The sequence below is a fragment of the Pseudonaja textilis genome, chromosome 3, assembly GCF_049901715.1.
Source record: "Pseudonaja textilis isolate UNSWEBS1 chromosome 3, rPseTex1.2, whole genome shotgun sequence".
NCBI classification, from domain to species: Eukaryota; Metazoa; Chordata; class Lepidosauria; order Squamata; family Elapidae; genus Pseudonaja; species Pseudonaja textilis.
In genome coordinates this window covers 37,327,623-38,481,055 of record NC_141992.1, presented here as the reverse complement: position 1 = coordinate 38,481,055, position 1,153,433 = coordinate 37,327,623, and the positions used below count along the sequence as shown (strand labels likewise).

Below are 1,153,433 nucleotides of genomic sequence, written 5' to 3'. Positions count from 1 at the left end.
TGATCCACTGTAAATTAAGAACTATAGACCTATTTCTTTATTAAATGCAGACTATAAAATCTTTGCTTCAATTTTAGCAGAAAGACTTAAAAAATATCTAAATAATTTCATTCATATTTCCTAACAACTACTCTTGAGATGTATAATACTCCAGTACAGGATACAATATTTTTAGGTTGATTTTTAATCACTAGTAGCCTTGTCATCCAATAATCTTTTTTTAAGCTGCCAATTTAGCAGCTAATACTGGTAAATTCAGTAACTCCAACAATCATTTCAAGAAAGACCAACCAGAAATGTTTGATTGGAACAGTTAACAAATATAGTAAATCAATCAATGAACACTTACATGCTTCCATATAGTGTCAACAAATAAGCCTGTTTTCTATCATACTCTATTACAATCTACTATAGTCTCTACTTATAAATTATCTTCTTTTTGAGACTAAAACACTTTGACTTTGATGACACATAATCAATCAAGATATTGTCAATTTGTTTCCTAATAAAGTTTAAGCATTTTGTGTATATGTGTGTGTGTGTGTGTGTGTGTGTGTGTGAGGAAGGGAGAGAGGGAGGTGAAGAGACAGAAAGAGATCAGCAATTGCACAATGACTTAGTGTAATTCCAATGTTCCTTTGTAAGATAATTATTGTAACTAGATTCCATCACATATGTTAAGATTTTTACTCCCAATATGTATCACATTATAGAAATTTATATATAGTTATATTGTCACCATAATACCAGGAGTACAAGTTTTGGGATACCCTTTTGATCCTATCCACTATTCCATTTAAACAATAATTAATCATTCTGCTTGTCAACAACTTTAGTCTCATCAGTGCTCACCCAACTCTAAATCATTAAGTATCATGCTAAAAGCATCAATTGCAGTGTGTTATAGTAGTTAAACCATTGGACTAGGCTGAAGAGAATCTATTAAGACTTGGTTCAAGAAAATAGGGAGAGCATGGAGCAGCTAATACAACCTGGCTTAAAGAGTAATGTTCTAGTAGTAAAAGTGGCTAGAGAAAAGGTAGAATATTAAATCTATCAAATACATAAAAGCAGTTCTTGGGACCTTTCTTACCATCTGCCCATTGTGTCACTTTCTTTTGGTTCATTTTACTATTCTTTAACCAATTACTAGTTCATAAAATACTTCTTTCATTCTGTAATGGTTAAGAGGATTGTATGAGACTTTCGAATTTCAGCTAAACAGTCATTCCCATCCATGTGTTTGTTGACTTCTCAAAGATTCCTGAGACATTATTGAACTAGGACTGTCTATTGCAGCAGCCATGTCAAGTATTCTTCAGCAACTCTTATCTACTCACTCATTAATTTTAACTTTAACATTTTCCACCAATTTAAACAAAACTTTAATATGAACGCCCTATAAATTTCTACAGTATAAATATATCCATGCACATATGCTTTTAAATTATTATTTGTTTTAGAAAACAAATATTGAAGTTAATAATAATTGGATAGTTTTCCTTAAATTGCATATATTTTGTCACGAATATCCATTATTAAGTTAATGTGGGCAATTTTTTTTCAGTTCAGAGTTATATCAGGACTTGTTAAGGAATTGCACAACTGCTGTCCAGATGAAGCCTGAGATACTAACACAAACTGGTAATCTTTTATATAAGTGTCATTTATATAAAATAGTATATAAAATTTATATACTATATTTAGCATTCAAACGTACAGCTGTCTTTGTCTTTTTTCCAGAAAAACATAAGATAGTCAAAAATATTAGGAGGCAAACTAAGCAGTTTACAGAACACCTGGAAGGGTAGCAACAACAGAGAAACTCCTTTTTTATACTTACAGCAACCAATCATAGTGTAGATTGTGTCATGTATGAGTCAGCATTCTCTATCTAACTAATCTACAATTTTGTGTTCTGTACACCTCACTGTTCCAGCTAATCCAATATTGTAACAGGACTCTATGCTGGGGGTTGCATAGTGCCAAGGTTGAAGAAAGAAATGGCTGGGTCCAATCCCCTAGAGAAGATTAGAAATTCATTCTCTCTCCAATATATCTTTTTTTTTTCCTTTTCAATACATGAAATCAAATCAAGGGCCTCCCATTCCTGATTTAAATATGCACATAGTTATTAGCCAGACTCTTGGTATTGAATATTGCACTCAGTAATCTCTGAAACCTTACCTGGAACAGGAAGATCTTACAACACCAATTCATACCATCATTATCATCCATACAGATCCGTGGAATAAGTTTTATGCTGGGCTCCCTTAGCTGACCATATAGAGCAGGGATGTCAAACTCACATCTTCACAGTGATGTCACATGACATATCGTGACTTTTTTCCTCTTTTCAAAACCAGGCATGGGTGTGGTCGGCACGTGACACATCTGGCACACAGGCCATGAGTTTGACAGCCCTTGACATAGAGGTTCCAGTTATCTAGAATGCAATGCCCTTGCTGTTAGTGGGTATTCTTGACATGAGCAGATCACGTCATGATCTAGGCCTGCACTGGCTTATCAGGTTCTAAACACAACTCAAAGTGTTGCTTTTGACATTCAAAAGCCTACATGACTTGCTGCCAAGATATCTCCTGGCCAGTCTTTTCTATGCAATTTTGACTTGCCCCACACAGGGAGAATCTCCTTACAGTTTTCCATTTTTGTGAGGTAACAGAGATAGAGCCCTACAGATACTATTTTTGCACTGGTATGCCAATTTTAATGGGATCCTTTGCCCAATAAAATTCAATACCTCCCACTTCATTGGACTTTAGAATGCTACTTAGAATTGTTTAAGAGAACCTTTGATTCTTAAGTAATGTGTCCTTTTGCAGTACTTTGTTCTTTCTATAATTTTTATTTTATGTTTCTAATTTTATGGCCTTTTATGTTTGCTTACATAATGTATATTATATTGTTGATGTTTTAATGGTACAATAGTGTTTTAAGTTCTGAGTCAAAAATATTGAATCAATATGAAATTATCTCATCAATGATCTTTCTTGCTCAATTTACTGCAACTTATATTAATTCTCCATTCTCTTAGCAATAAGTTTGCATGTCCTTTTTTACTTGGGAAAATACTGGTGACTGAAAAGAGGTGCTTGGTTGCAGTGAATGTGCTCTGCTATTGAACTATGATCTGTTCCTAAATGCAATCTATAGTATCCTATAGTTGGACTAAACTGCTGTGGATTTTATAAGGGGAAATCACAATAGTTTAAAATAATAGTTAAAATAATAGTTTAAAATAATCCATTTAAATAAGAGTAGCAAAGAAATATAACAATGGATAAACCCTCTAATAAAATCTCTCACAAGAAAATGAATCACTCGGGGTATGTTTTCCAACAAGAACTTTTTCAGTCTATTATTAGTCTTGAAAGGTCTTTCAATATGCTATATAGAGCCAATTATATGCATTGTTTCTATCTCCTTTTCATTCCTGATGTCATGTATTGTGAAAGGCATAATTAGAATCTATCATTGTTAGAAGAAAAGCGGCATAATTAGCAATGAAGAAATAAATCTGTTGGTCTTTTTGTCCTTAAGCAGGTGATTTGAATTAAGGTAATGTTTTTTGATCATCAGTAGCCAATAAAGAAAATAAATGTCACTCGTGTGGTGGGTACACAGCAAAAGCAATAATGATCTAAGCTCATGACTGCAGTCATTTTACTAATAGGGATTCAGAGATAGACATTTATATCTCAGTACGTAACATCAGAATTTCATGCTAAAGCACAGATTCTTGCCTACTGAATTGAACTGAATATTGTTTGTTTGTTGTATTCATATATGGATATTCTTTCAAATCAATCAACATAGCTCTTACCATTAAACTTTATTCTCAGATTAATTTTGTAAGATAAAATGGACTTATAACTAAGTTATCAAGTGAATCTAGAAACTAGTAGAACTTCTCTAATCTAGTTCAGTGTTTTAACCCTAGAGCTATACTAGCTCCATTGGTTAATGAAATTCATATATTTTTAAAGAACATTTTAATTCATACAAAATTACACCATATTCTGGTGATGCAAAAGTATTACATCCCTTGAAGATATTTTAAAACTTCTTTTCCACATATTAAATCTCAATTCTGGCAAATAACGTGTCTTTCCAAATGCCCTTGCAGGAATAACAGAGAGGAAAAACACCGTAGTGATTTTATGAAAGCTACTATGGATGTAATCAAGTATAGCCTAATTCTCTAGCACTTCCCTCCCCCATACTTGTGCCCCATCTCTTTTATTATACTAGATGAAAGATAGATGCCTATCTATCTGTTTATAAAATGTGTTGCGAAGACCTTCTGTGATAGAATATTTTCTGGTATATATTGCTTGGTTCATCACTATTCATGTTGGTACAAAGGTATTGACTCTTCTATCTTATGAACTGGAGCCCATGTCTTCTAAATTCTCATAGGGAAAAACTGTTTGAAATATAGACAGCTCTTTAAAATTGAGTTCAAAATCAATGTTCAATCATTTGAAATTGGAAAAATGGATTCAAGAAGTTAGGGTGAAAAGGTGGTTGTTGAATAGACTAGGATCACCCAGACTTTATACTAGGGTAGGCAAATATTCAAAGGTGCTTCTATAGGCATTCAGGATGGGAAATCATACCTACCTACATGCACATATTGTTATTGTTTTTAAATTGTTTGGTTGCTTTTGATTCTTATGACCTGATAACATCATTTCACCAAGACTGACAATATTGCTTCTTTCAATTCTTGTAAGATTATAGCATCATCAATAATAGTATCTAACTGCTTTGTTTTCAGTCAAGATTTTTCAGTTTCCTCCTATTCATAAATCTATACTTTAGCTTATTGGTACTTCCAATAAGTATTCTGCACATATACACCTGTATAAAAGATATGTACAACTATCCATACCAATTCACAGACCACACACAAGCAAATGCAGTTCTAACAAGGGGCAACCAAATGCTTCACTTCCACTGCTACTGGCAGTAGAAATTCAGTCACTTTGTCCTCTTCTACCAAAATAAATGATGGATGGATGAGAATTGCTAAAGGTATATGCAGTTCATAGGTCATAAATTACCTATTCTTGATTCATGGCAAATGTATCTACCAGACCCTTCTTAATTCTAACTCAATTATACAAAGTGTAGTTACATACAACTGTTCATTTCCATATTGCAAGATGTCACTTGTTAATGGCCAGTTTATATTTCCCACAGGCATTAAGAATAATGAATCAGGCTATTACATAATTCCAAAATATGGCCCTCCATAATTTTTCCAAGAACTGTCAATTTCAGTGCTTCAGCCATTTTATGTTAGCTCCCTTTATCATTGTGTATAAAAATAGACCCACTACAGTTGCCAAACAGATAACAAAAGCAAGATAGCAATGTCAATCTTCAAACCTAATTCCTACAATTTTAGGATTATTTGAAAATGTGTTAAAGCTACCTGTGAAATAATCTTAGATATAAAGAGCTCATTCAAAAGTTTATTTACTGTATTTGTCTGATTCTTAAGCATTCATTAAGTTTCATTGGTTTAGTCAAAACTCCATGCCATATTAAACTTCATTAGACACACAGAAGTGAATCAATTTTGTAACTGATGTGACATATAAAATATTCAGTGTAGGTATTAGTTATGTCAACTCCCATCCTACAGAAAAAAAAATCTGGGTAATAAAGAATATTTATAAGGTGTCAAATGTACAAAGAGTACACAAAAATAATTTAGGCCAATAGCATCAGAATCAAATCCAAAGACTCAATAAATCATCTGCTTATTGCAGGAGGTCATTGCTATTAATCTATTTCTTGCTATTGATTGACTGCAGTGCTGGATACTTTCATGATTGGAGGCTATGGGGAACATTTACCTTTAATTATCACATAAATTATATCTATACATATAAATTTATTTTTGAACGTAACTTGTGCAAATTGCAGATCCCTTTCAGAATACACAGGTGTAAATAACAGAGCAAAAGACATCTAATACATTAACAGCCCTGGTGGATTGTTTATGGTAACACCACAAATCAGCATAAAGGACTATCAAATTTAAACCAGAAATTTAATATTGAAAACCATTAATCCAGAATAAATAAAGTATGTGTAACTAACAGAATATTTAATTGACAAGGCAAATATCAAACAGTAGAATCAATTTATGGGGTTAGATACATAACAAAATTCATGACAAAGGTAAAAATGCCCTACACTTAATGTTTTGAAGATATTAGAAGAGGCTCCCTAACACTCATTTCTACTGCTCATATATTCCAGTTGGTACCTCTTTCTTTAACCTCATCTGTATAATTTCTAGAACAAATAAGAATCTAAAAATCCTATAAATCAGTGTTTCTTAACTCAGCAACTTGAAGATATGAGGATTCAATTCCCATAATTCCCCAGCCATAGGTGTATACCCTAATGATACTGCAGAGACCAAACAAAGTGACAGGCAAAATGCAAAACTGTGGACCCTGCAATGTGATGGGAATAATGCAAAGAATAACAACAAAAAGAAGGTATAATTCTGGTATTCCTTTGCAGGCCTGATCTGGTCTATTTCATAGGGCTGATTGAAGCTCAGATTGTTCACTGATGAGACCTTGTCAGAGTTATTTTACAGTACTTAGTGGGAAATCATGCAAATACCACCCCTGACTGGAAATTTTATAGTGTCCTTTCCCTGCCACTCCCACCAAGCCATGCCCACAGAACCAGTAGTAAAAAAATTGGATTCCACCACTGCTTCTATATTTGAATCAGGAGCCAAGTATATGAACTCTTCACTCCTTGACAGAAACAAGGATTGCCAACAATAGGAGTAGTTACAAATGGATCTGCATCTAAAATTATTTCTTTGCATCACTCTTGCAAAATCATGAAGTTTGGTACAAACCGGGCTCCATGAAAACTGCTATGGTCTAGCCCAGTTTAAAATGGTAATGCCCAGGTTATAACATTTTTACTATTTATTTTCTGCATTTAGAAATATGTTTTCATTTTCATACATTTATTTGAATTTCTATAGTTGTGAAATTGTGGAGATCAGTTTGAGTTGTTTAGTACTGATTATGTGCAAATAATATTTCAATTATTAAAGAACACATCGAACATTGGCAGCCATTTTTAATTTTTTTTCCTTTGTATTAATTATGAGCCAATTCAAAGATGGAGAGTTGATAAGTTTCCTTCAGCCAAATCTTGCTTGAGTTTCCCACCACCACACACACACACACTCACTTTCTGGGGTCCAATGCAATTATACATAAACCTTTGTTGAGCCCTTGTTAATAGACCATATTCAAACTGAATACAGGAACTTAGCGTGGTAACTATACAGTTTAAATTGTATCTTAACATTTGATTAAACCATTCCTTTCCAAAAGAGGTAATCTCCTATAAAACAATTTTTGTTGCAGTTTTTATTTACTCAATTTAAAAATATGACTTTACCAGCAGCCTTACATGAAGCAAGTTCAGTTATTATAAAATGGAGGATAATAATAATAAAAGTTTTCCAAGTACTTCTGTATCCATTGAGCAATTAAAATCATTTAGTACAACAGGGCCAGTAAAAAGTTGATAGATCCACTGTCCTGTCTTATGATCTATGTTGCTGAGGTCTATTTCCTCTTGCCCACACAAAGCAAGGCATAAAAGCAGACTTTCATGTATCACATACAAAAAACAGGGAGAGGACATTCCTTTAAAATTACATCTTTATTGCCCCATCCAAAATCACTATCTGATATCCAGGACAGTATTTTGCATCCTGGAAGATCTGCTGCTGCTGGTTGCCTGTGTTTCAGTGGAGGGATTCAAAATATTTTACTACCAGTTCCATGGTTGTGGCTTGGTGGACGTGGCTTGGTGGGCATGGCAGGGGAAGGATACTGCAAAATTTCCATTCCCTCCCCACTCTCATGGGAAGATTACTGCAAAATCCCATTTCTTGTCCACCCACTAACCTGCTTTCCAGCTCCATTCTCCTGTGCAAGGCAATATAAGAGCACCCAGCCGATAGCTGGGACTCAGGAGGCAGAGAATAGATGGCGGCGGGACCAGTCAGAGGTGGTATTTGCCAGTTCTCTGAACTATTCAAAATTTCCACTACCGGTTCTCCAGAACTAGTCAGAACCTGTTGAATACCGCCTCTGCTGTGTTTACAGTTTAAAACTTATCTTGCATCACCTTATAATGCAATCTTTTTCATTACTCATAACTGTTTTCTTGTAAATCATTGAATTCATTTCTGAATTCTCTTCTTCTGACATTCCAGTCATTTGAATTTAAAGAATCCTTTATGGAAAGTTCCGCCTGGTGGAACTGCTTTATTACAATAGAGTTGAACTTGAAAAGTATCTAGATAGGAAAATATGTAATAAGATGACAATGGGGATGCAAGTCTTTCTGGTCTGGCCTAAAGCATTTTGCCTCCTGAGACAAAAGGAAAATGCTGATATGCTGATGTACCTTCAGGCAATTGGTCAGCCCTGTTTTAGAAGATCAGGGCTTTCCACATTTGTTAAGTGATTCATGAAATGAGCATGAATCATTTAACGTCATATGATTTGGATACAATAGAGCTGGCGGAAACCCAGTGTATCTGGAATGACTGGTCTTTTGAGAATCCAGCTACAAATGACTGGTTATCTAATTAGGAGATAGACAAGCAATTAAGAGAATTGGACTTGGAAAATTGCCAAATCCAAGAACACATTGGGAAATAAAACTGAAATAATGGGAAAAGAGCTTTAGAATTCTAGAGAACAGAAAGGACTGTGTAGATCCTGATACTATTATAATGAAAAAGTAGCAATGTCCTCCTTAATATTATTCTTGGCTGCAATGGTTTGCTTTTGCTGACTCTGCATGATTTGTGTTCTCATGGTATCTGTGCAGTTGTTACACCTCTTTGAAATTCCAGATTGGCTGACTGTACTGCCTGGTTTATGTTTTATTCTGGTTTATCTCACTCTTTGCCCTGGTTTGATTAGTGAACTGAAAATATACCTTCTTTCCTGTTTGCTTTTTAGAAAACTCCAGTTGAGATCTGAAGCTTCAGCAGGACAAAGCCCTCCAGACAAATTCTCCAATTATCTTCTTTTTCTCATTCACAGTAAGCATTATTCCTATGTCCTGAAATTTTACCTCCCCACAATAACCCAGTAATCTTCTTTGGGGGTCTCAGAGGCACTCTGTTTATATAAATATATAAATATCCTTTGACTGGTATAGTTACACGAACCATATATGCACCTCCATTATTTGGGGAGGGCCAGATTGGACAACATAATTCTCCATTCATCTCCAAACCACCGGGAATGTGATTTCTGATCATGTTTGAAAGTAATATTTCCTGGCTTGTGCAAACTCAAGTTGTTGTTTGGTTTACTTTCTTCTGAGAAGAGTCCTTTTTCCGTAACTGACCGCTGTGCACAGTGGCATGGTCACTCCCTGCACTAAAGCTCTCTAATCTTTGCAGCAGCTACTGCAATCAAAGGTACTCCAGGAGTAAAGTGAATATAGGGTCAGTGGTTGTTGCTGCCGGTGTTGTTATTTACTATTATTTCCCTAAGCTACCACTTTTCCACCTTTTTAATAAATCCCCTTTTTAATAAATAAATACAATTTAAATGCTGCAATATTTGTTGTTATTGTTTTTATCCCGCTCCTGAATTGTCCAAATGAATAAATATTGTAAAGTTTTTCTGCCTTAAATGACAGGCAATCTATGTGTGCACTGACAAACTGTTTTAAAAAAGCAATAAAATGGGCCGTTCCAGGAAAGAAAATTAATAATTAAAAACATTCTGCTAGGTTCAAACCAGTAACATTCTCTAATAGATCAAGCAAATGTTATTACCGTTACACTATTGAGACAGTCTTATCACATGACATTATCATATCACATTATGAAGCCAAACCTGGGGAAATGCAAGAAAGGAATTTTTAAACGAGTTGTTGCATTTGCATATATGTGCAGGTTGATGCTTTGACTTTTGCATATCTCTTTTAACTTTATATGCATACTACATGTGTGCACCCAAACACATGTAAGAATATATATTCAGTAAGACCTCCCTACAGAAAGGAAAGGAATTTTGGCCATTCATTTCCTGGCACAGTATGTTAGAAAGCAGCATGGGAATTGTCCAATGGAGAAAGCACAGTAGTTGGCAATCTGGACTGAACACCTGGCAGACAGCTGCCAAAGCATTCTGATCCAGATTGAATTTACTTAAACCATCTTAGAGTTTATTTGATATGAACATGGGAAAGAAATAGCTTAAAAATAAAGTGTCTAGAATGATTTAGCCTCATTTCATTTTAAATGACTCAATAATTTCATGCTGTTGTCACCAAATGTTTAAGGCCTAAAGACTATTCCTGATATATACTGGAGTGTTCATCTGCCTACCTTTCTTAACACTAGGAAATTAGCTCAAACATACCACTCCTAGTAAAAATAAGTCACTAAAGGGGGGTTAATTTGCAGTACATTAATAAAATGCTAGTGATTCAATGTTAATAATTATCTTTTTAGATTTTTTTTAAATCCTGTCTTCATTATTTTTATAGATAATTCAAGGTGCTGAACATACCTCATACAGTATTCCCTTCTCTTCCTATTTATTTCTGGAAAATAAAAATCACAATCTTGCAAACTGAAAATGAACCAGTACGATTGTGTTAAGTTATAACATTGCCATACTATAACATTATATTGATAAGTAGAATCTTACATACAGGAGTGGGATTCTACTGGTTCAGACTGTTTCTATAGAACTGGTTGTTATGATTCTGTGCATTTTGGAGAACCGGCAAATCATGCCCCTGGCTCCACCCGCCCCTCCCATCCCAGTCAGTCCTTATTGTGCATGCGCAACATTGCGCGCATGTCCGACATTGCTGACTGCATTTTTCCCCAGCCAATTACCCCTTAGGTATTTCTTTTTTTTTCCCCTCCTGACAATCAGCTGTTTTTCAGCTTTGGAAGCCATATTCCTCGCTGCCACATAGCCTAAGAAAGTGGGAGGGGGGTATTTCAATTGAGTAGCTCTAAGTAGACAAAATTTTAAAAATTTGTAAGTTCAAAGTCATTGAGTATGGCACAGAATGAAATAAGGATCTTACTTTTAGATGGATCATGATTGGGCCATGTGATGTGATGACGGCCAAGGGGGGATGGATTTGTAGTTTGGGAAATTGTGGGAAACCTGAAAACTTTTAGATTCGGGATTCCACAGATGTGCCAATTGCTATTCTAATAAAGGTACTTTTGAGATATGGTTGTCTCGGAGTTATTGATTGGAATGGAGGTTTGCTGGAACAATGCCACTGTTCCTATGACCATCTGGGGTGGGATTCCCCTCGCTATCTTACTGCTTCACTCAGGAGGCTTCTCTGAGGTTTTCCCTTGCTCCATTTTTTGCCTTCCTGGGTCCCAGAGAAGCTGCCTGGGAACAAAGTGCCCCCCCAGGAGGCTTCCTTGAAGCGAAGAAGAAGAAGAAGAAGAAGAAGAAGAAGAAGAAGAAGAAGAAGAAGAAGAAGAAGAAGAAGAAGAAGAAGAAGAAGAAGAAGAAGAAGAAGAAGAAGAAGAAGAAGAAGAAGAAGAAGAAGAAGAAGAACCCACCAGTCATATGGCCACACCCACCTAGCCACGCCCACGGAAACGGTTGTTAACAAATTTGAATCCCACCCCTGCTTACACATCCTGCTAAACAATATTTGTTTGCGTTTGCGTTAGTACATATTTATACATGATTATTTGCTTTCCTAGAATGAATTATATATAATGCTAAGCAAAAATGCACAGATTTTTATAGAATTATAATATGTACAAGCAATAATTCCCAATCAGCCAGAAACAGAATAGAGTTCTAAATTCTGCAGAACTAAGATTAAGAAATACAGGACCCTGATCTTATTCATGTTCTTTTAGCTCTGCTAAACTGTGATCATAAAGTACACATTTCCAAAGAGATTTGAGTGGATGAGTGTATATGTGGGTGGATCCATCTGTGAGAAACCCTCACTCTTCTCTATACCTTTCTATCCTGTAAAGTTTTAAATAAAACAGTTGCAGCTCTTTGTAATACTATTTAAATATAAATATTTTTACATCTGGAAATATGAAGTTAATTAAATACTGTTTGTTTAGGGGCAAATAGGAGCTAAGAATAGATAAGAATTTCTATCTGTGAATGTTCCTAAATCTATTCCAAAATTACATTACAAAACTTACCAACAACTGTGTTCATTGGTCAATATTATGTCTATAGAAAGTAGGAAGAAATGTAACAGCATCTTCTTAGTTTTGTTTCTTGGTAGCAGTTATGGAAAGACAAAAGACATATCACATTTTATTCTAGACATGGGATTAATAGGCACTTGTATTATTTTCCTCCATGAATTTGTTGGATTCCATTTTAAAACTATGCAGGTTCATGAATATCACTACAGTACTGGATTTGATTTAGGAAATGCATACAGAAGAAACCAAAACTAACAAATTTGTCCTTATGAATATCAACTTTGTGTACCTAGCTCATAACATTCCAAGTTTGAATCTCCGTGAATTCAATTAACTAAATTCAGTGGAACTGAATTAAGTCTGATAGTATTTTTTGATTGACTCTTCACCTTTAATAGGGCCAGATTGTCCTTTTCCATTATAGAAATAGTTCTCCCTATTGAGTTTGGCTTATGTAGAGATAGTGAGAATTTTATTCGTTTTGTTTTTCATAAAGAACTTGTATGTTTCTTCCTAGATGATAGAAAAGGAATTTGGGAAATGTGTTTGTACCTAATAGTAAAATATGGTCTTTAGACTGAGAATGATCTGACTTTCATACGTCTTAGGACTGCTTCAAAGAGAATACAAACATCCTATATTGAATTTATTCCTGTGTAGAAGACAGTGCAAATATATGTAAACTGACAGAAGTATCAATGCTTCTGCAAGTTTTGAAACATCTGGCAGCAGATTTTTTTTTAATGAAACAAACACTGTATATTCTAAGTAAAAGCTGATTTTATAGCAAACTCAAGAGAACAGTATATACAGTTTATAGCTAGATAAACTATTTTTCCAAACTATCTATCAAATGTATCTAATGTGGATAATAAGTGGAAATGCAAATGACCTTCATTAGCTGAAAAAAATAATACACTAAAGGGCCTCAAGAAAAGAAACAAGAAAACTAAATAAATAAGGAATGAATGAATGAATGAATGAGGGAGGAAGGGAGGGAAGGAAAAGTTCCATGAGATAATACTTGATTAGGCATGCACAGGATTGTATTGTATGGGCCAGGTTGGATATCACATGTTCTGTAAATAGAAAAATTATTTTCTAGATACAAAACATAAACAAACATAGAACACATTTCATTAAAATGCATGTGTTACCCTCTCAGAAATGACACACACACACACCCCAACATATTTTTATGGACAAATCATCTGCCCTTTCTGCTTGACTGGCCCACTCATCACTTCCTGAGTCCAACTCCCAGCCCATTGGAAATATATCAATGCAGAACACTAGTGCCCACATTTCCCAGTTGCAATTTACACCTGTTGTTTCTGACCTAAGCTGTATTTAGCCCTTCAATGCTTCATCCCCAGGTAGCAGCCCTGGGTCTAGTGGCTTCCGCTCCAGCATCTGGTAGTTGCTCTGGACAGCTATTTATTATTTGTGAATACCAGGCTGCACTGGTTTCCCTGTTGATTATCAGCTGCTTTTTAAAAAAAATAGTAATCTTGCAATTGAATCAATGGTTAAAATCAATGAAGTAGCCTCAATCCTAAACACTGATGCTCCATTCATCCCTTACATCTCCCAGTGTAAGTGTAATATGCTTTCTGTTTTCTCCCTTCCCTTCTCAGTACTGCAAAGCTTCCCTTCCCTTATGATACCATAAAGGAGAAAGCAAAGAAAGAGGTCTTCTTTGGCATCAAAGTAGGAATATGGGAAAGGGATATGAAGACATATCTATGTGGCCTTGCAACTCCTATGGCCTGCGCTGAGCCAGGATCCAAGCTTGTTTCCAACTCACCTCAATTGAGACTGGGATTTCAGAAGCTGAGTTAAAAAACAGCCATGTGCAGCATGGGAGAAAAGTAATCACCTGACAGCAGGACAAGAAGTAATGGATCAAAATTAATCAATGAGAGAACCAACTTAGAACTAAGGAGAAATTTTCTGACTGTTCAAACAATTGATCAGTGGAATGGCTTGCCTCCAGAAGTTGTGGATGCTCCAACACTGGAAGTTTTTAAGACAATCATTTGATTGAAATGGTAAAGGGTTTCTTGACTTCATTATCAATGAAAAACAAAAAAGGTTATCTCTGCCAGCTGGCCTGGACCACCAATGAGGGTTCCCCATTCTGGAGGTAGCTGTTGGATTAGAAAAGACCCCTGCTTTTCTCGGGTACTCTTCCCCAACTCTTAATAGTATTTATTACTATTATTTTTTTTCTTTCTTATTTTAATATGTTCCACTTTTAATGTTTGTAAGCCACCCAGAGTTGTCTCTGAACAAGATGGGCAACACATAAATTTAATTATTTATTTAATAAAAATTTTAAAAAATCTTAGCTTTAGAAGGTCTAGGGGAATGTGAGCTATTATAAAAGAACAGCATTTTTGATAATATCTAAAATTACGTCTAGACATGTTTTGCATCTAGTGACTGAACAAGCACAAGATATTTTAATTTTTATATTAAAGTAAGGATTCGAAAAGATTACCTCTTCCTTGAAATAGCTATTCTATTTACTTTCAGACGGTTTGATTTTCCTGCAACCACAGCAGGCTGATTATTTAAATGCATTTTGATCAATTCTTTCTCTCCCTCTCAACTGTTATTTGCTGAAATTAAGTGAGTTTTGATTGGAAAATAAGCTTAACCAACTGCTTTATTAGTCAGTGGAAATTGCTTTGGCTAATTGACAGTGGAAATATTGGAAGAGAAATCAAGACCTGGAAAATGTTACTTAACAGAAGTATTTCAACCTTCCTTAATCATGTTAGAATCTTTGCAGAGATATTGAATGAAAGATGTTACTGTTCTCTTCAAGATGAAAAGGTGAAAAATTCTTCCCAATAGCAAAAGGTAATTGTGTTAGACTTACTGAAATAAAGATGATTTATCCAAGTTTATGCTTGGGAATATGAGTTCTAGAAATGAAAGGTAAAATTGATTATTTGATTCTATTTCTCATGCAATTAAACTTCTATTTCTTGAAAACGGACAAGATCAATTCCTACTAGGCTGCCATTTGGTCAACAGAGAAACCACCACTTAAACTGTTGAGAAGACCAAATTCTTGCAAGATGGGAAAGTCATCTTAATACCAGTTATTTAGCAATATGGAATTTTAAATGGATCAGTATATATGACAGATTGGTTGGCACTGGCTGTGTGCATCAGCAAGGAGAATTGAATGCGATATTGCCAGATTATGGAAACTCAGGATACACTTTAAATTTTTTACAAAAAAAAGATACATTCAATAAAATTTGAACCCACACAATAAAAAATTTATAGGCAGTCCACAAATAAGTAATCCCAAATTGTTCAGCAAAACAGCCAGTTTTAGTGATTTCCAGAAACACAAGGAGAGTTGAAGCATTCTGCATTTCAGAAGGCAAGGAATTCCAAACTTCTAAGTCTACCATAGAGAAGGAATATCATCAGGCTCCCATTTTCTTAACATCCTATAGGGTTGGACATTTAAGGAACTATTCCTGCAGGAACACACAAGGCAGGCCAGATCTTGTCAGAAGAGACAATCCTGGAAGTATGTGGGTCACAACCCATAAGGCTTGCAGGTGACAACCAAACATTTTGAACTGAAGCCAGAAGCAACTCAGCAGCCAGTACAGCTCAGGAGGTATCTCCTAGACTTGTGGCAAGTCATTGAAGGCCCAATGACTTTTGTTTCAGAAGAGTTTCAACAACATTTAGTGTTAAAGAACACTGTCCTCAGAACAAAGAGCCTTGGTGGTACAGTGGTTAGAGTGCAATACTGCAAACTACTGACAGCCAGCTGCCTGCAAATTGACAGATCAAATCTCACCAGGCTCAAGGTTGACTCAGCCTTCCATCATTCTGAGTTGGGTAAAATGAAGACCCAGATTGTTGGGGGCAATATGCTGATTCTGTAAACTGCTTAGAGAGGGCTATAAAGCAGTATATAAGTCTAAGTGCTATTGCTATGGATCGACCAGTCTTTTTTCTCCTCATATTGATGATACCAGATCCCAAATTAAAGAATAATCTCCTCTTCCCAAGTACTTTCCATGTAGATATTAAACAGGAGGGGAAGAGTATTGAGTGCAGAGCTACCTCTTAAATAAGGAGCCAAAAATGCAATTTCTCCCCAACATCATACCACCTAGAATGGGCCACTGAGAAAGGAACATTGCAACATGGTATCCTCTCCCACAAACCCTGCACAAAGAATATCCAGTTGTCTTGATCCGATGTCAGCAAAGTGCATCAATTACTTTTAAAAACTTGGCTTTGGGGGATAGGATGTTTGGGGTTGTCTGAACACATGAAATTCCCCTCCCCAGCTCTATTTTTACTGCAAGCCAGACTGAATTATTCTGGAATTTGGCAGTCTTTAATTCTCATAAATAAATAAATACACCTACAGAATTGTTTTGGCAGACTTTCAAGGTTCTATTACATAGCTCTACTAGAAATAAAGACTATTCCAGAAATCCAGGTGCCTCTTGGTTCCTGAGTTTTATAGCCTCAGTGTCGCGACTATGCAACACACACATATAAATCGAAGCCACAGCGACCTGAAGGATGGCATTCCTCTTCATCAGAATAAACTCTGTATCATAATAATATGTGTGGTCTATGTAAAATGCTGTGAGGTGAAGCTCTACGTATTAACCACGATTCATGTGATTGAGTTCATATGAATAATTATCATTAAAAATGGTAATCATGGGTAATAAGGGTAATCAGGGGTAATGAAGGGTAATGAGGGGAAATTATTATAAATATCGAATCCCAGGAAACTCGGATTAGATCTAACTTTATTTTGTTTGCTTAGTATTATCTCGGACTCCTTGCAGAGGAAGGAATAAAAAATAAGCTTTTGTGTTACTAAATACTGAAGCGAAGAGTGTCTTATTTTCTCTCTGCATTTGTGCCAAAGAGTAGCTGAGAGGAAAGTTGAACCACCTAGAATTATATTCAAATTGCTATCCTTCTCAATGGTCTATTATGCTATCCTTCTCAATGGTCTATTATAGTTGTGATAACTACAGTGTTAACAGTGATGCTGCCGATTGGGCTGCAGAATTGCATCATGGGAATGCAAAGGAATTGATTGATGTTGGTTTGTTTTTGGATGCACTCACAGTTCAATTTGAAGATAGGTCAAAGATACATCAATATGAAGAAGCATTAATGTCATTGAAGCAGGATGGGAGGCCTGCTGTGGAGTATGTCAGAGAGTTTCAGAAATTGGCAGCTAGGTTGCATACCTGGCTGAAAAGACTATTGATTATAGAATTTAGATCTGGTTTAGATAGAGGATTGAGGCAGGCTTGTCTTTATAGGGGGGTTCCCCAGAAACTGTGGGAATGGTATAAAACAGTTGTGGAGTTGGATGTGAGACTGAGGGAGTTCCGTCCTATGTTTGGACGGCCCAAAAGATAACCAATAGGAGCAGTAGCAGCACAGGGTAAGGTGGGGGAGGAGACTAAAAAGATTGGTAGGGGAATGGGGCTCATAAGGTGTTTCTGATGCCAAGGTCTGGGACATAGGCCAATAGTGTATCCATCTATAGAACTAGATAATAGAAAACAGGTGGCTCGCATTCCTAGCGCCACAAGTAGCAATTTACCAGGTGGTGTCATACCCCGTGGTATGACAGTTGCCTCTGAAAGATCTCAAGGGGTCTCACAAAAAATGAACATGGAAATAATAACAAATAGACGTGAGAGGAAAACACCTGATGGCAAACAACTACCCAAGGTAGTCTCGGGGTTATACGATAGTGGAGATGACAGTCCAGATGAGGATGATTTGGGGAGTAATCCTGAGCGACCATTTGTTATACCAGTAGTATTGGAAAATCTAACAAGCAAATTGAGAGGTCAGTATGGAGCATTAATCGATACTGGATGTACTAGATGTTCAATTAGTAAAAAAGTGGTTGATGAATTACAGTTAGCAGTGGAAGGACTGCCCAAACCTATGCATTTTGAACAAGTGGATGGTTCATTATTAGTTGGGAGTCCTGCTACAATAATGACAACCCCTATCAAACTAGAGATAGGGAGTCATTGGGAGTCTTTACAATTTATTGTAGTACCAAAGATGAGGGAGAGACTAATTTTAGGTCTAGTATGATTAGATGAATGGAAGCCCACGATATGGTGGGAAGACGGTTTTAGGAAGTTATGAATTGCAGTTGGCCCTATGTCCCCTCCATATGTAAATAATAGGGAAGTTGTAACAGCTATAGACGATTCTGAAGAACTTTGTTATCCAGAGGAATATAAAGACCTGGCAGATGTGTTTAGTGAAAAGGAGTGTGAAACATTACCACCACACAGAACAACTGATTGCGCCATTGATTTAATTCCTGGAGCAAAGTTTCCAAAACCAAGAATGTATGCCATGACTCCAAAAGAGATGGAGGAAATGAGACAATATATAGATAAAAATTTGGCGCGTGGATTTATTCAACCCAGGAAATCACATATAGCTGCCCCTGTTTTATTTCGTGAGAAAAAAGATGGTGGATTACATCTTTGTGTTGATTTCTGTGGGCTCAACGCTATTTGTACAGACAATGTATATCCTTTACCACTAATCAACGATTTGTTAGCAACGTTAGTAACTGGCAGGTATTTTATGGAATTGGACTTATGAGAAGCCTATTATCCAGTTCAAATACAAGAGGGGGATCAATGGAAAACTACTTTTAATTGCCCCCCCTTGGAAGTTTTCTGTTTAATGTTACGCCATTTTGGTTGCAAGGGGCACCCGCTGTCTTCATGCAACTTATAAATGAAGTATTACAGGAACATTTATATCATGGCGTTCAAGTATATTTATATGATATTTTAATTTATACCAAAACAATGGAGGAACATGTGGCCTTAGTGAGGAAAGTTCTGAAAAAATTACTTGACACCAAGTTATATGTGAAACTTTCAAAGTGTGAGTTTCACTGTATGTCGTTGGATTATCTGGGGTACAGAATATCCAATACAGGAATAGAAATGGATCTCAATAAAGTCAGAGCCATAGTTGATTGGAAAGAACCAAAAACACGAAAGCAATTACAAAGTTTTTTAGGATTTGCAACTTTTACCGGCAGTTTATTCCTAAATTCGTGCAAATTGCTTTACCGCTAACAGAATTGTTAAAAACTAAACATCAAATGCAAAAACCCAGATCTAGTCAACCCATTGTGTGGTCACAGGAGTGTCAGCGAGCGTTTGATGACCTGAAAGCTTTATTTGCTCAAGAGCCCATTAAAAAACATCCTGATACAACTAAAAGTTTAAAATATATGTTCCATCAAATTGTAGGAAAAAGATATTATCCCAATATTATGATGTAAGACAGGCTGGACACTTTGGATTTTTAAAAACACTACATTTGGTGAGAAAAATCAAATATACAGATATAGAATAGGCATACCTGGATCAACAGTAATAACTATGAAAAGAACCTAGGTGTCCTAGTGGACCACATAAGGGGGAGCCAGCAGTGTACTACAACTTCCAAAAAAAACCCAGCGTAGTCCTAGTCTGCATCAATGACAAGTGATGGTACTGCTTTACTCTTGAATACTGTGTACAGCTGGGTCATGGTGATACAAAAAAGATGTTGAAACACTAGAAAGTGTGCAGAGAAAAGCAATAATAATAAGGGGACTGGAAGCTAAATAGTATGATGTACAATTAAAGGAGCTAGGTATGGATAGTTTTTTGAAGAGAAGGATGAGACAGGACATAATAACTGTCTTCCAGTACTTGAGCAGCTGTCACAAAGAAAAAAGCAACTTATTCTCTACTGTAGGGCACCTAGAGGGCAGAGAAAGAAGTAATGGGTAGAAGCTTGTAAAAGAGAAGATACACCCTAGAATAAGGAGAAATTTTCTGACAGTGACAGCAATTAATCAATGGAATAGCTTGCTTCCTGGGATTGTGAGTGCTCCATCACTGGAACTTTCCAAAAATAGACTAGACAACCATTTGGCTGGGATGAACTTGAGCACAGGGTTGGACTAGAAGACCTCTGAAGTCCCTGCCAGCCATATGATTCTATGGGTGTTAATGCATAATCCAGAGCAGAACAGAGCTGCTCCAACCACCACTTTCTCCTCCTCTTCTGCAGGAGTCATGAGTCCAAGAGAAACTCCAAATTGCAGAACTGGTTTTTTTATTACAATTAGTTTTCATCGATAAAAATATACAAAGGAATTAAAAGTTTCCTTTGGTTCTTACAAAGTATGAACTGTATATCCTCTAAGCGGTCTCTTTATTTAAATTCTGGTTCAAGACTAAATATTTACATATGCCATTTTTTTCAAACTCAAAGAGAAATGGAAGTAAGCAAGAATATTGTAATGATTTTCTGAAAGCTTAATAAGCAAAGGCCTCTTCTTTTGTAGATGAAGGATCAAAGAGCATTTCCCGACAGTTTTGAGATGCAGACATCTTGCTGCAATACACTGATCATTACAAGACCAAATAGAACTTGGAACCAGACTATTTGGAGTGACATGTCCAAAACGGGTTTTGTGACAAAAGAAAATCCTGCTGTAATTGTTTCTTCCTGGAAAGACTCTGCATTCTTTGAACTGCAGATAAAACTCTTCTCTGGTCTCCTTCTAAATTTGATCTTTACACACTGGTGCAGTCTCCTTTAAAAATGTTCACCTTCTCTCAGTTATGAAAAGGCAAGCAGTCTCTTGCATTTTAACACAACATTTGCCCCAATTGCACTTGTGTGTTTAACAGGAACTTGCTGTCAGCCCAGAAGTCAGCTCTCACAGGATTTTTAAATCTGTACCAAAGCCAAGTTTATTTCTTTGTTGAGCTTCACAAGGAAGCACAGGATAAGGGCAGCTGAAATACACAGTTTTGTTAGTGCTGATTATGGACTGATGAAGAAAATGAGATTTTGAAATAGTAATTCCTCCCCTTGCTACTCCCTTTATTTGGCTAAAGTTTCACATCTGCTTATTAAGGAGAAGTATGAACCAATCAAAATCTGTATATTGAGCTGGGACCGAGCCAGAGCTATCACTAACAAACAATAACTCTTGAGTTCTTGTGATTTATTCGGAGTTTGTTTTGACACATCCAGATCTCAAAGCCTCCAGGCACCAGATGAGGACTTTAACAGCATCCCTAGTTCACCCTGGGTAGGTGATCTATAATTGAGTACCATCAGTAGATAGATAGATAGATAGATAGATAGATAGATAGATAGATAGATAGATAGATAGATAGATAGATAGATAGATAATCTAATCCTTCCTATGTAACCTCTTCCAGCAGGTTAATGTTGATATAAACAGCACAATGGACTGAGCCCTGTCACATCTGCAGTGGAACAACCATAAGCTCTGCCTCCATACATACAAACTGAAATTGCTCTTTGTTGCCCCTACTCCGACCCAACAATCCAGAAGAAAAACCAAAACATTCCTCAAGTAGCAGCAGTGTCGAGATTTATTCCTTCTGCTTACTTGTCAATATTTACCTATAAACTCCACTTGAACTTTGCGGTATTCATCTAAGCAATCTAAAGCAATCTGTGACCACTCCTCCTCCTGAAGTCCTTTCTCTGCTGGATTTCAGCTGATGGAGTAGAAACCTTTCCACTGTACTCTCATTTCAGAGGCCAAATTCCTTGCTCCATAACTCTTCCTTGAAGGTCTAGACCAGGGGTATCCAACCTTGGCAACTTTAAGACTTGTGGACTTCAACTCCCAGAATTCCTCAGCCAGCTTTGCTTTGGTTGGACACCCCTGGTCTAGACCTTCATTCTCTCCATTTTCATCAAGCTAGCTTACAAAAAAAACAACCCACCAACAACCTGTGGTCATTGCTTCTCTGAACACAGAATAACAGAGTTGGAAGGGATCGGGGAGATCTTCTCATCCAACCCTTTGATCAACCTGGGTGGTATCCCTATACCATTTCAGACAAATGATTGTCTGATCTCTTCTTTAAAATCTCCAGTTGGAGCACCCACAACTTTTGCCTTTCAGCTTTTTCAGAAATTGTCTTTCAGGTGTTTCAGCTCTCCTCTATTGCCAACTTTCTCAGGCCAGTTCCTTCTTCCATTTGTTGGGGTAGAAAACCTCAGTAATAACCCATCCCTTGGCTCACAATTTTGAGAAGATTCACGTGGCAACCTTCCAGGCTTTCCTCAGCCCTATTTTGCCAAGGATGCCCTCCTACAATTAGCATCCTGCTGAGCAGCTCTGTAGTAATATTTCCAGCTCTTGGGCTTGACCATTGCAGCTGTAGCAAAGGTAGACCTTCCTCACTATTCCTCACATCATCTCTAATGCTTAATAGATGCCAATCATCATCCTACCATGCCAGTCTAGTTCTTCCTTTGATTTTTTTTCTTTCACTTTTTCTTCCTCCCCTTCCTCTCTCTGATAGAGATTTTCTAATGTATAACACTGACCATACATGAGTCAAGCCTGTGTTTGAGCTTGTTCTTGTACCAAGAAGACCTTGTTTACATTTCACATAAATGAGATAACTTCTTCTTGTACTCACTGAATTAAGAAGGAAACCTAATCTTTAACAGTTAAATTACAGATCTAAAAGCAAGCTCTATTTCATAAAACTGGTTTGGGAGACTTTGATATTTTTATTTTTATTTTGAGATATATTTTGTGGTTAAAAAATGATTCAAATATATTTTAAACCAGAAGTTGATCCCTCTTTATAGATCCCTCTTTTATGAAAGACTCACAGAAAGTGATGCATTTTTGTGTTCAAAGCCTTAATTATCCTTTGAATTCTGACACTGTTATGGTATAAAAAGTAATCCCACTATCTCCTGCTGTTTCTCACATATTACCAGCATTAATTTACCAAGCAAGTTACTCATCTAGAATTCAATAGCCTATCTGCCCCAAACTGACATAATGAAAATAAATTCCTAGATAGGACTTCACACATATTGACCAAAAGAAGCTTTCCCCCACCACTTCCTGTTAACCTCCTGTTATTACCTGATGGACATATTTGGAAGACTCCCGGTTGTGGAAGCAGGACTAAAGAATCATGGAATGTGTCTATAGTACCAAAAGGTGAGGATTTGCTAGGAGACAAAAAGAGAGTGTAGCAGGTAGAGCTGACTTTTGAAGAAGAGAACCAGAACTGCATTTCCTTGTGTTGACTTTGAAAGCTGATGTCTTTTCCTGGTGCTGAGTGGGGGCTGCTCATCTGGGCATTCTATCATGCTGACAGCCTCTTGAAAAACTGCCTGTGCCAGCTGCTTTGCATTATTGTTAAGCTCTCGGTCTCCAAATAGCTCCATCAATCCAACTTGTCAAGGTTTGTTGTCCCCTTATAGTGGCCAAAACAAAAAGTAAATCTAAGCAGCAGCTGTGTTTAAAAACAAAAATCAAGCAATGGAAATAGAGAGGTGGGGGAATGTAATCAAAACCCTTATTGCAAATTCCAAAAAAGGGGAGCCTTTATTCAAACAATTAACTTGCTCAGAAAGTCAGACTGGCAATCAGACAAGTGTTGGAATATAACCTAAGGTTATTAATAACAGTAAAATTTTACTTAGGTTTTCTATCATATTTCTGCTTAGCTCTGCCCATGTGAAGAAAAATTTGTAATTCACCAAAGCTGCACAAACTTTTGAGATTCTAGAGTGCTTTTTCCCACTATTTTGTGTGGAATAAAATGTACAATTAGCAAAACCAAGAATACTGGAACAACCCTAACTGCCGATATATTGATGGAATTGGCAGGAACTGCTTAGGAAAAAAGATCTTAAGATTCTGGTAGGAATTTCACCAAATGTGCTACATGAGTGAAATGGGAAAATTCACTGTTAGGAAGTATTTTAAAAATGGACTAAAAATAAACAGTAATCCTTACATTACAGTGCTGTTTACAATTATATTCATAACTTCTCAAAGAGAAAATTAAAGTATGAAAAATTATATAGAAAAATGAAGTTTGAATATCATTCCAAATCATGAATAGCTGAAATAACTGAAGTCTGCATTGAAAGGAAAAATACTGTACTATGGAAATCATTACAGAAGTTTATAATTTTACAAGGAAAATAGAGAAAATAGGTAGGGATAAAATTCTTTTTAGAAACATGAACCTGACTGTCAATTAGTTCAGAGCCAATGAAAAGAAGTATTTTTTAAAACATTGTTTCATAAATATAAGGCTTTAGTACCAAAACCTATTTGGGACTTTTCTAGAATTATCCCTTGGCAGAAAAACAAATCTGGTCACGTTGCCAACTTTAAAATTTAAAATAAAAATTTATGCCATCAGATAAAGACTGAATGCACCAATTATCATATTAAGCAAGAGGAAAACCTTCTATGCACCAATTCCACCCGCACTTTCTACAATTTTGTAAGCAACAAACTTAAAGACTCCATCCCACCCCTGAAAGGACCTAATGGTAAAGACTGCAACGATGACACTATTAAAGCCAACCTCTTTACCACATTCTTTGGCTCAGTATTTGTAAACAGCAATGGATCATGCCCAGGATTCCCTAGTCGGACCACAGACAATTACAATGATCTAATACATATCGATTTCACAGAAGATAATGTTGAAAAAGCATTACACAATCTAAAACTATCTCTACCTATTGGACCGGACGGAATATGTGCCTACTTCTTAAAAAAGCTATTCACTGCCATAGCCGAACCTCTAAGCATAATCTTTGAAAAATCTTTCAGGACCATAGGTTTCCTTGCCAAACCTATGGTCACTAGCCACGGTCATCCCCATCTTCAAAAAGGGAGACCCCCGCCCAATTGAAAATTACAGACCAATATTTTTATGTTACGTCACCTGTAAAGTCATGGAATCAATTATTAACCAATCCATTATCCTCCACTTAGAGACAAAGTCACAAACAATTCTGTCAATACTCTGTCACAAACAATTTGGTTTCAGAAAAAAATTATCCTGTAATCTGCAACTCCTACACTGCAAAAACATATGGACTACACAACTTGATCAGGGCAAAGCAATTGACGCTATTTACATAGACTTCTGTAAAGCCTTTGATTCAGTGGTACATGACAAACTACTCCTAAAACTAAAATCTTATGGCATCTCCGGACACCTGCCAAACTGGATAGATGCATTCCTGTCAAACAGGCAACAAATGGTCAAAATAGGGAACACCCTATCAAATTATATACGTGTCAACAGTGGTGTCCCCCAAGGCAGCATTCTAAGACCAACTCTCTTTATACTTTACATAAATGACCTTTGTGATCATATTAAGAGCAACTACATTCTTTTCTCTGATGATATAAAGCTATTCAACACCACTGACAATACTGCTACCCTTCAAAATGACCTCAACTATATGTCAGAATGGTCAAACAAATGGCAACTTCAAATCTCAACAAACAAATGCTCTGTCTTACATATAGGCAAAAAAAAAATCAGAAAATAAAATACAAGCTGAATAATGAAGACCTTGTTGGTGATCCCAACTCTTGGAGTACTCATCTCTAATGATCTAAGTGCTAGAGCCCACTATAACTACATAGCCAAAAAGGCATTAAGGGTTGTTAACCTAATCCTGCATAGCTTTTTCTCAGGTAATATCACACTACTAACTAGAGCATACAAAACATTTGCTAGACCAATACTTGAATACAGCTCATCAGTCTGGAATCTGCATTACATATCGGATATTAATACAGTCAAGAAAGTCCAGAAATATTTAATGAGAAGAGTTCTCCACTCCTCTACTCATAGCAGAATACCGTATGCCACCAGACTTGAAATTTTAGACCTAGACAACCTAGAACTATGCTGCCTTCGATCCGATCTAAGTATAGTACATAAAATTACCTACTGCAATGTCCTACCTGTCAATTAATACTTCAACTTCAACCACAACAATGCAAGAGCACACAATACCATGTTTTTCCAACAATACGTCCCCCCCAATTTGGAAGACCCAGCATGTTTTGTAGGCATAAAATGAAATTAAGCCCCTCCCCACCAAATTTAGGCCTATTTTAAAACATGCCAAATGGTGGGAGGGCGGGAGAGAGAACTTGTCATTTGGAGTGCCCTGCAGGCAGCTGCGCCTCACCATGGAGGAGCTCAGAGGGCTCCCTATCCCCACCTTTGCTACAGACCCAGGTATGGCACTAGTTGCAGGCCGGGTCACTGGGCGGGCAGCAGCGGCATGGATGTCAGCCTCGGCAGGGCACTTTTAATCGCAGGGCACTTTAAATTGTGAGAACTTTGATGCCCGCCACTGCTGTTTTCTCCACCACTGTTGCTTTATCTTCGCATTCCTCCACTGGCAGCATTTCAGCTGCTTCTCAGGCGGGGGAGCTGCCTCTGTAGCTTCCACGATTCCCGCCAGTGATGGCGAGAGAACAGCAGCAGTGCCGGCAGGAACCGTGGAAGTGTTTCAGCCACTTCTCGGGCAGGGGAGCCGCCTCTGTAGCTTCCATGATTCCCGCCAGCACTGCTGCTGTTCTCTCGCCAGTGCTGGTGGGAATCGTGGAAGCTACAGAGGCAGCTCCCCCACCCGAGAAGCAGCTGAAACGCTGCCGGTGGAGAAATGTGAACGGAAAGCAACAGCGGCAGGCGCCAAAGGTCTCGCAATTTAAAGTGCTCTGTGATTTAAAGTGCTCTGCTGAGGCTGACATCCATGCTGATGCCACTGCCCATCGCCGCTGCCACCTGCCTGCTGACCCGGCCTGCAACCAGTACCATACCCGGGTCTGCAGCAAAAGCGCTTGGTGGGGTAGGGAGCACTCCGCGCTCTGCCATGATTGGCTATTAGGAGCACCTGGTGGTGAGGTGTGGCTGCCTGTGGGGTGCTCCAGGAAAGGGTGCTCTGGGGGGAGAAATTAATTCACCCCCGAAAAGACAGCCTAGCCATTTTTTTCGGGGCTCAAAAGAAAAATCCCTGCCTTATTTTCTGAGAAACACAGTAGATACAAACTCAAGGTAAACCACACTAAACTTGATTGCAGGAAATACGACTTCAGCAACAGAGTGGTCAATGTCTGGAATACTCTACCGGACTCTGTAGTTTCTTCCCCAAACCCCAAAAATTTTAACCTCAGACTGTCTACTATTGACCTCACCCCTTTCCTAAGAGGTCTGTAGGGGGCATGCATAAGTGCACCAACGTGCCTACTGTCCCTGTCCTATTGTTTCTTTTTTATTAGTTTATTGTCATTGCACCTCATACAATGAAATCAAACACCATCTTCAGTGCACATCAACACTATGACCATGAAAATAAACACAAACACACATCCTTCACCCTTCACACATTGAACCAGAAACCCCCAACACCACCCCAACACTGCACTATACTGCAGAATTCAAAAGAGCTACTGCCCTGGGATAGAAGCTGTTTTTCAGCCTACTGTTTTTTCATTCATATCCATTTCATGTATTCATAACCATGCTTATATACTTGTACCTGTTATCTAATACTTGCTTGACAAATAAATACATAAATACATAAATAAAATAAAACTGGCTGCTGGTTGAAGACAAAGGCTGATGTGATGGGACATGCTCACATCTGAAATTGTCCTTGTGATACTTGCTGCCCCTATTCTTTCCCAGCTGCTTGGAAGAGACTGATAGTTGGCTATGACGATTATTTTATTCAGGGAGATTTTGTTACTCCTATGCATTTACTCTGAAGAAAGAAAGTGGCAGAACCTTCTGCTTTTATTCTGTCTTGCTTTTTTATAGAGTCTATAGAATCAACTATAGACTATAGGTACAGAGCAACAAGTGTGTTAAGCTACTTCCTTAACAGAATGAATATACATTCATTCATTGAGAAGAGAGATTTCATTTATTATGTATACTGCTTAATTAAATCTTTCATAGCCAAGCTAGTATTGGATGGAATTGTTTTCTTCCACTTCAGTGCAGCTGGCTTGAACCACCACAACCATTTTAGAACTCTTTTTAATTTAATATTTTGTTCAGAGAAAATTGGAACACCAAATGCTTTTAAAACCTCATTTCCAAAAAATGTTAAAACATGCTTATTAGCTAGTCATCCTCTCAAACACTATGTTAAGTTCCAAACCATACATTAAGAAGGATGCAATCCCACTATGACAGATTCTGAGGTATCATTAGAGGACTAAAAAGAAACAGATAAATTCCAAAAATAAAATGAGGGAACAAAAAAATGAGATGGATAGATTAGCATTCTATCTGCTCAGAATTATAACTCAGGATTACAGATTTACGTTCCAGATGACAGTTTAAGTAGGATTTTTTTTAAAAAAAGTTTATTCTGGGAGGAACAAAGTTTATTCTGGAAAGAAATAAAATCCAACATGCTGAACTGAAGCTTTTTATTCATAGTAGTATCTAATAATCCAATAGAAACTGGAGGAAATGTGGCACATTTTTAATGTGTTTCTTTTGTGATTTCCACAAAAGATTTCTGTAAATACTTCCCTGGCAAATTTTCAGGGGACACATAATGGAGCTGTGCTCATAGGAATTTGGTATCTGAGTTACATTAGTAGGCAATCATTAGTATTGTTTCCCCATTTTGTTTTTCATATTTTACTATAATGTAATCTTGCTTCAGTTCTTGGCAACTTTCTGACACTTCATTAAAAACCTTGGAAGTAATGGGGGGGGGAAAGAAAGTAAATTGTGGTTCCTGAAATATCAGTCAAATTATCCATAATAAAGTTTTTAACAAACCAAGCACTCATTTGTACTTAAGTATTTCTGTTCTGCTTGAATTATAGGAAAGAAGAATCTAACTTGTACTGGATTTTTAATACCAGCTTTCCTGATAGAATAAAAATTAGATGGAATCAAGTATCTGAAGATAATATCTTATAATCAATTCACATCAACAGCTGGAACACAACTTTTATCATACTTCCATTTAGGAAATAGTTAGATTCTTTATTATTATGTCAAGAATTTCATTGCCCCCTTAAAACATGTTTTTTTTAAAGATAGGTAATATGAAATAAAGATAAATATTAAATTATGAGTGGGAAAATAAACACAGTTCAAAGAGAACACATAGATTTTATTTCCAACTATTGTTCCAACCATTATGATCTTGAAACATGCCAAACCCAAAATAGGCCACTGTTCCAGAAGCAGTGCATCTTAAAAATGTTTTTTTTAAATGTCATCAAACTCCCTCAAGATGTCATCTTTATCCTTTTCCAATAGTCCCACCAATATTCCTGCCATTAGTTGTTCCAAGTCGTCTTCTTTTGATTCCACTATATTCTGAAATCTCAAGTATGTAGCAGCCTTATCCATCTCTAGGTAGACCAGGGAGTCCCCAACTAAAAGATTGGTCAGCCATTTGTCCAGGTTATTCTTGCATTGGTTAGGGGCAGTGGTGAGATTCAAATTTTTTTACTACCGGGTCTGTGGGTGTGACTTGGTGGGCGTGGCAGGGGAAGGATACTATAAAATCTCCAGTCAGAGGCGGGATAGGCCGGTTCTCTGAACTACTCAAAATTTCCACTACTGGTTCTCCAGAACTGGTCAGAACCTGCTGAATACCACCTCTGCTTAGGGGGTTGGACCAGAAGATCTTCAAGATCCCTTCCAACCCTATGATTCTCTGACCCATTTTAAAGTTAGACCACTTTCAAAGTTGACCAAGATTAGATCCTAACCAACAAAGGAAATGAACCTTTTAAAAGATTTTAAAAATGTTAAATATGCAGGCATTCATGCTTCCTGTTTAAGTGGTCTGTAGTTTGTACACATTCCTGAATAGGGAGACAATGGTTAAAAGAGGCAGCTTTCTATTCTGTCATTAAGTCAATCTTTTAAATAAAGCCTTCTTTGAGAGATATAAGAAATTTTGTATCAAGATAAATTAGTGATATCAAGTGGGGAGAGACCAAAAAACAAAGCCTATGATAAATTTTTGAAAACCTCTTCCATGTATTGCTCAAGAAGGTTTGGTTGTATGTAACATACTCTGATTAAATTTTAGGTAAAATTCTGTGGCAACTTTTAAAATTATAACATAATGAAGGCTACCAAACCAAGTTTTAGCAGTATATAAATAAGACTTTGTGAATTCAAGTAAAATCTTTAGCTACTGCTCACCTTTCCCACAGCTGTATGGCCAAGAATGCCCTGTCTCTAGCTAAGGACCTGGAATAGTGATTTAAAACAAAGTACTTTGCTAAACAATTCAATAAATAAAGCAAACCTGCACAATTTTGCTACCTAGTTGAGTTTACTTTCAACCAAAACTTCTGGTTCATAAATAAATGAAGTCGAGAAAATAAAACTTAATCTTGGTTGACTCTTTAGAAAACTTCTAAGTAGTAGCTCATCTATTTTTTTTTTGAACCATGATTAATGCAACAGTAGATTTTTTTTAAAAAAAGTCAAATATTATTTTCAACTAATATTAACAAATGGAAAACTGGCACCATTAAACAAAGAACAAGCCTTCAGCATATCATTTTTATTTCATGCAAGGTTTTTGACCCACATAAATATTCCTAGAAAATAAAAATGATGGATGTAGCCTTGTATTCTAAGGAATACAAAAATGATGGATGTAGCCTTGTATTTTAAGGAATTGGGTCAGAAAGAAAGACAAAAGTAACCTTCATGATAGGGAGCATCTGGGAGGCTAGGGGAAGCAGAGACCCTTTCCTTGAACTGTTTTGTAAAAGCACCTCTGACATGCATTCAACATTCTGAAAGTATTTTTTTTATACCAGACAGATGAATCCTTTTGCCCTCCTCAATTTAAAGAATACCACCTCCCTTTAACATTAAGGAGAAGAGATAAAAATAAAAGCAATCCTTCCATTTCTTAATTTAGGGTTAGGATGAGAATGTTGCTGTTATATATTCCTTCTTGCTTATTTATGTTTTTTCTGTTAATGATTTTATGGTTTTATATAAACCACTCAAAGCCTTAAAACTGGGGAAGCACAGAAATGACATGCAATAAGTCAATATCTTTTCAGTTTATATACTCTCCATATGGTATCTGTCCCTTCTTAAAATAGCCCATAGATATTTTGAGCAGATTTGGTTCTTAATATTAGAAGTGTAGCAGGTGTGTAAATGAGTTTCAAAGAAATTAACAGCATTCTCACAGATGTACTTGTGTCTTCAAATATATTACCAAAAACATTAGCAGTTTGACTGGTGCTCTATAAAAATATTGATCACAATTCATAATAAGTTGCCTGAATCTAAAATCATAAAACAGTGAGTTATTGGCTGGTTTATACATGCAGACATTGTCATTTTCTACATCATAAACATTTATTTCCTTGCTAATTAGTAGAGGTTCATTGTTCAAAAGTTAAAAGTATTCCTAAAACCTTGCAGTTGTGTGTTAAGTGTTTCCTGTACAATTGTACCCCCTTCCAATCTGGTATAGAGCAGATGGCATTACTGTGCAATTAACAAGAACCCAGAGTTATCAGTTTGCCTATATATTGAGTGGAGAGGGCTGGGGGAATTAAATAAGTTGAGTAATAAAATTTCACATAATATTATGTGTGAAACGGAAAGAAGAGGAAGGGGAAAAATTATGTTGAGCAATTCAATCTATACATTAATAATCCTGTCATTGCTATATTATTGCACTATTTTGACATCTTAATAATTAAATAAAAAACAAAATCCCAGCCTTAGCAGCTGTTAGTTTTTATACCTGTAAGCATGAAAGGAGCATACATTTATATAAGCAGCAGTGGTAGGTCAAAAACAGCCTGATGCCAAAATTCCTCTTAACCATCTAAACCTTGACATTATCATTGCAATGCTATGTTTATTCCCCAAAAGCACCCTGGAATATTAATTGGAGCAAGTGAACATGAAATCAATAAAGTTCCCAGAGAAGACAAAGGATTGAGGATTGCCCCTTAATCATTTCTTCAGCAATGCCTGATTATATTGAGTCAGAAGGAACATTTACTTCTGAAAAGCCTCCTGAAGCATTATATCATTTCTCCTTTTTCCCTCATTTAAAGTCAGGTGCTTTTTATCATATTTATATGGTAGAGTGCAGCCAATGACACAGGAGAAAAGTAGGATTTATTTTCAAGGATGGATCTGAATTGGGACTTCTTACTTATATGTGTTTGTCAGAATAACAGTTGAGACCCCATACCTAGGGATAGCAGATTGAAGTCTCCCAAAACTATAATCTGGGAAACTCCAGTCCAGCCCAGAAATGAAGCAGGCAGACGGGTTGTTATATAGAAAAGTTGGTATAATAACAACAATCTAACCATCTGATCTGTAGAGTCCACCTTCATGAACAAGGTATCATAACTAGAGAGTTGTAAGGTAGGGCACCTGCAAGCTATAAGTGAGTCTCTGTTAATAATTGCCACATCCCCACCTCTGCCCAGAATCTCTGAATTTTGAGTGTGATGCCACAGTTGAAACTCAGCTGGGCAAATTTCAGAAAGAGCACATACCCCTTCTTTAGGGCCCAGCCAATGCATGCCCTATCAGCTCTCTTATCCACAATCAAATCATGGCCCTAGTATGTACCAACCTAGACAGAGGCCCTAGTACGTACCAACCTTACCCACTAATAATCAAATAATGGATGACACAGGCTTATTACATATTGACCTGGCATTCAGTACTAGCAGACAGAGGGCAGGGTCACTGAAAGTCCACTGACAAGGCATCAGAGCTAAGATCAAGAAGCTGGAACCTGGAACTATTAAGAGACAATGGTTTCACAGTGGTTGAGAGTGGCCTGTTCTTGGTCCAATTCAGTGCCATGAAAGACACTTAAAGCAGTGTCTTTAGCTGTATTTTCTCTCCAGAACATAATCCATTACATAGATCAGCACCTACACTGTTCAGAAAACATGATTAATGTGGTTAGGTTGGCATCCTTGTTTTTCTGTATTGATTTGCAATTTCATAATATATGAAGAAAGAGACTTTAGGACACTGTAAAACTTTAGCAAACTAGCTTATATAGTTGTTCCAGTAATGTGTGCAATGGTCTTTCATTAAAAAAAAAATCAGATATTTTATATCATTCTATATTTGACTGTCAAATATCTTTTTTAAAAAAATCTGAAAATAATTTGAAATAGAATTTTGGTAGGTCAAATTGCATCTAAGTAGTATTTTTCTTTAATCCAGCTCAAGCCTGATAGTTTTAATCCATAACTTCTTCACTCTGAAACCCACCAGATAATTAGACCATTTCTCAGACTAGTATAGGACAAGATAAAACATATTTCTTAAATAAGGAGGTTAAAGTCTTTCACAATTTTTGGGAAAGGAAATTTTCATTGAATTTAAGACATAGAGGTGTATCCAATACATACAATAAAGAGACATTATTAATTAAGCAAGACAGGAAAGTGAAGGAACTGAATAATCATGAAAACTGTACTACCCTTGATTAAAAATATCTTCAAATCTTACTTCCACAAATTTTGTAGCAATTATTTTATTTGAAGCTCTGCTTTGAAAAGTTTGACAGGTTATCTTGTTCTTGCTTCATATTATCTGGCATTTCACTGATGCTTTCTGACCTTAAGATAAGGATTAGCTTTTTAATCAGCAAATTATGATCTCTGCCTCATTCACCTCTTCAGTAAATGTCAGCAGGAGATATTTCCCTTCCTTAACTGAGACCAAAGCTGCAGTTTGCCACATTTCATCTCTTTACATGAGACTGAGTTTACAGATGTGCCCACTTGAAATAAGCATTCTTGAAAATTATAATTGTCTCCAAAGTTTGACATTCAAAGGCTTTCTTCTCAGCTTTGAAGGTTCCTTATGAAATATGTCTGATGTGATACCTAAACATTCAGCATAAAACACAGGTTTTTGTTTTCAGAAACATTTCTGCCACATCACAATAAGACCCCTCTTTCCAATTTGGCATCTTAAATTGCTTTTAATAGCTCTATTACTGTGTTACAGCACAATTCTTTGATACTTAGAAATATACCCTACCGGAATGTCCAAACAAATGTGCTTAGGATTGAAATTTTGGGATTGTTTTAATGTGTTTATGTATTACATATTACTATTTTTATCCAACTTGTAAATCATCCTCATCATTAGGAGGTTTTGGAAAAAGCTAGACAGAAATATATTCACGTACAAAGGCATTTCATTTTGCAAATTGAACTATTTGTAAAAATTATTGTATTAAACTAAAAACGTTTTTGTTACCTGAGTGAACAATCTTGTCTTCTCTTTGTCAATCAAGGTTCACTGTACTCAAGGCAGATCAATCCATTAATCAAGATGGAATGCTTGACACGCTTGATGTCAGGCTTCATTTGAAGTTGGGCCAGAGCTCCAGTTAGTACAGAATGCTGTGGTTGCGTTGCTAAAGAAGATAACCTACTGCAAACCTATTATATTGGCCTGGAAATAACTCTACTGATAACATCCTTACATCCACACTTCCTTGACAGTAAATGTGAAAGGAATGAGAAATAGAAAAAGCCATTGTGAGCAGATGTAATGATTTCTGGTGATGTTGCCCAGCATGTTGGATTCAAAAGATATTTTTTGATACACAGTCTTTAAATCAAATGATTTTTTTTTTGTTCCTAAAAATAGTAGCAATCATGGGGAAAGGCACAATTTTTACTCCTGCATTCTCTAAAGCAACTTTTTGCTTGTTAATGTTGTGCAATGATTATTTATTACTTAGAAATATCCTTTTATTGAGACATAAAATATAGTTAAATTAAAATACTGTCCATCTTATCCAGCAATGTATTAATCAATCATAACTTTTATTACAGTTATTAATCAATTAAAAAAACAAAAGATAACTTCTGAAACAGCAAATAAAAATCATAACAAAACTAAATAGTTATAAAGTTGATAAAGGGCTGTATGTCTGACAAATAGTAAAACAAACTGAGCCACACTCAAAAAAACATCACATTGGTTGAATGATAATAGCAATTATTCAGTCAATGCCAGGAACCCTTTGATGTTATATGAGAAGAAGAAGAAATAGAGACCAATACAATTGATTAAAATCCCATTCAGATTGTTGAGCAGATGATGTCTGAAATGTGATTCCCGTGATACATTTCTAGAAGAAAGGTGCTCGTATACATATATACATATATACATATATACATACCAATATATACATGTACACATAAACATACATACATACATAGACATACCTGTGTGCATGTCTGTGTGCCTGTGTATACATATATACATATACACATATATGCATATATATACGATATATACATATGCATACATACATAGACACAGACAGACACACAGAGACAGACAGACATGTGTGTGTCTGTGTGTTTCTGTATGTATGTACGTATTGTATGTGTGTGTGTGTGTGTGTGTGTGTGTGTGTGTGCCCGGAGAGGGGAGGACTTGTGTGTATCGGTGTGTATGGTATGTATATGAGCATGTGTGTGTGTGTGTGTGTGTGTGTGTGTGTGTGTGTGTGTAAAAGGCAAGACTTGGGGAAAAATTCTGCATTTGAAAGTTCATTTTAAAGATTTGCCCTCATTTGTCAGTTTGGAATATCACAATTCCATTTTCTGCCTTTTAAAAATCAGGCTACATTAGACACCAAATGTTTGTATATAGGCTAAAATATTACAGTTCCTATGTTGAACATGCTTTGTGTGGCACAAACTCTATTAGATATCTTTCACCATATTCTTAAGACATTTCAAAATGCTGACACATTTACAAAAGAAGTTAACTACAAGTCAAGTAGTTGGAACAATGAAGTAACTCTTTAACTCTTGGCTATTCTCTAAAAGTTCTCTAAAGTTCTCTAAAAGTTCTCTAAAAGAACTCTCTAAATTCTCTAAAAGCTTCAAGTTCATGCATGTTTTTGATTTATGACATTTGAAGATTGTATACATCACACTAAGCCACATCTTTTAAGACAGAAAAAAATGTGAGAAGTAAGTCTAGTGACAAAAATTAGGCCTGTTCAGTTCCCTTACATGCAATGCCCCTCACATGCAAGTAATATTAAATTGAATATTTTAATTTAAAATGCTGAAGTCTAAATCTGAGTCCCTCTTTCATCTTGAGGTTCATGCAAAGGGGTTCTCACATCAACAACAGAATATTTTCCTAACAGACAATATAACTTCAAAATATTCTCTACCAATCTTTTCCTTCCACATCTCTTCTCACGATAAATAAGAAACAGTGCCCACTGATTGCCTTCTTGCCTTCATTCTGATTCAGCCTTACTTAATTTGGCTAGATTTATAGATGAGAAAAGCTCATCAGAGATTTTTCCATTCTTCCTTATCACCATTCTTTGCAACATGTTATACAAACAAAAGAGACCCAATTTTGTTTTGTTCATTTTCAAAGTGGGTTGAGCTCAAAACAGTTCTGTTTTGCACTTGAAACACTTCCCAAATGATCAAAACAATTGTTTGACGCTAAAAAAAATGGGGCATTAGAATTCAGATAGTTTGAATTTGAACTGCTTTGCACAACTTAGATTCAGACTCACAAAGAGAATAAAATGGTAAAACTATATTTGGATTTTATATTGCAAATGAAACTTGACTGCATGGTCTTCAACCACCAGACAAATAATATTCTTATAAAACAAGACATTGGCAAGATGCTCTAGAACTCAATTTTTCAAATATGCCAGTTATCTATATATATAGAACTTTTATTATTAGGTTATTTTAAAAAGAACATTCAGCCATGTGACATCATCTGGAAATATTTGCTGGTTTTTCGATCATAGAATGTATCATATGGGATCTCATAGGACATCTAGCTCAATCTTCTTCTCAATAGAAGAATCCATTAAACTATACCCAGTAGATGATATCTAGTTCCTGCTTCAAAACTTTTCGTAAGAGTGACTCAATCTGTATTCTAGGCACAGTGTTTCACTTTGGGAAAAATAGGTCATAGACTTGTTTTAGGAAATAACCAAGTGACATGCAGAGGAAAAAAAGACATATAAAGGCAAAATATCATTTTGCCATTTGGTGTCTTTTTCTCTGAAAGCAAGGAAATTGGAAATTCCTTAGTGACACTTATTCGTTTGGAAAACTGAATTAAATATCAAAACTGACCAATGCAGGAAATCTTTACATATTTTCCTATGTAATTGGCAATGGGTTTTTTTCCCACTACAAATTCACCTATTGTCTTGTCCACTTGTCAGCAAGCCTGAGCATTACTTTGGGAGAAAAAAAAGCATATGTTCATAAATCTCATTGTAAAAATGGCATGTTCTCTCTTGATACAGTCAATCATTTTCAATGTTGCTTGTTCAGAATGACGGGGTCCACATCCATGTCTCTTCCATGCTGTGTTTACCCTTCAATCATACCTAGTCATTCATTTTGGAAAAAAAAAACAGGGGGCTCAACTGGAACAGATTAGGTGTCCCAGAATGAAAGTGACTGAAAATGGTGTTTATATAACCTGGATCTCCATTTCTCTCTTTCCTTCTTCATCTCTCACACACAGACACAGACACAGACACACACACAGACACACACACACACACACACACACAATTTTGTCAAGCATGAGGGTTCATTCTGTTAGGTATGCAAAAAAAAAACAATAGTTTAAGACCTAAACATTTTAACAATGAAATATTTTATGCAGTTCTTTTAAAGCAAATTTGTCTACTGATGCTTTTCTTTAGGGGAAAAAGAAAAAAGAAACACCCAGATAACTCACCTTGAAACAAGGGTTAGCTACTTTATTGCAGCCAGGGACAACACTTTTAATTTTTTTAATTAACAATTGTATGTATTTATTAACTCTTGGATATCCTAGGGTCATGGGAATTATGGTAGTGACATTACCAGAAGAGAAGTGGCCAACAGTTCAAAGCAGAGTTCCCCAACTTTTCTGGGTTTGAGGTCTGGTAAGAAGGATGGAAGAGGGGATGGTTCCTGTTAGGAATGTAAATCACCTAACAGTTATTTGGGTTGGAAATATATAAACTAGGATAGACATTTTAATACTGTGTCTTTAAGAAAATGATAAAACTGAGTTGGGAGGAGCTGGCGCCATAACGATACGGCTTGCAATCGAGCTCCTCGATTGCAGCCGATATCTTCGTTTCCGGCCGGTCCAAACGGACCTATGCTGTCTCGTAGGGACAGCTATTGTGAAGAGCGTATCCTGTGGACTCCGGGGACATCGCAAAATCCCTGGATGACCCAGGAGAAGCTCTTTTTGCTGGCAGCGGAGAGGCAGCCCCCATGCTGCTGAAGTCGGGGCAGCTCCAGAAAGAACGGGTCTGAAAGAGAGTCTGTCGGTTGGGTGAGAAACCTTTTTTTATCTAATTTTTTGAGTTTTGAAAGTTCACTCTGACTACTAGAAGAAACCTGTATGATTTTTTTTGACAAAACTGACTAAGCGGTGTTTTTTTCAAGGGAGACGTCAAAGCGAGGCTTTATTTGCTTTTTTTTTCTTTGCTACCGGACTTCATTGTTACTTACTGGATAACTGGACTGTTTCTTTTTATATTTATATATTTCATTCTCCCTTTGGATTTTTCATATTCTAATTTTTTTTAAGGCTAGAGGCTCCCTTTGGTTACTTTTTCTTTTTTTCTTCTTTTTTGCCTTTTATATATGTTTATATATTCCCTGCGGGCTTTTTTTTTTATTTTAATTATGCTGTCCTGAGAGGAGGGGGGAAAGTGAGAACTAAGAAACTTTGTAACACTGCCAACTAGAGGCTTGGAAATATTTTACTTGAACTGGAAAGAGATGTGAAAGACTCCTTCTCAAGGACATTTCCTGATAAGATAGAGGAAAGAGCCCTGTAGAATATTATTACAGGTGCCTTTCTGGATTCTTGTTTATAATTAAATATCTATGGTTTAGCTTTGAAGCTTGTGGGAAAGAGAAGGGAGTCATAATTAGAGCCTTGGACAACTAAGCAGAGGGCAGTGTATTGTTTCTTACTTTCTTTTTCTATTTTTTTTTTAGTTCCGCCACCCCCTCCATCAGCATTACCCGATATTTTTATTCTAGCAAGGTTTATATTCTTAACCCTTATTTATTTGCAAGGGGAAGCCTTTGAATTCTTCACTTTCATTTTATTTTGATTTTTTTTCCTTTCCATTGGGATTTTTGCTTTTCTTTTTAATGTATATCAGTGGACTATCTTTTTTCTTTCTCAATTGAGATCTTTTTGGTTGGATTAAGGTGTGGAATTTGAAGAAACTTATTCCTTTTGTTCTTTTTTCTTTTTCTTCTTTTTGGCCTTAGTCTTGTTTATTATTATTATTACTGGGCTTTTATTTTTATTTTTATTTTTTCTTGTGGATTACTTTTTAATTGGATTAAGGTCAGGAAGAACTTGAAGAATTTTTTTTATTACTCCATTTTTTTTTCTCTTTTTTCTTCTTTTTCCCTTATTATTGGGTTTTTTATTATTGGCTTTTTTCATTTTGGATTATAATTGGCTACTCTTTTCTTTTCTTTTTTTTTAATTGGATTAAAATTTGAAAGAACTTGAAGAGCTGGAATCATCTAAAATGAGTAAGAAACTTATACCTTCGGGTGCCTCTGTGTCTACCTCTGCCTCCCCACCATCTGGACAGCGTTCAATTCAGGCAATGTTAAAGCAAGATAAAGAAAAAGAACAAGAAAGAGTAACCTTACAGATGATTATGCAAGGAATTCAAGATCTTAAGATAAAAACAGATACCATTGAACAAAGAACAGGGAGGACAGAGGAAAAAGTGGAAAATATTCAACAGATGATGGCAAAGTATGAGGAGAGACTTCAAAAAGTCGAAGAAGGGGGTAAACAAAGAGAGGAGAAGATTGGAAATATTGATAATAGATTAACAGTGATTGAACAAGAAAAAAGTGGGATGTTGAAGTGGGAGATGGATAGGTCAGAATTTTATCTTAGATTTCAAAATATAGAAGAAGAAAAAGGACAAGAGTTGGCTGCGATAATGATAGGAATCTTGGCGTACGCCTTGGAAATAACAGAAGAGAAGATGATGGATGGAATAGATGAGATATATTGAGTCTTTACAAGATATGCGATGAGAAATAATCTGCCCAGAGAAGTCCATATTAGATTTACTAAAAAATCCATGAAGACACAAATTTTACAAGCGGCAAGAGAGAAGACATTGAAATATAAAGGTAAAGAAATTTTGGTCTTAAAACAAATACCTAGAAGAGTGAGAGAGATGAGAAGAGAATATCGATTTTTGACCAAAATGTTATTGAAAAAGGAGGTGACTTACAGATGGCTGATCCCAGAAGGACTGATGTTCACGTGGCAGGAACAGAGACATAGAATTGATTCAATTGAGAAAGCAGAACTGTTCTATACAGAATTTTTTGGAGGGAGAGAAGGAGAGGCAGAAAAGGAGGTTTCATTAATTGAACCTCAAGAGGAACAAATGGAGATTGGAAAAGAAGAAGGTGCAGTAGGTGGACAGGTGGATATTAAAGATCAGCGTCAATCAAGACCCATGAGAGTGGTTAAATCTAAATATAAAATATAACCATGGAAGAGAAAAAACTGATTACAATGAATATAAATGGACTGAATTCAGCTGCTAAGAGAAGGAGGATTTTTCATAAATTGGGGAAATTAAAGTTTGATATAATTTGTTTACGGGAAGTGCACATTAGGGAGCAACATGAACAATTGTTGGTACAACCAAAATTGGGGAAATTGTTTGCCTCTTTGACTCAGTGTAGGAAAGGAGGGGTGGTTTTATATATTAAAGAGGCTATTCCAGCAAAACTGATTTGTTCAGATGAAGATGGGAGAATATTAATGGTGGAAATGATGGACAACAATAGAAAGATACTTTTGACTGCAATTTATGCCCCGAATGATAAACAGGAAGAATTTTATAAAAAATTACATATCAAGATGGCTGGTCTGGACTATGTTAATATAATTATGATGGGAGACTTCAATGGAATCGTGGACAATAAACTTGATTATATTGCAACAACAGCAAAGTATAATAGAAAAACTCTTCCTAAATCTTTTTTTAAAATGATAGATGAATTAACTCTAAAAGACTTATGGAGAGAAAGAAATGTTAAACTTAAGCAATATACTTTCTATTCAAATAGACATTTATCATGGTCCAGACTTGATATGATTTGGATCTCAACAGATTTAATATCTAGCGTTCAAGAAGTAAATATTGAAACAAGTACTTGGGCTGATCATAACCCATTGACAATCAAATGGAAGGGACAAAAAAATAGATCGAGATGGACGTTAAATAATACTATTTTAAAGGAGAAAGAATTTACACAATGGATGGAGAAAGAACTGGCCTTTTTCTTTAAAGAAAATAGAAAAGAAGACACTTCAATACAGAATGTTTGGGATACAATGAAGGCTTATGCCAGAGGCTTGATAATAGACTATACAAGAAAAAAGAATATTAGGAAAAGGCAAGCTTTCAAAGCCTTGGAGGATGAATATAAAAGACTAGAAAAAGAACTGCAGAAAATGCCGCAGAAAAAAGACGTTAAATTGAAACTGGATATAATTAAACATAAAATGGACTTAATAGAGAAAGAAGAACTGGCACAGAAAATTAGGAATGCTAAACAGAACTATTTTGAAGATGCAAATAAGCCAGGTAGATGGCTAGCATACAAGTTGAGAAAGGAGAAAGAGTCGAGGAAAATATTGCAGTTAATAGATGACCAAGGTCAAACTTGTCATGGCAGCAAAGAGAAAAAAAGAAATTATTCATGATTTTTACAAACATTTATATAAGAAAGAAGACATTGATGAGAAGAAAGTTAAACAGTACCTGCAGAATGCAAATTTACCTAAGATACCTAAAGAGATTGAAGAAATGCTAGAAAGTAATATAACAATGATGGAGTTAAGCCAAGCACTTAAGAAACAAAATAACGGAAAAGCACCAGGTCCAGACGGGCTTCCTGTAGAATTTTATAAAACCTTTCAAGAATCACTGTGTATTCCATTGTTAGAAGTTATGAATGAAGTTATGTTAAAAAAGATGATACCTAAAACATGGTCAGAGGCTTATATTACACTTATTCCAAAAGAGGAGGCGGATCTACTTCAAATTAAGAATTACAGACCGATTTCTTTATTAAATGCAGATTATAAAATCTTTGCTTCAATACTAGCAGAAAGACTTAAAAAATATTTGAATAATTTTATTCATCCAGACCAAAATGGGTTTTTGCCAAAGCGACAAATTAGAGACAACATGAGAGTAATTCTGGATACTTTGGAATATTATGAGGCGCATCCTGAAAAGCAAATGGCTTTGATATTTTTAGACGCCCAAAAGGCATTCGATAACGTGAATTGGAGATTTATGTTACTTTTAATGGAACAGATGGGCTTTGCTAGAAGATTTATCCAGGCAATAGAAGCAATTTACAATGAACAGCTAAGGTAATGATGGAGGGAGAATTTACAGATCCTATTAATATAAGAAAAGGCACAAGACAAGGTTGTCCTCTTTCTCCCTTGCTATTTGTATTGACTTTGGAAGTGTTGAACAGAAATATCAGAGAAGATAAAACTATAAAAGGAATGAAAATTAAAAAGGAAGAATTTAAACTACAAGCTTTTGCAGATGACCTAGTCTTTATCTTGGAAGATCCTATAGAAACAGCCTTGAAGTTGTTGGAAAAGATAGAGGCATATGGGGAGGTGGCCGGTCTGAAAATAAATAAAGATAAAACAAAGATTTTGTCAAAGAATATGTTGCTAAGACAAAGAGAAGAATTGGCAGAATTGTTAAAAATCCAAGTTACAAACAAGGTTAAGTATTTGGGGATATATTTGACGCCAAGATGTAGTACATTAAAAGAGAACAATTATATTAAACTTAAACAACAGATAGCCCAAGACCTGAAAAAATGGGAAAACCTACAATTATCATTAATAGGGAGGATTTCAACAATTAAGATGAATATTCTACCCAGAATTTTATTTTTGTTTCAAACAATACCAATTAGGCTTGGAAAAGACTATTTTGAGGACTTAAATAAAATTGTTTTGAAGTATATATGGCAAGGCAAGAAAGCAAGGATAAAGCTAAAGCTTTTACAGGATGCCAGAACTAGAGGAGGGTTTGGCCTGCCTAATTGGGAGATGTACTATCAAGCTGCAAACTTGATGTGGGTTAAAGATTGGATAACATTAAGGAAGACTAGATTGTTGACATTAGAAGGTCATGATTTGTTGTTGGGTTGGCATGCTTTTTTATGGTATAAGGGAACCAAAACACAGGGTTATTTTAGAAGACATCATATACGGGAGTCTTTGTGGTTAAATTGGGAGAAGACAAAAAAACAATGTTATTTGAAAATTCCAGTTTGGTTATCGACGATAGAAGCGTTCTCTTACCCTATAACTTATAAAAAGGAACAAACAGTTAGCTATGGGGAATTACTAGATGAAAAGGGTGAACTTAAATCGATACAAAAACTAGAGGAACAAGGTATACAGATGAATTGGTTTTCATATTTGCAAATACACTCAAGGTATGATGAGGATTCCAAAACAGAGGGATTTTATGATAAACAGACTGATTTAGATAAGATTTTGATGGGACTGATGAAAAGGTGATTAAAAAATTATATGGTTACTTATTGGAAATTAAGCTAGAGGAAGAACAAGTTAAAGAAACTATGATTGCCTGGGGGAGGAATTTTGGATATGGGATTGACTTAGAGAAATGGCAGAAATTATGATTGCAAAACTATAAAATGACAATGTCTACAGCCTATAAAGAAAACTTGTATAAGATGTTTTACAGGTGGCATTTCCCCCCGACAAGGATAGCAAGAATGTTCAAGAACAAATCCGAAAAATGTTGGAAATGTCATCAGAAACCTGGTTCATACTACCATATGTGGTGGACTTGTGAGGATGCTAGAAAATATTGGACTAAAATCCACATGTGGTTGGAAAAAATGACAAAGAAGCATATAGACTTGAAACCGGAGCTTTTCTTATTGGGAATCTTACCAGATGTTTATAGTAAAGAGTTGAAATATTTGATTGTAAATGTATTAACTGCGGCTAGGATTGTATTTGCAAAAAATTGGAAAAATGAGAAAATTCCATTGCAGGAAGAAGTTATAAAGAAAATATTGGAATGTGCTGAGATGAGTAGATTGACTTTTGAAATTAGAGAACAAGAAGATAAACAATTTTATATAATTTGGGATCTTTTCTATCAATGGCTGAATGATGAAATACAAAAATAGAATATTTAGAATGTTAGACAATAAGGAATAATATTGATTTCACTTTTCTTTTTTTCGGTATTTGATATTATATTTATATAATGGCTTTTCTTTTCTTTTTTTCTTTTATTTAGGATAGAACTGGTATGACTATATGAATTGTTATAGAATAAATTATTTAAAATATAGTTATCTCATAAGGCATGATTGAATAAAAGTATAGTCAAATCTCTTTTTCTTTAATAATGATATGATGATATATAAGTTTGCATTGACAATAAGAGTTATTATATAAGGTAATTGTAATTGTGACTACGAAATGAATGCACAAAACTGATGAACCAACCGACTCACTGTTTGTATATAAATACGGGAGAGCTGATGCTTTTATGTTTTGTCTGTTTGTTTGTGTGTTAAAAAACAATAAAAAAAATTTTATAAAAAAAAAAAGAAAATGATAAAACTGTAATTGGGTGTGGTTCTGCAAATGGCCATAAGATGGAGCCAGAAACCTGGGTTGTTTGGTGAGTATCTGTTCCTTTCTGTTGGAGAGAGTTCCTGTTCTTCCTAATGACTGTTACTGATCGTTGATGTAAGTCTATTACTGAACTGTTTTTGATACTGGACTTTGATATTTGGATTATCCCTGAACTGAACACTGACTGCTTTACCTGTGAATGACTTGGACTGCTTATCTTGGACTGTGCTTAAACATTTATTGGAAATAAAAACCTACATTAACTGTACAGTGTATCTGTGTGCTGTGTGTGTGTTATTCTTCACTTCTCTCACTAAGTCTCCCTGTATGCGCTCATTCTCCTAACGGGGAATTACCTCAACAGTTCCACATGAGTGGCTGGCAAGTACGTATGGAGTGCCATTTGCATGAGAGGCGGTCATGGAAATGGAGCATGAACACACTGCTTCCACACCCGTTATGAATTACTCATAGCCCAGTAGTGAGACACAGCCCAGAGGTTGGGGACCTCTGAATTAAACTTTTTTACTGTTGTTAAAGAGAATTGGATGAGTTATAATTTTTTTAAAAGTTCCAGGATGGCTTGAGATTGTACCGAAAATCTTTGGATTCTCTTTCCGAAAATTGGATAAAATTTATAACCAAAAGTTACCCTATTTTTGTACCTTGCAATATCATCCTCAAAAGAACTTGGCACCCTGAGACTGCCAATAATTCACACAGTGGCTTCTCCTGTCTAAAAGCTTTATACTCTTCACGGTGCCAAGCGATTTCAATTATATGATTATTCGGGGGTGTATTTATTAAGTTTGGAATTACAATTGCCTGTAAGCCTTTTCAGAAACTGAATTTGTGTATTTATTGGTATGCCACATATTTTGAAAAAGGAAAATGATTACGGCCCAGGCTACTTCCACAGTATGGCTTCCCCACATCTTTAATGCAGTATCAGCATGACAAATGCTAGGAGCACTTGGGAATGAATTTCTTTCAAACTGTCCTGGATCATCCAATTAAAGAGACAGTTAACTTTAAAATAGCCTGTCACTTTATAAATCATAGATTTAGAACAGCCCTTGTAGGTCATATGATACAATACAACAGCCTATTAAAATAAGAAAATTTCAATAGAAATTTTCCAATTTTTCAACAATGGTGAAGTTGAGCTTATCATCCCTGCAGGAAATTCAATCTACTATTAACTATTGTTAGTCCACATATGTAGCAACACAATTTTCTTATTCACATACAATATTTTAAATGTCTATAAATCGCATGTATTTTTATATGTATAGGCAACCTTCCTCTGTCTTCTGCCATAAGATTTCTTTAATTGTCAAAACATCTGTTCTAAGACTTCCAGTACATATACAGAATTCAGGCAGAATATTTTCTACTTCAAGATTTTTTTCATGTGAACATTATTGGGCCTGGACATGATCACAGTTACACACCATAATCATGTCTTGATCATCACTGACTCTACAAAATGCTATCTATTAAAAGATGTATATGCAAAAATCCAGTAGCAGAGTATAGTGATAATCTAGATTCCTGAACATTCCAAAGAAAATATACTTGATCCACTTAGTTGCAACATTAAAACCTAGAAGAAGAATAACTGTGCAACAAGGAGTCTAAGGTATGCCCATAGTGATCCTTACAGCCTTAAATTGCTAGTCAAATGCCCATAGGGAGCCATTAGATACCAAGTACCAATATAGCAGAGAATCATAATGTTTTTCCTCATATCTTCATCCTAATAACAGTGCTCAACTTCTTCTCATTAAACAACCCTGTAGGGTAGAGTGTAGGGCACAATGCAGAGTGTGAAGTAGGAGGAAGCAAAATGTAGATAGCTGAACATTTCAGCTTTTGTCTCAAAGTATTGGAGAGCTGAAGAAGCTGGTTTAACCCAATTCTGAATTAGTCCTTAAAAATAAAGGAAATATGATATACACTTACTGACCCGTAATCCCTTTTCAGCTTGAAATAATCACTGTAAACCATCAAAGAACTCCTGTATGTATATACAAGATTCAAGGTTTTAAATCACTGGGGTCTAAAACAAGGAAATGACTAGCATTAATGCTAGGAGAGAGGATTAACTCCACAGTTCACTTTCATAGCATAGCCCACTGTTAATTAATTATATGTTTGAGGATTACATAATGTATACATGTTATTCAGAGCTTGGAAGAAAATCTAAAAATTGCAAAGGAAAGGCTACTCTAAAGAGCCAAGAGACAAAGAATCTTATTATCAATTGCATTATTTGCATTCTCAGTGGCTTAATTCATTTTTTTTTCTCCCTGAGGCTTTAATCTCTAAACCCAATTCATTAACACAATGCAAGAAGCAGTCTATGAAAAGTGCACAAAGGGACAGTGTAATTGAAACTCTGTGATGGAAGAGAAGTATACCTCTGCATTTTGGCAGATTAATTGCCAGATGTCCTTTGCTTTAAAGAAGCATTTCCTTATTTCAAAAGGTTATTTTGGCTCGAGAACATCACCTCCTTTTAAAGCATATGGGATGCCTATTGTGTTTATAAGCCTGACACCAATAGATTCGGATCAGGGTTTTCTTCAGGACATTTTTACTGGTAACTCTTTTTGGTTACCAAATTACATTCTGATGGAGATTAAGGGAATATTTGGAGCTAATAAAAAAATATAACCCTTCCCTGCTTGAATAAAGTAAGTCCAATTAGTTAATTGGTCTCTAGGATGGCATGATTCATACTGAATTGTATAACACCACTCCAATATAACTTGACCTTAACACCAATGTGACTGGAATCTGATCTTGGGCAAGAGAAAAAAAAGGTTCCCCTTATAAGTGAATGTTAATGTTATTACATGATTGGCACTTTTGTGTACTTTACATGTTCAAATTCTTTATTTTTTTATGTGATTTTCATTTTATACATCCATTAACATAAACATCCATACCATCCACTTTAAGATGGCTGGTGTAAAAATATCTGTAATAAATATATGATCTGTACATAAACCTGGGCAAAATTATAAAAGAATGTTTCTCAATAGAACATGAATGAAAGTCTAAGCGATCAGTTTAAACTAGTAATTCTATCCAAAAAGTATACCCCCAAAAGTTGGGTTGTGCCTTAATTTTGTTAGCTCTGCTATAAGGATGACAACTGTATTGTTATATCTTGCTTGTGGAAGACAAATGAATATGAACAAGAACAGCATCCTTCTGTAGCAGAATGTGTATGGTGGCAAAAGAAATAGAGGTAGCCTCTCTCCATACCATTGCCATTTCCTACATTAAGTCAACCAGTCTAATATACAACCAGCAATAAGCCCCCTCCTTCCCACCTGGCTGCTTCAGATCTACCTGCCTGATTGGCATCATTTCCACTTGCTCAAATTAAAATGAAGTTTGGAAGGTCAGTTCCCTTAGAGTGGAGAAAACTAGATCCAATCAGAAAGTCCTTATTTCAGATCTTGACCTGATGGCAGATGTATTGACTGATGCATGAGAAAATTAGCAAAAAGGGGACAGAGTTGCTTTCAGTTTTGTGGTTTATAGACATGTATCTATTAGTAATTAATCCTTCATCATTCAAAATAACCTTTCACATACAATTTCCCCTTTTTTAAAAAATAAAAACCAATTTGGAACCAAAGAACTATTAAGAAAAATGTTAAAAGCCTAAACCATTTCTAACATAGATTTCTTTTGTGACAAACAAAAGAAACAAAATGGCTGAAAATTAAATCAATATATGAAACCCTAATCCTAACAGAAATATTGATCATATACTGGAAACACACAATGTCTCTCTCTCTCCCTCTCTCTCTCCCTCCCACTCCCCCTCTCCAAAAGCTCTTTTTATTTCAAAGTAAGTATTAAAGTATTCACACTTTTCTATTAAACATTACCATATTTCAAATGTGGAAGAGTATGATGTAAACCCTGATCACAACAGGCAACATACAGAACTTGTTCCCCTACATGCCTTTATCATTTAATGATGGCGAAGAAACTGAAAAGAGATTTTATCAGATCAGATGGAAAACAATTAATTTTAGCACCTTCCATACACTGAGAAATAGCACTTTCACATTATACAGTAATAGTAGCTTTAGGGTGGTGCTAATTAAACTAAATGAGAAAAGAGCTCTCCTTTTCCAAGATGTTCTATATTTCTTGGAGAAGTTGCACGAATGTGAAATACATTTTTAACAGGAGTTCAGAACATCGCTCATGAAGAAAATGTGAAACTGAATTTACAAAAGAATTACTATGAAGTATTCATTAAAAGGAGGTTGTATAAATGAAAAAATATTGGTAAGTATCAAGTGAGAAAGAACACATATCACAAAGAATATAAGTTTTGGAATTCTACCTAAGGCTCATTGTCACATCCTGCTAACCACAGCATGAAGCTGCTTTGCTAACCATTAGCACCTTTGTCTCATCTGCAGCCTATCCATCTAAATTTGTCTTTTCTCATTTATTAATTTCATATACTTTGTGGCCCCCAAGAGCTCTGTGCAGTTCACAAGTACAAAGCATTAATTTAAAAAAAGCAAGAAAACTATACAAGAATAAAACATGGCAACTGGACAAAAACTAGACAGAAACAAAAAAGAAATAGACCCATGCCACTGAAAGACAATGTCATCACCCTTATCAAAGGCCTTGGTGAATAGCCAGATCTTCAAGGCCATTCAAAACAACAGCAGATTGGGGGCCATCCTGATTTTAGGGGAACTTCATTCCAGAGGGCAAGCACTACTATGGAGAAGGTGTAGTTTGATAGATGGCGTTGTTTAATGAAAGGAATCTGGTACATACCAAACTTGTTGCATCAGTTCCCCTGGGAAGATACTCCATGAAATAGAGTAACCCAGCATATGTCAGGTACAGCTTTATATGTAATGACCAGCACCTTGAATCACATTCTGAAGCAAAATGCCATTCAGTCCAGCTGATGATGCAGAGATCACACATGGGGTATACTGAAGTGTGCCTATCATTGCTGACTTTACTGAATTTTAAACCTGTTGATGTTTCCATGTACTCTTCAAAAGTATACCATGTATACCATGATCAAGCCATAGGTGACCAAGATGTGACTATTTGAAGAGCCCGTGGTATTCTATTCTAATATTAAAGTAGTGTTTTTCCTCTTGTTCTGATACAAATCCTACTTATGAGCAATCTGCAACCTACAGTCTGTCATTAGCAATGGTTGGTGATGATAGTCAGTAGCTGAAATTTGCCCAGTTTCTAATGACAAGTTTAAACTGATGAGAGCATCCCCTACTTGTCCAGTCATTAGAAAATTCTTGGACTGCTGAGGGGACCAGACATTTGGCTCACTCAGGTGTGTTTCTTTCTTTCTTTCCTTCTGTTCTTCTTTCCTTCCTTTTCAAGATGAACATCACAATCAGCTTCTATCTAATAAAGACAGCCCTGTACCATCAGTATCAAAATGCTCTACAGAATAATGTTATTTTTAAGGTTTTCTTTAAAATAAAGGGTTTGGGAATATTACTTATATTAGAAACAAGATGTTCCCAAAGGCTGAATAGCCACTGAAAGTCACATCATGTTCCCGTACCCTTCACCTTCTATGGGTGGGAACATTTAATATTTCCTCCCATAAAAATTCACAAGTATTCATGCCTGATTAGGCATTATGCAGGTTTCTCTCATAAATGGCTTTAGCATTATCCAGAGAGTTCTGGATTAGTTTTTAAACATGTATTTAGTAGCATTTTGAAAGAGCACTGGATTTATCTTTACAAAAGGAAGTGCTCCAGTCAATTTAAACAGAGAAAGAAAGCCAGGTTTTGTGTGGCTGGTTCTGTTACTAATGAGAATATTTCAGGTTTTCTCCTATTTTTGCTGTTGCATAGCTGTACTTTTTTTTATTACTTAGGTTGGACAAGAATCCCAGTAGTTTCTCTTTTAGTCCAAATAATAGGCTCAAGTGAAGTGAAGAAATGTGAAGTGAAATAGGAGACAAATCACCCAGAGCAATTTACAGCCTCGCCAGGGCACCAATGATCTGTCACTTGGGCTATTTTTGAACATGGGTCTCGTAACCTTCTGGAAGACCCCACATACCAAAATAGGGTATATGACAGGTTAGTGGGGCAGGAGAGGAATTAAGCATGAAGGAGATCACCAGGTGATCTGCCAGGAGAATTCAATCCCACTTCATCCAGACCCATGCCAACAATCAGTCACTCAAGCAACTTGAAAAATGACCAAAGCATCTAACTAGGCAACTGACACTCAACTCACCAAGCCACACACTTAGCATAGAAACTGGTTGGGTTTTGTTTTTTTGCTGGCAGAGGATGCTGGGTGGGAGGCAAAACACAGCTAGGAAAATAGGCCATTTACTTCCCCATCATTTGTCCCCAAATGTAAGGACAACACCATCACCAGGCAGTGTGCTGAATGGGAGCAATGTGAATTAACTTGGCATCAGAGGTGGTATTCATCAGGTTCTGACCAATTCTGAAGAATCGGTAGCAGAAATTTTGAGTAGTTCGGAGAACCTGCAAATGCCACCTCTGACTGGAGATTTTACAGTATCCTTCCCCTGCCATGCCCACCAAGCCACGCCCACAGAACCGGTAGTAAAAAAAAGATGAATCCCACCACTGCTTGGCATGCTTTTTTACTGATTAAGGATTGGTGTCTTTCTCCCAACATAGCTGTGAGGATCTATCTCCTTGTGAGTTATTTGTATTTTTCCTTCAAGAACATCCTTTCTTTTAATTATTTTTAATTATTTATAAGATCTGCTGAGGTATGAAAGTAGAAACTTTTAGATTACTTCATTTACCAGCCTTCTACTCTAGCCAGAGATGATTATTTTAATTTACAAAGAGGACTTTTGTCTTCTTTTGTTTGTATAAAATGGCTGTACATGAGTTTTATTTATTTGATTTGTCAATCGCCTGCAAGGTAACAGGTATAAGTATAAACATGAGTCAGAATACAGGAAATAGATATGAATAAATGGGGTTTTGGCGATTATAATAAGAATGCCGAAAGTGCTGACCTGCCGTAATTATAAAATGGGCTAGTTAGGAGATTTTACAATCAAATGTTTTAGATATTTATGCATCTGACTTTTTAGTTAAGTTTTTTTAAAAAGTCTTCTATTAATTTTACTGAGTTATGAAAACTGAGTTGCAGTTAACTTAAATCCTTTTGGCAGCAGGATATATATCATGGCCACTGAATATGATCTCAATCCACAGTCAGGTTCATAGGGAACAAAGCAGCATTTTCAATATCGTGAAGTCTCATTGGGTGATTAAAGGGTTGGATTAAGGGCAGTATTTCTCAACATTGACAACTTTAAGATATGTGGACCTCAACTCCCAGAATTCCACACATCTTAAAGTTGCCATGGTTGAGAAACACAGGATTAGGGGCAGCAAAATCCAGGAACTAGATCATGGATGTCAAACTCAATTGCATCATGTGACTTTTTTTGCCTTTGCAGAGCCAGAGTGGGTGTGGCCTGTGCATGATGCCTCCACCCATGGGCTGCCAGTTTGAGAGGCCTGATGTAGATCTAGTGCCTGCTCAGTGATGGAAGCTTCCTGCTTAACTTTGTGCTAGTGACTTTCTGTCAGTCCTATACTGCTGGGCTGTTATTGTGGAATATATAGGAGGCAAGGGCATTATGTCACTGCTGTAGAAAAGGTAGGTTATATATTTGGCCTATCAAACAATGAATACCAGATGAATTGTAGGGAAAAGACAAATTTTAGATCATTATTCATAAAACATTCAGTAGCTATAAGAGCATGTCATTATGGTGAATTACATCATCTGTGTAACGTCACTGTTATGCAAATGACATTGTTTAAAGCAGGGATATCAAACTCACAGCCCAGGGGCCGGATTCAGCCCAGGGGGTTCATGTCTGCCCTGGAAACAGCAAAGGACCAGCCTGCAGTGCCTCTGCCAGCAAAACAGGCTCCCAAGCTCCACCTTTGGCTACGACAGCCTCCTGCAACCCTCTGCCAGTGAAAACAGATCTCAGGAGGGTGGTCCTCCAAGCTCTATTTTTGCTGGCAGAGGATTGCAGGAGGCCATCACAGCCAAAAATAGAGCTCGGGAGCCCATTTTCGCTGGCAGAGTGCTCAGCCCACCACAGGTGCCCTGACACAAGTGATGTCGACCTGGCCACGCCCACCCCAGCCACACCCACCCTGGTCCTCAAGGTCAAACACAACCCTAATGCAGTCCTCAATTAAACTGCTTTTGACACCCCTGGTTTAAAGTAAGACTTTGAGCTGTAAAGGTAGAGATGGTCACCCAAAAGCCCTTGCAGTGGGAGCTGGTTGGCCAGCTTTCTTCACTGAGGCAGCCTAGATGGAAAAAGCTTCCTAACTTCTGAGGAAAAAAAACTAGAGAAAAAGGTGAAAGGTTCCTGTTCACCTCCATAACTGTTGCCTTTTTTCTCTGCTTTCCCAGCAAGTCCCATTTCCTCCCCTACTTAGCAAGTAAGCCAATGCCTCTGTGCCTCCTTTCCTACCTGCAGGGGCTGCTCTCTCTGTCCTTTTTACTTGAGTGCCACCTCCTCAGATTTCCAGTCATGCCCAAACAAGCCAATCAGTTGAAGGGTTCCTTGACTGTCAGCCTTCCAAGGTAGGCTACAAGAATTACTGAACTTTACTTCATTGTTATAGGGTGTAATAACAGAATCTTGAAAGCCTGACAGAGTGCCCCTGTTGCATCAAACAGGGTCAAGGGAGGGTTATTTTAAGGGTTTTTCTCACACCCTCCCTTTTTTCAAAACTGGGTGGTGTACGTTTTCTTTTAATGGGTTTCCTAATGAGTCTAATAATTATCACTATACTCTTCTACACCACTCATTGTCAGAACTAATCTTCTCTCCCATGTGTGAAAATATCCCAACCAACTCACTATGGGAAACAAATACAGATTCACTTTCCCAACCTTGCTTGGCAACCCAAGGTCAACAAACAAGTTTCACACTCCGAGTCAGAGCTGGAAATTCCCTCCTCCCTCCTTGTTGCACAGCAAGTGGTACTGTGCTATCATGATGGAAGGCACAGAATACCCTTCATTCTTGGATTCATTGTTGCCTGATAGTGGCAACAGATCATGGGGTTGGTGTTTGCATGGGAATTTCAGGTGGTGGTGGGGGTATACACAGTATAGAATGTGGACGTGATGACCCAGAGTGTACCATAAATGTAACAAAATCCAAAAGCTAAATAAATGTCCTTTAATGCCTCCAATACTAAGTTGGAGATAAAACGTACTCAAAAATAGTCTTCAAAAGCAAGCAATACAGTCCAAATTTGATGAGCAGATAGAAGTGAAATAAAAACCAAATAAACTACAATGATGAAATTTCCACAATGGAGCAGGAGAAGTATTTACCAAATTCAAGGAGATAACAAGACACAGTCTGTTGGAAGGCCAACCAAGATAACTTCAGACCAAAATAAAACACCCTTTGTTTCCAGCGTTTACCAATACACAGGTCCAAACTCTTATGCAGTTCTCACCCCTGCAGCCCATGAAGACGATCAAGGCCCTCTCCTCCCAAGTAGACCACGTCACTCCCTTATTCTCTCCTCCCTGCATGTCCTAGGATGCAGATGGGATGGGTCTGGGTCCTCCTCTGACTGCCCAGCCAGCCTCTGCCCTTACCCAGCCTCCTCCACAATCTCCGAAGCCACACTTCCATTCCCTATTGGCTGTTCCTCCTCTCCCTCAGAGTCAGTCTCCACCAGGGACATGACCGTGGGCATATATTCCAAACATCTCCTCCCCCATCTGGTATCCATATTTCTACTTCATATTCTTTTATACCCACCTATAATGAGTTTCCTTCTATGCCTCCTTATAGCAAATAGAATGAAGGCAGGGTTAAGTCCTTTTCTCATGCTCCCACATTTCCCAAGACTGAGAATTCTGGAATCCTTGGGAAATATGAGCTTCTTCACAGTTTTCCTAATGACTCTTGAATTTCTTTGACAAGACTTCAGGTAGTCCTTGACTTACAACACTTCGTTTAGTGGCCGTTCAAAGTTATAACAGCATTGAAAAAAGTGACGTGTAACCATTTTTCAGAGTTATAACGTTTTCAGCATCCCCACGATCATGTAATCAAAATTCAGATGCTTGGCAACTGGTTCATATTTATGATGGTTGCTGTTTCCCAAGATCACACGATCTTCTTCTGTGACCTTCTGACAAGCAAAGTCAATGGGAAAGCCAGATTCACTTAACTGCCTGGTTACTAACTTATCAACTGTAGCAAGAAAAGTTGTAAAATGGGGCAAAGTGAGACTTAACAAATGTCTCACTTAACAACAGAAAATTTGGGCTCATTTGTGGTCATAAGTTGAGGACTATCTGTATCTCTGCAGTCTCTAAATTGGCAGTAGATTAGTTCTGGGGACTCTCTCACTAATGAAAATATTCAGCTTAGGCAGCTCAGCTCAGTGAAGCAGCTATTTGGGAAAGGCAGCAGAAAGGCAAGGACAAGGAAAAGTGAGTAAAATGAATGACAGCTGAAGTTCAGTCACAACAGGAAAACAGAATTGCCTCACCTCCCTAGTGATGGAATTGCACAAATTATGTACTTCACAAATTTGGTTTGGAAAATGTTTCCAAAGCAAATTTTGGACAGTCCCGTACAAAATGAGTTGCAGTAATCTGCCTAGTATACGATCCCGGCAGTTCCAATTGAAATATGTTTATTTAAACTAAACCATAGTACTTCATGCCTCACAAGCTTACATGCTTTCAAGCCAAGGATTCTAGCCAGCCCATCAGTGCAGCTGAGATCAAATCATTGAAACTGGAATGCTTCCAGTTGTGTTACTCTTCTATGTTGGCATTACTTGTCCTTATGCCTCATCTTAATTCTCATCCAATACAGAATTCACTGTATGGGTAGTTTGAACAGCCCCCTTTCCCTGTTTCATTCATGCAGTGGTATTCATCACAATTCATCACTATTCTCTACAGCTAAGAAAGTCTCTGCTCTGTTCTGAACCCTTCATCCCATCCTTTGACAATCGAAACAGAATTTGCCAAATCTCTTTTCCCTGCCTTACACACTACATAAAAAGATGACTACCTTTTTGAGAGCTATATTGAGAGGTATATTGAGAACTTCCGGGCAATTGCTCTGGTCAACAAAACAACTAGCACAGCAGAAAGCCACTGGTAAGTGTTTTTCAATTATAAATAAGCAATACTAAATGCTAAACATTGGGCATTATTATGTGATAGAACGAATGTTTAATGCAGAGTTGTAGTCCCTAAATAACTATTTGTCAATACAAGTACCAAAGAAAAAAGGAATGTTTTCAATGCTCATAAATTTTTGTTTCTTTTTTTGTGTTTTCTTTAATGCTCCATGTTTAGAGGCAATGCAAATGATTAGACACTTTCTGGATGTCAACCCACTTCCTGTATCAGTGGCATCAGCTGCAATAACAGTTGATATGATCCAATTTTATGAGGTCTGCAAGCATTTGTCTCTTGATAAATGTTTAACTTCCTTTAAAAATTTTGCACACAGCCAATTGAACAGTTGATGTGACTTATAGATTGATTTTAAATAACACACTGTCTCACATAAGCTCTGTATTTACTGCATGGTTGGCTAAACTAGGCCAATTTCATGCTATGTTACAATAGCATGAAGAGTTCTTAGGTCTATCTTATCTATTTATATACTTTAAACAAGGAAAAATGTACTCTAGGGAGATATCTTACATAGCAAACCCAATATATTATTCCATGAAGTGTAAAGGATCCTTTTTTTACCTCAAACGGGACCTAACAAATTACAGTGTAGTACTTACTACTGTACTGCAAAAATGTGTCACTGACTTACAACATACGAGAAAACAACACCACTGTAATTTAATACCATTGGTATTACAAGGTTAAAATAGTATAGGATTTTCTACTGAAACCAATGACAAAAGTATCATTAACTGGGGGAAAAATAGGCACACAAATGCCTACTCAGAATCAATGTTTTTGTCCAGTAATTACCGGTAGCAGGAAGAATTAATAAATCATCTTAACTTCTCCTACCTAACTGTAACTTTATCAGTTTTCAATAAGAATCATAGGCAGTGATAGTCGAGGGAGAAATGGAAGTACATATTTAGCATTAACAAATCAACATACAAAAAGCTAGATGACTGATGGATGACATGAAAGAGATGTAGAATACCCTGTTTTTTTAGCACTTTCTACAATGCAGTTCTGTTAGACTTAGCACAGTATATTCTTTTCCAGTCATCTGAAATCTGCAACTGGGAGGAGAAAATATTTCCTTAACTGCTCCCAAAGCTGCTTTACATAAATTCAGAAGTTTACCTACTTGTCAGAACATTGGATCATGTGAGACAGCTATCCTGACAGATATTTTAAATCTTTTAAGTGCTGGAAAGATGCACAAAAACTGTTTCCAGACAGAGGAATTCTAGTGCTATCAATCACTTATATACAAAGAGGGCAGGGGGCAGTTGCGTTCACCTGTGAATGAACTTCAAGGCTCAGATTCCCTTATTTTATTTTATTTTATTTTAAAGCTGGTCTATAAACGTCTAAAAGTTATGCTGCATTCTAAGTCATAATATATATAATAATACTTTTTCTGTCCATTTATAAAAAGGCCTGTTCCTGCTTTTGGAGGTGAGGGAAGGACAGGGGTTGGCCAATTAAAGAGTAATCCAAAAGCAATGATTGAGTTGTTTGGAGAAGAAAGCAATTTTGCCTCCTTTAAAAAAATCAGAAGTCTAACATTTAATGTAGCTATGATAAACACTAAGTGCCTTTTCAAAAAGCAAAAGGTATTTGTAATATTTTTCTAGGCAGATAAAAAGTTGTGTTGATCTATGGGGAACAAATCCCACAGTAATATTTTTATTGGAACCAAGCAACACAACACAAGCTTGCTCAAATCTCAAGAACTCTTCATCAGACAAACATATGAAAAACTGGAAGGAGATGAAGGGAAATAAAGTATTTCTGATATTTAAGCAATGACATCTGCAATTCAAAATAAAAAAAGCTCATCAAGCACATTTGCTAAGATCCTGTCTTAAGCAAAATGGATCTTATTTCCCTACCCAGGTGTCCTTATCCTATAATTGTCAGAAAGGAACACAAGTACAAGGAGTATCACAATTACAGACCTGATGCTAAGGAAGTGAAAACCGAGAAGGAGCTGAGACATCTTATCTTTTTACCAAGTCAGACTGCAACAAAGCCTATGTTCATAACCTGTACATTGTCATAACAAGCCAAAAATTAATCATTCCACAACAAATGGAATATCATCTCCAAGTGCTGCATCAACAAGCTCATATAACTGGAATTAGGGCAGGTCAAAACCTTTGAATATCTGGGCATTTACTTCCAATGCACAACAGTTACAAATATCAGCTTTATAATCTCTCCTTTTGGCACAGAAGGCTATAATGCATTAATCAAATTTACATGCTCTAAGGATAATAATTGTACCCTGGCTGCTGTTAAATTATACAAAGCCAAGGTGATAATCTTTTAATTCTATGATACACAGCATTGTGTTTTCAAGATACATCTGGGCAAGGATCGGTTCAATCCAAATTTCTGAGAATTATGTTTGCCTGCTCGATTCCCCATGGCAAATGCATTTATTTGGTTTAGCGGTGCTTTCTCAGAAGCCTAAATAAGCCACTAGTACTTGATATATCGACTGAAACAAGTATTTAAAGGCTAGTCCCTAGTCCAATTTATCCTGGTCAACAAATACTCTTTCTCTTGGAAGAAACAAATAGCTTCTGATTTTGCTCACTATAGATTCTCAACCCAGGCTTTTCTTAAACTGAGTTTAGAAAAGGCCACTGGCAAGACCAAGCAGAAAAGTATTCGATAAATTTTTTTAAAATGGTAACGCTAAAGCATCATATCACCATTATAAGGCTCTTCCCAACATTCCTTATGCTATTCCTGGTTTTTTGCTGTGTGTGTGCGTGTGTGTGTATTACTGTCTCTGATCCAAACAGACAGATGCTTATTCTGGCAAGTTTTGATAGTCCACCTTTGGACATGGCAGAAAGGAACTGTATCTGAATCCCTTATAAAGAATCCTATTGTGTAAGCTTGAATGTAGAGAGTCAAAGAATCACACATTTTCTTTGTTGTCTCCTGTGATATATCTGGCACCTATAGCTAATCTCTTCCTTTATCAGAAGATACTCAAGTTGGCCCCAATCAAAGCTGTGTTCTTATTAAGAGATTACTTCCATGAAATATCCATGAGCATTGAAAAATGTGTGTGGACATTTGTACAGTCACAAAGAGAATTCTTGGGCCTAATTAGATTTCCTTGGTGTATAAAAAATTTGCAGGTTCTTCACTTTTTTCTCATTTCTTTTTATTTTATCTTCTCAACTTAATGTGATTTTTATTAACGATCAAAGATTTTAAAATGTATGTCATAAATGTAACAATGTTTCAGGAAGGCACATTGTCTTGAACATCAAAATGTCAAAACCCTTTTGGATATTAAAGCCAAAAAGATGATTTTTTTTTCAAGTGGAGGCTAAACAGTCATCAGCCTGGGTTTCTTTAATCTGGAGTCTTACATTGAATAGGGAGTTGAGGACTCAACAGTTAAACAGCCCCTTTCTGATTCTACAACTATGCTAAGTACCATGCTTCCCCCAAAATAAGACCCTGTCTTATATTTTTCACCACCAAAAAAAGGCACCAGTTCTTATTTTGGGGGGATGTCATCCACTGACTAACCTTACTTGCACACATCACCCTGGCCTCCTTTTCACTGTCAAAGGCCTTCAGGAACTTCTTCTTCTGTGACTGGCAAGGCTTTCCTGAAAGCCTCTGCAGCCAACAACCAAACTCTGGATTGACCCAGAGCTTTGTTATCAGCTACAGAAGCCTTCAGAAATGGGCCAGCAAGGCAGGTGTCGGGGTGTGTGAGGACTGGCTACAACTGTCCAAATGTAAGTAGTAGGGCAGCTCCACCACCCCCATCCCCACCCTAGCTTAATTTTTACCTGTGCAGTCTGGAGTGGGCAGGATCTTAATTAGGTCTTATTTTGGGGATAGGGCTTATATTGGGCACACATGTAAAAATCAAGCTAGGATTTACTTTCAGAGTAGATTGTATTTTCAGGGAAACAGGGTACATAGACTAAATTTGACTTAGATCAACAGATTCATATGTTCCTAATCCCCTGATTACATGCCTGAGACTGTTGTGTTTGAAGCCTTATGGTTTTCTCTCATCCTGGGGGCAGAGGAATACTTGCCTCTTCTCTGCAGTTCTTTGGAAGTAAAAAAAAAAGAACTCCAAAAAAAGGGTTGTGGGTATATAGAGGGGATTGAAGGGAACTTTTTGGTAGTGGTAGCTATTAGTTATCCTTGTCCTTTCACTCTAGAGATTACACAGATGTTCCTTTAATTTGCATTTCAGAGTAATATATTCCAAGATAATAATACATTTCAGCCTCCACTATATTGGCAGATTAAAGCAAACTGACTATAGGCATTTATATTAAATTCATTCCAAGTCTCTCTTTTTCACATGCATTTATAGTGTGAAAAGTAGCTATGCTTTGTTGAGTAAGGGGTTCCTTTTATTTAAAAAAAATATTAATGGGTTAAACTGAACATTCTGCCCAGTGACAACCCAGTTGTGTGCATTTATTTATCCTTCTGAGTAAAACTTTTATGGAGAAAGAGAAACTGTTAATCAGTTATCGAAGTCTGAGTGGGAATTCTGGGAATAGTCCTTCCTATTCATCTTGAAAGGACCAGGAAAGTGGAGATAATTTTTTTACTGGACACTATAGAAAGAACAATTGAAAATGTCAGCTTCTATAAATCTCAAGCCATTGTTTCCAAAGAAGCATCTAACAGGAACCATAGCTGGAGACAGAGTACTGCAGTTTTATGGAGACTTTATAGTGGTTTGTGTGACAGTGAAAACAGTTTTGGGTGTCTACCCAGCTATCTTTCAATCCCAATTAAAATTAAAGGTTTTAAAGGCATCTCAGAAATTTCTAAAATTTGTTGATCAGAAATGACAAAAACATAGTAGTGTGTATATGCATGTGTATTTAAATCATTTTCAGGAAAGCATCATTTTTTAGAGGTTTGATGACACTAAACTGCTCCCATTAGAGTCTAAACATATTTATTCTTGTTATAGGCACATGCTGTGGGGAAAATGTCACTTTGTACATTTGAAACTGAATCAAGCTTTGCACAAGACTGATTGGCTGTCTGTCTCCAGCACTCCATGATATTACAAGAAATGTCTGTTGTATAATCAACCACTGAGCAGTTTTGCATTTTGGAAAAATAAAAAAAACTCTTACTTTTCAAATAAATAAGGAATGTAGACATTGATAGATTCCAAAACTCAGGAAGAATCTTGTAGACCTTTTCAATGCAATAAATTTTAATGCAAGGTTCTAGTCCCATCTTAGACATGAAACCAGTCTGGGTGACTTTGGGTCAGTAGTTGTCTCTCAGCCCAATTCACATCACATGATTGTTGTTGTTGTAAAGGGAAAATAGAAGGAGAAAGAAGTTTTATATAAATCTGCCTTTTTGAATGATTTATAAAGCAATAAAGATGCGATTTTTTAAAAAAATCTAAAAATAAATAAGAGCTCACATCATCAGAGTTGTAAATATATATAAATAAACATATGCAATACATATGATGAATGCATGCAACCCTTTTTTTAAAAAACGCAGGAAGATACATAACTTGTCAGCACACTGGTAGAAGTGGACAGCAACCACTGGATTTCCTAGTAAGCATGTCTGTCCTATCAGTACAGATGCTGGGCAAAGGCCAGGAGTTAAATGTGTGCTGTCAGGTCTTATTTTATATTTGCACCTGGTTTTCTGCCTTAAAAATCACTTGTTTATTTCCAAGCTGGTCAGAGCTATCCTCAAATGTTGAACACCTGCTAAACAATATCAAGATGGAGAAATATCTTCCAGACTGATAGTACCTTCATTTCCCCTCACCCATACACAACAGGCACCAATTGTACAAATAGACTCCTTTTGAAACAAATGAGACTTCATTATCTACCTCTCTCCTTCTTCCACGCAGCAGTACTAAAGTGTTGTTATCTATTGTGAGAACTAACAGATAAGTATGTCTGATCAAGTGCTGGTTGCACTTTGGCACCTTACTCTGCCTTGGCAATGAAGCAGGCTGGTACTCTGTCCATACCATGAGTCAGGGAAGGAAAGAGGTGGCACAGATGTCACAGAGGTTACATTTCCTTTAGTGCCAGTTACTGGAAATAGAAGACTGTAACTGAAGTCAGAGTAATGGACAAATGAGACATTATCCACCACTTCTTTTCCTTTGCTTCTTGGGAAAGGATGAGCAGGGGGGAAACAGAAAAGTGCATTTTCTCACCCTCTTCATAGGAATGCAGGAAGCAGAGACACCCCTGACCCTCTGCAGCATTGCAACCACAGCAAACTATGCATGGCTATATACAGGTGCACCACTAGGGCATCAAAATGACATGTGTCTAGAGATCTTGCAAAAGATCACTGAACACATTCTTAAAATGTTCCCTCTTCCTTCACACATTTTGGTACTGATGCATCTAAGCTGTGGATGAGTAGGCTGCCATGGTATTGGGTAAAGGGTCTCAGTGAGCAATAATTCTGAGGTAAAATGTATCTTTTAAAGTTGTAAAAGCAAATATTCCTAAAGGCAGAAGAAGTGTCACTGTGTCACCCATGGTTGTAGGATAAAAGGTGCTGCTTCCCATGGAGATTGGAAAAGAGACAGGAGAATACCCACTCCTTCCCCCATTTTCCCTTCTATGGGGAAAAAAGAGTCTGAGAAAGTCTGAGCCCCAAAGTCTTATTTCTCCTACTCCCACTTTTCCTGCTCATCCACAATGGTTGGAAGAAAAATGGTGTTTTAACCTAGTAGAATAGCTCTGATTCTTTTATTGGGGGAAAAAATGGCCCTGAGACTGAGGGACTAGAGGGCATGAGGCATCCATGATGGCAATAACCTCACATGGCCAAAAGTAGCAGGACAGATCCTTGGCCTACATGTGCTTGAAACCATTGGACGTAGTTTGTGATGGCAGAAGTGTCAAAACACATTCTTAAAGACTGAAAATTAGCCGGAAGACAAGCTGCTTTTACAGTGGGCCAGTGAAAGGTTGAAGGTAACATTACACATTCATGCTCTCCATCAATGGTTAGGAGGGTGTCCTCATGCTAGAATGAGGGAGATGTACAGGTGAGCCATAAACATTCAAAAAAACCCTCATTCTCTATGTGAGCCACAAACTTTGGAAGTAGCTAATTGTTCATCATTTAGGATTACTATATTAGTCTTTCTTTACTATTTCAAATGTGTTTCCACTAACCAGAATAGATCTGAAATGAAAAAATAAATTCCATATTATATATTGTTTGGGGATGTGATTAGAGAGTAAGAGAGACAGAGACAGAGAGAAGGATGTCAGGTGGGGTGTCCAATATCAACATGGTGTCTGTACAACTGAAGCCTGGGCCTTCTTTATATGTATTCCAGGCATGACATCTGTAGAAACAAGATGAGATTTTAATCACATTGGTGGATATTAATTTGACATTTTTAGCTTTCACTCTAACACACATACCAATACACTGACATACTTTACAGATTAACAGAGTTGGAAGGGACCTTGTAGGTCATCTAGTCCAATCCCCCACCTAAGCAGGAGATCCTACACCATTTTTGACAAATGGCAGTCCACTCTCTTCTTGAAAGCCTCCAGTGATGAAGCTCCCACAACTTCCGAAGGCAAGCTGTTCCATTTTGAATAGGAGTATAAAGTTGCTCTTTTTCAGGTAGCATAATATACCTGGAACTACACCCCTAATTTGGCTTTCTGTGTTTAGAGTGATGTTTATGAACTGGAGATATGCCACTGCTATCTAAGGGGATAAATGACCAATTCCCCCCACACACACACTTATTGCTGTCACTTTTAAGCCTCCTTCCCTCTCTCCCTTCCTCTATAACAGAAACCAACCACATTTCAGAGAGAGTTGCTATAGTCAGAGCCTCACATCAATATTGTCTCTCAGTCAGAAGCAGATGAAGAAAGATGCTTCTTCAGTCCCAAATCAATCTCTATGCTGGAGATTCCTTCTATATTCATTGAGAAATAATAGCAGAAAGAGATTCCAAAACACAAGGAAATGATTAAGCACATCTGAACATGCAAAAGATGTACAAAGAGGTTGGGGGATGGTAGTTGCCTTTCACAGTTGCTTTGGTAGCTCTGAGATGAAAAAAGAGCAGGCTATTTGCCAGAGTTAGGAACCATCTGCAGTCAAATGATGGGAAATAAATTAGCATAAAAATGTGAGGATACATGCATTAAAGTGCATGACACAATGAGAAAGCAAAGTGCAATTCCAGCCACAGATAATATCCAATTGTTATGCCAAGTAAGAACTCTGTTCCTTCCTTAGCTGAAGCTGATTGTGCTTTCCAATTAGGAAGCACACTGTTTTCCCTGCAGATTAGTACTCACCAGTCAGTATGCAAATGCCAACAAAGCCTCCGTTCATCATTTCCCAATCTAATTACTGAAGAAGAAGACAAGCAGTGAGCATTGCAACTGTGTTATTGACTGCCACTTTGCCTGCTGCTTATACATGACAAAAATTGCATCCTCTGCAGCTGTTACCAAATCAAATATTATTCATATAATTCATGAAGTTGTGGATCCATTACAAATTGTTTCTATTTGGGAAGGATTGTTCCTTCCTAAGACTTGTTGATCGAGATCTTAGACTTCAAAATCCATATGCTGTATGACTGCTGTACTGTTTCTCAAATTTCCTTGCTCCTGCTTTCTGATTTGTTCTTCCATTTCACCCCCTGGTTTATTTATTGAAACACAAACACATAACCTAAAAAAACTGTATACAAGTATATTCTGGCTGCAATGGAATTCATCCTTGCTGAGGAGAATGAATTCTCACTAAACATTAAGGAAGCAGATAGAATATGGAATTGTGTTATCTGCTACATAAAGATGAGACTTATGTGTTTCCACATACATCTATCAATATGATAGGTATACTTTGTATCTCTAAGAGCATAAATATTACTGTGGATATATCTCTGTGCTCATATAAGTCACTGATTATGTCAGTGTGATATGGATCACCACTTGTTTGTAAGAAATGCCCATTGAGAACCAATTAATAAAACCCACCTAAAAATAGTCTTCTGTAAGTCTACAAGTGTGTGGGTCTATTAATTCCAGAACTGCAGCCAAGATAGCTGGAATGCCTTAGGAAACCCCCGCCACAAAAACCAAAACTGAAAAATTGGGCCCAATATCATCTTAATGGTCAGCCATAAGAGTTTATCACGAATGGCAATCTCTGAAAAAAAAAGTTACTTTATGATTCCATTTCACTGAGCATCCAGTAAAAATTAAGTAACTGTTAAGATTCCACTTTAATGGGAATTCGGCTTAATCTAACAATTCCCTTTGTTTAAAAAGTAATAATAACTATAGGTATAGGAAAAGAAGAGTGCAGTTCCTAAAAGATATTCCAATGCCCCTGACTGCCATCTAGTGGTAGATCATTTTCAGGCTGTGATACAAAATTGATAGCATTCAAAGTCCTCTGTTCCTGAACACAGAAACAATGTATTGAGATAAAACATTCTTACTGAAATTACTAAAAAGTAGGATTCAATTCCAAGCTATGATAATGATTAGATGCATCATACCTTCTTACTGTACCATCAGCCTCTTAATTAATAAATTTCTAATTAAAGAGACTGGACTGCCATCTATCAGAAATGGTGTAGGGTCTCCTGCTTGGGCAGGGGTTGGACTAGATGACCTACAAGGTCCCTTCCAACTCTGTTAATCTGTATAAAGCATGCAGATGGAAAGGCAGATTTTTTTCTAAAATCTTGAAAAAATTCTAAAATTTGTCATAATCCAAATGTAACTGAGTGGTAGAACAGGAGCTTTTCACTTTTAGTGAAAACCCAGATAATATTTGTTGTTACTATTGTTGTCTATTATTAATAATTACTTATTAATGAACTACTAAAGACAAACAGGCAGAATAAAATGAGATTAGAAATTTTAAATTATTATTTAATCATAGCCATAATACACGACTGATTTATCCATCTTTATACCTTGTTCCTCTAGTTTTTGCATAGATTTAAGTTCACCCTTTTCATTCAATATTTCACCGTATCTAACTGTGTTCCTTTTTGTATATTATAGGATAAGAAAATGCTTTAACAGTTGATAACCAGACTGGAATTTTCAAATAACATTGTTTTTTAATCTTCTCCCAGTTTAACCACAGAGACTCCCATATATAATGTCTTCTAAAATACCCCTGTGTTTTAGTTCCTTTATACCATAAAAAAGCAAGCCACCCCAACAACAAATCATGTCCTTCTAATGTCAACAATCTAGTATTTCTTAGTGTTATCCATTCCTTAACCCACATCAGATTTGTAGCTTCGTAGTACAATTCCCAATTAGGCAAACCAAATCCTCCTCTAATTCTAGCATCTTGCAAAAGTTTTAACTTTATTCTAGCTTTCTTACCTTGCCATATATATTTCAACACAATTTTATTTAAATCTTCAAAGTACTCTTTTCCAAGCCTAATTGGAATTGTTTGAAACAAATATAAAATTCTGTGTAATATATTCATCTTGATTGTTGAAATTCTCCCTATTAGTGACAGTTGTAAATTTTCCCATTTTGCCACATCTAGCGCTATCTGCTGTTTAAGTTTAATATAATTATTCTCTTTTAATGTACTACATCTTGCTGTCAAATATATCCCCAAGTACTTTATCTTATTCGTGACTTGAATTTTCAATAGGTCTGCCAGTTCTTCCTTTTGTCTTAATAGCATATTCTTTGTCAAAATCTTTGTCTTATCTTTATTTATTTTCAAACCAGCCACCTTTCCATATGTCTCTATCTTTTCTATCAATTTAGATGCTCTTTCTAAAGGGTTTTCTAAGATGAAAACCAGATCATCCGCAAATGCTTGCAGCTTAAATTCTTCCTTTTTGCTTTTCATTCCTTTTATATTCTTTTCATCTCTAATATTTTTGTTTAGCACTTCCAAAGTTAACACAAAGGTGATAGTGGGCACCCTTGCCTTGTTCCTTTTCTTATATTGATAGAGTCTTCCAGTTGTCCCTCTATCATTACCTTTGCCATTTGCTTATAGTATATAGCTTCTATTTCTTGAATAAATTTTCTAGCAAAACCCATCTGTTCCAACAGTAATAACATGAATCGCCAATTCACATTATCAAATGCCTTCTGTGCATCTAGAAATATCAGAGCCATGTTTTTCAGGATGTGCCTCGTAGTATTCCAAGGTGTCCAAGATTACTCTCATATTGTCTTTAATTTGTCTCTTTGGCAGAAATCCATTTTGATCAGGATGAATAAAATTATTTAAATATTTTTTAAGTCTTTCTGCAAATATTGAAGCAAAAATTTTTAAATCTGCATTTAGTAGAGAAATGGGTCTATAGTTCTTAATTTGTAATGGATTGGCCTCCTCTTTTGGAATAAGTGTAATATAGGCTTCTGACCATGATTTAGGTATCTTCTTCTTTAACATAATTTCATTCATAACTTCTAGCAATGGAAGATTCAACAACTCTTGTAATGTTTTGTAAAATTCTGCCGGAAGTCCATCTGGGCCTGGTACCTTTCCATTATTTCCTTCAAAATTTTGCTCCCACAAAATTCACATCATTGCTGAGGACAAATATCACTTAACTGATTAACAAAATGGAATAAAATCTTTCCAAAGTAGATTAAAAGGATGTTGTACATAATATCCTGTATTTCATATATTGAATCTGTAAACTGTACTATTACATGATTTCTTATCCTTTGGGATACCTGTTCCTGAACAAGGTCCACCTGATTGACATCCACTGTAGTGATACCAACCAAAACCAAGCCTTTAATAGTGAGTGCCATACCATGTGCACTAATCAAACAGGTGGCAAGAAAGTAGGGGCAGGTAAGCACAACACAGGATATGTGGACAATAAACACAGTGTCAGACATAAATATCTCAAGTGCCTATATACAAATGCACAAAGTCTGGGGAACAAACAGGGTGAACTCAAACTACGAATACATGAAGGTAAATATGATATAGTTGGAATAACAGAAACTTGGTGGGATGAAACCCATGACTAGAATATGCTGGTAGAAGGATACAAACTATTCAAAAAAAACCAGACCCCATAAAAGAGGAGGTGGAGTTGCACTGTATATAAAAGACCACTATATTGCTATTTAGAAATGCATGAAACCAAAGATGAAAAGCTCCTAGAATGCATAAAGGTCAATATAAAGGACAAAAAGAAAGGCATGGCCATAGATGTATATTATAGGCCACCCAATCAAGCAGAAAAAATATATGTCCTTTTTACCAGCCAACTAACAAACATATGCAGGAAACACACAACAATAGTAATGGGAGACTTTAATTATCCTGATATCAATTGGAAAACTAATTCTGCACCAAATGAGAAATCAAATAAGTTCCTAACCAACCTAGCTGACAACTTCGTTGTCCAAAAGGTAGAGGGTGAAACTAGAGGGACAGCCACACTGGACTTAATTCTTACAAACAGAGAAGAAGAGATAGAGGGAGTTGAAACTGCAGGAACCTTGGGTGAGTTACCATGTCCTACTAGAATTCAATATAACACAAACACAAGCAACAGAACATAATGACACCAGAGTCTTAGATTTTAAAAGAGCTGATTTCAATAAACTCAGAGAGAACTTGGGAAAGATTCCATGGATGAAAATCCTAAAGGGGAAAACAACTCAAGAATCTTGGAAAACTCTAAAAGGTATGATCATAGAACCCCAGACCAGCACAATACCACTGAGAAAGAAAAACAAGAAATCCAAGAAGAAACCAGCATGGCTGCACAAAGATCTCTCTGGCAAATTGAAAGAAAAAAAGAACAAGTACAAAAAATGGAAAGAAGATAAGATAAGATAAGATAAGATAAGATAAGATAAGATAAGATAAGATAAGATAAGATAACTTTATTGTCATTGTACAAGTACAATGAAACTTTGGATGCACCTCAGCAACTGTTCGCAATACAATAAAACCAGAGCACTTAAAGATGAAGATAAGAAAAATAGAGTACCCGCGTCTCCATTTGCAATTAGAGAGTACAATATCTATGAATATACACAAAATATACATCCAACACTGACTGTAACGCTTTGCTGAGTGTAATACACAAGAGATGGATTGTACTGTAATATATTATTATACATCTGAATGAGGTATTGTGATTTCACATCTTTTCCCATCTTAATAAGGTAGTGACTTTGTATTTATTTGCGGTTCAGATGGCCCAGGGAAAGAAACTATTTGTTAGTCTAGTGATGTGGGATTTTATTGACCTAAAGCGTCGTCCGGGTGGCAGCAGGTCAAAAAGATAATTGCCAGGGTGTGAGGGGTCTTCTATGATGGCCTTGATTCTGCTTTGGCAGCAGGACCTGGCTAAGTCTTCCAGGAAGGGCAGAGGGCAACCAATGATCTTTTGAGCTGTGTTTATCACCCTCTGTACAGTTTTCCTGTCCTCAGCTGAGGAGCTTGTATACCACACACCCAGGCAGTATGTCAGAGTGCTCTCCACAGAGGCTTTATAGAAAGCCAGCAACAGTTTCTTATCCAGATTGTTTTTCCTGAGAACCCGCAGGAAGTGCAGCCACTGCTGAGCCTTCTTCACTATGGCCTTGGTGTTAGGGGACCAGGAGATATCAGCTGAAATATGGATGCCAAGGAATCTGATCGTAGGGACAGTTTCCACTCATTCTCCATTGATGATGAATGGGGCATGGTCCTGTCCATGTTTCCTGAAGTCCATAGTCAGTTCTTTGGTTTTATGGACATTCAGTGACAGATTGTTCTGTGAACACCAGACAGACAGGTTCTCTACTTCTTCCATATATGCTGTCTCATCATCTCTGGAGATGAGACCAATCACGGTCATGTCATCCTCAAACTTTATGATGGTGTTTGCTGCCTGGCTTGTTGAGTAGTCAACGGTGTACAAGGCATATAGCAGGGGGTTCAAGACACAACCCTGGGGGGAACCAGTACTGGTGTAATAGTGGAAGAAAGGTGGGGGCCAAGTCTAACAGAATGTGGTCTTTTTGTCAAAAAATTCTTAATCCAAGAGCACATGGGGTGAAGATTATACAGTTTGGTTACTAGTATATCTGGGATGATAGTGTTAAACACAGAGCTGTAGTCCAAAAAGAGCATCCTCACATAGCTCTGTTTGTTTTCCAGATGACTCAGCGCTCTATGAAGTGTGATGGCCACAGCATTCTCTGTAGATCGGTTTGCTCTATAAGCAAACTGATGTTGATCAAAGGAGGGCAGGAGGCAGTCTCTGATGTGCTGTGAAACTAGTTGCTCAAAAACCTTCATGATGGAGCTTGTTAACGCTATGGGTCTGTAGTCATTGAGAGTGTTTATATTTGGTTTTTTGGGGGGAACAGGGATAATGGTTGCATCCTTCAGGCATTGTGGGATGATGGCATGTGTTAAAGATAGATTGAACAGCTCTGTAAGTATTTCTGCCAACTGGTCAGCACAAACATTAACTACTGCATCAGGAATGCCATCAGGCCCTGCAGCTTTCCTGGGAATTACTGCTCTCAGTGTTTTTCTCACCTCATGCACCTGAAGAGAGAGAGGTGCAGCGACGTGGTCCTCGTGAGGCAGTATGTCCAGGTTCTTGGTGGTCTCAAAGCATGCGAAAAAGCTGTTTAGCTCCTCTGCCAGAGTGCTACTGCTCTCGCTGTTTGTTGGGCCCTGGCCTTTATAGTTGGTCAGGGCCTGTATCCCCCTACACATCTGCAAAAAAAAAAAAAATAGTAAGAGAATACCTGTCTGATCTTGATGAAAACAAATCACCGAGGCCTGATGGATTATATCCCAGATTTTTAAAGGAGCTGGCAGAGGTCATCTCAGAACCACTGCACCATATCTTTCAAAAATCCTGGAGCACCAGGGAACTACCAGAGGACTGGAAAAGAGCTGATGTGGTTCCCATCTTCCAAAAAGGAAAAAAAACAGACCCAAGAAACTATAGACCAATCAGCCTAACATCAATACCTGGGAAGATACTAGAAAAGATAATAAAAAAACAGATCTGCCAACATCTAGAAAGTAAAGTAATAACTAGCAGTCAGCACGGGTTTGTTAAAAACAGATCATGCCACGCCAATCTTATTTCATTCTTCAACACAGTGACTAAATTAGTAGACCAGCAAATTACTGTGGACATAATATATTTAGATTTCAGCAAGGCATTCAGCAAAGTAGCCCACAACCTACTTCTTAGTAAGCTAGAAAAAAGTGGAATAGATAGCACCACCACTAGATGGACTCGCAACTGGCTGGCAAACCATACTCAACGAGTAGTCCTTAATGGGTCTTAGTCTACATGGAGGGAAGTAAGGAATGGGGTGCCACAAGATTCCGTCTTAGGCCCAGTACTCTTCAATATCTTCATTAACAAATTAAATGAGGAAATAGAAGGGGAACTTACCAAATTTGCAGATGATACTAAGCTGGCAGGAATAGCTAACACACAAGAAGATAGGCTCAAGATCTAGATCTTGACAGACTAGAACACTGGGCCATATTTAACAAAATGAAATTCAATGTAGAGAAAAGTAAAGTCCTACACTTAGGCAAGAAAAACCAAAAGTACGCATATAGACTGGGTGAAACCAGGCTCAAAAGCAGTAACTGTGAGAGGGATCTTGGAGTCTTAGTCGACAACCAGCTAAATATGAGCCAGCAGTGTGCAGCAGCAGCCAAAAAAGCTAATGCAATCCTAAATTGCATTAACAGAGGGATACAATCAAGACCAACTGAGGTACTAATACCACTCTATAAAGCCTTAGTAAGACCATACCTAGACTACTGCATCCAGTTTTGGTCACCACATAATAAAAAAAAAATGTTGAGACTCTAGAAAAAGTGCAGAGAAGAGCAACCAGGATGATTAGGGGACTGGAGGCTAAAACATACAATGAACGGTTGCAGGAACTGGGCTTGGCTAGTCTAGTAATGAGAAAGACCAGGGGAGACATATAGTGGTCTTCCAATATTTGAGGGGCTGCCACAGGGAGGAAGGGGTCAAGCTATTTTCTAAAGTGCCTCTAGGCCAGACAAGGAATAATGGATGGAAACTGAACAAGGAGAGATTTAACCTGGAAATAAGAAGAAACTTTCTGACAGTGTGAACAATCAACCAATGGAACAGCTTGCCCTCAGAAGTTGTGGGAGCGCCATCATTTGAGACTTTCAAGAAGAGATTGGGCTGCCATTTGTCAGAAATGGTGTAGGGTCTCCCGCTTGGGTGGGGGATTGGACTAGATGACCTACAAGGTCCCTTCCAACTCTGATTATCTGTTAAATCTGTAATATGCAGTTCCTAAATTTAGAGGTGGTATTCCAGGAGGGACTGATTAAGACAGAATAGAGTAGGTAGAATTATTTCATATGATATGGACTCTGTGGTCCTGTTAATACAACCCAAAATAACATTTGTCTTTTAGTACACTGTTTGTTCCTTTTCAAGTTGCAATCTAATAGGATACTCAGGTCCTTTTGAAATATGATGTTGGGAAACTAGGTTGCTTCAATCCTCTACTTGTGCCTTTCATTTTTTTTGCCTCTACAGTTTTCTTTTGTTAAATTTTATCCTGTCATTGGTGTGCTACTCAAGCCTGGATAGATATTGGGGGGGAATTTCTCTTTCTTTCCTACTTTTATCCCATGAACATTTGACTGACATACCCTCAGACCTTTAATTCTAGTCATTATTAAAACATTACAATGGGTATGGATCAGAATCCATGGCAAACCACTCTATGCTACTTTTCAAGTACTTTCTGGTGATTGCCTTATATCCTTTTTTGCTGTGTACCTGCTCTTCCACTGTGGTTCTTGGATTTCTTTGATCCATAGGCCTGAGCTAATTCCATTGTGTTTTGTGAAGCAAGGCCTAACCATGCTTGGTCAGGTGGCTATGGACTTTTTTTCCCTGTATGAAACCTGATATCATTGTTAAGTTCCATTGGCCCTGAGAGCTCTAGTTCAGGGCTGTCAAACTGCCAGCCCATGGGCTGGATGCATCATGTGCTGGCCATGCCCACACCTGGTTTAGCAAAGGGTGGGGGGAAAGTCCCGATATGTCACATGATGCTGTTGTAACAATATGAGTTTGACACCCCTGCGCTAGATCCTCTTGCTTACTGATCATCCTCCTCTGCTCCTTCTGAGAAGCTTTCCCTGAACTTCTCACATTCTCTGTTGCAGTATAAAACTCTTTCCTGAAGCTTTTTTCCCCCATACAATAAGAAGAACTTGCATTTCCAGCAGGTGTAGTTTGGGTTTGCTTCAGGCAAAAAACCAAATATTACCCATACTTAGCAGATTGCCACACAGCTTCCTTTACTGTTCCCGCTGTTTGGAACTGATTGGTATCCCGAGAGACACAGATATGTTCCTTTTTTTTTTTTTTTTTGGCTCATTCTCTGGGGAGCTGGTTTCCTTATAGGTCTCCTGAAACTGCCTCAATTAGGTCAGGAGTGAGCAATGTTCCAACTGTATTCAATGGGCAATCAGCAGAAAATACAAAACAGCCAGCAGCAATCAGTCAGTGGTCTGTATCTCCTTAATTCTTGTAGTCTCTTCTTCCTACTCTGTATTCTCCTTCTGCCCTTGCCTCAATTGAACCCAAATACAAAACTCCCCTTTCCTCTTCTTGTTTATTTCTTTGGTGAAGTAACTGTCCAGAGGTTTGCCTTCCCTATGCATTCCCTTAAAAAAAAACTTTTTTTAAAAGCAAGCAATGCTTTACTCACACATAATAGGCCATCAGCAACCCAATAGGAAATTGTTATTATTATGGTGTCAACTAAAAAGGTACGTGGCCACTTCTAATAAATCAATTTTATTTTCTCTGAGAGATGAGGCTAGAGACTTATGGTTTGAATGGGGGTGGATTTGTTGGAGTCCTGACCTATGGTTTGTTGCACACTCAGTCAGATATTCAGACTGGATTTCACATTTTATCAACTCCTTCCCAAAGACTTGGGATGTTAGGCAGATGTTGATGTTTGATGGTGTTTAAAGGTTTCCTCTCAGGATGTAAGCTGTTCCAAGTAAAACTGCCTTGTGCAATTGACTGATTGTGATTTTTGTCAATGCTGAATGTGTTCAAGTGGTGATTTACTTGTTTCATGATTATATCCAAGGCGTATATTGCTGTTAGTATATCTTTGCTTTCTTTTGCCTCAGTCATTCTATTTCTTAGAACTTAGAGTAACTTTATTGTCACTTTAAATGTGCGCTAATTGTCATACATTAAAATGAAATTTTGTTGCATACAGCTCTCAGAGGGTCACCACCTCCAATATATACTACATAAAGAAGACGAAATTAACAAACAAATAAATAAACAAGCAAACAAACAAACAAACATGTTTCTATTTGCGGGTCTTTATGTTTTATTATTTTTTCTGGTCCTTTCTCTTCTATTCTGCTACCTCCTGGTACTGCCATGTCCATTGTCCAGTCCACTATCCATGCTATGTCCACTATCCACTATTTTGGTCTTTCTGATTGACAATTATTGTCTTTTTGTCTTTCTTATTGACAGTTGTGAAGCCTGATCCCTGTCGATTTGAATTCTAAAGTCCCAGAGCACTTTAGCTTCTTCATTATTACATTACTATTATTACTGAATTATAAGTTGTTCTGGGAACTTAAACCACAGGCACTTCTTAATAAATAATACAAATGTTGTGTCTCACATGTTTGCCCTAAATGCTTTGTGAAGTTTGCATGTCACCCAGTTCCTTTAATATATTCTCCTATGCCTAGCTTTGATTGCTCTGCCCGTGTTAATAGGTGTAACTATTCATGTCATAATCACTTAAATTCTAATATCTTCTGGTGCTTTGCCAGTCCTGGATACAACCTGATTCAGAGGAATTCCAAAAAAATCCTGCAGAAACTAAAGTAATTACCCATAATAAAATGTACTCTACAGGCATCATCAAAAAATCACCACCTTTTTTTTAACCTTGTGATTCCTTTAACAGTTCATTCCAATTCATAATCCATCCTCATTTTCTGCAACCAGCAGTTGTTTTAAACTTAAATTTGCATTTGTTCTATATGTGAGTCAATCCTTTCAGCTTGCCATTATTGTTAAATTTTGATTTGAACAATCAGCCCTTCCCCTCTGCTAGTCCTTCTGGGTGATATAAATGAAGAGATTTCTGCATAGATCTACTGTCTCTCTACTTATCTGAGTTTCTCCTCATGGAAAAACAATGAGTTGTAGAATTAGGATCCAGACTACAAACTATTACACTTAACTGTGGAAATTGTATCTTCAGTAGGTTGTTGGAATGAATAGGGAAGGGTAAGGGCTACTCAATGGTTCTTCCTATTGTTGGAAGAAATATCCAGGTCCAGGTCCAAGCCAGGAGAAAGGCTCTGGAGACAAAGTGGAAGCCAGAGGCTGATTGGAAAGAGGGTCCATTTATTGATGAAGCAGAAGCACATATGTGGTTCTGGGCAGCTGACCACATGGAATGGAGAGTGGGGGGCTTTTATACCTTTTCTTGGCCTTTGAACTTGAGCTTTCTGTTCCTGTGCAAGAACATGTGTTCTATTGGCTGATGTCAGACTCCCATGGGAACATGTTTGTCTGAGCTCCCAGGTTTGGTTGAAGCTTGCTGGGTGATGCAATATCCTTAGAAGACTGCAATGCAGTGGGCTCTGTGTCTTCTGCTAAATGGCCCTATTATGTCCTGAAGGACTATGTCTTAATCCCATCACCCTCGAGCTGAAGGTCTTTTATCTTGTAGATAGGCTGGCCCAGTCCTGCTGGAGCTATTAAGAAAGGTGGAAGCTGCTTTCCAAGAACATGTTTCTCCTTTAGAGAAATATAATATTCTGCCTTTTTTAATATTTCCCAAAATATTTAATTCTTCTAGGAGAGGGGTGGGTGCTAACTTTGTGCACTATGTTGGATTGAACGTACAAAGATAATCCCTGGAAAAAAATATATTTCTAAGGAACATCAGAACAGATCAGGCAAGAAAATAATTTGTAACTAACTTAAATTTTTAAAAAAGTTTTTGGGTAAATTGGTGTGCTATTTCAATTGTTATGGAGAGTCATGAAACTAAACTAAATGAGATTAACCAAAATGCTAAATACCTGGTCTTTAGATGTTAAGCAAGGATTTGTATGTATATATGCACACCTCCAAAAAATCCTGTACAAGATATAAAACATTTGTATAAGATGATTGGGCTGAAAATACACTTACAGCTATAAAGATAAACTTTCAGCCAAGCCAGGATGCAATGTGGTGACAGCTCTTCAGGCACTGTAATCCTTTTTCACAAGGCAAAGTTCTTTGTGTCTTCACTGTTCCTTTGCTTGCCCTCTGCTTTCTCAACTATATTCTCCACTTGGCACTATGTGGATTAAGTGTGATCTTCCCCCATGCATCTGAGGATTAACCATGTTATCCCCCTGCAGTCATTATGAAGTCAGCTTACCCTTTTCATTTCAAAAGATGCTTTTCATTAGAAAATGTCCTTTTCCCAGTTTTTTAAAGAGATTCAGTAGTGAAGCTACAAGAGTGCCAGCAGCCAAGCAAAATGTGTGACCGTGTCACTCTCATTATCGTTCATTAAGCAGCATAGGGAAGAGGCATTTCTGATTCTGATCTCATAAGCCACATATCATCATGCAGTATTATCTGTGCTATTTCTTTTGAACAGCAGCACCTACCAGATCAGTTACACTCTGAAGACTCTAATGCACACTAAATAAAGTAAGACAGAAGCACAGAGGATAACAGTTGTGGTCCAACACAGATTTGGAAAGTTACTTACTATCTAAAATGGAGTAGGAGCAAAAGCTGATTTGAAAAATATTGGTTGTAATGCCAAGTGTGCTAGGAAATATGAAATACATGTCCTTCAAGCTAGAAATTATGTTATGTTTCAGAACGATGACTAAACGCACAAACTAGATTCCACCATAATTTGCATTAACTTATCAGTAATGAAAAAACAAAGAAAACATTTTTATGAGTTCTGTCAGATTTTATAATTAGAGCTCTCAATGTACCTTGCTGGAAGCAATGGACAGAATCTTTTACTTGAAGCTCCTCTTCCTCTCGAACATTATGCAAGCACAATGCAATGATACAATCAAGACACCATTGTGTGCAGACATTTACAATAGTTTAAGTCAGATGTCAGAATTTCCAGTTGAGACTATAATTAAGAGAGAAAAATAGAGAGAAAGGCAAAGTGATAGACAGACAGAGAATTTGAGATTTAGGCTCTACAATTGTGGGACATTACAAAAACCCTTTTAGAATTATTCACCATGAGTATCCAATCACAAACTGCCAATCACAAATGTGTACTCCTCCTCTCCCTATATGCTATAGTTTTATTGCATAGAAAAGTTATGGAAAATGTATTGATTTTTGAAACAGCATTGTTTCTGTACATGAATCTGAATCACAGATGAAACCTCCAGAGGTCTCAGATTTGGTTTGCCTGGATGCCTGCACCTGTTCACAACACTTGGCCAAATCCAAAAAGCCGCCCATCCATATGTCTGGTTAGCGGTAGAATAGAACTGGTTCATATTATCCTGAGGATTAAATGCCTTAGGATCAGTGATGTGTGAATTCCCTAAAGATTCCTTCCAATTTTTCCTTGTTATTACTCAGTGAAAAGCTAAGGAACAATTCAAACCTTTTTAGAGTATAACAAAAAAAAGTGAGGTTTTCCAGCTGTACATAAATTTCTCACATTCAAGAATTCCCAAATCCCACTCTCTTACATTTCCCAAATTTATTTAATAGGGAGGCAGGAGCAGCTGATCCAGCTTCCATAGAAAATTTTCACCTTATCTCTCTCTATCCCTCCCTCCCTCCTCTCCTCCCTTTTTGATAAAATCTCTAGATGGAACCCACATTGACATCTCTGAAGCAGAAGGGTCCCATGGTTTTTTATTCAATGAAATCAAGTAAGAGTCAGAGTCATTTGAGGTAGAGGAAATAAAGTAATTACATTGCTATTGTAGGCATGTTTTGAAAGCCAACTAAGGCCAGCAGTAAAAGGAATCAAGAAAGTTGGGCAGCATGTAGAATTGGTACATGCCAAATACCAAGGAAATTGATCTCAGGTTACTACAACGAGGTTGCAAAAACATAGATAACTACTAGGTGGTGGTAAAGAGACCTAGCAAAATTATGCTAGCCCTAATCAAACCCATGTTTGTGTCTCAGTGATCTTGCTTCGGATAAAATTAGAGGTTTTTAATTTGAGCTTCCTGAAATTAAATGTTGCCTCTAGCAATAATTAAATCTGAAACCTAGTGAAAAATAATTAGAATCTTGCGCAATAACATTAACCCTGGTACAATAACTTTCTTACTGCTACATTTTCAACTACAATAGGAACTTTTGTTGCTCTTCTACTGTGTGAAGTGAACTCAGGAAGCATTAAGGAAGAAAAAGTTAATATTTAAAGCCATGTTATTGATTTGGATAGGAGGTTACATCCTTGGACTGGCAACATATGCATCTTAAAATCAAAAGTTTATCTTAACTCCCTCACTCTTCTCAGGTATATATTACATTATATCATATTGTATCATTATACTATTATATATGTGTGTGTGTGTGTGTGTGTGTGTAAAATCAACCAATAAATTAATGAAACTGTGAACATTAATAAATCAAGAGCTGCAAGTTTGTTTCAAGGCCCCAGAACCTATCTAATTAATCTTGGATCTGAATTTTAATCAGATTACAATTTTGTATTAGCACTTTTAAAGCGAGACCCCAATAAATTGCTATAAAAATTATACTGATATACAAGTCAGCCACAACTAGTGGAATAAAATCCACAGGGACTATTTTAGCTTTATCTTATACAAGTCTTTTTTTTTGTGAAATATTAGTGAACAATGCATTTTTCTGACCTATAATTACTCACAAATTGTTTGCTTTGAAATTCACAAAAAGCTTTCCTGGAATCTATCATGTTCCATCAAGAAATAATAATTCTGATTAATCATCTACAAAATCATCTTAACTAAAATACTTTTATTTGTATTTTTTCAAGCATCCACCTTCTTTTTGGATCTTGATTTCTGGGCCAGTTCAATATAACTTCCAGGAGACATTGTTGTGTATTCCCTTCAGGAAAGTGATCCAACATCTTTGAACTGGGCATCTGTCTTACTCTGTAGGAAGGGTGTGTTATGGGAATGTATCTTAATGAGGAGAGAAGGGTTGCTGTAGCTGGAAGGTGCTACTGGAACTAGGCAAGCACCTTCTGACTGCACAATTAGCCCTGAACAACTCCGTAATGATTGCTATAAGCTTTTAAACCAACTAATAGATCCTGGGAAAGACAGATTCATGCAAAGTACAAAGCACAAAAGATTGAACACAAGCTGTGACATTTTAAAATGAGAAACTGGGTCTCCCTAAAAATGATTATGGAATTATAGTTCTCCTGCCATTATTCAAAAGTCAGTGATGTGATCAGAATTCAGAGCTGTGTCCCTATTCAGAGGCTGATGGTACAGTAAGAAGGTGTGATGCATCTAATCATTACCATGGCTTGGAAAGGAGTCCCGTTCTGAGTCACAGCTATAGGACAGTTTTAGAAGAACATTGATTATGAAAATGGGTACTGGTTGAAAAGACTAACTTCCTGGCTCAGTTAACATCACACTATTTAATTAAGGTTTGTTGATTAAGCCAGAAACAAGCTATTGTCAATCTTACACACAAGAAAAGTTTAATTATTATTTAAATTAATTGCTTTGTCCTCCCCCTTTTTAAAAATTGGTCTTGCTTTGCATGTGTGAATTGGTCAGAGACTCAACCCAGGGGCAAATCAGAATACAGTAAGGCAATAAACCAATAATTCATGTATTTCTTCTCATAGGCTATTGTTACCATCACAATGCCATCATACAATGGTGATTCCAAAAGTGGCTTGATGCAATGTAATAGACTACAGCTTCTTGGTGAGATTTGTTTTCAATTCACTCCAAATAAACAAAGCACCTTGTGGCTTAGTGCAAAATTGAAAGCTATTGCTGCTGGCTTTCCCCTCACCTGATAAAAATGACTACAATATCCAGCCAAGGCAACAATATCTTCATCACAACTTCCCTTTACCAATCAACAAAATTGTTACCCACTCAGCCCATTCCCTATTAAGAATTTGAGAAGTCTTCCATTAAGAAGTTGAGGCTGCACCTTCACCCCATATTTGTATTCATTTAAAGAGATCTCCACAATCATTCTCTAATTCTCATTCATAAAGTTTTGACTTCCTGCTTCTCAAGAGGTGAGCCTTTAGAGAAAACATGGCAGGTTGTGTGAGGAGATGACAAATGGCAATGATAACTCCTACTGTATTTATTTTCCTTCATAAAGCTATAGCCCATAACAGTGGCAGCAAAGCTGTGAGGATAGTGACTTCCAATATACTATAGACTCACTAGCCTCCAACAGAGCAGCACCAGAAACTATTCTTCCTCCTCTTTCTCATTTATAATTCTATATAATCCCAAATAACAATTACCACAATGGTGTTCTGAAACCATTAGAAAGGAGCAATGACAGAGGAAATAACAACTTCTACATATCTCTGGAGCCTTTACAGCCCATACCTTTACCCACTCAGACTTCATCATTTAGCTTTACTCAACAATTAGTTCAGACCTTCTCAATTTCTTCTCCTTATTCCACCCTTCCAACACATTCATATCTTCAGCCTTTCACTTTACTGATGTTCCAGGTCCACAAACTTTAAGACATTTCTCAATCTACTCTTCTCAAATTCTACCAATTGATTATTGTTGTTTCTCTGTAGCATGGAAGATATTTTCTATTTGTGCACCATACTAGGAGGTGATAGGTAGATCAATAGACAGAAAGACAGTGTAACTGAAAAGAATATGCCAGTAGAAAGTTATTTCTCATTTATCTATGCACTAAAAATATCTGAGAAGGTGGTCCAATTTTAAATACCCAATTTTTCGGGTTTATATCAGTATCACTTAAAATCGTTGCAGAATTTTATAATAATTTTTACAGCAATCTTGCTTGGAACAATGCTACTGATGTAACTTTTATCATACTATCCTCATACACATGAAAACATTTTTCAAAAGAATAAGAATAGGGAAGGAAACACAATATGTAAGAGCACCTCAAACTACCGAAGACTATGTAATTTCATGAAAATTACTTCTGTGTAGAAAATTTGTCACTTGTGAAATGAGTAGTGGTGGGATTCAAATAGTTTTACTAATGGTTCTGTGGGCGTGGCTTGGTGGGCGTGGCATGGGAAGGATACTGTAAAATCTCCAGTCAGAGGTGGTATTTTCTGGTTCTCTGAACTACTCAAAATTTCTGCTATTGGTTCTCCAGAACTGGTCAGAACCTGCTGAATACCACCTCTGGAAATGAGTCTAGGTATACTTTTGACTACCAAGGTCAGTATACAAGCAGAGTATTATGAGTGGCTCTGTTTCTCTTTCTGTCTGAGGCTATTACATAGCAATTATTTAAAAAAAACTTTTGTTTCTTGTCTGAAAGCTGTTTAATAGCTGCTGAAAAATTAAAGACGTGGTGAAATACTCTTTTGCTCCTTTCCTTCTTTCCTCTCTTTGTCAGCAGGAAACTTCTAGTTCCATGAATTTTAACTGTTCCTATCATTTTGTTTTCTCCATCTATATCATTTCATCAGATGCCAAGAAAAGTAAAACCTGACCTGGGAATCTGCCCTCTTATCCAAAAGCAAAACAGGATGAGATGCAGAGGTGGTATTCAGCAGGTTCTGACCAGTTCTGGAGAACTGATAGCAGAAATTTTTGAGTAGTTCGGAGAACCGGAAAATGCCACCTCTGACTGGAGATTTTACAGTATCCTTCCCCTGCCCTGTCCACCAAGCCACGACCACAGAACCAGTAGTAAAAAACTTTGAATCTCATCACTGATGAGATGGATATACTGCTGATATCCAGAAGGCTGCATTGGTAGATTTCCTCCCTAGTTTTTACTTTGGGTTTGTTAAATGAATCTTAATTTGAATATCAAACTTCCAAACAATTCCCAGCACAATCAAATTACATCAGATAAGATGCTAATTTAGTGGTTAGGTGACATAAATAAAGAAAACAGTAAGATGTTATCAGAATTCTTGATAATCAAGTTTATAGAATTGTTCAGTTTAGACAATCTTCTAAACTAATGTTTGACATTAAAATGGTAGAATAATTCAGGTTCAAATAAGGTCCTTTCAGCTCATACATAATACAGAATGGCAAATAAAAGTGGAAATGGAAGTTTTCCTCTTGCTTATGAAATCAGAGGAAAAGGAGAGAGAATACACTAGCTTGAATTCATTCCAGCTTTTTCCCAACAATTTAAACCAACTTTCCAAACCTGATGTAACATACTGGGATCAAAATTGTTCCAAACCCCAAGAAGTATGTTTGATTGCCAACTACTGTCCAGGCTTGCTGCAGTGTTGTCTTTATTAATTATATTATCACGGGTGAATTTTGGGGTATCACTAGTAATTACTACTAAACTACCTCATTCTCAAATTCACTTTTGAGGTCTGACTACATTTTTTTTCTATTTATAAGGTTTAAAATACAGTATTTTAGCAGAAATGTCTGCTTTCTCCAAGTCAATTCTTGATAAAAGAGTCAATGGGAAATTTCAGTTAAAGGAAGGACCTGAAGATGAAAGATTCTGATTCAATTTTCTGGTCACAGCTTTGCTATTCTACACCAGATACTTGCAGTTTGTTTTTTATTACACTGTTTCATTTTGAACCATTATTTGTTCAACTGATCAGGTATCCATGAACTTGCTTGCTGTTCTAAACTGTACAAAAATCCTTTGCTTTAATTATATTAGCAATTCTTATCATATTAGTCTGGTACATGTTCCCTGGGGTTTGTAACTGCTGCCACTATTCACTGCACAAAATCACCTTGTGTGTTATTGTCAAGTTATATTTTTATGTATCATGTCAGCATAAAAACCATCTCAACCTTGTCTTTTAATGTTCCACTCTTACTGTAACTATGAACATTATTAAGGGTTCTCTAATTAGATGGAATAATGTACCTGACTTTCAATGAACTCTAATCTTCATTTATGCAAGTTTGCTCCACACTCCAGTGTCAATAACCATGACACTGGCCATGAAAATATGTTTGTTTGTTCTTTTTCCTTTCTTTTAAAATAGAAAGGATTTTCTATTTGAAAGAACAATGCAGGGTGAAGTAGTGATATAAAAAGAGGGATACTAACCAATTTGGACCCACTGTCTCCGTGTATCCAGGGTTGGCTTGGGTTTTTATTTGAGATTTGGTTTTTTTGTTTTGCTTCAAATGAAGCTGTCCTTAGATATGGTCACATTAACTAATAGCTTTGGGCAAGATATAAGATAATTCTCAGTTGGGGGAGAGGGAAATTCTTGAAAGACTTATGGTGAGGACAAGATGAGCTAGATATCCCTGAAAGAGCAAGGATGGAATTATGAACACTGTCTGCAATCATAGATAAGACACTGTGCAATGTTATGGAAGAAGAACAAGTCCTACAGATAAGAACCAAATAGATTTGAACATAGATTTTAAAGCAACATACACAATGACAACAGTGTGGTGGGAAAAGATGAAATACTAGAAACACAAATGGGGTCTGCCCCAAGAAGAATGGAGACTTTGGGTAGCTTTCTTTCACCCTACTTAAAAAGCTGGGTCATATTCCTTTAACATAACTTCATTCATAACTTCTAGCAATGGAAGATTCAATGATTCTTGTAATGTTTAATAAAATTCTGCCGGAAGTCCATCTGGGCCTGGTGCCTTTCCATTAGTTTGCTTCTTGAGTGCTTCAGTTAACTCCATCATCATTATATTGCTTTCTAACATTGTTTCAGTCTCTTTAGGTATCTGAGGTAAATTAGCATTCTGTAAGTACTGTTTAACTCTTTCCTCATCAATATTCTCTTGCATATATAATTTCCCATAGAAGTCTCAAATGATTTCCTTCTTCTCTTTACTACCATAGCAAATTTGGCCTTGGTCATCTATTAATTGCAATATTTTCCTTGAGTCTTTCTCCTTTTTCAATTTGTATGCTAACCATCTACCTGGTTTGTTTGCATCTTCAAAGTAGTTCTGTTTAGCACCTCTAATTTTCTGTGCTAATTCTTCTTTTTGTATTTGACCCATTTTATGTTTAATTATATCCATTTTTAGCTTGATGTCCTTTTTCTGTGGCATTTTCTATAGCTCTTTTTCAAGTCTTTTATACTCATCCTCTAAGGCCTTAAAGGCTAATCTTTTCATAGTATTTCTTTTCCTTAGCTATTATCAAGCCTCTAACATATGCCTTCATTGTATCCCATACATTCTGAATTGATGTGTCTTCTTTTTTGTTTTCTCTAAAGAAAAAAGGCAATTCTTTCTCCATCCACGGTGTGAAGTCTTTTTCCTTTAAAATAGTATTATTTAACGTCCATCTAGATCTTCTTTTTTGTCCTTTCCATTTAATTGTCATTGGATGATGATCTGCCCAAGTACTTGTTTCAATATTTATTTCTTGAATATTAGTTATTAATTCTGTTGACATCCATATCATATCTATTCTGGACCATGATAAGTGTCTATTTGAATAGAAGGTATAATGTTTAGTTTTAGCATTTCTTTCTCTCTATGTATCTTTTAAGTTTATTTCATCTACCATTTTAAAAAAAGATTTAGGGAGAGTCTTTCTGTTTTGCTTTGTTGTTTTCTGTGCTGTATAGTCCAATTTGTTGTCTACAATTCCATTAAAATCTCCCATCATAACTATATTAGCATAGTCCAGTTCAATTATTTTCATATGTAGTTTTTTGTAGAATTCTTCTTGTTTGTCATTCGAAGCATATATTGCAATCAGGAGTGTTTTCATATTATTGTCCATTATTTCCATCATTAGTATTCTTCCATCATCATCGGTATAAATCAATTTTTCTGGGGTGGTCTCCTTAATATATAAAACCACTCCTCTTTTCTTACATTGGGTCAAGGAAGTAAATATTTTCCCTAATTTTGGCTGTACCAACAATTGTTCATATTGTTTTTTAATATGTACTTCTTGTAGACAGATTATATCAAATTTTAATTTCTCCAATTTATGAAAGGTTTTCCTTCTTTTAACAGCTGAGTTAAGTCCATTTATATTAATTGTAATCATTTTTTTCTCTTCCATGTTATATTTTATAGGTTTAGCAGCTCTCGTAGATCTTGATTCATGTTGTTCTTTGGCTTCTACTTTTCCACCTACTGCACCTTCTTCTTTTTCAGTCGCCATTTGGCAGTCCTCTTGGAATTCAGTTAATGAGATCTCTTTTTCTGCCTCTTCCTCTTTCCTTCCAAAAAATTCTGTATAAAATAATTCCGCTTTCTTAGTTGAGTCAATTTGGTGTCTCTGTTCTTGCCATGTGAACATTAAACTTTCTGGAATCAGCCATCTAGAACTCAGCTCTTTTTAAAGTAGCATTTTAGTCAGGAATCGGTATTCTCTTCTCACCTCTCTCACTCTTCTGGGTATTTGTTTCAAGACCACAATCTCCTTGTCTTTGTATTTCAATGTTTTCTCTTTTGCCACTTGCAACATTTGCGTTTTAATGGCTTTCTTTGTAAATCTAATGTGAACTTTTCTTGGTAAGCTATTTCTCATTGCATATCTTGTGAAAACTCGATAAACCTCATCTATTCCATCCATCATCTTCTCTTGAGTTATTTCCAAAGTTTCAGCCAGTATTTCTATCATTATCTCAACTAGGTTTTGTCCTTTTTCTTCCTCTATGTTTTGGAAACTAAGATAGAATTCTGATCTATCCATCTCCCATCTCAGCATACCACTTTTATCTTGTTCAACCACCTTTAATCTATTATCAATATCTCCAATCTTCTTGTCTCTTTGTTTATCTTCTTCAATTTTTTGGAAACTCTCATCATACTTCAACATCATTTGTTGGATGTTCTCCACTTTTTCATCAGTTTTCCCTATTCTTTGTTCAATGCAACCAATTATAGTTCAAAATAAAAATAGTAAAAAAGAGAAGCCCAATAATAATAATAATAAAAGGGGGGGGGGGGAAAGAGAGGACAAAATTTCTTCAGGTTCTTGTACATATCCAGGATCTTGTATCCAATCAGTAGTAGGATAAAGAAAAAGAGCTTAAAAAGAAAAAGAAAAAAAAGAAAAGGGAAAAATTCTTCAGGTTCTTCAACATCTTAATCCAATTGAAAGGTCTCAAATAGAAAAAAGTGCATAAGAATAAACCAAAAGGGTAGATGAAAAAACAAAAATACCAGGAAAGGAAAAAAAAAGGCTTTAAAGGCTTTCCCTTTAAAATAAAAGGCAAACGTAGAGATTGGACTTCCCCCCCAAAAAGAAAGAAAAACAAAGACAAGCTCCAACAAAGCCAAAAACCCAAATAGTTATTACAAAAAAAGGATAAAAAAGAAAATACAATAAAGCTGGTGAGGAGGGATAGCACAACTTAGGAAAAATAAAAAGGGCACACTGCACTTTAATTATCCAAGGCTCTTATTATAGCTCTCTTCTCCAAAAACTTATCACCTTTTTCCCCCTACATTTCAACACCAGACTCCAGCTGTTGATAGAAACCCAGAAGATCACCTGCAATAATACTCTCTCATGCTCTTCCCTCTATCTTATCAAATAGCAATGTCCTTGAAAAAGAGTCTCAGTTCTTTCTTTCTCAGCTTTGTCTGGTCACAGGGAAAAGAATATTTTCAAGCCTCTAGTTGGCAGTGTTACAAAGTTTCTTTGCTCTCACTTTCCCCCTCCTTTTCCGAGCAGGATATAATGAGAATTAATTTTTAAAAAAGATATTTTAAAAAAATGAATTAACTAAAGGGAGCCTCTAGCCTAAAATATTACAAAATCAAAAAGTAGAAGAAAAAAATAGATATGAACGAAAAAACCAGTCCAGTTTCAACATACAAGATTGTACATAGAAAATCCAACAATGAGAAAAAACAAAACAAAACATTACTTTGACATTCCTGTTTAAAATCGCTGCTTAATCACTTCTGTCAAAACTTTTACAAATTCTTTCTTTTCCTTAAGGTGTCCTTTCAGATCTTAGAGTAAAAAAAAGTTCTCACCAAACCGGCACACTCTCTCTTTCTGCTCTTTTCCATTTCAGAGCTGTCCCAACTTCAGCAGCTTTAATGGCTGCCTCTTTGCCGCTGGCAAGAAGAGCTTCTCCTAGATCTTCCAGGGACTTTGAGGTATCCCTGGGCTCAACAGGATGCATTCTTCACTTTCACCATCTCTTCGGGATGGTTTAGATCTGATAGGACCATCCAGAAGCAAAGATATCGGCAGTGATCTCAGACCTCCAAGATCGCATGCCATATCATCGCAACACCAGCTCCACCCTCCTGGTCAGAAGCCTATATTACACTTATTCCTAAAGAGGAGGCCGACCCATTACAAATTAAGAGCTATACACCCATTTCTTTAATAAATGCATATTACAAAATCTTTGCTTCAATATTTGCAGAAAGACTTAAAAAATATTTAAATAATTTTATTCATCCTGATCAAAATGGATTTCTGCCAAAGAGACAAATTAAAGACAATATGAGAGTAATTTTGGACACCCTGGAATACTATGAGGCACATCCTGAAAAACAAATGGCTCTGATATTTCTAGATGCACAGAAGGCATTTGATAATGTGAATTGGCGATTCATGTTATTACTGTTGGAACAGATGGGTTTTGCTAGAAAATTTATCCAAGCAATAGAAGCTATATACTATAAGCAAATGGCAAAGGTAATGATAGAGGGAGAACTGACAGACTCTATTAATATAAGAAAAGGAACAAGACAAGGGTGCCCACTATCACCTTTGTTGTTTGTGTTAACTTTGGAAGTGTTAAACAGAAATATTAGAGATGAAAAGAATATAAAAGGAATGAAAAGCAAAAAGGAAGAATTTAAGCTGCAAGCATTTGCAGATGATCTGGTTTTCATTTTAGAAGACCCTTTAGAAAGAGCATCAAAATTGATAGAAAAGATAGAGACATGTGGAAAGGTGGCTGGTTTGAAAATAAATAAAGATAAGACAAAGATTTTGACAAAGAATATGCTATTAAGACAAAAGGAAGAACTGGCAGACCTATTGAAAATTCAAGTCACGAATAAGATAAAGTACTTGGGGATATATTTGACAGCAAGATGTAGTACATTAAAAGAGAATAATTATATTAAACTTAAACAGCAGATAGCGCTAGATCTGGTGAAATGGGAAAATTTACAACTGTCACTAATAGGGAGAATTTCAACAATCAAGATGAATATATTACACAGAATTTTATATTTGTTTCAAACAATTCCAATTAGGCTTGGAAAAGAGTACTTTGAAGATTTAAATAAAATTGTGTTGAAATATATATGGTAAGGTAAGAAAGTGAGAATAAAGTTAAAACTTTTGCAAGATGCTAGAATTAGAGGAGGATTTGGTTTGCCTAATTGGGAATTGTACTCCCAAGCTACAAATCTGATGTGGGTTAAGGAATGGATAACACTAAGAAATACTAGATTGTTGACATTAGAAGGACATGATTTGTTGTTGGGGTGGCTTGCTTTTTTATGGTATAAAGGAACTAAAACACAGGGGTATTTTAGAAGACATTATATACGGGAGTCTCTGTGGTTAAACTGGGAGAAGATTAAAAAACAATGTTATTTGAAAATTCCAGTCTGGTTATCGACTGTTAAAGCATTTTCTTATCCTATAATATACAAAAAGGAACACAGTTAGATATGGTGAAATATTGAATGAAAAGGGTGAACTTAAATCTATGCAAAAACTAGAGGAACAAGGTATAAAGATGAATTGGTTTTCATATGTGCAAATACATTCAAGGTATGATAAAGATTCTAAAACAGAAGGTTTCTATGATAAATTGACTGACTTAGATAAGATTTTGACAGGTACTGAAGAAAAGGTGATTAAAAAGTTGTATGGATATCTATTAGAAATTAAACTAGAAGAAGAACAAGTTAAAGAAACTATGATTGCTTGGGGGAAGAATTTTGGATATGGGATTGATTTAGAGAAATGGCAAAAATTGTGGTCTCAAAATTATAAAATGACAATGTCAACAGTATATAAAGAAAATTTGTATAAGATGTTTTACAGGTGGCACTTTCCTTTGACAAGAATAGCAAGAATGTTCAAAAATAAATCCAAAAAATGTTGGAAATGTCATCAGACACCTGTCTCATATTACCATATGTGATGGACTTGTGTGGATGCTAAAAAATACTGGACTAAAATCCACATGTGGTTGGAAAAAATGACGAAGAAACATATAGACTTGAAACCAGAGATATTTTTATTGGGAATTTTACCTGAAATACATAGTAAAGACTTGAAATACCTGATTGTAAATGTATTAACAGCGGATAGGATTGTATTTGCTAAAAACTGGAAAAATGAGAAAATACCATCACAGGAGGAAATCATTAAGAAAATATTGGAATGGGGTGAAATAAGTAGATTGATATTTGAAATCAGAGAACAAGATGATAAACAATTTTATAAAATTTGGGATCTTTTCTATCAATGGTTAGACAACAAAGTACAGTAATGAAATATGTAGATTTTTAGAAAATAATAAATATATAAAGATGTACTTATTTCTTATTATAACTACAAAATGATTTTAGGATAGATTTGGGATGATAATATGAACTGTTATAAAATAAATTAAGTAAATTATGGTTATCTTGTAAAACATGAATGAATAAAAGTACAGTCAAATGATTGATTAATAATGATACTAAGGTATTTAATTTTTGATTGACAAAATGAGATTATATGTAATGTAATTGTAATTGAAGACCACGAAATGAAAGCACAAAACAATTTGTAAACCAACCGCCACACTGGATGTACACCTATGGAAGATAGCTTGATGTTTTTATGTTTTGTTTGTTTATGTTTGTTTTTAAAACCCAATAAAAAAAATTTTTTTAAAAAGCTGGGTCATATTCCCTCATTTGTGAAACTTCCCCGAAAAGACAAATCTCCCATCTCCATTTCCATCTCAACATTCCATTGTGAATACTCTTCTTTTCTCACAGAGACAGAGTGAAAGGCATGTACCTTGTACCAACATAAGAATAGTAATGCAATGAGTATCCAGTGTTTGATGGAATAAAAGTATATCAATCGTATTATATAGTTTCTTTGAAGTGGAGAAGCTGGGAACATGAGGCAGACTTAAGCTATTTCAATAGATTAATTGGCTGTGCCATTTTAAATAAGGAAAGATGGATGTGGAAACTATCCATATAGGAAGTAGGGATTATTCTGTATTCTCCTTCCTTGACCTTCTTATCTGGGAGGAATCTTTATGAAATGTTTTGCTTTTATCATGAATGACTTCTTTCTCTCCTAGGAGTCAACTAAGGAAATGATCCCAGAAGAAGAAGTTGAAGCTTAAGAAAATGGAATTTATTTGTATTCCACCTTTACCAATCTTTACCAATAACTCAAGGTAGTTAACATATCCAGCTCCTATTATCCCCAATAACAACAAGCCAATGAGTTGGGTTGGGCTGAGAAAGAATGATTGGCCCAAAGTCATCTAGCTGGCGTTCATAGCTAAAATGGGGCTTGAATTCACAATACTGATTATGACTTGATAAATAATCCTTCATGGACAAAGAACAGCATGTACCTTGGATAATTGAGGATGCCAAAGAACAGCAAAAAGTATACATAACTCATTTATTATAGAAAGACTTTTGATTGTGAACCACATCAAGCTGAAAAATGTTTGGAGGATAGAAATTCCAGAAAGGATCAGTTTATGTGCGCAAAATAATTTTATGCTACATAAGCAATCAAAGATTCTTCATCACACACAAATATTGTTAGTATATTAATATACTAATATAAAATTCCATGCCTATCATTCCTAATCTGGATACTGTGGTTGTCTAGGATTCATTTTCATTCCCATTGTTGTGGCTATGCAAGTGATCCCTTCCACAATCTAATGATTTTTTGAGCTGTTTTGAATTATAGAACAGATCAATCAAAACAACTTCATGGACTTCCCTGGACTTGGGCCTAAGCATTTGTAAAGGTGCCCCAAGATGAAAATAAACTTCAAGGAGTTGGAGAAAATTTAATAATTTTTAGAGAACAGGATGCATCATTTTAGACTTAGCAGAAGACTCCTTTTTTTCTTTCATAATAAATTCTTTGCCATCAGCTGAAAAGAGTCAAAACTCATATTTCTGTCTAATTTCTAACAAAATTGTCCAGAGCATTTCCAAAGTAGCAATTAATTGCATCACCTAGCTATCAAGATGGTGATAAATCATTAATGCAGATAGTTTTGTATCACCATTGATAGCTTAGTGATGCTATAAATTGCTAATGTGGAAATGTTCCCAGAGCAAGCAATAATACAAAATCTAATATCGTGTCCAGGGACATTGTGCAGTGGATGGAAAAGGGAGCTCCCAAAGTGCAAACAATACTCTATTACACCATAACATTGTTTACATTGGGTTATTTATTTCAAATGCAAAGATTGGAGTTGGGCTGATGGCAACAGCACTGTAATTTGCAATAACATAGCTTTTATTATGAAACTAAACAAATGTAAAACCTTTCTCATTTCAACCATAAAACATCAACTCTCTGAAAACTATTAAAGTTTGCTCAACCAATTTAGAAAGTTGCTTAAAAGAACTGATGTATTTTTTTCCACTAGAGAAAAATAAATGTAATGGGGAATATTACTCTCTATTCAATACTCTTGGATCAATTCCTTAGCATCTTCTATTATCATTAACCACACAAAATGTCTGATCACCTAATGAATCCTGAATAGCTATTCTACATTTTTCAAAGCCAGCCTTCAATAAATTGCAAGTATGTTTCCATTTTAAATGGAGAATATTTAGTCAAAAATATTTTTAATGTAAGCCACCTTGAATCTTTCTGATCTAGTATTTATATACAGGAAGTCTAGAAAATAAACTTGAGGGTTTAAATAAACACAGTAAAAGGGAAATTGTTAAATATGATATAATTTTTTGAAAAAAATCTGAAAATTCAAAATGCTCCTTAGAAAGAGATGCATAGATTTCCATAAAATCAGGACATTTTTTATACTGGAAATGTCACCAAGCATATATCTTCACTTGCTCCTAATTGGAACTATTCAAGGCTTCATACCTTCACCTACTTAAAATGATTAGCCCAGATATCCCTTACAAATCTATCTCAGTTCTGAATAATATGTTCCATTTCCTCCACACAGGAAGGGTCATTCTTTAGGAACACTCTACTGTTTGTACAAAAACATCATTGTTTTTTTGACAATGGTGTTTCTGCATATGGCACATTATCTACAAATTCTATCATAGTCTTTCTCAAAAATAAAAATTGCAGAACCTGTCCAAAAAAACTTGGATTAAAAAGAAAGACAGAGGAAAAAAGACTGCATGAATGTGTAAAATTTGGCCTTTCTCATTTTGCTTTCAACAATTATAATAAAAACAGAAATTACAGGCATTTATGTTTGGGAAAATGGAATTTTATTTTATTGAAATACTTTTCAGACTGAAGCATCGAATTGGATTGCAAGTGACCCAGACTAAATTGGGCCAATCCCAAACTGAATTATCTCTGTACAATTCTTGTAAATTCCTGTACTATTACTGAAGCTATTATCTGTGCAGATGGTTCTAATCAAATAATCATTCAAATTTCAAATTGTTTGCCCTACAGTTTGTTTTGCAAATCGGTAAGTAAACTCTTCTTCAAGGAAACTGCAACTCCTAATGACTTCCAAGACATGTTCATATGGAAATAATTTGCCCCTTTGGATTTTAACAAAAGTAGTAGTGTTTTTTTAATTTTGCCTACTGCCCTGAGATTTCGATTAATCTCTCTTTCAGCTACTAATTCAACCCAGTTAAGCAAGACAAATATGTTGCAGTGTAACCTAAAATGTACAGAATACGTATTTGGATTCTAGAATTGTTCCTTGGTTCCTCTAAAAATATTATTTTTAGGTCATTGCTTTTCACCTTCACTAATATTTTATTTTTTCTATTTAATCTCTGTTTTACAAAGCTCTCTTTTGAATCATTTGTTATGTTTTATGTTATAACCCTCGAGCTATTTTATGTAAACCATTAAACAGTTCACAAACACCACACTGCATGGGAAAAGTAGCAAATAATATAGATTTGTATTTTGTGATGCCTGGGATATTTCTTGGAATTCAAGCATTCAGTCACTGCAAGAATGAAAAGACAACATTCTTAGGGTTGATTTTCTTGAACCCTTTGACAAGTATAATATCCGCAACACCCCAAAAGCAACATAATCATATTTAACAAAGTATATAAGCAAATGTTTGGACATATTGTATCAGGATATTAGGAATTAACTGTCAACTTCATTTTCCAATGGCTTCATCAGATTTAATAGTTATTGTAATAAGGTAACAACACACACCCAGCCATAATTTTGGACATCCTTGAAAATAGAAACATAGTTGGGCTATTCTGACTATTCTTTAGTCTGTAGAAATGTACTATTAATAATCTATTTTTAGAAATAAAATTTCAAATGGACTTGCTTTTATTTAAAAAAAACCCCAAACATGTTTAATAATTCAAATTAAAGTTGAAACTGAACTAGAAGAAATCTTTTGAAAAGACAGGAAAGTTTTATCAACATTTTAAGCTCTGGATTAAGATAAAATTAGTTGCAACTTTTTATTAACAAGGCACCATAAAAGTTTTCCATAAAAGGATTTTTCTCTCTCTCGGCATTATGAATTCCATTAAATTAAATTAAAATAATTTTACCTTGGGAAATTATCTAATATGCTTTTCATGCAGTATTCAGTTGAGATATGTCCTAATATTGTTCACAGATTTACAAGATTCCAAAATGTGTTTGTCCTGTTCACTGACAGAAAATCAGTGGGTGTACTGTTGCCAATGCATATTTTCAGAAATGAGCTTAACAGTCAATTTGAGTTGTTTACCACAAAAGACAATCAAATAGGTTATCTAAAGTGCATAACATAGAGTGCTACATTACAATCTGTTCTTGCACAATCAATTTCAGTGTGTGTCTCTTGCCATTCTCAATCCTGCAAATGGCAAATGGCTTAGGATTAGATATTATGAAAGGTCAGATTGAAACATCTTTTCTGAGAACTCTGACCTGAGCTCAGTCCATTATTCACTTCAGAAATTCTTTCCTCTCCAAATCATTTATTCAATTATTCATTTATGAATGGGTCCTCTAGTGATGAAGAATTGGTTAACTTTTTTTCCCTTTAGTAAGAAATGCAGTATCCATAATCAAACCAAGTATTCCATTAGTAAAAACATCAAACATATGAAGGGATGACCCTGACAGTTCTTTCACATTTCTGGAGTTTTAAATCCTTATTATTTCAATTTTAATATATTAACAGTTTACATCTCAAAATATGCTAGGAATAAAGATAACAGTGGGGTCCTTGATTATCTCTAAGCTTGATTGTTTTCTTGCAGACATTTCATTACCAAACTAAGTAATAATTCAGTGCACTAATGATGCACTGATGTTGTTACCTGGTTTGGTAATGAAACAGTTGCAAGAAAACAACCAAGCTCAGAGAGAGCAGCAAGGACCCCATAGGTCCCAGCAAGGACCCCTAATTTTCTCTTCTATCAATAAAAACAATAGTTCTTTCCTGTACAGTTTATTCTGTAGCATTTTCTGGACACCCCTAAAACTGTCTGATGATCCTGGTTGCTAATCTAATAATGTTGTGGCTGCCCATAAAGTTAAGAAGAAATCTGTGGTCCTATCTGAGCAAAAGTTCGCCTTTTGGATGGGTGGGGAGGGGGGTAACATGAGAGCATGACATCACCCAACATATAAACCTTTTAGCTTAGCTAGCAAACTTGGAAAAGTCAGAAATAACTTTTAAAAAATTTGTTCTCCCTTAGAATCCAAGCCTTATAGTTCATCCATTCTTTGCACAGCATTATTTCCCAGCGTACATGCAATTCTATTCTTGGATGTTTTTCATTCCTGGGAAAGTTCACTGCCCTCCCTAGAAATCGCTAAGCCTTTTTTTTTTGCAACAGTGGAGGAAAGCTCATGTAGTCCTCCTCCTCTACCTTTGACATCAGGCCATCAGAAGACAATCAGGTCTATGTGAGCACCTGCTGCTTCATGATGCAGTCATTCTGACCCCTAGAATGTCATGTTTGAGAATGGGCGTCAAACTAAATAACATTTCTTGACCACAGCCTTCTCTCGCCTTTTGTTCTGTGACCTGGAAAAAGTTGCAATGAAATATTCTGCACTTTCTGTCTCAAAAACCATTTGGAAAAATTGACTTAACACTTCATTATTTTTGCTATTTCAGGCAAGACTTTATAGCCCAGTGCTGCATATATTTATTTTAAAGTAAGCTCCATTGAGCTCAGTATGACTTAGTATAATTTCAGACAAAGTTTTTCTCGTGCAATCACATTATGTCGCCCATTCATCAAATTTCAAGGAGCCCACATAGCTCAACTCCCATTTGCAAATTTCATGTTTTCCTACCTCTTTTTTATAAACAGGAAAAAATGTTATGAAAGAAAAGAATCATCCTTCTGAACTAGATCTGTGTGCCTGAACATCCTTAGTGTCAAATAAATATGCAAAAATGTTTGCAGCTTTAGCCTGCATAGTGTATGCTGGAATTAAGGATTTTTCAAAACTGTAACTTTTAAGAGTGACCTAGGCTCTTCTTTATTATCTATAGGCCAAATCCCTTTCTATAACTTCTCCTCTAAGCATGAGAACATCATGAGAACAGGGAGAAGTATTATACCATTCACTGAGTCTTCACCACACTGACTCTGTGCACTTGGCCAAAAAATTTATAAGGAATATGGATGCTCATCTACCAAAAAATGGCATATCAATGTCATTGGAGGAAATCCTTGGATTTTCAGATATACAAAAATAGGAGTACAAGAAGAAAGAAGAGAGGGAGGAAAAGCTACATGGTAAAATAGTACCCAAAATATCACAAAGTATGTATGACTGGCAGGAAATCACAACATTTTAATCTTATAATATTACATTGTTTTGGTAGTGTTGTCTTCTGAGTGTTTCTATTAACTGGAAATCTAGTGAAAATGAACAGGATAGATAGATAATGTAGAAAAGTGGGTAAATGACAATACACTGAACAGGAAACAAGAAATAAAAGTAGGAGGGGGAGAGAGAGAGAGAGAGAGAGAGAGCAAAAATGATTGAAGTAACAATGATAAATAACAGTCTCTTATGATAACAAATCATGGAGGTATAGAATGTTTCATCTCTGATCCCAAATGTCATTTGAGACACTATATTTATGATCTTCTTCTCCTACCTTTCCCACAAAAACCCACACACATATTATCTGCTAGCCATTTTAAGTGTGTCAAAATATTTTGAGATTAGACAGCCTTCTACTACTATAACCGATTTTGCTTGTGTCTAACCAATTTGATACACCACGTTAGGATGTATAGTTAGGAACCCAGAAGTTATTTTAAGTATACCCAGAAAATTGAATAAGAGCAAGATTTTTCTCCTTATAAATACTGTCATGCTACAAACTATAGTACATTTAAAATTTTCTCTATTTCCAAAGTAATTTGAAATACATAGTTTTCAAGAAGTATCTTGTGGTCTAGATCATGTGATGCTACTGAACTTCAGCCAAGTCCTCACTTACTCTGTTCACTTAGGACTTATTGGATCTTCTTGGACTACATAGACCAGTTTTTGCTTACATAGAAAGGTTCTACCTAACTTTGTTGTGTGCTTACCTATATGTTTTGTAACCATTTTGTCCAGATTTCTGGCTAGCTTTAGATCTGACTTGGTCTGCAGACCTGCCTGCGAGACCTTGCTCCAGAGTTTCTGGTTCTTAGTTCAAGAGGTAAGGATCACAAAGGTTTTTAAATATGGTTCTGTGATCCTTTGGATACCAACCTGTCATCTTTGTCATCAGTAATAAGAATTAAATCATGTTTTGACCTCTCCCCACAGGAACAGAAGACAACTACATATATCATAAGAAATAAATATTTCACTTGGTTTGAAATTACTGTTCCAATTTCCGTAAGATATTTTGTCCACCCTACTGCTGGTGCTATAAAAATAGTTGCAAATAGCTTCTGCTTTGACATAGGAAGAAAGAAAAGTGGTTTATAATCAGGATCAAGATGGCATCAGCCAAAGTAACAGTCAGCAAGGTCAAAGGCCACAGGGTAGATTCCTGCAGAAGTCCAAAATTTATAGTACTAAGCAAACCAGGCTTCAGATCAAGTGGCAAATGTCATGAGGAAAAGATCGATATCATAGTTAATAGATACTGAAGAGCAATTAAATGGGTATTGTATTTGATAAATTATCAGTGGGGTTAAGCACATACAGAAAGCATTGTAGGCTGCTGCTTTGCAGCTAAACAAGTCAGCCAATGCAAATTGAGCCCAAATGATTAATGATTATGAGCTGCATTGCTTGCCAAGTTGAAAAGTCATTGGGAGGAAAACAAAACTTAATTTTTGGTTTTTTTTTAAATTGGAGTATTATATGTTTGGCCAACACAATTGGTTAGAGGAGAATTATATTTTATATGGTTTTCACCATAGAACAGGGGTCTTCAAACTTGACAGCTTTAAGACTTGTGGACTTCAGCTCCCAGAATTCCTCCACCAGTCATGTTAGCTCAGGAATTCTGGGAGTTAAACTTGCCAAGTTTGAAGACCCTTGCTATGGAATTTTGGAGAGAAGTTGTGGACTGGCATATTGTTGGGGGAAATATGCTGATGTTTAGAGAGGGCTGTAAAGCACTGTGAAGTGGTATATAAATGTAAGTGCTGCTGCTATTCTGCTTCTTCTGACCATTGGATTGTCCCCAGTCAAAAATGATAACATCATAGGTTCAAGGAGGATATTTTCCACTGTCTTTCCACATGCTGCTTGTCCAAAAGGTGCTTTTCCAAAAGGCAACAGAAACTCCATAGATTCTGCTTGCTCCCCTCCTCTTCCATCATTGTATAACATTTATGCCATTTCAATGTGTTATGATTATAATTCCCAGAATTGCTCACTGGAAATTCTGGGAGATATTATCCCAACACATCAGGAAAATTAGGCACGGGTGGGAAATCATCCCTACTACTCATGAATGTCCTATTCCTCAGCCATTCCCTAAATTATTTCCTATAGAATTTCTAATGGGTAATCTAATAATCTCTACCAAATCTAATAATCTCTCAACTAATGAAAGCAGAGGAGATGAACAGAAAAAAAAATGAATGATTTCTCCAAATATTATTTAGAGACAATATTCATATTTTTTATTGATTTATTTATTGAATTTATATTGCCACCTATTCACCCATGGCGACTTGAGGCAGCTTACAGAATGTAAAATCATATTTTTAAAAAAACCAATAAAAACTAACAAAAAGAATCAAATAAATTAATAAAGTACACCCCCCCCCCAACTCCCATCCCTTGCCCCGACAACAGCACTTCACACCAGCCATTTGATTGGCTCCATCCCGCTCTAGTTCAGACTTCTAAACAATCATGAATACTTTACCATATAACTGAAGCTACCATATTGACAAAAGTTATGGTGTTCTTAGCGAAAGGATAGTTCATTATATATTAAACTAGCTTCAGTGCAAAGTGCTATAGTATCATTAGAACTGATAGATATCCTGAAAATCCTAGAATATTGAATATTGATCCTTTCAAAATGAACTAGATCTTTAGTGGATCCATTTTTAAATTGCTTATCATTTTAAAGCACTTTGGGCTTTGATTAGTTCCTCCTTCCATTCATGTTTCTTCCAGCCTTGTACAATGAGTAATTCTACAACTAATTTGTTTGTCTGTTATTTCATTTATCACATAGTTATATTTTTATTACTCAGGGAATTGATTCATTACATTCAATTGCTTTTTGTTTATTATGCAACCAAGGAAGTCACTACATTTTAAGGGTGAGTAGTGTACTGGCTGCAATACCATCAGTGCATAAGTAATAAAAACATTTATTTATACTCTGAATTAAATTTGAGAAAATACAACCAGCAATTGATTACTGAGAAAAAAATAGAAAAAATACCTTTGGTCTCGCATTTAAGCTTGTAAAATTTTTGCAGTATATTACACAATATATAGTCACCCTGGGAACTGAAGCCAAACATAAGCCAATTAAATTTTAACACTCTTTCCACCTTCCCTTTTTCCTTCTACTTTCCTCTATCATTAAAAATGACACCTCTTCTTTTCAATCCTTGACTGACATTGAGAATGTAGCTACAGAGACAGAAGTGAGTTTATGGAACCAATTACCAAGGTCAGGTTCACACTAGCTGAGCAGATTTGACCACATAAGTTTTAGAGAGGGGGATTCATTTTCTCTCTCGTCCCTTGAGCTTTTAAAATTTCTAGTCATGTTTCCCAAAGAAGAAAGCAGCAGCAAATGTTATCTCAAATACAACATATTGAAAGGAAAAAAAGGTAAACATTAGAGAAAATTGAATGAGTTGCAATTTAAAACTGAAAGCACATACAAACATTAACCTTCCTTGCACACATACAGTGGTTCTTTACACAAATTTTGCTCAGACAGACTCCAAAATTTAAACTATTGTAAGTCTAATTTGGGAGAGGTTGAGATATTCATTATTAGGGCAACATATTAGGGAAAACTGTAACATTGCTTTCTTAATTTGATCTTCTGCTAAAAAAAAAATGCTTCCCACCCTATCTTGTAAATTCAGTAAATGCCAGTTTAAGTTCATGAATGTTAGTTAGAAATATCTAGACCTATCACCTGAATTCAGATTATCAGTTTACCAATGTCTAAAACCAAATATCATTCATTGTCCCCTTCCAGCCTTTCTCAATATGGTTTTCTTTATATCTGTTGTTCTACACCACTTCAAATTCTGAATATACTGCCCAAATGTACGAGGAAAACTAACCAATATAGCAAACCACTGTGGTCCTGTTATCTCCTGTAACCTTTGATGGATTTTTGTTGATCAGGACTAAAACCATGAGGCTTTAAGGATTTATTTATGGCTAAACGATGGAATATGGAAAGAAGAGATAATTTGATGTATTTTACAGGAAGATAAGTTACTACAATTGTTTATACTTCTTGTGATGAAAGGAGGGGTCATTTATTTATACATTTCTTTCCTTTTTCTTTACTATATACTTATATTGTTCTGTTCTATTTTTTATTTTCTGTACTTTCTATTTATTCTTTTTATTCTTTTTAAATTTGTATTAGTTTTTATTGTCTATGGAGATCACCCAGGTCATATTTGTCCCAAAGGAGCTTTTTCAAGAGGCAAGCACACTTTCTGGTTTGTCTTTGAAGAAGTTTTTATTGTTGCAATTGTAATTTCTAATAACATTACTATTAAGAAAGAGAAAGGCAGTTCATAAACACTTCAGCATATTTCAACCTTTGCTGGAACTGTCTTTTTTGAACCATCCATAAATGGGTCTTGAGTCTGGGCCAAGAAAATAACATACCATAAACATCTCAGACAAGCCCCTCCCTAGTTCATATGAAGATAAAGGGAGGGGAAAGGAGGGAAATACTTGTAAGATTCCCTTACTATAGCTTTATAATGAAAATAGTACTAACCTATATCACATTGGTCATCTAGTCTGATCTACTGTGAAAAACTAATATTGCCCATCTCAACTATATGACTATGGATGGCTCACAGCATTTCAAATTACTTAAAAAGCAAAAAAATATAAGAAATATAGGAAACACAATATAAAAAACTCATACAATCGAATCAATAGCCAAGATATACCAAGAACCACCAGCAATAATCAACAGTCACTCTATAGCAGGGGTGCCGAACTCCTGGCCCGCAGGCTGGATGCATCACGCACTGGCCACACCCAGCCCTGGTTTAGCGAAGGGGGAAAAAGACATGATACATCACGTGACAACAATGTGACACCATAAGTTTGACATCCCTGCTCTATAGGCTCCATCGCACACCCAAATCTCTTTGCCTGATACCACTTAAAATCATTTACATAAGACACATTAAATGTGAGATGAAGAAAAAGATTAAAATACCTCAGGGAGGGGAGGGACATAAAGAAATAGAAATAAACAGAACAGCATCCAGCTATTGCCAGAGATTGGCAGCAGGGTGACCAGAATGACTAGAGCAGCCCTAAATGGCATACAAGGAGTTCCAAAATTAAATACAATTTAATTTACATTTTTAAATGAGTGAAGTCTTCTGAGGCTGCAAATCTCATAACACTTTAGTATTTGTAGTTATTATTTATTTTATTGTCAAAATTTAGAACTCAAACAGTGTGACTGTAGGTAGTATATAGCATAAAAAATAAACAATAAACTAACCACCATTCATATAACATTAAATATATTAAATATAATAAATATAAAATAGTGATTAAGCAATATAGCAGAATCACCAAAAGAGGTTTCTCACTCAACTGACTTCCAATGCCTGGGAAGACCAGATCTCAGAAAAATCTCAACTGTCAAATTAGTAAATTCTTGAGAAATTTAGCAATTTATATGTTATTGTAACTATATGTTTGCTGTTCTCACTATATCAGACAATGATACTCAAGTGAAAAGATTCTTATTGTTGAGTTACAGTAGTGGTTCCCAAAGTAGGCGGTACCGCTCCCTGGGGGTACTAAGAGGCAAGGCGGCCAGCAGGGGGGGCGCTAAGAGGTGGCAAGGTGGCATTTGAGGAGCCGGCCCTCCAGGTTCACCCATTGAGGCTCCGGCTCCGGAGCGATGCTACAGTCAATGGGTGAACCTGCAGGGCTGGCTCCTCGAACACCCCTGACACCTCTTAGCATCCCCAAGGGGGCCAGCAGAGGGGTGCTAAAAGGCAGCAGGGGGTGGCACGTCGAACGCAGCCACCATAGCACATAATGTGCCACCGCTTCCACATTGCAGGTGCCAGCTCTGGAGCGGTGCTAGTCAATGGGTGAAACTACAGGGCCGGCCGGTGCCTCGAATGCCCCCCCTGTCATCTCTTAGTGCCCCTCTGCCAGCCCCCTTGGGGATGCTAAGAGGCGGCAGGGGGGCGTTAGAGGCACTGGCCCTGCAGGCTCACCCCATTGACTGTTGTACTGCATTGGAACCAGCAGCATGTTGGGAAAAACCGCCACCACCGCTTTCCCAAAGTGCCACTGCTGTCGCATTCTGTCTGTCTGTCCGTCCATCCATCCATCCATCCATCCATCCATCCATCCATCCATCCATCCATCCATCCATCCAAAAGGTCTGTTTGCCTGCCTGCCTTCCTGCCTACCTACCTACCTGTCTTTCTGTCTACCTACCTACCTATCTACTTATCTACCTATCCATCCATCCATCCATCCATCCATCCAAAGGATATGTCTATCTTCCTGCCTGCTTGCCTGCCTGCTTGCCTACCTACCTACCTATATATCCATACATTCATTCAAAAGGCCTGCCTGCCTACTTACCTACCTACCTACCAATATAGATATATCTACCTATCTACCTATCCATACGTACATACAAAAGGTCTGTCTGTCTTCCTGCCTGCCTACCACTTACCAAACAACTTACCGAATGACCTACCTACCTATCTATCTGTCTGTCTATCTGCCTGCCTGCCTGCCTGCCCCCCCTCTCTCTCCATTCATCCATCCATCCATGTTCGAAGCATCGGCCCCACAGGCACATCGGGAAAGTAAAGTAAAGCCAATCTGGGAGGGAGGGAGGGAAGAAGGGAGGGAGGGAGAGAGAGAGGGAGAGAGAGAACTGATGAATCAGATTGAATGAGGCCTAGTTTAGACTGAGGCCCTTTTCCACATTGAAACATCTTTGCCGGCACATTGAAACCTCTTTGGCTTCTATTAAAAGTTTTGTGGACAAAACGTGGTCGAGACTATCAGTAAGCTCTCACATTTTGTTGGGGCTTTAAATAGGATCCATTGGTCCAGATCTCCACCCTAAAAATTACTTTTCCCCAATGTATTACAGTGCCAATTCTGAAGAAGGCAAAACCAAAATGTACTGGTAAATTACAAGGAAAACACACGCGTGCACACACACACACACACACACATACACACACACTCCCTTCTAACCCTACTGGAGCAGGTGATTGGACTAGAATAGATATCTCATTATCTTTCTCCTCCCTCCCTCCTTCTTTATTTCTTTTTCTTTCTGTCCCTTCCTTCCAGCCTCCCTTTTTGTCCCTTTTTCTTTCTTTCCCTTTTCTCCTTCTTTTCTTCCTCCCTTTCTTTTCTCTCTCTCTTTCCCTCTCTCAGGCTCACCCCTTTAGATCAGGGGTCACCAAACTTTTGAACCTCAGGGACCACCAAACTCATAATTTTAAATCCCAGAGACCACTAATATGAATTTTGACTGATGGTGGCTTTCTGGCGTTGGTGGGAGAGAGAGAGAGAGAGAGAGAGAGAATAGTAGACAAAAAGAACGAATTATTTTTAGAACAGTGAGGACCACTTTTATTTAGTTTGCCAGTCACCTGGCCACGCCCACCCAGTCACATGACCAGCAAGCCACTCCTACCCAGCCACATGACTAGCAAGCCACACCCTCAAATTAGGCCACACCCACAGAAATTTGAATCCCATCCCTGGGTGGGTGGCACCGAGGATGAGTTTGTAGCACCAAGGGGGCAGTGGACTTAAAAAGTTTGGGAACCACTGAGTTACAGGATAGTTTTTAAGAGTGTATTGTGTTATAATGGTTAGTAGCAGAGAAGTCCAGTACATAGAGCAGGTGTTCTCTTCCCTAGAACATTATAATTTTGTGTGTATTGTTCTGTAGTCCAGTGATGAAACATAGGTACATATTAGACATATTAAATGAAATGCATTATCTATACCTTCTCTCCTGTCCTCTCTTTCTTTTCTGTATATAAAAAGATAACTAGAACAAAGAAACAGTTTGAGAATGGATGTGCAATCCATCCCCATCAATCACTACTCTACTTGAAATCATCAATTCATCCTTAAACAATCCTTCAGTTGGTTCCCTATTTTAAAAGGAACCTTTTGGATTTGTTTCTTCACATACATACATAGGAAAAATGGGTAATTCAGCTAGAAAAAGATAAAAGTGAGCTGAACTAGCCAATGGGTGGTAGGAGACTACACGCATGCAGAAAAATATTGTGCAGCCGCAGAATAAATATATTTCTATTAGTTATGCATTTATACTTTAACAGTTATTATTTTGTTGTGTTTAAAAAAAAACAAATTGCCAAATGACTTGAAAATAGGGGATGTTGAGGAAGAGTACAATTTCATACGTATTTGAATAAATTAAATTCATTAAAACAAATTTCTTCACTGGAAGCTGATTTATTATCAGAATGAAAAAAGCCGTTGATGTATAAATCTCTTTCAAATATTAAACACAGTGTTAATGTTACTGGGCAAGTGTGAAAAATCAAAACCTCTGAAATTGGGAAGAGAGCAAAGGGATTCATAATACAATATGATTTTTGGTTACTTTATTTCCAACAGCAGATCAGGCCATTTTAGGAGAGTAGGCTGGAAAACCTATCTACATTTTCACTTTTTTCAAGGCTAATTATTTTTGAAATTGAAAGCACAGGTGAGCAGATTTCAGTACTGTGTTTTCTCCTCCCACACTTCCCAATTTGAAGCCCTGTGTCATGGAGTTGATTGATCCAACCCTTTCCCTGTTGATATTGTGTGTTCATATACCTCACTGCCTCTCTCTGAATCTGTTTTTTTACATGTCCCAATCCCTTCAAGGAAATGGGTAGAAAACATGTCACCCTCCTACATATCACAACTGTCATCATCCATAATTTTGAACAGGGCTGCTGATATTCCAGTCAACAACATACAGAGGGACATACGGTTCCATCACTGTTCTAAAAATAATTTGTTCTTTTTGTCTACTATTGCCAAAAGCACTGCTGCTTTTAAATCCATCCTGAACTCTTGGGCAAAACTACTGTTATCAGTTGGCAATTGTGATTAAACATTTTTAGCACACATGTTATCCTGACAGATTCCTGGGTGGTTTACAATAATAAAAATATAATATCATAAGAATGAGTTAACACCTCTTCTCTCATATAACAAAAAGATTAAAGGTTTTAGTGCCATTAAGCTAGCAGGCAAAACAGAAGCAATAAAATCAAGTTAAATGCCTGGACAAATAACACTGTTTTCACATGGTGCCAGTAAGATTATAGCAGTAGTAGTATCTATGGGGCTGCCTTAGGAGGGTGATACAAGCCAAATATTCCATTGCCTAGAAATCAGGGGAACATGTGCCTTGTTTGTAAGACAAGCTTCCTATCTTCCTCTGTAACAAATAATTAAGGCCTTGAAATCTTTTGACAAGCACAACAAAAACAATAGCTATCTTGGAAAATGATGGTGATGATGATGAAGATAATGATGATTCATTTTTAGATATATACAGGATTCTAATCTCGGTACATAGAAAACATACAGAAAAGGAAAGAAATGATAAACAGAAGAAAGGAAAAGACTAATTATTTGGGACATTGATATAATGAGCGGCTTAATACTAGCAGCCCAAGAAAACCAGGAGGTTGTATCAAAGGGAAAGAAAGTTTTGTGGAAAAGTACAAAAGAATAAGAGGTGAGTTCACATGGTTTCTGTCACCTTTTCTCCACAGAGATGATCTTCACGATTGCACTTGTTCCAGGATGCAGTTCACAGCACACAAAATACAAAGCAGAGGGCTTTTAAAGAGTTTGGAAAAATATATTTTCAGAATATCTGAAAACCAGAAAACATTACAAGTTGCCTACCTACATCAGAAGCTTCCTGCCTTCAGGGTTCCTGCCTTTGAAAATATCATCTCCACTGCAAGGGTAAACTTGGAGCAGTGATTTGTACTGCTAAACTCTCTAGCTGTTCATTGACATTTAAATTCATTTCATTCTGTTCAGTACATCTCTGGCTCCTAATTTATTTACCAAATATTACTCTTGTGTCTGGACATTTTTTTAAATCTGATTGACCTTTATGTGCCGATCACAAATATCCTTTTCATATTGGCTTGGTATCTGAAAGATGAAATATTTGTGAATGTTATTCCCTCTCACCTCTCTGATCATTGTAAATTATAAAGTTAGGGTTGGTTACAGACATAGATAAATACATATATATAGCAGATGTGTTTTACTTTCTACATCAAGTAGATAATAGATAAAAGGACAGCCTCCTGTGTTGGAATTAGTAAAACTCCAACAAAACAGCAATATGAGTGTGTCAATAACAAAACTTTCAAGAACATTTTTAGGTTCCCCTAATATATACTTTTAATTCGTTAATAGTATTATTTGTCCAAGCCATTTCAACATTTATATGGCATCAGTGAATGTAACTTCCATACATCAATGATATTGATCATACTAAGATTTGTTTAATGTATAGACCTATAAACAACAACAAATTGTGGATAACCCTTAAAAACATGGGTGTAGCAGGCCATCTCATCTGCCTATTAAAAGAAAGTAGTATAACGAACAAGCAGCAAGAATTAAATCAAAATCTGGAGAAATTAAATGGTTCAAAAGTGGGAAGGAGCACAGATTATTTAATCTATATACAGATATATAATAAGCAATGTTGGATAAGAAGAATAGAAATTGGGAAATTATCCAATTCTACAAACCATAGAGTAGTTCAACAATGGAACCAGTTATCAAATGGAGGGGTAAACCCCCTTTACTTGACTATATTCAAGGAAAAATTGAATATCATTTAGAATAGAATAACAGAGTTGGAAGGGACTTAGAGTTGGAGGTCTTCTAGTCCAACCCCTTGCCCAGGCAGGAAACTCTACATCGCTTCAGACGAATGGTTATCCAAAATCTTTTTTAAAATTCTCAGTATTGGAGCACTCACAACTTCTGGAAGCAAGTTGTTCCACTGATTAATTGTTCTGTCAGGAAATTTCTCTGTAGTTCTAAGTTGCTTCTCTCCTTGATTAGTTTATTAGTTCATTGCTTCTTGTCCTGCCCTCAGGTGCTTTAGAGAATAGCTTGACTCCCTCTTCTTTGTGGCAGCCCCTGAGATATTGGAACTCATTTGTTGGATATTAGTGATATTAAATTGGGACTTTACAATGAATAGAGTCCATGGGGTTGGAATGGTAATCTAACTAATTCCTTCCAATTTTATAATTTAATGACATTTCCCCCATGAGCATTTTTCAGGAACGGCATTATTAAATTGCTAGATTTGAAGGATTAATCATCAGTAAATGAGATATTATAACTAATAGACTGTTATCTTCCCCAAGCCATGTATCAAACCAAAAATATATTAAATGGATTAACTTTTTTGTTTATCAAATGTTTTTATCAGAGAGATGAGTGACCTCCCCCAAATAATGCTGTAACTCTCTGGAATGGGATGACTCACCATGGCCAATTTACCATAGTCCACTTGCCGTGGCCAACTCGTCATGACCAACTAACTGCAGCCAACTTGCCACAGGACAATTCATCACAACCAGCTCACCATGGGACAATTCAACAAATACAAAAGTTGAATTAATTTTGACAGAACTGTGGTCAATAGTAATAAAATAAAGTCAATCCAGAAATACAACAGCTAGTTTTGAAGAAAACATGATCACCAATAATAAAAGTACCTGAATGAAACGATTAATACAGCATTGAACTGTTTTGTGGCAAGTTGTCCTGTAGTGAGTTGACCACGATAAGCTGATCACAGCGAGTTGGCCACAGAAAGACCTGAAACTCTCATTCCAACCTATCTCTGTCTAGGCCAGTTTAGAGTTCAATTATTGACAAGTGCAGTCATTAGTCATTATCATAATCAATCATGTTGCATGAACCCAACTTCTCTATGAAAGGAAGGAAGGAAGGAAGGAAGGAAGGAAGGAAGGAAGGAAGGAAGGAAGGAAGGAAGGAAGGAGCTTTATTTTTAATTTATATATATATATATATATATATATATTCTTTTTGCGGGTACTTACATGTATGGTATTCAGCTTTGTTTGGGTATTTTCCCACGTCATTATAGTTGTGCTTTTAAAGTTGTATCAACATTTCGGCAGAATCTCATCTGCCATCATCAGGCTTCTGTATTGTGTTCGTCTGTGAGTCAGACATTTACAGTTGTTTCAGTTTTAAATTTGGGGCTAGCCTACTGCTGTGCCAGAATGGTTTTTTCTTCATCCTGATTGATTGGGAGTCTTGGTCTATGTTTATTGGTCTTGGAGTTTGCTGTGTTCTGCTTGATTGGTGTTTCTAATATCTTCTGTCTGTTTTGTGGGTTTTTTTGTCTTGATTGGCTGGCAACATTGTGTTCCTGTATTGGAGGCTTTTAGTGCAGCTTGGCTCCGAGTAAATGAATGGCTATCATTTGTTAGAAAGCTAGGTTTTATCTGGGTGCCTGGTTGGGATGTGTTTGAGCTGGAGGTATGAGGAGGGATCTGTTTGTGCCCAGGTGTTTGCCTGGCTTGTGGTGTGGAGATTTTTTTGTTTGAGAGTGCAGGCTTCCAAATAATTGACAGTCTGGTGGAATCATCTCTTCTATTCATGCTTTCAGGTCTTTTTTCAATCTCTGTGGCTTCTCTGATAATTCTGTGGCTGGGGTTTTCTATAGTGGCTAGGGTTTTAGTGCCATTGAAGTTGATGCTATGACCTGTGGCTCTCATGTGTTGGACTAGTGAGGAAGTGTGTTCCAGCTTTTTTACTGCATTTTTGTGTTCATCCAGGCAGGTACTTATTCTTCTATTGGTCTGTCCAATGTATGTGGCCGGGCATGATGCACAGGGGACTTCGTATATGCCTTGGTTTTCCAGGTCAGTTTTATCTCTGGGGTTTCTAAGGATGGCTGCTATTTTTCTGTCTGTTTTGAAGGCTGTCTTGATGTGATGCCTGTGTAGTATCTTACTGATTTTGTCTGTAGTACCTCTTATGTAGGGCAGGACAGCTGTTCCATAGGTCTGTTCATCTTCTAGGTCTCCACTATGTCTCAGTGTGTTTTTGTGGATCAAGCCGGTGATTTTGCTTTTGTGGAAGCCATTAGCTGTCAGTACTTTAGTCAGGGTGCATAGTTCAGTCTTTATGTGTGTCTTGTCTGCCAGGAGTTTGGTTCTGGCAATTAGTGTTTTGGCCATGGAGTTTATCTGTGCTGGATGGTGGTGGGATTGGGTGTTGAGGTAGCGGTTGGTGTGTGTTTTCTTCTGGTATATGGTGTGTCCTAGTGTGTCATCTGTTTTTTTGTAGATTAGTACATCTAGGAATGGTAATTGTTTGTTTCTGTTTCCATGGTGAACTTGATTTTGGTGTGTGTGCTGTTTAGGTGTGTTAAGAAGTTGTTTAGGTTTTCTTTTCCATGGGGCCAAATCACAAATGTGTCATTGATGTATCTTAACCATAGTTTGGGTTTGTGGGTGGCATTAGCCAGGGCTCTGGATTCGAATTCTTCCATGAACAGGTTTGCAGTGACGGGTGACAGTGGTGATCCCATAGGGGCTCCTTCAATTTGTTTGTATCTTTGTCCTTTGTATATGAAATATGTGTTGGTTAAGCAGTGTTCTGTTAGTTCCATGAGGTGTTTAGCTGGTTGGTATTTATTTTTGATGATATCAGGAGTTTCTTTTATCGGGACTTGAGTGAACAGTAAAACCACGTCGAAACTTACAAGCAGATCTTCTTGTTCCACGTGTAGATCTTTGATCATTTCCAAGAAGTGGTATGAGTTTTGTATATGTGAAGCTGCTGTTGCAGCATGGGGCTGTAGCTGTTTCTCTAAGTGTTTAGCTAGGTTTTGTAGTGGTGCTCCTCTGGAGCTGACTATGGGTCTGAGAGGTATGCCTTCTTTGTATATTTTTGGGAGGCCGTATAGTTTGGGACATCTGGAAGATTTTTCTCTTGGGATGATCGTCTGTTGGATCTCTTTGCTCATGTGGCTGGTTATAATTTTCTTCTTGGTTATTTTTTCCAGATATGTGGTTGGGTCCGTGTTTATGGGTTTGTATGTAGAATCTTGGAGTAGGTCTGTCAATTTCGTTTCATAGTCTTTTCTATCCATTACTACTGTGGCATTCCCTTTGTCTGCTGGAAGTATGATTATGCTGCTATCCTTTTTTAGGGCTTGCAGGGCTTTTAGTTCTTCTTTGTGCAAGTTGCTCTGGGGTGGTTTGCAACTTGCACAAAGAAAAAAGTTTGCAACTTGCACAAAGAAATTTTTTCTAATCTTTAATTCGTTTCTAAGAATTGCAAGCTAATTAACCTTTCCTTCAGATGAGGTGAAGTGCTATCTACCTTCAGGATAATCTCTAGGGGATATCTGGACATGTCTGAAAAAGTCAAAAGGGTGATTATGACTCTGCAGTTGAAGCCTCACCTATTTTGTGCATTGGATTTTATGCACATACAATGGGGCAGGTCTAGCTGCAGGGTTGTAACTGCCATCTGGACATTTTTGAACCCAGTCTCCTTGCCCTCTACATAAATGCTCTACACAGATACTTTAGTTGCATATAACTAATATGGTTCTGAGCAACAAAATCCAAACAAAAGGTAGCCGCACAAAACGATTTTAAAAGCACAAGAAATCCAAATATTGACTATAGCAGTAGCAGACTTATATACCACTTGACAGTGTTTTACAGCCCTCTGTAAGCAGTATACAGTCAGCATATTGCTCCCAACAATCTGGGTCCTCATTTTACCCACCTTGGAAGGATGGAAGGCTGAGTCAACCATGAGCCTGGTGATATTCAAACTGCCAAATTGCAGGCAGATGGCAGTCAGCAGAAGTAGCCTGCAGTACTGCACTCTAACTACTGTACCACTGAGGCTCAGTATATTAATATACTACTAATAGGCTGGTCATAGTCTGATTGCTTAAATTGTTCTGATTATTAAAAAAATATATCAATCACATTCTCCATATCGCCTACCTAATACATTGTACTACCTTTGAGAAGATCTTTAAACCATGACACCTTCAACAACTGAGTTTAAAAAGTAGCGTTCAGGGTCTTCTGGAAAGAATTATACCAGAAACGTTCCTTTCAAAATAAAAGAATATTCCTATGCTTTAAAATCCATAATGCAATCAGAGAATCTTCTCCTATCTAACTAGTCTTGATTTGGAAGAAAACTGGGGAAGAAAATACCAATTTTGTACCATGCAATAAAAGATACCATAAAGCTGTCTTTCTTATAGATGTGATGAAAGTAACATGGGAATAGAGCAGAAATAAGGATTCTGCTGTAATATCTTTGTGCTGAATTTAAGTGCAAATGCAGAAATACTAACAGTTTATGCCTTACTTACCTTTGCATAATTCCTATTATTCTTAATAGCATCTGCTACTTCAGAATTTGTGAAGGCAGAAATTGACCAGGTCCCAACATCCATTAATATCATTTTCAACAGATACACATCGTAGATTTCTGCCTGATGCATATCGACATTCCCAGTATTGTAAAAGGTTCTTTTAACTATAATAAATATCTGTACTCAGTCACTTCTTCTAATTTATGCTTTAGGATTTACTGTTTTAACCTTGGGCAACCCAGGTTATATGCTGTTGTTCTTTTAATCCTTGTAAGCCACCCAGAGTCACTGTTATGACATTGTTGGTCATAGAAATCATTTAAATAAATAAACATACACTGTATGCTTCATGAATTATGAAACAATTTGTGTATATCCAATGCATTCTATTTTTGCATACATTCATTGTTGTTATGTCTTGATAACCATATAGGTCTATAATTTATTATAATTGCAAGTTGCCTAGAGTTTTGTGAGTACGAAATACAATTGAATACATAATCCAAAACTACATATTTTAAATACTAAATTATGGCAACAAAAGAAGTTTTTTTCAACATATTTGAATTGACGCAGTACAACCATGTAGCAGGAAGCACCAATGCAAGTAGTGATCAAGGATAGCTACCTTAGTAATAGTAACTGAAATGCAATTTTGTAGACTAACTCAGGGGAGAAGGTAGCCATTGTAATGAAATGTCTCTTTGAATGCAAATATACAACATTTTTGTAAATTTACATCATCTGTATAACTTGCATAATGCAAATGGCATATAGTACATTAATACAAATAACATAAATTATCTCAATTGTCCAGACTGCAGCCGAGAAAGAAGATATCTTTTATTTGAACTTTACTAGAAGTAATGGGAAGATAGGGAAGGGAAGGGAAGAAGAATGATCAAAACAAATTTTAAAGAAGAAAAATATTGGCACCTTTTAAATGCTAAGCACAAATCAATGCCTACCGCTGGTTAGCTTGCTATTAATTGGAGTGGTAGGAGGTATTCTGCCATTCTACCATATTTCAACATATGCAAGCAGGAGATAGTTTAAAATTGCAGCCTACAGCAGTGGGTTAGGTAAATGAATTTCAAAAGTTTATCATAAAATAGTGAGAAGAGATGAAATGAGAGAAGTTAAATGCCAATAAAATTTGCAGTTCAGAATACAGGAAGCTTCGCAAAAGAGGGAAAGGACAGAAAAAGCATGAGAATGAATTATGCCTTGTTGGAATAGTTAGATTAGTTTAAACTTTTAAGATTATTTATTTATATATCATATTTAGAAACTACCCATCTCCCTCCTTGAACAACTCTGGGTTTTTAATTTATTTTCAAAATATGATGGTGATGTTTGTAGAAGTAAATTCATACTGCATTCTGATACTGGTAGTACTCAACTTATGCCTACAACTGAACCCAGAATTTTGATCATGTCACTGTAGTTGTTAAGCAAAACATCACATGACTATTTGCTCAACAACAGCAATCCTAGCTTTTGCTCTTGTATCATTTCTAGAGCCTTGAGACATTACATAAGAGCAGGCCCCATTCTTGCATAGTTTCTCTCTGGCAGCCACAGAGAGTGTGCTCCTCTTGCAAGGCTTTCAGAGGCTCCAGAGGCCATGTGAGAGCAAGTCCCATTTTTTCATATTTTCAAGAGGCTCCAGAGGTTGCACAAGAACGTGCTCCAAGTCCCCTTCAAGAAATAAGGTCTGCCTCAGAAGCCTATCAATAGAAGTGGGGGGAACTATGTGAAGATAAGCAGTGTATTGCAAATTCTGGGGAGCATGGAATCAGAGAGCAAAAATGCTGATGCCCAGGGATTCTGGCCTTTGGAGGTGGTAGCATTTCTGAACAGTAGCGCAAGGGTTGAAGTTGAGGTCTGGGATGGTTGCAGATAACTGAGGCTGCTGAAGGCCCTGAATGTCTTCTTCAGGTCCAGCCTGAGCACTGCCAATGAGTGATAGGGTAGCCGAGATGAAGGGGAGAAAAATAAGTGGGGAAATTGCAGAGCCCCTGTGGTTGAAGGGAGGATACATTTTTATCACATGACTGAGAAGAGCCACAATGGTCGTGAGTTTGGGCAGGGGTCATAACTCCCTTCAATCAGCACTGTCATAATTTTGAATGGTTCCTGGACAAATGATGGTAAGTCAAGGATTATCTGTATTGTTACTAGCACAAATATGAGCACAACTCTTATTTAACCATCCACTTCTTAGTAGTGCTTTCACCTCATAATCCTTCACAATGCAGCTTGAAATTGATCCTCAATAATCTTCACTATCTGCAGATTTTTGCTGACATCAAAACACACCAAGCATTGCCACGTCTGCATTATTGCAATGTTAACATGCACAAATAATATGAGACAATCTTTCTCAATACAATTGTCCAGGAGGAGGTCAGAAAAACTATCATTCAACAACGATTCCAATTGTAAGCTACAGCTAAACAGCCATAGAATAAAAAAAATTCTATCACTCTCTCCACAGGAAATGAAAATAAATTTCTACACCATCCATATTTTAGTACATACTTATATACTTTTGTCTGGTGATTTGAAAACCAAGAGATTGATAGGAAATAAAAGAGGACAAATCCTAAACATTGCCGGTACCAAAACATATATTTTATTCCTTTATTATGAGCTACTATAAGCATTTATATAAGTAGAAAAGTTAAGTTTTATATTGGATAAATACATTCAGATGAAAATACTGAAAACTCCAGAAAAGGATGATGATTTTTTCTTTTGGGGGGTTGGGGGGGAAGAAGAATAATGATTGACATGAGCCCTGAAACCCAAAAACAAATAAATGAAGCATTTCTTTCAGTGGGAACATATGTTATCTTACAGAGCTGAGTTAGTCCTGAAGAAATAGATGGAGCTATTATTGGTGAAGCGAGCTGCCTCCTCAGGGGCTGAATCCCTGCCCATCTGGCTTCTGCTAGCTTCCAGTAGAGGAATAGAAATCTGGATCAAGTCCTGATAAATGCCTCTTTGTGAAGAGGAAAAGCTGGAGATGGGAATATGTACCATCTTTACTTTAAATGTTTTAGTTTGTATTTATACTTGTTAATTTTTAAATACTTTAATATTTTTTTTAATTGTAAGGCATTCAGAGTTGCTTTGTAGGGTGAGGTGGGTGGCATATAAATTTAATAAATAAAATAAAATATTTTATAAAATAAAGTATACCCCTTCCAAGGACCTGAATTTAAATTCAGCTTATCCTATTCTATCCCATTCCGTCCTAGATAGAGATAGATAGAAGAAAGATAGATGGATGGATGGATGGATGGATGGATGGATAGATAGATAGATAGATAGATAGATAGATAGATAGATAGGGATAGATGGATAGATTAATGGATGGATGATGGACAGATAGGCAAGCAAGCAGGCAGGCAGGCATAGATATACAGAGATACTACACTTTCCTTTTTAAAAGTCTCCAAACAAACTGAAGAATCTTCTTAGATGAAAAGTGAAACCTTTTCAAAGAAAAAACAAAGCCCAGTTTCCTTTTAGAAAAGCATCTTTGTGACAACCATGACCTGGATGACTGAGAATCTCCATAGACATCTCAAAGCTTGTGATTCATTGAAACTATTTATTTCAAAACTTCATAAATCTGGGATATAGCAGGAAACTATGTATTTAAAATTCAATGGAATTGACTATTCAGTGATTTCTATATCCCACTTGTTAGCAAACAGAACAAACAGAAATCAGGGTATATAAGGATACACAAACTTTGCATAAGAAGAATGGGAAAAAGAACAAAATTGAATCTGTAATTTTGGGAGGAAGACATAAGTGTTATGTGAAAAGTATGATTAGTTAAACGAAATGAGGTTAAGCTAACAAGGAGTACTTTTAGACATTACACAATGTCCTGCAGTTCACTTAAATATTTTAATTTCTTGAATGTCGAGGTGTCTTTTGAAATAATGGCATGGGGTAAGCAGTTCAAAAACTTAAGATGAAGGACAAATAATCAACATTCTCAGATTCGATAATACCTTTTGTTTCCAAATATTAATCCTAAGGAATTCTGCTTCTTTCTAAAATGACCATATAGTTTTCAGAGGTTTTAAGGGTAGCAAGGGTTAACTAATTTACAGGATTTATGACCTCCATCATGTTCTGTGTTTTCTTTGCTCTCTTCTATTAATCAATAATCCATTATCATAACTCTTTGGAAATGATTTATCATTTTTATCATCTGTTTCCATCTTGGAAACAAGAGTTTTCTGCATCAGGGTCTGCTATTAAACTTCTGGTCTATGAAGATGAATAGAGATAGCATTGTATGTGTGTGTCCAGTACACAGAAGGAGAGATGATGAGATTGCTTTTCAAGGCAATGAAGTCATTTCTGGACTCCAGCATCTATATGTAGCTCAAAGCTATAGCCTGCTATAAATTTTGGCTCTTGTTCTTATACATTCAGCCAGATCTAGGCAATGCAGCCTCATCTGAGCAAATGTAACTCTATAACAGCATAGGAAAAATTCAAGTGATAATTGAAAATTGCCCATTGGACTGACATTAAGAATACTAATGAATTTCAATCCCGATTCCAAAAAAGATGAAGAACCTCAACTTCCAGAAAAACATTGTCCATACAATCCTCCATCTGGTCCATTGACTTGTTCCCCAGGCACTGTTTCCCAGATGCTAAGACTCCCCATCCCCATCATCCCCACTAAAGTTATATCTGTTATTTTAAAGAAAGACCCACCAAACCTCCTGAGCCTGTAACAGGAGTATATTTTTTCATCAGCAACCAATCCAATGTAGTACAAGTTGTTTGCAATACAACTTTAAAGGACTCTCCATTTATGGCAATTTTAACATCTCATCATCAGTGTTAGGAAAGAAAAGTCTAATTCTAACCAACCTCAGATGGTTATTTTAAAAAGTCGCATGCCTCCATTTTTCCCTGAGGTTTTAGAACAATCTCCACTGGTGTCTGTAAATTCTGATTTCATTGCTGTGTAAAACCCATAAAGATATTTTTAGAAAATGTGTGTCAAAAATGGAATGGATCTAGCCCAGTAGTGGGATTCAGCTGGTTCACACCACTTCAAGCAAACCAGCTGTTAAATTACCTTCCCCCCCCCCCCGGGCTATTGAAGTGGATCCTGGACACTGCACTGCAATGGAGAAACAGACAACGAAGCGGCCAGCACGAGGGAAGGAGAAGGCCACTTTCCCTCTTTCTTCTCCCTGTTCTTCCTCCTTCCCTCACGCTGGCCACCCTATTTCCTGTTTCTCCATTGCAGCGCAGAGGATCCACTTTGACTGTGTGTGGGGGAGGGGGGTAATTTAAAAACCGGGAAGATACTGGAAAAGATAATAAAAAAACAGATCTGCCAGCATCTAGAAACAAGTAAAGTAATAACTAGCAGTCAGCACGGGTTTGTTAAAAACAGATCATGCCAAACCAATCTTATTTTATTCCTCAACACAGTGACTAAATTAGTAGGCCAGCAAAACACCATGGACATAATATATTTAGATTTCAGCAAGGCATTTGACAAAGTAGACCACAACCTACTTCTTAGTAAGCTAGAAAAAGGTGGAATAGATAGCACCACCACTAGATGGACTTGCAACTGGCTGGCAAACCATACTCAACGAGTAGTCCTTAATGGGTCTTAGTCAACATGGAGGGAAATAAGCAGTGGGGTGCCACAAGGTTCCATCTTAGGCCCAGTACTCTTCAATATCTTCATTAATGACTCAGATGAGGGAATAGAAGAGGAACTTACCAAATTTGCAGATGATACTAAGCTAGCAGGAATAGCTAACACACAAGAAGATAGGCTCAAGATCCAAATGGATCTTGTCAGACTAGAACACTGGGACATATCTAACAAAATGAAATTCAATGTAGAGAAAAGTAAAGTCCTACACTTAGGCAAGAAAAACCAAAAGTACCCATATAGACTAGGTGAAACCAGGCTCAATAGCAGTAACTGTGAGAGGGATCTTGGAGTCTTAGTGGACAACCAGCTAAATCAACGTACTATCTTAACAAACCTACCATGCCAAGAAAAAAATCCAATGCCAAACCACAACCTAAAGAGAATTTAATCTCCAACAATGAACCACAAGACTCCTGCACATGCCTTAAATGCTACAAAACTCTAAAGGATAATGAAAACTCCATCAAATGTTCTCTGTGTAACAAATACGCTCATCATGACTGCTTGGGATTACCCAAGCAATTGATTCAATACCTAGAATCATCCAATGAGTTTCCATTTCTCTGCAATTCATGCAGACCCAAACTGGATCTGTTGGAAAGAGTTGATACCATTGAAACACGATTAACATCCCTTGACACCAAAGTAGCATCCCTGGACGCCTTAAAAGAAAGATTATCCAACCTCGAAAAAAAAAGACACAACGCAAAAACCTGAACATCCAATAGCTACAAACCACATCTCTACTCAACAACCACAACCCAATCCACAACCCAATCCACAAAAAAACATAACCCAGACAAATATTGATATCCCAATCCTCATCAGAGAGGCTGTTGAGCATGAACGGAAACGTCCAAACGCCATCTTATTTGGTCTAGAGGGCATCAATGATAATGATGACATCACAACTGTCCAAAACATCATCAGTGATTATCAAGCATCAACCATCTCCCCTGATGAAATACTTGACATTTCCCGCATTGGCCGAGAGCTCAAAAACAGTGACGGCTCTGTGACCCCACGCTTCTGCAGGGTCATTTGCAAAAATGAATCAAGCAAACGCAAATTCATTTACACTATAAATTCACTCGCCAAAACCAACACCAACCATAAGAACCTCCGTTGTCGCCCTGACCTAACCATACAGCAACGTGCCCACTCCCGTGCACTCCGCACTGAACTCAAAAAACGTCTCGACAATGGAGAGAAGGACCTGTACATTGACTACCATGCTGACTGTATCAAAAGTAAGTCACACATCCCGCAACTCAGCTTTAACCTTCAACCACAACCCTACCTCAACCAATCCACCATCACCCAAGACTAGGCACGCACGCCCCTAACTACCTCAATTCCAACTACTGCTGGCCTTAAATGCAAGCTACTCAATGCAAGAAGCCTTGTAAATAAAATACCTGAATTTTTCCTCCTACTAAATATGGGTAAATTCGACATTATATTTGTCTGTGAAACATGGCTCAATGCATCTCTCCCTGACTCCATTACCACAGTAAGAGACTAACATGTTTACCGATCAGATCGTGAAATTCGTAGAGGAGGTGGTGTTGCTATCTTCTACAAAAAGTCCTTACATCTAAATATGAGCCAGCAGCATGCAGCAGCAGCCAAAAAAGGTAATGCAATCCTAAATTATATTAACAGAGGGATACAGTCAAGATCAAGGGAAGTACTAATACCACTCTATAAAGCCTTAGTAAGACCATACCTAGAGTACTGCATCCAGTTTTGTCCACCACATTATAAAAAAGATGTTGAGATTCTAGAAAAAGTGCAGAGAAGAGCAACCAGGATGATTAGGGGACTGGAGGCTAAAACATACAATGAATGGTTGCAGGAACTGGGCTTGCCTAGTCTAGTAATGAGAAAGACCAGGGGAGACATATAGTGGTCTTCCAATATTTGAGGGGCTGCCACAGGGAGGAAGGGGTCAAGCTATTTTCTAAAGCGCCTGTAGGCCAGACAAGGAATAATGGATGGAAACTGAACAAGGAGACATTTAACTTGGAAATAAGGAGAAACTTTCTGACAGTGAGAACAATCAACCAATGCAACAGCTTGCCCTTGGAAGTTGTGGGAGCACCATCACTTGAGACTTTCAAGGAGAGATTGGGCTGCCATTTGTCAGAAATGGTGTAGGGTCTCCCTCTTGGGTGGGGGGTTGGACTAGATGACCTACAAGGTCCCTTCCAACTCTGGTTATCTGTTATCTGTTAACCGGTTCACCCAGCATCAGGTTGGTCGTTGCAGGAAGCTCGTCCTGCATATGTGGCAGAACTGGAGGACGGCAATGGGCCAAGCCTCCAACAGCCAACCTGACCCTGGTCGAACTGGTTGTTAAATTATTTGAATTCCACCATTAATCTAGCCATTGCTGGCTGTGCCTCCCCAAATACTACTATACAGCCCAAATATGCTTTTTAAAAACCAAATTGTCTTTGCATCTTATTCATCTTTGTTTTAAAGAGAGCTATCTCAGTTGTACAAGCTCAAAAGAACCCCTATGTTTTCCCGATCTCTCTTTAGAATAGATTCCTTGCTATGTAACTCTGTAACAATATCATAGTGCAGTTATAACTGAAAATTCATGAAGTAGCTCATGGCTACTGGATGTCTGAATATGTGATCTTCTCCAAGTTTCCCCCAGTAAGATCTGAAAGGTCAGATGGCTGAGAATCCCATTTTCAGAACTCTGGACTCAGTGATAACCCCATTCCTTGGAACAGCTTCCCCCCACATATCCAGAATGCCCTCTTTTTACTAAATTTTCAGAGAGCAGTAAAAAGTTGGGTGTAGTGGTTAAGATAGATTAGAAATTGGGGGGCCATGAGTTCTAGTCCTGCCTTAGGCATGAAAGCCAGCTTGTTGACTTTAGGCGAGTCACTCTCTCTCAGCCCAACTCACCTCATAGGGTTGTTGTTTAAAAATAGTATTGTGTATATTTGTTACCTTGAGTTATATGTAAAAACAATAAAAGAAGGATATACATTAAATAAATAAATCTGTATATGGTATTAAAAGCAATACCCAATTGGAACAAGTAGTATTATGCTGACCAGAAAGGAATGTTAGGCTGTTTGACTAGAACTGTATATATTTTTTGTTTTTAAATTTTCTGGTTTTAATATTGTAAGTCACATAGAATTCAAAAAAGGGAGGGAGGGAGGGAGGGAGGGAGGGGGGGAGGGAGGAAGGAAGGACGTTTTGACTCTTGGTATCTGTGGAATCATCCACACGATATGTACAATCATCCATATACCAACATATACAGTGAGCATTGGTGACTTCATTTATTCATTCCTTTTTGCTTAACAATTTTGTCCAGGATTTATTACGCTATAAATATACACATTTCCTGATTTATTTTAAATAACATACAAAAATAATTTAGGATTCTCTAGGATGCCAATTTTAGGATACCAATTTTTCATTATTAGACAACATGTCTATCTACAAAAGTGCAATGTGCCCAGAGAATATTACTAAAATCTGATTTAAGTACTTGATATCTCCAATGGGAATCTAGACCATCAATTTCTAAAAGATAGCATTTCATATAGCAAAATGCATACCATTTGATAAGACCATTGTACTGCTTTTGCCAATGAATCATTTGTTGATTCAGGTAAGAACTGATCCTGTCTGGATTTCTATAAATTACCTCTCACCATGTTGTTTTTGGTTCCTCTGATGAGATGTGTTCATCCTAATTGAACCTCTGGCATAACTCTCATCTTCCTGAGAATACACAAACCCCACAACCATGTCAAGGTAGTGCCTCATTCGGGATGTGTGTGTGATAACAATTCTAAAGTTAAACAGGGTGAGAGTATTGACTACCCACACATCAAAAGTGTGACTCCCCCCCCCCTCTTTCATTCTTAGATACCAAGATTAAAGTTCAGATTTTAATTTGTATACAGTATTATTTCTATTACTAAGCATTTTGAGAATCTGAAGAAACTATGTGTTGCATGTATTGTTCTTCCAATATTATTATAATGGTACTGTATTGTTTTATAGCTCTTTGTTTTAAATATTTATAAGCCACCTTTCAGTTCACAAAAACTCTCAGTGCAACTCCTGTGGTTATAAACCAGTCTAGAACAATATAGAACATATTCTAAAACTCAACAACCAAATGCAAAATTAATATGCTACAAACATTAAGAGCAATTCCAAGTAACAGAGTCAACAATACGCAGCATAAAAGCCGCAGCAGATTAAAAACTAGTGAAATGTGAAATGCCAAGAGACCTCAACAGATACAACAGATATTTTCTCGTAATTAAAATTATATTAAATGTAGCAGGGCATTTTACATCTGAAACTCCCTATCTTCTGTTACTGCCCTCATCCTAACTTTAAAAGGTGATCATTCAATGAAGAGTATAGCATGTTATAAATATATATATATATATATATGGGTTCTTCTTATTTGCCTTAACCATAGTATGAATATGCCTTAGCAGCACCTTTTTCCTGCTGTACCTGTGATGTTATCTTCTTGTCATCCCATGACCATGAGTGTAACAGCCTTGAACTGTGTTTAGCAGCATCAGTGTTAAAATAGCATTTTCCTCCTTATTCTGACCCTCTCAATAAAACTGCCACAAAGTATATAAAAGCTATTAGGCTTTGCCACACATTTACCTTGGAAGAATTCAGGTGACTGAAGCAATATGAAACAGTGGAAAGAAAGGGAGGATAGGAACGGCAATGAGGATAGCAACAGAAGCCCTATGATTTCTAGCAACAAAATCTTTACAAGTTGGTCATGTGAATACAAAGCATGTAATTTCTAAATAGGTGGGTGTTTAAAGGACAAATACATTGATGTGCATTTAATATTCTCATCTGAAACCAAAGATTAATTTTATATTTACTAAAACTTCCTGTTGGTTTGTCCATGAGTAACCTTCACTTGGGGAAAATAGTACATCAAAGGACAATTTTTGAATTAAGCTATTTCAAATGGGTTAGCTTAAAGAATGTATCCAAAATCTCAGACCTATGATTCCAGTGGAATTAAAATTTCAATAATCTTTATACCAGTTCTATTCACAAACTCTTGCCCACTGAAGTATCATCATGATTAGCCATGATTATGTGATTGCAATGTTCAACTACCTTTCTCAGAAATCTGTAGGTTGCCTGACCCAAGGTAAGATGTGAGGAGCATATCCCTGCCCTCTTTCTCATCTCCCTCTGGCCCCTGTGTCTAGTTGTCTGGTGGCAAAGCCTGAAAGGTAAGTGGATATCAAGTGCTTTGGAACCAAGATCAAAAACTGACATCTCTTAATGGCAGTGGATAATGAGGAAAGAGGAAGGGAATGACTTGGATGTCTACTGGGTGATCCCCACTTCTTCCCTCGAAGAAGATGCTTTGGGATATGCTGGGATGGAAAGTGGGGGCGGTTTTGTTCACCATGCATGGGTCTCTATTCCCCCTCCCTCCATCAAAATGACAGACAATTCTGTGAATCTGCCATGAGAGAAAAGGAGGAGAGCTTCACTTGGGTTCTAATAAGGTTGTGAGAGGATGGGAAGCAGCACCAGACTATATCATATTTAGAAAGAAGGATGACCCAACTGATGATGGGTAATCTAGTTCAGGGGTCTCCAACCGTGGCAACTTTAAGACTTGTGGACTTCAACTCCGAGAGTTCCTCAGCCAGCAAAGCTGGGAATTGAAGTCCACAAGTCTTAAAGTTGCCATGGTTGGAGACCCCTGAACTAATTTATAATATAATTGATTTTAATAAGTATAAATACAAATACAACAAAAATGAATATAGCATGCTACCCAAGAACACTTATTCTTTATGCTCCTGTACTCTTTGGAAGAAGGTCAAATTTAAAACCACAATTCTAAAGGAAAATACAGGAAGATTGACCAATATATATATATAAGAGTTTCTCAGTTCATTTTCTGGAAATAAACAATGTCTTTCAGCTAGTTATCCTGCTTTTCGGCAATTGAAAACTATTTCAATTACATGAAATGGTTCAACAACCTTAATTATTATTTCCTGCTCTAAATGTTCACTATTAATGATACCAGAAAGGAGTGAAACAATTGCTTCTTTCTCACTCTAATAATCCTGATCCATTGTTTCCCTTTTTCTAGAAATAAGTTGTCCTGGGTAAGACAGTCTCTACCCACTCCAAGCACAGCTATTTTTGCCTGCATAATTTTCTGACCTGCTGACACTAGACAATTAATGCAACCATCAGTCTGGATTTGTTTGGAGACTGTCTTTATTACACTTTGAAGTAAGCATTGCAATTACCAATGCAGGGTAGTATCATCTTTTCCTTGGGTAGACTGTTCTGGCCCGCAGTGCCCTCTTGTGTCTTCCAGCACAACAAACTATAACACAGGAGCTGCTGATAAGCAGGAAAAGATATTAATGTTGCTTGACCTTGTGATCCTCTGAAACAAACTCCATTTCGCCACAGCCTCCTAATCGTAATGTCTGGCACAACATAGAAAACAGTGCCAGATACATCAGAACTTCAATGAAGAGGGATTTCTATGGTGGGAAGAAATTAGTTTTAAAAGAATGCATAAAAGGAAAAGTCACATTTCAAAGAAGTTTAAACAAAAAATCCAGACGTATACTGTCGCTTCAAAATTTTGACAATGCCCTATGCAATTTGAAAAGCTTAATACCAGCAGCAAGAAAAATCAGTATTCATTCTCCCAATCTGCTGTTCTGTGAACTGCTCTGTTCCTCTCCTCTGTTTTATATCTGATTCAGGCCTAAGACTGGCCATCTAGTCTTTCGTCTTATACCAGTTTCTCAATGCAAATTACTATCCTTGATACTCTAAAGCAGGGATCACCAACCTTTTGGACCTCAGAGACCACCAAATTCATAATTTTAAATCGCAGGGACCACTAACTGGTTCTGTGGGCGTGGTCTAATTTGTGGGTGTGGCTTGGTGGTCATGTGACTGGCTGGGTATGGCTTGTATGTAAATATTATAAATATTTATATAAATATTGAATTTTTTATAAAAAAAGAGCAATGTTTACTCAAAATTAGGCAAAGCAGGCAGGCAGATTGAGTTGCTCACAGAATCACAGATTCATTCAGAGATCTATCTATCTGCCATTGGCTAGCTCAGTCTGTCACATAAAATTTGCTTGCAAGCAAACTTTTATCCAAAATCAGACAAAGCAGGCAGGCAGATTGAGTTGCTCACAGAATCATTCAGTGATGTATCTATCTGCCATCAGTGAGCTCAATCTCTCAAATTTGCTTGCTGTGAGTCTGCACTGAATAATAGAACCTTCAGTCCTAAGGGAGGTTTGGCTGTGCTTAAAAGCAGAGCCGAAGATCTAAAGACTAGTTAGAAAGCAAGAAATCCAACCATTTCCTGCTTAGTAGCTAATCTAAATCTCCCACACAGCAGAACAGATGATGGTCAGAAAAAGGAAAAATAGCAATTTAGCAGGCAAGTTTGCCGGGTAAGGAGTGAGTGGGCAGGGAGGGTTCCCACAATCCATGTGGGTGGCGCAGTCTTGTGTTTCTGTGCAGCCTGAATTAATTGCTTGGGGGGGGTGCTCTGGGGGTGAGATTTCTCTGTGGCCAACCAAAATTTTCTCGTGGCCCACCAGTGGGCTGCGACCGACTGGTTGGGGACCGCTGCTCTAACCCACAAGGAAAGGAGATATGGAGGTATTATCCAAAAGCATACTGGAGATCGCCAATGCTTTGACAAACATGCTGACCAGAAATTCTGGAATTTACAATTCCAACAAATCCAGGTGAAGGAGCTTAACCTACACCAATCCCTACATCTACAAAGCTCAGGTCATAGCATGCATGTTTTAATCTTGCTATTTGACATCACTAGTCTCCTAGCTATGTAGAAGTCTGTAGAAGTCCTGAAAACGAACAGTTGACATAAACAACAGAAGATACTGCTTTCTATCTATCTAAGGCAGGTAATGAATATAACAGCAATGAAATCTCTGTGGGGTATGTGTTCACATATGTATATATTTACAAAGAAACAAACTGGGAATTTAAAGATTACTACTTTAATGACATAGTGTCAACACTTCTTACTAAGAAAACCTTATATCGAAAACTTAACAAATTCCAAAGGTATAACACATAATTTTAAATAGGCTAAGATAATACACAAGACCATAAAATCATAATTATTGTTATTACACTTTTTGTCATATAAGATATAAATGTGTGCACATATGCTGCACAGTAATTGATTCCTATAAAGAATTCTTACAGCAGTTGGAGTTTCTTTTGCAATTAGTCTAATAGGCAACCACTTTCCTGTTGGTCCTTTTACAATGGTGGGCATTGTATCTATACAGTAAATTCTGTAATAGGTATTGCAAAGGCACATTACTTCCTTTTCTGAAAGCACTAATCATAAGAGGCAAAGTAAGTACCCTTGTTCTCAGAACACCATGGTGCATCTTTTCTTCTTTTTCCTTAGAACCTGAATGGGGACATTCCAGAAAATTTACAAGAATTTCAGAGATTCGTTACGCCTTTCAAATGTAATCATGAGGAAGTCAGGGAAAATGTCACCACTGTCTCTAATGTATCTATTCACTGTACTTAATCCAGGAAATTGCAAAACTACCAAGGATTTTACTGTACTACATTAACACCAATATGCTATATTTGATAAATAAATCTACCAAATTGGTAAATTAAGAAGGACGGTTATGCATTGAACTCAGGTTAAGAGTTAATCTAATCTCAATGAGATTTTTGACCTGAAACTCTGAAGTGGTTGTCTATGTTAACAAGTGCTTTAGAAAATCGGGTCATTTTTCTCTCATGTTGAGTGTCACAATGCCTTGCTGAATTGGTGGCATGAGTGTTTCAGTGAAAAGGTAATAAATTTTTTGTATCCTGGGGAATTTCTCAAAACTTCTGCCTGGTGGACATCAGTTTTTCCAAAACTGCCCTGGGAACTGTAGCTGTCTGAAGATGCTTATAATTCTTTGATTCTCCCATCACAGACTTGTGCATTTCCTAGAATGGTGATGGAGGCACAGCCCAGAGGCCTGGTTATTAGTGAACCAGTAAACTACTGACTCTGTGAAAAAAGAATCTGCTCTTTCTTTAGTCGTTGACTGCAAAGAATTTCAAACTCATTGACAAATGTTTGGCCTAGAGGTGCTTTCACAATGCCAAAACTTTATTGTCTGCATTATGATATAATGTGCTAGCTCTGACCATCAGGAGGCACTACATATTTTCATAATTGGGCTCTGGGGTTATAGGTATTCTTACTACAGGTAGTCCGTGACTTATGATCACAATTGAGCCCCAAATTTCTGTAGCTAAGTGAGACAATTGTTAAATGAGTTTTGCCCCATTTTACAACCTTTCTTTCTACAGTCATTAAGGGAATCAGGGCAGTTGCTAAGCTAATAACATAGGTCTTAAGCAAATATGGCTTCACCATTGACTTTGCTTGTCAGAAGGTCACACATAACCTGGGACACTGCAACTGTCATAAATATGAACCAGTTGCCAAGTGTCCGAATTTTGATCATGTAACCATGATGGGAATGGTGCAATTGTTGTAAGTGTGAAAAACCATCATAAATCACATTTTTTAGTGCCACATAATTTTGAACAGTCATTAAAAGAATGGTTGTAAGTTGAAGAATACCTGTACATGTTTTATGTTCAATCTTTTAACAGGATTTAAACCCACAGGCCTTGTACTTGGTGTCTAAACAATACATTTTTTAACTTTAGGGCTATCTTGACTCCACAGGCCTATGTGGATACCTATGCCTGAAGAGTCCCAATAAAGATTAAAGCTATATAAAGTCACACTTCAATGCAGGCCTCTAGAATGAGACCAGGGTAATAATAACAAAACTTTCTGGCTTGACAGCATGTAAAAAAGGAAGGCATATCTGCACAACTTCTATAAAATGATTTATTGTTTGAATTTACTAGTTACCCAATTCAAATGAATTTACGATATATATTAAGGCTGTGCAATATTTTAGATTTTAAGGGATCATTTCTCAGAGTTTTATTTCATCATTTACTAATCAAAAGCAAATGACAAACACAGGTAGTCCCTAACGTCCAAACATTCATTTAGTGACCATCCTAAGTTATAACAGCACTGAAAAAAAAGTTATTTATGGTAGATCCTCATACTGTTGCAGCATCATGGTTATATGATCAAAATTCAGGCATTTAGCAACTGGCATGTTATTTACAACAGTTGCAGCATCCCTTGTGATTGCCATTTGCAACCTTCCCAGATAGCTTCAGACATGCAAAGTCAACGGGGGAGAGCTGTCATTCATTTAATGACAGCACAATTCACTTAACAACCATAGTGATTTATTTAACAACTGGGGAAAAATGTTGCAAAATTGGACATCTCACTTACCAATCACCTTGCTTAGCAATGGAAATTTGGTGCTAATTCCTGTCCTAACAGACAGGAAGCAGCAGGTGAAGCTACCAGTTGGCACCTATTTGCTAGAACTGGTTGTTAACATTCTAAGCAGTTTGGAGAACCAGTTATTAGAAGAAATTACTGGCCTAATCCTGTAAGGAAGGCAGGAAGGAAACATTCTGGTGTTGCTTACAGAAACTGCCTCTCCATTAACCCTTATTACATTCTTGGCAGGACTAGACTTCCTGTCTCAACTTCTCTGGAGTTTTTTTCCCCTCCTTTGCTGGTACTTTGCTTGTGTGGAGTGACCATTCAAAGTTACAGTGGCACTAAAATAAGTGACTTATGAATATTTTTCACACTTACGACTGTTGCAACATCCCCACAGTCATGAGAGGCCAGGCAAGGAGATGTGTGCCTCAATGTGAGTGATATTGAGTTGGCCATGCCCAGCCAATAACATGACCACCAAGCCATGTCCACCCAGTCACATGACCACCAAGCCACACTCACAGAACCGGTTGTTAAAATTTTTGAATCCCACCCCTGCCTGTACAATTAGCACAGCCCCCCCGCAAGGCTGTGTGCTTTCTCTACTTCTCTTCACCCTATATACCAATGACTCAGTGGTGGGATTCAAATTTTTTTACTACCGGTTCTGTGGCTGTGGCTTGGTGGGCATGGCAGGGGAAAGATACTGTAAAATCTCCAGTCAGAGGTGGTATTTGCAGGTTCTCTGAATTACTCAAAATTTCTGCTACTGGTTCTCCAGAACTGGTCAGAACAGGCTGAATACCACCTCTGCAATGACTCCATCTCAAACAATCCATCTGTTAAATATACTGAAGTTTGCAGATGACACAACAGTGATTGGTCTTATTTGAGACAACGAATGTGCATACAGCCAGGAGGTTGTAGAACTTGCCTCGTGGTGTAACTGGAACAATCTGGAACTGAACACACTCAAAACAGTAGAAATGGTGGTAGATATTACCACCTCTTACAATACTAAACAGTAGAGACCTTCAAATTTCTAGGTTCTATCATATCACAAGACCTAAAATGGACACCTAACATCAAAAACGTCATAAAAAAAGCAGAACAAAGAATGCTCTTTCTGTGCCAACTCAGAAAGCTCAAACTGCCCAAGGAGCTGCTGATACAGTTCTACAGAGGAATTATTGAGTCTGTCATCTGCACCTCTATAACTGTACGGTTTGGTTCTGCAAAGCAACAGGACAAACACAGACTTCAGAGGATAATTAGGACTGCAGAAAAAACAATTACTACCAACCTGCCTTCAATCGAGGATGTGTATACTGAATGAGTGAAAGAGGGCTGTGAAAATATTTATAGACCCCCTCACATCCCGGACATAAACAGTTTCAACTCCTTCCCTCAAAACGATGCTATAGAGCACTGCACACCAGAACAACTAGACACAAGAACAGTTTTTTCCCGAAAGCCATCACTATGCTAAACAAATAATTCTCTCAACATTGTTCAACTATTACAAAGACTGCACTACTATTACTGTTAATCTTCTCTTCACTCCTTATCACCCACACCCTCCCACTTGTGACTGTATGACTGTAACTTTGTCGCTTGTATCCTTACGATTTATATTGACTGTTTCCTAGTATGATTTGATTGCTTATTGTACCCTATGACTATTATTAAGTGTTGTACCTTATGATTCTTGACTCTTGAAGAATGTATCTTTTCTTTTATGTATACTGAGAGCATTTGCACCAAGACAAATTCCTTGTGTGTCCAATCACACTTGGCCAATAGAAGAATTCTAATTCTAATTATAGTTGTAATTCAAGGACTGTTCTGTACTTGGATATGTACTTGGACTGCCATGTAATTCAAGGACTGTCCTGTACTGGTAAGTTTTCTTCTCCACATCCTCCCCCCCCCCCAATAAAAAACAAAAATTAAAAGAATTTTGTTACTGATATAGGTCAAGTGCAGGTCAAGGAAGGCTTAGCTAGGATTTTCTGTGGGAGAAGAGTAAAAAAAAATTTCAAGATGGCAGCTGTGATTGGGTAATTGAAGCTACCATTATGAGTCTTTTGATATCTCCTCTCCATCCCCACCTCCATGGAAGCGCTTGTATTTAGCTATTGACCAGTCTAAAAGTAGCTACTGAGAACATTACATTTATCTTTCATTTATTTAATGTGGCAGTTCTGGGTGTCTTGAAACATTATATGTTACATGTGTTGCTGTGTTTTACATTATTTAATATAAAACATAGAAGTAACCAAACAAAACAATATAGACATTATGATCTCCACTAACAATTTGACCCAATTTCTTTAGGATTTCCAGCTCACAAAAATACAAACAAGGTCACAATTTCTATATTTGAATTCCACTAAATATTTGAGGGAAATAAAGAGAATGTTAACTTTGTTCAGTTATGTATTATGAGGTCTTGAGAAGTGGAAAAACTGGTGGCCTGGAAAAGCTCTTTGTTAAAATCAGTGGCTGAACTAAATTGATTTCTAAATAAAGGCTATATCCACATAACATGCTTACCTGCAGTTAATTAAACTATAGTTTTTCAAATTAACCCTTTCTTCAAAGTTCACAAAACGCACTGAACTATGGAATACTCCAAGGGCCATAGGTTGCTCATATGTAATTTCAAATATATTTACCGGCTTGTGTTTGATCACAATAAATCAGTTAAGTCCTGGAAGACAGCTACTCTCTCTTCCTTTCAGCAAGAAAAATCTCACTGCAGGTTTCCATTAGGTACCCCAGCAGGAAGCTGTATATTACATTACCAACACCTGTGTAGAGTCTGACTTTAGTAATTATAGTTCAACAGATCACAATCAGGGGGGAGAGAGAGAGAGAGGGGGAGAGAAATGTAGCAAGAGAAGCATCAACTGCCCGTTCTAGCTCTGCCAGAAGTAGCATCCTGAAACGACTTTCTCTGACCTTGTTCATCTTGCTAAAAACAAGATATGCTCCAGCCCATGTCCAAGGAGGAAGATTTAAGAGTTCCATGAGCAAATGAATAAAGAACTTCACCTGCCTCTGTCAGATGCCATTGCGAGGATGATATGACTTCAAGAATTGCTACCTGCATTTACTTTATTTTGTTCTTTCCAATATTTTTTTCACTTATTTGATGAAGAGTCCTCAAGTAACAACTGTCATTCTTGAGCACCTTAAACAATTCTTCAAAAAAAGCACTACATACATCTTTTCCAATAACAAAGCAATAACATACTTTGCTGAACATACAGGTCCTTTTCATGAAGAAGCATAGTCCCACTTCATCTTCCATCCAAGTAGACGCCATACTTTAATCTTCATCTACACAGTGTGAACGACTAGTGAGAGTCTAAATACAATCACACTCAATGTACTAAGAAACCATTTAGACGTTGATTCTGAATCTGCCGAGGTCAAAAGTAGGGCTAATTGAAAGAGGGATATAGGTGGCAAGACTTTCAGGTATCATATTCCCTTCTCACTTGAACTATACCTCTACAAATAAAAATGCTGTTGACAAAAAATAATAAGTTTGTTTATTTATAAAAATGATTACTATTGCCTCTATTTTTCCATAAAAATTTATATAATTAATATGATCATGTACAATACATAAATGCAAGCAAAAAAGCAAGTGTAAAAAGCAAAACTATTTAAAAGGTAAAAGAAAATGAAATGGGGGGTTACGCTAATATAGCCATAATATGGTGCCCATGATTCAATTGTTTAAGCTGCTCTGGCTGTTAAAAAAATTCAGCTATGTTATTTCCCTCCTTGCATTCATTATACATCTACTTTTTATTCATTTTTTTTTAAAAAACCAATCCTAGACTTTTAATAAAATGGCAGACAACAAGCTCCTCCACTTTGCATTCTTTCCTATAGATATATAGAACCTTGATCAAATATTGAGGAGGATGGGACGTCTGAACATACAAGAATCTTCTCCAGCAAGGAGCCACTGCTGAATTGAAGAGTTTCCCATCCAAACTTGACTGCAGCAACCTGACTTCTTTCCAAAGTAAATTGGTAGCAAAGTCTAAAAATGTTAAGGTTATTCATGGATAGTGTTAAAAGAGAAAAATTCTGAGGATGTACTAAACCCTGTCACTTGTGGGTTGGGAATAAGATGAAGGCAACAAGTGTTACAAAGCATCTTTGTTCTGTGATGAGGTACAAATTGAAAAGGGCCTTCATATTCTGAACCACTTCATCTCACTGATTCTGGTTTTACTGGAGTTTTGGCCTCCAAATCACCTCTTTAATTACAAGTGTTGTAAGATGGATAAGTTTTGTACTCTTGATTTCACACAATGGATTTGAATGAGTTCCCATGATAGACAGAAAAAATACACCTGCTGTTTCCATGCAGAGCTATTCAGTGATCTCCATTGCAGACTGCATCAGGAGTTTGTTGGGGGGCTAGGGTGGGTATGGCCTGGTCATCATGGCCAACTGGGTGGGCTTGGCTGAGCCTGGGGCAGCAGAGGCCAGTCCCTCGCTGTCTCCAGGATGGCCCTGCAGGCCAAGTATATGGCCTATTACGGGCCAGATCCAGTCTGCAGGCTACATGTTTGACACATCTGAGCTAAATTGAGGAGCATATAGACCAAATGCTTTATTCCTTTTTCCCCAAAATGAACTTCCATAAGTGTCTCTAGATATCTGGGCCAGTGCTAAATATCCTGTTTCAGCAACTGAAAGAGTGCAATCACAAATCATTGCAAACAATTCTACCAAGGTTGGTATGGCAGTCTGATATTCTACAATTATATATGATTTCATGGTGCTTTGGATGACCAAGAATTAGGCATTTAAAAATAATGTCTGTCCTTGCCTTTTCTGCAAAATGTATTAACTTCCTTGACTGCCTAAAAGGCAATTATTAACACCAGTGCATTTTATAATTGGGTTTATTCTGACTTGTATGCTACTCATTAAATGCTTACGGTTAATCTTGATAAGATCCTATTTCTTGGACAAAGAAAAACTATGGCAGACTGGCACTTGGTAGAAAAGTCATGAAGGCATTGGAAAATCTGCAAAGATCAGAATTGTTCATTCCCTATGATACCCTATGGAAGCAAAAGTTGGAGTTTAAAGCAGCAGGATAGGAAGACTATTTATGCTTTTGAACTTTGGTGCTTAGTACTCAGACTCCTGAAAATTCTGTGGATGGCCAAGAAAACAAACCAATAGATCATGAAGCAAATAAATCCACAATTCTCACTTGAGAGACAAATCACACGGTTCAAATTATGTGAAGACCCAGCTCTCTAGAAAAGGCTGTTATGGTGGAAAAGGTAGACAGACAAGGAAGAAAAGGATGATCAACAGCAAGATGGATAGACTCAGTTATATTAGCAATGAAGAGCGTTGAGAAACATAAAGGAACAGATTAGTAAATAGATCATCTTGGAGATAATCTATGTGGTCACTAAGAGTCGAAAATAATGTGATGGCACATAAGCAAATCAGTAAAGAACATTATTATGATAATTTGTTGCACAGTCAGCAAAATGTTCAGAGTGGATTTGGCATTTTTATCCACTAACTGAGTCCTTCCCAAGGACCTGAGAAAGGCAGATGTGAATGTTTGATAGTGTTAAAGAGTTCATCGCAAGATGTAAGCCATTCCCAGTAAAACTGTCTTTTGTGGCCAGCAAAGACCAGCTGGCCAGCGCGCATGCATGTACCAGAACCTAAAATCGGTGACAGCTGGCATGCCCAGAGAGATGGCTTCCATCTGGCACGCATGGCATAGATTTGCCATTATGAGCATAGGGCATCTTTAAAATATATATATTTTAAAAACAAACATAAACAAACAAAACATAAAAACATCAAGCTATCTTCCATAGGTGTACATACAATGTGCCAGTTGGTTTACGAATTGTTTTGTGCTTCCATTTCGTAGTCTTCAATTACAATTACATTACATATAATCTCATATTGTCAATCAAAAATTAAATACTTTAGTATCATTATTAATCAATCATTTGACTATACTTTTATTCATTCATGTTTTACAAGATAATCATAATTTACTTAATTTATTTTATAACAATTCATATTATCATCCCAAACCTATCCTAAAATCATTTTGTAGATATAATAAGAAGTACATCTTTATATACTTATTATTTTCTAAAAATCTACATATTTCATTACTGTACTTTATTGTCTAACCATTGATAGAAAAGATCCCAAATTTTATAAAATTGTTTATCCTCTTGTTCTCTAATTTTAAATGTCAATCTACTCAATTCAGCACATTCCAATATTTTCTTAATGATTTCCTCCTGTGATGGTATTTTCTCATTTTTCCAGTTTTTAGCAAATACAATCCTAGCCACTGTTAATACATTTACAATCAGGTATTTCAAGTCTTAACTATATATTTCAGGTAATATTCCCAATAAAAATATCTCTGGTTTCAAGTCTATATGTTTTTTCGCCATTTTTTCCAACCACATGTGGATTTTAGTCCAATATTTTTTAGCATCTGCACAAGTTCACCACATATGGTGATATGAGACAGGTGTTGGATGACATTTCCAACATTTTTCGGATTTATTCTTGAACATTCTTGCTATTCTTGCCGGAGGAAAGTGCCACCTGTAAAACATCTTATACAAATTTTCTTTATATGCTGTTGACATTGTCATTTTATAATTTTGAGACCACAATTTTTGCCATTTCTCTAAATCAATCCCATATCCAAAATTCTTCCCCCAAGCAATCATAGTTTCTTTAACTTGTTCTTCTAGTTTAATTTCTAATAGATATCCATACAATTTTTTAATCACCTTTTCTTCAGTACCTGTCAAAATCTTATCTAAGAAACCTTCTGTTTTAGAATCTTTATCATACCTTGAATGTATTTGCGCATATGAAAACCAATTCATCTTTATACCTTGTTCCTCTAGTTTTTGCATAGATTTAAGTTCACCCTTTTCATTCAGTATTTCACCATATCTAACTGTTTATTCCTTTTTGTATATTATAGAATACGAGAATACTTCAATAGTCGATAACCAGACTGGAATTTTCAAATAACATTGTCTTTTAATCTTCTCCCAGTTTAACCACAGAGACTCCCGTATATAATGTCTTCTAAAATACCCCTGTGTTTTAGTTCCTTTATACCATAAAAAAGCATGCCACCCCAACAACAAATCATGTCCTTCTAATGTCAACAATCTAGCATTTCTTAGGGTTATCCATTCCTTAACCCACATCAGATTTGTAGCTTGGGAGTACAATTCCCAATTAGGCAAACCAAATCCTCCTCTAATTCTAGCATCTTGCAAAAGTTTTAACTTTATTCTAGCTTTCTTACCTTGCCATATATATTTCAACACAATTTTATTTAAATCTTCAAAGTACTCTTTTCCAAGCCTAATTGGAATTGTTTGAAACAAATATAAAATTCTGTGTAATATATTCATCTTGATTGTTGAAATTCTCCCTATTAGTGACAGTTGTAAATTTTCCCATTTCGCCAAATCTAGTGCTATCTGCTGTTTAAGTTTAATATAATTATTCTCTTTTAATGTACTACATCTTGCTGTCAAATATATCCCCAAGTACTTGATCTTATTCGTGACTTGAATTTTCAATAGGTCTGCCAGTTCTTCCTTTTGTCTTAATAGCATATTCTTTGTCAAAATCTTTGTCTTATCTTTATTTATTTTCAAACCAGCCACCTTTCCACATGTCTCTATCTTTTCTATTTGATGCTCTTTCTAAAGGGTCTTCTAAAATGAAAACCAGATCATCTGCAAATGCTTGCAGCTTAAATTCTTTCTTTTTGATTTTCATTCCTTTTATATTCTTTTCATCTCTAATATTTCTGTTTAACACTTCCAAAGTTAACACAAACAACGAAGGTGATAGTGGGGCACCCTTGTCTTGTTCCTTTTCTTATATTAATAGAGTTTGTCAGTTCTCCCTCTATTTGCCGTTTGCTTATAGTATATAGCTTCTATTGCTTGGATAAATTTTCTAGCAAAACCCATCTGTTCCAACAGTAATAACATGAATCGCCAATTCACATTATCAAATGCCTTCTGTGCATCTAGAAATATCAGAGCCATTTGTTTTTCAGGATGTGCCTCGTAGTATTCCAAGGTGTCCAAGATTACTCTCATATTGTCTTTAATTTGTCTCTTTGGCAGAAATCCATTTTGATCAGGATGGATAAAATTATTTAAATATTTTTTAAGTCTTTCTGCCAATATTGAAGCAAAGATTTTGTAATCTGCATTTAGTAGAAAAATGGATCTATAGTTCTTAATTTGTAATGGGTCGGCCTCTTCTTTTGGAATAAATGTAATATAGGCTTCTGACCATGATTTAGGTATCTTCTTCTTTAGCATAACTTCATTCATAACTTCTAGCAATGGAAGATTCAACGATTCTTGTAATGTTTTATAAAATTCTGCCGGAAGTCCATCTGGGCCTGGTGCCTTTCCATTATTTTGCTTCTTGAGTGCTTCAGTTAACTCCATCATTGTTATATTGCTTTTTAACATTCTTTTCAGTCCCTTTAGGTATCTGAGGTAAATTAGCATTCTGTAAGTACTCCTTGGCTCTTTCTTCATCAATATTCTCTTGCATATATAATTTCCCATAGAAGTCTCGAATGATTTCCTTCTTCTCTTTGCCACCATGGCAAACTTGGCCTTGGTCATCTATTAATTGCAATATTTTCCTTGATTCTTTCTCCTTTCTCAATTTGTATGCTAACTATCTACCTGGTTTGTTTGCGTCTTCAAAGTAGTTCTGTTTAGCACCTCTAATTTTCTGTGCTAATTCTTCTTTTTGTATTTGACCCATTTTATGTTTAATTATATCCATTTTTAGCTTGATGTTCTTTTTCTGTGGCATTTTCTAAAGCTCTTTTTCAAGTCTTTTATACTCATCCTCTAAGGCCTTAAAGGCTAATCTTTTCATAATATTTCTTTTCCTTAGCTATTATCAAGCCTCTAACATATGCCTTCATTGTATCCCATACATTCTGAATTGATATGTCTTCTTTTTTGTTTTCTCTAAAGAAAAAAGGCAATTCTTTCTCCATCCACTGTGTGAAGTCTTTTCCCTTTAAAATAGTATTATTTAACGTCCATCTAGATCTTCTTTTTTGTCCTTTCCATTTAATTGTCATTGGATTGTGAACTGCCCAAGTACTTGTTTCAATATTTATTTCTTGAATGTTAGATATTAATTCTGTTGACCTCCATATCATATCTATTCTGGCCCATGATAAGTGTCTATTTGAATAGAAGGTGTATTGTTTAGTTTTAGCATTTTTTTCTCTCCATGTATCTTTCAAGTTTATTTCATCTACCATTTTAAAAAAAGATTTAGGGAGAGTCTTTCTGTTTTGCTTTATTGTTTTCTGTGCTGTGTAGTCCAATTTGTTGTCTACAATTCCATTAAAATCTCCCATAACTATATTAGCATAGTCCAGTTCAATTATTTTCATATGTAAGTTTTTGTAGAATTCTTCTTGTTTGTCATTCGGAGCATAAATTGCAATCAGGAGTGTTTTCATATTATTGTCCATTATTTCCACCATTAGTATTCTTCCATCATCATTGGTATGGATCAATTTTGCTGGGGTGGTCTCTTTTATAAAACCACTCCTCCACCACTTACATTGGGTCAAGGAAGTAAATATTTTCCCTAATTTTGGCTGTACCAACAATTGTTCATATTTTTTTTTAATATGTACTAATTGTAGACAGATTATATCAAATTTTAATTTCTCCAATTTATGAAAGGTTTTCCTTCTTTTAATGGCTGAGTAAAGTCCATTTATATTAATTGTAATCATTTTTTTCTCTTCCATGGTTATATTTTATAGTTAGGTTTAGCAGCTCTCGTAGATCTTAATTCACGTTGTTCTTTGGCTTCTACCTTTCTACCTACTGCACCTTCTTCTTTTTCAGTCGCCATTTGGCAGTCCTCTTGGAATTCAATTAATGAGATCTCTTTTTCTGCCTCTTCCTCTTCCGTTCCAAAAAATTCTGTATAAAATAATTCCGCTTTCTCAATTGAGTCAATTCTGTGTCTCTGTTCTTGCCATGTGAACATTAAACCTTCTGGAATCAGCCATCTAGAATTCACCTCTTTTTTAAGTAGCATTTTAGTCAGGAATCGGTATTCTCTTCTCATCTCTCTCACTCTTCTGGGTATTTGTTTCAAAACCACAATCTCCTTGTCTTTGTATTTCAATGTTTTCTCTTTTGCCACTTGCAATATTTGTGTTTTAATGGCTTTCTTTGTAAATCTAATGTGAACTTCTCTTGGTAAGCTATTTCTCATCGCATATCTTGTGAAAACTCGATAAACTTCATCTATTCCATCCATCATCTTCTCTTATTTCCAAAGCTTCAGCCAGTATTTCTATCATTATCTCAGCTAGGTTTTGTCCTTTTTCTTCCTCTACATTTTGGAATCTAAGATAAAATTCTGATCTATCCATCTCCCATCTCAACATACCACTTTTATCTTGTTCAACCACCATTAATCTATTATCAATATCTCCAATCTTCTTGTCTCTTTGTTTATCTTCTTCAATTTTTTGGAATCTCTCATCATACTTCAACATCATTTGTTGGATGTTCTCCACTTTTTCATCGGTTTTCCCCTTTCTTTATTCAATGTTTTCTGTTCTTTGTTCAATGTTCGCTATTCTCTTTTCAATATTCTCTGATATTAAATATTTTGAATTCCTTGCATAATCATCTGCAGAATCACTTTTTCTTGTTCTTTTTCTTGCTTTAACATTGTCTGTATTGAACATTGTCCTCCAGATGGTGGAGAGGAAGAAGTAGAAGTTGAAGAACGAGGAGCTGTAAATTTCCTACTCATTTTAAGCAATTCAAAATCTTCAGGTTCTTCTAAACCTTAATCCAATTGTGAAGTAACCAATTATAGTTCAAAACAAAAATAGTAAAAAAAAAGAAGCCCAATAATAATAATAAAAAGGGGTGGGGGGAAGGGAGGACAAAATTTCTTCAGGTTCTTGTATACCTTAATCCAATCAATAGTAGGATAAAGAAAAAGAGCTTTTAAAAAAAGGAAAAAAAGGAAAAATTCTTCAGGTTCTTCAGCACCTTAATCCAATTGAAAGGTCTCAAATAGAAAAAAGTGCATAAAAATAAACCAGAAAGGTAGATGAAAAAACAAAAATACCAGGAAAGGGGGGCTTTTAAGGCTTTCCCTTTAAAATAAAAAGCAAACGTAGAGATTGGACTCCCCCACCCCCCAAAAAAAACAAAGGAAGAAAAACAAAGACAAGCTCCAACAAAGCCAAAAACCCAAATAGTTGTTACAAAAAAAAGATCAAAAAATATATATATATACAAAAAAGCTGGTAAGGAGGGATAGCACAACTTAGGAAAAGCAAAAAGGGCACACTGCACTTTAATTATCCAAGGCTCTTATTATAGCTCTCGTCTCCAAAAACTTATCACCTTTTTCCCCCTACGTTTCAACACCAGACTCCAGCTGTTGATAGAAACCCAGAAGAGCACCTGCAATAATACTCTCTCATGCTCTTCCCTCTATCTTATCAAATAGCAATGTCCTTGAAAAAGAGTCTCAGTTCTTTCTTTCTCAGCTTTGTCTGGTCACAGGGAAATAGAGTATTTTCATGCCTCTAGTTGGCAGTGTTACAAAGTTTCTTTGCTCTCACTTTCCCCCCCCCCTTTTCCGAGCATGATATAATAAGAATTAATAAAAAAAGAAAAAGATATTTTTTAAAAATGAAATAACTAAAGGGAGCCTCTAGCCTAAAATATTACAAAATCAAAAAGGAGAAGAAAAAAATAGATATAAACAAAAAAACCAGTCCAGTTTCAAAATACAAGATCATATATAGAAAATCCAGCAATGAGAAAAACAAAACAAAACATTACTCTGACATTCCTGTTTAAAATCGCTGCTTAATCACTTCTGTCAAAACTTTTACAGATTCTTTCTTTTCCTTAGGGTGTCCTTTCAGATCTTAGAGTAAAAAAAAAGTTCTCACCAAACTGGCACTCTCGCTCTTTTGGCTCTCTCCCGTTTCGGAGCTGTCCCAACTTCAGCAGCTTTAATGGCTGCCTCTTAGCCGCTAGCAAGAAGAGCTTCTCCTGGATCTACCAGGGACTTTGCGGTATCCCTGGGATCGACAGGATGTGCTCTTCACTTTCACCGTCTCTTCAGGACAGTTTAGATCCAATAGGACAGTCCAGGAGCAAAGATATCTGCAGCGATCTCAGACCTCCAAGATCGCATGCCGTATCGTCGCAACGCCAGCTCCGCCCTCCTCCAAGCATAGGGCATCTTGATTTCTTCAGCTTTCACTATTTTCCCCCCATTTGATGGTGAACATGTCCCAACAGTGTGCAGGGTTGGATCTACTAATGCTTTACATGCTTTACAGGAACCTTCACCTGCTCCAATGGTTGGTTTGGACATGGGGAAGGAAGATTCCTTTGAAACCTCTTTACTGCCTCCTCTGCCAAGTTCCTATGAGAATTCAAGTTCTGAAGATGCTCTACAGGGAGGGCAACTGTGAAGACCCCATGGAAGAAGGGGGCGCAGGCTGGGAGGGAAAGTAATGAGGGACGAGGAGAGCAGAGCTTGGGTGGGTGGAGTCAAAAGAAAAATCAGCCTGAAGTTTCTATATTGCCATAAGCAGATTAAGTCCAATTCTTCTTGAATTCCATTAACCCTTACCTAGTGCCCAAATAATGTTAACAATTAGTTGACTAGATTCCTATGCATAGGCATGAGCAATAAATCAGTTTAATTAGAACTTAATGTCTGGCCATAGGATTTGACACCTGATACCACAGAAATATAACCAGATTGCAAATAATTAAATTAACATTGAATGTTTTTCACTTTTTTCAGCAATATGTAAATTGTCCAAGCAGATTTATGTTATTGTTCCTATTGTCATAGAATTGGTTTTATTTACTTTCTAAATTAATTAGCATAATCTATTTTTAAATTTGAACAATTAAATGTGTTTGTGGTTATGTTTTCTGCTAGAAATATGAAAAGACAGCAATCCTGTGACCTCCTTCTACAATGTGTTCTTATCTTCTTGCCCTTGCAAAACTAATTTCAGAAAAAAATAAGTCTGCTTTTGTCATCAATTTTAAAGTTGATTTGGCTAGCGGCAATGGAGCTGAGTCTATGCTGCAGCTTCGCATCATGGAATGTCTCGAGCAAATTGCTCCACTTAACTGACCTTTGAACTTACATTGTGCCACAACAATCTCAATAAAAGAACTTCCTAAATATTTGATAAGACTTTCCAATAGTTTCATTAGATTCCTTGTACAATTTGGCCAGGACATAATGTTCAAAACGGGTCTGCCATGGCCTTTCTGCTCTGAAGGATGGTAGGTGTTCTTTTATTTGTTTCTTAAGGACATGGTAATTGCCTCCAAAGAATTGATACCTAGAAAAATAAAAAAAATAAAAATCTTATCTGCTTGACATTTTTAATTCACTGTGACACTGATTTATTGGGGATGATCTTTTTTTATGGAGTTGCTGAAGGGGAGGAATCATATATATCATTAAGGCATATTAAGGGGCAAACTTTCAAGAGCAATAACTTTTTCACAGACATAAATGCAGAGGTAGAAAACCTATCCTGAATGAATAATTGTCATCTGTATTAAGAATACAGAGCTTTCTTTTGGGAAGGAAGAATGGGCTGAAGTAGAATTCCTAGGAGGAAAAGAATAGGTGTTTTGGGAAAGTCAATATCTGGATCTCTTTAAATATTTTATTTATTTATTTAATTTTGTGATTTCAACTGTTAATTGACAATCATGATCTGCATTATTATTATTTTATGCTGGCTGCCACAATGTGGAACTTGAAGACCAGCAGACATAAGGCATAACAGAGCTCTGTCCTTCACCAAGTGTTTTCTACAATTAACTTGTTTTGGCCAAAACCACTTTCTGAACCATTTTCAGAAAAGAATGAATACCAAGTGTTCAAAACAGCATCGTTTTTAAAGTACTGCATTATTTCATAAAGGTCATTAGAAATTCTGGTACAATTAAAAGAAGCTGCATTTCTACTAAGAAGAAAGAAACAACAATTGGGTTTACACATTGCCATCATGGGATTTGGCATTTGCTCTGATTTAACATATCACACTAAACTGATACAAAGGAATTTTCTGGGGCTTAATGCCACACAAAAACCACCTTTCCCCAAGCTGGTGCCATCATTGTGTTAGGACCCAATGCCATTTTCCCAACCAACTAAAATGTTAGGAAACTGCATTCTCAAACCTATGTAAACAGTACCAGGTTATAAAACTTCTGTACAAGACTAACAGACTGGGAGTCAGACTCTCAATGCTAGTATTACCATATCGGGATGCAGCCAAGAAATGTTAAAACCATCTATTTTCTCCCATATATTTATCATCTGAATTTCTGCAACATGTACGGTTCCCTTATCGGTCAATAAGCTTTTGGACACAATTCAAAATGCTGGTTTTGACCTATAAAACCCTATATGACTAGCACCTTGAGCCTGTAGGACCACCTGCTTCAGGTAGGTCTTACCCACTTTGTATTCACATCCTATATGGTTATGCTGAAGGGTTCCTCCCACAAAGGAGATTTGGAGAGGCACAGAAAATTAGTATTTCAGAACCCTCTGGGTTTTAGAAGATTGAAAATGAAGGTATTCAGTAGATCACTTATGAGTAGAGATCTGTTCATTGCATACCTATTTATACTGGTTATAATGCAATTTTTGCAGTTGTCATTTTATTGAGTATTGGCTTTTTTATTATGTTGATTTACTGATTTATTTAGCATTGCTTTTCAATTTAAGTAGTTTAAGTTAAATTAAGACCTGAAGACTACAGTATAAGTCTTTTGAAGTGTATAAGTACACAAATTGTAAAAAATAAATAAATGGAGATGATTGTTTCTTCTCATTTCTAACAAAATATTCTCTTCTAACTTCAACATTGCTTTGGTATAAATAAACTGAAATAAAACCTTTAGTAATTGGTGCATTTAACAAAAGGAATCCTGTAACTTGCCTTCATTTTGTGAAATGCGGACATTCTCCCAGAGTACAATTCTGAAATTTACATGAGAAAGAGCCCCATTCTGACTGGCTTCTGAATAGATTTGTATGTGATTACACTGTTAATTTCTTGCTTTTGAAATCTGTCTCCTGTAATAAGATAAATAGTCACAACTCTTAAAACTTAGTTCCTTGTACCATGAGCCAAAAAGGGTCAAACATACTACCTTGCTGCCATGTACTCAGATAGATGATGTAGAAAGTAAGTAAGTAAGCAGTTAACAGATAATCAGAGTTGGAAGGGATCTTATAGGTCATCTAGTCCAAGCCCCCGAAGACCCTACACCATTTCTGACAAATGGCAGTCCAATCTCTTCTTGAAGGTCTCAAGTGATGGAGCTCCCACAACTTCCGAAGGCAAGCTGTTCCATTGGTTGATTGTTCTCACTGTCAGAAAGTTTCTCCTTATTTCCAGGTTGAATCTCTCCTTGTTCAGTTTCCATCCATTCCATTCCATCCTTCCATCCATCAAGTAAGTAAGTAAGTAAGTAAGTAAGTAAGTAAGTAAGTAAGTAGAAATAATTGAAAGAAAGAGAGAGAAAGAGAGAGGGGGGGGGGAGAAAGGGAGTGTGTGTGTGTGTGTGTGTGTGTGTGTGTGTGTGCTGGAGTTGCATTTGAGTTCATTACCCAACTGAGAAGGAGCATCAGTTTTTCTTCAGCTCTGTTTTCTTTGTTGGCTTCCTGTGTTTCCCATTTGCTTGCTAGCTTGCCAAAAAAGTCTTGCCAGTTGCCTTTCAATGGAATTAACAATTATTAAAATGTTCCAAAAACGTGGCTGGCAAAATATGGCAAATGTGTAGGCCAGCACTGCATTTACTGATCAGCCTTAATCTGATTTCACAGCATGCTTCATAGCTTTACTTCTCCATCCTAGGATTAACTCGGCTTAACTGCATACCTCACTGGAAAGCTCTTGTATGAGGACAGACAAGCAAATAATCTACTGTAAAGCACTATGGATATTATGATTATGGTTTGCAATGCCCTCCAGAGGCACAATTCCACACAACCTCAAGTAGGTTACAAATTCATCTGGCCACAGCTGAAGCTTTCCACTTCCTCACAGTGTCTAATGGTGCAATTTACTGCAACATTACAGGGCAATTTCTGCAAATCCCTGTGAGAGCATTTGCAGGAATCAGCAAACAACATCTGTCGCTATTCACTGCGCTGCATCCAGCAGAATTGCAGGTATTTTTAATATTATCATCACACAGGACCTCATGCTCTACAAATAAAAAATGACAGAAAAGTCTGGCAGCTGGAATTCTCCCTATGCTACTGGATGCACATTAAATAAAGAGATTTGGGACTACTTGATCCTGGTTTATCTCCTTCCGAAAGAAGGGATTTAGCAGCAGTCTCCTCAGTAACATCTTTCTCTCCATTTTAAGTTGGAAGCTGTCTGCACAGGCTTGATCTCAGTGGTAACTTTACGCCTTGCTAGGCACTCAATAGCTGATCCCAGTACACCTGTTTTATCTGTATTAATAGCTAACCTCTTGATACACAAAACTCTGATAATCTGTTTTCAGCATTTTCAATGTACCAGGTGAATGCTAGTAGTCCATTAGGAACTAAATGAATAGAATATTATAAACAAAATATAAAGAAAATCTTTAGGAGGGGGTCAACCCCCCAAATGCATGACTACAAGATCATATATTTATTAAGCTCAACTAAAATATACAAAATAATGACTTAAAACTACTGATCATGCCAAATGCAGAACTGAGGTGGAAGCTACTTGATGATAGGCCACTTTCTCCTAAAAGTTGATGCTAAATTCTCCAGAACAAAGGGTTGGGAAGTTTTGGCTGATTGTGGAGATAAGAGGACATAAAATGGCTGGTCCCCCTTCCTCAAATTTGAAAATTGTAATTCCACTATTGCTTTCATTTGAAATATGGAGAAAAGAAGGAAATGAAACAGGACAGGTTTACAAGTGCTAATTGAAATTGAAAGTTTAAACTGAGATAAAATGCATTAAAATTCTTAGACGCATGTCATTTCAACTGATTTGTCATTAAATAACACATATATTCTTAAAGGGGTATGTGTGATGGCTCAGCAGTTAAAAACACTGAGCTTGAGATCTGAATGCTGTGCAACAGGGTAAACTCCCCCACTCTCCCACCTACCAATTTGAAAGCAAGCATACAAATGCAAATAGAAAAATAGGTACCAGTTCAATGGGAAGGTAACAGTGTTCCATGCACCCTTGGCATAAAGTCATGCTGGCCACATGACCATGCAATAACTTTGGACAGTGCTGGTTCCCTCAGCTAAGAAATGGAGATAAACACTTCCCCCTAAAACAACTGGACATAAGAAACCTTTACTTACCTTATACTTAAAACACATTTATGGATCTATCAAAAGATATAACTAAAGAGTTGGTTCACATGCATAGTAACTGCCACCTATGGAACTTCCTCATCCAGGGATACATACAACTGAAATGATAGAAAGATATGTATAAACTTTGACAGCCAATGCAAGCAAGGCAATTAAGAGGCCCCCAATTAATTATTAAGGCAACAAGCAGGAGACTGTGAGTTCAAGTCCCACCATAGCCACGAAAGCCAGCTGGGTGACTTTGGGCTAGACCAGAGCTGTCAAACTCAGATGCCTCACACACTGCCCAGTTTAGCGAAGGGGGAAAAATTCACAATACATCATGCTGTGACAACAACGATGTGACGATGCAAGTTTGAAACCCCTGGGCTAGACAATCTCTCTCAACCCAACTTACCTGGTAGGATGGTTGTTGTGGGGAAAATAGTAGGAGGAAGTTGTGTTATATATATTCCCCTCCTTGAGTTATTGATAAAAATAACTGAAATTGCACCTGAAATTGCTAAAAAATGCCAGGCTAATATTTATAACTGATCTGGGTGGTAGTAATGCCATGAGGACATAGCAAATAAATACATTGTCAGGACCATTTGTACCATGATTAAATGCAAGTGAAGAAAAATCCAGAAAACCACTGCCCCACCTTAATCAGGTGTGAGAAACATCTCGCATTTCCAAAAGACCACATCACATAGATTTAGAAGAAGTGAAGGGCTTCTCTATTTCAGTATATTTGGTATATTTCAGGATGTTTGTGCACATTTCACAGCAATGAAGTTAATGAAGTTCAAGAGTTTGCAATAGCCTGGAAAATGAGTTAGAGAAGAAAGTAAGTGGATTATTTAGTAGCTGGAGAGCTTTTTTTCAATATTTGTTCAGGTTGTCTAATTACACAGCCTTTTCTTTTAAAAGATCCGAAGAAAGCAGCAGGTTCTATTAATGGGATCCCATATTAAAACAACCTTCTTTGACCATAGTTGCTGAAATAAATTGCAACAGCATTGTACATATTATGTGGTAAGACAGTACCAGCTAACTACATTATAACTTAGTAAGGTGGGTGAAACCAATTTGGTTTTGTGAAACAAATATCAGGACTATTTAGTTTCTGGTAGCAGGAAGCTCCAAAAAAGTTTTTAAAATGTTCTATAATTCACATTGTTCTAAGATGCATTGCTTTAAGGTCCAGAATATAGCCTTGAACTTTAGTTAAAATTGTATCTACACTGAGATAACTAAAAATGAACTGGTACAATGTGCTCTGGTCTTAGCAGCATGTAAACAGCACAAATGATGCTGAGAAGAACATAGTCTGCCTTTAGTTTGGCCATCCAAATATCATGTACTCCAGTCTTTAATGCATTCCACCTCACAAACTCCCTGCTGCTTGGATATGTTGAAGCAAATAAAGGACTTAGCCTTTAGGACTCCTGTGGGAAGGGAATAATAAGCAGTCCATTTGTTGTGGCCTCAGCAGCTCAGCTGCCTTCTTTTGCCATGCAGATGAAAGGAATGAAGATATCAGAAAGGTGACACTCAGCGATGTGAGACTTGACTCTTCATTACTGACTCTTCAAGCTGTGGGATCGATTCCATTTTCCCACAGTTTATTGTAGTTCAAAGCTTGGTTAGCTTTAGCATTTCGTTTTTTAAGGCTTCTTGCGCTCTTAAGACAGACATCAAAGAGAGAGTGGTATTAGAGGGGTCAATGAACCACTCGGAAATGGCAAGAGCACCTGTGAAAGTGGATTGTTCTATTCATTAAGATGTATAACAATAAGTCTTTTATGGAAAGAAGCAGCTTAGAAATAGATGAATTTGCTAACTTCAGCAGAGTTGGCTGGATTGTTAAATAGCCTGAGTTATGTTTTGCAAAGGTCTATTTGTTCAATAAAAATATTCATATTTCAGTGTTCTTTGGCTGTTATTCTTATTTGCCATCATGGTGTGAATCATGCTATGAAGTGATATGAAGCGGACACAGAGAAAACCTTTTTGCTGGCAAGTAAAGGATGCATCAAATTCAGACAAAGCCCAGATTCAAAGGCCTTCCAGGGTGCTGGAACAAACCCAATTCTGTCAGGATTTAGAATCTCCCCCAATCCTAATCTGTAATTTCCAAGACATTAAGAGTACTGCAACAATGCTCTTAGAAATTCATTTTCCCAGTCAGGGAATGTCAGAGAGAGTATTGGAAGGATTTCAGAGTCTAGCAAATACCCCTTCAGTTTCTGTCAACTAAATTATTATGGCTGCACAAAATTTTAAGCAATAGTTTGATTAGACCACATTATGATCAAATAACCCCTTTGATACACATTCATGAAATAAAATAGGAAACCACTTCCCATGCAGCAAATTGTGTCAGAAGGATGTAAAATACATCACAAATTTACTGAGTTTTCTGATGTTTCTGGGATTGTTACAAATGGGAATAGCAAAGAAACAGAGGAATCCATCATTTGAAGACCAAAACAAACAAGCATGGTCAAGACCGAACACCATGCCATCACTGTGGAGAAAAATGGAGAAAAAATTGAAATCCAATAAAAGATTCCTCAAACCAGTTTCAATTGCACTGAATTTCACTGTGATGGTTTGTTTCCACCGTTTTTTGCTAACCAACATAGAGTATTCCCAGCAAGCTGCAACCTTGGCATCACCACGCTTGCCCAGAAAAGAAGGGTACTGTCTTCATTCTTGCTATCTTTGCCTTAAAGAGTCCCTCCTTGAGGCAGATGGGTGGTCTAGAAATACAAGAATCAAATCAATTAGGTGCAGAGAAATTTTTTTTGAAGTTCACTCTTGAAGTTATGTGGCTGAAACCAGGCAGGGTTAATATTGCCTAACAATCTACAAACTTTTTTTTTCATCCAGTTTTATCCCAAAATGAAGAAACTGCATGCACATTAGGTTTAAAGCAGATCTGTAAAATGCAAACTTAAATTATTCAATATTATTTGACCTTTCTGTTAATTGTTTTTCTAAACTGCATATCATATAGCTTCTCTTATGCAGTACGCTCCCATATTTTATGCTATAATTTATTTTCATTTATTTCTGCTCAGCCACTCATAATTACCATTAATAATTTATGTACAATATATTCAGGTGTGTTCTTATGTATTTAGCACAATCTTTTTTTAAACTTAATACATAATATAATCCAATTACTCAGTAGTTAAGTGCTCCCTGTATTTACACCATATTCTAGCACCATGATGATGAACCTATGGCACGCGTTGCAGAGGTGGCATGCAGAGTCCTCTCTTATGGGCACGCAAGCCGTCGCCCCAGCTCAGCTCTGCCTCAACTGGATTTTCTGGTGTTTCTCTGAAGATGTTCCACTTCTCATCTCTGACTGGATGGTGGGGATTTCCATTCCTGTAGACAGCTCATCATTTGCATTATTTTAGAAGTTGTTGAAGCCACTTGGGGGTTTACTTGTGTCCTCAGGGTCACCTGAGTAGTGCAAATGGGGGTAGAACCTTCTTAGAACTGTTGAAAGGATGGTGTTATAGACAAGAGATAGATGATGTCATATCCTCTCCCTCTGCTGAGAAAAGGATGTTCAGTTTTGACATAGATGGCCTCTTTAACTCCTCTTTCAAACCAGCAGTCCTCTCTGTCCAAAATGGGGACTTTATTCTTTTCAAAAGAGTGGCCTTTGTCTTTTAAATGCAGATGGACTGCTGAATCTATCCTGGTGGGTTTATTCTCCTATGTTGTGCCATGCATTTATGAAGTGGTTGCTTTGTTTCCCCGATGTACAGATAAGCACATGGCTCACTACATTATATTGCATATACCACGTTGCTCAGTTTGTGTTTCTCTAAAAGAATGCAAATACCAGCTGTCTGCAAGGAGTAGAAATCCTTCCATTCCCTACCATCCAGTCAGAGCTGAAGAAGCTTTTTGGATGAGAAGCAAAACGTCTTCAAAGAAAAACCAGAAAGTCCAGTTGTCTCTTGAAAAAGCACTTTTGGGACAACCATGGCCTGGATGATTGAGAATCTCCATAAACAGATCAATCTCACTGTAATAAGACTAGTGACTTCAAACATCACACCTCCTGTTCTAGCAGTAAGCCACTATCACTTGTAACTTCAAACCCAAGAAAGGATACGAATCAGACCATGTTTCTGGATATCCATCCTTCTACTGTATGAACTATGAGACTCTCAACATGGCGATTAAAACTCGGTAAAGACTGTAAAGCTTATAGAAGTTTGCAAAAAATAATAATTGCAAGCCTACAAGATTCCAGAAACTGTTTTTCAGGCAAGATGATGTGAAGCCAAAAAAAAAAAAAAAATCCTGGTGGAAGTTGGATTGTGTGGAATGAAGCTGATATTTGTGCCATGGCTATACTAAGTTATATTTTTAGATAAGCAGAGGGAAAAACACACGCAGGGTGAGCTTTATCAGGTGCAGAAGTAATACTGAGTTATACCAGACATTTTCTCAATGTTTTGTAGAAAGACAAAACAAGTGACTAGAAATTCAAATTTAAATAAGTTAAACTCAAAACCAGTGGTGTGATATGTGATCATGAATCCAATCACTGTTGTTTATAAGCTATTTATGTTGCAGAACATATTTGTGAATCACACTAATTGTGACTCAGAAATCAGTATTTAGTATAATAATGCAGTTTTGAAGAAAGGCCACTCTGCTAAATTTGAAAACTTGAAATTCTGTTGATAAAGATATAGATTTTATAAGGATACACGTTCTCCCTTGAACTGACTTGAATTCCTGGTGACTGCATGGAACCAGATAAATCTCCTGTCTGGTGAAATGAAATTTCACTAACACAAAGAAAATCATGATCACTTGTATTAGATTTTCCAATGCAGAGACAGGCAGTGGTGGGCTGCTGCAGATTTGGACCGGTTCTACTGGCTCTAGACCTCACAAACGACGATCACTTGGCTCTGCCCACCCGCCTCTGCGCTATCCTGTCTTATATTTCCTTCTTTTGCAGTTCAGCTGATTTGCCCAGAGAAGTGAATTACTGTGCCTCAGCTGTTCTACTTACCGGGGAAGACTAGAAGATGAGTTGGAGTGGTTCAAATTGGTATTTATTGAATGTGTGCGCTCACAGAACTGGTTGTTAAACTGGTTGCAGCCCACCTCTGGAGACAGGGTCTTGATACATTTATCATTAAAGTGATCATTGTACCACAAAGGAAAATGATTTGATTTCTAACTATTGAAGCTCATGAATCTAGTAAGAAAAGAAGAGAAAAAAACTAGAACTTCCTTTTCCAAACTGGCATCATTTATGCATGCTAGATTACATTTCCATCATCCCTTAGCTGAGAATGATGGGAGTTGCAGTGCATCTAGGAAAGCCTGGACTAGAAGAAATTTCCAAACCTTGAGATGCTGTCCATGATGAAAATATTAAGAGCAACAGAATGCCTTGCATTCCATTTCACAATGCAGTATTCAAAACTCTGATACAGAAAGCTGTTGAATTTTGCTGATATTCTGTTTGGCTTGCTGCATATTATATCATAAATCACCACAACATTTACTAAGTAGGACACCTAGAAAAGATTGGCATCTTCTTTACCTGGCACTGCCAGGCTCTACTTTTAGCCAGAAGCCATGTGTGCAAATGGATGTACTGAGCAAAACCCTGCTGCAAAAGGAAAATGGCTAATTGCCTACAAAAAGAAGAGAAATATGATCAATCTTTAATTGAAAATGATTACACATGCAAGAAATAAATTCATTCTCCTGCATGATATAAGCTCCTAATTAAATATTAAATACATTTTTCTTTTTCTTCTCCTATCCTTTGTCTTACAATTTTGTGTAGAAAGCAATTAACAGTCTTGTGAACAGGTAAGCTATTAATTAATACTTTGTTCCTTATGAACTAGATCAGATTGCTTTGATTTATTTAGCACTACCTTAATGCAATTACTCCCAGATGCTCAGCAATTATGGTTTATTCAATAAAGCATGGTTTAAAAAAACCCTGACTTAGCATGCATCTGATCTGAATCCCCTTATGGGTATGCAAGTGAAAAGGTATCCATCCTCTGATCCCGATACACCCAAATCAATCATTCATTCATATATATATATATATTCTGAGGTTCTCGTGGGTATTTGTATGTGGATCTTTGGTTATTCGGCCGCGTAAGATTGGAAGTATCTAGGCAACGTTTCGATGAAGTCTCATTCATCATCTTCAGGCTTGTGTCTTCGGCTCTGTGCTTCTCAGAGTGAAGAAGACTCTGAGAAGCACAGAGCCGAAGACACAAGCCTGAAGATGATGAATGAGACTTCATCGAAACGTTGCCTAGATACTTCCAATCTTACGTGGAAGAAAACCCGAATAACCAAAGACACACACATACACTTATATATATATATTTATTTAATAAAACAAAATTTGTTCCCATATTGTGCCAAACAGGCATTTTTATTTGCAACTATTCCTGATTGGATAAACAATATTGCTTCGGTTCACAGACAAACGCATAAACCGGTTTGTATCTCATACAAAGTCAAAACAAAACAAACTATCTGGCAACTGACAAAAGGGAAAAAGAAAAAAAAAATTCAGGAAATTACAAATCCATCAGCCTGACTCCAATACGTAGGAAGATTCTCAAAAAGATAATCAAGCTACAAATCTGTGAACATATAGAACAAAGTCATAACCAGAAACCAATATGGGTTTGTCAAGAAAAGATCATGCCAGACAAATCTTATTTCATTCTCTGACAAAATTAGTAAACCAGCAAAATGCTGTGGATAAATTTTACTTGGACTTCAGTAAGGCATTTAACAAAGTAGACAAATTTTTCAGGACATTATAAAAGCCTGGATAAAAATAAATGACCAATAAAATGTATTTATCAGGTCAAGAGAAAACTTTTTGTAGACGTAGATAAAAAGAAATACAAAAATGAAAAATGATGTAGCAACTGATCATTTACACTTATTTGCACAAAATAATCATGATACATAGGTAAGACATTCTTCTAAAGTCATTTTTATAGAAACTTTACTAAGATATTAGCACCTTTCTAAAGAAGCAATGCTTTTATTCAATGTATGCTGGAAATAGAAGAGTGATTATTATTAGTTGTAATCAGAGCAATTGCCACTAGAGGATGTCCTAAGCTACAAAATCAAGTCAAACTTTTTCTCTAACAAAGATGAGAAAAATGAAAGTCTTCCAGTTCCTCTTATCTCTAATGCAAGATGTGAATCGGCCAGGTTGTGACAGATTCTTACAGCCTATTAGCAAGTGTTGCAGAAATGCATTTCTAGCCATAGTGTGTGGAAACAGTATTATTTTCACATTTACAAGAGGTCGACTTTCTTGTTTAAATCTGATTAGCATGCTCTCCCTGTCAAGCAGACTGACCAGTTTAACTTGCTATTATAAGTGTTATGCAGGAACAGATCTATAATTGCTGTTATCTATCTCCCATTCATTACTGGCCAAGGCAGCAGGCTGTGGTTGCCAAAAGGAATTTGACCCTTTCTTTCTCTTTTTTTCCACATTCTTTTCTTTCTTTCTTTTTTATTTGCAAGGTGATGAAACAAAGAAACATAAACCTGTTTTGAGATATAGAATACAGATATCCTCAACTTAAGAACGTTCATTTAGTGACCGTTTTAACTTACAACAGCATTGCAAACACTTATGACTGTTTTCATACTTACGAATGTTGCAGCATCCCTCTGGTCACATGATAACAATTCAGACACTTAGCAACATATTTATGACAATTGAAGTGTCCCAGATTCATGTGATCTCCTTTTGCAACCTTTTGACAAGAAAAGTCAATGGGCAAGCCAGATTCACTTAATAACCGTGTTACTAACTTAACAACTGCAATAGTTCACTTAACAATTGTGGCAAAGGTCATAAAAAGGGGGCAAAATTCATTTAACGAACGTTTTGTTAGCAGCAGAAATTTTGGGCTCAATTGTGTACATAACTTGAGGACTACCTATACTACCTGTACAACTGCATGAGAGGTCATAAAATGAGACAAAACTCACTTAACAACTGTCTCATTTAGCAATGGAAACTTTTGGCTCAACTGTGGTCGTAAATCAAGGACTACTTTTATGCCACAAATAAAAAGTTACATTACTAGACTATCAGTCAAGGTGGAAGAAACAAAGAATCAGATATATAAAAGCAGAAGAGCCACCCCATTCCCTATAAAAGAAGAAAAGATTCCTAATGTTATATAGGTTTAAATGTTTTAAAGACCCTTTTACACTTTAAACCATTTCTAAACATGTGACTTACTTTGCCCCAAAAGTACCTGAATTATTTAGTCATGATTCTGCAAGTTCATAATAATGGTCAGCTTTGTCCCACAAAGCTTCAGTGTTTCATACTGTGTCATATTATAAAATCTGTTTTGTAAATTAAGGATTTCATGAACCACATTCCACTATTGTTTAATGTACTAATATGAACAGGAAGGAGAGACCTTGCTCGATTATTACTGTACTGAGGTGGCCAATTTGGGACGGAGCGGGGAGGGTCAAAAGTTGTATCTGCCCTTTTTGAAAGAAGCCCAGGGCCATACCACTAAAGTTATTGAGGCCAGGTCAAAAAAACTAATTTGTGTAATGTAAATTTAATTAGCCTAGTTAGCTTCAAGCACCTATTTGATCTTGGTTGATCTCAGAAAGCTAAATGAGGTCAGATCTGGATAAGACTGAGAGATTATTAAGAAATACACAGCTGTAGTTTAGAATATTTTTTTTTATTTTTTTTATTTTTCTTATATGTATCCATGTATTCATAACTATGTTTTTACTTATACCTATTATCTTGTAAGCAATTGACATTCCTAGATGTACTAATCTACAAAAAAAAGATGACACACTAGGACACACCGTATACCAGAAGAAAACACACACCAACCGCTACCTCAATGCCCAATCCCACCACCACCAGCAGATAAACTCCATGGCCAAAACACTAATCACCAGAACCAAACGCTTGGCAGACAAGACACATATCAAGACTGAACTAGGCACCCTGACTAAAGTACTGACAGCTAACGGCTTCCACAAAAGCAAAATCACCGGCTTGATCCACAAAAACACACTGAGACCTAATGGAGACCTAGAAGATGAACAGACCTATGGAACAGCTGTCCTGCCCTACATAAGAGGTACCACAGACAAAATCAGTAAGATACTACACAGGCATCACATCAAGACTGCCTTCAAAACAGACAGAAAAATAGCAGCCATCCTTAGAAACCCCAAAGATAAAACTGACCTGGAAAAACAAGGCATATACGAAGTCCCCTGTGCATCATGCCCGGCCACATACATTGGACAGACCAATAGAACAATAAATACCTGCCTGGATGAACACAAAAATGCAGTAAAAAAGCTGGAACACACTTCCTCACTAGTCCAACACATGGAAGCCACAGGTCACAGCATCAACTTCAGTGGCACTAAAACCCTAGCCACTATAGAAAACCACAGCTACAGAATTATCAGAGAAGCCATAGAGATTGAAAAAAGACCTGAAAGCATGAGTAGAAGAGATGTTCCCACCAGACTGTCAATTATCTGGAATCCTGCACTCTCAAACAAAAAAATCTCTACACCACAAGCCAGCCAAACACCTGGGCACAAACAGATCCCCCCGATACCTCCAGCTCAAACACACCCCAACCAGGCACCCAGATGAAACTTAGCTTCCTAATAAATGATAGCTGTCCATTTACTTGGAGTCAAGCTGCACTAAAAGCCTCCAATACAGGAACACAATGTTGCCAGCCAATCAAGACAAAAAAAGCTACAAAACAGACAGAAGATATTAGAAACACCAATCAAGCAGAACACAGCAAATTCCAAGACCAATAAACACAGACCAAGACTCCCAACCAATCAGGATGAAGAAAAAACCATTCTGGCACAGCAGTAGGCTAGCCCCAAATTTAAAACTGAAACGGCTGTGAAAGTCTGACTCATAGACGAAGACTATACAGAAACCTGATGGCAGATGAGATTCTGCCGAAACGTTGCTACAACTTTAAAAGCACAACTATAATGGTGTGGGAAAATACCCGAACAAAGCTGAATACCATATATATATTTATATGTGTGTGTGTGTGTGTGTGTGTGTGTGTGTGTGTGTATGTTTTCTGAGGTTCTCGCGGGTATTTGTATGTGGATCTTTGGTTGTTTGGGTTTTCTCCCGCGTAAGATTCGAAGTATCTAGGCAATGAGACTTCATCGAAACGTGGAGGGTGAAAATGAGGCGCAGGGGAGCCGCACGTGGATTACCCACACCCCATTTTGGCTGGCAGTGTGCTGCAGGATCCGCCCTGCCCCCCTCCCCCGCCACTGCTGCCAGCCTATGGAGGAGAACTACAATGCTGATCCAGCCCTCAAATAAATCCAGTTTGACACCCCTGTTCTATATGGATACCTGTAGCCTAAGCTAAAATCTGCCATCCATTCCAGGAGTAACCATCCTCCTTATGCATTTGTAGTTCAACAAACCCACTGCCTTAACTTTTCTGGCAGGTATATGGATACGCATGTAGACATTCCAATTTTCTAGGATAAGATTTTCTTGTTATTCATCTACAAGCCATTAGTACACAGAGAACCTCAAGTGTTTCTTTAGATACCAAGTGTTCTATTAGATAGGCCTGTACACATGACGATAACAATGTAAATTTATCTTTGCATATCCAGTTTATCTTTCCCACAACTCTGTGCCTATTCCAATTCAAAGAACTTTTTTTTTAACTAGGATCAAAAGATTTCTCACCAACTTACCTGCTCCTTGCAGGTGTTTGCAAAGCAAGGGAGCATTCAGTACAAAAAAGCACCTTCCTACTGTTGTGACTCCAGCCAACTCCTTAGCTGTTCCTATATCTTTCATAGCAACTTCCTTCAGATGCTATTTTCTCCAGTATGTTTGGTTGTAAGATCTTGTTTAAAGGCTATCAACCTCAACTATACAGGAGAACATGTCTAATTCAATACAATTCAAATCTTCTGGCAGTCCTCTGGCTCAAAAAAAAAAAAAAAGACAGGCAGGCAGGCAGGCAAGAATGCAATCTCTTCCTCGTGGCCCTCACATGAATGAGATTGAAGTGCATTATGGTAATGATTAAGCTGTTTTGCCATTGCTTGAATGTCAGCCTGTGTGTGTGTGTGTGTGTGTGTGTGTGTGTGTGTGTGTGTGTGTGTGTGAAAAGGAAGAACATAAGGCCAGGTCTTTTCTATGCCAGGAAGTGGGACAAAGAGAAGGAATGTCATCCTCAATCCAAACTGCAGCAGGACAAGAATGGTTAAGGATGAATTAACAAGAGCTACAACACCTCCAGTAAGCTGTATACAGTACACACTTGGTAAATGGGAAGTTGCTGCAGTGCCTAGAGGAGTATAATTCCAAAACAAGGGAGAGTTAGCAATAGAAAATTGACCAATAAACAATTGATCTTACTCCATATAGTAGGTAGGATGGTTAAAATAAACAAGCCAAATGCATACTTTCAACATAGCAGACAAGCTGCATAGAGGTCTATGAATAAATTTCCTTGAATCCTGTATGTTAAATTTTGTGTCTGTTTCAATTTTAACTTATAACACAAAATTAAAGTGACTTTGTGCAAGAAATGCATGAGCTGCCCCAGCACATACCTGTGCACTATGTTTTATTTATATTGGGGACTATGAAGCACTTCTATCTACATTTGAAACAGGCAACTAGTACACTGCTCTTTCAGCTCCAGTCAGTCCTAGCATTGTCAAATCAAGAATTGTGAAGTTATGATCAAACTGCCCTTTTGTTTCATTCTAATTTCGATCTTTAGTTAAAATGTATGAGAAATTCAATTGGCAACATAAACTGAAGGCTTCAAGTCCAATCAAAATCTAATGACTAGTCATTACTTGGTCCACGTTTTGCAAAATTAATTTTGGTTTATTTTAAAAATGGAATTGTTTCAGCAGGATAAACAGTGGAAGAGAAGCCTACCTTATTGTTGCAATGAACACCATCTTGTGAGCTTCTCACAAGGAATTAGCACTGTAGGAAAAGCACATTAATTTTGTTTTCACAGAAGCCTGGGGAAATTTCGCTTCGTATCTGCAGCTATGCAATATAAAGGTTTTAAAAACAAAATCAGAAGCTAAAGTTCTCATAGTTATCAAATATATATAGATTCCTGAATTTTAAAGGTCTAAAATGAGATCTCTTTTAGGGCAAATATGTATAGCAGTTTTCTATTGCTTTTGGAAAGATGCACAGGTTGATTAATGAAGAAACTTACTACTTTTATAAAAAACTGGACTTGATGGACTTTTTGTTGCAAACAGATAAAAATGGACTGATGATTTCTGGATTTACTGATTTATAAAGGCAGAATATATGTTGTGTAATTTTGAAGGGGAGAAATTATTTTAAATATAACAGTTGTGAAGATCAGAAGCTGCTTCCTTGATCTAGCTTTGTTTTTTTTCTGTTTTTTATTTTATTGCTTTAACACTTTTTTTTCTCTTTTCATTAACCTTGTTAAAAAAAACTTCATTGAAGCATAAGAAAGGTTAGGGTTAGGGTTAGGGTTGCATACATAAGGTGTCCCCAGCCATATAATGAGTGTCCTTGTAAAAAACAGACACTATGCTTTATATTGAATCCACAATTGATGCCATTAGAAATTATTCTTCAAATAGAAATTGGATGCTGAGATATGCTTAGGTATTACACAGTAACAGTGCTACATAAACTACGAAAAAGTGAAATGTAGAAAGGGGCTTTCATGTCTACAAGTTTGCATGTGAAGGCTTGTTTAAATCATGCAGTGATTTTAATCTTTTTTTTTTTTAATTACAGCTGATCAAGGGAAATACATCTTCTCTGAAACAACTTGGCACTAGGAAGATTTTTTTATAGGGACACAACAGAACAGAACCACTGGAAAGTCATTTGCTTTCTTCTCCAAGTATAACGCTAAAAAGAACAGTGTGACCTGGCTATCTATCACTTTCTGCAAGAGAATTGGCTTTAGAGAGGAAGATATTTTAAGGGCATGCCATTACTTACATGTACCAAAATAAAGAACAATACTGTGATAAGATTGGTCAACCATAGAAGGGGCTTAATGTCAGATGAGGACACTATCCGGCTTAAAATAGGAACATGTTTATTACAACATGTATTTAGAAAAAGTATCTGAAGACACTGGGAAAGAGAAGAAAATGACCAACTGAAAGTGAATGCTGAGTTTTAATGGCAATGAATGTACTGCTGTAAGACCTAAAAGACCAGATTAAAGACAGATCATGAGTGAGAAAAGTTGCCTACATGATTACGAAGAGTTGACAACTTAATGACACACAATCTGTTCAGAAAGGATTTTGAAGCACCGAATATGAGTCTGCTTCAAACTAAGCTTTCTTCCTAGTGGTGTTATGCATATATCCATAGAATTATTTCGACAACTATATGAAAACTTTTGCCATTGCTTTGACTTCACAGTATAGGCTAGTCTCTTTCCAAGTACTATCTAGATGTAATGCAGTTTGGTTGCTTAGACAAGATCAGTCAGGTGTTGTCCTATATTGAGATCAGTTGTCTTAACTAGAATTTTGTGACTATGTAGCTATGCGATGATGGTGGAATTTATCTTTCTGGCAGCCATGATTTTAATCATCCATGCTGCAAAACCACTGTAGAACTGAGTTAAATTGAGTAGTACTGTTTTTTCTATTTTCAACAATTCTCTGCCTGTAAAACAACCTAAGTACAACCAAATTTGTAAGTAAAAAGGGGGAAGGGAAGAGGTGGCAGAACATGTTTATATACTACAACACTAAGCTGTAAATCTGCTTAATAGTGGGCAGTCTTTTCTTTAAGCTGCAGCCAAAGAGAGAGAGAGAGATGGCAGCTTCATTAGCAAGTGTCATAGTGGTGCAGAATCTTTCCTGACAACATCCCTGTTCAACAGTGTGCAGAATTGTTTAAATACGTCAGTAATAGCATTTATTCAGTCTAATGCTATTCAATCTTAAAATGGTGAATCTATATACCTTCTTTTTTAACAAAATGCTGTGAGACAGAACTTTCCATCCACCCAGTTATTCTTGCCCTGCATGAAACAAGATTATATGGATTCTTTCCAGACTGGGATGAGCCTGGACGTGGGTGAGATAATGCATTAACCACCCTGGTGGATGACTAGCAGCAGGACTAACATGAGGGAATATGCTATTCTTGGTCCACGTTCATGTATCAGTGGAGTTCAATACCATTATTATATTCATAGTATCTTTTGAGGATTGTAGCACTTTGTTACGATTCTACTGTTTTCTGAGTGGACACTTCCTGTTGGTGGAAGAGAGAAATCAAGCTCTTGGAAGCTCTATTGTAGCATGCCTTACGGCAGAGGTCTCCAAACTTGGCAACTTTTAAGACTTGTGGACTTCAACTCCCAGAATTCCTCAGCCAGCATAGCTAGGAGTTGAAGTCCACAACTTCTTAAAGTTGCCAAGTTTGAGGACTCCTGCCTTAAGGCTTAGCCATTCTACAACATTCTTTTGAAAAGTTCTGAGAAACCTTAAAATGCTGATTAAAACTGATTGCACATTACAGGCAGTTGATACGGCAGAGGTCTTGACAGCAGAGGACAGAAATGACAGGATGATTCACAGCAAGAGGAAGGGGCGTTAGTCCTACCTGAACGCTTCTTCTCGGGGAGCCGAAGGGAGAATCCAGGATGGGGTAGTCTCTAGTCTCCTAGCTCTGCAGACCGAGTTGAAAAACTGAGGACACACCCCCTGGTAACGGTCCCCAGTTCTGAACAACGTTGAAGCAAATTCAGCTGCTCCTTGTCTTCAAACAGCTAGTTCATTGAAACTGCGAAAAAAAGGGACATTTCCTCCCTATTCCGACCAGACAGAATACAGGGTGGGACTGGATTCTCCCTTTGGCTCCCCAAGAAGAAGCGTTCAGGTAGGACCAACGCCCCTTCTCCACTGAGCCAAAGGGAGAATCCAGGATGGGACATACCAAAGCTGGCTGATGGCTGTCCTACGGGTGGGAGCTAGATTGGTCGGAGGTCCCCACTTCTACATGCACACCCTGCAGGGCTCGTCTTCCAAAGGACGCCTCTGCTAAGGCAAAGGAGTCAATTTTGTAATGTCTTATGAATGGGGTCACTGATGACCAGGTCGCAGCTCTACAAATGTCCAGAATCGATCCCTGCATTGCCCAGGCTGCAGTGGTCGCTGCACTTCTTGTTGAGTGCGCTGTGATCCTCCCGGGCACAGGAAGGCTCTGTAACTCATAGGCCTTTGCAATGCAGGCTCTGAGCCTACTGTGGAAGGTGTCACCCTGTGACCTAGTTGACGGCTGAAAGAAAACGAACAAGGCTTCCGTCTTCCTAAAAGAAGTTCTTTTAATGTAAATACGGAGGGCCCTCCTAATGTCTAAGGTGTGCCATTTTTTCTCTAGTGCATGGGTAGGCTCAGGAGAGAAATTAGGCAAAATCAACTCCTGCGAACGATGGAATAAGGAGTTCATCTTGGGCAGAAAGATAGGGTCCAACCGCAGAACCACCTTGTCTGCATGGAATACGCAGACCCTTCCTGATGGATAAGGCCGCCAACTCCGAAATACGCCTGGCCGAGGTAATGGCTACCAAGAATGACACCTTCCACATGAGAAGGCGAAGGCAGACTTCACGTAAGGGTTCAAATGGGGGAGAAGTTAGTGCTTGCAGGACCTTAGGCAAATCCCAGGTGGGGTAGCGGTGGACCACCGGTGGCCTCAGATTCATGGCTCCCCTAAGGAAGGCTTTCACCCTAGGGTGTTGGGCCAGAGTAGTAGAGCCCTTGACCGAAATCACCGAGCCAAGGCAGCCACCTGTCTCTTCAAGGTATTGGGGGCGAGACCTTTATCCAACCCGTCCTGCAGGAACTCTAATACCTTTGCAACAGAAACCCCAGTGGGTTCCAATTGGTGACAAGCGCACCAACTGCAGAAAATCTTCCATGTTGCATTATATATCCTGGTCGTGGAAGGTCTTCTGGGCACCTGGATGGTCTGAATGACCTTTGTGGAAAATGCCATTTCAGGATTCCCCGCTCAAGCGCCAGACAGTCAACCGAAACCAAGCTGGATCTGGGTGCTCGATCGGGCCCTGGCTGAGGGAGATCTTGTGTAGGGGAATTCTCCAGGGTCTGGCGACCGACAGGCCCACCAGGTCGGCAAACCAAGGATGCCTGGGCCAGTAAGGGGCTACCAACAGAATTTCCACCCTTTCTATCAATACTTTCCTGATTGCCCCTGGAATCAGGGGAAGAGGGGGAAGGCATACAATAGTCCCTGGGGCCACCTGCACCAGAGAGCGTTGACCCCTTCTGCTCCTCGGGCAGGGAATCGAGAAAAGAACCTTGGGAGATGTGTGCTCTCTGGTGATGCAGAGATCCAGAATTGGGCAGCTGAAGGGTTCTGTCATCTCCTGGAATAGACTCGGATGCAGTCGACATTCTGACTGGTTGACTGTGGCCGTGCTCAACCAGTCTGCCTGCATGTTGGATACTCCTGAGATATGTTCTGCTCGTAGGGACAACAGGTTTCTCTCCACCTACCTGCACAATTGAGTTGCTTCCTGCATTAGAGATCTGGAGCATGTGCCCCCCTGCCAGTTTGTGTGGGCCTTGGTAGCCACATTGTCCGTGATGAGAACATGTCTCCCCACCACCTCTTGCCTTAGATCCTTGAGCGCTAAGCGGGCAGCCCTGAGCTCTAGCCAATTTATGTTGTGGGTGAGCTCCTCCCATGACCACCTCCCCTGGGTAACCTGGGCTCCCAAGTGGGGCCCCCAACCATAGAGACTGGCATCAGTGGTGATGGTAATCCTCTGGAGTTCCCTATACAAGCATCCCTGATGCATAGCTTGGGACTGCCACCAATGGACGTAATGAAAAACTGGCAAGGAGACGCAAACCCTCCGTGTAGAATCACCCCTCCCTGTAAGGGAACAGGAACCATTGAAGTGTTCGGGCGTGGAAGCGGGCCCATGGGACAATCCTGATGCACGATATCATTTTGCTGAGAAGTTGAGACAGCAAGATGATAGGCACCTCTGTGGAAGACAGGATCAGCAATGTGACTTGCCTGATACTGTCTCAATGCTCCTGTGAGAGGAAAAACCTGTCTGGCCAAGGTGTCTATAATGGCCCCCAAATGCAAGATCCAAGTCGATGGTACTAGGTGGCATTTGTCCAGGTTTATCAAGAACCCATGCTCTTGAAGACTCCTGATTGTCGACATCAGATCCTCCTCCACCTGGGGTCTGGAAGAGGATGCTATCAGGATGTCGTCCAAATAGCATTGGATCCTTATGGGTAAGGCTCTGAGGTGTGCTATCGCTGCCAAGAGCTTGGTAAAAGTCCAAGGGGCTGATGACAGGCCGAACAGGAGAGCCCTGTATTGAAAATGGCGGCGGCCAGAGCAAAACCTCAGGAACTGACGGTGGTTGGGGTGTATGGGCACATGGAGGTAGGCCTCCGTCAAGTCTACCAAGGCCAACAAAATCTCCCACAGTCCCTCTAGAATGGAGTGGAGGGAATGCATCTTGAACCTTCAGTAGATTAGATGTCTGTTGAGCCCTTTCAGGTTGAGGATTGCTCGCCACCCCCCACCCCCCCCAAGGCCTTTGGAATCATAAACATTGAATAGAACCCCTGCCTGAGAGGAGGATCTGTGGAAAAAGGGCCTACTTTGACGGGGAAAGCCTAGCTTCTCCCGTTTAAAGGAGGGCTTCCTGTAGTAGGGATGAGACCTGTAATCAAAGCTCCTCCCCTGGGAGGGCAGGATCTTTCGCTTGTCCCTGGTTTCCGTCAGAAAGGGATCCAAGGCTTCCCCAAAAAGCCTCTCTCCCTTAAAGGGAGCCGACGCCAGCTTCCATTTGGTTCTAACGTCCATTTGCCAATTTCTTAGCCAGAGAAGCCTGCATGATGTTATGGAAGAGGCCATGGCTCTGGAAGAAAATTTGGCTGACGCAAGGGTGGCATCAGCAGTCAGTTGTGCCGCAGCTATAATCTTATTCAGGTCCTGATGCACCCTGAGATCCTCAGGTGGGATTCTGTCCTGTAGCTGCCTCAGCCACCGCAAAGAGTCCTGAGTAAAAAAAGATGCGGTCATCAATGCTCTGATGGCCCAGGAGTCAGCTTGATGAGCTCTCCGGAGCACCATCTCCTCCTTCCAGTCCTCTGTCTTTAGAACATCCTCCGCATCAGGTGGGATGACAAATGAGGAAGCTAGGGCTACCACTGGCCCATCTACCTTTGGCACTTCCATAATGTCCAAAAGGTCTTTGTCCACATTAAATAAGGTAGACTCAGACCCACTGGTGTGAGTGTACATCCCAGGGGACTCCCACTGCTTTTTGATCAGGTTCAGAAACATCTGGGGCACAGGTACAGCGTCCACCACAGATGCTTTCTCAGTGAACAGGAAATCCTCTTGAACCTCTCCCTCAGTGGGAAGGTCCTGAGTGACCATGTCCTTTTTGAGATGAGCTGTGCTCTTGGTCTTAACCAGCAGAGTCTTGAAAAGAGTCGACTGGAAAAGGCCCTTAAAGGAGGTGGGACCTGCTACCTCCGACTCCTCATCCGAAAAATTCCTTTCTGGAAGGAGGTCCCCCTCGGAGCCATAAATTTGGCTGCTTTCTGAAGGGGAGGCCGAGCGCTCTCTGAAGTGGACCGGCTGTTCAGCAGAAGCCTGCCTCTGCAGGACTCCTCTGCTAGGTTCCAAATAAGACAGGTGGCACAGCTGGTTGACCTCTGCCTGCAATTCCTGTCTTATTGTCTGGGAGATCCAGGCTCTCATGAAGGCATTTCTTGCACCTGGGTCTCCTCCGGACGTAAGCCATCTGCTTTAGGTGTAAAGGTGGCTGCAGCACAGGTCTGGCTCCACTGGAAACTTGGTCTACAGTTGCTGCCATCAAGATCCCCTGAAGCGACTCAGAAAAATTGTGAAAGGTCTCAGTCCTGATTTGGAGGTTACCCTGCAAATCGTGAGTACTTGAGCCCCCAGGAGCCCAGGCCGTCATATATTGCTTATCTGCCAGTTGGTCCGGCTGCCTGTCATCTTGAGGAGGCAAAGTTTGAGGGGTGGTTCTGTATTCAGCCATCCTGTAATCTCTCACTGCCCTGTCAAACTGTTTGTCTATGGCTTTTTGTCTACACCTGGCTTATCTATCCTCAGCCCTAGAGGATCTCTTAGGGGCTAGAGCCCTGGCTCTAATCCTAGCTGCTGCCTCTAGAGCAGCAGACCTGGGCTTAGGAGATCCTTTTACAGACTTCTTTCTACCCTGCTGAGGAACTGACAATTCTTGATCAGCTCCCTTGGCGGCCATCTTTCAGCCCGCCAAAAATAACTGTCACTTGACAGGGGTAGAGAAAGGGAGAAAGAAGTAAATATGGAATAAAATAAAATAAAAATATTCAGCCTAAGCTGTCAGCTACAGCCACAGTAGCTGTCCACCACTTCAAGAGGGTAGTACGACCCAAAGTGGTGAGCACAGCCCAGTTCCGCAATTCAAAAACCGAGTCAAGAAAAAAAAGTTGAAAAAATGGCTGCCTCTTTGAATTGCAGCAAGCCCTGACAGGTCAGAGGCTTGCAAGCCAGGCACTGGCTGCACCACAATTATCAGGCAGATATTGTTCAAGTAAAATCTTTGGATAAGGTGACATACAAATGTATGTAATGCAATCAATAGTCAATAAATCAATCTTGGTTTTTAACATTTTAGGCAAGAATAGATTAGAAATTATAGTTTAAAGAATAGCCTAAGATGAAAATTGTGCCAGCAAAAATAAATATTTGCATGATAGTGGCTTTGTATACAATTTACTTTGAAACCCAATAAAGTTCAATTGTTTAAAAAAAAATCCTTGATCCTTGATGCAAGCTTTAAGTTGGAATTTTAACGGAACTTAAAAGCACAAACATTTTATCTAGGATCTATTTTCTATTTTCAGCTCTGCTTGTGTTAGTTGCAGAATGCTCTTTTGTACCATTATTCTGCAGACTAATGGAATAATATAGACTAGTCCCTTGGCTTCACTACTGTAACAACTGTTCTGGGAGAGGGAAGAAAAGAGAAAATGTTATAATCCAATTTACAGTAAGGACTTGGTAGGAAACATAATAATAAAAGAATATGTGGCAACAGCATTTGAAAGGGTTTAGAACCCTTTCAAACAGCATTTGAAAGGCAACAACAAATCCCTTAACAATGGTTTCATTTGTGCAGTTGCAGTATCTCTATAATAAAGCATTGATGGCCTGGCCCCTCTTGTATGTTTTACTAACAGTAAATAAGATCTGTTAACTTTTCTGCTATCTTGTATAGTCTGGGTTCCTCTAGGATAACTAGAATTATCTAGACAATTCTGAGGCACTGCTTTGTGGGACTCCATCAAACATCAAGTCAGCACTTCTTATTTTAACATAGTTGAAGAATCACTTGAAACACTGATAGCTAACTATAGAATGTGAAAGGAAATAAGCTGGAAAAAAGTTCTGCATTACAAATTCCCAAAGATGCGCTTAATTGTATTTGTTTACTTGTTTTGATATAAACATGTTAAAGAAAAATAAAATATTTAGATGGAACACTAAAGAGCAAATAAACAGTCCCCCACCTGCAAAAAAAAAAACTTCCAAAAGCAACACCTATTTTTTTTAAGACCTAAAGAGCACTTGAAAGGGTTATTTATCTAGCTACATGAATCTGTTCAGAAACCATTGCTGTATTTATATGTATATTTGGTAATAAATAGATTTTTAGCTTTTGAGTGTTACATTTTGGTCTGCAAATGTAGACCTCAATTTCTAGGCCTAAAAAGAAACGGTTCACAAGCCTCAAAAGACTCTAATGATCACAGAGCATAAGCAAGTGAAACATATACTATTTCTATACTTGTATTCATCTGTAAACAATTACGAGAAAAATTGTTATCTGCTAAATGCTATGAAATCAAGATAATGGCAGCATATACTTTTATCCTACTTAGATCTTGACAGAACCTTGAGAACCTATTTAATTCTTTTCTATAACTTTAGAGAGGTGTTTATTATTCCTTTCAGTGATACGTAATTAAACATTTAAAGCAAAAAGAATTTTCGGTATGCTCCCTGAAATACATATCATCTACTGCATTATATCTATCACTCTCCCCACAAATTTAATGTGTTTTCCAGGATAGTTATGATAACCATTTTTTTAATTCACCAAGTAAAATAAAGACCAAAGATCAAGTATACTATTTACCATCATGGCTAATTATAGTTATAAGAATATGGCTCAAACTGGAAGTTTTCAATGTTAGTTTATTGCAAACTGAACCAGTTATGCATTCTTGACACGCTGACAAGGTTGAACATGAGACACGAGGTTTTGTACTGTCACATTTTAACAGAGTACAGTAACATATATATGAAAATATTCTACTGAATATACACACTTAGAAGTATGAAAACAGCCTGATAGACTTCTTTTGTGTTTCATTTTGGATATATAAAAATTCTAATAAACTCAGTAGCCAAGACAACAAAATATTTCACAGTGTATTTTTAATACTGTCAAGGGACTTCCACAAACTCTGTTCATTAAAAGCAACTTCACCTGTCAGATTCTTCATATTGAGGGAAAAGGACAGAAATCATGAAGTGAGATTTGTTCTACTTTATTAACCTAAACCTTTAGGTTTGGAGCAGTTACCAGTTAATTTCATGTACACTTGCATGAAGCAGACTTGAACTTTGGCAAATAGGAGGCTTAACAGAAAGCAAGTGAAAAGTAATTTATTTTCAATTTGGTTTATACAAACTTTGCATCACACATGAACAAACATTAGGGATCAAACTTATTAAATAATATTTCAATCTACTAATTTCAGTTAGTGGAAAGGGAGTAGAGCATCATGTTATAATTAGTACTTAAAGACAAGTAGGTCTACATGGGGAGTGAAAAATTCTTCAAAAGATCATATTAGTCATTATTTATTTCTGGAACTACCAAGAACTATCCTGTATATGCCTTGTGCTCTTTTTTGTTTTTGTTTTTACACTTTACTAGCTTCTTGAGCAACTCAGTCACATATCATCTTACATGCTAGAAAGATATTTCTAGATCTCACAGGTACTGCCTTTACATCATACAAATGTTTTTTTCTTGTTCTACTATAAGAACATGTGGGAATGTGATAAAATGCCTGAACTACAACTGGGGATTCTTAAAGGAAATGGCACGCATTCTGCAAAGAGAACTGAAAATGTATTAGTTTGCACAACCACATGAATATAGCAATATAGATCATAACCTGGAATTTCTACATTCTTGGCATATTGCTAAATTAAGTTACACAAATTTATACAAAAGAATGTTTTGTGCAATGTTATCCAAAGCCAATACCTAAAAAATTGAAGAGAACCTGTATTCACTTTAAAAGCTTTTGTTGAAGAACAGCCTCCAATTGAGAAGCCAGACACCATTTTATGATTACCTATTTGTCTCTATGTACTAAAACATCTTAAGGAATAATAAAATTACACTAATTGCAGTTTGATTTATATAGGACTACATTCAGGTTTTTAAAACAACTATGCTATAAATCATGCAGATTGAATCTTAAATGGAATAAGCATATAACATGTTAGTGAATTATTCATTACTAGTATTTCTATGCGCTGCCTTGTCCTGGCAGTCTAATATCTATTTTTCTTGTCCTATTTTAGAACTAAAGAACACAGATTTTGCTAGTTTTTGTCCATTGTCTAAGCAGTAACAAATGAGATTCAGTAGTGTAGGACAATCAAGAGCACATCATACCATAACATATATAATCAGAAATGAAATTTTACATGTCATATATTCCTCCATTAGTCTATTGAAATATTAAATGTTTCTTTATTAAAGGATTCTAGCAGCATATTGTTTTTCACTCCAGTAGTGACATCAAACACTACATTCACTACAGCAAGCACCAGTTTGCAAGCAAAAGGAATATTTCTATCAATAATTTTTCTAGCTTTCAGGAAATTAAGTAATTATGACATTTGTAGAGTAATATTTTACAATAGATCATTTAAACCAATCATCTCTCAAGGAGTTCCACAGATTTGCTCCTATACATTTTGAATTACTATACAAAAAACTGAAATAGGAAAAGAACTAGTCACATTTAATGGGTGAACTATGCAAACATAGTTTACATAATCTAAACTTTTGATTGATTTTCTGAAGACCTGGCTTGTGATCAGAAATCTGTTTTCCACCTGTCCTCGAAATGTGAGATTTTTCAATACAAGGAACACACAGGTTTCTACTTTGTACAAAGTTAAAAATAAAGTTGAGCAGCTATATATATATTAAAATATAATCCACTCAGAGTGAGTCAACATGAAAAATATGAAAAACTTTATCTATTTTATCTATGCTGAGCAGTTTAACAAAATGTTATTTGTTCTGGCACTATAGCTGTGTTAAGACAACATTCTCTCACTATACAAAATAAGGAGAAATATTGCCCCACCCCCACAACCAAGTTTTTTTTAAAAGCCACAGTACAATATATATATATATATATATATATATCCCTTTGGAAATAGCATAATTGGTAAGTGAAAGTTAGATATCAGTATCACTATTCTTGGTAATAGTGCAAATTTATCATTATCTAAACGTAAGCAATATTGATTTCAATGAGGCTTACTTCTAAGTAAGCATGTTTGGCAATATCCTTAGAATTTCTTATTTCAAAGCTTAAATAGTTAATGAAAATACTGCATCTTTAGCTTTGTTCAATAATTGCATGCACTATCCTCTTACACAGATCCCAGTTTCAATTCAGGATAATAGTACTTTTTCAAAACATGTAACAAACCAAAAAGTAATAGTAATTAAAAACTAAATTTCCTCTCCAGATAAAGTCAAGTGAAGACAGTATGAAAATGTTCACATATTTTATTTAAAGAAGTCCAACAAGAAGTTGGGTAAGTTTTTAGAAGTTATTAGAAACACAATGAAGTTATCTTGAATCCTGGATCCAGAAACATTAGGTCTGCCATATAATTATTATTATTTTTTAAAGGATCCGCCAACCTTTTCTTCATTTTTTTCTCCAAGATATTTGAACACCTACCATGAGACTGTCAGTAAGGAGCATAGGAAATGGTTAACACCCAACTTTGATCCCTACTAATAAAGCAAGTCAGGTATCTTTTATGAATATTGCCTAGGGAGACAAACAAAAAACAACTCCCAACAATTTACAGAACAGTGTTAAGGCTTTGCTAAAATAGTCTAGACATGGAAACTCTAAGGCACATATTAGTACATTCACACTGCTGATAAGAGAGAAGCAGAGTACACATCCCCCCCAAACCCCCACAAAAAACCCTACTAAAAAGCTAGCACTGCCCACTGACCTGTTGCTCATCAGGTGTTGATAAAAATACTATCTGCAGTATCAGGTTTTGTATTTTTTTAAAAAGCCCAGTTTATATAATTTTCCACCACTGTTCATTAAGACCAGTAGTTCCTTCAAACATGTCAGTATTTTTTAATTATTACAAAACCTTCTGGATTTATGAGTCTCTCATACACGACTGTCTTCTTTTATAGCATCTTCTGTGGTTTTGGGAGGTAGATTAACCACTTTGTTGGACTCCTTTTGTTTTTCAGCTTCATCAATATTGGTTTCTTCTTCTTTTCTTTCAGCAGCCTGCTTATCCATTGCCTTCTGCTCTTTTGCCACTAATCGGTAATTGATGCCCATCCCAATAAATAGGAAGATCCCAGAGAAAATAAGGATGATGCCACATGCCCAATAAGTGTATTTGTAGTCACCATATATATCATTGAGTTTACCTAAAAGGCAAAAGCAGAGGAGGGAGGGGAATAAGTTTTAAGGCTATTTTGTAATAGTGAATAATTAATGGTCACAAATGCTAATAATTAACTTCACTGCTAAAGAGTTTCCTTTCATTATCAGACTGTTTCTAGATATCTGTATAACATAGGAATTCTCAAATACTGGGCTGAATTTATGTAACACACCCTACTGTCATGAACCAAACTTACCAGCATGCTAGACGCTACTGGAAATTGCCCCTGACATTATTTTAGTAAATTTTAAGAACGATCCTTCTCAAAACAGAATTGCCAAGGCACTGTCCACCTTCCCTGCTATGTCAACCTACAGTTGCCACGTTAAACTGCAACCAGTACTGGTAATGTCTTCTTCCCAGAAACTTTATGCATAAGACACTTTGCAGAATTCACATTTCCTTCCCTCCTCCCCCCAAAAAGGCAAGGATCTCAACTCTTGAAGGGTAGAGGAGCTGGAAGAAAATAACAGCTGTCCATAAGGGACATTAATGTATCTGGGTAGGAACATTCCAACAGCAATATGCAAACATATTTCAAGAGACAGAGTTATGTATATTGTGCATAACCATGCAATACTGGAAGGAATGCAAAGGACAACAGTAATGTTTTAATTAATTATCCTTCTTTTCAGAAAACAGTTGGTATGAGTTGGTATGATCAGCAGAGAAATGACTGTAAAAATCAAAATTTGTTCTAGCCTTCATGTTGACTTAATTCTATTTAGAAATAACCCCTTTCTTAAATTTCTCTTAGATTTATCTTTTACCACTAAGGCTACCAAATCCTGCAATGGTGATCAGAATGTGCCCATCAAAGCAGTGAAGTTTGTGGTTCTGTGGGTGCACAAATATGTACACAGGGCCAAGACAAGCTCAGTCTCTTTTCCAATACTATATAGTTAAAGGGCAATTTTTGCAAAATTATTGTTAGCAAAGATCAATTGAGGAGAAAAGGTGACGTAGCAGCAGCTACTGCTGTAATTCAGTATCATCTACGTAGATAAAAGGGGCAACCCCTGAATAAGACCTGAAAAAAGATAACATATATTCGGTGGCTGCAACTATCTTCATATCCAGAGGCTCATAACTCACAGTTTAAGAAATCCTAATATGAGGCATGATTATAAGCAGCATTAATTATTTTTCTAACATTTAGATCAGATTCATAGATCATCAAAATGCCAATACAATCTCTTTTCTCCCCATCCCGAGAGTGAAATATTTTACCTAAAAGAGGTGGTCCCAAAAGGACAGGGCAACATTCCACGATAGTCACCAAACCAACGGCACTAGAGAATCGCTGAGTCCCAACTAAGTCCATCAGTGTTTCAAACAAGACAGAGCTCAGCCAGCCAAAAGCAAATCCAAAAAATCCAGCATAGATACAAAACCCAGCATAACTAGTAGATAAAGGAGCCAAAAGGTGGCATACTCCATTGTAGATAATAGACACAGCAAAAAAATATTGGACTCTAGGTCTAATCCACTTAGTGTTTGCCACCAAACCCATGGATGGTCTGGCAACCATGTCTACAAAAGCCAGAATAGATAACAGTAAAGCTGAAGATTCTTTAGAGAAATTCTTGCTCTTTCCATAGTTGCTGAGAAACACTAATGGTGTAAATAGTCCAAAAAACATAAACACATTGCCAAACAGGTAAAGCAAGAAGCCACGATGTGTGAAGAGCGACAAATCCAAAAACTTGTTAATTGTTTGGAAGGCTGTAGTCTTTTGCTTTTTATTTTTGCCAGCAATAAGATCTGTATTAACATCTCCTCCTTCTTTTCTTGTCACTTTGCCCATCTCCTGCAATGCTTCCTTATTAATTTCTTTTTTCACTTGATCAGGCTTAGGTCCTATTGGTCTCATCAATGCCCCAGCTACACAGCAGTTCAACAAAAGGCCTCCAAGAATTAAAAAGCTCCCTCTCCATCCAAAAATACTGTAGAAATATTGGTTCAGAGGAGCCAGAGTAGACAGGAATACAGGGCTGCCAGCCATGGCTAATCCATTAGCCAAAGGACGCTTCTTATAGAAATACTTGCCAATCATGGTTAAAGCTGGGTTTAAATTAAATGCAAGGCCCAGACCTGGGAATAAAAATACAATTATATTAAAATTATTAACACATACAAATGCAGTCCTTATGAATCATTTGTTCTAGCATCAGTTTATGCTCTTATCAATACTGTGACATGCACACTATATTCATCATATTAAGCTACTAAGTGATAGAAAGGAATACAATTCCCTTAACGCATTCAAGACTTCGGGATACAGAATGCAAAACACACACACTAAATACTTATGGATAGTTCAGTAACATCTGAAACATTCTTATATCAAAACTCTGTTTTCAATGTGCAAAATTCAATGACTTCAGAGAATTCTGGAATGAACTTAACTGTGTTGAACTTTTACTGGACTATGCTGTTTCCAGGCTGGTTTGGTCATTTCTGGTTATTAATGTCCTGGTCAGAAGAATAACACATTGTGGAATACTAGCTCAGGAACACATGAAACTTTTCCCAGCTGGTTGAATGGGATGAGAGATATTGTGAATTAGCTTTTGACTAACATTCAAATGATGAATAATGATACCCTTCTCTGAAAAAAAAAAATAGCCATGGAAATTCTAGGTCACCAGCTCAAGAGATTAGTCATACTAGAAAGGAAGTATTGGCCTTTACTTCCAGATCAATTTCCAATAAAGAATTGCATTCTTGCTCTCTAAAAAACTTATCTACATTTATATATTCTCTTTGAAAGTTGTACAATTACATGTATCTACATTTTATAGATATGTTGACTTACCACCCACAACACCAACACAGAAGTACAACTCTTCTACAGTATTACAGAAAGAGGCAGCGATCAGACCACAGCCTGACAGGCAGCCCCCGGCAATCATGACTGGACGGCTGCCATATTTGTTCACCAGGATGCTGCTGATTGGGCCTAGAATAAATCATTATTCAGGCAATAGGTTACATCCATGTATTTTCCAATCTTTGGAGTAATACATGCAAAGTAAAACAGACTTCTGAAGACAATGAACACAGTATATAAGAAACAGAGAGCAAACATTGTAAAATTAGATATTTCTATTTAAAGCCCCTAAAAGTTGCTACTAAGATTATATCATAGCTTGTCTTCTGGTTAATCTAAATTGAAAAGTGGATGGTTTGACCTAAAGAGAAAATAATAATACATTTGAATAGGCTTGGGTATGGGTGTGGTGTGAGAGCTGTTTGCAAATGATTTTGATTTCCTTATATTTGGAATATTTTGGTTTATTTTTCTTTTCATTTTGATAAAACATCTTTATTAACTCATCTAGAAGAGGTAATTACAACCGAGATGAGTAAAATAAAAAAGAACATTCCAAACTGTATTCTAATTTAGCCTAAAGTATGTTTTATCAGTTGTACAATGAATATGTACTACTATTCTAACATAATACCAAAAGACCAAAGGGGGGTGGAGGAAATCAGATGGAAATGTGCAAGCCAAGAACATACTCAAAAGTTTTAATCATTTAACTTTTAAATTCCTTCTGGTATGTTAACAGTTAAAATTAAATTTTGCAAATCTATCTACATAAAAGTATATGATGGTTTCTGTTTACAAATTATTTCTTAATGTATTGTGAATACTTCTGCTTTGGCATAATTTGTTTAGTGCACACATCTTAATAGCACTGGGAAGCCTTGGTGGGCCTCGGTTAGCAGTCCAGTATGGAAAACCAACAGTCACAGGAACACAGCACAACTGGTAAAGGGGACTGTTTCTCATCTGCAGTACAATGAGTGTTTGTGGGGAACCACGGGCTAAATCACACACATTATTTGCTTGTTGCTATGATACTAGTTTTTTAAATGGTTGAATAATACATGAAAAATAGTTTACAATTTAGCTTCGGGAGATATATCATACTTGTTTACTAGAACATTACATATGGAAGGCAGATGTTTTAATTTGGAAGACACAGATACAACTTCCAACTGAACAGATGTTACATTTAATTTGCATCACCAACAATAAAGGGTAACTGTTTAACAACTAGAGTGTTCTAGCATACAGCTAGGATCAAATATGGTTTCTAAAGTGTTTCATAATGGCAGTATTTATTTATTAATAAATGTAAAGATAGCCCTTACAACAATTCACTTAGTCACCGTTCAAAATTACAACAGCACTGAAAAAAGTGACATGACCATTTTTCAGACTTATGACCACTGCATGGTCATGATTTACATTCAGATGCTTGACAATTGACTCACGTTTATGATGGTTGCAATGTTCCTGGGTCATATGATCACCTTTTGCAACCTTCTCACAAGCAAAGTCAATGGGGAAACCAGAGTCACTTAACAACCAGGTTACTAATTTAACAACTGCAGTGATTCACTTATAAAAGTGGCAAGAAAAGTCATAAAAAGGAGGAAAACTCACTTAAAAAATTTCTCCTTCGCAACATAAATGTTGAGGTCAATTGTGGTCATAAGTTGAGGACCACCTGTATATAGTCACATAACTCAAAAAACGTACCACTGGGCTACTAACATTGAGTTAAAATAGGCTAAAAAACAAAAATAAAAAGGGCGTTGGTACTTACCTGATACGCCCGTTCTCTTTGAGCTGTGAAGAGCATCCAGTAGTGGGAGGTGCTTCAGTCTCTGCACATCTAGGCTGGGCTTAATTTCTGGAATGCTCCTCCTCCTCCCCGGGACTCCTCCCCAGTGTTTTGGCGAAGACAAGAGAATAAACACCACTCGCCCTGAACGCCTTAACAATTCGTTGGCCGAAATAGGAGCCCACCAGACGGAAAAAAGGGGTGGGGCTGGATGCTCTTCACAGCTCAAAGAGAACGGGCTTATCAGGTAAGTACCAATGCCCTTTCTTCTATGAGCTGTTCAGAGCATCCAGTAGTGGGACACACCAAAGCTTGGCCTATCCTATGGGAGGGACTCTATCTGGCTTGGAATTCCCTCCTGGTCCCCGTGGACCTGTTGCAGAATTCGTCTGCCAAAGGAGGCCTCAGCGGATGCAAACACTTCTATTTTATAATGCCTAATGAAGGGCGATGGAGAGGCCCAGGTTGCGGCTCGACAAATATCAGTTACTGGTGCCTGCGTGGCCCATGATGCCAATGTTGCAGCGCTCCTTGTTGAATGAGCTGTTATTCCCCTGGGCACCTGTAGTGATTGAGTCTGATACGTTTTCGCTATCGCAGCCCGTAGCCAACGGTCTACTGTGGAGGAAGAGACCTTGCATCCCTGAGTGTTTGGCTGAAACGGCACAAATAAAGCTTCCGTTTTCTGGAAAGTCGCTGTGCGGTGAATATATATTCGCAATGCTCGCCTCACATCAAGCCAATGCCATTGTAGTTCCAACCTTTGAGATGGCTTGGGACAAAACTTAGGAAGTATCAGCTCTTGTGCCCTGTGAAACGCCGAATTAATTGTGGGTATAAACATAGGATCAGGACAAAGGACTACCCTGTCAGAATGGAAGACACAAAGGTCTTTTCTGATCAACAAAGCTGCCAGTTCTGAAATACGACGAGTGAAAGTGATCGCTACAAGGAAAACTACTTTATACGTCAGAAATTGGGAGACTTGACAATTTCAAGGGTTCGAAAGGGTACTTAGTGAGTGCAACGAGGACTTTATTAGGGTCCCAAGTGGGATAACGGTGAACCGCTGGCGGGTGTAAATTTGTGGCTCCTCGAAGGAAGCTCCGTATGCGTGAGTGATGAGAAAGAGACAGTACACCCTCAGAAGTGACAACCGATGCCAAAGCCGCCACGTGCCTTTTCAACATATTAGGTGATAATCCCTTGTCAAGCCCCTCTTGTAGAAACTCTAGGATTTGAGCCACTGATGGGATCAGTTTGAGACTTAGTACACCATTTGCAGAAACTGGACCACGTGGCATTGTAGATACGAGTTGTTGAGGGGCATCTGGCAGCTTGGATGGTAGTGATAACTCTGTTGGAAAACTTCGCTCTTCAGACGTCTCCGCTCAACCTCCAGACGGTCAGGTGCAACCATTGAGGGTCCAGATGTCGAAGGGGTCCCTGGGTTAGCAAAACCCTGTCCGACGGAATTCTCCATGGTGTTGATAAGGATAGACTGTGGAGGTCTACAAACCCCGGCCGTCTGGGCCAGTAAGGAGCTATTAGCAGCAGCTCCGCCCTCTCGTCCAGCAGCTTCTGGATGACCTTGGGGATCAGAGGAAGTGATGGGAATGTGTACAGAAGACCCTGGGGCCAATGGCAGCGGAGCGCGTTGAAGTTCTCCGCTCCTTGCAAGGGGTACCTGGAAATGAATCTGGGGAGCTGAGAGTTGAGGGGGGAAGTGAACAAGTCTACCACCAGCTGCCCAAATCTCCTGACCGCCTCTTGAAACAGGGTCGGATGGAAGCGCCACTCCGATTTATCGATCATGGCCCTGCTTAGCCAGTCTGCCTGTGTATTCGACAGGCCCAAAATGTGTTCTGCTCTGATGGAAAGTAGGTTGCTCTCTGCCCAACAACACAAGCGCTCCGCATGAGGTGTTTCGACTGTGTGCCCCCGTTTATGTGACCTTTGGCTGTTACGTTGTCGGTCAATATTAGTATGTGTTGATTGCGTACCTGTGGAAGGAAGCTGCGGAGAGCCAGGTGTACTGCTCGAAGCTCCAGCCAGTTTATGCTGCACGACTGTTCTATGGCGGACCAGCGGCCTTGGGTTGTGAGCAATTGAACATGAGCTCCCCATCCAAACAGGCTGGCATCGGTGGTGATGGTAAGTCTGTGTGGCTCTTTGAAGAGGCAGCCTGTTGATGACTGGTCTGGTCCACCAGAGGAGAGATATGAGGACCTTTAATGGTACCTTGACCTTGTATTTGGAGTTGCTTCAGCCAGAGCGCTGGTACAGGAGCAGGAACCACTGGAGGGATCTAGTGTGGAGCTGGGCCCAAGGGATGATAGATATACATGAGATCATCTTGCCTAATAATTTTGATAGTTCAGCTAGGGACACCCTCTTAAGACCTCTGATCTCCTTAACCAATTGCTGAATGCTATTTAGTCTATCTGCTGACAGGTAAACTTTGCCTTCCATCGTACCTATGACTGCCCCCAGATGGATTAACCAAGTCGATGGTGTTAAATGACTTTTTTTCCAATTTATTAAGAACCCGTGTTGTTGTAGGGATTGTAATGTGTTCTGAGTATCTCTGCTTGATGATTGGAAGATGACAAAATTAAGATGTCATCAAGGTAACACTGGAGTCGTACTAGGATATCACGGAGATGAGCAACTAGGGCTGCGAGAACCTTCGTGAAGGTTCTGGGGGCAGAAGCAAGTCCGAAAGGAAGGGCCACATATTCGAAATGGTGGTTGTTATAACAGAATCTCAGAAATTTATAGTGGGAAGGCCGAATAGCAATATGTAGGTATGCCTCCGTCAGATCTATAGACGTAAGGACGTCACCTTTTCTGATGCCAAGTAAGATAGATTGCAGGGTATGCATTTTAAACTTGCGATATACTAAGAAACGGTTGAGACATTTCAGATCTAATATTGCTCTCCACCCCCCACCCCCCCGAACTTTTGGGAACAAAAAGATGTGAATAGAAACCCCGTCCTCGTTGGTTGGTGGCTACTCATTGGATGGCTCGTATGTCCAGTAGATGTTGGATAGCTGTTTCCATGAGATTATGTTTAACCAGATCTCTGGAGAGAGGGCATGACATGAAAAAATCTGGGGGCGTGGATTGAAACTCCAGTGCAAGGCCAAATCTGATCGTGTCTGACCCAGGAATCCGACGTTGAGGAGTCCCATTGGTCCGCGAATAATTTAAGGCGTCCGCCAATGGGAGTCAGGTCCAGGGAGTTATCTGGGACACTGAAAAGACCTGTTTCCTGCTCCTCGAAAGGATTTCTTGGATTGACCACCCCTTCTGCTCCTATGCCCGAAGTTGGACCTGTCTGGCTGCCCTGGTCTGAATGATGGGGGTCTCTGGTATCTGGGTGAGAAGGGTTCCTGGTAAAAGGGATGAAAGGATCCCCTCCGAAAGGACTGAGGTTTTCTAGAATCTGACTTCCAAAAAAGGGAAGGTAGAATTTTCTTTTTGTTTCATGTTTCAATTAGTAGCGGATCAAGGGAAGGGCCAAACAGTCTATCTCCCACAATAGGAGATGAAGCCAGCTTGCATTTGTGCTTAAAGTCCGCTTGCCAATGTTTTAACCATAGTAAGCGTCATGCTGTGACATGTGAAGTAATGGCCCTGGCTGAAAACTTTACCGCATGATAAATTGCGTCAGCTGAGAATTCAGCGGCTGCTATAAGTTTAGCAATATCTTGGTGCGCTCTAATGTTGGAATTTGGTGTGTGTTCCCGTAAGAGGCAGAGCCATCTGAGAGAACGGGTAAAGGAGGCGGCCGTGGCTGCTTTGATGGCCCACGTGTCAGACTGATGGGCCTTGCATAGGGCTAGCTCGGCCCGTTTTTCGTCCCGCTTTAATGCCTCCAGCGCTTCACTGGGAATGAAGGAGGACGCTAATCCCACTATGGATTCATCTACCTTGGGAGTACTCAACAATTTTGAGAAATCAAGGGCCAAATTGAAATATTTCCTGTCATATCCAGTGGGGGCCGGGTACGATGCTGCAGACGCCCACTGTTTCTGTACCAGGTCCGAAAACATGGGAGGAACTAGGATCACCTCTGCCTCGAATACTGGTTGGTTGAAAATTAGATCTTCTGGTCCCTCTTCTGAAGGAGCTGGAGTGGTAGAAGGGGTCGACTTGTTCAGGCACGCAATGTTTTTTGGCTTAAACAAGAGAGATCTGAAAAGTTGTGGGCAGAATAAGCCTGTAAATACAGGCTGATCAGGAACAAGGCCCTCATCCTCAGACATCCCACTTTCTAAGGGGTCCACTTCTGACAGGGGCTCGCTGTCATGTATTGATCCTGATTCAGTCTGTTCCATTTGATCAATTTGATCCACTTCTTCCTCCTCCTACTCCTCCTCTGTCGGCCCTTGGAGGGGCACTTCCCCTTGTAAATGTACCTGGGTGTAGTGTTGCTCTGACCTGGTCAACAACCTCAGCGATTGGGAATCATAATCAGCGGTTACAGGATGTTCCCTGGTCAGAACTGTGTGTTGAAGACCTGCTGCGATTCCCTGGCGGATTGCCAGCTCCATCCAGGCCTTCATCCTCTCTGGCACTTCCTCTGGAAGAATGTCGTCCTGTTGAAGACCGGCAGCCATCGGAATGAATGTAGCTTCGGGAGCCCTTCGCGTGGTCAGTGTTCCAGGTAACTGGGCCTGTTGGCTTTGGGGAGCCAAGCTACGCCTGGATGAGAGGGAGAGATCTAGGGGAGGATGAGGGTGGGGAGAGGTAGACGGACCTGGAATGGAGGAGGGAAAGTCCTGTGAGACCCTGTGCGCCTCCCATGTGCACTTATCTATCTGCTTTTCTAATGCTTTATGGCGCTTGTTGGCATCCCTTCCTGAAGCTTTAGAATTCCCTTTAGCCTGCTTAGGTTTGTGCTGAGATTTGGCTTTGACCTTCAAGGATGAGGTCTGAGAGCTGCTACCGCCTGCCATTTCGATTTAAGGAATTACAGTATGCTTGTTATTCAATGCAATAGGCGGTTGGCACCCCCAGGGGCCTGATCTAAGGACAGACTAGTTGCCCTGATGATGTTTTTATTACCTATCTATAATGAGTTGTATCTCAGTAATAATATTTTATTGATATTAAAATATTATACCAAATAGATGATGATGATCATTATTATTGTTATATAATCACTAATATATATAGCTATATGTATATATCAACTAAATAGCACGAGGCTAAATGTTGAAAAACCAAACAGCCAAATTGAGAACATCTAAAGGCCCAAACTGATAAAGGTAGAGGCCTTCAACAGCTTCCCTGCACAGGCGGACACAGGCCTAGGTGCTCGCTGTTGTGTCGCTGGGTTGATTAGGCTGTGAGGGTTAAGCCAACAACTTAAATGTAGGAATAGCCTCAAATGTAGAAAAAAAAAAAACAAGATGAGGATATAATGATCCCAAGTGTTCTTAAAATACAGCCAGTGTGGTCATGAGGTCTTTGTAAGAAAAAATGGCCTCCGGCCATTAACCTTTTGGCGCACTCCCCAGCAGCAAACTCCCGCCGTGTGAAGGAGTAGCCTCCGAGGTCTCTTCCTATAAGGCTAAACGGCAGGAAAGGGTGGAAGGCACTAAGCGTTTGAATCTTCCACCCCCAGGCGACGTTCACAGAGGGGAACGAAAGTGATATGACTCTGTTGTGAGCAAAGAGCTCATGCCGCTGTTCAGATGAAAGAAACTCTGCGGCTATCTGTCGGAATGGCAGGGGTAGAAAGAGCAGTTGTGGGGAGGGGACATGGAGCAGAGCCAAAGCCTCCCTCTGCTTTGGGGCGCGAATCAGCGCTTCCCTGTAATGTGAGCGATCTCCGACTGCCTGATGTTAAAGAGCCAATGTCGAGAGATCGTAATGCGGTTAGAAGGCTAAAGAGTGCTAAAGGCAAGCTGATCAATTTTCAAACCCCCTAGTAAAGAAATGAATTTTCCTGTTTCAGCCAAGGAAGAATCACAAGCACTGCCTATCCCTCACAAGGCTGAGCCAAAACTGGGGAACACTGGGGAGGAGTCCCGTGGAGAAGGAGCGTTCCAGAAATTAAGCCCAGCCTAGACGTGCAGAGATTGAAGCACCTCCCACTACTGGATGCTCTGAACAGCTCATAGGAAAAATATATAAGGCCAACAGTTACCTTCTATACCATTACAAAATGGCCCAACTGACTTGACTCCTGGCTCAATCCTTGAGCCAAATTTCCAAGATACTGCAAAAGGCCACAGGACTGGGGCCATATAAATGTCAGAGAGTGTGGTGTTCCAGGGAAAAGGCACTGCAACAAAGAAAGTCTAGCTTCCTGATTTTCCTAAAATGGCACTATTAATATAAGGAGCATGTTGGATATTCTGAGACAAGCAAAAAAATAATCAGAGACAGATGTTCACACAAATAATCTAACCCTGTGCCATGATGGGCTTAATAGTTTGTAACCAGCATTGTTTTAGTATTACTTATTATTCAATTCAAAACTAGGTAATAGCTACTGTATAATAAAAGCTTAAATGAATTCTTACCTTACCTTACCTTTTATGGACAAATTGTATAGTCCTTTAATTACCTCCCAAAAGTTTGGGACTGATTAATTTACATTCAATATTTAAAATATTTCTTTAAAGAGCTTAAATCTAAAATAAGGTGATTAAACGCCAACTGAGAAAAACATTCTACAAACTCTAGAGCTTATTTAAATGCAACTAGAAACACATGTCCTGAATACTGACTTATGTACTTTTAACCTGGACAATTATACATTTTTGTTTATGTGACATTTGACCAGGGAAGTCCCACCAATAGCAATCAAAAATATCCAAGAACTGTTCAAAAATTGGGGGAGGAAACCCAGGTTATTCGTAAAGTTGAACAGATTTTTCAGTGTAAGATAAAATGAACACTGTTGGTCTTTATTTTTTACATTACTGACTCTCTGTTGTGCAACTGATTATTTATGGGATGAATTTTCTAAACTATTAAAATCAAACAATGACAAGACTGTTAAGAGTTCATGTGCTTGTTGCCACCATGAAGCAGGGAAATATGCTGATTGCCAAAACAGTTGAATAAGGACAGAGACTGTTCTCTTCCAAAGAAAAAATTTATATGCAATGCAGCATGTTTACTTATTTTTGAGATATACATGCAAAGTAAAAGCTGGCTATTCACCATATTTCAGCAATAGTGAAGCTAAAAGTATTCAGGCCTGTTTTGAAAGCATGAAGTGTTATGTCTATTTAGATTTTAAATTGCCTCAAGTCCTGTAAATAAATAGGACAAAAAAAAATCATAAAAACAGATATATAAATGTCAGTTTTAACGGTCCATATACACAGCATGATTGTATAGAGAGGCTTTGTGCATCCTTAATTTCCTTTAGGTTCTGGGTAAAACTTTATTATTAATTTATTATTCATTCAATTTAAATCACTAAAAGAAGTAATAAAACAATGGCCCTAAGTTCAACACACTTTGAACATTATCAAAAACATATTTAATTTAGGTAATATTAATGGATTCTCATTTAGAATATAAGGGGAAAAATTAGAGTATATATTACCTTAAATAGTTATAGGACACACTATAACAAAAATGATAGCAAATGTGTTGATCACATATACTTCTACTCTAGTTACAAAAAAAGTATATAAATAAGCACATAATGTGATATTTCCTAGTACCAAAATTCTTTTCAAACTGTTATTTAATCTTGCTTACTTATTTACTATACATTTCCCTGTAATTAGCAAAGCAGAGCACTTATTTTTCTTTCTTATTGTCGCAAATCATGCACTTATTTTTACTTAAGTAAGTTGCCTAGATTATGTCAAAAAGGAAACCTTATAGAGACTTGCCCATCATGCAACCTATCAAGCAGCAGTACGATTCCTGATTTTTTTTTTTTTTAAAGTACCAAATTTGGAGCCACAATCCCTCATTCTAAGCACTTCTGCTATTAGGCAAGGAACAGCTGATTAATGTACATTTTTTGAGGCCCACAAGGATTTACAATTAGTGGCTCCTTCCCTTCAACAAGTTGTACATGCCTGCAGTAGACTACAAATTAAGAATGATTCAAATAATAATTTCTTGGAAAGGTATCATTTATATTTCTGCAAATTAAATAGGTTGGGTTATTTTTCCCCACTTTGGATACTATAGGACTCTGCTCCTCCCCACTATCTGAGCAGACCCCTGGAAGCTCTGCCTCCAATATGAGGCTGAAATCGGCTGCTGTGCCGGACTAAGCTGGAGAACTAGCTTCGGTTCTCTTCCCACACAGTCACCGGATTTAATTCGTCCTGCCTGCCAAACTAGCTTGACCAGGGTGATCGGCTAAGATCAGATGGCCAAGCATTCAAAGGCTTGCATTCGCTGATCAAGTTTTAAACTCTTGTGGCCTCTGCTATTAAAACATGCCGATCAGCTGTTTGTCAGGTTCTGGTAACTTTTTCCTTCTTTTAAATGGCCATGGCGGGTCTTCAGGAGCCCATCGATCGCAAATTCGGTATTAAGCTGACTTTAGGCAGCTCTCCCAACCAGTAGCTAATATAGCTGTTACCTACAGATCTATTAATAACACTTTTCTCCAATTAAAGCACAACATTATTATCAAAACTGCAGAGTAAGAATGAAATTCAATTGGTTTGCAAACTTACCCCCTGCATACATAACTGCCAACATAATAGAAGAGATCCAGGAAACTTTGCTGCTTGATGCTTCAAAGATTATTTCTATCTCCTTAAAGAATACTGTAATGGATTTGGGAAATGCATACGAAAACCCAATAGAAATAAAGGCACCAACAACCACAGCCCAACCCCATCCTCCTTCAGGTGGCGTGTATCCAACTGGGCCTCCAATTGGTGGCGGCATTTTGTCTGATGTAATTCAATGGGTATTTAAAGATCTATAAAGAAAACAAGACAGCATTTCTTTTAGAAAATATGACAATAAATATTTAGGGAAACATAGTTGAATTTTATCTCTAATACTGTTAAGACCATATTCTGTTAAAATCATACTGTTAAGACCATATGAATCACCAAGTTTTAGACAAGACTGGGATATAAAGTCATTATAAGAATGAATAAGACTAATTCTTCCTGGGCTTATGAATTTTATTTCCTTCCTCTTTTTAAGCAGTTAAGAATATTTAGTGTTGTCCCAACTCTAAACTGCATTTCAATTAATCTCAACTGGTTGTAAAAATAAATTACTTTAATAACTTTGAACAGTGTAGTCAAAGTTCAGAAAATAAATTGAAATACTGTGTATCTTTAAAATGCCAAGAATAGGATAACTGAACTTAACCTGTCTCAATGTCAGTTGAGAAAGAAAAAGAAGGAAAAATGGAGAGAGGGAGGGAAAGAGAGAAAGAGGGAGAAATGCAGAAAGAGGGGGGAAGAGAGAAAGAGGGAGAAAGGGAGGGAGAGGGAGAAAGGGAAAAAGAGGGGGAGGGAAAGAGAAAGAGGGAGAAAGGGAGAGAGGGGAAGGGGAAGAAGAAAAAGAGGGAGGGAGAAAAAGAGAGGGAGGGAAAGAGAGAGGAAAAAGGGAGAAAGGGAAGGGGAGGGAAAAAGAGAGAGAGAGATCCTGGTGTTTTGTTTTATGTGGGAAATGGGTCCAAATGACTCTGAGTATTTAAGCTGTCACATTAGTGTGCTGCCTCTGGAATTGTTTTCTTTTTACTGAATTAGCAGAATGTAATTGGTTACAGAAATTCATAACTATTGTTATAGTTACAATAAACAGGTAAAAATAGTGCAGCAGCTGCACAATGTAAGAACTGTCCATTTCATTCTCCGCAACATTTAGCTGAAATAAAATCCACCCACTTAAGAACTCTTCCTAAAAAGGATTTTTTGGAATGTCACATAAGTAGCATCTCTAATTTTATTTACTTAATGCTCAGGTCTTTCATATCAAATCATATGATAAAAAGTTTCCTTCCGAACAGTGGAGTAACATAGTAATTCATAATTCGTTTAATTTGAATATATTAATGATCTGTTAGGAATATTTCTCGCTTTCTCTATTAATCATGAGGTTTCTGCATTACTTAGAAGAAACCATTTTGAATTTCTGTAACCAATTACATTTCATTCTTCAGGTGAAGATGCTGATTATTGTCTCTGCTGAGCTTTAATCAGTCATTCTGATCAGCCATTTATTCTCATGGACAAAACAGTGACACAAGATAGCCACGACCAAATTCTGCTAATTCAGTAAAAAGAAAACAATTCCAGAGGCAGCACACTAATGTGACATGTATCCATAACTTGGCTTTTGAGTTCTGGAATTTGCAGCAATAGAGCACACGGTCTCTAAGCACTAGATAAATTAGAATATCAGACATTGTGCAAACTGTGCACAAACTATGCAAACTGCTAGAATACCTATCAAGATTAGTTTTTGAACTAATCAATTTAAATTTAAATTAAATGACTACATATATTTTATACCAGACATATTTTTTACTATCTTATAGCTTAATTGTTGGAAAAATTCCTATTCTTTTCAAATATAAAAGAAAAATAAAGGCCTATGTTTAATCAGCCTGATATACATACAAAGTTGCTTCAAAGTCAATTGTGCAATTTCCACCTGACTGGAAAATATGCTGCTACATGTCAGACGTGCTTGGCAGTTGAATTTACAACCGTCAGCTATGTGTAGGAATTAAACATGTTATACATATACAGTATATTTATAGTAATTAACAGTGATTAATAAAAATGATGCAGCAAAAATCCTATTCATTGCTAGACTGAAAATTAGATGCCAGAGACAAGATATTGGCAGAGAAAGAAGGCTGAATGAATTCTATTCAGAGAAAGAGAAATACGTGATCTGGTGGCAGACTAAACAGCTCTTAATCAAAGGTTTTAAGGAAAAGCATAATTACATTTATTAATGTAATTAATAATTATTAATATTAATATATTAATATTATTATTATTAATTAATTACATTCATGTTAAATCATAGTTTAATTCAATGTGAAGGAATTATAACAAATTTTGGCCATTACATATTTTACCCTTTCTCATCTAGGCTAAGAAGAGTTAGGATAATTTTGCTTCTGTTTAAGCCTGGTTTCTCTTTGTAATCTGAATAAATTGTCATTAATATTACAATGACACTTTAAAATAAACAAGTTTTAAAGTATGAGTGGATAAATGTAACTTGCATGCTAAACAAGCATGTGGTTTCTTTGATTTTGGCTTTTGCATGATGTAGTCCAGATTGCATTAAACTATGGCTTATTTTAAAAAATCTAGCAATTTTCAATAATTAAAGTTCTAGATAAAATGCAGAAACTTGCAGCATCACAAGAACTCTTGTTAATACTGTTTCCCCAAAAGTAAGATCTAACTTGAAAATAAGACCTAGCATGTTTTTACACATGTACCTAATATAAGCCCTACTCCTATTTATGAGCCTTCACAGCCAACCACCCACCCATTCCATCTGGTTGCTCAAGGTGCCATCACCACCAGGCAAGGTAGAGGGATGTTGAACCGCCCCACATCGGCTTACCTCAGGATCCTGCAGCCAGGCCATCCACATCCCAACAACTACCTTGCCTCGAAGCAGCACCAGCACCAATGTGTAGCAGGAACCTAAATGGCCGCCAGCCCACCTCTCCTTGCTCGCAACCGCAATAGAGCAAGGGTTAAGTGGTGTGTTGGTGCCCAGGCTGTGAGGCAAGGCAGGTGTCGAGGTGTGGATGGCCTGGGTGCAGGGTCCCTGAGGTGAGTTGGTGCAGGGCACGTGGGGCAAGTCTACTCCACTCGCCACTGCATCACCAGCATATTGCTTGGCTCCTGCTTCGTTGCAGCCATGGGCAAGCAGAATTTGGTCTCCCATACATGGGGAAAAAATAAGACACCCCATGAAAATAAACCCTAGTACTGGGCCCAAAAGAAAATAAGACACTTTTTTAGAGAAAATACAGGTGATAACTGATAAGATGGATAAAAATGCCAAATCCAGTCTAAAACTTTGGCTGACAGAGTAACAAACCATAAGAAAAATACTTGAGGTCTGACTCTCACTGACTAGGGACAGTTACTCCTAGAGTGTCACCTAAACAATTTTCGGTAGTGTTTCTTTAAGTGTTTTAAATGGCAGATTCAAACAAAAATAATTGTGCAGCAAATTTACATTGTGTAATTGTTAACTTTTTGTTGCTATCTGTTTATAACACTTAGGCATAAAACAGAATCAGAGAAAAGTTCACTCCCTGGCACTTCTTTCCTGGCAGTGGATTATCCTAAGGTGCATAATTCCACAAAATCTTATCTATTCATTCCATGACTCTTCACAAGTAATGCCAAGAATTGACTTGAATCCCAGCTCTGTTCTTCTCTCAGCTTTTCTCAAAAGGCTGAACAAAACCCTGGAATGCTACACTTGAAGGTTTAACCATACCTCCCTCACCCTTTAGAGTTTGAAAGTGTGATTCCATATGTGCCAATTAACTAAAGCCAAGTGTTTGATAAGATTATGATAAAAGGTAGCATTATGATAAGAGGTAGCAATAGGAAATGCAAAGTTAATGCTTCACTTAAATTTAAGAGAAGCACAATCAAGTGAACTTTTTTTCCAGAATATAAGTGTAAATCAAAGGACGGTATAATAAATATTTATCATCAGTAAATTCTTTAATTTCCTTTTGAAGTCTTTTACTACAGGCAATCCTCAACAATACAGCTTGTTATTTAATGACCATCTGAAGTTATGGCGGACTGTGAATCACTGCCAATGAGTGTGATGCAAACAAATCAGTACTCCTGCAGAAGGCCTGAATTGTTTCTAATTTCCCCCAAAGCAACTGCCTGTCTAATGCAGCCTCAATAATACAGTTCGTACAATTGAGGCTGCACTAGATCAGTCGTTCAATAACCATATAATGTTGAACAAGTGGGACTTACAATTGGTTTGAGAAACTGCAGCTACCACAGCATCTCCGATGTCATATGATTGCAATTCAGGGGCTTGGAAATCAGTTTATAATTACAATGGTTGCAGCATCCCACAGTTATGGGATTGTTATTTCTGACCTTCTCTGCTGACTTTCCACAGGCAAAGCCAATGGGAATCCAGCAGGAGTTGCAAGTTACTCCCACTGCTTTTCTGCCTTCTTGCCCAAAACCTATCCATACTAGCCATCTCTCACCTACAGCCATTTGCTTGGGACTCCCATCTCTTCCCACATAGCAATCACATGGGATGCTTAGGACTACTGAGATTTTTATTGCGAAGTAATGCAGTCATGTGACGTGCTTCATAAATGCACTGCTTGGTGATGGAAATTCTGGTCCCAATTCACATCATAACCAGAGGATTATCTGCCTATGGTAGATTACTTGCTGTCGGTGTCATATTTATGCTTTTATACCAAAGACATGTCAAGTTACGCCAGAGGTTGGTTAAATAGTCTCTGATATTGAATCTACAAAATCCATTGAACCTCGAAAATCCATGCACTGAAATTACTCTACAGTACTCCTCAACTTACAACAGTTCATTTGGTGACTGTTTATTAAGTTACAATGGCAGTGAAAAAAGTGACTTACGACTGTTTTTCACACTTATGACCACTGCAGAATCCCCATGGTCACGTGATCAAAATTCAGATGCTCGGCAACTGATTCATGTTTATGCAGTGTACAAGGGTAATGTGATCATCTTTTGCAACCCTGTAACAAGCAATATCAATGGATAATGCAGATTCACTTAACAACTGTTAATAACCAGTGATTCACTGCACAACTGTGCCAAAGTTATAAAATGGGGCAAAACTCATTTAACTGTCTTACTTAGCAACAGATTTTTTGAGCTCAAATGGGATCATTTGTATTAGGTTGCCAATATAGCTATAAATAACTAAGAAAATAGCATGATATTCTGACATAGGATGTCATGGAAAATGCCACGAGTGTCACCTTCACAGAATGCACAATTTGAATTATCTCTGTGTTGAAAAGCTTGTCTTGGTCATCACCTTGGATAGTGTTGAAAAACGTGACCGCACAAAAGAGCAATTCTTTCAACCAGTGTCAGAAAGAATTGTTCCTCATTGCTATAGCTGTCGGAAATTAGAAAAAGGACTTCACCTGCCTGTTTAACTGAGAAAATCACTGAATGTATGAAGCACTCTAACTGGAGCAGATACTGGTGACTTAAGCAGTTTGCTGTTGTGGTCGAGAACTACAATGTATGCATTTTACCAATATGGATAGCTGTTTTCCCTTCTGTGTCTGTCTCCCTCTGAAGGTTCTTTGAACTGCTGTGATGATTTATATTTGTTACAACACAGTCTGTCCTGCAAGTCTACACTCTGACAGTGTTTTCCAGGCTGGTCACTGTCATAATTTCCAGATGACTGACAGGCAGAATTGACTTGGAACAGGACCACGTTCCTGGCCCAAACCTGATTTGGAAATAAGCTGCCTATCCCATTAGACTAGGTTCTGTGTTCATATGATCTCTGAGTGGCACTGTGACCTAACTGTCTATGCAGGCCTTTGATAACTTAGCTTAGAATTGCCTATTATTGGAGGGACCACTATAGCATTCTGTGGTGGAAGTGATACTAAATGCATGAATTCAGTGGTATGATCTTCATATCCTATAAGAATTTCTAGATTTTTTATGTAAATTTACCTTGATGTTTCAGTGAAGACTGAAAGAAGAGATAAATCTTAATCCTCATTTTTCTATTGGTCTATCTCTAGTGATCAGGAAAAATCCCAGTATGTTACAAATTGATATGTGCAATTTCTCATTTCTGGGTAAAATGATGAAACATTTTGTAGCTGGAATATCTATAGCTAGGTTACAACTGAACTAAATAAAAGGGGGAAGGGGGAATCTAGTTTATTGTCCTAAGTCCTTCCTCATGTTTTACTGCAAAGTTAAGGCCCATTGACATCTCATATTTATTATCAAGAAGTGACAAATATTAATCAATTTATTCTAGTTTATTATACATTGTCATGCTATAAAGGGCAAAAGGTTATGTTTTATGATAAGTGTATTCTTTTTAATTAAGTGATTGGTATTACTAATATATTTTGATTGTGTCAGGCATTGTTACTAGATCCTCTGAGAAGGGGCATTGGTCTTACCTGATACATTCTTCTCGGTGTGCTGAGAGAGAATCCAAAGAATGGGTTAATTCCACCTTTCTGCCCAGAGCCTGAGTCCTTTTAAACTTTGTAACCACATCTCTCTTGGCTGTGTCCCAATTTTGATGAAGGTGTAGCAGTTGACTGGATTACTGATCTTGTTGTCCACTCCTGGGCTCTGGACCAGACAGTCACTAGGATGGAGTTGGATTCTCTCTCAACATACCGAGAATGAGCATCTCAGGTAAGACCAATGCCCCTTTTCCAGTGTGCTGACGAGAGAATCCAAAGAATGGGACGTACCAAAGCTGGCTTGTCCTAAGGGTGGGCCACAGTGTGGTCCCAAGTCTCCAGGTCTGTGTGCACTTTCTGGAGAAGGGGCACTGGTCTTACCTGAGATGCTTCTTCTGAGAGTGGACATAGGATCAAGACAGCATGGGATGACTCTGGTCTACTTGCTCTATAGACGAGTTATTTAAACTGAGGACACACCTCTTCCTTCTTAATGGTCTGAAGTTTTCGATAAGGTCAAAGCAATGCACATGGTTGATGTTGGCAAATTTCCACACGCACACCCACACCCCGGACCAGTCTTCAGGGTGGGGATGGATCCCATCTCCACCCTCTGAGAAGGAGCATCTCAGGTAAGACCAACATTCCTTCTCCAGAGTGGTATTGATAAGATCCAAAGCATGGGACATACTAAAGCTGATATCCTATGGGCAAGTCACCGGCTGGTCCTGAGTCTAGGTTGTCAATACTTGTTGCAAGACCCGTCTGCTGAAAGCTGCATCCACGGAGGTAAATGTATCAACTCTGTAATGTCGAATAAAAGGTGAAGGAGAAGACCAGGTTGCTGTTCTACAAACTTCCTCCACCAAAGCCTGAGTGTCCCACAAAGCTATCATCGCCGTGCTTCGTGTGGAGTAGACTGTAACTTGTCTCAATCTGGCGAGCCCTTGCACATCATAAACCATAGCGATGCAGCCCCTGATCCACCTGCCTATGGCCGATGGTGTAATCTTTTGTCCTATTGTAGTTGGTTGAAAAAGACACAAATATAGCCTCCGTTCTTCTAAAGGCTGTGGTATGCTTAATATATATATGGAGGGCCAGTCTAACATCTAATGTGTGCCAGATCCATTTCCAGGCATGCGATGGCGCTGGGCAAAAGTCCAGCAAGATGAGTCCCTGTGCTTGGTGGAAGTCTTGCATTTTCTGAAAATTCCAAATCCAAGTCCATTCATCCGAAGAACATCTAGTTTGGGGAAAGCTGCTTTAACAGTAATGGTAGGATCTAAATGTATCTTATAAATCAAATAAAAAGTGTAAACATGCAGCATGTTTGGAGCAGCAAACGAACCGATTTGGGCCACATTATAAAGACTGCTGAAGTCACATGAATTAATTCTCTCACACTACCAAAATTACTGTAACATCCGAAGTTATATCAATAATTAATTAAAATAGGATAAAGAGAGTCAGTCTGGTCTGGTGGCTGAGGAACCCAGCTAGAAGCCACAGTAGCCATGAAAGCCAGCTGGGTGACCACGACCAATCACTCTCTCAGCCTACTCACCTCAGAGGGAGGTTGTTGTAGGAAAAACAGGAGAAGGAAGTTGTTTGTTGCCTTGACTTATTGTAAAAAATAGTAAAGGTGAGATACATATTAAATAAATCAATGCAGCAACTAGTATTGTGCATTTGGAATTTATCCTAATCAAATACTGGTTTAAACTATTTAAATTTAATAGCATGGGATGTAATAGAGAATATGTATCTCAAAAAATACATTTAAGGTATTGTAACAGAATTTCCAGTAAAAAGGTTAAAATAGAACATGAATAAAAGCACTAATCATAGTGTAAGGTTGTTTTGACCTTATAAAATTCCAGGCGGGTTGGAGCTGCACATACTTCCATCGGGAGACAATTCTGTGTGAATTTTGTTTTATTTTTAAAACAAAATTATTTTAAAGTTTGTCTACCTAAAGCTTGTATATTTGTATGAAAAATACATGTTAGTATGTTTCAAAAGCCATTATTTTGCTGTGTAATGGTAAAAATAATGTAGAATCATCCAGTGCTATCTCTTAAACTGTTTCTACTTATCTGCTATAATGATTGCATAGCTTGTTTTTAATTAGAACTGACAAGAGTTTATCTCTCAAGTAGTGGAATCAGCATATGGCTTTCACATACTATTGTCTCAGACAAATGTCCTGTAGTTTACAAATGATAAAATAGTAGAATATCAACATATATTTAATCAACAAGCTATTTTTCTATCCAATAAGATCTAAATTCTAATAGTTCAAACTGAACACTAGTTCAGTTCATTATTTGACATAGGTTGCCAGTTCCAGGATTATCTATTCTTGGACATGATAGAACTTATCAAGTAACTCATTTAATTGGTCATTCAATCATTTGAAATTAGGCTTTCCAATCAGCAAATTTTTTATGGAAATAGAATGCATAAAATGACATTTTGTCTCAAATTCAGAACATTAGCAAATTAGTAGACCATCATCTAAATATAGTAGTTACTACATTGTAGGATATAGCCTAAATATTGTCAGCAGTATACAATATGAGTATACTTAAATAATATGGATAGAAATGGATTTTAATAGCAGGCTTCAATATTGAATACAGAGATAATATGTCAAGCCTACACTGCAAAATAACTTACAAAACAAGGAACCTTGCTCACTTAATATGATTCTGTGATCTGGTCTTGTGCTATTACTTATTCACAAACATTCTTTACAACCCTCAAATAAATTAGCTTAGACACATGACATTGAGGAACAGGAAGCAAGCAGAACAGAAGCATACAACATGGAAATCTTGAGCAGAATTATGAAGAATTTTTAGAATACAGGTCCTGATTGTCAGAATGCAGATCCCCACCCTGACCACTGTGTAGATTTGAATTTATGAAGGAGACAAAATTCAACATATTTAAGTACTTAAGTTTAAGCATTCAGTGTATCTTTGCACAGTGGCTCAGAAGTGCACAACAGCAGTCCAAGTAGAACTGAAAATAACTTGTTGAGTTCTTTCTTCACTGTCCCAACATCTTTTCCAATGTACTGGCATTGCAAAGGAACTAATCAAAACATGCTCTTACATTTCCTGAACTGTCTTTCTAATCTAACTAATTTTATAGTATTCTTCTGCAATAGTGCTAATTATAAAAGACTCAAGTAGCTTTTTGAATTGATTCTCAAAATGTCAATTGCCAAAAGTATTTGCAATGTTTGGAAAAAAAAAATTGCCAGAAAAGCAGCATGAGAATTAATCTCTCATTCGCTCTTCACCCCTTGAACTCATAATAGCCAAGAAAATGATGAAATATTCATGTATCTCCGACATGTTACGTTATGTACACATTTTCTGTTTGGGAGTATACTTCCTGATTTTTTTCTTCCTTCAGAAAAGGAAGCATCTTAATATCAAGCAATGAACATTCCTTTATAAGCCTGATCCAAATTCTGACTTTCTAGTTAGTACTCTCTTATGCCTGATCACTATAGACATCTCATTAAAGTTTTCTGGCAATGTTCTGCATAGAGCAGGGGTCCCCAACTTCCTGTCCATGGACTAGCTTTGGGCCATGACATGCCAGCAACTGGGCCATGCAAACAAGCAAAGCCTATTTGCGGAATGCAAGCAGCAGGCAAAACCATGCCCCGTCTGGTCTGCGGAAAAACCCTTCTCCACAGAAAGGTCCCTGGTGCCCAAAAGATTGGGGGAGGGGGGGAAATGGCATAGAGTGAAACATTTGCTTCCACTAATGCACAGCTATCAGCTATCACAACTAAACTATTACAGGTAGTCCTTGCCTTCCAACAGTTTATTTAGTAAACATTTAAAATTACAACAGCACTAAAAAAAAAGTGACATGGCCATTTTTGACCATTGCACCATCCCCATGACCACATAACAAAAGCTGAGAAGTTATATGATAAAGAACATTGAAGTCAACATCCTTTTTAATAACAAACTTCAAATAATTTTGCCAAATATTGCAAAATTGCCAGGATATTAAATTTTTCATGGTATTACCAACAGTGATGCAAATAAATCAGAAATAGTTTTATTTGAATACCTGCTGATATTTTACATACAAAAGCAAGTATACATGCCCTTAAAGGATATGATTCAAAAATCCAAAGTAACATGCAATTCAGATTCACTCCTATATTGAGCTAGTTTGAATGAGCATGCTTCATTTCTAAAAGCTATACCTGATTTGCATATACTCTGTAATGTACATACATTAAATTTGTTGAAGCAAACTTGGTATCTGACGATTTCATAGATACACCATTTAGTTTTCTTGAGAATTTATAGTTTGTCCGTTCTTTTTCCATTTTTTCCCCGCAATTTTGACTACAGCCTTCAGATTTTCTGGTGGTTTCCAAGCCAAGAAGTAGCAGTGTGCTATTTCTAATATCAATCAAAACTGGCTACAAATAGCTACGTAACTGGGCCTTTACATGTAAACAAGTTCTGTTAAAATGTAGTTAAGTCTTCTAAGTAAACATGCAAAAAAAGGACTGGACTAGACTGGACTCAAGCTGAATTAAAAAATGAAACATTTTTTCGCAGAGGCACATTTGTAGCCACAAAATTATAAACAGTACTGGGAATGTAGATGAAAGCTTATAAAAGCTAAGTAAAGCTGCTTTTTTTTCTTTACCAGTTTCATCATTCCTTCCCAAAATATTGTCCATTTTAGATAAATGACACTAAATAGTGTAATCTAATGGTATAGATATCTGAAATTTGTAAAAATTGCCAGATGCAAGCATTATGCAATTTTAATACTTCAAGTGCTTTCATATTTGAAAACTTTATTTCCTTTCTGTTCAACTAGAAATGGCATTGCTACTCCTCATATCTTCCAACATGTTCTTGATCATAGAAATTCATTAAAGCATATGGAGAAAGAAAAATACATGCCATTTCTTAAGTGGCTTAAAGTCAGTGACGATTTACAATATGCAGTAGTTATTTTGTTGAACCAGAAAATTTCCAAATATAAGCCTTCACATAAGGAAATTTTACAGTATTCAATTTTGTCAAACTATATAGTTTTCCTCCAATTAAATCCTCCACTCTTATAGAAAAAAAACCTAGTCAAGATTTTCTGAAAGAAAAAAACTTAAGTAAACATATTACTTGAATACAAAATACACGATCACATTTGTATATTTTTTAAAATAAGTACTTAAGATCTAAATATAGTCTATAATGACTATTATTCTAAAGAGTATCAAAATTTAACAGACAAAAAGCAATTTTATTCACTACAATCCCAGCAACTTTTTTGCAGTGATACTTTACTTGCAACTGATATCATTTTTATAGAAGAGCCTCAACTCAACTGTAGCCTCAACTAAGTCACACATGATAAGTGTTGGTTCTAAAAATAAACAAAGTCGTTAGATAATCATTATACCACAAAAGGGCACACCTGCATTAACAATAGACATGAAATACAATTCACAAAAACTTCTTTTCTTTTCTGAGTAAGACAAGGAAGAATGATATAAGTGGAAACCCATTCTAATACTTAGAAGATTAACATTCCCATACTATTGCAAATTTATTATCTTTTGCTACCTTGCTAAAAACATTTCAGAAACTAGTAACATGGAAATCCTAGAAATACATAGTAGTTTCATTATACAGAACCAAGGCTTACATAGACTCTGGATTAGGCAAATTATCTACATATCTATTTTAGAAATCTATTTCAGTTCTTGCAATTCAAATATTAGTTTGTTGCAATGTACTCGGAAATGTAACTGAAAGTCTTAATTTGAAAAAAAATCAGGAAGCTCAGAATGAAACTGTTATGTATTCAGAGTTTTAACTAGAGAGCATATTTGGGATTAAAGAAAATAAAAGTGTAATTGATTCTATACTGGAGTTCATTTCAGCATCTTGTATATCAGCACCCTTTAAAGATCTTTGTTAAAAAAAAAGACACAGTAAACAATAAGAGTTCTTTTCACCCATCTCATTCGTAATACTTATGTCCTCCCCCAAGAAAAAGGCAGATATTTACTGCCATAAATTTTGTTCTTTTTCCAAAATTAACGACACAATGAATTCAAAAAGCAATGTTTGTTCCAAATTTTGTGAACTGTTCACGTACCTATTAAGACTTTCATTCACCCCTTATCGCAAGTACCATTATACTTCTACATTCCACACTATGTAAACACTGGCTAGACTTTAGTGCTGCTTCAAACACACTGCTCATCAGCCGGATGGATACATTACTTCCATTTATTGTCTCCTATTACCTTAATGTTAATAAGATCACAGCAGCTCATTTAGCAAATTTCTGCAAGCACTTTAAATATGGATGTCTGCATTATCCATAAAATCTTGGGAGAACGGGATCCTAAAATACTTCAGAACAACATACTAACACAAAACAATTCCAGTATAAAGAAAAACTGACAAATCATCCGGCATTTCCCTTTATATGGGAAATGAATTATTTAAATATTAAGAGGCACACGTGCAAGCAAGGAAATCGCGGAGCCTGTAACTTAAGCGGCTTGCAAACCCACAAGATTCGTCGCACAGACGAACCCCACACAACCGAAGCTTTTTGAAATGAGCATCCGTTCACCTCATAAATCCAAAGCCTACTTTACATCCCCCCCCTCACCTCCCTCTAACATGTACTGGATTTAAAAGCAGAAGACGGATCCGATCTTCCCCAGGCCCCCACAATTAGAATCGTTATTAGTTACAGAAAAAAGCAATCTAGGATGAAGTGGCCCAAACCCAAATACCCAGCCATTAAAAAGCATCATTAAAGGAGTGAGTCCTCGTGGCACGATGGCCGACCACCCCAGGCCTCCGCGTTGGCTGACCTTATTAGTAAGGAAAAAGACAATTCGTTTATTATTTATTTAAACGGCGGCGAAGGAGGTGAAACGCGCCTCCCACGGCCCTTGCCTGCATCCCCTCCCTTCCGGCCCTTTCCCCTTATTTCTCCATCTTCCTCCATCTCCCTTCATTGTTCTATTGAAGGGGAAAGCCAAAAAGTCCCAAGTCTCTCATGGGAGAAATTCCCCACCGCCTTTGGGGATTTCTTCTGGTCCTCTGTCGCCACGTGGAGCTGAGCAGGCTCCTCCGGGCAATCTACTAGGAGAATCTGGGACTCTCCACGAAGCCGCCCGCTTGGCCGGCTAAACCGGTCAGCCAAACCAAGCCATACCTGTTGCAAGCAGCGACCCAGACACGCGGCGCTTCTTTCTACCCCCTAGGCGCTCAACAGCCCGCGACTCTCAGGCGCTCCCGCCCCCTCACGCACTATAACGGGCCAAAGAGGGCGGAGCTCAACCCTGAAAGGGCGGGCTTCGTTGGTCCCGGAGACTGAGGGAGGGTGACTGGAGCAGCCGCTTCTCCTTGCTTTCCCCCCCTCCCCTTTCTGCCCTAGGGTTTGGGCTCCCATTGAAGAGAGGCGCCTCGGAGGAGACGCGGGAAACGAGCTTTTCAAGAGGCCAAGGAGGACGGCGCTTTCCGCACGTAGCTCTGGGGGGGCGAGAGGATTTGGAGATCCTTCGGTCAGAAGCAGAGAGACAGGCTGTCTAAGATGAGGAGGGGTGGGGACTCCCTACTTTTTTTCCCCGTGTCACTCTTGGCAACACCCAAGGACAAATATACTTCCAAATTACTTTGCACAGAACCCGTGTTTCGTTAAGTGCTGACCTCCGCCTCAACGCTTACACAGCGTTTTATGGTTTCCTCAGAATCACCTTTAGCACTCAAAAAACAGGTCCCGAGTAATATCCTGACTCAGAATAAACTGCCACTCCTTGACCTTTACAACTTGGCAAATAGTTTCTTTCAAATTAAGATGCATTACTTTTTCCTGCTGCAAAAAGTAAAGCATTAAGGAAAAAAAATTCTTGGCCTAATGTGCAGACATTATGGCCTCTCTGTATACAAAATCCACGTTTTTCTTAAGAACAGGAACAACAATGCCAAATTTTATTTCTGTGGAACAAAACTTAGCAACAGAGTGGTCTTTGCCTCTGTAGTAAGCATGTTTATGGCTGTTCTATTAGCGTAAGGTATGAGATTTGATTTTTTTTAATTATGCATTCTGTCTTTTTTTTTTAAGTCTATTCCTGCCTAAATACAACATTTACAAAGACAACTGTCTGAATATAGGAGATGTGTTTCATGCCTGGTGATTTCAGCAACAGTCCATGTAATTTTAGTAGCAGGAAGGGGTTGCACCTATGGTAGTTTCTTCAGTCTCAGAAAAACTGAAATCAAATGAACAACTTACTCTGTCTTTTTTCAACTATGTGGTTTGTGGTCGTCTTATCTTATAGAAGTAGAAGTAATACCGTATGTTTGTATTATTCTGATACAACTACCTTGTTTACAGTTTTACTGACAGCAACAACTCTTATGAAAAAGAAAAGATCCCAATAACATCTGTTATCTATCTATCCATCCATCCACCCATCTATCTATCTATCTTGTTCTGAGCCCTGAGCTTGGCAATTTGTAAACATTACATCACCATTCCGAGAGACATCTTCAGTGCACTTTGAATTGTGTTCGTCTCTGTCTGTCTTGTCTGTCTCTAAACAGTAACATTTATTTATATTTCATATTTCTTAACCACCAATCTGAGAGAGGAGCTCTGGGCAGTGTACAATATAATCAGTAAAATTAATATTAAAATCAGAATTTAAGATTAAAAAGTTTTAAAGTTATAAAAATTACATAAAATTTCAAGGGGTGAAAGATTCCATGATTTGGGCGGGGGGAGGTTTAGCAGTTAATATAGGTAGAGGGAGTCCCTTTGGGCCAGCCAACCCCACAGTTGTTAGCCTTAGTAGGCACATACAAGGCACATAGGCAAGTTTTGATGCTTTGTGAAGTGCTTTCCTCACATCTGGGGCTAGGATATTCCATAATGTGCAGGCAGTGGTAGAGAAGGCTCTCTTCCTAGACCCCCACCAGACAGGGTCTGCAGAATATCTTCCCTGCCAGAACAAGTAGGATAGGCTGCTGTGATAGGGCAAAGTCAGTTCTATAGCTGGCCTGGTGCTATGCCATGTAGGACTTTATGGGTGGTGACTAACACCTATAAATTGTGCCTGGAAGCAAACTAGAACCCTCCACGGTTAGCAGAGCAAAGATGTTTATATGTACCGTTCTTTAGGTAGCCAATATGGCTTGAGCAGCTGCTTCTGCATACTTTTCAACAGCCTCATGTAAGGTGCGTTGCAATAGTCCAATCAGGAGATGTTTTTACACATCTTCACATTTCGTACATTTAACAATATACCGTATTGATTTAAAACAAAACCAAAAATGTTTCAATTTTCATTTATTTGCTATATTTGATTCAACCTTTTCTCTAGGAACTCAAGGTAGCAGGCATAGTATTATCACCTTCATTTTTTATCATGAACCACTTACGGAGATATATTAGACTAATTCTGACAGCGAACATTTATCTGAAAAGATGCAGACAATATATACACTGCCTAGAGTCGCTTGTTGTGAGATGGGTGGCCATATAAATAAGGCAGACATACAGATATGAGAAAATATTAAGATTAAAGAAAAAGGAAATTCTCTTAATATTGCATGGCTGTTAGTACCACAATTGCATCATTTCTCTAGAGTCTATGGAATATGATTGCCATCTGCAAGTTCTAGCATCTCTATTAGGGAAGCTTACATCAGAATCAAGTCTTAAAACTCTTCCAAAAAGCCATGAGAGTGGGCCACCAATATTGTGTTCAATGGACCTTACTAATAGATAAAAATGCCTGTAATAGACTCCAGAATGCCAGATTCATAAGTTGAGATGAAATAGCTGATGTTTGTATGATTTTGTTGTAGAACAGTATTCAGGATTTCATTATCAAAAATATTGTCAAAAAAGTTAATATGTTAAAAAAGTTAAGCTGAAATGTATGGAACTATTCCTGGATTTTAAAAATAGACGGTGTCTATACTGTATATAAGTCAATCAATTTTACTAGCAGTGCATATTAATGGAAAATACATTTATAAATCTGCATGTGAAGTAGACATTATGTATGTTACATTAAATCACTCCTAAAGTATAAATTGATTTGTAAATGCTTCCCTCATTGCTTTATCATTCTCATTTTATCAGATCTTTTAACCTGCTAATTATATATAATGTGTATATTCTCTATATCTATATTTAGATAGATTGACAGACAGAAACAACTTGATAAAGGGTTCCCATGAACTGATAGGCTGCTACTGATAATTCAGTTTACGATATTCATATCATATGCATAATTGTACTACTGGATATCTTCCAGCTACTTTTGACACTTCAGATATTGCAAACTTGGATGGAAGTCTCACTGAACTCTCATAGTCATTCATAAAGTTACTATACAGTGAACATTTGTTTACATCCTTGAAAAGCTAAGCATTTACGTTCAAATAATCTATTTTCAAGCTCAGGAACGGTACAACGTGGCCATATGCTTTCCTCTAAATTAATGATTAAAAGAATATTTTTCTTAGTTCACTTGTCATTGTAACCTGAAATTAGTTAAGACAGATTCACTTTTCCTTTTCCAAGAACAAATGTTTAATATCTAGAGTTTTGCTCTAGGTAGAAAGAAAGATGAAACAAAGCTGTTAAGTTGTGGCAGTAAACAGATTTCCTGTCAGATCAAAGGGAAAAATAATTTTCCGCAGTAGGACTGAGCACTCCAAGTACGCTTGATAAATGTTAAGGCACTTAACGATGCTGAGAACAAACCCAAAACCTTATGCATTGGACAATATCATAATTCTGATCTATGGGTTTATTCAGCTAATATTGACTTTTGGTGACAGCTTGGGCATCTTTTTTGGCAAGATTTTTGGAAGTGGTTTGTCACTGCCTCCTTCCCAGGGCTGAAAGAGAATAACTGGCCCAAAGTCAACCAGTTTGCTTCATGCCTAAAGCAAGATGAGGCTTCATGCTCTCCTGCTTTCTAGCCTTATGCCTTATTACTACTACTACACTAACTACTATATCAAACTAGTTCTCAATCTATTGATTGATTTTATTCTTAAAACAACAGTAAATGTACACTTGAAATGTGATAATGCTATGACCAGTAGATCTGAAATCACATCATTTTTGGGAGTTTTCTCACTTTACATGAGGTACTGCTGTCTATGCCTCAAGAAAAAGCAAATCTAAATAACAGAAATACAGATGGTCTCTGTTTGTTCAGTGATCATACACACTTACTACAGCACTGAACAAGTGATCTTTATAACCAGACCTCATACTTAGGATGTTGCAGCTTCCTGCAGTCATGTCGTCACACTGTTACTTCTGTGCCAAGTTCCCATAAGCAATGCCAATGGGGAAGCTGACAGGAAGTTGTGGTCAAATGAAGTCCTCGATTAATGACCCATGTGGTCTTTGTTTAATCATAGCAACTGAGACTGCTGGCTTGCTATTGCTAAGTGACATAGTCATATTGTTTGTCAACTTAACATTCTCTTCACTTAATGAAGCAGTTTTCGGTACCAATTAGATTCAACAAGCAAGGATCACTTGTATATTTAGAAAACAATGGAACATTCAAATATTTTACATAATTATTTAAGATTCCGATAAAATTTTCAGCAATAGTGCGTAGCTAACATCTGAGCGGAAAACTAAATAATTCATTCAGAATGTCCTTTCATAAATTGAAATTTAACTCTTTAAAAAGTGTTCTGCTTTTGGAAATGTGTTAATTTATCAGCTATAAATAGTCAGGAAGTTGGTCGTAAATTTAATGTCAATACTTTGGGGACTGTCTTTTTTTGACAATGTTTTAATTACTTCAATTAACAATCCCCTGTATTTGGTTTCCTTTTCTTTTTGCAAGTTCTAAATAATTCAAAAAGACATATTCCTCCAGTTCAGAATGAAAAAAAGAAAAGAAAAATAGATTCATTCATTAAAGATTAGTTCTACCCTACCAGTTAAGCTTCCAACAAGATAAATCTAGGTAATTGATAGTTTAAAAAAGAGTTTGCCTACTTCTGAGTTCAATGTTTGAAAATTCTGGATTTTAATGTTAATAAGAGTAGAGAAGTGGGCACTTATTTTTTTAAATGATCAGTTAAACACAGTAGTGTTTAAAAGTTTGTGAACTCTTGAGTTATCTATATGTCTGCATAAACATAACATATGTGATCTGTTCTCCATACAAGTTGTAAATTAAATAAAGAGAATCCAATTAAACAAATGAGTAAAAAGCATTGTACTTGTTAATTGGTTTATCAAGGAAAATTACTCAAAGCTACATATTCAAAGCACATTGTATTTCTGTAGGCACTCCAGCTGCTCTAAGTTCTTTCCCTATCATGTGCCTGTACTTTACCTAACACATATGCAGTTTGATTTGGATTTGAATTTAATATTTGTTTCTTCATTAGGCAGAATCCTTCAACATTCATGTTCTTGTTAGATAAGTAAATTCATTATCTCAGTGCAGTAGCCATTAAAGGTAAATCAAGATAAGAATTCCTTTTTCTGAACTTGTCATTAGAAAGAATGCAGTGAAGAAGAAAACCAGTGCACTTTTTTTGTACCTGTCATTTGTCAGCATTAACCCTTCCCCCAAAGTAATTGGGCAAGATGATTTTATTCAGTCAAAAAAGTAGAAACAAATCAATGTTCGTGCCAATCAAACTCTGGAACTGCTGTACAGGAAAAGCAGTTTTTTTTTAATGATTCCAAGTAATGCATTTGAGCATTGATTAAAAGCAGATGAAAATTGATCAAACTATTCCAAACATAAAAAAATAACAATCTTAAAATTAAATAAGCTAGTTTGGCTTCTAAACTAAGTGCTTCTAAACTCAATTGCACTTATTTAACTGAATATAATAGGGCTATTAAATGCATTCATTTTATGTTAATAAGACTTCTTCTTTGTTCAGAAATCCAAAATTAGAAAAAATATTTTTATTCCTTTAAATAAAGCACCAAGCTTTTATTTTTCTATTGTGTTTTCTTCATTCTATCAGTTTCACAGACATTTATTTGTTTAAGAGGAAGCCAGTCATTACAAAGATCTTATCACAAATGGCTCTTAACTGAAAGTATCAACATACTTCTGTCTCCAGGTTTGTTTTTTTCATCAGCTACCTTTATTGCTTGTTAGTTAGACCCAAAGACGGATTTTTACTGCCATCATGCTGATAAGGTTTAATACCCAAAGGACAATTAATTAATCATTGAAATATTTTTCATGCACTGTAATTTGACAGATAAAATACAGGTTGAAAAAAAAGTATGTCAGAAACAGCAAGTTCAAAGGAATTCTTTTGAAGTGCCCAGTTGAAGGAAGTATGCCTCATTTTAATTTTTTCCTTTCCTTTTTATTTTTGCATGCCCATTCAAGAGGAAACCAGAGGACTGAGATAGTATGAATGTATAAAATGCACGTTTACCCTCATGCATACTTATTAATAAAGAAAATTAATTCTAAGGAGTTTATTTTAAATTATTCCATCTATGGCTTTGCTGTATATGCATTTTCTTTGTAATTTATTGTATTGTGGCTTGGGATACTTCAAAGTTTGACACACACACACACACACACACACACACACACACACGCCTTAGCTATATACAGTAGGTACAAATATTTCATTGGGGAATATATCATGATTCAAGCTCTCACTTATGACAGGCATTCATCTACTTTTGTTATAGCATTGTGTTTTGAGAAAATGTGTTTAATACAGGGGTGTCAAATTCACATCATCATGACGTCATCACATGACATGACTTTTTTTCCCTTTCACTAAACTGGACATGGGCATGGCCAGCGCATGATGCATCTGTCCCATGGGCCAGGAGTTTGACAGCCCTGGTTTAATAGATAAATTAACTATTCCAAAGAGAATCTTTTTGACATATCGTTGGTTTATACCATCAAGAATATGAACAGGTTTACTATTCAGTAACTACCTTTGACTTGTCCTCACTGAAACTTTGAATTACAATATTTTTTACATAAAATATCTGCAGATTTGTTTTTGCTCAATTCAGAAGAGCTATGTTAATTATTTCAAAGATAATGAGTCCTATTTTATATTAAAATATGCTGACCTTGAATTTTCAAGTTATTAAAAATCCTGATTTGTAAATGATGGTTATCCCACATGTTCCAATATTACAATATTATTACAATAATTGGTACTTTGCCCACTTATGTTTACAAAGGAAATGCCCACTTGAGTAAGACCCTGTGGTTTTGCCAACTTTTATCTTTCCCCACAAGAGTGGGTTTTTTTTTTTTGCTTTTTTTGCTTTATTCAGAGGGCAGGCAATGTGTATTAATATCAAGGCTGGCAGAGGGGATACAGATAATATACAACAGCAAGTATGTGATGTGACAGAACTCTACATGGGGCTTTCATTGTTTATAGGGAAACAAGGAAAAGCCCCGTGGATGTTATAGATCTATGGACCAAAACCACTAGTGTGAATATAATTCAAGGATGTTTCAACCAGATTCCTCCATGAGATTATTTGAAGAATCCCCAAAATATAAAAACATTACAGTGGGATTGGTGTTTAATGTTTTGTGATTAGTTTGAGCTCTGCCTAAACACAGAAAATTTAGTCAAAGAACACTCTGGGTTGTTTTTTTAAATGTGAATAGTAGCAGAGCTGGGAAAATTAGAGATATAGCTGAAGATATGAATAATAACTGGCTGAGCAAATAACCAATTATGGTACTTAAGAATCAAGTCAAATAAATTTATTATGGTCAAAGGCCAGAGGCTGGTACCTTAGAATGAATTGTTTCTGAGTTCTAAGATGTACCCTTGATTTTCCTAGTAGAAATCACTAAAGAAACTAATCTCTTTATTGAAACAGTCATGTAGAAACATATTTTGTCTTCCTATTCAGGTATATTTCAAAACTATTATAAGTGCTTTGAAAAGTCTGCTCAGAAGTGATAAATTCAGAATAACTTACTCTTTTAGTTTGAAAACAAAAAGCATCAATCAGATCTCAGAAAGGTATCCAAACACTTGTTGTATTCTGGGTCAATTCTTCAGTTTGATGCTTCCTTTCTTATCCTTGGATTAGAGCATAGAGCCTCGACCCTACTAAGGTAATATTTTCAGAGAAGAGAAACCAAATGTTAGCTGTAAAAGACAGTAAGGATTATACGTACAATTAGCTATTATACAGGTAATATTTGTCTGATTCTATTGTGAAAATTATTTTAGCAAGAATATGAATGGTTCTTTAATGTGGAATAAATTAATTTATATTTCTATTGATGGCATCATATGTCTTTTATAAACTATAAGCCAATTATAAAAATAAGCAGTTATATTTTATATCTATTATTTCTTATTTTTTCTACTTTGTGTGTGGGGAGTCTGCTAGACTAGGAACAAAAAGATCCAGATTCTAGCATTCCCTTTATCATAGAAATGTTGGGCAGTCATGCCCTCTTAGCCCTAATTAGTGTGAGACCCTGCAACAAATTGGATGATAACACCTCTTCCATCATGTTTTGCCAGCTTCGCTATAAGAGGTAGGTGAGGTCAATGCAAAGACAAATGGATCCTGCAACACTAAAAAATACAATGTTTTACATTTAAATCCCATTTTTCTTCTGTAAATTGAAATGGACTTCAACTCTCATGATTCCCAGTTCCATTATTATGCATCTATTTGTACCAAATAACCAAACTTGTAATGGATTTTTTAAAAGATGTTTTAAATAAAATATTCAAATCCTGTGCTTGTTTCTTGACTCTAACTTTGTTACTCCATTTTTTTAATTTTCTAGATTGCTGGTTTTCAGGAATTGTGCCTTCCAAGAGCTTTGTTGCATGCAGTATTCTATTCTTTTGTTTAATTCATTCTTCAGTTTCAGCTGATAGTAGTTTATTAAACTTTAATAGTTTATTTATTAAACTTGTATGCCATCAATGATTCTGGGTAGCTCACAGGATTGAAATAGATGTGGCCATCTTTGTCTATGCAGGGAAACTAACTGAGAATAGATACAAGCAATGTCAGTTGAATGAGAGACAACCAGCAATATTAGACTTGTGGTTTAGATTAGAAAGTTGGGAAAAATATGGGCATAGGATTATCTTTACTTATCTTTTTACCATTATATTGTTGTTTCATAATGTTTTTAAACATAATCTCCATCCTCTGTTAGAAAAATTATGTACGAGACAGAATTTTTTTCTAAAATGCAGTAACTTCTTCCTGATTCAGTAGCAAACAGACTTTCAGATTCAGTCTTCCTGTTTATATAGAAAAACTCTGGGACATTTTTCCTAAGGTTTTATGTAGCCATACTTAAAATAATCCTTTATAAACAGAAAGTAAAGGTACACTTTTACCTTGCCACTGATTTTCCCTAGGATCCATGCAAACTTCAGTTATTGCTTTGTTATGTGCAACAGAATGTGTTTCCCTTTATCTGTCCTTTACTATCACTGATAAACAGAACAATTCAAGCAGTTTCACTAGGCAGGAGGTAATTAAGTACTTAAAGTCAGCAACAAACAAGTTACTGGGAAAACATAAGTAGTGCAGAATCATGTAGGCAGTCAGGAAAAGCAAAGGAATATATTGCTGGAAGACAGTTGTTGATGGAGTAATTGTAAAATAAAATGTAATATTCCTCAATTTCCTGGATTTAAGCCTAGTGTAGTTAGGATCAATTAATGCTAAAGATTTTGGAAATTCAGTCATAAAGTGCATAGTCTTCACATCTTTTTATTTGTAAAAAAATGTCAGATCAAACTTAGAATAATTCACCATGCTAACACAATAAATGAAATCACTACTATACTTAACATTAACTGATGCTCTTCACCCCTGCCTTATTGGTCTTAATTGCTACTTGTAGGTTGGTTGGTTTTCTTATGGTTAAATGTTTTATCTTAATCTCACTTTCTGCTAAACTAAATCTGGAATTGAAAACAATGGTTAATTGATTGGTAAGGCTCGCATTTTTTTAAAAAAATGTATTTTGATGATAGTACTACAGATTAACATTTATAAATAGATACTGCATTTCTTCCTCACTTCTAAAATAAGATTTGGAAAAATTATTTAAATCTCATTATGAAGAAGATTGAACACAGCTTAGGATGTATTGTGCTTATCCATGGTAATAAAGGTAATAGTCTTCTTTTCATTATTGAAAAGTCATTCAGCAGAGCTTATGTGGCTCAGGGACTTCAACAGTTTCCCCAATAAATGAGATGATGGAGCTTTACACATGCTATGACATATCTGTAAAATACTTGTAATGATAAAATGGCATGCCTTGATGCAGAGCCAGAGGCCTCCATTGATAAATACTTTAAAAGACCTATTTGGTCCATTTTAGTAAGATCAGTTTCAGCTTGAATCTGATGATGTGAATAGGATAGTGCGTGCAGCTACACATTTTCTCATGCCCTGCTGTTTCTGGTTGATCTGATCCAGCTCAGGAGGATTAAGTGATTGAGTCCAGTATATGAGAAATGAATCCTTATGTTTGCAACAGATGCCAAACATCAAAGCAACTCTATATCTGCTCAGTAAATCTACAATGAATCCTGAAATTCTCTTTTTAATAGTAATTTTATTAACATTCAAATAAAAAATAAAAGGTGCACAAAACAAAAACTGGAAGAAATCCCTCTGTTAAAATACTGAAGTTTGTAGATAATACAACAGTTATTGGTCACATTTGAGACAATGATGAATCTGCATATAGAGGAGAGATGGATCATCTGGCCCTGTGGTGCAGCAGGAATAATCTGGAGCTGACCACTATTAAAACTAGAGATGATAGTAAGTTTTAGAAGAAGCTTTTTTACTACCTCTTACAATATTAGGGTACAGTATCAACAGTAGAGACCTTCAAGTTTCTAGATCCTATTATCTCCAAGGGTTTGAAATAGACACCTAACATTGGAACCAATATTAAAAAGGCACAACAAAGAATGTGTTTCCTGCATAAACTCAGAAAGCTCAGATTGCCTAAGAATCTGGTACAGTTCTACAGAGGAATTATTGAATCTGTCATTTGTACCTCAATAACTGGTTTGGCACAGCTACCAAACACGACAGGTACAGACTTCAACAGATAGTTAGGATTGCAGAAAAACCAATTGCAACCAGCCTGCCTTCCATTGAGGATTTATATGCTGCACAAATAAGAAAGAGGGCTGAGAGAACATCTGTACACCCCTCTTATCCTGGACATAATCTATTTCAACTTCTCCCCTCAGGATGCTGCTATAGAGCATTGCATACTAAAACAACTAGACACAAAGATAGTTTTCCCCCATGCCATCACTGCCCCCACAGCACTGTCTCATTTGTCATATTTTCTCATCTTTCCTACTATCTTCTATTGATTTCTTATGATCTATCAATTGTTGTTTGTAACATGATTAATGATTATAAGTATGATTTATTATTTGCAGTTTATATGTACACCATCAGCTTAGGAACTGGAGACAAATTTCTTGTGTGTCCAATCAACTTGACTAATAAATAATTCTATCCTGTTCTATTCTATTTATCCATCACCCCTTGGCAATAGATGACCTCACCCAGTGGCCTTCTATAGATACTGGTTAAATAGAGTGCTAATCTCTATGGCACCCCAAACTGTAGGGGTCAAGGGCACAATCTTCCCCAATCACCACCAACTGGAATTGAATGGATTCTGGAGAAAGGAGGTGAACCAGCACAACACTACCTCACCCCACCACAATCCTCTGAGTTGATCTAAAAGGATTCCATGGTTGATGATATCAAAAGCCACTGAGAGTAAGACAAGGATGGATGCACAAGTCCCAATCTCACCCATGCCAAACATCATCCAAAACTACAACCAATGCCAATTATCTCAAGTTTAATCTGTTCTTTTGAAATCTACCAATATACAGAACTCTTCCTATATTAGTGTAGCCAATTCATTGCATCGGAAGAAGTAGCTCATGAAAGCTTGTACTTTTTCATAAATATTTTTAGTATAAAAATGTGCAACCAGACTGCTCTCATCCCACAATATCTCTAGAAGTTCTTGTGCCCGTTGAAATATTTATTGTTGCTTGCATTTTATGATTTATATCTCAATATAGAATATGTTGCTTGTTTCCTTAGTTGTCATAATATGTAGTATGCATGCAATAAACAGAAGGTCATGATATGTAAGAGATGGAGTAAATCACATTTTTATTCAAAATTTAAATGCATGCAAGATAACCAACGAGACCAAACAGAAGAGTAGTAACTAATTATACTAATCTTCTCAGTTAATTAACAGTTTCCCTAGAAAGGGACCCATTCTTACCTGCAATTCATATCAGCATAAAACAAATGTCTGGATTAACTGAGTGAGACTTTTTCTATGCATTCATCAAGAGTAAGACCAGCTGGATATGCCACTGAAGTATCTAACTAATCCTGTATATTCTCATTCTCTCTCTCTCTCTCTCTCTCTCTCTCTCTCTCTCTCTCTCTCTCAGAGAAAAAAGAAGAAATGAAGGATTGCATAGTGGAAGCAGGACTCCCCATTTTGCAAACAATTTGTAAAGAGAGTGTAAATATAACTCAGTTTGTTGAAAAAGTTTTTTAAAAGATCTGTATTGATTTGACAGAATATGATTTTAGCTATTTTGATGATTAACATGAGAGAAACCAGAAAACAATTCAAAATCCTGTGAAAAGTAGGCGAGGATTCTGACCTTTTCTATGAATAAATATTAATAAAATAGCTTTAGAGAAAGGAGTTTCTTTCTAAATGGGATCTATAATGTAATGTTTGTGTTTACAGTGTTTATCACAAAAGAGTTTTATTAATTGTAAGAATAGTAACATGTATTATCTTACCTATTTTTCAATATGTATTAAATAATTGCAGATAAAAATAAAGTTATTGAAAAATATTGATTGCTTAATATACAAAATTAACTGATTATAATACAAAAATAACCAAAGAATCCCATTATAGCAAATTAAAGACTGGAGCGCTTTTTGTACAAAAAGTGTATCCGGGGTAACAGAAATCATAAAGATGAATAATTTCTGCTGAGACAGGAAACTTGGTGAATCATCAAGCTTTCCTGTACAGTGTGAGAAATAATGAAAGAAATTTTGCAGAACTGACCTTGCAGCAGGATTCTTCTATTAAGAATTTTTTAATGTTTCTAGTATGCTTGTTTCAATAAGCATCCCTAGGAGGGATATGAGGGAAACAATTTCATAGCATGACACAATGATTGATTGATTGGGTTATATGCCATATAATGATCAAGTCATTGCTGAGTGTTATCAACCACTTAGATTTTCTGCAGGATGATCTGCCCAAACCTGGTCTTTCAGATCTTCCCAAGATGTACTCCTTACCACCATAATTGAGCCCATTCACCTTGCTGATGGTTATCTGCTTCTTTCTTTCTCTCCTGCTTTCTCAACATTAAGGTCTTTTCCAGAGAGTTAGATCTTCACACAAGGCGTCCGAACAAGATAATTTGAGACTACTGATTTGTGCCCTGGATTGAGAACTCTGGGTTTGATAATTTTTTGTTTTGGCTGCCAGCAGTTTTCTCACAACTTTTCTCCAATGCCAAAATTAAGAAGCATTAATATTTGCAGTATCCAATCTGGCTTAGTTACGGGAACCAGAGGTTTTGTCTTCTGAGCTTTTGGACTCGTGCTGCAAACCATCTTCAGGGAACTTTTCTCTAGCTAGAGAACAGTTCCCTGAAGATGGGCTCCAGCACGAGTCCAAAAGCTCAGAAGACAAAACCTCTGTGACCGACCCAAATTGGATCCTGTAACATTATCCAAGGACATGCCTTCATTTGTAAGCATTAATACTTTTCCTATGTTGCTTCTTCAGAGTCCAGTACCATTGGGAATAGTATTGCTTGTATGATTCTGATCTTTGAAGAAATAAATATCATGGTATTTTAGCATCCTTGACTTTGCTAACAAATGATAAGATCACATAATTCACATCAGTTGCTTGATAATACCATGCTTTAATGCAGTGTTTGCCAACTGGTAGGCCGCAGCCTACAGGTGGGCCATGAGAAAATTTAGGTGGGCCGCAGAGAAATCTCACCCCCAGAGCACCCCCCCAAAGCAATTAATCCAGGCTGCACAGAAACACAAGCTGCCCCACCCACATGGTCCGCAGGAGCCCTCCCCACCCACTCACTCCTTACCCAGCAAACTTGCCTGCTAAATTGCTATTTTTCCAACCATCAGCTGTTCTGCTGTGCCAGGAGAGTTAGATTAGCTAGGAAGCAGGAAATGGTTGGATTTCTTGCTTTCTAGCTAGTCTTTATATCTTCGGCTCTGCTTTTAAGCACAGCCAAACCTTCCTTAGGACTGAAGGCTCTATTATTCAGTGAAGACTTATGGCAAGCAAATTTTATGTGACAGACTGAGCTAGCTGATAGCAGATAGATCTCTGAATGAATCTGTGAGCAATTCAATCTGCCTGCCTGCTTTGCCTGATTTTGGGTAAAAATTGTTCTTTTTTTATAAAAAAAATCAATATTTACATACATGGTGTGTTGTGAGTTAATTTTATGAGTTTGCTTGCAAGCAAATTTTATGTGACAGACTGAGCTAGCCGATGGCAGATAGATAGATCTCTGAATGAATCTGTGATTCTGTGAGCAACTCAATCTGCCTGCTTGCTTTGCCTGATTTTCGGTAAAAGTTGCTCTTTTTTAATAAAAAATTCAATATTTATATAAATATTTATAATATTTACATACAAGCCATGCCCAGCCAGCCACATGACCATCAGGCCACACCCACAAATTAGGCCATGCCCACAGAAGCAGTTAGTGGTCCCTAGGATTTAAAATTATGAGTTTGGTGGTCTCTGAGGTCCAAAAGGTTGGCGACCCCGCTTTAATGGACACCATGATATAAGGCCTCACCTAACCACAGCAGCCATGGCTGAATACAGCACTGATTACTTTGATTGGTATTGCTGCCACTAGCTGTGGTTCTTTCCTCAGTAAAAGATCACAAGTAAAAGGTGCTTTTCACCAGTAGCATAAAACACAATATCAAGTTTAAATCCAGCAATGGCAGTCAATCTCCACAGTTCCAGTCCATTGAGGCAAATTACCAAATTACAATTTCTAAAATATTTTCAAAATAATAATATTTATTGGAAAACAATCACATTACGGAAATATGTGGGTGGGCATTGGGGTTAGAACAAAAGAAGTGAATTCAAAGAGTAAGTTTAAAAATGGAGACAATAGTTATATTAATAGAAAGTGAAGTCTTAACCTTATACAACCTTCTAATCTCTGCATAGCAACTGTTGATCCAATACAGATATCTATCACTTTCCAGTAACAAAAGATATACCACCAACCATTATACTATGAAATGCTAGATCTCATCAGGAATATCAACTCCTGCCTCAAATAAAGCTAGACATTTCACTAGTAATATTTGCATGTTTCTTTCTAATTATTGCAACAGTTTTCTGGATCTTGTTCAATTTTGTTCCTCCTTCTCTTCTTCCCTCCCCCACTACTACAGCACATATGCAAAACTTGCAGTCATAGCAGGAAATTATGTGAGTATGTGATAGTGGTAAAGTGTGAAGACTTGAAAGTATTGCCGTTCCAATGTGGTGAATCACATTGTACAAATAATGCTCTTCTATGGGCTATCTCACTGATACGTCATTTGAAATAATTACTATATACTTTGGATCAAATCATTCTGAACAGACCTACTATACTAGAAACCTGCACATAAAAAGTGCAAGCATGTACTAATCCTTCTTAGAGTTAGTTGCTTTTGGTTGCTCACATCCCAATTACTTTGCTCTTGAATAACACCCTTGGCCAGGCAGCTTTCTCTTATGTCATATGTGGCTAAACCAATGATTTTCTTCAGCAGATGTCAAAAGACTAGCATTTCTACTTTCAGTGTTATTTATACTGTTTGCTTTTGTTGGAGAAAAAAACAAAAATGTAGAAACTGATGTCTATAAGTGTTGCAATTCAGAGGCTACTTCCATTTTTAGGCTACTTCCAGTTTTAATCTTAGGTCTTACAAAGCATCATCTTTGTCACTATAAAGTAAAAAGATCAGGATTTAATTCACAATTGTTTCTTCCTTTGGATTTGGAAAATATTATAATCCAGGTGAACCTTTAGCCAATACCACCTTATGTTTGTTGTTCTTGAGGTACAAATTGTTCAGCCATATTTGTAAGGAAGAGGCATATGTGAATGTATTTTTATGAAGAATTGAACAGTTCAGTTACACAAACTATCCAGAACTCTGGCTGGTGTTTTCAGCATTAAATTAATACCGTATGTATAAGATGACTTCAGCATTTCATTGACAACTCGTTTCCACATATGCAATCCTGTGCTTATTTATAACAAATTGATGAGTGTATGAGTACAAACTGATAAGAAATCAGTGAGAAGATACATATATGCATTGAGAAAGTGCATAAAGCCAATTTATTCATTTTTTAGTATCTGAATACATATTGGTTCACAAGCTTTCACTCATTGTTTCCATGAATAAGAAGCTATAAGTGCTTCAATACACTATATTTATAATCAATAACATCATTTTTATTATATCACAAAGTAACACTATATAAAACTAACTACAAAGAATGCATAAGTAGTCAGAAAGAAGATTGAAAGCTACATACACACTTAACTTTCAGTGGAGCTAAATCCTATTTTAAAAAGCCATATCCTCTCTACATAATAATAGAAGTGTAGCATAGCAATGAAAACATTCTGACTGTTTCTCTGTATTATCTATTTTAAATGAATTTATTCTCAGCTAGATATATTTTTTTACTCAAAAATGTCTGATATTACAAGCAGTCTTTCCTCAAATTAAAATAAAGGCATAGAAACTGTCCCATGGGCAGGCTAGATTCCAACCATACCATGTAGCACTTTTACTCCTGTATAATAAAAATTTCACATAATTCTTAAAGTTGGGATTTTTTTGCTGAAATGTACTTTTACAATAGCCGAATAATTTTGCCTACTTCCCATCAACATTCAAATACTGATAATACTATTTTATACTGTACCTCCCTTCTCTTTTTTGGTTCCAAGAGATGGGAAGAAACTTATTTAGCTTGTTAGGAATTCTGCACATTTATCTTCATGTAATTCTTTTTATACCTCAAGTTATAAAAACCACCTAACAAAATACTTATGCATACTAAAGAAAAAGGCAGGACAAAATCAAGTTAAGGGTTCATCAAAAATTGGATTTTTTCCCTCAACCATAACAATTAAAATATTTTGGTTTGTAAATACTAAAGAGCCTCTTGATGCATGTGAAGAAGGAGAGTGCAAAAGTTGGCTTGAAATTCAACATTAAGATCATGGCATCTGGCCCTATCAAGTCCTGGCTAATAGCATAAACGGCATTTCTGCAGGAGGCCATTGCTGCCTCTCAAGCTCCATTTTCGCTGGCAGAGCATTTGGGCCACCACAGGTGCCCCCAACAGAAGTGACATTGAACTGGCCATGCCCAGCTTGGCTACGCCTACCTAGCCCCCAAGATCAAACACAATCCTGATGAGGCCCTCAATGAAATCAAGTTTGACACCCCTGCTCTACAATCTTTTCATACATATTACCTGCTTGTCTGACTAGAGAACTAAAAAATGGTAATACAGCCAAAAAGATCATGATTAGAACTGTTCCAAGTTACAATGGCACTGAGAAAAGTGACTTATGTCCATTTTTCATACTAATACAGATGTTTCAGCATCCCCATAGTCACATGATCAAAATTCAGGCACTTGGCAACTGACTCATAGTTACGATGGTTGCTTTTGTGATCTTCTGACAAACAAAGTCAATACGGACCCCAGATTCACTTAATAACTGTGTTACTAACTTAACAATTGTAGCAATTCACTTAACAACTGTGGCAAGAAAGGTTGTAAAATAGGGCAAAACTCTTAGCATCAGAAATTTTGGGCTCAATTGTGCTTGTAAGCCAAGGACTACCCGTTAGTGAGTTTAAGCATACTTGGGATAAACACATGTCTATTATCCAGCAAAAATGTAAAAGTAAATTATCAAAAAAATTAAAAAATAGTAATAATAAAAATTAATAAATAAAACTAATAATTAAAAATAAACAAAAAGAAAGCAACCAACAAACAAAATATTCGGGGTCCCTCAGTTTTCTATGTTTTTATATGTTAGTTGCGACAAAGAACATTCATCCAACTTCAAGGCCAAAGAGCACAGGAATAAATGTTTTAGTTATACAATAGTTTATTATACAATGGGAGTGGTAAGACTTTTTCATTCTAGGATTAACCTACTGTGGCTATAAAAAGAAATTGTATCTTCATGTTGACAGAGGATAATCAAATGTTTCAATGGCTTCCTCCAAATAATAAAGTTTCTTATCTAGCTGTGCTGCTGTGTGTTTGAGAGCTTGAAGCCAGTTATAAGTCTAGAGTCTGTGTTGACGTGAGCATTCAGGAAAGTCTGTTATGACCTTGCCAGTAAATATGACAGTAGATGACTTAGCACATTTCCACATAAATATTTTCCAAAAACATTCTGGCAACTGAAGGGGTTTTTGTTTTGTTTTGTTTTTTGTAACCTTGAGATGGGTTATGAATAATAAGGATATCATTTGTATAGTTGCTAAGAAATACATAGACTAGCCTGCCTGCCTTCCCTCCCTCCCTCTACCCTCCCTTCTTTTTTCCTACATTGATCTTCAGCTTTATTTTCAACTATACTCTGCCAAAGAATAGCATAGGAATCAGAACTGAAATATGAAAGCTTTGTGTTTTCAGAATAGAAGAGATTGTTATTACTTATTTATACTAAGTGCAGCACTATTTCAATCTGAATTCAAGTTTTAGCTTTTATGGTACTAACACAGGCAAAGGAAAAGTTTAAGGGTTTGAGATTGCAGCGTAAGTTCTCAAGTTTCCAGATGGCTTCAACAAGCTATTTGGGGATTTACACAAGAGGCAACATAGGAAGAAATGGGACCACTAGAAATATACTAACATTCTCTTCAACTTTAATGCCCCCTAATTCACAAAAATAGCCATCATTGCACAAGTACCAATCTTGGTACCAACATTTGATACAAGATATTACTATTTACATTATTTCCAGCAGATAAAAATCAAGACATGTATACACACTCACACAAACACACAAATTTGAACCCCATAAAAAACACTTGAGGCTAAATAACTTAGCTTCAGAGCACATAATAGTTGAGATAAAATCACTCTCACTGGTTTTAAAAGATTTAGTGTGACTGTCAAGCATCCTGAAGTACAATTTTGAACACATTTACTTGAGTTTTCCAGAATTAATTATATTAAATGGGATTTACAGATTGTTAATGTACTTTACCTAATATGCCCAGGTAATTATCAGTTACATATAAATTTAGTAAAATTCTATGAAAACACAGTTATCTTCACCTTTTGATAATTTATCAACACAGTCTTCCCTTTATAATAAGCAGCTAAAGCTTATAATGTTCCCAATAGTAAAAGAATTATAACATCTTCTATGAATAACAGAATTATTAACTTTCATCAAATCAGGTAGAGGGTCTCTTAGTAAGAATCTGCATCATATTTTAAAATTTAAATAAAAACATTAGAAAATTGTTTTGTTTAATGCCTTTCTGAACTGGAATGATGGAAGAAAGATGCCACTGCTTATGCCATGTGCCTGTCAGAATCTGACTTGGAAGGGGAAGCCGAACAGCTGACAGGGAGTGGGAGTGTGGCTCCGTTGGCTGTGGAAGAAACTGGGGAAGGGCACAGTCCAGCTGGGCAGAGCAGGGGAGAGATAGAGCAAGGGAGAGGGAATTCAGAGGAAGACCCAGGCCCACCCCTTCTTCATCCTAGGGCAAGTAGGGAGGAACGGAGAGAGGAGCAATGTGAGTTGCGTGGGTACACAGTGTTTAAAAAGGGAAGCTGCACAGAGTAAGTTGTTGGGAGCAAATAGTGAATTTATTTGGTATTGTCATGGCTTATCTGTGTTCCTGTCATCTTCCCTCTTTGAGTGTTGCTGTGCTTTCAAGTCTGAAATTTTTTCTCCTGCCCTGTCAAGTTAATTACTGCAGCTTTGTTTGTTTCAATTTTTGGTTACGGTCTGTATGTACCTTGTTTTGGACTGAATTTCTACAGTTAAAGGCTGTTCCTGGGAGAGTTTTTCTCCAGCTGAAGGTAAGATTGGGGGCAAAGTTGAGATAATAAAGGGACTCTTATTTATTATCTGACAGTGTTGCCTTTGTGCCATGCCCCGACTCATCACAGTTTATTTATTCTACATACAAATATTCACATAAACTGTTTAATCAATGAGAACAATCGTCAATCTATTCAGGAAGCCTCTAATTTCTTCTTTGCTTACAGGTAGTCTGTGACTTACAACTGTAATGGAGCCATTCTATTACAGTTTTAAATCATGATGGCCGTAAAGCAGGTCACCTATATGAGTGACCCATTTAACAATCTTTTTTGTGATGGTCGTTAAACAAACACTGGTCATTAAGCAAATGCTACAGTGGTTAAGTGATCCCATTCTTCATTATCAAAATTGGAAATAAACCCTGGTTTTTCATAAAACAATCCTAAATTGCAGTTATGTGACCAGGGACGCCTGCAACGGGCCGTAAATACAGCCAGATGCCAAGCACTTAAAATGTAGTTGTGTGACGTCAGGTTTGGGAGAGTTGGAACTTTGGAACAGGATTGAAGGTACCTTTTGGGGATATATCATAAGTTGAGAACTACCTGTACCTAGGACTTTAAATTAATTTCCTACCTTTCCACTAGGATGACAAGGCAACCTTCCATGGCCAGAAGTTGAAAATGATCAGATCTGTGATTAACTCAGGTTCCAATTACAACACTTTAATAAACCTGGACTTCATTAAGCTTGCCCAGTGTTTAACACTAAATAATTTTACTAATCCTTAGCTCAAAAAATTATAGCAGCTATTTAAACATCGAGTATTTCAGCCAAAGCAATAAAAGTCAATTGCAGAGCTAGTGTTGCACCAATCTAATTAAATTTACTTAGCTGATCCTGTGGGATGGCAGTGTAGGAAAAGAGAATCCAAGAGAATCCAACCCATTTTAATATAGCCAAGAAACTGGTTGAATAAGTCATGAGGTGGTATCTCCCTTAAAAAACTGGAAATGAAAATAGAAGTTTGCCATACATGTTTAGAATCCTAACTGGTTTCCTAAATTCATTTTCAAAGGAAGGGCATATAAACTAAGTTGTATTATGACAATTAGTCTCTTGATTGTTTACCTTACCAATTGTTATCATGTTTACTGTTGATAGCATTAATAAGATACTCCTAATACAAAATTAAGGCTACCAGACAGCCTAACTTAATTTCTAATTCAATTATGTGTTTAACATCATTGAGAAATTCACTATGTTCAGAGTTTGAAAACTATAATGCTTATACAATTTTATAAAGCATCACAGATTCATTGAGTACTGAAATTAATAAGGAAGGCTAGAGCTTGAAATGCATTTAATATGCTTCCAGAAGTGATAATATATAGAATTAAATGTACTAGATAAAAAGGCTAAACTACTGGCTTTTCAACAATATGGAGAGACAACTGATGCCAGTAGCAAGGGAATTATTTACTTAAGCATTGTATAGAAAACTTAAAATGAGATTCCCCACCCCTTAAGTGACAAAGTAAATACCAATGTCTAACAAGAGACATACCAAATTCCAAGCTGCCCTGAATAAGAGAATTGTTAAAGACAGAGATATGTCTGGAAAGGGGCTATGGACAGGATTATCGGCACGAAAAGTTCAGCCAGACCTCACTGAAGAGCAAGAGAGTACAAAGAGCAAGCCAGAGACTGTATTTCACATGGATTTCAAAACACCCACAATTCTTACTGTCATAGTGGATGAAATATCATGTGCACGTGTGTTTGCACATGCACAATCCCATGCACACATTGAACAGTTAATGATTATAAAAAGTTAAAACAATTCCAGAAGAATGCAAATACTAACACATATAGACAACCAGTCTGACAAAAAAAGTGAAAATCTAAAAACTACTAGAAATGAGAATAAAATGACTCACTAGAAGTTAATAGTTAAGATATACCAAAGGTTTTTATTATATCAATAATTCTACAGGATATTAGGAATTATAGTAAGCTTTATAGTAAATTTTTTATAGGGAATTATAGTAAGTTGTTCATTTCCTAGTTAAACAAAAACTTTTGTTTCTTTTTCACCCTTTTATTTTCTTTATTCGTTATATGTTTATTTCTTATCAACAAACCCGCTCCCCGTGAAACATCTAATTACTAATATTCATGTTGAATTTAGGAAACCTATGGTTGACAGAGCTAATACGCTTCCTCTATTAGAACTCTCTTTTCTATCATTGAGAAAACATTCCTCTGTGGCCACACATCTATTCCCTACCTCACAACCAAATTACAACAAACAAAGGACTGGCTACAGGGGGATTTGCATTTCTATTTATCCCAAGTTAAATTTAAGCCACATGTAAATTTCTCTCTTTTAAAACAATAGTTCTGATGAAAATGAAAAAATAATGTTTTACTTTTAATAAACATTGTTTAGTTCCTCTCTACATAGACTTGTTCAAATTCCATAAATCCAACACTTATTTTGGTTATGTTTAAATATTCATCTTGTACATGGTATCAAAAAATTTTACAATTCGGTTTACGCATCAAATGAAGATAAAGCAATATTTTACAAAGAATTTATGGGTAAATTAATGGGAGATTAGAATGGAATGGTCTGCCCACAAAAAGAAAGAATCTTGGAGAAATATGTTAAGATAATGCAAGGAAACTGTCTTTTTTGATATGATGAACAATTTAGAGTGTACAGATACAGTGACTCAAAAGAATATACTTACTTTTCTGAAAGATAGATCTGTTCTAAGCATTGACACTTTTTCAATCATTTCATCCATTCTTTATATTTTCCATCTTAATTCAAAATATTTAAAAATAAATTTTATTCATTATTTATTTAAAAATAAAAACCACACCTTTTGTTTGAAGAAAAGTCTAGTAGTTCATTGAGACTAGTTTTCTTCTAAAATATAGATGTGCTAATCACCATCTCAACATTGATTGAATCAAAAGTCATGCTCTTGCCCTTCTGCCCTTCTGCCCTTCCGCATATCTTTACATTTTTAGTTAGTCTTTTCCAACTTGAAGCTTCCCAGGTATGTTTGGAACACCATTACCTAGAATTTTCAGCTGGAGTAGTCAGAGCACAGGTGGTATTCAACAGGTTCTGACCAGTTATGGAGAACTGGTAGTGGAAATTTTTAGTAGTTCGGAGAACCAGTAGCAGAAATTTTGAGTAGTTCGGAATACCATTTCTGACTGGCCCTGCCCCCCCATCTATTCTCTGCCTCCCAAGTCCCAGCTGATTGGCTGGGTCTTCTTCTGTTGCCCTGCACAGGAGAATGGAGCTGGAAAGCTGGTTAGTGGGGTGGAGAGGGAATGAGATTTTGCAGTAACCTTCCCCTGGAGTGGGGTGGGAATGAAGATTTTACACTCTCCTTCCCCTGCCACGCCCACCAAGCCATGCCATGCCTACCAAGCCACGCCCACAGAACCGGTAGTAAAAATGTCTGAATCCCACCACTGAGTCAGAGGGATGTCCCAGATTATGAGAAGAGCATGACACAGGTGATACCCAGTTGACTTTTTCCTGTAGGTTTTACTACGGGTTTACATTACAGAAGGTGTAATTTGCTTTAAAATTCTATAGTATCTTTTATTATATGTTCATACAGTACAATAGTCCTCCTTACAACAGTTCATTTAGCGACTGTTCAAAGTTACAACGGCACTGAAAGAAGTGACTTATGATCATTTTTCATCATTGCAACCTTTACAGCATCGCCATGATCATGTAATCAAAATTCAGATGCTTGGCAACTGGTTCATATTGATGACCATTGCTGTACCCTGAGGTCATGTGATCACCTTTTGCAACCTTTTGACAAGCAAAGTAAATAGGGAAAGCCAGATTCACAAGCAGGTTGCTAACTTATCAATTGCAGTGATTCACTTAACAACTGTGATAAGAAAGGTCATATGATGGGGCAAAACTCTCTTAACAAATGTTTCACTTAACAACAGAAATTTTGGTTTCAATTGTGGTCATAAGTCAAGGACTATCTGTATTATATGATTTTTAAATTCTATTTTGTGAATCGTTAAGAGATCACTTACTATTAGAAATATAATATAATAAAATAAACAACTAAACATCATATAGGCGAGATGAATGGTGTAGAAATGGAATGAATAAATAAATGATTTGATTAGCTAGCTGATCAAGTATTTGCTATTGAGCAAATACTAGAATGCATGCCAAACCCCTCCCCCCATCTGGTTAATAAATTTTTGCAATCTTTCACATGATAATTACAAAATCTTACTGAAATCTTAAGGTTTTGATGGTCTTACAGATTTTAGCAATCTTGTATAAAACCTTACAAAAATCATCTCATAAGTTTTTTTTAAAAAAATGGCAATTATATGATGTATTGTCCATGCCTGGAGAAGTGTGAGATCTAAAGGCTGATTTGTTTCATTCCTTCATTGCAAAACTTCATTTAGCTCCACCCTAGAATGTAAGTAGTCCATTTAAGAAGAAAGAAGGCAAAATATATTCCTCTTGGTTTTCATTTCACCTGCAGCTTTATTTATTTTTTTCAGAGGTATACATTGCCTGGTAACAAAGTATCACTTTATTCATTGCAATTTTTTTACATTTTTTAAACATTTACAATTTCTTAAACATTTAAAGCCCAACCCACTTTTCTGTTTACACACCAGTTTCTTAAATTCCTGATTCTTTTGTCAAGGCCAAAGGCAGCAGTCTGAATGCCATCAAGCATAGATACAATATTGTATCCTTTTACAAGAAAAAAAAATAGCTTGCCCTTTCAATAAAGCATTTATAGGGAAATGAATTCCTCCCCATATTCTCCATATAGTTAAACAAAACTGCTTACTTAGTAACTTGGTAGCAGTGTGATAGTGTGCTTCTTCAAATTTTGAATCTTTTATTAGCCACACTGGACTCTCTCCATCTTTCTGTCGTCTTCCTTACTGATGATCCCCTCATTAACCCAATTAAGAAGATGCTTCTGTCAAGCAACTAAATGGAGAATTCTGCACCAGCCAAAGCCATTGGCAGACCCTTGAGCTGATGTGTGGAGTTACAGGGAAAGCTTTCATTTCTCCCCATGAGACCAAGCACACAGGAATTGTAGAGCTGGGAAATTATTTAATGCTTCCTTGTTGGAAGAATAGAGTATTCTCCATCATCCTGTCACTACAGATAAATTCAGAGCTTCACTAGGGAATATTTGGCAGGACAATCTGATATTATCAATGACAGATATACAAAGCCCCATAGAATGGGCTTCAAGTCTGCCCATATACACACATACTCTCAGACATAGTCACTGTCTTATTTTACTGTAGCTTCTTCTAAGACATGGACTTAAAGGTAAAGTGAGCTCACAGTGCCTACCAAGGACAGGGAGACAAGTGAAGCCATCTTGCAGAATGATTTCAGAGTTATGCTTCCGGTGGCACACATACACTACCTTAACGGCATCTTGGCAAAAACCTCACTAGAGATTGTACCCCCAATAACTTTTCTGTCCTTTTCCTATTTTTAGATTTTATTCTGAAAAATGATTACAATGGATGAACACCTTTTTGTTCATCAAAACACTGTCAGGTTTATTTGCCACGGTCTAACAGACCTCATTTGCGCTTGTCATCATGTATAAATTAAATGCATGGGAAGAAACAATACTGGCCTTAGATAACTTTGCACCCTAATAATCAATCAGACTTTTCTATATCAAAAAGCGGTTATAAATAAAATAATGTGAAATATAGTAAGTGATATGGAGGTCTGAGGGTGAAATTAAAAAGTATATAAAGCACACATAATAAGTATCTTCCTCATTTTTAGTGTACAAAAAAACAACCTGCAGCTACAATCAGGTTCATATTTGAAAAATATGCTAATCTATAGTATTTTTAAAAAGGTAAGAATCTCTGTTTTTCCCCCTCCTTATTCAAGTCACATTAATTTTAAAAGTTTTGAAGCAATGGATTCAAATGTTCCTATTCTCAGAGAGTTTTTTTTCCAGGATGATTTGACCATTCACAGGCATCTGTGTGTCTTGGGAAAGAATTTTTAGAGAATATTCAAATTATGAATTGACTAAACCATTTCTAAACCTTAACAGACAAATCTTATAGATTCTGATGAAAACAAAGGATTAAAAACTAGTTTTCCAACTGCCCTAATTAAAACAAAGTCCATAAAGCACATATCATTTAAAATATAACACTCTGTTCTCAGTTCAATATTTTAAAATGTCCAGTACAAACCTAATGCTTCAAACAAATCACAAAAATTAAAATGCCATTCATTTTAATGCTCACAGTGTATTTTTTTAATTTATTATTTAAATCTCTGTTTTTATGTGATGCCTCACACTACCATATACAAAATATTTCCACAATCTGTTGCCATCTATATATGCTGGCCTACAATTCATGTATCTCCCATTGTTTCCAGCCAGCCTAACTATATCTAGAAATAATACTCCAAGACATCTGAAAGGTGGAAACGAAACAGCGTAGAGGAGGGAGGTTCAAAAATTATCCTCATGGTGCCTAAAAAACAACCTGCATCTAAACATCAGCAAGACAAAGGAGATGGTGTTAGACTTCCACAAGAAGAGAAAGGAACCTGCCCCATTTTACATCAAGGGGGTGCTGTGTGGAGAGAGATTCTTCCTTTAAATTCCTGGGAGTCTACCTCAGCGAAGATCTTACCTGGAAAATCAACACAACCCAGATGGCCAGAAAGGCCCAACAGAGACTCCATTTCCTTAGGGTCTTGTGAAAGAATAAAGTAGAACAACGACTGATGACCTCCTTTTACTGGTCCACAATAGAAAATGTCTTCATATATTGCATTATGGTGTGGCATGCTGGCTTGACAGCTATGGACAGAAAGACATTACAGAGGGTGGTGAGCACAGCACAAAACATTGTGGGCTGTTTCCTGATACCACTAGATGACATCACTAGGACTCCCTGCCTTAGAAGAGTGAGGGAAATTCTCAGGGATGACTCACATTCCGGTCAGTACTTCTTCACTTCTTCCATCAGGTAGGAGATATAGAAGCATAGCCAACCGCATCAACAGGCTGAAGAACAGTTTCTGCCTGTGGGTTGTCAGACTTCTGAAAGGAAAATAACACAGACTTGCAGGGCTGGCATGTTGTCACATAGTATATAATAAGATTGGGATTAGGTTAGGGACTTCTGTCCTCACTGTGAGTTGTGTTGGTAGGGTGTATGAAGGGAATGTACACATGTTGTACTCTGACAATAAAGGTAATAATAATAATAATGCCAACCTAGATAGGATCTGGTTCTAAACAGATGCAAGTTTAGAAGTATCAATAAATGGGTTGATCAAGCACTGTCATAACATGGCCCAAATTCAGATTATGAGAAATTTGTTGATACAGCATTCATGGGCTTTTCTTCTATTAATCTATAGAGCTGTTATATAGTTTTAAATATAGTAAAGACTACATATATAAATATAGTAAAGACTACATATATAGTAAAGGGTAAACCAATGATACATGGAACACCTTTTCAACAGGGTTACTGCCTTCTCAAATGGTATCAGGGTAGGAGCCATCGAGAATTCTCAGGAGAGGATATTCCTGAGGAATACTGTCAGACTGAAAATAGCTGCTACCAGGCCTCCCACAAAATTCAGGGTGGGAACATTTGTGCCCAAGACAGGCATCTTTTTATTTGTTTCATTTCCCATATCTTCCATTAAAAACCAGAGAATCGTCTAGGATTAGCAACTGGAAAGAAGCCTTGTGGAGATAATCTTATATGGCATCCTAGTTATACCAAATGAACTGCCCATCCTGAAGAGTCAGAAGGCAATCAGAGATCTGACTTTAGGTAGTTCTGAAAGTAAATATATCTGAATGGGTGGGGGCTGATTTAGATATTGATAATTAGATATTTCTGGCAGAATACCTAGCTCAAGAATACACAACACTAGAGGAAAAATAGTTAGCATATCTCTTTGAGAGGAGAGACCAACAACCTTTTTATTTTTATTATATGTATCCATGTATTCATAACTATGTTTTTACTTATATCTATTATCTTGTAAGCAATTGACAAATAAATAAACCTCCCAAATTAAAACCTACCAGCAACAGGGCTACATAGAGGTAGTCTTTAGGACACTGCTTCTTTGTTCGAAACAACTCTAACTCTGGAACTGCATTCTTGTCATTCTTGAATTCATACATCCTGACTTCAAGGCTGTAGTTTGACATTAGGACTAGGTTGTGGAATTCCCTGGTATTAGAACTCTGGGCTGTTATGGGCCAGTCACACATTTCTGCTTCTCTTCTGATAGCAGACCATTAATAGCTCAAGTTACAATGTACATTGTGGACTTTGTGAGTTTTCCGAGTCTTAAGCGCTCTCTGGCTAACCTGATTCCTAGTTAATATAGTTAGGACATGGCAATAAAGATTTTCCAACATATAATTGCCTGTTTTTTTGTTTACATTGGCTGACAGAGGATATACCAAAACAATCAGGCTGTATCAGAAATCTGGGTAGAACACTCTAATAGGTCCTTTGCTCTTACAAAGGCAATTTGATCAGAAATTAAGCTAACCACAGCAAAGGAGAATGTTACTATCCTTCATATTCAGATAACATGTACTTTGAAATAAAGATTTCAGACATAGCCTATGTGTATTAAGCCCTAAATATCTATGATAATCCCATGCCACCATGAGAGCAATGAATTCCCAGGCAGATCTGAACCATTCACAAAAACATGGATTGACTTATTGAATTGATAAGGCTGCCTTTATAAATGATTTATGGCACTCGGTGGCATGCATATTTTTTTTAAAAACCCAAAACAATCAGAATCCAATCAACATTATTATAGCAAACATAGCCATTGTGGTTCATCCATCATTGTCAAAGAAGACCTCAGCATCATTAGTCATGTTAAAATTAAATGTGGTGTGCCCAAAGATGACTGGTCAGGCCAATCTGAGCACAGACATGTTGGCATATGTTAGACAAATGGATAGACACAGCAGTAATTTCACTGATGATTCTAGACTTGTGTGGTTCATTCTTATGTTGGTGCTTCTACAGTGTATCTTACTTTGCAAGCTTGATAGCCCATATGGATAAGGCCATGCCAGGTAGAGAAATTTTATGCCAGCTTTTCCCAGGTGGTCACATCTATGTCAGGGAGGCTTTTAATGTATGTTTATAACATTTCTTCTTCCCTCCATGTGAGAGAATTCCCCAAAGAGGAGCTGTTTGGGTATGTGATTGTTTAGCATACAGGTACATGACCGGCCTGTGCTCCATCAGCAGTGTGTGGATTGATGGCTGACTTGCTCTCTGAACTTCAATGTCTGTTACTTTACCTAGTGATTTGATGCCTAATGTTCTATGAAGATAAGTCATATAGAAGTGATTGAGCTGCCTTGCACGCGTTTGTTACACAGTGTATCTTCATAGGCATACAGGTTAGCAAGTATCATGTTTCTATAGATTTTCAATTTGGTTGCTGGACTAATTCCTTGACACTACCACATAGTGCAGCATAGTCTATCAAAAGCAGAACTTTGCTATTCTGAAATATCAATCATGGTCGCTACTTAGGAGAAGGTGCTGCCATGGTAACTCAACTATAAATCAATATAAAACTAGTGAATAAAATACAACCATTCTGTACATAGCCAGCCAGGGCTGCAAACAACCAGCACTCTGACTCCCAACAGAATAGGCTCAATTACCACTGTGACCTGGGAAGAATCAGGTGTTCCCAGCTTTGCAAAAGATTAATTGAAGTCCCCTCAAAGCCTAGGAATTCCAACACAAGCCCTACAAGTCCAGATGCTCCAAGGCAGCAAGGTACTTAGTATACCAGCAGCAGCCCTAGCTTATTTCAGTAGGCATTCACAACCAGTCACCTGTAGCACAATGCTATTAATCACTATCAAGATCTCACAAATGATTACAGTAGTCCTTCCTCTTGATCCTTGGCATCACTGTAGCTATAGAATTCAGGGATGAATTGCTATTGTTGCTATAGATCACAGTAATAAATGGTGGCTTTGCACATTCTTCCATGACTAGATCGTGGGTAGATACAGGTTTTTCTTCATACAGATTTGATACTTATTAACAAACTAAGCTCAAGGCTCCCCACAGTTTAATCAAGAGATGGAACTAATCAGTTTGCCACAAAGGATCTCCAACAATCTGCAGCCTCCCCAATACAACTCACTATATTTTTTGCACCTGTCGCTATCTCAATGTAGGTGCTGACTTCACCATCCTCACACCTTTACCCAACTTTACACTCTCTGACATCCGTGTACCTTTAGCTATGTCTCAATGCAATCTCATTTCTAGGAGTTGCAACACTTGTGCAAGCCTACCCCACCCCACCTAAACTTACCTTGTCATCTCACTCACTCAGTTAGTCCTAAATCTGTGGTTTGGATCATTCCACAACTTCAGGATCACTACACAAACACATTAATATATTTACTTCTCCGCTATCTTTTCTTGGCATCTTTCTCTCCCTCCAGCCTTCTCTTCAGCTCTGACTAGGGCCTCTGTACTCTCACTATACCTATCCTGCCCTGTATTATTTTCTCCTGATTCTGGCTTTCATCCAGGGTGCATACACAGTTCATTTCCCCTCCCCCCAGGTTGCTGCCATATTGATTGGTCTCATGATGGCAGCAGAAATAGCAAAGCCAATGACAAATCCTACCAATAGCAGGACTTTTCACCCTTTGTTTATCTACAGTCTAGCGTGGTGGAACTATCTGCATACTTCTGTCCTAAGCTGTTTCTCCACCAGTCTCTTATTCACTGCTGCTTTTTGAAAGCCTCTGCATTTTAGCTGCTAGATCTACCAACTAGCACATTGCCCTTGATTATTTATCCCTCCGTGATCCTCCTGTATATTCTACTGAAACTGCAATGGTCCCAGAGATCCAATTTCTACTCCCAACCTGCCAACTTCATCCTTCTGTCTCTGCTACTTCCCTGGCATGGGCCATCCAATTGTTTGTTTTGCATGCCTCATCCTCCAGAACCTCTCTACTGTTCTTATTTTCTTCTTCTCTTCTCAACGACTGCTATCATCCATTAACCCTCCCCACCCCCATTTAGCCCCAGCAGTTCCTCTCTCTCAATTTTCAACTCTTCATAACCAAGGTTTTGCAATCCTGTACATTATGAAATGGCTTAGTATTTCTCAAACTGAATATGTAACCACATGGATCCCCGTGGTCACATCTGCTTACTGAGAAGATTCTTTTGTAATAGGAAAGCATATTGCATTTTTATTTACAGTGATAAAGGAAATTAATTGCTCTTGGTGTAGTTTTAAATGTGCTTTTACTTGTGACAAAAGTTGGAAGTTACTTTATATTTCCTTTCTTTGTCTTCACTATATACTTTCTTCTCTTTTGCTTTTTTCCTCTTTTCCTGCACATTTAATTCTTTAGTTTGTATTAGTTTTTACTTTATTTATTTGTCTGTCAAACTTTTATAGCCAGCCACTCCCCTTAGGCAATTCTGTTCTGCACACAACAATATATACAATAGCCAATATAAAACAGGTAAAAATCTAAGAAAAACACACAACTCCAAATCATAGTAATAAATAACATAAAAACAAAAATATTAACCATGGATGAAGGGAAGATGAATGGACTTTTTATCGCACTTAAAATTCTTAATAAAAATTCAAAAAAAGATAGGAAATGCAAAAAACTGAGAAATGGAAGTAAGATTTTGCAACAGGAAGGAATAAATGATGTGACAGAGGAAGAACTCTGAACTCAATTCTAGTTGCTTTAAACCATTTAAAACAAAGGATAAACTGATATACAGCAATTAAGAGTGAGTGGATGCTTTCCTTTCTTTTAATAATATACTACCCTAGATTTGGGGAATGAGGAGATAAAATTTTTGGAAGACAGGAATAATTAGAGGAAAGAAACATAGAGAAAAATAGTGACCTCTGCCAGAACTTTTAAAATCATCAAATGGAATCCAACTTGGAACTAATGACTAACAACTTTCTGTTAATGGATCAGTTAATAGTGATCTTTGAACAATTAATAGTCAGAGAGATTAATTAAAAACCATCCTTTAGAAATATTTGATGAACTCACAAAGGAGAACCAGAATGAAAAAAGCCCTACTTTCTACTTATAAAAAAAGAGGCTGAAGTAATATATTTGAGCAAGTAAATCAGCTTAAAAGAAAGAATGAAAATCCTCTCCCGCAAGTTACTTTTTGTCTCAGCACAAACACTTCAAATTCCTTAGATGGGTAGATACAATAACCTGACTGTTGATTCCCATGAACTGTGCCGGAACAATGTTATGTTGTAGGTAGTTGAAAATGAAATAAATACAGGAAGATGGTGCAATAGATAAGTAACAATGTGCTCTTTTACCAGCATTTATGTTGTCATGGTTATAATACTGTTTTGACAGAAATTATCTACCTTCCTAACCATCGTGACTACAAGAGTGTCACGCTAACTTAAATCTTCAGTGCTGCCACTGATGATCACCAGAACAGGCAAGGCTTCAACTGCATTGTAATTAGTGTCAGATTGCTCTTTTGAAAATACCTTGAAGAGTCTCCTGCAGTCTCTCCAAAGCTGGGAAAAATCCAGATATTACAAAGGTTAGGAATATTAGCAATCTAGTAGCAGCAGCAGCAGCAACAGAATCATTTAGAAAGTTCATAACAGCAGAGTAAAAATAATGAACAAGCCAGGGCAACCCTGATACCTAATTAAACGAAGTCTGAAGGTGGGACTGGTTCAAGATTTCCAGCTAACAAGAAAAGGAGTCTTCTTATTTCAAAACAATTTTGTGAGGAAATTCCAAAGGAACCTGCTAGACATGTTAGAGGCGATTGCTTGGATTTATTTAGAGGCAGATCAGTTATTCATTCCAACTGATTGTTCAGTACAACCAACTGCTGTGATGTACCACTCATCCTTAATGATAATGAATTAATACCAAAAACTAGGGGGCTGGATATCTTAGGATACGCATCTGAACCCCAAGATAATGAGGTAGCAAAATCAGCTGGGAAAAAATGCTACAGTATACCTCTTCCATTTAAGTAAATAGCATACTTTATTCTGACACTCAACTGTTCTGTATTTCTTTTCTCATCCCCGCACACCTATAAACATTCTCATCTTCACATACACACACACACACATGCCTTTGTTTTTTTTTACTTCTTCCCTCACTTTCCCATTACACATAAAGGTAGATTTGTGACTTTTTTACTAGCAGACTATAGCAGACCAGCTGTTGCCTTGCCCCTTCCCCACCCATGGCTACCACATCACTGCTATGCAGGCAGAATTGGAGACCGGCCAACCCAATCTCACATTTGCAGGTGCTCTTACTTCCTCCAAGCGGCCCCTCACAAGGTGTAAGGAACAGAAGCAGAGCAGACAAAAAAAAAAGAGTCCAAAGGTGAATTCTTCAAAGGGGCGAATTCTTATAAATGTGGACTATCCAGCCCATATTTAGGCATTTACTGTCTTACGTGCCAATTCAAATAATGCTATATTTGTCAAAGTTAGTATAGCGCTCTTTTTTTTTCTTGTTGAATTTCTTGTTGAAGCAGTAGAAAGATATGAAAAGCAGGTCTTAGAGAAACTATAAATACTAGCAGATGGAAGATGAATTACACTAAAGCCTTCCAGAGTACATAGTCACCATTCCTTCATAGTATCACTAAATTATTAAACTTGAATTTAATTCTCATAAGATTCTTATGTCCTGGCATATGCTAAATACTTTATGGGAATCCTATAATATTGTTATTTTCACTGGTGTATTAGTCTTCATAAAAATTGGCGTTTGGTGTAGATTACTTCCTGATCTGATTTTCCCAATCTATTGTACTACAACACTCAGGACACTCTTTTCAAGCCATCTAATGATTAATGTAGCATTGCCTCTTAAAAAAAATCTCTGATTGTTGAGGTTCATTTAAAATGTATATAATTGCTATCTTAGTCCCTAGTTTCAAGGCATTTGATTAAAAAAACCTTTTAGTTAAGATTTAAATAAGTGGCACCCAAATTTACATACAATAAAATATCAAATTAAAAATAGAATTATTTCATCCATAGACTGAATATTTATAGACCCACATGTATAGGAAGCTAGTTCCACATAGCATATTTGCATGTGGATAATCTTTCTCTAATGCACAAACAGGATAGCCTAAATCCTTTATCAGCTGCTTCCGTTAAGGATGCTATTTAGGTCCTCAACTCTGCTAATAAGCACAAAAGAAACATATAAAGAGGCCATATGGGAGTTTTCTGTTTAGTTCAGCAACTTTGTTCCTAGCTCATCTATCAATCTTATTAACAGTTTCTCAGAGGTTCTTTCAAGTCTTTGGAGATCTGCGACAACACAGTAGGACTGCTTAAATTTATGTTATCTTTTTTCTAGCAGATTAAAAAAGAAAAAAAAATCAAGTTTTTATTGTACAAGCAAGCTTGCTGGATTATCAATGTGCTGTTTTTATTTGTCCTTTAATAATTCTTGGATGATGTTTTTAATTTTGCTTTTATTTATTTTTAATTGTTTTTATCTTTGCTTTGCTAACCACATTAAACACCCTTCATTGTGGAATAAATACATTCTGGAACACAAATTAAGACTTTTAGACCCTGCTATTAAACACAATGCATTTTATTCACTAATACTGGAGTCCAGGTTGGAAAAAAAGGCCCAAAGGCTAATTACTTGTGAAACTTTTATAATGTTTAGTGTTTGGGCAATGTTTAATAAAATCTGATCACACTCGGGTCTGGGGGAGGGGAGAAGCATCCAGGATACTATCAGATCTAGACTACACAAACCTAGATAACCAATAGATATGGGAAAATTTACCTTTTACTGTCAAAGAATGGTTTTTTTCTGGCTATAGCAGAGTGGAAGTCGAAGTTCATCTGGGGCAATGTGCTTCTCTTAAGGTTCCAATGGTGTATTTTGTAACCATGTTCTCAGAAAAATGTCATCAGGAACAGATTCACATACTTTGTTTTCTGTCCAACTGTGTATCTATGTTTGATTGAACTTCGATCTAGCTTTTAAGTTTGTGAAATGAAATGCCTTTTGGACCCTACTGCAGCTTCAGGAAATTTTTTAAGAGAGGGCTACCTAATTGTAGTCAGGTACAGCCCCACCCATTTTCACAGAATTAAGTATACCATACTCTGGTTAGAATCTAGCCACCCACTTAAAATATTTTTTGCATGCAAAGAACAACTTCTTTGTTAGTTTGGCATGAAACATTCCAAAACTGAGTTTGTATGTTATGAGGGGGAAAAAGTCCAGGTTCTTCTTGGCAGAGTATAGAACTGGGCCTCAGACTAATATATAGTATGAACGCACACTGAAATGGAAAATATTATATAAAGGTCCTTTTCTTTCCTTATGCTAGATCTACAATTTCTGTTTGCCTCATCTCCTGTGTGAATCGTTCCCCTTTATTGAATGCAAGATTAGATGATATCATACTTCACCCATGCCCACTTCCTTGCAAATATATCCTCATGACATTTTTCATCTCTGAGTGAATAGCTTTAAGAAATACTTTAAATTTCTGGTCACTGTGGAAAAAAGTCTGAGCTTCAAGGGGATGGAGCATTTAAATCATTTTAACAACTCTGGTAAAAAGGAAGTATGAAAGGGGATCCTCAGTGGTTCATATTTTCCTAAAAGGCAGAAGCTATTTCTTTTAAGAAGTTTGAAATAAGAGAAAATATGTGTCAATGGCTGGACTTTAGTTTAGTCACAAGCAGTGGTAGGATTCAATTTTTTTTACTACTGGTTCTGTGGGTATGATCTGGTGGGTGTGGTGTTGCTTGGTGTGCATGGCAGGGCAAGGTTACTGTAAAATCCCATTCCCTCCCCACTCCACTAATCTGCTTTCCAGCTCCATTCTCTTGTGTGGGGCAACAAAAGAAGACCCAGCCGATCAGCTGCACTTGGGAGGCAGAGAATAGATGAGGGTGGGGCCAGTCAAGAGGTGGTATTTGCTGGTTCTCTGAACTACTCAAAATTTCTGCTACCAGTTCTCCAGAATTGTTCAGAAATGCTGAATACCACCTCTGGTCATAAGTAATGGGTTTGAACTGCTGAGACTCTTATTTGAAATTTTAAACTTAAATTGAAACTTTAAACTTAAATGTATGCCAACATTTAATTACCCTAATTAAATGTTGGCATAAATTTAAGTTTAAAGTTTCAATTTAAGTTTAAAATGAAATCCAGAATCCAACTCATCAACACATGTTTTGTAAAATAATATACAATGAAAATAATCTACAGAATCTACTGTGTAGAATGGATCTTAAATAAAAAGTAATGTGATCTTATTATAATATATAGATTCTGGAGGAAAATAAATAATATGCTTCACATTCATGGGGGTATTTTGCTTTTGGAAACAAGGCAGGGGTGGGATGCTACCGGTTCTGCCCAGCTCTATAGAACCAGTAACTTTGAAGAGCAGCAGACACAGAACCGGTTCTGTATCTGCTGCTTCTTTGGCTCACCCGCCCACCCAGGTTCTTACCTGACTTTTATTTCCTGCTTTTTCAAGCTTTGTGTGGCAGAGCTGAGGTTGAAAAAGCAGTAAAAAAGGTGTTTTTCAAACACTGCGCGCCCGCACACAGTGCTTATCAGCTGTCCAGGCAGCACAGCTTTAGGTTTATTACATGCGTGCACAGCATAATCACTGAACTGGTGGTAGTAACACCAGCTGAATCCCAGCCCTGCAACAAAGGCCTGCTTATCCTCTATAATTCTATCCTATCTGGATGCCACTGTTTAGTATGATACTCATTGTAAGGTGGGATCACATGTCATTATGAATATCTTGAGACATGGAAATGGCATTAACACTCATATTTATACATTTCCATGTGGAACCTGCCATTGAGAGAAAGAAAAATTAAGTATTATTTTTTTAAATAAAAATATTACTTTTGATAACTTTGGTTTTTTTATCAGTTTCAAGATGCGGAACTCAACCACTGTGGTCTGTAAATTATGTTTCATGGCTTAGTATAGAAAAGAAGTGTCAGTCAAACTCAATTTCATTGAGGGCCACATCAGGGCTGTGGTTGACCTCGGGGCCCCCAGGGGATGTGGCTGACTGGGTGGGTGTGGCTGACTAGGTGGGAGTGGCCAGCTTGATGCCACTCCCCAAACTGCTGCATGTTTTCTCTTCGCATTGAATAGACTGTACTGAAGCCACACTGGCCTAACTGGGTAGACCAGGCCGAAGCTTCCCTGGCTTCCCTCTTCACACCAGGTAGACCAGGCCGAAGCTTTGCTGGCCTGATCTTTCCTCTCTGCATTGGGTAGACTGGGCCAAAGCAAAGCGAGTAGACCAGACTGAAGTGACGCAGGAAGACCAGGCCGAAGCGACATAGGTAGACTGGGACAGCCCCACAGGCCGGATCCAATCACATCAGCCTGCAGGCCTTGAGTTTGACACCCCTGGTATAGAAAGTCTTATTCAACAACAATGGTTAAGCAAACCATATCTAAATGTGAAGTGTAATCCAACATGTGTGATATCAAGATTGTGAAGGCTAGAATAATCAGTCAATAACTGAATAAGTAACAGTGTATCAGTACTTGGCATTGACCTATCTTTTTGTTCCTAAACAATATATTAGTAAAAGAGTGAATTATATATTAAATAACTATAATAACAAAGAAAATTAAAGGGATAGAGTTAGTCAGAATATTCTAACTGAATCAATTAATATCAAGCATACATTATTACTAGTGGTGGTCAAATTTTTTTACTACCGGTTCTGTGGGCGTGGCTTGGTGGGTGTGGCAGGGGAAGGATACTGTAAAATCCCCATTCCCTCCCCAAGCCACTAACCGGATTTCCAGCTCAGTTCTCTTTGCAGGGCAACAAAAGAAGACTCAGCCGATCAGATGGGACTCGGGAGGCAGAGAATAGATGGGGTTTGAGCCAGTCAGAACTACTCAAAATTTCCGCTACCGATTTTCCAGAACCTGTCAGAACTGACTGAATACCACCTCTGCTAATTACGTATTTTCCACTATTAAGTAGTATGCACATTCTAGACATATATGTTGTTTTTGATTTCTATAGCTTGGAAAGAAGAGAGATACTGGTTTTTCCTAGATTTAGAAATAGGTTGGAAAGATTTTTCTTATTACCAGCAGTTTGCATTAAGAAACAGGTTGGATTAAGACAAGTGACTGAAAAGTTCTCTGGATTCTCATTTATGCAAAGTTGGGAAAGGCCAAAAACTCAAGCAATTTTTTAGAAGTTAAAAACAGTAAAATATATTATTCAGAAAATGTTTCTAGGTCATCATGAAAAAAAAAAAAAAAGGCCCGCTATTAGCCCTTTAGTGCCATCTACTGGTGCCTAGAGATACCATAACACTTAATGCCAGTAAATGTAAAACAAAGCTGGGAAATTTATTGAGGGCCATATTCCTTGAGTATATTTACTAAAGACACTGAGCCTCTGTAGTAGATTAACAATCTCAAGGCTGAAAAACACTGGTCTAAAACAACCCACGCAGTGCAATAATCCAGTACTACTGCATCTCTAACAGATGTTTATCCAGCCTCCGCTTAAATACTTACAGTATTCAAGTACATGAGATTCCACCATAACTTGAAGCACTCTGTTATATGATTACTGTTAGGTAATTTTTCATGACATCCAACAGGTATCTTCCCCCTTAAGCTCCTTGTTTCTTGTCCTGTCTTCTATCTAGAACAAAGAACAATTCTGCTTTGATTTCTACATGAAAACCCTTTCAGGCACTTAAATACATCTACTGTTCCCCATATCTCCACATTAAAGGCACTGACCATCTCACATGTATCATAAGGCATTTTGCTCTTATTCCTGGATTAAACTGATAGCATCATTCTGGAATATCACTTATTGATTGCACCGCAGTTTAAGCAAAATTGGAATGTTCATGATCTCTAGTGGAAATCTGTAGATAAGATCTGATGAGTGCTTGCTTTCATTCCATCAGCTGAATTATATATTGAACTGAAAGGGTTTGCTATTTGACTGAAAGTTTAGCAAACTTCATGAAAGAACAGAGCATTTCCAAGATGCAGTTTCAATTAGATCTTCCTGCATTAAAACACATCCAAGTCGCAGAAGGGTTGGTGGTGCAGCTTAGGAAATCTTATACTTGGAAGGCATTGGTCCTTACAACAGATCCCCATTAGACAGTCACATTACTTATTGGGATGTACTATTTCATTTCAAAAAATAATAAAATATTCCTTGTGCAAAACACTTTTCACTATTGTTTCAATCAGCTGGCAGCACTGCCCTTCCCTGAGGACATGTGTCCATGCCACCAGATTGGGTAAGGTAGGGCACATTCATGTTCCTTTCTTTAAATGCTGTCATTTTACGACACCAAGGAAACATAGCTCTGCCCTGTGGAATAACCTTCCCACTGCAGTCTGATTCTGGCAGATTCTTATCCTTTCAACCTTCCGAATAGCACTTAAGACCTGGCTTTCGCCCAAATGCTGCCATAGGATGAGATGGGAGGAGTGTGTTGTGAACTGCATTGGAAGGCTTAGCTGTAGCATCGTTTTTTCCTTTTCTTTTTTGGCTTTACTGCTTTTGTTTTATTGTTTGTATATATCATTTGCATCCTTGGAATGTTATTGGGGTAAAGCAGGGGTCTTCAAACTTGACAACTGTAAGACTTGTGGACATTAGAAGGACATGATTTATTACTGGGATGGCATGCTTTTCTGTGGTATAAGGGAACTAAATCGCAGGGCTATTTTAGAAGGCACTATATAAGGGAGTCTTTATGGTTGAATTGGGAGAAAATTAAGAGAAAATGTTATTTGAAAATCCCAGTCTGGTTATCAACTATTGAAGCCTTTTCTTATCCTATAATATATGAGAAGGAACAAACAGTTAGATGTGGGGGAATATTGGATGAAAAGAGTGAACTTAAAACAATGCAAAAACTAGAAGAACAAGGCATAAAGATGAATTGGTTTTCATATGCGTAAATACATTCAAGGTATCTTATAGATTCTAAAATGGAGGGATTTTATGATAAATTGACTGATTTAGACAGGATTTTGACAGGTACTGATGAAAAAGTGATTAAAAAATTATACAGTTATTTGTTGGAAATTATATTAGAGGAGGAACAAGTTAAAGAAACGATGATTGTTTGGGGGAAGAATTTTGGATATGGGATTGATTTGGAGAAATGGGCAAAATTGTGGTCTCAAAATTATAAAATGACAATGTCAACAGCTTATAAAGAAAACTTGTATAAGATGTTTTACAGGTGGCATTTTCCCCCGACAAGAATTGCAAGAATGTTCAAGAACAAATCTGAAAAGTGCTGGAAATGTCATCAGATACCTGGTTCATACTACCATATGTGGTGGACTTGTGAGGATGCTAGAAAATATTGGACTAAAATTCGCATATGGTTGGAAAAAATGATAAAGACACATATAGACTTGAAACCAGAGATTTTTTTATTGGGAATCTTACCTGATAAATATAATAAAAATTTGAAGTATTTGATTGTAAATGTATTAACAGCGGCTAGGATTGTATTTGCTAAAAACTGGAAGAGTGAGAAAATTCCATCAGACGAAGAAATTATTAAGAAAATATTGGATTGTGCTGAAATGAGTAAATTGACATTTGAAATTAGAGAACAAGAAGATAAACAATTTTATGAAGTTTGGGATCTTTTTTATCAATGGTTAGATAATAAAACATAATAGAACATTTAGACTTAGGATATAATTTTTTTTTGATATTATTTTTATAAAACTTTATTAAGATAGATTTGGTATGATCTTACGATTCATTGCAAAATAAATTAAGTAAATTATAGTTATCTCGTTAAAGTATGAATTAATAAAATTATAGATAAATGATTTCTTAGTGATGATATTAGGTTATACAATTATTGATTGATAATATGAGTGTAATATAATTATATTAGCGTTTAGGAAATGGATGCACACAAAAAAAGTGGTAAACCAACCCATACACTGTTTGTAAATTTATGAAGAAAGATGATGTTTTTATGTTTTATGTTGTATGTCTTATGTTGTTTTGTTTGTTGTTAAAATAAAAAACTTTTTAAAAAAAGGATGAGATGGGAGGAGTGTGTTGTGAACTGCATTGGAAGGCTTAGCTGTAGCATCGGTTTTTTCTTTTCTTTTTTGGCTTTACTGCTTTTGTTTTATTGTTTGTATATATAATTTGCATCCTTGGAATGTTCTTGGGGTAAAGCGGGGGTCTTCAAACTTGACAACTGTAAGACTTGTGGACTTCAACCCCCAGAATTCCTCCTCCAGTCATGTTAGCTCAGGAATTCTGGGAGTTGAAGTCCGCAAGTCTTAAACTTGCCAAGTTTGAAGACCCTTGAGATAGAGTTTAGTTTAAGATGGGCAGCCTTATACATATTTTAAATAAATAAAGACTGATATATAAACTGTCATGCTCCTCATGGTCATTTGGGGATCCTTGGCAGAGGAGGCTAGATTGGATCATGTTGACCAAGAAATAACAAAAAGCTAATCTAACAGGAGTAGTACTAATCAAGTAGCAGTACTAATCAAACGGGAGTAGTACTAACCAAAATAAAGATTAATACAAGAGCCAGTACAACTGGAAAACCATTCAAATCAAATCTGGTTTTTCAAGAGAGGTTACTAGAGTTAAAAGGAGGGGGGCATAAGAAAACAATGGTAAATTTAATTTTACAAGTAATCAATATGGAACTTGTTTGCACTTACCATTTTATTTTAGATTAGGATGATGTGGGCACAGCAGTCAGACTGGGTTTGATATTTTAGGTAGCTTGGCATACTCAGCATCTCTGCTAGCTGCTATGCCCATAAGTGCCTCAAAATACTGTTATTTGGCAGTATTGGGGATATAGCTACTCAAGAAAATCTGCCAGGTCTTGAATAGTGGGTCAAGATCTGGGCTTAAAGCAGATATCAAGACTTTGGGATACCAGTTCTGGCTATGGGGAAAAATCAAAATGTGGGAAACAAAGGTTGCAGAAATAAGCAGGTAAACTGTAACTCTGTTGTGCTGAAAATAGAGACACATCTCTTGGCAAGAGTGAGGTATAGAAGCACAGAGTGTCCCACTGACTTTGGTTGTTATAATCTAGCAAGAAGTTGATTGTTACAACCTAATATTCAGCATTTGAGAAGCTGTCACAAAGAGGAGACGGTCAATTTATTTTCCAAAGCACCAGAGGGCAGAACAAGAAACAATGGATGGAAACTAATCCAAGAGAGAAGCAACCCTGGAATTGAGGAGAGACTTCCGAACAGTGAGGACAATTAACCAGTGGAACAGCTTGCCTTTAGATGTTGTGGGTGCTTCATTACTGGATGTTTTTAAGAAGAGACTGAACAGTCACTTGTCTGAAATGGTATAAGATCTCCTGCTTGAGCAAGGGGATGTACTAGAACAGTGATGGCGAACCTTTTTGATGTGGCATGTCGAAACCGTGCGAGCACCTACGATGCAATGCGCCCCACCACCACTGCGCATGCACATGCAACACTCCCGCCCTGCCCCCTTGCCTGCACAGTGCATGTGCATGCCTCCCAGCTGATTTTCAGCCCATTTTTACCCTCCTGGAGGCTTGAGGGAAACCTCTGCAGCCTTGGGAGGCCGAAAAACAGGCCCGTTTCAGCACTTCCGGTATTTCCGGAAGGCCCATTTTTTGGCCTCCCGAGGATGCAGAGGCTTCCCTTGAGCCTCTGGGAGCGTGAAAATGGTCTCAAACAGCCCAAAAATCAGGTAAGTTTGCCTGGGGCTCGCGTGCCTGCACAAATGGCTATGCGTGCCACCTGTGGCATGGGTGGCATAGATTCATCATCACAAGACTAGAAGATCTCCAAGGACCCTTCTAGCTCTATTCTGATTCTAAGTTGCAAGGAGGTGCTTACTTAATGACCCACGGCACAGGGAGAGCAAGGATTGCCATCACTAAGCAATGCAGTCACATGGCATTGCACTTTATGATCTCTTTAGTGATGGAGATTCTGCTCTCAATTGCCATTGTATCTATATATGTTTTTTTTTCTTTTTCTCTATTTACTTTATTTCACTTAGTTTTATATTTATATCTTTTATCACTCTTTTCCTTTTCTATAACTTTATATGATATGTTTGTTTTTTATTATTGTAAAACTTCTTTTATTAAAAATTGTTTTAAAAAGTAGAAGAGACAATCCTATATATTTCTTGAACTGGTCAGAAGAAAGACAATAGGATCTTGAACAGGAAAGTACAGTATTTTGTTGCAAAAAAAAAAACACAAAACGTCCATTCACTTATGGTTGATGTCATAATCTGTTGTGTCCATGTAGACATGAATAAAATCAAAGCTCCTGTTTTTAAAAAAACCACATATTTCCAATGATGTTTGGGACTGGACAGGGTAGCACAGCTAGAATTAAAAACAACTCTTACCTCAAGTAGTACTTGAGGATATTGCTTATTATCAATTTTGATGGAGTCACTAGGTGGCAGCATTAGTGAATGAAATTTTTTACCTAACCAAAAAGAATCTTAATAAGCAATCTTAATACAGTAAGAAAAAAGAGTAACTATATCCAGGTCATAATTAGCTATTTATTGTAGGTAATTCAAGTAACTAATTTTATTTAGTTTAAACAAATAACTAATACACTAATATTATGAGGGCCCTGCTATTATCACACATAAGACTTATATGGAGCTTTACAGATTCTGGATATTTATTAAAAGCAAATATCTACATGACCCACAATACCATGCCCCTGTTGGAGTCTGAATCCAATGAGGAAGCTGAACAGCTGACAGGGAGTGGGAGTGTGACTCCATTGGCTGTGGAGGAAACTGGGGAAGGGCAAAGGACGGCTGGGCAGAGCAGGGAAGAGGTGGAACAAGGGAGAGGGAATTCAGAGGAAGACCCAGGCCCACCCCTCTTCATCCTAGGGCACTCAGGGAGGAACAGAGAAGAGAGCAATGTGGGTTGCATGGCTTACAGGGGAGGAAAGGGCCCTGATTCCCTTCATTAGCTGCAGCTGGGAACACAGTTTATAAAAAAGACAAGCTGCGTGCAGCAGGCTGTTGGGAGCAAACGTAACTTTATCTTGTATTGTCATAGCTTATCTGTATTCCTGGCGTCTTCCCAACTATGTGAGTTTTGCTGTGCTTTCAAGTCTGAAATTCTTGTTCCTGCCCTGCCAAACTAATTATTTTAGTTTGGCTTGTTTGGACTTTAAGTTACAGTTTGTGTTTACCCTGTTTTAGACTGAATTTTCTGCAGTCGAAGGCTGTTCCTGGGAGAGTTTTTCTACAGCCAGAAGGTAACCTGGACATTGGGGGAAAAGTTGGAGATAATAAAGGGACTCTTATTAATTATCTGTGTTGCTTTTGCACCACACACAGGGTCATCACACACAAGTTCTGATAAAAAATGGGAAATAAGCTTATTTTACTTATACATTTTATGGTAAATATGTGATCAATTGTTTCAACCGTATATGGCTCATGTGGACTAGGTTGTTCCTTATAAGGAGTCTTATAAGTAAAATAGATACCAGTACAGATCGTCTTTTGGTTGTGACAGCAATTGGCACCAGAATTTCCATTCCAATTGATCTGATTGTAAAGTATGAAGTCATGTGATCACAACACTTAGCAATAGCAATCCTAAACTGATTTGTTGTAGCTGCCCCCTTTTTGGATCATGGAATACAGTTTCTTGGGTGTTACTTTAGAGTTTCATCACTATTTAAATGTCTTTATCAAGATGACTCATGTTGTTTTTTGTAAGAGACTACCATCAATTTAGGAGACGGCACAATCCTTTTCTGGATCATTTTAGGTACAGAAACTCAGACAATCGTCTGACATTCATTTAACATCCTCTTATCATCTGCAGTCCATGAACAATCAGAGAAGATGGTTCCTATACATTGTAGCAGGTTTAATTCCATAATTTTGTGATTCAATTAATCAGTTGCAACCTGAAATTATACTGGCCACATATGGGTTTATCACTACATTTTTATTTAAAAACAGATTCTGTAAAGAAAATAAATACATACACACATACAATAAATGGTATTTAGGTCAGTGACCATTTCATAACTGTTCAAATACACTTAACCCTGTCTTCTCAAAATGTACCCAAAATGGATAGCAGAAAAATAAAAGATGTGATGCAACAAAAAATACTTTCTATTTGCAGTTGTGGTCCCATCCTTATAGTTACTGGGAATTATGGTACAACAAAATTCTGCTTACCCTGATTTAATTATTTAAGTTAGGGCACATATATAATTCAGCAAAAATTTATAAGTAGAATTATCATGCTGAAAAGGATAGGTAATAGAAGCATGAATTCAGGTAACTGTACTGTAATTAATATGCAACATTAGTTCATATAAATCTGTCATGCACTATAGTGGTTCTTTTGACTCAGATATTAATACTGTTCTAGAAGAATTTCTTTTTTGTATACACCTTTGTTTTTTTGATCTATATAGTAACAGTTTGGAAAATTATGGAAATAGATATTTAAATATTTACAACTATAACACTGATACTATAAAACAGAAAAGATACCTGCCAATATGTCCTAATCCAACTCCCCAAAACAACAAGCATGCTGTTTTTTACTAACGTTCCCTTTATTAGGAGCGTCAGCAACCCCGACAAAGAGTCTCTCTCTCTCTCTCTCTCTCTCTCTCTCTCTCTCTCTCCCCCTCCCTCCCTCCCTCTTTCACCACACTCATAGCAGAAGTCCGGGAAGGTGCACTCGCTCTTTTTCCAGCAGCACGCACACACACATGTTCCGAAGGTGCACCTGACTCTCAGTGCTGCAGATTCTAAGAATGAATTCCGATATGGTTCCAGACAGGATTCTGAAGTTCGGACTATCAGTGGCTGACCAACAGGAAGAAAAATAGTTGTCTGCCACACCTATTCATCTCTGACCCCTGCCTTTTATCTCCAGAGCTAGGGTGGGGCTTAGCTAGCAGTGGTAGCTCTTCTGTCCTGAGGAACAGCCCATAGTTTTCCACTTGTCTCCTTTCCTCTGCCTTTTGCACATCCACGCATCAGGCACAGGATGCAGCTTTTCCTCCTCTTCCTCATTAGCCACCTCCGGACCTGGGGTATGTTGACTCCCCATCTGGGGGCTGATAGATGGCCCAGGCTCCACCTTTGTCTCTATTTCTGACAGCTCCATTCCATCTTCCCCCTCGGAGCTCTTAGATTGCCTTGATACTGGGCCCAACTCCCACTCCGCCTCCTCATCTAATTCAGCTGCTAGAGTGGCTAGATGCCAATAGGCCACAACACAATAGGACTGGCCTGTCTCCCATGTTCTGATGGTATAGGTCTATGGTAGACCCATCAACCAAGGAATTTCACCTGGCAGGGTCTAGGAGAAGAGCCTTTTCTGCCATGATTCCTGCCCTTAGGAACATATTGGATGTGAGGTCTGCTTCTCCCTTCTGGCCTTCAAAAGGGCTTTAAGACCTGACTCTGCCAGTAGGCATGATACCCTAATGAGGACATTTTAGTTTGTAGATGATTGATGCAGTGAGAGAAGAAGGCAACACACCCTCTCCACCTGAGCCCTTGGTTTTTAGTCTATTTAATTCTTGTACTATAATTTTAATAGATCTTACATTTAGAATTGTTTTTATACATCTATTTTTTATTGCATTGTATGCCACCCAGAGTCACTCTGGATAGCAAGATGGATCACATATAAATTTAATAAACAAATAAATGCCATTTTCATCAATAATGCAATAGTTTAATGAATTCACTCCCTTTCTATATTTCAATAAACAATTTCTATTGGAATGTCATTAGAAGAACAGTTCAGAAATTTGGATTAAACCACTGATTTAAGGAGCCTATTGGAGAAAAGGTGATTGATAAAATTAAATGCTCATTAGATAACAAATAAAAATTTCAAGCCTTTTAATTTTTCCAACTTCCAATTTTATTATTAGTTTTAAAAAAAATTCCGCCGGCACATTTCATATGGCTAAAGTAAAATGAATGACCTTTTGGATTACCTTTTAATTTCATAACTAAAGGGGACAGGACTGAAATGTTTGATTTCTTTTTCATTAGTTGGGGTGTCAAGAGTTTGTTTTAATGCAAAATTCTGAGCTGGTGTAAGATGAATCAGATTTTCCTACACAAAATTTTTGTGTCACAATGCAACACATTTCTTTTTGTCAAAATAAATCAATAAGGTAGTTTGCCATATGGCTTTGCTTTGTTAAAGTGAAGCATCCCCTTGTATTTCTGGTGTTTTTTTAAATCTCTCCTGCCAAATGACATTAAAAATTGTGTAAAATTGGTGACTTGTGACTGAATGCTTGAGGGGCTGCAATTCACGCTGTTGTGGAAAAATGGCAACTGACCTAATAGAAAAAGGAAAGGTATAAAAGAAACATGTAGACACCAGACTAAAAGACATTGATGTGAGTAACCAGGTAGAGGAATCTATCTGAAACCAGGTTGTCAAGAAAAGGAGCAAGAAAGAGACAATTTTGGGAAAAGTAGTTGCTCAATTCAAACATCATGATGAGCCATTATTACTAAGTGAACCACAAGTGGCTAGGTTGATATAGCATACTCAGCCATCAAAGTTTCCAAACTACAGTGGTTGGTTTCATATAATATACTAAGTAAAAATCCAAACAAAGTGTAGGCATAATTATTTTGAGAACTAGGATCAAGTGTAAAGTTATAGAATTCTGTAATGATACAGAGATATAAAATCAATTTTAAAAATTCTAAGGAAAAAATAGCAAAAGCAGGCATATACAACTTTAGTAGCAGGATTTAATCAACTTATTGCTGAAGAATCAGTCTAGGAGTTATGGAATCAATTATAAATCAATCCATCATCCTCTACTTAAAGACAAACAACTTGCTACCTAACAAGCAGTTTGGTTTTAGAAAAAAAATTATCCTGTAATCTGCAACTCCTACACTGTAGAAACATTGGGACCACACATCTTGACCAGGATAAAGCAATAGATGCAATTTACATAAACTTCTGTAAAGCCTTTGATTCAGTGATACATGACAAACTACTGTTGAAATTAAGTTCTTACAGCATCTCCAGATCTCTGCAAAAGTGGATTGCCGTGTTCCTGTCCAACAGGCAACAAATAGTCAAAATAGGTAGGGCCCTATCAAATCTGGCACCAGTTAACAGCAGTGTCCTCCAAGGCAGCATTTTAGGACAGGGGTCACCAACCTTTTGGCCCTCAGGGACCACCAAATTCATAACTTTAAATCCTGTGGACCAGAGACCCTAGGAAAATCCCCCAAAAAGTCTGCGGGAAAATTCCCCACCGATCGATCATTCTTTATTTAGGATTGCAAGATACCCTTCTCCAGCTCCGTTCGCAGGGTGGGCGGGGGGAGATACTTTTGGCTGCATGCAAGGAAAGCAGCAGAAGCATCAAAAGTCTTTCTCTCCCCCAAACTCCACCAGAAATGAGTCTTTGTGAGACTTGTTGCACCGGTGCAGCCTCTTGGAGCAGAATGCCTTGCAGGGTCCCAAAGACTCATTTCTGGCAGTTTGGGGGAAAGAAAGAAAGAATTTTGCTGCTTTCCTTGCATGCAGCCAAAAGCAGAAGAAGCGGAAAGAAGCAGCCCGGTGCCCAGGCCAGGTGTCTGGGGCGAGTGGGGCTAGTTTCCCCCTCCGCCCTTTTCCCCTCCCCTCAGTACCTCGTGTTGTTTGCAATGCAAGCCTTGTGTTCCCATGGGCCATGTGGGTAGTCCTCCCTCTCAAGTACTTTCTAGCTTCCAAGCTTAAGTCAGTTGGACCCTGCTGACACCATCATTGTCATAAATTATGATTTAAACCCCTTGCTGTCATTTCCTTCCTGTACCTCATTTTATAGCAGCTCCATAATTTATTCTGGCAGGTGGCATTACCTGTCTTCGGGGAGTGTTCCCGTGCAGCCTGGATTAATTGCTTTGGGTGTGACATTTCTCTGCAGACCACCAAATTTTTTCTTGCAGACCACCAGTGGTCTCTGGCCCACTGGTTGGCAACTACTGTTTTAGGACACATACTCTTTCTGCTTTATATTAATGACCTATGCGATCACATTAAAAGCAGCTGTGTCCTCTTCACTGATGATGTAAAATTATTTAACACCACTGACAATGCTGCTGCCCTATAAAGCGAGCTTAACTATATGTCAGAATGGTCATGCATTTGGCAACTCCAAATCTCAACTAATAAACATTCTGTCCTGCACATTGGCAAAAAAAAATCAGAACACCAAATACAAGTTGGGCAGAAACAATCTTGTAGAAGACTTTCAGTTTGTCAAGGACCTAGGAGTACTCATCTCAAACTATCTAAGCCCCAGAGCTCACTATAACAGCATTGCCAAAAAGGCATTAAGAGTTGTTAACCTAATCTTGTGAAGCTTCTTCTCTGGTAACATTGTATTGCTAACTAGGGCATACAAAACCTTTGCCAGACCAATTCTTGAATAAAGCTCAGCCGCCTGGAATCCACACTGTATATTGTTAACACGATTGAACAGGTCCAGAGGTATTTCACAAGAAGAGTTCTCCACTCCTCTACTCACAATAGAATCCCTTAGGCTTGAAATTCTGGGCTTGGACAATCTGGAATTGCACCACCTGCAGTCCAATCTAAGCATAGTACATAAAATTGTCTGCTACAATGCTTTACTTTTCAATGACTTCTTCAGCTTCAACCACTATAATACACAGGCAAACAATCAATACAAACTCAGGGTAAACTGTTTCACTCGATTGCAGAAAATACGACTTTAGCAACAGAGTGGTCAATGCCTGGAATGTCCTACCCGACTCCGTTGTTACAGCCTGAAACCCTCACAGCTTCAACCTCAAACTGCCTACCATTCACCCCATTCACCCCATTCCTTTATTTTTTTAATATTTTTTATAACAAAACAACAAATAAAAACCTTCTTTCGATTATACAGTGTGTCGATATGTCATGCGCACAATATTTATGTAAACCTTTCCTCTTAAATTTATATTCATATTATATTCTAATCAACATTCTATATCATATTGTATCATTATTATACTATCATTAAAAATTTTATTCCAATTCCTACTTCACCCCATTCCTAAGAGGTCCGTAAAGGGGGAGTGCATAAGCGCACCATCATACCTACCATCCCTGTCCTATTGTCCCCATTTATCTGTATTTACTTTCTTTGTTTATGCTTATGTTTATACCTATACCTGCTATTTTTTACATGTTTGCTAACAAATAAAATAAATAAAAAAATAAAATAAAATGAATAAATAAGAGCATGTTTCCACAGGATGGTTTTTCATGGGACATGGAAGTAGCATGTTTTGTGCTGCTGAGAATATAAATAACCTAACCAAATCAAGAACCTTTGTAGAAAAAACTGAAGTTTATCCACCTGCTTATATAATTTAAATATAAAGATGCATGGAAATCAAATTGTATGTGAGCACCATATGAATTTTAAGAAATGGGGAGCAAGGTATTTACTAACAAAAGCAGCTTTCAAGATGTTGTGGGACTGCAACTGAGAAGTATTAGTGACAGTGGCAAACATTTCCAGTTTCTACTGTTTTTAGGCAGATAATCACAATTAATCCTTCATGGGTGCCTGGTTTTATATGTGTTGCATGATACATACATGTGTGCAAATTTATATATACAAAATAAAGGACATTCCTCAAGGTGATTACAATATTATTAATTTCCTCAGTAAGTCTCTGGGCATCTTATGAATCTAACACTCTTAGAAAAAAATGTAGCAGACCTCTGGCCATTTTTCAAATTAAAGTGTTAAAAGAAAACAAATATTGCTATGAGCACCTAGTGAAGGTAGGGCAGAGGGGAAAGATTAGTATAAAAGTCAAGTGGTAAGAAAGTTGCAAGAGATGATTCAGGGAATTGGAGGAAAGACTGATAAGGAAAGGAAATAGTGATGAGGTGGGAAAAAAACCTGTTTGCACATGACACATTGAACCACAAACTAACCACATTTTACCCCAGTGCATTGTATGAATCCAGCCAGTATTGTTAATTTATGGTATGAATTCAGGGAATTGATTTAATAGAATAAAGCATGAATATACAGTATATGTTGTTGCAACACAGCAAGTAACCAAAGTGGGAAAAAGATAAAATGATGTAAGATAGGTAGGATAGAAAGGAAGGAGGAAAAATAGAAGGGGAATTTCAGAGAAAGAGAAAATGAGATGCTGGGCTGCTCATATAGTGAGCAAAGAAAGAATTTTGAATCTATTCACACATACAAGTACATATGCAGATAAGCAAAGGTAAAAGTGACACAAGAATTCCACCAAATCTCCATCAAGTTCATCTGAAAAAACTATTCAGCAGACATATAGTACTAAATATTGTGCAAATAATAATAATAAAAGGTTTCAAGAGAGTACATATAAACCAGAACCAAGCTCTATAAACTTGTCCTCCTCAAAGATATCATAGGAATCTCAAAGAGCTCAGTGTTTCTGGAATTCCAGATTCCACAAATCTTGGTGGAGGGAAGAGAGGAAAATTGAGCAAGTCTGAGCAAGAAAGCAAAGCAATCAGATGGCAGAAAGCTATTTGTTTTCCATACAAGGCTGACAGTGGAACCAAGAAAGTTCATAATAAATACTGGAATCATGGGATCAAAACAGAGGGTGTTGCCACATCCTGGGTGGGTTGCCCCCACCCATCCAGGACCTGAAGGGAATTAGTCTCTTCCTGTTTTTTGGCAACACCTGTCTAGCTTGTCCTGCCAATACATACAGAGAATTTAATGGAATGTTGCTTGGGAAGTTCTTGATAGGGCTTGAAGTACAGGAAATATCCTAAATTATGAACTGTCCCATTCTTCCTCTGGGCCATGGGGAATATGCTTCTAGACATCTCACTTGTGTATAGGGTGCTTAACATCTACAAAAAGTTTATACTTTTTCCATCTACTTTTTTTTTGCAAAGCTTAAAACAACCTTTGATTATCCCTTTGAGCAACTAACAATATAGCTATGCAGCTCATGTATGTCATTTAACAGCCAAAGATGTGAAGTCCTTTGCATGTGATTGAATTAAAAGTAGTCCACATTCCTTTTAAAAGAAAGTTAATGTAATACAGAAACAATTTATTTTTCAAATATACACAAGAATATTCTTGAAATTTTAATCAAGATAGTCAATCAAATCAAGGTTTGTCAAACCACATTTCCTTTTATATGTATTTATACCAGAAATATAATAACTGCTTTTTTCCTGTGTCCTATTTTAAAAGACTAAATAAATATTGATGGTGTTTCCACCATCCTATAACAAGAGGAAGAAGATAGTAGAATAACACTTAAGCGATAAATATTAGAGAAGTCACAGAAACAAAAATGTATTTAGAGTGATCATAAAAATATTGTAATAGATGCTGAGAACTTGAATGAGGGCATGTATTGGAGTCATGCCCTCCATGAGTTTCCCAGAGGCATCTAATTGTCCTCCTGTAGGATATTGGATTAGCTGCACTTTTGGTTCAGTTCAGAAATATTCTTAGTATACTTGCATGTACCTTCTGGTTGATGGAATACTGTACATGTAAAATATCTCTCCAGAGTAGACAACCTACCTGCCATAGTATATGCAATTTCTCTAACCCATTAAAAATGTTAGTATATGTGAAAAACTACTGTATGTGATCAAAGATGGGCCCATTGGAGATGACTGTAGCTTAAACTGTAAGTGAAATAACTTGTACAGAAGGAAGGAAGGAAGGAAGGAAGGAAGGAAGGAAGGAAGGAAGGAAGGAAGGAAGGAAGGAAGGAAGGAAGGAAGGAAGGACACTAAATTGGCAGGTATAGCCAACACCCCAGGAAACAAGCTCAGGGTCCAAAAAGATCTTGACAAACTTGAACAATGGGTCCTATCCAACAAAATGAATTTTAATGTGGAAAAAAGCAAAGTTTTACATTTAGGCAGGAAAAATCAAAGATATACGTACATATTAAGCAAGACCTGGATCAAAAACATAAAGTGTGAGAGGGACCTTGGAGTACTAGTGAATGATCACTTGAACATGAGCCAGCAGTGTGCAGCAGCAGCCAAAAAAGCTAATACAATCCTGGGTTTTATAAACAGGGGCATAGAATCAAAATCATGTGAAATATTAGAAACGTTTTATAAAACCCTCATAAGACCACACCTGAAATATTGCAACCAAGTTTGGTCACCATAGTACAAAAAAGATGTTGAAACCTTGGAAAATGCTCAGAAAAGAGCAAATAAGATGATAAAAGGCCTGGAGACTAAAATATATGAAGAATGGCTGCAGGATTTGGGTTCAGCTAGTCTAAAGAAAAGAAGAATTAGGGGTGACATGATAGCAATATTCCAATATTTGAGGAACAGAATAAGGGATCAAATTATTCTACAAAGCACCAGGACAAAGGCAGGACAAGAACAGCTCCATTGGCCTAGAGGTGGAGCTCTCCTCTCACAATCAGGAGGCTGTGAGTTTGATCCTAGGTAGAGGCTAATATTTGGAGTAGACTCTCCTGCTCGAGCACGGAGTTGGACTAGATGACCTCCAAGGTCCCTTCCAACTCTGTTATTCTATGAATAAAAACAATGGTTGGAAACTAATCAAAGAGCTGGAATTAAGGAGAAATTTCCTAACAGTGAGAACAATTAACCAGTGGAATAGCTTGGCTTCAGAAATTGTGGGTGCTCCATCACTGGAGGTTTTTGAGAAGAGACTAGACAGCCACTTGTCTGAAATAGTATAGGTTTTCCAGCTCCTATTGTTCTGTTCTATTCTATAGAAGGAAGGAAGGAGGAAAAGAAGGATGCTTATAAAACTATGAAAAAGAGAAAATAATGAACATTTGATGAAAGGTGGCTGATCTTGAATACAGGAAAGTGAATTTTAATTATAACTGAAAAAGTTTCAAAGTCAAAAACCAGAACTGATCTTAGATTGTTGTGTGGCCCTATGTAAGCAAGAATCCATAGGTTGGCTACTTGAAGATCTGTGGAGTTCACCTCCCAGAAAGCTGGCTAGAGAATTTTGAGAGATGAAGTCCACACATCTTCAAATTGCCAGGGTTAAGAAACATTGCTTTAGTGATGGACAATAATGAAATTGGGAGAATGGGGGGGGGGGACCCATGCAACTTTTAAAATTAATGTCACCCGGGATCCAGAAGTCAAAATTATTGTTAAGAAAATATGAACTCACCGGTGACAATGAGATTAGAGAATAAGAGACCTACTAATGACTAGCTATTGGGAGACCTACAAATGAATAAGAATGGTGATCAGATGGGGATGTTTGTTTTTCAATTGCATCAAAAAAGAATATGAGTGATGAGTATGCATACAATAAATGGTATATTTGTAACAATGAAATTGGCGGGGGAAATGGATCCAGTGCAAATGTGAATTTGAAGCGTGAATCATTACTGTAACCCTTCCTTTTAAATTGGGGAAACTAGATCTTGTCTGATAATTCTTAGACCACAAAATATCAACAAACAGAAATGCTTTAATCAAATGTTTGTAGCCGGATGTTATAGCCTCTTCAGAGATTACATTCATAGTCGTGCAATTTGTGCATTATAATACAAAATGTTGGCTTCGAAAAATTTGGCTGTGCAATTGATAAACCGTATAGCAATGTAAAACTATCAAGTTTCAAACTTGTTCGTATCACTATTCCCACTCCCTGTATTTTGTTTAGTATATATTCCACATACGGTAGTATTTTGCAGGAGAATATTCCTACTGATGTTGATTTATTTCGTTTTCAAGCAAAAATATATCGAGCTAAAGTTACAAACTGTTTTTAGACATCACACGGATATAAAAAAGATGGTACTTTTGAATAAGTTTAAGAATCAAAGAAGTGCTGGAAGCTCAAGGAGAACTCGGGACGGACGGAAAGACACAGAAAGACAGTAAATGGCTTTTCTACGGCGGAGAGAAGATTACAGCCAGTTCACATCTGCTCCAAACTAACAGCCATTACAAACCATAATTTGAACTCCGAGCATAAACGCAAATTCCCCCCCCCTTCCCCGCTCCATCTTCCCCAGAAACTCCCCCCACTTCCGTCCTTCCAGCTGTCAATGACGAAACCCCGCCCACTCTCCTTATGGCTCTCCCCCTCGCGAACGCTCCTCCCGTCGGCTTCTTTAATGCTTGCTGCGCGTGCGCTCAGCAAGGCCCCGCTTGGCTCCTCCCGGTTCGGCCTGCGCGAAGGCGGGCGCGGTGCGCGAAGGCCAGTTCGCAACTGCGCGGCCTGACAAGACCTGCGGGGCGGCAGACCCCGCGCAAGAGGGGGGAAGAGAATGCGGCGGGGCGAGGAGATTGGCCCAGGGGCGTTCAGGCCGCTGTTACCTTTGTTGCTGGTAGTGCTGCTGCGGGAGGCTGCGGGGGAACCTTGCGCTGCCGCCGCGCCTTGTTCTTGCCGGCGCGGTGTGTTGGATTGCAGCCGCCTCCGCCTGTCGGGTCGGAGCTTAGAACCAGGCCTGCTGCCTCCTTTGCCTCGCAGCATCACCGCGCTGTAAGTATCCCTCCTGTCGGGTCTGGGGTCTTGCCTCTCTGTCCGTTTGTTAGCCGGTCTGGAAGGCTTCCCTTGGTTGCTTCAGGGCCGAGTGGGGGACCTGGTAGCTGCTCTTTCCCTCGGAAGCGGTAGATTTTCTCCCGGAGGTTTGATTGTTAAAAGAGTTTTCTTTGGCAAGATCGCAAACAGACATTTGCGTTCGTTACTTTATCTGGATTGGGAGACAAAGCGAGTTTTTTATATAAACAATCAGAGATGCTGGGTTGCTGTGCATCAAAACATCTTGCCTAGTTTTTTCTTCCCTTTACCGTTCCCTAATTCTCCTCTTAAAATTGCATTTTGTAGTCTTTCAATTTATAGAGTTATGATCAACTCACAATGTTTTAAAAGTTCCAGGGAGCAAGAGAAATCCTGCAAGTTGTGCAATTTGTTTCTTCAAATGGCCCAATTTCAGTAGGTTTGCTTGAACCCTACTGGCTTACTGGCAGTAAAATTTTGGTGGGGTGTGTTATTTTGGTCGGATGTTAAAATCTGCACTCTAATATTAAGACATCTATCAGATTTCTGAGAGCCAGTTTGGTCTCTAGGTATTAAGACTGAGGCCAATTAGACATGAATTCTAGTCCTGCCATTCCCACTTAATGATCTTGGGCCTTAATGATCTCAGCTTTAGGAAGATGACAATGGCAAACCACTTGTAGAAAAAGTTGCCAAGAAAATTGCATGGACTTATCCATGTATTTGCTAGAAGTCAAGACTAATTCAAAGCCACCAAAACAAGGTTTCTTGACAAAGGTATCTTTTATGTTCACTGAGAGCATTTGCACCAAGGCAAATTCCTTGTGTGTCCAATCACACTTGGCCAATAAAGAATACTTACTTTCTCCCTCTCCCTCTCCCTCCCTCTCTCTCTCTCTCTAAAACCCAAATAAAGGAGAGTTTTCGGAATTATTTTGAGATGCATACTCCAAGGCTATTAGATACAGAACAGTTGACAGTGAACTGTCAGAAATTCTGTCAATTGTGCCCTAAGAAAATTGTATTGGTTTAAAATAATTTAATAAATTATTTGCTTTTCATGTAAATTTATTTCACCCAAACAGATAATGTTTTATTAAACTGAGCCACATTTCTCATTTTTCTGTTTTTCCTGTTGCATTGGAGTATTCCTCAATTCAGGTTTTGTTTTGTTTTGAGTATACTGAATAATAAATTGTCATCTGCAGTACCACCTGTCTGTTTATGCTTATCTCCAGAAAATTAATGATTAAAGAACTTTGAGAAAGCTCATGTACATCCTCTGTGATATTATGTCCATACCTCTTAACTATAATTTCATTTACACACTCATTGTAAACTCCAGAAAATGAAACTTGAGGTCATAGTACCTCAGCCTTGTACTGTATGTCACAGCTATGTAAGAGAAAAATATTAGCAAAAGTATTAAAATAGATTTAATATTTTTGTTATTAAAAATCTATTAAGTTATCAAATTTGGAATATTGTATGCAGTTTCACTCCAAAAAATATTGTATGGCTCAAGAAAGTACTGGCAAAGGTAACTCCCAAATGCAAAAGTGACTTTTTTTTAAAAAAAGTGCATCTTAAAGAGAGAGATAACTGAGGAGTATAAAATTATGCATGGCTTGGCAAAAATTCACAGATTTTTTTCCTTTTTCCAATAGGAGGGCCTAATTAAACTAAGTTGAATTGTACAAGATCAATGGCAAGTAAAAGGAAATTAGTCTTAACAATAACATAATTTCCTTTCTCAGAATAAATTATAGTCATTAAGGCAGTTTTAAAAGTAGATTAGACTAATTTATGGAGTATAAAATTATCAGTGGCAACTAATAATGATAGTTATACAGAACTATCCTTTCATATACTATACTAGCTGCTGGGTAGAGGCCAATTTTCTGTTTGTAAGATTCCCAAATTCATCTTATTGGTAATTGTGAGAACAGAATACTAGATTAAGCAGTCATTTTGTTCAATACAGCAGGACTTGTTTGTAAAAAACCATAGATGGTTTTTTAAGATATTTCAATCTTATTCTTTCTAGATATATTGGACAGATATCTGGAATATTTAATTATATCTTGGAGTGAAAAACTGGCTCAAATTATAAGTTTTTTGTTTGAATTTTTTATTATTAATTATTATACATAATTATATGCCTTGTGTCAACCTGTTTCAGTGGTTCATTGTTCAGTCTTCTCACATAAATCTTCTCTTCATAGCTTCTGATTCCTGAAAGACAAATTTTTGGACAGTTCCTCAGAATAGATTGTGTTCTTTTACAGAGTTCCATTACAAGCCTCCATATGCATGTTGTATATTAATTTACTGTCACTGAAAACTTTCTCAAATGAGTCTTGGAAAATTGATACTAGTTCTATGATTTATTGAGTGGAATGGCTTTCAAACAGGTTTAAGATTGTATTATTGATCTGCCTAGTTTTGTTATGGGTGGGATAGATATGTGACAAGTATTCACTTTATGAAGACAAAATATTAAGACAAGTAGAACAGGGCAAAGTAATGCTGATTTACATATTTATGTTGCAACAAATATGCAAATTATATGTAAAATGTGAATATACCTACTTATGTGAATAGTGTTTTGTGGAGGGTGGTGCCTCTTAGTTCTGAGACTGATTATGAGATAAACTTGTTTCTGATCTTTCCTAGGTAGTCTTAGTACTTTACTCATGAAAACTAGTTCGTCTGCTATTTAGAAGCCTCGTGCTGTGTATAATGGAGGCAATCTGATATTCCTGATGACTTACATTGAAACATTAATGTGCTTTTGTTGGCATAATAGAAAGCTAGTTTACTACTGTGAGTTTTTTGACTCTACAGCTTATTCTACAATCTGAGTTCTTAGATACAAGTCCAAATAACAATCAGAATTAACCTATTTGGGTTTTGAGCTTGACCAAGATCAGCTGCCATTTAACTAAATTAATTGCCTATTAGGTGATTTGAAATACATGAATATTATTCAAGTTGGAGAAATTTGGGAGAGTTATTCATCAGTTTTCTAAACCTGTCAGATAAAGCAAAGGGTGGGCCAAAGCAACTTCATGATATTCAAAAAAGAACTTATTAACAGCAATTTAAAAAGTAACATTTATTTCAGTTTAAGATTCATAGGTTTGAATTCAGTTTGTCAAAATGCACAAAGTAATATGCTCCGTTGGCAGATGATATATGTACATTTATATCTATTTAGATAATTTAATGGGATCTGTGGTTTTATTTAAATTCTTAAATTACTGAAAAAGTTTAAATTCTGATTATTTTTATAAAGGCAATGATTATAAATACAGAGATCATTTACTTAACTAGAGTTCATACTTCTGAATAGGAGATCTTGCAGCCTAATCATAACTGATTATTTAATTTATAGCCCTTTTCATCCAGAAGGCACTCAAATAGCTGCTTCTAAGTCTTACTGAATTCATTGGACTTGGCTGTAATGTATGCACAGAGAACTGCCCAATAACAAAGGAATTTTCTGTTGCTTTCATAATTGAATACATGTATTGAATTCCTGCTAGGTGTAAACTAGAATTAGTTTAATTGAGAAAAGCAATAAATGTGCCATCCTTGCATATGATTTCAATTTTCAAACAGTGTTCTGGTTCTAAGTGTAGGGTTTGTTTTATTAAAATAAGGGAACTACTGGGATGTGGCAATTCATTTTGCAACCTGTGTAATAAATCTGTGACTTTGCCCTGTTATGTAACTATATGTATACTAGGCATACTACAAGTAGAAATGAATGTTAGGCTTTTAGAAAAAAATATTGTGAGTATGATGTAGTATATTAGAATAAGAAAGCCCTAGATTCTAGAAGCTTAGTAATCTTCTCACAATTGTATTTTTATCTGTGACTATGTATCTGGTATGTATTTGGTGATAAATACCGTCGAATAACATTTTAGCACTTTCATTTTACCTTTAAATAAGTAAGCACAAACCAGACTGCATATATTCCAGAATAGCTACTTTGATTTGAATGATTTTACTGTTACCTGTGTAGAGGTGGTCTTCAGCTTACAATGGCATTGGGACTAGAATTGCCATCACTAAGTGACCTGGTCATAAACATGATGTCACATGACCACATTACTTACTGATGGCAGTCCCAGTTGCCGTTAAGCAAGGACTACTCAGGTTGTTAATGTAAGGATCTCATGTGACCACGACTTCCAACTTCCTGCTATCTTTTCCATTGACTTTACTTGTGGAAAGGCAGCAGGGAACACTGACAATCACGTTAATGTGACTGAGGGCTTCTCATTTGTCAAAACTTTAAAGCATTGCTGAATGAATGGACAACTTGAGGATTACCTATACAGCTAGATAGCAGGACCTATCTAACTTGGATTACTCAAAAATATAGAATAGGAAGGATTAGGCCACATAAGTACATAGATAACAGACTACCAAAATATTCCAATACTATAAACTAGATTGGAAAATGAGATTTTTAAAAATCCCAGAAGCAGGCCATTTCCATATTATTGCTAAGTAAAATATGTAGATGTATTCATGAAATCATCAGCCGTTAAACTCAGATCAGAGGAGACTTTATTTGTATATATATTCATCAGGATTTAAATGAAAAGTGTTCTTTGTATATAGACACTGCTCAAAAAAATAAAGGGAACACTTAAACAACACAGTGTAACTCCAAGTCAATCACACTTCTGTGAAATCAAACTGTCCACTTAGGTAGCAAAAATGACTGACAATCAATTTCACATACTGTTGTGCAAATGGAATAGACAACAGGTGGAAAGCATAGGCAGTTAGCAAGACATCCCCAATAAAGGAGTGATTCTGCAGGTGGTGACTACAGATCACTTCTCAGTTCCTATGCGTTCTGGCTCATAGTTTGGTCACTTTTGAATGCTGTTGGGTATATTAATACACCAACTGGTTTGGGTGAATGAATATATAAAACCTAGGTTTATGTGTTTGCACCTTTAAGCTCAAAAATGCAATGTCATTGCATAATTATGGGTGCGGTTGTAAGCTGCAATAAGAGGCAGTGAGTGAGACGTAACACTTCCTGGTTTCTGATCCTGTTTTCGAGTTCCTGGTTCCTGGTGTTACCGGTCTCTGGTCTGTCTGCTGTCTGCCTGCCTAATACTGTTTCCTCCTGTATGAGATGTCTACTGTGCAAGATACTTCTCTCTACTGAACACAAGGACTGTTTGCTTGGTGAGCTGTGGATTCAGCATTGTATTTGAGAGAAAGGTATCAGAAGAAGAAGATTTACAAGCAGATAAAGACATTGTATTTACTGTTTAAAAGACTAGGTAACTGGATTGATAAACTGGATACTGACATATGGACTGAATGACTCTTCTTAATGTCTGTGTGAATTAAATACCTATTTAAAACCACAAACAGTGTTTTTGTCTCAAGTGTGTGTATACTCTTGGGCCCAGCCTCACTCTCATTTGGCTGCCTGGCTTGACTGCTGCTGTGCACTCTGCTCGGGGGTTTGTCCCCAAACTCTAACATTGGTTATGGGCCCAGCAGTGTGCACAGTCTAGCAAACCAGGATATACCAGTGAGAGTTTGGTCAAGAGTTACACATTACTGTAAAGACAAACTGTTTGTTGGATAGTTATTTTTCTGCAGAGCAATGGCACAAGTAAATTTGCCAAGTCTGTCCATGATATCCAGGTTAGATGGAACAAACTATGTTTCATGGTCAATGAAGTGTAGTTTACTGCTACGAAGAGAAGGTTTGTGGGATATAATAACAAACCCACCAGATGTATCAAACTTGGATCCTACTGTTGATGAGGATGCCAAAAAGATACAGGACTATAAGCAAAAGAATGAACAAGCTTTGTGCATCATAGGACTGACTCTCTCAGACCAGCAACTGATATATATTCGTGGAGAGGAAAGTGCTGCCAAGTGCTGGGACAATCTCAAGAAGGTTTATGTTCGAGACAGTGTAGGAGCTCATATCTATCTTACACGGAAGCTGTTTAGAACACATCTTGAGAGAAATGGAGACATGTTAACTCATTTAAACTGTATGAAAAGCATTTTTCAAGAATTACAAGAAAAAGAGCTTATATTTAATGAGTTGCAACAAGTATACATCATATTGTCTTCTTTGGATCGAAGCTATGATGATTTTGTGACTGCTTTAGAGGTATTGCCAAAAGACAGTTTATCAGTAACTGAGATAACCGGCAGGCTATTAGAGGAAGCCAGGAGAAGGAGTGAACGTGACCAGCTGAGGGAAGATAAGCCTAAGGAAGAGAAATTATCTTCAAAGCCTGAAAGAAACCAGCTATGTAAGCTGAAGCACCCAGAGGAAGAGAAGTTATCTTCAACGGCATACACAATTAAAAGGTGTTTTAATTGTGGAGGCAGAGGACATTTGGCAAGGTTCTGCAGAAAAGGAAAACGCCAGAATTTAAAGAAGCCAAAGAAATCTTTTGAATTAGCCACATACAGCAACTGTGATATGAAGAATGATATATGGGTGGTGGACAGTGGAGCATCCCACTGCATCACGAGAGATAAGACAAAGTTTATAAAAATGTCTACAAGCTCTCAGCATATATCACTCGCTAACGGTTGGCATCTCAAGGCCAAGGGTGAAGGTATTGCATATTGTCCATGTTTAAAACAGAACATAAACATGTTATATGTACCACAGTTAAAAATGAACTTACTTTCTGTAAGAGAATTGGATAAACTAGGATATGTGGTTACATTTAAGAATAATAAGTGCATACTGGAAAGAGATAACAAAAAAGTAACTGCAGCTTTAAATGGAGCATTATATGTCTTACATGATAGTAAGAAAGGGGAGGCACAAACTGTATTTAATAATATCAAGCCTCATGATGAATGTATCCATTTATTGCATAGGCGTTTGGGGCATGTAAATTTTAAAATGCTAAAACGTACAGTAGAGTTATCTGAAGGAATAAGGTTAAAACCCTGTGATAAGTATTTGCGTTGTAATGTCTGTTGTGAAGATAAGAGTAAAATATTGCCTGCAAATAGGCTAAATGGTTTTAAATCTAAAGAACCTTTAGAAGTTGTATTTGCAGACATTATAGGTCCAAAGAAACCCAGTATGGGGGGTGCTCGATATATACTGAGCATTATGGATCATTACTCTAGATATGGTTTTTGCTACTTAATGAAAAGCAAAACTGAAACATATCAACATTTCTTCAACTGGTTAAAGTTTGCAGAAAGAAAGGCTAAACGGCAACTGATAACCTTGGTGACAGATAATGGTACGGAATTTGTTAACAGCAAATTCCAGGATAGATTAAAGGCAGCTGGTATAGAGCATAAGAAATCTGCACCATACAGACCACAACACAACGCATTTATAGAGAGAAGAGGCCAGATACTACAGGCAATGGTTAGAACAATGTTAACTGATTCTGGATTACCTGATTCTTTGTGGGGGGAGGCTGCAATGTGTGCTAATCATTTATTAAATAACGTTGTTAACTCAACCACTGGTGAAATACCATTCACCATGTGGCATGGCAGGAAGCCTGATCTGAGTTACCTGCACACATTTGGTGCACCAGCATGGGTGCATATCCCTACACAACTCAGGCGTAAAGGGCAACACAGAGCTAAACAATTTTTCTTCGTTGGTTACCAAGCTAACCATAGGGCATATAGATTTTGGGAGAAAGGCACATCTAAGGTGTTATGTAGTGCCAATGCCCAATTTCTAGAGCACGTAGGATGGGATAAGTTAGAGCAGGATAACAATAAAGAAGTGATTATTGAATCATACAGAAATCCCATTAAGTATCCCTGTAACTTTAAAAATAATGTAAAGGAAGAAGTACAGGAAGAAGTACAGCCCCTAGAGGAAGAAATAGCTCAGCAAGATGAGGAAAATGACCAAGTAGTAACTCAAGAAAGTCCTCATACAAGCCCTGTAATTCCCAGAAGGACTACACGTATATCTAGACCGCCTGATAGATACCAGGCTAACACAGTGTGCCAGGTTAATAGAGTGCCATCTACTGTGGATGAGATAAAAAGGTATCCTTCTAAAGAGAAAGAAAATTGGTATGCAGCAATCAATAAAGAATTGAAATCCTTGAAGGATATGAAGGTATATGAAAATGTGAGATTACCTGTTGGTGTAAAACCCATTGGCTGCAAATGGATTTTTAAGATAAAAACTGATAAGGATGGAAACATAATCCATAAGGCAAGATTAGTAGCCCAAGGTTTTAGACAAAGTGCAAAAGACTATGATGAAGTATTTGCACCTAGTCTTAAAGCAGCAACGTTAAGGGCAGCCTTAGTGTGGGCAGTAAGCAAGAAGTATATAGTTAACCATTTAGATGTGGAAACTGCTTACTTGCACACTCCACTAAGACATACTGTATATATGAAAAAGCCTAGTGGATTGAAAGGTAATAATAATAATGATTGTTGGTTATTAAAAAAGAGTCTCTATGGTCTTAAACAATCGGGCTATGAATGGAACCAGTATATTGTGAAGGAACTGAACAATATAGGGTTTAAAGCTGGTTTAGCCGACCCATGTCTATTTAAGAGAGAGAAACATGGGAAGATATCATTATTATTGTTATTTACTGATGATATTGCTCTGATAACTAAGACTAATGATGAAGCAAATGAAATAATATCATCATTAGCCAAGAAGGTAAAAATCAAGCAATTAGGTGAGATAAAGAGATATCTAGGTTTGAATATAATGAAAACACAGAAAGGGTTTAAGATATCTCAGGAAGATAAGATATCTAAATTGCTAATAGAGTATAAAATGGAACTTTGTAAGCCTGCAAAGACTTCAATGAGTCAGGATATTTGCAAATTGGATACAAAAAGTCCCAAATGTGATAAGGAACTGTATCAATCTTTGATTGGTAGCTTATCATATATTAGCAATTGGTCAAGGCCAGATATTGCTTTTAGTATTAATCAGCTGGCACGACACAATAATGATCCGCTTCAATGTCACTGGATAGCATTGAGAAGAATCCTAAGATATCTTAAAGGAACATTACACCATGCACTGTATTTAGAACCAAAAGGTGATCTCATATTGAGTGCTTATGCAGATGCTAGTTTTGCATCAGAAAGAGACACAAGAAAGTCGACTTCAGGAACAGCCATAATGCTGGGAAAGACATTAATTGGTTGGAAGTCAATAAGGCAACAGCATATAAGTTTGTCTACTATGGAGGCAGAATTCTCCTGTTTATCACTATTATGTACTGAGTTGATTATGTATAAACAAATGTTAAAAGATATGGGTATAACTGTAAATTACCCTGTAATTGTACATGAAGATAATCAGGCAGCAATTCAAATGGCCACAAGTATTGCAGTAAAAACTAGGAGCAAGCATACAGATTTGAGATATCTGAACGTAAGACAATCTGTAAATAGTAAAATAATACAGCTAGAGTACTGTATGTCGGAGGACAATATAGCTGATAATTTTACTAAAGCCCAAGGTGCCATCAAGCACCTAGAGAGTTGTGAAAAATATGGGTTCAGATTGTGAAGGCATTATATATTTATGTCACCCAAAAGGGGAGTATGTTGGGTATATTAATACACCAACTGGTTTGGGTGAATGAATATATAAAACCTAGGTTTATGTGTTTGCACCTTTAAGCTCAAAAATGCAATGTCATTGCATAATTATGGGTGCGGTTGTAAGCTGCAATAAGAAGCAGTGAGTGAGACGTAACACTTCCTGGTTTCTGATCCTGTTTTCGAGTTCCTGGTTCCTGGTGTTACCGGTCTCTGGTCTGTCTGCTGTCTGCCTGCCTAATACTGTTTCCTCCTGTATGAGATGTCTACTGTGCAAGATACTTCTCTCTACTGAACACAAGGACTGTTTGCTTGGTGAGCTGTGGATTCAGCATTGTATTTGAGAGAAAGGTATCAGAAGAAGAAGATTTACAAGCAGATAAAGACATTGTATTTACTGTTTAAAAGACTAGGTAACTGGATTGATAAACTGGATACTGACATATGGACTGAATGACTCTTCTTAATGTCTGTGTGAATTAAATACCTATTTAAAACCACAAACAGTGTTTTTGTCTCAAGCGTGTGTATACTCTTGGGCCCAGCCTCACTCTCATTTGGCTGCCTGGCTTGACTGCTGCTGTGCACTCTGCTCGGGGGTTTGTCCCCAAACACTAACAAATGCTGGTGGTGCTTTCGCTCTAGTGGTAGCATGAGACGGAGTCTACAACCCACACAAGTGGCTCAGGTAGTGCAGGTCATCCAGGATGGCACATCAGTGCGAGCTGTGGTAAGAAGGTTTGCTGTGTCTGTCAGCGTAGTGTCCAGAGCATGGAGGTGCTACCAGGAGACAGGCCAGTATGTCAGGAGATGTGGAGGAGGCCGTAGGAGGGCAACAACCCAGCATCAGGACTGCTACCTCCGCCTTTGTGCAAGGAGGGACAAGAGGAGCACTACCGGAGCCCCGCAAAATGACCTCCAGCGGGCCACAAATGTGCATGTGGCTGCTCAAACGGTCAGAAACAGACTCCATGAGGGTAGTATGAGGGCCCGACATCCACAGGTGGGGGTTGTGCTTACAGCCCAACACTGTGCAGGACGTTTGGCATTTTCCAGAGAACACCAAGATTGGCCAATTCACCACTGATGCCCTGTGCTCTTCACAGAGGAAAGCAGGTTCACCTGAGTACATGTGACAGATGTGACAGGGTCTGGAGACGCTGTGGAGAACATTCTGCTGCCTGCAACATCCTCCAACATGACTGGTTTGGCAGTGGGTCAGTAATGGTGTGGGGTGGCATTTCTTTAGTGGGCTGCACAGCCCTCCATGTGCTCGCCAGAGGTAGCCTGACTGCCATTAGGTACCGAGATGAGATCCTCAGACCCCTTGTGAGACCATATGCTGGTGCGGTTGGCCCTGGGTTCCTCCTAATGCAAGACAATGCTAGACCTCGTGTGGCTGGAGTGTGTCAGCAGTTCCTGAAAGACAAAGGCATTGATGCTATGGACTGGCCCGCCCATTCCCCAGACCAGAATCCAATTGAGCACATCTGGGACATCATGTCTCGTTCCATCCACCAATGCCACGTTGCAACACAGACTGTCCAGGAGTTGGAGGCTGCTTTAGTCCAGGTGTGGGAGGAGATGCCTCAGGAGACCATCTGCCACCTCATCAGGAGCATGCCCAGGCATTGTAGGGAAGGTCATACAGGCATGTAGAGGCCACACACTACTGAGCCTCATTTTGCCTTGTTTTAAGGACATTACATTAAAGTTGGATCAGCCTGTAGTGTTTTTTTCCACATTAATTTTGAGTGTAACTCCAAATCCAGACCTCGGTGGGTTGCTAAATTTGATTTCCATTGATAATTTTTGTATGATTTTGTTGTCAGCACATTCAACTATGTAATGAACAAAATATTTAATGAGAATATTTCATTCATTCAGATTAGGATGTCTTATTTTTGTGTTCCCTTTTTTTTTTTGAGCAATGTACTTTGAAACTTTTTGGAAAGATCACATCTTGAAAAACTTGGTTTATACTATTTGGACTACATCAACTTTGAGGAATAATTTCATTCTGAAACTACTTCATTTCATTTTTTCATATAATTTTACTACAGCAGTCACTTTTGACATTTAATGCTATGAAGAGTTTCATTTTCTAACTTTTTTTTAATAAATAAAATCTGAAGCTACCTGAAATTCTTTTGATATAATGCCTTCAGCTTTTGGCTAAATAGCTGGTATTCTTCATTACATGCTTCATTTTAAAATGTAGTATACAGGAAACAAACAAAAGCAGTAGTCATTACTTCTCAGCCTCATAGCTAAAATGAAATATATGTTTGGGGCATGTACGAAGTTTAGCTTCTATTCTGGTTAATGTTAATTTTTCAATAATTTTTCTTTGCTTCCTGTTTCCTAGTTCATATCCCCCAAATTTCTAATTAAAATTATCTGAATAAATGGACAGATTTACATGTAAAAAGAGGAGCATAATTGCCCTTGCTGCCCGTTCTGGATTTGCATTCCAACTGGTGCTTCTTGTTTGTAAATTAAATCCAGAAATAAACGGTGAAAAACCTGGATTCTTAATGCCAAATTGGGGTTACATTCTAAGCATACTTGAAAAGGTGCCAAAGTAAATCAAATTTGGTAAATATCATGTGAGAAAGACAAAGGAAAATAATGAGAAAACAAAATTGGTCACTATTAACAAAGTAGCATTGTACTGATCAACATGTTGTATTGGTTGTACTAATATTTACTACATTTATTCTGTATTGATATTTAGTTAAGAATCTTCACCTCTATTTAATTTGCCTGGCGTTATATTAAACCTAATGGATTCTTGTTCACCATTATTCAAATTATTCTTGCTAACTCTTTTCCTTATTCAAATAATTACTGTAAAGACTGCAGAAAGATGTCCTGGGAGTTGGAAATGTTTTTCAATTGTTTCTTTTTTTTTTCATAATACCATTTTAGTGTCAGGTTTAATGTTAGATTAGTGTTGAATAAACTGCTAATTTCTATTTGATTGAATAAACAGGCACAAATCTGACATCAGAAATACCAATGGTCTTTAAAATCAATTGTATTTTCTTCTTGCAAATTATACCCTGCCTTTATAATGTAATCAAACTGGCTGACTCATTCTTTCATATTCAGTACAGTGTATTTTATATGATGAGGTTACATGCAGATGATTTTTTTTGTACAGAACAATCATAAATCCTTATCAAAAAGCATTTTATTTAAATAAATAGTTCATAGAATCATCACAACTTTTATGATAGCAATTTGTAAATTACCAATATATGGAAAATGTTGGGTCACAGATATAAAAGTGATTTGTAGAAATGTTGATGCTTTAGGTAAACTGGGATTCTCTTAATATTGTTACGTGGATCAACTACGTTCTGAAGAATCCTTTTAAGGAGGAGTTGCAGATTTTAAAAATGTGTTTTATTGCAGAGGGATTCTTGGCAGTTTATTCAAGTTAGATTACATTGGATCAATCTAGTTAGACCAGATGCTATTGTTGTTTCTGACATTCCACAGTAGTTAAAGGATTCATATAACATAATCTTTTTTACAGGAAATTAATGAAATGGATATTAATTATATACACAACCTTTGACATACTAAACTGGAAAATCCTGTTTTAATAAACCAGTTGAGGGTTTCTTTAAATTATTTGAAATTAATTTTCTATGATGTTAATTTGGTTTTTAAAAGTTTCATAGGTTGCACACATCAGAAAAGTTTTAACAAGGATTTTTTTGCAATTTCTTTGTTCTTGGAGATGTGAGTGAAAAATGGAAACATTGAATTTGTCCTAATTTTCCCACTCTTATGACCTAAATAAGAGAGAGAAGTGTGTGTGTGTGTGTTTGGATTCTCCATTGTTCATGGAATCACACATATTTGGAGGTATTGAGTTTTTAGTATGACCTACAATGCCGTTTAGATGGGACGCGGTGGCTCATTGGCTAAGATGCTGAGCTTGTTGATCAGAAAGGTCGGAATTTCGGCGGTTCAAATCCCTAGCACTGTGTAACAGAGTGAGCTCCCGTTACTTGTCCCAGCTTCTGCCAACCTAGCAGTTCGAAAACATGTCAAAATGCAAATAGAAAAATAGGGACCACTTTGGTGGGAAAGTAACAGCATTCCGTGCGCCTTTGGCATTTAGTCATGCCGGCCACATGACCATGGAGACATCTTCAGACAGCGCTGGGTCTTCAGCTTTGTAATGGAGATGAGCATAGCCCCCAGAGCTGGAAATAACTAGTACGTATGTGTGAGGGGAACCTTTACCTTCATCTTACAGTGCAGTTTACAGAAAAAAATGGGATTATTTTTAAAATTAAATGTTTTTGACAAAAAATGAAAACACTGCATACTCAAGTAACCACAGAGTTCTCACCTTGCAGTATGGTTTGTTAATAATGTAACAGTAAAACTACATTTATGTCGTTGTTGACTTCAGCTTCTTCCATAGGTACATTTTGCATTTGGGAATAAGAAGGCAACACATACACTAAAGATAAAGGTACAATAAACTTACATTACAATCCTTAGTCTCCAATTTCTCCACTTTTAGGCTAGCAACCATCTTTGTTTTTGTCCAAAATAGTTTTCATGTTACATCTGGAAACTTAAAAATTAATAGTTTGTGTATAAACATATCACACTTTGTTTATATGCTGTTAATGGAAATTATAAAGCAATTAAGATGAATTATTTCATCATTGCCAAACTAATACTTTCCTTGCCAACGTGCTTTGAAATATAACAACCATGTAAGGAAGTTTTGCTTAATTAAAAAATTAAAAAGTAAAATATCAATCTGGGTGGGGTTAAATTTTATAGAAAAAAATATGTCAGTGATATTAAGTACTATTTTTTGTTTTTAAGCCTTCACGGTAAACTTTCTAGTTCATTAAAATAACAAGCCAGATAACAGGCCAAATAACAAAGAGAACACCAGAGTTAGTAATATCCAATAGCTAAAGCAGCCTTTCTCAACGTTTTTACCCTGATGGAATCCTTGAAATAATTTTCTGTTCTCAGGGTTGAGAATCTTCTCTTCCCCAATTCAAAATACTATTCGCATCTAGTCTACACAATCCATATTTTATATTTACAACAGTAAAGTAGCAGCTGGCAGTTGAATCATGGTGCATAAATATTTCTGCCACTGTGAGCACTAGCATTTTGTGGCACACAATGTTAAAAAGAGGTTTTTTTTTCAGTCATGATCTCATGGAACCTCTAGAGATTTATTGTGAAATCCTAGTTGCAAAAGCCTGGTCTAAAGAGCAGATTCCTATCAGAACAATGTGTCTAAGTAATTCCTATTTAGTAATTCTTTATTTAAAACCATTTTCATTTTTTATTTATTACATTTATGTAGCCACCCACCTCATACACTGACTCTTACGATTAACAAAACGTACCATGATTATAACACTTAACTTTGTACATTTCATTTGTTTCTGATACACTATTTACAGTTACACTTATTGATGAAGTGAAGATGTCATTAGGGATTTGAAAAATGTCTCAAGCTGTTCTGAATTTGAAATGATAAAAGTGTTCTAACTGGAAATGGAACACCTCTTGTTTATACTTAATCTAATCCAAAATGGCTTTCAAGTTTTGGTGGCTATTCCAAGTAGGATAACTTCTAAATTCACATTCCCACAAAGAATATTGTTTTACATTTACATTAAATTGTACAAAGGTTCAGAAACAAACAAAAATACATTTTTAGAAGAAGTGTTTGGTACTAAAAATTCTGGTGTAAATTAGATTTCACTGCTGATTTATACAGTATTAACTTATGGTATATCTGTGAAGAACAAAAGAAATATGGAATTCAAATGACAAAGGATGCTAAAGTCCTGGATTCTGGTTTACCAATTAATGAACTGTTGCATATTTTTCCATAATTCAGATTATTTAGAAGACTGTTATTGAGATTAACAAAATATGGTTTCATTCTCCAGCATGTCTTTGGGATAATCCACACATATGGGTTGAATCTGCCTTTCTGCACAGAGACTGAGTCATCAATCTTTGCCATGCCTCTTCCTGTTGGGCCAGGAAGTCCCCTAGTCATGACTCAGTCTTGGCCCTATAAAGACGTGGCAAAGGTTGGTTCCAACAATTTCAGCAGAAAGCAACAGTTTAAAGTGTGGATTCTCCCAAAGTTTTGCAAACTTCCCTCAAGTATCCAAAACATCATAAAACAGCAATTGGAATGTCTGACTGCTCTGTTTTTCTGTGGCCCCCTGAACTACCAATTGAAGGCCTAACAGCCCAGGCAATCAAGGGAAAGCCCCAAAACGACCCCCCACCCCCGGAGGGGGCGCTGAAGCCACAATCTCCCCAGCACATTGTTGCTCTCCCATGCTTAACTGGGTAGCTCTGGAGCAGCCACTTTTGTTTTTGTGATCCCCAGCTGATTTTCGGGACCAGTGGCAGCCGTTTTGGCCGCTTGTTGAGTTGTGCAGGCTATCCAGGATACTGGTAGGGCCACCACTGCCACAGCCCAGGGAAGGCTTCCAGACTTTGAATTCTATTTGGAGCAGCAGGATTGAGAGATGGAGGGTTGAGAGAGCTCTCCTCCTAGCAATCTAGGCAATAGCAGCATGTCTGACCAAGGCAGCATGAAGCCCATGAGTGCTAAACAATCCAAGTAGAGCCCTAGGAAGGCCAGATCTGCAAGTAAAGAGGCTGCTAACAAGATAAAGACAAAGGCTCTTTATTCCAGAAAGTCCACAAGAGCAGAAGAAAGAAGACAAAGAGCACTGGAAAAGCAGGTCTCCAGAGCTCAAAAGCAAGCATATCAGGAAAGGTATTCCCCCTCCCCACAGCCAAGACCTATTAGTCCCTTCCCTCAACAGCCATAAGCACAGGACTTGCCTGCAGCTTTGGGGGCTTGGTCACCAGAGGGAGATAGGGAACAGGAATTTATCCCTCCTCCTGAGGAAATCCAGACTCAGAGATTTCTTTTTGATTGCATGCTTCTTTGTCCTGCAGAATTGCAGATCAGAGACAGGACTGGAACACCTAAGGCCACTTTTACTCAACTGCAGTGGGGATGCGCTCAGCAGATAGGGTGGCCCTAGAATTATCAGAGGATCTTAAGGCCCTTATTGCTCAGGCCATTTCTCAAGTGGTAGCTTCCACCCTGAGGGGGAGGAGCCATTCTTCCTTCCCAGGATCTGATCCTCAGCTATTGCAGTCAGTGCAATACCAGGCCTCCATGGGTTCCTCCAGGCACCAGAGGGAGGCTTCTCCAGCACACTCTATCAGAAGCAGGGCATCTGGGATGGAGGAGGAAGTTCAGGGAGAACGGGTTCTCAGAAGATGAGGACCTATCACCTGATCCACCCCGTTCACGGGTCTGTTTAGTCTGGGGCTGTTGAAATCCGTCCTCCACAAGGCTAGGACCACTGCCCAAATTGATCCTCTGTCCACTATTCCAACTGTTTCATTAGGCATGCAGGGCCTAACAGCAGGGTTTTTCTGAACCTACAATTCTCCAAAAGGAGTTCCCTTGTCCCAAGTTATTTTTGGACGTAGTTCAGAGGCAATGGGCACAACCAGGATCCTTCCCCACTCCGGGTGGTAATGATAAAATACAACTTCCCCCTCTGGACAAACCTTTGGCGTCCTTGGTCTCTCCTTCTGCAATATCAGGTGACATAACAGAGACCCTTAAGATTGAGGACAAAAAGACGGACAAAATTTCCACAGATCACACCAGGCCAGTGCCTGGGCAGTTAAAGCAGCTGCAGTCACCTCCTTTTTCACTATGATATCCCTTCTCTGGCTCCACCAATTACAGGCTGGGATTCCCCCTGAGGAAATCAGAATAAATCAGGATGTCAACAAATTGGTGGCGGCCACTGAATTTGTGGCTGATTCCTCCCTGCATGTAGCCCGATTCTCCTCCAGGGCCCAGGCCTCCAACATCACTTCTCATCGTCTCCTGTGGCTACAACAGTGGCAAGCAGATGCCAAAACCAAATGAAAAGTGGCCTTACTTGAGGACATCTGTAGGGCAGCTACATGGTCCTCCCTGTCTCCATTTGTAAGGCACTACAGACTGGACACATACGCCTCAGCAGAGGCGGCCTTCAGCAGAAGAGTGCTACAGCAAGTGCATACAGACGGGAGTACACAGGACCAGACTTCTTCCTGCCCATAGGGACTGCCAGCTTTAGTATGTCCCATATGTGTGGATTATCCCAAAGGCATGCTGGAGAATAGGTGTTGGCTTACGTGAGTGCAAACCCTGACAACCATCTGGTCCAGTGTCCAGGTGGGAGCAGAGTCAACGCCACAGGAAGATCATCAAATGGCTGCGCCTTCGTTGTGACTGGGGCTAGTGCCTTGCATATATATAAAATAAACCAACACCTAAGTAATAAATGCCATATAGTAGGCTTTGAGGATTGTCTGTTGCGCAAACTGCTTCTTAATAAGATTATTGCAAAAGTCCATCAACAGATAACATCTCTGGCAGTGATAGCAACTGCTGCCTTGGAACAATGCTATTAAAAAGGCATTTCTGTTGAATCTGGAAATAATGTTCTAATAATAGGCATCAGGCAAGATACTTTGCTCACTATGTTACTTTAGAAACCTACTTGTGTTAGTCTGACTTTGAAAGAGGAGACTTTTGACATCAATGGAATTTACTGTATATTGATTAATCTAGAGGTAGAGATTGCTAACAAAAGGAAATGATCAAGTTTGAATTTTCAGAGATGTCTCTAGTTCTCTGTATTTGGCTGTGACTGTAATAAAAGTAAAGATAAATAAAAATCAAAACCTGTTGCTGCAGCAAATGTAATATTTGACAGCACACTCATGTAAAAGTTTCTAAAGTTTTTAGTGAAACCATTAACATGTAATTAGAACTCCAAGCATGCTAACTTAAGATTTTAAAATCAGCCATTTCTGTTCATCTTTGTTTTGACTATCCAAGGAAAAAAGATAATGCACACTTTTCAAGTGTCAGGTTAACTTGTTAACACTATGATTTTTCATATTTTCTCTGAATTATTTACAACTACATGATATTAATATTTTAATAAGTCATTGCTTTCTACAGTTGAATCCTTGAAGACTAGAATGCATGGAAATGCTCAGTAAAGGTTTTAGTCCCGTCCCCCCCAAATAATCTACTAACATTAGAAAATTCAAGAAAAATCTAATAGTATTCTTAGCAATTTATTGGAAATTGGAAATATGTTTGGTCAATGAAATATTAATACATCAAAATATGTGTTATCCTTTTGTTTCCAAAGTACTATTAGAATTAAAGTATCTCTTGTGAACTGTTTTTGAGTTCCATTAGGGAGTTTCAAATTCACTTTCCAATGGCTTGATATGATTAAATAAATTCTTATTTCTTTGCTTCATTTATTCTATATTAAATTTTCCAAATTGTCTACAGTTAGTCTTCAACTTGTAACTGGTTCTTTAATGACCAAAGTTATAATGGACTCACCTAAAACTACTTACGACAGTTTTTGTAGTTATAAAGTTCATCTTTACAGCTGGTTCACCTTTATGGCTGTTTGCAGCATCTCACTATCATGTGACTATGATTTGTGACTTTTTTAAAAATTAGTTTCCAACATTTCTTTCCAAATTGTGACCAAAAAATGCCTGTTGGGAAAAATGGATGTGCTTAATGACTGCAGTTTTCACAACAGTGGTCTTCACAACAGCAAGAAATATATATATATATTTGTGTGTATGTGTATATATATATATATATGTATGTATGTATATGTATGTATATATATGTACGTATGTATGTATACACACACACACACACACACACACACACACAGATCCAGTCATGTAATGCAAGTTTTGTTCATAATTCTGGACTCCGTTAGACTTGTACATCAAGGACTACCTATATTGTTGAGATTTAGCTACTTTCATAAAGATAACAGTATTCTGTGTAGGTTTAAAGATACAGATACAGATTTAAATCATTCTCTCTTGCTCTGCTAGTTCCTATTTTTCTACCATGACTGTCAGAATGGTTGTCATGGCAATTTATAACTTTCCAAATTTGTATCACAAACTGAAATTGACATACTTGGCTTAACTAAAGAACAGAAAGTTTACAAAACGTTAATTTGTTTTTAATTTCATATGAACTGATTAGGAATTTTTATGCTTGCCCTGACATGATGATTTGAAACTCTGATATGTGTGGAAGGTTGGAAAGGAAGGGGAAACATATCAGCCAGATTAGGATTATCAATCTGTTTCTTAATGTCTTCATATTACAAGATACTACTATCCTTTTCATTTCTAGACACTAAATAATGAGTAATCATTCTGTGAATGCAACTACTTTTGTAAAAAAAATCCCAATATGATTAGAACCATTTAATGTATTCTTATTTGAAAATGAAAGAGTTTATTTGTATGATGGTGGGATAGAGCTTCTGAATCATATTAAGCATATAGAATTGTGTTTTAGTAGCAGTAGTGTAAATTTATAATCTTAACTCCCAGTACTGTGGTTCTAGAATGGAAATATTCAGCAGAACCCAGGTATTTGCCCTTAAGCATCTAGAATTAGATAACAGGACTACAATATAAACACCAATGTTTATGGTATATATTGATAACATCAGGAAGGATGCCACAAGTGTGAAAAGTAACAGTAGGTCAATCTAATAATTTATCAAAGCATTCCAGAGGAAAGGGTGCTAAGAGATTCCATTACCCCTTCTCTGACTACCTGTCTACTTTTGTTTTTCTGTTTTGCCTTTGTTATCTACCTTTTTCCAAGCAGGGACTGTATTTCCTAGACAGTATGCTTTTTGTTATTTCTACCTCTAAATTCTTTGTTTTTGCTTTTGGGTGAGTCTTCCTAACAACAGTTTTGGTCCCATGGAATTAGGTAACAGGAAAGTGCAATGTAAACATCAATGTTTATGGTACGTTTTGAGAACATCAGGAAAGATACAAGTGTGAAAAGTAACAGTAAGGCTTATTAAAGCATTCCAGAGAAAAGTAATTTCTGTAGGCCATTTCTCTCTCTCTCTCTACCTGACACTTCTCCCACCCCACCTCACACAGTGAAGATTTAAAGAAAGGATTTCATGAGAGTATTATAGTTTCTTAACTACTACTTTATTTTCATCTTTCTAAACCTTTGATTCTTTCTTCAGAAATTGCCAAATTAGCATTCAGGTATCTTATTAACATATTCTTCAAACATTTTCTGCAACATCTCTGGAGTAATCCCCTTTCTGTAGATTGCTCTACTGATACTCTCTTTCTTTTGCTTTTGCTATTTTCCTGGTGATGGCTATTCCAATATTATAATCCAAAAGTGAAAGTGTCTCAAGTACAAGGGGAAAAAATAAAAAACAGTCTGCTCACCTTTTTTTCTGTTTTACCTTTCTGTGTCCTTAATATTTAATCTCATGTGATACTATGATAGTCATAAAGTCTGTTTCAAATTATCTCTTTTATTTTGTAAACTCCACAAATTGCCTGACTTTTTTTTAACATCAAACAAACAACATTTCCATAAAAGTCTGGTCGATTTATGTATTTAGTTCTAATGTTTTCAAAAGCACTTTTGCCAAAAATCTTTCAAAATTATTGCTCCCTTTATCCCTTTATGCTTTTTTCAATAGTTTTTTAGTAATAGTTCAAAAACCTTTAAAACTTGGAAACCGGCTATGGAAGAGTTCACAAAGCTCTTCTCCCTTCCCTCCCCTTACTGGTCTGCTGTGCAAGAAGGGTTGGGGACCGCTGTTTTAAAACATTTCTTTCACCTTTTTTGACCTAGAAAGACAGTTGACTTACCAAGAGGTTTTACTTCATCTTGCCAGTTGGAAGATCTCTTTTTAACTTTAAATTGATTATATCTGATAACAGTTCATAAAGTGAAGCATTTGCAAACCTTACATCCAATATAAGCTGCATTGCATTATGGACACAATTAAAAACCCTTGAATCCAGCCATTCAACTTAGTGGACCATAAACACACTATCCTCCTCACAAGGAGCAGCTGCCTGGAGTGCAGATGGACAATCTTCCAGTCTCTCCTTCTCCAGAGAGAATCCACTGATTGACATTCATTATCTGGCCACCACAGTTGCCACTCCTCCAGGAACATTTTGCTTTCCATTAGACCAGTGTCCCCAACCTTTCAGGTTCAATTGGCTGGCAGAGATGGTGGCAGTGGCGGGGAAGTGGGGGAGGGAAAAGGATGGTTTTGCATATGAGCAGCACTTTAACAAATGCAGCTTTACACGTGTGTGCACACACCTGCGCTTCCCCACCATTTCCACAGCCTGGTTCTAAATGGGCCCTGGACTGGGGGGGGACTGCATTCGATCATCCTCCCCCCAAATTTAGAATATTTTAACTCTAATGGTATTCCAAAATAGTTATTAGTCTTTTAGGTAACATTTATCATGAATAGGAAGCTACTATGAGAACAGAAACCATAGAGACAGAATATTTCAGAATAGGAATGGGAATGAGCGGGATTTATATTGTCTATATATCTGTTTAAATTATATATTGAATATATTCTAAGTATGTTATTACTGGAAGAGGAGGAAGCTTAAACCAGAATTACAGATTAAAGGATCGATAAATTGAGATAAGTAACTGATATCACTTTGTTATCCAAAATTAAGAGGACAGTTACAAATTAACACAAAATTATGAAGTAGAATACTTGATGCAATTGTCTTCCCAGTACAGCAGCTATGAAAACTTGACATTGAGAAAGAGGAAAAATAAAATAAATTCAAATTATGAATCTGGATATGGATACAGTTTAATGGAATGCAGGAATAACTAATAGTGGGACAAATAAAGATTAAGTATTCCCTTGAGGTAATGAGGAATTAGAAATTTGCATACTTATGGGCATGTTATGCAGAGGATGAACCAGAAAAGAAAAATGTAAATTTAGCATGTAAAATGTAACTTTAACTACCTGATAAAGTTGGTGAATGGCTGTTGTTGTTTTTTAAACAGGAGTTCTTTGAAAAGAAATCCAAGTTATCATTGGAGGCAGGTCAGAATAACAAATATTTGTTTAAGGGGCTATTAGAAATTAAGCCAGTAGAGGACAGACTGCCTCCAAATGGCTAGCCCCTCTGCTGCTGTTACCCTGACTCTGTAAGGCCCCTCCCTCACACAGCACAGCAACTGTTGTCTAAAAAATCTGAGCAGAGAAGCAACAGGGTGTGGTAGTGTTGGGGTGTAGGAAAGGTAGAAGAATGTTTGTTTGGTAAAGCAACTAGAAAAAGATACAGTTTTCCAGCAATAGGACTCATAAGAATAATAGTTGGAGTTGTAGTAGAAGCAGGAAAAAGTGGAGCACTGAGCAATTAGTACTAGATTTTGAGTGCTTTTGTTGTCTAAACCTATTTGGTTGTGTAGGCTTTCTTGGGTTTTGGAGTTCACTCCAAAACTTGGGTATTCATAAAAGAGCCTGTGACAGCCAGATTTGCTAGCAACTAAATAGTTCTTCAGTTTCCCTATTCTAGTGATGATATGAGCCTTTATTTTGTCTTAATCCATGACATTCACTGTTCTTTTCATTGCTATTCTTTATACACTTCTGTAATTGAAAGGCACTGGTAGAAGATCTGAAAGACCAATTAGGGACAGTTCCACTGCTAACAGTAGGCAACAGCTTGTTGGTGCATAATTGGTCAGAAGAAAAGCTAAAATGTATGGACTTCCCAGGTGCTTTTGGTCTGCTTATTTTTGGTGTTTTAAGTAAAGGTTACAACTTTATAACAATCTTCGCTTGATATTTTTATGTTTTTGAATTTTTAGAGCACCAGCAAATGTTAATATGTCCCAATAACTGATTAATAACAGTTTAAAGTATTATGTTTCCTGGAATCAACAGGATTATAGTAGCGGAGTGTTATAAATGCTGTGAGTTCAGGAGCATTATATGATAGAACACTTTAGATGCCTTTTTTATGTAAGCCTTCAGATTTTGTTCTGAAATAATTGGACATATATTTAAGTGTGTTTCTATGGAGTATGCATAGTAATCTTCAAATCAAGACTGGTTCTGATATTTAGTCTCTGACATTTCATCAGAAACAGTGTTTTGAAATTAATGCTGAGTCATACGCTAAAGAATGTAAGTCTGTCACAACTTCATTGTATCAGGAAGTATTTGGATTGTCTCCTAGATTTTGTTTTCCCATTGTTGGCTGTGCTGTTAATTTTAAATATTGTCAATTTAAAAAAAATCCCAACATGGTTTTATCAGTGAAGTATCTTTGTAATGAACTAATTAATAAATATTGTTGCACTAAAAATAAAAACTATTGCTGAACTAAATAAATAAGAACATGTAGACTATTTAGTTGGCTGTGTATGATGGAATGTAGTGAGGAGATAAATCCCCAGGAGGGAGGGGTACATTCCAGAGAAGTACCAGGCAACTCAGCCCAGATATCATGTGGTCCTATAACTTCCTAACACAGTCCTTGATTTCATTTAGTAACTGTTCAAAGTTACAATGGCACAGAAAAAAGTGACATGACCATTTTTTCAGTTACAACCTTTGTAGCATCCTCATGATCATGTGATCAAAATTCAGATGACAACTGATTCATACTTATGACCACTGCTGTATTCTAAGGTCATGGGATGATTTTTTTGCAACCTTTTGACAAGCAAAGTCAGTGGGGAAGCCAGATTCACTTAACAACCAGGTTACTAACTGATCAACTGCAGCGAGTCACTTAACAACTCTAGCAAGAAAAGTCATAAAATGGTGCAAAACTCACTTAAATGTTTCACTTAAAAGAAATTTTGGGCTCAGTTGTCATAAGTAGAGGACTACCTGTAGTTCACAGAGTGTCTTATAGATGCAGATAGTAGAGTCTTTAGTCTGAAAGGATTATGTCTATGGGAGTAAAACAATAAAGAACCCAGCTTGAAAGAATTACCATGTATCATTCTTGGTTTTGGGCCCAACACAGTAAATATCAATTTTGCCCATTTCAGATAATAGAATATGATCAGCAACCAATGATTCGTCTTCCACAAGGTACCTGTGTCAGGCAGCAGTTTCCCTTGTAAATTCAGTGTATTCTCTTATGATATTTTTCTATATTCAACTAGAAAAGTTAGAAATAAACTTGGTTTCAGGATCTGGTGAGATGAATTTTATATTAAGCTATTTAAATAATGTTATAACTTTCTCTTTTGCTTGCAGAGATTTGAGTTATAATGATTTAGCATCCTCTAATTGGAGCATTGATGCATCGGGTCAAATGCTGCAAGAAGTGTGAGTTACTATAGCTGTAATGTAATAAACTAAGTGATATGGCATTAGTAGTTGTAATATGTCAAGTGACATAATATTTAAGAACAACAGATTGATCAGAAAAAAATTAAAAATTCTTCTGATAGTAGGATTGTCACTGAAAGAGTTTTAAGGGAAGGAAAAAAGGATTAAATATGATAGGACCATGATGGCGAAGCTATGGCACATGTGCCACAGGTGGCACACAGAGCCATTTGTGCCAGCACATGAGCTTCAGGCAAACTTACCACACTGCGCATGCACGCGCCTCACAGAGGCTTGAAAAAGCCTTTGCAGGATGAAAAATAGGCCCATTTCATCACTTCCGGTATTTTCAGAAATACCGGAAGTGACGAAACGGGCCCATTTTTCGGCCTGCAAAGGCTGCAAAAGATTTCCTCAAGCCTCTGGGAGGCTGCAAAAAACCTCGAAATGGGCCGAAAATCAATTGGGAGGCACAGTGCAGGTAAGGGGGCAATGGGGGGGGGGGGAATTCCGCGCACATGCGCAGGGTGCATGGGGGGAGTACATGCATTGCCTTCTGGATGGTGGCATGCAAGCGCACACAATTTTTGGCACAGGAGCCCAAAAAGTTTAGCCACCACTGTGATAGGAGCTGTGGTATAGTGGAATATTAATACTGAACTGCCTTAAATACCCTCAGTTTAGTTTGCAAATGCAATGGAAAAAGAAAACAAGCCATTCAGATTATGGCTTCTGAAATCATTTCTAAGCTTTAATAATCATTCTGGATCATGTGACTAAGAAGGAGGATGGGGTGGGGTTTAGAACAGGAGTCCTCAACCCCTGAGTGCCAGACCACTACTAGGCATTGAGCCTTTTGGAACTGGGCTACAGAAGTGGTGGGCCAGGGCAAGTGTGTACATCCTCACTCGTGCAAGCAGCGGGCTAGTACATGTGCTCCATTTGTGCAAGCAGTAGGTGAGCACGCCTACTACTCAAAAAATGGAGCTACATGCATGCTTGTCTGCCATGCACATGGAACCATCCCTTCTCCCACCCCTCTGCCAGTCTGCAAAGCCGAAAGTTTTAGAATATACAACTTCGTTCTGAAGTCTGTGGCTTGATCTGGTTTATTTTTAAACTCAATCTTTCAATTCTGTTGACTTAACTCAAATAATAACTCAATTTACTTTTGAAGCTCCTATGAATGTATTGTTCCAATAATCCTTGACATAATATTTCACTGAGAATATCAGTGTTCTTCTGAAGTATCACTTTAGCATAGTGAGACTTCTGGGCTAGTCCATACTTGTTTGCAAAATTTTGCCAAATGATTGGATTCAAATAATAAAATGTTTTCAGTAATTTTGCTTTTTATGAAGTTCATTTCTGAGAAAGTTTCTAACTTTTATTTAAATGCACATAAGAGCAAGAATATTACTAATATTTTTGTTGATTTGACTTCTTTTTGAGTCTACTAAATAAATATTTCTTTCAGGAAGATGAATCACAATGAACTAAGTGGCATTCCCTACTTTGGTGAACTAACTTCTAATATCACATTACTATCGCTGTAAGTTAATATTCACAGATTTTGAAATTTAGTGTAAAAAATAAAATGGTTAGATAATTAATCAAATGAAAATGAAAATAAAAATGGGGGATGTTTGAAAAGTAAATTGAAAAAAATTGAAAAATATGTAATATCTAGTGGTACTATGAAAGAGCAATTAAGAACAAGAGCAATATTAGAATTTAAATAAGTTAAAATGTTGATCAAATGATACTGGCAAGCAATCCATCAAGCTGTTTGGATAGTAACCCATCCAATCGACAGAGAAGTCCATTCTAGAACCATAATTCTAAAGGAAAATGGGAAGTGATCCTTGATACTTTTAAGTAACCTCATCCAGGTTTGTACACTAAAAGGATAAGATTTGGCTTAAAACAGTTTATATCAAAATAAATAGCTTCTAAATATTATTCTAGATTCACATTTAATCTATAAGATGTTTATCTGTATTTTTTTAAGGAGCTGAATTTTCAGAGATGATATAAGTATGCCTTCTAAGGTGCTTGTTTATGTTTTAGAGTGCATAATTCAATTCAGGAGATTGTCTCTGAACAGCTGCAGCCTTATTTCTCCCTGGAGAACCTTGATCTCAGCTCCAACTTCATCACAGAAATCAAAGTTTCTTCATTCCCTCATATGCAGCTGAAGTACTTGTAAGTAGATAGGACTACTTAGCATGAGGCATTGAAAGTAGTTTATTTTCCAGTTTGTATATATGTCCTCAAATTTTTTTCCCTTCATATAAAAAGAGTACAAGGGTTGTTAATGGATTTCTGTGCATTGAATAACATATATTCTGTCTCTGCCATTTTTATGAAGTCATGATAATATTAATGAAATAATACAAACTTCACAGTGGTACTAATGAAATTAGGCATTCTGTGTAGAGTAGATTTAGTAACATCTCACACAGCAGATTCAGGAATTGCTGAACAGAGGGATGGATATACAGGTGTATTCCCAGATTAAGAGGTAGTATCCCTCAAAATATCAGTTGCTGGAATAGTAGAAACTTTTAATGTTAATTTATTAACCGTAATTGGAGATTGGAAATAGGATATACAGATAGACTTTAATAATGTCAAGCATATATTCACTATAGGGAATATTAATATGGTTCTAAACATGTTAAACTGTAGCTTAGTGAGACGGTGCATGAGTGTAGTATCCTCACAGGTTTATACATTCTCGGTTTATTCTGCAAGACATTTCAAAAGTTTTCATTTTTAGTTAATTGCAACATATATGTATGGACCAAGAATTGTAATTAATAGTAACTGTAGTTAGTTTAAAACAAACCATAAACTGATTAATGTTAATCACACATTCCAAAAACACAAGCCACAATTAATTAAAAGAAACAAACACTCTTCAGCCATGTGGGAATAGAGTCAGCTCAGTTAAGTTTAGTGTAATGCCTGAATGTGGACAGGTTGAAAAAGGAATGTTTGTCTCAGTCTCCATCTTTCAAAGTTGTAGTATGTTTCAGATTCTCTTACGTGATTGTCTAGGTTGCTTAAAATAATAGGCTGCTGAGTGAAGTGGGAAATACCAACTCTCCAAGGATAATAACACTAGCAAACTGTGAATATAAGATAATTGCTTAATTGTATGCAATGAATAGCACACTAGGCTTTATGAAAGTAAAGTTCAATTCTAAATCAAAATGCAATAGATAGCAAAATACAATAGATACCTTTGGTTTCTTGTAAAATTATTCCATCAGAATTTAACACCTGCCTTTCTAAAACTCTGGTTTTATAGGAATTTGAGCAACAATAGAATAACTACTCTGGAAGCAGGCTGTTTTGATAACCTGTCCAATTCCTTAATAGTTCTAAAACTGAACAGAAACAAGATAAACATGATTCCACTGAAGACTTTGAAGCTACCTTATGTGCAGTTCTTGTAAGTGATTATACATTGTCAGTTTGAAGCCCATATATGGAGCATGTTAACGAATGTCATAAATTCATGCCAGAGAAGTATTTGATTTTTAAATGTATGTGTCTAATAAAATAAGTTAATAAGAATATTGGATAAATTTCAAGTGGTGGGTCATTTATACTACTGAATCCCCCGCTCAATGCAGGAATCTAAAGCATTAATAGCTCCCAACATTCCAGGATTCTGAATTCCAAGCAGGGATTGAATTACAGATAGTCCTTGACATATAATCATAAAAGAGCCTGCCCATTTTGCTCATAAGTAGTGATGGTCATAAATCAGGTCATCCACATGACTGACCTGATTAGCTCATTAAGTAAACCAATGGTTCACTATAGGCAGGTTTTTGGCAAAACCATCATAAAACATGGCCATGTAATGGTGAGGTTAGATAGATAGCCATAAATGCAGCCAATTGCCAAGCATCTGAAATGCAGTCATGTGACCACTAGAACCAACTCATAACCAACTCTTAAGTATCCCGAGGGAGGTCCGGCGTAACTGGTTGTAAGTTGAAACTACCTGGAGATGATGCCTCCTAGACCCTAGATTTTATTATTTTGTTGGAATAAAGTTCACATACTATAAATATATTACTCTTCAAATAACAGGTTTCAATTTCAAACCAAATACTTATATATTGGTATCATAAGTTAAATACAGCCATAGCATGCATTAAATTAATGGTTAATATAAGGAAATATTTTTTTAAATCTTCCGTTGAAGTGCTGGTAGAAAGTGTACCATCTAAACTCTTTGTTCAGGGTGGAAATATTGTTCATCTAAGCATTTATATATTTAAATATATGTTGGTACTAGGTATGGCTTTGACCGTTTAGTTTTGGAGTTCAGTTTTTGTCTTTTTGATGGCTAAATTATGTTCTCTGTATTACATCAACATCTTGGTAATGTTTTTATTAGAATAGCAAGCATGGAAAAAGTTATATTTGTTGATTATAGAGAGAGAGCTTGATTTCTGTTACCTGATACTTCAAATGTTATTTTCAGGGAACTTAAAAGAAACCGAATTAAAGTAATAGAAAGCCTTACCTTCCAAGGCTTGGACTCATTGAAATCATTAAAAATGCAACGCAATGGAATTAATAATCTGATGGATGGTGCCTTTTTTGGACTAAATAATATGGAAGAATTGTGAGTATACTATATAACCTCTTCATTAAAAATCTTAGATTTCATTAGTTGAAAGGGCTGATTAAGTTTACTGATAGATGTATTGGTTTACCAATTTGTTTGAACAGTATATTTCATTATAATTTTAATAGTTTTTTTAAATATTCCATAGTACACTTTATAAAGTTTTCAGAAAACAGTGGCAGATAATAATTATAACAACAGTAAAAAAAATAATGAATGGTGAATTCATTGCCTTTTGCTTTCTACTTAAATGTTTCTTTTCTTTGCCTTCTAAATTGTCTTGGCTTCAATATTGAGGACCTGTAGGTACAATAGCATTTAACAATAGCTTTGCATTTCTACTAGCAAATTTCTATATATGATATGCATTTAAATACATGCTTTAAAACATATGTAACATTTTCTTTTGATTCTGCAGAGAGTTGGAACAGAATAATCTGACAGAAGTAAATAAGGGATGGCTGTATGGCTTAAAGGCACTGCAAAAGCTCCATGTCAGTCAGAATGCCATTAACAGGATTGGACCTGATGCATGGGAATTCTGCCAAAGTCTTTCTGAACTGTAAGTACTTAATTTTTTTTACTGAGGTAAATTTAGTGGAATAAATTGCTATCTCAGTTGGTAAAGTTTCTTAATATACCTTAGGAAAATGGATCTGACTTCTCAAATTAAATTGATTAGTGGTATCACAACATTTCAACAATCTTGTTACTTACATCTTTCTCTTTATTGTGCCTTTCATTTCAGAGATCTGTCATACAATCAACTGATTCGCCTAGATGACTTTGCCTTTATTGGAGTGAATGTATTGGAAAAATTAAATTTGAGTGACAATAGACTCAGTTATATTGCTGATGGGGTTTTTAAAGGACTCACATATCTACAGACTTTGTAAGTGTATACAATTTGGAGGGAAACTTAACATTTCTCAGAAGGAAGTTAGCAGGAATAAAACTTAAGCACTTTCATCAAATGGTGATAGTAACGCTTATGGTATTAAAAACACAAAGGGTCCCCCTTCTGACAATTGGCCTTAGATTATTTATAGGCATTTCAAAAGGTAAAATGCGACAGGTTTATTATATCAAAGAGCTGAGCATTATTACTCAGGTTTATTATTTTCAGTACTTCTAGGTGCTTTTTTAAAGGATTCAGCATTTACATAGATCTTGTGTATAGTGTAACATTGAGTAATTCTTATGGAGTCATTGATAGGTGCTACTTTACCAAACCATCTGTCTTCATGAAGAACTACTAAGTAAGCCTTTTTTTCCAGGCTGAGTTCTTCCTGTGCTAGGATAGGAGGCTGAAGCGCAGGTAGATACAAATATATATTATGCACAAACATAGCATCTGAACATATGCAGAATACTTTTCCCTTTCAGTCCACTGAAGAGCAACCTGGCCTTCATAAAGGTCAGTAGAGAAAGGTTGATTGTGAAAATGGTATTATCCCTCAGGAATTTCCAGCATATCTCTTTCTGGAAATTAAGCATTATGCATTTTCCTGGTAAGCTCTACTGATACAAGCATCAGTTTTCAAAAGAATAGGAGACACAATCTTTCAAATTTTTCCACTGAAATCTGCTCAAGGCTTTTTGTCTTTTCTTCACCATTAATCCATATACCCCCCCGGTTATTTTTGTCAAATGGTTTTTTATTGCTTTTTTTCTTTCTGATGCAAAAACAACATAGTTGATTTTTAAATGGCTCCAAGAGATGAAAAATGCCTCCAGAGATGTGTAAAATGTTTGAAATTCTTTTGAATGTATAAAGCATAAAGAACATGGTTAACCTTCATATTATTATCCTTAGAAACATTTTAAAAGAAGTACTTGGAAAGAGTATATTCTTAGGTATTATCTTGTCCCAGGCAATATCCATCTTCCCAAAATACCTGGGATAAGGAGCCAAACACTACAAAGGCTTCCATACAAAGTTTCTTTATTGGATTATATCAGGCATCCTCAAGGTATAACTCACAGTTATGTTGAGATTCATCTAATGTCCAATCTTTGCATTGTTGTCTTCATAGTGTGAAAAGATAGTTATCTTCATCCCATAATGATACAGCAAGGGAAGACTCCAGCATGTTGCTGGGGTCCAAGTAAGAATGAACAAACTCCCCCCAACCCAACCAGAGGTCAATTCAGTGACCAATCAGGATTGCAGATGTGACCACATGACATGAACTACATCTCCCACGAGGCATTAACTACATTTCCCATGAGGTATTCCCTTAAGGGGACAGCTCTCATTCCCAAACTAACTATATACTGTTTAACCAGGACAGGTATAGAAATGGAAACTACACAACAAAATGTAAATGAGACTGAGTTGAGGTAACAGGTTTTCTCAGGGAGAATAACTAAAACATAGCATGAGAAAATAGAAAGCGATGGAGCTGTCTTGTCATTCCTAGCTATCATTAAGTATTATTGGGAAAGAAAAGAGAATAATCTGTTGCCCAAATAGTTAACAGCCTTCAGAATACTTGCATAATCAGTCAGTTTTAAATTCAATGCAGCCTTTTAAAGGGATTAGTTAAAGCTAATATTTTAAATTTGGAGTAGCATAAAACAAAAGAACAGCAGATTAATTAATGAATTTTGCTGGAATCTTGAGACACATCAAGCTGCTGACAGGCTAGTTTTTTGGTTCAGGGTCACTGGATGTTTACAGACAATGGTCTGAAAGTGATTAACAGGGCTCCAAGTGTTTGTGCCTAACTGGGCATGAAATGTAAATGTAAAGGCCCACCCAGTAAGGACTTACTCAAAAGAACTTGTTCTAGTTACACATGACATTGGAATGTGTCAACTTCAACAGCCAAGAAAGTTGTTCTTTAATAGATTTTTTCCTGTGTCAGTGGCTTTGCAGTGTAAACTAACTTACTGCCCTGGTTTCAGACTGGAATATAGAATATGTGTTGCATAATTATAAATCAAAGTGCAGCATAGCATTTATTTTGCTGTACAAGCTTTCTGTTATAACGGGTAGGGGAGAGGTTTAATGTGAAACTGCTTTCATTAAGGAACTGGTTATCAATTCCTGAAAATAATAAACACCTTAAATATTCTCTCATTTTGCAGCATGAGTACAACATCAGAGAGGTTAGTTTGATAGTGCAAAATGTTGGAACATTATATAGGTAATCCTTGACTTACAACAGTTCTCTTAGTGATCGTTCGAAGTTACAGTGGCACTGACAAAAGTGACTTATGACCATTTTTCACACTTACAACTGTTGCAGCATTCCCATGGTCATGTGATTTACATTTGGATGCTTGTCAGCTGACTCACATTTATGACCGTTGCAGTGTCACGGGGTCATTATTATCTTTTGCAACCTTCTGAAAAGCAAAGTCAATGGGGTAACTAGATTCACTTAACAAATGTGGCAAGAAAAGTTGTACAATGGGACAAAACTCACTTAACAAGCGTCTCACTTAGGAACATAAATCTTGGGCTCAATTGTTGTCGTATATTGAGGACCACCTGTATCAAATGAGAGAAATAGGATATTTTAAAAAGTTGTGTTGATTTTTTTTGTGTCATTGATAAACTATTGGCTAAGTTTCCGAATTCACTAAAATTAAATGAAAGTGAAAGTTGTTATAAATTTACGACTTGTCCTTAGCACTACTAAGATTATTAGATTTCAGCTAAACATCCTCTTTTCCTCTTAGGAGTTCACTGAATTGGTTTTAACAGCTTTCTGTTGTATACTTTAGAAGGATGTATAGCACAAAGGAATAAACAGAAGTTACATTGGCATATAACAGAATTTGGGAATAAAACCACCCACGTCTCTCTGAAAATATGTTTTATTCTGGCTAGCAATTCTTCATTCAACCTGTATCTCATCTCTTACTATGCTAATGTTATAAGCTTCTTGCTTCATTAACATAAAATCATTTACAACAATGGTACAACATTAATTCAGTTGAAGAGGCTCACCAGTCTGTGGTAAATGACATACTAAAGCCATTAAAGACTAATAGTGCTCAGCTGGAGTAACAGTGCTGTCTGGCTTCAGCTCTAGTGATTTTCCATAATTCCACTTTCCCACTGGGGCTATGTTCATGTATTAATTCTTACAGTCATATTTTTTAAACCAAATTATATCCCATTAGGCCAGCATTTATACTATCCATATGAAGATTTTTTATTGCAAAACTGAATCTTAAAAATGACAAAGCCTGAAAGGGAAAAGAAGAATTGGGGTTAGAAGAATTAGTTTTGCTTTGCTTTGTTTGTCAAATATTTATTTGGAATGTGTATTTATATTTTTAGAGATCTACGGAATAATGAGATCTCCTGGGCCATAGAAGATGCAAATGAAGCATTTACAGGTCTTGAGAGACTTAATAAACTGTAAGTTTTAAAAGTTGTAGAATTGATTGATTTAAGAGTGAAACCTTCAGAGTATGAAACAGTTTTATTGATATTTTTAGAAACCTTTCACATCATTTAAAACTTAGGTCTGATATTAAGAGTATTAAAAAAAGAATAGTTGAGCATGTCAGGTCTTATGAATGCGATACAAAAAGATTTTCAACTCAGTTTACTAAAAATAGTATCCTAATAACCTATGCCTTCAAGAAGACAGGGCTTTACTTGTAACATATGGATTGACGACATCATTAGAAAGCTATAGAGGTCTGCCCAAGGTAATTTATAGCAAGACTAAGGGTTTTTTAAAAAATAAAACTTTTGTAACCTTATGTATACTGATAGTTCTTCTTTTGACCCTCAGAAAGGAAAAGAGTTTTAGTACAGCTTCATTGATAGATGAGAATCAATTAACATGTAAGTCCTATTAAATAGATTCTATCTAGTAAGAACATATTTTGAAGAGGAGTTCCTTGTTGGGATTTGCTTTATTAAGTATTTTCGTAAAACCAGCCATATACTTTATATGAGGTCACAAAAGAGCAATATCTGCTCTGAGTCCCCCTCCCCCCTCCTCTCAATTGGAAAAAGAAAGTTTTGGTTTTTTTACAACAAAGGCAGAAACTGATGCCAAGTTAGGAAAAGGAGAAAACGAATACCCTTCTCCTGAGTCTCCAATTAATGGTTAGAATCTACCAGAAGCTTAAAAAATGTGAGAACAAATAGAGGACTTCAGCCTCAATAATCTCTTTGTCTCTAAGGAATACCTAACAAGTTGAAATAAAAACTGTTAAAGAGTTTAAATCTTTATTTTTTTTCTGTGTGTGGTATCACATAAGAATCATTGTCTCTGTCCAGTTGGGTATTCTATGCAACCTTACGCTTACTATTCCCTTCTTTCTTTACCAACTTCTGAGATGAAAGTTAATGTAGCAATTGATTTTCTACATCCTGTCATAACTTGCTAATTGTAGCAGACTGGCACCATCATGTGGTCTGCCTAAAATGTTGCATGTGTTTTTGCAAATTATTTTTTATTAAAATAAATTAGAATTCATATACTTTTCACTTTGTTTATTTTTCACTTTGTTTATTTTTCACTTTGTTTATTTTTTACTTTGTTTATTTTGGTGATAATTGATTATCTTAGTTATGTTGCTACAAAGGGCAGAGACTTGAATTTTTTTTTTTTTTACACCAATGAACATTTGTCTTACTTTGGTATAAATATCTTTTTGGCTATTTTCTTTTAAAGGATTCTTCAAGGAAACCAAATTAAGTCAATTACAAAGAAAGCACTTTCTGATCTTCAGGCCCTTGAATATCTGTAAGTATATCTTACACTGTTGGGGGGTGGGGAGCAATCTTTTTTTCTGTAAAACATATCCCAGTTTTTAAAATTCAATCATGAAACAAATTCATGAATACCTGGTTCTTGTTTAATTTTATAGAGATCTAACCAACAATGATATAGTATCTATTGAAGAAGGTGGTTTTTTCCAGCCTCTTCTTAAAGAATTGTAAGTATCTAATCTTGAAAAATGTTAAACTCACTCAATATTAATAAATTATTTGTACTGAAAAGAACTTGTATTTGTAACATACTTTTTAATTGATATGGATTGTTTTTTCTGATTAAAGCAATCATTTGATTAGTTAAACTAGCTTTGAATTATCTTCCCTGTGACAAAGTGAATCCTTACTTCAGAGGCAAAACTTTTCTTAAGTTAGGCAATATGTATACAAATACTGAGAAGTAAAATGCAGAATGCACTAAACATTTCAGACAACATCTTTAATGATTAATGAAGAATAAAAACATAAAGACCAGCACATATAGATATTTTATTTTTATTTATTTATTTATTTGATTTGTCAATCCCTTACAAGATACAGGTATAAAAATAAACATAGTTTTGAATACATGAAATAGATACTTATAAGAAAAATAAAAAGAAAAATAGGACAGGGACGGTAGACACGATTGGTGCGCTTATGTACGCCAACATCAAAGGATCCAATGTATTGTATTACAAAGTTGTATATAGCAAAGTTGTATATATACAAAGAAAGGATATACATGTTATATATTCAGAACTGTCTCTCTTACTTTGTTGATGTTTTTTAAGCCAAGACATAGTGTCTTGGTTCACATGATGTGCTAAATCAAATGACATCATAGTACATTTTAGTATTTCAAACCAGTGCTATGCTTTAGTGCATGGGTGTCAAACTCGCAACGTAATGTTGCCGTTATGTGATGTTTCATGACATTTTTTCCTTTACAGAGGCATGGCCTATGAGTGACGCATCCGGCCTGCGGGCAATCAATTTGACACCCCTGCTATAGTGTATTACTAATTAATTCAGCTTAAAGGCTATAGTCAATATTCAGTCTTCATAAACTGCATTTGCAGAAAGATAAATATGGAATCACACTTTGCTATGTATTGCTGTTATGTTTACTTTTAAAAATCTGATATAAATATAGTTTTAATAAGACAGTTTACTTTCTTCATGGAGTTGACAGTTTCTTCATATCCTCTTGAAGTTAGTGCAGGTTGCTTTATCCAGTTATTTATTCTTGTAATGATTTACTATTTCGAGCAACATTCTTATCATAAATAACATTAGATACTGATTATATTTAGCAACAATTCTCTCATTAGTTATTACCTCTTTGATAATGTAAGTTGGTTGATAGGAATGTAAAATATTAAAGGTGTTACATCTGCAATAACTTTAGGAAAATCAAGCATATAATACTGAAGTGTTAATGAAGTTTTTAACAGGAATAAGCAGAGAAAAGAATCATGCCCTATAACTATAAGTGAGCTGTTATTTCTTTGCTTTCCAGCCTACAGCATTTTTCCTTGTGCCTTATGTTTTCAGGTTGTTGAACACTAGCAGCTTGTTGTGTGACTGCCAGTTGAAATGGCTCCCACACTGGCTTTTCCACAGCCATTTGCAGGACACTGTCAATGTCGTTTGTGCTCATCCTGAATGGCTGGCTGGAAGGAGCATTCTCAGTGTGAACACTGAAGACCTTCTTTGTGGTTTGTGTTCTCTTACCTTTTTTAAAAAAGAAAATGTCATTTTATGATGAACTTACAGTCCTGAAAAATGGTTGCATGCATGTATTAGGAAAAAAGATATATAACTTCACTAACTTATCCATCAAATATTCTACTTTGCTAACTTATCCATCAAATATTCTGTTGAATAATCATGATTTTGGGGGTATATGTTAAGTAAATATATGCCTAGCCCAAATGTAGGTTAAAAACCCTAAACTCAGATTTCAGAAGTTGTCTGGAACATTTTTTTTCTAGTTTGTTTAATAAACAAACTTCACTAGAGGCAGATCTTCAAATAAGTCAACCTGGATTTTACGGGAAAGCTTAAATGATAGAGAAAAATGATAAGTACAGTGGCCTTAATACTTTGGAATTCTCTTTCTTTTGAAAGTAATATTAATGTTTTTTAGTGGTTTATGAATCATGCCTGGCCTTGCATGGAATATTGAAGTCTCTAAAAGTCAACTTGAGGATGAAATGGAGGCTCTAAGGCAGTGTTTTTCAAACATGGCAACTGTAAGAAGTGTGAACTTTGATTCTCAGAATTAAAGAATCTTAAAATTGCCAAGATTGAAAAACATGTTTCTAATGGATGAAATGAATATTTAAAAAGTCTGCAGGACTTAAACATTTAAACATGCCCAATTTCTTGCTCGCATTAATTGTGACAAAGCTCTGGGACTATGGAAGAATCTTAGTGGGCTATGTGCAACTTTTTGGCTAAAGTTTTTATGGCAGGTTTTATTTTACATTAGCAACATACAGTATAGTGTTAGCTTTTATATTTTTTGAAGATGGGCATTTTTCAGCAGCCAACCCCTTGTCTCCATGTTTGTTCCTTCTAACAACTTTTAAATAGTTGTGTATATACTTTCCTTGCCAATGGAAAACAAGCATGTGTTGATATTGCCAAGGACAGTATGGATTTTTCAAAATAGATTATTCAGATTCTTAATGAATTAAAGCTGGAGCAGTAAAAAAAGATACAAATTAATGCCACAAGATCTTTCCCTGACAAATATGGACTAAAAAGTGTTTTTCAAGCCTTTGAACATATGATGAGAAATGAGAGGACTTCAGAAGATGCCTGGGTTGTCTTATGATATATCTCTTATTATCATTGTAGTGTAACAATGATATGTTCCACATATCTATCCAGTTTCAAAGCTTCATATCCACCTACTCACTTCTGATGAATTAAACTTATATCAGTATTTACTGTTTTTCCCTTTTGAAAAGGACATGTAGCTAATTTTTATTTGTTTTTCATAGATGACTTTCCCAAGCCACAGATTAGAACACATCCTGAGACTACAGTTGCGCTTAGAGGAGCCAATGTTACCCTGACTTGCAAGGCCGTGAGCAGCAGTGATTTGCCTATATCTGCTGCCTGGAGAAAGGACAGTGAAATATTATATGATGCAGATATAGAAAATTATGTCAGGTACCAACAACAAGTTGGTGAAATCCTGGAATATACTTCTATCCTGCATGTTTTCAATGTGAACTTTACTGATGAAGGAAAATATCAGTGTATCATCTTCAATCACTTTGGGTCCAATTATTCCAGCAAGGCCAAGTTGACCATCAATGGTATGCAGAAGTGGGGTTTTTGTTTTGCTTTGTTTTAAAAAGAAGAAAATCCTTGAAATTAATCTGTACAAAAGAAGGACTGAGCGCCTTTATCTTTCATGTAATTCCAATAGTCAATTGCAAGTACGCAATTTAGATCTCTGGCAAAAGTGATCTCGCTTTTCCCAGGTAGTGCTGTTTGGAGAGAAGAGACATCTAAGAGAAAGAAATATGTGTTTACATAACCTTTGACTATAGTTTCACTGGTATGTAATACAACCCCAACAGATGACTTCCGTGATCTCATCAGAAAAAAAAAAAGATTTGCAAAGTTTGTTTAGCTTCCAAACGTGTACCAACAATCTTTCCCTTTTCAGTTCCTCCCTAAAATAGTAGGTAAAAAAAAATTAGCTGGTGCTAAGAAAGTTATGAAACTTTTCATAGAGACTAGGCATAAGGAGCATTTTTTTCATTTTTTAAAAAAGAGGAAAACAAAAATCAGTATAAATACTAAGGATTTTTAACTGTGGTTTAGGGGAAACGCCATGACAGATGAGCTTACATAACATGCTAAGTCCAAAACAAATAAGCCATGTTACAGTTTAACCTGGTGTGTTAACTAAATTAGACAACAGCCAACTTGCTTCTTGGCTGAATGCTCCCCAAAAGACCAAGCTGAGGAAGAGGAAGAGGCAGCCACAGCAATTCCATGGGTGGAGATGGCTGGGGTAACTGCAGCAACAACAGTTTCTGTAGCTTCCCATCTGGTATATCTACTGTACTAGAGTCAGGAGAGCTGTAACCTAAGGAGTTAGTGGTAGCAGCAGCATTAGAAAGAGACCATGGAAGCAAAAGTAAGAGCAGCAGTCTCTCCCCTGTGCAGAAGAGTTGCTGCTTAGTCTTCCACGTGCAATTGCTGAAGGAGGAGTAGAGTGGTGCCAACTACCATGGTAACGACCACAGTGGTAACAGGAATTATGCAAGCACCATGGATAATGTCAAGGCATGCCTGGAATGATGTGATTTAGTACATTAAGAAATACATGTTTTTCATATAACTTATTTCTTGGCTGGTTCAATCCTATTTCTGTGAATTGGCTTTTTTATCTTAAGATTTCCTCCCATCTGGAGACAGAATGCAGCCAGTTCCTCTGCAATTCAGGTGCCCAAATACTTTTGGGCAGTCATTCACCTGATGTAAAGGATGAGGCCAGTAAGTTATATGACAAACTTTTGCCCTTTAATTTCTAACGTACTAAATCAAATCATTCCAGTAAGGTAGTCTAGATTGAGGATGTTTTACTGTGTTTACTGTAATGAAACTACTTACTTTCTTAACCATAAAGGATGAAAAGATTTTTAAAAAGTGAAGACATGGGGAGCTCCAGAGAAACTGAAAATCATTTTGCTTTTTTGTTTCCCCCTCCAAATCATTATTAAACCTTGGGAGTAAATTAGATCTTAAGGCCAGATTGATGGATCTTAGTTTGTGATGGTTGTGGGTTTGCTTTTGTTTTTGAGTTTTTAGTGGAGAACCAACTATCTTTTGAGTCACAAAGTAGACTTGAGGATAATTTTTATCCACCACCTCCTAAAATCCAGATAGTTTTCCAAATGTTTAGTATAAATCTAAGTAAAAAAATGTTTACAGCTTTTAACAAGGGGATGTTTGTGTATTCTGTATGTCCTGTATAAGGAAAATTCCCATATTAATTCTATTGCATTTTCATTCAGAGCTGCCTTCTTTTGTGAAAACACCCATGGATTTGACAGTACGTACTAGAGCCATGGCTAAATTGGAATGTGCTGCAGAAGGCCATCCACCACCCCAGATATCCTGGCAAAAAGATGGCGGCACAGATTTCCCTGCCGCTCGTGAAAGGCGCATGCATGTGATGCCCGAAGATGATGTCTTCTTCATAGTAAATGTGAAAATTGAAGATATGGGGATTTATAGTTGTATGGCACAAAATGTGGCTGGAAGTATATCAGCAAATGTAACGTTGACTGTGTTAGGTAAGCAGACTTGAAGCTACATGAGTCATTTTCATACTTGGATATAATTCAGGTGGTTTGTCTCTACAGGTATAAGCTCAAGCTGTTTTCCGTCTCAGAAAGTTAAAATCAGTTATTGTGTATTAGGGCTCCGGCATTTTTGGAAGGGAGGAATGTTAGGATTGATGGTTAACCATCCTGACAGTTTTATATAAAATAATACCGACATAGTGTAGTATCAGAAAATGCTATCCTTAGATTTAGGCAATGAAAAACAATACTGTTATTTTGTTTTGAATTTAAATGTGGTCTAATCCCAAAATCAAATTGAATCTTCAAATATTTATAGAAATATTTTTCCCATGAATCCCTAGTGTGAAGATATTTTGGTGCATTTGCACATATTTTAAGTATCATGTTTGTTTTTCCAGAAACACCTTCATTTGTTAGGCCTCTGGAAGACAGGACTGTAGCTCAAGGTGAAACAGCGGTTCTGCAGTGCATTGCTAGTGGCAGCCCTGCCCCTCGCCTAAACTGGACCAAAGATGATGGCCCTCTGACAGTGACCGAACGGCATTTCTTTGCGGCTGCCAATCAACTGCTCATCATTGTAGATGCAGGATTAGAGGATGCTGGAAAATATACTTGCATTATGTCTAATACACTTGGGACAGTGCGTGGCCATATTTATCTATATGTATTATCCTCACCAAACTGTGACTCTTCCCAAAGTGGCATTGGAATTGGAGATGATGGCTGGACAACAGTTGGGATTGTGATCATTGTTGTGGTCTGCTGTGTCGTAGGCACCTCTCTCGTATGGGTTATTGTTATCTATCACATGAGAAGAAAAAGTGAAGATTATAGCATCACTAACACAGGTGGGAAACCTGAAAATTCAGTCTTACTCATTTCATAGTTAGAATGACAGTTGGTAAAAGGAGTTATTCCATCTAAAGTGGCTTAGTTGAAATCTGTTTGCACATCCAGAAATACCTGTTTCATAAACTGTCAAACCTCTGTCAGAGAGGTAATGCCAGAGCCTTTGATTATCCTATGTACAGCCTCTATATAGTCAAAATACTGAAGATTCAGAAAGCTGTAAATGAATATGCACAAATTCATCCCTATTGTTTGTGATAAGCTTGCAGTATTTAACAGTTTATTGGATAACAATTTTCAAAAATTACATTTTGTCATATCTTCAGAAAAAATAGTGTTATAGTATTGAATTAAATGTGAAAATTAATAAATGTTTATAGTTTAATGACAGTAAATTAGCATTAGAAAAGAATAAATGAAAATGAAATGTTATTGTTCTAGCCATATTAGGTAAGTTTTCTTTGTACAGCGTGAGGCTGTGTTTCTTGATATCCTGCTTGAATGTTACTGTCTTAATAATAGATACCTAGTTGCTAGATTTAATGTCATATTGAAAATATAATGATTAACTATTGGGGGGTTTTTCCTCCTTTTTTTAGAAGAGGTAAATTTGCCTCCTGATATTCCTAGCTACTTATCTTCTCAAGGGACTCTGTCAGAGCCACAGGAAGGCTACAGTAATTCTGAGGCGGGAAGCAATCAGCAACTTATGCCTCCCTCCAGTAGTTACCTACACAAAGGCCCAGATGGTAAGTCTTAATGTGTCTTATTCTTAGGCAAAAATTAGATTATTTTCCACAGCCAATTTACTGTGACCCACCAAATGCTGATTATAATTGTTGAGATTTTTCAAAGAATGTAAATTGAATCACAATTGATCAAAGCAAGATTAAACGCATAATTAATTTCTTATGTAGCACATACTATTGATAGTCCTCAACTACCCATCGTTAAATGAATTTGTCCCCATTTTTTGACCTTTCTCGCCACAGGTGTTAAGTGACTCACTGCAGTTGTTAAGATAGTAAGATGGTTGTTAAGTGAATCTGGCTTCTCCATTGACTTTGTTTATAAGAGAGTTGCAAAAGGGGATCAGGGAATCCCGAGACACTGCAGTCATCATACCTATGAACCAGTTGCCAAGCATCCAAAGTTTGATCACATGACCATGGGGATGCTGCAACGGTTGTAAGTGTGAAAAACAGTCATGTCACTTTTTTCAGTGCCGTTCTAACTTCAGATGGTCACTAAATGAATGGTTGTTCATTGAAGGCTACTTGTATAAGCCCATTCTGAGTTTGCAACATGGGTAGGCAGAGACCCACTGGGTGTCAGGTGTGAAAATGTCATTTTTATTGATGCACTCCTTGCATCAGCTTAGATATCATTTGCCTTACCCTCCACAGTCAGTCCATCATCACTGCAGAACTAGTGAACGAATGAAGCTTTTTTAAAAAGGGAGTTCATTGTTTGGTTTCTTTTCCTTTTCTTTGTATACGTGCTTTCTTTTTTTTAAAAAAATTACTCTCATAGAAATGATTTAAAATCAGGAAGCTAGGATTGTTTGGTGAAAGAGAAGGCTATTTGGAGAAGGGGAAATTATTTGTATTTTTCTGGATGCACTTGTATGAAGAAGCCCAGCAAGGAAGCCAGCAAACCCAGAACCAATCCTTGGACTCATGAAAGGGGGGAGAGTAGGTAAAGAAACAATTCCTTCCCTCCCCTCCCCTCTTCTCTTATTTCCAAGTTGTGCTTTCCAGTTTTCTTGAACTAAAATCCAGTCCTACTTTTAACCAATTGAAGCTCTCCTAATCACACCTATAAAGCCAACTGCTGGGAGAAAGCATCTCTTAAGCCTGAAGGCAAGGCCTGGAACAAATTGACAAGGGCTTGCTAGTTCCCCCTTCTAAGTCAAATGACAGAATGCTGGAATTGGATTCTCCCTCCCTAACCTCCCTAATGTTAGACTCGTTAAATGCTCATTATGAACAAGCCGTTCCTGCACTGAGCAAGGGTTGAATTATTGGACTAAATTACTTCTAAAGTCCCTTCCAAGTGTATAAGTCTATTTTTTCTGGCTTTTGTTTGCAAAACTCCATATCCTCAAAGATTTTCCCATAGATAGTAAAGTATTTGTCACTTGTTTTCCTATTAGAAGCGATCATGTCAGAGTATTACAATTTGCCATTATTATTTTTCATTAGGTGGCACAGAGCCATTGGTGATCTGCTCGGATTGTTACGACAATGCCAACATCTATTCCAGAAACAGGGAGTATTGTCCTTATACATACAACACTGAGGATGATCCCCTGGATCAATCATTGTCCAGCCTAATGGTGCAGATGTCTAAAGAGCCCTATCCTGGATGCCCTCAGGACGAAACTACAACTATTAATAGCCTTTCAGATGGCCAAGATAGGTCTGTGTTTATTAACAGTCAAGACAGGCTACATGAGAGGAAACCATGTTCTCAGTCCTGTGGCAGTGGTAAGTGCCTTTTTTTTTTGGTTGATATTTAAATGATTTCATTTTCACCTGAATAATGAATTGGCTGTTGCAAAATACTTAACTTCTACATTGCAAAATATACATTGTGAATCTGCCTTTTTCAGAATTTTAATTTTTATTTATTTTTATCTCCCATTCATTATTTTTATTCAATAGGCATTGAACATATCTTTTACTCCTCCCTCCTTGCTACAACAACCCTGTGAGATGGGTTTAGCCAAGGGAGTTATTGCCTAAAATCACCCAACTGCTTTTCATGCTTAAGGTGGGACTCAACTTCAGGAGTTTATAGCTTGTTGCCTTAACCACAAGGCAACAGTGGTTCTAAGTGGCTTTCAGATTTCACTCTTATTGTTGATGTCTAATTTCCAAGATCCATTATTCAAAATCTATCTAAATGTAATTTGTTTATGAAGCCGAAACAATAGGTTATATAAACATTGTTTTCATATTTCCAGAAGTATATTTTTATTTGGTTTCCTGTATAAAAAAAACCAAAAGGACACAAAAAGAAAAAAATGAAAAAGGCAAAATCATATTAACAAACTTACGGATATTAAGCAAAATAGGAAAACATATGTGTCCCTCTCTACAATTTTCTTTCCAACATCATGAAGTCAGTGGCCATACCTTTTAAAATATTTTGTCAAATCAGTAAATACGAACATTTTGAATTGTTTTCATATTAAGAACATAAGACTTAAATAATTCATTTTTAAATCTGATATATTCCAATTATTGTCGAACTTTCTTGCAAATACCATTTATCTTAATGTGTTTTGGACCAAATAGGGAAATTAAAAGATATTTTAATTTAATATGTTGCCATTCCATAGTTTTAGACAATCTGAAATTTTATTTAATATTTTGATGACTGGATCAATCAGAAATTAATATCATTAGCTCATGAATCTGTCCGTCCCCCCTAAAAAAGATTAAACTCCTGTTTTCAAACTGGGACTATCCCATAGTGTAAACTCTCATATGAATAAGAATGAGAATTACACAATACCTTCCAAATATGCCTTGTTGCATTTATTGCAGGGAATACATTTTTGACTTAAAAAGGACTAGTAAAGTTACTGTCAAGATTCCAAGTAACACACCCAATGGAATCAAAACTCCAAGGCAGACATATTCCTCAAAGTATTAGGCATGTCATATTGGCACATCTGGGGAAACCCGACTCTAAACCCCCCTCGGGTTTCCCCTTAGTTAAAAGTAAAGTTTTTCTTTCCCTGCCCATAAATTCCATCACACAGTCCAATCAAGTCACAGTCGAAAAGTCTGTTGGTCTCAGATCCCACCTCCTCGCAGCTGGTGGGAAAGTCCTTGGTTCGCAGAGGAAAGGATTTTATTTTGGATACAATCCCCAGCTATCTCTTACCTCCCCCCTTCCGTACCCACAGCTCAACTCATCTCCGCTGTTGGCAGTCCTGGAGGTGCCAGGAGAAAATGGCTCCAGGGCTGACAGTTACCTTACGTTGAAGCCCAGATTCCATGTTCTATAAATATTGTTAGATGTATGTGCTTCTTTATAAGTTTCTTTAATAGTTTGGAATACACTTTGGTTATCTTATGTTTTTGTAGATATACTGAATATACATTTTTTTTATAAAATGTACAAAATTATTCCTAAACATAGAAAAATAGTGAATACATGATTTAAATGTATTGTTATAGCTGAAATTGGGGATTGTTCAGAATCTTAGCACTAAGGTTGTTTACAATTTTTCCTTCCACAGATCTTTTTCAACAGTCTTTATGGGGTATCAATAATGATCTGGGATTATTGCACCCTCATTGTTCATCTCCATCTAAGATCCAGGAGGTGCCAGAAGTTCTGCGAAATGAAGACATCTCAGAGAAAGAGCCAGAGCAGATTATGCCTCCTAGACTTCATCATAGATTACATCAATACAACTTTGATTTTAACAGGACTCAGGACATGAAAGAACATCGTGAAGATACATAAAAATGAAATAAGAAACATTAACAGCTTGAAGCATTTGTTAGTATTTTTGCTACCTCATATTTTGACTCATGGCAAAAAAGTTTCATTCTTCCAACACTGACTGCATGCTGGAGGGCAAAATCACTTTCTTCTGCTATTTTCCAATAAGTAGCATATATTGAAGCTCAGTCTTAAACGGATGGTGGAAAAAAGAAGATACAACACAGTGGTGGAATTGTGATAAAAAGCGTCTCTGTTGTCTTGGAAACATTTCCAAGAATGGTTCACATATGTTATCTTTCCTGCTGAAAAAAATAACTTTAAAAGAGCCACTTAGCAAGATTCCTTGGTATTCATCAATATGAAACTTTTGCTTGATTTTTTTTTATCCATCTGACAACTAGCAGGAATTCCCGTCAGTATGTCCAATCACAAACTCTGTTTATTTTTTCTCTCTCTGAAGTATTCAGATGTAAATATATACACATAATATAAATATTTTGTATACACTAATGGAGATGAGAGACTGAAATGTACAGTTTTTTAAAAAATTATGCTAAATATCACATCATTCTGATTTCTCTGACTTGTTTTTGTAGAAATCAGAAATTAATGTTTACTAAGAATGATACAAATTGACTGGTTCATAATTACTTTTTTTGCACTCCATGACTGGAGTTATCAAATGCTGTGCCACTGCAGATTTTCATTCTTTGGTGGCACTTCCACTTTCTAGTTTTATGTATGGGCAGTAATTGATGAAAAGAAGATTGTGCATAAGGAGAATTTCTTGTGAATCAGCTCCTGGTTTTTAATACAGGATAAGATATATATGATGTGAGAGATGGTTAAGTTGATGTATTAGTTGGTATCTGAACCATTTTAATGTGAAGTCATTTTTAAAATTTCATGGATACTAAAATGATTTTACTTTTTTCAAGCTTAGAAACATTAAAGTGATTACCTCTGTTCACACCCATGGCTGAGAAATTAAGCAATGAGCGTGTAAGATGTAAAGAATTAAATGAGCTGAACATCAATGTTTAGTCAAAAAACTGTGTTTCTCAATCTTGGCAACTTTAAGATATGTGAACTTCAACTCCCAGGATTCCCTAGCCAGCCATACTGGCTTCGCCATACTCCCCGAAGTTGGCTGAGGAATTCTGGGAATTGAAGTCCACAAGTCTTAAAGTTGCCAAATTTGGTGATCTCTGGTATAGAAGAAACCTTTGACACAACAGGACTGGAAAGGAATTTGACACATTTCCTAATATATATTGTACACCAAGATGAAATGTTATACAACACTACAATTATGATACAACAGTGGAACAGCTAGTAAAGGAAGATTATGTCAAAATAACAAATAAAGGGTATAGACCTCAATAGTCTACAGATTCCTTTTTAGACTGATATAATCTTGCTAATCTTTGCTATTCTTGAGATAATCTGTTCGTTAATTTTTCCTGCTATAATAATTCAGAGTTCTGGATTGCAGGTAAAAGACATCTCATAAACTCTATCAGCTGTGGCAAGCATTTGAATTCTGACAAAATGTAGAAAAAATAGTAATTGTCAATGCAGTTCCATATATATTTATTCAAATTTAAGTCCCATTAAGTGCAGCAGGCTTACTCTCAAGTAATTATAGGATTGTAGTCTAATTTGCAAATTAGCCACATTCTGAGTTTCATGTATCTTTTCTCAGAGTTCAGTAAAAGATGCTTTGTAAACTATTTGGTATACTTCTATAGTAAAATGTTGGCATGAAAAATTATTGAGGCAAATATATTTCATTTGTCTCCAACATCGCTGCCTTCTAGAAAAAAACCCTGAAGGCTGAGCTTTTCCAAAGAGCTTTTGGTGGCGCAATGGTTAGACTGAAGGCTACTTCTGCTAACTGTCTCAGTTCTCACTAGCTCAAGGTTGACTTAGCCTTCCATCCTTCCGAGGCTGATAAAATGACCCAGATTGTTGGGGGCAATATGCTGACTCTGGAAACTACCTAGAAAGGGCTGTAAAGCACTGTAAAGTGGTATATAAGTCTAAGTGCTATTGCTATATTGTACTGGGTTTTATTTTCTTTATTTGTATGTTATTTTATTGTTTAGTTTATTATTTAGTAAATGAATCAATCAGTGACTATATCCCCATGAATGGAAATAATATGTACTAAGCTCATGAGTAATATTTAACTGGAAAAGGCCCCTTTTTACTAGCTGGAATTTTAGTGTTTTCATCAAGACTCCTATTATATAAGGCCAGACTTTCTGGGTGGAAGCAGTAAAATTCCTGTGTAAAATTCCTTTGTAACTTAAGAATCCCAGTGGGCTTGTCCCACTTACAAAAAGTAGCTAGCCAGGTAACTAAGCTGTGAAAGAATGAACTCATTAAGTTGTTTGCCCTTTTGTTTTTTTTACCAGTGGAAAGTGCCAACTTACATATTGTTTATTTCTTCATAATATTGGTGTCCCAAATCTTACAGGCATCTCTAGTTTGAAGTCTGTAGCAGTGCTGAAAATACAAAAGTCAAGGCAGATTATTGTCAGCAAGTAGATAAAGCTCAGCTTTCTAGGGTACAAAATAGCCATTTTCCTAAGATGTTTGCTTCAAAGTACTAAACCACAAAAACAGTAGCTTTTGGTTAATCTTGCTTGCAGCTACAATTTTAATGCTCGCTGCTTTATTGTCTGTGAGAATCATACCTGAACTTTAACAGTAAAAAGCAAGACATTGAATGTACAGAATGGCCAGGAAGGTGATGAAATGGATAAGCATTCTGTTAACCTGATAACAGAGGCACTTTATTATCATTGTAAGTGTTGAGTTTTAGAATTATATAAGAGAAAGGTTCCTGTTAAAAACCTTTGGTGAAATAAAAGTACACTGAGAAGGATAAGAGTCAGGCTACACTAAAACCATGTTTTGTGTCAGAGGAAGCAAGAATTGTTTTTTGTAATCTGAATAAAAAATTGGTGTGTGCTAAACAAAACTCTGCAATAGAAAGTTCTGCATTAGAATTTCTTGTTGCTGGTTTTGGATCTTCTTGAGGATGCACACCTACCAGATAGTTAAAACATTTCTATTTTACATGATGTAAAGTTAGCACTTGAGATAATTTTCTTTCACTAAGTGATGAAAATAGGTTATGGGAAATTGAGACAGATTGTGGAGAATCTGAGATACCAAAGCTGGAAAAGTATGTAAGACCAGAACTTCATTTCATCTTTGTATATACTTCCTGCCAGATTGTAAATGACACATTGCACATCTCAATATTTTACTATTCACACTGGAAGTTCAAAAGCATCGCTGTAGTGAGACAGATTTGGTAACCCAAATCTTGTTAGATGTAAGGAAGTTCCCATTTAGAAACCACAACTGGGGCTGGCAACTCAGCTATTAAGCAGTCACAGAGTGAAACCATGGCTGTACTTATGATCTTCAGCTTTCCGTTTCTTTATAGAAACTTGTAAATGTGATGATTGATGTGAAGTTATTTTTTCATTCCATGATAACTGAACAGTGGCTACACAAGGACTTCCTGCATATCTTTATTTAAAACAAGTGATACAGCTTTGAGGCTAGAATGGGTTCAGCAATCAGACTGGACATCTGGAATGAAGAGGAGATTTATGAGTACAAGGATGTCTAAAATTAAATTGTTGAGCAAAGAATTTAAACATTTCATCTCTAAGCTATGTTTTGGGAAGATGACTCCTTAGCAAGCAAATACTTTCTCCTCTCTGAAAGCAAAATCTAAAAGGAATTGTGCCTGGGATTAGAATTTAGGCAATTTTGAAACACTTCACATGTGAGCTCTTTAAAAGATTTTTTTTTTTTTTGCAGTTTTCAGAGAAGAAAATTACTGACACGTTTTCCAATGCCAAAGTAATTATAGCTGTAAATATCCAGGGCAATGCAAATCAATGTTTTCTTATAGCTGTTCTTGCCTTGTAACTATTTATATTTTCTCACATAATCAGAATGTATATTTTGTACAGCATGTGTAATATGTTTGTCTGTTGTAATATACCTTATCCAATAAAGGAATACACAATTAATTTTTTGGGTTGTCATGATCTATGAGGGGGGTAGTCTTCTGAACAATTAACCTGCATTAATAGAGGGATATAATTAAGATCCCATGAAGTGTTAATACCACTCTACACACTTGGAATACTGAATCCTGTTTTGGTTGCTACAATGCAAAAAAGATGTTGAGACTTTTTAGAGTACAGAGAAGAGCAACAAAGACGATTAGGGGATCAGAGGCTAAAACATAAAGAATGGTTGCTGGAATTGGGTATGTCTAGTTTAGTGAAAGGAAGGACTAGGGTGACATGATAGTGTTTCAATATCTAAGGAGTTGCCATAAAGAAGATGGAGTCAACCTATTTCTCCGAAACGTCTGGAGGCAGGACAATAAGCAAGAGATGGACTAATCGAGAAAAGCAACAGAATTAAGAAGAAATTTTCTGACAGAACAATTAATTGGTGGAATGACTTGCCTCCTGAAGTTGTATATGTTCCAACACTGGAAGTTTTAAAGAAGAGATTGGACAACCAATTGTCTGGAATGGTATAGGTTTTTCTGCCTGAAGGGGTTGGACTAGAAGACCTGCAACTCTGTTATCCTGTTATATTCTTTTCATATCATGCAGAAATGAAAAAAAAAAAAAGTTACTATTTTGACCTAATTCTATTAGGGTTAGATTTATAGTTCATTCACCTGTAAAATTGCTGATATATCATGAGAAGTATTGGCTACAAATTTTATGGGCATATTGTACATTAGATTCACAGAACTGCCAAAGATAGAAACTGACTAATCGGTGTAATAGAGAAAGTATGATGAAATTAAGATGTGTGTCAATCTTCTTTCCACATGAGCAAGTATAAGTACTTAAAAAGCTCTTTTTATATAACAATACATGAATCTGAATATTAAAGGATTTGCTGGTATAGCACTCAAACCACTGGATACTTTGAAAAGGTAGTTCCTTATCCTTATAAAACACACACACACACACACACACATACACCCATAATAGCTTTGGACAAGATTACAGCATGTCCAAAATGAATTGTTCAAAATATAAGAAATAATAAAAAAAAATTGTCCCATATTCACTTTATTATATCTAATTCAGAAATCATCTCTGCATGTTCCTCAAGAATTGAGTATATAGTTTAAGTAATGATCTTGTACAATGGGAATGCATATATTACAAACTTCAATAAGCAGTTCATTGCCTGTTTAAAGTGCTCTAGCATTAAACGCATATTAAATGTGGCTAGTGTGTTTTGAGGAAGACAAAACTGTATGATTGTGCACTAAGTGTGATGGTATGTATCATAGTAGAATATTAAGTAAAGCAACAATCTTTTTTTTAAAAAAGATTCAAGAATAAAATTGAAGAATAAACTTACAATAGTTCAATTTTCAGATCTAATTTTCCTTTCAGGAAATGCTACATTTATTAAAAAAAATTAAATGGAATTTACATTGTAAAGATTGGCAATTATTAGTTGGACCTTTCAAGGTTAGTTAAGCTTTAGAAAATTGACAGAACTTTCTCATAATAATATGACCTGTCAAAGTTTTGCCCAGCTTCATGCCTCCTGATCAGAACATCAAATTATTTACTGTCAGGTTCAAATTGCACACTAATTTAATGTTATTATATGGCATCAAGTAATTGAACCTTAGCAACCACATAGATTTTTCTCCATGGTGATTAGTCCCTAACCTGGACTTTTAGCTCTTCTTACTACCCCCATCGTAAGCAGTACTTTGTTGCTAGTTATTCTCTTTCCTTCCATCTTTCTCAGTACCAGAGCCTTTTCCATAGAGATAAATCTTCATATAACATGTCTAAAGTAGGATAATTTGAGATTGGTCATTTGTGTCTCAATGTTTGTTGAGTTTGGTGATTGGTTTGGTGATTCATTTGTTTGTTTTCTTGACTGACCATGGTATTCTCAAGAGTCTTCTCCTGAGCTCAAAACATCAGTGCTGTTCTTATCTTACTTCAAAGTCCAACTTTTGCTTTCATAAAAGGGGAAAATCCATTTTGTTTTTGGAATAATTTCTTCCAAGAACTTACAACCAGTGATGTGACAGAATATTAAAATCAGCAAGGAAATCCACACACTGGCATGCATACAAGAGCATTAATATGTTAACTGAATTTCTTGTGCTAGCTGGGGAATTCTGGAAGTTGAAGACACCCATCTTAAAAATGCCAAGGTTGATAAGCACTGAGCTAAGAAATTCCAGTTCATATGGCACCAGCCATGAATCAAACATCGGATTTTAACAAGCAGAAACACCAGCGCAACATTATCCTTCTCTTTCTCTTTTCCATCTGCAATGTGTTAGAAATACAAGTTTCTCCTTTCCCATCCCTGACTGCAGGTAAATAGTGAGAATGCATTCAAATTTGTATCAAGACATTGTGTTAAATTTTGCACCCATGGAGAAATTTTAAGTGCACCTATTCCTTTGGGGATTCATGGAAATACTTGAACAGAAGCAAGATTTTAATTTTTTGCATGCGACTCTAAGTACTCAATACATTTCCTTTCCTTCCTTGTTTCAAATATAAAAAAATACCCACAGATAGAAAAGCACAGCTAACTATTGGTTAACTAAAGAGAGGAATAAGGATGACTTCCTATTCTACAGAAGATAAAATTATGAGTATTTGAAAGTCTCAGTTCTCCAAGCATATTTAAAAATTAATTCTGCTGTCTTGGGTGGTCAGTAAGAAGGATATGGGCTTTCAGGGGAGATAAACATGGTGATAGAAAACAAATGCTTCTTCCCTGAAGTTTGCTTAATAATTTACCTCCTTTTGGTAGCTTTATCTTTATGTGATTACTGCCTTAATCATTTGAGAGTTCAAAGATAATTAGATACTGTGTTGGAAGCATTTCTCTTATCCTTAATTTCCGATTGCTGGAATCCAATGTTGTCTCCCTAAGCAGTTTGCTGCCTCTTTGCAATCTTCATTGAACACCAATATTTAAATATTAATGAGTAGCTACAGGTGGAAGAAGTCTATTTTTCCAGCAAAGGGGCTTATTTTTCTCCTGAGAATGTAGATTGCATATTATATGCATATGTGTCCCTAGATGGCAGCGCAGCACTGCTAAAGTGGCTGTGTCGTCCCCCGTTTCCCCCCCCCCCCCAAATAAAAAGGTTGCAGAGAATCTGAAGGGTGGCTTGCTATGTTTTAGCAAATGCAGCTGGAAGGTAAAATAACAAGAAAACAAAAATATATTGAATATCCAGTGGGGCATTTCTACAGAATAGGAATAATTGCCAGCACTGATGAAATCCTAGATTAGAGCAGTAATATTTACTTTTCCTAATGACTCTGGGCTTTTCATGTCTGTTATCTCCACCTCCTGCTCCCCATTCTTTGGCTTTAGCTAATAAAATTTACATAATGAATTCATTCATCCCCTGTCTCCAACATATTACACTTTCATCCATCCTGAAGAGCAATGAGCTTTGTAACCAAGAGCTTCTTTGTATAATCATGGAAACGGAGAATCCAGCTACCTGATTACAAGTTGGCATTTGTGCTGAAGTGAGGTTGTGTTTTTTTTCATCAGCCCAATCATGCAACATGAAGCCTGGTAGACATGGCCCAGTACAAGAACAATAGCAGTTTATTTTATATTTTCTCTAAAATTGTGTTGTGATTGGAGGCAGAGATTACCAATTTCTAAAGCAGCTTTTTCCAGCCAGGTGTTTTATGATTTCCATTCCTGTAGTAGCAATGACTAGCAATGCCTATTCAATATGAAACTTGTAAAGAATGACTACTGTAAACTAAAACATACATAGCATTACCAAGATCAAACAGAAACATCATTTTTGAAAAATAAACATTTGGCCTTGGAAACAGAAACATAATATCATAATTCAACACTTATACCTCTGGAATAATTCTATTAGCTATCATCTCTTTAATGGAATGTTTCCAATTAAACAAACAGCTGATTTACTATATGCTATAGCAGATCAATCAACATATATTAATTGGTGCCTCTGAAACAATGACAGATGGTTATATTTAGCATTGTATTTTTATATTTATATCACAAAAGTTATACTGTCCAATTATAAGGCAAGCTTGGGCAGTGCCCATAAGCAAATCACAAAAAAACCAAACCCCTTCCATCTGACCAGATTATCTCAGCAATTAAAAGCAATACTGTACAATCTAAACAACAACTCCCAATTATCTAGGATTTGAGGACACACCCCCACAAATAGTTCTTTCCTAAATGAAAACTAAGGGGCCAATCACAATGCTGGAAATGTTTTTACAAATATGGTCTGAAAAAGTCTGCCACCTAGTCTTTGCCCCTTCATTTCTGGGGGAGCAGTGGGGGAGAGAATCCTTAGCAAGTCTTTCCCAACTTATTGGACCAGGTGGGCAGAATTGTACCTGGCCCTGATATAGTACTGCCAGACTATATGGAGCTTCAGAGGTGATACCCAGAATTGTGAACTGAGTCCAGAAATTTATATGGAGTCATTCCGTACAGGGACTTCCAAGATGGATGTGAATACTTCAATCCTGTGTTTCCCAAACTAGTATTCTAACCATTGCATTATGCACAAATTGTAGTTTCCAAGACAAGTTGCAATAATTTAGTTATGAGGTGATCTTAGCTACTATAGTGAAGGCACTCTAGTTTGGATATTTACTTAAGAATTGTCAACATACTGAAAAACATTTTGGAGAGGTTTATGTTTTTTTAAAAAAGACCATCCTTCTTCTTCAACAGGATTGTGGCTTGTGTGAACGTATAAAAATAAGCAATTACTTGGTTATATCTCTAACACTAATGTGAAAGCACAAATATTTTATATGGCATCATTTTTTTCCTATTTTAGTCATTTGAAAGATGACTGGGTACTATAGACTGATCGCCAAATAGGTGAATGTTCCTTCCAAACTTTGGATTTATTATCACATACCTTTATGTTCCTGGCCCTCCCCATCTTGTACATTCCTACACAAAACTGGTTTGCTTTTGGAAGCTTTACAGCTAAACATATGTGTTGATTTCAAAGATTTTGTGCTTCTCTTCTGTCCTGTCAATCTACAGCTTTTACCTGAGTGTGCAAAAGACTGAATCACAAAGACTGTGGTTTCTTCCCCAAACCCCAAAAACTTTAACCTTAGACTGTCTACTATTGACCTCACCCCTTTCCTAAGAGGTCTGTAGGGAGCGTGCATAAGCGCACCAGTGTGCCTACCATCCCTGTCCTATTGTTTCTTTTATTTTTCTTATATGTACCCATTTCATGTATTCATAACTATGTATATACTTATACCTATTATCTTGTAAGTGATTGACAAATCAATCAATAAAATAATAAATAAATAAATAAAATAAATAAACACATCTACATTCTGTTCTGATGTTTATAAAATTCATTTTTCTGCCATTCTAACACTGCTCTGCACATATGCTCAACTATGCAGACAGCCAGGAAAGTCTTATATAGTGTTACAACTTTCAGTTACCTGCTATTGCTATTAAGCCAATCCTACAAAGCATTAGCTAAATGCCACAAATGCATTTTTCCTCAGCCTACTCCTTCTGGTGACCATACCTAGATACGGTTTTCAGGAATCAGGAACATGCTGGCTTTGCATCTATTTCACTACAGTATGGAAATCACCTTCAAGAAACACAAGAGCTGATGCACCTCCCCTAATTACTATACTGGGTTGTACATTTCTCACAATATATATAAACTGCAGTTGTTTATGAGAGCCTGTTAATTCCCTTGAAGGCTATGTATAAGTCAAGATCAATAAAGCTTGTAAGAAGCTATGAAAAAGTATTTCCAAATTTGCAAATGTGTTGTACCTTATGATTCTTGACGAACCTATCTTTTCTTTTTATGTACACCGAGAGCATATGCACCAAAGACAAATTCCTTGTTTGTCCAATCACACTAGGCCAATAAAGAATTCTATTCTATTCTATTTATTTTATTAATTTGAGAATAGTTTGACTAACAAGTAACATTAAATATAATTAATATTCTTGTTTCCGTTTGATTCTCCTTTTTCATTGAAATCTTTACCATTTTTAAATTAAAATGGTAGGTTTTGTTTGTAATTTTGTTCACACCCATTATACCATTGTTCAGAAATAAAATCTAAGAATTTCTGAGATGGCAGAAAAACTGAGTTAAAAATGGACTCTGGGTATTCTGGAGAAAAAAAATCTCGAGGGGGATAAAGAGCAGCTACCAATACATCCTTGCACCTTGCTGAATCCTCCATTCTAAGCCCTCATCCTTCAGTCATGTGATCCAGAGTGGAACATATAGATCCTGTCCCATGCTTCCCTGCACATATGCTCTGTGTACTTTTCCTACCTTGACTTATTAGTTTAGATTGCAGATTGTACAGTTATTTTAATGTTCCTGATCATATTGAATACTCAGATATGGTTTTCTTCTTCACACAACATGAAATTATATTAATAGATGTTTTGTCTGTAGTCCTTTTTCATCAAGCAAATGAATTTGAGTAACTGTTGCTTAAATGCCATTTTAAGTATCATTCTGCATGTTTGAAGTAAAAATATTGTTATCAGACCATTACTGAGAACAATTAATGATGCATTCAATGTAATTAATACTCTTCTCTAGCACACCCTTTTCATTAACTTCTGGCCTAATCTCTAAATGAATTTCCTCTTTTCTGAGATGTGAATCAAGTCCATATTCTTCCTGATATTATTGTAGCTATTTCTCTTTTTCTATTGTTTTTCTTTTAATGAAATGTAAGACTTTAAAATCTCAGGGCTGGGGCTTCTGTATGTTCTTTGGCTTTCCTATGCAATTAACGGTTGGCAATATTTCCTTTATGCCTGATATTTAACGGTTGGCAATATTTCCTTTATGCCAGAACTGTGTTGTACACTGCAGGGACTATGAGAGTTTATTCTTAAAAGCTTAAGATACATTTATCTGGATAAACCAAAATCTTACCTAATCTGTTCTCACAGTGGTCAACCAGATTTTCCTATTAAGAAGCCCTCAAGGATATAAGTTCAATAGCCCTTTCTTATTCACATTTTTATTAACGGGTTTTGAGGTGGGAGCTATTATATATTGTACGGTAGTCAATTCAGTATCTTCACTGTGTATAAGAAAAACATTTTGTCTAACATAAATCTCACATTCTGTTTCATCATTTCTAGCATTATACAATGGGAGAAAAAGTCCCACTCCACTTTTCCATTCTGTATAATGTTATATGTAAGTTGCTATTTATTTATTTGGGCTTTTTTTGAGATCAAAAAACTCAGTGTTCTATGTTTTTTTTTATTAAAGATTTGTTCCCAGCTTTTTTGATCATTTTTGGAGCTCTTTCTTTTAGCTTTTCAATACTTCAATAAAGTTTAGGGGGTTCAATAACTGGGACCCTGCACATTATTCTAAAAGTACTCATAACACTGTGTCAGCTGCCACCGTATGCACGCTTGTGCCTCGCCATTATGTGGTAACAATCAAACGGTGGGAAGGGGGAACAAAGGGAGGGGGGTCCTTGGGGGAAAATGAAAGTAGAAGCCACTTTGAGATGCTGCCTCAAAGTCACACAGGTAGAAGGAGAGAGCCACATTCCAACGGGCTCAGACTGGCTGTTATAGAACAACCTGCAAGAACTTGATTGGTGGGCAACGAGAGGCAGACAAGGGGGTGGGAGTAGAACTTAGTGATTTGGGCATGAACATTTCAGTTCTGGCTTTGCATTACTGTAATTTACTCTATTAAATTATACTTTTTAAACAAATAGTGTTAAGGATCAGTCTTATTTAGAGGTTTAAGATGAAACAGGTCTGACACACTGATTTATTTAAGAGCGTTATGTTGTGTTTGCTTAAGAGTTACGTTATGTTTGTTTTTATTTGTTCCCTAAATATAGTCAATATAATATTCACATATCTTTCGTAACAGGCAGCCATAGATTGGCTATTCCTATATACTGAATAACTTTTTGCTGATCAGTGACAATCAGCTTTGCATCCATCAAGCTTAATAAAAAGCTGTCTTAATAATTAAAATTAAAATAACAAACATACTATTCTGGATAATTTTCCTAAACTGGATTTACAAAAGAGGCTTGTTAAAGCTTTGAAGAATTTTGTAAGAAGGTAACCCCCCAGAAATTAAGTTGTAGATCATTATTTCAGAGGACTAAAGATTAAGATTGCTAAAAATAAAAGGAATGAATGTAAAGTTGGTTTATTTGATTAAAATAGATATGTTGTTATCTCTGATAATCCTTAATGAACTTTTGTTGACGAGGACTGAAGATTCATTTATAGATAAGAGATGGAATATGGGAAGAAGATGTTGGGTATAACATTGATACACCAACTAAGTTTGGGTAAATAAATATATAAAACCAAGGTTTGGGTGTTTGTAACTTGTAGCTTTAAGCACCAAACTGCTTGTAATTAACTAATTAAGGGTGCGGTTACAAACGGCAATAAAAGGCAGTAAGAGAAACGTAACTCTCTCTCTGCTTGTTTTGTCTGCTTGCTACTGTTTGTTTGCTACTGTTTGCTACAACTGTTTGAATACCTGAACGAAAGGACTATTTTCATTGATGTGCTGATATCCTGTGAATACTCAGCGTTGTCTTCAAAAGGAAAGGTATCAGAGGAGAAGATATCTTTACAAGCAGATAAGGATATAGAACTGACTAGTGAATGAACTAAGTTACTGAATGGATATATTTGTGAATGACATATGGACTGATTGACAATGTTTAAACTCTAATTGGATTAAACAACTATTTAAACTACAAAAAACAGTGTTTGTCATCAGTGTGTGTAAACTCTAGGGCCCTTCCTCTCTCATTTGGCTGCCTGGCTTGACTGCTGCTGCACATTCTGTTTGGGGTTTGTCCCCAATCACTAACATTGGTTATGGGCCCAGTGCGCACAGTCTAACTAACGAGGATATAGCAGTGAGAGTTGGTGTGAGTTGCACATTACTGTAAAAACAAACTGGTTTTTTTTTCAGTAGTTTTTAAATAGCTACATATCTGAAGAGCAATGGCACAAGTAAATTTGCCAAATCTGTCCATGATATCCAGACTAGATGGAACGAACTATGTTTCATGGTCAATGAAATGTAGTTTACTTCTACGAAGAGAAGGTTTGTGGGACATAATAACAAACCCACCAGATGTGACTAACTTAGATCCTAATGTTGAAGAGGATGACAAAAAGATACAAGACTATAAACGAAAGAATGAGCAGGCTTTATGCATCATAGGACTGACTCTCTCTGACCAGCAACTTATCCATATCCGTGGAGAGGAAAATGCTGCAAACTGCTGGGAGAACCTCAGGAAGATATATGTTCGGGACAGTGTAGGAGCTCATATATATCTTACACGCAAACTATTTCGAACACATCTTCAGAAGAATGGAGACATGTTAACTCATTTAAATTGTATGAAGAGCATTTTTCAGGAATTACAAGAAAAAGAGCTTATATTTAATGAGTTGCAACAAGTATACATCATACTGTCTTCATTAGATCAAAGCTATGATGATTATGTGACTGCTTTAGAAGTATTGCCAAAAGATAGTTTATCATTAACCGAGATTACCGGCAGGCTATTAGAAGAAGCCAGAAGAAGGTGTGAATGTGACCAGCTGAGAGAAGATAAACCTAATAAAGAAGAGAAATTATCTTCAAAGCTTGAAAGAAACCAACTAAGTAAATTAAAGCACCCGGAAGAAGAGAATTTATCTTCGACGGCATACACAATTAAAAAGTGTTTTAATTGTGGAGGCAGAGGACATTTGGCAAGATTCTGCAGAAAAGAAAAAAACCAGAATGTAAAAAGGCCAAAGAAATCTTTTGAACTAGCCACGTTTAGCAACTGTGATGTGAAGAATGATTTATGGGTGGTGGACAGTGGTGCATCCCACTGCATCACGAGAGATAAGACAAAATTTATAAAACTGTCTACAAGCTCTCAACATATATCACTTGCTAATGGCTGGAACCTCAAGGCCAAGGGAGAAGGTATTGCATACTGTCCATGCTTAAACCAGGATATAAAAATGTTGTATGTACCACAGTTAAAGGTGAACTTGCTTTCTGTAAGGGTATTAGACAAACTAGGTTATGTAATTACATTTAAAGATAATAATTGCATAATTGAGAAAGATAACAAAAGGGTAACTGCAGCTTTAAATGGAACATTGTATGTATTACATGATAGTAAGAAAGGGGAGGCACAGACTGTATTTAACAATATAAAGCCTCATAATGAATGTATCCATTTATTGCATAGGCGTTTGGGGCATGTAAATTTTAAAATGCTAAAGCGTACAGTAGAGTTATCTGTTGGAATAAGGTTAAAACCTTGTGATAAATATTTGCGTTGTAATGTCTGCTGTGAAGATAAGAGTAAAATATTGCCTGCAAATAGGCTAAATGGTTTCAAAACTAAAGAACCTTTAGAAGTAGTATTTGCAGACATTATAGGTCCAAAGAAACCCAGTATGGGGGTGCTCAATATATACTGAGCATTATGGACCATTATTCTAGATATGGGTTTTGCTACCTAATGAAAAGCAAAACTGAAACATATCAACATTTCTTCAACTGGTTAAAATTTGCAGAAAGAAAAACTAAACGGCAACTGATAACCCTGGTGACAGATAATGGTACGGAATTTGTTAACAGCAAATTCCAGAATAGATTAAAGGTAGCTGGAATAGAGCACAAGAAATCTGCACCATACAGACCACAACACAACGCATTTATTGAGAGAAGAGGCCAAACACTACAGGCAATGGTTAGAACAATGTTAACTGATTCTGGATTACCTGATTCTTTGTGGGGGAGGCCACAATGTGTGCTAATAACATATTGAACAACGTTGTTAATACAACTACTGGTGAAATACCATTCACCATGTGGCATGGCAGGAAGCCTGATCTGAGTTACCTGCACACATTTGGTGCACCAGCATGGGTGCATATCCCTACACAACTCAGGCGTAAAGGGCAACACAGAGCTAAACAATTATTCTTCGTTGGTTACCAAGCAAACCATAGGGCATATAGATTTTGGGAGAAAGGCACATCTAAGGTGTTATGTAGTGCCAATGCCCAATTTCTAGAGCACGTAGGATGGGATAAGTTAGAACAGGATAACAATAAAGAAGTAATTATTGAATCCTATAGAAATCCCATTAATTATCCCTGTAACTTTAAGAATAAAGTAAAGAGACAAATACAGGCAGAGATAGAGCCCATAAAGGAAGAAATAGTACCAATAGCTGAGCAAGCTGAGGAACATGAACAGGTAGTAATTCAAAAAGTCCTCAAACAAGCCCTGCAATTCCCAGAAGAACTACACGAATATCTAGACCGCCTGATAGATACCAGGCTAACACAGTGTGCCAGATTAATAAAGTTCCATATACTGTAGATGAAATAAACATGTATCCTACTAAAGATAAGGAAAGTTGGTATGCAGCAATGAATAAGGAATTAAAATCCTTAAAGGATATGAAAGTATATGAAAATGCGAGATTACCTGTTGATATAAAACCCATTGGCTGCAAATGCATTTTTAAGATAAAAACTGAAAAAGATGGTAATATAATCCATAAGGCACAATTAGTAGCCCAAGTTTTTAGACAAAATGCCAATGACTATGATGAGGTATTTGCACCTAGCCTTAAAGCAGCAACATTAAGGGCAGCTTTAGTGTGGGCAGCAAGTAAGAAATATATAGTCAACCATCTAGATGTAGAAACTGCTTACTTGCACGCTCCACTAAGACATACTGTATACATGAAAAAACCTATTGGATTTAAAGGTGAAAATAATAATGATTATTGGTTGTTAAAAAAGAGCCTCTATGGTCTTAAACAATCAGGCTATGAATGGAACCAGTATATTGTAAAGGAACTAAACAATATAGGGTTTAAAGCTGGTTTAGCCGATCCATGTCTATTTAAAAGGGAGACAAATGGGAAAATATCATTATTACTATTATTCACAGATGATATTGCTTTGATTACAGAAACTAATGATGAAGCCAATAAAATAATAGCATCATTAGCTAAGAAAATAAAAATCAAGCAATTAGGGGAGATAAAGAAATATCTAGGTGTGAATATACTGAAAACACAGACATGAACAATCAGATCCATACCAAAGAGTTCAGTTAGCTAGTTTATTGTTCAAATCTATAACACAGCAATCTTCTTAGACTTGACTGTTCGCACCTGGGTCAAACTAGATAGGGTTCAATGGCATTAAAGGGGTGGTGGTAGTCATATCATACTTTGCCATTTTATGCCCATGTAGGGATTCCAGATTAATTCCCCATTTGACTTCTTCCCCTGTCTCAGAAGTCTCACTCTAACAAATCACTTATTTTAAGAGAAGATGGTGTTAAGGTTATTTATAATTGTTATGATGAAGGTGGAATATAAAGTCAAGTATATTCTTTTTTCTTTCTTTTCTGTTTTTCTTTCTATATATTCTGTTTTTTTCTTATTCTTTTATTTTTGTTTATATTCTTTTTTTAATTGTAATTTTTAGTAAAATTAATATAAACATAATAATTATGAAAACTGAAGTGCTTTCTATCTCAAGTTCTATTCATACCCCTCAGCTTGTTAGGCTTATAACAGGATTTTGTTTAAGAATCAATATCTAGCCTAGGCAGGGCTGAAATTTCGAATTACGAGTTTTCTCATTTCATTCATGTGGGTTGCCTTGTTGTTCTCTTACATTCTGGAATTGGTAACTTGAAGGAAAAGGGACACAACAAGAGTTTTTGTTTATCTCATTTTCTTTCTGGTGAGCTGCTATTGATTTGCTTCCTTAAAAGGACGCATGCTGATTAAACTATAAATATATATTGATGGGGTTCTGTTAAAGGGAATCCAAGCAATGCCACTTTTAGCCCTCATCTGCATTCCAGGCTTTGCTCTCACTACCACAGGGATCCTGAATTACAGCTGGTAGAAGGCTGTTTCTCTTTTCTCCCAATAACATTTCACACTGTGTTTATTTCACTGGCTGACAGCCACTTTGTCCAAACTGAGGAGAAAAAAAATGTTATCTCTTTACTGATCAATGTAGCAGATTCCGAGCAACAAACTGCCTCCTGCTTATGCTATCTGGAGAAAACAAAGAGGCTGATGGGTGGATCAGGTAACTCAGTGGAGAGTTAACTGGAGAGAGGTTTGCTATATATCTTGGTTTATTTATAACAATATTTCTGAAAGTTTTTGCTCTCAGAACTCCTTCCTGCTTTTTTGAAGGACTCTAGAAGAGCTTTTGTATGAGTTATATTAATATTTACTATATTAAAAATTAAAAATGATGCATTTCTAGAATATTTATTCATTCATGTAAAATAACAGTACTAAACTCATTAGATATTAACATAGATGCAATATTTTTCATGAAAAAACCCACTATTTTAAACAAATAAAAAATGAGAAGAGTGGTATTACTTCAAATCTTTGAAAAAACCTTCAATATCTGGCAAATAAAGAGATCCACAAGATGTTCCTGGGGGACCCCGCCAGGGGTCCTCAGACTACACTTTAGGAAACACTGGCCTATAGCATTAGGCCGACAAGGTTGCATTTCCTCATGAATTCTGCAGGCCTAAGCAATGTGGGCTAGAGATACCAGCCTTTATCATTTTCCTTCTTCCTGCCAGACACCAGAGCTGTTAGACTGAAGCAATCTTCTTTGCAATTTATTCTTTCTTCCCAGCCAAAGATACCAGGTCAGGTAAATGTGAGAAAGATAGAGAGCAGCTGGTGTGATAACTTTTCCCTTAGCAATAACTTTCATGAAGGCAAAGTGGAAAAATTACTCTGAGTTTGCACGCTCTCAGACAATTTCTGTCTCCAAAGCAGAACAAGCATATATGTCATTCGCTACAGCTAGCAAAATCTATAGCTTGATGTTTAGATGTTAAACTTCAGCAAATAGCAAGAAAGTTAACTGGCAAAAGCAGGATATAAGGCAGGCAAAAACGGGGAGAGTGGGAAAGACATGAACAGACTAGAATTTATATTGTCTATATTGTTAAAGTATATAGGTGATACTCAAGTTAAGATGGTGTTTGGAGCCAGAATTTCTGTCATTAAACAATGTGGTCTTTAAGTGAAATATCACATGGCCACACTGTTTAGTAATGGCAATGTCAGCACTCTTTGTTGCTGTCATTTACTGAATCCCAGTGGACATTAGGCAAAGATCCACCATTATCTTAGTCATTCCTGACTTGATTTCTCCCAGCCCAGAGCCCCAGTAAGTTAAGGGATTGCTTTCTCTACCTTCTCTTGAAAACACACACACACACACACACACACACACACACCTATCTCATCTTCCCCATTTCTGCCTTTTGGCCACTCTACATAGCAGAACTTCTCAGTGTGTACGTATTTCCTGTATTCTTACTCATGTTTATACTTATACCAATTATCTTGTAAGCGATTGACAAATCAAATTTTAAAAAAAGCCATCTTAAGACCCACACTGTAGCCAGCCATTTTAATGACACAGTGCAAAGCCTCCACCATGCTGCCAATTGGCCCACCCTATACAAAGCAGCTGCTGGCCCTGCTAGGCCTTCATCCTGAGTGCACTTGCACAAATTCTCCAAATAGTGCACTCTGTTCCAACAGTGCTTCAGAAGGTGCCAGAGGCTTTATGAAGGTTTTCCAAGGCATCCCTTTGAAACCCAGTGTCATGGATCATCTGATTTGTGCTGTCAGACTTGCACAGAACCTCAGAATAACCAGAACCCCTCATTCAGTCCTTCCCTCTTTCAGTCCTTCCTTTCCCAGAATGCCACTATACCTAAACTTCTGTAAGCTGCGGGGATACCTGGAACTTTCATAATGAACAATATTTGCTGTTGAAGAATCACCCATAACAGAAGAAGCAAATGAAAATACGAGAAGAGAGTTGAACAGATTATATCTGTACAATACTGTACTATCAAGAAAATATTGCTTAAAAGATTGTGTTTCTTTAATAATGATTTCTGTTAAAGTTCCAGGAACTCTGCTGTCCAAGAGCAAGGAGAATTTGCAATATCATTTTCCTAACCATGAAGTCTTTACAGCTGAGGAACAAGTGGTGCTCCTTGTTACAAATGCAGTTTATTCTGCTTTTATCATTTGACCTAAGAGTAGTTTAAATCATTAATAATTCTTGGACATGTTTCCAGAAACTGTTTCTTACTTTAATACAGACATCCAGGGTTGTTCTGGTGCTCTTTTCTCTCTTCAGGGACAATTCTGAGGTCTTTCTGAAGCCATGAGACTGGAAATAAATATGTGAAATTACATCCCCCAAGAGCTTGGCTGATCTAAGACCAGTTCTTAGTTCCCAATAAAATGTCATATCTCAGCACTTCTTGTGTTTAAGTAGTCAGCCAGGAGCAGATTTTGAGCAGCTGGATAAGCTTTAATGATCCAGAGCAGGGGTCTTCAAATTTAACAGCTTCAACTCCCAGAATTGCTCCTCCAGTCATGTTAGCTCAGGAATTCTGATCCACAAGTCTTAAACTTGCCAGGTTTAAAGACCCTTGATCCAGAGCAAAGTGAGTCTTCATTGTGCTTCCACACATTCTGAGGTAATTTTTTCCATATTTTGCACAACTCTAATAGTGAATACTATATATTTTAAAGCTATAATAAACCAGTATAATCTCCTTCATGATACCTGTCTGATACATATCTAAGTATACATGTTATTTGCCATGTAAATGTTATATGTACATCTTTATAATAAAAAAGAATTGATTAGCTGTTCTTTTGGTGAAAAAGAAGAAATATGATATTAATAAAGGCCAGTAAATCCTGCAGTAAAATGCCACTACAGTATAGTCCAAGCATCTTGCTTTGTTTGAGGGTAGGCATATACATGTGATTTAGATTAATTTGAATATTTTCAATGTTGTGAAGTAAGATTCCCCTATCTCTGTTCCAGCGTAATGTCACCATGGACATCTGTGTAACAGGTGTGTACATGTGCAAAAGGCATAATGTGCATTTCAATGTTATGACACAAACTTCTTCCCTTTCATATTTGCATGGCAAATTATATGTAAGTACATAAGGGAAGAAGGAGAGAGTTTGTGTCTTGGCATTATAACATCACATTTCATCATTTTGCCAAAATCTCAGGTTCTTGTGGGTGCCCTTGAATGCTATTCAAATAGATCAATAAATCAGTAGAGTACTTTTATATAAAATGTGTTGCAATATAAAAAACCCCATATGTATTTTTATCTTTGAACTACTCAGACTCTATATTACTTGAATAGTTATTCTAAAATGCACCTACAACCTGTGATTCTGTAATTAGGCCATTATCTTTAATTCATAGATATATACTGAAAATGATTTGGTGCCTTTCAATAGAAAAAAAAACACCAGTATCTTACAAAACCAGATGTCACAAGGAAGGTTTGTTTTAACAATTCCCCTGAGATGCTACTTTGAGTTTGGAAATCATATTTTATAGGGGGTAGGGGGTTAGTTATTTGCAGTTATTTGCAGTGCAAATTTGGAAAGTTCCAAGTATAATTTCATTTCCTTTTTGTGTAAATTAGAGTGACCATCATTCATGGAGCCTGTGTCAGTTCTTTTCAACTGTGGCCTGGTTCACATATTACGGCAAATGATAATATGGTTTGTTTGGTTTTGATTTTATTGTATGATTTCCAGACATGACAAACATTTTGAGGAAGGCATGAGGCCTTTTCTGCTGGTTCTGCTTGTAATGCCTTAATATTCTGCTTATACACAGGTTTGTATTTATTATATGGAAAGTCAAGACAGTGCTTTCTGATTACTCCATCCCTGGTACTGTTACATCCTGGCTACCTATTTACAGAGGTAACCAGATCATAACAATCCCAGGGACTGAGCCAAAAAATGTGACTTCATAATTGTTAATTGGGTAGTTTCTGAATAGGACTAGGTTGATTAATTTTTCTACAGCAAATAGGCCTTGTTTGTCCTACCATGCAACCTGGATTGTCTAAGGACATTTTGACAGCACTAGATTTTCAATTCTGATTTGGAGGGGAGGCCATATGTGTAATTTTAAAATATTTGCTGTTGTTCTATTCCATTGTTGTCTGATTTATATTATACTTGAAGTACTTGAAATTTTGTCATAAATCTAATTCTTTAACATTAAGGAATACAGTATTTGCTTATTTGACTCAAAGCATCCTGCTATATAAAGTTGCTTCATATCATGCAGGAACTGAAATCTAGTGGAAAGAAAACTAAGGTAAAACTAATTTTCCTGCAAGGCTTATGGCTGCTAATTCATTTTCAGTCAGTGAGAAGATAGATATAGTAGGCTGTCCTTTTTACATTTCAAAAGCATTTCAACCATCTCAAGATGGATATATTATACCTTGTCGCTTTTTGAGTGAGACATATTTGATTTTTTGCCTGCTACAATCTCTTGAGTCTCAGTGGTTTCAACATCACAGTAGTTATAACAGAATTAAATAGATTACTGCAAGTCTCTTTGAAAAAGTACATTTTAGTACCTTTTAAAAAATCTACCAGAAAGGGGGCCAGTCTGATTTCAGTAAGGAGCCAGTTCTAAAAGTGTTGACTGTACTACAAAAAGGCAGCGCCTTCCAGCTTCACTTCCTGTAACCTCCCAGAAATGTGGGACAACAATGAACTCTCTTTTACATGATCATGGAATTTTTAGGCTAACACTAGCATTTTAAATTGTACTTGGAATTATACTGTTAACCAGTGTATTCACATATAATATACTCCTAATTTGGGAACCAATTAAAACCATGCCCACCAGAGGTGGTATTCAGCAGGTTCTGACCAGTTCTGGAGAATTGGTAGCGGAAATTTTGAATAGTTCAGAGAACTGGCAAATACCACCTCTGACTGGAGATTTTACAGTATCCTTCCCCTGCCATGCCCACCAAGCCACCCCACAGAACCGGTAGTAAAAAAAATTGAATCCCACCACTGATGCCCAACATATTCTGGACTAATTGTAATTTCTGGGTAATCTTTAAAGACAACAAAAACAGCAGTCCCCCAACAACTCACAGGAGTCTATAATAACTTGCCACAGCCAACTTGCCATGGCCAACTTGCTGCAGCCAACTCACCATGGCCAACTCACCACGGGACAATTCGCCATGGAACAAGAGTTACACTGATATCAAAGAAATAGTGGAATAGAATCATTAAATAAAAAGTGCCAAAGGAGGGACAAAATGAAATGTGGATGACAAAAATTAAAATATTTTTAACAATTATTTTAAATAATTAAATTGAATTACTGAATTGTCCCACAGTGAGTTGTCCCATGGCGAGTTGTCCCACAGTGAATTGGCCGTAGTGAGTTTGTCGTGGTGAGTTAGTCCATTCTGGAACTCTGGATGGCCATGTATTGTTGGGTATCCTAAGAAACTTACTGTACCATGAATTGTCAGATTATCTCCCTTTCATAAGAGCTTTCATAAGATAATAAAAAGCAGGGGTTGAAAGCACACTTCTTATGCTAGTACGGGACCATGGGGTTGGCCTCTCCTCTGACATTACAACAGGCTAAAATCACCCACAGGAATGAAACGCCTGCAAAACAGGATTTCCCATCAGCAACCCTCACAGTCAGGCCAATAAGGTGCCATGGTCAATAGGCGCTGAGAAGTCTAAAAGAGCAAAGAAAGTTATATTGCCCCATCCAAGTATCAACATAAGATCACTCAGGGAGCGACCAATGCTGTCTCAGTCATATATCCAGGCCTGTCACTGTAGAAGAACAGGCTTCTAAGAAAATTGCAGGCACTTTTGCTGCATTTTCCTCCTCTTATTTCAGCCTTCTCCCTGGCATCAGCCCAGCAGAATTGTTTATGAAAAAATTAACTTTGAAAGATATGGGGCAGGAGATGTGTGTACTTTTGAAGAGCAGAGGATGAAGAGTTTTCTTTACAGAGGGGGATGTGTCCAGAAGAAATAGAAGAGGTACAGCAAAGCCAACACAAGTCCAATGTAGGAAAATGTCAGTGCTTTATCTGTCCTAAAGGTGCTTTTTTTCAAGAGGCAACTGTCCAGTTTCTGTTTTTTCTTTGAAGATGTTTCGCTTCTCATCCAAGAAGCTTCTTCAGCTCTTCTCTTTTGGATAAGAAGCAGAATGTCTTCAAAGAAAAAATAGAAAGTCCAGTTGCCTCTTGAAAAAAAAGCATCTTTGGGACAACCATGACTTGTATAACTGAGAATCTCCATAGACAGAGCTTTATCTGTTGCCCACTGTTAAAGAAGAAAATAACAATAGAAGAAATCAGAGGAGGAGAATTTAAAAGCAGACCAGGGTCTTTAAGACTTCAAGTACCATTGTTGTTATATCAGTAGTAGTACATTAGCAATAATATAATTGTAGTAGAAATAGTACAATATAACATAAAACGCAAGTAATATAGAGTATAATAGTAATAGAATATAGTATAGTGAACAATGTAAACATCTCTTCAATCCTTATAGGGAGATATAAAAACCCCATTGCTTGGGGTCCAGTGATTTTGATGGATCCTTTGAGCATGAGTCAATACAAATAGGTATAGTTTAAAAAGTACCCATGACAGTCAGCTACTGAAAAGTGTTACTTTTCTTCTGCCAAGTTAATTTTTCAGATATATTGTCTAACCACAGTCCAAGAATAATGAAATGACTATCATGTGTTTCAAAATTATTTTCACATAGAAGCACCAATGCAATCTTCTACAAAAATCTCTGGAATAAGTACAAAGGCTTACTAATGAGCCAGCTTTTGGGCAACTGTTCTGTAAATATGTAAAGCAAGAAAAAGTCTTCCCTAAGGAAACATCTCAAATCCCTCTCTTTCTAACGCAGTAGTGCTATAGTGGCTTATGTAATTGTACATAAGCAAATATGATTACTGTAGAAGTTTAAGTATGTCCTACTTACTGTGAGTCCTCATTGGACATGCCTATTTTTTTTCTGTTTGGTGATAGGCCTCAAGGGATGTAGATTCAAATTTACTATCTGTCCTTCTTTTGCAAAATGCTCATTTGAGAACTTTCATATGTCTTTGTCATGTGTGTGCGCATCTTTTCTTGACTGCATGTTCATCTGTTTGAACTTGCACTGATCTTGCTGTGATTCATTTCTAGGTAAATCAACTTTGAATCATTCTGGCTAAATAATCCATATAGCCTCAAGAAGTAAACTAGCTCAGGCTGAAAGTTGAAGTTCATTAGCACCCTAATTTTTGCTGGGAAAGGATTTCAAAGCTGTTCCCCTGCAAAGTAAAATGACAGTATTTTGGATTTTCAAATTTTACTTAAGGCAGTAGAAAAGTATCACTAAAATAAAGAGTCAAAGCATATAAAATGTATAGAGAAAAGTGTCTTGACAATTACTACCAACCTGCCTTCAATCAAGGACCTGTATACTGCACGAGTCAAAAAGAGGGCTGTGAAAATATTTACAGACTCCTCACATCCCGGACATAAACTGTTTCAACCCCTTCCCTCAAAACAACGCTACAGAGCACTACACACCAGAACAACTAGACACAAGAACAGTTTTTCCCCGAAAGCCATCACTATGCTAAACAAATAATTCCCTCAACATTGTTCAACTATTACAAAGTCTGCACTACTATTACTGTTAATCTTCTCATCACTCCTTATCACCCATCCCCTCCCACTTGTGACTGTATGACTGTAACTTTGTCGCTTGTATCCTTATGATTTATATTGACTGTTTCCTAGTATGATTTGATTGCTTATTGTACCCTATGACTATCATTAAGTGTTGTACCTTATGATTCTTGACTCTTGATGAATGTATCTTTTCTTTTATGTATACTGAGAGCATTTGCACCAAGACAAATTCCTTGTGTGTCCAATCACACTTGGCCAATAAAGAATTCTATTCTATTCTATTCTATTCTATTCTATATTACATCAGAAGCAAACAATGAACAGTGCTGTAGCCTGAATATGGAAGGATGAGGAACGCAAAATCAAAATCAAAATAAAGGCAGAAAAAATGAATTGGAACCAAAAGAGGGATGTCAATATTTAGACTGGGGGAGAGGGAGTTTCAAAATAGCAATAGTAACAGCATTTAGCCTCACATATCACCCCCAACAATTTGGGCCTTCATTTTACTGATCTTGGAAGGATGAAAGCCCTAAAAGGATCAAACTCCAGGCTTTGGGCACAGTTAGCCTGCAATACGTCATTCTAATCACTGTGCCACCAGGGTTTGTCTCCTCACAAAAGGAAGAGGCTGTTCCAGAGGTTTTCCAGCTGTATCTCAATGTCCACATAACAGCCTCCATGAAAACCCATGGTTACAACCAGTTGAACCTTCTTTCAAAAATAAGCTTTATTATAAACAGAAGGCAAGCTGGCATGGGCTGTCTGTGCACCAAACAGAGACCTGAGAACTTGCTAATCCAGAGCTCCTAAGGAGGCAGTTCCAGAGTTGCCCTTGTTAGCAGCGATATGCAAGTCTAATCAAAAGCTAATCAAAAACTCAAGATCCCATTAGCCTCCTAAGAATACAAAAGCCTGAAGATCCATTCATGTGTAAAGACAAAACACAATTAAATGGAACTCAGTGAATCTATGACTTCCCCTGAATTGGAAACTATATTTTCACCATTGTAGCTTAAAATTCCATTTGCATTTTTATAGATTTTTTTTTCACTGTTGATTGATATTTGACTTTTAATGAGCTGCAAATCCAAGATCCTTTTACTCTTACTATCAGGTATCTTCCATTCTATAGATTATATTTAGCAATAAATCATTTCTTGGTGCTCCTTCTAAGTGTCCCTCACTTCTTATTTGCTTTTTGTTCTTGCTTGTTTAAGATTTTCAATATTTTGCTAAGCCTTTGGTGCATTGACCAGATCCAGTATCCTCATTTTCTCCATGTAATTCTTTATCATTGTGCTCTTTATAGCTCCTTTTTAAAAAAAATATACAACCCATTTTGGCTCCTTTTTCAGGAAACTTCTCTCACTTTGCAAAAGCTAATTATCACTGTTGAGAGTATATTAAAATCTGCTTTCTTGAAGTCTCAAGATATGCATTCTATTATACTCAGGTTTAATTTCCTATGCAGTCAAAAATTCCAGCATTACACGGACACTTTCTCCCACTATGTATATATTTTTATTAAAAAAAAATTCATTATTCAAGGAGGCTAAGTGATCATTTTGTGCCTTCCTTTTCTGAAGAAGCTGTTGATAAGGCCAGTCAAGAAATTTCTAGAAGGACCATATTTTCCAGAGTTTCCATCTCAACAGATTTTGAGATGTTGACCCTCCTATAATTACCAATTCATATCTTTTTGAAAGATTTAAAACATGCTTTTAGAAGGCACCATTCACATATTTTCCTTGGCTGGGTGGTTGGTAATGGATACCAGCAACAGTACTGCTTTTACAATTTCTACCATTTATTTAATTTATATAAATAATACCAGTTTTATTCCTTTAGATTTCCTTGTAGCTGTGGTTTTTTTTTTTAAACATATACTGCAACCCCTTCCTTTCTATTTTTAAGCAATATTATATGGTGTGTTCATGTTCCCTTTACTAAATCATATTTATCTTACTATACTGAAAGTTCAATCTCATCTTATTTCTCATACTCTTAAGTCTATAAACAATGCAGGGCAAGAACTTAATGGATGAAGGTTGCTTCCAGTCCTTCACTGAGAGATTTAATAGGCCCCAGTATAGTGAACTCTTACACTTGCAGGGTATAAACTCTCATCTGAAGTTCTAAATCATGACTCCACCACATACAAAAAATCAGTTCAAATTTGATACTTCAGTCAAATAAATTCTTCCCAGTGTTTTGAGATGTAACCCATTTGCTGCTGGATGTCCATCAACCAAGTAATATAATATCACAAATCAATCCTTCCTGCAAATATTGTTTCATTGGCAAATTCATGCATTTCTTTTTCCAGTTGTCTTCCAGGGTGGAAAATATGATAGACATACATCTAAATCTAAGATTTTCTAACTTGTTTCATATAGTGTCCAAAATACAAGGTGTTGTTATACATTGATATTATTTGCCCCCCATATGGTTGAAACAAAGTGAAATCTATCAGTGGCCTTGATGGTAGTCATTTCATTACTTAGTTCAGTAGCAGTTTATTTGCATGCCAGTTTCTGTCATTTTACATTTTTCTTGAAGAAGATAGCAATTAATAGATCTTTTCAACCTTATTTTAATGTCTCTTCCTGCAGGAAAGAACTTCACTGAGAGTTTCTTCCATTTTTTTCAGAATGATTATTTCTTAGATATATTGTGAAACACAACGTGAGAATAAAAGTTTAAAAATGCTATCTCAGATATAATTAAGGAGCAGATAATCACAGATTTCCTATGCAGACTCATTAGAAAGCAATTATCAAGTTTGCAAGATGGACATTTTTAAAATATTCATTAACATCTTTGCAGCTGAACAGAACAGTTACAATTTGGGGAAAACATTATTTAATATAACCCAAAGATTGCATGGAGTACATAAGCATTTCCTTTTGGTGTGTAAGAACTTTGTCACAGAAATGGTAAAGGATTCAACTATGAAGCAGTCATGATCAAAAGATTAGCTTAGAGCAGCATGGAAATTAGCTAAGAAAGCCCAGGATAGTATTCTAAAGACAGGTTTCTGTGTTTACACAATACAGTATACGTTTAAACATGTCCTGACTTGCCCTTTTCAGTAAGCTTCATAAAGAGTAAATGCTTAGAAGCATTAGAAGAAACCTTATTAGAAGATTTAAGAATTTTAAGCTAGTTCTGTACCGCTATTGTACAGTGTTGTGTATTGTGCAAGGTTGAGGTTGGGGTTTTTCATTTTGTTTTGTTAGACTTTGCACTTACCTCTTAATATGCAAATTTGTAAATATCAGTAGTCTGATTTTCTATGAACCTATACAGCCTCCTTTCAAAACTATCCAAATCAATACAAGTGCTGATAATGAATTACATAGTTTAATTATGTGTGTTGTATGACTAATGTTTCAGTTTTAATCCTCCCTCCTTCCCTTCCTTCCTTCCTTCCTTCTCTTGCTATCAGTTCATGAGACTCTGGGGCCTATAATATCATATTAAAATGACATTCATGACATCCAAATATTAAACATATAAAATGTTCCAATTCTTCTAAATTTGTTTCCCAAAAGCAGAGGACGGAGATTGTCAATTGTCTTTTAAAGGAAAAAAAGACAATTTATTCTCAAAGGGTATGAGAAGATGCTACTACTTTACATATTTGCTATTTTGAATCCCATTCATCTAGATATAAACATCTTTTTGAAGCTCTTCACAGGTTTGTTTTTACACTACTACCCAGGTTATCATCAAGAAATATGGACTCTTCTAAAATCATTTATACACAAGTGTTTAAGAAATATCAGTATCACATCAGTCCCTAAAAGAACCCAGTTTGTAGTTTCATATAGTTTCTTCAAAGTTTCTTTTTTATGCTTATTCTTACAAAATAATCTTAGAGGAAACATTCTGCATGCAATGATTAAGCTCTCTCCTTCCAAGTATCTTTTCCTTTCAATTTAAATTGAGAAATGAAATATCAGGAGAGGTAGAGAATAAAGCAGTAGTAATTACTAGAAATTATTGCTGTACCTTCTTTTTCCTACTAAATGTAGAATTGCTATATTTAGTGGTTGCAAATTGTTCTTTCAATGCCTGGATTTCTAAGTGGATAGGACTTTAAGCTCATAAAATGAATTAGCTCATTTGATCCTGAATGAAATAATTCTCATACATCTGCAAAATACGAAAATAGTGAATTTTCCTTCAGAAAGGAAAACCTGGGTTTTTACCTAAGTAACCTAAAACAAGCAAAACACTTATTTCTAAATTAGTAAATAGTTCAGTATATTTTCAAATTAAGGCCATTTTTTTCTAATGGCCTGATGCACTTTGTCACTTTCTAGGGATCTGGTTACTAAAATGGAAAAGGCAAGTTATTTTTTATCTTCCAGTAGCTTGTTATCATTGTCTTAAACAAACAATTCATCAAGGCAAATTAGTGTCTGCTCCTTATTTCAAGAACCATTCCTTCAATCAAAGGTAAGATGAAAGATCTAACACTAATAAGTTTAAAGGAAAGAAGAATGATTAGAATGAAGTGTTGAAACAATGGATTGAGGGAAATTTGTCTTTCACTCAGATAAGATCTTAAGACTTGTTACACATCTCTGAATTTATGTTTTAAGCCCAGGATATTGTCTTTTGGCAGCATCTCCTCTGCTGTCCAATGTAAAATATGATCTTGGAACAAAGCAAGAACAATTTTATCTCAGTGTTTTTCTAGGCAATTTGCTGAATGAGTTAAAGCATCCTTTATACATCTCTTAAATCCCCTCTTTTCCAACTTAATTCTATGATACCAAATATTGTTTTCCAAGTTTAACTTTCTGTCAGAATGTGCACAAAATAATTTGCCTATAAGCTATCAGAATAGGACACACAGCCAACTTTCCGTTAAAGCAGAGAAATATAGATATTATGTCATGTGTCCTTGCACAGAGTTTTTAGATGTCTTCTATTTGATTTCTCTGTTTTTATATGGTATATATTTTTGTGATATTTTTTCATTGACCAGGAAACATTACGTGTTCCATTTTGTTTTTATTGGGATTCTTCTGATGCAAGTGGCCAAATGTTATTCTACAGAATTCAAATCCTCTACTGAGAATTGAACTCATGGATTGTCACATTTTAGATGATCATATGCAGTGCATTAGCTTTAGGAGTTACCAGACCCCAGTGTTTAATAGTTGTAGGAAGGGTTATCTAGAACCTATCAAAATGTTATATGCAAATTAGTTTCCCTTAAGCTCTCAGAGCAAAGAAAAGAGATACAGATGGTAGCTTCTGGCATATTGCCATGTATGGAAGTTTTGCATGACTTGCTAGGTGTGTAGTTTAGGTGTGCTAAAATTTATTCACTTCTAAGAAGTGGTTTCACATTCTAATAAATGTCTCCTTTCAAGGTATAAATATCAGCCACCTTACAATTTAGCAAGTCAAGCTTAAATATTTTGTACAAATAAAAATTATTATTACATTTGATTAATAAATAAATAGCCATAGAGAATCACTTTCCATTAATTGGATGGCCATATAAAATTTTATGAATAAATAAATAGCCAGTCAGAGACACTTTAGGTGAAATAGCAACCATATAAATTTGATTACTAATTAAATAGATGCCCAGAGATACTTTCCATAAGATAGGTGGCCAAATAAATTTCATTAGTAAATAAAACCATTGCTTATGATTTTGATACTTATTATCAAAGTATATCTGAAGAATGTGTCTCAAAATAGTGCAGGAACCCAACCAAGTTGGTTGACTGAAAATTTTCTTAACAGTGGCAATGCTGTATTGCAATAAAATTGGAAAAGACTCCAGAAAAAGTGCAGAGAAGAGCAACCAGGATTATTAGGGGACTGGAGACTAAAGCATATGAAGAATGGTTGCAGGAACTGGGCTTGGCTAGTCTGGTGAAGAGAAGGACCAGGGGAGACATGATAGCAGTCTTCCAATATTTGAGGGGCTGCCCCAGAGAGGAAGGATTTAAGGTATTTTCTAAAGCACCTGAAGACCAGATGAGGAATAATGGATGGAAACTGAACAAGGAGAGATTCAACCTGGAAATAAGAAGAAACTTTCTGACAGTAAAAACAATCAACCAATGGAATAGCTTACCCTCGGGAGTTTTGGGAGCGCCATCACTTGAGACCTTCAAGAAGAGGTTGGACTGCTATTTTTCTGAAACGATGTTGGGTCTCCTGTTTGTGCGGGGGGTTGGACTAGATGATCTATAAGGTCCCTTCCAACTCTGATTGTCTATTATCTGAAAAGGATCAGATTGGATATGCTTATGTTTGATTTTGTTATTTCTCTATTATATTGTCTATGGGGTCTATGGCGATTCTCAGTCATCCAGGTCATGGTTGTCCCAAAGGTGCTTTTTCAAGAGGCAACTGAACTTTCTTTGTTTTTCTTCTCTATTATTTTAGTTTTAATAAAGCAAAACAAAATTAGTGCAGGAATGCTAGAAAATACAAAGAAATGCCCCATCTTCTTTTTACCAAATGGGTCACTAGAAATACAAATTAGAAAAAGGAATTGGTGAAAAGAAATAAAATAGACAAGACTCATTCACCCCACAATAAATTCTAATTTAAAAATAAAGCCTGAGATGCAGAAACCCAATTGTAGCACCAACTCCAATTATATGCTTTGTTGGCACAAGTGACCTTCTGATAACACACCTCAATTTGCATTTAAATTAAAAGAGGTATTTTAGAAATAAATACCTATTTGTTTCTCAGGAGTCATGATTTAATCTCTACACTGCATTTCAAAGACAAGCTTCAGACTTTAGGTGAGGGCACAGAGAATTCACTATGATCTGGATATTTTTTTTGCTCAGGCCTCTTTGCCATGTCAGAGAGACTTAAGATACTCTGAAAGTGTATCCAAAAAGATGGCAATCAATCATAGCCCTATGGTAATATTTAGGTCATTAAACTATTCTTAGCAGAAAGGCTTATCTAATGACCCTATTTTTAAGAGATGATAATGCAATATTTGAAACTCATTTCAAATGAATAAACCTACCCACCTAACTGAAACACATTATCAGATAGGAACACCAGGCTCTTCCCTATTAATCCAGTTAGGAACTAACTTAGATTTTTTAAAAAACAACTTTTCCCCATTAAGGCTGCAATCTGCTTCGTTTGATTTAACCATTAAGCTTATTCTCCATGTACAAATACATATTGGTCTATAATATTGAGGAGTTTTATGCAGCAGGTTCTGACCAGTTCTGGAGAACGGGTAGTGAAAATTTTGAGTAGTTCAGACAACCGGATAATACCTTCTCTGGTTGGCCCCGCCCCCATCTATTCTCTGCCTCCCGAGTCCCACCTGATTGGCTGGGTCTTCTTTTGTTGCCCTGCATAGGAGAACGGAACTGTAAAGCAGGTTAGTGGGGTGGGGAGGGAATGGAATTTTGCAGTAATCTTCCTCTGGAGTAGGGAGAGAATGGGGATTTTACAGCATCCTTCCCCTGGAGTGGGGAAATAATTGAGATTTTGCAGTATCCTTCCCCTGCCACACCTGCCAAGCCACGCCCACAGAACTGGTAGTTAAAAAAAATTGAATCCCACCACTGGTTTTATGATACTTAGGTGTCAAAACAAACCAGCAACTGTAGACAAGCTAAATAATTACAGTATATGATACTCTTGTTCAACAACTACATAACCAAATGTGGGGATAACCAAACACACAATAAAATCTAAACAAGTTACCCTTTTCTAGTTTTTCAAGTGCACTTTTTATTTTGCTTTCTTAATATAACAGGTTTTTTTTAGACGACTTACATTTTTCCTGTATGTTAGGGAAGAAACCATAAAATTTGTTTAACACTCAATATGCCACAAGGCAGATTTTTACTTTCATGCACCCTTTTTTTTTTTGCTTTAATTAAATTGAAGTCATCAAGACTGATGCCCTGAGAGTCCATGTTATCCAAATTAGCCTCTAATTATTTCCTTCAAGCAGAAAACAATTCTTACTAAGAATCTTTGGATGGAATTTTTGTCATCCTACTGAACTGTAGAGGAAAATAAGATGCAGATGCCAGTTTCTCCATTCTTAAAATCAGAAAGAAGTTTAGAAAGTTTAGGGATATTTCTGAATGTCTTCCTGTTATTCCTAACTTCTTCTGAATTAATTTTATGAATTCTTGGAAATAGGTTTGTGTCAAGAATTATTTCTGCCATTCCTATTCTGCCTAGGGGGATCTCTGACACTTCAATACAAAGCACTACTTTCTTTCATGGTGTTCATTGCTAGATAACACGGGAAATTTATATAGAGGATATTTTTCTCTCCAAAGTTTTATGTTCAAGCTTCTGGAAAAGGGAAGATTTGTTTGATTTATGATGATGCTTTTCAGGAAACTTAAGGATGTTTGTTTTTACAGGAAGCAAGGCGCTTTCATTTTTCATGTAGTTTTATATATGCCTTCAGGTATGCAATATTAACTTTCTTTTGGTTCTCTGACTACAAGGTGTAAAAACTCTCGCTGCTACTGGTCCTGTTAGTTGACTGGAGAGTTCCACTGGGACACAAGGTTGTCAGCCACAGTAATAATCCTGCTGCAAGGCTACCCTGTCTTGCATGCTAATTTGAAAGGAATTGCAAAACTTCCAATCATTTCCCCTCTTGGGGCTCCATTCTGCCAAGATCAAGAAAATTTTACTATCTGCAATGTAGACTATTAGAATATAGCTTTACAACCTCATGCAGAGAAAGGACATTCATAGATAACTGGCATAATAAAGCTCAAAATCAATCTGCGGAGTAATCCATTTTTAAGTATAAAGCATGAATATGTGTATGGGAGGAGTGTATGTATTTGCTCTCAGCTGGGAGGCATAAATGGATTAAAAGGGGTGTGGGGGGAACAACCTACATATTTAAACTATAAAGTTGTTTCTTTCTGATTTTCCTCTCCAGTCAAACAATTCTGCATTTTGTATTTCTCCTCTTATTTTTCCTCTGTTCTTCTGCTTGCCCTTTAATTCAGTCTGCCTGCCAAACTGGCCTGGCAGAGAAGTCTAAGAAGTTTTGTTCAAGCCACAGGGGACAACTTTGCTCTCAAACAGGTTCTGTCAAATGAAAGCAATTCTGTGGACTCTTGAAATGTTAGTTAACAAGTTTCTTAAATAACAAGCAATTTGTGTTATAATCAAGTTGATTATAGGATCAGAAAAGGATCAGAAAAGCTTTTTGCCTGTTCATGAGGGTTCCAGGATGTGTTTTAAAGCTAGCAGATTTTGGAACCTCTAGTAAATATTGTGGTGGAAAAATTACCTTTAAAAGAAGCCAGTTTCCTTTACTAAACTAGTGGAGCAATCTCTGTGCCCATAGCAAGCAAAGCCAAGAACTCCAGTGTCTTTTAAAAGCCCCAGCTTTAAACATTGATGAATTATATCCTATAACTCTACTTACATTGCCAAGTTCAACATACAACACCATTCTTCCAGAGTATTTCTGGAAGTACATAGGAATATAAGATCACCAACCCTTGCAACTGATTTACAATGTTATCAGCTTGTAAATTGAAAGGAATAAGAAGAATGAAGAAAATCTATGTCAGAAGATAGAATCATCCTGTCAGCACTAGATAAAATAACTGCTTTCCCATCTACAGTGTAAATCTGGGCATTTCAAAATAGAGGATAGAGTCAAGGTAAAGATTGCTTTGTCTTAAAAAACAAGAAAATGATATTTATGCAAGGACACAGAAAAGCAACTGATGTTAGCAATCCCTCACTATGGGGACTTTGGTGCTCTCTGAACTTCATTGTTTTCTTGTAAACATTTGAAGCCAAATAACATCAGTGTTTAGTAGGGAGTGGGGTTTGCTCTCATTTTATACTCAGACAAACAAGCTAACAGTAAACAACAGCCCAATCAAGGAGCCATCAGGAACACTTCCACCAATACTGACAGAGCCACTAGATTATAAATTGAGATCAAAACCAACTCCCTACTAGTATTGTTAATGTTGCCTGGTTTGGTAATGAAATGTCTGCAAGAAAACAACCAAGCTCAAAAGGACCAAGGAGTCCACAATTCAACCCTCAGCTATAAATATTCTCTTCTATCAATCCTCATTATCCACACACCCTTTTAATTTTTAAAAGGTTTGGGATACTCATATGAAAACTGTAATGACTTCAATCATAGTCTTTCCCACAGCCCACTAGGACCAGGACAATTCCTGCACAGTGCTAGCTTCAAGCCTTTTGTAGCAGTTGTGTGCAAATATCCTCATCAGTCCATCCTCCTATTCAGCCAGTTACTACTCCCTCCAGACAGTGCCTCCTCCACATTGTCTTATGTCATCACATTTGTTTTTCAAACAGCAAAGAACTACTACATCTCTGTGTTGGGAAAGTAGCAAAAATCATGCTAGAGAGCCTGTTAAACATCCAAGGAAGAGAAGCAGCCAGGAAAGATGGTGGGGTGGGCAGAAAGGGGAAGGACAAAGAATTTTGGATAATGGAAATCTGCTTGTCTCACAAATCTGCAAGAAATATTGCAACACTGCAAAATGAACTGTTCTTATTTCTAAAGTTATAAATATTGAAAAACAACAGAACCTTAATTAGATTCTATTAGCACGATTCTGTGGAATACTTTTGTCCACTATTTAGTATTCAGTCTGGTGCAAAACAGAAAGGCAGTTCCATTTCTTTTGGACAACAAGAACTCTCAGGCTTAATTATGCATAATGGGTTTTTATAAGTAGCAATATTAGTGTTAAACTTTCATGAACACAAAAAGGTGGAATGGCATAGTTCCAATTTATATGTATAGATCGAATGACCTTATTAAAGGAGGAAAAATCTGCTCTGCTCTGTCCTGTCCTGGATTTGTGTTACTGAAGAGTCAAGCTGACTAAGAAGTGGAGTTCAAATATCACTTTCTTAGCAATTTTTTTACACAGTTTTTGATAGACTAATCGGGTTTTTCTTCACTTCTGTAATGTTGTTCTTTGCATCTTGACTTGCACAAGCAGTGGGTGAGCGCATGTGCGTGTACTCCATTTATATTAGTGGCAGGCAGGCAGGCAGGCATGCTGCTCATGCAAACGGAGCTGTGTATGTGTGTGCTTGGTGGCCACTCATGCAAAACCATCCCCTTTCCCCTGCCGATCTGCAAAGCCAGAAATGTTGAGGAACCCTGATCTCTAACATACAGTGTAAAGACTGAAATAGCCACTAAATAGGACAAACTGATAGAAGACTAGCAGAGCACATCCACAAACACCAACAGAAGACATGATGAAAGCTCTTCAATTTCACAATTTCATTTGGGAAACTGTGGCCATCCTAAACCAAGCCAAGTACAAAACTGCTAAAGAATTCCTGGAAATCTGACACATTGACAAATTGGTCATCAATAGACCCATAGACATACTGTAAGTAACATCTACATACTATGCTAAGAGACAATCAACAAGCCAAAAGGGAACAAACAAACAAACAAAAAAACCCTTCGCAGCAGCATCAACATCCAAATGAGTATAGATTAACACCAAGATACGAGTTGTGGTGGCGTAGTGGTTAGAATACAATACTGCAGGTGACTTCTGCTGACTGCCAGCTCCCTGCAATTTGGCAGTTTGTATCTCACCAGACTCAAGGTTGACTCAGCCTTCCATCCTTGTGAGTTTCATAAAATGACAACCCAGATTGTTGGGGGCAATATGCTGATTCTGTAAACTACCTAGAGAGGGTTGTAACACAATGTGAAATGGTATATAAGTCTAAACGCTATTGCTATTAACATCAGGCGAACAATCAAGAAGTAAACAATACTTCAGTCAAAAAACTGCCCAACAAGCTAACAGTAAACAGCCCAAACAAAGAACCCTAAACACTGACAGGGCAAGCCACAACAATGTAAGTTGAAAGCAAACTCCACTCCCAAGGTGGTATTCAGCAGGTTCTGACCAGTTCTGGAGAACCGGTAGTGGAAATTTTGATTAGTTCAGAGAACTGGCAAATACCACCTCTGATGAAGATTTTACAGTATCCTTCCCCTGCCACACCCACCAAGCCACACCCACAGGACTGGTAGTAAAACAAATTGAATCCCACCACTGCTCCACTCCCTACTAGCACAGATAAGCATTACTCAAATTACTAATTTCACTAATGAAATTTCTGTAAGAAAACAACCAAACTCAGAGAGCACCAAGGACCCCACATATAAAGGCCTAGCAATTAAAAAAAAGTTATACCTGTTTTTAAAAGAAAGATTAATACTTAGCTGTATAGAAAAATAATTTAAACTGAGTCTGGAATATCATTGGGCTATTTCTGAACATGGGCCTCGTGGACTTCTGTAAATATGTTCAGCCAATGCCCCAAAATAGCCCAGTCAACAATCTGAAGACATCTTGGAATTGTGCGGCCTGAACAATACCCTCCTACCCTGCATTCCTTTCTTTGCACCCATGGCCTGTTATATTTATATAACTATTTATAGATGCCGGTTTTGCATTCTTTCCAAAGAGTGAAACCTGTTCAAAGCATATACCAATGCTTGCCCAGTTCTTTTGCCACACACATTAAAAATCATTGCTGGTTGTTCTTCCTGCCACCAGGTAATGCCAGGAGGGAAGGGAATGTGGTCAGATATTTTTTTAAGTGAAAGCTGTAGGGCAGCACTGGTCACCTACATTCCTATAGCAACATAAGTCTCCATTGTTAGAATAATGCAATTTGTGCTAACATACTTTCTTCTGGTTTACAGACCAGTGATGTTATAATAATATAATAAATATATCACAATATAAACACGGGTTAATTTAGAACTTAAAATTGTGTATAATTTTCCTTGGTTTATAATCTTTCACTCAATTCTATTGCTTTTTAAGCTCTTTGTAAGCCTCATTAGGGATGAGTCAGAGCATTCAAAGGAAATAATATTTGCCTGCTTCAAAGATTTGCCTCAAAAATTAAAACTACAAAAAATAGATTATAAGGTTTCTATCAGGTGGAAATATGTAATCTTCCCTTAAATTCATTGCTGGGATTAATACCATGCCTGTGTTAACACTAGAAGAAATTTTATTTATTTGAAGTACTTTTACCCTACTATTGAAGCCAAAAGGTTTGATCTAAATGATTTATGTAAAATTAGCAGAACAAGACTGACCTGACTGACAAGACTTACAGGTTAAAAGACATTTTATGAAAGAAAATGAAGAAAAGACAGGGCAGAAAAAAAAAACAAAAGCACATTCAAACATCAGTTCTGAAAAGTTAAATATTTGCTTTTGTAAAAGGACCCCAATTATTCAGCAGAACTCATGAAATGGTCATATTTCCTTCATTCACTGATCTCTGATGGAAAGGAGCAGGACAGCTATTAGATATAATATTCTAATTCGGCATAATGTCCTCTATATCCATTTTTTGATCCAGCATCCATGTCAACTGTCTATAAAGGCTTTCTTTACATATTTAACAGCATCGTAGTGTGCTTATAAAAATAGCATGGAGTTGCTAACTTACTAGCCATTTTAGCTATACCTCAATAGGTTTTGGATGTGAAGTTTCTACCACCTCCTCTAAACTAACCATAAACTCCCTTCCTGATTGGCCTTTAATTTCACCCTTGAAAATTTCCAAACTTATAGTCCAGCTATTGTAAAAAAAAAAAAAAGGAAAGTAGGTGGTAGAAATCTGTTTTCAGCAGAACTAATGCAGAACTAATTCTGCTAATGCAGAATGGTGTGGGGCCCTTCTGCTCCTCACCCCCTTACATGTATTGATTAGTTTATCCTCATGCCAAAAACTGGTGGTGTTCTATTAGTCTCAATCTTTTTAAAAAAGGCAACAAACTGATCCAGCTAATTTCTGTATAATCAGACTGTCGTTATTAGAAAACTTTATATTAGACATTTGTGTAAGAAATTCATATTTGGCTAAAGCAAGCGCAAGTCCTAGTTGATGAACAAGCAGGCTTTAGCATAGGACAATTATTTATAGATTAGTATATTATCCTAAACCATCTGGTGAAAGAATACTTAGTTTTCTCAGTACTCAAATACTCAAAACCTCTCAGTTTTGAGGTTCCTTTTCTGCTGCCTGAATAGATTTGAAGGCTGTGTTTAATTTGATCTCTAGAGAGAGGTTGTGCTGAAATTATTGAACACATCTATGGGTTATGATCTTCTTAGATTAATTATAATGTTCCACTAGAATACACGTATTTAAATCAGCTGCATAGTGAATGGAGGAATTCTAGCCCCAATTTCCACTAAAAGAAGAGTAAAACAAGGTTGTAATCCAGCTCCTTTTTATTTAATTTTTATATCAACTCTTTAATTCAAGCCCTAATAAAACTGAATTTCATCCCTCAATGCTAGCAAATAAACCAATATCTGATGCAAGTTGGCCTCAAGTGGAGTTTATGAGCCTTAGATGCCTCGGTGGCGCAGTGGTTAGAGTGCAGTACTGCAACCTACTTCTGCTGCAGCCAGCTGCCTGCAATTTGGCAGATCGAATCTCACCAGGCTCAAGATCGACTTAGCCTTCCATCCTTCCGAGGTGGGTAAAATGAGGATCCAAATTGTTGGGGGGCGATAGGCTGACTCTGGAAACCACTTAGAGAGATCTGTAAAGCACTATAAAGCAGTATATAAGTCTAAGTGCTATTGCTATTATAATAGAAAGGAAAAGTTAACTATAAAAGTGGCTGCTTTCATACAACGATATGCCAATGCAGTCCATGCTAATGCAGTCCATCTATAGAAAACCAACAACGAACAGATTGAACAAATCAAGACCTCTGAATCCTTAGCAATGTTTCAGTCCTGCAATATCTGGAAAGGGTAGGAAAAACCAACTTCATCTCATGCACAAAAAACTTCTAATGCAATAATGAGATTTGCCAACAATCATGGAAGTAATTATGTTCTCTCTGCAATCACACATTTTAGGACCAAAGTGCTGAGCCTAACACTTTATGGTACACAAACGTGTGCATATAAAGTTGTAAAGAATGTGGAGGTGATTCAATCCAAGTTCTTAAGAACAATGCTTTGTATCCTTCACTGCATTTTGAATGCAAGTTTGACACTGTATATCAATAGAGGACTGCATGAGAATTTGCCAATAGAAATATTAGCTAACATTAATCTGGAGAGAGAAATTTCTATCCCAGTTAATCCTTATCAACAACTTTAGCTCCTCATAAAAAATCAACTGGAGAAAACATTCTCATGACTATAATATCAGCCCCTGGATCTTGTCTTTATCTACTCCTAACTATGAACAGGTAGTCCTCAAGTTACGACCACAATTGAGCCCAATTTTTCTGTGGTTAAGTGAGACATTTTTAAGTGAGTTTTGCCTCATTTTACAACTTTTCTTGCCATAGTTAAGTGAGCAGTTATCAGTTGTTGATAAGTTAGTTACTTGGTTGTTAAGTGAATCTGGCTTCCCCAATTGACTTTGCTTGCCAAAAGGTTGCAAACGATGATCACATAACCTTGGAACATAGCAACAGTCATAAATACGAGTCAGTTGCCAATCATCAGAATTTTGATCACATGATTATGAGAATGCTATAAAGGCCATAACTGTGAAAAGTGGTCATAAGTCATTTTTTTCAGTGCCATTGTAACTTTGAAAGGTCACTAAACAAACTGTTGTAAGTCAAGGACTGCCTGTATACAATATTCTCTCTGTCCGTTTTTGCTGTTATTATCTTAATACAATTTCATAAAGAGTTTCTGGAAGGGAAGTATAGCAACTTTCTCTTCCATAAGTGAATCTGTCTCTGTGCACATCACATGTTCGACTAAACTGTCCACTGTACCTTAAATGCTGCTCAAAATTAATTTTCACTCTTCCATTTAAATTCCTTCAACTGTGCAATGAAAGAGAATATATTTTTCTATTAGATAATACATCTTTAGAAATATCTAAAAAAGGTCACAATAATGATTGTTCAGTCATTATTGCCATAAGGAGTTGCCATAGTTAAGTGTTGATGTATTGTTCCATGTCAGAAAACAATTAGCTATTTTTTTCTTTTAATGTTTTCTTTTATTACATGTGTGTTGTACTCTGGTGAAAACCTACTGGGAAATATGATAAAAATGACAAATACGACTGGCTAACCTTTGATGTCCTGATCAAACATTATTGGAAAATTTATGAAATAAATGGAAAATATTTTATGCAGACACCTTATTTTGATGCTTCTTGAATTCAGGAAGACATTGACAGAAATTTGTGGGTATGTGAATGACAGTAATTTTTTTAGTTCAGAGAGTAAAAAACAAAAGTTGTAAATCTGAAATTGTTGTTTCAGACAATTTCTTCTAAATTTCTGGATAAAAAAAAAGTACATCGGAGCTGCTTTCCACCCCTCAGTGTGATGTGGTTAAGCATAGGTAATACATAAAGGGCTTTTGTCACATTATGAAGATACTCTGTGTATGACTTTAAAAGAGAGAAGAAAACTATCTTGAATGACTTCTTCTCCCACTCCTGTTCACCATTGAAGCTGCAGCTTCTGAGCTAAAAAATATTAACAATGTGTTTTGCAACCATGCTGAGAAAGGGGCTAAAAAAGGCAATGTAGGAAGCAGATGGCTTGCTTTGGTTGTCTATCACTCCAAATGAGGAGTTGTCCACACAATATATGCCTGCTATGTTTTTACAAAGCCTCTCTTAGGCATTTTGAATTCAGATCAACACATAAATGCTTTCTACTTTTCAAATAAGTATTTTTTTCCTCTATAACAGAAAATACAAGACTGTTGTATCAATAATTAACATGAAAGAAATCTATCATTTGTACTTCATTTTGAAATATAAAGATGGAAATCCATACAATTATAAGAAGCTACATTAAACTATAAGGAGCGTTTACCCTTTTGTGTTCAGGGAAAGGAGGAATAGAGTTTATGCAGTGAAAATGCCAAGCCAATGAAACATTCAAGGAAAAGAAGTTCAGCTGGGCCAACTGCTTTGTCAGGCTCCAAAAACCAAGAAGGAATACAGAGTTACTTCTAAGCAGTTTCCTTTATTGTTCTTTACCTTACCAAAGAATCTTACCAAATTAAAGCAGCTACTTGCCTCATTAAAGATTTACTCTGAGAAGTTCAAGGGAGGAGCTACCTGTCATCCCTGGATCCATCTTGAATCAGATTTGGGGCTGCCACAAAAGAGGATGTGTAACTGTGGGTATGAGAGTGAAGTGAGAAGGGAGGATAGCCACAACAACATTCTTTTGCCAGAGCTCAAGGTGAAGTCGCTGGAGTTTGGAGGGGAGTGACTGCACTTGGCAGGAGTTCAGAATGGAGGTGGATTGGAGAGTGTGACTCGAGGGTCATCGGGGCTGGGTATGAGTTTAATATAGCAGGAGAAAATGTGGGGATTCAGATTCAGGTTTTCCCAGATGTGCCAACTTAACTTCTCTAATAATTTCTTACTTTGATGGACTTTGAGTGCTGAATTGGGATGGAGAGTTTGGTTGGAACACTGACACTACCTTGACCCTCTTTCTCCCAACCAAACTATCTAAACTTTGCTGTCTCTTGTCCTTTGGAATGCAGCTGTTCCTGCATGGGAATCATGGAGGAGGGGCTGTATATATACAGTATATGCCAACCAATTTTTGTCATCATATTACACCATACTACCAAAAAGTTGTTGAGACCTTGGAAAAAGTTCAGAGAAGAGCAACTAAGATGATAAAAGGCCTGGAGACTAAAACATATGAAGAACAGCTGAAGGATTTGGGTTTGGCTAGTCTAAAGAAAAGAAGAATTAGGGGTGGCATGATAGCATTATTCCAAATATCTGAGTGGCTGCCACAAAGAAGAGGGGGTCAAATTATTATCTAAAGTACCAGAGAGCAGGACAAGAAACAATGGTTGGAAACTAACCAAAGAGAGAAGCAACCTGGAATTAAGGAGAAACTTCCAAACAGTGAGGATAATTAACCAATGGAACAGCTTACCTTCAGAAATCACTGGAGATTTTTAAGAAGAAACTAGACAGCCACTTATCTGAAAGAGTATAGGTTGTCCTCCTTGAGCAGGAGGCTGGACTACAAGAACTCCAAGGTCCCTTCCAGCTCTAGTCTGTCTGTCCGTCTGTCTCATGTATCCATATCCATATTGTATTTGACCCACATCCTTTTTTTTTGTTTCACCAGTCATTCTATTTTAGACATACTTTTATGGGTCTCATTTTGAACTTTACTATGTGTGTAGTTATTATTTTAAAATTTTCTCTGTTGTATTTGTTTTTTAAGAAAAAAGAGAGAGAAATTGAATGACATGTTGACCTGAAGATGTACTTGTTTCCTATTAGCTATTAGCAAGAATGTCTGGAGTTGGGAAATAATTGATGTCAAGTTAAACCCAATAATTTATGGAACATCACCACATATTATCAGTGTTACCTTGCATAATGTCTCAGGTATCTCCCCAATCCCAAAAACATCAATTACCCCAAATCTTGTCATATTGTCCAATTTTAGCCAATTTGTCCCAATCTTGTAAGAGCTCATATGAAATAATTGAAATATCTTCATCACAGCCAAATATTACATAATTTTGGCAACTGAAAAAAATTGTAGAGTCACTATTTGGTTTGCAACTGTCCATCTGACAGCTTCTGGATGCAGTATTGCCAACTCCTGCTATATATAAATCAATTAACAAATTTTTAAAAGTAAAATTTAGAACTTACAATATATATTCAGCCTAGATAACATTTTCTTCTTATTTTTAATTGAATGACTACAGAAAACCAACATTTGCTACACCTTGATGTATTCAAAGGGGTTCCATTCTGCTCTGCTCTTCCTTCTTCATTTATCCTTTCCTTCTGGCTGCCCTTTTAACTTTTTAAGCCTGACAGCTTTCATTTCTTTTCCTCTGGTGATTACAGATCATAAGGCTGTTGACATCTGCCTCTTCCATTATTATTACCCCCCTTAATGTTGTTGTTTTGTATTACTGTCAGATTGTATCTTGGGAAGTGCATGGCTGACCTGTTATGAAAGAAAAGCAAAAGTCAGTGCAAGATTTCCCCTCCTTAACTAAACTCTTGTTTTTTTCAAATTAATGATAAGGGGATGATTATTGAGGTCAGGACACCTACATGAAATATAGAAGGAGCAATTGCTTTAGTAGCTGGAAATTATACATTAATGCTGCATGCCCATTCATGTTGCGTATACATGTCAACAGAATGTGGGTATACATCCATTCATCTAAAAGCATGTCTGCAGAAAAGCCCAAATAAAGATGTTACCTCTTTATGGTTTTCTCCCTTCTAAAAGAAGTAATAGAAGCTCTGTCTGGACTTAGATTGAGACTGTGGAACATAAAGAAAATTAGAGATGTTTCCATCAGAATAGGGAAACCTTAAACCCAGGATCACAGGTGGTGCCTATTGATATTCACACAATTTTTAGTGTAATGTCAAAAGCCAGGCAATCAGTTCAAATATTTGGCAAGGGCAAACTGTCCTTATTAAACACTGCTAGGTACTACTTCAGGGCCTTGGCATGGAGTTCATTAGATCTCTAGATGGACAATCACAAGTTGCCTAGATGATTTGGATTTCAGCATGATCTGGAGTCTTGAAGTTGTTGTATATCTCATTGGTTGAATATAAGAAAAAGAAAAAATAACTGCATTAAAAAATATTCTCCATATCCCAGCTTTTTCTATATAATTTTTTGATCTCATTGATATAAATGTGTGTAGAGACAAGGAATTAGCTGTATATATTAAAAAGAAAACCAGTGTTTTTGTTAAGTTTGAGCAATGAGAGGCTGAACCAGAGCATGAGTGCAACAGTACTTTATTTTACAAATAAAGGGCTGACCGTGCTTGCCAAGCCTGGAACTGGCTCGCAACAATCAGCAGCCAGTTGGACCCCGCAGCCTGCTTTTATAGCTGGCTGCTGGGGAGAACTGACCAATGGGAATGGGGGAATAACGCCCACACAAGTAAGTGGACCTGAGTGAGAACTCCTTGAGTCCTCAGGACATAACACCCCTTCCCCCAGATGCGAACACGCATAGTCCTTGAGGTAGATGGGGGTTTGTGTTGGCGCCGGAGCGGCGCAACTCGGGAACATTGTCTGACTGTTCGGTATCAGTCTGTGACGGTTGAGCTGGCATAGTGTCGCCAACACTCTCTCTGGACTGGCATCCTCGGAAACCACCGGTTGGTTTCTGGAGTCAAACTCTCGTGGGTTGGATCCGGTTGATCAACTCTCTGGGCGCTGTTGTCCGGGTTTGGGCTGACTGGCGACCGCTGGCGCAGACTGGTCACTGGGTGCGATGTGGCTGGGTGGCGGATGGGACGGTTCCCCTTTGACTGGAGACTCTGGATTCTTGTTTTGCGAGGTTGCTGAGGCGCCTTCTGAGTTGGTCTATGTGTCTCCTCCAGACGCGACCATCCTCCAGCCTGACTCTATAGGATCTCGCCCGGTGACGGCGATGACCTCGCCCGGAATCCAAAGTGGGTCCCCAGCGAAATTTCTAGCGAATATCGGCTCCTGTAACATAAAATGTCTAACCCCCGAAGTGGAAGCGAGGGGAGAGTCAGGGCAGTATTGTGGGTGCAGTCTATCTAATACAGTCCTCAGGCGCCGGCCCATCAGAAGTTCCGCTGGGGACTTATTGGTGACTGCACAGGGGTTGAGTGCTGGCTCATCAGGAACCGTGAGAGTTTGTGGTGCCAGTCATCTCTGCCAAACCTAGCGAGGACCTCTTTGGTGGTCCTGACGGCCTTTCCAGCCAACCCATTACTCAGGGTGAAATGGGGCTGTGAAAATGTGGCGAATGCCTAGGTTGGCTGCAAAACGGCTGAATTCTACTGATGCGAACTGTGGGCCATTATCGGAGACCAAGGAGTCGGGTAGTCCATGGGTAACGAACAGGCGCGTTAACACGTTGGTGATTGCTAGTGTGGTGGTCGTGGATAGCTGTGCCACATCTATCCACTTGGAATAAGCGTCCACGACCACTAGGAACATCTTTCCATGCACGGGCTGGCCAGATCGATATGGATTCTAGACCAGGCGCTGGCGCTCTCCCATCTGGTAGGGGTGGCGATGGGGGGAGCAGGACGGATTCCTGGCAAATGCTGCAGGAACTTACCCAATTGACAATGTCCTCGTCTAGACCCGGCCACCACACGTAGCTGCGTGCCAACGCCTTCATTCTCACAATGCCGGGTGTCCCTCGTGCAACGCCTCCAGGACTCGGCACGCAGCGAGGTCGGGATGATCACTCGAGTGCCCCACAGTAGACAACCCTGCAAACTGGACAGCTCCTGCATGCGAGTCTTAAAGGGTGCGAATTTGTTATCAACATTGCCTCCCGGCCACCCCCTCCTCACCCAGTCGAGCACCTGGGCGAGCGTTTGGTCTGCCTTGGTTTTGGCGGCGATGTCAAGGGCGGTGATGGGCAGGTCCAACTGGGTGATTTCAAAAATGGCATTGACAGGAGCTGGGTCTTCAGCCGGAGCGGGTAAGGGGCAGCGACTGAGTGCGTCAGCGTGGGATAGAGTTTTGCCCGGGCGGTGGATAAGTTTGTATGAGTAGGCCGCTAGGAAAAGCGTCCACCTTGTCATCCGAGGGGAGAGGACTTGAGGTGTCTGTTTGTCGCCGGCCAGTAGGCCCAGGAGGGGCTTATGGTCGGTGACCAGTTCAAGAAGTGGCCAAAAGGAATTCGTGAAACTTTTTCACGGCTGCAACAGCTGCTAGGGCTTCCTTGTCTATTTGGCTGTAATTTCGCTCCGTGGCCGAGAGCGTCCTGGAGAAAAAGCGATGGGGGCCTCGGCGCCATTGGCGAGTCGGTGACTAAGGACCGCCCCAATTCCAAAAGGGGATGCGTCTGCTGCCAGTACTAAAGGAAGGTTGGGGTGAATTGGATGAGCACTGCCTCTGACGTAAGTAGTGATTTGACGGCGTTAAACGCCTGGTCTTCTTTGTGCCCCCAGTGCCACGGTGACTTTTTGTCTAGTAATCTGTGTAGGGGTTCGGCTACTGAGGCTTTATGGGGCAAAAAGGATGCATAAAAGTTTAGGAGTCCCAAGAAAGCTTGTAGCTCCGTTTTGGAGGTCGGTGTGGGAGCTTCGTGGATCGCCCTGACCTTGGACTCCAGGGGGTGAATGCCAGAGGCGTCAATTTTATAACCCAGAAAGTCCACCTGTCTAGTGGCAATGGCGCATTTTTCTTTTTTTTAACTTGAGGCCATGCTGTCTGAACCTCTCTAACACTGCTCGCACTCTCTGGAAGAGTTGGGGTCTGTCCCTGGCCGAGACCAAGATGTCGTCGAAGTAGGGTACTACACCAGGGAGGCCCTGTAAAATCCGCTCCATGAGGGATTGAAAAATACCCGGGCAACACTTACGCCAAATTGGAGACGCTTGCATCGAAGGCACCCCTGTGAGTGACGATGGTCTGAAGTTCGCTGTTTGGTTATCAACAGGGAACTGTTGATATGCTTGAGACATGTCCAATTTAGCAAAAATACTGCCCGGTTCGAATGTGTGCAATAAGTGCTGAATGACGGGCACGGGATAGGCGCTAACTTGTAAATATTTATTGATTGTTGTCTTGTAGTCCGAGCAAATTCTCAGGCTACCATCTTTTTGAGGGTGTGACAATGGGCGTCTCCCACTTGGCGAAATCTGTTGGCTCAATGACCCCTTGTTTTAGTAGTTTATCCAATTCAGCGTCTAGTTTTGGTCGAATAGCAAATGGAACTCTACGTGGTTTTAATCTGATTGGGACTGCCTGGGGTCAACGGTGAACGAGATGGGGGTTCCATTATAACACCCCAGCTCCTCGCTGAACACATCTGCGTAGTCAGCGAATAAGGAGTCAGTGTCTGAGGTTGAGACAGCATGGACTCCTGTTAACCCTAGGCCGAGGTGGGGAAACCAATCGAGCCCCAATAAGGTGGGTAGATTGCCGTTAACTACCACTAGATGTAGGTGGCCTTTAAAAGCTCTAAAACTGACAAAGAACTTGCCTCTGCCGATCACGGGAATGGCCTTCCCTGGTAGTCCTTCAGGCCGAACTGGCATCTCTGAAGCCGGGTAGTAGATAGGCTGGGGTGGAGTCTCTTGAGGGTGTTCCACGAGATTATTGAGAGCGCTGACCCTGTGTCAACCTCCATGTGGCACGGTTTACCTTCTAGGGAAACGGAGAGAGAAATTTACTAACAGAGTGGCAAGTACGCCTGGCAAGGCGGTGCGTGCGACAGTTTAATACTTGCCTCTGTGGTCCCGAGTGCGAGGACGGGGTATTTGTGCCGCGCTTTGGGGGCTTGGCAGACTCTCGCAATGTGCCCCTCTTATGGCAGTTGTTGCAACGGCTCCTTTAAACTTGCAGGTGGCCCTTTGATGTGATCCCCCACAGGCTAGGCACAGGGTGATGTGCTTGGGTGGACCGGTGTATTCTTGTTTGGCCCCTACCTGCACCGTCTGTCATTGGTGAGGCGATGGACATCGTTCTCATCGTTGTGGCCTTCCTCCGCTTCCACCTCTTCGGAATGGACTGGGAACGCTGCTAGCTTGGCGCTTGGGCCCTGAATTTCGGTGGCTGAGTTCGTAGCTAGCTCGGCTGCTAGGGCCTCCTCTACCGCTGCGCGAGGTTGAGGTCTTTTTAGCTAGCAGTCGCCTCTGTAGGTTGAGATCCTTGACCCCACAAACCAATTGATCGAGGAGCATGTCCTCCAGGTATGTTCCAAACCCGCAGTGCAGGGCTGCTGTTCTGAGGGCGGCCATATATTGGTTGATGGTCTCCTTACTTGATTGCTTCCTCATTCGGAACGTGAACCTCCTGGCGATTTGTGAAGGCCTGGGAGCGTAGTGGTTTGTGAGGATCTCAAGCAACTCGGACCACGGAACGTTTTTAATTCTCTCGGTGCCACGAGTGCTGCAGCGGTATCAGTAACGGTGGCTCCGCAGTAGATTAGGAAATAGGATTTTTCCGATGCTCTCCCGCATCCGACAGGCCGACCGCATCGATGTAATGATTGAAAGCGGTTCTTATACGATTCCCACTTCTCTTCGTCTGGTTTAAACGCCGGAATACTGGATTGGAACTCATGGTGCTGGAACGGCTGGGCTACCTGCGGGAGAAATCTCTCTGGGACTACGAACGCTCGTGAGTTATTAGTGATATCAGCTCTGGAGAGGTTTTTTTGCTACCCTCTCTTTCTCTCTCTCTGGGTTACCACGTTGGCTGCTAGCCGTTGGAGGTGTCTTGATTCGCGCCAAAAAAAGTGGGCGTTAGTGACTCTCACAGCGCTGTGCTGTGATTCCTACTGGCTCGAAATTCAAATGACACCCGTTTGAATTTCGCGCCAAATGCAGAGCGGCTGCGGCTCGCAGCGCTTCACTTTCCCCGTAGCGAGGCTAACAAGCGGCTACAGACGCTTAACTATTTGACTCAGACCGCTTTCTCTGGCTGCGGATCTGCGTTTCTCTTTTTGATCGCTCGTTTCGCTCTCTCTGGGCTGTAGATCGGTGGCTAGTGACTCAGCGGTTGCAAGGTGCTTCTGGTAGCCATCCCACCTTCGTCGCCAGTGTTAAGTTTGAGCAATGAGAGGCTGAACCAGAGCATGAGTGCAACAGTACTTTATTTTACAAATAAAGGGCTGACCGTGCTTGCCAAGCCTGGAACTGGCTCGCAACAATCAGCAGCCAGTTGGACCCCGCAGCCTGCTTTTATAGCTGGCTGCTGGGGAGAACTGACCAATGGGAATGGGGGAATAACGCCCACACAAGTAAGTGGACCTGAGTGAGAACTCCTTGAGTCCTCAGGACATAACAGTTTTCATTCTGGTAACAGAGTGGATGAGATAATTATCTTCAGAGGAACTGATTCCCACCCCTCCACCACTATGTGTGTCAGATGCCTGTTTAGTATTATATGTGCAGCACTACCACACCTCTGAGAAACCTACAAGCTTTTTCTCATTGTTTGTCCCCATCACCTTTTGGGTTGTTTTAGCTGAAAGTCATTTAGATAGACTTGTCCTCCAAAAATTTTTCTAATCCTTTAAAAAAGCCATGTAACTCACAGCTTTTATTGCTCTCTAGTTCCAATCTCTTCCTCAAAGGACAAATACCAGAACTCTTCCTGTGCTCTAAGGATCACACTGTAAGACCAGACTTCTTGATATCACAATTGTTTCTTGCCTCTATGATGAAAATGAAGGAATCTATTGGGTTAAAAAAAAAAAAACTGAAGTCTGCTGAATTCATAATTGGAAAGGAAGGGGAAGTTAAATGAATGGTAGAAGATGGTGTGTGAGGATACCTATTTACAATTTGTATGTAGCTCTTTCCTGAGGCTATTCCTTTGTCTAAGTTTTATTTTTGGAAGATGTTGTGTGCTGAATAAAAGTAACAATATATTCACACATTAATTACTCTTCAGCATATTAATTTTTGTATGGCAACACCTACCTGATTTAGAGTTGTCTCAAAATAAGCTTTATTGCTCTCAGAATGACAGACTATTAGGGAATACCATGAAAATTATAAAAACCCAAAACCATCTTAGAACAGGGTGTCAAACTCGCTGCCCACAGGATGGATTTGTCATGCACTGGCCACCCCCACCCCAGTTTAGCGAAGAGGGAAAAGTCATGATATGTCACATGACGACAACATGATGCCGTGAGTTTGACACTCCTGTCCTAGAAAGGTGCAGGAGCAAGTCCCCTCCATACTATTGCTAAGAAAACTTTATAGAAAATGAACCATCAGGAATCCAACTCAACTCAAAGAAAAAAAAATTACTTGTTTAGTTCTTATGTCCACCTCCAAAATAAATTATGTATTTTTATAACTGGTAGTTGGTTTCATAAGCTGCATCTGATTCTATCTGAAGCAGATTGCAGCATTCATCAGGAGGACTAACCCAGTTTCAAAAAGCTAACCCAGATTTTGATCTGGCTAATGGTTAAATGGTAGACCTGAAGAAAATGCTGATTGACTTTATTTCAATTTTTGTAGCTTTGAGTCAGCATTGCTTTTTACGATCGCCTGAATAAATCCCTGCAGATTTCTTGGCAAGGGTTTTTTCAGAAGTGGTTTGCCATTACTTCCTTCCTTAAACTCAGCTTGGTAGATGTAGCTATTCCTATAACTGCTTAAACAGTTTCCTTTTATTACTAAAAGCTGATAGTTAATAGTGGAACTGAAAAATGATGGAAAAATGTGTTGGTTTTCTCTACCCCAACCAAAGTGATTGCTTCCAATTTTGCTCTGTAAATTTGGACAGTTTTAAAAAGCAGACAGAAAACTCGCCCTTGAGTCTGATTATGAAACATATGTGGCCCCCAAGGATAGTGAAACTTCAAATGTATTATATAAGGTATAAATATCTGATGAGCTTTAAAGGAACTATTGAAATTGTTTTGCTAGTACTAAGAAGAAAAAAAGATATAAGTATTAAAACCTACAGGAATTTACAAGATGCTATCTACCTCTCTCCTCTCTTTTTCCCTCTCTCTGTCTCAGAACAGGAAATGAGACCAAGTGAAAATTAATTTTGACTCATAAAAAAGAAATAAATGAGAGATGATTGGCAGACTGAACTTATGTATTGTACACGATCTGCAATGATTACTGAAAATTGCTCAGTTAAATTTATAATTACATACATACACACACACTGGGTGTATAAATCCCAGTTGCCACATTTAAGATTGAAAGATTACTGTACATAGGGTCACAGCCTTAGTTTCACACTAGCAAACTCAGTATGGATACATTAAGCCAAGATATTTTGTGGGGATTTTGCCTCCACATATTCAGCAACAATGCTCATCATCTATCCTTAATAATATCTTCAGTAATATGATCAAAGTGAGTGGGTGGTTATTGAGGTTTTTGAGATCAATTGCTGTTGGCACTTCTGCCTTACTGGACCCATCAATATCCCAGATCTTCAGTCTTTAATATTTAGTAGTGTTTTTCTTTCCCTCACATGCACTCTGTGCAAGCTGTGCCATTTGACAGAGTGACACAACTTCTGCAGATGGCACATCTGGGGATTTGGAATAAGACATAGGAAAATAGAATTTCACATTCAGATGCAATGAAAGATGCTATTTAATTAATAGTGTTAGATAATAGTCAGTCTAGTGACATTCATTCTGTGAATGTAGACAAGGCATTTTTTGTCTCAGGTTCATACATGCATTTTCATTGGCTGAGTTCACTCCTCCTGTGAAGACATAATGTGGTTTAGTTTGTATGAATCCACCTATGTTGTGTAAATCACAATACAATGCAACTTGCATAAATACAAACAAGAATTAAGGTTTATTAAAACACGGTAATCTAAAATCTTGCTAATAAACCCATTCTCTCACTCAAAACTTATCCTCCACCAGCTAATCAGACTAAACCTGTGACTATCTAGTTGGCTATTCTTAGCCCTTCTATCAAAGATTTTTTTCCTTCAGATCATCCTTACAGAACACACCTTTGATCGGCTTGCCTAAATTTTGCATATATATAGAACTAAATAACCCAGGTGCCTATCCTGAAAGAGAAGGGGAAGTTCCATATGAAGAAAGCTTTGGTGCAAAATTGGTGATTAAAACCAATGAAACTAGATCTCTGGATATGAAAGGAAATTTAATGAGAAAAGAGAAACAAGGGAAGGCAGCGATTCTATATAAAATCAAAATAAATTATTGGATCTTAGTTCATAGAGTTCATTGCAGAAAAAGCAATGGGACAGAAATAGTATGAACTCCATTTTAGAGATCTCGATAGGCAGGCTTTCCTTGTGCTGCTGTCTTTCTCCTCCTTTTCCTTTCTACCTTATTTTATAGAAAATACAGGATAAGTGAAAGTTAGCTTCTTCAGGGAGTCTATTGTATCATCCAATCAATCAAAATGTTCCATCTTTAATGTCCTGGATCTGTCCAACAAATCAGAAATTATTTAATGACCAAACTTACCTTCCAAATGACCCTGGAAATGATAAAGTGGCACTCTTGTTTGCACAGTTGTGTCATTATACAAATTGTGTTATATTAACATGCTTTTTGGAGAAACAATGTCCAAACTGCATTTATTCAGATCTCTAGGCATAGGGTCAACTTTCCAGATCCTTTAGGAAGCAGCATGTGTCATAGCAAAACAATAGGGTTGTCACAAACAAGTGAAACAAAACAGCAGAATGTGTAAGCACTCCCACCCTTTCTTCCCTCCCTCCTTTTCCCCTTTACACACACATACAGAGAGCAGTTTGAAGCAACCTGGATGTTTAACTTATCTGTTTCTAATTCCTTCTAAAAATCAATCACTTGATCATTCTTTCACTTTGTCTAAGTTGGACTCTTCTTTTTCCTTTAGATATTTTTTTAAGCAAAATATTTAATTTGATGCAAAACAAAATATTTTTTCTGTCGTAGGTTTATATTAGCTGATAAATATATCACATTGCTATTTCATCTGGTTTGCCTATCTCTTCTTTTCTGACTCAACATTTTAGCCTGCTAACTATTTTGGTTTGTTTTTGTTTTAATCAGGCACATGATATATCTTATACTCTTGATCAGCGTTCTGTGAAATTCCCAGCTGGTGACGAATAGGCTCTGGAATCATGAATCAGATCATCCAACCTGCCTGCAATTATAAAGAGATTGATGGAGGTTCCAAGAGTGCTGAATAAATGCCTAGCCTTCTTGGTGCTTTTCTTCCCAGCATCCCACAAAATAAAAGAAACAACAGCAGAGAAAAAAAGTATTTCTCCCTCATCTCTCACATTCTTTGTTTCTTTCCAGACTGCTTCAGCAATGGCTTTAATTCCTTGCTTTCTTGTAATGCGATACTAAGCAAATGGCTAAGAATAGTTAATGCACTATTTGTCTGAGGTTAGTGAAGTGCTAGATAACATTGATAGGCATATCCATATGCATCACTGGATAGTATTCCGTGCTATACAGATATACTCAAATGCAGTATATTATGGCATTTGTAAAGTCTTCTGTTTGCAAAAGTTGGTATTGTTCATCTTTGTCCTATAATTTAATATGCAGTTCCCCAAGTGAAATAGTGCAATACAATGGCAAGCTTCCCATTTACAGGTCCAATCTCCTCCCTCCATTAGGTAATACTGTACAATTTGGCTCATTTTACTCTGACCTTCTTCTCATAAAGTGTTTCTTTATTCTTGTCTTTTCTCAAGCCAAGTCCCAGAAGCTTAACCATGGCAGGAAGCAGATTGGAGATTAATGGTCTTTGTTCTTTTGAAAGCTGGAGAGAATAATTGTTTTCTGTCTACCTGAAAGCTAGGTGTAATCTGACATTGATTATATCAACCAAAAACCACACCATTGAATCTATGATCTCTTTCTTGAGGCTGCTTGTTAACTGCAGATATCATTGCTGAACCATCTCACCTAATTTGGGATTTGTATGTGTGTGTCTTCCATGTTTTCTGTTTTTCTTTGGCTTTCCCAATGAAAACATTCTGAGAACTTGAAAGTCTAGACACTCTTCAGTTATTAGACTTGGTTCCAATAGACCAGGGATCTCCAAACTTAATTTTAAGACTTGTGGGCTTCAACTCCCAGAATTCCCCAGCCAACCTGGCTGTCTGGGGAATTCTGGGAGTTGAAGTCCACAAGTCTTAAAGTTGCCAAGTTTGAAGATCCCTGCAATAGAGGCATCACTCAAATTAGTTTTGGATTTATCTTCTTCTGGCAAGAATTAATTTCTAAAGCTGTTTTCTAAACTTTGTAATTACTTTCTTTTAATTACTTTCAATTATTTTCTAAACTTTTTAATATTTAGTTAGTACTGTAATAGGTCTATCTGTGAGTAAAAGCAAATTTCCTAGTTATGCTGACACCTATGAATTATAATATAAATTCATCTTTGTATTTAATTCATTTTGTACAGTGTTTTAACTGGCTTAATTGTGTTTATGGTTGTTTATTGTCCAGAGTCATTGGTTTGAGTTGGCTATACAACTGAATGAATGAATTGAATTGAATGACTGTTCTACTTTGATTAAAATTTTTATTTATTTATTTAGGAAATTTATATTGCCACCTATTTGCACATGGTGACTCAAGGTGGCTTACAAGAATATAAAAAACAATAAAACTGATAAAAGAGAGAATCATGTAATAAATAATATAATAACCTCCCAACCCGGTGACAACACATCACTATATTCTTAAGTTTTTGCGGTTACTTACATGTATGGTATTCAGCTTTGGTTATTCGGGTTTTCTCCCGCGTAAGATTGGCAGTATCTAGGCAACGTTTCGATGAAGTCTCATTCATCATCTTCAGGCTTCTGTCTTTGGCTCTGTGCTTCTCAGAGGACACAACGTATATCAGAAGAATACACACGCTAACCGCTACCTCAACACCCAATCCCACCACCACCCAGCACAGATAAACTCTGTGGCTAAAACACTCATTACTAGAACCAAATGCCTGGCAGACAGGTCATAACATCAACTTCAATGGCACCAAAACCCTAGCCACTATAGAAAACCCCAGCCACAGAATCATCAGAAAAGCCATAGAGATTGAAAAAAGACCAGAAAGCATGAAGAGAAAAGATGATTCCACCAGAATGCCATCATTTGGAAGCCTGCACTCACAAACAAAAAAATCTCCACACCACAAGCCAGGCAAACACCTGGGCACAGACAGATCCCCCCTGATACTTCCAGCTCGAACACACCCCAACCAGGCACCCAGATGAAACCTAGCTTCCTAACTAATGATAGCCGTCCATTTACCCGGAGCCAAGCTGCACTAAAGGCCTCCAATAAAGTAACACAATGTTGCCAGCCAATCAAGATACAAAAAGAGCCAAAAAACAGACAGAAGATATTAGAAACACCAATCAAGCAGAACACAGCAAACTCACATGAGCCATTTAATGGGCTCCATCCTGCTCTGCATTCCCCAGGCCTGCTGGTAGAACTAGGTCTTCAGCACCTTCCAGAAGAGTGTCAGAGTGGGGGCCATTCTAATCTCTGGGGGAGTGATGTTCCAGAGAGAGGGAGCCACCAAGGAGAAGGCCCTTCTTCTGGTTCCCACCAGGTGTATCTCCCTAAGGGATGGGACCTGCAACATTCCTTGCCTCCCCACTTTGGTGGGTCAGGTCCCTCAGATAACCTGATAAATTGAAAGCTTCCTACTAGAATCTAGGTTATTGCACCATAAGACAAATACACTTGGGACTGAAGATGGGTGACATCGTTAGTTGATCAGATAACATACATAGATAGTTTTTATATTTTTATATTTCTAATCTAACTCTCTGGGAAACTGTAAACCCTGTCCTCTTTGCAGTATATCAGTTTGCATTTCTAATGGATAAGCAGTTCCTATTGATGGATAGACTGCTTTGCTTTCATCAGCTCAATTTGTAGTGAAGTTAAAACTTTGCCAAGTACTCCTACATATGAAATGCTATGAAAAGCAAAGATATGTGTACAGTTTTAAGTCGGACAGGAAACTCCGTATGAAGCTGGCATATTTGGCAACTATCTTTACCAGCTATCACTAATCTACAAATTGATGTTGCCTGTATAGCTGCATTTACTATTTTACATGTCTACAAGGGAGTAATGATGCTAAGTTGTCTTTTTGGACACCTAGAAAGATTTATGGGCCAAGAAAATCTTGGGTTAATAGCTGAAGGTTTATCTGGCAACTGGATGAGCAGTTTGATTGAACAAAATTAGAGTGACATTTGAGTGACCTTGGGAGTCTGAATCATGCAGTCTCCCCAAGTAATATAGGTTTTGGATGGGATAAGATAGGATTTTTAAGCCAGGAAATTAATGCTAATGAACTGTCTGGCTCCAGTTGTCAGAAAGGCAACCAGTCCAGGTTTTGTTCTTAGATAAGAATTTGTCAGCCTGCAGCATGGAAAAAAGTAAGAAAAAACAGCAGATGAGAATACGAAGTTGATAGAGACATTTAAACTTTGTAGGAAGAATAATTAAGCAAATCAGTATGGTCAATAAACTGCTCTGAGTCTACCCCCTCATTCAAAGATAACAGGTTTTCCAATAAGACGCTCATGAGCACTAATGAGTCTGTCCAACGTCTACCTGGATGCCCTCTAGATAGGCAGAGGCTGATTCCCAGAACTCTCAACAATGGCAATGCTGACTGAGGGGTTATGGGAACTTTAAACTATTGGAAGGCAGCCCACACTGAAGAAAGATGGTTCAGGTTTTAGGCTCTTTGTGGCCAAAGTAACAAAGCAAACAATTTACTTCAACACAGAAGGTAGGTGTGAAATTTTATTCCTACAAAACTGTTGCTATTATATTATTTATTTATTTATTTCATTTCATTTATTTGTCAAGCAATTATAAGATAACAGGTATAAGTATAAACATAGTTAAGAACACATGAAATGCTACATATAAGAAAAAAAACAGTAGGACAGGGACGGTAGGCATGTTGATGCGCTTATGCATGTCCCCTAATTATTAATATTTATTTATTTAATTAATTAATTAAAGTATTAATAATTAATGACTTATACTACAAAATAATTTAAACAAAGGGGTAACAAAAGGTCAAAGTAAGAAATGAAATGAGGTGTTTTTATTTTCCTCTTGGCTAGAATTGACTCTTCCTGGTCCAATCATTAGGAAAAACTGAAAAGTACTTTAATTTAGTTCTCTTTACTAGTTATTTTTCACTGTTTATTTGGATAGTTTTTATATTTCCTGATTGCTGCCAATAAGCCAACACACTTTTTAATACTTCTTCAATGTATACTGATACTCATACAAGATACCAGTCAAATATCTTCCTACAGTCTAACCCACCACCACGTTCCTTTTTTTTTTTCATCTGTCACTAGTGTGAAGTCTGCCTCACTGAGGAACCAATTTTATGATCTCTAAAGATGCAATCTTATTCTTGCCATTGTGTATGTTTGGAGTCTTCACTATCATGTGATGATGTCATTTATAAAAGATAAGCACAGCTAGCAAAAAAGAACATGTTCAGTGTGTCCCTTAGTAATGAATGCCCTCATCCTTACTCATACTGCTTCACACCCCTCCCACAAGTGATTCAAGATTGTGGCATGCTTGCAGCTAGGATTGTAGAATAGATTCAGTTTGATTTGGAACTTGAAAATGCCATTGCAACAGCAACAAATTTAAAGTAAGTTGTGCCCGATCAGAATTATTTAGGCATGATCAGTGTCATGCCATATGGAATAGGTAAATACAGCCTGATGATACAGAGGTGTGGGATCTGGATCATTATGGAATATTGTCACATAAGCGTTACCGTGTTTCTCATATAATAAGGCCGGGTTTGTTTGGTTTTTTTGAGCCCTGAAAAAATGGCTAGGACGTCCCCCCCAGCGCATCCTCACCCAGAGTGCCCCATGGGCAACCACGCCTCACCACCAGCCACTCCTAATGGCTGATCATGGCAGAGCGCAGAGGGCTCCCTACCCCCACCAAGCGCCTTTGCTGCAGATCTGGGTCAGTGGGCAGGCAGCAGTGGCATGGATGTCCTCTGGCAGTGTTTCAGGCACTTCTTGGGTCTCCGTAGCTTCCACTGTTCCCACCAGCACTGGGGAGTCTCCAACATCAGCGTCTGAGTCGCTCCCGCTTTCCCCCCCACATCCCCGTTCCTGCAACAACAGGGAAGAAAACATTTTGAGGTACCTGGGAGCACCGCACGCTGCATTTTCGTTTAATCCCGAGCAGCTAGTTGGGCATGAGAAGAGCCAAGCGAGCATCTCTGCCACTGCTACCCTTGGTGCTCCAACCTTGGGCTCTGCAAGTTTCCAAAAGTCCCAGTGTGCAGCCCGTTCCTGCATTCCAAGCACACCCAGGCCGAACTGAAGCTGTCCCTCTCTCACCAGCGCCATCTCCAACGGCGACAGCAGAGGCAGGAACCATAGAAGCATTTCAGCCGCTTCTCAGGCAGGTGAGCTGCCTCCGTAACTTCCGCGATTCCCTCCACTGCTGCCACTGTTGTTGGAGACGGCGCTGGCAAGAGAGAGACAGCTGCAGCTTGGCCTGGGTGCGCTTGGAATGCAGGAATGGGCTGCGCATTGGGACCTTTGGAAACTTGCAGAGCCCGAGGTTGGAGCACCAAGGGTAGCAGCGGCAGAGATGCTCGTTCAGCTCTTCTCACGCCCAACCAGCTGCTCGGGATTAAATGAAAACGCAGCACGCGGTGCTCCCAGGTACCTCAAAATGTTTTTTTTTCCTGTTGTGGCGGAGACGGGGGGAAAAGCAGGAGCGACTCAGATGCTGTTGTTGGAGACAGTGCTGGCGAGAGAGGTGCCAGCGCGGGTGGGAACTGTGGAAGCTATGGAGGCCCAAGAAGTGGCTGAAATGCTGCTGGTGGACATCTATGTTGCCACTGCCTGCCTGAGAGTAGGATGGCCCTGGCCTTGCTGGTCTTTCAGACCAGCCTGCTGACCCAAGTCTGCAGCAAAGGCACTTGGCGAGGGTAGGGAGCCCTCCGCGTTCTGCTATGATTGGCTGTTAGGAGCGGCTGGTGGCGAGGCATGGCTGCCCACAGGGTGCTCCTAATGGCAAGTTCCCCCACCCACCCATCCCACCCCAATTTGCATGTTTTAAAATAGGCCTAAATTTGGTGGAGGGGCTTAATTTCATTTTATACCTAAAAAACATGCTGGATCTTCCTATTGGAGGGGGCGTATTGTTGGAGAAACACGGTAATAGCTCTGCCTTAATGGTTTCCGACAGTAATAATAACAAGGAAAGTTGATGGCCTGGACATTAAAAATATGGTTATCAGCTATTGAACTGTGTTAGCATCCTGGAAAAAAAAAACACGTAAATGCTGCAATTAAAGAATGGTAGCGCAATAAAAGAAAGCAATGTAGCATAGTTCAGAGTTGAATTAAAAAGAAGACATTTCTCAAGATACACATGAAACGTGCAAATGCATAGCAATTGTATTAAAGTGACAAACTTCCATTTCTTTCTTTAGCTACATTAGGGCCCTTTTATTTCCTATATTTTTGAAGTGAACCATATAATAAGTACATAGTTAAAAAAAAGAAGAAGCTTGGAGATTATGAGCTGCCAGATGTTTGTGTGGGTTTTTTTTTTCTTTTCTTTGCCTGCTTCACTTCTCTTTCTTTGGGCATTAAGTGCATCTTCCTGGTCTGCACCAGATGGCTTCATATAACGAAACGTGTTCAACAAATCTTCAGGGGAAGGAAAGGAGAGGGAAACTTTATTAATAGAGGCTGCTGTTACATCATTTGCATGAGGGCCCTTTCTTATGAGCAAGAAATAAATGAATTCATTAAAAAAGGACCATGGAGAGAAGGGAAGGGAAGGAGGAGGAGAGGGGAGGGCAGAGAAGGGAAGGAGGGAAGGACAGGGCAGGGCAGGGGAGAGGAGAGGAGAAGGTGATTCACTGTGAATGTATCTTTACAGTTCTACTGGCTTTCTTGCTTGCTTCCTTGCCCTGCCAAATTGCAGAGATGTGTATAATATACAGTAGACAAGAGGATGCTTGCAGATGAGGCAAAGATTTTCGCTCAAATCCTGATGAAGATTTAAAATGTCCACAAACCTATCATTGAAAATGATAGAGCTTTTATAAAATAAACACCCAAAAGAAAAGTAGATTCTTTAGTATTCAACAGAATATATCCTTAGTACAAACCTGTTGTGTGTCAGACAAATTGATTGATGAATGCTCTGCTGGTATTTGAGAAACAGCAGGACAAATGACTAGCTGTCAGGTATACTAAGAACAGTTGGTCAAAATCTTTTGATCTGAATTAGTTGTGGAAAGACTTGTTTCTTTTCACCACAGTCGGTATGTTCAAGTGTATTAGCGAAATAAATTGCAGGAAGTCCTCGATTTACGACCACAATTTATTTCTATTGCCAAGTTAGGCAATTTTTAAGTGAATTTTGTCCCATTTTATGACCTTTCTCACCACACTTCTTAAGTGAATCACTGAAATTGTTATGATAGTAACATGATTGTTAGGTGAATCTGGCTTTCCAATTGACTTTGCTTGTCAGAAGGTGATCACATGACCCCAGGACACTGCAGCCATCATAAATATGAACCGGTTGTCAAGAATCTGAAATTTGATCATGTGACCATGGGGATACTGCAATGAATTACTTTTTTCAGTGCTCTTGTAATTTCGAACAGTCACTAAATGAGCTGCTATAAGCCAAAAACTGCCTGTAAAAGTATGAATGACCTTTCCTCTGTCAGTGTGTAATGTATAGTAAAATCCTTTATCCCCTTAAATAGTCTTGGCCTGTATGTTTTTTCTAAAAATCCCTTGGTAACAACATTGCTCCCTCTTTGCTCTCACAAACCAGTACTTCCAGAATAATTCACAAAGTATTGTGCCCTTCTAAGTTATTAAGTAATACATAGACTTTCCAGATTGACCAGGTCAAGGAAAATCATATTCATCACCTACCATCAAGTTTTCAAAATATTCAAAATGCTTGGCAATGTGGCATTTGAACATGTTGAAATTACCATGTACAATATGCTTTTAAATGTAATTTTGATATTTTTGAAGAAAAAAATTATACTGGCAACCCTGAGTATCCTTTTTGCAGGATAAAAATCCACTAAATAGATCAGTGCTGTCAAACTCCTAGCCTGCAGGCCAGTTGCATCACATGCTTGCCACACCCATGCCCAGTTTGGTGAAGGGGGGAAAGTCCCATGACGCCACCGTGACGACGTGAGTTTGACACCCCTGAAATAGATAAAGATGGCCACTTTAGTATATTGGCTAAAGAAATCAGAGTAGAAGCTGAAAGACTATGAGTTCTAATCCTGTCAAGCACAGAAGCCAGTAGGATGAATTTGGACCGTTCATTCTTTCTCAAATTTAGGAAAAAAGCAGGAGTAAATCACTTATTAAAAAGTTGCCAATAATACTTCAGGGATAAATAAGCCTTAGTTGCAATAAACTGATCAATATACTGAAGGGAGCTATATGCTAAGCACAATATATATGACAAATATAGAAATCCATGATAGTTTTTAAAGAAGAAACAGGAGAATAATATAACTGCTAACTCTTTGGATAATTAAGCTGTTTCAGATTGGTATATACATATACATAGCAATGACACTTGTGAATCAAACCAGATCCAAGACACAGAGATGCATCTATGTCCAGTATCCAGGAAACTTCATAGGATGGGTAGTAATGATAGCCAGGCCTTTATACCAAATAATATCCTTATAAAGTCATCAACAATCTTCTCTTTACAAAATATGAAAACAAGAAGTTGATGTGCAGGGCAGCCATTTGAGTTTGCCATGCTTATAATCACAGTAGCAATCACATTTACTAATCGGTATATAATTCAGCAGGAAAGATGGAACAACCAGGCATTGGTTTTCAAATGTGCTCAGTCAGCATTGATATGGGAAGCAGTAGAGCTTCAGTGAATATGCCACTTTCCAGTGGGGAAGAAAAGTGGTGTTTTTTTGCTGATAAATCTTATTTTTAAATTAGCTGCATGTCAATGTGTTGAATAATGCATCTCATAAATAAAGATGTACATGTACTTCTAAAACTGCTTCTCACTATATTCACAACTGCATAGATTTCTCTGAAGCCAGATAAGCACTGAAGAATTGTTGATTACCCTTAAGATTACCATAGAGAGAAAATTTGTTTCCTTCTACTATTTTCTTCTTTTTACTCCTACAAAAACTTCTTAAAATAAGGTATGAGTGTGTTTCAGATGTTAATTCTTGGTAGCCATCTATTACTAAGGGAAATCATCACTGTACATAAAAAAACCAATTGTCAGGGAGTAGTGCTATTAATTGTTGATTATCAAATGATGTAGGATAAAACTGAATGATTTCAGTTTTTTATACACAGACACAGACACACACACATATTAAGCACTATTTGATATAATAGTTGACTACCGCAAGTGAAGAGCATCAGGGGAATTTCCCCCAGATACAACTTTACCACTACTGATCATCTTCTGAACTACATATTAACTACCTTCAGCCATTCATAATGAATGCAAGCGGGTCACATTACTTCATTAACATTAACTAGCTTCAGACTTCTGAAGTTAAATTATGCATGAAAATCTGAAGAAAGTATATCTGTTCAGAATACAATTAGAGATTTCTCTACAGCCATGTTTCTAAATCTTGTCAACTTTAAGATGTATGGATTTCAACTCCCAGAATTCACCAGCTAACCATGCTGACTAGGGAATATGGAGATTTAAAGTCCACATGTTAAAGTTACTAAGGTGGAGAAACCCTGCTATATGCAATAGTCAGGAAACCTGATAGTGCAGGTTCCTGAGCTTACCGAGACTTTTAATGCGTAGCAATGGCAACAGCACTTAGACTTATATACCATTTCATGTGCTTTACAGCCCTCTCTACAGAGTCAGCATATTGCCCCCCCAACAATCTAGGTCCTCATTTTACCCACCTCAGAAGGCTGAGTCAATCTTGAGTCAGTGAGATTCGAACTGCCAAACTTCTGACAGCTGGCAATCAGCAGAAGTAGCCTGCAGTACTGCATTATAACCACTGAGCTACCACAGCTCTTATCCAATTGAACTTGCACAGAAAAACTTTTCCTGACCTCCATCTCTCTGAAGCTTCCATTTACAGCTTGAGAGTTATGCATGCAATTCATGTCCTATGTGTGATTATTTTGAATGTGTGCACAAATAACCATCAAACTAAGAAACGGAGACTTATCCATAGCTAGGGTTTGGCCCCACATTTTACAAACTGTGCATATTCTGAGGGGCAGGCTTCAATGTAACATAAAGAACCTGACCCTGACCCTCCATTTAGGGAAAAATGTAAATCTTTTGGTTCTGTCCACAAGTTTTTTGCAGTGTCAATCAATTTGAGCATACTTCCAATGTCAAATTTTAGCTCCACAACATTAAAAGGCTGCCATCGAGCAGCAGAAATTGAATTTCTGCAAAGGAAGCAATTTCATGTTGAATTCACTGTCTGAACATGTACACATAAAAACACTTCATATACTCATTACAGCTGATAAAGTATATTTCCTGCAAATGTTATTCACAGTGCACTCCCTAGGCATGTTTTCTTAGAAACCCCACTGTGCTTATTCTCTAGATGTGCCCTGGATTGCGTTGCAGCTTCTCTCTTATGCTTTCTCAAGCTTTAAAAGAAGGAATGCTGTGATTCAAGTATTTATAGATAAGGATTCAAAAGCCAGGATAAAATAGACTGCTACAAAATAAAATTAATACAATATATCAAATGTGGGGAGGAATGTCAACAATGTATGCATGATGGTATGCAGGAGTTTTCTCATGTGTTCCTTACACTAGTGATGTCAAAAAATGTATATCATAATGTCCTAATTTTCATTTGCAAAATGGAAGTATGGAAGAATGGAGAGCAAAGACTTGTAATCCATATGCAACAATGGACATAAATACCATACATGTTACCCCCATGTATATGCATTTTTTCAGGTTCTTGGTCATCTTTCTGGGGTATCTTTAAGGGGAAGATTTGTAGAATTTCATAATTTTTGGCTTGGAATACCTGAAGAGTTCCTTGCATCCACTTGAACTAGTCTAATCAAGATCTTTCTTCAGCTGCTACCATCACAGTAGCCATCAGAGAATAAGCCATGAGGTGTCCTGATTATGAAATGTCATTACCAAGGCTTACTGTGTCCTATCAACAGCACAGAGTCTTTTAAGTCTTTTCCTTGCATTTTGGTTGGGTACTTTTCAAAGTCTTTGTTCATGCATCATTTCATGATGGTGATTTTTAACCCATCCAATTACTGAAAGTGCTTGCATTTCAAAGTTATATAAAATATTAAAACAATAACATTTATTGGTAAAGAGCACAGGAAATGCACCCCCCCCCAAAAAAAAACCCAGTCAAAACTACAGTTACAGTGTAATGTGGCCATTAAAAATAGTGAGCTCTTTTATTTACTTGTCTACTGTTGCTTCAGCTTTTACAAGTTATTTTTATTTTATGATTTGCCTTTTTATGTTGGATGACTTGGGGGGAGGGGAAAGAATATCTAAAGGTAAAGATACAAATCTTATAAATAATAAATTTGTATAAGTTTTTCAAAGCTGTATTTTATTTGTCTAATTATTCGGTTTATATAGCCATTCATCTCAAATCAGTAGTTTTGGGCAGAAAACAATCACAAAAACAAGTAAACACAACACAGAAAAAAAAAATTAAATACAAACAGCATCCAAGAGATATTATCATCTGTTAGTGTCAGCATAGGCAGGAAATAGGGCCCTTCACGTGGGGACTCCAAGCCTGGTTCTAAAAGACCAGCAAGGCCGGGGCCATCCTACTCTTAGATTAGAGGATGCTCCAGATTTTAAGCAGTACTACAGAAAGGTTCCCTTCTAGTCCCTGCCATTTGACATTCTTTGACAGAACCCATAGCATCTCCCACTTGCCAGCGTGAAATGGACTGATGGAAACAATTAGAAGATGACAGTGCCTCTTGGGTAATGTAGTCCCAAGCCATGAAGGGGTTTAAAGATGACAACCAGCACCTAGAGTTGACTAAGAAACAGGCTGGCAAGCAATACAGCCTCTGAAGTAGTGGCATTGCATGTGAATAGATAACACTGGTGCAGCTGCCTTTTCTACCAGCTGAAGTTTCTGAATTCTGTTCAAGGGCAGCCCCATTGAAGGCATGTTTCAGTACTCCAAAGTATTCCTTTTCAAACCCAACTGGATTTACAATTATAGATTCATTAGGCCAACTATAAAAGCAGTGAGTTCTTTCCCAGGCCGATGCTTGGAGTTGGCACTCCAGCTGGAGCCAACTCTCTGCATGAAGGGAGAGGATGGACAGACCAAATTCACACCCAGACTTGTAATCCCTAATTAATTCTTTTGCTTCTTGCCAGATATTGAAAATGTTCTGGCACAGGCCTAACCCCAACCCCTCATTGGTTTGACCCTAGCAGCTTTTTATACGGTCATTCAAATAGAGCAGATTGTTAATTACCATTGTAAATCCCTAGAAATGGCTGCCATATGACTGGAGCACTTTGCTTTCCTGGGAAATGACACTGTCCAATGATGTAATAAGCTCATTGTAACAGTTTGAATTAAATCTTTGTTGTTCTGTAGCAGGCTAATACAATGCCAAGCATGACAGACCAGTTCTGTAGCCAGCCTTATGCAGAAGCCCTCATTTTAAGTAGGAAAGTTCAAAAGATGGTCACAAATTCAGACCCCAAATGTGTTCCCTTTCAGTTTTTTATAATGAATGTATCTGGAAGAAAACTAGAGTTGCAGTGAGAAAAAGAAAATCCCACTTAAATCAACTCAGTTCTGTAGCCATTCTTGCACTGCAACAGATCAAGGTGAAATTGAAAATAAATTGGACTTTGCTATCTTCATGATTGCATTCTTTGGGCAGGTGACTTCTTAGGCTTATTACCACTGATGAAGGAAACACATGCCTATTGTTCTCTCCAATAAATGTCCTATCTTTCTAAGTGAATAAAACCAGGAGTGTGGCAGGTCTCCATCTATATATACCTTCTGTTGTCAGTAGGTGCTATTTAACTAGATTCATATTCATATTCATAAATCAGAGTCTGTCAGTTTAGAGGCCAACACAAATGTTTAGCTGAAAACGTAATCAGCTGCTAAATTGAGATTGGCCTGTAAATGTGTTAAAATCAGAACATTATTGCTGCCTGTGCTTGGAAAAAGAAGGCATTTCCAATTGCAAAATATTCAAAGCCAATCTTCTGTGTATCATTTAAAGATACCAAAAATTGTTGCCTCACTTTAAATATTTCCCTACTCATTTATGTGGAAAGTGGATTAAGAATTTCTCTTGCTTCTTTGTAATTATTTTTAATAGGAGGAATATTTTCCCCAAAGCATTTCCTATTAAGATGTTGGTAAACAGAATCACTGAGATGATATAACATAATCTGGCAACTCTCGAGTTTCATGAACTCTTGCTTTGTTGTCAGAAGGAAAATAAATGTTGAAATATCAGAATTCCCAGAAGGTCAAAAATTCCATTTTCCAAGCATGAATTCCAGCAATATTCATGTTCCAACTGTATGTCTTCATAAAAGAATTTTAAAAACAAAAAGAAACTGGGCTGATTTTCTTATTGTATATCCTAAGGGCTGAATTGTGTTTATTGCATCATTCTAAATATTCTTCATAATTCTATTCATATACACTACTGAACATCTCAGGGTTTGAGAACCAGCACTTCATATATTCCTGGATTCTATCAAGAGATACCACATGAAATTTTATCTTAACCATAGACACATTACCACATTCCAGTAGAGAGAAGTTCCCTGTGAATGGGCTCCAGCATGAGTCTGAAAGCTTGGAAGGCTAAACCTTTGATTCTGATGACTGGCCCAGATTGGATCCTGTAACATTAGGCAATGTATGACCCATTGGGTCATCCTTTCAGAGATATTTCCCTATTTAAACAAAGAAAAAAAAATGATTACATGTAGGTAAAAGAGCAGTGGCAGTGGGAATCACTTCTTGATTGATATTGCTGAGGGGAGGGGAATTAATGTTTTTCCATGAGAAAAAAAATGCACCCTGACTCCCCATCCTTGAATGTCCCAATGTCTCTTCTATCAATGCCAGCACCTCGTAGCTAAGCCTACCTCACCAGCAGGCATCCAACTTGCTCCCTCATCCTTTCCTTGTCATCCGCTACTGGTAAAAGATTACAATTTTCAGTGCCTTGCCACCAGCCAATTGGGCACAGTAATGGGAGTGAGACTGCCTTCTGACCTCCTACAAGCTTCCGCATTGACTTTGTTCATGGAAAGCTGACAGAAAGTGCCAATATTCACTCTGCTCCCCCTCCTCCCACCAAATTGCCTACCATTGTTCTGAATGGAAAGGGAACAAAGGGAGCGAAAAACACAAAATTGGTGTAAGGCAACAGTTATGTTGAGAACAGCCCATTCCCCTCTGCCCTACAATATCTCCCCAGGCCTGATACCACCATATTTCAATGACTGTCCCCTACCAAACCAATGGCAGCCCCTTCCCCAGATGCAAGGTGCCCCCCAAAAACAGAAACAGGGGCCATCCAGTATCCTCCCTATCCATTCCTGGGAGGGAAGCAGGACACCCCAAGGCACGTTAGCTTCACCAGTTCTCAGGACCAACAGAGTACCTAGTGCCCATATGCTACCATACCTACACAAACCCCACTCCATATTCATATACTAAACACACACAGGTTCTTTCCTCTGCTGCTACCACTTGCTTGTCCCTTCATTCAGCCTACCAATTTCTCCCTTGGCTCTCACAGGAAGAAGGCATCAGTGTATTCACAAAGGCACTCAGAACAGTTTTTCTTCCTTCATTCTTTCATCTCAAGGTAGCTATTTATCCCGGAAGGCAGGTAAAGTGGCCTCCAAAAAAGAAAGGAATCCATAGCAACCTGCCAATCTACTGTCCCCCCGCTTCCACACACACTGACTCACCATTCACATGTCCAAAGTCCCAGATTCCCACAAGGAGAATAAAGCAGATGCTACAGAAGGAACCAGGCAATAGTAAAGACACCCAGGAGTAGAAAATCCAGAAGCCCCAGCAGCAAAAACCATCTAGCAGCAGAATCCACCAGAAGCAACCAACAGCAGCATTCTGCATCAGCCCATTGCCTAGCCCACTTTTGGTGTCTAGAGCAATCTAGCAATCTTGCCATTTGAAGCTACATTCACTTGGTTTCCTTGGATAATTTTGACTTCTACTATTATGGAAGGCAGTCAATCAAAATAAAATGCGTTTCTATATTCCATAAAGTTAATAATTTTGTTATTTACTTATATCAACTATTTTTAAATACTTTTGACCAGCTCCAGTAACAGATCACAAGCAATGATGATCAGAGCACAGAAAGCTGCCTTTTTGAGAATCTTGTTTTCTTACTGACCTTGATTTCATACTTCACAGTTGTCTTATCCAATGGCCTTTAATAAGGGCATTTCAGCTGATGATTAATTAGTTGCTTTGCCACAAGCAATTATCAATCAGAAAGGTGATGATACCAAGAAGCTTGCTAGAAAAAATGTGATAATAGTGTTAGTAACCTTGTATATTGCTAAATAGGTATTAAGTGTATTGAGGTAATTAGAATCTTGGAAGGATTCCAGAAACTTGTTCCAAAGGGAGTCACACATAATTTAAATACGATTGTAAAATGGAGAGGAGGTTCTTGCTTCTTAAATGAAAATATAAATTTATAGAAAAACAAATGAAGGCACACACATATATATGCATCTGCACTTGATAAATAGCTTACCATTATTTGTAAATTTCCTTTATAAAATCTTTTCCTATTCCTCTCATGAAGGATTTTCTTTACAAATTTAGCGTAGTGTGTGGCTTTGACATGATCTGAAATAATGTGTTCTCTTTTTCTCTTTCTGAAAAGCTAAGTCATGATCGTCATGCTGACTAGAATAATATTCTTCTGTGGCATTCAATTCCATTTCTGAAGATAAAGGTCAGTTGATACAAGATAGGCCAATCTTAAATATAAAAATAGAAACTAATTCTAAAAATGTCCAAAAGACCTGCATATTTTCTTCTCCTGGCTAAAGGAAAGCGCTGCCCCAATCAAGCTGTTGTTACAGTGCTCCAAGTAAAGAGTTACACAGTTCCTGCTACATTTCTAACTTTATTTTGGCTTGATTTGATTTGTCAATCGCTTACAAGATAATAGGTATAAGTATAAACATGAGTAAGGAAATAGATACGAATAAATGGGGACAATAGGACAGGAACAGTAGGCACGATTGTGCACTTAGGCACACCCCTAACAGACCTCTTAGGAATGGGGTGAGGTCAATAGTGGATAGCTTGAGGTTAAAGGCTTAGAGGATCTAATAACAGAGTCAGGTAGTGAATTCAAGGCATTGACCACTCTGTTGCTGAAGTCGTATTTTCTGCAATCAAGTTTAGAGTGGTTTACATTGAGTTTGTATCTGTTGTGTGCTCTTGTATTGTTGCAGTTGAAGCTGAAGTAGTCATTGACTGGTAGAACATTGTAGCAGATAATTTTATGTACTATGCTTAAGTCCAACCATAGGCGGCGTAGTTCAAGCTTGTCCAAGCCCAAAATTTCAAGCCTGGTGATATAGGGTATTCTGTTGCAAGCAGAGGAGTGTAGTATTCTTCTCGTGACATACTTCTGGACTCGCTCAATTGTATTAATGTTCGATATACAGTATGGATTCCAGACTGATGAGCTGTATTCAAGTATTGGTCTAGCAAAAGCTTTGTATGCTCTGGTTAGAAATTCAATATTTCCAGAGGAGAAGCTTCATAAGATTAGATTTACAATTCTTAGTGCCTTTTTGGGAATGCTGTTACAGTGAGCTCTGGTGCTTAGGTCATTTGATATGAGTACTTCAAGATCCTTGACAGAGTGAGGATCACCAATGAAGTCAATCATCTCTCTCTATTTAGACTATACATTTATGTTAATTTCATGATTCTAAAAGCCAAGGGGTATGTATGTATGTATGTATGTATGTATGTATGTATGTGAGAAAATGTTATGTGTAATATATTTCAGTATACTGATGTAAATCTGCTTTGGGGCATCAACTAATTAATGTAAATGTGACTCTTAAAACAGTGCCATCTTGCTTGAATAAATAGCAGAACTGTGATTCTCATGGATTTTAGGAATATATGTCGTGAAATGTGTATATAAATATATGTGTACGTGTGTGTGTGTGTGTGTGTGTAGTATAGTATAGTTTTAATTGTGGCTATTGCTGAATTTATTTTAAGGGAGCTAGGTTGGGAGAAGTGGAGTGTGGTTTTAAAATTGGAGGAAGAAATATCAATAACACGCGCTATATGTATGACATAATCCTGATAGCTGGAAATGCAGGTTATCTGCAAGCTGCAGTAATAAAAGTAAAAAGGATGGGACTAAAATGAAATATAAAGACAAAATAATGATAACAGGTAGAGTTAATGATAACAGCCTGAGAATTGTCAATAAAGATATTGAAGTAGTAGACAGCATCTGCTTTTTTACGATCAACTTTCAACTGTAAAGGAAGAAATATGCTGCTGACTAGTACTTGGTAGAACAACTATTAAGGCCTTGGCAAATATTCAAAAGATTTGATGTCTGTATATCTATAAAGATTTGAAGTGTTCAAGTGCTGGTATTCTCTGTGACATTATGGAAGTGAAAATTGGACTTTAAAGCATCAGGATAGGAAAGAGCATTAATGTTTCTGAACTTTGATGTTAGAGAAGACTCCCACGAATGCTATGGGCAGTCAAAAAAACAAAGAAATAGATCATTGAACAATTCAACCCTAGAAATTCTCACTTGAGCCCAAAATGAACATTGCTCACAGTCTCATACTTCGGAAGCATTATGTGAAGATCCATTTCTCTGGAAAAGTGTCTAAATGCTGGAAAGAGTGGAAGGAAAGAGAAAGAATTACCTGCAGCAAGGTGGATAGACACAGTTGCAACGGCAATGAATACACCATTGGAAGGCATGAAAGACCAGTTTAAGGCAATGAAGAAAATTCATGAGAAGAGTTGAAAATAACTTGATCACACAGTTGTGGATTAAAGAATGAAATGTATGGCAGAAGGTACAAATTGGTGTCATCTAGCTTGCTATGCAAATAACGCAAAAGTAGGGGGGAAATAATCAGAATACATTCAGAAAATGCAGAAATCAGTTGTAGGACAAACTATATACCCTATGCCTGTTGGGTCATTTCAGAGATATTTCCTTACCTTAATAGAGAAACAAAATGACCACAGATGGTTAAAGATAAAAAGCAACATGGGTGGGAGTGACTTCTGGCTTCCTGTCAACATCCTTGTGGAGGTTCCCTGTGGGAAACTAGCAGGGAGTATCAGAAACCCCACCTCCCTCCACTTTTCCTCCCCATAGCAATTCCATTGAAACCTTATAGAAGTCTGAGAACAGTTTTAAAGGCCAATGCATCTTGATGTACTGCATACATAAGTGCTTTCTTAAGGACTGTTACCCATAAATCTTAAAATCCTTTATCTATCATAACTCTAATATCCTAGAACCGGGATGGATCTTTCAAATTTATATGATAATAGGGTCTAATAAATGAGTAGGAAGCATTGAGAGAATAAAGAGAGCCTCCTTATGACATTTCACAATGTGTCCAGCATTAAGATCTGCAGTTCATCAAAAAGTATTTGTGACTTCTGTGATCTTAGGTTGGAGTATTTTATTAAAGTCATAAAAGTTTAACTTCTTTTGCTATTATAAAAGTGACACAGACTCAGCCAAATTAAAGGAAAACAACATTTTGAAACCTGTGGAACACTTGGAATTGGGAGAATGTGAGCATTTGCCAAAAGAGCTGCTTTCAGGCAAAGGAGACGCTAAAATGCTGACGCTATGATAACAATAAATAAAGTAATCATACTTGTACATTTTGTGCCAAGTACAGGGCATTTACATGATGGCACTGCTATGCATATCCTTTGTCCCTCCCCATGGTGACCCATGCCATGGGGGGGAACAAGGCAGGCATTCTGAGTGACACCACATCCATTTGCTAAAAAGCCAAGGGGTACAGTGGCTCTTCACTATCTCTCAAAATCTACTCTTATCATATAGGTCATTTTTTCTAGACATGTTTCCAAACCACTTATTTTTATTTTCTAAGAATGTCTATGGCATCCATGACAAGAGTCCATTGTAGTTGCTCAGCTAATAAATTCAAACATAGTAATAACAATAATAATAAAGAAATACATAAAAGTTGGCACTTTGCTTTCAGGATACCAAGTCTCATTTTCTTTTTTTTTCCTTTTTTTTAACAGAATAAAAAACAAAGAGAATGTCACATTGCCTATTCCCAATTTAAGCATGTTTATTCCTTCTCAGACCTTAGGTCAGGATGATAGATGTTATCGTTCAATATCTCTGTTGGTGGAAGACTATGCTTGCCTAGGTTGGTGAATATGATGCCTCAGTGGTTGAAGAAGGATCAGAGCATGAATCTTTGTTTTGGGATTTACCGAGCACAGTCTGTTCCTAATTGTTGACAGCTTTTGAAACCAGCTCATTTTCTATCTGTTCCATCAAAATGTCAATATTGGTTTTGCTTTTCTGCCAGCTGAGCCATTTAATTTCTTGCAGCAAAGGGCAATTTCTGTAAGAAGAGAGCCAAGAAAATACTGCATGCTTGGGGTAAAACGGAAAGGCCAAATCTGCTCACATCCCAGATCAGTGCCAAAATCACTAATGTGCTGACATGGGTTCAGTGCCTGCAGTTTTGTTTGCAGTGATTCCCTCTATGTGATGGTGCTCAAATAGGAATTGGTAATATTTTAGGAGGAGAATTGGTTAATCTATAGTAAGCAAAAATCAACAGGAATTGGGTGGCTTCTTTTCAGATGAACCTATTTTTTAAAAAGGAATAAGATTTTGTCAACAACAGTTTATTTAATGCACAAACTATAAAATATTGTTGACACAAGTATATTCCTTTAAAAAATATGTCTGTCTGAAAAGAAATTACCAGATTCCTATGTTAGTCTGACTTGTTTGATTATTGAAAAGACAACATCTAATTTGATAGTGACTGGAAAGTTTAATGGACTTTTGCTGAAAATTGAAAAAAATGAACTTGTGATTTATGGGTTTGATTATTAGAAAGAATATGGGAAGATGGGAGCCATGATGTAACCTTAGAGAGAGAGGATAAATTTATAACTGCAGAACTGCAGATGGTAAGAAGTCACTTCTTTATATCTTTCTTTCTTTTCTTTTGTCTTGTTTTTTCTTTCATTTTTTCTGTTTACAGTTCTTTTAGTTTTCTATTTTTCTTTAAAATTATATGTTTTCACTTTGCAAAAATAAATAAAAACAAAACCAGAATGTGTTACTCTGAATAAAAGCAACCAGAATTATCTGGAATAGAAATTAAAGTTTCAGCCATTGTTTTCTTTGTAAAATGAATGATCTTCCATCTACTCTATGGATTTTTAGAATAATTTGAAAGCAATACATTTATAATTGTTTGCCTTGAAAGTAGTAGTTGACATAGATGTTGATGTGCCTTACACAATCCTGAATGCCCATTACAGAGCTGAAAACCACCGTGCTAGATCTAAGGAGCATTGCATGAATCTATATTCTCCTTCTGCAGAACCTGATTTTTGGATATACACTTAGCATCCCAGAAAGGAAGTTCCATGAAATGACTCAGCAGTGAATAAAAACACTGAAGTTCTAGTCAAGTCTAAAACAGATGTTATGGTCAGCATCTTCTACTCCTTCCAGTTTGTACAAATTGAAAGAAAAGTTTCCAACTCCACTTCTTTGAATATGAGTTCGCCACAGGGCTGTGTCTTGAATCCGCTACTGTTCACCTTGATGACCCACGACTGCTGTGCCAAATCTGCTACAAATCATATTATGAAGTATGCAAATAACATGGCAGTGGTGGCTCTTATCCAGGACAACAATGAAAATGCTTATAGGGAAGTGGTGAAGGCTCTGGTGGACTGGTGCAATAAAAAATAACCTGGTTCTAAATGTTAACAAAACAAAGGAGATCATTGTAGATTTTAGAAAGAACCAGCATAGCTATATTCTACTCAGTATCACATTTCACTAAACTGTAAAGCACTGTGAAGTGGTACATAAGTATAAGTGTCAGCCCTGAAGCCATTTTTTAAGCTGGGGCCATTTTGGGAGCATCTTCAGGGCTGCCACAGCCAGGTTGATTGGAGCTGTGAGAACATAAGAGGGGAGATCAAGACAGCTGGGGATGAGTAGCCAAAACAATGTTCTTTCCCATGGGAGCCAAGGACATTCTACCAGGTGTTGAAAAGGTGTGGTCCAAAGCCAACCAAGATGATGGCTGTGACCTGGTTGGACCATTTGACAGACATGTAACCTGAGGGGAAGAACTCTGGGGTTTGATTTGAATGGGGAAAACCTCAGTTCCTCCAAAGTCAGGATTTTCCCAGATGTGCCAATATGACATGCCTAATAAATCGATACTTTGTGGAATATGTTTCCCTGGGAGTTTTGGTTCCATTGGGTGTGTTAACTGGAACCCAGAAACTAAGTGCTATTGCTTTTGCTATCAAGGATGCCGCTATAAAGGTGACCAACAGTATTAAGTTTCTGGGGGTGCAGATAACTAACAATCTGAACTGGTCTTTCCACACGTCATCCTTAGTGAAGCATGCAAACCAGCATCTGCATTTCCTGCATCAGATGAGGAGAGCACATCTTTCTCTTTCTGTCCTGGCTAGTTTTTACAGAGGCACAATGGAGAGCATTTTAACAAACTGCATTATTTGATTATGTGTCAGCAGTGCAGTGGTGGAATTCAATTTTTTTTTTACTACTGGTTCTGTGGTGTGGCTTGATAGGCGTAGCTTGGCTTGGTGGGCATGGCAGGGGAAGGATACTGCAAGATCTCCATTCCCTCCCCACTCCTGGGGGAAGGTTACTGCAAAATCCCATTCCCTCCCCACCCCAATAACCTGCTTTCCATCTCCGTCTTCCTGTGCAGGGCAACAAAAGAAGACCCAGCCGATCAGTTGGGACTCGGGAGACAGAGGATAGATGGGGGTGGGGCCAGTCAGAAGTGGTATTCTGAACTACTCAAAATGTCTGCTACTGGTTCTCCAGAACTGGTCAGAACCTGCTGAATACCACCTCTACAGCAGGGCCTCAGATAGAAAGCCTATACAGAGAGTGATAAGGACAGCCGAGAAGATTATAGAAAGCTTGCTTCCTGTTATTCAGGATACTGCTTATAAGTGCTATGTACTTAGAGCTCAAAGCATTGTTAGAGACCCCACACACCCACTTCACAGACTCTTTCTGTTGCTCCCCTCTGGGAGGAGGTTTCAAAGTATTTCTAGTAGGACTAGAAACAGCTTTGTTCCGTATGCCATCTGTCTGGTAAACTCACAAGATTTATTTTTCTCACCGTGTACATGTATACATCCGAACTAGACTCTGTTGTTTCTCTGTGTCATATAATATATGTAGGTATATGAATAATTTTGTTATTTATGTATTTATTGTGTGATGTTATATTGGAGATGGTGACCCTTTGAGAGGTGTATACAACAACATTTCATTTTAATGTATGCTGATTAGTGTACATTTAAAGTGACAATAAAGTTATCCTAAGTCTATTCTAAGTCCATTCCTCTATTAAATACAGCTGCAAATAGTACAGAGAGTTCTTGTTTTTGTACTACAAATTTAGTTCCCTTTCTCCAATATTGCCTAGATGGGATTTTAACTTATCCCTCTATTACTGCTCATTGAGGAAAGCAGGCATTACCATGTCCATTAGCAGCCTCACAATTAAATTGATCTCTCTTTGGTGATTTTAATCAATCAAAATATTTGATGCATTTTTATATCACATTTGGATGTCTTAGAAATTGATGTTTTGAAAATGTCGATGTAGGAGAAGCAAATTGTTGATATAATTAATATAAACATTATTAATGTATATGCACCATCCACAATTATTTTAATGACAATTAAGGGTATGTAAAATTAAAATTATTTAAACAAAAATGATAACTATAAAAATATTTAGTGAAAATATCTACCAAGAAGTTTATCTACCAGTGAAAACTAAAAAGTCAATTTTCACTCAAGCATATATATCAAAATATATATTTATAATTGAACAAGTACAGTATATTGATATAACATCACTTTTTATCAATCAACAAAGGAACCAAGATAAAACCAACCAAAACTAAAATATCTTATATCTAACCTTCACTAGTAATTTACCAGACCTTCCAGGAATGCTTATTAGCAATGGGAACATCTATTTCTAAATACAGATATTTAGGGTAAGATTCCATTAGATGTAGAAGGTTTCAGCTTGCATTTTTTGTTCCCTAGAGTCTAACTTCATACATTTGCCCCTGAGCACAGTAAGTCAGGTAGTCAGAAAGCAGGAGAGCACTACCAGACTAAATAACATGAAAGACCTGGGAGATAATATTTCTTTGCTGGCCTTGGCTTTGGTTCAGCTTGCATTGTCTGATAAAAATTGTAGCTTATGGGAAGAGAGCATTCAGCTGCTGCAGCTTCCCATTTAAACTATTAAGTTGATTTCCCACAAAGATAATTTTCTGCTTCCCTGGCTTGGTTCTATTCATCTTTTAGAAGGTAATTAGTATCTCTTCAGTGTGCTTTTATGCCCAACTAATTGCACCTTGGTTCACAAGTTAGAGTTAATGCTTACCTATTTAAGATAGTGCTGTAATACCCAATTAGGAATGAGCCCAGGCAGAAATGTACAGTGAAATACTAGGCTTTGCCTTGCTGGTTTAACATTCTTTTGGGTTTTCAGGAAGAACATTTTATTTTGATGCCTATTCCCTGGTTAAGCATTTTACATTTGTTCTAATAAGACTGTTTTCCCCACATGGGCAATTCTGTCACCAACATCTTTGGGTACCATTAAATCTGGGTATTCACAGTCCAGAGGACCCAAGATCACCACCTGTCTTTTTCCACTACGGCTCGTCCAGAAAAAGGCACATGCCAGGTACAATTGTAGCCCAGCTCTGCAATGCTCCCACATTTAAAAAATGGTCACAGAACAAGAAGCAAATACAACTGGGCACAAAATGAAGCTAGATGCAAGCCTAAAGCAAAGTGGTAAGAATGGCAAAATGTTGCTTTTTCTTCAACCTGATTGCATCTGTGGAAAGCCATCTAGCTGCATTTTAAATCGATCCAGTTTAAATTGCAGCCACTCATTTCATAACAGATGAGATCTATTAAAGTCAGGAAACATCTCTGTTGCTAGAGCTGTATTGACTTCTAATTTTCTCCCAGGTTTCATTCAAGGTGTTGTTAATTTCACCTATAGAACCATATATGGCTAATCAGCTGAGTAGCTTCACAAACATCGACTGCACATTGAATCTGTCCATTCCAGTGTGATTTACCAAAGAAATGTAAGTTAATTTCTGATAGGAAATAAAGCAGGTATGGGCTTAGATACCAGCATTCTCTGTTACGATTCCCTTCTCTGGAACAGCTTGCTCCTTGAGCTAAGTTAATACTAATAATGCAGAGTTTTTAGAGGTGGAAAACTTGCTTGTGTTAATTTATAATGATGCTTTTCCTAATTATTGAGACAAATGGGCTGTTGTGATGATTATTATGGATATTTACTCATATAATGACTTGGACAAGGATCTTTATTGAGTTATTTGTCCTACTGTATTACTGTAAGCTGCTTAGACTTTGAGGAACAAAGGAAGGAAACAAAAACAAGCAAGAGCAGAAAATGTGAGCCAGGGTGGTAGAACACACCATGAAGTCTCAGATAATATCTTGCCCAGAGCTCCTCGGTTTTGTCAGCACCTCTGCTAATGCTATTTTGAAGTGGGCTGCAGAAAAGAGAATTATCCAAAAGATGCAACAAAGGTTCAACTCCTTTCCAATTGTGCTATAATAGTTAGTGAAGTCATTGCATGTACAGGATAGTTTTTCTGGATTACATCTTCAAAACTGAAACAAGCAGTACTTTATGTTCATTTCAGTCCCTTCATATCCATCCTTTATTGTTAGGGGAAAACATCAGAGGTGGGATCCGACTGGTGTAACTACCGGATTGGTGAATTACGTTTTTACTGCGTGTGTGTGAAACAACATCAGCTGTGCTGCCCAGACAGCTGAGCAGCGCTGTGCACAGGTGCGCAGCATTTGAAAAAGCACTATTTTCCTGCTTTTTCAGTTGCAGCTGTGCCTCGCAAAGCATCTGAGGTTGAAAAAGCAGGAAATAAAAGACAGGTAACAGCCCGGGTAGGCGGGTGGGCCAAAACAGCAGCAGATACAGAACCAGTTCAGTGTCTGCTGCTCTTCAGAGCTACCGGTTCTACAGAGCCAGACAGAACCGGTAGAATCCCACCCCTGGAAAACACTTTCATTCAGCAGGTTCTGACCAGTTCTGGAGAACCGGTAGTGGAAATTTTGAGTAGTTTGGCGAACCGGCAAATACCACCTCTGACTGGAGATTTTACAGTATCCTTCCCTTGCCACGCCCACCAAGCCACGCCCACAGAACCAATAGTAAAAAAAATTGAATCCCACCACTGCTATAAGGTAACATTCTTGAATCAAAATGTAGTGTTCTGTGAGAGGAATTGTGAAATAGGTACAAATAAGCACTTCAAAAACTGGAGGAGGAACAAAAATCCTTACTCCGTTGGACATTATTTGATGCTGAATTAACTTTGTAGATTAGATTTCTGCAAGGCATCCTTGAAGCTATTTGGTTTTCTTAGGACATGTCTTCCACACTATTCTAACTTAGGCCAGAGCACAAGAGGTCCACTTGCTACTCAGTGGAAAGTTATCTGAATAACCCTGAGAGTTGAAGTCCATACTTCTTAAAGTTGTCAAAGTTTAGAAACGATGAGATAGAAGATTGTTCCACCATCTCTATTAAACTAAACTCTATTACTCCATATGCCATGGAAGATATAAAGAGATATCAGTCATTGCTCCCACCATCAAGTGGCATTAAACAGAATGTTTTACTTAGTACACTTAGCATCAGGGAAATCGGGAGATCCAAGCAATTCAAATGGATATAGAGATTTATTGAAAGCTTAAGCTCTCTACAAGAATCTGAACTACTAACGGCCAAAAGAAACTGATAGTAGATATGGGTAGAAAGAATTCAAGGTAGCCTGAATTTAATGCTCTTATGGGCATGAAGGGATTCATGACTGATTATGCGTGATTGATCCCTCCCTCCAGCTCAGCCTGGTCATCTCCTACATCTGACTTGTTATTTGTTTGGATATTTTCTTCCCTCATTTTTTGTTCTAATTTTGCAGCCTCAAAATATAACTGCAGGGAATTAGGTCTGTCTGAAGGAAAAATAAAAATTATTGTAGCATCTCAATAATAGCAGGAGTTTTCCCAACAGGACTCCTTCTCATTGTGAATTCAAATGCTGCATGCAACAGAAACGCAGTTATAGAAAGAAAGTATCAGCATAGCAACTAAAATTTCAGAGGTTTCAGATAGGTATTTAAAACAGACACATGCAGCTACAAAGAACAGCAACAACAAGCCAAATGCTCTTCAGATATGGTCTAGGGCAGGGGTGTCAAACTCAAGTCATTACGGTGAAGTAACGTGACATATTGGGACATTTGTGGATCAGACCCAGAAATCAAAGAAGATTGAGATTGGCTATAATAACAGAACCTTGCAAATCTGATTGTGCTGTACCTACTTCCCCCTTATATTTCAGTGAATTTTGAAGGCATCTGTGTGATCTGCTTCCAAATATTATCAAATGTTTCAACCCCTTTTGACTGGTTTGTGTACATTTTTCTCAAATTCATCCTCTTTATTCTCTATAGTTCCAGAGCAGCTTTTGAGAATGAAATCCAAACTGCTGGACAGCCCTAACAGAACAGCAGCTCCCATTCATAATAGAGATTTTGGCCTTGAATGTATCATAAGATTCAGTATTGAACCAAACCCTCCTGAAGCAATAGAAGTCAGGGATCAAATTGTCTTTTAGATTGCTTGTCCTGTCTCTTTAAGAGACCTATTTATTTGTATTGATTTTGGGGTTTATTATGTCAATTTAAAGATGATTCGGGGCTTCTACATGGGTAAAAATATTCAAGAATAAATAAATAGAAGATATAAAAGTGAACTATTTTGTTAACAGAATGTAGGGGTGTTATGGCAAAAACAGCAGCTTTGAAGATCCTAGAAATTGGAGTGAGTGAATGCTAACATTACATGACTTATCTACATGGCTTTTGGAAGATACTAATGCATTATTTATGGCCAGCCAGCAGGCAGAAGCTGTGGAAAAAACTTTGGGAAAATCTCCTATGCAAACAGCAGGTGCAGACAAATGAGACCAGCTGCATAGGTGATGGCTGGGGAATTTGTGAGCTTGATTTGCCTAAATGCTTCAAGCTCAGATCCCTGGGATTTTTAACCCCCCACCCTCCAAGTCAGCTTCTTCTTACAAAGGTCTCTGAACTTTACTTACTGAGAATAATTGCTCCATCTGCAATGGAAAGCCTAATGGGCACTTTGGTATATTTGTTTGGCTTGCCTTTGAAAACAAAGAGTAACATTTTAAGTTCATTTTTAAAGTTTTTGTCTGTCCTGGGGGGAGGCTCTGATTTCATACTTTAAAAAAATGAATGTACCATTTGTTAAATTTTAAATACACTAGAGTGCTTTTTCTCATATCTTCATGATAAACTCTCACATATTTCAAGTTATGTAATATACCAGGAATATACCAGAAGTATATCTGGTTTTCTCATAAACATAAGTTTGTGCAATTAACTGAAATCTGATTCAATCATTGTAGTTCAACGTATTGGGTAAACCTAGGAAGCGGAGTTTATTCAATACATTGTAGTTAAGAAAACAAATAGTTTGTACACCACAGAAATATGCAGGCATTCTGCAAACTAAGCATAATTTTCAAGAACAATCTCCCCTTATGCCTGAAGAAAAAAGTCTTCAATCAGTGTATGTTACCTGCTCTAACATATGCTAGTAAAACATGGACACTAACCTCACAATCTATACAAAACTATGAGTGGCGCAAAGAGCCATGGAAAGACACATGCTCAGCATTACAAGACATGATAGAAAGACCTGCACATGGATTAGAGAACAAATTAAAGTATATAATATCATCAAAAGAGTAAAAGAATTAAGATGGAATTCACATAGCAAGAAAAACTAATGGCAGGTGGACCAAAGCAGTCATATAATGATCCCACTTGATAAAAAGCATCCATGAAAGAGACCTAAAACAGATGGATAGATGACATCAGCAAGTATTGCAGGCCCAATTGGCAAAAGAAAGCTCAGGACTATTTTGGTTGGAAACATGTGGAAGAGGTCTTCATCCTGCAGTGGATAAACAATGGCTAAAATGATGGTGATGAAGAGTTTGCAGACTGAAAAAATTGCAAGATAATTTTTATGAGATGTTTTAAACACCCATAAAGGAATAGAATAGAGGGCATATTAATACTTAATGTGAATTAAGAGAAGATAACTTTTTTCCCGATTAGATAGAACTGGAGTGTTTAGCGTACCCATTTGCAGAATGTCCTACTTCTCCATTGGTAGAAGATTTTTCTGTCCTTTTTCTCCTACTCTGTTATAATTCTGCGGGTCTTCTGCCAACATCCAAGTAAGCCGGGATAAAGTCTCTGTGTATTATACTTTGAGGAATGAATGTGTCCGATATTTCATCAAATGGGCCATTTAAGCTCTTTTCATTCCAGCTTACTTTTGATTTAACAATAGAAAGTTACCATTTTAATGCAGCCCAATTGTAATCCTGCTGGAGGTGAAAAATTCACAGTGGAAGTTACTACTGTATATTATACAAGTTAGCTTTTAAGTGTGTTCTGAAATTGTAGCTGTAGCTGTCTATGTCTGGGCAGTTCTATAAAATAAGTTCAGTTACCAATTTTTAAGTTCCCTTATAAATTGACTAATTATAGATCTTATACAAGTTTAGTTTATAGGAAAATCTTCTAGTTTTAGGTGTGTGTATGTGTGTCTGTGTCTGTGTATACTGTTATCAATGGGAGATCAAACTTCACACCAGTCCCAGCAATCAATCTCTTCATTCCCTAAAACAATGAGTGCATGTGTTTTGAACCCAGATTTTAAATATGAGCCTTTTCTTCTGCCTTTTCAAATGAATAGATTTTCTCAAAATTAAAGGTTGACATCTGTCATATGTTTACAGAACAATTCATTCTGCTTTTAATGGGTGGGCAGATTAGATTTTTATTTCACCTTTTTTTTCTTCATATAAACTCAAGGTGGCAAACATTCTTTCCTTCTCCTATTTTCCCCACCATAACAACCCTGTAAGTGAGTTGGGTTGAAAGTCCGTGACTGTAACCAAAGTTACCCAGACCAGAGAACTTTCATGTCTAAAGCAGGACCAGAACTCAAGTTCTCCTTGTTTCTAGGCCAACATTTTAACCACTACACCAAACTGGCTCCCTAGTTCCTATCTTGACAGCTTCAGTCCTGATATTACACTTTATGCTTTGCAAATATTATTGTGCATAAAATAGCAACTGCTACCCAGATTTAGTGCCAGATTACTCACTATCCAGATACAACTTTCTTTTGTTTTCTTTTTCCAATAATTTACATTAATATGATAGAAATGGTTTGGTATAAGAAACTGAGCATATGAATATTAGAGCAATGAAACATAACTTTCTGTATGGGCTAATGGTATCTGAATATATTATAGTCAGATTATATTCAATGAAAACAAAAACCTAATGTGGCAACTGGACAGGTGTGGGATTCAATTTTTTTAACAACTGGTTCTGTGGGTGTGGCTCAGTTGGTGGGCATGGCTTGGTGGTCATGTTATTGGCTGGGTGTGGCCAACTCAATATCACTCACATCGAGGCACACATCTCCTCACCTGGCCTCTCATGACTGTGGGGATGCTGCAACAGTCGTAAGTATGAAAAATAAGTCACTTTTTTCAGTGCCATTGTAACTTTGAATGGTCACTCTACACAAGCAAAGTACCAGCAAAGGAGGGGGAAAAAATACATAGATGTTCCTGAGACAGGAAGTCTAATCCTGCCAAAAATGTAATAAAGGTTAACGGAGAGGCAATTTCTGTAAGCAACACCAGGATGTTTCCTTCCTGCCTTACTTACAGGATTAGGCCAGTAATTTCTTCTAACAACCGGTTCTCCAAACTGCTTAAAATGTTAACAACCGGTTCTAGAAAATAGGTGTGAACTGGTAGAATCCCATCCCTGCAACTGGAAGAAAAGAAAAATTCATTTTAGGGATGCTTAGAAAAGGATTGACAATGAAACAACAAATGTTATAATTCTTTTATCCTACAATTAGACTATTACATCACATTCTGATTGTTATATCAAAATTATAGAGAACTTGAAAGAATATAGAAAAAAATACCTGTTAAAACAACAGGATCACAAATGTTTCATAAAAGAAAATAACCAAAATTTCATACTTTTTTATTTAGGAAAAAACAGAATAAAAGTGGAAATAATATTGGAATAGAAAATTATGGAGAAAAAGTAGTAGGGAATATTTCTTGTTTCCATTATACTATTACTGGGATTACCTAATGAAATTGAAATGTGAAAGGTTTAAGAAAGAGGAACTCAGATGTTCTTTATAACACACATAATTGAACTGCGGAGCTAGCTAATCACAGCATACATTGTTATCTTTGAAAAATTGAATTCATAGAAGGTACAATTGTTATGATGCTTGTCAACTATTTCCAGGCATGAGAGCACAATGCCCTGAAATATTGTCACTGAAGAAGAGCAAGAAATGGCTATGATTCCATCATTAAACACCACCTGCTGGCTTCCATGGGATCTGGCTAATATTTATAAGAAACAGGATGCTGTTTATTTAAAAGGGACTTTGTTCTATTCTGGCAGGGTTTCAAGCATCCTTATAGTTTCTAGCAAGGATTCTTTCAGGTGTGGTTACTGTTCTGTCTCATTCAAAGAACTGGGGATTGGGAAGCACAGAAAGAAGTTTGATAATATCAAGTTGTATTTTTCCTGGATGTAGAGGATGTATTCCCCCATATCCATCTTTTTTTTTTACTGGAATACATGAAAGTTGAAAGCATCCTGTCACTCGAAAATGTCAGGTTTAATCAACTTTTCCAAAATTTTTCAGTAATCGAGTTTGGTATGGTGCTAGTCTAGAAAGTGGGAGACTGTGAATTCTAGGCCACTCTTGGGGGTGAAACCCTGACAGATGACTTTGGATCAGTCACTTTCAGCCTAACCCATTTCACACAGGATGGTTATTGTCCAGAAAATAGGTGGTATAAAAATCTCATTATCACATTTCTTAACATCTGTTGAGGCTGGCTTTCAATTGCCTGACAATTCAGGTGAGGCTGTCCCATTTTCTCCATTGAAGTGTGAAATACAATATAGAATGCATTCCAGTATATAAATGTTGCACATAACATATATGGACATGTAAAAAAATTAAAAATAACATTATATGACTTTTTGCTTTCTTTGAAGTAAATTATCTCCCATGGTTAAGATAAAGGAGTACAATTTCAGAACCTTGCCAATTTATTCTAAGATATGGTAACAAATCCCATAAGTGACTCTCTTTTCCCCTGTATCATTGTATGTAATTAAATACTAATGAATTAGGTAACAATTTGCTATTTCATGACAGTGAGTGCCTGCTGCTGCAAGCTAATGTTTAAAGATAAGAGTTATTTGCCTAATGATAAGTTTGTGTCAGGCACAAGCAAGGAGAACAGCTCCAAGAATGATCAAAGAGGCTTCTTTATTGATGAATGCTAGTGTACAGGATATTCCCAAGGGAAGGGAAATATTTACTAGAATATTTCCCTTCCCTTGGGAAAAGGTAGATATTCTCCTAATGCATGAACACCAAAAGTTTTTTCCCCCTCACACATAGTCTAAACTGAAATGTCTTCCTGTTAGGGCCTCCTCCCCTTCAGCTGGTGGTTCCTACGCTGGTTGTCTGTAAATATGGAACAAATGTTGATCAGGTGGCTTCCATGGGAAGGGTCAACTGAAGACAGTTCCACAGACAAGCTGAAACAGGTCAGCTTTGATGTTCTTCTGGAAAAAGAGAATGATGAGAGATTGCCCAAACTGTTTAACCTTGTGATCATTCCTTTACCTCACAAAGATCAGAAGACAGCACTCTCAGGTGAGGGAGGTTAAGGAGGAGGTAGAAAATTACCATCTTGCTCCAGCTGCATATTGGAGCCCTTCAGGGGCACTAAATTTATGCACTTCTCTTATTTACTATTTTTAGAAATTGCCTATTAATGGATTTAAAGAAGTTAGACACCTTTAGAATGATAAGATTGGAAATACTGTCTGAGTGAACACTCTTAATCCTCACTATAAGAATATGAAGAATTACTTTTATAATTTCTAAAATCTTAAAATAAACAGCAAAATGTAAAGTAATATTTTGACTACAGACATTCTAAGGCTTCAAAAATGTTGGTTTTGAATATTAAAATTTTGAAACTTGTTAGATCTGGGAGGATGGTTCAAGAACGGAGGCAAGACTCAGATAACAACAACAGCTCTTTATTAGTGACTTCAGATCTGAGCGAAATATCCCAGCCGCAGCAGCCCCTTATATAGGGCTGGCTGCGGCTAGGCAGCCAATGAAAGCGATTTGAGTTTGCCGCTCTTGGCAGGGCCAATCACGGTAGCCCATTTACTAGCCAATCACATCAGTCTGTGGCGACCAATCACGATCTGCTATTTGCGGGCCAATCAGAGTTGCAGGCTTTCGAGCCTGCTAGTCCAGAACACCCCTCCCCTCTCGGTTCCATTTAAGGGGTGGAGTAATATAGTCTCGCAGGTAAGTAGGTCTTCGCACCTGTCTACCTGACATCCGCAATTCCAATTATCCATGTTCAAATTCGGGTTCAGATGGACTGTTTGCTGGATCTAGCAGGAACGGTGAACCGGTGCCATGGTTAGGGCTCTCTTCTGATGCCCCCGGGGTGATAGAGTCCTCAGCTTCGTTGCTACTGCTATGGCTCCCCGGGCTCGCTGAACCTGCTTGGCTGCTGCTTCTTGGTGAAGTGTTCGTCTGCCCTGGTTCAACTACAGCTGGTGAGTATTGCAAGTTATGGTGTGGTGATCTCGGTGTTAGTTCAGAATAAACAGGTGTTGGTTCTATTTCCGGACTCACGGCTTCCCCTCCCCCCCTGGTGTCAAGGTTGGGGTCAGGGATGGAAGTTGTGGTCAGTCTGGAGCGTAGCTGGTCAATATGGCATTTCCATGCTCTACCATCAGTGGTGAGTAGACGGTAGGAGCGGGGACCCGTAACTTGAGTTACTTGAGCAGGAATCCAGAGGGGATCCCCAGAAATTTTTTTTGCAAATACAAGGTCTCCTACCTTAAAGGCACGGTGCTTGCTGCTGGAACCCAGGGGCTTTTCCGGGGTGTAGGCAGGGTGCAAGCGGTCTAGAGGCGATCTGAGTTTCCTGGCCATCAGGAGTTCAGCTGGGCTCTTGTTAGTCATGCTGTTAGGTGTGATGTGTTGAAGAAGCAGCATTCTAGTGACTTTATCGTGGATATTACCTTGGTCCATTTTCTGTAGGGTTTTCTTTGTGAACTGAACCATTCGTTCAGCCCTACCATTCGCCGCTGGATGAGCCGGTGATGTGAGTGCGTGTCGGATGCCCCGTTCAGCTAGATATTGTTCAAAGGCTAAGGCAGTAAATTGGGGCCCATTGTCAGAAACCAGGACATCAGGTAGGCCGTGTGTGGCAAAGAGTCTGTTCAATTTCTTGATGACTGCCTCAGTAGTGGTTGCTTTCATTTTATTGACTTCAAGCCAGTTAGAATACACATCTACAGTTATTAGGAAAGTGTGGCCTCTAGTAGGTCCCGCGAAGTCAATATGAATGCGAGACCAGGGCCCCCTGGGTGTTTCTCATTCTGCTGGTGGAGCTTTTGGTGGGGCTGAGTGGCTTTCCTAGCATCTGTTACAAGAGGCGACCCAGGTTTCAATTTGTTTGTCCATACCTGGCTACCAGGCGTAACTTCTTGCCAACGCTTTCATACGCACGATGCCCGGGTGTCCATCGTGTAGCATTTGCAGGACTTTTTTTTGTAGTTTAGCTGGTATAACAACTCGGTCTCCCCATAAAACGCACCCTCTTTGTGAGAAAAGCTCTGTCTGTCTGTTTTTGAATGGCTTAAAGGTTTCCTTGGGCTCATATTCTGGCCATCCCCTCTCCACCCAGCCAAGAACTCGTGCCAAACAAGAGTCTCTTTTGGTTTCAAAGGTGATGTCCTAGGCCGTTAGTGGAGGTGAGGGAATTGTCTCGATTTGTAGTACTGGGAGCGTGGGAGCTGGGTCTTCCTGTGGCTCAGGTAGTGGCGAGCGGCTCAAGGCATCTGTGTGAGGAATAGATTTCCCCAGGCGATACTTTAGTTGATAGTCGTAGGCAGCTAGAAATTCCAACCATCGCGTCATTCTGGGGGAGAGAATGTGTGGGGTAGGTTTGTCGCCCGCCAGAATGCCAAGTAATGGCTTATGATCCGTGATAATAGAAAATGGTCTCCCATAAACATATTCATGAAACCTTTTAATTGCAGAGACAATAACAAGGGCTTCCTTATCTAAGTGGCTATAGTTTCTTTCTGTTTTTGACAGAGTTCTTGAAAAAAATGCAATTGGTGCCTCTGAGCCATTTGGTAGGATGTGGCTCAGGATGGCCCCCACCCCAAATGGTGAGGCATCACAAGTAACAGTCAAGGGGAGTGTCTCGTTATATTGAATTAACACTGCATCAGAGGTAAGGAGGTCTTTTACTTGCTGGAAGGCATGTTCCTCCCGACGTCCCCAAATCCAGGAGGCCCTTTTATTGAGTAATCTATGAAGGGGCTCTGCAACAGTCGCCTTCTGGGGTAGGAAAATGTTATAAAAGTTAATAAGTCCCAGGAAGGCTTGGAGGTCAGTTTTGTTTTTAGGTCTTGGGGCATTGGATAGGCGCTCTGCTGTAGCGCGCGATTGAGGGTGGCCTTGTAGTCACCACAGATTCTCAAGAACCCATCAGGCTTTATGGGGGTGACAATTGGCATCTCCCATTGGGCGTGGTCAATGGGTTCTAACACGCCTTGTGCAATTAATTTGACCAGTTGCTCATCAATTTTGGGTTTGAGAGCAAAGGGCTTTAGGCAAATGGGCGCAATGTCGGGGCAAAGATTAAATGAAATAGGGGACCCCTTGTACTTGCCTAAGCTTTTGCTGAACACTTCTCGGAAGTCGTGGATGAGGGCTGCCTCCCAGTCATCATCTTCAGTATGATGGATGCCTGCCATTCCAATTCCTAATGGCATGAACCACTGAAGGCCCAATAGACTTGGCCGGTCTCTGTCTACGATGGTGAGTGGTAGAATTGCATTATGTCCCTTGAAAGAGACCTGGAAATGGCGGGTACCTGCGACTGGGATCCGGTTGCCTTGATAATCTTTCAGTATGAGTCTCTGACTGCTGAGGTCTTGGCGTTGGATGTTGGGAATCAGTTGCTTGATTGTTTTCCAGGATACCATGGATAGTGATGACTCAGAGTCGACTTCCATGATGCACGGTTTATTTTCAATGGTGACCTTTACACGGATTTTTTTAGCGTGTAGCGTGGCCGATGGTGATGATTTGATGAGCCTCTTCTTGTCTGGGTGTGCCGTTAAACCTTTGGGGTCTGCTGTACTGGTTCCACTGGTTGCTAGGGCGGTCCCTCTGTGTGGTGGAGTTGCCATCATTCCTTTTTGGGCTGCTCCCTCTCCGTCTGGGCCTGGAATTTCTTTTGTTTCTGCATACTTTTGCAATATGCCCTCATTTTTCGCAAAAACGACACATGGCATCTAAGAATCTGCATTTGGATCGAGGATGGTTTCCCCCGCATCCGGCACATTGGTAGTTGGGTTTACAACCCCGCTGGTCTCATTGCTCACGTTCTGACTGGAGTCTGTGGACTTCTTCCTCCTCGCTGTCTGAGGATGACTCGACATCTTTATGATGGGTGGTTGATGTGTACTTGTCTGAAGGTTTCCCAGTATCATTGGTGGGTTGGTGGTTGGTTCTGCTGGTTCGACGCATTAGTGCTGCTGATTTACGAGTGGCTTCAGCTGCGGTGGTGTCTGCTATGGCATCTGCAAGCGAGATGTCTCCCTTGGCCATGATCTTGCTCTGGACAGTTGGATCTCTAAGGCCAAGGACGATTCAGTCTCTCATGGCTTCTTTGAGATTGGCGAAGCCACAAAAACCACCCAGGTTCCTCAGGTCTGCCACGAAATCCCCAACGCTCTCACCTTCACGCTGGTCCCTCTGATAGAACTCGTGTCTGCGAATGAGAGTTGGTACTGCTGGGGCGTAATGGTTGCGCAGGATGGGAGCAAGGGTGTCCCAATCCATAGTTTTAACTTCAGCTGGTTTCTCTAAGGCTTTAGCCATCTTAAAAATGGCTGGTCCACAATGGGTTAGAAAAACGGCTCGTTTCTTGCTGGGCGTGGCATCTTTTAGGTTGTTGGACTCTAGGAACATTTGAAATTTGTCCATATATGAGTCCCAGTCTTTGCTAGCTGGATTGAATGGGGCGGGTGGTATAGCGCTGGTGGCCATGTTGCCTTCGTTGTGCTCTGTCAGCCACGTGCTCCTTCAGCTAGCTCAGTTCTAGTAGACTTCATTGCCTCCGCATCCCACCCTCATCGCCAGTGTTAGATCTGGGAGGATGGTTCAAGAACGGAGGCAAGACTCAGATAACAACAACAGCTCTTTATTAGTGACTTCAGATCTGAGCGAAATATCCCAGCCGCAGCAGCCCCTTATATAGGGCTGGCTGCGGCTAGGCAGCCAATGAAAGCGATTTGAGTTTGCCACTCTTGGCAGGGCCAATTGCGGCAGCCCATTTACTAGCCAATCTCATCAGTCTGTGGCGACCCATCACGATCTGCTATTCGCGGGCCAATCAGAGTTGCAGGCTTTTGAGCCTGCTAGTCTGGAACAAAACTATTTTGCAAAAAATGTATGATTGTGGCAAAGAAAAATTGTTTTTGAGATTGGAGATATAAGGCAAACAATTTATAATGGCATTTAGAGACATCTTTGAAAAATTGCGTAAAGATCAGCATCAAGAAATGAGCAGCCTGCTACGGAATGAAGATATCACAGAACAAGACAGTATATCCAGCAAAATTTACTTGCAGAGAAAATGAATATTTTGAATGTTCAAATCTGTCACCAGATACGCTGGATAAGATTTTAAAAACCAAGAGGGAAATAAAAATGAGAATCCCAGAAAATAACTGAAATAATTCCCCTTTGTTAGATTTACAAAAGAGACCATTTAAGACACCAAAGGAATTTGTAAAATGGTTCTTAACGATCCAAATGGATCATGGAGAAAGACCCTTTTATATGAATAAAGTTGGTTTATTCAATAAAGGATAAAATGGGATATGTTATCATTCTGGATTGTTCTTTTTGGATTTTTTTTTAATACTGATTGCTCAATGAGATGATTTTTTTTTAAGGAGAATTAGTTCGTTTTGCTTTTTTGTCTCTATTGAGATATAAAGATTATTTCATATTTGTGAAATATGGAAGTGCCTATAGAGTAGGGATATGGAATACATATTTGAAAATAAGAAATTATTTATGTGTATTGGGTTTTTTTTTACTTTGTTTATATTAGGATATTGGGGCCATTGAATAACTTTCAAAGGAGATTTTAGTAGTTAAGAAGTGGGATATGGAGGGTTGAGTTTTATATAATTGTTCATATTTGTCACAAACAAGATGGGGAGATCTTTTTAATATATTTTTGTAATTATTTTTCTCTCACACTTTATTTCTATAATTATTTATTGTTTATTCATGCCTCTAATAAAATTATTTTTTAAAAACAAACAAACATGTACATCAGTCAAGGTTGTGGGTTTTTTAATTACTTAGATATGAAATAAGATGTGAATGAATTCCACAGCCACAAGCTATCTTGGATGAAGGAGATGAATTCTGTTCTTTCTTAACCCTTAAATATACTGTAGGCCTTGCCCATTTCTTCCAAACTTTGAAATTTATAGTTTTATAGTTAGGCAAATATATGTGTTCCAGGATAATGTTGCACACATTCCAGTAGAGCAAGGGTGACTGACCCAGATTGGATCCTCGTATACATTTGCCCTCAGAAGGTTATTTATTATCATAGAATGGATCAAAATATTGTTATGTCTTTAAATAAATGGAACACTGTCACTGCTGTCTCTTGCCTATTACCCGTCAACCTTCTATTCCAAAGAAGCGTGTAAGTTCATAGGAAAATTCATAAAATTCATTTACCAAATAATAAAGCACCAACTTCAATACAGAAGCTAGGAAGTCCTGAACTGAAGCTAAGAAATGTGAATTATGTGATCCACACTTGCTTTAGATAAGGGTGAGGATCAGAGGTGGTATTCAGCAGGTTCTGACCAGTTCTGGAGAACTGGCAGCGGAAATTTTGAGTAGTTCGGAGAAACGGAAAATACCAATTCTGACTGGAGATTTTACAGTATCCTTCCCCTGCCATGCCCACTAAGCCACGCCCACAGAACCAGTAGTAAAAAAAATTGAATTCCACCACTCATGGGAATGCCAGTTTTTCCTTTGCGGACAATATGCATTTTCTTGTTTTGAAACACCTATTGGTCCTTATGCTTGTCCTGCTTGTTCATTCCCCCTCTCCCTTTCTAAAAGGAACAGCTTTTGACTGTAAGTATTGTACTTTTTCTGCTGCTGTTTCATGAATAATATATTATAAGATGTAATTTATTGTACTAATACAGCTTGCCAGCATAATATTCTTTAAATTATTGCTACTGATGAAACACAGACCAAAGGTTAGCCTGATTATGAATATATAAATAAATGTACACAGGATTCCTTGACTTCCCATTTTATTAATTAGAAATGAATTGTTTATGAATATATAAATAAATGTACACAGGATTCCTTGAATTCCCATTTTATTAATTAGAAATGAATTGTTTTCCTTAGCACACAGGATGCAACAAGCTGTAATTATGCCCCATCACTTCTAAGCAGTATGTCAGTGTTTCTTTGTTTGATTCTTTGTTTTTATGGACCTGCAAATTAACTCTCTTTTCATTGGTTAGGAAAGGCAAATTAAATAAGGTTCATGGCATTCAACGTTTTCAAAGCAAACTCAGTGGGGTAGGGAATGAGTTTTGTGTGAACCATTTAAAGATGGTAGGAGAAGTAAAGAATTAAGAGGTTTGAATGAGAATGGAACTTATCATTTGGAAGATAACATAAAAATAGCTGAATGGTCGTCTGACTTTATCTAAAGCAAATAATAGTTTAGATTCTTAACTGATATGGAGCATGGTTAATGTATCTTTTTAAAGGTTCCTTTAATGAAGAAAGTTATTGACACAATCAAATGTTGAAGTGTTTAATATAGCACATTCTCCAGTCATTTGCAATCAGATTCATTTTGATTGCAATCAAAATAAATTGATTAAATTAAATTAAACCAAGATAACTAAATAACTTATGATAACAAAGGTAATCAACAACAATTTTCAGAATTGTTATGGTATAGCTAAATGCAAATGTTATATAATTGTTCTTTGTCTATTGATTTCGGAGGACTAAGGGAATAAAGAAGGAAGATAACTCACATGTCAACAGTACATTCTAGAAAGAGTTATAGAATAGTACTTTCTTGATAGTACCAAACATCTGTATATCACATATTTCATGTACATATATCTCTATTCGGACCTGAAAAAGATAAATATTACTATCAAATAATATTATGAATCTTTGATTTTGCTAAAACACAAGTAGTCATTAACTATTTTAATTGAGTAAACATTGCTTGAAGTAAGGACTACTATTGTATTAATGTTATAATTGTGAGAACAGTAACCTGAAACTAGGAAATACCTTGAACATATCTCTGACCAATAATCTAGTGTTAATTGCAGCAAGAGTTAGGAAATAATACTGAGATAAATATCTGCTAAACTAAATGCATATATAATTCATATTCATTCACAATTCTAAATTGCGGTCTATCCTTTTTCAATATTCATTCTTCTCAACTGACTATTTTTCTCATTTGATATGAACAAATAGCAGAATTTTGTTTAGAAAGCAGTGAGAAAATAATGCATTTGCTATTTATGCATTCTAAGTGTGAATGTGATTCATGTTCCAATCCCTATACATGCCTTGCTCATATGAGAGTAAATGTATTAATTCCTGTACACAATGAAGCAGAATAGGTCATGAGTCCTATTGTAAAATGTGGTATGTCATCATTTTAGATTTCCAATGGTGTAGAACTGTAGCTCCCAGCATCTTCCATCATTAGTTATATACACTCAGAGTACTAAATGTCACTCAGCAACATACTGAAACTCACAGAGTCCATGTTTCTGCCACATATAATCCATATTTGCTAAAGTAATTCTGTCATTGCTAACGTTAAATCAGTGCATGTTAGTTTGTACAGCAGCACATGGCAGATTTTATTATTTTATTTGTTAATTTTTATATATTTTATTTTTTCCAGCATATTGGACTATCGCTCCCATCAATTTACATAGTTAAATAAGTTAACATTATCTGCACAGGAACTAAACAATAAAAGCAGAACAGCAGCACTTGTTACAATTCTATCTTACTAGCCTTGGGAATTAAAATAACAGGCAGCCTTGGAGAGAGAGTCATTGTAGTGTGAAATGCATAAAGCCAACCCTTGATAAAAGAGTGCTTTTCTGCAGCAACTATGAACAGGAATAAACAGACTCCTACAACTCTTCAAAGTAATCCCATGACAAGGTGGAACAGTTTCCTGAATGAGGATAAAACCAGTTGGCATCCCTCATGGAAGGATGACCTTTAAAAGTTCAGTGTGAGTGGCAACAGAAGAAAGTGGCTTCTGACTCTAAAGAACTGACAGGATGGAGTATTTCTCAGAGGTTAGTTGCCAGCTATTCTGTTACCATAAAGTTGTAATGCAGTGCAGCTTCCTGAGTTTAGCAGCTCCAGGGAAGGCAGTTTCTGGATACTGTAAGATAGTATGAAAGCCATCTAATCTTCATAGGCTATGCAATCATTCTTTTCATGTCTGCCTTTCCAATTTAAGAAAGGCAGTGATAAATTTCTAAAGTAAAATACAATAACACAATGCCCAAAGCAGCTTGCTATTCAGGTAGTCATCTATAAAAAGAGCTCTCCCCTCACATGTCCATTGTTAAGCCAGCTTTGCAGTAGAGAAATGAGCCTCCTTTCTTCTCTTATGGTGCAACTGTTTTTTTTTTTCACAGTTCAAACGAATCCACAGCCTACTATGTCATGTTAGCTGGCAAATATAATTTGCAAGTCAATATCAAGGTTTCACTTGGAGGAAAAGGGCAAATTATTGTGAGGTTTGCATCTAGCTGGAGAAGAAAAACTCTTACGTTTGTGAGAGAGCAGGAGAAAAGATATAAGCATAGAACATGGCTATGCAGAAATAAGGGGAAATGTGGATTTCCAGATTTTGCTAAATAAATTTAAAAATGCTTCATTACTGGCCTCTTCTTCTTCTTGTAGGCCTGAGTATTAGCAGTAAGCCATCATCCTCTCCACCTCCAAAACTTCTCCATTCAACTTGATCATGTCTTGTTGATGCATGGAACCATGGTACCAAAGTTGCTACTCATCTTTTTTCCCAAGACCAAAACTTAGATATTGCCAAAGATATAAGGATGACTCTGCCATCTCCATTCACTAGAATTCCATGGGTCCAAAGGTACCAGTACCAGTTTCTTTTATTGAATTATTTCTGACCTTTATTATTTTACAAATAATTAAGGACAGCAACATACTATTCCCCCTTCTCCTCGTCTTTTCCCCATAACAGTCTCCCTGTGAGGTGAGTTGAATAAATGACTGACCCAACGACACCCAGCTGGCTTCCATGCCTAAGGTGGCAGTGGAACTCAATATAAATTCTCTATTGTTTCTAGGCAATGACCAGTTGCAAGAATTGTGTGAAATTACAAATAAGATAAATCATCTCTATGGGTTCCTTAGTACTCCCAGCACCAAAAGGCAAAGTACTGTATGTTACATCTTCCCCTTCCTTTCCATTTGTATCCTTAACCATAGATGAGTTATTTTAACTTCATATCAAACCATAGTAATTGCTGCTATTTTCTAGTTGAGTCCTAGAAAATAAACTTTCCAGATGTTTAAATCCGTCTTGCTCTGGAATACATTGTATGAAGTCCTTGAACTTTTTGTGAAGTGGTAGGGAAGAAGGAGGCCACTTTTTCATACAAAGGTGTTTACAGGTGGCTATTTACAAAACTGTCCCCTTGTTTCTGCAGTTGGTGAACCAGCCATTATAAGTATTGCAGTGCTTTGCATGTGCAGAAAAATGAAGCAGTTTAGGTACTTTTCTATTCTATGCACTTTAGCTTATATTTCTTTAGCAAAATATTAATGTGGTTAGAATAGTAGATTTCAAGAGATACCTTATCAGGATCGTATCATTGAAAGCATTTGCTCTAGTCCATTTGTACACATTTCAAAATAGTTACATCTTTTTAGTGATTGAAACAGCAAAGTGCTTCAACCTGTTGGCTTTTGTGATGGGTAAGAAAAATATTTGCAATTTTCTTCCATTTTTATTTTTATTTTTCAGTTGAATCTTATAACAGCTAAATTATGTGCATGTTTGAAAAGTCAACTTCAAGCATGAAATTTTTAATACCATATTGATTTTGATACTGCCAGGAACCAGTAAGAGTAAATAATATTTTACCTTGTGTTTGTCTAATGAAATATGAGTTACCCTTTTTAGAACATTTTACCTATTGAAATAGAATATAGTGATGTCACTGGTTAGGCACATAATTGGATAGGTAAATAGCCCTTTGGGAATGTAAGGTTAAAAGTAAAATTTAAAACAACATAAGGCTTTTATTTTGTTTTTTTCATCATGAAGATGGATTGGAAGGTTTGTCAAGTTGAAGTTATCTCCTTGTTGAAGAAGGTGACTCAAGGAAAGAACTTTCAGATTAAGAGTAAAGATTCAATTGAAGATTGAAATAGAGAGAATAAGGAAAACCTTTGATTCAAATAAAACAGCTCATTGGTAGCATCCAAAGAAAAAGATGGAACTACTTTGGTGAAATGATGGTGCACACATTTCTAAGGATATTTATTTCAAGCAGTTGTTTTGTTGTTTTTAAATTTTATATAGAATTATGAGATGCCTTTGAAGCTTTCTGAACATAGTTGTTTTATATAGAATTATCTTTAATAGAATAATGTACTGTATATAGAATTATAAGAACAGATTCCCTAAATAGCTAGGAAACATCCTGGTTGCCTTCTTAAAATATTGCATATATTTCTCTTAGAAATATTAATTCTAGATGAAACCATTCTGACCATTTATTTCCAGGAATATTTTCATTTTTAATTAAAATGGGGTTGCCTGTCTGGGGATGCAAAATTCCAAATGATGATAAATTAGCATAAGTTTTCTGTATCATTTCTATATTACTTTCTCTGGATTTTTACATTTTAATTTCATTTAAAACTCATGGGCTTCATTTAGTTGTCTAAAGTTCTTTCTTATTTAAAGTTCATTGCCTTTTTTCATTCAACCCATGCTCACAAAAGTAAGAAAGGGACTTTGGTAGCATTTAATTCTCGGTTAGTCATTAAATGTCATGCTGATGTTTTAGTAATTATTTATTATTGCGATGTTGTTTTAATAGGAGTTTTGGTTTCTTACATGACTTTGGGGGATGGCAATGGCTTTTGGTTAGATTTTGGCATATCTGGGGATTCCTCTTGAAGGTGTGACTTTTCCAGGAGTGTCTGACTTCAAATTTAGCCTCTGCACTATTAAAATAAAAAGCAAGTATGAAATTAAAACAACATTTAAAAGAACCGAAGTTAAGCATCACTTTAAAACAAAGCTCAGTTAAATAAGCAACACTAAGCAGAGAGAAAAAATGAGAAATAGAGGGGAAAATATAGGCAGTAGATCAGAAAAAAGAAAAAAGCATCTAACCAGGTTCAAAGATTTGCCCTTCATCACGCATCATGGCTTTGAACAGTCAAGACTTTCATATAAAGTTTTTTGTAAGAAAAAGGAAAAAATAGACTAGGTTATTAACCTTAGAAGTACACAATGAATTTCTTTATGTTGAAAAATATAAAAAGGTCCTAAGATTATTTTATACACTGGGTGGAGATAGCTATTTCATGTGTAAGAGAGAAACAATGAAAGTTTTGAATCAGGTGACACAAAGAACCTTGGTTTGGGATTTGAAATCATTAATAATGGCTTAGGTTGCTGCTTGCTTTCCTGGAGCTCAAGCGTAGGAACAGTAAACTTTGATATCTGAAGTCTGAGTGCTGCTGAGGCATAATTTAAGCTTGTTTGTTTGTAGTTGTACACAAAATTTCAATCCTGAATTGATTATGGGGTTGATGACAAGAACCTATTAATTACAAATCCCAGGATTTTTAATTCCACATATTTTCCTATGACATAAGGTCGCAATGTCCTTGGCAGACATTATTTTAAATAATACTTTTTACATTTATTTTATTATTTTCATAATTTCTTTTCAATTTCTATGAATATGCACCATAAAGAGATATACATGTACACTGAACAAACAAATATACACAATATATCTTGTAAAGAAATATAGCACCGGTTGCTGCATTTGCACAATATACCTAACCTAATTACTCAACTAATCTGCTGGATTTACATAATACTTTAAACCATAAATGATCTGAATGGACTGAATTTGCACCTGGAAAACTACAAAAATCTAACCAAGGTTAATACTAACCAAACCTAGCATGTTGTACAAATACATGTAGTGATTCTTTTTCTGACCTGGTTAAATCATCTATGAATAAGCTGCTCAGTTTAGAGTTTAAAGTATCAATCATCAAACATGCAAATGTAAATGAATTACCCTTTTAGGTGAGTGCACAATTTGAACAATATCCCCTGAAATTGTACATGTTTATCATCTCATGGAATTGAAATATGTGGAATCTCCTTATTTTCACTTTAACAATATTCTCACAGAAGGTTCATTTTGGGGAGATTAGTTTATGAAAACCCCTGTCTTCATTTTTACCCATATAAACTATTTTCATTTATGTTCTATTCTCTCCACTGTCTTCCCCTCCCCTCATCTCTTTGAATTTCAGCAGTGTGTTTGCGCCAAGAGAAGCTCTAGTTCTCTGATTATATTCTGGCCAGTGAGTGGGATGCCTTAATCTGCTTGAGCAGTTTTATAGCAATGGGCTTTATATGTATTGCACGCCCACATGATGCTATTTTGGAGAAAACTTGCCTTGTATCTTGTCAAGAACCTGATATTTGTAGAAACAGACAGAATTTGGCCTCAAATGGACCTTCAGGAACTCAGAGCTGAATATTATAAATATGAAGTGTTATTCCTGATGACAATTCACACATTCACTTCTACATTTTTTCAGTATTTCTCCGTCATATCTTTTGATAAGAATTCTTTCATCTGCAAGAATGCATTGTGTCAATAAACTCAGTCTTTAATCCAAGATTATATTTTCCATGCAGGGATTCTGACTTAGAACATTTGAATGGGCAGTAAAGGATGAATGGCTGTTCATAAGCAAATTGCAGTTTTTGCTTACTAATACCATATTACTTCTGATGAGGGAGCATGATCTTATTTTAGAAATTCAATTGGTATCGTGTCCACTTATAAATGAAAGGATCCATTAGAATTCAGCAGCATTTACTTCTGAATAAATATTCCTATATGTGTAAGACCTCACTATCTTATTCTATGAATTTACCTAATTCTCTTTCTTCTACCTATTTTCCCCATAGTAGCAACTATGTGAAGTGGGTTGGACTGAGAGGGAATGACTTGGCCAAAGTCACCAAGCTGCTTTGTTTGAGGGAGGTCTAGAATTCCCAATCTCCTAGTTTCTAGGCTAGCATCTTAACCACTACACTTAACTGGCTTTTTAAGATAACTTCCTTTGGATTAATTTTGACTTCTGGTATTTTCATGGACATAATTCACCAGTTTTCTTGGCAACAACATGGAAGTGGTTTGTTATTATGCTTTAGGGGGCAGTCATGTAAATGGAATAATTTCCTAAACTCTCATAAGCCCTCTATTGAAATATTAACCAGGTTCAGCCCTGTTTATCTTCAAAACCCAGAAAAGATTGGATGACTGCTACTACTTGAAGGCTGATAGATAGGCAAATTACTATTCAGTGCTGATTAACTATTCACCTCATTACATGCCTTTCACTGGTTCTTTTGTGGAAACATGGCTGAAGCTCAGGGCATGATCTTGACTCACTAATGAACCATTTTGGAACAAAAATAAATCCTCATGGGAAGATGCTGGGATATGTGGCCAACTTTGCTATTCTTTCAGTCTTAGCTCTACCAATCTATGGAGAAGAGCCAATAGCTTTCCTTGACTTAGGAAAAGGACTGCTGTACTTTAAAAAAAAAAAAGATTCAGCACAGTGAGATGCTTGGATTATTGTAGCAATTGGGCCAGATCCAGCTGAAAAAAAGTAATCCGTTAAAAAGTACTGATGCTCTGATCATAATCTAACCAGATGCCTATTTTCAAATAACAAATTCTGTGTGACACATTTCTGCTTCAACTGGAGACACAATAGGCAAAGCCAGATGTCCATTGTAGCAGTCATTTGTATGTTTGTATTTTTTTAAAAAAAATACAAGCAATATTTTTTCCTCTTATTTTTCTAAGAGCCTTTTTCTTCTCTTTTTTTTGTCTTGAGCCCTTAGGGCACATCATGTGTTATTTCTTCTCCTTTCTCTCATCATGTCTTTATCTTTGCAAAAATGAATCTGTACAAAGAGCACCATGAGAAACAATATTGTGTCCTGTGCCTCTCATATATCAGACAGCGTGCAAATGATTTCCACTACTCTGATATGCTTCGTGACACCAGCTTCACAAAAGCAGAAATATATATATATATATCCCAGATTCCAAATGCTTTAAATGCATATATTGATTAGTTTCACTGAGACAGCCACTTTACTGGAGCTTACCTCTGAGAAAGCATGTTTAAAATTTCATTAAAGGAGCTTGTACTGCATAAGAATGCCAAATCCTCACCTTTATCATCAGACTTTGTCATTAAGAGTTCCATGAAGTTATGGATGGTTATTTCTTGCACATAACATACCATCTTGCAATTGGATAACAGTAAAAGCAATATAAAATCAGAGTTTTACACACACACCCACACACCCACACACACACACACCACACACACACACACACACACACACACACACACAGAGAGAGAGAGAGAGAGAGAGAGAGAGAGAGAACAAGATCAAAACAATTCTGTCTCTGACATTTAATACTTACCCTGATGCCTTCCATATGCATCTGGGAATAATGTGAGTTGCAGTCTAATTTATCTAGAGAGAATCAAGTAGGGAAGGCTGGCTTAGATGAACAAAATAGATCAGGAGGCACTAAATGATGATAAAAATAAAAAATAAGCACAATGTGAACTTCTGTGTAGCAGAGATTCCAGATACGATATCTTCTTTCAAAATGCCATCCACCTTACTTCAAATGAGAGAGGAACATACAGTAAGACTTGCTTGGTTTTATATATATATGTTTGTTTTCTTAAGTTTTCGCGGGTATTTATATGTCCGGTATTCAGCTTTGTTCGGGTATTTTCCCATGTTATTATAGTTGTGCTTTTAAAGTTGTAGCAACGTTTCGGCAGAATCTCATCTGCCATCATCAGGCTTCTGTATAATGTTCGTCTGTAAGTCAGACTTTCACAGCCATTTCTGTTTTAAATTTGGTGCTAGCCTACGCTGTACCAGAATGGTTTTTTCTTCATCCTGATTGGTTGGGAGTCTTGGTCTGTATTTACTGGTCTTGGGGTTTGCTGTGTTCTGCTTGATTGGTGTTTCTAATATCTTCTGTCTGTTTTGTAGCTTTTCTTTGTCTTGATTGGCTGGCAACATTGTGTTTCCTGTATTGGAGGCTTTTAGTGCAGCTTGACTCCGAGTAAATGGATGGCTATCATTTGTTAGGAAGCTAGGTTTCATCTGGGTGCCTGGTTGGGGTATGTTTGAGCTGGAGGTATCAGGGGGAGTCTGTGCCCAGGTGTTTGCCTGGCTTGTGGTGTGGAGAGTTTTTTGTTTGAGAGTGCAGGCTTCCAGATAATTGACAGTCTGGTGGAGTCATCTCTTCTATTCATGCTTTCAGGTCTTTTTTCAATCTCTATGGCTTCTCTGATAATTCTAGTTATTTCAGCTTGGTTTGTTTGTATTTTTAGTTAGTTTGTATGTACCTTGTTTTGGACTGAATTTTCTACAGTTAAAGGCTGTTCCTGGGGGAGTTTTTCTCCAGCCGAAGATAACCTGGACATTGGGGGCAAAGTTGGAGATAATAAAGGGACTCTTGTTGCTTATTTGACTGTGTTTCCTTTGTGCCATGCCCCAAGTCATCACAATATAACAAGTTCCCAAGCTGTGCAACAAAATACATCTTGGATTGTGTTTGTAAGTGGACCATCTGCTAAATTACCTTCTCAGAGAGGAACAGTTGATGCTAAATCTACTGTTCTTGTGGTACCAGGCAAATAAGTTTTTATACTTCCAAGGTTTTCCATGCTTTTTTTTAACTTGAGGTTTTAATTTATTCTTATTTCTGCAAAACAACTTAGAGTTTCTTAGAAACCATATTGTGTGAAATGTGTACAGAAAATTTGTGGATTTAATTGATTGTGTGAGCATTTCTGTACTATAGAAGCGTAGCAGCTAAGAATGAGAAGACATTGACTACAGGTAGACTGAATCAGTACACTGAATCAGTCTGCCTGTAGCCTATGTCACTGCTTTATGTTTTATAAGCTTTCCATTGCCATTATCTCAACTTATGAGGAGGTGGTTCATTTTTTTCTTCTCTCCTTTCTTGTCTGTTCTTCTTTTGTGATGCAGGATTTACATTATCAGTATGCAGTATGTTATTTTTAACTGATTTGTTTCCCAACAATATACTTGCTAAACTATTGAAAGCACACATTCCTGCTAAATTTTTGAAAGCAAACTTGTGAAAGCACATACTTCTGCTTCCTGCTTCTTACTTTGCTACTGGATTAAGCATGGGTATTTACCAGCCAACCATCTTGCCTATTTGTGTGTAGACTCTATGTGTCTCACAGTCAGTTGCAATGTAGCTCAGTTAGCAAACTTTTTCTACAAATAGACTTTGTGTTCTATTCCAGTAGAAAACATAAGCCTCTGTTTAATATAACCAAAGAAGATCCAGCTGGAAAACTTTTTGTGCTTTAAGACAGATGAACATGGCAATATTGGTGAAAGCTGGAATTTTCTCAATGTCTTGGTATCTAGTATAATTTATTACACTGCAGTGCATATTGTATAATATTTAGTTTTTAGTTTCCCCCCCCTGCTGAATCTTATGTCAATTGAATTATTTTACTTGTACACAGTAATTTCACTTGTACACTACTTCCTTCAATTCAAACAGAATCTTCTTACTGATTCTGCATTGCAGGAAAAAGCAAATATTTTAGCTAGGCTTACTGTTTACTGTTCAATACTTTGAATTGGTGAAAATGTCATCTGCTACTACTTGCAAACAGACCTCCAAATGAAGTCCTGGAGATGCTGCATGGACCAATGAGACCAAGTTTATATTTGCATTCAGACATGGAGCACATTCAGTGACTCTATTCAATCACACTCTTTGCACTATCTACTTCCTACGTATGCAGAAAAATTAGAGAACATCCCTGTGGATACCATCTTGAGTTCTCAGAGAAAATGTTTGGAGTTGGAAGTTGGAAATATGAAATAAATAATTAAGATTTTCTTTCTGATGATTTTGGTGAATTTTATATGTAATCCCTCTTATGTTTATTCAACTTAATATCCAGATTACTGCAGTTTCAGCCTAACTTTTGAAAGAGCTCCATGATTGATGCCCTATTGCCCTCTTCCTTTCAGAGTCCTCTTTAGTTTCAGTTGTTTCATCTTTTGTTTTCTTTCTCTTTTAATCATAAAGTAATTCTCCACTTTAATTCATTACAACTACTAAAGAAATATCTGTTTTATCTCCAGTATTACATTTCCCAAAGCATGGGTGAAGATAGGCTACTAAAATATTGATTGCATAAATTACATATTTTTATTTTAGTCTTTCTACTGAAGTATACAACATAAACATGCACATTCCCATTTGGAGGATTGCCAGGCAGCTACATTAAAGTACAATCTTCTGTTTTTGAACTGACAGAAAAATATGCTGGCGTGAACTAAAATATTCTAGGGGCCGAGTCCTCTTTTGCCTCAAAAACAAGGTGAGCAAGTGGCATTGTCTTTACAGTTTTAATGTGGAACAAGGAAAGTAATTGGTGGAGTCTGGCTTCATTTCCCTGCCACTGATCATAATCTCCCATCAAAATAATCACCAACTGTTCTCTGTAATATTTGATGAAGTAGGGCTGGTTGAATGTGGCTGATACTTTGAATGGCAGGTTAGCCATCTTTCAAATTGCTCAAATAACAAGTCACAGTTAAATATATATTCTATGATATGGCAGTCAAACTATTTTTAACATGAATCTAATACTCTTTTGAAGATAAAGTACAAAGAAACTCTGCTAAGAAGCATCGGGGCACTCCCTTTACCTCACCATGGGCTCTTCCTCCATGACTGTGAGTTTTCAATTAATCCAACATGCATGGGCAACTGGCTTGCTGTAAGACCCTGAAGGTAAACCAGAACAGAAGATGGATTCAACAGAATGACTAGAATTATAGTTTATTGAGATAGGCTTTCTAAAGCTTCTTAATATCCCAAAGGTTTGGAATATAGTTCTTGGCAAGTATTTCAGGCTAGTCAGTAACGCCTGTAAAAGCCCAAATGACTGAAATGGCCATAAATGGTGCCCTCTAACTGGATGGAAAGGGATGTGGCCACAAAAGCCTAAAGAGGCCCTCATTGTAATCTGTGACTACATTGTGGCTAAAGTCTTTGTAAAACTGGAACAGCTAAAGATGACTTTAAAGTGGAGAACTGGAAGACAGCATGAAGATAAGCCATATCACAATAACTATGCAGCCCATTTGGGGAGCAATTAAGGGATGTGAGGATGAGTCCCTTTATATGTATAACTATTACAGAATAATTTAATATTTCTTTTTAAAGTTTTCAGGGAAGAACATTTTTAATACAGTACAGTCACATCCAATTGTTTGCAATTCTCTTTTGAAGTCTATTAAAAACTAAAATTAGACTTCAGGATATGTACAGTGCTTTGTGCTCTACTACCCTTAATAATGGTCCAAATAATTTTGAAGTCCTTATGCTAAGATCAGTGAGAAGAGAAACTTTTCATCTATAGCAGGTAATATTTGAAGTTCCCCTTAACATAAGAAATACACAAGAAAAAGACACAATATGACAAAGCCTAATTCAATATAAATAGACAGGCTTTATGCACTGAAATACCCTTTCACAGTTTATCACTGTTCACTAAGGGAACAAAAGTATTGTCGTTGACCAGATGATCAAAAGAATTAGATCCAGTTGCTAATAAAAGTTCATGCTCATGTGTTAATGGCAATAATTTTAATCACTACCATGTTTTTTTTAATCCAAATCATAGTTTTTAGAAATAAGCATATCACCAATTTTAAAGTTTCTGAAACTGGAATATCAGAAATTTAATTGTAGCATTTGAAATAAATTATTTCTTTCCTCTCCAGCATTACAAAATGTGCATCCAGGTTGAACTTTCACACATAGTACACCAATTTGTATAATTAACTGATGGCAACAATTGCAGTTTACTTAACACATCCCACTTCAACATGCAAATACTGTACAGAAGGCCCAGATTTGCAAGCACAATATGCCTAGTGACTTGCAGGTCAATCCAATATCTGCCCACTGAAGACCCTTACTACTCTCAACCCCCCTGAGATCTTTAAGCTCCAGATATATGATGTTTGCAGTATAGTAACAATATTTTGTTTCTGGTTGCCCTGAATTTCATCAGCTTTCAGTTGGAGGAAGATTTTCAGCTGGAAATCTTTTACATAAAGACAGAAATTGATCCATGGAGGAGTTGGAGCAGATTAAAACTTTCTCACAGCATTTTCATGCATAGTGGGAGTTATGCTGTGATTAATTTCACAGCCTCTTCCCAATCCAATTCCTCCAATGTAAGAGTATGTATTATAAGGCTATGAGGTTGTCATAACCTACTCTGTTTAAGATGTTGGAATAAGTTCAGTAAGAACCAGATTCATTTTCCTGCTTGATTGTGAAGATCACAGAATGACTTCAAGCTAATTCCCTATGTTGTGACACAGGAAGGTTGGTCTGAAGATAAAGTGTGGGTGACTCCCAAATGACTTGCTTATAAACCCCTAGAACAGTGTCTTTATATAGAATACCATATGTTGCAGTCAGCCACATGTACACAACTATAGTTTGTTGTTTCATAAACTCAGGCAAATCTCATTTGCTGATATCAGATTGATATTAGTAATTTTTTAAATTGGCAATGGAGACAAGCTGTCACATTAAGAGGAAATACTATTCTCATATGCAAAAGAAAATTATGCAAGGTGCATCATATTGTCCTTTAACAATCTGTCTAATTCTTGTTCCCTTTATCTAGCCCAGATTCATGCAGCTTAATATTCGGATACAATAGCACTGAAGTCTCTTAATCTTTGTCCATGCTGATTGTGGGATTATGGAAGTTGAAATCTAGTTGACCTGGAAGGCATTAGATTCAGAAAAGCTTCAACAGATTATTATGAGCCATTGTTTATGACAATAATCTGTAGATCTGTTGTTTGGGGCCAAGATTCTAGAATCCTTCCAGAAGGTGCTATCAAACACAATGAAAGGGAAAAGAATTAAGATAAATAATAATAATAATAAACAAGGTCATAAAACAAGCAGGTTTTCCAGAAATCTTCTTTATTATACAGTAGAATGACAAAATTTAGAAAGCCTGTTAAGGTCTCCTACTTCCCCAGCTTTTATCAAAGAAGATCAAGGTGGGATTTTGAGTTTCTTTCTCAGGCTTTCCACTTTCTTAGTAGCTGTTTCCATTCCCTTGGTAGTTCATTGCTCTCTTCCCTCTTTTTATGATTTTTTTAAAATTAAAAATTAAATGTAAGCATTATAATTTTTCTTCATGTGTGAAAAAAAAATCAAATTATTAATTTTAATATTTTTCATGTAACACTACAAGACATTTCTCTCTTTTTAAAACTGTAAATTGTACTATTAGAAATATTGCTGCAAAATGATAGTTCTCAGTTTCCCTTTTTTCTTTTATGATTTCAAAATACCTGAAAATTATGCTGTAATCATACAATAAGTTATAAACTTATAACTGTACTTATAACAACTCTTATAAAAAAAATTGGAAGCTACTTTTTTGTACTTTTTTTCTCTTATTTTTTTTCTTCTTGCACTTTTATTTTTCTCCTTGATTTCTTTCTTTTTCTTCTCCCTTTTATTTTATTATCAAATGTATATAAACACCTGTCAGACAAAAATAGTTCTCTGGCTCCAGCAACAATCAAGCAACCACAAATATAAAATCGGCAATATAAAAATATAAAATCGGCAATATAAAAATATAAAATCCAGATTAGAATAGAAATTATAAAAAAATATTCAAATCCTTTTTCTTATACTATATTAGTTTATATTAGATGTTATCTTCATTCTTAATATATATGTGCATGTGTGTATGTATACATGTGTACACACACACATTTTTAATCTATCTATATGCTCTGAAATTAAGGTGTTTTCATATCTTTTGATGGTTGGTGTTCATGGATGCACTCTGCTAGTCTATTCATTAAATTAAGTATATATGAGCAATTAAATATGTAGACATACTGAAGGTATTTCAATCCCCATATATACTGGAGAAGGTCTATGTAGTCATTAAGACCTGATACCAAACTGATGGCACATATTCAAAATTATCAATCAAAAGGTAGATCAGTATCTTTTGGTAAAAATTTGAAAATCAATAAATTAGCTAGGATTCTGACATAGTGACAACAAAAAGTATCTAAACTTAAGTTAGAATGTGAGCACAAATGAGCACAAATTACTATTATGACAGCTTGGACTAGTCAGAAGCACACATTTATTTGGATAGACCATGAATTTCCTTTAGTTCTGATATTCATATTTTATTAGAATTAATTTTGTAATTTAAGCATGAAGCTGATCTGTGGATGTTATGATCTTAGTGAAAATAATAATATAATAATTCACACAACCTGACATCTTTTGTTTTGCATATCATTTACTTATCTTATCAATAGTAATAGTAGTAACCCCCCCCCCCAAAAAAAAAAGCTTCTGAAGGGAGGGAGTTGTTAAGAAAGTCTTCTTTCACAATGCTCATGATGTTGCTAAGTGCCAGAAAGTGATTTTAAGCTTTCTCAACTTAGTGGTCACAACACATGTTTCCTTTGTTTTCTAATGTTGCAGTCTACTAATCTGATGGTTCTAGTTGTGATGCAAGCCTTTATGTTCTCAATAATCAACTTCTTGCCAACCTACATTCTTTATTAATATTATTTTCCAGAGATACTTCCTTGAGGGGTGGCTAGTTACACATATTTTTAGGAAGGCCCCAGTAGATTGAGACCAATATATCTCTTTAGATCAACAGATGCTACTGATGCCAGAGGACACAATGTTTTTATATAGAAAGATACATACCTATTTTTAAATATATTTACAAAATAAATGGTTCACAAATTGTTTTGGTGTTAGAGCTCCTTGAATGCAAATGATTGCTTTCTCTTCATCCATGTCAGATAATAAATAGCATCTCAAAGCTTTCCATACCTTCTTCTCTTCAGGATTTAAACATAGAAGGGGAAAAAGGATGACATAAAACAATTGCCCTTTATTTATGCTCTTCAGAGTCTATATCAGCATTATTTCTGTCACCTCTTTTGCACAGACAATGTATTATTCCTGAGAAAATAATTACTTTATGGAATTCATTATGGAAGCAAACTGGAAATAAATGGAAGAAGACATGAAGAAGCACATGGAGCTGTACCATAGACTGATCCAGTTAATCCAAATAAATTAATTTGCATAATAAGGGAGTAATGAATTAACATGCCACCCAAAAGAAAATTGCATCTCTGAGTTCCCTGATGCATTGCAAAAGAACTGTATGGGACAAAAGTCTTTTGTAAAGGGTATTTGCTTGCCCAAGCAAAATTTCTTGAAGTAGCACATGCTTAGATTAGACATTCTGGGAATAGTAAGTTTCAAACTGAAATGAAGATGAAAAACGGAAGTGTTTCACCATGACCATTATATATTTAATACGCATATCATAAAATAGCCACCAAAGTAGAATACAGGTAAACATTGACCTACGACTATAATGGAACCTGTCCATTATGGTCCCAAATACTGATGTCCATTAAGCAAGATCTCACTTAATATGACCCCCTCCCGGGTTCTCTGATGGAGCCATTGTGTAGGTTGTTAAGCTAAACACAGGGTGCATCATGGAGAACAATGATAAAAATGGCCCTAGTTGTTCTTGCCAAATAATAATTCAGCATGAAGGATTTCCTTAGAATTAAGGGGAGTCATATAAATACAATTTAAATAAATAAAATATTTCAAGAAATTGCTCAAAAGACTCTTCCTTATCATTTTATTAGAAAAAAAACAAAAGCTTAATTCATATTTGATAAACCCTGCACATGAGCAACCTGCTGTTACAGATTAGGCCTAGACCTATCCTTCCTAAATTTTACTAATTTTTTGGTCAGTTACCATGATGTAAAAGCCACATCTTAATAACTTAATGGATTTCGGTCTGGAGGATGTAGTCAAAAAGGACATATATCTTTTTAAAACTGAATGGTTGCTTTGGGAGAAAGTAAAGATTTTAGGCTCAAATGTGAAAATAATAGAAAATGTACAAAGTAGGTTGCAACTCTTCAATACCATCTCCAACAGCAAGGTGACTGCGAGCAAAGTTTATTAAAACTTTATCAAAAGTCCCATACAGCACCAGTCTACAACAGATTAAACCATTTTTTTTTCCTGAGGTAACTCTACAGCTGCAGAAGGCAATGCTACCATCTTGGGAAAGATGCAGCTGAGTTATAGAGTTGTAGAGAGATGCTAACAAATGCCCTTCACCTTCTGAACTACCTTTTTTTCCTTTCAAATATAATATGCTGCAATAGTCCTATTATCCAAAGTACACAAAAAATATTTCTATTGTATGAACCTTATATTAAACATTAGAAGAACTATTCAAATTCTAAAAGCAATTCTTCAATTGCTTATAAAAGAACATATTTAAAATAATGTCAGAAAACAAGGTGGCTGCTGAGCCGGACAACCTATAGTGTGAGAATATTTTGCAGATATTTATTATTTAAATTAATTCATCTAAAACCTTTTATCCCCAAGTCATTATGATTTAGAAAAAATGTGTTTGGTTTCTACCATGTCAAATTACTTTTAAAATGAAGTCTACATTTTGAACTATATTATGTATGGTTAGATAAGCCTGCATATTTTTTATTTCTGATGTGAATTTGTTTTCTTAAGAAAAAAATTGGACATCATATAATTCTTTAAAAAAAAGTGGATACTCTAATCTTGAAGAATCAATGATATGTTCCTGGGAATGGTTGGTGCACTTACTGGGGCTAGAAAGCAAAGCATTTGTTTTGAATAAAAAAAACAACATATTGCTAATGTACCATTAGGAAGACCCAAAGAATAAAACATTGTCTTTTATGTGGTTAGCCGTCTGTCTCTGTAGGCTTTGTAGTGGTTTTTTTTTCTATTTATATCTCTGTCCTTAATCCTATATATTAATGGCAAGCTTGTGCTCTGCATGTGAACTCTTATGAAAATTAAGCAGACTTATGGGAGCTTCAAGGTTTGTGGAAATATGAAAAGCCTTTGAAGAATAAAATCTAAAAGATAAAAAAGCACAATGATGAGTAACTATGCTTGGATAACATGCCCTCCAATATGAATTTGTTTGGAGTAGGAAAAAGAACTAAAAAAAAGGCACCAAACAGATCAGATGCTAAGAAAACTGTCCTCTAACACCAGAGTGAAACAAAATTTTATCCTTCAGCTCTTCTAACTACATTCATGTAGTCTGACCTAGATCTAGGGTCTTGACTACCTAACCTGTCATAGCATTGCCACCTCTGTTTTGAAAGCCAGTGGATAGAAAATAGGGAAATACAACATTTCATGGAGAAGCATCTTGGGAGGACAGTCTAACACTGTTTCCAAACTGTCTGTCCTCCCAAGGTGCCTCTAGAGTCACCCAGCTTCTGCAATCAGGAAGAACAGGCAATGCTACACTCAAGTGAACACTGGGAGCTTCCAATAAAAATCCTCTACATGATGGTAGTCATTATTTGAATGAGCTGAAAATGCACAATTTTGAATGTTGAGCCTGAGCTTTGCACATAAACCCTTTTGGGGGGACCTGGTCTTACAAACTGTATTTCTGATTTTTCCACTGAATTTCAACTACCTATAAGAAATCTTCCATATCAATCTTTCACTGGATTAGAATTAAGAATCTGCTATCGATTCCACTGGAAATGCTGCCATTGTTTTTTTCTTAGTACCGTATAGAGTTGGAAGCAGAGATGGTATTCAACAGGTTCTGACCAGTTCTGGAGAACTGGTAGTGGAAATTATGAGTAGTTCAGAGAACCAGCAATTACCACCCCTGACTGGAGATTTTACAGTATCCTTCCCCTGCCACGCCCACCAAGCCACGCCCACAGAACCTGTAGTAAACATTTTTGAATCCCACCACTGGTTGGAAGGGAACTTGGAGGTCTTCTAGCCCAATCCCCCCTGCTCAAGTAGGAGGCCCGATACAATTTCAGACAAGTGGCTGTCCAGTCTCTTCTTAAAAGCCTCCAGTGATGAAGTACCCACAATTTCCTTTTAGACTAGGATAGCTAACTATTTGAAGAGGTGAGAGAGTGATATGATGACTATCAGGAAGAGGGAGAATGAAATTATGAAATGTATCCAAGGTTAAAACATCTTTGTTTCCTGCCTGCCATTCTTCCTGTTAGTTTTGGATGTCAACGAATACCTTGCTAGAAAAAAAATCCTTGAATTGCTGAACAACTTAAACATGCAATGTATGGAACAATGTGTATTATGGTGAGATTACTGTCCTTCAGTAGATGACTAATTTAGATTATGGAAATTTCTACAGGCCTGTTCATGGCCGTGCCCTTGGGATTCCTTTCTTCTCTCTGTGTATATGTTAATGTATGAACAGTCATTCAATCAAAACAAAAACAAAACTTTGTGCGGGTATTTAGAAGTTATGTGCAGTAATAAGCAATCTAAAAAAATTTTACATCTTTTTTAAACATAACGAGAATTTTGCAGTAAATGCTATTTTTGCACTAGCACCATTTGGAGATTGTGGCTGTATGCTGTTCTTGCCTTTAATGTTTGTATCCTGGGTCAGTCCCTCGGTGTCTCAGTAGTGGATAAGAAGCTACACCAGAGTAGGGACTGTAGAAATCCAGACAAGTCCCAAGTATATGAGGCCCAGATGGTGGAGAAGATAGACTGCAAAACATAATTTACAAGGTGATTTGCTTTATTAAGGAGAATTGGATTTATATTAGTTAATGCACAGAATGTGGATGATACATGATGGGTAAATAAAGAATTGTGGTGGCTCAGTGGCTTAAAGATGCCGGAGATGGTCTGAATTTCAGTGGTTCAAGTCCTAGCACTGCATGGTGGTTTGAGCTCCTATCACTCACCTCAGCTTCTGCCAACCTAGCAGTTTGAAAGCATGTTATATGTGAGTAGATTGTTTCTTGTTTAGCCTTCTGGTGCTTTGGAAAATAATTGGACTCCTCTCTTCTTTGTGGCAGCCCCTCAAATACTAGAATACTGCTATCATGTTACTCCTAATCCTTCTTTTCTCTTGACTGGCCATACCGAATTTCTACAACCGTTCTTCATATGTTTTTGTTTCCAGGCCCTTAATCATCTTAGTTCTTCTTTGCACTTTAATAAAATAATCTATTTTATTTTCTATTTTATGATTCAAAACTCATAACTTTTTTAAAAAAATAACAACAATTGGAGTAAAAAGGAAATTGTAATGGTGTGTGGGAATGACCTGGGTAGACAGGAGGAACCAGACAAGCATGAAAAGACATCTCAGGCCACAGAAAGAAGGTTTTGCATGTGTGGGAAGCATTTCAGAAGGGACCCTCCCTAGTTTTCTGGATTGCAAGATTCCGTTAATGTAATCTTACATTAAAGATGGTGTTAATACTCATAGTTTGTGCTTCTCGACTAGGCTACCTTAGTAGGCTAACAGAGACAATAAAAATGTAAAATGAACAGATCCGATGCATTTCAAAAAGAAGCCTGGAATTCTTACAAAATGTCCTGGTATCACCTTTTGGCTCCTAAATAGTGAATTTTAATGAAATAAAAATGACTTCCTTATTGACCACAGAATTGAGGTAAAGAAAGAGATCAGGATCAAAGTATATCTTGACTTCAAGGAAACATAAAGCAATGAAAAATTAAAGTTTCTGTAAAAATTTTCCTTTATTCTGTGTTGGAGATCCCAATTCAATAGTGACCAGAGGCAGTGGTAGGTTTTAACTAAAGGCTTGAGGATTTACAAGGAATAATGGATGGAAATTGAACAAGGAGAGATTTAACATGGAAATAAGGAGAAACTTTCTGACAGTGAGAACAGCTTGCCCTTGGAACTTGTGGGAGCGCCATCAGTTGAGACTTTCAAGAAGAGATTGGACTGCCATTTGTCAGAAATGATGTAGGGTCTCCCGCTTGGGCGGGGGATTGGACTAGATAACCTACAAGGTCCCTTCCAACTCTGATTATCTGTTATTATTTACTCTTGTCCCCTTTGTCCTATCATTGTACCTTCTGTTTGTTTAAAACAGAGCTATTCTGAAGTCACTTCTTTCTGCCTTTTTTTTAGGAACACAAACCCAGAGCACGTACATTTTGATTCTTCACCTGAGAAAAAACAGTTAGCTAGGAGCTAGGCTTTGTCTACTCCTATAAAGAACATGTTGTAAATAATCTTCCTTCTGTTATAGCTACAGTACAATAGTTACTAAGTCCTGATTTTTGTTTCCAGAAATGCTGCTATGCAGTCAGAATGCTTTAACCTTCAATATAGTAGGGTTATGAGCTGTATAGTAGTCCTTGACTTACAACAGTTCACTTAATGACTGTTCAAAGTTACAGTGGCACTGAAAAACTTGCAACCATTTTTCATACTTATGACAATTGCAGTACCATATTTATGGTGGTTGCACTGTCCCAAGGTCACATGATCCCCTTTTGCAACCTTCTGGCAAACAAAGTCAATGGGGAAACCAGATTCACTTAACAATCTGGTTACAGTTAACAACTGCAGTCATTTACTTAACAACTAGGGCAAGAAAAGTCATTAAATGGGGCAAAACTCACTTAGCAAATAAACTTTGAAAAAAATATGGGCTGAAATGTGATCGTACAATGAAGACCACATGTAATGATTAAAGTAAAGGAGAGGTTCCATACTGAAGAGACAAAGACTGAGTCTCCTGAGATTAAAAAATAAATAAAATGGAGATGGGAAAATCTCAGTTCATAGAGAATCTGGAAGAATCTGGAAGAATCAAAAGCTTGCCTATGGTCATTCAAAATGGAATGCTCCTGAAATCTCAATGAATGGAATCTCAAAATGGAATGCTCCTGAAATCTCAGTGAATGGAATCTCAAAATGGAATGCTCCTGAAATCTCAGTGAATGGAACCTCAAAATGGAATGCTCCTGAAATCTCAGTGAATGGAACCTCAAAATGGAATGCTCCTGAAATCTCAGTGAATGGAATCTCAAAATGGAATGCTCCTGAAATCCCAGTGAATGGAATCTCAAAATGGAATGCTCCTGAAATCTCAGTGAATGGAATCTCAAAATGGAATGCTCCCGAAATCTCAGTGAATGGAACCTTAAAATGGAATGCTCCTGAAATCTCAGTGAATGGAACCTCAAAATGGAATGCTCCTGAAATCTCAGTGAATGGAATCTCAAAATGGAATGCTCCCGAAATCTCAGTGAATGGAACCTCAAAATGGAATGCTCCTGAAATCTCAGTGAATGGAACCTCAAAATGGAATGCTCCTGAAATCTCAGTGAATGGAACCTCAAAATGGAATGCTCCCGAAATCTCAGTGAATGGAACCTCAAAATGGAATGCTCCCGAAATCTCAGTGAATGGAACCTCAAAATGGAATGCTCCTGAAATCTCAGTGAATGGAACCTCAAAATGGAATGCTCCTGAAATTGTTTGATTATATTCCAAAAGTGATGATTCATCTCAGCCTTGTTTTTTTTTTTTAAAAAGCCAAAAAGTACAATAATGAATATAAGAACAAATGAGATGCTGGATGTGTGTATTTTGATTCTGCAGAACATCTTTCATTGGTGTAAAATACACCAATGAAAAAGGATGTGATGCAAGATTTAAAGGCATTCATTATTATGTGACTATAAAGGGAGAATTGCTGATAAAAGTACATACTGATAGAATGGACCGGAGGTGGTATTCAGTAGGTTCTGACCAGTTCTGGAGAACTGGTAGCGGAAATTTTGAGTAGTTCAGAAAATCAACTAATACCACCTCTGACTGGAGATTTTACAGTATCCTTCCCCCGCCACGCCCACCAAGCCACGCCCACAGAACCAGTCGTAAAAAAAATTGAATCCCACCACTGGAATAGACCATCTGAATTAGACTGTGCAGAAAATAAAGTGAGGGTAATAAAGAATTAAAAGCATGGTATTTGCATAACCAAATGGTATTAGAGAACTAGGCACAAATAACCCATATGTTATTTATATATTATAGAAATTGGTTACACCATTAAAGGTGCCACCAAGTGTGAATTAATCCTGGTGAATATGTTGTACAAAGCCTAAGACACCAACCAATGAATACAGAGAGAAAATAAAAAAAACAAGCTAATTCCCAGTAGAATTGGAGATCATTGCACATCATCATATTATATGGAAACACAATTATTTTTGCATCTACAGATATTATAAAGTCACATTTTGCCACTTAGTGAAAAGAGGTGCTAAAGAAATTAACATAAATATGAGAGAAGCTACAAGTGTTGTAAACAGACAATAAAAATGTATATACAACAGAAAACATGTAAAGGTACCAGAAAAAGCTGGAAATTGCATGCAGTCATCAGGTGGATCACTGCTTCAACAGTAATACATTTAAGAGTTATGAAATCTAAAAATAGTAGTTCCTTGCTCCAGAATCATGATGAATAATAGTTAATACTTCATAATTCAAGTTTTCTTGTCATATTTTTAATCTTACATTTATAATTATTGATGTTTTTTATAATGGATATATTAAACGAATGTTTGTTGATAATGCAGCTACTTTGCTAGACAGCGTGCTGCTTTCTCTGTTCTAGCACCATTCAGATCTCATGAGAATAATTCAAAAGTTCCTGGTTGGTATGATAGTCATTTATGCTTGTTGAAGAATTATGGGAGTTGTAGTCTATGACATTCAGACAAAAACAGAATTGGAAGTATTTGATCCATACTTCAGCTCCAGTGAACACAATTTATGGGGGTTTTAGTACTTCAAATCTAATCATAAATGTTCCCAATAGTTATTCACAAGTGCCATAAAGTGCAGCTATCATTACAAATTTCCATTTTCAAGTTTTTTTTATTTCAGCAATGATTTTCCATTAAAAGCCTATAATTAAAATAATTAGTATAAAAATTGTCTTGTAATCAACTTAATTTCAATTAGGTTTTTAAAAACTGTATAGATGGAAAACGAGGAAGATTTTGAATATTAAAAGATAGCATGCTAATAGCATCAATCAAACATTTATCCAATGAATTTAAATTATTTCCAGTGCACACACTACACACACACACACACACAGACAGACACACTCCTTGCTGTCTTTTAACACAGTTGACTAGAGGTCATACAGAAACCATTTAAAATATTGATGTGAATGTGAGATGGAACGATTGAAGTGTTTGACTAAGACTGGAGTAACTTGGGCAGGTTTTCTCTCTCTCTCTCTCTCTCTCTCTCTCTCTCTCTCTCTCTCTCTCTCTCTCTCCTTCCCTCTCCCTCTCGATCCTTCTAGCTCTCTAGCTCTATCTATCTCTCCTCAACTTATCCCATAAGTTTTTGTGAAATGAAATAATGGGAACTCCCCATTACATCTTTCTCCTAGAGGAAAATTCAGATATAAATCAAATAAATAAAAATGATAAAAACGTTTTCTAAATATGAAATGTCAGCACTGTTGTACTTTCTTGAAATTATGTTGGACTCACCCCAAGCCAATACCTTTCAGGTTACAATAAAATAGAAATACGAGCCAAATAACTGTAACAGTAGGATTGTCATATGCTAAAACCTTATATTAGTAAGACCTTCCCAATAAACCCAGAGGAAAGATACATTACAAAGCTGCTATCTTGAGATAATTTAAACGATCTGTCATGGAGGAGTTGCAGATCCTAAAAAGGGTTAAGATGACTCCAGCTTGAGATGATTTAGACCTGTCTTAAGACCTGTCTCATGGCAGTAAGAGAATCAAAACAGCATTATTTCTCCAGTTTTATTGCAGCCACAGAGTGTCACCCTGCAGTCCTATTCTGGATTATCTGGTCCCTTATAGGAGAGGGGACCTTGGTTGATCATCTTCAAAGCTGCACAGAGGAATTTGTTCAAAGTCACTTGGATTTGTTCCCAGTGAAAACGCATGCATGGTTACAAGTCTGTGTGAGATGCCCAGGGAAATACCTTGCCTGGTTATGTGGGAACAATTTGATCCTGTTGAACCTGATGAAGCAGGCAGGGTCCTCCATGCTATCAGTGTAACCACCTATCAATCTGATTGTTGTTCCACTTTGTCCCAAATTCCAGGATAATGACTAGCAGGTGGGTTCAAGCAGTGATAAATTCCTCAGTGCAGGAGGGGAAGTTCCCAGGGCGTTTTAAGCAGCCCTTTCCTTAAAAAAAATTATCCCTTTATTCTACCTACCTGGAGAACTTTTGTTGAGTTCCTCATCTTTCCTTCTTAGGGAAAATAATAGAAAAAGATTTTAGAAATATTTATCTTTTATGACTTTAATGCTTTTAATGCTATAAGCCACCCAGAGTGTCTTTGAAAGAATACGGGCAGCAAATAATAAAATAAATAATGATTTTGGGGTTTTCCTAAATGTAGAGCATTGCTCCGACTTTGCTTTATACCTGATAAATAGAGGAGGGAAAGGGAAAAAATGCATACATTGCTCAGTCTTGTTTTATGAAATAATAAGGTCTAAATCTCCTGCATTACTTCAATCCATAAAGTGATTGCCACATAGCCTATACTAATCCTTTTTCAACCATATGTCATCCAGATGTATTTGAATAAATTCTCTGTGATATTCAGCCAAAGGTTTGCTGTTTGGGGATTATGGGGTTTGTCATCCAACGTATCTGAATAGTACCAAGTTGAAGAGGTCTGGCTTATATTTGCTTTATGATAGTCTGGGTATCCATGCAATGAATATCCTCTTCTAAATGCATAAGCGCACCATCGTGCCTGTCCTAATGTTCCCTTTTATTTGTATGCATTTCATGTTTATACTTATATTTGTTATCTAATACATGCTCAACAAATAAATAAATAAAAAATAAATTATATAGCAAGCAGTTCTGAAGTGTTTAAACCCAAAACAGTGAACCTAAAATGAAGAGATAATGAATATTATCTATATTCTAATGTTTCATCATTGCGCAGGCCAGGTAATGTATCTAGACTAGTAGGAGATTACTCTATTTTAAATTATAGTACCTGTAAGGGAGATCAGTTTCATAAGAAAGAAGCATTTCCAGTAGTTTTTCCCCTTTTAAAAAAAGGAATTAATGAATGGAATTAACATGTGCTCAAAAATTAGCTCTTAGAATCTTGTGACAAAGTAATAGTTTTCTTTTCAACTTTCATTTCACAAACAAGCATGACAAATTTATTTTCTAGGCTCCACACACTTAGATGGGCCGTAGGCAATTTGCAAAAAGCTAAGTTCTATTTATTGTTTTTGAGACAGTTTAGTTAATTTTACAATACCTTGGGGATGGTTGCTAGCTGCACAGATGAGACACATTTCACAGGATTACTGGACCAGAAAGGAGAAAGCAACCTAAACTGTTTCCTAGAAAGGTGTTTCATACTGTACCAAACCTCCTTTGTCTTTTATATTTAATCTACTGTTTGTCTTTACCAAAAACTTTTCAGAAAAGATAAATATAGAAATTTTATATCAAGATTGGTCAAACTCAAACAAATATTTAATACTTAAACCCAAAATTGCTGGTTTATGACAAAAACAATTTGTTCCATAGCCAACAGACAACCCATGGAAAATGTGCTATGACAGCCATACAATTGGTTTCTTCCTTGAGATGCAAAAAACTTTATGTCCTTTTGTATTTTTCCAAAGTTGAAGGTAAATCTTTGGGGAAGGAACTGCTCTTTAAAACTCAGATTTTAAAATACCAGTAGGATGCTTGCATTTCACCAAAGCCAAAAGAGAAACTAAAATAATGAGTACTATTTGAGGCCAGAGGCAGTTGTATTGGGCCACAAATAACAGATCATTATCGGTTATATGCAGTTATTAATACCACGTAATGTTATTAATAACCACATAATGTTGATGAACATAGGATCGTTGTTTTATTATAACATCTTCTGAAGTTGTTTTTGCTTTTTTTGCATTTTTTCCATCAATTGTTTAATTTGCTTTTTTTCCCCCATATCCCAAATATTGAACTTTATAAGGTCAGATGATAAAAAAATATCAACATCATTGTGCTGTTTTCTGGCACAAATTTCAGAAGGTGCAGAAAGTGTACGTTTAGAATATAGAATTATCAGCTTGCGTAATTGTTACTATATTTCATATCACTTTAAATTTGTAAGTTATATCCCTGATTACTATTAGTAATCAGTAAGGAGTTTGCCATCCATTTCATCATATCTCATGAGGCTTGGTTGAAAATCAGTTCATACCAAGGCTGCAAGAAATGTTGATAAAATTATAAAATGATTTGTTCATATCCTCATTTCTTTTTTTTCATACAGCATGGCTCCAGAAATGTATTTAGAAGCTTTAATTGCACTTCTTGTGAATCCATCCCAGTTAAAAATACTATTGTGAAATTAATTTTTTTAACAAAGCACAATTAAAATATGCTTTGGTTATGATGTGAAATATTTGCCATCAAGTTGTGCTTAACTCCTGGTAACTATATAAGAAAGCTTGCCAACTTGATCTCTTTCTAGTAACTGCAGATGGCTCCTCCAAAGGCATGCCAAGCATAATTTTACTCCAGCTTTTATTCATATGTACATACATTATCATTACTAATCGTCACTTGGGGACAGTCCAATATAGTCTAGTTTCTTCTTAGCTTGTACCTAAAACAATCTGAATTGTTTTGAGTTTCTCACACTTTTTTTACTTTCCTGGGATTAAAATGGCTCAACATTTCCTTCCCTTCATGCTCAAGATCCACGTTCCTTCACAACATTTCCACCATCAGAGTCACTCCCTCCTCCAAGACTTGAAGATGGACAGCTGATCAAGGTCAATGGACAAGTCTGAAAGATTTAGATGAAGCTGGAATATACTCACTCCCTCCTGTTGCTTGGCAATAGCAACTAGAGAGACTGATATGGCAGGAAGCAATGAGTTTTCTTCCTTATTTGATGAGTCCAAAGGCAAATTTGAGGAACAAGGCTTGCATGGGTATTTCAGATGGAATTGATGGACAGGTTATGGTGAGTGAACACTTCTGATCTCTTTCCAGGATCACTCCCTATCTGGATAGCATTTTCAGTGAACCATATTAAAGCCTTCTCTTCCTACCTCTAGAACCAAAATATAATCCACCTTTTATCCCTTTTCTATGTTTTAAGAGAAAAGACATGGAGGCCACTCTGGATTATACTTTCATTGATATTTGAAATAGTCAATTACCATTGCAAGAGTTCTCGGTACTCATTTATTCTCAGCTGTAAAGAACCTGTATATTGCAATAGGGGATCTGATTTGAAGGTCTATCATCAATATTCTTCAACTGCATGGGATTTTCTGTTTTTGTTTTTTTTCATCTCAAAGCTCCATTGATTATCTGAGAGTCTGTTATGAAACTTTTGGAAGGGATGCTTGTGAAGAACAAAGTTTTGGAGTAATTTGAGTATTTATTCATAAGGTCACTCATGTTTCCACAGATGCTACCTTTCTAGCTAATTCTGAGCAAGGAAATTTAGCAGGTCAAATCATCACTATATCCTGTACAGTAAAAACACAAACTTGCCTTCAATGTTTTTTTAGCTGTCTAGAAGGATCTTCTCTTTAGTTTATTTGAATGGGCTCTACGCTATTGGAATTGGGGATATCAAGAGATGATAAGAGACATGTAACTATTCCTTTTTATTATTCCTCCATGCGTTAGTTTCTTTAATCTGTCATCAATTACCAGATAACGCTGAAATAATTCTTTCAAATTCTCAAAATTGGTTGATCATTCCAACATACATCTCTAGCACACAACTAGAAATCAGTAATGCTTGGCAAATTGATAGCTTCAATTTTGCAGATTGTCCTGTTGATAGTTTTCATTGCTGAATCATCAGATACACCTATACATTTTTGCATGAAATGCTTAGTTACATGGATTGAATTTGTACTCTCAATGAATGGAAACACCCATGTGGCTTCTCCTTTGTTCAGCAAGCTAAGAACAAAAGTAACATGGGTCCAATCTGTAGGAAATTCCACTGGCCTCATCCCAGATGTTGCATTGTCACATTGTACAGCCATCTGTGTATTTACTTACTGTTTATGCTGCATTATTTCAGCCATTTTTCTGCAGGCAGCAGATTGTCTCGAGGATCTGTTGCTGTCTACATCTAGAAGGTAAGCTCCAACACCTCTCCAATGAGAGTTTAATATGGCCATTAAAATTTATGTCAGCTCTTTGAGGTAGTCAAGATTGGGAAACAAGAGTTGCTAGAAGCCTTGGGATGTATTTTAATGCAGCTAGAGTATTGCAACAGAATCTTAAAAGCTTGTCAAAACCTTACTTCAGTTTATACCTAACATACAATCAAAACAGAATTATTTTGAGTTTCTCATGCTTTCTACCTTCCTAGGACTCAGATATTTTTTCTGTAGGTTCAGCATTCCTCTCCCCTTCTCTGAGTCAAATCCACATTTCTTCACATAGAAAGTTTATTATTTCAATCTGATCTTTCTTGTCACTGAAATATCCATATCCTTCAAAACCTTATTTGTCCTTAATCTTCTCTCAAAGTATACCAGTCAACTGTCAATTGTTAATCGCCCATGAGCCCAAGAAAACAAAACTATTATTTTCAGTTCAGTACTATCTTCTATAAATTCAGTACGTGTTGGGTAAATATAACTTTTGTTTTCTTAATATTTAACATTATCCCAGCTTTTTTCATTTTTCCCATTTTTATAATGAGCTCTTTTAAGTCGTCTTTACTTTGGACAAAAGAAATAGCATTGTCTGCTTATTTCACATAAATGTTTCAAATTCCCAATTTTTATTTCAACTGTCACCTAATAGTCCAATCCTGATAGTTTTATAATTATTGTATAAGAGATACAAAAACAATAAACATTTCACCGACTTCCCTGCTCTAATTCACTTAGTTTTTTTCTCCGAACTGAGTTCTTACACAAAGGTTTTTGTTCATTCCAAATAGCACTTAGAAGACTAGCTTTAGCACTTTCAATATGGTCCATATTTGGTACAGGTAGTCCTTGAGTTACATCTGTTTGTTGAACAAGCATTCAAAGTTATGATGGTGCTGAAAAAAATGACTTGCCCTTGTTCCTCAAAGTTCCTGCCATCTCAATGCTCCTACACTCACATGATCAAAATTCAGAATTATCATTTTCAACTGACCCATCCATCCCACCCAACCCTCCTTGCTAGCCATTGACCCCATCTATGCTCCCCAGCACCCAGAAGCTGCCTGCAGAAAATCTCCCATCCTTGTAGCTCTCACCACTGAACTGCTTGCCTTGGATTCCTGCCTCTTCCCTCGTGGAAAGTCATAACCCCATGTTGCTACCCCATGTCTTCATATGAGATACTCACTTAACAATCAGCAACCAACACTGCGAGGATTGCTATCATTAACCAATCCAGTCATATGACATCATGCTTTATTGCTGCATCACTTAGTGATAAAAATTCCAGTAACAGTTACCATCGTTACCCAAGGACTACAGGTATGATTGTTAGGAATGTAAATCACCTAACAGTTGGGTTGGAAATAAATAAACCAGGAAAGACATTTTAATACTGTCTCTTTAAGGGAATACAAAAATTGTAATTGGGTGTGATTCCTCAAATGGCCATAAGATGGAGCCAGACACCTGGTTTCCCAGAGAGTGTTGCTCTGATGTTTGCTGTTTTTTGGTTCCTGTATTTTTCCCTATTGACTGTTGCTGATCGTCGTTCTTCCTGGATTTGATGTTAGTCTATTTACTGAACTGTTTATGATACTGGACTTTGATTTTGGATTATCCCTGGACTGAAAACTGACTGCTATAACCGTATATGACTTGGGCTGTTTGTTGGACTTTGCTTAACCATTTACTGGAAGTAAATACCTACATTTTACTATACAGTGTATCTGTGTGCTGGTTGTGTGTTATTCTTCACCACTCTCATTACGTCTCCCTGTGTGTGCTTATTCTCCTAATGGGGAATTACCTCAATACTGGTTATGGGCCCAGGCCATACCAGGCTCAGATAACTGAGAGATAGTGTGAATACACAGTAACATATACAGACAGCTGTTTACTCTTTAATTGTGGTTTACTGTCCTGGTAAAGATGGCACAAGACCCATCAACAAGTCTATCACTGATAACCTGGTTGGATGGAACAAACTATGTTTCCTGGTCTATGATGTGCAGTCTACTTCAGTGTAGAGAAGGGTTATGGACTGTAGTTCAAGATCCACTGGATGTAAATGCTTGGGATCCAGATGATGAGGACAATGCCAAAAAGTTAGCTGACTTTAAACGGAACAACAAATGAGCTCTTTGCATAATTGGAATAACACTGAGTGACCAGCAGCTAGTCCATATTCGTGGAGAAGAGTCTGCTGCTAGGCATTGGGAGAATTTGAAGAGGATTTATGTTCGTGACAGTGTAGGTGCACACATACATCTTACACATAAACTGTTTAGAGTACATCTTCTGAAATGTGGAGATATGTTAGCTCATTTGAACTTCATGAAAAGAACTTTGCAAGAGCTACATGAAAAGGAACTGATATTTTCAGAGCTGCATCAAGTTTACATCATTCTTTCCTCATTGGATGAAAGTTATGATGTTTATGTATCTTCACTGAAAGTCCTGACCAGAGATAAACTGACATTGACTGACATAACTGGAAGGTTGTTAGAAGAGGCAAGAAGACAGCTGGATAGGGACCAACTGAGGAAGAAACAACCACAAGAAGAGGATTTTTTTTCAACTGCCTTTACTGTTAGGAAATGTTTTTCTTGTGGGGCTAGGGGACATATAGCTAGATTCTGTAAGAAGGGAAAATGACAGAATACTGGTAATCACCAGAAGGCTAAGAAGAATGTTAGTTTAGCTATGTCTAGCAATTCAACTGTAAACCATGATTTGTGGGTAGTTGATAGTGGAGCATCACAGTGCATTACTAAAAATAGAGAACGTTTTGTAGAGATGTCTACGAGTAAGCAACATGTATCATTGACAAATGGATGGAAGATAAAAGCATCTGGTGAAGGTACTGCATATTGTTCATGTATAAATGAGCATTTACCTATGTTATATGTACCTAAACTAAAATTTAATTTGTTATCAGTAAGGGCTTCAGTTAATATTGGTTATGTAGCAAACTTTAGGGGAGATAACTGTATAATAGAGAAAGAGGGTAAAAGTGTTACTGCTATTTTAGAGAATGATTTATATGTTATACATGATGACCAGTTGCAGATGGCTAACTCAGTTTATAACAATGTTAAGCCACATGATGAATGTATACATTTACTGCATAGATGTCTAGGGCACATTAATTTCAAAATGTTGAAACAAAGGGTTGAATTGTCAGAGGGAGTAAAATTAAAACCCTGTAGTAAGTACTTAAACTGTAATGCCTGTAGTCAGGAGAAAAGCAAGGTTACTCTCGCAAACAAACTAAATGGGTTTAAGACCAAAGAACCTTTAGAGGTTGTGTTTGCTGACATAAATGGTCCTAAAAAATCCAGTTTGGGAGGTGCCTGCTATATTTTGAGTATAATGGACCATTACTCATGGTGTGGTTTCTGCTATCTCATGAAAAACAAAAGAGAAACATTCCAACATTTCTTTAATTGGCAGAGGTTTGCTGAGAGAAAAATGAAACATAGAGTGATGACTTTAGTGACTGATAACGGGACTGAATTTATTAACAATAGATTCCACACTACGTTAAAATTGGCTGGTGTTGAGCATAAACGTTCTGCACCTTACAGACCACAACATAACTCGCTTATAGAACGAAGAGGGCATATGTTACAAGCCATGGCTCACACTATGTTATCTGATTCAGGTTTGCCTGAAACACTATGGGGTGAGGCCATAATGTATAGTAACCATGTTTTAAACAATGTGGTGAACACAACAACTGGAGAATTGTCATTCACTTTGCTTAACCATTTACTGGAAGTAAATACCTACATTTTACTATACAGTGTATCTGTGTGCTGGTTGTGTGTTATTCTTCACCACTCTCACTACGTCTCCCTGTGTGCGCTCATTCTCCTAACGGGGAATTACCTCAACAATGATCTACATATGAAGGAAAGAAAATGGGGGGATAACAATGCAAACCAAAGCTTCCAGTTTCTTCACAACGATGATGTAGGAAAAAAGATGAGTGAGGGCTTCTAGTGATCACTTCAGGAAACAAGATGTTGAATTGGATAGACCTCAGGAGTGACCCAACTAAACTCATATGTCCATGTGTCACTGATATTTCTCAGTGTAGGATATGTTGGATGGAAAATACAGTCTGTTAGCTGTAATTATATCAGTTTCTCTAAGTGATTCTGCAAAGAAGGTCTGGGAATGATAGCAGATGGTTGGAAATGAAAATGACAGGCATTTTGAGCTCAGTTCATCTTTGCAAGGTATATGTTTCAAACTATTGTGGCCTGGTTATATCAAATCTGCAACAGCAGACACTATATGGTATCAAAATAGAATAAAATAGAAATACATCAAAATAGAAACAAAATAAACTATTTTGATTCTTATAGGGAAACAGAAATTTGGAGATAATAGAAACATGGATTTGAGATATAATTGGACCAGGTAATATAAAAGGAGGATTTCAGAACATTTTTTTCATATACTGTGCTATATAAGATGATATGTTCTGAAGTATATAATTCTTGAGATCAAATCCAGGGCTTCAATTTGCATTGGGCATCCGAAAAGGAAATTCAGCTTTTTTAACAGAGAAAGTGGGTTTAGTTCTGAAGGGAAATATTTCTATAAAGGGCATTATTTTGAATTGTCCACGGCTGGATTATACGAAAGTGGAAAATTGATTTCTGCATTCCTAATATTAGTTTGTCATCAAGCCACACTTTTTAAACTGCCAATTGCTAAACATTCCTGCTGTTTGAAACTACAGCTATATACAGAAATATTCAGCTTCTTAGTAGAACAATAGAGAAAAAAAGTGGCTTGCTTTATCTTGGATTGAATCTGACTGCATGCATATTTGATATTATATTTGGTGTTGTTTTTATATTTTTTCTAATTAAAATGCATGTTAAATATTTTCAAGTTTTATTTTAGTCTAGGGCCCCCATAGTCACAGCAACATTGGCAGACAAATCTCCTGTTCTTCACTAATGTGAGATGTGCCTCCAGTGTCCAACTACAGATGGTTGCTGTAGCCTTAATTTGTTCAACTAATTAAATCTTGCAGCTCATGCCAGGCATGCTGTATTTTCACTAGTCCAGAGAAATCCATATTAGTTTCTTAGAAGGAAAGTGAAGGTATTTAATTGAAAATAATTTTATATAAATCAGATATTTACTACTCTATATGTTTGGAACCATCCAATGTTCATTTTCTCCAAAAATAGGCATTAATATTTTTGATTGGAAACTGTTTCATTATTTCATGATATATTATAGCAACACTGATATATTCAAATTATGATAATGCTCATAATTCAATTAATGTTGATGCTTAGTTTGTTCCTGCACAAACAAACTATTCTTCATGTAGGAAAAGTACAAGGATAGAATGTAATTACTTGGATGCAGCACTGAAACGTTACAAAGTACTATGATATTGGTTATTATTCTCAGTCACTGAGTACATATTAGATACTATCTGAAGCTTGGAACAGATTAACATTCATCTTTTAAATTACTCACACTCTCATCAGGCCTGTGTTTGTGTGCATGTTTGTGTTCATGTGAAGATATAGATATAAAAAACACTGATGCAAAGATTGGCTCATATGCCCAAGGAAGATAGCAAATCCATGGTCAAAAGACCTCAGAATCAAATCCACTCTAAATACCTTGGTGGCAGATGTCTAAGGAAGCAAGGCATAAAAGGGGATGTATTACAAGTGATGAGAGTCTCTTTGATGTAGTGATTAATTGGGAGACTATCACTTCTAGGCCTAAAACCAGCTGGGAAGCCTTTCTTTCAGCCCCAGAAAGAAGGCAATAACACACATTTCCAAAAATGTTGCTACAGAAACTCCAGGGTGGTGTCCAGGCAGTTGCCAAGAGTCAATAATAATTTGATGGTGCATGCACATACACATGCACACAGACACAAATTACTAATCTGCAATTGCCTGTTGCAAATGATAGGATTAGGGCTTCAAGTGATCTTGGCTGTAATTTTAACCTGAATTTGTTTTTCAGGCTAGAAATTATCTGGTGAAATGTGAAATAAATTTACACAACTATGGAACTGTGGAGTTAGAAGGAGATACAGGGATCATGTAGTCCAATCCTCTACAATGTGCAGGAAAATCAATTAAATCAAGCTTGTCCAGCCTCTTCTTAAAAACCTCTAGAGATGAGGAACCTACAAAACTCTAAAGATAAACTGTTTCACTGTTATACAGATCTTATCATCAGGAAGTCTTTATTGTATTTAAATAAAATCTAGATTGCTGCAAGTTAAGCCCATTATATCTGGTTCTAGTTTCTATGGCCATGGAAAATAGTTCCTGATCATCTTTCTTATGATATTATTTTACATTCCTGAACATTAATAACATGTTTCTACTCAATTTATTAACCTTCTTCAGTTTGTCTTCATGGGGTATGTCTTCAAGTCCCAGTATCATCTTTGATACCCATCTTGGACTGGTTCTAATGTATTTACATCCTTCTGGAACTGCGGAGCCCAGAATCTTGCACAACGTTCCATGTATATCCTCATCAGTGCAGAATAGAGAAGAATAATTAGTTCATGATTCTTGGATACAATGCTTCATCTAATGCAGCTATCTCATGCTATTGAGATGTTCAGATTATTGTCAATGACAAGACATCTACGTCTTTCTCCAATGTGTTTTTTTTAAACCATGAATTCCCCATCTTATATATATGTTCTGCATTTTTTCTTTCTAAGTATAATGCCTTACATTACTTTGCAATCTTATTCTGCATTCTGGATTCTGGTTGGCCTTCCCAATTTTGTGTAGCTACAAATTTGACAAGCAGTCTATCAACATGCTACAAGATCATTAATGAAATTATTCAATAGTGCTAACCCCAAGGTAGATCACCATGAGTTCCTATTGGCTACTGCTCTTCATCTTGACACCGTCCACCAATGCAGATCTCAGAATGTGGTGACTGTTGGGTCATCCAAACAACATCTTAACAGTTTATTAATAATAGTACCATGTTGTGCCTCCAAGGTTTGAACCAGGTCAGTCAGCAGATGTAAGCTCGAGTGAGGAGGAAGATCTGGCGCTGAGATTCGAGCCTGCATTGCTGAGCGACGTTGAGAGGAGTCTGGGGGAGGAGGAGGAGTTGAATCGGAGAGATGAGCCTAATTTATTAGAAGTTTCAGAGACGTCTTCCTCTTCTGGAACTCCCTCCCTGATTGCACCTCAGGTGTTAACTGTTAATCAGTGTCAGAGGCTTCAAGCAGTGATGAAACTGCCGGATGCTGGCTGGATGCTAGAACTAGGAGAGGATTGAGATGTCAATCTCAATTAGAAAAGAGACGTCCAGCCAAGGATTAATTAATGAGACTGACACGCCCCTGCAGGGGATATATAAGGAGCGTGCTAATGCCTCCCCCCCGCTCAAAGCAAAGTGGATTTTGCTTTGGAAAGAAGTGCGTCTGACTACAGCATTGTGATTTATGGACTATACAGAATTGCCAGACAGATTCTAGGAGTATTGCCAAAGGACTGTGTAAGCAGAGCAATTAACTCTTCTGTCTCTGGTTTTGTTTGCATAAAGTATTTGAACTCTGGAACTTGAGATTCTCACCTGTGGATACAGGTGAAACATAACAGTACCACATGGAACTTTTGTCAAAATCTTTGCTGAAATTGAAGACTTTATATCCATAGTATTCATTCAGATGATTGTCTCTTAAGCATATGCAGAACACACTTTCTAAAATATGTCTGCTAATATGCTAATATGTCTGATTTGTAACATCATTAATTTTGAAACTTACTACTTTTTTTCCTCACTACTCAGTGAGAATCTTGTCTTCCATCTATACTGGTTTATATGGACAAACATTCACTTAATTCCTGATAACAGAGACACCAATGTGTGAAGCCAAAGTGTCGTGTTTTAAAGAAAAGGGTACAGTATAGATCAGGGGTCTTCAACTTAGCAACTTTAAGACTTGTGGACTTCAACTTGTAGAATTCTGGGAGTTGAAGTCCACAAGTCTTAAAGTTGCCAAGGTTGGAGAGATCAGTGGTCACCAACCATTGGGCCAGGGACCATTGGTGGTCCACAAGAAAATTTTGGTGGTGCACAGAGAAATGTCACCCCCAAAGCACCCAACCAATTAATGTGGTGTGTGAAGACTGTGTGTTTGTGTTTATTTTCATGGTCATGATGTGCACTGAAGATGGTGTTTGATTTCATTCTACAAGGTGCAATGACAATAAAGTAAAGTAACTAAACCAGGCTGCGTGGGAACACAAGGCTGCGTTGCCCACATAGCCCACGGGAACACAAAGCTTGTGTTACTTGCATTGTGAACAACACAAGGTAGTGAGGGGAGGGGGAAATGGGGGAACTTGTTCCACTCGCCCCACGCACCTCACCTGTCCACCTGACTGCTTCTTTCCGCTTCTTTCTTCTTCTGCTTTTGGCTGCACACAAGGAAAGCAGCAAAAGTCTTTCTTTCTCTCCCCCAAACTCCGCCAGAAATGAGTCTTTGGGACCCTGCAAGGCATCCTACTCCAAGAGGCTGTGTCATTGCGACACATCTCTCAAAGACTCATTTCTGGCAGAGTTTGGGAGAGAGAAAGAAAGACTTCTGCTGCTTCTGCTGCTTTCCTTGCGTGAAGCCAAAAGTCTCTTTCTCTCTCTCCCCCCTGAGAACGGAGCTGGAAACAGTTTCATGCAATCCCAAATAAAGAATGATTGATCAGTAGGAAAACGGGATGGGGAATTTTCCTGCAGACTTTTTGGGGGATTTTCCCAGGGTCTCTGGTCCGTGGGATTTAAAATTATGAGTTTGGTGGTCCCTGAGGTCCAAAAGGTTGGCAACATGCCACCAGAATTGAAGGCTTTACTTTTCTGTGTCTTCCTCTCCCAAACCTTTTCTATAACTTTGCCCAAATTCTCCAGAATATGTAATTAGTACAGTTCCCTAAAGAGAGCATTTTAGGCTATTAGTTATTCTGTCCCAAGAGCATCCCTGAAAGTGTGAGTGAGAAAAAGAAGGTTTTTTTTTAAAAAAAAAAACTGTTTACCGAAGGGAATCTCAGAGGAGTCTCAGAGTAGGTTTTTGTCAGCCTAATGCTGACAAAATGCCTCCACTTACTCACACATTAATGATTGTGAAATTTTTATCCAGCTAAGAAAACATGAATTATGCAGCACCAAGAATACATTAGTTAGCTGTGTCGACTCTCCAAAAATGACAGAGTTGCTTAGCTCAAGGGTATCTTTTAAAATTGAAATTCAGCTGTCAATGCTCCTGAGTTTTGATGCCCAACATAGGGCTAGCTGAGAAACTGACAGGCACAAATGGACTTCATCAGGTTTGCAAACTCTTCTGAAGAGAAGTGGAATCCAAATGCATACATCTAGTTAAATGAATTCTGATCTACAAAAGCTTGTGTGATCATGAACTTTAGTCTTTCAGATACCATAAGATGCTTTGTTGCTTTGCAAGTAACAACTAGTGCATGTATTCTTGTAAAACAGGGCCCCCCAATTGTGGCCCATTCAGAAGTGGGCTGTGCAAGTCTGGATGAGCGGCGCACATGTGCACGCAGCTCCACTTGTGTGAGCGCTTGCAGTCACATGCAAAACTCCATTTGTGTGAGTGGTGCATGCATGCCTGTCACTCACATGGAACCATCCCCTCTCCCCTCCCTCCTGCCAGGCCACCAAATTTCCTTGATTAGTTCTTAATTTTGTTTTCTTATTTCTTCTCCACATTTCAGGTAATGATAAAGCTTAGCTCAGTCTTCCTCAGATCTATGTCCTCCAGTTGCCTTGAACTACTGCTTCTTTAGTGTCCAAAAGAAATAGTCTACCACAAGTAAATAGTTGTACTATAGCAAGGGGTGAACACAGAGAATAGTCCAAATAGTCAAGATAGTGGAATAGGCCTTTGGCTATTTTTTTTATGAGTAAATCTTTGATTGCACCATCACAGACTCCATCTTCACTAATTTTTTTCCCATGCCTTAAGGATATCCCTTGAGTACAACCTTCCTATCATTTCTCAGATTTCAAGCAGCCTAACTATCTTATTTAAGATGGAGAATAAACCTTCCATAGCTAATTCTTGGCAAATGGGTTTTCTGTAATGTTTCTATTTTCTTTTGTTCTGATCATTTACCCGTTTTTCCTCATTACTCAATGAGAATCTCTTCTTCCATCCGTACCAGTAAATATGTGTGAAGCCAAAGTGTGATAGCATCTTACACTGTTTTTGTAAGCCATTTTCCTACTAATAACTTAAATAACTTTTTAGCATTATTAATAACACCAGTCAGCTTGAGGCCCCAGTGTGGGAACAAAGCAATGGAGGTGGTTGATTGAATAATAACTGATCCCACCTCCTCCCCTGCTCTGTCCCCTCCCTCCCCATGTGCCTTTGGTTTTAATGTTTGATTTTAACTTTTTATGTTTTAACTTAGATGTAACTGTAAGCTGTCCAGAGTTACCCTATAGTAAGATGGGTGGCCGATACATTTTATAACTAAGATAAAGGAACTAACTCCAGAGTAATAAGAAAATGCAGTAATAAAATAAATATGTAAATACAAAGAATCAACATTCAGATAAATACATCACTTTTACAGGATACCCCAAGCTGTTTGATGTTAATAGATTCAATTGCCTGAACTATAAATGTAATGCTTCTGCTCACATCTGACTACATCAGAGTCAGTAGGTAATAGGACAGTCTACAATTCCAAACCCAGTGGGCTTGCTTTCAAAGTAGGGATATTAAGAATCAAAGCTTATGGAGCATTACTAACACATCATTCAGGTAATTTAATGCATGCTGTCATGTGATGTTGCTAAAACTAGAGTTGGATGATGCCAGAACTGTTATGTCCTGGGAACTCTAGGAGTTCTCACTCAGGTCCATTCACTTTATGGGGGCGTTCTTCCCCTTCACCCATTGGTTGGTTCTCCCCAGCAGCCAGCTATAAAAGCAGGCTGCGGGGTCCAACCAGACGCTGATCGCTGTGAGCCAGTTCCAGGCTTGGCAAACACGGTCAGTCCTTTATTGTTATAATAAAGTATCGTTGCACTCATGCTCTGGTTCAGCCTCTCTTTTCCCAAACTTAACACTGGCGACGAGGATGGGATGGCTACCAGAAGCACCATGCAACCGCTGAGTCACTAGCCGCCGATCCGCAGCCAGAGAGAGCGATCGGCGGCGATAAAACAACGCTGATCCGCAGCCAGATAGGCGGTCAGCAAGCAAAAAGCGAACGCTGATCCGCTGACAGAGAAAGCGGTCAGCAAGCACTAAGCGACGCTGATCCGCAGCCAGAGAGCGGTCAGAATCGAAAGTTAGAAGCGTCTGTAGCAGCTTGTTAGCCCAGCTACAGGAAAGTGAAGCGCTGCGAGCCGCAGCCGCTCGTTTGGTTTAGTGCGAAATTCAAGCGGCTGTCATTTGAATTTCAAACCTAAAAGGTACAGCGCTTGCTGTAGTCAAGTCACTGACGCCCACACAGGCACGAATTCAAACGCTGCCAACGGCTGACAGCCAAACCGTGTGCTAGCCCAGAGAGAGAGAGAGAGGATTGCGAAAAGCCTCTCCAGAGCTGAAATCACTTGCCTGCCACAGGCACTAGAACCTTTGCTGCTGCCCCAGAGATTTGTCCACAGGTTGTTCTACCGGTTCCATTCACCATGAATTCCAATCCAGTCTTCCCAGCGTTCAAGCCGGATGAGGAGAAGTGGGAATCTTACAAGAACCGCTTCAACCATTATATCGATGCACTTGGGCTGACTGATGCTGGGGAGCATCGGAAAAAATCGTATTTCCTGATCTACTGTGGAGCCACCGTCTTCGATACTGCCACAGCCCTCGTGGCTCCACGTGAGTTGAAAAACGTTCCTTGGTCTGAACTGCTTGAAATTCTCACTAACCACTATTCTCCCAGGCCTTCAGAGATTGCCAGGCGATTCACCTTCCGTATGAGGAAACAATCAGATAAGGAGACCATTAATCAGTACATGGCCGCCCTCAGAACAGCAGCACTGCATTGTGGGTTTGGAACCTACCTGGAGGACATGCTCCTCGATCAACTGGTCTGCGGGGTCAAGGACCTCCACCTTCAAAGGCGCCTTCTCGCTAAACGAGACCTCAACCTCGCACAGGCCGTCGAGGAGGCCTTGGCAGCGGAGCTGGCAGCTCACTCAGCCACCGAAATTCATGGCCCGACTACCAAGCTAACGACAGTTCCAGTCCACTCCGAGGAGGTGGTAACAGAGGAAGCCCTTAGTGATGAAAACGGCGTCCACCGCCTCTCCAACGCCAGGCACCCGCAGGTAGGGCCAAACAGGAGAACATCGGGCCACCCAAACACATCACCCTGTGCCTAGCCTGTGGTGGATCTCACCTGAGGCCACCTGCAAATTCAAAGGAGCCACCTGCAATACCTGCCATAAAAGGGGACACATCGTGAGAGTCTGCCAAGCCTCTCAAAACTCAGCACAAAGACACCCCCCCTTCTCACACTCTGGACAGCAGAGGCAAGTATTGAACTGTCGCACTCACCACCATGCCAAGCGCACTTGCCACACTGTTAGTAAAATCTCTCTCTCCGTTTTGTTAGAAGGTAAACCGTGCCGCATGGAGGTTGACACAGGGTCAGCGCTCTCAATTATCTCGTGGAACACCCTCAAGAGGCTCCAGCCCAGCCTATCAACTAGCCGGCTCCAGAAGTGCCAGTTTAGCCTGAAGGACTACCAGGGGAAGACCATTCCTGTAATTGGCAGAGGCAAGTTCCTTGTCAATTTTAGAGCTTTTAAAGGTCACCTACCTCTAGTGGTAGTTAACGGCAATCTCCCTACATTATTGGGGCTCGATTGGTTTCCCCATCTCGGCCTAGGGCTATCAGGAGTCCATGCTGTCTCAACCTCTGACACTGACTCCTTATTCGCTGATTACGCAGATGTATTCAGCGAAGAGCTAGGGTGTTATAACGGTACCCCTATCTCATTTTCAGTCGACCCCCAGGCGGTCCCAATCAGGCTAAAACCGCGTAGGGTCCCATTCGCTATTCGGCCAAAACTAGATGCGGAATTGGATAAACTGTTAAAACAAGGGGTCATTGAGCCAACAGATTTCGCCAAATGGGAGACGCCCATTGTCACACCCCTCAAAAAAGACGGTAGCCTGAGAATTTGCTCGGACTACAAGACCACAATCAATAAGTTTCTGCAAGTTAGCGCTTACCCAGTGCCCGTCATTCAGCATTTATTACACACTTTTGAACCTGGCAGCATTTTTGCCAAATTGGACATGTCTCAAGCGTATCAACAGTTCCCTGTTGACAACCAAACAGCGGAACTCCAGACCATTGTCACTCACAGGGGTGCTTTCCGATGTAAGCGTCTCCAATTTGGCGTAAGCGTTGCCCCAGGCATTTTTCAATCCCTCATGGAGCGGATTTTGCAGGGTCTCCCTGGTGTAGTACCCTACTTCGACGACATTTTAGTCTCGGCCAGGGACAGACCCCAACTCTTCCAGAGAGTTCAAGCAGTATTAGAGAGGTTCAGACAGCATGGCCTCAAATTGAAAAAAGAAAAATGCGCCATTGCCACTAGACAGGTGGACTTTTTGGGTTATAAAATTGACGCCTCAGGCATTCACCCCTGGAGTCAAGGTTAAGGCAATTCACGAGGCACCCACTCCAACCTCCAAAACTGAACTACAGGCCTTCTTGGGGCTATTGAACTTTCTGCGTCCTTCTTGCCCCATAAAGCCTCAGTGGCAGAACCCTACACAGATTACTGGATAAAAAATCACCCTGGCACTGGGGTCACAAAGAAGACTCTGCTTTTCACGCCGTCAAATCACTACTCACGTCAGAGCGGTACTTATTCAGTTCGACCCCAACCTTCCATTAGTGCTGGCAGCAGACGCATCCCCCTTTGGAATCGGGGCAGTATTAAGTCACAGGCTTCCCAATGGCTCCGAGGCTCCCATTGCTTTTTCTCCAGGGCGCTCTCTGCAACAGAGTGTAATTACAGCCAGATCGATAAGGAAGCTCTAGCAGCTGTTGCAGCAGTGAAAAAATTTCACAAATTTCTCTTTGGCCATTTTTCGAGCTGGTCACGGACCACAAGCCCCTCCTGGGTCTACTAGCTGGGGACAAACAGACCCCTCAAGTCCTTTCTCCTAGAATGATGAGATGGACCCTCTTCCTAGCAGCCTACTCCTACAGACTCATACACCGCCCAGGTAAAACTTTGTCCCACGCTTGACGCTCTCAGCCGCTGTCCCTTGCCGGCTCCAGCTGAGGACCCTGCTCCTGTCCACGCTATTTTTGAGGTTACCCAATTGGACCTCCCCATCACGGCCCTTGACATTGCTGCTAAAACCAAGACAGACAAAACACTCGCCCAGGTGCTGGACTGGGTGAGGAGGGGGTGGCCGGGTGGTAATGTTGAAAGCAAATTCACACCTTTCAAGACCCGGCTGCAGGAATTATCCAGTTTGCAGGGCTGTCTACTGTGGGGCACTTTCAGTGGTCATCCCGACCTCACTGCGTACCCGAGTTCTGGAGCGTTGCACGAGGGACACCCTGGCATCGTTAGAATGAAGGCATTAGCACGCAGCTACGTATGGTGGCCGGGCCTCGACGAGGACATCGCCAGATGGGTAAGCTCCTGCAACCCCTGCCAGGAATCCCGTCCAGCTCCTCCTATTGCCACCCCTACTAAATGGGAGAGCGCCAACGCTCCGTGGTCCAGAATTCACATCGACCTGGCCGGCCCGTTGCATGGGAAAATGTTCCTAGTGGTCGTGGATTCCTATTCTAAATGGATTGACGTAGCCCAGCTATCCACGACCACCACACAAGCAATTACCAAAGTACTAACTCGCCTGTTTGTAACACACGGGCTACCTGACTCCATTGTCTCCGACAATGGCCCACAGTTCGCATCAACCGAGTTCAGCCGTTTCGCTGCCAACCTGGGTATCCGCCACATTTTCACAGCCCCATTTCATCCTGCCAGTAACGGTTTGGCTGAAAGAGCCGTCAGGACCACTAAAGAAGCCCTGGCTAGGTTCAACAAGGACGACTGGCACCACAAACTCTCGCGTTTCCTGATGAGCCAGCACTCAACGCCATGTTCAGTCACCAATAAGTCCCCAGCTGAGCTCCTGATGGGCAGACGCCTGAGGACTGTATTGGACAGACTTCACCCACAATACTGCCCTGACTCTCCCTCGCTTCCACATCGGGGTTAGACATTTTATCTTACAGGAGCCGGTATTCGCGAGGAACTTCGCTGGAGACCCCTGTGGATCCCGGGCGAGATCGTGGCCATCACAGGACCCAGGTCGTATCGAGTCAGACTGGAGGACGGCCGTGTCTGGAGAAGGCACCTAGACCAGCTGCGTAGGCGTCACAGCACCCTCGCTAGCAGGGACCCAGAAGTACCAAACGGAGGGAGGCCGCAGCATCAACCCCACATCAACATCGTTCCCAGCGACCAACTTACACCAGCAGACATTCCAGGAAGCCCGAACACGGACAGCGGCGTCCAGTCGGCTGACCAGCCCGATCCAGTCAACGGGAGCACGTCCCCAGTGACCAACCCTACGAGTCCCGGGCCTGCCCGAACCGAGGGGCACGTTGGTGACACTGTACCGGCTCTGCCTTCCCAGACTGGTCCTGAACGGACAGACAACATCCCAGAGCTGCGCCGCTCCGGGCGCCAACATAAACCTCCTGCCTACCTCAAAGACTATGCGTGTTCGCATCTGGGGGGAAGGGATGTTATGTCCTGGGAACTCTAGGAGTTCTCACTCAGGTCCATTCACTTTACGGGGGCGTTCTTCCCCTTCACCCATTGGTTGGTTCTCCCCAGCAGCCAGCTATAAAAGCAGGCTGCGGGGTCCAACCAGACGCTGATCGCTGCGAGCCAGTTCCAGGCTTGGCAAGCACGGTCAGTCCTTTATTGTTATAATAAAGTATCGTTGCACTCATGCTCTGGTTCAGCCTCTCTTTTCCCAAACTTAACAAGAACAGTGGTGGCTAACCTTTTGGGGCTCCTGTGCCAAAAATTGTATGCATGCTGGTGCTCACGCATCAGCACCCAGAAGGCAATGCACCCCCCCGCCCTCTGCACACATGTATGCAATCCCCCCAACCCTCCTTACCTGCACTGAGCCTCACAGCTCATTTTCAGCTGGTTTGCGGCCTTTTTCGGCCTCCCAGAGGCAGAATAGGCCCGTTTCGTCACTTCTGGTATTAACAGGAAGTGACAAAACAGGTCTATTTGGCCTGCAGAGGCCTTTTTCAAGCCTCTGGGGGACCGAAAAAGGCCTCAAATCAGCTGTGAGGCACGCGCATGTGCAGTAAGCTTGCCTGCAGCTCGCGTGCCAGCACAAATGGCTCTGCGTGCCACCTGTGCCATAGGTTCACCATCAGGGTGCTAGAAGATGCTATAACTAACTAATGAGAAGTCTACCACATGATAGAGCAGAAGAGGGAAACATGGGAAAATGGAAAGTTTCATTTTCAGTACAAGTGGTCCTTGACTTACAATCATTCATTTAGTGACTGTTCAAAGTTACCACGACACTGAAAAAAAGGGACTTATGACCAGTTTGCACAGGTACAACCATTGCAGCGTCCCCATGGTCACATGATCAAAATTCAGGGTCTTGGCAACTGACAGGTATTTATGATAGTTGCACTGTCCCAGGGTCATGTGATCACCACCTGCACTCTTCCCAGCTGGTTTCCAACAAGCAAAGTCAATGGAGGAAGCCTGATTCACTTAATGACAGCATCAATCCGTTTAACAACCATGGCAAAAAAGTTGTAAAATAGGGCAAAACTCACTTAACTACCTTGCTTAGCAATGGAAATTTTGGGCTCAGCTGTGGTTGTAAGTCAAGGACTACCTGCATCCTCAGGGGTTGCCAACCTTTTGGACCTCAGGGACCACCAAACTCATAATTTTAAAACCTGGTTGCTATACAACCAGGCCAGAAACATATTAACAAGAGAGATCAGAGCAGCAAAAAGAAGCTACTCTGAAAAGTTAAAGAATCAATTCTCAACAAATGAACCAGCAAACATGTGGAAAACTCTTAAAAACATCACTGGTTTCAGCAAACCTCCTTCCCAGGCAGAAGGAAATCAACAACTAGCAGATGACCCGAATGTGTTTTACTGCAAGTTTGAAAAGAAACTACAGCCATCTATCTCCACAACCCACATCTCAAACACATCAACAACAGCCAAGCCTCCTACAACTGGCCAGAGTCCATTGGGCTCACAACCTCTGGTGATCACAGAAAAAGAAGTGCAAGATCTATTACACAGACAGAAGCCAGGAAAAGCACCAGGGCCAGACAAGATAACTCCTTCTTGCTTAAAAGTCTGTGCTGACCAATTGGCCCCCATCTTCACCAGAATCTTCAATAGATCACTAGAGATGTGTTGTGTTCCTTCCTGCTTCAAATGTTCTACCATCATCCCAGTGCCAAAGAAGCCCTCCATCAAGGAACTGAATGACTACAGACCAGTTGCTCTAACATTTGTAATTATGAAAATCTTTGAAAGGCTTGTGCTGTCCCACCTGAAAACCATCATGGATCCGCTGTTAGATCCCATGCAGTTTGCATACCGAGCAAATAGATCAACAGATGATCCTGTTAACATGGCTCTGCATTACATCCTATAACTCCTTGAATCTCCAAATACCTATGCAAGGGTCCTCTTTGTAGACTTCAGTTCAGCATTCAATATCATCATTCCAGACACTCTTCTAAGTAAATTAAACCAACTAGCGGTACCTGGATCATAAGCTTCCTAACAGACAGGAAGCAGCAGGTGAAGCTAGGTGGAATCACATCCGATACCTGTACAATCAGCACAGGGGGGCCCCAAAGCTGTGTGCTATCTCCACTTCTCTTCTCCCTATATACCAATGATTGCATCTCAAACGATCCATCTGTTAAAATACTGAAGTTTGCTGATGACACAACAGTGATTGGTCTCATTCGAGACAACGATGAATCTGCATACAGGAGGTTATACAACTCGCCTCGTGGTGTAACTGGAACAATCTGGAACTGAACACACTCAAAACCGTAGAAATGGGGGAAGACTTTAGAAGAAACCTTCCCATACTACCACTTCTTACAATACTAGACAACACAGTATCAACAGTAGAGACCTTCAAATTTCTAGATTCTACTATATCACATGACCTAAAATGGACACCTAACATCAAAAACATCATCAAAAAAGCACAACAAAGAATGTTCTTTCTGCACCAACTCAGAAAGTTCAAACTGCCCAAGGAGCTGCTGATACAGTTCTACAGAGGAATTATTGAGTCTATTATCTGCACCTCTATAACTGTCTGGTTTGGTTCTGCAACCCAACAGGAAAGACACAGACTTCAGAGGATAATTAGGACTGCAGAAAAAAGAATTACTACCCACCTGCCTTCAGTTGAGGACATGTATACTGCATGAGTCAAAAAGAGGGCTGTGAAAATATTTACAGACCCCTCACATCCCAGACATAAACTGTTTCAACTCCTTTCTCAAAACAATGCTATAGAGCACTGCACACCAGAACAACTAGACACAAGAACAGTTTTTTCCCAAAGCCATCACTCTGCTAAACAAACAATTCCCTCAACACTGTTCAACTATTTACAAAGTGTACACTACTATTACTGTTAATTTTTTCATCACTCCTTATCACCCATCCCCTCCCACTTGTGATTGTAGGACTGTAACTTTGTTGCTTGTATCCTTACGATTAATATTGACTGTTTCCTAGTATGATTTGATTGTTGATTGTACCCTATGACTATCATTAAGTGTTATACATTATGATTCTTGATTGTTAACGAATGTACCTTTTCTTTATGCCTTACACCAAGGCAAATTCCTTGTGTGTCCAATCACACTTGGCCAATAAAGACTTTTGGCTTCATGCAAGGAAATCAGCAGAAGCAGCAGAAGTTTTTCTTTCTCTCTCCCAAACTCTGCCAGAAATGAGTCTTTGTGAGACTTGTTGCACTGGCACAGTCTCTTGGAGCAGGATGCCTTGCAGGGTCCCAAAGACTCATTTCTGGCAGAGTTTGGGGGAGAGAAAGAAAGACTTTTGCTGCTTTCCTTGCGTGCAGCCAAAAGCAGAAGAAGAAAGAAGCGGAAAGAAGCAGTCAGGTGGACAGGTGAGGTGCGTGGGGCGAGTGGAGCAAGTTCCCCCCTCCGCCCTTTCCTCCCTCCCCTCACTACCTCATGTTGTTCACAATGCAAGTGATGCAAGCTTTGTGTTCCCATGGGCCATGTGGGTGACGCAGCCTTGTGTTCCTGCACAGCCTGGATTAGTTAGTTTACTTTATTGTCATTGCACCTCGTAAAATGAAATCAAACAACATCTTCAGTGCACATCATGACCATGAAAATAAACACAAGCACACATCCTTCACACACTACATTAACCATTTGGGGGGGTGCTCTTGTGGGTGACATTTCTCTGCAGACCACCAAAATTTTCTCGTGGACCACCAGTGGGCCCTGGTCCACTGGTTGGCGACCACTGCTCTATTGGATCCAAGATAGAATGCAGACAGTTGGCATTATTTTTGTTCTTATTGTTGTTTTCTAACCCTGTACTTTTAAAATCCTTAACTTGGCAACATTAAGATCTCTGCACGTGTTCATATTGCCTCTATTTGCAGAACTAGATAAAACAATTGCAGACTATTAAAGCTACTAAGGCTTATTTTAAAAGTTGTTCCAAATTCCAAAGCACTTGAAAAGAAATTACAATGGGTTCCCTCTGTTTATAGCTGCATATCAAACAACTAGGGCATTGAAGTTCATTCTTATGACAAAAAGTGTAATAACGTATTTTTAAATCTCAAACGCTACTTACAGGTTTGCTTGGTCTGACTTAGTATTATTATAAAGAAGAGTCACTGTTGTTAATTGTGTCTGAATCGTGTCATGTTTTCTTTAAAGGCACATAGACCTTTTCTCTATATTATTTTAGGTTAGGTTAGTGTATTGATTAGCCCATAGGCCAATATAAAAATACAGAGAGCCAAACACAAATTATTAATAAATTCTTATAAAAACAATTTGGAATGAAATTGGAGTAAAATACAATATCAATAACTAAACTAAACTAAACTTTCTCTACATTTTATTTCATGTTCAAGAAAAAGAAATCTACAAAACATAATATATGCTATAACTTGTAAGCTGTTTATCCATAAATTTAAAATTCTTCACTAGTGTGTTCCCAATCTATCTTTCAGCAGCTTTTTCTTATAGCCCTGTCTATAATTTTTTCCTATATTCTCTTGATCTTTCTTAACTTTTTATTTCAGAATGTAGAGTAGCATTTCTCTTTTCTCTTAAATATGCCGCTTTTGATGTAATATGACAATCGTCCGCAGGTTTTTGCCTTTAACTAGTCCACAGCTTTATGCAAAGGTATGCCATTTAATAACAGAATAACAGAGTTGGAAATGATCTTGCTGGTTTTCTAGTTCAACCCCCTGCTCATTTCAGACAAATGGGTGTCCAATCTCTTCTTAAAAACCTCCACTGTTGGAGCACTTATAATTTTAGAGGCAAGTCAATCCACTGATTAATTGTCCTGTAAGGAAATTTCTCCTTAGTTCTAAGTTGCTTCTCTCCTTGATTAGTTTCCACCTATTGCTTTGTAGCAGCCCCTGAGATATTGGAACACTGCTATCATGTCACCCCAGTCCTTCTTTTCATTAAACTAGACATACTCAATTCCTGCAACCATTTTCATATATTTTAGCTTCCAATTCCCTAAATCATTTTTGTTGCTCTTCTCTGCACTGTCTGTAGAGTCTCAATATCTTTTTTATATTGTGGCAACCAAAACTGGAGGCAAGTGTGATTATAAAGTGGTATTAACACTTCCCGTGATCTTGATTCTATCCCTCTGTTAATGCAGCTGAGGACTGCCTTGGTTTTTTTGGCAGCTGCAGCATACTTCTAGTTCAATTTAAGTCATTATCCATTAAGACTCCAAGATCCCTACTTTTAAGTAGGTACCATCTATTCTGTACCTCTGCATTTGATTTTTCTTGCCTAAATGTAGAACTTAACTTTTCTTATCATTGAATTTCATTTTGTTAGACAATGTTCAAACCTGTCAAAATCCTTCTGTGTACTGAGCCTCTTTCTAAGATGTTGACTATTCCTGCCAGTATGGTGTCATCTGCAAATTCAATGAGTTCCTCTTCTGTCCCTTTATCTAACTTGTTGATGAAGATATTGAAGAGTATTGGGTATAAGACAGAGCCTTGGGGTACCCCTAGTTTTGTAGACCCACAACTAGCTTACAGTCATTTCAGCTAGATGTTGTGATTGCAAAATGTATGCATGTTGGTTTCCTGTACACTTTTTTCTTTAAATAAGGGAAGGACTTGCTGCAAATTTCTTCTCCTCTGGTTACCATTCTTGGGGAATTTTTTTAAACACAACTCTCTAACTTTTAATAATAGATATTGTATGAACTTGAAAAGAAAGTGATAACTGATATGTAGAATCTAAGATTCCTTTAAGAAGGTCTTTCTTGGAAGATCATTTATCATGTTCAGAAAAGAAAACAAGAAGATTTTATTGCTGTTGCTCCCTTCTGGTTTCTGTAAGCTATAGGTTATAAATGAGCAACTGGGAAAGAATTTTATAGTTTTATTTTCTCTTAGTGTTCCCCTGATCTATGAACCATCACAAGCAAAACCTTTCTCAAGAAGCTATAATAAATCATAAATATTTATAGCTCCTAATCACAAAGCAGCAATGATGCAGGAGAAATAATATTCGATCTTGTTCTGATGCAGTCGGCATAAAGCCCACAAATAGTTGGTGGATGCTACTTTCTCCCTCTCTCTCTCTCTCTCTCATACATATAATTAATCCCTCTTTGTAAGTTAAGAACCTGAAGTGTAAAATATCAAATAAAGAGACTAAATCCACATCCAAGGTTGAAAAGGGGGGTCTGAAGTTGTTAGACATTCCAGGCAAAACTAATAATATGAATAACTATTTTTATAGAAATCAAACTCAGCTCTAATTGATTTAAAAAAAAGAATGCCAAATGAAGAAGCTGATTAAAAAATAATGAGCATTATACATCTGGCAACCTTATTTCAGCAAGTATTTAATTCTTGTTTCTTTGAGTTAAGTAAAAGTGAAAGCTTTCTTAATAAAATGAAAAACTCTCATGCTTTCAGCTCATGGTTTGGTAGGTTTTGATCCACTGAAAAGTATTTTAGTTCCATCTGAAATTGAGTCCAAGTGATAAAAGAAAAGGTTAGTAAGAGATAGTAAAAAATTTAAGAAGGCATATCTGAAAGGATATCTGCATAATGACAAACGTGACAGCCAGAAAAAGATACCTAACGCTAGCGATATGAAAGGGATATGAAAGGAAAAATATTCAGCTCAAATATAACACATTGTTTTGCTCCTGAGTCTCCTGAGAATTATTTGGTAACTCAGTCTTCTGTAGTGTAGCTTCAGCATTTCTTTGATGCCTAAGAGAAAGAAACAGGCCAATCCACTGCTGGGAACCAGAAGAAGGCTAACGCCTTTACAAATCACTTATCACCTCAGTCTGACCTGATAAAATGTGTAGTTGATTTGTTACTCAATGTACTTGCAATATAGAGATCTGAGTCTATTAATTGGTTTGGAATGTGATTATACACAGCTGGTTCTTAACAATAAAATTCTTGTGACACAATCTGGTTATCTCCATATCTGAGTTTCCCATCTAGTATAACACCACCATATCTCCAAGGACATAACCGTTATGCAAAATATGAAATGGCATTATAATAAGAGCAGTGGGAAGTGTTGGTTCCCAGTAGGAAAAAGGAAGGGAAAGAGTTCACATCTTGTTCAATAATAAAAAGGCTAGACTGAAGAACCTGTCAACCATAAAGCTGCTGTCTGACAAATCAGCTTTTGCAACATCTCAGCTAGATTCACTCTGATGTTTGTGCAACAGCATTTTGTTGAATAAAAATATTTGGTTGGGGGTGGTGGTGTTGGGATTTGTTTGTTTGAAAGTAATTTTTTTGCCTCCTGATAAGAACATTTCTTACCCAGTTCTCCTATTGTGATAGCAACTCTAATAGTGATTTAACACAGGTTAGAATATCAGATTCTCCATGTTTGGAGAATTGTGCTCCTATTCTGAGCAAATGAGTAATAGACAGAACAATCTTCTAACACTAACTGGTCACTAGACCCAGAATTAATGCATGTGCAATGCAGTCATAATCCACATTCTCAGAGAGCCACCTTAAAAAGCATAATAATTACTAATTAATTATAATCATCCTAACCAACACATCTCTGACAACTGCTATTCACCTGCACAAATTACAATCTTGCACTACTGAAGATAGTACCATGAATGGAAGGCAGTAACTGATCTGTGCTAATGACTCAAAGAACTAACCTACAACTTTTGTACATAGTTCACAGTCAGAAAACTAAAAGAGATCAGAGTTCTTTCCTCTATACAACCCGTTGCATACCCATGCCCTCAACAGCCATAAAAGCAAACAAGAAGCCTGTGAATGTTTGTAGTCTTCCACTTGCTATATTAAGCAGGATTTCCCTCCATGCTACTTAGTATATGAGAAAAGTAGAATATTAACAAGGCCTTATCTGGAGCTAAATCTCACTGATTAGAAATATCTATGAAATAGATTGACTTGTGAACTGACAGATTTATTGTGCTCATTTAAGACTTCTGCCTTTGTTCTCTTTAGAGGACTATTACACAATTAAGTCTGATGGCAAACAGCAGATAAGGGAATGCTGTAGGTTAGAAGAGTAACCAACTCACTATTCTTCAAAATCTGTAGCTGAACCACTATATACAAAGTGAATTTGTCAATGTGTACTGTAGTTACTGGCAAGATCAGTCATGGAATCAGCCAGGAGTAGCACTGTTTTCTTACCTACCATTGTATGACTATATCTATTCATGTAAACATCTCTTCTTCTGAAGATGGAACTGGCTATGACTGAAAATGGTTGTCCAATTCTGTACTTGTTTTTAGCTTCATCACAGGATTACAGGCTTAGGATTGAATGTATTTTGCCAAGTGACAATTGAGCCCCTGAAAATCAAGCATGCCAAGGTGATATATGATGTTTAAAGAACGTTCAATACCTTTAAGACAAGATTATACACATTTATGTTACATGGTTCCATCAATAGTTTCTTATAATAACTATGTCATAATTGAATATCAGCTACTGGGGAGAAGGTCTTTGCTCTCATCTCCTGTTTCCAATACAATATAAATTTGATTTTAAAAAAAGGGACAACAGAGAAAAAGGAGTAAAAGAAAAGGATAAGTCTAAAAGAAAAATATAAAAAGGGTAAAAACAGAATAAATTACTAATTACCCCAAATGATTTCAAAGTCAACTTCCTTGGTTTTTTGTTCAAAAAGATGCAATTCAAAAAATGTGTGCTACACATTTTTGTTCATACTACCTAGACCACTGTTTCTCAAACTTGGCTACTTAAACATGTGTGGACTTGAATTCTAAATCTACCTAAATCTGGATGACTTCAGAAGTCAGAAGTCCATGAAATTTAAAGTGGCCAAGGTTGAGGTCCCTAATCTAGACAAACCTTTAGCCTTATCTAGCAGAAAATTAACATGTGAATACCTCATACTGAAACACACATATACTGTCCATTTACTAGCCTGGGGAACCACCATTTAGTTTCACCTCCCATCTCAACTTTTTCTCTTTAAGAAAGGAATTTTCCTTTAGTTATATTCCAGGGGTGTCAAACTGGCAGCCTATGGACCAGTTGCAGGCCACATCCACCCCAGCTCCATAAAGGGGAAAAAAACATCCTGATATGTCACATGATGGAACGGGATGCCATGAATTCGACACCTGTGCTGTATTCCTATAAGTAATTGAATATTGATACTCCTATAATCCTTGAAACTGTTATTAATTCTGTTCATGACTGAGTCTATTAGGATTAAATGTAACCTCTCGGGGGTTAACTGGGTTAGTAGATCAATGTTTTATGTTCCTAAAACATGTTAACCCCCTTTACTACCTTAGTTAAATGAATTGTGAGAAACCCTGACAACTGGATTACTTATAGCCTCAGATACTCCCCATACTAGTGGCTTATGGGGAGTATCTGAGGCTATAAGTAATCCAGTTCCATTTGAGGTTGATTGCCCAAAGATATTTCTAAGCAGTATGATTGCTGCCAATTTAGAGAAGTCTGCCTTGCTGTAGAAAGCAATTTGCTTTTAAATTTATGATGCATTGCATTATGATGCTGAGTAATGGAATGTGAAATAAGTTTCTTAAAAACCTTTTGTTTTGCATCCACATGCGTGCAAGACCGCAGGAGGAAAAATACAATGCATTTGGGCAATTATCTGAATCAAAATATTCTCACTGTTGGCAGGTTTGAGGAAACCTGGTTCCCTTCCAAAACATTTAGTTCTGCTATGTATTTGGGGAAAGAGAATGAGAAAATACACTTAAAAATCCAGCCAAATTCTTTTGCCATTTTAAGCTGTTGTCTCTCTGAGCAGAATCTGTAGTACAGAGGCCCACCACCTAAAATGCCTATTAATGAAACATGAACATATGTGCCAGTTGCAAACACCATAATCCAAATTGGCATGTGAATTAATGGCCAATACAGATGTACCTTAAGAAAACCAGCAGGGTTGCTTCTGCATTTTTGCAAATGAGACCCTGGAGGATTTTTAAATTTGGAAGGCATTCCTGACAATTTTGCTGTCAGATCTAAGCTTATGAAAAGCAAGCCTAGCAGAGCTTGGCAGCTGAACTGCTGACTCTCTTATTTGTGATCTCTGGGCAATGTTATCCTTCATTTTGATCCATTTTTGTTGATTCAGAATAATGAGTTCCTTTTGCCAACTTTATTTAATGGGTAAGAATTAAATAGACTGGTTAACTTGGAGTTTTGTGAAACAAGATTTAGAGTACCAAAGCCACTCAAGGTTGAGCATTATCAGATGAAGTAGGAGGGGAAAAGAAATGTTATGTATAAAGAAATCCTGGCACTGCCCAGTTTGATTATTCTCATAACAGAGCTGAAAGCAAATTCCATAAAAGGGTTGGGTTGTATGATTAATCATAAAAGGGTGTTTATCTTTCAGCCACAGAAACTAGAGCCCAAGAATTCAAATCTAAGGTGTTTTATTGACATAACCAATATGCAAGCTCCACAAGAAAACAACAATAACAAAATGGTAATATCATAAAATAAGGTGGAGAAATCAGCTGGACCAGACATTTCCAAAATCAGAATAATCAGATTTGATCTGGAAAGGATAAAAAATAGCTTGCAAATTCTGCAAAGTTGACTAAAGAAATTGATTCCTGCAAGATATAAATATAAGGGATTGTTGATTTAGTCTGTATGACTGTAAGGGTTTCCTCATGGGATGTTTTGCTTGCTTTTTGTTAAACTAGAACCTGAAGATATTTTCAACATGTTCTGGAGCAAAAGTTTCTGTTTTTTTTTTTCTCAGTGTAGCTTGAAGAAAAAGCCTTAATTACATAAGACAGAGATCAAGTAGAGGTTGCTCATTCTTCCTTGCCTGCTCCATAGTTTCTCTTGTAGAATAATATGCAAAGCTGCAACTTCATTTTCACAGGTGGAGAAAGATCGGATAGATTGGATCGTATGGTTGATTCTTTGAAGCATGCATATGCCAGTGGTAGGATTCAATTTTTTTTACTACCAGTTCTGTGGGCATGGCTTGGTGGGCATGGCATGACTGGGTGACCGTTGCTTGGTGGACATGGCAGGGAAAGGATACTGCAAAATCTCCATTCCCTCCCCACCCCACTAACCTGCTTTCCAGTTCCGTTCTCCTGTGCATGGCAACAAAAGAAGAGTCAGCCGATCAGCTGGGACTTGGGAGGCAGAGAATAGACGGGGCAGGGCCAGCCAGAGGTGATATTTTCCAGTTCTCCAAACTACTCAAACTTTCCGCTTCTAGGTTTCCAGAACTGGTCAGAACCTGCTGAATACCACCTCTGCATACGACCAATGAATGTTATCAGTTTATTAAACATTGGTTATCAGAGTTCTCTTGGAAGGTAATGTTGCTTTGAGATTTATCCCCTTTCTCAAGTCGCAACTTCTTCAGGGCCACCAGCCACAAAGTTTAATTCTGATTTCTCTTGTCCTAACAGAATGTTACACTACTTTGCTGGGCCTTAATCAGAACCTCGGGTTCATCTCGACACTCTGAATGTGGGCTCGGTCCTTACCAGTTCAAAGTTCAAGCTTATTTTAAATTCTGTGTAACTGGGATGTCCTTTGATAATGAGTGATTGTATACTGGGCTAACATAAATGCTGGCATGAAAGTTTGCTCTTTAGAAGAATTGGGGAACAGCAAGTCTTTTAAATGATTCTTTATGCCAGCTTCTTTTTCTATTGCCTTCCTATGCCTATGGCATAGTTCACAGTGTCATCCTGTGTCTTCTGCTTGCCTTGGTTAACCCAGTCTATTGTTCATAAACTACAATTCTGAAACAACCAAATCCTGCTTAGAAGAGGCTGGTATGCCCTGCCCAGTCGACACCAACCCAAACTATGTTTAGAAATTCCTTTTCAAGACAAAAGCTTGTCAATCAGATGTGGCAAAGCATTAAACCTAGTGATTAGAAGCAGTACAGCAGTACAGCCATCACAAGTAAAGATCAAAGGGCACCCTTCATGGTCACTTTTTTGGAAACAAACAAAAGGAATAGTAAATCTTATTTTTCTTTCTATATTTTTAAAATTCTATTATTTGTTAAGTTGCAATAGGGTATATTTCACTTTGATGCATAATTTGGCAATCTCTGTGGTATTCGCACTATCTCTGTCTTCAGAAGAATATAGGGAAAGACTTTCAAAAATTTGGCAAAACCTTGAAAATATCCCACTGAAATCTGGCAAAGGTCTTTTCCCCCTGAAGAATTAATTATCCCTGGGGTTTTTTTATACTAATCAGTCATTTTAAAAAGGACCTCTGATTTTGATGCTTCCCATTGTAGCCAACGATGAATCTTTTCTTTGAGCTGAATCTTGATTGAAGTGACTTGAGTAAAATTTGTTTTTAAAACTTTAACTGCAAGCTCAAATCAAATCCCAACTTCTCCAAAATTTGAATCATCAATTCAGATCAGGGCTGATTCATGCTATTCTAGGATTCTTTATAATGGCAGAGATAATGTGGAAAAGGTTTCCTGGAAGTATGTTTTCTAATTTCTCCATTAAAATTTAAGGGAATTAAAAGTTTAATTGAATTATGTATTAACTGTAGTTATGTTTTTAATGTGAACCATTCTGACACATCCCAGTGCATTACCAGTAAGGCTGAATCTTGTTCCTGATCTCAGAAGAACTACGAAGAATTCTATGAACCAGGAGACAGACTACATTTTAAAAATAGCAGCAGATGATATGGGAATCAGTGTCTTCTTGTCCAGAGGAATGCTTTGTTAACATGAAATAAACCTCCAGGCTTCAGACCCACCAAGTGCTGTGCCAAATAGTTGTTCATCTGGATGAACGCAGGAAGGAACCTGGAAATATTTGACATCTTTGCAGTAGCAGACAGTGGACAACTATTGTATGTTTTCCTCTTTAACCACAATAAACATTCTAATTTAGTTGGGCGGCATCTGACAGTTTTCAGCCAAATCTCAGGAAATCTGTGATTTACTGGCAAGACCAGGAATCAAAGCCAGACAGTTTGATTGCCAATGCTAATTCCCATTGATAGTGGAGGACAGCTACTGCCTAGGTGTAAAGAATTATCATGATGGTTATTGATCCCACCAACCACTGACCAAATTTCTATTAGCCTGATCTAGGTAAACTAGTTGGTAATAATTCAGAGGAACCAGCTGGTCCAGCAGATGAAAAAGAACTACTGGTACTCCATTCTGGTGCTGGCCAAGAACTCTGAAGTAGCCATCCAACTCTAAATGCCCACTACATCAGAGGTGTCAAACTCACGTTGTCATTATGGCATCACGTGACATATTGGGACTTTTTTCCACTTTGCTAAACTGGGCAGGGGCAGGAGCAGCACATGACACATCCGGCCTGTGGGCCGCAAGTTTGATACCCCCACACTAAATTGACTGACAAATAAAATTGGTATTCTTCCAAATACTGGCTTTCTTGAACAAAGTGAACTATACATCTGTCTGAGACCAGATTATTTTTCCACCAATAAACCCAGATGTTGTTGTTCAGTCCCTAAATTATGTCCAGCTCTTTTCAACCCCATGGACCATAGCATGTCCTCTACCGTCACTTGGAGTTTGCTCAAATAAGCCCAGATAAAATTTATAATTAAACAAACAACTGAGGGGACTGTAGAATAAGTTCTTCTTTTGATTCAGAACACTTTAGATTAGGACAGCTATGTAAATTCTGTAACATAACTTAGTGTAACTCAAGTAATTGTTAAACCATGAAATCCCTATTTCCCATAAGTTAAGCAGTTGGTGAAGGAGTATGCTGCTGAGTTTCAGCTATCGGGTCAGGGTATGGGCTAAAATGAAAGAGGCTTAATGACCCAGTTCACAGAGAAACCATTAGATAAAGTTTAAGATGAGCTGTTTAATTTTGGGCTTCACAGCCACTGCTGTGAAACCACTATGGTCCTCAACTGTCACTCATCTATCTACCTTGTAAAAATTAGCACTCACTACTCTTTTCCTCTCACTTCTGAACTTTTGAAATGGCTGCAGAAAGTGCACATTTTAACAAAGTGGATCTCAGAAAAGTTTACAGTCCAATTCATATTAAAGAGGAATACAGATTTTGAATTTTTGAATATATTATGTTCAGATCACTGGTGGGATTCAAATTTTTGTACTACTGGTTCTGTGGGCGTGGCTTGGTGGGCGTGGCAGGGGAAGGGTACTGTAAAATCTCCAGTCAGAGGTGGCATTTGCTGGTTCTCTGAACTACTCAAAATTTCCACTACCGGTTCTCAGAACCTGCTGAATACCATCTCTTGTTGTTTATTAAAAAAATATTTTCTTTGCTTTTAAAAATTTACAGTAATTACAACCATTTATTCCAGCTATACATCTCAGTAGATTGCTAAGCATCAACCCACCCTACTTTTAATATGGACACTCTTCCTGTGATTACTGAATCTGAGCCAAGAGGGCTTTCCAGAGAGTAAATAACTTTCCATTTCTTTTCCATACAGCACTGTCAATCATGCTTCATCTAATTATCAAAATGCACTCTTCTTTCTGTGTTATTTTTACGCTCTCTCTCTCTCTCTCTCTGTATATATATGTGTGTGTGTGTAGTGTGTACACACACACATGGAACCTGAATTAAAAAAATGTAATTATTCTAAACCAGTTTCATTTGAAATATATTTCTATCAACATGATGAGGTATATAATATGATCAAATAAATTATCCATCTATAGTATCTATTGATGTGAAATATCTCGTATAATGCTTCCTTAGAAAAATATCTTCAAATCACAGTTCAGAACATCTGTTTACACTATCTTAACAGCAAAATTATCTATTTCACTCACAAAGGATGGTTAAAAAATGGCCAAGATACAATATGAACATCTTATTTTAACCCACCCATTTCTCCAGAAGGATTGCATTCCTAACATTCTGAGAGTACATAATATTGTATGTGCTGTTCTCTAAGGATTCATGATGTTTATTGTAGTATACATCTGGTTTGAATGAATATTACCTTGCAAAATATTTTTCTCTGATAACTAAGAACAGACATAGAACTCATATTTTATGCTTTGAAGTGGCTGTTCCATATCCACCAGATACTTGATATTATGATGTTTGTATATCTTTTAAAAATCACACAAGTGGCAGACTGATGGATTAAGCAACTGAAATATTGTCTTATGCAGCAAATCTTTTTTGTCCAATCCTATGTCCAAACAGGTAACGGCAACTCAATATTCTTTCAGCTTTCATAACTAACTTTTGAAAATAAATCTAGCTTTTTTTCTGTCTGCAGTATTTTCATCTCATTGTTATAAACTATAATAGCCTTCTCTTACACACTAGCGGTACCTCTTGTGATGTACTCTCAGCTGGCAAGCAGAAACAAAGATAGATTACTATCTTTACCATGACTGTTATATTCCATGAATTTATGTTACTACCACATTTTCCTATTATAAGTTTTCCTTAGTCTACAGCCAACTTCTCTGGAAGGAACCAGAGCTTCATAAAAACAAAACAAAAAGTATACATATTCCCTTGGTGTGCAGCTAAATACAATTTTCGCAGCAAAGATCTGATTGGTTTGAGTTTTATAACAGCATGGTATTGCTTATATGGCAAACATTATATAATCCTCCATGAGCAACTTCTTTTATATGTTATACAAAGAAGAAACAAAAAAGCAGTTAACTAGGCTGAGGGTACCATCTTACATGTCCCATTAACTACACTAAATGTAATTAACATTTATAAACTATTTTATGTTAAGATTTATGACCATATCATATCAGAACTGATCTTCAATCATTCCTTTCTCTCCCTTTCACCCAAATGTCATATGCACCTTTATCTGTATTCAATGAATAAATAAAAAATAAGGAGCCCTAATGGGGCAGTGGTTAAAGTGCAGAATTGCAGGCAATTTCTGCCCACAACATGAAGTTCGATCCTGATGGTGCTCAAGGGTGACTCAGCCATCCATCCTTCAGAGTGTAAAATAACACTGACATTGTAAACTACCCAGAGAGTGCTATAAGCACCACAGGGTGCTATATAAGTCTAAATGCTATTGCTAAATAAAAATTACTAAGTGTGATTAAATTAATTATTGTTTAAAATATTTTTCCTTTTATATGTGTTTCTGCTATGCAGTATACAATAAAACCTCATTACCCCTTTTGCTTTTAAAGTACAATCAATCTAGTTTGAAAGTGGTATGCTACTGTATTGGTTAGGATCAGAGAGCTAGTATTTCCAGTCAAGATATTGATGGGGAGATTTGGGGCTAGTTAGTGAAACTCAACCTAATGTTTAACTGGTGAGGGCCATATTCCTCAAGATTATGGTGGGGCAGTTGGAAGTCATAGTCAATCATATTAAACTGAGTACAAGACTACTCATGTATCCTAATTGATTAAAAAAAAGAATTCCAAATGAAGAAGCTGATTAAAAAATAATGAGCATTATACATCTGGCAACCTTATTCCGGCAAGTATTTAATTCTTGTTTCTTTGAGTTAAGTAAAAGTTAAAACTTTCTTAATAAAATGAAAAACTCTCATGTTTTCAGTTCAGCTCATGGTTTGGTGTCTAGTAGGTTTTGATCCACTGAAAAGTATTTTAGTTCCATCTGAAATTGAGTCCAAGTGATAAAAGAAGACTACACAGGTAGTCCTCAACTTACAACAGTTTGTTCAGTGACCATTCAAAGTTATAACGGTATTGAAAAAAGTAATGTATGACCATTTTTCACACTTATGACCGTTGCAGCATCTCTGTGGTCATGTGATTGACATTCAGATTCTTGGCAATTTTTTCATATTTATGACGGTTGCAGGGCCCCGAGATCATGTGATTATCTTTTGTGACCTTCTGAGAAGCAACATCAAGGGGGCAGCCAGATTCCCTTAACAATCATGTTACTAATTTAACTACTGCAGTCATTCATTTAAGAAATGTAGCAAGAAAAATTGTAAAATGGGGCAAAACTCACATAACAAATTTCTCACTTAGCAACAAAAATCTGGACTGTGGTTATAAGTTGAGATCTACCTGTAGATATTTCCCCTTGCAGAAGAAATTCTTCAAATATTGGTGGGAAGGGTCTCAATTATATGGTAGAATAATTTGGATGTGTTTTTTCCAAGGAGATTTATCTGTTGCTAATTTTAATTTGCTTCTAGCATGCACAAAAGTCTTTTTAATTTCCTTAGAACCTTTTTCAGATACTTGTAAAATTGATTTAATTTACTGCTGCATTAGCCTATTGGTTCCAAATTGTTTGTAACTGATCTTTAGAGAATTGCCTTACTACAAGATATAAATCTATACTATCAGATTTTCCCAATCTACTGTCTTCCAAAAGTGTTGGTACTCTCATCATCCCCAACCAGCCTGTGTTAAAAAGGGTTATAATTTTGTAGGCAGCGGATTTGGGAAGCCTCCTTAAATAATATTTCAGACAGAAAACTGGGACACTGAAGGTCCAGACTTCATGTAGATATATGAAAACTAGAGTTTAAATTATAGCAATATTTAATTCAAATAAAATATTTAAAGAAAATGAGACCCTTCAGTTTATGATGTATAATGCTTCCCAAGTGATTTTTATGTTGGACAGTTTCTTCGTGCTGCTTTGGAATCTTATGACTTTAATGCATTTCTTTCTAAAATATGCACACCCAAAATGTATAATTATCTGATCTGCCATAAATCTACTATGATGTCTCTTTCTCCAGTGGGGGTCTACTCACTTTGATTAAATACCACTTTTCCCCAGCGATGCTGGCTGCTTGATTCATGGCATCATGCAGAGTTTGACATGACCCTGCAGTTATTTATCCGTTGTTACTGGAAAAAAAATATTGGGGCAGTTTAACTTTTTGATCATCATAATTGCATCCTAACAAATTATGTGTCAGCCTTTTATGTGTAATTCTAGCTTCAACAGTAAATATTTATGTTTATTCATTATTTTGTGGCAATCTTTAGAGGTATGGTTTTTGGGGCTATCTTATCTATCTTCTCTTATATCTTTTCTTATATCCTATCTTATCTCTATTATGGTATTATAATAGATATTATAGGTACTATAATACAAATACACAAAAACAATGTGAGATATAGTCTTAGAAATATATAATAAAATGAAAAAAATCATAGAAGTAAAAATATGCATATTGTTAATTCACTAAATATCCAAATATATCTGTCCCTATATTGTTAGTCCATGAATAGACATTATATTTATTTTTCACTGCATTTTCTTTATTTACAGATAATCAGAGTTGGAAGGGATCTTATAGGTCATCTAGTCCAAACCCCCACCCAATCGAGAGACCCTACACCATTTCTGACAAATGGCAGTCCAATCTCTTCTTGAAAGTCTTAAATGATGGCCCTCCCACAACTTCTGAGGGCAAGCTGTTCCATTGGTTGATTGTTCACACTGTCAGAAAGTTTCTTCTTATTTCCAGGTTAAATCTCTCCTTGTTCAGTTTCCATCCATTATTCCTTGTCTGGCCTAGAGGCACTTTAGAAAATAGCTTGACCCCTTCCTCCCTGTGGTAGCCCCTCAAATATTGGAAGACCACTATATGTCTCCCCTGGTCTTTCACTAGACTAGCCATGCCCAGTTCCTATAACCTTTCTTCATATGTTTTAGCCTCCAGTCCCCTAATCATCCTGGTTGCTCTTCTCTGCACTTTTTCTAGAGTCTCAACATCTTTTTTTATAGTGTGGTGACCAAAACTGGATGCAGTACTCTAGGTGTGGTCTTAATAAGGCTTTATAGAGTGGTATTAGTACCTCACTTGATCTTGATTGTATCCCTCTGTTAATACAACTTAGGATTGCATTAGCTTTTTTGGCAGCTGCTGCATACTGCTGGCTCATATTTAGCTGATCGTCCACGAAGACTCCAAGATCCCTCTCACAGTTACTGCTATTGAGCCTGGTTTCAGCCAGTCTATATGTGTACTTTTGGTTTTTCTTGCCTAAGTGTAGGACTTTACTTTTCTCTACATTGAATTTCATTTTGTTAGATATGGCCCAGTGTTCTAGTCTGTCAAGATCTATCTGGATCTTGAGCCTATCTTCTTGGGTGTTAGCTATTCCTGCCAGCTTAGTATCATCTGCAAATTTGGTAAGTTCCCCTTCTATTCCCTCATCTAAGTTGTTGATGAAAATATTGAAGAGTACTGGGCCTAAGACAGAACCTTGTGGCACCCCACTGCTTATTTCCCTCCATGTAAACTTAGACCCATTAAGGACTACTCGTTGAGTACGGTTTGTCAGCCAGTTGCAAGTCCATGTAGTGGTGATGCTATCTATTCCACTTTTTCATGTGATCAATTTTTTATTCAGTCTGAACTTACTCCAATAATAATAACTTTTGATTGATGTGCATATATGCCACAGTGTACTAAGAAACAATTAGATTAACTGCTCTGAACTCAAAGTGATCCTTGGATTAGCTACTACTACATATCAGATTTGAATTCCTAATTCTTTGGAGCCTTTTGCTTAATCATTTTGTGTAAGTTTTGCATGGCCATCACATGATCTTCAAAACCCTGTTGTTGATTCTGATCAATTGGATATAATAGAACAGAATAACAGATTTGAATTGTTATTTGACTGAACTGTTTTTCCATGTGAATATTAAGCAACTTGGCCATTGTTGTTGTCCATAGGGTACCACTAACTCTACCATAAATTTTCTTACATGTTTTTATAGTTATTTATTCATTATTGGTCATATATTCAGTTATTTATTGGCATATGCCATGACTATATTTCATAACATTGGCTTAAGTATACATGCAGGCTTGTTAACAGTGCCAAAAGAAATGGCTGTAAAATTAAAAGTACCATGTGTCATAGTAATGAGATCAGTCCTTTCTTCTAGAATAAACGATACAGGCCTAGAAAGACTATGTGAATGAGAAGCTAGAATACAAGTAATTAAGGAGCTCCATTAAAATGTCTATATGATTACTTATTTTCTTTCAAAGGGAGAACCATCAATCACATTTTATAATTATAATTTTTGTCTGTTTCATTATTGAGGCTTATCTTTTAAATGAAATTATAAGCATTTGACTCATGAGGAAAAAAATTGAAGTCCATGCAAGCAAACATAACAGAATGTGCAATTTTTAAATACTCTAGAACTGCTTATTACGCTGGAAGTTATAAAAAACAAAACAAAACAGAGAAGAAGATGAAAGACTAAAGAAGATGAAAGCTAAAGACACAAGGCTTACTGTAAAAATGAAGTTAGGGGACAATATCTGTGATATCTCAGATGAGTCTCAAGTTTATAGGACAAGGTAAATAATTGTTTTTCACCCTGATCCTCAATTTTGTAGAGACAAAAAGACTGTTTCTTGTCTACCATTTGTCAATAGCAATGAATATAAATGTCTTAGCCAGCAGAAAGCAGAAACATAATAAGACCATAATCTTTATAGTAACAACTCTAGAGGGGATTTTAGATGCAAAATATGAAATAAATTAAGCTAAAGTAGGTAGTAAAACTATAGGGTGGAAGAAATGGGACTCTCAACATATAGTCTTCCTTTAGATTAGACAATCTATGTCCCATTGAGTATCAAGCACAGGAAATCAGTAGTCAAGATAGTTTAAATAAATACAGGTTTAGTGGATGCTAATAACCTCTATAAGAATCTGGAGTACTGGGAGGGCAGAGCTGGTGTCGCAACGATATGGCATGCGATCTTGGAGGTCTGAGATCGCTGCTGATATCTTTGCTCCTGTACGGTCCGAATGGATCTAAACCGTCCCGAAGAGACAGTGAATGTAAAGAGCACATCCTGTCGATCCCAATACCGCAAAGTCCCTGGTAGATCCAGTAGAAGCCTTCTTTGGTAGCGGCAAAGAGGCAGCCATTAAAGCTCTTGAAGTTGGGCAGCTCTGAAACGGGAGAGAATGGAAAGAGAAAGTGTGCCGGTTTGGTGAGAATTTTTTTTTTACTTTAAGATTTGAAAGGACACCCTAAGGAAAAGAAAGAATCTGTAAGATTTTAGACAGAAGTGATTAAGCGGCTATTTTAAATAGGAAGTTAAATTAATATTTCTTTTCTTTGCTGGACTTTTTATATATGATCTTATACTTTGAAACTGGACTGGGGGCTTTTTCTACCTATTTTTTCTCTTTTGTCTTTTCTCCTTTTTGACTCTATGATATTTTAGGTTAGAGACTCCCTTTTAGTCTTTTTTTTAAAATATCTTTTTTCCTTTTTAATTAATTTTTATTATATTTCGTTTGGAAAAGGAGGGGGAAAGTGAAAGCAGAGGTTACTTTGTAACACTGCCAACTAGAGGCTTGGAAATATTGTATGTCTTTTTTTTCTCTTGACCAGACAAAGCTGAGAAAGAACTGAGACTTCTTTTCAAGGACTTTGACCCTGTTTGATAAGATAGAGGGAAGAGCATGGGAGAGTATTATTGCAGGTGCTCTTCTGGGTTTCTATCAATAGCTGGAGTCTGGTGTTGAAGTTTACAGAGAAAAAAGATGATAAGACTCTAGAGAAGAGAGTTATAAAATTTAACAAAAGCCTTGGATAACTAAATAAGGTGCAGTGTGCTCTTTTTACTTTTTTTAAGCTGGGATATTTCTTACTTTAACAAACCCCCTCCTTATTAGCTTAATTTTTGTAATAGCTATTTGGATCTTTGGCTTTTGGGAACTTGTTTTTGTCTTTGTTTTTTTTTTGAAGCTTAATTTTTACATTTGCATTTTATTTTAAAGGAAATGTCTTAGTATTAATGTTTTCCTTCTTTTTTTTTAAGGGAGTAGTCTTTTTTTCTTTTCTCTCTCTCCCTACCCTGTATTTTTTTATTTACTTTCCATATTGGATTTTTTTTGTGTGGTTTCCTTTTTTTGTATATCTTTTCATACCTGAGACTTTTTAATTGGATTAAGGTGTTGAAGAACCTGAAGAACTCCTTTTTTTTCTTCTTTAATTTTTTACTTTCTATTTTTCCACCTCCTGCAAGATTTAACATTTTTTTCCTTTTTCTGTTTATGGTTTTTTCTTCCTTTTTTGAGTTTTTACTGCTATTTAACTAATCGATTGGATTAAGGTATACAAGAGCCTGAAGAAATTTTTTAAAAAAATTATTATTATTATTGGCTTCTTTTTTCCTCACTATTTTTACTTGGAATTACAATTGGTTATTTCATGAGTGGATTAAGGTCTAGAAGAACCTGAAGATTTTGAATTGTTTGAAATGAGCAGGAAACTAACAGCGGCTGGTTCTTCAACTTCTACTTCTTCCTCTTCACCATCTGGAGGACAAAGCTCAATACAGACGATGTTACAACAAGAAAAAGAACAGGAAAAGGTGATGCTGCAGATGATTATGCAAGGAATTCAAAATATACAAACAAGAACAAAGAATATTGAAAAGAGAACAGAGAACACTGAACAAAGAACAGGAAAAACTGATGAAAAGCTGGAGAACATTCAACAAATGATGATGAAATATGATGAGAGATTCCAAAAAATTGAAGAAGATAAACAAAGAGATAAGAAAATTGGAGCTATTGATAGCAGATTAACTGTGGTTGAACAAGATAAAAGTGGGATGCTCAGATGGGAGATGGACAGATCAGAATTTTACCTCAGATTCCAAAACATAGAGGAAGAAAAGGGACAAGCTGAGATAATGATAGAAATTTTGGCTGAAGCTCTGGAAATAACCAAAGAGAAGATGATGGATGGAATAGATGAGGTTTTTTGAATCTTCACAAGATATGCAATGAGAAATAGCTTACCAAGAGAAGTTCACATCAGATTTACAAAGAAAGCCATTAAAATGCAAATATTGCAAGTGGCAAGAGAGAAAATACTGAAATATAAAGATAAAGGGATTGTGGTCCTGAAACAAATGCCCAAAAGAGTGAGAGAGATGAGAAGAGAATACTGATTCCTGACTAAAATTCTACTTAAAAAAGAGGTGAGTTATAGATCACTGATTCCAGAAGGTTTAATGTTCATATGGCAAGAACAGAGACACAGAATTGACTCAATTAAGAAAGCTGGATTATTTTATACAGAATATTTTGGAGGGAAAGAGAAGGAGACAGAAAAAGAAATGTCACTAATTGAATTCCAAGAGGACTGCCAAATGGCGACTGAAAAAGAAGAAGGTGCAGTAGGTGGAAAGGTGGAAGTTAAAGAACAACGTGAACTCATCTACGAGAGTTGCCAAACCTACCTGTAAAGTATAATCATGGAAGAGAAAAAACTGATTACAATTAACTTAAATGGACTTCACTCAGCTGTTAAAAGAAGGAAAACTTTCCATAAATTAGAGAAATTAAAATTTGATATAATCTGCCTACAAGAAGTACATATTAAAAAGCAACATGAACAACTGTTGATACAGCCAAAGTTAGGGAAAATATTTACTTCTTTGACACAATACAAGAAAAAAAGGAGTGGTTTTATACATTAAAGATATTATCCCAGCGAAATTGATTTATACTGATGATGATGGAAAAACACTAATGGTGGAAATAATGGATAATAATATGAAAACACTCCTGATTGCAATCCTGAACGACAACCAAGAAGAATTTTATAGAAAACTACATATGAAAATAATTGAACTGGACTATGCTAATATAGTTATGATGGGAGACTTTAATGGAATTGTAGACAATAAATTGGACTATACAACACAGAAAACAACAAAGCAAAACAGAAAGTCTCTCCCTAAATCCTTTTTTAAAATGATAGATGAAATAAATTTAAAAGACTAAACAATAAACCTTCTATTCAAACAGACATTTATCATGGTCCAGAATAGATATGATATGGATGTCAACAGAATTGTTAGATAATATCCAAGAAATAAATATTGAAACAAGTACTTGGGCAGATCATAATCCAATGACAATTAAATGGAAAGGACAAAGAAGAAGATCTAGATGGGCATTAAATAATACTATACTAAAAGAAAAAGACTTCATACAGAGGATGGAGAAAGAACTGGCTTTTTTCTTTAAGAAAAATAAAAAAGAAGACACATCAATGCAGAACGTATGGGATACAATGAAGGCATATGCCAGAGGCTTGACAATAGACTATACAAGGAAAAGAAATACCATGAAAAGACTAGCCTCTAAGACATTAGAGGATGAGTATAAAGGACTTGAAAAAGAGTTACAGAAAATGCCACAGAAAAAGGACATTAAGTTAAAAATGGACATAATTAAACATAAAATGGGATAAATGGAAAAAGAAGAATTAGCACAGAAAATCAGAGGTGCAAAACAGAACTATTTTGAAGATGCAAATAAACCAGGTAGATGGTTAGCATATAAACTGAGAAAGGAGAAAGAATCAAGGAAAATATTGCAATTAATAGATGATCAAGGCCAAGTTTGCTATGGAAGTAAAGAGAAGAAGGAAATTATACAAGACTATTATGGGAAACTATATACACAAGAGAATATTGATGATGAAAGAGTTAAACAGTACTTTCAGAATGCTAATCTACCCCAGATACTTAAAGAGATTGAAATAATGTTAGAAAGCAATATAACGATGATGGAGTTAACTGAAGCACTTAAGAAGCAAAACAATGGAAAGGCACTAGGCCCAGATGGATTTCCAGTGGAATTTTACAAAACACTACAAGAATCGTTGAATCTTCCATTGCTAGAAGTTATGAATGAAGTTATGTTAAAGAAGAAGATACCTAAATCATGGTCAGAAGCTTATATTACACTTGTCCCAAAAGATGAGGTCGACCTATTACAAATCAAGAACTATAGACCTATTTCCCTATTAAACACAGATTATAAAATTTTTGCTTCAATTGGTAGAAAGACTTAAAAAATACCTAAATAATTTTATTCAGCCTGATCAAAATGGATTTCTGCCAAAGAGACAAATTAAAGACAATATGAGAGTAATCTTGGACACTTTGGAATACTACGAGGCACACCCTGAAAAACAAATGGCTTTGATATTTTTGGATGCACAGAAGGCAATTGACAATGTGAATTAGCGATTCATGTTATTACAGCTGGAACAGATGGACTTTGGTAAAAAATTCATCCAAGCAATAGAAGCTATATGTCATAACCAAATGGCAAAGGTAATGATAGCGGGAGAACTGACAGACTCTACTGATATAAGAAAAGGAACAAGACAAGGGTGCCCACTGTTCCCTTTGTTGTTTGTGTTAACCTTGGAAGTGCTAAACAGAAATATTAGAGAAGAAAAAGATATAAAAGGGATGAAAATTAAAAAGGAAGAATTTAAGTTGCAAGCATTCACAGATGATCTGGTTTTTATTTTAGAAGACCCACTAGAAACAGCATTAAAATTGACAGAAAAGATAGAGGTATATGGGAAGGTTGCTGGTTTGAAAATAAATAAAGACAAAACAAAGATTTTGACAAAGAGTATGTTATCAAGACAAAAGGAAGAATTGGCGGATGTATTGAAAATCCAGGTCACAAATAAGATCAAGTACTTGGGGATACATTTGACAGCAAGATGTAGTACACTAAAAGAGAATAACTATATTAAACTTAAGCAGCAGATAGCGCTAGATTTGGCAAAATGGTAAAATTTACAACTGTCATTAATAGGGAGAATATCAGCAATCAAGATGAATATATTACCCAGAATTTTATTTGTTCCAAACAATTCCAATTAGGCTTGGAAAAGACTATTTTGAAGATTTAAATAAAATTGTGTTGAAATATGTATGGCAAGGTAAGAAAGCAAGAATAAAATTAAAACTTTTGCAAGATGCTAGAATAAGAGGAAGATTTGGTTTGCCTAATTGGGAGTTGTACTACCAAACTACAAATATGATGTGGGTTAAGGACTGGATAACATTAAGAAATGCTAGATTGTTGACACTAGAAGGACATGATCTGTTGTTGGGGTGGCATGCTTTTTTATGGTATAAAGGAACTAAAACACAGGGGTATTTTAGAAGACATTATATACGGGAGTCTCTGTGGTTAAATTGGGAGAAGACTAAAAGGCAATGTTATTTGAAAATTCTGGTCTGGCTATCGACTATTGAAGCATTTTCTTATCCTATAATATACAAAAAGGAACAGACAGATATGGTGAAATATTGAATGAAAAGGGTGAACTTAAATCTATACAAAAACTAGAGGAATAAGGTATAAAGATGAATTGGTTTTCATATGCGCAAATACATTCAAGGTATGATAAAGATTCTAAAACAGAAGGTTTCTATAATAAATTGACTGACTTAGATAAGATTTTGACAGGTACTGATGAAAAGGTGATTAAAAAATTGTATGGATATTTATTAGAAATTAAACTAGAAGAAGAACAAGTTAAAGAAACAATGATTGCTTGGGGGAAGAATTTTGGATATGGGATTGATTTAGAGAAATAGCAAAAATGGTGGTCTCAAAATTATAAAATGACAATGACAACAGCATATAAAGAAAATTTGTATAAGATGTTTTATAGGTGGCATTTTTCCCCAACAAGAATAGCAAGAATGTTCAAGAACAAGTCTGAAAAATGTTGGAAATGTCATCAGATACCCGGCTCATATTACCATATGTGGTGGACGTGCACAGATGCCAAAAAATATTGGACTAAAATCCACACATGGTTGGAAAAAATGACAAAAAAGCATATAGACTTGAAACCAGACATATTTTTATTGGGAATTTTACCTGAAATATTTAGTAAAGAATTGAAATATTTGATTGTAAATGTATTAATAGCGACTAGGATCATATTTGCTAAAAACTGGAAAAATGAGAAAATACTAACACAGGAGGAAGTTATTAAGAAAATAACGGAATGTGCTGAAATGAGTAGAACAGGGTTTTAGTCTTCCAATGGCCAGCTGATCAGAGCAGAAATCTGTGAAAACAGCAGCCATTTCCTCAAGTAATTATGGGAGCACTAAAAATGGCAGCTGCTTCCAGGAGGCATTGAGAGCAAGCCTAAGCACTGTGGGATTGCATCAGGATGGGATGGTGGGGGAGAGAGGCAGGAGATCACTGTAGCATCCCTGTAGACTGTCATAAGGACACTGCAGCTATCACAACTTTGTATGTAGTTTAGGATCTCTGTCGTAACTTGAATAATTGTTAACTGACCTCTTGTATCTTGAGGACTGCATGAACTTGCAAATTCACATAGTAATATGGATTACTATGGATATGCAGCCCTAAGCCACTCATGCTTCACAAGTTTGATGAGGTACCATTGATTAGCACTTTATGATTTTTTGAAGGTCTTAGTTGTTGATGATGCTATTAGTTATCTAACAACTAATTAGACTGATACCATATTAGTTTGTAATCAGAATATCATGGCATACCTTACCAAGTGCTTATTTCATATGAGCTGCTATCTCAAGGACATTCTAAAATAAAATGATCATAAATAAAATAAATTGTTTCTATGAAGACAACAAAATGTACATTCATTTAACTAGAGAAACATTTTTGTTTCTAGTGCATTATTTTAAGATACAAATGAATTGAATACCCATAAAAGTGTCATTGTGCATGAAGTCTGTGGGAAGGTAAAACATGTATAGTTACTAATCTTATAGGGAAGGTACTTTAAAAGAAATTAATTTTAGTTTGCTTTTGACAATAAAAAGGCAGGTGCTTATTCATTGCATGATGATTACATCACAAATAACAAGTGCAGACATAATCCTTTCATTGTCTTACAATATAATGATAAAAATTTTGCTGTTGTTTTCTGTTGGCAGCTCATTCATCTGGCAATTTGACAAAAGAATAACCAGTCTTGAAAGTTGTCACTCCAGGAACAGTAAAAAAAAAAATCCAAAGAGATATTGTGTGACAGCCAGTTTAGAAAAGGAGGGTACTTTATTTCGTGTATCTTGCCACTGACCGAAGTATATGTTCATCAAAGGACTCAATTTCTAATGTTTCCATATTTAAACATGATATTTCAATGGGATTCTAGAAGTGTGACACATTTTTCTGTCAGCAAATGTTTTCCTATTTGGAAGACTCAGATTTCTTCAGTATTAAAGTTAGGAAACTGAATTATGGACTGAAAACAGAGAGAGATATAGAGGGGCAAAACTATATATACTATTGTGGTGTGAAATCATGGCTAGAGACAGGAGTCTAATGCCTGGGATGATACAGATGAAAACCTAATTGATTAGTTCAATGTTTCTCAACCGTGGCAACTTTAAGATGGGTGGACTTAAATTCCCAGAATTCTCCAGCCAATTGAAAAGTTGCCAAGGTTGACAAAAACAGGAACAGTTAGAAGACGTCATAGAATAAAAGAAAAAAGCACAGTAGTTTTATTATGCCTGAGATGAAATAAACAGTAAACAAAATTAATCTGTCCAGGCTAAAATCATGACCTGAGTGCAAAGCAAAATTGTAAAGTGCTTGCAGAACAGATCATTCAGGTACACTTGGTCAGAAATAATTTACAAATGTAGGCATGTGCCCTCAACATATTTTTGTACAGTATTATGACATGAAATGTGTATAAATAATTATAAAAGTTACTTAACTATTTACAGGGGGATGGTAAAAGACAATCAATCAATACTCAGTTTTAATTTTTTTAATGTTTTTGATTATATTTTGCATTGTTTTTGTATTTTTGAATTTTGTAAACTGCTCAGTCATATAGATAGATAGCTACATAAATTGAATAAACAAATGAATAAAGTGCACCTATACTTAAACACATGAAGAAATCACATTGAATTCCAGTGTAAGAATCAATATTTTTATGTTCAAAAGTTCACAAGTTCTATCTTCCATCAAAACAAAAGATAGATGGAAAGTAATCCATCCACCTAAAATGGAGATGGCAGTGATGTGTGTCAATTCACATCACAGTGAAATCAAACTTCTCCCAACAATTTTATTAATTGTTAATCCTAAAAAGCAGAGGCTATCACTTTGATATCTTCATTATCAGTTCCAAAGCTGGATGCTGTACCTATTGTCATTAGTTGGTCTTCTTCATATTTAGTCCCTAAGCCCATTATTCCATATATTCTGTATCTCTTATTACTAGAGCTTCCAGATCATTTACATTTTTGCCATTGTTACTAAAGTGAATATCTGCCTCCAGCATTTTCCTAAGTTACTGTTGTCTAATATTAGTGCTTGTTTAGCCAAGCAACTGGGATGGTCTACCTGCCTTTGTGATCCTACTAGGATTATATATCCTTGGCATACTCCCACTCATTTTTGCTTATCCATCCTAAAAACATTCCCACCATCATGATGTGGCAGCAGACTAGGACTTGGAGAAAAAATATTAATACACATATATGTAACAATACTTAGACATTTATTTATGCTACCGGAACTGCTTCTATCCCCAATTCAAATCTGGCTTGTTGCAGTATGACATATGCTTTTTTACTTTTGTAACTCTAGACCTTTTTACTACTTTTTATCATGGAATAGTTGAGCTACTAGGAGGAACTGGTGATTGTACAAGAAATCAGCCATCCACGTGGATCATAGGTGGGTTTGGGTAGATATTCCTTCTACCTCCAATATTTTGCCAGATATAGAAAAATTAAAAGACCATAAAAGGATATGCAGTATTTACATGTATTTAAAATATAGAAATTACTGCCGTAAATTACTGTGGCAACAGTTTCAAAGGGGGATTCATTCATATTAGATAGAGCTATCTGTATTCTAGTCTTCTTGGCTGCAATATCTTCTGAATCAGATGGCACAATTTAAATATTAGCTGCTAGAAAATTAGCCATGTTCTTGTCCAATTCATAAACTTCCTGGATCTGTCTATTGTTTATATCGGTTTCTGATAATATGAAATATTGGCCTAATCTAGCTGCGCTGTTAAAATCATCCTGATAAAGATATAAGTACAACATTTCCTATTTCATTGCCCTATATAATATTAAACTGAACTTTAGCAAATAGACAGATCTTTTAGGAACATGAAAAAAATCAGAAAACATAATGGATAATGGTAGAGCATTAGCTGGGTTTTTCAAGAGCAGGAGTATATCTATACTTTTTCAAATTAATGGATGGCGTACAGGTTATATATTAAAATGACTAGTAGAGTCTGTGAAGCCAAAGATTTGCAGAACCCTCTGTCTCTGCTTGTCCCATGAGATCCAGCAGAGTGAGCATGCTCAGGTCCCTTTCATGTTACAATATCACCAAACAAGATCTAGGAAGTGGCAATTGTTGCAATACCTACCTCATGAAACAGAATTATCTTCAGAATTGGACAGCATTGACCTTGTTGGCCGATCTTGTTGGCCTTTCTTGAGGCCCAGAAAACCTGTTTTTCCACTAAGCAGTGGGCCACAACATTGGATGGACCTGTCCTGAAATGACTTGGAATTGAAGTAGGTTGTGGTTTAACCGTGAGGTTTTTTTGGGGATTTATTTGTTTTGTTATTAGTTTTTATGATTTAACTATTTGTAGGCTGCTGAGAGCTGCTATTTATGGTTGCTATTTATGTAGCCATATATAACATCTAAAAAAAAAGAAATACATGAAACTTCATTGGTGTGTGCTAATATATTGTTTATAATTTACTATTCAAATACTTGGATATATGATTCATTTTTGTTCCAAAACACTATGTACTTAAAAGACTGAATGAATTTGAAAATGTGTTTTGAATATTACCTTATGGTGTTGTTACCAAAAAAACCCTGTAATTATATTAATTATGTTGAGAGTAAACCAACAGGAAAGATTCCTTTGAAGGAAAATCTTAAATCTGAACATGGTTAAGCATTAATTCAGGATGAATGATGCTAGTTGCCAATTTTCTTTTGCTTGACTAGATTTCTTGGCTTCTATGAAGCCCAGTTTGTTAATGCTTCTTTCTCTATTTCTCATCAGAAGGTCACCCCGAGCTACAATGAAAATTGTGAACACTCATTAACATAATTAAATCAAAAAAGGATTTCTCAGCTTGACTAGGGTTTATCTTACAGTTCTAAGACAACAACTAAGTCACATAGTTGTACCATTTGAGAAATAATGTTCTAATGCCTAAACTTCAAAGGAATTTTTGAAATTACCATGTAGCCCAGTTCTAATCCAGTGAAGCATTGCTTAATGGTCCGTTTAATTTTTGTCTTGATTGGTCTTTAATAAGCTGCTCAGCTTGAACACTGCCTTCATATAAGCAGTACAATAATACAGAATTACTTTAGGCATCCTAACTTCCCATAATATTCCACTCTATCTTTCCCTCCTATGGAAGGTATTCTCTTCAGCTATGGTTTCATGCTGTTTCAATGATGAACCAATGTACAGAAGGATTAAAATGTTAAAATACTTTTCAGAAGATCATCATTCTTGGTACCTGGAAAAATCATATCACTTACTCCTTTTAAGTTATGCACCTTGAGAAAATAAATCCATTCTGACATGTAATATTGTCATACAAAGCTACTAGCAGGCTTTTAGCCAGCTTGGCCATTTCATATTGCTGACTGCAGCAAAGTTGGAGAGCAAAACCGAGACAAGAAAGATGTGCATAATTATAATTTTGCTTTATGTCTGCTCTTGCAAAATCCACTATATTTCGATGACACATAGAAACTTTCACATATTTCACATAAAAACTTTCACATATTTGTTCAAGACAAAGTCAGATTTATTTTAGGAAAAGGTTAATATTAAGAAAAGTTAACATAAAGTTTAGCAAAGGGATCTGTGATTGCCCTAGTTAATTGTGTTGTGCTTTCTATGTTAGAAATTCCAATGATAGTTCGAAAGCATTTCATTAGACAGTGGCCAGCAATCATGTCCTACATCTATTACTTTAACGTAAGAGGACTATTCATAGTCCTACAGTTAAACCTATAATTGCACATCTTTAATTTAAGGACACAGTTGCTGAGCTGTCTTCTTCAATAAGTATGTGAGCATACTTGGTATGCAATGATTATAATTGGCTTTCTGCTAATTGGTGTTTAAGTAAAATGAGAACCAGACAAATATATGGAATAATTGCCTTCAGTAAAGGATGTTTATTCTTAAGCTCTGAAACAGACAATAACTAATGGGAAGTGTCTATAGACAACCTGGAATTTAGCAGAAACTTCCTAACAGTGAGAACAATAAACCAGTTGCTTTCAGAAGTTGCTTTCAGAAGTTGCTTTCAGAAGTTGCTTTCTGAAGTTGTGAGTGCTTCATCACTGAAGGTTTTTAAGAAAAATGGACAGCCACTGGTCTGAAATGGTATACTATAGGGTCCCCTTCTTGAGAAGAAGGTTGGACTAATTAAAGATGTTGAGGCTCTAAAAAAAGTGCAGAGAAGAACAATCAGGATGATTAGGGGACTGGAGACTAAAACATATGAAGAACGGCTACAGGAATTGGGCATGGGTAGTCCAGTGAAGAGAAAGACCAGGGTTCCAATATCTGAGGGCCTGCCAGAGAGGAAGGGGTCAAGCTATTTTCTAAGGCACTTGAAGGCCAAGGAATAATGGATGGAAAGTGATCAAGAAGATATTCAACCTAGAAATAAGGAAAATTTTTCTGACAGTGAGAACAATAAACCAATGAACAGCTTGCCTTCAGAAGTTGTGGAAGCTTCATCACTGGAGGCTTTCAAGAAGAGATTGGACTGCCATTCGTCAGAAATGGTGTAGGGTCTCCTGCTTGGATGGGGGTTGGACTAGATGACCTACAAGGTACCTTCCAACTCTGTTAATCCGTAACACTAGGAGATCTCTAAGGTCCCTTCCAGCTCTATTCTGACAAAAAAAAAGACTACTGGAACAATGAGGTGAATACTGCACTTAAAATAGCTAGCTTCACAGACTAACCAAAGTAAACCAGGACCATTCCACATCAGTAGCAGATCAAGAAATGCTAGCTATAAATGCTGTATGGTAATAGTGCCTCACACACATCCCCAAATATTTTGGACTGCAATACAAGACATCCATTGCCATGAGGCATCTTGGGTTGAGTTGATAGAATTTAATCAAAACATTTTAGACTGGACTTTGTGATTGTTCCTTCCTGTTGTGATTATTTGGGCTATTCACCTTTATTTTCAGTTGATATGAGTAACACTTGTTTGCCAAGCAAGTGTGAAGTAAGTTGACTGCCACCAATTTTGTACTAGAACAGAAGCATTTTATTCCAGTGGCCAATGAAAAAAACAATTGACCCTCATATAAAGTTTTAAATCCAAATTGATTATAATACCATGGAAAAAGATACTTTGAAGAAAATATCAGGGAAGAGTTCCAAGTCAGTTAGAGTAATCTAAATATTTCTTCGTAGAACTGCCTTTTGTCTTGTCATCATTATTCCACCTATAGTCCCTTATGGATCATAGAAAACTAGGATATGTTTTAAATATTTTAGACTGATCTATCTATCTATCTATCTATCTATCTATCTATCTATCTATCTATCTATCTATCTATCTATCTATCTATCTAGAAGATTTATACGGCCACTCACCTTGAGTGACTCTGGGATGCTTACAAACAATAACAATTCAATATAAAGGAATTAAAAAAACCCAACCCCACTAGTTTCTGGAATCTAGTGGGAGTCTCTATTGTTTACAAGGACAGAACATGCTTTGCAAATGATTTGAAAGAAGTCCATTGGATTGCTAGAATGCTGGAATTCAGGTGAAGTCAACAGCATCAACATAGCAGACACAACTGGGCAGCATATATTAATACATATAATGAATGCTTAAAGGATGTGGGGCTGAAATCACAACCTTTGTTGATCCCATCAGAAAAGTCCTAATTTCACTGCAATTCATTAAAGTAGTCCTTTTTTATATTCCTTCTGAGCCTTTTAAAGGTTTTGACTGCATTAAGATGTAGATTTAAGCATTAGAAGAAGACAGGGAGGGGGAGACGAATAGCAGAGAGGTGCTGTGTTCATGTGAAATCTAAGCCCTTCTTTGCAAATAAATTTCACATTGTGCACAACAGTGTTGATTATCTCTCCAAGCTAATTTATGTAGATTTTTAATCTCATTGGGAGTAAAGTGGATTTTTATAAACTAGGAATGTTAAGCAGAAATCTCCAATATTGTCTTTTTGGGAATAATTGGAGAGAAATAACTCAAATCAATTTTTTACTACACATCAGCAACCCTAAACTACATTAAGACTTACTAAACAAAACCTATATAATATAACCTACAAAAAAACCTAAAGTATACAAGATGAAAAATGTACAATCATGCTTATGCTATTTTGTTGTCATACAAGCTATGAAAAAAAAAACTTTGCCACAGTGAAAGGTTCTTATTTGCCAGGAAAAATTGAACAAAATTCCTGAGTCCATTCCAGAAATGAAGTTAGAAGAGGTGTTAATAGTTCTTCATGTATGTCTCAACAGAAATTACATAATGAGTTTTTGTTTCAGTATGACCTTCCGTACAAGGGCAGAGACTTTCTGCATGTGGAATTTTATACATTTTTTTCAACCAGTATTGCTGACACTATAATATTCATCTATAATAATGTGAATGCTTGCCAAAAATATTTTTGGAAATTGATCTAAGTACTATACTGCTTTAAGTATGCATTGCTACAGTCCAATTGTACCCTTGATGAAAGTGTATTGTGATTGTAATTCTATACAGATAGTCCTCGGCTTGCAACAGTTTATTTAGTGACTGTTCAAAGTTACAACAGCACTGAAAAAGTGACAAATGATGATTTTTCACACTTACAACTGTTGCACCATCCCCATGGTCACTTAATCAAAATTCAACAAGTTGGCAACTGACTCATATTTATGGTGGTTGAAGTGTACCAAGGTCATGTGACCTTCTAAGAAGCAAAGTCAAAGAAGAAGCCAGATTCACTTAACAATCATGTCAACTTAAGAACTGCAGTGATTCACTTAACAACCATGACATGAAAAGTCATAAAATGGGGCAAATCTCACTTAACAAATGTCTCAGTTAGCAACAGAATTGTTGGGCTAAATTGTGGTCATAAGTTGAAGACTACCTGTATTATATACCTTTTGCTTAAGCACTGTCATTGCCTGATTTTATCCCAAGTGCATGAGTGTATCCCTTGTATAATTTTTGTCAATATGGAGTTCTGAGAAGGAATCACATTTATCATTATTAGTTGGGTCTGACTTTGAGACTAGAAATTAACGTTTAACCTGTACTTGAACATACACAGCCATACCCTCATTTCAATGTTTGTAAGTCCTGCATCTATCCACAAAATTACATTAGCCGCAGTTTCACCACTTGAAATAGCTTTCTTAGGAATTTTGATGATACCCTTTCCAGGTTTTGATAAATACCTGAATTTCAAAGAGCCTGTGGTGGCACTGTGGTTAGAATGCAGTACTTGTAGGTTAGTTCTGCTGACTGCCAGCTCCCAGCAGTTTGGCAGTTCAATCCTGACCAGCTCAAGATTGATTCAGCCTTCCATCCTTCTGAGGTTGGTAAAATGACGACCCAGATTGCTGGGGGAAAATATGCTGACTCTGTAAACTGCTTAGAGAAGGCTGTAAAGTATTGACTCTGTAAAGGGCTATAAAGCACTGTGAAGTGGTATATAAGTGGTATATAAGTAGCTATTGCTACTGCTATTAACTGAGCTCTACACAAGAGCAGGCATAGTCTCTTGACTTCATAAAGTTTGACAGTAATTAATATGTACTGGGCATCTCCCCCCCCCCCCACAGCCACACATGAAACAAACAGTGCACAACATCTCAGACAAGATCCTCACTGAAGCTGAAACCAAGGTCCTTTCAAAAGGATTCAACTTTGCTGTCGCTCCCAAACACATCCCCACAGAAACCATCATATGCGGAGTTGAAACCAGCCTGACCAAAACCACCCCTGACGATGCTAACAAAATCAGACTCGAAATCACCAACATCCTCTGCACTAGCAAACCACACAAAAGCAACTTATCCAAAGAAGAACAAACTGCACTACTTAACCTGAAAGAAGACACCAGCATAATAATCCTACCAGCAGACAAGGGCAACGCGACAGTGGTTATGAACACATCTGACTACCAAACCAAGTTAACCAACCTACTCCAAGACCCCACATACAAACCCCTAAAGACAGACCCCACCACCTACCTAGAAAAAACTACCAAATCCAAAATAAAAGCCTCCCCCATCAGTGGAGAAATCCAGCAAAGAATCATACCCAGAGAGAAATCATCCAGATGCCCTAAGCTTTATGGTCTCCCCAAGATACACAAAGAAGGAACCCCACTCAGACCAATAGTCAGCTCCATAGGCTCACCTCTACAAAACCTGGCCAAATTTCTCGCCAAACAACTACAACCCTATGCAGAATCCATCAACTCACACGTAAGAAACTCATTCCAGTTCATCGAGATCATAAAGAAACAAAACTTACAACCCAGCGACCTACTAGTAAGCTTCGATGTCATATCCCTCTTCACCCAAGTGCCAATAAAAGAAGCCCTGACAGCCATCCAAAACAAATACAACCCCCCCAAGCACATCCTAGATCTGACCAACCACTGCCTATCCAATACATACTTCACCTACAATGGACAAAAATACAAACAAATAGAAGGAGCACCCATGGGATCACCCCTCTCACCTGTCATCGCAAACCTCTACATGGAACACTTTGAAACACAAGCTCTAGAAAAATACGACCACAAACCCAAACTCTGGCTCAGATACGTAGATGACACCTTCATAATCTGGCCACACGGGAAAGAACAACTTCCTCACACACCTCAACAGCCTACACTCCAAAATACAATTCACCATGGAAACAGAAGCCAACAATCAACTTCCCTTCCTAGATGTCTTGGTATACAAAAGATCCAATGGCTCCCTACGACACACCATCTACCAGAAGAAAACACATACAAACCGCTATCTACATGCACTCTCACACCACCATCCAGCACAGATCAATTCCGTAGCCAAGACACTCATCTCCAGAACAAAATGCTTAGCCGATGAACAACACCAAAAAACCAAACTACACACTCTCACCAACGTACTTACAGCCAATGGATTCCACCTAATCCAAAAAGAAACCCCAACCAAAATCCAAGACAGAGAACAAGAAAACGGCAAAGCCCTCCTCCCATATATAAAAGGCACTACAGACAAAATCAGCAAGATCCTCCAAAAACGCAACATCAAAACAGCATTCTGCACAAACAGAAAAATATCCACCATCCTAAGAAACCCCAAAGACAAAATCGAATTAGAAAACCAAGGAGTATACGAAATCCCCTGCACTGCCTGCCCTACCACATACATTGGACAAACTAACAGAAGAATAAGTGCACGCATTGAAGAACATAAGAACTCAATCAAAAAGAAGAAACGACCTCTTCCCTGGTCCAACACCTCAAAGCCACAGGACATGAAATTGACTTTAAAAATACCAGAACTATCGCTAAAACCGAACACTTCAACAGCAGAATAATCAGAGAAGCCATAGAGATAGAAAAACGCCCACACAGCATGAACAAACGAGATGACACCTCCCGCCTTCCAGCCATTTGGAAACCCGCCCTCATGAACAGACAGTACCTAACATGAAGAATGACACCAGACCCACACCCATGAGACCCACACAAGATGCCACCACCACACTTCCATGTAGAAAACAGACTCACACCCACTCAGAAGATGAGACACGACCATGGACCAGAAGCTGCACTGCAGCTGCATCACTACCCACTTCAAACCCCTCCGAGCCATACATGAAGCAAACCGACACCCACTATGAAGATGCAGCACGACCACGAACTCGAAGCCAAACAGCAAGATCACAGCTCACCAACTCAAATCCCCCAGCAACTAAGACTAACCTGAGCACAACCGAGCCCCCACCTGAACAGAACACGCCTCCAACCAATCAGAACACGGCCAACCCCCAACCAATCAGAACACAGCCAAACCCCTACCAATGAGAACACACCCCACCCAATCAGAACACAGCCAAGCCCCCACCCAATCAAGTCCCACCCCACTAGCAGTTAAAAGGAAGAAGCAGCTGCAATCTCACATCACTCTGAGAAGCAAGAGCCGAAGACAGAAGCCTGAAGATGATGAATGAGACTTCATCGAAACGTTGCCTAGATACTTCGAATCTTACGCGGGAGAAACCCGAACAACCAAAGATCCATATATATATATATATATATATATATATATATATATATATATATATATATATATATATATATACACACACACACACACACACACACACACACACACACACACACACACACATTATTCCATAGCTATGTTTAAATTGACTGTTTATGAATTCCAACAAGACTCTGGTTTCAGTTGCACGCTGACCTTGAAAATTCTTGATACTGTATATATATTTGAATCCAACATTTTCTGACTTTTCTACAAATCCATCAAGCAAAATAAAAAGACCCATTTCGTCCATATTTTCAATATAAATTTGAAGCGCCTTTATACATTCTAGACATTTTTTCTGAAGTCATATACCAAATGGCATATCATTTTACAAAAATTGTTTTAAATCATAACATGTGAATTTTAATTCTTTTAACAAATACCCAATTAATACCTTGAGTTAAAAGTTCTTAGCCCATTTTATCATATACTCTTTCACTTGTTCTTTTTTGTTCAAATTATTCATTCATTGTATTACCCATGTATTCTACTTATGAATAGATATGGGAATCAATACATTGTTTCGTGAAGCAATAGCTATCAAAATGAACAATGCACATTTATACCACAAAACATTTGTGCAACGTTGAATAATAGCATGTTCAAGGCAATTTATTTAAATGTTGTAGCATGGAATCCTCAGTTCCATACCTAAATGGCAAATAGCCCACAGAATATGTTTTCTCCTAAGAATATGATGAGAGTAAACATACTTTCAGCCATAAAATGCTGTTTTTGAGATGGTTAATAGTACTGCTAGAATATAAAGTGCATTATTATTTGATTTAGAACATATTTGTTTAAAGTGATATGTATATTTATGCACGGATAAATGAGAAAAGGAAGCAAATAGGAATTTAAGCCAGCATACAACATTGTGGACAAATATATTCTAAATCACAGATGGTTGCAGTTGATTGCCAGAACCATATTATTTATTGTTATGATAACAAAGTTTTAAAACAGTAATGCCTGTACTGACAGACAAATTACAATGAAAAATGAAGACAATAGAAATTAAGACTTTGATATTCAGCTACATTAATGAAAATATCACTGATGGAGAAATGATACATTATGGGAACAGGAAGGCAAATAATTCATGATGTGACTATATTTAACATTGATATTGACACTGAAGTAGTAACAAGTCCTTGCAGGAAAACACCATGTCAGTTCAAGACTCTTTAACACTTGATTAGCTGTCACAGCGTACTGTTTGTGCTGCAGCCAATTCTGCATTGTTCCATCAACAGTTTCCTTTTAACAATCCATAATTACATCTCCATAAAGTCATGAGGAGTCAAGTTTAACTTGCAAAAGACTTGACTTTATAATACAGATTATAGAGGAAAGCTATGGCATTTTGTGCAGGAGTGTGTAATAGAAAATGTAAATAGCAGGGATTAGTTCTGTTAAATAATTTATGTGTTTTAATACCAGATGAAAAATCTGTTAGTAATAAAAATACACATGGAGAAGAAGCAAGCACATGAACATTTGATTGGCCACAAGCAAACTTTAAAATATAAGCTGTGCCTCCATTACACACTTTATTACATAATATGGAAGAAATTTCAAAAGTGAGGGAATTAATTACAATTTATTTGAATTGTTTTTTAAAATTAGGAAATCAAACTATTCCTGCTCAGGATAAGACTTCCTTAAGTGACAAGGCTTCTATTTGCCAGTGGACTGTTTGAAGCCTGATGGAGGGTTGACCTTTAACGAGCTGGTGGGATAAAGTATATTTTATGCATTTATAATAACTTTTGGAGGGTGGGGAAAAATAGGCACTTCTTTTTAAAGATTGCAAGCCACTTCAGTTTTACATCTTCAGTCCCTTTATTCTGCCTCTCTGTTCTTTTAAAGCACTTGAATTGACAACAGGCTCAATAAATCCTATCACCATCACAGAACCAAATGGATGCGTGCAGGGAATTTAGTGTTCATACATATTCAATGGCATGATATATTTCAAGCAGGTACAGCTTTAGAAAAAAGTCAGATGCAAAGGGAAGTTCAGCACACAGTAATCTTTGTGCTTCAGAGAGGTAATAACCATTGCCTTGGAATCTATTCGCTATGTTTTTACCCTTATATGATGTACAGTTTTAAATAAAATCCACAGAGTAAGGCAGACATACAAAACAAACATGAAATCTTGTTTCTTATCTTGTTCAATAAGGAACACAGCAATTTAATTTGTTTTCTTTCATATAAAGAATTGATAAAAAATCAATACCTTGACATTCAATCGAAGTTATAAAACATAGATCAGAGGCATCCAATCTTAGAACTTTAAGATTTGCATTGAAAGCCACCAAGATGTCAAGTCAATATTTGGAAAAACTAGAGTACGGTATATAGATTCAAGTTATGTATTGCTGACACATGTAAGCATTCCTTATAATGCATGTTAAGTATTATTTATTTACTTTGTTCTTATTTCTAAGTAGCTTGGCTAATCCTCTTGATGTAAGAGGTGAATACTATTCATCCATACTTTGCAGTTCATTGGTGGAATTAGAATCTTTCAAATTTCTAAAGTAATAAGTGTACTTATTGGCTACAAAGATAAAGCATTTTAGCCATATATTTAGCTAAGTATTAAGATTAACCTCAAATTAAACTACACATTATTTTTTCTTCAAGAAATTTCTCTATATTAAAATTACAGAGCATCCTTTCCAGATCTACTACAGATTTTAAATTTTGGCTTAATACTCTATGTTCTTCTATTCTACTTTACTGTGATATTTTAATTCAGGCATACTGAATATATTAAAATATATTTCTGATATGGGGGGAATTATATCGTAATAATGATCTGCAGAAAAATGTGGAAATGAATGAGAAACAATATATTTTGCAAACAAACTAAAATATGATTTGAAACCTCAATTTCTTAATAATCAAATAGTATTAATATTGTAATGCACACTAACATTGTACCATTTGGGGGAACGTAACTATGTTATTGAAAAAGTCTACACTGAGTACCTAAAAGGACTAAAAATGGAATTCTGGAGAATTATAACAGGAATTATTTTCAGAAATGTTCTACTCTAAATAAAATAAATTAGAATATTTTCATCCTAAACAAGATTTTGTTTTGTTCTTACTCAAACTTGTTTCTCCTAGAACATAAAATTTACAAGTTCAGAACATGTACTTCAATACATAAATCCCTTTGAAAAAGAAGTGTTTATGCCTGCCTCACTTTAGCATAGATTATTTGGAATAAAGCCAATTGCAGTCTTAATGACATTTTAAAAATGGACATTAAATTAAGACTGCTCATAAAATTAAAATAAGTGTTTGCGTTGTAGTGCTGTCTTTTTTCTTGTTCAGACTTGCTGTCTCTGTTAATTTCTAACCTCCAAATTTAGAGGACAATGCAAAATAATATTGTGATGTATAAAGTTGCCATCTTTCCCAGACTTCCTGATAATTTTCAATTTTCTCCTGATAATAGAATAATAGAGTTGGAAGAAACCTTGGAGGTCTTCTAGTCCAACCCCTACTCAACCCCAACTCCTACTCAGGAACGCCTATGACATTTCAGACAAATGATGGTCCAATTTCTTCTTAAAAACCTCCAGTTTTGGAGCACCCACAACTTCTAGAGGCAAGTCATTCCAGTTAAATAGTTGTCTTTTCATATAGAGAATTGAAGTGCTGGAAGAAACTTAGGTTACATCTTTTTCTGCCTTTTATCCATTAAAGGAGAGATATAAAATATGTGGGTCCTGATATTTCTTTTCTTCTCACAGACCCCTCTCAAACAAGTAAAACCTCCTCTTTTTTTGTAGCTTGGACCAAATTTCTTCAGTTAAGAAAATTAACTGAAGCCTCATGTTCTTGTTTACCTTGTTCCCAGATTACTGCAATTCATTCTACATCAGGATGTCCTTGAAGATCACACAAAAACTTGAACTGGCATACACTGCAGATGCCCATGTTCTTTTTAGAGAATTGTGGTATTCTCATATAACACTGTTGCTATGGGAGCTGCTTTGATTACTAGTCAGTGTGCAAGTGCATTTCAAGATTGTTAATTCTAAAATCTTATGTAGTTTTGGAACTGGATATATTAGATACAACCTATCCCAAGCTGTATCCCTAAAATTTATCCACCCAACCTGGATAAATAGGGATGCCTACAAATATTACCTAGGCACTGGAAGAAACACCAAGGTGAGCCATTCTTGGTGATTGCTTATCTCTTTTGTGCAAGAAGGTCCCCTTTATTGTGGCCTTCCAGAGAAGAATTAAAGCCATTTTTCCATAAGGCTTTTGATGATTAAGCAGCCGGAAGAGGATCTGTGCCATTTATTCTATTTTTTTTTAAAGGGAATATTATTGCATTGTACTTTGTATACTGTCCAGTATTGATCAAGTGGGGAAGCTTATGAATGAATGAAAATATGAATGAATCAGTAAGTAAATGGTTGTTTTATGACTTCCATTTTACCTGTTATAAGTGCTGAAAGAGCTTTTCCCCTATCCATTTTTGGAGTAGAGAATTTGATATGTTAACAAAGCAGAGAGCAACCATCAAGCCTACAGAAGAAGCACCTAGTTGTGCATTTAAGCCACAAGACACTTTTTAAGTGTTGGAAGACACATCTCTAATACCATCTTTTTTAGGAAGTGGGAAATTTTCAGGTGATGACTATTAAGACTCTACTTTAAGGTATTATATCATACTCAAATAATCCATTTATCCTATTCTATGAGCGTTGTATTTTCTTATGTCCTACTGAAACCTATGAATAATTAAAAATTGTGAGGCAAAAATTATAGTTACAGTCAACAAGCTAATGTTGTCAAGTGTCATACATCAAAACAACACCATTACAGACCTTAAATTTCCTGAATTAAAATATCCAAACTCAGTCTGGCTTCTGGACTCTCTGACCATGTTCACATGATACACAAACAACACTGAGGTTTATTTTTAAAAAAAGTTCATGCAAAGTTCAAATAGTACACTAAGACACAGTCCCATTTTAGTGGTGACTAGAAGACCTCCAAGATCCCTTCGAATGCTATTATTTTATTATTCTGTTCTCTTATTCTGTTATCATTTTTATACATATATTTCTATAAACAATCCCCAAGAAAACAAGAAGAGTTGTTAACTATTTTTGTATGTACACTTTATGAACTCAGAAAGAAAATATTAGTTGCATTTGTGATTAATCAAATCACTTGGCTTTTTCTATAACTTAAAAAATTAAGTATAAAAGACAGCATAGTGAAAGTTATTTTTAAACCTTATTTTTGTAGAACTAAAGCAATTAAGAAAGAAGACTATTTTTCTTTCCAGCAGTACTGAATTGAGAACTATTCTGAGCTCAGTTTTCAAAGCAGAGGTTGGATACTGATAAATAGACATTTCAATACCTGGAGGCAGCAGAAGAGAAAAGAAAGAACTGGAGAAAATCATAAAATATGAAGACCTGCAGATAGAAGTAGAACCACTGTGGCAAAAGAAAGCAAAGATAATACCAACAATAACTAATGCCCTGGATGCAATTCCAGAACCTCTGAAGCACCATTTCAACACCACTGACATCACCAAAATCACCACCAGTCAATTATAAAAGGCAGCTTTACTTACATCCTGAGATGGTACCTTTCATATTATTAAACCACACCAGCCTCTCTCAGGTCCTTGGCAAGTACTTGATATATGGATAGAAATACCAAACCCAGTCTGAACATCTGGCTGACTATGTAATAAACCATAGTAATACCAGAATGGGAAGACAGTGAGAAGAGATATAAATATATTGATCAGCAATTCCTGAAGGACATAAAACAGCAGGTTTTTAAAAATTGCTCAAGAAAAGAAGAATATATTGTACCCATCTTTACACACAGTTCAAACGTGTTACAGGACAGTTTTATAGGACCAGATCAAGGGAGTATAGAAAAGGGAGACAAAAGACTGCAATAGGTATTGGTTTAAGCAAACTAAAAAGTATAATAGACTATTCTGATAATTCACAAATTTGCTAAAGGCTGATAGCAGTATAATGTACATGTCAGAAAACTAAACCTTTCCTAGGGGGACAAAATAGAGTACCAAAAGCATCATGAAATAATAAGGAGAAATTGTGTCCTGTCAGTGTTTCACTGAACAGACCAGTAGATTGTCTTACTTCTCATTATTTGTTATTATATAGTACTTTGAATTAATTGGACAATTAAAACAACAATAAAATATAAAATAGATACAATTAAATAAATAGAAACAGGGTAAAATAAATATGATCTGAGACAAGGTAATGCCAAATTAGCATGTAATTCATGTAATGGATTGTACACTGAAAAGCCTTCTTTGTTTTCAGCCATAAACTGTACCTGTGTCTATGGGAATCAAAAGATCTGACAGCTTGGACAGAAGTTTATAGGAAAGAATCCTTTGGGTTCCTTTACCTCTTAACTGTGAAGAGCTTTCAAACTTGTCCGCAAATGGGCTATGAGTTACTAAAATAGTCAACATATAATTATGTAATTTGGTCTTTTCACAACCAATTTCACATATAATATGGATAAGCAAGTGATAGAGAAAAAGTAAGGAAAAGGTGGATTTACAAGATAAATGAAGTGTATAGTCCCCTATCACATGCCAAATTATTTTATAAATTATGGAGAAGCACCCAAAAGACTTAATTCATTCAAGGAAATGGATATGAGGATTATAGTAATTTACAATACTTGAAAATTATCCATAATAAACTGAACAATAATGAAACTAATCACCTAAGAAGTGAGACATAAGTATTTAGAAAAAAAATCAGCTCATTTTAGCTTTTACTATTTCTCTGTGTGTTTTATTACACATATTCGAAACTTAAATACTCTTTTTCTTTCATATTATATATAGTAGTAGGCACTTGACAGTGAACATGAAATTGATCACCAAGGATCAAACTTAAAATACAATATAGTAATATTACACACACAATTTTTTTTAGGGAGCGTACCTTCCAGTCCGTTTTTAACCCTTAACAACTACCTGGAGCAGTTCTTGCAGTTTTCTTGGCAAACATTTTCAGAAGTGGTTTTCCATTGACTCTAGGTTGGTTATAAAAAAACATAAAAACAATAATCCCCCAGCCCCCTGATGACAACAAGCCATCAAACAAGCCACTTGATGGGCTCCATTCCGAGTTTCCCAGGTCCATTGGCAAAACCAGGCCTTGCATGTTAGAGTAGGGGCCAATCTAATCTCCTTGGTGATGAAGGGGAGGGAGCCACCACAGAGAAGACATTTCTTCTAGATCCTGCCAGATATATTTCATTAGGCAGAGTTAGATACAGTTTCTACCCAGATGGGTCATACACAAAACCATCTTTCTGCACACAAGTATACAGAACTGTTTCTGAAGCAGGCACTCCTTGGTATTAACAATTTGTAAAAATGTTTTTTGTTTTCTGTTTAAGTGAACAAGGCTAGCTTTCCTTAAGTCCTACACTTACAAAGGGTGACATATATCAAAAGATATCAATCTTAAAAGAGTTTCATATTTTCTATAGTGATCTGTTCTTCACAAAGTAAAAAAAAACTCTCAGGAAATATAGTAGAGGCAGACTGATAGCTGTAAAAAAAAGTAGAAAAGTAGAAAACATCCTTCATCCCACTCTCTCTGCTTTCTAATACCTCAGCTAACCAAGACTAATTGTTTTTGACATATTAATTATAACCTCAGCAAAAAAGTTGGGCTGGATTCCTGAGCACTGAAATTCGTCATTTTCTTATTTGCTAATTACTGCAAGTGACTTCAAATCAAAATGATAATTTACAATGGTAACAATAGCAATTACCTATATGTAAATTTACAGTGCTCAAAAAAATAAAGGGAACACAAAAATAAGACATCCTAGATCTGAATGAATGAAATATTCTTATTAAATACTTTGTTCATTACATAGTTGAATGTGTTGACAACAAAATCACACAAAAATTATCAATTGGAATCAAATTTAGCAACCCATGGAGGTCTGGATTTGGAGTTACACTTAAAATTATGACCTCCCTACATCGCCTGGGCATGCTCCTGATGAGGTGGCAGATGGTCTCCTCAGGCATCTCCTCCCCTGGACTAAAGCATCCCCCAACTCCTGGACAGTCTGTGGTGCAATGTGGCGTTGGTGGATGGAGCGAGACATGATTTCCCAGATGTGCTAAGTTGGATTCAGGTCTGGGGAACAGGCGGGCCAGTCCATAGCATCTTGCAGGAACTGCCGACAAACTCCGGCCACATGAGGTCTAGCATTGTCTTGCATTAGGAGGAACTCAGGGCCAACTGCACCAGAATATGGTCTCACAAGGGGTCTGAGGATCTCATCTCGGTACCTAATGGCAGTCAGGCTACCACATGGAGGGCTGTGTGACCCCTAAAGAAATGCCACCCCACACCATTACTGACCCACTGCCAAACCGGTCATGCTGGAGGATGTTGCAGGCAGTAGAACATTCTCCACAGCATCTCCAGATCCTGTCACATCTGTCACATGTGCTCAGTGTGAACCTGCTTTCATCTGTGAAGAGCACATTGTGGCAGTGGTGAATTTGCCAATCTTGGTGTTCTCTGGCAAATGCCAAACGTCCTGCATGGTGTTGGGCTGTAAGCACAACCCACACCGGTGGATGTCAGGCCCTCATACCACCCTCATGGAGTCTGTTTCTGACCATTTGAGCAGCCACATGCACATTTGTGGCCTGATGGAGGTCATTTTGCAGGGCTCTGGCAGTGCTCCCCCTGTCACTCCTTGCACAAAGGTGGAGGCAGTGGTCCTGATGCTGGGTTGTTGCCCTCCTACGGCCTCCTCCATGTCTCCTGATGTACTGGCCTGTCTCCTGGTAGCGCCTCCATGCTCTGGACACTATGCTGACAGACACAGCAAACCTTCTTGTCACAGCTCGCATTGATGTGCCGTCCTGGATGAGCTGCACTACTTGAGCCACTTGTGTGGGTTGTAGACTCCATCTCATGCTACCACTAGAGTGAAAGCACCGCCAGCATTCAAAAGTGACCAAACCATCAGCCAGAAAGCATAGGAACTGAGAAGTGGTCTGTGGTCGCCACCTGCAGAACCACTCCTTTATTGGGGATGTCTTGCTAACTGCCCATGCTTTCCACCTGTTGTCTATTCCATTTGCACAACAGCATGTGAAATTGATTGTCAGTCAGTGTTGCTACCTAAGTGGACAGTTTGATTTCACAGAAGTGTGATTGACTTGGAGTTACATTGTGTTGTTTAAGTGTTCCCTTTATTTTTTTGAGCAGTGTATATTGCATTTCAGCAATTTCAAATGAGTCTTTGTACTTTAATACCAATAATAAATAACAAAACAACACTATTGTTTTATGGGATATAAGTTATAATTTATAGGTATGGGATAAATTTCAGTTGCAGCAGTTATTTAGAATGTACCTATCAAAGGATTGGGTATTTTAAAATCACTTAGTAAATATATTATATTTTTGAAGTTCAAATTAAACAGCCAACTATCACTACAGTGCTGCTTTTCAACTGACTGAAAAGGTCAGCATCTCAAAAAGCCTATATGTCCTAATGATTCGCATCATAACTTTTCTGAAGTTGTGACTCTTAAGTGTCAATCACCATCAATTTGGTATCAGATTTATGGATGGAAATCCTTACTGACAATTGTAGCAACTAGGCATGGCATATGAGACCATAATGGTCACTGAACAGTTTGTATGGATATAGCCAACTGTATACAAACAAAATAACTGAGGAACATAGGCAATGATAAAACAGCATTCATACTATCTGGATTGGATTCAGATTGATTTGCTTTATGTTCATAAATCGAATTGAGCCATGGGTTTTTGTTTTTTGAATAAGCTTATTTTGCACAATATGTTAAACCATACAGTATGGTTTACAAAAATAGTAGCTAGTTTTCATAGATCAATATTAACACTAAAAGCAAGTAACTCAACATTATGACTTGCTGCATTATGTGCCCAGAGCAGATTATTGTTATCAGTGGGATTTAAGTAAGTAATTACTCATTTAACTCCTACTCAGTTCATCGGCTTGCTCTGAATTTGACTAAAAATCAGTTTGATTGTATATCCAGATTGAACCTTTACAAAGTTAACTGATATAAATATACAGGTAAAACATGTACAATAAAGAGTACAATAAAGAGAGATGAAGCTAGATATGGCTATGGCTTCAGTGGATAAAAACAATGGGAAGAAGAATTATTGACGTAAGAAACAGTGAGTGGGAAATGAGAGATGGAAGAGCACAAATGAATATTTTTTTCCCCTGTTGCCCATCCAAATCTTCAAAATGTCTGGGATACTAGGAATGCTTGACAAAAAATATAGTTGCCAGATTGTTTGCCAAATCGGACTAGCAGTGTTTCTGCAAAGTCCAAGTGCTAAACTTCCCATTCAACCCTGACTGAAAGACATATTAGTGAGCTTGCTGAGATGACATAGAGGTTTTGCTTAGACTGTTCACTGAAAACTGAGTAATAACATCTTCTGACAATAACCTTGAAAATAAGCAAAGCTTTTATTTTCTAATTACTTAATATGCTGCCTCAATACACATTAATAATTTAACCATCAAACTCTTCACTATGTTCCTGTGATCATCTGCATTAGAATAGTCTGGAAGAGGTTCCAAGGACTCACTCCACATTCTGTATTTAAGAACATGCTTGCTCTGAGGTTTGGGTGTTTCTTGTAGTGAAGGCCATGTCCCAAAAGGCCATTTCCTGGGCACTTGACCATCTTGGTGATGATGCAATATCTCTATGGCAACCAGAGTTTACTGAACCTTCTAGCTGCACAGAGATAAGAAGAAAGAGTCATTTGATAACCCACAAAGTTCCAGAAACATCAGAGCTAGCTGAGCATATATATGCATTTTAATAAATCCATTAACAAATGAAGCATAAATTTACCCTATTCAAGCCAGATAATTTTTGCAAGGGAATTAGTTCAAATGGTAAAATACTTCCTTAAGATTTAGAAAGGATCAAATCATACATTCTCCAACAAAGTCTAATTCAGTAGTATAACATTTACAGAAGATGCTGGATACAATTCTCAGTATAGAAAAAGAATTAATGGGGGAAAACAACCTGTGGATATATAAAAAATCTCTTCTTTATTTTCCTTCAGATGTTGTTGATGATGATGATGGTGATGATGACAGAATAACAGAAGAGACTTTGGAGACTCTGCTGTAGCAAGAGACCCTATACCATTTCAGACAAATAGCTGTCCAGTTTCTTCTTAAAAACCTCCAGTCTTTGACCACCCATAATTGATGGTGATGATTGATTATGATAATGATGATTTTATATTCATATACTAGTCTTCTTCCAAATGCAGCCTTGATAATATCCAAGTGAATATGAAGCTAGTAAATGCTGTTAAATTAATTGTAAATTTTAGGAGCCAAATTTCACTGAAAAACATCTTCAGTGGAAACATGCTATTCTGCCTGTAGTTCCCAAAACACGCTTTAATGGTTTAATATAAAAGCTTTATCACTGTGCCTAAAATAGCTCCTTTCCCAATCTCCTTTAGGAGTGTGGTTTTTGACATGTCACATGGTCTTGAGTCAAAGCAAACATATTCCCCTGTTTCAGAGAAATGGGTTTATATGCAGTAGAGACAGTGCATCATTTCTTTTAGGTCATCCCTCCATTTCAGTAACTCTAATGACCTAACTGCAGGTTATTTTTGTATTCAGTAGTGCAGCTCAGGCTGAAGTCTGTAGCTTCATTTTTTATATATTTGAAAATATTTTATAGTCAGGGCTTGGCCTAATGATATATTACTTGGTTACAATATTTTATAGTCAGGGCTTGGCCTACTGACATATTACATGGTTACAATACTTATCATTCCACCACCACCACCACCACCTTTTTTTTTTTAGAAAAACAAATGCGACTAATGATATTTTTCTACAATAAAATAGGAATTAGTCCCAAGTTACTGGAGTGCTTTGCAGCTGAAGCAATATATTGATTTTTCTAAATGGGATACGTATAAGATCAATTACCATGGAGTTTATCTTCTGTCAGACTGTCCCATTATCAGATTGTCAGCAACCATTTTGGAAGGGTTGGAACAGACAATACCACTCTCCACTCACCCTTTGTGAACTCATTCTCTGGATACTTTTCCTGCTCCACACTCAAAGCAGACTTTTATTTCTGTCTGTTCAAACACTGCTGATTTGCCTGCTGTGCTTAATTTTCTTCTAAGCCAGCTCCCGTATTCACTTGGCTAGAAATAAAATAACCTCCTCGATGCATTCAAAAGCTGCCAGATTGGACTTCTGGTTTGCAGGGCTTCAGCGGCAGGCAGGAATCCGCAATTGTGTGCGGTTTCTGCCTGGGCTCACCGCTGGAGCGTCTCGAGCCAGTTTGGCTTCGGGGCTAAGCCACCCCGTAGAGGTGGCGAAGAGGGGGGAGATCCCAGCAGGGTCGAGGAAAGCCGCATCTTTCCTCCCCAGCTGGCTAAACTCCCTTTCCCGAAGGCGAACGAGCAGCGGTCAGAAATGGCCGTCTCAAAGAAGCACTCATCTGGAAAAGAAAGTGCAGGAGGAAGTTAAGAAGTGAAAGTTTTGGCTGACTGGGATAAGAAGCAACAATCAAGGTATCCTGGAATTTAAATTTTAAAAAGATACATTGCTCCCAAAAAAGATTCGGAAACAGCGAATGAAAGTGAAAAGGGAAAGGTTTTTTTCTTTCACTCTTCTTCCTTACATTGACAGCGAACAGAGATGAATGAGAAATCGGAAAAACCCGCTTTGGCATCAAGAGGTAATTAAACTGGATAATTAAATGTCAAGAGGAGAATAAGGATTTCTGAACATTAAAAAAAAAATTTTTTTTTGTTGTAAGTGGGAAGGGAGAGGAAAAGAATAAGAGTAGGATTTGGAAGGAGGAGACTGCCTGGAATTTAAAAGAATTTGATTAAATTCTAACAAGACTTCTAAAAGATACATCTTAACTGGAACTTTGTAATTAATAGTAACCCCAGGAAGAGAACGTGATAAAAATAAGAAAGTGTTAAAAGAAACAGCTTGGGTGTATTTGAATTGCTTGGTGACTTTGGGATTTTTGGAAATTATATTTGAATGACTAAAAACACTTGGGTGGTTGTTTGAAATTTTTTTTACAATGGCATCACTTGTGGATGAACTGAAAATGGAATTTAAAAAATATAAAGAAGAGGAACAAGAAGGGAAGGGCTCTCTTGGCTCCGTTTTTCAATTCTTAGAAATAGTGATTTGTACCTATGACAAACTACAAGAAAAGACCATGCAACAAGAAGATTAGGACAAAGAAGAAGCCATCTTTGACGAACAAGTAACTTTACTTAGGGAAGAAGGGGGAAAGGGGGGAAAGAGAATGGAGACTTTAAGACCTAAAAAAACAACCAAAAAAGGGAAAAATAAGGTGAAAAGTGGATAGAATGTTAGAAAGCAACAGAAAAAGGGAACACAGAAGAGGGAAATGGAGGTAGAGAGACAAGGGGGTAAAAAGGGCAGAGAGAAGAAGCAAGGGAGGAAGGAAGGGAAGAGAAGCTACAAAGGTGTTGAGCAAGATGTAAAGAAACAGGACTTATTTAGAGATAATGGGTAAAAATTTAACTGAAAAAGTGATTCTGCAAAGGTACATGAGATTGTATTGTTATATTTGTATTAGAAATTATGTTAGAAAATTGGAAACAACATATAATTAAAAAGTGGGATAAAATACTCAGTGTAACAGTGAAACTTCTGTGAACAAAATAAATGAAATGAAATAAATGAGAGAATTGAACTAGGAAGGAATGGGAACACTTTAATGATATAATGTTTTAAAATATGAGTGAGGTGGGGGGAAGCAACTATGGAAAGTTTATAAGTGCTCCCATAGAAGTATGATATTTATTTGAAAAGTAATGTGTAAAATGTTTAAGATTTAAATGAATATTCATATTAATTGGCAGGGATTGTTGTTTTAATTATATTTTTTTTATAATTTTTTCTCTTTTTAAAATATAGTGTGTAACTTTAGAATGTACTAAGCAGAATCCGAATGGAAGTTATGTATTATATTGTGTTATAAATTTAGGGGAAAGATATAAAGGCGTCATACTCCAATCAGTGATTACAGGAGAAATTTTGTTTAATGAGAAAAGATAATAGACAGCTGGAAACAGGACAGACAAAGAATATAAGTATAATGATCTGAATTGAGATGAAATAAATAAAATAAAATTAAGAAAGTTAAAAGAGGGGAGAAGCTATATAGAAAATGTAGAATGGTAATAAGATATGGAATAGTATATAAAATGAACATGAATTTGAATTTGTGTCTGTACGAAGAGGTGTAACCCAGGATCAAGCTGCTTTCAAAAAAGATGTTTTATGTTTTGTTTGTTTATGTTTGTTTTTAAAAATCAATAAAAAAATTATATATATAAAAAAGCTGCCAGATTATTATTATTATTATTGTTGTTGTTGTTGTTGTCGTTGTTGTTAGTCACACAGTCAGCCAGATGTTTAGATTGGATTTGGCATTTTTACCCACCTATTGAGTCTTTCCCAAAGACCTGGGATAGGTGAATGTTGCTTGGTGATGTTAGATGTATTGTCGCATTATGTAAGATGTTCCGTTGTTTTGCAATTGACTGATGGTGATTTTGTCAATGCTGATAGTGTTCAAATGTTTTGATACAGTATTGAACCCAAGGCAGCTAGTACTATTAGTACTACCTTTGCTTTCTTTTTCCATAGCCTTTCTACTTCTATTTGTAGGGTTTTGCATGTTGTGATTTTCTTCATTCTCTTCAATTTTGATGACTCCAGGTACTGGTTGTGTCCATTTTCCAAACTTTTTTGTGTTTCTCATTGACAACTGTTAAGTTTGGAGTGTTATGTGGTAGCTGCTTGTATTTAAATTCTGAAGTCCTACAACAGTTTAGCTTCTTCATTTTGTATTACTTTGTATATTTTGTGGTCCTGCTCGATCTTACTTGCAGACAAATGGTCTTTCTTGCAGATTTTTTAATGGATCTTTCTTGCTACTTTCTCATGCTGTTGTTTGTAGCCAGTCTGTGCGATCTTCTTACAGAAGCTATCTAGGTGGTCCAGTTTTTCAGCTTCTTTGCAGAGGCAGCATTTGTTTTCTGTTGCTTTCATCTCAACTCTGGCTCAATTCTTGGTGTCTTTCTTCAACTTTCTTGTTCTTAGCCATTGCCTGATTTTGTTACCTGCTTTGCCCGCTATTTTTGTTGTGTACTGAACATGTAACATTTTGCCTTGTCATTTCTCCTTTCTATTCTTCATTTGGCCTTTCTTGAAGGCCAGTTTAGACTTTACAATAAGTTTCCACAATATACTAGCTTCAATGCTGTCCTTCAGATATTCTTCATTGCCTTTTCTTCTTCAACCACTTGATGAACTTGCAACATTCTGTACCCATATATTTTCCTTGGTAAGTAGAATCATTGCTGCATAGATGGAGGACATGATTCACTGTCATTATTTTTTTTGGTCTTCCTATACATCGTTTTTAGTTCTGCTCAACTCCAAAAAAACAAACCTCATCTCTATCTGGACAATCTAGAAAAACATGATGATATTGTTTATAAAAACATTTTTATTTTGGTTGGATAAAAATATTCCAAATTATATGCAGAATCTCCATGGGCTGATGAGATTCTTCACTATGGACTGCTTTCTTTATGTGGAAATAATAGGGAAGTACAGAGGAATTACCCTTATTTCCTCTCATGTACTGTACAGCTTTTTAAAAATGTATGTAGTAGGCAATGAATTAAAGAATTCAGAGCCTGGGAATTTCTTATGTATTCCAAAACTCAATTGGTCCTATCACATGAAAAAAAAAATCAATTTCTGGTCCTTTGTTATTGCTAATCTATTTCAAATTGCCCAAAGATCTAATATACAAAACTCTTCATCCCCTGAACTCCCTAATTTTCCATTTCAACATCAGGGGCACTGTGACAAAGACGTACTCATTCCTTGACAGAGAAATTAGTAGAACAGCAACTCTGGAGTGGAAAGTTTTACAACACTGCCTTCAAGCGAATTTGTTTTGCTGCAATAAGCAGCTCTTGAGTTCAGGCACTGGCTGCAGCTTCAAAAATAATTTCAAGCACAATAACTCAAGGGAAAATTCTAATAAATGATGTAATAAAGAATCCTGCCATTTCAAAATGTTGACATTTCTTAAATACAAGAGTACAAAGTTGAACCTTAAAAATGCAGGACAGTCCCTTCCGGTTTGCCAGGCTTCGGCGGCAGCGGGGATTCGCGACTGTGCACGATCCCTGTTGCACTAGCCGTCTTGGTGCCTCCAATCCTGATGGGTCTGAAGGATAAGGCTGCCCTGTAGAGGCAGCCGAAGATAGGGAGGATCTGGGAAGGGGTTAGGAGGTGTCACAGACCCCCTCCTCACCCAGCTTAACCTCCTTTTCTCAAGGCGGTGGAGCAGCGGTCAGCAATGGCCGCCACAAAGAAGCCGGCAGCTGGAAAAGATTGTGCTGGAGGAAGAAGGAGAAAGAAGAATCAGAAGTGAAAGTGTAGGCTGAGCCGGGAAAATAACAACCTTTAAAACCCTGGAACGGAATTGTTTGAATTGCCTGAAAGATACATTGTATCCCTAAGAAGAGAAAAGTGGCGGAGAAAGCTGTCAAGGGAAAACGTTTTTTTATTCACTCTCCCACCCTATAGAAATAGCAGACGGAGACTTGGAAAATATATTTGGGCACTGAAGGTAATTCAACTTGAAAGTTATGAGATAAAGGATTTTTGGACTTTGGATTTAACAACTTCAGAAATTGGAAAACCTGTATTTGAGGTGTGGATTTCTGAGCGTTTAAAGGGAAATTGCTGTTGTAAGTGGGGGGAGAGGAAAAAAATTTCTTTGGAGCAGAGCTTGAAAAAGGAGGAGACTGCCTAGAACTTTAAAGAAAGATATACTTTAATGGGAACTTTTTGATAAATCAGTAACCCCAGAAAGAGAAATAGAAGAAGGAAAAAAAAGTACTAAAAGAAATAGTTTATTTGGATCTTTTAGTGACTTTGGAATTTTTTGGAATTATTCTTGATTAAAAACACTTGGGTGGTTGTTTTTGAAGAAGTTTTTCTCTTCATGATGGCATTGCTTCTGGATGAACTAAAAATTCAATATAAAAAATATAAAAAATAAGAGCAAGATGGAAAAGATACTTTGGGCACTCTTTTTCAATTTCTAGAAATGGCGGTATGCACTTATGAAAAACTGACTATGCAGCAGGATGACTGGAATAAAGAAGAAGAAGAAGCCATCTTGGATGAACAATGGGTTTTCTTTGGGGAGGAGGAGGAAGAGGAAAAGAAAAAGGGGATTTTAAGGTTTGAGAAAACAATCCAAAAAGAGGAAAATGAGATGAAAGGTGGATACAAGGTTAGAAAACAACAGAAAGGGGGTAAGCAGAAGAAGAAAAGGGAGGAGGAGAGACAATGGGGTAAAAAAAGGCAAGGAGAAAAATAAACAAGAGAGAAAAGAGGGGATGAGAAGCCTTAATGGTGGGAAGCAAGACTTAAAGAAACAAAATCTATTTAGAGACAATGAGTAAATTTAATTGAAAAAGGGATTTTGGAAGGTACATAAGAGTGTGTTTTTGTATGTGTATTTAGAGTAAAATGTGTATTAATATATATGATTAGCTTTTTAATGGTATCTATGATGGGTTATATGCTTTTATTTTGTAATTGTAGTGTACTTGTTTTTCTTATAAAATTTATTGTGTAATTTTAGAATGTACTAATCAGAATCCCAATACAATGTAAGTGTTATATTAAGCATTACTAAGTTAGGGGAAAGAGTCAAAGGCATTACTCCAATTAGTGTACAGGAGAAGTATATTTAAAGAGAAAAGATGGGTGGATAACTGGAAAAGAACAGACAAAGAATGATAAGTATTATGAATTGTATTGAGATAAGATAAATAAAATAAAACTAAGAAAGACAAAAGAGGGAAGAAGCTATATAGAAAATTGAAAATGGTAATAAGATATGGAATGATATATAAAGTAAATATGATTTTTGAATTTGCGTCTGTGTGAAGAGTTTTAACCCAGGATCAAGCAGCTTTCAGAAAAGATGTTTTATGTTTTTTATGTTTTATGTCTTGTATGTTTGTGTATTGTTTCTTGAAAGGCAAAAAATTTTAATTAGTAAGAAATATAATCTGGATAATAGAATGAAAAGGAGAAATTGGGATAAGATATGAAGTTGAGCAGATAACGTAAATATATATATTACAATTTGGAAATATTTTGTATGTCTTACTGGTTTTTCCAGAAAGATCTTTTATGTTATTATGCCTTGATTGTCTGTGTGTTCTGCAAAGTCAATAAAATTTGTTTTTATAAAAAAAAAATGCAGGACAGAAAATCAACTCATTTGAGCTGTGCTGCTAGAGAAGGTTCCTGTATATTCCTTGGACAGCAAAAGTGATTAACAAACGAGTAATGGAAGGCATAACACCAGACATGGCCAAATCAAAAAACTGTGTCTCACTTATTTTGACCATATCATGTGGAGGAATTCACTGGAGAAAGCAATTTTGCTTGGAAGAATTAGTGGTAAAAGGAAACCAGGCCACCTAAAAACATGGTGGTTGCACACATCAAAGTTAATGCCTGCCAGAGCATGGAAAGAAGTAGTGCAAGATCAGAAGATCTAAGAGACCTGGTCCATAGAATCACCAAGAGCTGGACACAACTGAATGGATAACATCATCATCATCCTACATACAGCTATTCAAATTAACAATTAATTATATGTAAAAGTCTTTTAATAAAATGTAATTGTTAATTGATGTTTTTTCCTTCCATCTGTTATCTCATTGCCATTCCATGCCTTTTGTCTTTGTTTGCTTTTCTTGCAAGGCTATCAATTTGTGGCAATTAAAAAAAAATCAATTGTCAAATTAGAAACATACCTTTTTTTCCCTCTGGAATTCCAGGAATAGCTGTTTCAAAAGCTGAGCAAATATTAAAATTTCTACTGCTTTGATACCAGCATAAACATAAACCAAATATATTTTGATAATAATGGAAATATAATGAAAGATAAAGAACATGGATTGGCCTCCGTTTCTATCAATATAGGGAAAGATGGAATGGGATTGTTCTTTTAGTCCAAATTTCATTTGTTCTAGAAGGCTCCCTCTTACCCCTTATATTATTCAACATCTACAAGAAACTAATGGATAACTTTGGAAGTCAACCTGAGTTTTGGTATAGGATGGTCCTAATAATATTTACCTTTACTAATTCCTTACTATCTGATTTCAGGGAAGAAACTGATACCGTTAACAGAATAACAAGAGATGAAAGAACCCTAGAGGTCTTTTAGTCTAAACTCCTGCTCAAGTAGGAAGCAACTGGTTGTCCAGTCTCTTCTTACAAACCTCTAGTGTTGGAGCACCCAATTTCTGGAGGCAAGCCACTTCACTGATTAATTGTTCTGTCAGGAAATTTTTCCTTAATTCTAGATTGGATCTCTCCTTGATTGGTTTCCATTCATTGTCCTGTCTTCGGCTGCTTTGTAGAATAGATCGGCCCCTTCTTCTTTGTGGCAGCCCCTTAGATATTGGAACCAGTGGTGGGAATCAATTTTTTTTACTACTGGTTCTGTGGGCGTGGCTTGGTGGGCATGGCAAGGGAAGGATACTGTAAAATCTCCAGTCAGAGGTGGTATTTGTCGGGTTTCTGAACTACTCAAAATTTCCTCTACCAGTTCTCCAGAACTGGCCAGAACCTGCTGAATACCACCTCTGATTGGAACACTGCTATCAAGTCAGTTCTAGTCCTTCTTTTCATTAAACTAGAGATACCCAATTCCAGCAACCATTTTTCATATGTTTTAGCCTCCAGTTCCTAATCATCTATTTGCTCTTCTCTGCTTTGTTGCTCTTCTTTTTAGAGTCTCAACATCTTTTTTGTATCGGGATGTCCAAAACTGGATGCAATATTCCAAGTATGATCTTATCAGGGCTAAAAGGGTTTAGCAGGTTGAATGTTGGCAAGCCGGATGGGCTGGATGAAAGAAAACAAGCTAAAATTAATTTCAGACAATATGGAATAGGAACCTGGATTCAGGGGTTCTTTCTGTATTAACAGGGTTGGTCTGTCCCTGAAAGAGTATATCCATAGTCTGGGAAGGTTTTTTGATTCTCCACTGTTACTGTTTTCATACCTAGAGAATACAGCAAAGAATTTTTCCCCTTCATTTCACCTAGATCATCAGCTGCTACCCTTCCTGAATTGGCTGGATTTAGTAACTATGTCCACCAACTTCATTATGTGTTGTCTTGACTGTTGCAGTATGCTTTGTATGAAACTATCCTAAGAAAATAACTAAAAGCTGCAGTTGATGTAAAATGTGGAAGTTAATTAGTGCAAGGTACAGTGATTTTATGAAGTTTGTTCTGAAGATGTTGCACTTGTTACTAATTTAAAGTCAAACAATTTAAAGTGTTGATCTTTAATGCATCACTTAGACCAGACTTTCTAAGGAAAAATGCCTCTTTCACTAAGAAACATCTCAGCATTTCAGATCTACAGAAGAGGCCCATCTGAAGATATCCCTGTTGTCAGATCTTTCTTTGTCTAGCATACATAAAAATAGATTTATCCTGGATTTTTCCCAGTGTATGGAACAGATTTCTTTAAGGATTACATTTAGTAAAAAGATACAACTCTTTCAACAGATGTAGAACTGTTAATTAATTTTAATATTAATTTGTTTTAAATTACCACAATTTATAGCAGAAATTGCTTTGAATACTCTTCTGAGCAGAAGAGTGGAATATAAATTGAAGAATGTAATAATGATTAAATGATGATAATAACAATGTGTAGGATTTAACTGTATTATACAATTGCCATTGGAAATTTCCTTGTCTATTTCTTCATCCTGACTTCTTTTTGCTTTTTTAAAAATTGCACCTGGATTATTGTATCTGCTTTTGCTGATTAATTAGAAAATAGATCATTATTAATGTTTGGTTTACTATTTATTTAGGTGATATATTGTATGACCTTTGCATTTTAACTGAAGTTTTATTTATAATGATAGTACACATTATACCTAACTGGTTCTATGAAGAGAGGACTCTATTTCCATTAAGAGGATAATAAATTATTTTAATACTAAATAAATTGTATAAACAGGTCTTTGGGATAATAACATGCTTATTATTACAGCAGACTTGTCTTTTCAGATATTCAGGACTACATTTCTCATTAGTCCCAGACAGCATGGTCATTGGTCAGTGATATTGAGAATTGTAGGCTAAAAGTAGTGTGGTTTTTTTAAATTGTTAACCCATACTTCCAAAAATAAACATTACAGGAAGTTCTTAAACTTGTCTGAAAAGACCCTTTTTGTGAAGGTGAGGCAAGGCATATTTCGGGTTTATGATCAAGGAATCCCAAGAATCACTGGATTGCAGAAGACACATGTGATGTGTGTGTGCGTGCGTGTGTGCGCGTGCGTGTGTGTGCATGGTGTGTGTATGTGTGCATATACATATTTCCAAGTTCCACTTATCCACAGTATCCATAGATATTGTATCTATTTATCATCTGAAGAGTAACTTCTGGGTTAATATTCAGTTTGTTTAATTGTCTTGGCTAGAATCCAGTACTGAGCATGTGATATGCTTTCTGATATATTGGCAGACCTGCATAGTGCTTTTATGAAAAACAAAATTCTGTCTGAAATTACCCTGCAAATTGCAATGTAATAACATGTCAAATATTACTTGCATCTTTTTGTGCTACCTGTAGCACAGCTTGTATTTGACAATCAGTGTGAATCTGAGGAACAAAAGGGAAATTATGGAAATGGAACAGACCATTGGAGTTAGAGCTCATGGGAAAAAGAGCATATTTATATATATAAAAAAGATGATTTGTCCCTAATCCCTTTGAATATGACAACGAAATCTGACAAGTCTGCTAAAGACATCTTAAATCCCACTAAAGATGTAAAACCTATGACATGGTTGAAACATTCAAAATACAAAACAGCTTCAGGTAGATACTGACAGGGAATAGGTCAACATTATAGAAAGGCTGGCAAAGAGGATTTTAAGAAATAATTATCAGGGACTAGAAAACATTATTTAGCATATTATCTATGCAAAGAAAACTTAGGAAAGACTGCAATTTTTAGTATTTTGGCATCCATTATTAGTGGTAGGACCTTAGTTATCTTACTTTAATGTCATCACCAAACCTTCAAGACTACAATCAAAGTTATCAGACATTCAAGTTATCATACACACTGTTGCTTTTTGTTACCATTTTGAAGAGGGAAACCCCAACTGTTGATTCTTTGTGCTACAATTCAGGATTTTATATAGAATAAAAGCTTACCAACATTTTTTTCACTACAGAAAGAAAGTGTAGATTTACCTATTTATCTAAATCAGGGCTGTCAAACTCCTGGCCTGTGGGCTGAATGTGTCACATGTTGGCCATGCTCATGCCCTGTTTAGTGAAGGAAGAGAAAGTCCTGATACGTCGCATGATGCCACCACCACGACGTGAGTTTGAAACCCCAACCTAAATTATACTTACGTTTGGCAGAGCTATCCAGATGTAGTTTTCAAATCAAGTTCACCCAAATTGGGGGAGGGAAGTGGACTATATTAAATTTTCAGAACAAATTATAGATGATCTCACAAAATGACAATGTTGGATGTAGATAACCAAAAAAATAAGCATCTTTCATGAGATAAACTGTTCAAATTATTCCCTACCACTTTCAACTATCCACTTGTATCATCTAAGATTAGCTGTTTTTAAAAAATTTCAACCCTTCTACTTTTTCTTTCTTTCCTGAGAAGGCCTTTAGAAATAATGTATGGCAGGAAAGCTTTATTGCAATAGAAAACTGGCATTTTCTTTTAAATCATACTTATTCCCTATTTAACTTTAAAAAAATCTGAACTATATGTATGAAATGTGAATGACAATAGAATCTAATGGACTCAGAAATGCCCATGTGCAAGTTAGTATCTGCACGATGCCTAAGCAATAACTCCAAATTAAAAAAAAACCTATATTCTAGCAAAGGCAAGGAGAAATTCTACTTGAAAAATAAAGTGAAAGGTAAAGACCCTGCCTCCCCTGCACTCCCAAAATAACCTGATGATGAACATTATCCACCTGGATTATTATGTCAATAAAGTATTACTTACCTTTACTGAATGAAAAAAATGTATTTAAAAGGTCTTTAAAAAGTCTTGAACTTACAGCTAAATAAAATTTAGTATTATGTATTATAGAGCAAAAAATGAAATGCATTGCATTGATATAGCGAAAGATTGTAACTTAATAGCAGGAAAAGATCTGTTACTGCTTCTGTATATTGAAGAGAAGTGTTGACATGTTGAAACATGAATTCTGACAGGAAATTGTTGAAAAGCATTATTCACGCTGGAGCTCAGAAAAGCTTTAAGAATTACAAAAAGGAAAATGCTTCTGTAAAGGTGGTTGCCTTATAACCTAGGCTGTAAATATTCATTAGCTGGCAAGATAAGACATTCATGCATATTTAATCATTATGATCCTCTGAATACAGTGTGTGTCAGGACCCATAAAAAACAGATTACTTCCTGTGATGTTTCCACCTGTAATACTTGCTTATGTAACCCACCCACTTAACTTGGGTAAGTTAAGGAACAATTTCAGTCTAGCAGAAATGTAACACAATATTTTGTAAAGACCCAGAAAAAAATAATTCTCAAAAAATATCCAAGAAGTGACACAATTGAAATTGGTATTTTAATGATGATAAAGAGGGGATAAAGAGCAAAAAAAAAAAAAAATCCCAAGAGAAAAGAGAAATGTAGCATAGAAGTGATACATTTTCATAGCATAGCTTCTGTGCACTTTTTTATGTCCAAATTTTCAAAGCCTGAAATCCCCATTGAGGTTGATATGATTAATAGTTGCATGTAACATTGACATCATGTTGCTTTGATATTCATTGTTCGATGTCACATTTCCAAAGGGCTACAGATAATTAGCAATAGGTTCAGAGCACAACAATCCAAATGACAATGTGTAAAGTTTCTCTTGGATCAAGTTCTGACTATTTTAGACATAGAGGGAAGAGAACTTACCTGCCTTTTTTAAAACAGCTAAGCAGGAATACTACTTATATTGAAGATAAGCAGGAGATCTTATAGGAAGCTTAAAAAAATAACCCTAAAAGAAGGCAATAGCAAATTCTGTTATTTATAAAAAACAAAACAACCCATAAATATGTCATGCAGCCCTTGGAAAAGGTTCTTGCCTTAAGGAAGATTTAAAAATAAGTTCTGTATATAATAAGTTTAAATACATTTTTTCTGCTGCCCCAGAGAGTTCTAAAATAAAAAAAAAACATTTTACATTTTACTTAGACTCATAAAATGAATTTCATAGATGGTATTGGGTAGGTGATTCTGCCTTTCTGAAGATTTCTCAAACGATTAGACAGCCATCTGGAGCTTCTCTGCTAAACAGGAATTCATTTTGACAGACTAGAACTCCCACTTTCAATGATACGATTTTTCACCAAAAGATTGACCTACCTCTAATACCTACCGTTGTTTTACACACCATGGCAATTTTCTAAATGCTGTTAATAAGAAACTGCAACAATGAAAATATATTATGCTTCTTTCTCAGCAGTCTGGTATTTGGTATCCTTCTTCATTATGAAAAAAAAACTTGTTAGGAGGACTATGAAAACTATATAGCATAAGGCCTAAAGTATGAGAAGGCAGAGATAATACTGAATTACCAAAAAAAATGAATTAGATTTCAGATGAGGCTAAAACAATGCAAAGTCAAGTTTACAAATACAAAAATGGGATGAGATCAAACCATTTTCTGACAGACTTCACTTATATTCATGTACTTATATGTCTTCTTTTTCCTATGCATTATTATACTGTACTTTCTTTTTATCAGCAAAATACTAATGAATTAAATTAGAGCTTCCATGAGTATATAAGGGATAAAGTTTCCTAGAGCATTATCCTGTGCTGATGCTCTGATGCATACAGTTTTAATTGAAGGGCTTTCTAGTTTCAGGAAGAAGACTGTTGCTTAGACTGGTGCTTCCCTACCATCCATACATTCATAGAAGGTGAAACATCTGAAAAGAAATACTACCTGTGCCTTTCAGTATGCCAAGTGGAACCCTGCACTTTTTCTCTGAAAAGAGCCAGTCCTAACTTTAAGTAGAGTGAGGCAACCAACTTAAGGCAGTATTTCTCAACCTTGGCCACTATAACGAGAAACAAAAATTTCACCAAATTATGTATATATGTGTAAATATATTCTATGATGTAAACAAATATTTAGTTTAAGGTGCTATTGTTGCACTTATTCCAATTTCTACTCAGACTTTAAGAAAATCCAGCAAATTAGAAATTTGAGTGTTTTAATAAACATAGTGAAAACTGCTGAATTTTGTATACTATAAAGGATTTAGAAATTACACTTCTTTAGCTAAAACTTGCATTAGTATTTTAAGTCAAACTACCACAATCATTTCATAAGAAGTTCCCAGTGAATTATGTTTCTAGATCTATTGAGTCTCAAATTCCCAGATCTCCTTGCCAGTATGGCCAGTTAAATAAAGATGCAAAATATAAGAGTGTCCTTTCTTTTGATAATCCTATCTAGCAGATTTGGTCTATAAAAAGCTGTTCATACAAATGTGTATGTCAGAGGGAAGATGCACTTTGACTCATTCAGTTTTTAGACTGTACTATAGGCTCTCTTTAAGTCAGGAACTTGCTGGCTTATTTCTAATGTCCTGAGACGACATATGGCGAATGTCCAAAAGACATGAGAATTTTATTTGTTCTTGCAGAAATCCTGAGGGCTTTGTTATTGCCTGTTAGAAGCAGATAAGATGGGAAGCAAATAATGACTGGGATTTTCAGTATTTTTTGTGCTGCATTTGAGGTTGGGGTGTGTGTGGAATTTAAACAGAACCTTATAATGCCCTTGGCATCAGGACTAGAGTTATAGGGAGCGGCCATCAATTTATCCTTTTATGATGACCCACTCAACTACTATTTTTAGAAAGATACAGGAGGGCTACACTTTTGTTAAAATTGGCAGAGATTGTAGGGCAGAATTTCATATCCCACTACATTCTTTTCTTTAATTAAAGGAGAATCTGAGACCAGAATCTCCAGATACCTGCCCACTTGTCTACAGTGTTTTTTAAGATACTGTACCCATTTATGTTAAATTGAGATCTTCTGGTTCTGTTTTTGCTTTATTCATCTGTCAAGTTGTTTATTTTGATCAGATATCTAGATCACAGATATGTCAGTCTACTGATGGGATTCAAATTTTTTTACTACCAGTTCTGTGGGCATGCCTTGGTGGGTATGGCAGGGGAAGGATATGTAAAATCTCCAGTCAGAGGTGGTATTTGCCAGTTTTCTGAACTACTCAAAATTTCCACTAGCGGTTCTCCAGAATTGGTCAGAACCTGCTGAATACCACCTCTATGTCAGTCTCACTGTAAGGACCTGTGAATCACAGAAATTATGTTCAAATTACCTTCTGATACCATTCAGATTCAATTTATTGAGGAATTAAAATTTCAAATCAACAGCAAGTGTATATTTAAAACAGTTCAGGAAAGTCAGCAGATTTTTCAAGCTTTAGAAATACTGTTTCCAATAAGCTGGTTTATTCTCAAGCAGCAGATTTATTTTCTCCCAAATAAGGTATAGGATAGCCATCTAACAAGAATTCTCTGAGGACCAAAATTGTGGATTATGGCATTCATCTTGTCCCTTCAAAAGTTTCAGTGGAAGAAAGGTTGAGAAAATACAAATGATCTGCCAATTACTTTAGACAGGAAAAAGAAAATCATTCTGATATCATTTATGTTGATTGTTAAGATTGTTGTAGAACTTGTTTGATTTGTGCTTCCAGGTCAGTGTCAGCTCTTAGTGACCACATAAATTTGAACAACTTGTTTAAATAAATCCAAACAATTCTAATTTTTTGATTCAATTATTATTATTTGCATTCATCTGAAATGTGTTTATATCTAGGTGTAGTATAAGACCTACTATTCCTCACAGAAATAAACATTATATATTACCTTCTTCAGTATGATGCTTCTGAATGTTAAGGAATGAACAACATGAGAAGGACATTTTGAGAAATATTTTGAATAGAGAATATATAGACAATTGTTACAAGTTGTAATTAACTATTATTTATTTAGGGCCCTTAAAAAATCACACCATTAAATAAAGTCACAATTTCTCGTAGTAAATATATATATATATAAGACATAAACTTGAGTTGTAAATCACAGTGCCTGGGTTTATACAACATACTTTACTCAATTAACAAACTATTGTTTTGTCAAAGTGCAATGTATAAACCCAACCACTGAATATATTAGGAAAATAAATTCTCAATCTGAATTTTTATATGGCAGGACTTACATTTTATATGGTAGAACTTACGTTCTTCTTTGCATTAATGGCAGTATTTGCATTCACATGGCAGTATTGTTCTTAAAAGACATATTAATGGCATTTTTTTCCAGTTTGTCACAGTGTGAGTTGATGCTGAGGTTGAATACCATTTGCATGTCTATGATTGCTCGAGTCTAGGGGTGTCAAACTCAATTTCATTGGGGGCCGCATCAGGGTTGTGTTTGATCTCAGGGAGCCAGGGTGGGTGTGGCCAAAATAGGCATGGCCAGCATGACATCACTTATGTCAGAGGTGCCTGTGGTGGCCCGAGTGCACTGCCAGTGAAAACGGGCTCCCAACCTCCATTTTTGGCTGGGATGGCCTGCTGCAATCCTCTGCCAGTAAAAATGGAGCTCGGGGGGCACACATGGCCCTTACGAGCTGTTTTTGGCTGGGATGGCCTCCTGCAACCCTCTGCTAGCAAAAATGGAGCTTGGGAGAGCCATGCATGGCCCTTGCAAGCTCCATTTTCACTGGCAGAGGCACTGTGGGCCAGTCCCTCACTGTTTTCAGAGTGTCCCTGCGGGCCAGATCTAAGCATCCTGTGGACCGGATCCAGGCCCCAGGCCTTGAGTTTGACATCCTTGCTTTAGTCAAGGGAATCTAATCAGCCCATGCTTTTACAGATCATCAGTAAAACCTGGCAAGTCTAGTCAATGCTATTTTAAAGATTCATGAATTTTGTAGCTGTGACTGGTGGGAGTGCTGTTTGTCTTACAGCACAAATATTCTTTCTTGCATTTTAATCAATTTCAGGCCTGAAAATCATAGCCATATTTTGAAGGATGTAAGGAATGTTAAGAGGGATAAAGTTAACCTCATAATGTAACATATTAATAATAATCTTTAGCTCTTTGACATAAAAGACAAGAGTATTTTTTAGAAACAGAAATGGGAAAAGCCCAGGATCTCACTTACCTAGAACAGTGGATACCTTTTCATCCTTGAGCATTTCAAATAAAAAGGCTGGCACACTTAAGAAACTTCTTATATACATATATGGATATGCATATAGCTAAAATACTGTTTCTGAGAAAGCTAAAATGTTTGTGTGTGTGCAATTTGTAATATATAGCTTTATATAGCTTTCCCATATCTTACGTTACAAAGAGCCCTTTTAGTGGGTATATTACATGCTTCATCTTATGTTGATGCATTTTCTATTATTACATTTTGTCTTCCTTCTGTCCTGAAGGAAGACAAAGTGTAATAATAAACAGATAAATTCTGTTTTCTTGCCTACCAAACAAATGTGTTGATTAAAAGCTGCCTCTTTCCACTCTAGGTACAATAGAAATAAAAACACTTAAGAATATTTCCATTTCGAATGCATTCATAATCATTGTGAATGAGAAATATTTGTAGTGCATGTTCTACAAAATACATTAGTTTCCAGGCATCTTAGCTTTGAGATCTGTAATATGTATTTATTCACACTGTAGTTCTTCAAATAGGTAACTGAGACATGGATCTTCCTCAGGATTATCTCTAGATGAGCACAAATCCTTTACATGCTTTTGAAGAAAAATGAGAAAACAAAGGTGATCCAATAAAATGTATGCCATGAAGATGGAGTTATATTGTAATAGCATATATAAACTACAGAATACTGAAGTGTGTTGCAAAGATGTTTGTCATTAGTGTATTTGAGCTGATATGGTGACAGCTATCTATATAGATACCTATGAGTGGCATTTGAATCCCTTAAGCAGATGTTTGCTCAAAAGCCTCTACTGAAGCCTCCAAATACTGAATTGCCATTTTTAATTCAGGCAAATGCCAGTGACATGGCAGTGAGAGCTGTTCTTTTACAAAAGAATTCAAACGGTAGCTTGCAACCATGTGCTTATACATCAAGGAAATTAAGTCCAGCCGAGAGGAATTGGGCTGTTTGGGAGAAGGAGGCCCGATGGGCTTCCACTCCAGTACGATGGGCTTTGTTGACATTTCCTTGAGGGAGCACAGCATCCGTTCAAGATATGGACAGATCATAAGAACCTGGAGGCACTCCAATCACCTCAAAGATTATCACCTAAGCAGGTCCAGTGGGCCCTATATTTTTGTTGGTGTAACTTCGTCCTAAAGTACATATCAGCAGGAAAGAATTTTTTAGCCGACACTCTGTCAAGGTTACCATACTACGACAGCAGACGAGAGGTAATAGTGCAACCAATTATACAAGGGAGGGAGACTCTACAGTCATTACGAGTGAAATTATTGGCTCAAGATTTACCAAATGCTATAAAGGGACACCCATGGTTAGCAAAGAACCAAACACAATCTGATATCAGCAATGGTATTGCATGGAGAGCAACGAAACTATATATACCAACAATTTTGATGACCAAAGTATTACACCATTGACATGATGTTAGACAGGCTAGACATTATGGATTCTTAAAAACATTACAACTTGCCAAAAAGCAATTTTGGTGGCCTTCAATGAGATCAGATATTGAACATTACGTAAAGACATGTATGGTTTATGCTACCACTACATTCCAACCTGGAAAGCCTCTGGGATTATTACAAACAGTACCAAATCCCACTAAACCATGGCAGGACATTGCCATGGACTTTATAGTAGAGTTACCTAACAGCCATGGATATACAGTGATCTGGATGGTCATAGATTTATTTTCAAAGCAGGTGCATTTTATCCCATGTGCTGGTCTACCCTCTGCTCAAAAATTAGTTACCATGTTCATTAAGACTATCTACCGAGAAGGATCATCGCGGATCAAGGAGTGCAGTTTACTGCTCGATTTTGGTGGGAGTTCACAAGCTTAATCGGTTCTTCAGAGGGGTTAAGCACGGCTCATCATCCGAGCACCAAGGGTGCTGCAGACCATACTAATGCAGTCATAGAACGATACCTCTGTTGCTATGTTTCCTATCAGCAAACAGATTGGTCGGAATTGTTACCATTTGCGGAGGTGGCATATAATAATACCAAACATTGTAGTACTGGACAAACCCCATTCTTTATAGTAAATGGCATGGAATTTGTACCAATTCCTGAGCGGGAGCAAGGAGGACAGGAACCAATGACTACAACTATATGGTCTGAAAGAATAAAGGAAACATGGAAGAAGGTGCACCAAGCATTGCACAATGCTTTTGTTGCTTATAAGAAACAGGCTGATAAGAAAAGAACTGACCATAAAATGTTCAAAATAGGAGACCTCGTATACCTCTCCACTAAATATCTAAATTTGGGGCTGCCATCAAAGAAATGGGTCCTAAATATATTGATCCATTTCCAGTGATTAAGATAATTAATCCTGTCACAATACAATTGAAATTACCATCACGATTTAGATGAGTGCACCCCGTTTTCCGTATTAGCCTCATTAAACCAGGAAACATGGTGAATCCTGACACCCAATCTGATCCTCCAGGCCCTGTACAAGATGATCAATATGAGATTAGTGACATACTTGATTCCCGTAGACATAGGGGAACCTTGCAATACTTGGTTCGTTGGAAAGGGTATCTCATCGTAGGCATTATGGGTTGTCCATTTGGAGGTGTGTGCTCTTCGGCTATGCTGACAGTTCCACCTAAAGTATTCTGCCAAGGAAGGGGAAACATTGTATAACATTTCATCTGTTCATTCTCTTTTTCTAGGTGGCTCTCTGGTAGAGGGGGTAGTCTGTCAGGCTCCGTTAGTGCTGATAAACTGAGCCCATCAACACATTTGCAAGAGCCATGGAAGCCTGACATTATATACTTCTGGGATTGTTTAGCTCCATCAGACGCATCGCCGATGGAATGGGATGGTCGATGGTAATGAGAGGGGGAATCCAGAAAACCCCCTATCCTTTTGTGGCTTTTGGAATCAACTGTAGTGCTGCAATGGAGGATGGGAAGGGGAATCTGGGTATATAGTTTACTCACAAGGTAGGGCTCATAGGCGAAAGATAGATTGCAGAGATAGGAAACAATGGACATATTAGGTATAACTGGTTGGTGACCTAGAGGGTAATTAAGGGGCTAATTAGGGGCAAGTATAGGAGATAGGAGCATTTAGGTAGGTGTGTTTATCTCTTTAAATAGCATTGGAAGGCAGAAGCTTCCAGTGCTAACCTAGACCAGATCGTATGATGTTCTTGCTGGATGGGAAGTTTGTTGTTTGACATTAAACACCTTGAAACCTGATTTCTGCTGCTGTATGGTGGTTTGCATGCAAATCTGTGAGTTTTCAGAAGACCGGCTGAGAAGTATATTTTTGAAAACCATTGAACATCAAGAATCAGAGAATTATTTCTTAGAAATTTGAAGCATAAATTCTGTCTTAAGGACTTTTTCACAAGGTTGTCAAAAGTCTTTACAAATTTTGTTGGAAGCTTCTCAGATGAGGCATATTTCAAGAATTAATCCCCTAAAAAGTGTCATTCTGTAACTAGTGCAAGAAAATTAAGTGGTTAAAGATAATTCTTTGCTAATGGTCCACAAATAAAAAGAATCTGGAACAAGTCTCTATACTGGATTGTAATCTATCGAATTATCTTACTTTATCAGAAAACCATTGTTTTTCAAAATAAAGGAAACTTATAAATGTAGGTATGTATGTCTTAAATATTTATGCTTCTAATCTTTTCTAAGGTATTCTAAGCATCTCCTGTATGTACTTCAACTATCTACATATACATGAAATCCTTTTAGGTATTTTACTCACCTGAAGTTTTTATAAGAAAATGATTTTGAGCAACCTCTATCCTGCTAACATGGAAGGAAAGATTAACTATTGTATCTACTTTAGTCTTTCTTAAACTCAATTGTTTAAAAATTTATCTAACTTCTAGTGAACTTTCCAGAGAAGAAAATAATTGATGGTGCCTAATGTTCCTTGCATCCCTGATTAATCCTGGGAACATTCTGGAAAAGATAATCAACCAACCTAGAGCCAAACAAAGTCATAACCAGAGGCTAATACGGTTTTGTCAAAAACAGATCATGCCAACAAATCTTATTGGATTATTTGACAATGTGACAAAATTAGTATACCAGAGAAATGCTGTAAATCAATTTTCTTGGACTTTAGTAAGGCATTTGATAAACTAGGCCACAATCTACTACTTGATAAAATAGAAAAATGTGGGCTACAGACCATCACCACCAGATGGATTCATAACTGGATGACCAATCACACTCAATGTGTATCTTTAATGGAACTGTATTTACATGGATAAAAGTATGTAGTGGAGTACCCCAGTGCTGTCTTTGGCCCAGTACTCTTCAATAACTTCAGCTATTTTTATAGATGGGGAATGGAAATGAAACTCATCAAATTTGTAGACAACACCAAGTTGGGAGGAAGATAAGGAATAGCCAATACTCCAGAAGATAAGCTCAAGATACAGAAGGATTTTGACAGACTGGGCCCTATCTAACAAAATTGAATTCAATGGTGAGAAAAGTAAGATTCTAATTTATAGAAGAAAAACCAAGTGCAAAGTTACAGAATAGGCTGTATCTGGCTCAACAGAAATAACTCCAGGGATCTTGAAGTCCTAATAGACAATTATTTAATTATAAAGCCAGTGGTGTGCTGCAGCTGCCAAAAAAGCCAACACAGCCCTAGGCTGCATTAACAGAAGATACAATCAAGATTATGTGAATCCTTTTATAATGAAAACTATACTTGGAATATATTATCTAGTTTTGGTCACCATGATATAAAAAACATGTTAAGTCTGGAGTGCAGAGAAGAGCAACAAGGATGAAAAGGAGATCGGAGGCTAAAACATGTGAAAAACGGTTGCAGGAATTGGTGCGTCTAGTTTAATGAAAAGAAGGCCTAGGGATGATTTGAAAGCAATGTTCCAAAATCTAAAGGGCTGTCACAGAGAAGAGGAATCACATGACCACAGCCGACCACAGCAGCACTGAAATAACAGCACTGCAGTGGCACAGGAGTAGCCACAATTTTCCCAAATTTTATTCCCATAGGAGTAATGAAACACAGCCGACCACAGCAGCACTGAAATAACAGCACTGCAGTGGCACAGGAGTAGCCACAATTTTCCCAAATTTTATTCCCATAGGAGTAATGAAACACAGCATTCTGTAATTTAGTGTCTTTGATGTACCTTGGTTCAATAATTGTTGTCTTATGAGGCACTCCTTCATCCAACTAAAGATTCCAAAGAGCAGTCTCAAGAGTTTTAGTACTATATACAGTAGATGATTTATCAGAGAAATTGCTATTAATAAACAGTATTCGTTGATCTGCATTTATATTACCATTTCAAAATAAAATATAACTTTTATAAATTAAAATGATTTGACAGTGCATCACTAATGTCTTTCAATATTTACTATAAGATGATGTTCAGTTTTTCTCACTTTTATCATCAAAGTGTGAAGAAACCATGTATCTTTGTGAGTTATTTTCACATCTGTTGGCAGAGAACCAAATCTACTCTAAATGGCTTAGAATGCAAGGAGTCAAACCTGCCTTCAATATAAACCAGGCAGATTCAAAGAAATCGTACCATATCTGTATCTGACGCAATTTTACCACATGATGCAACACTCACTTAATATTTCCCTAGGTGTTCATGAAAATTTTAAATAATTATTTCTTCTTTTCAAGGAGCTCTTAGAAAATGATTTTATTCTCAATTAAAACAAAAATCATCATCATGGCTTCCTTGATATACCTGTTTTATTTAAGATTGGTGGGCCGAGAGCCACTGAGCAAGTAACAAAGTTTAGGACATCTTTGAGGACAGAAAGAACTATATACTGGCTAATCAGGATAGAGTTTTATTGCCATGTTTAACACAAAAAGAAATCAGACTTTTTCTAAATTCATTTGGATTTTCAATGGTAAAAAGGGCTCAAGGTTCAAAGCTGCTATATGTCATCCAACATAATAAAAACATTGGGATATGAATTTCAAGAGTCAATCAGTCGGACTGAAACAATTGTTTTATTATTGCAGAGAAGATACCTCTTTTGGAATCTGTTACACTACCTGCTTTTCCTGTTTTTGGTCCCAGAAAAGAATGCAAGTATTTGAGCTATTCTGACACACCCATTTACATATGCAAACAACAGTGTAATTGCACTCTCCTGTTATAACAAAGTTAATTTTTATCTGTGCAGGGATTTTTTTTTTATAGTTCTGGAAAGACAAACGTTAAGCATGAAGTAAAAGGATTTTTTAAAATCAAACACAAAATATATAAGGAAACCATTAAAAGCATTACCTAAGCAAACTTATTAAGCTAAAAAAACAACAACAGGTTGTTATTCTTTTTTATTTTAAAATGTGGAGAAACCCCAAATAGTTGAATGGCAGGATGGACCACATAGTTTAAAGCAATAGGAAGTATGCATGTTTGTGTTGACATGTTTCAAGCTGAAATCAGAGTTAAAGGTCAAAAACAAAGTTCCTAGACCCCAGCTAAAGAATGCTACCTTTGTTCATCTACTTTTCAACTCACAAAATCAACAAAATTTAAAACATTAGGAAGTTAAATATTTGGACAAAAATACTAGCATATGGGCTTTTGCAGATAAAACCTTTGACTTTACCAACTCATATCGGTCAATAACATTGATCAAAATACCAAAAAATACAATAAGATAAAGCATATTAACAAGCAGGATGGCTAATATTCTTTCCAAATATGTTTATGAAGCAGGATTTATGAAAGGCAATTTGCACATCCAATATGAAAAATTCTCATTGTAAGGCTTAGCTAAAAATCAAGAAAAGCAATGACTAGTACATACAGTTCATGAATTACAAGCAGTTACTTACTATCATTTGAAGTTACAACGGACCTCCCTACTTACAACATTTATGGCCAATTCCAGCACCCTGTGGTCACATGACCATGTTTTATGATGTTTATGATGCCCCATAATGAATAATTGGTTCACTTAACGATGCAGCTTCCACTTAGCAAAAGAGCAATGGTGGCACAGTGGTTACAGTGCAGTACTGCAGGCTACTTCTGTTGACTACCAGCTGCCTGCAATTTGGTAGTTCAAATCTCACCAGGCTCAAGGTTGACTCATCCTTCCATCCTTCCAGGGTGGGTAAAATGAGGACCCAGATTGTTGGGGGCAATGTACTGACTCTGTAAACTGCTTAGAGAGGGCTGTAAAGCACTATGAAGTGGTATATAAGTCTAAGTGCTAGCAACTGCCACAAAGAAAATAATGTACAGGTAGCCCTTGAGATAAGGTATGACACTTATTGGCTATTCTAAAGTACCACAGTCCCCCCCAAGCTACATATGATCCTGTTTCAATGGCCAATACCTTCTGGAAGTCGTGCTATTTTCAGCACATTGACAATTCCTTGCAGAAATGGTAGTTGGTTTTAGAGCTTTCTGTTCCAATCAGCTGGCCATTGGGTGGATTGCTCCTGGCTCTTGCTAGGCTTTGGGAAAGCCAACCTCCTACATGCAAAGGGAGCAGCTTCATGAGGAGCCTCTGAAATCCTTTTCCTTGCTTAATGTCCTCCCTCCTCCAGAAACTCACATTTCTTCCAAAAGGAAAAAAAAAAAAAAAGCTGGGGAGGGGGGATAGACTACAGACTTAATCTTTCTCACCCTGTTCCATTAGGTGCTGAAACTAAACTTTCCACCTCTGCCCTCCAATCTCTATCCCTTTTAAAAACCTCAATTGTTAAATTTACTGTATGCCTGGAAAGAGAGTGACAAAATCTGTAAATTAGTTACCACGAGTGACAGCCAGGCTGAAGAGTAGAGGAAACGGAGGGAGGGAGGGAGGAAAGGAGGGAAGAAAGGAAGGAAGGAAGGAAGGAAGGAAGGAAGGAAGGAAGGAAGGAAGGAAGGAAGAAAGAAAGAAAGAAAGAAAGAAAGAAAGAAAGAAAGAAAGAAAGAAAGAAAGAAAGAAAGAAAGAAAGAAAGAAAAATCTTTTCCAGTTTGCACTGAGGAGCTGAAGAAAAAATTCAGCTCAAAAAGTTCAGCCAGCTAGAACACAACACATGCAGCAAATGGACAGAGGTTGGGTCCTTCCAAAGCTTTTTGCTGTTTGTCCAACCGCCTTTAAGGCCGAGCTAGGGCCCCTCTAAAGGCAGTGGGGAAGAGTGAGACTGTCTCTCTTAACGGTTCTCACCATTTGCAACCATAGTGGGCAGGCTCCATTGTGGTCATAGTTCGAGGATTACCTGCATTATCATTAAATGGAACAAAGGAATTTGACAGTCTGCTGTCTATTCTATTTTCCACTTCAGAATACATGAATTTCAATATTAAATTTCTAGAATGATTTGAAATTTTATAGCAAAATATTAATACCATTATTAGAGTTAATGATACATTAATGACTTGCTCAGTACTTTTATAACAAGAGGTACTAAACAAGGTTCCCACTGTCCCCACCATGATTTGCTATATGGTTAAAAACTTAATAAAGGGGGAAAAAGTTTGGACAGAAATGAATGGTAATTATGATGTACCATCAATGTTGATTCTGAGTGACAGATTTTCTCCAGGATGACCCTAGTTTTTGTCTTCCAACAGTGTAGTCATCTTTGCTATATTTGAGTACAACTTTTTGTTGCTGGTCTTCCTTCCCTCACCAAACCTTATAAAAGTCTATCAGGGATCCAATAATCCTTGATAGATAACCAGGTAACCAATAATGTATATTGTTTCTTGGTCTTTTCTCAAGCCAGTTTGAACATCTGCCATCTGCCATTCTGATGGATGTTCCTAAGCATTATTTTGCTAGCATGCAAAATTAGATATGGTACTAGAGCTTGCATACTCAGTTGTGTTTCCTTTCTTAGGTATTAGAATGTATACTGACCTATTTTAATCTGCTGGTCACTGTGTCATTCTACAAATCTGCTGGCATAGTATGGTTAGAACTATTACAAATTCTTTTTCTGCTGCTTACCATAATCCTGTAGCTATCCCCATCAATTTCTGTAAGCTTCCAGAGATTCTTCTGGGTAACGAATATGTTCTACGGAATATGAACACCCAAGTATATGTCAATTTTTATAGCCACCCATTTCTAACACATGGTCCTGAGTGGTTTACAACAACAAATAATATGAAACAAAGTAATATAAAATCATATATGCAAATACCATATAACACAACTGCAGCCGAGGTATTAAAAAAACAACATAACTACTGCTCTACAACACAGAGTGATTCCCAAACCTAATGGCAAAACCACCTCTTTATGGCTTTTTGAAAACAGGTTTTGGGTCAATCTGAACCCTGGTGGGGAAGGAGTTGTTTCAAAAGGCTCTCTTTCTGGGCCCCACCGGATGGTGTTCCCTAATACAAGGGACCTCTTCTGCAGGCCTAATGGAAGATGGAAGTATCAAACTAGTGAGTGGGCATGGCTTGATGGGTGTGGCAGGGGAAGGATACTGTAAAATCTCAATTCCCACCCCACTTCAGGGGAAGGATATTCCAAAATCTTCATTCCCACCCCACTCCAGGGGAAGGATACTGTAAAATCCCCATTCCCTCCCCAACCCACTAATCTGCTTTCCAGCTCTGTTCTCCTGTGCAAGGCAGCAAAAGAAGACCCAGCCGATCAGCTGGGAGTCGGGAGGCAGAGAATAGATGGGAGTAGGGCCAATCAGAGGTGGTATTTGCCGGTTCTCTGAACTACTCAAATGTTCCACTACCGGTTCTCCAGAACTGGTCAGAATCTGCTGAATACCACCTCTGATTACAGTGCTCAGTGTACAATGCCAGACATTGAAAGAGTGGCAATTTCACAAAACAAACATTGAAGTAGTGATTGTGCAGCACATTAAGACCAAACTCTGTCTCCTTATACAATGATTAAAATAAATATTTTTAAAAGAATCAGAAATATGTGTAATTTCATTAGTTAATTGATATAAAGTGGATTATAAATATGTACAAATTTATGGGCAGAAATATAAAGAAAAGGAAAGCTACAATTCATAGCACATATTATTATGGAGTAAGTAATAGGTAGGGAAATGCATGTCATAGCTGTTAGTATCTGCATTTCTTTATAAAAATAGATATCATAACTCATATATTCAGTCATTTTCTTGTTCTTGTTCTTAGTGGAAAAGACACTAAAAAATAATTGTGCGCATGTTTTTCATTAATGCCACTTCTATAATTGCATGTATTTTGGATAAAATACATATTTTGATTTGTAACATACATAATGTTTTTTCCTCGTTGAATTTACTTATATTCTGCTTTTCTTTACGATTCAAAGTGATATACATAGCAATTCCTTTTCCATTTTTTCCAAAAAATATCACCCTTTGAGGCAGAGATAATAAATTATATAGATTTGAACCTGGATCTCCCAAGTCCTAGTTCAGCACTCTAATTCATGCACATCACTGGCCAGATTCAATAAACCCCGAAGTGCAGCTGTACATTTTCATAACTGCTTGAAAAGAGGGGCGACAAAGATACATAACCACAGAATGGTTTCTGATGCTCCATTTGCTGTAGATTGATGGCTATACAATATATTGAGAATCAGACCTCACTATGCCTCTGAACACCAATCGGTATAATGGTGCTGCTGGGGCACTGCTTTATAATAATAATAGTAAATGTATTGAATTTATATTCTGTTCAATTCCCAGTGACTCTGGGCACTTTTTTAAAATGGAAAAGTAAGCTACAAAAAAAACCCCTATAAAGTCAGAATGTAGGCACTAGGTCTGATCTAGCGTATTCTTTACATTCTTAAGTAAATTCCAATATGCTTATAAAGAATACAAGGAAGAGATTGGTAATTTTGTTTCTACAAAGCAGCTTCAAGGATGGAAGTCAGAGGATGAAGCTGTCCTGCTGAGATTTCCGCCTTTCTCAACCAGACACCTTTTACTACATATCCCAATTACACCGCCCTGGTCCGGGGAAGTCCGAGTTATAGTCTCTCTCTCTCTCTTTCTCTCTCTCACAGACACAGACACACACACACACACACACACACACACAAAAGAGAGAGAGAGAGTACTAGTTAGAAAAGGTTGTGCTAGCGCAGTGGCTTCGAGCCAGCTATTGGCACTAAGCAGAACAGCGGCTCCCTCCTTATCTCATCTCTTCCCCTGCCCGGAGGAGGGGGAAAAAGAATGTGAAAAGAAGGCAGCCGCTTCGGTTCACTCCGCCGGACGGAAATGGGAGCTCAAATTACGATCCAGAGAGAATGGACTGCCGAGGGGAAGGCTTGTTCTTCAGAAGAGCTTGCAGGCGGACGCCAATGATGAATAGCCTCCATTTGCTCACCCGCCGTCTCCGGGCACTGCAGAGCATGAGCCGCACGACTTGGGGCCGCGCTTTGGGCCAGTAAAAGTACTCTCTCCCTTTACCTCCATTTTCTTTGTGGGTACAACCTTAATTGGCCGGAGAGAAAGCTAGCTAGAGAGAGAGACAGCGGGCGAACACGTGGCGTTCAAGACAGCCACAAGGAACTACCGTCCCTGCGGCCCGCTCTCTTGCTCTTCGGGCCAGGAGGATTAGGTTTACGGCGCGCGGAAGGAGGTGGACAGTGTGGCGTCAAGGGCATAAAGCGGGCCCTCTCATCGGATGCATGTTGAATAAACTGCGTTGGGTGGAGTTATCACTCGCATTTAAATGTGCAGTTATTTTACTGTTTTGTGCCCCGCTCGCTTAGAAGTTCTACACAAGTCTCGTCTCAACCCACCCCCGTCCTGAAAGTCCCCCCCCCCTTTTTTTCCTGGACGTCACTCCATTTAGCCCCGCCCGTCAACTGCCGGGCGGGGCTTAACCCAACGCCAGGGGAAAAAGAGGTGTTGCCAACGAAGGCAAGGGGGCGTGTCCTGATCGCCGCGTTGAGGGCGCCAGTTGGGAGGCAGTCGCGGCCGGTGGTGGGAGAAGAAGGTGGGAGGGTGCGCGCGCGGACGTCTGGTTGGCCGCTCGGCCAACCGTCCGTAAGGCGAGCTCGGCGGCGGCGGCGGCACAGGGCGGCGCGCGCGCGGAGGGGCGCCCATGGTGTGGCCTCATGTCTAAGACGCTGCGGAGGAAGCGCCACTGGCTCAGCAAGGTGCAGGAGTGCTCCGTGTCCTGGGGGAGCGGCTCCGGCCCAGACCCCGATCTCCTGCGAGGCGGCGCCGAACGGGGAGAATTCCCTTACCTCGGGGGCCGCCTGCTGACAGTGGCCGACTCCGGCGGCGGACCTGGTTCCGTTTTGCTTTCAGGGAAGCCCCCTGCCCTCGGGGATGTATTGCTGGAGGTAAACGGGACCCCGGTGAGCGGCCTCACTCACCGCGACACCCTAGCCGTCATCCGCCACTTCAGGGAACCGGTGCGCCTCAAGACCGTGCGGCCAGGTCAGTGCGTCCGAGTGAATGGTTGTCGAAAGGGGGGAGGTCGATTCTTTCTCACCCCTTTTCCTTCTCCGCGAAAGGGGTGGGAGACAGTCCGAAGTCACCGCCCCCGGCTCCACCCAGCGCACCTGCTTCTCTTTTAACACCCCCAAAAAATTGTGGGTCTTTCCCGGTCTTTATATTCGTGCTTTCCAGTCCTCCTTTTTCCCCCTTCTTAATCGCGACTGTACTTCTCTCTTCTCCGCTCAAAGCACTCCTCCTATCCACCCTTAGCACCACCCAGAATCGTTTCCCCCCACCCTCCAATCTGATCCCTGTAACGTTTTCTCTTTACCATCCCTTCTCTTTCTACTGCTTCTCTTACCTCCCTAACTGATGGACGTCGCTTTTGTAAATTCTGTATTTCTCGGAAGATTAAGCTGTCCTATCTTTCTGCCGTATCTTTTATCCTTTAGGGCATTCATCAACTCTACCTGTGCCACCTTTCTTTCTCACTTCCAACAACACTTCTGTGCCCAATGTTTCTTGGGTGTCTTGTCCCATTTATATTCTGTGTCCTTTTTACAGCTCTCTCCCACCTATTGTTTTCTATTAAGGCAAATCTGACCCACTGTCACCCCTCCTGGTACATCTGCTAAATCCCTTCCCTGAACAGACCTGGCCCTTCCTGTTTACTTCAGTATCCATCTTCCGCTCCAGTGCTGGTATCATTACTGAAGTGTTTCACTTATAAGACCTGCTTTAACACAAGAGTGGTGGTTAGGCTTTGTGGTAGCAAAGGACTTCAATAGCATTTTATGTGGTTTGTTCCATTAATGCCTTATACAGTATTAGGTGTGATTATCATCCTAGCCTAGTGGCTTCTTTTACCCTTTTAATGAATTAATTTTTCTGTGTAGAATATTGGCTTTTGGTTTTATAGTTAGTCAGAAATATTTGACCATGAAAGCTTTCTGCTGTAAACAAATAGTTAATATTTGAGATGTCTTTTCTGACAATTCCACTAGAGTTTATAAGAAAAAAACAATTACTTTTGCATGGTAAGGTATCTCTTTTTAGTTTCTTTTCTGTGTATACTCAGTTCTTACGGAGAAGGGGGAGGGGAACAGTTGTAACTGTAATTCATGCTTGAGCAAACAGGTTTTAGCATGCTGCATCTGTGGTGTAGACCCTGCAGCCCTTTTCAGTAAAATAGATTAATATTACATGGTTCAAAGCTTACTTCTGATTTCTTGTATTGTTGATCTGATTTTTTTTTAATCTGTGAGGTAATAACTTGTGATTAACCTTCTGTTTTAACCTTCCCTGTTTTCATAATCTGATGAATTCTTAGCAAATCTAGTTGTTCGTGTAGGTTATGAAAATGAAGTTTCCAGAATACCAGCATTTATTAAAACATAATGTTATCCTTGGAGACAGTTAGCAACTGAACATTATTAATAACTGTCTTTTAGGTTACTTTTACTTGTTATTGGAATTCATTATTTCTTTGAATAAAATGTGCATATCTGTAGAACAGTAATACAAATTACTAGAGAAAAACTCAAACAGTGATTCTTCATTTCATGGTCAATTGAAGAATAAATTAACATATTGTTAATGGATGTATTTGTTTTAAATATATAAACATTTTTTAGAATAAAAATGATCTATTGACCTGAAACAAATACTAAACAGTATTTTGACCCAGCAGCTTTACATGGATATTATTCCGTGTAATAAAATTATTTTGCATTATATGATAACATTAATTTTTTGCCTGTATTTCCTACATTTTCTGTATAGGTTGCAAATCGTTTTATATTGATAGGGTTCTGGGTAATTAACAAAAACTAAGAATATCTAAAATAAAAACCTGTGTTGAATACATAAAGTATGGTTGATTGTGTCTATAGGGCAGCAAACTAAATTCTCTGTTTAATTATAATGAATGTAAACTGCTCAGCTTCTGCTTCTATTTCCTCTGAGATGGAAACAAAAATTAGACTTTTACTTATGATTTACTAATAGCTTGTAAAATTAAGCATTTTGCTTTTCTTGTATTTATAAATCTTCAGATTGACATGAGATTATTATTTTGGGGGTTACAGTAGTGTATGCACAATTACAGTTACTTATAATGAAATTGAGAGCAAAGTTTTCAGGCAGAATAATTTATGAAACTAATAATTTTCTCTTTCTTCCATCCAGGATGACATGGTTACACTGCAAAAAAAGACTATATGTTGTATACATTTAATAGTATAGTGTTCTTGTTTTATAAAGTAGCATAGTACAGTCACCATGACCAGCGGCTTTTGATTGCCTTGTCCTTGTTGATTCATTAAAACTGCAACATCACATTTGTGGAAATGAAATCCAGAATTTAATTATGTGTGGTGTGAATAAATACTTTATTGACTGTTCAGCTTCAATTGAATAGTATAATCAGTCTTTGGTTCTGCTATTCTTAGGAAGGGAGAAGATTTTCTCTGATCACTTTTTCCATACCTTATGTAACTATCTACACTTCCATAATGTTCCAATTTGTTTTTCCCTTTTTCATAGAATAATTGCTTTAACTCCCTGGTTGCTTAAGTTGTCAGTTTTTGCATCTTTTTTATATATAATATAGTTTTTTTGGAACTACAGTACCAATAACAAGTGTTTATATGGTGACACATGATACATTTGCATAATAACATTATATTGGCTATTTTATATTTAATTCAGTTCTTAATGGATTCTGTAATATAAAGATGTTCCCCCCAACTGTTATATTGCTTCTGTGAGTTATTTACTGCAGCTCTAAAATGCCTTTCTACTAGCTCCTTAAATGTCAGATTTTTTTAGCATTTAGCATTTACCTTTGCATACTAAGAGTTGCTTAGTTATTTTAATATCCCTTTATTCCTGTGTGGAACTTAGCAATTCTTTTTGGCTTTTCCAGTATTAAGAAGAATGGATATGGTGAATGTTGTAGGTATTTTGTTCTCTGTCAGGCCCAGGTCAAGAAACATACTGGTTGGATTCTAGGAATACTTCTGTATAGTATTGTAGAGCAGGGGTGTCAAACTCAATTTCACTGAGGGCCGCATCTGGATTGTGTTTGACCTTGGGGGGGCTGGGAGGGGCATGGCCAGTGTGAGCATGGCCAGCTCAACATCACTCAGGTCTGGGGCACCTGTGGTGGCCCTGAGCACTCTGCCAACAAAAGTGGGCTTCCAAGGGCAACCCGTGGCCCACACGAGCTCCATTTTTGGCTGCGATGGCCTCCTGCAAGCCTTGCCAGTGAAAACGGAACTTGGCCCACCCTCCCTAGCTCCATTTTTGCTGGCAGAGACACTGTGGGCTGGTCCTTTCCTCTTTCCAGGGTGGCCCTGAGGGCCATATCTAAGCACCCTGTGGGCCGAATCTGGCCCCTGAGCCTTGAGTTTGACACCCCTGTTGTAGAGAATATTAACAGACTCTTAAAAGCTTCTCCAAACCATTAACTGTTCTCTTTTAATCACAGTAAGGGCAAGCAAGACAAGGCTGTTCTGAGTCCTTTTCTTATACTTTTTATTTTCCCAATGCTGAGCAATCATTTCATTTCAAGGCCAGAACTAAATTCCTCTACTTAAGAGGGTGAGCAGCATACTTGCCTGCCATCAAAAACCATCCAGCGTAAGATCCCAAAAAGAAACATATTCATTCATATTCAACATATTCATATTCATCCATAAGAGACGCAAGAGAGCATTCGCCACCTCCTTGGCTAATCATTTTGACAAGGGCTTTACCAGTCCCCCTCTGTCCTTGATGATAGGGAAAGCAAACTTTGTGGTGGAAAAGGAGGGGCAAATGGTGGCAGCATGGCCTCTGATCCCTACATTGAAGAAGGTTGCCAACCCCTGCTTTATATGTTCTGAATGAGATTTTAATGTTATGTTGCTAGAGGTTTATTTTGTTGTGGGAACAGAGAAGCGTGTATACTTCAGTTGTAGTTTCTTGCAAAGGATTAAAACTGGAGAAGGAAAGTATAAAGTAATTACAATAGAAGAGAATATATGTGGCTTATGGCTAAAATATAAAGCAACTGAGTTGTATTTTTATGATAAGTATGATTGCCTAAATGATCACCATGGTATTGCCCAGTTTGTACAATAATCAGGGGAATCAGATAACAAGGAGAAGTAGAGTTGGGAGTTGAAATATACCAATGGAAGCTCTAGGTGATATCCCCTGGTGAATTAATGTTGATATTTTAATAGTATAGAGACATAATAAATTCCTTGGGGATGTCATAGAACAATGGCCAAGGTCTTAAACACAGTATGAGCCCACCATCATAAGAAGGATTAAACTATTGGCAAAACTAACGATCAGTTATGTTAGGCAATGGAGGAGAATACCATAGTTGAAGGTACAGTTCAGAGATTTTTGTTAATGAAGATTATAAAACACTAGTGATTCACTATAGCCTTCTCATGTTCACCACCAGTCCGCTGGCTAAACTACAGGCCCTTTTCTGCATTCACTGCCATTCAGGTAAAATATGAAAATAGATTTGAATTGGATAGACTTTTTATTTTTTGAGAATTTGTTCATTGATGTGTGGTTGCAGAAAAGTTGAGAAATGCTGGTATGGATAGCCTTCATTAAATTGAAAAGATCTAGTAATTGTATTCTCCCATTTTGTTTCTAGTATGGGCTTGATGATCAAATCCATCCCACTTCTGTATCCCATTCAAAAGCCTAATTGAAATAGATAAGTATTTTCCATATGTATCTGAGATTGTCAGAACATAAATTTTGTTTCCTAGCTAGACATTTATATATATATATATATATAATAAGATTTTAATAGCTATCTATTTGTGGTCAAACAAGAACTTTTAAGGATAGTCTTATAGTCTCCCTTAAGCTTGAGAAGCCATACCTGTTTCTCAGAGCGGCATTAATATGGCTAGTCCTCTGTTGTCTAGTTTAGTTAGACAGGAAAGGCAAGGATCGTGTAAGTAAGGAATTGTTCTCATCTCTGTCCACTTTTCAAAATCTACAAGTTGAACAAATTTCCAAATACCAGAGAATTCATTACCGAAGTTACATAATCATACCTATCTCAATACTGGAATGCAGACTGAGACTAAATTATATATCTTAATTAATGAGAAATTATGCAAACTGCTTAACCAGACTGCTTAGTTTCCCTGTGTCTGGCGTCCAAGTATAAGAGGCATCATGCAATATGGGGCAATAAAAAAGAAGCTTATTCTAGACTGCTATGATATCCTCCATGGCTTTTACATACCTGAAATGGCAATTAATGGCCTTAATTTCTGTTTAGTCTAATATATCTCACAATTTCTTTAATTTGTATGGAGATATTCTCACATCTTTTCTGTTTCATCATTTTGTTTCCCATTAATGCATATTGTGCTGTGCAGGAGAGAAGTCATCTTATTGCCTCAGATAAAAGCTAGACTCTGAAATACAGGTGAAACTTGAAAAATTAGAATATCATGCAGAAGTTCATTTATTTCAGTAATGCAACTTAAAAGGTGAACCTAATATATTAGATAGACTCATTACATGCAAAGCAAGATAGTTCAAGCCATGATGTGTCATAACTGAGATGATTATGACTTACAGCTCATGAAAACCCCAAATCCACAATCTCAGAAAATTAGAATATTGTGAAAAGGTTCAATATTCTAGGCTCAAAGTGTACCACTCTAATCAGCTAATTAAGCCATAACACCTGCAAAGGGTTCCTGGGCCTTTAAATGGTCTCTCAGTCTGGTTCAGTAGGAATCACAATCATGGAAAAGACTGATGACCTTACAGTTGTGCAGAAAACCATCACTGACACCCTCCATAAGGAGGGAAAGCCTCAAAAGGTAATTGCAAAAGAAGTTGGATGTTCCCAAAGTTCTGTATCAAAGCTCATTAATAGAAAGTTATGTGGAAGGGAAAAGTATGGAAGAAAAAGGTGCACAAGCAGCAGGGATGACCGCAGCCTGGACAGGATTGTCAGGAAAAGGCCATTCAAATGTGTTGGGGGCTTTCACGAGGAGTGGACAGGCTGGAGTCAAGAGCCACCACATCAAGAGCCACCACACACAGACTTCAAATGTCTTATTCCTCTTGTCAAGCCACTCCTGAACAACAAACCTCAGAAGTGTCTTACCTGGGCTAAAGAAAAACAGAACTGTTCTGTTGCTCAGTGGTCCAAAGTCCTCTTTTCTGATGAGAGCAACCAAGGACCCAGAGTCTGGAGGAAAGAATGGAGAGGCACACACTGCAAGATGCTTGAAGTCGAGTGTGAAGTTTCCATGGTCTGTGTTGATTTGGGGAGCCATGTCATCTGCTGGTGTTGGTCAACTGTGCTTCATTAAGTCCAGGGTCAACACAGCCATCTACCAGGAGATTTTGGAGCACTTCATACCAGGAGATTTTGGAGCACTTCATACCAGGAGATTTTGGAGCACTCTGCAGACGAGCTTTATGGGGATGCTGACTTCATTTTCCAGCAGGACTTGGCACCTGCCCACACTGCCAAAAGCACCAAAACCTGGTTCAATGATTGCGGGATTACTGTGCTTGATTTGCCAGCAAACTCATCTGACCTGAATCCCAATAAAGAATCTATGGGACATTGCCAAGAGAAAGATGAGAGACATGAGACCAAACAATGCAGAAGAGCTGAAGGCCGCTATTGAAGCATCCTGGTCTTCCATAACACCTCAGCAGTGCCACAGGCTGATAGCTTCTATGCCACACCGCATTGAGGCAGTAATTGCTGCAAAAGGGGCCCAAACCAAGTACTGAGTACATATGCATGCTTATACTTTTCAGAGGTCCAATATTGTTCTATGTACAATCCTTGTTTTATTGATTGCATGTAATATTCTAATTTTCTGAGAATTGTGGATTTGGGGTTTTCATGAGCTGTAAGCCATAATCATCACAATTATGACACATCACAGCTTGAACTATCTTGCTTTGCATGTAATGAGTCTAACTCATATATTAGTTTCACCTTTTAAGTTGCATTACTGAAATAAATGAACTTTTGCATGATATTCTAATTTTTTGAGTTTTACCTGTATATAGTTAGAAAACCTGAAATTTCACATTTTAGTTTTTAAGAACATTTAGTGGACTAACTGAACTGTTTATTTTTTTTACATTTTAATAAGGCTTAGATAGAACTCAATTTCTTATGAAGACTAGTTCATTTAGATACTCTGAAAATGTCAGTGTAAGCCTGAGGATCTTTCCTACATTTTCTGCAGTGAAGACATATGCAACTAACTGATCCCAGTTCTTTGTATTTTTTATTCTGTTTATAACCACCTTAACATTTTTCTTACCTAGGAGTCTATCCATTCTCAACTTGCTTGTTTTACTGCTTTTAATAGTTGAACATAAATCGAATATACTGCTAATAACAATTGTGAATAATTTTTGTTTGCTTGCACTTCTTTTAAGTCAGTAATATCCGCTGCAAAAGGTGAAAAAGTGTCAGTGGTCAGATGCCACTTTTTTCAATGCTGTTATAACTTTGAGGGGTCACTAAACAAAAGTCAAGAACTACCTATATTCTCCATTATGGTGAAGATGGCATCCAGGATTGGGTTGTCAGTTGCTGCTAGCTGATTGGACTGAGTCTGTCGGATCTGTGAGGACACTCCCCTGTTACTAAGGGTGCTCCAGAAATTGACTCAGTCAAGCAGCTAGGACAATGTGTTTTTAGCGCTCTACAAATTTGAGATTAATTAAGGTAAAATCAGACAAAATCCAATCCTGAATGCTATCATAGCGACAGCCGGCTATTGGTCTCCCAACTGAGTGGCTGTCAAAAGATCGATCTTTCAGGGTTTCGGCCTGGAGCAATGTGGACGGATCAGCTGAGGGCCAATTCTCTTCAAGTAAGAGTGGCTGACACCACAGTGTGTCAGAGGAAACCTCCACACCCTAACTGTCTTGGCTTGGGAGGGCTATTGTGCTGCTTTAAATGGCCGTCTTAAGCCTGTTTGCTCCACAGCAGTGAAATTTTAAAAGGGTGTAAAACAGCTGTCATCGGAGTCTGGAGTTGACAGCTTTAACACTCTGCCAAATTTTGGTTTAGGTTCTTGTTTAATTCCTTGAGTTGTCAAATCCACAGGTCAGCAGACACTCCCAGGGGAGTTAGGTTACCTGTCAGTTATTTAAAATGGCAAATTCAACAGTAAATTCTGGCTGTGTGAATATGAGAGTAGAGGAAATGGCTCGCTGGCCGTTTAGCTCTCTCAGCCCTACAACCAAATGTTTTAGCCACATTAGAAGACCCCAAGCCAAGAAGGGGCTCGAAAAGGCTCCAAGGCAGCAGAGCAGGATAAGCGTCATAGGGACAGAGCACTGAACAGGCTGTGAGCTAAGGGACAGCAAGAAGCAGCCCAAGAAAGTCTGGGAGCTGTTTCAAACAGTACCAGATTGATTCCCACCAAAATGAGGAGCAACTGTTGGAGAAAAGAGCCAGGTCTCTTCAAAATGACAGGAGGCATTTGCTGATGCTGGACACGGGGGAAGCTGAAGAGCAGTTTGGATTGCAAGAGCCTGAAGTCTCTTTTGACATCTCTGAGGGAAGAGAATTTTTCTCTGTCTGTCCAGCAACAGGACAGCTAGCAACAACTGTATAAAGAACCAGAGTGCTCCACCCAGCAGTGGGACAAGATCCAGATGTTCAGTACAACATGCAGGTTTTGCTAGTGGAAGCAGTAAAGCAAAGGGTATTTGCAGCCCTAAAGCAGTCTAGGTGATCTCCCTCAGTAGCTTTTTGCTATTCTTCCAGACAGGGCTTGAGACAAGTCTCTCAACTTCTTGATGACCTTTCCATGTATTCTGAGGCTGATTCTTGTGCTCCGTCTATGTGATCACTCTGCCCATTCTGACATGGGAGATCAGATAGAGAGAGAGACCTCTGTGATATTGAAGGCCTGGATTCTGAGAACCGTCCCTATTTAAATCGCTCCTCTTCAAGGCAAAGAATTCCACAGAGCACCACATGAGCCAGCACATGCATCTGAGGGCCCCAATGATCCGCTCTTCTCCGAGAAGAGTCTTCTCGGAGAAGACCATAACTGCAGAGGTCATCCCTTCACCAAAGATGTTTACAGCGGTCATCCAGAGGCAGTGGTCTTCTCCTGGGTCAGGTCCAGGCCCTTTTTCCCTTGATGGGAGGTTGTTTAACAGCGAGCTGATCTTTCCAGAGCTCCGGAAGTACCCACAGTAGACGTCCCGGTAGCTGCTCTGCAGTCCAATTCTGAGATTCCTGCTGAGCCCAAAGACTCACTGAGAACAGAAGATAAGAGGGCAGAACATATACTTCAGAGGACTCATCAGTCAGCAGCCTGGGTAGTGAAGGCCTCCACTGGAGGATCCTTTTTCAATAGGGCATCACTCATCTGGCTACATGAACTGCAGGAGAGAATTCTAACTAATTATGTAAGATCTCATCAGCACATTAATAAGCTTCTAGTAGCTGTTGAGTTCTTGGCTGATGCCACCCTCAGTGTGGCCAGGTTTGCTTCAGAGGTGATAGGATCGTCTGTAGCCTCTCGAAGTTTGTTCTGGCTCAGGCAAAGGTGGGCAGACATGAGGCATAAATGGAGATAGACCACTGCCCCCTTCAAGGGGGAGCAAATATTTGGAGAAGCACTGGACAAGGTCTGGTGGACTCCAAAGACAAGGGGAAGATTTTGCCTCCCAGGTCAAGAAAGGGCCTAGGTGCCTTATTTTCGCTGCCCCTCCCTTAGGGCGACTGTAGCTGGAGGAGGGTTTTCTAGTCTCATCCCCAGGCAGAAACAACAGCAGGACAGGATAAGTAGAAACCTCCAGTTCCAGAACAAGCAGCCCTTTTGAGGGGGAGGGGGTCATCCCTTCTGACGCCCTAGAGAAATATGCTGTCAACCCTCCCATTGGGGGATGTCTGGCCTTGTTTGCCAGGCATTGGGAGGAAGTAACCACAGACACCTGGTTCCTGGAGATGGTCCAATTGGGCCTTTCTCTAGAGTTCCTCCTTACCCCCGAGGTTTTTCTTTCGTTGCCCTATTTCTAAAAACAGAGAGAGGAAGGTCCTCGTGGAAACAGCTATTCAGCACTGGCTGGAGATCCATGCTATTAAGCTGGTGCCTGAGGACCACCAAGGGATGGGATTTTATTCCATCCTGTTTATCATTCCAAAGGCCTTGGAGGGTTGAGGGAAATGCTGGATTTATAGCATCTAAACCGCTGACCAAGATACAGGCAGTTTAAGATGCATTCTCTCCAGTCTATTCTGGAGGGAATTAGGGAAGGGGACTTCCTCACTTCCATAGATTTAACTGAAGCCTATCTTTATGTCCCCATTATACCTGCCCATAGACAATTCCTCAGGTTCTGCTATAACGGCAGACATTTTCAGTACAGGGCCTTGCCCTTTGGTCTTTCATCTTCTCCTAGAACATTCACGAAGCTGTTAACAGCCCTGGCAACTCACCTTAGAGCTATCTCCATCAGAGTCCAGTGTTATCTGGATGACATCCTGGTCCAGTCCTCTTCACCATCTCAAGCAACGGAGGACTTGGAGCTCACCATCCAGGTGCTACAGGAGCATGGTTTTTCTGTCAATAATGCCAAGAGCCATTTCACTCCCACCAATAGTTTGCTCCACCTGGGAGCTGTAATACATACCATATCGTGCAAGGTGATCTTGTCCCTGGAGCATCAGGATATCAGGGAATTTGGGTGCTTGGCAGCGTATCCACACATATGACCTCAAGAGCATTCCCCCATCTCTCCCATATTGGTTACTTGCATTCTGAGGCCCCTGCTGCCCTGCACTCCACCACCCTACCTGACCTTCACATTGCCTTGCTACTGCTGAGGCTGAGGCTTGCCTGGCCTTTGTGGGACAGCTGGTAGCTGTGCATAGCAGTTCCTAATAAGACTTGGGAAAGAAGGTCTTGTGCAGCCAACAAAAAGTTGTAGTACTATAAAAACTCTGGAAACTTTTAAGTTTTCAGAATCATTTGTCATACCTAATAATACCATAGCTCAAGGGAAAAATGTTTGTGATGGGAGGAAGAAAAAAGAAATGCTTCATTGCATTTACATTTCATCTTAAGGCTAACAAAACTTAAATTCTTTGATTTCAAAACAGTCAAAGTCATCCCTTATCTTGTCCAATAAACAATTCTGGACTTAAGCTTGTATGCTGTTTGTATCTTTTGAATCATCAATAAATTTTTTATTATCATTTTTGCTATGTGCAAAGTATATTTTCTTATCTTTGCTTTTTTCTGACTTCTAAACAATAATTGTTCCAAAATTTGAATGCTGCCATTTTGAGAAATGCCTTGTTTTAAGTTATTCATGGAAGAAAACGTTTTGCTTCTTTGGGTCATATTTTAATACAGTTTTTACCCATCATACTTTTTTCTGAATTTTCACGTAATTATTTTGCCTTCTAGAAACTGCTTAACAGGTTTAGCCTTTAACTTTAGTTAAGTTCAATCTATTTCTCTGGAAGACTTCTATATTTAGTTTCACCCCAATATGCTTTGTATATTAGGAACATGTCTTAAAAACCCTTTGCTTGATTGTGGAGTGCAGTGCAGCAGGGGCAACTAGTCTTTTAGGCAACGCTGCTGGAACAGCTGGCTACGGTGTAGGGCTTAAGGTGACATTTCTCAATGGCAATGGTGGCATTGGGGTTGAAATAGAGACCTGGGGACATTGATAGCTGGCTGAGACTGCCAAAGGCCCCAGGCCGCCCCACTATTGCTTCTGCCAAGTGCCACTGTGAAGAGTGGCCAAAAAATAGATGAGGAGGGGAGATAGGCAAGTGGGAGTTCAAGTGCCCCTTGCAGTTATAAGTGTGTGCTGGTCCAATTTTTGATCAGGTGACTTGTGGCTGTACTGCAACAGCCATAACTAAGTACAGGTCATCAAACCCTTCATTCAGAACTATGATGAATAGTCACTGAACGAATGGTCACAAACCAAGAACTATTTGTTCACTTGATTTGGATTTAGTGTTAAGTAGTTTAGTTTTAAGATTGGTTGTATGCAAGAAGGTGGATTTAAAAAATTGGCAACTTCAGTAATTAATACTACCAGCATATTTATGAGAAATAGTGTATCAACTGATATGTGTTCATTCTTCAACTATGTATTCCTTCTTCCTATAAAACAATTACAAACTGATTTATTAAAAATTAATGTATATATAAATTGCACTGATTTATTAAAATTAATGTGTACATGTGTATGTGTATAAAATCTTCAGCCACTCATGTTGCCGAAACTAATTGCACACAGGAAAACCAAGAACATATGAACCTGACACATTTCTGCAAATATATGAAGTTAAGAGGAGGATCATCACACATGCAGGTCCTATCACTAATGTCCCGGGGAACTGATATTTGTGTTAACCTACTAAAGTAGATGACTGTTCATAGTATATATATCAGATTTTTTATTCTCTGTGCTAAATGGCATTATGTCATATATAAAATATAAACATAGCTAAATGTACATCTATGTGATATAAATGTAATTTTGTGTAGCTATTTCAAACATACATTCAAATGTTAGGTAGAGCTTGTCTAAATCTCTTAGACTTCTGTGCATACAGCCGAGCATTTGCATAGGGCTTTTGTGAATGACCTTGTTTTTGTTTAGAAAGGTATACAATTTGCAAAACAGCTTGTATGAACTGGGATTTATGTTATTGGAGTACATTACAGAAACAATAGTATATGTCCTCCTCCCCTCCCCCTGTCCCCATGTACAAATCATATGTACAATGTCAAGGACCTTGGAGTACTCATCTCTAATGATCTAAGTGCTAGAACCCACTGTAACTACATAGCCAAAAAGGCATTAAGAGTTGTTAACCCAATCCTACGTAGCTTTATCTCTGGTAATATCACGCTACTAACTAGAGCATACAAAACATTTGCTAAACCAATACTTGAATACAGCTCATCAGTCTGCAACCCGCATTACATATCTGATATTAATACAGTTGAGAAAGTCCAGAAATATTTCAGAAGAAGAATTCTCCACTCCTGTACTCATTACAGAATACCTTATGCCACCAGACTTGAAATTCTAGACCTAGAAAACCTAGAACTACGTCACCTTAGGTCCAATCTAAGTATAGTATATAAAATTATATATTGTAATGTACTACCTGTCAATGAATACTGCAGCTTCAACCATAACAATACAAGAGCACACAATAGATACAAACTCAAGGTAAACCGCACCAAACTTGATTGCAGGAAATACGACTTCATCAACAGAGTGGTCAATGTCTGGAATACTTTACCTGACTCTGTGGTTTCTTCCCCCAACCCCCAAAACTTTAACCTTAGACTGTCTACTATTGACCTCACCCCTTTCCTAAGAGGTCTGTAAGGGGCGCACATAAGCGCACCAACGTGCCTACCGTCCCTGTCCTATTGTTTCTTTTATTTTTTATTTTATTTTTCTTATATGTATCCATTTCATATATTCATAACTATGTTTATACTTATACCTGTTATCTTATAATCGCTTGACAAAATAAATAAAATAAATAAATAAAAAACAACGTACATGTGCAATGTACTTAGAACAATCTTAGGGTTCTTACACATAAGATATTTGCATTACTCTGGGATTGGATACACGGTCCTTTGCCTTTAGCTTCTGGCTCATTAATGGTTCAGAACTGTAGGGTTTTTTTTCCTGGAAATGTTGGAACTGTGCAGCCCTTGGGAATTGATTATTTCCTATTGGAAAGGACTCTTTATTTCTAAGCTTCCGCTGATCCCGGAAGTTTGGTAAAGGGAATACTGACTTGATACATTTGTAACCCAGGATCATGTAAAGTAACAGATTTTTGTCAGAGTTATAAGCCAATTTAATATCAGTCTTTTTGGGTTTGTTGTAGTTTTATTTCCTTTTGTATGGATTGGGAGAGGAGGATGACAGGATTTTATTTGCAGAAATTTGGATGTAACCATTTTTTTATTTCTTGTTTTTCAGTGAGCCAGCAGTAGAACTGACTACATTAATTTTCATTCTGCATTTAAATGATTGGAGAGTTGGTCCAGTGTGGAAATGTTATTAGGAGTTTTTCATACTACAATATACAGTATAATAATGGATCATCATCTGCTTTTGTAAGTGTTTTATTATGGGTAGGATTTTCATACAGATGGAGGTAATTTTAAATGATATCTGCCTCTTCTGCCCTTTCTTCATGAGTTTGCAGTTGTGCAGAGACTGCATGACTTTAAAATATAGATAGATAACTTTGTTCTGCATAGATTATTTCTTTATATAAATTGAATTGAAATATAAATACATAGAAGTAAAGCAAGAAAGCTTGAAAGTAATGATTGCAATGAATATAGGGTTATAATTAAGATCAGCTAGCAACTAATGCTGCTAAATTTTTATTATCTGAATAATTTTAAGAAGAAATCATTTATATTCATTGATTGGTCACGTTTTTAAAAATATTTTTATTAGGGACCTACGACTAATATTTTTTTCTGATCTTTTAACAGAAGCAACCTTGCCAAAGCTATCTTTTTTTAAAACTCTCTTTTATACGTTTTCTCTCAACCAGTCTTTTCACATAAGGTTGTAGTTGAGTCCTGATTGACATTGCTTTCTTTTGCATAGCTATATGGTATAGTGAAAAACTAATTGTGTTTTTTGTCTTTTCTGAATTTAAAAATAATTTTGTCACTAAATGGTTGAGATGTGGGTCCTACTAATATGGGTCCTACTCTTGATTTTGATTTGCATGGCTGCAGAAGGTTAAAAACATTTAAAATACAATAGAAACCATATTTTTATGATTTCATTGTGCCAGAGGCAATTCACATCAAAAGCATTTAAGACATGGCCCAGTGTCTTTAGGAAAAACTGAATTTTCAAGGTTTTTCCTAAAGCTGGTAGGGTTGGGCCATCTGAATTGTCAGGGAATGACAGAGAAGGCATGCCTTCTGGGTTTTATAAAATGACACTGCTTAATTGATAAGACCCAGAGCATGCCAATCCTGTCATATCTTGTCAGATGAGCAGAGATATGGATGTCTGAACAAGACAAAATGTATACAGCCTCTTACATCCAATATAATATGTGCCAATAAGAAAAAAATATTTGCCCAATAGATTCAGTAAATGGTTTTAACGTTTTAATTGCAGTAATTGTAATCAAATACTTCTGGTAATTCAGAATTCAGCTCTGATATGTGCAAGGATTTTGGTCTGATCTGTTATCTAACTCCTTTAGCTCCTTTAGCTCCTTTAGCTCATACATCTCATACTGTTGTTTTTGTTGCTGTTGAACTGCATATTTCAAGTCCCACTAGAATGTTTCTGTAAGATTTAGATTTGCTTGTATTTTGAGATAATTTTCTTACTGCACAGCCCACTTGAGCTTCAGTTACCAAAAAAGATTGCATATTTTCTCATATAATTTTCTGATTCAAAACAGAATTTATGTTTTTTCAATCATCACAAATTAAGAAGCAGCAAACTGTACCTCATTCATGCTTTCCAATTGATATGAGCATCTTATTGAGGAATGCTCTGATTGGTTTTGACAAGATATAAAGAGTTCCAGATAATCTGAACATTTTAACTTTCCATTCCTCTGTCTGAAAAACATTCCTGTGGGTATTTGGAAAAATCCCCCCCCACCATACTTGAGGTGCATATTTTTAGTGTTCAGTGATTTTTGCCTTGCTACTGTCCCATGATTCCTGGTGCTTATCCATTGCTTTTCTGGTTGTGATATCATATACACATTACCTTGAATGCGAGAGAGATATACAAATCTCTGGACGCTGTTCTTTTATTATGTTTTCATGGATGAATTTATGCTGTGCTGACCTCATGGAATGATTGCCCATTCCAATTCATTGATTGGCCATTCCAATTTTGAGAAAGATTCACTGTTATCCCAAATCCTTTTTTGTTTGAAAATGGTGTGTCCGAGTATGGCTTGCTAGAAGTCCAGAGCTTTATAAATAGTTTTGTAATCTTTTTTAGTCTGAGAGGTTTCAATGATTTATTTTTTTCCAAAGGTTTTCAGAAATTTGTTTTCAGAAATAAAATTATACAAAGTAAGTTTGTTTAAATAAATAATTAAGTGCTCACACAACTGATCCTAGCTATCTCTTTAATTCAGTTGATTGAATTAAAGATGGGAAATTATTCTCTTACAGTGCATTGCATGAAGTAAATGAAACATACATGGAGCTTTGATATTCATTTGTCTGCACTACTCTTTATAGTGTCAGTAGTTCACACATGATAGTATTCACTGGCAAAGCTAAACAAAAAATTACAATATTTGAAACTGGTGAATACAAATTTTCATAACTGTATGAGTGATATGTTAATATTCTAGCACCTGCAATAGGCTTAGAGAAACTTAGTTAATACAATTTTATGATTTAAAAAAATACTTTTCTTTAACATAAAGTGTTTTGGTTATCCAAAGAATGTGTTTTGCAGATCATATCACATCCAACTCATACATACAATGTTTGCAATTCTATACAATTCTTGAAAATTAAGACTTGGAGCTGCAAACCCCAAGGCCTGTATTCATGCACATATTTTACTTAAACATACTTACTAAATTAATCCAGTTGGCAAATTTGACCAATAGCTAGGTCACGAAGTATCAATCACATTTTAGCAAATTTAGCCATGGTAAGCTTAGAATATTCTGAATAACTTACCTGAGAGAACCAGTTGTTTTTGTACCAAACATGTTAATTAGCTAGTAAACGGACATTTGCCTATGTAGATAGAAGTAGGTAGTCACAAATTTATAAAAATACTTTGGGATTTTCTATGACATTGTATAGAAGTAAAATATTGTCCTTTATAGGTTGTCACAGTACATTATAGAAAATCATCCAAATCCAGGCAAATAACTGTCAGATCGAGTTAAAAGAAAGTTTGAGGAATTATCCTGTATCAGCATTAGGTAGCAGTAATGGTTTACTCTTGGCTTTATCAGAAATGTCAATATATGTTCATAATAACAGTCAGAGAAAGGTAACATTGTGATTAGGTTAAGTTAGGAAGTATCTGGCAGTTTTATTTTGTAACAAGATCAAATAGTGTTATTTGGTAAGCAAAAAGGAATAAGGGCTGAGCCATTTTCTGATGACAGACAAGTTAAAACAGGACACACTGAAGGAAGACAAGTAAAGGTCCCAAGAGACTTGAAGTTTAGTGTTTTTGTAACCTGATGTTAGGCATCTTGATTTAAATTTCAAGTGTTGGGAATTGCAAATATGTGATGTGATGTTATTCATTCAGTGGTGTCTGAGTCTTGGTGATTCTGTGCTTGATCTCTCCATATTGTCTGATCTTGCACTATTTTTTTTTAATTTGAGTTTTTCTGTGCTCTGGCTAGGGTCAGCATTGATGATATCCAGCCACCATGTTCTTTGACAGCCTGGTTTCCTTTTACTGCTATGTCTTCCAAACCTAATTGCTTTTTCCAACAAATTCCCAAGCATGATATGGTCAAAGTAAGTGAGCCACAGTTTTGTGATTTTGATTGCATCTATAAGCTTCCTTTAATAATCAGCAGAGGGACTATTGCTATATAGAATGCTTCTGTTTAGGGTTACAGATATTCCTTTTACCTGCAAATTGCATTACCCATTCCTCCTACAAGATAACCAATATGCTAATTTGCCATACATTTTGTTAAATTTTTATTGTTCTGTAATCTTTAAGATTTAAGATTCTGTTTTTGATACCATTTCCTGTGCAATGTTATAAACATGCAAAATGATACTTGTTTTAAATTATGTCTTGAAAAATAACATAGTTCTTACACATTTAGTTTTAAAGTTTCTGAACTGCTATTCAAACAGAGCTAGAATGTAAGGATGCACATAGCAGGTAATTTTAGTTGATATTAATCCAAACATATCCAGATGTATTGTTCATAGAAGAATGATAGAATTGGAAAGAACTGCAGGGATCATATAGTCCAGGGGTGTCAAACTGGATTTCTTTGAGGGCCAGATCAGCATTGCAGTTCTCCACGGGCCGGCCACGGAGGTGGGGAGACAGGACGGATGCCTCCTTGAAACATCCTGCTGGCCAAAATCGGGCATGAAGAGCCACATGTGGCCCCCGGCACCTCATTTTGGCTGTCAGGATGCTACAGGAGGCTGTCCAGCCTTAAAATGGCCCCCCCATGCCCCATTTTTACTAGCACAGGCACCATTGACCAGCCCTTTGCTATGTTCAGGCCAGCCCTGCGGGCCAGATTTAAGCACGGATCCAGCCCACAGGCCTTGAGATATAGTCTAATCCAATGTGAAGAAAGGCCATTTAAATCATACAAACCTGCCCAACCTCTTCACAAAAAATTCTATCACTCTTAGAATATACATACCTGTCATACCCCTGTCGGAATCTGATTTGGAGGAGGAGCCTAAGCAGCTGAAAGGGAGTGGGAGTGTGGCTCCGTTGGCTGTGGAAGAAACTGGGGAAGGGCACAGTCCAGCTGGGCAGAGCAGGGGAGAGATAGAGCAAGGGAGAGGGAATTCGGAGGAAGACCCAGGCCCACCCCTTCTTCATCCTAGGGCAAGTAGGGAGGAACGGAGAGAGGAGCAATGTGAGTTGCGTGGCTTACAGGAGAGGAAAGGGCCCTAATTCCTTTCATTAGCTGCAGCTGGGAACACAGTGTTTAAAAAGGGAAGCTGTGCACACCAAAGTTGTTGGGAGCAAATCATGAATTATCAGGTATAATCGAGGCTTATCTTGGTTCCTGGCATCGTCCCAACTGTGTGTTTTTTGCTGGGCTTTCAAGTTTGTAATTCCTTCTCCTGCCCTGTCAAGTTAATAACTGCAGCGTGGTTTGTATCGATTTTTATTTACAGTTTCTATGTACTTTGTTTTTGGACTGAATTTCCTCCACTTAAAAACTGTTCTTGGGAGAATTTTTTCTCCAGCCGAAGGTAGCCTGGACATTGGGGGCAAAGTTGAAGGTATTAAAAGGACATTTCTTGCTTATTTGACTGCGTTGCCTTTGTGCCACACCCCCAATTTCCTTCTCAGGAAAGCACTGCCAGGAACTGCTGTTAGCAGTCTTACGTGGGACCAGCCACACATAAGTGAGACATCTATGGTACTGGGTACACATGAACTTATAAAGATCATCATAGTGTTTACTTACAATGCAAATCCTTTTTCAGCACTTGGCCTGAAGACTTTCATTGAAGTATAATATGCTTAGAGTTGAATCTGTACTACAGAAAAAATAAAGCATTAATTTGCTATGCAAATAAATTTAAGTTTCTCTCAGTCTCATACCCTCTCTTATATACAGTATAAGATACAGGCCAGAGTGCAAACTCTAGACTTTTACCTTCTATTTGAATGAACTGAAAAGTTCAGTCTTGTGGTAGCTTTTGTAGTAACTCAGATATCCTTTCTTCAAAGATACTCTCTTAGAGAAACAGAGATGTATAAGAGGTTTTGATGCAACTCTTTTAACATCCATGAGTTCTGTTGTTGTTGAGAATGGATTCAATCATTTAAGGAAAAATCTTCCAGCCTTAAGAATCTGACAGGTTGATTCAATGTTTGGGAGGGGAGATCAAAATTTTCCAGGTGTAGAATAAGCATTGGGTAAGACAGTGGTTTTTTTTTAACATGATAACTTTTCTTATTTTGTAATCTATAGATTCAAAGATACCAAAAGTTAAAAAGACAACAAAAATCCTTTCAGCTGGAAACAATTGTCTAGTAAACAGTACATGTAGAAGCAGGTTGTCCTTAAATTCTGAGATAAATGTAGTGTAGAAGCACAACTCCCAAGGCAGAGTTTATATAGTAAAGGGACAAATGTGATCTAAATGATGGAGATGAAGGCTTGTTTGACTTGACAATTTTGTGGATATCAAAATCCTGTTTAAAGGGAACACAGTACTTAGCAAGACAAATCAACAGTGGATCAGTATAGCAAAATTAGAAATGAATTTATAGTGAACTTTGAAATGACCCTCTAAGACCATGATGGCGAACCTGTGGCATGCAGAGCCATTTGTGCGGGCGTACCATTTGTGCAGCCAAACTTACCTGCACTGTGCATGCGCGCGCCTCCCAGCTGATTTTCGGCCTCTTTGAGGCTGTTTTTGCCCTCCCAGAGGCTCAAGAAAAGCCTCTGCAGCCTCGGGAGGCCAAAAAGCGGGACTTCCGGAAGTGCTTGTTTTCAGCCTCTGGAGGGCCTCTGGAACCCGGAGGAGGTCACTTTCGCCCTCCCAGAGGCTCAAGGGAAGCCTCTGCAGCCTTGGGAGGCAGAAAAATGGGCCTTCCAGAAATACCAGAAGTGCTGAAACGGGTCCGTTTTCAGCCTCCTGAGGCTTCCCTTGAGCCTCCAGGAGGGCGAAAATGGCTTCAAATGGGCAAAAATCAGCTGGGAGGTGCGCGCATGCGTAGTGCCGGTAAGGGGTGAGGGTGCTGTGTGCACATGCACAGGGGGGCGGGGCGCATTGCATTGTGGGTGCTGGCACATACACGCTTTCGGCACACAACAAAAACATTCGCCATCACTGCTCTAAGACTATACAATTTGTATAGTATTTGTTTATGGAGGGGATGATAATGATCACTAATGGTTGTAGAGTTCTGGAGTTGTTCATTAGCTACACTTAACCAAAAAAGGAGCACTGATTCAGTGAAGAATGATAGCAAGTTCTTATCAAATTATTTTATGAAAACAAACTCTGCAAGCATCTGGACCCAAGGAATAAAATTGATTGTGTCAAAATATAAAGTCATATTAAGGAGCATATGATACATGGAGCACAAAATTAGGTAACAGTAAAATGTATCATTCTGAGTAAAAGAAATCAACCACAATAACACACAGGCAGTCGATACAAACTTAAGGTAAACCTTTTCAAACTCGATTGCAGAAAATATGACTTCAACAGCAGAGTGGATGAGGCCTGGAATGCCTTACCTGACTCCATTGTTACAGCCGCAAACCCTCTTAGCTTCAATCTTAAAAGTGTCTACCGTGGATCTCACCTCATTCCAAAGAGGTCCTTAAAGAAGGCTTGCAAAAGTGTACCAGTGTGCCTACCATCCCTTTCTTAGTGTCCCAATTTATCTGTATCTACTTCCTTTGTTTATGTTCATACCTATACTTGTTATCTTGTACATGTTTGACAAACAAATAAAACAAACAAATAAAATAAAATATGTTTTACACTGTTACTGAATTATTGTTAATATAGAACTGTAGTGTTGCTTAAATAGAATTAATAAATGCTATTCTAAATATGTTAATGTTTTGAATGTTTTTACGTTTTTATATTTCTGTTTTTATCATAGTGTAAGCTGCCAGGCTCACTTTGGATAGTGAGATGGGTAGCATGTCAACTATCAATCAATCAATCTTACATATAAACTTACTCTTTAAATTTCTATCTTATGTGATACTTATATCTGAAAAAAAATGGATATCCTATGTAGATTGCCTAAAGCTTCTGGTTGGTGAAATGTAAGAAATAATCCTTGGTTGTAGCTTGTATTGTACTTACATGGGATCGTTCCACAAGTTCCTAGAACATAGGGTATAGGCTAGACTTGGAGGTTGAAATAAGTCCCATAAAAATGGCAATTGCAAACTAATTACTATTGTCAAGGAATTACATAGCAATGAGTTAGTTAGTTAATCCTAACTCAAGGGACCCTTTTCTTTTACAGTAGGAATAAATATAACAAAGGCTGAGTTTGTATTTAAACATTTTAGAATATGAGTGGAAAATACTTAAATGGCTGAAACAAGGCTGAGAAAATCATAATGAGCACCCTAGCACAAAAATTGTATAGAGCAAGACTGTAAGATAACTGGGCTGATGATGTCAACTTGAATAAAAAAGAATGTCATGAAGCGTACTATCATGTGATGAGTGAGCAAGAACAAGAACTGTGATGAAACAATAACAAGAATTTGTTCTCACACCAAAAGACTTATTCCTCATGAGAGAAAAAAACATTTAAAAAGTTGCTCTCAGGCTATAAGCTCATAAGAAAAAGTCCTTGCTAGGGTTACAAAAAATTAGAAGGTGTCTTTTCCATATGGATGTGTACACATGGAAGTATATAAGAACTAGTATGCTGGGAGCAGAGATCCCAGAAAAAAAATACCAAGGCAAAATATCCACACTGGTAAAGACTCCTACTTCTTGAGCAATGCTGCAGCCCATAGTATAGTGTTCTGTCTCCCCTTCCCTTTCCCCCAAAAGGTAAGGGATTATACACACACACACAAACACCGACAGGCAAGCTGGCTCGAACTTCACAGAGCAAATCCTCTGTAACTGATAACATTCTTGGCATCCCACTACGTCCTGCCTGCCAAGTCCGAGCTGGCAGCAATTGTAAATCAAAGTCTTACTCACACAGAGGGAAATGGGTCAGGCAGTCCACAAAACAATTGTTATTCCAACATAGTCACGAATAAAGTCTAAAGTAAGTTAAACTTTGTTCCGTACAAAGTTTTAAGGAGAAAGCACACCCTGTCAGGGGCTGCTCCGACATGCCTTCCTCCTGATTCATCTCAGGCTGTTCCTCTCGGTTGAAACCTGACGCATTACCAAGGAGGAAGGCATTGGCAGGGAGGAAGGTCCTCGGGAGGAAGGCATTGCCAGTTCCTCCCCCTCATCTTCCAGGTCCTCTTCCTCTGACAGCATAGGCTCGGGAGTCGGGACCACAACAGTACAGTATACAATTTTGAAAGAAATGAAGGCTGTTTTAATGAGTTACTCACTGCTTTAATGTATTCTCACTGCTGTTTACTTAGGTGTATCTTTTGATATCAAATCCAATGTATTCCCCAATTCTGTTATATACTAACTCTTATCCCATTGAAAGACTTACATTTTTGCCTATATCTTAGTACTTCAAAGGCTGTATACTGGAACATTTTCTTGGAGGGCCTTCCCCTCTTTTGGAATATTTTTACAATTTGGAATGCTTTGGAATGTGTTCATTAAAAATGAAATTTAGGATTAATTTTGCAGTTGAATGACTGAGTAAATTATTTCCCATTTATGAATTGCTCCCAGTTCATTGAAGAACATACAGTGTATACAGTAAATATTCTATGTATATGCCACAAACTCTGGAAACCATTTCTATTTTGGATTATTTTATATATCTAAATTGTAAAGCACAGGGGTAGCTTGTGGGAGATTTGGCATGAATTGGAGGTGAGTAAGAGGCAGGTGTAAGTTGAAATCTGGTGCTCTTATGTTGCTTTGCTACCTGCACAGGAGAAGGGCCTTCTTTTTATTTCCAGCTTAAGAAAGAAACCAGAAATCAACCCATTTGTCCCACAGGCTCACAGAAATGGACATTCTCAGTTTTACTGGTCGGAGAATCCGAAGAGTGGGCTGTCTCCTGCTTCCTTGCTTAAAGACGGAGTCAATCAAAGTTTAGTCCGGCCCCCTTTCCACTGCGCATGCCCAGTTTTTGACTCCATCGTCAAAAGATGACACAAGGAAAGAGTGCTCAGAAAGAAAGATAGAAAATATAGTAATAACGCTTTGGATTCTTTGAGAAAAAAAGAAAAAGAGTGAAAATCAGCAAACCGTGAATAAACGAAAGATCCGGGATCTCATATCAGGCTGGGAAAGTCGGCCCCTAGGAGGCACCTGGATCCTGGATTCTTCAAAAGGGGTGACACACGTTGTGCCGGTGGAGGACCTGGTCCCTAGCTCCAAGGTAGACCTTTACAGGCCTCATGGCCACACCCAGGAATTGTTTAAGGCCCTAATTTGTTTTGCCAGGCCCCAGTGGGGAAGAGTGCCAGCAGGACATGTTAAAACATCCTGCTGAGGCTATCTAGGGCTGAAGAAGGAGTGGCTGCAGCAGTGGGGGATAGGATAAATTGTATTCCCACTTATAATCACCCCTCATCAACTTCTACTCACGTGCGTGTTCAAACAACAAAAGCTGCCTTTTCCAATATGGCAGATGCCCCTAGGGGAAGCAGGGCCTCCAGAACAGGAACCCACAGCACAACTTCCTTTGCTCTGACTCAAAGGAGCAAACAAGGAAATGAGGCCTTGCCAGCAAGGAAGGTCTCAAAAGCAAAGAAGAAGGATGCTTCTAGGCATCAGAAGGCTCTAGAAAAACAGAATGCCAAAAGGCTTCCAGTGCGGGGAGGAGCAGATCAGCTTCAAAAGGTGGATCAGCTGCTTCCCAGCCTAGTGAGGATCTTCCTCAGGAGCAAGAGCCTGGTCCTTCTTCCAGGACAAGAGCTCAGGCCAGATGAAGCTGAAGGTCCTGCTTGTGCAGCAACTCACTGCAGAAGGCAGGTGTTAAGGGGATCCATAAGAGGCTTTTCATTGAGAACCTTGGTAACAGTAGACTGGCAGACCTAGGCCTGTAATGGAAGCAACGTTCACTCCTACAGCAGAAGATCTTTGGCCCACTGAATCCTCTGAAGCAGAGATTCCTGTAAATATGCAGGTTATTATAGACAGGGCCATCTGGAAAGGAATAGCTGAAGGGATCCAAAGATTTGTACATCATTTCTTAGAAGCTTCAGAGGTCTCTGTGATCCCACCAAGACAGCAGGTGGGGCGTTTATCTGAAAGGGATCCCTTAATCCAGGAGCCTGGATCTCCTGATCCTTCAGTGTATGCTCCTCCTTCCCTGGCAGGGGAGGCAGGCAAAAGAGAATCTGACCTTTCAGAAGACTCCTGAGCAACCAGCCTTTTCCGGTCTGTTCTGCCCTAATCTTTTCAAATCCTTGCTATTTAAAGCCAGAAATACAGCCAATCTGGACCCAAATGCTGACGACAGAGTTCCCAGTGGAGACGTTCCTATGGAGTCTGATACTCTATTTGATGAGCCAACTATCAGAGTGGAGGTTGTTCCATCTCCTAAGCTCTTCCTTGAGGTAGTATATAAACGGCTAGATACACCTGTTTCCAGCTCTAGTCTATCTATTAATGATCGTAGATTTTTCAATATGGGACTGGAACTTACCAAGAGCCTGCAAATTCCAATAGTAGATGCTCCTGTGGCAGCATTGGCGGCCAAGTCATCTACCCCTTCTGATCCTGAGGAGGATCTCAAAGTTGATGAAAAGAGGATTGAGCAGTCATTGCATCAAGCGGCTGTTTGGGCAGTCAAGGCATCCACGGCTGCTTCTTTTTTCTTTTTACTAGAGCCTCCCTCAGATGGTTGAGACAACTGCAAGATAGACTTCCAGTCTCAGTTATTAGAGCCCACCAAGACGTAAATAAACTGGTTGTAGCTGCAGAATTTACTGCTAATGCAGTAATGGAGCCAGATTTGCTACTAAGGCCATTGCTGCTTCTATGGCAGCTTGACGTATGTGCTGGCTTCGAAATTGGCAGGCAGATGGCAGGAGAAAGTGGAAGTTGGCCTCGAACCTGATTTGAGGGGATCAATTGTTTGGTGAAGCCTGGATCCTCTACTTGTAGAGTCCAAGGATAAAAGGAAGGTGTTACTGGCTCTCTACAAAAGGGCAGAGGCTCGTCCTGCCCTGTACTTTAGACAACCCCCTTTAGGTCGAAGCCAGGTCCCAGTTTTCAACTGTCTCCCAGGCCTCTTTACAGCATCCTGATCAACCTCAAGATCAAGGAGGAAGTTGTCCATTCCATTGCCAATGCTAAATGCATTCCCAGCTCTCCCATCGGTGGTCGTTTGGCTAGTTTTGCTGATAAATGGCAGGAAATTACATCAGATGCCTGGGTGTTAAATACGGTAAGGTCAGGTCTTTCCCTGGAGTTCTTCACCACTCCTTCAAGGTTTTTGATTTCTTGTCCTATTTCAAAGGACAAGGTGAGAAGGGGACTCATGGAGTCAGCCATCCAGCATTTGCTGGATCTATGTGCCATCCAAGGTGTTCCCATAGACCAACAAGGAAGTGGATTTTATTCCAGACTTTGTAATCCCCAAAGCCTTGGGGAGGGAGGCAATTTTAGATTTGAAAAGGCTTAATAGGTATCTCATTTATTGGCATTTTAAAATGCAGTCACTCCGGACAATTCTGGAGAGCATTAGGGAGGGCGACTTCCTCACCTCTACTGATTTGACAGAGGCATATCTCCATATTCCCATCTGCTATTCCCATAGATGTTTCCTGCGTTTTTGTTATCAAGGGCAAAATTTTCAATATGAAGCCCTTCCATTTGATTTATGCTCTGCCCCCATGGTTTTCATTAAAGTGTTAGCTACTTTGGCAGTGCATCTTTGTACAGTTCTGGTGCGTCTGCAGAGTTATTTGAATGATATATTAATATTATCAACCTCGCTCCAAGAGGCAAGAAAGGACCTGCAGACTACTATATCAGTACTGCAGAACCATGGGTTTTCAATAAATGTTTTAAAAAGTCAATGTATCCCTTCCACTCATTTGCTTCATTTAGGAGCTACTATTGACACTATTATATCTTGCAAAGTTTTTCTTTCTCAGCACTGACAGGACAGTTTGCAGGCTTTAGCTAACTGTATCCAGAGAGAGGGATCGCTTCTCTCAACTATTGGGTAAGATGGTGTCATGCATTGGCATTGTTCCCTGGGACAGACTTCATTCCAGAACTCTACAGTGGTTCTTCTTGCCTTATCAAAGGTTGGGCAGGAGCCATTCTTTGTCAAGGTCCCCAAGGCAGACAGAATCATCATCACCACTGATGCCAGTCTATCATGTTAGGATGCTCACTTGTTCTCATAGATGCACAAGGTAGTTGGTCAACAGAGTAGGCGGCCCACAGTATTAATTGGCTGGAGCTCAGGGCAGTTTGCCTGGCTCTTTGGCAATTTCATCAGCATGTGGAAGGTGCACGTGTCCTCGTGATGATGTACAGTGTGGCTACCAAAGCCCATATTAACAGGCAGGGAGGTATCAGATCCCGGTCCCTCATGTTAGAAGCTGAAGCTTTAAGCAGATAGTCAGAAAGACATCCACTGTCCATATGGGCAGACCATTTCTCCCTCGAGCTGCTCGGATCATCCAGAGAGTGGGAGGTGCTCCAGTCTGCGTCTGTGTAGGCTGAGCTTAATTACTGAGGAACGCTCTGCCCTCTGTCACGTGGTCCCTTGTAGCGTTCCCCGGTTTATGCTCAGCCTTCGCAGAGTTAGGCTGTGTGTTTTTTGACTGTGCTTCCACTCTTGGCTGATTCAAGCAGGATAATAGTATAATTTCAGGTTTGATTTCAGTTTGTTCTTTCCTTAGCCTCTGCGCATCTGAGGGTGACTTGGGACCTAGGGGTGTGCGTTTTCGCCCCCAGGGGGCTGAGCGGGCGGCTTAGCAGCGCTTAGCGCTAACCCCCCCTCCCCCCCTGCTGTTTATTTCTTTCTCCGTTCCTGCCTTGTCGTCCTGGTACCGTTCTAGCGGTCCGGATCCTTTTATTGCTGGTTTTCCCCCCATTAACGCCAATCGCCTAGGTAGAGGCGATTTTAGCGTCCTCGCCCTCGTGGCTTGCAGGACGCATCCGCCCTGAGCAGCCCGCTTCATTTTTTTACATCAATCTCCAGACGGCCGCCATTTTGGGCACCGCCTCGTGGCCAGGCGCCATTTTGTAGGCCTCCATATTGCCGCGACGATCTGCTGGCCCTAGCCTCAGGCTTCCAGGCCTAGTAGGGCCTCTATCTCTATCTCCCTCTCTCCTCAAAAGGGAAGAAACATTACCTTATATTGTATTTACTGGTGTAAAAGTGTTGGCTTCCGCAGCAGAACTCAGGGCGGGGAAGTAAGTGCAGCCACTCCCTCCCTGGGGGGGGGGGCAAGCTGCCTGAGGCCTTGGATTTCTGGTGTTTATTTGACTAATTGGCTTTCTTCTTTCTACCACAACTGCTAGGTTGTTATTCAGTCACCTTAATACAGAATATCTTCATATTTGTTTACATTGGTGATCCAATCTCATTCAATTGGCATTTATTCTCTCTCAGATTTGCTTAGAGAGACATAGCCTCCCATCACTGCCTCTGCAGTGTGTTTTTCCTGGATCTATATCCTGTTGGGATATAATTTGTACATTAGAAGTCTATATCTCTGACAGTTAAAAAATTTTTGGTCATATTTTTCAGATTATTCATTGCAAATTCCAAAAGGGGGTGCGGGCCAGTTTCTGGATACCCGGCCTTACCCAGGTCGTATCCTAGGCATGCCAACCGCCTGTACATACATACATACATACATACATACATATATTCATATTGATTCATCTATTGTTTCACAATGGCAGATGACAACCCCAACACCCGCCATTCTTTGAAGGCAAAATCTAAGTCCCATCATGTGCGCAGACAGGCTAAGGAAACCTCCCAGGAGGCTTCTAAGGCCTCTCAAAGGGACGCCTTAAGGCGCCATAAGGCACTAGAGAGGGAGTTCGACAGGCGCTCTAGGGTGACTCAACCAACACCCCCAGCCACCCCTTCTACTTCCAGGCACCCCCCCCTCCAGTTTGTTCCCCTCTCTCCAGGCACAGCTCATCCCAGGAGTCTCACGCCCCTGGACCAGCAACCAGCCGGATGCCTGAAGCCACCTTCACTCCCACGGCCGCTGGCCTAAGACAGGAGGACCCGCCCACGATCGAGATGCCTGAGTACATGAGAGTTTGGATGGAGCAGGCTATTCGACAAGGGATAGCTCAAGGCATGCAGCAGATGGCTGGACCAGGCCTCCCTCAGACGGCTCCTGTACAAGAGCCTGTGCCAACCAGGTCCATGCCCTTCCCGGACACCGCGCCTGGTCAGGTACCCTCCCAGGGGGCCAGCCCTCTTCCAGAAAGGGAACCGGAGGAGGGAATGGAAATTTTAGACCAATACAGGGAGGAGGAGGAGGAACTTGAATGGGGATCCACCTTCCATGGGGAACCTCTTTCGGATTTAGACCCAATGGAAGCAGAGCTGTCGGAGGATGAGGGCCTTACCCCCGATCAGCCTTCCTTTGTGGGGTTATTCAAACCCCACATGTTCAAGTCCATCCTGTTCAAGGCCAAGAACACCTCTGGCCTGGCCACTCAACTCCCCTCTGCCCCCCCCTCCTCTGGGGAGGACTCGGAGGACGCAATGTTCAGGCAGCCCGTGGTTGCCGAGGATGTGATTCCAGCCCCCCCCCCATTTTCCACAATCTGGTTTCTAACCAACTGGGCTTTACGGGGGCTCCTTCGGCCCCATCCACTCAGGATAAGAGTTTGTTTAACCTCGAACCGAGTTTTTGCTCCCTCCTCAATACCCCGGAGGTGGACAAGCCCATTGTTGGTCTCGCCTCATCCTCCTCCCCGAGTGACCCCCTGGAGGCCCTCAAACCCTAGGACAGGAGGTCTGAGTTAGCCTTGCGTCGGGCTCATCTAGCTGACGCCTGGGCCATTAGATCGGCCACCGCAGCCTCCTTCTTCACCAGGTCTTCTATCCGGTGGCTCTGTCAACTGAAGTCACACATCCCTCCATCCAACACAAGGGCGCTTCAGGACATAGCCAAAATCACGGCAGCGGCAGAATTTTCAGCTGACGCCACGTACCATTCTGTCAAATTCTCCTCCCGGGCGCTAGCGTCTCAGGTCACTGCCCGCCGTCTGCTCTGGCTCAAACCATGGCAGGCGGACGTGAAAAATAAGGTCAAGCTGGCCTCTGCCCCCATTAAGGGGGAGAAGCTTTTTGGTCCGGCCCTGGACCCCCTGTTGGCCGAAACTAGGGGAAAGAAGAAATTCCTTCCTTCTCTTTTTCGGAGGCCAGAATCCCGAACCTCTCAGCCCTTTTGAAGAGGGTCCTCCCGGTCCTTCTACCAGTCACCCTTCCCTCCCAGATACCCGAGGCCTCCCTCGTATAGAACACCATATCCCCAGGATCGTTCCGACTCAAGCGATCGAAATAGGAGGGGTGGAGGGTTTAAGCGTCCCTTCAGGGGTTCCGGGGGGAGACCCTTCCGGCGCTCCAAATAAATCCTGTCTTTTTCCCCCCATTGGTGGTCGGCTGAGACACGCCGACCTATGGGACTCCACCACCTCCGATAAATGGGTCAGGGACTCCATTAGGTTTGGGCTTGCTCTGGAGTTCAACTCTCAACCTCCCGAGTTTTTCATGTCATCCCCTCCCTCTAGGGACCCCTCCAAACGCAACTTGATGGATTCTGCCATCCACCATTTACTCTCCATCCAGGCCATCCAACCAGTTCCCCCCTCTCAACGAGGCCAGGGCTTCTATTCCCACCTCTTCGTGGTTCCCAAGTCCTCGGGGGGATGGAGGGCTATCCTGGATCTCAAACAACTCAACCGCTTCCTAACCCTCCGCAAATTCAAAACGCACACCCTTCAATCCATCTTGCAGGGCACCAGGCAAGGAGATTGGCTCTCTTCTATAGACCTCTCAGAGGCATACCTCCCCATCCCAATTCGGCCTTCCCACTCTAAATTCCTTAGATTCTGTTACAATCACCATCATTTCCAGTATGTGGCCCTTCCCTTTGGGTTAGCTTCCGCTCCCAGAGTTTTCACTAAGATCCTCGCGGCCTTGGCGGCTCGCTTAAGGGACTACCCGGTCCGGCTCCACTGCAACCTGGATGATATCCTCATCCTGTCCCATTCACAATCCCAAGCAGAGCTGGACACCAAGACCACCCTCTCTGCTCTCCAGGCCCATGGGTTTCTGGTCAACCAAAAAAAGAGCCAACTGGTCCCTTCTACCCGAATTGCCCACTCGGGGGCCATTATTGACACGGTACAGGGAAAAGTGTTCCTTTCTCCAGAAAGGCTCCAGAGTATTCGAAATTCAATTCAGCTTATTCGACGATCAAAGAGGGCTTCTCTATTAGAACTGTCTAAATTACTGGGAAAAATGGTTTCATGCATCTCTATTATCCCTTGGGCCCGTCTTCATACCAGGTCCCTGCAGTGGCTCCTGCTCCCGTTTCAAAGGTCCGGCAGAAGCAACTCAAAATCCACCATCAAGGTACCTCCAAAGGTCCTCTTGTCTCTTCTCTGGTGGACCAACCCTGCCATCAACAGAGGTCATCTCTTCAAAGATCCCCAGCGTCTCACCATCACCACAGACGCCAGCCTGAACGGCTGGGGCGCTCACATCCAGTCCCTTACAACACAGGGCAAATGGTCCCAAGCAGAGCGGGCCTGCAGCATAAACTGGCTGGAGCTCCACGCCATCCACCTGGCCCTGTGCCACTTCCTGCCTCAGGTACGCGGGCAGCACGTCCTTATTCTCATGAACAACGTTACCGCCAAGGCCCATGTCAACAGGCAAGGCGGGACCCAGTCTATCCGGTTGATGAGAGAGGCCGAAAGACTCTGCCGTTGGGCAGAGCGTCACCTCCTCTCGATCAAAGCAGAACACATTTCGGGGGCCTCAAACACCCGAGCGGACTGGTTGAGCAGGGCCACCGTGGACCAGTCCAAGTGGCGCATCCACCCATCCCTTTTCAGGGAGGCGACCATGATCTTCGGTCTCCCGTTAGTGGATCTCTTTGCATCCCCCCGCAACACCCAGCTCCCTCGGTTCTTCTCCAGATTCCCTTCCCCCGGGGCCGAGAATCACGATGCACTTCGCTGTCCGTGGCCCCCGGGACTCCTGTACGCCTTCCCCCCGTTAGCTCTACTTCCCAGGGTCATTCAGAAACTGATCCAGGAGAGGGCAGAGCTGATTTTAGTGGCTCCCTATTGGCCCAGATGACCGTGGTTTGCGGATCTCCGCAACCTTTTGGTGTCTCCTCCATGGAGAATCCCTCCGGACAGGATCTCCCTGTCCCAGGGGCCCATTCAACATCCGGAGCCCCAATGGCTCCAACTAACCGTTTGGAGGTTGAGCGGGAAAAGTTGAAGGAGAATTTATCTGACCAGGTCATTAACACTATTCTGGCTGCCAGACGGCCTTCAACCAATCGAATATACAATGCTACCTGGGTCAGCTTCTGCAGGTGGTGCCATTCCTCCATGGTCAACCCGCTCTCGCCTTCAGTGGCCCAGATTTTGAATTTTCTCCAGGATGGGCTTAAAAAATGTCTTTCACCTAACACCTTGAGACGCCAGGTAGCGGCCCTCTCGACCGTCGTCTCCGGTGACAATCTGGGTCCCCTCTCTCACCATCCCCTTCCTCAGGGGAGCCACTAACCTCCGTCCCCCTGTCGTGCACCGGCACCCCACTTGGGACCTTAACAAGGTCCTGGTGGCCCTAACTAAACCTCCTTTCGAGCCTATTAGAGAATCCTCTCTCCAAACTTTGACCTTTAAGGTAGTGTTCCTGGTGGCAATTACCTCGGCTCGCCGAATTTCGGAGATTGCTGCCCTTTCGGTGAGAAAGGACCTTTGTATCTTCCACTCCGATCGGGTGGTCCTACGCCCCGACCCGACCTTCTTGCCCAAGGTCAATTCAGCCTTCCACAGGGCTCAGGAGCTTACACTCCCGAACTTTTGTCCCAATCCTTCGCGGGAAAGGGAGAAACGATGGCACACCCTAGATGTGAGGCGGGCCCTCCGCATATACATTAATCGCACGCAACTCTTTAGAAGGTCCGAGTCCTTATTTCTCTCCTTCCAGCCCAAGTCATTAGGCCACAAGGTGTCCCCTTCCACCATCGGTCGATGGATCAGAGCCACCATTGCCAAGGCTTATTTGTCTCAGGCCTTGCCAGTTCCCAGCGGGATCACGGCACATTCCACCAGAAGTGCGGCCACCTCTGCAGCCTGGGCTACCCAGGCTCCAATTTCAGACATTTGTCGGGCCGCCACCTGGGCTTCCCCCTCCCCTTTCATTAGGCACTATAAGATTGACATCTTTGCATCAGCGGAGACTTCGTTTGGCAGATGAGTCCTTCAGCGGGTCATCGAGGACCCAGGGGAGCTTCCACCCCAGATGGATTCCCTCCCCTAGGACAGCCAAGCTTTGGTATATCCCACTCTCTGGATGATCCGAGCAGCTCGAGGGAGAATGGGCGTTGGTCTTACCTGACACGCCATTTCTAGTCGAGCTGCGAGGATCATCCAGCCCCACCCTTTTTTTTTTCCGTCTGGGGGAACCTTGTTTCAGCCAATGATACCTTAAGTCTAGTTAGATGAGAGTTAGACGACTTTCCTCCTCTCTCGACTTCGCATAAACTGGGGAACGCTACAAGGGACCACGTGACAGAGGGCAGAGCGTTCCTCAGTAATTAAGCTCAGCCTACACAGACGCAGACTGGAGCACCTCCCACTCTCTGGATGATCCTCGCAGCTCGACTAGAAATGGCGTGTCAGGTAAGACCAACGCCCAATTTCAGGCAGCAACAATGTACAGGCAGACTGGCTCAACAGAGCCACAGTAGACCATGCTGAGTGGGAGGCTACATCCTTCCCTTTTTCTCCAACTAACTCGGAGATTCAGTCACTCATTGGTGAACCTGTTTGCCACGCCGGTCAATGCACAGTTGCCATGATTTTTCACTAGATTTGTCACCCCGGGGGCTGAGGGGACCAACACCCTCTGCAACAGGTGGCCTCCGGGCCTGTTGTATGCCTTTCCTCCTCTGCCACTGTTATCGGCTTTGGTACGAAAAACCTTGCCGGAGAAGGCGGAGATTATCCTACTGGCTCCATATTGGCCCCACTGTCCTTGGTTTGCGGACTTTGTGAACCTCTCCGTGGCTCAACCTTGGCAGATTCCTAAGGAAGATATATCTCTCCTCCAGGGATCTCTGATACAGCCAAAGCCCCAGTGGCTACAGCTGACAGCTTGGTGCTTGAGTGGAATGTTTTAAAACTCCACAAATTAGCCAGCAACATGATGCGAACTACTCAAGCTTCCAGGCAACCTTCCACAATTCGTATCTATGATGCTGCATGGCAAGCCTTTTCCTTTGGTGCTTTAAGTCAAAAATTAAGCCTATAGAGACTTCAATAGCACAGATTCTGGATTTCTTGCAGGCAGGGTGAGATAAGGGTTTTCCCCCCAATACTCTTCGATGTCAGGTGTCGGCCCCATCATCAGTGTTGACATGTGGAAGTTTAGAATTGTTGGCACATCACCCTTAGAGTGTTTCCAACCTATAGCTGCCGGTGCTTCACAGGTATCTCCTACTTGGAACCTGTCAAAGGTATTGCAGTCCCTGACAAAAGCTCCATTTGAACTTCTTTGGTTGACAAGCTTGCATCTCCTGACTATTAAAGTGGCCTTCTTGGCTGCTGTTTGGCCAGGAAAGTTTCAGAGCTGGCGGCTCTTTCAGTGTGTCCAGACATATGCATATTTCACCCTCCCAGGGTGGTTTTGAGGCTGGACCCGGCCTTCATTGTGAAGGTCAACATATGGTTCCATAGGGCACAAGAGTTGGTCCTTTCAGATTTCTGCCTGACTTGGAGAAAGTTTAGTGCACTCTAGATGTTTGTAGGGCCTTGAAGATATACATCAAAAGGACCTCTGCCTTCTGCAAAACGGAATCCTTATTTGTTTCTTTTCAACCTGCCACGTTGGGTTGTAAGGTAACTACCATTACAGTAAGCTGGTGGATCAGGTCCTGTATTTCCAGGGCTACACGAGTTGCTCCTCACCAGTTCCAAGGAGGATCATGGCTCATTCTACTCATAGCGCTGCTACTATAGTGGCTTGGGCAACACAAGCTTTAATTGAAGAAGTCTGCAAAGCAGCCATGTGGACATCCCCATTTCCATTCATTCGGAACTATTATCGAGACGCTTTCGCATCTGCGGATGCTGCATTTGGCAGACAGGTTCTGCAGAGAGTCATCACCGAACATGGGGATCAGGACCAGACTTGAACCCTCCCATGGGCACTCCAGCTTTGGTATGTCCCATTGCCTGGCCTCTCGTAACCTTACAAGGGAGAAAGAGCATTGGTCTTACCTGAACGCTGGTTCTCCTTGTAGGTTAGAGAGGCCAGCCCACCCTGAGTAGTCTGGTCCAGGGTGTGGGCCGAGGGGGGAGCTGGTCTTATTTTTTCGTTTCAGAGGCAAGTCCTGCCTGTCATGTAGCCTTCGCCAAAAGCATGTCCAGCAACAGGAGTGGAGCTAAGCTAAGCAGCTTTGACAGACTCAGTCCAATTGGCTAGGAGACAGTATTAACCCATTGCCTGGCTTCTCTTAACCTACAAGGAGAATCGGCGTTCAGATAAGACCAATGCCCTTTTATACCTAAATTCTGGAAATTTATGGTAGTTTTGCTGCCATATCAAACCATACCTTCAATGTAGCTACTAAAATTGATGGTTCAATCTCTTCACTATTAAGTTCGTGGTGCTTTCTAACCTTTATTATTTTATTGCAGGCATTTTATATCCAAACTACATAGTAACTTCAGTTCTAGAAGGAAGTGGGGTTTGCTCTCTATTTCTGTATAGTGACTTACTGTGCCAATATAGTGGGAGTGTTTTTCTTCTTCTTGGTAGTTCTTTGATTAGGCTGTTGTTTGTCTGAGTTGGGAGCTCCTTGACTGGGATATTGTTTACTGCTTGATTATTGGTCTGCTGATCTTATAAAATGTTATAATATTGGAAATATTACGGAGATTTATGAAGAATAGAGACAGAAGTTTGTACCTACAACATTGATGGATATCAATGATGTCTTCTTCTTTGGATAGGCTATGTCTAAAAGATTTGAGTGAAGGAATGACAGCTATGGAACAAATTTTATTTGACAAAACAAAGTACCAAAATTTAAACTATGAAGGAAAATAAACTAAGTGAAGTTTTAAAAATTAAAAAAAGAAATATAAATGATAAGTCAAGAGAATGACCTGGAAAATGTTTTCTGCTTGGACCTACAAGAGTCTTGTGAAATCTTGAGGAGATCAGTGATGGGATAAAGAATTGAAGGAAGCTTAAATCCTATTACAATATCTCATTAAGTTAAAGATTAAGACTGTTGGAAGTAAAAAGATAAAGTTTGTTTATGTGATTAATGCTTAACTTTTTATTTTACAAAGTTACAGGACTTTTTGCGCACCAGAATTAAAAAGTTGATATTTTATAGATTTTATTATAAATAAGGGATATGGGATGGGATGAAGACCTATCTGTTTGTAACCTTACAGGAAGAGTTATTTGTTTATACTGTTATGATGAAGGTTGAAAGTCACTTTTTATATATTTCTTTTCCTTCTCATTTTCTTTTTTAGTGCACTTTGATTATTTTGCCCATTCTCTTTAAAGTTTAGTATTACTTTTTATTATTATAATTAAAATTCTTAATAAAATTATATTAGAGAGAGATAGTGACTATGGAACTTATTACAAAATCAGACAAATTATTTTCCAAGGCCTCGGTAAACAGAAAGCTGCTTCACCATACAGTTAGTCCTTGCTTAATTACCCTAATAAAGTTCAACAACTCCATCCTTAAATGGGAAATAATGTGACAATTAGTGTGCTTTGAGTAAAAAGATACAAGATTATTCAGTTTCACACCTTCGACTTTTCTTAGTCCTCTAAGAGCCGTCTAAGTTGCATAGGAGAAACAAATTGCACCTGTTAGTGCACAGAGTGCTCCATTTTGCTCTACTTGCAGCTTCAATTACAAAAGCACTCCCATTTCGACTGCATTGTAATAATCCATATGGGAGCTTGCTACCAGTACCTTGTATTTCAAGATAAAGCACAACTGATGTATCAGCTGAAAATTGGATAATGCTTTGGGTTTAATTTCAAAAAAGAAATTCAGAGTTCTGTAAGATGTTGGTGAGAGTCATTTGTAGTTCTTTAAAGCATCTGTATCTTTTCCTTAAGGTTATTTGACAACTGTAGAAACACAACCTTATTAAATCTCAGCTTTCTTTTAAGGACAGTTCTTGTACATTGTTTTCTCCTTTTTAGTTTACTTTTAAAGTATTTTTGTGGTCAGAGGATTGTTATATTGATGACAAAATGATATTTTTGATTGTACCTTTATAGTAAAAAAAATTACGTAGAGAAGTTCATTTAGTGTACTCTTAAAATACGCATTGAATTGGCCAAAGTGAACACCTTGCACTAATCAGTGCAATTATTATTAGAACTTAGTATGTATTTGCATACTAAACAAGGCGTGCCTGGCTAATCTTGTTTCTTAGTCTATGAAAGGTATAAATATCTTAATATATATTAGAAATGTGGACCTAGTATAATTTCAGGACTTATTACTCCATAGTATACTAATTAGCAAGCTGGATATGAGCGTGCGCTTATTCAGAATAACAGAGTTGGAAAGGGCCTTGAAGACCTTCTAATTCAACCCTGCTCAAGCAGGAGACCCTATATCATTTCAGACAAATTGTTGTCCAATCTCTTCTTAAAAACCTCCATTGATGAAGCATTCACAACACCTGAAAGCTGTTCCGCTGATTAATTATTCTATTTGTCAGAAAATTTCTTCTTAGTGTCAGAAAATACCTTCTGATTTCTTGGTTGGTTCTCTCCTTGATTAGTTTCCATCCATCCAAAATTATAGATGCATATGTGCAAGCACACACATACACACACTGTAAGCATATGCTTTTATTGGTCTCCTGATACAATCAGCACAGAAAGAGTAATATAGGTAATCTTCGGTTAACGATGATTAGGACCAGAATTTCCATTGCTAAGCAGTGCAGTTGTAAAGCAACCACCCCAGTCCAGCAGTGTGAAGCTGTAGCTGTTCCAGCCCAGCACCATGATGCAAAGCTTTGGTCACCCAAGCACTGTGGCATCAAAGCCCAGCTGTAGCTACCCTTGGCACCCTGAATTTTGTGGCCTCTGCATCTCCAGTTGACCTTCCCTGTCTTCTTGCTCCTGCTGCTGCTGAGGTGCATCCAGGCTGACCCTTCACAAGCACTGCACATGTTCTCAGGAAAAAAGCCTTGCACAGTCAGCCCTTGTTTCATGATGGGGGCCAAAAGGGCAGAGATCGAGAGATAGTGGGGTGAGAATTTTTGAGGCACACATTAATACTATAAATGCAGATGGGTTGTCAAGGACTGGAATTTGCCACAGAGATGTTCCATCAACTGTTAAATTTGAGGACCCATAAATACCTCTGAAATTTTATTCAGAAATGTAATCTATCAAAGAAAACATATTGTTTGTAAGTTGTGGACAGTTAGGTTTACGATTTCCTTTAAAATTGAATAGCAGAGTAAGAGTGGATTCTGGTCTTCCCCATTGGCCAGAAGACCAAGCCCAATATGATCCTTATCTTTCCACACAGAACATGATGGGAAGGAGGAGCCTAACTTGGTTCTTTGTATTGGTCAGGGAAGGAGGGGTTGCTTAAAGCTTGCTTCGCTTTTGCTTCCTGATTAAAGACTCAGCTTCTGTTGGCAATTTCCCTGGAATCAGAAAACTGGAAGATACCATATTCTGATTGTTTCCATTATCAGAGAACCAGGTGCTTCAAACACTTCACCCAGTGTCAGATTTCTTATTATTTCTTATTGCTTTTGTAATAAATGCATATTTATGTTATATTAAAATTTCTTAGTTTAAAAAGTCCTATTATCTTAGATTCCGTTCTCCACTATTTTCTACCTTGTCAAAATTTTGTTGTGATAATGCTGACTCTGTAAACCGCTTTGAGAGGGAGGTAAAGCACTATAAAGTGGTCTATAAGTCTAAGTGCTATTGCTATTACCTAGGTTTCTAGTTTAAGAGTTTAGAATCTTTTTAAAATTCCAAAGCTGACTCAATGGCAGATTAAGATCCCACATAGCCATCCTGGAGGGATGACCCAGAACAATACCTTGCTTTGTATCCATCTCTCAAACTGATGAGAGACATAATGTACAATGTCTCTATTGTGTGTTTACTGTGGAACAGTGAAGCAACAACTTTTACTTGATATGATATATTTGCTAATATTACATGACAAGGCCATTGTAATAAAAAACTTGTGAGAAAAAATGTGATATTGCTTTTTTAAAAACAAAATAAACTTAGAAATGAGGTGACCATTAATAATTATTTTAAAACTGAAAGCATACTGTATATTCACTTGGAAACATAATAAAAACATGGATCATTTACAGCTTGCAACACTGCTTGATGTCATATACATATATACCCACAGTATGATATCAGCTTGCACACTTACGGAGTTTTATAGATGAAAACCACAATTAAAACATGATTTAAACTACCCTGTGGGTAAAAAATCTATTAGGATTAGGATTTTTTTTTACATCGATTGATATCAGAATCACATCTTGCAAACAATACTTTCAATAGATTTTTTTTAAATTATTTTCAGCTGTGAGAGATAGAATGTTGGATTTTTGTAAAGTTTTTATACCTTTGTTATAAAAGCAATTGATTAAACTACCAGAACCGTTTTCAAAAATAATTACATCAAATGACTTTGTTATGGGAAATTAAATAAAAGTTTTAAAACTGAGACTGGTAAATGATGTAAATTTATTTCATTTAAATTATACTTTACAAGCTGCACAAATCAGCCAGAAGTATAAGATTAAAGTTTACATAGTAGAAGAATTTTAAGGTTTTTAATCAAAGCAAATTTTTAATAGACTGACATTTATTAATAGATGAATGTCATTGTTAGAATATAATCTATAATGAAAGTGATACACATAATATATTGAGATTTTGAAATTCTTACTCACCAGTCTGTTGGAGGGTACCAATGTGAAAATACCTAATAATGGATTTTTTTTCTTTTGAAACTTTATGGTTAAGAATTATTTAATACAAAGTATGCCTAGAGTACATGAAATAGCGAACTGTCCTTCATTTTCAACAAACATTTTATACTCTGATTTTATTCAAAGCACTTTACTCACTATACTGAGTGCTATCTATTCTCATGAGAAATGGTATGACCTTCTAGGAGTTTCTAGTCAAGAGTAAACTGAAAGTGTCTGAATTTTGTTTTCACAAGGTCAAATTGCAGAGTTCAAAATAGAATTTATAGGCTGAATGTACGGTGTCTGCTCTTCACTGCTGTTTTATGAAACCCCAATTGTTCAGAATAAATTATACTAAAACTGAAACAAGGTTACTTCAAATTACCTTCAAATCCCTTTCAACCCACTGCATGAAATGATAGTGGAAGAGAACAATCATAAAAATATTGTTGGCACAGGAATACCTCAAGGTCAAAAAGTGAAATTCATTAAACTAATTGGACAGATTATAGGATGCAAGTTTCAAATACAAATTATTTATAAACCTCATCAACACACACACACACACACACATATATATGTATATATTTGTTCACTTTTGTTTTGTACTTTAGATACCTCTACATGTTGCAGAATAAACATTTTGACTATCTTATGTGAATATCTTATCTATCATGTAGCAGATTATAATATTTTGTAGTAAAACTTTTTTTAAAAATTACAGGCAAAGTCATCAACAAAGATTTACGTCACTACCTAAGCCTACAGTTTCAGAAAGGTTCCGTTGATCACAAACTGCAACAGGTTATCAGAGATAATCTTTACTTGAGAACTATTCCATGTAAGTAACCCATTGACACGTTCCTTTGGATAAAAACTAAGCTTTGAAAGGATGTCTTAAGTAATATGTGCTTTAAGTGCATGATACCTGCTAACAAAACTTGCATTCTGAAATTATAAATAATTACATTGAGAATTGCATCTTCATTCCCATGTGTTTATTGGCAACTTACTGTATTTCTTGATGACTTTTTGACAATAGAAATATGCTTGCCCAACAGCGACTTATACTTTATCCAATCCCAGTCTAACCCAAAAAGAGTTAGTTAGTTAGTTCTTAAAAAGATGACTTATTCCAATAACAGGAACAATTGTTAATTAAATAGCACATACTTTTTAAAATTCATTTTTAATTTTCAGTTTGTTTGTACAAGGATTATTAGAAGTATTTGCCATGCTAACTATTGATGTTACCTCTGCTAGATTCTGCTAGTTTCTAATTCAAAGAAGTTGCTTACCCACAACTGTGATTCTTCAAGTAAAATAGGTTTTGTCGTGTATAGAATTCACACATTCTATAGTTGAGCTTTTGAGTGAAAAATGCTATCACTGCACACGCCAAAGGATATTTATTCCACATGCAGAAATAGAATAAAGGAGGAAAGATAACAGACTGCATGAGAATGAAGTGTTATGTTATGTGAGTACATGGATGATTACTTGACTAACAAGTAAGCTGAGGGAAGAGATAAATGCATAGCAAAGAAAAACAATAAATTGAAGATTTGTTTGTATCAGACCTAGGAAAAACAAGTTTAATGAAACAGATTTTTCCTGAAAGGAAAAAAAAAATTCTTCTTTCTTTTCCATATCTTTATGGAGGGAAATTTATTCTCTCCTGTCTCTCCAATATTCTAAGCTTTCAGTTATTTCAGATGCATATTTTCTGGGCAAAACATTTGATTCCACACATATTTGAATCAAAAATCCCACTGAAAACTGAAACTTTTTGTTGGATCTCTTATGTAAATTTATATAAACTCTTGTTTTTCATCTACTTTTGCACAGTTGGATCATGCATTTCTCATAGATTACAGTTTAACACAGACATATATTAAACATCAGGGAAATATACAGATGAAACCTCCCTTCATTTCATTAATTAAGATAGTCATTCATACCAAGGATCTGGCATGACTCAAAAGAATCTGTCACTCAAAGAAACAGATGTGTGAGATTGACACTGGGCTACTTCAATTCCAAATCTACTCAAGAGTGGGGAACTAAAAACTTACACCAAGGTGTCTTCTCCCCCATTCAGGGTCATAGTCAGCATGGATTCCCAGAATGTTCCCTATGTCCTGCCAATTAAAAGGCAATAATGTGTGGTTCCATTTTTCAGAGGAGAAAACTATCTAGGATGACCATTTGTCATTTTTTTTTTTTGCCATCACAGTCCTCTGAGGTGGAGAGGGAGATAAAATTACGTTTTTCATTATGGAGTACCTGGTGCTTTCCACAAAAGCCAAAATCCACTTTCTATGTTTCTGATCATCCCACTTCTAAAATCAATACAGAATGGAATGTTTTAGGGGTACATTTGAACTATAGGCCAGTATGCATTACTGTACATTGAAACTCAAATTGGTTTATTGCCAGTTTTGGAGACAAATTAATGACATCATGAAGGGTAACCAAACTGACAATTAACAGAAGGTATTAAAATGGTGAATAACTTCTGCCATTTAGAATCATCATTAAAGGAATCAGCAGTGAAGAAAGATGCTGCAGACTGGCACTTTATCTGCAGCAGTGAAGAAAGATACTGCAGATAAATGCATAGCAAAGAAAAACAATAAATTGAAGATTTCTTTATATTAGAAACAGGAAATAAAGGCTTTTAAAAATATAGTTCAGATGTCATGATGTGTCTATATCTACAAAGATCAAAGATCAGAATTGTTCAGGCAGTTGTTTTTCCTATAGAAATGAAATTTAGAACTTGAAGGTGATTAGAAAGAGCATAGATGCTTTTAAAGTTTGGCATTGGAAACTTCTGAAAAGACAGATAGATAGGAAAATGAATATATAACAAAATAATTTAAAGTTCTTGCTCAGAACACCAACGACCAGATTGATATTATATATTTTGTATGCATTTAGGTGAAGTTCTAACTAAGTCTATGTGAATGTTGAGAAAGTTGGAAAGAAAGGAAAACAGATGATGACAAGCAGCAAGGTGGATAGGAATAGCAATAGCACTTATATACCGCTTCACAGTGCTTTACAGACCTTTAAGCGGTTTACAGAGTCAGCATATTGCCCACCAACAACCTGGGTCCTCATTTTACTGACCTTGGAAGGATGGAAGGCTCAGTCAACCTTGAACCGGTGAGAACCGAACTGCCGGCAGCTGGCGATCAGTAGAAGTAACCTGCAATACTGCATTCTAACCACTGCGCCACCGCAGCTCTCTGTGTGGACTACATATTGTTGTGATGGGTGCACAACTGGAAATCCTAAGGGGTAAATTTGGAAACAAATACTCCTGGACAAATTCTATCTATATGGTCTTGGTGGCACATAATTAGTCAATCAAAGAGATCAATGTAGTCCTGCACCTAGGAGCATTTGTTTAACAACCATTCTAAATTACAATAGCATTGAAAATAGTGAGTTCTAACCAATCCTCACAATTACAAACACGAAGCATCCCCTTGATCACATAATTAAAATTCACAGGCTTAACAATCAGAATGTGTTTAAGATGGTTGAGGCATCTCAGGGTCACATGATTGCCATTTGTGACCTTCCCAAGGGATCTCTGACAAGCAAAGTCAATAAGGGTCACTTACTGACCATGTGATTTGCTTAGCAACCATGGCAAAATTTGGGTATGACTTAATAACTGCATTGCTTAGTGACAGAGGTTCAGGTGCCAAACGAGGTTGTAAATCGAGGACCACTGTGTTCTTGTATTACTTCTGCAATAAAAAGAGGGCCAGCCTCTATTTCAACTGCAGGTTATTTTATAATATGGATCCCTGCCTGGGTAAAAACAGATTTTGCTGTTCAGCTTGTGCAACTTGCAGAAAACATTCCTTTGAGGACCAAAGGCTTTATATTTGACAATGAGAACATCCCAAAGGACTCAGCATATTGTAATAATCCAATCTTGAAGTTAACAGTATATATATCACTGAAACAGGACTCTCTCCCTCATGAAGGAGACAATTGGTCTACCAGCTGAGGCTGATAAAAGACCCATGTCACTATTGGTATGTATTTAACCAGTTTTATATCAAGGAGAATGTACCAGATTGCAAGCCTGTTCATTAAGTGTTAGTGCAATCCCATTCAGAACTGGATCAACTGAGTCCGGGCTCAAACATTCTGTTTCCTATAAATTCAGATTCAGCTTGTTTTCCTATATCCAATCTTCTACCATTTGGAGGCGCATGGGGACTCTAGAGACATCCAACCCTGAATTTTCAGGAAATAATGCTATAGTAAGGATAAGTGACAAGGATTAATTATATTAACCCTTTTGAGCCATCCAGAGTCATCGACAAGTGGGTATTTCTAGAATTTTAACAAATAAATCACATCCTTGATTTTAAGTTTGTTTAACATTGTTTCTTTTGCATATTTTTTGCTCTACTTTCATATAATGAAGTACTTGTGGTTGAATCTATTTTTATTATTATATAGCAGAGTGGCAGAATCTAGGTCAGTTTTGTGTAACGATTTGCAAACTGATACAGTTAGAAAATTTTACAAATATTTATCCACATTCTGCATTTTTATTCCAGGCACTACAAGAGCTCCCAGAGATGGGGAAGTCCCTGGAGTGGACTATAATTTTATACCTGTTGATCAGTTCAAGGCATTGGAAGAAAGTGGAGCTTTGCTAGAAAGTGGAACATATGATGGTACATTAAAATTTATCATTTGATGCTTAACATTTTTGTAAGATATAATTACAGATAGTTCCACTGTTACCAACTATTTGTTCAGAGGTTATTTGAAATTGCAACAGCATTGAAGAAGAAGTATGTATTACCAGTCATCAAAGTTGCAATTGTCATACCACCCCTGCAGTCACATGATTGTGGTTCAGTTGCATGGCCACCACCACCTTACGTTTAATACGGCTGTACCCCATGGTCATGTGATTGCAGTTTCTAATGTTCCCTGCTGCTTTCCACAAGCAAAGCCAATGAGGAGCTGGTTACGGTCATGTGAGGTCTTTTCTTAATGACCTGCTTCGTCCTCACTTGAGTTCAGTACACTGTGATCATGTATTCATATTAAAGCTGTGAAATGGTTTCAGATAAACCATAATCTTAATCTGTATTGCACTTCGCTTAGAATTCTATCAGTTGTTTCTCATCATCATAGTGTCCTGGTTTGGTAATAACACAAAACTATTAAGGATTAATTGAAAATAATTTTAGCACTCAGAAAAGAAAGTGCTGCATCGCTTGTTTATACCTTGATGATTGATATGATATCAAATATGTGTCAGTCAATGTGTTCGTGTCTATATGCATAGCTTTAAAGTTGATCGTTGTTATTGCATAGAAAGTTATTTTTATGCAGGGGTGGCAACAATTTTTCAGAGACTGTATTTTAAATGTTTTATCATAGTTGGTGATAGCTATTAAAGAAGCTGAGCTTGTCAGCTGGGGAGCTGGCAGCCTGGGTTTGAGATCCGAATTCTGTGTAATGAGGTCAGCTCCTGCCCACCTAACAATTTGAAGGCATGCAAATGCAAGTAGATTAATAGGTACCACTTTGGTGGGAAGGTAACAGTAATCCATGCCCCTTTGGTGTATAGCCATGCTGACCATGGAGATTGTCTTTGAACAATGCTGGCTCCCTTGGCCAAGAAATAGAGATGAGCACCGTGCCTTAACATCAGACTCAACTGATAGAGAAACCTTTACCTCTAATAACGTTACCAGAGAGATTATTCTAGCTTAAGCCTGATTTTGTACAGTTTGGAACTTTTCTTTTTGTTTGCTTCTAAATTTGTTTAGGATTTTCTTTGCATACTTATATTTGGTAATAACTTTATTACTATATCTGGATACCATATTATCAGTTTATAAAGACATTTGATATGGAGTTATTCTCCTGAGAGCTGTTCTGAACATCCAGGCATGGGAGGTGCTTCTGTCTCTCGTTCGATAGGCTGAGCTGATTTTTGAAGACACTCGTCCTTGTGGCTCCTCTTAAGTGTCCCCAGATTTAGCTCAGCCTTCGTTCAAGCTGGGCAACTTTTCCTTGACTGGATCTTCAGAACAGGAATCGGAAAATCCACTCAGGTCAGATTGCATCTTTTCTGGCTGCCCGCGATTGTTGCAATCTTTTACAATTCAAACAGAGATCAGCTGACTGTTGGAGCTCTCAAGCCCTCAGCAAGAGCCATAAAGGCACGCTGAGCAGAGGCTAGAGATTGCACGATAGCCTTTATTAATGGCTATATTCCCTGCAGCAGGAATCACCCGATTACAAGGGGGGAGGCATCAGAGCTTCCTCTCTGTCCGGCGAGCCAAGATAGAAGTTTTCTCTTTTCTCTCCCAGCGGGTCCAGCTGCTGACAAGAGGGCTATGGAGTTATTTTATAAGGGAAAAATAAGAGTTATAGTTTCAAAATATTAAACTAGCTGAAGCCCTGGCAGTTTCTTTTATGTTATATGGAATGTCATTATTAAAATTGCAATGATTAATTTAAGGAGTAAAAAGCCAATTGTTTAATTTTTCAAAGGCACTTATTTTATTAAAAATATTGCTGAGATCCCTCAAGTGCAGCAGCATAGTATTTTTAGCTTTCTGAGGTGTAATTTGATGTTGAAGTGTTTTATTTGAACAAGCCTTCATATGAAAGAATAGAAATAATGCTCTAACCACACCTTTTAATACCACCTTTGTGTGGTATTATGTTTCTGCATAAATATGTTTGTTCTTGGCTGTAGCTGCCAAAAAAATCTACAGATTCTTCTGATTAATTATGGTATACTATAGATTGAAATAAAAATGGTTTTCATTAGTTTTTATAAGTTTCATTTGGAACTAATGAATATAAAATAAAATAATATTCCCTTCTTTAAATGGAAGGTTCATATAGACAACCATTTGGGGATTAAATGATTTATATTGTTCAACAACAATATCAGAGATTGAGAGTTAAATTTGAAAATTATACTATTTTAGCATATATGCTATATTTCTACAAAGGAGATAGATGAATTAATCACATATTTTACAGAAAAATCTATTGCATTACATAATCAAATATATAGAAATGGATGGTTATATTCTTTGCTTCTTAAAGGGACATTTGTATTATACACTTACCTAGGAGTGAGAAGCCAATATGAGTTTGTCAAAAACAGATCATGCCAAATAAATCTTATTTCATTATTTAATAAAGTTACTAAATTAGTGGACCAGCAAAATGCTATGGATATAGTATATTTGGATTTCTGTAAGGCATTGACAGAAATTGCGTAGTTGTGTAGTCCTTAAAAGAACTACATCTACATGGAGGGAACTAAGCAGTGGGGTACCCCAAGGTTCTATTTTAGGCCCAATACTCTTCAGTATCTTCATAAATGGTTTAGATAAGAGAATAGAAAGGGAACTCATCAGATTTGCAGAAGACATCAAGCTGGCAGAACTAGACAACACCCCAGAAGATAAGTCAAGATCCAGATGGACCTTGACAGATGTGAACACTGGGCTCTAACTAATATAAGGAAATTCAGTGTAGAGAAAAGTAAGCTTTTACACTTAGGCAGGAAAAAACAAGTATACAGGAACAGATTAAGTGAAGCTTAGCTCAATAGCAGTAGCTGAGAAAAGGAGCTTGTAGTCCTAGTGGACAGTCACTTAAATAAGAGCCAGCAGTGTGCTGCAGCTGCTAAAAAAGCCAATTAACAGTGGGATAGAATCAAGATCACATGAAATATTAATACCACTTTATAAGGCCTTGATAAGACCACACTTGGAATACTGCATCCGACTTTGGTCACCATAATATTAAAAAGATGTTCAGATTGTGGGAAGAGTGTGGAAGAGAGCAACAAAGATGATTAGGGGGTTGGAGGCTAAAGTATATAAAGAACAGTTGCAGGAATTGGGTAAGTCTAGTCTATTGAAAAGAAGGACTAGAGGCAACATGATAGCAGTGTTCTAATATTTGACGGGCTACCACAAAGAAGACGAGGTCAACTTATTTTCCAAAGCACTGGAAGGCAAAACAAGAAGCAATGGATGGAAACTAATTAAGCAGAGAAGCAACCTAGAACTAAGGAGAAATTTCCTGACAGTGAGAATGGGCGTTGGTTCTTACCTGACACGCCATTTCTCTTCGAGCTGCGAGGATCATCCAGAGAGTGGGAGGTGCTTCAGTCCGTGTTGATTGTAGGCTGAGTTTGCCTTCAGCAGTTGTTGGTAGTTCACATCATTGGAGGCTTTTAAAAAAAGACTTGGACAGCCATTTGTCTAAATTGGTGTAGGAGCCTGCTTGAGCAAGGGATTGGAATAGAAGACCTTTGAGGTTCCTCCCAACTCTGTTATTATGCTGTTCTTTGCCCTATTAAAATTGAGGCATATGTCTTGTTTATGGTAAATATTGCTGCAGTAGGCTGCCAAAACTCCAGATTTTTTCAGATGAATATGTAACATATATAACTTGCACATAATTATTTCAGCTTCTGTAAGGACACATTAGGATGTGCTGACCAAATAACTGATGTAGACAGATTTTTAGAAATACTAGGCATAGCATACATAGTAAAAATTGTCATTATTTCTTACTGTTATTTATGAGCAGTTTATTTGTATAAATATAACTCTGCTTGGAATCTTGCAGTTGTTCTTGCCTTCTCTTGGGTTTTTTTTTTTTAAATTTCAGATTAATGCAATAAAAGCAGATGCTAGAAGTTGGATAAACCAGAAATGTATCTAGCTATTCTTACTATCAAGAAAAATAAAAAAGGCATGATACAGGACTTTAAACTATGATGATTGTAAATAATAATCCAGAATGCTGTCATCTAAATTGTGTCACTTTATATTTCCTGTGGAGAAAAATAGTGTAGGAGCAACTGTCTCATGCAAGGAATGATTGGATAAGTGACTTTGAACAAAGTATCAAAGATAACTCTTAAAAATATAAAATATCAGAATACTTGACATCCAGATAAAATAATTTAAAATCTGCCGACTTTTTTTTTTCAAATTATTGAATCTAAGTAGTGATATCAATACAGTAGGTGTTGAGAATCAGAGATACAATCTTGAAGCAAATATTCAGAAACTATTATGTAAGCAAAGAGGACATCCTTGACTTATGACCATAATTGAGCCTGCCTATTGTAGTTATAAGGCATGGCAGTTATTAAGCAAAGCACCCACATTAACACCTTGCATAATGACCACAATCCCTGCTTTTCCTGTTGCAATTGTTAAGCATAGCACAGAGTCCTCAGGGGAGGCCTTGGGAGACGTAGTGCAGGTCCACCCTTCATTTCAACACCTCCACAGCTCACATATGGCATGCCCAGATTCCCCCCACCCCTTGTGGCACCTTGTGCTGCACTTGATGACTCAAAAGAGATCTTAGATATCACCTGTGAGTAGGGGAGTCTGCTGATCCATCCTTCCTTATGCAGTATAGATGCCATGTGCTGCCATCCTAGAAGCAGACACCAGTCTGTACTGGCTACAATTCTTTGCATACACTCCCAAAATGGTGCCCCTTGTGGAACGACTCCATGTGGCCCTTGTGCAGGAAGATTGCACAGCAACTTGGCTGCTTTCCTGAAAGAGTTATATGGAAAAGATAAGTGACCTGAGATGTGAGTGGGAGTTAATTGGGGAGAATGTGGGACCCAGCATGGGGATGCAGGTCAGGGGTGGGATTCTACCTGCTCAGTCCAGTTCTATAGAACCAGTTGTTATGATTCTGTGCAGTTTGGAGAACCAGCAAAACGCTCCACTGGCTGGCCCTACCCCTCCCCTCCCCTCCCGCACTCCTTACCTGGCATACTTGCCTGCCTTTGGTAAGTTGCTATTTTTCCCCTTTTTTCCCCTGACCATCAGCTGCTCTGCTGTGCCGGGAGATTTAGATTAGTTAAAAAGCAGGAAATTGTTGGATTTCTTGCTTTCTAGCTAATCTAAAAGCAGAGCTGAACCTTCCTTAGGACTAAAGCTTCTATTTTTTAGTGCAGACTCAGGCAATAGATTGCAGAAAGGTAGATCTCTGAGTGTGATTCTGTAAGCAATTCAATCTGCCTACCTGATTTGCCTAATTTGGGGTAAAAGTTGCTCTTTTTTATTAAAAAAAAAATCATTATTTACATACATGGTGTGTTGTGAGTTACTTTTGTGATTTGCTTGCTAGCAAATTTTATATGACAGACTCAGGCAATAGATTGCAGGAAGATAGATCTCTGGGTGAATCTGTGATTCTGTGAGCAACTCAATCTGCCTGCCTGCTTTGTCTGATTTTGGGAAAAAGTTGCTCTTTTTTAATAAAAAAATCAATATTTACATAAATATTTGCAATATTTACATACAAGCCATGCCCAGTCAGCAATCTACACCTACCAAGTCACGTGACCACCAAGTCACACCTACAAATTAGGACACGCCCACAGAACCAGTTGTTAAGAAATTTGAATCCCACCCCTGATTCAGATCCAAGACTTGCAGTGACCCAGTGGGATGTGGTGGGGAGAACATAGTGGGGAGGCCTCCTGAAAATCCTTGCAGTTGGTCATAAGGGTGGACAGGCTGCCAATGTTCATGTGACTTCACGATACTGGAACTTCAGGCAGGATCGTAAATCCCTTCATTCAGCGCTGTTGTAAATTCAAACAGTTGCTAAACGAATCATCATAAATTGAGGACTACCTGAAAATATACACTTTCCTCACTCACTGGAAAGTGAAAAGCGAGGAAAAGTTATCATCTGTTAGTATCTGTTATTAAAGCTGATGTCAATAAATATAATTCTAGTCTTATTGTGGAATCTGTTTCATGATCTAGGCTACCTTGGATTGACAAAAAGAAATGTCAACTGCAATGTCAAAGTAATGGGACTTGTTTACCCTGTTACCATGCGTACTCCACAAATATGTATTTATGGCATATCTATCATTTGCCTGTTCTTTGCTCAGATGATCATGAACCTAAATTCTTTGTTAGAAAGACTTATTTATTCACTTATTCTATTTAGTTACATATGTGACATGGGTGGCTATATAAACATGAGAAAGAAAAAACAATGTTTTATAAATTTATATGGCTCCGTATCTTAAAAGTTATGACTCTGGGATGTTAATAAAGGCAAAATATTTTTGCAAGCTATTAATGTGTAAACATAATAACAACCTAGCCTAAGCATGTATGATTATATATATGTTTTCTTTCTTTTTCTTTCTTTTACATATACGTATATAAGGTAATTTCTATGGGACTCCTAAACCTCCAGCTGAGCCTAGTCCATTCCAACCTGATCCAGTGGACCAGGTGCTTTTTGATAACGATTTTGACCTGGAATCTCAAAGAAAAAGAACAACATCGGTCAGCAAAATGCAGAAAATGGACACTTCCCTTCCTGAAGAAGAAGAGGAAGAAGAAAAAGTAGCAATTAATGGTAATGGAGGAACAGGTCAGTGTACATTTTTAATGTAAAATTAAAGCTTGTGAAAAATAGTTTAGAAATGTAATAAGTCATTTGTAACAATTCTTTGTTTATAAAAAATTTTCTCTTCTAAATATTTTATATAGACTTAATATATTGAGTTTATTAAATGTGAACAGGTACAGATATACTGTACAATACAAATTCAGATATCTTAATAAATATTGTTTTCAGTTTTCTTAGATTCATGTACTTGAAATTTGTCCAAGGATAGGTATTCTTTCAGGGCCAAAGACATGTTTGGAATTTTGAGGGGGCACTCTTATGAAATGACTACCACAGATAGTCCTCAGCTTATGAGTAGTCACTCAGCATCTGTTCAAAGTTATGACAGAACCTCCTCCCTACGTACGATCCAGTTTCAAAATTATGGTCACCACAGTTCTCCCAAAATTATATGCTCTTGCAGGGAGGAACGCCTGTCTGGCGCCAGGGTAAGAGGCACGCTGGCCGGGAAGAGTCACACTCCCTTAGCAGAAGTGACAGGAGGGTGGGCTGCGCTGGCTTGTTCTTGATGGCGGGCTGGGGGCACTTCATTAACAGTCTTCTGGTTTCTGGCACATGCATGTGCACCAGCCAGCTGATCTTTGCACATACATGTGCACCAAAAACCAGAAGACACTGCTCTTCTGGTTTCCGGCATGTAGGCATGTACACGCTCCCGTTTCGGCACTCAGTGCCAAAAAGGTTTGCCAACACTGGTCTAGGTGCAAATTATACTGCATAACTTAGGGAATTTGTGATATATTCAGTTTATCTTTGTGTAAAACAGAATAAAGTTAAATTAGATATTATATACATGTTTTATATACTTATGTTCTTTTTTAAAATTGAAAGCTGCCCAGATATTTAGAGATGGGCAGCAAACTAACTAAATAAAACAGATGAATTATTTTCTTTAAACAATTGCAGAATTCAGAGAACGACATTTGGACTCTTCTGATTGGATGAAAACTGTTCCTAGTTATAGTCAAACAAATAGTTCCGTGGATTTCAAAAATTATTTATCAAGGGAAGAAAACTTAGAGCCTCTGCCCAAGAACTGGGAGATGGCCTACACAGATACCGGAATGATCTATTTCATTGAGTGAGTAGAAGCTGATATATGCATTTAGAATTATCAAATCAAGATGATTGTTAGTACACTTAAATATGTTTTAGCTGATTAATTTCTGCTAACATGTTAATAATATATTCTATCCATATTCCATTGCAAAAATTTATTTGTGGGGGGCGGGGGGGAATCTCTATCAAGGAAAATGTTTTCTCCCAAAGAGGCTGTATTTCCCCAAATCAAAGATCTCTGTAGACTTTTGCTCAGATCAGTGCAGTGCAATTGTACAGAATACATTTTTTTATAAAAGGCAAATCTGTAGAAGTCTCTCTGTAAACATATTTCCAGTAAATCGTTGTAAAACATTGTAAAAGTTTTCATATAATTTTTTATATTTCTAAATACATAGTTTTAATACAGGACAGTAACAATTCTAAGAACTAAATGTCTCATTTAAATAATGAATTTATTATTTTATAATTATGCTATGAACTGGATATTCTAACAACCTAAAATATGAGGTAATATTTATCTTTAGTTTGGATAAATTCTATTTTTATGAATATCCTTAAAAGCAAGCTGAATAGAATATGATTTTAGGCTTACTATAAATAGTTAGAAGGGACATGTGAGTTTTTGTTTCATTACCCTGTTTCTTCTCTGGTAAAATGCACAGATACCTACACAAATCATGAATATATCATTGACTGAATGCTAACCCATTAGTTATCAGTATTTTCTGACAACTTTAACCTAAGTTAATCCCATTCAAAACAAATCTGTTGTTTTGTAGAAAACTATGTCAACTGTGACTATGAATACATCCCTCTAAAACAGATTTTGGCTGTTTAACAAGTTTTTTTCTGTCATATAAATCTGTCATTTTAAAAACAACATGATTCAAGCATCTTTCAGAATTTTGAAGCATAGTTCCTCTCTGGTTATTTTTATCAGAAATCATAAGTTATTTTTCAAATAATTATGAAAAAATATGTTTATTTTTAATTAATTACAAATTACAAATAATTAAACATAGCCAGGGCTCCATTTTTAAATATTTAATAAAAGTGAAATACATGCTTAGAAATTTTTCTTCATTTGTGCCAGTCATCACATATAGCTGTGCTTTGCAGATAAAAAGGTCACGCATGCAGGACTAAGCTGTCTCCATGTAGCTGCATCTGTCTGTCTCTGTCTCCCTCTCTCCCTCCCCCCCTCTACACACACAGAGAGAGAGAGAGAGAGAGAGCGAGCACCAGCGTCTGAAGATAAGCTGCAACATGTTTCTGTAATGAAGGAAACTTTTTATTACTATTTTCTAATTAATTTCTCTGTCTCCACAGCCACAATACGAAAACTACCACCTGGCTGGATCCTCGTCTGTGTAAAAAGGCCAAAGCCCCTGAAGACTGTGAAGATGGAGGTAAGAAGCTCAAGATCCCATTATCTAAACCCTGTTATGTAGGTTTTAGTTCATGTTTATTGAATTGTTGGAAAAAAGCTTTCCTGGTGTAATAAATTACTAACTGTACTAATCAGTTGCATATTGTTTCTGCATTATAGTATCTGATTTACATACATTTATCACATCCTTGTAATCTTGTTCTCTGTCTCAAGCACTCTGATCAATTCTTTCTGTAGCAAGGATCCTCATACTTCCTCTTATATTTCAAGGTCAGCCTGCAACTGGAACACTCTAACGATGCCTCCCGGTGCTCTGCTCCAGAAATGGTGGTTCCCTATTATTCCCTTTTAAGACCTTCCATCTGGGCAGACTGTATTACATGATACCAGGTTTTTTTTTTATCTCCATAGCATCAGTATTCACATTTGGAGTGGTCATTATTTTGTTTTATTGAATTCTTTTAGATCCCTTAGATTACAATAACTTGTCCTCCCAGTTCAGGGGCTGCAACTGAAAAAAAACCATTACCTTTATTTCCCTCCCTACTTCTACTTCTCAGAACCAAAGAACCATCAATAGATATTGATGGGTGTGAATTTTTAATATCTCGGTAATGTTGTGAATTGTACTTGGATAATTACTGGCAACCCAAAAAGAAATGCTATGTGGTTGTGGCACAGAGTCATTAACTTGTAGGCTGCTGCATTTTGAACCAATAGCAGTTTCCAGATGTTTTGAAAGACAGTTGTAACTAGAATGAACTGCAGTAACCCAATTGGGTATAGATAAGAGCATGCCAACCCTTCTCTTGCTTCTCAGAATTGCAATTTTTCTCATTATCTTTTATCTGCTCCCATCCCCCAAAAAAGTTCAGGCTGGCAGTATTCAACAGAGTAGCATTAGCAAACTTACGTTGTCTCACCTCAAACTGATGGATGAAATCACTCACAGTGATTTTTAAGTAGCAGCGGAGAGACTCTTAAGCCCGAAGGAACTCCACAGCATAATGCTGACATTTCCTTTCCCAGTGGCATTTTACTGATGGATTATGTGCCCTCAGGATGGGGTTGATTCTTAGTGACCACATACACAGATTTTCTGTAGGAGTATCTGTCCCCAATTGATCCTTCTGATCTTCCAATACATTACTACTGCTGTTAATTATTTCCATCTTGCTACTGGTCATCCTCTTTTCTTTTCTTTCAGTCTTTTCCAGCATCAGAGCCTTCTCTATAGGCTTCATATAATGTATCCAAAGAAAGATAATATGAGCTTGGTCATTTATCCCTCAAGTGAGAATTCTGTTAATTTATTTGTTTGTTTTTCTTGGCTATCAATGCCATTTCCTAGAGTCTTCTCCAATACCAGCATTCAGAAGCATTAATATTCTTTCTATGCCACTATGCTTTCAGTGCTTCTGTCCTTTCTATGTTACTTCTTCAAAGTACAACATTCCAGAGCAGGGGTCGCCAACCTTTTGGACGTCAGGGACCACCAAACTCATAATTTTAAATCCCGTGAACCAGACCCTGGGAAAATCCCCCCAAAACTCTGCAGGAAAATTCCCCACCCCATTTTCCTACCAATTGATCATTCTTTATTTGGGATCGCAGGATACCGTGTCCAGCTCCGTTTTCGGGGGGAGAGAGAGAATTTTGGCTTCATGCAGGGAAGCAGCAGAAGTTTTTCCTTCTCTCCCCCAAACTCCACCAGAAATAAGTCTTTGTGACTCTTGGAGCAGGATGCCTTGCAGGGTCCCAAAGGCTGATTTCTGGTGGAGTTTGAGGGAGAGAAAGAAAGAATTTTGCTGCTTTCCTTGTATGCAGCCAAAAGCAGAAGAAGAAAGAAGCGGAAAGAAGCAGCCCGGTGGCCAGGCGAGGCGTGTGGGTGAGTGGGGCAAGTTCTCCCCTCCGCCCTTTGCCCCTCCCCTCACTACCTCATGTGTTTGCAATGCAAGCAATGCAAGCCTTGTGTTCCCGTGCAGCCTGGATTAATTGCTTTGGGGGTGATATTTCTCTGCGGACCACCCAAATTTTCTTAATGGACCACCAGTGGTCTCCGGGCCACTGGTTGGCGACCACTGTTCCAGAGAATATCACAGGGAAAACACTGTCTGCATGATTTTGATTTTTGTAAATATAGACACATCACAGCATCTGAATATATTTTCCAAGAATTTAATGACTACTTTAGCAAATAATAGTCTATGGCTTATGTATTAATTGCATATTTCTTTATTGTTGTCTGTTGACTTTAAAATATAGGATGTGGGAATAATTTGCTGCAGAATTTAGAGTCAAGGGCCACCCTGAAAACAGAAGAACCAGCCTGCAGTGCCTCTGCCAGCAAAAATAGGCTGTTTTCAGCCGCAACAGTGTCCTTTAGCCCACTGCCAGTAAAAATAGAGCTTGCCCCCATGTGCCAAGCTTTGGCCCCAGAGCTTGGCACATGGCCCCCCTGAGCTCTATTTTTGCTGGCAGAGGGCTTCAGGAGGCCGTCACAATCGAAAACGGGGGCCCAAGAGGCTGTGCGCACTCCCGAGCTCCGTTTTCGCTGACAGAGGACTAGCAAAACAAACTAAAGGCAAAACAAAAGGAAAAATGTTTCTCCTTTTGCATTTGAGCATTGAAGAAGGAACAGGAAAGGAGAAAGGGAAAGAGGAAAGACAAAGAAAAAGAAGGAAAGATGGGAAAGAAAGCAAGGAAGGAAAAAGAAGGAAAGATAGGAAGGAAAAGAAAGGAGAAGGAAAAAGAAAAGGAACAAAGGAAAGAAAGTCCTGCCTTAGCACTTGGCCACCAGCAGCCCTGCTCCCCTTTTGCCATCCCGTTGTCTCCTCCTGACCTCTCCTGGTGGTCTCCCATCCTATCGTTGAGGATGGTTTGGTTACAAAGCCAGGTCTCCTTGCGTGGAGAGGCAGTGGGCCTCCCTCTGAGTGGCAAACCCTTGGTCTCCCTCCCTGGTCTTGCCGTGCTCTGCTGGAGACAATGGATCCTCCCAGGCACTCCCAGATCCTCCCAAGCCATCACAGGTCCCCCAACATGAGTGATGTCGAGCTGGCCACACCTACCCTAGCCACACCCACCTGGCCCCAACACATCCCTGATGTGGCCCTCAATGAAATTGAGTTTAACACCTCTGCTTTAGGATAACAACAAAAACTAAAAAAATGCAATAGTTCATTGAAATTTCTTATTTGTTGCAGATTAAACTGTGATGATATATATCTGTATTTTGAACATGAGTCAGTACATGTGAATTTTTGTTTAATTCTAATATGATTTTTTTTTTAAAAAACTATTATATAATTTTCTGAATCCAGAGTGATTCTTCTACTCATGGAAGTGTTCTATGCAAAGCATATTATTTTTGGCTTTGAAAAATATACAAACAAATGAATTATGCAGTCCTTTCTTTTTCAATATGTATTGAAGCAGATAAGAAACAATTTAGATTCAAGATGAGCCTTATTTCCATACAGTTTTTAAACTTTATATCTGACTGCTTAAAATACAGTTGGGTTTTGGATGTTGGTTTTGGATTTATTTATTTGTGGGTTTTTTTTTAATAATGTGAAGTTGAATGAGGTGTAAATGAAGAAGTTTTAAATGGCTAAATGCATGTTTTAATTGATATGTGATCCAATATAAGCATTATTTGAAGCATAAATAACATCAATCATGTCCGCGGGAATTTGCTGCTTTCATCAAAATGACAAAAGCAGAACCAGGCTGCAGATTCCACCATTTTTACATCTGTAATACTTTATAACAATACGGCTTTCGTCATCCTTCCTCTTCCTTTATGCTGCCAGACCAAAGTCAAGTCACTTAAATAAAATAACATCTAGTTATTTTTATTAACAATACGGCTTTCGTCATGCTTCCTCTTCCTTTATGCTGCCAGACCAAAGTCAAGTTGCTTACATAAAATAACCTCTAGTTATTTTTATTTTTAACGCAATTCTGAAGCTATAACTTTATGAAAGTATTATCATCCTTAGTAATAGTTTGGAAAAATTCAACAAATCAGACTATATATTTTTTTCTAATAATTTTTTGGAACATAAGTTATTACCAGGAGTTATATTTGACTTGAGGAACTAATGAAGCAAAATAAACCCGGTAAAATGTTTGAAATGTTTTCAATATGCTTGGCTAATCCACGGAAGGAATTCTCTTGTGCAAAGAAATGAACAGTGCTAACAACATGAATTCAGGCAGTGTCAGTTTCACCATGTCATCCCAAATTCCACCTTCCATAATCTTGTCTACTCTGATATTCTTGACCAAGATGAAATTCTAAAGTGGCATGTGAAAATGCAGGTTCTTGAGTCACATGGTTCTACGTCTCTGCTGATTTTCCAACTATGGCCACAGAAGAGAAAGATGACAGAGTCTGAAACAAGTGAGGGTGTTTGAATTGTTCCTGAGCCAGACTGGATTGGCACCCACCATAATCACACAAGTGTTTTTTTTTAAAAAAAATCATTATAACAATGAGGAAAAGGTTGAAAGAGGAAGTGAAATATAAGTCGTGAACTTTTAGCATCCCTAATGCTGATTGGTAAGTCTGTCACAAGAAAAGGCCAGAGCAGTCAAATGACGAAAAATGTTATAGTTCAAATTGTTTTGTGTGAATAAAGGATAAAGAATAAAGAAAATAAAGAGAATAAAAGAATAAAGAAAAAAATAAAGAATAATGGATAAATGGGTAAGGGGAGGGAAGGATTACAAAGCAATGTGATTATTGAGCCAAGGTTTTTTTTAAAAATAGTGGAAATGTTTTAAAAAGAATCTTTCCCAGAGTTTAGCTTTTATAACAGTCCAATTTGAACTGTCTAAAACTATTTTAATTTAGTTTCATTTTTACTTAGAGAAGTGACTGTATAGATAATTCTTGACTTAACAATTGTAATGGGCAGGCAATCTTAAGTCATGATATAGTGGGTCATAAAGTGGGTCACCAGGTGACCAGACCTGTTTTTGTTACCTTTTTTTGTGGCAGTTAAGTAAACATGGTCATAGAGTGAATGCTGCAGTCATAAAGTGAACGTGGCGGTTGTTAAATGAATCCATTGTTTGCTATTGGGTGTTTTTGTGAAAAAGTGGAAACAAACATTATAAATTGCAGTTACATGATCACAAAATCTTTGTGAGTGCCAGTTGATGAGTGCCTGAAATGCCATCACAAATGCTATCACATAACACTGGTCTGTGAAAATAATCAAAGATTGGTTGAAAAACTTGAAAAGACATTGCCAGGTTGACCAAAGACAGCTGAATTGATATTTAAACCGACTTGTTTCTGAACCAGATTTTAGTTCAGTGAACATTGTTTCTATTTTGATTTACTTGGTCGCTTACATTTAATACTTTTTTTGAATTTGTAAATTTGTAGTACAGTACATTGTCCTGCATCCCCATGATATAAGTGGGATAAAAAAATTAATAAGCTCATCAGTTTTTCTTGTCTAATTACAGAGCTTCCTTATGGCTGGGAAAAAATAGAAGACCCTCAGTATGGAACATACTACGTTGAGTAAGTTTTTTTGCCTAATTGCTGAAAGTGCAGATTAAATGAATAACCAAATCCCTCACTTCTTCCCTCCTTCCCTCCCTCCCTCACTCTATTTCTTAACTGCCCATCACCCTCATAGAGTGGGTCTGATATGATATATATTTGGTCAGTACGTATTATAGCAGTAGGATAGCAGTAGTTTTATTATAAAGCATGACTAGTTAGCTAACATTTTCTTCCTTTTCAGGAAATTTAATGAGTAGAAATCTATCCTTTAGAAGACTAAATAACAATTTATTAGCTTTGTGCTGTAAATGGATTTTATGAATTTAAAAAAGGAAATAAAAACAACCTTTTGAGAAACAGCATTTATTAACATTGGCTGTTATATGGAGTTATATTCACTTAATGACCATGTGATTCATTTAACAATCACTATGATTTCCTTTTGATCATTGCAAAACAGAATGTAAAATAAGTGACTGAGTTAATGGCTGCATCACATAGAAGTTCTAATCCCAATTATGACTACCTGGATGAGAACAATCCTGGAAAACTGAGTAGCATTTAAATAAAATGATAAAATGCCCACTATTTTTAATGACACATTTTCTTTGCAATATCGTTACTCATTTGGAACATTATTAATAATTTTATTATTAAGGGGATTTGGAAATATCTCATAAAATATATTAGAAATTCTTACAATTTTATCAAAGTTTTACATACTTTTTAAAATAAGATCTTGGGTCTTGACAGATTTTTATTCCTCTGAATATGCAGAATGTTTCAATTTGGAGCAAATTATTTTCTTAGACCAAGTAAATATCCAGAGTATTGTTTTATTATTATTTTTTCTTTTTAAACTTTGTGAATCACCAGTAGATACAACAAGATAACTAGGTAATTTAGAAATAACAAAATTGATGACTGATAACCCTAACCCTGACAAAACTTTTGTTCTTTTATTTGGCTTATCAATCTGTATTCTTGGTTATTATTTGTAGTCCCACCCAAAAGTGTGATAGACTAAGAAATAAATATTTTCTTGCATTAAATTAAACTTGATTCCAAAATTTTCGTATTCACCCATATGACTTAAAATGATTTAAGACCACTCTTTATCAGATAATTAGTGTCATGACATTTATTTATTATCTAAATCAACATATTTGTAATTTTTCCTTCTTCCTAAATTAAGCTTGAATTTAGATTTTGTCCTAAATTCATTCACTTATCTGAATTCAAATCTCTGCTGATAATTAGAAAGAATTTGATTCTATGTATTCATTTGATTCTGTTGCTTCTTTGTATTCAAGTGGAAGAATGCTACTAGCTTTTGGAAAACAACCTGTTTTTCAGATTAATTATGCAAGTATTAAAGTGTTGGAAGCTTAGCAATTACTGAAATGAAGTTCTGCTGGATTTTTGATAAGAACCGCTGCCTGGACAGCAATATTCAATAATACAGAAAAAAGGGACCTTTTTCTGTAAATATTTTGTAATTCTATTTGCACTACCATTTTGTGTACTTTGCAGTCACATCAACCAGAAAACTCAATTTGAAAACCCAGTTTTGGAAGCCAAACGGAAAAAACAGCTAGGACAGACTGATGGAGGTTTGTCAAATCCAGGTGCAGTGGCTACTCTTAAAACCTGAAATGTATTTATTAAAAATATATACAGTCATCATAATCACCATGTCTCTTTGTGCTAGCTTTCTGTAAACAATTAGCTAATATTTGTACTGTTATAAACATGAATCTGAAATAATTCCTGACATTTATATTTTATGATTTTAAATTATTGTTTTCTATGCCAACTTAATAACATAAATAAATTTTCATCCTAAGTAGTATAACAGTATTTTTAAAATGGCAGAGTATTAAAAAAAAGAAAAGTTTTTATACTTTTTTCAGTTAATCAGATAAGCAAAACATCCCAACGAAGTATATTTGAAGTTCTTCTCTCTGTAAAAGAAATGAAAATATAATACTTTTAATGATGAAAATATTGGGTGGGTGGGTGGAAGGAAGGAAGGAAACTTTGACATGGTCCAGCCTTAGGTGTTTATAAAGCATTATTTAATAGAACAGAATAATATAAATCTATCCATGTTGTAGAATTCTAGTCAGTGCATCTAGAAAGTTTTTATCTGACATTTCAAAATAGTTTATCACTACAATATTAATTGTCTTATTCTGCACTCCTAGTTTTTGAATAGACATGCCTAAAAGCATTTTCCTTGTATGCAGAACAAACAAAACCTTTCTTTACTCGAGATCCATCCCAGTTGATAGGGACATTAATACGAACATCACTGAAGAAAAGTACTATGGGATTTGGATTCACAATAATTGGTGGAGACAGACCAGATGAATTTCTACAAGTGAAGAATGTGTTAAAGGATGGACCTGCTGCACAAGATGGCAAAATTTCTTCAGGTAAATGACGTTTTACAATTTATAGTGTAGTTGGATCACAAAAGAGGTTGGTATTTTAGTTATTCAGGAACAATTCATTTTTTAAAAAAATTCATTTATTTATTACTAAAATTTCTATGGACCGCCCATCTTAAGCTCATAGCTCTGGGCAGCTAGCAATATAAAAATACAAAAATACAATGAAAAGAACAACAATAATAATTACAAAATGCAAAAGTTAAGGCTTCTCGTAAAACATATAAATGATACTTCATTTGTGCTGACAGATGACCTTACCCAGGGTCTTGGTGTAGGTGTTAAATACGAGTGTAGCGAGCATTAAAGCCTGATGCATACCATTTAGCAGAGATCTAGGTGCATCATAGGGTAACAATTTTTCAGTCAAAGTACCTCAAATTGGCTTACTTACAGAATACATCCAAAATCTGAGACCAATGAAACCTATGGAACTGAAATTTGGCTAATTTTATAAAACATTTTTGATATAAAAATGATCATAAAACATTTTATGAGATCACGCAAAGTGTGAGAAAACACTTCCTGAGAAGTTTTATGAACTTTTCAAGTACATTAAAAGCTCTGTCATTGTTGAAGGCATTGAGGAATCTGCTAAGAGAATATCTCTGAAATGATGAACCAGGGGTCATGGGTTGTGTAGCAATATATTTGAATAAAAAAGTCATATGTAATTTAGACTTCAGTACATTAGCGCATGGGTCTTATCCTAACATTCTGTTTTTCACTTATGAAGTACATAAACATTCCCCAAATCCAATGAAAATGAGTATTTAGATGTCAGGTCTTAACAAATACAAATTAAGTTAAAGGCAAAATTCAGGGGAAATGGTTGAACCGGTTACAATATCTGCTTATTATTGTTCTAAATTTCAGTTGGGAGATGCCCAAAGTTTGTTGTAAGATGGGAGGCTATATAAATGTTTTAAATAAATAAATGTTAATAATTCTCCACAATGAGGTTACTAAGTTATTTTAATGTATGCAAATATATTTGTGTTAATACTTTATTCATTTTTAATAGGTGATGTCATTGTAGATATAAATGGTACATGTGTCCTTGGCCATACCCATGCTGATGTTGTCCAGATGTTTCAATTAGTTCCCGTCAATCAGTATGTGAATATGATGTTGTGTCGTGGATATCCTCTGCCTGATGAAAGTGAAGATCCTGTTGTAGATATTGTTACAGCCACTCCTGTCTTAAATGGCCAGCCAGTTACAAAAGGAGATACCTGTATACTCAGTCAGGATTTAATCCCAGGAACAGTGGTTTTGGATCACAATAGTAAAACTGGACATATATTAGTCAATGGACGCCTGAACGGTCCTTCAGCCATAGACTTTGGAGAAGAAAGGGCTACAGGGTCTTCTTCAGGATGTTCTCAAACAGAAATGGTCACAATTCCTCTGATCAAGGGACCTAAAGGTTTTGGATTTGCAATAGCTGATAGCCCTACAGGACAAAAGGTGAAGATGATTTTAGACAGCCAGTGGTGTCATGGACTTCAGAAAGGGGATGTAATTAAAGAGATTTATCATCAGAATGTACAGAATTTAACACACATCCAGGTAGTAGAAGTACTGAAGCAGTTCCCAGTTGGAGCAGAGGTGCCACTGCTTATCCTAAGAGGAGGTATGTAAATGAATTTGATATAACTTAAAATTCCTGAGTTGCTTTCAAACACGATGTAGTACTTCTGTCTCATGACATTGACAACAAAATGCAATGATGCCAAAATGATGGCATATGCACAGTGATAGAATCATGCAAATTTTGTGATTACTTTTTTTGCATCAGGACATCTGATGCAAATATGTATTTGTGGCATTTTGAAATTATGACAAAATGCACATGTGATCTTACTGTGGTTGCCCATATTGCTACTCTTCAGTTTTGTATTTCTACATTCATGGTAAAAGAAATAATGTAAAAGAAATAATTCCCATCTCTTTTCTATGAGAAAAGAGGCAGTGAATGTTTCCAAAGGTCAAGTATCTATACAGTACATTTCTCCAAAAGCAAAATTCTTTTCCATTTATATCTGATTGGCAAGATTTTCATAGGAACATAAATATGTAAAAGTTGTATACCTGAGTGGTACCATGTAAAGACCTCACTTGTGGTTTGTTGATTGTCTCTTTGTTTGTCTTAGTCCAATGTCTTTTTATGTATATGGCTTTTTACTGTTATTTTGACTTCTTAATCTCATGTCAGTAAGGGTCAGTTAACCATTGTAAAATATCATAAGCTTGTTTTCATTTATGGGTTTTTATTAATATTGACTTTACTACATAGAAGTATATACAGTTACATTTGTGATAATTGTATTTTGAAATGGCAGTAGATAGTGTTAGCAAAGTTCATTCAGTACAAATTGATTATTGCTGACATGGCTAAATTGTATTAATCTACTGCCAAACATTCCTGGGTCTATATGTTATTGAGGATAATGTAGAAGTGTAATGGTAGAAAGTGTTTGCTTTTTATTCAATAAGTCATTTTCATGCATCCTTTAAAAAACATTTTGATTACTAGTTATCATTGAACATTTTATTTGTACTAAAACTGTGAACTTCTCATGTAATGTAGTGCAGTAGCTGTTATACTCCCCATTTATGATCTATTGATCTAATTAAAATATAACAATGAATTGGAAAATGCCATGTTATTGATATTTTTATGTCGGTGATAAGATTCTTTTCATTGTCATTGGGAAAATATGAAAGTTTGCCATTAATTGCAAATTAATCTCTTGATTCAGATAAATTCATCTTTAAATCTTTAGGAAATTGGTAGAATGGTAATGGGCCAATGCAAAATAGTGCCTGTGACATCTTAAAATTAAAAGCAATATTTTAAACATTGGAATGGGGAGAGGGGGCTTTGAGTTGGGTTGATTTGATTTTGTTTGGGTTTTTTAAAAAAAAATTGCAGGGGAATATATGTGAGTGTGAATATGTATGTAAAAATTGCTGTCCCTAACCTTTCAAGTGCCATTAAGACATGTTCTCACAGATTTATGAATGAAATCTACATTGTAAGGTGAGTCCCCTTGCTTAGAATTTAACTTGGTACTGAGATTGGTGGACAATTCATAAATCTTTTTAACTTAGTCACAATGAGGGTTTTTTCATAACAGAATGATTAGCACAGATTTTTATGATTAAAATATTTTTAAAAAACAGGGCAGATAACATGGTAACTTATTTAATATTTATTCATCCAAACCTTTTCAAGGCACATACTCTATTATTGAAATTCCCTTTTCAGATAGTGGCATTGAAAATAACAAGAGAAGTTTTTAAATACTGGTTTGACTTAGTCATTATGATTATATTAGTTCCCTCCCATTTATTGTGTAATGTGCAAAGAGTATGTGGGAAAAAGCATTGTGCATTTATAATGTTTAATAAGAAACTGAGGTCCTTCTTGTTGCTTGAAAGGACTATTATTGTTGCTTACCAATTGAAAATCATGAGATTGTAATATTTGCAGTAAAGATATTTTTGGTTCTTGTTTCCAAGAAACTTGAATTCTTAATAAGCTGCCAAGTGAATATGTTGATAGCTAGCCAAGATTATCAGATTATAAAGGTCTAACTCTTTTGTTAAGATATTCAGGGGAGCTTTGTGTAGTGCTATGGATGTGAAAGAAAAAGGTCATTCCATGTATATATGGGTGCAGACGTAGCAATTCTTGACATAATCCTGGAAAAAAAGCCACTGTTTTAAAAATATGGTGACTGTTATTGAAAGCCCACATGTGCGCAGAAGGTGCTCTGTCCTTCTGAATGCAAAGCACTACGTAGCCTTAAAACAGGATAGAAATATTCTGATTGATTGTATTAATATTTATTTTTTGTTTTAGGACCTTCCTCACCTACAAAAACTCCCACTATTGATAATGTGAGTATTAATAAAAGTTTTTGCAACTTGTGTATTCCTACCTGTGGAAAAAATTGTACAAAGTTTTGTTGAATCATTTTATTAGGACTTTCTTGACATTCTTTTCTAAACATATATTGCTTTAATATGTATGAGATATATGGGAGGATGTTAAGGAAAAACAACTCTGACCTTCACATTTTGTGGTGTAAACTATTGTAAATATTCATTCAGTAATTGCAAATTTACTACTGGGTTTGCTCAATTTTAGATGAAGTAACATATTCCACTTTTAAAATACTCCCTTAACATTCAGTCTTTTTAACTGTTCTTCACTGTTCAAAAACTTTGTTCTTCATTTGTTCATCTTCTGAGGTCAAGGTTGTGAACAGAAGTTTTATTTATTGACTGTATTGTTAATAAACTCTATTAAGAGGCATGGTAGCGCGGTGATTGAAATGCAGTATTGCAGTCTAATTCTGCTGACTGCCAGGGTTCGATCCACACTGGCTCAAGGTTGGCTCACCCTTCCATCTTTCTGAGGTTGGTAAAATGAGGATCCAGATTGTTGGGAGCAATATGATGAGAGGACTGTGAAGCGGTATATAAGTAAGTGCTATTGCTATTGCTATTAATATTAGAGGGCATCACATTAAAGGAAAATCTGAACTGATTAGTTGTAATGAATGAAATGCTTTTCTACAAACTCCATGAAAATAATGACTCTTTGTTCTCTTAATATTCTTTGGTAAGAAAAAGTACAACACAAGAATGAACTAGAGGGTGCATGTCAGGAAGCATGTTTCAAGAAAGCTGTGTCATAAAGGAGCAAAGCTTAAGGTAGCTGAATTGTGGTCAAAACATTTGTTCTCAAGAGTAGTTATCAGTCATGGGATTAAGGTGTAAGGGAGATAAACACAAAATATTGTTACTCCTATTTTTTTTGTGGATGCACTATTAAAATATGAATTTGCATTCTAAGATAGCTATACAATGAAAAACGCTGTCTATGCACTATTTTTCCAGCATGAGTTATTTTATATTTAAGTCTCAAACTGTTTGATGCTATAGCCTCCTAAATCAGAGGTTGAGCCTTTTGTTACTGGGCCACAGAAGTGGTGGGCAAGTACATGAGCATGCACATCCCCACTCACACAAGCAGCAGGCAAGTGCATGCACACATGCTCCATTTGCGTGAGCAGCTGGCACAAATGGAGTTGTGCATGTGCATGCTTGCCCTCCGTGCGCACAGAATCATCCCCTCTTCATATCCCATCCATCAGTCCACAAAGCCAAAAAGTCTGGGAAACCCTGCCCTAAATGATAAATAAATTTGTTTGAAGCCACTTCCATCAATTAAACTAACAAACTAAGACTAGGCAAGAAATAATTAATCTAATTACATTTAATAATTAAAGTTTAATTTATGTATGAAATAAAAGCACAAAAGCTTGTAATTTCAATAAATGTATTTTTATAAAGATTTTTATAAAGTTTGAAAAGAAATCAAACTGAAATTTGTAGATGAGAAAGATTAGGCTTGTTTGGTTTTAAGTTAATCTTGAAATCTAGGTTTGAAACAGCTAGTCCCATTTCTCATCTCCTGTTTATTATGGATCAGTGTTGTTCTTTATATAGCAGCAGTTACAAAAAGTCCTGACTTTGTTGTCAGGTTCTCCAAACAGAGAGAAAGAAATTTTGAAAGTGATTTGGCTTTGAGTGAACATGCTATGAGATTTGCACATGCAAACCTGGAGTCCAACTCACTGGAGGTTTTGAACAAACCAGCTGCTTGGTTCTCCAGACAGAGCAGAAGTGAGTACTTCCAGCAATTCAGATTTGCAAGTATAAGCAATCAAATCACATTCCTGGTTTGCTTGGGAATTCTTATTTGACAAGGCAGTGTAGGAATAAATTCTAGTAACAATCAAGCTATGCAGTTGCCAGCCATTAATATTTCAAACTTACCTCTTTGCTGTGCTGCATCTACCAACTTGTACAGAAAGGGTAGGAGGGAGTTCTGACACTGATAGTGCTTTAAAGATTAATATTAAAAATATTAAATTATTAAATCAATGATGACATGATGATCACATTTTACATTGCACTGAATATCAGCCAATATGTTATATATTGTTCCAATTGAAAGTTCCAGTTTCAAGGATAGTCAAAACTACATGTAAATATATAATCTATGCTTGAATACTTGCTGCCAAATTTAACAAGCTTAAGAAGGGTTATAGTTAGCACTTTAGATATAGTGGTACAAAGGCACTTTTTATCATAGCTGTCACTTGCAAATCTGGCGATTGCTGAAAAACAAGGAACTTTTCTAGATAGCCTGCTTACTTAATCTTTCAGAGGAGTTGAGCCTGTCCAATGCAGCAGCCTAAATCTCAGTTACCCAGTATAGGTGCTATGTAACATAGGTACTATACAACATGTTTCAATTTTATTTTAATTTGTTCTCTCTTATCCAGCCAATTGTCAATTATTAAATGTACTGGTTGCCTTCCTAGAGTTTAAAGTTTAAAGCTTGATTTAGCCACCCATGTGTAGGTGTTACTGCATACCTACACTGCAAAGGGATTGGTGGATAAATATAGCTTACAGATGGCTGCAGATGGGCTGATGTGTACATATCCCAAATTCCAACTGCATATTATCTGGAGATGCATGTCCCGCATGCTGATTGATTGGTCTGACTTCCTGTTGGAAGGTGAACAGTTTGAATGCCACAGTTTGAACATTAACATTAACGTATATATATAAATACAACAGCTATTCAACCATCTCTGAATGCCAGATACATATGTTCCCTGATGTAGAGTAATAGAGAATTCTAATCTAGGCTTAATTGTAAGGAGCAATTAGAGGTGGTATCTTTCCTGTAATAATGAGACTCCAAATCATTAGATAACATTCATACACAGGCAGTGTTTTCATGTAAATGTTGAACATTATGGAGGAAAAGATAGAAGTCTATAGGATATATTAGCTGATGAGTTGAACAATGATTCGAACCATAATTCAAATGATTAGAACCATAATTCGATAAAAAACAGTAGAACTTAAGGTTGGGTCCTACCAGATGATTTAAGAAGTATTAGCAGAATCATACTTCCCCATCCAGTTTCTAGGGTAGATCATCCGCCAAAGCAATCCAATTGTCTTTATATAATATTCTAGCCAAAAACCTAACTGTAATGAGTCCAAATTATCAGCTTCATCCAAATATGTTGGAGCTAAAACAATCATTATCTTCTTGGCCATATTTCTCACAATTGAGTGTTTGAGACTAGCATGCACAGAACTTTTAGATGAAAAGCTATCTTGTCTAGGCAAGTACATCTCACTTGTAAAGACACATTGATTATCATTCTTTGCCCCAAACAAGTACTATTCAGGCCAGTTCAACAAGCCAAAAAGGGCAGTCTTTGACTAACCTTGTCCACATCTCTCAACCAGTGGTAGGATTCAATTTTTTTTACTACCAGATTTTTTTTCTCCAGAACTGGTCAGAACCTGCTGAATACCACCTCTGCTCTCAACATGTATGTGAACTAAAAAGATACTTTGGTCTTTTTAGCTGCCAGAAAAGGGGAGTAGGTGAAACAGTGCATTCCTTAAGTATCTAGATAATCACCCTGGCAGCCCAAAGTTGTCGGAGTGCAAGAATATTACTGGAGAGCATGATTGATGACTCTTGGGGATGGATGGGTCCCATTGGAGAATACACATCCAGGGAGTGAGGGGAAGACAAGGGTCAAGGAGGAAATGAATGGTGTATTTTAGTATCAGCTGCATTCAGCTAACACCAGCACTGGCCACTTCTAATAAATCAATTTTCTTTTCTCTGAGATGTGGCTAGAGATTTATTATTTGAATGGGGGTGGATTTGTTGGAGTCCTGACAATGTATACATTAGAAGGATCTAAGATAACAAGATAAATTATAGTGATTTCTGTATTTCACAGATCAACTAAGATTACAATAGTATTAGCAACATGAGAAAGAAGACACACCAACTGATCCATCCGTTTCCTGGGTCTTACCACTTAAACTAGTCATCTGCCAGTGTAGAGATTAGCGCTAGTTACCAAACTAAAACTCACCACACACTGTTATTTATCTAGGATAGGGTTTCTTAGTCCTAGGATTCTATGAGAGGTCACTAGAGGGTCCTTGGGAGACTAGGATTTATTTTTAAAAAGCAGAGACTGAACAAAACCCCAACTCCAAATCCTGGGTTGGCCCACTAGAATGTGTGTTGACCTCGGGTGGAGGCAAGGATTGCACAAAGTCATGTAAGCTGAGAGGTAAGCAAAACTAAAGCCGAGAAGTGAGCTGAGCCGAGCCAATCTGAGGAAGAAGAGCAGAGAGTTTGCACATAAGAGAGTGCATGTGCTAGGGTTCTCCTTGGTAGCTTGCAGCCTGTCTTTCTGCAGGTTCAGTGGGGGATGTGTGTCCTGTCTCAGTGTGGGCCCAGGAGATCTGGGACTGAGCTGATGTAGTCATCAGTGACAGCAGAATCCACCCAAACTACAGGGGAAGAAGATGGGGGAAAGGGACAAAAATCATTCTTTACTTTTAGTTTAAGAACATTGTTAATGCATATATGTGGGCCTACCCGTAACATGAAATAAAATAAAAGTTTTAAACTTCTGGCCTATATTTGAGCCTGTATGTGCAGGGATTACCTAAGGCCTGAAAAATATTCAAAGGTTCCCCCAGTCTCAAAAGGCTGTGAAGGCTGGTCTAGGTCTTTGGACTTAGAATTCCACTTTCACCTTACAGTTGCATCCAAAATGAATACAAACTCCAGTATGGGCCCTGCTGCATGTACATAAAGTTAGGTACTAGTTGAGACAGTTCTGTGATCTTTTGTGAAGACATGAAATACTGAAGTTCTCCTAAGCCTCAGGACAAGAATTTTAGGGTAATTCAGTACAATGCTTGAGATAATCTTAGCTTAGAAAGAGAGATAGTGGAATGAAGAGTACGCTAAAAATATCCTTTTTCTATGAGGTCTGTTCAGGTCTTGTTCTATATAGTCAAAGCTGGCAAATTTCCAGCTGTATCCTTCCACCTTCTTACTCTTTAGTCACAGCCTATTGCAACCTAGTCACCAGAGGTAGCCAATTTAGGGCCCAAAACCCTGCCTATGCGATGCCCTTTCTGCCAGCTAGTTCTCTAAAATGCACAATGAGTATTTTCCCCTTTCTTTATTTCTGGATTAAATGATTGGTTAGAATGCCACCTGATCCTGACATATTGCAACCTTCATACACTTGCTTGCATATAATTTCCATTAAATTGCATCAGATGCCTGGAATAGAGCAAAGATATAAATACCAAAATAAGGACATGGAAATATTTTGAGAAGTCAATCTAAACCTTGTTCACAATATAGATTTTCCCCCTTTGTCTTGTGCATAATTATGAATTCTATACATTGGTTATATCCTGTTATCTGATTACAGTAGATGTATATTATATGGAGAGAATTCATCTGTGTATAATTACATTTTTCGGAAACAAATCTGTTGGGAGTTTATGACATGCGATATTGAGATATCTTCTCTGAAATATATTTTATCATATCCTGCCACAATGTTGCTATTGTTAGATTGAATAAGTTAATTATTCATATTTAAAGCTTCAATGAAGAATACAAGAAAACAAAAGATACAATACTAGAACATTTTAGGAAAAATTCCGGAGATGTTCTAATCTAATTAAAAAGACAATAAAGTTTTTATTAAAGAATATTTTAGTTTCTCATCTTTCTGTTTACTTGTTTAAGGCAGTTAATAACCATTTTTGCAACCTATTTTATATGACTCTTATTTATTCCAGAAAATAAATAAGCAGGAAACTTCAGGAAGCTTAGAGGCCATTGGTGAGCCTGTTCCACATCCCATACCTTTTCCACCTACTTCTGTGAAGTCATCTTCTCCAAAGCTTGACCCTTCTGAAGTTTATCTGAAATCTAAAATATTGTTTGAAGATAAACGTGAGTACATAAACTTGAGTTACTTGCTGCTCCAGGGTTTGTTTGTTTGTTTGTTGTGTTTTGAAGGAAACACTTTGATTTCTGCATTGTCAATTTCACCCCCTAAAAGAGGTGGCTTTAATTTTACTAATCCATAGCATTCATATTTCCCAGCTGCAACATAGCATTCAGTCAGAGTAAATTTAAATTGCTTTAAACTTCTGAAATCTATTATGATGAAAGTGATTGCTTTGAAACCATCTTCAAAGTGTTGGATATCTTCAATGCATTGTTTATAAAGGCTCGAATCATAGATGTATTCAGGGGATGAAATAATCCAGCTGACAATAAAACATTTGAGTGAAGATAGTCTTTCGAATTCTTTTAGGCTCAGGATTTATTTTTCCAGTTATTCATGTTTAATCCTCCCCTGCCCTGAAATCATTTTTTCTTAGGATGTGACCCTTCCAAGAAAGGAGACACTTTGCTTTCTTTTGTTTTTTAAGTCCTCATCTCCCCTCTTAGGTAGGGCAAAATAGTAGTCCTCACTTATCAGCTGCCTCCTCCAGCAACCATTTGATGTTCCAATGGTCCTGAAAAAGAACCTTAAAACTAATGCCACATTTATGATATTGACATTATCCCTCAGTCATGTAAGCCATTACAGTCAGTACATTTTTTGACCTATTGTTGTTCTCCTCCCATTTTCCCTATTGTGTGCCTGCTTACTCTCTTGTAATCCCTTCATCTCCAGTGACTAAATACAAATATTAATTCTCTTGCCTGATTATCCCAGTGTCAGTTGAGCATTCCAAAGGCTGGGAGAGTGGGGAAAAGGAAAATACAGTCATGGTCACATGAATTTGCACTTAATCATCACTTTGCTTCATGACAGAGTTGCTGGTCCCAGTAGTGGATGCTAAATGGAAATTACCTATTCTGTGATAACTAGGAACCTAAAATAATAATTTCTTTTTTTAGGGTCCATATAGTTGGCAAGACAGAATATGTCAGATTAATAAGTACCTGTTGTTGTTGTTGTTGTTCAGAACTTACTGTAATGGGAATCACTATATAATGACATTTCACCTTTTGTTCCCAGCACCTGAAGCAGAAGCACCTTGTTGCCTTTGCTATCTTCTTTTCATACATTTCCTACTCGGGATTCTCTGAGCCGTTCAGTGCTGTACTGTCTTCATAAAGCTATGTTGCCTTTATAAAGTTGTGTTATCATTCTGAAGATTTTCTTTGTAAAGAGGAAAAGCTGTCTTCAGAAAGCTGTCATGTCTTTGGAAAGCGTTTCAACGACAGTGTAGCTTTCTGAAGGCAGGACTGTGTTACAAAGCACAGCATCACAAAGGCTCAGAGGATCCTATGTAGAAAACATGTGAAAGAGAAGCTGGGTCCAAAACGGAGACAGCAAAGGCAGCAAAGTTGCTTTTGCTTTACCTAAGGTGTCTGTGCAAAAGGTCAGTGTGGTGACCTGGGAGAGAAAGCGGTTGGGTGAGTTAATGCTTGCTGGGAGCTTAATGGGGGCTGCTGCTTGGCACCAAACTGCTGCAGTAGGCTGAGGAGCCACGTTGAAGGAACCCAGAGAATTTGAACACCGGAGTAGCATGGCAGTCACAGACCCAAAAAGAGAACAGCAAAGGAAACAGAGATACTTCTGTTTCGTCCACAGCAATTAGGCACAAAAGGTGAAACGTTGGTGCTGGAGGAGGAAGCAGCTGGGCAAGTGAATGCTGGGTGATACTTGCAGGGGTAGCATGGGACAGCTAAGGCTTCCCGGGAAGTGGCAAGCAGCCCCAGAGCCACATGGAGCCTGTTCTGAGGCTGTTTGCCTCCCTGCAAGGCAGAATACATGGTAGCCAAAGGGCAGAGATGAGGGGAAATTAGGTGGGTGTGGGAAGTTGCAGAAGACACCTTACTGAGGCTCAAGGTTGGGAGAGAACAAACCTGGAAGACTTCGATTAGGGTGGATCCTCATTGATCTTTAATTAATAACAAAAAAGGAGCAAAATACAAAAGTAATATTAATGAAGATACATACATTGCCAGGGAGAAGAAAAGACTATGTAAAAAACGTTAACAAATAGTGAAAGAAGTACAACAAAAATATAATATGAATACTCACTTAATGACCTACTATACTTGATTAATGACCAGAGTCGAGAGTCCTGGGATTGCCATCTAAGTCAATGTGGTCACATGGCATCTAATTTTAAGACTGCATCGACTTACGATGCCAATCAAGGTCCAATTGTGATTGTAAGTCAAGGATTACCCGTAGAAATATTATATTAGATTTTGTTTGATTTTTATATGGATTTAACAAACTGCGTGTTCGTAGTGTGAAACATCTACAACTGAATTACTATAAAGACCAAAAAGGATCTTGTTTATTTAAAAAACCATATGTGTTCAAACAGGCAGAATTTGTCGAACATTTGTGCTTTGCAGATGGAATGTTAATCATTCTAACTCATGATTTAATTTTGCAGGTGTGTTAACCATGTTATTTACAATATCTTTAGAAAGTAATTTGCTTCTAAGTGAACAACATGATTTATTTTAATTTTTGTGTACACTGTTTTTAAATGGCCAAACATAGTTCTCTTTGTTGACACATATCTTTCCCATCCATTTTTACTAGCTCCAAACACAAAGGATTTAGACGTTTTCCTTCGAAAGCAAGAATCTGGGTTTGGTTTCCGAGTTCTTGGAGGAGATGGTCCAGATCAGTCAGTAAGTCAAGTGTTTATTCAATTGAATTGATTGATTATGGGCCACTAAGTCAGTGTCTGTCTTAGAAATATCATAGATAGGTCTTCTCCAGAAAAGACTACCTACAACCTGATTCTTCAGATGATGCTTCAAATAATGTTCCATGTTTCCATTATGATTTTGTCTTTTCAGCTTAAGAATTTTCTTTTTTCTGGGGAACATCAGCAGCTAGATAACCTGAAGGCTTTAATCTAGCTGCATCATAAACACTATTTATACTCCAAAGAGATCTTCTCCTTTTCTCAATTGTATGTTGAACGACATCAACATTATATTGTCAGCCTCTTTATCTTATCTATCTGTGTGGTTTTCTTTATAAAATACAAGAATGCTTTCAGATTGCCTTCTTCCACACAGTGTGTAAAAAATGGCTGAGATTGTCAGTAAAGTGATAATATCTACCAATATTTTTGTTGCCTGATATATGCTTTAATTGGGCATCTGGGATGACCTTCTGGGGATACTTCTCTTGATGTACACTCTTGGCATTAGCTCATTCTTCCTGGGAACAATCCCCACCATGATGAGGTACTATAGCAGGACTTAAACTGCCAACCAATTTGTATTACTAGTAGCATTTCAACTGCTATTGTAGCTCATAGTACAGTTAGTCTTTGAGTTACAAAGTATAATTATAATTATCCCATATTGCTCTAGATCTACATTGGAGCAATCATCCCACTGGGAGCAGCAGAGAAAGATGGTAGACTCCGTGCTGCTGATGAGCTTGTATGCATTGATGGAATTCCAGTGAAAGGGAAATCACATAAGCAAGTTCTGGATTTAATGACAAGCGCTGCACGAAATGGACAGGTGCTGCTGACTGTTCGCAGGAAAATCTACTTTGGTGGTATGTGCCATGTCTTATTAATTAAGACTGTACTGTTGCACTTGGTACTACTTTGTATCATGGCAGGATTAACATAAACATATCGATCCATATTTCTTCCGGTTTCTGGTGCGCATGCGCAGACCAGCTGGCCAGTGTGCATGCACTGGATCCACCTGGCCAGTGCAAATACACAGACCAACTCACCAGTGCGCATGCACTAGATTAACCTGGCCTTTCCAGGGTTCTCACATATCTCTGCCCGCCTCCTGTCGGAATGGTGGGACATCCCTACTGACAACCCAGTTCCACAGGCCTGGACAGGGAAAGAAAGTTGGGTGGGGAATGCCACCTCCCTCCGCTGGAAAGCTGGAGCCTTTTCCTGGCCTCGAAGGGAAGGGGTGTCGGTGTTCCTGGGGTTTGGGTTGTAGAGCCAAAAGGTGGGAGAGCTTTGACCCAACTCTGGCTGGGATGAAGCACTCCTCACCAGCCCACCATTGAGGACAAGCCAGCAGAAACACACACACACCACTTCTGCCAAGAGAGCGTGACTGCTTCCCAGCCAGCACACCTCTTCCCCTGGCATTCCTCCAGTGAGCATTTGCTGGTTGGGCGGTCAACTGCTCCATGCTGGCGAGCCATGTGGGCAGCTCCTCCTCCAGCATCCCACCTGGAAGAGGCAGTGCAGCAGCCCGAAGAGGGGCAGAGCTGAGGGGCAGGACGAAGCTTCCCTCCCTCTCTGCCTGAGCAGGGTTGTTGTGCGGGTCCAGTCCATGGCGCATCTGTGCTCCGAAGCACTTGGCTGGCTTGGGTGCCTCAGAAGAACTGGCTGCCCCCGCGCAGCCCCCCTTACCACCACTTTTGCCAAGGAGACGCGACCGTTTCTGTCCCTGGCATTCCATGCGGCTTAGCTCCTATGCACCCCTCACGCCTGCCTTCCCACCTGCCTCCTCCCCCTCCCCTTGGCAGGGTCCCCACAGCTCTGGAGACGGAGCCCTGATGGGAAGGAAGCAGTGGCAACTTGGCCGCCAGCTGGGAGGAAGCTCGGTGCTCACCCCAGCTTTCCTGGAGGGACTCCTGGGCAGCCTGGCAAGGCAAAGCAGAGGGCGGGGGAGACGAGGACGCCATCAAGGGAAAGGACTCCATCAAGTCTATACAAAAGAAGTGTCAAGGGAGCAAAAGAGAAAAAAGGGAGGGGAGAGGATCTTGGTCTCCCTTCCTCCCTTAAGCAGCTTCCACGACTGCCCCACCCTTTCCACAGGGGGAGCCTCCCTCCCCATCAGCTGAAGCATTCAGCCTCCCCAGGCTCCCTTCGCTGTCCCCCCAAAGGACTCTGCAGCCCCGGAGACCCATCCGGTGCCCCTGCCCATCAGACTCAGACAAGCCCTTTGCAGAGGCAGCCAGGCAGCTGGAGGGCCAGAAAGAGCCTGGGGACGAGCCATTGATCCCTTCCAAGAGCTCCGTCCTGCCGGGAGCTTCTTCCTTCCTCCCATCCAGCCTCTCCAAGAAGCTCTCCCGCTGGATCCCTTTTCTTTCAGGGATTCCGTTGGATCCTGCCTGGGCTGCTGGGCAGCACCTGGGTCTTTGGGGAGGGTTGAGGGAGCCTGGCTCAGCTAAGGAAGGGGCGTGTAAAGGAGCGTCACAAATGCACTCTGGATTGTTTGTGGCAGCGGATCCGGGAGGAAAACTCCTATGAAGGGAGAGACAGGGGGGTAAGGGGGGGTCCACAGATGCCCTGAAGCAAAAGCCTCTGCTGAAGAAGGCAGAATTCTGATGGGTTTGAGCGCTGAATATTTGAGTTTGTCACACTGATTCAGTTATTTGTAGCTACAAAACAATCCAAAGCGAAGTGGGGAGGGAACTTTTTCTCTCCCAGTTCAAGGCAGGGGACCCAGACAGAATGCAAATTCGTCCTTCCTTGGGATCACCTGGATTTTGTCCCCAGACAGGAAATCTCCCAAAAGCGACACCTTCTCTTTATTTTTTGCAGAGATTGATGTGGACACTCACCTCATGTGCACCAGCCGCTGCTGCTGCCGGGGGCAAGGGGGCAGCGGAGGCATGGACAGGCAGGCCAGGGCTTCCTTCCCTCCCCTTCCGCATGCTTCTTGCATGGCCCCAACCTTCCAGCCCACGGCATCTGTGCTCCAGAGTGCCTGGCCGACTCGGGTGCACAGGACAGAGTTTGCTGGTTGGGTAGGCGGCTGCCTCATGCCCAAGCTGGCGCTGGAACCCGGAAGAGCAAGAGGTGCTGGCCAGGATGGCTGGGGCCGTTCAAGAAGGGAGGGAAGCCCCAGCCCTCCTGTCCTCACCCCTGCTGCTGCCTTGCCTCCATTGGTGGTGGCTGTTGCAGTGCCACTTCCAGGAGGGATGTTGGAGAAGGAGCTTCTGGTGGGGAGGCAAGCTACTCGAATGGAGATGCCGCTGAGGGCCTGATCGCTGGCGTGCTGAGCCAGATGGGAGGAAACGCCAGGGACAGAAGCAGTCGCGCCTCCTTGGCAAAAGTATTGGGAAGGGAGGCTGGTCAATACTTCTGGGGGGCCCAAGCCAACCAGGCTCTCCGGAGCACAGACGTGTGTCAGTGCCACAACCTGGAGTGTTGGGGCCATGCAAGAAGCACGCTCGGGAGGGAGGGAAGCCCTGGCCTGCCCGTCGATGCCTCCGCTGCTCCCTCGCCCCCAGCAGCAGCAGTGGCTGTTGGACTGCTGCTTCCAGGAGGAATAGTAGAGGAGGAGCTTCCGGCAGGGAGGCAAGCTGCCTGAACGGAGATGCCGCTGAGGGTCTGATCGCCGGCATGCTGAGCTGGGTGGGAAGAATGCCGGGGACAGAAACAGTCACACCACCTTGGCAAAAGTGGTGGGAACGGGGGTGCTGCGTGAGGGGCAGGCGGCTCTTCTGAGGCACCCAAGTTGGCCAGGTGCTCCAGATCACGGATGCGCCGTGGGTTGGAGCCCTGCAACTACCCCACTTAGACGGAAAGGGAGGGAAGCCCCGGCCCACCTGTCCTGCCCTTCAGCTCTGTCCCTCTCTGGGTCTTTTGGCATGCATGCCCAATACTCTTTCCTTTGCTGGTCTTTGCACCCGCATACACACCAGAAACCAGACCAAGTGGCTGATGCACATGTGCACATTGGAAACAAGATCATCTTCCTGGAGTGCGCATGCTTACCAAGTGATTGCTCTTCTGGTTTTTGGTGCACATGCGCACATGAAATCCAGCTGGCCGGCATTCTGGAACCCAGAAGAGCAATGGGTGATGGCTCTGCATGCCTGGAGAAATGGCTCTGCATGTCACTTCCGGCACACGTGCCATAGGTTCACCATCATGGGTCTATCCCTATCTGTCTATCTGTTAATCTATCAAATTTCTATGCTGACAATGTGTCCTACAAGATAACTGGAATGATAGAATCCTTACTTTTTCTGTTCATATTATCAGCAGCATTAAATGGGTTGAATGAAAACAAAGATGAGATGTGATTTTTAAAAATGGCAATTCACATGGTAATACTACACAGCTTTCAAAAGAGATGTTTGTGACACAGTGGCATAAAGTATGTGCATTGTTACTTATTCCCAGCGTTGGTTTTTAGGATTGGGAACATAAACGTGTTCTGTATAAGGTGGCAGTTCTCCTTAATAATCAAGTTTCAGTTTTGAGGGTTATCCTGGATCGAGCATTGATGCTAGACAGTTTTGTAATATCTATGGCAGGAAGGCTTTTTATCTGTTTTAGCTTCCTGAAGGAGAGCCACTTGGCTTTGATGACACATGTATTAGTAACTTGAAAAGTACTAGAATATAGGCTCATGTGATGGCTCTGAAAGACAGTCTGGGAGTTTAAGCTGTCCCAGGATTCCCCAAAATGTGAGGAGTAGGGACACTCCAAATTATACTTATTGCTTTCCAGACCAAGCATAATCTGATATAAACTGGAGTAAAAAGTGACTTCTCCACTGATTTTGCTTGTCAGAAGCTTTAGTGAAGGTTGTGAAGGTATTCCCCATTAGGAGAATGAGTGCACTCAGGGAAACGTAGTGAGAGTATTGAGGAATAACATACAACCAGCATACAGATACACTGAATAGTAAAATGTAGGTTTTACTTCCAGTAAACGGGCAAACAAAGTCCAACAAACAGTCCAAATCATACACTGTTAAAGCAGGTAGTATTCAATACAATCAGTCCAGGGATAATCCAAAGACAAAGTCCAGTATCATAAACAAAGTTCAGTAAACGGAGTTTGCTAACAGTTTGCAAGATTCACAGCAATCCAAGCAGAACGACGATCAGGCAAAAGGCAATAGGGAAATGCAAGAAGAGCAAACCAGGTTTCTGGCTCCATCTTATGGCTGTTGGAGGAACCTCAGCCAATCACAATTACAACATTCTCTTAAAGATACAACAGTATTAAATGACTATCCTGGTTTATATATTGCCGACCCAACTGTTAGGTGACTATCATTCCTAACAAAGGTTGCAAATGTGACTGTTTGTTTGTTTAAAACATATGTAGCTGCCCATCTTTCAGCCAAATCTGAACAGCTTTTAATCAAAGATTAAGACATATAAAATCATTTTAAAAACTATAAAACACTGCCAGTTAAAACAAAAAAAACCCTGTTGCCAATCCATGCTAATGTGCCATTATCACAGGATGCTACAATGTTGTAATTGTGAGCTAGTTGCTGAGCATCCAGATTGCAATCACATGACCATGGCTGGAACTTTGAAATGGTTGTAAATACCGCTTATTCAGTGCTGTCATAAGTTAAAATAATCACTGACAGAGTGGTTATTAAATAGACCATCTGTAGCTTATGGTGGCTTAATAAATTATAGTTTATTGCAGATTATAATGGTAGTTTAGTTGCAAGGGACTCATAGGACTATCATTGCCATAATATCTGTTGTGCATTTTTAATATGATGCTCTTTTATTAGAAGTGTGCCTGAAACAGAAAATTGTTTTGAACTTGAAACCAAGACATTATATTATGGACATCTTGCTGTACTATTCCAGTTTGCCATGGCTCACAAGAAACAAAATCCAAAACTATTTTGTTCCTAGTTTTGGCCCAAAATAAAACCTGCAGATATCCCTAAATCAGGGGAGTCAAACTCGCAGCCAGGGGCCAGATGCGTCACGTGCTTGCCGCGCCCTCACCTAGTTTAGTGGAAGGAAAAAAGTCCTGATACAGTACATGATGACGCCGTGACGGCATGAGTTTGACACCCCTGCCCTTAAAATGTTTATATGTGACAAATAGGGTAACACTGGGTTTCAGTGCCATCATGTTCTTTCCTCAGAGGTACATCTTATCCTACTTGTCTTCCCATTGTCTTCATTTCTCTTCCTTCCTTGCTATTCCTCAGATGTGCAAACTCAAGATGTCCCAACAGTTGGCCTGCCCACCTATCAACTTAGCATCTTCTTTTCTCTCCCTCTCTTCGGGTCCTAAAACCATGAGTGTCCTCAACTTCTTCACATTCTTCCTCCTCCCACCAAAGCAGTTTTGCTCAAAATACTTTTACATTTCAATCTGTATCCAGAGCAAAACAGCATCTTTTTGTTTTTCTAAAGCCAGTCAAATGTTGCTCAGACCCAAACCTTGTTCCAAGGAAACAAACACGAAACAGAAGTAACAGAAAAACCTCTTAATGATTCCTTATGAATTCCGTTCCTTCACGGTTAAAAGGCTGTTTCAAATTAATTATCTCTGATAAGAACGAGCCTTGCCAAGGTGGTACAAGGTTGTCAAGAACAGTTGATAAAGTTACTAAGAAATATTTCAAACACAAAGAGTCTCCAAATACCAACCAAGATATTCCAAACATCCACAAAGCTTGAGTGTAAAAACTTATTTGCTTCCTGCAAAGAACTCCGGTTTCTCAGCTGGCTTTTATCTCTTGAGGGAGGGGCCATGACCTTGCAGCCTTACTCCCAAGTTGCCCGTGCTGCTGCAGCTGCTCTTTCTTTTGAGCAGCCTTGCGGACACGCACACGGGGCACAGGCTCTTCGGTGACCTCTTCATCACTGTTGCCAGCCTCCACAATCTCCAAAGGCAGCATTCTACTCTCTATTGGTCCTGGCCCCATCCCTGCCTCACAAGCAGGCCCCTCATCTGAGTCCTTGCTCTCCGAGATCTCAGCTGTCCACACCTGCTGCCGACAAACCACAACAAATTCGGTTCAGACACAAACTATCCTAAAGCAGCTGTTTTCTTCATGGGTTAATTCATTTATGAACCATTTTGCACATTAGAGTTTAATTTTAAATAGTGGTTCTGCTTTCTCTTTCTATTAATAATCTTAATTGTATTTTTATAAGCTTCCCTGAACTATTATAACAGAAGAGAATCATAATTTGTCACAAAAAATAATTCATATATAAAAATTATCACATTGAATTAAATATGAATCACTAGTTCAAAAATGTCCATAGAAGCAAACATACCCATGCTTCAATAGTTACTGCACATCACTTTCTCTTGGTTCAGGGCTGATATAACTGGTCTGTGATTTACTGGCTTGCTGGCTGGCTTGCTACAGCCCAGTAAACTACAGCTTGTATTTTAAAATACAGCTTGTATTTTAAAATAAGGTTTCCACTGTGGGATAAGTTCTTAGTCACTGTACAGAAACCTTAATATGCAGGATCAAACTGTGTTATCTCTAAATATGAGTCATTTCTTTCTTTATTATTATCCAGTAGTTGAGTTATTAAAAGGATCTGTGTGGTCATTTCTTCTGTCATAATTTTAAACAATCACTGAATGAAGGATCATTAGCCCAGGACTCCCTGCAGTGAGATATTGGCATGGCTGACTAATTGTCATTATCTTCCAATTCCTTCTCTGTGAGGAGATTAATGTGGCCTCAGAGGAGTTGGGATAATTGTTAAAAGCACTGTAACGTACATTCCAACTAGCCATGCAGGGAAAACAAAAACCTAATGCTCCAAGGGTTTAAGGGACAAAGTGTTAGTTTTCTATAACTATCATGCAAATACAGGGAATTCTCTACTTACAATCACAATTGAGCCCAAAATGTCAATTGCTAAGTAAGACAGTTGTTAGTGAGTTTTGTCCTATTTTACAATCTTTCTTGCCAGAGTTGTTAAGCGAATCACTGCAGTTGCTAAGTTAGTAGCATGGTTCTTAAGTGAATCTGGCTTCCCCATTGACTTTGCTTGTCAGAAGGTCACAAAAGGTGATCACATGACCCTGGGACACTGCAGCCACCATAAATACATTAGTTGCCAAGTGTCTAAATTTGGTCACTTTTTTCACTGCTGTTGTAACTTCAAACAGTCACTAAATGAATGGTTGTAAGTCAAGGCCTACCTGTACCCAGATTTATGCAAGAGCAGATGCAGGTTTTCTATGAATATTGTAGGATTCAATATGAAAATTTCAATGAAAGTGTTTGCGGAAAAATGAAAGACTTTTTCATTGTAAGGAGGTGTATTTGCAACAAATTAGTTTACCTCCTTAGGGAGACAAATCATGGTGCGTGTGTGTGCATGTAAACAGAGAGGGAGAGGGAGGGGGGGGACGCTTTATGGATTTTTGTCTCTAAAAGTTTAATGAATGCTCAGATTAGAAACTAGTTTTTCAATTACCTGCTGGTTAGCCTTCCACTGAAAATGGGGTGGAAATGTATGCAGCAGTTTGGAAAAGCCATTTCTGTTGCTAAACTTAACATAGCATATTTTTGTTCATAATTTTGAATAAAATTGAATATATGTGTTACGGGTTACATTACTCTTTACATTTTGAGTGCTCTGCACATACAGATTATCAATAATATACATTTGCTTTGATCAACATTTTTGCTTATTTGTTTCTGTTTCTGTTGTTCCTAGCTGATAAACAACCAGAAGAAGAAATAACATCTGAAGGTCCTTTCATCTCCCAGAGTGGCTCTCCTAGACTTAACCGACAAGAGATAATCAACAAACAGTTCCCAGAAGCTTATAATGTAGTACTGCAACGAAAGGAAAATGAAGGATTTGGTTTTGTGATCCTTACCTCAAAGAATAAACCACCACGTGGTGGTAAGTAGGATGAGGTGTCAGCCTTGTTCATTATAGTACTTCAGTTAAAATTGCTTGTTTTTCACTGTACAAACCATTGAATACACAACACCCAGATTTTAAAAACTACTTTCTTTCACAAAGTTATTTTTTTCTATATCTGCAAATTTCTTTGTTCAGTTTTGTTCTTTTGAAGCATAGCCATCCGCAATTTTTCACATGCTGCTTTCTTCTTGAGTATAATAATAAATGTTTTTTGTATATTGGTAGAGTGTCAGATAATGCTGTTATCATGCTGGAGTGAGAGACGGGGAGGATAATGGTTTGGTAGCATCTTAACTGGCTAGTGAATATTTAGTGCAATATGCTTTGTTTAAGGCTGTCTTTGAAGTTAACTGCATTCAGATATAATGTTAAGTGAGACTTGCTAAGAATTCTGTCTAGTTGTATATACTGTAAGTAGTACGCTTGTGCACATAAGCTGATTGTTCTCCAAGTTTCTTCTACTTTGTATACATGGCCAAACTAATTAGGAACTGTTCTGACCCAACCAGGTTCCCAAAGAGCAAACATAGACAAAGGCAGCAGCCCCCACCTTTTAAGGTTTAATAAGGAATTCTGTTCTGAAGGCTGCTTTCCACTAATTAGCTCCGACAAGAAAGAGCCTTGCCAAATTGTTTGTCAAGGTTGCCAAAAACCCAGAGATAAGAACAAATTTACAAAATTCTTCAAACACGAACTAAGATGTTCACCAATTGAGTTTAAGAGTTTCTTTGCTGTCTGCAAAGAACGCTTTTCCAAACCTGGCTTTTATCCTCTTGAGGGAGGGGCCATTACCTTGCAGCCTTACTCCCGAGTCGCCTGTGCTGTTGTAATTGTTCTTTCCTCCGAACAGTCCTTTGTTCACGTGCACTTGGCACAGGCTCCTCGGGAACCTCCTCATCACTGTTGCCAACCTCCACAATCTCTGAAGGCAGCAGTCCATTCCCTGATGGTCCTGGCCCCTCATCAGAGTCATCGCTCTCCTCAGCCATCTGCACCTGCTGCCGGCTAACCACAACAGGAACTAACAAGGAAAAGATTCCTATTAAATTTGATCCTAACCCCCCGATCGTTACTCAGACTAACTATTTATGTTGGTTGGTTTCATATTCAGATGGTTAATGGAATAAAGGGTAACTCTGACCATGTAGTCTTTGTATTACTTAAAACCTTTTGTAGTTTGATGGAATATAAATAATTAGGCTTTTTAAAAAATATGGGAAAAGAAGTACATTTACATAATAGGGCTTTCCTGACACCTTTACCCCTAAACATCAAAGGATCCAATAGGATAGGCCATTGAGGAGCTCTAGCAGAATGGGTAATCAGAAAACTTTAGAAAGGCTGTATTTGTGCAAGCTACATTTCTTCCTCCTTGGACAAGATGCCTTTACATGCCATTGCATTTAACCCATTTTTTTTCAAGAAACTTATCCATGTTGAAATCTTTACGAACCATTTTGTGTTTGAAACCTTTACATGACACATATAGAGCTATCATTACATTTGCTGAACTAATGGATGTTTCTGTCTACAGGCTGACATTTTCTGGTCACTCAGCAATTTACTTTCCCCCCCAAATATATAAGAATATATTTGAAAATGGAATCTCAGTTTCGGCTCTAGACATTTCTTAATTAGATCTTTCCCATTGTATGAATAAGGCATATTTCAGAGTTTTATTGGAGTAGGTTCTACAGTATTCTCCACAGATTATTGGTTTTGTTGGATCTGTTCTTAAAACAAAATGTAGACTTGATTTGGTATATTTATTTAAGCTCATAATATCTTCATAATTTACTTTTTGTAAAATGTAAATTCAGTCTTCTGAATCTTTTTGATTATAAATTAATCTTGTTTACTACATTAAAATATTAATTTCAGTTCTCAAGTTTCCAAGTATGAGTGAATATGAAATAGGAAATGAGATGTTTTGGAAGTTCAGCTGAACCATTTCATGTGAACTACTGTTTGGCAGAATCAAAACTTAGATATTCATTCATTCATCATCCATCCATTCAATTTATATAGCTGTTCATTTTACATACATGGCTCACGCTATTTATTCCAGGTTTCAGATAAAAAAATTAATAACCAGAAGTATCTTATGGAATGTTTAGGAGTACATCACCCTTACCTCTTTCTAACCTCCTTTGTGCTTTCATTCCTCATATCACTCTGTGAGTTACCACTGTCAGTGTCCTTTGTTTTAAACAGATCGTATTCAACCAGCTCACAATCCCCTCTCCATCCTTTTTAGCACTTTTCTTTCTTTGTCTGTCCTTAACTACTCTGCTAATGTCCTTGGCTTTTTCCCACTGTTTCTCCCTTAACAGTTCCTTCTGGAACACACATAGATCCAGAAGTCCAAAAGTACAGTTCCGTGCATTGAAGATTCGTGCTCAGAATGCTTTGCATATCTGTATTGTCTAATCATTAGACAGGAAATTATTATTAATAACTAAGCTAGGTTGTTTTGTGTAATCTTGTGAATAATGTAAAATACAGTTTAGTCCTTCTTAAAGACCTAGATAAATAATCTGTAGACAGCTTGGCCTGACTAGTGTGAGATATTACATCACTCTTTAAAAAAAGAAGAATTCTGTATTATACTTTATCTAAAACATAATAGTAGTTCACTGGTGATATTTATGCCAACTTGATAAGGATGAAAACAGACATAATCTTAGTAGAGCATTTTAGAGTCATCATTTACTTCAGTATATTTAACACTAGAATCTCTTTTCAGCAAAAGCATTTTTTCTATAATACTTCCATTGTCATAGATCAGTTTTGGATTCATTGTTACAAATGAGATTTGTTAAACTAAAAGAAAACAGATAAAGATTAAAGCTAGCTCATATTTTTTTCTTCCTATGAAGTATCACATGGTTGAGAAATAGCAGTTTTTCAGCAGTTTAGGCTTTCAGGTACCATATAAACTGAGATGATTCTTGGTGAAATTTTTTATATGAAACATGCCACACGATAAATTAACAATATTCGTAAAAACAGCTGAAAGGATTCATGCAGAATCAAGCCTTCTGCTACTATATCTCTACCAAGGCTTTGTAAATATAAATGTTGGGAAAATAAATAGATGCTCATGTTTAATATATTTCACCCAAAATCTTAAGTTGCAATATTTAGTGCAAGGACAATCTTTGAATTTCTAGCTGGTGTATTTTAAAATTACTGAATATCTGAGATGATTCCCCACGATTGCAGTTTAGCCCTCCTTAAAAAAATACAGATAAACGTTCTTCAGACAGCCTGGCATAATTTAACTAGACTGTGACACTATTTACCAATATTTAAACATTTTTCTTTAATAATAAACATTTGCAAAATTAAATTCTATCACATTTGCGTGTCATATACAGGTGAAACTCGAAAAATTAGAATATTGTGCAAAAGTTCATTTATTTCAGCAATGCAACTTAAAAGGTGAACCTAATATATGAGATAGACTCATTACATACAAAGCAAGATAGTTCAAGCTGTGATGTGTCATAATTGTGATGATTATGGCTTACAGCTCATGAAAACCCCAAATCTCAGAAAATTAGAATATTACATTCAATCAATAAAACAAGGATTGTACATAGAACAATATCGGATCTCTGAAAAGTATAAGCATGCATATGTACTCAGTACTTGGTTTGGGCCCCTTTTGCAGCAAATACTGCCTCAATGCGGTGTGGCATAGAAGCTATCAGCCTGTGGCACTGCTGAGGTGTTATGGAAGACCAGGATGCTTCAATAGCGGCCTTCAGCTCTTCTGCATTGTTCGGTCTCATGTCTCTCATCTTTCGCTTGGCAATGCCCCATAGATTCTCTATTGGGGTTCAGGTCAGACAAGTTTGCTGGCCAATCAAGCACAGTAATCCCACAATCATTGAACCAGGTTTTGGTGGTTTTGGCAGTGTGGGCAGGTGCCAAGTCCTGCTGGAAAATGAAGTCAGCATCCCCATAAAGCCCCTCTGCAGAGGAAGCATGAAGTGCTCCAAAATCTCCTGGTAGATGGCTGTGTTGACCCTGGACTTAATGAAGCACAGTGGACCAATACAAGCAGATGACATGGCTCCCCAAATCAATACAGACTGTGGAAACTTCACACTCTACTTCAAGCATCTTGCAGTGTGTGCCTCTCCATTCTTCCTCCAGACTCTGGGTCCTTGGTTTCCAAATGAGATGCAAAAGTTGCTCTCATGAGAAAAGAGGACTTTGGACCACTCAGCAACAGAACAGTTCTGTTTTTCTTTAGCCCAGGTAAGACACTTCTGAGGTTTGTTGTTCAGGAGTGGCTTGACAAGAGGAATAAGACATTTGAAGCCCATGTTCAGGATCCGTCTGTGTGTGGCGGCTCTTGATACGGTGGCTCTTGACTCCAGCCTGTCCACTCCTTGTGAAAGTCCCCAACACTTTTGAATGACCTTTTCCTGACAATCCTCTCCAGGCTGCGGTCATCCCTGCTGCTTGTGCACCTTTCTCTTCCACACTTTTCCCTTGCACATAACTTTCTATTAATGTGCTTTGATACAGCACTTTGGGAACATCCAACTTCTTTTGCAGTTACCTTTTGAGGCTTTCCCTCCTTATGGAGGGTGTCAATGATGGTTTTCTGCCCAACTGTCAGGTCAGCAGTCTTTCCCATGATTGTAATTCCGACTGAACCAGACTGAGAGACCATTTAAAGGCTCAGGAACCCTTTGCAGGTGTTATGGCTTAATTAGCTGATTAGAGTGGGACACTTTGACCTAGAATATTGAACCTTTTCACAATATTCTAATTTTCTGAGATTGTGGATTTGGGGTTTTCATGAGCTGTAAGTCATAATCATCTCAGTTATGACACATCATGGCTTGAACTATCTTGCTTTGCATGTAATGAGTCTATCTCATATATTAGGATCACCTTTTAAGTTGCATTACTGAAATAAATGAACTTTTGCACAATATTCTAATTTTTCGAGTTTCACCTGTATGGATGTAATATGTAATAATATATGGAAAGAATGAATTATGTTTCTCTAATCTTTATCTCTTTATCTTTAATTATATAGACATAAATTGTAGTAAGACTTACTTGTTTTATTCTTTAAAGAAGGTCATTAATGGTGGAAGCTTCATAACAAAAAGCAACCAATTGTCAATATACACAGTCTTTCTTAGAATTGTTAATTCTATATGAACAAGGATGTGTATAGGCTTGATGTAATTACATTGAAATAAAAAAAAAATGACACTTAAAGTGCTACTAGACTACTTAACAACTCTTCAAGTAGCATCTAACATTATTCAAGTCTGTCAAGTCTACAGCCAAAGTTATTTTTGTTAATTATAATTATGGTGTTAAATGCAGACATTAACACTTGAAATCATCTTGGAAATAGACTGAAAGTTAGTGGAAGTTATTCAAAATAGTAATGATTAAATGGCTAGGTCAGTTAAAAGTACAGGTAGTCCTCGACTTATGACCACAATTGAGACCAAAATCTCTGTTTCTAGGTGAGACATTTGTTAAATTATTTTTGCCCTATTTACAACCTTTCTTGACAGATTAGTTAAGGGAATCACTACAGTTGTTATGGTAGTAATGTGATTGTTAAGTGAATCTGGCTTCCCCTTTGACTTTGTTATCCGAAGGTCACAAAAAAAGTCTTTTTATTTAAATATTTACTTTAATTTATTAAACTTGTATGCCACCCATTTTGCCAGAAATTATACAAATATTTCTGACAGATGGGAATCCAATCTCTTCTTGAAAGTCTCAAGTGATGGCGCTCCCACAACTTCCGAGGGCAAGCTGTTCCATTGGTTGATTGTTCTCACTGTCAGAAAGTTTCTCCTTATTTCCAGGTTAAATATCTCCTTATTCAGTTTCCATCCATTATTCCTTGTCTGGCCTTCGGGTACTTTAGAAAATAGCTTGACCCCTTCCTGTCTGTGGCAGCCCCTCAAATATTGGAAAACTGCTATCATGTCTCCCCTGGTCTTTCTCTTCACTAGACTAGCCATGCCCAGTTCCTGTAACAGTTCTTCATACATTTTAGTTTTCAGTGCTCTAATCATCCTGGTTGCTCTTCTCTGTACTTTTTCTAGAGTCTCAACATCTTTTTTATAGTGTGGTGACCAAAACTGGATGCAGCACTCTAGGCGTGCTCCTACTAAGGCTTTATAGAGTGGTGTTAGTATCTCACTTGATCTTGATTGTATCCCTTTGTTAATGCAGTTTAGGATTGCATCATCTGCAAATTTGGTAAATTCCCCTTCTATTCCCTCATCTATGTTGTTAATGAAGATATTGAAGAATACTGGGCCTAAGACGGAAGCTTGTGGCACCCCACTGCTTACTTCCCTCCATGTAGACTTAGACCCATTAAGGACTACTCGTTGAGTATGGTTTGTCAGCCAGTTACAAATCCATCTGGTGGTGGTGCTATCTCACTTTTTTCTAGCTTACCAAGAAGTAGGTTGTAGTCTACTTTGTCGAATGCCTTGCTGAAATCTTAAGTATATTATGTCCACAGTATTTCTCTGGTCTACTATGTTGAAGAATGAAATAGATTGGTTTGGCATGATCTGTTCTTAACAAACGCGTGCTGACTGCTAGTACTTTACTTATTTGTAGATGTTGGCGGATCTGTTTTTTTATTATCTTTTCCAGTATCTTTCCAGGTATTAATATTAAGCAGTTTTGTTTTCTCTCTACTGCCTGTTACTTCTTTGCCATCTTCTCCATCAGTGGGCCAATTTTTCTTGTTTATTTTTCTTGTGTTGAAGGAAACTTTTTTTATTGCTTTTGACATCTGTTGCAAATCTTACTTCATTCAAAGTCTTAGCTTTCCTAACTTCATCTTTGTAAGTTCGGGCTATTGGTTTGTATTCTGCCTTAGTTATGTGTCCCTCTTTCCATTTTTTGTACTTATCTCTTTTTTCTCTCAGTTGGTCTGAGAGTTCTTTGTGCAACCATGTTGGCTTTTTCTTGGTTTTCTTTTTTGGTGGGATTGGACTGGGCTTTTATAATTGTATTTCTCAGAATTTCCCAAGATTCTAGTCTATTCTCTTTGATTTTCATCCATGGAATCCTTCTCAAGCTCTCTCTGAATTCGTTAAAATCTGCTCTTTTAAGGTCTAAGGCACTGATTTGATTATGCTCTGTTGCTTGTGTCTGTTTTATAATGAATTCTAATGTGGTATGGTCACTCTCCCATAAGGTTCCTGTAACTTCAGTTCCCTCTATCACTTTTTTTACTGTTGGTAAGAATAAGGTCCAATATAGCTGCCCTGCTAGTTGTCTTCTTTACCTTTCGTGTGATGTTGTCAGCTGGATTGGTGAGGACTCTGTTCAATCTCCCACTTGTTGCAGAGTTTGTCTCCCAATTCATGTCAGGAGAGTTAAAGTCCCCTATTTCTCTATTGTGGCGTGTTTCCTACATACATTGATTAACTGATTAGCAAAAAGTTCATCTATTTCTTCTGCTTGTTAGGTGGCCTGTAGTATACACCTATGGCAATGTCATTCTTTTTTTCCTTTTATGTTGACCAGTATGCATTCTGGAAGGCTTTCGTTCTTTCTTGTTCGCACCTCTTGTAGAGAGGAAGTGATCTAACATAATGCAATTCCACCTCCTCTTTTGTTAGGTCTGTTTCTTTTGAATAGTTTATATCCTTTTATCAGTACATTCCAGTCATCAGTATCATCCCACCAAGTTTTTGTAATGGTAACTATAACATACTTGCCCTCATATGCTAGTATTTCAAGTTCACCCTGTTTGTTACCTAAACTTTGAGCATTAGTGTATAGGCATTTTAGTTCTTTGTGGTTGATTCTGTATATGCTTCCTACATTCCTACTTTGCATCTGAATTTTTCTTCTTTCTCTTTACTCCCTACCTCCTTTTATGATTGGTAATCTTTTGATTTTTGCTTGTAATTGGGTTCTAAAGGTCATAAACTCTCTCCTCAATTGTAATTTAATTAATTTAAATTAAATCACTGTACAGATTTAATTTAAAATAATTGTCTTCTTTCTCTTAAGGAAATCTCAGGATTTTTATAACTGTAGGAAAGAGTTAACAATCTCTTACAGTAGTCTCATCATCTTTACAAGATCATAATTCTACAAGTTTTTGAGAAATAATTTAGCCAATGTAAAACCAAAATAATTTTAAATACAGATAAATCAGACCATAAATATTAATATCAAGTTATGAATCTGGTGACATTCCTATGAAAATGCGCAGTGATTTGAATAAATGATAATAAAATAAAGCTTCTGTAATGTATGATACAGAATATTACTTTGTTCGTTTCCTAGTAATTCCTCATAAGATTGGACGTGTTATAGATGGGAGTCCAGCTGATCATTGTGGAAAACTGAAAGTAGGAGATAGAATCTCTGCAGTGAATGGACAATCAATCATAGACTTGTCACACGAAAATATTGTGCAGCTGATCAAAGATGCAGGGAATACTGTCACACTCACTGTTATTGCTGAAGAAGGTAAGAATGATCATCACTGTTATGCTGCTGTTCACTGAAGTTGCATTTGTTTATGTCTTCCACATGGTGGCAATATCAGTATCTTTCAATAATAGTTGTAAAAATATTTCTCCATATGTTAGCTAGGTTGAAGGTTGAGAATACTGTACTCTAGTGGCTCATTCCTATCTAGGCAGTCAGGTAGGTATTTAAGGATTTCTGCTTGGTCCTTTGGTATGTTTGGAGTTCTGCAAAATTCTGTCTTATTCCCACATGATGTTGAAAATGTGTAAGAAACTATTGAGTGAAATTAGTAAAAACTCTGTCTTGGTTCATCAGGTACAATGTAGAGATGTTGAATAATAATCTTAGGCCACTAATAAACTACATGAAGACCAGTAAACTATAATTCAGTACCATTTCTTAGTAAATTCATTGCAACAGTAGTGTGTAATTCACTTACACTAATTATTCATCTTTAGGATATAGGGGCTGCTTCTAAAAGGACTGTAGAAGTGTCAATTTAGAAGTCTCTTAAATTACTTGACTAAGAAAGCTACAAAGGCTATATTTCAGTGGTTGATTCTGTTACTTAGTCCTTTTCAGGGACAGTTTGAGATAGTGGATGCTAACTTACAAAGTCTTCACAGTATGGGGTCTAGTTACCAAAGTTGTTGTAATGTTTTGCTTTGTCACATAAAATATTTTCATTGCAGATCCATTGCAGATCTTCTGCTAAGCTCTGTAATCATCATGTAATTAGAAGAGAGATAATTATAGAGAACTTTTTGTTTTTATATTTGAAATGTAAATAATCTCTCATCAGAAATTCTTGCCTTTCCTTTTGATAAGAGACAAGCATTAATGAGTATGGAACTAACTAGTGCCACTCTCTTTTCCTCAACCACCCCTATCCTGAATAACTATCCAATTTTCCTTTTTTAATCAGAAAATACTGTTCGATATAAATAGGTAACTTCAAGTAGCATGTATACTTTTCATTTCTCTCATTCTCATGTTATAATTATTTGGTAAGAGGGGATTTGCTACTGTCTTGATTTGTTTCTTTCAGCATTATAGGGGCTGACAAAATTATTATTCATCAAAGCATTCTGAGTATTTAAATGACATTTTTTTTATAAATCCAGAATCCCCTTACAAGAATTGTTCGCTGCACACATAATTCAGTGTAAATATGCAAAAACAGTTTATTTTCAAATTTGGTGTTTTAAAATTCAGTGTTTTTTGAAAAGACTGATTTTCAAACTAAGTTTTCAAATTTAGGGTGGTGGTTCTTGTTTTAAAAAAAGACTGCTTTTCAACACTAAGGTGTATAATGAAGCTTGCTCTGATTATTTTGCTAGGAAGATGGTTTCTACCAATAGGAATAATAATTATACTAAAAATTCATTTTCCAGTTTCATATTTAACATGCATTTTACAGTGTTACATCCTATGAAATAGAATATTAAATAATTCATTTGCTAGTTGGTTTGTGCAAGTTATTTAAATATTTTAACTTTATAACCTTTTTATTTTATTTTTTTCAATTGAAAAAAATTGCTAAAATTAAAAAAGATGAAATGTGAATATTGTAGTTTATTTACTCCTGGGTTTGAATTACTACCACATAATATGATTTCATTTCTTATTAGTACCAAGATGCAGAAGCTTGGAAGTTTACCCAAATGCTTGTTTTCTGAAGTATCACTAGGTGAAAGGCAAAAGGCAAACAATATTGTGAAACAAAACTGATTACAAAATAGAAACTGATTCAATAGAAGCATTGTAATTCAGATAATGACTTTCTGAGAGTTGCCCTATTTATCAGATAGTTAAATAAGGATGTTTTTAAATTGCTGGTGAATTGGGATATTCTTATTTACATTGGCTGATAAAGTAGTACATACTGCTTAGAGGAAGTGACCAAGTAAGTGGTGAGGACTGCAGAAAACTCTGCTGATGAATGCCTTTAAATATTGATTTTACAATTAACCATTGCTTGGAAAAGGTTATTTGTCAAATAAATGTAAGATTTGTGTAATACATACCTGTCTTGTCTATTTATACTGTGCTGTGCTATGCTGTGCTCTATACTACACTATGCTCTGCTGTGAAGTCAATCTTAATTCTTGTTGACTACCTGAACTAGTCCCTGCAGTTTTTTTGGCAGGATTTTCCGAAGTGATTTGCCATTGCCTTCTTCCTAGGGCTGAAAGAGAGTGACTGGCCCAAACTTTCCCAACTGGCTTTATGCCTAAGGCAAGATTAGAATTTCCAGCCTTTTGTTTCTAGCCTGTTGCCTTAATCACCACACCAAATTGGCTCTGATTGCCATCGAATTTTGTTCAACCATTTCTTCTTTTCCCCACCTTCCAATGCCAGAATATATTCCAAAAAATAAATCTTGTTGTTGATGTGCTTTTTTGCTACTACTTCTGAAAGGAAATATTTTATTTATTTATTTATTTGTCAGTTGCTTACAAGATAATAGGTATAAGTGTAAACATTAGTAAGAATACAGGAAATAGGTACAAATAAATGGGGACAATAGGACAGTAGGATGCCTACCATCCCTTATGCACGCCCCTTACAGACCTCTTAGGAATGGGATGAGGTCAGTCGTGGATAGTTTGAGGTTAAAGGAGTGGGGGTTAGAGGATGTAACAACAGAGTCCAATAGTACATTCCAGGCATTGACCACTTTGTTGCTGAAGTCGTACTTTCTGCAATCAAGTTTGGAGTGGTTTACATTGAGTTTGTATCTGTTGTGTGCTCTTGCATTGTTGTGATTGAAGCTGAAGTAGTCATTGACTGGTTGGACATTGTAGCAGATAATTTTGTGTGCTGTGCTTAAGTCTAACCGTAGGCGGCGTAGTTAAAGGTTGTCCAAGCCCGAAATCTCAAGCCTGGTGATACAGAGTATTCTGTTGCGAGCAGAGGAGTGTAGTATTCTTCTAGTGAAATACTTCTGGACTCGCTCAATTGTATTAATGTTCGATATACAGTGCGGATTCCAGACTGAAGAGCTGTATTGATCTAGCAAAAGTTTTGTATGCTCTAGTTAGCAATTTGATATTTCCAGAGGAGAAGCTTCGTAAGATTAAGTTTACAACTCTTAATGCCTTTTTGGCAATGCTGTTACAGTGAGCTCTGGCATTTAGGTCATTTGATATGACAACTCCAAGGTCTTTGACAGAGTGAGGATCATCAATGAGGTCATATCTGCCTAGTTTGTATTTGGTGTACTGATTTTTTTTTCCAATGTGTAGGACAGGACATTTGTTGGTTGAGATTTGGGGTTGCCAATTGTTTGACCATTCAGACACATAATCAAGGTCGCTTTGAAGGACAGTAGCATTGTTGGTGGTGTTGAATAGTTTTAAAGGAGAATATATGTGTAAGTCTACATGTAAGAGTGAATAGTTTGTGTCCGGAGCTTGATAGGCTTGGAGGTTTGGTAAATTGAATATAGCTCTCCTAAAGTAGAGCCTATGATCATGGTTTAAATCAATGAAGCAGTGAATAGACCAACTTCTTGAACCTCTCCAGATAAGGAGAGGATGGGTGTTTGCCCACTTGTGCTATAGACAGCTGGTCCTCATGAGGAGACCTTAGGATAGCAGTTTTCCATGTCATGCTGGGAGTTGGCAGGATTAGACTGAAATGTTTATAATAAGATGTTGGAATTAATTATCAAGGACAAACAGATTATTGTGGGAAATAGAGTCTGTTTTGGTTTTTGCAAGACAACAATGGTAAGCAATTTCATTATTTCAGAATCTGGACACTGGAAGGGGCTAAAGTTTTCAAGCTGAAAACTTAGAAATCTGTAAAATGTTGCAAAACATTATAACATGGCTCACGAGGTTAGGATGCTGGGCTGATGATTGGCTGGTTCGCATTTGAGATTTGGGTGCTGTCACAGGATGTGGTAAGCACCCACCAATACGCTCCTGCTGACCCAGCTGTTTGAAAGCAGGTGAATGTAAATAGATAAATGGATACCATTTCAGTGGGCATTAATATGAATATGAAAGCAGCCTACAACTGGGTGTTCCATAGGCAACAGTGATGTTACCGGCTGGTTCTTTTACCACAGAAGTGTTTTGGTGTTTCCAATATGCAAATATAGTATAACAATGAAAATACTGAAGGGGACTTTTGAAGAATGGAGTCAGAAATCAGTAGCCATGATATTAGCAATGTCAGTAATAATTTCTGCTTCTGTAGATAGACTATGTCAAAATTTCAGATGTAGAACAAATTTTATCTAACAAAATAGAAACGATATTGAAAGTGGACTGAAACTGACAAGCCAAAACTTAGAAAATTATTTTGACTTGAACCACAAAAAAAACCTTTGACTTCTATAATTTAAAAAGGGAATACAATGATAAACCCAATAGAGAGAATATTTTTTTCCTGTTGGATTTATAGAAGAGGCTTGTTAAATAGCCTTGAAGAATTCTGTACAATAGGATAAAGAATAAATTAAGAGAAATAAAATCCTATGACAATTTTTAATGAAGTAAAGATTAAGATTTTTTTGAAGTAAAAGGAAGGAATGTAAAATTAGTTTATCTGATCACTTATTATTGTTGCTATTATATTCTTACTTTTCTAGCTTTTTTCTTGCACTTTTTATTTCATTCTGTTCCCTTCTCTTTCTTTAAGTTTAGTTTGTTTTAGATGCTACTATTATAATCAAAAATTTACACACACAGCTTAATAAATCAGTTTCGTAGCATGCATTTCAATACTGCTAAATGGCCTTTTCAAGAACTGGCAACGTTATTTGATAACACATAAAAAATGAAAGTCAATAATGTTCTTGGCAAGATTTTAGTATTGCTAAATATATCCTGATGTATCTAATCAGCTACTTGTGTCTTCATTAGAGCACCGTGGTCCCCCTTCCGGAGCAAACTCCGCCAAACAGAGTCCAATTGTACAGCATCGAGTTCTTGGACCAGTTCCAGCTTCTTCTGTATCTTCTGACAGGTACAAACCTCATCTTTAGGCCACAAATAAACATGGAAATGAAATTAAATACCTAACTTCTTTTTTGTAAAGGCAGCGAGGGAACAGAACTTTTTAGTTCTTCAGATTTTTTTTTCCTTATTCAGACTAATTTTCTAGTTAGAATGCAGCAGTTGTCTTCCCTCATATTGCTAGGAGAAATATTTCTATGATGTTTTTCTTACTTATGTATGTATGTCTTTTACACCATAGTCTGCATTTATCATCTTTTGGCATTTCACTATTAATTTCCTTGTCATGATATATATGATGAAGCAAACTACAAAAGCTTTTGCAATAATAAATTTATCATTCATATGCTACAAGATTGTTTTTATTTCAAGCCTGTAGTAATGTAATGGATCAGAGACTTCAAACTGCAGATTTATTTAAATAAACATCAAAGAGAAAAAGCCTTCTAGAAGAGGAAAATGAACAAAATAAAACTGATAAAAGATTAAAGAGCTTCTTTGAGAAGTTATAATTATTCATGGTATAAAAATGGATATTATAAATGAACATCTTCCTTCTGCCATGTAGCTCTAATTATCTCAGAAAAAGTTACGAGATTAAAGATACTTCATCCAATGCTAATATGACCCATATTAGTGATAGTTAATAGATATAGTATTCAGTTTCATCAAATGTTTTGCAGTTATTTAAAGTTGGAAATAATGCATTTATTGTATACAACTTTTGCTAAATTTATTCTTTTTTTGCATTGAAATATTTATAAAATGCAGGTGTTTCAATGTCAATTGAAAATAATGGAAATTTATCATAGTTTTGTGCAACTTTCACAAATGTTGGCATACATTTTTGAGAGAAAATGTTAAACAACAGAATACATACATTACAAATAAATAAATAAAGAACTACTTAGGGCATTGCAGATTGTTTTAGTAAACTATGGCATTTTAATCTCAAAGAAAATTCGTGGCACATTTCTTTTTTAATCCTAATGTTAATAATTTCATTCAAAATATAGTTTGTACTCTGATAGGAAATGGACTAACGGGAAATCAGAATTTCCTCTTAAGAAATTGTGGCACATTTTGGCCAGTCCTTTCAATTTCAGAATTTATTCTTTAATGTTATGAATTAGAGTTCAAAATTAATTCAAAGAATTTGCTAGGAAATACAAGAAATCAAATCTGCACAAGAATATCTACAGCCTGTTTAATTTTGTATATGGAGAATATGCTTCTATGGCTGAATTGTGGAACCTGGCTTATATTTGGTAAATTCCTTTAGGAATCCATTCTAATCTTCAACAGAGGCCCTTGTAACGATCCATATGCTTCCTTATACTTCAGGGGTACTATAGAAGCTGATGGCGGAAAAGAACAATGCAACAATTACAAGCACTTCTCATTAACTGAAGTTTCTGGGTCTCTCGGAGGGAGCATACTTTCTCAGGTATATAAATATACTCACTAGAAAATAGCTATTAAAGTTTTTTTTATTATTATATAGGAGATAAACTCTTCTGCTAATAATAGATGCTGTAGGAAGTATCCAGTGTTAATCACTTGCACACTGGATAATCAGTGGAATATTCCATATATTGTAGGAAGGTTCATTAAATGTCTTTGTGCTTCTAGCACAAAAGGCTGGCTTTAGTTGTACAGTCATTCAGTTGCTTTTGACTTTTTCAGTTCTTCTGGTACATATGATTTTGCCAGAATTGCCTGTTACTAGCTACTTCTTTGAGTGGCGTATAATTCTGTTATCAGTTATACCACAGGTAATTCTCAGCTTACAATTACATTGGAGCCTTCCCATCATGGTCATAAATTGTGATGATCATAAAATGGGTCGGTCACATTTTTATGACATTATATGGCAGTCATTAAGCAAAAATGGTAGTCATAAAGCAGACACTATGTGCACAGTTTTGCCAAAACCCAGAGGTGTCAGTTTTCAGCAAAACAACTATAAAATAACTGTTATATGACCATGGAATGCTGCAAACGGCCTGACCATCAGAACTTTGAATCCGCATCATAAGTTGCCCTAGGGCAGTGTCATAACTTTGAACAGTTGCTAAGCAACCAATCATAAGTGGAGAACTATTAGGCTTCCTTCTTCTGTCAACCTATTTTGATTGCTTTCATTTAAAAAAAAAAACATTGGAGTCTTATCCCTCGCTTTTCAGTATACATCCAATATGAAATATTAGAGAATATTTGTAGTTTGAGTTGTAGATTTTGATAGAGGTTTGTTCTCTGAGCTTGCCATTTAGCTCACAGATGTTTTATTGCCAAACTTCAGTGGGACTTTGGGTGAAGACTTTTATCTAGTACTGAATGATGGTTTTTTATGGTCTAATCTATTCTCAATAATTCAACGAAAAATATTTTTCCTTGTTCAGCCTTCCTAATAATCAACATTCCACAGCCATTTGTTATGACTGGATATAATAAGGCATTGTCAATATATATCTTTATTGTCAGTCTTTAATTATTTTATCTAGGTTTCTAATAATCTTTATTCCAGATAGCTGGTATCTCTTTATGTTACTTAAGTCACTATCCCTTGAAATGTAGAGCCTCTTTAAATATTTTACTAATCTATCTGCATCAATGTAACATTATTGGCGCTAACTTGACATAATCGTAGGAATTTTTTAAAAATATTAAGCATCACAACAGCCTTTGTAGTCTCTCATTTCCCTTTCAAAAAAAATTCCTAGTCATTTTCACACTTCCAGCTATCAAGATGGCATCATCAGCATAATTAATTCTTTACTAATGATTGATTCTAAAACACAAAAGCTATCCATCACTTCTTCATTATCAATCCTAAAGCTGGTTGTTCTGTGATCTTTTTTATATTGAATTTTAATCCCATTTTTTCAACTGTGCTATATATACATACACACACACACACACACACACACACACACACACACATACTTTTGTTATTTGTAATGTCTACTCTATTTCTTCTTCTATATTTGTCCATAGTAAAAGATCTGATATTCCTCTGATATGAAGTCACTCATTCCATTTCAATTCATTGATTCCCAAAATGTCAATATTTAATCTTGGCATTTCCATGTTTGGAACTAAAGTTTGCTTTAGTTGAATTATTTTGTAGCATCACACTTTTTGCTCTCGGACAGTACAACATCTGATATGCTTTTGGCTGTACTCCAACCACATCATAGACTATATTCTTCAGTAGTTTACTGGCTACCTTCCAACTTGGGGGGAAAGGGGTCATCTTCTAACATTATCCTGCTTATGAATATCTGTTTTTCTTGGCAGAATACTGGAGTAGTTTACCATTTCCTTCTTCAATGAATCACATTTAGCTTACCCCTAATCTGTGACTTGACTATGATGAGTGATTTTTCTGGGAGAACACACTTTCAGTATTATAAGTCATAATGTCCTTAGGATACAAAAGCCTTCACTACATGGTGTATTAGTTCTTGAAGATGGGATTCAATCTGTTTCGTTAGTATTTCTAATTTGGAATATATCAGTTTCTTGATGTATTTGAAACTAGAAATTTAAAAAGGTAACAGCAAAATATGTAGAGAGCGTACTTGAAGATAGTCCTGAGATTATGTTAATTATTTTGATGGGAAAAATGATATTTTGGTAGATGGATTTCATGGAATTTGATCACTACAAATCAGTCTAGATGCTTATGTCATTTTATTTTATAGCTAACATTATGTCCCCATTTTCCTTATGCAATGAAATTTTAATGTGTAATATTTAGTGGAAAAAATGAGTGCCATTATCTCCCATCTATTTTCAGTATTCTAAATGTCCATGTGTAATAAAGGAAAAAAGGAATAAGATGTTATCAAAGACATCAGCCAGGATTTTTGAACTGAATTTTTGCTCATGCATCAGTTATAGAAAAACATAAAAGGCCAGGTTTATATCCTTTCAGAACAGCAAGTGATAGCTTTCTAAAATTTACAGTCATAGTGATGCAGTGGTTAGAATGCAGTATTGCAGGCGAACTCTGCTCACTGCCAGGAGTTTGATCCTGACTGGCTCAAAATTGACACAGCCTTCTATCATTCTGAGGTTGGTAAATGAGGACCCAGATTGTTGGGGGCTATATGCTGACTCTGTAAACTGCTTAGAGAGGGCTGTAAAGCACTATTAAGCAGTATCTAAGTCTAAGTGCTATTGCTACAGGAAAAGTAGAATTTACATGTGGAATTAATACAGGTATTACTATAATGTCAAACATAGCAAATATAATTACATTAATAATAGGATAAAATTACTTTGAATTTAGGAAATTGATTTTTTCTAACAAATTTAACTCTAACAAAGAGTTGAAAGTATTTCCCAATATAATTTTAATTTGCATACTCTGTTATTTGCACAGAATCCTGGTTGTTATCCAGTAGAACTGGAGAGAGGTCCTCGAGGCTTTGGATTCAGCCTACGTGGAGGAAAAGAGTATAATATGGGGCTATTTATTCTTCGATTAGCTGAGGAAGGGCCTGCCATTAAAGATGGGAGAATTCATGTAAGTATGTATTAGCTCTAGTTGGTTAGATTATCTATTGTTTTTAAAAGGTAATTTAATATTAATTTGATATTTTAAAATATATTTCCATATATAATATTGATATGTTCTCTGCCATTTTAATTAAATGTGAATTTATGCAATTATTTTCAAGCAGTGTTTTGTACTCTATACTCATGTTTACTCTAACCCATTGCCCTTTGGCAATAGGAGGAAAGAATTATTGAGACAGAAATATTTAAATGAATTTCATAATTCTAGTCATGAAAATTCAACTATATTTTTTTGTGAAAGGGTCCTATCTAACAAAATGTAAGTATCTAACCTTTCACAGCAAATTTACTGGAACATCGTCAACATTTTAAAATATCTGCTCTAATACGGAAGGAAAAATGAGACAGTAACCAAATTCAAGGATTTCATTGGAGTTTTGTCCAGATCTCCTATGTTCAATCCACATAATAAGAGTATTATTTAACACTGCAATGCACTTAATACATTTTAGTATGTATGCTTATCGAGTGTAGCCCCACATTTGAACAAAAGTAGTGCATTAAGCATATAATAAAATGTTTTCCGCCTTTAACATCTTAATGTAGTTGAGAGAAAACCCCATTTTCTAGAAACTCTTTTCTTTCTTGTTCAGTTCCAGTAGTTTAACTAGATGCTCTGTAGAGATCTCAGACCTGCTAATGCCATTGCAAATAATTAGTTAGTCATCTTTCTTAGAAATGTGCTTCACATTTTCTTGCCCATATGGTATTCACATTTCTGGGGGTTCATACAATGATCAGACATAATACAGTACCTCAGTATTCATTGTTAATTGATTACAGAAGATGCGTTGAATAACAAAAACAATGAGTGCCAAACAAATTTTTCCCATAAGGAATAATATAGTGAGTCATAATGCAGCCAAACTGACAAGTTCTAGTTTGTATATTGAGTACCAAACAAACTGGAACAAATTTTTTGCCTCAAAATGCATTGAGTACCAAATTTGATGAGTTTCAAAGCAGTTGAAACCATCATATAGACAAGTACCATAATACATCAAACATGAGTATTATACATGTTCTTTTTATTGTTTTGTAAGAGCACGTCAGCATCAGAACCTTTGTGTTAAACTTGCAATCATTTGAGCATCCTTAGCTAAGGAAATAGAAATTACTGTTTGGAAAATAAATAGAATAAATAGACTTTAGCGTGATAGTTCTCAGATTGAGGATTGCATTTCAACTTTGTAAACTCAATAGTTTAGAAGTATTGGGAGTCTGATTTTTTCACTTTTTCCCCTGCTGAGCTGTAGAGCTTGAACGACAGAAACTTAGTTTCACATTTTAACAGTTCTTTTTTATACATAGTGGACAGTGTTTTATAGAGAGAAAATAGAGCCTGAGAATAAGCATTGAGACTGATATTTAACTAGCCTTTTAGACTCCATTAATTCATATTTTTGTTGGATACTGTCCTGTTCCCAGTGCTGCTTTCCAAAGTTTTTTCTCTCTCTTTCTAGAATCCCATCTTTTTCAGAAACACTTCCCAAATTCTCTGATTGTCATAATAAATGGGAAGAATGTTTCCTTCTGTTATGTATTTATTCTAGCCATATGGAATATTACCCATACTTTCACATTAGTTTTTATAGGTATATAGATTTCCATTTATACAGTCTGTAGATCACCTCCAACCTCATAGTTAGCCTATATCTCCAGTCAGCAGCCTTAGGTCAGTTACAATTCATAAAGCTTGAATCTTTTTGAATTATCTGAATAGAAACTGAGTGATGCCTGGTGAGGATCAAGGTTCTATTAAGAAATAAGTATTATGGATTACTTTAATATTTGTGATAATGTCAATATTATTAACTGGGTTTCAGTTAAGTATAACATGGTAGAATGCTTAAGTAAGTATAAACAAAATGCTAACAAAGAAAATAACTTTTTACAATTTAATGAAGGTACTTTTCTCCTCAGGTTGGTGACCAGATCGTTGAAATCAATGGTGAACCAACACAAGGAATCACCCATACTCGAGCCATTGAATTAATTCAGTCTGGAGGAAATAAAGTTCTTCTCCTTTTGCGACCAGGGACTGGATTAATACCAGACCATGGTACGGTGGGAGCCCAACTATTGAGTGTATGAGCTACAACTGATATATTCAACACAGTACAGATGTATTTATTGGTAATTTGAATAACTAGATGTTCAAACTCTATAAAATTATAAATGACCTATTTAAATATTTACTTACAAGTTGGATTTCACCTTGTAGCTAATGTTTTGCAGAGAGCTTACAGTGACAGCTAAAATAATTCAGTAATAATAAAAGTTAAAATGGTGCAGTGTAAATTTGTTGCAGCACACAACTTGATGTATATTTCAAAAATATCCTGAATGTATATAGATCACAATAAGTATGTGTAAGAGCACAGGAAAGTAAGGGTGCCGACAAGACCACAATACAGGGGTAAAGATGCTACTTGAGGAAAGCATGCAATAATCGGAATGCTGCCAGTAAAAATGCCCTCCTGCCAGAAACCATCTACCCCGCTTCACTTAGCAAGCATCTGGGCTTGGACTTAAAAGTTTATCTCAATTCCTGGAGTATATGTAGGAGGTGAACTTTGATCACTTTGGTCACTTAAAATTTATTATTTATTAAATGTATTTGCTGCCCATCTTGTATCAAAACAACTCTGGGCAGCTTACATCTTGCTTTTCCACTTTAAAAGCACTCCGAGCTGTGTTAAATACTGGGTACTTTAAGAAAAAGGGTAGTATGATCTTCTCAACATACAATGTATGTGTCCGACAGCTTCCCCATTGCTGATGTAGAAAAGCATATACATATAGCTAGTAAAAAAGTTCTATTGTGTCTTCTCTCTGCTTATTATACCAATAAAAAGCTATCTTCTCTCTTTTGTCTGCCTTGTCTGCTCTTATTAGACCAATTAGATTTTTTAAAGTATATATTAAAAAGAGCAAATCCACCCTTTACTAATCTTAAGATTTCTCCAAAATCAAATTTTTGTTAACCTAGTATTTTCCAGGTACATTGGAGATAAAGATAACATATCTTGTGTAAATTCTTAATATACCTATACTGGTAGAAAATTCAAGAAGTTGTAGTCTCCAATGGATCTAGAAGGCCCTGAATTGTGGTAGGCTGTCCTAAAATCTTTTGATGGGATGCTGAATTTGGAAATATCCAAGTCAGCTGAGATACTCTCTTCTCTCATATTCTTACACTCTGCTTGTAATTTTATATTTCTTTTACTCTTTGCTGTGATTTTTGGTATATAGTCCTGGGCTTTTTCTCTTCCTCCCTCAGGTTTGGCTCCTTCCAGTTTGTGTTCCTACGTGAAAACTGAGCAGCATTAAAGCTTTCAGGGCTTTCTTTGGTCTTTCCTTAAACTTGGTAAATCGGCATGTATTGTGATTAGCCACTTTTAATTTGTTTTGAATAATAGTTTTTCACTCAGCTAGTTTACATTTGTTGTGATAAGTGTAGGGAACAAATAATATAAAGGAATCAATTTTAGGTCCTTAATTCCACATACTCTAGTTCATTATCCAAGGACTAGAAATGATACAAGCCACCTGCTATAACAATCACTTTTTCCATCCTACCACACACATACTATTGATGTATCTTTGATTAAAGTTCCTGCATACCTCAGTATCATTGTTACGTTTGTCTTTTTGACAGTCCTACTTTTCAAAAATCTGAAAATGAAATTCTAACTCTAGTACATAAACGAGAGGCAGTCTCATTTCTCCCCTCTCTTAACGTGAAAAGTTGGTAAAGAAGAAAACTAAGTATCTAGTGGCAATCCTTTATGCAGCCAAACTGTTCAGTTTAGTCAGGATTTGTGCCCTATTGGCCATACTTGGGAATTGATTGGCCCCACATGATTTCAGTTCTAAGAATAAAAGATCTGTAATCCACACAGTGCAACAAAACAAAAATCAGTGGTAAATAAATTAAAACTGAACTAATGGATAACGAGAACAAAGTAGATATTCTGACAATAAAACCATCTACAAGAAAAAGGAATACTGTTTTTAATTGTCATACAGAAAAAATATAACTGAAATTGACTAAAAGAAAGTAAATGTAGTTTCAGAGATTTCCTGTTGCAGGAGAAAGAATTGAAACATAGAAATGATTTCCAGAAAGCATAGTTATCCTGGATTATAGGTTTCTATATTTTATCATACATTGAAAATCAAAATTTTCTCATAACATATTTAAATATATTGGTTTCTTATAGTATGTTTTTGTATATTTCAATCATTGTAATTGGAAGGGTTTTAGATACTGATAATACCTTTTCATTGTTTTGCTCTTATACGTTATTTTTTATTTTGATATAGGCGGTCTGGATAATTTTAATCCAGTATCCTCAAGTGTAACCCATGGTGAACAGACTTCACTTCCCTCATCATCACATTCTGCTTACACATCTGAAGCATCTAATTTGCCAGAATCAGAAGCTCTAATGAAATTTCAGATGTCTGAGAAATTAGAAAAACTGAAGAACACTGTGCCTGAAAAGAAAAGCACTTTAACGGAAAATCATTTGGAGATAAACAAAACAGTTTGTCCACAAAGGCAAGTGAACAACTGGGACCATACTTTCATTCCAGATAATAAAGTGATGCACAGTACTGCACAATTAGCATCGGGCAATGCAGCCAGTAAAAGCCAATCAGCTAGTCCCCAGAAGTTGAGCAATAGTCCTTCCAGAGATCAACTTCCATTCGATAGATCTAAGAAAAGTGAAATTAAGCATCTAGATGAGAATTGCTTAGACCACTTACACAGTCCAAAAATAAATAAAGGTGGTAATCTGGGAACCTTTGAGAATGCTGATATAGAGGAAATCCTGACTAAGGGGAAAAGAGACCAGTCTGTCAGTCCCCAAAAATATCCAAAGAGAGAGAGAAGCAGAGAAAAACTGAACATAGACTTTCAAAGCAAAACAGCTGCTAATGCAAGTTCTAGTAGGCTGCTAAAAACTGAAAGGGTAAAATTAGGAGTCACAAAGGAAATAACAAAGCCAAATTTATCTACAAAGAACTCAAAATATCCTTCAGAGGTACAGTATGCCAAGATAGGAGAGCAGTTTCTCTCACTTTCTAAGACTGATCAGCCTGGAAAGAAAATCTTGGAAGTTGAGAATATGAAAAGTTCTAAGCAATTTCAGAAGTCAGGTCTTCCTGATGATTCATTCATTTCTATGGATAAAAACTCTAGACTTGAAGCAGATGAGCCTCTTTTCCTGAACAAATTTACAGATAACTTGGAGCTAGCTGACAAAACCAAAGACGATGGAATGTCCAAATCCGAGAGCAGTTCTCCAGTAAAGAAAACAATAGTTCCTGGACCTTGGAAAGTACCAAGTACAAGTCGTGTCACAAAAGCAATGGGTCTGACTAACAAACGGGTTTGATTGACCAACTTTTTTAAGAACACATTTTAATCAGGTTTTTAAACATAGTCATTAAACTTTCCCCTAGAAAACTCATATTTTTTTTAGACACTGTGACAGAATGGGAAGTACATTTGATTTGATCTTTTATTAGGCTGCATGAAGGACCTTTTCAGATTGCACATGAGAAACTCTTCAAAAGCTGTTGTCCTTTTGTCTCCTTTGAAGATAGCGTCCTGCTGCTCCTGATGTTGCACTGCTAAGATTTTCTGATAGTATTGTATGTTAATGAACATTATTTAATGCCTATTATTAGTGGATCATAACTCACTACTTGTTCTTGTGCCAAGTTATCTACTGTAGCCCATTGAATCTTTTCCTGCATTTTCCATTGCCACTGAAAATGATTTTGTTTAAAATGGGTGTTTTCTCAGGCATGCTGCATGTTTACATAGGGAATACTAAGTTCTCACAGCTAAAGTAAATTAAAGGCAGGGCGGATGTGATTTTCTTGACTCTGGGGAGTCAGGAAGTTAACATACACTCAGTTAACTTTTTTCACAATTTTTTTCTTTCCTTCCCAAACTTCTCAATCTGCAAAATAACTGTAAAAAAGACAGTAGCCCTTTAGCAATAAATATGACACCTTACTATTTTACTCTATAGTGATTTTATTATTTTTCTGTGGTACAAATTAAATCTTAGAATTGAGCAGTTTGGAAATCACGTTTGATGAGATGAGATTAGGAGAGCAAATGTGTCAGGTGCATAACCAAATTATTTCCTGATATTTGTTATAACACATTAAAATTAGAAATTAAACATGCAATGAATGCATATGCTTTAGCTTTCTGTCGTGTTATTCGTCAGAATTTCCATCTGTTGTTGGATTTTATTTTGCTTGTTTGTTTGTTAATGCTGGCTAAATACTTGGAACATTTGTTGCCTTGCTCGAACATTTAAAAATCTTAAATCCCAGCAAGCAAAATAAATCAGAACTGACCCACCAAAGTAAAATTCTTTAGTATTGTCCTTGTGCTCATTAACAGAAGTACTTCCAAATTTAAAAGGTCTCTATGAAATTTCCTATTTGCTTGTGCATGATTATCATAATGGGAGGAATGTTATGAGTACATTAATTCTTCAGGCGTATAGGCATATGGAGTGGCAACCTCTAAAACAACGAACTCTTGTAATTTTTTAAAAATCATTCTAGTAATGAACTTGGTTTCCTTTGAATGGATTTGAATGAAAGGCAGTGGTCAGTTAAGAAAAATAAAAATACATTCTTACAGATCTTAACAATCAGTGTGGATAACTTAAATAATTACTTTTTATTTGAGTGTATGCACATGTGGGTATATATTTAAGATGTTTAATGTCTTCATTGAGTTGCCCTCTTCCAAGGTCCTCATGCTTTTCAGATGAGCCATTTTGTATTAATTTTTCTTTTAGCAGAGTACATATTCATGTTTCTTCTAAAGGTACTTTTTCCTCTCCTTTCTTAAAGCCCTTTTTGTCCTCTTCTATCTTTAGTTTTGTAGTTATCATAAAATGTTAATTGTGTACATGCTATAGTAGAACTATTTACTATGATGTCTATAATTGTTTTATATTGGTTTGACAAGTTTGCTTTTCTTCATACTTTGGAGAAGCCTAAACAAAATATTAGTATCATAGTCCTCAAGCTAGCAGCAGACATGTATATATTGTGCACACCTGTTCGATATTGCTCCCAGCTATTCTGATACTAATAGCCTCCCCTTTTTAGTAGTGAAATGGCTGTTCTTATTTCACTATTTTAAACAAAAAAGTGTAAGCCTACTATTTCTTGCACCATGGCATTAAATTCCATGCTAGCAAGCTTCTTCTCACCACTAAAATTATGAATTCTGGCTGAATCTTCTTTTGCATAAACCTAGTTTTGCAATTTAAGTTATTATCTCACTTGCCTAGCAGCTGAGGACTTTAGAGGTACTGTTTTCAGAAGATTTTTGGTTTGCATTCAGATTTAGAGGGCTGACATAAGTTCTTCTTAGTCTCTGATTTATTTGCTTTGAATGTTTTAGTAGTAATAGAAATAGATGGGGGCAAGAGTCTACAACTTTGGTAATTTCATATAATTTCAAAATGGACTGTGATTTTTGAGAGGGATTAAAAGGTCTGTGAAACTGTCCTCTCTCCACGGCATGATTTCAATCTGTTTCCAAAGAGAATATAGCCTACCACTTTGGAAGTGCTAGTGTTGCTTGCCAATGGTCTACTCTTGTACCAATTCTATTAGCCCAATTTATCAGAAGCAATCAGACCAACAACAGATGATATATCAGCATGCCAGTCAACTATTAAATAGCTATGGACTTTCCAGAAAGAACTGCTAGTGACTATGTAAATGATTAATGAAAAGGTTTAGGCCTAAAGCAAACACAGATATTCAATAGGTTAAAGTCATTGAAACTATTTGGACCCAAAGGTATAAAAAATACAGAAAGCAAGAGTTCAAAGGCTAGCTGTATTCATCATGCTACAACCATGGTAGAATGTGAGTTTACCAATGTGCAAAATCCCTATGTAATAGCTGTGAACAAAACTTCTAAGACTCATTTTACTTAGATATATACGATAGAACTTTAGACTTTTTCAACAACATTCTCCCCATTACTGTTTATTGATTCCCATTTCTTGAAAATAGTTTTTACAGTAGATGAAATTGCAGTTCAGATGCAGTTGAAATAAAAAAAACCCTATTCCTTAGACTTGGACATCTGAGTATTTCTATTGGAATGAAGTACTAAGACATATCAGTTGTAGAAAATATCAACTTTTTAAAATACAATTGTCATCTGATACAGCTTTTAATGTGTATTGTGTGCTCTTATCATTTACAAACTCAAAAGTTACTGTAGGAAGTATATGCAAATATTGTAGAATATTACTGTGAAAATATTAAATATCTGAGTAAATTAACTTGACAAATATCATGAGGCAACCTTCAAAAGGTTCTATATATTTTGTCACAAAATATTGAATGAAAACTGCAGAAATATCAAAATAATAAACCTGAAACAACTTTATTTTCCAACTATTCAGATACTGTTTATCCATTTAATGATGTGACCTATTTTGTTGTCTTCTGTTTGATGTGAGCCCCTTTTTTCAGAAACTTTGTATCTGTATTTAACTTGATAACAATGATTTAGCAATGTGGCCTTGGAATGTTCAGAGAATATGGTTGTATTGGATGTAAATGTTTTATTTTGTACAGCACCTTTATATATTCACTTCTCAGATTCTGATTAGAAAGATCTGTAAATCACTCATTATTTTTTATATAGATACATTAAAAAGAACATCTGATTTAATAACTTTCTTTGTTACCCCTCTTAATGAAAACCTTTTTCCTGTTAGTCTGTAAATGAGAATACCATTAGACAATGTATGATTTCTATTGCACCAATGGACTGTCTTCAATGCTTTTAATTGAATACTCTGCTGGTATCTTTAGTTGTGGAGCAATATAGACACTTCCAGATGAACATTTGCTTCCCAGCTATTTATTATTTTTGCAGAACAGCCCCTCTGAACCCAGGGAGACTTTTATAATTTAAGATTACAGATAGCAGTTAACTTAGGAGACATCCTGAGACATTCCTCTGCAACTGTCTTGGAAAGACTTGGGAGTGGCATTTGGGAGGAAGTAGCAGGGGCAGGCTACAATAAGGGTACATGTACATGAGTCACAGTGGTGCAGTGGTTGGAGTGCAGTACTGCAGACTACTGCTGACTGCCGGCTACCTGCAATTTGGCAATTCAAATCTCACCAGACTCAAGATTGACTCAGCCTTCCATCCTTCCGAGGTAGGTAAAACGAGGACCCAGATTGTTGGGGTCAATATGCTGACTCTGTAAACTGTTTAGAGAGGGCTGTAAAGCACTGCAAAGCAGTATATAAGTCCACTGCTATTGCTGTGTAGGAATAATTTGGAGACAAATATAGTGTAGTGGGAGATAATGGAAATTGATCTGTTAATAGGAAAATATGGATTGTAGGATTCTTGGGGGGGGGCGTTAAGCACTTTGATTGTTGATCAGATGAACTGGAAGTATGTGGGGAACTTGATAAGGTTGACTACAAATAAAAGAATGGATTTGCATTTTTGGTTTTTACATCCTTACTGTGATTGAGGCTCTTCAAAAAAAAATCATTAACAATTCATTATTCTATGATCTTTGTAACATCACACACATGTACAAAAGGGATGGAGCTTTTGATACAATGCGGCTTAATTCTGCAGACATTTCTGTATGAATCTACAGCTAGCAATAAATACTTGCAAGCATATCCTTTTCACTGGAAAAAACCCAAAGCAAACCATCACTGGCTTCTCTCGACTTCTGTTTTATTTGTCTTAGTATTTGAAATTAAATGTTAGTAACAATCATACAACTTCCTTCAGCAGCTTACAAAAATGCCAATAATAGCTTTATATATAATACAGAATATTCTAAAGGTGTTGCCTCCAGAAAAAAAATGAGTTGTTTGAAAAAGAAAACCTATTGCATAAATGCTAATGATAGCAGCCAAGCTTTGGTAACTCCTTTTACAGGCCCATTAATACTTTTATTCTGAGAACTTAGCAACATAACACAGATAGAAAAAACATATGTATAAACTGATTTGTGGAGGTGGAAGATGGAATACATATAGAAGGGAAATGTTATATATCCACAATTCTAACAATTGGGGAAGGAATGTAAACCTTTTAAACAAACCTTTTCAGTAAAAATTTCTCAGAACCAACCCAGTCATCAAGGTGCTAATTGTTAGCAATTAACAATATTACTTATCACAGCAAAAACACGAGTTTCCAATTGCTTTGTGTAAAACATCGATAGCATATCAACATTTTTATTTTATCATAGATAAACTGCTTTGCTAATTCAGATCATTATTTGGTGAATTCTAATAGTATCTTTAAATTAAATCCCTCTGGTGTATGGCAGATCTACTCTTAGCCATCTTCTGTTATTGCTATTTTGTGTTACTGAGCAATGGAAAGCTGAGCTGTAAAATGACTAAAGAGGCTATTTGTATTTTGTGGGAATAAATTCCATTCTTTCCCAGTACAGCAAAGAAAAAGTGGGCCCAACTATCATTCAAGAAAAAACACTATCAGAGGCATTTTGAAATGTAAAAAGTAGGTCAACTGTAACTTACAGAAAATAGGAGAACTTGCCAGAAACAAACACCATATTAAATTATTATTAGGTACCAAATAACAATATTTATCTTATAGTCACAGTGAGTTTAACAGGCAGTTTCAGACCAGAATAATGCTGGCTTTTTTTTTATTCGTTTAATAAACCTTGCTGCAAGACATCTAATTTCATATTGCTTTGCTCCATAGGAGCAGCTGGTTTAACCAACTAAGATGAGCACATTAGAATTAAGTTATTTATTAAGCTTTATTTAACCATCTCTTCAAGCTGTGACCTCAATGAAAGATTAATTCTAAGTTCTTAAAAAAATATATGAAAAATACAGCATTTGTATTGATGTGAGGACTGGCATAATTAGAAAAGCACCTTCAATGACCAGGCCAAGCCTATGTAGCACAGCAGAGGATGTTTCTGCCCAAAACAGGGGCTGCAGCATCTTTCTCATGGTTTGATTTTCCATAACTAAAAAAAGAGAATAAAGTAAACATTAAAATCAGAAAATAAATTTTAAACTCATGTGAAAGCAAAATCCATTGGTAAAACCCATGAATAAAAGTAACACTCTCTGCTTTTTTTACTTCTCTTCCCAATATATTTCATATTTTATAAGCAAGAGTAGAAAGGTTTTAATCTCTGTGTGTATATTACCTCATTTATTTTTATTTTTATCCTGTTTTTATTATTTTTAAGGATTACTCAAATTAACATGCATACCTAACTCTCCTTCCTCCTATTCTCCCAACAAACTGAGTTGGTTCGGTTGAGAGAGAGTGGCCCAAGGTAACCCAAATGGCTTTTGTGCCTGAGGTGGGACTAGAAGTCATGGTGCCCTGCTTTCTAGCATGGTGTCTTCATCAGATCAAACTCTGTTTTGAAGAATACCTAAAGTCCTAAAAATTGGATCTCTCATGGATTCCTACTGCCCCAATAGCATCCTTGAAGAGTTCTAACTGCACCCTAGATATTTTCTTGCAAAGAAGAATCATATACACAGTTTGCCTATGGATACATACCCAAGATTTACTTAGATTCTCTGATATGATGCTTGTCTTTTGTGCTTAACCATACAATACTTTTTGGTTATAATTACAGTGATTTCACAATTTCCAAAAGTGCCCCCAAATGCCTAAAAACTAAAAGTTATCACTCTGGAAATTATACGTGCCTGAAGCATGTAACTGTTTCATTTTCACAATTACACTGTTCTGCTTATGGTTGAGCAGACAAAATATAGCCTTTATGTAGACAACACTAGAAAAAGACAACTGAGCTAGTCTCAACAAGTACTAAACAACACTTACTCTGATATTGAAGCCCAGCAAATCACTTATAACTCCAGAGACTGCTGATAGGATCACCACTCGTGTAATATTATAGATCAAGGGATTCATTGTCAAACCGTATAGCCTAAATGGTGTATCTAACTCCTGTGGTTATGAAACAGAATTATAATGCAGCAGTATTGCTTTCATATAATAAAAAGATTATCAAATATCTTTTTTAAAAAATGTAGCAGAAGAGTACAGGTAAAGAAGCGCAAATTATTACTTTATTTTTACCTTCAAGAGTTTGGTGGAGAGTTTAAGGACGTTATTTACTAGCGTGAGCTGCTCTTTCTTGTTTGGTTTCTTTTCCATCTTTAAGTACAAGTTTATCTGCAGGAGAGTTATTTAAATAGTGTTTATTAAATTATGCCATTTTACTAATCTGGTTCTGCCTAGTAATGGCAGGGATGACATATCCATTAATCTTTCCTTTATATTCCCTTCACAGCATAAACATTAACAAAATCAACTTTTATAAATTGCATCATTTTTCGTAACCAGTAAAAGCAACAGCTAAAATACGGTATGGTGTGCTTTTAAAAAAATATAGAACAGTCAAACACTGTATATACTCATATACAAAGTCAAACTTGATAACAGTATGATCATGAAATATACACCGTAATTGGAAAGTGGGGGAGGCAATGGCTGCTTTTCTCCTATTAGCCTGAAAGGTGATGACAGGTTCTAGAGAAAAGATTTTCTAAATAAAACCTAGATATATCCAGGGGTGGGAGTCAGCTGGTTCACACCAGTCCGGGTAAACCAGATGTTAACTTACCTCTGGTTCACCGAATTGGTAGTTGAACCACTGCCCACCCCACCCTCCCCTCCCAGGAATCTCCACACAACCCGATTGGGATGCAAGGTCTGCACAGAGGCTCTAGGAGAGTGAAAAACAGGCCTTCCGGCTTCTGGAGGCTGTTTTCACCCTCCCAAAGGCCCAAGGAAAGCCTCCAGACCCTGGGGAAGGCAAAAAAACGGCCCTCCCAGAAGTTCTGGAACTCCAGAAACAGGTTTGCTTCCAGCTTCTGGAGGGCCACCGGACCCCGGGGGAGACCATTTTTGCCCTCCCAGAGGCTCGAGGGAAGCCTCCGGATCCTGGGGAAAGTGAAAAACGGCCCTCCTGCAAGTTCCGGTAGGCCACACCCACCATGGCTATGCCCACCCAGCAACTGGGCAGTGAACCGGTTGCTGGGATTTTTGAATCCCACCCCTGGATATATCCTTTAGTTGAAATATACTTTAAGAATCCTGACCAAGAGCAAAAAAAATTACATAAGTATGTAGTTTTTAATAAAGAATAATTTGTTTTATAAGATTTAACTACAGGAAAACTAAAGGAAAAGAAGATACAAGTCGCTAAAGACCTATTCTTTTAATAAAATCACTTCGGTCTTCAATGTTCATCAAATAGCGCCCGTGGTTTAGCTTCTACAGGCATTTTTGAAAATTAAGATACTGAAATTTGTTTACAGCTCCTCCTCCCCAAAAGAGTCTACAACCTTGTATCTTGGAGTTATAATTCATATACCAGTCAAAAGGCCTCCACAAAATTATCCACTTTTTGATCTTTGTCTTAAAATGCTTGGTTTTAAAACATGCCTTTCTTCAAGACTGACAAACCGAAGCTTACGTGTTGGGTAACTAATATTTTATGAACAGTTCAGGGATCTGTTACCACCAGAAGACAGCCTCTGGATATTTAACACAATAAACAGCAAGTTAACAACTGACAATGTGTATTTTACCTTGCTACCTTATTATTTTTAGATATTACTTTATTGATCTGTCGTAATGTCAGAGAAATAGTACAAAAAATCCAAAAGTACCTGTTCAGTAAGCAGAATGGAAATATTACTATATTTCTTGTTGGTTTCAGAGCCTAGGGATGCCAAACGCAACAAGAATAGGAGCAGGGCAGTTTCCCAAATGAGGAATTCCCAATTGTAAGCAGCACTCAAGAATGTCTTATGACCTTTTAAAACCTATAAAAATAACAACAATCAGCAAACAAACTGGAAGTTATCTTTGCTCTAGAACAGAGCTTGCTTAATAATTTCACACAATTTAACATGGCATGCTTCACAGTAAGAACACCCGTCTGTCCAGAAGATCTAAGAGGATTACATGTTAGCACAATAGTATATGCTCTCAAAGCCGGGTTAGTTCAAACATTCAGGAACGGATGCATTTGCAGAATAAGAGGGATTTTTTCCCTTTCATTTACTGATCCTTCTCTATTCTGCCTGTTGTACCTGTCCATATCCAAATTTCTCTAGCCTCAGACACCTAACTGCAGACGCTGAGCTCTCCATCTTCTTATTTTCTCATACTCAATTGACACATTTATCTTTTAATCCACAGTTTTCCAGGTCAAAGATAAATTACAGTACAATAAATTTGTGAAATATTAAAAAGTTTGGCAAAAAATATTATAAATTGTTCCAGTATCTAAGGTATCTAGAGTTCCCCAAGGTTTAAGATGACATAGAAGCTGATAAACAAAACAATATGCTTCATAGCACTACAATGCATGGGATGCTACCGGTTCGGCCCGGTTCTATAGAACCTGTAGCTGCAAAGAGTAGCTGACACCGAACCAGTTCGGTGCTTGGCCCACCCACCTGCCCAGGCTCTAGGCTGTCTTTATTCCCTGCTTTTCCCTCCTCAGCTGTTTTGCGCAGCACAGCTGAGGTTGAAAAAGCAGGAAGCGAGGATTTTCAAACGCTGGGCACAGGAGCGCAGCGCTTGTCAGCTGTCCAGGCGGCACAGCTGATGATTTTTTGCAAACACACACACATGATTTTCCCCAATTCAGAGAACCAGCAAATTGCTCCACTGACTGGCCCCTCCCCTCCCCGCCCACTCACTCCTTACCTGGCATGCAAGCCATCCAAGTTGCCTGGTTTGGTAAGTTGCTATTTTTCCTTTTTTCCCCCCCCAACCATTAGCTGTTCTGCTCTGCCAGGAGATTTAGATTAGCTAGAAAGCAGGAAATCCTTGGATTTCTTGCTTTCTAGCTAATCTAAAAGCAGAGCCGAACCTTCCTTAGGACTGAAGCTTTTCAGTGCAGACTCAGGTAGCCAATTGCAGATAGATAGATCTCTAAATTAATCTGTGATTCTGTGAGCAACTCAATCTGCCTGCCTGCTTTGGGGTAAAAGTTGCTCTTTTTTTAAAATAAAAAATTCAATATTTACATACATGGTGTGTTATGAGTTAATTTTGTGAGTTTGCTAGCAAATTGTATGAGTTTGCTTGCAAGCAAATGTTACGTGACAGAGTCAAGTAGCCAATTGCAGATAGATAGACTTCTAAATTAATCTGTGATTCTGTGAGCAATTCAATCTGCCTGCCTGCTTTGGGGTAAAAGTTGCTCTTTTTTATAAAAAAATCAATATTTACATCAATATTTATAATATTTACATACAAGCCATGCCCACCCGATCACATGACCACCAAGCCACATCCACAAATTAGGCCACACCCACAGAACCGGTTGTTAAGAAATTTGAATCCCATCCCTGAATGCATCTATTACAGCCCAATGACAGAGAAGCAGACCAGGCAAGTCGAATCTTTCTCAGTTTTGACTAGAGATGGTTAATATTGTCCAATCACAAAATTCAGAAAAGAATCATCTGCCATTCACTGTTCACTTTAACTTCAGCATGCAAACCAGGTGAGTTTCATGCCTTCTACTATCAAAAGGATAAATAGTCATAATTGCAGAGTGTAGGTTAAATGACTTCTGGGTAATGCTACCTGAAACATGCCAGATAGGATTAAGAGAGTTTGGGGAGTTTTAATTTGTCTTCAGCTCTGGACAACTTCATGCTTATGTCTACATACTTTTGAAACAGGACTTTTGAGAGGACTGTTCACTGCCTTCTAGAATATTTTCCTGACCTTTCGTAGCCCAGATTAATAAGCCCTGATCATTATAATGGTGTGCCATACTAGTACTATTCAGATACTATCCCTACTTTCTTTCTCCTTTTTTTCCCTTCGATGGAATGCTGCATACTGTGTATCAAAGGCCCAATTTCCTGACAGTATTGCTAACTAGTCAAGTATCTCGGCTGATATGTATGTTTATTTTGGTTGTTCTTATATTTTTATTATTTTAAAATGTTTTCAGTGTCTTAATTGTAATATATTTTTTGAATTGTAAGCCACCCAGAATCATTGACTGAGATGGGTGGCTATAGAAATTAAATGAATGAATGAATGAATACATGCATGCATGCAAACCAAAAAAGGAGACTAACAAGTGTGCAAAGTATCATACAATATCCTTAATTCCAGCAGCATAATGCTTAGGATCTTCTAAGGCAGTTTAGAGCCCTATAAGGAATAAGCGACCCCAGTTTTCCAGTTGAATTTTAAAAAGGCTCACAAACATTATTGCTGATGCACACTAGGTAACTGAGAAAGCTAAAAAATGTCAAAAGAAATCACTATCTATTTCATTGATTATATAAAGGCCTTTAATTGTGTTGATCGCATCAAGGTGTGCAATGTGCTCAGAAAAATAGAAATCCTATAAAATCTCAGTGTTCTAATGAGAAATTTAAACACAGATTACAAAGCCACGGTATGAACAGAACATGGTGAAATAGATTGGCCTTGGGTTTTCAAAAGTGTGTAACAAGACTGAATACATTTCCCTTATTTATACAATCTATATCAGGGGTGTCAAACTCAATTTCATTAAGGGCCACATCAGGGTTGTGTTTTTTCAGACATATATACTTTTCAGACAAATATAAAAATTGAAAAATATATCTCATTACAAAAATTACCAACAGGAGGGGGGGAATCTTTGGAGACTCTCAAACATCACCTTCATCTTAATATAAATCCATCCTATTTTATGTGTTATTATTCTCTCTAAAAACAGACTAGAGTTCTTACCTGTGCACAGCATATGAAAGCAATGGAAAGAGCCAGTAAGAATATGGAGGATACAACTACATCAACAGACCGTTGAGGGCCTCGCCTCTGGCAAAACAAACATCCAAAATTGAAGTAACAAAGTATTGCATATAAAGAGTAAAAAACGTACTGCAATTCTTCACAGTCTAATTCTGTAGCAACTTAAGATTGTCTCCGCAATCTGAATCTTTTGTTTAAGACTGAGATTACAGTGCTTTTGTGTCACTTACCTTTAAGTAGGAGCGAAGGGATAACCAGATTTTAATGTTTTCTACTTTCTTGAGTCTGAAATGTGGGATTTCGTATTTTCTTGCTTTCCGAGCAGAAGTAATGTGGCTAAATAGTTTAGCAACCAGAAATCTCTGCAAAGAAAAGTGTCAATCAGAGCAAATTACATGCATACTGTTATCATTTGAAAATTACAGACAGATCTTTTCTGACTGCTACCTTTCAAAAGCTTTGCAGAACATTTTAATGATACGTATTTCTCTAGAACAGAAATGACATAAGAAGGGAAACTGATGCTTGTTTGTCATAGGGAAACATACAGTATAATGACAATATATACATTTTGCCACACGGCACAACCGTGTGGCACAAACAAGAGATAGCGACCAAGAGCAGTGCTTTCATTGGCAGTCATGTAGTTGTTTTATTTTTTTGACAACTAAGACTAACCTGCTTGTAAGTCCTCTCAGCAACACACATCATGAAGAAAAACATCCAGGTGAGGCAGAGGCGCTCCAGGAAAATGATCATTGCAAGGGTGATTATAGGGGGGAATGGAGGACCCCCACAAAAGATATGCAGAACTTCTTTTGCAGTCAAGGACCACATCTGCTCAAAGGTCTTCGAGTGGAAGAGTCGATAGAGGAAAGGAAGGAAAGCTAAACCAATGGTAACAATATTGCCCAGCCACTGATAACCAGATCCTTGGTGAAAAGCATTGACCTAATAGTGAGGAAACCAGTATCAGCACTGCATAATTTACACACTGTACATTGAGACATGCAAACCATTACATTATGAATTAGCGTGTTGTATCTAAAAATGCAGCGTTAACTAAGAATGGAAATCTCAACATTAGATTCAACTCAGTGAAGATGAGACTGCAAAATGGCATACATGCAAATTTGCAATCATATAAAAACCATTTTCTATAGTTTTCAAAAATGTAACCCACTGAATTTCCAACTTAAAATATCTACTGTATTTCTCCCCCAAATCTCACATTCTTGTATTAGTCACCAAGAGCCTCTCTCTGACAGAGATGGGTGGTTTAGAAGTATGAAATATAAATGATAGGCGATAGGTAGGTAGGTAGGCAGGTAGGTAGATAGACAGACAGACATAGATGATAGACAGATAGACAGAGACAGACACATGATGGACAGACAAAAATGAACATACTTTGCTTGTGGGTGCAGAACAAGTTTCACAGAATAGAACTGCCAGGTTTTCTATAAGAATATATAGAATATATAGAATGGGCACAATCCTTACCCTGCTCATGATGATTCCACTGATCTCCAAAACAGACATGTCTACTTTCTTGCACTCATTCCCCTCCCAGATGAGAGCACTCACTTTAGTAGAGGCAGGACTTGTATTCTGCAGCCAGAACAAGTGGTTCTAAGAACAAAAATACATATTGATGCCATATTCTGGGAAGCCTTTTTTTAATATGGGGAAAATGGCTTCAAAACAGCTCATTTAATGATTCTGAGCAAACTTTTGCCATTAACTTCATATGGGTCAAAAATGGTTCCTATCTGAGCAAGCATAGATGTTATTAAAGTCTAATTTCTATCCTCATTGAGCATTTCAATGTCCCATTGTCTGTAACAGAAACCTGAAATATTTGATAATTACAAGAACAAGAACTATGAACAGGTATGTCTGATACTAGTATATTCCAGATAGCATGGTATCCAGGGGGGTTTCCCCAGTATTTTTTTTTTATCACGAACTCCTTATTGTCAAGAGAATGTAGGTCCATCTATGCTGAGTACCATGGTAAATGGTATGATTTCTTCCTATGGGTGAAAGTAAAGGGAATAATTGGTGGGGGATGAATGAGGGGAGCCCTCCTCCTGCTACTGGAAAGAGCAAAGGAGGAAATCTCGGTGTCTTCGGGTATTTGAACGGCTATTTTTAAGGTTCGTGTGTGGAAGCTTGTGGTGAGATTTGGGTTGGTTGCCCTGTTGGTGCCTAGAGCTGTTGGGGCTAAAGTGCTTCAGTGGGGGATCTTCAAAAAAAATATGCAAAGAGTACAAAATACTTATTAATTCACATATTGACTGCTGCCAGGACTGCCTTTGCCCTGTGTTGGAAACAGCCATATACACCTGTAGAGGAACTGGTTATACACAAAGTTATGAATTGTGCTGAAATGGATAAACTAACGCTGAGTTTAAAAGATAAGGAAGCTTCAATATTTTATAAGGTATGGGAACAATGGTATAGCTGGATAGATTAGAGACAGATTAAGGATAGGTAATTATTAAATATAGAGTATAGATAGAATAAGAACTATGCACAAATTAATATTTGTAAATATTGCATAAAAGATTGTTATATGATAAGCACCACAAACAGCTGTTTTGACGAGTACTCTCCGAATCTCTATGAGAGACACTACTGCTTTGAGATTCACTACTATATTGGGCTTTGGACTCCTATGAGGAAATGATATATATTTTTATGTTTTTAATGTAATAAAAATGCAATAAAGTTTATTAAAAAAATAAAGTGCTTCAGGATACCCAACTTCTCCTTTCAGGGATTCATGGTAAGGACACTGGCAGGTTCTTGGTCCCACAGCTTGGAGAGGATTGGTTTGGGGGATATTATTGGAGGAGTGAAGGCAGTCCATAACATCACTGTGGTGTTGGACAGATATTGATGTTAAGAAATATGGCAAGAGATAGGGAGACATATTAAATGTTTTCTATAATGTAATAAATGGCTATAATCCTACCTACTTTTTGGTTGAAGGCACTTGGTAAGAAATTTAATAGTGCACTATCAAATCAATAATACTTTTTTAGTGCCCTTGAGTTAATGCTACTATCCTAACACTGGAAAGACTACAGCCATAGTTCCAGATTCAAACAAGAAAAGCTGGTTTAGATTAGATGAAGATAGGCACACAGTATTTAATAATAATCAGATATTTACTGTATTTGCTGATTTCCACCATATAAACCCAGGAAAAGTCAGCTTCTTTAAGAAGTCACCAAGAGATGCTATATGAGTGCCCCCATCTGTTCCAAATCACTGTCTCCACACATGTGGAATCTTGCATTTCATCAATGTGCAATCGATGTCTGAAAACTTTTGCTTAATTCTTAATTTCTGTGGTCACACAACAGGTTACAGTATACCTAAATTAAACTTTTTGTATTCCAGCTGGATGGTAAACCATCTCTATAGAAAAATCCATTTTATTTATCCAGATAAAATGGCACCATGATCTTACTGTATATGATTGGACAGAAATCCATAAAAAACTAGTACCACAGCTTGTTGACAGAGAACCTAAAGAGGAATTTCTGGTACTGTCTCCCTGATGTTTTATTTGATTAAGTTACCATCACAAGGGGAGGGGGGGAATGGTTTGCATGTAACAGACCTGCTGGAAAACATCATCCTTCAGATCTCGTTTGCTTGCTTTCTTGTCTTTTCCTTTGGTTTCCTCACTGTCACTGGTGAAAGAGGATCGGTATTCAGGTCCATGAAGTAAATCATCCCACAACATATCTTCTGTCTCAGAGTCATGACGAGTACTCTCCGAATCTCTATGAGAGACACTACCGCTTTGAGATTCACTACTATATTGGGCTTTGGACTCCTATGAGGAAATGTTCAGAAAATAATTATTGCAATCCTTATTCAATTAAAATCAGTCACTGAATTATGTATGACCTCTGTCATAATAAGATACTCAGGTGCAATCTTTTAGCTCATTTAAGTTACAATGGTACAGGCAACTGAAATGGGTGGCTATATTAAATCTGAATAATAAATAATTTTTAAAAAGCCCAGTCCCATGAAAAAGTACCAGCAAAATCCCAGTAATGTACTTTATCATGAAAACTGTCTGACACAACTTTGTACTTGACCCTTTATCCTTCTAAATACCACAAAATGTTAGTGTCAAATATTCTAATTCACCAGTGCTGCAGAAAAGTTAGAGTAAGCACTAATCAAGAATGATGCACTGATAACACTATTATTCGTATGACAGAGTAGATATACCTACTTCCTGATTCCAAAAATACTGAAATATTAAAAAAAACATGAACAAAAACATGGAACATATTTCTACACAGAGATTAATTCTGAAACATAAAAATGTTGTTTTGCAAATGAGTTTATGTCCTGCTCATACTTTAACTAGTATTAAACCATGAATGTTCTACAGAAATATCAGCATTTAGTTCACTCCACAACAGCTGAGAAATAAAGGAGAGTTTGTTCAGATTAATGAGAACTTTTTTTGCTGATGTAATTTGACTTCCTGTTGTTCAATTTCAAAAACACAATTCTCAAGGATTCCAGAGATCTCAAATAAGAGCCTGAGAATTGCAAGCATCCACATACTCTGTCCTTATGTGAATGTGCTAGTTGGTTTTGATTTAATACACTGCATAAACTCAGCTATTAGGATTACCATTAAAATGTGAGTCAGGTCACCAGTGTCTATTCCCCAAACATGATTAAAACGTTCGTTGCCTATGTCATTCCAGCTCCACTCTCAGATGATGCTGAGAAGAATCTTAAATCGGAATAATAATAATAAAAAGGATCAGCTGCATCCAGTAGCTTCACTTCACACAGGACATATTGTAAATTTTAATTCTGAATACCTCTTGAGGAATTGTTAGTTCAAGTTCTGATTCCACCAAGCTGTCCGAATCTTGCATAGATTTCACAACCTCCTTGACCTGCCTCAGATCACAAAAAGAATGAAGAACTAAAATGTAGACAGTCTTCAAAGCGAAAAAGATTTCATATACTGTATCAAAAATACAATATTGTATTGTATTGTACTTATTCAAAAGATTAATCTATATAGGTCTATAAGTAGTCCTCGTTTGCCAAATGCCTTGTTTAGTGACTGTTCAAAGTCGTAATAGTTAAAAAACAGCTTTGCAACCAATCCTTGTACTTATGGTTATCACAGCACCTCATGGTCATATGATCAGCCTTTGCAAACTTCACAATTAAACTTTCACCAAACAGAATGAATGGTCTTCATGTAAAAGTGAAATTACAATGTAACATCTGACTTAACAACAGTGGTGGTTTGCTTAATAACAGAAGTAGAAATGACATAAGTCCAATGCAGTCATGTAATTTTTCACTCCATCACTGCAACACTTAGTGATTGGGTTGACAGTCCCAATTGTGATTGGTAAGCGAGGAACATATATAATACACACACACACACACACACACACACACACACACACACACACAACTGCGCTCTCTTATTATATCTATGAAGAGAATCAACTCTTAGAGAAAACCTTCACTCTTCCCTATTTTTCAACTTTCTGTACTGCTGCCTGGAGGAATACAATAAGACAGATCTTTTCTTGCAAGTGACTTAGTATCAGGATCTTTCAAGTGAGTGAAAGGGCAATATCCACAGTTTCCATACATATAAAATCCAAGGATTAAAATATTTAGGTTCTTTTATATATAGAAAACTCAGGGAACTTCCTAATCAGGTTGGGAGAGTGGCAGTTAATAAGAAAACAATTTACCTTCCTAACTAGAGATGGATGGTTCAGAAATACTCATTTAGATACTTTGTTTTGTTTTTGAACTCTTAGTTATGAAGTCAAGGAGGAGGCATACAACACTGGCCCTAATCCTAAATGATGCCCAGAATCCCAACCAAGAACTGAATGTTATATATGCTATGAATATGATTTTCTACCTATATCACATTGTTATATGAATTATGATCATTAAATATCAAGACCAATAAACATTATTCTTTGTCACATAGTACATAGTTAAACTAGAATTCAGTGCTGGCAGCTATGGTAATATTGGCCTATGTGGATAGTTTTAAACAGGGAGAGGTTCATGGGGGATGAGGTTATCAGCAACCATCATTTTTATGGATGTTTACCATATCCTGAATCATAGACAGTGTAATTGACAAATGACAGAAGGGCTGTTGCTTTCCAGACCATTTTTCTGAACTTTAAACATATACTGTCTGATACAAAATTGGATTATATGGCCCATGACCTCATCCAGCAGAATTCGCCTGAAATACTTATGCAAGTATGTCCGAGGCAGTAATACAAATCAGTTAAAATATAATTCCAATGATATTTTGTAGTGGTACTAAATGACCCTTTCTGCCAAATCTTCTCTGCCCAACAATTGGTTTTGTTTTAAAAATGGACTCTAAATGGGTAGAAATGCTAAATATCTAAGATTATTTGTTTAAAAACAGAATATAGAGACATTGAACAATAATTTTTCAGTTTGCTTCCAGAGATCCCTAAATAAACACCAAGGAGTATAAATTATAAACATGACAGAATATAATCTACAAGTTCAGGGTTAGGATTGTTATACTTTTTTTCTGGTGTCCTGCAGATATGGGTGTGATTAATTAGTAATTCTAGGAGTTGCTGTACCAACACAAATGGAGCATTCAACAGTTGAAGGCTGACCTAATCTCTTTCTTAATTTGATTAAAGTGAAATGCATTTGTTGCCTAAATAAGTAAATAACAGTTTTTGATAACATTTACCTGTGATACGGACTGATTTGTTGAAGCAGATGGAGAAATAAGAGAAGACTTTTTGCCCTGATCTTCATTTGCAATTATACTAGGGCCACCTTCTACGCTTCTGCGCAGCAAAACTACCTGACCCGCATTATCTGTCTCTTCCTCACTTGACAAGTCATCAGAAATGCCTGAATGCCTAGAAACAGTCTAAAAGAACATTAATCAGGATTAACATAAAGTGGATGAGATGGTTCCACATTCATGCAACTTATTTGTACCATAGGAACTAACCAGTAACAATTTCTTCTATAGCACTACAAACATAGATCAATACAAACAATCTATACTGTAATACGATGTTACATGCTATATAGCTGCCCAATTTAGAAATGAATAATCTAATGACATGATTGAAAAACTCCTCCACAAACACTCCAGTGTACTTGATGTAGGACAACTTTGTGGCTATGGATCCATCTATCAGTTTTCCTGAAGCCAATTCCATGTATACTTTCACCATTATGACTGAGAAGTAATGTTAAACTATGATCTAGTAGATTGGGTTTTCAATTTTGTTCATCTCTGAAACTCATACCATTCCTTTCAGCCTAGCTTAGCTCATATAACTGCCATGTGGATAAAATAAGGAAGAGGATCTAAGTGCAGTATGCCAAGCTTATTTCCTTGAAGGAAAGTTCAAGGAAAGAAACAAAAATTATAAATGGTTTTTTCTTCTTCCTGGGTCCAAACAAAGTTCCTATATTTTAAGAACTTATAACAGAAGTGGAATTCAGCAGTTTCTGACCAGTTCTGGAGAGCCGGTAGCGGAAATACCACCTCTGGTGGTAACCAGCAAATACCACCTCTGACTGGAGATTTTACAGTATTCTTCCCCTGCAACGCCCACCAAGCCATGGCCACAGAACCGGTAGTAAAAAAAAAATTGAATCCCACCACTAATTTATAACAATCATTTTAATCCAAGATGCATTGTTGGAAGAAGTTAATTTTAAGCTAAGTACATAAAAAATATTGTTTACTTTATCAAGCAATAATATAACTTTATACAGAAATTATAGCATGTAATTGTATTATATTTTATTTTCTATAATGAAATGATAGTAATATTATCTGTATCTATAGTATAATTATAAAACTGTTTTGGAGAGGTTTTCAATAATTTTCAAATTCAGATGAGTGGATAAGATTTAATCTGTGCACTATTGGTCATATTGAGACAATTTGACATTTGCATCAGCAAACACATCAAGTTCAAACTTTACCTGTTTTCTATCTACGTTTAACTGCATTTCAGGATCCTTTGATCGCTGAAAACTGTGTTCAGATCTGGAAATCCTATGTTTTATACCACTGCTATGCTCTGTTTCGGTCCCTTTATCAGCTACTCGTTTTCCCCTTTTCACCCTATGGAACGAAATGCATGGCTTCCTTATTCACACTTTTAAAATCAAGACCTAATTGAGAAGGTACAGAATTTACCAGGATTTCTTCATATGAAATTTGCAGAATTATGAAAATCAAACTGTACAAGTTTCAAATCCAATCCTCATTATGCAGAAAATGAATCTCTGCTTAATTATTTTAAAATCTATCAAAACTTACGTTACACAAAGCTGAAGTTTGCCATCTATCTGACACAGAATGTGGTGAGAGAAAATAAAGGAATCCCATTCTTCCTGATAATACTTTTACATAAAGCAAGGAATACTGTGCACATTGGCAAATTAAAGTTACACATACACTATTGGATGCTGGAATATGAACACGGCAATAATAATTTAAATTCCTCCTTAAATATGAAGGCTCTGATGAGTCTTGAGTCATTCATGTCTTAATAGAATCTATTTCACAGGACTGCTGTAATCTATAAGAGGGAAAACTTTTGTGCTACCTGAGTTGCCTCATAAAACTATGAGATAGGACTGAAGAAAGATCCAGCAGTTCTAGAAAGACAATTTGGCAGATCCTTTCCAGAAATGCACATAACTGGCCATAATAAATTACATGATGTAATCTTGGAGCAATATCAAAGTCAGAGTTAAAATCCAGTTAAAATTTCAATCTTCTCTTATCTTCTAAACGAACTAATATTACCAACCGTACCCTTCCCTGCTCCTTCGGCGCAATACTGAATCAAACAAGCTGCTAATCCTGGATGAGGACTCCAAGGGCTCCTCACTTCTGCTGATTTTGTCAGAGGAAGCATAGAGGTCACCTCCTACAAATTTGCGTATTTTTCTAAGTTTGAAAAAAAAATAGCATAAATTTGAGTTTGCTCCCCTCTTCATACCCAGAGAATTTTTAACATATCTGTACCAGGGAATATAAATATTACCAGATGCCAATTATGAATAATATACATATTCATAAATATATGTCTTTTGAGATTGCCATAGGATTTAGGGTGCTAAAAGAATTAAGTGTCTACAATACCTATCTGTAGGGCAAATAGGTGGCATAGAAGTTTAATTAATAAATAAAATAAATAAATATGTGCATATGCCCATTAATACAAGTATAAGGATCTATAAGCCCAGAATTGCTCTATCGGGGAAATGAGGATTCCAAAATGAGAAATAAATAAATACACATTTATGCATGTAATAATGAAAATGAGACTTATCCCAAACAGTTTCAATTGATTCTAGACTGAACTGATGATCCTGGTATTTTCTAGTATTTTATACTGCATTTCACTTTCACTACCCCATTTGTATATTTTCTGAAAAATGTTAGTAACAAAGTATGTTAAAAATTCTTTCACGCATGAAATGAGGAGAGTTTAAACTATATAGTTAACTATCACGTTTAATTTTCTGTCATACTAGCCATTAAATTAAAAACTGATGAAGTACTACTATGAAGGAGAAATCCAGACCTCTAACAATGCCTCTGATGATAAAAGGGAAAAAATATTCTGAGATTAAGCAAGCTCCAAAATGAATTATTTCTGCAAAAAATTAACTTAGTATCCCCTTGATTTTTGTCTACTATTTTTAAAATGCTCAAGCAATAAGTTGGTTGTTTTTATTATTTCATGCTTTTATATTTCATGCTTATGCATATTGCCAGTATCATTTTATGGAATCTGCTGATACTTTTATACTCAAGGGTGGTATGTAAACAGTATGAATTAGTACATATTCTTAAAGTTAAATATAAAAGCTGTAACTTATTAAAATACGTAAAACAAGTGAATTGGCAATAAAAGTGCAAGCGAAGTCACAGTTCATCCCCTGCATATTATAAGAAAAATGGCCTTTAAGCCGGATTCTGATTTGAAAAGGAACATTCCTTCCAAAATATAGACATTCATCTCTCACCTCCTTCTTCGACCAACACCGCTCCCATCACTTCCTGAAGATTTAGATAACTGAGTAGAAACTATCTGACAGTGCACAGTTCCCATGAGTAGCATAAGGCACAATGGTCCAATGATTTCACTTGCACTCACTATTGGCATTATGGAATATAATGTAATTGCTACAACTGAAAAAAAATGTATATGAATTGTCTAACAAGTAAAAATAGAATTTGTACTATACTTATAAATGCATACCATGCAAAAATGCTACATATAAAAATTGCATTAACAAAAATGTTGTGAGACTTCTAGCAATAAAAGAAATGTAATATAATAACCTCCAGAAACTACTGCATATGTAACCTTAACACTGAGTTTCTCCTTTGCTGTCTGGTGAAAATATGGCTTTAGAATTGATTTATCATGGACTGAATTTAATACCGGACCAACTACTGACTGCTACTCCTTTCTCCCATGAGTCTTTTTCAGATCCAATATTTGACGGTAACTTAATCTGCATTTGCTGAGATCCCTTCCTCAAAACTTGCCATGATACAAATTACAATAATTTTAAATGGAAATAGATATTGAGGCTATCCAAAGCCTTCAAATCAGGTGTTTTATATACAGAAATGTTTGTAAATTCACACATATGAAAAGGCAGCCAGGAGCAGTTTATAAAATATTTTTGCAGGTCTTACAAATGATATGACTATCTTAATATATTTTTCCAAATATATAAAATTTTATTGGCAAATAATTTATACAAAATTAAAGAACCATAAAACTTAGGAAATAAAGAAGGAAAGTGATATATAAGAGGAAAGGAAAAACTGAGAAATAGACAAGAAAAAAATCTAAAGAAGAAATTTTCTTTGCAACAATTACTATGGTAGCATGATTACCATTCCCACCCTGCCAAATTAGTTATCCTTTCTTAGCATAATTTCTCCTACCCCTACTTACCTTGTAAGAGGTACAGTACTAACAGCCACATAAATATACGCCAAGAAGTGACTTGTATCCACCATTGACTAAAAAATGGGAATAATATAACTCGCACAATTCCCTTCCTTGTAAGTGACGTCCAAGGAATTTCAGGTTTAGCTTTGGCAAATGTAGAACCTGAAAATTTTGTGTAATGAAAACAAGTACTTTAGAAGATAATCAAGAAAAGTGCATTAGCTGTTATTTTTTTCTTACTCAAACCAAGATTCTCTTAGAAAATGAGAACTGTTAAGACAAAAGAACAGAACTTTGATTCCAGCACCAATTTGAAATTTAATCCATACAAGTCAGGTGCGCTGTTTTCAAGCCTGGTATAGCACTGGAATGGAAATGCCAGGATTGGGGGTCAGACTGGGAAGCATCTGCCACGCCACTTAAGAAAAAAAAACCCAGAAGACAATGGCAAAGCACTTCTGCCCTATTGCCAAGAGAGCTTCCAAGAAATCAGCAAGAGTTCAGTTTTCCTTTAAAGAGACTGTACATTTAAGAAATCTAGTTAAGAATTGCATGCTAAGTTTGTTTTAGACTGGGATACACTGTTTTTGAAGGAGAATATTCTCTGTTCCAGTGTATCTAGGGTTCTTTATGATCTTGCATTGTCGAACGGTAGCTAGAAGTACTTCTGTAAAATTTTGGCAGACCTCTCCTATTTTTTGTAGGAATGTCATCTGTTACAAATATTTTATTAACAAAGATTATTTTTATAATATGGGCACAGAATATTTCAAAATTTCAGCAAGGTACAAAACAGAGAACCAGAACATTATCTTTGAAGGAATGGGATTTTCAACATTGGGATCACCAAGAAGTCTGACTACTAATTTTACATAGGATCTTGAAATATTTTGTTTTGCTTAAATATAAATCTCTGTTACCTTTTAAAATGCCTTCTGGTTTAATTAGTTTTTAATTATTCTAAGCAGCCATGAAAGTCTAAAAAGCACAACAGACATTTTATTTATAATAAAATTATAAATAAGACAAGTACTAAATACTATATATGTATAATAGGTATTACTTGTCATCAACTGCACAGAATATAAATGTTTTGCAAATTTAACGCAAGTGATTAAATTTTCAAATGGTCCATACCTCTTATTAAATCAACATCTATCAAGTCAGGCTGTATGTGGCCTTTCTTTCTGGGTTTGCTTTTGAAGCCCTGCACATTTAGTAATAAACAATTAGAATATTTTATCATTAATATATTGTTTCCCTGATCTCACAGATTACATATTTTATTACAATTACTCTTTCATAATCATGTTCATATGGGAAGCACGGAATAACCTTCTCCAATTCCCAGCTCTTAGGAGAAAAAGGTAAGGAGTCTCTGCAGATTTTATTCCGCTAGTCATTGCTAACTCGGGGGGGGGGGGGATGTGTGTGCTAATCTCCATTTCAAGACCCTTGAGCCAGCGTTGTCCAAAGACATTTCCAGTCATGTGACCAACATGACATCACAGATCACGTTCCCTTTCCACCAAAGTAGCACCTATTTATCTACTTGCATTTGTATGCTTTTGAACTGCTAGGTTGGCAGGAGCTGAGGCAAGGATAGGAGCTTACTCCATCATGTGGAGTTCAGGCTTCGAACCTGGACTGCTGGCTTTCCAGCTATATGTTAATTGCTGAGCCACCATCTCTTAGGGTATTTGGCTGAGAATTCTATAAATTGTCATCGAACACCACATAAAGATTAATCACGCAGGGCAATGCTTTATCAGAGAATATCTGCCACTTTTTTCACATAAAGATGTATAAGCTAAGTAATCATTGCACATCAGATAAATCTCACTGGCTACAATAATGCCACTGCATTATAATTTATAAATGGACTCCCGCATGTCTTTGCCATTCAGAATCTATCTGGAAAAAAAAGTAGACCGTATAAATCAAGTGCTTGACATTTCTCTGAGAAGGTATCTATCATAACTAGGAAAATAATAATACTTCTCTAGTAGAAGAGCATATATGTAACTCAGGTTGAACTATGGAGTCTTGGTGCTCTCTAAATTTGTTTGCTCATTACCCAACTAGGTAACAACATCAATGCTAGTGAGTGTGGAGTTTCTTCCCTGCTTACAAACCATAGCTTGCCCTGCCGTGTCAGTGGGAGTAGGGTTTTCTCCCTGAAAGTTCCTTGATTAGTGTATACTTTTCTGCCTGTTTGTCTTGTGTGTTGACCTCCATTTATCTGGCTGCTGGAAAGCATGTGTTCTGATTTTTTCTTTCTTTTTTATTGGTGTGGTTTATCTCTATCTGCCTTTTGATGGCTCAGACTATAGCAAGATTTCATAATATTTTCTCCCCTCTGTAGCCCCAGCCAAATATGAACTTAACTATTACTTAATCAGAGTAGTTTAAAATGCAATTTTTTTCAGAATTTTCAAAAATTAAAAATAGCCATATCTTATTCTACAGGAGGATACTTTCCATCAGCAAAATTATAAACATCCGATATAGTCTCTGACACTGACGATCTCTAATTGTCAGTTTCTCATGACATTTGACCATCCATAAATATTGCACGGCAGAAACTAAACCAAGTTTTAATTTGTATCTTTCATGTAAACTTAAATATTAATAAAAGCTAGGATTTTCATGTTCTTCACAGAATATCTGCTGTTTAGAATCATATCCAAATAATTTTTATCACTTTGTTTTCTATTGGGTTCCACCTTGTTCCCAGTCAGTAACATCTACACTACCAAATCTTCACTGCAATACTGTACAATGTCTTCTAATTTCTCTTAATGCTTCTCCTTCAGCTCAGACCTTGATTCACTTATGCATCCAAATACCCATCAAGCACAGAACCTCCACTTATGATGATGAGAAAGAATTGCGGGACTGTCTTCGACAATTGCACAATAGAAAGTCAATGAATATTTTACAGCTTTTATATTGCCCATATGGGCAATATAAAACACTATATTCACTGAATCCCTTATATTTTACCTGCCATTCTATTTGTTAAATACAACATATTTCAGCCATGTCTTTCCATAGGGCCATAAAATAAAGAATTATGAAGTTCAACAAAATTGTCAGCAATTTTTTTTACCTTCATCTCAGTCTGTTCTATGGACTTTTCCCATATTTGTTGATCATAAGCTCCAATCTGAAAAAAAGCAGCTGTTTCTCTTTTACTTTTAACAATGTATTAGTAAAATAATATTTAAACATTTACATTTGAGTATTTACAAATATTGGTATAGAAATTTGATAAATAAAAATAAATTTACTAAGTTATTTCCTAGAATTCCACTAATTAATACTACATAGAAAGCAATATTTAGTTTTATCAATATATTACAAACAGAGAAAGCAACAAATGTAGAGTTTGTACAACTACTTTACTGAATGTAAAAATGAGGCACAGAAAATACACATACAAATCTGATAGTAGGTACAGATAAAATAAAAAATCCTGATTTATGTCTGAAACCAAGCAAAAGAATCACTCCAAATATTTTAACAAGAGTTCCAGTAATCCTTTCTTAAAGAACTGAAGCCTAAACATTTGAAAGTACCCTATTGGCAGTTTTTAACAATGGTTTAAACAATGTGCAAATTCTAAAAAAAAAAAAAACCTCCACAGTTTAAAGCTATGATGTAATCTTAACTACAGAGCAAATATTTTAAGCTCAAAAAACAACCTGACCTTTTTTTGGTACCAAGCGATAGCGTCTTCATCATTTGAAGCCATCTGGTTTCTCAACTGCCAACTCAGCTGTACAATTAGGTAAGAAATGCATAGTTTAGACTTTTTAAAATATGTTGCACAATAATTCTGTGTATTTTTAGTAGAAATGTGGAAAGGAATACAAAATCTCTTTATAAGCAAGACCCACCTTTTCATTTCTTTCTTTCTTCCCTCTAAAGCCTGTAGAACAAGGTTTCCCAAACTCTAAAGTATCCTTCCTTTGGAGAGAGGTGGAGTGAGTCCAAGGATGGTATGAGAAACCTTTTACATTGTTACAATCAATCCACCCTTCCCATTGTATTGATTTGTGTTCATCTGGCTTTTAGATTTTTAGAAGAGGTGTATATATTAACATTACGCTAAAGATGGTAGGCAGAGGATGGCAAAAAGTTTAGGAATCCCTGCTAAGTATATGTGGCTGGTATCACAATGTTTTCACCAGAGTGGACATAGCTAAATTTTCAGTCTTTTTACTGTGGACGTGGAAAGATTAAAGAACAAAATGAGTGCCTTAGATTCACAATTCTTTTATCCATTCTTAGTCCCGAATAAGAAAGGTGCTCTGGGGATTGTCAAAATATAACTGGTTTCCATGTGGCCGATGGACATTATTCACCCTGATTGAAACAGACATGTTTTAGGAAGTAATCATCCCTCCTCCACCCCCAGTAATAGCAATAGCACTTAGACTTATATACTGCTTCATAGTGCTTTATAACTGTCCGTAGGCAGTTTACAAGGTCAGCATATTGCCTCCAGCAACCTGGCTCCTCATTTTACTGACTTTGGAAAGATGGAAGGCTGAGTCAACCTTGAGTCGGTCAGGATCGAACCACTAACCACAAATTTCCCTCACTGGCTGGAGAGGAGAGCCCTGTTGTCTGTTAAGTCACTCCCGCTTCAGTTATCTTCAATCCTTAGCACTCCTTCTTACCAACTAGCCTTGACCTGTGATTCAAGGTCTTTTAAACACTACCATTTTAAACCCAGGGCCTTCTCAGCTTCATCCTTTTTGTCACATTTCATCTGGGTCTAACTGCCCCCCACAAAGTCTTAACCATTTCCGACACCACTTCCCCTGTTGGTTCTGACCTCAGCCTGCAGACCCTTAAGTGATCAATCTTCACTTCTCCACAATATGTAAAAGAGCAGCTCCAGGACTCTTACCTTTCAAAGCCTCTTCCTGTTACCATGGAAACAGAAGGATGCAGCAGAAGAGAACATTCTCAACTGCTTTTTCCTGGATCATCATGTTGTGGCAGACAGCATTAGCCAAGTGCTGCATCCACAGATCCTTTAGTGCTGTTCTGAAGAAATGTGGCAAACACCGCAACTGATCAGCAAACTAAGATACAGGCAACTGTACAAAGGAGGTCCAAGCTGTAGGCTGCAATGATGCATGTCCTAGGAATTAACAAGTTGTTGAGTCCCGTTATTATGAATTTAAAGGGCAACAGTCATTCATGGTATTGGAAAAGAGGGACACTGTATCAGTGGCAAGTAGCAATTGACAAAGAGAAGAAAAAAATTAAAATTAGCTTGGGAATCCAATGTCGTCTGATCACCAAACCTAAAAAAAGTGTTTAGAAAGAACTTAAATGAGAAACATTTATAATGCATGTTGCTCATGTTACTGAAACATCAAGAAATTCTAGCACACGCACATTTGCAAATTATGGGGATCAAGAAAACAAGTCAAGCTTGTTTGTCTATGCAGAAGAATGGTATATTACAAAGGCTGGAAAATAAGATTCCCTTGACTCCAAAAAATTAGTTGTTACAATATTTAGAATAGAATAACAAATTTGGAAGGGACCTAGAGGTCTTCTAGTCCAACCCCTTGCTGAGGCAGGAAACGCTATACCATTTCAGATAAATGGCTATCCAATCTCTTCTTAAAATCTTCTAGTGTTGGAGCATTCACAACTTCTGGAGGCAGGTCCTCTCCAATTAATTGTTCTGTCAGGAAATTTCTTCTTAGTTCTTTTATTTATGCCTATCCCACTATCTGAAATTCCTTGAACCTACCATGATACAACTATAAAGTTTCGAAACAAGTAATGATAAAAGGCACCCTAGAACCATTCTTTTTTCTTCTTAAAAAAGATGCAGGTGGTCCCTTTATTCTCAGACCTGGCTACTACATCATATTAATATATTTGTTCAAAGCAGAACTTAAATACAACAGTAGACCCTTGCCTTGCCTTTTAAGAATGGGGAACCTACAGTTCCTCCAATATTATTATTCACAACAAAAATAACCACGATTAAAGATATTGAGAGTAGTATTTTAACTCCATGGAATCTTCATTCTTGCTCTTTCTCATTTTATTTTTTTTAAATCCCTAAATTTAATTTAATTGCTTGAGTCATTTTATTTATTTATTTGGTCCTTATCTCAGAGTAGGGAGCTATAAATTTTATAATAAAGTTACCTGAAGAAAGAAGCAATGCAGAAGCCAGGATAGTTTTTAAAGCAATCACGCTATTTTTAAAATATAAATCTTAGTCAAGAAGAAGCTAGCAATCGGGATACAAAAAAGCCAAAGAAATCTTGTGAGGTTCAATTATTCAGTTCCCAGGATTACTTCAAGTCTCTTACCAGTTGAGTTGTGTTGTTTCCTTGCTGTAAATGCTGCCAAAAAGAAAGTAAAAGTAAACACATATAAGTAAATTCGGGAAAAAAGCACACTACCTTCCACTATATAATCCACCTGTGAAACTTAGATAACTTTTATCTAAGATCTAGCTTGTTTTGTAATCCACTTAGTTTTGTTTTCTTTTCTTTTTTGAAGTACATAAAATTGAGTCAAAGTTCCTTCTACATTTTAACCCTACCTGTTTTGAAGCTGGATATATAATGGCCCTTATACATAGATTACACTCCAGAAAATAATATTCTTTAATTCTATTAAATGAGAATTATAATATTAGCTGATATTAAACCTATTCAAAAGATTTGACTTGGCCACAATAATGGCCATCTTTTTTGGAAAAAAACAACCAAAAATGCTTCCCCACTATCTAGAGAATGGAAATTAAAATAATTCAGTTTTACAATATTGCAATTTACTAATGTTTATACACGTATTTTTGTCTATTTATTATATCTGATTTTGCTGTAATTTATTTTCATACTCTTCTCTTAGGAACTTTAAACATAATAGCTTTCTCAACAACTGTGTATTTTAACCTCAGGATAATCCTAACAAGTAACGTAGGCTGAGAATGAATACAACTTGTTATGATCAATCTGGATCTCTATAGACCAGGCTGATACAGTCTTGATTTACTATGCCATTTGCTGCAAGTGTATGTGTGGGGAGGGGGTTAGCTTCTATATTGTGCTCATCTTTGAATATGTATTGTGAAAATTAATGTGGACATTACTTTAAAATTCTGAATTATTCAACATTTGTAGGTTAGCAGAACTCTATTATTTCCATATTATAGTGGAGAAGCAGGAGGGAGGGTAACAATTTAAAATAAGACTATATGGCTGCTAAAGATATGGATAACATTTTATTAACTTCTAGAGAAAAAGTTTTGCATTACCTTTTAATACAAATAGTTTAATGGTAGCATTTTTAAGTTATGGAGAACCATGAGGAATGAAAGTTGGAATAAAAGTTGAAAAATGCCAAGTGTGTGTGGGCATGCATATAATCCAGTTTTTAACCAGTAGAATCCCAAAAGCAGAACTCATGTCAAACAATAAATTACAAATTGTTATATTTATATTAATATACCATCACTGTAAGTTGGTAGATCTTTTGTGCAGTTAATTTTACAATAGATAACATTAGTCTTTATGCCACATTTAAATGGGTTCAAAGAACTTCATAAAACAGTATCTCATTTTAAGCCAATCAGACTTGTAATCACCAAATTGCACAGATGCTCATGCTCTAAATAGGCTGATTAATTTATACAATAATCTTAAGAGAGTCTGGCACATTAAAGTAAAAATTCATTACTGCACTTACTCTTTGTCTTTGGAAGTCTGCAGTTTTAACTGTATGCAACTATCCCTGTAAATCCTTTTCTTCTAATTGTAGTTGCTAAAAAACTGAATATGTGCATGGGCCATAGAATATTTATAATATAAATATTAACTTAATTAGTAAAAACAGTTCTTCTTTGAAAGAAAATGGGTAGCAAATCACTTCAATTTGGATATATAAATATATTAGTGTCCTCTCCATCGTTGTCATGGGTGCTAGCTATAATGAATTAATATATATAATAGATAAGGGTAGAAGAGCAAACAAATCATTTCCATCACTCTTCCAAACATGTCCAAGATCAGCCATTAAATAGTCATAAATGTATTAGATTAATTTAATATCTTGAAAGACAGTTCTTATCTATAGGGCAAGAATAAGCACATATCAGCAAAAATGCACATCAAAGTACTCTTTGTGAAGATGCCCAAAATCAAGTATACAACGAAACAGGTTTGGGAGCACTAGTTTGATTACCCTAGGAAAAGGAAAGCTGCATATTTGAGGAAAATTAAATATTCTATCACTGTCAACAATTGGAAGATAAGCCGGTAAATTTAAAATACAAAAGGAAGTAAATCGGGGTAAGCTCACATACTTGATCTACGAGTTGCAGTTGCCAAGTCTGAGGGATGGTCTAACCAGGGGTCTCCAACCTTGGCAACTTTAAACCTGGCTGGGGAATTCTGGCAGTTGAATTCTAGGAGTCCACCAGGCTTAAAGTTGCCAAGGTTGGAGACCCCTGGTCTAAGCCTCCCAAAGCAAATCCAGAATGACCTTTCATGCGCTGTATCTTAAGGGAGTCTTGTGCATTGGAAATCAATGCAGTTTTCCATTTCTAACCCCCACTCCTTTAACCTTAAACTATCCACTATTGACCTCACCCCATTCCTAAGAGGTCTGTAAAGGAGGTGCATAAGTGCACCATCATGCCTACCATCCCTGTTCTATTGTCCCCATTTATTCATACCTATTTCCTCAAATAAACAAATAAAAATAAATAAATTCAGCAGACCATTTAATGAACTCTCTTCACAGCATCAACGAATGCTTGCCACATCAAGCATTTCTTAGGGCCACATCTGAACTGAAGATCTGCGAGAGGCGTGTTGACCACTCCGTAAATCAACTAGCGTAAATCACCAGCGTGCCTACCGTCCCTGTCCTACCGTTCCCATTAATTCGTACTCATTTATTATGTATATACTTATACCAGTTTGTCCTTATGTGTTTACATGTTATGTTCATACTTGTTTTCTCATACATGCTTGACAAACTAAACTAACTAAATAAAATTAAATAAATATCCTTCTTCCTTGTTCGGTGACCCACAATCCTAAATCTCCTTCCTCGACTTCTTAGCTTCCCCCACTGGCTCAATTCCTTTAAACCTTCCCTTTCAGCGTTGCCACCGTAAGCCCTTTCTGTTCCTTAGTTCATTCCTGCCCTCCAGGAAAAGCCTCAATGTTTTCCTGCATCGGCTCTGGCTTCTCAACTGCCCTTGTCTACCTTTAATCCACAAACGCCCCAAGAGCCTTTAGACGCTACCGTTCGGTCTCTTTCTTACCGTTCCCAAAAAAGGCGGCTGGAGAGAGAGAGAGAGATTGAGAAGGCGTCCGTATTTCTCCGGACCATCCTCTTATGACAGGCAGCATCAATCAAGTGTCGCATCCACCGATGCGCCTGTTTCGGTATTTCGTTACGGGAAAAGGAGGCGGAAGCAATCAAACGCCGACATAGAGATGCCCGAGCTACTGCTTGGGCCAGCGCGTTCTTTGAGAGTTACGAGGCGGATGAGATTCGCCTTGTTATCGAAATACAGAGAACGGCCAGGAGGCATTCTGTACTCCGCGGAAGGATAGGAAGGAATGGGCTTTTAACGACGTCGAAAAAACACCACCACCACCAAAAGACTTTTAGATGTAGCAGGAGTTTAAATTTGGTTTGGAATCCAGGCTATGCTCTTAAAAAGAGCAAAATTTAATGTGACAGGCTAAAATCTATTAATAAAGACATAAATAAGGGTTTGGGAACTTTTTGTCGATAGAATAGATCGGGGGTCTCCAACCTTGGCAACTTTAAGACTTGTGGGCTTCAATTCCCAGAATTGAAGCCCACAAGTATTAAAGAATTCTGGGAGTTGAAGTCCACAGGTCTTAAAGTTGCCAAAGTTGGAGAGACCCCTGGTATAGACAGATGCAGGTAAGGATTTTATGGAGTTAGTTATGCAAAGGTAAAGCCTGCAAACCATTCTTCGGGTTAAACGTTCTAATTCAATACAGAGAAACGAGGGGAGGTGGGTGGGAGTGAGGGAGTGGGAAATACTTCAAACATCAATTAAGCTAACAAATGATCTACAAGTTTCTTCTTTAATTTCCCAAAAGCGAATGTTCGTGCAATTTGAGACCGTATTTTCGTCAAAATCTCAATAAAAGTCTTCTAATTTTTATTAGGGAAGGGGAAATACATCCTCTGAGCAGACACATTGAGCACTTCCCTAATTCAGTCCCATTTGATTAGAAGAGGCAAAGATTTATTAAACAGCTGATAGCCCTTTGCCATTTCAAATTCTGCTCATATCCTTAAAACTTAAAAGCTGGAAAAAGCAAGTAGTAACAACCAATATGCTCTCCTTTTCTTCAAGGTAGTGGGAATTCCACTTCAATATCCCTATTTTTAGTCCATTCCAAACATAGACAAAAAATATTCCAACCTGTTCTGGGCAGCTGCAATGGAGGTAGAGATTCAAAGGTGGCATTCAGCAGGTTCTGACCAGTTCTGGAGAACCGGTAGGAAATTTTGAGTAGTTTGGAGAACTGGCAAATACGCTTCTGACTGGAGATTTTACAGTATCCTTCCCCTGCCATGCCCACCAAGCCACGCCCACAGAACCAGTAGTAAAAAAAGTTGAATCCACCACTGTAGAGACTCCATTGCACACTTCACTATTTCTGCTGGCATGAGAGAGGACCAGATGCACCTTCATCCTGTGTACTAGGTAACTACATCTGTGTTATCACTCCAAATTAGAGAACCAAGGCCTTTGGTCTGCATGAGGGAAATGTCACTTATGCCAGACCTGGTTATTCTGCAGCCAGTAAGTAACATTTAGCTCTTTGATTGTCCCTGTCCAGGCTGCAGTAGCAGTGAAAAGTGGAGCAGTAGTGACCCTCCACAACAGTTTGTGTGGCTGCTTGGGAAAATTAATTGCCGTCCCCTGAAAGTTGATGGTGTCAAGCACACTTGTTGCCTTTGTTATATAAATCAACTGGAAATTTTAACTGATACCTGGGTGATATTTCAAGGGTGTTTTTTTTTATATCCATGCAGCAATTTAATGTCTGTCACAAAACTAAAACTGGTTCAGGAAGTGTCCACTGACTGACACCCATCGGCTGCAGCATCATCAGCACTCACAATTAGAAGTTCCATAATTTACCTTGCTGCATGTATAGGGTAATGTTTAATGTCACAGAGGTCACAGTATTGTAGATGGGTGAATCTCAGTGTGGATGTTATACTGTATAAGACTAAACCATAGGGTAGATAACACTATATACAGTGATATCCCTAGTGTTCCTGCCATACAAATATAGATGTAGGTCCTACAAATTCTTAAAGCTTCCTACAGATTATTACCATTAACCCTAGCCTGCTTCATTGCATAACAGTCTAACAAGTAGTGATGGAAAAAGAAAAATTTCTCAGGTCTCAAAATGTACATAGCAGCTTCCTCCATGATTAAATCCTGATTTAGGTTTACCCACTGTTTATCCCACACTGAAGAGCAGACAATTAGAACAAAACGGCCGCCTTCACTGTTGCTTTGATTTCCATAATATAAGGTCAAAAGGTCAGTCAAAAAGGAATATCAATGCTTGTCATCCCTTCTGTGATGGCGATATTAGAATTTTGTTATATTATCTCCTGGTCATTATATCAATGACTGCTCTGAGGCTATTTTCCATTTCATATTCTTCTCAGCACATCTCTAAACACCAGCTACTGCCAGTAAATTCCTGCCTCATTACCCAGGAGTCTCTTGAAAGCAGTAACCATAGATAAAACTAGCATGCAGCAAAATATGTTGTCTTCTATTTTTGTCCACCTGGACAATAGGATTGCTCTCAGGTAAAAATGGGTCATCATCCAGTTTGAGCTTGTTAGCTTACAATTTTCAGTATTAGAGATGCTAGGAAACAATTTAAAGAGGGAAAGAAGGCCTATCTATTGTTAAATAAGTATTGAAACTGTAGGAAATGTTTCCATTCCATCAAACATTTTACAACTTGTCATTCCATAAACAACAGCATAAATAACACTTTAACTGGTGTTTTTCATTTTGGTATGTGGACTCCCAAGTCCCAAAATTCTCAGTAGTGACAATGCTATTTGGGGAGGGATTTGAATTTTGCACATTTGGATGTTAGCAAGATTAAGAGTTTATACTTAAGCAAGAGGAAGAATCAAGGGAATAACATTCCCTCATAATCTCCTGCTTTGTCTCTGCTTCACTGAGCTACAGAAATTTACAGTTTGTGATACAGCAGTCGGTTTAAAGCACTTCTGTGTTCAGGATTTATTTTCTCTAGAAACTTTGAGATGTCAAATCTACAGTAACACTGAACACAAAACTTCAGTTAAATGTGCCCATCTTACATAAGGAAGGGAGGGAGGGAGGGATATCATATCCAGTCAAGACCCTCTCCTTGCTAATACTAGCCTGTAGGGAAAATAGGAATTCCTGTTATGCTTGAATCTAGTATTGGGATCTGCTAAAACATTCCCTGGGATGAAAAAAACTTTGGACAAGAAAAAAGTAAAGACAGTCTACATCTTAATAAAAAGGGCGAGCTGTTCAAATTCTAAAAGAATCTTTCCCTTATTGAAATAAAGATACCAGTCTATTTAAAGAAAACAAGAAGGATCAGGTGCAAAGATTAAAAACAGCTTACATGAGAATGCTCAGAAAAAGAGCAGATTAGAAGTAGATAGTTTGAAGTATAATCTTGATAATTGTACTATATGATTCCAAAACAATCTTGCTACATACATTAAATAAGTTACCTTTTGAAGCCATATTTAGAAGTTTTGCCCTGAAGCAGCTTATACCTTATTTTACTTTTTATTATTTATCCAACTTCACTTATTTTAATCCCACTTTTCTAATCAAAAGCTACTATTTATTCCATTGTACCCAATATTCTGTAGCACAGGGTTCTACCAAACAGGCATTTTAATTAAGCACAAATCAGACTTCTGTTTATTAAAAAAATACTTTACAGGGGAAAAATTCTATGCATTCCATTGTACTTTTTTTTAAACAAATAGCTTTGACAGTGATACGCTTGTACAGTCACCTACCAAAAGAAATGCACTGTGTCAAAGGATTATTCACAGAGAGGGTTAAAATTTTCCCATCAGTTTACACTATTATAAAAACTTCTTTAAAACACTTGCTCAAATGTCAATAAATATACTAAGGCCACACAAAGCAAAAAACAAAAACAGTCTTCCAGGCAATTGTACATATCCTTTATATGCAAAGACCTTAGATTATTAAAACCACAGAAAAATATCTTAGCTGCCAATCAAAACTGAATTTAATCACAAAACACTACACAAATCTATTTTATACAACATGTAAAGATAAGTATTTGCTTAGACAGAATTGAAAGTGCTAGATTAAAAGAAGCCCCTTATCAACTACATTTGCTGTTGAGTCCTAAAAATATTATGTATATCAATGGAAGGCCATAACATTATTGGAAATTTGTTTATTGGACCAACATAGAGTTTATCCACATTACAAAAATTTTAGGAGCTGAAGGATAAATATCCTTATTCATAGCAACCTTCAAACACAACCAATATGGCTATAAATAGCATTTATAAGGAAATAAAGAGTGCTATCCCACCAATAGTAAACACATTTAAAGTTCCACTGATTTCAATGGAGAATTAAGCACCTGCTTATCTACCGTTCAAAATAAATGGGACTTATGGATGCTTAACTTTGGTTGGATTGTGCCACAAGTGAAGATAATTCACCACCCAGAATAAATTCAAGCATATGAATGGCAGCATGAGAGGAAAAAAAAGTTATATGCATCTTGGGGCTCTGACTATAAACTTTCTTGTCTCTGGACAAATGTTATACCCTCAAAAATAGGAAAACAGCTAACGAGCCCTTTTATTATATGATAAAATCTGTAATGGAAGTATTCCTTAATTTCACATGAAACCTCCATATGTTCCATCTTCATGGAAGAGAACATGTCAATTATTTACACATTACTTCATGCTCAGAAATACGTGAGGGAGAATGTGAAATATTTAATTCACTTAAATGTTAATTTTGCTTTTATTGATTTGCTAAATGAATCAGTAGCCCAGTACAACCTGTCTTGAATACATATTTTTCATTGGTATTTAAAAAGAAATAGATTTTTACTAAAACAAAAGAAATTACCCAGCTTCCAACTTAAGAGCTGCTCAGGATCTTTAAATAAGAACTACCTTTGTGGATCTGCTAATGGCATTGAAAGATAAAATATAATGAATGCTTAACTAGTATTCAACAATGGTATATATTAGAAATGAATGTCTTCCCAAATTGTCTATATTTCTAATAAAATAAATGTAGATTTTTCTGCCTTTACACTTCATTTGATTTTGTAACTATATAATGTCCACATATTTTGCAATGTAATAAATAAGATTTCCTGTCAGGCTTAAGTGAAATCCCTTTGCAATGCAACTAGGCATTAGAGTATCAAGATAAACATTTTGAATTCATCACATCAGTACAAATCACTCCCCACATCTTCCTGAGACATTAATTTTCATCTTTTCTACTCCAAGAGCAAATATTATGTTCTCAAACAAAATCATTAAGTCAAACCATTCTGCCACTCACTTTTTCAGGTCTATTATGATTATTTTCACTCAAGTATTTGTATCGGTCTTTCTTACTCTAGAATATACATGGATTAGTACATCAGTTGTAGTGCTTTTTTTTTTAACTGTTCCTATAATAAGAATCTTAACCACTGAGCCAGAGTGAGATGCATGCACTAGGCTTTCCGACTGAGCCTTCTTCCTACTCCTGAAAAAACTTAAATTCTGAATCTTAGGAGTTTCTAGGAAAAACAGTCTAGCAGTATGAGGTGAACTATAGGCATAAAGAGAAATAAGCAGAGTCCTGGCAGATACACCAAAATTCATGCCCAGACTTCTTTGGTATTTGCTAGGGAATGCAGTAATAGTGACAATTCATACTTTTTAACTGTTGTAAAGATGTGGCCAAAGTAATTGCAGTAAAGACTATATGTACTATTAAATCAAAATAGGTGACAGAAAATATATTTGATGGTTGAAATGTAAGTTGAATACATTTATACATAATACCATAAAATTTTGACACAAAACTCTTGAACTGGAAAGATGTGGGATGCTGCTTCAGAATCATTTATTTAATCTAAAAATGGATGAATGGCAAAGTCATGAATACTCATTTCACATACTTTTAGTAGGTTGTTTCTTAATTTTAAAAAAAGGCTTATCCTGTAAGCCTATTGCTATAACGTGATGCACACAAAAAAACCTTTAAGGTTATTGAACTGGATCCAGACCTATGCACAATGGAGTTCACATTGAAAAAAAAATGGGTATTGGTAATTTTGGCCAATTCTTTTCTTTTGCCAGTTCTTCTCCTCCCCTAATGAAGAAGTGCTCTGGAGAATTGGGAAACTTTTTTCCTCTAGCTGAATGGATTCTCTGAATCCTGGTTCCCTCTGCCAATAGAAAAACCTCTTTCTGCTCTCAAAGGAGCAAGTTTAGATTCCAACTACTATTTTCATCTTATTCTATGTCTTACTAGATTGTAGAATTTGAAATAATTTTCTAATGTATATTTCAAAAACAGGATAAGCGAAGTAATAAACAGTTTTTCATTCAATTATTTTTTAAATCCAACTCCTGAGTGATCATATAGCAAGCACACAGTGCAATTCAATGCAGTTGAAATATCCAAGTGACACATCTGGAGTTGTATTTGTTATTTACATAACTTTAACTGTGGGAAATTGAAGTTTGGAAGACGAGGAAAATTAGTGGAAGAAAAATGCAAAAATGTGGAGTTGGTGAAACATAAATGAAGTACTGAAGCCCATATTGTCTATGAAGAATTTTACTTAGGACAGCCAGCTACAGCTTTTGAAAATTCTGGATAACTGTAAAAAAAATGTAAAAAGCAAGAGTACACAGAGGTTTTCTGAACCAGTATTGATCAATCTAGAATTTTTCATTAAAAGCTACACTCCTGTATAAGAACTCACTACCTTTTGTAAAAAGGTTTCAACCTAAACACCTTATTTACACAGATTATTTAGAAAGTCCCTACCACTTCAATATGGAAATTCAATTTGTTGAAAATTTTTCTACTTGTCTTCAGGACTGCACCAAAGTCAATACATAAACATGTATATATCAGGAGTAATACAAGTTCTATCTAAATACTGCAAAGTTTTCTGATTATTTTGCTATTTGTTTAAAACTGTGTCCTCTATACTGAGGTGCTAATATGCATATAATCTACACAAAACAATATTGCACAAAGTAATTGCTATTACAAACATACAAATATTTGCATTTTTCCCACAACTGCTTTCTTGACTTGCATTGGTGTAGCACTCCCATTCTCTTCTACATTAAAAACAGATTAAAAAATACAAATAAATTTGATTAAATCGTGATAAAGTTCAGATCCTACATATGAGGGGGGCAATTTCATTTTACTATTCAAAACTAACATTGTTCTGTATACAATGAATTTAAAGCTGAATCTATTTAATGCTGGGAAATATTAAAGGAATGCTAAATAACATTAGCCAATTATACTGAATATACTAATATGTGCTGTTTAATCTTCCAATATAGCATTAAAGAATCCAAGAATTACTTGCAAAAGTAGCAATCCATATGTGATTATGTGACAGTTTATTGTGAATCAGTTATATATAATTTCAAAGAATAAAGGAGATATAGGCCTGCCCTATTATATTAAGTGCCTCAATGTGAAGGAGTTGATGGTTTCCCTCTAAGATTCCTACTGTGAATTAAACAAGCCACCAAGTTGGTTTAAATATTGTAAAGCCTTAAAGTGCTCAAAGATAGCAGTTTCATAGAAGAGACTGCTAACAATTACTTTCATTAGACACTAGTGTATTAAGTTATGCAGTTCGGAAAGATATTAAAAAAATATTCCAATATACATTAAAAGCAGAGGACCACGAAAGAGTTGTATCAGTAATTTCATTTCAACAAGATCATACACTCTGCAACTAATCTCATACATCAACTTCTTACTGAATGTCTTCTTAAGCAATTAAGGATTAATCTACACTGCTGGTAACTTGAGCTTCCTCCAGGCTTTCAAACTCTCACACATACAAATGTCATTGATCATTAAAAGTGCTGTGCTTTCTCTTTCATTCAAGCCATTAATTGAATGGGAGGGAGAGTCACTTTGTGAATCTGCCACAGAAACCATCCCTTTTATGCTGAAAGCTAAAGATAAAATAGATGAAAAGTTATCAGACTTATCAAGTGTTAAATACTTGATATTCCTGAAGGAAAACTATTGAGATGTTGAATTATTTACCTCATCCCTTAAAAAAAGAAATGCAAAAAGTTGTAGTCCACTACTACATGCTGTACTAAGGGAATAAAATACAACTCTAACTTTGCATAATCTGTGTAAAAAAGATACGCTTGACATTTTGGAATGTCACCTTTCTTTATAGAATTATAGGCAAGTTTTCTCCAATAAAACATAACCCAGTTATAAAACTATAACTTCACATCAAAATTTTAAAAAGCTGTTTAAAAATGTATGATTATGTACATATCAGACAAGAAAGAGTATATGATCCTTTTGTGGATTGTGTTGCTGATCTGATTCTAGTTTTAAAAGCTGGAAGGAGCAACCAGCTAATCTTGTTGCAGAACAAGTCATGACAAGGGTGAAAACAGTGATGGTGATGCTACTGTTGCAGTCTGTACTTCTCTTTCTTCTTCAGACTCTTTTTTCATAAGTACACATTGGTCTTCACTTTCCAGTTTCACCGTGTCCATATTTGAAATGTTTTCCATACACTGAGAATCCTCTGCCCCAGGATAGTATTGTTTGAGTCTTATATGCCAAGCTAAACTGCAGACAGCTGACACTGTCTTGAACTGATGAATGACATTTCTAGGGATGAAGTAGATGTCATTGTCACATAGCTGGATTCTGGCATAACGAATCCCTTCTCGTCTCATTTGGTTTAGCTTAGCTTCGTCAACCCATTGAACACACTGAAGGGAAGAAAAGAGATAACTATGAGTAAGATTAAAAAATTGTATTTTTGGTGCTATATATTATTATAAGTCATAAAGACCAGTTGTTGTGATGAAGTCAACATGAAGTTTAAATGACACTGAAACTACTACTATGCTAATAGATCAAATAAAGGAAATTCCCATTCTAATAGGAAGCAATCAAACAATTTGGAGTGTTAATAATCAATTATAACTATTTTTTCAATATTGAGTGGGACCAAGTTAAGGAACTGTCAAAAACTTTAATCTAAAATTTAACCCAAGTATGACAATTCTTTTTTGGCCTTTCTTATCACAATGAACATCTAAGCATGTCTATAGAACCAGTACTCTGTTCAGAATTTATATCTTACTTTTCAAAACACTTTAGAATAATACCACACAAATAAAACAAAAATATCTTAAAGTATAGCAAAAATCTATTTAAAACAGCAAATATTTAAATATAAAATGACTTCTGAAATCAACATGGTTTAAAGCCTGAACCAAGCTTAAGAAATCTTGCTTCTACTATTCAAACTAGTTCACTCTTTGCTAAAAAAAAATAACGGACACGTTTATGGACAAAAGTCCAGGCAAAACCTGTCTTACTCACAAACAACTGATGGCTTCTTCTCTCGGGAAGAAAACAATGAGGAAACCTTTTTTTTAAGAGGATGGGGTTATGCTAGTTTGAGGAACTGTTTCTCTTTAAAGAAACATGACCTAATACAACTCCCAACCCCCACTTATTTATGCATTTCAAGCATGTGTGTGTTATTCTGGAGACTTTATTTCATAATCAAGGATCAACAAAGAAAACTTTCAGGAAAAATATAACAGCATTTAAATCGAAATAATGTGTAAGACTACCTGTGATACTGGAGGTTCATGCAGATCCAACTGAAGTCTTTGAACTACATCAGTGAAATCTTCAGCATGAAAACAAACAACATCTTTGGTTATACGAGGCTGGTCACTCCTGGAGAAATGAAGATTGTAAAAGTATGTTTGAGAATATTAGTTAAACTTTGAAAATTCCACATATTCAATAGCAAAACAATGTTCTCATCAACCTCTAGGAAATATTTCCTTTTTATATATTATAGGACATGTAAACTCATGTATATATAAAATACAATTTATTTCCCTTCCTCTACGATGGTTTATTTATTGTATTTTTATACTACCATAGTCCATTAGGACTGATGGTGACATACAGCAGCCTGATCGAGGAGGCACGTCACCACATCTTTCAAGGAAGGCATCATTAGCCATTTAGAAAAATGCCATATATGTTATGGAATTAGCTCTAATTACATAACATAGAATGTCTGATGCTGGCACATAGCTCCCCAGAGTCACACAGGTTTCTTCAGTCAAGTTCTTCTATCTGTCACTTTAAGCAGTAGGATCCCAGTTGCAAGTGTACACTGATCATATTTCTTAATATAGGACCAGTTGTGATTTAATAGGTCCGGAAGTTAAGGTTCAATACAGTAATCTACATCTCTTTACAACATTGTCTAAATCCTTAAAACTCAGAAATCAAAAAGAATCCCAAAAGACAGGACAATGTTTGATACGATTAAAGATTATATTCCTTGGATTTGCCCCGACAATGGTTCCTGATTTAGGGGAGCTCATGTACAGAGAAAGTGATACAACAATGTGAACTGCTCACAGCAAACCACTGTCTAATCCAACTGTTATTCCCCATTACCAATTTGATAAAGGATATGACTTACAAGTGTACAAAGAACAACAGCCTGTACTGTAGCAGTTTTATGGAGGCATATAATTAAATACTTTTTGCAGCTTCCACAGAATTGACTTTCAAATGGGCCTCAATTCAAGACTTCATCCCAAATATGCCATCTCAAAATATCCTTCTACAAGCAAGTCTACTGTACTAGGAAAACAATTCCTTTTGCATTAAAAAAAAAAAACCCATTCCGGGAATTTTCAAAGATTAGATTTTTCTGATTAATTTGGATTTTGTATTTGTATAGCAAAAATGCCTTGTATCAGAAACATTAATATAACGTATGTTCTGTTAAAAATCAACACATCTCTGTTTTAAAATGCTATAAACCCCCACTCTTACCATTCACCAAACTGCACAGCTTTTAAAACTCCAACAGCAGCTGTACTCTGCCAATCAAACCCTTGCCCAACATGATCAGCATGCGCTCTTGTTCTGTCTTCAAATAGAACTTCACGGGGTTCACTGGTCCGAGGTAGATACTGGAGATTTTTTATTTCATTCATAGATCTATGAAATGGAATTAAAAAGAAAATAATTATTAAATTTATGAAGGGGCTATACAAAAAGTAATGTCATAAAATGTCATAAAAACAGAAAATCAGCTATCCTAACTTTTCCACATCATTATACAGGCACTACTTCGATAAATGGGGATTTAATTCTAATATAATCAAATACAATATTAATTAAAATGGAAAACAGTAAAGGATTAACAGTAAAAGGCCACTTTTTAAAAAGTTTATGCAGATGTTATATACCAGGGATTATTCTATGCACTATTAGTAGGCCTTTTGAAAGAAAAGTGTTGCAGATAACTTCAACTTTTTCACAGCTTAAATATAATACACAGACAACAAATGCTTACATCGCAGAAATTCAATGAACTTAAAAGTTGGCAGTGTGCAGCCTTCCAGAACCTTCACCGGGACTGATGCAAATTGAGAGTTCAAAGGCACCAGGAGAACCCACACTAGAATGCTATGCACAGTGCCTTGAGCTCCTGAAGTAAAGACAGGATATCAAACTAACCAATAATGTAACAATGTGCAGCTACGACACAGAGAGTCTTTACTGTCTTGCTCTTAAAACACTAATGATTTCATACAGTTCAATATCATTTTAATATTTTACCATCTACAGAAACAGTATGACAATATGACAGTAAATATAAGTACCTGAATGAAAATATATTTTAAATCAAATAAAGTTTATATTAGGTGCACTGAACTGGAAACTGTAGTTTAAATTTATATAGATATTCCATCAATATCTATTGCATTCCCTAACATAAACTTGCATCCTGGGAGTTTATAATACAACATTTGATATTGACAGAAGGGAAAGGGATGGGAGCATTACAAAAAACATGTACAAAATTATCACAACTATATTGGAAGGAAAGTTTACAATTACACATGTGTCAATTAAGCTTCGGAAAGTTGTCAGAATAATAAACAGCCAATTTTGCTGATAAGATCAGCAAATTAAAATTTAGAGGTACAAACTCCCTCCCATCTAAAAAGATTACCTGCGCCTTTTGAATGGTGACTTTGGCATATCAGCTGTTGGGATCATCTGTTCACCAGGTCTTACCCACATAATGGGCCCATCATCACTTTGTGACCTACACTGAAGTCTGAGACTTGAAAGAGTACCCCAAGGCAAAGTCATCTGTATGTCACAAAAGAAAACGAGTCAGATAGCGACATGAAGTGCTTTGGACATCTTATAAACAGAAGAACAATTTCTTTATTAAAATATAATTTGTATACAGTCATTAAGAATTTTATGTTTTCAGTATAATTTATTACATTCTGTCATACAATAAAATTAGACAAAAATCACAAATTTCCTTTTCTATTTAACTATTCTCTTAATGTTTAATAATGCTTTCGTACTTTTTATTCTACCAGCAATTTAGTGCTAACATTGGTAAAAACTTAAATCAGCAAAAGTAAACTTTAGTACTTACTCTCAGAAATGGAGATTCTTCTAACATATCAAGAAATTCTGGAAAATAATCTCCAACTTCTTCATCTACTGCTCCAACAAGACTGATCTGTCTCATCGGACCTGCTCTGTAAGTTCCACAGCAGTACGTTCGACTGACCTTATAGAGAAAAAAAAAACTATTTTATTCCACAGCATTAAAGTAATCTATACATTTCCTGTGAAGTCAAGAATGTTGACACTGATTATATACAGAACATACAAATATCTGAGCTTGAAATTACCCTCTTATTTACAGGTAAATTGCACAGAAGAATGCAACAAATACAAACTTCACTCTGCTTAATCATAGAATAAGTACAGTATGCTGTGTTTCAGGATGGTGCAAGTGGTGGGATTCAAAATTTTTTACTATCGGTTCTGTGGGTGTGGCTTGGTGGGGTGGCTTGGTGACATGGCTATGTGGTTATGTGATTGGGTGGGCATGGCTATGTGGTCATGTGACTGGGGGTTGGACTAGATGACCTTCAGGTACCTTCCAGCCCTGGATTGCTGTGCTGTTTCAAAGCATCCTCTGAAGCTGTGTCTAGTGCCAAGGTTTGTGGTCCTTCCTTCCTCTCCTTTTTCTTTTTTTCTTTCTCTGCTCCCTCCCTTTCTTTCTGCCATACCTCCCTCTTTATTTCTCTTTCTTTTTTTATTTAGCAGCACCACCACCCCGCGCCCTGTTTTTGGCCTAGTGGGCCTCAGGGAAGTCTCCTGGACGCTGAAAAAAGAAGCATTTTGAAGCAAGGGAGGATCAGTTGTGCCATGTGATTTAGATTAGCTAGAAAGCAAGAATCCTACAATTTCCTGCCCAGCTAATCATCGGAAATTTTTTTACTACCAGTTGGGCCGAACTGGTAGCATTTTTTACTACTGGTTCAGTCAAACTGGGCTGAACCGGTAGAATACCACCACTGGATGGTGGTGCAATGAAAGATCAGTACAACACTAATACAGCAATTAGAATTAAAAAAAATTAAGCTATAGTTAAGGCTTATAAACTATGTATAAAACCATTTAACAAGATGCAATACTAAAGTACTAAGTGAAATAGAGATATTTTCTCATTCACCAATTCCACAGTTAAACAAAAATCCAAAGTCTATAATCAAAATACTTTAGATTTCTTTCCTTGCTAAGAAAACAAATCCACAAGTATCTATCGGGAAGGAGAGTTTCTATACATCGTTAACTTTAAAGAAGTGATTTCTTTGAATTAATCCATGATGTAGAATTATGTCAAGTACCACAAGAAATAGGCAGTCACATGTTTGTTCAAAGCTAGTCTAGTACATAAACATAAAGGAACATGATCAATTTATATGTCAGCAGTTCAGTTTAAGATATGGTATGCCAGTTGTGTACAATTTTTTCAGAAAAGAAAGAGAAATTTAAACATCATAACAACTTTAACTGGATTTCATCCCTACACATTTTTAAATGCTACATGTAATATTTTACATTACATGGTTTATATGGTTCAACAATAATATTGTTTAATGCATATGTATCTAGTTATATAGTTACAGTACCTGTTCACTTTTCCTCAAAGAATCTCTATTTGCCATAAAGTAAGTTGAAACTGACAGAAGCAAATGGCATCTACCATTCTTGATTCCAAAGTCCGTAAAAATACAGTTTGTGTGTATGGACATATTCTTATAATAAAACAAATGAAATCATTGCTATCCCTTAGAAAGCATTATCAGATTTTAGTGATCTCAAGTAGACTATTTACTTTAATTAGTAACACAAGTGCCTTCAATCTCATAATCAGTCATTCAGCCTATTAAAATGGAGAAAAGTACTCAAGTTTTTTGTGTCACTGTGCACAGCATAGTGAACATAGAAAACAAAGAAAAGCAGAAAGGAAACGAAAAAGCCAAGTGAGCTAAAGATAAAGACTACAAAACCATCTCCAAAGAGTTTCCCGTTCTTCTGACCTGTTAATATTATCATGTTTAGTTTAATTTTATCAAGGTTCATGGGACTGAAGCCAACCAACCACCTTGGATGTAGCTGCAAGGGGAAAATTGACCTAGACTGATGAGAAGGATTGTATAAAATGGTGGAAAAAGAACCAGGAAAACTTCAAAACAGATCACAGCTGACCTCCAAGACTAAGGTGCAACAATATCAAGTCAAATCATCCATCACTGAAAGATGACTGAAAGTGGCCTCCATGGTAGAAAATCCATGAAGTCTCCACTTCTGAAAGACAGAGACAAAAAAGGGAGTTTGATAAATTGCACATTGAAGGCCACAAGTTCTTCTGGAAGAATATTCCAGAAAATGAAACAAAATTAGAGCCTTTTGTAAATCAGCAACTCTGTATTAACTGAAGGAAAAAAATGATACTCTTAATGAAAAAAAAAACTAATGTAAAACATGGAGGAGGTTCAATACCAAGTGCCTTGAATCTGTGCAGAGCTCAATTAAATTAGTTTTTCAAAATATTCTGGAGGAAAAATAATGCCCAATATTAGAAAAATATGTCTCAGTCACAAATCATGGATCCTCTGGCACTATAATGATCCAAAGCATGCATCTAAGAGAACCCAAGAATAGCTGAAAAACAAAAATTGGATTGTTCTGAAGTATCCTGTCTGAATCCAATCTAACCTCTATGGAAAGAGAGAAGGAACCCATCAAACTTAAATGGACCAATTTGCTATAAAAGAATGGAACAAATTGCTGGTTGAGAAATATATATGTCTTATTCAGAGCTACAGAAATTACTTGATTGCAGATGTTATTTCAAAAAGGTATGCTATGCAATATTGAATTAGGTCCCACTAATGATACTCATGTCATTTTCATTTGTTTTATTATTTGCAAGAAAATATATAGGTATATATCAAAGGCAAAGTGTCTGCTCTATGGACTAGAGAACAAAGATTGATGGATGACATTGTGTCAGTTTCAGCATATTTCATGATTAACTGGGATCTTCTGAAAAAAAGTGGAGGGGTACCAATATTTTTGACTATTCCTGTAAATGTCAAATGAATATTTAGACTATAGTAGTTTCTTATTAAAGTGAGTAAGGAAGAGATATATTCCTAATCTCCAGCTCCAAGTACATCCTTCTGTTTTGCTTGGATAAGTAGCTGTCAATATATCTTCACAACTGACATGAAGCAATTGAATTTTCTATTTGAGGGAAAAAATAATCTCTAAAAATTCTAGGCCTTTGATAATTCAATATGAAACTTGGATTTCAGAGCAAAAAAGAAAAACAAACCTAATAAAAATTCTAGTCTGTGCAATAAGGCATACAGTTTAGAGTATGACTCAAGTTCTTTTACATGTTGTTAACAAAAAAAGCCTACTTAACCACGAAGTTAAAAAAATGTATTTATTTGGCCAAAAATCCACCCTCTTAATAAAATTGGCCTGAACTTTATGATTCTGTACAGAAACATCCAGGAACAATGCATAGGTATGGTGACCGAAGAGTTCCCTAATGGATGGTGGATATTGGTGGGATGTTTTGAAGTGTAAACCAGCTTCACCATGTTTTTTTTTTTATTCTTTACTTTGGTGGGGGGGGGGGGATTCTTTCTTTGTATTTGGCGATCCAAAATCATTTGGACTTGGGCAACACTAAATTTAATGAAATAAATAAAAACCATGAAGATAATGCCCTCCCTAACCTCTTCCACAAACCAATGAAGGTAAAAAATGCAGGATTTGTGGGGTAAGGTGGCAGAAAGGATAGTCTGAGTATCATTACTTTTCGTCTGCAAAACTTTTCTATTCTTTGTGATGGCAATTTCTGTTTTCCATCATTTAAAACTTAAATCTTAAATCTGTTTTATACTATTAGATATTTGCTCTTGGAGACTAGGACATTCTCATCAGCCATTTTTCAACAATGCAATCCTTATGGTTGTGATGGCACCAAAGACTCAAATTACCAGTAAAAGCACACTATATCTAGGTCTTAAAATTTAAAAATAATACCATTCCTTACAGAGGAAGGGAACAATGGAATGTGAAATGTGTGAAGGTAATATTGAACTGTATTTGACACACAGTGTGCAACGGCAATTGGACACTAACAGCATTCTGGATTTCAGCTTTCTGCGTAATATTTCTTACAATCATCAATACCAGATTCAAATTAGAATTCAGGCGTATCGGGAAATTTCTCTTACCTGAGTGTGAAAGTTTGAAATGGTGGTTGTTTCAATATCTTTTTTACCAAGGATTTCCATTTTCACTGGAGTGCTAGGAAAATTGAAAGCAAAGTAATCCAAGAAGTCTGGCAAGTATGCAGCTGACCCATGAACTATCGCTAGAGCGTAATAAGCTGCATTTTTCTCATTTTCACTGAATGTCAAAGCAAGAAACTCTTCTGCAAATCTCTCCATCTCCACTGGAGACAAAAATGAGAGTTCATCCATATAGGCATGAAGAACTAGAGCTCCTCCATTTGATTGATGTTCTTCATGAATAAAATTACTAAATTTAGTGCCTGTTTTTAAGAAGCTGTTGCGAACAGAATGGTCCTGGTGAGTAGTAAATGGAGACTGCACCCCCTGGGGTATCCTATATTCCTCCATGCCCACATTCAACTGACACAGCTGTTCGTCTTTTAGATACCTAAAAGATTCCTTGTTCTCTTCCAAATTATCACTCTCCCCTGGAGTCAAAGTGTCTTTGCTGATACGGGTAAGACCAGCACACACTGTCTGTACTTCTTTGTTGTACATTTTCAGATGCCTCCCCCTCATGTCTTCTCTGTGTTTCTTCTTCTTCTTCTTCTTTATTTTCTTTACAATAAGACTGTCAGATCTATCTGTCTTGCCATTTTCATCTCTGGTTTCTAAAAGTAGTAAGAAAATAAGATATTTATGTTGCAAGAGTTATATTTAATAAAATTATGTATTTTTTCAATAAATCACCAGTACTTCACTAAAATGTTAATATAAAGGTTTACTTTTTAAAACTGGCTACTTTAATATAAGAAAATGCTTTTCACTTTTACATATTTATACATACATAATACATAAATATGTACTAGCCATTCTATAACAACAAACATATCTAATCAGCAAAACCCAAAGTCAAAGTTTCATTTTTTTTTCTATCTCAAGCATAAAATCCAGAAATGGGTTATCAGCAGAAACAATGTTGAATGTGTTCTTTTCTTGGATTAAAGCAGTTAATTTAGCCATCTCTGCTAGTTATATTAGCTTTCAAGCCATGCATCCATTGTGAAAATTAAAGTATCTTTTGTGTGTATAAATGTCAGAGTGTACACAGCTTTACTATGTGACACAATAATGTGCCCAGGAGCAATAATAGCAAACAGAGGTTTGTAATAAATAGTGGTTTTATCTAGAAAAAAATATATACACTGCTCAAAAAACTAAAGGGAACACTTAAACAACACAATGTAACTCCAAGTCAATCACACTTCTGTGAAATCAAACTGTCCACTTAGGTAGCAACACTGATTGACAATCAATTTCACATGCTGTTGTGCAAATGGAATAGACAACAGGTGGAAAGCATAGGCAGTTAGCAAGATATCCCCAATAAAGGAGTGGTTCTGCAGGTGGTGACCACAGACCATTTCTCAGTTCCTATGCTTTTTGGCTGATGGTTTGGTCACTTTTGAATGCTGGCGGTGCTTTCACTCTAGTGGTAGCATGAGAAGGAGTCTACAAGCCACACAAGTGGCTCAAGTAGTGCAGCTCATCCAGGATGGCACATCAATGCGAGCTGTGGCAAGAAGGTTTGCTGTGTCTGTCAGTGTAGTGTCCAGAGCATGGAGGCGCTACCAGGAGACAGGCCAGTACATCAGGAGACGTGGAGGAGGCCGTAGGAGGGCACCAACACAGCATCAGGACCGCTACCTCCGCCTTTGTGCAAGGAAGGCCAGGAGAAGCACCGCCAGAGCCCTGTAAAATGACCTCCAGCCGGCCACAAATGTGCATGTGGCTGCTCAAACAGTCAGAAACAGACTCCATGAGGGTGGTATGAGGGCCCGACGTCCACAGGTGGGGGTTGTGCTTAGAGCCCAACACCGTGCAGGACATTTTTCATTTGCCAGAGAACACCAAGATTGGCAAATTCGCCACTGGCGCCCTGTGCTCTTCACAGATGTAAGCAGGTTCACACTGAGCACGTGAAAGACGTGACAGGGTCTGGAGATGCCGTGGAGAACGTTCTGCTGCCTGCAACATCCTCCAGCATGACTGGTTTGGCAGTGGTTCAGTAATGGTGTGTGGTGGCATTTCTTTAGGGGGCCGCACAGCCCTCCATGTGCTCGCCAGAGGTAGCCTGACTGCCATTAGGTACCGAGATGAGCTCCTCAGACCCCTTGTGAGACCATATGCTGGTGCAGTTGGCTCTGGGTTCCTCCTAATGCAAGACAATGCTAGACCTCATGTGGCCGGAGTTTGTTGGCAGTTCCTGCAAGACGAAGGCATTGATGTTATGGACTGGCCTGCCCGTTCCCCAGACCTGAATCCAATTGATCCAATTGATCCAATCCATCTGGGACATCATGTCTTGCTCCATCCACCAACGCCACGTTGCACCACAGACTGTCCAGGAGTTGGGGGATGCTTTAGTCGAGGTGTGGGAGGAGATGCCTCAGGAGACCATCCGCCATCTCATCAGGAGCATGCCCAGGCGTTGTAGGGAGGTCATACAGGCACGTGGAGGCCACACACACTACTGAGCCTCATTTTGACTTGTTTTAAGGACATTACATCAAAGTTGGATCAGCCTGTAGTGTTTTTTTCCACTTTAATTTTGAGCGTAACTCCAAATCCAGACCTCCATGAGTTGCTAAATTTGATTTCCATTGATAATTTTTGTGTGATTTTGTTGTCAGCACATTCAACTATGTAATGAATAAAGTATTTCATAAAAATATTTCATTCATTCAGATGTAGGATGTCTTATTTTTGTGTTCCCTTTATTTTTTTTGAGCAGTGTACTATACATACACGTACTATAAACAGAGTGTTGTGGTCTACCGGCAGCCTGCGGAGATGGCAGCAGAGTCGGACAGTGGGGAGGAACATGGGCCAGGCCATGAGTCTGGGGAAGACTGGTATGAGGGTTCTGCATCCGATACAGAGATGGGGCCAGGGCCATCTGGGAGTTAGATGCTGACTCCGGAACCTCCAGAATCTGACATCAGCGAGGCAGAGGAACAAGGGGAGCCTGTTCCCAGTGTACATATGCTCAGAGCTGCCAGAAGGCAAGAACACTTAAGACAAAAGGAGCAACTCAGGAGTAAAGGTTGGAGGTGATTGGTCCTCCCATAAGACATAAAGGAGGAGCAAAGGAACATGAACCTTTGCAAGAAGCAACTTTGTTTTGTTTGGTCAGGAAGCAAACTATTCTGAGGCTTCCTGAGACCGTAATTAACCACACACTAAGTCCAAACAACCCTCTTTTTATTTCAACAGCTGGGAATTATGTTCAGTTCCAGCCATAATGAATCCCAAATAGTCTCTCGAGATAAGCACCCACCTTTATCTCCTTTGAATTACTGCCAACAACTAAAGTGCCAAATTAACTGTAAAAAGCCAAATGGAGTACAAAGTCCACACAGAGCTGCAAGATTTAATCCCAACAGAGCGAACAAAGTTGCTTCCTGCAAAGTTTCCTGTCCCTTTGCTCCTCTATGTCTTATGGGAGGGCCAATCACCTCCAAGCCTTACTCCTGAGTTGCCCCTTTTGTCTTAACTGTTCTTGTCTTCTGGCAACTCTGCACTGGGAACAGATTCCGCTTGTTCCTCTGCCTTGCTGCTGTCAGATTCTGGAGGCTCCGGAGTCAGCACATAACTCCCAGATGGCCCTGGTCCCATCTCTGTACCAGATGCAGGACCCACATCCAAGTCCTCCCCAGACTCCCCGTCTGCTCCATGTTCCTCCCCACTGTCCGACTCTGCTGCCATCTTTGCAGGCTCCCGGCTGACCACAACATAGAAGTCAACAAGCAGCAATTACAGCAGGGGAGAGAAAGGGGAGAGAGGGAAGGAGAGAGGGAGGGAGGAAGGGAGGGAGGGAGAGTAATAAAGCATTCTTATTGCTGTCAACATATCTAATAGCAAAGTTCAAGATTTCTTTTCAAGTTCTTGCCAACCAACATTCCTTGACTGACAGGATCAGCCATATGCCAAACTATGACCAAATTGGATGGGTAGAAATAACTGGGAGAGGATAGTTCCTAAGATAACATGGTCCAAAGCCATAAAGGGCTTTAAAGTAATAACCAGCATCTTGCATTGCACCTGGCAACACACTGGCAACCAGCTTACTTCTAGTGATAGAAGTATTGATATTGATAAAATGTCTCTATCTCAATTCTTTCATTAATATGTTTTCTCTGAACAAAAAAGCAAACAAAACAAAATTGTATAGCAGTTTGAAGAAAACCTCTTAAAGGCCTTGTGGGTGAATTCCAATAACCTAATAGAGTGAATTCCAATGACACTTAACAGAATTAATTAGCAAGTTCTATTTGGCATTATATAATCATGCTAGCTTGATACCCCTGCTTCGCTACAAAACTATGTGGTCGAGCTTAGTTTTTGGGGAGAAAAATAAGGGGAAGGGATTCTGCTCTGCCTATTAGCATCCTTTTGTATTCATCTGGCTAACGTCCTATCAGTGTGTGTGAGGGTTGAGGGCTGTTTGGAAAGTGAAACAGTATTTGCTGTGTGAGCAAGGAGACAGGAAGGAGCCTAGGTGTGGCTTAGCTCAACTGTTCTGTACTAAAGCTGCTTGCTGCTGTAAAACTGAAACTGAAACTCCTCTCCTCTGCTTGTGTTTTGCATTTGGAACAGATTTCTTTTCAGGTGGGGAGGGGGTGTAGAACTCCTTAGCATCAGAGTGTGTTAATAATAATATACGAAATACTAATGCTGTGATGGTCATTTCAAAAAATCCTTTCTTAGTGAGGACCTACAAGCCAAGAGGAACATACATGCCAAATTTCAAGTTTGTAGATTTTACAGTTCTGGAGATTTTGTGATGATGCATGAGCGGTATTTCACTTTTATACATATAGATTTATATAAAATAATATTATAATCCTTAAATAATTGAGTTACTTTTAGAGAGACAGAATGATGGGAAAACTCATAGAAAAATCAGGCTATCTTGCAAAAATAATTTATTTAAAGATCTTACAATAAACTTTGACTCAATTAAAAACCTATCACAGTCCTGCAATTTATTCCTCACAGAAGCCAAACCAAATGCTTCTTAGATATTCTGATGCTGAAGGTAGAAAGGTTATTCCTCTCCCACCACTGTTTCTCTACAGCAGATATTCATAAGTATGTCGCCCACAATCTCGAGGTAATACTAAGCTTTTAAACAACAGGCCTCAATAATCCAATTTCTAAGACCGTGTCCCCTAGATCTACGGAAAAAGGTTGGGGGGGGGCTGCTGTTTTTCATACTTTAAGTCAGCATCTTCACTGAACCATTTACCATCAGCCCAAAATCTTTTTCCTAATTATAGAAAGTTCAGATATAAAAATTGGGAGGTATGGTTCCTGTGCATTGCTTTGCATTTACTGAAGTTGAAGCCCATTTCCCACTAAATTACCCAGTTCAAAGGTATCCTTCTGGACCTCTTCAAAATTGGTTTCAGTGTTACCACCCTCACAAGTTCAGTTGATCTAACAACTTGGCCAACTCACTACCTACCAGTAAGTTAAGGTCAGTTATGAGTAAAAAAAAAAATCACTTACCAACATATACTGCTAATGTACTCCATTTTTTGATTCTCTTCTTTGAAAAAATATTGTTTATTTCATAACTATGGTTATCCACAAAGGATAGGTTTTCTACTAAAGATAAGAGTTTTCAATGACGAATACTGTACACTTGAATCCCCAAATCTTTGACAGAACCAATATAATCACTGCCATCCATGTATTTAGTGACATTCAAACTGTATGAACATGATAAGGAAAAACTGCTTTTACAGAATCTTGTTGTTCTTTTATTATAAATCTCAGTATTTTGTAAAATTTGTCAGTTCCAATTATTAACTGTGCACCTTTATCTTGGCACAACTGGAATTTACTATCCAAATGAATCTTTTCTATTTTTGCCTTGATGACATTTGTGTATAGTATTTGTTCTTGGACAGCAAAAGCATTTTTCTGTTTCCATTTTTAGCACATCATTCTTAAGCCACTGCCATATTCTGGTAATTTCCTTCAATATCCTTCAAAAAATGCTCAAAGGGTGCTTCGGTTTTCCACATCTTTAATGTTATTTCAAGCTGTTTGTTTATAAAGTTATGCTCCTACATTTAATTTTTACAAATAGCTCTTTTTTCTGTGATTCATTTAATAAAAGTTTATTTACTTGCTTCAAAGCAATATAAAGGCCTCATTTTCTTTTCTCCAAAGTTTATCTGTAAAGTCCTCACCACGCCTCTTCTTTGGAAGACATCATCTATTAACATCACTGTGAGGATGTAGGGCAGTACTCACAATCATCAATCTTCTGATTTGCTGATCAGAGTTATCAACCATCTGCGTCCAATTGAGTTTTCCTGCAGTATACTGAATTATCAGTATTGCCCATGAGCTGATGGCTCTGATTGTACTTCTACCATTTGGGTTAAATTTTAGAATTTTTAATAATTGTTTGCAATTTACTGAGTCTATTTTCCTTTTACAATATTTGGTTGCACAAAATACCTGATGTTTCTAAGATCCCAAATTCAAGCTTGTTCAGGTTCCAGACCTGGGATGTTAAACTCAATTTCACTGAGGGCCGCATCAGGGTTGTGTTTGATCTCAGGGGCCAGGGTGGGTATGACCACAGTGGGTGTGACCAGCTTGATGTCACTCGGGTTGGGGGCAACTGTGGTGTCCCAAGCACTCTGCCAGTGAAAATGGGCTCCCGAGCTCTGTTTTTGGCTGCCCGGCCTCCTGCAGCCCTCTGTTCTGACCAAGGCTTCCTGAGACAGTAACAATCACACCGTTTCAAAAAACCTTTTTTAAAATTATTTCAATGGTTGTGCATTCACAGCCCATAATGAGTCCCAAACAGTTTATAAATAGTCCAACTGAAGTCTACTACAGTCTTTCGGGATAAGGCTGATAAGCACCCACCTTTATCTCCCTTGAAATGCTGCCAACGACTAAATTGCCAATTAGCTGTACAAGGCCAAACAGAGCTTCAGATTTTAAACCGTCCAGAATGAACAAAGTTGCTTCCTGCAAAGGCTCATGTCCCTTTGCTCCTCCTTTATATCTTATGGGAGGGGCCAATCATCTCTAAGCCTTACTCCTGAGTTGCCCCTTTTGTCTTAACTGTTCTTGCCTACTGGCAGCTCTGCGGAAGTACGCACTGTTCCTCTGCTTCACTGATGTCAGATTCTGGAGGGTCCGGAGTTAACATATAACTCTCAGATGATCCTGGCCGCATCTCTGTGTCCGATGCAGATCCCTTGTCCGAGCCTTCCCCAGACCCAAGGACTGGCCCATGTTCCTCCCCACTGTCCGACTCTGCTGCCAGCTCCACAGACCACCGGCGGACCACAACACCCTCTGCTAGTGAAAACGGAGCTTGGGAGGGCTGCATGCAGCCCTCCCAAGCTCTGTTTTCACTGGCAGAGGGTTGCAGGAGGCCGTGACAGGCAAAAACAGAGTTCGGGAGCCCGATTTTGCCGACTGCAGCACCACGGACCAGACCTTTGCTGTTTCCAGGGCGGTCCCACAAGCCAGATCTAAGTATCCCACAGACCGGATATGGCCCCCGGGCCTTGAGTTTGACACCCCTGTGCTAGACTGTTGTTTCTTTTATGATCTGAATACTTTTTGTGAATTACTGATTTTCTTTCTTTACTTCAATTATAACAAATTTAAGAAATTATATCACTACTAAATATTTGATCATCATTAGGTAATTATTCCTGTTCATCTTTTTATTGCATTGATATGTAAAGAAAAAAGAGACTTTTGGATGTTGTTTGAAAACTGACAGCCATAATTTGCTTTACTCAGCATGCTTGGCAATAAGCCGATCACTAGATTAAATAAAGGTGGAAACTGAGCACTTGAGGTTAATTTGGTCAAAGAAAATTTCAGTCAGCTGGAGACAGCAGAAAACAAGGAGCTAGATTCAGGTCCTACTGTTTTCCCTAAAGCATGCTGAGTTGGGCACAGAGCAGAACAGAAGAATTCTGCAAGACGTCTTGTATGAGAAGGCCGTGATTCATTTAAGAGCCTTTGCTGTCCAGCTGTTCTCCACTAGGAGCTATCACTCTATTTGCCAGAGCTCTATGCTTTGTCTATTGAACCTGTTCCTTAAGAAAACTCTGTTTCCTGGAACCTGGCTGATGACCCATTTTTGGACTCCTGCATTTCTACAGTATGACCCGACTATGCTTCTGTCCCCAGCCTTGAACTCTAGCCATTTGAAAGTCTCTGTAGGCAAGCTGGTAGGGATTTGGGGCTTTGCTGTTTTGTGTGTGTATTTACACATATGCCCTGTTGGCCACTGCCTACATTTACTAGGTAAAACTCCTTGCAATTACTTGGGGCGTACATGTCTGATCAGGACAATAATGAATCTCCTTGAAAGTTCCCCCTTTTTGACTCCACATAATTTATAATTATTTACAATTAACTTTCTAATTATGTTTTCAAGCTTTCCATGCTTTTGTTTCTACAAAATCTTAAATTTTGATTGATACAAAAAATGTGCATACTTTTCATAATTCAGCCATTTGAAAGAAGTCAAATGCCTTCTTGTAATAAATCCAAATACTACATAAATCCATGTTTTTTCCATTGTGAATTTTTCAGTTTCCTTTTTGTTCAATTGGGTAGTTAGAAATTCCTTTAGATAAACATATAGTGAATTCACTATTATTCCAGTAAGTATTTTGAATGAGGTAGGCAAACATGTTATTGATCTTTAGCTTTCAGTTATGAATTCTTCTTTTGTTAATAGGTTTCCTTCAGATTTATCCAGGCTTCATTTGTTTCATTCTTTAGTGCAACATGAAACTGATCAGGTAATTCTGCATGTTTGCTAACTGAGCAGCCACATGGCTAGACACTGACGTTAAAATCTATCCAACACATTAGTCCCAGATACATTTGTTTTCTCTGACTGCTTTGAACTATTAATCCCATTACATTTAAAATGTCCGTAGCATTTTTTTCCTTTTTATTGCATTTATGCACTTTATATTGTGTCCCCTTTCGTTGTATAATTATCTTCCTGCAAAGTGCAATTTTTTATTGTCAAATTTCAGGGTTTTATTTTTCTTTGATGGTGCTTTGAGTCAATATCCCTATAGAATTTATGATTTATTCTAAATTGTAAATTTTGTTTGCATAGGCTTATGCCCCCTTATTTTTCCTGACAATGCCACAATTTTCAGTTTCAGTTTTTCTTGAACTTCAGCTGTGCTTTTTGGTTCTGATGTCATATTGCATTTTTAGATTCAGTTTCAACTTTTCAGTTTTTATTAGATTTTTAAACCGCCTTCATTATTTTTACGAATCTTAAGTTTTAAGTTTTTTCAAATTGTTCACATTCAAAATTTTGAATATATTAAAAGTAGTTTTTAAGATTTTTCCTAAATCTATTTTTGCTGTTTTTATTAAATTCTTTTATTAACTTTTTCTGCCTCAGTTTGTGTTCTTTTGGTATCTTTATTAGGTTTGAGTTTTCATTTCCTAAAGAAAGCTTTCTTCACTTTTACAGTACTCTGGACCCTATTAAAATGATATGCTGTTCTGTGCCTTGTCTTGGTTGATCCTTTCTTACATTATGGAATACATGCTATATCAGTTTCAATTACTGTTATTTTAAAAACAACCTGAGCATTATGAATATGCTATATTGTGACAAGATCATGGCCACCATTTAAGATTAAAGCTAGGATTAATAAATTTGATCTGATGAGTATATCCTTACCTCAAATGGTGACAGTGGTTTGAATGCAGTATTGCAGGCAAACTTTGCCCACAGCCAGGAGTTTGATCCTGACCAGCTCAGGGTTGACTCAGCCTTCCAGCCTTCCGAGGTCAGTAAAATGAGGACCCCGATTGTTGGAGGCAATATGCTGACATTTGTTAACCGCCCAGAGAGTGTTGTAAAGCACTACAGAGTGCTTTAAGTATTATATAAGTGTACGTGTTATTGCTAGTTGTAGGCAACATCTACCACCTTTATTTATTATCTGGAGATTAGATTCTTTCAATGTTTGCTAGTTATAACGCACATATGCAGGATACATATATAAAATTCATATCCAGATGTTATATTCCATTGATTCACCTTGTTCCATTAGATTTCTAGTAAACCCTCTTGTTATTAATGAAAAACTACAAGCAGGCATTTATAGCCAGTTGATGAAAGATTGGTAAAGATAATCACCACCACCAAGAAAATAAGATACTGCTTGTCACACAGACAAAAGAGACATTTCAGTTTCCCCCTCTTAAAATTTAAGACTTGTTCAAAACTAAGAGAATTCAAAGACCTCAGCTAAAGAAAGAAATTTGTTATTAAGGCTTGCAAAAGAACTGGGGTTCTTTCCACTTTACCAACAGCCTCAAAATTAATACTGAAATCTCCAGAAGCAGAAAATTCAAGAATAACTGAGACAGAAAGAATATCTGTTCAGGAAACCTATCTCTAGAAAAGCAGGCTAACATGTTTAGCTAGGGATATTGTGTTAATCTTTGTTTTTCTTTGTTCTGCTATGCTACAGTTTTTGTATAAAAAGTAGAACACTTTGTGTTCATGAAGTTATATTACTTCTGTATTATTTTGCTCCAATGTCTTTATTCCCCTCCCCCCCACCCCACATTTGTAGCAGAGTGATACCAGTTTGTGGTCTGCCCTATCTCTTCTGCATTAAGTTTAGGAGGAAAACATTAAGTAAGGCATATACTCTGGATAGCAGCAGCGGGAACTAACAAACCACTAACCAAAGCAGGCAGTAGAATCAGGTGCAAGACCTAAAGAGCTTCTGGGAGAGGAGAAGTTTCATACTTCCAATCTACTGCCATTGGGTTTAGCCATTCTACATCATTGCATTGATATTTTTATTTACAACCAAGTACTACTACCACTGGCACAGATATATAGCACAATATTTTTCAAATTCCTAGCTAATTTGAATTGACCTGCCTACACTTCTATCGCATATATGTGAAACAGAGAACATTTCCAAGAATATTTTGACAGTTCTTCACTATAATCTCTTACCTACTAATCTCAATTTGACTTCCATGGCTGGCTGCTTTTCTTTTTCCTTCTTATATTGGTACCAAACTATACCAACCACTGCCTCTTCCTCAGCACTATCCAGACCCTACCTAAACAACATGCAACTTCCACCTCTCCAAATCAGGCAGGCAGGTCTCCATACCAATCACAAACACACATAACATGGCAGAGGGCCAAATATCCATTTTTTTCAATATAAGTGGAATTCCATAAGAAAGTTCACTGAGAAACAAAAAGTACGGATGCTACTTTTCTTCAATGCAATTTTTTTGAGCAGTATTTTGAGAAAAGGCCTCAGCATTTCTTTTGTACACTATGAATTCTTTGTTGCTTGGTAGCTTTTCTTTAAGACAATACCTGGAATGAGCCTGGACTATTTTTCTTCTATTAGGAAATCAACATTAGCTGAAGTTCATATTTAGGAACTTCTGATTATACCCATTTCAACTTCATAGCTGAAGTTCATATTTAGGAACTTCTGATTATACCCATTTCATTCTAGCATTAAACAAGCCAAGAGTTTACACAAGGTTATATTTGGTTTAAATTGCTGTTATGTATGTCTATGTTAGACTAAGCAACTTTAGTGATTTCCTGGTTTGAGTGGTCTTTTATAATGCAAACAAAGGAGCTAGATAATCATGAAAAAAATATTTCTATATATCATAGCCTAAATTGGTCTATTTAATTAGTAATTAAACTGCTATTTTTAGCAATTGCTGAACTTTTTATATACATGTTTCATGTAATATGAGTTAATCATACAGAGATCTTACAGGATAGCACAGAATGGATGTTAATGAACTTTGCAGCATATAGATTTTAACATTCCAGCTACTTTAACTTAGAAGACATAACTTTATAGTATTTCTTAAACCATTTTGTATTAAGTTGTTTGTATCCAATAATCTAATATATTTGTATTTTAAAAAACTCAGGAAAGTAAAACTTCACTAGTTATTCCTCACTTCAGTATGCATTTATGTTCAACGGCTACAATATTACATTAGAAGTTTTTTAAACCATTTCAAATTTAATATACTTAGGCTAATGGTTTTTCACCAGTAAATACTTTAGCTAATCCATTTTTATATCTCTGCTTTTGAAGTCATGATTTTGTTTGTATGCCTAAATTATACAGGCACACTCAAATTTTGAAGTCATATCTACAAAATGTTGATTGCTATAAACAGGTATAATCCCTAATTTATATTAAACTGTAAGTGAGTAATTCCAAATAATTAACATCTACAAATTAAATCCTTCCCTGAAACAATACCAACTTATGAAAAGAACAAAACATAAATGAAAGAGCATGTGGGAAAACATAAGCACAGGAAATATTTCTTTTATTCTATATAAATATTTGTTACATTTAAATTCATACTAGGTAGTAATGAAGTTAAGAACCAGATGGTAAGATATCCTAACGTATGGTAAACCAATTGTCTATAAGAAAGGGATAAATTGTTTAAATAGTTTGTAGCAAAATAGTAACTTTACAGAAATGAGCAATGTTTGCCACACAAACATGTTCTGCCTCCCCACAGTAGCAAATTTTAGGTTGAGAGGATCCACTCTTTCATCTAACTTTTTTAAGACACTGTTTTAAGAGTTAGAAAACATGTGTGCTTTTAAGCATTGTCTTTTAAAAAAATAAACATGAAAATAGCAATGTTTATTCTCCCAACTGGTTTGTAGCAAAGCACATCCACATAACAATTTCTTAATCGTTTAGAATCACAACAGTAACTACATTAGAACAAAACCAGAATTATATTTGTTTAAAAACTTTAACCTCTAGTCAAGATTTTCAACAAGTTTAAATTTATTTTATCCATGTTGCAGTATTTACCTAGTCGTTGATATTCATTCCCATCCCCCCCAAAAAAGCCATTAGTTTTCCCACTGTAACATATACAATAACTGAATTTGTTTCATTTACAAACATGTTTGGACCAATTAAGAGTTATGGCATAATACATAATCTCCTAGTTCAAGGAACAGATAATCATCTCACTATTAACTGAAATCAAAATAAATCTTAGAAACAAGGCACTACATAAATGAACTTTAGATCACCTTTCAAAACTGGCAACTGAATACATTACCTACAGTCTGCCTAGAGAAGATGTATTTATATGTATGCGTGCATGCCTCTCTCCATATGTATATAGACACATTTCTTTTTCCGAAAAAAGCAGCACGAAAGTAATGCATAAAAAAAGATCCTGTCGCGGATCATGAGTTGACAGCAACCTCCCTTTAAGGAAAGTGACAAACTTAAGGAAAGCTCTCCGACAAGTGTAAGAAGACGCCTCATTCGCCAAGTCATAGAAACGCTGACCTTTTTCTACCACTATCAAATCTTCGGGGTCTTTCGTTCCTGGGTTCATAATTCATGACCAATTCCTTATTGTCAAGTTAGGTCAAAGAAGCCCGGCAAAGGCCTCTCGAAATGAGCTTCGAGGGCGTGCCGAAGTCAGGAGCGAGTCGCTGCAACAGACGTTAGGGGAGCGGAACGCGCTCGCCCAAAGGAAGCAGTAACATCCTGGTCCGGAGCGGGGGGCCGACGACAAACCAAACCCTCCCCCCAAGTCCGAACCGTCCCGGCCCCTTGCTCCAACTCACCTCGTTTGCTGGGCCGCCCGAGAGCCCCGTCACCGGAGCTTCCCCGCCTACCCTTGTGGGGCTTCTCCCCAGAGGAATGGCCAGGCTCCGAGTCCCCACTGTCCGGACGGTGCCGGTGTCGGTGATGATGTCGTCGCTCGCAGTGCAGGGCCTGCGGGGACAGGCTGAGCGGAGAGAAAGTAAAAAGCCCAGCGGGGGCGGAAGGCACGGCAGGAGTCGCTGGGAGGCCGGGGACGGAGGCCGGCGGCAGCGGCAGCGGCGGCTCTGCCTGAGAGGGCCTCACCGTAAGCGGGGGCTGGCTCAACTTCGCCCTCTTGCAGCTCCCGGCATCCCCGAGAGGACCTTTCCGCTTCCTCCCTCCACCCCTCGGTCGACCAGGCCGGTCACCGAGTGGCAGCGAAGGCGTCTCTTCCGCGCCCCGGGACACGGCGCGTACCGCAGCGACCTGCGCAGCCATTTCGCTCTCTCCCTCACACACATTTAAATGGCCCGAGCGCCTGTAAAGGTTGCGCAGGCGTCGCTTGACACTCTCTGGGAATTGTGGTCCAATATTGCACGTCGGGATCTGTAGTTTTCTTTGACTGGACGTATGCTTTTTTTATGCAAAGGTTGCTGGGAAATGAAGTTTTCGTTCTAGTTTTCAGTAGTTTTCAACGAAGAGGAGCGTGCAGAGAATCACGCAGCACGGCCACATCACGTAGACTTCCTGAGGGTGGGGGGAGTGGAGGTAAATTTCAATCATGCGTGAGTGGGCGGGGGAAATCCCGAAGCTTTAATGGAGCATGCGTATTAGTTCAGCTTCAGATCTTTTCTATGCCGAGGTTGAATACTGGGAATTGTATTATGAAAGTTGGGATTTCTAAGTATTTGCAGAGTGCATATGATCGCCTTTAATATATGTAATTCAGATCAGGGCTTCCGTTTCATGGAACAGTCAGTGTTTTATATGTTGTTAAAACCAGCCACAGGAATATGTATTGTGTAAATGCAATAGAGCGCTGAACAACGACAAAGTCGTTATTAAAGAAAATAAACAGTACTTTGGAAGATTTCGATAGTCGAACGATTATAACCTTGTTTTACCAAGGTTAGGAATGAGCTCTCAGGCTCATGTTATGTTGCTTATTTTATGCTTAGCTAAGGCAATTGAGGCACTGGATGAGAACTAATAGATTTCCGTGAAATTAGAAAAATAATTAGAAGATGCTGACCAAACCCCAAAGGTTAAGCTTTTGGCTGGCTTACAGCTCTTCTCTGTAGTTCTTAATAGTTTCCCTCAGTTTCCTAGTTGGGTAGGATGTTCTTTGCTACAGTGTTCAAGATCTCCCCTTATTCAGTGAGGTATGTCTGGTAGGTGTTTTGAAGCCTGCATTTCATCTAACTGCATTTGATGTACATTTTAAGTTTGTTGTGCACATTCTGCAATTTATCCTGTCTTAATGTCATGATTTTAACTCAAGTTTGCTGCTTGCTTTTTCACTTAATTCCCACAGCACTGTCTCATTTCTCATCTTTTTTTGTCATTTTCTCATCTTTCCGGCTATTTTCTCCTATTGATTCTTAATGGTTCATTAATTGTTGTTTATAACTTGTGATTAATGATTATAATTATAATTATAATTTATGATCTATGACCTATCCTATCCTATCCTATCCTATCCTATTCTTATTTTCTATCCTAATTTAAGCAGGCCTCTGGTGGAAATTTATTCTGCTTTCTTAAAAACTTTCCAAAATGAAGTTACTTTTCCAGCCAGATCCAGAGCATTTGAACTTCAAAATGCATTCTTAAAAGACTACACATATTTCATAAAGGGAAAAACAACACTACTCGATCAGGCTGATACATGTAATCCCAGTACAATACTGATGCAAATACATGTGGGATAACAATGTAGCAGGAAAACTCTGCTAGTCTGCAGTGACAAAAAAATCAGGCAAGTAATGTGGCTTGATTGTAATTTAAACAGATGGGACGAGAAGAGATTTGTATAACCTGCACTACACAACCAACCTGCTTCCCCACCCCACCCCCAATACAAGTCATTCTATGCATCTGATAAATTGAACAGCAGCTCATAAAAGCTTATGCTTTTAATAAAATTTGTTAATTGGAAAAGGTGCTGCCAAATGCCTAAATTTGGTTTCTCATGAAATTAAAAGACTATACCTAAAAACTGCAGAAATTAATGGAAATGAATGGAGTGAGTGATATTTGAAAAATGATAAATGCCTCAACAGTAAGATTTACATATTATTCAGGTAGGCACTCTTCTTATCCAAAGATAGATTATCTTTGGGGTTTTAAAACTTCTTGAACTGACTATAGCGAGTAGAAATTGTACCATAGGAATTTCAGACCATGCTCCAGTTAAATCTGATTTTAATTTGGATGAAAGCATCCTTGTCCAGTTCAATTAATGGAGAGACTGTGGCCTTTTAAAGATGTTGTTACAATAATAAAACACTACATAAGAAAGAAGAAATCAAATTGCAAATAGGTCAATTGTCTTGGTTCACATACAGTAGCTACAGCTCAGTGCCTTTTTTATATGAAGGGTATAAGAAAGATTCCACATCTCACTACATAAAATACTTTAGAGAAATTAAATATTAATTACCTAAAATACATTATTATTGAAAAAGAAATTAGGCAATCTCCCTGTAGATCTAAAAGAATTTTGATATAGACATGGGGTGGGGGAATGGTAGGTAGAAAATGACAAACTGTTTTTGGTATTGTTTCTGATGTTGTTTCATTCTTTTTCAGATGTATGACTTTTCTGGTTGTTACTTGATAGCATTTATGTGAATTGCTAAACCATACATAAGATAATCTCTAAGTACTATAACTCTTATAGGGTAGTTACTCAACTATTGTAGATTATGTCAAATTTGAATGCATAACTATACAGTCGTATAGCTGTAAATAACCATGCTAATTGTTTAGCCTACAGAATAAACAGTGCTATTTTGAGAAGTTATTTAATCTTCAAATAGTAATTGGTCTCTAAAATCAAAATGGAACTCACAATCAAAACAAGTATTTTGATCTGACACACTACAAAATATGCTTGAAAATAAAATGAGTGAATAGAGGGCAACCCAAACTTTGGTCTTTGCTGTTGAAGAAGCGCTCTAGTCCGTGGTGGGATTCAAATTTTTTTTATTACCAGTTCTCTGGGCATGGCTTGGTAGGTGTGGTTTGGTGGCGTGGTTTGGTGGGTGTGGCAGGGGAATGATACTGCAAAATCTCCATTACCTTCCCACCCCACTGACCTGCTTTCCAGCTCCGTTCTCCTGTGCAGGGCAACAAAAGAAGACCCAGCCAATCAGCTGGGATTCAGAGAATAGATGGGGGTGGGGCCAGTCAGAGGTAGTATTGGCCGGTTCTCCAAATTACTCAAAATTTCTGCTACTGGTTCTCCAGAACTGCTCAGAATCTGCTGAATACCACCTCTGGCTCTAGCACTTCAAAATGTGAAGCTCCTATTTTAACTCACAAGAAATCACTTGATATCAATTTTGAAAGTCTGCTGAAATGTCCACCAGCTGCCTAGTACCCTTCCTGATAAATAACAGTTATTATAGTCAGATGCCTTGCCAATCTCTTATCTGTTTCAAAAGCAAGGGAAGCTGAAGTCATATCTCCATGACAGGCATAGGCCCAGAATATATAAATGGCAAATGACATGCCTTTCTACTAAAAACCAGGTGCCATTCTTGAAGAGCAACACAATTTATATTTCTATAGCAGCGGATTTAAGATAACACCATAAGATACTATGGTTACTTGAACCTTGGTATTTATTTTTTGTTCATTTCAATATGCTGTTTGTTCAACAATTTTACCTGATGTTGTCTGATCGAAACAAATATTGGAAATAGCTCAAAAGTTCTCTGATTCCATTTCCTCACAATGACATGCAATCCAAATCAGATGGACAGGTGAGATTATTTGATTATCAATTTTACTAAGAACATACAGCATACAAGACTAAATACTGTAATAAAAGTCTTTTTGTTCAAAACGGTGCTGTTTATTGGAAACAAACAGGAGAAACATCAGCAAGGCAAGTCTACTAAATATTCCAATTTGGTGGTGGATCTCTTGGTCCTTTTGGTTTGGAAAATCGGTTTGCAAAGCCTGTGACAAAAAATAAAACTGTTAAGCACTACTATCATATTTTATATAAATAAATTAAATCTTCAGTGAATCTGAAGCAAAAATTTACTGGGTAGGCCTGTCACTGACAGAAGCTATGGGAGAAAGAGTGCAGCTATTCCAAACAAATACTTTGACAACTGCAGTAATAAATGTATTGTTCATCATAAAGCAATCAAGTATTTTTTAAAATTGAAGCTAAGCAATAAATGTATAAGTACAGATAAATACATTTAAAATGCTTAAATGTAGCAATAATATTGCATATGGTAGTATGGGTTGGTGCTAACAATTGATTAAATTGTTTTATATCTATAATTATTTCTAGTAAAGTAGCTGAGAGTTGAATGATTTTTTTCTTTTATTTAGGAGCAGAGGTAACTGCTACCTATTTTTCTCCACAACAACAATGCTGTGAGGTAGATGGTGTGGTAAAGTGATTGGCTCAAAGTCACCCACTGGCTTTCTATGGCTAAGGATGACTAGAAATTGGATCTTCTTGGGCAAATATGGAAGAATTTTGAACTATTTTCAGAAAGGATTTTTTTCCTTCTTCCTGTCAACATGTCAGTGCCATTTTCCCCTAGTTGTCAACATGTATTTTCACATTTCAATTTAATCCTAGGTATTTTCAATCACTTTATATTATTTTAGAAAACTATCTAGCGAAGAAATAAAACTGTTGGCACCAGTTAAGATAAGAATTAAAAAATATAAGCCAACATCTTACCATATTTAATAAATGTAAAAAGGATTCTGGCCATGCTTTTCATTCTTTATGTATATGCATATGATGCTGCATATGGTAGGATGAGAAATATTAGTGATAGCATTACACACTATCAACTGGAAAGTTGTAGTAATAATTTAGAGAATGCAAGAAAACAGGATAGGTAGTATTCTAATTTTGGACTTCAATATTCTATGGGTTACCTTCATAGTAAATTGAACATTGAAGCTTTTTTTTTTAAATGCATACCAAAACTCAGAATAGAGCTGTGATGATTTGACTGATTATGTTCCGGAGCTCTTACTAGAGAAGGTGGATTCCAAATACCTAAAAATTCAAAAATATCTTCAGTAAGTCATAGTTAAGTGTGACAAAAACAGATTTCATGCACTATAATGTGATTCTTGATGTAAGGGAAGTCTTGCTTAAATTGGAATAGGAAAGATAAAAGAATATCCATTAAACGTACCACTCATTATGAATGCTATATTTTAAGCCAATATTCTAATACTGGTACTAGTGCTCTTTTGATGTTCTGGCCATTAAGAATTGCTTATTTCATAATGATATGCCTTTGTAATTATGTAAAAGTTTACATGACAGAAGAAAGTGGACCTGTGGCTTTTATCATAAACTGGGGGATATAAGATCCAGATGGGTCTTTTGAAGATCCACAGAAAAAGTTCCCCCATGTAATTGGATGAACCTCTTAAGAAATACTACAGAATAATTTGTTATAGAATTTTTTCCAGTAAACCTAAAATATCAACCTGTAGGATGTTTTCTCAAATCTGGCTCTTTGTGGATGTGTTGGAGCTCATCGAATTGGGGAAAGGTGCTTTAGAACATTTCAGCTGCCACTGACTGGAACAGGATTTGTGGATTTTGTTAATAACATATTATTGGTATGTATGGCTCATTTTTATATCCTTTTAAAATATCTACTTATGTGGCCATACTCAGCCCCAAATTTATTAATAATTAAAGATAATAGAACAACTATGGAATCCAGGAAGTTTTTGTCACTTAAACAACATTTTTTAAAAATAGATTTTATTGAATTTACAATTTAAAAACACATCGACAATACATTTACAAAATAGAAAGAAAACGGCTAGGGGGAAAGAAGGAAAACACCCGGTCTAACACACCGGATAAAGGCCAGCTGGGGGGAAGAGAAAAGATATAGAGGGAGAGAGGGGAAGGGAAGGGCAGGGAGAATAGGGTAGAAAATACAATTAAAAACGAATAATATCTTTTTGTGACAGTCTGTAAGGATCGTTTCTCTTCATCATATCCAATCTACTCCTCTTTTCCATTATGTTTAAGTTACTTTTTATCATTTACATAATTTGTCTCTGTGTAAGCCAATTATACCATGAGTCCCAGTTGTCGTAAAATGTTGAGGACTCTTTGTTTTTTAACGCTATCATTAGTTTATCTATTTCAGCACACTCACAAATTTTCTGAATAACCATTTGCTCTGAAGGTGTATGAGGTGATTTCCAACATTGAGCAAATGCTAATCTAGCCGCAGTTAGAATATGGATTATTACATATTTTGTCTTTTTGGATAAATACCTATCAGAGATCCCTAACAGGAAGAACTCTGGTTTATAGTCTATTTGTTCTTTAGTTATTTCCTCCAACCATTTTCTGATTTTTTGCCAAAATTTTTGGGTAGTTTTACAAGACCACCACGTGTGGAAAAATGTTCCTTCAGTGCTTTTGCATTTCCAACACCTTGAGCTCATGTTAGGGTTCATCTTCGCCAACCTCGAAGGGGGTAAGTGCCATCTATATAACATTTTATACATATTTTCTTTGTACGCCGCCGATTTCATAATCTTAATGTTTCTATTCCAGATCTTTTCCCATTCTGTTAATGTAATGCTTCTTCCAATATTCCTACTCCACGTTATCATGTTCCCTTTCACTATCTCTTGCTCTAATTCTACCTCCAATAAATATTTATAAAATTTGGAGGTATTCTTTTTATTTGATCCTAATAAGATTTTATCTAAATATTGTAATTTGCTATAGATTCCAAACTCTTTGATATCTTGTTTGTATCTGCTATGGATTTGTATATATAACCACTGGTCAATTTTAAATCCCTGTTCCTGTAAATCCTGTCGAGTTCTTAATTTTCCTAGGGGGTCTAATAAATCTTTATATTTAGTCGTTTTTGTTATATCCAAATTGTTGGGATGAACCATTGCCTCCATTGTTGAAAGCCAAATCGGAATTTTTAAATAATGTTTTTTGCATATTTTTTTCCAATTAGTTAATAATGAGTCTCTAATAAGGTGTCTATGAAAATACGACTGTTTAGTTTTCCCCACTTCCCATAGAAATGCGTGCCACCCTTTCTGAAGATCGTGCACTTCTAAGGCTAAAGTTCTTTTGTTGAGTAAATTAACCCAGTCTTTTAACCATAATAAGTTGGCTGCCCAATAATATAATTCCCAATTTGGGAGCGCTAGCCCCCCTCTACTTTTTGCATCTTGTAAAGCCTTAATACTGATTCTAGCTTTTTTCCCTTGCCAAATAAATTTAAGTGTTACCTTATTTATATCTTCAAAAAAAACTTTTGGGTAATTTAATTGGGATTGTCTGGAATAAGTAAAGGAATTTTGGTAAGATGTTCATTTTAATCGTGGCAATCCTGCCCAGTAGAGAAAGTTGCATCTTATTCCAGGATTCTAGGTCTTTCTTAATTTGCTGTAATAGTTTATCATAATTATTCTCTTTGAGCGACTTACTATGTGGTGTTAACCATATGCCTAAATATTTGACCTTTTTTGTTGCCTGTATCCCTATGGTTTTTTCTAATTCTTTCCTCTGATTCTCTGTTAGATTTTTAGTCATTAATTTTGTCTTATTTCTGTTGATCTTTAATCCTGCTGCTGAACCAAATTGTTCTAGTTCTTTTATTAGGTTATGTCCTTTTTCCATGGGTTCCTCTAGGAAGAAAACCATATTGTCTGCAAACGCCTGTAGTTTATATTCCTCTGCTTTGACCCTTACTCCTTGGATTTCAGAGTTTTGTCTTATCCGCATTAACAGTGATTCTAAAGCAAGTATAAATAGGAGGGGTGAGAGCGGGCAACCCTGTCTAACGCCCTTTTCAATGTTTAATGGGCCTGTTTGTTCACCATTAATTAGTATGTTGGCCTGTTGGGTGTTGTATATTGTTGTGATAATGTTCTCGAATTTAGTGCCCAGACTCATGTTATAGATTTTTTGTATTAAAAAGTGCCAATGTAGATTATCAAATGCTTTCTCCACATCTAAAAACATGAGTGCAAATTGTTTCTCTGGATGAACTTCATAATATTCTAAGACGTCAATAACGGTTCTTAGATTATTTTTGATTTGGCGGGATGGAAGGAAACCATTTTGGTCTTCATGAATGTATAAATTTAAAACTTGTTTTACTCTATTCACTATAATTGAAGTAAATAATTTATAATCAGCGTTTAAAAGTGAAATTGGTCTATAATTGTTGATATATCTGGCATCTACATCCTCCTTCGGAATTAACGAAATCAACGCCCCCCTCCATGAGTCTGGCATTTTGGCTGCCAAAAGTACTTCGTTAAACACTTCCAGCATCAGTGGCCCTACTAACTCTATTGTAGCTTTGTACAATTCTACTGGAATCCCATCTGGACCAGGGGATTTATTATTACTTTGGTTCTCCATTGCAGATTTCAACTCAGACCATGTAATATCCTTATTTAATAATTCTTTCTCTCCTTCCCCTATTGTTTTATCATTTGTATTCTCCAGATAAGTTCTTATTTTGTCTTCATTGATTTCTTCTTTTTTATATAATCTTTGAAAATAGTTTAATATAATATCTTTTTTCTTCTCAATCTCATGTTGTGGTATGCCTTTCTCGTCTATTAGTTGGTGTATCAGTCTCTTTTCTTTTTCTTTTTTAAGTTTATAAGATAGCCATCTTCCTGGTTTATTAGCGTGTTCAAAATAATTTTGTTTGGACCTTCTCAAACTAACTTCTAATTTCTAAAAAGCTTCCGGTGGCAGGACAGGGCGAACGGAGGTGAAGAAGACTGTTGCAGTCTTTGAACACCTTTTCTGGCACCAGGAGCGATCCCCCAGGGATACACGAACCCCGGAGAGGTTCGTGTCAACATAGAGAACCTCGAGCGGCAGAGTGGGGAAGGCAACCCCCCGACAGCGAAGAGGGAAGCTCCCGAGCCCAGTGCAAAAGAGTAACTTGTCATTCTATGGTGGCTTCAAGTCCGGTCTGCCACTTGAGTGAATAAGCAAAGCAGTGACAGCCTGCAAGGTCGAGAGTAACAGGAACAGAGAAACGGTTTATAACTTGGAACCTTTGAAGACTGAAGATGCAGAATGACAGAAGAATGACAGCGTAAATTCTTCTCTCCTGGTTGTGATTAGCACCTTTCAGAAGTCGGGCGGAAAGCGGCCAGAAAAGCAGTTGGGAAAATGAAAGGACTATAATGGAGAGCGGAAAAGCCTAAGCACAAAAGTGAAAGCGCAGATTTTACCCTGTGAAAGGGAAGCTCTGGGGAAAGAGGGAGATTGCTAAAACCAGGAGATCGGAGGTCCGGAATTGGTGAGGGGCTTCATCTGATTTTTGGACCTTTCTTTTTGACTTTACTTGAGAAAAGGGAGGCGACGGAGGTGAAAGAATATTGGCATTGATCGAGTCTGATGAATCCTCAGATCTGAGCACAACACGACTATCACATCTATTTAATATTGTGGAGAAGACAAACAGGGCATTATATTGGACTTTGGAAGATTTGTATGTTGATTTAAAAGTTGGAAAGCAAAGAAAGAAGAAGAAGCAAGAGGAAGAAGGCAGAGACAAACAGAAGGCTGGGAAAGACGGTTTTGGGACTGCAGATTAGTCAGCACATTACACCATTTGCTGATTGGAATGCTGAAAAGAATCCTCTAGCTGGAAGATGGACTTTTAGCTCACCCAACTTGCTTTCTTTATTATGTGGTACTACTTAATATTACTAGCTTGGCACTACTTTCTCCTTAAGATGACTTCCTTGCTTTTTGTTTGTTGATTCTCTGAAGCTGTGGTAAGCTGTCTCCTACCCTTTCTCTTATTGTTTTGTCCCCTGCCTCCCTATTGTATCTCCTAAATAGCTTACATAATTCTACTTATTTGGGGGGGGGGGGAAAGGGGGTATACTATTATTATAGAGTTAAGAGATTACTGTTGTAAGTATTAATAATAAAGAGGGATAAACTCTGTTGATATAAACTATTTATAAATTATTTAGACTACTTAAGACATTTAAGATTAATTCCTTAAAGTGTTAATTGATGTACTATTGCTGACCAATTTTCTTATTACATAGACTAGAATACTGTAGTAGATATCTATTTATGATATAGGGGAAAAGACTGTGGAGTGAGATATTAAATTGAAATACATGAATAGACTTTCAAATACAAGACCCAAACACTGAATGGTGATTTGGAATAATATATCTAAAATTGTGCATCAACAAAAACAAATACTTAGAGAGATGACATCCACAACTATGGCCTTAAAAACAGGAAGGAAGGCTACCCCGACCCTATCGACTACGTTGACACCCACCCCACCAACAACTCAAAAAACTATTGAGGAGTCCTTAACGGGGGAAAAGCAGCCTAATGTCCCCAACGTTAATATACAAACTTCCTTATTATCCTTGCAGGAAGCTATATCTAAAATGCAAGAAATGATGATTAAAAATCACAATGAAACTAGAGCAGATATAAGCGAATTGAAAGATGAGACGGGGAAACTGAAGGCTGAAATGAAAGCGGATATATCGAAGGTGGAGGGTAAGATAGGGTCTCTACAGCAGGCCATGGAGAAAAATGAAGTGAAAATAAAAGATATAGAGAGTAGAACAACACACATGGAGACTAACTTTGAAAGGATGGATGAGGAATTTAAAAATGTACTTAGAGAAATGGAAGACTCACTGGTTCACCTCGAGATGGACAAAGCAATGGCGTATTTAAGGTTCCAGAATGTGGCTGAAGCAAAAAAATGAAGAATTGGAACATTTGATGGCAGAAATATTGGCTGAATGGTTAGGAAAAGAAAAAGATGACCTAATTAAAGAGTTTGATGAGGTATATAGGGTTAGCACAAGCTATGCCAGACGCAACAACTGCCCAAGAGAAATCCATATCCACTTCTCTAGGAGATGTCTGAGAGATTTAATTTGGAAAAGGTCTAGGGAGGAAACGATATCATATAAAGGCAGAGAAATTATGATTTTAAAACAAATTCCAAAGAAAGTGAGGATGATAAGACAAGATTATAAATTTCTAGCTAATGATTTAAATAAAAAAGGAATCCAATTTAAATGGTTAATCCCGGAAGGGATGTTAATTACGTGGAAAGAGAGGAAAATCAAAATAGAATCGATAGAACAGGCCCAAGACTTTTATCAACAGCTCATGGATACGAATGGTCAATCCACTAAAGAAGAACTTAAAAGGAGACCACAGGAGGACCGATATCATCACAGAACCCAAAGGGAATGACTTTCTCCAATTTCAGGAAGTGATAAACCACAACCTGGGAGAGAAGAGCAAATCCCACAACAACAACAAGAAGAGAATCGAATTATTACTAGGCAAAAATCTAAGCAGACGTAGATAAATGGTGGAGGGGAAGAAGTTGCTCTCCATCAATATAAATGGATTAAATTCAATATCAAAAAGAAAAAGGATATTTTCAAAACTTATTCGACATAACACAGATATAATATGTATTCAAGAAACACATATTTCGAAAAATGATGAAAGACATCTAATTTGTCCCAAATTAGGGAAACTTTTTATGGCACCGGCCGATAAACACAAGAAAAATGGAATTGCAATTTACGTAAAACAAGATGTAAAGGCAGAATTAACCTGGTCAGATCCCGAAGGAAGAACTCTGGTTATACAAGTTTGGATAAACCACATCACATTTTTACTTGTAGCAATCTATGCCCCAAATGAAGACCAAGGGAAATTTTTTAAACACCTCCACCAAAAAATAGTAGGCTTCGAAAAAAGGAACATTTGCTTGATTGGCGATTTTAACTCCATTGCAGACTACCAAAAAGACCATAGTAATATGGGAAAAAACAAGAAGGGGAAAAGGGAACTTTCTTCGGCATGTAAGGAAATGATGAAAGAGTTAAATTTAAAAGATTTATGGAGGGAACAGAACTTTGAAGAGAAACAATTTACATACTATTCCAATCCACATAAGACTTGGACTAGAATAGATATGGCTTGGATGGATTTGGATTTGGCTAATGAAATAAAAGAAATTAAAATCCTACCAAATGAATGGGCTGACCACAACCCAATACAGCTAATTTGGAGAGACAGGAGAGGAATAAAAAAAAGATGGACACTAAATACCCAAATAGTAAATGAAGAAGAGTATATTAATAAGCTGAAAGAGGAGCTAAACTATTTCCTAAAAGATAATAATGAAACAACTTCAAAACAGAATATTTGGAATACTATGGAAGCAATTATAAGAGGTACAACAATTTCCTATAATGCTATGAGAAACAAGAGAACTTATGCCCGACAAAACATATTACAACAACAAATCAAAGTCTTAGAAATACAATTACAAAAAACCCCTAAGATCCAAGGAATACAAAACCAATTGATATTAGCTAAACATAAGCTGAATTTAATTGAACAAGATATAAAAAAAAACATTAAAGCCAATTAGTTTTATATGTCTTCCTTTCTGGAGGATCTAATGGCTAACAGGATGACATTTGATTGGTTTACAAGTACATCTTGTCAACTCTTAACTGCTATTTGATCTGAAACAATTGCCCACTGATCCCAGAAACTTCTGACAGACTTCTTTCTCTTTAGCAATCTAGTGGTTTTGGTATTATTCCGCTTATTTCATTTCATTAATTCTTTTGGTCCTGGGCCAGGCTTTCCAAGATGGTCATCTTCTTCTTGTCAGACTTCAATGTACTGTTTTGTTTTTTGCCTACGTCTCATTGCAGCAGCAAACAATTAGCAAAAAGCCTCAGTGGCGCAGTGGTTAGAGTGCAGTAATTCAGGCTACTTCTGCTGCCTGTCAGTTGCCTGCAATTTGGCAGATTGAATCCCGAGCTCAACATTGATTCAGCCTTCCATCCTTCTGAGGTGAGTAAAATGAGGACCCAGATTGTTGGGGGCAATATGCTGATTCTGTAAACTGCTTTGAGAGGGCTATAAAAGCACTGTGAAGCAGTATATAAGTCTATTGCTAATATCTCCAAGAAGAGTAACAGTATTACTCTTGGCAGCAAGAAGGTAAAACCACCTTAGAAATTAATTGTGGGTTGGTCAAGGGAAATGTAGGAAGAAGCCTGCATTATCAAATACATAGAGCAAAACTTTGGCATCAGCACTCTTAAATGTATGAATTAATGCCAAAGGTGCTTTCTCAGATAGATCTAATGAATCTGTCAGCTAGAATGTGTATGTGTTTACTGAAATGGCCCCAATTCATACTGTAAATGTTAATTTTTTAAGGGCTGGATGGGAAATTTACACTGCTTTTAAGTTAAATTTCACTGGATAATTGCTGGCTATTTTCTATATATTTAAAATAGAATGGGAAAACAAAGTATTACATGTTAATAGTTTACCTTTTAAGCCTTTATCCAATGCATAAATTAATTGTTGTTTCTGAAATCCTTCAGTATCTTTTGTCTCATTGAAAGACAATGGGATTTGATAGTTGTTTTTTTTATTAATCCAGTAAATTATTCGCTATCCTCTATACTTGTAAGGATATAAGTATATTTCTAATTGTTTGTTTCTTCAAGATACTTACTGTTTTTCACATTTCGTAAAATTTTCAAACTCTGTAAAGAGAGAGAGAGAAAGTCTTCTGTTGGTATTAAGAAAGCATTAAGTACTACAGATCATTAACACTTGGGAATAGAGTTCTAACAGTGTAGATATGGAAAGAAAAGTGAGTATGAAATACAGTATACTACTTTTCTTTCTTTCTTAGAGCACACCCAATGCTATGAATGATCAATATGCCAATTTTTTTGAGAGTAGAGCCTTCTGGATAAGATTACTGTAATATGCTCTACACAGGGTTGTCCTATTTAAAAGAAAGATTGGCAAGAAACAGATGTTGGTTTCTTTATTTTGAACACTCATGCATGCATAAAAGTATAAAAGAAGATGAAGCAATTGCTCAATATTTATTAATGATATAAAAATAAACACAATACAACTCACTTTAAGTGAAGAATTGTTGTCTCTAAGACAGGGCATGCAACTGCATGAGGATATAGATGAGAACTATCAATCACTGCAAGTGATATTGCAGTTGTTAACCTATACCGTAAATGCTTTCAGAACTTACTTTGTAATCACACCCAATCCAATAAACATGGTCATAAAAGAAATCCTAGTTGGGTCAAAAAGATGATGTTTTTCCAGTGAGAAAAACCACTTGCTTAAACCCTGGATAAATGAAGTTTCTCTAACCAAAAGAAATGTGGCATTGTGTAAAAACATCTGGTCTTTTGCACAACTGATATTTCTATATTTAGATTATGTGTAAGGGATGAGCGAAAAAAACCCTGCTTTTCTGTTTCTAAATTAATGATGCATATCACCAGCTCTGCTTCCCTTACCTTGCTCCTTCTGAAGTGGCTTGCCTCTTTTGTCGTCTCCTTTGCCAATTTAATCTGAAGGTCTCCAAGGTTCGCTGCATTGTTCGTAACAGACAGACAAGCTATAAAAAGAAACAGTGTCAAAAAAAGACACACCGGAAAAACTCTCCTTAATATTAAAAAAGTATGTGTGAACAAAACATTATTAAACCAATTTTACTGACAAAAAAATCCCGTAGGACCTAAAATTACAGGAATACAGTCAATTTGTTTGTGAAAAATAAAAAAAACTTAAATCCATCTCTCAGCAGAGGCATTAATAGATGTATTTTTAAAAGTAGGTTAGGATGGAAATCACCCTAAGAGTCAAATGTAAAACTGTCTACCAAACTGTAATCTAATATGTACCATAGCAGCTGCTTTGCCACAAGTATAAAAAATAGCTCTGATTGATTTTCTATATTGCTAGAATCACATTGAAATTTCAGGACATGATCATACACGTGGATGGTTTCATTTGAATAGAAAAAACAATTTGCACATAAATCAGTTCCAATATTTAAAAGTAAGATTTTATTGCTGAAGTCACATTGCATGTTACCAGGCTTTGGAATCAGTATATATTTTACACAATCCCCAGTTATAACTTCAAAAGTCAACTATGATCTTATAAACAATGATCTCTCATCCTTTGATTGGCAATTTTTATTCTCTGGATGCAATACTGTAGAACAGTGGCCCCCAACCTTTTTTGTGCCACGGCCCGGTACCGGCATCACAAAATGATCCGTGGCCCGGTACCGGCATCAGCACGTATGGCAAGGTGAGCCGAGTGACCGGCCAGCCAGCTGTTCCCCGCTTCTCCCCGCCACCTTCAACTTCTCCTTTGTACCTTTGTCGATGGGCTTCGGGACGGCTTCAGGACGGTCGCTCGAAATATAACTTCAGCAACAGAGTGGTCAATGTCTGGAATACTCTACCTGACTCTGTGGTTTCTTCCCCAAACCCCAAAAACTTTAACCTTAGACTGTCTACTATTGACCTCACCCCTTTCCTAAGAGGTCTGTAGGGGGCGTGCATAAGCGCACCAACGTGCCTACCGTCCCTGTCCTATTGCTTCTTTTATTTTTATTTTTCTTATATGTATCCATATATTCATAACTATGTTTTTACTTATACCTATTATCTTGTAAGCAATTGACAAAAATAAATAAATAAAATAAAATAAATAAACAAGAATGAAGCAAAATGGATGTCAACTAACTTTCTTAAGCAAACACTAGGCTACAGTCCAACATATCTGAAGAACCCCAAAAGCTTCTATTCATTTAGTACTTCATCTAATAATATTGGAAGAACACAATGCAAAAAATAGCTAGAAAGATCTGGATCCGGGTATCATTTTTATAAGCAGCTATTGAATTCTCTTTACCATCTGCTGTTGTAAATACCTTCTACCAACTGACCTCTTTCTATCAACTGGATCTTCTCAAAATTGCTTTAATTTCTCCTTCTAAACTGAGGACATTTTAAGTAAAAGCCCTACATATCTAAAACTATTATAAGATGACAAAAATCTGTGGGACTTACGCTCCTCATCTGCAAGAAGAAATGATTCAGGAGTTCTCTCAGGAAGTGGGGGTGTAGGGGGTGAAGAAGATCGGTTCCACTGAAACTCTGTAATGATACAAAAAGAATGTATTTAAACTAGTTCACATTTAACAATCCTAAGGCTCTGCAGTGATTCATTTATGTCTCTATCAACAGCATTAATCACAACCGTTTAACAAGATTCCAGTTATACATTTAAAAATTCTATACATGTTATGGCTGGACTCACATTCTGCAGAGTCAGAGCGTGTTTTAATGCAGTGAAATATGCCCTGAGATATTGTTTTATACCAGAAACTAACAAGGTATGTACCCGACTAGCATATTGTGTAGTAACCTGTAACAAAAACCTTCACTATATAGTTTACAATAAAGTAACACATTGGTATAAAGGGTAGCTTGAGTAAAACTAAAATGTACTTTGAGTCATTATAAAGCAAGTAAGAACAATGGTTGTACATATTAATTAAAATATTAGGAGAAAAGGTACCTGATCTAGGCCTCTGTAGCTTTCCATTCTGGAAATGAACAAAAAGAGACAATGCTTAATCTTACCCCATCTTGGTAGGACTGTATTTAATTTTTATTGAGTATTTTGGTGTTTCCCAATGCACTGCCTTACACATGAGCATGTGATGGGCAGATAAGGACAGAAACATTTAAAGCAATCATATTCACTGCAATTCAATCTGATAACACTAAAAAGTCACCCCTTCAAACGTCTTCTCTAATTCCAGTTCCAGAAGTTCAGGTCTCAGACCATTCGGGACAGAAAATATGAAAGAGCAACTGCTGGAATAATTCCTGGAAATTGCTCATCAGGTCTAGATTCCTGCTACTCCTTGCTTCACTCAATGGGAATATAACCTGCTTTTTGTCTCAACCCCTGGAATTCAGATATCTATATATTTATAGCAACAATGGTGGGATTCAATTTTTTTTACTACTGGCTCTGTGGGCGTGGCTTGGCGGGCATGGCAGGGGAAAGATACTGTAAAATCTCCAGTCAGAGGTGGTATTTGCCAGTTCTCTGAACTACTCAAAATTTCCGCTACCGATTCTCCAGAACTGGTCAGAACCTGCTGAACCTGCCGTATAGCAGTCTAGTTTATCAAAGAGGTAGCCTTTATTCTACCAAAGTCAGGCGTTTGGTAGAACGATGCTGCAGAATATGTTTAAACCAGTTACCTTATTGGGTCTCAGTCTTACTGAGTCATCAGAAAATCTCAGCTGAGACACGCTGCTCCATTCCGTAGAGATTTTTGATTTGTTGTTTTTAGATGGTAGCTGATCATCTGAAACTGCTAACAAAGGTTTATCTGTAAATAATAAAAACCAGGAATTAAAACTGACTGATTTTTGAAATAACTTTATAGATAGCAGAAGTTTCCAAGCAATAAACAAAACAGCCCCAAGGGCCTACGTTGTGTTTACCCAATTGCTGGAACTCATTCTCTTCTCCAGGAACAATAAAAGATTCAGGGGTTCTCTCAGGCAGGGGAGGAGGAATATCTTCGTCATGCTGGGGAGAACCTGCAGTTTAAAAAAAAACAACCCTGAAGATTAGAGGGCTTCCTTTTTAGTAAGTTCTGCCATATTTGGCCTGCAGTATCTAAATGATCGCTACATGGCATTAAAAAAAAAACACTAAAAATTCAAAGTTCTTGCTTTCCTCTAGAGTCTAGTGGTTTTCAAGATTTTTCTAGAATAGATCTGATTGTTCTATTTTACAAAAGTAATTGATTTCAGTACTGATTTATTAAAACCAAATACCAAATTCTATCTAGTGGGCCGGTCCTCCATGGTTAATCTTCACAAGAGAATCATGTATTGTACGAGAGCTGTTCATGTTTATAGAAGTTTGATTGTTAAAAAAATATGGCTCTATGCTGTTCTAAATCAGTGTTCTCTTCTGACTGCCCCCTGGATCCTAAGAAGAGGGCTCTCTGCCCTTGTATTCTTTCAAACTAGACATGCCAGAAACTGAACACTGAGCTTTCTGGACAGAAACCATACATCCCTCCTTGAGCTACAGTTCCTCCCTTGCTTCCATTTTGTACGGCTTTTCATTGCTGCTATTTCTGAGGCCCATTCGGTTAATATGATTATCATCTGATTTCATTCAATAGGTAAATCTATAAATCTATATTTAGGAAATATCTAGTATCAGTAAGCTACTAGCTAGCACTCTATATCTGCTTTTACTTTGAACAGCAATCTTTATTGTCTCTAAAATGCCAAACACTTATTGGAGTCTGTTCACATTTTCAAACATCTGAATCAATGGTGGGATTCATATTTTTTTACTACCAGTTCTGTGGGCGGGGTTTGGTGGGTGTGGCAGGGGAAGGATACTGTAAAATCTCCAGTCAGAGGTAGTATTTGCTGATTCTGCAAACTACTCAAAATTTCTGCTACCGGTTCTCCAGAACTGGTCAGAACCTGCTGAATATCACCTCTGATCTGAATTTCTAATATGAAAATGTTAGGCATATACAGTGCTGCCAAAATATAAAAGCAGTTTACCTGTGCATTTTAATATACCTTTGTGACCACTAGATGGCGCTAGAGCTAATCGTTTGAAACAGAAAAATTTGTAGACTTTAATTTGCCCTGCATTTGCACCCTTCTTAAATATTAATCAAGGGAGAAATTGAATATGAATTATCATTAGCCAGTTCTCCTGGAATAATTTATCTCAACTCACTTAGTTCTGGGTATTAAAAATTCAGATGGAAGAACTACCTACACTGTTACAAATAGACATCTGCTGAAAAATTATTCCATTTCTTTACACCTCAAAACTTTTTTTCATACATAAGGATTATGTATCTATATCATCTGCTTTTTGCCATATAGAGCAGATTGTGATGAAGGATTTCAATTTTTGCTTCACTGTTTTATTTCTGCAGAATTCTGGGGGGGTGGAATTCTACGCGCTCTCTTTTGCAGAACAAGCCTTCGTTACAATTCAGTTTTCTGTTGTCATCACTCAAAGGAAAAAATAGTAAAGACTTCAGCCAGTTTTGCCTGGTCTGCAGCCAAATGTCAACAGAAATTTGTCTGGGTTGGCTTCTGTAACTTAGGCCATGAGAAAGCATGTTTTGTGCTTGTTATTGTCCTTTTTTTAATGGAGTACTTGCTCTTTTTTATTTCTCCCTTTCCCTTGTTCCTTTAATTATTCTCTAATTTATTAATTTGCTATGGCATAACAGCTGCACAAATAAAATCAATTCATTTATTGATACTAGTCAGAAGTTTCCAAACATGTGCTCTTACATTGCAGGTTTTAGTCTGATATTCTGCTAAGGCTATTACAAGTTTCTAGCAGCAAATGTGCCAGGTCACCCTGATGAATTTTATATCTATTGTAGGGGGTTTTGTTATTATTAACAGGACCCCAAAATTGACATAAACAATATAATACTTGGGTCTAATCATATTATGGTGGGATTGGATTAATGTGTGTACCCAAGTTCCATCATATGTAATCTCTTCTATGGTTATATTTATGTATGTATGAATTTGGTCTAAGGCAATAATAAAATATGTAAATACGGTATGTATGGTTTTGCTCATTGTGCTCAGCCATATTACAAATGACGCTTTAACAAATTGCCAATATATACATTGAATAAAAAGATTTTCCCTGAAGAAAAATTATTAGTTTTCCGCTTAGATTCCTAATATTTATGCTTATCAAAATTAATTTTAAAACAGGGGCTTGAATATTGTGTCCTCTAACTGCATTCTAACCACTGCATGATGGTGTAGTGGTTAGACTGCAATACTACAGGCTACTTCTGCTGACCGTCGGCTGCCAGTAGTTTAGCAGTTCGAGTCTCATTGGCTCAAGGTTGACTCAGCCTTCCATCCTTCCGAGGTCAGTAAAATGGGGACCCAGATTATTGAGGACAATATGCTGAAACTGTAAACCACTTAGAATGGGCTGTAAATTGCTGTGAAGCGGTAAAGTCTAAGTGCTATTGCTATTGTTCTAATATCTCTTGACTATCAAGTAAACTCTGGAACCTAAACATTTTCTGCGTCACATTCAGAATTCAAAAATAAAAGATATATTAGGAAAGAACAGGCTTATCACCTATACAATATCAAAGCCTCCTCATTTTATATAACCAATCTGTACACCATGTCTCAGTTGGTAACACTTCCTTGTCTTATTTGTTAAATGTTTGGATATAATCACTCGTATCCTAATGGGCCACTTCTATGGGCTACACTTTTTCTCAGTAATGAAAGCATGAGAAAGATCATGTCCTAAAGTGATCCTCTGTGGAGTACCAAAAGGCGCTATTCTTTCACCCTCCTCTTCAACATCTACATGAAGCCTCTGGAAGAAGAGGTCATCTTCTGGCATAGGGTCAGGTATCATCTGCTTGCCTCTCAATTAGGGTAAGAATTCATTCAATTAATTTACTTTGTCAGTCATAAGTCTGGTAGGCTGTATCAACAGGATCTTCCTGGCTTCTAATAACACTACCAAAGAAAGAGACCATTGCTCAGTAGAACAACACATCTTAGATGCAAAAGGTTTGGGACTGAAAAAGCTGCTGCTCACAAAATTGGAGAGCTTGTGGCTGGGCTGACCTAGGCTAAGTTGTAATTTGGAAATTTAGTCGCTAAAATTTCATAATTTACAGGCCAGATATTGCTGAAGTAGAACTGATGGTACATTGGTGTACCATCATTTATGGCTGATACATTGATGGGTTCTCAACCCTGAGTCAAACAAAGGTGCTATCTCAACATCTGGAAGCTGCGAGTTCTGTTGAGAAAAAGACTCCAGCCTGAAGAAGACTTTTGCACAACTCCCATATTATCTGCTACCTTTGAAGATAATCCAGAAGCTACAGCTGGTCTAGAATACAATGGCTCTAGTTAATGGCACCGCCCAACTTGCCCAAGTAACACTACAACTGCAAGAATTTCACCAGTTGCCAATTGCAACTGGGTGTGATTCAAGGTGCAGATTGTCAACTCTGATTGGCTTGGATCCTGGATAAATGTGGAACTATTTTCTCCCAGGCATTTTTGCCTATCCAGTAAGACCCAATAGGGAGGGTTATCAACTATCAGCATCCTCTGAAATCCCTGAGAACCATGAGGATGTGTCTATTCTGTATCTGTCCCTCCTTTGAAGCAGTGCTTCATCTGAAGTCAGGTTAGCACCAAACCTCTTAGCATTCAGAAAACTGTCAAAACTATTCTAAACAGCCTTTGGAAATTGATGCTATGGTGAGTTCTTTTCCTGTAGCAAACAATTACTGCTGCTAAGACTATTTCCCTTGGTATATTTATGGTTTAGGAAATGTGATTGCTATTTCTTTAGGGGTTCAGTTACTTTTATTCTTTTGTAATTTTTTTTTAATTTATAAGATGCTCAGAGTTTCTTGGAATTGAGCAGCATATATATGGCCAAAATGAAATAATGCTGCAACCTTGCTTAAACTTACTGTGGCAGACTGCATCCAAAGGACTAGAATCCTGGGCTGGAGGGTTGAACGACGGGTAGCTGGTCTCTGAGTTCTCCAAAGACTGGTCTGCAAAGGCCAGAGCAGAAGATGAAGGAACTGTTCTAAGAGGACTGAAAGCAGACTCGAGACGTGCTGGGGAGCATGGTTCTTCTGATGAGAGAGAAGAAAAGTAGGGGTCTTCTGATGACCATATACAGTGCTGGTGGCACAAATTCTTGAGCTTGTAGTGCCGAGCATTGTTTGTCAGCTTGTTTGAAAGGTTTGAATCAAGCTGAAAGCCTCCACACTGGCCAGATTCTGAATCCATTTTTGTCAATGGCTGCAGTGTTTTCTGTGAAACTGGTTGAAAAGGAGTAGATTTGGTCGGGGTAGGGTGCACTTTGGTATCTAAGCCGATCCCAGTTTTATCATCCGTTTTCACAGTGAGAAGTGGATCAGTCGAAAAACAATAACTGAAGTCCAAGCTGTGATGTTTATGGAGTGGCTGTTTTGCCAACCAAGAATCGCATTCTGTGGTTCTGCCAGCAGTAGGGTTCAATGCTCCAACAGAAATTGCTGGCCTGACCAAAGAAGCACCACCTCTGTTTCGGTCAAGGATGTTTAAGCTTTGTGTAGCACAACTGGGACACCGAGATTTCTCCTGATGCTCTTGTACAGAACTGCAAGAGAGATTATGTAATTCAAGATTTTCCAAAATGGGCAAGGTGAAGGAAAAGTTTTATGTTACATATTCTGAACATCTGTCATTGTTGCTACCACTTCAATATACTTCTAGCATTTTTCTACCAGAATACTTACTTCTTTCCAATTTAAGGCTGCTAAATGCCAGCCTTTACTTTTTAATATGGAAAAAGGAAATTAAATGCACGGTGAGCAATCATATTAATTATATTTAGTTTTCATTAAATATACATTTGAATTGCATTTGAATAACATTAACTTTTTGTCCTCGATTTGCCTTGATTCCATTTCTTTTTTCTCCTGTATTCTTTACAATAAGATCCTTTTTTCAGAGTGCAAGTGCCCCCAAGTGATGCCTCCCCATAAGAAAATCCAGAACAAAATCCAACTAATTTAAAATCTTGCCTATCTTAAACAAGTCCATTTAGCAAGTCTTAGAGCATTTCCACCTTTTATTTTCAGAATTAGTTGTTGTTATGTCTGATCTCATGATTCCAGTGGATATCAAGTGGATTTACTGCTGGCTGAGCATATCTGAATGAAATTGGACTTTCCACTTGAAGCACTAATTCTGAAAAGTTTATGTGTGGTCCATTCTCTAATTGGTAGGAATTCCTGGCTACTTTCTCTTCCCCTAGTCCTAGACCTAGAGGTTAAGCCACAAGAATGTGGTTCTCAGCATATTACTAATCTGCTTTTGAGGAACTGAGGACTGAAAACAGTGGCAGCCTAGAAATGCCCAAATAGACCAATATTCTCAAGATTTCATTTAGTAACCACAGCTAATAGCCACTGATGTGCATGCTGTTTAGCCATTTCTCTAAGGAAACCTTACATAGTGGTGGATGATTGGCCCAGAATCAGTTTATTCACTCTGTAGTTAAGAAATAGTTATAAGTGCAAACATACTAGTACAAACAGAAATGACTATGTTCATGAAAGAGAACTGAAGAGAACTATGAGAGAACTCAACTGAAACTCATGAGATTTACAGTGTGGAAGTTCCAATGAATTCAGTGAAACTGACTTCAGGTAAATATTTTTAGTACAAAATTCTCCAGTCCTTAATTCTATCCATATTTTGTGCTGCATTAAAGAATAATATTTATTTTTACCTGTCTGGTTGCTTTATACAAAACTTTTCTCTATCTGGATCCTGAGGTATATTGGCTACGGAATGGTTTATTCCAGTCTGCAAAAGATACAAAAGTTCAGGTAATGAGTCAAGACTCACTTCTTAGTCACAGCCCAAATAAAAACAGTTATCACATATTACATTATTAAGATTTCTCTATCAAGCAAAAGAGAATTGCTGCTCATATCTCCTTCCGCTAGCTAATAAAGACATTTTCAGTCCCAGAAGCCCCCATCAAAATTGCAAGACTGATGTTAGAATAAAAGGATAAAACATGACCTTTATGCTAAAAAAAATATCCACTACCATCTTAGGACCATTCCTGCTACTGCAGTATGTGAAGATATTACCTAAAAACAGCATGTTTTTTGTTCCAGAGCAATAAAAAAAATAATTTGCTACATTCACATACAATCCAATGGATTTGGATTATCATGGACTAACATAACTCTCCAACAAATTTAATTACTGTAACTCATTGTCTAAAACTCATATGGCTAATTAAAGATTGTTACTCACCACTATAACAACTACTTTATGAAAAAAAGCCAGGAAACAAACTAAAAGGGGAACTTGATCAGTTAGGAAAATCAAAATGGCACAAATGGCAGGATTGAAATCCAAGAGAGAAGGGAACAGGTGTCAGTCAATCTACATCCAAGCTGAAGTAATTAAGTTTTAAGTAACTGGAGAGGGCTTTTCTTATCTAGGGGAAATTCCAGCTGCTCATCTATTTCCTATTTTAGTGTAATGCTTGATGGCTACTTCTTTGTCTTAATTAAAATTTGGTGCTTTATTAAGCTCACTTTGGGATGGCAATGAATAGAGCTATGAAATTTCATTTTATCTTAGATTGTTATCACATTTTAGACCAAAAGTAGCTGCAAAGAGGAATAGGAAGAATACAGGCCTGGGTGCATGTGATATTGAGCTTGAAATATAGATAAGTACTTTGCAGTATTGTTTTGGAAAAACAGTCACATTAACTTTCTTTATTTGCAATCAGAGCCAGCAGGAAGGCTTACCTCTATAACAACAGGATCAGAATGACTGGGGAATGCTTCAATCTGCCTTTTAAAGAGTTCGATCACTGCATCATAGACCAACTTATACTGACCCTGAAAAATATCAGCCACGAGTCATGTGGAAATACATCACAAATGCCTATTCATTTCTCTACATTGCAAGTCTAGGCTGTCTAATAGAAGTAAGTTCAGATACATTTATGGGTTCTAGCATCTGATCTTAGAGGCACTGATTATACTTCCCAAAATGAAGTTGGGGGAATCCCTTTAACAAGCTCCTATGATTGGGTGTTGCATTTGGATTTGGCAAGACAGAAGAAGAAATTGCAGTTCTGCTTTATTTCCAGTGGCTCATTTATTAGTAAAACTGAACAGAGAAGGAGGATGAGAACATAAATTCAATCAACAGTGGCATATCATTCTGAGAAATGATTTGCATTTGAAGGAGTATATGCTCTTCAAGCAACCAGTTTGGCAAATGTCTTCAGTGCACATTGTTGAGGTAATTCCCCGTTAGGAGAATGAGTGCATACAGGGAGACGTATTTGAGAGAAGTGTTTGAATAATACACACACACACCACAGATACACTGTACAGTAAATGTAGGTTTTTACTTCCAGAAAGGTTTAAGCAAAGTTCAAAATAAGCAGCCCAAAGTCATTCACAAGTAAATCAGTCAGTCTTCATCCAGGGAAAATCCAGTAAGAAATTCCAGTGTCAAAAACAGTTCAGTAACAGACTTACATCAAATCCATGAATATCAGTCAATTAGGAAAAATGAAGGAACGGCAATAGTCTCCAACAGAAGGAAAAATAGAGACTCACTCACTTCACTGAGACTCTTCTGAGACAAAGGCTAAGACAAACCAGGTTTCTGGCTCCATCTTATGGCCATTTGAGTAACCACACCCAATTGCAGTTTTTAGCATGCTCTTAAAGAGACAGTATTAAAATGTCTATCCTGGCTTATATATTTCCAACCCAAATAGCTGTTAGATGACTTATGTTCCTAACATTCTCCCCTTTTGGGTAGGACAATATATACAGCCTTACATTCTAAGTCCATAATCCTCGCAGCACACCTTATGCTTTATACAGCCCTGGGCCTTTGTAAAATGATCTGCTATATTGTTTTCTGACATACAGTATTCTAACTTACTCTTACTTTGCACATATTGTCTCACATTTAAATATCTTAAATCTGTGTGTTTAGTTCTTGTTTTAACAGCAGTATTTGAAGCCATCTGTATTGCTGATTGATTATCTTCATAAACAACAATAGAAACTGTTACATCAATTCCCATATCAATCAATAGTTGCTTATACAAAACTAAATCTGTACATAGTAAAGACAAACATGAGAATTCAGCCTCTGTTGTTGACAAACTTAGATGTTTCTGTCTAATAGACCTCCATCCAATCAATGCTTTTCCCAATAGTACTACAGTACCCGATGTAGATTTTCATGTATTTATGTCTGTAGCAAAACTTGCATCAGCATATGCAGTTAAATGCAGTTCATCCTTAGGCTCCAAATACAATGCATAATGCATTGTTTGTTTCAGATATCTTAACACATGTTTAGCAGCTTGCCAGTGCCTTTCAGTTGACTCAGCATTAAATCTCGCTAATTGATTAACACTGTATGCACTATCTGGCCTTGACCAATTACTGAGATAAGATAAACTACCAATCAAGGACTGATAAATGTTCTTATCAAAAAACAGGATTTTGAACATCACTATGGCTAAACTCCTGGCTCATTGGTGTCTTAGCCAACTTACAAAGTTCCATTTTAAAACTTTTTAGTAATTGGTTAATTTTATCTGCCTGTGAGATTTTGTACCCTCCCCTAGTTCTATCTATCTTTAAACCAAGATATTGTTTGATTTCTCCTAACTGTTTTATCTTAAATTTCCTCTGTAACAGTGAAATTATTTTAGTAGCTTCTTGTTCAGTTTTGGTGATTAATGCTATGTTATCAGTAAATAATAGCAACAATGAAATTACACCATTACTTTCTCTTTTAAACAAACATGGATCAGCCATGCCAGTTACAAAACCTATTTTAGTTAATTCTTTAACTATACATTGGTTCCACTCATATCCTGATTGCTTTAAGCCGTAAAGACTTTTTTTCAATTTCCAGCAATCATTATTATCAGTATTATCATTTTTGAGACCTAAAGGTTTCTTTAAATATAGTGTGTTGCAACGGTGCATGCAGATATGCTGTTTCTACATCCAAATGATTTATAATGTATTTCTCTTTAGCTGCCCACACTAATGCTGCCCTTAATGTAGTAGCCTTCAGACTAGGTGCAAACACCTCATCATAGTCGTTTGCTGTCTGATTGAACCCTTGTGCTACTAACTTGGCTTTATGGGTAACAGTCCCATCTACACCTGTCTTCAGTTTATAAACCCATTTACATCCTATGGCATGTTTACCAGATGGTAACTTAACATTTTCGTATACCTCCAGTCTTTTTAATGATTCCAGTTCCTTATCCATTGCTTTCTGACAAGCAGCCTGATCAGTTTTAGTTCACTATAATTACTTGGAACTATATTCAACACTAGCCTGATATCTATCAGATGGTCGTGTTACTTGGGTTGAACATCTTGGTAATACAGGGCTACTGGTGGACTTTCCTGTGCCACCTGCTCCTGTTCTTCTATCTCCTCCTGTGCCTGTTCTACTACTTCCTCATGTTCTTCCTCTTTAATGGCTATTTGTGGTTTACATATTTTATCTTTAGGGACTATTTGGGTGTCAATAATAATATTGCTGGATTCCTGTTCCAGTTTATACCACCCAACATACTCTTGAAATTTTGCATTAGCATTACAATAAACATGAGCTGTGCCTTGATCCCAAAATCTAAACGATCTATGGTTGGCCTCATAACCCACAAAAAATAACTTCTTAGCTCTATGTTGCCCTTTCAGTCTTACTTGTGAGGGAATATGCACCCATGCTGGAGCTCCAAATGTGTGTAGGTAACTTAAATTTGGCTTTCTGCCATGCCAACGAGTGAATGGCAATTCACCAGTTGTTGTGTTAACTACATTGTTCAAAACATGGTTACTACACATTATGGCTTCACCCCACAGTGTTTCAGGTAAACCTGAATCAGATAACATAGTGCGAGCCATGGCTTGTAATGTTTGCCCTCTTCGTTCTATAAATGAGTTATGTTGTGGTCTGTAAGATGCAGAATGTTTATGCTCAACACCAGCCAATTTCAACAAAGTTTGGAATCTTTTGTTAACAAATTCAGTCCCATTATCAGTAACTAATGTAATTACTTTACTTTTCATTTTTCCCTCTGCAAACCTTAGCCAGTTAAAGAAATGTTGGAATGTTTCTTTTTTGTTTTTCATAAGATAGCAGAAACAATATCGTGAGTAACGGTTCATAATACTCAAAATATAGCAGGCACCCCCTAAACTTGGTTTTTTAGGACCAATTATGTCAGCAAAAACAACCTCTAAAGGTTCTTTGGTCTTAAACCCATTTAGCCTGTTTGCAGGAGTAACCTTACTTTTCTCTTGGCTACAAGCATTACAGTTTAAATACTTGCTACAGGGTTTCAATTTTACTCCCTCTGACAATTCAACAGTTTGAGCGCTTTGAAATTAATGTGCCCTAGACATCTATGCAATAAATGTATACATTCATCATGTGGCTTAACATTGTTATAAACTGAGTTAGCCATCTTCAACTGGTCATCATGTGTCACATATAAATCATTCTTTGAAGTAGCAGTAATACTTTTACCCTCTTTCTCTATTATACAGTTATCTCCCCTAAAGGTTACTACATAACCAAGATTAACTAAAGCTCTTACTGATAGCAACATTCTTCTTGGCCTTCTGGTGATTACCAGTATTTTGTCCTTTTCCTTTCTTACAGAATCTTTACAGGCATTGTAATAAAGAAAGAAACCAAATTGTCTGAACATACCTGAGTTTGTACCACCAAAGGTCTCTGAGTGCGCATTTCCTGAATCATATTAAAAATGCTGAAGTTCATTGGTAGAATCTTCAAAGGAAAAAAAAACAGAGAAGGCATTGCTCATTTGAAAGGCCGAGCTATGCAATCTGTCTATTGAATACTCATTAATAATACCAGGGGTCTCCAATCTTGGCCACTTTAAGACTTGCAGACTTCAACTCCTAGAATTCCCCAGCCAGCCATGCTGTCTTAAAGTAGTCAAGGTTGGAGGCCCCTACATTAAAGAACTTGCACTGCATGTTATAGAAAGATTCACTGATGTCATCATTCCTGTCACAACCATATGTCAATTTGCTGAAAAAAAACAATTTTTTTCTGGAATAGCAACCACATAGCAAATAGCATGAACATTAAATTATAACTTTAGGTAATTCCTACCATGAATAGACAATATGGAAGCACTCACACTATCTCTTAGCAAGGTCCAAGTATAATCAATGGCACATATCACTCCTGTTCGTCCACAGCCCGCACTGAAAGACATGATAAATTGATAAATGAATGATGAACAATAATTTATTCTCAATGTAGGTTGTTCAACTAATATTCAGACTTCTCTGAAATCCTTTACTGTATCTTCAGATCTACCATTTAATTGAAAATAGCCAAATATCTCTACTGAAATTTACTTCTTATATTTTATCGCCACCATCATCAAAACCTTTTTATGTAAGGTAAGGTTTCTAGCCACAACCTTACAATGATTGAATTTTACTTCGTTATGTAGTTCAGCTTGGGCATTATAAAGGCAAAGTATCACATAAATCTGCCAAACATCCACGACTATAGCAAAGATGGCATTTCAGCTTGGGCAAATGATACTATTTTGCATTTGAATTTGTTATTCAAGTTAATTATTTTTTATTGGACCCTAGTGATCCAATAAGCTCCAGCAACAATAGTGTCTGATGCTTCGGAGGAAGAAAAATACGGAAATCACACTGCAAACATGCAGTTGCACATAATAAACTCCTATGGAGTTTAAATTGGTACAACACGTAATAACTTCTCTCTGAGTGATAGGAGTTGGGTCTCTATTACTCCCATGATTGAGTACTTTTAATCAATTTGCAGGGCTTAATTTAAAAGACACATCAGCATTCCAAAAAAAATAAAACAACCCACCACACAACCCTGAATTGTCTCTAATAGTTAATAGTAACTTCTTCCTTCTTTTACTATGTCTGTATGTATATTCATATTCAAAAAGAATTATAAAACAATTCCGTTCTCTTGAAGTTAAAAATGGTTTCTACTTTCAAGCAATTTTACCTGCAGTGTACACAGATAGGTACATCATGGTGTGCTTGGTAGCAATGCATCTCATTTATGAACTGAAAAATAGAGTTGATTGAAGATGGAACATCATGGTCTGGCCAATTTTTATAATGAAAATGGTAGACGCTTCTGATTTCCTAGAAAAGATACCCAAAACAAGGATCTTGTAGGAATTAGTTTAACTCGGGTATTTCCCAATTAACTTATCTTAACTCTTGAGGCAGAATGCAAACTGAACTTACAGGGTAAAAGAAATATTAATGTTCACCAATACAAGATTGCTTAAATCCTTCTTATCCACTAGGGAAACAATTCATTGCCTTTCTGCAGGTACATGACATGTATAGTTTCTGTTTGAATGTTATTGGTTTTTCTTATCCTTAAAGCACGCCCTCTAAAGGGAATGCTGTACAGGAATCACAAAATGTTCACAGATATATGTATCAGAGAAAATGGTTCATTATACTTCCCCAGGGTAATCAGTCTCCCAGAAAGTCAGCATATTTCCTGAAGCATCCCACACTTACATTATCATTCACTTTCACTTTCAGCTTGTGAATCACATAGTCCTTCCTTTTTTCTTCCGCCTCCTGATGGGAAGCAAACCAAGAATCTATTTCAATGACATTTATTTCCACAAAGAAGAATTCGGTGTCTGAATTCCAACAGAAAATAACACACTTACACAGCTAATGAAGAAGGGGCCTAATTGCAGTGGGGATTCATCCGCAGCAACCCAGTAACGTTCACATTTTTTCTGTTGGGAAGATAAAGAGGAGACTCTATTCATCTGTTCTCCGATATTCATCCAAGTTCACAATTTATTTTTATTTTTTTTAGGCAAAACAAATCTGTCCGAGGTTGCTATTTAGAGCAGGGGTCTCCAACCTTCGCAACTTTAAGACTTCTGGACTTCAACCCCTAGAATTCCTCAAAGCAAAGATGACTGAGGAATTCTGGGGGTTGAAGCCCACAAAGTCTTAAAGTTGCCAAGGTTGGAGCCCACTGGTTTAGAGGTGAGGTGAAAAGACAATAGGAATGCCTATTGAAGAATAAGTTTGTATCTACAGCTGTAGTCTTGGCAGATTTTATTGTACTTTCTCTTTTATTCTCTCAAAACAAAATCTGTGCTGTGTGCTGAACAGATGTGAGGAAAGTTTTCAGATGGATCGTGCAATAAATATGACTGTAAAAGATTCAGAGTTAGCTTCATCTACACAAAGATAGTGTCAGTTGTGGAAATACAGTACATACTCTGCAGTCATTATAGAGACTGAATGTAAAAAATGCCATGTAGGATGAGGTTTGGGAGAGGGGGCCAGCTCAGAAATGTACAGACATTACTGAACCAAAATTTTCCACACTGTGGTATGTTACCTTTTGACGCAATACCTACCTTTCCCATTTCAAATTCCATGCAAGCCATGACAATGATCTGGAGAGATTAAAAATAAGTATCTGAATGCTATTGAGAAACTGGCATGTACACAATCATGCTTTTGTTTAAGAGTTCCAAAAAAGATCATTTTAAGATGCAATTGAAAACAGCATACTATTCAATTTATAACAAAAGAAGCAGAAAACATTATTTCCAATGCTGTACTTCAAAAGCTGCCATTGTACTCAACTATCCTTTGAAGAAAATAGGCAGTAGATATATAAGTAGGCAGCTATATATAAATACAGCAAAAGAGTCCTTAACTTTGCATATATTTGGAAATAAAATAAAAAGATAAACACATTTACTTAGTTTCCATAAATTACTTATCATTTTTTTTAGTTTGGAAATTTCAAAGAATTTATAGCTGAAGTATTTTAACTCCATAATTTTACTGCAAACATTTTAGGTTGTTGATTCCAGCCTCCTTTCATTGCTGACAATCATCCATTATATATTGACAATAAATGTTACAGCCTGGAAGAAGAATAACTGCAGAATGTAAACATTCCAAGAACTGTGAACTAACTCTCTCTCTCTCTCTCTCTCTCTCTCTCTCTCTCTCTCTCTCTCTGTGTGTGTGTGTGTGTGTGTGTGTGTGTGTATAAAGATTCGCTCCACTGCCGCATCTATCCATGAATGTAATTAAGACATTAAATATTCATGGTAGCCAAGCTAGAATACAAATAATTAGAACACAGGCAGCCAATATTACCAGGCAGTGATTACTACAGTACCAGATTGGTGGCTGGAGCTTTTCTCAGGTTCAGATATGAAATGATTTTGCAGATAGATATTAGACTCTGCTGCTAAATTGGTTTAATGTCTTCTGTGGATACAATTGTTTCATTAAAAGGAGGTCATGCTGAATTAGGCCAATAGTGACAACCACAGAATGGTTGCTTTCTTGCTTTCTGAATGTAAATGCAAAGCCTCACCTTCAAAGGAGTCTCTCTTAAAAACAAAAAATACCTTAATTATTTATTATGTGAGGTGTGATACAGGTAATCCGATAATAAAACTGGATACAGATCCAGGCAAATGTTATTTTAAAATTGAACAATTAACAAATAGCATTGATCTACCTCTTACCAAGATTTTATATTCCCAAATCATCCTCCAGAAATCTACAACAGTTGTGGAAAGTGGACCCTGAGTAGCAATGTAGGTTCTTGGCTCATATACACCCTAAAAAGGAAATAAATATAACATAGACTTATATAAAGGCATTAAAAAGCATTTAAATCTAATCCACTTTAGAATTTTACAATATTATTACGTTTTAAAATGAACTGCCACACTAACTTTTTGAAGAACATTTAAAATAGGAAATTGAATTAAATGAAAAAATAATCTGTGATAGTTTTTTTCCAAGTGGTACCACTTTAATAACAACCATCACCATCATGGTAATGGCTTCAGTTCTGTTACTGCTTTCATCATCCTCAGAAGGGTGTGTGATAGAGGCTCTAGTCCAACCTTTCAACCAGATATTATATCTAATGAGGAAAAGCTGTGCTATAAAGCAGAAGCCAGAATAATCCAAACAATCTAAAATTTAGAAAATGTTAGGACTTGGATGCAGAAATTGTGTTATCTTCAAACTTTCCACTTCAGATTATACTTCCACATCTTCTCTATTCAAGCTACAGCAGCAATTATAACTTGGTTGCAGTTATTAAGTCAAGCAAATATTCCAACAGGCTAATTTTCACATTAACACTTTTAAATGGGGCAAAAGAATGGGGGCAGTAGGGTTTTACTAATGCCACTTTATAACAACCATTCAGATTTTATTTATTTTGCTAAGAATCCAAAAAAATACAAACAATAAGTTTTGGAAATATGGCTACCAATAGAGGAGCTTAGCAATTTATTTAATTCTTCTTTTGCATGAAGTGGGCGGAGAGTAGTTTCTTTATTTTGTTCCAGAAGTTGCCGTAACTTGAGACAGTCATTGATTGAATGGCATTTTTTGTATTCTAGTCTTGGTTAGCTAGAAGGAGAACACTGATCCCTGTGTATTGTTAGCATTTTAAAACAGAAAAGCTACAGGATTGCTTCAGCTGACAGTCAATACACTATTGTGTGGAAATGTCTGCTGGAGATTAAAGAGAACCTCTCTACTCAGCCATGATGTTTATGATCTCAGCCTAATAAGGGTAACATGATTGTCACAATAATAAAATGCATGAATCCATACTGCCTAAAATAAAATATAAATGCAATCACAAAATAACAATATATTAAAATCTTGTGCTAATGGGAACAGAATCTCAAATGCTTATTCTTTGTACCTTGATAAAATTTGCATTGATGTAATCAGAGTCTTTATCTGATGTGATAAAAGAGAGCTTCACTCTGGTATGGTCGTCTGAGGGAGGAGAAAGGACAAAAGAAACAACTGTTTGCTTCCTTATGTAACAAAGAATCTATTAAATAGAAGAATGAAGTTGCTTTTGTCCAGCACAAATCCAATTGTACAAGCATTTCAAATATTTTTATTGAAGATATATAATTAACTCATTTAGAAAATTAAAAGAAGCTCCCAATCATATTTTCTAGCTCTGCCACAATTCAGGAAGCAATATAGCTGGTAGTACTACTTATACACTAAAAGAAACTACAACAACACTGGCCAAACACTTCAATTTATTCTTTTTTGTGTATTAGCAAAATGTTCCGCTTTTGACTTCTTTAATGCTAACCATCACTTCCCCCATAAAATTGAACGCGAAAATAAATTTTGTTATAAATGAAATGTTTTCTACATATCCAGGTTCCAAATATCAGTTTATGCAAATTGAAGATTTTTCTATTCTTGCATGGGACAGAAGATGAATCTTGGATCCTGCAACTATGGCCTATTAAAAAATGGAAAGGCAATCATTTTTAAACCATGGTCCATATTTTTAATTAACAGAGAAATAGCAGTGGCACAATGATGTCATTGGAGGGACCATGGCTGTATTATTTGGTCTGTGTTCAAAACCTGTGGAGGGATTTTTGACAATTAAGAAAATAAGTGCATTAAAATAATCCCTAAATACTGAAAAGCCACACAAATAAAACATCAGTTTAATTTTAAATGTTAGTCATATAAGTTAGGGTGGCTACTGCAAAAACGGAAGTGGAGACTATGGGTCACTACAATAGCAGTATATATTCTCTATCTCCTTCAAAGCAGGCTATGTGGAAGATATGTGAGGAAGTAGGAGGAGTTTTTTTATTACAAATTTTAAAAGGGGATTTAAAAGGGGAACAATGTCCCAGAGTTCTGTGTGGAAGACGTTCTGGAAAATATAAAAAATCATTTAGTATGGTGTGAATGTAGTCCGTATCTGTGCTTATCTTGCAACTGATATGTATGCAGGAAATGTCCGAGTTAGGAGAGTACACATAGATGGACTTGGAACCAGAAATATGTTCAGCTCATGGAAAGAACACTTTCTATTTTGGCTTACCACAAGTAATCTATCCAATTGGGTGCAATTCTCATTTCCTGTGCTTGCTTGTTTATTTTATTAAAATTATACCCAGCCCTTCATTTAAATCAAGGTGGCATACTGCAAATTTTGCCTCACAAGTCTGTGAGAAATTTGGACTGAAAGGGAGTTGTTGGCCTAAATTAATATTTTAATAAATTTCTATGGCTAAGGATGCACTAAATTCTGAGTATCTCATGATGAAATATTGTCTAGATAATTTTAGCAAGCAAAGTGGGGGAGAAATTGACAGAAAACATTCCTTCTATGGATTGCTTTAATTTAGAATCCAATTATTCACATTATATTATAGGCTACCAAGGAGTAATAGTATCCATAGGAGGGACTGGCATGATGGCAGATACACTATACACAAGTACAAAAAGGGGTGAAATTTGCACTGCAATGCCATATCTATCACCTGGCTTTTTATGACTACCATGATCCTTATAGGATTTCATGCTCCAAATGCACACGAACCCATTTATATATAAACTGGAACAATAAAAGCAGCATAACAATTGTGTTAATTTGTAGCTTACATGGTAAGATGTCTTTATACCGATTTTTGCTGCTATTTTCAGGTCTCTCAGACACAGTTGTTGGGTAAATTTTCTCTGCTCTATAGGTCGCTGATTGCCGCTTCAGTTTCTGTGGTTAAATCATAAAGAGTAATTATAGAAAACCTGAAACAATATTACAGACCTGCATTTCTCATTACTTCCTGACTGGCCTCCCTTGACATAACCACAGTAAGAACTAAACATCCCTCACGGTTTTGCTGGGGGGCTCTTTGTCAGAATGGAAATTTTATGTGCTGATCAAGTATCCTACATAGATCAGGCAAATGCATTTTTGATGTGGCTTCCTAGATGAATACGCATTAGTTGCATAGGTGTGATGTGGTGGAATAACATTTAGCTCAGGCATGCTGGAAAATATGAAGATCTTTCCCCTACACAATTGTGACTAAATGCCACTCAACAAAGCATTTTTCTGCATGCACAATTAAATATATAGTAATGGCCATAGTGGCTGAGAATTCTGGAAATTGGCACCCAACAGATGGAAAGTGCCAAGTTGCCAGAGTCAGACTAAACCAGTGCTAGATTAGTAGCCACTATGTGTAGTAGGGGAAATACTTTCCCAAAGAATTCATAAATTTTCACTGCATGAATCCTTACAGCTAATTTTAATGGGATACTTTCCAGTAAAAAGATAAAATTTAGGAGTAGCTTTACAATTTATAATGAAGTAATAACTATAAAAGCAACATGTAGAAAATAGATGTACTCATTTCAGGTAACAAACAGATAAACTTTCCCAAGCTTCTGCCCCCCCCCCCATTTATTTATTTAATCGAATCTCAGAGCTGCCTAACTCCTCAACAATTCCGATGCTTTACAAATAGAAAAAAGAAAAATACATATAAAGGTTATTTTCTATATGTCACATTTGAATTATAGTAAGGAACAGCATAAAGCATTTCTGCTTGTTTATTATCTTTATTGTAAGTTAAAAGTTATGATATATCCGAGTCTCAGAACTATCTGACACCAAAGACAAAGAAAACTAGACCCGTTACTACCATCTATAGGGCAACCTGGATTTTGCAGATCTAGTAAACCAACCATGGGATTCTTCAAATTGATTCCACATATAATTTCAAGTGTTCTTTGGATTTTGTTTTTTTTTTAAGGAAAAATGAAATCATAATCCTGACCTTATAAACAAATATAATATATTGGGTTTTTTTATAACCTCAACATTTCTCTTTACAGAATGAAAAATATTTGTATGGAGCTTTGTTCTCAAGATTTATTTCTAATTTCAAACCATATACATTTTCCTGTCAAAAGAAGTTACGGTGCTTCCACAATCTAACTGTGCTTTAGCAATAATTATACACTATCTCATTTATAATCTTTTTGTTACATTTTGCTTTACAATAATTACTTTGTTCCCTTTCAAATCCCTTGCTCTGAACTTCCTGAATTTCCAGCACTGACAATATTATTAAAACACTTTGTTGATTTGGCTCATTCCCATTAATTAAAATAAGAATGACCTGTTCCTGAGTATATATAGCAACCAAAGACAATCAAACCAATTGAAGTCAAATCAATGAAATTTGATAGAAAACCATTGATAAATGGAGGTATGAATTCATACAGATTTTAACTGTAAGCGAACAGCAAAGTGTAGGAAAAACGTAAAGACACCTTTAAAAAACACACTTCAAACATTTGTCCCAAGAAATTCTGGTCTTGTCTGTATAGTATAATAAATATATCATGTCCTCAGCAAGTTAGAGATACAGCGAAAATACAGCATGTGGTTTCTGAAAGATTGTCTTCCCTGCACAACAATCCCTGGGCCTAGCATGTCATATAGATCCTTATATAGTTTTCATTACTGTTTTTTTTTCTTTTTTTTCATTTTACTGTTATTTGATCATGATTGTTTCTTTGATGTTTTAATGGATTGGGAACTATTCAGTAAAGAGATTGTTGCTATTTTTAAAAATTTGTTTGCCGCCCATCTCATTTCAATGCAACAAGGATACTCATACATAATGGAATTAAGGAGAGGAAAAGCAAGAAAGACTACCAGATTCACAATTTCAGGTTAATGAATCAGTGGGGGCGATCACAGTTCAGTTCAGTTCTTGCTCCCTGCATTTATATCCATAGATGTCTGTAGGCCAGATCGGTCAGGAAATGAAGAGCTGAATATCACATTTTTCTTAGCAGAGGAACTTCAACTCAAGACAAGGCAAGCTGAGACAGATAGATGTAATGAGAAGCTCAAAGAGAGAACATAGCAACCGGGATGAGTCAAAAGTTTATTCAGAGATAATGCTTTGCTCAATCTGATGGGAAGCACTGATTCAGAAATCTGGAAAAGTCTCAAAGATTATTTAGCCCAATTCCTCAAGCAAGATGAAAGCCTTTAAACACAAACATTCCTAACAGATTAGCCTATCAAATGAGTCCCATCATGAAATTATGCTTGTAGCAAGAAGCTAGAGACACCCAAGGTTAGTACTTGCCTTCAATTTTCCTATTTTTGGTGATTTTGTTTTGAAAGACTTAGCGGGACAAATCTATGAAAAAGTACAGGACAGGCAATAGTAGCAATAGGAACTGAACTACAGGAGGGCACAGGGAAGAAATCCTGTACCATTGGCAAAAGTTTCCTTAACTGAGACTTTAAAAACCATGGCAGCATGATATGGCGAAAATAGGCACAAAACTTTCTACATTTCTTCCTATGATTTAAAACCTGAATGGGGACATATTTATCTTCCAGTCTGGATTGCAGCGGTTTTGCACAGGATGGGAGGGGGATTCATATTGGTGGGAGGAAATTGTCTTGTGCTGCATGCATGAAATAATGGGTGGCCCATATTGGTAATAGGGCAACATTGTTTGAGATGTCTAATAAATTGAAGAACATTTTCTGATGAATAACGTTCATTTTTTTTTATTTCGTATAAAAATAAATCTGAGTTGCTAATATGGCTAGGCCATATTGCTTTATCATATATGTTTTAATTGTATTCATATAGATTTAAAATGTAGCCTCTCAGCATCCTTAAAACAACTACTGGTATTAAGAATCAGTTGATTGAAGGTGTTAATCCTTTCTTGGCCAAAGATTTCCAATAAAACATTTTTCTTGCTGTTGGGGTTATTCCATATTGTTGCCTTGTGTGATTATGGGGCAAAACTTAACTGCTTGTCTAGTAAGTCCAAATGCATCTAGTAGCTTTTAGAACTGGAAAGGACAAGCCCTGTTTCCTCTAAATTGACCTATATTTGATGCCCTTTGCTGCAACACTTGCAACTAGATTGAAGAAGCTAATAAAAATTTAAAGGAGCTAGTGGTGATCCCTGCAGGGTATCACAATGTAATTTAATAGGTGTAGAAATTAATCTGTTTGTAATAGCTCAGCAAGGGAATGCAGATACCAAATTGTAATCCAGTGTACCTAAGACGATAAAAAGCTAAAATTTTAAAGAACAAACTCATAAAACTTAATGTGCATGACATCATAGACCAAGTTTATCTGCTGGTTATACCAAAAGCATAGATCAAGTTTATAATCAACAAGCAAATATTGTTAGTTCCCTGATCTCCCATTTTCCCATGGTATTTTGTTTCTTTTAATAAACACAGAAGTGCACCATTTCATTATTTTCTGCAACTAACTGCTGCACCCCTGGGATGGAATAATAACAACCTAATAGTATTTCTGCTGAGTTTGGAACCAGGAACATTCTGCATACACACAGAGTGTTCTATCTTTTGTGGCACTGAAATAATTGTGTAACCAAATCAGTAAAAGCCTTCTTGAAAAATAACCTTTGAAAAGGCTAGAAAGAAATTTGACAGCAGGGTGGTGTGCCTTCAAATATGTGTATTTTCAAGCTTTATCTTAACTTTGTATACATACAGAATTTTGTGTATGTACAGTATATACACAGAATGACCTATTATTACAAGCATATACATATAAAGTATATGTGCATGCATTGAATAAGACCCACTCACTGGAAGGAAAGTAATTTTAGTTTCCTGGAGCAGAAAGGAAAAAGGGCACAGCAACAGAAGAATTGCCCAGCTGAAGTCTGAAGTAAATCCTCTTCAAGATGGTTAGTCTAGACCAGAGGTCTCCACAGTTGGCAACTTTAAGATTTGTGGACTTCAACTCCCAGAATTCTGGGAGTTGAAGTCCACAAGTCTTAAAGTTGCCAAGTTTGGGGACCCCTGGTCTAGACAGGGATTTCTTAAGCTGGCTCAGATTTAAACTGCCACCATCACAGGACAGGGGCAGTTTAAAAGCCTAAGATGGGTTATTGGACTGAAGTTTTTAGTCAAACATTTCATTTTTTTTAGTTAGAAGGGTCTACTTGTATATGATTGTAATTAAAGAAAGTTTGCTAATTTAAATCTTTCCAGTTGTATTTCAACCAGAGCTTCAAGTTACACTGTTGTTCTAACTGACAATGCTTTTATCACTTGGTCCTTTTGATTTACTTACAACTTGATGTCGCCTACAATACATTTCTTTCTCTGAGATACAATATTATATGGAGAGAGAAATAACTTTTATGCAAGGAGGTGGAATCGGGGGAAGAATATTTATTGGAGAGCATTTTAACAGACAGAGCCCAGTACTGTATCTTAAAAACCGCAGCAGATATTTCTTTAGTCCATTGGCCCCACCCTTTTTTTTACTAGCTCTAGTGGCAGTGAACCATAACTCAGTGCAGCTGGACAGGAAAACATTTTGCATATGGCCTCCTAAATAAAATGTGAATGGTTTTTTTTCCACAGCCAGTTTGTTGCTATTTTATTTTTTGTTGAGTTACGTACATTTGCTTTAAGGAAAATAAGTGTTTTTATAGAGAGAAGTGGCTAAAGTGAGAAGAGAGAAGTGGATAAAGAAAATCCAGTCCCCCAAACCAGAGTGTCTTCCAGATACGTTGAACCCATGACCAGCTTTAGGCCATGGCTAAGGAGGCACTAGAATCATTCTAAAAATGCACATTTTGTATTGACAGGGATGGCACCATCAAACAACGTGCTCTAGGGTGCCATATTGGACTAGAAGACTTCCAAGGTCCTTTCCGACTCTTCTATTCTATTCTATTCTATTCTATTCTATTCTATTCTATTCTATTCCTATTCCTATTCCTATTCCTATTCCTATTCCTATTCCTATTCTATATACCTTTGAGTTAACACTGAGTTCAAACTCAACTCCCTACCAACCCAATTATTGCTTAGAGTTCTGGATGACAAACATTCATAAATACAGAGGACATTTCATGCTGTAAAACATAATCCTAGCACAAACAAACCTTCTAAGATGCCCTCCTTAACGGACTTTCTGTGGCATGGAAGAAAAGGGATGAGAATGAAAGGGGTGAATAAATGAGAGACTATACTATAAAGGAGTGAATTTCACAATAAAATCCTATTTTGAAACACCAATAGACTACTAGAATATAAACCTGTATGCATGTATTGTATCTAAACAAAATATATTTTCCAAATATTACACTGAATAAAATATATTAGGTTGCACTTAAACAGAATGATTTGATCACCATCACTCAGCTTTCTCTGGACTCAGGATGCCTGTCTTCAGGTTTATAAACAACATATATATATATTTTAATTTTAATCTCCCCAAGACAAAAGATTCCACAGTATGTAGTACAAGTGCCACATAACAATTAATTAATGTCCAAAAATAGCACCTACTTCCTGTTTTGGCTGCTGTTTTAGCATAAAATAATGAGGTTACAACTTGATGGGGAAAACTGATTATCTGAACAAGTAGCATTTTCTCCCATTTGGTTTAGAAGATGGCTTATATAAGTCTTCTCCCTCGTCAATCACAGCTACCTAAAATTCCCACCCAGCAAAGCCAGTGGGTAGCTCAAAATTCTAGGAATCACAGCTGGATGACACAATTTTTGAGAAAACAAACACACATAAAAGTGACTGAAGGAAAAGAGGTTTTGGAAGGTTATGGATATAGCGAATGACAATAAGAATTCAGTTTAGAAAAGTATGTTCAGTAATAATTCTGTGTTACCTAATTCTATATATTAACAAGTTGGCATTTGAGGCACACTGCCATCATTAGTGTTGCTCCTCACTAAAATGAGGTGGTTCCTATACTTAAGAGCATCAATCCTTCTAAACAAATCCAAATTTTCATCCTGTACATCCAGAATTTCCTCCTGTACACCCAAACACACCAACTCTATTAGTGCTGATGCAGATTTTCCATTCTATCATTCTATTTCAATTTCTATTTCAATTTCCATTCTATTTCAGAGACAAATGGAAGTGGCTACAAAATGACTCATTCAAATTTGAGATTTATTCACATGCTCCACTTGGAAGGCAGTTGTTGTACATTGTTGGCAGACACTGGCTTACTCATTTTCAGAAACTACCATTTTGCCTTTATTGAGATTTCATGAACATTCGCAACTGGCCACCGTGGCACTTCTTGCTGCAAAGGTTGACTTTTCTAAAGAATATGTTTGAATATTAATATGTACCTGCACAGTTATTTAAAACAAAATAAAATTAAAAAATAGAGCCAGTTTGATGTAGTGGCTAGACACTGGGAAACTGTGAGTTGTAGTCCTGCCTTAGGCATAAAACCAACTGGGTGATCTTGGGCCAGGCACTCTCTCCAGTCCTACAAAGGAGGCAATAGGAAACTAAAGACTTATTCAGGCAGTCTCCCCAAAAAAATGGGACAGTATTGAATATAAGGAAAAATAAATAAAAATATGAAACTGAACTATTTGCCAATTTGAAAAGGTATAATTAAAAGAGGGGAGTAGAAAAAGAAGATGGATATTAATAGAATTTTCTACAATCAAAACCCACCTCTGAAAACCCAGGTGAAATGATTATGTTACTCCCATTTTGGGTAAAAATGGCTCTAGTGTTTTCATTTGCAATATCTCAGATTTCTCCTGACTTGTTCCAAAACTAGAAGCTTTGCAGGAAGTGATTCAAGGACAAACACATACATGCTAATGATTGCAAGCAGATTCTGATGATTACGAAAACTATTTTAATGAGAAATCTAACAAACACCAAGAAGAAAATGCTAACCATAGTTATCATAAAAGTGTGGTTTCAATTCTTGCATATGTTTCTACAGACAGCAGTATATCTTGAGCTAACAGTGTCTTGCTTTGAGGTTGGGAATAATAATTGACATCTATCCTTTGTTGGATAGATGGTCAGTGCACAATAGATCAAGAAGTATTTTGACACTCAATATCATCTCAGTGGCCTCAAAATGTTTGAAATAATTTGGAGAAATAGATCGTGTTCAATTCTGATAGTAAAACAAACCAACCCTGACTCTTAATTGTAAATATGTATCATTTGCATGCCTGCTTGGAAATTGTCCACTGCTCTACCATCAATTATCAGTTTCATCCCGCAGGTAAAGTCAAATACTAGAAATAAACAACTGAATCAGAAAATACGCCATAAAAATAAGCAAATAAAAATTAGTATTGTCTAAATAAATGAGAATAATTTGGTTTTATTCTGTTCAAACTGATAGAGGTTTCAAGGAAAGCAAAACCACCATTTTTTCCCCCAGCATTCTGTCCTTATCAGGCCTGGAGACATTGTAGGGCAGGAGTGAAGAGCTTTTTCCACCAAACACTTCTGGAGCATTTCATAAAACACACTAAGAATATTTTAGTCATAACTGAGTCATCTGTGAACATTGATGATCCAAGAATACAACAATGAATGCATTATTATAGCAGATGATATTCTACCCCGTTTTCTCAAGCTAGGAATTTTTACAGTCCCTAAGTCAGTTCCTCCAAGAGATGGAGTGGGAAATACCTGCACACAGCAGCAGATTAAGGCTCACTGGTGCCCTAAACACTAACAAATCTTGGTGCCCCTCTCCAAGCATAGGCTATATAAAAGTTTTTGTGGTGGAGGGCGGAGCTGGCGTCACGACGATATGGCATGCGATCACAGCCGATATCTTTGCTCCTGGACGGTCCAAGTGGATCTAAACCATCCCGAAGAGACGGTGAAAGTGAAGAGTGCATCTTGTCGATCCCAGGGATACCGCAAAGTCCCTGGTAGATCCAGGAGAAGCTCTTTTTGCCAGTGGCAAAGAGGCAGCCATTAAAGCTGCTGAAGTTGGGACAGCTCCGAAACGGAAGAGAACAGAAAGAGAGAGTGTGCTGGTTTGGTGAGAGCTTTTTCTTTATTTTAAGATCTGAAAGGACACCCTAAGGAAAAGAAAGAATTTGTAAAAGTTTTGACAGAAGTGATTAAGTGGCGATTTTAAACAGGAATGTCAAAGTAATGTTTTTTTTCTCATTGCTGGATTTTCTATACATGATCTTATATTTTGAAACTGGACTGGTTTTTTCTTTTACATCTATTTTTTCCCTCCTTTTTGATTTTGTAATATTTTAGGCTAGAGGCTCCCTTTTAGTTATTTCCTTTTTTAAAAATATCTTTTTCTTTCTTTTTATTAATTCTTATTATATCTTGCTTGGAAAAGGTGGGGGAAAGTGAGAGCAAAGAAACTTTGTAACACTGCCAACTAGAGGCTTGAAAATATTCTATTTCCATGTGACCAGACAAAGCTGAGAAAGAAAGAACTGAGACTCTTTTTCAAGGACATTGCTATTTGATAAGATAGAGGGAAGAGCATGGGAGAGTATTATTGCAGGTGCTCTTCTGGGTTTCTATCAATAGTTGGAGTCTGGTGTTGAAATCTAGGGGCGGGAAAGGTGATAAGTTTTTTGGAGAAGAGAGCTATAATAAGAGCCTTGGATAATTAAACAAAGTGCAGTGTGCTCTTTTTACTTTTTCGAAGTTGTGCTATCCCTCCTCACCAGCTTTATTGTATTTCATTTTATCTTTTTTCTTCTTCTAATAACTATTTGGGCTTTTGGCTTTGTTGGAGCTTGTCTTGGTTTTTCTTTTTTTCTGTGGAAGTCCAATCTCTACGTTTGCTTTTTATTTTAAAGGGAAAGCTTTAGTATTAATGTTTTTTTTAAAGGGAATAGCCTTTTTTTCCCCTTTCCTGGTATTTTTGTTTTTTCATCTACCTTTCTGGTTTATTCTTATGCACTCTTTTCAATTTGAGACCTTTCAATTGGATTAAGGTGTTGAAGAACCTGAAGAATTTTTCCTTTTCCTTTTTTTTTCTTTCTTTTTCAATTTTTTTTTCAAGCCTTTTTCTTCATCTAACTACTGATTGGATTAAGGTATACAAGAACCTGAAGAAATTTGGCCTCCCTTTTTTTCTTCTTCTTTTTAATCATTATTATTGGGTTTCTTTTTTCTACTAGTTTTATTTTGAACCATAATTGGTTACTTCACAATTGGATTAAGGTTTAGAAGAACCTGAAGATTTTGAATTGCTTAAAATGAGTAGGAAATTTACAGCTCCTGGTTCTTCAACTTCTACTTCTTCCTCTCCACCATCTGGAGGACAACGTTCAATACAGACAATGTTAAAGCAAGAAAAAGAACAAGAAAAAGTGACTCTGCAGATGATTATGCAAAGAATTCAAAATATTCAAGCAAGATCAGAGAATATTGAAAAGAGAATAGAGAACATTGAACAAAGAACATAGAACACTGAACAAAGAACAGGGAAAACCGATGAAAAAGTGGAGAACATCCAACAAATGATGTTGAAGTATGATGAGAGATTCCAAAAAATTGAAGAAGATAAACAAAGAGACAAGAAGATTGGAGATATTGATAATAGATTAACGGTGGTTGAACAAAATAAAAGTGGTATGTTGAGATGGGAGATGGATAGATCAGAATTCTATCTTAGATTCCAAAATGTAGAGGAAGAAAAAGTACAAAACTTAGCTGAGATAATGGTAGAAATACTGGCTGAAGCTTTGGAAATAACTCAAGAAAAGATGATGGATAGAATAGATGAGATTTATCGAGTTTCCACAAAATATGCGATGAGAAATAGCTTACCAAGAGAAGTTCATATTAGATTTACAAAGAAAGCCATTAAAACGCAAATATTGCAAGTGGCAAAAGAGAAAACATTGAAATATAAAGACAAGGAGATTGTGGTCTTGAAACAAATACCCAGAAGAGTGAGAGAGATGAGAAGAGAATACCGATTCCTGACTAAAATGCTACTTAAAAAAGAGGTGAATTATAGATGGCTGATTCCAAAGGTTTAATGTTCACATGGCAAGAACAGAGACATAGAATTGACTCAATTGAGAAAGTGGAATTATTTTATACAGAATTTTTTGGAGGAAAAGAGGAAGAGGCAGAAAAAGAGATCTCACTAATTGAATTCCAAGAGGACTGCCAAATGGTGACTGAAAAAGAAGAAGGTGCAGTAGGTGGAAAGGTGGAAGCCAAAGAACAACGTGAACTAAGATCTACAAGAGCTGCTAAACTTAACTACAAAATATAATCATGGAAGAGAAAAAATTGATTACAATTAATATAAATGGACTTAACTCAGCCATTAAAAGAAGGAAAACCTTTCATAAATTAGAGAAGTTAAAATTTGATATAATTTGTCTACAAGAAGTACATAGTAAAAAACAATATGAACAATTGTTGATACAGCCAAAATTGGGGAAAATATTTACTTCCTTGACACAATGTAAGAAAAGAGGAGTTGTTTTATATATTAAAGAGACCACCACAGCAAAATTGATTTATACCGATGATGATGGAAGAATACTAATGGTGGAAATAACAGACAATAATACGAAAACACTCCTGATTGCAATCTATGCTCCGAATGACAAACAAGAAGAATTCTACAAAAAATTACATATGAAAATAATTGAACTGGACTATGCTAATATAGTTATGATGGGAGATTTTAATGGAATTGTAGACAATAAATTGGACTATACAGCACAGAAAACAATAAAGCAAAACAGAAAGACTCTCCCTAAAACTTTTTTTAAAATGGTAGATGAAATAAACTTAAAAGATACATGGAGAGAAAGAAATGTTAAAACTAAACAATACATCTTCTATTCAAATAGACACTTATCATGGTCCAGAATAGATATGATATGGATGTCAACAGAATTAATAACTAATATTCAAGAAATAAATATTGAAACAAGTACTTGAGAAGATCACAATTCAATGACAATTAAATGGAAAGGACAAAAAAGAAGATCTAGATGGATGTTAAATAAAGGAAAATAGTCCTAGATGGACTATTTAAAAGGAAAAAGACTTCACACAGTGGATGGAGAAAGAATTGGCTTTTTTCTTTAGAGAAAACAAGAAAGAAGACACATCAATTCAGAATGTATGGGATACAATGAAGGCATATGTTAGAGGATTGATAATAGACTATACAAGGAAAAGAAATAGTATGAAAAGATTAGCCTTTAAGACAGGCTTGTTCAACTCGCGGCCCAGGTCGGCTCGTAATGTGGCCCAGTGCCCACCCCAACCTTCATGCAAAAGGGCAAGCCAGCGAGGAGGAGGAGAGGCGGGCGTGAGGCGGGGCCAGGTGAGCGCCACGCCAAGCAGCAACAGAAAAGGCGGGTGCCATCAGAGCGCTCCTCGTGCCAAGGCAGCCGCAGCCCAAGGGTCCCGCTCCGCCACCTCCTGCTGTTGCTGCTGCTACTGCCGCCGGAGCTGTTGTAGCGGCTTCTGCCCCCGCCGCCCCCGCCGCTGCTGCTGCTGCACCGAGCCTCCCGGTCCTCGCCTTCCAGTCCTGCCGCATCCAGCCGGGCCATTTGCAGGAGGAGAGGTAGGCGCGAGGCGGGCGAGCTTTCTCCCCCCGCCCCCCGCGTTCCTTTCTCCCTGGTTGACTATTTTTTATGATATCTTATGAAAAAAATGTTTTCTATGGTTTTTTTGGATGATCAGGTATCGTTACTGTTATTTTATTTTATGTGTGGCCCAAACCAAATTTTCATCTTCTAATGTGGCCCAGGGAAGGTGAAAGGTTGGACAAGCCTGCTTTAAGGCCTTAGAGGATGAGTATAAAAGTTTTGAAAAAGAGCTACAGAAAATGCCACAGAAAAAGGACATCAAGCTAAAAATGAATATAATTAAACATAAAATGGGTCAAATAGAAAAAGAAGAGTTAGCACAGAAAATTAGAGGTGCTAAACAGAACTACTTTGAAGACACAAACAAACCAGGTAGATGGTTAGCATACAAATTGAGAAAGGAGAAAGAATCAAGGAAAATATTGCAATTAATAGATGACCAAGGCCAAGTTTGCTATGGTAGTAAAGAGAAGAAGGAAATCATTCGAGACTTCTATGGGAAATTATATATGCAAGAGAATATTGATGAGGAAAGAGTTAAACAGTACTTACAGAATGCTAATTTACCTCAGATACCTAAAGAGACTGAAACAATGTTAGAAAGCAATATAACAATGATGGAGTTAACTGAAGCACTCAAGAAGCAAAATAATGGAAAGGTACCAGGTCCAGATGGACTTCCGGCAGAATTTAACAAAACACTACAACAATTGTTGAACCTTCCATTGCTAGAAGTTATGAATGAAGTTATGTTAAAGAAGAAGATACTTAAATCATGGTCAGAAGCCTATATTACACTTATTCCAAAAGAGGAGGCCGATCCATAACAAATTAAGAACTATAGATCCATTTCTCTACTAAATGCAGATTATAAAATTTTTGCTTCAATATTGGCAGAAAGACTTAAAAAATATTTAAATAATTTTATCCATCCTGATCAAAATGGATTTCTGCCAAAGAGACAAATTAAAGACAATATGAGAGTAATCTTGGACACCTTGGAATACTACGAGGCACATCCTGAAAAACAAATGGCTCTGATATTTCTAGATGCACAGAAGGCATTTGATAATGTGAATTGGCGATTCATGTTATTACTGTTGGAACAGATGGGTTTTGCTAGAAAATTTATTCAAGCAATAGAAGCTATATACTATAAGCAAACGGCAAGGTAATGATAGACGGAGAACTGACAGACTCTATCAATATAAGAAAAGGAACAAGGCAAGGGTGCCCACTATCACCTTTGTTGTTTGTGTTAACTTTGGAAGTGCTAAACAAAAATATTAGAGATGAAAAGAATATAAAAGGAATGAAAAGCAAAAAGGAAGAATTTAAGCTGCAAGCATTTGCGGATGATCTGGTTTTCATCTTAGAAAACCCTTTAGAAAGAGCATCAAAATTGATAGAAAAGATAGAGACATATGGAAAGGTGGCTGGTTTGAAAATAAATAAAGATAAGACAAAGATCTTGACAAAGAATATACTATTAAGACAAAAGGAAGAACTGGCAGACCTATTGAAAATTCAGGTCAAGAATAAGAACAAGTACTTGAGGATATACTTGACAGCAAGATGCAGTACATTAAAAGAGAATAACTATATCAAACTTAAACAGGAGATAGCACTAGATCTGGCGAAATGGGAAAATTTACAACTGTCACTAATAGGGAGAATTTCAACCATCAAGATGAACATATTACACAGAATTTTATATTTGTTTCAAACAATTCCAATTAGGCTTTGAAAAGAGTACTTTGAAGATTTAAATAAAATTGTGTTGAAATATATATGGCAAGGTAAGAAAGCGAGAATAAAGTTAAAACTTTTGCAAAATGCTAGAATTAGAGGAGGATTTGGTTTGCCTAATTGGGAGTTGTATTATCAAGCTACAAATCTGATGTGGGTTAAGGAATGGATAACACTAAGAAATACTAGATTGTTGACATTAGAAGGACATGATCTGTTGTTGGGGTGGCATGCTTTTTTATGGTATAAAGGAACTAAAACACAAGGGTATTTTAGAAGACATTATATACGGGAGTCTCTGTGGTTAAACTGAGAGAAGATTAAAAGACAATGTTATTTGAAAATTCCAGTCTGGCTATCGACTATTGAAGCATTTTCTTATCCTATTATATACAAAAAGGAACAAGCAGTTAGATGGTGAAATATTGAATGAAAAGGGTGAACTCAAATCTATACGAAAACTAGAGGAACAAGGTATAAAGATGAATTGGTTTTCATATGCACAAATACATTCAAGGTATGATAAAGATTCTAAAATGGAAGGTTTCTATGATAAATTGACTGATTTAGATAAGATTTTGACAGGTACGGATGAAAAGGTGATTAAAAAATTGTATGGATATTTATTAGAAATTAAATTAGAAGAAGAACAAGTTAAAGAAACTATGCTTGGGGGAAGAATTTTGGATATGGGATTGATTTAGAGAAATGGCAAAAATTGTGGTCTCAAAATTATAAAATGACAATGTCAACAGCATATAAAGAAAATTTGTATAAGATGTTTTGCAGAGGAGGCATTTCCCCCTGACAAGAACAGCAAGAATGTTCAAGAATAAATCCAAAAAATGTTGGAAATGTCATCAGACATCTGGCTCATATTACCATATGTGGTGGACTTGTGCGGATGCTAAAAAATACTGCACTAAAATCCACATGTGGTTGGAAAAAATGACAAAAAAACATATAGACTTGAAACCAGAGATATTTTTATTGGGAATTTTACCTGAAATATATAGTAAAGACTTGAAATATCTGATTGTAAATGTATTAACAGCGGCTAGGATTGTATTTGCCAAAAACTGGAAAAATGAGAAAATACCACCCACAGGAGGAAATCATTAAGAAAATATTGGAATGTGCTGAAATGAGTAGATTGACATTTGAAATTAGAGAACAAGAGGATAAACTATTTTATAAAATTTGGGATCTATTCTATCAATGGTTAGACAATAAAATACAGTAATGAAATATGTGGACTTTTAGAAAATAATAAATATATAAAGATGTACTTCTTTCTTATTATATCTACAAAATGATTTTAGGATAGATTTGGGATGATAATCTGAATTGTTATAAAATAAATTAAGTAAATTATGGTTATCTTGCAAAACATGAATGAATAAAAGTATAGTCAAATGATTGATTAATAATGATACTAAGGTATTTAATTTTTGATTGACAATATGAGATTATATGTAATGTAATTGTAATTGAAGACTACAAAATGGAAGCACAAAACAATTTGTAAACCAACCGGCACACTGTATGGAAGTTAGCTTGATATTTTTATGTTTTGTTTGTTTATGTTTGTTTTTAAAAACCAATAACAACTTTAAAAAAAGTTTTTGTGGTGCCCCCTTTGGTCCTGGTGCCCTAAGCACATGCTTAGTCTGCTTAATGGTTAATACACCACTGCCTGCACAGCAAGTTTAAGAAACAAGGAAATCTTAACAGGCATCAGCATCGCAAAAGACTGAATAGAGGCTTTCTACTGCAAAGATCTGAAGGCTAAAAACAACCTCCACTGGGCCTAACAAGCTGCAGCAGGAAACCAATAACAGAATCCAAACATTGAGCCAATGGAAACAAGGCATGATGTCTCTGGAAGAGCATTGCAATTGACAAGTAACATTTATGGGCACCATTGCTTTAGATAGTGAGCCTATCTGAATGAATATGACTAAAGAAGTAAGCTGTTCCAATACATTTGAAGAGCATCAGATATAGAAAAAGTTCAACCAGTGTAAATGTATTTCAAATTCACACACACACACACACACACACACACACATTTATGAAAGCAAGAAGTTAAAATATTAGCCTTTTTTGTACTTGGTAATTACAGATTTCTTAGTAGGCACCAAACACAGGGTGACAATACACAAAGATTTTTCTGTAGAGGTAAACTATTTAATATAGCTATTGGAAACTATATGGATTTATTTGTGAAGATAAAATTCTAATTTCTAGCACTCTGATATCTATCATTGCCATGCCCAGTTTCTGTTGCAAAATTATTATTATTTTTTAGCAATAGAGAAGCAACTCTTTATCAAATTAATGAAAAGGTATTTCTGTTTTCAAGTCATTTCTTGCCAAGGAATCAGAGACATTCTAGGCCTAGGGTATGGTCTATACACTGCCTATCAAACCCAAATATTAGCATTCATACAAGCTAAAGTTATATTAGAGCTATTATTTACATGAGGACACCGTGATTGATATACTTCAAAAAATTACCCTTAGTGACCTGCTAAAAACTCCCGTGGATTCCCAGGAATTCCTCAAAACATAATTTTCAATTTATAGTATACTCGGACATTGACAACTGTTATTAAATCAAAGGCCTCAATTCACAGTCATCATAGTCTTTACCTTGCTCTTATCCCGTTCCCATTAATGTTTTTTTAAAATCTGACTTTGATAGTCTAAGGCTCTTTTTGATTTGGTTCTTGCTAATCATCCTTCAAGATTATGCAAACATTATTTTTAAAATTATAGTCTTCTCTTGGGGCTGGGGGTTGAGGTGGGAAGAGGTTGCTGCTGCTAACCACTGGTTCTGCTTCTGCCGCTTCACCTATTTTGAAATTTGAGTCAGAAAAAGGGGTAATGTCTTCCTTCTGACCAGATGAATGGGTCACACTGAAAGAGTGGAACTGAACAATAGCAGCAAGGAGGCAAATGACAGCATTTAATTGAAAGGCTCCCTACAACCTGGAGTCAACAGTGTCTGCGGCCCTCCTAAATCAATTATAATCTCAGGTGCTCCTTTCTTTCCTACCATAAAGTGGAAAATTTATTTTTATTTATTGTTTGATTGATTTCTATAGCTGCCCATCTGAACAAGTGACTCTCCCAACCATTTTGCAATCAAGCTACTACTATCGTTCAGTTAATTCAACCCCACAAGAAAAAACAGGAAGGACCGAGTTTGAACCTTAAAGTAATTTAAAGTTCAGGCAGTTCCCCATCTGTCCCTTTCAATGCTATTTTAAATGCTTTCATAGGAAAAAAAAAACCCAAACCTTACAAGCATGAATTAGCGGTTTACTAAAACAACTGGGTGGTCTTCATAAAATGCAGTATTAATTCTTCCTTTAAAATAAAACCATACTCAGAAATATTGCCTCAGCTTGCTTACCAAATATTCACTGGTGAACTCTTCCTTGTTGAGGTTTCTGTTTCTGATCCGTTCCAGGTTTTTCATGATAATTTCTTTTTGATCCATGCCGTAAAACCAGTTGAAGATGAACTGTCAGAAAGGAAGATGAGCATGACAAATACATGCTACAGTGGAAACAGCCACCAGTGTGGAGGGTTCCTGTCTGGTTTGTTTAGTTCATCACAAGACCAGAAGGAAGTGAATATGTATGTAGCAGCCACAGTGGCAAACTTAAAAAAAAAAATCCTTGCCAGGCCCTAGTGCCTTCAACCAAGAGAAGGAAATAATATATTATTTTACAAAACAAAAAAGCACCTTATTTTGGTTAAAATGAGCCTAAAGCCTCACTGTTCATTTTTCTTTAAGATGAGCTTCTCACCCAAGAGATCACTGTGATAGCATTATTTCCATGAAGAGAAAAAGAGCGGGGAAATAACAGCAAAGATACCTCAGGTCCCTGATATATGCCTTGTAATGTAGTCAGATTTCATTATTAAATCCATCTTCTTCATTAATAAGTCTGTGCTGATAAGTAGCTTTCCCAGACTCTAAGAACATTCTTTGTTCATATATCCACTTTTCTCCTCCCACCAGAAAGAGATGGCTTAGCTTTTCAAATATATTAGTCACGCCTTAGCCCTAAACTTTGCAAAAAAATTCCAAAATATTCAGACATTGCTGCCCTTTCACATGACCTAGACTGAACTTCCCAGAGAACTTCTGCAGCAGACATTTTTATGTCCAAATGTTAAGTTACCCAGGGATTATTGTAAAATTGACTAGACAGTTCCTGGAATGCAGACTATCTGAATTATTTTTTGTTACCATCCACTCTCCCTTCAGAAGAATGTTGATTTCAGTTTTTGGAAAACTTAAGTAAAAACAAGATTCTAATTATCTCTTCTGTCTACTTAACTTACACAAATAGTGTGTGAGAAGAGTGTTGTCTCTCTGCCACAGGAGAGCACTGCCCCCAGCTGTTTCTTCATTGACATGTTAATGCCTAACATATAGAATATTGGAACAAACTAGATACGCAGAATAAATACATAAATAAGGCAAGTTTATTTAGCATTCTTCATATCACTATATGTACCTGAACCCAAAAATTTCTGGCTTTTTTGAACTACAGCAGGCATGGTTTTAAAAAGCCTCTAAAAATAATTTCCACATTTCCCTTGCCATACAAACCTAGCTTTTGCTTGAAATAAAAACATAATTCTAGGCAATACATTCATTTCTTTCACAGATATTCTTCCCTAACAGTGACAACTGTAATTTCTCCCATTTTAGCATGTCTTTACTTTCATTCCATAGTCTTAATGTAATTGTTCTGAAATAGCATGTAATTCATATTTTATCATAGTAAAAACTTTTCATTTTTTTCTCAATCTTAAAATCATTTTTTCCCATCAATTCTCTCCCATCCTTGTGTTTTTGTTAACATCTTTGCTTTTCCATTATTAATTTTAAATCCAGCTAATGTGTAAAATTCGTTGTGTTTCTATTTCTCCCAATGATTTTTCAGAATTTTTACCATGTAATCAGCAGCACAGATAATTTATATATGTCTGCTTTAATCTTCACTTCAGCCATACTTCATTCTTGGCTTATATTGCTATTCAGTATTTTCAGAGATAAGATATTGAAACAGTATTGACCAGGGATATCCTTCTTTCTGAAATAATGTTTCATTTAACTTCTATGTGAAGGCATTGATATGTGTATATATTTTGCATCACCATTTTTGTATCTTTATGCATCCACAAGCTCTAAATTGTCCATCATACATACATACATACACAAAACTTTTGGTATTTTACCATGTGTTGTTTTAATATCTTCCTCTGAACAAATTATTTCATTCCAATTTTTGAATAAATACCAATTTTCATATGTTAAGTTCATTATTTTATAAGTCCTTTGTCAAATATTACTTTATGTTCATTTGGAGCATAACTTTTCCATTATCAGACTCTTGTTGCCATGCATACTATTTCCATCCCCCTCACATGTGTACCATAAATCATAATTCAGTCTTAGTTTTGGCTGTAATTGGCAGTTTACATACAAAACATTTTCATTTCTCTTTTTGGTGCCCACTGAAATAAATTCTTCACCAAATTGTTGCAAATGAAATATTTTATATCCTTTTTTTCTAATATGCATTTCTTGTAAAAAAAAAAAAAAGCTATTTCTTGTTAAATGGTTTAAAGTACTGAAATAATTCATTTTTGAGGAACAATTGCTCCATTTATATTCAATGTTAGGCATTTAAAATCTGTATATATGTCAAAAAAAGTTTAGAAAATAGCCCAGAACTTCAGGGGGCATGTTGATTATTTGATATCATTGTTTGATATCAAAAGAAAAAATTATTGGTAGAATTCACAAAACAAGAAGATTAAATGTAACAGATTAAAACTATTAAAATAAGGATTGGACTAAAGCCTTGAGGGAAGAGGTGGGATTCAAATTTTTTACTACCCATTCTGTGGGCGTGGCTTGATGGGTGTGGCAGGGGAAGGATACTGTAAAATCTCCAGTCAGAGGTGGTATTTGCTGGTTCTCCAAACTACTCAAAATTTCTGCTACCAGTTCTCCAGAACTGGTCAGAACCTGCCGAATAGCACCTCTGCTGGAGGGTATAGAAAAGGCAGAGGGGGATTCAGGAGAAGTTGTAGTTATGTCAAGATCGCCCTTTCTATTTTATCTCCTGCGGCCAAAGCTGCTACAAATTTGCACTTTACTTCTGCATCCGATTTAACAACTCTTCCTCCTAATTATATTTGCCTTCAAAGTGACACAAAGAGGTAAATATCAGTTCTCACACAAACATGTTGGTGTAAAATTCAGATAATTAAAAAAAGTTAGTTGGATGACAAAAATAGGAACAGTACTCACAGCTTTCTCATAACATATCTCAAAGAGGTAGAGAAGAGACAATAATTGCATTAGTCAATTTTATGGGGAGGGAGTCAAAAGAGTATCTAGATCGGATATGAAGAGAGAATTTGGTTTTCCTTTTAACCAGAAGTATACTGGTTAGGCTGCTGGAACAGAAATGGAGAAATTCAGGTTCTAGTCCACCTTTCATAAGGAAAGCTTACTGAATAACTTTGTGTCAGTCTGTTACTCAGCCCATCCATATGTTATTGTTGTGAGGAAAAATATGTTTAGAGTTAAAATTACATGTTCTGTTACCTGAGCCTTCTTCCACTTGACAATCAAAGTCAGTTCTAGCTATGGTTTCTAATACTTGAACTCTCAGCACATCCAGTAAAAACCAACTAGATCAGAAGCGGACCGCATTAGGGTTGTGTTTGGCCTTGGGGTGTGTGTGGCCAGGGTGGGCGTGGCCAGCTCAATGTCACTTGTGTTGGGCACCTGTGGTGGCTCGAGCACTCTGCCAGTGAAAATAGGCTCCCGAGCTCCATTTCTGTCTGCAGGGGCTTCCTGCAACCCTCTGCCAGCGAAAATGGAGCTCGCAAGCGCCACGCACATCCCTCCTAAGCTCCATTTTTGGCTGCGGCAGCCTCCTGCAACCGTCTGTCAGCAAAAACAGAGCTCAGGAGGGCCGCATGCTCTGTTTTCAGTGGCTTTCATGTATTGGATTAGTGAGGAAGTGTGTTCCAGCTTTTTTACTTCATTTTTGTGTTCATCTAGGCGGGTACTTATTCTTCTATTGGTCTGTCCAATGTATGTGGCAGGGCATGATGCACAGGGGACTTCATATATGCCTTGGTTTTCCAGGTCAATTTTATCTTTGGGGTTTCTTCGAAAACAGCCATCCTAAGAAACCCCAAAGATGAACACAAAAATGAAGTAAAAAAGCTGGAACACACTTCCTCACTAGTCTAATACATGAAAGCCACATGTCATAGCATCGACTTCAATGACACCAAAACCCTAGCCACTATAGAAAACCCCAGCTACAGAATTATCAGAGAAGCCATAGAGATTGAAAAAAGACCTGAGAGCATGAATAGATGACTCCACCACACTGTCAATTATCTGGAAGCCTGCACTCTTAAACAAAAAATTATCCACACCACAAGCCAGCCAAACAACTGGGCACAAACAGACTCTCCCTGATACCTCCAGCTCAAACACACCCCAACCAGGCACCCAGATGAAACCTAGCTTCCTAATAAATGATAGCCGTCCATTTACTTGGAGCCAAGCTGCACTAAAAGCCTCCAATACAGGAAACACAATGTTGCCAGCCAATCAAGACAAAAAAAAAGCTACAAAACAGACAGAAGATATTAGAAATACCAATCAAGCAGAACACAGCAAACTCCAAGACCAATAAACACAGACCAAGACTCCCAACCAATCAGGATGAACAAAAAACCATTCTGGCACAGTGTAGGCTAGCACCAAATTTAAAACAAAAACGGCTGTGAAAGTCTGACTCACAGACGAACACTATACAGAAGCCTGATGATGGCAAATGAGATTCTGCCGAAACGTTGCTACAACTTTAAAAGCACAACTATAATGACGTGGGAAAATACCTGAACAAAGCTGAATACCATACGTATATATGTTTATATGTTTGTTTGTTTCTTTTTAAGTGTTTTAAATATATGAAACTTAAATAAACTTTATTTTTAAAATTAAAAAAAAAGAAATTAAGTCCATGAAACACCATAATGGTGTTTAGTTTTAAACAAAGATTACTGTGATAGTATTTTTCAAATACTAACACAGAAATCATACAGTTTCTCATTCTAGACTGCAATACACAGGCAGGTTCAGATTGACTAAAAGAAAAGAAAACCTCCATTCAGTAAGAACAGCCAAATTCCCAAAATATGGGCTTCCCCTTAATAGCTAGAGTCAGTCATGTGTCTGGGAAGTTTCTATTTGGATTCTTGGACTGAGGAAGAAGTTGGACTTTTTGGCCTAAATGACTCTTTTCAAGATTACAATATAACATTTTCTTTGTTTGAGAACTGGAATTATAGTTCATGTAGACGCATAGAGTGGATAATCCTTGTTCTTCTCATTATTTCTTTGATTCTGATTTCTTTAAACACATTCTAGAAAATAGTTCAATTTCCTTAAGTATCACTTAGACTTTCATACCACCCATAGTGTTTTAAAGTATTCTCTGGGCTCTTTACAATGTCAGCATATTGCCCCCAATAAGCTGGGTCCTAATTTCATCAACCTTGGAAGCATGGAAGGCTGAATCAACCCCAAATCTCATCAGAATTGAACTCCAGGCTGTGGGCAAAGTTTGCCTGCAATACTGAATAGAATAGAATACTTTATTGGCCAAGTGTGATTGGATACACAAGGAATTTGTCTTGGTGTAAATACTCTCAGTATACATAAAGAAAAGGTACATTAAGAATCAAGAATCATAACGTACAGCACTTAATGATAGTCATAGGGTACAATCAACAATCAAATCATACTAGGAAACTGTCAAGTGGGAGGGGATGGGTGATAAGGAGTGGTGAGATTAACAGTAATAGTAGTGTACACTTTGTAAATAGTTGAACAGAGTTGAGGGAATTATTTGTTTAGCAGAGTGATGGCTTTCAGGAAAAAACTGTTCTTGTGTCTAGTTGTTCTGGTGTGTAGTGCTCTATAGCGTTGTTTTGAGGGAGGGAGTTGAAACAGTTTATGTCCGGGATGTGAGGGGTCTGTAAATATTTTCACAGCCCTCTTTTTGACTCGTGCAGTATACAGGTCCTCAATTGAACGCTGGTGGGTAGTAATTGTTTTTTGTGCAGTCCTAATTATCCTCTGAAGTCTGTGTCTGTCCTGTTGGGTTGCAGAACCAAACCAGACAGTTATAGAGATGCAGATGATAGACTCAGTAATTCCTCTGTAGAACTGTATCAGCAGCTCCTTGGGCAGTTTGAGCTTTCTGAGTTGGCGCAGAAAGAACATTCTTTGTTGTGCTTTTTTGATGATGTTTTTGATGTTCGGTGTCCATTTTAGGTCATGTGATATAATAGAACCTAGAAATTTGAAGGTCTCTATTGTTGATACTGTGTTGTCTAGTATTGTAAGAGGTGGTAGTATGGGAGGGTTTCTTCTAACGTCTACCACCATTTCTATGGTTTTGAGTTGGTATATAGGGAGAAGTGGGGATAGCACACAGCCTTGGGGGTTCCCTGTGCTGATTGTACAGGTATCGGATGTGATTCCACCTAGCTTCACCTGCTGCTTCCTGTCTGTTAGGAAGCTTATGATCCACTTACAAGTGTGTTCAGGTACTGCTGGTTGGTTTAATTTACTTAGAAGAGTGTCTGGAATGATGGTATTGAATGCTGAACTGAAGTCTACAAAGAGGACCCTTGCGTAGGTATTTGGAGATTCAAGGTGTTGTAGGATGTAATGCAGAGCCATGTTAACAGCATCATCTGTCGACCTATTTGCTTGGTATGCAAACTGCATGGGATCTAACAGCAGATCCGTGATGGTTTTCAGGTGGGACAGCACAAGCCTTTCAAAGATTTTCATAACTACAAATGTTAGAGCAACTGGTCTGTAGTCATTCAGTTCCTTGATGGAGGGCTTCTTTGGCACTGGGATGATGGTAGAACATTTGAAGCAGGAAGGGATATAGCACATCTCTAGTGATCTATTGAAGATTCTGGTGAAGATGGGGGCCAATTGGTCAGCACAGACTTTTAAGCAAGAAGGAGTTATCTTGTCTGGCCCTGGTGCTGTTCCTGGCTTCTGTCTGTGTAATAGGTCTTGTACTTCTTTTTCTGTGATTACCAGAGGCTGTGAGCCCAATGGATTGGGCCAGTTGTAGAAGGTTTGGCTGTTGTTGATGTGTTTGAGATGTGGGTTGTGGAGATAGATGGCTGTAGTTTCTTTTCAAACCTGCAGTAAAACACATTCAGGTCATCTGCTAGTTGTTGATTTCCTTCTGCCTGGGAAGGAGGTTTGCTGAAGCCAGTGATGTTTTTAAAAGTTTTCCACATGTTTGCTGGTTCATTTGTTGAGAATTGATTCTTTAATTTTTCAGAGTAGCTTCTTTTTGCTGCTCTGATCTCTCTTGTTAATATGTTTCTGGCCTGGTTGTATAGCATTCTGTCACCTTTTCTGTAGGCTTCCTCTTTGGAATGACGTAGCTGCTTAAGTTTAGCTGTGAACCAAGGTTTATTGTTACTATATATTTGCAGGTTCCTTGTTGATACACATAAGTCTTCGCAGAAGCTAACATATGATGTTACAGTATCTGTGAGCTCATCTAGGTCTGCAGAGGCATCTTCAAAAACATTCCAATCAATGCAATCAAGGCAGGCCTGGAGTTTCAGCTTTGCCTCATCCGACCAAATCTTCACTGATTTAATTGTTGGTTTAATGGTTTTAAGTCTTTGTCTGTAGGCAGGTACAAGGTGAATCATGCAGTGGTCAGAGTGTCCCACAGCTGCTTGTGGTTGTTAGATCGGTGGATCGGGTCACAGAAGAGGCGAGAGTCTAAGTGATCATTCAGCTCTTTATTGTGCTCCAGAATAAGGACAAGGGAAGGTGTGCAAGCCGCTCGGCTTTTATGCAGCCGGCCGGCGGCTCGGCGGCCAATGGCAGCGCTTTGAATCTCCCGCGATCGGCTTGGCCAATCACGGTAGATTCTTAACGCTCCAATCACGGCCATTCAGTCAACCAATCAGGTTTTGGCCCGGGTGGGCCAATCAGGTTGCGGGTCCTCGAGAATGCTAATACAGAACACCCCTCCCCTCATGGTTTCGTCTGACGCAGCGTCGTGACGTAGTCGCGCAGGTAGGTGGGGCTCCGAGTTTGCCTGGCCGACCTGTGCGGTTCAGTCTGTGTGTGTTCGTCGGCCGGTTCGGACGGGCTCCGCGTCGCTCTCAATTCCCTTGATGGAACCGCCTGGAAAGGTGAGCCGGGCCTGACGCCGCAACTCCCGCCCGGATGCCCTGGGCTGGTCGAGTCGTGGTTCCTGTCGCTCCCGCTTGGGCTCTCCGGGCTGGTTGAGCTGGCTTGGCTGCACCTTCCAGGTGAAGATCCCGTCTGTGACAGTTCGAGGTCTGCAGGTGAGTATGGTTGGTTTGTTTGGTTATTCCTGTCTTCTGGTGGGTGGTGATCGGTTTGCGCTGGGGTGTGTGTCCTGGCTGGTTCCGGTCTTCCGTCGGTTGCCGGTTTGGTGGTTGAGGCTTCCCTTCCCCCTCTGCTTTCCTTGGTTGTCGTTGTTGCCGTGTCGTTGGGGGTGTTGGTGGCCAGTCTGGATCGCAGCTGGTCGATGTGTCGCTTCCAGCTCCTTCCGTCCGTTGTTTGCAGTCTATATGATCGGGGCCCGGTTACCTGCGTTATTTGTGCGGGTACCCAGAGGGGGTCTCCCGTGAAGTTTTTCGCATAGACCGTATCCCCGATGTTGAATGTCCGGTACCGGCTGGAGGAGTCTGGGGGTTTCTCCGGGTTGTACGTGGGGTGTAGACGGTCCAGCGGCGATCTTAGTTTCCTTCCCATCAGTAGCTCCGCTGGGCTCTTGTTTGTCGTCGTGTTTGGCGTGATGTGTTGTATGAGCAGTAGTTCGTTTATTTTTTCCTGGATGTCGCCGGTTTCGATTTTTTGGATGGCCTTTTTCGTGTACTGGACCATCCGTTCCGCCCTACCGTTCGCCGCCGGATGACCCGTCGAGGTTAGGGCGTGTCTGATGCCCCGTTCGGCCAGGTATTTTTCAAATGTCAGTGCCGTGAACTGGGGCCCGTTGTCTGACACTATGACGTCCGGTAATCCGTGCGTTGCAAAAAGTCTGTTGAGTTTGTCGATGACAGCTTCCGTCGTGGTTGCTCTCATCGTGCTTACCTCCAACCAGTTGGAGTAAGCGTCTACGGTGATAAGGAATGTATACCCCTTGGTTGGCCCGGCGAAGTCTATGTGTAGCCGTGACCATGGTCCCCTCGGGGTTTCCCATTCCCGGATCGGGGCGGCGGGGGGGGTTGGCTCTTGACTCTTGGCACTTGCTGCACCCGGCGACCCATGTCTCTATCTGTTTGTCCACCCCTGGCCACCAAGCATAGCTTCTGGCCAGGGCTTTCATCTTGACGACCCCCGGGTGTCCCTCGTGCAATAATGCTAATACTCTGTTCTGTAGTGCTTCCGGTATGACCACCCGGTCGCCCCAGAGTATGCAACCCTTTTGTGAGAACAGTTCAGTTTGGCGGTTTCTGAAGGGTTTGAAATGTTTGTCGCCGTCAACTTCTGGCCACCCCCGCTCTACCCAGCTCAATACCCGCGCCAGCCGTTTGTCTTTATTTGTTTCATGGGCAATGTCTGGCGCGGTTACGAGTGGGCACGGTAGAGTCTCGATCTGTAGGGTCGTCGTTGTGGGCGCTGGGTCGTCGTCTAGGTCCGGTAGTGGTGATCGGCTTAGTGCATCTGCGTGCAGGATGGTCTTACCGGGCCGGTGTGACAGCTCGTATGAGTATGCGGCAAGGAACTCGGACCACCTTGTCATCCGGGGCGACAGGATGTTCGGGGTGGCCTTGTTCCCTGCGAGTATCCCGAGCAGGGGTTTGTGGTCCGTTATGATTGAAAAGTTCCTGCCGTAAAGGTATTCGTGGAACCTTTTAACTCCAGCGATGATGGCGAGGGCTTCTTTGTCCAGTTGACTGTAATTTCTTTCCGGCTTGGCTAGTGTTCGGGAGAAAAAGGCGATGGGTGCTTCCTTCCCGTCGGGTAGGGTGTGGCTGAGGACTGCTCCAATGCCGAAGGGTGAGGCGTCGCATGTTACCGAGAGTGGGAGGGTCTCGCTATACTGGATCAAGACTGTGTCTGATGTTAGCAAGTCCTTCGTCCGTTGGAACGCAGTCTCCTCCCGCTTCCCCCAGGCCCAGGTGGCCGTTTTATCGAGTAGCCGGTGTAGGGGTTCCGCCACGGTCGCCTTCTGGGGTAGGAAGACATTGTAAAAGTTAAGCAGTCCCAGAAATGCTTGCAGTTCTGCTTTGTTTGTTGGTGTGGGGGCTTCCTTGATGGCTCTGAGTTTCTTCCCGGTCGGGTGTATTCCGTGCCGGTCCAAAAGGTACCCCAGGAACTCGACCCTCTCGGTGTGAAGTTGGCATTTGTCCCTTTTGACTTTAAGGCCGGCGTTTTTGAATTTGCTAAGCACCGCCCTTAAACGGGTCTCCAATTGTTCTTTGTCGGCGGCTGCGATTAGCACGTCGTCAAAGTAGGGAACCACCCCCTTGATGCCCTGGAGGAGCCTCTCCATGAGGCTTTGGAAGACTCCTGGGGCGACGCTGACTCCAAATTGGAGTCGGTTGCAACGAAAAGCCCCCCGGTGTGTGACAATCGTTTGCGCCTCGGCTGTCTCCGCGTCGACTGGCAGCTGCTGATACGCTTGCGCCAAGTCGAGTTTTGCGAAGACCCGGCCTCCCCCCAGTGAGTGTAGGAGGTGCTGCACTACTGGGACGGGATAGGCGCTTTGCTGCAGTGCATGATTGAGGGTGGCCTTGTAGTCCCCGCAAATTCTTATTGAGCCATCGGGTTTGATGGGGGTGACTATGGGCGTCTCCCAACGGGCATGGTCGATGGGTTCGAGCACCCCTTGCGCGACGAGCTTATCTAGCTGCTCGTCGATTTTCGGCTTGAGCGCAAAAGGCACTCGCCGGGGTTTGAGGCGGATTGGGGCGACGTTGGGGTTAAGGTTGAAGGATATAGGGGGCCCTCGGTACTTGCCTAGCGAGTTGTCGAAAACCTCCTGGAAATCCCTTACGAGAGCCGCTTCCCAGTCGGCCTCGTCTGTGCGATGGATGCCGGTCACTTCGATGCCGAGCGGGGCGAACCATTGCAGGCCGAGCAAGCTAGGGCGGTCGCGGTCCACGATCGTGAGTGGTAAGACGTCGGTGTGGCCCTTGAAATGCCCGATGCCAATTACAGGGATGCGGTTTCCCTGGTAGTCTTTCAGGATTAGCTTCTGGTCATCTAGCTCACTTCGGCGGATGATCGGGACTAGGCGCTTGATTGTGCGCCACGAGACCATTGATAGGTAGGACCCGGAGTCCACTTCCATCTCGCAGGGCCGGTCCTCGATGCTCAGGGCCACGTGTACCTTCCGGGCGTCCGTGGTTGATGAGTGGCCGATGACGACTGTCTGGTGGGTTTCCTCGCGCCGCTGTGCTTCGCTGAGTCGTCGGCTGCGGTTGTCGCGGCTCCACCGGCTTTCGGTGGGTTGGTCTCGGTGCCTGGGCGGGGTGCCGTCCCTTCGTCGTGGGCTGTTGCCTCGGCGCTGCGGGCTGTAGCTCTTTTTGTTCCGGCACACCTTGGCGATGTGCCCCCGCTTCTCGCAATGCCTGCAAATGGCGTCGAGGAAACGGCATTCGGAGCGGGGGTGATCGCCGCCGCAGCCGGCGCACTGGAACCCCGACTTATGACTACGGCGGTCCTGGCGGTCACGCTCGGTCTGTAACCGATGGATCTCTTCGTCCTCGTCCTCGGTGTCGGATTGGGATTCGAGGTCACCGTGGTGCGTGGTCATCTCTCGCTGGCTGGTTTCCCAGGGCTTCGCAGCGGTTGGGGTCGCCTCGTGGGTTGGTGGCCATTCAGGCACGTTGGGCTGCCGCATCCGGGCTGCGGATTGGCGGGTGGCCTCGGCGGCGGTAGCCTCGGCGAGGGCGTCGGCAAGGGAGATGTTGCCTCTGGCCATCAGCCGGCTCTGCAACACGGGGTCTCGGAGGCCGAGGACGAGTCGGTCCCGGATTGCTTGGTCCAGGTCAGGGAATTCGCAGGGGCCTCCCATGTTCCGCAGCTGGGCCACGAAATCGCTGATGGACTCGCCTTCGCGCTGGTCTCAGCGGTAGAAGTCGTACCTGCGGATGAGGATGGGCACCGTGGGTGCGTAATGGCGGCGCAGGATGGGCTCGAGGTCAGCCCAATCCATCTCCTTGACGTCGGCGGGCCTCGCGAGTGCCTTGGCCATTTTGAACACTGCGGCCCCGCAGTGTGTTAGGAAAACTGCCCGTTTCCTCTGGCCGTTGGCGTCCTTGAGGTTACTGCATTCCAGGAACATCTGGAAGCGGTCGATGTAGGACTCCCAGTCTTCGGTTGCTGGGTCGAATGGAGCGGGCGGCAGGGTGCTGGCCATTTTGCCGGGCGCTGGTCACCGTTTGCCACGTGCTAGTTGGTCCTCGCCTCACGATCCCACCCTCGTCGCCAGTGTTAGATCGATGGATCGGGTCACAGAAGAGGCGAGAGTCTAAGTGATCGTACAGCTCTTTATTGTGCTCAAGAATAAGGACAAGGGAAGGTGTGCAAGCCGCTCGGCTTTTATGCAGCCGGCCAGCGGCTCGGCGGCCAATGGCAGCGCTTTGAATCTCCCGCGATCGGCTTGGCCAATCGCGGTAGATTCTTAACGCTCCAATCACGGCCATTCAGTCAACCAATCAGGTTTTGGCCCGGGTGGGCCAATCAGGTTGCGGGTCCTCGAGAATGCTAATACAGAACAGTGGTAAAGACCTATAAGCATCTTTTACTGTTGTGTAGCAGTGATCTAAAGTATTTTTGCCTCTGGTGGGACAATTTACATGCTGGAAATATTTTGGGAGCTCTTTCTTTAAATTTGCTTGATTGAAATCTCCTAAAATGATGGGAAGGGAACCTGGGTGTTTGGCTTCAGCCTCCATAATTTGATCAGCAAGAGTTCGTAATGCCTTGTTTTCATAGGCTTCTGGAGGAACATACACAGCTATTAGGAGAAATGAGGAGAACTCACGTCGAGAGTAAAATGGCTTGCAGTTGATGTGTAAAGACTCTAAGTTTTCATCACAAAACTTATATATTATAGTTATATCCTGAGACCAGCTGTTGTTGATATATAAACATAATCATGCATTCTAACCACTGCATTCTAACCACTGCATCACCAGGGCTCTGAGAAGAAATATATAGAAACATACTGTCAGCTTGGAAGCAATTTTTCTTTGAGGCTTCTGGGCTGCCACATTCAGTGCCTGGGAATTTGGGAGGGGGATTTCAAGGAGTGGTGGCAGATTAGCCACAACATTCCTTTCTCAGAAAGTCAAGGACATGTTACCCTGCACCTGGAGTGGAGTGACGGGGGATAGTCTCCAGTTGGAAGGAAGGAAGGATTGGGCCATGTGATAGATGATTGGGTGTAGGAGTTGGAGTTTGGGTTTTCTTTGGGCTAGGAAAAACCCAGAATTCTCAGATTCGGATTTTCCCCAGATGTGCCAATATGACATCTCTAATAAAATGGATCTTTGGGAAGATGATATTCTCAGAGTATTTTTCTTTGGAGGTTGTTACTTGCAATGCTGACACATACTTTATTTTAGCCAGGAATTTATGCAACCCCAAAGACTACTATTTTAAATGGGATCAATATAGTCAACATTTCCCAAATTGAAGCTCTCCTAGCTTGGAGTGATGGGAAGTGTAGTTCAACACATTTGAAGGATGGGAGGTTGACAGTGCAATTTACTCAAAAACAAAGATTTGCAAGCAAGATGGAAACAGCCAGTCTTGCCATATATCTATTTAAAAAAGGACTGTTAATAAGGCAGAATGCTTAATAGCAGTTACTGCTAAGTAATTAAAATTTCCAATTCAATTAAACTGTAAAAATATAAGTAGATACTACACATGAGCAATATAGGTCATATCAGAGTAATAAATTGAAGGCAAACAATTGTAATTTGGTTCAAATGAGGTAAATTTCCAGATAAGGCATATATTACAGTCTTGAACTTTAATAACCTATATTTCTTCTATCTTTCTTATTCTTAGGTATTTGTAACTATCTTCTTCACATACCAATATGGTTAGTTAAAGCTTTCTAACATGCTTTACAATTTTTTTCTGATATATTTTATCCTGCAAATGTTTATATAGAGAGAAATGACACCAACTAACAACCCAGGAAATTAAGATGCAAGTAAGGCTCCGGTCTCCCCAAATATAGACATTTCCTTTGTATGAAACAGGAATATATTAATAACCAGGACCAAGGAATTGATGATCTACTAAAGCAAGGGACTGTAAATTGGTGCAATGTATTGTGTGGAATTGTGGCTGCAGGAATTATCTATCCAATTCCTTGACCAACAATTTAATTACAAGGATAACCAAGCTATTATGAGTTTCTTTTTAAATTAATTAAATTTATTTTGTTTCTTCACAGAATTGCCTTTTCAATTCATTTGCAGTTCCATTTCAGATTTGAAGCAACTCTCCAGCTCTATTTCCTCCAAAATTTTTACATTGGAAGCAAGAAACTATGGGCTGTTTAGACTTCTTCCAAGATTACCCTAAAAAAAAGAAAGAAAGAAAAATATTGCTAATCAAATAAGGGTGGAAGGAGCAATAAATGATCTTTCTCAAAAGTAAATAGTAAAGATCCTGAATCCATTGTTGTGAAACACATTGGGATTTTGATTTAAGACCTGAAGATGACATCAGTAGATGCCACTGCATTTGCCTCCATACTTTAACTCAATACTTATGCACAAGATAAGGATATGGTCCCATTCATTAAATATGAAAGCAGCTTGCCTGCCTGTCTTGAGCAATCAACTCCTTCTGCTTGTTGTTTGGGAATTGTAGATTAGTGACATCCATGATTCAGGATATAAGGGACTCTGCACTTATGTGCATGTAGAAAGGAGTGGATCATTTTGTATTAGTGCAGATTGTTTTACAGTTAGAAATATTTCAGTTAAAACTGAGGAATAAATCTTTAATATAGGACATTGAATTTGTTTCATGTACTGTTTCCAGATTGTTGACTGTTTGATAATTTTATTCACTGGAAATAATGAAATAGTAATTCATGTTATTCTGCTGGTTATTTTTTTTCTGTTTTCTGAGCTTTTGAAAGTTGGCCTTGAATGCAATTACCCAAGTGCTAAGTCACAGTTAAACATTAATTTAACTTACCCAACCACCCTGTCTTTCAATATAGCCTCTCAGTTCAGGATTTCCATTGATTGTTTCTGTGAGTATGTTTATCTGGCCCTTATCTCCAGTTTTCTTCATAAATTTCACAAACAATTTCACAGCAGCAGCTAGAAAAACTCTTTCAGGCTCTAGCCCAGGAGTTTGACTGATCCAATTCCTGCTGAGAGATTCTGTTACTTCTCCAAATTTCTTTATCTGTAAACATAGAGTGAATATTTCAAAAAGAAAATGCAACTATTGTAAGACAACAGGCATTTATAGTGGGGAACACTTCTGAGTCATTTTAAAATTTAAATCAAAGATTTATTAATAGGATCAAATATCTATTTTGTTCTACTTGTACAACAAAATTGACAATCATAACGCTTAAAATATTTCAATTAAAGCATAGAATAGTCTAAGTTTCATGAACCAACCAGTCCCTTCTTAGGAAAAAGATGAAGATCAAGAGCTGCTGAAGAGACAAGAAAATATGAAATAATGATGTCCTTTTTGACTCATTAACTTTAGAATGAAAGCCTAACACAAAGCCACTGTCTCACAGACAATCAATATCATTATACTGAAAGTGAGAGAGATGCAAATGGCAGATTGTTTAAAAAAGTTTACCTTGGAATGATACCTTCTTAAGAAGAGATGACTTCTGCTTCTAGAATCAACCTTACCTAATAACAGTCAATCCTTACAGTAACACCCATAATAGCGTTTTGGGAGGGAGTGGCATAATTCCAAAACCTTACTGTCTTTTTTAGTCTTTCCCTGGATCGATCTCCCCTTGTTCTACTGTACCCTCTGAACCTTGATTTCTAATTACAAAATTCTCTGTTCGGTTCTCTGGGTTGAGTCTTGACTGTGTTTTTGTTTACTAGTGTCAATGGAAAAGTGCCCTCCTGGTTTTGGACTCGAGTCATTGACTTCTTACTCCAGTTTTTATATTATTCCTGACTAAAGCTAATAACTAGATAATAAAAATGAAAGTACAAGGATTATGGACAAAGAAATCAGAAGATACTACAGCATTATTTGTATTAGTGCCTAAAATAACAAAGGAATGAAAAATAGACAGTGAAAGAAGAATTGAAAGAAATAAGATGAAAGAACAAGGATATAAATGGCAACTGCAGTGCCTTGAATCCTATAATTATTGTTTGTTATATTAATCTATTGGTCTAAATAGGTCCTACATAGCTCTAATCACCATCCTGCTCTTGAAAATGTAACACAGAATAGATGAGAAACCAGCATGAAGTAAAACTTCCAGTAAAGATACACAACCCTAGAGGGTTGCATTGCTATTGAAATTGGTCAGATGATGAATTCTGGCTAATGAAATCTCTCTGGAAAAAGAAAAGATAATGAGATCTCTCACATTTATTCTGGACAGCTGGCTCTTGTTAGTAGATTGCAGGAGCTGAGGTTTTTGTGATTAACTTGGCTGCGAATCACGGATTCAATCCAGCTGCAATATAGTCTATTGAGGGCTGTCAAACTACCGGCCCACTGGCTGGATGGGTCATGTGCATCCTAGTTCCGCGAAAGGGAAAAACATTGTGAAAGGTCACGTGATGGCAATGTGACATGGCAAGTTTGATACCCGTGGATATGGACATATGGCTCACTGAATCTCATTTCTTAATCACTTTTGGAAATTGCTTAACTGCTTTTTAGCTATTAGGACCCTTCACAGTGATAAGTTTTAGAGCAATGACTTAAGGCTCTTTCAATCTTTGATGAAAGAAGTTGAAGGACTTTTTTTTAACGAAAGGAAAAAAGGATCCCTAGAACATTGATTTTGGAAAGTAACAAGTGGACTAAGGGTTCAGATGGATTTGAAGTAAGATTTTGAAATTGATTATAAGATTAATTTCCATGGGAAAGAAAGAATTTTGAATTCTTTAAGAAATGATAGGATGGTGCTTTGAAAATTGGTCACTAGAGGGAACTAGAAGGAACCAAATAAAGGAGAAAAAACAGTTAAATTTGATTTACTAATACAGAATGGAGAAAAATATTTTAACATTGGCTAAATCAGGGGTGTCCAACCTTGGCAACTTTAAGACTTGTGGACTTCAACTCCCTTCAACTCCCAGAAAAGCTGGCTGAGGAATTCTGGGAGTTGAAGTCCACAAGTCTTAAAGTTGCCAAGGTTGGACACCCCTGGGCTAAATTGAAGAATGCAGCTCTTTGGGCTCTCTGCTGTGGCTCCTGGTTGGGTGATCTTACCACTGGCTGGCCCCCGCCCCTTGCCCTCCCCTCCCTGCCACTCCTCACCTGGCCTCAAACACAAAAACCAGAAATGGTGGGAGGGAGGGAGAGAGAGAGAGAGAGGAGAGAGAGAGAGAGACCAATTTCCCACAGAACATCGGGAGCCACAAACACCAGGAGCCACAAAATCTGGGTAGGAGTGGGAGTAGTCATGTGACTGGGTGGGAGTGACATTGAGTTGGCCTTGCCCACCCAGGTTTTGTGAGGAACGGGTCCAAATGGCTCTTTGAATGTTTAAGGTTGCAAACCCCTGCCCTACAACAACCCTGTGAGATGAGTTGGGCAAAGAGAGAATGACTGGTTCAAGGTCACCCAGCTATCTTCCATGCCTATAACACAGGAGTGGAACTCACAGGCTCCTGCACCTTAACCACTAGACCAAACATGTAAGTGAAACTGTAATGTCTTAATAATTAAAAGAGATATAAAAAAACGAACCAAAAAAGCCTGAATAACTTTCCTATATGGGATTTACAAAAGAGACTTTTGTTAACATTTTGAAGGATTTTGTGAGAAAGGACAAAGAAAAAAATGAAAAGAAATCAAGTTCTAGGACATTATTTGAAGAGATTAAAGATTAAGATTGTTAAAGTAAAAGGGTGTGATTGCGGTTATATAGGTATGTTGTTGATTTTAAAAAGGTGTTAAAGATTAATAGATAAGAGGCAACTTATGGGAACTAAAGTTCATCTACTGTATTTTAAGATAAGTTAATAGGTTACTAAAATTGTTTATGCCTGTTATGGAGGGGAAAGTTATTTATTTATTTTACTTTTTTACTATATCATTTTTCTTTCTTTTCTATTTTTCTTTCTATTTTGCCTTCTTTTCTACATGGGTTTTTTTTATTCCTTTTTTTAAAATTTGTATTCGTTCATACCTTTTGAATTGTAACATTCAACAAAAATACTATTTTTAAAATAGAGCAGAAAACATATTAAACTAGGACAGATCAAAGCAGCCAATATAAAATGCTTTGCAACTAAGAGGCTACAACCAAGTATTCTGCATAATTTACATCTACATAGATAATTTCTATAAATTAATGGTAAACTAAACCTGATGAATTTTGGCCAGAATGCTTAGGAAGGTAATTACCTTTCTTATGCTTTCCTCTGCAATAACTGCCTGTACGTGGCTTTCAATTTCTGCGTTGTACTTATCTCCTAAAGATTTCAGTGAATCGGCAATATCAACTGGATTAAAACTGCTTGCAGAACCTGTTGGTTAACAGAAGGTCAATACAGATTTATAGGTTCTCTCCCTATACAAAAATATTCTAATTCAATTTCTATTCCATTTCAATTCTAACCCTTTTGACACATCCCATATAACATTTACCTACATTTTAAATTTAGCTAAAGAGAATTTAAATTTGCTTATTTAAAAAATACAGGTAATTCTCAGGTTACAACCACTTGTTCAACAGCTATTTGGAGTGATGAAAGTGCTGAATGGGGGTGAGGGGGGACTTGCAACCAGTCTGTGAAGTTGCGGTTAATGCAACATTCTTGTAGTCCAATCCTTGTGGTCATAAATTCCAACATTCCTTACTGGCTTCCCATAAGTGAAGTCAATAGGGGAGCTGGCAGGAAGCCACAAGTTGCTACTGCTGGTTTTCCACTCTGCCTATGCTCTATAGTGCGAGCCTTTGGCAACTTCCCAGTCCCCTATGGTACCTACACACCTTTCAATGCTTCATAGTGCCTATCCTTGACACTCCCTCACCCACCTATACCTCTGACGCAAAGTTCTCACCTGCTAACTTCCTTGTCTGGGTCTCTCTTCTATGAATTTTAGGCAGGAGTGGGCTTCAAATTTTTTAGCAAGGGGCTCTCTTCCCTAATAACTGCCTGGGTGCACATGGTTGGGTGGGCATGGCCAACTCAACGCTACTCCCACCCAGTCACATGACCCCCCCAGCCATGTCTACTGAGGGTTTTGTTGCTCCTGGTGTTTTCTGTGGGAAATGCCTCTCTCTTTCTCTCTCTCCCTCCCTGTCCCCCTCCCTCCCTCTCATTTCTGTTTTTCTCTTTTTTCCACCCCTCTCCTTTTTCTTCTTCCTTTCTTTCCCTCCCTCCTTGATTTCCCTCTCTTTCTCTCCCTCCAGCCCTCTCATTTCTCTCCTCTCTCATTTGTTTCTCTTTTCCCTTTTTCATTCTCTCCATCATTTTCCCATTTCTCTTTCTTTTTCACCCCTTTTCTCTCTCATTTCTCTTTTTCTCTCCTTTTTTCTTTTTCCTCTTTCTTTCTTTCTTTCTTTCTTTTTCTTTCTTTCTCTTCCTTCTCTCTCTCATTTGTTTCCCTGTCTTTTCCCTCTCTCTTATTCTCTCCCTCCAGCCCTCTCTCATTTCTGTGTCCCTCTCCCCCTTCTCTCTCCCTCTCTCTCTCTTATTTGTTTCTCTCGTTCCTCTCTCTCATTCTCTCCATCATTTTCTCATTTCTCTCTCGCGCCTGAGATGACACGATGGGGACCGTGGCTGAGCAGTGCATTTTGTGACAGACTGCTTTTTACGATTCCGTGTCCTTCGCGGGCACCTCAACGCCAGCCACGGTCCCCTTCCTGTCGGCTCCGCCACTGCCGCCGCCACTGCCGCCGCCACTGCCAAATGCAATGAGGAAAGAGCTCTGGCTTTCCTACGCAGCGCGGCCGGCTACTCACGGGAGCGCGCAGGGGGAGCGGGAGAAGGAACTGGCGTTGCCACCTCCTTGATCCCAGCCTAGGAGGGTATCCTGCTTGTGTGTGTGCGCGTGCGTGCACGAAAGAGAGAGAGAGAGAGAGAGAGAAAGGGATACTCCCCTTTTCTCTCTCTCATCTCTCTGCTCGCCCCTTGTGCGGCGGGAGGCGAAGGCTGCCTTGACTGCAAATGTGGCACGTAGGCAAGTACGGGGCCGCTTCGCTTCTGCACTCTGGCTCTGGCAACCAGGGCGGGGTGGGGCCAACCAAGGGTGGGATTTGGGGACTCACCGAGCTCCGCAGAGTCTTAGCTAGGCTAGAGGATTGCCCACGGCCCTGCGAGCCCCTAGCAGGCCACCCCTGATTTTAGGCTATGAAGAGAAAACAAAAGTTGTCTGTCTCAGAGAACAAAATGAAAAGGGAAATCATCTACAGAAAGGAAGGAGTAGAAAGCTCACTCCACTAATCTAGCTTACATAATTGTGAAGATAAAAGCAATGGAAGAAAGTTAATAGATATTAACAAAGTTATAGATACATTACACAGGTAACATCTTGGTATGTAATTATCGTAAACGTCAGTGTCCTACAGGATGCCCAGACTAATTTATCTGCTTCACAATTGAAGCTGATTGAAACAGAATTTGGTATCCCTCACACAATGATTTCATAGGTGATTGCATAGAATAAACTGACCTATTTGGTTTCAATTGCAATTTTGGGGGAAATTCTTTCATTACTATTTGATTCGGGGACTGCTTCTGCTCACTTTCATGTCTTACCTACCATGATATCGGCAAAGACCATGGACTAAATGGCTATAGAAAATACCACCATTGCCCTTTTACCTACATGTGTTTCTATTTGCAGCTATTACATGGAAGAGTAATTAGCAACAGCAATAGCATTTAGACTTATATATCACTCCATAGTGCTTTATATAGTACTCTGGCCAGTTTACAATGTCAGCAACAGAGTCCCCATTTTATTGACCTTGGAAGGATGGAAGGCTGAGTCAATCTTCATGTATACATTTATTATGTTTTATAAATTGGAATACAATACAAAACAGGTAAACAAAACAGAAAAAGTCAATCTTGAGCCACATCAAGTTGAACTCTGGACTCTATATTAATAATTATACTATATATCATATATCATTATCATATATATCTTCTACTGAATCAAGAGTTTAGCAGTTTAGGATTTTGAAAACTCAAGGACTGTTCCAAACAACCCATCCTCTGTAGCGTAACCCAAAGAGGTACTCCTCTTCTGAGAATAAACAGATCACTTCCTTTCTACCAGCAGCCTGCCTTGCATCTCATTTGTGATATCCTGATTTGGAAAAGGGACTCAGAGAATTCTTTTACCAAAACCAAATAATGTTTTAATTAATCAACTGTAAATTTAAAACAGAACTGTTCAATTTTAAAACTTTGTTTGGGAGTATTATTATGCCTTAAGGATGGAGTTTTTGATGTTATGAACATAGTTCAGAATTAAGAAGCAAGTTCTTGTTTCTTAAATGCAAGAATTTTTTAAAATCTTAGTTTGGAATTTTAAATATTTATTTAAATGTAACTGATGCACTAGGACCTAAAGAAACTAGTTTTGGTCTCTAACAAGAATCAGTATGGATAGCAACCTTTTTTTTTTTTTACTCGAAGTAAGATCCAGCAGTTGGTCCTGATTTCAAAATTTTGGAAATACAAAGCCACCCCCTCCCTGGTCACAACTCACTTTAGAAATAAACCCTTTTACCTTGTTCATGGGCTTTTATTTCAGACTGGAGCTGCAGGCATCGACCAGTTACTTGTGACTTCTTTGAGCAAAATTTAGTAAACAAGGCTTCCACAATTCGTTCTGTTTGTTCTTCAAATGTCACTGAGTTGTTCATCTTCAGGTATGTATTTCAAACTTATTTTTCTAATAATTGTTTCTTCTGTTGTCTAGAAGAGATTGAACATAAAAAGTCTCCAGCAACTTTCTTCATTTAGAGGTCAGAACAGGAAACACAATTTACAAAGTAAAATGATTTATATTTTCTGTAATACATCTGTAGTCCCACCACCACGGTTTTAAGATATTTTCATCTGTGATAACTACAAAATATTAATTACCAGAAGCATTCAGACTATCAAGTCCACCGATGCGTTCTCTTCTACCATTCAAGATATTCAGTTGAGTAAAAGGAAATAGAATTTGATATGTGATATCATATGCATGGCCTTTGGACTCCAGGGCATTTTCATGTCATTGCCACAGCAGTAATATCTTTCATTAAACAGATATTCAATTTTTGTCAACAATTCTTTCAGTTACTCTAGATGCATACTATAAATCTTCCATAAGTCCCCTTCAACTTAATCTTGACCCCTAACAACTTTATGAATCCATCTACCGATATGTAGGCTTTATTGACAACAATGTGAAACTTATCTGCTAATGCCTCCCCCCCCATTTGTATCCTAAGGACAATCCTTGTTCCTGTTTCTTGATACTAACCCATCCAACTTCTAACGGGGAGTTCTCCTGCATTGCTTTTAGAGATCAGCTAAGCTTGGCTCAGCACTGTTATCTACTTGAACTTCTAGACATATTTTTTATTTAAATGTATTGCCTGCCTGAATGAGTGAATATATTGTGCTTATCACAGCTGAGAAATATTATAATCCTTAGATGTTAACATAACCAGGAAACAGAACCCTTCACACTCTTAGGACCCCAGGCCCAGGGATATAAACAGGTCTTCAATGCCTTCTGAGCATTGCCTTCTGAGTGGCATTTCCGGGGAAGCAATGGAAGACTGAAGACAACTTCACTTTTAGTGGAGCCAGTAGCCATAGTGGAAAGTGCAACCAGTGAATGGATTGGCTCCCCAAACTCCTCTCTAGATTAAGGAGAAGTTTTGGGATTGCTCATAGTGCTTCCAACAGATGTTCTCTATAACAATAGCTATATTTTGGAAATTAAAAAATTAATTTGGAAATAAAAAAAGAATAATTACAATGTTGATTTTGGAAAGCTTTTAAATTGACTAAAAGGGTCAGATTTTGAAACACAAAAAGATACCTGCTGTGGTTTGTTTAAAATTTTATTAAAATATATAAAGATTTTGAGTTTAAGAAATTGTTTCCTGGGAAAATGTTGTGAACGAAAGAAAAACATGATAACAGGAGACAGTGGTTACTATAGGCCAGGGGTGCCACACTCGATTTCATTGAGGGCCGCATCAGGGTTGTTTGACCTTGGGGGGCCGGGTGGGCATGGCCAGGTTGGGTGTGGCCATCTCAACATCACACTCGTGTTGGGGGTGCCTGTGGTGGCCTGAGCGCTCTACCAGCAGCCCTCCCAAGCTCTGTTTTCGCTGGCAGAAGCACTTCAGGCCAGTCCTTCGCTGTTTCCAGGGTGGCTCTGCAGGCCAGATCTAAACACCTCATGAGCCAGATCTGGCCCATGTGCCTTGAGTTTGACACCTGTGCTATAGGCAATCAGAAATATTTAATTTTAACTCAGAAAAGTTAGTTGGACAATTTTCTTACTTTGGATTTATAAAAGAAATGTGTTATACTTATAAAGAAAATCCTATAAATCAGTTTTTGTGATATTACTTACAAGGAATAACCATCAAGGTTTTTAAAAGTAAAATGAATGTGTACAAAGTTGGGTTAATTCAACCAAGGTTAAAATCTTTATGATTCTTTTTTGTTTTCTCCAGAAGCTTTTAATTGATTATTCTTGATTTAGGACTGAATGATGAAGCTTTAAAGATTTGCTAATAGGTAAGATATGGGAATAAGGTGTTGCATTTTTAGAGAAAGTGATACATTAATTTGTGGGATATCATTTCAAAGGATTAAAAATTAATATGTTGTTTCCGAAGAGTCATGTAAAAGCTATTTATAGATATCAAATAAAATATGACACTTTTTTTCCTTTGTAACTTTAGAGAAAATGACAACATACTGTACAAAGTGAATGAAAAAAGTATGAAATTATTTTAAGTTAAAATGCGTATGTTATTTCTGATGTCTTAATCAACTGCTGCTGCATAAGATCTCATCTTTTATCTATTAACAAATAATATTCATCATTCAGAGGCTTTATTATTTAGTGGATGAGATTTGCAATGAAGAGATTTTTGACTGAAATATTAAAGAAGGTATTAAATTGCTGAAAACATTTGTACTTGTGATGGAGAGTCATTTCTTTCTATACTTTTCTTTTTTAATTTTTATATTTTCCCTTTTTCTCTCACACTGTTTTTTTCTTTTTCTCTCTTCACTTTTTCACATTTCTTTATACATTTCCCTAGTTTTGTACTGATTTATTTTTGAATAGTTAATAATGTTCACCCTTCTCCAGGCAACAGACTGCTTTCTCCAAAGTCCTCTTTTACACCCCAGCTTTCTGACTTCACAATAGAGTGCCAAAACTTTTAGTACAATTAAACTGCAAATGAAATAGGCTCCTGCACTTGTTTATTTTCAAGGAGAGCAGCTCTGCTATACCAGTGAGAAAAGCCTTTTTCCTGCCTGCAAAGAAGCAGCAGCTGTGTTCCTCATGCTCCAGAAGAAACCTAACGACACCTAATGACAATAGAGCTTTTCTACCTTTCTTAGACTTTGGAACTCATTTGCCAAAATAATGTTGTCTCTAAAAGGCTCCAAAGAGCCTAATTAATCCTTTCAATGGGATGTGATTCTCAGCCACAAGGCAACGGGGATAGCCAGCTTTTTCTTTCTAAGGCTTTGCTCTGAATTAAAACATGCACATGAGATTTAGAAAACATTGTATAACTCTCAATAAGGTAGATGTCAGCTTTGGAATCATTATTAAAAGCTGCCACATAACTGTGGAGATATGGAGGGGGGCTGATATTATTCGAGTAGCTTTCAGTAGACAAAATAAATGCTTTAGTAATTCAAGGTCATTGTGAATGGCGCAGGGAGAATTGGAACTGAAGGGGGATTGGTTCACGTGATGTATGATGGGGGGAAAAGGGGAAGGTTGTAGGTTGGGTCATTGTGGGAAGTGGGGGGAAAACTTAGTTTCAGAATTCCACAGATGTGCCAAGTTCTATTCTAATAAAAGTACTTTGAGATTATGTTTGTCTTGGAGTTACTGGCTGGAATGGATAATCTTTGGAATGCTGACAGCAGAATGCTTAATACCAGTTACTGCTAAGTAATTTAAATTTCCAATTCAATTATACCAGATAACTATATGTAGATACTACACATGAGCAATATAGGTTATATCAGAGTAATAAATTGAAGGCAAACAATTGTAATTTGGTTCAAATGAGGTAAATTTCCAGATAAGGCATATATTACAGTCTTGAACTTTAATAACCCATATTTCTTCTATCTTTCTTATTCTTAGGTATTTGTAACTATCTTCTTCACATACCAATATGGTTAGTTAAAGCTTTCTAATATGCTTTACAATTTTTTTCTGAGATATTTTATCCTGCAAATGTTTATATAGAGAGAAGTGACACCAACTAACAACCCAGGAAATTAAGATGCAAGTAAGGCTCCAGTCTCCCCAAATATAGACATTTCCTTTGTATGAAACAGGAATATATTAATAACTAGGACCAAGGAATTGATGATCTACTAAAGCAAGGGACTGTAAATTGGTGCAATGTATTGTGTGGAACTGTGGCTGCAGGAATTATCTATCCAATTCCTTGACGGACAATTTAATCACAAGGATAACCAAGCTATTATGAGTTTCTTTTTAAATTAATTAAATTTATTTTGTTTCTTCACAGAATTGCCTTTTCAATTCATTTGCAGTTCCATTTCAGATTTGAAGCAACTCTCCAGCTCTATTTCCTCCAAAATAGCAGATGAGTCTTTTACATTGGAAGCAAGAAACTATGGGCTGTTTAGACTTCTTCCAAGATTACCCTAAAAAAAAGAAAGAAAGAAAAATATTGCTAATCAAATAAGGGTGGAAGGAGCAATAAATGATCTTTCTCAAAAGTAAATAGTAAAGATCCTGAATCCATTGTTGTGAAACACATTGGGATTTTGATTTAAGACCTGAAGATGACATCAGTAGATGCCACTGCATTTGCCTCCATACTTTAACTCAGTACTTATGCACAAGATAAGGATATGGTCCCATCCATTAAATATGAAAGCAGCTTGCTTGCCTGTCTTCAGCAATCAACTCCTTCTGCTTGTTGTTTGGGAATTGTAGATTAGTGACATCCATGATTCAGGACATAAGGGACTCTGCACTTATGTGCATGTGAGAAAGGAGTGGATCATTTTGTATTAGTGCAGATTGTTTTACAGTTAGAAATATTTCAGTTAAAACTGAGGAATAAATCTTTAAAATAGGACATTGAATTTGTCTCATGTAGTGTTTCCAGATTGTTGACTGTTTGATAATTTTATTCACTGGAAATAATGAAATAGTAATTCATGTTATTCTGCTGGTTATTTTTTTTCTGTTTTCTGAGCTTTTGAAAGTTGGCCTTGAGTGCAATTACCCAAGTGCTAAGTCACAGTTAAACATTAGTTTAACTTACCCAACCACCCTGTCTTTCAATATAGCCTCTCAGTTCAGGATTTCCATTGATTGTTTCTGTGAGTATGTTTATCTGGCCCTTATCTCTATGAGTTTTCTTTATAAGTTTCTCAAACAACTTCACAGCAGCAGCTAGAAAAACTCTTTCAGACTCTAGCCCAGGAGTTTGACTGATCCAATTCCTGCTGAGAGATTCTGTTACTTCTCCAAATTTCTTTATCTGTAAACATAGAGTGAATATTTTTTAAATAAAATGCAACTATTGTAAGACAACACGAATTTATGGTGGGGAACAGCTTGGTTCACCTTAAAATTTGTATCAAACATTTATTAATAGAATCAAAGATCTGTTTTGTTCAACTTATGCAACAAAAGAGACAATCGTAACACTTAAAATATTTCAATTAAAGCTTAGAATAATCTAAGTTTTATGAACCAACCAGGTAACTTCTTGGTAAAACAGATGAAGATCAAGAGCTGCTGAAGAGACAAGCAAATATTACAGATTACAGATTAACAGAGTTGGAAGGGACTTTGTAGGTCATCTAGTCCAACCCTCTACCCTAGCAGGAGACCCTACACCATTTCTGACAAATGGCAGTCTAATCTCTTCTTAAAAATCTTCATGAAGGATGAAGTAATGAAGCTCCTCATCATTATATTAAATAATAAATCATCATTATATTAAATCATTATATTAAATCATTATATTAAATAGTGATGTCAAAGCTTGACATGAGATCTTGGTACAATCATCTACCTCTCTTCAATTCTATACTGAATCATTTGAATCATTTGACTTTCTTGCCTTGGTTTTGGTATTATTCCTGACTAAATCTAATCATTAGATAATAAAAATGAAGCTACAAGGATTATGGACAAAGAAGTCAGAGGATACACAGCATTATTTTTATTAGTGCCTAAAATAACAAAGGAATGAAAAATAGTGAAAGAAGAATGGAAAGAAATAAAATAAGATGAAAGAACAGGGATATAAGTGGCAACTGCAGTGCCTTGTATCCTATAATCATTGGTATATTAATCTGTTGGTCTAAATAGACCTCACATAGCTCTAATCACTGTACTGCTCTTGAAAATGTAACAGAATAGATGTGAAACCAGCATAAAGTAAAACTTCCTGTAAAGATTCACAATCCTAGAGGAGCTGGAACAGAATTGCAATGGAGATTGGTGGTCAGATGGTGAATTCTGGCTAATGAAATCTCTCTGGAAAAAGAAAAGGTTCAATCTAGTTGCAATATAGCCTATTCAGGAGTGTCAAACTGGTGGCCCCCCAGGCCAGATGTGTCGCACGCAGGCCATGCCCACCCCAGTTCTGTGAAGGAGAAAAACATCGTGAAATGTCACATGGCAACATGACAAGCAAGTTTGACACCTGTGAAAATGGACATATGGCTCACTGAATCTCATTTCTTAATCACTTTTGGAAATTGCTTAACTGCTTTTTAGCTATTAGGACGCTTCATGGTGATAAGTTTTAGAACAATGACTAAGGCTCTTTCAATCTTTGAAATTGATTATAAGACTCATTTCCATGGGAAAGAAAGAATTTTGAATTCTTTTAAGAAACAATAGGATGATGTTTTGAAAATTGGACACAAGAGGGAACTAGAAGGAACTAAAGATTAAAGGAGAAGAACAGTTAAATTTGACCTACTAAGACAGAATGGAGCAAAATACTTTTAACATTGGCCGGATTGAGGAATATTTGTGAACAATGGACCAGGAGTTCATTTTAAAAATCTCTGCCATTATAGAAAGGCTTTGTTTAAAAGATATTATGGAAGAGGAACAAATTTTATCAGGCAAGGCTGAGACTGGTTTGCAAGGGGACTTAAAAATGACATGCTATAAGAAAGATATGGAAAAAGTTGCTACACTGGATATTTGGGTTTTTTTTTTCTTTATATCTCACCTTTTAATAGTGAGGTTATGTAGAAAGTAAACATAGGATCAGTCCAAAAGGACTTATGTCTATACACCAATGCAGAGAGTATGAGAAATAAACAGGGTAAATTACAAATAATAAATAAGGGCAGATATGATATTGTTGCCATTATGGAAACTTGGTGAGATAAAACCCACAAATAGAATATACAGGTAGAGGGATTTAAATTATTTGAAAGAAACAGACCAAATAGGTGGAGGAGGTGGACTTGCACTACATATAAGAAATAACTACATCTCTACACAACAATTATGAAAACTGACTTGAATGCATTTGGGTCAATATAAAAGGGGGAAATGACATTGCCATAGATGTATACTACAGGCCACCCAACCAAATAGAAGAAATAGATGAACTTTTTGCTAATCAGTTAACTGACTAGGCATGTAGGAAGCAATAGTAATGGGGGACTTTAACTACTCTGACATCAACTGGGAGACAAACTCTGCACCAAGTGGAAGATCAAACAGGTTCCTGACAAACGTAGCCGACAACTTTTTCTCCCAAAAAGTAGAGACAGGAACTAGGGGATCAGCCATATTGGACTTAATTCTCACTAACAGAGATGAAATGATAGAAGGTGTTGAAGCTACAGGGTGAGTAATCATGCAATATTGGAATTCAACATTATGCAAGTACATGCAATAGAACAAAGCCAAACTAGAGCCTTGGACTTTAAAAGAGCCAATTTTAATAAACTTAGAGCTTGGGAAAGATTCTATGGATGAGAATCCTCAAGGGGAAAACAACCCAAGAAACTTGGGAAACTTTGAAAAGTGATATTATAAAAGACCAGTCTAGCACAATTCCACAGGGGAAAAAATAACAGTTCTCAAAAGAAATCAGCATGGCTACATAAAGAACTCTCTGATAAATTGAAAGATGAAAAGGATAAGTATAAAAAGTGGAAAGAGGGGAATATAACTAAGGCAAAATATCTGCAAATAGCCAGAGCCTACAATGATGAAGTGGGCAAAGCTAAGGCTCAAAATGAACTAAGGCTTGCAACAAAAGTAAAAATAACAACAACAACAAGCTTCTTTCAACATGTACAAAACAAGAAAAAAGTTAAGGAAATGATTGGTCCATTAATGGGAAAAAGTGGCAAGCAACTGAGAAAAGACAGAACTGCTTAACTCATTTTTTGCATCTGTCTTTACATAAAAAGAAAAAAGTCCAACCAATCAAAAACAGTACCATAAAAAAGATTAGGAATACAAATTAAAGTAGGCAAGAAAATGGTAAGTGAACACCTGTCCACTCTAGATGATTTCAAATCACCAGGACCAGATGGATTACATTCTAAAATTCTGGAGGAATTGGCAGACGTGATCTCAGAACCACTGAACTATATCTGTCAAAGATCCTGGAGCACTGGGGAACTACTAGAGGATTGGAAAAGAACTGATGTAATTCCCATCTTCAAAAAAAGAAAAAACAGATTCAGGAAACTACAGACTGACCTCAATACCTGGGAAGATTTTGGAAAAGATGATCAAGCACTGAATCTGTGAACAGCTAGAGACAAACAAAGTCCTAACCAAAGGCCAACATGGGTTTGTCAAAAACAGATCATACCAGACAAATCTTATTGCATTCTTTGATAAAGTAACAAAATTAGTGGACTACTTGATAAGATAAAAAAATGTGGGTTAAACAGCATTACCACCAGATGGATTCGTAATTGGCTGACCAACTACATTCAATGTGTAGTCCTCCATGGAACTGCATTTATATGGAGGGAAATATGCAGTGGGGTACCTCAAGGCTCAGTTTTACGCCCAGTATTCTTCAACATCTTCATCAATGATTTGGATGAGGGGATAGATGGAGAACTCATCAAATTTGCAGATGACACCAACCTGGCAGGAATAGAAGGATCTTGACATACTTGAACATTGGGCGCTTTCTTACAAAATGAAAATCAATGGTGAAGAAAAAAATAAGGTTCTACATTTAGGCAAGAAAAAACAAATGCAGAGGTATCATATGGTAGTAGTAGTAGTAACTGAGAGGAATCTACTGTACTAGTGGACAATCATTTAAATATGAGCCAGCAGTGTGCTGCAGCTATCAAAAAAAGCCAACATAATTCTGGGCTGCATAAACAGAGGGATAGAATCAAGATCACATGAAGTGTTAATACCACTTTATAATACTTTGGTAAGGCAGCACTTGGAGTACTGCATCCAGTTTTGGTTTCCATGATATAAAAAGATGTTGAGATACTACAAAGAGTGCAGAGAAGAGCAACAAAGATGATTAGGGGACCGAAGGCTAAAACATATAAAAATGGTTGCTGGAACTGGGTATGACTAGTCTGATGAAAAGAAGGACTAGGAGTGACATGATATCAGTGTTCCAACATCTCATGGATTGCCACAAAGAGGTAGTCAAGCTACTCTCCAAAGTACCTGAGGGCAGGACAAGAAATGATGTAAACCAATCAAGGAGAGACATAACCTAGAACTAAGGAGAAATTTCCTGACAGTTAGAACAACTAATCAGTGCAACAACTTGCCTCCTGAAGTTGTGAATGCTCCAACGCTGGAATTTTTAAAGAGATTGAACAACTATTTGTCTGAAATGGTGTGAGCAGGGGGTTGGAATAAAAGACTTCCAAAGTCCCCTCCAAGTTCCAACTCTGTTATTTTGTTAAGATTCTGTTTTTACTTTTATAAATAACTCAAGGTGTTAATACATACATAATAATACATAAGACTCTTTTTTCCTCCTATTTTCCCTACAACAACAACCCTGTGAATTGAGTTGGGCTGAGAGAGAATGACTGGCTCAAGGTCACCCAGCTGTCTTCCATGCCTATAACACAGGAGTGGAATTCACAGTCTCCAGCACCTTAACTACTAGACCAAATGTGCAAGTGAAACTGTGATGTCTTAATAATTAAGAGGGATATACAAATAACAAACCAAAAGAGTGACTTGGGTATGTATATCCCTATATGAAATTTACAAAAGAGACTTTTTTTTAAGTTTTGAAGGATTTTGTGAGAAGGGATAGAGGGAAAAAAATGAAAATAAATCAAGTTCTAAGACATTATTTGAAGGGATTAAATATTAAGATTGTTGAAGTAAAAGGAAGGGATATAAAGTTATGTGATTAAGGTTATATACTGTTGGTATGTTGTTAATTCTGCTAATAATAAGGCTTTAAATATTTTTTTATAGATAAGAGATGACATATAGGAAGAACAGATCATTTGTTGTAGTTAAGAGAAGGTAATGAGTTACTAAAATTGTTTATACTTGGAATATGGAATATAAAAGGGGAAACTATTTCTTTATATTTTTACTTTTTTACTATATTGTTTTTCTTTCTTTCTATTTTGCCTCCTTCCTGAACTTGGTTTTTCTTTTTAAGTTTGTACTTTGTTAATTTGTAACATTCAACAAAATTACTATTTTTAAAAAACAAAACACATCAAACTAGGACAGTCCAAAGTAGCCAATGTAAAATGTTTTGCATCTATGAGGCAGCAGAAAAATATTCTGGAAAAATGTACATCTACATAGATAATTTCTATTAGATAATGGTACATTAAAACTAATGGATTTGGTCCAGAATGCTTAGGGAGGTAGTTACCTTTGTTATGCTTTCCTCTGCAATAACTGCCTGCACATGGCCATCCAACTCTGCTTTGTACTGATCTCTTATGGATCTCAGTAATATGGCAATATCAATTGGATCAAAACTGCTTGTAGAATCAACTGTCGGTTAACAGAAAGCCAATGCACATTTACAGTTTCAGTCTCTTATAAAAATATTCTAATTGGTCTTCTCTTCCATTTCAATTCTAATCCTTTTGATGTGTCCCATTTATTTATCTACATGATAAATTTAGCGAAAGAGAATTTAAATTTGCTTGTTTAAAAAATACATAAAATTTGTAACCTTAATAAAGTTAGAATCACTTCTTCCGTAACTATTCAGAGTTAGGAAAGGGTGAAGCAGAGGGGGGAAGCAAAACCAGCCTGTAAAGTTGTGGTTAATGCAGCATCCTCGCAGTCATGTGATGACCATTTCTGACATTCTCTACTGGCATCTCATAAGCAACGTCAATGGGGCAGCCGGCAGGAAGTTGCAAGTTACTCCTTCTGCTTTTCCACATGCCCATGCTCTATATTGCCTGCCTTTGGCACCTTCCCTATCCCCCTTATGGCACCCACATCCTCCAATGCTCCATTAGCACTTGCTTGTGACATTACCTGCCCACTCATAGCTCTCAAGCACAGTTCTTACCTGCCGGCCCACTTGCCTGGGCCCTGTGTCCTATCAGTTCTGGGTCTATGAAGAGAAAACAAAGTTTTCTATCTCAGAGAACAAGGAACTGAAAAGGGGAATCATCTAGAGAAAGGCAGAGGGAGAAAGGTACCTATGAAGCTCACTTAGCTTGCACAATTGTGAAGATAAAAGAAGAGGAGGCAGTAATAGATACATTGCACAGGGGACATCTTGGTATTGTGAGACATTTTATATCCAAATATATTTTATTCTTTATACTGTTTCCATTTTTGCCTTAAATATATTAACCGAATCCACAACAGCCTGAGAATCAGTATCTCCAAATTAATCAAATTAGCAAACTTCCTCAAACTTGAAATAAGTCACCAAGACCTAATCCACATATCAAAAGATAAGGTCTGCAAACACAAATAGAGTTAATTAAATTAAGTCTCCCAATAGAACTATATATTCACAAGAATACATACACACACACACCTCACCACGTAGACACTTTCCCACCCCAGGCAAGCAAACTGTTTTGCTTTTAGGAATACATATTTCTATTTTCCTCATAGCTGTCTGGATCTCATTTTTACTTACTCTTGCATATTTGAGTTGGAACCCAAAATTATTCTTCTGACAGTATGTAATGGTTGTAAACCAGGGTGGGATTCTACTGGTTCTCACCTATTCGCTAGAACCTGTTGTTAACTTTCTAAGGAGTTCGGAGAACTGGTTGTTAGAAGAAATCTCTTGTTTTTTTCCCACTTTATAGGAATAATCCTGTAATGAAGACAGGAAACATTCTGGTGTTGTTTCTAGCCTAATCTTTATTGCTCTGCTTACAGAAATGCCTCTCCATTTCTCCGTTAACCCTTATTACAATCTTGACAGTATGCCTAGACTTCCTGAGGCCTGAGCTTCTCTGGAGTTTTTTTTTTCTTTGCTGGTACTTGACTTTCTTAAAGGGGAAGGTTGTTCTAAGCTTTTTATATTGCTGTTGGGAGGAAATACTTCTCCTGTTGGAGTTCTTCCAGCTGGGATGCAACTATCAGTGCTTTGAATAAATAATTGAATAACGCAGCAGAGCTGCCAGAAAGAAGCTTTTAATGACAAGGAACCAAGATGAGTGACATTTAGCAAGGCTTCTTGGCTAGCTAGAAAGACTGACATTCAAACGTGAGTTTACATACCCTTTCTCAGTTTTGGTCTAAAACTGGTTTTTGGTGAAGTTTAATTCTGCTTGGTGATATTTAATCCTATGTTTATTGATGGGATAATTTTCCCTATTCAGCTTTGTTTGGAAGGAAAAAGGTGAATCTCTGTTCCTGAAAAGAAACTGGGTTGAGAAATCTGGCTAGTTCCTGTGTCTATTTGTTCTAGTAATTGGTTTAACAAGCAACAGCTACTGTTGTGATTTACTTATTTGTATTGTGTTTGAATTTTTTCCTGCCTCGTGGTTTCTTTTTTCTATCGGGGTGTGTGTGTGTGTCTTCCTTTACTGTTTTAGTGGTTCCTGGTATTATTCTTTTGGGTTGTACTTCCAAGAAGCAGGATGCAAACTTGGCACTGATTTTTTTACTGCCTTTCTGGGTGAGGCATGTGATCTTTTCTTAAATCTGGATTTCCTTAGGATATCTTGTGAGGGGAGTGAGACCAGCTGGTATCTTTAAGTGGTGCAAATGAATCTAAGGATTGCTTCTCCTGTGTGTGCTCTTTCTGGAGAGTTTAAATGACCTCTCTGCTAAAGGGTTTCACTTTATGAGCAAGAGATGGCTGCTTGATAGTTATCACTGCATTTTAACTATTTTCAATCCACAAAGTGCTCTGGCACTCTACTTGATTTGTAACTCCAGCTTGCAGGTATTTTTAATCTAATGATTGGTATTTAGGGCAGCTTTTTGCAAGCAAAGAAGTTTTTTTGTATTTTTGTACAGGTAATCCTTGACTTACAACAGTTCATTTAGTGACCATTTAAAGTTACAATGAAAAAAGTGACTTATGACCATTTTTCACACTTATGACATTGCAGCATCCCCATATTCACGAGAGGCCAGGCGAGCAGAAGCGCCCCTCGATGTGAGTGACGTCGAGTTGGACATGCCCAGCCAGTCACATGGCCACCCAGCTACACCTACCTAGCTGGTCATTAGGGCAGAGAACCAGTTGTTAAATTATTTGAATCCCACCCCTGGTTGTAAACCTCAAAATGGTACACAGCAGGCTCAGACTAAATTATTTTGTTTCAGAATTGATGTGTCTGAGACAGAATTTGAAGTCACTCACAGAATGATTTCACAAGTGATTGCATAGAATAAACTGATCTATCTGGTTTCAGTTTCAATTTGGAGACCAATTTGTTTGTTTGTCAGGGTTCCAGTTAACCAACTCTAAACCTCCCTTGGGTTTCCCCCTAGTTAAAAGTAAAGTTTTCTTTCTCCTGCCCATGCAGTCCATCACATGGTCCAATCAGGTTACAATCCAAGGTTCAGTTGGTCTCAGATCCCATGTCCTTGCACCTGGTGGGAAGTCCTTGGTTCTCAGAGGAAAGAATTTTATTTTGGCAACAATCCCCCAGCTATCTCTATCTCCCCCCTTCCGTTCCCATAGCTCCACTCATCTCCGCTATGACAGCCCTGAAGGTGCCAGGGGGAAATGGCTTCAGGGCCGACATTGTTACTATTAGATTTAGGGACTGTTTTTCTACTTGCCTACGCTATATAGTGCCTGTCTGTGGGTCCTTCCCTGACTCCCATGGTACCCACTCAACTTCCAATGCTCCACATGTTCCTTTGACATTCCTTCTCTCACCCATAGATCTCAAGTACAGTTCTTACCAGCAGGCACACTTGTCCAGGTCCTGTATCTTGTCAGTTCTAGGTCTGTGAAGAGAAAACAAAGTTTTCTATCTCAGAGGACAAGGAATTATAAAGGCAAAAATGTCAGATGATGCTCCATTCAAAATCCAAGAAAGAAATACTTAGACTCTTTTAATTAGAGAAAATATATCTTTTACTGGAAATCAAGTGGTAGCAACAAAAGAATTCTGAATCTGAGAAAATAGGCGCGTAAATCACATATACAAAGTAATGGCAACGTTCCCACCCCCAATAGTTCAATTGGTTCCTCGAATTAAAAGTTGTGTATACCATCATGTGGGCATCTCCAGGTGGTGATGAAGCTTCTGTCCGTTGACCTTGACATAGTTTGATAAAGAGTTGCAGCTGCGCATAGCATAGAATAGAAACCTAAACATAGAATAGAAACCTAAGCAAGAATGTACTCCCCCCAGTTTATACAGTTCTGGTTTGTAACACCTCCAGCTCACTTCCCATAATCATTCTCCCCCTCCTCCCCCCATTACTTATGACAGCCAAAAGATGCAAAGCAAAGGGAGAAAATCTTGAAGGCTGACATTCGGCCCTCCTAAAAAAAGACGTTAGTCCTAAAAAAGAAAAAAGAAAAGGTAATAGACAATATACAGGTAACAGCAGCATACTTATTTTCTTAGGGTTTATCAGGATATTTAGTACGAAATGCCTTGATAAGTGTAGGAGCTCTAACATCCTTCTCATTCACCCACTCAGCCTGGGAAGAAGGAAAATGTTTTCAAGCAACCAAATACTGAAGTCGACCCCTTCGTTTTCGAGAATCCAAAATTTCTTTAACTTCAAAATGTTGTTCACCTTCAATTAGCAATGGTACAGGAGGATCAACCTGAGTTGGTCTCAAGTCGGAAGTATGTTCAGGTTTTAATAAATGAACGTGGAAAATAGGGTGGATCCATCGAAGAGTTTTTGGTAATTTCAGTTGGACTGCCACAGGGTTTACAATTCGTTCAATTGAGAAAGGTCCAACATACTTAGGGCCAAGCTTTTTTCTATTCTAAGCATAGAATAGAAACCTAAGCAAGAATTTACTTCCCCCAGTTTATACAGTTCTGGTTTGTAACACCTCCAGCTCACTTCCCATAATCATTCTCCCCCTCCTCCCCCCGTTACTTATGACTGCTGAAAGATGCAAAGCAAAGGGAGAAAATCTTGAAGGCTGACAGAAAGTTACTTATGAAGCTCACTCAGCCAGCCTAGCTTGCATAATTGTAAAGATAAAAGAAGTGGAGGAAAGTTAATGGATGTTATCGTAGTAATAGATATATTGTACGGGGGTATCTTGGTATGTAATGGTTGTAAACCTCAAAATAGCAACAGCATGCTCAGACTAAATTATTTTGCTTCACAACTGATGTGCCTGAAACAGAATTTGGCATCCCTCACCCAATGATTTCACAAGTGATTGCATAGAATAAAGTTTTAGTTTTAATTTGGAGGCCAATTCTTATGTTACTATTAGAGCTGGGGCAGTGGTCGGATTCAAAATTTTTTACTACCAGTTCTGTGGGCGTGGCTTGGTGGGCGTGGCAGGGGAAGGATACTGCAAAATCCCCATTCGCTTCCCACCCCACTAACCTGCTTTCCAGCTCCATTCTCCTGTGTAGGGCAACCAAAGAAGTCCCAGCTGATCGGGATGGGAGGCAGAGAATAGATGGGAGTGGGACCAGTCAGAGGTGGTATTTGCCAGTTCTCAAACTACTCAAAATCTCCACTACTGGTTCTTCAGAACTGGTCAGAACCTGCTGAATACCACCTCTGAGCTGGGGACTGCTTCTGCTCACTTTTATGTCTTATGTCAGTGGCCATGATCATTGACTAAATGGCTATCAAAAATGCCATCATTGCTCTATTTCCTACATGTATTCCTATTTGCATCCATTATAAAGAAGAGTATTCATGTATATTGCATGTTTCCTGCTATTGAATCAGGAGTCTGACAATTCAGGATTTTGAAAACTCGAGGACTGACTTTGTTATAGGACCTGCCTGTATCTTAAAAACTGCCTCCTTAAAGTCCCATCCTCAACCATCTCAATGTAATGTTTTAAATATGTACTTGGATATAAATCCCACTTTCCTGTGCAGCACAACCCATGGTCATGCTAGCTAATGAGGCAAACATAGTCTTGCTGAAAATAGTAGATCTTGCAGGAGAATTAGCAATGTCCTGAAAATTTAGTACACATTAGATCAACTAATCTTTTAATTAATAGGCAGTAGATTTTTAAGCAAAACTATTCAGTTTCAAAATTTTATTGAATTTTAAACTTTTGTTTAAATGTAACTGATCAATTAGAGGGCAAAGGGTTAAAATCCCTTAGTGGTTTCCACTAGCATCTTTGAACTACATCAGGGGTGTCAAATTCAATTACATTGAGGGCTGTATCAGGGTTGCCTTTGACATTGGAAGGCTGGGGGGGGGCATGGAGGGGAGCCGGGGTGTGTGACCATGGTGGGCATGACACAGGACTGGGACTGTCACGGGTGTGGCCAAGTGCTAAGGCCAAGTGCTTCCCTGAGACTGTCACTCATACTCATTATAATCTTCCTTCCTTCCTTTTCTTTCTTCTTCATTCTCCTTTCTTCTTCCTTCCCTTTTTTCCTTATTTTTCCTTCCTTGGTCTCTTCCCATCTTTCCTTCTTTTTCTTTGTCTTTCCCCTTTCCCTTTCTCCTTTCCTGTTCATTTCTTGCATGCTCAAATGCAAAAGAGGTAACATTTCTCCTTTTGTTTTGTTTTTAGTTTTTTTTCCTGCCAGAGCACAGGGGGACCGCATGTGGCTCCCGCACCCCATTTTTACCCTGGACAGCCTCATGAAGCCCTCTGCCAGCAAAAACAAAGCCTGAGGGGGCCACACACAACCCCCCTGAGCTCCATTTTCACTGGCAGAGGGCTGCAGGAGGCCGTCATGGCCAAAAATGGGAGGGCTGCATGTGCCCCCCGAGCTCCATTTTTGCTAGCAGAGGCACTGCAGGAAATAGCACTTTTGCTATTTCCAGGCCGGCTGTGTGGGCCAGATCTGGCTTGTGGGACTTGAGTTTGACACCCTTGCACTACAACAAATAGAAACTAACAAAAAATACAATGGTAACAAACTTATTTTTTTCCTCCAAGTTAGATGCAGCTCCTGGTCCTAACTTCAAAATTTGGGAAATACGAAGCCACCTACCCACCCACACTCATTGCAAATTTTCTTCCAAAAAATAGTCATTACCTTCAATTACAATCATTTTTCTAGACTGGAGAGGATATTCCTTCCTTGAGTAAACAGTAGTAAATAATCCTTCTACAATTTCTTTTGTCTGTTCTTCAAACATAATTTAATTGTTCATGTTCAGATATGTATTTCAAATAGAAGTTTCTGTCTTTATTTTTCCAAGAGTAGTTTCTTCTGTTGTCTAGAAAAGATCAAATATTAACAGCCTCCAGCAGCTTCCTTCATTTACATGTCAGAATATATATAACATTCAGCAGATACTTCTCAGAACAGGAAACATAATTTACAAAGTAAAATTATGTATGTTTCCTGTGAAACCTTGGTAGCCACACTATAGCCATTTTAATATATTGCCAACTATTATGAATAAGAAACATTAATTACCAGAAATCGATATCAAGTCCCCCAATGCTTTCTCTTCTATTATTCAAGACTCAGTTGCCTAAAAGGAAGTAGAATTTGATATTTGATATTGTATGCATAACCTTTGGACTCCAAGTCATTTCCAAGTGTCTATAATAGCAGCAATATGTCTCATTAAGTAACTACAACATGTTTCTATTTTTTCAACAATTCTTTCAGTTACTCTAGATGCATACTGTAAATCTCATCTGTTTGTAACTTTATAATATTTCACAATTATTTGCTCCCATTGAAGAGAAGTTGGGTTTTCCAAGTATAAAGTCCCCTTCAACGTTATCTTGACCCTTAACAGTTTTAGGTATCCATCCATTTAGGCTTTATTGGCTTGCTACTGCCTTTTTTTTCAAATTTGTATAAAGACAGTTCTGTTATTTCTTGACACTACTCCATCTAACTTCTAACAGTTTTACCCTGTGTTGTTTTTAAAGATTGGCTAAGCTTGGCTCTGCACTGCCTTCTGACTGAACTTCTAGATATTTGTTATTATATATTTAATTTTTTTGTCTGTCTAGCTACAGTGAGCTTATGGATATAGCAATATAGCAATAGCACTGAGACTTAATATACCACTTCACAGTGCTTTACAGCCCGCTCTGAATGGTTTACAGAGTCAGCATATTGCTCCCAACAATCTGGGTCCTCATTTTACGAACTTTGGAAGGGTGGAAGGCTGAGTCAACCTTGAGCCAGTGAGACTTGAACTGCTGGCAGCCAGCGGTCAGCAGGAGTAGCCTGCAATCTAACTACTGTGTCATAGTGTGCTATAGCAGCTGAGAAATATTATAATTCATAGATGTTACCATAATCAGGAAACAAGGCCCTTCACATTCTCAGGACCTCCGGCCCAGGGTTATAAACAGGCCTTCAATGCCTTCTGAGCATTGACTTCTGAGAGGCATTTCCAGGGAAGCAATGGTGGAACTGAAAACAACTTCAGTTTTAATGGAGCTATTAGCCATAGTGGAAAGTGGAACCAGTACTGCCCCAACTCACCCACACATCCATGTTGGTTTAGAGAGAGCTTTATTTTATCTTTTGCCCAGTGGTTCTGTTTCAGGTTTGAGCTCACCCACAGCTGCTACATTAGAACAGCAATTGGCTCGAGACCAAGTAGATAACAAGGAAATGAACATATGGCATAATGGTCTCAAAAATAAAGGCTTTGCCTGGGTAGTTTCGAAAGAGAAACCAAAATCAAACCTGAGGTTTGGAGCCACAAATTAGGTTTGTCAGCCAGTCAAATGGTCAGAGTTCAGGGTTTACAAGTAGAATTCACAGGAACGGCCAGGCACGAACAAGAGCCCAGACTGAACTTCCAGGCAATGGCCAATTAGTCCATCAAACAGATAACCAGCTGCTCAAACATGGTCCAAAACATGAACACAAAGCATCCCAGCAACAAATTAAATCCACCTAGCTCACGAATTGTAGTGTCTCAGAAACAGAAACAAACATCTGGCCATGACCCACATGTTGCTTCCAGCAATGCCTCCCTCTGCCTGCCATGCTAAATAGCTCCCAGTGCAGCCCATCAAGAGAAGTGGGACCTTTCCCCCAGAAATCTGACTGCCTCTCTGCCCTGCATACTCTGGAATCTACCACAGCAGGCAGCTCCTCTCCCTCTTCCTCACTGGCCTGCAAGCTCTCCCCAGCTGAGGCCTGTTCTGCTGGCAGTTCAGGGTCAGTAATTCATGAAGTGCCAGGAATGAAGTCCCTTGAAACCTCTGAGGAAGAGGAGGAGTCCACAGGACATATCACACTGCCTCAGCTCCTGCCCACTTAGCAGTTTGAAAGTATGCAAATGCAAGTAGATAAATCAACTTTGGTGGAAAGGTAAGAGCATTATGTATGCCTCAGTATATAGTCATGCTAGCCACATGGACTATGCTGGCTCCCTCAGCCAAGAAATTAAATGGAGATGAGCACTGGGCCCTAGAGTCAGACATGACTGGGCATGGAAACCTTTACCTTTTTAAAAAATACACTGAGTGATTTCCTTCCACCTATAATGAAAAAAGCTTTATGTAAGTTTAAAACATAAAAACATTTTTTTTTTTGGAAAAAAACAGCAATTTTGGAAAGCTTTAAAATGGTCTAAGGGGTCAGATTGACTAAAAATATGGTTTTGAAACATAAAAACACTTGCTACAGTTTTTTTACAATGTTACTAAAATATATAAATAGTATGAGTTTAAGAAATCTATTTCTGGGAAAATGTTCTAGATGAAAGAAAAGCAGGTAAGGGGAGACCCTGGTTACTAGAAACAATCAGAAATATTTTAATTAAAGGGGAAGCGCCCACTAGTACAGAATGGAAAAAAGTATTTTAATTCTAAAAGAATTCAAGACTATTTGGCAACAACATACCAAGATCTTTCTGTTTAGACTGTCTTGATACAATAAAAATGGACGTCAATAAAAAAATTAAAGGGGGATATAACAGTAAATCAGGCTATGGATTTCAAAATTGATAGGATACAAAAATGATACTAAGACATACAGGACCCCCAAATGAAACAAGCTAATTTAATTAATTAAAAAGGACACACACAAAATAACAAGCCTGATTTGAATATGTAGATTTTAACTCAGAAAAGTAACTTGGACAATTTTCTTACTTTGGATTTATAAAAGAAACATATTATACTTAAGAATAAATTCCTGAGGAAAAAATCAAGAGAGAAAGAAAATAAGCCTTGGGGTCATTACTTACAAGGAAGAAGCCTTTTTAAAATAAAATGAATGTTGGCTTATTCAATCAAGTTAAAATGTATGTGATTCTTTATTTTTTCCAGAAACTGTTAATGAATGATGGGGCTTTAAAGATTTGTTTATAGATAAGATATAGGAATGAGGATTCTCACATGAGATTTGGGAAACGTTGTGCAATCATGGCATAATTCCAGTTTGCCACGGGTTTTATTTTGACATCAGTTTCTCAGCTTGAAGAGTGGAAAGTATGGGACTCCAAACTGAAAGAATGCAAATAAATGTACACCTAAGGAGAGAAATGTAGCTTAATTCTTGAATAATACAGTTCTTTTCTTGAATGCATGAAACTTTTTCTGAAGAACTATTGAAGTGGCAAAAGCAGCATGCAGTGTCCTCTTCCAATACAAGTACTAATTAAAAAAAGAAGGAAAAAGAGGGCAGCTTATCCAAAAATATTGCTGTTTTTCCCAGCACAGAACATAAGTTTCATCTGGGTTGAGAAAAAAATAGATGCAACATTTTCTCCTTCTACAGTCATTTTTTTTTCCAGAGCAGAAGAACCAATTCCTGCACAGAAAAATAAAGGCAGGCTGCAAATTTACTTGAGTTGCAGAAATAGTAAAATGATTTTGAAAGTGACAAAATTTTCCTGAGACAAGAGAAAAACATACACCTTTTTTAAACCTCCTACTTTTAGATCAAAGGTCTTCTACTTTATTTTTTTTTATTCAGTATTAGTATGGGTTTTTCAAATACAGTGTACGTTAGACTAGCTATCTGAATATTCAACTATTCTAATTTTTTTCCTATGTATAGTAAGAGATTTTACAAAGCTGAAGCAAACATACAAACTGATTGTTGAATAAACCTAGAAAAAAATCCATGTAAGAGCAAACCACTTCAGATTCATGTTACCTTCCACTGAACTGTCCTCTGAACTAACACCCTTCCTTTTACAGGAACAGCTGGAAAACATGGCTTTTTCAAAGGGGCTTTTGAGGGTAAGATCATACCAGCACTGAATGATAGAAGAATTTTTTGATTGTAATTTTATCCAGAATGGTTACTATTAACTTTAACCCTAGTTGTAGTGCACTGTAAACCGCCATTTTTTTGGAAATGAAATAGCATCTGAATGATTTTATACACCTTGATACTCCATTCACTTAGCATCTAAGTGAAGCAGCTGCACTGCAGTTGGTAAGACCACTGCCAACAAAAGCACTGGCAGCACTTTGCCAAAGTGTATAGAAGACTGGTCAGCAGCCAAAAGAATGGAATTTATATCCCAATACCAAAGAAAGGTGATACAAAACACTATTCCAACCACTGAACCATAGCCTTGATACCACATGTGAATAACGTTTTCTTGAATCCAACTGCCAACAAGAAACTGCCTGATGTAGAAGCATGATTTCGGAAAGGAAGAGGAATATGTGCCAATCCTATATTGGATAATGGAAAAAGCACAGGAACACCAAAAAGCACTCTATGTGCTTTATTGACTATGCAAATGCCTTTGATTGTGTTGACCGTAATAAGCTCTGGAACTGCCTCAAACAACTGAGAATATCACACCACATCCAGCTCATCCACTCTAATCAGGCAGCCATTGTAAGAATGGAGAGACAAAATGGCTCAGAATTGAAAAAGGCACACAAGGTTCCATCCTGTCATCCATACTATTCAACGTGTACACAGACATAGTTTTTGAAAATGCACATTTGGAGCAATCTGCCATTGGGGTTAAAATCGGTGGTAGGAGTATCAACCTCTGATATGCAGATGATACATTACTCGTGAAAGAGAAAGAGGATTTGGAGTGATTAATCATGAGAGTCAAAGATAAGAAATGAGAACACATGGGCCAGTGACTAATGTATAATGTATTTGTTTCCTTAGTTTTTTTCTTTTATTACAATATCAAATTTCCCCACCCAATGAAACTATTTTAGTTGCATACAAAATATTTATTACCATTATGAGTTGGAGAACAATGGAAAGGGATTGTGCTCCTTTGTGTATGGGCGACATGAATATTTTATTGTTTTTATTGATTTTATTATGAGCCTCCTAAGATTGTTCTAGTTAAAACAGGTGGCCATATGAGTTTAATAAGCAAATAAAATTGAAACTAAGCAGAAATAAAATTATAATTGCTATTTTTAATTTGCAATTTACTCATATACTCATATTGTGGCAAAGAATTTGTACTTGGAAAAGCTGCATAAAACTGTTTTTTCCATACATGGCTGTCAGAAGGGAACATTGCTAAGTGACACACAAATGCTCCTTTAATTTACCATCACCCTGAAATCTCATCTTTCCAACTTTAATTTTGTAGATAAATGCAAAGTTCCCTTTGTTTGTCCATAGATATGTTCTTCATATTTGGCCTTTTGAGGGTGGTTGGTTTCTCTGCATATTTTTCTAAACACAGAGTTTTCATTTGCAGTGAAAGTTATGCTGTAGAAAGCCTTTATAGATAATCTGTAAGACCTACAGCTTCATCTAAAGAATACAATAAATAAACCATATACAAAATCGCTGTCTCTTCCTGGTTATGACCAATCCCATAAATTAGAAACAAATCAGGATGTCAGGCCTGCCACTGTCTCCAGAACTGTCTTCAAGAGTGAGACAAATGCCTGCAGGGCTTCTAGATTGTTTTCAGTCTGCTTCACTAACATCTGCATCTCTGCACTTCCTGTCTCCAACAGCAGCTCAGTTAGGAAAAGGCAGCCTGTGCCATCCTGGGCCCCTAAGTAGACTTTCCATGACTGTGAACCAGGCTTGCTCATTGCAATAGTCTGAATATGGACCATCTGCAGGGCAGCCTGCAAAGTCTCTGGCTGCACGGATTCCTGCCAAGGAATGGCCTGCTGGCAGCCAACAGCCAGGTTTAGCCATGTCCTCTCAAACTGCTCTGCAGTCAGACATAGACTAGATATTAAGATAAGGCTACTGGAACTGGCATTAATAGCAGGGTCGTTCTCCTTCTTTTCCAACATCAGCGGCACTGAAAAAGAAAGAAAGGCCATAATATTTACTTATTATTTATTACATACATTTGTGTACCATCAAATCATCTGACTCACAGAGGTTTGCAGCAATAACATCTATTAAAACACAACACCAAACTCATCCGTCTAAGCCTCTGTATAAAATGCATCATACATTAAAATCAAAATCAAGAGCCAAATTATAATAATAAAAGCAACCCAGATCCACCATTAGTTTCCAAAGATTATCTGAATAAACTAATGTTGATAACTTTGCAAATACCCAGTACTTCAGGAGGTCGGCTATTTCATACTATTAGGGGCATGAATGAAACGTATCATGAGAACATAAGCAGTGCCTCTTGGATTGAATCCTTGCCCCATCTAATCTGACAATATGTTCTCACAGTGGCCAACCAACTGCATAAGGAAGACCACTAGTCTCCCAGTAGATGTCTATATTCTTTCTCTGGGCCCACATTCTTATTTCTTATGTAAGAAGGGGAGTCTTAAGTGTATCTATAGGTAGGCCTTGACTTCCAACCACAATGCAGACTGAAATTTCCATCATGAATCATTGCAGTCCTAAATCAAGCTTTTACAATATTTTTTTACAATGGTCATTAAGTAAATAACATGGTTGTTAAACAAAATCTGTTTTTCTAATGTATATTATTTGGTGAAAATCTAAAAAAATGATTGTAAATCTTGATCATGTGACTGCAGGATGCTGTCACTGGTTGTAAATGCAAGCTGGTTGCCAAGCATTTGAATTGTGATCATGTGACTGTGGGGATATGATGGTACACTGAATTCCTAAACACCATAAGGGTGTCTAGTCCAAGAAGGACTGTAATTACCACAACAGCCATAGCTGAGTAAAAGCTCCACAGGCCATGGCCTTGACCTGCTGCTCTAATGTAGGTGAACCTGTATTAGGCTAAAAATATGAAGAACGGTTGCAGGAACTGGATATGTCTAGTCTAAGGAAAAGAAGGATTAGGGGAGACATGATAGCAGTGTTCCAAAGCACTTGAGGGCAGGACAAGAAGCAATGGGAGGAAACCAGTCAAGGAGAGAAGCAACTTAGAACTAAGGAGAAATTTCCTGACAGTTAGAACAATTAATTAGTGGAACAAATTGCCTCCAGAAGTTGTGAATGCTCCAACACTAGAAGTTTTTAAAAAGATGTTGGATAACTGTTTGTCTGAAGTGGTGCCAAGGCACGGGGTAGGACTAGAAGACCTCCAAGGTCCCTTCCAACTATTCTATTCTATTCTATTCTATTCTATTCTATTCTATTCCATTCCATTCCATTCCATTCCATTCCATTCCATTCCATTCCTAATTCAAGGACCTGTCCCTCCAGAGGAAAGGCAATTTTGCACAAAATCAACCATGAACTGACATCAAGCTAGATTGTTTGCATAAGAACAGTAGCTCTCTCTTGCTGGGACTTGGAGTCTACTTGGCAAATCCAGTCCTTCACAACTTCCAGAAACTGAAAAAGGACCTCTAGTGCATCTCTTGAAGTGACAATGTACAGCTGAACGACATCAGCATATGATGATGTCTCACCTCAAACTAAAAGATGAATCTGTTTCATATAGTTGTTAAATAATACAGAAAAGAGAAAGCCAAGTTCTGTGGAACTTCACAGCGGATAAATTACTATTAATAGTATAAGCTGTTAATAGTAATACTGTATGGATGTATGCTGTTATTATCATGAACATGCACATTACAACGATAACAAACTTAGTATCACCTACTAAGTGGAGAATAACTTGTCAATCAAATACCTAAAAGTAATTTTTTTCAGTGAATACTCTGGCTATCATTATTAGGAAAAGTGAATGCATGAAGAGTAGGAAAGTAACTAAAATCTACCTATGTCTCTCACCTTTGCCTTCTCTTTTGGAATCATCTGTGCTGAAGTCTGCATAGTGGAGATCAACTACTCGACTAGCTGTCATAGCTGCCCATTGCTTTTTGCCATAGATGGGCACCAAGGAATTAAAGTCAGGAACCCATTCGTTAATGGAACTTTCAGTCTGTTCTTCTAAAAGCCGGAGAGAGCGATCTGAGGTTGGGCTGCACAGAATTCCTTTTGTTTCTTCCACACCAGCTTGTAATAGACGATAGTAAAATAACGCACGGTCCCGAACTGCCATGTCTTTTTCCTCCTCTGGATCAGACGCAAACATTTGGCAGCAACAACAACAAAAATAATACTTCACTTCAATGATGTCATTCCAAGAAGTCTTTCCCAATCCTTCCCACTCTCCCTTAGAACCTGTTAAGACAGGCCTGTCAAACTCCTGGGCTACAGGCCGGATGTGTCACACCCTAGCCACACCCATGCCCGGTTTAGCAAAAGGGGGAAAAGTCCCGATACATCAGGTGACGCTGCCATGACAATATGAATTTGACACCCTTGTGTTAAGATATCAGAACACTAGCAGTAGACAGAATAGAAGAATACTTGTGACAAAATAGTTTGAGATTTGGTTAGAAAATCTAAATACTGTGTGTGCGTATGCTTTTCATCAGTGACTATAACTGTCTGCCATTTAATTCACGATACAGCGATCTCCATAGAGGTAACAGACTTACCAATGCAATAATAAAGTAATCGACCCAGGGTGTCCTGACATTCAGCGGGACGTGCTATGAAGAGCCGGGCCACAGCCGTCAGTAGTTCCAGCTTGACCATTGAGAATGGTTCTGATTTTATGTTCTCCACAAAATCTTCTAATATGTAAGGGGCATTGGGAACTCTTTCTCCATGTATGCCCAGAAGCCAGATTAATGCTCGCTTTCCCTAAAACATTAAAACATTTGGCATTCAGTATTGTTGAGAACACTTCACATACCAAACCTGCATGTTAAGGATATTGTAGGTAGCAAAGTAAATAGGGAAAGCCAGATTCACTTAACAACCAGGTTACTAACTTATCAACTGCAGTAAATCACTTAACAATTGGTAAGGAAGGTTGTAAAATGCGGCAAAACTCACTTAACAAATGTCTTACTAAACCACAGAAATGTTGGGCTCAGTTGTGGTTATAAGGCGAGGCCTACCTGTATTTGAACAAACAGAAACAGGAAAGACATTGAAATAAATTCTGGGGCTACCATCTACCTGCTTCATAATTAAAACCTTAGGATCTGTACCAATTTAATTTGGAGAAGCAACATTATAAAACACTACCTATACTTGGTCATGTGAATTAAAACTAAGAATTTTAGTAGTCATAACCTTGAATTATTCAAGGATTAGAACATAAACCATAGAATAACAGGATTGCAAGGCCCTTCGGAAGTCTTCTATCTAATCCCCTGGTCGAACAGGAGACTCCATACATTTTGGACAAATGGTTGCCTAATCTCTTCTTGAAAATCTGCAGGATTGGAGCAGCCACAACTTCTGGAGGCAAGTTGTTCCACTGATTAACTGTTCTCATTGTTAGGAAATTTTTCCTAAATTCTGGGTTGGATCTGTTTAATAATGTTTCACCTACATTATTATTATGGCTTTATTTTATTTTGTCAGATTGTGCCAATACTAGCAAAGATTTTAGTTACAGCCATATATCCAATGCTACTAATTTCACATTTTGATGATTAACAATTGATAACGAAAGATTTAACTTCTTTGCTTTTGGGAAGGCAATGCATAACTAAAAGCAAGGTTAGCTTATTCAAAGTTCTGTGTGGCAAATGAAAAAGTAGAGGAATTCTTAATGGTATAATAAAATAGATTAGAAAAGAAATAAGAGGGAGAAAAGTAAAATTCTTGTCCAGACATACCTTCAGATCTTCCTAAATGAAATTATTTTATGATTGTTTATATTAACAACTAATTTATATACAATAAATATATACCTTTACTTTCAGCCTAAATTTTAGATTTCATCAACAAAATAGAGGAGAAGCAGATACAATTATAAAATGCATTATATTAGAGCTGGAGGCTGCTTTACCAGAAATGAAGGTTTCATAAAGAACTCTAGATTAAAAGATGCATTTTTTGCTTCTGGAATTGAACTCGAGCATTTTGAGCAGTGCTGGGATTCAAATTTTTTATTACCAGTTCTGTGGGCGTGGCTTGGTGGGCAAGGCAGGGGAAGGATACTATAAAATCTCCAGTTAGAGGTAGTATTTGCTGGTTCTCTGAAGTACTCAAAATTTTCGCTACCAGTTCTCCAGAACTGGTCAGAACCTGCTGAATACCACTTCTGGTTTTGAGTCATCTGTATTATAAAAAGCATTCTCCGTTACCTCACTGTCCTGGATGATCTCTTCACAGCCAGACAAAGGCTGGGCCACATACTCTATACACTGTGGACACAACCATACTAGATCTCGGAATACCTGTACTACCGCTGTAGGGAAATAGATAACAATATAATTATAGTATAACACTTTTTGGTCAAAAAGATAACATTTTAACGCCATCAAAACCCGAATGGAGTAAGCTTCAAATTAAGGAATGGGTTTTTTGCAGCTAATAAAACTAAAATGCAATAAAATCCTAGCAAAATGTATTTCACTATTTACCTAAAATACAGTAAAATGCTAGACCTGCCTTGGAAGGAAAACCCATGAGTAGGGTGCTGCCACTAAAAAGGCTATATCTGATTCCCTGACCATTACCTAAGGCAAAACAGTGATTGAGGAGATGGCATAGCTGATAGAGAGGAACATGCACAAGGAAAAAGGACTCCAGATATTCTAAGTTATATGAAGTTCTATGGAGAATTATAAGTGATACTAATATCCTGAATTGCTTTCAGAGTTGAAATGGAAGCCCATGGTATTTTAAAACAAGTAGCACAGGGAAAAAAATGGCAGGTTACATCTCTGGAGCACCGCTAGTTAAGAACACCTTTCTAGGCAGCCTGAGAGAAAATAAATAGCCAGAATCTAATCTGGATGGGACATACAATCTGGGAACAGATCTGCTCTCTCCCAGAATGGACAGCTAGATATGTAAAACACTCTTAGCATAGAGTAATCACTTGGTCATCCAGGAACTGTGACAAATTGAGGAGACCCCCAAAGATGCAAATTCTTCTAGAATATATTGTTTTTCCCATTCGGAAAGTCTATATTTATGAAGCAACATTTCTATCTTCCATTGATTAAGTTTTTCTTACCAATTCACAGTTGTGTGTGTGTGGGGGGGAGTTAAAGTGAGAAAAGTTACTTTAAAAATCTTAAAGCACCAGTGATTTAAAAATGAATACCTGGTACATTAGCATCCCACATGCTTTGAGGCAGTGTCTCAACAAGGAATGAAAGATTTATGTCAATTAAACATAGCAGTAACTATGGGACTGTGCTTTTCAGATTTAAAGACAAAAAAGGATGATTTGGAATAGCTATCAAATGTCATTGCCACATGAACTTCCTTAATTAAGAAAGTGATAACAGTGTTCCACACCCACTGGAAAGGACCGTGTTACATCTGGTCCTCAATGCAAATTGTTTATTTTCTTGGCCTCTATGTGAGCCAGGAAAATAGGCAGTTTCTTCAAGGAGGCACCAACTGGTACCATGTATTTTCCTTCCTTTTTAAAAGTTGGAAGCAACTTTTAAATTTCTTCTAAATTTAGAACAGGGGTCTCCAAACTTGGCAACTTTTAAGATTTGTGGACTTCAACTCCCAGAATTCCTCAGCTAGTCATGCTGGCTGGGCAATTCTGGGAGTTGAAGTCCACAAGTCTTAAAAGTTGCCAAGTTTGGAGACTCCTGATTTAGAAGAAACTGTCGCATCTGACCAAAGATGATAAATCTTGCAACAGTGTAAATCAAATATGAACTAGAAAGTCCGGAATAATACCTGAAGTTATATGTTCTTGCTTTAGCTCAAGGAGTTCTGTTAGAATCCTCACACATTGTTCTGAGTAGGTTCTTGCAATGTTTCCTAAAAAACAACAACAAAAACTCCACACCCAAAGTTTTCAGGATTGCTTAATAATTCCTTAACCTGGAAGAGTGATCCAGCAACATACAGATATTTCTAACAGAAGTTCGCAGTACAGAAGTGTAACCTAATCTCATGCAAAATAGGATAAAATGGAACAGTTTGGGGAACAGTAATATTATAGATGAGACAATTCTAGGCAGGCTACTGGACTTTTTGGAAGAGAACATGAATAATTTTCATAATAATACAGCAGATTGATAATCAACAAACACATTCAATATAACTGAATGAAATGAATTTCTCACTGAGACATTAGATTTAATCCCACCTTTAGTTTTTACAATTCGATGTAGCACTATGCATTCCTCCTATTGCATCCTTCTATTTTCCCACAACAATCCTGTGAGCTCTATTTAGCCCATTTCCCTGCCTAACAGAAGACTAGAACTATGGTTTATCTGTTTCTAGTTCAGGACCTTAATCACTACATCAAACTACAATGTTAGGCAATAAGGTAAACAATATTAGGTGATAAGGCAAACAACATGCACTTTTATGCATTTTGTGACTATAGTAATAGCTCTCTTAAGGTTTCTTAAATTTTGGAGTCATTTGATATGAAATAGACTAAGGCTGCTACACTCTTAAAATGCAATGGAATTTACTTTGGAGCAAAATTATTGGTTCTTATGAGCGTAGTAATCTGTGTTTTCAGAAATATCTCAGATGGCAGGGATCATAGCAAAGGACTGGGCTAACTATGAATTGCTTCTTTTTCAAGTTTGACCATACTTTGCTTCTGTCTTTGAAGCATATTTTTTGTTCTGGAGAAGGTTCTCCTACCCACATCTGTAAAGATAGTCATAGTCTTTTCTATCCAAAAGAAACACTAACAAATGCAGAATTTGCAACATAATTGCAGGGGAGAGAGGTGTTGTGTTCTATATTTTTTACATAGACATTACAACTTTGGTGTATATTTTCTGCCTGCTAGAGGTCTTTCATTAGAATCCTAGCAATCTACTTACCTATGGCAAATATTGCTGCCTGGGCAAGCTCTGCTGACACATCAGTGCAGTAGTCTCTCAGTTCCTCCAAAATATGCTGAACATTTTCATCATTCACCAATTTGCACAGCACCTCCATTTTCTGACACTTGATATAATGTGGTTCCGAGTAAGAACAGAAGAACTTCTTATATTGGCTACTGAAATGGCCAGGAAGGCTGTCTATTATCTGGCGCACGTGACACAAAGCAGTGAAACAGAGTTCTCTACTCCCAGATGTGCATGCTGTTAGGAGTGGACCTTTAACTCTTACAAGCACATCTGCCTGGACATGTGGGAAGTCTCTAGCCAGCACCAAGAAGAGTTTTGTGGCAGCCATCACGACACTGGAACTGCTGTTTTTAAGGTATCCATCGAGTAAATTCAGGATATCGAAAAGTTCTTCTTCACAGCGGGGTTTGTATCGCAGCAGAAAAGTCAACACCTCACTCTGTCCCCACTGATCTAGATCTGGCATCCTGCAAAGAGGAGAAAACAAACACAAACGGTAATGCAGTGAAACTATAGCTTTGCTCTCCTAATCTGCAGGCCACTTTTTCCATTATTACATCAGTATTAAACTTAAATATATGAATCAGTAAGATAAAATGGAGAGATATGATCCAATACTACTAAACTATATACTTAGCCTCCAGATATTTCAAAATTTTAAAGAATAATACAAATATACTGTGTATTTGAATGACAGTTCATGTCCCCTAAGCATAAAAGCTGGCAGCATGAATGTGGGCCAATTCGTCTCCTTCAATCCAACCCACCACACAGGCTTGTTATTATGGGAAGATAGGAGGCAGGAATACGAGATGCATTAACCTTCTCAAATAGATACATGGATTTTTGTCATCTATTTGAATTTAAATCTATTTGATTTAAATTATAAATATAATTTAAAAATGGGATAAAATGTATTAATAACAATATTATACCTGCTATGTATATCCCTATAAATCAGATGAGCAATCATATATTACCTATGAGCACTGGGTTTACAAGGTGACCAATTATTTTATTTAAACTGTATATAATCACAAAGGATCTTTTATATTAATACTCAAATGCTTTAAAGCCAGAACTAGGAAAAAATTCTGCAGAACAAGTAATTATTTCAGCTGCCATCATGTAAAAATGAAAGACTTTGGAAGATGTTACATCACATTATCTGAAGGTCTTTCCAACTTAGCATTTCCTGCTGAGAGAAGTTGCCTTCTTGTCAGTAGGTTATTTCTGTTCAAGCAGCTGTCTACTATTTAGCTGCTCTGTCAATCTCTTGAAATAAGACTTCACTATTCTTGTATTCTCCCACAAAAGTATTTTTGATTAATCCATGGTGTATTTTAATTAAATGTTTGTTTTTATTTTTTATTATTGTTAGCTGTAATGATTGCCTTTTTGGGCAGAAAGGTAGATTATAATTGCAATAAATTAATACAGAAAATACTAGCATTGATTTGACAAGCATATGGCTTTCACAATTCAAAACATAAAAAACAGCAGAAAACGATACCTCTAGTTTACTCAAGAATTTTGGAGGGGAGTGTACCTGTTAAGAAGATGGTGGGCAATGGGTTTGTTGATGACAACTCCTCCTTCATGTGCCAGAATTTCCTCAAGAGCCCTCAGGCAATTTACCACCACGATAGGATCCTGATCCCGAAGCAAACTATATAACTCATTAACTAATGCACCATCTGCAGAAAGCATGTCAGAAAGGAAGTCAGAAATATTTCTCCTTTCATCTGCAATAAGATGCTGCTTTTAACAGGATGTACACAAACATAAACAATTATTATTTAATGAAAAGAATCCGAATGTTCCTCACTCTGTTGTTGTTTAAAAGAGCTGGGTCTTCACCTATGTTTTTGGTGAGGAAGAATAAGACCCCCCACTTCACTGAGTGCCTTCTTTTATCTTTATTTTATTGATTTTATTGTAGTTTATTTGATTGTTGTAAGGAACCCAGAATTTCAATCAAGTTTACAAATAATAAATATAAGACTGCTGAGAAGAATTTCTAGGAAATAATTATGGGGCAAGATAGAAAGAATTGCATCCAGCAGAATGCGTTTTCTGTGAAGGGGAGATCATCACACCCTACACAAAAGTAGAACTGTTACAACATTCATGACTAACTTTCTCATGACTAACCCTAGCCCTAACCCTAACTTATTCTAATATGAATTGAGAGGTGGAATTGAAAAGAGAATGGAAAAAACGTGTTTATTTACCCACTTCATAGTCTCCTTGGAGTTTCTGCATCTTTGCACATCCAAGAACAGCTACTCTCCTTACGTAAGCAGCTTTGTCCCGTAGACCATTCAGGATGGGCTGCTGAATATATTCTTGTATGCCAGGCATCCTAGGAACATTGTAGGCTATCAGTTAGATTGAATTTATCAATCTACAAATTCTCATAAAACATTCTTATAAGTTGATGCCCACAATCTTTCTAATAAAATATTATTAAATAGCTGTATTAGATTCCATAGGTCTAATAGCAAAATAGCAATCTGCATGCTATAATTCAAGGGAAATTCAGACTTGGCTAGCAAAACAAAAAGCTCTTCAAACATGTCCCAGATCTAGGAGGAAAGTGCTGTTTGTAGTGATGTATTATTGATAGAGAGTTAGATTCAAGAAAAAAGAACTGAAAGCTCATAATTCAGGTCATGAGTTATTGACCAATAACCCCTGTATTTGAGTGTATTACACAAAATACCCTTTTCTCATACATGATTAGAGTAGGTTAGAGTAAGCAGTACATTTTCTTACCTCAGACTGCACATGCTGCGGAGGGCCAAACCCCTAACCATAGGGTTGGGGTCTGAACAGTCTTTGCAAAGAGTATTGATAGCTAAAAGCGCTAGATCAGGCTTCAGAGGAGCATATGTACACATATACAAGTACACTAGCTTCTTCTGAACAATGTCTATGGTAGCACTAGCTTTAACCATTTCCATAAAAACACTGGACACATCTACACCTTGGGTCATATGCCTGCAAGAAAAAGATAAGTAAAATGTAGATACAGCAGTGGAGATCTCATATTAATCTACCTAAAAACCCAAAATAATGCATAATTTTGTAATTATAGTCAATGCATAAATCATAACAAGTTGTCACCCAGACTGCGTATATACCTATGTGAATACATTCTAAGTTTTATTTGTTGCAGTAGGTTAACTGCAAACATAGTCAAATTAAGTCCCATACCACAAAACCTAAATTCTTCACATGGAGATTTTCTGCTTACTTTTGACTACATATTACATACTTGGCATACTTTATTTCTCCATGATTCTCCACTTTCCAAAGTGTCAGAAAAGATAAATCAAGAAATATGAAATATATATGTGTCAATTTATATACATGCTTAAGCCTAGCTATCCAACACTAGGACAAATAAGAACATTTCAACAGTTCTCTTGGAAAGCATTTATTAGCTACAGTTTTGATAGAAGAATGAAAGGGGAAGAGAATTCACAATTAAACTATTGTACATCGATAATACAATGTTTACATAATATTTTATATACTTTGAAATATATGGATAACAATTAATAAAATTTGACAAACCAGAAGGAAACTTAAATAGGATTTTCAATTAACCAGAGCATGTTTCAATGCCCTGAATATTTCTTTGACCTATTTAAGGATAGCAGAAAGGATTTTTTAAGTAACATTTGCAAAAATGAAAATTATATATAAATTTTCATCTACAGATTAAACAATTATTTTATTTATAATTGGCTAAGATTCACAGCACAAGTGCTTTGCACGCTAATATTTTGCACTCTTGAAAACTAAGTTAACTTACTGATATGTACCAGAATTTTCTCAAAAGGATTGCAAAATGAAATTGAAGAAATGTGATAACAGAACAATATTGCCCATGGCTTTCTTATATACAATTAACAGAAAGATTTAAAGTGGATACAAATACATTACGGTTTTGAACAAAGTAAAACTCAGTTTGAAATAGAATTATGAACGAATGCTGAATATATTATTACTAAAATGTATAAATTTCATACATTGGCATTATTTATTTTTTAACTTTCCTGACAGTTAATTTTGTAACAATATTATATAAATAACTATCTAAAACAATTTTTGTGTGTATCAATTTAAAAAACTTCCTGCATTTGCGAAGACCAATTATAATTGACAGAATACAAGAAAACTGTAGCATCTCAGCACAGACCTGATCACTCGTTGGATAACATTCCGATAGCGAAGATGGTCAGTTTGCACATGAGGGTTGGACAGGGCTCTCTTCAGCTCCTTCACTGTATCCTCTGAACCAAGGTAGGGCATTGTTGAGATTCTAAACCCTTTGGCAGTACTGATTGTTGAAGAATCTAGGATAGCAGTCACAAAGGGTAGATACAGTCACAGGAAGAAAACTGAGCATATCATTTGTATTCCATTCTGCCTCTTTCAATTTCTTGTCGTATCTTTAATGCTTTTCTTAGAACAGAGATTTTTTATTAATTTGTATCCTGCCTTTGTTATGTTTACAAATAATTCATTGTGGTAAACATATCCAATACTTTCCTCCTCTGATTTTCCCATAAGAACAACCACCCTATGAGGTTGATTGAGCTGAGAGTGTGTGACTGGCCCAAAGTCACCTAGCTGGGTGACTTAGCCATTTCATGACTAAGATGGAACTATGTCATAAAAAAAAACCTCACAACCTACTGCTTCCTAATCTGGCTACTTAACCATTAGACCAAACTGGCTCTCACTGTGACAGCAACAAGCATGGTATTTTAGCAAACAACAAGCTGACGAGTCTCTGTTCTAAGGAGCTTACAGCAACTAAAATACAATAAATATAAGAGATGTAATAGAAAGGTAAGAAAACAATAAGACAAGAATAGCAGCATGTATCAAATAACCAATTACACTTGATTTCTCAAAGAGTAGCTACATTACACTTTATTGTACTGTAAAAACAAAGGTATAAACAAAACAAAACTAACAAATTATCACTTTTTGACAAATCACTTTTTATCAGATGAATACTCTGAGAAAGAAGTATTAAATCCCTAGGTAGACGATACTTCACAGGTAGTTCTCAACTTACAAACATTTATTGACTGTCCAAAGTTACAACAGCACTGAAAAAAAGTGGTTTACAACCGTTCTTGCACTTAGGACTCTAGCAGCATCCCCACAGTCATGTGAACAATATTTGACAACATGTACTGTAAGCTGTTAAATTCTAAGAACACTTCAAGAATAGGTAGGTGGGTAGGAACAAAGGTAGGAAGGTAGGTAGGAAGAAAGGAAGGGACAGCTAAAAAATTAAACTTATATGCCAAGACAAAGATCACAGTGCTTTGGTCTGACAGAGAACAAAAACTAAAGCATCACAACTTCTATAATCAGGCAGCTAGAGAATAAATGGAGTGAATGCACTCGAAAGTCCAATTTTGCAATTTAGCTCGGTCTTCCAAGGGAATTAAGTTCTCGGAAATACAGAGCTCTAAGTGGAGGAAAACACGCATGAAAATCTTTTAAAAGCAGATACACAATTTTTCGTTGCTCAAATTAAATGACAACCGGCAATAAAATGCCGGACAATTTATTTATTTGGCAGTCACATAAAAGTTTACATTACCCTCATCGTGAAACATTTCCGGGGCTTTTTAGCTTAATATCCCGGCGCACTAAAAGAGGAGGATCAGAAAGCGGAAGAAACTTTTGATATGCTGCAGGATCCTAATAGTCAATAATAGCCTGAAGTATCGTTATATGAATTATTATTAATCTACTGCGGAGTACACGGGAAGGTTGTCCCGAACAGCCGCAGCTTCCTTTTTTTGCCGCCCCCCGGAAAAGAAGACATCCGCTCCATTTTCTTCGCAATGCAAAAGAATCCTGGTTTACTCCCATGACAAACACTACGCAGGCTTTGCTCCTACCTTTTGCTTGAGGAAGGAAAGGTTGCCTAGTCACAGTTCCGCAAAAATCCTGGATTTTTCTACTGTTTTCTTATTTACTGTCTCTATAACAGTCTTCTCAGAAAAAAAAAAAAAAGAGGCTTTCAAGGATCCTGGAAGTTTTGTCTACTAACCATGGAATTACATACCCACCTCAATTTTTGCACGCCTATTGGCGGAGTAGCTTTAAAATGTATGGACTTCAACTGAGGAATTCTGGGACTTGAAGTCCACACATCTTAAGGCTACCAAGAAACACCGGTCGAGGACGCAAGACGGGAACCGTCACATTATGACTATATTGCGCATGAGCTTCCCGGCAGGTCGATAATACGCATGCGCTTAGCGTCTGGGTTTGCTATCTCAAGCCAGCGGCCTGGCCATTTTTTTTCCTTCTCCCGAAGAGTGCCGCGCATGCTCGTTTGACCCAATGTCTTATGGATGAGCGGTTGTTTCGATTCTTCCATTCTTTGACGGGAAAATGAAAATGAAAATGAAATGTATTTTGAAAAGTGACAGTACAGAAAGAGCTCTCTAATTCCCCCGATTGGGACGTTCCCCGAGTTTTGCATCTGGGAAAAGGAGAACCATCCATTTCTGCTGCCTTCTCTTTCCTGTGCTACAACTCTACGACAGATCACAGTAAGTTTCCACGCTGCTCTGGGAGGGACGGGGGTGGATTGAGATCCCGAACAAACTTTTCTTTACAATGCTCGCCGAGTCATGAAATAGCAGTTGTAAAGTGCCGGACCGCGGGAGCCGCAAACGTTTTCTGCCCTGTACCGCCTTCTCCTAAATATCCCGAACTGGAATGCTAAAATGTCGTAAGGTTTCGCTTTCACCCGACATTTAGGCCATTTTTCATTAAAAAGAACAACTTGGGGATCTCCTGGATGGTAATCTCAAATACTCCTAATAATTCATATAAGAAGAATGCTATAGGGAGAAAGCCAGTAGGGTTTAATTTAGATTAAGATGAGCACTAGGTGATGGTGGTTCCAGTTCCATTTTTGGCACGAAGCCAGCTAGGTGACCTTGGGCCAGTCACCCCCTCTCACCCTAGGAAGGAGAACAAGGGTAAACCACTTCTGAAAAACCTTGTCAAGAAAACTGCAGAACTATTTCAGACAGTTGTCTGGAATTAACTCTGACTTGAGGGCATATTCACACGTTGTAGAGTTAGTACATTGCATTCCAGTAATAATAATCCTTAAATAGTTGTAGAGTTTACAATGTGCATCTGGAATAAGTGAGGGAACATCTGGTGTGTATTGCACAGATACAGCCCTTGTGTCAATCTGTGAATGTGTCATGAAACACTAATTGAAATCCTAAGTGCTAAATAAGTAAGACAGCATATTGTACTATATTGCTACATTATCTTAAGCTAAATGAAGTTATTACTGCCAATGGATATCATTTTGAATATCAGTATTCCCACCTATCCCCTTTTATATAAGTGTGTTTGGAATTTTACTGATGCAAGAGTTCATCTTAACTTTTCTGAGTTTTTTTAAATATTCAAAATTATTCATTGTTTTTATAGGAGCTGGAATGATGAATGGGACTCTGATTGCAGGCACACCCATTGCGGTAGATTTTTGGAATATCAGGAAAGCTAGACAGGCTCGCTTGTTCTTTCTTTCTCATATGCACAGTGACCACACTGTGGGGCTTTCCAGCACCTGGAACCAACCTGTTTATTGTTCGCCTGTTACAGGTCAAATTCTAAATCTCAAGCTGAAGGTACTTGAGTACATGTAATTGTTCTAATGTTTCTCTTAGCTTTTGTTCTCTGGTGTTGCTGAAATACACAAACCTTTCTAGCATTCATGATGCTGGAAAATGTAGTTCAGCATCATTTAGAATGCTATTCATTTTCTTATCTTTTTGACAAAGTCTCACATTGATTCTACTATGTCTTTGTTTGGATTCTAGGTAGCTAAGCAATGGATCCGTCCTTTGGAAGTGGGAAATAGCCATGTTGTGGCTTTGGATGATATTGGCAGAGAGACCATGACAGTGACCTTGATTGATGCTAACCATTGCCCTGGATCTGTCATGTTCCTTTTTGAAGGGTACTTTGGTGTCATCCTCTACACAGGTATGAACTTCCTTGTTTTTGAGAAAGAGGTGAAGTACATTTTAGATTACAACTATGACTCTCCTTCCAGTAGAAGAGAATACATGTTGCTGAGTGTTGAACTATGAGGCCCTTGTTGCTCTCAAGCTTGGCTGTTTGCTTGTACTGCAGCTTGCCCCTGCTAGTATCAGTGGAGCTGTGGTTTTCTTCTTGATACTTCCAAGGACTCTACATGATTTTCTCTTGTAGTATAAGTTTGTCTGAATCATGACAATTGTGTTCTCAGCTGCTTTTTTGTTTTTTTCTCTTTGATGCTACCTGTAAAAGCAAGCTTTAAAAGTATGGCCTCTGATTTCTCTAACAGCAGAGCGATATGGTATAATGTCTGAGGTTCAGGCCTGGATGTAGAAGAAATTTTAAACCCGATTTGTATCAATATACATTCAGTAAACTAGTAAACTATTTTACCAGTAATTTTGCTGTAAACTAGTAAAGTATTTTACCAATAATTTTGCACGACTCAATGAAATATGAATTTCACATTGAAAAACGTTTTAGAAAATTTACAGCATTGCTTCCTTCTAGAGTAACTAAGATATTTACTCTTAATTAATTTAGGCTTTTGCTTCCTAGAAACATTTTCCCCTAACAACCCCATTATATCTTTGTCTTACCAGGTGATTTTCGTTACACTCCTAACATGCAGCAAGATCCAGTTCTAAGGAACTCAAAGCTTATCAATGTGCTCTATCTGGATAATACTAACTGTTGTCCTGAAATTATCTTACCATCCCAGGAACAGGCCACTGAGCAAATTAAAAAGTTGATCAGGGACCATCCTGATCATCAAGTGAAGATTGGTAAGAAGATCTAATTTTTCAACCGAATTGAATGGAAAGAAGTTATGGATGGTTGAACTCCATAAAATATGAATGTGTGTGTGTGTGTGTGTGTGTGTGTGTGTGTGTATATATATAGGCAATGGAAAAACACAGTTGCATAAGGTTGCATGGTGATTCATTAGACACTGGAGGAGAAACCAAGGGAAGGTGTAATGTTTCAGACATTACAGACATTTTTTTGACGTCTTCCACTGCTAAACCTCAATTATTTCAATAGTTAAATACATTCCATTCTGAAGATTGAATTACTGTAGTGTTAGACCACCTGGCTTTTGAAATGCTAACAGGTGTTTGTCATCTTTTAGGTACATATAGCTTGGGAAAGGAGTCACTTTTGGTAAAACTGGCCCAAGAATTTCATACATGGATTGTGGTGAGTCCCCAGAAGATGGAGCTTATGCAGCTGTTGGAGATTGAGGATGTTTTCACTTCTGAAGAAGGAGCTGGTTGGATTCATGCTGTGGATTTTTCAGAAATCTGCAAAGAAACAATAACCAAGTGGAATCAGAGTCATCCAACCATAGCTATTCTCCCTACCAGCAGGCCAGTGAAAAGCAGACACCCTAATATGCATGTTGTTCCTTATTCGGACCACTCATCTTTCCAGGAACTATTAGAATTTGTAGCTTGGCTAAAGCCCTGCTCCATTATTCCTGTGGTGAAGAATGAGGCATGTCAAGTATATTTTCAACAATACTTGAGCTCTGAGAACAATTCACTTCTGGAGTCTAAAGTTCCAGAATCAGTTAAACAAGTCAGGCAAAACAAGAAGAAAGAAAAGCCGATAAAACTACTCAAATTGTCAGCCTCTCGCTATGCTCCAAAGGGAGTTCACTTTGACTCTCTTGAAGAATGTACTGGACAGAACGAATATTTCCCTGAAACAAAAATTTCTGAGCTGTGCTGCCCAGAACCCACAAATGGAACTTTGCCTTATTCTAGACAAGAACAGTGTGCTCAGTTTTCACAGTGTGAAAAGAAACAGGAAGAACCATTAAACTCTGAGAATAACAGAGTACTTCCTGTGGTAGAGTCAGAAAACATGTTTTCCACCAAACATCAGCTAAAAGATAATGCTGACAATGAATTTAAAAACTGTCACACAGTTGTAACATCAGCATGTACATGCACTTTTTCCAATGACAGAAAGGATGCAATCTCCACTCCAGAAAAAGTTTGTTCTTCCTGTGAGAACAGTGACTGTCTTGCTCAACCAGTCTTGGACAATGATGTCTTCTCAACAGCATCACAGACTTATCAAATTTACAGAGTGGCCGGTCAACAGGTTTTAAAAGACCCTTTTCAGAAATATGATTTATCTCCATTAAATATTTCAAAGCGAAAGTCCCTAGAAAACTTTGATTTGCAAGTAGAAAACTACTTAAAAAGACGAAGAATATCAATAGGCATAGAGTAATATAAACTTGCATTCTGGACCAGAACTTACAGGAAATAGCAAAATGTCTCATCAAGTGCCAAAAGAGAATAATAATCTGATTTTCAAGTGAGGCATATCTGCGTCCTTCCCCCACCTGCTCCAGTTACTCATTAAAACAGATCTTGATTGATAAGTAATTCATTTTGATAAAAAGGTGAATCTTCAGTATTAACAGCTTGTCTCTATTCACTCTGTTCACCCTGGACTTAATGAAGCACAGTGGACCAACACCAGCAGATGACATGGCTCCCCAAATCAACACAGACTGTAGAAACTTCACACTCGACTTCAAGCATCTTGCAGTGTGCCTCTCCATTCTTCCTCCAGACTCTGGGGCCTTGGTTTCCAAATGAGATGCAAAAGTTGCTCTCATCTGCAAAGAGGATATTGGACCACTGAGCAACGGACCAGTTCTGTTTTTCTTTAGCCCAGGTAAGACGCTTCTGACGTTTGTTGTTCAGGAGCAGTTTGACAAAGAGGAATGTGACATTTGAAGCCCATGTCCAGGATCCATCTATGTGTGGTGGCTCTTGATGTGGTGGCTCTTGACTCCAGCCTGTCCACTCCTTGTAAAAGTCCCCAACACATTTGAATGGCCTTTTCCTGACAATCCTCTCCAGGCTGCGGTCATCCCTGCTGCTTGTGCACCTTTTTCTTCCACACTTTTTCCTTCCACATAACTTTCTATTAATGAGCTTTGATACAGCACTTTGGGAACATCCAGCTTCTTTTGCAATTACCTTTTGAGGCTTTCCCTCCTTATGGAGGGTGTCAGTGATGTTTTTCTGCACAACTGTCAGGTCAGCAGTCTTTCCCATGATTGTGATTCCGACTGAATCAGAGACCATTTAAAGGCTCAGGAACCCTTTGCAGGTGTTATGGCTTAATTAGCTGATTAGAGTGGGACACTTTGAGCCTAGAATATTGAACCTTTTCACAATATTCTAATTTTCTGAGATTGTGGATTTGGGGTTTTCATGAGCTGTAAGCCATAATTATCTCAATTATGAGACATCACTTCTTGAACTATCTTGCTTTGCATGTAATGAGTCTATCTCCTATAATTCACCTTTTAAGTTTCATTACTGAAATAAATGAACTTTTGCACGATATTCTAATTTTTCAAGTTTCACCTGTACAAATGTATTTTAACTCTTTTCTACATTTTATTCATCTTATCTATACTTTTTTTAAAAAAATCTATTATCTGTATTTGTCTTCTACCACATTAAATCAAAATGAAATTGAAAAGGTTTTTCTCCTTTTCCTGAATATTCATTAAAGCCACTACTGAGTTGTGCCAGTTTCCAAAATCTCTAGTGTACTTTCATATATTAAAGTAACAACATGTTAATTTGTACCATCTTATACTATAGCTATAATAACCTTTCTCAGGTGGTGCTGCCAACAGGGACAAAATAAAAACCATCAGATTTATTCCTACAGCAGGGATGTCAATCTCAGTTTCATTGAGGGCCACATCAGAGCTGTGTTTGACCTTGGGGTCTGGTGGGGGTATAACCAGCTCGGCGTCACTTGTGTCACGGATGTCTGTATTGGCCTGAGCACTCTGCCAGTGAAAACAGGCACCCAAGCTCCATTTTCAGCTGTGATGGCCTCTTGTAACTCTCTGCCAGCACAAATGGAGCTCTTTGCTGCGAAAACGGAGCTCTGCTTTTGCTGGTAGAGGCACCACAGGCCAGTCTCACTGTTTCGAGGGAGACCCCACGGACTGGGTTCGGCCCCTGGGCCTTGAGTTTAACACCCCGTCTATAGATGTTGTTTTTTTTAATCATCTAAAAAAAATTACATTAACTATGGACTACAATTTGATGAGATAGTAGTTGCTAAATTTTCTTGAGTTATATGCAAATGATTAGTGCATCTGCTTTCAGATGACAAATGTTAGAGAAATAATGCACTGATTGATAATATAGAATAATTGCATTATCCTAAATCGATTAGAACTGATCAATGTCACAACTTCAGTCAGTAAAATCGTTCCCAGGTCACAGTACATAGGGACAGAGACAACTGGTTTTGCACTGAGCACTATTACATTCTGCTGGTTTTTATATATGAACATGGCAGAGCTACAAGGCTAAAGTAACAGTGGCTGGTTTCTTTTACTGCAACCTGCATTTCTTATTTCTTAGCAAGGTCCATCAGAAAAGTTTGTCTTTTTATTCAGGGAACAGGAGATTCTGCCAGAATGTAATGATGAATTACTGTGTGAACAGTTGTTAGTTTGTTTAATTCATAAGAAACAGAACTTATAAATTTAAATTCAGCCTACCAATTCAGCCCATTTGGTTCACAGAGTCTCCAGTGATACTCTTCTTCTATATATGAGTCTTCACAAGTAGGGCTCACAACTTTACAAAAACAAAAAAGGGACCTTGACTCCTGCATTAGAAATCAATGAATTCTATGAGGATGTAGGGATTTTTGAGGAGGAGTGGAATCTCCAAAAGATCCATCCTCTGCCATCCTATCTGCTTGGACTGGTGAGAGGGATGGATCTACATTCTGAATCACTTCTAGTTTTTCCCCATTTGAGTCCATTGCTTGCATATATCATTTACATTTATTTCAATGTAACAAGTTCTGACTGGGCTGAAAACATTACATTTTTCTTGTATGGGTTATGGTGCAAAACAAATTGAAACATGTTCAAAGAAGGATTTCAGTGAATGTTTTGAATGAAATCAAATAGGAGGTGTCTAAGGATTGTTGGCAGATCTTTTATTACGTGTTCTTCAAGCCTTACAGCTAGTTGCTGTTTCTGGCTTTTCCTGCTTCGGTTAATTCCCAAGGAAAGGTTTCACAGGCAGAGTTTTGCTTCTATATCTTAAGACTGCACTCCCAAATTTTGGCAGGAAATTGAACATTTCATCCCAATATTTATAGTGGAAAAAGGAGCCCTCTTGCCTCTTAAACACATTCAATTCTCAAGACCTTTGAGGGTCTTTTTTTGGCCCAAATTCAGTTAGAAAATGGTGATTTCAGGACTTTTTAAATGTGAAAGTAAAGCAATAGCACTTAGACTTATATACTGCTTCACAGTGCTTTACAGGCCTTGCTAAGCGGTTTACCCCCAACAATTTGAGTCATTTTACTGACCTCAGAAGGATGGAAGGCTGAGTTAACTTTGAGCTGCTGAGACCTGAACTGCCAAACTGCTGGCAGCCAATGATCAGCAGCAGTAGCCTGCAATACTGCATTCTAACCACTGCACCACCATGGCTCAAAGTATAAGCATAAGATCTCTGGTAAGCACTCTCATCCTTGGAATTTTGAAAAAAAGGAAAGAAAATGAGGTATGAAGTGGTATATAAGTCTAAGTGCTATTGCTATTTTGGCACTGTTGGACTAGTGCAGTGTTTCTTAACCTTGGATTCAATTTGTGTGGACTTTAGCACCCAGAATTCTCCAGCCAGCTTAAGAAGTACACAAATCTTAAATGTCAGGGCTAAGAAAGACTGGTCAAGAGTGTTGGTTTTTGCGTGAAGTTATTTATTGTTTGAATATGATTTAACCTTTGTGCAGGCTAATGAGCTGAGGAAATTAAGAGATAATGTGAAAGTGACATCCACAGCAGCAATTTTCAGCCATAGTGTTCCTGATAGAGTTCTAGCCAAATGGAACACAGCATGAATGTTCACTAACAAATGAAAATATTTCCCAGAGAGAAGCCTGCTGGACAAGATGGTTAGATGTGTTAATTATTTCTTTCCTGCCAGGGTTGCTGTAACTGCCAATGAAGCGCCTATTTCCTGTCACAGGTGGAAAAATCATTTCTCAAAAATTTGTCACTGCTAAGCTATAAAATAGTTTGTGGTCATAAGCCATCTGGCAAGGTAATTGAGTTTCCAGACTGCATCCTTAAAACAAGAAGACAGAATAATATACAGTATATTTAAAAAACACACCCTATCATTTGCATAATATCCTGTTTCAGACTAAGAAGGGGTGGGGGAAGGATCATAAAAAAAACCAGGTGATAGTCTGGCGCTGCTTGTGACTGCTTGCTTTTCTAGTACATGTAGTTCTTTCCCAGCACACCACACCTAGAATATGATCTCCCTCAAGTAATTGGCAATGATATTAAACTAATCACTGCTTTCAAGATGACAACCACACTGCAAGTGAAAGGCTCAGATTTCAGCCCAGGTGGGCCCTGCCTGATTATACCGTGAAGAGCAGGAAGAGGGAGCGGGTTCCACTCCTTTACTGGCTTACTCAGTTGAGCTATTTCTCAGAAGTTTCAGTAAATTCCTGTTGCCTCTTACAGTAGAGTGGGATAGGTGTTGCAAGAGCTCACTTTGGTTATCTGCTAATTTTGTAATGAAGGAAATGAACATAATGAGTTGAGGGTGAAATTATGAAGTTGAAAACTGTGAAATGCGCTGTAGAAAGTTAGCACCCACCTCTCTCCTAGAAGAATGAAACATTCTAGGAAATATTAGAAAGGCAGAATATTATATTTCCCTGGATAAGAATAGTAGAAACATGTTTTTAAAGACAAAGCAGTTCCCTGTAGCTCCCTGCCCCTAGCAGATATTTGGTACACAAAACACTGGTTCAGCTTATCTGCAAAACAAAAGACTTTCAATGCCCTTCATTGCATCACCCAGCAAGATTCAACCAAGCCTGGGACACAGACAGCCTACAAAGTTAGTTATGACCCCCGCATACTCTTCTGGGAGTCTGACAACAACAATAGAATACATTTCTTGCACAGGAACAGGAAGCTCAAGGGCAAGGCCCAAGAGAGGGTATAGATACCTCTCTCTCCTCCATGTGTTCAGCTGCCCAGCATTTAAAACCCATGTGGTCCTGTCCATCAATAAACTATCTTTCCAATCAGCCTTCATGTTTCCAGTGTCTTTCTCCCCACATATTTCTTCCAACACAATTTGGGGTAGTGGTGCTAGAAAAGCAGCCCATAAACCTCAGCCAGTAAACTGGGGAAAAGCAGCTGGAAATGGGGTGATTTTTTAAAAGGATACAAACTGCTATCTATTGGATTCAATTTCATCTTGAAGACCAAATAACTGCAGAAACAAGATTTTAAATAATATTGTAAAAAGATCATTACAATTAATTTGGAATTTTTAAAAACAATTTAAAAAGTGTTCACTTTTAGTCTTTGCAGAAGAAGCTGAGCGATTCTGTTGACTAAGTGGTTGAACAAATGTCTCCCAGAGATTTCATAAAGTAATAAAACTAATGGGAAAATTGCAAGTTTATACATCCTCAGGCCTTTGGGTGCAGGGGTTAAACTTTTAAATGTATTTCTTTTAAAAAGCCATTGTATTATGAAATCAAAAATTAATGTACATTGATTAATTTTTAAAAAGTGTTTGTAAGGATTCAAACATTCCATGTCTGGATTTTTAAGAGGTTTCATCTTTGAAAAGTTCTTAATGAAAATCATTAATCACAGCATGAAGAGGGAATCTTATGGATAAAAACTACCTGCTGTTTAATAATAAAGAGCAGATTAAATAAACCCTTTTCAGAATACACAGAAGTAAAAAAGTCATTCAGAGTTCTGGTTTTCTTTTGAGTTTAGTGAAGAAAACCAACTGGAAATCTTTCCTCTTCATTCTGATGGTACCATTGGCTTCTGCAGTTAACAAATAATTCCTGAATAGATTGTTCTATGAGAAATTGAGTTGGGAAAACATCAGAGGCTCCTTAAACCCAAAAGTTCCTGTCTACTGCATGTATTTCATTATGGTTGCCTGCTCTAATCTTTTTAAATAAGTTTCTGTTTGGAGATAACCAATTTATCTCTAGGTTAGATTGCTGCAAGTGCAAAGATACAATGGATTAATTCATCTTCAGAAGAAGCCAACTGCCTTATTTCTCTGCATGAACTATGTTTAATTGCTAGTTAAAAGTTACATCCCTAAAACAAAAACACCTTATGGCTGAACTCCCCTGAAGACAGATAACCTGTATCTTTATTCAAATATGTTCGAGGAGTAGGTTCTCCTAATATATGGGGGAAGGGATGGAGGGAGAAATTTTGGCTCATCTGAAAATGTTTGGATGTAATTAATATGAAGTTCCCTGTATGACATTTTCCCAAGCTCAATACAATTTCCTGACTTTTCCTAAGCCACATGTATAACTTTAACCTCCTATTAGTTCAGAAATTGACTGTACTTTTATAAAAGGCAATTGGAACCAGGGAATCTAATCTAATTTAAATCAGGATCAGGCAATCTGACATTTGAAATTGTGCTACTATTTTGTGAGCACTTCTCCAAATAACTACCCTGGTACTGCCATTTTGGGCCTATTCTCCCACAATATAAAAATTTATTAACAGACCATCATTTGCAGTTCCTCTCTGCTCCCCCTCAGTTTTTGTGGGAGTTTCTTTTCATATATGTGTATATATAAAAACTACACAGCATGAAGACAGGTGAGGCAGGGAGACTGGAGTATCTGAATCAAAGTAAGCAGACTATTCCCGCTTAGAAGGTTTGGCCTACTGATGCTAAAAGGGGTGTGGAACAGGAAGCAGAAGGTGATGAAAATAAGAACACCTACAATGCTGTTTGGAAATCTTAAGGACATTGATTTAACACCATCATCCTAATGGTGCTATTTGGGATTTAGAAGAATTGGATGGAGATGCAGAATTGCAGTTTAGACTTGACAGAAAGTAGGGAATGCCTTCTGGTAATGAACAAATTGAAATCTCATGACTAAATGAATTGCATCCTAGTGCATTAACAAGCCAATGCTTCAGGTAGAATACCTGTCCTTTATATTGAAGTAATATTTGTTAGATTAGTTGAGTTAACTGGAGTTTGTTGGCTATTTACCCCTATTTTATTGCTTTATTTATTTAACTTGCATAACCTGTTATGAGAAATGAGAAACAAAAGTTGCAATGAAATTTTCTGGGAGAAACAAAAACAAGAAGAAAACTCACAATATGTAATAAAAAGGAGATGACAAAGTAGTCAAGAGTTCCTATCTTTAAAAAAAGAAGATCTTGTAACCTAGTATGTACCAGTCAATCTGATACTGAAACTTGAGGATTAGGATGTTTGGTTTGGCAACAATATGCATGGAAAAGGTTTTGGAACTCAGCTGATCACCAGCTGAATGAGGCAGCAATGTAATGGGCTATTCAAAAGGCAAGCTGTAAGTGCAATTTTAGGCTATATTAAAAACTAAACATTCAATAATTAAAATATTCTGCACTGAACGTAATTACAACTCAATTACCGCATCCAATTCTGGGCTCTACATTTACAAAAGCTTTGTAAGAAATTGCACTAGATCCACCAAGCCATGCCCATGGAACTGGTAGTAAAAAAAATTGAATCCCACCACTGGCAGCAAGTGTGTAAGTTCTTGAATGGAACATAGAAAAAGAAAACTAAGGCATGTTCTATTCTACAAATCATGGAATAATGGTCAAGTTATAGTAAGGCAGATTCTAGTTAAGTTCTTTGAAAAACAATGAAAATATGCATTTGACAATGGAATCATCGGATGGTGAACTTCCTTTCCCTGAGTGAGAAACCTTTCTGTCAGTGATGACTTTTTTTTGAAGTTGAAATACCATAATTGTCTCCTTCCAGATCTATGATTCTGAGTCCTAATGGTTTCAAGAGGAAATTACTTGACTACACATCAGATTACAGTTTTGTAGACAACTTTTTAAGAACAAATCCAATGAATTAGTTTACTGAATAAGTCACAATTCCATATGGAATCAGGTTCGCCCATTCCACTCGATTAGGCAGGAAAGATATGCTGCAGACGCTGTCAGTCAAAAGAATTTCAACTGGAAGGGTCTAGGAAGACAGCCTTCTCTGCTGCTGCCTCATTATGGAACATCTTTCCCCCAGAGATGTGATGGGCGACCACACTCCTGGCCTTCCATAAAGGGGTCAAAACCTGGCTCTGCAACTTTGCATGGGGGAGATGACAAAAAAACATACAATCATAGCTCGCCTTCGACCTTTATTAACTAACCTTGATGGTCATCTTGGAATTTTCAATTTCTTTGAAATTTTATAATCTTATAATTTAAAAATATTTATATGTTGACTATACTGTGCACTGCCCATAGTCCAGATAGATAGATAGATAGATAGATAGATAGATAGATAGATAGATAGATAGATACAAGAGACTATATAACTAGGTTCATGAAACCTATTAAGCCAAAATCACGTAAATTGTACTATGACATGAATCCATCCATGAAATTGTATTTCATATTGAGTCTATGAAATCCTTCTATAACGTATCATACAAAATATACAAAATATAACGTTCTATAACGTATCAAACAAAATATAGTTTCAACTATATTATAAAATATACACCATCATTTATTAAACTAGGCCCCCTACCCTCTCCTCAGCCAGCACCTGTCATCTGTCTTAAAGGAGAAAAAGTTGCTCTTTACTGTTAAATTATGAAGTCCTTTGCTTCTACTACTGAGCAGTAATTATGAGAAGAACTTGCATAAATATTGGTTGGTTCCTCATGGGTTTGAGCAATTTTAGTAGCATTATATAATTTCCAGGATTGTGGTGCTGTAGATCTTGGATTAAAGAAGAAAGCTCAGTTTTTTCTTTCAAGTTGTTTATGCAAAGTTTTGAGATACATTTGCCCACAAATGTTGGGCTCCCTCTGTCATGGTCACCTATAAACAGCTTTGGATATGAACTCTAAAATAAACTTTCAAGTCTAATTAATATATCGATTCTGGCATCTTTTTTTCTTTTCTTTTCTTCATTTCCCATCTTTGTTTTTGGGACAGGCAAGTACTGCAGCTTTCCTTGGCAGCAATTGTGAAATAGCATCTCTTGGTTTTTTAGATTTTTAAGCTCTTAATTATTTTTAAAAGCAGTGAATGATTACAACTCTGAATGACACAAGAAATATTTTCTAGAAAGTTGCTATTAAAAGTACACACTCACATACAAGGACCAGACATATTCACTCTACTGCTTGGCATTTCAATAAGCAATATATCAGATATTCTATCTAGGGCTGTGAGATTTGGGCTGCAAAAACTGGATGACCACTAAATGACTGCAGGAAAATTAAGAAAACACTAGGTGGTAGCAAAGAGATTTCCTTGCTGCCTCAACTAGTCAGACTTTTTTCGCCCAGATATGGTAATTCTAAATATATGGAATATTATATATATTTTTCATTCTTATATTATTCCTATTCTAGATTTTTTACTAAAGCCGGGTCTGGTTAGTAATTGAGACTAGGGAATACTGGGATGCAGACTCAAATGGGAATTTTGAAAAGAACATCCCAGGAAAAACAACAGCAGTCCACTTCATATTGTTCCATCATTGTTATTACTACACTAAAATATAGTGTATACCCTTATTATATAATTGTCCACTTTCATGGTGGCAGTCTCTCAGAGAATAAAAGTAATCTTTTCATCATACCCTCTATTAGTTATCCTTTAAGTATTCACAATATACTTATGCAACTGTTTCCAGTGGTTTAAAAATCTCATTGCCCTATTTTCTACATTCTTTGACCTCCCCTTTCTCCCTCCTTTCATTCTGTGATAGGATTACCAGTTTTGCAATAGCCTCTGTGTTTTGCTACCCACATTTTTGAGCTGTGCCTATTAAGCCATTGCTTTTCATGGAACTTAAAATTCCACTTGATATTTTTCTGGTTCAATATTTATTCAATGTACATAAACAAAGGCCTAAATTGGAATCAGTTTGAAAAATATTTTATTTCCAAGACAAAAAATATTCAACAATTTCTGGGATGATATACCTTCTTTTTCTATTAACCCTTGTGATGTTTCATTGCTATCTGAAGTTTTTAGGCCATACCACTGCTGTTGTCAGAATTTCATGCTTTCCTGTGATACCGGAAGACCATGTCTCCCCCAATTAGCTGTAAAGGAAACTGATGTGAACTGTTGTTTTTAAAAATTTCTAAGAAATTATACTGTGACTGAGCCCAGAATTAGCTAAACATAGCACCCACAACTCATAAAAGGATGAAACAAAGAAACTTAAGATGATTCTCATAGCCTTAACTTACCACTACTACAGGGAAAATAATGCATCTTTTGCTACAAAATGCATCAACAGCTACCAAATGCTTATGCAATTTTAAAATTTTAAGCAGCAATGTTTCAAGTTCAATTAAATTATATACAGTAAAATATTGAATAAAGGTGTAAATTCACATGTGCATACACCTCTTTTGCAATATTCAAATGTATTATTTAGGAAATTGCACTGGAACAAACAATGGTTTATCTTGGAAATACAAGTTTAATAAATTATTATTATCATTAAATATTTAGTTGGACAAGCGTCCAAAATCTGAAGATTGTGTTTTATGCACTTGGAATATTTTTTTCATCTGTGATATGAGAGATAATGAGTATACTTTTTCCTTTCATGCACAAATCAGTTAATAATAGTATCCTGTATATAGCATGTCACTTTCCAATTCTTTTGGGTGAAAATTGAAAATAAAATAAAAAGCAACAACAATTAAATCATACTGTAGGAAGGAAATCAAACTTCCACCATTCAACATTTCCATCATTTCTCTTTCTCTACTCTTTCAGACAAATTCCAGGCAAAAGGTTAGAGATTATATTTAAACAGATTTAACCCCAAGGATGAAATAAGCAAGAAACATTTTTTGAAATTAACAAAAGGCGCCAGTCTTCTCAAATAGAGGAAATCTCTTCAGGATGACAGTGACTTCCCTTTCCCACTAGAGATTTCCTTATTAACAAACAAAAGGCTCTTTATTATGAATTTCTTCATAACATTGTGACAGCCATGGACTTATCATGTCTTAGAAACAAAGCATCAGTCCATGGAATATCATCATACTGTCTTGTTCCCCCCCCTCCCAAAATCAAAACTCAGGTTTCAGCAGAAAAACTTGTGGTTACATATTTTGGTATGCAGGTGGTATTCTGTTAGTGTTTGGGGATAAACCCCCAAGCAGAGTATGCAGCAGCAGTCAAGCCAGGCAGGCAAATGAGAGAGAGAGTGGGCCCAAGAGTATACACACACTGGAGACAAAAACACTGTTTGTGGTTTTAAAATAGTTATTTATTGCACACAGAGATTAAGAAGTGTCATTCAGTCCATATATCATTATCCAGTATATCCATCCAGTTATCAAGTCCATTAACAGTAAATACAATGTCCTTATCTGCTTGTAAATCTTCTCCTCCCGATACCTTTATCTCAAAGACAACGCTGAATCCTCAGCTCACCAAGCAAACAGTCCTTGTGTTCAGTTGAAATGGTATCTGGCACAGTAGCCTCCAAAAGCAAGCAGATAGATGTTCCAACACAGCAGGCAGCAGACCAGGAACAGAACCAGGTGCATCCAGAAGCCGGGTCTATTACGTTTCCCTTCCTACCTTTATTACTGCCTGCAACCGCACCCACAATGACATTGCAGTTTCTTGTGCTTAAAGCTACAATACACTTAAAACTAGGTTTACATATTTATTCAACCCAAACCTGGTTGGTGTATCCATATACCCAACATTCTCCCCTTTTGGGTGACATAAATATGTAATGCCTTTACATTCTAAACCCATATTTTTCACAACTCTCTAGATGCTTAATAGCACCTTGGGCTTTAGTAAAATGATCAGCTACATTGTCCTCCGACATGCAGTACTCCAGCTGTATCAATTTACTCTGTACAGATTGCCTTACATTCAGATATCTCAAACCTGTATGCTTGCTCCTAGTTTTTACTGCAATACTTGTGGCCATTTGAATTGCTGCCTGATTATCCTCATGTACAACTATAGGGTAATATACAGTTATACCCATATCTTTTAACATTTGTTTATACATAATCAACACAGTACATAATAGTGATAAACAGGAGAATTCTGCCTCCATAGTAGACAAACTTATATGCTGTTGCCTTATTGACTTCCAGCCTATTAATGTCTTACCCAGCATTATGGCTGTTCCTGAAGTCGACTTTCTAGTATCTCTTTCTGCTGCAAAACTAGCATCTGCATAAGCACTCAATATGAGATCACCTTTTGGTTCTAAATACAGTGCATAGTGTAATGTACCTTTAAGATACCTTAAGATTCTTTTCAATGCTATCCAGTGACATTGAAGCGGATCATTATTGTGTCGAGCCAGCTGGTTAATATTAAAAGCAATATCTGGCCTTGACCAATTGCTAATATATGATAAGCTACCAATCAAGGATTGATACAGTTCCTTATCAAACTTGGGACTTTGTGTATCCAATTTGCAAATATCCTGACTCATTGGAGTCTTTACAGGCTTACAAAGTTCCATTTTATAATCTATTAGCAATTTAGATATCTTATCTTCCTGAGATATCTTATAACCTTTCTGTGTTTTCATTATATTCAAACCTAGATATCTCTTTATCTCTCCCAATTGCTTGATTTTTATTTTCTTACCTAATGATGCTATAATTCTATTTGCTTCATCATTAGTCTCAGTAATCAAGGCAATGTCGTCAGTGAACAATAATAATAATGATATCTTTCCATTCTTTTCTCTCTTAAATAGACATGGGTCGGCTAAACCGGCTTTAAACCCTATATTGGTCAGTTCCTTCACAATATACTGGTTCCATTCATAGCCCGATTGTTTAAGACCATAAAGGCTCTTCTTTAACAACCAACAATCATTATTATTGTCTCCTTTAAATCCATTAGGCCTTTTCATATACACAGTATGTCTTAGTGGAGCGTGCAAGTAAGCAGTTTCCACATCTAAATGGTTAACTATATATTGCTTGCTTGCTGCCCACACTAATGCTGCCCTTAAAGTTGCTGCTTTCAGACTAGGTGCAAATACTTCATCATAGTCTTTTGCACTTTGTCTAAAGCCTTGGGCTACTAGCCTTGCCTTATGGATTGTGTTTCCATCCTTGTCTGTTTTTATTTTAAAAATCCATTTGCAGCCAATGGTTTTTTCATTACTAGGTAATCTCACATTCTCATATACTTGCATATCCTTCAGAGACTTCAATTCTTTATTAATTGCTGCATACCACTTTTCTTTCTCTTTAGAAGGATATCTTTTAATCTCATCCACAGTACTTGGGATTCTATTTTCCTGGCACACTGTGTTAGCCTGGTATCTATCAGGCGGTTTAGATATACGTGTAGTCCTTCTGGGTATTACTGGGCTTGGTTGAGTTACTACCTGTTCCTCATCTTCAGCTATTTCTTCCTCTAGGGGCTCTAATTCTTCCTGTACTTCTTGCTTTACTTCTTTCTTAAAGTGATAGGGATACTTAATGGGATTTCTGTATGATTCAATAACCACTTCGTTATTGCTATCCTGCTCTAACTTATCCCATCCTACGTGCTCTAGAAATTGGGCATTGGCACTACATAACACCTTAGATGTGCCTTTCTCCCAAAATCTATATGCCCTATGGTTAGCTTGGTAACCAACGAAGAAAAATTGTTTAGCTCTATGTTGCCCTTTACGCCTGAGTTGTGTAGGGATATGCACCCATGCTGGTGCACCAAATGTGTGCAGGTAACTCAAATCAGGCTTCCTGCCATGCCACATGGTGAATGGTATTTCACCAGTAGTTGAGTTAACAACATTGTTTAATAAATGATTAGCACACATTGTGGCCTCCCCCCACAAAGAATCAGGTAACCCAGAATCAGTTAGCATAGTACGGGTCATCGCCTGCAATGTTTGGCCTCGCCTTTCAACAAATGCATTGTGCTGTGGTCTGTATGGTGCAGATGTCTTATGAGCTATTCCAGCTGCCTTTAACCTGTTCTGGAATTTGCTATTAACAAATTCCGTACCATTATCTGTCACCAGGGTTATAAGTTGCCGTTTGGTTTTTCTTTCAGCAAACTTTAACCAGTTGAAGAAATGTTGATATGTTTCAGTTTTGCTTTTCATTAGGTAGCAAAACCCATATCTAGAGTAATGGTCCATAATGCTCAGTATATATCGAGCACCCCCCATACTGGGTTTCTTTGGACCTATAATGTCTGCAAATACTACTTCTAAAGGTTCTGTAGTTTTGAAACCATTTAGCCTATTTGCAGGCATTATTTTACTCTTATCTTCACAACAGACATTACAACTCAAATACTTATCACAGGGTTTTAACCTAATTCCTTCAGATAACTCTACTGAACGTTTTAGTATTTTAAAATTCACATGCCCCAAACGCCTATGCAATAAATGGATACATTCATCATGAGGCTTGATATTGTTAAATACAGTTTGTGCCTCCCCTTTCTTACTATCATGTAAGACATATAATGTTCCATTTAAAGCTGCAGTTACCTTTTTGCCATCTCTTTCCAGTATGCACTTATTATTCTTCATATCACAATTGCTAAACATGGCCAGTTCAAAGGATTTCTTTGGCTTCTTTACATTCTGGCTTTTTACTTTTCTGCAGAATCTTGCCAAATGTCCTCTGCCTCCACAATTAAAACACTTTTTAATTGTGTATGCCGTTGAAGATAACTTCTCTTCCTCCGGGTGCTTTACTTTACACAGCTGGTTTCTCTCAAGCTTTGAAGATAATTTCTCTTCATTAGGCTTATTCTTATCTTCCCTCAGCTGGTCACGTTCAAACCTTCTCCTGGCTTCTTCTAATAGCCTGCCGGTTATCTCAGTTACTGATAAACTGTCTTTTGGCAATACCTCTAATGCAGTCACAAAATCATCATAGCTTCGATCCAATGAAGACAGTATGATGTATACTTGTTGCAACTCATTAAATATAAGCTCTTTTTCTTGCAATTCTTGAAAAATGCTTTTCATACAGTTTAAATGAGTTAACATGTCTCCATTTATCTCAAGATGTGTTCTAAACAGCTTCCGTGTAAGATTGATATGAGCTCCTACACTGTCTCGAACATAAATCCTTTTGAGATTCTCCCAGCATTCTGCAGCATTTTCCACTCCACGGATATGAATGAGTTGCTGGTCAGACAGGGTGAGACCTATGATGCACAAAGCCTGTTCATTCTTTCTTTCATAGTCCTGTATCAGTTTATAATCCTCTTCATTATTAGGATTTAAGTTAGATACATCTGGTGGGTTTGTAATTATGCCCCACAAACCTTCTCTTCGTAGCAGTAAACTACACTTCAGTGACCATGAAACATAGTTTGTTCCATCTAACCTGGATATCATGGTCAGACTTGGCAAATTGACTTGTGCCATTTCTCTTGAGAAAAATAACTATTTAACAAACAGTTTGTATTTACAGTAGTGTGCAACTCCCACCAGCTCTCACTGCTATATCCTGGTTAGTTAGACTGTGCACACTGCTGGGCCCATAACCAATGTTAGTGTTTGGGGATAAACCCCCAAGCAGAGTATGCAGCAGCAGTCAAGCCAGGCAGGCAAATGAGAGAGAGAGTGGGCCCAAGAGTATACACACACTGGAGACAAAAACACTGTTTGTGGTTTTAAAATAGTTATTTATTGCACACAGAGATTAAGAAGTGTCATTCAGTCCATATATCATTATCCAGTTATCAAGTCCATTAACAGTAAATACAATGTCCTTATCTGCTTGTAAATCTTCTCCTCCCGATACCTTTATCTCAAAGACAACGCTGAATCCTCAGCTCACCAAGCAAACAGTCCTTGTGTTCAGTTGAAATGGTATCTGGCACAGTAGCCTCCAAAAGCAAGCAGATAGACGTTCCAACACAGCAGGCAGCAGACCAGGAACAGAACCAGGTGCATCCAGAAGCCGGGTCTATTACGTTTCCCTTCCTACCTTTATTACTGCCTGCAACCGCACCCACAATGACATTGCAGTTTCTTGTGCTTAAAGCTACAATACACTTAAAACTAGGTTTACATATTTATTCAACCCAAACCTGGTTGGTGTATCCATATACCCAACATATTCTTCATATGATTTCTTTGAATTTGGCATCCTATCAACCCAGAGTGTTATACTGCAGCGCTCAAAGTGTTCACACAATTAAGCAGAATTTGAAAGTACAACAAAGGAAACATTACTACAACATGATATTAGATCTTACACCTCATGAACCATCTGTTATGTAGATGTGGATTGTGATGATTTCACCAGTTTATCCCATCCATCACAGTCCATATTTGGGGCCATGCCACTTTAACCTTTTCTCTGAATTGGAGGAATACCATTATGGGCATCTGTTTGATTGAAATGAAAGCTGGATTCTCAAAGATCTGCTTGAAGAAACAAAGCATAGGGTTCTTTTGTTTAAGGAACTTATCCTTTGTTGATATTAGTACTGCCTATGTTGAATGGGATTGATACACACACACGCACACAGTTATTTAAACTAAAATTATGAAGATGGATACTGTTGTGTCCCTGACAGTTTCCGTTATGTCTTTGGAACTGGTTGGGAGTCCCCAACCAGGTCCGCTGTTTGAGCGGGAACACCAGCCGCTCCCATTGGTTGGCTCCGTTTGACAGTCGGCTATAAAAGCCGGCTGTCGAGCAGAGCTCAACCCAGCTCAGCTCGCCCTCTGGGCTGTCTGCCCAGCCAGGGCAGCAGCTCGCCCTCCGGGCTGCCTGCCCAGCCAGGGCAGCTCTCGCCCTCCGGGCTGCCTGCACAGCCAGGGCAGCCGCGGCAACCTGTTATGCTTCAATAAAGTGATGTTAGCCTTTCAGCTCCGTGTCTGCCTCGTGTGTCTTTCCGACTACATAACACTGGCGACGAGGGTGGGATTGCACGAAGGAGAGGCAACCGGACTGAATCAGCTGAGCTAGTCACGGAGAGCGAAATCATGGGCGCTGAAGCCGCAGCCGCCGGCGCTCACAAGGAGCGCGAATTCAAAAGCCTCTGCAGCTTGAGCTGAAATCACTTAGAGAGAAACCACGGGCGCTGAAGCCGCAGCCGCCGCCGCCGCTCACAAGGAGCGCGACATTCAAAAGAGCTGAAGCCACGGCGTTGAATCGTAGCCGCCTCGCTCACAGAGAGCTCGAGCTCAGACCGCTGCGATCTGAGCTGAAAGTCACGGCGCTGAAAGCCTCAGCCGCCTCGCTCGCAGAAGAGCGCGTAATTCAAACCGCTGTCGTTTGAATTCAAATCACTCAAGCGAAGCACGGCACTGTAGCCACAGTCGCCGACGCTCCCCAGAGAGTGCGAATTTCAACTGCTGTCACTGAGCTGAAATCACTGAAGCTAGTACGGCGCTGCCGGCGCCACCAAGAGCGCGAAGCTCGAAGCCTCCGTTTGCTGAGGAGAAACGCCCCCCGCCGGGCGCTGCCGCCGGCGCTACTGAGAGCACGACGCTCAAGCCTCCGTTTGCTGAGGAAAAACGCCCCCCTGCCGGGCGCTGCCACCGGCGCTACTGAGAGCACGACGCTCAAGCCTCCGTTTGCTGAGGAGAAACACCCCCGCCGGGCGCTGCCGCCGGCGCTACTGAGAGCACGACGCTCAAGCCTCCGTTTGCTGAGGAGAAACGCCCCCGCCGGGCGCTGCCGCCGGCGCTACTGAGAGCACGACGCTCAAGCCTCCGTTTGCTGAGGAGAAGCGCCCCCGCCAGGCATTGCCACTGGCGCTACCGAGGGCACGACGCTCAAGAACCTCCGTTGCTGAGGAGAAACCCCCTGCCAGGCATTGCCGCTGGCGCTACCAAGGGCACGACGCTCAGAACCTCCGTTGCTGAGGAGAAACCCCCCGCCAGGCATTGCCGCTGGCGCTACCAAGGGCACGACGCTCAGAACCTCCGTTTGCTGAGGAGAAGAAACGCCCCCGCCAGGCATTGCCGCTGGCACTACCAAGGGCACGACGCTCAAGCCTCCGTTTGCTGAGGAGAAAACGCCCCCGCCGGGCGCTGCCGCAGCGCTACTGAGAGCACGACGCTCAAGAACCTCCGTTTGCTGAGGAGAAGCGCCCCCGCCAGGCATTGCCACTGGCGCTACCGAGGCACGACGCTCAAGAACCTCCGTTGCTGAGGAGAAACCCCCCGCCAGGCATTGCCGCTGGCGCTACCAAGGCACGACGCCCAGAACCTCCGTTTGCTGAGGAGAAGAAACGCCCCCGCCAGGCATTGCCGCTGGCACTACCAAGGGCACGACGCTCAGAACCTCCGTTTGCTGAGGAGAAAAACGCCCCCGCCAGGCATTGCCGCTGGCGCTACCGAGAGCAAGACGCTCAGAACCTCCATTTGCTGAGGAAAAAAGAAAAGGCCCCCGCCAGGCACTGCCACTGGCACTACTGAGAGTGCGAAGTTCAAAGCCTCCCCGCTGAAGAGACGAACGCCACCCACAGGCGCCACTGCCGCCATTTCCAAAAGCCGCCGAGACGAGCCAGTCTACCTGTCAAACCTCGAGGAGCCGATCTATCTGCTGAAGGCAGAGACGAGCCGGTCTACCTCTTGAAGAGCCGATCTATCTGTTGAAGGCAGAGACGAGCCGGTCTACCTCCTGAAAGCCGATCTATCTGCTGAAGGCAGAGATGAGCCAGCCTACCTCCTAAGGGTCGATCTATCTGCCGAAGGCAGAGACGAGCCAGCCTACCCCTGAGAGCCGACCTATCTGCTGAAGGCCGAGACGGGCCAGCTACCAGTCAAGCCCAGCGAGCCCGATCTACCAAGCAGCCGTCCAACGGGCCTGGTCTACCTGTCAAATCCAGAGAGCCCGATCTACCAAGCAGCTGTCCAACGGGCCTGGTCTACCTGTCAAATCCAGAGAGCCCGATCTACGCAGCAGCCGTCGTCAACGATCCCCAGCCAAAAGAGCCTGGTCAACCCGACGAGAGTTCCCTGCAGGACCCGAGCTACCTCAACGACGCCGAGAGCTCCCTGCAGGTTCCGGTCTACCCAGTCAATGAGCTCCCTGCAGGACCCGATTTACCTCCCTGACGCCGAGAGCTCCCTGCAGGTTCCGGTCTACTCATCCAACGCCTAGAGCCGGTCTACCAACGAAACGCATGGACTCCCAACCGAACGGCCCGGTCTGCCTTGTCAAACCCCGAGAGCCTGGTCTACCAAGCCAAGAGGTCCCTGCAGGGCCCGATCTACCTCACCGACGACGAGAACTCCCTGCAGGTGCCGGTCTACCAAGCCTAGAGCTCCATGCAGGACCCGGTCTACCGAGCCAACGCCGTACGTTCCCTGAAAGGCCCCGATCAACTCAAGAGACACTGAGCACTCCTCAGCCGGACCCGGTCTACTGGCAAAGGACTCTACCCCAGCTGGGATCCCCTGGGACTGGAGGTCTATTTGCAAGTCTATTGGCAGGTCTAATTACAGGTCTACCTTGTCCCTGGCCAGGGGGAAGGGGTGTGTCCCTGCCTAACCACAGTCCCCAGCCTGAGCTGCCATGTCCCTGGCTAGGGGGAAGGGGTGTGTCCCTGCCTAGCCACAGTCCCCAGTCTGGGCTGCCATGTCCCTAGCTAGGGGGAAGGGGTGTTGTGTCCCTGCCTAACCACAGTCCCCAGTCTGGGCTGCCATGTCCCTAGCTAAGGTGGAAGGGGTGTTGTGTCTCTGACAACCACAGTCCCCAGTCTGGTCTGCCATGTCCCTAGCTAAGGGGGAAGGGGTGTTGTGTCCCTGACAGTTTCCGTTATGTCTTTGGAACTGGTTGGGAGTCCCCAACCAGGTCCGCTGTTTGAGCAGGAACACCAGCCGCTCCCATTGGTTGGCTCCGTTTGACAGTCGGCTATAAAAGCCGGCTGTCGAGCAGAGCTCAACCCAGCTCAGCTCGCCCTCTGGGCTGTCTGCCCAGCCAGGGCAGCAGCTTGCCCTCCGGGCTGCCTGCCCAGCCAGGGCAGCTCTCGCCCTCCGGGCTGCCTGCCCAGCCAGGGCAGCTCTCGCCCTCCGGGCTGCCTGCCCAGCCAGGGCAGCTCTCGCCCTCCGGGCTGCCTGCCCAGCCAGGGCAGCCGCGGCAACCTGTTATGCTTCAATAAAGTGATGTTAGCCTTTCAGCTCCGTGTCTGCCTCGTGTGTCTTTCCGACTACATAACAGATACCTTACTTTTTGTTATAGCTGTCTTTTTGTTACAGGATTAGTGCTCTCCTGTTCAGATTTAGCTTAACTGTGTTGAAACAAACTTTTATCTGCTGTCTAATAGGATTGAAACAAACTTTTATCTGCTGTCTAATAGGATTGAAAAAAAAAGTGGGATTTGGGTCATCCAGAAGGATGGCAGACGACCATCCATGGACTTCTGTCATCTGGACAATCACTACAATAAAAAGCCACAAAGGCTGCAATCCAAAACACTGTAAAAAAGAAATCCAGTAGTACTTTTTTGTGGAAAGTGATTCTTTTATGAAGGCTTTAAAAAGTGTCCATTAAGGAAGCATGTAATGATATTTTGTTTTTTAAACATACTATAAAAAGATCTATTAAATTTTAGTTTCTTAACTTCTCCTTTGTTATATTCTTATATACAATATTTATAAACATTTAAAATGTTCAGGTATTTTTAATATAGTACTGACACTCCCTAGCCTAGCTGTATTGCTAACTGGCTGAGTAACTCATCAGCTACATATATTTATGTTTGATGTTTCTATTGTTTTTATTGTTTTAAAATGTTTTTTGTATTTTGATTGTAATATTTTTTTAACTGTAAGCTGCTCAGAATTATTGAGATGAAAATAAATAAAGGAAATGAATGAATGGCTCTCCAGAGTTTTAGCAAAGAATTTGTTGAATATCTCTGCTGTTAAAAGCAAATATTTTAGCAAATTGTTATTTATAGGTAGTTCTCAAATTACAACAAAAATTGGAGCTGGAACTTTCATTGTTAAGTAATGTGATCATTAAGAGTTGTATCCCATTTTACAACCTTTTTTTGCCATGGTTAAGAAAATCATGTGGTCATTAAACAAGTCTGGCCAGTCACTCTCTCAGCCCAACGCATCTCACAGGGTTATTGTGGAAAAAATAGGAGGCTGAAGGATTAGGTATGTTCACCAGTTTTTCTATATATCTTGTGCATATATGAGTGGTGTGTAATAAGGCATAAGTAGCAACTGAATCAGAATAAACGTCTTCAGTTTGTACCCATATCAGATGAATGTACTTAACAAGTGCAGATGGAACATTTGTTGAGAATTCTGGAAATTTAATGCATTTAATTATTTGGAGAATGAGAGAAACGGCGGTACAAAAGAGTAACCAGTTTTATTTAGTACAAGGCTTAGAGACAGATGTTGATTTAATATGAAATACTAAGCTCTTGTAGATTAAAGGACTGATATGTACCATCATCTTACATCTCCCCCTTCCCCTGGATTTGCACAATATAGACAACTAGTTTTCACAATACATGAGCCCAGTCACCAGAATATTAGTTTTAGCTTTATATGCTTGAGGATGGAAGCGTATGATTTTGGATCAAACACAAGGCAAAAACTGTATCCAATATATATAGCTTTTAGCCATCAATTGTATAGACATTTTTTAAATTGAAAAAAGGCATACATATGATTGAATCAGGATCTTACTCCTTAAGAAATTACTGGATCTAGCATTTCTGTTCTCATTTGACAAATAGCAATTAAATATCACTATCTTAAAATTCTTCCTTTGCATATCATGTATATCCTGCCTTTATAGTATTTTGTACCAGATTGTGCTGTACATAATCTTCCCTCTATTTTCCCATCAATCCTGTGAGGTGTGTGAGGCTGAAAGAGTATGGCCATAATCATCTGACTTCTATGCTTAAGGGAGCTTAATTTTCCAATTTCTAATTCAGCACCTTAATTATAAAATTACACAAGTCCCTACACACACACGAAAGTGTTTTTGATTGTGCATGGTACACATTTTTTGCAGATATGTTGTGGAAATCCAGCTCATGTGATAAATGTACAGTATTGTACAACTCAAAATTGGATTCAGAAAACAATTGTTAAACACAAGTCAGAATGTTGTGAGACTCAGTATGTGTTTTTAACACACGGGAAATAATTTCAAAACACTGAGATTAAGATCAGCAAAATCTCTTAAGAGCCAAAGTGTGTTTGCGACAGCAGGCAGAAGCCGATAAAGGGAGCGGGACTTGATCGCCTTAGACTTACCTAAAAAAAAAAGAGAGATCTTACAAACTGCTGAAGATGAGAATGCTTTTAATTGTTTTCTATTTTTTCTTTCTATTTTCTTCTCCTATTTTTTCATTTTCCTTTCTTTCATTTGTGTATATGTTGTTGGTTTGTTTTAATTGTAAAATCAATAAAATTTATTTATATTTATAAAAAAAGAGATTTTGGCTATTTCGCAGTAAAGCAGCACAAGAAAACTTGAGCAGATATTCGGTTTGATGCCGTGCCGGGCGCATCGAGAAGACATTCGCCACAGCGCTCTATGGCTGTGAGAAAATGCACCCTCAGATTCCTGAATCAACCAAGGCCGGCGCCATCAGGCCTTCAGCCCATACTCGGATCAGCACCTTCTCTCTTCCTCAGCGGCCCCACACATCACGTGGGCTCCCATGATCCTCTCCATCCCTCCCTCGGCGCTCGGCTTCCTTCGCCTTGCCGCCCAGAGCGTGCGGAGCAAGCTGGAGTTCCGCATTCGGCAGGTTCAGCCTGATTTAGGCGAGGGGCGCGGAACGGAGCGGGAGCAGCTGGGTTGAACCGAGGGGCCCTTGAGGGCGCGGCATCTAGCAGAGCGGCGGGGCCGGGGCCGGGCTGGGCTCGCTGGCGGGCGGCGGGGGCCCAAGCCTGGCGAAAGAGGAGGCCGAGCGGCCTGTGGGCTGCCTGTGGGCTGGGCGGCTCGACAGGGCCGCGGCGGCCGCACTCCCCCTCGCCCAGGGCTAGGATGCGCCTGCTCGTCCCCCGGCACCGGCAGGCAGCTCCCGGCCCGGCCCGCGGTTGAGATACCCCGAACGGCGGCGAGTAAGTACCTTCCCTCGGGGCGGCCGTGAGAGGGTAGGGTCGGACGGGACAGGCCGCTGGGGACTCGATTTAGCCCTGACTGATAGGTCAGTGACCGCCATATCTCTCGGCGACCGCTGAGGCCTGCTAGGAAAGACGACGAGCGAAAATCCTGGCCAGAAGTGAGTAAATTGTGATCGGTCGGAAGACCCCCGTGGCAGAGTGATCGTCGATAGACGATCTGGTTGTTGTTGTTTTTTGTTTTACTCCCCTTAATATGGTGTGATCTGCCTTGTTTTTCCAGTTCTCAGCGACTTCTACACCTGAAGAAAGATACTGGGTTTTTCCATTCTTCAAACTTGTTTGTCCCCTCCTGCTTAAATCGGATTCCTCAACTCTTGCGTGTAAATTGAGGCAAACGTTTCCGAGAACGTTCTCGTGTTGCGCGCATTAGGCAATTTTGTTGAGCTGAAATTCAGTTGAAGCTTAACAAAAACAATACTGAATTAACAGTTAGCGGGAGCGCTTCTCGCAGAGAACTGTCGCCTATTTTCCTAGGAAATAAACATTTAAACACACACACACACACACACACACACACACACACACACACACAGGAAAAATCAATTTGTTTTTCTCCTAGAACAATCACTTTAGAATACAGGTAGTTCTCATTTAGTGATCGTTCAAAATTACAAACTCACTGAAAAAAGTCTCTTATGACCATTTTTCACACTTAACCTTTGTACCATCCCCATGATCATGTGATCAAAATACAGATGCTTGGCAACTGGTGGATATTTATGGCAGTTGCTGTGTCCCAAGGTCAGGTGATCACCTTTTGCAACCTTTTGACAAGCAAAAATCAGTGGGGAAGCCAGATTCACTTAACAACCATGTTACCAACTTATCAACTGCAACAATTCACTTAACAACTGTGGTAAGAAAGGTCGTAAAAGGGGCAAAAATCACTTAACAAATGTCTCAACAGAAGTTTTGGGCTCAATTGTGGTAGTCAGTTGAAGGCTACCTGTAGTTGCTTGATTTCTCAGTGGTCTTCTAGCAAACTATATGAGGTATCTTTGTATGCCTTGTGGCATGCTATAGTTGCAATTATGGTCTTCCTTCAGTTTCCTATAGTGATTATACCTAGAGCCAAGATAAGTTCTTAGTAGAAGTTCCAGATAGTACTTAAAAATGCTGTTTTAGAGTAAGAAGTAGCTAGAGGTTTTAGATTTAGTCCTGTGAATTATAAGTAATTCATCTTGAGGCATTCCTCAGTTAATTTGATACGAAAATAGTCATGATTTGAAAGTTTTCACATAAGTTGCTAGGATTAAGTTACTACATATGAATGGCTGTGTTTATGTAAGATGCTAAGCTAAAATGTGGTTGGCTAGTTATTGGTTGTGCATTGTTTGAACATTGTGGTTATGGTACAGAACATTGTATGATCTCAAGCAGTTGAGATAACTCAGTCAACTGGATGAGACATAGCTCATTGCACATAGGTGATATGAGTCTAAAAATGCTGATTTTTTTTCATTAGTAAAATATATGTGGTATAGAACTTAAGTTATTGGGATGACACTGAAGAGACATATTTTCAAGTCCACCTTCAACCATTAGGTGACTTTCAGCGAGTCACTCTTAAGCCCAGTCTACCTCACATATTTATTGTCAAAAAAATGGAGGAAATACTATGTCAACATAGTATTGAGTACCAGAATGAATAGTGGGATATACATTTAACAAATAAAATGTTCTGTAGTAGACCTTTTTTGAAGATAAGCAAGATATAAGTGTATTAATATGTAGTTCAAACTTAATTTCAAAGGCATAATGAGTTTAATGGAAGATATTGTATGTATGTATGTATGTATATGTACATATGTATATAATATAGTGTGCCATAATGCTAGGGTACTAGCAATTTGGTAGATATGCTTGTGGAACATAAGGCTTAAATCCCCTTTTAAAATTGCCATAATTTTCAGCCATTCTGGTATAATGAAGTACCTTCTACAAGTTAATGTGCATTACATACAAATGATATTTTTCTTTTCGACAAGATTTTCCTAATCATTTAGCGCCACTGAACAAACCTGCTCCCTGTTCACTGGCTTTTACTTATTCATTTGTTTACTTATGAAGAGAATTGCTCTAAGGAACCAACATTTTATCTAGTCCAGTCTAATACTCACTGATAGAATGTGTTGATAGAATAATTGATTAAATAGTTTAAAAATTAACCATGATGCAACACTGACTGAAAACTATCTAGGTCTTTGTAACCCAAAATGGTGGCACTTCCTCCTGCTGAAATCACACCTTTAATATAGTTCTTTAGAATTAAAATCATGCTGTGATTTTCCATGTTTTAAACTATTGAAGAAGTAATAGTAAGTAGCAGCAAAACACTGTTTTATCCTGGTAATAGTTTGCATTTAGACCAATTTTATAACACATAATTGATGCTGATGTGGCATTAGATGTAGTTTATATGCAAGATGGAGAGGGTTTTAAGACAGTTTCCTGGATACTGATGGAAGTATTCTGCTGAAACATGCATCATGGTTGGTCTTCAAAATACAGTGCATTTAGTATAGCAGTTTTCCTTGGGCAGATATTGCTTGGGAATAAAAACCCAAGATTTATTTATTGGAGCCAGATTTGATTTTCTTGCTACTGTTTTTTTAATTCATTGAGCTAATATACTATAAAGTTGAAATAAACCTTTGAAATGGATGGTAGCTTTTCAAAATACTGGGTTCTCTGCCACTATTCTAGAAAAATATGTATAAGGTGCTGCTTTTGCTTTGCATGAGAGGTGCTAGCACTGGTAACTGGCATCTGATTATTGCTGGGTAAATAAAGGGTAGTCACATCAGTATAGTACAATTTATATTGTATTATATACAAGAAGCTCACATTTATATTCATTAGTAAAAGCCAGTAGTTATGGGGGAGAGATTCAAACTTTGCAGTAGTTTGAACAAATAGATTAATAGCTAAGCTCCTAAACGTCAAAAATATTTATATTGTCAGAATTGGAATATAGTTTACTTGGCAAAACACTAGTCTTAAAGTTTAAGCCTCTGTTAGACCTGATATTGATAGAGTGAAAAAAAAAAGTTAACATTTTGCAGGAGTATTATTAGAATACCTAATAAAATTGGATTACTAACATGTAGGAAGTTGACTCTTCCTTTGCCCCTAGAGTTGGTGATGTTTTCTTGAAACAATGTATTCATTGTTAAAGTTAGTAGTCAAAATAGGATTCTAGTATTTAAAAATACTGCAAGTTATTAAGGGATATTTTATTTTTATGTTAGTGCATTTCACGAGCAAAATTAATGCAATCTGGACATGACTCAAATTTGAAACTGCATTTGAGATAGTTGATATGAGTTAAATGCATATTTTTTCAGAACTATCTTGTAATACAGATAGCCCTCGAGTTACAACAGTTCGTGTAGTGACCATTCAAAGTTACAAGCACTGAAGAAAGTGACTTATGACCATTTTTCACACCTGCGACCTTGCAGCATGTCTATGGTCACATGATCAAAATTGGCAAGCAACCCATATTTATGATGGTTGTAGTGTCCTGGTGTCATGTGATCATCTTTTGTGAATTTCTGACAAGCAAAATCAATGATAAGCATAACCAGATTCACTTAACAACACTTAACACCCGTGTTACTAACTTAACAACTGCAGTGATCCACTTAACTATGGCAAGAAAGGTCATAAAATGGGGTAAAACTCAGTTAACAAATGTCTTGCTTAGCCACAGTAAGTTTGGGCCCAATTGTGATCATAAGTTGAGGACTACCTGTAGCTATTTTTTCTTCCATTTTTTTTACTGAGCATACTTCTACTGGTCTGAATGGATGGCATAAGGAACCATAGGCAGCATTTTAAAGAGTTTAATCACATTGCTGGGAGATGAAATAAAAAAATGTGTTAACGGTACAGGTAGCATAAATAGCATTGTGAGTGAATGTCTTTGTTTAAATAGGAAAATTAGTTGCAGAATGAGATTTCATTAACATTGCAAATAAAAATGTTGCAATTTATGAATTGAATATGGAGTATTTGTACAAATAACTTACATAATGCCTGGATTATATAGTTGTAGACATGTGTATATCTTCAAAATTGAAAAAAGTTCATAAGTTTTATTTTTTTATATTTTTTTTGGTAGCTCTTGAATAATCTTGTGTTATATAGTTGTCTTTATCCTGGGAAAAATCAAATATTTAAAAATACTTTTTAACTATTAAAGGTTAATTTAAAGGCCCAATTGAACACTAATATAATATAAATATTAAATAAAATGAAGTTTTGGTATCCTAAGATGGGGTCCCCACCCACTACTGGGTGGTGGCCGATTTGGAATTGGGCCTCATGAGTGTCTGACCAGAGTATGCACATTCACGTGCACAGCTCAGCTTAGGCATGCAGCGGGTTGGTCATTCAGTTAATATAACCAAGATAACCTTTGTGCCTATTTGGTGTACTGTTTAAAAACATCTGGCTAGAATGTATAGACTCTGAGTTCTAGTTCTACCCTAGGCATAAATTCAGCTATGTGATTGTCTCAGCAAGTTGGGAGAAAGCAGTTGCAAACCCCTTCTGAATATTGCCAACAAAGCAGTGTGGATTTATCCATGTAATCAGGGTCAAGATTGACTTTATTTATTTATTTATCTGTCTATTTATTAAATTTGTTTGCCCCCCATCACACACAAACACATAACCACAAACGCACAACTTTAATTATGTGAAAAGTAGAATTTTGTGCCTAAATTATAGTAAAACTCTGGATAGATTTATAGATCACCTTCTTTCACTGTACCACTGTAATATTGACTTGGACTTTTCTAACTTTCTAAAGAAGGTGAATGAATATCCATTCAACTGGAATTTCCCTTCTCCATAGAGTGATCTATTGCAACTAGTTGCTCTGTTGGAATAATTCCAGAATAATAACTACAGTTTTTTTTTCCTGCTATTGCTTCTAAGCAGGTTTTATAAGATATATATCTAGAGAAATGGGATATAATTGTAATTGTTAATAGCAAATTTTGAGGAAATGAACGATGAGTTAGCTATTCTTATTTGGTGGTAAAAGATTTGTGATTTCTATTCCTGCCAATATGACGTCTAGCTCTTTGTTTCCTCTAGGTATGGCCTCACAGCTGCAGGTGTTTTCACCTCCATCAGTATCTTCGAGTGCCTTTTGCAGTGCCAAGAAACTGAAAGTGGAGCCCTCTAGCTGGGATGTTTCAGGACAAAGTAACAGTGACGAGTATTACAGTCACAGCAAAAATCTCTCTGGTGCTCAAGGGCCAGCAAGCTCTTCTCACCAGGTAGCAAACTTCAGTATCCCTGCTTATGATCAGAACCTCCTCCTCCCTGCTCCTTCAGTTGAGCACATTGTGGTTACAGCAGCAGACAGTACAGGCAGTGGCGGAACAACATCCTTTCAAAACAGCCAAGCCCTAACACACAGGGCTAACATTGCTTTACTGGAACCATATCAAAAATGTGGTTTAAAAAGGAAAAGTGAAGAAGTTGACAGCAACGGTAGCGTGCAGATAATTGAGGAACATCCACCTCTCATGCTGCAAAACAGACCTGCGGTGGGTGCTGCGGCCACTACCACCACTGTAACAACCAAAAGCAGTAGTTCCAGTGGTGAAGGTGATTACCAGCTAGTCCAGCATGAAATCCTTTGTTCTATGACAAATAGCTATGAAGTCTTGGAGTTCTTGGGACGAGGAACTTTTGGACAGGTGGCAAAATGCTGGAAGCGCAGTACAAAGGAAATAGTTGCCATCAAAATTTTGAAAAATCACCCTTCTTATGCCAGGCAAGGTCAAATTGAAGTGAGCATCCTTTCTCGACTGAGTAGTGAGAATGCTGATGAATATAACTTTGTCCGTTCATATGAGTGTTTTCAACACAAAAACCATACATGTCTGGTGTTTGAGATGCTGGAGCAAAATTTGTATGACTTCTTAAAACAAAATAAGTTTAGCCCTCTGCCTCTGAAATACATTCGACCAATATTACAACAAGTGGCTACTGCTTTGATGAAACTGAAAAGTTTAGGTCTAATACATGCTGACCTAAAGCCTGAAAACATCATGTTGGTGGATCCTGTGCGCCAGCCATATAGAGTCAAAGTCATAGACTTTGGCTCTGCTAGTCATGTCTCAAAAGCTGTGTGCTCCACTTATTTACAGTCACGATATTATAGGTAAGTATCCATTTTCTATGTTCAGTAATGCCTTTTGTATCACAAATCTAGAAGCAATAGAAAAGTTTAAAGATAAATAGATATAATTCAACTCACTGGATTAAAGTGTGAACTGAGTTTTATTTAATGAAATGTTTCTATATCATAACACACCATTTAGAAGTTAATTTGACTGATTGCATGCCCACTGTGTCAAAAGAAGAAGAAAAATTAAGTAATCCATTCCAGATATACCTAAAGTTACAGGAATTTCCTTCAGGTTCCTATTTGGTGTTCTGTCACTTCTTTGTTATGGTTTGAGATGGTTTGAGGAACCTGAAGGATGTTTTTCCCATAACATAAGCTGTCCAGAAAAAGATCATTCTTTCATTCCTTCACTGGGCTAAATTTGATTATATAAGCCAGACAGTTTAGTTTAATTTAGTTTAGCTTAGCTTAGCTTAGTTTACTTTATTGTCATTGCACTCGTACAACGAAATCAAACACCATCTTCAGTGCACATCATGACCATGAACAATAAACACAAACACACATCCTTCACACATTGAACCGGAAACCCCTGACACCACACTAACACTGCACTATACAGCAGAATTCAAAAGAGCTACTGCCCTGGGAATAGAAGCTGTTTTTCAGCCTATGTGTCCTTGTTTTTATTATTCTGTACCATCTGCCAGATGGTAATAGTTCAAAAAAGGGTTCCCAGGATGAGATGGATCTTTGAGAATGTTTTGAACTTTCTTAAGGCAGCGGGAGCTATAAAGCTCTTCCAAAGAGGGGAGAGGGCAACCAATGATCTGCCACTGTTTAATTGGCAAACCATACAGAGGTGCAGTATGTTAAAATGCTTTCTATGATGCAGTGGTAGAAGGTCACCAGCAGTTTTTCATGCAGTTGTTGTTTTCTGAGAAGTCTCAGGTAGTATAAACTCTGCTGGGCCCTTTTGACCAGGGCTGCAATGTGGGCACCCCAGGTCCGGTCCTCTTTTAGGGTAACACCCAGAAACTTAAAACTGATCACTTGCGCCATTCGGTCTCCATTGATAAGCAAGGGCTGGATATTTGATCTGTTCCTTCTATAATCCACTATAAGCTCCTTGGTCTTGTTGAGGACCAAGTTATTGTCTCCACACCACAAAAGCAACCAGTCCACCTCATCTCGGTAGGCAGACTCATCCCCCATGGAGATAAGTCCCACCACTCATCAGACAGATGAGCTTATCTGTACTAGTGCAGTGTCAGTAGCCTCTTCATTTCTGTGCCAAGTTTAAACTTGCATTTTCGTTCATCTTTCAGTTCAGCAACATGTAAAACTTATTGACAGAGGCATTTTAACTTGTTCTACTAGATTATTTACTGTAGATCTGCATTTTAAATTATGGTAATTGTAATAATAGTAATTTTATATCTGCTGTTGTTTTGTGTTTTGGTTTCCATGTCATCTGATGGCAAAAGTAAGTGGTGATTAAAAAGAAAGCTAGTTTTCTTGAACCCTGAATTTATGTTTTAGCTTTAGAAATCGTAGTTTAATTGAATCTTAACACTATCTGGTATTTTAGATTATAACTGCCATCATCTAGTACAGCATGCAAGCTAGGAATTATGATAGTTACAATGTTATTCTGTGCTATTGTCAGCATTCCTCCTTATTATATTTCAAGGCAAGTAGTCATTTCAGGCCTTATCCGAAGATGCAGTTATCCTTTCCAACCTAATAATAGGAAATCGTCCATACACAATATAAACTAAAAGATATCTTATCAAATCATGTTCTCCCTTCAACTATGGGTGCTAGTCTCAAATATTTTGAGTTAGTGAGCATATTATTAATGTTTTCACAAAATGTCCCTGTGTCTGTTTAGCCAATTACAAAACAAAACAAATGAGAGAGAAACCTGGCAATACTTTCTGCAGATGCCTCAAAGACTATATGCCTCAAAGACTATATGCCTCAAAGACTATATTATGGCTAAAAAGTTGGGGAATTTCTAAACAAATCATTGGATTCCAGGCATTTTTTTTAAAAAAGAGTTTGAGAATCCTAAGTCTAGGTCAGGGCTGTCAAACTCAAGGCCTGCGGGCAGGATCTGGCCTGTGGGGTGCTTAAATCTGGTCTGCGGGGCCAGCCTGGAAATAACAAAGGACTGTCCCGCAGTGCTTCTGACAGCCAAAACTTGGCTGGGGGGCGGGGTGCTTTTCAGCCTGGATGGCCTCCTGCAGTATTCTGCTGGCAAAAATGGGGTGTGGTAGAGATGTGTGGACCCCTTGTGTCCCGTTTTCAGCCTGGATGGCCTCCAGCACTCTGCCGTCCAGAATGGGACGTGGGGGGGGCTTTCATGGTGCCCTGTTTTGGCTGGCAAAGTGCTGCAGCAGACATCTGTCCCGTCTCCCATCTCCCCCCCACCCCATCCAGCCCGCCCACAGAGGAGAACTACAATGCTGATCTGGCCCTCGGAGAAATCCAGTTTGACACCCTTGCTCCAGACACAGTTAATCCTAGAAACTGAAACCTTGATTTATGTTTATTACTGTTATTACTACAATTACTGTTGCTAAAGTTGGGTAGGATTGATAATCTTAGAAGAGATTGTGGTCATAATCTATACATAAATTAAAATATTCATTTTTGTTCTAATTCTTGTAATATTTGAGGTCGTCCCTGGAATTGCCTTTTTAATCAAGGAAAAATTTTCCAGTTATAGTAGAATATTGTAGAGCCATAGTTCTAATTTAAATCTTAGTTTAGACCAGCTCCTTTCCCACCTCTGCCATTTATTGTTGGTAGGGTTGACATCTTTTCTCCAAACCTATTTCCTTGTCTATGTATGCAAGAAATGAGGATGTGGCCAAAAAGCAATGGGAGGTGTGCCCTGCATGTGTGCTTACTTCTCTGGCCAAATTATAAATCTGTCAATCCTAGAACAGTAAAAAGTGTGTTATATTTTTCTAATATATTGGAGAACACAATATGAAAGAGTGGTGAAACGCTAGTAGAGTTGTTTCCTATTTATAACTACAGCTTCATAAACTGAGAAACAGCTGTTCTAAGAAAGTGCAACTATGCAAGTATTAAGTCTATTGGATAAAAAAATTCCAGTAGTAGTATTAGACCAACATAACTGTTTGAAATGTGATTTTTGTTCCCACAAGTATCTAATACTTATATTTCGGTCTGTTATTGTACAGCATGACACAGTTGAAAGTTGTTGGTAAATGTTTTGTTAAGATAGATAGATAGATAGATAGATAGATGATAGATAGATAGATAGATAGATAGATAGATAGATAGATAGATAGATAGATAGATAGATAGATAGATCGATCGATCGATCTTTGGTTGTTCGGGTTTTCTCCCGCGTAAGATTCGAAGTATCTAGGCAACGTTTCGATGAAGTCTCATTCATCATCTTCAGGCTTCTGTCTTCGGCTCTTGCTTCTCAGAGTGATGTGAGATTGCAGCTGCTTCTTCCTTTTAACTGCTAGTGGGGTGGGACTTGATTGGGTGGGGGCTTGGCTGTGTTCTGATTGGGTGGGGTGTGTTCTCATTGGTAGGGGTTTGGCTGTGTTCTGATTGGTTGGGGGTTGGCCGTGTTCTGATTGGTTGGAGGCGTGTTCTGTTCAGGTGGGGGCTTGGTTGTGCTCAGGTTAGTCTTAGTTGCTGGGGGATTTGAGTTGGTGAGCTGTGATCTTGCTGTTTGGCTTCGAGTTCGTGGTCGTGCTGCATCTTCATAGTGGGTGTCGGTTTGCTTCATGTATGGCTCGGAGGGGTTTGAAGTGGGTAGTGATGCAGCTGCAGTGCAGCTTCTGGTCCATGGTCGTGTCTCATCTTCTGAGTGGGTGTGAGTCTGTTTTCTACAAGTGTGGTGGTGGCATCTTGTGTGGCTCTCATGGGTGTGGGTCTGGTGTCATTCTTCATGTTAGGTACTCGTCTGTTCATGAGGGCGGGTTTCCAAATGGCTGGAAGGCGGGAGGTATCATCTCGTTTGTTCATGCTGTGTGGGCGTTTTTCTATCTCTATGGCTTCTCTGATTATTCTGCTGTTGAAGTGTTCTGTTTTGGCGATAGTTCTGGTATTTTTAAAGTCAATTTCATGTCCTGTGGCTTTGAGGTGTTGGACCAGGTGTCTCACCTGTCATCGCAAACCTCTACATGGAACACTTTGAAACACAAGCTCTAGAAAAATACGACCACAAACCCAAACTCTGGCTCAGATACGTAGATGACACCTTCATAATCTGGCCACACGGGAAAGAAAAACTGAACAACTTCCTCACACACCTCAACAGCCTACACCCCAAAATAAAATTCACCATGGAAACAGAAGCCAACAATCAACTTCCCTTCCTAGATGTCTTGGTATACAAAAGATCCAATGGCTCCCTAGGACACACCATCTACCGGAAGAAAACACATACAAACCGCTATCTACATGCACTCTCACACCACCACCCAGCACAGATCAATTCCGTAGCCGAGACACTCATCTCCAGAACAAAATGCTTAGCCGATGAACAACACCAAAAAACCGAACTACACACTCTCACCAACGTACTTACAGCCAATGGATTCCAAAGAAAGAAGATTACCCACCTAATCCAAAAAGAAACCCCAACCAAAATCCAAGACAGAGAACAAGAAAACGGCAAAGCCCTCCTCCCATATATAAAAGGCACTACAGACAAAATCAGCAAGATCCTCCAAAAACACAACATTAAAACAGCATTCTGCACAAACAGAAAAATATCCACCATCCTAAGAAACCCCAAAGACAAAATCGAATTAGAAAACCAAGGAGTATACGAAATCCCCTGCACTGCCTGCCCTACCACATACATTGGACAAACTAACAGAAGAATAAGTGCACGCATTGAAGAACATAAGAACTCAATCAAAAAAGAAGAAACGACCTCTTCCCTGGTCCAACATCTCAAAGCCACAGGACATGAAATTGACTTTAAAAATACCAGAACTATCGCCAAAACAGAACACTTCAACAGCAGAATAATCAGAGAAGCCATAGAGATAGAAAAACGCCCACACAGCATGAACAAACGAGATGACACCTCCCGCCTTCCAGCCATTTGGAAACCCGCCCTCATGAACAGACGAGTACCTAACATGAAGAATGACACCAGACCCACACCCATGAGAGCCACACAAGATGCCACCACCACACTTCCATGTAGAAAACAGACTCGCACCCACTCAGAAGATGAGACACGACCATGGACCAGAAGCTGCACTGCAGCTGCATCACTACCCACTTCAAACCCCTCCGAGCCATACATGAAGCAAACCGACACCCACTATGAAGATGCAGCACGACCACGAACTTGAAGCCAAACAGCAAGATCACAGCTCACCAACTCAAATCCCCCAGCAACTAAGACTAACCTGAGCACAACCAAGCCCCCACCTGAACAGAACACTCCTCCAACCAATCAGAACACGGCCAACCCCCCAACCAATCAGAACACAGCCAAACCCTCTACCAATGAGAACACCCCCACCCAATCAGAACACAGCCAAGCCCCACCCAATCAAGTCCCACCCCACTAGCAGTTAAAAGGAAGAAGCAGCTGCAATCTCACATCACTCTGAGAAGCAAGAGCCGAAGACAGAAGCCTGAAGATGATGAATGAGACTTCATCGAAACGTTGCCTAGATACTTCGAATCTTACGCGGGAGAAAACCTGAACAACCAAAGATCCACATACAAATATCCGCGAGAACCTCAGAAAACATAGATAGATAGATAGATAGATAGATAGATAGATAGATAGATAGTAGTGGCTCCCTCTGGAGCATCATTCCCCCAGAGATTAGATTGGCCCCCACTCTAATACTCTTCTGGAAGATGCTGAAGACATGGTTCTGCCAGCTGGCCTGGGGAACCCAGAAAGGGATGGAGTCCATTAAATGGTTTGGTATAAATATGTGTTGTTGCAGGGATGGGGGTGGGTGGGAGGCTATTGTTCTATTTTATTATTTTATTATTTTTATATTTATATGATGTTTTATATTCATGTAAGCTGCCTTAAATCACCATGGGTGAGTAGGCAGCAGTATAAATTTTCTAAAATAAATAAAATATGTTCAAAAGAGGATAGGTTCTAATTTGCTAAAATTCTTTTCTAGACACAATATATAACAAACGTCTGTAAATATTAGAAAAAACCCCCACTTCTGTTGAAAAATATAGATATGATGTCTGTGCACATCTCTTAAGGACAGGAAATTATTCATACTAAATCTATTCTGTCACTAATACAGGTAGTCCTCGACTTACAACAGTTCGTTTAGTCACTGTTCAAAGTTACAGCATCACCGAAAAAGGTGACTTACGAGTGTTTTTCACACAACCGTTGTAGCATCCCCATGATCACATGATTTACATTCGGATGCTTGACAACTGACTCACATTTATGACAGTTGCGTGTCCAGGAGTTATGTAATTGCCTTTTGTGACCTTCCAATGAGCAAAGTCAATGGGGAAATCAGATTCACTTAACAACCATGTTATTAATTTAACAGCTGCAGCGATTCACTTAACAACTGTGGAAAGAAAAGTCATAAAATGGGACAAAACTCACTTAATAAATTTCTCACTTAACAACATAAATGTTGGGCTCAATTGTGGTTGTAAGTTGAGGACTACCAGCAGTTCTGCTCTTAAACTTCTTAAAAAAGAAATTTATCTTGATTTGCTCTAGACTTATTTTAGATTTACATAATGCTAAGAATAGACATTGTACCAAAACTAACAAAAGCAACAAGATCTCTTCACATTTCTAGGGTTTTTAAATATTTCATGAATCTCAAGTTAATATATTTGACTCCAGCTTTCAGTTGTAATGAATACAGGGATTCCTTTCATTTTCATAACTACAAGCTAGAGTTCCTTTCTTTTGTCAGAGTTAGTGGGATCCAATACAGACTCCCTGTTGAAGCAAGATAGGACATATTCTTCATTAATTTCATCTTTCCCACCTTTCTTCACTGGAGTGAAAGAGACACATTGGATGGTTTTGCAGATTTTGTGAGCAGTTTTTAAGTTGACTTGCATGCTGTAGGAAAAATTAAAGCTTGCTTTCATCTTACAAAAACTGAATTCCATTTGATGTGGGTTTATACATTAATTATGGCTTTTTCAATAAGCTATGGCTAAAAATCCTGGTTTAGTAAAATAAGTGAATATTTAAAACAGGAAAGCTGCTTTGTTTTGTATAACTGAACTTTTAAAAATGAGCAGCAACACGTTTCTTATATATTTGAATGTTTAATATTTAAATAATCCATAGTTAAGATTAGTCATAATGTTCCCACTTTGGACTTCACCAGCACAGTGATAATCAAAAGTGGAATAATTTTTTTCATTATCTTACTTCTGACTTTAGTCAGCTGATTTTCAGCCGGTTTGAGGCCTTTTTCAGCCTCCTAAAGGCTTGAGGAAGGCTTCTTCAGGCTTCTACAAGCTTTGTAGGCTGAAATCTAGCCCCGTTTCATCACTTCCATTTTTTTCAGAAAAACAGGAAGTGATTAAATGGGGCTAGATTTCGGCCTACAAAGCTTGTAGAAGCCTGAAGAAGCCTTCCTCAAGCCTTTGGGAGGCTGAAAACGGCCTCAAACTGGCCGAAAATCAGCTGTGAGACGCAGTGCAGGTAAGGGCGACGGGGGTGGGTGGGATTGTGCATGCATGTGTAGGGGACGTGGGGGGTACGCATTACCTTCTGGGTGCTGGCACATGAGCATGAGCATACAAGCACAGGCACAATTTTTGGCAAAGGAGCCCAAAAAGGTTAGCCACCACTGTTATAGACATTTCTTTTTTAAAAATACTTACTGGTTATAGGCTTTGTAAATCCTGTTTATATCAACATTATTTACCCCTCATTTAAGAACCTGGATATAATAAATTGCAGGGTACATCACTCTTCCTTCAAAGCTGAATCTGTTAGGTTTTGTTGCCTCCCCTGCGTACATTGAACAGCAATTCTGTTAAGATATGGCAGAGCTAGGAAGGCCTCCTCTACTAGATATCTGCTTTTTACCTGGATTAGTCCATGTGAATATATCAGAAACAATGACACAGTATAAAACTATATTCACATGGTACTGTGAAGCACAAAATAGTCAGCTACATTTTAGCCTATGTTAATGTATGTCAGTTTAAATTATGCTAATTGAGAAAAATGTTAAGTTAATCATGGGTGAGCAGTTTACATCAAGAGAACCATTGTATGACTTAGAAAATCTCTGTTCTTCAATTTTTATTTACACATGCCTGAAAATGAAATGTACTCTTAAAGTTGTAAAATAGATTATGTTTTGCATGTGGAAAATGTTCTAAAATTTTCACCAATGTTTTCCACCTTTGTAAATTTATCGGTTCTCATCACATTTTCTAAACCAATATACTGTACTAAGGTCAGCGGGAGGGATACCATTATCCAAGCCGGTTGTGACAGGTTACGGCTTCTGGTTCACTAGCATTTGATAAACCTTGAATTGGCCAATTTTGATCTAAAAGAGCTAGTGAAGCAAAAAACAATAATTCAATCTCTTCTAGACTTATCTAGAAAAAGTTTTTTTCTTGTTTAAAGTAAGTGAAAAGTTTAGGGATTATATCATCTTCTGATCCGTGAAATGGCTGGATTATAACATAAGACTGAGGGAAAGGTGCAGCTGAGATAAGATACTGTATAAATGAGGCAGAAGCCAGTAGTTATGGCCTCTTGAAAGAGAATGAGAATATATGGAAACTAGGCAGAGAAATAATGGAATTGAGAAGAGAAGTTGGATTTGGTGGTCAGCTACAACCCATATTTATGAGCATGTTTCCAATTACTTCTCTCATATTTATGAGCATGTTTCTAAGCACTTTGCTCTTTTTATTGGTAGAAAATGCTGCTAATGATAAATAAACGTTCAACAGATTTAACAGTGATTTATGTTCAAGTTGATGTTTCTCAACTAGACTATGCTTTTGCATTGGCCTTAGATCAAGTGACTGATACAAGGTATAGTGAATTGTGTGCCAAATAGATGAGGACACAAAGCTATGTTCTTTAACTTTTTAGGTTATGTTTCATTTTATCATTTTATGTTGCTCCTAGTTACAAGTGCATGAAAATAAGGCTACTGGTACTATTTTCAGAAGTAATTCCAAATGAAGTCAGTACTTTAAAGGGGCATATATCACTTTACATGCATCGGCTGATTTTGCTAGAAATTGTCTCTTCCAATTTAACAAGATGCAATCCATGAACACACATATATATATTTATGTCACTTGGCTGTAATGGAATATCCTTGAATAGAAAATTGCTGCCAGTGGTTTAGAAATTATGTGCGTCAGTATTCCTACTTAAATTAGAAAATAAGAGTTTGTAGATAACAATATCAGTTTTGATAAATCTCAGCTATTAATCTTTTTTAGCATAAGTATCAAATTTTTATATCAACATAAAGGTTAAAAATATTGGAATTTCTGATTGGCAAGAACCTAGTTTATCAGAAGTTATATATCTTACAGGTTGTCATAATAGCTTTTGTAGTTTTCAAGATTATAGGGTAATTTGCTTATTTTTCAGAACCTTTATACATTTTTCTTGGAAAAAAGAGTGGATTGCTATGGAAAACTCTTCTAACTATACATGTAATAAATGATAACCTTTTAGTTGTCATTCAAGCAGTGGTATTTGTGAATTCATTAGTAAATTCTGAATAATAAATAAAATATTGCATATTTTGTAGAGCTCCTGAAATCATCTTGGGTTTGCCATTTTGTGAAGCTATTGATATGTGGTCACTGGGATGTGTGATAGCTGAGTTGTTTCTTGGCTGGCCTTTGTATCCAGGAGCTTCAGAATACGATCAAGTAAGTCTTTGCTAATATGCTGATATTCAAACAATACTGACTTTAAACTATTATGCTAGAGATTAAGTTTCACTGAATCCAATAGGATTTACTTCTGAGTAAATATTACTTGATATTTGTACATGGGGTAAATGAGAGCCTCTTAAGTCATTGACACTGGACTTTTGCTCTGAGAGCAATTGATTGAGGTTAATCAATAAGTACTTATTATTCTCAGATTGCTACACATAACTTTGTGCTTAACACATCCTTATTATTTCTGGTTATTTTTAGCATGCAGGTTTTTGAGACAAAATATAATCTTATAAGACATCATGTAAATATCTGTTCATTTTGTACTCTCCCATCCTATTTCATGATCCGATGTTATAAGAAAAATACAAAGAACTACTAGGCTATGGAATATCCTTTTGAATTAATGGTGTAAAGTCAGTACTGTTAAACTAACAAGCATATTTTGCTGCTGCTGCTTCACTTAGAGAAAGAAAGCTAGCAGTTACAAGGTTAAGTACTTTCTGCCCGTGGCTATACAACACAGTTGCCTGCTCCATTCTCTGCCAAGAAAGTTTTTTCCAATGTGAGCATAACTATATGCAAAGTATGGGTATAACTATGTATACATGATTTCATGAAGTCATGTTTGCTCTGGGGCAGAGACGGTCCTGGAGTTATTCTCCTTGCAGTGGCCAATCTAATTAAGTCCTCTTCCTCTCAACTGTGCTATATATTGAAGTGAATATTTACACTCCAAAAATTTACTAAAAAAGGAAAGCCTTTCCTCATCATACGTTGGTTAGATACCAGTCTCCTTTTAACTACACTTTCACATGGACAGTTGGTCCTCAAGTTATAACCTTTCGTTCAGTGATTATTCAAAATTGTGGCAATGCTGAACAAGGTCACTTACAATGAGTCCTTAGAGTTCTGGCCATTTGCAATGTCCCTGTGATCATTGCAATGAACCATAGCCATGTGATCACAATTTCCGATGTTCCATTCTGGCTTTCCACAGGCTAAGTTAATATAGGTAATCAGTAGGAAATCACCTTTGATTACATTAAGTCCTCGCCTAATGGCCTGCATGGTCCTCATTTAACTATGTCAGTTCTGAGACTGCCAGAATTGCTGTTGCCAAGTAATGCAGTTACTTGCTATTGTGCTTTATGATCACATTGCTTAGTGATATTGTCCCAATTGTTGTCATAACTGTTGGACTATCTGTATCTATTTGCACTTCATTTCTTCTTAAATATAGATGGTGTACGTATAAATATTTTCCGTTATTTACAGCTATTCTCAATTAGTCTGAAATCTGCTTGATATATTTTACTTCCATTGCTTTATGTACAAACAGAAGGATTTTCCACAGGCATTTTATTGGTAAAATATCTCAAGTGAAGAAGTCTAAAAATTATAATAAATTGGTATAAAACAGGCCTGCACAACTTGTAGAAGGGAAAGGGCTGCATTGATACCTTAAAAATAATTATGGCCCACAGAGAAATAGCTGGTGCAGAATTGTAGCTGGAAGTCCTGGTGAGGTCCAGAGGTATTGGAGAATTCCACAGCATGTCTTTTGGATCAAAAAAAAATAAAAAATAAAAAACCACGCCTAAATCCTTTCTGATGATAGCAGAATTTGGCAGCAATGGGTTTATGAAGTTTTCAAAAAAATTCTGCTGGACCACACAAGAGTTGGTCTGCCATATGTGGCCTGCTAGTCTTATTTTGCACAGGCCTTGTAGTAGAAATAGTGTCTTAAACACATAATTTTCCACAGGAAAAGAATAGTAGTAATATGTGTAAAAGAAAATGATAAATAATTTGGCTGATTTCCTAGTAACAATTAATGCATTTAATTCTAAAACTTACTGTATTAAATGAATATCAAAAAGGATGACTTTCAGATGTTAAAATAACATGGAACACTAAGCTTAATGTGAGTATCTTATGAACATGACATCTTCAGTACTTCAAAATAGAACGTTTTTTTAAGGCATGAAAAAAATCTCATTCATATATTGATGAATTGGCAAAGTTGAAACATAAGTTGAATAGTGTTTTAAGGAAAACTATTATGATTAAACACAAAATTGTATTGTTTTCCATATAGCTTGTATATTAAAAACAGCTGGAAAATTCTGTTCATGGTCCCATCAAAAGGTCTGATTCACAGCAAAGGCCAAAAGTTTTTCTCCATAGAAGCAACCTAATTATGGAATTCTCTCCCAAGGGGAGTAAAACATTTCTGGGATACAAAATGCCTAGGACAAAAACATCTTTTGTAACATACTGTGTTTAAAGTACTAGTGTCATTATTATTTTCTTAGAATTGATAATTTTTATACTATATTTTATTCAACTATTGCATTTAAGCTTGCTTTTATTCTTCTATATACCATTCTGTACTTATTTGGGTGGAATAATGATATAAAAATAAAATTACTCTTACTATATGTTAATATTAATAATTGTTTCTTGACAACATCAATATTATTTTTCTGTTGCAGATTCGTTACATTTCACAAACACAAGGACTACCAGCGGAGTATCTTTTGAGTGCGGGAACGAAAACAAGCAGGTTTTTTAACAGAGATCCAAACTTGGGATACCCTTTGTGGAGACTGAAGGTTTTTTTTTCTCTTTTAATTTCTTTTTTTCTTTAGAAGGCTTATTTTTTATTAGTACCACTTATTTTTAAGATATATCTTCGCTAATTATTTGGTTTTCATTATTTCATTTATATTTTAAAAATAGTAACTGTTAAATAAATTAAAAACAATAAATGTCATTTATTATAATAAGTAAACTACTAGCAATCGATATTGCGTTCAGTAGCATTTTGTCCAGGGAAACATCAGCATCTGATCATCAGGGGTAGATTATTTATTAATTTGCTAATAACTGGATGAGGTGTATAACTGTAAACCCATTAAATAAAGGAGGCCTAAATAGTGACTGACTGCACATATAACATCCATAATGTGATTCAATTTTGACTTGGATTGTGTATAAACCAACCCTAATGATTAGTGGATTAGTCATAAATGTGAGCTACTGTAGTTTGTCCAAAAAATTATGTGAATATAAATTTAGCCATTAGCTATAATGTTATATGAATCCTTTATGTACTAAAACCAGAAAACCATTGGTGGAAAAATGATGAGTGATAACAGAGGCTGGAAAAAAAAAGATGGGATTTCCTCTACCTTGCCACAGAGAGATTCTATAAAACTATATCTAAGAAAATGCTTCTACAGTGCATTTGTCCAGTAAAACAAGTCCTATAAATAAAAAATATTTTAATTACTGTTTTGAACAGTTGATGCAAAAAGATGTTCTGAATGGGGCTTTCTTTTTTGGAAATTTACAACAGACATGTCTATAGAAAACATGTTTGTACCATGAAAAAATTACCAATAAAATAGTTTCTGTAAAATTTAAGGCAATCTAAATTGATTTTGAAGAAAATTGTAAACTTCAAATGTCTTTGGCCATTTTCTGTAAACACACATTGTGTTTGCTAGTTATTTCTGCCCTGATTATAAAGCTGTTTTCCTGATTTAAAATACTGTTTAGATCTAAGCTCTTCAGAAATTCTCTGAAACCTGCAGTATTGCAGGCTGACCTACTTTTGCTTTTATTGTACTAAAATATTAAATCTTGATATAATTTCTTGTAACTTCCATTTTATTTGACAGACTCCAGAAGAACATGAGTTGGAGACAGGAATAAAATCAAAGGAAGCTCGGAAATATATTTTTAACTGTTTGGACGACATGGCACAAGTAAGCTGCCAGTAAAAAATAATAATTGCCTTTGAAAAGTACAGGTATTATAATTCAGAGAAGTACTAATTTACAGTTGTTTTACACAGAGGCTAACTGTGTTCCCTTTCTTTTATCCCCATGGGGCTATATAACTAGTAGACCTGAGGCTAATTCTCAGTAATTTAGCAGTTATAAGTAAAAAATTTTAGGAAAACCACTTAACTTCTGCTAGACTTGTCTTGAACATATACTTTAAATGAAAAGGCAATATTTCTTTTAAGTTAAATATTTGTTAGAAGCAAATCAAGAGAAAATGGGAGTAAACTAGAACTACGTTCCTCAAGAACTTAAAAGATTCATGTATTCTTTATTTTTCCTGCTGTAAAGTGTATAAGTTGAACAAAAATCTAAACAATTTTTAAAACCTTTTCACAAGGTAAATATGTCTACAGACTTGGAGGGAACAGATATGTTGGCAGAGAAGGCTGACCGAAGAGAATATATAGATTTGTTGAAGAAAATGTTGACAATAGATGCAGATAAGAGAATTACTCCGCTGAAGACCTTGAACCATCCATTTGTGACAATGAATCATCTACTGGATTTTCCACATAGCAACCAGTAAGTTTGTGGCTCAGATAAATTATACTGTTAATTCATTCAGATTTGTAACCTGCTTCTTCATGTTTTTGGACAAATAACAAACAAGAAACAAGTATTATTAATTTCAGAAAAATGTTTAAATTAAATAAAGTGGATTCACTAAAATAAATTCCTAAACAATAGTTTTACTATGATGTTATTCAGAGACTTCTAGAAATCCTATTTTAATAGCAGAGAAAATTATTTCCTTTTTAAATCTTGGCTTTCCACTGCCGTTTATTGATTTTTCATAGACAGGTAAGTTTTATATCGCTAATACAAAAGAGAGAAACCTGGTAGTAATATATGATTCGCTAGAAATATTTTGTTGTATGAGTGTATTTTGGAATAAGGAATATTTGTTTGTTCTGTGAAATTGTGATGGAAAAGAATAGCAGTTATAGTTCCTTAGGCAAGTATCAAACTAGATTTCAGAAATCAGCCAAGCAACTTAAAAGGTTTGATAACTATTAATTTGCAGACATTTTATTTTTAATAATCAGACATAGTCTGTATGGTGTTAGCTAAATTGCTTCATATTCTCTTTTAGTGTGAAATCCTGTTTTCAGAATATGGAAATTTGTAAACGAAGAGTTAATATGTATGACACTGTTAATCAAATAAAAAGCCCATTCACGACACACGTTGCACCAAATACAAGCACAAACCTCACCATGAGTTTCAACAACCAGCTGAGCACTGTGCATCATCAGGTAAATCAGTTGCTTTTTGTTTCTTTTGATGAACAAAATCAAAATAAAGCATTTTATCATTTCTTGGAATGATTCTTCCTAGTAATTGACTTGTTTTTAGTACAGTAGCTTTAGTGAATTTAATTTTTAATCAGCCCAGTATTTGGTAGCATTTGTTCCAAACATCTATCATGACTGCCTATGAGTTCTAGATCCTCTTCAGGATGTGCGAATCTGATTAGTTAAAGTTGGTTAAGAAAGTGATTGACATCGGCAGATGCTTTCCTTTAGTTGTTTTCAGTTGTTTAATATATATGTTAGAATATTACAGTTTCAAATTCTAATGATAGATTGTCTTGTTTTTCAGGCTAGTGTTTTGGCTTCCAATTCTACAGCTGCAGCTACTCTTTCTCTAGCAAATTCAGATGTTTCACTATTGAATTATCAGTCTGCTCTCTATCCATCCTCTGCAGCACCAGTTGCTGGTGTGGCACAACAAAGTGTTTCCTTGCAGCCTGGAACAACCCAAATTTGCACTCAAACAGACCCATTTCAACAAACATTCATTGTATGTCCTCCTGCCTTTCCAAGTAAGTGCGTTTTTATCCTGACATACCATTTCTGAATATCCATGGCACCATAATTTTAATAAGGTTTTTAAAAGATAGAAAAAAGTTCTCTCTCTTTATGCATTAAAATCTACATTTTCTTACCTTCTGTAATAAAAATTATGTGAAAGAAATGTCCAGGCAACCCAAGTTGATTTTGGGGATTCTAGGACAAAATTGGATTTTGTAATATAGAAAATAGTATCTTAAGTATGGTATGGTGGGTACAAATAGAAGAAAGTAGCATAGTTCACTTAATGGCTATTTCAAAAAACATTTTCTTGACTGCTTCATAGCTGTCTTACAAACAGAGGCCAGTGTCCCCAACTTTTTTGACCCTGTGGCATACTGGGTATCTTGAGAACATAGAATCAGTTGTCATAGATTGCTAGCTTCTGAGGTGATTGAACTTTTTTCAGTACTGATAATTATGATCTGCATCTTTTGTATGCATCATCTTTGGAAAGTAAGCTCTGAAACATATTTGGGTAGTTATTTGTGACCTTTTTCCATCCAGCTGGTCTTCAGGCAACCACAAAGCATTCTGGGTTCCCTGTAAGGATGGACAATGCTGTTCCAATTGTACCACAAGCGCCAGCAGCTCAGCCACTGCAGATCCAGTCCGGAGTTCTCACACAGGTAAAAGTGGGGATGGGGGCAAGTAAAACAGGGTGTCATACATACGTTTGGATAATATATGTGGTGTATTCTCAATTGAAATTGAGAACCCAGAAATTCCTACGCCTTTAAAAAATCATCAGTAGAATATTAAGGAAAAAATAATAAAGTATTTCTTTGTCTAATGATTTCTTTGCTTTAAAGGTTTGGCCTTTGCAAATGGACTTAATTGTCCAAGACCAAAATTTTAGGCAACTTTCATTTACAGGTACAGATCTACCATTGTGCCTAAAATAGAATATATTAGCAGCTGTTATTCTGGAAAAAGATACACTTTAATTGGCTTTATTTGCTTGCCCTAAAATTTCAATTAATGTAAGATTTAGTAGAAAGCAGACAAAGATGTTGTCTATCACTATTGATTCAATTAAATTACTCTTTCCCATCAACTTTACCATTCACTTTAGGAATGCTTTTTGCATTTGTTCTGTTTTTTGATGCTGAGAAAATGACAGGTTACACATAATAACAACGTTTTAGACTTACTACTTTGATAATATTAGTTTTCTGTTCTGCTATAAAAACAAAGGGGTTTCTGCTCTCAGAATACTGTTTTTTAAATATATGTTCATTATTGACATGGGATGTTTGTTCCGGAACAGAAGATTTTGAAATAAGTTACATACATTACTTCTTAACTTAATTGTATTACCTTTGGTTACATTATTGTAAACTCCATTTAGGTCAGGCACAAATAACTTAAAGACAGCAACTTACCCTTTTTTTATTTATATTGCAGAAGGCATTTGGAAGCACTTAGGTTAGCATAATACAAATCCCATATTGTATTCAATATGAATACAACAAAAAATTTCTTCTTTTCTAGGTTTTAAGATTTTTGTGGTGAAATATATAATTATACTGACAGCAATTGAATTGCTCTATTTTTAAGAGGAAATCAATAGGAATTTTTATATCAAATCACACAATGCTGGTTTAACAATTGAATGCTTTCAGTATGCCATTGTAGAAATTCTGTTTCCAAGCCTTCCCTGCACTGTGTTTTATACCCCGCCCACCGATTAATTTTTGTTTTAAGTGCACTAAACACAAAAGGCTTGTTCATGGATATGAGGAAATACTTGTTATCACTACATACAAGTTGGCAGAAAAGCATATAGATTTTCAGTGGATACTATGAATTCTGCAAATCATTCAAAAACGCCCTTAGTATCCTTGGGGGAAGCCTTTCTGGCCCTGTTACCTTAGTACATTTGTTTCACTCACTGCCTAATCTACATTTCAGGGAAGCTGTACACCACTAATGGTAGCAACTCTTCATCCTCAAGTAGCCACCATCACGCCGCAGTATGCGGTGCCCTTTACTCTGAACTGCGCAGCCGGCCGGCCAGCGCTAGTAGAACAGACGGCTGCAGTACTGGTAATTGCCTCCCTTGATTGTGTTCACTAACGGAGTTTTTGTTTTAACTTAGACTTTGCAGAGGGCATGGAAGCATGTGCCATCTTGTGGCTGTGTTCTTGCTACATCTTAATGTCTTGTTGTTTTTCCTCCCAAACATTGCTGAAGCACTGTCTGACTCTGATGTTTACTGTTGCTCTGTAAAGAATCCAGATTCATTGACTGTTGTTCTTTGTTAGCTAGATTGCTGATCAAGCTCTTCTCCTAGTTTGGAAAGAGCAGTAATGTACTTCTTCTTTTCTGTACTCTTTATCTTTTTAATTTTGCTGATTGAAAACAATAGCAATGATCCTTAGATTGATTCAGCCATTAATACCTGGGTAGCCATGTCTTGACAAATTTAGGTTTTTTTTAAAAAAAAAAAGTTTCTTTGACCGTACAGATGTGTTACGCACAGGAAATCTCTAATTTCATTAAATTCTTTATTGATTTATGGCTTTAACAACCCAGATTTATTAACCTACATGAACTAGCAGCAACCCAGATCTCTCTGGCCTTTCATTACCTTGACCAGTGTGCATCATCCTTAAAAAGATACTGCAACTCACCCTTGCTTTTAGTTCCTTTTAAATGTCTTGGTTGAGATTAAAGGTGAGCTCTTCCTATCTAAGCTATATCTTAAAGCAGTTCTTTAATTCTCTAGGGTGGTTTAAAGTGTGCACACTTCTCAAATTTTTCTTTCTCATTCTGGATTTCTCTGATTGGAATTCATCCTTTGTAAATGCCACAAAACAATCAATTAGAAACCCCAGAATCAGATCAGTGAAAACATGGAAACATTGCAGTGCACTTGAAATGGTGATGTCCTCACATGTCTTGCCAAGCACACTTCTACTTGTTGCATACTCGTTGTCTTATGTTACTTTAAAGTGATAATTCGCGAGCATCTTTCTCTTCCAATGGAGAGAAAAGGGGCATTGCTGGCTTTAGTCAGAACAAGTCTCACCAAGATGAGTAACTGCTCCCTCTAACATTGCTACTGTTGCTCCAAGGAATGCCCATCAGTAGGCAAGATAGATTTTTTAAAAATTGTAACTGCATATGTTGAAAAAAATCACTACAAATTTTGTAGTTCTTCATTCTGACTTCTATTATTCAATTCTGGCTAAATTTCATAATTGAAACATACAGAGTGCATCCAATAGAACTTAAAACTTTAATTATTTACTATCAGAAGACTATTTTGGATATTTCAACCAATAGACTAAACTGTCGCTCTTTGGATTTGCTGCTAGGAGACTGAAACCAGAATGTTTTATACTCAAAATTCATTGGAGCGGAAAATTAAAATCTGAAACTAGTATAAATTAATACAGATTAAGACCTCTTGTCTCACAGGAAAGGGAAAGCAACTATGGAAGGCACAGGCAATTTCAACTTCTTTTCTGTTTGTCTCCCCTCTTATCTTTTGAGATTTCTCAAGACATAGCCTTTATGTTTTCAAACAATTTAAAGCTTTAAGGATTAAAAACTGGATTTTAATAAATCCCTAGATGACATACGTGGAATTGGAATCTGCAAAGCATTCAGAACTGAAACATTTCATGCTTGAAACAGTTGTTTGAGGTTCAAATGAAATGCATCAACCTTAGTAAAAATGCTCCAACTTTGTTTCGACCAGTCTGGGATCACTTTTTAGTTCGGAACGAGCTGTTTTGAACTCAAATACTGTACTTATGGAATGGTCAGAACAATGTGGGAACACTGAAAAATGGAAGAGTTATGTTTGAGCTCGAAACAAGATTTAAATGTTTTGAGTTTGAAATGTTTTCTGCATCTCTGCTTGAAATACTAATTGCTGTGCTTCTATGATACAATGGCACAAAATGTATCTTCTAGACTAAATCCACTTAATCTTATCTGAATCCTACCTTTCTCTCCATGGATTTTGGCTTCTAGGCTTTTGCCTGAAATGCTCACCTTTAGTGCTTTCAACACTTCTCCCTTTTGCCGCTTCATCTAAGTTTACGTTAGCCATTTGCTAAGCTTTGCATATTTTTGTCCCTCCTCTGTCAAAACAGTTCGTCGCTTGGAAAACCCGATTTCTGCCTTCTGGTGGGGACATTAGATCTTGCACTGTATTAAACTCTCTGCTTTGTCTTGTGCAGGTGTTGGCTTTTGGAAAGAGGCATGGTGTGACTTAACATTATTCTCTTTTTTTTATTATTCCGCTTATGTTGGCAGAGGGGTTAGCAGTTCTCTGCTTGAAAGCTGCTTGTTTGGAACCAGTGTTTGGAATAAGAGAATTTGTTACTTGCAGAAATATGTCATTTAAAATTGGAATGTTTTCAAACTGTATTGCAGTTTGAACTGTGTGGAATGTGATTATATGAATTGGATTCTGGAAGTATTTTATTACAGATTTTTTTCTTTTAAGTAAGTTTTTGCAAAGAGAAAACATTCTTGGATGGATTTAATAAATCCATTGTAAGCAGTTCACACTATAAGCAGATTTATTATAACTATGGTAGGATCTGAAAGCAAACACAAGAATTAGTTGTTCCTCCATAGGAGTTACATGTTCTACATAAAGCAACAGTGGACACAGAGGAACTCCTTTTATTAAAAACTGATGACCTGGGATACATTCTTCATGCCCTGGAGAGGAAGGGTTAGCTATATTCTACAACATTAGTCCTGTAGAATTACAAAAATAAACAATAAATAATTGTTACAAAAAGGGTTAGTCATAATCTGCCAAAGTAGAAAGAGAGATAGTTGAACCTCAGCTATCAGGTATGAGCTCCTCTCAAGTGAGAAATTGTTATAGTATTTCCTTTATAATTCAGAGCCTTTATAGTTATATAATGTGTATTTAAAATATTTAAGATTGCACATGACCCAGCAATTTATTTTTCTTACCTTAATGGCTCAACAGTAACCATCTCATTCAAGGTCAGTGATCCTAAATTTTATAGATTTAATCTGATTTATCCACATTTGACTATATAGCTTGCAATTTTTGTAAAGTATTTGCTTTTCAAATAGAAGAAAACATTACTCCTGATTAATTGTGGAGGAACCACATAAAATATAGTTCACATTATTTTTAAATTTTGGAATTTCAACATAATGAATGAGCCAAAAAAAATTGTTCTCCAAACATTTAAACAGAACCCTTCATTTAAAAATTATATTGCCTTCTACTTCAGTCCTGCACCAACTGATTTTCTACTAGTGAGCATGCAGAAGTAGTTATCAAGACATGTTATTCAGCAGCTGTTGTAGGCAGTTATCTGCAGACTACTCTATTGAGTTAGTGAGGAAGGGATATTCATATTCTTTCAAAGGGCTAGTTTCACATGGAAATGTTTGTATTAGAATTAGCTTTTAAAAACAAATGCATTATCTCCAAAACAGCCTAAAAATTTGCTGCTTTACTAAAGTCTCAATCTCTCATTCCATATTTGAAGAATCATCTTCAAAGTCACTCACTTAAACTGCCTAGCTGTTTAAGTGCTAAATATATTTTCTGCAACACTATATAAATGTCTTACACAATTGGTCTTACAAGATACAATGGAGTGAGAGGAAACATTTTTATTTGCATTTTTTTTCATTTCTATTTGTAAAATTATTTGCAGAAATGCAGTCTTATGTCTTTATCTCTGCAAGTTAACAATATCTCATTTCTTTTACGTTAAACAACTTTTTAAGTATTTTTTTTTAAAGCTAATCTTAATAAATCTTTTTTTGTTTTTGTTTTTGTTGTTTTGCAGCAGGCCTGGCCTGGAGGGACCCAACAGATACTTTTGCCTTCCACTTGGCAACAACTTCCAGGGGTTGCATTGCACAATTCTGTCCAGCCTACAGCTGTGATTCCTGAATCAATTGGAAGTAACCAGCAGTTGGCTGATTGGAGGTGAGTCTTCAACCAGAAATATAAGTAGTACATAATATGAAAAAGTGTAGAAATGATGCAGTGTTTTCAGATTATATTTTTTAGAATAGATGGTCAGATATGTAATAGTAAACTAAAAAAAAACTTTTTAACCTAGTATGTACTTTTTATATCCCTTTGGGAGGACAGGAGAGTGAGAGAAAGACATCTAGAAATATGATTGAATAATCAGGAACTGTGTGGATAGAGATAATTTCTGTAAATGCTTACAAAAGGTAGAAAGAGGTCTTTTGGGCATTCTCAAGACACACCATCATGCAATATTAAGCTACAGTTTTTTTCTGCAAAATAATGTAAAGTTTGTGTAAAGTTTTAACAGCAAGGAAAGAATACTCTGGTACAGTCATATTTTCTGTTCAAAGAGGCAGAGATCAAGCAAAACCTATCACAATGTAGATAAAATAATTATAGATTCTCCCCATTCCAGAATTCTAATTGAATATTGCCCTAAGAGTTCTGGTCTTCTGGAGTATATCTGTATGTGTGAATAGATATGCTTTCAAGTCAATATTGACTCCTGGTGCCTGCCTGGACAAGTCCCTCCAGTTTTCTTGGCAATGTTTTTTAGAATTGGTTTGCCCTTCCTAGGGGTGAGAGAGAATAGCTGGCCCCAAGGTCACTTAACTTGCTATGTGCCTAAGGTGGGACTAAAACTCACAATTTGCCAGTTTCTAGCCTGATGCCTTAACTATTATAACAAACAGGCTCTATTCTGGAGTACATAAATAATACTAGGAAACTGTGTTATTTTCTTTCCTTTAGAAGTGCTCATTCACATGGAAATCAGTATAGCACTATTATGCAGCAGCCCTCTTTGTTGACCAATCATGTGACTCTGGCTACTACACAACCTTTGAATGTTGGAGTGGCTCATGTTGTAAGACAGCAGCAAAGTAATGTGGTACCAGCAAAGAAGAACAAGCACCCATCTCACAATGCCACTAAGTAAGTAAAGTGTTTGTCCCAATTCTGAATAGGAATTGACAGATTGTATTTTTCATATACATACATTTTCTAGACATTTTAGTATAACAACACTATAATCATAGCAGATTAAAACTTCAAGCACATTCAAACCCAGACAGTTATAAGAACTTTCTTGTGCACTAGTATTAATTTAGTATTAATAAAATATCTAATTACTGAGGAAAAGTAGAGATTAACCATTTAATTACAGAGTCTGGAACAAGCACTGATTTGAGAATCTTAACATCTAAATGACATGCTTTTCTCTTGGATTGTACATGATTATTTGAGCTGGAATAAGCTCAGAGCCATTCAAAATATATAAGCTCTGTTTATGGCTTTGGTGGATGAATTTATCATAATTATACACTTTCTCATAGGCCTGCATCTACTTTGGAGGCTATTCCATCTCAAGTCTACTCTCTAATTGGAAGCAGCCCTCTGCGTGCCGCATCTTCTTCCTCCAATGCTCTCCTTCCAGTGCAAGAACAGCACCAGCCCATTGTTATTCCAGATACCCCCAGTCCTCCTGTTAGTGTAATTACCATCCGAAGTGACACTGATGAAGAGGAAGACAACAAATACAAACCTGGAAGGTAGGGGCTTAAGCTTCTTTCAATTCATTAATGCATTACAATAAAAAAGAGAGAGTCATGAAGCTAAAAAGAAAAAGAGCCCATAGCTCAGTACTTGAGTATATGATTTTTCAGGTTCAAGAAAGGTTCATGGCACAGTCTCTGACATCTTTAAAGGGTGCTTCCATTGATAATTCTGGTCTAGATTGATCAATTGGTTTGAAGGTACCTCATTGATAATTATGGCCTAGATTGTTCAATAGAGTTGAAGGTGTCTGCACTGATCATTCTACTCTAGACTGAACAGTAGATTGGTGGGATATAATACCCTTTAATAATGTATGTAAATGTTAAAGCTAATGTAATGTAAATCTCATCTTATACAATGATACAGAGCTGTTGGATAAGTTCTTCTTTTTTGAAGCACGGGATTCTTCATAGGTTATGCAATTATAACCTTTCATATCTTTAGTTTATGATCTGGGCTAGAAGTATTAGTTTTGGACTAGCTCCAAACTGTTCTCCATCATTTAAAAAGTTGCAGGCCTTATTAGGCCAGCTTAACTTACAGGATAGTTGTGAGAATGAAATAAGATATGGTCATATATCCCACTCACAGCATTTGGAAAACAATGGGATGCAAGTGTATTTAGTATAGTTTTGTATTAAGAATAATGCAGGAGTTGCAGTACTTTTTTGTAAACATCATTGACTGCATTGCACAACTGATTATTTCTTTTTAATCTTATTTGGGTTGCTGAATAGTGTGGTTATGCATTTTTAAGTATTGTAATAAGTCAATATTAAGATAAATAAGATAACTAATAAAGAGTTATTGTTTTCTCATAGTTTGGGCATGAAGCAGAGATCCAATGTCATCAGCTACGTTACTGTTAATGATTCCCCTGATTCAGATTCTTCCCTGAATAGCCCTTATGCATCAGATGCACTTTCCACACTCAGGAGCTCTGGTGGTGCGCTGGAGCCAAGTAGAGGGGCGGCTGAAAGCTCCACCTCCCGTACCATTATTGTGCCTCTGAAAACACAGCTTAGTGACTGTACTGTAGCCACCCAGGCCTCAGGTAAGGTTCATTGCCTACAAATTGCATTGGTCTATAATGTGCAATTGATTTTTTTTCCTCCCATTTTTATGAGCTTGTACTGAAAAAAAAGGTATCTCTGTTAGTGTTTGCACAGCTTCTATAACCAATATACCAGAGTAATTGTCAGGGGGAATACATGGGCATTTCAATTATGATGGCTCTTACCCATAAGGAAAAGGTTGTTTGAGTATAAATACTTTTACAAAAGATTCTTTATGACGTTCAGAGTACAACAACTTAATATAAATGTAATCTCCATTAAAAAACAACAACAAATGTATTAATGATCAAACCTGATGTGTTGCAAACAATGTTTCTCTTAAAATGTCAGAAGTATGTGTATGTGTGGATTCCTGTATTTTAATACTTTATTAAGTATTCTGGACTAATCAGTACTTTAATTCTATATAATATAAATGGATATAAAAATGGAAACGCAGAGATGTAGTCAAGTTTCTATCAAGCATAAATAACCAGATGCATTTGTTGATTTCAAACTACAGAAGAGTTTATTATTGCTACTATAAACAAGAATCTAGTCAACTAACGGTCAAAGCTAGATTGGTGCTAGATAAAAGTAAACAGAATTCATGGGGCTGGACTTGGATCTTTCTGGCAACACAATGAATCCTAACTGATGACATGTTTTACTTCACCTCCCAGTTCAACCTGCTCTTCCATACTTTCTTCTAATTCAAGATAATAATTTTCCCAAGTCAATTTTTTTAAAAAAATTATATAACAAGAATCACAAGATAGCAGTTTTTTAAAAATCAAATCAATAAAACAACGAAAACGATATAAGGAGAGTAAAAGTCTCTTCACAATGTACTTTATTATCACTCCAAGAGGAAAGATGTTAGAAATATACCCAAAGTCTGTGAATGCTTTAAAGCAGTTCCTTAAACATAGATTATTTTAAGAACAGATTTTCAAACATTATAGCTCCCCCTTTTTAGTGCCTTCTTAATTCAGACACCAAAGAGATAGATTGATGGATAATTTTAATAGTTTTTCATGCAAAGATTAAGTTTCTTTCTTTTTTATACCAGTATTGAAAACTTAGGTGGTGGGCAAATATTTTGGGGCTGTGTTTTGCTATTTTAATACAGGTAGTCTTCAACTTGCAACTTACAATTCATTTAGTGAGTGTTCAAAGTTTCAGTGGCACTGAAAAAAGAGACTTAAGACTGTTGTTCACACTTACGACTGTTGCAACATTTCCATAGTCACATGATCAACATTTGGCCATTTGACAAAAGACTCATATTTATGACGTTTGCAGTGTTCTGGGGTCATGTGATCACTGTTTGCAACCTTCTTACAAACAAAATAAGTGGGGAAGCCAGATTCACTTAACAACTTTGTTACTAACTTAACAATTGCAGTGATTCACTTAACAACTGTGGCAAGAAAGGTTGTAAAATGGGGCAAAACTCATTTAACAGCCATTTTGCTTAGCAATTGAAATTTTGGGCTCAATTCTAACCATAGGTTGACTACCTGTATTAGGTTTTTTTTTTTAATACACAGCTTTTAATGTGTAATGTGAATGAAATAAGAATAGACTGGATCTTAGTTAGTGACACTTCTGAGGAGTTAACATGATCTCACTCACTAATAAAAGGTCAACTCAATTTTAAAATGTTATGTTCAAAAATATGATATGATTGCTTTCTTCAAAAAGTTCATAGAGTGTGTCCAAAGTCTAGTACATCTAGTAGAAATCTATAACATCTGACCTTGTTTTAAAACTGTTCTTAATTAAAGCTTGCCTCTTCATACCAAAGCTCCATTCCATTGTGTACCCATTGCTTCAAGAGGGCACGTACCTTCCCCAGGATTTCACCTTTCTTCTTTGGCAATATCTTGATATAGTTATCCTCAAAGAGATTTGGACTTCATTCAGAGAGCTTTTCTTTTGAAAGATTTGAAGAGTTATTTACTTTTGGATTGTATTGAAGAGGGGGATTCTTTATGGAATAAAAATTTGGTGGTTTTTATTGTAGGAGTCTTTAGCCTGAGCAAGATCAAGCCAATGGCATCTGTAAGTGGGCAAACATCAGGATGTTGTATCACACCAACTGGATATCGGCAACATCGGGTAGTGACAAATGCTGTGCAACCGCTCAACCTTAGCCAGGTATGTAAAATGATTTTTCCTCCTAGATTCTGCTGCAATGTTCACATAGTAGCAACTAGCAGTGCTGTATAGTAAAGGAACATGAAAAAGGAAATGCCAAAAAGACAGTTTGTGAATAATAGAAATTTCAAAGAGCAGTAGTGCTAAATTTTACATTGTAAGGTCCAGAAGGTAGACTCTCTTTGGGTGGAAGAAGTCCTCTTCATCTGATTCTTATCAGGAACATTGTTTTGCTTTCTTCTCCACCTCCTATTAGACCATTTTTTGTATAATAGTGTTTTGGATGTTTTCTTTCTAAGCTTGTTCCTTGTTTTATAGAACCAGCAAGCAACTGTACTGGCCTCTCAAGAGAGAAGTGGAAATCCAGCTCCCCGTAGACAGCAGGCCTACGTTGCGCCCCTGCCAACAACAATTGCTCAGGCTCCGTATACATTCCAGCATAGCAGCCCAGTCCACCCTCACTTGGCAGCAGCCACAGCAAGCCAGCCTCACATGTACACCTATGCGCCTACTACTGCTGCCACCTTGGGCTCCACCAATTCAATTGCTCATCTCTTTTCCCCTCAGGGCTCCTCCAGGCATACCACATACACAACCCATCCAAGCACTCTTGTGCATCAGGTCCCAGTCAGTGTGGGGCCCAGCTTGTTAACCTCTGCCAACGTAGCACCTGCTCAGTATCAACATCAATTTGCTGCCCAGTCCTACATTGGTGCTTCCAGAGGATCTGCAATTTACACTGGATACCCACTAAGCCCTACCAAGATTAATCAGTATTCTTACTTGTAATTTGGGACAGAAACCGTCTTGAAGTCATGAACGATCATAGAGGTGAAGAGATTTGCAGTAGGTTTTGCAGTATTCTAACAGTTCCACAATAGGAACCTCTGTGGAATCCAAGGAAAATAATGGGGAATCACCCCCTTGTTGACAATTCTGCTTATGCTCTCCAGAATCAGGTGGTACTGTTGGTGGAGCCCTGCTGTTCAGGGGAAACATAGGTGATGACTGGGTAGAATCTTTTGAATCAAATTCTCATTAAGATTTTACATTTAATTTTTATTCATGCTTTAAAAACAAACAACCAAGGCCTGAGCCCCATTTATTTAAAGCTATTATGTTAATCAGAAGGGAAAAGCAAATCATTGACTTTTTTTAAAGCTGTTCTTTAAAAAAATGTATTAGAATTAAATAGTACTTGTTTAAATTATTTTAGCAGCTTGCACAAACTCATATTGCCACTAAAATGCACATTTAACTCTAGGTTGCTAGGGCTGTTTTATAAACTTGAGTTAGTATTTTAATTTTAATTTTATAATTCATATTCTTGAAAGGCAAGAGCTGAATTCTACAAAAGCAGTTATTTCCTCTCTAGCTTCTCTTTATCTATGTACATAGACATATGTATATTGCTTTTCAATTCCCTGATTTTAATTATTTCTGTTGAAGGATAGAGTAGCATTTTTGTATACAGCTTTCTTTTAAATCACAGATTATTTTTAATGTGTGAATTTTCAAAATGAAGATGAATTTTCAAAATGAACAATGGCAGAAAGATGGATTTGCTTACTGTTATGAGATCACAGTCTGTAATGTTGTTATGACTACCTTGTCCAGAAGCTCTTGCACTTAGCTGAACATATTTAGGATTGCTGTTTCAGGGCAGAAGCCACTGGAAGTACTTCCTGTAAGGTTCACTAAATTGAATAGATGTGCAGTTTCTGGAGAGTTCTATCTGAGATTTAGGCCATTAGAATTATATTCTTTCAGTTTAAAAATAACATTTAGAAATGGGTTCTTTTCGCAGAAATGGAAGGATCTCTTGCCCATCTTGTCTTTCTTTGCCTGGTTCATTTAGCTGAAGAATCCAAAATTCACCTTAACATCAACTTACCGAAATGTAAACTTTTTATACTTCTGCTAGCACCTCCTTCTAGGAATTTGTTGGCAGGAAACATTAAAGCGCTCTTATTAAGACTTGTATACAATACATGCATGTAGGAATTGCAAAAACATGACACAAAATTGCAGATTTTAAATGTTTATTACTGAATTTAAAACTATTTTAGAAGTTTTGTAATGGTGATGTTTTAATATTTTACAGAAAATGAAATATGTACATATTGATTAGAATTAAATACAACAAGCAAAATTTCCTGCTAATCCCAAATGTTCTGTCTTTGTAATCAAAATGTGTAGTGATTATACTTGAACTCTGTACTTAAGTGTTTGTCTAACTCTTAAATGTTTCTGGGGATGAAATTGATATATTCCTTTGTATTTAAACCAAAATGAGTTGTTAATACATGTTGGAATGTATGTGAAATAATGCAATCGCCTAGAGCTCATCACTGTAGCACTGAGAGAAAGAGAGAAAAGGAAAAAAAAAGCTGCATGAGAGACAAGGATATCTTCTGATTTGTTTTGCACAGGTATGTGTGACTGGTGTGTAACCCCCCCCTCCCCCAATATTGTAGTGCCTTAAATGATTATGTAGTGTGACTAGAGTTTACAGTGAGCTTGCCTTATGATGGACCAGCAAGCCCCTCCGCTCTCCGTCAAATTGAAGCAATTTCATCAAATATGTCCCACAAAGGATAGATATAGATGACGAAACCATTTGCTTTAAGTTTCAATGCCAACAAAAACCGAACAATGGGCATCATTCAACCAAAGCCAAATGCTTCTGTAGTCTTGCTTACTTCAGCTGGAAAGCTAAGAATGTTCACAATTTGATCCCCCTGAAATGGCCAAGTGAGTTCAGACATCAAGCCAAGCCATGCATTTGTTAACCTGAATACAAAATGCAGACTACTTTTGAGTTTCCAGGCATAAGGTAGCCAAGCCATGATGTAGTGTAGTCTTCTCTAGAAAGTATTGCTTTACTAACCTGATACTCTCTAAACAAGACTGTGCCTTCAAAATATGCCAAACAGCCTGTCATGCTGATTGGGGGCTAATGGGAATTGTCATAACTAGAAGAGAGACCAGCTTGGGGAAAAAATTGTATGGCATGGTTTGATTGTGGCGTGTATGCCTGGAGACAAAATAGTTTGGTTAGCCAGTTCAAACAGTAACTTTGTAATCAAGTTCAAATTACAGCTTCTAACCAAGGCTTAGTGTGGTGTCTGAAATGCTTCAGTTTAGCTGGATTCTGACCTAAGCATTTTGAGTGACCTGTTCCCCCCCTCAAAATTGTAACTAGTCTAGCTGTTGATGCATCTTTAAGAGTATTATGCTAGGAATGCATTGGGAAACTTATTTGGTATTTCAGAGGTGTTTTAAGCATGTGCAATTTCTTTCCCTTAGGGTATACTGTAACATGGTTACCCAGGTGTGTAGCAGAAATTGCTTATAAAATATTTCTAGTTTGGTGTTACAATTATAACTTTTATACCAAAGAGAGCTTACTGGAAAGCACATAATTTAAGTTTTATTTAACACCACTAGTAATTTGGCGCTTTTGGAAAGCTTTGAAAACTCTAGCACTTGCTGTAAGGAAATAACAGATGAACTGGCCTGCTAGTGGTGACCTTCTAAAACTCATTTGGTTTCCTGAATTCTGTCACAATTGTTTATTTCACCACTGCCATTATGCAAAGACTGTTCTTGGCCAAATGGAGAATTAACTGTCTTGGAGAGTGGTATTGCTACAGCAATAAAAGGCATTAACAGCCTTGGAACCCAGTTTGTATTCCATCCAATCTACATTAAAAGACTAGATTTTGTACTTTACAAAAAAAAATCTAAGAATATTAAACCAATTTCTGGAGCATGCATGTTCACATGTTTAATAGTCCAAATGTGAACAATTTTTGAAATGGTAGCCGGCAATAACTCTGACCCATTAGTCAGGAATTGGGGAAGGGGGAGTCATGATTTCTGTGAGGCCAAGATTTCAGAGGTCTTAAAGCCACTTACCCCAATAGCTCTAAATAGTCTGTGGACCACAAGCCTTACAGTTTCCTTTTTAGTGAGGAATCTGTTGTGTCTGGCAATAGAGGAGAGTGGTTAACAGTGTGACTAGCTGTGAACATTTGTTGACTGTACTCTTGTTCTGTTGTATTTTTTTCTTCTGTATTGATGTGAAGATAACCAAGGAATTTCAGTTCTTTACATCACTGGTGTCAACAATTTCTGTTGCTGTAACATTCTCAGAATAGTTTTCTGCTTAGTGCCATGACCTGTAGCTCAATCCGCCTTATAGAAAATCTGAAAGTGGATTATTTTACCAATTAAACATTAATACTAAAATATTACTAGAATATTTCCAACGCAGCAAGGATTTTCAGAAAATCTGCTTGGAAAATGTAAAGTACAGGTCTTATAAAACAACCTATCCTTGAATGGGTTAATCATATTTTTACCTCAAGTCGGTTCACATATTCTGAGTGAACAAAAGAACTGGTTTTTCAAGACAAGCTTAAAGTATAACTATATATAATCCAAATTAAGCAATTATGAATCATTAACAAAAGACATTTTCCCAAGTTTTTGATTCTGACTTCCTCAGCAATTTGCTCCAGAGACCAGACACTTTATATCTGGAAGCAAATAAACATATTAAGAGTTTTCTCTAAGAGGCCTTCTTCTCACAAAGCAGGTGAGATAGCAAGTTACACACATAGCATACTACTGCCTCTTAGCTCTTTTAAAATCTCTCAATGTGCACCTGGAATGTTTGTCCAGATGGACACCATCCCAGGAAAGGAGACATAACTCCAGATAACTTTGGCAACTCTCTACCCTCCACCCTTTCACCTTTTCTCAAGATACAGGAGTCAATAGTAGGGAAGTTTTAATCAGCTTTGGTACCTCTATTGGCTTAGGATTCTTCCTGGCTAAAGATGGGGGTGGGGAAGTTTTTGAAAATAACCCCTCATATGATTTGTGAGAACTAGGCTGCAGGGGCATCTTTTTCTCCCAGTGCATTTCCAGGTTGCCTCACAATGAAAAAGGAGAAAGCAATAGCCTCACAGTTGTGCAGTCTACAAGTAAATGAACCTATATGCACAAAAATAAATGTTTCAAAAATTTAGTCTCCTTTGCTGAGGGAATTTGGAATACCCCCCATAATATTATGGCTGCATTATTCTGCAAGTTCTGAAATCTGTAGGACTTGCCTGTGAGGAGCTGTGCTTTTCTCTGCAACCTGAGCTCATTTGTAAGTAAATTTATTTTTAGGACTAGCAAGACAAATTATGCTTTACTTAATCACTTCTGTGATTAGACTTATTTAACATTCTTGATAGCTGAACTTTCACCTCATTGTTCTTGATACTCCACTGCAAAGGCAGCTTCTGAGCTTTACTGCTTGCACATAGTTAAACAGTGCAGTACCATACCTCTGATTTCAATATTTTTTAAACATAAAATTCAATTGCTTCTAGGTGACTGGGATTGGCACAGCCCTGCTTTCTTGTTTTAATTTTTAACTTATGAATGGTGCCGCATGTTGACATAGTTGTTTGTTGCTAAACTTTATATAATGTGTGATTTCAGATTCAGCTTGAACTATTATCTAATTCACTACATGTAGCAGTGCATTATATGTAATGTTAGTATTTCTGCTTGACTCCTTGATATTGCAATGGAATTCCTACTTTATTAAATGTATTTGATATGCTAGTTTACTGTGTAGAATTTAACTTTTTTCTGGTTGTGCTCTTCCTTTTTACAAGCCGCTAGATAAAGGTAGTTTCTGACAATTATTGATCTATGTTTGTATTGCCAATGTACTTAGGGGATAATGTAAAAATCATTTTAACAAGAGGAAATACAGATATTTAAAAACTTTAATACTAACTATATGGGAAAAGGGTCCATTGTGAAAACATGGTTTATCTTTGGATTCAATGTTTGTCTTTGGTTTTACAAAGTAGCTTGTATTTTAAGTATTTTCTACATAATATGGTAAAAATGTAGAACAATTGCAATGCATCAATAAAAAAGTTACTTTTCTGTATTCTATTAATTTGTTGATTTCTGATTGAAAACATCTGGTGGTTAATTCCATTTTTAAATTCCAATTGTACATCAAGGTAAAATGAAAAGAAAGAAAACCTTGTGCCAAGTCCCATTTTTATGTAAAGGATACCATGTAAAAGCAGCAGAAAGGGGAAAGAGAAGGCTGCCTTTAAGAGAACAGGGAATTTGTCAGCAGTACTGCATGTGGTAGTTTAGTACTTGAGAGTAGGGTCTAATTCGATGTCAGGATCAAAAGGAATTTTTGTTGAATGTGGAGATGGTCTGAGGATGGAGTATATCATGTCTTGACAGACTAGATTCCTTTGGTTCCATCTGGGCTGAGGCAGTGATCTGGATCCGTATGTTCAAAGAACAGAGAAGAAAGAAAATGGTACTTTGGCAGTGATACAGAGAGCAGGTTTTTATCATTGTAAAGCAGAGTAGCTTCAGAAACTGGTTATATTTTGTCTTGCTTTGTGCTTTCTCCCACCCATCGAGCTAACTCCATTTTCCAGGCCTTTCTGTTCTGGATAGGCATTCCTTTTCCCACCGGAGCTGTGCCATTGGATCAGGGCATATACAGAAAAGTTGCAAGGAGAGCCTTCAATTGCAACATGAACCAAGTGAGCCATAGACTCAACATGTAAGCATGATAAACTATCCCTACATGTTATTCACATTTCTAACATATATTGGAATTAGCTTTATACGTATAATTTCACTGGTGTCACATACCAACAAATTGTTTTATAAACAATTATTTTAAAGTTCATAACACAATGTAAATTCCAACTTTTTTGACTGCATAGTTTTCCAATTGGTACATTGTAACTGGTGTATTTTTACCCTATCCCTCCGTTTCAAATTTCAGAAAAAGTTTAAACATTACAGCAATTGTATGTTCACTATCAGTGCATATTTGAATTTTAACTCTGTCTTATTTTGCTGCATACCATAAATCTTCTTACCCATTTTGAATCTTTTTGATAACTGTAAATGGGGAAACAAGCTAATACTTGGTTGGTGGGAGTTGGAGCATGCCCTCTGCCCCTCCTGCTGGATCTAATGGGACAGTTGGATGTAATAGGAGAAAAATGATCCCGCAGTGTTCCATGCCATGAAGGGCTTGATAAGTTATGTCAAGGATCTTTAAATGTACCTAGGAGCAACCAATGTAGCCCAAAGATCACAAGTGTAATGTGTGCTGATTGAGGGGTGCTCATAACTACCTGCATAGCTGCATTTTGCTCCATCTGAAGCGTACAAATACTCTTCAAGGGCAGCCCCCATATCCAGTGAATTGCAATAATACGTACAAATAACCAAGGTGTGAGTGGTGAGCAGAATTTCCCAGTCTAGGGATGGTGCAAGCAGTGCACAATTTGTACTTGATTAAAGGGTCTCCTGCCTGTGGCTGCCACCTGTTACTTTAACAGGAGCTATGAGTCCAGAAGGAGCCCCAAATTGCACACAGGTTATGTTTGAGGCAGTGCAACTCCATCCAGAACCAGAGATGGAAAGTCCCCAATACCAAGGGGCTCTAGCATCTAAAGTCACTCAATTTTGCTTAAACCCGTTGTTCCCTAGATTTTAGTTAGCGTATGGCACGTGTTACCGAGGTGGCTGGCTGCCTCCGAAAGGAATTTTTTCAGGCAGTGTTATTTTTACCTGAGGGATGCCCGAATGCTGGTAGGCAATTAGGAGAGGTTCCTTTCTTGTCCCTCCAAGGTTTATTTGCTCATGGGAATTGAGCCGCCGAGCTGCCAACCTCAACAGTGTGCAAGCCCAGTGTCTTACCACGTGAGCCACCACGGCCCCTGTTCCCTAGATATTGAGATAGGACACACACAGCATGCGTCATTGCCTTAGGATGGATGTAAAGCTGCATATCACCATCTCACTTTGTGCTATCAAATGTCACCCAGTGGAAGGAAGTACCAAATTCTCTGGCACCCCACAACCAGGATCTCAGGGTTGGGACCTCTTTTCCCCAATCAGCTCCTGGAACTTTCCAGGGGCACTCAGTGGACATCTACCATGTTATCCTTCTAAATTGGCTTAAGGGTTGGGTGTATGGGGCACAACATAGTGCCCCATATGCCCCCCCGAGCCAATTTAGAGGGATAACATGGTAGGTGTCCACTGAGCACTCCTGGAAAGTCAAGAAGAACAAGAATGGAGGCACTACCCTTATCTTCATCCCACCAGAAGTTATCCAAAGGTATGACCAATGCTGTTTCTATTCCATACTCATGCCTGAATCCTTACTGAAAGGAGTCCAGATAAGCTGTTTCTTCTAGGATCCTCATAAACTGCTCCATGACTCAACAATCCTTCTTAAAAAATATATCATTGTTTCTCTTCTTTTTTCTAATTTATCTAGATAGGATATTTTTTATTCTTCCCTACTTTCCTTATCATAATATGTAGCTGATACCAATTTGTTTTTGCAACAATCAGTAGATAGATATATAAGGCTTTACACTGAAAGGTGTCAACTGTCCTGTTGGTGAATCCAGAAAAAGAAACTCCTGGGACATTATTTTACCAAGAGTGTACACTTTACTGAATAAACCATATTGGCACATATGAAACAAAACCAGCTCTGAGGCTCCTGTGCAAAAGCTAGTATAGTTAATCCCACCCCCCTTCCCCTATAAGCAACCAATCACTTCTGTTCATTTTGTTATGGGAACCAGCCATGCTATAACATCTGCTTGGTGTGTCCTTGAGGTGGGAGCACCGTCTCATGGGAACTGGCAATGCTTGGATGCAATTCCCCCGACCCTTCCATTCCATCCCACCCGCTCCCTTTTTTTTGTCAAGCTGTGAGCAGGTGAAAGATCCAGTCAGTCTTCACACAAGTGTATTGGAACACATTCAGTGAAATATCAGCTACATTTTTAAATTAGATTTGGTGGAATTTAATGGGATATTAGAAACTCAAATTCTTGATTCAACTTTATAAAATATCGCAATCATTTTTCACTCTACCTGTTTGCATATATTATTTCAGATGTACACCTAGCAATTGATTGTACTGTATGTTGTCATGCTTACCCTACCTCAAATAATTTTGGAAGGTAAGCAGCATCTGCCCCAGTTGGACTTGAGTGGGGGAACTGTCTGGAAATTCCAGGTCTATGGGCCAGACTGCAAAATTAAAAGAGTATTGAAGAAAGTATTGGCATGAAAACTGCTGAGAAAACTACTTGGATATGATCAGCAAAAATTGAGCTCGACTCAATAACATCTTTATTTTTTATTAGATTCTTTTGTTGTTGCTGTTTAAAAGAACAAGGAGGTGATTATTGTTAAAAGTGCATAGACAGAAAAATGTAGAGAAGCAAATAGAAAAAGTAAATGAATAGAAACTAAAATCACTGCGAGAAAGAAATGTGTTGGCTACTCTAAGGGGCACAGAGTCAGACCAAAGTGAGTGGTAATAACTTTTCTTCATTTTCTTATATAAATAATAGAAGCATGATCAGTTAAAGCATGATCTTCCACCACATGCTTTATACTAATGCCCATTTACACCAGAAGAATTGCAGAGGGGGTTGGATTCTTTATAAAACAATAAAGTTGCAGGATTTGACTGCATGTACCCATAACTACTGAAGTACTGTGGACCAGCATCTAAATGTTGGCTTGCCTCCTTTTTCAGTTCCATACTAGACTCAGGATGGCTGCCTCCTATATTCAAGAAGAGCAAAAATATTGCAATTTTGAAAGCAGGAAAGGATCTAAACCTTCCCTGAAGTTACAGGCCAACTGGTTTTCTATGTGTCTATAAACTTCAGAAAGATTTGTGTTAAACATAATAGCCCTAGCAGTAGAATCTGTAAACCAAATAGAACAAATTAGATTTCATCCCACACATGATAGTAGCAATCAAATCCTTGCACTAACTTTCTACCTGAAGAACAGATTCCAAAAGAAAAGGAAAAAATGTCTGTTTTTCTTGACTACGATATTGTCTGGAGAGAAGGACTTCTCCTCAAATGATTTGTCCTTGTTATAACACCATTGCCTTGATTGACAACATGCTGGTTATTTCAAGTTTCACAGAACTCAATTGAAGCAAATATCATCAGTTGAATAATGGTCTACCACAAGGATCACTAATATCCCCTGCTCTTTTTAACTTGGACACCCACGACCTGCCTGAAACTGTTTGTCAAAAATTTATTTATGTCAATGATATCAAGCCCAAAGAACCAACTTGAGTGATGCAGAGGTTATCCTTTCTCAAGTTCTTCAGAAGCTGGAGGACTAGTTCAAAAAATGGTGTTTCCAATCAAGACTAACAAAAACAGAAGAAGCCATATTCCACCTCAGGAAATAGGTACACAAATTACCAGCCTTCAGTGAAGTTCTGGAACCATATTTTCCATATAATAACTCTCTGGGGGTAACACTGGACAGATCACTAATCTTCTAGCAACACTTGAAAATAAAAACTGCAAAATTTAAAAGCTGTAACAATTTACTGAACAGACTGGCTGGAACATCCTGGGTGCTAACACCCTACAAATGACAGCCTTTGTTTTGGTTTATTTCAAGCTGAATATTGTGCCAGCATGTGGCTTAATAGTTCCCACAACCAAATGGTAAATATGCAAATCTGCCAGACAATGCATATCATTCTCTAGCACTATTATGTCGAACCTATGATACACGTGCCGGAAGTGGCACGCAGAGCCATTTCTGCCAGTACATGAGCCGTTGCCTGGAACGGATCCACTATGCATGCGTGCATGCCTCCGGCCAGCTAGCTGATTGTTGGGTATCTGCCACGCATGCATGGGGGATGGGTGCATGGGAGATGTGTGCACTTGCACAGGTGGTGCGGGATGTGCACAGGAGGTTGCAAGTACATGCACAGAGGCACATGGCATGTGGGGTCGTGCACACATTCACAGAGGTGCCATGGGGAGGCATGTACATAAGCAGGGGTGGGGGGTGTCACATGCACATTGCCCTATGGGTGCAGGCATGCGTGTGCGCATGCACACACACACACGTGGCATGTGATGACGAAAAGTTTAGCCATCACTGCTCTAGCACATTGCATCCATTCCTATGCACTGGTTACCAGTACTTAGTAGCATCATGTCACCCCGCATTGAAAGACAACAAGCTCTTGTCCAGCTATGGTCAAGGATGCTGAACAACAAGGCCTTCCCTATTCACCAGGATATTGCACAGTCCATCAAAACATTGAAATCCCATTGGCCAGGATGGAAAAATGCTTAATATTTACTCAGTTAACTCCAAGAATGCCTGAAAAGAGAAATGGTCCAAGGTACTCTTGTGGCCTGAACATTGGCGATTCTTCTACCAAACCAGTGGTCTAGTGGTTTATTAGAATCAAGTGCCTCCTAGATGGCTAAGACTGCCTGGAAAGGGTGATCCATGTAGTACTGCTACTTCTCTGTGGAAAGGGATTGTCCTTTAGCCTCGAAGAAAGCTGTGGTATAGTCCCTCCTTAAGAGGCTATTGCTGGATCCAACCATCATGATCAATTTTTGCCAATCTCCCATCTCTCCACTCTGAGGAAGGTGTTTGAGCTGTTGATTGGGCTTCAGTTCTAGAAATCATAGACGAAGTGAATTATCTAGATTTGTTTCAGTCAGGGTTCAGGCCAGAATTGACTATGATGATAGTATCAATGTATAAATTACACTTATCTATGATGGTTCCAATTAGACCATGTAGACCAGGCAAGAAGCATGTCTGACTCCTAACCTGTTGACATTTAGAACTAAAACTTTTGCTCCTTTTTTGTTTAATATCTACACGAAACCATGGGATGAAGTAATCTGTTTGTTTGAGGTCAGCTACATTAATAATCTGATGATACTGAGAATTTTACATTTCCACCCATCAGGGTTGACCAACCAGTGTTGACATCTTTTCCCAATCTGTGCATTGTCCTCTGAGATGGCCCCTTTAAAGTTCAATTTTGACCATTTTGGAGAACCCATGGAGATACGTATGTATATATGTGTGGATAGATGGAAGTGTTGATAATTAAGCTGGAATAAAGTAGGAAAAGGCAATATGGTACCCAGGATCATCTTTGGCACCTACTGAATTTCCTCAGTAGGTGCCTGACTATCCCCCCCCCAAAAAAATATTTTAATTCAATTAAATGGAAGCCTGGGATAATGAGAAGCAAAGCCTCAACTTCTAAATTCTTTATTTACAAAGATGTTGATGGTGACTAATATGGAAATAATTCTATTTATCCAGGAAAAAAAATGGTAACACACTATTGTGACAAGAGCAATATCACTAATTTATATTCTGATAAATGAACATTAGTGACAGCCATTTGATGAACAGGCAATTTCCCCTATAGTAGCCATTTTGTGGGAATGCCAATGTTATATCCCCAAATACACATGTACCACTTTCCCAGGAAGGATACTTATTCTTATGCCTGCTAAAATATAAAGTTGTGACTCAAATTCAGTACTGTCTATTTTATATCTTCTGCTGGTAAGGTCAGCTGTTGATGTTTCAGCAGCACTAGTGACAATTTTGCTAATCATGCCACAAAGTTCTTGAATGAATTGCTCCTTGGATCAATTCTTTGGTGTCATGAAACAACTATTACTACCTCAAGGTTTGTCATCGCAGCTGCCAGGCCTTCCTGCAGTTTCTCCATGGAATTATTTGCACATTCCTAAAAAAGTATTATTTTTCTTTCAATAGATATATAATTTGCCATCCTCAATGTTTTTGGACTGTAACTTCTATCAGCTGCAATGGTTAGGGGTTATGGTAGTTATATTCCAGGAGTAAGATAATATTACTGAAATTTAAAGTTTCCTTGAAAAGACATGTTTTAAAATCTCTATTAAAGTCTGTAGTTATAGTCATATTGCCATGATTGTAAGCAAAACCTCTAGATGGCAGTATATGGCTTTGATTTGAAGAAATCTTTGAAAAAAAAAATCTGATTCTTTGTTTTCTGAAATCAGTCTTAAATTCAATTCTCATACTGCTTTAAAGGGTGGTAAATTGTGATCTATGAAGAAATACTGGATTACATTTTCCAAAAAGTATCAGCTTTATGGTAGACAAAAATATTTCCAATGCACATCTTGAATTTCAATATATGTATTATTGTACTTCCTTATTGTGGCATAACTTAATATCATTTTCTGAAACAACAATGATACATGTGTTGTTCATGGAAAGGCAATGATACATGTGTTGTTCATTTCTCTTTCAGTCAAGAATAGTTGTTCATTGGTAGAGCATATACATTGGTTCCCATTATTATCTCTGCATAATTTTAGGAGTAATTTATTTATCACATTTCTATACTGCCCATCTCAAGTAAGTTACTTTATAATTTCTATTAGAATTCTCTCTATTAAAGGTCCACCTATTATCAATATAAACAATATCAATGTTTATGTTTAAGCTACCACAACTTTAAGATATTTGGACTTCAACTCCTAGAATTCCCCAGCCAACATGCTGATATATATAAAAGAAATCTAATGAAATAAATACAATTACATGATACAGACTATTGCACAATGAAAGTTATGCAACTGTTCCATATCATGGAATTTATTGGCAGGCCTGATGATGTTCCACTTGTAGTTCGCCCATGTTTTCTACTCATTCTTCCAACTTTCACCAACTAGCACTAGAAATAAAAAGAACAAAACAGAACAATGAATCCCCAGCTACCCACCCATTAAGAGCAAAAAGGACATGTTAATTGCATAATGTGTATCACCTGGTAGCACTGGAAATCATCAGCTGAAAATATCTTAAATGCAAGGTGATGTCTTGACTCATAATGGAATGGTTCCAAGCAACACAATGGACCTATTCTGTTCCGCCAGTGGCAATAAATGTGATCTTGAAGCATCAGAAAAAGAAACTTGTAATTAATTCCAAACTATTGGCATTCTTCAGCACTGTAGCCTGTCACACAGATATTGATCTAGTTATCTGCTGAAAACCTGATTGCTTTGCTAATTCAGATGAACAGTAGTTCATTTTTAACTGACTTTGACAATGAAGGATTTTTTTCCTGTTCTCCTTCAGTCAATTATAAAGGGTAACATAGCGAAACTTCTGAGCAACTGAGAACTCTTTTTATTTGTTTCTATTGGAATCAGTTAATCTTTGTAATCTCCACGTCAGCTACATTTCTCAGTACCTGAGGAATCCATCCATTTGTTTTAAAGTCATACAAAAAGAATATTCAATAATAGCTTTTCTTGGAGCTAGAGCCCTTTCTTCCCCTTTTCTCCCTCCAAACATACATTTAAAGATCATCTGCACCTCAGAGATCCTGGGACAGTAACCAGTTATGTTGGACTTTATGGAAATGAACAGTCATTATCCCCCACATTTCTTGCAAAAGAGAACATTAGTGCTGGCAGTGGTGGGAATTTTAAATCTGTTATTGAACCCAATTGAACTGTCAGGAAAATAGTTAACGAAGTTTCTACAAAATTGCATGACTACAAATGTAACTGCATTTGTAGTTCTTGAGAGACTTCGAGAGACTTTGTATTCTGATTCATGTCTAAAAGGAAATTCCTTGCCCTTCAGAAATATACCAGAATCTTGTTTCATATACAAATAGATGAAAGCAGTCTCTTTCCCCTAATTTGTTTGAACTGAGACATATCTGAAATGAAGTTTAATTGGAAACTGCCCTTTGCTGAGTTAGGCTACTGGTCCATCTAGTCCAATATTTTCAGCACTGATTGCATTCCTTTGTTACAGTAAGCCATAATTTATCTGTATTGATTAAATAAGGCACTACTAGCTGGAGCTTGGCTTAATGCATTAAGCCAAGACTAAAATAATATAAACTGGGACAGAATTGAGCAATGATAGCCCTCATTTGTGGTCTGTGAATATCCAAGATTGTCCTGCTGACAGTGTGAGTATTAAGTTAACAAAACTAAAATAAAGAAATTACTGTATTATGCCTGTGTAAGGTGAAACACAGCTATATTACCTACTTCAAAGATGCCCAGAATACCACCCAAAACTGGTTGCAAAATTATCCAGCCATTTTTTTGAAAGTATGCGTAATTGAGGGAAAGAAGTGAAATGAAGGTGGAAATGGATATACCAAATGTTGTGATGTGAAAACACCTATTCCCATCTTATAAAAAATTTGTACACAATCCTCAAACAGAGAAGCAAGTGTGAAAGAGTCTGCTCAATCTAACTCGGGAATGATACACAAACTCCTCAACCCTGTAGTGCTTCTGGTAGGAGAGTGAGATTTTTGCATACAAATCATGTGCTCAACCACCTACTGATGGCTTCTTTATTTAGAATAAGTGGTATTTCTATAGATTCACCTCCTGTTCGGTACTGTCATAGAACCCAGGCAATATCTGAGCAGTTAGTACTCCTTACAGAATAAAAGCTGCCACTATGTTTTGGACTGTGAATTTTTAGAAACAGTTGTTTGCTTAGTTTTTCAGGAAGCCTTAGCTTTCACAATAAAGTCTAGCCTTTGCTTTTCAACATCTCATTCTCCATTACTTCTTTTATTAAGTGAAATCCAGACTTGATGAACCAGCCTGCAGTCTAATCCTCAGGATTTTGAGTGGAACACCTTTCCCAAGAGACAAATAAACAACTTGTCTACAACTTGTTTATGCTCAGCTGTACTTTATTTTTACAGTAGCTAATGTAAACAAATCTTAATTCTATGAAACATACACAAGTGCCATCATAGTCTCAGATTCATAAAGAAACTCTACTCACTACCATTCACTGCTTGAAACAATACACAAATATGTAGTATCTGATTCCCCTCTATAATAAAATTCATATGTGTATGTTATTTATGAAGTGGGTACTCATTTATAAATTGTGGGGTGTTTTTTTTGCTTCCAAATAATATTAGAGTTCAAGTCATTGCACTTGCTAAGCAGATGTATTTTGCAAAAGCCAAGATCTATTTTCACACACACATCCTTCTAAAATTATGCTACATACATTTATTTTTACTTGGGAATAGGACTGTAAGCAAATTTTCCAGTTCAATGTAGCATTCCTTTAATGACATAGGATGCTGAGTTGCAGATAAAGTACCCTAACAAAACAAGTACAAAAAGTTATAGGATAATCTGGCCACATTGTTTTGTGCCCCCTCTCCCCCACCCTTCCTTCTCTCTTTTACTAGGAATATTGACTTTTGAATAGTTATTCCACAGTATTGATATTGCTACTGATAGCCTCTGCCATTTCCTATCTTGGCACTCCTTGCCCTTAAGTACAAACATAAGAGCAGGATTGCAACAATGGGAGATCTATGCTGGAAAGCTTTCATCTAAACAGTCTTAGATAAAAGAAATTTAGGGATTATACAGCAAACAGGGCTGCAACTTCTAGCTATAACTAGAAGGTCCTTGTTGTAGAAGGCTATTCTAGAACCACAGTTCATTTATTAAGATCATTTTTAAACTACTCTGGGTTACTAAATTTTGAAGTAAAAATATAATCATGAAAAAAGAGAAAGAAATGGAATAAGTTATAAATCAAGCCAATATGAAGCTTGTTGACATAGCTAAGTGAAGTACAATGTGGTTGTGGCTTGGAATGCATAAATTCTGTCAAGCACAAGAAACCAGGAACAGGGCTAGTGTTCAAAGCACCAAAAGTTTATTTCATGCTATCTATATATAAGGATCTGTTGTACTGTGTTTCTCCAACAATACGGCCTCTCCCAATAGGAAGTCCCAGCATGCTTTATAGGAATAAAATCAAATTAAGCCCCTCCCCCCAAATTAAGGCCTATATTAAACATGCAAAATGGGGGGGAATGGCGGGGGGGCTGGCCGTTAGGAAGTACTTTTGTTGCATACCCAGATATGGTGCTGCCCGCATTGATCTTGGTGTTGGTGGGGCACTTCATATCGGGAGACCTTCTGCCATTGCTTTCCCTTCCCCCTGTGCTGCCGTGGCATTTAAACCAACGCTACGGCGTTTGGTGCAGCCATGCACAGCCAGCCAGGGATCCTCCCTGCAACCGGAACCCGGCGGATACACTCGGCTTCAGGCGCTCCTGTTGCTGCCTTCTCTTTGCCTTTGAAGGCAAAGCCAATTCTTTTAAAAATGACGCCCTACTACCGGTAAAACAAAGACTCTGCTGCCTGAGCGGGCAGCTTAACCCCACATGGGGAGGCGAATATCCCAGGGCCGCAGGGCAGGATCGGCCCAACCTGGGAGAAGCACCCAGCTGCCATCCCTGCCTGGCACCGGACAGAGCACAAAGAGCTTCGCCTGGGGCACCCAGAGCAGCTGACAGGCAGGCCCTCCTGCCCAGCAGTGGAGCTCTCACCAAGGCAGCAAGTGCCTCCCTGCTGGACCCTCTGCTCATCCCGCCAGAGCTGTGTGGGCTGGGCAGAGCTGGGAAAGCGAGCCACGGGTGTCCACCCGCCTGCCAACTGAAATAGCCGGGCCGACCTGAGCTTGGCTTCCTTCCCAAGTCCCTCAAAGCCCGAAGCCAAAGGGGCCACTGGGAGAGGCTGCCCGAGGCAATGATAGTGCCCATCTGTCTGCGGACAGGGAGGCGAGGCAACAGCAGTGCTGCTTTCCTGGCCGGCAGGTCTGGCAGAGAGAGCCCGAAGCCGCCCGTCCTTTCCACCCCTCACCCAGCCCGTCCCCACACATCTCCAAATGTGCTGGCAGCTCCAAACGCTGCAGCGGCATGGACATTGGGCAGAGGCGCTCACTTGGCAGGGCTCAGCTTGGAGGAGGACGCGGCGCAGGCCATTGCCTTGTCTCCCTGTCCACGAATGGGTAGGCACTATAATTGCCTCGGGCGCTCTCTCCCGGTGGCCCCTTTGGGTTTGGGCTGGAGGAACTTGGGAAGGAAGCCAAGCATGGGGAGGCCCCGCTCTTTTGCTTGGCAGGCGGGGGCGCGCCCGCTGCTCACTTTCCTGGCTCTGCCCAGCCTGCATGGCTCTGGCAGGATGAGCGGAGGGCCTGGCGGGGAGGCACTCGCTACCTTGGTGAGAGCTCCGCCACCGGGCAGGAGGGCCTGTCTGTCAGCTGTGCTGGGCGCCCCAGGCGAAGCTCTTCATGCTCTGCCTGATGCCAGGCAGGGATGGCAGCTGGGCGCTTCTCCCGGGGTGGGCCTATCCTGCACTCCAGCCCTGGGAAATTCACCTCCCCACATGGGGTTGGGCTGCCCTCTCGGGCAGGGGAGTCTTTGTCGTACTGGTAGTAGGGTGTTGTTTTTAAAAGAATTGGCTTTGCCTTCGAAGGAAAAGGGAAGGCGGCGACAGGAGTGCCTGAAGCCGAGTGTCTACACCGGGCTCCGGTTGCAGGGAGGAGCCCTGACTGGCCACGCATGGCTGCACCAAATGCTGTGGCATTGCTCTAAACACCATGGCAGCACGGGGAGAAGGGAAAGCAATGGTGGCAGAAGGTTTCCCGATATGAAGTGCCCCACCAACACTGAGGTCAACATCCAAGCCGTCACCGCCCACCTGCCTGAGGATGCAAGGGGGTGGGAATTAAGTCATCCCTGAAAAGACGGCCTAGCCATTTTTTGCGGGGTCAAAAAAAAAATAAGGCCCGGCCTTATTTTGTGAGAAACATGGTACTAATGGTCAAGTCAAATTAACCCCAGATAAGATTTAACTGAATTCATGGGGACTGGATTTAGTTTTTTTCTGGGAACATAATGACTCAAAACTGATGATATGTTTGACCTCACCCACGGGCTTCACGTGGTCACCTCATACAAATTTAATCCCTGTAATAAGTTTGTTGTTTAATGAAAGATGCAAACCTAATCAGTTATAATTTGTCTGATAAATGATAGTTAAACAAGACATGATTTATATAATGTGTGCACAATCATATTTGCAAATGAAATATTATGAATGAAATGAAATATATAAATACACAATAAAAAGTCGATGAGTCATGTGCATTATTATAGATAGATAAAGCCTTCAGGAAACACAAAGACATTTGAAATATTTTTAAAAGGTCTAAATGTCATTATTTACATTCATTTCCCAGGACAAAAGTACTGCTCTGCAAAAGGTTTTCTGCATTATTTTTATACTTGTAAATTTGTTGACAATGTGATCACAAAAAACAGTATATAGACACAGTATTGTTTAGTATCTGCTCACTTCTGAATTCCAGTAGTTGCAGGATTCTGGTAATAAAGGAGTTAAGACTCAGTTCTGGCTCCTTTTGGAATGGGCCAGCCTCTTCTCTACAACTAGACATCTGGATGTAATAAAATCTAGCAAATGAGATTGTGCTCTCTCTCTCTCCCTTCTTTTACAGAGAAACTGTCAAAACATTCCAATGGTGTGAGGTAGAATCTGGTACAGAGGTCTCTGGCTGGCAAAGCACAAGACAACCAGCACAATCATGGCTCCTCAACATATCTTGCTTCTGCTGGTTATCCTGGCCAGTGCTGTCGATGGGCAACAGCAGTTAATGGAATACATGGAGAGGAGACTGGCAGGCTTAGAGGTGAGCACATAAGATGGCGGCTGACATGTTCGTCTCTCAGCTTGGTAGGCACACAGCATGAGGACTGCAGTTGTATAGATTTATAGAATGGTTTGAACTGCTTAGCTGAGAAAAAAACCATCCTCTCTCAAGCAGAAATTCACTTTAAGCTCAATTTGAAAGAAGATGTGTTCATGATAATGATAATTCATGATAATGGTATGGAATCTTGAATGAATGTGAAAATTTCAGGCTGCTTAGTTTATATTTGTAATGAGAGGTATGCAACATATTCTGACAACAAAAGTTTTTTTTCCAGATTATAAAGTCTTGTTCCATATTTTAAAATGCTACAGTTATTTGGAAGGTCAGGAGCATCTTGTTTAAACATAATAAGTCTGACAGCACATCAGCCACAACTTCCTGAATGTTTTACCCAGCTATTCTAAGGATTACTAGCTGGATGCATGCTACTGACTGAGAGACAGAACTATGAATAAGAGTTCTAAAGTCTAGATTGCAACTTGGTACTTTCAAAAGTAAAACTAAATTGCAGATCATCTTAACAACGAAAGTACAAGTATGTAGGATGCCTAAAAATCCAGAAGGTAGATGAAAATATCTCAGAATTAGCTGATATTTTAACATGACAGGCTTTTAAAATCAAGATTTTCAATATTTAATCTATAATAACAAAGGCTCTGTAATATGTCAAATCAAATATAACCTGATTTTTACCGAGTGAACGCTGTCTCAGTTTGAGTTCATTTTTTATCCAGTTATGATCTTATCTGCAATTATCTGGATGTAGCATGCTTGCTAAAGAGTTTCCTCTACATTCCCCTTAAAGCTTCAAATTCCTTTTGTACCATCAGGAACGCATTTCCCAGTGGCATGATCAAAGCAGCCGTTATTCCACTGAACTGAGAGATTTCAAGAATAAGGTTGTGTCCATGTTGGAGACAGTAGAAAAAGATAAGGAAATACTCCGTGCAGAGGTGGAAAATACTGCAATACGGGTGGACCGACTGGAGCGAGAGGTGGACTATCTTGAGACCCAAAATCCTGCTCCACCCTGTGTAGAAGTAGATGATAAGCTAACAGAAAATCAGGCTTCTACTGGCAAGAAGCGCAAGAATGAGAAATATGACAAACTGACAGGTAAGCAGAATTCCCCAGGTCATGTGCCCGCACTAGAAGCCAGTGCTAACGATCCTCCCTTCATATGCTTCCCAAACCTTACTATCAGCTATTAAGATATATTTGGCAGTGTTCATATGTTGGCTAAAGCTGTAATGTGGGTTGTTTGGTTTGGATTAGCATGTTGTGTTAATCCAGCCATTTTGGTGTGTAAACTATGGTTTATGGATTAATGTAATGTGTAAATTGAGCCAATTATTCATGAAACCATAGCTCAGAAAGCCTCAGCTTAGCGATAAAGGTCAGCCTAACCCCACTAAATAAAGTAATATTAAGATAGGCATTTGTAAATGTTTACCATCATGTGGGGATTAGATAGATATTCAGTTGAACTCTATTTCATATCTTACAATTCAAAATTCTGCCAGAGGGAAGAAGGCTTTCAATATTCTGAAAACAATTCTCCTACCAGAATATAACAAATGTCCATTTAAAAAAGATTTTTTTTTGTTGTAGAGAGCTGGCAGCTTTATGTTGGTCGTTGTTAAAGAAATCAAGACAGCAGCCTGTTACTAAATAATAATAAATACAGTGGAAAAAGGGCATAACCTTAAATTATTTTAATGGTCAACATGCAAAGCTCACAAAATGATATTGCTAGTATACAGCAGAAGCTATAATTTATTATGTCTTCGCCAATGGGAGTTGTTGTATTTCTCCTTCACTTAGCACAATGGCCTAAGTGGATGGATAGTTTTGGAAGATAGGAGGGGGTTAATATTTTATTCCCTACAACAGAAAGAACATTTACATTTTATAAGAAAATATTTTGTTTCCTTCCTAGCATTTTCCTGTAAGTGCAGGGTCCAGGTGTTTTTTTTTTAAATCAACATAGGTTTTCTCCAGTATCATCTTCCAGGGGTGCAACCATTACCATTATAATCAGGCTATCTTCTTTTTTCTCCCTTCAATCATTCCCAGAATTGTAGACTTAAGAAAGTAGATCTTTGTCCAAAATACAATAATTTGTATCTGGTCATTTGTGCCTCAAGAGAGAACTTGGCATTAATTTGTTCTGTGATCTATTTGTTTCTTGGCTATTCACAATACTCATCTTCAACACCAAAGTTCAAAAGCATGAATAGTCTCGTATCTTGATAACTTTTGCTTCCACAGAGTATCACAGTGTCTACATAATCCTGACCTTTGTGAGTATAGATACAATATCATCATCATCATCATCAACCCATAATCACTTGTGGGGTGGAGTCTGGGCAGCTGAATGGAGCTGAGTGTTTATTGGCTGGATACCCCTCCTGTCACCAATGCAGAGCTATATTGAGCAGATATATTCTGATCATGCCCAGAGAGACAAATATCTGCCTCTACCTAGGATTGAACTCACAGCCTCCTGTGAGGCAAGAGCTCCACCTTTAGGCCACCACACCACTACATACAACAATACAATATGATATCTGAATATATTTTCCAAGGCCTTCATTGCTATCCTACCAAGTGCTGATCTGAGATGTATTTTTGACTGTTTGATCCTTCATTGTTGATTGATCCTAAAAGACAGAGACAATCCATCACTTCAATATTTATTTATTTATAACAGGTATAAACAATTACTTGATAATCAAGTAATCAAATTTATTGCAGTCTTCAGACAGAGCTTCAGTTAGCCTGAGCCAATTATCAATTATAAGGCTGGTTGCTGTACCTCTTGTCATTAATTTGGCCTTTTTTTGTATTTAATCTTAGCTTCCTTTTCTCCCTGTACTCCCTATTTTTTATCATAAAGTTTCCAAATTATTTGCATTTTCAGCTATCAAAGCAGTGCCATCAGCATAGCAAGATTATTGTTTTTTTCCCCTCCAATTTTAAAGTCATGCTCATCTTCCATCAGTCAAGCCGCCCTGCCACTGTCTCTCTGTCTTTGTATCTCTCTGTCTCTCTCTCTACACACACACACACACACACACACACACACACACACACACGTACAGTAGGTTGAATAAATAAGGACATAATACCCAGCCTTGTCTCATTCTGCCAGCCTGGAGCTAGTCTGTTTCACCATGATCCATCCAGACTATAACAGATAGTCCTCAATGCACATCAGCAATTGGGACCAGAATTTGTGTTCCTAGATGAGGGATGAAGCACAATTGCATTGTTTTGTAATGGCGATCCCTGAAATCCTGGTTAACTGAATTCTATTATCATTACATAAGATAACTTTCTGCCAGCTTCCCATAACCAAAATTATGGGCAATCTGGCTGGAAGTTCAAAGTCCCAAGCCTGCAGGCAAGTAGGTGGAGGAGATAGCAAGGCTGTGCTTGGGGAAGGTCCGGGACAGTCCACAAGAAGTGAGATGCAGCAAAGGGAGGGTGTACAAAAGTGCACAAGGATGCAAGGGAAGGTTAGAAAGGTGAATAAAGATGCAAATGGGTTCATGAGAGGCATGCATAGGTTAGTAAGGGTTCCTGGAGGTGTGATGCAAGTCAGGAAGGATAAGTAAGAGTGCCCAAGTGGCCGCCATGGTGTATGTACAGAAGGGCTGGAGGAGGGTGCTCAGGTAGGTGAGATTTACCCCAGAAACTTGTGACTTTCCCTGCTAATTTCCCCATAGACTTTCTGGGGAAATTGGCAGCGAAAGTTACAAATGGTGAACATGTGATCATGGGACAGTTGGCCCTTGGTTATGGCGACCACATGATTGCAGCGATTCTGGGATGGCCAGACTTTAATGGCTGGTTTTAAGCTCCATTGTTTCAGTTCTGCAATAAGTTCAAAGCATTTCTGAATAATGGTCAGCAATCAAGGATTAGCAATATAGGCTATTAGTAAGGACAATGAGGTATTCTGAGATCCCTATTTCCCTGAGCATATTCCCACCACAGTCAAAGGTTTTTCTATCACAAAAGAACCACAATTTGATTCCTTTTTATGGGCTTTAGCTTCTCAATTATCAGTGTCCATCAGCAATAATGCATCTTGTTTCTCGGCCATTTCTAAAGCCAATTTGAACATCTCTTTTTCCAACCTCCTTTTCCATGTAGGGATTTAATCTGTGTTGGATAATCCTAAACATTATTTTGCTACCATGTGAAATTAAAGACATTGTATGACAATTTGAACTTCCTTGAATTTCCTTTATTTAGTATTGGTGGGTAGAATGACCACTTCCAATTTGTTTACCATTATTTCATTCTCCAGATTTAATGGCATAGTTTGGTTAGAACCGTTATTGATTCTTCTTCTATTGTTTGCTATATTTTCACAGATATTCCACCAATTATTTTAGCCTTCTGATTTGATAATGATTAGGAATACTGATCCTTCATCTTCTTGTACTAGAAGTTCTTATAAATAAGAAATATCCTCTAAAATTGTCTCCAACAAGCAATCTATTTTGCTGGCATGTTCTTTTGATTTCAGATTGAACTTGATAATAAACCTGGTTAATATCCTCTTTTTCTGAATCTGTTGGGGCATAAATTTGGATAATCATCATATTGAAGTATTGTCTTCAATATCTAATTGACAATATTCAGTCATTGATTGCACTGTACCCAAGAATTATTTTGGAGACATTCTTCATAACTATGAAACTAATACCATTTTTTATGTGTGCTTATGTATATTCTTCAATTTATTGATGTCTAAATTGTCAATCTGTAGTAATTTCCTTTTCACACCATCTTTCACTGTGCTGAGATTTCCCCTGTTCATATTTCTTATGTTATGTGTTCCCACTGTAATTCTGTTGTGGTAGCTTCACACTTCTTTTCCTGCATGACAACAGCCTAGCAAAATCTCTTGAAGGCTTTAATTTACCTGTGTCATAAACACAATAGTACTCCAAAAGATCTTCAAATGTTCCTCAGTAGCATAGAAGCATAGACTCATAGGGCTGGAAGGGACCTTGGAGGTCTTCTAGTCCAACCCCCTGCTTAGGCAGAAAACCCTACACCACTTCAGACAAATGGTTATCCAACATCTTTTTAAAGAATTCCACAACTTCTGGAGGCAAGTTGTTCCACTGATTAATTGTTCTAACCAGAGGGGGTATTCAGCAGGTTCTAACCAGTTCTGGAGAACCAGTAGCGGAAATTTTGAGTAGTTTGGAGAACTGGCAAATACCACCTCTGACTGGAGATTTTACAGTATCCCTCCCCTGCCCTGTCCACCAAGCCATGCCCACGTGGTAGTAAAAAAAATTGAATCCCACCACTGTCAGGAAATTTCTCCTTAGTTCTAAGTTGCTTCTCTCCTTGATTAATTTCCACCCATTGTTTCTTGACCTGCCCTCAGGTGTTTATTGTGCAATTGTCTTGATAATGTCTAGCAATGAAGTATCCACAGCCTGTGGATTCTAATCTTCATTGCCTATCTTTTTTTTTTTTTGCACAGACTGTCCAGTACAGAAGCCCAGTTTTACCCTAAATATGTTCAGGTAATCTGTGTAAGGTAGAATTTCATATGGTACACTTTTTAAGTTAACTTAATTCTTTGCTATATCTCATCAGTTACAAGGTACATGCTTTTGGATCAGAAATGGGCAAAGTATTTGCACAAATGCATATTTTAACATACAAAATAAATGAATATAAGATGCTGGTTTTTTCACAGTATCGTCATATATTGTGGAGGGAGATCAGTAGTTTTATTATCAGTAAAGCAGTTGGTATAAATAATGTGTGGTATATAAAATATAAATAATCTCAGAAATCTGTAAAATATAAGCCACCTGTTTCTGAACACAACATGGAATGTTTTATGTTCTTACATCTGTTGATATTATGCTTCAGTATGGATGTGAGATTAGTATATATTAAGCATGCTATAATTATTCTTTATAGACTGCAGTGACACCATATCCCAAGTCAAAGCCATGAAGATATTAAAGAGGTTTGGCAGCACTGCTGGACTCTGGACCAAAGACCCCCTCAGTAATTCAGAGAAGATCTATGTGTTTGATGGCACCAGCAATGACACTGTCTATGTTTTTCCAAGGACGAGAGAATTCACGCTCTTTTCTGCTACCCGAAAGGCTGCACGTATCAAGTTGCCCTATCCATGGGTTGGCACAGGACATTTGGTATATGGAGGGTATCTTTATTATATTCGACGACATGGCACATTTCAGGTCATCAAGTTTAGTTTGACCAACAAAACGATTGTTGATAGTTCTGTCTTCCCAGCTGAGGAGCAGATCCCCGTCTTTGGTCTTGCATCCTACAACTACATTGATTTGGGGGCTGATGAGGAAGGCATCTGGGCTATTTATGCCACACAAGAAAATGAGAAAAATATAGCACTGGCCAAACTAGATCCTACATCTCTAGACATTGAGCAAATGTGGGACACACCATGTCCTCGGGAGAATGCAGAGAGTGCTTTTGTTATCTGTGGAGCTCTCTATGTAGTATACAATACCCGGTTGCCCAGTCGGTCCCGTATTCAATGTACCTTTGATGTCAGTGGCTCAATGGCATCTGAAGATGCTGCCCAAGTCTATTTCCCAAAACGATACGGTTCTCACTCCAGTATGAAGTACAACCCCAAAGAGAGGCAGATCTATGCTTGGGATGATGGCTATCAGATCATTTACCGTATGGAGATGAAGAAGAAGAGTGAAGTCTGAAAAAGGCCTTTGTCTCTGGCAAAAGAGAATCTGAAACATATCTCAGTGCCACAAGTTATGACTCAGATACATGCCATACATGCCAAGTGGTGCATAGCATAGGAAGGCAGGCAGCAGCCATAATGAGAACTGATTAGACTGAACTTTTAAAAGGAAACGCCTTTCTGATATATTAAATGCTTTTAAACAGATATTGTCAGCATTTTTATTGGTGCCTGTCAATTTTCATTTGCTTTTCAACTTAGATTTTTTTTTAAAAAAAATAAATGTTATGATGGAAAAACTTTTGTTCCATTCAAAAGCATGAAGAAAAGTTGAGTGCATCTAATTTCTTAATTTACAGGTTCTTCAATAGCTTTAAATCCAAACTGGAATCCTCCACTCTGTAGATCTCTGCTGTAGATCAGTCCTTTTTCAAAAACAGTTTAGAAGAGATTGTGAAATATTTGACTGACATTTCAGACTCCAAGACTCCAGGAGTTTGCAGTGGCTATGAGGGGAAAAAAAACCTTGGTTATTTTAATGGTTAATGTAATGAGACTTCATCTCAAGTGCTGTACTAAATTGGACAGAGCAATTAGAAAGTGCAAGGATGGGGTTTGGAGATGAATGGTTATGCTGTATGTCATTCCTTCTACCCCACTGTGATGCTTTTAAATGCTGAATGAGTTTAGATCAGTGTCAAAACTAGTGTAAATTTATTTTCCCCGTTGCTTACAATTTGATTTAAAAACTTCAATTATCAGAATGGCCTATTACTGGAATATTTGAAGTAGGGCTAAATATTCTATTTCTCATTTGCTGGTCTAGACATTTAGCGTGACTCACATCACAGCTATTATCTGAAAAAAAGCTGAATTTTCCCATAATCAATTTTCTTTTTTCTTCAGCTTTTATATCTAGCTATTTTTTGGTGCTGAACATCAGAGAGAATTTAATGCATTTTGAGCCCTTTGTGCTTTAGAATTTCTAGTTGATAATTCTTTATACTGGAGGCTTTGCTTGGGCGAGGTGGGTGCATGTGTCTCTGTCTCTGTCTCTCTGTCTCTGTCTCTGTCTCTCTCTCTCTCTGTGTGTGTGTGTGTGTGTGTGTATGCTTGATTGGTATTTATTGTTTATGTGCAAATTAATTAGAAATTATGATAAATTTATACAGAGAGTATTTTTATAGAGACAGTATATTTTTTCATATGCATAAACAAGTAGAGTAAAGGCCACATGGCACAGAGAAACAGACATTTATTAGTTGATGAGCATATATGCAAAAAAATCTCTTGATCCCTGTCTGGATAATTCGCAACCAGTCTCCCACCTTTTTTTTAAAGGAAAGATAGTAGAGAAGGTGGCTGCATGTCAACTTCAAAGGTTCCTGGATGAAACGAATTATCTGGACTCCTTCCAAGTCAGGATTCAGGTCCTGTTATGGGGCAGAAACAGCACAGGCCACACTTGTAGATGATCTCTGGTGAGTGCAGGATGGGTGTGGTGCATCCTTTCTTGCTCTCCTTGAACTCTCAGTTTCCTTCAGTACCATTGAATATAGTATCCTTTTGGGCTGGCTGCAGGATTTGGGGCTGAATAGATTACATTGGTTTGGCTTTGGCTCCTTTCTCCAATATTAGTCCTAATCAGTGTTGATAGGGAATGAGAGGCCCATTCCACCCACAGCTACTCTTTTATGGTGTCCTGCAGGGCTTGGTATTTTGTCCAATTTTTTTAAACATCTACATGAATCTGTTAGGTGAGATCATCCACCATCATGGGACGAATAATAGAATAACAGAATTGGAAGGGATCTTGGAGGTCTTCTAGTCAACCCCTTTGCTGAAGCAGGAAACCCTAAACCATTCCAGACAAATTGATTTCCAATCTCTTCTTAAAAACCACACTCTCAGGAGGAAAATCTTTCCAATGATTAATTGTTCTAAATGTAGGAAATTTCTTCTTAGTTCTAGATTGGTTCTCTCCATGATTCGTTTCTATCCATTGCTCCTTGTCCTGCCTTCAGTTGTTTGGAATAGTAGGTTGGCCACCCTTACATATTGGAACACTGCCATCATATCACATCTAGTCCTTTTTTCATTAAACTAGACATACCCAATTCCTGTAACCATTCCCACATCCTCTTCATGTGCATTTTGCTCCCTTCATCCTACCTACTATGAAATATTAACTGAATTTTTAAATGTATGTTTTTTATTTATTGTTTTAAGATTTTGTATCATATTTTAATTATATGACTCTAAGCCTTCTAAAGTCATCTTGGTGAGATGGGCAGCATAGCAGTTTAATGAGAAATTAAAAAAATAAATAAATGTATCAGTTCAGAGCCTAATACTGGAAAGAAAGAAATCGGTTGTAGGGAGAGTTTGTAGCAGGAATACATAAGCAACAGCTATTTGATGGTAAAGAGCAGCTATCTGTGTGGTTCAGTGACTGATATCTCCACATAGTCCTGGACCTTTTGTGTGTGTGTGTGTGTGTGTGTGTGTGTGTGTGTGTGTGTGTGTGTATGTGTGTGTGTGCGTGTGTGTATAATATTCCCTTCTGTAATTTTTCAGTAACTCTTTAAGTAACAGCTGAGTAGGTCTGTGGCATACTTTTCAGAACACCACAGAACACCTCATTCATTACTGTATATAATCCTTTGCATCAAGATTGAGCAGACTTTGTTTTATAAAAATATACACACGTACATACAAGTGCTCAAAATCCATCTGCTGGCATTAAGGATTTCAATAGCGGCTTAGCAGGACAAATACAGGTAGTCCTCTACTTACAACCATTTGCTTAACAACTGTTCAAAGTTACAATGACACTGAAAAACATGATTTACAGCTGCTCCTCACAGTTACAATTGATGCAGCATCGCCATAGTCCCATTATCAAAATTTGAGCACTTGGCAATCAGCATGTATTTAAAATAGTTGCAGTGTCCCAGGGTCATGTGATCACTGTTTGTGACTTTTCCATCTGGCTTCTGACAGTCAATGGGAAGAGCCAACTTTGCTTAATGGGTCTGTGATTCATATAACAACTAAAATGATTTGCTTAACAGCTGGGGCACAAAAGATCATAAAATTGTGCATTACTAGAATGGAATAGTAGACAGGTATGCTACCATTAGGTGGCATGCATAAGCACACCAACGTGCCTACCGTCCCTGTCCTGTTGTTTCTTTTATTTTTCTTATATGTATCCATGTATTCACAGTTACTATGTTTATACTTATACCTATTAACTTGTAAGCAATTGACAAATCAAATCAAATCAAATCAAATATAAATAAATGCTGATCGTGAATGGAATCAAGATCAGGGTCTCACTAACACATGCACAAAATCCCAAGATAAAATCTTGCATGGAGAATAGAGATCGGTTTGCAAGCTAGAAGAATAGATTCAATGTAACCAAAAAGAAAAAAAATATAGATTTTAGACAAAGTCTCTAGCATGGCTTTTAAAAAAGATTTAAAAGATTTTCTTGGCTGGTTGCCCCATTCCTTTCTCTAAACTGAATGTGATTCCAATGCAGACTGGAAATTCATGGAAGAGAAATTTATATAACAGCTGGGGGCTATTTCAGTGCCAAGCTATTTCCAGCACATGTGGAGAAAAGAGAGAAGCTTGTTGATGTACTCCAGACTCATGTTACCTTGGGAATCTCTTGCAGGGGTCAGAATTGCAGGACAACATTTCCTGAGTCTGCAAGAGAATAACTGTTTCTACTTTACTATTTTAAATCTGGAAAATCTAGATCTGACTGGAGTTTTTTAGGTTATGCAACTCAACTAGCAAATTATAAGTAAACTGTTCTCCACTCTCCTACTTCTACTGTGATTTACTATCTCATTTCCTGACAAAGGTTCCTGTGTGTTTGTTGGCAAAGAACATTAGGAGGCCGCATTATACCAAACCAAATTATTTAATCATTTTAAACAATAAAGGTAAAATATGACTTGGTTAGGGTAATTGTGATTGATACCACAGTGGTATGTAAATTAGGTTAATAATAGATGAGCTCTTGTAATAAAAAAGCACAATATGATATACTTACAAATACTGTAGAAGGTTTCCAGACACTCTCATAAGTGGGAAAGCAACTATAACAAAAACCCTTTTGAGCAACTTCATCGTGGAATAGGGAAAATATTAGAAATAGGCTTCTTGAAAGGGATCTCAATAAAGATGCTATTGCAGGATAGTCATCTACATTTTCATCTTGCTTTCATCATTAAAAAAATAATATAAGCCTCATCTAATATCTAGTTAATATTTATTCATATTTATATAGCACCCAAATTACACATAGGATACCAGGTAACATACAACCTTGCTACAGTTAAATATTAATTGGTGTTGCACTGAGAAATTCTTTTGTATCCCTTCACTTGTAGACTATGCCTTTTGCATATCTTGAAAGAACGCCTTATAAGAGCCTTGTTGAATGGTGTCTCTGTTCTTGTGGTGTTGATCAAGTCTTCTTCTTTTTCTTCCTAGCATGTTCCTGCAGATGCAGGAACTGCTTTTCAGATCATTGAATGCCACTTTGTGCAGTCAGCTGCATCTCTGGGGCGCAGGCCCACAACTTGAATGTGGTGTTGATCAAGTGGAGGACATTATTCACAATGTCTTCCATTGCCCCATTTATGATGAAACCAGGACCAAATTGTCAATGTAGGTGAATGTAAGAACTTGTGCCCTATATCATTGAATTAATCCTTTCAAATGTGTTTTCCATTGTTAGTAGACAAGTGACTACTTTTGCTTTTAAATTATTAATTGTAATCCTGGTTTTATGTTGCTTCAACTTTTAATCCAATATTCTTTATCCTGTCCCATCCTCTTCCTGTCCTAGCCTAGCCTATTGTTATGGCATGTGCTTGCAACAATAATGTTATTTACTTATTGTGAGAATGCTGAAACAGAATATGACAGATTAAAAATATGATATCCTATTCAGATATCATCTATTTCAGCTGGTTTGATAAGATGTACTATAAAATAAGTAAAATAAGATGTACTGTAAAATATCTGAGGGCAGCTTTTGACCCAGATCTCTGGGAGAGACCATGGAGAAAGCAAGCCACTTCTTTTATTGACTGTAACCTTCTTAAGCTGATAATTCTGCTACATGAGAACATCTTTATACAGATATAAAAAGGGGAATTAATTGCCTTCTGTCTCCTCTTCAAGAGTCAAGTAGGGATGCATTCTGATTCCCCTATTAATTTTTCCACTAATGATATTGTTCTGGTACATGCCAAACATACATTTATATCTTTCTCAATACAGATGATGACACCACTTTATTCATATCCCAGCTGGCTTCTATAGATGCTTTGGAACAGGAACATCTTCTGTGTTTGGAAGAATTAGAAACTAGCTATGCTAAAACAAAGATCCTAATGTTCACTAAAAAGTGCTTAGTTGTCTTATAATTGGCAAATCATTGGCAACACTATTGAACTTTCTGCCTCTCGAATCACCAAATCTGTGAGTGCTTACAAGAACATAAAAAGGCTCCAACAAAATTAAATTTGCAAGCCACAAAGACATTGTTATGTTTACAGAAATCAAATTATTTAAAACCAAGGTCTTCCGTTGGCTGCTATATGGTGCTCAACTTTATAAATAAAAGGACACTGTTGCTTTGGAAACAGTTTGGTTGAACTTTTTGAAAGCTGTTCTTCTTACCCTTCAATCAACCACAATGGTTTCATTTGGAACTTGGCTGTGTCTGTCTCCCTGTGTCTCCCTTAAATTCGATCTAAAACAAAAACATCCTGGAGGGAATCCTTGGCGCAACTTACAGTGTTGAATAGTTTATACTTTATTCTTGAAAAAAGCAATCCATTTGGATATGTCTTACTATGGGCTAGTTACCGTATGAAGGTCCGGATAAAGCTCTGGTAGGGATTAAGTGGAGTTCTGAACTGTGCTGTCAATAAGTCATATAATCTGTCATGTCCTTCATGCCTTGTTCAGAAGGGCATTCATTTTAGAATGAGGCCTTTACTTGTTACTACTGGTAGATCTCACAATATTAGTTGTCAGAATCATCTTTGCATTTGCACTGACAACAAGGTCTTGACTTTTATATCACACCTGGCATTATGAACTCACTGAACAGCTTTTTAACAATTCTCACCTATCACAATAAGTGATAATAGATTAGTTGCTGCACTGCAATTACATTAAAAAATTGTAAGATTCCTAATTGAAGCTATGGCCATTAGAAACTTGGCTCTATAACAAACTAAATTTAAGTTCTTTCATTTTCATCTCTCATTTCCCCAGTTGTTAACTGCCTTGTTCTAACTCTTTCCACCAATCTATGTAGAGAACTTGTAAATCTTTTGTACAAAACTGTACAAAAGATTTACAAGTTCTCTTACTGAGTTTAATCTGCTTATTATGTTGACTTTTCTCCTTTGGTTAAATACAGATAGTTCTTGAGTTATGACCACAATTGAGCGCAAATTTATGTTGCTAAGTGAAATATTTTTTAAGTGAGTTTGCCCATTTTATGATTCCCCATTAACTTTGCTTGTCAGAAGGTCACAAAAGGGGATGACATGATCCCAGGACACTGCAACAGTCATAAATATGAACTAGTTGCCAAGCATCTGAATTTTGATAATGCGACCATGGTAAGCTGCAATGGTCATAAGTGTGAAAAATGGTCAAAGTCACTTTTTTCAGTGCCATTGTAACTTTGAATAGTCACTAAATGAACTGTTGTAAGTCAAAGACTACTATTGCTTGTGTGTGTGTTTGCAGATTTCTTTTCATTACTGTAAACTCCATTTTTTTGTTCCTGTGGTTTGTGATTATTTACGAAAATAAATAAATAAAATTCTGACTAAATCTAGAAAAAAAACCTTTCGTAACATTTAAGAGAAATTCATTGAAGAAACCTTTTACCTAGGGAAATGGAATGCTGCTGCTTATTGATGTTTTCAAGACAAAGCTAGACGGTCATCTGTCAGAGATGCTTTAAACAGGATTATGAAGCAGGAATTTAGAGTTATTGGCCCTTTCCCTACTCTTTGCTTTTATGATCTCATAAAAACACTGATCATTATTCAGGGCTTATATATACTTTGATTTGGGAGTGATGGATGCAGAGACGGAGTCATAGATGCAATTTTATGAAATTAGATCCCCATAAGTTAAAGATTAAAGTCCTTGGGGGTATATCTTTATTATAATTGTTATCACTGTTATCATTGGACTAAAAGATTATGCATTGATGGTAGTCATGCTTCCTCAACATCCTGAGAAAACGTTTGTAAGAAACTTGTGTTTCCTCTTATTTTGTTTCCTCTTATTTTCTTCTAATTTGTTCTTACTTAGCTTTCTTTGTCTTAAATCTTAATTACAGATGGCTCAGAGGTTCAAGATGCTAAATGTATCAACTGGACGGCCTGAGTTCAAGATCCAAACACTGTGTGACAGGGTGAAATCTCATTACTTGCCCCAGCTGCTGCCCATCTAGTGTTTAGACTTAGAATAACTTTATTGTCACTTTAAATGTACACTAATCGGCATCCAGCTCTCAAAGGGTTACCTCCTCCAAGATACACTACATAAACATGACAAAAATATAAAGAAAAAACAAACAAATATTTTTTTAAAAAAGCATGCAAATGTGAATAGATAGTGTTCTGTGTGCTTTGGCTTATAGTCATGCTGGTCCCATTACCATGGAGGTGTCTTTAGACAATGCTGGTTCCCTTGGCTAAGAAATGCAGATAAGCACTGTTCCCTAGAGTCAGACATGACTGGACAGAGAAAATGTTTACTTTTACCTTTACAGATTCCAGATGAATGGCTTCTTGCCCACTGGATATTCGTACCTTTCCAGACCTCCTAGAACAGCGGTGTCAAACTGGCAGCCATGGGCTGGATGCATCATGCGCAATACATGCCCACCCCAGCTCTGCAAACTGTGAAAATGTCACAGAACATCACATGATGGCAATGCGGCACATCGACTTTGACACCCGTATTCTAGAAGCTCAAAGCTATGTCTTTTTATTATAAATCTGATTGAGGAGATATTGCTACAAATCTAAATTTTAAATCAGAGGTTGAAATCTTCCCGGAGTTACTTAACTAAATTCAGAAAGTTGGTAGAACATACTTGTAACATTATCATATTGTCTTTTTTTTTAATTACCTCCCTGGATTATTATAGTTTTGATCCAACACCTGTGTTGCTGCTCATCATCCTATCTCATTAATTATAGGTCAAAATGTAAATAAATAGATAGTGTGTCTCCAGAATCTGTTGCCAAAGGCAATTGTTTTCCTTTAGTGCATATTTGTTTCCACAAGTGGCATAATAACATTCTGATTTGCAACATTTAAGCATTTCCACAATAGCAGTTTATAACATTATGTGTCTCTAATAAAAGCAGGCTTGATATTGCCCCAGCAATCTCTGGGTGACAGTTTAAATCACTAGTGTGGAAATATTCGATATGGCTCTGGGGAGTAAAAATAATGATATTCCCATCTGTAACCTCAAACTTGTTAATTGCTGAGTTCAGCATTTTCTTCACATAAAGAGTTCATTTTCCTTTCAGTTTGGGATCTAGACTTATCACTTTGCAACTTAATCAGGCCTTCTTATTAAAACTGTTGCAATGTTTGATTCTTTCAAATGAATTTTTAAACAAGTTGCTAGCTTGGAAAATATTGCTGTTTGTGGGCTTATTCTAGCAATGAGCCAGTAGCTAATGTAGCAGATCATGATGTTTGTACAACTAATTCAGAAAAATGGGAACTTAGCATTTTTTAATGTGTTCTCCATCAGTCTGCTGCCTGTCATTAGCTCTGGTTACTTCATTGTTATTTTTCAGTACACAATGCCTTGCCTCTAAGTTTTTTGTAATCTATTTTGGAAACAATTGTTCTAAGGCAGGCAATCTAAAACTCCAAAGCAGAAGTGCCAGAAATGTACTAATAGAGAATACAGGCACATACATCTTGCTTTGCAATGCTAAAAATGTGAATTACAGAAAGGGAGGGAGGGAGGATATAAGAAGTAAAATTACATAGATTCCCCAAGCTTTGATTATATCAGATTTTAATCAATTCTTTCTCCATTATTGTTAAATAATGCTCTGGAAGAGGATAATAAAACATAGCTGCCATCAATTGTTGGAATGTCAAGACACAAACCCAGATTAGGATGGCTGTAGACTCACCCCTGGCATTCAAGAGACCCTAGAATGTGCTCAGGAATTCTTCCAATCTTCTAAGGCCATTTCAACATGATCATATATGACTGTTGCTTGTATAGCGAATGGTGCTGCTATGGCTGCCGAATTTGACCACAGGATCCAAACTTAATGGCATCTCCAGAAGAAAGATTTTGGAACTGAGCCAAGAATCCTGGTTTTGGTGATTAATGTTAAATTCAAATTAGAACAAGTGCAAAGAATTTCAAGATGAGGAAATAAAAGATGTTGAGCCATTAAACTTTAAAGTAAAGGTTATAGGGAATATAAATGTACTGTACAAAAGTACAAAAGGATCAGAGTGCCATTCTGTAAGATTTATTTAGGTTACAAAAATGACAAATGTAAGAACTAATAAGGAGAACATAGGTCAGTTTCTTACCATTATTAGAAAAATAACTTTTGGAATAATCTTTTCAGATGAAAATTCACCAATCCAGGGCTCTTTAGATGCTGCCATCTAAAGTTTTCATACGTTGAGAAATTGTTGTCCAACTTATTTAGAAAAGAGAAGGTGGCCTTGCAACAGTTAGGAAATAATGAACTTCCAGGCCAAAATATGAATTATGATTGCCAGACAAAATAGCCTTGTCATGACATATAAAAATATTTATCATGTGTTTCATGCTTTCATGTTATGTTACATTCTCAACCAAACAACCATCCAATTTTTCTAGTTTTTATGGCAGGGGAAGAATTACTTTGTGTGTATGTTTGTATGTGTCCTGTGTTGTGTGGGGGCAGGTTTTAAATAATCCTCTGGCAGGGATGTAGAAATCTAACTTACATAGGAATAAGGCAGCCCATTTTATATGAAAACCTCCTTCCGGACACTCCTCAAAGCACAAATTATCCTGAAGAAGCATTCTATGTTGTATTAAGTCTGTTTCTAAGACAGAAAGAAAAAAATTCACTTGTGTATGTGAGGAAGCATTTTGAATAGTTATGTAGATTTCTTTGGATACTGGCTGCTATTTTAATCTTTAATCTTTAGCCTCTCCAGATAGAATGTGATTTACAAATAAGTTGAAACTAGAACTACTCCATCTATTTTGATAATTACCAAGTTATCTATGGTGTTTGTGACAATCAAAATGGCTTCAAGAATGATGTACTTATGGTAATTATTACAAAGGATTGTTTTTGTTCTGTCACTACACTGCAATTGTATTATTAGTAGCAAACGCACACAGAATTTATTCTAATTTACATCTAATTATAAAGAAACATTTTGGTTGATAACATCTTTGTTATTGAAATATTTTCCTAGTACTCTTCAAAGCATTATGAAATGGCTATTTTTCAGCAATGCAGAGGCAGCATCCCCTGGGAATGGAGGAAAACAGCTGTGTTGGCAGCAGCTTCAAATAAACTTTTACTTAGTAATTTGTTAAAATTTAGATCGCACAAGAACTTTATAAACATCCTGTATACACGAACATTCAAATTAACTGAACCTATAGAATCATCTCCCTCGTCAGTTACCCTTAATTTCCTGCCCTTTGTGAAAGGAGCTCAAAACCATTTAAAAGTGAGAAAAAAAAATCAAGAATCCATCTTATCAGAAGTATTAAAACAAGATTCCTTTATAAGTCATTTCTTTCTAAAAACCGTGAAGATGAGTAGACAATCCCACCAGTGGTGGGATTCAACTTTTTTTTACTATTGGTTCTGTGGGCATGGCTTGGTGGGTGTGGTGTGACTTGATGGGCGTGGCAGGGGAAGGATACTGTAAAATCACAATTCCCTCCCCACTCCTGGGGGAAGGTTACTGCAAAATCCCATTCCCTTCCCACCCCATTAACCTGCTTTCCAGCTCCATTCTCCTGTGCAGGGCAACAAAAGAAGAGTCAGCCGATCAGCTGGGACTCAGGAGGCAGAGAATAGATGGGGTTGGGGCCAGTCGGAGGTGGTATTTGCCGGTTCTCCGAATTACTTAAAATTTCTGTTACCAGTTCTCCAGAACTGATCAGCACTTGCTGAATACCACCTCTGAATCCCACCATGAAAATGAGAGACTTCTCTCTTCCTCAACCCCAAGAAAGAAATTTTGTCTCCATTCTGTTTAATAAGAAGGTTCAGGCATAGATGAGGTGTATTCATTCACAAAACTAAAAGCAGGACTTTTAGGAGTAAAGGCCTCCTTATCAGTAAGAATTTCATTTTAAAAAAGGACTCTATAAGGAATTCTTCAATGGTCTCTAGATGAGGCTTGAATAAGGCTTAAAAGCCTCCAATTCCCTGCCACTGATGGTAATGGGATAATTTTTCTTGTCTCAGTCTGATGGCAATTCTGCTCTCTAATGTTTTCATGTTTTGAATAAATGCTGTAATCTGTAATACTCTGCACGTTTTGCAGATAATTTGGGCTTTGGATCCAATGCAAGCACATCTTCTCTAAGATTCTCAGAAATTATGTTGTGGCATTAACATTGTGCACATATTTTGAAAACAGAAATGCCTTTTTTTCAGAGAAGCAAGGAACCATTAAAAAATAAGGCTGTTCAATGAATACTAGACAAGGAAAACCATTTTTCCTTTGATAAGGCCAGAAGCTGCATTCAGAACAATTCTTGTAAAACTACAAATGTGGGCTGCAGAAATCCAGATAACCACGAGATGGAAAAAGTTCTTTTCCTGTATCTCTTTGTTCCCATCAAGTGACTCTCTGAATTTTTGTAACGCTAATATCTGAAGTATGCACTGCAGACATTTTCTGCAGACATTTTCATGCTTTTTTATTGGTCTGCTGGATGGAAAACACTCCCGAATCAATGGTGTTCTCTATAGTGGTGCAATTTTTTTAACAATCTGTTCTCTGGCTGGGTAGGCATGGCTGGTTGGTTATCACATCCAGCCCAGCCAACCAGCAACTCACGTCAAACGCATTCAGCCAATTGGGGCTAATCCCAATACTGACTGGCCCTGCTCCCACCCATTTACAGGCCATTTTCCAGAAATTTTTGGACTGTTTTCAGGACATTTTTGGGATGTTTCCAGGTTGGTTTTCAGGATGGTTTTTCCCAAAAAAGGCCCCAGAAATGACCCAAAAACGGCCCCAGAAATGACCCAAAAACGGCCCCAGAAACAACCAAAAATTGCCAGAAAAATGGGCCAAAATGCCCCCAAATGTCCAAAAAACAGACTGTTTTGGGGACCATTTTCTGGGCCCTTTTTGGCCTGAAAAATGTCCCAAAATAGCCTGAAAACAGGTTGAAAAACAGCCCAAGAAACAGGTTGAAAAATGAGCAGGGGTGAGGCCAGCCAGTGGTGGAATTTGCCGGTTCGCTGAACTGCACAGACTCTTAACTGAACTGGTGCAAACTGGCAGCAGCTCACCTCTGGTTTCCTACCTGTATTCTGGATTTTGAGCCCGGCAGTAGTAAAAATGATTGCAGTTTGATTTCAGACTGGTAAGATACTGGGAACAGACCTCTACATACTAAATGGTTCAGCAGAAAGAAAAACAAGTAGCTCAGTGCCACCTATTGTCCATATCAGTACAGAAGTCAGTATAGAACATTCCTGCATAATCCAAAGCCTTTATTTCGATCCCTAGTTGACCTAGGGATACTTCCTTAAAACTTACCCTACCTCTTTGAACTGAATTCTTATGAAGTTACAGGTAGTCCTCAACTTGCTACCACAAGCGGGCCCAAAGTTTGTATTGCTAAATGACAAATTTGTTAAGTGTGTTTTGTCCCATTTTATGACCTTTCTTCCCACATTCGTTAAGTGTATCACTGCAATGGTTAAATTAGTAGCAGGGTTGTTAAGTAAATCTGGCTTTCCCATTGACTTTACTAGTCAGAAGGTCTCAGAAGGGGATCACATGTGTGGGACACTGCAACCATCATAAATACAAACCAGTTGCCAAGCATCCAAATGTAAATCACATAATCGTTGGGATGCTGCAACGGTTGTAACTGTGAAAAATGGTCATAACTTACTCTTTTCAAGTCACTAAATGAACTGTTATAAGTTGAGGACTACCTGTACTAACTTCCTGTGAATTATCTTGAAGTTACATAAAAAATTGGACTCTTCCACCTGCCAGCTTCCAGATGACGCAAGGCGTGTCAAAAATTTCAACTTTCAATTCCAAACATTGGGGTGCTCAAAAGTTGTGACATGCCTTGGGGGGTTGTAAAGATATTTTGGTTACTTTAATATAATTTAGATGTGCTTGGTATGTAACTACATAAATACCATAACTTTTTAACATTTTGTTTGTTTCATGACCAAAAGCATTAAGAAAGAACTGTTTGAATTTTGAACATTTATAGTGACAATAAAGTATTAAAAGATACAGGATCCCTCATGGGATGTTGAGGTAAACAGTGCATGAAGAATTCACTGCCTTCTATGTATTGATCGCTGTTTCATCTCAAGAATTGCATCTACTACAACTTATTAACACAAAAATAGCTTGGGTATGTAGAGCTGGAGAGGAGAGAAGTCAAATTCATTCTTGAGGAAATATTTTATTATATGTCAAAACATCATAAAAAAGTGTGCAAACATTTGAGTTTCCTAGAATTCTCCATTAGATGAAGTGGGATAGGGATAAAAAAAAGAGGCAAAGCCAAACTCCAAAATTGGACCAGGGTATTCAATCATAAAGTTTGCAGCTGTAGCCAATGCACAACTTGTGCACATACATTTATTTCCCAGGATTTTCCATCTTTTCATATTATCTTAGAGGAACTTCTATCTACTTCTTTCTTATATTAGTGGTCCAAGATAAGCTGCATTTTCCTCTGCTGATTCCTATTTTCTGTCCTTAATTAGGTGAAATGTAATGCATTACTCTCAAGGGCTTTGCTTTCTTTTAAAAGAAATATTTGGCAAAAAAGTTATTGTTTTTGGACAGATTTACCATTTTTAAGTCTGTTTGTTTCCCCCCAAACAGATATTTAATTTTTTCTTCATCAAGCAAGCAACAATTTTCTATTGTTTTTATCAATATAACATCTGCCATATTCAATGCAATCAGAAGTATATTCTGATGCTCTTCTGTTGGCATGACAACAAGTACCAGGAGATATAATGGAGAATATTGCTTTCCTTCCTTTCACCTTTTCTTCATTTTAAAACTGGATATGCAGGTACATCTCTGTCTCCTGCCAATTGGGAGGAAAGGGTTTTGCTAACAGCAAGGCATTTTTTTTGCTCTCTATTAGAGATTCAATTTAAACTACAAAAAAGTCCAATGGAGAATGGTCTTTGCACTTGATGTCAATCCAAAGCAAGATTCCTCATCTGTATGCAACATGCTGATGAAGTGAGAATACCGTCTGATTCCTTCCCTACCTATACAATAGGGTCAGTATTAGGGGAGAAAAATGTTCCACTCCAGATTTAGCAAATGTGACCAATTTACTCGACTTGTCTCTCTCTTGATTTACCCCTATTTATGCTGGTGATCAGGATCAGAACCCAGTTCATTCTGTCTTGGTGACAGTCCCCATTTTTCTTTGGATCAAAATACACACCCCTTCAAGGAAATGTTGGTATTTACAGCTAACCTGATATTGTCATTCCACAAATAATTAAGAATTCTTATCTTGTACTGACCATTCAGAATATAGAGTTAACTATGGGGTGTTTAGTAATTCATCTTACATAATTAGATCACATCAATTACAGTTCAGTTCTGTCTTGGTCAATGTGATGGATGATCTTAGAGAGACTATGATTCTATTGATTCTTCTTGATTTCTCAGGGGCTTTTGGAACCACTAACAATGGATTGGATTTGGAAATAGGAGGCATAGTGCAGCAGTGGTTGTATTCCTGTTGGTCGGGTAGATTTCATACTAAAACTTACTTGTTAACTCACTTTCTTATAAAGCTGTTTCTTCTAGGCATTGGAGGTTTGTTAAGTCTTTGTGCATGCTCAATAATGAAGTAACTAAGTATCCATGTAGCATTTGATCTTGCTTAATGACCAGTGATTCACTGCAACTCACTAGCTTTGAAATAATAAAACAATTGTTGATCCTCTCCAGTTATTGGCATTCCTTTGATATTTTTTTCACCACATCCTCAAGACTCTATTCTATTTCCAACATAGTATAAGTCCTGTTCCTTTTCTACATGGATTGTTCAAAACAGGCATGATGCTATGGAGATTGTAAGCCATGTCACGCCCCTTCTTTCATCACTCTGATGACGCATATGCTGCTAAACTAATTCCAAACAAGGTAAATCTCCTCATTGTGAAGAGTCACAGTTTGATAGAATTGAAAGTTCTGCATCTTGTGAATGGGATTATAATTTCCTATAAAGGCCAAGCATGCAGTTTGGACCAAAATATTTTTCTCAGATTGGGAGAAAAGCCAGGAGGACTTCTTATCAGCTTCAGTTAACGGACCAATGCATCCCTTTCTGGAAAAGAGTAATTGTCAATATTTGATGTAGCTTTTGATGTACCTCCAGATTTGATTGTAAGCTGTCTTTGTGTCTAGTTGAGAAGCTTCAGCTGCTAAGAATTTGTACTGAGAAAGTATTCAAAGAACATATGTGCTTAAGTATTACTCTAGCTGCCAGTTCAAATAAAGTATTGGTTATAACTACAGAAAATATAGGTTAGGTTTAAGTATAAAGTCATCAGCCAAACAGAAGAAACCAATTTATATTATTGTTAAGAAAACTACATGGATGTGTCCATGAAGTCACCAGGAATTGAACTTCTAACTTTATATAGTAACTAAGTGGATCCACAATCCATCCACAATATTCTCTATGGATTGACATAATAACTTTTTGAAATGATTGTTGCTATTATAGCCTTTATTCAGGGAAAAGTTCAGCAGGACATAAATCTTTCCACAATCATTTCCCATAAATATAACTAATAGATCTCTGTCTGTGTGTTTTGAATTGCAGCTTTCATGTTTTTGTTTTTTTAGTAAGTGTTCAAATGGAAGTAATTCTGGAAGACTTAATCACACCTTTTCAATCCTATTAGATAGAAGATAAATGTTTCTTTCAAAAGCAGCAAATTAAGGATTTTGACATTTAATCCTTCAACAGCAACAAGAGTAGTTATGAGGACTGAATGAAAAGTAGTTCCTCACTCTCCATAATTTCAGTTTGAATAGGTAGATATTGAATAGATATTTGAATATGGAAAATAATCCTTGAAATGAAATTATTTATTTTACTTTTACTATTTACAATTTCATATGATTACTACTGTTCTGTACACACTTCTGCCAACAATGCAGATTTTTACTGCTGCAATGGAAGAATTCCATACTGGTCTCTTGAATCAGGTCCTCACAGTCTATTTCATCTTTTCATTTGAGTCAAGAGTTATCAATTTTGGGAAAAGCTGGACATTGTACAGCATCAACTCTGGACTGCAAGGCAAATTGAATAAAATGGTGAGATCCAACTTCACAGTTGTCTCTTGAGGTCTGATGCCCAACATTATTATGTTGCAGTAAAAAAATTCCTTGCAAATTTTGCTTGTTATTTCAAAGTTTTAGGTCTGGCAATGTAACATTTTGAATTGAGAGCAGTGCCAGTTCTAAGGAAATGTATATGAATAATGTAATCTGCATTCCCCAAATTCGAATCCATATCTTTTCCTGGCCAAAGCTTGGTTTTGAACCTATTGTTCTTCAAGTGAAGCTTTATGAGTATATTCTATAGACCGAGGGTTCATTTTTGGGTCATAATGATGAGTCCATGTTTCATTGGCTGACACAATGCTCTGAAGAAATTCCTCACCTTTATTTTTATAGCATGACAACAGCTACTGGCAAATTTCATCTCTTGAAACTTTCTGCTCTGCTGTCAGCATGCAAGGAATTAATCTTGCACAAATCTTCCAAAACTGGAGAACATCAATAACATGACCCACACATTCCTGTAAAATGCCAAGCTTGACAGCAGTTTCCCTTTGAGTGATCGGCTGGCTGTTCTTAATCAGGTTGATTTATATCAACCTTTCTCATTGTGAAACTCATTGGTTGTTATCACAACAGCCCACTTACTCAGGATCAGCTTTTCTTCATTCAACATTTTACATTTTTGGCTCAGTGATTCATAATACTCATATTAACAGTGATCACCATAAAAATCCTGCATTTGGCAAGTGAATTTCAATTGGAAAGGCTTCTTTAGCAGTCAAAAATAGATGGGGGAGATTTAAATGCATTTATAACAACTGTTAAGAAGATTGGAAGCCAGTTCTTTTACAATATTTTCTTCCCTTTTGTTTCTTTTTTATATTCCTTTCTTATCTATTCACTATTTTTATTTTCTTTATTTCTTTCCTTGATTTTGTATTGTACATTTTGTTAAAAATTCTTTAATAAAAATCATATAGATAAAAAATAATAATCATGGTACATTGCTTATGATGGGTACCATCATAAGCTTGTATTTCACCAAAAAATGGCAACATAATCTTTTTTACACCAATTAAATGAAAGAACAGATGCTATTAAACATGTAAGAGCTTACAGCACATCAATACTGCCATCTGTTGGTGACATATCAAGTTGGAGTTATTTTCATTCAACTCTAATATAAAGGCATAAATAGTTCTGTTCTGGCCTATATGCTGGTTTGCGATAGAATAAGAATTAATAAACCTTTTGATTGAGGCCAATGCATCTGTATTAATTGTTCCATTAACCTATCTGTATTTGATAACATCAAATATCTGAAAATGTCAGCACAAGCAGTATAAGCAAAATATCAAAGATTACTTAAAAGCAAGGTAATCTATTATTACTTCTTCACTACCAGGTGGGTGTAGATAGATGTGCTTTTTATGTGTTAATGGTTGTCATTAGAATGACTTAAACAATGAGCAGGAAGAAGACTCAGCAGGAGGGAGGTACTTTCACTGACAGAGAATGGGAAACAAATCTGCATGATACAAAGATTTTGAATGAGGCTGATTTTTTAAAACGGCAAAATGGGTGTCTTTCTTCCCAGAATATTTGCTCCTATACCGTTTTTTCATAACACATTTTGTTTTATATGTTTTTTTTTACAGTGACATATACTGCCAAGAAATGTATTCCAGTAAATATTAATGCTTTCAAGTTGCAATTGAATAGATTGCATTAACTGGTATTATTTTCTGGAAAATTTTCTTTTCTGTTGTTTCCAGCCTAGCAGAACTAGTTTATCACAGGGAAGAGTTTTCATCTGCAACCAGCACTGGGAATGAAACATTATCCCGTTAGAATTCTGGCATTGCAGATTAGAATATATCTGTCGGTGAGAAAAGTATAATTTATTTGGTTTGAATCCAAACCAAGATGAAGTTGTTAAATTTGGCAATGCTCACCATGTATATGATTGGACTCTGATTTGGCAAGACTCATTGCAATTGCAAAGAGGTCAGTTAGGTAGCACTTATAGCAATAGCACTTAGACTAGTGATGGTGAATCTTTTTGGAAACAAGTGCCCAAAGCGCATGTGTGTACACGTATGTACCCATGCATACCCCCTGGCCCCCTGTGCATGCACCCACATGCATGCACCCTTCCCCCTGAGCATGCGCCCTGTGCAAGTGCCCCATCCTCCCATGTATACTCAGCAGTAACCCAAAGACCAGCTAGGTGGTGGGAGGTGTGCACACATGCACAGTGGAGCTGAGCTGGGGTGACAGCGTGCCCGCCCACAGAGAGGGCTCTATGGCATGCGTGCTATAGATGCGTGCCTATGGCATGCGTGCCATAGATTCGTCACCACGGACTTAGACTTACATACTGCTTCACAGTGCTTTTCAGCCCTCTCTAAGTGGTTTACAGAGTATTTCCCACAACAATCTAGGTCCTCATTTTACTGATCTCAGAAGGATGGAAGGCTGAGTCAACCTTGAGCCAGTGAGACCTGAACTGCCAAACTGCTGGCAGTTGGAAGTCAGCAAAAGTAGCTTGCAATACTGCATTCTAACCACTGTACCACCATGGCTCATTGTGGTTACAATGTGGCTACAATCATTTCAATGGTGCAAAATTAGCATGATTACTAGTAAGCATGATTATTTCAACTGCATTTGAAATCAATGATTTGGAAATCAATGCAAGCACACTTGATAATTTTCCAGATTTCCTTTTAGATTAAATATGCATAACTAGTCAAAGGAATGAAGCCTGCAGTTCTTTCCATGGTAGGTAACATTCCTGAAATGTAGGTAGAGTAAAAACAGTAATAGTTCAGAGATAAGCTTTAAAGAAACCCAGAAAATTGTATCCACACTTTGAAAACCAGGAGTTGTATTTATCCTTGGAACTTCAGATTGTGTATGCCTATTCTGATATTCTCGGAAGTCCTTCTGGATAAATTGGTTACAAAGTTTGCTCCATGCCACTGCCTTCGGTATATTAATTCATTGGTTGTCTGGTTCATTTCATACATGGGCATGATAAGCTATGTTTATATGATACTGGGTCAAAAAATCTCATTAACTTTCCCCAAGCTGGTGCCTTCCAAATGAATTGAACTAAATTTCCATTACCCCTTGGAAAAATAGCATTTTCTATAAGTACTATATATATGATCTTGCCTAGTTTTCTTTTTCTGCTTATTGCTGTATCTGTGAACAATAAAAGATAAACCAGAACAGTTACATATTCTTTTAATATTTTAGACTTTGTCCTGTAATACTATACTAAATAGGATGATTAAGATTATGAATTTTTTTAAAAATCATACTTTGCTTAGTAATCTCTCCACTTTGGTTTTTGTATTTGAATTTCAGATACAAAAATCTCCAATAACTTGAAAACAATAATGTATTTTTTAAATGAAAGTAAATGATTTCAAGTTCAATAAGAAAAGGATATATAGACCTAAACTCATAAACTTTACCAACTTATCTGAATGAAAAAAGAAATGACCTAAAGGCAGCCACATCAAGTTTTGCAACTCTGCAAAATATGATTTATTTGTTCACAAAATGTCAAACGTCATTCCAAAACATGGTGGACATGAAAAATATGTGATTATTTCATTTTCCATGTCAGAGGATCAGAATTTATCATAGATAGATTATTGTTACTAAGTGTACAGGGATGTTATAGCTTTCTTTTTTATATACGTAGTAAGAATCCAGGTATTAAATAATGGTATGTGAACACAAGAAGCTGTGTTCCAAGGCAGACTATTGCTTCTGATATTATTTTCTATATTGGCCAGCAGTAATTTTCCTGAGCTTCAGAGAAGAATCTTTTCTAATTTTCCCTGGAGAAATCAAGGATCCAACACGAGACTTTCTTCATGAAAAATATATGGTATGCAGACTGAGATAAGCAACTCTTGATTGCAAGAGCTAAAATGTCTTTTTCCAGAAATTTATTAAATATGAGCATTGAAAGTGAGATGAAAGAAAGTTACAAACAATAAAGGGAAAGTTTTTAAAAATAGGCTACAGCAAGAAAGCTGAGTATCCTTTTAATGGATTCTATCATTCCCGCCTCCACCCCAGCTTCAAGAAGGCTTTTGCTGTGTGCCTATTGCATTACTTTATGCCAGCCCATTAACTAGGTTTTTTTCGCCTTGTGACCTTAATGCACATTGTCTAGAAATGTGTTTCAGGTATTAGCAGTTTTAAGGGAAAATGTGCTTTTGAGTTGTAATGGATGGAACAGACATTTCTTCTCAAATCTAATGAGATTATGAACAAAACCCTGTAGATGTGATTGGACTTAACCTGGGCAAATAAGCTAATGTAAAAATTTTTGGAACAGAAGATGTCATTGGATTACAGTTCTTTACATTCTGTGCTGAGAACATAATAGAATCATTTTCTCTTAGTCAAGTTTGATTTCATGTGTCCTGACATTTCTCATGGCAGAATACTAACCATTCTTAATTTTATCTTATGGGAGAAAAATCAGTCATCCTAATTATTTGCAAACACCCATATTCTTTTTTTTTTAATTTTCTTTTAATATACGGTTATAGGTTCTTGAAGTGAAATAGCCTGACAGCCCTAGCAACTCTTTCTACAACTGCATAGTTTATGTCAATAACCTTGTATTCCACTATACATACGATATTCAGAAAGGTATATTGAAATCTTTGCATTGAAGAGTCAACAAATAAGTTGAATTATGAGAAAACCAGCATTTGAAGATCAGAAAATTCTAACATAGTAACAAAATCCATTTAAGTGGAAATAAAAAATCTGCATTAAATGGCTGGTTTATTGGTTCACTGCTATTTTATACTGTATTATGAACATCTAATCCTTGGGCTAGATTTGGTTCATCAACCCTGCCTGTCCTTGCTACTAATATATTTCCAGTTAGACTGAGACTATCCAGTTTGTTTTCAAGAACAAGCCTAAGATTTCAGCAGCAAAGGCATCAACCAACTTTGGAAAATCTCTGATTTTAGTAAGTCTAACCAGGAGCCCACCATTGATAGAGTTAATGGGCTTTAAAAAGTTACCGTATTTTTTGCACTATAAGGCACTCCAGACCATAAGACACACTTAGTTTGGGGGGAGGAAAACAAGAAAATTTTTTTTGCCTCTGCCTCCCAACAATTTGCTTGTCAGCTTCAGCACAGCCTGATTTAGCACGAGCAGGTAAATTGGTGGCTGGATTTACCTCCTGGAATACCACTGATCAGCTATTCCAGTCTGCGAGGATCGCCGCTGCCCATCACTGCTGTCTATCGCTGCTTCTGCGCCCTCCATTTTTGGCCTCCACCTGTTCCATTTTTGGCCCATTCCAGGCAGTGGGGATTGCCGCCTCTGCCTATTGCTACCGCCAATATATGGAACAAGCTGAAAATGGGATGTGTGGAGGCCAAAAGTGGGGTGTGCGGAGGCTGAAAATGGGATGCACAGCGGCAGTGATGGACAGCGGCGATCCCCACAGCCTAGAATAGCTCATGCTAAATCAGGCTGTGCTGAAAGCTGACCAGCTTGCTTTCTATTTGGAAGGAGGCAAATTGCTGGGAGACAGAGACTGAAGGGTGGGGGTTGGCAGATGGGCAGGGCTTTGGCAACATTCACTGTATAAGATGCACAGACATTTCCACCTACTTTTTTGGGAAAGAAAAGTGTGTCATAGTGCGAAAAATATGGTAAGTGATTCAGACTTGTGAGAAATATAGTTGTTATCTTGTACCTTTGGCCCAAATGAACACATGGGTGTTGACCTTGAGACTCTGAATATATTGCACCTGAATATTTTGGTAACAGTCTCTTCCCATATGAACATTTTTCTGTCTCTCCATCCTAGCCTATAAAATATTATATGATTATAAAGTTGATTAGCCTTTAAGATATCACAAGGCTCTATAATCCTATGGGGAGTAAAAATAAACCTTCCCTTCTGCTCCTAGGAATGGGAGGATCATGGCATCACTGCTGTACTCATGAAGATGTGGATAACAAGTACTGATGATGGGCTTAGTTGGAACTACATATATGCTTCTATGGTCAGACATTGTGTGTCCACCACACAGTGAAAGAACCAAAAAGTAGCATCCTGGCTATTCTGAACTCTTTTTTCATTCACATTAAACTGTAGAAAGTTAGCACCCACCCCTCCACTAGAAGAATGAAATATTCTAGGAAATATTAAAAAGGCAGAATATTATATTTCCCTAGATGAGAAAGGAGAAACATATCCTTAAAGCAGCTTCCTCCAGCTCCCTGCCCCCCCCCCCTTCAGCTCCAGGGTGATGGGATTAAGACATGGCCCTCAGGACATGATAAGATTACCCATCTCACCACATGGCACCTGGGAAGATTACATCACCCAGCAGGATTCAACCAAATTTAGCACATATACAACCTACAAAGCTAGTTATGACTCCAGACAGCACCCAGTCAAGATACTCTTCCTGTAGCCCAGGAAGTTTAAAGCTTAGAGAGGGAATAAAACCAAGGACTCTCAACATCTCTTCCCTTTTCAGTCAGGAGTCCAAGGCATGTGGTCCTGTCCACCATTAAACCTTCTTCCCAAGCAACTTCCATGAATCCAGCGCCTCTTTCCCACTTGGAACTGAACCCAGAAGGATATTTCTTCCAACAAAGGCCAATAACTTTTTTTATTTCCCTTTTCAGAATAGATTACACCAATTCTCAGGGAAAGGGGCCTTGGATGCTGTGGGGCAATGAGAATAAATATAGTAAATGAAGAACTGTGTTGGCACAGTGGTTAGAAGGCAGTATTGCAGGCTAACCCACTGCTCATTACCAGGAGTTTGATTCTGACTGGCTCAAGGTTGACTCTGCCTTCCATCCTTCTGTGATTGGTAAAATGAAGACCCAGATTGTTGGAGGCAATATGCTGACTCTGTAAACTGGTTAGAGAGGGCTGTAAAGCACTATGAAGTGATATAAGACTAGGTGCTATTGTTATTGCTATCTTCTCATATTTACAGCAAAATTTTGAAAGACAAATATATAGCTCACTTGGATAAGTTTCTAACAACCAGTCTTTAAGCCTACCCATGTTCAAACAGTAATAAAAAACCCACTAATATCCATAACCATTAATAGCATTCTTTTAAAAACACCCAAACTGAGTGCCACTATTGTACTCCAACTGCTGGCAATTAATCCTGCAGTTTAATTTTGTACTATATGGAACAGCATTTCCTTCTATAGACCTTGAAAATCCTTACATTTAATTTTAGTAGATGACCTTGAGCTCCAATATTTTAAGAGAGGGGAAAAAACAATTCTCTCATTCCTCATTGTCATGCATGATTTTATAGAACTATGTCGTGTCTCTTACTCTGTTTCATTCCATTAAAGAGCTCCAATTGCTTTATGCACTGCTCCTCCCTCTCAGTCATTTTGGTTATCTCTTTTACCATCTTTTCTAACTCTAATATCTTTTTCAAGATGCAGTGACTAGAACAATGCATGACATTCCTAGTGTGGTCTCAATATTGAGTCATCAATATTTTCTATTCTTAGAAATATGATATATTTTCTCAATGACCACGTGTCTCTAATCTGTTCTTTCAGGTCTCTCAGTGGTGCGCTCATTGCCACTGCAGCTGAGTCCATCTATCATGCTGCTGCCCATCCTCTTCCCTTCTAACTTTCAGAGCATTGGAAACTCATCATAGATTTTTATGAACAGTTAATCAGTGGAACAACTTGCCTTCAGATATTGTGGGTGCTCCAACACTGGAGGTTTTGAAGAAGTGATTGGACAACCATTTGTCTGAAATGATATTAGGTTTTCTACTTGAATAAGAGGCTGGACTAGAAGACCTCCAAGGTTTCTTCCGACTCTATAATTCGGTTATAAAGATGCAGCTCTGTAGTCAATTCTATGATCCAGGCAAGAAAGGCTTCTTAAAAGCTATAGAACCCTACAAAATTTATTAGAAGTAATAAATGATAATTGTTATCATACTATAAACCCTAACCTTGTTGAAATGCAATTGGTCTTTTGGCCCTGATTTCTTCAATGTTTTGTATTTCCAGGTAAATGTGACAAGACACCTATTTGTGAGGGAGATAATTCATTTTTCTATCTATCTATCTATCTATCTATCTATCTATCTATCTATCTATCTATCTATCTATCTATCTAGACAGAGATTTAAAACCGAAGAAGGTGTTGATAGACACACCTGCTTAACAGTTTCAGAAGTACAGGACTTTCTCCTGTTTTGGACATTGGAGAATGTTGCAATAATTTATTTCATTTTTAATTATGTACTTCTAGATTATAACAAATCCATTGTTCCATATGATATCTCCAGAGATCAGAAATCAACATCCTAAATTCAGAGCAGTAACATTCATGCTCTCTGCAATAAAGTGATTTATTTGATTTTCACTTAGTCTGTAGTATAAATTCAGCCACTGAGTGAACACAGACAACTATGGTTTTGTCAATTCATCTTGACTTGATGCAGCCAATTTTAGCATGATGTATTGCCCAACCAGAACTATTTCTCACAGTCAGTCAAAAGTAACTCTTCTTAGTTCTAATAAAGTCAATAAATTTTATTTCCAGGCAAGTAGGCATAGGACTATAGAATTGGCAATTTCTCTTAAAGGAATAGTCACACTACACACACCACAGATATAATACATCCTTTTAGGTATTTCCTAGTCATTCAAAACACTTTAGGGAGATTATCTAACAATTAGTTCCCATGGAATTATAGCTCTTGTGGTTTTTCTAAATGAGTGAGAATAAAGTTGTCTCCAGCAATACTTTCAGAATTACATTCTGTATTTAGATACTAAGAAAAAACTTTAGGAAGCCTTTCCTGTTGGATGGAACTGTCTCTTGCTGAATGGTACATAGAAATATTTCTGCAAGATAGATGTCTCCCTTCAACAGAATACAAATCTGTATCTCCCAGGAAGTGCCTAAATGTGCCTCATAGGAATATGAAGTCATTTAATCGCCCCAGCACTGGAAAAAAGTGAAAATTTGCAAAACAGTGCACTTTTATGTTGCACAATCAATTACAGTAATGAAAGGTTAGTGGGGAAAAAAATTTCGGTAGCTGTTCCAGCAGGTTTTCTTCTTTCCTTATGGGGTTGTAAATGCTACTAGTTTAATTGCCCAATATTTTATTGCTTTAATAGAAGTTATTCAAGTAGTAACACTGACTTTCAGTCCTGTTGCTATTGAACATCAAATGAAAGGAGGTTTTTAAAAAAAAAACATTCTTGCTTGATTACCACCAACAAACAACTAATGAGCAGGCAAGAACTTCAGGAATATATATATATATATAAAATCCTTGACTGATTGAAATGTTCTTCTCTTCCTTTTGGAGGGTGATATTTTTTTAGGAATAGAGATTTGTAGTGGTTTGAGTTTGATAGAGAATGAATTTAGCTATTGTAGAAATAGCTTGAAAAATCGTGAAAGAACTGAGTTCATAAGAATATGAGCAGAATCATATTGAATCTAGACTAAATATCTGGTCCAACATTTGATCCCACAAGATAAGCCATGAAGGAAATACAGCTCCAAGGTAACCTTTTTCTGTTATGCTAAACTGTAGTAGATAACAAGAGCTTTTGCTAGTAGAAATAAAGTTAAAACCGATTACCTTATATTTCACATTAATTCCTCTTAAAGCTGTCAAAGTTCTGTTCATCATTACTAGTTACCTAAGGACTGATTTTTTTTAAAAAAAAGTACTATGGCTCTCCAATCAGCAGCATACTGAAATTGCTCTCTGAAATTCAACTATTTGATTTTAGGTTGTTTTTGGAGTTCTGATTATTGGAAGCAATTTGCATATGGGAGCTTCTGCTTTCATTCTTTCACCTAAGTCTACCAGACCTCACAGCCCAAAAGGGTGGTTTTTTGGAGCAGGTGGGGAGGCTAATTTTGTAGAAACTGGGGAAATTTTAAATACTGGGGATAGAAGCAGTTTCTTCTGAAAAGTTCTGCACCCCATCCCTTAAGCCAGGGGTGTCCAACCTTGGCAACTTTAAGACTTGTGGACTTCAACTCCCAGAATTCCTCAGCAAAGCTGGCTGAGGAATTCTGGGAGTTGAAGTCCACAAGTCTTAAAGTTGCCAAGGTTGGACACCCCTGCCTTAAGCATTCCCCAAAGACAAAATAGAGGAGAAAACTTTCCAGTAACATCAGAGCATCTCATAATGGTTCTCTGCAGGCCTTCCAAAGGTCCAGTGGTTGTCCTTGTTCTAAACCAGTACAGTCTTGATTGATTTATGTTAACTTTTTTTCCTAAGGATTCCCAACCTGAGCATTTATTTATTATTACATTTATTGGCCGCCCATCTTATCACATGGTAATTTGGCGCATATTTTTTGAGAGCAGCCACAAATTAAGTGGATGTTCTCACTGAGCTGCACACTTAGAAACCCAACAGTCTTTTTCCTGGTCATTTATTGATGGGAAAATTCTGTCCACACATACACAGTTTGCCTTTTTAACATCACCACTAAGCAGGCTGAGGCCAGGGTTAAATTCATCATCAGTATGGAATCCTTATGTTCCCACAAGAGACTGAAGTCCATCCCCCTTCCCCTGAATTCTATTGACCCTTATTCAGTTCCAATTTGGCTTGACTGTTAGTGGATCCAGATTCTTGTGTGTAGGTAGCATGTAATAAACTTACAGTGCTTTGAATTCTGCTCCTGTTCCTGGTTTTTTGTACCTGACAAATCCACTTCTCCTTATGGAGCTTTTCAGATTCTATTTTTGTTTTAACCATCCTAAATAATTGGATATAATCTGAAAATATGCTGTTTCGTAATTACAAATATTTATTTATTATAAAATTTCTTGGCTGCCCATCTTACTATAAGGTAACTCTGGGTAGATTACAGACATAAAAATATATCTTCATTAACATGAATAAATTAAAACCAAAGATTATTAAAGTTTAAAATCAAAGATATGTGAGAAGAGAACAGGGGGAGGTGGGATCTGTTGTTACTCAATCAACCAGCTCCACTATGTTCTTCTCGCATTGGGCCCTGAAGCTAATTGGCAGAGCCAGATCTTTAGGCTCTCATGAAAGGTCAGGAGGGTATAGGCCAACATCACATCAAGGGACAGATGTTCCAGAGGGCAGGAGCAACAGCAAAGAAGAACATCCTTCTGAAACTGCCAGTCTGAATAATCGGGCTGAGGGAACCTGTAGCATGCCTCCCCTGCTGGCAAAAGTGGGGTGGGTCAATCCCTGTGGGGTGAGAAGGTCCCTCAAATAACCTGGATTCATGTCATGAGGGACTTTAAAGGTGATCACTAACACTCTGAATTGCACCTGGAAGCAGGCCAACAAACAATGCAGCTCATGGAGAAGTGGTGTTACAGGGCCATTCTTGGGGCCCCTAAAACTGTCCATGCCACTGCACTCTGACCAGCTGTAGCCTCCGAATGATCTTCAAGGATAGTCCCATGTAGAGCACATTACAATAGTCTTATGAAATAGTTTAAAAACTACTAGTTGAATTCTTAGGAGACTCCACTATTGATGCCTATTCTTGTGAGAAGCAATGTTTTTTTTCTTCCACTCTTAAACAAATCATGATATGACTTGTGTTACTTCAGGGAAATTTGGTGAGGACTGATTCTTTGCTACTTATTTGAGTATGTGTGTCTGCTTCAATAGCATTGTCTAAGACTGTTAATAACAAGTCATGAAAGTATCAAAAATATTTCCAGTGTTCTCTCTCTGTTGAAAGGAAATTAAACCATATACGTTTGCCTGTTGAGTTCACATCATTTGGGGAAATGGGTTACTTAACCACATGTTTAAATGTTATAACAGCAGGGAAAATGAGGACAAGCTCTTCTTTTGTTTGTACAGGTCCTGTTTATATTTCTTGCCTTCACTAATTTTCAAGTCATAGAGCTTTTCTCCTGACAGCTGCAAAGGCCTTATTGATGAAGCACACTGATCCTGCATACTGGGTAAAGAGGAAGAGAATCGGAATTAAGGCCAGGCAATTTAAACAGGAGCATTACAAAACTGCTTTTGTAGTGAAAGAAGGATGAAGGGTAATTTCTCCCCTTTAATGCTTTCTTAATAGGTGGTTAGCAAGTATAATCACAGACTTTTAATCTGGAGATAGGTATTTCTGCCCACATAACATCTGGATGACTTACTCAGAGTAACAACAGAGCCTCTCAGGGGATTTGTATAACATGGTAGGAGGAGTAATTTAGTTCCAGAGAACTGGGTAAGTGTCAGAAAGAACACTCAACATCTATTTGTGTTTGTGTGCATCACTATTGTCCTTTTTGCGCAGAACAATAAATAATACCCAAAATCCACTTTTGTGGAAAAACTCTGATCATTTATTTGCTTTCATCATTAATGTAAAATAACCTATCTACTTTGTAGAATACTTGCTATAATTTACGGTAGTTTGGGACCAAATATTTTTGAAAGGCTGAGGTTGAAAAGCTTCTTCGGGTGCTTATGCCCTTAAGGAATTCTGCTTTTCCTCCTTTGGGATGCCTGATCTCCCAAAGTCTTTTTAAAGGGTCTTATGGTAGCTTCCTGTATGATCAAGATAATATTTGTTCAATACATTTATGTTCAAATTTCTCCTTTAAAATATTTATTTATTTAAAACATATATATAGCTTCCCATCTTATGCCAAGTTCTAAGTGACTCATAATCACAAGATAAAACCACATCTATGTACAATAAAATATCAAGACAAAAAATATAGTTAAGCTTTCCCTTGCAACCTATAAGAAGCTCATCTTACAAGGCTCAGATTAGATAGACTGGTATACTCCTACCCTTCCCTTAAATGTTGCCATCTTATAGGAGCTAGAAAATATGCCTTTTTCTTAGCAGCGCCTGCCCCATGGAACTCCTTTCCTTCTGAAATTCAGCAGGCTCCTTTCAAACTTCTGAAAAACATCAAGACCTCCTTTTCCCACCAACCACTGGAATAGGGATCAGCCTTATGAGATTAAAAACATGGAACTACAATTGTAGTACAATTCCTTGCCTAATTGTTATGCCCCATAGGGATTCAAAATGGTATTGTTATTGTTATTCAGTTGTGAAACCAAGATGTTTTTGTTTCAGTTAGTTCTGGGAAATATCATATATCCTTCTCTGCTACATGGTACTCCATTTTAAGAATGCTCAAAGTATTTATTCCAAGATGTCTGTGTTTGTGTATGTGTGATTACTGAAATGTGTGGTTTTACTAGTGATCAAGCATCTAACTTTCTCCCCTGAAGAACATACCTTATGTATGTTTACAGAGCACTGGGTAATCTTTGGAGACTGAGCATTTCCACTGTATCAAATCACAGTACCATACTGTTGATTTAATTCTTTAAATATGCAATAGATTCCTACTCACCAGAAACAAATAGAGATCTTATCCTCTTATTGTATGTTATCTGGGCCTATGATGGCTGTAGCTGCTCACTAGGTCACAGCCAGAGCATTCATTTTTAAAGAGCTTCTTGTATGTTGCGCTGAAACATTCAGTAATCTTCTTCCCACAACCATGCATATAATTTCTGTCAACGTTATCCTGTAATTCCACAAATTTTGAAACAGATCTCTTTTCATTACCCTGATTCAAAACAAACAGTTATCTATGTAAACAAGCAATGCATAAAAAAAAGAACCACATACTTTTTTTGTGATTTTCACTCCATCTGGACAGGAAGATATCATTTGCTTCAAATCCTTCTTTAGAAGTACAGTACAGTAAATAAATGCAATCAAATGCAAGAGAAAGGAAAGAGTATCTGTAAGATGTGCAGGATGGAAAGAATGCCTGGGAAGAATAAACCACATGGGTTCTATTCATACAACACACTCATTTGTATTTAACATAATTATGAGATTTATTCAATCCAATTTTCTGAGTTTGCAAAATATATTAAACCATAAAACTGGGTTTGCACAAGAAATAAAAATATGGCTAACTAATTTCTGATGCAACAACTGGGGTTGCTTTCTTATCCCTAGGCACATCAGCTGTTGGAAAAACTTTAACTCTACTAAAGCCTAGGGTAAAAATTACCTCTTGGCTTGTGTGACAATAATACTATAACTGCTAGAAAAAAGCAAAGCTCAATTTTTTTTTGCTCATCTACATGGCAGTTGACAATTGGTTCTGGGCATTCCAGCCCATACTGCTTGAACACAAGAAGCATATGAGGATATACATTCTGTAATTGAGTTCATTTTTAGATCTGCTGTGGACTAGCTAGTTGCACGGCTAGCAAAATGTCAGCATGTATTCATTTCCCCAGTAAGTAGCAGCTGTGGAAGCTACTCTATTATTAAATTCATGCAATATTCTAAGTTTCCATAATTTATCTTCACCTCTATTTCCTTTTGTTCATATAATAAATCCCTACATCAACAATGTACAAAAAGCCCCATTTCATTTATTGACCTATGCTAGGACTCCAAGTTGACCTGTTGGGACAAGTTATGAAAAATATCGTTATGTCTATTTGCTGCCTCTAACATTGTTTATATTTTTGCAGCTCAGGCCTTGTAGGGGGTCTTAAAGTAATGGACCCAAAGCTGCATGTGGCATTCCAGTCATTTTTTGTGTAACCTGAAATTCGCTTAGGAAAAAAAGAAACCCAGCATGACTGGCAGCTGGTCAAGACTATCTCCAAAGGTGGGAGCACTGCTCCCTATCTGGCCCAGTAGACAATTGTAGAAAGTAAGGAAGATGCCCTTGTCAAAACTGTTACCTATGCAACAGGAGTGAAACTTCTTTAAAGCCTAGAGCAGTGAGATAACATTCAGAAGCATCTCACACAGATAGTTCCTAATTTACTGGTCCATAAGAAAGGCTACAGCAAAACCTTGTAAGATTCTCTTATTATATTCAGTCTTGGAACAAGTGGTTATAGCCTTTCTGTGTGGTTGATTTTTTGATCTGGTTTACCCAGTGAGGCTGACAGCCATGAAGGAAGAGCATGCTAGATGACTGGGCTGATGGAGATAGGGAGAGATAGGGGTGGAAAGGAAGCTTACTCGTGGCTCCAAATAATAGAAGGTTTTTCACTCACACACAGAACAGGATGGTATCTGGACAGTTTCCCAATCTTAGCCAGGCATATCTAGCACTCTCTTGGTCTAAGCAGAAATTCTTAGTCCTGCAATGAAATACCAACATTGCCATGGATTGATCAGGACTTGCATTTCCTTACTCACCTACTCCCCTTACCACCACCAACCCAACATCTTGCTACTAGTAATAAAAGTAATACCTACAGTCATTATGTAGCTATTTACATCGCCAAAATGAATTCGTGGAAAAGAGGAGCTGTTTCACAGTTAAGATATTTTATGTAACAAATTTATGCTTAATAGTATAACAGGATCCTCTTCATTCCCTTTAATTTTGAGTCACTAGAGGCTTTTATATCAATGTATGAAAACGTTTCTGTGATGCAACCACCAGGTTAATGAACTAGTCCATATGCAGTACACATAGCAATTTGAATCTGAGACCCCTGCTTGAATGAAAGGTCAAGGAGTGTAGATGGGAAGTGAAAATTATCTGTGTAGCAGATAAAAGCAGAAAAAGTGATATTTGCCAGATAAGTCTTTTGTTGCCTCATTATTTTCCAGAATTACAGAGTTTATAATTTAATTAACCCCTGTCGTTAGGCAGAGATTTTTTAAAGTCTATCCATCCAGTAACCTATTATTAAAGAATGAACAAAATCCTAGTCTTCCCAGGCAGTTTGCTTCAATGGGGAAATTCCTTTTAGCAGAAACTCTGTGACTACAAAAGGCTTACCTGCAAGTTAAGCTAGATAGTTGGGTTCAACTATCCTAGATCTCCACTTCCTCCAGTATAGAATTAACAGGTATTCTACTGATCAAAACTCGAAATGGAATTTCTAACTCATGGTTTTGAAGGTTGAACTGAATTGGTATATGTCACAAATCTAGACATAAGGATAGATTTACTTTATTGTTTCCAATAAAAAAAAAACAAGCATGGAAAAACTGTGAGCCGTTAGGTTGGACGAATCAACCAATCACAGGAATACTCTACCATTGATAATGTTCATGATATAGTAACTGTACTTTAATATAATATATAAGTGTCGTTTACTCATCATTTCTCTGACAAGAAAAACCATTTTTGCTTTTGAAAATAACATTTTCACATTACTTTCTTCAGTTATGTTTTTGCAGCCCATTGAAGCGACTGCTTGTTATACTCTTATTCCTATGCTAATCATTCATTTTCCCTTTCCATTCCTTTTTTCCACCCCTTTTCCATCATGGCAGGTATCTACAGTCAGTTTTTTGTCTTGAAATATAATTTATGAAATAGAAGCTCAATAAAGTAGTTTACATCAGGTTCAGCAAGTTCCAAGATCCTTTATTTAGAATTTAGTGTTATTGCATCCACTCTACTTCCCAGTTTAAATATATGTTGCAGTTGCACAGTCACACTATTCAGAAAAACTTTTGAATGACAATTTGTTGCTAATTGCACAACCACTGGGAAAGACTTTTTAATAAATTTATCTACCCAGGAATGACCGGCAAACTGCATGATAAATATATACAGATCTATACAAAATTATTAATTCAAATGAATGAATTTTAGATAGGAGGAACAATGTTAAAAAGTCTTTCCTTCCTTCCTTCCTTCCTTCCTTCCTTCCTTCCTTCCTTCCTTCCTTCCTTCCTTCCTTCCTTCCTTCCTTCCTTCCTTCCTTCCTTCCTTCCTTCCTCCCTCCCTCCCTCCCTCCCTCCCTCCCTTCCTTCCTTTTCTTTGTTGTAAATTCACTAACACACTGAAAGCTGATGCTGTGAATGGATTAAATGATGGTCAGCTTGGAGGCAGTTAAGGAAACCACTAATTGTTTAATATTTACTAGACTAGGAAACTATAAATATATCTAAGACATTGTGCTGTGAATATCAGCATCAATATGAAAAAAAGGAAATAAAAAGGAAATACTCCAAACTTGATTTTAATATGTGTTGTAAAGGTCTTGGAAATAGAAATACTGGTGGTTTGGTGGTCTCCTCCTGGCAGTCTCTTTTCTCTCTAGCAGGCCTGTCAAACTGGCAGCCCGTGGGCTGGATGCGTCATGCACAGGCCACGCCTCCTCCTCCTCTTCCACAAAAGTAAAAATGTCACAATATGTTATGATACGTCACGTGGCGGGATCGAGTTTGACACCTGTGCTCTAACTGAACAATTCTTAGTTCTTTTGCCTAAATCATCTTCCTTTAGTCCAACTCTAAGAAAAAAGAGAAAGAACACTGTTCTTTAAAATTGTCATCATCAACAGACAGATGCAAAGTTAAATAAATCTGAAATATTGTAGCTGGTTAATAATGATACAAAATTCAAGACTATAAATAAAGATAATGTTGAAATAGCAGAGAAGAAGCTGAAAGAAATAACAACGATATCTGACACCTTTTGAACTTTTAAATGGTGATATGTTTAATGTGTTGTTATTAGAAAAAGGACTTCAGTGAAAGTATGAATGTTTTTTTCAGCTATCAATGATGCTTACAACAGTTTTTGTTGTAATCTCAGCTTCAACATAAAACTGCCAAAGCTATAGTAAGTAAAAATACACTCAAATGTGAAAGACATTTTAAATAATACCAGATATAACAGCATGTACAGATATGACATCTTAATTGATATCTCATATTTGCAAGGTGGCAGGTCTGAAAATTTTTCCACAAAGTTGTATAATTAAATATAAAAAACAAACAAACTGATGTTGAATCCATTAAGATGGAAGTATAGTACTGTGCCTGGAACTTCCAGGTGCAATGCTTGGAAATTAAGAATGTGGCTTTTATTGTACAACATAGCATGCCCTGTTATAGAATTTGGTATGTAGATTGGTGGTTCTCCTTCATCCTGAGGTATCATTAGAGACATGCAGTCTCAATGGCAAGGAAAGTCTTTGCTATGATAGACTGAGAAAGCTTCTGTGATCCATGTGCCATTATCTTGTGATTTGATGAATATAGGTTACACTTCCATGTGATTACAGTATACCAGTAAGTATTCTGGAACTAAAACTGGAGTGGGACAACTTGCTGCAGCCAACTCACCATGGGCAATTCACCATGGTCTTCTCGCTACAGCCAACTCATCACGGCCAACTTGCCACAGGATAACTCACTGCAGAGCACTTTAACAATTTTGGCCCACCCGCCCACCTGGGCTCTTACCTGACCTTTAGTTCCTGCTTTTTCAACTGCAGCTGCTTTGTGCAACACAGCTGCGGTTGAAAAAGCAGGAAAAAAGGGCTTTTCCAACCGCTGCGCACTTGCATGCAGCACTGCTCAGCTGTCCAGGCAACTCAGCAGGTTGTAAATTGTGCAACTTGTGTGAATGTGCACGCAGAGCAACAGAACTGGTAGTTATACCATTCGAATCCATCCCTGGAGTTCTCCCATGATGAGTTGGCCACAGTAAGTTGATTATGACAAGTTGTGGCAAAGTGGCCATGGTGAGTTGGCCATGATGAATTGTCATAGACCCAACTAAAACCATACAGAAAATGAACATGCAAATGCTAGGTAGTTTATCAATTTAAGGTGTTGATATTTGTCTACAAAGGGTAGACTAATATCAACCATAAACATCTTAAATTATCATCCCCCTTAATGCTACCTAACTTTTTCATTAAGCTCCAGAGGCACTGCTCAAAATCTGGTGGCCTTTTCTGTGAAAGCATTCTAGTTTTGGACTTTGTGCTATCACAAATCCTTTTAGGGTTAACTTAATGTACAAACTTCCTCTGAAAATCCAAAGACCAAAGTGAACACAAATGAACAACGAAAACAATACAGTGAAACTGTATGTTTATTAATGACATAAAAATAAAAAGCTGAGATTCTTTATACCTGTTGTAGATTCTGTCTATACTTCCCCAAGGGAGGTACATATCACAGCTCAAGAAACCCTATTTTAAACCAAGTTTCAGTAATAAAAGTCAAGGAGCAAAATGAAAAAAATTAGAGCTAAAATTAAATATAAAGAATACCAAACTTGTGACAGCAGGTAGAAAAATGACCCTTACAATTGGCAATGAATATATCAAAGTGGTGGATAGCTTCTAGGATGAACCGTAAAGTAACCAGCAGTCAAGAAATATGCTAGATCTTGGTAAAGCAACCATGAAGGCCTTGGAAAAGATATTCAAATGCAGCGATGTATCTCTACCTACAAATATCAGAATTATGTAAGCAATGGTAGTCCCTGTGACAATCTATGGAAATGAAAATATTTACACTTTTGAACTTTGATGATAGAAAAGTCTCCTGAGAATGCTATGGCCAACCAAAGAACTCAGAAAGCTCAAACTGCCCAAGGAGCTGCTGATACAGTTCTACAGAGGAATGATTGAGTCTGCCATCTGCACCTCTATAACTGTCTGGTTTGGTTCTGCAACCCAACAGGACAGACACAGACTCCAGAGGATAATTAGGACTGCAGAAAAAACAATTACTAGCAACCTGTTTTCAATCGAGGACCTGTATACTGCATGAGTCAAAAAGAGGGCTGTGAAAATATTTACAGACCCCTCACATCCTGGACATAAACTGTTTCAACTCCTTCTCTCAAAACGACACTATACAGCATTGCACACCAGAACAATTAGACACAGGGACAGTTTTTTCCTGAACGCCATCACTCTGCTAAACAAATAATTCCCTCAACACTGTCCAACTATTTACAAAATCTGTACTACTATTACTGTTAATCTTCTCATCACTCCTTATCACCCACCCTGTCCACTTGTGACTGTATAACTGTAACTTTTTTGCTTGTATCCTTATGATTTATATTGTCTGTTTCCTAGTATGATTTAACTGCTTATTGTACCCTATTACTATTATTAAGTGTTGTACCTTATGATTCTTGACGAATGTATCTTTTCTTTTATGTACACTGAGAGCATTTGCACCAAGACAAATTCCTTGTGTGCCCAATCACACTTGGCCAATAAAGAATTCTATTCTCTTGAGAGAGAAAAACAAGGAAACAAATGGATCATCAAACAAATCAACCAAAAGTTCTCACTTGAGGCACAAATGACTAGGCTCATATTATCCTATTTCAGACACATTAAGCAAAGAGCTAGCTTTCTGGAGAAGCTCTGTTGCTTTTCCAGGTGGAAGGAAAATTAGAAAATAGTGACCTGGAGGGAGGTGAATGGACAGCCACAGAAGCAATGGGTACACAGAGGGAAGACCTGAAAGGGCAGGTTATGAACAGATTGCCTTTGAAATAACCCATGTACATGATCACTAACAGTCAACAACAATTTGATGTTACATAATCAATATATGAGCCAATCTGTTCATCTAGACATTTATATGTTAACAACTATTAAGGACTGTGGTGGTGGACCGTCGTTAGAATGCAATACTGCAGAGCTAACTCACTGTTCACTCCAGGAGTTCAATTCTGAACAGCTCAAGGTTGACTCAGCCTTCCATCTCCCGAGGCCAGTAAATTGAGAACCCAGATTGTTGGGGGCAATAGGCTGACTCTGAAAACTGCTTAGAAAGGGCTGTAAAAACATGGGAAGTGGTATATAAGTCTATTGCTATTGCTATTCCAGAACCATATTGCTTTAAGTTTGCCTCTTATTTATTTTGCTTTTCTTTTTTAATTAATTTTTTAAATGTTTGTGTTTTTGATTAAGAAGGACCTGATTGATTCTTATCAGAAACAATGTATGGGACTACGGTAAATAGCTCCCTGATTTCATTCAGAAAAACATTACAGAATTGACCAAAATAATGAAGCTGTTTAAAATGGGCTAAGAAACATTTTCCTTCAGAGCTATATTTAAAAGCTTTACCCATGAGCTTTGGGTTAATTGCTGTATCTCTGGTCTTTACAGAATTCATCCTTTATTGCAGTTCCCTGTAAAAACAGCAAGTTTTCTAAAAGCAAAATCATTAAACTTGATTAAATAAACCTGTAAAAAAACTTTATAATATATTGAATGAAACAATTTCATTACTTTTTTTGACAGCTTCAATTACTGACTTGAAAATTGCAATTATTTCCATGCTTTGATCAAGATGGATTGTGTTGCATAAACTCATTCCATTTGCAATCACATAATTACATCTTGAGCCAACAAAATTCTCATGGACACAAAGAGGAACATCAGTCCTGTAGTTTGAGTTTGATCCCTGGGGGAAAGTTTCATGCAGTTTATAATCTTAAATTTAATTGTGATTTAAAATGCAACTAAAAGGAAACCCTTGGAGGTTTAAATAATAAGTTGAGCAATTCAGTTACATTTTGATTGTTTTCTCATTAATTGCTGTTACAGGCAATATAGTACAAGCATTGATTAGATTTATCAGATTATTTTCAAGGAGCTTCTCATTCAAGGTTTTACTATCTGCCACATCATGATTCTTCTTTATCCATGTTTGTTAAAACCATTTGTTTCACTTTTCCCCATGGCTGACAAATCAATTTTATACAATTAAATTATCCATCTATTCTGTGGACAACCATAAACAGGACTCATAAAACATATTTTTCCTAGATTATCTATAATTCCCAGATTCCAGCTCTTATGTTTAAACAGTCTATGGCTTCTGTAAGCCAAGAATGAGATCCTTGTAGTTCAGGGTTGAGAATTCTTGCCAAAAATGAGACTACCAAGGCTAAGGAGTCGTTGTTTCTACTAGAATATAACCATTAAGGAATATTGGTTTCTCAAGAGTAATTGGATTGAAAATGAGAAACATAATCATCTTATTTAGACAGGTGTCCCCCCAAAGTCAAGGCAGAACAAAATATGATATTAGCATAAACCTTTATTGATTAACGTAATTGGATTACAATACAGAACAATCACATGAAAATATAAAATCATATAGATCATATGATTTTTGTTTCGTGCACCTAAGGGAAAGAGCTATACACCACTATTCAATTTGTGCTTGCCAATCTTCCAGAAAAACCACCAACAAAAAGTAACTTGTGCCTATTTAAAAATTAGATCCTTTTCATTTAGAGAAAAAATCTGTAAATTCAGTCCAGTTACTTGCCTTAAAATACTGCGTTTCACTGCAAAATGGTTTTAATGGCTAGTAATAAATAATTATAAATTAAAAGAAGGAATGAAAGAAAATAAATAACAAGCAGTATTTACAACTACGTTTACTGACTTCTCAATTTGGAGCAGTGGCATTTTTGGCTTCAGAGATAACACATTTATTAGAAACTTTCATTAAATCTTAAAGCTCACCATTACTCTTTATAAATACTAATTACAGATAAATCAGTTTGATGTGTAAATTTTAAATACTGAATAGAACAAGAATCAGACATTCCCAGTTTAACTGAATACTAGAAAACGTTCTTAATGTGTATATCAAGAATTTTGATAAATCTTGGACTGTGGCTTATTCAACACAAAATGATATGCTGGATTTTCTGGACCCCATGGCATCAGTATAGAAAAAGAGTGAATAAATAACTATTTCATTTGATATGCACAGAGAATACTGCTTCATTAAAACATGTTTTTGCAATATCCTAAAGTTGTCACTTTTTGAAAAGAAGAAATTAAATATATTAATTTAACCTGAGATGGAATTAATATTTATATTCTTCTGAATTGCATTTCTACTGTAGGGAAATTGATGGCTATACAATAGTAATGGATTCTCTGCACTATTATTATTGCTGACAGACTAATCCTTTAACATTGGAAAGATAAATTTATGCCCCCAAATTACCTTGTGGATTGAAGACCTGATATTCTTTGTGGCTTACAAAACAGTGTCTTACAAATGCAGATCATGTTGGAAGGTTATTAAAAAAATATATGTTTTTCTTTATTGAAACAGTTGTGTAAAAATATTATACACGCATATTTATCCAAGAGAAATTTATATATTTATCTAATCTATCTATCTATCTATTTACCTATCATATCTATCTATCTATCATCTATCTACCTATCCTTTCTTTTTCCTTTCATTTTCATTTTCTACTTTTCTGGTTTTCTTTTTTTAAATAAAGGCAGGCTTCTGCTGACTGCTAGCTGCAGTTTGGCAGTTCAATTTTCAGCAGTTCAAGGTTGATTCAGCCTTCCATCCTTCCAGGGTGGGTAAAATGAGGAGCCAGATTGTTGGGGGCAATAGGCTGACTCTGCAAACTGCTTAGAAAGGGCTGCGAAGCACTGTGAAGAGGTATATAAGTCCAAGTGCTATTGCTAAGTGCTATGGCTATTTACCCACTTGCATTTGCATGCTTTTCAACTGCCACGTAGGCAGGAGATGGGGTAAGAATGGGAGCTCACCCATGATATTTGGGTCTCACATTGCCCACCTTCCAGTCAACAATCGCAAGGTCTTAACTGCTAGGCCATCATGCCTCCTAAAAAACCCAGAAACTCAATTGTCTAAAAAAACATAAACACAGTTTTTAAAAATTATGTGGGTACAATTATTGAACTCCTTCCTACTTCCAAAAGAAAAAAAAAATGAAAATGGATATGAGGTTGTAGATGATATGCAGAATGAAAAAAGAAAAAAGAAAAGAATTTGGAGCTCTTTGGACAATTCTTGAATTTTATCACAGTAGCTAGTTAAATGACTTTACTAGCAAGAGAGGCTAATTTCTTAATATACTGTATTCTTCTACTTGGGAAGTACTGAAATATGGAATACAGAAAATAGTATTTTAAGTTAGCTTAACGTATGTAGGGTACCAGCCTACAGTTTAACATCTTCTCACTTTCCCCACAGCATCCTAGAATGTTGATGGAGCCAGCAGGGAACAAATGATTGATGGATGCAGGTTTGTTTTAGGTATATTGTCCTTCTCATTTGTGTTCTTTGCACAGAATTCCTTCTGGTAGATGCCTAACTAATCTTGCTTAATAACTCCTTAATAACTTCTTATTTATATTGAATTAACTGCACACTTCAACAAATGGTGCAACTTGTGAATTTGTCCATTATGTTGAATGGGGCTTACCTGTTGCCTAAGAAGAGGGTTGAGATTTGCAGCCATGTGGGCTGAGCATGACACGGAATATAAAGAAACCAAGCCGTGCTTGCAGGAATTTAGCCAATAAGCTGTATTTGTAAAGAAAGAGAGAGAGAAAATGCAGGGTTGATGTTCAGACAACATCTCTGGGAAGGAAGAGATTTTAGTTACCTTTAATTATGCTAAGGGCAATGTTTGTACATCAGATTTATCTTGGGAGACAGAATGGAATTTTAGATGGAATCAGATATAATTGGATGTTATCTAAAAATCAAATGACTTGTTTGATTAGTAGAGCGTAAAAGTTGCAGCTAGCAAGACTTCTAATCATTTTTGTGATCCCATAAGGGCAGAAATCGGGAACTTTCGAAGAAATATACTCTTATCTCTATGATAGGCATATCTAGTGACCTGGAATTAGATGCTCTACATCTGGACACATGTGATAAAGGAAAATCCTGCTATTAGTGGTCAAATAGAAATGTCCAATTATCAGTCTAATGAAACAGAAATTCTTATTAATAACCCTCTCACTTGTTTATTAAAACAAGTGTTATGTATGTATGTATGTATGTATGTATGTGTGTTTTCTTAAGTTTTTGCGGGTATTTATATGTATGGTATTCAGCTTTGTTTGGGTATTTTCCCACATCATTATAGTTGTGCTTTTAAAGTTGTAGCAACGTTTTGGCAGAATCTCATCTGCCATCATCAGGCTTCTGTATTGTGTTCGTCAGTGAATCAGACTTTCACAGCCATTTCAGTTTTAAATTTGGGGCTAGCCTACTGCTGTGCCAGAATGTTTTTTTCTTCATCTTGCTTGGTTGGGAGTCTTGGTCTGTGTTTGTTGGTCTTGGAATTTTCTGTGTGCTGCTTGATTGGTGTTTCTAATATCTTCTGTCTGTTTTGTGGCTTTTTTTGTCTTGATTGGCTGGCAACATTGTGTTCCTGTATTGGAGGTTTTTAGTGCAGCTTGGCTCCGAGTAAATGGATGGCTATCATTTATTAGGAAGCTAGGTTTCATCTGGGTGCCTGGCTGGGGTGTGTTTGAGCTGGAGGTATCAGGGGGGAATCTGTTTGTGCCCAGGTGTTTCTGTTTGTGCCTGGATGATTCCACCAGACTGTCAATTATTTGGAAGCCTGCACTCACAAACAAAAAAATCTCCACACCACAAGCCAGGCAAACACCTGGGCAAACACACACACACACACACACACACACACACACATTAACAATCTAAATCACTTAAATGAAAACAGTGAAGAGTGTGAAAAGTGTCATCTGCAGCAAAATAGGAGGCCGATTGAAAGCCATCAGAGACTTTCATTATACTGTTATTTTTATTAGGCTAAATAGTGAAAGAAAGATTAGTCTACCTCAACAAAGCACATGCCAATATTAACTGGATAAATATAAGTTGTGGTAAGATAAAGAGTTAACATCAAATGAATGGGGGTGGTGATTAAAAAGAAGTCACTGTAGCAGTTGCAACTTTATGATCAAAGTCCCACCATTTTTAATGTGCTTCTTACATTTGAATGAGGCTCATCTTTTATCATGTAGTCATGGCTGCCATCCTGATAGTTTTCACCTCCCTCAAATGCACCTGGATCACATTTCTGGATTTGTGACTGCTTTAAAACCATTTGCCTTAGAAGAATCTTTTCTGTATGATTTCAGTTCCTTGGAGTTTATTCTCAGATGCTTTTGTAATAGTGTTTTAAAAGCCTAGAAAAGAAAATCTGGGAAATCTGGCATAGCTTTTTTCCTAACCTTCTCCTCATTTCACAATCTTTTCATGTAAGATGATGTAAGTGGGATGGATATCTGAAGATTGCTGCACTCATTATTGTCCACTAGTTCCTTCATCCGTTTTTTGTTCAGCATAAATTGCTTCTTAGTTCATTTCCAGAGGCAAATAAAACTTATGCTTCTTACCTTCAAAACCTAAATGGCAAGGAATGCAATTGTCTGAAGGCTTTCACTGAAATAAAGAATGCATATAGCAAATCTTTGCTCTAATGTTTTTAAATTAGCTTGAAAAAGTGGAGGAAAAAAATAAAGAGTTTAAAGTCGGTTCTAAAATGTAGGAAATAGTAAGCTTTCACTTTATGGATCAGTTGAAAAAGTTTGCAAAATTATATGTGTGATTCTATATATAAACACAACATTTTCCTCCCAATTGGACCCTTAAATTATACTTTATCTCCCCTGCTGTGTAATTCTACTATTCTTTCTCCTTGACAGTGGCCTGGGAGTTATTTCTATTTAACACATGCTATACAGGTCTGATTGCTATTATTGAACTGGAAACAGAAGTAGCAAATATATACTTACTGCTAACAGAAAACAAGTGGCTTGTGAAACCTTTGACATTCCCTTTTGCGTTTATTTTAGACAAAGAAAGAGATAGACTTCACAAGGACGATGCACTGAATTAATACTACAGATGTTAATTTTAACTTTCCTAATATGTTTTAAAGAGAATAAAACAAAAAGCTCTTTTATATTCTAAGACCATGGGTAGGAAATACTCTGAATATGACATTCATTTGGAGATTTTTCTGTATATAGTAGAACATAATAAAAAAGGATAATTTACATAACTAGCCAACAATCTATGCATTTATTCTGCATCCTGTGTACTGTAACCGAGTCCAAAAATTCATGTGTACTGTAACTATCTGGAAAGCCTTGGATGAAAAGCCCCACATTAACCACAAAACACCAACCAAACCAAATATTTAGTACAAGTTAAATTCAGATAATTGAAATAAGACACTAAAAAGATATCTCTTTCCTTTTGGTTTGAGAATGTGTATGACTCATTCTTCTCATGCATCTATTCAGATACACAATGGTATGGTGTAACTATACCACTTTTTGAACTAATGCTCAAAAAAAATACCTACCATGCTAATACTGAATGAAGTATGATCTACTACTCTGGTAGGTCTCGCGTCAGATTGAATTCTACACTTAGGACTGCTGAATCAATTACCTTAAGAAAAGTCTGGTAGAACACATTCGTACATTGTATACAGTCCTGGCTATGGCAATGACTTTACTTGGACAAAATTCAAATATGGGGGAACAGTAAAGTGTTTTACAACTCAGAATAAAGGTGTTTAGCAACTTGGCCGTAGTATCTAGATATTTTTTAATGTAATGTTTGTATTTTTATTTATTTATCAAATAAGTATGCTGCCTAGCTCTTGGTGACTTGTGGTAGTTCACAACAACAACAAAAAAACCCAGTTGTTATTAAGTGAACAATAAAAGATAATGAGAATTACAAGCAGGACAGGAACAAAGCAAAGGAGTTTTATTCATCCTTGCCAGAGGCCTGGATTTAAAAAAGCAGGTATTCAAATCTTGGGGGAAAACCTCTTTCCAAGCACCCAGAGTGCTTCTAGTATGCAAACAAGATGGTCTTGTTAAGTAGATGGAAGCAGAAGTGCAGCAACTCTGCTAGATCAAATTGGTATAGCAAACATTATAGGAGCCAGGTAGTATCTCAAATAACAAAATACTATCCCAGAAAAAACATATTTACTTTCCAGGCTGGGGTCATTAATTAATTTTAGTCAATTTTAATCAGAGGCAGAAGGCAGGAAGGAAACATTCTGGTGTTGCTTATAGAAACTGCCTCTCCGTTAACCCTTATTACATTCTTGGCAGGACTAGACTTCCTGTCTCAGGAACCCCTCTGGAGTTTTTTCCCCCTCCTTTGCTGGTACTTCGCTTGTGTGGAGTGACCATTCAAAGTTACAATGGCACTGAAAAAAGTGACTTATGACCATTTTTCACACTTACAACTGTTGCAGCATCCCCACAGTCATGAGAGGCCAGGCGAGGAGATGCCTGCCTCAATGTGAGTGATATTAAGTTGGCCACGCCCAGCCAATAACATGACCACCAAACCATGCCCACCCAATCACATGACCACCAAGCCATACCTACCAACTAAGCCATGCCCACAGAACCGGTTGTTAAAAAATTTGAATCCCACCCCTGCTTTAATTGTAATATTTCTTCCAGGGTAAGTTCTAGAAAGAACTTACTTAAAGAATTTTTCTTTAAGATAGTACCTGAATTAGTTTTTTGACAACCAGTTTTTCTTAGGAATTGGAATAGGAAAAAAAGGTTTCTCTCAAAATATTACAGAAATTAATTAACAAGATGAAAAATATCTTGACAGGAAAGAGAGTTAATTGAACTCAGCACACAAAACTCCAGAGTTTGCCAAGTATTATGATTACAAAAGCAAAGATAAGGAAAGAGAATGTTTTTGAGCTTGTGCATCTGGAGATAATTCAGATACAGCAGTGGTGATTGAAAAACTGATGGTTCACAACATCTTATAGCTGAAGTATTTTTATGTGTAGAGATGATTCTGAAGTCTCTCTGTCCTCTATCTCCTATACTTCTGTTCAGGATAAGCATTCTTGCACATTATTCTCTTGTATCTCTTGCTCTCATTACAAACCAACTGTACTCTTAACACATAATGTATTTATTATTTGGATGTTTTCACTGAAAACATTTAGTACAGGAAAACTGTTTAGTACAGGATCCTTGTTCTGACTGCCACCTACTATGTAGGTTTAATTCAGACCAACCAATTAGATAGCATGTTTCAAGGATTACATTATAGGGACAAGGAAACTTTTGGTTTTCAATACCTTTAAAGAGAATGTTTTTCAGAAATTACCAATCATCCAGATAATTTAAAAGGAGTGTTATTCGGCCTTGTGAAAATGGAAGATAAACTTGCACAGTAGAAACTTCTCTTATTGTCCTTTCCTGTCCTTTGGAGCTGAGGCCTCCAAATTCTTTTCTTATTATATATATACCAAGTGTCTGAAACAGTAGCACAGGAAGTGGGAAGAACCAACATCTTCCACACTTTGGTGAGAATCAGTAAGAAATATATATTTTGAAGACATTTAAATCTAGTAAGTAGTAATGGTTCATTTTCACCATCACTAAAAAAAAACAAACTATGAACAGCCTCTGAAGTTCTTTTAGCAGCAGTTAGGTGTGTAAATAACAGCAAGTAATATTTCTCACCAAAATGTAAAAAAAAGTTTCAACAGCTGGTTACTGCAAGTCAAGATGCTACTTAAAGGACACTGGGAAGCCCAAGTTGGTTCTGCTCGTCCAAAACTTTACACTTTTGTTCTTCCAATTCCACCTTTGATAACCTAATTGTGCATGGTAATAATGTTTTCTGAACAATTTTTATCCCAGAGTTATAATTGCACTTAACAATGAACTTAAGGACCACCATCAGTGAGCTGTTTGACAGTATTACTTGGTCTGTTGTGTGGATGCATGTATATTTTTAGGGGCGGGGAATTTTGGTGGGTGGGCGTGTGTTTGGGGATTATCATGTGTGCGTGTGTGTTGAGTCTGGTCTCTGGGTGTTAGGTGAATTTCGTTGTATGTGTATACCACGTATATACATACAATTAATAATAATAATAACAACAACAACAACAACAACAACAACAACAACAACAACAAAAACACTCCCCCAAACAATATGAATTGAAAAACACTACAATATGATGACCATGGGGTTAAAAAGTTCTATCCCTGTAGGCTTGATTATCTAGAAAAAAATTGAGGTATCCATAATCTATCCATAATAGATTAGAAATTCCTATGAGATCATAATTCAGAAATTAAATTCCCATGGCTAAGCTCATAAATGCTGCTTCCTTTGTTTCATATTTTAGTTTAACCTGGATGATAAATCTTAAGTCTCTGAGCCTCAGTCCCTTCTCAATCCATAATATATGAATAATAAGTAAGTCTGCTCCTGCACAAAAGCATTATAATGTAATTGAAGTATCTGTGGAAACATTGGCAATAATTGCTATATTAGTGTTAAAACTAATATAATAACAGACATGTTATTGGCCTGTAATTTGCAGGTGTTGCCCCTTTTGCTGGATCCTTCTGTATCAAGTAGGTTTTCCCTGCTGTTAACCATTCACTGATGTTTCCTGTCTGCAGCATCTAACTGAATTGTTCGGCCATTTTTCTGTGCAGGCGGGTCAGGTATTTGAGCCAAAAGACATGCAGTTAATCATTTCCAGGCAAGGTCCAGTTCTTGACTTTTTTTCACTCTGTTGCTTATCATTTCAGTAGTTTTTTCCAGTTGGTCCATTTTGTTCTTGGAGAATTTCGTCTCAAAGTCTCTGATCCACCCAGCATTTTTGTTGTAACATTTCTCAGTCTCCCACAGGTCTTTCCAAAACTGAGTAGTTGCTGTTTTCTCATGTTTTTCAATTTTTGTATCCCCTGTCTGATTCAGACTCTGATAGAACCGTCTTTGGTCTGACTGGAACAATTGTTTATACTGGATGACTCCGGCTTCGTATCTTTCAATTTTTCTTGCTGTTGCTGTTATCTGCTGCTTCATCAATTTTTCTTGTGCTGAGCCCATAATTTTTTATCAGCTGTTTCTTGATCTTGCTATTCTTCAGCTTTTTCTCCTGAAAAATTTTCAGGTTGCTTGCATCTGCTCACAGGCTCTTGATTTTCAACTCTAAGCTGATTTTCCACTGTGGTTTTCCAGTCGATTTTCTAGGGGGCTGTGGCTGTTGAATCCACAGTCCTTCTGTTACTCTGACTGCTGTATTGTAGGCAAGCTGGTTTGTTTGTTCAATTGATGTTATTTGGACTGCTGCAAGTGCATAGTTCGCATCTATCATCAATGATGCCAGATATTTTCTAGGCACAGTCTTCAATGTTGGAAGCCTTCTTCTTTCTGCATTTGTTGCAGCATGTGCCAAGATTTTAGTTTTCAGTTCTTGCTGCCTGGCATTGAGTACTCCTTGCTGACCCTGTTTTTGCAAAATATCCGAATTTTCTTTGAATTCAGGCTGTTCAGTTGCTCCAGATGTTATTGGAATATTTTCTGCTGCCACTTCAGCAGTCTGCTGTTCAACAGTCTTTGTTCCCGTTTCACAATTTTTTCCGTATTTCTTCAAGTTCGACTTCACTGAGCACTTTGTTCTGAGTGATGAATCATCCCTGATCGGCTAATCATAATTCAGTTATCCTTGAGTCTAGGTATTTTTGTTTCCATAACTTGTACATCCTTTTTTGGTAGCCTCGTTTTTCTGGTTCTGCTTTATAGTAGCATTTCATTACAGTGTGGTTCTCTGACATAGTGTATTTCTGCCGCTTCTGAGATTGTTCAACTCCCAGTAACCCTGCAGGCCCATGCCTTGGTTGCTCAGCTATGGGACCCATGGCCTGTAGCCCACTTGTCGATAGATGCCCAGGTTTCCCAACATCTGATGCTGTCCTTGTTAACCTGGGCAATGACCGAGACGGTATAGGCTTCATTCGGTTGTGTTTCACCATGATTCATTGCATGGGTTGTTGAGTGCGCTCAGTTCTGCTCCTCAGCCTAGACCTTTCTGACATGGTTGGACCTGCACTACCACCAGCACAGCTCTCAGCTTCATTGGAACAGTTAAGCTCCCCACCACATCAAGGCGGCACCCCGTGGGGGTTATTGTTATTATCTGTGATCATCTCATCAGATACAACATATTTAATCCTAGGTTGAGGGGGTAGGTCATTTCCAAATGAATATCAACACAAAGAAAGGCAAAATTTAACTCTTCTTTCCATATCACAAGGAGGAAAACATTCTCCCATTCTGCAAATGGCTATAGATTCTATTAATATTAAAACTAGTACTAAATCCTATTAGTACTAAAACTGATGATGATTAATATTTATGGCAGTGTGTAATTAACTTTAGTCAGATTTATGGATAGAAAAGGTAAATTTGCACTCCCCATTTATTCACTATGGAAATTGCCTTTCCCCTCCCCCAAAACTACTTGAAAATAATGTCATCACAAGATAGCAAGTACATACTCAGTGCAATATTTAGTTTTTTCCTCAAATCATCTGAAGATCACCTATTTACTCTTTCACCTTTTTTTCTTCTTTCTTAAAGACCATGAGAACTGGGTTGTAGCAATCCAAACAACTTCAAGATGGAAGCAGTGAGATGTAGAAAACTCTAAAATATCTCGATTTTTGTAGCCCAAATTTGGTTGTTTTAACTTTTTTTTCAAATGCTTGTTGATTTATACCTTACCTTTTGGGTATAGTAAATATTACTACCCTGACCACCAGATATATAAATTAGGACAATGCACTTTATACGGGGCTGCGTTTGACAATGATTTGGAAGCTGCAACAGCTGCACAATGTAGTGTCCAGATTACTAATTGCAAAAAAGATGTTTTGTAGTTGGAGACATCCACATGGTGAAGGGAAAAGGGGGCTCGGAGTGATGCAAGCAGCATTGTGTCATCACAATGCAAGCCCTACCCTTTTTTTCTATATACCTTATAACAGGAGAAGCAGTGAGAACTTCTAGTGACACTGGTTGCTGCATAGATTGCTACTGAGTTACAGTACCCAATTCAAAATGCTGGTTAGGATCTATAAAGCTCCATATTCTACTGTACTTATTGCACAGGATTCTTGTCATTCTGTCTGATAGCTAGAAAGGGTATGCTTAAGATCTTATTCTTGCAAGTGATAAAATAGGCAGAAGACAGGTCTTCTATGTGGGAACACTTACCCATTGGAAAATACTTGGTTCAATCTCTTAGCAGTCAATATTCCAGAAGCCAATGAAACTGTACTTTTTCTGCTGGCCTTTTGACTGAGTGAGGAATAATTGGCAAGTGTTTACCTTCAGCTTGATGTTTTAATATGAACTGTGAAAGGTCATTAGTTGATTATACTAATGTTTTATATCCCACTAAGAGTTGGTTTATCAATACAGGCATGTGGTAAAATAAATAAAAAGGAAATGAAGAGTCCTGGAGCACAGAGGAGGCTAATAAAACAATATGTATTCCCAGTAGTAGCAATGCAGAAACCATATTTATTTAGTAGGTTCCGCTAAGTTCAGTGGGCTTTACTTCAGAGTAAACACAGGAACAGCTGAAAGAGATCTCAGGCTTTTGAAGATTTATTAAGGACTTGTTTAATTATCTCTCTTTCCCAATCCATCTCTAGTCCCAAAGATATATTTCTAATAACTAGAAATTCCTGTTTGTTAAGCAGATATGAAAATAGAGTTCCCAGAAGAAAGAAATTGGAAATAAAAGGGGAAATAAATTACAAAGAAGGTCACTGAACATTTTGCTCTGGGCTCTTCTTTCAACTCTGCCAGGATAAAGCTCAGTGCTGCCTTATAAATCTTTGCAGGACCTGGGCGGCTCATCAGAGGCTATATTGCCCTAGCAATACCATGGGGATTTCTCGCAAAGTAAGAGAAGATTAAAAGTTATCATTTCTGGAAACATGACACATTTAACTAACAAGAACTCATTTCCAAATCTAAGCCTGGGAACATTTAGAGATAATTAATGAGCTATAGCAAAGAGACTGAAAATAGTAATTATATATGTCTACTCTACTCTATAAACAAGCTGATTTAATTTAGAGACATTCTCAGTTTTCCTTTTGAAACTTATGTATTTTGAGGAAAAAATATTGTTTTTATTGAGCAAGAAAATCTTAGGCTATTATACCTGATGTTTTAGAATCAGAAATTAAAAATTTCCCTGAATATTTTCTAATAAGGTGGATGTGTGCCCCATTTTTCAAAAGACATTTACTTCTTTGAGGGGCAAACTTGTCCAAATCTGGTTTGAAAATAAAGAAACCTAAGAATCATGGATATCATAAGAGCACCAGAACAATGGGTTGACCAAAGCAGGCTACCTTGCTACCTTTTAAAAGTAGTTTTAAGAGGCTTGTAGTGGGTTTTAATTTTCATGTACAATGTACCAATGTACATTGGCATATGCCCTATTTATGCAGACCAGAGGTGGTATTCAGCAGGTTCTGGCCAGTTCTGGAGAACCGGTAGCGGAAATTTTTAGTAGTTCAGAGAACTGGCAAATACCACCTCTGACTGGAGATTGTATAGTATCCTTCCCCTGCCATACCCACCAAGCCACGCCCACAGAACTGGTAGTAAAAAAAAATTGAATCCCACCACTGATGCAGACCTCTGAAAAAGGAGCAATTGGATAATTTCAGATACTGAATGGTGTTTTGATACCACATTTAGTGGCAAAAATATTCTGTTAAATCATGTTACTGTTTATAAAAGTTATTTCCTCCTGTCACTGTTCAAATTTCAATCCCCAGTTATTTTCTTAGGAATTACTTTTTTAGTTTGTTGATTCAGCTACAACATGGGTACCAGATGTGACCAAAAATATTTAAAGGATTCCTCAATAAGCATTCATGCTGTGTGAAATTTTTAACCAATGCCACAAAAATATTTTCAAATCCCATGGATCCAAAGAAATGTATGTTTTAGTTTACCAGCATTTTGCAAGAGCAAATCTTGCAGCCAACATCAATAATGAATTTGTTTTTCATGTTTTATATATCCTGGGAAAAACAGACAATACAATTGTAGTAACTGTATTTATTGGAGACTATTTAATAATGTTTTAAATTTACTCAAAAATTTTCATCAGAATGAGTAACCAAGTAGGCACTGCTATCACAGACAGTAATTTTTTTCCATATCAATTACTGCTGTTCTAACACAATATTTGTTTGTTTATTTAAAAGAGTTGTTTTAAGTACCTCTGGGTAGCTCACAATATAAAAAGACCTCAATTAATACAATATAATTTCAAGAGGGTATATTAAAATATATGAATTTAGCTATTGGTAGATTTAGTGAGCTGCCAAAATAGATTTTAATGGAAAAGCATAAAGAGCTGATTCATCATGTTCAAATCCTAAATCCTCTTCCTGTGCTTGCTTAAAGAGTTACAAATAATCAGTTGCATTTGATATACAATATTTTCCATTAATTTTATGTAATGTATATGTGTAGTATTCTTCAAACATTGTTAATTACATTGTATAATCTTAACGAGAAATTATTGTCATATAAAACCAGATTGGAATGCATTGTCAATTGAATTTGTAATCCAATAAAGTCTTCTCTCTTCACATACCTTGTTGGATAATATTTATCCAAGTGTTACAGCTCAGTGGACGGAAGGAAGGAAGGAAGGAAGGAAGGAAGGAAAGAAGGAAGGAAGGAAGGAAGGAAGGAAGGAAGGAAGGAAGGAAGGAAGGAAGGAAGGAAGGAAGGAAATGTAAAATTTCTTTTTACTTTTGTCCAAGCTTCTAAAGTAATTACTTGCTTAGGTAGTAGCATAACTTGTAATTATACAATTATTATATTTTCCTGTTCCCATTTTAAAAGTCATTTAGGAAAAAAAAGGGGGATTGTGTATATTGAAAGAAATAGTATCAAGAAGGGCATCACATGCAATGCAAGTGACAGTGAATTTAGAACGGCAAGAAAAGCTTGGTTCACATCAGTCCCTAATCATAGAATCATAGTGTTGAAAAGCCCTCAAAGATCAACTGTTTTAACCCCTTCCTTGGTATATAATCCACTAAACAATTAATAATAGAAAAAGAAAAATTTAATTTCTCTCTCTGGGGAAGCTAAAAGTTTTTAGCCAGTTATTTGTTTCTGTTTACTGAAATCACATTGCAACTTGCTGAGAGGGAAAGTAACAGAGAAAACCTAAGCTACTGATCCGCAGCATTGTTATTACTGACATAGTTAACAATCTGAAAGACAGCGGGATAGATCTCTAATCATTACCCAGAAGAATAGAGGCATATGTATGTATGCAAGCACTTTCCTCCCAACAGACAAGAATGTTATTTGTGTTTATAGAACAGATGAATTCTTTGGCCTCATGCAACAAACCATTGGCAAATTGTAGGCAGCTGTATAAGAACAATGAGAATGCCTGCAGAGCAGGTGAAATATTTTTTTCCAGATGTAATAGACTTCAGTGCCTACTACCGTGTTTCTCCAACAATACGCCCCCCCAATAGAAAGACCCAGCATGTTTTCTAGGCATAAAATGAAATTAAACCCCTCCCCCCAAATTTAGGCCTAGTTTAAAACATGCGAAATTGGGGGGGGAAGGTGGGGGGAACTTGCTATTTGGAGTGCCCCGCGGGCAGCTACACCTCACCATCAGCCGCTCCTAACAGCCAATCATGGTGGAGCATGGAGGGCTCCCTTACACCTCCCTTACCCGGGTCAGCAGGCGTCGGCGTCGGCGTGGATGTTCAGCAGCATTTCAGCTGCTTCTCAGGCCTTCTCAGGCCTATCCCCATAACACAGGAAAAAAAAGTTTTTGAGGTACCTGGGAGAGCTGCGCGCTGCGTTTTGGTTTAATCCTGAGTGGCTGGGTGGGCGTGAGAAGAGCCGAGTGAGTGTCTCTGCTGCTGTTACCCTTGGTGCTCCAGCCTCGGGCTCTGCAAGTTTGCAAAAGTCCTGGTGCGCAGCTCGTTCCTGCATTCCAAGCACCCAGGCCGAGCTGCAGCTGTCCCTTTCTTGCCAGCACCATCTCCAACAACAGCGGCAGCAGCGGCAGGAACCGTGGAAGTGTTTCAGCCACTTCTCAGGTGGGGGAGCCACCTTCATAACTTCCACGGTTCCTGCCACTGCTGCCGCTGTTGTTGGAGACGGCACTGGCGAGATAGGGACAGCTGCAGCTCAGCCTGTGCACTTGGAATGCAGGAACAGGCTGCGCACCAGGACATTTGCAAACTTGCAGAGCCTGAGCCTGGAGCACCAAGGGTAGCAGCAGCAGAGACGCTCGCTCGGGTCTTCTCACGCCCACCCAGCCTCTCGGGATTAAACCAAAACGCAGCACGCGGCGCTCCCAGGTACCTCAAAATCTGTTTTTTCCCTGTGTTACGGGGAAAGGGGAAAAGCGGGAGCGACTCAGATGCTTTTGTTGGAGATGGCGCTGGTATGCAGGGGAGGGGAGAAATTAATTCACCCCTGAAAAGATGTCCTAGCTGTTTTTTTGGGGCTCAAAAAAAAAAAATAAGACCCAGCCTTATTATATGAGAAACACGGTAATTGTTTTGCAACATCTTTCCAAGTTTCGCTAGTGATTTCTTGTAATAGTTTAAAATTCTAATAATATTTGGTTTAATATTTGGTTAAAATGATTTCTTGATTACATGCCATCATTGTTGACTCTTGGCAATAACATAGATTTTCTCCATGACAATCTGTAACTGTTCCTTCAACTCTTCCAAAAGGTCTCTTTCCCTATTGTAACTCTTTCCCTCTATCTTGATACTAGTTATTTCCTTCTTCTCTTTTCTTCCACCCTTTCCAGAGCTAGGTGTTTTCATAAAATGTCTGAAATATTGTTGTGGCTCTGATTCCTGAGCTTGTGCTGTTAGAGGAAGAGGACTCAGAAGATGAGGAGGAGAAACAGGGAATGCCTTCCTCCCCAGGACCTTCCTCTCTGGCAATGCCTTCCTCCCTGATAATACCTCAGGTTTCATCCGACAACCGAGAGGAACAGCCTGAGATTAATCAGGAGGAGGAGGGCATATCGGAGCAGCCCCTGACAGGGAGTCAAGTGGACAAATGTTGGCTTGATCCTAGGCAGCGTCATAGGAAGAAATGTGAGCTGCAATGTAGGAGGTGTGGGAGGGTCAGAGAGTGAGCTGAGTTATTGGGACACACCCCACAGGGGATAAAAGTGGGTGTGTTTTCTCCGGAAACTTTGTATGGGACAAAGTTTTACTTCTCTTCCAGGTTTCGTTGTGACTGTTTTTTGTGGTCTGCTTTGGAATCTTTAGTGAATAGTTTTTCTTGTTATCATTTCCGACTTGGCAGGCAGAGTGTGTTAGAATGCCAAGGACATTATCAGTATAAAGGATTAACTCTGTAAAGACCGAGTCAGCTTGCCTGCCTGTGTTTGTGTGAGTTTGGACTCTTTCATCTTTTTTGGAAAAAAGAAAGGTGAGACATAACAAATATTATTATTAGTTTTGCTCATTTGTGTCTTATGTGAGAATATTGGGTTGATTTGTTGGATGATCCTTTTTTTTGTCTTTTTGGCTGTCCAAAATATCCTCAGGAATCTTCTCTAACTCAAAACATCAATGCTCTTTATCTTTTTTCTTCAACTCTGATTTCCACTTCCATAGAAGGAACATAATTGCTTGCAGAATTCTGTTCTTTATAGGTATAGGCACACATCACAGCATTTGAATCTTTTCTAAGACCTTCATGGCTCCTCTACCAAAGTGTAAGTCTGCAGCATATTTCTTGCCTGTTGATTCCTTTACTGATGGTTCTTTGTTCCATTAAAGATTCCTTATTCCATTAAAGATTAACTCTGTGTCAAAAGAACTATAATTTGTGACTGTGTGCTACTGCCTCATTTAATCTTCCATTACTTCTTTTTGCTTTAATCTTCCATTATTTCCTTCCACCTTCACCTTTATGCTGCTATTTGACTATTTCTATAAGCATCAAGGATGATTCAGTTTGTCCCCAGTGATGATGATGTTGGTAAAAAGGCTATTTTATATTCAGTACCTAAAGAAAAGCAGAGGGTTTTTTAGATTATGAAATAAAGCTGTGGAGAATTTAAAAGTAGAAGAGAAAAATGAACAACATATCCATGAAGACAATGTGTATAGAGAACACTATAATCAGTTTCTTGCTATGCTCTAATCCACATACACAATACCCTTGTACCACACGACCATTCCAGTTATTAATTTTGATCACTTCTTTCTTCATCAAGACTATCCCAAAATTATATGCTTTTCAAGGAAAAAAGAAAGAAAAAAAATCACCACACAAACAAACAACTCCCACCTACATCTGACTGTTGAAACTTGTTTCAATGCTGGTGATTATAAACAATTGCCCACCTTATCTACAAGCAGCAGAAATGCTTGGTGCAGGTCAAGCCCTGTGAACCAATAGTCCTGTCTTCACTGTCTTCCAATGAAAGAACAAGGTCATGGTACCATTGTGGCACCATTTTGTATTAGCAAAGGTACTTTTTACATTGCATCCTTATCTGCTACTACCTTGCCTCATTATAATCATAGATGCAGCATATACTTGGCTCAGGATTTCAGAATTTAGTGTCAACTGAATTTTCCTTCCCTTTCCAAATGCTTCCAAGAGGATCCAGCAGATAATTATGAAAACTGTTATGTCGTAACTCCCCAGTTATGGAATCTTCTACTATAGAAACTTCATTTCCATATAGTTTATATTCTTTTTAATGTCAAGTAAACATATTTGTTTTACAAGAGTCTAGACAGGGAGATCTTGTTCTTTTTAAATTGGCACTGAATTTTTAAGGGGTGTATGGGTTTTTTTTATAAATAATACTTCTCTGTCTTTCATTTTATTGTTTAAATTTGGTTATTTTCCATTGCATGTTTATTACTCCCTGGGCCTCAGGAATGGCCTTTTTTGCCTGGGCCTATTCCAATCCCACTAAAGCCAACAAAAAGGAAATAAAGACAGAAAAACAGCATTATTTTCTTTCTCATGCATACATGCACTAAGTTTTCAAAATGCTGATCTGACACACCTTCTCTCTCACTCTCTCTTTCATATACAGACATGTATAGTAGTTCTGTAAGTTTAGTTTTTGCTTAGATTGCAATCATACATAATTACCCAAATGTCTGAACTAGACTATGTAGGAGAGTACATCAAAATACTATTTACTCCTTGCTTCTGATTAAGAAAATTAAAACAAAAGCCATTAAGAACTCTAAGTTGTAGTTGGTTGCTGATTCCAACCCCCATCCCTTATCATTATCTTTTAATACATTGTGTGCTTATCCTCCTTGCATGATCTTCCCTCTTTTTCAGTTATTTCACTCTTATCACCTTTGCAAATGGTGCAGGGATTATTATTATTTTTAGTAGTTAGATTTCTGATCTAGTAGCTTTGGATTTTTAGCTTTTTTTAGTAGTTGGATTAACTGCTATAGGATAGACCAAAATTTAGTAGATGCACTATGATCGTTGGAAGCTGGCTGGAAAGATTGCAGTTAGCGATCAGATGACCCCAAGATGCTGCAACCATTGTAAATATGTATTGATTGCCAAGTATTTGAATTTTGATCATGTGACTGTGGGGAAACTGTGAGAATCGATAATAACTCACTTTTTTTTAGTGTCATCATAACTTTGAATGATCACTAATTACAGTTTAAATCAAGGAGTAGCTGTATTGTATTTGGCCAGGAAAAATGTGGATGACCACACAGGAACAATGAAATATCAATAACTTTTAATGAGATATTTTATAGCAGGCATGTCCAACCTGCAGCCTCTTGGCTGCATGTGATCCTGGACAGCAAGTAATGTGGCCCCAGAAGATTGTAAACTTTAAACTTTATTATGTAATTTATATTCTTTAACCAGAATATATATTTTATATATAGACCAAGACAATTTCTCTTCATTCAATCCCAGGCAACTAAAAAGTTGGACACCTATGCTGTATAGGAAACTCTTCTGCCATTTGGTGTCTATTCAAAATTTTGTAGTCCAAATTTTTTAAGTCCAAGGAATAAAGACTTTTCAAACAACTCAGTAATGTGTGGAGAATATTCTAAGGGGAAGGAGCAGGAGAGAAAGAATATTATTTTGGGTGACTGAGACAGGAGTACTAATGATGTTATTTCTTGTTTTGTTTTATTATGTTTTATTTTGTTTTGTTACATAAAATAATGACTTGCTCTTTCAATGCAGCTATATCTTCTCAGGATAATTCAGAAGAACTGCAGGACAACTTCTTTGTGTACATAGCTCATGAGAATGGTTCAAGCACAGCAAATCAATATAAAACATTTTGTTAGCAGTTCTCAGTGCCCCAGTTTAGAAGAATGGTTGCACTTAATGTGACCTTAAGAGTGTACAACAAGAAAGTGTCTAGCTTCAGCTGCACATGTTGTACTGTCAGAAACATAATTGAATCTGACTCAAAAGTAGCCTCAAAAGAAACCAGTTATTCTTTTAAAAAAAGAGCTTGATTTCATGAATTCTGTTCCAAATATATAGCATTTGAGAAATATTAGCTGACATCACTCAACTCAGCTAGAACATGAAAATACTGCAATGAATTTAGGAAGCAATGCACTGCAATCCAGAATCTTGAAATATGTTGCTGTAATTTTACATTAATGCTCTCAATAAGATTCTACCTTTATAAAAAAAAAAGGTGAAGGCATATTTGAGTTTAATTTGATTCTTGGTAACTTCATCCATGCTGTTTTCTTGCCAGCATTATGAACAGGATTTGCCATTATCTTCTGAGATAAAGCTTAACTTCAGTCTAGCCTATGCATATGGATTTCCCTAATTAATCCCTCACCCCTTTCCTAAGAGGACTGTAGGGGGTGTGCATAAGCGCACCAATGTGCCTACCGTCCCTGTCCTATTGTTTCTTTTGTTTTTCTTATATGTATCCATGTATTCATAACTATGTTTTTACTTATACCTATTATCTTGTAAGCAATTGACAAACCATATAAAAGAAATAAATAAATTACAATTTCCCCAATTACTGAGCAGCGTAATGACCTCACTTAATTTCTGATCAGTGAAGATCAATTGCTTTAGCTGCTAGTTTTTAAAATCCTCAACATGAAATTTGTTATATCTGGGAGGACGGTTCAAGAACGGAGGCAAGACTCAGATAGCAACAACAGCTCTTTATTTGTGACTTCAGATCTGAGCAACTAACCCCAGCCGCAGCAGCCCCTTATATAGGGCTGGCTGCGGCTAGGCAGCCAATGAAGGCGATTTGAGTTTGCCGCTCTTGGCAGGGCCAATCGTGGCAGCCCGTTTACTGGCCAATTGCATCAGTCTATGGCAACCAATCACGATCGGCTTTCAGCAGGCCAATCAGATTTGCAGGCTATGAGCCTGCTAGTCCGGAACACCCCTCCCCTCTCGGTTCCGTTTAAGGGGTGGAGTAATATAGTCTCGCAGGTAGGCAGGTCTTCGCACCTGTCTGCCTGACTTACGCAGTTCCGCTTGGCCCTGTTCAAACCCGGGTTCAGATGGACTGCTTGCTGGATCAAACAGGAACGGTGAACCGGTGTCATGGTTAGGGCTCTCCTCTGGTGCTCCCAGGGTGATGGAGTCCTCAGCCTCGCTGTTACTGCCATGGCTCCCGGGGCTCGCTGAACCTGCCTGGTTGCTGCTTCTTGGTGAAGCGTTTGACTGTCCAGTCTCAGCTGCAGCTGGTGAGTGTTGCCAACCATGGTGCGGTGATCTCGGTGTTAGCTCGGAATAAACAGGTGTTGGTTCTAATTCTGAGTTCACTGCTTCCCCTCCCCCCCTAGTGTCAAAGTTAGGGTCAGGGTTGGAAGATGTGGTTAGTCTGGAGCGCAGTTGGTAAATATGGCATTTCCATGGTCTGCCATCAGTGGTGAGTAGACGGTAGGAGCGGGGACCCGTAACTTGAATTACCTGGGCAGGAATCCAAAGGGGATCCCCAGAAAATTTTTTTGCGAAAACAAGGTCTCCTACCTTGAAAACACGGTGCTTGCTGCTGGAACCCAGGGGCTTTTCCGGGGTGTAGGCAGGGTGCAAACGATCTAGAGGCGATCTGAGTTTCCTGGCCATCAGGAGTTAGCTGGGCTCTTGTTGGTCGTGCTGTTTGGTGTGATGTGTTGTAGGAGCAGCATTCTAGTGACTTTGTCGTGGATGTTGCCTTGATCCATTTTCTGCAGGGTTTTCTTTGTAAACTGAATCATTCGTTCAGCCCGGCCATTCGCCGTAGGATGAGCCGGCGATGTGAGTGTGTGTCGGATGCCCCGTTCCGCTAAATACTGTTCAAAGGCTAAGGCAGTAAATTGGGGCCCATTGTCAGAGACCAGGACATCTGGTAACCCGTGTGTGGCGAAGAGTCTGTTCAGTTTTTTAATGCCCACCTCAGTAGTGGTTGCTTTCATTTTATTGACCTCAAGCCAGTTTGAGTAGGCATCAACAGTTATTAAGAAGGTGTGGCCTCTCGTAGGTCCCGCAAAGTCAATATGAATGTGAGACCAAGGACCCCTGGGTGTTTCCCATTCTGTTGGTGGGGCTTTAGGTGGAGCTGAGTGGTTTTCCTGGCATTTGTTACAAGAGGCGACCCAGGTTTCGATTTGTTTGTCCATACCTGGCCACCAGGCGTAACTTCTTGCCAGCGCTTTCATACGCACGATGCCCGGGTGTCCATCGTGTAGCATTTGCAAGACCCTTTTTTGTAACTTAGTTGGTACAACAACTCGGTCTCCCCACAAAATGCACACTTTTTGTGAAAAAAGTTCCGTTTGTCTGTTTTTAAATGGCTTAAACAGTTCCTTAGTGTCGTAATCTGGCCATCCCCTCTCCACCCAGCCAAGAACTCGTGCCAAACAAGAGTCTCTTTTGGTTTCAAAGGCGATGTCTTGAGCCGTTAGTGGAGATGATGGCATTGTCTCTATTTGCAGTACGGGGAGTGTGGGAGCTGGGTCTTCCTGTGGGGTAGCGGTGAGCGGCTCAAGGCATCTGCGTGGGGAATAGATTTCCCGGGGCGGTATTTTAATTGATAGTCGTAGGCGGCGAGATATTCTGACCATCGCGTCATTCTGGGGGAGAGAATGTGTGGAGTAGGTTTGTCGCCCACCAGGATCCCAAGTAGTGGCTTATGATCCGTTATAATAGAAAACGGTCTCCCATAAACATATTCATGAAATCGTTTTATTGCAGAGACAATAGCAAGGGCTTCCTTATCTAATTGGCTATAGTTTCTTTCTGTTTTTGATAGAGTTCGTGAAAAAAATGCAATTGGTGCTTCTGAGCCGTTTGGTAGGACGTGGCTCAGGATGGCCCCTACCCCAAATGGTGAGGCATCACACGTGACAGTCAAAGGTAGTGTCTCGTTGTACTGAATTAGTACTGCCTTTGAGGTAAGGAGGTCTTTTACTTGCTGGAAGGCGTGTTCCTCCCGACATCCCCAAATCCAGGATGCCCTTTTATCAAGTAGTCTATGGAGGGGCTCAGCAACAGTCGCCTTCTGGGGTAGGAAGATGTTATAAAAGTTAATAAGTCCCAGGAAGGCTTGGAGGTCGGTTTTGTTTTTGGGTCTTGGGGCGTTTTTGATAGCTGCCAATTTTTTTTCTGTGGGGTGGATTCCTTGCTTGTCAAGGAGTATTAGCCAAGAAACTCCACCCTTTCTGTGCAAAGCTGGCACTTTTCCTTCTTAACCTTGAGGCCAGCGTTTTTGAACCGCTGTAGGACTGTTCTGAGACGTTTTTCTAATTGGTTTTTTGTGGGTGCTGCTATTAATACATCATCAAAATAGGGCACAGCCCCTTTTATCCCTTGTAATAGTCTCTCCATCAGGCTTTGAAAGATGCCTGGGGCTACGCTTACACCAAACTGGAGCCTGTTGCATTTGAATGCACCACAATGTGTGACTATAGTTTGGGCTTCTGCAATCTCGGGATCAACTGGCAGCTGTTGATACGCTTGGGCCAGATCTAATTTTGCGAATATTTTGCCACCCCCAAGTGAATGCAGGAGATGTTGAACAACTGGTACTGGGTAGGCGCTCTGCTGTAGCGCGTGATTGAGGGTGGCCTTGTAGTCACCGCAGATTCTTATGGACCCGTCAGGCTTTATGGGGGTGACAATTGATGTCTCCCATCGGGCGTGGTCAATAGGTTCTAACATGCCTTGCGCAATTAATTTGTCCAGTTGCTCGTCAATTTTGGATTTTAGAGCAAAGGGAACTCGGTGTGGCTTTAGGCGAATGGGTGCTATGTCGGGGCGAAGATTAAATGAAATAGGGGACCCCTTGTACTTGCCTAGGCTTTCGTTGAACACTTCTCGGAAATCGTGGACGAGAGCCGCCTCCCAGTCATTGTCTTCAGTATGATGGATGCCAGCCATTCCGATTCCTAATGGCGCGAACCACTGAAGACCCAATAGACTTGGCCGGTCTCGGTCTACGACGGTGAGTGGTAGAGTTGCCTTATGTCCCTTGAATGAGACCTGCACATGGCGGGTACCTGCGACTGGAATCCGGTTGCCTTGATAGTCTTTCAGTATGAGTCTCTGACTGCTGAGGTCTTGGCGTCGGATGTTGGGGATTAGCTGCTTGAGGTCTTGGCGTCGGATGTTGGGGATACCATGGATAGTGATGACCCAGAGTCAACTTCCATGTTGCACGGTTTGTTTTCAATCGTGACCTCTACTTGGATCTTTTTAGCGTCAAGTGATGAAGCGTGGCCGATGATGATGGTTTGATGAGCCTCCTCTCATCTGGGGGTGTCGTTAAACCTTCGGGGTCTGCTGTACCGGTTCCACTGGTTGCTAGGGCGGTCCCTCTGCGTGGTGGCATTGCCATCATTTTTCTTTGGGCTGCTCCCTCTCCGTCTAGGGCTGGAATTTCTCTTGTTTCTGCATACCTTCACGATGTGTCCCCGTTTCTCGCAAAAATGGCATATGGCGTCTAAGAATCTGCATTCGGATCGGGGATGGTTTCCCCCGCATCCGGCGCATTGGTAGTTGGCTTTGCGACCCTGCTGGTCCACAATGGGTTAGAAAAATGGCTCATTTCTTGCTGGGCGTGGAATCTTTGAGGTTGTTGGACTCCAGGAACATTTGAAATCTGTCCATGTATGAGTCCCAATCTTCGCTAGCTGGATCGAATGGTGCGGGTGGTATAGCGCTGCTGGCCATGTCGCCGTCGTTGCGCTCTGTCAGCCACGTGCTCCTTCGGCTAGCTCAATTCAATAGCTTCTGTTGCCTCCGCATCCCACCTTTGTCGCCAGTGTTATATCTGGGAGGACGGTTCAAGAACGGAGGCAAGACTCAGATAGCAACAACAGCTCTTTATTTGTGACTTCAGATCTGAGCAACTAACCCCAGCCGTAGCAGCCCCTTATATAGGGCTGGCTGCGGCTAGGCAGCCAATGAAGGCGATTTGAGTTTGCCGCTCTTGGCAGGGCCAATCGTGGCAGCCCGTTTACTGGCCAATCGCATCAGTCTATGGCGACCAATCATGATCGGCTTTCAGCAGGCCAATCAGATTTGCAGGCTACAAGCCTGCTAGTCTGGAACAAAATTGTTTCTAAGGACTGATGGGAGAATTGGTATGGAGTAGCAATATATCCTTTGGATTTAAAATACTTATCATGTTACACCAAATAGATACTGCCAATAGGTCTGTAGAGTATCAGTATATATAGGATGGCTTTCATGTTTCAAGACTGCCTTATTTGCATTACTTGGTAAAATATATTAAAATTTCCATTAGACTGGCATTCCAATTCAGGTTAGGGTTACATCTCCAATAGTTGGTAATGGAAAATAGATATCGCCAATAGATTTGAAGAGCATCAATATATTTAGGAGGCCTCTCATGTTTCAAGACTGCCTTATCTGAATTTCCTGGTAAAATACATGGAAAAATCTCTTTGGAGTAGGATTCCAATTAGGGTGATGGTGAGGGTTATGAGTAGGGCTAGGGTTGGGATTAGGTCTCCATGAATGCACCCAATAAAATAGATATACCAACAGAATTTTAGAGCACTGGTTTGCTTAGAAGCCCTCTCATGTTTTAAGATTAATTCATCTGTGTTTCTTGGTAAAATACATGAAAAAACCCATTAGACTGATATTCCAATTAGGGTTAGGGTTATGTGATGTCTCAAAGAATTTGTAATGGGAAATAGATATCACCACTAGATTTGTACAGTATTGGTATGCTGAGGAGGCCTATCTTGTTTTGAGGCTGCCTTATCTGTGTTTCCTTATAAATTGCATGAAAAAAATACCATTAGACTGGAATGTCAATTTGGATTATGGTTAGGTTGTCATTAGTGTTAGGGTTACAGCTCCAAGAATTCCTAAAAAGCAGTCATTAAGTCAATAAATGTAAAACCTCATGAATTAAAAAGACATTGAGTTCTATATTTTCTGTTATTTGAGGGAAGAGTTTATATAATAAAATTTTTCAGTAAGATGTTTGTTATTAAAGGTGAAGCTCTAAATCTGTGGTGGAAGATGCACATTTAGAAAATTTAATTCAAATGTATACAATTTCAATGAGCTTTTTAGAATTTGCTAAAAGCCATAACAATTTAATGGCCTTGGTGGCATAGTGATTAGAATGCAATATTGCAGGCTAACTCTGCCCACTGCCAGGAATTCAATCCTGACTGGCTTAAGGTTGACTCAACCCACCATCCTTCATTAAAATGAGGACCCGGATTGTTGGGGGAAATATGATGATATTGTAAACCACTCAGAGAAAACTCTGTGAAGCAGTTTATAAGCGCTATTGCTATTGCTATAATCAGAGGATCTTCAAAGAAAGAGATATAAAAATCTCAGCTGCTGCCTATTTAATGTTAAATTCAGGCTAAATGCTAATTTCAAATAATATAAATTAGCATATAACTTGCTGTATCAAGCACTGCAAAACATTTAATGATAATTTATCATCTTCAGTATCAGAATGCTAACAGCACTATCACAACTCTTTGTCACATCATTTTATTGTATCACCATTCCTTCTTGAAAATATTTATAAGCCACACTAGTGCCAAGCCTTAACAAAAACAATATATAAAAACAAAAGCTACCAGTCCCAATTAGATACAATAAATAGGTGGCGCTTCCAAAGGTATCATCAGTTCAAATCCTACATGCTTCTCAAATAGTCTTCCTCCCTCCTGGGACTTTCCTTATTCTCTTTTCCTGGTGCTTGCCAGGCCATCTACTTGACACTGTGTTTTTATGTTGGTTCTTTTTCTCTTTCAATTTTTAAAAGGGTCCTATATGTGGTATTCAACATAGCTGCAATTGTCTACAGATATAATGGCTTTCTAACGTGTGAAGATGATAGCAGGGCTTCAACTTCTTCAATATTTCTACAGGTTATCTAGAATTTTAAAACAAGAAAAGAGAAGAAAAAAGGGGGAAGAAAGAGAAAGTTGCAACTTGGGCACAAGAAAGGGAAAAAATGCATTTACAGAAGAGTGCACTTCTCTTTTTTATTATTAAAAACCAATGCAGCAATTTCAAATGGGAAGTTCTGTAAACTTCAACATCTGATCAGAATGCACTTGTTTAAAATTGCTAATTAGTTCCTTAGAACTTCTTTGTCATAACATATAAAAATGCAGTCAGCAGTAGAAGCTTTTGGGTGGTGGCTCCATTCATATGAAATACTATAAGTAAGGAAGCTTATCCAAGCTTGGTTAGCAATGGTTACAAAATATGATGAACATTTGTTTAGCCTTTAATTGGAGTATGTAACTCTTACAGATGTAAGAGTTTTTGATAATGAATATTTACTATTAAGTTTTTTTTAATTAAATTAATTTTATTGTTTGACTTTTCCTTTGGTGTATCATTAGCCCCATTATAGAAATTGTACAAAAATAAAATAATTGAGTTCTGAAAATAGAATTATTATTGAATTCCATTTGCAAGATCCACTGAAAATAGTAAGATTCATGACAGATAATTATAAAAACAATGATTTCTGGCCATTAGAGAAATGCACTTTTACAATTACAATTATAAAAATGTTTACTTGTCCAAACTAAGGACCTAGTTATTTAAGACAAATATTTGTACTTTAATATTTGAAGAAAGTTGTAAGACATTTCCACAAATCCTTACAAAAGGAAGTATTGACTTACTGGGACAGAAAATTAGAAAGGTCTCATTGGCTTTCATTCCTACAGCCCAGGAATGGGCATAATTGCTTTGCCACCTACAGTCAGTCAGCAGGAATACAATTATTGCAATTCCAGATGCAGAGCTATTCCATCAGGCCTGCTGAGAAAAGGCAACAATATAGTAATTAAAGCCATTATTAGATAAAGCAGAGATTTCACAGCAGCCATCAAGAGCTGTAGCTCCTGCAGCTATCCTGGGCACAGTCATTCAACTGGCTTTGTTCAAGTTGTTGAGTAATAAGCAATTGCCATAATCAGCTCATAAATGGTGGCATTTTGTTTAGGACAAATGGTTTTAAGCCTAAAATAATGAGCTGCACTTAATAGATAACCAGGAAAGACAACACAATCTTATGAGATTTAAAGAAAACTTGCAGTACTAATGTTGCCCTGTTTATTGCTAAACCTAAACATAGAAGGGATTAAACCTTCTTAAAACTGTATCAAATGTATTGTGGTTGAACTAAGAATTATAATTCTTAGGTCCTGTCTGTGTTTTGGCCTTTATGATGCTTCCTATGACTTAGAGATGGATTAATGAAAATAAATTTCCATGGTGATTCTATTAGAATATTATATAGTTAGCCTATACATTTCCAATAAGATAACAACTTGCAATGGAAATCAAGAAAGAAGCATCTTGCCATTTCTTTGCTGTTTTTCAGCCAACAATGAAATGAAAACTCTTGTCTTCATTCCTTCATATGAATGTGCACAACTCATCAATCTGGGAACAAAATTGTTCAATCAGTGAGTCGTGCACTTCTTTACTCTCTCAGAATAGCACAGACATCAGCCAGTTAGTAAACTGTCGGATTTCCTCACTGCACTGACTCAAACTCTGTAAAAATTAGTCAGACACTTGACATTAACCAGCATATTGGCTCATTGCACACTAAATTAAAACCACTTAAATTGGTTGATTGTCCTCTGTCAAAATGAGGATGCCACATCTACAATTTAGGCTTATGCTTCTTTCTTCTACCTTTTCTATACTGTATCTCATGCCAAGTGCAAGTTAAGAGTTATTGCTGATATATTTGGCAAGGAAAAATATGGGAAACTCTATTTTTCAATGTAAGCTGCCTATATGCAGTACAGCTCCTCCAAAAATATAAATTGTGGTTTAATGTATTTATTTATTAATTTTATATGCCATACATCTCACTGCTGCAGGAACTATGGTCAGCTTACAAAATAATAAAAAGGTAAACAAGATAATGCAAAACTATTAAAATTAAGAAGAAACTAAAAACCAAGAGGACAGGTGACATCGGGTTAGGGATCTTCTCTGTATTGCTTAATGTGGGCATCATGGGTTATGGTTTGTAATTAATAGTTTTAATTTATATTTGTATAATACCCAGAGTCACTGTTGTGAGTTGTGTGGCTATTTAAATTATTTAAATATATATTTTTAAAGAATTTTTTACATCAAAGCAAAGCCCCCAAAACTTATTTAATTAAAATTAGATATTTTTTTTATAATTGCCAATCCCTAGAGTCAGTGAATGTTAAGGAGATACTACAAAATTAGATTTCCAAGTAGTGATTAACAATCCAGAAAGTATTCACATCAAGTGGCTCTAATTATTAATCTGAGTTAACCTGACTCTATTGGAGAGGTTTACAATAGTTATTTTTGTATTTACTTACAACATACTGCATGTTAGAGTGTTTTCAGGAACTGGAACATTCTGGGCATTTTTACATAATATCAGTTCTATTTTTCATGCCCTCCAAATTATTTGGAAATACTCCCCCTACTTCTTTTGGGATTGAAATTCTGTGATTGATCTTTATGAGCCAAGTTCCACTAGTGGTGCTTTGGAGAAATCCAATGGATTGATTGATTATGTACCATTAAGTCACTGTTGACTCTTAGCGACCACATAGATTTTCTCCATGACAGTCCGTACTTAACCTGTCCTTTCAGGTCTTCCATTGCTGCTTATCCTCTTCTCTTTCTTTCCATCTTTTCTAGCATTTGAGACTTTTCCAGAGAGCTAGGTCTTTGTATAATGTATCTAAAGTAAGATAATTTGAGTCTGGTGATTTGTTTCTTGAGTGAGAACTTGACTTGTTCAATTACCTATTTCTTTCTTCGGGTTTTTTTTTTTTTTACTGCCCATGGTATTCTGAGGAGTTTTGTCTTATTCTACTATTTTGGCAGTCACTTTCCATTGCTTCAGCTTGCCAATTCTGGACTTAAATGTTGAAGAAAGTAAAGAGCCACAAACTCTGAAAAAGATTCAGCATCCCAAAGTCAGATACCAGAAATTGGCAAGATAGAAAAGGTTTGAAATGTATGGTCCTTGTTCTCAAATTCCATCTAAACAGCCATCTTATTTGTATTGAGACCAGGAACTTTTGCAATATAAGTCTATGGCCGAGTTCATTTGTATGATTTAATTTATTTTCATAATGCAACATAGCAGAGTGGTAGTTATCATTTTGTCCTCAAGAACTTCTGGTAAATAACTCTCTCCTGTATCGCGATAATGTATTGTTGAAAGAAATATCCTTCTGGGTTCAGTTCCAAGTGGGAAAAAAGACACTGGAAACATGGAGTCCGCTTTGAAGGTTTAATGGTGGACAGGACCACATGGCCTGGAGCTCCAGAGAAGGAATGATCACATGCTTCAAGGTGAAAAGAGATCAAGAAAAAAGACCTGAGGTGCTGAGAGTGCCTGGGTTTTTGAACTGGAGCTTGTATTCTAATTGGTTGTCAGACTCCCAGGGGCAACTCTGTAGGCTGTCCTGAGTTCCAGGCTTTGTCTAGCCTTGCTGGGTGATTATGCCCTTAAAAGGGCTTTTGGCAATTGCTATAGCTTTACCTGGAGTTCCTTGTTATGTAAAGTATTCTAGCCCAAGTCTTAATGGCCCACCCATTAACAAAGGTGGGAGTGAGATTCTGCTTCTGGGGTGAGTTTCTGCTTCTGAGTTTCTACTCTTTTTAGAGGAAATATTCTGCATTTTCAATATTTCCTAGGCTATTTCAATTTTCTAGGAAAGGGGTGGGTGCTAATTTCCTACAGTATATTTGTTCAACGTGAAACCTGAGGACATTGGGAATCTGCCACAGAGGATCTTGCTACTAAAGAGAAATGTTTGGACTCCTGGGTGACAGATATCACCCAGTCAAACCCAGAGGGGGAATTTTCTTTGCTTCACTTAGTCAGATTTTAAAATAGGTTTCCCTACATTGAAAAGGCACATGAGGACACATAGGAGAAAAGATTGCTCAATAAACCTCTCCCTCTTCACTAAAGACGTTTCCAAATGAAACTAAATGTTGCCCCACTATTCAGATTTACCTGGTCATGTTTGTAATTTTTTGAAGCTTTCCCAGCACACTAAAATGTCATGATGTTAAAGCCCAGAAAGATGCCCTGATACTTCATTTTTTAAATACGATTTTTATTGAAATTTTAAAGAGATAAAACAAATGCAAACTACTGTAAAGTTGAAAAAAGAAAAAGAAATCAAAGTAAAAAGTGCAAAAAGAAAAATAGAAAAAAACAAAGATACAAAGAAGTGGGGTTTTTCACAGCAGTTGTAGGTTACAAATATACTTTAACCTCTCTCTAAAGTTATTATCATAAAACTGTTCTATTATCTATTTTTTCTGATAATCAAAACCATAAGTCCTGTTATTTTTAAACATTTTGTGCAAAAAGTCTATAAGAATTTTCCAGTCACCAATAAATGCAGATATATTATTGTCTTTTCTCTAACCAAAGAAGTCAGTTTGTTGATGTCAGCAAATTCTGTCATTTTTACCAACCATAATGCTATTGTTAAAACAGGTATCAACTGAATTTTTATCCTAGAGATTCTCCGAACAGTGATAATTTTAATTTTGCCTATCTTTACCAGTTCTTCTTAATTTCATTCTATGTCTTAACATAATTATTTTGAAATAATACATGGTTCACATTTGTCATAGTAATCCCCAAGTATTTTATTTTCTCTCTCTTAAAACCAGTATTGGAAAATTTGAAAAGGGGGCGGGGAGCAAAATCAGGCTTGCAAATTGCTTACTTTCACTTTTTTGCCAGTTCATCAATCCATGATCCAATTAGCACTCTGTCTATGTCCAATATGTTACCAAATGTCAACTTTTGATTTTTGAATCAACTCTGCATTACCAAAGAAATCCATCATTTTTTCTTCCCTCTAATTTCCTACGTAGTAGCAAAGCTCTACTCTACCCCTGACCTGCAAATGCCCTCACAGTTACTAATGGTTAGCTTTATGGCCTGTTGACATTCCCACGTGTGTTGACATCCTTTGCAACTTATCTCATTACACAAGAAAGGTCTCCCAGTCCACCTCATTTACTGTATAAAGAAACTCTTTAATACTCAATGTTAGATCACTAATTAAACTGAACAGCCTTGGTTATAGCTTCCCTCATTGGAACTGAATCAATAGGGATTTCAAATGCTTCAGCTTAACTGCTGCTTAAATATTTGCTCCTTTGATAACAAGGCTTTAGTGGAAAGAATGTTCAGTTAGATTTGCCTGAAAGTCTCAACATAAAATGGTTCAGAAGACATGGCTGAAAAGCATGCTGTGATTTGCAGGATCTTTTTCCCCCTTGAAAGAAAGTTTGTGCTTTCAACATCTACAAGAGAAACAAAAAAGGAACAGGTGCAGCATTTCCCAGTGATAACCAAAGCTGTAGCTTTTTTGGTTGTTATCTGTCTGATACCTATTAAAAGTATACAGACACAGGGATACATATAAACAGTGCCAGCCTGCATGCGGTATATGTAGCAGTTGATTTATTGGATGAATTTTTGAAGAACAGGAATGTAGCAAAAACATAGCAATAAAGCTCTGAACCATCAATCTATGGATTGATGGAATGAGGGTTTGAAAGGGAGCAGTTGATATTTTGCTAGGCATCCATATTATTCATATTAAAATATATATCACATTCTATCACAGACCTTAATGAAAATAGCTATTATCACTAACGTTTATTTAAAGGTCTTGAGAATGTATAAAGAAAAATGAAATTAGAGCATATTATTTTCTAAATCTTATTCAGCAATATGAAAACCAAGGGTTCCTTGTATCTTGGAGCGAGTTTCCATCTTTTTAAGTTTAATGCTCTTAGATCATTAAATTGTATGGTGGTCATTAGCATATTCTGTGCATTTTGCAATTGGCTTGAAGGGTGTTTTACAGGTACTGTCTTTCCTTGCTTATGTAAGATGAAAGCAAGTCTGAAATTTCTAATTTTGCTTTTAGATTAAAACGCATTGGGACAGGCAGTATAATAGTGATGAGCATTCTAATAACAGTTGAATGGAATTTCTCTTCATTTAGGTGACAAGGAGTTGCTAATCATACCAGCAGCCCATCCAATTATAATAATGCTATCCTGACTATACTAATGTCTGCTGTTACCCCTGCATTTATCTAGGGAGCCTTCTTCTATTCTGTGCTGAATTTGGTAATTATGTTTCATTTATTTAATACTCAACAAGCATAGGCCACTTCATATAATTCTTAAAACAAAAATCTTCCAGAAAACATGATAAGTTACAGAATAGTTGATATGCCTTCATTGGTAACATTTCAGGTAACATTTCACAGGGCTGTAAACATTTCACCAATGGAAGCCATGTCAGAACTACTTTTCTTCTCCTGTGAGTAAAATCTTGGTGCTAGGAAAAGAAACTTTCACTTTAGTTTGTTGTTTATAGGTTGGTAAAGGTAGCCTGTGCCATTTATGGGGAGAAAAACTGTTCTACGAATAAATGGTACCCCAAGTTCAGCATCACTCTGCAATTGCTTTAAGCCAAATAACATTATCTTCTGACCTTCTCATATTTCTGTCTGGTTTAAAATCATCACTATGCAGTGAAATCATTGACATTGATTTGTCTATCCACCAAAAACTGCATAAAATGTATTTTTCATTTTGACATTTTCATGCCTAGCTCTGTCCTTTTAAAACTAATGGTAAGAAAAGACAAAAGGCTTCTAGTATTGCTGGTTCATTAGTATAGGTGATTCATCCTTAGGACTGTCAAAATAAGGAATAATGAGCAAATGATGTATGTGTCATAAGTGAGTGAGAGGCAAACATTATCTATGAAATCAGTGATGCATTGCAAAATATATTACAAAATAAGAAATGTCCATTGCATTTCTGTAAGCCTAGTTTACAGAGAAGCTATATAGACAGAGCTATATAGACAGAGAAGCAAGCAGACAGACAGACAGACACATTTGCACTAGAAATAATAGGGGGAAAGGAATAGGGATGGGAGACCTCTGGAAGCAAACTATTTATATCCCTATCCTTAACCATTCCAAACTGTCTAGTATTGTGATACCACAATTTGGCTGTTGTTTTGCTGAATTTCAGCACTGCAGTCTGAGGATGGAATGGGGATACATGTTGTTGACACCTAGAGTAAGGAAAGCCTCTTTTAGGTTTTGGTTAGATTCTTAATGGATAGGTTTCACAATGCCTTGAACCGTATGCCTCATGTAACACTTGATTTGTCACTTTCATGGGTAATCAGTCTTTCTTCTATCTCCCCTTTGGGAGAAAAAGCAATCTCACCAAAGCTAAAGAGAATCATTTTTTTTAAAGGAAAGAGAGAATGCAAACATTCCTTTTTATCTTTTATGATCTAGCTTTTAGTAATGATACAGATAAAATACAGAGCTTTTCAAATCATAGAATCTTAGGATCTTCCACAGGAAAAACAAAAATGTAAAGTAAAATATAAGGCTATAGGCAGATTGTGCTGATCTGTTCCTAATTGGAAGAAGTTCCATTGTAAAATGATATCAAACACACAATCACTGAATTTGCACAGAAAAAATAAATACCAGAGACAAAATAGCACACAGTTTAAGCATACAGAGTAACAGTAATTAGACAACACACAATTCTTAGCTATTTGTTACCTATTTCCTAGGATGTGTGAATTTAAAGTTCTTGGCTTGGTTTCTTGGAATTTCCCAGCGTCTTGTAGATTGTCTTTGATCAGGGTTCAGTTAGAGGGATTCCCCCCCACCCCTGCTTCTCTTTATTCATTTTCCTTAAATTGCCATGGTCATAATGTATAAATATATATAGCCTTTGCCCCACTCTTATTGTTTTTTGGTAATGACAACAGTCTGGATTGTTGATGAATTTCTATATCCAGAACCTACTGACCTCAAGACTAGAAGGGAAGGTAGAATATATATCTGTCAGCTCTCTGCAAAGAGATTCAATATAAAGATTACAACTATACTGAGAAAGATTTACAAAATCTTTCAAGTCTGTCAGTATTTTCCATTCCTCCTCCTTAGACCCCAAAGAGTCAGGGGAGAGCTAGTCTGAATATCTTTCTAATATTTTCCTTCCTCTCAGGACTCAACTCATGCTTCTGCATCTGTTGTTTTTACAGCTTCTGAATAGTTTCTCCATAGTCATCTATGGCTCCACACAATATGTCATTGGCTATTCATCAATCACCATCCTCAAAATGTTCATTTGTCTACCTACTCATGCAAAATATGCAAAGTAATGGCAGGAAACAGGACAATATATCATTTCACCTGCACAATATTCAATTGCAACAGCAAAGGTTGAGTTGCTGCTATGGAAATATTCTGAGTCCCACCCTGTGGGAAAACAGAAGTGAGCACTGAGGCCACAGGAAATTATATATTATCAGCTTTTTTTCTTAGCAGCTTTCTTTCCAGATTTTAAGTAGATTCCACAGATCTCTAGAGAGAGTTTTAATCATATTCCAACCATTTATTTACCTGCTTGCAGGAATTAAAGTTTAGAAAAAGTATATTGTAGGGCAAACTTTCAGTTCATGTGGAAGGTCAATTTTTAATGATCAATAGGTTGAAGTAGATTTTTGATTTTTGATCCAGGAACCACTATTTTAAAAATATAGTATTATGGCAGCAAAAGATGCCTAATATGCTTACAACACGGAGTTTCCATGTTTACAATACAGAGTTTCTAATGCCAAACATTTATCAAACAAAACTCATCTTATTCTTAATGTTGACTCTTTTGTGTTTAGGCTTAATTTAGGAATTGAGTAGCTGTAAAAAAAATTAATTGATGTCTTTTCATAATACATTAATAATCACTGATACATTATGAAAAGTGGATATCATGTAGAACAGAAAAAATAAATTGGCACCTTGAGGTTAACATGGTACAGATGTACAATAAAAAAATGTTTTGTAACCAGAGGTCAAAGGGGATGAAGAGATATAATGGCATTAATCATGGGGAGAGCCAGTTGTATGTTGGTGATTTAGGGTCTCAGAAAACAGAAGGGTAATATTATTAAATATATTGGAACTAATTGTATTAGCTGCCCTTAACCGATTTAATGCAGATCTTATCTGTGTCCTGCCTGCGTGGTTTTTCTGAATGCATATCTATTTCTTAGAATATGGCCTCCAGCATGATATTTAAAGCCTAAGTGGCACCCGTATATGCAAAATATTGCACGTTTGATTTAAGGGAAGGATAGTAGTGAGTAGAGGTACAACTTGAATTTGAGACTTTCTGGTGTGACCCACTTTTAAAATCTTTTTATGGCACTTGCAAAATAGGAAAGCCAGATGCTAGGATTCCCATCTTTAATTTTTGTACCAAAAATAAAACAAAGTTCTAAACTGGGGATTAAAAATTCAATAAGGTGAGGGCAGAATTTATTCAGTTCTGTTAGTAGGGAAAGCCTTTTTTTGCTACCATTGTTATACTTGGACTTTGAAGAAGCAGGGTAGAAAAAATATTGATGTTTTGAACTTGAGAAGATTCCCAACAATATTAATAGCCAAGAAAACAATCAAATGGACTATTCTACAAATCAATCCAAAGTTCTCACCCAAAGCATAAATGATCAGTCTCAAATTATCATATCTCAGACACATTACACAAATACCTATTTTGTGCACTAGAATTAGAAATCCTTGCAAGTTACTGTCCATTCAAAATCCAAGAAAGAAATACGTAGACTCTTTTAGTTAGAGAAAAGATATCTTTTACTGGAAATGAAGTGGTAGCTACAATAGAATTCTGAATCTGAGGAATTAGGTGCACAAATCACATATACAAAGTATTGGAAATGATCCCACCCCCAATAGTTCAATTGGTTCCTCCAATTAAAAGTTGTGTATACCATCATGTGGGCATCTCCAGGTGGTGATGAGGCTTCTGTCTGTTGACCTTGGCATACTTTGATAAAAGTTTGCAGTTGCGCAGAAGAAAGAAAGCTAAGCAAGAAATAGAAACCTAAGGAAGAATACCCTCTTCCCCCGCCCCCCCATTTTATACAACACTAGAATATAACACCTCCAGCTCGCTTCCCAGACTTTACCCCCTCCTCCCCCCCTGTTACTTATGACAGCCGAAAGATGCAAAGCAATAGTAGAAGATCTTGAAGGCTGACAGTTACTACAATGCTAATTTCTCCATCTTAGACTTCAGTTGAAGAACTAACTTCAAGCTTCCACTGAACCACAGAGCCTAATAAGTGATTTTGGGCTACTCACGTTCTGCCAAGTCTGCCCCATATAATTATGCTATAGAGGGGAGCAAAAATTAATCCATATTAAGCTCCCAGAGAAAAGGAAAGATATTAATACAATTAGCAGATAGCCTCAAGTCCAGGGGTGGGTTTCTACTGGTTCTGCCCACCTCTGTAGAACCGGTAGCTCTGAAGAGCAGCAGACATAGAACCGGTTCTATGTCTGCTGATGTTTTTGCCCACCCACCCACTTGGGCTCTTACCTGATCTTTATTTCCTGATTTTTCAACTTCAGCTGCCGAACGAGGCACAGCTGCAGTTAAAAAACCAGGAAAAGAGGGCTGTTTCAAAGGCTGCTTCTCTGCACGCAATGTGCTATGGCGCTCGCAGTGTGCAGGGAAGCACATCATAAATCACCAAACCTCATAAATCCCAAACCAGTAGTTAACCCTGTTGTATCCCACCCCTGCTCAAGTCCCATTGCTTCTACATGGATGTTAAACAACATGAAAGACAACATATATTCTTGTGGGAAGCTATAGATAATTGCCAAGACAACACATAGACTTTTCCCAGTATAACATTCTCTTTGGTAATGTCTAGAAAAAGACATTCATTTCATTAAGAGAGGAATCTTCATTTCCTGAGGCAATATATATTGAGACAGAAAAAAACCCTCTTTTCCTTAATTCAAGAACATTCATTTCTTAGCAGAGCACACAGACCTTGCCAGCATTCTCTTCAGTACTCCAACTTTATTAAATTTTATTTATTATCTCAACAAGCCCTCTTCCTCAAGATATCCATGAGGAGAAAGGCTTTTATATACAGGATCATAGGCCACATATACCAGTTGAAATGATATAAGGCAATTTCCTGTAATCTTAAGTATTTGCTTTATCTTATATTTTGAGATTGTTGTTTAGATTTTCTTTTTGTTTCAAATATCAGATGACAAATTCAGACGATTTATCCATCTAGCTCAAGGGTGCATAAAATACTGTGTTCAGAATGAGTGCCTAAAATTATTAGGAAGGACTGTTGTGGCTAAAGCCAGAATTCAAAACAAGTGGAATTATATCCTGCATATTGCTAGGACTAAGATCTCCTATTTTCCTGTACCATGAGAATTTACCATTATCATTAAAACTGAGCTGGGGAGTTTTATGGAGCTTCAGGTTTAACTATTCTTACTGGTAATATCTCTCTGGGCTCTAAAGCAGAATTATTTTTTGTCTTTGCAGAGCTGTTTTCATGCAAAGGACGTGCTGCACATCTGAGCTACTGCTCCCCTCCAAGATATACAAACACAAATGGTTCTGTGGCAATGAGGCCAGAATTTACCACATGCTGAATGAAAATTATGGCTGCCATGAGCTGAAATAGTTGCCTGAAAGATAATCAATGTCAGAAACCACATAATGAGCCAAGAGCATGCATAGTTCACAATAAACAGGCTCAGCTCAAAACTCCTGCTGGTTGCTTAGCATCGGAGTGATGCTTTAGCCTATTAAGAGCTATACATTAATTTTATAATGAAAGAAAAGACAATGCACACCTCTTTATTCTTTGTTGCCCATGTTGGTTATCTCTAATGCCTTTCCAGTCAGAAGAAACTTTTACTTGATTTGATAACTAGCCCTTATATGAAATATAATGATTGTCTGTCTTTCTGTCTGTCTGTCTGACTGACTGACTGACTAATTGATTATTGTTGCTGAGGAGGTGGAGATTATTGTTTTATTGTGTATTGATTTTTTATTTTTATAAGCCTCCCATTGACAGTGAATGAGTGGCCATATAAATTCAAACAAACAAACAAACAAACGAATGAATAAAAATTTCAGAATAAGTATAAAAAAGAAAATACCCAAGTCTAACCATAAAAAAATATTTTCTTTGCATTATCATTCTTACATTATGATATCAAAATGCTGAGATTGTGAAACAAGAGTGAAACTTTCTATATTGCATCTGTTGAAATGTATGAGAGGTTTCTGTGAGTGATTAACTTACTAAGTCATTAATTCACTCAAATAATCAACACTGCTGGAGCATAAGAAATTGAATATGTGTTTCATTTCCTTATGTTAACCTTGGCACACACAAAAATTCTTACTATGCTTTAAATCCAATACAGTTGATCTCTGTTGAATCTTCTGAAGACACATTGCTTAAATGAAATTGTGTCATATCATAGACTGGCAGTTGGCACAATTACCTCCAAATGCCTTCCTGCACTGGCTAGAACCTGTTTGGCATTTCTTGATTTAGGTAGGAAAAAAAACCCCAAGACAAAATAAATATATGCAATGATAGCTGGAAAGCTGATGGTGAATACATCTAAAACAAACCTGAATGAACATAAGTGAGAATTCTTAATCTCATCCAGTGGATGTTTTCCAGTGGTAACTGTTGCAGTAGTTTATCCTCTTCCAAACAGACAAAACAAAGATATTCCCTTAAAAGTTTAAAATGTGCAAATATTTACTCATCTAAGCTCTTGGGGTGATGATCAGGACCCCTTAGAAGTGTGACATAATTGAACAAAATTACTCCCAGCTCAAGAAATTTTGATGTCAGCTTGCCTAAAATATGATCAATAAATGTCCCAAATATCATTTTGACAGCTATGGTTGGATGAATTTCAACTGTTGTTCAAACTCAAACATATGGTTAAGATGCTTTGAAAAAGGAAACTTGTCATCGGGGCACTTAACCCTCATACTTGGATAAACTTAAACATCTGAATGCATAAGACTCCATTTCTTCTTGAAGAAAAAATATTAATAGCAATAGTAATTTTATTTGTTGTGAGCTTGTTTCTAAGTGCAGCACAAATATAGGCTAAAGCAATAATTAACACTATTAATTACTGTATAATATCACTTGAATAAGAAAAAAAGTTATTGAAAATAATTTCACAGAGGCACAAGGAAACATCTAGCAATTGCATTTCTATAGCATGTGAATTCTGATATGTGTTTTTAACAGCAAAAGTGCTTAGTGCAGGGTACTTATCAATAACTAGCTGCATTAAGAGACATTTCAGAATCAAAGGACAACATCTTTGTCCTTTGTATATAAGCTAGAAAGGAAGGGATTAATCCAACTTGATTTTAATTAATTAACTAATGATCTACAAGACTGTTTAAAATTGATGAGATGTATTTTGTATGCACGCTCCCAATCAGGAATTAAACCATTGTTTTCAACCACTGCAGTGCCTAACAGTTTTTCAAGGGCAAATCAATGTATAAGGCATATACAGTATTAGACTCAACGGGATATCCTCAGTGTTAACATATCCAAAAATTTTCAAAGACATCATCAATAAACCACACAGTAGCAATTTAGTGTCTTGGTTTTTGTATGTCAAAAATGCAATGGTCCAACATCAATAAGTTTTCTTGATTAATCATCACATAAATTATAGAGTAGGGTAGCTTGCTCCAATGGAGCATCCATAAACACTGGCTGAATTTACAGACAGATCATCATATTGACATTCATTCATTCATTTATTTTGTGTAGTTTATTTATTTATTTTGTATGTATAAGATGGAACAATAAATTGTTTTGAATTAATCAAACCATTGGTCCAAGAAGCTTAATATTACATTGATTTTCCCAGGTTTCCCATAGCAATCTTTCTTGAACTGAATTCTGGTCAATTTGCATAGAAATAATATGCTTTACCAAATGAGCTGTGTCCATTCCATATATAATATATGTAAGAATGGCTCGAATGTTCAAATTGCTCCCAAACCTAGATAGATAAATTCAAAATACATATACAGTACCTGGTTAGTGAGATAGGTATTGTTGAATACCTCATTGCAGCTGGTTATAAACTTACAACTCTTCATTTAATGATGGTTCACAATTACAACAGCCTTGGAAAAAGTGACCTATAATTTGTATTTGCACTTACAATTATTGCACCATCCCCATGGTCACATGATTGCAATTCGGGTACTTGGCAACCACCTCACATTTTCAACTGATTACAGTGTCCTATAGTCACTTTATTATGATTTGCAACTTTTTTTTGCTGATTTCTGACAACAACAAAAAACAACCCAGTAAAAAACAGCATTGGGGAAGCCGAATTCGCTTAACAGTCCTATGATTCCTTGACAAGTGCCATAAAAAATGATAAAATCAGGTCCAACTCAACTTATGCAACAAGATCACAGAAATTTCAGCCAGTTTTGATCATAAGTTGAGGACTACCTATATCTTTATCAAATTTTGTTTTTTTCCTCTTGTCATTAGCATAAACTACTCACTAAGGCAAATTTAGACTTCATAGTTAAAACTCATTTCAGTGAAAACATTACAGTATATATTTTGAGAGTTATGAACACTTCTTTTCATGGTGATTGTCTGGAAGGATATATTGCAACCCAAACTGGATTTACTTGGAAAGTTTATTCTGCAGCACATTTCCTGACATAAGTAAGCTGCACTATGCATAATAGAAGACATCCTTAGTTTGCCCCTATCCCATTAAATTTCCTTATCCCAGTTTTTGGGATAAAATAGAGGGAGAAAGTAAATTCCTGTTAGACCTTTGAGGTAAGCCAAGTCAAGAAATAGTTACCCCAAGGAATCCAAGAATGCTACTTAACACTTCCAGAAACTGGAAGCCTATCCAAATTTCATTCTGCCCTCTATTCTACTAACAAAATCAAGGCAGGATTATTTTGGGTTTCTTTCTCATGCTTGCTTCAGCCTCTGCACTATGTAATTGCTCCTCCAATCCTTTGCAATTCCTTAGGATCAGGGTACTTATTTCTGGATTTTTAAAAGTAGGTCATCAAATAGTTTACCTTTTAAATTATGTTTTTATTAAGTATTTTAAGAAAAAAATAAAACACACACAGAGAGAAAGAAAAAAAGGGAAAGGATGAAAAAAGCACAAAGCAAAACAGAGGGTTTACAAACATTAAATCAGTTAATATTTTCAGTATTTCACTGATTAATTTTAAGCAACTGAATATACTATATCATTTTAAAAACTATAATTCATTCTTAATATCTAAATAACATATGCATATCTGAACAATTAAAATTACATTAAAATAAATCCATATTTCAGATATTATATGATATCTGAATGTCACATCAGATATGATTAAAATCCCATACATTGAATTTTAATCCAAAACTGGTTTCCCAGTTGAATTTAATTCTGTGTCAGAGATACTTTTGACATATGAAGTTATTTTGGATACTCCAAAAACTTAATTAGCTATTTTTCTACAGAATGAAGTGTGAACACTTTCTAGTTGGAAGGGTAGAGTATCCTTGCAGCAGTTATCATGAACAGGCTTACTCAATATACTTTGCGGGAAGGCAAGTTTAGCAATAATATAATCAATAAAAAATCAGTGGGAAGGAAAGTCAGCTTTTACAATGATTTCATTCAATATAAATTATTTTCCAACATTGTAAAACTTTACAATATTACTATCAAATATGGAAAAATAAACACAATCTAAGCACTACATTTCAACTATGTTTAGAGAATGAACTAATCATTTTAGCAGTCAACATACCAGCGATAAGACATCTTTTTAGATTTATAGATTAAGACTCTGGATATTTTTTTTGGCACTGTATTTTGGAAGCCCTCTTCTAGGGCTAAGAGACAGTGACTCTCCTAAAGTTGCTTAGCTGGTTTTGTAATCAGAGGAGGACTAAAATTTAAGGTTTCCTGTTTTCTAACCTGGTGCTTTAACCATTGTACCAAAATGGCTCTCCGTGTCTCTATTATTGTTTAATACCTTGTTTTTAATTTTTGTTAAAGTCATTTGGAACATTTAGCTTCAGTAGAATATTCATGTCGTCAGCTAAAATTATTTCCAAAAAAGATAATAATCTTAAACTTGGTCTTAAAAAAATCTGTCATATTTTTATAGACCTTTGAATAATTACTGTATTTAAATATGTTTACATTTGTCATGAAAATTACCAGATTTTATCATTTTTGTAGTGAAATAAAACTGATTATTTGGTGCAAATGATGCTTTTCTTCTTCAGTTAAGCTATGTCAACATTTGAGTTTTATTGATCTAATATCATGGAGTCAAACCATGCTAGTATATGTATCCCCTCATCAATTCTAAAGTGTTCTCAATAAGTATAAGTACCCAACATCAGCATATAATTTTAGTTTATGTTACTGAGCAGCATTCAATTCCTGAAAATTCATTTCTTGATATATCTTCTTTGCAATGCCATTATGAATAATGAATGAGGCAGGATACAGATTTCTTTTGTTCTTTTCATTGGGGCAGTTTTTTGTGATTAAAAATCATCAACACATGAAGACCTTCTTATTATTTATAAATACTCTGTATTCATGTAAAACTTATTTTCTTCAGAGATTTAAGTATGGAAGACCATTCAAAATAATCAAAGCCTTTCTCTACATTAACAAAGGTCCATTTCTCTTGTTCTACTTTATATTATCACAACATTCACATTGTATATGATATTGTCTCTCATGTATCTCTTTGGAACAAATCAAACTTTGTCAGGATGTATTAATTAATTTATCTAGAAAATCACTTGTTCTCTTTGCAAGTTTGTTATAAAAAGTTTGTGAAGTACATTCAATAAGCAAATAAGCTCTATCACTTTGATAGATTGGATCATTTTCTTCCTTGTAAATCTGAGAAATAAAAGCTTTCCATGATGAAAAGTCCCTGATTGTTGTTGAATTTCATTCATTACCACGGTAGCAATTTAATCAAAGTTATTTGAGAGATCTTGTAATATATTTCAGAGATGCCATCAGGTCCTAAAACTTTGTTCATTTTTAAATTAAAAGTAATTTACTTTTTGAAGACACCAGCTTTTTATAAATAAAAATATCAGCAACATGACATTGAAAGTATTGTTTTACAGAGCTTTGAAGTCTTGTTTTCTCCATTTTTAAAAAAAGATGTTCATCTCATTAGTTCATTTTGTTGTTTGTTTAATTTATGTCTTGAAGATTTGGGACGGGGTGGGCTTTTAGCATATACTTCCATTACTATTGTGAAAGTAAAACTTGCTGCAACTCCTTGTCACTTGATGATTGTGTCCATGTAGTTCCCTTGACAACAATATGCAAATGATTTAATGTTGTTTCATTCAGATATGTACAGCCCAGATATCCTGTGGTAGTCTCCCAATCAAATGCTAGTAAGGCCCAAGCTCACCTAGTTTCTGAGCCAAGATCAAATCAGCCAATTCCTGTCATTCCAAGAACCTATGAAACAAGAGGCAGGGCATGGATATTTTCATAAATAACTATTAAAATCAGCTCTAAAAAGAAAAGAAAGAACATGAATGTCTGCATTTCACATGCAATTTCTAAAAAAAAGATACTGACCTCCATAAGAACTGAGAGAGGTTCTTTTAATTGGCTCCTGAGACAAAGTTCATTTCTGTGAAAGAATGGAAAACTCAAGCTTTATACAGTACATGTGGCTTTTGCATTTTATAAAGGAAATTGCTAAAACAGAATAGCAATTGTACAGAAAACATTTGAAGTGAACCTTTGCAAAGAAAGTAAGAAAACTAGGGAGGTGTATTATTAATTATTCTAGCTAACAAAATGTAAATATGTGGCTAAATTTGATGCTTTTGAGTGGATTGCCAAACCCTGCTGCCAAATTCAAGATTGAATTCACTGAGTTTATGCACTTTTAAGTCTATTGGTCAACAAAGGTAATGTCAGACAGCTAAGGGGCCCTATTTTTTCCTTTTTTTACTTAGTTATTTTGGCATAGGATTTTTTTAAAAAATTCCTATTTCATTTTACTTGTTTTTACATAGCATGTCTCCTAATATCAGGAGTGACATTATTTCAAATTTGTAATTTTGTTTGCCATTTCTCTATCCAATAGTGATTCTCAGTCATGTCAGGATGACTGAGAATCCCCACAAACATTTAGCTGTGCACTTTGAGATGAACATCATAGAATGATGCATTTCTAGAAAAATGATGATTACAGGAATCATTTGGGCTTCAGCTTGAGATAGAGACAATACAGACTCATTAGCAACAGCCTCCACCAGTTGTTCAACAATGAAGGGACACAGGGCAGAAAACACCCCTTGGAAAACACAGCTCCACAACACAGTCCTTTCAGCGGTTCCAAGAAGGCTCCACCTTCATTTACACAGGTGACCCTGAGGACACAGACAAATCTCCAAGTGGCCTCAATGACTCTCTAAAAGAATGCAAATATCCCTGCAAGGAATATAAATCCCTCCATCCCCCACCATCCAGTCAGAGCTGAAGAAGCTTCTTGGATGAGAAGTGAAAGATCTTCAAAGAAAAACAGGAAAGTTCAGTTGCCTCTTGAAAAAACACATTTGGGTTATTCTCATTGTGTTCCTTTTATTGTTCTATTATTTTATTTCTGTTCTGTATGCATTCCTTTCATTTTTCTTCCTTTTTATTATTTTGAGCTGCTTAGAATAGCCCCACAGTGAGATAGGTGGCAAATAAATTAAAAAAGTTTAAGTTTCAAATTCTCATGATTTTTGAAACCGATTCCTTTTGTTACACTGAAGGTGTATTAAACCTTTGCTGGGAATATGACCACCACATCTAAAGGCCCTCAACTGAGGACAAGTATAATAAAGTATTCCAACTATGCACTTGAACATATCTTATTTTCAGAACCATTACTCACTTCTCATAGGTAAGATTGCAAAAAAAAAATGTATTTCCTAACAGAAACTAGACTGTACCTTTCAGTTTGTTTCAATGTCTTTTTTTTGGCAGTTGACACAATGCTGTTTAATTACCTGTTTCCCTTTCTCATTGCAGAAAAGAAATTGAAACCTCCCCCCTCCACAAAAATATGCCCAAGACAAGAGTTTCCAAAAAAAGTCACTTTATTAGACTGATGCTCCTGTGGCATGTGGCACGTACAGAGGAAATTAAGACACAAGGTGTGGTGAGGAGCTAGAACAAATTGGTCTTTAGCGGAACAAAATTTCCCTTCAAAGTTATTTACAGAAGTGTGGAAAGTATTCAGATCAGTGAGTCAGAACATTAATGCAGAGATAAGGATTATGATTAAATTTTAAAAGTGTTTGTTAAAAAAATTGGGCTGAACATATCTGGGAGAAACATTAATATACAGTGATTTGAGAACATTTCTGTCATTACAGGTAATCTTGCAAGTCCAAAAGCAAAATATTTCAAATATCACTTGAAAGACCACAATAATATCCCTGTCAAGTAGATAAAAAGCCTAACAAAACCAAAGAAGCTGAGCAGAGGTATTTTTGTAAACTAAGTCATTCTTAAAATTCTCATGAAAACTCATTGTGGGTAACCATTAATACATTGTAATTGGTTTCTCTGATCCAGAAACTCTTAAACTGATGGCCTCTGGGTATTGGCTTTGCCTACTGAAGGCGTATTGGCCAGTGTTTTTAAGTCTGTAAGCATTGTTAATTTGTTTCTCAGTGCACAGAACAGAAGAGGTATTATGTATGTGCCACAAGATGTATATAGCCTCAACCTAGCAGCAATATTTGACCTTTGGAGAATCGGATTCAGAATGATAATCCTTATTTAGACCTTTGCTTCCAGGCATGGATTATATGTGCTGGATGGAGAAAAATTTAGAGAAAGCTAGAGACATCTCAGCTCCCACTGAAATTAATAGGATGTGAAAAGGGTAACAGTACAATATCGTTTTGTTTAGTTCAGTGAAACCAGATGTATTCAAGTTTTCCTACTGCTCATTGTGCTTAAATATCAATCCCCAAAAGACATGTAGATTTCATGCAATGAAAGCTTTGGAAAGGTAATGCTCTAAGCGGAGACCATCAATATTTGTCTATTATGTTTCTTTTTAAAGTATTGGTTCCATAGTTGGATTAGCAGAGCTCTATTCATGCCAAAACTGTGCAAGCTTCATCATTCAGCAGTGCCAACTTTAAGTTTTCATCGCTGAGCAATGTTACATACAGTTATTGATAATGCTGGTATTGTAGTAACCACATATCAGCAGTCTTGCTACTATGACTGCCACCTTTCAGTTGTTTGGCAACAGCATAGAAGTAGGTACATAAGACATAGCAGATGTTGAAGATAATGAATGTGCAAGGCTTGAGCTGAAGTAGAGTTAATATCAACTTACTTTTGGTATTTGCATGGGGGGCGGGGAATACTTGCCAAAATTTGCAGCAAAAGTTTACTATGAGCATGCTGTTTGGCTGTGGATTAAGGGTTTTTCATGTCCCTGGAGAAATTAAAAAGAATGTTTAAAAAAAGTATAGGAGAGAAACGATAATGATAAATTCTCAGAAAGACCCATGTTAATCTAGTATAGCTTGTTTGATTGCTGGATTTAAATATTACACACTGGCTATAAGCACAGGCAAGAGAGGCAGAAATGGAAAATTATTTTGAGCAATGGTGGGCAAATGAGAGTAAGATTACATACAGCGCCAGCATGCCATTATTAGCACCCTCAAAATCATATGAAGATAAATGCCATGTGACAACCTTGTGATTTAACAAAGAAAAGGAAATAGAGCTGTATCGGAAATAATTATTGTGAAAACATTGGCATAAAAATGTGTAATCTTTCATTTTTGCAGGACAGAGGAGTGTGAAAGAGGTTTGCCCTGTTTGAGCTTCCAAATTTAAAGAAGTTAATTTTGAAAATAATTATGGCAAACTAGTTTAATTCAATGTATTTGCTTCCTGATGAAACCTGAACTAAATCACAATGGAAAAATGTCTACCTAAATATAACAATTTTTACCTGGGGGGAGGGGGTGGGGAGAAGAGAAATGGCAAATCGATGTATAAAAGAGAAATAATTTAAAAAAAAGTTCACAAACCTGTAATCAGTGCAGAACTGCCAGAGGAGTTCACAAGACCTTAAGCAGCTGAATTCATGCAAAAGGCTCTTTCAAGAACACAACTACCGAAAAATGGATCATTTCTCCCTGAGGAATTAGCAACTCTTTAAAATATAACAGAAGGACAGGCTGGGCTGTATTTCACAGATTCCATGAACATCACAGCATGAATAAGAAAAGCTGTAATGTCTTACTGATCACAATAACAAAAGGGTGTTCACATGTCGCAAGGAGCCTAATCAAGGCTTTCTCATTTTTCATTCTGCTGTTTCTTTTAAATCTTCATGCTGATATGCAGAAGTGCAACAGCTCTCTATTATTTGTCCTTTTACATACACACAAATAACTATTTTACAGGGTATTTTACAGGCCAGAGTTCTGGCCTACGCCTTTTCTTTTTTCTTTTCTTCTTAGCAGCCATATCCAAAAAGTGAAAAACACAAAGTACATCACCTTGAGAGATAGAAATAACTAAGACAAACACCACTGTAAAAGGGCTTGGTGTCTTTTTTTTTCACTGTGGAAACAAGGAATGTCTGATCCCCATTCTTCTGTTACTCAGCAATAGGTTGAATCAGAATTCAAGACCCATGGAGAAAATATCAGAACAAAACAAAAATAATTTGGTTGAGGCCCAATATTCACCACTTGACGGATCATGGTGTTGAAGGTGGTTTGGGAGAGGGGCAGGAACCTTGACTATCAAAGCTGGCTGCACGGCCATGCCACTGTGGAAAGAAAAAAGGCAGCTGATTTTTTTAATACCATCATAAGCAGTTCACCAATTAATTTAGTTCTATTTGTGTTTAGACACCACTTAAACCCCTGCATAAGTGGGTAGTCTCATTAGTTTAAATTTAAGAGAGGACCCAATTACATTCATGTATTTCTTTCCATGGACCCAGTGGCAATCTCCATTAATATTGCTTGAACACCTGGAGGAGGGTACACACTGAAAACTAAGTTTGGACTGGATCCAGAGCTTTTAAACATGCTTATAGTGAAACCAATAAATAGGTAGAGAAACATTAAAAAAAAGAACAACTGGTTTAAATGTTCTACACTGGGGATGATTGTCTGGATTTAAAATATATTGCTTTCCTAAATGGAGATGATCATTTCTGGGATTTTTTTTTTACTTTTACTTTTTTTTGCACTATGAGAATACATCAGTAATGTCTACACTTTGCTGAATTTAAAAATTACAATAGAATGTGTAAAATGGGAGAAAGACATGATGTAGACCAATGGGAGTTATGTTTCTTGCCCAGCTCCTCATTATTAAAAAATACAGCTTCTGAAAACTATAGATGGAATTAAGAAGATAATGTCTCTGGAGGGGGATTTAGTAAAGAAATAGGGAAAGATTCATAGATATCCAATTGAATCATATGATAGAGATTATTGATACAGGCTCTAAGAAAGATAAGGTTTATACCAGATAACAAATTGAATTTAAGCAATCAAGGAAAAAATTCAATTTGCTAGTGAGCATGCCTAACACAATTTATTTAATTTATTAATTAATTTACTGTTATGTATCATTTCCCTCAAATTTAATGTTTATAATTGAAAAAAACAGTAGAAATTCTTATCCACGGGTTTTCTGTTACCGAGACAAATGTATAGAGAAAGATGATGGAATAAGATGGTGTCTGTACATGCAAAAGGGGGATATATTAAACTATTCTTTCTATTCTTCTGTATTATTCTGCATGCATGTATGTAAGTTTTGCTGTCATTTTGCATAAATTGACACTTTTGGTTGCTTCTGCTGGTATTACATTATTGCTATCTTTGGGATGGTGACATTGTTTGGTGCAGGGCATTTTTTTTTTTGAGAGCAGCATTGGAATTTCATTGTATATACAGAAAAATGACAATAAATGTTATCCCCTCTTTCCCTCCCCTCCCCTCATCTCATAGCACTTTGCCTCACCTTGTCTTGCTTTATTTTGTATCATCTTGTCTTGTCTATGTGACCTATCCTACCCTACCCTACCCTACCCTACCCTACCCTACCTTATCCCTATTCTTTACCCAATTTTGTGCTCTTTACAAACATTGATGTCATCACTCATAATCCTGAGCTAACATGGTCAAAGGGTTGAAACAACATATATAAAAAAGCTTGAAATTACCAAAGACTTTCATATAATAGAAGGTCATCATATTGAAAAAACAAGAAAACCAAACATACTTTTTAAAAGTCTTCTAAACAAAGTGGAAAAAAGAGGACGAACTGAGGGAGTGAGCAAACAGAAAGGACATAAGCAGAGAAAGAGGGGACTTTAATGATAAGAGAAGGAAGGGCAAAACAAAGCCAATGTAGAGAAATCAATGCATATTAATAAGACAGAACAAGGTCCCACAGAGACCTTATCAACAAATACTCTGCAAATATATTAGGAAAAGGGTATTAGAAAGGAGGGGAAGGGAAAGAAGATGGACAACTGAATTCTATGCAAGGGAAAGCAAAATGATGGATGAATCTCAGAAAACTAAGATTACTTGGCAGGAAAGAGTGCAGTTAAATGAGAGGAATGTAGCATTAGTAAAGATGAGATTTGTGCTAAAAACAGTTGACAAATTGGCAAAGAATTAAAATGAAACAGGGAAGGCCTCAATTTGCCTACAAATATTATTATTATTATTATTATTATTATTATTATTATTATTATTATTATTATTATTATTATTATTTCTATCCATAATAGAGAAATCCATAATTCAGAAATTAAATTCCCATGGCTAAGCTCATAAATGCTGCTTTGTTTCATATTTTAGTTTAACCTTTATGATAAATCTTAAGTCTTTGAGCCTCAGTCCCTTCTCAATCCATAATATATGAATAATAAGTAAGTCTGCTCCTGCACAAAAGCATGATAATATAATTGAAATATCTATGGAAACTTTGGCAATAATTGCTATATTAGTGTTAAAACTAATTTTATTTAAGTTTTTACAGTGTAATACAATAGGAGACAATATAATTACAAAAGATTAAAAGGCTTCACTTAATTTTAAAAATTAATTTGAAAATTAAATTACACACACACACACACACACACACACAGAGAGAGAGAGAGAGAGAGAGAGAGTTTCTGTCATTTCACAGTTATCTAAGCTGGTATCTCTGCATGTATTGGGACCCCATTTCCAGAAGCCCTTTATTCGTATGGCTTGAAATACAAGGTATAGCAGGTGTTTCTTCTAAAGTTTCTAGCATTGCCTGGAGAAATACCTGTTCAACCTTTGCCTCTCCTGGTTAATTAAATCAGTCAGAAAAAAACCCATGATTAAAGGAAATAATTGCTTAATTGAGGGTAAAATGTTTATCCACTTTTGGAGAACACTATTAAAGGAACCTTCAGTTGACCTGGAAGTAACAAATATACCTTTTCTGATTAAGCCATCATGTTTGTCATGCTGGTCAACATCTATATGAAACCACTGGGGAGCCATCCAAGGCTTTTGAGTAGAACTTCTGGTAATATACTGATGACAACTATCTTTACTGATTCTTACCATTCAACTTCAAGTAAGTAAATATTTCAAAGATTATCTAAATTTGATAACAGGCTAAAAGTAGACATGATGAAATTAAAACTAGACAAGTTGGAGATGCTCTTCATAAAGAGGGACCCAAACTTTTATTGTGATATTCCATGTCTTTTCAATGAAATTATGCTCTCCCTAATAGACCAGAACCAGAGTCTCGGAATACTTCCTGACCCTCAACTGATTTTAGATTCTCAAATAGCGGCAATAACCAAGATATGCTTGTTTAAATATATCTGCCACACCAGATGTGATTATTGCTGAATTTATTTGATCCAGCAATTGTTATACATGGCTTGGTTAAAACTTAATTCTGGAACTACTCCGGAATAGTGTTGCTGATTCGTTATACAGATTGCTAAGAGTGATACAAATTGGGACAGATTACCAACATAACTGTACTTTTTAAAAGCAAACTATGATCATTAGATACATCATGACATTTCAGTGCACTTCAACAAGTTTCATTATATTATTCAGAAGATGTTTGCCCTCAGTTTGCCATTGAGTTATTTGTCATTTTACTATACTGATGTGGCAATATTTTTTTTAAAAAAATAATGACCTATATCAAATCTAAATTTGATTTTAAATTATCTAATTTTTAGATAATACAATTTAATATGCTCCATTTTCTAGACATAAGGTAATTGTTGAAATTGAAAATCAGATTATTATTATTATTACCTTTATTGTCAGAGTACAACATGTGTACAATGAGATCAACTGTGGAAGTAAATAGCATGGTATGGCATAAGCATACTTACAGGCATGTTCAGTTATACAGTACATTACTGGCAATCTGTTTTACAGTTATATAAAGCAGTTTCAAGTAAATGTTATGCAAGTTTCTCAACTTTTCAATCATGGCACTTGGAAGGGCTTCCTTCTAGACTGTTCTCATCACTGACAGCCTTCTAAAAAGGCAAGCATTTATGATGCGATTTGGGGATATGATTTTTTTCCGTTGGTGTTTTGCATTTGTTATTTTGTGTTAATTATTTCTATTTTTGCCTAATAGTTACAAATTTATATTTTGTTTAATGTTGTGTGTGTGTGTGTGTGTGTGTGTGTGGTATTCAGCTTTGTTCGGGTATTTTCCCACGTCCTTATAGTTGTGCTTTTAAAGTTGTAGCGACGTTTCAGCAGAATCTCATCTGCCATCATCAGACTTATGTATTGGTTTTGTCTGTGTGTCAGGCTTTCACAGCCGTTTCAGTTTTAAATTTGGTGCTAGCCTACTGCTGTGCCAGAATGGTTTTTTCTTCATCCTGATTGGTTGGGAATTTTGGTCTGTGTTTATTGGTCTTGGAGTTTGCTGTGTTCTGCTTGATTGGTGTTTCTAATATCTTCTGTCTGTTTTGTAGTGTTTTTTTTTTTTTGTCTTGATTAGCTGGCAACATAGTGTTTCGTGTATTGGGGGCTTTTAGCATGCTTGGCTTTGGGTGAATGGCCGGCTATAGTTTATTAGGAAGCTAGGTTCCATCTGGGTGGCTGGCTGGGGTGTGTTTGAGCTGGCGGGGGGGTCTGTTTGTGCCCCGGTGTTTGTTTGGCTTGTGGTGTGGAAAATTTTTTGTTTGTGAGTACAGGCTTCCAGATAATTGACAATCTGGTGGAGTCATCTCTTCTATTCATGCTTTCAGGTTGTTTTTCAATCTCTATGGCTTCTCTGATAATTTTGTGGCTGGGGTTTTCTATAGTGGCTAGGGTTTTGGTGCCACTGAAGTCAATGCTATGATCTGTGGCTTTCATGTGTTGTACTAGTGAGGAAGTGTGTTCCAGCTTTTTTACTGCATTTTTGTGTTCATCAAGGCGGGTACTTATTCTTCTATTGGTCTGTCTGATATATGTGGCAGGGCATGATGCGGAGGGGACTTCATATATGCCTTGGTTTTCTAGGTCAGTTTTATCTTTGGGGTTTCTTAGGATGGCTGCTAATTTCTGTCTGTTTTGAAGGCAGTCTTGATATGATGCCTGTCTAATATCTTACTGATTTTGTCTGTTGTACTTCTTATGGAAGAAAGAAAAAAAAAACCATTCTAACACAGTACGAGGCTAGCACCAAATTTAAAACTGAAACGGCTGTGAAAGTCTGACTCACAGACGAACACAATACAGAAGCCTGATGATGGCAGATGAGATTCTGCCGAAACATTGCTACAACTTTAAAAGCACAACTATAATGACATGGGAAAATACCCAAACAAAGCTGAATAACATACATGTAAGTACCAGCAAAAACTTAAGAAAACATATATATTCCACTCTAGATACTTTTTGCAAACTATAAGATGTACACACTCCTCTGAATCTGGAGGCTCCATAATAATAATTGGAAAATTATGACCCATTGGGGTCATAATTACAACTTTCCCACTGACTTTGCTTGTGGGAAGCTAGCAAGGAGCATCTGAAATCAGGATCACATGACAGACACAGCTTTGCAAATAAAACTGGACTGAACATTGTGGTAATTTTAATTCCACAGAAGTAATGGGTCCCAGATTTTTACACATCCTCTACCTCAGCAGATTTTAGGTACTCTAATTAAAAAGTTATTGCGGTATAATGTATTGTTTGGGCTAAGTTGAGGGTACAAAAAGATAAACACAAGTTTCAGTAGTATGTAACAATGATAATAATTATAATAGCAATTTAGTATTAATTAGACACAAGCTGAACTGGACAGTTTGGATTGAAAAACAAGAAAGCTTATGACTATTTACTATGCGTTACATTGAGATAATTTTATTTACAGATCTGTGGGGAAACAATGTACACGGGCATTAGGAAGAGGCAAGGATGACAAGTGACATGTCATTGCATCATCACAGAAATTATGTAATTTGTATCACTCACGCAAATGATATGATTTTCATAATAATGCCATGATAATATATGACCTCATTTTTTATTGTTCTAGACACTTACTTTATTAGATTTTATCTCTTGTTTATTACTTTATAAGTAACCTAAAGCCCTCCTCCTCCTCTTATTTTTTTCCTGTGACAACAGCCGTGTAAGATAGGTTGAGCTGAGAGAGTGTGCCTAGCCCAAAATCAACCAGCTGTCTTCCTTGCCTAAGACAGAACTAGAACTCACAGTTTCCTGGTTTCTAGCAAGATGACTTAACCACAAAGATTGAATACTGTTGTGCTTCCTCCAATGTAGGGCTCAGATATTTCCATTTCCTAAATCTTTCGAATGCTTTCTATAGATCAACACCCAAAGTTTGACATAATCATAGTCTTATATTTTATGTAGTCAAGAAAAAATATTAAAGAAAAATCCAAGGACTTTACTTATCTACCAAGGAGAAACAAACAAACAAACAAACAAACAAACAAATAAATAAATGTCTATTAAGACAGCCTTTGTGGCTTGGCAGCCTGGCTGGGGGAGGAAAAGGAGAACCTGGCAGCATGAATGGCAGGCCATCATAGAGCTTGATTCACAAGCAGTGGTTGGCACTCATGTGCATGCACATGCAGCTCAACTTTCACAAGTTTAGTTGCCTGCACCCATGCATGTGTGCATCAGCCTGCTTCTCACACAAGTTGAGTGCACATGTGTGCATGCCAGCCCGCTGCTCACATGACTTGGTTACAAATAAGCCATGGCCCAATAACCCAGAGATTGGGGACCCCTGCATATAAGAGATATATTTGTACAATTCTATATTAACAATGTAGAATATGAATGTACTAGGGTGGATTTATGGCCATATAAACATGATTGCATATTGTATATCTTATCTTTCATCCAAAAAAGGAGGTGAATTTGGTTTTCCTTCAGCATTTCACCTTCACATGCATCTTGTGAGGAGAGCCAAACTGAGAGAGAAGCCCCAATATAAAATCATGTTCATGGGTATCTTTATGAACGAATGAGAATTTCAAGCCATCTGTCCCAGTGGTAGGATTCAATTTTTTTTACTACTGGTTCTTTGCACGTGGCTTGGTGGGTGTGGCGGGGGAAGGATACTGTAAAATCTCCAGTCAGAGATGGTATTTGCCAGTTCTCTGAACTACTCAAAATTTCCACTACCAATTCTCCAGAACTGGTCAGAAACTGCTGAATACCACCTCTGATCTGTCCCCAATCCTAATTCAACATTCAAGTCACTATACCACAAGATACAGTTATAAGATACAGATACAAGAAAGAGATACAGTTTTCTCTCCTTCAATGTCTTTCATTTCAAGAATGAGAGAGGTTAACAGAGAAGATGACCTGAACCTGTGCAGCGTACAAAATTAGTTTCATATTGATCTTCTGTTAATAAAATGAATTTCTCTTATACAAACCATCAACTTATAGACTAAACATTTTTTTAATCTAAGAAGTAATTGTCAGCTGTTTTTGTTTAGAACAGTTTGAGATTGATTCCATGTATGATGATTTCTTTCTTTAGATGTTTTCATTGTTCTTTTAAAAGAAATAAAATTACTTCTGATCAAGTACCTAGGTTATCATAATAGAGTAACAGAATAACAGAGTTGGAAGGGATCTTGGAGGTCTTCTAGTCCAACCCCCCTCATTAAGTACTTGATGTTGTTTTAAAAAAGTAAATCAGTGTCATGGTCCCAAAAGTTTAAAATTGCCTTATTAAATTGTAAATGTTTTATAGTGTTGAATTGATGATATCCTATGGCAATGTCAGACTTAGCCAAGCTCTTTCTACAGAAATCTTTGCTATCCCCTTTGTTTCATTTTTTTTTGAAATTGTTATTATACTTTTAAATAGATCTTTTATGTAAAAAATGACCCTAGTCTGATACCTTGGAATATTTGGAAGAAGGCAGCATCATAGTAGAAAGGGAATGGGACGATTCTGCTACAGGCATCACTGCCTTGGGGACATTCATCCCAGTTACTGGACTTTGCTGTTGGCAGAAATACATAAAGGTTCATTTGCAGATTTCAATAGAGTATTACTGATTAGTAGTACTAAGGTGTTGTTTCAGCTTGTTTGGGTTACATCATACTCATTATAGACTTCCTTATCTGGTACCTTGCAAATATGTTAGAAGTATAACTTCTAAAATTTCTTTAGCCATGTTAGTGGACATTTTGAGAATTACAGCTACCATGCACCAGAAGGTACCAGCTTAGAGAAGGATGATGACTAAAGACTGCTACCATAATTCTAATGAAATTCATAGTCATGCCACTACAATCCAGCTGTTACTTTTTCCCAGGCTAACTCCCCTCCACATTTTTTTTGGCTCACATCCTATGCAATTGTAAGAGCAAAAAAACCCCATGAAACTTTAATCAAAAGCAAGTATAAATATCTTTTTTGAATGCTGACTAGTTATAACAATAAGAGAACAAATGAAATACTATACATGAGCAATTTCAATCTTGAGGATTTTCTTTCTTTCTGCTACGGTTCATATGTAACACGAGAAAAAAGAGATAATGGAAATAAACTCTTACTAGTATAATTTGATGTACTCCTCTTAATCCAATATATACCAGAGAGCCAACATGGTGTAAGGGTTAAGGAACTAGATTAGATGTGAGCAGAGCCAGGTTTCCTAACTCTCCTTAGATACCAGAAACCAGCTTCACTTGATCAGGTTTTGTGACAAGCCAACTGAAGCCAATGCAGGGGTCTCCAAACTTGGCAACTTTAAGACTTGTGGACTTCAGCTCCCAGAATTCTCCAGCCAGCATGTCTGGCTGGAAAATTCTGGGAGTTGAAGTCCACAAGTCTTAAAGTTGCCAAGTTTGGAGACCTCTGTGTTATACTGGAAGAACTAGGAGAGAGTAGTGCAATAAGAAGCCAACCCTGTAACCATGCAAGGCAAATGCTAAGCAAAACGACAACCTAACATGTACCAGATTAAAATTGTGAAGTAGTGTTTTCAACAACATAAAGGCTTGCAGGCTGGATCTCAGTTGTTATATCTGGTTCACATTTTTCACATCCACAAAGGAACAGCATATTGTGTTATGTTTGGTTTGGTAGTTTGGGATTTTTATTCATTTATTTATTCATGAATGCTTCTCAACCCTGCATATTGCTCAGAATTTTTCTTAGCAGAAGGAGATCAAAGGAGTACAAGTTGTACTTAAATCTAAAGGTAGTGTCTTGTGTTAGTAATTAGCACCCATGAAAGCTTACATCTCAATGAGGGCAAGAAAGTCCTGTATTTTTTAATGTGGAATTTTGAGCCCCAATTTGCTATGTGACGGCTGTAAATTCTGTCCTACAACTATCCTTTTTAATAGTCTAGCTAACCAGATAGTCACTTCTATTTCTTATCTTCAAACTAAAAAAAAGGATAAATTTGACCAGTTAAGTTAATTGTTTAGAATTCAGTCTTAGATTTATTTATTCATTTTAACCATTCCATTCTTTCTAATGATTTTAATGGAGACCAAATTCTGTAGTGAAGAGTTGAGTAATCTTTTAAAAATTACAACTGATGATAGAAGGTGCTATAGAAGAAAAGAAAGACTTTGTAAATTTATTTCCCCAATATTCAGGGAAAATTCTAACGGATCAAAGGATAAAGGAAAACATAAAAACAAAGGAAAATATTGAATCCATTCCTTAGGTATGATCAAAGCTTTATCTGGTTAATGATTTTTAGATGTTTTATACTGCTAGAATGTGCATCCTTCTTGCTAGCAGATCAATGGCAGCAATCATATGTGTTTTTACTTGAGAGTAAACTTGGTTATGCTTGGGAGGATTTATCTTTGAAAAAACACAGTAAAAGAAAGAATTTTCATCATGTAATAGACTAGAGCCTCAATTAGTTCTTACTTCTGGCACATGATAAACACATTTTAGGCATGCATAAAATATTTTATGAATGTAATTTAAAATGCATTGTTTGAATAATGTACATAAGGGTCGTGGTGGCTCAGTGGCTAAAATGCTGAGCTTGTCAATCAGAAAGTTTGGCAGTTCAGTGGTTTGAATCCCTAGCACTGCGTAACAGAGTGAACTCCTGTTACTTGTCCCAGCTTTTGCCAACCTAGCAGTTCAAAAGCATGTAAAAATGCAAGTAGAAAAATAGGGACCACTTTGGTGGGAAGGTAACAGCATTTATGCGCCTTTGGCGTTTAGTCATGCTGGCCACATGACCACAGAGACATCTTCAGACAGTGCTGGCTCTTCAACTTTGTAACAGAGATGAGTAATGCCCCCTAGAGCCGGAAACGACTAACACATATGTGCGAGGGGAACCTTTACTTTTTGCCTAATATTGTACATGGCATTTAATATTGCTGCACAGGAACTTGTCAGGTATTATCATGTTACAATTTATGGATATTTCAAGAGAGTCAGCACTCAATTTTAGGTTACAATTATTCCTGAGCCTCTTTAAATAATGTGGGGGCAATCATTTTATCAGATGAGCACTCAATATAAAATATTATAGGTGCAATTATGCATTTTTTTCCAAAACAGAAATTTGCATTTATATAAACTGAAGCCCATAGTATCACTGATGGGGTGGGAGGAAGACGAGGACAAAGAACTGACCTTTCTAGTACTTCTAGAAAGATCAGTTCTCAACCTCCTTTCCAGAGAAAACATTGCCACTGGAAGCGTTTTAGTTGGAGACCAAAAGATGGAAGCTTCCTTTTTCAAGTACCAAACCAGAGTGGAGCACCACAAGCTTTAGAGCAAGCACAGGAGAAATTGAGCAGCATACAATGTGCCTGATCTTTAGTATGTGGAAAAAAATATAAAATCTGATCCCTTCCAAGAGAAGTTAGGATAGATTGCTTTTGGAGATTCTCAGTCATCTAGGTCATGGTTGTCCCAAAGGTGCTTTTTCAAGAGGCAACTGGACTTTCTTGTCTTTCCATGAAGATGTTTCACTTCTCATGGATGAGAATTAGTAGCCAGCATGGGTTTGTTTAAAACTAGATCATGCCAAGCCAATCTTATTTCATTATCAGCAAAATTACTAAATTAGTAGACCAGTGAAATGCTGTAGACATAGTATACTTAGACTTTAGGAAGGCACTCAGCAAAGTAGAGCACAACCTACTTCTTGATAATGTAGAAAAATGTGAGATACACAGCATCACAATCAGATGGATTTGTAACTGGCTGACAAACCATACTCAATGAGTATGTCCTAATGGTACTCCTTCTACTTGGAGGGAAGTAAGCAGTGGGGCACCTCAAGGTTCTGTTTTAGGCCCAGTACTCTTCAATATCTTCATAAATGACTTCAATGAAGGAATAGAAGGGGACCTCATCAAATTTTCAGATGACACTAAACTAGCAGGAATAGCCAACATTCCAGAAGACAAGCTCAGGATCCAAAAGCTCTTGAAAGACTTGAACAATGGGCCCTATCCAACAACGTGAAATTCAATGTGGAGAAAGCAGGGTTTTACACCTAGGCAGGAAAAACCAAAGGTTGGGTGAAACCTGACTCAAAAACAGCGATTGTGAGAGGGACCTTGGAGTCTTAGTGGATGATCACTTAAACATGAGCCAGCAACTAATGCAATCCTTGGTTGTATAAACAAAGGCATAAAATCAAAATCACATGAAGTATTATAATGCTTTATAAATCCTTAGTAAGGCCACACCTGGAATACTGCATTCAGTTTTGATCACTACATTACAAAAAAGACGTTGAGATTTTGGAAAAAGTGCAAAGAAGAGCAACTAAGATGGTTAAAGACCTGGAGACAAAGACAAATGAAGAATGGTTGCAGGAATTGAGTATGAGAAAAGAAGGGTTAGGGGTGATGTGATAGCAGTATTACAGTATTTGAGGGGCTACCACAAAGAAGAGCTGGTCAAATTATTTTCCAAAGCACCAGAAAGCAAGACAAGAAGGAATGGATGGAAACCGATCAAGGAGAGAAGCAACCTGGAATTAAGGAGATACTTTGCAACAGCTTGCCCTCAGAAGTTGTGGGTGCTTCATCACTGGAGGTTTTTAAGAAAAGACTGGACAAACCACCTGATCTGAAATGGAATAGGGTCTCTTGCTTGAGCAAGGGGTTGAGTGAGAAGTCCTCCAAGGTCCCTTCCAGCTCTATTCTGATTGATAATTTTATATATACTACAAAAATGTACATATGCACGTACAGAAACATATAATTAAAACTTTTAAATATGAAGGTAAAAGCTAACACAAATCAATAAAGTAAGGAAGAAAAAAGAAAAAGAAATCAAAGGAACTCCTCTTTCTAATCTATTCAACTCCTTCTCTGGCCTCTAAATTTAATTCTTCAGTTTTCCCTAATCTTTAGTTTGGGGTTCTTTGGATGTGTTGGATTACAAATATTATACTTTTAGGACACTATGTCGTAGAAGGTGAACAGAAGGAGGAAGGGAAATTTTTCATAACAAATGGCTATAGTATATTGTTTTGGAAATTGCAATGAACAGCAGCTGCAATTTTGGAAATGTTGTTTCTAGTCTACAGAACTGGACTTCAATAAAAGAAAACAAAAGCCCATGGAAGCCAAGATTTTTTTTAATTTGAATCTGGAAAATATCTTTGGTTCCCTGGGGCAGCAAGGTAATTCAACTTTTTATGTATTCGATTTAATGAGCAAACTAGATCTTGTTTAAATGAGTTTCTGCTTCAGTGAAGATCCCAACCTCTCCTTCAGAAAATATTCACATCAAATTTTTTGCCTTGCTTGATCTACTTTTAAAAGAAAAGAACAACATTTTGTGGGGGGTCTAACTATAATGGTGGGATACATCACATACATGCATTTGAAGTGCTTGTTTTAGAAGTACAATAGCTTCTTATCCTTGTTGGATCTTCAACAGCCTCAGATTCACAGATGACAGGAAGAAATGGGGAACTAGACAAGGGGGAGGGAGGGATGGGAAAGGCCTCCAAATTTGTTTCCTGAATTTTAAGATGATTTATATAAACGGAGATTGCTTCCAAACACAAAGCTTCTTTTGTAAGCAGCCAAAGGATACTCTCCACTTACTACATTACCATGCATATCAGTTTGCCTTGTAACTTAAGGCTATTTATTTTTTATATTTAGTATTATGCTGTTATATTGGAGTAAACATTATGTGCACTTACTGTTTATTAAATGTTTAATTCTGTATTGCTGATATGATATATATTTAGCATGATATTATATTGAGGCATACTTTTTCTAAATTCTTTGTTATAAGGAACTGCTTTGAACTAGATGTTGGAAAAGGATCATAGAGCAGATACAGTATGTTCGAAGCTTTTTAAGGTAATAAGTTTTTTAAGGTAATAAAATGACTTGATAATTTCATAAAGTTGCTGATTGTCTGATAGGGACAAGTTTTTTAAAAAAGTCCTTCCTGCTTGAATAGGTTGCCTAAACCAATTCTCACTGAATTGGCAAGCAATTTCTTCCCTAAAGTTCTTGAGCCTTCTCAAACTAAATTTTGGATTACCTAATTACCTAAGTCAAGAGCATAGGGCTAATTCTGTCCAGAAGTTCTTTTCCTCAAAATACGTTTTGTTGGGTATAAAAAGGAATGACCCCTCAGTTTAATGGACCTTGATCTAACAGACATTCTAAAACATTTTAATTTTTAAAATTTAGATTTTACACCCATTTAATGGATTAATATTATAAACTGGTGGACAGGATGACAGAAATTGATGTGAATGAAATTTGGATTAAATAGTCATTCTGTCTGCATGGACTGTAACATCAAGATTTTACTGCATTGAAGAAGAAGAATTAAAGCTCTGCCATTAAATATTGAACTGTATATCTTTTACAAATCTGCAAAATATATTTTCTATTTTAGTGCCTTTTTTATTATCAAATGACTCATTTGCAATGAACTTCCACTTCTTTTTAGTTTATCCCATGTGTTTTAGCATGTCATATCCATCTATGAAAAAGCAATCTTTAAGTATTAATTGCAGCTGGATTACTCATCTTGCCCCTGTTTCTGTTTGCAATAGTTTATTTAGTAAAAAATCATGTACAGTCAAATGTTTGCTTACCATATGATAAGATATTCCTCTCTTGTGTCTTGAGCTCCTTAATAAAGGAAAGGCTTTAGAAGTTGCAGATTGTTTCTCTGCTTCTAGAATATCTATTGGACATGTATTGAAGAAAATTATAAATATTTACGTACCTCCTTAAAAGATTTCTTCACTTCTACGAGGGGATGCCAATGTGCAATTGGTTTACGTGGATAAGCCAACATTTCATTCCAGTGGTCTCGGCCTAGTCCCTCAGCATTGTTTGCCACACGACAGACTCCAATGATCTCATTGTGGCCAACCCTGAAAGCAATAATCACATGTAGGATATGTTTTTAATACCTTTATTCTCTTTTGGCAATTGGTTCATTTACCCTGTTCCTTCTACTTCTTGGTTGTCCATAAGTCAATAACCCTATGGAATTTCTTTTATTCACTAGGATTAGTCTTTCTGGTTCTTCCACATATTGTATAATAAACGATATATTGGTTTATTTCTCTTTCTTGGTTCAATATATTTTGTGAGTAGGTAGTGTAACTTTTTCCACTGTTGATCTTCTATCTTAACATTTCTTTATATATTCCGCAAGTACAACTTGCAATAAATGTATATTTTAAACCTCTGCATAACAAGTATTCAGCAGGTATTAATATCCCAAATATATCCATTCTAAAAGAATTCATACCGGTTGATTTTCTTCATTTCCATGAATTTCTCTCTTCAAGTAGCAGCTAAATGAGACAGAGAAACTCAAGAAAAATGATATCTTATCACAGATTAATCTGATTGAGATACTACACTAAACAAGAACACTGAGCATTAAACAAATTAGGGACACTTTATCCATGATTGCTCAGCATGAATTCTAGACCAGATCTTTGACCTCTTACTCTCTAAAAGCTATAGAAGTATAAACCAGTCTTTGTTCTCAGTCTTTGTTATTAGGAAAAGAATGAATATGGACCTCAGTTCAAACATAATATGGAGAAGCCAAGCAAGATTTGTTTGCTATAAAAACTGGACCATAAAAATATGGACAATAAATAAATAGCAGCAAGAATATGTTCAATATTGTAGTGGTTGTCTAGTTTTCTACAGTTCAAATCTGGTTGATTTATCGGAAAGCACTGAAATCATATTAGACAAATCAGCAGCAATATATTACACATATTCCAGCTATTATATATTCAGTTGTAAAACAGAGATTTCAAGTCTCTCATAAAGAATCAGTTTCTGAATCCTCTTCCTAGCCATTAACACATGCTGTTGAAGACTCTATTTCACTAAACTGAAATTCAGAATCCAAACGGAAGTGGGTGTCCAATTTCTTCTTAGTATTAGAAATTCTGTGGAAGGAATTAACTCTGACAAATAAAAAAATGTAACAGAAAGAATTCCAACATGCCACCCCCAAAGTGAAAACTGTTCCGGACTAGCAGGCTCGTAACCTGCAAATCTGATTGGCCCGCTGAAAGCCGATCGTGATTGGTTGCCATAGACTGATGCGATTGGCCAGTAAACGGGCTGCCGCGATTGGCCCTGCCAAGAGCGGCAAACTCAAATCGCCTTCTTTGGCTGCCTAGCTGCAGCCAGCCCTATATAAGGGGCTGCTGCGGCTGGGGTTCGTTGCTCAGATCTGAAGTCACAAATAAAGAGCTTTAGTTACTATCTGAGTCTTGCCTCCATTCTTGAACCGTCCTCCCAGATATAACACTGGCAACGAGGATGGGATGCGGAGGCAACGAAAGCTATTGAAATTGAGCTAGCCGAAGGAGCACGTGGCTGACAGAGCGCAACGATGGCAACATGGCCAGCAGCGCTATACCACTCGCACCATTCGATCCAGCTAGCGAAGATTGGGACTCATACATGGACAGATTTCAAATGTTCCTGGAGTCCAACAACCTCAAAGATGCCACGCCCAGCAAGAAACGAGCTGTTTTTCTAACCCATTGTGGACCAGCCGTTTTTAAGATGGCTAAAGCCTTAGCCAAGCCAGCTGAAGTTAAAACCATGGATTGGGACACCCTTGCTCCCATTCTGCGCAACCATTATGCCCCAGCCATGCCAACTCTCATTCGCAGGCATGAGTTCTACCAGAGGGACCAACGTGAAGGTGAGAGCGTTGGGGATTTTGTGGCAGACCTGAGGAACCTGGGTGGTTTGTGTGGCTTCGCCAACCTCGAAGAAGCCATGAGAGATCGCATCGTCCTTGGCCTCAGAGACCCCACCGTCAGGAGCAAGATCATGGCCAAGGGGGACATCTCGCTTGTAGATGCCATAGCAGACGCCACAGCAGCTGAAGCCACTCGTAAATCGGCAGCACGAATGCGTCGAACCAGCGGGACCAACCACCAACCCACCAACGATGCTGGGAAACCTTCAGACAAGTACACATCAACCACCCATCATGAAGACGTCGAGTCATCCTCAGACAGCGAGGAAGAAGAAGTCCACAGGCTCCGGTCAGAACATGAGCAATGGGACCAGCGGGGTCGCAAGTCCAACTACCAATGCGCCGGATGTGGGGGAAACCACCCCCGATCCGAATGCAGATTCTTAGATGCCATATGCCATTTTTGCGAGAAACGGGGACACATCACGAAGGTATGCAGAAACAAGAGAAATTCCAGCCCCAGACGGAGAGGGAGCAGCCCAAAGAGAAACGATGGCAATGCCACCATGCAGAGGGACCGCCCTAGCAACCAGTGGAACCGGTACAGCAGACCCCGAAGGTTTAACGATGCCCCCAGACGAGAGGAGGCTCATCAAACCATCATCATTGGCCACGCTTCATCACTTGACGCTAAAAAGATCTGAGTAGAGGTCATGATTGAAAACAAACCGTGCAACGTGGAAGTCGACTCTGGGTCATCGCTATCCATGGTATCCTGGAGAACACTCGAGCAGCTAATCCCCAACATCCGACACCAAGACCTCAGCAGTCAGAGACTCATACTAAAAGACTATCAAGGCAACCAGATTCCAGTCGCAGGTACCCGCCATGTGCAGGTCTCGTTCAAGGGACATAAGGCAACTCTACCACTCACCGTCGTAGACCGAGACCGGCCAAGTCTATTGGGTCTTCAGTGGTTCGCGCCATTAGGAATCGGAATGGCTGGCATCCATCACACTGAAGACAATGACTGGGAGGCGGCCCTCGTCCACGACTTCCGAGAAGTGTTCAAAGAAAGCCTAGGCAAGTACAAGGGGTCCCCCATTTCATTTAAACTTCGCCCCGACATAGCACCCATTCGTCTAAAGCCACGACGAGTTCCCTTTGCTCTTAAAGCCAAAATTGACGAGCAACTGGACAAATTAATCGTGCAAGGCGTGTTAGAACCTATTGACCACGCCCGATGGGAGACACCAATGGTCACCCCCATAAAACCTGACGGGTCCATAAGAATCTGCGGTTGACTACAAGGGGCCACCCTCAATCACGCGCTACAGCAGAGCGCCTACCCAGTGCCAGTTTTTCAGCATCTCCTGCATTCACTTGGGGGTGGCAAAATATTCACAAAATTAGATCTGGCCCAAGCGTATCAACAGCTGCCAGTTGATCCCGAGACTGCAGAAGCCCAAACTATAGTCACACATCGTGGTGCATTCTAATGCAACAGGCTCCAGTTTGGTGTAAGCGTAGCCCCAGGCATCTTTCAAAGCCTGATGGAGAGACTATTACAAGGGATAAAAGGGGTCGTGCCCTATTTTGATGGCGTATTAATAGCAGCACCCACAAAAAACCAATTAGAAAAACGTCTCAGAACAGTCCTACAGAGGTTCAAAAACGCTGGCCTCAAGGTTAAGAAGGAAAAGTGCCAGCTTTGCACAGAAGGGGTGGAGTTTCTTGGCTACCTCCTTGACAAGCAAGGAATCCACCCCACAGAAAAAAAATTGGCAGATATCAAAAACGCCCCAAGACCCAAAAACAAAACCGACCTCCAAGCCTTCCTGGGACTTATTAACTTTTATAAAATCTTCCTACCCCAGAAGGCGACTGTTGCTGAGCCCCTCCATAGACTACTCGATAAAAGGGCATCCTGGAATTGGGGACGTCGGGAGGAACACGCCTTCCAGCAAGTAAAAGACCTCCTTACCTCAAAGGCAGTACTAATTCAGTATAACGAGACACTACCTTTGACTGTCACGTGTGACGCCTCACCATTTGGGGTAGGGGCCATCCTGAGCCACGTCCTACCAAATGGCTCAGAAGCACCAATTGCATTTTTTTCATGAACTCTATCAAAAACAGAAAGAAACTATAGCCAATTAGATAAGGAAGCCCTTGCAATTGTCTCTGCAATAAAACGATTTCATGAATATGTTTATGGGAGACCATTTTCTATTATAACGGATCATAAGCCACGATTTGGGATCCTGGAGGGAGACAAACCTACTCCACACATTCTCCCCCCCAGAATGACGCAATGGTCGGAATTTCTCGCCGCCTACGACTATCAATTAAAGTACCGCCTGGGGAAATCTATTCCCCACGCAGATGCCTTGAGCCGCTCACCGCTACCCGAGCCACAGGAAGACCCAGCTCCCACACTCCCCGTACTGCAAATAGAGACAATGTATTCACCTCCACTAACGGCTCAAGACATCGCTTTTGAAACCAAAAGAGACTCTTGTTTGGCACGAGTTCTTGGCTGGGTGGAGAGGGGATGGCCAGATTACGACACTAAGGAAATGTTTAAGCCGTTTAAAAACAGACAAACAGAACTTTTTTCACAAAAAGGGTGCGTTTTGTGGGGAGACCGAGTTGTTGTACCAACTAAGTTACAAAAAAGGGTCTTGCAAATGCTACATGATGGACACCCAGGCATCGTACGTATGAAAGCGCTGGCAAGTAGTTATGCCTGGTGGCCAGGTATAGATAAACAAATCGAAACCTGGGTCGCCTCTTGTAACAAATGCCAGGAGAACCACTCAGCGCCACCTAAAGCCCCACCAACAGAATGGGAAACACCCAGGGGTCCTTGGTCTTGCATTCATATTGACTTTGCGGGACCTACGAGAGGCCACACCTTCTTAGTAACTGTTGATGCCTACTCAAACTGGCTTGAGGTCAATAAGATGAAAGCAACCACTACTGAGGCAGTCATTAAAAAACTGAACAGACTCTTCACCACACACGGGTTACCAGATGTCCTGGTCTCTGACAATGGGCCCCAATTTACTGCCTTAGCCTTTGAACAGTATTTAGTGGAACGGGGCATCCGACACGCACTCACATCGCCGGCTCATCCTGCGGCGAATGGTAGGGCTGAACGAATGGTTCAGTTTACAAAGAAAACCCTGCAGAAAATGGATCAAGGCAACATCCACGACAAAGTCACTAGAATGCTGCTCCTACAACACATCACACCAAACAGCATGACCAACAAGAGCCCAGCTGAACTCCTAATGGCCAGGAAACTCAGATCGCCTCTAGATCGTTTGCACCCTGCCTACACCCCGGAAAAGCCCCTGGGTTCCAGCAGCAAGCACCGTGTTTTCAAGGTAGGAGACCTTGTTTTCGCAAAAAAATTTTCTGGGGATCCCCTTTGGATTCCCGCCCAGGTAACTCAAGTTACGGGCCCCCGCTCCTACCATCTACTCACCACTGATGGCAGACCATGGAAATGCCATATTGACCAACTGCGCTCCAGACTAACCACATTTTCCAACCCTGACCCTAACTTTGACACTGGGGGGGGAGGGGAAGCAGTGAACTCAGATTTAGAACCAACACCTTCTTATTCCGAGCTAACACTGAGATCACCGCACCATGGTTGGCAACTCTCACCAGCTGCAGCTGAGACTGGACAGTCAAACACTTCGCCAAGAAGCAGCAACCAGGCAGGTTCAGCAAGCCCCGGGAGCCATGGCAGTAACAACGAGGCTGAGGACTCCATCACCCTGGGAGCACCAGAGGAGAGCCCTAACCTTGACACCGGTTCAACTTTCCTGTTTGATCCAGCAAGCAGTCCATCTGAACCCAGGTTTGAACAGGATCAAGCGGAATGGCGTAAGTCAGGCAGACAGGTGCGAAGACCTGCCTACCTGCGAGACTATATTACTCCACCCCTTAAACGGAACCGAGAGGGGAGGGCTGTTCCGGACTAGCAGGCTCGTAGCCTGCAAATCTGATTGGCCCGCTGAAAGCCGATCGTGATTGGTCGCCATAGACTGATGCGATTGGCCAGTAAACGGGCTGCCGCGATTGGCCCTGCCAAGAGCGACAAACTCAAATCGCCTTCATTGGCTGCCTAGCCACAGCCAGCCCTATATAAGGGGCTGCTGCGGCTGGGGTTAGTTGCTCAGATCTGAAGTCACAAATAAAGAGCTTTAGTTACTATCTGAGTCTTGCCTCCGTTCTTGAACCGTCCTCCCAGATATAACAAAAACCTTAGGTAAAACAGGGACAATGGACTTTGTTCTACTTAAAATGAATATGTGGATTGTTTTTATAAATAGATCCTAGGTGGAACTTATCCTTTCTCTGAGATTTGCCTACATGTCAATTTTGAAAGGCCTTCTATGTAACTAAGAATTATGGCAGAATGACAATTTTGTTCTGGTGATCAATATAATTTATCTCTATGGACAAAACTAAACATGTTCTTATCAGAAACAATGGAAATCTAGAACTATGTTCACCTGCTCAATAACAGAGGAACAAGAAAATACAGTATACAATTTTTTTGAGTACAAAGTACATGTAATCAAATGAATCATACCATGAAATGTGAATGGAGGAAAATGACTCAGATGGGATTTAGAGATTGCAAAGACTCTCACTTACCGGTCATAATCCATAACTGATATAAGCAGACTGACTTGATCCATGTTCTCAGGAGGGATATCAAAAATTATTGCCTCATTATAGGTAGGATTAAGTGTATTTCTTTTTATAGTGGTTTTCTTCTTTTTCAGTCTCCTTCCATCACAGAGCAAAGATACTTTGACGTATGGATCTGGTGAATAGGGTAAAAGCAAAGAGATGAGAGAACACTTTCTAGTTGCCCAATAATTAAATGAGTTCTCTGCAACATACCTAAAATTGGATAATAAAAACATGGATAGAAGAAAGCAGAATTATGGTGGAAAACTTGCATTTTCAGCCTGCTCTTCCAAGTCAAGCTCAACTCTGTGTAATTTCATCACCACATTCATTTCTCCTTTTTTGGTAACATTCTGGAAATGATATCAGTGAAGATTGGCTAGGTGCATCCAGGAGCCTACAAAAAGAATTCCTTACCAGTATATAATTCACATATATGTAGGATCTCAGCAGAAAGGTGAAAAATGGTCAGGAATTAAAGCTTGACAATATGGACCCCTTTTCATAAATTAGGATTCTTTTTTGATTGTTCAAATATGCTACAGTTGATTAAAATGAAAAAAAAAATTGGTTGAAGGGTTTGTAGAAAATGTTAAAGAAAATTAAAAAAAATAAGGGAAAATCCTGAAAATGTTCCTTTGAAAAATGGGTAAGCTTAGTGATCATGGCATGCTAGCTGATTGTTGAAAGGAATGAAAATTGTTCTAAAGAGAAAGCAGAGCTGAATATTAGCTGGAGCTTGGATCACAGCATCAAATACTTCAAGAATCTGGTTCAGATTCTGCTTGTAATTTTCCCTTGGAAATGTTTTCTTAGCTAGATTTTTAAAATTCATCAAGAGTATACTGTAGCTCAGCCACAGCTATTAGCTTCAATCTATGTAACAGGGAAAGCTTGGTTTGTCAGCTTCAAAGCCCTCCTATTTTTTTAAATTATTTTTTTCTAGTAGAATTTAAATGGGCTCACCACCAGTCTAGATACCATATGTTTTTAAGTATATCCCCTCCCCCTTTTTTATTTAGAAGGAGTGACTTGGTAACCATAAATCCAGGTCCAAAAGTACATTTCCCAAGTACTTATTTATGTTTTGCTCATCTTCACACTGTATACTTCTATATAAGGATATCAACATCTTTGATTTATAGGCATCCCTTAGCTCCTTTGCTCTGTGCATCTTTTCAACATCCCTTTGTTATATAGCTATATGTCAATGAGCCCGTTTTCATGAAAAGTAATTTTTTTAAAAATAAATTTTATTGATTTTACGATTAAAACAAACCAACAACACATGCATAAATAAAGAGAGAAAAAGAAGAAAGGGAGAAGAAAATAGAAAGAAAAAAATAGAAAACAATTAAAACATTCTCATCTTCAACAGTTTTTAAGACCTCTTTTTTATCCTTATTTTATGCCATATACACACACCTAATTCTTACATATATCTGTGTATCACTACTATGGATTTATCCTATTCTCTTTTGCCTTTTAGTGTGAAGTCTATCTTTGGTCTATCCATTTGTACCAGCAGTTCCAGCTGCTGTAATATATTGAAGTGTCTTTATTTTTTAATGCCAAAGTTAATTTGTCCATTTCTGCACAACTTGAAATTTTTTGAATGATCATCTCCTCTGATGGAACATGAAGCTGCTTCCACCAGTGTGCAAAAGCCAATCTGGCCATTGTCAAAATGTGTATTATTATATATTTCACTTTTTTTGATATTTGTTTATCAAAGATCCCTAACAGAAAGGACTCTGGTTTGAATTCGATCTGTTCTCTTGTCATTTCTTTCAATTTCTAATTTTCAGCCAATGTTTTTGAGCTTCTGTACAGGACCACCACATATGGAAAAAAATTCCCTCTTTTTTTTTTTTTTTTGCATTTCCAGCAATTTGGACTCATATTGGGGTACATCTTCGCTAATCTCGAAGGAGGAAGGTGCCATCTATAAAATGTTTTATAGGTGTTTTCTTTGTATGCTACTGATTTTGTAATCTTATTATTTCTACCCCAGACCTTTTCCCATTCTGTTATGGTGATGCTACGTCCTATATTCCTACTCCAGGCTATCATGTTCCCTTTTACAATTTCTTCTTCTAATTCTACTTCTAATAAATAATTATAAAATTTTGTTATATTTTTTTTGCCTGATCCTAATAAAAATTTATCTAATTGCTGGAGTTTATTGTTAATTCCAAATTCTTTCTTGTCCTGTTTATATCTACTTTGAATTTGAAGATATGCTCACCCAATTTGAAGATAGTCCCTGCTCTTGAAGTTCTTGCCACGATTTCAAATTTCCTTGTGTATCCAATAGATCCTTATATTTAATCATTTTAGTGATATCCAGATTATTTGGGTGAATCATTGCCTCCATTGTTGAAATCCAATTGGTATTTTTAAATAGTGTTTTTTTTCCATATTTTCTTCCAATTAGTTAATAATGAGTCTCTGATTAGATGTCTGTGAAAATATTTCTGGCTAGTTTTCCCTACATCCCATAAAAAAGCATGCCACCCCCTTTGCAAGTCATGGCCTTCTAAGAATAATATTCTCTTATTGGTTAAATTCATTCATTCCTTCAACCATACTAAAGAGGCTGCACTATAATACAACTCCCAATTTTGAAAGTGCCAGCCCTCCCCTGCTCTTCATATCCTGCATTGCCTTTAAATTTATTCTAGGTTTTTTCCCTTGCCAGATAAATTTTACAGTTATTTTATTAAGTTCTTCAAAAAAATTTTTTGTGCACTTTGATTGGAATCGTCTGAAATATATATAGGAATTTTGGAAGAATATTCATTTTAATAGCAGCAATCCAGCCTAATAATGAAAGTTGCAGCTTGCCCCATGTTTCTAAATCCTTCTTTACCTGTTGCATCAATTTATCATAATTATTTTCCTTAAGTGTATTACAATGTGCTGTCAACCATATTCCAAAGTATTTAACTTTCTTTATCACTTGTATTCCCATAACTTCTTCTAGTTCTATTTTCTGTTTTTCTGTTAAATTTTTAGTCATTAATTTTGCTTTCTTTCTATTAATTTTAAGTCCTGCTACTGCTTCAAATTGTTCTAATTCATTCATCAATTTTTGTCCTCTTTCTATTGGTTCCTCAATAAAGCTTATCTAAATCAGAAAAGAATTGTATTTAAATGGCTAATCCCAGAGGGAATGTTAGTTTTTTGGAATGAAAGGAAAACTAAAATAGACTCCATGGAAAAGGCCCAGGAATTTTATGAGCAATTGGTAGGTCCAGAAGACCAGAGCAGTAAGGAGGAACGGGAAACAAACTCCCAGGAAGATCAAGGCTATCATAAGAATAGAAATGGAACTTTAGGAAATCAAGGAAATACTCATCTACATCAGGAGAGAGAAGAAAGTAGGACACATCTTCAGGCACAAGGAAAGACCGGAGCCATTACAAGACAAAGAGCGAAACAGAATTAATTAAATGGAAGAAGAAAAGAAACTACTATCAATTAATATAAATGGTTTAAACTCGACGATAAAAAGGAAAAGGAAAATAGCTAAACTAATCAAACAAAATGCTGATATAATATGCCTACAAGAAATTCATATAAAGAAAACAGATGAAAAATACCTAGAATGTCCGAAATTAGGGAAGCTATTTACCACACCAGCAGACATGGGGAAAAAGAAAGGGATTGCAGTATATGTTAAAGAGGGTTTGAAAGCAGATTTAATATGGTCGGATTTTGAGGGAAGAACTCTGGTTTTGCAGATTTAGATTAATGCCATCCCAATTCTCTTAGTGGAAATCTACGCCCCGAACGGAGATCAAAAGGAGTTTTTTAAGCATCTTTATGGAAAAATAGTAGGATTGGAAAAAAGAAATATTTGTATCATAGGAGACTTTAATTCTATTGCTGATTATCAAAAAGACCACAGTAATGTGGGGAAGAACAAAGGGGGAAAAAGAGAGCTTCCCAAGATATGTATGGAAATGATGAAGGAGTCAAATTTGATTGATATATGGAGAAGATCACATCCCGAGAAAAAACAATTTACATTCTATTCAAATCCTCATCAAATATGGACACAAATTGATATGGCATGGATGAATGGGGAAATAGCAAATGAGATAAAAGGGATTGAAATTTTACCTAACAAATGGGCAGATCACAATCCAATTCAGATAATATGGAAGGGTAGGGGAAAACCCAAGAAAAGCTGGACATTAAATATTCAGTTAATAAGAGAAAAAGAATACACCAACAAACTCAAGGAGAAATTAAATTATTTCTTAAAGGAAAATGATAATGGAGCAACTACAAAACAAAACATTTGGGATACAATGAAGGCAGTAATAAGAGGTATAACAATCTCTTATAACACCAAGAGGAATAAGGAAAATATGCCCAGCAAAACAAATTACAACAAAAAATTAAGGAATTAGAAACTCAATTACAGAGTACCCCAAAGGATTCAAAATTGCAAAATCAGATAATAATAACTAAACATAAACTGAATTTAATTGAACAAGAGAGAATGATTATAAATTTGAATACAACTAGACAAACTTATTTTGAGCATGCTAATAAGCCAGGGAGATGGCTATCATATAGACTAAAAAAAGGAAAGAAAAGAGATTGTTATACCCGCTAATAGATGGAAAGGGGGATATTCAACAGGAGATAGAACAGAAAAAAGAAATTGCCCATAAGTATTTTGAAGAGTTATATAAAAAGGAAGAAGTTAATGAAGATAGAATAAGAAACTATTTAGATGAAGTGAAGGATAAAGCAATTGGGGAAGAAATGGAAAAATTATTAAACAAAGATATTACTTGGTTTGAATTGAAATCAGCAATAGAGAACCAGAAAAACGATAAATCCCCGGGACCAGATGGGATTCCAGGGGAGTTGTACATGGCAATAGCAGAACAAATAGGACCTCTTATGGTGGAAGTTTTTAATGACGTCGAAAGTTTTTAATGACGTTGAAAATATTATAACAACCATTTATGATATACAACAGGCTAATATTATAATAAACGGGGAATATACCCACCCAATAAAAATAGAAAAAGGAGTCAGACAGGGCTGCCCACTCTCACCCCTGCTCTTCATATTATCATTAGAAGCATTACTAATGTGAATTAGACAGTACCCAGACATAAAAGGATTAAAGGTTAAGAAAGAAGAATATAAGTTCATGAAAAGTAATTTGAATGTCTTATTTTTCAGCAGGGGAAAGAAGCAAAGAAGAAAAGAGAAAATAGGGCAACAATAGCTTACTAAACTGACTCTGATAAATTCTTTCTGAATTTAGCTTCATCCCTGTTAATGTTCCCTAAGCCCCTCAAGACCTGGTTTTGTCATTGGGGTCTCAAGGAACCAAAGATATTCTAAGAGGGCTCAATCATTCTGTTTAATTTACTCTCTCCTGTATTTGGTGGTTATATTTTTAATATTGACTGTTTTTAATTATTGTTTTCACGTGTTTACTGTTTTATTTAATCGTTGTACCCCAACCAGAGTCACTTTGTGTGTGAGACAAGTGACCATATAAGTAATAGTCATTGCAACATGAATGCAAGATAAATTTGCTGTGGATTTGGCACTCTCAATAATTATAATAACTTCCTGGATTGGTGACCTTGCTCGCAATCATTCATGCCTTCCTGTTTGGATTACAGCAACATGCTTCTCACAATTCTGCACTTAAAGACATCTGAAAGCTATCACTAGTCCAGAATGTGATAGCATGGGCAATGGTGGGTGCTCCTAAGTTTACCTATGTTACACCCTGTAATGTGTAACTGCATTGTCTTATGGTTTCTTCCAGGTGCAATTCAGGGCGGTGGTTATTAGGTTTGAAACCCTATAGGGCACAGAGCTAGGTTATGGGAGGAAACCTCTACCCATTTTACCCAATTAGATAGGCTGGGCATTCTCCAAATCCCTTTCCTAAACATTTCCATTGTATGGGCTCTATAAAGCATGTATTTTTTGTGTCAGTCCCTGCCTTATGGAAATTCAGCAGACTCTCCTTTCCTAGACTTTCAAAAAGTACTTCAAATTTGGCTGTTTTTGGAAGCTACCAATCTTTCGTATAAGGTGGGTGTCTATATAAATGCTTTAAATCAGCAAATGAATGAATAAATAAATAAGGTACATATGCCTCCGCAGAACTAGTAAACAGTTTTCTCACTTTGAGAAATCAACTCTCAGTGATTCTAATGTATCAAATGCCAGCTGAGAAGAAATACCTGTCTGCTCAAACAGCTTCATGGTTATTGCAATCATAGATTATATATTTGTCAGGAAAATGAAAACACTGACATCTGGAAGCCGCGGCTATTAAAAATAGTTATGACACTGAATCAGGTATTTACACATGGAAATTTCTCAAAGGGAATTAAATTGTATCATTTTCTCTTTAATTCATGGGGTATATTTACAGACCAGAGCTTCTACTTTAGTACACATTTTTTAAAAAAAATTGTTTCAGCCAAGAACAAGAAAAAAATTAAAAACAAGGACATAATTATAAACTCCATGGACTCTATAAAACTGTAGGGTCTACAGGATAATATAGGTTGTTCACAGTTTGAAACCATTACCCAGTCGTTGCTCCTTTGCTATCAAGCTTTCAGCTATAACAAAAGTATATTATGTAAGTCAGAGACTTTCGACCTACTGTATCCAAAATTCTTTTTTGAGAAGTAGTGAAATTATATCAGGATGGCCTGCCTTAAAACAAGAGAGAGAACACCACCATAGCCCATCATGCCCTTCCATCTTTTCTGGCTACTGGGAGCCGGGCTAAACTTTGTTCTTTGTAGTTTTTTGGCACCACTTCTCTCAACCTCTCCCCCATATAATTGAGAAGAGAAATATGTTTGAAAATTTATGGAACAGCCTACTGATTGCTGAACCTAATCTAAAACTATAATCAGGGGTGTAATTCAACCACTCAGGAGAGGTAGGATAAAAAATCACCCCTGGTTGCTATTACTATTATACCAAGCACACCCACATCCACGCCCACAGAGCCAATAGGGAAAAAAATTGAATTTCACCCCTGACTATAATAGCATGTGGAAATGCCCAGAAGGAAGAGCCACAGACTGGACAATAGGCAAGTTTTAAAAAAGTTTCAGTTCACAGAAGGAGAGGATGCATGGGAAGTGCTTTAGAAGGGACCTTCCCCAGTTTTCAGAAAAGGAAAATGAGGGGAGGGGACAAATTCTTTCTTTTCTTGCAAGATAATGTTAATGTAAGAATTGTGTTTCTTGTTTGGACTACCTTGAAAGGCTGACAGAAACTGAAACCAATTCAATATCTTTTTCATGTTGTCCATGCATCTTAATGGGAAAGCATAGAAGTGTTATGTGCACATATAACAAACAGGCAAATCTGAGTCCTAAGGATATCAGTTTGATTAATAGGTGTGCGTGTGCATGTATGCATGTATGATAAAATTTAAATCAGGTCTTTTTTTCTAAGAAAAAAAGTTAACCAGACTAGAAATGTCTGTCTGTCTGTCTATGTTCTACTTTAATATGAAAAGAAAAAGAAAAGAAAAGAAAAAAATGAATTAAGTCCTTCTAAGTTGCATAGATCTTGTGACAGTTTCAGGCTTTCATGGAAAACACTTGATCTCCCGTCAAACAGCACTAAGTAGCCTGTTTATGCATACCACTATTTTCTACATGTTTCTGGAAAATATTTATATTAACCCAGAAATAACTTCATCAGAATCAAACAAATTAATCCATTTAATAATGTATAGGAAATTCCCTTGACTCTTAAAAGGGAGTAATAGTGTCACAGAAACATTGCAGAAATCAAATACGACTACCTTATTCAGAGAAAGGAAATACTTACCTGAGTATCCAGTTATATCCATCGCTTTGAGATTCCTACATTTAATGACTGTTAGAGTGAGGCGACCTGCAGTTGGCAGGTAACAAAGGGAAAACATTATCTCTCCCAGATCCACACTTTCCTTTAATAAAAGAGAGAACATAAAGCATCAGGGGAAAAAAAAGAATTTATTCTCACTTGCGTTTTTCCCCCTTGCCCTCATTTTCTACAGCTCCATGGTTTTCTTTACCTCCTACCTTGTTGAGGCAATACCAAGACTTTGTTATTTAATAACCTTTGAAAATGTTTCATATGCTGATAAACAAAGATGCTGAGATAACTATTTATCTATCAAAAAATACATATGCAAAATGTGCAGCAGATCTCTGAGCAATATTCAGATCACCTTGCAGAAGTCCTTCAACAACAGACAGCCGCCTAATCCATACTCATTGGAGTTTAGATTTTTGGAGTTATATCCTAACTGAACCATTGATTCATCAGGTGAATCAGGAAATTTGACTCCCTATTTGAGATAAATTATGTTCTACTTCATAGGATTATAAGAGTGTCAGAGAAAAGAAAATCAGCTTGTATATCATAGATAAATATTCAATATATGAAACTTGCAGCCTTCAGAGCTTCCTAACCCTATGGTGCTACCTGAAAATGTAGCCAGAAGCCAATGAAAGCTTCTGGAAGAAAGAAAGAGCATGATCTTAAATAAATGGGAAAATAGGAATAGGCTGCTAACTGGGAAACTAGAGAGGACAAAATTTGATTCTCATGCCATGCACTGAGAAGGATGCAGACGCAGAAGGTCATGTATAGCCCTATTAGATACAGACCACAGTGTTCAGAAGATTTACCAAATGAATAACAATATAAGGAGCTGCAGAGTTAGGAATCAGAAGTTTCTGTGGTATGTGTTGCTTTCCACTAATAGAACATTAACATTTGGACAAAGCATAAGGAACTGAACATTTAGTTGTAGGTTAGCAGCACTATGTACTGTATTTTTGTGAAGGAATGTGTTCCACTGCATTTTTTAATGAGACTTACTCTGAGTCTCAGGTATATGAAGCTTAGCCTCAGAACCTTAGGCTGAAAGACAGGCACATGGGAGTATGTTTCACTAAATTTAATGGGATTTATTGTTGAGCAAACAAACAGCAGTTGGTTGTGCAGCAGTTTTTACTCTTGTTAAACATGAAAGCAGCACAATTCTCATATGAGTTTAGATAACAAATGAAAAGAGTTTAAGGAGCTCTCGGTAGATAGAGAAAAATTGAAATCTTGCTATATATCAAATAGTTCAAGTTATAGGTCAACGAGGTAATTCAAGAAACATATGAACTATAGAAGACATAGACCTGAGCTAATAAGTATCCCATTTTGCCTGCTTATCTTTGCTTGTTTTAGAAGAAACTCAATGCAGTGCATGATGAGAGGGTTTACCATGTGTATTTTACAATCAGCAATGGACAATCTCCCTTGTCTTCTTCTTGCTCACCTATTAACCTGTCAAGCCTCTACTAGATCTGCCTCCACAGAACAAAGACCTTTACAGGTGTTTTCGCCTCCTCAAATGTCTTATTTTATGTCTTCATTTTTTAGCAGTGGAACAGTAGAAAATGTCTGCTGAAATGAGGTTTAAACTAAGTAGGGTTAATTAATGTGTTTCAGTGTCAACACTTAGTAGCCAACATGACTTTTGAGGGGAAACCTGTTAGAAAATACTGACAGGTTTAAAATTGCTAAATTGTGTTGTGACCTGACTGAAGAAGCTTTTCAGGGTCATTTGAATTGTTTTTTCTATGATTTCTTGTAAAACTCCCCTTTGTGACATCTTAATTTTAAGAGCTTGCTTTTCTTTTGATCAAATAAAATCATTTAAGGTAACTATGCTATAACATAGAAACAATCAAAAGACCTATTATATATATATTTCTGTTTTGCCAAGGGTCAGCCAAAGCAAGGTGCCAGACAACTAGTCCTTTGAGGACGCAGAGACAATAAACACAGCAGTGAGTAAAGAGATTTCAAGCAATGGAGATACTCCAAGGCTGTGGGTGCAAATTGGTCCTGAGCACCCAAGCCTTTGTTGAGAAGCTCCCAATCTCACAATGCTTATAGATCAGAACCCACTGCCTGGTATCTGGCCAAAACCTGACATATGGCAAAACAATTTGTTTCTTCAAACCTTTCATTATTCCATCAAACCTTTTTCTGAAGACAAGTCATTACACTAGAACTATCTATCGTATTTATATTAATCCTTAAAATTGAAATCTAACTCTTGAGGGGAAAAAAAATTCAAGGTCTTTTGCGTAACCCTAGGTGGCGTCCTAGAACCTTGCTGAGATACACAGCATCTCTACAGATAACTTTAAAAAAGTGACAGGACGGAGGCCTGTTGATTGCTACCTGATTAAGTGTTAACTTGATAAATAAATTTATTTTACTATAAATATTTCACATAGATTGCTTCATAAATAAAATTTATCAAGGATCACAGAGAAAGTTCATAAAGATACTTTACTTTTTTCATGTTAATGACAGCACCAATTCTTATCTAGCAAGGATTTCAGTTGTCCAGTATGATAACATTTGTATTTATATAAAATTTATGTTTACCACATTAAATCCTTTATTTACAGGATATTCACATTTGGATTGCAATATGTTCCTATGACATTGAATTAATAAGCAGCGTCTTTTTCTTCAGCTTTAAAACATCAAAGGTAGGATGCAATAGGGAAAAAAACCCTGTGCTTGGGATGTGTCATGATATTTCAGTTCTACCAGAGCATTAACTTGAATCTTGCTCTTTGAACTCAGAATAAATATTGACTATATCATAAAAAAATATTAATTCAACTGAAAATGTATAATTCTCACAAGCACAGCACACAGAGGTGAGCTGATTAGTCATGGCAGATTCTTAAGATGATCTTTTAGTAAAGGGCTTATTAGAGTAAAACTGAAGTATCATATATCCCAGTGCCCTCCAATTCCTGATATACAGCTGGAGCAATTAATAAAATAGGATATTTTCACACATGAAATTAAAAGCAGTTTTTAATCAGTCAATTCATAATGCATTTCTAAAATCTTGCATTTCCTAGAAAGTTCCTTAGGCTTTCATTTGCTGCATTATCAGCTATCAAATATTGTTACTTCAAAAGTAGTTTTACACAAGCTTTACATAGACATATTTCTGTGTGTAGAAATCACTTCACGTGCTTCAGTTGGAGCCAGTTATAAAGAATTATTGGCAGAAAGTTGTACTTCACCTAGAGGCTGTTCTTTCCAGAGTAACTAGATTATGCAGATATACTAGTTAGAACATATTCAGATGGCTTTCATTTACAGCATCACATATAATGACCCTGGCTGCCCAGTGTGTGGCTGGATTGAGAGAACTATTATATATTTATAATATATTCTAATGAGACATGTTTGAGCTTAATTGAGATTAACATGTTAAAAATTGTACTTTAGAAGAACTGAATACCTTCCCATTATTCAGTGATGACAGCTGTCAAAGCAGTTCAAGTCTAATCTGAGCTACAATCAGTGAACATTACATACTTACCTCCTGATAAACATAATGTAGTTGACATCATTTGACCTATGTTCATGATACGTCATCTTCTTTTCCTAGCTGTAAGCCAGGGGAGATTCAGTTCATTTAACAATACAAAAGAAAATATTGCTGAAGAGTCTGTAGAGCATTACACATTGGATGTCAGTGAAAACAAATTTTGGACTAACTATTTTTGTCAGATCATTATGCAGAAGTGATGAAACTATGGTATGCAACAATAGTTCAGATGAAATGATAAGTTAGTTCATCTCAGGCTTGGTGAACAATGGTCATGACTGAACTGAAAATGTTAGTACATTTCACACTTTTCAAAGATTATTCCCAATTCATCCACGACATTTTATGTTCACTAACTTCACATGCACTTCTAAAAATGGCAATCTGATAGCCTATTAGTTAATAGAATTATCATAGTTGCTCATCATTTTCAGTTACATTGTTATGTAACTTAATTTTAATGGATCTCAAGCTATATCACCAAGTATCGTGTCGATTGATGACCTCACAAGATTTGAGCATGTTCTAAAGGTCTATTTATTATGACATTCAGTACAGATCATCCATATTAGTCTCACAGACTACTGGTAGTTCCTGGGCTGCACCTTGGACCCAATGAACTATTAATGAGCTGCTTATCTGGAGTTTCCAGCAACTAATTCCCATTAGCATTGAGTAAAAAGAAAGAGAAAGGGGAGAAAAAAATACTCCCCCAACCAGGGAACAGCATTATATTGTGTTTCATATTTAATATTGAGCACCCCAGAAAAAAGCATGGAGTATAAATCCATAGCAGACCTTGTTGAGAACATGTATGGGCATTTGCTTTCAGCCTTCACTATTATTGAAGAGCAAACCCGCTTTTAACATTTAATGATCATGGTTTTCAGTGTAAAAACTGAGGTGAAATAATGATTTTTGAAGGAAATTGGTGTGATCCAGTCAAATGAAATTGTGTTAAATCACTCTGGTTAAGATTTAACAGAATTCTTGTAATAACCTGGTCCTAAATATTCATAAATCTAATTGTAATTAAGTGCAATTACTTCTTATTTTAAGATGGCAGTTATAGAGATGCATAATGTTATTGTATTGTTCCCTTTTCTTTACTCTTGCTTTTAAAAGAATGAGAGAGAGGCCTACCCCAAGATCAAGAAAGATGATTTCAAAGTAACTCCTAAAATGATAATGCATTGAGACTATATAGTTTAAATGTTTCCTGCACGGTATTTCTGAATGTAACCTGTATATTGGTTTTAGAGCAGCCTTTCTCAAACATTTTATCCTGAAAGAACCCTTGAAATAATTTTCCCTGAACCCCTTGAAATAATCTTAAGAAACATTTGTACAAAAATCACAAAAAATATGAAAACGTTATGATGCAATGTAATTCTATACAATCCATGTTACACAACATTTACAATGTCAAAGTGGCAGGTTGTCAGCCAAGTTGCAGAGTGTAAACATTCCTACCACAGCAAATGTAGTGTAAAGTAAAGAAAATGTTCTTATTATACTATCTGGATCACCATCTTTAATTTGTACCAGCAAACTAAAAAGAGTTAAGTTTTTTCTCCCATCTCTTTTCTCCTATGAAAATTGTATTATATTGATGCTTCCTTTCATCAATATGTGGATCTCATTGTTTTCTCTCTCCTACAATTTTATACTGGACAACATCATCAGTACCAATAAAGGAGAATATTAGTCTGATGATGATCTAGCACATTTAGCACTGATGATATTATCTAATGCGGGTAATGAAATGTCTGCAAGAAAAACAACCAAGCTCAGAGAGCACCAAGGACCCCTCAACATAATCAGTAGGAGAGATCACTAGTAAAGTGTCCATTGTGTGTTTATTACTACAATTTATATGTTCTTTTTCTAGAGACTCTAAGAACTTTACAGTGTAATTACAATAAGATTAAAAACAAAACTCAATAAATACATTTGTGAACAATCAATATGAAATGCTGTCATTTAGGAACAGCATGATCTTTTTATCCCCAAATACATTTATGAAGAACCATGTTTTTCAAGCCAACAGTTTTTCAAGCAATTAAAAAAAATAGCGAAAATTGGGAAATAATTAGTTAAAAAGCTATCTCTGAATAAGACTACGTGCTTGGTTGGTTAGCTGTTTGGTTGGTTGAATTTTTTAAAAGTGCATAATGCAATGCTGTGGCAATTTTAAACAAGAAAGCATTTAAATTTCTGTTCTCTTGAAGGAAAGAGTCACCTAACTTGTTAGTATAGCTAAGGGGAAACCGTATATTGATAATATTTATGTCAGCATTATACAATGTATTATTTGCCAGAAACAATGTGCTCACAAATTTGGTACCTGGGATTTCTTTTTTTTTAATTAATATTCTTTAAATTTAATAAATAAATAAATAGAAAACACTTATTAACACATGAAGTTTAAATTAACATGTGAAGTATCAATACCACTTTATAATGCCTTGGTAAGGTCACACTTGAAATACTGCAGTCAGTTTTGGTCGCCACAATGTAAAAAAAATGTTGAGACTCCAGAAAGAGTGCAGAGAAGAGCAACAAAGACTGGAGACTAAGACATATAAAGAACAGTTGCTGGAATTGGGTATGTCTAGTCTGATGAAAAGAAAGACTGAGGTGACATAATAGCAGTGTTCAATATCTCAGGGGCTGTCACAAAGAAGAGGGAGTCAAACTATTCTTCAAAGCACCTGAGGGTAGGACAAGAAGCAATGGCTGGAAACTAATCAAGAAGAGAAGCAACTTAGAACTAAGGAGAAATTTCCTGACAGAACAATTAATCAGTGGAACAACTTGCCTCCAGAAGTTGTAAATGCTCCAATACTGGAAGTTTTTAAGAAGAGATTGGATAACCATTCGTCTGAAATGGTGTAGGGTTTCCTGCCTAAGAAGGGGGTTGGACTAGAACAGGGGTCGCCAACCTTTTGGACCCCAGGGGCCACCAAACTCATAATTTTAAATCCCAGGGACCACTAACTGGTTCTGTGGGCATGGCCTAATTTGTGGGTGTGGCTTGGTGGTCATGTGACTGGCTGGGCATGGCTTGTATGTAAATATTTATATAAATATTGGATTTTTTTATTAAAAAAGAGCAACTTTTACCCAAAATCAGGCAAAGCAGGCAGGCATATTGAGTTGCTCACAGAATCATTCAGTGATCTATCTATCTGCCATTGGCTACCTGAGTCTGTCACATAAAATTAGCTTGCCATGAGTCTGCACTGAATAATGGAACCTTCAGTCCTAAGGGAGGCTTGGCTGTGCTTAAAAGCAGAGCCGAAGATCTAAACACTAGCTAAAAATCAAGACATCCAACCATTTCCTGTTTCCTAGCTAATCTAAATCTCCCAGACCAGCAGAACAGCTGATAGTTGGCAAAAAAAGGAAAAATAGCAATTTAGCAGGCAAGTTTGCCGGGTAAGGAGTGAGTGGGTGGGAGGGTTCCCACGGGCCACGCAGCCTTGTGTTCCTGCACAGTCTGGATTAATTGCTTTGGGGGGTGCTCTGCGGGTGACATTTCTCTGCGGTCCACCAAAATTTTCTCACAGCCCACCAGTGGGCCATGGCCCACCAGTTGGCAACTGCTGGACTAGAAGACCTCCAAGGTCCCTTCCAACTCTGTTATTCTATTTTTTTCTAAAATAGTCTTATAGCCAATAGTCTTATAGCCTGAAATCCCAGTCCAAGTCCACTAATCCAGAAAAAACACCACACACAAATTTAAGCTGATATGATAGGAAGCATCATAGGGAACTAATGAGGAATTCCTCACCATTTTTTCTCTATTGTAAATCTACCTCCATTTGTGACAACCATTGCTTGTTCTCTACTACAAGACAGTGGAGATATCATCATTATCCTTTTCACTTTCTGACTTCTTAAAAGAAGGAAGTCTGCTGACATGAAGGGAATATTGGTGGTATATTTGGAATTAGTGCTACCATAGATAGATTTTGAGCTTTGTGACATATTCATCCCATCCTCTGTGTTATTTTTCTACCTCCAGAAAGGGGTTACAAATTAAAACTACAGACTAGACTTCATTTCAACCATAAACTTGGAAGTGTTAGTCTGCTCTTAAGTAGGTGCTGTGGGGCAGGAGTAGCTGGTTAACCCAGATAAGTTTGCTTAATTCCAAAGAGGACTGGATCTGTTTGGATCTAGATCTAAACCTGTCTGGGTTGATTGTCAAACAAATTAATTTTGTTGTTTGCGTGACATATTTAACTCTCCCAACAGTTAAGCATGTAGTACAAATAGAGCCAGAAAATATTAGTAAAACTGGTAAGAAGATTTGATTTAGCAAGATTTGGCTGTACAACATGGATAAAAGGCTGGATTTGTTAATTTTGCGTTAGCAACAATAACAACACAGGACATAATCAGAATGAAAGCCAAATGAATACTTGCAATAATATCCTTGTTTTGGTTTCAACAAACCTGCCCTTTAGAAAAGAAAGGCCATAGCTCAGAAGGTAGCTTGGCAGCAAATAGAGCTGCTGTGAGTTGTTGCCAAGCCTGTTATTTGCAACTCTAAGAAATAAATGTATTTGGTTCACTTATTATTTTTAGAGGGGAAAAGCAAAGAGTTAGGAACAAGACTATTGTGAATGATAGTCTTCTTTAGTAGTTGCTTGGCTTCCTGGGACTTTTAAACTAGTGTTTTTAAAAAAAGAAACCTGGAAATCTTTATTTTAAAACATAACAAAAATATACAGCCTCAGAAACATCATTTTTTAAAAGTCACCTGCATTCAAAATATATTTGTTCTACCCAGATTTATTAATTGACTTGAAATTACAGGAACTGGTTTGTCTTCCAATTCTGAAAAGCTTAAGTAAATCTGTGCCTTGTAAGATTTCAGAAAGGTGGAAAGATGACTTTTTGAGGGGAGGGTGATTCTGAATGAATAGAGCAGTTTCTCCCAGGTATGACAAAACGTAATTTAAGTAGTGAAATTGAACATTTGTTGTAATATGAAGAAAAGGTTAGGTTTGAAAGCCCATCTGCAAATCTGATAAAGACCTGACAGGACTTTCAAGAATTGTGACGCACATTAACTCCCTTTATTAACTATTAGTTAATCAAGACACATTATGCTATAGGAAGCTATCAAAAGGCCAACCTGCTGCCAGAGCTTCAGACATCAGCATTAGTATTAGCTTACAAAAGGATTTGATGACAAAACTTCATTGTATAGGTCAGGGGTTCCCAACACCAGGCCATGTCCCACTACTGGGCCTTGAGCTGTTTGGAACTGGGCCGCGGAAGTGGAGAGCGAGCGCATGTACATCCCCACTTGTGTGAGCAGTGGATGAGCCGTTGGTGACCGTGTGCATGTGTACGTTCCATTTGTGCAAATAGTGAGTGTGTGTGCCTGCCACTCACGCAAATGGAGCCTCGCATACACTCATACAACACGTGCTTGTCCACCACCAGAACCATCCCCTCTCCTCCCTCACCAGTCCATAAAACCAAAAAGGTTAAGGAACTCTAGTGTAGGTAAGTCAACAAGAAAAGAAATCCCATGAGAGGAGAAATTTAGCAAAGAAGGTAAGTTGAGAATTATTCATTTCTGTTATTTCTTTTAAAAGCTTCAGGAAGGAAGGGAGGAAAGAAGGAAGGAAGGGATGATCATTTCAACATAAAGTATGTATATAAGCTTTAAGAGGCTGTTAAAATAAAGGAATTTCTATAATAAATGCAATTTATTATATAATTTATTAAAAAACTATTAAAGTGCCAACATATCTAAATGCCATTATGCACAGCAATATTGAATACTATAGTACATTGCTAAATTTTACTCTAATATCCTAAACAAGGCAACCTCTTTATTTCAAGCATTTGTATGCTGTTCTTTTCCCATCTATTCTAAGCTCAGAAGGCAGGGGCATGTTTGAGGTCATAGAATGATCAATCCTGGCAAAAGAGATGGTTCAGCTACATCGAACCCAGACTGCATAGCTTTGTAAGTCAAAACCAGCATTTCAACTTGATTCTGGGAACACCTTGGAAATAACATACCTCCTTGAGCAACAACAAAGAATGCGTTCAATACCTTTATCTGTGTTTTGTCTAGGTTGCTAGAATGGTGAGCTCCTGCCAGGCATACTGATAAATGCCTCCCTTGCTCAACAGGAGCCAGAACAAATCACAGAACATGGTAGAACTTGAAGTGGTGGCAGCATAACGTTGCCTTGCACTGATACAAGCACATCATTTGGAAATGAGATCATTTTTAGGAAGATAGACTGATTCTATTTAGTACATGAATAAAAGGCAGTATCACGAATAGAAAAAAAAGAAATAATTACATTGCCAGGAAAGAGAATGAAAATGATTAATTTAGTCAAATGCATTTCAATAGGTTTAACGTAATAATAAGGTTTGGTGATCGGCACTGTAAAAGAAAGAATAAAGTATTTTCAAGGAGTTTTCTGATCTGCTAATATTTGAAATTGAGTCTTGGAGAGATTTTAGATGAGAGAGTGAGTAAAGGTATCACTAATATAAAATGTTTGATCCTATGCATACCTGTATTTAGGTTGTGAATTTACAACATTTTGTGGACTGAAAGTTTTACTTGGCTTTTGAGTGATTTACCATAGGCAACGTTCTGATGGGAGCCATACAAAAACTATATGTAATTTTATTAAAATCATATATGCAGTATGATTGTTCCCCACATTTTTACTATGCCCCCCTTTCATTATATTAAAAATTAAAATCCAATAGAAACTTGGAAATGCTCTAGGAGCTACCACTAAGGCTTCGGAAGGTCTTGTGTTGCTTTAGGGTCTGTGTGAATGACACTTGTTGCACACATGCATACTGCTGGGAGGCTTAATACAGAAGCAAATGAATAGTGCAGAAAAAAATATTTCAGATTTTATGAAATAAAGTCATTCCATAGTGAGGGGAAAGCCTGCTGACTACCTTTATTCATCTATGGGAAGACTGAGGGCTAAAACTTTCTCAATGATATCAAAGTTATGAAGACACTTACTGTATTTGATATTTTCTCATGCAAGTCAGTTGTACTGTTATAACTTTTATTGATTGATTGGATCTGTGTACTACCTATCTCCTTAAAGCAACTGTGGGCAGCACACAATAGTCAGATAAAACCATCTTTTAGAAAAAAATCTACATTAAGAAACAAATAGTATAAAAACAAATATATAAACCCATAGGCAAAGAGAGATAGAGAACATATTATAATACTTCTATAAAACCTGAAATACTCGATGTTCTATTGTTAAATGCAATTTAACTTATATATCAGTGTTAACTAATATCATCTTATCTAAAACACTCTTCTAAAGTAGTATTTTTAACAATGAGTACAATTTAAATGGAATGTTTTATTTTATCATGCAATCTCATGTACAGCTTAAGCAGAGTGGCAGAACTTATATGAATACAGAAAAGGTGTTTGCTACTTGAATAGAACAGAACAGAACAGAATGAATGGAATGGAATGGAATGGAATAGAATAGAATAGAATAGAATAGAATAGAATAGAATAGAATAGAATAGAATAGAATAGAATAGAACTGAATTCTTTATTGGCAAAGTGTGAGATTTTATCTAAAAGATCTGTCTTTGTGGAATACTCAAAATACCAATTAAATTTGAAATTACTATATATGTATAAAATATCTTTTACTTATATTTGTGAAATGACTACAAATATGTTCATTCCTACATAGGACTAAAACTTTTGTGTGTGATATTTTGTAACCTTAAATTAGGTGAAACAGTACATCACAGGGCAACAAAGGTATCTCAAGTGGCTACCTTATAGAATGCAGGATATATTACTCCTGAGGAAATGAAATTTGGTTTTTTTTAAAAAAAAATCACTTCAGCACCACTGTGCTGCTGCTTTCAATTCTACTATGGCAGTGCCATAGTCAGTTGCAGTCATATGATCTTCACTTTCAACGAGCCCTGAGAACTTGGGAAGAAAGGATGGGGCCACTGACTTGGCTGCTGGGAAGGGACAGAGAGATAGAAGGAGAAAGGGGGAGGGGAGAGGGAGATAAGGAGGGAGGGAGGGAGGAAAGGACTGCCAGCTTTCCACAAAGAAAGTAAATGGGGATAACAATAAGATGTCAGAAGTTGCTCTCGGTCCTACTAATATTTTGTCTGCCCATAATCATTCTGTTTTTCATTTTAGGGAGGGAAATATCTCTGAAATGATGACCTACAAGTTCACAGGTTGTCTAGTGTACCAATATAAAACTCCTGACCAAAGCATTATTTATGTACAGAATCAGAAATTACATCTCTGCAATCCTCTTCAAGTATGAACTCAGGCTTGTTTCATATGCTTATTTATGGATCCCTAACTGACATTAAATTAGCATTTATCATTTCTGTTAACTCAAGTGTTTACATTACAACTGAAATGTTTTATGTAAATCTGACATTTGTAGAGTAACTAGAAGAAATAGAACGATCAGAATCTCATTCTAGATTGTCTGTTGAACACATGTTCAATGGATACATATTTCTTTCAAAAGATGTAACTATAAATTGGCCAATCTTAAAACACAACCAAAACAGTGGCTGCAGAAACTTGAACCATGGATGTAATGTGACACCCTGGTTTCCTTCCTTTTAACCTCTATTGATATTGTCTATTGTCTTCACTCTTCTCCTTGAACGTCAGATCATCATATAAATTCAACTTGCTGGAAAGAAATTCACTTTATCATTTTTTTCTTTTCTTCATTTTTTTTTATTTTCTGGCATCATCAGTCTTTTCAAGTTTTGCCATCCCTGATTCTTCAATTCTGTTCTAGCTAAGGTTTCATATCCCTTTTTAATCATTTTCTGTAGTTCTAATGCAACCTATTTTTCTCCAAAGAACATGCCCAAGAAAGCATGCAGCACATCTACATCTATTTTGTGGCACCTAAGTATACCCTAGACTGGAAAGGGCCCCACATTTAAGCCATTTCAACATTTGGGTAAGGAAAGAGTTAAGACTTAGACTGTATAGTTTTTCCTTAAATCCTGAAACTTCTCCAAATGGATCCTAGACATACCATTTTTTGCAGTGTGGCTCTTGATGTGCTATGCAGGATTCATATAGTTTTAAAGATGAAAAAAAGATGCCTCTCTATAAAACACAAAAAATGAAGACTATTCCATGACCCCATATTATATTATAGCTCTACCTTCATTCCCACTGCATCAACCTTCGTAGTTCAAACCACCTAGTTTACATTTTAGGCTTATTCAATAAATCATGGATTGATGTATAAAACAATGTTTTAGAATTTTTCTAGCCTTGGTTGAAGAATAATATGCAAGGTTTTTATTTATTTATACAATTGAAGTTCATATAGTTTATTCTTCTCATGACTTTATTTCTTTTATTTTTGCCCAATGTTTATTTCCCATTTTTTCTCAATTTCCAAACTGCACTTTTCTTTGTTATACTTGTGCTCTGCTTGAATGGTGCTCCATTTTCAAGGTATCTCAGTTAAGGATATTAAGTGATTCATAATGCTAAAGTCAGGAATATACAAAATTACAGGTCCTGGAGGATGTTTTAAGCTGCTAAAAATCCCTTGATTGCTGTAGATGACAAAGTAAATAAATAAAGTTCAACCTTATCAGCATCTCATTCTTTAATGAATTTGACTAATCCTGATTAACTTTCCAGCATTAGCTTTTATTTTAAAGAACATAGATTCTATTTTTGGTAGCTATTCCATCTTTCAAACAGCTAGGTGTGAACTAATCATTCTCTAGAACCTGAACAATTTATTTTACTGATACCTTTAGATTCTTATACTGTAGGCTTACCCATTAGTTTATTAGGGCTGACCCCCATTTGAGCAAATGCAGAAAACACTGTGGTTTGTCCAATTCCATCTATTATAAGAAATGGAACTGGTAAATTAAAGACTAAAAAGAAATCTTATTTGTGATAAGTGCATCTACTAATTGCCATTTAACATTTATGTAAGTATTAATTGGGAAATTTACTGAAGGTTTAAACTCAAGGAGATTATTCAAATCACTCATTGGCTCTGTATCTTTCATAAAAGGTTTAGAGTACTGTTTTATCTCTTCACAAAATTATCTGAAAGAGGATTAAAAGTAAAATATTGCTAAGGAAAGCACCATAGTTTTTTTTTAATGATGCGCACTAACCTGCATTGTCTGAGGCTCACATAACAAGTGAATGCCATTTGTATACCATTAGTTTATTGAACCACAAACAAGCCAGCCACATTTAGCTCAATACATTGAGCAAACCTAGCCTTGTGTAATATATTGTTCAATGTGTTGTTGAATCCAGAAAATGGGATTAATGGATTAAATTATGGTTAAGAACTGCAAGGATATGAAACTCCAAGTGTACGATAGAAGATAAATGGATAAATGTATCACCTTTGAATAAGTTAAGAGTGTGGCATCTGGATTCTGTAAATGCAGTACCACAGAAAACTGTTCCTGTGGCACTATCCTTATCTGATTGCAAAAATCCAGATAAGTAGAAAACTCAACTTTTGCTCTCATCTAGAGTTTATTTTGACTTTTCCAGCCCATAAAATTTTTATCTTGGACTAAGAATATACACACAGAGAGAGAATATTTGATTGTGCTGTAAATTTCACATAAATCAGAACTGTGATCCTCACTTAATTTCATATGCAAAAAGTGATTTCTAGAGAATTGCCTTAGCACTGAAGCTGGCAAAAATTGTCATGATAAAACTTCACAAAGAACTGTTTTATATTGCTCTAGGAATAGATGCTCTTTACCGGAAAAATAATTGACTGAGATAAATTGATTGTGCCACAATGAATTAGACAGTAAAACCATCATGTTACAATTTTGTTCTGAAGTCTTTATGACAAAATGCTGTCTGCCTCCTCCCCCCACTTTATTTTGTGTTAAGTTAGCCTCATCAGTTCAGTTTGAACAGGGTACTTCTAAAGCAAAAACTAAAGTCTTCTATTACGGAACTAGTGGCAAGTTTTGACAGCCAAGAGACAGCCTAAGCATCAAGTATCAATCAGTGGTAGGAAAGTAGTCAGGCTCTCAAATGTTCTGAATTGCCACAGGGCTTGTCCATTTCTCCCTACTATTCCACATCTATACTAAGCCACTCAGTGAAATAATTTATCATCAAGGAGCTGATGTTCTTATCTCTGTCCTGGGCTGGACAGATGATGTGATATAAGTCTTGACCAGGTGCTTTGAAATGTCTAGATTCTGATGAGGAAAAGTCTTCTGAATCTAGATATTTCATCTATACCTTGGCTTGAGTTCTGGTTCTGGTTCACAATCTTGGAGTTCTGAACTTGTGGCTCCTGCTTGGATACCAGTTGGAGGCCCTTGCATAACTACATCTAGTGTGCCAGTTACTTCCTTTTCTAGATGTGACGGACTATCACTATATTCAAGGCTGTCCCTGAAGACAGTTCATTGTCACGTCCTTCAGCTTTCCAAGTAGTTGTACAGGTGCATCTAAATTTCCCCAAGCAATACCTCTGCTTCAGGAGTTGTAATGCTGACCAGCCAATTACCAGATACAATTTAAGGTGCTGATTATCAGCAAAACTCTACAGGATTGACAGCCTGAATATCTTCAACACCACCTTCTTATAAGTGAAGTTGCCCATTCAGTGAAATCAGGGAAAGCTTGTTAATAAATTAACTGTCCCTGAGGCAATTCTAACTGATCTTTCTCAATGAAGGGAACAAGTTGCCCTTGCACAAATGGACCACCACCTCTCTGCTGAGTTTCTGCAGAGCTGGTAAAACAATTCTTTTTGACGCAGCATCTGGGAGAGGTTAGGTTTGACCTGCTCTTTGTAGATCAGGCTATTATTTCAATTCTATGGTATTCTTAATTCTTTTTCGAAGGATTGAAGCTACATACAGGAGTGGAGTAGCATCCGATACTGCTGGTTTACATTAATAAACTTAAAGCTCAATCTGAATTCAAAATTCAGATGCAAGTAATTACCTTACCCACGTAAAGTTTTCTACTGAGCTGACATTGGTTTACAATTTTGGAATTTGACATAATCAATCGCAATTTGCTAACAAACTTTGCCTAAATTCTACTACATATTGTAGGGTATAGTATTCCTTACATATAATATAGTTCAAATATTCCATTACATATTCAAAAAGCTTCTCATTTTGTTATTTTGTTCTCGGTCATTCTATGTTCTTTCATGCACTTTCATTTCACTTCCAAGAAAAAAAAAGTAAAATGAAATCCTAAATGAAAGTGATTATGAAATTATATGCTGCCTATCCATGCAATTAAAAAGTGTATCTTCCTTTGCTAAGCACATGTCATATCCACTTTGATGTCAATGATAGAATGGAAGACAACGTTTGAAATGAAAAGAGGGTATTATGTAGTTAATGCTGACCTTATTTCCACAACATTTTTAATTGGATCATGGAGAAGCATTAACATGTTGTGTATAGAGAAAACCCAGGTTAATTGGAACATTTAATTACTCCTAAAGTGATTAAAATTAGCCCCAGGTTAAACAAAGTCTATGTTGTCTGAGCTGTTAACTAGAGGGTTTGCTTATTTGTGTATAACAAATATTTGAATAGTGCTTACTCTAAGGATTCTAAGTGACTTACAGAAAGGTAGGATCAACATAATCTCAGGAGACTATGTGTTCCAAAGTGAGGGGTCTATCTTTGAGAAAAGTATTCTTCCTGATCACTTGTACATTTTGTATTTATTTTATCTCTTAAAGCTATTATGACCACCCATTCCAAAATAGGTGGGCATCTTACAATATACAATTAAGACAGTTAAAAAGCATGGACATCTGGAGGATCGAGTCCCAGCTAGCCCATGTTGGATGGAATATATTCTACTTGGAGATGATGATTCCAAAGTAAATAACCTCCCCTCATCTACAACAAAAGTCCAGATCCTCAAGAGGTCCAGGTTTTGCATGGCCACTTGAAGTACTCCATAATTGTGGCCATTTTTGTTTTTGTCTCTACAAATACACAGAGCTTGGAAAAATGACTAAAATAAAACATGGCCCTCTGACTTCTCTGTGTTCACATCAGTGTGGATTCCTGTTTCTGCTGTTTCTATTCCCTCTAGTCAAACATGCAAGCAAGCAATTCTACAGGAAGAAGAGAGAAAAACGTTTGCTTCCCTGTCTTCTTTGTAGCATCCCGAAGACTATAATTTCAACCACTGGATGACTGGTTGAAATATGTACATGGAGTTAAGTAACAGAGAGAGAGAGTATTCTTGGGGAGCTGTTTCACGTAAACGTCTTTTCATGGCCTTTTTTTTCTTGAATACATTTAACAATGGAAAGTTAACACATTCTGGTAAGCATGAATAATGTTAGCTAATATTTGTAAAACAATCAGCACATTTTCAAGATGCTGTTACAATATAATTGAAAAATATTTGTCCTCCGGGTCAGATATTAATGTCTGTAATGTTTTTATTGCTAAAGCAGAGTTACAGAATATGTAAAGTAATAAAGGAAAATACTCCAATGCATATTCAACAATGAGTACAAAGAGGCAAATGGAATTTGCCTTAAAGTCTTAAAACAAACGCATGGGATTTCCATTAGGGCTCTAAGACAGGCTTAAAGAGCACTCATGGGAGAACTGTTGAAAAGCAAAACTTAACAAAGAATACTTATAAAAGACTTGCATGCTGAAAATTAATTTTACTGGTGCTGTGTAAAATGGAAAGTTTTATAAAAGCTGATAGGCAAAGCAGCAGTGGGAGAGCTCCCTCTTGAAAAATAAGAATAGGCAGCAGGCTCACAGGTTCCCTGCAAGGAAGAGAAGCACATTTGTACTAAAAGGTAAAGTCATCCCCACAAAGAGCTCCTCTCTGTATAATTTTCTTTAGGCCTGAGCTTTGGCCACGTTAGGCAGGTGCAGCAGCCATGGCCTCAGCTGAAGATGAATCCTTCATCATAGGGACTCTGCTTTCACCTCTACAAATTGAAGAGAACTGTTAATATTTCCAAACAACCTGAAAACATAGGGCTGTTACAAAATGCAGTATAAGATAACTCTAATTTAACAACCAGTGCATGGATTACCACTAGAATTTTAATTCCAGTTCAATGTGTGGTTTTTTAACTTGTAAAGTGCTATGCGGCTTTTAAAAAAATAAAATACTTTTAAAAAACTTTGAAGTTCTGTGTTGGTGTTTCAGCAGAAAAGAAATTGATTCTGATTGGTTTTTTCCCTTCTTTTGAATTTGCTCAGATATATTCATGTTTTAATTTTATTACTGAAAACTGACTTGAGTTTTAGAAGTTGGGCAACATAAGCAATTAATGCATAATAAATAATAGCAGGTTTGCCCTTTGTTCTTTTTTCCCATAAGATTTTTTTTTCAGTTTCCTAGTCCATTTTACACTCCTGGGATTCCCTGGTTTCCCATTCCAAATAGATTCAATTTCCCTTTATCTTTTTTGAGATCAATCAAGTTAGCTAACAGATGCCTAATGTGAGTTCCTAATTCTTATATTAACAAAGCTAGAGATTAAAAAGACATGAGTCATCTATCATCTTTTATTTAAAATTTGCTTTCTTCTTTTTTCTAAATCTTATGGGAATGGATAAGATTTATATATGATTTACGTGAAAACTTTATACTTAGTGCTTTACTTCCAGCATGAACCTTTGATTTCATCCCATTGTGAACAATATACATTTATAATATATCTGTTCACATATTCCAAGACAATGGGCTCAAGGGATATGAGCCCTCAGCCCTCAGTCTGTTAGTTCTCCCATGCTTTTTCTCATCTGCCTACTTAGACAATTAATATCTGCTCCACAAAGAAAAAACTTTAATCCAATCTATGCTCTTATATCCGGAATAGAATGTTTTTAAATGTCAAATGATAAATATTCAAAGATTAATTCAACTGGAAGAAATATATAACATTGTTTCTTTACATATATTCACAGCAATGAAAAAAAAAGTAAATTTGTCATAAAGTCCTTCAAAGAACAGTTTTTGTGGCCTGGTTCTCATCTCTTCCTACCTGGAACTTATTTTCTATTTAAGCAATCCTGAGGCTAGCTGACACGTAGCAAAAGCCTTTATAAGCAGACAACAGCAAGTCAATAGATACAATTTTTAATAGAAATAAAATTGCCTGTTTATCTAAGAATATTAAACATACAGATTTACCTTCTAGATACAATCCTGAAATAAATCTTAGATCTCAGTACACTTCACGAGGAAAAAGAAAGAAGGAAGAGGTATAACGGTTCTTAGGGCTATCTTAATAAGCTAAAGCTCTGCAGAATGCTATAAAATGTGGATTAAAATGTGATAAAACTATTGAATGTTTAAAGACTTCAGTATTAGCTCTAAAACATTTGAGAAAGCCTGAAACCAAGGCTTTCTGCTCCTAGATGCATAGAACTATGCACATCTAATAAGTGTATCGCTGGGGATTATTGAACTTGAATCTAGCACATCTGGAAGGCATCATTTGGGCAGGTTTAATCTTAATGTATTACAAGGTTAAGGAACCTGTGACTTCTGAACACTACCAGACTACATTTCTCAACATCAGATTGCTAACCAATGACATTTACAGATCTGCTTCTGAGGAACATGGTCCCCTAGAAAGTATAAAATCATAAAAGTATATGTACATAGTTGCAATTTCAACAAAGGGCTGTTATTCAAGTAGCTATTGAATTTGGCCAGATCCATAACAGTCATTGACAGAGATATAATTCAGAATCCACTTATTCACTTTATTAATAGAAAGTTAGATAGACATTTTGAATTCATCCAGTTTGCATCTGTTCTTGTATCCTGCCTTATCTCATTCAATTCTTGCTATAGGTTTTTACTGTAAGCTATTTATGAACAAGCTGGGAAGAAGTTCGAATTTACCTGTAAGTGTGGTTCAAAGTTCTTTGAGTAAGTACACAAGTACAAATACACAAAGACATTCATCTTCAGCCATGCCCACATAACCGGTTGTTAAGAAATTTGAATCCCACCCCTGCCTCAAATGTACTCTTACCTTCCCTATACTTATGCCTCTTGGTAGCCTTTTAAAAGGAGACTAAAAGTGAAGGTTTTGTCTGCAAAAAGATTGTCTGCTTTGATATCGTACCATAGTATATGTGGTTTAATGTGGCAAATGGTTGAAGTGTCAGAAAATAACTAACTTCTGCAAGTAGAACAGAAACATATTCGTTTACAAAAACAATAAAGATAATAGCTCAGTATTATAATATGTATATATAAGAATATTCAAAAATAGATTTAGATAAAGCTATAAGAAGAACAAAACAGAAGAGAAGCATCAAGATTGGAATGTAATAAGAAAGGCTAATAAGATGCAACTGGAAATGCAGCATAATTACAGTCAGGACTCAAAGCTTAAGAAGTAAGTGAAATAAGGATATAATAATGATGAGGAGAACACCTATATTGCCAGTTCTTCAACACTTGCCATCAGCGTACTCATTCCTAGATTGCTTGCAGATAAGAATGAATAATGAAATAGCCAAGGTTAGAAAATATCATATTTTTCAGGATAGAAAAATACCAATTAAACTACAAAAAGTTCTATGAAGATCTCTTAATAATATATGATAAGAGAGGCATTCCTTTTTAAGTTTAGTTTTCTTTTAACATTCTTATTTTCTGATGGGATTTAAATCAGGGGTGGGATTCAAATTTTTTAACAACTGGTTCTGCTTAGTTGGTGGGCATGGCTTGGTGGTCATGTTATTGTCTCGGCATGGCCAACTCAATATCACTCACATCAAGGCAGGCATCTCCTCCCATGGCCTCTCATGATTGTGAGGATGCTGCAACAGTCGTAAGTGTGAAAAATGGTCATAGGTCACTTTTTTCAGTGCCATTGTAACTTTAAATGGTCACTCCACACAAGCAAAGTACCAGCAAAGGAGGGAAAAAAACTCCAGAGAAGTTCCTGAGACAGGAAGTCTAGTCCTGCCAAGAATGTAATAAGGGTTAACGGAGAGGAAGTTTCTTGTAAGCGACACCAGAATGTTTCCTTTCTGCCTTCCTTACAAGATTAGGCCAATAATTTCTTCTAACAACTGGTTTTCCAAACAGCTTAGAATGTTAACAACCGGTTCTAGCGAATAGGTGCAAACTGGTAGAATCCCACCCCGATTTATTTTTTAAAAGTTTTATTGTTTTTAAGACAAACTTAGACAAACACAACATAAAAACATCAAGCCATCTTCCATATATCTACATACAGTGTGTCGGTTGGTTTACAAATTGTTTTGTGCTTCCACTTTGTAGTCTTCACTTACAATTGCATTGTATATGTTCTCGTATTGTCAATCAAATCTTCCTAAATACATAAATATCATTATTAATCAATCATTTGACTATACTATTATTCATTCATGTTTTACAAGATAATCCATATTTTATTTAATTTGTTTTATGACAGTTCATATCATCATCTCAAATCTATCCTATAATCATTTTGTAGATAGAATAAAAAATAAAGAAAAAACATCTTTATATATTCATTATGTTCTAAAAATCTACATATTTCATTACCATGTTTTATTGTCTAACCATTGATAGAATAAATCCCAAATTTTATAAAATGGTTTATCTTCTTGTTCTCTGATTTCAAATGTCAATCTACTCATTTCAGCACATTCCAAGGTTTTCTTAATAACTTCCTCCTGTGCTGGTATTTTCTCATTTTTCCAGTTTTTAGCAAATATGATCCTAGCCGCTGTTAATACATTTACAATCAAATATTTCAATTGTCTACTGTATATTTTAGGTAAAATTCCCAATAAAAATATCTCTGGTTTCAAGTCTATATGCTTTTTTGTCATTTTTTCCAACCATGTGTGGATTTTAGTCCAATATTTTTTGGCATCCACACACGTCCACCACATATGGTAATATGAGCCAAGTATCTGACGACATTTCCAACATTTTTCAGATTTGTTCTTGAGCATTCTTGCTATTCTTTTGGGGGGGAATGCCACCTATAAAACATACATATTTTCTTTATATGCTGTTGACATTGTCATTTTATAATTTTGAGACCACAATTTTTGCCATTTCTCTAGATCAGTCCCATATCCATAATTCTTCCCCCAAGCAATCATTGTTTCTTTGACTTGTTCTTCTTCTAGTTTAATTTCTAATAAATATCAATACAATTTTTTAATCACCTTTTCATCAGTACCTGTCAAAATCTTATCTAAATCAGTCAATTTATCATAGAAACTTTCTGTTTTAGAATCTTTATCGTACCTAGAATGTATTTGCACATATGAAAATCAATTCATCTTTATACCTTGTTCCTCTAGTTTTTGCATAGATTTAAGTTCACCCTTTTCATTCAATATTTCACTATATCTAATTGTTTCTTCCTTTTTGTATATTATAGGATAAGAAAATGCTTCAATAGTTGATAGCCAGACTGGAATTTTCAAATAACATTGCCTTTTAATCTTCTCCCAGTTTAACCACAGAGACTCCCGTATATAATGTCTTCTAAAGTACCCCTGTGTTTTAGTTCCTTTATACCATAAAAAAGCATGCCACCCCAACAACAGATCATGTCCTTCTAGTGTCAACAATCTAGTATTTCTTAATGTTATCCATTCCTTAACCCACATCAAATTTGTAGCTTGGGAGTACAACTCCCAATTAGGCAAACCAAATCCTCCTCTTATTCTACATCTTGCAAAAGTTTTAATTTTATTCTCGCTTTCTTACCTTGCCATATATATTTCAACACAATTTTATTTATGTCTTCAAAATAATCTTTTCCAAGTATAATTGAAATTGTTTGGAACAAATATAAAATTCTGGGTAATATATTCATCTTGATTGTTGATATTCTCCCTATTAATGACAGTTGTAAATTTTCCCATTATTCCAAATCTAGCGCTATCTGCTGCTTGAGTTTAGTATAGTTATTCTCTTTTAGTGTGCTACATCTTGCTGTCAAGGTGGATTTTCAAAACATCCGCCAATTCTTCCTTTTATATATATATGAGACAAATAATTTTATACAGGTTAATACGCTAGTCTCCAAGATTATAGGATAAAATAGAATTCTCATCAGATCCATCCTATCTCTTTTCGTTAGATGGTGTAAATTTGCCACCTCTTTTGCAAAACAAAAATAAACTTCAGATTTGAGTGAGGTCTTTCAATGGAAACCCGTGGAATCATTTTTAGAGAGTAATGAATGGAATGCCACAGATACTCTACCTATTGTCACCATTTTCATCACTGTCAACTCTGAGAATTACACCTGTTTCACCCCAAGAAGTGTCTCTGCTGCTAACTGCTGTGCAATCGCATGAACTGACCAAATGTCTTTCTACCTGACTATTTGGGAAGTGTAAAAATTGATCTTCCAGTCAGTAATCACTCTCCTGCCTTTTCTTTCCATTTCTATTTGCTTTGCATCAAAACACAGTAAGGAACCACTTCTGGGTTTGACTGATGAGAACTGATGAGAGAACAACAGCAAGGTACTTCCACATGGGAGAAGGGTGAAATCTGAGAAGCTATGACCTGGCTTTTCTAGACAATGGAGAACTCTCCTCTGACATTCCAGAAGAAACAGTCCAGTATTTCCTTTGCAAGCTTTTCTCTGGAACTGCAGCTGAGCTGGAAATGAATGACTCAAATGCAGAAAATGTCTCAGATCCAATGGTATGGTGTTGTGTGAATAGAGAGACACATTGATATCAAAAGAGTGCAGGCTGCATGTGTGGGATAGAGCCTATATAAAAGCTAGATAGGGAAAACAGACCATCTACAAGATCTCATTATCACAAATAAAGAGGACAAAAGAGAAGGAATGGAAGCAATGCTAGAGTCATGCAGAGACCCTTTGTGGAAATTTCCTCAGTCTCACATTTTTCCAATGTTTTGTTTTTAAAAATAGTTTGTAAAACTTATTCATTCATTTTTGTGAGCATTTCTTCTAACGTGAATTTTAGTATTTAATTTTGCATAATATCTGCATTTTTACAAGCAAATTTTCAGAAATAACTCATTTTAACGTTCACTAATACTTTTCCATATACTTCCCCAGATATTTTAAACATGAACCACATGAATTTTCATTCAACCATGAATCTTAAGCAAAAAAAAAAGTAGAAAATCACTATACTATAATCAACATCACACAGCCCATTCTTCTACATTAGTCTTTTGTGTGCCCTTGTATACAGCCTCTGGAACTTCTCTAAAAGTTCATGCTAAGCATTAAATTTTAATATAATGTAAGTGGAAATTATTACCTGTATGTGGAGCTACACTAACAATATTTGAAGGTTTTAAATATATTCTATAAAATGAATATCAAATTAATAATAAATGGGAAACATTTAGCATACATCATTGCTCATTTGTGGAAGAAAGAAAAAGGAAGGAAGGAAAGAAGAAGGAAGGAAGGATAAAGAAAATATAAAAACTGAATTGACTTGCCATCTTTCTCCAAGCATATAATAATAGTTCTATTTATACAGCCCTAAAAAGAGAGACCATTTCTAATTTTTTAACAGTCTCTACATATCTAATCAGTAGTATGGGATTTTTTCCAAGGATGCAACTTCTTCCTTCCATCTGTAACTGAGATAAAGCTATTTATTTCAAATGAATGTTCTGTTTTCAATTAATCCTTCAAATCCATGGACATCTTTCTCAAAGTATCGTGACATTAGAGATTATAAACTTGGATGTGACATTTTCTTAGCTCCATTGCAAGTGGTAACATTTTTCCCCTGCTCTGAAACCAATTATTGTGACAAAGCAAATTGGTACTATTTAGGTTAAGAAGAAATATCTTATGGAAAAGATTAAAATATGATAAAGTATTCTCAAATTTGTACAAATTTGGAAAAAATAAAGTGCTAATGGAAAATTAAACAAGCTACAAGTGGAAGGCATATGTTCATAAATGCAACAAAACAAGCAGAATGGTTGAAATTAGACTGAAATTCTTGTATTTTTTTTCACTAAATATGATTCAAATATAGGACATTTCTATCTTTTATAAATGCACACCGATAGAAGTTTATAAGTCATCTAATAGTTCTATGTCTCTGCCTGTCCCCTTATAACAAACTCCACTGGGTTCCATAAGATTTAGTCCCAAGATGCAACCTGAAAAGCATACAGAACATGCAATTCCTCAGTAAAAGGTATACAAAATTAGAAACAGACTCTCATTTGTATTCCTTAGTAGAGCTACCAGGTTGAACTAGATAGAAACTGGATACTTGCAATATTATTTTAGATTAAAATAAAAGATGAATTGCAGACCATAAATGTGAAAACTTATCTACCATACACTGGAGATGATGAAAATCATTCACAGTCATACTCCTTGAATTCTATGCATTATTATATCAGCAGCACAGATTTATTGACTTCTTATCCCAGAGTGTTTTTAATTTTTCTTTCTGAGTTATGAGTTCAGTGCTTTTGCAAACTGATTATATACCATTCTGGTATACTAATGAAACCTTAGCAGAGAAACTTTTATTCTCTGAGCACCATCTTCGAGTACAATAAAGATCCCCATTAAAATTCAAGGGGTTTTTTTGTTAAAAGTTTTTTTAACAAAAACAAAAAAAAATTAAATACATCTTTGTGAGAACAGTGTGGTTCCAGTTGTTTTACATTTTGAATCAATCATATCCATTCCCTACTCCTCTACCAGCAAAATATTTTGCTAACAAAATATTTACAGTAAGAGATTGGCAATGACAGGAACAGAACACCCCAGTGAAAAATATGAGTCAACAGCTGAATATAAAAAATTAGCCATTATTTTTATGTAATATTCAAAATGGAATTCCATTTTCAAAATGGAAAAAGATGAAAAGTGGATGATTTGTAACTTCTGAAGTCCAGCTGTCTTACACTTGAGAAATACAGGAAAGAAAGAGTTTTTCTTTTGGATCTCAATTTCTTCCTCTGTAGATCCTGATAATTATTTTAGGTGAAAATGAGCCATACCAACCATAAGGTTAGGATTTTTTATGGCCAAACCTTGCATAATCAGATTTCTCCCTAGCTCAAAACTTGGCCCTGTACTTAAAGTTGGCAGGCAGCAAGACTGGCCTAGTAAGAAGTGATAGAAATGGAATCAAGAAGCACAGCTGCGCTCATAATTATATGAACATAATTATCCAAATAGCTCAGATAATGGATAGCTTTAAAATGTGAATAGTTAAAATGTTCAGTGAGTTAACATTTTAATGGCACTTGTACACTGATTCCTAGAACTTTCCCAAATACAAGAATTGATGAGGCAGGATTATTGAGAAGCTTGTAGCCAATGTATCTGGAACATCCAGCTGGTTGATCTCTGCAGCAAATTCTAACTTACCTCTTACCTCATCATTGGAACTGGTTGGCAACCAATGCTGGAGGTATAGAAACAGACAACACCATCCTCTATCAATCTGTCTATCTTTCTGAAAGCAGCCATAAAATGCATTTGCTTGCTTCAGTCCAAAAGTACATTTTTCTTCTCATGTCAGCTTAACAGGGGGCAGAGCAAGACCATCTCTTCAACTAAGTGAGTAATTTACATTCATTCTAGTTCCTTTTACATCTCTCCTGCTATCCCCATTGCTGTAATAGAGGAATCAGGAAAGTTTCTAACATGTAACCCAGGTGTTGCTGTTTTAAAAGGCAATAGGGACCTGTTTTACTTTAAATTACTTTTTTCTTTCTTTCTGAGCTTTCTTTTCCACTGCCTTTACTTATTTGTTGTTTCTAGAAGTCCAGTTTCATTGTGTCACCAATTTTCCAATCACCTGAGGTAGAATGCTTTTACCATCAGCTTTCAAGTAATCCAACTAACACATTGGCAGTTTGAAAACTAGGACAAATTATCTCCACTTTTGATTGTTTAAACTTATAAATATAAATTGAATTTCACATTTGCATGTGTGTATGTGTGAATCTCAGGTCAGGAACAGATAGATTTTAATTGAGAAATCTGTATGAAATCACTAAGAGTTAACACTAACTTGATCTCTCTCTCTCTCTCCCTCCCTCCTCCCTCCCCCATTTAAAAAGCATATAAAATGTATAAAAACTATAATGAAAGCATATAAATATTACATAAATATGAAGCATGGGTTCAGTGAAAAGTATGGTAATACTTCCACTTCCATAACTTTAGCTTAAATAGGAATATTCCAACAAACAAAACATGAAACTGATCCTTGAAAGAGGGCTTTTCTGTTACCTGTATTTACCTCAGGTAACACCATGATTACCTCCATGTAATCACTATCATTTGCCATTTTGGAAAAAGGTGGAAGTGGCATAGATTCAAATCTAGACAGTGTAGTGGATGGGTAAGACAATGAAATCCAAGTTCTCAACTACTTCTTGGATGGTTTAAAGACACAAAATTTACATTGCCATGTTGGTGCAACATTTCAATTTGCTTCTCAATTCTGCCCAATTATTGTTTCAAAGTATTGAATATTATAAGTAGCTTGTGTTTCATCAGCAATCATGAAGTTATGAAGAAATCCCTTCACTTCATGTTCACAACATGATAACAATTGTTGGCAAATTTCAGCTCTTGAAGCTTTCATCTCTGCCAACAGCATGCGAGGAACCTGTTTTGCACAAACCTTCTGATATTGAAAAACATCAGTAATGTGACCCATACATTCCTGTGAAATGCTAATGCTGACAGCAATTTCCCTCTGAGAGATCCATTGATTGTCCCTGATCAATTCATCAACCTTTCTCATATAAAAATGTTTGGTAGTTGTCACAACTTGCCCACATCATTCTTGATTATATGAATCTGTTCTTTTGGTTCATCACCTTTAAATTTTTGGCCCAATTATGCATATTACTTACATCAATACTGTCATAACAATATGAATTTGGCATTTAGTTTCAATTGGGTCCTTCAGCAGTCAAAAAATTCAATTACAGTGCATTTCTTAAAGCTTTCGGATGAATACTCAGATAAGCAACAATAAACAACAATAAGCAACCTTTTCTCAGGGCAACTTCCCACCAATTGAAAGAACAGATATTAAGAAACAGAGCTTCTAGCTTGTCAGTACTGCCATCTGTTGATGACTTCTAAATAGAGCATTATTTTTCATTCGGTCCATACGTGTGTACGTGCACATGGGTGTACATGTGTACATGCAAATGTTAAAGAAGCTAAAATGCAGAAATAAGCTATGGTTGATAAATGATAAGGAGAACAATCATGGCCTTCTTTTATGTTCAAAATGAAAGAAAGACAACACAATTCCTGCAAAAGGAAACAGGCAAAAAAGAGCTTTCAATTCTGATTTTGGTTCATCTTTTTCTGACAAAAGAATATGTCTTCCCTCAGGAAATTGTGAAGAGCAGAATAAAAGAGCATGTGGTGGCTTAAAGAAACTATTTCCTGCATTAAAGCTCCAGAGCAACATAAATTTCATTGCAGAATGTGAAAGGACATGCTGACAGCCCAGCTTAAGATGTATATATTGTCTTTGGATGGCCATTGGATAGAGGGGTGGCTTTTGTCCACATCTTCTCAAAGAGGAGCAATGAAATTCCAGCAGGCTACTGACCAAACTGACAATACTATGAAGCTTCTACAACAAATCACAGAGCACATGTGAATGATCAAGTTGCAATTCAGATGGTCAAGAAAAAGACTTGTCAACTAAACTTATCTCCCTTCCTTCCTTCCTTCCTTCCTTCCTTCCTTCCTTCCTGCCTGCCTGCCTGCCTGCCTGCCTGCCTGCCTGCCTGCCTGCCTGCCTGCCTGCCTTCCTTCCTTCCTTCCTTCCTGGGGGTGTGTGTCCAAAAAAGATAAGAAGGATAAGGGGTTTTGAGACATAAAATACACATTAATTTCAACAAAACCTCTGACAAAGCATTTCATGACATTCCAATTTATATTTTACTTAATTGAACTTGAGAGGGAGCATGATAATTAAATCAATACCCAATTAACTCAAAAAATATACTAAAAATGTGTAATTTCCTTACATACCGTAATTCTGCCTTCTTCTGGATATCAAGTAGAGTGTCATAATAGAAGAATATAGAATCTAGGATGGAATAACCTCTAATGCTTTTGATTTCCGCACGCATTGGGGTAGTATGATACTGGACTCCAGAAAGACTCTTTGGGGATGTGTTAGGACAAGTTACATTCCCCCCACTCCATTTCTTTTGTGTTTATGGTTCACCTTTCTTTTACTTTTATTTACTTTCCTTTAAATTTGTATTATTTTTACTTTGTAAAAACTTCTTTAATAAAAATTAATTAAAAAAGGATACACAAATATAAGAGGCGAGGTACCTACTTAATAACAGGTTTGCTCTAAGATCACGGTTCCTCTGTTCCAGCCCTTATCTTTGGAATGGACTCTGCAAAATTGAGGGTCCTAGAATCTTCATTATTTTTTAAAATATATTAAATTACATATTTTTTTCAGGCTCTAAGCAGTGTATTTAACTATTAATATTAATTATAAAATCTACTTATTTTATTTTCATTTCAGTTATCATATCACTGCCAATAAAATCCACTTTATTGTTCAGCCTCATTATCCAAACAGAATCTTAGATGATGCAGTGTGGTTTTCTCTCTCCAACTGGCCTGCTGGGATTTTCATCTGGATGTGTTCCCATTGCCTTAAATTAAATCTGGACAAGAGTGAACTTATTGTGTTTCACCCCGAGGGTTCTACTTTCTCTTATCCTCTTGCTTTTTTTTTTTAGGTTAACAATTGCTGGTATTTCCAGGGGTATGAGATTTGGGATTTCTTATTGATGAAAATTTAATTGATAAAACTACAAGAATCTATAACTTTCACCTTCAGACTGGCTGAGGTGGTTAAGCAGTTGCTATTGAGGTGGCTAAGCAGTTCATACCTACTGATGTCTCAGTGAATTATTACAGCACTTTGTTGACTGGTGTTCCTGATCCTATTTTCTGCCCTTTGATTTAGGTCCAGAATAGTGGTTTAAACATGGCCCTGAGTCTTTCCTTATTCATCTCTCTTTCTTCTTCCCATTGGTTCCTACAGTGACTGAGTCTCTGGCAATGTTAGAAGTTTAAATCTGTTAGTGCTTTCAAGTTATGTGTACAAGAATGCCAGGGGGATTAGAATATAGTGCCTGCTTTCTAATATATATTTCTCTGTGTGACTCGTTTCCTTCATATCAGTATGGTCATCTCATGCTTGAGAGTTTTCTCACTTCTAGATCTTAATTTTTAGAATCAATTCTCCATTGAAATATGTTTTACGACTGATCTCCTGAAGTTTGAAAACTCTCTTAAATGATTGTTTTTTTTCAGGGCCCATATGAAGCTGGAAGAATGTTTCTTTTCAGAAGCAGTACTGGATTGAAATTATGATAGTACCGAGATCTTCCCCCTCCCCCATTCAATCGTATCTGATTTTTAGAGACTGCCTGAACAAAACCCTGCAGTTGCAAAGGTTAAATTCACTATTAGGTGGTGGTAGTGATGATGATGGTTTTGGTGTCTTCAAGTCAACCTTAACTCCTAGCAACTCCCTAGACAAGGTTCTAAGTTTTCAAACCCCTCAGTGATTTGCCATTGCCTGGTTCCAAGGGCTGAAAGAAGGTAGCTGGCCTAAGATCACCCAACTGGCTTTGTATCTAATGCAGGACTAGTCTTTCAGGTTTTTAGCTGATTCCTTAAATGGCTACACCAACTGGCACTCTTTATTATAGTCACGGTTGAAAATCACGCTTATGTTGTGATAGAACTTTTATTGTTTGAGATTTCTTATGTATAAGTGTATACTACATCAAAATATTCTGCCAATTCAAATTTCATCTGTTTTTAATGTTTCAACTTTTAAAAAGTTTTTTTTATTCTAACACAATGAAGAGATGTTAATAGCTGGTGGTATAACAAACAAATGGAAATATCATCTTGGAATGGTAGATGATTACAAATCAACAATGAGTCAACAGTGTGATCTGGATGCAAAAAGGCTGTATTAAATGTTAGGCTGAGCTGAGCATGACTAGTGTCTGAATCATGGTTAGTAATGCCACTTTATCCTGTATTGTCACATTAGGTCTCCAGTTCTGCATCCAGTCATATTTTAAGGCTACCTTTAACATACTTTAAGACAAACTGAATGTGATTCAGAGAAGTCAGAGCAGATGATCAAAGGATTAAAAGCTAAGCTCTATGATGTGAAAAGAGAGTAAAGTATCCAGGAATGTTTAGCCTTGAGAAGAGAAGACTGTCGGGGCACATGATAGCACACTTTAACTATTTGAAGGGATGTCAGGCAGAAAAAGGTCAAGACTTGTTCTTTATTACTCCAGAGAGCAAGACATGGAATAATGGATTTAGGTCATAGGCCATCAGATTTGGACTGAATTTTAAGAAAGAGGAACAATCAATACAATTGCTGAGAGATATATCGCTTTATTGAAAGTGTTCTAGTACTAGCTAAATAGCCATATGTCAGGGCTGCTTCAGTCTGAGTTTTTGCCTTGAGCAAAGACAAAATGGCTTTAAATTTCAATTTCTATCAGCTTTCAGAATGATAGAAGTATCAATTTCTAATACTATGAATGTTTCCCCAAAGATTGCAGATATTGCTGCCCTTTATTGGACATCATGACTTTTATTTATTTGGATGTACATTCCCATGTAAAAAAAAGTCTGTTGCCGTGATGATGGGAACTTACTCCTTTTTCCACTCCCCCATTTTCTTTCACTTCAAGTTAAGAGCTTCAGTCACTATGGGAAGCTCAGATATCATGAAGTTTGCTTTGTTATTCTTATTAGGTATAAACACAGAAAGAAGGAAGTGGCTCATGCAGTAAAGCAATTGGAATCCACATAAAAATAAAATTCCTAGAAACGCAAAGACTGCATTGAAATTCATACATTATTAATGTTAAAGGTTTAGAACAGGGTGGGGGAGGAGGGGAGAAGCTGCCATGAATTTCACTGGAAACAACTTGTAAATTTCACAATAGTGCAAATACAAACATGCAATAAAACCTAGCACCATTTGTCATTGCCTGATCAAATATCCACATGCCTACAGAAAAAGTGTCTGAAAAAGATGTTCCCCTGAACCTTATGTATGAATGCTAAAATGCATCGTAGACATTTATGAAAATTGAAATTGGGTGATTTGTTTTTTTAAATGAAATATTTAAATTTATAATAAATACACTGCTCAAAAAAATAAAGGGAACACAAAAATAAGACATCCTAGATCTGAATGAATGAAATATTCTTATTAAAAACTTTGTTCATTACATAGTTGAATGTGCTGACAACAAAATCACACAAAAATTATCAATGGAAATCAGATTTAGCAACCCATGGAGGTCTGGATTTGGAGTTACATTCAAAATTAAAGTGGAAAAAAACACCACAGGCTGATCCAACTTTGATGGAATGTCCTTAAAACAAGTCAAAATGAGGCTCAGTAGTGTGTGTGGCCTCCACGTGCCTGTATGACCTCCCTACAATGCCTGGGCATGCTCTTGATGAGGTGGGGATGTCTTGCTAACTGCCTATGCTTTCCACCTGTTGTCTATTCCATTTGCATAACAGCATGTGAAATTGATTGTCAATCAGTGTTGCTACCTAAGTAGACAGTTTGATTTCACAGAAGTGTGATTGACTTGGAGTTACATCGTGTTGTTTAAGTGTTCCCTTTATTTTTTTGAGCAGTGTATATATTTGAAACACTGCAAATATAAATGGTTAGCATTCATTATTAATTAAACCACAGTAAGGATGGGCGGAGACAGATTGAAATACTACTTAGCTGTTCCATTTCATAAGCCTGCCATGATTGTTAGCAATATATGTATTCAAAGCAGCCTCAGCATTCTTGAAGAAAGCACTTCTTGACTAGCAAGGAGTTAACCTTGCTTCTATTTCTCTCAGTTCTGTATCCTCATGAATCATAAACAAGCTCATAACAAACTTTCCAGGACATTTCAGCCTAACAGCCACAGTCTTATTGCCAATATTCAGTAATGTGATAAGGGAAAGCAGCAGCATTACTCAATATTTTTAGTGCCCATTCTTTGTACTTGCTGATGAGTCCCCAAGGAGCTGTGATGCCTAGTTTCAATGAATATTAAAGTATCTTTAGAGATATACATTAAAGTATCTGAGAGACTCTGTGCATATCATTTGGAGCCTTTGCAATTTCTGGGTCCTACATGAATTCCAGCTAATCCTATTTGGCAAGATGGAGCCATCAGATAGCTTAGAAATAATAGTTGTTTTAGAGACAAGCTGCAGGTTGTCTCTGAGATAGAATGTGAATGTAAAATATTGCAGCATAAGCACTTAAGGAACACAAAAACATGTTGATTGTTCCTGTTTCAGATCCTTCATGAGATGAACATTATCTGTACTGAAGCAGCTGAGCCAGCATTTGGCTTAAGCTTTCTGTCTTCCCCTCAATATTTATATCACTACAATATAACAGCACTTTGAACACTCTGCTAAATAGGCTATCTGTGATTACACTTCTGCATTAGTTATATTTTGGAAGAACTACTTATTACTGTAATATCCACAGACTCAGAAGATGATAAAAAGCTGATGCTGTACACATTCATTTTTGTGGCTGTTCCTGTTCCATTATTAATAAAGTAGAATATACACATTTACTCCTTTATCTGGTGCTTCACAGCTGAGCTTGGGCTTACTTAATTGCTGAAATGGGAGTAGAAGATAAGTATCATGTTTTTATTCTTGACTACAGGCTCAATTCTATGGCAACTGATAAAGAGAGGTATGGTGGAGCAGCAGGGATCATCCAGTGCCAATCCTAAACATGAGTAGTTAAAATACCATAGAGTTGAGTACAAAGAGCTACAAAAAGGCAAATGTAGCATGACAATAAAAATGCAGCTGTAGCAACTCTTTGTTGTTTACTTGTTCTTCTTACTAATACAGACACAAAAAATGCCAGCTATCACTCTGTTGTTTAGTATTCAGCCAATGTCAAGAGAGTGAGGGCAATGAAATGTATTCTGTAATAATGTGCAGTGTGTTACATTAGGCTGTACATCAGCTTTTACCAGCCTGGTAAATGTGTGTCTCCCTGACTCCATTACCATAGTAAGAGACTATCATGTTTACTGATCAGATCGTGAAATCCGTAGAGGAGGTGGTGTTGCTATCTTCTATAAAACGTCCCTACATCTAGAAAACATTCAAGTTACCCAGGAGCTTGCTATTTCTGAGACCATCGTCTGTGAACTGTCCTTAAATATCACATTTTGGTTCTTACTATGTTACAGAGCCCCTGATTATGACATCGAACATACAAACAAGCTAAATACACTACTAACATGGGTAGCATCCTGCCCACATGCTTTTATCTTTCTTGGTGACTTCAATCTACCTCATATTAACTGGACCCTTAATGAATGTACAACTAAACCCACACATGCAACTTTCTACAATGCAGTAACAAATCTGGGACTAGAATAACTAGTAACCAACAACACTAGACTTAACAACTGCCTCGATCTCATCTTCTGCAATAGTTTGAATTTAATTTATGGAATACAAACTAAAGAACCCTTTTCCAACAGTGACCACAACATGATTGACTTTTGTCTCAACATACGTCCACGCAAAAATCATCACAATAATGGAATCCCCAATTATAACTTCAAAAAGGCAACTATGATCTTATAAACAGCGATCTCTTATCCCTTGATTGGCAGTCTCTATTTACTGGATGCAATACTGTTGAAGACCATTACAACATATTTTTACTTGAAGTCAAAAGAGTCATCAAACTATATGTACCATTAACACCTCCCAAAACCAGAAAAAACAAATTACCCAAAACAATAAGGAAGCTTCAATCCAAAAAGAAATCACTTTGGCAGAAAAACAAATCTGGTCACGTTGCCAACTTCAAAAGTCAGTACAAAAATTTATGCTACCAGATAAAAACTGAATGCACCAATTATCATATTAAACAAGAAGGAAACCTTCTATGCACCAATTCCATCCGTACTTTCTACAATTTTGTAAACAACAAACTAAAAGACTCAAGGTCCATCCCAGCCCTGAAAGGGCCTAATGGTAAAGATTGCAATGAAGACACCATTAAAGCCAACATCTTTAACACATTCTTTGGCTCAGTATTTGTAAACAGCAATGGATCATGCCCAGTATTTCCTAGGCGAACCACAGAAAACTACAATGATCTAATACATATCGATTTTACACAAGACAATGTTGAAAAATCACTACGCAATCTAAAACCATGTCTATTTATTGGACCAGATGGAATATGTGCCTACTTCTTAAAAAAGCTATTCACTGCCATAGCCGAACCTCTAAGCATAATCTTTGAAAAATCTTTCAGGACCAGCTCCTTGCCAAAACTATGGTCACAAGTCACGGTCATCTCCATCTTCAAAAAGGGAAACCCCAGCCTAGCTGAAAATTACAGGCCAATTTCTTTATGCTGCATCACCTGTAAAGTCATGGAATAAATTATTAACCAATCCATCATCCTCCACTTAGAAACAAACAACCTATTCTCTAATAAACAATTTGGTTTTAGAGAAAAACTATCATGTAATCTGCAACTCTTACACTGAAAAAACATATGGACTACACAACTCTATCAGGGCAAAGCAATAGATGCAATCTAGATAGACTTCTGTAAAGCCTTTGATTCAGCGGTACATGACAAACTACTCCTAAAACTAAAATCTTACAGTATCTCTGGACACCTGCATAACTGGATAGAAGCATACCTGTCAAACAGACAACAAATGGTCAAAATTGGGAGTGTCCTATCAAATTCTGTACCTGTCAACAGTGGTGTCCCCCAAGGCAGTGTTCTAGGACCAACTCTCTTCATACTCCACATAAATTACCTCTGTGATCATATCAAGCGCAACTGCATTCTCTTCGCTGATGATGTAAAGCTATTCAACACCACAGACAATACTGCTACCCTTCACAAAGACCTTGACTATGTATCAGAATGGTCAAACAAATGGCAACTTCAAATCTCAACAAATAAATGCTCTGTCCTACATATTGGCAAAAAAAAAATCAGAAAATAAAATATAGGCTGAATAGTCAAGACCTTGTTGACGATCCAAACTCTGTCAAGGATCTTGGAATACTCACTCATCTCAAATGACCTAAGTGCTAGAGCCCACTGTAATTACATAGCCAAAAAGGTGTTAAGAGTTGTTAACCTAATCTTACATAGCTTTTTCTCTGGTAATATCACACTAATAACTAGAGCATACAAAACATTTGCTAGACCAATACTCAAATACAGCTCATCAGTCTGGAACCCACATTATGTATCTGATATTAACACAGTTGAGAAAGTCTGGGAATATTTCACAAGAAGAGTTCTCCACTCCTCCACTCGTTGCAGAATACCATATGCCACCAGACTTGAAATTCTAGACCCAGAAAACCTAGAACTACGCTGCCTTTAGTCCGATCTAAGTATATATAAAATCATACATCGCAATGTCCTACCTGTCAATTAATGCTTCAGCTTCAACCATAACAATAAAAGAGCAAACAATAGATACAAACTCAAGGTAAACAGCACCAAACTTGATTGCAGGAAATGCAACTTCAGCAACAGATTGGTCTACCTGACTCTGTGATTTCTTCCCCAAACCCCAAAAACTTTAACCTTAGACTGTCTACCATTGATCTCACCCCTTTCCTAAGAGGTCTGCAGGCAGTGTGCATAAGCTCACCAACATGCCTACCATCCCTGTCCTATTGTTTCTTTTATATATATATATTATTTTTCTTATATGTATCCATGTATTCATTACTATGTTATACCTATTATTTTGTAAGCAGTTGACAAATAAAATATAAATAAATAAATAAATAAATAAATAAATAAATAAATAAATAAAAACATTAGCCATACTGGGTGGGAATTCTGAGTGATGAACTTCAGAACAGTGAGAGAGCAAAGCTGTTGGAAATTGATTTTTAACTATTACCCAATTCACATCTACTTCCATCCAACAATAGTGAGAAAGGGAGAGCCACAGTTCCCATTAGCCAATTCTATTCCATAACAACCTATTGTGAAATAAGCAATTCAAATAGTTAATAGTCTTATCTTATCTGCTCTATATCTGAGTTTAACCATTACAGATTTGTTATCAGTGCTGCACAAATATATATGAATTGGGTACAGATAGTCCTCCTCAACTGACACAATGACCATTCAGAGTAACAACGGCACTGAAAAAAGTGACTTATCACCATTTTTCACATGATCATTGTGGCATCCCAGTGATCAAAATTTCAGCGCTTGGTAACTGTCTCATGTTTATGATAGTTGCAGTGTCCTAGGGTCATGTGATCACCTTTTGAAATTTTCTGATGAGCATAATCAATGGACAAGCCAGATTCCCTTAATGTCTATGGAGATTCTTAGTCATCCAGGTCATGATTGTCCCAAAGGTGATTTTTTTCAAGAGGCAACTGGACTTTCTGGTTTTTCTTTGAAGACATTTCACTTCTCATCTAAGAAGCTTCTTCAGCTCGCAATTCAGGTTTACTTAATAACCATGTTACTAATTTAACTATTGCAATGATTCACTTAACAACTGTGGCAAGAAAGGTTGTGAGATGGGACAAAACTCACTTAGAAGATGTCTTGCTTAGTAACAGAAATTTTGGGTTCAATTGCAGTCATAAATTAGGACTATCTGTATCCTGCAGGTAAACTCCTAGGATTGTACTGTCAAAAAGTTATATTTAAAAAAATCAGAAATTTGTCTAGGTGTTGTTGAAATATGGTATCAAATCATCAACTCTGTGATGCTTTCTGGATTATACTTATCAAAATGAATTGAAGGGGCCGTAAATGAAATAAGGCTCATTTATCATATTTTGGAAAAAAATGAAATCATGTGCACTGCCCCCTAGAATGTGAAGTTCTAGTACAGCTCATTAAATCAAGAGCTTAAAATTACCTCACTGCAGTACTGACCATTAAGCACAGCCAATAAGAAAGAGTATTGAAAGTGCAATTGAAAGTTGTAATTTGTAATATCTGGTAGTTCACAAGTTCTCCATCCCTGATTTAAAAGTCAGTTCCCAAATTTGTTACATCATTTGTGTCATGGCATGTTGTAAATTTGAGACATAATTGATGCTAGTCATCCTATGAGGCCATGTATTTTTTTAAAAAATAAAAGGATGTAACTGAAAAAATAGAGCTCAGTATTAAATTACTACATTTAGGGACCTAATATGGTAAACATAAAAATTGCCCTGTAGCTCACAAAGTAGCTCACAAATTGGTCATTTATCTAATATGCAGGGTTAATTGAAGTTAGATTGGAACTGGAAAATATCAGCTTAAAAAAAAAAAAGACCAACAGATGGAATGTATAGTTGGAAAAAAGCTATCAGAATGAATATCTCTATCCTTTTTATACCTGTCCACGGCTTTTTCTTATGTATCTTTTGTGTTTGCTACAAACCTCTCTTCTTACATTTTACAAGAATGTGGGAGGGGGAGTAAGGTGACTTTATAGAAAATATCCATTGATCTTTCTGAATTTCAGACAGGTCTAAACACATTGTCTTTCCCTAAAATGTTACCAATTTCTTATTTGAATGTAAGCTTCCCAATGTATAGGCACAATGAGAAGAAGAGTATAGCTTTTAAAAAGGAATTTTTCATTGGTGAGATGAAGATGGGTTGATTCTAATGGATCAATAAAAGGATAACTCTGAATGCAGATATTACATAAATGAGCATCATTTTTTTCCAGTGTGACTCATTAATAGTTTTTTAAAAGCATGGCAGTTTCAGAATTTCTGCTAGAATTTCAAGAGCTGAAGGGAGAGTGTTACAACTCACAAACCAAATATTGATTTCACTGTTGATGGCAAGTCAATGCTTTAGTAGCCACTCCATTATACCCGAAAGCAAGTGATTAGATACCAGCAGTGGGGTCCTACCTGTTCCACTACCAGTTCCATGATTGCACGTACACCTAACGCATGCGTGCAGCTTTCCACACTCCAGCTGAGGCCTGCAGTGCCAATCAGCTGAGAGGATAAAGAAGAGAAAAGCGCAGGGGTGGTAGGAGAGCCAATCCTGCACTTTTCTCTTCTTTCTCTGATGTCGGAGGCTTTCTTCCCTCCTCTCAGCTGATCGTTGAGAGGCCAAACCGGTCTGAACTGGTCGCATACCACCACTGTTAGATACCATTATCTATTGCTAGTACTTTTATACTGCTAAACCATATCCTATAGTGTAATTATACACTATAACAAACATCAAAATTGTGAATGTCAAATTATGAAATAGCCATAAAATGTAGCATAGTTCTAATATTGTTAGACAACATTTTGGTATTTTTATGAAACTACCAAGTTGTCAACATCTTGCAAAAACTACCATTTGGCTCAATCAAGGCACAGCCAACCCTATACTGTATGGTAAGCAGGATGACTTTCTGAAGGATAACTGGAAACTTTCAAAACAGACAATAACATCTAAACATGCAATATTGGCTTATTCTGGTCCATACAGGGTAGTTGTCTATTCTCAGAAATTGAAGAAAAATTGCTAGGAAACAAATCGATCAGAAGTAGAATTAAGTTTTAAAGATTTTCTCCTCTGGAGAGGTTGCATAAGCAGCTAGTGTGACATATTCTAAGCAGCTTTCCACACTTAGGACGTTGAATAAGCTAAACTTATTATAAACAATTTATTCTGTCATAGTTTTATCCTAATTGATTTATTCCAAGTTATCCAAATGACCAGTTGAATGAAGAAACATGGAATAAGATCTGATTAAACTGGCAACCAAGCCAGCAGACTTCAGGAAAAGTTTGCTTGCTATAACCTGGAAGTATTTATCACAGTAAAATCTGGTGATTTAACTTTGCAAGAAAACAAAGGCCTGCACACAATATCTGATTATCTGAAGAAATTATGACAGTAGAAGGGAAAGAGCATTTTAAAATATTCCTTCGTGAATATTGGTGATGCAAGATTAATGTTCATTTGTCTTTTTGTTTGGGACTCTCTTAAGTATTCATTATCCTATATCTTTACATGTTCCAGAAATGTCACACCCAATGATATGTATGAAATATCTGTAATTTCTGGTACCTCTTAGAGATATCACTATGCTGGCATTTTTTCCTAAATGCAATTGTTGCTAGGTGAGCACCACTTAATTAATGAGTGTAATATCTTCTGTGTTTATAACACAATCAAGTGCCATATGCTAATACATAGGGTTGCAACAGCAGGAAAACTAGGCTGAGTTTAATCACATGTGCTTTATCATTCATACTGACATCCCAGGCTGTTGCCTTTTTAAAAGTCTATGCTATGAAGATGCACAGAAGTGCAGTTTTAAAATAAAGATGTATAACCTGGTTGCTACATAACTACCAAATGGAGTTCTCTTTCTACCTGGCTGACGTCAAAAGAAATGAAATGATTGTATAGTTTTGAAATTGGCATCATTAATAAAAGTTTTAAGGTCATTAGATGTAACACATTTGGTGCACCCAAAATTGTTTTTGCAATTGTTATTGTCATTGCAAGAAATGATATTAATATAAAAAGTTGTAATGACAACTTTTGGTAGTCATTGTTTTAATGGAATAAAGGCACCAGTAGAATGGAATGATGCCATGTGCTGTATTAAAGACTTTAGGGCAATGTATCCTGATGGTACAGGCCCTTTAGTGCTCTTTTTCATCTCTATGAGGCTAGTCTCTAGCAAGAATTTGCTGCTTATGCCTGTTATGTATTTTTCTCCAAATTCATTGTGCAGACTGACATTGGGGAAAAACTACGTCAGGATGTTAAACATTTTCTCTTAAATAAGCATGGGTTCAAAACTAATGCCTTTTATTTTAAATATAGGATTCCTAATAACATAGGCAGTTATGGAAAAACAGCAGAGGTTAGGCAGGGAAAATAACTTTTAAAATGGAGAAAGTTTTTGAAGTACTAATTATAGCTCCAAAACCAGTAAGGAAACGACTATACCAAATTCAATATAAACAGGGTTGGAATTGGAATCTGACCGATGTAACTACCAGTTCGGTGATTTTATATTTTGCTGCGCACGCGTGTATATCAACGTCATCTAGCTGCCTGGACAGCTAAGCAGTGCTGCGTGCAAATGCGCAGCAGTTGGAAAAGCCCTTTTTTCCTGCTTTTTCAACCACAACTGTGTCGCGCAAAGCAGCTGGGGTTGAAAACGCAGGAAATAAAGGTCAGGTAAGAGCCCAGGCGGGCGGGTGGGCCAAAACAGCAGCAGACATAGGACCGGTTCTATGTATGCTCTCTGTTTGCTGCTTTTCAGAGCAACCAGTTCTATAGAAGTGCACAGAACCGGTAGAATCCCACCCCTGAATATAAATGAATATTATGGTCACAGCTGACCTTTATCATCAAGCCTATCTAGATAAATAGTAACTGGAAAGAATGAATATGTCAATTCAGTCCATCAGAAAATTTTTTATCCCAGAAGACTTTACTCATTGAAACAACATGGTGAATATAGTATATTCAGGTGAATATATATATATATATATTCACCTTACATTATTCAAATTGCAATGATCATAGCTCTCTCTAGCACTGTGATGGCAAACCTATGGCACACGTGCTGGAAGTGGCATGCAGAGCCACTTCTGCTGGCACATGAGAGATCGCCCGGAAGAGCTCCACTGCGCATGCGCATGTGCCTCCTGCCAGCCAGCTGATTGTTGGGTATGTGCCGCACATGCGCGGGGAGAGAAGTGCGCATGGGAGATGCACACCAGAGATGGTATTCAGCAGGTTCTGACCAGTTCTGGAGAACCAGTAGCGGAAATTTTGAGTAGTTTGGAATACCACCTCTGACTGGCCCCACCCCCATCTATTCTCTGCCTCCAGAGTCCCAGCTGATTGGCTGGATCTTCTTTTGTTGCCCTGCACAGGAAAATGGAGCTGGAAAGCAGGTTAGTGGAGTGGGGAGGGAATGGAGAGTTTACAGTATTCTTCCCCTGGAGTAGGGTGGAATAGAGATGTTACAGTATCCTTCCCCTTCCACGCCCACCAAGCCATGCCCACCAAGCCACACCCACAGAACCTGTAGTAAAAAAATTTGAATCCCACCATTGATTCACACGCATGTGCAGATAAACACTTAGGTCAGGAAGAAGCCTTATTATTGTAGCTGGGAATCAACAGAAATTGGAGCAATATTCAAATATGTGGACTGTGTTGCATACCTACATAAGCAGGATCGGGATATTTGTTTCTTTGGTAGTGGGTTTCTTGGTTTAAAAATTATATCCATGCATTAGGAAAAATTTACAGAATTATTGCCTTCTTGCCAGAATGAATTATTGGCAGGAGAGCTCTAACTGGTGCAAAGAAAGTGGTTTAAACCATTCATGTGGCCTCAGTTGCTAATCTCTGTTTAGCCACACAAATAATATATTAATTACATATTTTCATTCAGCAATTATCAATCACAATCTCTTCTTCTATAGTATTACCATAGTAATGTCTGATTACTTAATATTGTCAGCAATGAACTATACCAATGCCAACATAAAGTCTCAACATCAATTTGATACAGGTTAAGAATGTGATTTTTGGTCTCTAAATGCATGGAATATTTGAGAGAAAGATCAAAGATAATTTCAATGCAGAGATGCAAAGCCACAGAAGGGTAGAAATCTCCACAGATTCTTTCCCCCTAAGAAAATATTTTACTTCAGCTTATTTATGCCAATTTTCATCCTATAATGAACCCTAAAAAGACAGTTAAATTGGAGGTCTGGGATATGGCAATAAAACTATGTATTAGTCAGTACTATGCATTTCCATAGGTGGAAAGAAAATCATTTGGAAAGATCAATATAAGGGGAAATAATTTATTAAAAGAATGGTATAGAATAAAGATGAAAATTTGCTACAACACGTATAAGATTGTCCTTTTCAAAGTCATCTTGCTATGGGGGAAAAAAGCTTTTATATATCCATCCTTAAGTATTCAGTTGGTGTTACAAAACTTTTTCACAGGGGACAATATTTCTGCGTCAGCATTATGAAAAATTGGTTTTCACTTTCTTAGTCAGAGTAATATTCTCTAACTTGGAGTGATTCAGAACTTCATTAGGGGCAAGCACAAACATCGTTGGGTGAAGTCTAGCTAAGACATATTGCATATTTATGATGCCAATTAGAGACACGAGGCTATTCTCTGAAACTAAGCGAACTTGTAAAATTAGCTGCATCTGTATTGAAACTTTCTTTTTTCCTGAGCTGTTAGCAATCACTACAACATTACAACACTTGTTTGCTAACCTGTGTGACAGTTATACTAATAGAATGAAAAATGGTAAGATTTACATAGGAATAACGAGGCTCTATTCTTGGAACACAGCAATTGGCATGGTACTTCTGTAGCTTTAGAGCAGAAAGGGTTCATGGGGCAGGAATGTAAGAAAAGCCTTCAAGCGATATAGCTCTTCCACGACTAATTACATGCTCAGAATCTGGACAGATATGCTGCCACAGCATGATAATTTCCTTCCTCCTGAACTATTAAAATTTTCCCAGCCAGCCGACTTAAAGCTTGTCAATGTGTTTCCCAGGCTCAGCATCTCTCCAAGAGGAAAATCAATTGGCAAACGGTATCGCTTTATTTAATACAAATTTGGTTAAGCTCTATTAAAGAAGATTTGATAAGACACATTCACTTTAAAAATGTGGATTGTTTTCAAAGTCAGGCTTCAAAGCTTGACTTTGATCAGCTTCCTTCTAGGACAATATGTAAAGATTAGATAGAATAGTCTAGGTAAAGGCAGAAGAAAATCAAATGGTATTATTATGTTGAGGAAAGCAATTTATTTCTCTGTAATAGTTGAAATCCAAGAGAAGTAACAGGATTCCAGATTGTTTCTTAGGGTTACACTATAGAAAGATGGGAGACATGAAAGCAACAACTTCCTAAGACCAGGTTAGAGAAAGGAATAAAATGCTAGAGGTCAAAGCCAACAATCTGAATATTCTCAACACCACTCTATCAGTCTAGAACAGTTTGAATGTGTCTTATCTTCTATTCTAATGCAAAATGAATAAATATAACATTAAAGGTTTTGGAGTTTTATATTGATTTCTCCCTCATTATCATCTTTATTTCTCTGCTATGATGCCCATAAAAATATCCTTCTTGGTGCTGCTACTAGCTGTAGCAAGGAGGCCTCCAATAGGACCTTTCCTCTTCCCTAAATTAATAGTGGATTTGATGGGAATGAATATATTTGTGTATTTATCATCAGGTGTCTGGAGGTACAATTACTCCTGTCCAATAGATTGTGAACCTGATGAAAATTGGAGGAGTCCACTCTGACTAATATGAGAAGCTAATTTGACTCTGTGGGGGAGAAAGGGGGGATTCTATAATATTTCTTTTTCAGCAAAAGAAGTGCATTGCCAAAAAGAGGACAAAAGAAAGTAGATATCTGAATATAATTCATATCTTAAACCAGCTATTGTTATATGGTGAGTAGGTATTTCTTTATCACTTAGGAGATCTAGGTCCAATTCACTCCCATCTGTGGTTATTATTGGATGACTATAATCCAGTAATCTCAGCCCAATCTATCTCATATGTTGTTTGTTGTGAGGATATTATGAAGGGAGATCCCCATGGGAACTGACTTGAAAGCCTAGAGAAAAGGTGGAATATAAATCTAACAAACAAGTAAACAAAAATACAATATATTTTACTAGAATAAGGGTCTCTAGTCAGGTCTTAAAGATCCATTAAATAAAAGTAGGATCTTTAAATTAGACTTGGAATGGAAATCTTGAAAAATCTGTAAAGCAGGACATTGGACAACCCAACCAAAATCAAAATCAATCAGGATCACAGATTTGAGTAGGATTACATTCCCTATCCTGAATCAGGTAGCAGTTTAGGAGTCTTGAACCGTCTTTGTAACAGGACCTTCAGAAGTCAGCTAGGCATTAAGAGAACATTAGCAGAGCTCAGACTGGTCTTCAGAATTGTTTCCATTCTGAGAAAAAGGACTTGGCTCATGTGCCACATGCCTTAGTTTCTTCAAAATGAAACTGAAGTTCATGTCTTCTTATTGTTTACAGTTTTATTATTCTGCTTATACACAGCATCAGAATGTAACATTATAGAGTGTAATATTTCTATAAAAAAAACTAAATTGTCCGAATTATAGTGGTAAGTATAATGAGCCTCTCATTTATGTATTTGCTTTTAATCCAAAAAGTTATGAGAATGTAAAATACACACTGAACTCTAAAATCTGGATCCCAAGATAAACATGATATGTGCATTATCTCCATCATGTTGAAATAAATCTTGAGAAATCAGCTTCCATCACAAATAATAGTACAGATTATAAAATGTGTAAAACTTTCTAAATTATGCTAGCTTAGTGGAGAGCCCTTGACCGCTTAAACGTACTAATAGAAGAAAGGACAACAAAATATCAACCTCCCAAAAAACATCTGATCATCTTCCTCTAGCAAAATCTTACTAGTTTTGTGCAGAATAGAAGTACATGCAAACATTCACAATGGTGGTCTGCATTTGCTTTCTACATTACTAGTAACAATAGATACTCACAGTTGTAGCGTACTGAATATCCTTCCAGATGGAAGTCTCCCGAGAGAGATCCGAGGCTTCAAAGAGGTTCTCTAGGATCACCTCCCCAATCATGTCATGCCGGGAAAACCTGTCGAAGTCAAAGACACTGAGATGGAGCTTTCTATTGGTCAGCTCTTCATAGGGCACAGGAAACTGAAAGCATTCATCAAAGGTGGGATTGAGAGTTTTCCTGTGCACTCGTGTTTGGAACTTGCGCTTTCGGTCAGGCAAGAGGTAGATCTTAACATAGGGGTCAGAACTGCCACAGAGGTCCTTAGCAGGCAAGTCAAAAGCCTTGAGGATCCGCACAATCAAAGTCTCATTTTCATAGTCGTATTTCAAAGAAAAATTTATTTTCCCACAGTTTTTTTCAGCTTCTTTCTTGGGGTCCTCAGAGTCCACAGATTTCTGTTTGTACAGCTCAGGCTTGATCCGGCCAATGCAAGTGGGCTGCTCTGCTGCAAGTGGTAGATCTGTGCCATAGTCCACACTGGAAACATGCATCTGTCTGGGCAGATGCCTCTTGAAAGAAATGTGCCTGCAAGAGTTAAAACGAGAAGAACATATTGCATGTCTGGAAATAACTGACATTTGTTGTCTGACCCACTGTGAGAATATCAAATGGAACATAGACCATGCACAGACCAGAACTAGGGAGCCAACACTCTTCTCTTCTGAATGGCTCTGAAATGAGCCATTTTATCTCCTGGATAAAGAAAGATGAACTTTTGGTGTTAGTAAATGTCTATAGATTTATCCTACATGGATTCAAACTATTAAAATAATTATCATCCAAATAAAGCCTACAATGAACCAGAATGCTTGGAAAAAAATGTTTTAATTTCATCCATTCTCCCTATATAGTTTTAAATTTCAGTCCAGCAGTTGAATAACCTCTGGAGAGTTATATGTCCCCCGTTTACTTTTAAACAAAGGAGAAATCACTATACTTTTACCATATTTAAAAGATAATTTTTTTTAAATTAATTTTCAGGAAAGAGAATTTTACATTTTTTACAACTTATCTTAACAGAGGATTTATGTCCAAGAAAAACTACTATGATTGTAATCTCCTAGGGAAATGAAGCAGGTCATCATGTGTACCTTTTGCTCGCTAACTTACCCCACTAAACATGCTCCAGAGACCAGTGTGATTTATTAAATGTGCCATAATTTTTTTATCATGGAAGAAGGAGGAAGAAAGGGAAGGGATTATCATTTACATATATATATATATCCAGGGGCTCTTCCTCATCCTTCAGTTCTTGAATTGGCAGAAAAATATGATGACATAAATTGTGTTACCCCAATATTCAATACCTATTCTGTTTCAGTGCAACAGATGCTGTCCTTGGAGTTTAAGGGCAGACAAATTAAGGGCAGTAATTAGTGGATTCTCCTAGTTGTATTTTCTCTTCCACTTAATGCCACCTGCCAAGAAGAAAAGTAACTACTGTTTTTCTTTGGCAACTCAAGAGGTTCATGAGTTAATTAGGGCATCCATCAGAACCCTGACATTCTTAATATGTGACAAGGAAGATTTAAGTTCCTATAGGTGGTGTTTAAGATGGAGGTTTAAGACACCTTCAGCTTGCCCAAGTGACAGGTGAGTGGCACGAATGATGGAGTTATCCTGGTGGGGTTTTTGGGAAATTCCTCTCCTGCTTCATCTCATACCTTTCCTATCCTCCATTCACCTGTCAGTGATACTATTTTCTAATTCAGGTTTAGTACATTTTCAGAAGAGTAATAGAGCCTTATTCAAAAGTAGCCTGAATGAGAGGTCACTGGTGCTGCGAAGGTACTAATGCCAGGGGCATTGGATTATTTCCTCTCCACTTCCTTCAAAATAATAATACTGCTGCTAGCAAGTGGCTGTGATCAGCAACAGCTGTAAAATAATCAAAATGGCACTGCCCCCAAAGTAATGAAAACAGTAGAAACTTCAGCTTCATGAATTCCTTTGTGAGCAGAAGCAGTAGAAAAATAGTTCTGTCCTAATTTGAAATAAAACTAACAACACCCAGCTGGCAGAATGTGGCTCTCTTTCCTAATTAAATCCCACTCTTTCAAGAGAATGCTTAAAGCTGTATTTAACAAACAGGTCTAGCAGTAAACCTTGTGCTGTTCTCAAAGCACCAATCATGTATTACGTAGAGAGATGCTCCTGGGAAGCCAGGTGTCTGATCACTTTCTGCAGTCTGAGCTAAAATGGCCATTAGGCACTGCCCAGCAATTGGTAGAAAGAGAATGGGGCAAAACAATCTCAAGTGATCAACAGGAGCTGCACTAATTCAAACTGCTGACTTTGTAATCATCAATATTGTCAATGAAGCTTCAAAAATCCATACAGCAAGATTTGGGTCAGGAGAAGTATTAGAACAGCTAAAAATAATCATGAAGTGCCTCAACAATGGACTGGGGATGAGACAAAGGAAATATCTCAGACAGGTTTGTTTTAAATGGTCTTCATGCATCTTTGTATTATGATTAGTAGAATGTGAGAATTAACCCCAAGGAAAGTACTTACTCTCCTTCCCAACTACTGGATCAGAACTTATGAGAATTATTATTAAAGTTAGGGAAAGGAAAGAAAAAAAGGCACCATATATTTATTCTATTCTATTCTATTTATTTATTGTACTTGTTAACCATCCCATTCATGCAACTTTGCTGGTATACAACAAGATCAAAATTGTCATTAAAACAAACTATACCAAGCAGCCCATAATTCCAAAAATAACCATCCTCATCAGCCAGATAAGGTCAAGAGCATAAGAGAATAAAAGTTTAAATAGTTTATGGAATGCAAGAAGGGGAATACTTTGTGTACTTTTGGAAACCAGGTTGCAGAACACTACAGAAAAACCCTACTGCCTGATGCAAGACTTGTCTGCTTCCCATGGAGAAAAATCTCTCAGCAAGCCGCTTGAGAAATTGAGACTGGTTGGTCAGTATAACTTTGGCAAGGTAGTGTGACACCATATATGTTTTTAAGTAATTGCGTGTTTTTTTGAATTGGGTTTAGAAGCATCTGAGTAACCAGTGCAGCAATCTGGGAGTTACTGCTAATCTGTAGAGGCAGAGTTGACCTGTCAGTAGTCTGGTCAAGATGTTTGGATCAGTTGCAGCATTTGAGATTCTCCAAACCATACAGGGTACAGAGCAATAATCCAATCATGAGATGGGCAAGGTATGGGCAAAAGCCCTCTGGTCACTACCTTTACTTGTTTAAACAGAAGCATTGGATCCAGGAGGACCTCTAAGTTGTAAACCCTCTCTTTCTACAGTCAGTATTCTAGCATACAGTATACTGCATTGAGGAGGGAGGATGTACTAATCATATTTCTTTCTGTATCTTATGCAATTGATTCCCAGGGGAACTTTTCTAATTGAATTTCTTAATGCGTTTCCCTTTCTGTTTTCAGTGAATTAACTTAATGGTTATGAGTAAGAAAATCTTAAACTAAGAATGGCAGGCATGAATCTACCAAAGGGACAATATTTACTACTTCATTCAGCCTCTCCTGATGAAGACTTTTAGAAATTTAACATTTAGAAATTTACAGCCCTGACAACATGTTTGGTTAATATTTCTGAGACAGAGCATCATTATATTTCTTATAATAGTATTTTTGTATATCTGTGCTTGATTTGTACCATGTCTTCCTTGTTGTTTTTTGATATGGGAGTCAGATTTTTATTATTACAATCACTTGGACTTTTTATCTGGTCACTACCTATTTGAATATGAGCTTATACATTATTTGCTGATACTATAATCTCATTCTTAATCCAAGTTTTACTTGGATTAGTTTTACTATTTGGGTTGTTATGCCACCCATTCTACCTGGTATTTTCAGAATATAAAAACTGTTTCCTGCCTCAAGGAATTTCAATTCAACACTTGGAAGCAACAGAAGAATTGGAAAACAAGGGAAGTAGAATGGAACAACCCCACTGCAGTCCTTTGATTTTTCAACAATCAATCTCAATTTAGTAACCATTACACCCTACGCACAGAGCTGGAGGATATATGTACTTCCTACTTGAATGCATTCTTAATAGCAGAACTAACGTGTACTGTGAAGTTATATATATCTAGAAGTAGACACTCAGTTAAAATGCTTGTTGTCTAAGCTGAAGCATAAAATTAGTATCAAAAAATGAACTTGTAGAAACAAAGATATTGCCTTGAGATTAAAGTAAAATACATAGCAAATGAACCAAATGCTGTCTCCAAAAATCTCCAATATATTCCAGTGACAGCCTTTTGCTTATCTCTAGTATAGTGCCCCCCCACCCCCGCCCATAAAAGGAAATAAAAACAATTGGATTTTTGTTGCAAGTAGCATTCAAAAAAATCAGACCAATTTCTCCGTGCTGTGTGGAATAAGCAAACCTCATGATTAGGCCTGTCCAGTGAAGGAATATAGGGGTATAAATGTATTCATGTGGTAGATACATGTATATATGGGAGGAAAAAACTGTCTGCATATATGTATGTACTTTCTGACATATGAATGCAACCCTCAAAGCCCAGAAAGAGCACCAATTGTGACACTGGGCTGTAAAAGACTGCATAGTCAGGGGAGTGAGAAAGGGAGACTGGTATGTAGAAGAGCCATTCACAAAAACTGCTGTAGAAGTATCTTGTAGATATTCCACAGATTCACAAGTATGCCTGTGTAATATTTCCTGCCTGAGTAGAATAACATCAACCAAAGAAATGGAAAATAAAATAGAGAATAGATATTCCCTTTATAGATATTGCTGGCTGAAAATGCTACTGTTCTTCACTATTAACCATCATACTTAGAAGTGTTAGAAATCCAGTGCCTCTTTTCTATGGGAGAAACTGATAGACACCTGAGTAAAAGTTGCTGTTTTACTATATTTCCAACAAACACATGAGTGCAATCATTCTATATCTCAGCTGAAAAGATTGTGTGGGTGAAATAAGGAGTATCAATGACCTCTGGGCAAAAAAGTCCCAGATTGCCCTCAGCATTCAGATTTCTACATACCCTGCCTTTCTTTGTAATGAATCTTCACGCATGCATTATTCCTCCATTTAAGACTAGAGTGACCCTGAGGCAGGAGCTCATCTTAAACACTAGAATGCAGCTTCCTCTAAGCCAATGCAGTGAGTGATATGTCAAGTCCGTTTATCTAATTATTCTTACTTGAGCCACACAAGCAAAAAAAAAAGTGCAAAAGGCTATAATTCCATCTGACAGTATGCCATGTCACTGATACATCTCCTTGACTCTGTAAGTTCTAACAAAATTAAAGTAGCCACAAAAATATTGACAGCTTGACACAATGAGGTCAAGTCACAATAATAAGGTTTGAATCTTTTAGTTAAGATTAACAGCCCTCAGGGAGTTTAGTGTAATACATGAGCTGGTTTACTATCAAGTCAACCTTTGGCAAAAACCAACATTCAATAAGAGGAGTTTCCTTCAGTTCAGATCTAGGTGGTTCATGTCAGCCAAAAGTTCAGTTTAATCACTTTTTTTGCTTAGTGATTTTCAAGTGTCAAAAATACGTTTACAAGGAAAAAGTTGTTACTACGGATAGTGGATATGACAGAATTAGTCTGAATTTGATCATAGTCGGGTTCTTGATCACAGACAGATGAATTTGGTTAAGGAAGTTAAGGGAGTATGATCTAATACAATACATAGCAGCCCAAGAATTGCTCTTACCTGGTGGAAGACGCAGGTTCTGTTGTTTGTCTCTGCATTCGTGTGCGTCGCATGAGATGATCTTTCATGGACATTTGAACTTCTGCTGGAATATCTGGTGAAGTGTGACTGATTTTTACTGCTGCTTCCAAGAATCCAAGAGTCCCAGTATCTTTTAGCTTGTCGGCCATATTGTCTTTGTCGTGCTCTGCCAAATTCTGAGTGGTAGGGGTGTTAGTTGAAATAGTTTTGTTCCTCCAAGGAACCCAACACAGCTTCCAAAAAAGGAATAGAAAAACTGCCACTAGAGCTAGTCCGCATACAATTACTATCACTGCAAGAAGACTGATAGAGAGTTCTGAAGGACAAGAAACGAGGGGAAGGGCAGGGGGAAAGGGGGGAAAGTGAAAAATAGTAGGAAAGAGAAAAGGGGGGGGGGGGGGAATTTGATGAGAAAGATGAAATAACAAGAACAAATTCCAAAATGACATGCCCATTATACCCACACAAGCCCTTGCATTTACAAAGGTAATAGATTTCTTTCTTTCCATGTTTCAAGTCCTTTCAAGGCAACTTTCTAGGATGTTTTGCAAATGAAAATCACAGTTAAGGCACTGTGTATTTCCTGCTTTAAATAACGGAAGTAAATTCTATGCTATCCTTTGTCTATTCTTAAATAAAAGAGGTAAATTTTATGCTATCCTTTGCTGTCCAGATGTATTGGATTTCAACTCCTGTAGAAGATTAAAATTAGGCTGTGATAATTTGTAACACAGCCACTAAACAGTACTTCAATTATGAAGAGGCTTTCGATCCAGAGATTACTCATAAACTGTTTTCTTCATTAGTCCTTTGTAAAATATGCATCTTTAGATTGTCCCGGTGTTTTTGTGCTTCTTTCTTGAACTGAACTAGCAGTTATCTAGACAGAAACAGGAACTTTATAGAATCTTATGTCAACAACTCACATTCATCAGAAGGAAAATCCACTTTTCTTTTGTATGTTCCACCCTAATTGTAAGCAATATTAATTTTAAATTTATCATAAAGGTTGCTATATCATGGTCATATATAATTGAAGGAGGCTAAGCTGCATCTTAGATATATCTTTAACAGCTGACTCCCTGACTTTATCAGAGACTCCCAGTTTAGGAGTCACAGGCTCACCACTAGGACCTCTGTGGCCTTTACTTTCCACCTTTTCTCCAGTTCCTCCTTCAGGAACTACTTCTTCAAGTTTTTTCATACACCTTTCTTCCTAATGCTGCTGTCACTTGGCTTCACTACATCAGTAATTACTGTTGTCTTCTGGTCCTTGTCTACTACCACAATATCTGTTGATTGGCCAGAACCTGCCTGTCTGTATGGATCTAGAAGTCCCATAGGAGCTTAGCTTTCTTATTCTCAATCTTTTGTGGGATGCTCACTATATGTATGGTATGCTACTAAAAGGGAGTAACATGGCCCCTCTGTTCAGCTGGACTTCTTAATAAAAATGAATTGTGACACAATCCTTTCTTTGGGTAATTAATGAGGGGGAGAAATCTTTTAATGTTGGATACAAAACACCTTTCAAAATACTCCATCTGTTATAAACAGATATTTTTCCAAAGAAATTTCCTAATAATTTCTCAAAAGTATGGCTTCTTTAACAGTGGTAGAATTACTAAGTCCGTGGGCAGGAATGGTGTCTTCCCTGGAAATATATTTGAAATAAGAAAGCTACAGCCAACTGGGAAGATTATTATATAATGAACGACAGGATATTCATATGCACCCATTGGTCATGTCATTACTAAGAGCAAAATACACTGTGATGAACCAAGGGGACTTAATTTTGAGTGACCTTGTGGCTGTCTAAGGTCTCTTAAAGACTTTCTAGCATAGTAACTGTGTCTCCAAGGTGAGCACCCAGTGGGTGGAATTCAGGGAAAGGGAATTGGAGTTTATTTGGCTGATATCTTTTGCAATAAAAAAGGTTTAGTGCTTTATCAAACTTCCATAAAAATACTACAAAATGTCCACAGTATAACTACAAAATAACTATAAAATAAAAACCAACCCATCATAAATTACACATAAAATAATATATAATTGATGTCATTGATTCATGAATGAATGTGCCTAAGTCAGTTTTTAGTAACTTATGAAAAGCCAATTGTGTAAGAGTGCCTGAATTATGTGAAGAGTCTGCTCTGAAAAGCAGGCCAATTTACAACAGGTCTGAACCTCTACCCCATTGCATATCACAGAACTGGGGAATTGCAAACAGGTTCTTCTGGGATATGTGAGTCAGTAGGTCAAAAGCAGTTCTACAAGCAGTCCAGGGAGAAACCATGTATAGCTTTAGAGCTGAAAAATAACATTCTTATTTATGCTTGGAAGCTAGCAAGAAACCAGTGCAGTGTCTGGGGAGGAGATTTATTGTACTGATGTTTACAGGTACTTGTCAACAATGAGTCCACTGGTCATAAGGCAGCTGAAGCTCAGAATGTCCCTCAAAGGCAGCTCCAAGTACACTTTGTAGTAGTAGTGATGACAGGATGAGATAGAATTATCATGCTTAAGATGGGACTGGAAGCTGCACACCAGTTGAATCTGGATAAATATCCCTGCTCACTGGTTCTACTTGTTCAGCAGTGGCTGCCATAAGTCCAGATATATACCGCAATGCACAAACCCGCTCTTTCTACCTGCAAGGCGACACCAGAAATATCAAGATACTTAAACTGATTCCCTGTAAAAAGGCAGTGAAGAAAGGAGAAAAAGGACCCATTAGGAAGCAGCCACTAGAACAGTCTATGCCCCCACCACCCAAAATGTCAGAAATAGTATAATCATTGCAAAACAATGCCTCCAAATCAGGAGTGGGATTCTACCAGTTTGGACCAGTTCTACAGAACCAGTTGTTACGATTCTGCACAGTTCGGAGAACTGGCAAATCACACCACTGGCTGGTTCCTCCCCTCCCCTCCCCACCCACCCTGCCCAGGAGACTTTCCTGAGGCCCAGCCAGGGGTGGTATTCAGTGGGTTGGAAAAGGGAGAAGTGGCCTGAGAGCAGAGCTGGACCTTCCTTAGGATTGAAGCTTCTATTTTTCATTGCAGACTCAGGCAGCAAATTGCAGAAAGGTAGATCTGGGAGTGAAGCTGTGATTCTGCAAGCAGCTCCATCTGCCTGCCTCCTTTACCTGATTTTGGGTAAAAGTTGCTCTTTTTTAAAAATAAAAAATTCAATCTTTACATATATATTTACAATATTTACATACAAGCCACGCCCAGCCAGTCACATGACCACCAAACCACGCCCACAAATTAGGCCACACCCACAGAACTGGTTGTTAAGAAATTTGAATCCCACTCCTGCTCCAAATCTTAAATCATGTAAGGGGCCAAGACACCATGAGAAATACAATAGGGATGTAGTAGCACCATTTAGATCTCCAGAAAGGTCATCAACAAGCATGACCAGTGCCTAGATCTGAATCCTGACTGAAATGGTTTAAATAATCTGCTTCCTCTAAGGTACTCCAGGACTGATACACTGATTAGTAGTTTCAAATCCCTCTCCCAAAAGGAGAGCTTAGAGCTTATGGCAATAGTTGTCAGATACAGAAAATTCCAAGAAAGGTTTCTTAGTAGGAGTATATTCAGGCGTGGGCTGCTACTGGTCCTCCCTGGTTTGGGGGAACTGGTTATTAATTTTATGGCCGATTCAGCAAACTGGTAAACCCCATCCCTGGCTGGCCCTGCCCACCCCACCCTGCCCTCCCAGGAGTCCTCATGCAGCCCATTTTTGATGCCAGGTAAGTGCAGGGCCCACATGGAGGCTTGAGGAAAGCAAAAAACGGGCCTCCCAGAGGCTCTGGAAGACCAGAAACAGGCCTGTTTCCAGCCTTCATAGAGCCTCCGGATTCCGGGGAGGCTGTTTTCACCCTCCCGGAGGCTTGAGAAAACCTCCGGAGCCCAGGAGGGCAAAAATGCTCCCCCCCGCTGCCATGGTGCAGAGGCCAGTTAGGCCACACCCACCATTGCCATGCCCACCCAGCAACCAGGCAGAGAACCAGTTGCTACATTTTTTGGTATATTACAATCTCTTTCCAGGCTGCCAGCCTTTCAAAGAGGTATAGCTCACCTCACAGATCCAATCTGCCCTATTTTCTCCAAACTATTTAAGGACCAAAAGGGAAGAAAAGCAAACCCACAAATGGCCAGGGACTACTGTAGTGAGCATTCTATTTACTTTATCAGAGTCCCAACTGGGGCAAGACATTGCCCCAGTTACCGTGGTTGACTTCACCCCAGTAAGAGTCAAGGCTTGGCAAAATGCAATCATGTGGGAGATTTACTTCTTATCCATTCACTGATATAATATGGCCACCTTAAATCAAGATCATTGAATAAAAAACTACCAATGTTTTAGCTTTCTCCATTGAACCTTTGGACAAGTAGCAGCTTTAGAGAGCATAGGGCAGGCCAGCTTTAGCAATTTTTTTTATAGCATAACCAGTTTTAGCAATTTTTTGAATCTCAGACTTACCTTATCTAGTGATACAGGTCATCCTGTGCAGTGTTAGTCATAAACTTCTAGCAATGAGACATTTGATTTCTCTATATTTTCTTTCTATCAAACCACAATCTTCATTATAAACATAGAAATTATGATTTGTTTGGTCAACAGACAAAAACACACAACTGTTTCCTGGCTTATGCATTTGGTAATTATGTACTTAAATTAATTAGCAGCTTTCTTTGTGTAGAAGTACAGTCAAGTAGAATAAATCCTATCCATGCTTTTTGTGAAATGTATGGCACTGTAGTGAATGTTACTTGTTCTATACTGTTCATATTTCCTACTCTTTTATAAGCCATGTGGGACTGCTGATAAAGTATTGAAGGCTGGGATATTTAGAATGCAATTAATCTAAAGGTAATGACTAGTGTATGTAACTATACATCCTCTTCAAGCCAAATTATGATACTCAGAGATCAAATTATGATCAAATTATGATACTCAGAGGATTCACTTGGAGGACCCTGTGCTATCTGTTCACAGATAGCCATCTGGAAATGGTAATTAAGAAGCACTTTTAGTGTTATATGAAGGGGATATTTTCCTTAATGTATTTATTCTCAAATTATTAATAAAATTTTACAACATCTGTTAGCAACGTGTATAGATTTTAGTCAATCCAAAAAGCTTCCCTGAGCTCTGATACAGTTCTCAGAATAAATTTAAAGAATCCTTATTAGATAGCTAAGCTTGATTAGCTATCTAGACAACTCATATCAATTCTTTATTAGAGTTGCAATGACAATATTCCATAAAATGCAACTCCCCTTTAAAGGAAAGTCCTTTCTATTGGGTTTCAAAATTCTCTCGGGATTTGAACTTAGATTTCACTTCAGGCCTGGACATCATTAGGAAGGAAAAGAGAAAGAAGGTACGATGTAAACTTAAGACAGGCTGTTCAAACAGCTACTGTAGAGAAGTGCAGAGAACTTGCTTTGATTGCTTGAGTTTCAACTAGCAGAATTAACCAACACAAATAATGCATACATGGAGAGATAACTTAAAACCACCTGGCTCAGAATGTGGCCCTGGCATAAACCAGTCTGGGGAAGGAAGGAAGGAAGGAAGGAAGGAAGGAAGGGAGGGAGGGAGGGAGGAAGGGAGGAAGGAAGGAAGGAAGGAAGGAAGGAAGGAAGGAAGGAAGGAAGGAAGGAAGGAAGGATGGATTAATTCCACCCAATTCATCTATGGCCTGTTCTATGCCCTATAGTAAATGCAAGTGGCATGCTAATTGCTTTTGTTAAGGAGTGCTGCAAATGTTTGCCTATCACTCCCAGCAACTAAAGTCAGCATATCCAATGGTGAAGGTTACAGTAACAGAGCATCTGCTGGAGGCATACAAGATCTGTGCTAGCAATGAAAAGACTGGATTTGATTGGCTTTTCTGTAGTTGAACAGTTATACTTTGCCTACAGAAATACTTTAGTACTAAACTATCCATGTATTGTGGGTCAACGGGGAAAAGGGGTTTTGTTGCCTTATTTAATAATGAATAAGGCTACACAAGATAAACAATGGAAGTCCTGAGAGACTTGACTAATTGCATTCTCAACGTAGCAAAGGCATGACTTTGTAGTATAGATAGCTAGCTCTGGAAAGTTTCCCAGTATTCTTTGCATCAAATAAAGCTTCACAAAATCTTGGCAGAGCAGCTTGTTCCCCTTATTTTCCCCTGCAATTTTTTTTCAATTGGGAAATGTTTTTCTTTGTCAAAAGTATATGCTTCTAATGCTAGAGGAGGTAGCGCATTCTTATTAAATGACTTGGAAGGAGTTTCCTTGTGCTCAGTGTCCCTCCCAAAAGCATATTTATCCTCTTGCAATTAGCAAGTGAATTGTGAATGAGAAACAAACACACACACAAATAAAAGTCTGAAGGGGTAAACATTAGATATTTAGCCACTGATGCAAATATCAGCACTGAGGCTAAACAACACTATCTGCCTAGAAGCATAAGTATATTCCTTCATTTGGAATATACTTAAATCTCTGACAAAGTAGACCATGACCATCCCTTTTCCTTTTACCTACAGTTCCCCAGCATGGTGTCTCCCAGGAATGCTAGATGATGGAGCAAAACTGATTAAGGATAATGTGGATTTCATTCAATGCATCTACAGTACTGACAGCTAAATTGGGAAAACATTTGACTGTTTATGTAACTGTCAAGATTTTTTAAAAACCATACTCAATTAGATTGGTCCAGATTTAGAAAAGATACAAAAGCACTGGCAGTTGGAGCAGGTGGTCTCTTTAAATCTAAAAGTGATATGTGAAACTTACAAATTTATATGTAAGTGGTTTCTATTGCCGCTATCCTATATTTTGTTCTATTGTTATTTCTATACTATTATAATAATTACTGTTATTATAACAATTAGTATACTATCTACTGTTATTATTACAATGTATTCTCTATACCATACTTTATAATATTACTATTCTATTACAGTTACAACTGTTGGGTTACCTAGGCTAATCACCACTTTGGGGGATGGTTTGGGTGGGTTGACTTGACAAATAGGGGGATGAGATGATAGAGAAGACTTAGATTGTGTTTTGTTAAATGGGAAATGTACTTCTGCATATTGTCTAATAGCACAAATTGGTCTCTTTCTCCCAGTCTTACCATGTTTGCTAGTTGATGGTTTACCAGATGCGATTGTTCAAAATTTAAAATTAATCGAGATACAATCATTGGTTTCCATTATCAGGTTGACCCTTAGGCTCCCAATTTCATTCAAGGTTACACTTCATTAAAATTGTTATCTTTATCCAGCATCTGATGATACATTGTTGTATTGTTGGGTAAGCAGATGAACTGGTTCCTTTAGTTCTATTGTAAAAATTCACCTTGGTTGACTACACAGTTTGGTTTGTATTTATTTACATGCTATATGCACCTTTTTAAGAGAAAGTAATCTAAGATGACACATATTATATATGTATGTTCATTTCTACTGTATGAAAAAGAATTCAGGTTGAATCAGTTCAGCATCCTAATTATGTTTGCTTATATTTGGTAACCATAAATTCTACATGTTCTTCTTTAATACTGTTTCTCATGCCTGTAATTTAACATCTTTAAAAATAGATTTTTTTTTTTGTTATTTTGCAAATCTGTGTGTGGTAACAATTAATGGATTACAAAGTTCACGCTTTCAGAGATATATGTTGCTGTGTCTTATCTCTTCCAGCAGTAAACACAAGGCTAGTCTGTTAGAATACTAATCAGATCCTTGACTCAACTCATATATCAAATATATTGTGCTTTTTTTCCCCCCTAGGAATGTGCCTTTAATGATTTCACATTTCACATGAAGAGTCCTTGCTTATTTCCATTTCTTTATCTGCTTTAAAGTAATGCTTTCTGTAGCTGGGATCTTTGGTTAATGTATATGCATGATCAAACTGTCTGTAGATCAACATACTGTACGAGCTTTATATAAACATGTGGATCTTGCTCTTTGCTCATTTGGTTACAACAAAACAGTAACTTACAGTAACCTGCTAATTTTGGATCTGAAGAAAAGGATTATATGAATAACCAATAACTACTTATTTTGGGATGAGATTTCCATTTTAAAATAGGAAGATTCTGAGTCTTTGTTTTTATTGCAAACTAAAAAATGGAAACATTAATGTACAATCTATCATTCCATGAGCAAGTTGCTATGTTGTATGAATTTTTTTGCTAAGGCTTTGTATTTTTCCCCATTTTTCCACTTATGCCATTGAATTATGTAGTATACTAAAATGCACGAACATAACTTTAATTTTAAAAAAGCATTCAGGCAAGATCAGCTGAGACCTCAGTGGACAATGATATTAGTGTGAAATGAGTCTGAATCAGTCCTGCCCATTTTGCAACTGGAATCAATAGAGTAAGAGCATTCTTGGCGGTATTCAGGGAGACCTTGTGAACAAACTCCTAATTCTCCATCTGGCAATGCTCATAAAGCATAAGAGGGAGAGTAAAGAAGTGAACAGAAAGGGTGCCTGCCACAGAAACATAAATTATCTACTCATTCATAACAAGATTACATTAAATTATCTTGCATTTATCCTGCCTTATCAAATTTAGGGTTGTTTTCAGATTGGCATGTTATACTTATATTAGGCAAGGCTATGGCTCAGATTATGTTCAAATGGGAACTTTTAAATTATTAATATATTGCTTATGCACTTTCCAATTCTTGCAAAATGTTACAGAAGAATCCCTCCCCCACCACAAATCTCCACATTGAAAACATATCATTCAGATTTTCTCAAAGTATTATTTCTACTTCAGCTTCTCCTCTCATCACCCATCTTTCTGCCATCCATGCTGTTGAACACAGAGAAAATGAGTCCATGCATGAGTACATTTCTATATAACTGTGCATATACTCACCTTTATAAGTAATAACAATTGAGAAAATCCCTAAGTATTCAGTATTGTTCGGTAAATTCTCCTATTGTAATATTTTATATGGGAGTAATGGGGACAATCTTCTTTGTAGGAGATTCAGTCAAATCCCTCCTTCAAATTGAATCTTCAAATATTAAGTCAAAGATATTGACTTAAACTGGGAGCCTTCAGATGCTTTGAAGACATTCAAGGGTGATTTGATGGCCCATTCCACACAGTTGCTAGGACATGTTTATGTGCACTGTGGTACTCAAGTGTCCTCATCTCTCCATCTTCCCCCTACACCAATCTGCCAGAACTCTTTTCAGCAAGCCAATAATAGAGCACTAGTCCATGTTTTCCCCTCACATGTTTACTGCATTGTGAGCAAAAACAAAACATTAAAAATCCATTGGGGACAAAAACATGACAAAGCTATTACTCAGAATAGCCAGAAACAATAGAAAGTTATCAAGGCATCTTCACTTCAGGACTGGGAAGCAAATTCCGGGCCTAGAGAGGAGACATACATTTCAATCAGAGCAAAATTGTCCATCTTAGAAGTACGAAGGAAAGAGCCAATGTACCTTTGTAAATGTGCTGCATTTCCTCTGAAGCAGGAGGCAAGGCATGAAGTTCAATAATGTCATAAAGGTAAAGGTTCCCTTCACACATATGTACTAGTCATTTCTGGTTCTAGGTGGCATTGCTTATCTCCGTTACAAAGTGGAAGAGCCAACGTTGTCCAAAGACATCTCCATAGTCATGTGGCTGGCATGACTAAATGCCGAAGACGCATGGAACGCTGTTACTTTCCCACCAAAGTGGTCTCTATTTTTCTACGTGCATTTTTACATGATTTCGAACTGCTAGGTTGGCAGAAACTTGAACAAGTAATGGGAACTCACTCTGTTACGCGATGCTAGGGATTCGAACTGCTGAACTGCTGACCTTTCTGATCGACAAGCTCAGCATGTCAGCCACTGAGCCATCACGTCCCCTCAATAATGTCATAAGGACACACAAATACTGCATATGGAGTAGATAAATATTAACTAGACTTTCTGTGTGTAAAATCTCCCACATTGTGACAACATTCCTTCTAGACATGGATAAAACGAAGGAGAGGGTTGAGTTTTATAATAGATGCACTAATATTGATGTGAATCAATATATTTCTTGCTTTACCATCTCCATGAAAATATTTGGACATATGCTATTCTACTGTTTGTTTCACATTCTTGCACTAGGATTTGTTTAAGAGGTTTGCTGGTGGAAGAAAAAAAAGGTGGGGGGAAAATCCTGTCTTTTTAAAATTTGATTTGATTTTTCTTGATCTTCTATCTTTAAAATATATATATAAATCTTTATCCTTCTCAGTAAGAAGTCAGTACCTGCTCTTTTCACTGGAACAGTATTTTGTCGTAATGTGAAAGATATGGACAAAGAAAAAAATTCAGCATAGAATTAGCGAGACAAAATTTCTTCAGTGGCAAAACAGGCCATCTTTGAGTACTGGAGACTTATAGCAGGCAGGCAAAGGGTATATAAACTCAGGCAAGTTATGTGATCCAGCAAGTCAAGGTGGCAGACATACTCATTTCCCCAAATTTTCTCATATTAATTTTATAAAGATGGACTTGAGACACAAAATCACTGAATGAGCTTTCAAAAATCTGGGTCAGTGTAGTTAGTCCTAGACTAACACTTTGACCATTGTTGGTTCAAATCCAACATCTGATTTTGAGATTGTCTTTGAAAAATCCTATGAAAGGTAGACTAAAGTCTACCAACTCATCTGACCCCAAAACCTTTTTCAATGTTCAAATTTTATTTATAAACAAATATAGAGGTGGGATTCTACCAGCATTACAACCAGTTTGCTGCACACATGTGTGCACCAAATGCGCTATGCATGCATGCGCACTACTTACAAATTACTGGGTCCAGCAAGCATTCACCTGCTCCAGCTGATGAGTGGCACTCAGCTGTGCCATGCAAAGCATCCGAGGAGGAAAAAACAGAGACTAAAGGACAGCCTAGAGTCCGGGCGGGCAGGTGGGTGAAACAGATGACCAAAAAGTCATCACAGCGAACTGGTTCGGTGTCTGCTGCTCTTCAGAGCTACCAGTTTTATAGAACCAGGCCGAAGCAGTAGAATCCCACCTCTTAATGAATACCTGCGATTACACTGGGAATGCAATCACTTGTGTTATTTGTTTTTGTCCTGAGGGATTTTTCATAAAGTTAAGTTCTTTAAGGACATATTTATAACTGCAGAATAAGTTATACCTATCACATTAAACTGCATGGGATTTTTTTTTTCAAAGAATGAGTTTGAAAACCACCAAAGCAAAAAGGAAAAAGAAAAAGGAAAGGAGATTAAAAAAACCAGTGTTGAGGCATACTGCTGTAAAACAAGAAGCGACTTGATAGTGACAGAAAGAATGGCCTTTGTTGTGATGTCCTCTGCTATCACTGTGCAATGCAAACCTTGTGAGAACAGCTGATTAAGAAAAGTCTCAATTTTATGCCACATTAGATGAGAATCCAGGAGAATATAATAAAAATTCAGGATTCTCCCCTGCAAGACTTCATGCTGCTACCAAGTTTGAATAACCTATAGAGATAATTAGGCAAATTGAAACAGAGAATGAATTAATGCCCCTGAGAATGCTGGGCTTTTGATGGGCTGTTTGACATCTAGCAATTCTATGCTAATTATGACAGCATTGATTTTTATTACTTAGCAATGTTCACAGTCATTAAAAAGATTCATAGATAATACTGACCCCATTAAAGCACCCTTTAATATGTCAAAATATCATTTTCCTCCAGAGAAAACTTTAGATGTTCACACAATACAGTAGTATCTCAGGGTCACTTAACTATAAATTTAAAAATAAGTTTAAAAATCAGATTTAAAATAAAATTAATTTTCAAATAATTTTAAAGTCCTTTTTAATCAAAATATATTTTAAAATCAGAACACAAAGAGCTTTTCAAAGAAAAGGTCAGGGACAAAAGTTAGAATCTAATTACTTTCCTTTTCCTCTTTTGCTAGAAGTATGTCTTGATATACTGTAAGACTAAGAATAATTTTTGGAATGCTGAAAGTACATTGTAGCATTTTTATAAAAAGTTTACTATGAGAGCGTTTGTGGATTCACAAAATATCTGCTATAACTAAGTACACTGCTACACTAAGACAACCCCATTAGCCCTAACAAAAGTAATCCGTGGTTATCAACTAACTCGTTTAGCAACCGTTCAATGTTACAACAGTTTTAAAAAATGTATGATGGTCATAGCATCCCACAGTTATGTAATCGCCATTTTGGGTGCCTCACAACTGTTGTGCATTTATGACTATCATAGCATCGCACAATCACATGATTGGTACTTGAGTGCTTTCCAACCAGCTTGCGCTCAGCAAAATTAATGGCGAACCAAGAAATAAAATCATAAGTTGTGGTCATGAGGTGTTTCGTTTAACAACCATAGGGATTTGCTTAATGACCAAATGGAAAGTGAGTCTGTTGTAAGTCTGTGGTGATCATGTGATTTTCTGCTTAGTGACCGTGGCACTTAGTGACATAGTTGCTGGTCGTTAAGTGAGAACTAATTGTAATTCTACCAGGATATTGTATTGTCTTTTTTTCTTTTCCTGGGCAGGGAAGCATGCTTCTAGACACTGCACTGGGCTTAAGTCATCTGCCATTTTTATTTTTTAAGAATGCTTGAAGGAGCAGCACTAGGCCCATAGCTGTTTTTGAAAGTGGGCTGCGACCTTGGGGAAAGATTCCCATATTTTATAGCAGACAATGCTAGAATGGATTGACAAAGATGTAACCATATAAAACCCACTTTAATAGACGTGGTTGCTCTAATGCAGTGTTTGTTTTGACTTTAACTACCAGAATTTGCCTGCCAGTCTTTCCATGACAGGTTACCATACCTATGTCATTAAGCAGAAAGTGAAATATTGTATATAAATAATCAAGTCCAATGAGAGTGAAAAGGAATAAACTTTAATACTTACCATTGTTGATGTAACAAGTCAGGAAATAAATAAATTGAGTTTTTGTAAGTGAGACATGGTATCATTTTGTGATCCAGATAGGCATGCCATTTTGTGACATGACAGGTAATCTTCTGACTTACAACAGTTTGTTTAGTGACCAAAGTCATGACAGCGCTGAAAAAAAATGACTTATGAGTGTTTTTCACACTTACCACCATTGCAGCAACTCCATGGTCATGTGATCAAAATTCACTTAACAACCGGGTTAATAACAACTCTTGTGATTCCACTAACAACTGCGATAAGAAAGGTCATAAAATGGGGGCAAAACTCACTTATCATATGTCTTACTTAGCAACAGAAATTTTGGGCTCAGTTGCGGTTGTAAGGGCAAGGACTATCTGAAATGTAAATTACCTCATCTAAATGCTATAGATCCGTGTTGGCGAACCTATACCATGCGTGCTCGAAGTGGTATACAGAGCCATTTCCCCTGGTATATGAGAGATCGCCCAGAAGAGCCCCACTGCGCATGTGTGCATGTGCTGCCCCCCAACAGCTGATTGTCAGGTATCTGGCATGCATGACTGTTTCCTAGTATGATTTGATTGTTGATTGTACCCTGTGACTATCATTAAGTGTTGTACGTTATGATTCTTGATTCTTAACGAATATATCTTTTCTTTTATGTGTACTGAGAGTATTTACACCAAGACAAATTCCTTGTGTGTCCAATCACACTTGGCCAATAAAAGTATTCTATCTATTCTATTCTATTCTCTCTAACTCTGCCGGTTTTTAGGCTGACACTTTAATCACTACATCGGATTGGCTCCACAGAGAAGATATACGTTGCATTTATATAATTAATATGCACATTTCTGCTACATCAAGTATCAAGGAGGCTAATAAACCCCATGTATGGGCAAGTTATTTTATTTATTTTTTGCCATCATCCTACAAATATTGCCTTCTTGAAGCCATGATTTGCATTTCAAGGGAAACTGCCATCTGAACTGATGGAAGCTTGATTTGAAATGGAATTAGTAACCTTTGAAAGGAAATGTAGAAGAGAAATGGTAATTTTAATTTGTCCTTCTCCCTACTCTTTGAGTTGCATATTACATATCCCTGCTGCGAATATAATTAATATTCAGGAACAAAATACCACGCACACTCCAAGGCCTTCTTCTATCCACAAAGCTGTTCTATAGTAGTCTATGGTTCTATTAAATTAAGATGACTTTGAAAGTTTTGTGACAATGCAGGTAAGACTGTGAACAATTCACTGACCAACCAAAGTATTTATCAGGGTGTTATGCTCTGAGTGTCCCTTGTACTGACTTTACCATAGATCCTGGAGCAAGACAAAGTCATTCACCCTTATTTCCTATAAAAATGAAGAGTAAAATCATTTGTTAGTGCCCCATCTACATTTATAAAAAAGCAAAACAAAAACAAAAACACTTTTTAAAAAAAGGATAAGAGAAACTGCTATGAGAATTATTTTGTTGCTAGTTGCAAAAAAAATAAAATAACTTTGTTACATTTAAAAACTTCTTCCAAGCTGTGGTGCTAAAATTATAGCATGTCAGCATTTATTTCAACCAGGCACTTTTCCCCAAGACTTTTAACATGGTTGCATGTTCTACAGTGACTAATAATTTGTTCTTTAATTTACACGCCACTTTCCTGCCTGGATGAGCACTCAAAGTGACTAACGAAATAGGCTGCACTTATTCAAAATCAAACAAAACAAAACAAAAACATGCTAAAATATATTAACTGTTAAAAAGCCTGGCAATTAAATATGTCTCCAGATTTTCTAAATGATAACTGTGATAGCCAAATTCAGCTAATGAAGGAGTAGATAGTATAAAACTGAAACATCAGAAGAGATGAGCCTGCCTCACGTCCCACTGTTTCTGACAGTGGGGCAGGGAAATATTTTCGATAGGGTCTCTCCTACAGGTTTGTAAAGGAAGAGGCAGTCAGACTTTAAATGGTTTAGATTTTTAAAAAGCAATACAGGTAGTCCTCGACTTACAACCCATTCATTTAGTGACTGTTCAAAGTTACCACAGCACTGAAAAAAGTCTTATGACTGTTTTTCACACTAATGACCGTTACAGCACCCCTATGGTCACATGATAAAAATTGGGCAGCTAGCATTTATTTATGTCCCTGGGTCATGTGATCAACTTTTGCAACCTTCTGGCAAGCAAGTCAATAGGGAAGCCAGATTAACTTAATAACCATGTTACTGATTTAACTGCAGTGATTCACTTAATATCTAGGTAAAAACGATAGTAAAATGGGGCAAAATTCACTTATCAACTGTCTCGCTTAGCAACAGAAACTTTGGAGTTGACTGTAATCATAAGTCAATGATCACTTGTACAAATTCAGTAAGTAATTGGGAATCAGTGCAGATCTTTCCATCCAGAGAATACATGATCCCAATACCTCCACTAGTTAGAAACTCAGTTCCATTTTTTGTGTCAACTGATATTTTCACATACAACATGTTGCAGTGGTTAAGATGTAATCAAATCATAGGTAATTAAGGCAAAATTCAACCTAATCAGGAAGAATCACAACTGGCATGCTAGGTACAGTTGTGTAAGGATGCTCCTCACCTCTACCAGCAAATCGAGCAATAGCTGAAAGTGAAGAAGCATCCTTAGATCTTGCTGTTCTGACCAAGGCTTATTGAGACACTAACAAACACACTTTAGTCCCCAAACCCTTTTTTCTTTATTTCAACGGCTGTGAATTTTAGTCATTCACAGCCTTCAATGAGTCTCAAACAGTTTGTAAATAGTCCCATGGAAGTCTGCCAAAGTCCTTCAGGGTAAGTCTGATAAGCACGCACCTTTATCTTCCTTGAAATGCTGCCAATGACTAAATTTCCAATTAGTTATACAAGGCCAAATACAGCACAAATTCAACATAGAGCTGCAGGTTTCAAACCGACCAGTACAGACAAAGTTGCTTCCTGCAAAGGTTCGTGTCCCTTTGCTCCTCCTTTATGTCTCCAAGTCCTACTCCCAAGGTGCCCTTTTGTCTTAACTGTTCTTGCCTTCTGGCAACTCTGTGCATGCACACACTGGAAACAGGCTCCCCCTGTTCCTCTGCCTCGCTGCTGTCAGATTCTGGTGGTTCCAGAGTCAGCACATAACTCCTAGATGGCCCTGGCCCCATCTCTGTATCTGATGCAGGACCCTCATCCGAGTCCTTCCTAGACTTCTGGACTGGCCCGTGTTCCTCTCCACTGTCTGACTCTGCTGCCATCTCTGCAGGCTGCCAGAGGACCACAATACTTGCTTTTCCAGGGATGTGCAACTCCAACAAAAGCATGTTAAACCTGTTTCCCCAATTCCAGTTGCTTGACTGGATTAATTTCAGCTTTTGCATGCAGCCAATTATCAAATGTAAGCAATATTCAAAACTATTGATTGGAAGCCCACACTAAATTTCCAGATATACAGTAAGTATATAGCAGTACTCTACCTCTTCCAGATGTCCATCTAGAATGGGTCCAAACAATCAGTACCATTTAAATATCTCTGAGCCTGCTAGACATTCTCAACAATCCCTACAAACAGGTATCAAGAACAGAAGGCTGACATTGTTAAAGGGGACAATGGGGGAGTGGAGATCTAATAGTGGCTTCATTGAGCCCAAGAGCCAGAGGGTGCTGTTCCCACCAATGGAAACATGATACACTCACAAGTTCAGCAAAACTATAGAATTACAAAGGGAATGTTTTTCAAATTGGAAATAAACTGAACAGTCACAAATAAGTCAACTTTATTTCCCATACTGTGAGATTAGTTATATCCAGAACTGCTTCTAAATAAGGGTCTTGTATAGAAGTGTCTTATTGTATGTCCATGGCTTTTACTTTCCTCCTCTTGAATAAAAAGGGACTTTATAAATTCAGTCATGAAAATAGCAAGAATCACAATCTGGAAGGGAAGTCAAATTTCACATAGCCCTCAGCAGTCCTACAGCTTTCTGTGTGCTGTGGACCCAAAAATTGCCTAATTTCCCTTAGGCAAATGTCTTCCTTTTCTGCTTCCTGTGTTTATTTGTGTATGAGGCAAAGAGGAAAGAAAGTACAGAGATGTTCTGTATGTCTGATTACCAGCCTTTCTGATTCCCAACCCTTTTGAATGCAGTGCAAAATGTCTTCAACATTGGTGCAACACATGGATTACATTTAGACCTTTTCACACTTTGGGATTGTAAATCTAAAGCTTGCACAACTGATCATTGTTTCTCCCTACTGGTCAACAGCTGAGCATAGAGAACTGTCAGTTAATGCTTGCTTGCTTGCTAGTACTTCATTCTGTACCTTGGGTCTCTACCTAAATCTATATCCCTTCCACCTTTTAGAAAAATAAAACAGAATAGGTTGCTAATATTTTCCCTATTTTTGTACTTGTCGTCATGTTAACCCACTATTGCCTTCTAAACTCCTAATGTTGCCATGCTAATTCTTTATTAGGTTCCCTTGTTTAACTGTGCCTGCAAAATGGTTCAAATCAAGCATCCATTCCAATCTCCTTGTCCCCTTTCTAAAAAAAAAGGTAGTGATACCTGGCTTTTTCAGAAAGACCATTTGTTGCTTTGAAATACCCATGAATACAACGTAATAGGCTCAGGAATACAAATCATCCTTGACTTACAATCAGTTACAAGCAGAATTTCATCATTAAGCAATATGAGTCGTGAGTTTTGGCCAATTTTACTACCTTACTAGCTTGATACCTGTGTTTCACTATGAAACTATGCAGTTGGGCTTAGTTTTTGGAGAGGAAAATAAGGTGGGGGGGAATTCTGCCTCTGCCTATCAGCATTGGTATTCATCTGGATAGTGTCCTGTCAGTATGTGAGAGAGTTGAGGACTGTTTAGAAACTGAAACAATATTTGCTGTGTGAGCAAGAAGGAAACAGCAAGGAGCCTGGGCGTGGCTTAGCTCAACTGTTCTATACTAAAGTTGCTTGGTGCTGTGAAACTAAAACTCCTCTCCTCTGCTTGTGTTTTGCATTTGGAACAGATTTGTTTTCAGGTGGGGAGGGGGTGTAGAACTCCTTAGCATCAGAGTGTGTTAATAATTGTGTACAAAATACTAATGTTCTGATGGTCATTTCAAAAAATCTTTTCTTAGTGAGCACCTAGAAGCCAAGAGGAACATCTGTGGCAAATATCAAGTTTGTAGGTTTTACATTCTGGAGATTTTGTGATAATGCGTGAGTGGTATTTCACTTTTATAGATATAGAAGATTTTATTACTGTGGTCATTAAACAAATCACCATTGTTACATGAATCTGGCTTTCCTCATTGACCTTGCTTATTGGAAGACCCCCAGGAAGGTTGCAAATGAAAATGACATGATCCTAAGATCATGCCTCGATCTCATCTTCCGCAATAGTTTGAATTCAATTTATGGAATACAAATTAAAGAACCCTTTTCCAACAGTGACCACAGCATGATTGACTTTTGTCTCAGCATACGTCCACACAAAAATCAACACAATGAAGTGATCCCCAATTATAACTTCAAAAAAAGCAACTATGATCTTATAGACAACGATCTCTCATCCCTTGATTGGCAATTTCTATTCTCTGGATGCAATACTGTTGAAGCCCATATTTTTACTTGAAGTCAAAATAGTCATCAAACTATATGTACCAATAACAACTCCAAAAACCAGAAAAAAACAGATTACCCATAACAATAAGGAAGCTTCAATCCAAAAAGAGATCACTTTGGCAGAAAAACAAATCTGGTCATGTTGCCAACTTCAAAAGCCGATACAAAAATTTATGCCACCAGATAAAGACTGAATGCACCAATTATCACATTAAACAAGAGCAAAACCTTCTACGCACCAATTCCACCCATGCTTTCTACAATTTTGTAAACAACAAACTAAAAGACTCAAGGTCCATCCCACCCCTGAAAGGGCCTAATGGTAAAGATTTCATGATGACACTATTAAAGCCAACCTCTTTAACACATTCTTTGGCTCAGTATTTGTAAACAGCAATGGATCATGACCAGTATTTCCTAGTCAAACCACAGACAACTACAATAATCTAATGCATATCGATTTTACAGAAGACAATGTTGAAAAAGCACTATGCAATCTAAAACCATCTCTATCTATTGGACCAGATGGAATATGTGCCTACTTCTTAAAAAAGCTACCCATTGCCATAGCAGAACCTCTAAGCATTATCTTCAAAAAATCTTTCAGGACCAGCTCCTTGCCAAAACTATGGTCACAAGCCACAGTCATCCCCATCTTCAAAAAAAGAGACCCAGCCTACTTGAAAATTACAGACGAATCTCTTTATGCTGTGTCACCTGTAAAGTCATGGAATCAATTATTAACCAATCCATCATCCTCCACTTAGAGACAAACAACCTACTCTCTAATAAACAATTTGGTTTCAGAAAAAAATATCCTGTAATCTGCAACTCTTACACTGCAAAAACATATGGACTACACAACTTGATCAGGGCAAAGCAATAGACGCAATCTACATATACTTCTGTAAAGCCTTTGATTCAGTGGTACAAGACAAACTACTCCTAAAACTAAAATCTTATGGTATTTCTGGACACCTGCATAACTGGATAGAAGCATTCCTGTCAAACAGACAGCAAATGGTCAAAATTGGGAGTGTCCTGTCAAATTCTGTACTTGTCAACATTAGTGTCCACCAAGGCAGTGTTCTAGGACCAACTCTCTTCATACTCCACATAAATTACCTCTGTGATCATATTAAGAGCAAATGTGTTCTCTTCGCTGACGATGTAAAGCTATTCAACATCACAGACAATACTGCTACCCTTCAAAAAGACCTCGACTATATATCAGAATGGTCAAACAAATCACAACTTCAAATCTCAACAAAGAAATACTCTGTCCTACATATTGGCAAAAAAAATCAGAAAATAAAATACAGGATGAATAGTCAAGACCTTGTTGATGATGCAAACTCTGTCAAGGATCTTGGAGTACTCATCTCTAATGATCTAAGTGATAGAGCCCACTGTAACTACATAGCCAAAAAAGGCATTAAGAGTTGTTAACCTATTCTTACGCAGCTTTTTCTCTGGTAATATTACACTACTAACTAGAGCATACAAAACATTTACTAGACCAATACTCAAATACAGCTCATCAGTCTGGAACCCACATTATGTATTTGATATTAACACAGTTGAGAAAGTCCGGAAATATTTCACAAGAAGAGTTCTCCACTCCTCCACTCGTTGCAGAATACCTTATGCCACCAGACTTGAAATTCTAGACCTAGAAAACCTAGAACTAGTCCGATCTAAGTCCAATCTAAGTATATATAAAATCATACATCGCAATGTCCTACCTGTCAATTAATACTTCAGCTTCAACCATAACAATAAAAGAGCAAACAATAGATACAAACTCAAGGTAAACCACACCAAATTTGATTGCAGGAAATACGACTTCAGGAACAGAGTGATCAATGTCTGGAATACTCTACCTGACTCTGTGGTTTCTTCCCCAAACCCCAAAAACTTTAACCTTAGACTATCTACTGTTGATCTCACCCCTTTCCTAAGAGGTCTGTAGGGGGCATGCATAAGCTCACCAACGTGCCTACTGTCCTGTCCTATTGTTTCTTTTATTTTTCTTATATGTATCCATGTATTCATAACTATGTTTTTACTTATACCTATTATCTTGTAAGCAATTGACCAACCAAATAAAATAAAAAATAAAAAATAAATAAGAGGCTACAACCATTGTAAATAGCTGCTGGTTGCCAAGATCTTGAATTCTGATAATCCAATCACAGGGATGCTACAATAGTTGTAACTGCAATGACTGGTTATATGTTTTTTTTCCCTTTTTATAACTTTGAATCATCATTATATAAATGGTTGTAAATTGAGGAGTGCCTGTATATTGATTTTTTATCACAACTACAAACTACCGGTTATGAGATCTTTTGATTAGTGTCTCACTTAGAAGGTGGCAAAGAGGTACACAGAATTGCTGTTCTAACTGTCCATTAACTGTCTGGTTCAGTTCTGGTTAAGAATGGAAAGAGGGAGGGGAGGAAAGCCTCATTATACTGTACATCTATTGAGAAGCTGGTTTTTAAAAAGCTACATATTAATTATAGAGCAATGAATAATTTCACCTTGAATAAAATATTGACAAATATATACACCTAAATTAGAGGGATATGGAAAGTAAAGTATTACCTTTAACTGTATTATTGTTGCAAAACTATGGCATGGTGCTGAACATTCTAATCTGCTAATTGCTGCACTTACCCTGTTGCTTAGAACTGAGTTGTCCACAGAGAAATAAAGGAAGTATTTCATATCTTGACACATCAGAGAAATATTTCAATGGGCTCACTATAAAGTGGAGGATTAGAACTTCATATGCATCTTTGGATAAAACGACCTTTTGATAACGCTGACTGAGTTTATTTGGAACTTTTGAATACATACAGTACATATATATCTAACTTATACACAATTTCAAATTTTAATTTAATATGAACACATAGAGTTACAACAATGTTGCTTCCCTACCTAGTCTTAGCTCCACCACCTTGTACCACTTCCCATGAGTTAATGACAATTCACAGGGAAAAGGTTACCTATTCCTAAACCACTATGATTTAGGAGACCCTTTTCTGTTGCTGTACCCACTCCATGGAGCATCATCCCACCTGAGGTCAAATTGGCTTGATAACTTTCTGGAAGGGCCTGAAAACCTGACAAAGCATGTGCTCACTGAACCGATTGTTATACTGGTTGAATCCCACCACTGGTTCCCACTATTACCATCATTGTAAAATGTTGAACTCCAAATTGCTAGGCAAAAGGCTTTATTAAATAGCCACCTATTAAGAATATCATTTGCCACTAAACCAAGGCTCCTACAAAGGCAGTGTTTCCTAGAATACAAAGGTTCCACTTCAAAAGCAAAGATGATTTAGAATATTTTGAGATGTATAATAGACAACTCAACCAGGAAATCTGCTGTCTGTTCACAACGGAGAGCTCAGTAGGGGCAACAGCATGATCCTTCTACCATATGCCCCACTGTTGTCCAAAGAAGAGAAAACAGTGCCTGTAAATGGAAATTATCCTTCGGTCAGAGGAAAAGACAGATCCTTAATTTCTGGGATGATCAGAAGTATTTTCACATTCATGATTCATGAAACCCTTCCTGATCTTTTACATACCAAAATATTAAAAGGAAATTGGGGGGAAAAAACTTCACACAAATTATCAGAAGAACATCACCAGTTTACAAAAGTGGATTCATTATTCATGGTTCATGGCTAGGACTGAATATTAATTGATTCATTCTCCTGGCTATTTGTCCAGCTGCACAATATCTTGTTGGCTATTATTCTACTAAATTAAGCCTATTCTTCTAATGGGAGACACGTTGCTTGTTACCTAATTTAGCCAGAACATTGCAAAAGTACTACACAAAGAAATAAATACCAGCCATTAAAATCTGGAGGTTCTTTTAAAGACCACTATAATTAGAATCTATATTCCTACCTATGTTCCTATATTTATATCACACACACACTCATCTTCTTGGGACAAATACATAGAAGGGATACAGAGCATTTTATTTATTTACTTATAGTTGTTCTATGATAAAATCAAGCTCAAGGCAGCTTATAAGAATCAAATGAAAAAGAACATGTTTTCATACATTTATATATTGCAAGTAAAGTCTAAAATGATTCTAATACAAATACTGAGAATATTTTCATAGAGCAATTAACTGTCCATTTTATTTGGAGATAATTCATATTATATTCATTGGTTGTTTGCAGATAAAAGAATAGGAGTGCAAGTATCTGCAGAAAATAGATTTGCCATAGGGGAGGAACGACTTGCACTGCTGAAAAATTAACCTGTGCTTCTTCCTTCCAGTTCTACTTCATCTTAATAAGTGCTTTATTTTTTTACTTTTGACATTTCTTCCAGGAAAATGATTTGGAGAAATTCATTGGACAGACTTTATAGCAGCCCTCCCGACTTCCCATATTTCAATACATGAGGCCAGGAGTGAATTCATCCCATGGAGTTTTCACAGAAAAGGAAGCCTGGGCAAGTCGGAGACCCTGCAAAATTATGAAAAGTCACAGAACTGAAAATAACAGCACCAGCAACAATGTAAGCTCAAAAATGTCACGAGAAATTATTTAAACCATTCTAAAACACCCTGAGAATAAAGTAGAAGAATGAAAACCTCCTTCTTTAAAAGAAAGAAAAGGTTTCAGAAGTTGGTGGAATCTGGCATAGCATTGTTTACATTAAGCTTGTCTGAAAATCATCATTCCCCATATCCAATGATGCTATATACATGCTTTTAAAATTCTGCATGTTCAGTGCAGCCATGCATTAATAATGCATACAAACCTCAGTAGATGAGGAGCACTAGCAAAAAAACAAAGATTTGTTGATTTATTGTGTTGATTATTACAATGATACTTCATACACACCAATTCCACCCACGCTTTCTACAATTTTGTAAATAACAAACTAAAAGACTCAAGGTCCATCCCACCCCTGAAAGGACCTAATGGTAAAGACTGCAATGATGACACCATTAAAGCCAACCTCATTAACACATTCTTTGGCTCAGTATTTGTAAACAGCAATGGATCACGCCCAGTATTTCCTAGTCGAACCACAGACAACTACAATGATCTAATACATATTGATTTTACAGAAGACAATGTTGAAAAAGCACTACGCAATCTAAAACCATCTCTATCTATTGGACCAGACTTCTTAAAAAAGCTATCCACTGCCATAGCCGAACCTCTAAGCATAATCTTTGAAAAATCTTTTAGGACCAGCTCCTTGCCAAAACTATGGTCACAAGCCACAGTCATCCCCATCTTCAAAAAAAGAGACCCAGCCTACTTGAAAATTACAGACCAATCTCTTTATGCTGCGTCACCTGTAAAGTCATGGAATCAATTATTAACCAATCCATCATCCTCCACTTAGAGACAAATAGCCTACTCTCTAATAAACAATTTGGTTTCAGAAAAAACCTATCCTACAATCTGCAACTCTTACACTGCAAAAATATATGGACTATACAACTCGATCAGGGCAAAGCAATAGACGCAATCTACATAGACTTTGATTCAGTGGTACAAGACAAACTATTCCTAAAACTAAAATCTTATGGTATCTCCAGACACCTGCAGAACTGGATAGAAGCATTCCTGTCAAACAGACAACAAATGGTCAAAATTGTGAATATATTATCAAATTCTTTACCTGTCAACAGTGGTGTCCCCCAAGGCAGTGTTCTAGGACCAACTCTTTTCATACTCTACATAAATGACCTCTGTGACCCTATTAAGAGCAAATGTGTTCTCTTCGCTGATGATGTAAAGCTATTCAACATCACAGACAATACTGCTACCCTTCAAAAAGACCTCGACTATATATCAGAATGGTCAAACAAATGGCAACTTCGAATCTCAACAAACAAATGCTCTGTCTTACATATTGGCAAAAAAAAATCAGAAAATAAAATACAGGATGAATAGTCAAGACCTTGTTGATGATGCAAACTCTGTCAAGGATCTTGCAGTACTCATCTCTAATGATCTAAGTGATAGAGCCCACTGTAACTACATAGCCAAAAAAGCATTAAGAGTTGTTAACCTATTCTTATGCAGCTTTTTCTCTGGTAATATTACACTACTAACTAGAGCATACAAAACATTTGCTAGACCAATACTCAAATACAGCTCATCAGTCTGGAACCCACATTATGTATCTGATATTAACACAGTTGATAAAGCCCAGAAATATTTCACAAGAAGAGTTTTCCACTCCTCTACTCATTGCAGAATACCTTATGCCACCAGACTTGAAATTCTAGACCTAGAAAACCTAGAACTACGCCGCCTTTAGTCCGATCTAAGTATATATAAAATCATACATTGCAATGTCCTACCTGTCAGTGAATATTTCAGCTTCAACCATAACAATAAAAGAGCAAACAATAGATACAAACCCAAGGTTAATTGCATCAAACTTGATTGCAGGAAATACGACTGCAGGAACAGAGTGATCAATGTCTGGAATACTCTACCTGACTGTGGTTTCTTCTCTAAACCCCAAAAACTTTAACCTTAGACTTTCTACTATTGACCTCACCCCTTTCCTAAGAGGTCTGTAGGGGGCGTGCATAAGCGCACCAACGTGCCTACTGTCCTGTCCTATTGTTTCTTTTATTTTTCTTATATGTATCCATGTATTCATAACTATGTTTTTACTTATACCTATTATCTTGTAAGCAATTGACAAACCAAATAAAATAAAAAATAATTTGTTTAATAGCTGAAATTTATCTCATTCTTTCTATTAAATCCAGAGCACAAAACTTTGGCAGTGTGCTAGCTATGAAAAATGTATATTTAAAATGCATCCAGAATCTCATATTATCTGAAGGAAACTGTAAGTATTTTGCCATACTGTTTTCATAGATGATTGTTTTAGGAAAGGTTAATGAAGCTTTCCAAACAGAGCATTACTAATACAGTGAATTAAAAAGCAATAAACAGGGCTGTTCTTCAGAAGCTCGTTGCAGTCTGGATATGACAGGAGTTCTGTCTCTAAGAAAGAAAGTAAACCTATGGACATTGAAGCAACCGTGCAAGTTTTCAGGGAAAGAAATATCTGACAATTACAACAGGCAGCTGCAAGACTCAAAGGTAGCTTGCTAGAAATAGGAACTGGTCAAAAACAACAGTCTTTATGGGGAAAGTAGATCACTAAAGTAGCTGATAGAGCCATTCAAATGATACGATCAAAGGGAAACCATTTAAGAGTTTGACAAACCTTAATACACTATGGAACTGATAAACTGATAAACAAAACAACCATTGTGCTATTCTAAAGATAGCACTATTTGTGAAGCCGCTCATTAGGTTTGTCCAGAATGCTGCTTTGTCTCAACCTCCCATGATGTCAACTTTGCTGATAAACAACTAAAGACACATTTCGCATGTTTAATACCTCAAGACAAAAAGGACAATAGCAATAGCACTTAAAGTTATATACCACTTTGTATTGTTTTACAGAACTCTCTAAAGATAAGATAAGATAAGATAAGATAAGATAAGATAGGATAGGATAGGATAGGATAAGATAAGATAAGATAAGATAAGATAAGAAGATAAGATAAGATAAGATAAGATAGGATAGGATAGGATAGGATAAGATAAGATAAGATAAGATAAGATAAGAAGAACTTTATTGTCATTGTACAAGTACAACGAAACTGTGGATGCACCCCAGCAACTGTTCACAATACAATAAAACCAGAGCACTTAAAGATGAAGATAAGAAAAATAGAGTACCCACGTCTCCATTTGCAATTAGAGAGTACAATATCTACAAATATACATAAAATATATCACTGACTGTGATGCTTCGCCGAGTGTAATACACAAGAGATGGATTGTACTGTAATATGTTAAGCAGTTTACACTGTCAGCATATTGCCCCCAACAGTCTGGGTTCCTCTTTTTTCTGACCTCAGAAGCAGTGGTGGGATTCAAATATTTTTACTACTGGTTCTGTAGGTAAGGCTTGGTGGGCGTGGCAGGGAAGGGATACTGTAAAATCTCCAGTCAGGGATGGTATTTGCCAGTTCTCTGAACTACTCAAAATTTCCGCTACCAGTACTCCAGAACTGATCAGAACCTGCTGAATACCACCTCTGCTCAGAAGGATGGAAGGCTTGAGCAGCTCAGGATCGAACTCCTGGCAGTAGGCAGAGTTAGCTTGCAATACTGCATTCTAACCACTGCACCACCAATTCTTTTGGGGGAAAGCATTATTCTTATTTCATTTCTCAAGCATGGTTTGTTCAAGTTGGGGTTTCTGATAAAAATGTCATAAATTTATTAGACTGTAAGTTTTTTTCTCTACATGAATGTGCCGATAGGGGTGGGAGTGAAGTTGAACCCAGATCTTCTTGATCCCGATACTTTAATAATGTTATCCTGTAAAAAGTATAACAACTCAGTGGCCTGCTTTCTGGTCTGCCTTTTCCTAAAACTTTTGGCAGTGTTCAATTTATTAAGACAAATTTTGGATTATGGAAGCTTTATAGGCAGCATATTTTGTCATAATAAATGATTTTCAGAAGTGTCAATATATAAAAATCCATTATCATGAATTTACCAAAAGAGAGAGAGAGAGATTGGAACTTTCCAATTATCATTGTTTCCTATCTGTGACCAAAAAGCTTTCTGCAAGGCACGTGCATATTAATGTAAATCAGGTTATTTTACTACAAGACTTCTCCTTTGGCAGCTTTATGTTTAAAGTTTCAATAAAATATCTCAATATAAATGTAATGGAGAGGGGAGACAGTAATACTTCCTTTTTAAAAAAATGTGTGAGAGTTAACGCTTTTCCTTTCTTTCTTTTTACAAAAATACTCTTTTCACGCAGAGTGAAAGTCGGTTCTCTCCAGAAGCTGCAACAGTTTGAGCATTTCCTGGATGGACATTGTGACCACACAATATTCAATGCCTTTTTTAAACAACACCAGCAACAATTAAATGTAAATGGCAATTAGATGATAAGAATATTATGCAGTACTGGGCTTATAAATATTTGGACTAATATTTCCATTGAGACCAACAGCCAAATCCTCCTTGAAAACTACACTTCATTTATTTATTTATTAATAAATGGTGTGGTGTCAGAGGTTTCCGGTTCAATGTGTGAACGGTGAAGGATGTGTGTTTGTGTTTATTTCCATGCTCATGGCCATGATGTGCACTGAAGATGGTATTTGATTTCATTGTACGAGGTGCAATGACAATAAAGTAAACTAATGCAGTTATGGTTCAGCTAATAATATAATGGCTCATCATGTTCTATATACAATGTGCAGTTAGCATACTCATCAAATCAATAAGAAAAATGAAGATAGTTTTTTTTTAATACAATTTTAAGATCAAGATACTACTAAGGAGAAAGCCAGATCCCTTACCAACTAGTGTATATAAACAGGGGATATGCTGATGGTATTAGTTGGGTAAAGAAACATACACAAGCAAACAACCAAGCTCACAGACCATCAAGGAACTAATCATCATAAGATTTTAAACAATAGTAGATATATTACAAATAATAACTCTGGTATACTGTGGCATTTAGCTTGAAAAAAATGTATTCTTTGGTGAACTTCATTTTGAAGCTGAATTTTTCACCAGGTTTTGAAATTACAATGTGATAGTCAAAACTATATCTTAAATAGAACAAAGGATTCATATAGACAAAATTACTTAGTAAAAATAAACACCTCCATTTCATACTTAAATTTTCAAGCATGTTGCAATGTTCAGTAAACAAAATTGTTTACGTGATTTTCCCATCAGTAAAAGCAAGATTATAATTCTGGCATTTTCTCCCAATCATCTATATATGCGACTACTTTAATAAATCTGATGGAGGATAATGCACATCCAAAGAATCTTGCATTGTTTTTATTTAAAAAGATATTTAATCATCTTTATAATTATATCAATCATGCTTCCTACTTGCAGTTGAACAGTAGTGGCATCCTATCTTAGTCACTATCAATTCGGTGGGTGATCGCACGTGCACAGGTATGCATGTGCAAGCACCCCTAACAAGCCAATCAGCTGAGATGATGAAAAAACAAAAAGCTAGGAGTGACCCCCCTCCCATGAGATTTTCTTTTAGCCTTTCAGTTGATGTCGGAGGCTTGTTTTCCTCCTCTCAGCTGATTGGAGGGTTCAGCCAAACTGATCCAAACCGGTAGCATGCCACCACTGCAGCTGAACCTTTAGGAATCAACCAAAAGACTTCCAAAACACAGCAGATATTAAAAATAAAAAGGAAACAGTTGGTAACAGCTGGGACAAGCAGAATGAAACATTTGTCCTCTCTTTGCTCAAATAAGTTTTGGCAAGGATTTTGAGCAAGATGCAGACATTTTGAATTGTTGAAGAACCTAAAGGGCACTAGAGGTATTAGCAAGCAGGTGGTACTAGAAGACATATATACTTAAAACTTATGGAAACTATCATAGCATATTTCATTACCATTATATTATCCAAAGCTCAGTAAATATCCAGGAGACACTTCCTACATATCCTGCAGAGCTGTAGAGATAAGTTTAAAAGAAAAGAACACAGATTTATTTCTTCGTACTGAGCTTTTGAAACAGGCAAACATTTAAGCATTATATTTTGATCTGCATCCCTGGATCTTCTTTCAAAATCAAGAGAATTGGTATAAATTTTTCAAACTTTCATAAGGTAAACCAAGGGTGGGATTCAAATTTTTTAACAACTGGTTCTGTGGTCATGGCTAGGTGGGCATGGCCATGTGACTGGGTGGACATGGCTTCTTCTTCTTTTTTGCAGCATTCCCCCCTGTTTCTTTTCTTTTCTTTTTTTTTTCTTTTGCCTTCTGGACCTCAGGGAAGCCTCCTGGGGGCATTTTTGCTCCCAAGAAACTTCCCTGGGGCCCAGGAAGGCAAACAATGGAGCGAGTGGGGGCACAGCCCTCCCCTGCATCACCCCGCACCCCTTTTTGCCTCCTGGGCCACAGCAAATCCTCCTGGGCCAAGCAGTAAGACAGCGAGGGGGATCCTGACACAGCTGATCATCTGAACAGCTGATCATCGGGAGGGAAAAAAAGAAACACCTTATAAAGAGTGACTGGGCGGGGGAGAATGCAGTCAGCGATATCAGGCATGAGCAATAAGGACTGACTGAGAGGGAAGGGGAGGGATGGGTGGGCAGAGAGGGGTGGGGCCAGCCAGGAGCACGATTTGCCAGTTCTCCAAACTGAGCAGAATCATAACAACCTGTTCTATAGAACCAGTCCAAACCATGGAGTAAACAGAGAAATAAAATCAGTTGAAACCAAACACGTAGTATTTTATGCAATGTTTATATAGAAGATGGCAGCAATTTGAGAGCTTGAGAAACCAAACACGTAGTATTTTATGCAATGTTTATATAGAAGATGGCAGCAATTTGAGAGCTGTTATGAAGAAAAGCACTTTTTAAAACAGCACTTAAAGGCTCTGCCATTGTTATATTCTTACAATCACTAAGAATAAGTCACGTGGTTATCTTTCTCCTGCTCTGAATCTTGCATTAAAGGGGAGGGGAGGGAAGAGAAGGAAAGATGCCTATGTTGTTCAAGTTACTAGCTGTGAAAAGATGATCTGTTGCAGAAACACCAGAGGAGTATATTTTGCTAGTTTAAAGATTAATCATGTATTAAAGCTTAACTTTCTTGGATCATAGTAAATCCTAAGACAGGACTGAGAAAATTTCTTGTGTGTGGAAGGGAGGGTGACTATTATATTGTGGTTGCTGCTGCTGTTGTTATCAGAAGTTGTGGATCAGGCAGTGAGGTTCTACAAGATTTTTTTTGTTTTGATTTCTTGAATTTTCTGTTTTTCATGTATTTGCTGTTTTAACCAGAAATTTTAGCATATTTTATTTCTTTAATTTTCTATAGGAAAAATACCAGAAGGGGTGTGATTTTTCCAGTTTGCTTCCGGATTTAATATTTTGATGGTATAATTCTGGAGTGCTGTTTGGATGGGTAAAAAAAAAAAAAGGGAATTAGGGACCATATCTTGTACATGGCCTGAGGGTGCTACTCCAATAATATAGATTATGCATTTAAAGTGATCTGCAAAAGGATATACAATTCAACCTATTTATATTTCTATATTTTCCAAAACATGACAATAACTGTTTCCTTATTCTAATAAAATCTGTATTATTCGGACTATAAGACACACTAAACAATAAGATGCACCTTGGTTTAGAGGAGGAAAACAAGAAAAAATAGTTTTTTGCCTCTGCGTGTCCCATTTTTGCCCTCCCCGACATCCAGAAGCACTCTGTAAGCCGAAACGTGATCATTTCTGGCCTCCGGAGGCCTCTGCAGGTCTGGTTTGTTCCCTCCCCGGACCCATTTTTGGCCTGCAGAGTGCTTCTAAACATCGGGGAGGGAAAAACAGGATCCCTGGAGGCCTCCAAAGGCCAAAAACAGGTGCATTTTTGGCCTGCAGAGTGCTTTTGGATTCTGGGAAGGGCAAAAACAGGACATGCGGAAGCTTTGGTAGACCAAAAATAGGCCCGTATTTGCTATATATGATGCACAGATATTTCCACCCACTTTTTTAGGGGGGGGGAGTGAAAAAATATGGTAATAATGGCTTTAATTAAACATTAAAAATGTATCAGTTTGGTACAAAGCTAGTTCATATAACAAATCTGACTGAAAGTCATATAGTGAAATTATTATGTTATGTGTTACAGCATTACTATGCAACTGAGTCAAATGTATTCTACTTTTCACAGATACTTTTCACAATGCTTAAAAAAGATAATAACTCTTCAACACTCTTCCCTTAAACATTTATGTTATCACTTGCTTTTAGTTACAATTCTTTTCACTTGACTTCAGGTATTTGAAATAACTGAAGGCTTTTCCTCCCTCTTTTATGTTACTTTTAAAAATGTTGAAAAGAAAATCAGGAGCAGAATTCTGTGTGAAGACTTGTGGGTTTATTTCTGAGATTATGACCCATTTCTGTTTATTCCCTATGCTGAGAATTACTGTTTTTAATACTTAATGCTTCCTTTTAAGGATCTAGTTAGCACTTAGTGAATTTAATGATGATGATGAGCCACCAAATCAATTGCCAATAATTAGCAATTATTAGATTTTATCCAGGATAATTGGTGCTGAAGTGGTTCTTCAAGTCTTCCAATGGTTCACTCACTGCTGCTATAATCGAGGTTGTCTTGTTCTTTTTCCTACTATTTTGTTCCTTGTGATAGTTTTCTAAAGAGAGCTAGATCTTCTCATTATCTGTCCAAAGTTCAATATGCTTGAGTCCTCAAGTAAAAACTGTAGATTCATTGTTCAATGATCTTCTTAGTTTGCTTCTTCAAATTTTATTTTTTCTCTCCACAGAATGTCATAGCAAAACTATTGCCTGCATGAATCTGAATTTTGTAAACATGGACATGTCACATTATATTTCAGCAAAAGTTGATGTCATTTTAGTGGTGAATTTTTGTTTCATATTATCCATTTGTTCACACTATCCAACCTTGTACTATATCCATTCTTAATATTTAGAACTTTGGCTTTCCATAAGCATCAAATCTTGTTTGCATGTTCTGCCAATTTCAAATTGAACAACCATAAAATCTGGAACAACCATAAAACCTTCTTCTCTTGCATCAAGTATTAGAGCATAAACATGGCTATTCATAACATTACTGTAAAGGATGGTCTATTTGTTCACTGGTCCCATTGCACTTAAGTTATTGTCCTTGCCATATATACCATACTTCCTGACTATGAAAACAATGTTGTTTCTTCTAGTTTTTCATGGCTTAAGTGATAAACAGTGTGATCTTTTGACTGAAAGTGGCCATTTCAGTTTGTTTCAATTGCCTAATATGCCAAGGTGGAGCTGGTTTATTTCATTTTTCATTCTTCAGAGGTTTTCCATGTTCATATGTTCCAGGTTTCCACTATAATTGTGTGTTTGGATTTTTCTTTTCTGTATGACAGCATTAGCAATTATACATCTCAGATACTTTAATCTAGGCATGTGATAACCAGTATTGGTGCTCCAAAATATCTTCAGCCATTCTCCAGTAGCATGTTGAGTGCTGCAAGAAATGAAAGACTCATCATCTGGCACTATATCACCCATCAGCAATGTTATCTATCCAGAAATACAGAAGTATTTACCACTGCCTTCTCCCATGCAATATTATATGATGCCTTCAGTGTTGTAGCTAAAGTGATCATCTGTCTCCAGGATCTTCCTGTACAACTTCTACCTAACATAGGTGCCTATTTGCTTTAGATGGTCAATAAGGATGATCTTCACACCTTAATGATCTTGCTGGAATTATATAGCCTTCCAAGCAGTTTTTGCTCATCCCTCCCAGAAACATACCCCTGCCCCAATGAGGCAACACAGAAGGATTTGAGAGGTGGTTCATCTTAGAGTTAAAATAAAGAAAAAAAGACCTCTCAAGGCAGAAGTTTTCTGATCTTCATATTTCAGATGAAACAAATTGCTATGTTTAACCCACAATTGGAATAAAAATAGAAATGGTGACTATTCAGTACAATTCTAGTATTAGTTCTTCAAAGCATTTCAAAGGCTACTCACCACACACAATTATTTCAATCCACACCAGCAATCTTGTAATTTTACTTCACTATTATCACAACAAGTTGATTTATGAATCATCCCAGTTGCATTCAGTGGTACATTATAAGAATTCCATTATAGTATTATAATATAATGAACTCTCTAGTCTTAAAAATTATAGGAGGAAAAGATGTAGCCAAATATTAGGAGTCTGGTTGCATTTTTTTCAAACCAACAACTTTTTTTTAACCTTTCACAAACTAAAGCTCATTTCATTGGGTGTATGGAATGCCACTCTAGCTTGATTAATGAGCCATTGTAAGCTAGTTAATATCTGCAAATGTTTATGGAATTGGTCCTTGATGGCAAGAGATTTTACAGGCTGTTTGTGGGAGACATCTTCCCATATAATATATTTTCAAATTCAGTTATGCCAGCAAGAATCCATATTCTCAGGCAATGTAATCATGAGACTGTAATTATAGACATGGAGCTCAGCATTGGCATATTTCTGACTTTTCATATATGAATGCATTTAGTCCTGTATTATAATGAGAGTAACTTATTAGACATATTATTTCTTAGAATATGTTCTTCTTAGGGAAAAACCTAATTTAACATCCACATGAAATAACTCAGTGAGCTTATCCATCAGGAAGAGATCAAGTATATTCAGTATATTGATTATACCCAGTTGTACGAGGGCTATCCACAAAATAGATTACGTTTTGCAATAGAAAAAAAACAAAGTGTAGGAAATTTTTTTTATTATATACACTTGAAAATGACACTTAAATACTACTTTTCAACATATTCACCGAACAAATTGAGGCACTTGTCATAGCGGTGAACAAGCTTTGTAATTCCATTGTCATAAAATTCAGCCGCCTGAGATTTGAGCCAGTCAATCATGCCCACCCGCAATTCCGCGTTATCATCAAAGCGCTGTGTTCCAAGCCAGGTCTTCATCCTCAGAAACAAGTGGTAGTCGCTTGGTGCAAGATCGGGGCTGTAGGGTGGATGAGGAAAAATCTCCCACTTGAAAGCATTCAGGACTTCTCGAGTGCAATTTGCTGTGTGTGGTCAGGCATTGTCATGCAAAAACAAAAATTTTGAGCTTAACTTTCCTCTACGCTTGTTCTGAATTGCTTTTCTTAGTTTTTCAATTTTTCAATTAAAATTTCAGTTGGTTTATGTTTTTTTGCCAACAAAAACCTTATCACTGATGGCACCTCACAACTCGCGGGATTTTCAATTGTAGCACACATTTCAAATGTTTGCTGTGAAATAACAGGCAACAATACGAACCTCCCACTAGCACGACTAGATGCAGACTGAGTGGCGGATGCACAGACCAAAGATGGCCATGCTAGCTCCGCCCCTTCTTCACATGATGGTCAAGGTGCTTCCCCAGTGCTTGGAGGCTGGATGGATCTGAATGAAGAAGAACCAGCATAGGATCAAGCCTGAAAGTTACTGTGGGCTTTAGTCCTCTCCCACTATCTATATATAGTGATATTCAATTGAATGAGATTGTATTTCCCAAGCAGTCTGAGGAAAACATCCTGGACTCATGGCTGCTGCTCAAGAAACAGGTGGCAGTCATGACCAGGAAATGTTTTGCACAAATATACATGCATTATATTCTCCAATTGTGCCCATTCCTAGGTTGGATGGTACTATCATGACCATTCACTTTTAATTACTTCTCAATTGGACAACTGCAATACAGTCTACAAAGGTCTGTTCTTCAGGTGGTCCAGAATGCAGTGGTATATGCAGTGCACAATTCAAGGTGATAATTATTACTTTTAAGGATCAACTTGGCATGGGATCAGATTATGTGCAAGACTAACTATCCCTTTGGGTCTCCACCTTCCCATCAGATTTGAAACAATGGGCATATGGAATAGCTTCCTCCCAGACAGCCCCAACATTTATGAACTTTTAGAAGGCCATGAATATCTAATTCTCCCAGACATTATGGTTAATGTCCCTAGTATTAATTAGTCATGAAGTCTTTGGCATGATGTTTTTATTCTGTTTGATGCCCAGATAGGCATTTCACTGAATAGATGGCCTTGTTAGGTAAGCAAACACAAAAAACATTCTAGATTGTTTAATGAAGCTTCTAAAGGCCCACTGAACTTTGTGTAATTCTACTTCACTTGTGAAGATCAATCCTGAATATTGGTGAGAATTTTTGCTTCAGAATCATTCTTGTGGCCTTGGATCTGCTGGAATTATATAATTATTATATAATTATTAAATACTAACTAGAGCATACAAAACATTTGCTAGACCAATACTCAAATACAGCTCATCAGCCTGGAACCCACATTAAGTATCTGATATTAACACAGTTGAGAAAGTCCAGAAATATTTCACAAGAAGAGTTCTCCACTCCTCTACTCATTGCAGAATACCTTATGCCACCAGAATTGAAATTCTAGACCTAGAAAACCTAGAACTACGCCGCCTTCGGTCTGATCTAAGTATAGTATATAAAATCATACATTGCAATGTCCTACCTGTCAATGAATACTTCAGCTTCAACCATAACAATACAAGAGCATACAAACTTAAGGTTAATCGCACCAAAATTAATTGCAGGAAATACAACTTCAGCAACAGAGTGGTCAATGTCTGGAATACTCTACCTAACTCTGTGGTTTCTTCCCAACCCCCCCAAACTTTAACTTTCTACCATTTCTTAGACTTTCTACTATTGACCTCACCCCTTTCCTAAGAGGTCTGTAGAGGGCGTGTTTTCTTATATGTTTCCATGTATTCATAACTATGTTTTTACTTATACCTATTACCTTGTAAGCAATTGACAAACCAAATAAAAATAAAAAATAAAATAAAAATTAAAGGTCTTAAAATCTAATGTTAACTAAACAGTTAACATTATGAACAATAAACAGTTATTTTTATCTGAAAGGGACAAAAAAGGAAGGGAAAAAGAGAGAGGAAAAATGAAGGCAATTTTCTGTTGTAGATTACAAGAACCTACAACAGAAAATTGCCTTCATTTTTCCTCTCTTTTTCCCTTCTTTTTTGTCCCTTTCAGTGTGTTGGTGCTAGGAGTTGAAAACAATTTGACAGCATCTCATCGTCATCAATTTTCAAAGAAAAATGGCATACTACAGAGTGAAGATTTATTTTCAATTGATATTTCTGGTCACATAGAGCCTTCTTGCATATTTTTAAGTATCTGCAGACTAGTATTTTACTAGCTTAACCAGAAAAAAGATAAGTAAAGAATGTTCTAATTCTGGAAAAAGTGAAGGAATGAGAAGAAAAGGATGGCAATAAGTGCATCATTGGATGACTTGAAAGACCAGATTAGGAATAGATTGTCTTGGGAGGAAAATCTATGTGGTTGTTAAGGGTTGAAAATGATTTGATGTCATATAATCGATCAACCAGGTAGAAGAACCTGTGATAAATACCCTGGCAGTCAACAGTGGACATGAGAGGGAATGTTCTTATGATTGTGTTTTCTAGTAAATGGTAAATCACATAATATTTGGATAACTATAGGAGAGTACCCATCATGTACTTTCAAAATTTGAAGACACTCAAGTGGCCAAAATGGCCTGGACATGGAAAGGGGCAGAATCTCTAACACAAAGCTCTACTGCTCCGTTTTCTGTCAATGCAAGCATTTCTAATCATATTGTTTGAAATACATAAGAAAATCTATTTTGTATACTTCAGTTATCACAAACCATTTTACAACTGCAATGCAAATTTCATTCTGATACATTTTAAAATGCTGTCCAAGTGTGGCATTTTAAATAATCTTATAACTGTGGCTATATACAGCTAATATATAAAGCTGTATAAAGAGAATGACTGGCTTTCATTCAATACTTCACTGCCCTTAAAATAATAAGTATCAAAATTTATGTTTACAGTATTCCTATTTATGATGTGTTCAGTTTTCCCTAAATATTTCCAGGCAGCTGATACTACTGAAGCTATGTTAGTTTCAATCCTCTGGTCACAATAAAATATGTTAGTCTGCCAAAATATATGATGCATTTTACATACTTGTAAAAAAGAAAGTGCATTAGTAGCACGGTAGTGTCACAAGCAAATCAAGAATTAATAATGTTTATCTGTTTTGTTCTAAAACCACAGCAGATTCTAAAGCAATTGAAAAGCTCAAATTAGTATCATAGTCCTGTCATGGACCATCATATTTGTAAAAATATAATATTGAAATTGAAATATAATATTGAAATATTGAAATACATGTAATGTTGGAAATATAGTACCCTAGAATTATTTTGTGCTGTATCCTGCAGTTTCTACCTCTTAATACAATATTAGGCTTTTTTTTTTCTTCTGTTTAATCATGTCTGGTTCTTGGAGCCTGCAGAGACTACATCCCTGCAATTTTCTCAGCAAGGTGTTTTCAGAAGTGGTTTGTCATTGCTTCCTTCCTCGGGCTGAAAAAAGATAACTGGCCCAAGGTCATTCATTTCTAAATAAAAACAAAGCTAATTTCTAATTCTGCATCTAATTTTCACTAGTTTTTAGATTACTATTTCCCTCCAGACCTCCAGTTAAGGATTTTGGATTAGTATGGTACAGTATGTATCCATCTTCGGAAAATATGCTTCTTCTTCCTCCATGAGGGAAGTACGAGACAAAGACAAAATGAAGTTATGCCACCTTCTTTCTAAAACTCGTATGAGAAGAGTGTTTTCCAGCTGCTTTTTGGTTCTTCAGCTTTTGATTTTCCCAGGACCTGGTGATTTCTGACCGTTATCTAGACTGAAAGATTGGTTTGATTGGCAAACTATAGTTTTTCTTAATATTTTTGGTGTCAGAATCTTTTGGGTTGAGATCTGTCTTATCCAATCAAATTTAACTACTGCAATTACTATCTGTAACTTAACCAGACAAAAATAAATGGAATTGTTTAGTTTAAAACATTATGCCATTACAGCTTATAATTGCAAGTTTTAATGACATAATTCTATTGAAAGAATTGGGCCGCTAAAGAAAGGAAAGCAAAGAAAACAAAACAGCTGCAAATCTTTTCACTCAGTATAGGACTATCTGTGAAACTTAAGTGTCATAAGATGACAACAGCCACTATTAAAACTCAGAGAGGCGAAGAATATCAATGACATTTGTCAAGCTAGCCCAAAGGTACCATTTTTCATCATCACAGAACCCCGGGAGGCTGATGTGTACATTGACCACTATCATCTAGTATTAAGAAGTACTCAGCCAAAGATAAGAGAGGCTTGTTAATCGCTTCTTGTATAAAAATGTGCGGATTGACCTGAACTAATAAAATTCAGCTTGTATATCATTCAGGTTGGTACAACTGCTATGAAACAGATCTATACGAACAACTTAAAGAAAGTAATAACACACATCTCTGCATACATGTAAGCATGCATGTTTTTATTAAGAAGGGTCAAAGGTCCTTAGGCAGACTGAAAAGAAACATGCATTCTTACATTTGAATGATGTCATTTTGAATGAAGAAAGTTATTGCTGTGAGAAACCATACAAAGTTATAAGCAATCCGCCACTGCATGTCTGCTAGTAAAAAGAGATTTGAAGATTCATATGAAGAACTTTGTAAACAGAGAATCAGATTGTTTCTTTAGCAGTTTAGTGTGCCAAGCTAAGCCTGCTCGATATTATTTCTGATAGTCCTAGCAGTATTATATCACCCACCGGGCGATTATCACCAGTGCCTTCCCATCTCATTCCTGCTATTCTTTGAAGAAAAGAAAAGAAAACAAATGAAAAAAAGAATTTCCCTCTGTCACAAAACCCTGCATTCTCTTTGGTGTGACTTTTATGTTACTGCTATAGCAAATGTAACTGTCTGGCTGTGCCATTTTTCTCTCTGCCATCTCTTTAGACATTGTAAATACACCACAATCCAAGGGGGTTATTGCAACTCAGTCTGCTATTCAGGCTTCAGTATTGAGGCTTAGAAAAACATACACAATATCCCCTATATATCCTATGCTAGAAGGCAGAATAAAGGTGGACAATGGCAGCTAATTCGTTCTAATGGCACATTCATTACACTAACCTGGAAATGCAGATAGAAATATCAACTTCCTATACTGTGTGTGGAACAGAGCTAAGTTCACAAAACACAGCTGATTGATCACTGATTGCTTGGTGAAATGGATAGCAACCTAGTTTATTGTAGCTGCTTCCTCAGTGCCACAGAGAACCTTTGCTGCCGTTTTACTATAAAACAAGAAAATGCTTTTAAAATTTGCACCGGGCCAATTTGGTTAGCACCATACAGAAGAAAATAGGAAAGGTAAGGCTTTTCCATCCTGAATCTTCTCTGCTTTCATTCGTCTATGGTACATCTAAATAGAAATAGGTTTGAGGGGAGAAGAGTGAAAGGGTGACATTGAGAAACCCATTTATCTGCAGGGCCTGTCTAGGATTTTTCATTCCAACAGCGGATGACTTGGTTGACTTGACCAAGGGCAGTTTGGAGCTAGAACAACCCTTTATCCTTTTTATAGAGCAAAGTTAGCTGTTCACACAGCAAACTAGCCTTCATACACACGCCCAAACACAGTTAAGCCTGTCATCTGATAATACCCACTGGCTTCTCAGACTGGCAAATGACAGCTGAAGAATCTTGAAAAATTAATCCAGATAGTATTGTTTTCTGACTTTGATAATGTATGATGTTCTGTAATTTTCAGCCAAGGCAAGGTACATGCAGTCAGGAGATTCATGACTATCTGGGGAAAGTACTCTTTCCCTTGTCCAATAAAACTGATACAATCTAAAACAGTAGTACCATTGTTACATCCGGTCCACTGCCTCCATTTTGGGATTAACTTGAAATAACAAATCTCAATGGTCTTAATTTCCAACCTATTTTTTAATGTCCTTTTCTCCTAAGTCTCCCAGATTTTTTTTCATAACATCAGAGCTGATGAGTCTAGAGAATTAAGAAATGTTAACACCTTCTACTAATTTGATGAGACATAATAATGGAACTCTGGCTTTATTTCACCACCGCATATCACTACTATTTTTTGTAGTCATACAATAGTCTTGATATATATTAAATTATATACAATTCTTGGCTGAGCATTTGTAGTTTAACTCATAAAAATTGTTTTGTATTTTCTTCTGTATCATTTTAGTTTCAGTTCAGTACCACAAAACTAGACTTGAAAAAGTGTGGCTTTGATCTCCAAAACAGATTTTTTTTTTCATTTTCTCAAATAAATGCTGACTATGCATGCTTTTTTGTGTGATATAGAATTAAAATTTATAAAAGAAAACATCTAGATCCTATTATAACTGAAAAAAATCCAAATTTGGTCATCCGGATTGAAAGCATCATCCTTGTCTTTCTGCTAAAAAAAAATACTAAGGGTAGTGATCATTCAGTTACAATGGTGCTAAATGAGAGGGATTTATGATGGGTCCTCAGAGTTCTGGACATGGACAAGAGATTGCAATTTGGGTGCTTGATGCTTGGCTCATTGTGATGTTACAGCGTCCTGTGTTCACATGATCACAATTTCTGAAATTCCCTGCCAGCTTTTTCCAAGGTACATCAATGGGGAATCCAGCAGGAAGTCAGAAGTCAGGATAATCATATGATCCTCGCTTAATAGCCATAAAGTAATCCTTGCTTAATGATGGCAACCAGGACTGCTTAAACTGCCATTGCCAAGTGGCCCAGTTATGTGACCTTGTGCTTTATGACTCTGTCTCTTAGCAACAGCAATTCTGGTCCCCATTGTTATCATAATTCAAAGACTACCTATAATTCAAATGTTAACAAACAATCTATATCAGCAATACACCTTTGACCAGTCATCTGTTGTATAATAATATTTGGGGTCATACTATTTGCACAAAGAATCTACATTTCTTGCTGTCCTGATAAATCCAAAATTTTGGCATTGTTTCCGATCAGAACATTCATCCTGGAATGGAAGGCACATAAACTGAACTTTAATAAGTGTATGCTATTCATTTTTAATAAGAAAATGCTACAAGTAGTTAGAAACATCAAGACTGTGGTGACTGGTACATATAATCTTATGCTTGCTTTAAAAAAAAGACACCCCACCCCCCAATAATCATAGTTTTGTTTAGGGAACAAATTTTCATTAATCCTATGAAAATGCAGTTCCAGGTAAGAAATCTATGCTATTCTTAATGAATAATACTTATATACATGCTATTAAACCTTATATTTTTAAATAATTTTCTAGCAGAATTATCATGTTTAAAAAGATTATAATGAATAATCATGTTGTTTTTTGGGTTAAAAACCCTGCATTAGCAATACAGATTTTTTTAAAAAAAATTATAAATATTTGTAAAAAAAATTGTAAATACTTGTTTTCACCATCCCTTTTTCTTCTGGATACTAATATTGGGCCAGTTTCTCTTTCTCAGCCCAACTCACCTCTGTTGTGGGAAAATAGGAGTAGGAAACCATGTGGAATATGTTTGCTGCTTTGAGTTATTTGAAAAATAATAAAGGTAGGATTCAAATAAATAAATGGTTGAATAATTAACTAATTTATATCAATTAATATCCTGAATTAGAAATAGGAGTGTTCTATCGAAGAACGATTATGTAATAATGCTGGGCCTGATATCTGGATGTCAACATATGAAAATAGGGGTAACATAATCATCCTTATTTATTTAAAGAATGCATATTCCAGCTGAATGTTAGAAAAAAAGTTCCTAACAGTAAGAACATTTCAACAGTAGAACGAATTCCCAGAAAGATGGAGGGGGTGGGATTTCCCTTCACAGGATATTTTAAAGTGAAAACTAGAGAGCCATCTGCCTAGAAAGATTTGATTTGGATTATTGCATTGTGTAGCTGGGTAGATTTGATACCTAAAAATCCCCTTCCTATGACTCTGTGAATCCCATTATTCCAAGTTGGTTTTTTCTTTCTCCAGTACCAATTACTAGTTTGGGTTTAGCTCATGAAATCCCATAATCTGATTGTATAACTGGAGCTCAAACAACTGATCTGACCTGAGATTATAGTCAATCAGATGTCACTAGGTGATGCTATCTGAAATGTTTAAAAGGCAGCAGGGAGCAAACACATGGGCTGGCAATTTAATAAAATAAATACATAAATATTCTTACATGAAAATGGGAAAGTGACTCCAATTTTTGAAATGGAAAATACCTCACTGCTACAAAATAAAATAAAAGTTAGGTTTAACTTTTAACTTCATAGTATACAGAGCACGTATGTATAATAGGCATGTACTACATAAAATTATTTTTAATAAAATAAATGTGGTTATTCTCAGATTTTGCTGAATAATTTCAATCAATCTGAGTGGGTAGTCTATGTAAAACTGTCTCAGTCTTTCTAATTTTGTATTTCATTCTTAAGAATGATTTTATCTTTACTTGTCCATGTAGTATAAACATTAAAGTACAGTAACTGGAATTTTTGTCATGACATAGCTTGGTACAAAATGGGGATGGTTCTTAGTCCAGCTATTGTTTCAAAGCCATGACTTGGCATAATATCCCTGGCAGGCAGCATAACTTAATGTGGGAAGATTAAAGTCTGTATTAAAGCAATGGCTAAGAAAGAAAGGGTGAGAAAAACCAAAGGAATATTCAGGTAAATTTTTTCAGGTAAGCTTGCCACCCCAACTCTCAACTTAGTACAACATTTTCAAAAATAAGGAAATCCTAAATAAAATGATAAAACAAATCAATTTGGCAGCATAACCTTTGGGAAAAATATCACAGTATATACCAATGTTCATACTTTATTATCAAAGTCAAAGGGGTTTTTTATCTGAGGCTGATGGACCATCATAGCCCTCAATTTATCTGTTAATATCTTTTTTTCAAATAGTCATTATAATATATATGCATAATATTTATTCAGAGACAAACTATTACTTGTCAGGCATAAACATGAAATAGACATTAGTTTTTAGCAAGTTATTATCTTCATTATAACTTGTGAAGCAGAGGTGTCCACAGGGTATGCTTAAATATAGTCAAGATAGTGGCCACAATGGTGTGCTCAAAACTCCATGCATTTTATGTGCAATGCATATAAGCAACAGGTAGAGCTTTGACCGTAGCATCATAGTCTTGTCTTAACTTTTTAAATCATAGACAACTCTGCTTGTAAAGAGTTTTGCAATCATTTTATCTTTTAGTTTATAATGGAAACCTTCTTCCTGAGATGTTTGCATGCAACCCCTCTGGTTCTTTCAAAGAAGAAGAACAGCATGGATCTACAAACATGAAATCAAGTTGCCATGCTGTTTATCTTGTCCAACATTCTCTCTTTACAGAAAAAAATAGAAGTGGGACTAGATTGGACTACATATCTAGAGATCACCCCGTGTCTCAGCTGCATCCCTTCTATTTTTCCCACTTAGGTGAATATTTAACACAGTACCTGGAACCTTTCCTGGCCCTGAATAGCTTGACACTTACAAAGATTCTACAGCAAAGCACAAGGTATCTCTTTACACACAGAGAGATGCATATTACAGCTACCCTCAGTAATCTGCAAAATATGAGTCTTTCTTACACAAAAGCCACCCATCCCAATAATAGGTATTCTAACTAATAATTAACCAAATAAGTTATATAAAGGTACACTTGGTCATTCCATCCTTTTTAAGCAAAGTCCAGATTTGATTCTGTGTTTTTGCATTCCACATTTTACTTGTGAACGTACTTTCTCGTGTAGTGACATGTTTCTATACAGATATTGTCTCACAACAAAACAGATAAAAAAACATGTTTGTTATGCTCCTTGGGCTTAACTTTGATGGTGTCTCCTTTGTCTTGCAATGCTCCAAGAAGTCTCGTGTTCTGCCAGAAGCAAAAGTCCTAGTTATCTGCCCATAAGAATGCACATTTTCCTTGTGATAATCAGAATTCTTTGTGGTTTGCTTACTAGCTCTTTTGAGCAATATAAATGTGGCAGTAACAATTGTCAATATTTTATGCTTAACAGATGACAATCTAATAAGCTATTATAAGCCATGCTGGATATAATTATAGCATGTGGATGTGCACTAACCTCCTGACATTTCACCATAATGTATTGTAGCAACATCTGTAAATGACTCAGTAATTATGAATAGCATATACAAGGCTCAGTCCCCACAGGCAGGAGTTAGATAGATGCTACTAAATGACCCACAATTTTCCAGCACCTTCTTCAGCCTAGAAATCTTTGCACCAACTATTGCCTGTAAATCCTGATATGCATCATTGACCCACCCTCTCGCCATCCACTCCAATCTGTGCTTCATACAGCTGTCATTGCTGGGACCAGCTTTCTTTCTAGAACTTCAGTGGGGAAACTGGAGAGTATTTTCCCAGTCTCTTATCTTTAGATTTTACGGCAGGAAAGAACTGCACGCAGTCCCATGCCTTGGGCTTCACAAAGGGTATTAGACAACATCTGTGATGTACAAATTGGCATGAATGTAGTACAGGGAGATGAGTGCATGTGTGTAATTCTCAGTATGAGGGGGAGGGGAGTTAGAACAGGCTTCTGCTTTCTTTCTCATACCGTGTTAGAGAACAGAAGTCAGGCAGTCATCCATGAACTCGAGGATAATGGTACAATGTTAGCCCCGCAGCCAGCTGCAACCTGTATGACCTCTTTGGATAAAATTCCTCTAGATGCCTGAATTGAATTGAGCCACTTTCTGTCTCCCCACAGCCCCATAAATTAGATGGTGTGACTGTGGCTTATAACAGTAGTGAAGCCCATTGCCCTGCTGCCGGGCTTTTTGTCAAACAGAAACTCCTATTTCTTAACTATAAATCCTTCTGCACTACTTAGTAGCCTTTTCCCACCTAATGCACCTTGTGTATTACAAAGGGAGGGGATGCCTGAGGTACCCCACCTTCAGGTTCCATGGGATCCTATCATAGTGAAATACAGTAAAATTGGCCTGAACAAAAATTCTTGTCACGGAGGCATAAAATGGAAGCATACCATCATGCTGGCCACACAATCACCAGCAGGTTTAATGTTTTTACTTTCTTTTTAACAAGATGGAAAGAAAGTGTGAGTAAAAATTTGGTAGATAGGTGAAGGTTATTATGATTGGCTGGTAACCAATCCTAGGCAAACAAGGTTCACTAATAGTTCTCAGTGCTCAGTTATGGACTGGGGAAAGCAAAAGTTGATTGACTGTCAGGTCTCTGTGTGCTCTATATACTCACTGGAATAATGATCCCTTTTCTCTCAGCATCCTGGTCTCCTAATAGAAATAGAGCAGCTAGACAAGTCCAACGGTGTTTTATGATGAAATATAGGAGTTGTGTGATGGAAAGATTGGAAAAATATTGCAACCGGTTGAAAATGCAATAAACAGTGTGACAAATAACAGCGTTTAATATGTTACCTTAAGGAATGCATTAAGATCCTGTTTCTTTTGTACAAGCATAATATACTGTGGGTGAGACCTTATAAGAGGACTTATTTTTAAGACCTTAATGCACTGGTACTGTAGGCAAATAGAGATTAGAAAGAAGCTTTAAATCAAAATAAAATACATTTTGGGAAGTAATTTAAGTGAAACATATAGTTGTTGTTTTTTAAAAAAAATCCCTGAAAATTTTCCAGACTTGCTATTCAGCATGTCAGATTCTGAGATTATTTGAGTCCTCAAAAGTTTTTCTGGGATAGTAGAACAGTCAGCTATGCAAGACTTACATGCCTTTATCATGTGGTCTATTTTACCACATATGGCACCAGCTAGTCAGGTTATCTGGTTATCAAAAAGTTTAGTTTCTAATGCAGAAACTTTGATCGTCCTTTTGTGGGGCATAATTTGGACAACCACTACAAAGATTGCCAATTTTCACTTGCAGAAGCTAATTGAAATAAGGTTTGGGGAAAAAATTTCCCCCTTCATTTAAAATTTTATGTTTTATCAGTGTTTCTGTATTTTAAATTCTATATTTGTGTTTTATTGGTCTGGGGTCATAAGTAAATAAACAAAAAATTCTTGTGTAAAAGAAAAAGTGTCAAGAAAATGAACCTTTTCATATCACACATAAGTGTTCAAAGAGCAAACAGCTCTTGTACATTGTCAGGACACTCCTAAGGATCCATTTCAGAATTATTTGCACTGCCTTTTTGCAGTCCATTGGAAACAAACAGTGAGCACAACAACCTCACAAGGGTTTTCCTTGATCTCTTGTGAAGTCTAAAGTGAAGATTTAGTAGTGTGTCTCAGGGATACTGTATTTAACCACAAACTGGAACTCGAATTGACACATGTACTCAGTTAAATAAGTACATGTCTCTCCTGTGAATTTTTTTTTCCTTTTTGAGAGGAGGGCAGGTAGTAGATACTGGTATTGCTATTGTATCTATTATTGTCAAACTTGCATTGAATAAAGAGGTCTCACACTTGGAATGTAATACACAGCAACCATTTTCGCAGGCAAAATTGAGCGTTTAATTCCAGAGATTTTTCCAGGCAAATGGTAATAAGTGTCTCTCCCTCTCTCCTGCCACTAATACTGAAGACCCAAGTTACTATAAAATTCCATTAAAACGAACAACTATAGTTATAAGGTTCAATGCCCAGGTCAGGTAATTTTTCATTGTATATTTGATGCAAGAGCTGCACAGCTCAGCAGGGGGGAACTACATTTTAAAAATGCCCTTGATGGACTGCTTATTGATTCAACCCAAAGAACTGATCTGCTCCTCCTTTTTAAGTTTACAAAGAAAAGACAAGCATGATTTCACACGGTCAGATTTGGAAGCACTTAGATGTAGCAGATTTCCACCCTGCCTTTTTTTTTTGCACTTTACCCTGAGGAATAGATCCCTTGGATTCTATCCAAAGCATCATTTAGAGGGCCAGTTATACTCAGAGCTGAGCTCCTGGCACCCAGCCTGCAGTGCCGGCTGCTCAGTTTTCAGCAGTGTTGTCAAACACAAACATGTTGTAGCATAACAAATTGAACTCGGTTTCAAGGTAGCACCAATTAACATCCACCAGCTCTGATACATTTAAGATGTTCAAGAGAGTTATTTTGAGCCCATATGAAATGTCTTTAGTACAGCTTGACATCACCTCCCCCCTACACACAGACACACACACCCAAACATACCATTGTCAATCCCAACAGGAAAGGATTTTGCAGTGTTTAAGTATAATTAAGCAGACGGCAAGAGACAAGCAGCAGGCTTTCCTTTCCCCAACTTGGTAATAATTATTATTATTTTTAGCAATTATATCACATAGTTCAACAAAGCAAAATGATTAGGCTTGTAGGATAAATAAATTGGCGACTTCCACACCTAGAAACAATATTGATTGTAATCCCTGTTGCGGAACTGTAAAGGGAAAATTGTAATAAAACAGATCATTAAAGCTACGTGACAGTATGAGAAAGCATCACATTTACACCCAGAAATATAAACAGAAAAGCATGGGGGGGGGGGATGGAGAGCAATACAGTATGGACTTACATGAAAGTTAAATGAGGAATAGTAATAGAAGATTAGGAGGCACACAGGTGCATATAAAATATTTGAAGGAAGGGACTGCAAACTCTGCACTGACAATAGTTTAGTAAAAATAATTGCAAAGAGATGCAAAGAAGGGAAGGGGGAAACCACTCAGCAGCTTGTAAATTGCATTCTGCAAAGCAATGGAGAAAGCATTGTAGTTCGGGAGTAGCTGTAGGCACATGCTGAATTTTCTCAGAACAAGATCTCGGAAAGCACTATCCACCTCACGGTCCTGAACCTGCATTACCATCTAAGGATACAGTCAGCTAAGAGAAGAATTGTTTTTAATGAAACAGAACAAAGAGAGCAACTTTGTGAGCATTAACTTACCAGACAGCCTTCTGTTCCTGAGTCCAGCTGCCCTGCGCAGTCCTCAGCCTGCCCCACACACGCAAGTAACGGCAGGAAGGGAGACGGTGTGTTTCTATGGAGTTGGAGCTTCTCTTCCTTGCCTATGCATGAGATGACTGCAGCTACACAGAAATAAGCTCAGAGGTCCACATGCACCAAAAAAAAGGGGGGGCTACAATGCTGATCTCAGCCTCTGGATACTCCTTAGACAGGGTTGCAGTCAGCCAGTTTGTAATCCACATCTCAGCATAAAACGTTCATGCTCATACACATGAACACAGACAAACACATTTGCCTGTGTGCAAATGATTCACATAAGCCCACAATCGGTTTCAAGTTTATTCTGTTTAATGTCTACATAAAAAAAGAGATAATACAAGGACTGCTGCAGCAAAAGATAGTTTGATAGATTGTGTGAAGCTATGCTACCATAATATTCCTTGGGGAAAACTTTGAGGTTCTGAAGATAGCCTTCAGAGATGTGCTGATCAAATGAGAAGGATTCTAATTACTTTTTTTTCTTTAAATACTCCCCAAATGCAGCCTTTCTCAATCTAATGCCAACTAGATGTATTTGGATTTACACCTCCACAAAATTAAAATTGTATAATATTATATCAACACATCTGAAGGGTACCAGGTAGGGGCAGGTTAATTTCAGGGATAAATCCTTTTCTTATTTATTTATTAGATTTTTATCCTACCTTTATTACTTTTTAAGTAATTCAAGACAGTGAAAATACATTATACTCCTTTCTCAGCTTATTTTTCCTTCCTGTGAGGTGGGTTGGGCTGAGACACAGTGACTGACCCAAAGTAACTCAACCAGATTTAGTAACTCAACTCAAACAGGACTAGAACTCACAGTCTCCTGGTTTCTAGCCAGCACCTTAACCACTACATAAACTAACCAACTTAGTTAGATAATATTCCACAATTACATCCATTTAGTTTTAAAATTAAATCAATGTCTTTATTGTTTTGCTTTATAATTTTACTAAAGCTAAAAAAAAAAAATTAATAGCATGATTTGACAGACTGTGGAAATTGTTCGTATAAAATGAATTGAAACTGCCAAAATAAAAGCAAGGCTGATCAAAATAGCCCTTTGAAATTATCCATCAAATTTGTAACTGGAGAATTTGAGTAGACATTTTCTCTGAATATCTTTAGGGAAGGGAGAAATTCCCCAACAGTCTTTCAAAACCAAGCTTTCTCTCTACTGATAAAAATGGCATGCAAATATCAAAGAAAGAAATTTAATTATTATATTATTCCTTGGAATTGAGGTGATGTGCAGGAAACCAGGAAATCTCCATATAATAGGAATGTAAGCATTCCTCAGGCCAGAGCCTCTGGGTTGCTCATAGGACGTAGCCAGAAATATATCCCATTTTGTAGTTATTTGCTTGCAGTTAGTATTTGCAAATTATTGTGCAACAAAAGACAAAATATTCATACAAAAGACATGGCCACCTCATAATCAAGTAAGGACATCACACCTGGCCAAGAAGAATTCTCCTTGGACAGAAACTTCTCATTTAACTGAATGAGAATGTGCAAAATTCATGCAAATTCCTGCCTGGTGCTAATATTAACTGAAGCATTTGGCTCAATTCATGTGAAGGATAGCAAATACTATAAGTAGGTAAGCAAGAATATACAGAGAAGCTTTTGAAATCAGGCTAACATAATATGAAGCAACAGATGTTTGGGATGGGTTAAATTCAAGCTGATTGTTGTTCCCCAGTTTTTGAGTCAGAGCCCAGTAAGAAGTGTTGGGTTCCTGTTAGCCTACATTGGTTGGCTGGTTTCCCAATTCATCAAGGAATATACAATTCAGGTGCTAAATGAGTAAGCAAGCCAAAAACAAACAGCTTACCTAAAGTTCTACATTGTTTTAGAACTTTAATATTCATGGTTTGGGGGGAATCTTTTCCATAAATATGTGTTATTTGGGAATCGGCGCAATGCTGTTTCCAATTAGTTAAAATAAGTGAATATTTATTCAGCCCCTCACCTGAGTATGTACTGTATGTTTTCAAAAAACATGCAAGAATGCTCTGATAAGTGTTGTCACTGTGATGATCCCAGTCTATTAACCTATGAATGGGGGCTCTCCTTGGCTTTGATCCTGGAGTTGAATCCTGAGGTCCATTGCACATATTATGTGACTATTTATGGGGTATATTGTGCTTTACTCACATGTATATACTGGCACAAGAACTGCATTGCAGTATTTTTTGAATAAGCAGTATAAAGAGAAGGGAGCAACTGGCGGTGGTATTAGGAGAATCAGTTTTGCCCTCTGTCCCTGAAGCTAACCAGCTGCCTTCAACAGCTGTTTCTGTTAATTGTATTGGGAATAAGAGCCATCTTGTCTTCACCAGAAGCAACTATTTATCTAGTATCGGTCCAGCTGCAGAAGTTCTTAGATGTGCACTGTATGTTTTCAAGCATGGAGCATCAGCGTAATATAATTCAGCACAACATGCTTTTATTCAATACACACATAAACCAATTTTTCATAGATCACTAATGAGGCCAGCCCAGGTTACAAATAAATTACCAGAAAATCAGAAATGGTTAAGTGTCCATTATGCTTAACTTAGCTTTTCTCTAAATGCAGATACACATGCACACCTAGTCAGGAAAGATGGACCAGATTTACTAGCCTCAGGAAAGAGGCTCTTAGGGTGCTATATAATAAAGAGACAACATATAGTTCTTTCCTTTTGAACCCAGTAAAGGATGGATTTCCCATTGATCCATTTAGAGGGAAACTTACTGTAGCCATATAATCCCACATTGGGTTTCATTGCATACTAATCCTGGAACAGCTTCCACAATTTTAATAGCCAGGCTAACTGGGGAGTTTGCACACTGAATGCCAATATAACTGAAGAATTATGTTGAAGAAAGTTGTGTGAGGGAATGCTAAGTGGATGGAACTCAAAACTGACTTTTACTTTTACTTATGATTTCATTATGTCACTTTAGCCTTGAATGGAAATGTGTTTTAAGCTGATACATTCTTTAGAAATAGAAGCTTGAAGCTGAAATCCCACATGAATTTTATTTAATTTTATTTATTTATCCAATTTAACTACTGTCATCTCATTCTCAGAGTAAATAAATAAGACATTGTCACTGAGTCATTATTGAGTTCAGTCCACCCATAAGTGGCAGCCTGGCTGTACAAACAAGCTGATACACTTTTAATTCTACAAAGTCAATTTCATATTACAGGCCCAAATAAACCATTCTTAAAATAGCTCTGAAAACATGATCAAAGCTTATATGACACTGCCTTGAATTGTGGGAAAGAGTTAGTCAGATAGACAGTATTACTAAATAGACATTTGTGGAATAAAAATTATTTCAAAGCCAGTTAATAATGCCAAAGAAATGCTAAGAATGTATAGCAACCATAGTAATTTTGAATGTTAAGAAAGGAATCATTATGCATTTCTTTACAAATGAATTCAAAATTAAAGCATTAATGAGTATTTAGAAATGTTCAGGCTGCAGCAAGCTCACACTTTTTCCTGATAATTTGTTTATACAATATACAGTACATGTCTCTCTACAACATATATGGAAGCATTCAGTATAATGTGCAAATATTACTGATGTGCAATCTGACTGAATATCTTATATTAACTGTGTAGTACCTGGCACTGGGAGGGCCTATGATGTCAATATTTATTTGTATTTTTTTCATTCCACCTTGTTGAAATCAGTTCTAAAGCATGTTAGAATATATTAAATGTATTGAAAATCACAATTCAAGATGATATTTTAAAATTACAATTCTTAGAATTACATGTATGCACTCCTTAAATCTCTGTCACAGGACAAAAATACCATAACAGAATCAATTGTGTCTGATTCCAGAATTGGCTGTGTCTTCTAACAGCTACAGCTTTCTACTGAATATTCAGCAGCTATCCTTAGACAATTGCCCTTAACCACTATCATATATATCACACTTTTTCATTTTTAGTTTGGAGGAAGATGTTAACTGATAAGCAATGTCATGTCTGCCATTCTGCGTTTTATAAGAAATTGATTTTGTTGGATAAGCATAGGTTTACATTTCTTTATATGATGATAGATAGATAAATAGATAGATAGATAGATAGATAGATAGATAGATAGATAGATAGATAGATAGATAGATAGATAGATAGATAGATAGATAGATAGATAGATAGATAGATAGATAGATAGATAGATAGAAGATACTAAGAGAAGTTATAATTGTTCAGATTCAAGCTGTAACAACAAGAGTTGCATATCCATTTTTCCTTGGTTTGAGTTTCTTTATTTTTCTTATTAACTTAAATATCAGAATTACCCTGAACAACTAAGAAAATAGTAGCTTTCTGAATTCCTTTCTAGCAATTAACTGGCTTTTAGACATACCCTTCTCTTTCTGCAGAAAGGCATTCTCTAGGGCTTGATTAGGAAACAAAGTAGTCAAACAGATTTTAAGATTATTTAGAACTATATCAACATGATGGTATAACACAGGGTATCGGAATGCAAGCTTGCAACTTTTTTACAGGCACAGACCATTGTTCTGAACTAGTAATTGGTGCCACATTATCTTAAGTAGTTTTTGAAATACAGCTTTTGCATTAGCCAAGGAGCTAATCCCTTCTGCTACAGAGTTGCTGAAATGTTTGTATCAATAACTTTCTTCCACTAAATACCTTAATTTGCTAATGGATTTAATTATCTGCTTAGAATAGCTATCAACAGCTTGGTGCATACCTAACTGAAATGTTGCTGCTGTAGAATCCACTAAAAATACTGCAACAAACAAAGGATAACAGGCAAGTCAAATGGGATCTGCAGTAGAAATGTTCATAGCATTTATTTTGTATTTTTTAAATCTGGTAAACATGATGAAGTCCAATCAAATCTTTATTGCAGCCATAGACATGTATTTTATAAGACTGTGCATTGCTCTGACTGCTTAGACAATAGGTTTTCATAGCAGTTTTACATTTCAGGTGAAGCTAGAAGTAACCTAAAAGGTCTGGATTACTGGGGCATTTTTTTTATTCTAATTTTTTTTACATTGCCAGATTCTGAGTATATTCCATAAACTCCATTGCAGCCTTCTTTTCGAATTTGTGCCCCAGTAATTCAATGCATACTCTATATCACAGTCTCAGAAAATCCAAGTACAACTAAAACTGAGCACCTGCACTGGTGCAGCCTGATCAATTTACTCTTTATTCAGCAATACCAGGTCAGCACTTTAAATTGCTGTGATGGGTCTGATGAGGCTTATACATTCCTAAAACAGATAGATCAATATGTTCAGAAACTAAAGAACCTTTTTGATTTATCCCCTTAGTTAATAGATTTCCCCCAAATATATCAAACTCCAGGAATGAAATGGCCCAATACCTATTGTTATTAGAGATGGAGTCAATCATAGCCCATTAGGCATAGACCTGGCAGATGTCGCTGCTCTATTAGAGCACTAACCTTAAAAAAACAAAAACCTTACAGTCCAAAGTTTATCATTGGCTGGAAACTTTGCAAGATTCCATGAAGTAGTGAAGTTAGACTCATTTTACTCACAAACAGACTATTATCTGCATTGCTATATGTGAAGTTAAATAAGCCCATCAGCTACAATTTCCACTGCAAATTGTAAGCTACACAATTGTTCAATAAAGCAAGAATACATTGCAAATTGATTTTTTAAAATGTGCAGGTAAGATCATGACGGCCTTAAAACTTGTCTAACAGAATTGTCAGCTCATAAAAAGAAGATGAGACAAGGGAAGGATATTACACTCAAACCATTATTTTTCAGCCGTGGATCTAATAAGTTTTCTATCCTTTTATCTGTAAAATGGGAATGTTTGAATGCTACTTTGCATGAAGGTTGGGTGGTGGGAAAAGTAATAGGGATACTTAGATATTTCAGATGCTATTTATTCTAGTTATATGTATATATTTATATTTAGGTTTTATGCTATCAGATTTATGTGACCTGGGTTGACTTATATCCGTGTAATGCATTTTAGTGGGAAAACCAGAATAAATAAATAATAATAGTGCTAGCAACTTTATTATATAAAAATAATACCAAAAGCAGTAGGAGGTGTTAATAGTATTAACAATTTTCTTGAACACTGTTACAAGTATTCCTTCTGATCTGCCTGTAGCTGGTATGCTTTGAAAAGCAAAGAAAAAAGTGTATGCTTTTTAGGGAATCGGTTATTTTAAATATTACATTACACTTATAAAGAGTCCAAAGATGAATAAGCACCTGTTCTGATATCTCAAACACATTTTCCTACATGAATGAAAAAATACCATCTAACCCCAGTAAATACCGATGTGTCCATGAAATGGCATAATTAAGCACACCGTGCTGATAACAGATCACCAGGCTGCATCTCTCATTTGTCTTTTTGGCAGCCTGACATAGGAGGTGTCTTGTAATTCCTGAAAGAGGCATCTTGGCAATCCATGCTCAATACTTCCTAGTGTTATTGGTCCCTCCGATTATCTGTCAGTGGGTGCCACAACATAGCAGCATGGATTTAGCCCATCACTGCTTGCTGAGCTAAATCCCAATGGATGCCCTTTGCTTTTTGTGTTTTAACAAACAGTAGACTGAATTTCTTCACCTGCATTGTAGCAATCATTTTAACATGTTTTCACTCTTAGCTTTTCCTTGAATGGAATGATTCGAGTAAACACAGTTTGTGGTATTTAATCTCTGGGCACCACCTTATCCTCTCGCTTCTTACTTTCTCTCACCTCCCCCAAACCTCTTAGAATAGGGCTAGCAAGTCGGGGGGCAGAGGTTGGATTTTACTGGTTTGGATTGGTTATTGTGAACTGGTAGTTCCAGTGATCATTTGGGCCTGCCACCAGCCCCTGCCCTTTTCCTGTGCTTTATTTCCTTGTTTTTGAGCATTGCTGATTTGCGCAAGGTTTGCCATGCATCAGCTGTTTTACACACCGGGGCTGCAGCATAAGTTAAGTATTATAGCTAAAAATTGTCTTTTCTAAATGCTGGGCGTACACACAAAGCATGCACTCACCAAACCAGTTGTTACACTGGTTGAATTGCACCACTGTGGAACCCTCAAGATGATGGCTGAAAGTACATCAGCAAAGCCCTGTCCTTTTTAAATGTTCCATGTATGATACATGTAAAAATGAAGTGGCATCACAAAGTCACAATAGCCATCTTCACATTTTGAAGACCCTCAAGCAGAAACCTTTCCAGAGGTTTCCTCACCTTTTCAGCTTGAGAGTTGCACTTGGCCTTTGAATGTTGTCTTTCCATATCTGAGGGGAGGAGGGGGGAGACAAAGAAATGGATGGTACCTGATCAACATTAACATTTAGTCAAATTGAATGTGAATTTAAGGGTTTAAGGAGAGTCACAACAATTATTTGCCATGTGCTACTTGGCAGAAACATTTGGAGAAGCTCTAGGAACCAAGGCCAAGGCCTGGAATGGCTGTGTGAAGCTTTGAGGCCTCAGGTAGAGCATCTCTGCTAGAAGAAAATACTCAAAGCCTATTAAGCTGTTGAATGCATACACTGAACTAGCCTTTTTGTAATTCCCTCCACCTTTGATTTGGGCATCAGCTGTTCAATCAGGAACTGTTCGCCAGGGATGTGGATATCAAAAGAGATGATGGCCATGATGATTACACAACATAGGAAAAAAAGGGGGAGTGGCAGCAATCACAGTCTCCTTATTGTCCCCTTCCCCCAGGCAATCCTTCTGTTCAGTCAGCCCCCCCTCTATTTTTATGGTCTGTTTTTGAGAGAGGTCTCCAAACTTGGCAACTTTAAGGCATGTGGATTTCAACTCCCAGCATAGCTGGCTGGAGAATTCTGGGAGTTGAAGTCCACAAGTCTTAAAGTTGCCAAGTTTGGGGCCCCTGGTTTATGGCCTAGATTTGCCTGCTCAAAATCCTGCATCAACCAATTACTCCTGACATAACTATGCTATGTATTCTGTAAGTCTTCTAATATTAAATGTCTATGAAGATTCTCAGTCATCCAGGTCATGTTGTCCCAAAGGTGCTTTTTCAAGAGGCAACCAGAAAGTCCAGTTGCCTCTTGAAAAAGCACCTTTGGGCTTCTAATACTAGCATTTCTATAGCTCATCAATTGTCATAATACCTTTCAATGGGTATGCCACAATTACAGAGAAGAGCCTATCCCAGAGCCAGATTTGAGTTACTGGATTCCATGTCCAGATATGGGCGCTTCCACCATGTACCATGCAACAAGAGAACCTGCTTATGTGGTTCATCTGCCATTGAAGATATTTCCCACGTCTTGGTCAACTGCCAAATATATGCCCCCATTAGGCTTAAATACTTATCATTTCTACTGGAAAGAACAGCCTATTGGGAATCAAACCACAGATTGTTATATTTCCTCCGGGCCTCTAATGTACACATCATCCATAGGACTGCTAAGTTTATAATCAAGGCAGCGGTCCTAAGAACCCAATATATTGAACAAATTGGTGTATCCTGCAAAGGTGATCTATTATCCGATTTTTGACTCTCTAGTTTTCCATATATGTTTTTATTACTGTATTCTTATATATCTAACTTATCTGTATTTTGTCTTGTTATATATTTATGTTATGTTACTGATAAGGTCTTATGACTATTCAATAAACCTCTTACCAAATTAATTGTCATGCCCCTGTCGGAGTCTGAATCTGAGGAACCCCAAACAGCTGACAGGGAGTGGAAGTGTGGCTCTGTTGGCTGTGGAAGAAACTGGGGAAGGGCAAAGTCCAGCAGGGCAGAGCAGGGGAGAGGTAGAACAAGGAAGAGGGAATTCAGAGGAAGACCCAGGCCCACCCCCTCTTCATCCTAGGGCACATAGGAAGGAATGGAAAAGAGAGCAATGTGAGTTGCATGGCTTATGGGGGAGGAAAGGGCCCTGATTCCCTTCATTAGCTGCAGCTGGGAACACAGTTTATAAAAAAGGCAAGCTGCATACACCAGGCTGTTGGGAGCAAACATGACTATCTTGTTTGTAGTGGCTTATCTGTATTCCTGGCTTCTTCCCAACTGTGTGAGTTTTGCTGTGCTTTCAAGTCTGAAATTCTTGCTCCTGCCCTTCCAAACTAATTACTTCAGTTTGGCTTGTTTGGACTTTAAGTTACAGTTTGTGTTTACCTTGTTTTAGACTGAATTTTCTGCAATTAAAGGCTGTTCCTGGGAGAGTTTTAATCCAGCCAGAAGGTAACCTGGACATTGGGAGCGAAGTTAGAGATAATAAAGGGGACTCTTATTCATTATCTGACTGTATTGCCTTTGTGCAATGCCCCGGGTCATCACATCTATATTGTAACTGATTGCAATTGCAATTTGCTTCTGTTGGTTTTCAACTCTGATATCATTTTAATATTGAACAATCTAGTCCTATAGCTGTAAATTTATAAATCTATAAATCCTCTTTCACTTATGCTTCTAATATATTTATCACATACAGTGTGCACACAACAGAAAACTAAGAATTAATAAATATAAAAAATGAATAATCTAAGAAAATAGAGGTGGTGAATAGATAATAATTTTAATGGAAAAATCAATGGATAAAAATGGAAAATGCAAATGGTTAGACAAACACATTAACTGAGTATGGATGTCTAAAGAATTCAGTCTATGTGAATGTTGGCATAGAATGAATTGATTTCTTATTAATGTGTGAATTATAGAATTTGGCTATTCTCCTAAATTTGCATTTTTCCAAACATTACAAGTGTCATGGCTTTAAATTTGGAAATTATGTTTTAGAAATCTTTATTTAAATAAAAAAGTCATATTTAAATGTTGATTTTGAGATTACTTTTCTCCAAATTATTTGACAATGAAAGAACAACTTTCGTATTTAAAAAAAGGAAATGCGAGAATGAGAGAGAAATATCTCAAATTTGTTTTAGTAGATGACTAGAGTCATATAACAATGTTTAGTGCTTCACCAAATGTTCTTATTGGCATTTAAAAAAATACTACATTTTGTCAAATTTGTAGTACAGTAATTCTTTCCGAAGGGACGTGGTGGCTTAGTGGCTAAGACACTGAGCTTGTCAATCAGAAAGGTTGGCAGTTTGGCAGTTCTAATCCCTAGCACTGCGTAAAGGGGTGAGCTCCCGTTACTTATCCCAGCTTCTGCCAACCTAGCAGTTTGAAAGCATGTAAAAAATGCAAGTAGAAAAATAGGGACCACCTTGGTGGGAATTTAACAGTGTTCCATGTGCTTTCAGCATTTAGTCATGCCAGCCACATGACCACAGAGACGTCTTCGGACAGTGCTGGCTCTTCAGCTTTGTAATGGAGATGGGTACCGCCCCTTAGAGCTGTAAACGACTAGCATCTTTACCTTAGTTCTTTCTGAAAATAAGACTGCATGTTGAAAACAGCAATTTGATACAACAGGGAGGAAGACAGTGCCATTTAACAACCATACATTCACCCACACAACCATAAATTCATACCGACCCTTCCTGGCCCTGAGACCAACCTTCAGTCACCTAATCCTAGCTTTTGTCCTTTCTCATGCAGAGCATTTTATCATATTCCAAACTTTCTGACTTGCTTTGCTCTAGTTTGCTTCACTTTCTGCTTTATTATGTTGGCAGTCAATGAAAACTTATGACTGAATGCCTGCCAGCTGTTCTGTGTGGTAAATTGCTGGTGGGAGATATGCGATGTGCAGGCTCAGATAACACAGGAAAGCATTAGACCTTCATGGAAGGAAGCCTCTTATCATCACAGCGAAGGTGCCAAGAAATTTCCATTGGTTGCATTAGGCTCATTATACAAATATTCTCATTCTGCCCTGCTGGCTCAGTTGTGCAGCCAGGCATTCTAAGAGCACCTGTGGGAGTCTCCCTGTGTTCTTCTTAGCCTGGGGCCAAATTATCAGCAACTGGAAAGAAGAAAATAGGCTAGCCGAATTATCCAACTGTATGTATCCACCTTTTTAGTTCACTGGCCCCTGGAGACTCAGGTGTATTTGCACTTCTGTTCAAAAGGATTTCTTTCTCTGTAGACGATGTATCAGAACATTTGGTAAGACAGGAATTATATATATTAGATAAGAAAGTCATCTTATATATTTTTTTAGTTTATTTCTTTGTTAAGGAATAATGGAAACCAATGCTAGCAAAGCATAAGTTATAATTCTTTATTTAATCCATGCTTTATGTTTGGGGATAACTAACAGACATCTTTATAGAATATGAATTTAGATACTTTTTACAAATAATTTCAAAGGTATGTATTAGTAAACTTACAGTGAACATTTTAATATCTTTTAAAATATTAATATACAATATGTTTATAGTTGGTTAATATTTAGCAGGTTAACATTTGAACTATGAAACTCCTATCTCAATTGACATTCTATAAGCAATTAATAAAGGAATAATTGGGAGAAGGAATTTTATTTATAGTCCAGCTAGAAATTTTTTTTTAACATAGCATAGAACAGGGGTATCAAACTTGATTTTATTGAGGGCCACATCAGGGTTATGTTTGATCTTGGGGGTGCTGGGGGGCATGGCTGGGGTGGGCACAGCCAGCTCAATGTCATTTGTGTCAATGGCATCTGTGGTGGCCTGGGCAGGGCTGGGGGGATCCATTGTCTCCAGTGGAGGAAGGTGAGACCAGGGAGAGGTCCAAACCCTTGCCCTCCAGAGAAGCCTCATCGTCCCTCTCAGGCCACATGGAGGACCCCCAGGTGGCGGTGCAGGCTGTCCTGAGCCCTAGGCAGCAGAGGGCACCAAGACTCCACAGCCCAGCCCAGCCCAGCCCAGCTTCCCTGAGGAAGCTACACTTACCACCCCCTCAAGACTGCTGCTGCTGTTCTTGCTCTTCTTGGCTAGGTTGCTCATAGTGTGTGCGGGAAGGCAAAATGTGTGAGTCAGAGGGAGGCCTGCTCCTCTCCACACAAGCAGACCCAGCTTTATAACCAAAGCGATAGGATGGGAGACCACAAGGAGAGGACAAGGGGATGGTGAAAGGGCAGCAGGGCTGTTAAAGTGGCCATGTGCTAGGGCAGGATAGACCCTTCCTCCCACTCATTATAATCTTCCTTCCTTTTTTCTTTTTTCTCCTTTTTCCTTCCCTCTTCATTTTCCTTTCTTTCTTCTTCCTTTCCCTCTTTCCTTCCTTGCTCTCTTCCCATCTTCCCTTCTTTTTCTTTGTTTTCCTCATTCCCTTTCTCCTTTCCTGTTCATTCTTGGATGCTCAAATGCAAAAAGGGAAACGTTTCTCAATACTTCCTTGCCTTTTGATCAAATGCCACTTTTGCTAGTAGTTTGTTTTGCGAGCATGCTTCCAGCGAAAATGAAACTCTGGAGGGGCATGTGCAGACTTCCTAAGCTCCATTTTTGGCTGTAACGGCCTCCTGTATCACCATGCCAAGCCCCTTCTGAGCTCCGTTTTCATCTGCAATGGCCTCCCACAGCACTCTTTGAACAAAAATGGCCACCACCAGGTTGTAAATCAGTGCCCAGATGAGGGACCATGGGGCAGCTGTTCACTGTTTCCAGGACAGTCCCATAGGCCAGATCTAAGCATCCTGTGGCTGATCCAGCCTGCGGGTCTTTAGTTTAACCCCACTGGCATAGAACCTCATTTTATTTTTTGTAAACAGCCTGATATTATACAGGTAGAAACCATTACATGCTTAGCAATCATTCAAAACAACAGTAGTCCTCCTCAGGGCTACTTAAGATATGGGTTTGTAGTCAAATTATCTCTTTTTGGGTGTTCGGCAACTGACCCACAGTTGCTACTGTTTGCAACATCCCAGGGTCACATAACTGCAATTCACATTTTTTTTATCCAAACTGGCTTTTATTTCAGATTTATGGCAAAAAAAAAAAACTATTGTGAGCAATAGACTCACGCAACACCTGCTCCAATAAAGGTCATAAAATTGAATGCTGTCATGTGGTGACCATGATTACCATTTGTAACCTTCCCAGCCAACTTCTGATAAGCATTGTCAATAGGTGGAAACCAGATTCAATTAACAACATCATGGGAGTTTTCATTTAAAAACTCCCATGGTTTGCTTAACAACTGTGGCAAAAAAAGGTTGCAAAAAGAGGTGCAACTCACTTAACAACTGCATTGGTTAGAAAGGAAAATTTGGGAGTCAATTGTGATGTAAGTCAATATTACCTGTAGTGGGAAGGGTTCTAGGAGATACTTAGGGAGTGTATCCAAAGAGTTAATACTCCTAGCAGAGTCACCGAAGCCATGAAGGTCACCTCAGGGGCCCAGTTAAAGCAAGGAATCACCTATGTTGGGCAGTAACAATATGAAAAGATGTTGGCTGAAGATAGTAAGTTTAGTGATGATGGCACAAACTGAGTTTTGTACTGCATGGAAAAAGGCAGTGATAAACCATTCCAGTGTTTTACAAAGAAAAGCATAGTGATAAACAATGTAAAGTGACTGAGAATATAATGCCAGATGATGGCACTCTCTGATCAAATGGCATTCAATGTGCTGCTAAGGAAGATCAGGATCTTTTTTAGTACAACAGTAATGGTGTTTATGAACAGCTAGATTAAAGATGCTGGGGGGTGGGTGCTGGTGTTGCTATGCAAGAAAAGAAAACGACAAACCTGGAAACACATGAGAACATGAAATTAAAGAAGTATGAATATGGGGAAATTCAACAGAGTGAAAAGTCCAATCAATCTACTACACTTTGACACCTCGGGCTTCAGCAAATTGAAATAGACCCTTTCATTCAGAAGATTATATGGATTGCTACTCAGAACATGAAAATAAAAAACGTAAAAAACAAAGAAGGAATAGCTTTGCTTTCATAGTCAGAAAGGATACAACAGTGACAGTACTTGTGTACAATGCAATCACTAACTGAATAATATTAATAAGACTTTACAATCATGGAGTCTTTAATATGATTATTCAAGATTACACTCCAACCACAGATTTTGTGGTGAAGCTCAATCTGCAATTGACAGAACATGCACCAAAATGTGCTACTTGTGATCAGAGATTGGAATGCCAAGGTTGGAAATATTAAGAAGGAATAGCTGCAGTCCATAATCGAGCTGTATGGTCTAGGAAGCAAAAATTCACCAGGAGAATGACATCAGTTTTTGCCAGTCCAGTTTCTTTTGATTGCTAACAAAGTATTCAAACAACAAAACCAATATCTACACACTAGTGAAATATGCAGAAATCTAATTGATTAAATTATTGGTATCAGGAGGTGGAATAATTTAGTTATAACAGCAAAGGTGTGAGTAAAGATTGATTATAGAACAGATTACAAACTGCTTGTATGTGAGACAAATCAAGCTACAGCAGATGAACAAAGCCAACCAGTTTCAACAGCATGATCATTTTCATGGAGAATATCAGAAATCATTTTGAATTTCTGAACCTAATTTACAGGGTATGAGAATAACTTGGAATGAAATCAGAAAATTGTTAAGAATTAATGTAAAAAGATATTACCAAACAAAAAAAACAGATTAAAGCAAACTGGATGATACAACAAGTTAATAAATTGCCCAAGAAAGGAAGAAAATGCAAGACCAAGAAAGACAAAAGTATAAGCAAAGTTAATAAAGAATTTCAGAGAGCTATTAGAAGAGACAAAAATCAATACAGTATTAAAATGACACCTGTGAAGACATCAATGATTAAAACAGACATGGAAGAACAAGGAAAGTCTTTCAAAAGAATTTCAAACTCATAAAAAGATTCTAATTTTGAATTAGCACGTTAAACAGGTATTTATGGCAAGAAAAAAATGACTGAAAGAACTTATTGAAATGCTGCACAGTAGAGATATTACAAGATAGTCCCATTTACAATAGAAGATAAAATTAGATCAACATTCTGGGTCATTACCAAATTGGAAGCTATAAGAATTGATGGAATATCCATAGAAGAGTAAGCAATAGAAGAAGAATCAGTAATGGTGGCAGCCAAACTGGCAACAAATCTAGAAAGTGCTACAACAGCCAATAGACTGGAAGAAGCAATCTGAATGCTTATATTAAAGAAAGAAAAATCAACAGAATGTGCTATCCTTAATTTTGCATACTAACAAAATAAACCAATGCAGATTAGAATCCCACAAGGAAAAGGAGGTGTCAAATGTCTATTGAGATGCTCAATTATCCAGGTCATTCAAACTGATATTGGAAAAGGAGAACAAACATTATCACTAATGCATACTAGATAATTAAGAATACTAAAGAACGCCCAAAAGAAATCAATTTGTGCACTTTGATTATAGAAAAATCTTTGATTATGTCAATCATATCGAGCTGAGGAATGTGCTTAGGCAAATGGAAATCCCAGAAGATCTTATTGTCCTCATTCAAAAGCTATGCACAAAATAGAAAACCACAGTTTTGAAGAAACATGGTGAAAGAGACTGGATCTAGACTGGCAAAGGAGTGAGACAAAACTGTACATTTTCTCCTTCTTTATTCAGTCTATATGCTGAATATACATCGAGGATTGGAAGTTAAGCATAAATGGATGAGAGAGTAATAATATTCATGTTATTGCTTTTAATTAATCATTGAGCCCTACTTATTTTCGGTGGTTTCTGCCTACCTGGTTCAATTCAGAATGATGTGTCTGGGTTCTGTCAATTAAAGAATGTCATCTTGTGAAACTTACACTTACTCTGTTGCAGTTCCTGCTCTGGTATGTTGGGGTTTTTGTTGATTTTATTTATTATTCACATTTTTGAACCGCTCATCTTCTTTAGAGTTCCAAGTCACCCAGAGTCATTTGGGAGTCAGGAGTCTTTAAAAAAAATTGTGTGTGAGCCATGTAATACTGTTTCTTTTTATTATGGTCCATTGCATAGACAGACAGACAGATGTTCAAACTGGTTTTGGCATTTTTGTTGACCTATCAAATCCTTTCCAAGGACCTAGGATATGCAGATATGGATGTTTGATGCTGTTATAGCTATCACTGGAGGATGTAAGCTGTTTCCATTAATGCTGCTTTTTGCAATTGAATGAGGGTGAATTTGTCAATGCCAATCATGTTCAAGTAGTGCTCCAATTGTTTTGGGATTGCACCCAAGGCACCTATTACCATTGTACTACCTTTGCTTTCTTTTGCCACAGTAGTTCTATTCCTATTTGCAGGACTTTGTATTATGTTATCTTCTCCAGTTCTTTTTGTTCTGTTCTGCTGTCTCCAGTTACTGCGTGTCCACAATCCAAAGTTTTTTTTTGCGGGGGGGTAATCAATAATTGTTATGGGGTGTTATGTGTTTGAATTCTAAAGTAAGATATTATTCTTATTATTTATATTGCTGGGCAGGGTGAATACTGAAGAACAGAACATGGAGAATGTAAGATTTAAGTCTTTCTGACTCAATTAGTGGTCTTAATTCCTAGCACTTTCATGCATATAACATAAAATATTTGGGCCATTAGTACCTTTGGAGATTAGGATGATACCTTTCAACAATCCAGGCACCAGAGAATATTGCTGCATTTCAAGGTTTGAATGAAAGCAAGGAGTTGAGGCAAATTCCATTCGAGGGAGTTTATAAGCTTACAGGCATGAAAATAAGTATAGAAGCCTTATCATTATCCAGTGATGCCACTGCAAATACAGTGGAGATACTGAACTGAACTCTAAAAATATGAGGTAATTCATTATGCAAATTCCAAATTTCTCCAAGGAAATTCAATTATTTTTAAGATCCTATGCCAATCTCCATACCACCCAGCTTTCACGAGTATAATTCTCAGGTAAATTATACATGACACAAGCATTTTTCATAGCAGAACTGGCTCCTCTCCAACTTATTGAGGCTCTGTAGCCCTTCTAAAGTCTGCAAAAACACACACACACACATATATATATATATAGGCAAATTGAACTTGGTTCAGTTTATAATTCTTTGGGATAGAAAAGACTATCCCAAAGAATATACTATAGAAGTGGTAAAGGCTCAGTGCATGGGAAAACTCAAGTACCAGTATTCAAGGCAGGTTGATATCCCTAGAAAGGGAATTATGAACTTCATTGTGACTACTAAATCACTAAACTATGCATGACTCATTTGATAGTTAGCTCGTCAAAATCAAGGCACTTTGTGATAGGCTGGGAACATCAGAATGAATGCTTGCTGTACAGCAAAAACTATCTCCAATATAAACCTCATCAATCGTATTATTCCTGCTGAAATCACACATCTGTCCTATCCTATCTAATCTAGGATCTGGCTTGAAATTTTATTGAGAAGAAGACTTTAAATGACCAGTTCTGAATAAAAAGTTTATGAACTTTTCCTTTTAAAAAAACCCTTTAGTGTGGAAATTTGTACAGAAAACACTTGTTATAGAAATGTCTTTTATTTTATACCATGGTTGACTATTCTAAATGCCACATTCACATTTATTATTACTTTACACAGTATGAAGCAGGGAGAAAAACAGTTTCAGTGAACTACAAACCTGTCACTAGAGAGTAAAATATAACTTAAATGATCCTGAACACCTAGAGCCTGAGAAAGGTGTGAGCACACCTGTCTAAGAAATTAATCTTCATTCCTGGAATCATAGGAGCACAACTTCTAGTAAAACCTGGAGCCAATTTGTTCAGGACAGATAGAATAAACCATAAAGCGGCATAAAGATTTGCAGTTCATGAAATCAACCTTGTTGCCCTCCAGTCTATTACAGCTGATTTTGAAACCAATTTTTCCTAAGGGCACATCAAAGGCAATTCCAACAAGAAACTCTGATTCAGATCTATATGCCGCTGCTGTGACAACAAATACTTCAACAGGCTAAACCCTCCCATCTATAGGTGGAAATGGCACTGAAATTTCATGGGGTAAACGGGCACTAATAATCACTTTTATATACAATTTTCAAAACACAAACAAAAATGTTGCTTCAAGAACCGAAGGCAGCTCTTCCAGATGAAGTTAACTAATTCAGATTATAGTAACAGAGATTCCTTCAGGGAATGTCATAAAGAGAGTGTGCTATGAAGGTATTAGCCTTTATGGTTTGTCTAAATACTCCATTCTTTAGATATGATGGCTAATAGCTTTTAATAGATGTCATTCCATGTAACTTTAAAGCTATCCTAACAAGGTTTCTATATCTGGGGAACAACCATGCTAAAAATATAACAGTCTGGCATGGGAAGAAAAAGAAAGCCTTTCATTGTTTTAACTTGCCATGATGTTTGGAAAGTCAACTCATCTCCAATCTCACAGTTTAAAACTCGGGTGTTAATTAGTTTTTAGAAGCAATGCCACAGCACCTTCTTCTAAGTTCAGTTTAAGGGGTAAATTATATTTTTTCTTATTTAATTACAGGGAAATCAAATCATCGATCAATTATGTTGTTCCTGAGATATACATTTTAAATTTTTACTCTTTTCTTTTCCTTTTTCAGTAGAACTGGCACTATAGCTACTGATTTTTCCCATCCTACTCCAGGTTTTTTTAAAATATTACTTTATTCCTTGCAACAAAGGTCACATGGTGTTTTGCTTGGTTGCTTGCTTTTTGTTTGTTATAGTGCAGCTTTGATGCCAGAAAGAGTGTTTATTTCCCCAACATGATGGTTTGAATTCCTCCTCATATCACATACTCTCCCTTTCCCCTCCTTTCCCTGCATTACTTAGAGAACTTGTTTTCAACAGGTTTCTTCCAACTCCCTGGCAAATGCATCTCTGCAAGAAAAAAGCACCTGCCTGCTTTTGGAGACCAAAAGCTGGTATAAAGTGGTAAACAGGACATTGGCATAAGGCTCACATTACTGGGGTGGAGGAGGAAAGCCTGTCTCAGATTTAAGTCAAAGAGATAAAAGTCCTTCCCTGTGGAACAGGGGGTACTGTACCTGGCTTTGGGCCATTCAGGTCGGGAAAGAGAAGAAATTCTTTGCAGGTTTCCAGGTCCAGCTGGGGCAGGTTCTTCTGGCGACATAGGTCAGTGACAATTCGTGCGGCCGTCTGACACTGGGTTTCCTGCTTAGCAGCACTCATTTCCAAACTGCATCTCCCTTTGCCTGCTCCCTGAGTGACTAGCAAAGACGACAGTGGGATGGCAGAATCACAGCAACAGGGTCACATATATCCCAGGATGCCACTAGCCTACTGGTGCCATTGCCGTGCCTGCCTATCCAGAGTCAACTCAAGGGATGCTGGCTTGGTCAGTGGCCAGGGATGCTGCCCAGTGCCTCCCGGCTGCCTCGTTGCATCCGAGAGCTGAGAGCCGTACTTACTGACAAGGCGTGTGCTGTACAAGTAATTCTCCTCCCCAATTCAGTCTGATTTCCTCCCTGCATATTTCAGAGAAGCTTTTTTAACCCCTTTAGTGCTGTGTTTTTCAGGTAGGTAGTGGAGGAGGTACTTCCAGGGACCTGATGTAAAAGAAGTGCAGCTCTTTGAGGTAATGGGGAGGGTGGGTGGCACTGAAATCTTACAGCACAGCAGAACGGCTTGTCACAACACTGAGCTGAAGCAGAGCAATACCATTGGTTTCTGCACTGGCTGCTTTCAGCACAAGGGAGAAAACAAGTTTTATTTATTGGCTTATTGCAGCCCTAAACACTCCAAACTGCATATTGTTAATAGGGTGCCAACCCTGTTTTGTGTTCAGTAATTAGATCATTGTTTTAATTTATAGTACCACTTCTGGGTTCCCACCATCAAAGCAGACTGTGCAACTAATCTACCCGTTGAGAAAGCACCAATTGTCAGGCATGAACAATGATCACATAATGGGCAATTAAAACAATACTCAGTAGAAATGAACTCGGGAGTAGGAGAAGAGGAGGAAGTCAATCTAACAAGGAATGTACAATGTGCCAAGGGGTTTATAGCTCTTTTTGTCACAGACCATAAAAAAGTGGGTGTTTGGAACAATGCCACGGCACTTACACTGTCACGTAATTACCTGTTAAAACAACTCTGTATAGAAGCAGTGCAAGACAAATTTCTGCAAATGATCCTGCACATTCAGTGTGTTACATCCTGAAATAATAGCCTATTTTAATTCTAGATACATAGAATTCATGAATCCTTTTGTTCATCAAATAGAATCATGCACAGATGAACAAAGTTTGTTATGGCTGTCAATTCCATTGTATTTATTAGGGGAGGGGAACATGTCCTCTTTTCTTCTCTTATAGCCCATCTCCTAATTTGACATCCATGGCAACATCATAGTAAAAGAACATTACTGCATTCCTATAATTCCATTAAATTTAAAAGCTTCTAGTATCATACAATTGTTTGTGTTGATGGGAATTTTAGAGTAAGAAAAACATTATAGCAAGGATCCTAAATTGCAGATTTTTCAGTCTGGTCCTGGGCTGCAAATATGAGAGATGCTCCTATATTCCTAGATGCAGATAGGCTCTCTTCACCTTTCTTAGTTCTGCCTTGAAGTGTGCATAGGGAGGATCATACTTTTGAACTTAACTCTTCCAATAGGAATGCATTCCTTAAATTTTGGTTGCTTATCTTCAAAAGAATATGCTGGCACTGGGTAAGGTGCAGAGAATGGAAAGCAGGACAACCTATGTTTTGAGCCCCTTCCTTTTGCACTCTCATTTCTTTTGGAAAAATGTTCCAAGTACTTAAGACTTTTTGCTTAGGTGGAAAATGATTATCAAACCAAAGCACAACAGAAATGTGTGGACTTCTAAATCAGTTGATGAAAAGAGAATGGGAAGGAACTTTAGCTCTGCTTCTTACTAGAACTAGCCAGTCACTGAAAATGATTGGCTAAAGAATTAGGCAGCTAGCAAAAGCAAGAAAATCTTCACGTATGATAACATTTTAAGTCTTTCATGCCATGAGGTAGTTTTAAAAGGAGATGACATGATTCATCAGAGATATAGTTATCTGTGGCTATTAGCCATAATAGCTAAATAAAGCCTTCATAGTCGAAGTATTGTAATGAATCCTGCTGATATGGATTTATTTATTTGACAGTGTTTCTTTGCCATTTTAAGAGTCACTAATGATAAATATACTCATTGAAATATCTAAGTAGCCATCATGAAAAAGTAGATTTCTCTGAAAAGAGGAAAAACTGATGCTTAAAACTCACATTTGAGGGTCTGGTGTTTTTGAAAGGAAACATATTTCCTTATATCAACCAATAGAGAGAAACAATACATTTTTTTCATCTCCACCTGCATGAAAGATAAAGAGGTTTGACCTAGGAGCTGCTTGGAGTCAAACCAGCACCAGGACACAGGAAAAAGTCCATGTGCACTATTTTCTACATAGAGTACAAATCATGATGTTGCTCAGTTTTAAAGACCAATCTACAATTCAGATTCAGATATGCTAGAGGCAATAGGAAAAATGTAATGGGAAATGAGTAAATGATCTTCATTCAGTGACCCAGACTGAATAAAAGCCATTAAATAAAACCTACAAATTAGAACTACAAGATAGAACACACAAAAAATACACAAGATAAAAGATTTGCAAACCTACTTGCACTATTTTGCTGTCAGCAACATACAAGTTTCACAAGCTGGGAAAGCAAACTTTGCAAACTTTAAATTGTTTCTCTTACTCAAGAACAGAGAGGACTCAGCATTTGTGTAGAAAAAGTCAGCTGGTAAACTGTTCCTAATACAAACTAATTCTTCAGTGTATACATGGTTTTTTTTTAAAAGTCAAATCTTCCAATTATTATCACATTTCATGCCCAAATATATTTTATTTCTTTTTTTATGTTTTCCAATAAATTGAATAAATGAAGCCAAATGTCTAGGTATAGTGATACCAGTGAAGCCAACACATTAATATATCAATGTTACTGCTTCCTTAAGGTCTCCTTAACTCCATCACATATTTCCCCAACCCTGGGCAGGTAACACACAAAAACCAGGAAACAGCACATCTCCTTTAAGGAGTTATCAACAGAAACCGCATAAATGTCCATGCTGGATCTAAATATTGTACAACTCTGCATGGGTATCTGCATAGCAATTTTACCATGTAGGTTTTAAAATAAAACTTTGCAAATATATTAAAAGCAGCACAGTTGCATATGTCCACCTTAATAATACTAAGTGATGATGGTGATGACAATCTACAATTAGATTCACAGACTAAGACTGGTGGAAACTTAATAATTCAAGTCCTACACCAAACACCTAAGAATTATTAAGATAGTGTTTGAGAATGTATATAGTTACAAACAGGGTAGTTTTTGTAAAATTATGGTGTTCAGGTCCAACTAATTCAATATTTTTAATAGAAAAGTTCTTTAGATGTTGCTTCAAGGGCTCCAGTCATATTGATATAACAGCATGTTTCATTTTTAAAAAATGTTCAAGCTTGATCTGCAAGTTCTGGTAGTTTGTAATTTTTCCCTCTTGCTTTTCCTCAATCCTAGTATTATCTGATATAGCAACATCAACAAACCAGACTTTCTTCTTTTCAATTAGTGTTATATCACGTATGTTATGAACAAAATGCCTGTCTGTTTAGATCTTAAAATCTGACAAGATCTTAACCCACTTATTTTACAAAACCTAACTTAATGGTCATTGTAGTTTTTGTTACATTCTGACAAAATTTCCAATGAATAATTCTTGCAATTCAATTTATAATATTATTAACATTCCAGTCATGCTATTGATATTTAGGAACCAACAATGTCTTTTAAGCATATGCAAAAATATGGAAAGTACTGCAATGTGAATTCACACTTATCTGCAGCTCATAACCATCCTTGAGTCAGAAAGCAGGGATGGCATTTTTAGTGAGTCACAAATAGGTGTTAAATTTCCACTTACATATATTTCAAAACATCCGAAGCACTGCATATCCATTACATCTTTACATGGTGTTAGGAGTGAATAGAATAGAATAGAATAGAATAGAATAGAATAGAATAGAATAGAATAGAATAGAATAGAATAGAATACTTTATTGGCCAAGCGTGATCAGACACACAAGGAATTTGTCTTGGTGTAAATAGTCTCAGTATACATACAGAAAAGATATATTCGGTAAGAATCAAGAATCATAATGTACAACACTTAATGATAGTCATAGGGTACAATCAACAATCAAATCATACTAGGAAACAGTCAAGTGGGAGGGGATGGGTGATAAGGAGTGGTGAGAAGATTAACAGTAATAGTAGTGTACGCTTTGTAAATAGTTGAACAGTGTTGAGGGAATTATTTGTTTAGCAGAGTGATGGCTTTCAGGAAAAAACTATTTTTGTGTCTAGTTGTTCTGGTGTGCAGTGCTCTATAGTGTCGTTTTGAGGGAAGGAATTGAAACAGTTTATGTCCGGGATGTGATGTGTCTGTAAATATTTTCACAGCCCTTTTTTTCACTCATGCAGTATACAGGTCCTCAATTGAAGGCAGGTGCATAGTAATTGTTTTTTCTGCAGTCCTAATTATCCTCTGAAGTCTGTGTCTTTCCTGTTGGGTTGCAGAACCAAACCAGACAGTTATAGAGGTACAGATGAATTTGCTGGTAGTTGACTGGTAAAGCTGATATTTGGAAAGTATTGCAACACATCTTTTTTTAAAAAGATATCTACTAGATATTAATTATGTGGCAAAGTATGAGGAAATTCTATTACTGAAAGTAATGAGATATTTGAACAATGTAAAAGTTATCAGCAAGATAAAAAAGACTTTTAGAATGTTCCTCAGAGATATAAGAGCTAAAATTCAGTTTGCTATTGTGGGCATTAGGAAATTCTTGAATTAGAGAATAAATTGTTCTGAATAAATTGGATTATAGATAGTTATTAGAAAACCCTAAATTGGATAGAGTTTTAAGAATATGTCCTTCAGGTAAATCAACAGTATTTTACAGTTATGAAAAATATATGTACTAGGAGATTTCTGAAAACTGTAATAAGTATAAAGATGATGGAACATTGCAGAGAGAGTTCCAGTTCTCAAGTATCTCTTTCTCTTGCCAAATTTTATAACAAAACATAGTCTAGGTAATTGTTCAGTATATATTATCTCCTGGTTTTCCTGCAAAGGGGAAACGTCATTGTAAAAAAGGAGTACAAGAAAAGAAGAGGAAAGATATACAGCTTATGATTTAGTGTTGAAGGCATTATACACACACACACACACACACACACACACACACACAGAGGGTGGGGAGAAAGAGAGGGAGGGAAGGAGGGGGAGAGAGAGAGAGAGAGAATGAGAGAGAGAGATTTATAGATATGGTCAGAATTTTGCTGCAGTAAAGCAGCAGGTTAGTTCGAAAAACAAAATTGTGCAGTTATACCTTCCACACTTACAATTTTCTTTCTTCAGTAACAAAATGATGTGTTGCATAGATATAGGGCTATTTAGGCTATTGAATTCAACTTCCCGCTCTATACAAGAATGCAAATTAGGATGAAGACCTCTTTTTTAAAATGAAAATTAAGATCTGGATTCCAGACAAACCTCTCCATTTGAATACATTCCATTTGGTGAAAGGGAGCCTATCACCTCTCTAGATAACTGGTTCTGTTCTGAAATTGCTCTTACTGTTAGGAAATCCCCCCCCCCCCAATATTCAATCATAATGTTCCTTTCTATAATTTTAACCTCTATTCCTTGTCCTGGACTCTGGAATGAGAGAAAACAGATTTTCTCCTCCTCCTGCATGACATATTCTTAACTAGCATTTAAAGAATGCTATTACATCCCGCTTAAACCCCAATCTTTTTTAAGGCTAAACATATGCAGAAACTTCAATCCTTCTTCATAGGTGTACCTTCTAAACTCCTAATCATCCTTGTTGGTCACATCAGAAACACTTCAGTTTTCTCTAAGTCTTGTGAGTCCATACAGCCTACACTTAGCTAAATTGCTAATCAGGATTTGAGATATTTTGTCAAATAGTTTGTTGAAATCAAAGTACATTCTTTATAGCCAGTAAGACATAAAAGTTAATGTAATGGACTAGAAAGTGGGAGACAGAGGACAATGAACCAGTGGAACAGCTTGTCTTCAGAAATTGTAGGAGCGTCCTCACTGGAGAGAAAAGAAACGACTGGACAGCCACCTTTCTGAAATGGTATAGGGTCTGCTGCTTGAGCAGAGGGTTGGAATAGAAGACTTCCAAGGTTCCTTCCAGCTCTGTTCTGACTAAATGATGTGTTACTTCTTATATGTATGTAGTCCTCCCTTAGGGACAGAAACTATCTAGGTGACTTCTGGTGTCTCTCTCTTAGCCAACTTGCTTCAGAGGGTTGTTGTTGGGAAAGTAGTAGGAAGGGCTCTTATATGTACTGCTTCAAGCTGGGCAAAATAATGGTGGGTTATCAAAAATAAATAAATAGCATGTCTGCAGCATTTCCAATTAAGAAAATCATTCAATTACTATATAAGATAAGATTACAATAGTTTTGCAAGATCCATCCTTCACAAAACCATGCTGAATTCTGGTAATTAGCACATTGTTTTAATAGTGCTTACAAATCTGCTCTCTCTCTCTAATCTTCTGTAGAATCTCATTAAGTATTGATATCAGTCAGATCAACTGGTCTATCAGTATGCTGGAACCTCCTTCTTTCTAAAGATGGGACATTTGTTTTCTTCCAGCCTTCTGGCATTTTACCAGTTCTCCACAATTTCTCATAAATAATACAGAAGCATCTGGCTAGACCCTGAGGCAGTATCTTTAGTATCCAAGGATGAATTAGTTTTGTCCTGGTGATTTAGATACATTCAAAGTTAATGGATATTTTTTTTCCTAAGCTTATTTCAGTCATACCTGACATTCGGTTACAATCATTTCTCAGATAGAAACATGGTTCTGACAAAGGTTAATAAAAGGTTTGAAGGGTCCAACTTCAAAATAGGTAAGATTTTACATGGTATACTAGCAGGACTTACTTGAGTCTACCTGATTTAAGTTTGTGTACATCTTACCCATTTACTATTTTATTTTTAAAGGAAAACCTAAAGCAGTGTTTCCTGTTCTGAGATATGAGATGTATCACATTTATGAGGAATACTTAGTTGTTCAAAAATGAAAATAACTTGCTCATTACTGACATTAATTAGAAAATATATAACTGGTGTTTAAATTATTTTAGAAATGAGTTTCACAGACCAGGAATGTAGATAATGTCAATTCCCACTTAGAATAGTCTGGGAGATTAATACAAGTTTATTCTTACCCCATGGAAAAATTTGTCATCTTTTATTTTAACTTTACAAAATGTTTTTAAAAGTAGAAAAACCACTATAAACTAATATATAATAAGAAAGAAAAAGAAATCAGAGAGAAAACTAAAAGTGCAAAATCGTTAAAATAAAATAGAAAAGAAAAAATGATGAAAGAAGTGTCTTTCAATCTTCTGTACAACAGTTGTAAGTACAGTTATAAATTTCTCTCTTTCTCTAAAGTTGCAACATCTCTCTTGTTTCTAAAATCTATCCCATTTAATCATCAAAACCATAAACTGCTCTGGGGGAAACATTAGAAAATGCCAAATTTTAATCCCAGAGGATATAAGACACAGCATTAGCTTTGACTGTCAGAGGCTATCAAGCATTGTAAAAGGCTTTATGTTCAGGTGTTCTAATAGAGATTAGGTTCTAACCAGCTATGCTGAATTACTGGGAAGTGTCAGACTAGTTCGCACTTGCCTAAGGGAATGTAACAGCAAGAGACCACTCTATGCAATGAATCAGAAATATCGAGGTTTTAAGCAGTTAATGACCATGGAAAGAAAGTCTAGTTAACCAGACTGCATGGGGAGGATGATGATTTTCAAAGTCCACTTAGGACAGACCTATCAAAGAAATGCAATAGAGTTTAGTGGAAGCCAAAGGCAGGTTTCCCTCCTAAGAGATCCAGTTATGGATAATGAGTGCTAGCTGTTGAATGACTAAGACTAATTTGAGCAGTTTCTGGAAGAAGGCAATAGGACTTGATTTCAAGGAGATTAAGACCTTCATTGGCCTGTAGGGCATGCCACCCCACAAAATATTTAGGCAGCTCCCACATAACCTTAGCAGTTCATTGATGAACTAGAACTTATTATTGTAAACCAAAGTAGGAAGCTTAGTTTCCTTGGAAAGCAGCTTAGAAAGAGAATGACACTACCTTCCTGCAACTAGAATTTGTCACTCTGCAAACCTGTGAACCTATAAATGATCGTTTTAGATTTAAAAAAAAATTGAATATCAGACACAACAAAAAATTATTGGTTTTAGGTTGGATTTCTTTTTAATCAAAAAATTGTAAATTAAACATTTAAATCCTTCCACATTATTGAAAGAATTGTAGCTATTTTCCCCATGCTATAACAGTCTATTCTATTCATATAATAGATTTAATAGTTTGGAGTTTGCTTTTTTATGAATCTAGCCATGTTACATTAAATCCAAGATATCTGCAAGCACATGGGTTAATCAAGTAAACATTGCTTCAAGTATGTTACAGAAAACTAAAGAGAGAGGAAAAAATATTTGTTTAACAGTGTTGAATAACTAATAATAAGTTCCTTGCCTTACAGTGTTACTTTTCAGTAGAACATGTCATATTAGATTGTCCACAGTTGTCCGGGTCATGCTGAGATGAACCAGTTAAACTATAAATGCCATGAAAGAAGAAAATGTTGGGTGACAAGGGAGCAAAATTGTTATCATGGTTGAATATCAATGACAAAATGAAAGCATTTAGGGTCAAATTTTAGAATAAGGAAGCAAAGAGAAATGTATGTGCATGCGTGCGTGCACTGGATTCTTAAACTTTAAGTGTGATAATTGGATTTTATGTATTAGATATTGAAGGAAATTGCAATTCATGTAACATTAAATTCAAAGAATCATCTGGTCACTAGCCCTGCCATCAGATTTGGAGAATTTTGATGAACAGCAAGGAGACTTGTAACAAAATGAAACACTGATTTAAGAAGCTCCACAAGTAAAAGAGTGCAAACAAAATTACTAGATGTACTATTGATGAGTAATAATCATGGTTTTGTTTTCAAAAGTTATTATTTGAAAAAGAAAAGATGATGATTTAAGTTTTACTCTTTCTTTAAAGACCTGAAATTCTGGGTTAAAACAGGATCAGATGGAAATGAACTATTGACTGATACTTAAGAGATGAACAGCTATAAGTAATAGTTTTATTATTTATTAATAAATGGTACTATAACCTTTTAAACCATCCTATTCATCTTCATGAAGCAGCAAGTAGCTTTACATAAACTGTAAAAACACAGCTGGGATTACTAAATTACCATTAGACTGGCTAATATATATGTTAGCATTGTACGAAAAATACAATAATTCTAAAAATATGAAGGGGTTGAACATTGAAAGTAAATATTATCAGGAAAACTATTGACAACTGGTGACTGTAGATCTCTGAATATGGTACAACTATTGAGGGATTTACATATGGAATAAATAATTAGTTTTGTCACTATTCTTATTACAGTAGTTTGAAGCCATTGTGATAAAATGGAATGAGTTTTCTCCATTTTATAGTCCTTCACTAGTTAAATGAAGGCCTATAATGATAATACCATTGTTTCTAGTTCTTCTTTTTCTATTGCACTGTATTTATAGGTAGTATTGGAAAGTGTAGTTTTAATTTTTCTGGATGCTTCCAAATGCCTAAATGCCCAAAGATGAGTGTTCACTGCCCATTTTAAGTAAACACAAGAAAACATAATACTCCACTTTAAAAAAATATTTGGTTTTTTTAACCTAAAGATTTAGCAGAAGACTAGGAATTTGATAAAGAAAAAAAAATCATAACCTGTCTTTATAATGCATCCTTATACTGAACCAATCTTTTAGTACTCTGTGTAATGAATAAAACAGTCATTATTCTGAAAACAATTGTTTACAGTGCATTATGATACACTGGGAATAGGCAGAAGACAACACAACCCCTCCTATACTCAGAGATTGGTGAGTAGCTTGTGCTGGTAGTCTCCTCGTTTGACTAGTAACTACTGAGTATTTGATATGATACAATGTCAGTGGATATCCTAATCATAGAAACTACTTCAGAAGGAAAGGCAAGAAACAGAGAGGACTCATTAGGTCATTTAGTGATTGTAGTAGCCAGCCCACTGCAATTCAAACTGGGATTTCTGAAGCTGACCAAGGGATTATCTGGGAATAACAGAAGAGAGAAGCAGTCTAAGCTGCACTATAGAGCAGGGGTCTCCAACCTTAGCAACTTTAAGACTTGTGGACTTCAAGTCCCAGAGTTCCTCAACCAGCTTTGCTGTAGCTTTGCTGGCTGAGGAGCTCTGGGAGTTGAAATCCACAAGTCTTAAAGTTGCTAAGGTTGGACACCCTTGCTATAGAGTTACCCACAGACTCTCCTTACACATTTTACATTTCCAACATAATGTTATTAACCAATCTTTCTAAACCATTATTTGAGGTGCGAAGTAAGCATGAAAAATATTGTTGAATTTCCTTACATAAGAGGAAACATAATTGATATTCTTTATTATCTATTACCTATTCTCTTTATTATCTGTAGAAACTACTATCCTATTAGCAGGTTAATCTGAGATATCCCATTTCAGAGTTCTTGTAAACCATGAAAAATGTTCTAATTGTTTATTTAAAAGATAGTGTGGATTAATTTTAGAATAATCCAAAACTCGTTCCAATTTGGTTGGTAATTCTGGAATTTCAGATGCTGTTAATGCAACTATAATCAATTGTGACATTAAATAATATTTAATCCAATATACTCCATTAGCAATCTAATTTATTCTAGAAATAATTTATTTTAAAACCTGATTGACAAAAAGCTGATCTAAAATATCAATATCTCTACTTCTAATCATAGAATCAGAAAGTGGAAGGGCTGAAATAGATGTCAATTATCATCTAGTTTAAACTCCCACCCAGTGCAGGAACCTACTACTGCAGCCTCTGCTCTGTTTAAACATCTCCAGTGAAAGAGAATCTATTACTTCCCAAGGCTGATTGCTCCACTGTTGAATAGATCTTACTATTGGAAATGTTTCCTGATGTCCAAGTGAAATCTGCTTCTTTGTCATTTAAATCCATTATTTCTTCTTTGAACAATTCTGCTCATCTTCTATATGACAGTCCTTCAGATATTTGGAGACAGCTATCATGCCTCTTCACAACAGTCTCTTTTTCCGGTTAAACATATGCAATGCCTCTAATCGTTCCCAACTTCTCTATTCTTGGCCTATTATTACTTTGTAATAATTATCTCCTTAAAATGTGGTGCCCAGTACTGACCATCACAAAACAGAGAGGAACAATTATTTTGAATCTTAATACTTAACCCCTGACTCCTAGGAAAGAAATATATACCAAATCCAGACTATGTCTTGCTGAGCACTTGTTAGGAATAACCATAGTTACCTAACGTTGTTTGTCTCTAATATCCAAACTGGATGGAACAAACTATGTTTCATGGTCTATGAAATGCAGTCTACTTCTATGCAGAGAAGGTTTGTGGAGTATAATTCAAAACCCACCAGAGGTAGATGATTGGGATCCGGAAGATGAGAATGATGCCCAGAAAATAAATGAATATAAACTCATCTCAAGTTCAGTTTCTAAATCTTTTTTCTGTTCAGCTGCACTTGGCTGCCTCAAGTCTTACAATAAATTTCTCTATTGATTTCATCTATCTTGCTTTTTCTTTTGCATGGATGCTTGCTCCAATAGCTAGTATTTATTTGGCTTCTTCCCATCAAAGTATGTCATGCTGTACATTTTGATCATTTCCATAGCAACATCTAGGATTTTCTACCATCTTTTGCATCTCCATCAAGTATTCTTTCATATCATATTTATATCTACTTTCATTCTGTTCCCTCCTGGGGTTTTAGTCTTCATGGATCTACACTATCACTGCAAATCATCTCTAGGAGACTTTGTCTTTCTTTCATTATCTAGAAAAAAAAGTTAAATTAATTCCTTTCGTCTTTACACAATCTGTACATTGTGAAGATGTATCCTTAATAAAAGGATACTCCAAGTTATGATTTGACCACAAATGCAGGGGAAGTAGCTATAGAATAGTTCTATGGCAATTTGTAACTGTTTATCAAGTTAACACGAAGAAAAGAAAAAACAGGTATCATTCTAGTTGCAGGAGACAAAAACAGTACACCTACAAGTAAAACAACATGCAAATAATAATAAAATTTGGCCTTAGAATAATAGGCAATAGACTAATAGAGTTCAGTCAAGAAAATCAAATATTTATAACATGCATGTTTTTTCCAGAACCTAAGAAATGACTGTATATGGAACTCATTGAATGGACAACAGCAAAAGCAAAATGATTATAAACCTGTATGTTTGTATGTCTATGTATGCATATATTTTCTCTCTTTCTCTCTCTCCCCCCCTCTCTCTTTCCCCTCCCTCTTTCAAACTCACACACACACACATGTACTGTATTTATTGCACAGTGGCTGGAATGAAGTATTGCAAGATAATTCTGGCATTGCCCGGAGTTCGATCCTGACAAGCTCAAGGTAGACTCAGCCTTCCATCTTTCCAGGGTCTGTAAAATGAGGACCCAGATTGTTGGGAAAAATATGTTGATTCTATAAACACTCTATAGCTTAGAGAGTCTTTTAAAGCACTATGAAGCAGTATATAAGTCTAAATGCTATTGCTATTGTGTATCTACACATACATACACTATACAGGCAAATTGAAAACACTTTATTAAATTAGCATCATGCTGACCATAGTTAAACTTACAAAGTTTTTCTTTGAAAAATACAACATGGGCTAAGGAAAACAAATGAAATTATCAAGCTAGAAAGATATGATTTCAACACTATTTCATATAAATATGTGGGAAAGGAAGACAATAGATTTAATAGATTAAATTTGATAGAGTACCCGAAGTGTTCTGCATTGTAATTGATGGCATCATTAACAATTTTAAAAATATCCCAATATGCAAAAACAAGGTAAAATGATTTTATTGATATTTTAAAAATAACAGACATAGAAGAAAATGTACCCAACCAAATGCCAAATGCTAAGTTCCAGAGAAAATCAAGAAAACATTAGGAGTTATAGCTCAATACAAAGAATGCTCAGAAATTGAATATAACAAATGATAAGGATAAGCTATCTATTTAAGGTAATTACTGAAAGCATGGGAAACTTTTATACAAAGATTGGCATGTAAAAGACAAATAAGGCAAAGATTTATAGGAGAAAGAAAGCATTAAACATATATGTTGCAAATATGTGGAACAATTATACAAAATATCCCAAAATTGTTGATAAATATGGTGGTTTAAACCCTAAACTGAAGCTACACACTCTGGAAAGTGTATATTAATAAGGTAATGCTCAAGATTTTGCAATCCAGACATCAACAATACATGAAATGAAAACTGCCAGGGATACAAATTGAATCCAGTCCAATAGGAGTCAGGTGAATAAGATCACATTACTAACAGCTGATAAATCATGCAAAAGGCAAGAAAAGTCCAAACACCCATCTATTTTTGCTTTATTGATTAGAAAAGCTTTTGATTGCTTTAGCATATTGTGGATAGATTCTATATACATAGTTATATTGCCCTACTTCATCTATCCTTGTTTAGTTTGTGTGATAATCAGGAAACACTGCTTAGAAAGGGTTAAGAGAAATAAAAAAGAGTGTTCCTTAATTTATTTAATTAGCTCATATGCAGATTATATCATGAAGAATGTTGGACTAGAAAAAAAATTATAGTTAAAATTGTTGTGGGGAGGAAATACCAGCAACTTCTGAAATGCTGATGATGGTGATAACTTTCATAAAGACTTAAGGAATCTCTTGTCAAAAGTGAAAGAAGAGAGTATGAAACTGATAATGCCAAAACAGTGCAAATAGACAGAAAAAGTAGTAGTGCCAATTTTTATCTTCAGAAATCCATAGTAAAGGCAAGTATAGCCATGAAAAAACAGCATCTCTTACTTAGAAGAAAGAGTTTGAAAGAAACAGACAAATAACAACATACATAGCTATCATACTGACAAAGGTACATATTATCAACTCTTTATGGAGATTCTCAGTCATCTAGGTCATGGCTGTCCCAAATGTACTTTTTCAAGAGGCAACTGAACTTTCTGGTTTTTCTTTGAAGATGTTTCACTTCTCATCCAAAAAGCTTCTTCAGCTCAAGAGATGAGAAGCGAAAAAGTCTTCAAAGAAAAACCAGGAAGTCCAGTTGCCTCCTGAAAAAGCACTTTGGGGATATTATCAACTGGTTTTCTTAGTCATACCATTCTTGTGAAAGCTAGACCGTTAGAAAGGTTAAATGAAGAAAACTTAATGGCTCTGAAATGCAGCACTGGAGAAACTTGTTGAGAATACAAGCTGAGACAGCAGGAAGAACAAATCATTCAATCGTAATTAAAACCAAACCCTTCACTAGAACTATTAATAATGAACCTAAAATCAAAGAATTTGGGGCATATGATATAATATAAAGAGTCACTGAAAAAATAAAAAGAGATGAAAAAGATGAGATGACTAAGTTCTAGCACTGAGTTTAAGAGAAAGAAGCATTTACTGACAGATAATCCTGGTGATAGGATATGGTGACAGGGTGAGAAAGAATTGGAAGGAGAGCAGACAAAAACAATCAAGAGGCAGAAGGCAAGTCAGTTGGCAGTTCATCATATAAGTACCTGCTCAGCCCAGGTGGCAAGAAGCCTGCAAAGCAGCCTTTCGGATTTTTCAAAAAGTTTCTGCTTGAGAGAACTCACTGTAAATGAGGGTTAGAAATTTGTTTTACAATATCCAAGATTCTCTGTTTACTACAAGACTAGCATCCCTGAAACCTGTGGTGTTCTTGCTTCCTAGATTTTGCCCAGTTGTACAGAGTTTAAAAGCGCCCATTAGGCCAAAAAGAGTTTGAAGTGATAAAATCAGGGTGTTCATATAGTACGCTCTCAAAAGTAATGATGGCAGCCACAGCATGTGACTGAAGCTCTACCTAGGTTTTATGTGCATCATTAAATAAATAAATAAATAAATAAATAAATAAATAAATAAATAAATAAATATTGGGAAAAAAACTAGGTGGAGCTTCAATCACATCATAGCAGTTGCTATCTTGACCTTTTTTTTTTTAACTGTGCACTGCAGACATCTCTGGGCTTGAACTTGTTTGGATAGAACCAAGTCCCCTAAAAGGTATCAGAGACAGACTGAGAAAAATAAAAGAGGTAGTATATTTCTTCTATAAGCAGCCTGAGGAGAGAATGCCAATTTTAAAACCAAGTGAAAACAAAAAGAAAGTCCCTAATTTGTTATCTCTATCCCTCAGTGGTCATCTGAATAATAGTGCTGCATTTTCAAAATTCAGACTCCACATCAAAACATGACATCAAAGAAGCAACAATGGAACGTCATCTACAAAGAAAAAGAACTGTTGGTCAAAAATCTCCCAGGAGTCTAAAATAAGATACGTAATAATGCTTAAGAATGTCACTTAGTAAATAAACTGTCAGAAAAATATATATACCAGAAATGACAGCCATAACAGATGGGCATTCCTTTGTCATTCAGGTTTATCCATAGCACTAGTAAAGATCTCACATTACTTGGCACATTACCTTTCATTTTGAATATGATATTTAAGCCAGCTCTAGTGAAAAATCTGGTCGGTTTTTTTCACTATTCAAAGCAACATTTTTCTCCAGCCTTTGTCTCTAATGTCTGGTCTTGCAAGTGTTGGGTTTGCTATTGAGATATATCATTGCCCCAAATCAAATGAGTATGTTGCTCCTTTGCCAAATGATGTCTGAACAGAATCCTCTGGGTGAATGCGCAGGCATGGCAAATAGTCAATCGATTAACACACTCTCAATTCTATATCTTCTCAAAAGCAAGTCCATTTGAATTCACTTAAAACTAATGACTTAAGATTCTAGCCTAAGTTTATAATATTAATTTTAATGCAGACTCTAGCTAGTTTGAGATTAGATGCTGGATCTTTTATTTAAAATATTAGCACTACATATGTGGACTTCAGAAAACATGCAAGTCTGCAATGTGACTTTCCTGATGAAGGGCTATAGTGCTTCCTGGCAACTCTAATCTAGATTCAATGAACTGCAAGAAAACTAAAATCGACTAAGCATTATCATATTTAATAATGTTAAGAAATTAAAATTATTCTCTGTTTAAGAGTACGGTCTGCTCTCCCTTCTATCTGTAGAGCTTGTTAAAATGCAGTGTAGCAGACTCTCAATAATACTATTCAATTGCTCATGAACTGTTCCGGTACTGATTCCAGTTGAGTCTGCAATAGCAGATTATTTTGCATGGACTGTGAAGTCTAAAGCTTATTAAAAAGTTGAGTTTTTTAGAAACTAATCATAGGGTACTGCTATCTTACTGAAAGGATTCAATCATGTTGTCATAGAAACTGGAATTTTGGTAAGTAAAAGGTATTTGCTCCATAATGCAAATTTGCTGTGTAGCTCTTTAATAACATATTGTGGTAGCCTATATCAAGAAGAAGCTAAAAGTATTAAGAAACTTCATATTCTATTTCCCTATTTAAATCTGTAATACATGGATAATGAAGAGACCTTTTCCATGGTTTCTTATGCTTACTTCAGCAAAAATGAAGAATTGTTTTTTTAAAAAATCAACCCAATCAATCTCATCACCACCAACACTAGAAAAACCATTATAGTCTTAACATGTTGATCACTACTAGAACTTCCACTATTAGTAAAACAACTTTGCTACACTCTTCTGAATGAAAACAGCCTTGTTTACAGATGGAATTGCTTCCAATAGCAGTAGCCATCTAGTTGTTTTCAATTTGATTGCATTCCCAAAAAACATTAAGCCAGAGATTTTAAACTTCAGTTTGTTAAGCAAACCATTATGCTAAACAAAAATGGGTAGATAAGTAAATTATGCTAACTTTAAATTAAAAGTTAATTAACCACTGGAGTACTAAGTAAAGCCAACCAAAGAACTATTCCACACCTAACAAACGCTAAATACTTTCCTCTCTGGAGGCAGGAAATTCAGCTAAGTACATTTAAGTCAGTGTCTTCTTTTTTTCCTCAAAGCTTACCAATCTTGAGGAAGTTGTTTCCCAAGTAAGCCAAAGACTATAAACCATTGAAGTGTTTTTGAACAAAGTCAACATTAAGGTGTTAGCTATGATAAAAGTATAGTCCACTAAGCAATATGCAAGATAGATGTAGGAGAGGGGAAAGGCATAAGATAATGATATTCTGAGATCTAGATGTAATAAGCTTTAACTCAGTGGCGGGATTCAACTTTTTTTACTACCAGTTCTGTGGGCGTGGCTTGGTGGGTGTGGTAGGGAAAAGATACTGTAAAATCTCCAGTCAGAGATGGTATTTGCTGGTTCTCTGAACTACTCAAAATTTCCACAACCAGTTCTCCAGAACTGGACAGAACCTGCTGAATACCACCTCTGCTTTAACTGTTGGGTATTATACCATGTATTCTCTGTTCACAAATCAACTGAGATTATCAAGAGGGTTGCAGGTGTGTTTTATTTTATTTTTTAAAAAAAACATTATTGTATAATAGTGCTTTTAATCTCAAAGAAATATTCATTTAGAAATGGTTTCAGAGGTTTGCACTTTCTGGTTTGGAAGTCCCTATAGCTGACTCTTCCTTTGTATATGGAAGCCTCCGGGTGGTGTGTTATGCCCACTTGCAGATCTTGGAAGCTGTGTTCTACAGCTTCTGAAATGTTGACACAATCTTCCATATATCAAAAACATTTTGGAAGCTGTAGAACACAGCTTCCAAGATCTGCAAGTGGACATCGCACCCTACGAGAAAAAATTATGCATTGTAAAGATTGCTTGAAGGTGAGAGATACTTCCAATGTAATCTACTGTAATCTACTGCATGGATTACCCCTGTGACTATGTAGGACAGGCAGGGGGGAAGCTAACCACCACACTGCAAGAACACAAGCGAGCGGTCAAATGAGGAGACCCAAACTCATTGGTAGCCTCACACTGCAATGAACAAGGACATACATTCAATTTTGCAGCTACCCAGATTGTTGGATGAGTAGGCACAAAAATAACCAGGAAAGTGATCGAAGCCTGGGAAACAAGCCTTTTGTCAGTCAACAGGAGTGCTGATTTGTCATTAGTCATCAAATACTTGGAAGGCAAGACTGGACAGCACAAGCAAATGACAGCTAATGGCTTAAAAGCCAGCCATCAACACACACAAATCAACATCTAAAAGGCCACTTAAAACAGGCACCACACAGAGAAGAGCACACACTCTGCTAGACAGACATTCCCTGAAGGCTCCAGCACTAGTCCAAAAGCTCAGAAGACAAAACCTCTGATCCCAGTGACTGATCCAGATTGGATCCTGCAATCAATGGTCCCTCATGTATATTGCTGCTAGAATTGTAGGACTTCTTTTGCAAAAATGTCAGAGAAATAGAAGCAAAATTCAGGCAGTTATCTACATTGTATATATAAATGTTCAGCAGTGGTGCATGCATTTTGTATCCCAAAGTTCCCAAGTTCCCAAGTTCCCTTTCATCAGCAGTTAAAAATATTGTATCACTAGTGTATCTATGAGGCTACATTTTCATATATATAAGACTCACCCTATATAGAGGAATCTCATATTTTACGTAGATTAGCTTGCCTCTGGTCATTTCCCCACTGATGTCTTATAGCAGCTTCTGTTAGGCCAAAATAACTGCAATGAATACAATCGGTGACAGTTATGTGATGTTATGAGATTTGTTGTAAGTCTCTAGTAAGGAAATGATATTTGAAAATCATCGCCTCCTCTGGGTATCCTCAACATTTCTGTAGTTTTAAAGCACTAGTTTAAAACCACATTTTCCCCTGTTTCTGAAAAACAAATTTAGTGTGGGGTTCTTTGTTGTTGTTATTGTTTTATAACTAGTTTTCCATTGTACCCACATATTGGAAATACAGGTTGGAAGCATGGAAAACTAAATTTATATGACAATATTATGTCTATAATGTGAAGATTACAACTTCAAATTTATGTCTCCTTTTTTAAAAGAACTAGACTTCTGGGAGATGAAGATCATTCCAGCTCAGTGTCATGTTAAAAAGCTCACCACCCGGCACACACTGTTTGCCTTCTCTCAGCAGCCTGATAACATATTCAATGTGCCCAAGTTCCAAAGTAACAAGTATATAATTTAGTGTAGTGACACTGAGAGCCACCAGGCAAGCACCCACCGAAGACATGGCACTTCGGCATCTGTTACACCATGTACGTGCCTCAGATGCACAATGCACAGTCTAGACAATATTTTATTTCCTGGTAAAAATTCTTCCTCGGAGAAGATACCACAGCATGGCCTTGGTGCATCCTTTTCGCTCAAATAATAGCAATTCTGGTAGTGAGAAAACAAAGGCATAAATGACAATCAGTTCTTAGTAGCATTTAATTACAAGGAAATTTTGAGTTTTATGGAATGTTTGCCAGATTCAAATCTCCTCCAAAAAGAGAATGAATGGGTTCCAGAAAAATTGCTGCAAAACTTGAACAAGGAAATTGTAACAGGGAAGAATGCAATAGCTACATTTTGGATATTTGAGACATTAACTTATTTCCAAAATTTATAGCAGGTAGCTTAGTCTGCTTTACTGCCCTTCCATGGCAGCTTCAGAGCTCTTCAGGTTACCCAAAGGATATTCATCAATACAGTGATTATACACCAAAAATTGTTGCTTTGGGCTACAAACATGAGAGAGGACAAATTTGGCTTGCAGCTCCAATTCTCTTGTCCTTACGACTTAATATAAAAATATAAGCACAGACCAAAAATTATAAAATACAGCTACAAACATGGCCTGTCTTTGGAAAAAGCCAAACAATTCTCCCATTCTGTATTGGGATGACCTTGGTCCCAATCCTGTTCATTTTCCCAAAAGGCTTGAAAATCAAACTTAGCACTCAGCATTGGGCCAAAATATTGAATGATCCTACCAGTGGTGGGATTCAAACTTTTTTACTACCAGTTCTGTGGGCGTGGCTTGGTAGGCGTGGCAGGGGAAGGATACTGTAAAATCTCTAGTCAGAGGTGGTATTTGCCAGTTCTCCGAACTACTCAAAATTTCCGCTACCGGTTCTCCAGAACTGGTCAGAACCTACTGAATACCACCTCTGGATCCTACCCTGAAATAATTTTGGAAATATGAATATATTTGTTACTTGGCTTCAGTTATGTATGCATGTGGTTTTATGCCTATTGGTTATTTTTTTGCGTGTTTTTAATCCTAGCATACAAGGACACAATTAATGAGTTGGTCCTCAAATAAATAAATGCTAACTGTATTTATGCTTGTGTTTACTTTTAGAATGACCATCAGAGAATGATGAGGGCAGAAGGAGTTCATTGTTTCTGTCAACCCTATGGTTCAGTGAAAGTGGCTACTTTCTTTTCTTCCTTTGGGAAAAAGTTACTACTATTTTAGTACAAAAATTAGCAGATATAAATTTTCTTTACTTTGACAGCTTTTTCATTTATTGTGTGAATTATGAAAAATATAGTGCTTATCTTAACAGTTAAAATATTCAATGTGTAAGCATATTGCTCTCTTTCACAAGTTACAAGCTAAGATTTGCTTGGATTTGTTCACTGAATAAACCACACTTTCTTAGGTTCACACAACAAACTAAATTACAAAGCATTGAGAAAATTTACAATAGCTTTGTTCACACAACAGACTAAGTTTGAAACACATTATTTGTTAGGAGGATGTGGGACTGTGTGCTTCAATCTTTATATAGAGACAGGAAGATAGTAGTATTTTTGAAAGGGGTTTACTAAATTCATAAGGTATACCTGGATTTTCATAAATCTTATGCATTAATCCTAACTTGTATAGATTTCCAGCTATACCAGGCAGCAGGCATAGAGAATCATGGGTTGTGGTTAGATTAAGTATCCTGTATAAGCATTGGAGCATAATTCTTAAAGCAAAGCTCCCCACTTTCCAGTAATTTTTCAGTGTGGCTTCTTCTATTTTTGTACTCGTATGTGGTTGTATGGGCTATACATTCATCTAGAAAGAACTGCTATTAAAAATACTGCAATCTTGAAGCTTAAGCAAAAAGTCAACTATTCATGAACTTCAGCAAATTAAGAGACCTTATCTTACAACCACTATTCATCAAAATCAGGAGCTACTTACAGGCCAACATACTTTACAAAAATAAACATCCAACATTTTAGATAAGTAAATCAGTTCTAAATAATTTCTGCCCTATCTTCATTTCTAGATGACAGGAAACTTATTGGTTTGGGGAAGCATTTTGAATATTACCTGCGTCCAGGATTTCAACATGAATGTGTACCAAAAAAATCCCATACTAGCTTTGTTTAATTAACAAAGATATAAAAGAGTTATTGTACTCTTGTAGACTGTACTCTGTGATTATGATGAGTGAGCTTGTCTCTGATCTCATAATATAACCTCCAAAAGTACCATTAATTTCCTCTTTAAGCCTTCATTTTATATGCAGGAAGCTGGAATGAGCCCAGGAGAGTACATATGAAGGTAAAGGTGATGCATTCTTTCTGTTCCTAATCAGAAGAGTAATGTGTGAGGTGGGCTTTACTTGAAATTCTAAGTCACATTTCTATGTAATATTTTATATACAGTTTACATTTTAAAAGCACTTACAGCTAGCGTATTTTGGCATCTGTCAATGTTGCTTATGAGGTGTAGGTCACTTTATGTTTTACACTGTATGCTGCATTATAGTCCTAAAGAAGGAAGTCCTTGAGTTTTCCTATTGTAGGCATTATTATTTTTCCTGCAGCTTTTCAATAAACATTTACAGAAGGCTTTAGAAGTAAGTCAAGGGATTATTATCTCACTGAAAACTTCAAAGAAGGGGAATGAATAGCAATGAAGATTGAAAGATGGAGAGACTGGTGATAGAACACAACTCAGCCTGTTCTAATTGGTAATTAGGACATCAGGCACACTGATAATAGATATTTTAAAAATATGCAAAGTATCCACACTGCAGTAAAATGTGATAACTTGAAAGAGAGTGTTAATCCTAAATCATGTGACTTCTTAGGCAAAGTATTTCTTAATTTATCTTTATGGGCAACTCAGTCCTTTACATGAAAAGAAGCAAGAAATTTGGATAAGGACAACTGTATAGACATGGCATCCTAATTATTCTGAAGCACCCATTTATGGAGGTACAGTGTACATGTTCCATCTAGAACTTTTAATATACAATTTTATTAAGAATTTTGGTTTTAATATCTACAACAAATTAAAGAAAAAGAGAGAAAAAGAGAAGGCAAAAAGTAATATAATAAAGAAAAGAAAAACTGACTTTCAATCTTAATCCAACAAGTATAAACAAATTTAGTAATTCTTCACCCTCTCTACAACTACAAACATTTACCCTATTCCGGTTTTTATCCCTAAACATCTTCTTTTCAGTCCTGGTATCAGCAGAAAGTCCAAAAATGGTGTCCAGAAGTTAAAAAAAAACTTATTTTAATAATCAAATAAATCAACATTATATTCCTTCCTTTTATTTATAACAATCTTAATATTTAGTTCATTCAAACATTATTGTAGGATTTTATTTCTTTTCATTTCATCTCATAGAGTTCTTCAAAGCTTTAAAAATCCTCTAGGAAACCTGTAGGAAAAAGTTATCCTGGTAACTTTTTTGGTTTATCATTTGTATTTCCGTTCTACATTTTAAAATCTCAGCTAATTTCTTATTTAGATCCAGTGAAATATCTTTTTCTAAGTCATTATCTTGGCCTGACAATTGTAAAATCACTTTTGATACTCTCTATTTTGTTAAATAAAATTTGTTTTACAGCTGAATTTCTCCAATAACATCTTTTGAACATAGTCTACTCTATTCATAGAAGCAGATATCATTACTGACAGTGTTGATATTTTCTGATTCCATTCTTCAAAAGTCTCCTTCAGTATTTTTGTTGTCATAATCATATTGCAGGACTGTATATCTTTTCTCTACTAAAAACTTTAGTGCCCTTTAGTGTCCAGTTTTGAAATAATGGAAGTATTTACGTGCGTTGTAGCTTATACATAATCTATTTCCCACAAGAAGCTGTTTGTTCTTTATAATTAATTCTAAAATTTTATTGAAATTTGTTTCAATATTCCAATTTTATTTTGATTCTTAATCCATTTATAAAACCTTATAAGATGAAAATCTTATTTAGCTTTTAGCTGCTTGTTTCAGGTTTTTGAAATTTAAAATTATAACTAAATATTTTTTTTCCATTCAAGATTAAAGGCAGACTTCCACCTAACACTTTTCACACTGGCTAAAAGTGCAGCCAGAAAAAAGCATGATTGATGGTAGAGTTGGCCAGACAACACAGACTCATTACTTATATTTGGAAAACATGAGATGATTTTTCTGAAATTCATTGTTGTCACTTCTGATCAGACAGGGAATGAAGAAAAGCTATGTGTGTGTGAGCAGAATGAAAGCATTCTCACGTCATGGCAACTTTATGAAGGAGAACACTAATCTTTTTTTTGGCCTTGCTCTTTATCCTGTGTTTATAACTTAAAAGTAGAGCAAACATGTCAAGCTGTTGAAAACTGCCCATATATTGGATGGCAAGCATCTTTCTCTGACAAAATCCTACCAAAACAAGGCTGGATATTTGGACTGCCCAGAACTGGGGATATTCCATATTAAACCTTGGGTGGGATAGAACTTCTCCATTCAAGGGTGGCCCACAATTTTGGGTCCTCCTGGACTTGCATCACCTGTTTAATGAACAGGTGGCAAGTATCCTTTCATAGCTTTGTTTGGTGCACCATTTGCACCCTTTCTTAGATCTTCAAAGAATCATTCATGCCCTAGTCACCTCACAGCTTAATTACTCAATACATAGGGGGCGTGCATAAGCGCACCAACGTGCCTACCGTCCCTGTTTCTTTTATTTTTCTTATATGTATCCATTTCATATATTCATAACTATGTTTACTCTATTATCTTGTAAGCAATTGACAAATCAAATTTAAAAAAATATGTGCTGTATGGGGCTCTCCTTGAAGACTACCCCAAAACTTCAATTGGTCCAAAATGGCATGGGGCCTAGTTATATGAGGGACCACCTTTATTATCTGCCTAGCTGGGTTGATCTGGCAGAGTTGATGTGTTCAGTGTTCCTTCAATTAAGCAATGTGAGCTATCTGGAACACCTTCCCGGTAGCAGGACCTGTTCTCTGGAAAGAGGTTCCCCCCCAAGATTCAAACAACTCTCACCTTATTAGTGGGTAGAAGAGGTTGAAATCCTGCCATGTACATAGGCTTTTGGAAAGCGGGAATGAAGCCCTCTTTTTTCCTTTTTCTTTATTCCCATCTGATTTGGTTATTTTCACTGGCTTTGCTCTTTTTCGTTTTATGGTGTTGTCTTGTTTTTTAACATCTTGTAAACTGCCCAAAGTCATTGGGAATTGTATGCCATATAAATTTAATTAATAAATAAACCGTTATGCTTTCTTTCATTTCCAAACATTTATGGTTGTTGACAAGCATCCCTTTTTAATGGCCTTTCTCAAAATCAGCCTCCTCAACTCTACATGTTTACGTAGAGAAGAAAGTTTTTTGTTGACATCTGTGATGTGGTAACAAATATGACATAAAGACATGCTGCGCAAAAATGTTCATTATTGCTAATAGCATTATATATCATGTAGTTCAGACTTCAACCTACTTTTCTGCACAACCAATGCCTCACCAAAATCACAGAAAGTATAAAATGCTACCTAGGCAGCAGAATATTTTTTAAAAAAATTAAGCAACAACATAAAAATAATAGTATTATTTTAAATATAAAGCAGAAGCAGACTAACCCTAAGAATCTGAATGCTAATCTATAAAGAGAAGAAAAAAGTAACCACAGTCCATCCTAGTGGAGAAAGAGTCAAGAAAGTGAATGCTATCAATGAAATTTTTAGGATATAAAATGCTTATTTATTTTGTTTTATTCATGTAGGAAAAATAATCTAAGCTAAATAAAAAGCATTCCCTGTAACATATGTCATGCAGTATATATATTTGCACTTTTGCCCCTGAGTTTATGAACAAACAAACATTTGTTATATGTAACACATATAATCATATGTATCATTTCTTACCAATGCAAAGTATTCCGTTTTATTTCATTACAAATTGAGTTTCGGACAGCTTTAAAGTTTAGTTGCAAACTGGCAGCATTTGTTTATTCTTATTCTAATGAATACTGTTACACTGTTTATTCATTCAATCAATATGGTAATTGGACGTACTCAAAGTATTCATAGCTTTATTTAGAGGAAAATCAGAGTGATCTGGGGCTTTGGCTACATCAGTGTGGCAGTTGTGTATATATTTAATAGGAAATGTTCTGCACTTACAGAAATTACTTTGATGTGCAAGTGGTCTTTGGTGGATATTGTCAATGCAACAAGAAAAGAAGCAGCAGCATTTTTATTCTTAGCTATTTTATTCATGTAACCTGAAAACACTTTACATCTGTGGAAAACAAATACCCCATTTGTGTTCTAGATCTATATTCATATTATACATAACAGATAATCAGAGTTGGAAGGGACCTTATAGGTCATCTAGACCAACCCCCCACCCCACCCAAGCAGGAGACCCTACACCATTTCTGACAAATGGCAGTCCAATCTCTTCTGGAAAGTCTCAACTGATGGCGCTCCCACAAGTTCCAAGGGCAAGCTGTTCCATTGGTTGATTGTTCTCACTGTCTGAAAGTTTCTCCTTATTTCCAGGTTAAATCTCTCCTTGTTCAGTTTCCATCCATTATTCCTTGTCTGGCCTACAGGCTCTTTAGAAAATAGATTGACGCCTTCCTCTCTGTGGCAGCCCCTCAAATATTGGAAGACTGCTATTATGTCTCCCCTGGTCTTTCTCTTCGCAAGACTATCCAAGCCCAGTTCCTATAACCGTTCATTGTATGTTTTAGTCTCCAGTCCCCTAATCATCCTGGTTGCTCTTCTCTGTACTTTTTCTAGAGTCTCAACATCTTTTTTGTAATGTGGTGACCAAAACTGGATGCAGTACTCTAGCTGTGGTCTTACTAAGGTTTTATAGAGTGGTATTAGTACTTCCCTTGATCTTGATTGTATCCCTCTGTTAATATAACTTAAGATTGCATTAGCTTTTTTGGCTGCTGCTGCACACTGCTGGTTTATATGGTTGTCCACTAAGACTCCAAGATCCCTCTCAAAGTTACTACTATTGAGCCTGGTTTCACCCAGTCTATATGGGTACTTTTGTTTTTTCTTGCCTAAGTATGGGACTTTACTTTTCTCTACACTGAATTTCATTTTGTTAGATATGGTCCAGTGTTCTAGTCTGTCAAGATGCATCTGGATCTTGAGCCTATCTTCTTGGGTGTTAGCTATTCCTGCCAGCTTAGTATCATCCGCAAATTTGGTAAGTTCCCCTTCTATTCCCTCATCTAAGTCATTAATGAAGTTATTGAAAAGTACTGGGCCTAAGATGGAACCTTGTGGCACCTCACAGCTTACTTCCCTCCATGTAGACTTAGATCCATTAAGGACTACTTGTTGAGTACAGTTTGTCAGCCAATTGCAAGTCCATCTAGTGGTGGTGCTATCTATTCCACTTTTTTCTAGCTTACTAAGAAGTAGGTTGTGGGCTACTTTGTTGAATGCCTTGCTGAAATCTAAGTATATTATGTCCACAGTATTTTGCTGGTCTACTAATTTAGTCACCGTGTTGAAGAATGAAATAAGATTGGTGTGGCACGATCTGTTCTTAACAAACACGTGCTGACTGCTAGTTATTACTTTACTTGTTTCTAGATGTTGGCAGATCTGTTTTTTATTATCTTTTCCAGTATCTTCCTGGGTGTCAGATCCGTGTATCTACCATTCTTCAATGGAAGAAGGAACGGGAAGTTGGTACAAGTAATCCTTTTTGATGTAACCTGAATATCTTAAACCTTACATTGAACCTGTGTAACTTGCACATGAGGACTGGAGCCAGATGTCTAGAAACTTGTCACCTCTTGGAGAGATAGCAAGAGGAGAAGGGACTATAAAAATTCCAGCTCTGAAAGATACTCCCTGGGAAACTCTTCTAAGATACATTCCCAGAAAAGTGGGGGGGGGGGATTAACATGTTGGTTCTTTGTTTGACTAAATTCCTATCAGAATAAGGGGAGGGGTTCTAACTCCCTTTATCTATTACTTTATGCCTGGAAGCATCTTAGATTCTGCTTTGACTAGTACTGGGATCACTTCCTTTCAATAAAGAATTCATTTTGAAGTACCTAGCTTTCACAAGTTCATTCTTTTTGGTTGAAGGGGAAAAGTCCAGTCTATAGTTTCCTGGGTCTGTTTTTTTTCCCCTTTTTTGAAGATGGGAACCACATCAGCTCTTTTCCAGTCCTCTGGTAGTTCCCTGGTGCTCCAGGATTTTTGAAAGATATGGTGCAGCTGCTCTGAGATGACCTCTGCCAGGTCCTTTAAAACTCTGGGATGTAATCCAACAGGCCCTGGTGATCTGTGTTCATCAAGATCAGACAGATGTTCTCTTACTATTTTTTTGCTTATTTTAACTTTTATTTCTGGTCTGTCTTTTACAGTTATGTTTTTGGTGGGTTGAGCTATAGTTTCTGTCAACTATGCCAAATATTCTCCCATTCCGATTTTCAAGTCAAAATAATAATTTATACAAATCCAGAAATAAATTGTTGCCTTATATCCATTCTTACCTATAATTACTCCTTTCCTCCTCCCCACTTAGTCTCATGGGTTATTCCATCCACTTGATATGTCAAGATGCTTCAACCATATCAAATTTAGCTATGTGATAAAATAATTAAGGTTAAGCTATTAAATCAATTGAGAAAAGAGAAAGGGGAATAATAGATCATTAGAACGTACTTTTATTTCAGTTTATAATAAGCATATGTAGAAACAAATAGGAAAAACAAGCAGGATTTTAAAACCAGTTTTTAAGATTTTTTAAAAAATCATACTTCAGGCAAAGACACTAAGAACAAAGAACTACCTTTATTTTTCTAAAACAGAAAAAAATATCCTGCTTTAAAGCGTGTTACATGAGTTCCACAACAGAAGACTAACCTGTTTGTTCAAAGATGTCACACCTGTTTGTTCAAAGGTGTCACAAACTTTATTTGTTCAAGACCTCTGTTTATGTGTGCTTCATTTTCTTTATGTTACCTGTCTGATGCTGCACAGACATTGAAAAAAAAAAGACTTTAGGCCTAGTCAGCTTCCATAACTCATACAATGAGATACATAGGATCACAGATTCCTTTGGAAAAATACAAATTAATGGCAAGCTAGAAAAGTAAAAAGAGCTATTTTGAAAATATGATTGAAAAGTATCCAAGGCCTTATGTTACTTGCATTTGTTGTGCTTTTCATCTCCCTAAACAGAGATATCAATAACTATGACAGGGTCTTGTTTTTTGCACATACAAATGGGGAGCTGGTGGCATTTTCAACACTAGGATGTTCTCATTTCAGATTAGACGCACACAAATCTGGAAGAGTAGACATCACCATTAAGCAGCGGATGAAGATCCTGGAAAGTTATAAAAACATGGCTTCTTCCTCTCTTTTCTCAGCAGCAGCAGCTGCTACTGCTGCAGTAGGCCTAGCTCCATATGTTGAGAGGGGGAACACACCTCTTTTGAAATCTATTTTTTCCCTTCCTACTGCCTGTCCTATCCTGTGTTTGGTTTCTTTGGCTTCAGCGTCTTCATCTGGGTTAACACATCAACCTGTAAAAGTGATTTCTCCTTTATTTGTGACAGCTGTAACCTAAAGTAGCTGCACCTGGAGCATGCTGTGAGCAAACTGTTGGATGTAAAATTGCTAGATAAATATCTTATTTATCTTCCTAGAAAAGCATAGAGGAGTGCTGTGGCAAACCAGAGTGGCCAGATTCAGGCCAAAGCAGCATGAAGTGCTTTTTACAGAATTGTGTTTTTATAAGAGAGAGAAGGAGAATTTCTCCTTGCATCCATGGTCCACAGATACAATACAAAAATGATAAAAGACAAACCCAAGAATTGAATTTGTGCAAGGATGAATTCCTCAGAATTTATTCCTAAGTCTTACATTGAACATTAAGAGCTATAGTAGAGGTATGGAGGCATTACTTTGAGATCTTTTCACTGTTACTTGTTCTGTTTGAGTTTGGGCTTCTTGTTGGTTTGTGTTTTTATTGTTTTTATTGTTTGGGGAGGTTTTGAAAGCCATTCAGAGTCTAATAAAGTGAAGTATCCTAGCAAATTTAAGTAAAATAATTAAAAATTTAAAAAGCCTTTTTTAAAAAAAAAACTATCGTTAACAGCTCTGAATTTGTCTTCATTCCAACAGATGTAACTGGACCAGTGTTATTTTTTTATGCAGATCTAAACCTTGTATGTTCATCCTGAATGCCTGAATGATCTCAATACATGAAGTTGTTCTACATTCTGCAGTTAAGCGGGGCGGGAATTGAGAGAGTCTCTGGGACTATAAGAATACACAGTTCAATCTCTAAAAGTAAGTCCCTATGAATCTTGGACCAAGTGGAAAGTCTTCCAGATTGCTGTGAACACTAGTACTTTTTTTTTTAAAAAAAGATGAATCTACCAAATCAACAAAGAACTTCAATTTGGAAGTGTTGTTTCATCAATTAAAGTGGATTCAGAATCAACTTCATCTGAGTGCCAAAATACATCAAATGTCTTGATTTCCTTATCAAGAAGGAAATTATATAATGAAGAGTTGATGAAGCACAAGGATGCTTGCTGGCTATTGGCCACTCTAGAAATGTTGAATTTCATTTTAGGAAGCTGTATGAATTTTATTCTTTCACATACACTGTAATAGAGAACATTTTTCCTTTCCTTTTAGAGGCCAGACTCCTTGAATGGGATAGTCAGTGGCATCTGCATATACTAAGGATTCTCGTTAAATGAGATGGATTGCTGTTGAATGGCATATAAAATTGGTAGGAAAGGGACATCTTTTCCAAATTTTCCAAAATTATTCTGTGTACTGAAGAATATGAATTTGCAAATAAGCAATCTCGTTATCTCAAAGATAACTAGACTACATAATTTAGAACCTAAGCAACCTGAATGCAGCCCGTCAACTGTGAAGTATGAAAAGGTTCTACATTACTCTTCCTTTTTCTGGAAAGAATCATATAAGAAACTAGAATTCTGATTCTTTGAAAAAGAAGTGGATTAGTCTATAGAAAAAGTTAAAACTTAATCTCCTGCCTACTACTTTACCTCTGTAAAAATCATATTGAAATTGCTGTTAGCTGTGAACAATTTGAATTAATGAAATTAATTGCTCTCATTCGTTCCTTGTCAAGACTAAAAACATTCTTTTTTGGGCTTGTAAAAAGGTTGAGTACATCATTGTGGTTCAATTAAGTAAATTGCAGAAATCTCTTGTAATTCCAGTTGAAATGCTATGAGCAAGGAAAGGCCAAAAAAGGTGAATCAAACACTGGATTATATAAAACATGATGGCCTTTCTATGCTTTTGAGGGATCACAGTTAAAAAACATAGGGATTGTGTCTCAGGGATAGAAGCAGGGAATATAATAGTGCACAATTCAATCATTTTTAAAATTCTTTCATCTATTTTGAGGACACATAATCTTGTAGTTATCTGGTTGGTTGACAAATTATTAAAACAGTCACATGAACAATTAGGTTCTATTTTATTTTTCATCCATTTGAAACCCCTTCTCTTTTTCTTGGGGCCTTCCCAACTTCTGAATCTATTGCTTTTGTCTAGAAAAAATAGAATTTGAGCTAAGGTATCAAGATAATTTTAATAACTATAATAATTATTATAATTATAAGCTATATTTAAGGCCGTGGCACTGTAAAGACTAACAAATGCATTGTGACACAAACATGAACACTAACATACAATACAGAGACTGGATACTTTTCTATTACACTTATGGCTGGTGTGATGGGATTCTCAAGGGTTTCCTATTAAAACTATATAAGGTTTTGGAATAATATGCTTTGGAACACATGCAAATCTTTATTCTTCTCAGGAAAAAGATGGAGACAGTCAGAAGCAGCTTCAAAAATGCATTTGAGATCGAAAACAAAACGGGTTGCTTTTAACAATTTGAAAAGAGAGGATTTTGCTGATTCCAAAGTGAGTTACTCTCTCTCAGGTTTTCACAGCTCTATTGGCCATGTGTTCTGCACATTCTTAGCAACATTTTGTACAACCTGGGTCTTATCATGCCAGAAACCTGGTCACTTTTAAGTATGCCAAATCTCTCCTTGTACATGGGGCACTCAGGCAAAGCTTGGCCATCTGTGCATGGCATGCTTTCTATGTCTGTTCAGGAAACAGTAGCAGCCAGAAAAGCTTGGAAGATAAAGATGCTACATTCCTCTGGGATTAGCTTGGACTTTGAATCATAATCTTTTTTAGTCAACCAGAAGTCACAAATGGAATATATTTAATTAGCTAGGGTCAAGTGGCTCTGTGCAAAGTGGGAGTAATTTTCTTTGCCATTTTTTAAAATCTTTGATGTCTTTGGTATTTTATTCTGTTGTTACAAATGAATGCAGTGGATAGAGATAACTGTTATAATTACTGGAAAAAAAAGAATATTCATAGCCTTCTTCTATCAAAAGAGAATAAAGTATTTGCCACTAATAATGAAAGGTTATCTTATCTGTCAAGATATTTTACATAAGCTCCAGGAAAAATCTGTAATAATATGATTAGTTGTAATCTAGTGTAATCATTTTCTCATCTATTTCCCTAGGGTTATAATGTGTAAGAAAGCTAAACCCAAATGACAGTTCTTCTTCCATCTGTCTGCTTCATATTGGGAATTCATTATCAATAGGAAGATGATCTCCCATGCCAAAATACATGTACTCATTGTCAAAGAAAGGTATTTATTTAGCCACCCATCTTGTATAAAGCTAACTCAGTGAAATTACCAATACAAGAATAAAATGCAAGAAATAAAAAAAAACAGAAAGTAAAATAAATACAGCTACTGAAGATAAACTAGTCAACACAAAATCATTCCACTCATTATTGCAAGAGAACCTTATATTTCCTCTTCTAGTAGGAGAGAACTATGAGGATACAGGTAAATACCACAGTTAAATCAGTTTTCACTTTAGGGAAGTATTCTATATACAGTGGTTTATCAAAGTACAAGGTAAATTTGTAATTATAATTTATAATTATAATTTGTAATACTCAACCATTTTGCTTATCAGAGTTTCTCAGTGTTGTTTTTGAGAGAGCCACATATGATCCCTAAAGGATAGCTACAAGAAGAACTTTTCTGATCTCATGTAATTGCTTTCCATTTTCCTAGCTCATCTGAGGCAGTTCAATAGGCTGAGGAAAATCATATTGTTAGCCTAATGGTGCTTCATATAATCCATACCTATATAGAACATAATATTCACAGACGTAAACATAATAATAAAGATGCTTTTCCAATGCCTGGATGTTGGAAGAGAATGAATTGGGAAGAATTGACTTTGGCACAATCCTAATCAGATTGAATAACTCTAGATTTTAGGGTTCCTTGTATATAGCAATGTGACATCTTTATTTATGGTTGGGGTAGCATTCCTCAAATCAGAACTAGTGCACAATCTGAGGATTATCCTAGACTCTTGTCTCCTATTTAAAGAGCAAGTAGCAGTGGTGATCAGGATGCTCTTGTGCAAATGCATAATACAGTATACGATAGTTGTTCTGTTTCCTATGGAGAGAAATACTATTCAGGGTCATTCATTCCTTAGTCACTCCCAATTGCACTACTGCACTGTGTTCTATAGAAGGTTGCCCTTGAAGAGCATTTGGAACCTACAACTAGTACAGGATAAATCAGCACAAGTACTAATGTGTGCACCTCAATATGCTCATACAACAATCTTGCTGTCCCAGCTACACTAATTCTATTAAGCTTTTGGGTGTAATCCAAGGTTGTCATCTTTAAACGCTACATGGCATTGGGCCAGGTTACTTGTGGGACTAACTATCCCTCGGAATTTCTACCTATCCTACTAGATTGGGCATGCTTGGCATCCCCCAAGGTGAATCAATGCTTTCCAGTGGGCTTCCTCTGTTATGGTGCCTGCTTTATGTAATACCAGTAGCATTTGCCAACCCTCTTGGTCTTCAGGAAAATGGTGTAACCTGCCTTTCATCCAGAACCAAGATATTGAAAGAACTGGGGTTTATCAATTGCCACAATGGGAAAAAGTGATGGAACTAGCAGAAATGTCAAGACTGACTGCTTTAATTCAATAAAAAACATTTCCAGCTTTAATTCTATTTGGAAACCCTTCTGGATTTGTGCTAAAAATGAACTCTTGACTTTCACTTTTGCTGATTAAACTAATTTGTTGCTACAGAAATGGGTAGTAACTATCCAAAAATAAAAAATTGAGGTTGAAATTTTATTTTGTATCTTACTGTGCTAAAAAAAGTTAGAAGTCAATGCTTTTTTTTCTTTTCCCCTTTATCCTGTACTTCTCTTTCTTCTCCTTTCCCTTTTCCCTATTATCTGAAGTGTCATTTGTATTTTATACTATTATAATTTTAATCAAATTTACTTTTTTAAAGGTTGTTGAAAGAAGTGGCATGGAGTGATTGGTGGATAGATATGAACTTTTATCAACATAGTTTATAATTTGAAATTATTGTTTAACTACTATATTGAATTTTTATGTTGTTTGCTGCCAAGATGTAGGGTTTTCTTGGTAGAATGGTGGCTATATAAGTAATCATTTAAAAATAGTAAAACATACACTGTAGTCATAGTCAATTGACTGACTATGAGTTTGTAATAAGCTTTTCAGTTGAGTATTCTTGAAAACAGCACCTTGAGGATTTCAGAAATTCCTTTATGAAGGTACTCACAAAAACTCTTAACATGTCTTGTTTTGCGAAATGGACAGCTCTATAAATTTGAATAAATAAATAAACCCTTTGGGGCTTCAGATAAGGACTGATACTTGCTGAGCAGCTAGCTAGTTAAAGTATGTTAATGTGTTGTGATAATTTCCTATTTATAAAAAGAAAAACAGAATGGATCAAAGTTGACAGTACAGAATTATCATCATTCATATACAAAATCTTGTGACGAGAGATTATTTTACACCAGAAAATACTTACATAAAATTAATCAAATAATCAGTCTGACGATTCTAAGCTTCTGGAATCTAAACTTAGTATTTACAACAAGAAGTGCCCTCAAGTTGAAATAGGTAGCCCTAGTTCTCAAAAACTGTACTCTGTTTAATAAACATATTCAATTCGTCTTTTACCACCTGTCAAATGCTATATTAAAGCAACATTTCAAATTAGAAATATTAAAGCAGTGTGTATACGCTAGATCAGGGATGTCAAACGCATTAGGTTGTGTTGACCTTGGGGTGCTGGGGTGGGTGTGGCCGGGGTGGGTGTGGTCAGTTTGACGTCACTCATGTTGGTGTGCCTGTGGTGACCTGAGTGCTCTGCCAGTGAAAACAGGCTCTTGAGCTCTATTTTTGGCTGCAATGGCCTCCTGCAACCATCTGCCAGTGAAAACAGAGTTCAGGGGGGCTGCCTGTGGCCCTTCTGAGCTCCATTTTCACTGGCAGAGGCACCGCAGGCCAGTCCTTCGCTGTTTGCAGGGCAGTCCCACAAGCCAGATCTAAGCACCCTGTGGGCCGGATCCAGCCCCTGCATTAGATCTATCCAAATAACTGCTGAAAAGACTTTTATTCTGAAAATAAGAATCAATTTTGCAAAAGTGGCAAAGTAAACGTTTTAGACAATAGTAATATTAACAATAATACTAGTTTGCTTTTATTAGCACTTGATCTCAAAGTTCTTTTTTTTCCATTAAATCTTCCTTCCAAAGATGATGTGGCTTACTCTCTCAATATTTGTAGCCTTGGGGTGTAATTTTATTGTAGTGCTTCATTCACTTTTAGTTGGTACCCAATATTGGAATGGTTTCATTTGTGCAGTAATTTACATAGTTTAGAATTATCTCCTTAGTTTTTATTGCAGAGTTAGCTCTTAGATTTTACATAGTTTAGAATTATCTCCTTTGTTTTTATTGCAGAGTTAGCTCTTAGACAGTCCTGAACTTTGAAAAGTTAATAAACTAGGTTTCATATGAAATCTAACATTACACAAGTAAACTATTTTTTGAAATGGGGACTTGCTTTTTCATATTTTGGGCCCTGAATTCACCCAAACAATTGCTCTGGTGGACCTCCTTGTGCAGATTTGGGGAAAACTCAGCACTGCAGGAAGGTGGAGAATACTGTCATCCAAACAAGGATGTTCTGTTTTACAGAGGAGCATCACTGGATGCAATTCTGATCTGCTGCTCTTCATGGAACAGGATTCACAATGGCTGCTGAACAGTGGTGGGATTCGAAAAACTTTACAACCGGTTCCGTGGGCATGGCTTGGTGGGTGCGGTTTGGTGGGCATGGCAAAACCTCCATTCCCTCCCCACTCCGGTGGAAGGTTACTTCAAAATCCCATTCCCTCCCCACCGCACTAACCTGCTTTCCAGCTCCATTCTCCTGTGCAGGGCAACACAGGAAGACCCAGCCAATCAGCTGGGATTCAGAGAATAGATGGGGGCAGGGCCAGTCAGAGGTGGTATTTACCAGTCCTCCAAACTACTCAAAATTTCCGCTATCAATTCTCCAGAACTGGTCAGAACCTGCTGAATACCACCTCTGCTGCTGAAACAATTAAAAATATGTAAAATACAATTTTAACATTGTTTCAAGCTCATCTCTTTGAAGAAAGAATCTTGTCCCCTTCGGTAAATTTCTTTAAAAAATATTTAAAATGGCTTTGATTTTATCTTATTTTCTTTCTTGCATTAAGGCATATATTGGTATCTTCTTCATTAGCAAAACTATTAATTGTCCAGGAAAAACATGAAAAGCTTATGTCCTCAATGACTCAAGACTATATTTTAATTTTATATTTATTAACTAAAAATAGGAGAAAATGATTTCACAGCATACAATACAAATGGTAATACATCATGAGCTTCATCAATGTCAAGACCTTCCTCATAAATGTTTCTAATCTAAACCATTACCTACCAACTTTAGAACATTTTAAAAATAGCATATAAGATTTCCATATTTCAATATAACTCAAACCTCTTTTTCAGTAGCATAGAAGAATGACATATTAAATAAGCAAATTCTATGCTTTGTGCCTTTGCATCACTCATTCAGACTCAGGATAAATTAATGTTTCAAAATGTTATTGACAGTTATCATAAAGTAAATCACTACAAACAGTTCTTCTATATAATTCATTTTACTACAAACAATAATTCTTGCTTAGGAATAATAGTCTTATAATTACAGCAAAGCACTGTATACAGAGTTGGACAACTAATTCGGTATAGATTCTTTTCCAGTTTTACCTGGAGTTAATCTCACACCTTCTGTCAATGAGCTATGTTTCAGTTTTCTGTTGCAATAACTTAATACAATGGGAACAGATACCACCTAGTGATTTATTTCATGTGATGACTATCATTTACCCTATCTTTCAACTTCAAAGCATTCATAGGGAAGTTTCAAAGTCTGCAAGAGAGCAGTCATCATATTGCATAATATCCCAAAGGGGCAAGACTTTGATTGCAATGCCATATCTCCCATCTTGCAGATTTTAATACCATGATCCATAGCAGTAGTAATACCCACTTAGACTTATATATTCCTTCACAGTGCTTTACAGCCCTCTCTAAGCAGTTTACAGAGTCAATATAGTGCTCACAACAATCTGGGTTTTCGTTTTACTGACCTTAGAAGGATGGAAGGCTGAGTCAACTTTGAGTTGTGCCGAATCGAACTAGTGGCAATCGACAGAATTAACCTGCAACACTGCATTCTAACCACTGCACCTTATAAACACAGTTTTTATAAACCATCTGTGCTTCAACTTCTCAGGGACCAATAGTTGGTTCATTCATGGCCATAGCATTGATATTCCACTGATGGGATATTAATAAATATTGTATAGTGTGTTATCCCTTCCCAAAACATTGAAAATTATTTTAAAAACTTGGGGTGGGGGGAAATTGTGACTTATGATGCCTTAATGGGGAATACAAAAACTTCTAATGGCCCGACTCCTTTCTTTTATAGTATGTGTTCCGGACTAGCAGGCTCATAGACTGCAAATCTGATTGGCCCGCTGATAACCGATCGTGATTGGTCGCCATAGACTGATGCGATTGGCCAGTAAACGGGCTGCCGCGATTGGCCCTGCCAAGAGCGGCAAACTCAAATAGCCTTCATTGGCTGCCTAGCCGCAGCCAGCCCTATATAAGGGGTTGCTGCGGCTGGGGTTAGTTGCTCAGCTCTGAAGTCACTAATAAAGAGCTGTTGTTGCTATCTGAGTCTTGCCTCCGTTCTTGAACCGTCCTCCCAGATCTAACAGTATGGATTAAAAGATGGAGGATAGTATGTAATTCTACATGATTAATAAATAGAAGACTTTGTTCTTAATCACCCAGACCAAGGTGTGCGGATTCAGTTTTATTCTGTGATATTATTTGGACAAACTGATTAAAATACAAGTCTGGAACACTGAAATGGAACTAAATAAACCTGAAAAATGAAACCAGGAAGATGATTTTCACTTATGCCTCAAACAGAGAGAAATAGAATTAAATGAATGTTAGGTAATAAAGAATTTCACAAAATGAAAGCAGATACTTAAAATACCTCCTTTTGTCACAATATTATTCTGGCTTTATTCAGAATGTCATATACCAACTGATTTAGACAAATTATTTGGGAAATGACACTGTTGCAAATAACAGCTGGACTTTAGTGGCTTCCAGCTCTGTTTGGAAAATGGCTGAATCACAGAGGAAGCTCAAGGAGCTTCTATCTACCCTGAGAGTCTCTGATAAGGATTCCAGCCCCCCTTGATCTGTCCTGTAGCCAGAAGAATCTGGAACACCTCCAAGTACACAAGAATATGCATGTTGACAGTAAGAAAAAAAATCTTAGCGTCCAGTTTAAGAAAAATAATCAGAAACATTGAAGGCAGAATTTCTTAAAATCAGAGGAGAAACTATTGAACACTAAAGTATAAATATTTTTATATAAAGCAAACAAAGGGTTGAATCATTATCATTCTTTTCTTTCTGTCGCTCCATTATCTGATTTCCACAGTCTGCTTCATTTGGCTTGCAATACTAATTTACATCTTGGCTTGAGTTTTCTTTCAGTTATTGCAAATAATTCCCTGGGACTTCACCTCTCCTTGTTCATTAACTTCCATATACAGTCTTACTATTTCCTGACTACAAAAATATGCCAGAAAAAAGTAGCTTCAGGAACTAGGCATGGTTAGTCTAGTGAAGAGAAGAGAAGGACCAGGGGAGACATGATAGCAGTGTTCCACTTTTTGAGGGGCTGCCACAGAGAGGAAGGGGTTAAGCTATTTTCCAAAGCACAAAGAATAATGCCAGACAAGGAATATAGGCCAGACAAGGAATAATGGAACAAGGAGAGTTCTAACCTGGAAATAAGGAGAAACTTTCTCACAGTGAGAACAATTAACCAATGGAACAGCTTGCCCTCAGAAGTTGTGAGAGCATCATCATTTGAGACCTTCAAGAAGAGATTGAACTGACATTTGTCAGAAATGGTGTGGTGTGTCCCGCTTGGACAGGGGGTTGGACTAGATGATCTACAAGGTCCTTTCCAACTCTGTTAATCTGTAACTAGAACAGGAGACGAAGAGGGGATTCTTTTGTTGGATTCTCTTATGGACCAAGAAGATTTATGTAGCAGTAGGTACTCTTTTAGGAGTGAAAAGACTACTGTATAAGCAATGGACTGAATTACAATCAGAAATTATTTTATTTACCATAATGATCAATAAGCATTGATATGCATCCTTTTTAATTCCTTTTTCAAACTAAGCTTTATGTCATTATTTTACAGGCAAGCTTCTCGAAGATATGTAGGCTACATTCTTAAATTCATGGTACCACTGTGCCAAACTGAAACCAAAAAGGCCATCTGGATGACAAGGAGAGAAAGTTCTATAGAAAGACCTTCCTATTTTTCTTTGGATCCTATTGCTTTTCAGAAATACCAAATTTCACATCTCACTAAAACAAAGCCACATCACCCAAAATTAAAAGGAGCTTCATCCCTGAATTAGAACTTCAATAACG

The 1,153,433-nt window shown here is 37.3% G+C and overlaps 15 protein-coding genes and 1 long non-coding RNA gene across 76 annotated transcripts; 6 read left to right on the top strand and 10 right to left on the bottom strand.

The window, feature by feature from the left end:
- Positions 1 to 167,295: 167,295 nt before the first annotated feature.
- On the bottom strand, positions 167,296 to 197,682 carry SLC16A1 (solute carrier family 16 member 1). 2 transcript variants are annotated; one of them, XM_026713004.2, is made up of 5 exons: positions 197,445 to 197,682; positions 183,714 to 183,964; positions 173,214 to 173,357; positions 171,626 to 172,489; positions 167,296 to 170,378 (listed from the first exon to the last, which is right to left on the bottom strand). In XM_026713004.2, the coding sequence occupies exons 2-5, from the start codon at positions 183,928 to 183,930 to the stop codon at positions 170,107 to 170,109; spliced, it is 1,497 nt and encodes a 498-aa protein (XP_026568789.1). In that variant the 5' UTR covers positions 183,931 to 183,964; positions 197,445 to 197,682; the 3' UTR covers positions 167,296 to 170,106. The 2 variants fall into 2 exon arrangements, with proteins under 2 accessions (XP_026568789.1, XP_087785445.1); XM_087929319.1 differs by lacking the exon at positions 197,445 to 197,682 and adding an exon at positions 188,637 to 188,756.
- Positions 197,683 to 205,238: 7,556 nt separating this feature from the next.
- Positions 205,239 to 228,060, bottom strand: LOC148126079 (uncharacterized). The gene is made up of 5 exons (XM_087929320.1): positions 227,913 to 228,060; positions 224,503 to 224,610; positions 224,198 to 224,367; positions 222,164 to 224,053; positions 205,239 to 205,366 (listed from the first exon to the last, which is right to left on the bottom strand). The coding sequence occupies exons 1-4, from the start codon at positions 227,918 to 227,920 to the stop codon at positions 223,953 to 223,955; spliced, it is 387 nt and encodes a 128-aa protein (XP_087785446.1). The 5' UTR covers positions 227,921 to 228,060; the 3' UTR covers positions 205,239 to 205,366; positions 222,164 to 223,952.
- Positions 228,061 to 252,873: 24,813 nt separating this feature from the next.
- On the top strand, positions 252,874 to 303,212 carry LRIG2 (leucine rich repeats and immunoglobulin like domains 2). The gene is made up of 18 exons (XM_026712980.2): positions 252,874 to 253,209; positions 278,034 to 278,105; positions 279,586 to 279,660; positions 280,179 to 280,313; positions 281,425 to 281,568; positions 282,616 to 282,759; positions 283,181 to 283,324; positions 283,511 to 283,654; positions 287,060 to 287,140; positions 288,414 to 288,485; positions 288,610 to 288,678; positions 290,051 to 290,214; positions 291,508 to 291,828; positions 293,542 to 293,823; positions 294,234 to 294,683; positions 295,284 to 295,433; positions 296,889 to 297,173; positions 298,940 to 303,212. Exons 1-18 carry the CDS (start codon positions 252,995 to 252,997, stop codon positions 299,167 to 299,169), a joined length of 3,177 nt encoding a protein of 1,058 aa, XP_026568765.1. The 5' UTR covers positions 252,874 to 252,994; the 3' UTR covers positions 299,170 to 303,212.
- LOC148126078 (uncharacterized) lies at positions 298,723 to 515,845 on the bottom strand. Of its 35 annotated transcripts, XR_015742755.1 has the most exons (11): positions 515,614 to 515,845; positions 512,392 to 512,460; positions 411,238 to 411,366; positions 400,069 to 400,178; positions 396,411 to 396,520; positions 392,330 to 392,392; positions 367,910 to 368,035; positions 366,273 to 366,428; positions 330,024 to 330,171; positions 301,590 to 301,662; positions 298,723 to 299,037 (listed from the first exon to the last, which is right to left on the bottom strand). XR_015742755.1 is itself a non-coding variant. In XM_087929315.1 (6 exons), the coding sequence occupies exons 2-5, from the start codon at positions 512,412 to 512,414 to the stop codon at positions 411,240 to 411,242; spliced, it is 324 nt and encodes a 107-aa protein (XP_087785441.1). In that variant the 5' UTR covers positions 512,415 to 512,460; positions 515,614 to 515,845; the 3' UTR covers positions 366,340 to 366,428; positions 411,238 to 411,239. The 35 variants fall into 35 exon arrangements, 2 of the variants coding, with proteins under 2 accessions (XP_087785441.1, XP_087785442.1); XR_015742757.1 differs by lacking the exon at positions 400,069 to 400,178; XR_015742758.1 differs by lacking the exon at positions 512,392 to 512,460.
- Positions 515,288 to 625,752, top strand: MAGI3 (membrane associated guanylate kinase, WW and PDZ domain containing 3). Of its 4 annotated transcripts, XM_026712928.2 has the most exons (22): positions 515,289 to 515,809; positions 556,148 to 556,264; positions 560,016 to 560,135; positions 566,680 to 566,889; positions 567,835 to 568,009; positions 569,320 to 569,399; positions 574,862 to 574,919; positions 576,438 to 576,532; positions 577,154 to 577,342; positions 578,382 to 578,993; positions 581,229 to 581,266; positions 587,105 to 587,261; positions 589,894 to 589,985; positions 590,682 to 590,874; positions 598,720 to 598,911; positions 607,255 to 607,440; positions 612,321 to 612,423; positions 613,758 to 613,860; positions 616,804 to 616,947; positions 618,924 to 619,062; positions 620,284 to 620,370; positions 621,330 to 625,752. In XM_026712928.2, exons 1-21 carry the CDS (start codon positions 515,482 to 515,484, stop codon positions 620,331 to 620,333), a joined length of 3,381 nt encoding a protein of 1,126 aa, XP_026568713.1. In that variant the 5' UTR covers positions 515,289 to 515,481; the 3' UTR covers positions 620,334 to 620,370; positions 621,330 to 625,752. The 4 variants fall into 4 exon arrangements, with proteins under 4 accessions (XP_026568711.1, XP_026568713.1, XP_026568712.1 ...); XM_026712926.2 differs by lacking the exon at positions 620,284 to 620,370 and having other exon boundaries at positions 515,288 to 515,809; XM_026712927.2 differs by lacking the exon at positions 620,284 to 620,370 and having other exon boundaries at positions 576,438 to 576,517.
- A 1,018-nt stretch (positions 625,753 to 626,770) lies between these two features.
- PHTF1 (putative homeodomain transcription factor 1) lies at positions 626,771 to 654,367 on the bottom strand. 6 transcript variants are annotated; one of them, XM_087929311.1, is made up of 22 exons: positions 654,250 to 654,342; positions 651,281 to 651,313; positions 649,846 to 650,082; positions 648,827 to 648,896; positions 648,637 to 648,705; positions 648,037 to 648,093; positions 646,062 to 646,131; positions 644,928 to 645,086; positions 643,981 to 644,146; positions 642,761 to 642,895; positions 641,920 to 642,061; positions 640,658 to 640,843; positions 638,745 to 638,822; positions 637,508 to 637,726; positions 635,377 to 635,505; positions 634,552 to 634,824; positions 634,104 to 634,235; positions 633,853 to 633,939; positions 630,765 to 630,920; positions 629,167 to 629,262; positions 628,909 to 629,034; positions 626,771 to 628,069 (listed from the first exon to the last, which is right to left on the bottom strand). In XM_087929311.1, the coding sequence occupies exons 3-22, from the start codon at positions 649,869 to 649,871 to the stop codon at positions 628,049 to 628,051; spliced, it is 2,397 nt and encodes a 798-aa protein (XP_087785437.1). In that variant the 5' UTR covers positions 649,872 to 650,082; positions 651,281 to 651,313; positions 654,250 to 654,342; the 3' UTR covers positions 626,771 to 628,048. The 6 variants fall into 6 exon arrangements, with proteins under 6 accessions (XP_087785437.1, XP_087785438.1, XP_087785439.1 ...); XM_087929312.1 differs by having other exon boundaries at positions 649,846 to 650,248; positions 654,250 to 654,313; XM_087929313.1 differs by lacking the exon at positions 648,827 to 648,896 and having other exon boundaries at positions 654,250 to 654,367.
- Positions 654,368 to 658,197: 3,830 nt separating this feature from the next.
- On the bottom strand, positions 658,198 to 685,198 carry RSBN1 (round spermatid basic protein 1). The gene is made up of 7 exons (XM_026712924.2): positions 684,691 to 685,198; positions 670,965 to 671,635; positions 666,785 to 666,922; positions 666,341 to 666,483; positions 665,152 to 665,319; positions 663,918 to 664,026; positions 658,198 to 663,041 (listed from the first exon to the last, which is right to left on the bottom strand). Exons 1-7 carry the CDS (start codon positions 685,145 to 685,147, stop codon positions 662,697 to 662,699), a joined length of 2,031 nt encoding a protein of 676 aa, XP_026568709.1. The 5' UTR covers positions 685,148 to 685,198; the 3' UTR covers positions 658,198 to 662,696.
- A 3,510-nt stretch (positions 685,199 to 688,708) lies between these two features.
- Positions 688,709 to 737,397, bottom strand: PTPN22 (protein tyrosine phosphatase non-receptor type 22). Its single transcript, XM_026712922.2, has 22 exons — positions 737,328 to 737,397; positions 736,928 to 737,038; positions 719,965 to 720,073; positions 718,235 to 718,311; positions 717,030 to 717,125; positions 715,896 to 715,934; positions 715,185 to 715,256; positions 715,027 to 715,089; positions 714,494 to 714,636; positions 713,628 to 713,694; positions 713,171 to 713,248; positions 709,201 to 709,293; positions 708,156 to 708,232; positions 706,339 to 707,018; positions 702,299 to 702,397; positions 702,053 to 702,183; positions 701,355 to 701,382; positions 700,844 to 700,930; positions 699,275 to 699,375; positions 698,455 to 698,485; positions 689,835 to 689,912; positions 688,709 to 688,837 (listed from the first exon to the last, which is right to left on the bottom strand). The coding sequence occupies exons 2-22, from the start codon at positions 737,012 to 737,014 to the stop codon at positions 688,773 to 688,775; spliced, it is 2,301 nt and encodes a 766-aa protein (XP_026568707.1). The 5' UTR covers positions 737,015 to 737,038; positions 737,328 to 737,397; the 3' UTR covers positions 688,709 to 688,772.
- A 13,644-nt stretch (positions 737,398 to 751,041) lies between these two features.
- On the bottom strand, positions 751,042 to 775,705 carry BCL2L15 (BCL2 like 15). Of its 2 annotated transcripts, XM_087929308.1 has the most exons (6): positions 775,667 to 775,705; positions 772,400 to 772,444; positions 758,564 to 758,751; positions 755,222 to 755,343; positions 751,838 to 752,053; positions 751,042 to 751,209 (listed from the first exon to the last, which is right to left on the bottom strand). In XM_087929308.1, exons 3-6 carry the CDS (start codon positions 758,697 to 758,699, stop codon positions 751,177 to 751,179), a joined length of 507 nt encoding a protein of 168 aa, XP_087785434.1. In that variant the 5' UTR covers positions 758,700 to 758,751; positions 772,400 to 772,444; positions 775,667 to 775,705; the 3' UTR covers positions 751,042 to 751,176. The 2 variants fall into 2 exon arrangements, with proteins under 2 accessions (XP_087785434.1, XP_026568710.1); XM_026712925.2 differs by lacking the exons at positions 772,400 to 772,444; positions 775,667 to 775,705 and adding an exon at positions 758,923 to 759,030.
- On the top strand, positions 754,215 to 762,491 carry LOC148126077 (uncharacterized). 2 transcript variants are annotated; one of them, XR_015742753.1, is made up of 4 exons: positions 754,215 to 754,509; positions 758,588 to 758,705; positions 760,521 to 760,584; positions 762,293 to 762,491. It is a non-coding gene; the product is annotated as an uncharacterized LOC148126077 (long non-coding RNA). The 2 variants fall into 2 exon arrangements; XR_015742752.1 differs by lacking the exon at positions 754,215 to 754,509 and adding an exon at positions 756,718 to 757,003 and having other exon boundaries at positions 762,293 to 762,476.
- On the bottom strand, positions 762,541 to 955,529 carry LOC113444282 (bcl-2-like protein 15). 3 transcript variants are annotated; one of them, XM_087929306.1, is made up of 7 exons: positions 775,667 to 775,769; positions 772,712 to 772,810; positions 772,400 to 772,444; positions 769,578 to 769,622; positions 768,921 to 769,045; positions 763,350 to 763,568; positions 762,541 to 762,720 (listed from the first exon to the last, which is right to left on the bottom strand). In XM_087929306.1, exons 1-7 carry the CDS (start codon positions 775,767 to 775,769, stop codon positions 762,688 to 762,690), a joined length of 669 nt encoding a protein of 222 aa, XP_087785432.1. In that variant the 3' UTR covers positions 762,541 to 762,687. The 3 variants fall into 3 exon arrangements, with proteins under 3 accessions (XP_087785432.1, XP_087785433.1, XP_026568739.2); XM_087929307.1 differs by lacking the exons at positions 772,712 to 772,810; positions 775,667 to 775,769 and adding an exon at positions 955,454 to 955,529; XM_026712954.2 differs by lacking the exon at positions 772,712 to 772,810 and having other exon boundaries at positions 775,667 to 775,805.
- AP4B1 (adaptor related protein complex 4 subunit beta 1) lies at positions 780,680 to 795,065 on the bottom strand. Of its 5 annotated transcripts, none has more exons than XM_087929303.1 (11): positions 794,910 to 795,065; positions 793,010 to 793,166; positions 791,578 to 791,802; positions 791,034 to 791,164; positions 790,349 to 790,496; positions 788,770 to 789,266; positions 787,655 to 787,738; positions 786,091 to 786,194; positions 784,423 to 784,630; positions 783,710 to 783,994; positions 780,680 to 781,823 (listed from the first exon to the last, which is right to left on the bottom strand). In XM_087929303.1, exons 2-11 carry the CDS (start codon positions 793,120 to 793,122, stop codon positions 781,396 to 781,398), a joined length of 2,223 nt encoding a protein of 740 aa, XP_087785429.1. In that variant the 5' UTR covers positions 793,123 to 793,166; positions 794,910 to 795,065; the 3' UTR covers positions 780,680 to 781,395. The 5 variants fall into 5 exon arrangements, with proteins under 5 accessions (XP_087785429.1, XP_087785431.1, XP_026568734.1 ...); XM_087929305.1 differs by having other exon boundaries at positions 783,697 to 783,994; positions 794,910 to 795,047; XM_026712949.2 differs by having other exon boundaries at positions 794,739 to 795,032.
- Positions 795,108 to 806,163, top strand: DCLRE1B (DNA cross-link repair 1B). Of its 4 annotated transcripts, XR_015742750.1 has the most exons (6): positions 795,108 to 795,398; positions 796,303 to 796,502; positions 796,695 to 796,860; positions 797,517 to 797,699; positions 798,047 to 799,611; positions 804,985 to 806,163. XR_015742750.1 is itself a non-coding variant. In XM_026712952.2 (5 exons), exons 2-5 carry the CDS (start codon positions 796,311 to 796,313, stop codon positions 799,156 to 799,158), a joined length of 1,653 nt encoding a protein of 550 aa, XP_026568737.1. In that variant the 5' UTR covers positions 795,169 to 795,398; positions 796,303 to 796,310; the 3' UTR covers positions 799,159 to 800,488. The 4 variants fall into 4 exon arrangements, 2 of the variants coding, with proteins under 2 accessions (XP_026568737.1, XP_026568738.1); XR_015742751.1 differs by lacking the exon at positions 796,303 to 796,502 and having other exon boundaries at positions 795,166 to 795,398; XM_026712952.2 differs by lacking the exon at positions 804,985 to 806,163 and having other exon boundaries at positions 795,169 to 795,398; positions 798,047 to 800,488.
- HIPK1 (homeodomain interacting protein kinase 1) lies at positions 821,733 to 860,656 on the top strand. Of its 4 annotated transcripts, none has more exons than XM_026713042.2 (16): positions 821,733 to 822,059; positions 827,232 to 828,309; positions 838,065 to 838,188; positions 840,699 to 840,818; positions 841,890 to 841,976; positions 842,395 to 842,579; positions 843,151 to 843,313; positions 843,660 to 843,882; positions 844,418 to 844,539; positions 845,825 to 845,959; positions 849,718 to 849,860; positions 850,662 to 850,844; positions 851,246 to 851,461; positions 852,290 to 852,522; positions 854,553 to 854,686; positions 855,005 to 860,656. In XM_026713042.2, the coding sequence occupies exons 2-16, from the start codon at positions 827,234 to 827,236 to the stop codon at positions 855,473 to 855,475; spliced, it is 3,615 nt and encodes a 1,204-aa protein (XP_026568827.1). In that variant the 5' UTR covers positions 821,733 to 822,059; positions 827,232 to 827,233; the 3' UTR covers positions 855,476 to 860,656. The 4 variants fall into 4 exon arrangements, with proteins under 4 accessions (XP_026568827.1, XP_026568829.1, XP_087785426.1 ...); XM_026713044.2 differs by having other exon boundaries at positions 821,758 to 822,059; positions 849,721 to 849,860; XM_026713043.2 differs by lacking the exon at positions 821,733 to 822,059 and adding an exon at positions 822,085 to 822,220.
- OLFML3 (olfactomedin like 3) lies at positions 873,893 to 881,221 on the top strand. Its single transcript, XM_026713026.2, has 3 exons — positions 873,893 to 874,165; positions 875,020 to 875,305; positions 880,154 to 881,221. The coding sequence occupies exons 1-3, from the start codon at positions 874,061 to 874,063 to the stop codon at positions 880,936 to 880,938; spliced, it is 1,176 nt and encodes a 391-aa protein (XP_026568811.1). The 5' UTR covers positions 873,893 to 874,060; the 3' UTR covers positions 880,939 to 881,221.
- Positions 955,530 to 961,209: 5,680 nt separating the features above from the next.
- SYT6 (synaptotagmin 6) lies at positions 961,210 to 1,114,399 on the bottom strand. 4 transcript variants are annotated; one of them, XR_015742748.1, is made up of 10 exons: positions 1,114,022 to 1,114,399; positions 1,046,950 to 1,047,286; positions 1,041,218 to 1,041,776; positions 995,892 to 996,012; positions 987,996 to 988,167; positions 981,354 to 981,504; positions 975,037 to 975,141; positions 966,674 to 967,422; positions 963,189 to 963,243; positions 961,210 to 963,065 (listed from the first exon to the last, which is right to left on the bottom strand). XR_015742748.1 is itself a non-coding variant. In XM_087929298.1 (8 exons), exons 1-7 carry the CDS (start codon positions 1,114,164 to 1,114,166, stop codon positions 963,238 to 963,240), a joined length of 1,491 nt encoding a protein of 496 aa, XP_087785424.1. In that variant the 5' UTR covers positions 1,114,167 to 1,114,399; the 3' UTR covers positions 961,210 to 963,065; positions 963,189 to 963,237. The 4 variants fall into 4 exon arrangements, 2 of the variants coding, with proteins under 2 accessions (XP_087785424.1, XP_087785423.1); XR_015742749.1 differs by lacking the exon at positions 975,037 to 975,141; XM_087929298.1 differs by lacking the exons at positions 966,674 to 967,422; positions 975,037 to 975,141.
- Positions 1,114,400 to 1,153,433: the final 39,034 nt, after the last annotated feature.

What these genes read in the sequence shown, in the direction of transcription:
- LOC148126079 (XM_087929320.1), bottom strand. An exon ending in GAAGAAGTACTGACCGGAAT is followed by an intron (nt 224,368 to 224,502) that starts GTGAGTCATCCC and finishes TTCTGTCCATAG; the next exon opens with CTGTCAAGCCAGCATGCCAC. An exon ending in GGGTTGTGTTGATTTTCCAG is followed by an intron (nt 224,054 to 224,197) that starts GTAAGATCTTCG and finishes GCTGATGTTTAG; the next exon opens with ATGCAGGTTGTTTTTTAGGC.
- SYT6 (XM_087929297.1), bottom strand. Translation starts at nt 1,114,166, where the DNA reads ATGAGTGCTGCTAAGCAGGAAACCCAGTGTCAGACGGCCGCACGAATT. An exon ending in TCAGTTATGGATTATGACCG is followed by an intron (nt 981,505 to 987,995) that starts GTAAGTGAGAGT and finishes TATTGCTTTCAG; the next exon opens with GGTTGGCCACAATGAGATCA. An exon ending in TGAAGAAATCTTTTAAGGAG is followed by an intron (nt 975,142 to 981,353) that starts GTACGTAAATAT and finishes TTCTGCCAACAG; the next exon opens with CAAAGTCCAGTAACTGGGAT.
- RSBN1 (XM_026712924.2), bottom strand. Translation starts at nt 685,147, where the DNA reads ATGGCTGCGCAGGTCGCTGCGGTACGCGCCGTGTCCCGGGGCGCGGAA. An exon ending in TTTCAAACTTTCACACTCAG is followed by an intron (nt 666,923 to 670,964) that starts GTAAGAGAAATT and finishes TTTCTCTATAAG; the next exon opens with GTCAGTCGAACGTACTGCTG. An exon ending in TCACCATTCAAAAGGCGCAG is followed by an intron (nt 665,320 to 666,340) that starts GTAATCTTTTTA and finishes TCCATTTCATAG; the next exon opens with ATCTATGAATGAAATAAAAA.
- LOC113444282 (XM_087929306.1), bottom strand. Translation starts at nt 775,769, where the DNA reads ATGTTTGAAGAACAGACAAAAGAAATTGTAGAAGGATTATTTACTACT. An exon ending in AAAAATGATTGTAATTGAAG is followed by an intron (nt 772,811 to 775,666) that starts GTAATGACTATT and finishes TTCTATGTTTAG; the next exon opens with GTTTCTATTCTATGCTATGC. An exon ending in CCAGGCAAGTGGGCCGGCAG is followed by an intron (nt 769,046 to 769,577) that starts GTAAGAACTGTG and finishes GTTAACCGACAG; the next exon opens with TTGATTCTACAAGCAGTTTT.
- OLFML3 (XM_026713026.2), top strand. Translation starts at nt 874,061, where the DNA reads ATGGCTCCTCAACATATCTTGCTTCTGCTGGTTATCCTGGCCAGTGCT. An exon ending in GGAGACTGGCAGGCTTAGAG is followed by an intron (nt 874,166 to 875,019) that starts GTGAGCACATAA and finishes TTGTACCATCAG; the next exon opens with GAACGCATTTCCCAGTGGCA. An exon ending in GAAATATGACAAACTGACAG is followed by an intron (nt 875,306 to 880,153) that starts GTAAGCAGAATT and finishes TATTCTTTATAG; the next exon opens with ACTGCAGTGACACCATATCC.
- AP4B1 (XM_087929301.1), bottom strand. An exon ending in CGCAGCATGTGCAGTCTGAG is followed by an intron (nt 791,165 to 791,577) that starts GTAAGAAAATGT and finishes CAATGTTCCTAG; the next exon opens with GATGCCTGGCATACAAGAAT. An exon ending in TTCCAAAAGAGAAGGCAAAG is followed by an intron (nt 781,824 to 783,709) that starts GTGAGAGACATA and finishes TTTCTTTTTCAG; the next exon opens with TGCCGCTGATGTTGGAAAAG.
- HIPK1 (XM_026713042.2), top strand. Translation starts at nt 827,234, where the DNA reads ATGGCCTCACAGCTGCAGGTGTTTTCACCTCCATCAGTATCTTCGAGT. An exon ending in TGTAGCCACCCAGGCCTCAG is followed by an intron (nt 852,523 to 854,552) that starts GTAAGGTTCATT and finishes TTTTTATTGTAG; the next exon opens with GAGTCTTTAGCCTGAGCAAG. An exon ending in AACCGCTCAACCTTAGCCAG is followed by an intron (nt 854,687 to 855,004) that starts GTATGTAAAATG and finishes CTTGTTTTATAG; the next exon opens with AACCAGCAAGCAACTGTACT.
- PHTF1 (XM_087929311.1), bottom strand. Translation starts at nt 649,871, where the DNA reads ATGGTAACAGGAAGAGGCTTTGAAAG. An exon ending in CAAATCAGTCCGTATCACAG is followed by an intron (nt 638,823 to 640,657) that starts GTAAATGTTATC and finishes GATCTGAGGCAG; the next exon opens with GTCAAGGAGGTTGTGAAATC. An exon ending in CTTTCATATGCTGTGCACAG is followed by an intron (nt 630,921 to 633,852) that starts GTAAGAACTCTA and finishes TTATTTTTATAG; the next exon opens with GTTTTAAAAGGTCATAAGAC.
- MAGI3 (XM_026712926.2), top strand. Translation starts at nt 515,482, where the DNA reads ATGTCTAAGACGCTGCGGAGGAAGCGCCACTGGCTCAGCAAGGTGCAG. An exon ending in AATATTGTTTGAAGATAAAC is followed by an intron (nt 587,262 to 589,893) that starts GTGAGTACATAA and finishes CATTTTTACTAG; the next exon opens with CTCCAAACACAAAGGATTTA. An exon ending in TTAAAGATGGGAGAATTCAT is followed by an intron (nt 616,948 to 618,923) that starts GTAAGTATGTAT and finishes TTTTCTCCTCAG; the next exon opens with GTTGGTGACCAGATCGTTGA.
- DCLRE1B (XM_026712952.2), top strand. Translation starts at nt 796,311, where the DNA reads ATGATGAATGGGACTCTGATTGCAGGCACACCCATTGCGGTAGATTTT. An exon ending in TTCTAAATCTCAAGCTGAAG is followed by an intron (nt 796,503 to 796,694) that starts GTACTTGAGTAC and finishes TTTGGATTCTAG; the next exon opens with GTAGCTAAGCAATGGATCCG. An exon ending in TGATCATCAAGTGAAGATTG is followed by an intron (nt 797,700 to 798,046) that starts GTAAGAAGATCT and finishes GTCATCTTTTAG; the next exon opens with GTACATATAGCTTGGGAAAG.
- LRIG2 (XM_026712980.2), top strand. Translation starts at nt 252,995, where the DNA reads ATGCGGCGGGGCGAGGAGATTGGCCCAGGGGCGTTCAGGCCGCTGTTA. An exon ending in CTTGAGAGACTTAATAAACT is followed by an intron (nt 287,141 to 288,413) that starts GTAAGTTTTAAA and finishes TTTCTTTTAAAG; the next exon opens with GATTCTTCAAGGAAACCAAA. An exon ending in GGCCAAGTTGACCATCAATG is followed by an intron (nt 291,829 to 293,541) that starts GTATGCAGAAGT and finishes ATTTTCATTCAG; the next exon opens with AGCTGCCTTCTTTTGTGAAA.
- BCL2L15 (XM_087929308.1), bottom strand. Translation starts at nt 758,699, where the DNA reads ATGAACAACTCAGTGACATTTGAAGAACAAACAGAACGAATTGTGGAA. An exon ending in AATAAAAGCCCATGAACAAG is followed by an intron (nt 755,344 to 758,563) that starts GTAAAAGGGTTT and finishes GTTAACCAACAG; the next exon opens with GTTCTGCAAGCAGTTTTAAT. An exon ending in TTGAAAGACAGGGTGGTTGG is followed by an intron (nt 751,210 to 751,837) that starts GTAAGTTAAATT and finishes TCTTTTTTTTAG; the next exon opens with GGTAATCTTGGAAGAAGTCT.
- PTPN22 (XM_026712922.2), bottom strand. Translation starts at nt 737,014, where the DNA reads ATGGATCAAAAAGAAATTATCATGAAAAACCTGGAACGGATCAGAAAC. An exon ending in TGGAATTTGAAATGGGAAAG is followed by an intron (nt 715,257 to 715,895) that starts GTAGGTATTGCG and finishes TCTTCCCAACAG; the next exon opens with AAAAAATGTGAACGTTACTG. An exon ending in TTTACGAAATGTGAAAAACA is followed by an intron (nt 689,913 to 698,454) that starts GTAAGTATCTTG and finishes TTGAATTTTTAG; the next exon opens with GTATTTGGAATCCACCTTCT.
- LOC148126078 (XM_087929315.1), bottom strand. Translation starts at nt 512,414, where the DNA reads ATGGGGATAGCTACAGGATTATG. An exon ending in GGGATAGCTACAGGATTATG is followed by an intron (nt 507,222 to 512,391) that starts GTAAGCAGCAGA and finishes CCATGTTAGCAG; the next exon opens with GATAGAGGTTGCTCAAAATC. An exon ending in CCTATGTCTACGGGAATCAA is followed by an intron (nt 411,367 to 505,939) that starts GTATGTCACTAA and finishes TATGTTTTGCAG; the next exon opens with TCTATCTTCTCCACCATCTG.
- SLC16A1 (XM_026713004.2), bottom strand. Translation starts at nt 183,930, where the DNA reads ATGCCGCCACCAATTGGAGGCCCAGTTGGATACACGCCACCTGAAGGA. An exon ending in GGCAGTTATGTATGCAGGGG is followed by an intron (nt 173,358 to 183,713) that starts GTAAGTTTGCAA and finishes GATTTATTCTAG; the next exon opens with GCCCAATCAGCAGCATCCTG. An exon ending in CTGTGTTGGTGTTGTGGGTG is followed by an intron (nt 172,490 to 173,213) that starts GTAAGTCAACAT and finishes TTTTATTCCCAG; the next exon opens with GTCTGGGCCTTGCATTTAAT.